General features: G+C 44.5%; 2 protein-coding genes and 1 pseudogene across 4 annotated transcripts; 2 read left to right on the top strand and 1 right to left on the bottom strand.

The window, feature by feature from the left end:
- The first annotated feature begins 28749 nt into the window (after positions 1 to 28749).
- LPCAT1 (lysophosphatidylcholine acyltransferase 1) lies at positions 28750 to 608072 on the top strand. 3 transcript variants are annotated; one of them, XR_004537978.1, is made up of 15 exons: positions 28750 to 29365; positions 71313 to 71455; positions 88037 to 88251; positions 167805 to 167917; positions 190404 to 190464; positions 245140 to 245198; positions 289133 to 289167; positions 345998 to 346052; positions 392111 to 392193; positions 487084 to 487209; positions 521527 to 521680; positions 568477 to 568575; positions 575674 to 575815; positions 602092 to 602273; positions 606592 to 606719. XR_004537978.1 is itself a non-coding variant. In XM_033929665.1 (14 exons), exons 1-14 carry the CDS (start codon positions 29249 to 29251, stop codon positions 606774 to 606776), a joined length of 1587 nt encoding a protein of 528 aa, XP_033785556.1. In that variant the 5' UTR covers positions 28878 to 29248; the 3' UTR covers positions 606777 to 608072. The 3 variants fall into 3 exon arrangements, 2 of the variants coding, with proteins under 2 accessions (XP_033785557.1, XP_033785556.1); XM_033929665.1 differs by lacking the exon at positions 602092 to 602273 and having other exon boundaries at positions 28878 to 29365; positions 606592 to 608072; XM_033929666.1 differs by lacking the exons at positions 568477 to 568575; positions 602092 to 602273 and having other exon boundaries at positions 28837 to 29365; positions 606592 to 608072.
- A 16996-nt stretch (positions 608073 to 625068) lies between these two features.
- On the top strand, positions 625069 to 957729 carry CLPTM1L (CLPTM1 like). Its single transcript, XM_033929667.1, has 17 exons — positions 625069 to 625426; positions 656457 to 656557; positions 684228 to 684417; positions 726483 to 726628; positions 753685 to 753763; positions 793387 to 793504; positions 830705 to 830799; positions 831614 to 831698; positions 836958 to 837061; positions 862821 to 862886; positions 881598 to 881648; positions 889335 to 889417; positions 905670 to 905704; positions 932110 to 932165; positions 932256 to 932300; positions 944666 to 944781; positions 956841 to 957729. The coding sequence occupies exons 1-17, from the start codon at positions 625265 to 625267 to the stop codon at positions 956923 to 956925; spliced, it is 1617 nt and encodes a 538-aa protein (XP_033785558.1). The 5' UTR covers positions 625069 to 625264; the 3' UTR covers positions 956926 to 957729.
- Positions 957730 to 960165: 2436 nt separating this feature from the next.
- On the bottom strand, positions 960166 to 974576 carry LOC117354871 (annotated as a pseudogene).
- Between the last annotated feature and the right edge of the window lie 51200 nt (positions 974577 to 1025776).

The raw sequence follows: 1025776 nt of genomic DNA on the forward strand, positions 1-1025776 counted from the left end.
AGTAGAATGGTAAAGGGGGTTGATTGGTCAAGGCTCTTATGAGGAGTTTTGGCGGGCTCGTGGCATTTAGATGGTGTGAAGGAAGTGGGGAGGTAGTAAGGTGGTGGTTTAAAGCCAGTTATACTGTTCATGGGAAAAAAGCTCAGGTTTTGAGGTTGTAAAATTTGGTACTTGTGTCGAGGTGTGACATCAGTGTGGCTGCTTCAGTTTGGGAAGGTATTTTTGAACTGCTTGGGTTTGTGGCAGTTTTCCTGTGAAAGAGCTTTGTTCTGACATTTTTTAGATTCTTCTTGTGTACATGCTTTCTTACCAGCACTGTTGTGTCTGAGTGGGAGGCACCTCCTGGGCCCTCGTGCCAGCTTCACAGTTTAGGTATAGCCAAACTATTTGTGATTATGATACAGAAATTTAAATGGAAGCAATCTGGATAATTGGGCATCTGGATAAAGGAGTTCGGAAAATCAACATCCTATTGTATGCTGGCAAAGATCGGCTGTCGCCTGCAGAGATATGGCAACCTAAGCAGTGAAGTCATTTCAAGCTAGACTTCTGTTTAGACTGTTTTGATTTTATTTGTCACTTTCTTTCCAGTTTTTAAATTATTTTAATTTAATTCATAGTTTTGCCCCTTATTTTGTTTCATTTTATCATTTAAATTTTATCAGAATTCTATTGTGTAACGGTTCCTCCCTACTGCTTCTATTCCTATCTCTCCTCTTTTCAACCTTTCAAAGTCCTTAGATTAATGTAATCTTGGTAGAATGTTTATAATCTTATTTTTTTCCACCATCTCTATTTTTACTTTTTTATCATTCTACTAATTGTTATTTTTTCCCAAGGTACTTTAGTTAGATTGTGAGCCTTCGGGACAGTAAGGGAATTTCTAAGTACCTATCTTATTTATAATTTTATTAGACCTAATGTATTTTATGTAAACCGCTTCGAACCTAACGGATTAGCGGTATATAAGAAATAAATTACATTACATTACATTACATTGTATATGTAAAAAAAGTATAATTTTAATATAAAAAGTTGAAGGCATGGCCCAAATAAAATATGCAATTCTTTTATTTATTTTTAATATTTATGTAACACACTAGATCAGGGTACCTACCATTCAGCAAGATTTTATATAATAAACCCCTGTCTGAAGACCTCACAGTCTATTTGGGTACCTAAGCAAAGAAGATGGTTGCAGCACACAGTGGCAGAAATGGGGCTTGATAAAGTGTTCTAGTTCCCAACCAATTGCTCTTAACCATGCCTTCCACTCCACTAAAGGATTTGAAAAAAAATTATTTGAGAAAGTCAGAAGATCTAAAGAAGGAAATGGAGCCTAATAAAAGGCACACTTTTAGTGGACTGTGAATTATTTTTAAAAATAAAGTCCTGTTTATAGAGGTCTGATAAAGGCCAGTATAATTCAAAGGGCTGCTACATCTTTCCTTCATATGTTAACTTTACTGTATAATTCAGAACTCTGGTTTAAAATACAGTGTCATCCATTTGTATCTTTCAGAATACTCTGTGTCATGCATATGATGGTAGGTATACCCTTAGGAACAAATTTGGTGGTGCAATGAAGTACTGTAGTTGTACTTTCGGTAATAAGAATTTTTTAAATGTTTAATTTCTTAACCAAAAAATAGTTTTATATACTGGTATTAAACCTACCAACATGATGCTCTCACTGTATTGTTTCCACACACACTGCTATTTAGGAGACTGTGATCTGCATCTGAACATCACATAAATGCTAATGTGACTCTTAGCATACTGCCTCCAACAATGATAACATGCAAGTTTGGGACTACTGAATGCATACAGAAATTAAAACATGATGGATTCAGATATGTGCACATTTTTTACTGACTATATATGCCATTTTAAATTAATGGCACTTTCTGTCCAGGAATAAGTGACACAACTAGAGATACAGTATTTATACTGCACTTGACTTCATGAGGAATGCTCTGTATTTGGCATGTATATTTTTATATAATGTACATTACAAATTTGCATGAACACAAGAAAACTAGTTTAAAGTATTTTTCCAAATCAAATGGACATTTGTTCAGCTAAGTTACACATTGCATCTACAGATTTAAACAATGCAAAGGAATAATGCAATAATTTTTGGCAGCTTTGCAGACTGATAACTTTATTTGTACCAATATTAGAAATATCTGTTAAATCTATACAACTTTTTTGAGGATTCAAAGTTTCTTCAGCCCAGAAGCCCATATATGTCATCTTTGGTCTTATTTCTACCAATACAAGATGTCACAACCTGCAAATAATTTAGTTTTCTTACAACTACTCAAACTCTTGATTTGATCATCTTCAAAGAATCTTAGGGGCTCTTTTACTAAGCTGCGCTAAAAAGTGGCTCGCACTATTAGCGGGTGGGTTTCCTGCACACTGAAGCCACTTTTAGCACAGCTGTAAAATGGCTACATTATCATGCTAATCTCCAAATTAGCATGTGGCTATTAGTGCATGAGTCCTTACCGCCACTTATTTGCTAGGTGGCAAGGACTCCTGTGCTAACCATGTGTTCATCAGCTGCGCTAACTGATTAGCACAGGGCATGCCTTCTCTCCACGCCAAACATCCCTTACACTAAAAAAATATATTCTTCAGTGTGTGGAAAGCACATGCCAATCTCAAAATTACTGTGGGACACCTGAGCGTGTCCCACAGTAGTGCCTTTTTAACCTGTGGTAAACATGCATAAGTACTTAAAGAGCTCCTTTTACTAAGGTATGCTAGCGGTTTTAGCGCATACGCTAGACGCTAACGCCTCCATAGAGCTTGCGTTGGTATTTTTGTATAGCGCAGGGTTTGCGCGCGCTAATCTTCAGCGCCGCTAAAAATGCTAGCGCACCTTAGTAAAAGGAGCCTAAAGTAGCTTAGTAAAAGAACCTTGCAAACCTGTATTGCAAAATATGGGTGGCAACAAAGTTTAAACTGTTAGTGATGTTTCATTGTGTCTGCCACATAACAAAAAGGTTGTCAGGACATATTTATTAAAATTTCAATTCAGTTCAAATTTTGTTTTATCTGTGTTGCATACAATGTGTGAAATGAAATTCTTAGTGCAATCAAGGACATCAATTATCAGTGTGTCAGATTTTTAGCCTACATCATACAAGGAAGCCAACTAAATCGTGTGCTGCTTCTCAAAAGTTTGGTTTCTGAACAGGAAATAAAGATTTTTCTGCTATTTTCTGGTTATCTTTTATTTCATTTAGTTGCCTTTTCTCTTAAAATTGTAGAGTGACTTTAAAATTAATCAACAAAAAACTATTATTTTCATTGGTTGGTAATATACAAGAAAACAGGAAACCATTGCAGTTAAGGGCTGAATGAAAAGCACAGTTACTTACCCTAACAGGTGTTATCCAGGGACAGCAGGCAGATATTCTTAACTGATGGGTGACGGCACCAACGGAGCCCCGGTACGGACAATTTTAGAGTGATTGCACTCTAAGAACTTAGAAAGTTCTAGTTAGGCCGCACTGCGCATGCGCGAGTGCCTTCCCGCCCGACGGAGGCGCGCGGTCCCCAGTTAAGATAAGCCGGATAAGAAGCCAACCCGGGGAGGTGGGTGGGACATAAGAATATCAGCTTGCTATCCCTGGATAACACCTGTTACGGTAAGTAACTGTGCTTTATCCCAGGACAAGCAGGCAGCATGACCTCCAAGCTAACAAAAAGAGGGATGAAGGGAAGGTTGACCATTAGGAAAATAAATTTTGTAAAACAGATTGGCCGAAGTGTCCATCCCGTCTGGAGAATGCATCCAAACAATAATGAGATGTGAAAGTATGGACTGAGGATCAAGTAGCAGCCTTGCAGATTTCCTCAATAGGAGTAGATCTGAGGAAAGCCACAGATGCTGCCATAGCTCAAACCCTATGGGCCGTGACAGAACCTTCCAGTGTCAGTCCGGTCTGAGCATAACAGAACGAGATGCAGGCAGCAAGCCTTGAGAGAGTCCAGAGAAGAGCAACTAAGCTAATAAAGGGTATGGAGGACCTCTCATATGCTGACAGACTGAAGAAGCTGGGGCTTTTCTCCCTGGAAAAGCGGAGACTTAGAGGGGACATGATAGAAACCTTCAAGATCATGAAGGGCATAGAAAGAGTAGACAGGGACAGATTTTTTAAATTATGGGGAACCACAAGTACAAGGGGGCACTCAGAGAAATTGAAAGGGGGAAGGTTTAGAACAAACGCCAGGAAGTTCTTTTTCACCCAGAGGGTGGTGGACACATGGAACGCGCTACCGGAGGATGTGATAAGCAAGAGCACGCTACAGGGCTTCAAAGAAGGTTTGGATAGGTACCTGGAGGACAAAGGGATTGGGGGGTACAGATAGGAGTAGAGGTAGGTTATAGGGATAGGATTAGAGGCAGTTACAAAATTAGGGGCACTGTTCAGGCAATTAGGCCTGATGGGCCGCCGCGGGTGCGGACCGCTAGGCAAGATGGACCTCTGGTCTGCCTCAGCGGAGGCAACTTCTTATGTTCTTAAGCCAATTGGAAATCGTTCGTTTAAAAACAGGGTGACCCAACCTATTTGGATCAAAAGACAGAAAAAGTTGGGGAGATGATCTGTGAGGCTTAGTACGCTCTAAATAGTAAGCCAAAGCATGTTTACAGTCCAAAGTATGCAAAGCCTGTTCCCCTAGATGAGAATGAGGTTTCGGAAAGAAAACAGGTAAGACAATGGACTGGTTAATGTGAAAGTCAGAGACAACCTTAGTAAGAAACTTTGGATGTGTGTGCAGAAACACTGTCATGATGAAAAACAGAAAGGGGGATCTGCAAATAGTGCATGTAACTCACTGACCCTCCTGGCAGAGGTGAGAGCAATAAGGAAGACCACTTTCCAAGTGAGAAATTTGAAATGAGCTGTGGCCAACAGTTCAAAGGGAGGCTTCATTAAAGCAGAAAGAACCACATTAAGATCCCAGACAATAGGAGGAGGCTTGAGAGGTGGTTTCACATTGAAAAGCCCCCGCATAAATCTGGAAACCAAAGGATGAGCAGTAAGAGGTTTTCCATGAACAGGTTCATGAAAAGCAGTAATGACACTGAGGTGGACTCTGATAGAGGTAGACTTGAGACCAGAGTTAGACAAAGAAAGAAGATAATCCAACACTAGTTCTACTGCTAGTGAGGTAGGATTATGATGATGCAGAAGGCACCAGGAAGAAAACCGAGTCCACTTCTGTTGATAACACTGAAGAGTGGACGGCTTCCTGGAAGCATCAAGAATAGAACGGACAGCTGAGAAAGAAGTGAGTGGGTTGAGCTCAGCCCGAGAGATATCAAGCTGTCAGGTGTAGAGACTGCAGGTTGGGATGTATACGGGACTGCTGATGCTGAGTAAGCAGAGTAGGAAATACTGGAAGAAGAATGGGCTCCCTGGAACTGAGTTGAAGAAGGGAGAACCAATGTTGTCTGGGCCACCATGGAGCAATGAGAATCATGGTGGCTCGATCCCTTTGGAGTTTGAACAAGGTCCACAACATGAGAGGTAGAGGAGGAAAAGCATAAAGGAACCGACTGGTCCAATCCAGAAGACACGCATCTGGTGCCAGACGATGAGGGGAGTAGAGTCTGGAGCAAAAGAGAAGCAGTTGATGATTGTGAGGAGCCGCAAAGAGGTCCACTTGCGGAGTTCCCCATTGAGCAAAAACGGACTGGAGAGTCATGGGATTGAGAGTCCATTTGTGAGGTTGGAGAATTCTGAGATTGTCGGCCAAGGAATTCTCTCCTGGATGTAGACGGCTTTCAGGAATAAATGGCAAGCTGTCGCCCAAGACCAAATCTTTTGGGCCTCCTGACACTATAGGCGAGAGCCCGTCCCACTCTGTTTGTTGATGTAGTACATTGCAACTTGATTGTCTGTGCAAAGCAGTAGGACTTGAGGAAAGAGGAGATGCTGAAAAGCCTTGAGGGCGTAAAACATCGCTCTGAGTTCCAGGAAATTGATGTGATGTCTCTTTTCCTGGGCAGTCCAAAGACCTTGAGTTTGGAGATCGTTCAAGTGAGCTCCCCAGGCATACGGGGATGTGTCTGTGGTGATGACGAGATGATGAGGAGGCAGATGGAATAGAAGACCTCTGGAGAGATTTGAAGATTTCAACCACCATTGCAGAGACTGTCGAAGAGACGATGTCACAGATATTTGTCGCGAACAAGGATCCGTTGCCTGGGACCATTGGGTAGCTAGGGTCCATTGAGGAATGCGCAGGTGAAGACGTGCGAAGGGTGTGACATGAACTGTCAATGCCATGTGACCCAAGAGTACCATCATTTGTTTGGCAGAGATGGAAAGCTGTGGGAGCACCTGCTGACAGAGATGAAGAAGGGTCTGAAGGCGGTTGGATGGAAGAAACGCCCTCATTAGAACAGTGTCCAATATCGCTCCAATAAATTGAAGTCGCTGAGTTGGAATGAGATGCGACTTGGGTAGGTTGATCTCGAAACCCAGGATTCGGAGAAACTGGATGGTCTGGTTGGTGGCAAAAAGCACTGCCTGAGGTGAAGGAGCCTTGATTAACAAGTCGTTCAGGTAAGGGAAGACTTGGAAATTGTGAGAGCGTAGAAAGGCGGCCACCACAATGAGACATTTGGTGAATACCCTGGGAGAGGAGGCCAGACCGAAGGGTAACACCTTGTACTGATAATGAGAACGATTGATGAGAAATCGGAGGTACTGTCTGGACGTTAGATGTACAGGGATATGTGTGTAGGCTTCTTTGAGATCCAGGGAGCATAGCCAGTCACCCTGAGCGAGAAGAGGGTAAAGTGTGGCAAGAGAGAGCATTTTGAACTTCTCCTTGACCAAACATTTGTTGAGATCCCTGAGATCTAATTTGGGTCTGAGGTCTCCGGTCTTTTTGGGGACTAGAAAGTACTGGGAGTAAAATCCCTATCCTCTCTGATCTAGAGGAACTTCTTCAATGGCATTTAGGAGAAGGAGGGACTGAACTTCCTGACCTAGAAGGAAGGACTGAGATGTATTGGAAGCAGACTCTTTTGGAGGACTTGGTGGTGGAAGAGTCTTAAAGTTTAGGGAATATCCATGACGGATGATGGAGAGAACCCACTGATCTGCAGTGATAACTTCCCAACAGCTCATAAAAAATTGGAGACGTCCCCCGATGGGTTGAAGTAGAGGAGATGAAGAGGGAAGACTGGCTATGTCCTGGAGAAGGAAGTCAAAAGGGCTGAGTAGGCTTAGGCTGAGCAACAGGTTTAACTGGTTGTTGCTGCTGTTGACGAGCCTGCTGGTGCTGTTGTTGACGTTGCCTCCGAGGCTGGGGAGCAGGAGGATGAAGAGGACAAGCTGAGAAACGACGTTGGTAAGATGTCTGCTGTCTAAAAGGATGAGAAGGTGGCGGTTTCTTTTTGGTTTTCAATAAGGTATCCCACCTAGTCTCATGAGCAGAAAGTTTCTGGGTGGTGGTATCCAGAGATTCTCCAAAGAGCTCGTCACCCAGGCAGGGAGCGTTGGCGAGGCGGTCTTGGTGGTTTACATCAAGTTCTGAGATGCGGAGCCAAGCCAAACGTCTCATAGCGACAGCCATAGCTGTAGCCCTGGATGTGAGCTCAAAAGTATCGTAGATGGAACGGACCATGAACTTTCTGAGCTGGAAAAGACTGGAAGTACATTGTTGGAAGGAAGGTATCTTACGTTCCGGGAGGTACTTTTGAAAAGTGGCAAGCTGCTGAATGAGATGCTTCAGGTAGAAAGAAAAATGGAATGCATAGTTACCTGAACGATTGGCCAACATAGCGTTCTGATATAACCGCATGCCAAATTTATCTATGGCCTTTCTCTCTCTGCCAGGAGGGACAGAAGCGTACACACTAGAGCCCACAGTTTTCTTCAGGGTCGACTCCACAAGCAAAGACTCGTGGGAGCTGAGGCTTGTCAAACCCTGGAATGGGGATAACCTTGTAAAGAGAATCCAGCTTTCTAGGGGCTCCTGGAATGGTTAAAGGAGTCTCAAGATTTTTATAAAAGGTGTTCCCTCAAGATGTCATGTAAGGGTAATTTGAGGATTTCCTTAGGAGGTTGATCAAAGTCCAAAGCATCAAGGAATGCTTTGGACTTTTTGGAATCAGACTCCAATGGGATAGAAAGGGTGTCTGACATTTCTTTGAGAAATTTAGTAAAGGAAGTCTGCTCTGGTTTACTATCAGCCTCATCAGATGAAAGTTCGTCATCGGTGCCGAGAGGTTCATCAGAATCATCCCATAAATCAGGGTCACGCACCGAAGGGAGTCGGCCCTGGGAGACAGAAGTGGATACATCCCCATGTCGGGTTTTGCGCACCGACTTGCCCGATCGCATCGATACTGTACCTGGGGAAGTATGGAAAGCGGTACGGAGGTTTGGATCAGAGAGCGGTACCGGCTCGGAGACCAAATGAACTGCCCGACGCATAGTTTTCGGTTCCGCCGAGAGAACAGGCATGGATACCAAAGAGGCAGAATGCAACGGTGCTAATAAGGTCAATGCCGACAAAATAGGCTGGTCGACAACCGGCACCGGAGGCTCAGAGGGTACTGACACTGGAAGGTTCGGTGTCAAAAGAGCCAGGAGGAGTTGTTGCAACTGCTTCTTAAGTTGGACGCGATGCAGTCGTCCAAGGGATTTGCCCCGATGGCACCAGTACCGCTTTTCTCTTCTTCGGTACCTGTGGTGCCACTCTACGCTCAGGAGAAGATAATGCCGATGACGAGGCAGTGACTCCAATAGGAGCGGAGCGTTTACGCGGCCGGCGCACGGTCTGCAGGACTTGGCTCACTAGCCGGCTTACCTGGGGGGTGCGATGCCGAAGAAACGTCTTGCGGTGTCGAGAGGGCCGGTGCCAATTTCGATGACGCAGCCGATGTCGGGGTTGATGTCAGTGGACCTTCCATGGCGGCACCGAAAAGAAGTTGTTGAAGTTGGCGATTCTTTAAAGTTCGCTTTTGGAGAGAAGCGCAACGGGTGCAAGTCGAAGCCCTATGATCCGGACCCAAGCACTGAAGACACCAATTGTACGGGTTGGTCAAGGATATAGGGCGTGCACACCGCTGACACTTCTTAAAGCCCGGTGAAGGGGGCATGAAGGGAAAAACGGCAGCCACAAAATCGAAGGTCGAGGCTTCAATGTTGCCAACAGGCCCCACCGGGGCCGACCGAAAATCAAAGAAAAAAAATTAGATTTTTTTTTTTTTTTTTTTTAAATAAAGGTAGAAAAAAAGTGAAAGAATTTCACTATAAAACGCGTGAGCGGGAAGGCGAAGAAAACTTTTCAACAGCCGATGAAAAAAAAACGCGTCTTCTTAGCTCCGCGGAAACTAAGAAACTGGGGACCGCGTGCCTCCGTCGGGCGGGAAGGCACTCGCGCATGCGCGGTGCGGCCCTAACTAGAACTTTCTAAGTTCTTAGAGTACAATCACTCTAAAATTGTCCGTACTGGGGCTCCATCAGTGCCGTCACCCATCAGTTAAGAATATGCTGCCTGCTTGTCCTGGGATAAGATTAAGTTCTTACCTTTGATAATCTTCATTCTGTAAAATCCATGGAGTCGTCAGTACAATAGGTGTTTTATCTCAACCCCCAAACCCCAGATCTTGAAGAAATCCACACATTTTTTCCTTTTACTCCTGTAGCTGAGGAATACAGAGCCCCCTATAGTTGTGTCCAATAGCAAACTAATATTACTGGAACAACGCATAGGCACAGGGAACTTCCCTGCCACACAACAGCATTCTGTTCTGCTCTGTGATTTATTTATATATATAAGAGTACAATTTATTTGTTTGTTTGGTTTAGCATTTATAGACAACTTATAGCCTAAGTGGTTTACATTCAGCTACTCAAGTATTTCTCCCTATCCTGGTGGACTCACAATCTGACTAATGTACCTGGAGCAATGAAGCTGATAAAGAAAAGGCTGAATTGCTTAACAAATATTTCTGTTCTATGTTCAATGGTAAAGCACCGGGAGCAGGAATGCAGAAGACAAACATGAATAAGGTTGGAGGAGTGGTAGACCCTGATTGATTTTCAGAGGATTGTGTTCGTGAGGAGCTAGCTAAAATAAAAATAGACAAAGCGATGGGGCCAGATGGTGTACATCCAAAGGTACTGAAGGAACTTAGGGAAGTTCTGGTGGCTCCGCTGACTTTGAGGAAAAATATATTCTGATTTCTATGCGAATATTTTTGTATGGAAAAGGTTCATTGATGACGTACTTATGGTATGGACAGGCACACATGATCTTTTGGGATCCTTTTTGACCTGGCTAAATGCCTGTGATGTCAATTTTTCAGTTTGTTGCTTCAACAGATGATGCTTCAATATATATCATTCCATCCCCAACATTTAAAAGACAATTTACCTATTAGTCAGTCGTGCAAGTGACATGTGGGCACGGGGATATTCCAAGTCAGCTATTAGAGCTTTCAAATGTGCACTATATCCACAACATCCCCTCCTTTTGCAGCCCTCTGCTCATCAGGAGGAGTCTTCCCTAATATGTGTTTTACGTTACACTCAAAAAGCTTTTCAAAACAAGATCATTACACAATTTTGGCATATTTTACAAGTTTATCCTCAGTTTGAAACCCCTCTGCATTTTGCATATGCTAGAGGCAAGAATTTACATTACATTACATTAGGGACTTCTATTCCGCCTATACCTTGCAGTTCAAGGCGGATTACAAAAGAGCTAATTGGACATTTCCAGTGAAGTTACAACAGTTTTGGGGTTTGTTTGTTTTTGGTTACAAGGGAGGAGAGGTACCTGGATTAATTCTGGAAGAACTTGCAAATTGGATATTAAATTGACTGTACGTTACTGTGTGATATAACAAATAGAATACAGTTAGAGTACAAATAAGATAACGTTACATTTCAGGGATCTGAATACTTGGTTGGTGTTTTGGGGAGGAAGAGATTATTTAAGTGGAGGTTTTGGGGGAGAATTTATCTAGGAGGAGGGGGAAGGGTTGGGTTAAGATATCTGGATACATTTTTTGAAAAGTAGGGTTTTGATTTCTTTTCGAAAAGTTTTGAAGTCGCCCGTTGCCGTCAACAGGTTGGACATGGAGTGGTTAAGTTTTGCTGCTTGCTTCGCCAGAAGGTTATCAAACATCTTTTTGCGCTGAGTGCCCTTGAGTGGAGGGAAGGCAAAAGGGTTCGGAGTTCTTCTTTGTCTTGAGGTGAGGATCTTGTTTAGGCGGTTGTTTAAAAGACTTATTAACTAGGTCACAGTTTAGTACGGATTTGAGGCATGGGCAAGTCACTTAAGGTAGACATGGTGGGTGCGGGTCATGTTCTGTATGCCCACATGCTTTAATAACATCTAACATCATCCCCGTCTACATTATCAGCACGAATCTACAAATGTCCTCACCAAACAGGTTTCAGGACAAACCACTCAACAGAACATTCCCTTCTTGGGATGACAACAACTTTTTATTGGAATTATGTTAGAATTTGGAGTGCCACACTGTAAAGGGCCCATTGGTTGAATGCACTGATTAATTTTCCTAAGATCATGCAGCAATCTCCATTTACCTGATTTTTTCTTTATTACAAACACTGGAGAGTTCCAGAAGCTAGCATTTTTCTTTATGAATCAGTAATTCGTTCTTCCAACAGATTACCAAAGTACAATTAATATCCAAATTTTAATTTTCGCCCACTCAATGAGGAGGCTATTAATTCCTGTAATAACATGACTCAGAAATAGCTTATCTTAATAGCAATTAACTTGGAAGGCATTCCATATCTGGGGGGTTTCTGTAAAATATTTTCTTTTCACAAAATAAGACATGAAATATAACAGATTGCAAATTCATTTATATGTAAACATTAATATCACCGTAGAAGGCTCCTATCTTAAAGAGATTACCTGTCAGAAAAGTTTAAATTAACCTCTGAGTGAGCCTTGCTATCCAGTTAATACGGTAATTATCTTAACCAGCGTGAGCAAAGGCTATGGAAGGACACATCCTTCATATCTTATTTGGGACAAATCTAGATAACATCAAAGTAATCAGTACTGAAGAGTTGCAAACTAAAGGACCTGGGCTGTAGTCTGTCAACAAACTTGATAAGAGGTGCAAAGGTCAGGTAGTTTGGGGAAGAAACACACCTTCCTACTGGCAGACAGTCCTATTTTTCTCACTCACAGAAGCAGTTTCTTCTCACACACAGAAGCAGTCTCTATATCCACTCTGTATTTTAATATTTCTCGGTTCTATTAAACTAATTCCTGCGCCTATGACAAGTATCAGGCGGTCTTCCTAACCTGTTTATAAGTTCGGTTCTCTGTTTGATGCTTGCATAACTTTTAACTGGTGTTCCTGAGGCTAATTGATCTGGGGTATAAAGTCCTCCAGACTGTAAAGCTCTCCGTAGAGCCTCCTTATTATTTTCACTATTCCACATAAAATATTGACCTGTAGTCAATACCATGCGCATGTCTTTCCAATCTTGTGGTATTAAAGTATGCGCTCCAGCCATGGATTCAAATAACCTGGCTGTGAAATCACTTTTTAAACCTGTCTCTGAGATATATTGCACTAATGTTTCTGCCTTTTTTTCCTGTAAAGGAGCTGTGGATACCTGTGCTGGAGGTATGATTTTTGGATATGTGTTCTGACTTGAATAGTCAGGTGGGGGAACAATTAATGAAACCATTGTCACCCTGGAATGCGTCTCTGTCCCTACAATTTCCAAGGCACGCTCACACTGAGGCAATACCCATAGGGCTGCCGAGGCCAGAGGCTCGGCATACAAAACTTTCCCAACTCTAAGCCAATCTTCTAATGTTAATAATCCCTTGTCCGGATACTGGGAGCAGTGCTCTCCTATCTCTTGTACTAAACAGTTTAACTGTGAATCAGAGGCCTCTCTATCTGTATGTCTCAGAATATTCTTCAATTCTGTCAAATGAGCACGCTGTAAATCTGACAGGGAATTGTCCATACTTACTCGAAAGGATCCCAGAGGATGAGGTGCACCAAGTCTAATCGTCAGACGGAGCACGCAGGGCGAGGGTTGTCGAAGGTCCCTGTATTCGGGCACCACTTGTAGGAATGCCCCACAAAGGTAACACACACACACACGCAATCTTAGAATCGGGAGGAGACGCTAGTAAGGGCTAGCTCTGAGTCCCTATTTATTATGCTTCTAAGCTAATGACATTATAGTAACTCCTTGTTTACACATCTCATGATTGGTGGGTACAAAGGTACATGGTTTTACATTGGTGGATACAAAGATAAGTACATGCTTTTTACCTCGTGATTACCTCATGATCATCCTCCAACTCAGCACTTAGACAAGGGCCTGATTAACACGTGGACAGGGCCTGAGTCGTTGCACATATGCAATGCCTGTGCAATGCCTGTCAGCTGATGTACTTACCAAATTAAGACAGCTCAAATAAGATAAGCATGTGACAGTCCCAAAGATTATAATGCATGCTCCTTAGCCTTAAGCTGTAGGCAAAGTCTGATTGTTGCCATATAAGGGATGCTTATACAAGATAAGGAATAAGGGTAAATGTGTGTCGGATTAATATGTGACAAAAGCAGTCTTGTGACAAGATGCTTTACTTAGAATGGCTGCATGGCAAGAAGGGAAAGGGAATGGAGATAATTCATAATTCTTTCACAGGGGCGGTGAAATCAGTGTGCTGATTTCGCCCTGTTTCAGAATGGTAGAATGGCATCCCTACACTTTACTCTGTCCCTGCAGTGGTTATCGGGTCAGTTTGGATACTTTTGGGGCACTTATACTTTTACATTGTCCAACTCAAAACGTATTAATTTGTCTAGGGATTCTCGTCAAACATTCGATTTATCGCTGCAGGACGACTGAGTCTAGGTCAGCCACATTCTGCCCTAACCACTCCTCCAAAAACATCCGTTTCAGCTCTGGACGCACAGCAGGATTCAAAGGCTTAAAATGTACCTGGATACGACCAAAAAGTAATTTTGATTATTGGCACTTGGACGACCTGTCTTTTAGATCGTCCAAGTGCCGACTTGGGCTGGTTTTTACGTTCAAACAGTTTTTATTGAAAATACAAAACACAGAGCAATAACAAAACGCCAAGGAGAACAGATCAGCGAGAAGTACATCAAACTCTGCCATACTACAAAGATATACTAACAGAGTAATATGGTAGTAGGATCCCCCCTTCCCATCCAACAGTCCACAGTAATGCATGAACAGCCAAGCAAACCATACATAGGGAAACTCCAACAGGGATAGAAATCCCAAGGCCTTGTGTCTTATGACCCTGGGGCACCTAAACATCCCTAGCTGTCCCGCCAAGAATAAGATCCCCTCCATCACCCTACTATAGAGCACAGAGAGATGCCAACATCCTTATCTAAGAGGGTGTCCAGCCGACCCTCCTGTCATCAGACCAGGGTGTTCAAAAGAAGACTATGCTAAGGTAGTGAAATAGAAACCTCAGAGAAGCATAAAATGACGTTGCCTTATAAAGTCAAGGCGTAAATCTGATCCCTCCACTTCCAGAAGGTAGGAGGATCCGTGGAAGTCCATTGTTGTATAATACATCTGTTAGCCAGGAGACACACCTTATGGCAGAACAGGCACCCCCGCTTAGTAAAGTTCCGGAAGGATCTCAGGATATCCAGCACCAGTTGTTCCACTGTACCTACTATGTAGCATCCCAGAAGGGAGTGTAAGTATTTAACCACTCGAGACCAGAATATCCGAATATGCCAACAATCCCAAAAGGAGTGAGAAATAGTATTAGGTAAAATACGCCCTATATAACACCCGAGCATAACGCACTCGCAATACCGCTCCCTGGACCAACTGAGGAAGGCCACTAAGCTTCCGTGGCATATGCCAATGGTCCAGGTTAATCTTAAACTCTGTCGCCTTAGGGAACTTGAAAGGAAGCAATGCTCTTTATAATACTGACAGAGGTCTGAAATAATCCAGCCTTATCAAAAAAACTCCCAAAGGTGAGATCCCACCGGATGGGAGACTTTCCCCCCTGGTAAGGGTAAGATATAGTGTTTCGCCTGACATTAGGCAAATGTATCTCCCCAGCAAGTCCCCAACTGTTTCTGAAGAGCAGCAAGAGGCTGCAAGGCACCTTCCTCTGTCAAAAGATGTTCCACCAAAGTGACTCCCCACTTTCTCCAGCAACAAATGTTTGCATTGTCTGTCCCTGGCTCAAAGTTAGGATTTACCCAAAGGAGCAATTGATTGGTGACTCTGGAATCTCCACCCAATCAGTGCACCAGATCCTCCCAAGCCCTCTGCATAGAAAGCAAGAGCACTCTACAACAAAATTTTTTTCCGCAAAGCTCTCCTAGGCAGATGGAGCAGGGCATGGAGGGAGTAAGGAGCATAAAGGGCTGCCTCCCGAGATGTAGGAATACACTGAAATTCCCGAAAGCCAATCCTTCAGATGCCGCAAGAGACAAGCTAAGTTATACAAGCCAAAAGTGGAATACTGAGATCCTCCCTGGCCACATCCCCCAACCAGAAAGGAATAACACACTCTGGGCTTGTTCCTCGACAGCTTACTATGTTAAGCCGATCTTCAAGAAAGATTCGAGGGGTGATCCGGGAAACTACAGACCGGTGAGTCTGACCTCGATACCGGGAAAGATGGTAGAGGCGCTGATAAAAGATCCCATCATTGAGCACCTTGATGAACATAATCTGATGAGGACCAGCCAGCACGGCTTCAGCAAAGGAAGATCTTGCTTGATGAACTTGCTACACTTCTTCGAGGGAGTAAACAGGCAGATAGACAAGGGTGACCCAGTCGACATCATATATCTGGATTTTCAGAAGGCATTTGACAAGGTCCCACATGAACGCCTACTTTGAAAAATTGCGAGACATGGAATCAAGGGTAAAATGCTCATGTGGATTAAAAATTGGCTGGCGTATAGGAAACAGAGAGTGGGAGTAAATGGACAATACTCTGACTGGAAAAGCATCACCAGTGGAGTGCCACAGGGTTCAGTGCTTGGGCCCTTGCTCTTCAACATATTTATAAACGATCTGGAAATTGGCATGAAGAGTGAGGTGATTAAATTTGCAGACGATACTAAGTTAATCAGAGTAGTGACGACGCAGGACGATTGCGAAGATCTGCAACGTGACATAAACACGCTCGAGAAATGGGCTGCAACATGGCAAATGAGGTTCAGTGTGGATAAGTGTAAGGTGATGCATGTCAGTAACAAAAATCTTATACACGAATACAGGATGTCTGGGGCGGTACTTGGAGAGACCCCCTAGGAAAAAGACTTGGGAATACTGGTCAAGTCGATGAAGCCATGTGCGCAATGTGCGGCAGCGGCAAAAAGGGCAAACAGAATACTAGGAATGATTAAGAAAGGGATCACAAACAGATTGGAGAAGGTTATCATGCCACTGTACCAGGCCATCGTACGCCCTCATCTGGAATACTGCATCCAGCACTGGTCACCGAACATGAAGAAGGACACGGTACTACTCGAAAGGGTCCAGAGAAGAGCGACTAAAATGGTTAAGGGCCTGATGGAGTTGCCATACAGCGAGAGATTAGAGAAACTGGGCCTCTACTCCCTTGAAAAGAGGAGACTGAGAAGGGACATGATCGAAACATTCAATATACTGAAGGGAATAGACTTAAGTAGATAAAGACAGGTTGTTCACCCTCTCCAAGGTATGGAAAACGAGAGGGCACTCTCTAAAGTTAAAAGGGGATAGATTCCAAACCAACGTAAGGAAGTTCTTCTTCACCCAGTGTGGTGAAAAACTGGAATGCTCTTCCAGAGGCTGTTATAGGGGAAAATACCCTCCAGGGATTCAAGACAAAGTTAGACAAATTCCTGCTGAACCGGAACGTATGAAGGTAGGGCTGGTCTCAGTTAGAGCACTAGTCTTTGACCTAGGTGCCGCCGCGGGAGCGGACTGCTGGGCACGATGGACCACTGGTCTGACCCAGCAGCTGCAATTCTTATGTTCTTATGTTAATACCCGCAAATTTCTTTAAAAGTTGCAACGGAAGGATCCGAAGAACATATAACCATTGCGGGAAAATTACCATGTGGATCAAGGCTATCCTACTTAATAGTGAAAGGGGTAAGTCTCTCCATCTATCCACCTGACAAGAAGTGTGATGTAAGAGCTCCCCTACATTAATCAAATAAGGTGATTTGTAGACACCGTAAGCTGGATTCCAAGGTAACGGAAAGAATCCCCTGCCCAGGGTAAGGGAAACAAATCCCGGCACAAGGCCCACACTTCCAGTGATGACAGTAATGCCTCCAATTTACTGAAATTCAAGCCGAAGCCAGAAAATTCCCATATTCATGCAGCATTTCTAGCAAGGCAGTCAAAGATCACCTAGGGTCCGTAATATGGAGAAGATCTTCGTCCGCAAAAGCGGCCATCTTAAAGCAGAACTCCCCCATGAATACCCCCTTAATATCAGGATTTACATTAAAATCAAGCAAAAGAGGATCCAGTGACAAGATAAATAATAGTGGAGGCAAAGGGTACCTCCGTCTAGTCCCCCAAAAGATCTCAAACAAAGAAAACTGACAAATATTCACCGAGAGAAGCACTGGCGGTGAGGCATAGAGCGCCCCTATGGCTGACACAAAGCATCCCTCAAAGCCATATCTGTGTAAAGTAGCATACAAAAAATCCCATTATACGCTATCGAACGCTTTTTCTGCATCAAAATTGATGAGCAGTGAAGGCGTACCAGCACGCGAACGAGATTCCAAAGATGTCAATATTCTTCGAATGTTCTTCTCCACAGACCTCCTTTTCACAAACCCCACTTGGGCCTCATGCAGAACATCCGGAAGCACTCGGGTTAACCTTTTGGCCAGAACCTATTTGACTTCAAAGTTGAGCAAGGATATAGCTCGGTAAAATTTTAGCTTGGAGGGGTCCTGTTCTGACTTCCGGAGGATAATAAACTGAGCCACATTCAGATGTTCTGGCATAGCCTCTACATTAATCATCAACACAACAATGAGGCAGAAACAGTCCAAAAAGGGTTCACAAAGGGGGCGCTCAGGAACCAATACTGTGCATACAACGCAAGCCGTGTGAAGGCTAACAAGATGATGTCAAGTATTAAGGGTGCTCTCAGTGCGAGCAAGCAGTAAGGGGAGACTAGCTCCAATACTTCATAACTCAGGTAGAGATAATATACCCCCACCCGCACACCATCACTGAGCACCCTGGGTGTGCAGTAAATCAAGTGAAAAACGTTCACGAATCAAAGGCAGATAAATTAACTAGTGAATAACAGGTGGAACCTGAGCTACCCCTGGATGAACCCTACCAGCCAAAACCCCAACGCCAAATCAAAACATCAAGAAAAAAATAACTTAACTGAAAAGTGAAGCAGGAACTCATCTCTGAGACTCAAAATGAAACGCGTCTGGAAAACAGGTCCAATCGAGCCGGTTTCGGGGAAGAACCCTTCTTCAGGAACCCATAAACCCACCCTCCAGCTGCCCTCACTCTTTTTCGTCGGGTTTATGGGTTCCTGAAGAAGGGTACTCCACACCGTTTCCACGATCCTGCTGCTGCAATACAAGTACCCACCAATCCATGCTGCAATTTAGAATGCTCCACAGGTGTGTCTCCTGGATCATCGCAACATCTGCTTTAATCCATTGAAGGTTGCGTAAAAGTTTTGTATGTTTCACTGGAGAACTGATACCCCCGACATTCCAGGTCACTACCCTAACCATATTTAATAACTATAGACAAATGTAAGAAAAGTTGAAATGTAATTGTAAGGACCTCAGAGCCCCGTCCCAGCGAGCAGGCTCTAAGATACAATCGTAAACCAACTGGGTCAACTATACCATCGGCCGGACACCTCCTCAACCAGTCAGTTTGAACAGTAGTAGTAGCATCTCTTTGCCCAAATCCCCTAACGTCCCAACCCTTCCCCCCCTTCCTACCCAACCCCTCCCTTTCCCACCCCCTCTGCACTCATTCTATGTCCTGGACCTCAGAATGGCCACACCAACCCCTCCCCTCCAAACATCCTACCTCAAATAACATAGTAACATAGTAGATGACGACAGATAAAGACCCAAATGGTCCATCTAGTCTGCCTAACCTGATTCAATCTAAAAATTTGTTGGAGTTTTTTTTCTTCTTTTTCTTAGCTATTTCTGGGCAAGAATCCAAAGTTTTGACCGGTACTGTTCTTAAGTTCCAACTACTGAAGTCTCCATCAAAGCACACTCCAGTCCATCTACACCAGTGGTCTCAAACTCAAACCCTTTGCGGGGCCACATTTTGGATTTGTAGGTACTTGGAGGGCCGCAGAAAAAATAGTTAATGTCTTATTAAAGAAATGACAATTTTGCATGAGGTAAAACTATAGTTTATAAAACTTTCCTTTAACAGTTAAAAGGAAAGATATATAAACTATAAAGAGTTTTACCGCATGCAAAATTGTCATTTCTTTAATATGACATTAACTATTTTTTCTGCGGCCCTCCAAGTACTCTATTTTTTTCTGCAGCATTCACATTTAAAGTTCAATATCTTTTCTTTCTCAAAACTGGCACATTTCAATCACTAAATTGAAAATAAAAATAATTTTCCTACCTTTGTTTGGTAATTTCATCAGTCTCTGGTTGCACTTTATTCTTCTGACTGTGCATCCAATACTTCTTCCCTTCTTTCAGCCTCCTGTATGCTTCCTCTCCTCCAGACCTCATTCCCTCCCTTAACTTTTTCTTTCTTTCTCTATGTCTGTCTTTCTCTGATTCCGTGCCCCGTTTTTTGCTTTGTTTCTGGTTCCCTGTCCCCCCTCCTTCTTTCTTCCTTCCTCCGTGACCCATTTTTTGCTTTTTTTTCTGGCTCCTTGTCCCCACCCCACCTTCTTTCTTTCTTCCTTCCTTCCTGCCCTCCCCCATGCCACCGCCGCCGCGGAATAGGCTGCTGCTACTGCCGCTATCTGGAACAGGCCATCTCCCTGCTTCTCTTCTGCACCGGGCTGACCAACTCTCGCCATCCGACGTCAATTCTAACGTTGGAAAGGACGTTCCGGGCAGCCAGGCAGCGATTGGCTAGCCAGAACGTCCTCTCGATGTCAGAATTGACGTCGGGCCGCGAGAGTTGGTCGGCCCCACAGGAAGAGAAGCAGGGAGATCAAAGAACACGGTGCCGGCCTGATCCCCGATGGCAGCAGTGAGAAGGGAAGGGAAGCAGGTTCGGCACCACTACTCTAGACGAGCCGCGAGCCGCACTCTAGGGAGAACAGTGGACCGCCCCCCCCTTGGTACGCCGCTGGAGCAGCAGCGTGTCTGGCCGGCTCGTTCGTTCAAAGCCGCGGGTGGCGGCTCCTTGCGAGATCCGTGCCTGCGTCTGAAGCCTCTCTGATGTTGTGACATCAGAGAGGCTTCCAATGCAGGAGTGGATAGCGTAAGGAGCCGCCACCCGCGGCTTTGAACGAACGAGCCGGCTGCTGCTCCAAAAGGAAGAGAATGATGCCTCCAGACCGCGGGCCGCAAATAAAACCTGGAGAGCCACATGCGGGCCGCGTGTTTGAGACCGCTGATCTACACCCTCCCAGCCATTGAAGCCCTCCCCAGCCCATCCTCACCAAACGGCCGTATACAGACACAGACTGTGCAAGTCTGCCCAATACTGGCCTTAGTTCTTCAATATTGCTATTATTTTCTGCTTTTTTTAACTCTCACAGTTTTCATTTCCACCACCTTTCTCGGGAGTGCATTCCAGGCATCCACTACCCTCTCTGTAAAGAAGAATTTCTTTACATTGTTCTTGAGTCTACCACCCCTCAACCTCAAATTAATGCCCTCTGGTGTTTTAACCATTTTTCTTTTCTTTGGAAAAGATTATGTTCTATGTTAATACCTTTCAAATATTTGAACATCTGAATCATATCTCCCCTGTCCCTCCTTTCCTCTAAGGCAGGGGTGCCCACACTTTTTTGGCTTGTGAGCTACTTTTAAAATGACCAAGTCAAAATGATCTACCAACAATAAAATTTAAAAAAACACAAAGCACACTGTATGCAGAAAAAATGTTAATTATCATTTGTATTTGGGGGTTTTATCAGAGGTCAAGGCAGATGACCTTAAAATATGCAATGTTACCTCAGTAACAACTATACAAAAATAGACAAATATACCCCCTCCCCTTTTACTAAACCGCGATAGCTCATAAGCTCCCTGTGCTAAAAAACGCTATTACGGTTTAGTAAAAAGGGGGCCATAGTGCAAAATATAGACAGCAGATATAAATTCTCAAAACGGACACATTTTGATCACTAAATTGACAAAATATAATTTTTCCTACCTTTATGTCTGGTGATTTCATGAGTCTCTGGTTGCACTTCCTTCTTCTGTAAAGCCAATATTTCTTTCTTTCTGCTTTTCTTTCTCTCTCCCCCTGCCCCCTCTTTCTTTCTGCCTTTTTTTCTCTATCCCCCTAGCCATTGTGCCGATTTCTCCACTTCCCTGATTCTTTCCCTACCCCCACCCCTAAGCCACCAACGCAATTTCTCCCTGCTGCTTCTCCGAGCTAGGCCTAGCGCGTACAAGCGCTGGGCCCACAAGATTTCACTTCCGACGTCAATTCTAACGTCGGGGAGGAAGTTCCAGGCCAGTCAAACAGCAATTGGCTGGCCCAGAACTTCCTCTCTGATGTCAGAATTGATATCGGAGGTGAGGTTTTGTAAGCTTGTATGCGCCAGGCCTGGCTTGGGGAAGCAGCAGGGAGAAAAAGATCGCAAAGGCAATGCAATCGACTCGCGTTGCCTTTGCAATCTACTGGTCGATCGCGATCGACCATTTGGGCACCCCTGCTCTAAGGTATACATATTCAGGGCTTCCAGTCTCTCCTCATATGTCTTTTGGCGCAAACCTCTTATCATTTTCATCGCCCTCCTCTGGACCATTTCAAGCCTTTTTGTGTCCTTCACCGGATACAGTCTCCAAAACTTAACACAATAATCCAAGTGGGGCCTCACCAACGATCTATACAGGGGCATCAACACCTTCGTTCTTTTTATACAGCCCAGCATCCTTCTGGCAGCAGCCACTGCCTTGTCGCACTGTTTTTTCACCTTTAGATCTTCGGACACTATCATCCCAAGGTCCCTCTCCCCATCCATGCATATCAGCCTCTCACCTCCCAGCATATATGGCTCCTTCCGATTATTAATCCTCAAATGCATTACTCTGCATTTCTTTGCATTGAATTGCAGTTGCCAGATTGTTAGACCATTCCTCTAACTTTTCTAGATTCTTTTTCATGTTTTCTACTCCCTCCTCGGTGTCTACTCTGTTACAAATCTTGGTATCATCAACAAAAAGGCAAACCTTTCCTTCTAACCCTTCAGCAATGTCACTCACAAACATATTGAACAGGATCGGCCCTAGCACCGAACCCTGAGGGATTCCACTACTCACCTTTCCTTCCTCCGAGCGACTTCCATTAACCACCACCCTTTGGTATCTGTCCGATAGCCAGTTTCTAATCCAGTTCTCCACTTTGGGTCTTAACTTTAGCCCTTCAAGTTTGTTCAACAGCCTCCTATAAGGAACCGTGTCAAAGGCTTTGCTGAAATCTAAGTAAATTACATCTAGCATTTGTCCTTTATCCAGTTTCTGGTCATCCAATCAAAAAATTCAATCAGGTTTATTTGATAAGATTTACCTTTAGTAAAGCCATGTTGCCTCGGATCCTGTAACCCATTAGATTATAGGAAGTTCACTATCCGTTCTTTCAGCAATACTTCCATTGTTTTTCCAACAACCAAAGTGAGGCTTACCAGCCTGTAGTTTCCGCTTCATCCCTGTGACCATTATTGTGAATAGGGACCACATCTGCTCTTCTCCAATCCCCAGGAACCACTACCGTCTCCAGAGATTTGTTGAACAAGTCTTTAAGAGGACCCGCCAGAACTTCTCAGAGCTCTTTCAGTATCCTGGGATGGATCCCGTCCGGTCCCATCGCTTTGTCCACATTCTGTTTTTCAAGTTGTTCATAAACACTTTCTTCCGTGAATGGCGCAGAATCTACTCCATTTTCTCATGTAACTTTGCCAGACAACCTTGGTCCTTCTCCAGGATTTTCTTCCATGAACACAGAACAGAAGTATTTGTTTAGCATGTTTGCTTTTTCCTCATCACTCTCCACATATCGGTTCCTAGCATCTTTTAGTTTAGCAATTCCATTTTACATCTTCCTCCTTTCACTGATATATCTGAAAAAATTTTGTCTCCCTTTTTTACATTTTTAGCCATTTGCTCTTCTGCCTGCGCTTTCGCCAGACTTATCTCCCTCTTGGCTTCTTTCAGTTTCACCTGGTAGTCCTTTCTGTACTCCTCTTCTTGTTTTTTTTTAATATTTCAGGAATGTCAACTCTTTTTCTTTATTTTCTCTGCCACTAGTTTGGAGAACCATGTCAGTTTTCTTTTTCTCTTGTTTTTATTTATTTTCTTCACATAAAGTTCCGTAGCCATTTTAATAGCTCCTTTCAGCTTAGACCACTGTTTTTCCACTTCTCTTATGCCCTCCTATCCTAACAGCTCTTTCTTCAGGTACTCTCCCATTTTATTAAAGTCCATATGTTTGAAATCTAGGACTTTTAGTATTGTGCGGTCGCCTTCCACTTTAGCTGTTATATCAGACCCCCCACCCACTACAAGAGTATCCTCTCAACCAGCCCTCTACAATCCCAAACAAGCCCCCCATTCAAACTCCCAGCACTAAGGAAAGCACTCACCCATTAAGCATTCCATTCAAACCACACACACCCACACCCCTAATCCAAAGTGCAACAACTCCTCAACCCAGTACAAACCCACAAGCAGAGGTGTTATAGCTAGGTAAACAGCATGTGAGGGTAAGAGATGAGAAATTACCAGCAAGTCCCCATTACTGCTCTAAAGGGGGGTGGCACAATGCTGACTCCCAACGAGAGAAGAGAAATACAGCCTGTAACACAGGTTTCCCCATGAATCCCATCCATTCATCTACAATGCACACACAGCATACCATACAATTTTCCCCCTCACCGAGTCCCAACTTTCAAGAGACCAACTATAGAACCAGCCTCAGAAAATGGTCCAAGGTCATAAGAACAGATAAATGAGCTGGGAATTGTCCAGTCCAGCCCCCAAGTTTCCCATTCATACTACACACATACCCCCACCCCAACTGACTCTATACTCGAAGGCTGAATTGTGATAGCTAGATAAACAGCTTATGAAGTTACAGCTCTATTAAGGGGGGAGAGAGAAAGAGAAGAAGAAAAACACCCATCCAACCATCACATATACACACACCAATCCCAAAGAGCAATAAAAACAATAGTAGTACCATCCGGTGCAAGGACCCAAGGCCATGAGAAGGGCTCTCAAAGGCTGGGAGCACTCCCTTCTGGCCCCAAGCGACATGGAACTGCACAAAAGTCAACAATTGGGCAGCCCCTTCCTGCTCCCATTGTATTCACAGAGTCAATGGTCCATGGGCATAATAGCCCCCCTCCAAAAAAAACCCCCACCAACAAAAAGAAAAGAAAAAACAACAAAACAAGAGTTCCCACAAAGACCACTGGTGATAACTAGCCTATTGCACAACCACTGTCTCATCAAGAAGCCGGGGCTCTGGAACTCAAAAAATGGAGGAGAACTCAAGTCTGTCAAGCTGCAAAGGAGGTGCAGTCTCTAGTCCTTAACAAACCATTAGCCAGAGGGCTAAGGAAAAAGTCAGTAGTCCCTCAGTGCCAACGAGCGATAATCAGTGTCCCAGACTACCTCACTCATGGAGCCTTAGAAGTTGGAGAACTGCTCACTCCATCCAACTGAGCGACAAAATCCTGGGCTGTTGCTGGAGACTCAGAGATCCTCGTGGAGCCATTGTAGGAAACATGGAGCTTGGCAGGGTAGAGCAGTGCGAAACGGATCTTATGGTGAAACAGAGCAGAACAGATGGGGCTGAATCTCCTTCTCTGCTGGGCCACTCTAGCTGAATAATCCGGAAACACAGGACAAGGGTGTTCTCATAGGTCAGCTGTCAGTCACTCCGAAGTGCCTGCAGGATAGCTGTTTTGTGGGCAAAATTCAGGACTCAGAGGATGATCACCTGGGGCCTGGCTGCTACATCCTGCTGCAGCCTGACCCTATGGGCCCTCTCGACTCGAAAGGGACCCAAAAACTCTGATAGTCCCAATGAGGTAGGGATCTAGCCCTCAAAGAAAGACCTGAGGTCCAAGTCTGGCAGAGACTCAGGGAGCCCCACAAACCTGAGGTTGTTCTGGCGGGACCTATTCTCCAAATCATCAATCTTTTTCACTAGGGCCTCTAGTCATTTCAGCTGTTGTTGCTGGGCAGTTTCTACTTCACCCACGTAGTCTTCCACTTTGCTGACCTGCTGTTGAAAATGTTCGAGGTCGTGTCCCACTCCATCCAACTTCCCTTGAAGTTTTTCTAGTTTTGCGTCGATCGGTTGAAGTCTTTTATCCAGGATAATTTCAAGAGCCGCCATAACCTCAACAGTGATCTCTGTCACCCACGTGGATGCTATGTAGGGGCCTGCAGGGCTTAAGGCAGCCACCATCTTATCTTCCACCACTCGGTTCCGCTCCTTATCCCTCCGTATTGGCTTTGCTGCCATAAGTCATTAGCAAACCACAACAATGTGCTACCCGCACTGCTATTATTTTCATACTGCTAAGTAAGTGCATTTGAGGGGGTCAAAGCCATCAAAATCGGGTTAATTCAGGTGGGTGGCAGGAGAGATGATTTTTCATCAACCTCCCCTGAGCATAGTGTCAACATGATTTTTGGGTGTTTGTTTAGATGTATTTAAGTTTCGATTATGAGCCCCATACTGTATATTGAGGGAACAAGGCAAGAGGAGAGGAGAACTGAAAAAGAGACAATAGCCATTGGAAACAGAAGAAAAACAAGAAAGCAGACAATTAACAGGAACCAACATAATAGAACATGAAACTGTCCAGAAAACAAAGGTAGAATAAAGTGTTTTATTTGGAATTTATTAATTTAAATATGTTAACTTTGGGAAATATTAATTGCAGATATCTTTGTACTGTATTCAGCACAAAATATGGAGCCCCTCTTCAGGTTTTGTATTTCACAATGTGCCTGGTAGTGGAGAGCTTTGTATTGACCTAGACTGGCCACCGTAAGAACAGGCTACTGGGCTTGATGGACCATTGGTCTGACCCAGTAAGGCTATTCTTATGTTCTTAAGTATGTATGTGGCAAAAAACATGGTTCTTTGAGTTTGTCTGGCAGGATCTATTGTTTTGCTTTAAACATGGGTGACCTAGAGCTAAAAGGAGTACTGTGAGAGGCGAGGGTATCATTTACTGTGTTACTGAAGCTACTACTACATTCTAAGAAGCTGCTGCCATAGACAGCTGGCAAGTCTTGCTTAATAGCCCTTGCTCCACCCCCATTTTGGATGCTCGGAGGGGGGGGGAGAAGAGCCATCCCTGGGACAATCCCATCCCTAAGAGAATATGCAGGCAGTGACGTAGCAAGGGTGAGAGGCACCCAGGGCAGTGGTACCCTTCTCCCGCCTCCTTGCTCCTTCCCCGATCTTCCTGCTACGCGTGCGCCCCCCCTTCCCCTGTACCTCTAGTTGTTCACCGCTGAGACCAACAACTTCTTTATTTAAAATTCTTTATTTATTAATTTATATACATACATGAAAAAATATGTATTAGAATAAGAGCTTAGCCATCTAATTACTCCAAAGGAAATACAAGACACAGGCCTAAAAAACCCTGAAAATCCGGCGTTTTGGCATTGGCGGAACCAGTTGCATCAGTTGGCCATCTGGGAGGCCTGAGATGCAGGAGGGGCCAAGAAGCGTAAGTTGTTTTTCCTGGATATTTGGGAACCATATTTGCAAGATTTGCATCCAAAGGGCCGTAGTGTGGTATTGAGATGGGTGTCCTAAGGTGGGTGCTTGGAAAGTTGGGCTGGCGAGTATTGGTGGGGAGTACCTTTGGGAGGGTGGGGGGTTTGGGGTGGGATTGAGGGGTATGGGAGGTTCTGGGCTTTTGCTATGGACAGGGTATAGGGGATTCAGTGGGGGGGGGGGGAGTGGTGTGGCATTTTCAGGGCTCATCAGAGTCCAGGGCCTCGGAGTACCTTTACGCTCTCCTTCCGCTACACGCTCTTAATGGGGGTGGGGGGGGGGTGGTTTGGTTGATGATCCTCTTGTTTTGTCTTTGTATGTTATACTATTTATATGATGCATATTTGTTTGGTACTGTGCACCTTCGGGGTGCCTTGCTACTCTGTTCTTGTTGTTTCCATCAATAAAAATTGTTTGAACCTAAAAAACCCTGAAAAATTAATATTTGCTCAAAAATCTTATAATAGCCCACATATGGGAGGGAGACAATTCACATTTTAGAGAGAATTTAAAAAATAGAATTTAATGAAAATCAAATTTGTAGCGTTACTTCTTCAAATTATTTAAATTGACTTTTCTACTTGGGGTCAATTAGGATTGCCTCACACCAAAGCACTAAGCACTGATACCCCCTTTACTTCAAGGAAAAATTGCAACTGGGAGGGTTAATACAAAGGAATTCTGATCCAAAGCCACCAGTGCCACCAGCGCACTAACTTTGTCACCTGAGCAGGCAGCCCTGCAGCCACCTGGCGTCCAGCACCGACGGAGGGGTCCTAGCAGGCCCCAAAAAAGATCAAGGGAGCTGCAGAGAGGGAGCCGCCAGTGCTGCCAGCAGATTCTAGATGGGGTCTGAGTGTAAATAGAGGGACACTGAAGTAATGCTGGGCACAGAGAGGGACAGACATGGAGAATAATGCTTAATGGGGTGAGAGAACTGAGACGGGGGGGGGGGGCATAAAGACAGCTAGACAGAGGGACATTGCTTGAAAAGGGGTGATTCTGACAGAGGGATGATGGAAGCAGAGGAGAGAAGCTCAGAATAGAGATGGAGGGAGGGGGACAAAATGTAAAATAGGTGATCCTGGGACGACAGTTAAAAAAACAACAAAGGGAATCTGGGACCTAAATGAATGGACTGGGCATCCTTCCTGCTAGGGGATGTGGGGGTTTCCAGCAGGAGGGACTGGGTTTCCCTCCTTCTAGTCATCTTCCTGCAGGGTGTGTGTGTTTCCCTAATCAGGGAGGGAGATTCTCTTGCTGCCATCAGCTCAACAGCAATCCGATTCTCTAACATGGACACCGGTTAGAGACTTGTGGTGGTTAGGCAGGCTTAGGTGTCTGTCCATTCTATATAGGATGCCCATGTGCAATTATCTAAAGCCGCTTAGGTGGCTTCTGAGACAGGGAGTCCTATACAGAATACAGCCCATTATGTCCTGAAGTTTGAAGAGCTTTTAATTTTGGGAAGGATTTTTACATTAAGTGCTTGGTTTTTATTATGTTTTTTTTTCTGAATGTTTTGTATTTGAGTTTTGGTCTTTTGTACACCATTAGGGCCTGTTTGGAATATGTGCAGCGTATAAATAAACAGTTTGTATTTGTATGATAAATTAGAGGCGTTTTCAGCGGCAATTGTTTAGGCTACTCCGACACAAGTTGGGCTACTTTTGGGCTGGAAATTTTTTTTGCCATCTGGCAACCCTTGAAATCGCACTTGTTTTATTCTCCATGGACGCTGAGCGCGCGAGTTCACCGGGCCTCTCTGTACGTTCGTGAGGAAAAGGCTGCGCGGGGACTTCAGTAACGATTTTCGAGCCTTGAGCATCAAAGATGAGGGTCCTGTTTGCGCATGTACGACGCAGTCAGGCGCGATCCTCAGCTGCTTTCCCAGGGTTCCCACCTGTGCTTAAGGCGTTTCCTCTGTGTCCGTTCCTTATTTATCCCGCAGCCGTCACTTCCAGTATGCCAAGTTAATTACTAGAGTGGTACCGTTGTGTACGTCTGAATGCAAATAATATATAAAACATTCACATATCCCTACAGTTTACGAAACGAGCTGACGACAGAAGAGTTCAGATCCGTTGTCTTTTTATTTTTTTAATTTTGCGTCGTTGACAGCTGCATCATCCCTCAGGACAACGGAGCGGACGGGGTTACACCCCTCTTTACAGTCCTTTTGTTATTTGTCGGCTTTGCTTTCTTCTGTGGCGCGCGTGCGCGTCCCTTCAGTTTCTCAGAGCGGTCAATTTGCGACTATGAGGCCGCTGAGCTGGAGCTTGTTAGCTGCGCAGAGGCTGGAGCTGGGGTTGGAGCCTCAGGCCAGGAGCCCTTTCCTGCATGAGTTGCGTTTCACTCCCTTGCAGAAAGCCAAAGTAAGTGTTTTGCTTCTCGGAAGCGGAGCCGGGGAGAGGGAACAGTCATTGGTGCGCCTAAGGAGGAAGGTATCTTGTATGAAGGCGCACCTAAGTGCTCCGTTTTCAGGACCGAAAAGGGATTGGGGCTTGTATGTATACCGCCTTTTTGTAATTTTATAACCACACTCAAAGTGGTTTACATACAGGTACTTCAAGCATTTTCTCCTTAAGAACATAAGAATAGCCTTACTGGGTCAGACCAAAGATCCATCAGGCTCAGTACCTGTCCTCACAATGGCCAACCCAGATCACTAGTACCTAGCAAAAAACCAAGGAGTAGCAACATTCCATGCTACCAATACAGGGCAAACAGTGGCTTGCCCCATGCCTTTTTCAATAACAGACTATAGACTTTTTCTTCTGGAAATTGTCCAAACCCTTCTTAAAACCAGCTACGCTATCCCTCTTACCTAAGGTGACCATACGTCCCGATTTCAGTCCCCCTGTCCCGTTGTCCCCATACACAGCTTCAGGATGCCGAAATGTCCTGTTTTCAGGGACAGCTTCCTGAAGCTGTGCTTGGGGACAACGGGACAGGCGATCACTTCCTGTACCTACCTGCCGTGAAAAAAAAAGCCTCCCTGCTTTCTTTTCCCCGGTCCGCTGCTATCTTACCGCCTTGCTGCTGCTAAAGCTGACAGGAAGTCTTCTTTCCGACATCAATTCTGACATCAGAGAGGATGTTCTTTGCCAATCAATCCATGCCTGGCTGGCCTAGAATGTCCTCTCCGACGTCGGAATTAACGTTGGAAAGACTTCATATCGGCTTTAGCAGCAGCAGCATCAGGGCAGTAAGATAGCAGCGGACCGGGGGAAAGAAAGCAGGGAGACTTTTTTTTTTTTCGCGGCAGGGAGAGAAGGAGGTAAGCAGGCTGGCTTCGGGGATGGGGTTGGAACAAAGTGTGGAAGGCAGTGAGAGGGACATGGGAAGGGGCACTAAGGACATGGGAAGGAGGCACTGGGGGCACTAAGGACATGGGAAGGGGCACTAAGGACATGGGAAGGAGGCACCGGGGGCACTAAGGACATGGGAAGGAAAGAGGGAAGGAATAGAAAGGTACAATTCTTGGGACTGAGTGCAGAAAGAAATGAAAGAAAGGATGCACAGTCAGAAGGAAACACAACCAGAGACTCATGAAATCACCAGACAGCAAAGGTAAGAAAAATGATTTTGTTTTCAATTTAGTGATCAAAATGTCAGTTTTGAGAATTTATATCTGCTGTCTATATTTTGCACAATATTTGTCTATTTTTTTATAGTTACTGAGGTGACATTGCATATTTTAAAGTCATCTGTCTTGGCATCTTTGAAACCCCCCAAATATAAATGATAATTAACATTTTCTCTGTATATAGTGAGCTTTGTAGTTTTTTTAAAATTTTATGGTTACCATTATGAATTAATAAGATATTATGTGTACATGAAAAATGAATGGAAGAAATTGGGAGCGGGGCGGGATTGACAATTAATAGATGTCCCCTTTTGATGAAAAAAATAAATGGTCACATTACTCTTACCACAATCTCTGGCAATGTGTTCCAGAGCTTAATTATTCTTTTAACTATCTGTCCCTGTGGGCTCGCAATCTGTCTAATGTACTAGGGACAGTGGAGGATTAAGAGACTTGCCCATGGTCACAAGGAGCAGTGCAGGGTTTGAACTCATCCTCGGGGTTGCTGGGGCTGTAGCTCTAAGCTCTGTGTGACATTCCTCTTTGAGTTCCCTTTAGCTCTCTGCAGGCACTGTGGCTTATATAGCAGCAGTAGTATCTTTTGTAGTGACAGATTTTTTTTGACTAGCCTTAGTTTGGTCAAGTTTGTATACATTACTTAGGGCCTACCATGTGGTTCAGGAAAGGAAGGCAGATTGAGAAACTGGGTTTTGCTTCCATTGCTTTTAATAGAAGTAAATGTTTCTTAATACACAGATATTCTCAACCATATAATGTATAGTGGGACTACTTAAAACTTGGACCAGATAGGCTGTGCCTTTTAGTTGCCTAGGAACACATTCAAAACCATACATGTGTTAAGGGGCATAGCCACGGATGGGCCAGTAGCCACAGGCCACTGACAGCTAACCCAGAAGCCTTCCCTCTGACCTGAGGAAATGGTACATTGGCTGGAGGGTGGGAAGGGAGGGAGAGAGAGAATCTGCCTCACAGGCTGGGGGGGAAGGAGGGAGAGAATTTGCTGCATGACCTAGGGGGTGGGAAGGGAGGGGGAGAGAATCTGCTGCACAGGCTGGGGGAATGGGAAAGGAGAGAGAGGCTGCTGCCTAGGCTGGGAACGGAGGGAAAGAGAGAGATGTCCACACACTTTGGGCTCAGGCAATGTGCGCTTATTATTTATAGAGTATTGTTAGGTTGGCCAAGGTCAAACAAGAAGAACTTAAATAAAATTAGATGCAGAGTATATTAACCTAAAGTACTTGCAGTTTCCTGTTAGTGAGATATAGGTCCTGATTTAGTAAGCCTTTTTTGTTTCCTTGCGTGGTATGAGGTGGAATGAGGAATGAGGTGGGCTGTAGCCCCACCAACCTTTCACCCCATATAATATCAATGGGGTATGGCTGGAAATTGGCTACAAGAAAAGATATTCCACTTCTGCATGGCATAGCAGTAGGAAACATACTCTCCATTAGAAACGCTAATTCACTGAATGAAAAAGCCTCAGACCTTCAAATGAGCACATCTACAGTGCACTACTGTCAAAATCCATCACAGACATAAAAAACCGCTCTCGCAGAGAAGCAGATTGCTCGACCTGATAGTCCCATAACTCTGAGGAAGTGGTATGACTAACTACAAAATGCTGCCCACTGTTGGGACTGTACTTGAAGGTTTTTGGATGAGATATCCTTTTAAATTGTAGCTATAAAATCATTAACTAAAATAGTCACATATTAATTGAGAGACATTTTTTTATGCCAGTGATGGATTTTGACAATAATGTGCTATAGATGTGCTTTTTCCTTCAGTGATTTGTTAGCGTTTCTAATGGAGAGTTTGTGACTAGAGAATGACATGGGGACAAATTTTTCTCCATCCCCATGGGAACTCGTTTTCCTGTCCTCATGAGTTCTGTACCTGCCCCTGCCCCATTCCTACAAGCTCCATCCTCATTTGCACAAGCCTCAAACACTTTAAAATCATAAGTGTTTGAGGCTTGTACAGTTAAGGCAGAGCTTATAGGAATGGGACAGGGCCAGTGACAAAACTCACAGGGATGGGGAAATTGAGTTCCTGTGGGGACAGGGACAAATTTGCCCCCGTGTCATTCTCTATTTATGACTACACTAGTTTTTTAGCCCGTTACATTAACGGGTGCTAGAATAGATGTGTAGTCTTAGGCATGTCTTTCTTTCTGTCTCTCTCCCTGCCCCCCTGTCTGTCTGTCTTTTTTTTCTTTCTGTCTCTCTCCCCTTGTCTGTCTTCTGCTCCCCACAGTCCAGCAGCACCCCTTCTACTTTCCTTTTACCTCCCCCCTGTCCAGCAGTACCCCTTCCCTGCTTGTTGGCCTGCAGTGTACACATGCTTGGCAGCTGCAGCGGTGCCGTTTCCCAGCTCGGTTTGCCGGCTGTTAATCCCCCTCTAAGCGGTCGTTGCTGAGGACACCAGGCTGTGGCCATCTGAGCTGTCAGAAGGGGGAGGAAACGGCCCGTACGGGCATTGGGCCAAGTCAGCCATAGGTGAGTTTCTGGGCAGCATGGGATTGGCATCTGCAATGCCTCTTCCTTTGCCTTTTGCATGTGGGAAGCTCCTGTTCCGCCCTTCCTTTCCTGATATTAAATGGAGACCACGTGTACTGTGATGCTGTGGGCTGGGGATTGAGCCTGGATCTAGCTTTTTCTATAGTGGTATTGGGCTCTAGAACTGTGTTTCGGCTCCTTGTGTCGCAGTAGTACCCCTTCTCCCTTACCTGCTCACTGTCCAGCATCCGGTAGGCTGGGCAGCCTCGGGGCTTTTGCTAGGCCCGCCCGCTTCACATTATCGAAGTGGGCTGGCCTAGAAAATACTCCGCGACTGCTGCCGCTGCTGGTCCATCAGAAGTCAGCCAGCGTCATAGATCGAGACAGGAACGTTGCTGGGGAAACAGCCACACACATTGCAAATCGCCTCAGGCTCCTACTGTGCATGCAGCACCACGGAGGCACAAGTCACGGAGGCAGGGATCACTTCAAATTTATACCTTACCACCTTGATCAAAGATTCGACCCATTCCGCTGGTCACACATTAGACATGATTCTTACCTCTTACCTCTTAAAGAAGCCTTTTCAAATCTCAAAATCACCTCTGTTCCATGTTCAGATCACTTTCTGGGAAGATGGTTGAGGCGCTGATCAAGGATAGCATAACCCGGCACCTAGACACACACGACCTGATGAAAGCCAGCCAACATGGATTCAGGAAAGGAAAGTCATGCTTGACGAACCTACTTCAATTTTTTGAGACAGTGAACAGACAAATTGATAATGGAGAACCGGTGGATATTATATACTTGGGTTTTCAGAAAGCGTTCGACAAAGTTCCACATGTAAGACTCCTCAGGAAACTGCAGGGCCATGGAATAGAAGAAGATATACTAAGATGGATAGGCAAATGGCTGGAGAACAGAAGGCAGAGAGTGGGCATAAATGGGAAATTCTCAGACTGGGAAAATGTGACTAGCGGTGTGCCCCAGGGCTCAGTACTTGGGCCCATCTTATTTAATATCTTCATCAATGACCTAGAGGATGGAACATCCAGTGAGATCATCAAGTTTGCAGATGACACAAAGCTATGCCGGGCCATCAAATCGGAGAAGGACAGTGAAGAACTCCAGAGTGACTTGAGCCGATTGGAGAATTGGGCAGATAAATGGCAGATGAAGTTTAATGTAGAAAAATGCAAAGTGATGCACTTAGGCAGAAAAAATAAGGAACACAAGTATGTCAGGTGCAACTCTGGGAAAATCTGAACAGGAAAAGGACCTGGGAGTATTAATCAATAGGACACTGAAGCCGTCGGTGCAATGTGCGGCGGCAGCAAAGAACGCAAATAGAATGCTAGGCATGATAAAGAAGGGAATCACAAGTAGATCGGAGAAAGTCATAATGCCGCTTTATAGAGCGATGGTCAGACCACACTTGGAATACTGCGTGCAGCATTGGTCTCCATACCTAAAGAAGGATATCATACTGCTAGAGAGGGTGCAGAGACGAGCAACAAAGCTGGTGAAAGGTATGGAGAACCTGGATTACGAGGAAAGACGACTGGGGTTGTTCTCCCTTGAGAAAAGGAGACTACGAGGGGATATGATCGAGACATTCAAAATACTGAAAGGAATCGACAAAATAGAGCAGGAAAAAAACATTATTTACAATGTCCAATGTGGCACGGACAAGAGGACATGGGCTGAAGCTAAGGGGGGACAAGTTCAAGACAAATATCAGGAAGTTCTGCTTTACACAATGAGTGGTGGACACCTAGAATGCTCTCCCAGAAGAGGTAATTGCGGAATCCACCATTCTAGGATTTAAGGGTAAGTTAGATGTACATCTCCTTATGAGTGGCATGAAGTGACATGGGTAGGGGTAGGCTAGATGCACTTCTCTTTACGAGAAGCTTGGAGCGATATGGGGACCAAAACTATGCCAGGGTACACCTGGCGGGGCCTCCGCGTGTGCGGATCGCCGGACTTGATGGACCTAGGGTCTGTTCCGGAGATGGCGCTTCTTATGTTCTTATGTTCTAATTATCTTAAGCTATTTTTCTAAATCTGTTAAGAATAACTATCATCCAAAAACGATCATCTATCGAGATTAAAATAAAATTGAACTTTCTTCAATTATTGCATCTTTTAATTTAAAATTCGAAGACTTTTGTCTTTTACCAATAAATGAACAAATTAAAGCTTGGTTCAGTGCAACAGAACAACTAATAGAAACATTAGCTCCTTTACGTACAAAAACCATCAAAAGAAAATAAGAAATCCTTGTTTTACAGATGAACTTACATTAATCAAAAACAACTTAGGGCTTTAGAACGGAAATTTAGACAAACTAAATCAAGAGATAACCTAAGTAAATAAAAAGAACAATTACAATATTATAAAACTAAAATAAATTTAGCATAAACATATTATTCCAAAATAAATTTCAAGTGCTAAAAATTCCTCTGCACTTTTTGCTATTTTAAAAAATCTTACAGCTCCAAAAAGAATTGAAGACCCTGATCTAGAAAATAAACCTATTGCACAAAATCTTGCCGATTATTTTGTAAATAAAATTAGAGACAGTATCGGTTCAAAAATCAATTTTAATGTAGACATGGAACCAATACAAATTATACCTATTTCCAAGTGTGCCAATTTTAATATACCAACCCTAGAGGACCTTAAACGACTCTTGCAAAGTATTAACATCAAAGGCACAGGCTCCGACTCAATCTCTCCTTTTTTCCTAAAACGTTTCTTTTTCTTCTTTGGTTTCCTTCTTTGGTCCCTTTATTCAGACAATGAGTGTGGTGCAGTGGTTAAAGCTACAGCCTCATCACCCTGAGGTTGTGGGTTCAAACCCACGCTGCTCCTTGTGACCCTGGTCAAGTCACTTAATCCCCCCATTGCCCCAGGTACGTTAGAAAGATTGTGAGCTCACAGGGACAGGGAAGGAAAACTGCTTGATTACCTGAATAAATGCATGTAAACCGTTCTGAGCTCCCCTGGGAGAACGGTATAGAAAATTGAATAAATAAATAAAATAGTTTCACCATAGGATTTATACCAAAAGAATGGAAAGAAGCAATCATCCATCCAATAATAAAAAATCCCAAAGACTCAGTTGCAATTGAATCAAATTACCGACCCATTGCCAATCTCCCCTTTATCGCTAAATTAATTAAAAAAAGTTTTTTTCCAATCATTTAAGCAACTTTTGTAGAAAAAACACATACATTACATCCTAAAGGGGGTGGGTCAGTAAAATCAAGGGGGTGGGTCATTGGAGTGGGCAGACTTGATGGGCTATGGCCCTTTTCTGCCGTCATCTTCTATGTTTCTATGTAATCAGACAGGCTTTAGGTCGAATCACTCAACAGAACACTCTATGTACGGTATTATATTTAGACTTATTATATGTTAGTGTATTTAGACTCACTGTATTATATGTTATTGTTATTTAGACTCACTGTATTGTATTGTAAGTGGATCTATGATATCGTAGTGTATTAAGATTTTTGCTATTCGCTGAATGTCCAGCCTTCTTATAATGTAAACCGCCTAGAAGTCGCCTGACTATGGCGGTATAGAAAAATAAAGTTATTATTATTATTATTATTATTATGATAGGTCTTACAACCAATATCCAATACTACCTAGATCACCATAAATCTGTCCTGATCACACTTGATCTATCTGCAGCATTTGATACTATTGACCATCATTTACTCATCAAGAGACTATCCTCCATTGGCATTTCTGACCAAGTGCTAAACTGGTTTAAATCATATGTTCAAGATAGGTCAGCCAAAGTTATTTTCAACAATTCATCATCAAACAACTATACAAACTCTTATGACATACCTCAAGGCTCAATCTTGTCCCCTCTTTTATTTAATATTTTTTTTTGTCGCCACTACTCACTCTAAGTCAATCCATTGGATTCTCCTCTTTTGCCTAAGCAGATAACATCCAGCTTTTGTATCCATTAAATATAGCTGATTCCAATGAGATAATAAATATAAATAATAAGTTAAAACAAATAAGTCAATGGCTTAAAGACAACATGTTGGGCCTGAATGCAACTAAATCTTCAAAAATGGAAAAAGGATCTTATATTTTCATCACAAATACTCTTAGATAATTTCCCACAACAATGAAAATATTAGGAGTATTATTAGACCAAGAACTTTCTTTTCATGATCAGAGTAGTTCAGTAGTTAAAAACTGTTTCTATAAGTTATGTCTCATTAGATCTTTATCCAAAGTCTTAAAACCAGAAGCTCTTAACATTCTTATTCATTCTTTGGTTATTTCTAGGCTAGATTACTGCAACACATTGTATCGTGGCATAACTCAGAAAGAAATAAGAAGGCTACAAATTATACAAAATACAGCAATAAAAATTATTACTAACTCCAAAAAATATGATCATGTTGCACGTCTTCTATGAAAAGCACACTGGTTACCAATTTCGCACAGAATAATCTATAAAATTGTACTGATAACCTTAAAAATCCAACAAACCAATGCACCAATATTTCTAGATTGTTTTTTGATACCATATTCTCCAGCCAGGACACTTACCGTATTTTCACGCATATAACCTTGTGCGTTATATGCGTGAGCGCGTTTTATAAATTTTTTTTACATAGTTTCCCTCCCCCCGATGTCTGATTCACCCTCCCCCCGCAGGACCGCTCGCACCCTACCCCGAAGGACTGCTCGTACGCACCCGCTCCCCCACCCCGAAGGACCGCTCGCACGCACTCCCACCCGCACCCCCACCCTGAAGGACCGCTCGCACCCCCACAGCCTCCCGACCCCCCCCCCGCTCATCATGTAGAAGCTCCTACCGGTGTCCTGCTGCTTCCTCTTGGCGGTCCCGGCCCTTCTGTGAGCCCTGTGTCTGCGCTGCGTCGTCTTCCGGCGGTCCCGCCCAAGGAAAGGGCGGGGCTGCCGGAAGACGAAGCAGCGCAGACGCAGGGCTCACAGAAGGGCCGGGACCGCCAAGAGGAAGCAGCAGGACACCGGTAGGAGCTTCTACATGATGAGCGGGGGGGGAGGGGTCGGGAGGCTGTGGGGGTGCGAGCGGTCCTTCAGGGTGGGGGTGCGAGCAGTCCTGCGGGGGGGGGGGGGGTGAATCGGACGTCGGGGGGGCATCAGGCTTTCAGGGTGGGGACAGGACTTCAAGGGGGAGAAGAGAGTCGGGGTGGGCGAAAGGAGAGTCGGGCGGCGACGGGAGAGTCGGGGCAGCATGCGTGGTATACGGGTGTGCGCGGTATATAAATTTTTTTTTACATATATGTCGGTTTCCCGCGCGCTATACCCGTGTGCGCGTTTTACACGGGTGCGCGTTATCTACATGAAAATACGGTAGATCAATGGAACAGCATTTGCTGACTATCCCTTCTCTAAAAATAATAGGTACCAAAAGAACTGCAATTTTTTCAGTCATAGCACCCCAGCTTTGGAACGACTTACGAATCTATCTACGTGGAGAAACCTGATTAGAAAAATTTAAAAGCACATTAAAATGCTACCTGTACAAAGATGCATTTGAGTCATAGATAGGATAATTCATCTATCATTAATCCCAGGCTCAAATACCTAATTTTAACCAGACCTAATTTTAACCAAACAATCTCACCTAGCCTCTTTTTAGGCTTAGCCATATTTATAAAATAATCTTCATCACCCTCCTGATGTTGGTTTTTCCTTAAATGTACTTTTACTTTACTCAAAGATTGTAGTTCACCCCTCTTCCCTTTTGTATCGCTAATTACTTGTGTACATACATTGTATGTTTATGTGTACAAATTGTTTTATTTTGTCTCCCAATTTAAAATTGTCATACGCATTGAAGTATTTGATATTGCGTGTACAACAAACTTTTAATAAACTTGAAACGCCGTTTGAAGTGTGCATGTGCGCTTAGGGTTTTATTATAGCGGATGTGTGTGATATATTTTTGAAGTCAAAATATACTTATCTTATATATCTTAAAGACTTTTTCTTTTAAATATCTAAATACATATTGTAAATATGAAAAGCTCAGACCCAACAACCAAACTCTAGTGAATGAACATGGAGCCAGTTGTTAATGAGACCATCACAGCTAATCACTGTCTCATTCCACCACACACAGATACTGGGCTTGATAAACTTTTGGTCTGTCCCAGAATGGTAGCTCTTATGTTCTTATCCTTGCACATCTGAAAGTGGGGAAAATATATGCCCCCTCTTCTACAAAACCGCGCTAGCGGTTTTTAGTGTAGAGAGCCGTGCTGAATCGCCTCTTGCCGCTCATTGAATTCCTGTGAGTTTCGGGAGTTGCACGGGCCATTCAGTGCTGCTTTCTACGCTAAAAAACGCTAGTGCGGTTTCGTAGAAGAGGGGGATGGTCTTTTTGCTATCGTGTTTTATTTAGTTTGTTCATCCATACCCAGTGGTACAATAACTTCCTCTCTGAGATACTTAGTGCTTGGTCCTTTGTGGGGTTGTTTTTGGTTTGTTTGGTTTTTTTTAACTATTCAAACGAACAACTCAAGCACATCTGCATTGATACAAAATTTCACATTAACAATGAACTATGGGCCCAATTCACTAAAGTCAGCGATCATCGCTGCTTTCCAACCCAATTCATAAAACTGCGTACCGCATGTTTTCCCCCTCGATCGCCCATTTCCCGATTTGGCCATGCAAATTTGTAAAAACCCCATGCAAAATAGCCAAGCTGTTTTGCATCGGGTTTTACAATTCTAAAATCCGACTGTTGTAGACCAGTCAGTAACTGTGTTACTGACAGGTCTGCCTAGTTTATTCTTTATTTTTTTTAATGGCACAGATATTTTGCGTGTATTACACATGCAAAATATTTGCCCAATTATAAAAAAAAAGAGAAGAAAAAAATGCCCCCTCCCCCTCACAAAGTGCCTCCTCCCTCCCCCAAACCCAAAAAATGGCAGGGGGATGCCCACTCCTGGCCATTGCTGTTGCTTTCGCTGCTGAAATCATGGCAGGAGGGATGCCCACTCCCTCCTGCCATTTTTTTGGGTTTGGTGGGGAGGAGGAAGGGGGTGCTTTGTTGGGGGGAGGACTTTTTTCTTTTTTTTTTTTAAATTGGGCAGATATTTTGCGTGTGTAATACACGCAAAATATCTGTGCCATTTAAAAAAAATGAAGACCCCCCCCCCCCCCGGCAGAAGCCCTGACAGCAGTGACAGGAGGCTGCTTCTCCTGTCACTACTGTCAGGGCTCTGCACCAACTCAATCGCTCATTGAGCGATTGAGTCGGTGAGTTTGCATGCAAACAAGATAGTGAATCGATTGTTGTTTGAAAATTGGTCAACAGCGATTTAGTCGTGATATTTAGTGAATCTGGGCCTATATCCCAAATGATACTATAAAGGCAAAACAGCATGAGTCCAGGTGTTGGTTCTTACAATCCAGACTTGACAAAAAAAATTAACCCACAGCTTGTTTACCCCTTCCTTCCCCTCCATCCAGCCCCCTAGCCCACCTTCTCAATGATTAACAGAAGGCAACAAAAGAACCGCTAGTTTCTGTAGCCTATTTATAATTTGACTCTTTACCATGGGGGATAGGGTGTCCAGATAAGAGGACCAAACAGACAAAAAGGCCTTACTCCGGCTTCTAGAGAAATGGGCCAACATAGATTCCCAAGCCATTGAGGTGAAATTTATTTCTCCAGTACCTGATAGTGGGTGGGGAGTCCTGCAACCAATGGTTTAGAATCATTTCTTCCCCAGGACATAGCCTTTACTAAGGGGTAAATTATCATAGTAACATAGTAGATGACGGCAGATAAAGACCTGAATGGTCCATCCCCAGCAGAATGTCCCCCAAATAACCCCTAGCAAGAAAAATGATCCCCTAAAGGTGACAAGGGAGGGCATAATATACTAGGGACTGAAGATACAAATGCACTTCTCGCCAAAAGGCACAGATCTTCAGGCATGACCATAGGCTATGCGCTAGGAATTGTCTTCCTGTTACATGTGAGACATTTAGGCATACGGGCACACCTGAAATGAAAAGCCTGCTTCTGGGGAACATATCCCCTATGAATAACTCTAAATTGACACTCCTGCAGTTCTGCACTCTGTACCACTCAAGGAATTGCTAGAACCAGAGGGGTCAAAGTGGCCAAGCGAGGGCGCCTGCCAAAGTCATGCACCCACAGGGACAGTAACTGCTGATAGTCTCGCAGGGATTGCAAGGGCACTAGCTTTTGGTGTTATTGAGATACTGAAAGTCGTTCCCGGTTAGTATCAGTGAGGAAATCCCGTAATAGTTACTGCGGATGGGCAGACTAGTGGGCCATGTGGCCTTTATCTGCCATTATGTTTCTATGAGAATTCCTGGGTAATGGACCCCACAGGTAATGAAGCCAAATAGTGGATTGATTGCCAATAAGCAAAATGATCGGCCATGCTCAAAGACCAGGATGCCTGGAGAGCTGGAAAAGGGCAGAGAGTACCCTCTGTAGTAACTAACTGTCTCAAGCAACAAAGCCCCTTTCTAGCCCAGTATTTAAATACTGCATTATCCTGTCCAGGCCTAAAGTCTGTGTTACCTACCAGTGGCAATAAAGCTGTTCTATAAGGAGAATGTCCCCAGAAGGATAACAATTGTCTCCAAGTGCACTGGAGTGGCCACACCAAACAGCTACTTGCCCCCGGGCCGGACAGAGCCGTACCCTTCCAATGCAAAAGATACACCAAATTCCAGGGAAAGAAGTAGTCCTTTTCCAAAGCTACATCTGTAAACTGAGAGCTATCCAAAAGCCAGTTTCTCAAATGTTGAAGCAGATAAGCAAGGTTGTATAATTGAACATTAGGGGGTCCCAATCCCCCAGTTGACCAGGAACCCTAGAAAAATACACTATTCATCTTGCCCTTCCTGTCCCCCCCAACAAAAGGAAATAACTAGCCTACGGAGATGCTCGGTATCCTTTTTAAGCAGGAATAGCGGCAGCGTCTGCAAAAGATAAAGCCACTTGGGGAAAACGATCATATGAAACAAGTGTATGTGCCCCATCAGTGAAATTGGAAGATTCTGCCAGCGTCACAAGAGTAACTTAGTCTTAGCCAACAATTTATCTACATTCAAGTGGTACAAAGATTTAACATCAATGGGCAGTTGGATGCCTACATAATGGAAAGAAGTGTACACCCATCGAAGTGGGAATGTGGATCCCATTCTTCTCGCAGAGACTCTAAAAAGGCCAAGGCCTCCGACTTCACGTAGTTGAGCCAGAAACCCGAAATGTCCTCGTATTCCTGAAAGCTGTCCAAGAGGATAAGCAGTAAAACTTTAGGCTCAGTCAAATAGACCAGTGTTTTTCAACACGCAGGCCAGTTGTTGGGGATATGCTGCTGTGCTGCCAGCAGGGATCCCTCCCTGCCCATCCCCTGCTGAAGCCGCTGACAGGGATCCCTCCCTGCCTGCTTGCTGCACTACCCCCACCCTCGAAGCCGCCCTGTTACTTCATTGGAGCAGGACTGGCTCCCTCCTCCCCCCTCCCCCAGCAGCACTCCATGCAGGGACACAGGCAGTGACTCATATGCTGCATAGCTGACCTGGAACCATCTCTCTGACATCAGAATTGATTTCAGAGGGAAGGCTTGTGGGCCAGCCATATGCAGTGTGTGAATCACTGCACGCCGTCCCTGCATGGAGTTGCTGCTGGGGGAGGATGGAGCAAGTACTGCTCCAACAAAGTAACAGGGTCAGCTTTGGGGGTAGGGATGGGGGTGGTGCAGCAGACAAACAGGCAGGGAGGGATCCGTGGCAGCAGCTTTAGCAGGGGGAGGGCTGGCAGGGATCGCTGGTGGTGCCTGCGGCTTCTGTGGACAGGTCGGCTTCGGGGAAGGAGGATGCAGGAGGGCGGGGCAAGCAGGAATCCCCGGTGTGCAACTTAATTTGGGGACAAAGCTGGAAGGCAGGGAGGGGGAGGGGGCACAAACTCGACACAGAAGGAAGGGAAGGGGCATGAACATGGGACACAAGGGAGGGAATAGAAAGGGAGAATTGATGGGCATGAGTGTGTGAGTGAGAGATGTGGGGAAAGGAAAATTGGGCATAGAGAGGAGTGAGGTAGAGATGCATGGGGAATAGAAGGATGAGAGGGAGAAAAGTTGGATGTGGTGGAGAGGGCAGATTGAAGGTGATGCAAGGGGGAGGAATGTTGGACATAGTGATGGAGGGAGAAATGTGGCATTGTGCTGGAGAGGGGTGATAGAAGGAGAAATGGGAATGGGGCTGGTCGGCAGAGGTGAAAAATGCTGCACATGCTTCAGAAGATGAAAGACAGAGAAATGTTGGATGTGGCACTAGAAGGGGTGGGAGATGCTTGGAGATTTCATGACAGATAGTGAGAGAGAGAAAGAGGGAGACATTACCCATAGGGGTGGAGGAGAGAGGAAGAAAATTTGGACTCATGGAGGGACAGAGAGAGATGTTGGTTGGGGAAGGGAATGGGGTTTGAAGGAGAGGAAGCATGCAGGAGGCAGAAAGAAAGAAATATTGGATGCACAGTCTGAAGGAAATGTAACCAGAGACTCAAGAAAACATCAGACAACAAAGGTAGGAAAAATAATTTTATTTTCAATTTAGTGATCAAAATGTGTTAGTTTTGAAGGGGGAGGGGAGTGGCTTAAGGAAGATGGCCGCGGGTGGCTGGAGTTAGATGCCACGGAAGTTCCCGGGCTGCTTTTACCTTTGCTATGGTGAAACGCAAATCCAAATTGCAGGTTTTTCCCAGTGAATCCTTGTCAGCAGCATCGGGCCCGATGGACGCTTTTCTTCAGCGAGGGACGCCAACACAGCCGGAGGTTTTCTCGGCTGGGAGAGACACGCCTGCTGAAGCGTTACAGCTCTCCCTCGAGCGTTACAGCTCTCCCGACCTGCTGAGATTGGAAGTCGGCTCAGCAGGAGGAGAGGTGAAGCTAAATTTACTATCAGAGCATTCGGAGGAGTGGGAACAGAAATTGCCTCAGGATTTTCTGACACTGACTTCATCGCCTGCTCAAGTTCCAGGTACTTTTTCATCAGAGGATCTGGGTGCTGAACTGATACCAATGCAGAGGCCCAAGGTTTTCAATATAGAGACAATTTGGGAAGCCATATCTAGTTTGCAAATCTCTTTGGGAACTCAAATGCAGCAATTTACTACATGTTATACCTCTGTTGTGTCTGAAAATTTGAAAATGAAAAATAGGATATCCAGCGTTGAAAATAAAGTGGATGGACATGAAACTAGAATAAAAACAGTAGAGTCCCAGGCTTCGGTCTGGGTAAGAGATAGTGGAAACCTTAATTTTAAGGTGGAAATGTTGGAAAATTTGACTAGAAGAAGTAATCTTTGGATTATTAACTTTCCAAAACTACCACTTATTTCAGCGCAGGATACATTTAAAAAGTATTTGAAAGAAGTCTTGAAAGTTCCCGAAACCTCCTATCCGCCTCTCACTAAAATATATTATTTACCAGCTAGAGTATCTGCTCAAAAACCAAACCAGCAGAATTTGTCTGCTGAGAGTTTGGATTTGACAAATTTCCTTGAGAGGTCAGGTGAAGAGATACCGGCAACTGCTACGCTACTTGTACAATTTGCCATCGATGCTGACAGGGAATGGATGCTTAAATTGTTTTTTAAGTTTAAAGATGTACCATTCATGACTAAAACAGTGAGAATGTATCCAGATGTGTCACGAATGACCCAAAAGAGAAGAAAACAATTCCTTATTTTGAGACCTAGGGTTCTGCAGTTAGGTGCGACATTTGTACTCAGATTCCCCTATAAATGTGTAATGACCTATCAAGGGAACAGATTTATTTTCTTTGAACCTCAGCAGTTGATAAAATTTATTTCTGCTAAAGAGCAAACTTAAAATTCTTGAGAGAATTTCAGTCTCAACCTGCTCAAGTATAAGGTTTTTGGTTTTTGTTCTCTCCTGCTACCATCTTTTATTTTCTTGTATTATTTGATAAAGATTTCAGCCATTGTAAAGCTTTCTCCCCCCCTTAATTGAGGTCTAATGATACAAACCAGTAAAAATTTATATTTGGGTCTAATGTTTTTGCCGTATGAGAAATAAAAATTTTATTTTGTTCTTGTATTTCAATTGTATATTTTCATTATTACCTATTGTCTCATTTTAATGTTTGAACTGAGTTGTATTATTTTCTTGTTTTGACTAATTTTATGTCAATACTATAAAATGAAAATAAAGAATTAAAAAAAAAATGTGTTAGTTTTATGAATTTAAATCTGCTGTCTATATTTTAAGCTCAATATTTATCTATTTTTCTGTAGTTATTATTGATTGTATATTTTAAAGTCATCTGCCTTGACCTCTTTGAATCCCCCCCCCATATAAATGATAACATTTTCTCTATGTACAGTGTGCTTTGTGTTTTTTTAAATTTTGTGGTTACCATGATGTATTAATAAGATTATATTGTGTGTATGTGAAAAATAGTTAGAAGAAATTGTGTTACAATTAGTACTATTATTATGGGGTTGGGGTTGGGGCCGAGCTTGAGCAGGGATACTCGGTTGGTACTTGTTAGGCTTAGAGGGTACTTGGCTTGAAGAAGTTGAGAAACACTGAAATAGACCAATATATCATCTTTGAAGGCTGAAATTTTAAAGTGATGGGCTCCTACTACCATCTTCTATAACTCTGGTTTGTCCTGGATTTTCAAATAAAAGGATCCAAGGTTAGTATATAGAACAAGGGCGATAGGGGGCACCCCTGGTATGTACTTCTGCAATTCGGGAATGAATCCGAAAGGACATTGCCCACACCTTCGCTTGTGGATCTTTATAGAGGTACGATCGGTACGATTGCTCAGATGAACCAGGGTCCTAGACCAAATGTCCTTAAAACATCAAATAAGAAGCCCCAATTTACCTGGTCAAAGGCCTTCTCAGCGTCAAAACTGACTACCAGAGAAGGAAGATGGTTCTGGGCCGCTGTTTCCAGAGCCGCCAAAATTTGGCGCATGTTCTTTGCAACTGAGCGGCCCACTTGCTGTTCTGTAATAAGACCAGGAAGTTCTGTGGCCAAGCGATTAGCCAAAACTTTCACAAAAATTTTGCCTCAAAATTCAGCAGGGAAATCGGTCTGTAAGATTCAGGTTTATTCGGTTCCTTGTCTGGCTTCAACAAAACAATAATTTGTGCTATATTTAAATGTCTAGGGAGTCTCTCAGCCTTTACAGCTTCATTAAGTGTAGCAGCCAAAAGTGGAGCTACCTCGGCACACAAGATCTTATAAAATTTGCTTTGCAATTCATCGGGACCTGGGGACTTCCCCAAGTTGCTAGTTTGAATAGCCCATTCAATCTCATGGGACGAAGTTGAAAGAGTTGGAAGAGCATAGCTTGAAAGATACATCTCACCAGCCAATAAAGGATCACAAGGTCGAGAATATAGTTGTAAGCAATTTGTAATAATCTTATTCTCCTGTCTGGATGTTATTATAAAAATATAAAAATTTTGGAACTTAAACCCCCTCTCAAGCCCTCCCCCCCAATTTCTCTCATCCAACATTGTGACACTACGTGTACTGCCCTGCTGTTGCTTCACCAGTTTAGCCAAGAGTTTGCTGCCTTTATTTGCAAAACGAAAAAGGTGAAATTTATGATCAGATGATTTTTATTGAGCCAAAATTAATAACAGGTACAGAAGATAAAGCCAAAGAAACGGCTCAGAGTGAACAATTTTTGCATGAGATCAACCCCCCTCCCCCCACCCCTTCCGGAGTCCCCCACCTCAAAGAACGTAGGAAATAACATACTGGAAAAGCAAGAAAACAGAAAAGTAAGCATAGCAGAGTCAACAATTCAAGATACGACTCCTAGCCAATGAAGTCATCATGTTCCAGAAAGGCTCCCAGGTTGCTTGAAAACGTGATCCCCTCAGAGTAGTAAGGTCGTTAATGTCCTGACGCTCCCAAGTCAGCAGGACAATCATCTGAGACCTCTACAGCGACATAGATGGGGCATACTCCTCAAGCCATTTGAGTAAAATACATTTTATAGCTATCAAAATGGACCATTTATGAAAGGAACTTGTTCCTGGCTGCCTGAGATGATGTGGTGGAATAGCACCGAATAGAATCAATGGAGAGTGTCTAATAGTCCCCTTCCAATTATTTCCAGTAAAGGTGAAGATTCCAGTCCTGGATGGCAGGACAAGTCCAAAACATGTTGCCCAAGGTAGCATCTGCATGTCTGCATTTAGCACAATCTGCTGTGGGTCGAAACATAGAAAGGTAAGCCCTCCTAGGAGACACATAAAGACAAAATATAATCTTGTGCATTTCCCAGAAGTACCGTACATATTCTTCCTCAAAGAGGGTAGTTTAGTCATAGCATTGAGTATAATATCATCAGATAATAACATTTGAAGATCATGGGACCAAGAAGTCTGCGACTTAGCATGGGAAGGTAAGGGAGTCTCATCCTTCAAATAGCGATGGTGAAATTTGAGGGGCACTTTCATCTGGGAACCAAAAGTATAGGCAGTGGACAACAATTCCTGCCTTCCAAAGCTCAAATTTTCGTTCTTCAAGGAAGCCACATAATGGTGGATCTGTAAATATGCCAACCCATCTGTCCTTTTGTAACAAAGACAGACTGACTCAATAATTAGCACTACCAAAGAGAGGAGCCCGCTGTACAAAAATTCAGCTCAGAGAAATAAAACTCTGAAGAGGGAGGGGTAACCCCCTCTTGAGAAAGAGTTTATCTTCCAATCATTGCTTGATTGATGTTTAAAGCGAGTCCAACTCGATGGTATGAAAAAGGTTATTGAAAAAGGTATGGTATGGTATGAAAAAGGTGTATGAATGTCTTAATTGAAATACTGTATATATTCAGTTCACAAATCTTTTGCATTCAGGTTGACACTAAAATTTCTACATGCACTTAACTCGGTTGTGAAAGAAAATTCATCAGGGTCCCAACGCGGCCCCGTTTCGGTGTCTACTTCAGGAGACCCCGCACACTGTAATTTGAAATTCGCTAATAAGTAATAACCGTGAAAAGTTCAAAAAAGATCTGAAATGCAAAAATAAATGTCAAAAGAGCAATAGACACAGGCAAAGAAACTCAAAAAGCCTACTATCTATGCAAAAATGTAATAAGGCTTATAGCTGATAATTACAGACAGGAGCAACATAATGTACATACCAGTCAAAATGTTGAAAAAATTTTTGTTCAACGGAGAACGCCGGCACCCGCTCCGATATTTAAACCGGAGGGGGGACGGAAACCGGACGTAACAAAACGTGATGACATCATTGAAAATACTGACAGGAGCAAAAAACTTCAGGATTACACTACAGAAGCTAGACAAGATCAAAGGAAAGCTACCCACTCGATCTCATTGTTAAGGCCATATGGGTGGAGAGAGTTGAGGTCAAAGATCCATTTCTGCTCCTTTCTCCACAACATACGAGCTATATCACCACCCCTGGTGTTACAGAGTAAATCCAATACTGTAAATTGTAAATCAGTAACGGCATGATTCTTGCTTTGCCAATGCTGGACAAGGGGGGCTTCCTGCACAGCAGTGCGTATGCGACTCATATGTTCTCCAATACGGAGCTTCAAACTGCGGGTAGTGCTTCCCACATACACAAGCTGACACGGACAAGATATTGCATAGACTACATGATGAGAGTTGCAGTTGGTCACATGCTGAGTGTACTTAAATCGAGAAGGTAGTAACATTTGTTGAATGGTGGCACTAAACTGACAAACTTTGCAGTGCCCACATGGGGAATGCTGACCCCTCAAAGACTTAGAAACCACTTGACTTGAAAACTGAGAGTGTGTTAATTGTTGTCTCAAATTAAGAGATTTTGAAAAAGCAAATCTGGGAACCTCTTGGAAAACTTCATGGTACTGCATGATGGGCCAGTGACGTTTAATGATTTTCTTGATTTGAAAAGCGTGAATGGAATAAGGCAGCACACAAACCAACGAACAGGCATCAGATTTAGAATGAGCTTGCAGCAACAGAGACCGGTTAGCATATAAACCACGTTTATAAGCTTTCTTAAGTACAGAAGGAGGATAACCCTTCACTAAAAATCTTTGTTTGACTTCATCCGCTCTGTGAACATATTCCTCCACCGTGGAACAGAGTCTTCTGAGACGTAAAAATTGTCCAGTGGGTATATTATTCCTTAGATGTCTCGGGTGGAAGCTGTCATACTGTAACAAGTTGTTCCTATCTGTTGGTTTGCGGTAAATAGATGTTTGAAACTGACCATTTTGCAATGTAATATTAATGTCCAAAAAAGAGACCCAGTGAGAATCCATAGTCATTGTGAACTGTAAGTTAGAATCACATTTATTGAGCCAGTCAAAAAAAGTAGGCTTTTTGAGTTTCTTTGCCTGTGTCTATTGCTCTTTTGACATTTATTTTTGCATTTCAGATCTTTTTTGAACTTTTCACGGTTGTTACTTCTTAGCGAATTTCAAATTACAGTGTCCGGGGTCTCCTGAAGTAGACACCGAAACGGGGCCGCGTCGGGACCCTGATGAATTTTCTTTCACAACCGAGTTAAGTGCATGTAGAAATTTTAGTGTCAACCTGAATGCAAAAGATTTGTGAACTGAATATATACAGTATTTCAATTAAGACATTCATACACATTTGAATAACCTTTTTCACACCATCGAGTTGGACTCGCTTTAAACATCAATCAAGCAATGATTGGAAGATAAACTCTTTCTCAAGAGGGGGTTACCCCTCCCTCTTCAGAGTTTTATTTCTCTGAGCTGAATTTTTGTACAGCGGGCTCCTCTCTTTGGTAGTGCTAATTATTGAGTCAGTCTGTCTTTGTTACAATTTAGCATTTTTTCTGACTCCCTTGTTACTTTTCCCTGCTGAAGTGGGAACCCATCTGTCCTGGCAAGATTATTGTAATGTAACATAGTAACATAGTAGATGACGGCAGATAAAGACCCGAATGGTCCATCCAGTCTGCCCAACCTGATTCAATTTAAATTTTTTTTTTTTTTTCTTCTTAGCTATTTCTGGGCGAGAATCCAAAGCTTTACCCGGTACTGTGCTTGGGTTCCAACTGCCGAAATCTCTGTTAAGACTTACTCCAGCCCATCTACACCCTCCCAGCCATTGAAGCCCTCCCCTGCCCATCCTCCTCCAAACGGCCATGCACAGACACAGACCGTACAAGTCTGCCCAGTAACTGGCCTAGTTCAATCTTTAATATTATTTTCTGATTCTAAATCTTCTGTGTTCATCCCACGCTTCTTTGAACTCAGTCACAGTTTTACTGGTGAAATTTATAATGTTCCATGGATTTCTGAGCCTGCTGATGTTAAAGGACATTTAGCGAACATGGACATTTAGCGAACATTGACATTCCAACAACTGAGTCTTATCAGACAACACCTAACTGTGACCATACTGCTGTCGCAAAGAAGAGACTAATCGTTCCAAATGTAACAATTCTTGCTGGTGGGCCTTATGCTGAAAGCTAACATAAGAAATTATTTCTCCCTGAAGTAACGCCTTGCCATTTCCCATGCCAGCGTTGGGTCATCAAAGTGTACACTTCGTCTCACAGAAAGCTCACCATTGGGTTAACAGATGAGCATGAAATTTGCTCTCTTTATAGAGGTAGCTGGGGAATCAATATCTACGAATTGAGCCTGATACATGAGCCAACCACCACCCTTGCATGATCTGAGATCTCAATGGGGTCAATTCTAGAGTCAGAAAGCTCAGAAAATAAAGAAAAAGAGAGCAGCATATAGTCAATATGAGACCTAGTCGCATGTGCCCTGGATAAATGTGTGAAATCTTTCTCCAAGGAATGCAGGGCCCTCCAGGGGTCCACCAGGCCCAGAGAGTCACAAAGGATTGAAATACCTGTGCAAGGCTTATGGGACTCCCTCCCCACCCTTTTAGATATGTCCCAAGAAGGATCAGCCACCTCATTGAAATCGCCACCCAGCACCAAAACCAGAAGTCTAGCTTTTGCTCGGCAGCCCGTGAGCCACACAGACCAGCCTGCACCTTTCCCAGGCTCTTTCCCCCAAAAAACATCATTTCTTCACTTGGCGGATTTTGTACCATTTGATTACAAAGGAAGACTCCTGAGGCAGGCATTTTGTGGGCCGAAACACGATCGTGTCGAGTCCATCTTAAATAAAAGAGACTGAACACCAATTGGTCACCTTTATTGTTGTGTTTGCTGTTTCTTGGATAAAAGCTACATCAGTGTGAGTCCTGCATAACAACCGGAGAATTTTCTGCCTCTTAATCGGTGAATGGTTTTCCCCACATTCCAAGAGATCAATTTAAGGGACATGAAAAGGAAACAAATAGAGCATCCTGACAGTTAAAACTTGTCTATATATACCGTGTTTCCCCGAAAATAAGACAGTGTCTTATATTAATTTTGGGCCCAAAAAATGCACTAGGTCTTATTTTGTTCATGTATAATGATCATCTCTCCCTTCGCTCTCCTCTACCCCAATTCTTCCTCTTTCTTTCTCTCCCCCACATGTGCATCGTTCCTCCCCTCTCACCCATCCCCTTGTGCCTTCCCTCTGCAGCATCTTTCTATCCCTCCCTCCCATCCCCCTGTGCAGCAGAACCCTTGCACTGTGGACAGCATCTTTCTATCCCTCCCTCCCTCTCCTCATGCAAAAGAATCCTTGTCCAGCTTCTATCCCTCCCTTCCATGCAGCTGCAGCAGAACCCTTGAGCAGCCCCCCTGCCCCCACTGTGCAGCTGAACGCCCGCTGACCCTCCCTCCCTCCCATCTGAACCCCGCTGACCGTGAGACCTACATACCTCCCTCTACAGAGCAGCATCAACAGTACTCTAAACAGGCTGCTTCACGGCCTTCTCCCGCCGGGGCCTTCCTTGCACTGCGTTGCTGATGATATTATCAGTGATACGTCGGAGGGAATGCCTCGGCGGGAGAAGGCCGTGAAGCAGCCTGTTTAGAGTGCTGCCGACGCTGTTCTGTGGAGGGAGGTACATTACATTACAGATTTCTATTCCGCCATTACCTTTCGGTTCAAAGCGGATTACAAAAAGAGTTATGGAAGAAGGGTTACAACATTAGATCAGAGAAGGTTTCCAAGAGAGGGAAAAGTAGGATCTGGGGTTAGGGAGGGGATGGTAATAGGGGGGTTAAGCTTTATCATGGTATTAAGCTTTATTAAGGGATTTCTTGAAGAGTATAGTTTTTATTTCCTTTCTGAACATCTTGTAGTCTGGGGTTGTTGTCAATAGGTTGAAGACTTGGTTGTCTATCTTCGCTGCCTGAGTGGCCAGTAGTCCGTTGTATAGTTTTTTCCGTTTTACTTCTTTGATTGGGGGGTAAGTGAATGGGGGGGGGTGTTTTTCTATGCCTGGTAGAGGTGGTTTGGATGAGGCGGTCGTTTAGGTAGGTTGGGCTGTCTCCATTTATAGTTTTAAATAGTATACAGTAGAATTTAAATTGTATTCTTTCCTGGATTGGAAGCCAATGAGAATTGATGAATGCCTCAGTAATGTGATCATGTTTTTTCAATGAATAGGCGAGTCTCAGAGCTGTATTCTGAATTGTCTGTAGTTGTTTAATCATTATTGCAGGGCAGGGGAGGTAGAGGATGTTGCAATAGTCTAGGATACTTAGGATTAGAGATTGTACTAGGAGCTGAAATTATGTTTTTTCGAAGAATTTTCGGACTTGTCTAAGGTTTCTCATAACTACGAAAGATTTCTGTATTGTTTTGTTAATTTGTGGTTGCATGGTGCAGCTTCTGTCAATAGTCATACCTAGAGATTTTAGGGTGGTTTGCAAAGGGTAGTTGATAGAGTTGATTTCTAAGTTGGTTATTGTTGGGATTTTGTTATTTTCTAGGAGGATGAATTTAGTTTTGTCTGGGTTGAGTACAAAATCAATTGACTGTGCAGGATTAGGCTTGTTTAGATTTACAATTTATGTGTTGGTGTTCTAGTGCTCACTGCAGTGTTTAAGATGCTGCCTTTTTCTAGGTGCACCCTTGTTGTGTGACTCATGGATTATTACTAAAAATAACTTTTTTATATAGAGGAGGGGGTTGTTAAAAAAATGATCAGCACTGGCTGTCATATATACTAGGTACGCCACCGGATTTAATGATCCTATTCTAACCACCAAATTTCCCTGTCCCGCCCCACCCTACTTTATCATGCAACCCATGGGGAGAGATGGATTGGGGGGCAGTTGGGAAGAGAAAGGGAGAGAAGTTGGATCTGGGGATGGAAGGGAGGTAGGGAGAAATTTTAGGCCTGTGGATGGAAGGAAGGCAGAGAGATGTAGCATCTCTCTTTATTTCCCTCAGTCTCATTGTTCAGCATCAAAGGGGGAGGGAAGAAGAAAAACAGAAAAGAGAGGGAGCAAAATGTTGGACCATGGGGATAGAGGAGGAGAGATAGACCCATGGGAGGGCAGGAGGGATGAGATCTGGGATAAGAAAGGGGATGGAAAGAAAGGGACAGGGAGTTATAGCCTGACCAGTGGAGAGAGGGATGGAATTCTGAAAGTGGTGAGCCATGTGGATGAGGTCAAAACGGAGATGACAAGATGAGAGAGAGCAGTGAGTGGTAGAAATGTGGTAATGGGGAGTAGAAAGAAAGAAAGAAATAGGAGGCTGGGAAAGGAGTGAGATGGGAAATGGGAGAGCTGTGGACTGAGAGAAGATGGAGAATTGAGAGGTAGCTGAACATTTAAAAAGAAGAAGGGTGAGAAAGAAGGCAAGATTTGAGTGGACAGAGGCAGAAAAGAAAAAGTTAAGAAAGCTGAAAGGGAAAAATCAATATGTTGGAGACGGGCATAAGAAGGAAATGGAACGAGAGAAGAGGAGAAAATAATAGACAGCAGACACTGGAAAGAGAATTAGTTGAAGATAGACAAAAAGCAGAAAGAGAAACTGGGGCCAAAATGATGAAAAAACAAAATAGCTAGACAACAAGGTAGAAAAAATTGTTTTATTTTGAATTTATTAACTGTAATATGTTAGCTTTGGGATATGTGCATCACAATTATTTTTGTATTCAGTGGCATAGTCAAATACTGATTTGGGGGAGGGACTGGAGCCCAAAATTAGTGGATGGGCACTAAAGTTTCTCCTTGCTTGAGTGCAATTTACAAATATTAGAGCTATTGAGGATCCCTAAGCCCTGCCATCTGAAGCCATCTTCTTCCAGTCTGACAACCCAAAATCTCCAAGTTTTGCAGCCAACGGCAATATCCTCAAGCTGCCACTGCTTTCAAGCATACATGAAAGCCAAGAGGGGCAGGGAGGAGGGAAGGCAGTAGCTCTGCAATATTGCTACCGGCTGCAGAACTTGGGAAGTTGGAGGGGGAGGAGGTGGCCGTCAGTTGGTGAGGCTTGAGGATCCCTACTAGCTACAGCAGAGGAGATGTTCATTTTGAGGGAGCCTAAGCTCAAAGTGAGAGGCCCAAAAAAGCAGTAATATTTACCCTGACTGAACGATCCTCCACGTGCGTCGATGACAGCTGATGCAGCATCCCCGCTCTGATGAGGCTCACCTCTGAAAAGGCTCACCGTAGCTGTAATAGAAGTGAATGGGAGAACCAGGAGCATGCATCCCTGCTCATCAGAATGGGGATACGCAAGCCTATGGCTGCTCTCACTGTCAGCAGTGTACGTGGAGGATCACTCAGTCAGGGTAAATATTAATGTTTTTTTGGGTTACTCTCCACAGTGTCCCTTTAATGAAGGTTTATTATTAGATACGTACATCTTCTATGTTAGTGATTGCAAATTTGGGACATACTTGGCCTTTTTTTTTTTTTTTGCTCATCAGCTAGTGTTAGTATTTGTGCAGCCCCAGAAAATTTTTTTTCGTCCAGTGCAGCTCAGGGAAGCCAAAAGATTGGACACCCCTGCCCTACTCCTTCACCATGAGCAGGGAGGGGTAATTTGCATAGCACCAAATTTGCACCACCAAATTTCCCCATCCTGCCCCACCCGGCTACTTTTTCATGCCACCCGGCTGGACAAAATTTCTGGGGAGAACACTGAACTTGAAAAACTAAAGGTGGACAAAGCAATGGGACCAGACGGGATCCATCCCAGGATACTGAGGGAGCTCAGAGAGGTTCTGGCGGGTTCTATTAAAGACTTGTTCAACAAATCTCTGGAAATGGGAGTGGTTCTCGGGGATTGGAGGAAAGCAGATGTGGTCCCTATTCACAAAAGTGGTCAAAGGGATGAAACGGGAAACTACAGGCTGGTGAGCCTCACTTGGGTTGTTGGAAAAATAGTAGAAGTGTTGCTGAAAGAAAGGATAGTGTACTTCCTTGAATCTAATGGGTTACAGGATCCGAGGCAACATGGCTTTACAAAAGGTAAATCGTGCCAAACGAACCCGATTCAATTTTTTGATTGGGTGACCGGAGAGCTGGATCGAGGACATATGCTAGATGTAATTTACTTGGATTTCAGCAAAGCCTTTGATACAGTTCCTCATAGGAGGCTGTTGAACAAACTTGAAGGGCTGAAGTTAAGACCCAAAGTGGTGAACTGGGTTAGAAACTGGTTGTCGGGGAGGACTGCTACCCATCCGACAGGAGTAGAGATCGGCAGGCAGGCACCCCTGCTAGCCACTATCTGACGTTAGTCAGCTTCGGGAGGTGATGTCCTCTCTCCCGATTTAAAAGATCTACAACTGTGGGCTTTGGAGGGCTGCTACCCACCCAACAGGAGTAGAGACCGGCAGGCAGGCAGGCAGCCCCGCTGGCCACCATCTGACATTAGTCAGCTTCGGGAGGGGAGGTCCTCTCTCCTGATTTAAAAGATCTACAGCCATGGTACGCAGCCCGCGGTCGCGTGATTGAAGGGGCATAACTAAAGGGGCAGGAACTGCCCCTTTTGAGCCCCTTTGGAGCCATAAGCAAGAAAAGAGAAATGACAAATGGGAAAAAGGAAAGCGAAGGTTATACCATCAACTTCAGGAATGGGACCGATGGATCGCTATCTATGTCCTATTCCTATTCCTATGACATCTTTGGGAGGTAGGACTGATTTCTACTCTCATTCTGCTTCGCTCTCTTCTGGTAAACCATCACCTCACCTCAACCAATTATAAAATTACCGGAAGAAAAAAAATTCCACTCCCAGAGAAGGAGAGGAATCAATTTCTTCCCAATTAACTGAAATGGATTCGACTTCAACATCATTGGAGAAATCTGGAACTCTTAACTCCTGTCCAAATGCCAGTAATTGCTATTAATGAATCTTCTGTAGATAAATCTATTACCATACAGGATGGTTGGACAGTAAACAGAATAGAAAATTATTTGCAGGGGACAGTTACGAATCTTTGTCAATTCTCAACTGAAATTACTAATAAAGTGACAAGAGCAAGAAGCTCAATTAAATTTAATGGGAAAAAGAGTTGATAAAGTATACTCATCTGTCTGTGATTCAAGCATGCTTAACATCTAATATGAAAGATAATTCAGTAATACATATGCAAATGGAAAAAATTGAGAATGCCATGAGATCTAGGAACCTCCGCTTCCTGAATTTTCCTTTATCTCATTTCCTTTCTCCTTTGGAGTTATTGAAAATGTATCTGAAAGATGTTCTCCACTATACTTAGGTGGATGGTTTTTTCCTGACAATTTATATTACATTTCCAGGAACACCAAAGTACTAGCTGAAGAGGGAGGTATAGATCAATTGGTATCACTGGATAGTCTGAATATATCTCAGTTTGTAGAGTCTTCTAAAGATTATATTGCAAAAAGAGCAACGTTACTAGTAACATTAAAATCGGAAATGGAAAAGCAAGCTATTCTTAAACTTTATTTCATAAATAAATAAGCTCTATTCTGTGGTCAGAAATTAAATGTGTTTCCAGATGCCTCCAGGCAAACACAGTATAGGAGAAGACAGTTCCTACAACTCAAGACACGAGTCTTGGCAATAGGAGCTTTATTCTTCCTTAAATTTCCTTGTAAATGTTTGATTACATATGAGAGTAATAAGTACAGTTTTGTTGATCCATCTCACTTGGAAAGTTTCTTACAAGATAAACCTAAAGTAGATAAATTACCTGAGACTATTGCAGAGGTTGATAAGAAGTGATAAAGAAACTACAGATCAGGCAACACGGCATTAAGAGTGCACATGCGCGCTTAGCGTTTTATTATAGATATCTATTTATATATATGACTTTTAAGAAAAGTTCACAGTAGAAAGAAAAAACTTTTATTTAAAAAGTGTAGCACTTAAAAAAATTGCACCAAGCAGGTTTTTGGCCAATGACTGTAGTATGGAGTACGTGTTCGTAAGACACCTACACTGGTAATAATCGCTAGAGAGAGCAGAAGCGTAGTACTCCCTATCTCTGAGGCCTTTTCCTGCCTGAACATCGTATTAGAAGCATATCTAAAGAATATATCTAAAAGAGTGCAATGCGATAAGGAAACAGAAAACTCTTCACATGAGTGGAGTATTGGGGTTTTTTGTTATTTATAGTATTTTTATTTGTTACATTAATGAATAAATTTATAAATAAAAAAAAAGAAACTACGGTAGTTGTTGGACAGATGCCACAGGGTGGTGGTTAATGGGAGTCGCTCGGAGGAAGGAAAGGTGAGTAGTGGAGTCCCTCAGGGTTCGGTGCTGGGGCCGATCTGTCCAATATGTTTGTGAGTGACATTACTGAAGGGTTAGAAGGAAAAGTGTGCCTTTTTGCAGATGATACCAAGATTTGTAACAGAGTAGACACCGAAGAGGAAGTGGAAAATATGAAAAAGGATCTGCAAAAGTTAGAGGAATGGTCTAATGCCTGGCAACTAAAATTCAATGCAAAGAAATGCAGAGTAATGCATTTGGGGATTAATAATCGGAAGGAACCGTATATCCTGGGAGGTGAGAAGCTGATATGCACGGACGGGGAGAGGGACCTTGGGGTGATAGTGTCCGAAGATCTAAAGGCGAAAAAACAGTGTGACAAGGCAGTGGCTGCTGCCAGAAGGATACTGAGCTGTATAAAGAGAGGCGTAGCCAGTAGAAGGAAGAATGTGTTGATGCCCCTGTACAGGACATTGGTAAGGCCCCACTTGGAGTATTGTGTTCAGTTTTGGAGACTGTATCTGGCGAAGGACATAAGAAGACTTGAAGCGGTCCAGAGGAGGGTGACGAAAATGATAGGAGGCTTGCGCCAGAAGACGTATGAGGAGAGACTGGAAGCCCTGAATATGTATACCCTAGAACAGTGGTTCCCAAACCTGTCCTGGGGGACCCCCAACCAGTCAGGTTTTCAAGATATCCCTAATGAATATGCATGAGAGAGATTTGCATACCTGTCACTTCCATTATATGCAAATCTCTCTCATGCATATTCATTAGGGATATCTTGATAACCTGACTGGCTGGGGGTCCCCCAGGACAGGTTTGGGAACCACTGCCCTAGAGGAAAGGAGGGACAGGGGAGATATGATTCAGACGTTCAAATACTTGAAGGGTATTAACGTAGAACAAAATCTTTTCCAGAGAAAGGAAAATGGTAAAACCAGAGGACATAATTTGAGGTTGAGGGGTTGTAGATTATAAGGCAATGTTAGGAAATTCTATTTACGGAGAGGGTGGTGGATGCGTGAAATGCGCTCCTGAGAGAGGTGGTGGAGAGTAAAACTGTGACTGAGTTCAAAGAAGCATGGGATGAACACAGAGGATCTAGAATCAGAAAATAAAATTAAATACTAGTCTTTAAGCCCGTTACATTAACGGGTACTAGAATAGATGTGTGTGTCTTTTCTTTCTTTCTCTCTCTCTCCCCTTGGCCGCTTTCTGTCTCTCTCTTTCCTCGGCTGTCAACCATCACCCCTTGCCTGTTCCACCTGTCCAGCAGTAGGCCTTCTCCCTTCCTTTTACCTCCCCCTGTCCAGCAGCACTCCTTACCTGCTCCCCCTGTCCCTCTACCCTGCTCCCCCTGTGCAGCAGCACTTCTTACCTGCTCCTCTGTTCCTCTTCCCTGCTCTCCTTGCCCAGCAGCACTCCTTACTTTCTCCCCCTGACCCTCTTCCCTGCTCCCCCTGTCCAGCAGCACTCCTTACCTGCTCCCCCTGTCCAGCATGCGGCTCCTCTTCTTTAAAACAGCCTACCAGCTGTAACATTTGTTTCCTGTGTCTCTCTCTCTCCTTAGTGTTTTGTGATTTTTTTCAATCTGTCTCTTTAGCCCCCTGTCCTTCTGTGAGTGTTTGTGTGTCTCTGTCCTTGTCCACTGTTGGTTGTTTGTTTTTTTAAATCTCTGTTTAGCTCCTGATCCCCTGTTCGCGGATCTGAGTGTAGGGCCGTTTTGTAGGGCCGGTTCTGGCGGCGCCATGTAGGGCGGAAGCGGGAGGCGGGACCTCAGCACCGGCTGGGCGGTTCACGCCGCCGGCCCCCAGGAGCTCCCGGCTGGCAGCGGCGTGCCATGGTGCAGGAAGAACAGAGATCGGATCAGGGAACACGGCACCGTGAGAGCTGCTACCCTCAGCTGTTTTTTTTTGTTTGTTTGTTTTTGTAGTTGAAAGCCGCCGCCGCCGCAATTAGGGTTCGCCGGCCGCCAGCGCTCAGCCGCACCGTGAGAGCCGGGTGAGAGCGGCGACCCCCAGCTGTGTATTTTTTTAATTTATTTTTATTTGAAAGCCGCCGCCGCAGTTCCTCTCTCGATCCTGGTGCAGTTCGAGAGAGGAGCCGGTACCATGCAGTGAGAGCTGGGGGTGAGGAAGGCCGCCGCAGCTGTGTAACTTTTTTTTTTTTAATTTGAAAGCCGCCGCAGAACTATGCACAGTGAGAGGCGGGGCCGCGCATGCGCACTCGTGTTTCCATGACGGATCAGGGAACACGAATTTTGAGTGCGCATGTGCAGCCTAGCATTTTATTATATTAGATTGAACTAAGGTCAGTACTGGGCAGACTTGCATGGTCTGTGTCTGTATATGGCCGTTTGGTGGGGGATGGGCTTGGGAGGGCTTCAGTGGCTGGGAGAGTATAGATGGGCTGGAGTAGGTTTTAACAGAGATTTCGGCAGTTGGAACCCAAGCACAGTACCGGGTAGAGCTTTGGATTCTTGCCAAGAAATAGCTAAGAAAAAAATTAAAAAATTTAAATTGAATCAGGTTGGGCAGACTGGATGGACCATTCTGCTGTCAGTTACTATGAGACAAAGTTGTAACCATCCATCGCTCAGCTAGTTTTCTGAGCCTATGTAGGAGTGCTTTCGGTCTCTCTCTGTCCCTCAGCTGAGTTTTTCAAAATTCCTGGCAATAATCCTCCCTACTATAACCTAGATGTTCTAATATACGAGTTTTAATCGCTCTATAATTGCTGGCTAACTCGGGTCTAAGAGTTTGGTAGGCAGCCAAGGCTTTGCCTGCCAGGCAAAGTATCAGCCGGGTGGAACACTATTGTTCTGGCCAACATGCTACCACAGCCATCCTTTTGTAGGCGTGTAAAAAGTCATCTGTGACATCTGTAGGACCCATTTTACATGACTGCATATTAGTAATCAAGTTCAGTTCTACTGGAGGTCCTGATGCTGCTGCTGGTAACCCCGCACTAGATGCACTACTGTGGCATCCATTGCGTTAGTGTCCTGGTCTGGTCACCCATTGCCTTTATCAGTTCCTCTTGACGATGCCCTGTCTCCATCTGGTTCGCATGCCAGAGTTCTTGGTTGCTTTGCAACACAGACTTGAGGTCTTCTGACTGCTTCTGCCTCTCCGACGCCAGTAATGCCAGCGGTTGTGGATGTCCATCTCTGCCTGCGGAAGGAACAACAAGAAAACGAACCCAAGTGCGGCTTTTCCTTTTGCATACTTTCCCTTGGAGCTAGCCCCCAATTCCACCTCCCACCATGCTATCCACCATCGACTGTCCCAGGGTACTCTTACTGGACAGTCTGACAGGTCTAGGTCTTTGGGAATGATAGCTGGCTCAGCACACTGGAACATTGCTGGGCTTGCTCTGGTTCCACCTTCTGGGCCCATTCTACTGGTTCTAGGAAGTTCTGACTGGGCTGTCGCTTCCACAAAACCGCTCACAGTCCAGGTAGCAGCCCAAAACAAAAGAAATTAAAAAAGAAAAGAAAAGCAAAAGCAAAAGCACAAACTTTCTGGTAGGTGTCTTGCTCACATCTCCTGTAGGCGGCAGTAAAAGAATCCCATGAATGACACCACTTTGTCATAGGCCCCTTTAGGGTGATGGCTCATGGGGTAATCTATGGCAGAATTGAGTAGCCTATGGGGTCAATTTGGGCCTAATAGGAATAGTCAGGAAAAAGACACGTGAACGTGAAACCACACATTACCAGTATTTCAGTTCTCAGTTCTTGTCCCTTTATTATCCTCAGGGAAAAATAAAGAAAAACATGGTTTATAGCTCCCAAGCCAAAAATATGATGTTCAACAGGAAAAGACAGCTTCAGATTCAGCTCAGCAGGGAACAAAAACAAATCAACTACAAAACTTCCCCAGTTCAAACTCCAAATCTCTCAGAAACTGTTCCCTTGGACAGTTTTAAGGCAGTTCTAGGCTCCAGGGAGCCTGCAGTTCATAAGCTGAACAGTTTCATATGTAACAGTGCAATAATCAATTTCTCTTTAATATGCGATAGGCTTATATGGCAGTTTGCCTAGCCTGTTCCAGTGTTAGGACACTGGTTGTCAGCAGTTTAACAGCCGGTAAGAGTTACCGCTGGATGGAAAAAGTTGTAAGAAAAATATACAACTTAGCCCATCACTGAAGCAAAGCAGAGTTTCCTCACTCTTCCTGCTGCAAACAGGCAGCAAATACCCTACCCCCACTCACACACAATGGGGGAAAACAAAACAGCACAGGAAAAAACCCAAGAGCACACTTTCTCTGCCTCTGTAAATCCTGCAGACTTTGCACAGGGGTTTCCAGCTTAACGGTGCTTTAAAAAATAGTCCCACAACAAAACAGCTTGCAAAAGCTCTCTACTTTCTCATGGCTGTTGGCTGGCTTTAGCAGAGCAACATACCGTATTTTTCACGCCATAAGACACACCTGACTATAAGACGCACCATAAATTTAGAGGAGGAAAACAAGAAAAAAAACCATTCTGAACCAAATTGTGGACTAATATATACCAGGCTCTGCACCTAGTTCTCCTCACTCCCTGCCAGGCTCTGTACCCTGTCCCCCCTCCCCTCCCTGTCTAACACCAGTTCTGGCAGGAATTTCAAATCTGATATATTGTAATTAGAAAACAGAAAATAAAATCATTTTTTCTACCTTTTGTTGTCTGGTTATTATTCAAATTATGTTGTGGTCCCGGGCTCTGGTTGTCTTCTGATAACTTGCTTGCCAGGGTCTCCTTCTTTCTTCTTCCCTTCCTCCATCCCGGCAGCTGAAGACAGGCACCTCCCCCCCCCCCCCAGTGGTCTGAGACAGTAGGCAGGAGAGGGCCAGAGGCCAAAGAGGGGTCCAACAGCCGAAAACAACTATCTAGGAAGAAAGCAGGCCATGAAGAAAGCAGGCCCTGATGTCAGCATCAGTCCAAACATGACACTCAGGCAGGCCCTGCTGGCACCAATCAACTGCACAACCATCTCCAGGGGCAGCGCAGCTCTGGCAATGTAAAAAGGAGCTGTGTCAAAATCAGAGCCCCATGTGGCTGTGTCGCAACCACCAACGTCGATTCACATTCCCTCCCTCCAGGGCCTGAAGAAGTTGGCGGAGAATGGAGGGAAACCTTTGAAGTCTGCAGAGGCGAACAGGATCGCTACATCTCCTCCTGCCTTAACTACGCTGCAGAACGAGCTCCGTTGAAGGAAAGAAACAGCCTCGTGATCCTCCCCACCCCTTTGCCATATACGTCCACCTAAACAGCCTTCCCTGCTGCCTCTAAACAGTCCTGCCGCCACCATAGCACGTAGCACCGTAGCAGGTTCAAGTATATGTATTGAATCTCTTCAAGCCTCTGTAGTGCAACATTGAGTGAAGAAACAGCATACAGGAAATCAATTGCGCTGGAGGGTGGTAGACACTTTGGAGGAGGAGGAGGAGGGAGGCTGGAAGAAAGACTGAATTACAAGAAACAAAGATGGATTTATTATTTAAACATAGTTTTTCCAATGGGGCTGAATACGGAATTGGAATGGTCCATTCTTGTATAGTTGACGGCAGACATGGAGAGGAGTCAAAAAGTGATAAAGCAGTTCTTTGCTTCGGGCTTTTGTTGCTGGTGACGTGAAACATCACGTGGGTCCCAGCTGATAGGCTCAGGCGGGTATTTAAAAATTAGTTGAAGACGCCGTCACCATCTCTATCAGATGATTTGGTCTAAAGAGCTGGCATAAAGTTATTAGGTAAGGTAAGAGGTTTATTTAATATGTTGTGGGTTTAGTTACCTTGACATATTAAATGATTTAGCTTTGATGTGACATTAAGTGTAGGGTGGAGAGGAGTTATATATATTTTTTCTTCTCTTACTTAGAGATTCAAGCCTTGATAAAACACAGGGTGAAACATGTTGGTGAACATATCCCTACTTTAGAGACTACAAAGCTAAGTACTCTTTTAAAGTACAATTAATATTTATAAAAATAGACTTATTGGTTAAAGAATTTGTACCTAATAAATTGAAAATCCAGTGACGATTAGGCAGTGAGAATTTTTCGAGCTTAAAGTGGTGTCACTGAGGATCTAGGTTGAATTAATGAGGTATGTAATTGTTGTACTATAGAAAGTATACCTAACTTTCATATATAGGAGTTTTTTTCCTCATTCAAAAATAAAAAAGAGGTGCTGTTACTGAATAGATAATCTTTGGCACGTCAGTTATTGTGGGACCGGTGTCATCTTCTCTCCCTAGGTAGGGACTGTTTTGCTACTAGCCCTGGATTCATTTGCTGCAGGCACTAAGGAAGGAAAAATGTATATCTTACCTGATAATTTTCTTTACTTTAGATGCAGCAGATGAATCCAGAGTCCCTTGTTGGTAATTCAGCACTTGTTTTTATCTCATTAGAGGTTTTGCAATGTTCTGCACTGTTGGGGTTCGTAGTTGGTTGTTGGTTTCATTAGTAGGCCTATATGGGAAAGGAGTTTTTCTCCATAGGTATCAAGTTCCTTATGCTTTGGCAAGAGCAATACTAATTGGCCAGGAGGCTTTCCATCCAATAAGACAAAGAGTCATTTCAGTGCTTTCTATCTTCACCTGCTGATAGATGGGCCCAACCCACTAGTCTGGTAAGACATAATTTTTCCATGAATATTGAGTATGAGGGGGGAGGGGTAACTTATTTGTCAGCATGTCATTTCACTGTAAAATGCTTTATGGAGCTTTCATGATTTTATTTAAAGCAATAGAAGCAATACTCATGAGTAACATAGTAAATGACGGCAGATAAAGGAATGGTCCATTCAGTCTGCCCAACCATAAATGCTCCATAAATTAATCATTTAATTTAAATGGTCCTTTTTATTAGATATTTCTGGGCCAGAAACCCAGAGCCCTACCCAGTAATGTGCTTAGATTCTATCTACTGGAGTCTCTGTCAAAGCTCATTCCAGCCCATCTTAACCATCCCAGCCATTGAAGCCCTCCCCAGCCTGTCCTCAACTGAATATCCATATATGGGGGGCAGACTGTGCAAGTCTGCCCAGTACTGGCCTTAGTTTCTCAATATATACCCATTATTTTCCAATTAGAGATCATCTGTGTTCATCCCACGCTTGTTTGAACTCTGTCACAGTTTTCTTCACCACCTCCCTGGGGAGCGCATTTCATGCATCAACCACCCTCTCCGTAAAGAAGAATTTCCTAACATTATTCTTGAGTCTACCACCCCTCAACCTCAAATTATGCCCTCTGGTTTTACCATTTTCCTTTCTCTGGAAAAGATTTTGTTCTACGTTAATACCTTTCAAGTATTTAAATGTCTGAATCGTATCTCCCCTGCCCCTCCTTTCCTCTAAGTGTCAAACTCAATCATGTAAGGGCTGAAATTTGAAAAAAAAAAGGCTAAGTCGCAGGCCAAATTTTTTTGTAAGATACTTAGGGGTCCTTTTATTAAGGATAAATGTTGTATTATTTTCTCTTTTGATGACTTTTTTTAAAGTGTTAACAGTGAGAGATGATGGTGATTCAGAGGGAGAGAGCATGCTGACCATTGCCAGGGAATGTCCCCTTTTAATCCTGTTAGTGGTCATCACAACTGCACTCTCTGGCCTGCTTACAGCTTTTTTCACTGGAGACCACAAAATCTTTTTGAGCATAATTAATTTTGTTTAACTAGCATGAGGTAAGCTAGATGCTTTCAAGTTTTTCTCTTTTTTTTGTTCATATTCCTTCTGATTTGACAGTGGCAGAGAAGCCAGGACCAAATTACGCTCTCTTGATTCTTTCACTTTCTCACACTTACATTTTATGCCAGAAGCTTTTCAACATGTTCTGTTAAAATCTTTCTATTTTTTGTAAGTTTCTTTTATATGCAGTTGTCATTGTGCTCTAGCTCTTTCCCTTCTTCCCACTCTCCACCCCCACCCCTCTGGACTCCGCAATACAACTGCTGCAACATCTCCCACTATCCTCCTCCAACCCCCTTCATCCCGGCCTCACATTAAAGCAGCTTGCTGGTACAAGCGCTGCATCATGTGTAGGTTCACGCGGCCTGCAGAGGATCGATGGACATCTATAGTGATCCTAGCAGGCCGCTGTAGCCTCAGTTGCACGTTCCCTCTGGTGCGGTCCGTACGCCAGAGGAGGGGTGGGACCAAGCCAGAGGGAATGTGCAGCTAAGGCTTCGGCAGCCTGCTTGGATCGCTACAGCCGACCAGTGATCCTCAGCAGGCCATGTGAACCTAAAGATGATGTGGCGTTTGTACTGGCGGGCCAGCTTTAGGGGAAATTTTAAATTGTCTGGCAGGCCAAATCTTGGTACACTGTGGGCCAGAGTTTGACATGTCTGCTTTAAGGTATACATATTCAGGGCTTCAAGTCTCTCCTCATATGTCTTCTGATGCAAACCTCCTACCATTTTCTTCACCTTCCTTTGGGCACCTTCAAGTCTTCTTATGTCCTTTGCTAGATACAGTCTCCATAATTGAACACAATACTCCAAGTGGGGCCTTACCTTCAACTTGTACAGGGGTACAGGGGCATCAATACCTTCTTTCTTCTACTGGTTACGCCTCTCTCTATTAGTGCTGCCTGATTCGCGATTCAAATTGATTTGCCGATTAACTTCGGGTGAATCGATTTGAATCAATCTGTATTTGAAGAAAATCGGACTTACCGATTCATCGGCCCCCTTGGTAGAGATCCGTTCAGGCTTTCCTTCTATCACCGGAGTCCTTGCTTCTGATGTAACTACTGGTTTTGAAAATCCGGAAGTTACATTGAAGCAAGGACTCCAGTGGCAGAGGGAAATCCCGAACGGGTCTCAGTGTGCAGATCGGTGGCAGCAAGGCTCTCTCCTTCCCGTCCAAGCTTCATTCCAGTCTGATGGAGGAACAGGAAGGAAAGACAAACAGATCATCAGGACTCTCTGCCTTCGATGCAGAAAGGAGCCGAAAACAGGCAGGACCAGGGATATTCAAACGTCTACCAGCTGCACAGCGGATCAGGACCGCCCCCCTCCCCCTCCCAGCTCCCTCCGACCTCTGCAGAGCCTCTAAGATTAGTAGACCGGCACAGAGTGGGTTGACTGCACTTTCTTTGCCTGCACATGTTGGAGTCCACTTAGAGCTATCCTCTAAACAAGATGAAGGGAGGCATGTATTGAACGTGATAAGGGATCTGAGCTTTCAGTTCCAAATGTAAAATCATTTTTACTTTAAAGAGAAATAGCCTTATATGAAGGTATTTTGGGGCTCAGCATTTGGCTTCTGAGTACATACATGCCCTTAATATGTAATGATAGATTTTACAGTATTTCTCCTCCCTGGCCAGGCAAAAGCGGCGGTAGCGAATGCAATTCACTACCCTGCCTCTACTCCAGGCGTCTTCTCTCCATTAGGCCGCCCAAGTGGAAACTGGTCTCCATACCTCAAGAAGGATATAACTCTGCTGGAGAGGGTGCAGAGGCGAGCCACTAAACTAGTCAAAGGTATGGAGAATTTGAGCTACCAAGAACGCCTCCGAAAACTTGGACTGTTCACCCTCGAAAAGAGAAGATTGAGGGGGGATTTGATAGAGACTTTTAAAATATTAAAAGGATTTGACATAATAGACCAGGAAGAAGCATTACTGACATTTTCAAATGTGACACGGACAAGAGGTCATAGCCTGAAACTGTGTGGCAGCAGGTTCAGGACAAATGTCAGGAAGTTCTGCTTCACACAGCGAGTGGTGAGCGCTTGGAATGCTCTCCCAGAGGAGCTTGTGGTAGAGACTAGTGTTCAGGGTTTCAAGCGCAAGTTGGATGCACACCTTCTTGCAAATCATATCGAGGGATATGGGAGATCCGGGTCTCCAACAGGGAGCACCTAACTGGGCCTCCGCGTGTGCGGATCGCTGGACTAGATGGACCTAGGTCTGATCCGGTGAAGGCGTTTCTTATGTTCTTATGGAAGTTTTCACTGAGGGCGGGCCACAGTGGAGAGAAGATGCAAGGAGTGGTGGCAGGAGTGGATTGCTAAATAACTACCGCCACCAACAATACATTGTAACATCAAAATAAGGGGAGATAGACTTGGGGGATTTGGTGGACTGGAGGAGAGATGGGGAGAAGATGAATGGGAGAAATGAACTTGGTGGAGGGGGGGATATGGACTTGAGGGGAGATCATGAAGAGGGGAGATGGGTGGAAGGATAGAAGAAATAATGGATCTAAAAACAGGAGAGGGAGAGAGATGGTGGACAATGGGATTTAGGGAGGGAAGGAACAGAAAGGGAGAGAAGTTGGACAAAAGGGATGGTTTGTGTGTGGGGGATAGAGATACTGGATAGGAGGGTAGTTAGAAAGAGAAAGGGAGAGCTGGTGGGGAAGGAGGGAGAGATGCTGCATGAAAGGGTAGTTGAGAAAAGGAGAGATGGTGGATCTGGATATGGCAAGGTCCATCACTGCAGCTACAGGAATAGAGGCGGAAAAAAGGAAAGATGCCAGACTTCCAGGGGAGAGAAGGGAAATGGAAGGGGAGGGCAGAAATGGAAGATGGATGGTTACCACAGAGAAAGAAGAAAACAACAAATGGGCAAGAGACCCTGGCAAGTAAGTTATCAGAAGACGTTTGTTGTAGAGCCTGGGACCAATGTGATTTGAAAAATGATCAGACAACAAAAGGTAAAAAAATAATTTTATTTTCTATTTTGTGATTACAATGTGTCAAGATTTGAAATTTGTATTCTGCCAGAGCTGGTATTAGACCGCGAACGTGAGCTAGGATTTAACAGAGAGGAAAAGTCTTTTTTTGTTTGTTAATTTTGTTTACACCACAGCACCTGTGTGATTAGGAGAAGGCAAAGGGGGTGAAGAGGCTATAAAATAAACTCACCAGGATGTTTGGAAAAAACCCCAATTGGGCTGGAAAATTGAATCGAAAAATTGATTCAATAGGCTGAATTGAATCAAAATATTTTCTCCTGAATCGAGCAGCACTACTACTCTACAGCCTAGCATACTTCTTGCAACAGCCACCGCCTTGTCACACTGTTTCTTTGCCTTTAGATCTTCAGATACTATCACCCCCCCAAGATCCTTCTCCCCATCCGTGCATATCAGCCTCTCACCTCCCAGCACATTTATAATCCCCAAATGCATTATTACTCTGCACTTCTATGCATTGAATTTAGTTTCTAGATATTAAACCATTCCTCTAACTTTTGTAGATCCATTGTTCTGTTACAAATCTTGGTATCATATGCAAAAAGGCAAAGTTTTCCTTCTAACCCTTCAGCAATGTCGCTCACAAACATATTGAACACGATTGGCCCCAGCACCGATCCTTGAGGGACTCCACTACTCACCTTTCCCTCCTCCGAGCAAATTCCATTAACCACCACCCTCTGGTATCTTCCGAACCCTAATGCTGACCTAGACTTGGCATTAATCTTTGGTGTAAGAAGCAATCAAATCCCTCTATGCTTAGCAGCATTGTTTTCTGAGCATTGGTAAGGAATACAAAATAATGTTATGGAAACTCAATGTAATACACTTCAAGCTGTCTCGGTATCTGCTGTTAAAGATTCTACAGTGATACATTCCAAAATAGAATCTATGGAGAATATGCATAGAGTGAAAAATCTCCGCTTAGTCAATTTTCCAGTAACTCACTTACTTTCACCTGAAATTTTATTAAGGAAGTTTTTTAAAGAAGTACCGAGACTGGCTAATGCAGAGAATTTTCCAATAAATAATTACTATTATATCCCTCCAAAAAAATAGAATCTGCCCAGGAGATGGACCATCTGGCCACGCCTGAAGTAAATTTGACTGAATTTTTGGAAGATACTCAGGACGTGATCCAGAGTCGGTCCACCCTGGTGATAACATGCATGAGCGAGATAGATAAAATGTTATTAATGAAACTTTACTTTAAAAACAGGTTAATGAAATTTTGTGGGGATCTGGTTAGGATTTTTCCGGATGTCTCTAGGACCACTCAATTGAGAAGGAAAGAATTTCTGAAGTTGAAGGTTAGAGTTTTGGCCCTAGAGGCATCCTTTTACCTGAAATTTCCTTGTAAATGTTTGGTTAAGTTGCAAGATATTGAGAACATTTTTTGGGACCCCATACAATTACAACAATTTTTAGTTGCGAGAGAACAGAAATGAGTTGTTTCACCCGCTGAGAAAAAAGAAGAGAAATTAGTATCCCAATTAGTAAGGAATGATTCAAGGTCGTTTAGGATGAACTGAGAATTATTGTCCTTTAGCTTTTCTTGAATTTGTTTGATTAGAAATAGTAACCTGTTTCCCCATAATGTGGGCTTAAAAGGAATTATGTATGTATGAGTTGATTATGTATTGTTTTGTGAGATTTCTCCTTTTTTCCTTTTGTATGATTGGATATTGTAATGTATTCAAAACCTATAATAATAAAAAAAAAGGAATACAAAATAATGTCATTAAGATATGTTTGACTGCATTTATTTTCACTAATCTTTGGCATTCATGTTTCCTGCCTTTGAACATTCTGTGTACATTAATGCCAGCACTACTCAGGTACCCTTTAGCTAGGGTTACCAGATTTTCCCAAAGGAAAATCTGGATCCATGGCTACGATAACGTCGCACATGCGCGGATGTCCCTTCCTGACGTGATTTTGACAGGAAGCTTTTCAAAATCTGGACAAAGTGCTGGGTTTTGAAAAGCCATCCAGGGAAATCCAGACGTCTGGTAACACTACTTTTAGCACTGACATTAGGTTTTAAGCACCTGCTAATGCATTAAGATTAGTGTGTACTAACTGGATATTGCAGACTTAATGTGGGAGCAGTTAACACATCCTAAATAGGAGGTGGTAAGTGCTCCCATATTTATTTTTTGTAGGTCCTGTATGGTAATGGAAAAGGTGAAAAGGTTAAAACCTTAAAAAACCAAACACCTTGTGTACTGCCATGTTAAATTTGGGCTTAGCTTGTGGGAAAGTCCTGTATTAAAAAGTGCTAAACACAGATTCTAGTGTGTTATGGTAGAAAAGGGTCACTTATCCCCCCTTTTACTATGCTGTGATAGAGGTTTCTACAGTGGCCCGGAGTGCTAAATGCTCTGATGCTCATAAAATTCCTATGAGTATTGGAGCATTTAGCGCTTTGGGCTACAGTAAAAACTTCTACCGTGGCTTAGTAAAAGAGGACCTTAGTTTGGTATTATTTGTTTTGAAACAACTTCAATTTGCCATAGGGAGACAATTTGAGGATAATTTTCCTTGGATGCCTATGATTTTTTCCATTTAAGAAAAAATGTGAAAGTACTGAAAGTTCATCCTCAAGTTTTTTCCTGGTTTCCATATTGTGTATATTACAGCATTATTACTTTTAAATAATGTTTGACATTTATCTTTATTGTATGGTTCTTTTTGAATAAGGTGATTGTTTAAAGATCTAGAAAAAAATTACATTTTATTCTTCAGATTGTAAATTAAATAGTGGCATCTGGTGTTTAATTTAGATGTAGAAACCATTCATGTCTTATATGAAAATAAATCATTGATTTTTACAGATTGCCTTCATGACATTCACTCTGTTCCCCATCCGATTGATCATTGCTGCTTTTATGATGCTTTTGGTTTGGCCTTTTGCATTTGTTGCTTCAATAGGACGCACTGAAAAGGACCTTGAAAAGTCTCTCTCTTGGTGGAGATGGTGAGTTACTTATACTACAGAATTATAATAGATAGATTTTAAGTTTCTCTAGATAATTGTTTTTCAGTGTTCAAATTTGTCAAAATATGATTACTTTTTTTCTTACATTGTCTGCATTCCTTTTTTAACTATGGTAATAAATTTGTGCTTTTATTGTATGGCAACTCTAGACTGAATTTTGAAAAGAGAACATCTAAGTCCGATCTGGATGTTTCCTGCTAAACATCCGAAGTCGGAAGCACAGAAACGTCCATTTTCAAAAGTCAATCTGCTAAACATCCCCCCAGTTTTTTTGAAAATTGTCTATGTGGACATCTAGGCAGACAGGACATCCATCCATTAGGATGACTAACTTTATACTCCATTTTTGACCAAAGAAATATCCAAGTTGAAAACATCCAAATCCAGACCATTTAGACATGGGAGTAGCTAACATTGTGATGGACAAGCCACAGAGACATGCCAGTAGAGCAGTGGAACATGTTAGAGGCGCTGCTGTTTCAGAAGTACATCTCATCATATACCCCAGCAAATTTATGGTGAACCCTCCCAAACTCCCCCCAAACCTACTAGACCCATCTGTCTACCACTCCGATAGCCTTCATGGCTGCAGGTGGCACCTATATGGCATTAGAGTAGGGTTTTGGTGGGTTTTAGTGGGCTCCACACTTTCTGCTATAAAAGTAGTAGTTAGAGTGGTTTATGGGCCTGGGTCCTTCTCTCTATGGTTCACTAACCCATCCACCAGGTTGCTTAAGACACCTGGGTAATGCTCTACTAGGTTTTCCCATACCAAGTGCTGCTGTTCTAGAGACAGGTATGTGCTCTTTCATTCATATTTTTGTGGGGTGGAAGGGGGGTTAATGAGTAGTGGGGGAATGTGTGGGGGAGTCGTACCTTAATGTATCTAGTGGTCATTTGGTCAGTTTGGGTACATTTGTGGCACTTAGACTCTTCTAAAACAGGTCTAACTCTGAACCAGGACATCTTGGAAAAGGTTTGATTATCGCTGCAAAACGGCCAAGTTAAGCCTTCCCCAAACATGCCTCCCAATACACCCCCTGGAACTTTGGATGCACAATGGATGAAAAATCTTACTAGACATCCAGGAAAATGGTTTTGATTATCAGCAATTGGACGTCCCGGCGATTAGGATGTCCAATTTCCAACTTATGTGGGTTTTTCATTACACTGTTCAACAAGCATTTTGCTACTGGAGTTCTGTCACCTTAACAAGGGCCACATGCTGACTCTAAATCTGAAAACAGTTTCCATCTATCACATCCTGTTTTTAAGTTATGCATCAGTTTGTGTTTATAATTTCGTTAATAACGCTACTGTGAAGCGTCAGTATTTTACTATTTCTGTAACACAATATTGCATTTTAGGACAGCTCATTTATTACATATACCAGTTATTTGAAAGTTTATACTAAAAAGTGATTGTGCTGCTTTTTCTACCTGTAAATTTTTATATTTTATTTGTTTTTGGCTAAGATATAATTATTATGAATAGACAAGGTTGTGTTAACCATCCTGATAATTTCTGTTATGTCTTTGGACAATTTACTGCACAAGCTCAGCAAAAGAATCTGTCCAGCAGACTTCAAAGTGCATACATGCATTATTTTGGCAGATACAATGTGAAATGCCTGCCGTTAGTACATCATGAAAAAATATATCTTCCAGCAGTACACATAAAACTGGGTCTGCTGAAAAATTTTGTCAAGGCGATGGACAAAAATGGTGATGCCTTTCAGCACCTAAGAAGTACGTTTGGTTTAGAGAAAAGTGAAGCCAAAATTAAAGAAAGAGTTTTTGTTGGATCTGAAATCCGTGAACTGATTCTTGATGATGCGTTCAAACAGAAGCTGAACCCAGCTGAATCAGCAGCATGGGAAGCATTTGTGCTGGTTGTTCAGAATTTTCTTGGTAATCACAGATCAGAGAATTATGCCGACAGCATATCAGCTAATGGGTGTCAGAATGTCACTGAAAATGCACTTCTTACATTCTCGTCTGTATTTATAAATGAAGACACATCCAACATACCGGAACCTGAGAAAATCTTCATTGGAGATCAAGCAGAAAAATTAACATCCATGGAAGTGAGCCTTGAGGATGTACGCAAGCAGATAGAAAAATTAAAAACTGACAAATCCCTGGGTCCGGACGGAATCCACCCAAGGGTTCTGAAGGAACTAAAGGAGGAAATAGCGGAACTACTTCAGCAAATTTGCAATCTATCCCTGAAAACATGCGAGATCCCGGAGGATTGGAAGATAGCCAATGTTACGCCCATCTTTAAAAAGGGATCAAGAGGTGACCCGGGAAACTAGAGACCGGTGAGTCTGACCTCGGTTCCGGGGAAAAAGGCGGAAGCGCTGATCAAAGACAACATTGATGAACATTTTGAAAGAAACAAACTTCTGATAACCAGCCAACATGGATTCTGCAAGGGGAGATCATGCCTAACGAACTTATTGCACTTCTTCGAAGGAGTTAACAGACAGATGGACAGAGGAGACCCCATAGACATATATCTAGATTTCCAAAAGGCCTTTGACAAGGTACCGCATGAACGCCTACTTCGGAAACTGAAGAACCATGGGGTGGAAGGAGAGGTACATAGATGGATCAGGAATTGGTTGGCGGGTAGGAAACAGAGGGTAGGAGTGAAGGGCCACTACTCAGACTGGAGGAGGGTCACGAGTGGTGTTCTGCAGGGCTCGGTGCTCGGACCGCTTCTATTTAATATATTTATAAATGATCTAGAAACAGGGACGAAGGGCGAGATACTAAAATTTGCGGACGACACCAAACTATTTAGTAGAGCTCGGACTAAAGAGGACTGCGAAGAATTACAAAGGGACTTGAACAATTGGGGGAATGGGTTGTATTGGGCGATGGTGCGTCCGCTTCTTGAGTATTGCATCCAGTATTGATTGCCGTACCTTAAGAAGGATATGGCGATACTTGAGAGGGTTCAGAGGAGAGCGACACGTTTGATAAAAGGTATGGGAAACCTTTCATACGCTGAGAGATTGGAGAAACTGGGTCTCTTTTCCCTGGAGAAGAGGAGACTTAGAGGGGATATGATAGAGACTTATAAGATCATGAAGGGCATAGAGAGAGTAGAGAGGGACAGATTCTTCAAACTTTCGGAAAATAAAAGAACAAGAGGGCATTCAGAAAAGTTGAAAGGGGACAGATTCAAAACGAATGCTAGGAAGTTTTTCTTCACTCAACGTGTGGTGGACACCTGGAATGCGTTTCCAGAGGGCGTAATAGGGCAGAGTACGGTACTGGGGTTCAAGAAAGGTTTGGACAATTTCCTGTTGGAAAAGGGGATAGAGGGGTATAGATAGAGGATTACTGCACAGGTCCTGAACCTGTTGGGCCGCCGCGTGAGCGAACTGCTGGGCACGATGGACCTCAGGTCTGACCCAGCGGAGGCATTGCTTATGTTCTCACCTTAACTTCTTCCCACCCAATCTTGGTGATGTCAGTGATGAGCATGGGGAAATATTTCATCAAGATATCAAGGTGATGGAAAGCAGATATCAGGCAAAGTTCAATCTAAGTATGATGGGAGACTATTGTTGGTTCTTGCAAAGAGAGACAAATGTACAGTACAAGCATAAAAGCAAGTGTCTCAAACATTTCTGAACATGCTGACATCACTTTTGTGTGAGTTAAGAAAGGCAAAAATATATTCTGTAACATGTCTCCTTATTGTCTTCGTGTTAGTTTTCAGAGTAAACTCCTTAACACAAGTTTGGGACACAGTTCATACTCACAATATTGTGCCGATATGGCAAACTGTCTAAAAAATCATTAACGTGTATCTCAGAAACCTGACATGCTAGCTGAATTTAAATTACAAATCTGAAATCAGCATCATTAAATTTACTAAGAACACTACTTAGGTTCTCATTAGCAAAGAAAAACTTTTTTTGTTGTTGACCAGTGTTATAAGCCCCACAGATTCTAGTCATATAAGTTCTGCCCAAGCAGCCCCTGCAGTAAAAAGAAGGCCCAAAGAAAGGACTCTGCAGCTGCTCCTAGATGTTCTGAATTGGGCCTCCTATTCTGCGTTCTCTTTCTGAAAATGTTGCCTGGAGGCCTTTAATTTGAACTTATGCCACTGATGAAACTTTTGTTTAAAAGATTTTTTCACTGCCTCTTCACAGATTTTGTTTTTATTTATTTTTTCCATTTATGTGTAAATATGTTTATTAAATTTTTGCAATAAAAAATCAACAAAGAAACAACCCACATAATAGTACAAATATACTCCCCCCTCCCCCTCAGTTTCCACCCCCCCCACCCAATCCCACAAACACAATTACAAAGTAAATAACCGTCTTCCAGAGAAGGAATTGTCATGGGTTTAGCAAATTACTTCGAGCTCTATGTGTGAGAGTAAGCCAAAACGGTTCCCAAATGGAACAATAAATGCGTCCCTTAGGAGAATCCAGCGTTCGTATAAGCAAGCGCTCCATGGACGCCTGCCGAAGCATGAGAGTACGCCAAAGAGACAAAGTGGGCGATTCAGGTACAATCCAACAATGTAGAATAGATTTTTTCCCAAGCAAAAAGGCCCTCTCCAGGAACGCCCGAAATCCTTTATTTTTTCCATTTAAATTCTCTCTTTGGAAATCCTATCATCCACATGTTTTCAAGCATTTTCCTGCTAGGTTTAGTCCTTGCTTTTACAGTTAACTTATTTGAAGTGCATCTTACTTTTTCACAATGCACATAAAACAAACCATAGCAGGAAAAGAAACACCCCTCTGTAAACCAAACAGACCACACAGATGATGGTCTTCAAATAAAAAGACGAACCAGATCTCAGAGATAAGGAACAGTCACAGTATGTGTTAGGGAACAATTGATGAAAAACTCGGATAAAGACTTGACACAAAGTTTTGTTCAGTAGGTTTCTGTACAATAGCTGCTGCTTTCCATTAGTTGTGAATCTACAAAAGGGTATTACTTTAAGACTCTCAACTCTTCCCCTTCTACAGGTGGAGAGCAGCTCTCTCCTTCAGTTTTTTCTTCTGCAAACAAACTCAGATGGTGTGTTCTGATCTACTCTGCTTCTTTTTGTTTTTTTCAGGTATTTTTGCTGTCAGTCGGATTTTTCTGTGTGGCTTCAGTGCTTGGAGGTCCCTTTCTTGGGCTTATTCTCCTGGGGAAAGGATGCAGTCCTATGTGGGAGGACCGCTGCTCCCAGGCTAATCTCTCTGAGCACCTGTGGAGCCAGCCTGCTTTGCTCCTTTTCAGGAGCTTAGGATCCGTTCCCCTAGGAGTTTCTAGCTTAAGGTTTGAATGCAGGCTGTGGGGCTCCTGTGTAACAACTCTCTGTGCATTGGGGAGCAGGCTGCAAAGTTTCTCACCCTAACATTTCGTGAGGATGGGTGGGAGTCCATGGTTGAGGTCCACCCAACTGGCAACCAGAAGATCTCCATTAGCAGACTTGTGCTGGCTAATTTCTGAGGCAGAAATCCTTTCTTTTCTGGCAGACTGATTCAAACTGACAGGCACCAGTCACAGTGAGTACTCCCATTATTCCCGATGGGGGGGATGTCTACAATATCTAGTTTTGAGGGTTTCTGGAATTAGGGTTAGGTTTCCCCATCTCCAAAGTTCCTAATTCGCATTTGCTTTTTTTTTTTTTCTGTTTGGCTTCAACGGGCCATTTTTGGCATGAATTTTTTGGCGGTGACAATCTTGGATTTTTAGCTTGTCCTTTCCTTTTTTTACCTCAAAATCTCTCATTTTGCTTAGGGATCGCCTGTTATGGATGCCCCAGGTCAGACTAGCCCCAATTCCTGCGTATATTACGCAGATGTACTTGCTCAGGAATGACCATGTTCCACATGCAACCGGGGTGGGGGTGGGGAGTGGGAGCTTTGGGCTCATCCTCTAATTGATCCTACAAGGTGTTAAAATTTTAAAAATGCTCAGAGAAACTGGTATGTGAGGAAGACATTCCACTCAGAGGCCGTGAGTAACAATGAGGCAAAATGCAAGCTCGTGGTGGCAGAAAGCCGAATTTCCCAGTCTGGAGGTCTTACAGGGGTCCTGGGGGCCTCCGGTGTAAAGCTTTTCCAACTTTGTCAGCCTTTTATGAAAAGCCTATTTAACACCTACGGGTGTGCTGGTTCCACCTCAGAGGGTTCCTTCTCCCAAGCAGGCATCTCAGTCTCATACCATGCCAACTTCTAGTGTCAGTGACCCTTTGAAGCTGAACTGAAGATGATGGGAAGTCTCTTTCCATGCTCCTATTATCTCATGGCTCCTCTGTGACTGTGGATGATTTGGGATCCCTTTTGGGGTCCGGTGGTCAGGTGCAGTAGTGGCTGTGGATCATGGTGATAGACACTCACTTTGTTGTCTTTTCAAATCAGCTTCCGTTTCACATGTCATTTCTGACACCCTTTCTGCATTGAAGCTCGATGCCCAGCAGCTTTCCACCACTCAATGCTCTGTTACGAATGGCACTAATACACAGTTTTTATACAATCCCCTTTTATTCTGGGACCGGTGAGTCTGACCTCGGTACCGGGAAAGATGGTAGAGGCGCTGATAAAGGACCGCATCATTGATCACCTGGATGGACATGGTCTGATGAGAACCAGCCAGCACGGTTGCAGCAAAGGCAGATCTTGTTTGACAAACTTTCTGTATTTCTTCGAGGGAGTAAACAGGCAGATAGACAAGGGTGACCCGGTCGACATTGTATATCTGGATTTTCAGAAGGCATTCAACAAAGTTCCACATGAACAACTATTTCGAAAAATTGCGAGCCATGGAATCGAGGGTGAAATACTCACGTGGATTAAAAACTGGCTGGAGCATAGGAAACAGAGAGTGGGGGTAAATGGACAATACTTGGACTGGAAGAGCGTCACCAGTGGGGTGCCGCAGGGCTCAGTGCTTGGACCCGTGCTCTTCAACATCTTTATAAACTATCTGGACATTGGTACGATGAGTGAGGTGCAGTAGTGTACCAAGGGGGGGGGGGCGGTCCGCCCCGGGTGCAAGCCCTGAGGGGCTGCTTCTGGCCTTGGCGTTCAGTCCCCCCCCCGAAGGACCGCTCGCCCCCCTGGGCTCCCCGCATCACCTACGAAGCAGCTCGCAGCGGGATCGTGATGCCAGCGATCCTTGCGCTGCTTCGGCGGTGCTTCCTCCGCTGTGGTCCCACCCCTCCTCTGATGTCAGAGGAGGGGTTGGACCGCGGCGCAGGAAGCAGCTCCGAAGCTGCGCAGGGATCGCTGGCATTGCGATCCTGCTACGGGCTGCTTCGTAGGTGATGCGGGGAGCCCAGAGGGGCGAGCGGTCCTTCGGGCTGGGTCGGGGAATCAGGCCTTCAGGGTGGGGCGGGCAGGCAGGCAGGCCTTCAAGGGGAAGGGGGGGTGACAGGCAGGCAGGCCTTCAAGGGGGAGGGGGGACAGGCAGGCCTTCAAGGGGGGGGACAGGCCTTCGGGAGGTGCAGGCCTTCAAGGAGGGGATAGGCCTTCAAGGGGATCAGGCAGGCAGGCCTTCAAGGGGGGGAACAGGCAGGCAGGCCTTCGGGGGGGAGTGCAGGCCTTCAGGGGTGGGATGCAGACCTTTAAGTGGGGGACAGGCCTTCAGGGAGGGGGGCCCTGGTGTAGAAATACATGGAGGGAATGGGAGGGTTCAAAGAGACGTGCATATGCCGGACTTTGGGTGGGAAGAAATAATGGGTCTGAAAATAGAGAAGAGTGAGAGAGATGATGGACCATGGGTTTTAGAGAGGGAAGGAACAGAAAGGGAGAGAAGTTGGAAACAAGGGATGGTGTGGAGGGGGGGATAGAGATACTGGATAGGAGGGTAGTTGGGAAAAGAAAGGGAGAGATGGTGGACCCTGGGGTGGTGGGGAAGGAGGGAGAGATGCTGAAAGAAAGGGTAGTTAAGAAAAGATGGATCTGTGGAGGGAGATGAAAAAAGGAAAGATGCCAGACCTCCTGGGGAGGGAAGGGAAACAGGGAGGACAGAGATGGCAGATGGATGGTTAGCATGCAGAAAGAAGGAAGAAGGAGACCCTGGCAAGCAAGTTATCAGAAGACAACCAGAGCCTTGGACCAACAAGATTTGAAAAATAACCAGACAACAAAAAGTAAAAAAACTAATTTTATTTTCTGTTTTGTGATTACAATATGTCAGATTTGAAATGTGTATCCTGCCAGAGCTGGTGTTAGACCGCAAACGTGAGCTAGGATTTAACAGAGAGAGGAAAAGTCCTTTTTGTTTCTTTATTTTACTTACACCACAGCGCCAGTGTGGTTAGGAGAAGCCAAAGGGGGTAAAAAAGCTATAAAATAAACCCACCAGGATGTTTGAAAAAACAAACAAAAACCCAATTGGGCAGGAAAGTTGAATTGAAAAACCAATTCAATAGGCTGAATCAAATTTTTTTTTTTTTTTTTTCTTGAATCGGGCAGCACTAGTTTGCGCTACTGTCTTAGATTTTAAGACCTGGGATTGGGGAGAGATGGCATCCTCAGTACTTTATAATGCAAGTGAAACGAGGATTTTGTCAGACTTTTGAAGGGTCTGCAGAAGAAAAATATTGTATAGGCCGGGGACATGAGACAGCAGGAAACGGGAACTTTTCTTCCTTCTATTTTTGTGAATGGCAAGGCTGAGGATGTCAGAGAGTTCAGTTAAAATATGTGCTTTATAAGAAAATATAATAATGTGTTTTATAAAGTTTATAAGCATTGCTGGCCTACCCGGTGAGGTGTTCTAATGGTGGTGGTGGTGGCAGCGTGTCAATGTGTTGAGAGAAAGAGGTGGTCTGGGAAATTCTGCTGAGCAGACATAGGAGAACTCGCGCACCATTCACACACTCTCCAACCAAAATCGTCAAAAAAAACCAAAAACTGTTCGACAACCTCCTAACACTCGACCCCCAACTCTACAACCTATTGACCTCGACCACAAACTACAAAACCTTCAAAAAAGAAATAAAAGCCCTTCCAATTCATGACAATTCAGACATAATTTATGTTATGTTTGGAATAATGATTACATATATGAGGTTCAATAAAAGAAGATTTTCAGTGCTTGTTTCTATTATGACCATTTATTTTTCATGGTTATTACAAAAAATATTTTTTTATATAGGGGGGGTGTCAAAAAATGATGGGCCCCGGGTGCCACATACCCTAGGTACGCCACTGGCTACATATAATTTACTTAGATTTCAGCAAAGCTACCTCCTTGTCTTCAGTTTTGGATTACCTGTTACACTTATAGCAATCTGGCCTCAAATCCACATCTATTAGAGTCCACCTGAGTGCTATTGCTGCTTTTCACCAGCCTATTGAAGGGAAACCTCTCTCTGCTCATCCTGTGGTTTCCAGATTTATGAAAGGACTTTTCATTGTCAACCCACCTCTCAAGCCGCCTCCAGTGGTTTGGGACCTCAATCTTGTTCTTACTCAATTGATGAAGCCTCCTTTAGAACCATCTTAAGTATCTCACTTGGAAAGTGGTTTTTCTCATTGCTCTCACCTCTGCTAGATGAGTCAGTGAGCTCCAAGCTCTAGTGGCAGCCCCACCTTTCACAGTTCTCCATACTCATCCAAAATTCTTACCTAAAGTAGTTTCGGAATTTCATCTTAATCCATTGTTCTACCAGTGTTTTTTCCAAAGCCTCATTCTCATCCTGGAGAAATAGTGCTTCATACTCTGGTCTGTAAATGTGCTTTGGCTTTTTTACTCAACCTCACAGAACGGCTCCTCAACTTTTCATCTCCTTCGATCCAAATATGTTGGGGCATCCTGTTTCCAAACGAACCATCTCCAAAAGGATGGCTGTTTGCATCTCTTTCTGCTATGCTCAGGCTGGTCTCCTTCTGCAGGGTCGAGTCACGGGCCATAAAGTTAGAGCTATGGCGGCATCTGTAGCTTTCCTTAGATCAACTCCTGTTGAGGAAATCTGCAAGGGTGCCACTTGGTCCTCGGTTCAATACATTCACCTCTCATTATTGTCTGGATACTTTCTTCAGACGGGATGGCCATTTTGGCCAGGCAGTTTTACAACATTTATTCTCCTAAATTGCCAACACTACCACCATCCCAATCTGGTTAGCTTGGAGGTCACCCACATGTTGAGAATATGCTGTCTGCTTGTCCATAACAGTTGTTATCCAGGGACAGCAGGCAGATATTCGCACAACCCATCCACCTCCCCTAGTTGGATTCTTAGCTAGCTATCTGAACTGAGGTACCTCACAGGAGATGTACGATCAAGTTCGGTGGGAAGGCACTTGTGCATGCGCAGTGCAGCACTCTCAAACTCTTTGAAAGTTCTATGAGCTTGCGCGGCTGTCTGCTACGGGGTTCCGTGGATGACGTCACCTACATGTTGAATATCTGCCTTCTGTCCCTGGATAACAACTGTTACAGTAAGTAACTGTGCTTTATCTGCACAGGAGTCTTATAGCCAGTGGCGTACTAAGGGGTGGGGTGCACAGCCGGCCAGGTCCAGAAAACTCTACCGGGCCGATCAGCCTGCCTCTCCCCGACGTCAATTCTGCCGTCGGAGAGGAAGTTTGTGAAGCGAACAAAGTCCGTTTCTTGGTCCCGAAATCGTCCTGCACACACTCTGTCATCTGTTCAGACATCTGGAGGCATTCCCCTTAGAAAGGAAGGATACACAGACAGTGTCCTAAAGAGATTGCCTAATCTTTTATTAGTTTACATCCAGCTTTTATACTTTTTTGAACATGGGTCAGTGGTATTAGCAGATGACGTAAGTACAAACCATATCTGGTGACAGGATACATAGGCTTCAAAGATGTAATCAACACAAGAAAACGGGGGTGGGGTGGGTGAGTGAGCAGGATATGTGCTTTATTGTCTAAAAAGGTGTTAAAGCTTCCTTTATCTCTCTCAATCGGTACATGGCAGTGGGAGGTTGAACCTCCATTGTCTCAAACAGCTAACTTCATTAACAAGATTAAATGGCCTTTTCCCAGACCATCAAGAGAACAAATACAAAACTGTGTCTGTGTTTGAGCCCCCCCCCCCCAGCACAGACAGAGACAGAAGACATAAGATATGTGTGTCCTTTTAAATGTGTCCTTTCAGTTTGGGCCAGCCAATCGCTGCCTAGCTGGGCGGAACTTCCTCTCAGACGGCAGAATTGACGTCGGGGAGAGGAAGGCTGGTCGGCCCGACGCAGGGAAGACGAGCTTGGGGTGGCGGCGGCTTTAGAAGGGCAAACAAATGTGTCACTGAAAAAAAAAAAGGAGGCTAGAACTGGATCACTGAAAGCAGCATGTTTCTTCATTCATGCTGCCGGTGGCCCGAAGAGTTGCAGCAGTGCTGCTGGGAAGAACAATGAGCAAGTAACGGATCCTGCCGGGGAGGGGGGGGAGGAATAGCATGGGGAGAGTAAGAGAGATGCTGGAACGCGGGGATGGGGAGAAAAGATGGCAGACATCCAAGGGAAGCAAGGGAAGGGGCTGATAGAGATGCCAGACCACGGGAGGGAGGAAGGAAAGGGGGGGAAGAAAGATTGGATGCACAGTCAGAAGAAGAAAGTGCAACCAGAGACTCATGAAATCACCAGACAACAAGGTAGAAAAAATGATTTTATTTTAAATTTAGTGATCAAAATGTGTCTGAATTTATATCTGCTCTCTTTATTTTGCACTATGGCCCCCCTTTTACTAAACCACAATAGCGGTTTTTAGCGCAGGGAGCCTATGAGCATCGAGAGCAGCCCTGGGCATTCAGCGCAGCTCCCTACGCTAAAAACTGCTATTGTGCTTTAGTAAAAAGGGAGGGTGGTATTTGTCTATTTTTATATGGTTGTTACTGAGGTGACAGTCTGCCTTGAGTCATCTGCCTTGACCTCTTTGAAAAAAACCCAGAATAGGAATGATAATTAACATTTTCTCAGCGTACAGTGTGCTTTGTGTTATTTTTTAAAATTTTATTGTTGGTAGATCATTTTGACTTGGTCATTTTAAATGTAGTTCGCAAACCCAAAAAGTGTGGGCACCCCTGAGCTAGAGCATTGAAGTTGCGTGTTTCTGCCGTAAAGGTCATCTCTGATGCAACCGGAAGTTGCATCAGAGACAACCTTTACAGCAGCCATATGCAACTACAATGCTCCGGCTGCTGTAAGAAGGCAGTTTAGACATCGCCGGCCATAGGGCTTCAACAAGGACAGAGTAATCTGATCCAACTTTGCACTCAAGTATACCATCTTCCGTCTGTCTCAGAGACTATTTAGCCCCCCAAATGTAAGGTTTTGGAGGGGTAATGTTGAAGCAGCCTTACAATCTTCCAGGTCTTGGGTTCAGTACCCTCGCAGAAAATTCAGTAGGAAGTAAAATCAAATGACAAACACAGCCAGAAGTGATTACATAGAGAATATAATGTAGAAATAAGCTTAATATTACAGAAAAGCAAGATTCATAAAGATACATCAAGCATTACAATTAACGAGAGAAAAGACAGTTTCCCTGCCTTACAGAGTCCAGAGGAAAGACAGAGAAGAAGATGGTGATGTTCCAGACTGAGAGAGATATTGCAGGGGGGGTGATGTTGCAGATAGAGTTTTGTTTTTTTGTTTTTTTTAGTTCAATCATCTTTATTGACAGTTTAAAATATACAACAATTGAGCAGGAATGACCAACAGTCCAGGTCATTGGGAACAACAATGATGCAGTTCGTCAAACACTGCCAGCAAAATAGAACAGAACAGTAGGAACATCCTACAAAAACCAGAACGGAGAAACAGAAAGTAGGACTGGTCAGACGTGGAAAAGAGGAATCAATAGAAAACCAACACAGGATTAAATACCCTTATCAGGTTGATCATAATAGAAACAATAATACAGTAGGAGCATAACAGCAGAAGTGGAGCAACAGAAATGCTAGCAGCATCGCAGGAGGCTACAGCAGAGCATGTCAGATTAGGAAGGCTTCGTAAATGTGATTAGAGGCGCCCACATAGTTTCAAATCTGGTCAAGGAACCACGACATTCAGCTGCAATCCTTTCATATTTAGCAAATAGGAAAACTGTATTCCACTATTCATTATGTGAGACATTAGTGAAATCTTTCCAGTTAGCCAATATAATACGTATTACAACCAATAGCAAAAATTGTAGCAACGGAACTTTGTCCTGAGGAAATGACAAATGCGAAGCGGTCAAGCTAATAAATAGAAGCGGGTAAGACAGCTGCTCTGTTATGTCAAGCAGAGAGCAAATTTGTGTCCATACCTTGTGCCAGTAAGGTTTTAACAAGGGGCAATCGTATAACATATGTTTCAATGATCCTATAGACAGTTTACAAGATCAACAAAGATCATTTGGCCTGTCCTTATGTACTTTCGACAATTTATTAGGTGTCTAATAAGCACGATAAATTAAGAAGAAAAAAGTGTGATAGAGCGCTGCTGAACTAGTGATTTTATTTACGGTAAACCACATTTGTCTCCAGTCCTCCTCTGTAAAAGAGGTCTGGAGATCTACCTGCCATTTAGTGTGTGGCATGTAAGAGAGGCTGTTTGAAGGATTGAAGCAGTTTATACCAGTTTGAGGCTTCCTTTTTCTTAAAGGCAAATACTTTGCAAAAATCAAGGAGATCAGGTTCTTCCCAACCACCCAGTGTAGTATGTATAAGGTCGCGAAATGCATGTTTGAGTTGCAATCATTGAAAAAAGGCCGAAGGCGGAAGTAGATATCGAGAGCTGAGGATGTCATATGGTATCCAATTACTACCGTCGTACAAGTGCCCCAGCGTCCAGATACCTAGTGATTTCCATTTCCCCCAATTCACAGTATTATGTTGAATTTGTATATTAGGATTATTCCAAATCGGGATATGTAATGAGTTAGACCATTTATGCGGAAGAAGTTTATTGATATTCTGAACTGCTGTCACAGAGGCCTCTAAAACATAATCTTTATGATGCAGAAATCCAGATGAAGATACTAAAGGTAAGAGTTTTTTTTATAGGTTGGAGTCTTATTCTCTATTTGAAGTTTAAGTACCCCTATCTTTTGTAAACTGTTTGAAACAATGGTGAATAAGGTGTGAGAGACTGGAGAAGAGGTCAAATGTAATTTCCAGTTTCACTTTGACAATGGTTTCTGATTAACCTTAGCTATCTGTGCTAGCTTACTGTATATCTTAAACTATCCATCTTAAGCACCAGACATTAACACATCTTAGCACATCTTAACTTTCTTTAGCACCTCTTTGTACTTCTTAGCGGTACTAAGGTCCTTTGTTACCTTTAATTTAGGATGTCTAAAGCTATTTGCAATGACATACCCTAAGATCAGACATGAATGATATGATCTTCCATAGGCCTTTGCTGACATCGATTAGGCCAACCGAAAATGCTAGGATGTCTAAGGCTGTTTGCAATGACATGCCCTAAGATCAGACATGAATGATATGATCTCCCATAGGCCTTTGCTGACATTGATTAGGCCAACCGAAAATGCTAGGATGTCTAAGGCTGTTTGCAATGACATGCCCTAAGATCAGACATGAATGATATGATCTCCCATAGGTCTTTGCTGACATTGATTAGGCCACCGAAAATGCTAGGATGTCTAAGGCTGTTTGCAATGACATGCCCTAAGATCAGACATGAATGATATGATCTCCCATAGGCCTTTGCTGACATTGGTTAGGTCAACCGAACATGCTGAGGCTGACATTAGGTAACATGGCATTTACAGTCCACGTTACTCCCTTTGTGAGACTTCATCTCAGAACAGCTTAGTGGTCCCTAGCATCTCAGTGGTTCAAGCTCTGGATCTTTTTTCAAAGAGCATTGCAATCGCATCATCACTTTGTCAATCTCTTCAAAGGTGGATGAATTCCTCAAATCTTTCCAAAAGGTTTTGTTTCAAACACCTCCACATCAGAAGGTCCTGACCACAGACTCGTCCATGTATGCTTTGGGAGCTCACCAAGATGATATCTGGCCGCAAGGTCACTGGTCTGCACAAGAACAGAAGTGCCACATAAACTTCTTGGAACTCAGAAATGATTCGCAATGCTCTGAGGACTTTTCAACACAATATATCCAATCACATCCTCCTGATCCGCACGGACAATCAAGTTACAATGTATTACATAAACAATCAAGGAGGGACAGGTTCTCGGACTCTCTGCCAAGAAGCCAAGACAATTTGGGCCTGGGCAATTGCTCAAAACATATCTCAAAGCTGTCTATGTTCAAGGAACACAAAATACACTTGCTGACAAACTCAGCAGATATCTTTGACCACACAAGTGGACGCTCCACTTCAAAGTCTTGCATCAGCTATTTTCTCAATGGGTGACTCCTCAGAAAGACCTATTTGCGTCCCCCCAGCAATCACAAACTGCCTCGATTCTGTTCCAGGCAATACTCTCCTCATCGTCTGGAGGCAGATACCTTTCTTCTGGATTGGACAGACAGGTTCCTTTATGTATTCCCTCCAATTCCTCTCATTCTCAAGATGCTGGTCAAGCTCAATAAAGAATTGAACACCACAATCCTCATAGCACCTTGGTGGCCTAGACGACTGTGGTTTTCCCTTCTACTTAAGCTCACATTCAAAGATCCAGTAACCCTACAGATTTTTCCTTCTCTTCTCACCCAGTCAAGGGTCTTCCCAATCTACAGTTGTTACACCTGACAGCTTGGTACCTCTCAGCTTGACCTTATCAGACACTGATCTTTCTGATCCTGTCAGAATAATTTTAGCTGCATCCGGTAAACCACCTTCACAGTAGTGCTACCAACAGAAATGGACACGATTTTCAACATAGTGTGATCTTCATCAATATGCTTCATCCTCCTCTATATTTTTAGTGTTGGATCTTCTACACTTATTGAACTCTGGTCTTAAAACCACATCAGACAGAGTTCATCTTAGTGCTATTAGTGCTTTCCATGTTCATGTGAGCAACAAATCTCTTGCTGCTCATCCTCTTGTTTACAAGTTTATGAAATGACTTTTTTCATATCAAACCACCTCTCAAACAGCCTTCAGTGGTTTGGGATTTTAATGTTGTTCTCACCAGACTGATGAAACTTCCACAGTTCACTTTTCATACTGTCCGTCCCGGGCTCTGTGGTTGATGTCACCCATATGTGAAAATATCTGCCTGCTGTCCTTGGATAACACCTGTTACGGTAAGTAATATACCAAATCTGGAAAGCTTCCTCCCAAAGAAATGGATTGTGCCATAATTTTTGGTTTGGCAAGGCATTATTTCTCTAGAATCCCAGGTCTATTTTTGGCCCTTTCTCCCACATTCCACTTTCATCCCTTTCAATTAAATCTTAATATTTTGAACTTCCCCTTTCCCCCAACAGACAGACATTTCTTGATTCCTTTTGTGTAATTCTATTGGGTTGAAAAGAATAAAATAGGGTTTTTCTAGAATAAAATAAGTGTTTGACAAGGTATGTATGATTTCAGTTTACATTTTTAACATATTGTTGGTTTGGATGACATGTTACATGTTTATTGAAAATATATTTTACAATTTGCTTATTTTAAATTAATTGCAGGATATTGGACATTTTGATAAAGGTAATTTTGAGAGCAATGTGGTTTGCGTGTGGATTCCACTGGATAACAGTAAAGGGTAGGCAGGCCCTACCTGCAGAAGCACCCATCCTTATTCTAGCTCCACATTCTTCCTTCTTTGATGCTATTCCAGTGACCATGTCCATGTCTTCAGTTGTGATCAAAGAAGAAAGCAGGAGTGTTCCTTTATGGGGAAGTAAGTGACAAGGAAACTTAGTTTAAAAAACTGTTATGCTCTGTTTGGATGTTTTGAAATAGATGATTATATAAAAAATACACTGAAAAGAACTTGTTTTGATTTAGATTTTAGGTGGGAAAAAGTTCAGTTAATGTAAATTAGTTCCTGTTACCAGTTTGACAAAACGATCAATTTATTTAGTGGTACATTTATTGAGTATACATTTTCAAATTATTTATAAACATTTGTATTCCACCTGTCACTAAGGTTCTAATTGGTGCCACAATAGACTATGGGGTCCTTTTATCAAGCTGCGGTAGAGGGTTTAACGTGCATTAAACTGCCTGCCGCGCTAGCTGCTAACGCCTGTATTGAGCAGGCATTAGTTTTTTAGCCAGCCGCGGGGGTTAGCGCGTGATGAAATGTCCGACGCGCTAACCCTGCAAGCGTGGCTTGATAAAAGGCCCTAAGGACCTCTATAAGAAATGCAATAAAAATAGAATATGACAAAAATTATATTAAATATGAAATAATTAAGTATAAAAAAATATATTTTCTATGAGTTATTCAGGGTAGGCCAAAAGTAGATATACAGTATTTATTTCTTTTTATTGTACAGATATTGAATAACATAACATAATTCTTTATTTATATACCGTGCAAAAGAATACAACAAGGAGAAATTGTTAACATTAAAAATTGGTTAAACCATGAGGAAGTACGGCACACAAAAAACTCCCTAGAGAGTAATAATGAGAACTTTGAACAAAAAAAAGAAAGTAAGTAATAATTAATAACAAAAACAAATGTAAGAAGAAGAAAAGAAAAATAATGGGGAGTAGTTTGAAATCAGTCAATATGGCAACTCAGTTGTCAGGACAACCTCTGCAAGCAGATCTCCACAAGGTAAGGACCAGGAGCAAAAGTCCCGAAGCAGCCGAAGGCAAGCGGCCTGAGACAAAAGAAGAAGTTCACAAAAGCAGGCAGCAGGAGGAGGACCCAGCAGGCAGCTACCTCCAACAGGGTTGATTCACCGGTTTTATGCTGCATTGGTTGGGCATCCATAACCCCCATCTTCAGCGCATCAGCCGGCTGATCTTCATCGTTGGTCTCTGCAGCAACACAAAAAGGCTGCACCCTCGCCAGCACGTAGGACGCCTCCATAGGTCATCTCCACTGACACAAAGCGTTGCTCTCTTCTTGGCAGGCCAAACATCAATCTCCCCACCGCTGACCACCACCTCGGCAAACTCTTCACCCACAGATGAGGGAAGAAAAATAACCATTTGAATATGTCGCCAAATAACTGATCCTGCTGCAAAAAGGTGGGAAGAATGTTCACTGCCATCAATAGCCGATAGCCCGCAGAACCAACAGTTGTATGCGGGGTAATGAGAAGACAATTAGATAATAACATAAATAAATTTTAGGAACAAAAATTCAAATCAGATCAAAAACAAAAGGAAAAATTAAAGGATGAAAAGAAATCAAGCTAAAGATGTAGGGGAAACTTAAAAATAAAAATAAGGAAGGGAAGACAGCACAGCTGAACACTTAACTGGCTGCCATCTTGAAAAAAAAAAGGTATATTATAGGTATACAATGTTCTCCCCAGAAATTTTTTCCAGCTGGGTGGCATGAAAAAGTAGTCGGGTGGGGCGGGATGGGGAAATTTGGTGGTGGGGAAAATTAACCCCCCTCTTTTACTAAGGTGCGATAGCATAAGAACATAAGAAGTTGCCTCCGCTGAGTCAGACCAGAGGTCCATCCTGCCCAGCGGTCTGCTCCCGCGGCGGCCCATCAGGCCTAATTGCCTGAACAGTGTCCATGACTATTTTTGTAACTGCCTCTAATCCTATCCCTATTTCCTACCTCTACTCCTATCTGTACCCCTCAATCCCTTTGTCCTCCAGGTACCTGTCCAGACCCTCTTTGAAGCCCTGTAGTGTGCTTCTGCTTATCACATCCACCGGTAGCGCGTTCCATGTATCCACCACCCTCTGAGTGAAAAAGAACTTCCTGGCGTTTGTTCTAAACCTTTCCCCTTTCAGTTTCTCCGAGTGCCCCCTTGTGCTTGTGGTTCCCCGTAATTTGAAAAATCTGTCCATGTCCACTCTTTCTATGCCCTTCATGATCTTGAAGGTTTCTATCATGTCTCCTCTAAGTCTCCGCTTTTCCAGGGAGAAAAGCCCCAACTTTTTCAGTCTGTCAGTATATGAGAGGTCTTCTATGCCCTTTATTAGCTTAGTTGCTATTCTCTGGACTCTCTCAAGTACCGCCATGTCCTTCTTGATGTACGGCGACCAGTACTGGACACAGTACTCCAGGTGCGGGCGCACCATTGCACGATACAGTGGCAGGATTACTTCCTTCGTCCTGGTTGTGATACCCTTCTTAATGATGCCCAACATTCTGTTCGCCTTCCTTGAGGCTGTGGCGCACTGTGCTGACGCCTTCAATGATGTGTCTACCATCACTCCCAGGTCTCTTTCAAGGTTACTCACCCCTAGCGGTGATCCCCCCATTTTGTAAGTGAACATCGGGTTCTTTTTCTCTATATGCATGACCTTGCATTTTCCTATGTTGAAGCTCATTTGCCACTTTTCGGCCCACTCTTCCAGTGTTGTCAGATCTTTTTGGAGGTCTTCGCAGTCCTCCATGGTTTTGACCCTGCTGTATAGTTTAGTGTCATCCGCAAATTTAATAACCTCGCATTTTGTTCCCGCCTCCAGGTCGTTGATAAATATATTGAACAGGAGCGGTCCCAGCACTGACCCCTGCGGAACTCCGCTCGTGACTCATTGCCAGTGTGAGTAATGGCCTTTTATTCCAACCCTCTGTTTCCTGTCCGCCAGCCAGTTTTTGATCCATCGGTGGACCTCCCCTTGCACCCCGTGGTTCCATAGCTTCCTTAGCAGTATTTCATGTGGTACCTTGTCGAAGGCTTTTTGGAAGTCAAGGTAAATGATGTCTATAGATTCCCCTTTATCCACCTGGCTGCTTACCCCCTCAAAGAAGTATAATAAGTTAGTGAGGCATGACCTGCCCTTGCAGAAGCCATGCTGGCTCGGCTTTAGTTGCCCAGTGTTTTCGATGTGTTCCCAGATGCAGTCTTTAATCAGCGCTTCCATCATCTTTCCCGGGACCGAGGTCAAGCTCACCGGCCTGTAGTTTCCTGGGTCTCCCCTTGAGCCTTTCTTGAAGATGGGCGTGACATTTGCTATTTTCCAGTCTTCCGGAATCTCTCCAGTTTTTAAGGATAGGTTGCATATTTGTCGAAGTGGCTCAGCTATTTCGTTCCTTAGTTCCTTGAGTACCCTTGGGTGAATGCCGTCTGGACCTGGCGATTTGTCGCTCTTTAGCCTGTATATCTGCCTCTTTGCTCACCTCCAGTTGGACCAGATTTTCATCCTGATCTCCCTTTACGATCTCCTCGGGTTCCGGAATGTTGGTTGTGTCCTCTCTCGTGAAGACTGACGTGAAGAACTCGTTTAACCTGTCAGCTATCTCTTTTTCCTCTTTTACCACTCCCTTTCTGTCTCCATCATCCAAGGGTCCCACTTCCTCTCTTGCCGGTTTCTTCCCCTTGACATACCTGAAGAATGATTTGAAGTTTGTTGCTTCCCCCGCCAGTCTTTCATATTCTCTTTTTGCTTTCTTAACCACTCGGTGACACTCCTTTTGGTGTTTTTTATGTTCCTTATGGTTGTCCTCTGATCGATCCTTTTTCCATTTTTTGAAAGATGCCTTCTTGTCATTTATCGCCTTTTTCACTGCATTTGTTATCCACACTAGGTTTTTAGTTCTATTCTTCTTGCACCCTTTCCTGAACTTGGGGACTCACAGGGTCTGTGCTTCGTGCACCGTGTCCTTAAGTAGGGTCCAGGCTTCTTCTACAGACTCCATCTTCCTTGCAGTGTTGTTGAGTTTCTTTCCCACCATTTTCCTCATGGCATCATAATTCCCTTTTTCGAAGTTGAGTGCTGTCGTTGTAATTCTATTCACCTTTGTAGGTCCAATTTCTAGCCTGTACTGGATCGTGTTGTGGTCGCTGTTTCCTAGTGGGGCTAGTACCGCCACCTCCTTGGCGGGTCTCCCTAGTCCGTTGAAGATTAGGTCAAGAGTTGCGTCCCCCCGTGTTGGTTCTGTGACCAGCTGTTCCATAAAACAGTCCCTTGTGACCTCCAGGAATGCGGTCTCCCTCATGCAGTTTGAATGCCAAATACTCCAGTCTATTCCCGGGTAGTTGAAGTCCCCCATCACCACCACACTTCCGCTTTTGCATACTTGCCTCATTTCAGCCTCCAGATCCTGGTCGGTTTCTTCCGTTTGTCCAGGTGGGCGATAGTACAGACCTAATTTTATGTCTGCTCCAGAACCTCCGGATAGCTTAACCCATAGTGATTCCAAGTCATCTGCCCTTACTGCTGTTTCCATCCTGGTTGAAGGTATGGAATCCTTTATATATAGCGCTATTCCTCCACCCTTTTTGTGTGGCCTATCTCTCCTGTAGAGTTTGAACCCTGGCAAAGCCACATCCCATTCATTCTCATCGGTCCACCATGTTTCTGTGACTCCAATTATGTCTAGGCCCTTTTTGCTGGCTAAGACTTCCAGCTCTCCCATTTCTCGCCTAGTGACATGTCTCCCAGGGGCGAGGACAAAGGACATCTCCGACAGAATCGAGAGAATCATGGAGGGAGCTGAGACGGAGGAAACAGCAGTGATTGTCCACGTCGGAACAAATGACATCAGCAGAAGGAATTTCAACATGACTACACTGACCGAGCAGTTTAAGATCCTGGGGAGGAAGCTGAAGCTGAGGACAGGGAAGATAGCCTTTTCTGAGATCCTGCCAGTACCAAGGGCAGATGTGAGGAGGCAGACCGAGCTGCAAGCAACAAATGGATGGCTGAGACGATGGTGTGAGGAGGAGGGTTTCCTCTTTGTACGAAACTGGTCAACCTTCATGGGGAAAAACAAGCTCTACAGGAGAGACGGACTGCATTTGAGCACGGCTGGGACGAGGATGCTGGCACGTAACATCCAGACCTGCATAGACATGACTTTAAACTGACAACGAGGGGAAAGCCGATAGTCGATCTGACATTGACACATCGGGCCACAGTATCGAGCAAGGATACTGAAACAGGAAATGGAGTTTGCGGACTGGAGACAAAGTGGACACTTTTTGGACACAAACCCAAAGATGCAGTACAGGGACCTGAGAGGCAATTAGAGCAAATAAGCACGACAAGGAGGAAACAGACGGAACCAGAGGGCTATCAAAGAACCAAGAAGCGGGCAGAGGACAGGTTAGACACACCACAAGCAGCCCGTGAGGAGACCAGCAGGAGCAACAAATCAAGCGTAGATCCTAAAGAAAAAGTAACTAACTGGGACTTAAATTGCCTATACACAAATGCTAGGAGCCTAAGGACTAAAATGGGGGAGCTAGAAGTTATAGCCAGAAACAAGGACCTAGACATAATAGGAATCACAGAGACATGGTGGTCAGAGGACAACAAATGGGACGTGGCCCTGCCAGGATACAAACTCTACAGGAGGGACAGGGCACACAAGAAGGGGGGAGGAATAGCCCTGTATATAAAGGACTCCATTCCTTCATCCAGAACAGAAACAACAAGGGCAGACAGTTTGGAGTCACTATGGGTTAAACTGACAGGAGGAGAAGGAGCTGACATCAAATTGGGACTGTACTATCGCCCACCAGGACAGCCAGAAGCAAACGACCTGGACCTGGAGGCCGAACTGAGGCAGGTGTGCAAAAGTGGAAGGGTGGTGGTTATGGGAGACTTCAACTATCCGGGAATAGACTGGGTCATTGGACACTCAAATTGCACGAGAGAAACTAAATTCCTAGAGGTGATAAGGGACTGTTTCATGGAGCAGCTAGTCACGGAACCAACGGGAGGGGAGGCCACTCTAGACCTAATCCTCAACGGGCTAGAGGGACCCGCAAAGGAAGTGGTGGTACTAGCACCACTAGGGAACAGCGATCACAACATGATCCAGTACAAATTAAACATGGGAACACCAAAGGTGAAAAGAACCACAACGACAGCACTTAACTTCAGAAAAGGAAACTACAAGGACATGAGGAAAATGGTAGGGAAAAAGCTCAGAAACAGCTCAGGGAAGGTGAAGACCGTAAAGGAAGCCTGGACACTGCTTAAAGGCACAGTGCTCGAGGCACAAGACCTGTACGTCCCAAGGTTTAGGAAAGGGTGCAAAAAAAATCGAACTAGAAACCCAGCATGGATAACAACTGCAGTCAAAAAGGCGATAAGCGACAAGAAATCATCCTTCAAGAAATGGATAAAGGAACCAACAAAGGAAAACCAGGAAGAACACAAAAGACATCAGAAAAAATGCCATCAGGAGGTCAAGAAAGCAAAGAGAGAATATGAGGAAAGACTGGCAGGAGAAGCAAGAAACTTCAAACCCTTCTTCAGGTATGTGAAAGGGAAACAATCAGCCAGAGAGGAAGTGGGACCACTGGATGATGGAGACAGGAAAGGAGCGATAAAGGAAGAAAAAGAGATAGCTGACAGGTTAAACAATTTCTTCTCGTCAGTCTTCACCAGAGAGGACACATCCAATATCCCAGAACCCGAGGTGTTTATAAACGGAGAACACGACGAAAGACTGATTCAACTAGAGGTAAGTAAAGAGGATGTCCTCAGACAGAAAGACAGATTAAAGAGCGACAAATCACCAGGCCCGGACGGCATCCACCCAAGGGTACTAAAAGAACTGAGAAACGAAATAGCAGAGACACTTCAACAAATATGTAACCTCTCCCTAAAAACTGGGGAGATCCCAGAAGACTGGAAAATAGCAAATGTCACGCCCATCTTCAAGAAGGGAACAAGGGGTGACCCGGGAAACTACAGGCCTGTGAGCTTGACCTCGGTTCCGGGAAAGATGATGGAAGCAATGGTAAAGGATGCAATCTGCGAACACATAGAAAACAATGGACAACTGAAGGCGAGCCAGCATGGCTTCTGCAAGGGAAGGTCGTGCCTCACAAACTTGCTGCACTTCTTTGAGGGAATAAACAGCCAGATGGACAAGGGGGAATCCATAGACATCATTTACCTTGACTTCCAAAAAGCCTTCGACAAGGTACCTCACGAACGGCTACATAAAAGCTGTGGAACCACGGGGTGCAAGGGGATATCTACCGATGGATCAAACACTGGTTGGCAGGCAGGAAACAGAGGGTTGGAATAAAAGGCCAATACTCAGACTGGCAATGGGTCACGAGCGGAGTTCCACAGGGGTCGGTGCTGGGACCTCTACTGTTCAATATATTTATAAACGATCTGGAGACGGGGACAAAATGTGAGGTTATCAAATTTGCCGATGACACCAAACTCTGCAGCAGGGTTAGAAACACGGAAGACTGTGAAGACCTGCAAAGGGACCTAACGAGACTGGAAGACTGGGCAAACAAGTGGCAAATGAGTTTTAACGTACAGAAATGCAAGGTCATGCATGTAGGGAAAAAGAACCCGATGTTCAGCTACAAAATGGGGGGAACACTGCTAGGGGTGAGTAACCTTGAAAGGGACCTGGGGGTGATGGTAGACACATCACTGAAACCATCGGCGCAGTGTGCGACAGCCTCAAAGAAAGCAAACAGAATGCTGGGCATCTTCAAAAAGGGTATCACAACCAGGACGAAAGAAGTCATTATGCCGCTATATCGCGCAATGGTGCGCCCGCACCTGGAGTACTGTGTGCAGTACTGGGCGCCGTACCACAAGAAGGACATGGCGGTACTCGAGGGAGTGCAGAGGAGGGCGACTAAACTGATAAAAGGTATGGAAAATTTTTCATACGCTGACAGGTTAAAAATGCTGGGTCTGTTCTCCCTAGAGAAGAGGAGACTTAGAGGGGACATGATAGAAACCTTCAAAATCCTAAAGGGCATAGAGAAGGTAAATAAGGACAGATTCTTCAAACTATGGGGAGACACAAACACTAGGGGTCACTCGAAGAAATTGAAAGGGGACAGGTTTAGAACAAATGCTAGGAAGTTCTTTTTTACCCAGAGGGTGGTGGACACATGGAACGCACTTCCAGAGGATGTGATAGGCCAGAACTCTGTACAAGGGTTCAAGGAGGGTTTGGATAGGTTCCTGGAGGATAAGGGGATAGAGGGGTACAGATAGAACTTGAGGTAGGTTGTAGAGGTGTTCATAAACCACTTCACAGGTCGTGGACCTGATGGGCCGCCGCAGGTGCGGACCGCTGGGCAAGATGGACCTCTGGTCTGACCCAGTGGAGGCAACTTCTTATGTTCTTATGTTCTTAGCCCTTAGGCTCCTAGCATTAGTGTATAGGCAGTGTAAGTCCTGGTTGTTCGCCTTTCTTGCTGGTTTTCCTTGTGGTTTGGCACTCCTGTCGACCCCCTCATGAGTTGCCGGTCCCCAAGCCTCGTCCCGGACATCCTCCTCCTGTGGGGTGTCTGTTTTGTCCTCAGCCCGTTTCCCCATTTTTGGTTCAACATCCTTTGCCCTGGTGCTCTGCATTGCGTCCTTAGGTCCTTTTCCCAAAAATTCCCACTCAGTCCTGATCCATTTTTTACAGTCTCCTTGCCCAGTGTCCTTGGCCCCCTGTATTGTATCCTTAGGTCCTTCTTCAAAAAATTCCCATTCAGTTCCGAGCCCTCTTTTACAATGTCCTTGCTCAGTATCTTTATTTGATACTTTTGTCCGATGTGTCAGATCGACTGTCGGCTTTCCCCTCTTCCTCAGTTTAAAGCCAAATCTATGACGCTCTGGACGTTGCGTGCCAGCATCCTCGTCCCATTCGTGCTCAGATGCAGTCCGTCTCTCCTGTAGAGCTTATTCTTTCCCAAGAAAGTTGTCCAGTTCCGAATAAAAAGGAAACCCTCCTCTTCGCACCATCTCCTGAGCCAACCACTTATTGCTTGTAGTTCACTCTGCCTCCTTGTGTCCGCTCTCGGTACTGGCAGGATCTCCGAGAAGGCTATTTTCCTTGCCCTCAGTTTCAGTCTCCTCCCCAGGATCCTGAACTGATCAGTTAGCGCAGTCCTGTTGTAGTTTCTCCTGCTGACGTCGTTGGTTCCTATGTGGATTACTACAGCTGTCTCCTCCGTCTCAGCCCCTTCCAGGATCCTCTCGATTTTGTCGATGACGTCCTTCGTTCAGGCCCCCTGGAGACATGTCACTAGTTGGTCCTCTCTTCCTCCAGCTATGTGACTGTCCACTCCTCTCAGGATTGAGTCTCCCACTACGATTCCACGTTTTTAGCATGTGATAACCCCTGCGCTACGCAGGAAAACTAATGCCAGCTTAATGCTGGCGTTAGTGTCTACAGCGCGCGGCAATTCTGCATGCGCTAAGCGCACGCTAAAACCGCTATCGCGCTTAGTAAAAGGAGCCCTAAATGTGTACTATTTTTATTAATTATTATTATTTTCCGATGCTCAATATGACTTCCTTTTTTAAGGTTTGACACTTATGCCAGAATATTTTTACTAAATTTAAGAAGTATCCAATTCTAGAAGGGAATAATTAGATATTTGCCCTCTTTCAAATGGTATAGAGGTTTAAAAAAGGAAAATGCGTTAAGAAGTCATTAGGTTCAATGTAGCCATTTATTTCTGCATGAATTTAAACAACTAAAGAAAAAAGAAAGATAAATATAGCTCATCCAGTCATACAAGAAATGACTGTACAGCACGTAAGAACATAAGAACATAAGCAATGCCTCTGCTGGGTCAGACCTAAGGTCCATCGTGCCCAGCAGTCCGCTCCCGCGCCGGCCCAACAGGTCCAGGACCTGTGTAGTAATCCTCTAACTATATCCCTCTATCCCTTTTTCCAGTAGGAAATTGTCCAATCCTTTCTTGAACCCCAGTACCGTGCTCTGCCCTATTACGCCTTCTGGAAGCGCATTCCAGGTGTCCACCACACGCTGGGTAAAGAAAAACTTCCTAGCATTCATTTTGAATCTATCCCCTTTCAACTTTTCCGAATGCCCTCTTGTTCTTTAATGTTCTGAAGGTTTGAAAAATCTGTCCCGCTCTACTCTCTCTATGCCCTTCATGATCTTGTAGGTCTCTATCATGTCTCCTCTGAGTCTCCACTTTTCCAGGGAGAAGAGCCCCAGTCTCTCCAATCTTTCAGTGTACGAAAGGTTTTCCATGCCCTTAATCATTTTTGTCGCCCTCCTCTGGACCCTCTCAAGTATTGCCATATCCTTCTTAAGGTACGGTGACCAATACTGGACACAGTACTCCAGGTGCAGGCGCACTATTGCCCTATACAATGGCAGGATGACTTCTTTCGTTCTGGTCGTAATACTCTTCTTAATAATACCCAACATTCTGTTTGCCTTCTTCGAGGCTGCTGCGCATTGTGCCGTTGGCTTCATTGTTGTGTCCACCAGCACACCCAAATCTCTTTCAAGGTTACTTCCCATTAATACTAACCCCCCCATTTGGTAGCTGAACATCGGGTTCTTTTTCCCTATATGCATGACCTTGCATTTCCCTACATTGAAGTTCATATGCCATTTATTCGCCCACTCCTCCAGTTTGTTTAGGTCCCTTTGTAGGTCCTCACACTCTTCCACAATTCTAACCCTGCTACAGAGTTTAGTGTCATCCGCAAATTTTATAACTTCACACTTCGTCCCCGTTTCCAGGTCATTAATAAATACATTGAACAGCAGCGGTCCGAGTACCGACCCCTGTGGAACGCCGCTCGTGACCCTCCTCTAGCCCGAGTAGTGACCCTTCACTCCAACCCTCTGCCTTCTGCCTGCCAACCAGTGTTTGACCCATCTGTGTACGTCCCCTTCCACCCCTTGGTTCCACAGCTTCCTAAGTAGTCGCTCATGGGGTACCTTGTCAAAGGCCTTTTGTAAGTTGAGGTAAATGATGTCAACGGATTCCCCTTGATCCAACTGGCTGTTTACGCCCTCAAAGAAGTGCAGTAAGTTTGTTTGGCACGATCTTCCCTTGCAGAAGATGTTTTGATAATGTTTTGATCACTAGGTTCCTTCCTGAGGTCTCACTGAGGATATGAAATAGATGCTATCCCCACTTCAGATCTCTTCCACATAATTTATGGAAAGGTGTTACTGAGCCTTGAAGGAGACCTGTGTGATTGATCTTTATCTGCTACTTTTTTATTTTGCTGTAGAGCAAAGTGAGAGCTAGGGCAAAATAGTTTACGTAAAGATGCAGGTAATAATTAGCAATGTATTAAAAATATTTTATTTTTATTTGCTTATAATGTCATTTGAAAGCTGCTTGATGTTAATACAACTTTAATTTAATTCTTTATAGTGTGTGTGTAGGGGGGGCGGGACAACACCTACATCAACAGTAAAGTTAGAATAGGGTTATTAAATCCAGTGGCATACCTAGTATATATGACAGCCAGTGCTGATCATTTTTTTTTTAACAACCCCCTCCTCTCTATAAAAAAGATATTTTTAGTAATAATCCATGAGTCACACAACAAGGGTGCACCTAGGAAAAGGCAGCATCTTAAACGCTGCAGTGAGCACTAGAACACCAACACACGCAATGTAAAACTAAACAAGCCAGATCCTGCACAGTCAATTGATCCTGTACAGTCGATGCTAACAGAAAACCATGTCCTTTTCCTATACACAGACAGATACACCCTCGCCCAATATGGAATAATCACAAACTAAAAATAGAACTATGTAAACAAAAGTTAAACTGAACCAAGAAACCAGACTCTGCATACAATGCAACACCACAGAAACAGTGGCATGTCCTCTAATACTGTGCAAAATATAGACAGCAGATGTAAATTTGAAAAAAAACTGCTACGTAACATTCACCACTTTACAAATTAACAAATAGAAATAAAACAAATAAGAAAATACAATTTTATTGGACTAATTCATTTTTCAATTAGCTTTCAGAGGCCAAATTTTTCTTCAAGACAGTACAGCAGGGGTGCCCACACTTTTTTGGCTTGCGAGCTACTTTTTAAAATGGCCAAGTCAAAATGATCTACCACACAAAGCATACTGTATGCAGAGAAAATGTTAGTTATCATTTGTATTCGTGTTTTTTTTTTTTTAAGAGGTCAAGGCTAAGGTGACCATACGTCCTGTTTTCGGACCGTCCGTCCCATTGTCCCAATCCACCGCTTCGGGACACCGTTTTCCCGTTTTCAGGGACAGCGTCCTGAAGCAGTGCATGGGGACACCGGGACGGGTGATCGCTTTCCCTCCCTGCTGCGCCAATTCAAAGCCCAGTCCGCTTCTGCTGCTTCTTGCCTTCTTCCCGAAGTCAATTTTAACGTCGCAGAGGACGTTCCGGGCCAGCCAATCGCTGCATGGTTGGGCCAGAATGTCCTCTCTGACATCAAGATTGACGTCGGGGAAGGGAGGAGGAGGAAGGCTGCTTTTGTTCCTGCCGTATCGGGGAAGCAGAGAAAAAGTAGACGACCATCGCGGCCCAAAACAGAGTGCCTGTGGCAGCTGCTCTCCTTGCTTCCGCCTGCCTGCTAATACAGCCGAGAAGGAGAAAAGCTGAAGCGTAGGGGGGGGAGGAGGCCAGGTAAGAAATCATTTCTCCCCCGCAGCCAAAAGTGGCCTTTTCAGAGGGTCCCCGACACGGCAGCTGCCCCGAAGTTTTCCCTCTGCCGCAACTTCCCGTTTCCGACAGGACACATCGCAGCAGAGGGAAAGCTTCAGGGCAGTTGCCATGCCAGGGCACCAATTTAGGAGTTTAGCAAAGAAGTTCGGACCGCTGCCCCCCCCCCCGGATCTGTTGCTGTTTGCTCCCCCCCTAACGCCTGCCCTAGGCAGCTGCCTCCTGGGTCTACCCTTTAATCCGCTCTTATCCACAACCTGCGAGGACCAACTTCTGCCCAGAATTCCTTCCATATTCAGCTTCAACCTAAGTCAGAAATTTTTTTTTTTTTCTGGGGGGGGAATCTTGGATCCATTGCTTGCTTGAATATAATCTTTGTAGACGTGGAACGACTGAAGAAAGGAATTTTTTTGTTATCGTGGCAACAATAGGGGAGTCTACTAGATGACAAAGTAATTTTGAGGTGTCGGGGCAGGGGGATACAGACTTGATGGCTTAAAAAAAAAAGTCCCCCTTCTTGTCAATGCTCAGTCAATCATTCATGCATAAGGTGACCATACGTCCCGTTTTCAACAGGACAGTCCCATTTTTGGACCGACCGTCCCATTGTCCCGACCCACATAAGGACATAGGAAGGAGGCACTGAGGGCACTAAGGACATAGGATGGGACACTAAGGACACAGGACGGAGGCACTGGGGGCACTAAGGACATAGGAAGGAGGCATTAGGGCAGGGGTAGTGAACTCCGGTCCTCGAGAGCTGTATTCCAGTCGGGTTTTCAGGATTTCCCCAATGAATATGCATTGAAAGCAGTGCATGCAAATAGATCTCATGCATATTCATTGGGGAAATCCTGAAAACCTGACTGGAATACAGCTCTCGAGGACTGGAGTTCCCTACCCCTGCACTAGGGGCACTAAGGACATAGGAAGGAAGCATACTGGGGGCACTAAGGACATGGGAATGAGGCCATTATGAATTAATAAGATATTATGTGTACATGAAAAATGAATGGAAGGAATTGGGGGCGTGGTTAGGGTGGAATTTGGGCGGGGCTAGGGCAGGATTGGGGGTGTGACTGACAATTAGTAGATGATAAAAAAATTTGATAAAAAAATAAATGGTCAGGTTAGTCAAGGCAGATGACTTTATCGTCAAATATATTTATTGAGCAACAAGAAAAACAGCAATCAGAAACAAGTACAAAGAGCAACAAGCAGCTCATAATTCACACAAAAGTTAACAAACCCACCCCACCAACCCAACCCACAACCCATCCCCCCCCTCACTGATAGCAAACAAAACATAAGAAACAGACAATAGAACAAGTACCAGGGGCTAGCAGTTCAAAAGGCGACTACGAGCCACCGGAGACAATGTTATCCAAAAAGGCTCCCAAATTCACTGGAAGGCCCATCCCAGCGAGGAAGAAATGTCCTGGACTCCCCTCCGTTCCCAAGAAAGCAGCGTAATCATGTGACTATGCCAGAGGGAATAGTCAGGGGCCTCCGCTTCCATCCACTTAAGCAATATGCATTTGAGAACAATCACAGCAGTCCAACGAAGGAATGCGGCGGCCCCAGGCCGACGGGGATGAAAATGTAAGGAGGATCCAAATAACACCAAGGCAGATCTCTGAACTGTAATGTTCCAGGTGGTATCTACAAAAAGAAAAATAGCGTCCCAAAAAGTTTGTATTGATGGACACGACCAGAACATGTGGCCGAGACCTGCATCCGGAGCACCACAGCGCAGTTGAACAGAGCCCCGCCAGGAAAGCTCTCCGAGGAGAAATATACAGGCGAAGAGTCAATTTGTAATGTTGTTCCCATAAAACTGCATATTTACCATACAAAGGCAGCTTTTTGATAGCATTCAAAATTACTTTATCGGAAAATTCCATATTCAAATCCCCCACCCAAGCATCCCGTAATCGGAGACAATCAAGCATAGGAGATTCGTCCTTCAGATGTCTATGGTGAAATTTCAACGGGACAGGCTGTTGGGAATCAAAGGTAAAGGCCTCCAACAACAATTCCCGACAGGAGGCCGAAAGATGAGTACTTGACAAGGAGGAAATGTAATGACGTATCTGAAGGTAGGCATAGACATCTGTACGAGGAAGAGCAAATTCCTTGCAAAGCAGATCAAAGGGTTTGATCAAACCTTCATCATCAACTAGATGGAACAAGAAACGAATCCCCTTCGCTTCCCAATTCACAAAACTAGCATTGTCCACCCCAGGAGGAAAACGTGCATTATAGCGTAATGGTAAAAAGGGAGAGACCGTAGAGCTAAGGGAATGAAACCTACATACCCAGTGCCAGGCCCGTCGAAGAGGGCAATGCAACAACACACTGGGCGCAGATTCCCATTTGGAAAGTAAAGAGGAGTGAAGAAACACACTAAAGTGGGTAGAGGTAAAGCAAGAAAGTTCCAAGGAGGTGTTAGTAAACGTGGAGGTACCGCTAAAAAGATCATTAATGTGGCGCATGCCACAAGCAATCGTTAAGAAACAAATATTCAACAACCCCAAACCACCCTTATACCAAGGGGAGACCGCCCTCCGATAGGGAAGGCGAGCACGCTTGCCCAGCCAGAGAAACCGTTGCACCATGCGCACAAGACACTTTTCATCAATGGGGAACAGATAAAGGGGAAGAACCTGAAACACATACAGCCACTATGGTACAACAAGCATATTATAGAGGCTCACCCGGCCTATCAAAGAAATTGGGAGACCTCGCCACAGCTGTAACCGTGTCTCAAAGGTAGAAAACAAAGAGCGGACATTTAAAGAGTAGAGGCGGGCAAGATCCATGGGAATGCGTACCCCTAAATATCGAAGCTCAGACTCTGCCCACCGCAAAGGGAAGGAACCTCTCCAAGAAGTACGAACTGCCGGGCAAGAAGGCAAAGCCAAAGATTTATCAAGATTCAGTGAGAGGCCAGAATGAAAACCAAATTCAGAAATAAGATCCAACGCGAGGGGCAAAGAAACCGCCGGAGAGGTCAGGATCAAAAACATATCATCTGCAAAGGCCAACGTCTTCAAGGACTCACCCGCGACCCGAAGGCCCCGCACCTCATCGGTGTGGCGCAAAGTACAAAGTAAGGGTTCCAAAAAGAGCAGAAAAAGTAGAGGAGATAGGGGACAGCTCTGTCTAACACCCCTGAGTATAGGAAAGGAATCAGTACGAATACCATTAACCAAGAGAGATGCCCTCGGATTAGAATATAAGGAACGGACAGCACTCATAAGCCCCCCCAGGCCCACATGTTCAAGGGTAAGGACCAGTTAACATTATCAAATGCTTTAGATGCGTCCAGGCTAACAAACTACGAGTCAATGCCAAGTTCCTGACAATGAGCCAGTGCAAAAAGGACCTTACGCACATTGCGAACTGTGTGTCGACCCCGAACAAATCCAACCTGGTCCTCATGGATAATGGAAGGGAGAAGCGGTGCAAGACGGTTGGCCAGAATATGAGAAAACAATTTTAAATCAACATTAAGGAGGGAGATCGGGCGATAAGACCCCGGGTCATCAGTCGCCTTACCCGGCTTTAACAATAAGATAACCAAGGCCTCGTTAGCATAGCGAGGAAAGGAGCCTTCAGTTATAGCCGCATTATAATAATCAAGTAAAGGCCCACAAACATGGTGAGAGAGAATACGGTAAAACTCGCCGGAGAACCCGTCCGGGCCAGGAGCCAGACCTGAACGAAGGGATTTGATGGCAACCTGCAATTCTAATGCCTGAAGAGGTTCATTAAGACACGTCGCCGTTTCCGCAGCCAAGCGTGGCATGCCAGACGAGTGCAAATAGCCAGAAATAAGGTCCCCTGAAATCTCATCCGGCGAAGCATACAGTCGAGAGAAGAAATCCAGAAGCGTCTCCGCCACCTGCGGCGTTTTGGTCACCCGACCCCCCCCCCTCCCAGGCGTCTTAAGGGTGAGGATCGGCTTACGGCCCAGCCGAGCATCCACGAGACGGGCCAATAACCGCCCTGGTCTGTTACCAAATCTATGAAATCGATGTTTATGGAAGGCCGACCATTTCATAGCACGGGAATGGAGTAACGAATTAAGGGTAGCCTGAGCAGACAGATAGTGTTCCTGAGTAGTGGTAGAAGGAGCCGCCTGAAAGGCACGTTTAGCTGTACCAAGATCTCGTTGCAGGGTCATAATACTATGGTTAATACGTTTGTGTCTGGCACAGAGAAAGGAAATAATGTAACCTCGTAGCACGGTTTTGGCGGCCTCCCAAAACAAAATGGGATCGTCTTGATGTTGGACATTATGTTGCAATGTCCCATTGAGTCTCCAAAAAGGTTTGAAACTCCACATCCTGGGCCAGATAGAAGGGAAATCGCCAAGAAGGGGAACGAACATAGGTCTGATCTAAAGATATATCAATCCAAATGGGAGCGTGATCGGAAATGGCCAAAGGGCCTATCTCCGCTGACGAAACGGAGGGGAACTGACCCATGGATACAAAAATGTAATCAATGCGAGACCAGGTATTATGAGCTCTGGAGAGATGAGTATAGTCCCGGACCTCAGGATGTAAAAGACGCCAGGGATCCACCACCGAAAGAGTGTCGCAAAGATCAGCTAAAAGACGTCCTCGAGCCCCCAAAGTAGAGGGGGTGAGCCCCGATTTATATAATTCAGGATCGCTGACCAAATTGAAATCACCCACCAAGAGCAAAGGATCGCCTGAATACCGTGAGTGAAGAGCAACCAATTCACGTAAAAATATGGATTCTGACGAGTTAGGGCCATAAACCACCTGTAACAGATCAACTCCGGTCTCACAACGAAAGTCGTAAAAGTAAATGACGACCCTCTGGAGACTTATCAAGACCCTGCACTCCGAGAGGCGAAGATTTCCGAAACAACACCGCTATCCTACCCCGTTGCCCCGGGGAAGACGCAAAATAAACCTCTCCCACCCAGGAACGCCACAGCTTAAGATGTTCCTCGTCGGTAAGCCTAGTTTCCTGTAAACAGGCAATATCAGTGTGATGGCGCTGAAGTGCCACCAAGGTTTTGGACCTCTTAATCGGGGACGTAATGCCCCCAACATTCCAAGAAGTTAGCCTAAAAGGCGAGTTTACAACAGCCAGAAGACATAATAAGTAGGACCCATAGACAAAGAAAGCCACAAATACAAAACCCTAGGAGCCCAGCCTCCCCCAGGGTCATCAGTCTCACAAAGTACCATAACCGGAAACATGGAGAAAGGAAAGAACTCCAAGACTAGTATCCCACCCAGGTAGAAGGTTAGTAGCACACAGAGAAAAAGGGAAAAAAGAAGCCCCAAACTCCCAAGAGGGAGTGTACAAAATAACAAGTACCTCAAACCCAAAAAAACAAAACCCAAGCATCAGTGAGAGTAACCCACCCTTCCCCACAACCCACACCACCCTCCCCCAAAACCCAATCCCCAACACCCCACACAGATACACACCCTGTCCCACTAACGCAGGACCGAGATAGGAAGTCACTAGCAAATGTGAACAGGGCCCCAGATCCTCCCTACCCCCTCCAGCAGCACTACACCAAAAATACTCACTCAAGAAATCGAACACTACAAGCATAAATCCGACCCTCCACCCCAGGATTATAGCAAACAAGAACAAAGGGGGAGCACTCAAACTGAAAACCTCCAAGAGGCAGTGAGGGCCCACCACAACCCAACCCAACAGGCGCCCTACATACCAAACACACAGGGACTCTCGTCGCGGAGGTCCCAAGGCAAACAAGCAGGACTAAAGGGTCACCCACAATCAGCCACAATCAGCCAACCCCACACAACCAAACAAGCAAGACCCACACACTAGTAGACCCCAACCCCCCACAACGAGGGACAGCAAAACAACACAACAGGGGGTCAAACTCCCAACAAAATAAAAACCAAACATCTGAGATGGCAAAAGCCAACTGGATCCACTACAAGGCACCACCAAGATTAGCGTCCACCGTAAGCATATCAGGGCCCCGAAGAGGAACCCGGGTCAGCAGGCAGTGAGTCCAAAAAGGCTTGGGCTTCCTCCACGGTGGTGAATCCCCTCCACCCGGCACTGGTCCAAATCTTCAGGTGTGCCGGGTATTGTAGCATAAAGCGCTGTATTTGGTCATACAAGGCAGAACACACCCTCGAAAAACGCCGCCGTCGTTCTTGTAGAGCTGGAGAATAATCCTGGAAGATCCGCAGCGGTGAGCCCTCATAAGTAAGAGTATTGCGCCGCTGTTTGTAAAGATGCATCAACTCCGCCTTATGTGCAGAATTATGCACTTTAAGGATGGTGACCCTGGCGCGGGTGTGATCCTCTGAGCACCAGCCCAGGCGGTGCGCCCGATCTAAGCGTAGGGGCCCCATGCCAGCCGAGAGGGGAAATTCAGCTGCGAACCAGGACTCAAGCGTGGGCAGGAGACGCGAGTCCGGCACAAACTCCGGGAAGCCAATCAGCCGCAGATTATCACGCCGCGACCTGTTCTCCAGGTCCTCGAGCTTCTCTGCCTGGCACGTGACCAGTGTTCCCTCTAAGCGGGCGGGTGTTGTGAGCAAACTTTTTTCACTGTGAGCGAAAAATATCGGGCGCCAGCAAGTTATGAGCCAAATAAATATGTTGTCAAAGTTGCTGATACATGAGGACGAGGTATTCAAAGGAATTTTAGGCCTACACGCTAAATTAAATAACGTTAAATAATATTTTTAAGAACACAGAAATTGTAGGGATGAAATGATATCTTAATAAATGTTTTACAACAAATGTAGTTATGTCTGTTACATCCATATGTGTAAACTGTAAATTAAAAACAGTCCAGAAGACAATACGTTTGATGCTTTCAATTTCTAGACCAGTGTTTTTCAACCTTTTTTGGGCAAAGGCACACTTGTTTCATGAAAAAAATCACGAGGCACACCACCATTAGAAAATGTTAAAAAATTTAACTCTCTGCCTATATTGACTATATATAAAGTAATTCTCTTGAATAGGAATCAAATAAACACAAAGAAAGTATTTTATAATTACTTTATTATGAAATAAAAATTATAAAAATTATAAAATACTTTATTCAGTGCGAAACCTGGGCCTGTTTGGCTGAACACAAAGCTGATATTCTGGCTGGAATGGAAGAAAGACACACACGTAGCTCTTCGTCAACAGCTCTCAGTCTCTCTCTGTATTTGGTTTTTATAGCATACAAAAATAGACAAATATACCCTCCATCCTTTTTATTAAACCACAATAGCAGTTTTTAGCGCAGGGAGCTGCGCTGAATGCCCAGCACTGCTCTTGACGCTCATAGGCTCCCTGCGCTAAAAACCACTATTGCGGTTTAGTAAAAGGGGACCATATTGTAAAATATAGACAGCAGATATAAATTCAGAACTGTGCATAGTAAGTGAAGGGAAGTTTTCATCTCTGGGAATTTACCCAGTTAACTATTAAGTTATTTGGGCAAATTCCTTTGAAAACTGTGGTAATACTGCCTCCACTTTGCTAAATTTAAAATAAAATCATTTTTCCTACCTTGTCTGGTGATTTCTGGTTGCACTTTCTTCTTCTGACTGTGCATCCAATCTTTCTTCCCTTCTATCAGCCTGTATGCTTTCTCTCCTCCACACCTCATTCCCTCCCCCAACTTTTTCTTCCTCTCTCCCTGACCTTTCTTTCTTTTTTTCTGTTTCTCTTCTTTCCTTCTGTTTCCCTGCCTGCCCCCTTTCTTTCTTTCTCCCAGCCTCCTGTCCAGCAGTAACTCTCTTCCCTTCCTCCCCTCCCAGCAGCATCTCTCCGTCTCCCTCTCCAGTAGCAGCTGTCCCTTTTTTTCCTAGCTCAGCAGCTTCCCAGATTCCTTTCCCTCCTCCCCTCCCAGAAGCATCTCTCCTTCTTCTCCTTATCCAGTAGCAGCTGTCCCTTTTTTTCCTGGCCCAGCAGCTTCCCAGATTCCTTTCCCTCCTCCCCTCCCAGAAGCATCTCTCCTTCTTCTCCTTATCCAGTAGCAGCTGTCCCTTTTTTTCCTTGCCCAGCAGCTTCCCAGATTCCTTTCCCTCCTCCCCTCCCAGAAGCATCTCTCCTTCTTCTCCCTCTCCAGTAGCAGCTGTCCTTTTTTTTCCTGGCCCAGCAGCTTCCCAGATTCCTTTCCCTCCTCCCCTCCCAGATGCATCTCTCCTTCTCCTTCTCCCTCTCCAGTAGCAGCTGTCCCTTTTTTTTCCTGGCCCAGCAGCTTCCCAGATTCCTTTCCCTCCTCCCCTCCCAGAAGCATCTCTCCTTCTCCCTTTCCAGTAGCAGCTGTCCCTTTTTTTCCCCTGCCCAGCAGCTTCCCAGACTGATAGTGGTTTTCTCCCCTCCCAGCAGCTCTTCTTACTTCCCAGTGCAGCGATTCACGAAGGCAGCCTCGGGTCCTTTGTTGTGTCGCGCCGCCTCTGAGGAAAGAGGAAGTTGCATCATCAGAGGCAGCCGCGACTCAGCAAAAGCCCCGAGGCTGCCTTCGTGAATCGCTGCGCTGGGAAGTAAAGGAGAGCTGCAGAGAGGGGAGAAAGCCACTGTCGGAGGCTCCCCAAGATCTCTCCGGCCCAGCGCACGCTTCCGATGCTGATCTTGCAGAAGTTCAAATGAGTCAATCTTGCCGGTCCTGCGCTGTGACGAGAAACTTGTGCGCTGCGACCTAATATTTTGTGCGCCAGCGCACGCCAGCGCAGCTACCCATTCCCGAAGAGCAAGAAAATCTGCCGCAGAGGAAGTCTGGGTGTCTTCTACCAGCGCCACCCTCGTCTCGAGCTCTCTGGTGCGCCGGGTGGTCTCAGCCAGCAATGACTCTAAGGAGGAAAGCTGCCCTGACAAGCCGTCAAAACGGGAGTCCAGCGCGCGAACCACCGATGCGGACAAGGCCTCTATGTGTGCAGCTGAAAGAGGCAACGTGGCTCCCGACTCCTCCTCCGCCGCCGCCATCTTGCCATCGGGTTTGGGAGGCCATGGTTCTCTGTCCTTGTCTTTGCGAGTGGACCGCTCATCGCCGGGCTAGAGTGTTGGACAAACCTGTCCATACACAAGACCAAGCCCCAGAGCTCAGAGGAGAGCGGGAAGGAAGCTAAAAGAGGCAGGGAGGATCGCGGGGCCCAGGAGCTCGAGCAAGACACAGCTCACTCAGCTCAACACATCACGTGACTCCGGCAGATGACTTTAAAATATGCAATGTCACCTCAGGGTGGTAGATGCATAGAACAGTTTCCCAGAAGAGGTGATGGAAACAAGAGATTTTGTCTGAATTCAAAAAAGTGTGGGAAAGGCACATGGGATCTCAGAGGAAGAGATAATGGTTACAGTGGATGGGCAGACTGGATGGGGCCATTTGGCCTTTATCTGCCATCATATTTCCATACAGAGGCCAAGCGCTGCTGCCTTCAGTTGTAGGAAGGCTTATGGCCCCTTCTAGCATGGTTGCCCATGCAAGTGCCTTGTTTCAATCCCACTAATACCAGCACTGCTAATTGGACAAAATACTTTTGAATATTAAATCATGCTATATATCTACGGTATATAATGCTGCATGTATAATTATTTTCCAAAAGTTATTCACTTAGATAAATGGGGTAGTTGAAAACACCCACTGCAAGTAAAATAATATATTGATGATTCTTTGTGTTCATTTGGCTATCAAGATTTATTGCTTTGCTTTAACTGTTGGTGGTCTTTATTGCCCCTCAGAAGAGCCTTGGTTAACTGCTCACTGGCCCTAAAAGCAACCCCTACTATCCCCACAATTAATGCTGTTTTCTAAAAGACTTCCATTTTTCTGATCTAAACGTATTTTAAAATAATGGATACGCATCTTAATTAAGCTAAAACCCGGATCCTAACTCCCACTATCTGCATTACTCACACGACGAAGAACCAGCTCTGATCCAAACGTCTTTTTGCTTCCTTTTGGTTGTGATCTCCTTTCTTTACACCGGAAGTAATTGCGGTTGCATGGTGCTAGCTGGAGTGGAGATAAGAAGCTGAAAGTTTAGGTAATTATGGCAATTTGTTTGTTCCTGGGGCATATTCTGTTGAAGGGAGTAATTTATTTTCTTGTAATATAGTGTGAAGAATTTGGATTTGAGATCTATGGAGTCCCGTTTTTTCCTAGTCTGTTTTCGGGCCGGTCTAATGTTTGTAATAGTGTCTTTTTTTAGGTAGAGTTGTTGATGTTTGATTACTGGCATTTACATTTATTATGAAAAGAAACTTTTATTCAAAACCAACCACAACCACCTTAGCCCGTAACAAACGCATGTTTTGGGGCTCTAACATGTGCGTGCCGGCTTCCCTTCTCTTCACCCCCCCCCCCCCCGACATAACTTCCGGTTTCGGAGGGAAGAGAAGGAAAGCCGGCACGCACACTTTAGAGCCCCGGAGCGTAAGTTCGCTAGGGGCTAAGGCATGAAATCTCCAAGCCGGCTTTTTTTTTTTTTTTTTTATGTTAAGCAGCAGCAGCAGAATTTAGCTGGGCGGTCATCTAAATTACCCGGGCGGACCGCCCGGCTGAAAGGCCCTAGGGAGAACACTGGTATATTACACTACTGAACAATAATCAAGTAAAAGCGAAACGATACAACTGATGTAGAAACTTCACATGAATTTATTCTTTTTTTTTTAAGTTAATGAAAATTTTTTTATTAATTTTTAACAAAAAAACATGTAAATACAAAAGCATCCATACAAAAATATAAATGCAGGTACAGTGTGAGAGACATCGCAGTGCCTCCGTAATAAAGAAAAAGAAACATAACAGAGTTAAAAGAAGAGTAGAAATAATCGAAAATAAGAAATTAAACATAAGAACATAAGAAGTTGCCTCCGCTGGGTCAGACCAGAGGTCCATCATGCCCAGCAGTCCGCACCTGCGGCGGCCCTTCAGATCCATGACCTGTTAGGTGTCCCTGATTTTTCCTATAACCTATCTGTTCTTCTATCTGTACCCCTCAATCCCCTTATCCTTTAGGAATTTGTCTAAACCTTCCTTGAACCCCCGTAGCGTGCTCTGCCCTATCACAACCTCCAGGAGCGCATTCCATGTGTCCACCACCCTCTGAGTAAAGAAGAACTTCCTAGCATTTGTTCTAAACCAGTCCCCTTTCAATTTCTCCGAGTGCCCCCTTGTACTTGTGGTTCCCCAAAGTCTGAAGAATCTGTCCCTGTCTACCTTCTCTATGCCTTTCAGGATTTTGAAGGTTTCTATCATGTCTCCTCTAAGTCTCCGCTTTTCCAGGGAGAATAGCCCCAGCTTTTCCAACCTGTCAGCATATGAAAAGTTTTCCATACCTCTTACCATTTTAGTCGCCCTCCTCTGGACCCCCTCAAGTATCGCCATGTCCTTTTTGAGGTACGGCAACCAGTACTGGACACAGTACTCCAGATGCGGGCACACCATTGCACGATACAGCGGCATGATGACTTTCTTTGTCCTGGTCGTGATACCCTTTTTGATGATACCTAACATTCTGTTTGCTTTCTTTGAGGCTGTCGCACATTGTGCCGATGCTTTCATTATTGTATCCACCAACACACCCAGGTCTCTTTCAAGGTTACTTACCCCTAGCAATGATCCCCCCATTTTGTAGCTGAACATCGGGTTCTTTTTCCCTACATACACGACCTTGCATTTTTCTATATTAAAGCTCATTTGCCATTTTTTTGCTCACTCTTCCAGTCTCGTTAGGTCCCTTTGTAGGTCTTCACAGTCTTCCGTGGTTCTAACCCGGGTATTAAACAGGGTAGGGGATAGAGGGGAGCCCTGCGGGACTCCGCAAGTATTTGTCCATCTGCAGGATTGTTTGTTGTTACTGTGGACTTGGTAAGATCGTTCACAGTAACAACAAACAATCCTGCAGATGGACAAATACTTGCAGAGTCCTGCACAGGGCTGTGGAGTCGGAGTCGAGGAGTCAAGAATCGGAGGAAATTTCGGGTACCTGGAGTCGGAGTCAGAAATACAAAAAAACTGAGGAGTCGGAAACCAGTGTTCCCTCTAAGCGGGCGGGTGTTGTGAGCAAACTTTTTTCACTGTGATTTCTAGTTCTCCCATTTTGGCCCTCAGGCTCCTAGCATTTGTGTACAGGCAGTTTAAGACCCAGTTTTTTGCCCTCTCTTTTTGTTCTCCTCGTGTTTTGGTACTCCTGCAGTCCTCCTCATGGTTTGCCAGCCCCCGAGCTTCATCCTCCTCCTGCTGCTGTGTGTCTGTGACATCCTCAGCCTGTTTCCCCTTTGTCTATCTGGCTGTTTATCCCTTCAAAGAAGTGCAGTAAGTTCGTGAGGCACGACCTTCCCTTGCAGAAGCCGTGCTGGCTCGCCCTCAGCTGTCCATTTTTTTCTATGTGCTTGCAGATGCTGTCCTTAACCAGTGCTTCCATCATCTTACCCGAAACCGAAGTCAAGCTCACCGGCCTGTAGTTTCCAGGGTCACCCCTCGATCCTTTCTTAAAGATAGGTGTGACATTTGCTATTTTCCAGTCCTCTGGGATCTCCCCAGTTTTCAAGGATAACATGAAAACCTGAGAATGGTATTAAGAGAGATCAGCGGTAACATCCAAATGTCATGCACATCATGATGTGTAATTATGTCCAAAAGTACAAAAGAACCAAGCAGTAACAGAATACTCCCAGAGTTCATTGCTCACGAAACCCATGCTTGGAAGGTATTAAGTAAGATTGGTATAAGGTGATTTAGCAAGATCTAATAAGGGTGCCCATAGTCTCTCAAACTTTTTCATAGTAGAGTCCTTTCAGCTGCAGTGTGTTCAAATTTAACTGTCATACATACTGTGTTCCACCATGTATTATAATCTACCGCATCTAGGTTTTTCCAGTTTGAGAGGATGAGTTTGATCGCTATAAGAACAAGCAAGTGCAACAGTTATCTGACTCCTTTGGTAATAGTGTGGAAGATTCAGAACTTCCTGCAATAATTGTAGAGTATGATAAGGGCATAGCTGAAGCAGGGAGCAAATGTTTTCCCATACCTTGTCCCAAAAGATTCTAAGTACAGTGGTACCTCGGTTTACGAGTGCACCGGTTTGCGAGTGTTTTGCAAGACGAGCAAAACATTTGCAAAATCATTGCCTCGGAAATCGAGCATGGCTCGATTTACGAGCACCCCCCCCCCCCCCGCAATCCGGCACTCCCTCCTGCGATCTGGCACCCCCCCTGCCTTGAACCGGCATCCCCCGCCATGATCCGACCCCCCCGACACAATTGGGCACCCCCCGCCACGGTCCGACTCCCCCGACACAATTGGGCACTCCCCCCGCCACTTCTTACCCTCATCTGGGCACTCTTGAAGATCGGCCTCCTCGTCTGCTGGGCCTTGAGCATCTGAGCATGCTCAAGGCCTGCGAGTTCACGTTCTGAACGTGAACGTGACCTCGTAGGCCTTGAGCATGCTCAGATGCTCAAGGCCCAGCAGACGAGGAGGCCGATCTTCAAGAGTGCCCAGATGAGGGTAAGAAGCGGCGGGGGGAGTGCCCAATTGTGTCGGGGGGGATGTCGGATCGTGTCGGGGGGTGCCCAATCGTGTCGGGGGGGGGGGGGCGGATCGTGTCGGGGGGGTGCCCAATCATGTCGGGGGGGTGTCAGATCGTGGCGGGGGACTGCCGGTTCGAGGCAGGGGGGTGCCGGATTGCAGGGGGGGGTGCCTGATCGCAGGGGGGGCCTTCGAGGGGAGCAATGCCATTTCTCGGGGGGGGGGGGGGGGAACGCATCAAAGCGAGTTTCCATTATTTCCTATGGGGAAACTCGCTTTGATAAACGAGCATTTTGGATTACGAGCATGCTCTTGGAACGGATTATGCTCGTAATCCAAGGTACCACTGTAATGGGCAGTCAAAGATCATATGGCGAAGTGTACCCCTTGAAAGGCCAACACTTATCGCTCGAGTTGGAACTGAGTTTGGATAGTCTGCTAGGGGTCCAATATGCCCTATGTAATAAGAAGAAGGATGTTTGAAAGACGCTGCTTTATACACCAGGGAAGTACGAGTCCACAAGACCTGCCAATCCCTTTCTGACAAGTCTCTTTGTATTTCAGCATTCCAACAGGCCTCTACTTGTGGGTGCAATTATTTTTTTATTTCTTATAACCTTATACCATAGAGATGCTTCTTTCTGTTTAATACCAATGGTGTGGCAAAGAGTAAGGATATCTGGAGTGGCATCTGAAAGTGGTGTTTTAAGGAGAAGTCCATGTATGACATGCTTGAGTTGAATCCATTGATATTGTCGATTTGTAGCTAAACCTGAACTATTAGATAACCTATCAAATGGTATCCAGACAGTAATATCTTGTAACTGTTTTATTTACCATATACCAGCTTGTTGCCAAGGTTTCCAATCAATCATATGTTTTTGGATTTTGATTGCATCATTTCTCCATATAGGGGAATGAAACGTACTAAGCCAGGGACGATCAAGTAATCCTTCCATGTGTTTAAATACTGTTCTCATGGATGACAAAATATGATCCTTACGAAAGCTATTATTAAAGGGTACCATGAATGAAATGCATTGCAATGAATAAGGATAACAACAACACTTTTCAAAGGTTAGCCAAATGTTATTGGACAGAGAGGAAGTGTTTGATAACAGCCATCGAGAATCTTGGCGTAATAGAAAGGCACAGTGATAGTCAAAATAATCTGGAAAGTTAACTCAGCCGTCCTTTTTACAGCATTTCAATTTCCTTAGTGCTCTCCTTGGGGTGCTATTGTTCCAAAGATATTGCGATAAAGCCGTGTCAATTTTTTTGTAGAGAGATGAGTGCAACAACACAGGCAATATGCTTAAAGTATATATGATTATCCCAGGACAAGCAGGCAGCATATTCTTGACTGATGGGTGACGGCACCGACGGAGCCCCGGTACGGACACTTTTAGAGTGATTGCACTCTAAGAACTTGGAAAGTTCTAGAGGCCGCACCGCGCATGCGCGAGTGCCTTCCTGCCCGACACAGGCGCACGGTCCCCAGTTTCTTAGTTTCTGCGGAGCTAAGAAGTCGCAGTTTCAACGGCTGTTGAAAATTTTTTTTTTCTTACGCCTTCCCGCTCGCGAATACTTTTTCGGGTCTTTTTACCCTTTTATTCTTTTCTTTTCTATTGTAAAAAAAAAAAAAAAAAATTTTACTCTTCATCAAGTTATTTTTTGTTTTTCGGTCTGCCCCGGCGGGGCCTACTGCCACCATCGAGGCCTTGGCCTTCGATTTGGCAGAAGCCGTCTTTCCGTTCATGCCCCCTCAGCCAGGATTCAAAAAGTGCCAGCGGTGTGCACGGCCTATCTCCCTTATGGACCCACACAACTGGTGCTTACAGTGCCTGGGTCCGGAGCATCAGGCTTCCACCTGCACCTGCTGTGCCACACTGAAAAGAAGAACATTGAAAAATCGCCAGATACAACAGCGCTTACTTTTTGGTACCGAGATGTCCGACCCCGCGACATCGGCACCGGCATCGGCTCCTACCCAGTCGACACACTCCTCGTCGACGCCACGCGACACCGCGCCGGCGTCGCAACACTCAGGTAAGCCGGCTAAGAAGCCTTCCCCGCTGGAACGCCCTCCGGTCTCCATTGCAGCGAGTCCAGTCCTGCCGACCATGAGGCGCCAGCGGAAGCGCTCCGCCCCTATTGAGGTGAGTCCCTCGACATCGGGCTCCTCATCTCCGGGGTGTAGAGCGGCACCGCAGGTACCGCAAAAGAAAAAGGCGGTACCGGTGCCCTCCCTTGATGATCGCATTGCGGCCATCTTACAGGTACAACTTAAGGAGCAGCTCCAACAACTCCTTCCAGCTATCCTGACACCGAACCTTCCGGTGCCGGTCTCGACTGAGCCTCTGGTACCGAGAGTGGAACGACCTATATTATCTACTTCCTCTCTTTCGGTACCGCTACACTCGGCCTCATCGGTGTCGATGCCAATCCTTGCACCGGAGCCGACAACTCAGCACCAGTCGGTGCAGACCTCGGCTCCGATGCAACCGGTAACATCTCCCGGTACCGCTTCGATGAGGTCGGGTAAGTCGGTACGCAAGTCCCGACACCTGGAACCATCCACCCCTGAGTCTCGGGACCGTAGTTCCCATATTCGAGACCCTGATCTGTGGGGTGATTCCGAAGAGCCTTTTCTTTCAGAAGGTGAGTGTTCTTCGGGGGAGGATGAGCCTGATATCCCTGACCCTTCCTCCAAACATGATTCCACGTCTTTTTCTTCGTTTTTAAAAGACATGTGTGAATCTCTGTCCATTCCTTTGGAGGCTGAGTCTAAGAAGTCTAAAGCCTTTCTAGATGCTCTTGATTTTGACCAGCCTCCAAAGGAATTTCTGAAACTCCCTCTTCATGACATCTTGAGGGAGACTTTTTACAAAAATTTAGAGACTCCTCTCACTGTCCCGGGAGCTCCCCGCAAATTGGATTCCCTATATAAGGTTATCCCCATTCCAGGATTCGATAAACCCCAGCTCCCACATGAGTCTCTCCTGGTGGAATCCACACTTAAAAAGTCCTAAGGAGCTAGTGTGTATGCCTCTGTCCCTCCTGGTAGAGAAGGTAAAGCCATGGACAAATTTGGTAAGCGTCTCTATCAGAATGCGATGCTCGCTAATCGATCTGGCAACTATGCTTTTCATTTCTCTTTTTATTTAAAGCATCTCCTTACCACCATGGCTTCCTTTGAGCAGTACCTGCCTGAGAGGAAACGTTTGGCCTTTCACCAATGCTCTTCTTCTCTTTTTCAGCTCAGAAAATTTATGGTAAGATCTATATACGATACCTTTGAACTTACCTCTAGAGCAACGGCTATGTCTGTGGCCATGCGCCGCTTAGCCTGGTTGCGGGTATCCGAACTTGATGTTAACCATCAAGACCGGTTAGCTAATGCACCATGTTTAGGGGATGAGCTGTTTGGAGAATCCATGGACTCAACTACCCAAAAGCTCTCCGCTCATGAAACACGCTGGGATACGCTTCTTAAAACCAAGAAGAAGCCTCCACCAGCACGTCCGTTCAGACAACAATCGACTTATCAACGTCGTTATGTGGTTCGTCCCTTACAGTCTGCCCCTCAACAACCTAGGCGTCAGCGTCAGCAGCAGAGGCAAACACCTAGACAGCAGCAACAGCAACCTGTCAAGCAACCTCCGCAACAAAAACCGACTCAGCCCTTTTGACTTGATTCTCCAGGGCATAGCCAGCATCCAACCTTCACCACTCCTGCCTCAACCCATATGAGGTTGTTTTTCTTTGTTCCTCAGCCGGTGGGAAGTTATCACTTCGGACCAATGGGTCCTCAACATCATCCACCACGGCTACTCTCTCAACTTTCAAACTCTCCCGGGCACAAGTCTACCAAAAGAGTCTGCTTTGCACACTCCCCAGTCTTCCCTCCTCCTTCAGGAAGTTCAATCCCTCCTCCTTCTGAACGCCATAGAGGAAGTTCCTCCGGAGCAAAAGGGGCAGGGTTTCTACTCCCGTTATTTCCTAGTCCCCAAAAAAACAGGAGATCTCAGGCCTATCCTAGATCTTCGCGATCTCAACAAATGCTTAATCAAAGAGAAGTTCAAGATGCTCTCTTTAGCCACTCTTTACCCTCTTCTCAATCAAGGCGACTGGCTATGTTCCCTCGATCTCAAAGAAGCATACACTCACATACCAATCAATCTGGCCTCCAGACAGTACCTACGCTTCATGATCAATCAGTGTCATTACCAGTACAAGGTGCTACCCTTCAGCCTAGCCTCCTCTCCAAGAGTGTTCACCAAATGTCTGATTGTGGTGGCTGCATTTCTACATTCCCACCACCTTCAGGTGTTTCCTTACCTGGACGATTGATTGATAAAGGCCAATTCATCTCAAACAGTTCTTCAGGCCACCAACCAGACCATCCTATTTCTACGTTTGCTGGGGTTCGAGATCAATCTACCCAAATCTCATCTCATCCCCACGCAGAGACTTCAATTTATTGGAGCAGTCTTAGACACAGTCCTCATGAGAGCGTTTCTGCCATCCAACCGTCTTCAAACGCTTCAGTCTCTATGTCAGCAGGTGCTTCCACAACGTTCCATCTCTGCCAAGCAAATGATGATACTCTTGGGTCACATGGCCTCCACAGTTCATGTCACACCACTTGCCCGTCTGCACCTGCGCACTCCTCAATGGACCCTAGCTACCCAGTGGTCCCAAGCACTGGATCTTTGCTCACGTCACATATCTGTAACATCATCTCTTCGTCAGTCTCTATAATGGTGGTTGACATCCTCAAATCTATCCAGAGGTCTTCTGTTCCATCTACCTCCTCATCAACTTGTCATCACCACCGACGCCTCCCCTTATGCCTTGGGAGCTCATTTGAACGAGTTCCAAACTCAAGGACTTTGGACGACTCAGGAGATGAAACATCATATCAATTTTCTCGAACTCAGAGCGATGTTTTATGCTCTCAAGGCCTTCCAACATCTTCTCTTTCCTCAAGTCCTCCTGCTATGCACAGACAATCAAGTTGCAATGTACTACATCAACAAGCAGGGAGGGACGGGCTCTCGCAGCTTGTGCCAGGAAGCCCAGAAGATTTGGGCTTGGGCCACAGATCACCATCTATTCCTGAAAGCTATCTACATTCAGGGAGAACAGAATTCCTTGGCGGACAAGCTCAGCAGAGTTCTCCAGCCTCACGAGTGGACACTCGATCCTTTCACTCTGCAGTCCATCTTCGCTCAGTGGGGCACTCCTCAGATAGACCTCTTTGCAGCTCCTCTCAATCACCAGCTGCCCCTATTCTGCTCCAGACTCTACTCTCCTCACTGTCTAGCAGCAGATGCATTTCTCCTCGATTGGTCCAATCGGTTCCTGTACGCTTTCCCTCCTCTGCCTCTCATGTTAAGAACCTTGTTCAAGCTCAAGAGGGAACGAGCCACCATGATTCTGATTGCTCCGAGGTGGCCCAGGCAACATTGGTTCTCCCTTCTACTTCAACTCAGTTCCAGGGAACCTTTTCTTCTTCCACTGTTTCCTTCTCTGCTTACACAGCATCAGGAGACCCTTCTACATCCCAACCTCCAGTCTCTGCATCTGACAGCTTGGTATCTCTCGGACTGACTTCTCATGATACTCTTTTGTCTCAGCCCGTTCGTTCAATTCTGGATGCCTCCAGGAAACCGGCCATTCTGCACTGTTACCATCAGAAGTGGACACGTTTTTCTTCCTGGTGTCTTCTCCATCATCATGATCCCACTTCCCTTGCAGTGGAGACCTTGTTGGATTATCTTCTTTCTTTGTCTGACTCTGGTCTCAAGTCTTCTTCAGTCAGAGTCCACCTCAGTGCTATTTCGGCTTTTCATGAGCCAGTCCATGGAAAACTCCTCTCAGCTCATCCCTTGGTGTCCAGGTTCATGCGGGGTCTTTTTAATGTGAAACCACCTCTTAAAGTCCCTCCTGTTATCTGGGATCTCAATGTGGTTCTTTCCGCCTTAATGAAGCCTCCATTTGAACCTTTGGCTACCGCTTCTTTCAAGTTTCTCACTTGGAAGGTACTTTTCCTTATTGCTCTCACCTCTGCCAGGAGGGTCAGTGAGCTACATGCACTAGTTGCGGAGCCACCTTTTACAGTCTTCCATCATGACAAGGTGGTTCTGCGTACACATCCAAAGTTTCTCCCTAAGGTTGTCTCTGAATTCCATCTCAACCAATCCATTGTTCTGCCTGTCTTCTTTCCGAAACCTCACTCGCATTCTGGAGAACAGGCTCTGCATACTTTGGACTGTAAGCGGGCTCTGGCTTACTATTTAGACCGTACTAAGCCCCACAGATCATCTCCCCCAACTCTTTCTGTCCTGTGATCCGAATAAATTGGGACATCCTGTTGGTAAACGTACGTTGTCTAATTGGCTGGCAGCGTGCATTTCATTCTGTTATGCTCAGACCGGACTGACACTGGAAGGTTCTGTCACGGCCCATAGAGTCCGAGCTATGGCAGCATCTGTAGCTTTCCTCCGTTCCACTCCTATTGAGGAAATCTGCAAAGCTGCCACTTGGTCCTCAGTTCATACTTTTACATCTCATTATTGTCTGGATGCATTCTCCAGACGAGATGGACACTTCGGCCAATCTGTTTTGCAAAATTTGTTTTCCTAATGGCCAACCTTCCCTCCATCCCTCTTTTGTTAGCTTGGAGGTCACCCATCAGTCAAGAATATGCTGCCTGCTTGTCCTGGGATAAAGCACAGTTACTTACCGTAACAGGTTTAATCCAGGGACAGCAGGCAGATATTCTTGCGTCCCACCCACCTCCCCGGGTTGGCTTCTTAGCTGGCTTATCATAACTGGGGACCGCGCGCTTGTGTCGGGCGGGAAGGCACTCGCGCATGCGCGGTGCGGCCTCTAGAACTTTCCAAGTTCTTAGAGTGCAATCACTCTAAAAGTGTCCGTACCGGGGCTCCGTCGTTGCCGTCACCCATCAGTCAAGAATATCTGCCTGCTGTCCCTGGATAACACCTGTTACGGTAAGTAACTGTGCTTTTTGGAAGATAGGACCATTTTGATAGTTTTAGTGGGTTCCATCTACAAACCTGATCTTTAACTAGTTGTAAAATGTAATTAGAGCAAAGTTCCATGGTTGTGTCAAGGGTGTTACCAAAATTGATACCCAGGTATTTGATTTTGTCATTAGACCATTTAAATTTATATTGTTTGATCTCAAATTGTTGAACTAAGGAATTTAAAGGCATAAGTTCAGTCTTAGTAGTGTTGAGTTTGTACCCCGAAATATTAGAATAGTCTTTTATAGTGGATAACAATTCTGGCAAAGAGTCAGGAGTTGTGTATAAGAGCACATCGTCAGCATAAGCTGAGAATTTTACCTCTGCATTGCTGCATTGAGAACCCTTGATATTGACATTATTGCGGATGGAATGAAGAAACGGTTCTAAGGCTAGATTGAAAAGAAGTGGTGATAGCGGACAGCCTTGTCGCGTACCTCTGGTGGGGTGAAATGAGGTTGATGCCATGACATTTATCCTCACATTAGTAGTAGGAGCTGTGTATAAAACTTTGATCATGGCCATTGAAGAATCATCAAAATCAAACCATTTTAGTGTAGATGCTGAAAAAGGATTTGGGATCGATCAAATCCTTTTTCAGCATCTAGAGCCAATGCCAACAGAGGGGAGTTGATATTATTAGCATGTTGGATTACATTTGCAAACATGCGTGCATTGTCACTTGACATACGTCCCTTCATGAAGCCATTTTGCTCCATACCAATCTTTTTGGGTAGGATAGACTGGAGACGGGTAGCAATTATTTTAGCATAAATTTTGACATCAACATTTATAAGTGATAGTGGACGATAGTTAGAAATGAAGAGAGGATCCTTGCCCAGTTTAGGCAAAACTATGATACTAGCCTCTGTGAAGGTATCTTGGACTTGGCCTGATTTAATGAAGTAGTTGTATAGTGATAGAAGTCGAGGGTTCAGTAGGTCTTGAAAAGCAGAATAAAATTTTGGGCCAGGTGTTTTCCTCTTTGCCATCTTCTGTAAGACAATTCGAATATCTTCATCTATTAGCTTTGAGGTTAGCACATTATTGTCTTCCTCCGAGAGGGTGGGACGCAGCACCTCAGATAAAAAAGTCGAAGTGTCTAAAGCAGTGATCTCCAAAGTGTAGAGTTCCTCATAGAACTTTTGGAAGGATTGAGAGATTTTCCCAAGATCAGATGTGGTTTGACCATCGGACGTTGTAATCGATGAGATAGCGAGCCTTTCTTCCTGTATTTTCAGATATCTTGCCAGCGCCCTACCCGCCTTCTTATTATTGCTATAATAATGAGCCTTTTGCATAAAGATTGCATTGCCAGCTTGCCTACTAAGTAACAAGTTGTGTTCAAGTCTGGCTTGATGCAATTTCTTCAAAATTTATTAATGACACCTGTAAAATAAAATGAAATAATGAATAAATATTGTATACCTACTTTTGGCAGATCCTGGTAATTCAAACTGTCTAAAATGAGTGTATACTAAAATGGTTTGTCAAATAGTGAAAATACTTCCACAAACACCGATTCCCCAACTCCCCATCTTGGCTACCAAAGCTCAGCTGTACACAGGTACCATATTCCTCAAAGAGAACCAAGTCCGCCATAGGGCACAGTTGTTGAAATTTTTCACGTCAATTGCAAAGCAGTCCTCAACTTAAGAACATAAGAATTGCCTCTGCTGGGTCAGACCAGTGGTCCATCGTGCCCAGCAGTCCACTCCTAGGGCGGCCCCTAGGTCAAAGATCAACCCTACCTGCATACATTCCGGTTCAGCAGGAACTTGTCTAACTTTGTCTTGAATCCCTGGAGGGTGTTTTCCCATATAACAGCCTCTGAAGGAGCGTTCCAGTTTTTCACCACTCTCTGGGTGAAGAACTTCCTTACGTTTGTATGGAATCTATCCCCTTTTAACTTTAGAGAGTGCTCTCTTGTTCTCCCTACCTTGGAGAGGGTGAACAACCTGTCTTTATCTACTAAATCTATTCCCTTCAGTATCTTGAATGTTTCAATCATGTCCCCTCTCAGTCTCCTCTTCCCAGTTTCTCTAATCTCTCGCTGTACGGCAACTCCTCCAGCCCCTTAACCATTTTAGTTGCTCTTCTCTGGACCCTTTCGAGTAGTACCGTTTCCTTCTTCATATATGGCGACCAGTGCTGGACACAGTATTCCAGGTGAGGACGTACCATGATAACCTTCTCCGATCTGTTCGTGATCCCCTTCTTAATCATTCCTAGCATTCTGTTCACTCTTTTCACCGCCGCCATGCATTGTGCAGAAGGCTTCATCAACTTGTCGACCAGGACTCCCAAGTCTCTTTCCTGGGGAGTCTCTCCAAGTACCACCCTGGACATCCTGTATTCGTGTATAAGATTTTTGTTACTGACATGCATCACTTTACACTTATCCACGTTGAACCTCATTTGCCATGTTGCGGCCCAGTTCTCGAGCAAATTTATGTCATGTTGCAGGTCTTCACAATCCTTATGCATCTTCACTACTATGAATAACTTAGTATCGTCTGCAAATTTAATCACCTCACTTGTCATACCAATTTCCAGCTCGTTTATAAATATGTTGAAGAGCACGGGTCCAAGCACTGAACCCTGCGACACTCCACTTGTGATGCTTTTCTAGTCTGAGTATTGTACATTTACCCCCACTCTCTGTTTCCTCTCCGCCAGCCAGTTTTTTTTATCTTTGAGTATTTCACCCTCGATTCCATGGCTCACAATTTTTCGAAGTAGTCGTTCATGCGGAACCTTGTTGAACACTTTCTGAAAATCCAGATATACAGTGTCGACCGGGTCGCCCTTATCTATCTGCCTGTTTATTCTCTTTGAAGTGCAGCAAGTTCGTCAAGCAAGATCTTCCTTTGCTGAAGCTGTGCTGGCTGGTCCTCATCAGATTGTATCCGTCAAGGTGCTCAATGATGGTGTCCTTTATCACCGCCTCTACCATCTTTCCCAGTACCGAGGTCAGACTCACCGATCTGTAGTTTCCCGGATCACCCCTTGAACCTTTCTTGAAGATCAACGTAACATTTGCCACCTTCCAGTCTTCTGGAATCCTTCCCGATTTGATCGACAGATTGGCCATTAGTTGAAGCAGTTCAGCTATAGCCCCTTTCAGTTCCTTGATTATCCTCAGATGGATGCCATCTGGTCCTGAGGATTTATCATTTCTAAGTCTTTCAATCTGCCTGCATACCTCTTCTAGACTAACCATCAACCCTGTCTGTTTCCCTTCTCCGTTTCCCGCGTATAACCTGTCAGCTTCCGGTAAGTTGCGTATATCCTCTTCGGTAAACACAGACACAAAAAATGTGTTTAGTTTGTCAGCAATGGCTTTGTCCTCCTTTAGCACTCCCTTTATTCCATGGTCATCCAACTTATATATTTTAGCATGCCAAATTTCCATCACCGCTGTTCATCTCATGAGATCCAGCCATGCTGTGACCAGGTGCGTATTGTCACACAGCTATCTCCTGCTCTGACTGGCAGGCGACTTAGCTGTACCGAATCCTGACCTGTCAGCGTGGCTTCCCCAGGAAAGAGGAAGGCTTTTCAGGTAAAACAGACCTAGGCTCTTGCCTAGTCTGCCCAGGCCACACTGAGATACGTTTGACAATAAAGGGAGACAAAACCTAGGTATGGCTTTATTTGATAGGGGGTCTGAATACTATCAACCACCCTCAAGGAATGCAAAAATTAAGCACAAAACAAAAAAAACAGTATATAGTTGTCAGAATGGCTTAAAGTTCAAGTATAAGCTTACAAACCTTATGGCAGAAATTCAACAAGAATGGTTAAATCCAGTCTAGTAGCATGAATAAATATCAACGTTGTCTGGATTGCATTTAGTTTCATCAATTTTATAAATTTATATTGAAAAACAGACGCCTCAGCCCCACCACTCCACCGCTTGTAATATTTCAAAAAACGGGAAGTTAATTGTGGTGCTTCATCATTGGCAGTCCATTTTACATGATGTTTTTACCTTAATTTTAACTCTTTATTGTTTTTTATTTTATTTTTTCTATGTATCAAAAAACTTTCAAAAACTCTTCACTTCTTGAGTATCATAATATGTGTTTTAAAAAACAGATAATACTTATCTCAGCCAAAAACCCAGGGAGTCAGACCCAACATGTTTCACAAACAAGTGTTTTATCAAGTGTCTCCCTGTAAAAAATAGAGCAGAAGTTGTCACATACAATTGTGTCCCGCCCCTCTCTAGTCTAGATTAAATCCAAAGATAGTTCATTAAATTGAATCCTGTACTCACCAAGGGTGCCGCTGTCATCCGACTCCAAGTTAGTAATGAGAAAAGATGGCGGCGGCGTCCTCGGTGTGCTGTTTAAATCCTCCCTCTTAGTCGCCAATAACTCCACCCCCTGCATTCTATTGGTCGGAACTGAATTACACCGTCCCCCACTCGATTTCCATATTCAACCCGCGAGGCTCAACGGTGTCAAGTGTAAAGATGAATCTTTGCTCAAATTCATTCAGCCTTCATTCATCCATTAAGCAGGCCTTTTATAGGGGCAAATATGCACAGAGAGAGCTTCTTTTGCAGGAGTCTTCTATTATTCAAAACGAAGATGACAAACTCACCTGTGTTCTTCCTTTTTCCAGAGCAGTAACAGCGGTGGTAGAGATATTGAGAAAGCACTGGTTTATTGTACAACCCCATAAGTCTTTAGAAATTTTTCCCAGGATAGCATACACTCGGGGCAGCACATTAGGCCAACGGTGCAATTTTCAGAAGTATGGCACTCGCCCAGATGAGAGGGAAGGGGGGCACCATGACATATGTGGAAAGTGCCAATGGTGCCCTTCTGCCATCCAGGGGGAGTCCTGGCAGGTTCCTGGCAGGTCAGTCATTTTGAAATCTCAACACGTTACCGACTGCAATTCTCAGGGGGTTGTATATATTATTTTATGCCCATGTGACCTCATATATGTGGGGCGCACTAGCAGGAGAATAAGAACCAGACTCACAGAACACAAATCGCGTATTTTGAATGAGATCACGCAAGCTCCATTAGTTGAACACTGGTTGAGATTTAAACATACGATTGCCGATTTGAGATGGCGTGTTATCAAGAAAGTAGTTGGGTGGGATGGAGGGGGTGACTCAATTAGGCTGAATGAATTTGAGCAAAGATTCATCTTTACACTTGACACCGTTGAGCCTCGCGGGTTGAATATGGAAATCGAGTGGGGGACGGTGTAATTCAGTTCCGACCAATAGAATGCAGGGGGTGGAGTTATTGGCGACTAAGAGGGAGGATTTAAACAGCACACCGAGGACGCAGCCGCCATCTTTTCTCATTACTAACTTGGAGTCGGATGACAGCGGCACCCTTGGTGAGTACAGGATTCAATTTAATGAACTATCTTTGGATTTAATCTAGACTAGAGAGGGGCGGGACACAATTGTATGTGACAACTTCTTCTCTATTTTTTACAGGGAGACCCTTGATAAAACACTTGTTTGTGAAACATGTCGGGTCTGACTCCCTGGGTTTTTGGCTGAGATAAGTATTATCTGTTTTTTAAAACACATATTATGATACTCAAGAAGTGAAGAGTTTTTGAAAGTTTTTTGATATATAGAAAAAATAAAATAAAAAACAATAAAGAGTTAAAATTAAGGTAAAAACATCATGCAAAATGGACTGCCAATGATGAAGCACCACAATTAACTTCCCGTTTTTTGAAATATTACAAGCGGTGGAGTGGTGGGGCTGAGGCGTCTGTTTTTCAATATAAATTTATAAAATTGATGAAACTAAATGCAATCCAGACAACGTTGATATTTATTAAAGTTCAAGTATGGCATTCAGTTCTAGTTCCCTGGACTTTCTCTGCTTTAAAGATAGTCCTCTTCACCAGGGCTTAAATAAACAGAAATGACATGAAAATAAACTTCCAAACAATGAAAACAAACTGCATAAACAAAGCAGATAAATGAAGTGGCAAACTTTAGATATAAAGTTCCAGGCTTTTCAGCTAACCTAGCTGGGTAACGTGTATAGTTTTCAGAGCAGACTCCTGGGCTCATTAGCATCAGCTGAGCTTTTCAGCCGACGGAGGACAGCAGGGCATCAGATAAGCTGTTAGGTTTACAAAGGCTTTAACCCAGAGGCTTCATGCTATCAAAGATACAGTCCCTTTAGTAAACAACAATCTTCGGCCAGTCCCAGAGTGAGAGGTTTTCCTTCTCTCCCTAATCAGTGACACCTGGGTTCTGGTTGCAGAGAGCCAGCACTCAAACGCAGCTTAGTGAGACAGATACTCGGCTTCCCTTCAGCTTATGGACTAACCCCCATTCTCTCTGGGTTATATTTAGCTTCTGGACACACTTCAGCAGTGTCCATTGCCTCCTTTTTTCCAGCAGCTGGGCTCAAGCTTGGGAAGTCCTCTGCCATCTCCACGTCCTCACTACTGTGGGGTTGAGGAGGGAGACTTCTCTCCTCATCTGCCTGTTTGCACTGCTGCTGATCGTGCCTTTGCCTTGGTTCTTCAGCTTCCCCTCCGTTCCTGCCCTCCTCTCTGTGATTCAGGGCTCTGCTTTTACGTGTGTCATAGCCCCACCCCTCTCTCCTAGGAGCAGGGGGGTTAGGCAGGAAATCCCTAGGGAAATAACTCTGGTTTCTCCTAGGCTGATAATGTGCATACCTTGCAGGACTAGGTCTCCATTTCTCAGTAAAAGTCCTATCAGGCTTTCTGATGAACTTATTCTGATATGGCATTCTCTGCTGTATATTCTTAGGTTTAAACCCTTTCTGCTCTACCTCACTGTCTGAGGGGTAGTTAGCCAATTCCCTATCCTTACTTTTAACCTGGTCAGCTCTCCTGACCAGGGACCGTGCTCTGCTTTTATCCACTAAAGGGACAAAGCGGGTTTGTCCCAGTATTCTCATGTACCCATCATTGAAGTATCACTGTAGGCACTAAAAAGAATGCAGTAAGAACTAATGCCTTATATGCTTTAGACAGGAGTTTCTGTTCCCCCAGATCCCAGAGACCCAACATCAACATATTATAAGTATAGATGTACAACCAATGGTGGCCCTTCAAGACCTCTTGGGTGGTCTGTGTAGCCTGTACCAGATCCCACTCCTGACCCTGGCAGGATCTGATACTTTACCATTCTCCTTCCCAGTGGCATACCAAGGGAGGGGGGCGGACCGCCCTGGATACCAGCCATGAGGGGGGGTGTTTCCAGCCTGGGAGTCATGGTCCGGGAACTTTCCTTCTCACGGCCCGGTGCCAAGGCTCTGGATAGTCCTCGTGGCTCAGCATGTTCCCAGCCTTCTTTCCCTTTACCTTCCGTGAAACAGAAAAAACTGCCAGCCTCGGCAGTGATTCAGCTATGTCGCCCGCGGCTCCCCTTCCTGCTTTCCGCTTCTGCCAATGATGCAACTTCCTGTTTCTGCCCGGGTGGATTGCAGAGGCAGAAACGGAAAGCAGAAAGGGGAGCTGCGGGCAATGTAGCTGAATCACTGCCGAGGTCGGCAGTTTTTTCAGCTCACCTCTGTTCCCATGGGTGCACTTTTTCACTCTTCAGGCCATGGGCAGCATGAGTAAAGTAAATGCACTGCATTTGGTGGCCCAGAAGCTTTCCCTCCTCTACAGCTTCCCGTCCCTGCATAGGCAGGAAGTTGTGGCAGAGGGAAAGTTTCTGAGGTTGCCAAAGACAGTGTATTTTACTCACACTACCCATAGCCCAAAGAGTGCAGTGCTGGGAATGAGAAGGATAACAAAGTATTCTGTTACGTTCCTTCTGGACTCTATACTCTATGTGTTCAATCTCAACCCGAAGTCCAGGTGTTACACAAATCCACATTTTTTCTGAACACATACTCCACCTCCTTAGGCTGGGAGATGGCAACAAACCCTAGTTTTGGTTTCTGCAAGCAGTCTGAGCAGAAGTCTTTTTCTATTGCTCTGCTTCTGTTTCTTATTTTTTTTCACTTAAAAGTTTGCTTAAACATGTGGGAAGCGGCAAGGGACCAGTCAGGCAACCTGGTGCGCTGCTATGCCGCGAGAGAACAGAAGAGGAGGTAGCCGCGTCTGCCATTCTTGGCAGAAGCGGTGGGGACCAGGCAGCCAGCAACCCTTGTGCGTCACTCTCAGCGAGTGAGGCGCGAGAAGTTAAAAAGAAAAAGTACGTGCAGGGGGTGGGGTTGAGGAGGAAGAGGGCCGTGGCTTGCCTTCTGCTTTCCGCCTGCCTGGGGGGTGAGGAGGGAGAGGCCAGGGCCAGCCTGCTGCCTGCCTGGGGGTATGGAGGGAGGAGGGACAGGCCGGGGCCTACCTACTGCCTGCCTGGGAGAGAGAGCCCTGCCTGATGCTTGCCTCCTGCTTGGGGGGTGAGGAGGGAGAGGTCAGGACCTGTCTGCTGCCTGCCTGGGAGGGAGAGGATGGGGCTTTCCTGCTGCCTGCCTAGGGGGGAGAGGTCTGCCTGCCTACTGTCAGCCTAGCTGTCGCTACCATTCAGCAACCTACCTACCTACCCGCCCTGTCCCTACCTGCCTGCCAGCCACTAGGCCTGCCTGCCCTGTCCCGGCCTACCACTAGACCACCAGAGGGGGGACAGGGTAAAGAGCCTGGAAGGGAGGAAGGACCGGATGCAGAACTTGGCAAGATTGAATATTAATTGAAGCAGTTCAGCTATGGTCCCATTCAGTCCCAGGGATTTATCACTCTTAAGCCTATCAATCTGCCTGCTTACCTCTTCTAGACTAACCGTTAACCCTGTCAGTTTCCCGTTTTCGAGCATATAGCCTGATGGGTTCCAGTATGCTGTGTATATCTTCTTCGGTAAATACAGATGCAAAAAATGTGTTCAGTCTGTCGGCGATTGCTTTGTCTTCCTTTAGCGCTCCCTTTATTCCTTGGTCATCTAACAGTCCCACCGCTTCCTTCGCGGGTCGTTTCCCTTTAATATACCGAAAGAACGGTTTCAAGTTTTTTGCCTCCATGGCTATTTTTTCCTTGTAGTCTCTTTTGGCCCCTTTTACCATCTTATGGCACCTGTGTTGATGTTGTTTGTGTTTATTCCAGTTTTTTCTGTTTTTGTCTTTTCCATTCCTTAAACGATGTTTTTCTGTCTCTGATCGCTTCCTTTACCTCTACAGTGAACTACGCCGGTTCCTTATTCTTTTTCCTCTTTGATCCCTTGTTGATACGTGGTATATATAGATTTTGCACCTTGGTGACCGTATCCTTAAAAAGAGACCAAGCTTGCTCTAGCATCTTTACAGTGTTCATCCTCTTCTTAATCTTCTTCTCCACCATGCGTCTCATCCCTTCAGAATTCCCTTTTTGGAAGTCAGTGCCATGGCCTTCATTCTGGACCGATGTTTCGCACCTATTTCCAGGTCGAAGCAGATTATATTGTGATCGCTGTTTCCCAGCGTCCCTTCTACTTCTACATCTACATCTTATGCCGGTCCTCGCAGTCCATTTAGAATTAAGTCCAGAATTGCGTTTTCTCTTGTATTTTCTTTGACAAGTTGTTGCAGGAAGCAATCGCCTACACTTTCCAGAAACTTGGTCTCTCTAGCACAACCGGAGGTGCCTAGGTTGAAGTCGCCCATGATAACTGCGTTGCCTCCCTTACAGTTGCGTTTAATCTCATCTGTCACTTCTCTATCAATTTCTTCGGACTGCCCTGGGGATCGGTAGTAAATGCCTATCCTTGTTTCCGGTTCATTTGTTCCTGGAATTTTGACCCATAGAGACTCTTAACTTATCCATCTGTTCTGGCATGTTGTCTCCAGTAAATTCAATTCCCTCTTTGACGTATATGGCAATGCCTCCTCCTTTTTGAGTCACTTTGTCTCTGCGGTATAGTTTGTATGCCGGTTACGCCATGTTCCAGACATTTTCATCAGTCCACCATGTTTCCGTGATGCCGATGATATTAGCGTTATCTTTTTGTGCCACAGCTTCTAATTCACCCATCTTATTTCTAAGGCTCCTTGCGTTCGTGTACATACAATTGAGTTTGCAGCCTGTTCCCTTCTTGTCCTTCCCTCTTGTGTCCCTTTCGGTCTGTCTTGCCTGCGAGTCTTCCCCTCTATCTTCCTGCATGGTATCCTCCAGGTATACTGGTTCCCGAACCATCGACTCTCCCTCTTGGTCGACTGTCCTCATCTCTTTATCAATCACTTCAGTGGTGGATGGATCCGACCAAACTATCTAGAGGTCTACTATTCTGCATTCCTCCACATCAGAAGGTGCTCACCACAGACATATCCATGTATGCTTGGGGATAATAATAATAATTTTATTCTTGTATACCGCATTACCATGGAAGTTCTATGCGGTTAACAGATGAAGAAACTGTACATTTACAGCGAAGTTACATTTCCAGCGATGCTACATTTACAGTGAAGTTATTTTTACAGTAAAGTTACATTTGCAGTGAAGTTACATTTGCTGTAAGTTATATACAGCGGTGTTGCAGACAGCAGTGTTACATACGGCGGTGATACATACAACGGTGTTCGATATGGCAGAGCAGAGGCATTTAGTATGAGGAGTAACGAAGACGGGATAATTAGTTGGATTGAGTGATCCATTTTGTTAAGCCATTTAATGGTTAACAAGATTGGAGGAGTCAGAGAGTCTGTAGCTATGTCGAGGTCAGAGGAGGAGGCAAGAAAGGGGGGGGGAGAAAAATTAGAGGAATTTGTCAAAAAGGTAAGTTTTGATTGACTTCCTGAACATTTGATATGGGGGGGAATTGGAGATGAGGGCTGTAAGGCATTTGTTCCATTTGCCCGCTTGGAATGCTAGGGATCTGTCGAAAATTTCTTGTAGAGGCAGCCCTTCAGGGAAGGAAAGGAAAACAGGTAAGTGTTTCGTGTATGAGAGGGGCCTGCAATTTCAAGGTGCTCAGATAGGTAGATTGGTGAAGAGCCTGCTAAGGTTTTGAAGCAGAGGCAGGCGAATTTAAAGATGATCCTTGCCTCCACCGGCAGCCAGTGGAGTTTAGTGTAATAGGGGCTTACGTGGTCATATTTTTTGAGGTTGAAGATGAGGCGGACCGCAGCATTTTGGACTATTCTTAAACGTTTGATGGTGTTTTTTTAGGATCCCAGGTATATGATGTTACAATAGTCCAGTATGCTTAAGATTAGTGATTGGACCAGAAGACGAAAGGTGAGGTGATCGAAGTGGCGTTTAATGGTGCGAAGTTTCCAGAGGGAGCAGAAATATTTTTTGACCTGGGCACTGGTATGATCTTTGAAGGTCAAGCATCTGTCTAGGAGGACTCCAAGGATTTTTATGGTGGGGTTGATTGGGTAGTCTAGGCCGTTCAATTTCAGGGAAGTGTTTGTTAATTTATGGGTGGGACATGCCAGGAAGATTTTGGTTTTTTCGGTGTTCAATTTTAATTTGAATTGTGAGGTCCATAGTTCTAACTTGGTGAGGACAGAAGAGGTGAGTTGTTCCGTCTGTTGTGTGAATGAAGTTAGGGGAATGTTAATGGTGATGTCATCTGCGTATATGAATGATTTAAGATTTAGGTCGGCTAGTGTCCGTGCCAGTGGGGCCAAGTAAATATTGAAAAGGGAGGGGGATAGGGGGGAGCCTTGTGGGACTCCACAGGGATTGCGCCAGTGATGGGAGAAGGTTCGTTGATGTGGACCTGGCAAGTACGGTTAGTTAGGAAGCTTGAGAACCAATTTAGTACTTGGCTGGTGATGCTGATGGAGTCAAGGCAGCTGAGTAGAATATCGAAGGTCGAAGGCGCTGCTTAGGTCGAATTGGGCGCTTAGATGGTCTTCGTACACAAGGTCAGTTCAAGTTCAAGGAAAAACATTTCACATCAACCTGTTGAAACTCAGAGCAACTAGATATACTCATCAAACCTTTCAGAGCAGCCTTTCCAATCAAGTCCTCCTAGTTCGCATAGACAACCAAGTAGCAATGTATTACATCAACAAACAAGAAAGAATGGGCTCTCTTCTATGTCACAAGCCCAGTACATTTGGAATTGGGCGATTGCTTGCAACATATTCCTCAAAGCTGTATAAACAAGGTTTTCAGAACACTGTAGCTGACAAACTCAACAGACATCTTTGACCACACGAGTGGACTATCAACTCCAAAGTCTTATGGCACATTTTTTCACTATGGGGAACTCCTCAGATAGATCTGTTTGCTTCTCCCCACAATCACAAATTACCTCGGTACTGTTCCAGGCAATATTCTCCTCAATGGCTGGAGGCAGATGCTTTTCTTCTGGATTGGACAGACAAGTTCCTATAAGCCTTTCCTCCAAACCCTCTCATTCTCAAGACATTAGTCAAACTGAAGACAGTCAACCATCATGATCCTCATATCTCCTCGGTGGCCCAGGCAACCTTGGTACTCCCTTCTACTTCAGCTGAGTGCCAAGGATCCAGTTACATTGAAAATCTTTCCATCTCTGTCCACTCAGAATCAAGGGTCTCTTTTACATCCCAATCTGAAATCACTGCACTTCACAGCTTGGTACCTCTCAGCCTGAATTCATCAGATCCTAATCTCTGCCATAGTGCAAGCCATTATAGATGAGCACGTTTCAATACCTGGTGTACTCTCTATCATCAAGATACTTTCATCTTCATATCTGTCATCAGTGCTGGATTATCTTCATCTTTCCAATTCTGAACTAAAAACTACTTTGGTCAGAGTTCATATCAGTGGTATTAGTGCTTTACATGTTCCTGTCAACAATAATTCTCTGGTCTCTCACTCCCTTTTTGCCAGGTTTATGAATGGACATTTATCCCAGGACAAGCAGGCAGCATATTCTCAACATATGGGTGATACCATCCACGGAGCCCCGATGCGGACAGCCTTGCAAGCAGACTTGTTTGAAGAACTTTCAGAAAGTTTGCGAGTGCCTTCCCGCCCAACGTAAGGTGCGCGTCTCCTCAGTTCTAAGTTTTCTGCGGAGCCGAGAAGTTCTCGTTTCAAAGCTCTGCGTGAGAGTTAGTTCTAAACTCATGCCTTCTCTCACCCCGGCTCTTTTATTTTATTTTACAGGGTCGCTGTGTTAATTTAGTGTTTGTTTAAAAAAAAAAAGTTGGTTTTATAGAAACATAGAATATGATGGCAGAAAAGGGCCATCGGCCCAACAAGTCTGCCCACTCAAGAACCCTCCCCCTTAAGCACTTCCTCGAAGTGAACCCACATGTTTTTCCCATCTTTTCTTAAAATCTAGCACGTTGCTGGCCTCAACTACCTGAAATGGAAGATCATTCCAATGATCAACCACCCTTTCAGTGAAGAAATACTTCCTAATATCACTATAAAATCTCCCACCCTTGATTTTTAACGGATGCCCTCTTGTTACCGTAAGTCTTGTAAGGAAAAAGATGTCTTCTTTAATATGGGCAGTAACATATTTGAACGTCTCTATCATGTCTCCCCTCTCTCTGTTCATCGAGAGAGTATAACTGCAACTTACCTAGACGTTCTTCATAGGAGAGATCCTTGAGCCCTGAGACCATCCTAGTGGCCATTCGCTGAACTGACTCCATTCTTAGCTAATCCTTTTGATAATGTGGCCTCCAAAATTGAACACAATATTCCAGATGAGGTCTCACCATGGACCTGTACAACGGCATCACAACTTCAGGTTTATGGCTGACAAAACTTCTTCGGATGCAACCCAGCATTTGTCTAGCCTTGGATGAAGCTTTCTCCACCTGATTGGCAGTCTTCATATCTTCACTAATGATTACTCCTAGGTCTCATTCTGCCACAGTTCTTGTTAAGGTCTCACCATTTAGGGTATAAGTTTTGCATGAGTTTCCACTGCCAAGGTGCATAATCTAACACTTTTTGGCATTAAAACTCAGTTGCCAAATTGTGGACCATTGTTCCAGTAAAAGTAGGTCCTGCGTCATAGTGTCGGGCACGGTGCCTTTGCCCACTACATTGCACAATTTAGCGTCATCGGCAAATAAAGCAGTTTTACCTTGAAGCCCCTGAGTCAGGTCCCATACAAAGATATTAAATATGATTGGACCCAAGACCGAGCCCTGCGGCACTCCACTGATCACTTCCGACATTTCGGAGGGAGTACCATTTACCACCACCCTTTGTAGTCTGCCGCTGAGCCAGTCTTTAACCCATGCAGTCAATGTTTCTCCTAGTTCCAACGAACTCATTTTGTTCAATAACCTACGGTGTGGGACACTATCAAAAGCCTTACTGAAGTCCAAATACACGATATTCAGGGACTCTCCCTTATCTAGCTTTTTCGTTACCTAGACAAAGAAGCTAATTAGATTGGATTGGCAGGACCTTCCCTTTGTAAATCCATGCTAGTGGGGATCCCTCAGCCTCTCGTCATTCAGAAGTGTATCTAATTTGCTTTTAATCAACATTTCCATAATTTTACACACTATTGATGTGAGACTTACCGGTCTGTAATTTGCAGTCTCCGATCTGCATCCCTTTTTGTGGAATGGAATGACGTCAGCTGTTTTCCAGTCCAATGGGACTTTTCCTGTGCTTAGGGAAAGATTGAAGAACGCAGCTAACGGCTCCGCCAGGACATCACTTAGTTCCCTGAGCACTCTGGGGTGCAGTTTATCTAGTCCCATGGCTTTGTTCACATTGAGCCTTGATAGCTCTTGGTAGACGCTGCTGGCGGTAAATTCAAAATTCTGGAACGGGTCTTCTGAGCTCTCCCTTGTTTCAGCTGTGGACCAGATCCCAGCTCCTCGCAAGTAAAGACTGAGCAGAAGTATTCATTGAGTAGTTCGGCTTTATCAGTGTCCGATTCTACAAAGTTACCGTCAGGTTTCCTTAGGCGCACTATCCCGTCTGTGTTCCTTTTTTTTATCACCAACATACCTGAAAAAGGATTTATCCCCTTTTTTAATATTCTTAGCTAAATTTTCTTCCATCTGGAGTTTGGCATTTCTGACTGATGTTTTAACAGTTCTAGATTTCACCAGATAGGCTTCTTTAGCTTCCAGTTGTTGTGATTGTTTGTAGGATTCAAATGCTCTTTTTCTTCTGTTGTTCGAGATTTGAGATCTCCGCGGAGAACCATTGGAGTTTATTATTTCTCCGTCGTTTGCTCACGGTTTTTATATAGAGGTTGGTTGATTCCTGTAGGGTCGATTTTAGAGCTGACCACAGTACTTCCACACTATCTGTCGTGTCCTGGTTTTACAGTGCCTCAGAGACAAAATCTCCCATGCTCTTGAAGTTAGTGCCCTTAAAGTTAAGAACCTTTGTTGATGTGTTTGACCTAGTGAATCCCTTCCTGAGGTGAAACCACACCATGTTGTGGTCACTGGAAGCCAGCGCATCGCCTACCGAAACCTCTGTGACACTAGAAATTTGATTAAGCGATTCAACAAACAACCTAATAAACTTGAAACTATCTCCATTGGTGAGTATCAGGTCCAGAATCGCCCGATCCCTGGTGGGCTCCAATACCAACTGTTTGAGTTGTGCTCCCCACATGGAGGTTAGTAGCCTTCTGCTGTTGCTGGTTGTGGCGGAAAGTTTGTTCCAGTCTGCATCAGGCATATAGATTGTGAGCCCACCGGGACAGATAGGGAAAATGCTTGAGTACCTGATTGTAAAAACCGCTTAGATAACCTTGATAAGCGGTATATCAAATCCTAATAAACTTGAAACTTGAACTTGAATCCCCTAACAGCACAGTGTCTCCACTCAGAGTGATGGACTCGATGTCTTTGATTAATTCTTTGTCTATGTCTTCCTGTTGTCTTTGAGGTCTGTATACAACACCAAGGTACAGGCATTTGTCATTTCCCCTGGCAAGGTTCACCCAGAGGGATTCCCCAGTATACTTGACATCTGTGATCCTGGTAACTTTGATGTCCTCCTTAATGTATAGTGCTACCCTACCTCCGGTTTTGCCTTCTCTGTCTCGACAGAGCAAGTTATACCCTGGTATAGCCATATCCCATCCATAAGAATCCGAGAACCAGGTTTCAGATATTGCCACCACATCTAGGTCAGCATTCCTCATTTCTGTCTCCAATTCGAGAATTTTATTGCTTAAACTGTGGGCATTAACGTACATAGCCCTCCATACTCCGTGTTTGCCCGGTCTGCATGGAGATTTTCCCGTTTGAGTTAGTTTGCTCCCTACAGTGCTGTCTGCAACGTGAGTACTTACCTCAGATTAAAAAATGGAATGGTTATTTACCCCACCAGGAAGGTTACTTACCACAGCAGGATGAGAATGGGTACTCTCCCCCAACTCACCTAGTTTAAAGCCCTTCGGAGCAGGTGAGCTAGCCGTCGTCCAAAGATGTTCTTCCCTCTTCTGGTCAGATGGAGCCCGTCTGATCCCTGTAGTCCTTGAGGTGCCTCTCCGTGGTCCAGGAATCCGAAGTTCATCTCTCTGCACCATCTGCATAGCCACTGGTTGGTCCTCTGGATACGATCTTCCCTGGCTCTTCCCATACCTCTCACTGGAAGGATAGAGGAGAAGACCACCTGCGCTCCCATCTGCTTCAGCTTCTCACCCAGGGCTCCAAAGTTTTCAGGTATCTTCTCCGGGGTGTTTTGTTGATTTTCTTTTGTGTCATGGCGAGGCCTACTCCGCGGCTTCGATTTCACCATGGCCGTGTTCTATTCCATGTTCAGGCTGGTTACAGGGTTCAAGAAGTATAGCCGGTGTCAAAGCGCGATCTCCATCACTGACCCACACTAGTGGTGTGTACAGTGTTTAGGACTTGACCATTGTTCAGAGTCGTGCAACCGCTGTTCTACACTTCAGAAGCGAGCCCTTAAACGTCGTCGAGTCCAGATAGAAAAAATATTCGGGGGAATGGATCGGTCTTTACCTAAGGCCTTGACTCTGATTCCAACTTCGACCTCGACTCCAGCGAAGTCTTCTACGGGGCAAAAACCTTTAACCTCGACCTCGGTTAAACTTCCTTGATGGGGAAGTCCTCGTCTTCAGGGAAATCAGCTGTGTCTTTTCCTGAGGCGCCGTTATCCTCACTATCTCCCTCAGGTAAGATAGCTTAGCCCGCTCCTCTGGACATGCCACCGTTAGAACAGGTGAATCCGATGTTCCCCAGGAAATGTGTCTCCAAATCGAGGAAACATTCTTCATTGAGGTCGTCTTCTTCGGAGACTGTAGCCACACCAAATGTACCAGATTCAGTGATCTCGGTGTCGGCTTTGCAGAATATGTTGGAAACTATTCTGCATCAGGAGTTTGGTAACATGCTTGCCAAATTAACTCCTGCCTCGACTATGCTTCCTGCAGCCCAGCCTGAACACTCAGCAGTATTACAAGGAGAGTGCCTCAAGCTCAATCTACACACACTATACAAGGAGTTGAGTCCTTGAGAGTGCCTTGACATCATTCTACACATTCTGAACAAGGAGTTGAGTCCTTAAGAGTACCTCGAGATACCTCTACACAAGGAACCGAGTCCTTTTTGGTTTTCCGAGTTCCAGTTCTGCCTCTTTGCTTAAGGCGTTGCCCTTTTCGAGGCATAGGACGAGGACTCCTCGACATTCATCTTCGAGACTGAATCCGATTCAATTTTGGGACAATGATTCGAGACATGCTTCCCCACATCACCTGATAAGGCATCCCTCGAGGACCAGGTTTCCTTCTTGAGACAGGTCTTGCTTATCGAGGCATCAAGACTCTTCAAGACCACCAACTCCTTTGTCGAGGAGATCTGTTGCAGTGCCTCACCATTCTCGTCAGTCGAGTTCTTCTCCTGCAAGGTTCTTTTCACATTCCAGAAGTGAGTCATCTTTGCTTGTGAACTTAGATCTCAGGTATCAATACTCAAGAGAGGCTTTACCTTCTTTCTCTGCTATGAGAGGTACCTCGAGGAGTTCCCATTCACCTTCTCTTCAGATCCAGTATCTTTTACCAAGTTTCTATGCCAAATGAGTAAAAATCTTAACATCACTTTTGAATCTGACTCAAAATACTCTAAGGATTCCTCATCCTCCTAGGGAGTCTCTCAAATTACCCATGAATCCCACCTTTCTCAAATTTTCAAAAGAAATCTGGATACACCATATTCTGTTTCTGCTGTCCCAGCAAAGTTGGAATCTAGATATAAGATGGTCCATTGTAAGGGATTTGAGAAGTCTCAATTATCCCATCAGTCTCTTCTCATGGGGTCTTCTTTAAAAAGAACCAATCCTGCCAAAGTTTATGCCACTGTCTCTCCTGGCCGAGAAGGCAGGACCATGGACAAATTTGGTCATCGGCTGCATCAAAATTCGATGATGACAAACCAAATTTTGAACAACTTTGTCTTCACATCTTACCTGAAGCATCTGGTTAATGCTGTGCTTGATTTTTTCAAGTATCTTCCTCAACATCGACTTCCAGAGTTTCAACACATGCATCACACTCTGGGTCAACTTCGCATGCATATGGTTCAAGCTGCATATGATGCGTTTGAAATGTCCTCTAGAGTCACTGTGTTCTCAGTGGCGATGCGCCGTCTGGCCTGGCTCCGCACCGTAGATATGGATCTGAATCTACAAGATTGACTGGCCAAAATTCCATGCCAGGGCAATGAGTTGTTTGATGACTTTATTGAGGCAGCTTCAAAGCACTTATTTAAGCATGAGAAGTCATTTCCTTCCACCACTAAGGGTTACAGGCCTACTCCATCCTACCAGAGGTGTATTCCTCAGAAGGCAGCCCCTTATTCAAGACTGCTTCCTAAGAAACAACAACAGCAGCGACAAAGGCAGCAAAAACTCAGACTCCTGCTGCACCCAAGGCCTCTCAGTCTTTTTGACCATCTAACACAGAGCATAACCTCAATCATTCTGCCTCTGTCCTCTCCTCTTCCAATTGGGAATCATCTCCATCATTTTTTACCAATGATGGGAGCTCATTACATCCGACCTCTGGATCATCACTATCATCATAGCCATCCCACTAACCAATTTCTCACAAGAACTACTCAACTACATTACAAACATTCTCAACCAGATCGAACTCTGGATGCTATCTTTCAGACTGAAACTCAATCCCGACAAATCAAAATTCTTCCTAGCCACCCCCAAGGACAAAATCAAGGACACTACAATTCAACTAAAAGGACTAACTTTCCCCCTCGAACCCACCCTAAAGATACTGGGAGTCACTCTGGACAAAAATCTATCCTTAGAAAACCACCGATCTCATGGTCAGGAAAAGCTTCTCCGTACTGTGGAAACTCTGCACCATAAAAAAATACTTCGACGACACCTCTTTTCGCCTACTTGTACAATCTTCCATCCTCAGCATCCTTGACTACTGCAACATCATTTACCTCAACGCCACAAAGAAAACCACCAGGAGACTAAAAATAATCCAAAATACCGCGGTGCGTCTCATCTTCGGCCTAAAGAAATGGGAACATGTCACCCCCTACTACCACCAACTTCACTGGCTGCCATTTGAATCTAGAGTCCTTTTTAAATTCGCATGCTTCTGCTACAAATCGGTAAATGGTTCAGCACCAAGTTACATCAATTCTCACTTTAGCCTCTACAACACAAACAAGAAATCCCGTAGAATTCAGCTGTTCGCCTTCCCGTCGCTAAAAGTTTGCCATCTTAAAAGATTCCTAGACCAAACCTTCGCCTTCCAAGCAGCTAAGCTCAACCCATGGCTTGCACAAATGATACTAGAGGCCCCCACTTACCTCGGCTTCAGAAAATCACTCAAAACCTACCTATTCGGCAAACAAGACCCCTAACTACCCCCCCCCCCCCCCGCTTACATTACTCCTCGCCCCCCCCCCCGCCCTCCCCTTAATAGCTTCTCTCTTCCCTATCGTCCCACCGCCCGTCATCTTCTGTCAAGTTTGGTTAACACTTGTTTATATCCGATAAACTATATCTGATAAATTGTCTATATCTGTCTATATCTGCTTTAACATTTGTTTATACCTGATAAATTGTGTATATCTGATAAATTGTGTATATCTGATAAATTGTTGTAAATCTGCGTGTCAACGCAGATACTACTGTAATTGATGTAAACCGCCTAGAACTCACCGGGTATGGCGGTATATAAGAATAAAATTATTATTATTATTATTACTCTCTTCTGTAACAGATGTTATCTGGAGACAGCAGGTAGATATTCTCACATCCCTCCCACCCACCCCTAACCCCCCCTCACCCCCCCAACCCCCAGGTTGGCTTCTTAGTTTGCTTACAGAACTGAGGTATCACGAGCCTATGTCGGGCGGGAAGGCACTCATGCATGTGCGGTGTGAGCAATCATAAAGTTTTTTAAAACTTAAAGTGACGGTTCATTTCTAAAACTGTTCGTTCCAAACTCTGTGAATGAGGTCACCCACATGTGAGAATATCTGCCTGCTGTTTCCAGATAACACCTGTTACGGTAAGTAACAGTGCTTTTTTGGCAGGTCTGAACAGCCTTAGGTAGATTCTGCCATGACACAGGTTTTCCAGCATGCAGCCCTCCTTAGTGATGAGGTATGAAGTTTCAGGATGCTCAGGATCACAGGAGGCTATTATGATACTATAAGACTATTAGATGTTGTCGCTTCTTCAAGGATTTCCTTCAGTGGCCATCCTTTCAAGGGCTGGATTCTTGTCTGTATAGGTCGGGATGACCTCTACTCAGGTGTGGTGAATGCCACCCTACATTGCTCCCTGTGAACCAGTTTCGCTAGGCATTGGGAGGGAATCATAGTTATCCCAGGACAAGCAGGCAGCATATTCTCACACATGGGTGATGTTACCGATGGAGCCCCGGTACGGACCACTTTAAAAGTGCATTGCCACTTTAAGACTTTAGAAAGTTCGTGATAGCCCAAATCGTGCATTCAAGTTCCTTCCCACCCGACGCAGGGCTTGCGTCTCCTCAGTTTTTTCGTTTCCGCGGAGCTAAGAAGACGTGTTTAATGATTGTTTAACTTTTCCTGCCTTCCCACTCTCATGGCTTTATGACTTTTAGTCACTACCATTCGTTGCTAGAGTATTCTTCAAGTTTGGGTGCATAAAGGCACTTTTTGGTTTATTGCCATCTTACTTGGTTTCCTACTTGAAATTTTTCTACTCAGCAAAATATACCAGAAACTCAGGTATTGTCACCTTCCCTGCCCCGAGGTCCTGCTGTTATAAAACTTTTTTTGACAGGACATTGGAGTGCCAGGCCGGGAAGTTTAATTCCTGTTTACATCCATTGATCGCTCAAACTTATTCTTATACTACATTTAGGAAAGATTTTAAAAACATATTTATTTGATAAATTAGATTGATGTTTTTTTAAAAATTCTAATGGGTTCAATTACTAGTTGATCGGTTTTTAGAAGAAAACTGCTGTAGGCCTTTTTTTAATATATTATGTGTTTCTCTTCATTAGACTTTTTAATATTTTAAATTGTATAATAGTCTCTGCTGCATTTGATTGCTTACGACGTATTGTTTTTTTATTATGAAATTGTATCCTCTTCGCTGAATTGTTCGGTTGTATTCCTTGTTGTGAACCGCCCAGAACTGTTGATAGGGCAGTATATAAGAAAATAAATTATTATAATTTTTTCCTCTTTTTTTCTTTAGTGTTGATTTATTTAAAAAAATAAAAGAAATCTTAAAAAAAAAATTTAATTCGTCTTCGTTTGACTCGGTGGGGCCTATTTGTTTACTTCAACCTCCGACCTTAATTTTCCTCGGCTGTTGTTTCCCCTCCATGTCAGGTGGTTGACTGAGTTTCATCAAGCAAAGCTGTGTTCCAGCTTCTTAAATTTTTTATTTGAAGCCACTGCACCGTCTTCAATTTTATTGCTAAAAAAAAACAAAACACCAAAAACCGGTGAGAAAAAAGAAGTAGAAGAACAAGATCTTCATCTTTTCTTCATCATTGGATTTTCTCATCCTGTTTTTTTGACTTCCCCACACCGGTGTGGTGGGGTTGAAGTTTTGATGTTGTAATCGGCACTAGAGTCTTCAGCTTAGACTCCTCAGTGCCCCTAGTGGTTACAGCAAAAACTGCACTGGCGTGTGACCCAGTATGGAGTCACCCTGCAGGCACTGCATTAATATGCGTAAAACCAAAAACAGAACCAATGTACAAAGTTCCAGGTTCGGTTTCCAAAAGAAAATTTAATGTCAGAATGAAACAGAATGGCAAAATCAATGTAACTTGCAAAACACAAAGAAAAAAATCCAAAGGGAAAACTCTGGGTGAGTTCAGGATTTCTCCTCCCCAAATGCCAATAATCTGCTCTGTGCTTTTATTCTCCACAGAGCTTCTGGCAACCAAGCTTCCAAAGCCTGCTCCTAGCAGATTTCCAGAAAAGTTCAGTTCTCTGCTATCATACACTATTATTCAAAGTCTTAACTAGCAAAGCCTCCAGTTGTTTTATAGTACTGCTGGGTCTAGGGGAGTGCCTCAAGTTTGCCTGACCAAAAAGCACAAAACACCTTTCAAAATCCCTCCCAGTTGTTGGCAAACTTTTCCCCACAAAAGCACTCCCAGCTTAACAAACTGGGCAGAGAAACCAAAATAGAAAAACATTCCCACAGTTCAGGAAGTCCATGCAACTGACTGAAACAAAAAAACAAACTCAGCCAGAACAGTAAACAAAAGAAAAAAACTCACAGTTCTCTTTGCTCAGTCCTTGCAAATGGTTGCCAAGCCTACTTCCATTGGCTCAGGGGCTACACATTAATCCTCAGGGATCAGCTCTCCTTGCAGCTCCATTGGCATCTCCTGGTCTGCTTCCAGCAACTCTGAAGTGGGTTCAGGCTTTTCCACTTCCATTGAATCACAGGTATTACTTGTGCTTAAGCTAGGAAGCTCTTCTATAGTGAGAGCCTTGAGCTTTCTCCCTAACCTGCCTACTAGCTTGTTCAGATCTACTGGTTTTTAAGAGGAGAGCCCTGCCCTGCTCTGACTGAGCCAGCTCTCACCTGGGTTTCTCTCTGGCTCCCCCGGTGGACACTAGGGCAACCACAGGGACCAAGGCAGGCACGGAGCCTGACTGGTCACAATGTTGAAGGATTCAGCAATGTCAAATTTTTCAACAGCCTGATGTCGATATCAGCTTCGACGCCGATCTCAGCAACACCACACTTATCTACACCAGCAGTACTGCCTGCCTCCAGTGTTGCCTCGTGTTGTTTGAGTAAGTGGATTCGCATTTCCTCCATTGGGACTCAGGTCAAACTAGCATTGAGTTAAGTCATGCTGACCTCGAAATAGTCCTGTAAGCGCTCAGTCCCGATCTTGAGGAGTGGCTTGATTAGGCCTTACTCTCATTGGACCAGTGTGCGACACCATGGGTACCGGTGATAATGCCAATGGTACTGGTATTTGTATATGTGAAGTGACTCGTCATTGGTCATCACGACATCAGATCTCAACACCGATGGTACTGGCAACAGCACAAACGGTACCGGTGTTTTTTCCTTCAGCCTCAAAAGCTTGAGCTCCTCTTACAGTTCAACTCATGCTACCTTTGATGCAGTCCCGTACCTGACAGATTCTGATCTGGGGCTCAACATTGACTTCATCTGTATGGGACAGATCAGCGATACCGAAGATATTGATGAGCAATTTACGGTACCAGTGTTTCTTCTTCACAACTGGGACTCAGCATCATACTGTTTTTCATGAAGTTTCATCACCACCCGGTTCCCACTTCATTCTGGGACCAGAATGTGACACTGTTGGTACCGAGGAATACACTAGTGGTACCGGTGCTCTCTCTTAAGCAAAAGATTGCTAACTTGCTATGGGGAGGAATTGGGTGTGTGTGTGTGGTGTTTTTTTTTTTCTTTTGTTTTGTTTTTTTACTATATCCACTGCCTAGAATGCAACATAGCACTACCAGTATTTTCCCTAACGCAAAAGATACACAACTTGCTTGGGAAAGAATTTGATGAGCATTTTCTGATGCTGGTGCCGACAAAATTCTTGCCCGTGTTGACACTGACTCTTCCAATGCCAGTCTGGTCTGAACCTTTGACACCGGTTGCATCTTCAGTGAAGTGGAGTCTCCATCGGTGCCAGCACTCTTTGTCAAAGACTCGACACCGATGACTCGCCGGTACCGGTCTTCTTCCATGATGCTACTATTTCTTCAGCTTTAACTTCAGCTGTTCACAGCATTGTCTTCCGCTGCCTGACTCTGCTTCTTCAGTCTTAACCAAATTTTTATGGGAAATTTTAACATTTTTTACTTTTTCCCTTTTTTGAAAAAGATTCTCTTTAGATGTTTCAACTACCCCCCCCCCCCCCAGTGTAATTTTTAAAGGTGACACCTGGACTAACACCTCTTGGTCGGACCACCTTCTATGTAATTTTGAATTTTGCTGGATTAAAAAACAACCCAAAATGAAACCAAGGAATAATCTCAAAGAGAAAACTATTTGGACAAGAGGACAACTGAACCCAGTAGAATTTTGGATGCACTATAGCGTAATATCTAACTCAGACTTGGATCCAAATTTCATCCTAGAATGGAAAAATTTTAGCGATCAGGTTCTAAATGATATTGCACCATTGAAAGATGTAGGAAAAGACATCATTTATCAGACAGCTGGTATGATACTGATTTAATGGTTTTAAAGCGAGAAGTATGTAAATTGGAAACAATATGGTTTAAATCAGGGAAAGATGAGGACAGACTTATTTGGCGACTAAGGGCTCGTTTTACGAAGGCGCTAAACTGCCAGACGAGCTAGCTGCTACCGCCTCCTCTTGAGCAGGCGGTAGTTTTTCAGTTAGTGCGGGGGGTTAGCGTGTGATTAAAAGTTGCGCGCGCTAAAGCCGTTAACGTGGCCTCGTAAAAGGAGTCCTAAAGGTTAAAGAGTATAAAAGCATGATTAAAGAAAAGCGTTGTAAACATTATTCCAAAACAATTAATTCTCCTACGTTGAATAGCAAAGAACTTTTCAGAATAGTTAATTCTCTGTTTGATATTGATCTGCATAAAAGTTCTAACACAGCTGGCCACAAGGAGGCTCCCGGAGAGATTGCAACAGCCCCTTCCCACCTTTTGTATTATGAGGAATCTAACGGTTCGGAGGGGTAGAATGAGTTCCAATGCAGGTATCATTCGGAGAGACTTGAGGGCATCAGCAAAAGAATAAGCCCCGTAACCTGTCGCAGCTTGAGGAAGGTTATGCACACCCTACAGCCAGGTCAGGGAAGAGATATTGCAAAACGTCAGAAAGGCTTGAATCTGAAGGTGGCTGAAAGTTATTGAAAATGGAGGCACTCATGTGAAGGTATACAACTAGTCCGAGGCATTGGAATATGATGGCAAGCCTAGCAAGTAAAATTGCAACGACTCTTTTGTTGATGCTAAGAATATGAAAAAAAACAAAAACAAAAAAAACACAAAAGTTCTAACACAGATCTCCCATCCTCTGCTGTAAACTTAGCCGACTACTTTGCCATAAAAATTCATAATTTGAGATCGTCTCTTGTAGGTACTAGCATAGATCTATCAATCAATTAATTTGCTTTAGAAAATGAAGGTACAGCTGCTCATATGGTCCGGAATCATTTCAGAAACCCTGATTGAAACCAATTTCTCAAGCTTTACTCAAAATATGCAAAATCCAATTGCCTATTAGACAGCTGTCCACCGACTATCATGAAATCAGCTCCCTTCCCCTTCAAAGCTGAAGTTTTCAACTGGATTTCTTTATGTATGGGTACTGGCTATTTTCCGGTGGAACTTGGCCATATCCTTGTGACTCATTATTAAAAACTCCAAGGAGTCGGTTTCTTCGGCTGCCGACTACAGACCTATTGCCAACATACCACTTTTTCCTAAACTAATAGAAAGATTAGTTAACATTGATCTCATGAAATATTTAGAGAAATTCAGCATTCTACACGACTCTCAGTCTGGTTTTCGCACAAATTACAGTACGGAAACAGTCTTAGCTTCGCTGAGTGATTACCTTTTCCATTTGTTTTCCCTGAGAAAAAGTGCACTGGTACTTCTGTTCAACTTGAGCAGTGCCTTTGACCTTGTTGACCATGACATTCTGCTTAGATGTCTCGATTCTATTGGCATTTCTGGACAGGTACTAAATTGGTTTACAGGATTTTTAAAAAAACTGCATTTACCAGGTTCACAATGAAGGAACCTTCTCTCAGTCTTGGTGTAATCCCTGTGGAGTTTCCACAGGGCTCCCCTCTCTCCCCTTCACTTTCAATGTCTACATGGCATCATTAGGACATATGCTATCTGACTTAAAATTGAAATCGTATATATACGCAGAAGACATTACAATTATCATTCCCATAACCTCACTGACGCAAGAGACAGAACAACTCACCACATCTGTCCTCACTAAGGTAGAACAATGGACTATGCAATTTAAATTAAAACTGAACTCAGTAAAAAACCAAGATTTTCTTGACAAGTCCTAATTACAAGATCATGAATACCTCTTTGATATTAAACAGGTTAGATTACCCAATTAATTCTACTATCAAAATCCTTGGAGTCATCCTGGACTGATGCTTGACTTTTGAAGACCATACTAATGCTCAGTTTAAAAAATGTTTTTTCACCTTAAGGAAATTTCGTACCATTAAACACTATTTTGACTTCTCTCTTTTCGATTGCTGGTTCAATCTCTGATCTTAGATTACTGCAATATTATATACTTGGGATCCTTTAAGAAAACCATCAAATGATTGAGAGTCATTCAGAATGTCGCCGTCCATCTCATTTATGGTCTCAAAAAATCGGATCATGTAAGCCCATATTACAAAAAACTACACTGGCTGCTGGTGGAAGCAAGGGTCATTTTCAAGTTTGCCTGCCTCTGCTTCAAAACCATATCAGGTTCATCTCCAATTTATCTGTCGCACCATTTTGAATTTCCAGGCACCACTTACACACCTAGTGCCTACCTGTTTTCTTTTCCATCCTTGAAGGGCTTTATCTACAAGAGATTCCTTGAGAGATCATTATCATTCCAAGCAGGCAAATGGAATAAATGTTTAACCAACTTCATTTCAAATGCATCCTCCTACCAAACCTTCAGGAAATCAATAAAAATCTATCTCTTTGATAAATTTCTCTAACTCCTTTCCTGTCTTGTATCTTTGAAATGTTTCCGGATAAATTGCTGTCTGTATACAGTCTCTTCCTCTTTAAACTGCTCTGAACTGCTTGTGGTATTGTGGTATACAAAAATAAAGTTATTATTATTTAGATTGAAGTCTCCATTTCTTCCCCTTTTCAGGGGCTTCTATGAGACTTGTTTTATACAGAGTGATTTCTGTGTTTGATATACCTCAACTTCTTTATAAATCTCTAATGACAATATACCTTGAAGGCTGTAGTGTCTGTACACCTTCTGGTGAAGACAGCGTTCATCTCACATCAGTCTTCTCAGCCTTTTTGACTTGTTCCTTTGGAGCATATCCTCAAAATTAAGACTCTCTTTCAGTGTTGCTATGGAAGGAGAGTCGACATTCCTACTATACACAGTATCATCTTCTGCTGCTTGACTCTGCCTTCTCAGTTCTTCCATCTTACTGCTACCAGAAGCATCAATGAACATTGACTTTTTCTGGCTGGTGGGAACTAACAAGGGTGGAGAGCCTATCAGTTAGTTTTCCCGTCACTCCAGCTCTTTCCTTGTTTTTGCTGCGATGCAGGGTCAACCAGGTGTATTTGTTCCTCACTGCTTTCCACTGTTCCACTAATGTTGGAGGGTATCTGCTTGAGAGCATCCAGACTATCCTTCAGTTCCCTACATCCCTTTATACTTCATGCCGGAGGTTTGGGAGTGGCTGTAGGGGAGGAGGAGGCTGCTCAATCCTTTTTAGGATACTTTTTCTTCTCCTGTTTTTTGGTCGCAGCATTTTTCTTTCTATTACTGGTTTTGAGGGGTTTTCTGCATTTTTCCCCTTTATTGCTCTCTTTTCAGTTTTGGGCCCTTTTGGCTTTTGGACCTTTCGCCTTTCTGCCGATATCCGACTCTTGCCCTTGAGTTCTGGGGTTCTGGAATTTTTTTTTTTCCTCCTTCCCACTTCATTGGTTTTCATACCTTTCGGTTCTGCTGTTGTTTTGATGGAGAATCAGGAATAAGTCCTCCATGAAAATGTAGGTGAAGACCCCTATGAGACCCCCAGAGCATATTTCTGAGAGACATTGTGCTATTGAATGCAGGTTTTTGAATAATGAAAGAATCATATCTCTCCCTGTCAGCAGACACAATATGCTTATGTGAGAGGTTCTTCTTTGCTCTAGTAACTGGCAAATATCTGTTGACAGTAACAGCATTGGATATTTTGGGACTTTCTAAGAAGACAAACACAAACAAGAAGATAAACTCAGGCAACAGTGCTGTGGAACAAGATGTCTTACCAAAAGTTATCTGAACTTCTGACAGAGCGACAATGAAGCTCAAAAAGGAGGGGGCCTACTCTAAGAAATTATTTAACTTAGTATTAAGAATGCATTGTCAGGGGGAAATAGAGAGGTAAGATTTGACACTAGGTGATAACATGCTTCAATATAGCTCCGTGATAAGTATGCAGATTATACAATCAATAGAAATAATAAATGTGACAATCCAATGGAAAGGGAGTATGTAATCTATAACTAGGTAGTGCTCTAGGCTACTGAATTAATGTATATAAGTAGCATACCAGCTGGCTTAAGCTTCAGGATGGATCCATAACAGAAGCCGGCTACTCTGTATGTTATCCATTGGCTCAATTTACTGTACTATTGTTCCATGCAAGCTGACTTTTGTCTATTACTAATAAACCTATATTATATACAGCAATTGGGTTGTCATAGCGAGGTCATTATTCTGAAAAGGTTAGCAGCGCCTTTTCAAAAGACAAGACAATTTGATCCAGCTTTGCACTCAGATGTGTCATCAATCTCAGCCAGACAAATGATGGTGCTACTAGGTCACATGGCTTCCACAGTGAATGTTACTCCATTTGCGAGGCTTCATCTCAGGATACCTCAATGGGCTCTTGCATCTCAGTGGTCTCAAGCGCTCGACCCTCTTTCTCAACCCTTGGGTGTTGTCTACAGACCTCCAACTCAATTGCAGCAAATTGAAAAAGATCTGATTACAGATATACAAAAGTTGGGAAAGAAAGGGGAGGTGCTGTTGCTGGGTGATTTCAACCTGCCGGAGGTGGACTGGAAAGTTCTGTCTGCAGAATTAGAAAGAAGTAGGGAGATTGTGGATGCCTTTCAAGGGGCTCTTATCAGACAAATGGTAATGGAACCCGCAAGGGAAAAAGCGATACTGGATCTGGTGCTCACAAATGTCTCTAATTTCAGAGTGGGGGCCCACCTGGGAAGTAATGATCATCATACGGTTTGGTTTGATATAGCAGCCGAAGTGGAGGATGGTCACACAAAACTCAAAGTCCTGGATTTCAAACATGCAGATTTTAGTAGCATGGGGGAGTACCTGAAGAAAGAGCTGATTGGATGGGAAAACATTAGGGAAGTGGAAAAACAGTGGTCCAAGTTGAAATGTGCAATAAAAAGAGGTATTGACCTTTATGTGAAGAAAATAAATAAAAATAAGAGAAAAAGGAAACCAATATGGTTCTCCAAACTAGTGGTGGAAAAAATAAAGGCAAAAGAATTGGCGTTCGTGAAATATAAAAAACTCGAAGAGGAATACAGAAAGGAATATCTGATGAAACTGAAAAAAGTAAAGAGAGAGAGATGCATCTGGTGAGAGCACAAGCGGAAGAGCAAATGGCTATAAATATATAAAAGGGAGAGAGTTTTTTTCAGGTATATTAGTGAAAGGAGAAAGACAAAAAATGGAATTATGAGACTGAAAGAAGGTATGAACCGCTATGTGGAGAATGATGAGGACAAAGCAAATATGTTAAATACTTCTGTTCGATAATCACAGAAAAAAAACATGGAGAAGTACCGTGATTGGATGGCAAAGTTACACCTGAAAATGGAGTGGATACCGCACCGTTCACGGAAGAAAATGTTTATGAAAAACTGAAGGTGGACAAAGCTGTGGGATCAGATGAGATCCATCCCAGGATATTGAGGAAGCTCTGAGAGGTTCTGACGGGTCCTCTTAAAGATTCTACTGCAACAAAGACTTGTGTATGAAAAGACATTAAGGTGCTTCACTGACTCTCAGATGCCTGCTCGGGTGAATCATCAAAGATTTCTTACCCGAAATGCAGGAGGAGGTATCATTCATCGAGTACAGTGTAAGCAAAACTATGAACCGAATACAGTGCTCAAAATAACTCGAAAACTCAATAGAGTCTTAGTAGCGTGGGAGTCCAGCTCCGCCTCCCGACGCCCCCCGCGCAATCTCTATACCAAACTTACTACTGAAACGACGGGAAACCAACATTACAATTTCCACAGGAAGGAATCATAACAATTGGCAAACATGAATCTCCTATGGATCCTATTGATCTATCTAATAAGCAATAACATTAAGGATGTTATCTCACTCCATCCAAAACTTCACTCTGTCCTTCACCCTGACACACCCATTAGGCTTCTAATCAACCAACAGGAAGAAAGAGTAAATCATATTAAAGTAATCACAAGCAACAGCAGACAACATCGTACCTTCAAAAAGAGGACAAGGGAAGTAAAACCTATCAAAATCACCACACTCACCAGACCCATCACAAACATTTCTGTTCCCTGCGCTTACCTCAACACTAGATCGGTAAGGAATAAAGTTTTCTTAGTCAAAGATTGGATCATCAGCAAGCAATTAGCTTGCCTCTTTCTAACGGAAACTTGGCTACTGTCTGAAGAGGATCCAATATTAAATGGCCTTATACCAGATAACTATAAAATTCACATGTTAAATTGCGAAGACAGGAGAGAGGGAGGATTGGCAGTCATTCTTAAGGAAGAACTCGAACTGAACTTAGTAGATTCCAAGATAACCAACTAGTTAGAAATACTAGCCTGCAAAATTAGTAACAAGGATCTAGAAGAATCCCTCTCCTGCATTCTATTTTATGTCCCGCCAAAAAGCTGGTCAAAAGCCAGAGAGGACTTCTACGAATTCATTCTACATAATTTAATTACTCCGTCTTACAATATTATAGCAGGAGACGTAAACCTACATTATCCCAGGACAAGCAGGCAGGTATTCTCACTAGTGGGTGATGTCATCCGACAGAGCCCCGATACGGACATCTTGCAAGCATGTCTTGCTTGAAGAAACTCAGAAGTTTCGAGATGCCCGCACCGCGCATGCGCCAGTGCCTTCCCGCCCGATGCTCCAGGCGTGTCTCCTCAGTTCTTTTTCTTCCGTGGAGCTGAGAAGTCTATCTTCAATTTGCGCCCATTGAATCTCTTTTTTTGCCTTCTTTTTTGCCGCGGGTTGAGTTCTTTTGGCTCTCCTGTGCATTTATTTCTTTCTTTGATTTCTTTTTAAAAATAAAAAAATAAAAATTTTTCCTTCCGATACCGGGTCGGCCGCGTGGCTGGGGCCCTGCTTCTTCAACCTTGCGGCGGAGCTTTTCCGGCCTATGTCCCGGCCGATCACCGGTTTTAAAAAGTGTAGCAAGTGCCAGCGCGCGATTTCGCTCACGGACCCTCATCGACGCTGCTTACAGTGTCTGGGACCGGATCACTTCCCGAAATCGTGCCGGCCTTGCTCCACTCTGACGGCGAGAGCGTTTAAGCGTCGCTGTCTGCTGTGGGAGTCCATGTTCAAGATGGAAGCTTAATTGGATCCTGCAGCTTCGACATCGACAGGTGCTTCGACTCCTTCTGCGAAGCCCTCTGCCTCTCCGGCTGCTTCGGGCCTCCTGAAACCGGCGTCGTTCACACCAGTTTCGGCCCCAGCTTCGGCGCCGGTGCCTTCCTCCGTCTCCTCGGAGCAGGTATCGACCCCGACAGTTCCTCCGGTGGTGCTCAAGGTGCTGAAGACTGGCAAGCAGAAGCACGTAGCACCCAAAGAGCGCGGAGACCGTGCGGAAGGGCCCCCTTTTGGTGCGGATCCCTCCATATCGGCTTCGTTGCGGTCCATCCTGGAGGCTCAGTTCGTGGAGCTCATGCAGACCATGGGGCCTCGGCTGATTGCCACCATCCAGGGTGACCTTCCAGCTTCGGCTTCGAGGGGCGGTCCGCCCCCTCCTCCTCCTCCTCGCCGCACTACCTCGTTACTCGGCGAGGAGGAGCGGCGAGCGGTGTCCGGGTCCTCGAGGAGGTCCTCCGTTAGCGCTGTACCTCCTTTGGAACCGATTTCCTCGAGGAGGGCTTCCCTTAGTGATATGCCTCCCTTGGAGCCCATCCCCTCGAGGAAAGCCTCGTTTAGTGACCTGCCTCCCTTGGAACCGATTACTCCGCCCCATAACTCAGTGTGGCGTCCACCTTCGGGGCCACCCAGTCCTGGGCATAGCAGGAAGCAGGACGAGTTCTTCCGAACCCCCTATCAAACCTGGGCAGCGTCGGGGGAGCCTCCGACTCTGCCGCCTCTGCGATCGACGGCATCGAGTCCAATCTGCTCCTTGGAGGCGTCTGACCCAGTTTCTCACAGACAGGCTCGATCCCCTTCCAGGCATCGGGAGGGGCATCGATCCAGACATTCTTCGAAGCATTCCTCTCGACACTCGACCGTCTCGCCTCAGAAGAAATTGCCTCGGTTGGGGTATGCTGCTTCGACTGGGTCTCCTCCTCCGGGCCCGGAGTTCAAGGACCCCGAGGTTTTCTACTCGTCCTGTTGCTCGCAGGCCTCTCTGGAGCCTGAAGCTTCTTCTTCTTCTAGTCCGTCTCGAAGACCGGCGACGGCAGACCAACTGTCCTTTTCATCGTTCCTCAGGCAGATGGCGGATGACATGGACATTACTCTCGATGCTGGGTCTCGATATTCCAAAGAGTACCTCGATACCATGCACTTGCCTCGTCCTCCGGCAGAGTCCTTGCGGCTTCCCCTGCAGAAGCTCCTCGACCAGACTTTCATGCGATGCTTTGAGTCTCCTTACTCTATTCCTGCGGTCCCTGGCAAATTGGATGTGCGGTACCGCACGGTGCATCATAAAGGCTTCGAGGGTCCTCAGCTTTCTCATCAGTCCCTCCTGGTCGAATCCTCGCTCAAGCGGTCTCATCTTGGCCAGGTCTATGCTTCAGTGCCTCCGGGCCGCGAGGGCAGAACCATGGATAAGTTTGGTCGACGCATCTATCAGAATTCGATGATGGCGTCTCGAGTCCTGAATTACAATTTCCACTTTGCACTATCCTTCGGCCGAAGCCTAAGCCTCAGCAGTCTCGACCTTCTCGTCCGCCGTTGATTTAACAGAGGCGTTATCAGCCGAGGCAAACTCCTCCTGCGAGGCAACCGGCGAAGCGTCAGCCTCCCCAGAAGGGTCAGCCTAAGTCTCAGTCGCCTGCTGTCCCTAAGACCACTCAGCCTTTTTGACTGTCTCATCGAGGGCATAACCAACCTCGATCTGCCTCCCCCCTGTTTTTCCCATCGGAGGGTGCCTCCATCATTTTTATCATCGCTGGGAGGCCATAACAACCGACCTCTGGGTCCTTACTATCATCAAGGATGGATACTCTCTTCATTTCCATCGGGTCCCTCCGGACCACCCTCCAAGAGAGTATCCTTCCAACTTGACTCAGACCGCCCTTCTTCTCCAGGAAGCTCAGGCTTTGCTCCGGCTTCGTGCCGTGGAGCCGGTCCCGACGGACCAACTGAACCAGGGGTTTTACTCCCGGTACTTCCTTGTTCCGAAGAAGACGGGCGACCTGCGACCCATTTTGGACCTCAGGGCCCTCAACAAATTCCTAGTCAGAGAGAGGTTTCGCATGCTGACACTTGCTTCTCTCTACCCTCTCCTCGAGCAGAACGACTGGTTATGCTCTCTGGTCTCAAGGAGGCCTACACTCACATTCCCATTCATCCGGCCTCCCGCAAGTTCCTCAGATTTCGGGTGGGACATCTACATCTGCAGTATCGGGTGCTTCCATTCGGCCTGTCCTCGTCTCCCAGAGTCTTCACGAAGTGTCTGGTGGTGGTGGCCGCTGCACTCCGGAACAGGGGTCTTCAGGTATTTCCATACCTCGACGACTGGCTCATCAAGGCCCCATCAGCTCCAAAGGTCATTTCGGCGACCTTGACAACGATCTGCTTCCTGCAGAGCCTAGGCTTTGAGATCAATTTTCCCAAATCTCATCTGCAGCCTACCCAGTCCCTTCCCTTCATCGGGGCGGTACTGGACACCATTCAGCTTCGAGCATTCCTTCCTCCTCAGCGCATGGATGCTCTTCTTCGTCTCTGCCAGTCTGTGTCTTCTCGCCAGTCCATCTCAGCGAGACACATGATGGTCCTCCTGGGCCACATGGCCTCTACAGTTCATGTGACACCCTTTGCCAGGCTCCATCTCAGAATTCCTCAGTGGACCCTAGCTTCTCAATGGACTCAAGTGTCAGACCCGTTGACTCGACACATCATAGTCACTCCTGCTCTTCGGCAGTCTCTACTTTGGTGGATGACCTCTTCGAATCTATCCAGAGGTTTGCTGTTTCACACTCCTCCTCATCAGAAGGTTCTCACAACCGATTCCTCGACCTATGCCTGGGGGGCTCATCTGGATGGGCTTCGCACTCAGGGATTCTGGACCAGAGTGGACCGCCTCCATCAGATCAATCTTCTGGAGCTCAGAGCCATCTTTTATGCTCTTCAAGCTTTTCAACATCTGCTTCACGACATGGTGGTCCTCATCCGTACAGACAACCAGGTCGCCATGTATTATGTGAACAAGCAGGGGGGCACGGGATCGGCCTCCCTCTGCCAGGAAGCTCTCAGAGTCTGGGATTGGGCAGTTCGCCACAATGCCTTCCTCAAGGCTGTCTACATTCAGGGGAAGGACAATGTCTTGGCAGACAACTTGAGTCATCTCCTCCAGCCTCACGAATGGACTCTCCATTCCAACCCCCTTCATCAGATATTTGCACATTGGGGGACGCCTCAAATAGACCTCTTTGCGGCTCCCCACAACTTCAAGCTGCCTCAGTTTTGCTCCAGGATCTACACTCCTCATCGACTCGAGGCAGATGCCTTTCTGCTGGATTGGGGGAATTGATTTCTGTATGCGTTTCCTCCATTTCCTCTCATTCAGAAGACTCTGGTCAAGTTGAAATCAGACCAAGCCACCATGATTCTAATAGCTCCTCGGTGGCCCAGGCAACCTTGGTTCTCCCTTCTACTTCAACTCAGCAGCAGGGAGCCATTCCTTCTTCCAGTGTTTCCTTCACTGCTTACTCAGCATCAGGGATCTCTACTTCATCCCAACCTGCAGTCTCTCCATCTGACAGCTTGGTTCCTCTCAACATAACTCCCCACCAGTTTTCCCAGGCGGTGAGGGATGTCTTGGAGGCTTCCAGGAAGCCTGCTACTCGTCAATGCTACTCCCAGAAATGGACTAGATTTTCTTCATGGTGTATTTCCAATTCTAAGGAGCCTCAGCGAGCCTCCCTATCCTCTTTGTTGGATTATCTTCTACACCTGTCTCAGTCCGGTCTCAAGTCGACATCTATACGAGTCCACCTGAGTGCTATTGCGGCTTTCCATCAGCCTCTACAAGGAAAACCTCTCTCTTCTCATCCTGTGGTTTCCAGATTTATGAAAGGACTTTTTCATGTCAATCCTCCTCTCAAACCGCCTCCAGTGGTTTGGGATCTAAATGTTGTCCTTTCTCAGCTTATGAAACCTCCTTTTGAGCCTCTGAGCAAGGCTCCACTAAAGTTTCTCACTTGGAAAGTGGTTTTTCTGGTGGCCCTCACATCTGCTCGCAGGGTCAGTGAGCTTCAGGCCTTGGTGACGGACCCACCTTTCACTGTTTTCCATCATGACAAGGTGGTCCTCCGCACTCATCCGAAATTCCTACCTAAGGTGGTCTCTGAATTTCATCTCAACCAATCCATCGTGCTTCCAGTGTTTTTTCCAAAGCCTCATTCTCATCCTGGAGAATCAGCTCTGCACACTCTGGACTGTAAACGTGCTTTGGCTTTCTACTTGGATCGCACCAAACCACACAGAACGGCTCCTCAACTTTTCGTCTCCTTTGATCCAAACAAGTTGGGACGACCTGTATCGAAGCGCACCATCTCCAACTGGATGGCGGCTTGTATCTCTTTCTGCTATGCCCAGACTGGATTACCCCTTCCCTGTAAGGTCACAGCCCATAAGGTCAGAGCAATGGCAGCCTCTGTAGCCTTCCTCAGATCGACACCGATTGAGGAGATTTGTAAGGCTGCCACTTGGTCCTCGGTTCATACATTCACCTCTCATTATTGTCTGGATACTTTCTCCAGAAGGGATGGACAGTTTGGCCAAACAGTGTTACAAAATTTATTCTCCTAAGTTGCCAACTCTCCCACCATCCCATTGAGGTTAGCTTGGAGGTCACCCACTAGTGAGAATACCTGCCTGCTTGTCCTGGGATAAAGCAATGTTACTTACCGTAACAGTTGTTATCCAGGGACAGCAGGCAGCTATTCTCACGTCCCACCCACCTCCCCTGGGTTGGCTTCTCTGCTAGCTACCTGAACTGAGGAGACACGCCCGGAGCATCGGGCGGGAAGGCACTGGCGCATGCGCGGTGCGGGCATCTCGAAACTTCTGAGTTTCTTCAAGCAAGACATGCTTGCAAGATGTCCGTATCGGGGCTCTGTCGGATGACATCACCCACTAGTGAGAATAGCTGCCTGCTGTCCCTGGATAACAACTGTTACGGTAAGTAACATTGCTTTTAGAGAACGAGGACAATCCAGACGCGAAAGATTTTAAAAACTTCCTATCCTCACTCAATTACAATCTCCCTTTACCCACACAAACACACGAAAAAGGCCATCAATTAGATTTGGTAGCTATGTCTACAAAGGAGACCCTAGATCCTTCTATTTCTTTATCTGACGGTATCTGGTGCCATGATATCTGGTCCGACCATTTCACCTACTACTTTAACTTAATCTGGAATCACCCAAAAGCAAAAACTCACCCAAAGATAAAAAAAGATCATCTCACAAGGGGCCATATCAATCCAGAGGAATACTGGGCACATTATGAATTACGTGAGGAAATAGAAGAAGGGGATGATTTGGGGGAATATTGGACGAAAACAAGCACATCCATTTTAGATAAAATTGCCCCTAAACGAAATAGTAAAAACTGCTCAAATAAATATAATAAATGGTTCGACTCTGAACTATTAAAAATGAAACAATTAGTAAGACGACTAGAAAGTATCTGGAATAAAACGAGAGAAATATCATATCGGAACAATTGGAGATCCAACATAAAGGACTACAAACAATTGATAAAAGAAGAACGAAAAGCATTCTACTCATCCAAAATTAATACATCCAATACGAGTTCGAAAGGAATTAACACTAAAGAACTGTTCAACTTGGTTACAAATTTATTTGACACGTCACAATCAATCCATCCACGATACGACACTACCGTCAGCAAACGATCTAGCACAGCATTTTGATTCAAAAATTATAAACCTAAGGAACAACTGTCCGACAAACAACATACATGCACATCAAATAGCCAGCATACATGGAAATGAAATACCAGTGGATATGATTTGGAACTCCTTTCAGGATCTAAAATGGAATAATTTCATCAAACTCTATAACAAGTATTCTAAATCACACTGCATTCTAGATCCCTGTTCCCCTGGCATTATGAAAGCAGACCCATTAGACTTTAAACTAACAGTGTGGAGCTATCTGACCAACAATTTCAAAAATGGAAAATTCCTAACTAATAACGGTCACATTATAATCACCCCAATTCCAAAAAATCGTAAACAACCCTTAACATCAGTAACCAACTATAGACCATTCCATTCTTCGTAAAAATAATGGAAGGTCTAGTACATACCCAGTCGATGGACTACCTCGACCAGTTTTCTCTACTACATGAAACCCAATCTGGCTTCAGACCTCTGTTTAGCACCGAGACAGTAATCGCGGCGACCCTGGATTACCTACGCTCCTTATTCAGCAAGGGCGTAACGCCCTAATCATGCAATTTGACATAAGCTCGGCCTTTGACCTGGTGGATCATGAGAAATTGCTACAATGCTTAGACGCAATCGGCATCAGAGGAGAGGTATTTGACTGGTTCCGAGGATTCCTTTTGTCCCGCACCTATCAAGTACGTTTTAATCACAACCTCTCTAAAACCTGGAGAAACCCATCTGGCGTTCCACAGGGGTCTCCATTATCCCCTCTGCTCTTCAACGTCTACATGTCATCACTAGGCATGCAGCTGGCCCAGCGGGGTATAAAATTACTCAGTTAAGCAGATGACTTCACAATCATTATCCCATTCACTACGTCTCCCTCTGAAACTACCCCCATGGCAACAGAAGCACTAAACCTGATGGAACAATGGACCACAGAATTCAGACTGAAGCTTAACTCAGAAAAAACTAAATTCTTCATAGCCTCGCCACACCCACCTGTCACTACAACTCCACTATGCATCAACAATCTCAGCTACCCTATTTAACCTACTATGAAGGTTCTGGGGGTAATTCTGGACCAAGGCCTAACCATGAAAGACCAAGTGGACTCCCTAGTCAGAAAGGGTTTTTTTACTCTCTGGAAACTTAGGTCCATTAAAGCATACTTCGACGCTACATCATTCAGAATTCTGGTACAAGCCCTAATACTAAGCCATCTCGATTATTGTAACATTGCCCATCTGGCAGTCTCCCAGAAGAACATGCAGAGACTACAACTGGTACAAAATGCGTCAGTAAGGTTGATCTTTGGGTTGAAGAAGTCCGATCACATTACCCCTGCCTACCAACTCCTACACTGGCTGCCAATGGAGGCACGTGTGAAGTTCAAGCTGGGATGTCTCTGCTTCAAGGTACTATCCGGTCTAGCCCCTAAATATATAACCGACCTCTTTTCCTTCTCAACCAACAGACATAAGAGGAGTACACATCTGCAGTTTGTCTCCCCACTGGCTAGAGGATGTAAATTTAAGAAACACCATCAACATCTTCTATCGTATCAAGCAGCCTTATGGGGCAAAGACCTGGAAAAACTAATTATACACGCGAATAACTATGGCGAATTTAGGAAACATCTAAAAACATACCTGTTCTTGAAGTGCCTAGGTAACGAATCTGGAGAATCGCTCCCATCACAATCTCTCCCTTAAATCTGATCCCTAAACTGTTAGCACTAATCTCTAACTATGTATGTTCCACTCAATTTGTAGCATCTTTTTAATCATTGTAAACCGCATAGAACTTCACGGTCCTGCGGTATATAAACTGTTGTTATTATTATTATTATTATTAAGTATCAAATTTGTCTGTCTTGTCTAATACCTATGTTATTTATATATTGCCCCTTTTTGCTTTTTATTTTTATCCTAATTTCTAGCTATGTAAACCGACCAGATACTAGTTGGTGGTCAGTATATCAAATAGTGAATAAACTTGGAAACTGTAAAGTAGAAGTTGCGGTTGAAGATTGCAATAAGAGGGGCTTGTGAGACAAGAGCCAAATATGTGAGCGGAGCTTACAGGCAATTGCTACAGGGGTCTACTGTCTCCGAACAATAAGGGAGTAAGAAGTCATTTTTGAATGATGGAGAGTGGTGCTCGGTAGCTATGGGAAGTCTTTTGGATCATCCTGCTAAATGGTTTTCATAGAGAAATATTTTTAGTTTTTTCCCCCTAAAATGCATGTAATTGTGTTCTGATCTCATGTCTAATGGGAGTCCATTCCAGTTCTTTGTTGCGATGTAAGTGAATAGTGAGTTGAATGCATGTTTGTATCTGACACCTTTCGGTGAGGGAAGAGTCATTTTGGCAGCGTTGAAGAGTCTGGAGATGTGAACTGGAGATTAAAGAAGGTATGAATTATTGTATCAGCTGAGTTTGAGTGGCGTATCTGGTGTAGGATGTAGGATGTTTTGAAGTAGATTCTGGTTGTTATGGGTAGCCAGTGCAGCTTGTGAAAATAATCAGATATTGAATCAAATTTCTTTGTGAAAGATAACTGATTGCAGTGTTAAATATTAGTTGCAGTCTTTGTAGTTGCATAGTACTCAGGCCTGCATATAGTGAGTAGCAGCAGTCCAATTGTGAAAGGATGAGCGTTTGCACCATGAGAGCAAAGTGATGTTCGTGGAAGTTGGGCCTGATCAAAAGGAGCCTTTTCAGGTAGTAGTGTGTCTTCCTTCTAAGATTGGAGATTTGAGGTGAGCACAGAGTTAGGATGACTCCAAGCACTTTTGAAGTTTCTTGTATTGGGAAGTTGGCTCCTATGGGCAGGTTTAGTGATTTAGGGATAGTTTGCTGTGGCGTGTGGAACCATAGCAGTTGCTTGTGTTCAGTGGAGGATGGCGGCCGGCTTGAATCGGAAGCCGGGAGGTGCTGGTGGACGGCAGAGGCATCGGCCGAAGCGGGGGGCAGCCGCATGGGGACCTTGAGGGAAGGAAGCCACCACGCTGCAAGGGCTGCAGCACCCACAGGTACCCACCCCTGGGCCACCATAGTGAGAGCTCGTTTAGCGAGTCAACACTCGTTTTGCGAGTTAATGTTTGCGGGAGTGTTTTGCTCGTCTTGCAAAACACTCGCAAACCGCGTTACTCGCAAACCGAGGTTTGACTGTACTCTGTTAGTGATGATAATTTTGAGAATTGTTTTTTCTGCAGTATGAACTGAAGTGACATATTGAGAATTCTGATACTTTAAAAAACATAAAGCAAAGTAATCATAAAATGTTTAGCATTAGTTAATTAGCGATTTGCTGAGAATTTATCAACTCTGTTTTAAACATAAAACACATTTCATCCTAAGTGCAATAGTTGTGCAATTGAATTAAAGACAAATTAAATTGCCTGCAAGGATGGTGCAAGGAGATGAACTTCGGGTTCCTGCATCATGGAGATGCTTTGCAAGGGCTACAGAGACATGACGGGTTACACCTGACCAGAAGAGGGAAGAATGTCCTTGGACACCGTCTAGCCCACCTACTTCACAGGGCTTTAAACTAGGTAAGTCGGGGGAGGGTACAGGCACAAACAACATACCTGGCGAGCTAAACTGCCAATACTTTTTTGAGGCTGAGGTAAGTAGTCACTGAAATTCTGGGTCAGGGGCGAGTATACATACTCTCGAGTCGGGGGTAGGTTCACATCAGAATTCTAGGTCACATTGTAATTCTGGGTCTATGGGGAGTACACATTGCAATTCTGGGTCTGGGGTGAGTACACATTGTAACTCCGGATCTAAGGGCAGTCCACATTGTAATCCTGGGTCCAGCGGGGGTACACACATTGCAAATTGTACTAAAGGAGTTCAAGTAGCCCATGCGGGAATACCCCCACAGGGTATACACATTTTCGAGTTTGGGATAGGTATACACTGTAGTTCCGGGTCTGGGGAGTACGGGATAGGTGCACGATGTAGTTCTGAGTCTAGGGAGAGTACACATAATGCGAATAATGCTAAAGGTGTTCAAGTAGCTCAAGCGAGAATATCCCCACTGAGACGTAACAAAAATACAACATGGAGAGCTATGTACGTCAACGCACAGTTTGGGAAACAAGATCCTGGATTTGGAAACAGAAATAAGGAATGCTGACCTGGATGTGGTGGCGATATCTGAGACCTGGCTCACAGACTCCCACGGGTGGGACATGGTCATACCGGGTTACAACTTGCTTTGCCGGGACAGGGAGGGCAGAATGGAAGGAGGTGTAGCATTATATACTAAAGATGACATTAAGGTCACAAGAATCGCAGATGTCCTGCACACTGGGGAATCCCTTTGGGTTAATTTGGCCAGAGGGAAGGACAAATGCCTGTATCTTGGCGTAATTTACAGACCCCCAAGACAACAGGATGACCTGGATATGGAATTAATCGGAGATATAGAGAATATCACCTTGCGTGGGGTCACAGTATTGTTAGGTGACTTCAACATGCCTGATGTGGATTGGGATACACTTACCTCTGCTTCCGGCAATAGCAGGAGGCTATTAAACTCTATGAAGGGAGCACGTCTCAGGCAATTGGTGTTGGACTCAACAAGGGATCAGGCAATACTGGACCTATTACTTACCAATGGAGAAAGTGTCACAGAGGTCTCGGTGGGCGACACATTGGCCTCCAGTGACCACAACATGCTATGGTTCAATCTTAGGAAAGGTTTCACTAAATCTACCACACTGACCAAGGTCCTCAAATTCAAGGACACAGACTTCCAAGGCATGGGTTCCTTTGTTCACCAGGCGCTGCAAAGCCAAGCAGAAACGATAGCGTGGAAGAAATGTGGTTGACTTTGAAAGCCACCATACAGGAAGCGACAAACCGCTATGTTAAATTAGTAAGTAAACGGCGAAGGAACAATAAGCCGCAGTGGTTCACTGCGGAGATCTCAGACTTCATCAAGGAGAAGAAAAAAGCATTCATCTCTTACAAACAATCGGGGAAACAGGACTCTAGAGCAGACTACCTGACCAAGTCAAAAGCTGTCAAAATAGCAGTCAGAGAGGCTAAATTCCACATGGAGGAGTCTCTGGCAAAGAACATCCAGAAGGGAGATAAATCCTTCTTCAGGTATATCAGTGACAGAAGTAAAAACTCAGGCGGGATAGTACGTCTTAGGAAACCAGACGGAGACTATGTGGAAAAGGACTCGGAAAAAGCCCAACTGTTAAATGAATACTTCTGCTCAGTCTTCACCCGAGAAGCGCCGGGGCTCGGCCCTCAGCTACAGACAAGGGTTGACTCAGTTGACCTGTTTATTAACTTCGAGTTTACGCCCAGCAGTGTCTACGGTGAGCTGTCAAAGCTCAAGGTTAACAAGGCAATGGGTCCTGACAACCTACACCCCAGGGTGCTCAGGGAGTTGAGTGATGTCTTGGCGGAGCCACTGTCCGCGCTCTTCAACCTCTCCCTTAGTACAGGCAGCGTCCTGTTGGACTGGAAGACAGCTAACGTCATTCCACTCTACAAGAAAGGCTCAAAGATGGAGGCAGCAAACTACAGACCAGTGAGTCTAACATCAATAGTGAGCAAACTAATGGAAACTCTAATCAACCGCCAATTGGATAAGATCCTGAATGAGGAGAATCTACGGGATCCCCGTCAACATGGATTTACTAAGGGGAGATCATGCCAATCCAACTTGATCAGCTTCTTTGACTGGGTGACGGGGAAGCTGGATGTTGGGGAGTCCCTGGACATCGTATACCTGGACTTTAGCAAAGCATTCGATAGCGTACCACACCGCAGGTTGCTGAGCAAGATGAGTTCTATAGGATTGGGCGACACATTGACGAAATGGGTTGGGAACTGGCTTGGAGGTAGGCTTCAAAGGGTAGTGGTGAATGGCACCCCCTCCAAAATGACGGAGGTGATCAGTGGAGTGCCCCAGGGCTCGGTCTTGGGCCCAATCCTATTCAACATCTTTATAAGAGACTTGGCAGAAGGGCTTTGAGGTAAAATAACATTATTCTCCGATGACGCCAAACTAAGTAATGTAGTGGGCAAATGCACAACAGACGAAGATTCAGTGCCCGACAACATGAACGAGATGATGCACGACCTACTCCTACTGGAGCGCTGGTCTAAGACCTGGCAACTCAGCTTCAATGCCAAAAAATGCAAAGTTATGCACTTGGGCAGCCAAAATCCATGCAAGACTTATACCCTTAATGGCGAGATCCTAACAAGAACGGTAGCAGAACGAGACTTAGGGGTGATCGTCAGTGAGGACATGAAGGCTGCCAATCAAGTGGAGCAAGCTTCATCCAAGGCAAGAGAAATCATAAGTTGCATACGCAGGGATTTCGTAAGCTGGAAGTCATTATGTCATTGTATAGATCCATGGTGAGGCCCCACCTGGAATATTGTGTGCAATTCTGGAGGCCGCATTATCGCAAGGATGTGCTAAGACTGGAGTCGGTTCAGAGAATGGCCATCCGGATGGTCTCGGGATTGAAGGATCTCCCGTACGAAGAACGTCTAGACAAATTACAGCTATACTCGCTCAAGGAGCGCAGAGAGAGGGGAAGACATGATCGAGACGTTCAAGTATCTCACGGGCCGCATCGAGGTGGAGGAAGATATCTTCTTTTTCAAAGGTCCCACGGCAACAAGAGGGCATCCGTGGAAAATCAGGGGCGGGAAACTGTGAGGTGACACCAGGAAATTCTTTTTCACTGAAAGGGTGGTTGATCGCTGAAATAGTCTTCCACTGCAGGTGATTGAGGCCAGCAGAGTGCCTGATTTTAAGGCCAAATGGGATCGACACAAGGGATCTATTCACAGGGCAAAGGTAGGGGAGGGTCATTAGGGTTGGCAGACTAGATGGGCCGTGGCTCTTATCTGCCGTCTATTTCTATGTTTCTATGTAGTTAACCAGCTAATCAATATACTTTTTCAGTAATGTAATTAAGTTGTTTGAACTATCGCTGATTCTTATCCATCTCTTCTCATGAAGCTGTAATATTTGACTGAGGGGATTTTGTTATATGTACATGTGGAAGGAGCAAGACACATCCTATATAATAAAACCCTAGAGCGCGCATGCGCTCTTGAAATTTCGTGATCCCTGCCGCTGTGATTTCTGATCACTGGCCGCGTTCCATTTTAGAACGCGGAGGCAGAGATCACTCTAGCCACTCCCCTCCTCCCGCCCTCACTCACCAACCGCTGGAGGAAGCGCAGGCAAGCTTGGTCCCGATTGGTGCTGGCGGCGGCTGCCGGGAGGACAGCTTCGTGGAGCGCTGCTGCATGCCAACACCTCAAAGTCTCCTAAGCCGCATCCTCGCCACCCCAATTACCGGCGTTCAGTCTTCACGCTTCCGCGTGGTAAGGGTAAGGGAGCCGAGTCAGCAGGGGTTGGGCTGGGAGGGAAGAGAAGTGGTCTGCCTCGGATTTTTCAAGGCCTGGCTTCTTCGGGCAGCAGCAGCGTTTACAATTCGCTGCTGTTGCCAGCTTCAAGCCTTCCTCTCTGGCGGGTCCTGCCTATTTTCTGTTTCAGGAAGACGACCCGATGGAGAGGAAGACTTGAAGAGGAGCAGAAACCACACACACAGTCGACCTCAGAACACCCGCCCTCCCCGCCTCGCGCTCCCAGCCGCTCAGCCAATCGTTCAGCACAGTCAAAGGAGGTCCGGCAGCGGTTGACCAATAAGAAGGGGTTTTACGGTTGCGATGCGGAAGTGTCAGGAGGGGCTGGCGGTTGCTTTGGAGATTAGGCGCTGCTGCCGCTGCTGCCGCGAGCGCGATAGACTTTGGATCATTATCATCTTTTTTCCCCCCCCCCTTAAAATTTATGTATTTGGTCGTATTCTTCTGGGTATGATGTTTGCTGCGAGTTGCATTCCTTACGGAACGCGCAGAGAAGTCACTGATTTGGACAGAAGAAAATTTGCCGAAGTAGGTTTAGAAGGAGAAAGGGACTAAGCGGCAACAGCAATGAATTGTGAATGCTGCTGCCCGATGAAGTTCAAGGAGGAAAGGGAGCAGAGGGGGAGAGAATGGCTTGGAGGGAAGAAGAGATGGCAGGGCATGGAGGGAAAGAGGAATGTATGCCAGACCAAGGGAAAAGGAAGGAGGAGATGCCATATGGAACAGAGAGAGGGCGGACACTGGATGGAAAGAGAAGAGAGGGCAGTGAATGGAAGGGGCAAGACAGAGGGTGAACAGTAGATAGAAGGGGTAGAGAGAGGGAGACAGACACTGAATGGAAGTCTGAGGGACAGGGGGAGCAGACGTTGGAAGGAAGTGGGGAAGAGAAAGAAAAAAGGGTACATGCAGGATTGAGGGAAGAGGATAGAGTTAGAAATAAAGATAGACAGACAGGGGGCCAGGGAGAAACAGTCAGAAAGAATGACAGACAGACAGCATCCAAGGAGAGAGAGACAAATAAAAAATAAAAAAACAGACAGACATGTACTCTAGCACCCGTTAATGTAACGGGCTTAAACACTAGTAAGCATATAAACTGTCTAGATTTTTTTTTTTGCTCAGCTATTTTCCTCTATCTGTCTTCTGTAATTGCTAGTTAGTGTGAACAACTTACTTTCTCATCAGTATGTGCAGATCTGCCTCATGCATATTTATTAGAAATATCTTGTAAACCCAACTAGCTAGGGATCCCCAGAACAGATTTAAGAACCACTGATCTAGATAATTAACCAAGGGTGGCATATGTATCGGAACATATATTTAGCATTTTTCATTAATGAAATTAAATGAAATTTTAGTATTGCAACATTTCAAGTTTAATATATATGTTTCTAAAATACCATTATTTGTAGAATATTGTTTCCAATGCAAATCTTTACCTGCCTTTGTTCTTCTTTCTTGCAGCAATAATTAATTATATTCAGCCTGTATTTGTGTCACGGTCAGACCAAGATTCTCGTCGAAAAACTGTAGAAGAGATAAAACGGCGTGCTCATTCCAATGGCATTTGGCCCCAGGTATAAATAACGAGTTTGCATTCATAAGTTGAAGTATGACATTTAAATGTTTGGTGGATGTAACTGATTCTAAGTTGACCCTGAATGCACCAGGAAAAGTGACTTGTATTTCATAGATGACGGCATATATGTCTTTAGTTATACTTGGCATTGTACTTGCCAGATTTCCAAACTGTGGTGTAGTCAGTAATTTTAAAGTCATTTGGACTGCTGCAATTCTAATTATGTAGAGCTGCCAAAATTGATTTTGGGAAAGCATTAGAGAATATTGAATTTAGCTGCTAGGGCTGTTGACCAAAATCCTGAATGAGAGTGTGCCTCTATTTTATGTTAAAACAGTTTTTATTGATGACAACAAAACAGCAGTAACAAGTAGTAAACATCGCCAACAAGATACTGACAAAGAGAATCAAAGAACAAACAAAAGTCCAAATCTCAAGATTTTTCACAATGACAAAATAGAACCCCCTCCCTTTAATTTTTTCACCCCACAACCTTCCTCTCCCCCTCCCTATCCCTAATAACAGTACAGGAGATAAGAAGAGGCATACCAAAACAAAAGATCCATGAGGACTTGGGACTCTTATGGCCCTCCAATATGAACAAGCCTCCCTTCCAGGTATCCTCTGAAATTACAAATATAGCCACTCAGGGAAGTGTACAGCTCTAATTAACAAATCAGCCTAACACATTCAAGAGGAGATTGTGTCCCCACGGGGGAAGAGATTGCAAATGAACATTCCAAACGAGCAAAAAATGTTTGTGATGCCCTTCCACCAGCTGTGCTTCCCATGTCACCAAAGTATGTAATTGGTTTCTCCACTTCCCAAAAGAGGGTGGGTCAATGGAAGTCCAGGATTGCAAAATACATTTTCGTACAAGGAGACACACTTTACGACACAAATCTCGGGCACCTCCAGACAGTCCCTGAAATGCTCTGGGTAGATCAAAACCATTTGCGCCACAGTACCCTGTATTAGTTTCCCTAAAAGGTGTTGCAAATAATGTTGAATTGTTTCCCAAAAGCTTTGAACAAGCCAACAATCCCAAAAGGAATGGGAAAGGTATTGGACTCCCTATGACACTTCAGACACAAAGGAGGCTCAGTGCCCCCCAATTATGTAATTGCACTTGGATAAAATAAACTCTATAAATCACCCGGATATAACATTCCCTCAGTATCGCCCCCGCGATCAAATGTGGTATGCCTCTGACAGTGCTCAAAAGATCCCAAGAATCCAAGGACAACCCAAGTTCCCCTGCCCAGGCGGACTTGATGGACTGGTCATCCTTACATAGCTCAAGGGACCACAGTAGAGAATGACACGGTGGTGGTTACCCGCAGCTAGCCAAAACGGTGACCAAAAAAAATGGTCACCGCAAGTTCGGGGACAAGGCCATTCACCGCCCCGTGGAGCGGTGAATGGTAGCACGGGGCGGTGAACAATCTTGAACACGCGGTGACTGAGCGTTCGAACCGGCAGCCCACTCTCACCCACCGTCCGTCCATGTATCTCCCTCCCTCCTTTTCCCTTAACTTTTCTTCTTAAAATGGCGATTTCTATAAGGCTAGGAGCTGTAATACAGCCGGAGCCTTGAAGTCGCGTTGCGTTGTCTGCTGGTAAAAGTCTCCTCTGATGTAACTTCCTGTTTCCGGTTGCATCGAAGGAGACTTCTAGCAGGCAACCCGACGCGACTTCAAGGCTCCGGCTGTAATACAGCTCGTAGCCTTATAGAAATCGCCATTTTAAGAAGAAAAGGTAAGGGAAAAGGAGATAAATACACGACTGGCCGGCGGGAGGGAGCTGCTTTACCGCGTGAAGGGTGCTGGGAGTGGGGGGATGGAGAGAAGACGCTGAAGACGGAGACGGGAACGGGGACGGGGCGGTGAAAGAGACAGTGGGGCAATGACGGGGCGGTGAAGGGAACGGCAGAGACTGGGAGGGGGCGGTGAAAGGGACAGCGGGGACGGGACGGTGCAGAGGATGGTGGTCTAGGGACGGGGCGGTGACGGGGACATAATTTTTCCCCGTGTCATTCTCTAGGCCACAGCACTCCATGTAAAAAGGAAACTGATGTGTTACTAATGGCCACTGCTAGAAAAAAGTTGTGAAGCTTCTGTCCCAATCCTTGTCCCAAGATCTCTGTCAAGAGAGATACTATATAATGCTTAATTTGGCAATAAGCATACATATTCCCCCAGCTAGCTCCCAATCGGGGTTGCTAGAACTGCCAATGGGTATAAATTTCTCATATCATCCAACAAATGCTCTACCAAAGTGAGTTCTTGCCTGTCCCATGCTAAGAAAACAGGATTGTCCATCCCAGGTTCAAAAGAAGGGTTGCCCCACAAGGGCAATTTATTAGAGACTCTGGGATCCCCTTCCCCCTGCCTCCCAATTTGGCAGGGGGAGGGGGACCCCAAGCATCCTGTAATGATTTTAGCAAAACACACCCCTTCAAACCCTTAGGCAAGGCCCTCCCTGACATATGCAACAACGCGTACAAAGAATACAAAGCATAATACGCCTCCTTCAGCAATAAAGGGGTACTGTATATTGTTGTTCCCGTAAAACCCAAGTATATCTGTCATGCTTCATGTCTGGTTTTCTAATTACATCAGATGTCATTCTCTTCTGATCTCTTTACCTTTCGGGGTTACTGGCCTTTTGTTTTCTTTTGCTCTATCTAGTCTGATGCAATTGCACAGGTCCTATACTATGCTGTGGCATGTATTCTGAAAGTTATTGCCACAATTCATATTATTTGTATTGATTTATTCTTGACATCACTCTTTCTACTTGATACCATTATTTTATTAACAAGTTCAATAGGTATCATTTATTTCATGCCTGCCTTTGCTCATTTACTCTGCATTGTTTCTTGTTTGATTCTCCCAACTCAAATTTTAAAATAAAATACTGTATGTACTCGTATTGTAAGATCTTGCCTGTTTAGAACAGACACTCCTGCAGTGTCAGAGAGAGAGATAGGAGCTATCGGTTGAATTGTGATGATGTGCTGTGTGTATACTGGGTGTACCTGTTTTGCAAGACCGTGCTTGCATATCAAGTTAAAGTTTGATAAAATGTTTTGCTTGTCTTGCAGGGCACTTGCATACCAAGTTACTTATAATCAAAGATTTTATTGTATTTGTTTTTCTAATTTGGATTTTCTCATTGATCCTGCTGTCATTTTCTCCTGAACTCTTTCTCAATGGTCAATGGATACTATAGGACAGCGATGGTGAACCTATGGCGCGCGTGCCTACTGTGGCACGCGAAGGCCTTGCAGCTGGCACGCGCAGGGCCGCCATCAGGGCAGTACTACCAGGGGGTGCACAGGAGAGAGAGCTGAACGGGGACGATGGGGGACCCCTGGGGTTAAATATGCTCGTCTTCTACTCCGACTGCCCTGCTGCTCACACAGCCGATCGGAAATCTTCCCCGACGTCAGCGCTGATGTCGGAGGGAGGGCTTAAGCAAAGCCCGCCCTCCGACGTCAGCGCTGACGTCAGGGAAGATTTCCGATTGGCTATGTGTGCGCGGCGGGACATGCAGGAAATAGAAGACAAGCCTACGCGGCTCGAGCTACATTTTGCTGAGAAAGTTGCTAAGATGGGCTGGGAGGCAAACGGGGAACACAAAAGTGGGAGGGAGTGCGTTTTGGACATAAGGCATGAACTTGGGAGAAAGGAAGGGAGGGAAATAGATGCTGAGGTGGGGGAGGGAATGGGTTTTTGAACACAAGGCATGAACTTGGGAGAGAGGAAGGGAGGGAAAGAGATGCTAAGGTGGGGGAGGGAATGGGTTTTTGGACACAGAAGGCATGGACTTGGGAGAGAGGAAGGGAGGGAAATAGATGCTGAGGTGGGGGAGGGAATGGGTTTTTGGACACAAGGCATGGACTTGGGAGAGAGGAAGGGAGGGAAATAGATGCTGAGGTGGGGGAGGGAATGGGTTTTTGGACACAAGGCATGAACTTGGGAGAGAGGAAGGGAGGGAAAGAGATGCTGAGGTGGGGGAGGGAATGGGTTTTTGGACACAGAAGGCATGGACTTGGGAGAGAGGAAGAGAGGGAAATAGATGCTGAGGTGGGGGAGGGAATGGGTTTTTGGACACAAGGCATGAACTTGGGAGAGAGGAAGGGAGGGAAAGAGATGCTGAGGTGGGGGAAGGAATAGGTTTTTGGACACAGAAGGCAAGGACTTGGGAGAGAGGAAGGGAGGGAAAGAGATGCAGAGGTGGGGGAGGGAATGGGTTTTTGAACACAGAAGGCATGGACTTGGGAGAGAGGAAGGGAGGGAAAGAGATGCTGAGGTGGGGAGGGAATGGGTTTTTGGACACAGAAGGCATGGACTTGGGAGAGAGCAAGGGAGGGAAATAGATGCTGAGGTGGGGGAGGGAATGTGTTTTTGGACACAGAAGGCATGGACTTGGGAGAGAGGAAGGGAGGGAAATAGATGCTGAGGTGGGGGAGGGAATGGGTTTTTGGACACAGAAGGCATGGACTTGGGAGAGAACAAGGGAGGGAAATAGATGCTGAGGTGGGGGAGGGAATGGGTTTTTGGACACAGAAGGCATGGACTTGGGAGAGAGGAAGGGAGGGAAATAGATGCTGAGGTGGGGGAGGGAATGGGTTTTTGGACACAAGGCATGAACTTGGGAGAGAGTAAGGGAGGGAAATAGATGCTGAGGTGGGGGAGGGAATGGGTTTTGGACACAGAAGGCATGGACTTGGGAGAGAGGAAGGGAGGGAAAGAGATGCTGAGGTGGGGGAGGGAATGGGTTTTTGGACACAGAAGGCATGGACTTGGGAGAGAGGAAGGGAGGGAAATAGATGCTGAGGTGGGGGAGGGAATGTGTTTTTGGACACAGAAGGCATGGACTTGGGAGAGAGGAAGGGAGGGAAATAGATGCTGAGGTGGGGGAGGGAATGGGTTTTTGGACACAGAAGGCATGGACTTGGGAGAGAACAAGGGAGGGAAATAGATGCTGAGGTGGGGGAGGGAATGGGTTTTTGGACACAAGGCATGAACTTGGGAGAGAGGAAGGGAGGGAAAGAGATGCTGAGGTGGGGGAGGGAATGGGTTTTTGGACACAGAAGGCATTGACTTGGGAGAGAGGAAGGGAGGGAAATAGATGCTGAGGTGGGGGAGGGAATGGGTTTTTGGACACAAGGCATGAACTTGGGAGAGAGGAAGGGAGGGAAAGAGATGCTGAGGTGGGGGAGGGAATGGGTTTTTGGACACAGAAGGCATGGACTTAGGAGAGAGGAAGGGAGGGAAATAGATGCTGAGGTGGGGGAGGGAATGGGTTTTTGGACACAGAAGGCATGGACTTGGGAGAGAGGAAGGGAGAGAAATAGATGCTGAGGTGAGGGAGGGAATGGGTTTTTGGACACAAGGCATGGACTTGGGAGAGAGGAAGGGAGGGAAATAGATGCTGAGGTGGGGAGGGAATGGGTTTTTGGACACAAGGCATGAACTTGGGAGAGAGGAAGGGAGGGAAAGAGATGCTGAGGTGGGGGAGGAATGGGTTTTTGGACACAAGGCATGGACTTGGGAGAGAGGAAGGGAGGGAAATAGATGCTGAGGTGGGAGAGGGAATGTGTTTTTGGACACAGAAGGCATAGACTTGGGAGAGAGGAAGGGAGGGAAAGAGATACTGAGGTGGGGGAGGGAATGGGTTTTTGGACACAGAAGGCAAGGACTTGGGAGAGAGGAAGGGAGGGAAAGAGATGGTTGTGTACACGGGGAATAGAAGAAAGGAGAATTTTTGGTCATAGGGAGGGAGTGAGGTACAGACAGTAGCATACCAAGGTGGGGGTGGGGGCGGTCTGCCCCGGGTTTACGCCCAAAGGGGGTGCACAGCTGGCCACCCTCCAGTGTTCTCCCTAGGCTGGCAAACTGCGTCTCTTTAGCCACTTGAGTGCCACCGCCGCCATTGGGAACAGGCCGGTGCCAAGTTCTCCCTGCTTTTCCCTGTGGGGCTGACCAACTCTCACCACCCGCGTCAATTCTGATGTCGGAGAGGACGTTCTGGGCCTGCCAATCGCTGCCTGGCTGGCCCAGAACGTCCTCTCCGATGTTAGAATTGACGTTGAGTGGCGAGAGTTGGTCGGCTCCGTGGGGAAGAGAAGCAGGGCGAACTTGGCGCCGGCCTGTTCCCGATAGCGGCAGTGGCAGCCTATTCCCCAGTGGCGGTGGCAGCATTTTCCCAATGGTGGTGGAATAGGGGAGGGCAAGGAGAAAGAAAGAAAGAAAGGGGGGGACAGGGAGCCAAAAAAAAAAAAAGAAAGAGGGCTGGGTGAAACAAAGAAAAATGGGGCACGGAGAGAGAGAGAAAGACAGACATACAGAATGAAAGGGGGTATGGAGAGAGAGAAAAAGAAAGAAGGGGGCAGGGTGAAACAAAGAAAAAGTTTGGGGAGGGAATGAGGTCTGGAGGAGAGAAAGCATACAGGAGGCTGAAAAAAGGGAAGAAATATTGGATGCACAGTCAGAAGAATAAAGTGCAACCAGAGATTGATGAAATTACCAAAGGTAGGAAAATGATTTTATTTTCAATTTAGTGATCAAAATGTGTCCGTTTTGAGAATTTATATATGCTGTCTATATTTTGCACTATGGCCCCCTTTTATTAAACCGCAATAGCGTTTTTTAGCGCAGGGAACCTATGAGCTTCAAGAGCAGCGTGGGGCATTCCGCAGGTCCCTGCGCTAAAAACCGCTATCGCGGTTTAGTAAAAAGGGAGGGGGAATATTTGTCTATTTTTGTATAGTTGTTACTGAGGTGACATTGCATAAAGTCATCTACCTTGACCTCTTTGAAAACCCGTGGAATATAAATGATAATTAACATTTTCTCTGCGTACAGCGTGCTTTGTGTTTTTAAAATTTTATTGTTGTTAGATCATTTTGACTTGGCCACAAAGGTAAGGGGGAGGGAGGGGAGCTGCTGAAAGAGTCTACCTTGATGTGGTTGCAGGCTTACAAATCTTTTGGTCAAAGAGTGCGGCGACAGAGAAAAGTATGTGTGTATTCGGCCCATGAATGAAATCATTAAAACATTATAAATTGCCAATAAATTGAAATGAAAACCAAAGGATTGTGAATCAAATTGATTCTCTGACAATACAAAGATTCCAACCTTTAAAAATGATGTTACATAGTTCAGGCAACTTTATAAAGAGTTTTTAGATACTAAAATCTTGTTATTAAGGTTTAATTGACGTGCTGGCACTTTGAGAAAATTCTTTGGTTTTGTGCGGCAGTTTGGGCACTCAGGCTCAAAAAGGTTAGCCATCACTGCTATAGGATATGTGTATGTCTTTGCCCATTTTGCCCATTTTTGTAAGTCTCCATTGTAATATCCCATTAGGCTGCTTGATCTTAATAATTTAACCTAGTCATGTACTTGGGAATTTTGAAGATGAATAAGATAATGTATAATACAACTTTGCCGGTCATGTGCTGCACTTATGTACTCTCCACCCATGGGATTTTTCTGTTACTGGCCCTTTGTGGGCCTATATAGTTTTGTTGTAAATCTGGATATCATTCTCTTTTCTCAGATTTGTGTTATATCTCATCAATGGTTTCATGTAAAAGCTGTTGCGATTTTGCATCTCAACTTTTGGATAATCTGATGCTAAAATAGTATCCTTAAATGTCAAGGGTTTTAACAATCCCATTAAGTATAAAAAGATATTAGATTATGTATCCAAGAAATCTCCTGACATAGTATGTTTTCAAGAAACCCATTTGAATGCTGCCGAATCAGCTAAACTGAAGACCAAATGGTCATTACCAGTCATAGCATCACCTGCTTTACAAAAAAAGAATGGCACAGCTGTTCTGATAAGATCTTAATCAGATATAAAATTGCTTTCCCAAACCACTGATGTGGAGGGCCGATGGATTAAAATCAACTTAATGGTTGGATACACAGCCAGAGGCGTACCTAGAGTATATGACACCCGGGACCCATTGTTTTTTGACACCCCCTGCCATCATTTTTGACACCCCCCCCCCCCCCAATGTAAAAAAATATTTTTAGTAATGTTCCCCCCAGGTGCCAGCCATGAGAGGGGTGTTCCCGGCCTGGGAGTCATGGTCCGGGAACTTCCCTTCTCATGGCCCGGTGCCAAAGCTCTGGATAGTCCCCATGGCCCAGCATGTTCCCAGCCTTCTCTCCCTTTACCTTCTGTGAAGCTGAAAAAACTGTCGGCCTCGGCAGTGATTCAGCTACATCGCCCACAGCTCCTCTTCCTGCTTTCCGTGTCTGCCTCTGCAATTCACCCGGGTGGAAACAGGAAGTTGCGTCATTGGCAGACGTGGAAAGCAGAAAGGGGAGCTGCGGGCGACGTAGCTGAATCGCTAATAAAAAGGCTGGTAATGTCATCTTCATGTAGCAGGCTAGCTACTACTGTCTGGTAGTGCTCTAGCCAGATATTTGAAAGTTAATGAAGAGAGACCAACATATATACGATTGTTGATTCTGATGGCAATCCAATCTCAGAACTCACTCAGATTTCTGTCATTCCAGAAATTCTATGAACATTTGTACACCTCAGAACGCTCTTTATCTGGTATGGTGGAGTTTGTCTGATAAACCACATCCCAGCCTCTCTGAGGAAGATAACAACTTGCTGTCTTCACCCATCACATCAGATGATACTTGTCTAGTATTGAAAGACATGGCTAAGAGAGAGTCTCCTGGCCAGGAGACTTACCTCAGAATTTTACTCTGTTCTAAGATCTACTGATACCTAGACTTATTTCATTTTTCACTCACTTAATACAAACTGGGCAAGTAGTGGGTACGTTCACAGAGGCTAGCATCATCGCTTTTAAATGTGGACGCTAAAATCTATGTAAAAATCCTTGCCTCTCAACTTCAGCGGTTATTGCCCATGTTAATTCGATTGGAACAGAATGGCTTCATGTTAGGTCGTCTATCAAGTGACAGTTCTAGGATGTTTGCAGATGTGATTCAACATGCAAATCATGCTAACTCACCATTTCTGGCATTAGCACTAGATGCTGAAAAAGCATTCGATAAGGTCGAGTGGGATTACATCTTTGCCACATTGACCTGGTTTGGATTTAATGCTGCTTCCAGAAACATGATTAAGGTACTTTATACAGCTCCTACTACCAACATTAGAATCAATGGCGTCACCTCTACTTCATTTCATCCCACTAGAGGCACAAGACAGGTGTCCCCTGTCCCTACTTCTGTTCAGCCTTGCTCTTGAGCCTCTTCTCATTTCCATTAGAAACAACTAACATAAAAGGGGTCCAATGTGGAAGCTTGAAAGTTAAGTTCTCGGCTTATGCCAATGATGTGCTCATCTATACCACACCAGATTCATTGCCAGAGTTAATGACTACAATTGATGCTTACTCAAGTATATTGGGGAACAAGCTCAATACCTCTAACACAGAACTGATGCCCCTGAATAAATTCACTCACAAATCTGATGTTAATTCCCACGATTTTCTGTAGTCCGCTGTTAAATTGAAAACAGTACTTCCCTGATATTTGTGGGGGGTTCCGTTCCCGCGAATATGGTTTTTTGTCTGGGGAGGCATAAGAGGGCAGCTGGAGTGCCAGAAAGTGAAGGAAATCACTTGAGGTATGCTTCGACCGCCTTTTCCTGTACTAAAGTCGGGCCTCAGCAATCAGGAGCTCCTTTGACATGCTCAGAGCGATGTTTTATGCACTGAAAGCTTTTCAACATCTGCTGAGCGATCAAGTCCTCCTTCGCACGGACAATCAAGTAGTGATGTACTACATCAACAAGCAAGGAGGCACGGGCTCTCTTCCCCTTTGTCAAGAGGCTCAAAAAATTTGGCTTTGAGCGATCACCTGCAACATTTTTCTGAGAGCAGTCTACATACAGAATGTCTTGGCAGACAACCTCAGCAGGATTCTCCAGCCTCACGAATAGACATTCGGTTTGACAACTCTTCAGTCCATCTTTGCACAATGGGGCACTCCTCAGGTGGACTTATTTGCAGCTCGCCACAACCACAAATTGCCCCGCTTCTGTTCCAGGCTTTACTCTCCTCAACGCCTGGAGGCAGATGCGTTTCTTCTGGATTGGACGCAACTTTTCCTCTATGCATTCCCTCCCACTCCTCTCATCCTGAAAATTATTTTCAAACTCAAGCAGGAGTCAGCCACCATGATACTCATAGCTCCTCGGTGGCTCAGACAACATTGGTACTCCCTTCTACTTCAACTAAGTACCTGGGAACCCATACCTCTTCCAATTTTTCCTACTCTACTTACACAGAATCAAGGAGCTCTTCTTCATCCCAACCTGCAATCGTTACACCTGACAGCTTGGTATTTCTTGGGCTGACATCATTGCTCTCTCAGCCTGTCCGCACTATTATTGACGCTTCCAGGAAGCTGGCCACTCAACAGTATTATCAACAAAAGTGGACTCGGTTTTCTTCCTGGTGTCTCTGTCATCATCATTATGATCCAGCTTCCTTGTCATTAGAATTATTTTCTCCATCTCTCTGATTCTGGTCTTAAATCTACATCTACGAGAGTCCATCTCAGTGTTATTACAGCTTTACACATACCAGTCGAGGGAAAGCCTCTCGCTGCTCATTCATTGATCTCCAGATTCATGAAAGGACTTTTCAATGTTAAACCACCTCTCAAGCCTCCACCTGTCGTTTGGGACCTTAATGTGATGAAGGTTGATGAAGCCACCATTTGAACCAATGTCAACTACTCATCTCAAATTTGTCACCTCGCTCACTTCTGTCAGGAGGGTCAGTGAGCTACAGGCGTTGATCGCAGATCCACCTTTCACAGTTTTTCACCATGATAAAGTGGTTCGCATGCATCCTAAGTTTCTACCGAAAGTAGTTACAGACTTAATCTTAATCAGTCCATTGTTCTTCCAGTTTTTTTCCCTAAGCCTCATTCTTTTTTTTTTCCTTTTGTAATTCTTTATTAATTTTCAAATCAAATACAAAGTACAAAGAATATACAATCAATTAATGCATTAAACAGCACTTACATTCAAACAAATAATGATACACAGTATATTCCCCCCCTCCCTGGATGTGTGTAATGGTCAATTAAGAATTAAAGGCTTATTTGATTACTCAGTTTTAACAAATTCTGCTAATTAACCTCATTTTTCATTACATTTTTTTTTATTATGTCCCATTTGTTCAGAATTTATTCTTTCAAATCTATAATATTGACATAATGTTTCCCACCAAAAGTTAAAGTTCAATCAGTCCCAGTTCTTCCAATTTCTTGTTAATAACTGCATAGGCTACCCCCATCATAATAAGAAGCAGTCTGTTTTTCTTTGAATCAATTGGACTCTTAGGTTGCAATAAGGTCCCAAATAAAAAATGTCATACGATTGTGGCAAAGAAGCCTCCAATATCCTATTAATTTTACCTAAAAAAGACTTCCAAAAGTTGAATATCAAGGAACATTAAAACAACAAGTGATCCAGTGTCCCTACTTCAAGATGACAGTGCCAGCATCTATTAGACTTTGAACTATCCAACTTTTGTAAACGAACTGGGGTCCAAAAAATTCTATATAACAGAAAAAAACAAGTTTGTCTCATAGAGGCTGACGCTGTACATCTCATTCTCCAAGTCCAAATCCATGGCCATTGAGTAGCAGAAATCGGTTCATAGACAACTCTGCGAAAGACAAAGGTGCGCGCCGACAACTGAGCGCAAGATGGAGGCGCGCACCAAAAAAAAGTACAGTTTTTAGGGGCTCCAATGGGGGGTTTTGTTGGGGAGCCCTCCGAGTTTACTTAATAGAGATCGCGCCGGCGTTGTGGGGGGTTTGGGGGGTTGTAACCCTCCACATTTTACTGTAAACTTAAACAGGGAAAAAGTGAAGTTTTCAGTAAAATGTGGGGGGTTACAACCCCCCACAACGCCCCCACAACGCGGCGCGATCTCTATTAAGTAAAGTGGGGGGGTTCCCCCTCGCCCCCTCATCGGAGCCGTAAAAACAGTACTTTTCTGTGGCGTGCGCCTCCGCGCTGCGCTCAGTTGTCTGCGCGCGCCTTTGTCCCGGCGCGCTTTTGACCTGACACCGCAGAAATCTGCTGCTTTGTCTCAAAGCTCCAAATATCTTTTAAACTTGTTTTAGGTTTCTTATTCAAATATTCCGATATTAATTTATACCACTTGGCTGTCTGATGCCCTTGCAAATCTGTCTGATAACATAGGTCCAGCAAGCTATACTGATTTTTTAAAGTTACGCCAATCAGGGAACCCTTTCTGAATGGCCTGTTTCAACTGCAACCATTTATAATTTTGAGATTTTTATATGCCGAAAGATTATTGCAATTGTAATAAATTTACCATTTTCCCATTCTGAATTGCATCATCTAAAGTACATATGCCTGCCTGCAACCTATGCTTCCAGAGGATTTTAGACTAGCCGATTTTTATTTTGGAGTTTAACCATAGGGATTGATATGTGGATTGTTGTACTGAAACCGAAGTTAGGGCATCAATAGATTTTAATGTCTTTCAGGTAGATTGAAGAATAATATTGTCCTTGTATATTCGAGGAAACTTGATACTCAAAACATGGTTAAGACGTAATGGGGCCAAAAGATGTCTTTCCAGTATCAACCAGTCTGGCAGATTCTCCATGAGTTCAGGAAGGATCCAATACATACCCTGACACAATATAAATGCTTGATGATACACTTCCCCCTCTGAATCCGCAGTTTCAGCATCCGCGGATTCGATTATTCACGATTTTAAAACCAAAAAACAATTTTAATTTTTCAGGCTATTTTAAGCCCTGTAAGACACCCCCCCCCCTCTTAAGCCTTACCTGGTAGTCTGGTGGGTTTTGGGGGCAGGAGCGATCTTCCCATGCTCCTGTCCCGTGCAGATTGCTCATGGGAAATGGCTAACTTGAGCTCCCGTAGTCTCTCGATTCTACGATGGGAGCTCAAGGCAGCCATTTCCTATGAGCAATCTGCACGGGACAGGAGCATGGGAAGATTGCTTCTGCCCTGAAAACCCGCTAGACCACCAGGTAAGGCTTAAGGGGGGACTTACAGGGTTTAAAATAGCCGGGGGGAAGCGGGGGTTAGGGGCAGAACCAGCCTGAATATTATTCGCGGTTTTTTAATATTCGCGGGCCGGCTCTGCCCCTAACCCCCGTGGATACGGAGTTGAGAAATGTACCTGTAAAAATTTGGAAAATTTATCCCTCCCACTGATTGTGATTTTTGCAAAGATACTAAGGCTATTCTAGCAGTTTTACCCAGCCAAAGAAATTTTGTAAGAATCTCATTTAATATTCGATGAAAAGAGCTTTGGAAATAAACTGGTAACATACTCATTTGGTAACAAACCACAGGAAAAATCATCATTTTGATGGCTTGGACTCTCCCCCACCAAGAAAAATGTAAAGGGTTCCAATGTTTACACATCTTTAACTGTCAACAATAAGGATTTTTCATTTACTGTCATTGTATCTTCCATTGTTTTTTGAATCATTATACCCAAATATTTTAATCCCTCTTCCTTCCAAAAGAAGGGGAATGGATCAAATAAAGCTTTTACACAATGTTCATTCAATGGAAGAACATCAGATTTACTCCAATTTATCTTATAACCTGAAAATTTTTCAAAACAATCAATTCCAGTAAACGAGGGATGGTTGATTTCAGGATTCTTCAAATGAAGCAAAATATCATCTGCATAAGCTGAAACTTTATAATCTCGACCCGCATACAAAATTTCCTGTATCTCATTTGTCTGCCGAATTGCCAACAAAGGTTCCAAAACAATATAAAAAAGCAAAGGAGATAAGGGACATCCTTGTCTAACTCCTCTCTTCAGAGAAAAAAACGTTTTGAGAAAGTATTATTAATATGTAATCTGGCAGAAGGGGAACTATACAAAGTTTAAATCATTTGAATGAATCCAGATCCTATTCCAAACCAATCCATTGCTTGATACATAAAAGTCCATTCTACACGATCAAAGGCTTTCTCTGCATCCAAAGAGGCAGAGAAGGCTGGATCATCCATTGTTTTTGCTAAATTTAGCATATGAAATGCCAATCTGGTATTATTTGAAGAATGTCTTTGAGCAACGAAACCCGTTTGGTGCATTCCAGTCATGTAAGGGAAAGCCTTAGCTAACCTTAGAGCCAATAGTTTAGCTACAATTTTTCCATCTACATTAATTAAAGAAATAAGCCTGTAGTTTGACACCAACATAAGATCTTTGTTCGGCTTTGGCAAAACTATTGTTAAATTTCTGCCATAGTACCAGATATCTTTTTGTCCGTTGTGATTGATATAATTTAAAAAGATGAGGTAACAGTATGGTTTGAAAAGATTTGAAAAATTCCACTGTAAATCCATCACTACCCGAAGCAGATCCAGCTCAATATGTGCATTGCTCAATATTCTGGGCAGGTGATCCTAGTGGCTCCGGATTGGCCTCTGCATTTGTGGTACAGGGATCTCATTTGGCTCCACATAGCAAGGCCACTCTGACTAGAGTTCTGTAAATGATATAGGCGCCTCAAGTTTTTCCTTTATATGTTCTGGAATTTTTGGCCCATTAATTAAATTAAAAAATTCTCTTCCTTCATTTTCTTTATTTGAATATAGCTCAGAAGAATATAAAGCTTTATAATAATCCAGAAATTGCTTTAAAACATCCGAAATATGGGTAAACAATTTTCATTTTCCATCAGTAATAGCCGCAATCTTTACTCTTTTTTTATTTGCTTTAAGATAATTAGCCAATATTCTTCCCGCTTTATTCAAGTTTCCATAATACACTGCCCACAAATCTTTCCTAGCCAATTATGAGCAAATCTCATTATATTTATATTTAGCCTTCATCAGGGCATTCAAGGTATCATGATCCCATTTTAAAACCAATTGTGATTCTAAGGCAGTAATAATTTGTTCTAATTTGGAAAACTCTAATCTCAGTAATTTTCTAACATGCGCTGAATATGAAATGATCTGCCCTCACATAATTGCCTTAAACGCATCTCATAGAGTTTCCAAAGAGGTTTCCTCCGATGTGTTGAACTGAAAATACTCATTCATTTTCATCTGAATTTCCTCAAGAAAGTTTGAGTCTGCAAGCAGTGTATTATTGAATCTCCAAACAGGTCTATTAGAATCTTCTTCAGCAAATTGATATTCTATCTAAATGCCAGCATGATCCGACAGTATGATCGGATCTATGCTAGCTTTTGTGACCTGTTGAATTAAATGATCTGAAATAAAAAAATAATCAATTCTTGAAAATAATTTGTGAACTTGGGAACAAAATGAAAATTCCCGAGCATTAAAAAGTAAAATCCGCCCTATATCCTTTAATCCACATGTAAATGCAAGATTATCCAGACCTAATGATTTTAATTGCCTATTTGGTTGTTTATCCATTATTGGATCCATGACAGCATTGAAGTCTCCAGCTACAATTAGATTAGTTGTAGCCAGTGACAAAATTGTTTGTTTGAGTTTTTTAAAGAACTCTGACTGATTAGAATTAGGTGTGTAAATATTAAGAAGCATCAGGGTACCTTTTCCTGAAGTCATATTAACATAGAGCCATCTACCCATGGGATCAGCCCAAAAGTTATCAAATGTAGTAATCTTCCGATTAACTAGGATTGCCACACCTGCCTTCTTTCCTGTTGCTGGTGCAAACCCCCCCCCCCCAATGTTTTATCCACCCACCTTCCAATTTAGCTGCCTCAGTAGCTGACAGATGAGTCTCTTGTATGAAATAAATTTCCACTTATTGTTTCTTCAAAAAATTAAGAATCTTATTCCTTTTTATGGGATGATTAAGTCCATTGACATTTAAGGAATATAACTTTAAAACCATTTTATTTGATTACAAAATTCTAAAGAATTAACCAATAATTTCCTATTGACCAAATTTAAAAATAAAATTTCCACACATATCTAGGACCCTAAACAATAAATCCCCCTCTTCTCACCCCCAATCCAACCCTGTAAATCACATGAAAACCTGTATGCAAACATTTAGACTATCTCTCCCCTCCCAAACACCTTAATTTATCCCAAATTAATCCTCCATGTTCTGCAAAATATTAATAAGATCAAGTATAAAAACACAGTAGTTTATAAATACCATACAATGTTAATTCATCTTAAGTAATTAATAAACAGAATGCATTACCATTTATCATTAAATAGTTTCTTTTAAAGAACAAAACAAATCATACCTTCTAGGACATGAACATTTGCATGAAGATAGTAAAAAAAATAAAAATGTAATTAATTCATTATGAACTTTACTAAGAATATCAAAATTCATGAGATTCTATTAACTAATATCAGCCATGTTCCCAGAAATTATCCAATAACAAAATGAATAGTTATGAATCATAATAATAAACACCCATAAAGAATCTACTGTTAGACACCATCAAATGGAAAATATAAGGAATAAATGACACCATTATAAGGGCTTGCTTCACCTTAACCATAGTTAAACTCATAAGTACACACCAAATGTAATGAAGTGAAAATTCAGAACCATAGAACAAATAAAATAAACAAAGGTTCTAGAGTTGAAGTTAATTCATATAGTTCCTTATTATAAATTAAACCCAAATCCCACTATATGCATATCACTATAAATACCCAAAATGTAAACAAATTCATAGAGAACAAGAATCCCCCAATGGATTAACATGACCATTTAAAAATATATATAATTTACTATCATGGTCAGTTAATTATAAAACCATATTCAAACTAAGCCTCATTCTCATCGAGGAGAAATGGTGCTGCACACTTTGGACTGTAAACGTGCTTTGGCCTACTACATTGATTGGACAAAGCCTCATAGAGCATCTCTCCAACTATTCATCTCATTTGATCCTAACAAGTTGGGTCATCCTGTAACCAAAAGGACAATTTCCAACTGGTTGGCTGCTTGTATCTCATTCTGCTTTACTCAGACCGGACTGCCTCTGTAGAGTTGTGTCACTGCTCATAAAGTCCGTTTTATGGCAGCTTCTGTTGCTTTCCTCAGATCTACTCCTGTTGAAGAAATCTGCAAAGCTGCCACCTGGTCCTCAGTTCATACCTTCACTTCACATTAGTGTCTAGAAATTTTTTCCAGTCGAGATGGGCACTTCGGCCAGTCGGTTTTGCAAAATTTGTTTTCTTAAAGGCCAACTCTCCCCCATCCCTTTATAGTTAGCTTGGAGGTCACCCATGTGTAAGAATATGCTGCCTTCATGTCCTGAGATAAAGCAGTTAGCCCAGTAAAAGCAGACAGCATATTCTCACGTATGTGTGACGTCACCAATGGAGCCCCGGTTTGGACCACTTTAAAAGTGCATTGCCACTTTAAGACTTCTCGCCCGATGTGGTCACATGGTCCCTCAGTTTTCTAGTTTTCACGGGGCTAGTAAGACGCACTTTAGCTTCTGTTGAAGTTTATTTTTCTTTGCTTGCCTTCCTGCTCTCGCGGATTGTGACTTTTTTGTCATGTTTTGTTTCTTGGTTTATCTCTTTCTTTATTAAAAAAAAAAAAGATCAGTACAGTGGTACCTCGGTGTACGAGTGCACCGGTTTGCAAGTGTTTTGCAAGACGAGAAAACATTTGTAAAATCGGTGCCTCGGAAACCGAGCGTGGCTCGATTTACAAGCGCCCCCCCCCCGCGATCCGGCACCCTCCCCCCCGATCCGGCACCCCCCCCCCCGCCGCGATTGGGAACCCCCCGCCGCTTCTTACAGTCATCTGGGCACAAGCACCAGCATGTCCTGTGCTTGGTGCCGGTGCCCGAAGATCGGCCTCCTCTTCTGCTGGGCCTTGAGCATCTGCGCATGCTCAAGGCCCAGCAGAAGAGGAGGCTGATTTTCGGGCACCAGTGAACTCGCAGGCCTTGAGCAAGCGCAGATGCTCAAGGCCCAGCAGAAGAGGAGGCCGATCTTCGGGCACCGGCACCAAGTACAGGACATGCCGGTGCCGATGCCCAGATTATGGTAAGAATCAGAGGGGGGGTACCCAATCACGGTGGGGGGTGTGTGCCCAATCGCAGATTCAGATCCAATTGTGGCGGGGGGTGCCGAATCGCGGGGAGAGGGGTGCCGGATCGCAGGGGGGCAATGCCGGTTCTCGTGGGGGGGGGGGGGGAGAACGTATCAAAGCGAGTTTCCATTATTTCCTATGGGGAAACTCACTTTGATAAACGAGCATTTTGGATTACGAGCATGCTCCTGGAACGGATTATGCTCGTAATCCAAGGTACCACTGTATTTTCTATTTTATTTTCCCGTCGTGGGATCTGGCCCTCTTGGACTTTTTTTTACCATAGAGTTTGATTTGTCAGTGACTGTCTTCCTATCCATGTCCTGGCCATTGATGGGTTTCAAAAAGTGCAGTTGCTGTGCTTGGGCCATTTCGTTAACCGACCCTCACCGCTGGTGCTTGCAGTTTCTGGGACCCGAGCATTGTGCCGACTCTTGCTCCCATTGTTCGTTCCTTCAGAAACACCCTAAAGAACTGGTTACTTTAGCAAAGATTACTATTCAGCTAAGTCCATCTCTGACACCGTCCGCAACACCCAAGACTGCACCGACCAAGACGACACAGAGGGTGGATCCACCAACGTTATTTCCACTGTCGCAACTCACAGTGGGTAAGTGGGCCTCAGGTCAAAGCAGCAGTGAGCCAAGTCCTGCTGACCTCGAGGAAACCCAAAAAAGTTCCACCCCGATTTCGGTGAGTACCTCAACTTTGGCTTCCTCATCGCCAGAGCGTAGAACCGCACCGAAGGTACTGGCAGAGAAGCCAGTGGTACCGGTGCATACTTTGAAGCAACAGATTCAGAAGTTGCTTAGGGATGAGTTATGGGACCATTTGCAAATTTTGCTCCTGCCTCAAGTTTTTCCCATGTCGACATCGACTCCACCGGCACTAATCCTGTCTGAGCCTTCGACACCGGTTGAGCCGGTCATGGAATCTCCATTGGTGCCATCACTGCATGACCAAGAACCGACACCTACCAGTCACCGACACCGGTCTTTTTCAACTCAGACATCTCCTTACTCGATGCCGGTGAGGTCGGGAAAAGTATTGCAGAAGTTGAAACACCTTCGGTGCCACTTCCTCGGTGTCGAACAACCCAAGATTCAGACCTCTTGGATGATTCAGATTCAGAGCCTGTTCTATCCGACCGTGATGGCTCTTCAGAAGAGGATTCTCTTCACCAACCTTCTCAAGAGCTTCCTGTTTTGACTGCGAAATCTTTGTTTTCTAAGTTTTTGAGGGAAATGTCTGAGACCATGTCTATTCCTCATCAGGCTGACTCTAAATGGTCTAAGAAGTTTCTAGATGCTTTAGATTATGATCAGCCACCTAAGGAACTCCTCAGGCTCCCTATTCATGACATTCTACAGGAGACCTTTTACAAAAATTTGGAAACGCCACTTACAATTCTAGTGGCTCCTCGTAAGTTGAACTCTTAGTATAGGGTAGTCCCTATTCCAGGTTTTGACAAAACCTGCTGTCACCTGGAACCTTAATGTTATACTTTCTACTCTGATACACAGTGCCATGATTGCTGAGACTGCAGCATTGTGATACACCAGAAGCATTGGCACCTCTCTGTTGTAGCAGTAGCTTATAACGTCAGTGGCCTTGTAACTGGGACCCTACTCTCAATTTGACACCAACTACATCTCAGGCTGTCCCTGTACTAAACTGCCACAGCCTTCTCCAAAGCCTATCCTTGAGGAACAGTTTTGAGTTATGCTCCAGGAGGATCTGGAGATCATCTTGAGATAGAAAGACATGGCCATTGGAGCTGCACCAGCCTACTATGGAGACTTACACTTTGCTTATTGTCTGGTTGCTGATGTTGGCTTTGCCGGGCAGTGGAGCCGACATCGATGCAGTGACCTCTCTAATCCATTTAGGGATAAATGTTTTTGGTGAGTATCCTGACTGACTGGAGCTCTCCCTGGACAGGTTTGGGAACCACTGCTCTAGTAATTGATCTGCCTTATACAAAGTTTTACAACAATAGGTAGTCCTGTGTATTCATCCAACATTCCTTCTTTGGGTATTATTAGAGTTCCATCTTAAACAGTCGGTCATCATGCCAATATATATCCCTAAGCCTCATGCCCACAAAAAAGTGAAAGCTTCTTATACCCTTTATCTTGAAAAGGAGTCTTAGCTTTCTATATGGAACAGCCTAAAGTTCATACAAAGGCCACTCAGCTTATAGGGTCTTTTGACCCTTATAAACAGGAGGCTGCTGATACCAAACACACACTATCCTGTTGGCTAGCAGACTACTTTGTCTTAGTTTACTGTCCAAGGAGATTACCTGCTTCTGGTAGATGTCTTATTTGAGTGTGTCTGGAAAATATCTTATTTTATATAAATCATGTTCTCTTTAATTGTAAAAACTTAAAGAAATTGGTATAAAATAGTGATAAACTCTCCTTAAACCACACTGAAGACGGTATAGAAGACTGTGCTTCCAAAGAATAATTAAATAAAAATCAATAAATAAGAGGACCAGTCAGTACGGGCCCAGTGCCCTCGTAACAACCAATGGCCCCAGGCAGGTGTTTATGGAGTGACAAGCACTTAGAAATAAATCTAAATAAACCCTGCCCCATACATCATCTTGTCCTCATGTATCTATATAAAATAATAAATATTAAGGAGCACAACCACCCCCAGGTGAGTGTGGAAAGGAGAGGAAATCACCAAAAAGAGTTCTCCCAAAAGCTTATCCAAATAAAAAACATCAAAACCTAGGTGCAAAAATAGCAAAAATCGCCAAAAGAAAAATGAATATGGGGTCCTCAGTCTCATCCACAAATCCAAATAGCAGTGAACCCTGAACACATATCACAAAATGTTCATGAAAAATAACACAAGTGCTAAATCAAAGCAAAAAATAACACACACAGAAATCACCACCAAACATGAGCCACAAAGGCTCGCAGGTGTGTGAACAAGCAGTGAAAAATACTTAGCTCAAGCGGCTGCAGTTAATCCAAAGCGGAACGAAGTTCAAAGTTCACCAATCTTCACTGTTCGATTCCGCTCGCATAATCCCACTCACTCAAATGTCGCTGTTTCCAATCCGTCCGCTGTTCAGATCCACTCGCTCAGTCCCGTTCACTCAATGTCACTATTCAATTCTGCTCACTGTTCGATTGCACTCGCTCAATTCCACTCACTCTTCCGCTCACTCGACAGGTCCTGTTTCAATGTCCTCATCAGGAGGGAGCAAATAATCAGCTATATTTGTTAAATGACTGAAAATTCAAAAGCCCAGCCCCCAATATCAGGGACGGAATAACCAACAGCGGCTGTTGGTTATTCCGTCCCTGATATTGGGGGCTGGGCTTTTGAATTTTCAGTCATTTAACAAATATAGCTGATTATTTGCTTCCTCCTGATGAGGACATTGAAACAGGACCTGTCGAGTGAGTGGAATTGAGCGAGTGGAATCGAACAGTGAGCAGAATTGAATACTGACATTGAGTGAACGGGACTGAGCGAGTGGATCTGAACAGCGAACGGATTGGAAACAGCGACATTTGAGTGAGTGGGATTATGCGAGCGGAACTGAATAGCGAGTGGAATCGAACAGTGAAGGTTGGTGAACTTTGAACTTCGTTCCGCTTTGGATTAACTGCAGCCGCTTGAGCTAAGTATTTTTCACTGCTTGTTCACACACCTGCGAGCCTTTGTGGCTCATGTTTGGTGGTGATTTCTGTGTGTGTTATTTTTTGCTTTGATTTAGCACTTGTGTTATTTTTCACGAACATTTTGTGATATGTGTTCAGGGTTCACCGCTATTTGGATTTGTGGATGAGACTGAGGACCCCATATTCATTTTTCTTTTGGTGATTTTTGCTATTTTTGCACCTAGGTTTTGATGTTTTTTATTTGGATAAGCTTTTGGGAGAACTCTTTTTAGTGATTTCCTCTCCTTTCCACACTCACCTGGGGGTGGTTGTACTCCTTAGTATTTATTATTTTATATAGATACATGAGGACAAGATGATGTACGGGGCAGGGTTTATTTAGATTTATTTCTAAGTGCTTGTCACTCCATATACACCTGCCTGGGGCCATTGGTTGTTACGAGGGCACTGGGCCCTTACTGACTGGTCCTCTTATTTATTGATTTTTATTTAATTATTCTTTGGAAGCACAGTCTTCTATACCGTCTTAAGTGTGGTTTAAGGAGAGTTTATCACTATTTTATACCAATTTCTTTAAGTTTGGACTTTCGTTCATTATTGGTATATATATATTTTGGTTTCTTTTTGACTCTTTAATTGTAATCATGTTCTCTTTAATTGTAATAATTTTTTAAAATCAAACCTGAAAGTTAAAAATGTTTCCTTAAATAGTCCACTCTACGTATATTCGGTAACAGATTGATTTTTATTTCAAGGTAATGATATTCCCTGAAGGAACATGCACCAATAGATCCTGTCTCATTACCTTCAAGCCAGGTAGGGGTCTATTTTTTGCTTCTTCATATTTTGCCATTGGAATTTTCAGTTAATATATGTACTGACAACATTTGAAAAAGCACTAAACATTTATACAGGGACAGTTTCAGCATGACATCTAAATCTGATTTTGGATGTTTTAGGAAAAATCGAGTAGAGAAAATGGCCTTTTTCAAACCAGAAAAAAGTTCAACTGTTTGTTTCAAAAATGGCCATTTCCTAGATGTATCTGAGCTCAATGTGTCTTAATTTTAGGACCATTTTCAGGGAAAAAAATATCCAAGGGAAAACCAGACAAAAACAAGACGTCAGGATATATTGGGGAGGGGGGAGGAGAGGAGAGAGGAGGTATCATTGTTAGGAGACTGGCCACACAGACATCCCAGCAGAGTAGTGGTGCACCCTAGGGGGCAATACAGTAGACTTCGCGTTAAAGGGCCCTAAGTACACATCTCACCGCTATCCCTATACATTGTCTGGGAAACCCTTCAAAATCCTTCTGTACACTACAAAAATAGCCTTTCTAGTGCTGTAGGTGTGTCTTTCTGGACAGTAGGGTATTCTCCCCATGGCTCATGAGCCATGCAGAAGCAATCCACTCCAGGTTTTAAACTTCTCCTCCTACCGAAGGCTCTGCTGTCCACTTCAGATTTTCCTTCTACTTGTGAGCCAGAAGGTATTTCTTTATTATATTTGGTATTTTTTGTGGTTTTTGCGGCTATCAGTGCACCAGAGCTCCCCAGTTCGAGGGAGAACTTTGCATGGAGAAGCAGACTTGGAGCCAGCAGATTAATCCCTTGGGGACCTGTTTGGCTAGCCTGCAGAGATCTTTGTAGAGCTCAGGGTCCATACCCCATAATATCTTAGTTCACCTACTGCATCCAGAGGCTTGAGCACAGGCTGTTACGCTTCCAGAGGGGGGTTCAACATGGTTCTTCAGGGAGCAGGTTGTGATTTTGTCTCCCCACTTTGCATGTGTGGTTCCAAGAAGGGTTGAGGATTAGTCAGACCTCGATGCAATTGGCAGCCTGAAGATCTTGGCATTGGAGGAATGGCTGATTGAGGCAGAGTTTTTTTCTCCCATTCTTGGCTACTTCTTAGAGCTGATGCAGGCTGCAACACATTTAGAGCACATGGGGAAATTTTCTCTTTTTAAGAGTTTATGCTACTCCTATAGTGCCCTCCACTTCTAAAATCATGTTTTCTGGATTTTTAAGCTTTAGGATAAGTCGTTTTTGAGCCGTTTTTAGGGTGCTAAAATGCTGCTGCCGTGGCCATCTTAGATTTACCGATATTTTTTCCCAACGTTCTCGAGAACCTGCAAATTTTTTGCCTCAAAAAACTGGCAGGGATAGAGTCCTCAGGCTCTTTTACTCCTAAATCATGCCCAGAGTTGCACTGGATGGTCACTTGAAGAGCATCGTTGCGCCATGTGCCACACAGCATGTGAAGGGAAGATGGAAGCATCTAGCTTTAGCCTCCCCTTTGATCTCTAGGGCTCAGGAACCATTGGGGGGCCTGTCTGCTGGGAGAAATCCTTTCCAGAGCCCCAGAACAACGGTGCACCTAAATGCAAGAGGGTGGAGGCTGTGGAACACAAGAGACGTAAGGCGGAGTTATCTAGTGGGGACTCACTGCTGCCTAGTAATGCCTTTTCTCCTGAATTCATTAATTTGATGTGGAGAGCTTATTTGGATAGCCGGGATACTTAATATGTTTATGTTTTATTAATATTTTATATACCGTTTAAGCATATTACAGATCTAAGCAGTTACAATAAAATATTGGTACTTAGGACTTCCCTATCTGTCCTGAAGGCTCACAATCTAACTAAAAAAAAAACTATTAAGATAAAGAAAAAAATATATATATATATAACAAAATTCCAAGAATGGTGAGGGGAAAAAGAGAAACAATATTAGGTCAAAATATTATATGAAGTACTAGTTGATCACCCGGCATTGCTCGGATATAAATTCCCTTGAGGATTAACATCACACAATTTTTCAGTTTTCACTTTCTGTTTAGGCTTCACCACATCACACCACAGCTGTACTTCTTTATATACTGTTAAATGACTGAGTGGCATGATTCCCGAAGCTGGCATCTCTCCTCCTCTCTGCCCCCCTTGCCTTTTCCCATTCCTTCCCTCTGCAATTCCCATTCCTTCCCCCTTCCCTTCCCTCATACCCTAGTGAAAGTTGTTTGCGGCATTGCCCGGATATCGATTCCCTTGGGTTTTGGTTTACATTCACTTGAGGATTAACATCACACAAATTTGTTGACTGACATCATTCTGACTGTGACATCATTCCCCAAACTTCACACAATTGGTCAAAGCAATATCTGTCTTTTTCGATGATTCTTTACATGTCACCCCCTTCCCACCCCCATAGTGTTTGTTCCCAGATAGTAATTGATATGTAAACCAAGTTTGATTGAAATCTATCCATGCATTTCGGAGTTATGCTGGAACATACATACATACATCCGATTTTATATCTAATATAATAAAACGCTAGCCGCGCATGCGCTCTCCCTCCTGCATGTTCCGTTTTCCGCGCGCTGTAGGGCCCCGCAGGTAGGAGTGCGCATGCACGGCTACCATTTTATTATATTAGATATTGGCTGCTGGTAGGGGCTAGAGTGATGCTTAATCTCAAGGTATTGCATGGAATGGGTTCTGTTTAGGGTTGTTTTTCGTCCTGTTAAGTTGAAAGACGCGGCGGCGGCTCCTCTCACGATCCTCACCTGCGTCGGACTTCCGACGTAGGAGGGGATCATTAGAGGAGCCGCCGCCGCGTCTTTCAACTAAAAAATACAATACGGCAAGGCACGCAGGGAGCAGGGCAGACCGAAGCTCCGAATGGAACTGCCAGTTGGCCGGTTCCCTTGCCAGAGTTATTTTTCAGTTTACAGGTGCCACCGCAGCTCCTGTCACGAGCCGCACCTGCTTCAGAGAAGACTTCCGATGCAGGCGGGGATCGTTATAGGAGCCGCGGCGGCACCTTTAACCTGAAAAATAACTCTGGCAAGGGAGTCGGCCAGACAGCGGGAAGATTAGGGGGATGGAGAAATCCTGCTGCTGCACAGGGAAGTGGGGGGAGGGGAAAAAATGCTGTGAAAGGGAAATGAAGGGGGAGGAAATACTGTGGCTACTGCACAGGGAAGTGGGTGGAGGGGAAAAATGCTGCTGAACAGGGAAATGGAAGGGAGGGAATGCTGTGGCTACTGCACAGGGAAGTGGGGGGAGGGGAAAATGCTGCTGAACAGGGAAATGGAGGGGGAGGGAATGCTGTGGCTACTGCACAGGGAAGTGGGGGGAGGGGAAAAATGCTGCTAAACAGGGAAATGGAGGGGGAGTGAATGCTGTGGCTACTGCACAGGGAAGGGGGGGGGGGGGAAAAATGCTGCTGAACAGGGAAATGGAAAGGGGAATGCTGTGGCCACTGCACAGGGAAGTGGGAGAGGGGGAAAATGCTGCTGAACACGGAAAGGAGGGGGAGGGAATGCTGCTTCGGCTTTTGCACAGGGAAGTAGGGGGAAGGGGAAAATGCTGCTACACAGGGAAATGGAGGGGGAGGAAATGGTGTGGCTACTGCACAGGGAAGTGGGGGAAGGGGAAAAATGCTGCTGAACAGGGACATGCAGAGGGAGGGAATACTGTGGCTGCTGTACAGGGAAGTGGGGGGGAGAGGAAAAATTCCTGCTGAAAGAGAAATGGAGGGGGAGGGAATGCTGCTTCAGCTTCTGCACAGGGAAGTGGTGGGGAAGGGGAAAAAATGCTATTGCACAGGGAAATGGAGGGAGAGGCAATGCTGCAGCTGCAGCTGCTGCACAGGGAAGTAGGGGGGGAGACAAGAAGAAAGACACAGGGGCAGGGAGAGAGACAGACAGCCAAAGGGGGCCAGGGAGTGAGACAGACAGAAAGAAAGACAGCTGGAAGGAGAGAGACAGAAAGAAAGATAGACATATATTCTAGCACCCGTTAATATAACAGGCTTAAAGACTATTGTGTGTGTATATACAGTGGTGCCTCGCATAACGGACGCCTCGCACAGCGAACGCTGCGCACAACGAACTTTATGTCTTGATTCGTACAACGAACTTCGTTTCACACAACGAAGTCGCCCGAGCTGCATCCTTCCGCGCAGGCACTGCGCTTAACTGCCCTCTCTCCGCCTGGCTCCCTCTTGCCCCCCCCCGACTCCCCGACACGATCGGGGCAAGAGGGAGCCCAAGCCCTCTTGCCCCCCCGACTCCCCGACACGATCGGGGCAAGAGGGAGCCCAAGCCCTCTTGCCCCCCCGACTCCCCGACACGATCGGGGCAAGAGGGAGCTCAAGCCCTCTTGCCCCCCCGACTCCCCGACACGATCGGGGCAAGAGGGAGCCCAAGCCCTCTTGCCCCCCCGACTCCCCGACACGATCGGGGCAAGAGGGAGCTCAAGCCCTCTTGCCCCCCCGACTCCCCGACACGATCGGGGCAAGAGGGAGCCCAAGCCCTCTTGCCCCCCCGACTCCCCGACACGATCGGGGCAAGAGGGAGCCCAAGCCCTCTTGCCCCCCCGACTCCCCGACACGATCGGGGAAAGAGGGAGCCCAAGCCCTCTTGCCCCCCCGACTCCCCGACACGATCGGGGCAAGAGGGAGCTCAAGCCCTCTTGCCCCCCCGACTCCCCGACACGATCGGGGCAAGAGGGAGCTCAAGCCCTCTTGCCCCCCCGACTCCCCGACACGATCGGGGCAAGAGGGAGCCCAAGCCCTCTTGCCCCCCCGACTCCCCGACACGATCGGGGCAAGAGGGAGCTCAAGCCCTCTTGCCCCCCTGACTCCCCGACACGATCGGGGCAAGAGGGAGCCCAAGCCCTCTTGCCCCCCCGACTCCCCGACACGATCGGGCCAGGAGGGAGCCCAAGTCCTCCTGGCCACGGCGACCCCCTAACCCCACCCTGCACTACATTACGGGCAGGAGGGATCCCAGGCCCTCCTGCCCTCGACGCAAACCCCCCCTCCCCCCAACGACCGCCCCCCCCAAGAACCTCCGACCGCCCCCCAGCCGACCCGCGACCCCCCTGGCCGACCCCCACGACACCCCCAACCCCCTTCCCCGTACCTTTCTGTAGTTGGCCGGACAGACGGGAGCCAAACCCGCCTGTCCGGCAGGCAGCCAACGACGGAATGAGGCCGGATTGGCCCATCCGTCCCAAAGCTCCGCCTACTGGTGGGGCCTAAGGCGCCTGGGCCAATCAGAATAGGCCCGGGAGCCTTAGGTCCCTCCTGGGGGCGGGGCCTGAGGCACATGGGCCCAACCTGACCATGTGCCTCAGGCCCTGCCCCCAGGAGGGACCTAAGGCTCCCGGGCCTATTCTGATTGGCCCAGGCGCCTTAGGCCCCACCAGTAGGCGGAGCTTTGGGACGGATGGGCCAATCCGGCCTCATTCCGTCGTTGGCTGCCTGCCGGACAGGCGGGTTTGGCTCCCGTCTGTCCGGCCAACTACAGAAAGGTACGGGGAAGGGGGTTGGGGGTGTCGTGGGGGTCGGCCAGGCGGGTCGCGGGTCGGCTGGGGGGGCGGGCGGAGGGTCTTGGGGGGGGGGGCGGTCGTTGGGGGGAGGGGGGGTTTGCGTCGAGGGCAGGAGGGCCTGGGATCCCTCCTGCCCGTAATGTAGTGCAGGGTGGGGTTAGGGGGTCGCCGTGGCCAGGAGGACTTGGGCTCCCTCCTGGCCCGATATTGTCGGGGAGTTGGGGAATCGGCGGGGCAAGAGGGCTTGGGCTCCCTCTTGCCCCGATCGTGTCGGGGAGTTGGGGGGGCAAGAGGGCTTGGGCTCCCTCTTGCCCCGATCGTGTCGGGGAGTCGGGGGGCAAGAGGGCTTGGGCTCCCTCTTGCCCCGATCGTGTCGGGGAGTCGGGGGGGGGGGGGCAAGAGGGCTTGGGCTCCCTCTTGCCCCGATCGTGTCGGGGAGTCGGGGGGGCAAGAGGGCTTGGGCTCCCTCTTGCCCCGATCGTGTCGGGGAGTCGGGTGGCAAGAGGGCTTGGGCTCCCTCTTGCCCCGATCGTGTCGGGGAGTCGGGGGGGCAAGAGGGCTTGAGCTCCCTCTTGCCCCGATCGTGTCGGGGGTGCCAAGGACCACACGGAGTCACCCACCGTACCACCCGATTCGGGTAAGCGCAGGTATCGGTGGGTGGCTTATTTGCGGGGGGGTGCCTTATTTTACATTTTTTTCTAAAAAGGGGGGGCTGTCTTATTTGATGGCCCTGCCTTATCATCGGGGAAACACGGTAGAAAAAAAAAAAATGAACAGTTAAGTCCCAGTTTTTGCCGCTGAGACTCTGCCCTCTCACTGTAAAATTAGACTCTACTTAGTCTGTCTTTAAATTTAAAAAATGTGTGTTGTTTTAAAAAACAATTATGTTTTTAGATGTATCTAAATAAAAATAATAACCAAAAATTTATCTTTTTTTATGTCATCTTAGCATATTTTATGCTGCAGAACGAATTATTTTTTTTTACATGTATTCCTATGGGAAAACGCGTTTCACATAACGAACGTTTCACATAACAAACTTGCTCCTGGAACCAATTAAGTTCGTTGTGTGAGGCACCACTGTATATATAAAATGTTTTAGCCTAGATTAGTGTTTTAGGTTGAATTTCAGGGCATAATATCAGATTAGGGCACAAATAGCTGCTGAGGAAAGGCTCTAATGTTAATTTAATTCCCTCTCGCCCACCCCAAAGCACAGCTTTTTGATTTATAGGCTTTTCAGCCAGCCAGGAACAGGGCTTTACTTTGGTAGGATTTTTCTGTCCTTTATTCTTCCAGGTGTAAGTACTTTGTACCACAGTATGGCTCGGAAACATTGTATCGCCAAAGCTGTTGCTCCGGTTACAACTTCTGTCTCTGTGCAGATAGAAAATGTGCAAGCTGTTTTCAGCTTGAATCTCTCATGAAGGAAGTAAAGGAACTGAGAGAGGAGGTGGCGAGAATGAGAGGTACATTGGTGAAATGGTTCATGAGGCGTAAAAGATTTCCAGCAGTGGGGAAGAAGAGACTGTACTGAGGGAAGACAGCTGGACTCAAATTGCAAAACACTGCAAGATTGGTACTGTGATTCCCCCCATCCTTGTCCTGGAAGTGGAGGAGATGAGAGCATCCCAAGGAGAGGAAGGACCAAAGCTTGAAATCCCAATAATTAATGGATCCATGATCACCAGGAGGCGAAAGGTAGTGATGGTGATTACCTTCTGAGGGGTGCAGAAGCATCCATTTGCAGACCAGACATGATGTCACGAGAAATTTGCTGTCTGCATGGTGCTAAAATTCAAAATGTTACAGAGGGCTTGCCGAGACTCGTCAAGCCTGATGACTATTATCTGATTCTGCATTGGCACTAACGATACTGCCAAGCACCCTTGCAAATTTATCAAAAGCGACTTTGTGGCTCTGGGAGAACAGGTGGAGCAGTCGGGTGCACAAATGGTATTCTCATCCATCCTTCCTGTTGAGGGTAAAGACCAGGGCAGAGAAGCTCGCATCCTGGAGATGAATGCGTGGCTACATGGATGGTGTTGTCAAGAGCGTTTTGGCTACCTGGACCATGGGATGATTTTCCAAGGGCTGCTGTGCAGGGATGGGTGCGTCGAATCTAATCTATTTGTGTGTTGCACATACCTATGCAGGCTCAAGGTGACTTACAGAATGTTGAAAAGAGCAGAACAGTGTCAAGGAGGTAGGGGGAAAAGAGGAGAATTAGGGGAAAGAGACTGACTAGCAGGAAGAGTGTACTGAGAGATTCATGTAAAGTTCAGGTATCAAAGAGAAGGGTTTTCAGTTTCTTCTGGAATAAGGTGTAACTAGGCTCTGTTCTTGTTGTTTCTGCGAGGTTGTTCCAAGTTTTCACTCCCAGGAAGGTTAACATGGAATGAAAAATATGTATGTACTGAAGATTTTTTGTAGTTGGGAGATTTAGTTGTATCCTCTTGAAGGTTCTGCAAGAGCAGACAATGCTATTGAGAAGAATTGGATAAACCGAAGAGGAAGCCAAAAGGAAGCCTCAACGACGAAGGAAGCACACACAACAATGGAGTCGTGAGGATAAGATGTCAAGTAATCAGCCACGGGTATACTGTTGTGGAGTCACTTACAAATTTGCTATAAAAGCTTATAGACTCCATCTAAGGGCAAAAAGCATGTGTAAAAAACAAACTACCGTATTTTCACGTAGATAACGCGCACCCGTGTAAAACGCGCACCTGGGTATAGCACGCGAAAAACACAAATTTATGTACATAAATTTTTATATACCGCGCACACCCGTATACCGCGCATGCTGCCCGACTCTCCTTTCGCCCGCCCCGACTCTCCTCTGGCCACCCCGACTCTCCTTTCGCCCGCCCCGACTCTCCTCTCCCCCTTGAAGTCCTGTCCCAACCCTGAAAGCCTGATCCCCCCCCGACGTCCGATTCACCCCCCCCCCCCGCAGGACCGCTCGCACCCCCACCCCGAAGGACCGCTCGCACGCACCCGCACCCCCACCCCGAAGGACCGCTCGCACACACTCCCACCCGCACCCCCACACTGAAGGACCGCTCGCACCCCCATAGCCTCCCGACCCCCCCATCATGTAGAAGCTCCTACCGGTGTCCTGCTGCTTTCTCTTGGCGGTCCCGACTCCCTGACACGATCGGGGCAAGAGGGAGCTCAAGCCCTCTTGCCCCAGCCAACCGCGGCACCCCCGACACGATCGGGGCAAGAGGGAGCTCAAGCCCTCTTGCCCCCCTGACTCCCCGACACGATCGGGCCAGGAGGGAGCCCAAATCCTCCTGGCCCTGGCGACCCCCCCCCGCTAGTTGTTCGGGCCAGGAGGGAGCCCAAACCCTCCTGGCCACGGCGACCCCCTACCCCCACCCCGCACTACATTACGGGCAGGAGGGATCCCAGGCCCTCCTGCCCTCGACGCAAACCCCCCCCCCCCCAACGACCGCCCCCCCCAAGAACCTCCGACCGCCCCCCCAGCCGACCCGCGACCCCCCCTGGCCGACCCCCACGACACCCCCACCCCCCTTCCCCGTACCTTTGTGTAGTTGGCCGGACAGACTGGAGCCAAACCCGCCTGTCCGGCAGGCAGCCAACGACGGAATGAGGCCGGATTGGCCCATCTGTCCCAAAGCTCCGCCTACTGGTGGGGCCTAAGGCCCGGGAGCCTTAGGTCCCTCCTGGGGGCGGGGCCTTGGGCACATGGTCGGGTTGGGCCCATGTGCCTCAGGCCCCGCCCCCAGGTGGGACCTAAGGCTCCCAGGCCTATTCTGATTGGCCCCGGCGCCTTAGGCCCCACCAGTAGGCGGAGCTTTGGGACGGATGGGCCAATCCGGCCTCATTCCGTCGTTGGCTGCCTGCTGGACAGGCGAGTTTGACTCCCGTCTGTCCGGCCAACTACACAAAGGTGCGGGGAAGGGGGGTGGGGGTGTCGTGGGGGTCGGCCAGGGGGATCGCGGGTCGGCTGGGGGGGCGGTCAGAGGTTCTTGGGGGGGGGCGGTCGTTGGGGAGAGGGGGGGTTTGCGTCGAGGGCAGGAGGGCCTGGGATCCCTCCTGCCCGTAATGTAGTGCGGGGTGGGTGTAGGGGGTTGCCGTGGCCAGGAGGGTTTGGGCTCCCTCCTGGCCCGAACAACTAGCGGTGGGGGGGGGGTCGCCAGGGCCAGGAGGACTTGGGCTCCCTCCTGGCCCGATATTGTCGGGGAGTTGGGGAGTCGGCGGGGCAAGAGGGCTTAGGCTCCCTCTTGCCCCGATCGTGTCGGGGAGTCGGGGGGGCAAGAGGGCTTGAGCTCCCTCTTGCCCCGATCGTGTCGGGGGTGCCGCAGTTGGCTGGGGCAAGAGGGCTTGAGCTCCCTCTTGCCCCGATCGTGTCGGGGAGTCGGGACCGCCAAGAGGAAGCAGCAGGACACCGGTAGGAGCTTCTACATGATGGGGTGGTCGGGAGGCTGTGGGGGTGCGAGCGGTCCTTTAGGGTGGGGGTGCGGGTGCGGGTGGGAGTGCGTGCGAGCGGACCTTCGGGGTGGGGGTGCGGGTGCGTGCGAGCGGTCCTTCGGGGTGGGGGTGCGAGCGGTCCTGCAGGGGGGGGTGAATCGGACATCGGGGGGGGGGGGAACTATGTAAAAAAAATTTTGTACAACGCGCTCACGCATATAACGTGCAAGGGTATGCGCGGTACGTAAAAACCACGTATAACGCGCGAGAAAATACGGTAACTAAGAACTGTGTAATACGTCAAAAAAATACATTGTGAAAGAGTATGAACACAGGAGTGCAAGAATGAAAAATAAGCATAGCCAAATTGTATGACTTGACTAATCTCTAAGTATGAAACATACTAGTATAACAAGAAACCTGTTGATTATTGAATAAAATAAAATATGTGATGTGTATAGAAAGGAAATAAACATGTAACATGAAAAAGGTGGATAAATGTTATGTGCCAACAAAAAGGTTTCTTTCTATATGTAACATTTCAAGGTACCTGTTGTTTCACCATATAGTAATGCTCTATCAACAAAGAACTGCCACCTTCACCTTTTTCTCTTCAATTGGTCATTGATGAATTCCATATTGCTCTGTACTGCCATTTTCATCTCTTCCTTATTGTTCTTGTAGCCTTCAAACTTGCACTTGAGTAAATCTGTACTTGAACAGAGCTCTAGGCATGCACTACCCAAGAGTAAAAGACCATTTTGTCTCTCTAGACAAACCCAAATCATTGAAAACTAAAGCTGGCACACATAAAAATAAGAATTGTAAAGAAAAAGAGAGAATTGGAAGATCTATTTTTAACAGTAATTTAAAAAACCTCTCCATAAGTATATTTAAGTTTACTAAAAATGCTAATTATTTATCAAGTGTGTTTTACACAGATAACTTTTTTGTGGATACGGTCACATGCTATCTAAACATTGTCACATGGAATTATTTGTTGCTAAGTGCTCTGCATTAAAATAAAAAAAGAGATAATTGTTTTGATTGTTAACTAGAAAAATATGAATAAAACAAAACCCAGTAAACTAATAATTTTATATTTGTTGCCTTTTGGAAGAGGAAAAGAGCATAGGGAAAGGTTCTTTATGAAGTATAAGCCATTATAATCCCAAGTGTATGGGAAAGACCTGAAAAGTGAACCAGGAAAGTTTTGAACCCCTTGTTTGGAGAATTATTATTTACATAGAAAATGAGAACAAAGATCATGCAGCTTATCCAGTCCGCCCAGCTGTACGAACTACTAATCTCTGCTATCTCTTCTTTTTCCTTAAAGATCCTCTGTGCTTTTGCCATCATGCTGTTGTGAAGTCAGATAAATTTCTTGTCAATGCCATCTCCACACACCTACCATTTCTGTAAAGAAGTAAATCCTTAGTTTACTCCTGAGTCTACTTGCTTTTTCTTTTTTATATATAATATTTCTTTATTGAGCAAACCAGTAAACACATAACATAACATAACATAACATGAGTAAAGTGACATCCAGCAATCCAGAAAAAACAGCCCTACCGGGCATACAGAGAGCAAAGATCATAAACACAACCAAGATCAGATGTCTCAGGAACAAGAGGTGCTCAATACAATTTTCCATGTAAAACCCTCGGAAAACCCCCCCAGGACATATCGTAGCACCCGTAGCACCCGTAGAAAACCGGATCCAAACCACCCCTCAACCCCCCCACCCACCCCTACTCCCGACATGTGAAATATATATACGAAATACACAAAATAGACAAAAAATAGACAAAATGGGGAGGAAAACTAGGTCAAAAAGGGAAGGAGAAGAGGAAAAAATAAAGAGAAATGAACCCCATAAGAGAATCTAAGTAAGAATGAGTCTGAAGAGGGAGAGTACAGAAGAGGACAGAAGACCCCAGTAGATGCTAACAATTCAATAGTAGACTCCTCTCGCGATGGGGAAGGGAGAGACAATACTCCTCCCATACATCCTGAAATCGAGACCACCTTCGTTCATCCCGAGTGCCCGCAGCCCGTCTTTCCAAGAGAGCTAAGAGACCCCTGCCATCGAGAGAAAGAGGGAGCATGCGGCTCTCGCCAAAAAGTCAAAATGGCTTTCTTAGCCAGCAAAGGGGCCTTAGAAATCAACTGCCGCTGCCCAACAGTGCAACCATGAAGCTCCGCCTCCTGGTAAAAAAGAGCTACACAGGGGTTACAGCTCGGGAGCCCATGAACCAAAGAGGACAAGTAAGTCCAAACACGCTGCCAAAAAGCTCACACAGAGGGGCACTCCCAAAACATATGCCCCAGGGAAGCAGGATTTACGGGACATTTGGGGCACCTCGCATGAGCTGCAATACTGACCTGGTGTGCTCTGTGAGGGGAGATAAAAGCCCTGTGAAGAAATTCTTGTTCCCTATGTAACATGTTACATGATATGGTGCGCAAATGGACAAAGCAGCGAGAGATCAATGCAGACGGAACTATGCAGCCTAAGTCAGCACTCCATGCCCCTGCCAACCAATCAGCCCGTTCGGTCTGTAGGGGGGGGCCCAGAGCATCAACATAATAGCGAAGACGTGGAGCCGTGTCCTCCCCCAACGCCAAACACCTCCTAAGATCCCGTGCCACAGATCCGCTCAACCGATCCCCAGAGAAGCTGCGGACATAATGTCGGAGCTGGAAATAGCCGAAAGCGTCCACCCTATCCAGCCCATACAGCGACCCCAATTCGGCAGAAGAAAGGAGATCGCCCCCATCGGAGAGAGCATCCCCTATTCTACGAACTCCATGTGCATGCCAAATCCTAAACACCTTGCTGTCACTGCCCGGTTTAAAATGCAAATTACCCACCAGTGGTAGAAGAGGAGTTATGTTAGAGTTAATGCCCAAATGCTTACAAAGTAATTTCCAAATGTGTCTCATTTAAGACCAAACGACATGTCCCCGGTAGACGGAGTCCAACTGGGCAGCTGGAGCATGTAACAAAAACAAACCAGAGATAGTGGGTAAAAAATCCCTGTCCACAGAAATCATTAAAAAAGAGCTCTCCATACACCAGTCCCGAATCAATCTAGTCCCACAAGCCAGATTATAGGCGCGAATGTCTAGCAGTCCAAATCCCCCCTGCGACTCGGGCAACATCAAAATACGAAGAAATAGCCGAGGCCGGCGCCCACGCCACAAGAAAGTCCTCAAAGCACTATATAACAGAGCTAAGTCCCCGGTCCGCAACCACAGCGGAAGAGTTTGAAACAGATAAAGCCACCGAGGAACAATCATCATATTGTACAAAAATATACGCCCCGCAAGGGATACTGGCAAATCACCCCACAAGCGGAGGAGCTCAACCGTGCTCCGGAGCAGGGGCTTCACATTGATCTCATAGAGTCGCATGAGGGATGACGGTATCAGAACCCCCAGATATTTTACCTCCTGTGGTGCTTCCCGAAGCGGGAAATCAGCCCACGCATGCGAGATACTAATATGAAGAGGAAGCGCCTCCGATTTAGACACATTGAGTTTTAGGCCCGAGATTTCCCCAAACCGGTGAAACATCTCCAATAATCTAGGGAGGCCTGAAACTGGGTCAGTCAACATTACCATAATATCATCGGCAAAAGCCATGCAACGCAAAGAGGAATTCCCCAGCTCTACTCCCGCTATCTGAGGATGGCATCGAAGGGAAATCAACAAAGGCTCCAAAAACAATATATAAAGCAGAGGGGACAAAGTCCGGAGAAGCTAACCCATTAACCAATACGACCGCCATTGGGTGGAAATAAAGGGCCCCAAGAGCTCTCATAAAGAACCCCTCCAACCCATAATATCGCAACAAGCCTCTATCAAAGGCTTTTTCGGAGTCAAAACTAATAGCCAGCGCTGGTTGCTGCCGAGAAACACAATGGGCCAAAGCAAGGATGAGCTTACTAACATTATGATCTGCTAAGCGCCCCCGCACAAAACCTACCTCATCTGCACCCACCAAAGAGGGAACAAACTGGGCCAAACGGTTAGCCAGAACCCGAGCTAAAATTTTTAGATCAACATTAATAAGCGAAATAGGTCTATAGGATCCCACAAGCAAGGGGTCTTTTCCCGGTTTAGGCAATACAGTAATCAGCGCTCGGTTCGCTCCAAAAGGAAACTGCCCTACCTCCGCCGCACTTTCAAAGTAGCCCCGTAACGGATCAGCCACATACCCCTGAAGGAGACAATAGAATTCCCCCCCCAAAGCCGTCAGGGCCTGGAGATTTACAAAGAGGTAGATGCTTGAGAACACCCAGCACCTCCTCTCAGGTTATAGGGGAAGCCAAGACCTCCGAGTATGTCGCTGATAGTTTTGATAAGGGCAAAGATTCCAAAAATGCCCGAATCTGAGATTCCCGACCTACTACTTCCGCAGTATATAGAGAGCTATAAAAGGTGACAAATAGCTGTTCCATCTGAGACTTCCCCCATCATCTTTAAGCGAGGTAATCAAATTGGCACCTCGCCTCACCTTAATCATCTGGGCCAACATTCTACCTGGCCTATTACCAAAATGGTGTAGTCGGTACTTATAATAGAAAAGGGATTTGTGGGCTCTCTCATGAAGAAGTGCATGGAGTGCTGACTGGGCCGTCTGAAAAGCATGTTTATGAGATAGGGTAGGATTCTGAAGGACAAAAAGTCTACTATCCCGCACCTTGCGTTCAAGAACCAAGATTTTTTCCGCCAGCATTTTCTTACGTCGCACGCAGTAAGCTATCACAGCCCCTCGGAGCACTGCCTTGGCAGCCTCCCAAAACAAAGTTCCATTATCCCCATGGTCCCCATTAAATTCCACATAGTCCCGCCACTGCTGCTCCAAGTAAGATTTAAAGTCCGGGTCCAAATAAAGCGCTATCGGGAATCGCCAGTGCTTCCCTCCCCCCCAGGGCACCAGCCGAGAAGCTGATGTCCATCCACACCATGGTATGATCCGAGAGAGCCAGTACTCCAATCTCAGCCGCATGAACCGCATAAAAGGAGGAGCGCGAGAGGAAAATATAATCTATTCTAGAGGAGGAATTATGCACTTTAGACGTTTGAGTGAAATCCCGCTCCCCTGGGTGTAGGGTCCGCCAGACATCCACTAGATCCAAAGCCTCCAACCAAGCGGCAAGCCCATTATCGGACCTACCGGAGGTGTGAGTTGATCCCTTAGAGGAATCCAGAATTGGATCTAGTATAGAGTTAAAATCCCCCCCCAAAATTTTCTGAGACTCATGGATTTGTGGTACAGACAGCAGTACCCCCAACAGTGTCCTATAAAAGGACCGCTGTGCACTGTTGGGTGCATATACGGACATCAAAATTACAGGGCGCTGATTAAGAGAACCCTGGGCAATAACATAGTGTCCCTCTGGATCTGAGAGGACCCTAGATGCAGTAAAAGACACCGATTTGCGGATCAACAGTGCCATCCCAGCCCTAGTTTTGGAGGAGGAGGCCGAGTAACATTGCCCCACCCAAGATTGACACAATTTACCATGTTCCCATTCAGTGAGCTTAGTCTCCTGCAGTCCAGCTACATCAGCCTGATGTCTGGCTAGGCACTGCAAGATCTTAGTTCTCTTGATAGGAGAATTGATACCCGATACATTCCATGACACACACCTCAAACCCTTCTTAACAGGCATAAGAAAGAAAAAGAACCAGATATACCAAAAGAGAAAAAGAGCACAAAACAGCTGCCGAGAGTCCCAGCCCATCCCCCAGCAGCCCAGTCTCCACATCACTTCCTCACATGAATCAACAACATACACACAGGTCAGGAGCCTCCCCCCTCCCCCCCCTCCTGAACTCCCCACTCCCTCCTCCCATCCAACCCCCCCAACAGACCAAAAACCATCACACCAAGAAGGACTCCATGTGGCCAGAAGCCCCCCTCACAGCCCCTGAAAAACAGAGCCCAAGCTTCCAAGAAGGAAATAAATTAAAGACAATGTTTGAAATATAACAGTATATATCAAAAAACAGTTCCCCACCCCCACTGAGTCCGTGTCAGTGTAGAGGATACATAGTCAATTCAAGCAGGGGAGCAGAAATAAAGAAATAAAAATGTCAATAAGATGGCAAACCGCTGCAGCAGCAGCAAGACAAAAATGTCACATCAAACTTGCATAAACTGGAACAAGTAAACATAGTCCAGGTCCCAAACCGGATTCCCCAAGTAGAAGTCTCCCTCACTCTCCAGGGTCTCCGAGTCAAATGTGCATACCCTCCGCAGAGGCAAAAAAGGCTGATCAAGCTCCCGGCATCAGGTCAGGGAACCACGTGGTCAGTTGGGTTCTGTCCGCCGCACATGTATCAAAAACATGTATCGTGCATATATGATGCGCTAGCCGATTTAGCACGTGCTAAGTGCTAATGTGCCCATTATATTCTATGGACGCATTAGCATTTAGTGCGCACTAAATCGGCTACCACACCTTAGTAAAAAAAAAACCCCAACATATTTATTTATATATATACCGAGTGCACCTCTTCTGTCCTCCAGACCTCATTCCATTCCCCAACCAACATCTCTCTCTGTCCTTCCAGGAGTCCAGCTTTTCTTCCTCTCTCCTCCACCCCTATTGGCAACATGTCTCCCTCCTCTGTTCTGATCTTTCATCTCTCTGTTCTTCCTCAGGGTCTCTCCCCCTCTGTCTCTTCTGTCTGCACCTCCCATAGTCCAACATCTGCCCCCCTCTCTTCTGCCTCCCCTTTGTTTCAGGTTTCTCCTTCTCTCTATCTTCCTTCTGCTAACATTTTGAGTCTTCCCATCTTTGGTCCAGGTCTTTGTTTCTCTCACTCTCTTTGTCTTCCCCCTCCCCAGGCCCTGGCATCTCTCTCTCCTCAGTTCAGAGTGTTTTAACCTCTCTAACCCCTCTAGTAGTCCAGGATCTGCCTTATCTGCCTTGTCTTCCCACTCCCTTTTGATTCAAGGCTGCTTTCCTACCCCTCCTCAAGGTCCTTTTATCTCTTCTCTCCCCCCTTCCCAATCCAGCGTCTCTAAGGCAATCCCCCTCCCTCCAGGGCCCTTGCAACAAGCACAATTTTACCCCAACGTGCAGGGCCTTATCTCTGTTGCTTCCCTCACCTCTGCTGCTTCATCGAGCACTGGATCATCGAGCTGCTTCCCTTAGACTGGATCCCTCACCTCCGTTCTTTCCTCTGGGCCTACCACAGTTGAAAGTTCATTACGGCAACCTGCAGAGCAAATGTAGCAGATTGCCGCTGGCTTCTGTAGCACGTTCCCTCTGCCATGGTCCTGCACCTTTTCTGACGTTGGGGGCGGGGCAGCGGCAGAGGGAACAATGAAAAATAGAGATTTTTATGTGAAGATGAACTATGGGTTTGAGTGATGGGGAAATATTGAACTAGGGATGGCATACAGGAAATAATCCAAATGCAACTGATTGAAAATAAAGCTTGTTTGGCCAGTGCAAGGGCCTAAGATATATTTAAATAAAGTGCTCCAATTACGGGAAAGAGGGAGAGGAAGACCTCTTTTTGGTTTACACATAACTGCTCTAAGTAGAGTTAATCTATATCAATTGGTGACCGGCAGAGTATTGAGGTGACAAGACAAAACTGAAAACGACCGAAACAAGCCTGCATCATCTGGGAGGGGTTGTCCCGATCATGCATCAAACTTGTTATTACAAACGAGTGTGAAACACTGTTAAGTGGCCAGAAAGATGCAAAAGTGCTGACGAGTATCAACGCTAAAGTAAAAATAAAAATAAGTCACTTACTTCAAGTCTGATGCGGAAATATCTCTTTCTAAGCTAACGTACTAGGTGAGTCCGGCTGCTGAAAGTGAAAGAAAAGACACCACGGGAAACCAGAGAGTTATGATGGGCAGACCGGGCATGACGTCAGAGGCACGTACTGGTTGTGGGAGTGGTGTGAAGGGCACGTAAAAGAGGAGGGGGGAAGGGGAGGGAAAAGAGGGAAACAATGGATTGCATAGGAAGAGATGTCAGAAAAATGATATGAAAGCAGAATACCAAGGAAAAACAACAAAGAATGTTGTAGGTGGGGAAAATAAAGCATGGGTGTATATAGCCTGCTACGTTCGCTCTGCAAGCTACAGTGCTTCAACTGCTTTAATTAAAGGTGAGACAGTGACCGGGGGAATGCTAGGGAGAACATTGGCTCTGTGATCTATCAGCGTTGCCTTTGCGATCGACCGGTAGATCGTGATCAACGTTTTGGGCACCCTTGATGTAGGTATTTAAACATCTCTATCATATCTTCCCTCTCGCCGCCTTTTCTCCAGAGTATACAGATTGAGATCTTTAAATCTGTCCCCATACACCTTATGATGAAGACCATGCACCATTTTAGTAGCCTTCCTCTGGACAGACTCCATCCTTTTTATATCTTTTTGAAGGTGCAGCCTCCAGAATTGTACACAATATTCTAAATGAGATCTTACTAAAGTCTTATACAGGGGCATCAATACCTCCTTTTTCCTACTTGTCATACCTCTCCCTAAGCAACCTGGTATCCTTCTAGCTTTCACCGTCGCATTTTCAACATGTTTGGCCACCTTAAGTTCATCACATACAATCACACCCAGTCCTGCTCTTCTGTCGTGCATATAAGTTCTTTATCCCCTAAACTGTACTGTTCCCTCGGATTTTTGCAGCCCAAATGCATGACCTTGCATTTCTTAGCATTAAATTTTAGCTGCCAAATTTCAGACCATTCTTCAAGCTTCGCCAGTTCTTACCTGACAGGCCTTCAGCAATATTGTTTATAAAAATGTTAAAAAGAACAGGCCCAAGAACAGAACCTTGAGGCACACCACTGGTAGCATCCCTTTCCTGAGAGCGATCTCCATTGATCACTACCGTCTATCGCTTTCCACTCAACCAGTTCTTGACCCAGCCCGTCACTTTGAGACCCATCCCAAAGGCACTCAGTTTGTTAATTGCATGTCTGTGTGGACCACTGTCAAAGGCTTTGCTAAAATCTAAATAGGGGGAAAAAGAAAGAAAGTATATACCAATACAGTGCATAATACTTATAATAATAATTTATTTAATTTATTTCATCATTATTTTCAAGTTTCAAGTTTATTTGTTATTTGATTAATCGCCTATCACAGTTACTAAGCTATGTACATAAAATTTTAATATAGGGTAAACAAGAACAAAAATAAATAAAAAGATAAAATCTTTAAAAATAAACAAATTACAACAGGAAACATTAGGATGGAGGGGAAAGAAATACATTTTATGATAGAAAAGGAAGAACATTTAAGGGTAATATACAAAGGGGAAGGGAAAACAAATTAGTTTATTTGGAGTATAACACACGATTGAACAAAATGGATTACTACTATAAAGAGCAATTGGCTTTTCAATTAAATATTGAAAGCGTCTTTAAAAAGAAAGCTCTTGAGTTGGCTTTTAAATTTATCAAAGTTTTTCTCCTGTCGTAAGTAAAGTGGGAGAGAGTTCCAAGTTTGTGGTGCTGTAACAGTAAAAATGTATTGTCTTTGTGTATTAATCATTTTAAGGGTGGGAATAACCAATAAAAGTTGTTCATTTGATCTTAGAGTTTTTTGAGAGGAGTATGGAATTAAAACTTTGTAAATAAATGATGGGGTTTTATATAGCAATGATTTAAAGGTGAGTAAAGATAATTTATAAAGAATGCGGTGTGCCACAGGGAGCCAATGTGCATTTAGAAGTAACGGGGTGACATGATCAAACTTTTTTGCCCCCATAATTAATTTGATGGAAGTATTTTGGATAATTTGTAATCTTCTAATTTCTTTTTGGGCCATTCCTTTAAATAAAGCATTACAATAGTCAATTTTTGAAATAATCAATGAATGAATTAGTGTATTTAAAGATTTGGGACAGAGGAATTTTGAAATGGAGCGGATTTGACGTAACCTATAGAAAGTATTCTTGACCACATAGCTAATGTGGTCGTGATAAGTAAGATTCTCGTCTAGAATGATACCTAGTATCCGGATTTTATTTACTTGTTTGAGCGTAACTCCTTGTATATCAATAGAAACTGCTATTTTGTGATTTTCTTTCCAAGGAAAGAGTAAAATGTTGGTTTTATTAATGTTTAAAGATAATCTGTTTTGGTCCAACCATAGATGAATCTTTTTAAGTTTTTCATTAATAGTGTCGATTTCTGACACATTGTAAGGGTCAAGGGGATGTAAGAGTTGTACATCATCAGCATAAGCGAATACTGAGAAACCAATAGATTGACAAAGAGTCATAAGGGGAGAAAGGAAAATATTAAACAGCAGAGGAGATAGAATAGAACCTTGAGGAATGCCATAGGAGCTAGAGAAACTCGAAGAAATAGAATCATTAAAAGAGACTATAGAGGTTCGATTATCAAAGTAGGACCTAAACCAAAGAAGAACTTGCTCAGAAATGCCAATAGATTGTAATCTATTTAATAAAAGATTATGATCAACTGTGTCGAATGCTGCTGAAAGGTCTAGTGAAATCAGAAGGACAGAAGAGTGGTGATCCAGGTGGTATAATATAGATGATGTCATACCTATTAGGGAATGTTCGGTGGAATGGTGTTGCCGGAAACCGGTTTGGTTAGGATGTAGTATATTTGTTTGTTCTATAAAGTTTGATATTTGATTGAAAACAATTTTCTCTGTTATCTTTGCAAGAAATGGGATATTGGCAATTGGCCTAAAATTTGATTTCTCTGCGATGCCTATTTTTTGATCTTTAACAATGGGATGAATAATAGAAGTTTTCCAGGCTGATGGCATTGTACTGTGTTGTAGACTTTCGTTAATCAAAAAAAGAATTAGGGGTCCAAAAAAGTCAAAATGTTGTTTAAGGATAAAAGGCGGGATAGATTCGTTTCGTGTACCTTTACTGTTGATTGTTTTGATTAGAGCTTTTAATTCTTCCAGAGAGGGGAGATGAAATTGTGAACATTTTGCTGATAACACTGAAGAAGTTGCTGTATCAAGTAGATCAGGGATAAACTCATTGGTAACTACAAATTTTTCTCTAATATTTTTAATTTTATCAGTGAAATAGGTTTCAAGTTCCTGTGCAGTTGGTAACTGGCTTGAAGAGTGGTCTAGTTTCTTTGAAGATGGAGTGATTGTTTTTAAGATTTTAAATAGAGTTGAAACATTTCTAGCTTTTAAAATTTGATCAGAGTAGTATTTCCTTTTTGCTTGATTTATTTTTTCTTTGTACAGATTGGAGTGAATTTTAAATTTTTCTAAATTGGAATGAGTTTTGTTTTTTCTCCAACAGCGCTCAAGGGATCTCAATTGTTTTTTAATCAATATGAGTTCTGCAGTAAACCAAGGATTCGAACATTTTCTAGCTGAAATATATTTAGTATGAAATGGAGCTACTTTGTCAAGTAAAAATTGTATATTCTCATCCCATAATAATAAATAATCATCTAGTGTGATGGGTTTAGTGGTAGAAGGTGTAAAATGGAAGTTTTCAGCTAGTTGATTAACGGATAATGTTTTAAAATGTCTAAATTTGATAATTTTACTAACAGTCTCATTTTTGACTGTAGGAGAGAAATAGGTTAATGGAATTAAAAAATGGTCTGACCACGGGACAGATATAAAAGAACTGAATGAAAAGTTTTTTTTAGATGCCACTGGTACGAAGACCATGTCAATAGTATGACCTGCCTGATGTGTAGGTTGAGAAAGCGTTGTACAAAAATCGATTTGATTCAAGAGTGAAGAAATATCTTTAGTGTAATTATTGTTTAGGTCATCGAAATGTATGTTAAAATCCCCCAAAATTAGGGGGTTAATAGAAGATGAACCAAAATCAAAGAGCAAAGATTCTAATATTTGAAGGGTATTGCTGTTAATTGGTGGGGATACGTAAATTAGTAGTATATCTAATTTAGGATTAGTACTTAAGGAGAATTGTAATGTCTCGATAGTAGAGTTGGTAGAAAGGTTGGTTTTATGCAATACTAATGAGTCGCGTAAAAATACTGCCAGTCCCCCACCGCGTTTATAAGAACGATGGTTAAAGACTTTTGAGTATATTTTCTCAAAAATTAAAAATCTATTGCACATGATCAAAAAATTAGCACTTAACTTATTGAAATCCAAATGGCTTGTACCTTATTAAAGTCCTTTTTAAATCCTCAAGTGCATATGTCTATATCAAGATCAAACAGATGTTTCAAAAGTTAATTGCTTCATTAGGGACAAGTTGTTGAAAGTAATAATCATGCATAATTTGCAAATTGCCAGTAAACTTTATACTCTTCAGTATTATAATTCAATCGTAATGAAATAAATTCCCTTACTTAGATATTCCAATCTGCAGGAAACTGCATGTTCCTTGCTTGTATTTCCTTTTCCCCTTATTTGAATTATTTGTTGAGAAGGTATTTCTTTTCTCGTTTTTTTGTTATTGTCTTTAAAATCTAAATACAGTGGTACCTCAGTTTACGAGTGCACCGGTTTGCCAGTGTTTTGCAAGACGAGCAAAACACTCAGCAAACTTTTGTCTCGTAAACCGAGCACTGCCCCGATAAACGAGCATTCAGCAATGGTGACCCAGGGGTGAGTACCTGCCTGCGAGTGCTGCAGCGATTCCAAAGTGGTGCCTTCCTTCTCTCGGGGTCCCCGTGCGGCTGCCCTCCCGCTTTGGCCGATGCCTCTGCCATCGGTCAGCGCCTCCCTTCTCCCATCTAAGCCAGCCGCCATCCTGAATGAGCATGCGCGCAGCTTCACCTCTCCTCTCCTAAGTCAGCCGCTGCCCAGACAACATGCTCACCATGTATAAGCAAGCAGGTGAAGAACTTATACGCAAGACAGAAGAGCTTGACTTAAGTGTGATGATATGTGATGATCTTAAGGTAGCGGAAAGCTAGAAGGATGCTAGAGTTAATAAGGAGAGGTTTGGCCAGTAGGAAAAAGGAGGTATTAATGTCCCTGTATAGGACTTTGGTGAGACCTCATTTAGAATATTGTGTACAATTCTGGAGGCCGCACCTTCAAAAAGATATAAAGAGAATGGAGTCGGTCCAGAGGAAGGCTACTAAAATGGAGTGTGGTCTTCATCATAAGGTTTATGGGGACAGAATTAAAGATCTCAATCTGTATACTTTGGAGTAAAGGTGGGAGAGGGGAGATATGATAGAGACGTTTAAATACCTACGTGGCGTAAATGCGCACGAGTCGAGTCTCTTTCATTTGAATGGAAGCTCTGGAATGAGAGAGCATAGGATGATAGGCTGATAGGTGATAGGCTGAGACGTAATCTAAGAAAATACTTTTTTACAGAAAGGGTGGTAGGTGCATGGAACTCTCTCCCGGAAGAGGTGGTAGAGACAGAGACTGTCTGAATTCAAGAAAGTCTGTGATAGGCACGTAGGATCCCTTAGAGAGAGGAAGAGATACTGGTTACTGTGGATGAGCAGACTGGATGGGCCATTTGGCCTTTATCTACCACCATGTTTCTGTGTTTCATGGAGTCTCTCCATACATCTCCTTCTTATGTGTATCTATATAGGGCTATCGCCTGCTTTGGTATAAACCGAAAGGAGCAGCAGAGCTCTCTGTAGAAGGAGGCGGAGTTGAAAACCTGGAGTGGATTCCTTTTGCACAGCTCGCAAGCATGGGTAGAATGCCCTACTGTCTAGAATGACACACCTATTAGAAAAGATATTAGGAAGATAAGAACCTAATCTCTTTTTATGTCTACAGTTGTCACCTAAATGTTGGTAAGTAGGTTTTTGGTGGGGTTTAGAGGGCTTACATTTTCCAGCACAGTTGTACTAGTTAGAGTGGGTTGTGCTTGAATTTCCTACTCTACAGTCTACTGCACTGACCACTAAGCTACTCCAGATACCTGCTTAGTGCTGTAATGGGACTGACAATAACATCTACAGCTGTCATATAGGATGGTATGTACTGTTTCTTTCATATCACCGAGGAATGGGAGGGGGTCAATGACCACTGGGGGAATAAGGGGTGTCATGCCTTAATCCCTCCAGTGGTCATTTGATCTGTTTGACCACCTTTTTGGGACTTTCATTATTGAAGCAGATCTAATCTCAAATGTCCTATTTGTTGCCCTGGACGTCTTTACAATGTTCCATTATTGTAGAGAAATGGCCAAATCATAAGCCTACCCTAGTCCCACCCAAGATATACCTCGAACATACCCTTTGAGATTTAGATGCAGAGCAGATGACCTGCATAGAAAAACATCTTTAAAATACTTCAAGTGAAAAAAATGTCCATTTCCTGCTTTGTGCCATTTTTTGGACATTTTTTGTTTTGAAAATGTGCCCCCATAATGCATTAATTAATTAATTATCAAATAAGCTTTTCATGTTCCTTTTGCATAGTTAAAAATTCAAATTGATCTTTATTGTTTGAAAGCATTGTCTTTGTTTAGATTATAATCTTTTTATTAGGCAAAATCAAACAGCATACATGAAACAACGGAGAACAGTATCAATCCATCATAACAAGCACACACATCTATCCAAAGCAGATTGATAATACAAACTGATGATACAGCAGAATACACATTGCCAACGCTCGATATATGCCTAATACAATATTTTGCTATACCCCAAGAAAACCCTTCTCCAAATACAAATTTACCAACCAAACAAATGGATGGCAAACCCAAATCCCATAACCATAACCCACCCTACCTTGTGTGGTAGCCACAACGTTCAAGAAGCTCAGAAAAAGACATTGCACAGTTTCACATCAAAAGATAGTGAACAATTTCTCATCAGCATGCATGACCCTCTAGAAAAAGCTGAACATAAGAAATCAGTGGAACAGTGAGAAGCAAACAAAAGACTGACTCTACCCAAAAAGCCCAAACCCCATCTTCCACCAAAGTCCCCAAGAGTTCAAGAATTCAGCAGAAGACTCCTCGCTCTATGAGGAAGGGAAAGCCAATAAACCTCCCATATATTTGAAATTTGTCCCTCCACTCACACACCTACTGCTTGTTGTTCCAATAGTGCAAGCTCATAAAGGAACAACTTCCACTGAGGGAAAGAAGGAGCAATCGGTGCCCTCCAATAGACTAAGAACATAAGAAGTGCCATCTCCGGAACAGACCCCTAGGTCCATTAAGTCCAGCAATCCGCACACGCGGAGGCGCCGCCAGGTGTACCCTGGCATAGTTTTAGTCCCCATATCACTCTAAGCTTCTCATAAGGAGATGTGCATCTAGCTTAACCTTATTTACGCCACCTTATGCCACTCATAAGGAGATGTACATCTAACTTACCCTTAAATCCTAGAACGGTGGATTCCGCAATTACCTATTCTGGGAGAGCATTCCAGGTTCCACCACTTGATTGTCCGTGTCACATTGGACAATGTAAATAATTTTTTTTCCTGCTCTATTTTGTCAATTCCTTTCAGTATTTTGAAAGTCTCGATCATATCCCATCGCAGTCTCCTCTTCTCAAGGGAGAACAATCCCAATCTCTTAAGTCGTTCCTCATATTCCAAGTTCTCCATGCCCTTTATTAGTTCGTTGCTCATCTCTGCACCCTCTAGAGTATTTTTATATCCTTCTTTAGGTATGAAGACCAATGTTGGACGCAGTATTCCAAGTGTGGTCTGACCATCGCTTTATAAAGCGGCAGTATTACTTTCTCCGATCTACTCGTGATTCCCTTCTTTATCATGCCTAGCATTCTATTTGTGTTCTTCGCTACCGCCGCGCATTGCACCGACGGTTTCAAGGTCCTATCGATTAATACGCCCAGGTCCCTTTCCTGTTCGGTTTTTCCCAGAGTTGCACCTGACATACTATACTTGTGTTCCTTATTTTTTTCTGCCTAAGTGCATCACTTTGCATTTTTCCACATTAAACTTCATCTGCTATTTATCAGCCCAATTTTCCAATCGGCTCAAGTCGCTCTGGAGTTCCTCGCTGTCCTTCTGCGATTTGATTGCCTGGCATAATTTTGTGTCATCTGCAAACTCCATCCTCCAGGTCATTTATGAAGATATTAAATAAGATGGGCCCAAGTACTGAGCCATGGGGCACACCGCTAGTCACAGTCTCCCAGTCTGAGAATTTCCCATTTATGCCCACTCTCTGCCTTCTGTTCTCCAGCCATTTGCCTATCCATCTTAGTATGTCTCCGTCTATTCCATGGCCTTGCAGTTTCCTGAGGAGTCTTACATGTGGAACCTTGTTGCACGCTTTCTGAAAATCCAAGTATATAATATCCACTGGTTCTCTATTATCAATTTGTCTGTTCACTGTCTCAAAAAATTGAAATAGGTTCGTCAAACATGACTTCCCTTTCTTGAATCCATGTTGGCTGGCTTTCATCAGGTCGTGTGTATATAAGTGCCGGGTTATGCTATCCTTGATCAGCGCCTCAACCATCTTACCAGGGACTGACGTGAGACTCACAAGTCTATAGTTGCCTGGTACTCCTCTTGATCCTTTTTTAAATATCGACATGACGTTCGCTATCTTCCAGTCGTCCGGTATCTGTCCTGTTTTGATTGACAGGCTGGCAAGTTTTTGCAATATTTCTACGATTTCCACTTTTAGCTCTTTCAAGGCTCTTGGATGAATTCCGTCCGGTCCAGGAGATTTGTCACTTTTGAGTTTGTCGATCTGGCGGTAAATCTGGTCCAAGTTCACTTCTACTGTTGTAAGGCTGTCCTCTGTTGCTCCTTTGAACACTTTTACTGCTTCTGGAATTATTGCAGTGTCTTCCTTTGTAAAGACAAACACAAAGAAGGAATTTAGTCTGTCTGCGATTTGTTTGTCTTCCTTGATGTACCCCTTTCTTCCCTGGTCGTCCAGCGGTCCCACTGCCTCTTTTACGGGTTTTCTCCCTTTCACGTAACTGAAGAAGGGCTTGAAGTTTTTGGCCAAGAGGAGAGCTTTGAATACCAGAAGCCTATGCCCTTTAGAGCACTGATGGAAATCGCCTCCCTCATAGAAAAGAGCTAGGGTTGGGGTATAAACAGGTAAGGAAGGACTCAATGAGGTCAAAAAAGCCCACACCAGAGTCCAAAATGACTGCACCTGCCATCCAAAACATATGCCCCAAGGTAGCAGATTCATGTCGCACTTAGGGCAGTGGGCGTGTGGAGCAAAACTTGTTCTATATGCTTTCCAAGGGGAAATAAATGCTCTATGCAAGAACTTGTATTCCTGCTCCCTATGAAGCATACTATGAGAAATAGTGCATAAAAGTACAAAACATTTAGAGAACACCTGAAATGGAATAGTGTACGTAACCCAAATTGACACTCCAAGCCCCAGCAAACACTTCAGCTTGCACATCAGAGTTGAGAATCTCCAAAGCAGTAACTGAAAACCGTAAATGAGGAGCGTGGTCCTCCCACAAGGCCAAACTGTGGCCCAGACGCTGCGCTATACGAGGAGAGCAAGTGGGAATGTTCCAGACTAAGAATGTAATGCTTAAGCTGTAGATACCCATAGGCATCCACCTGGTCATGTGTATATAAAGATGCCAGCGCAGCAATGGACAGTAATCCCCCTTGCTCAGTGAGTATATCCGCCACCCTATGGATTCCATGCACATGCCAAGTCTGAAATATTCCTATTATCCCTCCCTGGGCTAAAATGGAGGTTCCCCACTATAGGTAATAGGAGAAATACTGTAATTAATACTCAATTGCTTACAAAGCATTTTCTATATAATCCTTATAAAGGACCAAACAACATGACTTCTCAGAGGTGGAGATAACATAGCAGAGGGAGCATGAAGCAGAAACAGCCCAGAAACAGGGAACAGGAAATCCCTCTCCACAGAAAAAGTTAGAAAAGAAGAACTCTCAAGACACCAGTCACGGACATGACACATACTACAGGCCAGATTATAGGCTCGGAAATCTAACAAACCAAACCCCCCCTTATCCTCAGGTAACATCAAAACTCGGAGCGGCAGCCAAAGCCGTCTCCCATTCCACAGGAAAGACTGTAATGCACGAATAATACTTCCAGATCAGAATGGTGAATCCAAATCAGTAAAGTCTGTAGCAAATATAGCCATCTAGGAACAATCATCATGTTATAGAGAAAAATATGACCAGCACCGGAAGAGAACCCCATAAATGCAAGCACTCAATAGATTTTTTGAGTAAGGGTCCCATATTGCTGTCATATAACCGAGTTAGATTGGACGGTATATATAGCCCAAATACTTCACATGGTCAGAGGCCTCTTTCAGAGGAAAATCAGACTACTTGAAAGGTATACTGAGATTTAATGGCAAAGCCTCTGACTTGGAGACGTTCATTTTAAGACCCGAGAGTGCCCCAAAAGTCTGAAACAACTCCAGCAACAAAGATAGGGTGTGCGCCGGATTCATAAGATGAACCATGATATCATTGGCAAAAGCCATGCAATGCAAAGAAAAGGCACCAACCTCCACTCCCATAAGCAGGGGGTGGAGCCGAATTTGAAGCAATAATGGCTCCAAAAATAATATATAAAGTAAAGGGGAAAGAGGGCAGCCCTGCCTAGTACCTCTCTGTAGAGAAAAGACCGGAGAGGAGACTCCGTTAACAAACACAGCAGTGGCAGGATTATAGTATAAGGTGCATAATGCCTGCAGGTAAAACCCATCCAGCCCATACCTTTGCAATAGGGGAAACAAAAACACCCACTCAACCCTATCAAAGGCTTTTTCGGAGTTGAAGCTGATGACCAAAGCAGGCAACCGCTGAGACTCACAGTGTGCCATAGCTAGCAACAACTTCCTGACGTTATGTCCCACCTGGCACCCCTTCATGAAACCAACCTGATCAACCCCCACCAAAGATGGAACAACAGAGGCCAACCTATCAGCCAGGATCTTGGCCAAGATCTTGAGGTCAACATTAATTAAGGAAATTGGCCTATATGATTCTACCAGTAAGGGGTCCTTACCCGGTTTGGGCAATACAGTAATCAACGCCTGATTAGACAAAGTTGGAAAATGTCCCCCTGTGATAACCTGTTCGTAATAATTGTTCAAAGGGCCCACCACATAGCCATGTAAAAGCCAGTAAAACTCCCCACTAAACCCATCAGGGCCAGGGGATTTGCAGAGGGTTAACTTTTTAATAACTGCCATAATTTCCTCCCAAGTGATAGGGGAATTCAGACTCAGGCACTCGGATTCCAAAAGCCCCAGTAAGGGCAGAGAAGTAAGATAATCTTGGATCAATTGCTCCTGATACACCACCTCTGCTGTTTAGAGAGAGTGATAATAATTAACAAATATTGTAATTGAGACAGGGCAGTGACCAGCCTCCACCCCACCCACAAAGATTTAATGTGAGATAGACCCTTCCAAGATTTGGTCAGCCTAACCAACATCCTCCCAGGCCTATTGCCAAAACAATGGAGGCAATATTTGTGATAGAAAATATGTTGGGCTGTCTCATGAAGTAAAATGTTAAGCGTGGACTGAGCCGTGCTCAGATCATGTTTATGCTGCAGTGTGGAACATCTGATAACCAACAGTCTGCTTTCCTGTACCCTACTTTCCAAGGCTAAGATTTTAGCCGCCATCAGTTTCTTTTTACGAGCACTATAAGCAAGGATAGCCCCGCGCAGCACCACTTTTGCAGCATCCCAAAAAAGAGTACCATCGCCTTCATGTACTCCATGTAGTCCTTCCATTGCTGCACTAAGTAGATTTTGAAGTCTAGATCAGAGTAGAGAGCCACAGGAAAGTGCCATCTCCCTCCCTTTTAGGAGACCCATCCCCTATGTCCACATTCATCTACACCAGAGTATGGTCAGAAATAGCCAACACTCATAGAAGATGATGACGGCAGAAAAGGGCTACAGCCCATCAAGTCTGCCCACTCTGCTTACCCTAATGACCCAATTTCCTTATCTTGACCCTCGTAGGGATCCCACACGGGTATCCCATTTATTCTTAAAGTCTGGCACGCTGTCTGCCTCGATCACCTGCACTGGAAGCTTGTTCCAATGATCAACCACTCTCTCTGTGAAGAAATACTTTCTGGTGTCGCCATGAAATTTTCCGCGTACATATAGAAATGTACAAAATCGGAATCTGCCTATTGCATCCTTTTCTCTTACTGATATGATTCAGGGACTGATGTAGTGAGAGGATCAAAGTCTCTGCAGACACTGGCTAAGAAGGAGACGTAGACACCCACTCTCTGCCCTTTGTATTACATGAAAAGATGATCTAGAAAAAAAAATGTGATCAATCCTGGGGGAGGTATTGTGGACCCTAGAGGTATGGGTATAGTCCCGCTCTCCTGGGTGTAGTGTTCTCCACACATCTACCAAATCTAAAGTGTGAATCCATGCGTTCAACCCAATATCGGATCACTGAGATGGAATAAGGGACCCCCTGGAGGAATCTAAATCAGGATCTAAGATGGAGTTAAAATCCCCTAGAAAAATTCTGTGATCCACAGGGACGTCATGCAAAGACATTAGCATCTCAAGGAATTTTTTGAAAAAGGACCTCTGGGCACTGTTAGGAGCATACACAGAAACCAAAAGAATAGCACTACGATGCAAAGTACCCTGAATAATTACATAATGCCCCTCTGGATCAGAGATTACCTTAGACATGTGAAATGGTACAGATTTATGTATTAATAAGGCCACACCCGCCTTGGCAGCAGAAGAGGAAGCAAGCCAATGGTAAGTTAACATTGGAGCCCAGTGAGCAGGGCAGGCAGGAAAAAGTCAAGAGGCAGGCGAACAGGAGACAGAATCGGGCGCTGAGAGAGAAGAAGTAAGAGGGGAACAGAGAAGCAGGACAGGCAAAAGTGAGGGGCAGCGGTGAGAGATAGCTCCGCCCACCCCTCTGACATCATCTAGGCACTTATCCGGAGCTCCCCCTTAAAAGGGGAGGAGCCATCTACGCTCAGGCGTTCGGCGTGCATCGAAGGCAAGCGTTGAAGGCGCTTGCCTTAGTGAAGGGCCTACAGAAGGGGCGAGTCACTGCACGAGCAGCAGTCAGAGAGCATACCAGCAGCAGTCAGAGAGCACACCAGCAGCAGTCAGAGAGGACACCAGCAGCAGACACAGAGGATACCAGCAGCTATGGAAGCAGCAGACAGAAGCAGGAAGATGAGCTACCCAGTTTTATGCACTGTCTGCCTTATGTATGACTACCTCACCTCTGGGAGGCAGTCTTATGTATGCATTCGATGCGGAGAACTGGAGAGTCTGAAGAAACAAGTTAGACTCCTAGAGGACAGAATACTGGAACTAGAAGCACTTTGAGAAGTGGAGGGGGAGGACAGAGATGCAGAGAATGTCAAAATAGAGGAAACCATTGAGGAAGTTGGAGAAGTTCATCGAGGAGGCATACAGGGAAGCCGTGGAAAATCACCAGCAACAGTGGAACTGCCGAGATACACCTACAGGGAGTGAAGATCATCCGGAAAACAACCACAAGGAAGAAATGGGTGACACAGCAGTGAGTTCTGGAAGCAGCGGAGTGAACCCACAAGATGATGAGTCTGGTGCAAGCCAACGCCAAGATGAGGGAAGATGGAAGTGCATGAAGGACACGGACCTATGGCTGGAGAGATGGCCACACAAGGACCTGCGCCTAGAAAAGCAAGAGAAGATAGAGAGGACAGCAATCGTTGTGGGGGGACTCCATCATCAGACAAGTTGACAGCCACATAGCAGGAGGAAGACAGGATCAGCTGGTGACCTGCCTACTGGAGCCAAAGTAGAAGATATAGTGAGCCGCATTGACAGGATCATTGACAGCGTGGAAAAAGAAGATATGGCAGTGGTAATCCATGTGGGGACAAACAATGTGAGCAACAGAAAATACAGCAGGGAAGTACTGAAGGACCAGTTCTGGATGCTAGGAAGGAAGCTGAAGACCAGAACGCAGAGGGTAGCATTCTCAGAGATCCTGCCAGTACCCAGGGCCGATGAGAAGAGGCAGGCAGAGCTGCAAGCAGTCAATGCGTGCATGCGACACTGGTGTGAGGAAGAAGGATCCCACTTCATGCGCAACTGGATGACGTTCTGGGGGAAGAGCAAGCTATTCAGGAAGGACGGACTCCACCTCAGCGGAGACTGAATGAGGCTACTTGCAAGCAACATCAAGAGAGAAATTAAGAAGTTTTCAAACTAGGAAGAAGGGGAAAGCCGACAGTTGTCCGAAAGTTGATGGTTCGGGAACCGGTATACCCAGAGGATACCATGCAAGAAGTTAGCGGGGAAGACTCAGCGGATCATGGACAGGACAGAAATCCAGATGGATCGAAAGGGACACAAGAGGGAAGAAAGTGCAACAAAGTAACATGCCGCAAACTCAAATGTATATACATGAATGCAAGGAGTCTAAGAAACAAGATGGGTGAATTAGAAACTATGGCACAAAAAGAAAACCTTGACACCATCGGCATCTGGTAACATGGTGAACCGAGGAAAACGTCTGGTACACTGTGCTACCGGGATAGAAGCCATACCGCAGAGACAGTGGGTCAAAAAGGTGGGGGCATTGCCCTGTACGTCAAAGAGGGAATAGAGGCTGCTGAAGAGAACATGCTGGAAACAAAGAATAAGTTAAAATCTCTATAGGTCAAAATTCTGGGAACAAATGGAACGGAAATGAAGATCGACATCTACTACCGACCCTCAGGGCAGTCCAAAGAAATTGATGAAGAAATGACGGAGATTAAACAGAACTGCAAGGGAGGAAATGCAGTTATCATGGGTGACTTCAATTACCCAGGGACAGACTGGAACTTAGGCACCTCCAGCTGCAGTAGGGAAACCAAGTTCCTAGATGCAGTGGGCGATTGCTTCCTGGAACAACTTGTCAAGGAAAACATGAGAAGAAATGCAATTCTGGACTTAATTCTAATGGACTACGAGGACCGGTGCAAGATGTAGAAGTAGAAGGGACGCTGGGAAGCAGTGATCACAATATGATCTGCTTCAACCTGGACATGGGGGCAAAACAACGATCCAGAACGACAGCCACGGCGCTGAACTTCCAAACAGGGAATTACAAAGGGATGAGACTCATGGTGGGGAAGAAGATTAAGAAGAGGATAGGAGCTGTAAAATCGCTAGAGCAAGCATGGTTCCTTTTTAAGGACACAGTCACCAAGGTGCAAAATCTATATATACCTCGTATAAACAAGGGATCCAAGAGGAAAAAGAACAAGGAACCGGCGTGTCTCACTGTAGTAGTGAAAGAAGTGATCAGAGTCAAGAAGATTTCTTTTAAAGTATGGAAAAGGTCAAAAACAGACGAAATCTGGAAAAAGCACAAGCAACATCAACGCAGGTGCCATAAGGCGGTAAGAGGGGCAAAAAGGAACTGTGAGGAAAAAATTGCCAAGGAGGTGAAAAACTTCAAGTCATTCTTTCGATACATTAAGGGGAAACGACTGCGAAGGAAGCGGTGGGGCCGTTGGACAACCATGGAATAAAGGGAGTGCTAAAAGAGGACAAAGCCATCGCTGACAAACCGAACATGTTTTTTGCATCTGTTTACAAAAGAAGATATACACAACATACTGGAAACTGACAGGCTATATCTAGGAAATGAAGACGGGAAACTGACTGGGTTGACAGTCAGTCTAAAAGAGGTATGCAGGCAGATTGACAGGCTTAAAAACGACAAATCCCCTGGACCGGATGGCATCCATCCGAGGGTAATCAAGGAACTGAAAGGGGTTATAGCTGAACTGCTTCAACTAATAACCAATCTGTCGATCAAATTGGGAAGGATTCCGGAAGAGTGGAAAGTGGCGAATGTGATGCCGATCTTCAAGAAAGGTTTGAGGGGAGATCCAGGAAACTACAGGCTGGTGAATCTGACCTCGGTACCAGGAAAGATGGTAGAGGCGCTGATAAATGACTGCATCGTTGACCACCTTGACGGACACAATCTGATGAGGTCCAGCCAGCACGGCTTCAGCAAAAGAAGATCTTGCTTGACAAACTTGCTGTACTACTTTGGGGTAGTTATCAGGCAGATAGACAAAGGTGACCCGGTCGATATTGTATATCTGGATTTTCAGAAGGTGTTTGACATAAACGACTACTTCTAAAAATTGCGAGCCATGGGATCGAGGGTGAAATACTCATGTGGATCAAAAACTGGTTGACGGATAGAAAACAGAGAGTGGGGGTAAATGGACAATACTCGGACTGGAACAGCATCACCAGTGGTGTGCCGCAGGGTTCGGTGCTTGGGTCTGGGCTCTTCAATATATTTATAAACGACCTGGAAATTGGAACTACGAGCGATGTGATTAAATATGCAGATGATATGAAGTTATTCAGAATAGTGAAGACGCAGGAGGATTGCGAAGACCTGCAACGTGACATAAACATGCTCGAGAAATGGGCCGCGATATGGCAAATAAATTTTAACGTGGATAAGTGTAAGGTGATGCATGTCGGTAACAAAACGTCTTGTACACAAATACAGGATGTCTGGTGCAGTACTCAGAGAGCCCCCCAGGAAAGATTTGGGAGTACTGGTCGCAAGTCAATGAAGCCACCCGCGCAATGAGTAGCAGCGGCGAAAAGGGCAAACAGAATGCTAGGAATGATTAAGAAGAGGATCACAAACAGATCGGAGAAGGTTATCATGCTGCTGTAGCAGGCCATGGTGTGACACCACCTGGAATACTGCGTCCAGCACTGTTTGCCGTACTTGAAGAAGGACACGGTACTACTCGAAAGGGTCCAGAGAAGAGCAACTAAAATGGTTATGGGGCTGGAGGAGTTGTCGTACAGTGAGAGATTAGAGAAACTTGGCCTCTTCTCCCTTGAAAAGAAGAGACTGAGAGGGGAAATGATTGAAACGTTTTAGAAAATGGGGGTCACGTGATGGCAGGTTCCTGAGCGGACGTCCGTGCACAGAGCTCCGCTCCGACTTCCCTGTTTCTCCCCCCTTATAGCGATCCATGCCGGGTGAGAGTTTATTTTTTTGATCGCCAGTGTAGGCGCGAGTGCAGGGGCGCACTGTTGCGGTCCGGGGAGGCGCTGAATTCATTTTTGGCCGCGGGGCATGCCGCCGAAAGTTTCTCGTCCGGTGAAGCATTGTGGGAGCCCAGCGTGCAAGATGGCAGGCACGCAAACCGACGTCCCAAAGGATCGATCCGACGATGTGCTGCAGGTGTCCATGAGGCATTTATCACAGTTGCTAGATGACAAACTAGCTAAACTGCATGCCTCTATGGATGAACTAAAGGACACCTTAGCGGGACAAGCTGTTCAGCTGCAACACGTGGAGCAGAGGGTGTCGGCCCAGGAGGATCGTGCTGGGGTAGCAGACGGGAGGCTTGACCTGTTGGAAACTCGAGTTGGGCAGCTCATGGAGAAAGTTGAAGATCAGGAAAATAGGGCCCAACGGAAGAACCTTCGGATCATTGGAATTCCAGAGTCTATTAAGGACCCTGAGCTCCTCCATATTGTGGAGAAATGGCTGCCGAAGGAGTTGGGCCTCCCGGAGCACGCGGGTCCAGTGGTGGTGGAACGTGTCCACCGGGTGGGACAGCGACGAGAGCATGAGGGCGCTAGTAGACCGAGAGCCGTGCTGGCCCGCTTTCACAATTATGCTATCAAAGCCTGTCTGCTTGAGCTATTTAAGAAGTCCCGGCGTCTGGAGTATGAGGGTGCCAAGATTTTGATCTTCCAGGATTTCTCTATTAAGGTGGCTGAACAGTGCAGAACCTTCACACCTTATTGCTCGCAGCTGGTCGCAAGGGGAATCAAATTTGCCTTCCTATACCCAGCTAAGGTGCGCCTGACCCATGAAAATCGCACCTTTACTGTGTCCCAGGCGGAGGAACTCAAGCGCTTTATCGAGAGCCTTCCCGCCCAGTAGGCCTCTTATGAAAACCTGACTGCTCTTTACCTTCTGAGCGATCTGGACCTGAAGGAGCTGTGCCGTTCCCCTTTTCATCTTTATGTCTCCATCTCGAGGGGAGAGGCCCCTCGGGGTCCCTGCTGATGTCTCCGGTATCATCGTGTGAGACTATTTGTGCGAGACCTTGTCTTTTGATCCTAATGTTTTGGATGGAGGGGACCTCTCGGGGAGTACCTGCAACGAGGACCTTTACGGCAGGGCTGCCTCCCCCCCCCTGGAACTTCCAGGGGGCTGAATCAGACTCTTTTTTTTGGACTTATTTTTGTTCTGAGGGGGGCTATGTTGTTGTCCTCCCAGGTCGCCAGTTCTACAGTTCTACGTTTCTAGTTATATGCCCCTGCACATATCTTTGCTCTCATGCAGGTTATGGACAATTCTGGTATTTGTTTTATGGTCACGGGGGTAGATGGGGGGGGAGCTTTGGGGAGGGGAGTGTGGGTATCTGTGTTTGCTTACTGTTGAGGTTGGTGCTATGGGAGTGTGGATGAGAGTGTGGTTGTGGGTTGGGGGGTGTTACGGAAGGGGGGACTGGATAAGGGTGATATCTGTGGGGGATGGGGGGTTTATCTGAAGGAAAAGGAAGTTTTGTTGGGGGAGGGGTGGGAGGGTGGGCTGCATCCTGGGAGCATCCTGGGGTCTCTGATCAGTACTGTTATGATACTTCAGTGGGTGGCGTGCTGGTTTGGCTGGGAGGCCGGCGCTGCTGCCCCACAGGCTTGTTGTCTCTGGGGGGACTTACTTCTTACCAACTGCTATTGTGAGTTCTGTTAAGATTACCAGCTTCAACATTGACGGCTTGCACTCCCCAGTGAAGCGCAGCAAATTACTTCAATATTGTAAGAAATTAAAAGTAGATGTTTTAATGCTTCAGGAGACTCACCTCAGCGTGACAGAACATATTAAACTGAAGAGGGATTGGGTAGGGGAAGTAGCTTTTGCTTCATATAACTCCAGACAGCGAGGTGTTGCTGTCCTCTTTCATAAAAAGCATCCTTGTACTATGCACAAGGTAATACAGGACCCTGAGGGGCGGTATGTGATCTGGGCGGGAGTTTTCTTGGGGAAGAAATATGTGTTTTGTTCTCTTTATGCACCTAATGTATACTCTCATAGATTTTTTTCTGTATTAGTAGCGGCTTTGACGCCTTTTTCTGAATACCAATTGGTACTAGGTGGGGACTTTAATATCACTGCAGACCCACTTGTTGATTGCAAGCCGCCTAAGCCTCGATTGAAAGGAGGCGATCACAAGGGGGTGAACTTTGTGATGCACCAACTGGGTCTGCTCGATATCTGGCGCACACTGCATCCTACTGAATCTGACTTCACTTTTCACTCTCCAGTGCATGATGTTCATAGTCGCTTGGACTACCTGCTGGTGGCTCCTTCTCTGCTGGCGGATATTCCACGAGTGGTGATTGAAGACGGTGTTTTGTCAGATCACCACTTGGTTTGGCTGGAGCTCATTGATAGGCCGGGGTCCCAGGGGTCGACTACTGGTTGGCGTTTGAATCCCACGTTATACGAAGATGATGAGTTTAAGGATTTCCTGGAACAACAATGGGATCTCTTTGTGAACGAAAACCCTGCTTCTGATGTATCAGAGGTGGTGTTTTGGGAGGCGAGCAAGGCGGTCTTGCGTGGTAAAATTATTGAGTATACTACCCGCAAGCATAGAGCCCAAGATAAGACACTGTTGGACTTGACACAGCGTCTGGCCGCGCTGCGTGGGAGTTTACATGCTCCGGGTGTCACAACAGCTCGATCTCAATATTTTGATCTACGTAGGCAAATTAATGACTTATTGGCAGAAAGAGCCCTTAGAGATATCAGATTGTATAAATATCGCCTCCATCGATGGGGTAACAAAGCGGGGAAACTGCTTGCATCCTTGGTTACCTCAAGGGCTCCGAAGCGTATTATTTCAAGGATCCGGGTGCCTGATGGTAGAGAGGTAACTGCCCAAGCTGGGATACAGCAGAGTTTTGTTAACTACTATAGGGCGCTATATGATAAGGGGACCTGTGACACAGGACAGAGGACGACTTTCTTTCAAGACCTACAGCTTCCGTCCCTGGGACATGAGCAGCGGGAGGTGTTAAATGCCCCGGTGCGAGGGTTAGCAATCCAACAAGCTATTCGGGCCTTAAAACTGGCTAAAGCCCCTGGGCTTGACGGACTGGGTTCTGAATATTACAAGTTGTTGGGGGTACGAGTGGTGGGCCCATTTCAAGCCCTATGTGGGGCTCTTAGTAGAGGTGAACTGCCTCCGCATAGACTAACTCACGCCAATATTGTGGTTCTACCGAAACCGGGTTGAGCGGAAGATCAGCTGGGATCCTATAGACCTATTTCTCTGCTCAATCAAGATATCAAGTTGTTTGCTGCTATTATGGTGGCTCGCCTGGGTCGGGTTTTGCCCAATTTAATTCATTCGGACCAGGCAGGTTTTGTGCCGGGCCGCTATTCATCTGCTAATGTGCTGAGGGCGCTTTCGGTGCTTCAGAATCCTGGACTTGTTGGGCAACACCCGGGACAGCAGAATGCTCTTATAGTTAGTCTAGACGCAGAAAAAGCGTTCGATAAAGTGTTATGGGATTATCTTTTTTGGGTTCTTCCTCAGTTCGGCATTATGGGGAGCTTTCTGACTGGGATTCGATCATTATACGCTCATCCTACGGCCCAGATCCTGATTAACGGGGAGCTTACCTCTTCTTTTGAACTTGAGAGGGGGACGCGCCAGGGCTGTCCCCTCTCCCCGATGCTGTTTGTCTTGGCTCTGGAGCCTTTTGCGGCTAAGCTCCGTCAGTGTACCGACTTGCGTGGTATTTGGTTGGGTTCCCAGGAATTTAAAATTAATTTGTTTGCGGATGACATGCTTATCTTTCTGGGAGATGCTGAAGAGGGGGTTCCTCGATTAATAGATCTTATACAGAGATTTGGAGCCTTTTCTGGGTTGCGAATTAACTTTGATAAGTCGGAGGCTCTAGCGGTCCGCCCCCCGTGTGCTCTATGGCATGATCCTTCCTTTCCGCTGCACTGGTCTAAGGGTACGCTCAAATATCTGGGAATATATCTGCATGCAGATCCGGGGGTGGTCTATCGGAAGAACGTACTTGATAAATTAGACGCAGTCCGAGCTCTGTGTAAGAAATGGATGGAGTTTCCTCTTTCGCTCCTGGGACGCGTTGCCCTTATTAAAATGGTCCTCTTGCCGAAGCTCCTGTATCCACTACAAATGGTGCCCATTTGGATCAAACAGAAAGATGTGCAGGCTTATAGGGGGGTCGTTTCATCCTTTATATGGCGCTCTCGCCGGGTGAAAATTGGCTATAACAAACTGATTAGGGGACGCGAGCACGGAGGTGTGAACTTGCCCAATTTGCGTCTTTATAATGTTGCTGCTTTGTTGAGATGGGTGCATGAATTATATACGGGAGCTGCCAGGTTTGCCCCGGTTGGATTCTGGTACCTTTTGTCAGCTCCGGTGTCAGTTTTTAACCTCCTGTGGCAAGGGGCGGGACCCTGCCCTTCTATGCTTCGACCCTTACGTATGGCCTGGTGCTGGTGGCGGTCTTCCTTGGGGGGCGCGGTGGGCCCTTCGCCTTTTACGGAATTGGTGGGTAACCCTAAGTTTCCTGCTGGTTCGTTACATGCATTTTTTGCCTCAGTTCGGACGTCTGGGTGCCGCTTTGTGGGGCAGGTTGTTGAAGTGGGGTCGGGATCGGTCCCCTCTTTTCTGGCATGTCAGGACCGCTGGGGTTGGACCGCAGGGTCTATGTTAGCATACCTGCAGATGCGTAGCTATTGTTTGGCGCTCCGTTCGTCGGGGGGCAGTTTGCCCACTTTCACTTCCTTGGATCAACAGTTTTTGTCCGCCCCATCGGAATTTAACACGCTCTCGGAGTGGTATAAAGTGGGGAGGGAAAGACGGTCTGACAGGTTTCTTGATGCTATGGCAACGGATTGGACTTCGGCTTTGGGAGAGCAGGTCACTGCGGATGACTTGGTTTTGTGTTTTCAGGAATGCGCCTCAGCCTCCCCTAATGTGAGTTTGCGGGAAGTACACCTGCAGATTCTGCACCAATCTTATTTAATGAGAAGTAAGGGACGAATGATGGGGTTATGGCCTGATGACTGCTGCCCCCGTTGTCCGGCTCGTCGGGACACCTTGGTACATCACTTTTTGGAGTGTTCACATGTAGGGCCCCTGTGGATTTCTGTGCTTCGGGAGCTGGAAAACGTTATAGGATTATCTATAGACTGGTCTTATAAGACGTTGCTGTTGGGTGTCACAGGTCCCCTGGTGGAAGCGGGTGTTAGCGATCCTGGAAGGCGCTTTCTTTTAGTGGCCTTAGGAATCACAAAGAAACTAATCCTTCGCCACTGGATTGGTACCACGCGGCCAACAGTGCAACAGTGGTGGGCTAATATGTCTCTGATGGCTTGGTGGGAGCGGCAGCACCGCCGGGGGGCTGCGAGCTGTAAATCTAGGACCTATTTGGATTATTGGAGTTCCTTTTAGGGCTGATTAGAGATCGTGGGTGCTCAGGGTGGGGGGAAGAAGGGTTGGTGGGGAGGGTTTCCTTCAAAAATTGGATCTGCATAGGGGATGATATGTTGTGGATTTATCTGTTTGTTTATTCTTTGCCTGCACCCTTGATTATTGTACATGATGTCCTTCTTGTATGGTCATAATTTGTATTTTTCTCGTATGCATTGATCCTTTAATAAACATATTTTCAAAAAAAGAAACGTTCAAGAAAATGAAGGGAATAGACTTAGTAGATAAAGACAGGTTGTTCACCCTCTCCAAGGTAGGGAGAACGAGATGACACTCTCTAAAATTAAAAGGGGATAGATTCCGTACAAACGTAAGGAAGTTCTTTTTCACCCAGAGAGTGGTGGAAAACTGGAACGCTCTTCCGGAAGATGTCATAGGAGAAAACATCCTCCAGGAATTCAAGACAAAGTTAGACAAGTTCCTGCTAGACCAAAACATACGCAGATAAGGCTAGACTCAGTTAGGGCTCAGGTCCTTGACCTAAGAGCCACCGGGGGAGCGGACTGTTGGGCACGATGGATCACTGGTCTGACCCAGCAGCGGCAATTCTTATGTTCTTATGGCCTACCCAGGACTGCCACAATTTACTATGTTCTTTCTCGGATAGTTTAGTCTCTTGCAAACCCACAATATCTGCTTGGTGTCTATCCAGATATTGGAGGATCTTAGCCCTCTTAATTGGGGAATTGATGCCGGACACATTCCAAGTCACACAGCGTAAACCCCGCTTAGGTTTCAGTCAGAAAAAGAGACCAGATATACCAAGAGATCTTAATACCAACAACGACTGCTGGGAGTCCCAGCCCTCTTCCCAGCAGTCTTCCAACCAGAGATCATGCATACTTGTCACATATACAACCACACAATATCATACCCCCCTTCCCCAACCATCCCCCTCCCACTTCCCCCTCTCCCTCAACTCCCCCCACCCAACCTATCAGAAATGCCACAAACCATTACTCCAGGTAGCGGGCCTCTCCCTAACCCTCTGAAACTTTAACCAAGCACTCACAATTAAATAAACATAATAACTAGGAAACTCTAGTACTCAAAGGTACCCTAATACTGAAAGAACAAATAAATCCCTCAGGGAACCTCATCCAACCCAAAGATGAGCAACAATAGTACATAGTCAAAAATAGGTGCATTTTAATGAACAACATAGGAAAAGTCAGGCACACAAACTAGAACTATAGCAGTATATATCCTGAATATATAACAGCCACTGCTCCTCAGGAGCACTATCTTGATCAGCCAGGTTTCCCCGGAATCCTCGGATACACCAGTCGCAGCCGATCAAGTGCTAGACGCCAAATCGGGGAATCACTGACACACCTGATCTCTGGCACCAGCGCTGGTCTCAAACACAAATGGCTGGCCATTATAGACGACTTGGAGCTTTGCAGGGAATTGCAACGTGAAGTGCATCTTTTTCTCGGTAAGCTGTTTACAGATGGTAGAAAAGCCCTGACGAAGAAAAGCTACGTGGACGGAGTAAACCTGAAACAGCAGTATACAATGGTTTTGAAACTGCAAGTCTTTCCGTTGCCGATAATTCTTCAAAAGCAAGTCTTTGATGGCAAAATTAAGAATACGGAGGATCACCACTCTGGGTTTAGGCAGACCCTCCTGCTTCCGGCCCAAACGGTGAACTCGCTCAATTCGTAGGGGACCCAGCACATTAGTAAGAAGAATTCCTCCGCAAGCGATTTTTCCAGCATGGTAAGTGGCTCCGCATCCAACACAGATTCAGGAAGGCCCATCAGGCGAATATTGTTTCTTTTGGAGCGATTCTCCAAATCCTCCATCTTTTCCTCCAGCCGAGTTCCCAGCGCCAGCACCACCGCCTCTGTCAGTCAGGCGACCAGCTCCTCACTCACAGGTTCAGCCGCTTCCGCTTGGCCTACCATTTTCCCTTCAGCACCTGCCACCGATTTGAGATACTCCCGCTCCTTTATACCATAGTAACATAGTAGATGACAGCAGATAAAGACCTGAATGGTCCATCCAGTCCGCCCAACCTGATTCAATTTAAATTTTTAAATTTTTTCTTCTTAGTTATTTCTGGGCAAGAATCCAAAGCTCTACCGGTACTGTGCTTGGGTTCCAACTCCCGAAATCTCCGTCAAAACCTACTCCAGCCCATCTACACCCTCCCAGCCATTGAAGCCCTCCCAGCCCATCCTCACCAAACGGTCATGTACAGACACAGACCATGCAAGTCTGCCCAGTACTGGCCTTAGTTCAATTTTTAATATTGTTTTCTGATTCTAGATCCTCTGTGTTCATCCCACGCTTCTTTGAACTCAGTCACAGTTTTACTCTCCACCACCTCTTTCGGGAGTGCATTCCAGGCATCCACCACCCTCTCCGTAAAGTAGAATTTCCTAACATTGCTTTTGAATCTACCACCCCTCAACCTCAAATTATGTCCTCTGGTTTTACCATTTTCCTTTCTCTGGAAAAGATTTTGTTCTACGTTAATACTCTTCAAGTATTTGAACGTCTGAATCATATGTCCCCTGTCTCTCCTTTCCTCTAGGGTATATAAGAACATAAGCATTGGCCCTGCCGGGTCAGACCAGGGGTCCATCGCGCCCAGCAGTCCGCTCCCGCGGCAGCCCCCCAGGTCCATGACCTGTAAGTGCTCCTTACCTAAAACGTTTATACCCTATTTATTTAATATTCTGTAAGTAACCCTCTATCTGTACCCTGCAATCCCCTTCTCTTTCAGGAAGTCATCCAGTCCCTTTTTGAACCCCAATATTGTACTCTGTCCTATCACCTGTCCTGGAAGTGCATTCCAGGTGTCCACCACCCTCTGAATGAAGAACTTCCTAGCATTCGTTTTGAATCTGTCTCCTCTCAATTTTTCTGGATGACCTCTTGTTTTTCTTGTCCCCGCTAGTCTGAAGAATCTGTCCCTCTCCACCTTCTCTATGCCTTTCATGATTTTATAAGTCTCTATCATGTCCCCTCTAAGTCTCCGCTTTTCCAGGGTAAAGAGCCCCAGCTTGTCCAGCCTTTCGGCATATGAAAGGTTCTCCATGACCTTTATCATCCTTGTTGCTCTCCTCTGTACCCTCTCGAGTATCGTCATATCCTTCTTAAGGTATGGCGATCAGTATTGGACGCAGTACTCCAGATGCGGGCGAACCATCACTCTGTACAGTGGCAGGATAATTTCCTTCGTTCTGGTAGTGATACCTTTTTGATAATGCCCAACATTCTGTTTGTTTTCTTTGAGACCGCTGCACATTGTGCCGCCGGCTTCATTGTTTTATCACCAATGCCCCCAGGTCTTTTCCTAGGTTGCCTTCCCCCAGTGCCCTCCCTCCCATCGTATAGCTGTACATGGGGTTCCCTTTCCCTATGTGCAAGACCTTACATTTCTCTACATTGAAGCTCATCTGCCATCTATTTGCCCACTCACTCAGTTTGTTCAGGTCTCTCTGCAGTTCTTTGCATTCCTCAACAGTTCTGACCCTGCTGGAGAGTTTTGTGTCATCTGCGAATTTAATAACTTTGCACTTCGTCCCCGTTTCCAGGTCATTAATGAATATATTGAACAGCAGCGGTCCCAGCACTGACCCCTGTGGGACACCACTCGTGACCCCTTTCCAGTCAAAGTAGTGTCCCTGTACTCCTACCCTCTGCTTCCTGTCCGCCAGCCAATTTTTGATCCATTTGTGCACGTCCCTTTCCACCCCGTGGCTCCACAGTTTCTTCAGTAGGCACTCATGGGGTACCTTGTCGAAGGCTTTCTGGAAATCCAGATATACAATGTCTACATATTCAGGGCTTCCAGTCTCTCATAAGAAATAAGAACATAAGCAGTGCCTCCACCGGGTCAGACCATAGGTCCATCCTGCCCAGCAGTCCGCTCCCGCGGCGGCCCAAACAGGTCACGATCTGTCTGAATCACCAGAAGGGGCCCCCTTGCCACCTTGGTTTCCTATTGAGTCCTATCTTCCCATCGAAGTCCTAATCCTCCGGTCTTGCACATGCACGACCTGGTTGGGTTTCTATACTTATTACCTGGTTAGCTTTCTCTCCTCATATGTCTTCTGGTGCAAGCCTCCTATTATTTTCGTCACCCTCCTCTGAACCGCTTCAAGTTTTCTTATGTCCTTCGCCAGATACGGTCTCCAAAATTGAACACAATACTCCAAGTGAAGCCTTACCAATGACCTGTACAGGGGTATCAACACCTTCTTCCTTCTACTGGCTACACCTCTCTTTATACAGCCCAGCATCCTTCTGGCAGCAGCCACTGCCTTGTCACACTGTTTTTTCACCTTTAGATCTTCGGACACTATCACCCCAAGGTCCCTCTCTACGTCCGTGCATATCAGCTTCTCTCCTCCCAGCATATAAGGTTCCTTCCGATTATTAATCCCCAAATGCATTACTCTGCATTTCTTTGCATTGAATTTTAGTTGCCAGGCATTAGACCATTCCTCTAACTTTTGCAGATCCTTTTTCATATTTTCCACTCCCTCTTCGGTGTCTACTCTGTTACAAATCTTGGTATCATCTGCAGAAAGGCACACTTTTCCTTCTAACCCTTCAGCAATGTCACTCACAAACATATTGAACAGGATCGGCCCCAGCACCGAACCCTGAGGGACTCCACTACTCACCTTTTCTTCCTCCGAGTGACTTCCATTAACCACCACCCTCTGGCATCTGTCCGACAGCCAGTTTCTAACCCAGTTCACCACTTTGGGTCCTAACTTCAGCCCTTCAAGTTTGTTCAACAGCCTCCTATGAGGAACTGTATCAAAGACTTTGCTGAAATCTAAGTAAATTATATCTAGCATATGTCCTCGATCCAGCTCTCTGGTCACCCAATCAAAAAATTCAATGAGGTTTGTTTGGCACGATTTACCTTTTGTAAAGCCATGTTGCCTCGGATCCTGTAACCTATTAGATTTAAGGAAGTACACTATCGTTTCTTTCAGCAGCACTTCCATTATTTTTCCAACAACTGAAGTGAGCCTGTAGTTTCCTGCTTCATCCCTGTGATCACTTATATGAATAGGGACCACATCTGCTCTCCTCCAATCCCCAGGAATCACTCCTGTCTCCAGAGATTTGTTGAACAAGTCTTTAATAGGACTTGCCAGAACCTCTCAGAGCTCCCTTAGTATCCTGGAATGGATCCCGTCTGGTCCCATCGCTTTGTCCACCTTCAGTTTTTCAAGTTGCTCATAAACACTCTCCTCCGTGAACGGCGTAGAATCTACTCTATTTTCTCATGTAACTTTGCCAGACAATCTCGGTCCTTCTCCAGGATTTTCTTCTGTGAACACAGAACAGAAGTATTTGTTTAGCATATTTGGTTTTTCCTCAACATTCTCCACAAATCAGTTCCCAGCATCTTTTAGTTTAGCAATTCCATTTTTCATCTTCCTCCTTTCACTAATATATCTGAAAAAATTTTTGTCTCCCTTTTTTACATTTGTAGCCATTTGTTCTTCCGCCTGTGCTTTTGCCATACGTATCTCTCTCTTGGCTTCTTTCAGTTTCACCCTGTAGTCCTTTCTGCACTCCTCTTCTTGGGTTTCTTTATATTTCACAAACGCCAACTCTTTCGCCTTTATTTTCTCCGCCACTAGTTTGGAGAACCAAATTGGCTTCCTTTTTCTCTTGTTTTTATTGATTTTCTTCACATAAAGGTCTGTAGCCATTTTTATCGCTCTTTTCAGCTTAGACCACTGTCTTTCCACTTCTCTTATGTCCTTCCATCCTAACAACTCTTTCTTCAGGTACTCTCCCATTGCATTAAAGTCCGTACATTTGAAATCTAGGACTTTAAGTAACGTGCAGCCGCTCTCCACTTTAGCCGTTATATCAAACCAAACCGTTTGATGATTGCTACTTCCCAGGTGAGCACCCACTCAAACATTAGAGATACTCTCTCCATTTGTGAGGACCAGATCCAATATCGCTTTTTCCCTCGTGGGTTCCGTCACCATTTGTTTGAGCAGAGCCTCTTGAAAGGCATCTACAATCTCCCTACTTCTTTTCGATTCCGCAGACGTAACATTCCAGTTCACCTCCGTCAGGTTGAAATCTCCCAACAGCAGAACCTCCTCTTTCCTTCTAAACTTTTGGATATCCACAATCAGATCCTTATCAATTTGCTGCGATAGAGTTGGAGGTCTGTAGACTACACCCACATAGATAGAAGTTCCATCTTCTCTTTTCAGAGCGATCCATATCTCTTCTTCCTCTCCCCAGGTCCCTTGCATATAAGTCACTTGGATATTGATCTGTTTGACCATCTCTGTTCTTCCTAAAAAGATTATATTCCGGTATGTTTGCATCCCATCCATGTGATTCATTGAACCATGTCTCTGCGATAGTTACAATATCTAGATCTGCCTCTAACATCAGGACTTGCAGATCATGAACTTTGTTGCTTAGACTGTGAGCATTTGTGGTCATCGCTTTCCAGCTATTTTTCAGCGGTAATCTCCTTTTCGTATAGATTTTTGTTTCGTTTCACTTTCCGTTACAATACTAAGAAATGAGTTGCTGATATTGTTTATGTTGTAATCTTTACTACTATCACATCTTTTCTTTTGCTGGGGGTGGTCTCTATAATTGTCCTTCATACATACACCACCCCCACCTTCTAGTTTAAATGCCTAGAAACATATTCTCTGCAAGGTTTCTTTTTCCTGCTGTAGTAATATGTAGCCCATCAGTGCAATATAGCTTCTTGTCCTTCCATGTATTTCCCCATCCTCCTATGTACCTGAAGCCTTCTTGATGACACCAAGCTTTGAGCCATCTATTAAAGTCCTCTGTGTTTTTCACTCTTTGCTCTCCCTTTCCATATGAAGGCAGTATTTCAGAAAAAGCTAAAGTCTTTACAAAAGGTTTCAAGCCCTCACCAAGCTCCCGAAAAGCTTTCTGTGCTGCAAGTGTGGAGTTGTTGGCCAGGTCATTTGTTCCCAGATGGATAACAACATCACTGTTAAAAATCCTTAGTTTCTTCCTTAATTATAGTCAGTATGTGCCTGGAACTCCTGGTAGCTGAGGATCCTGGAAGACATTTCACTATTTTGGTCTCCTCGCCTTGTGTTCCAAGGCTAATGCCTCTGATGATGGAATCCCCCAACAGTAATAGTTTTCTGTTTTTGGCTTTTTTATTTGTGTTTAGGGTGCGCTTGTTCTCTTGAGTTACCTTCATTGGTTCCAGTCCCACCTCCCTTCTGTTTTCTTGAGTATTGCAGTGCACTAGTGGAGCGAAGGAATTCTGTAGAGGTAATATTAGTGAAGGTGGATGTTTCTGTGTTACATGTCGCAGTCTTCCTGAGCCTACTGTGACCCATTTATTCCTGGGTTGTTTTATTCTTTGAGGTAGAGGTGGTAAGTTGGTATGATTTTGTGGAGTGATGGAAGCTGCTTTAATTGTATTCAATTCCTGTTTATGTTTGCAGAGATCCTCCTTAATACTAGCAAGTTGAAGACAGATAGGGCAAGGCAAGCCTTAAGCCTCCAAATAGTGTGTCTTGGCATTAAAGCCCCACAGTGATTGCATAGAATAAAGGTCATCTTGATTGGTTGTGAAGTGACTTGATTTGAGTAGTCCTGATTATTTGGGTCTCTATATATGAAAAGTGGTCCCTGGGGTTGGTGGGACTATAAGTCTCCCTTATTCCTATGAAGAGGAAGAGGAAATAAGATTTAACAGAGGAAAGAGAAGGGTTTATTTTTTTGTGTTTTTTTGTTGTTGTTTTTTTAGTAAGAAATAGGGAGGAGGAGAAGAGAAATTAAACAGATATATGCTAAAAAACTGTGAAAAAAGCAGAATATGAAATGCTGAGTAACTTAGCTTTTAAAAGTTCACAGGGCAGCCTTGTTCAGAGCACTGTCCCAAAGATAATGCAGTTAACCTTAGTAATAAATCAGAGCCCCTCCCTTCTACACCTAATCAGCAGAAACAATGGCTGAAAACTAGTAATCCTCGTCACTCTTTAATATTTATGATAAATATATAAATACGAGAACACCATAGCAAATGGGAGTTATCTCTGGTACATAAGCTGATTTCATATGCGTAGCTCAACGGGATATCAGATATGACCTACGAGTATTAGCACTCTTCGGTTTGTATTTATGTCATTTCCTCATTCATCCCTGCGTAATGCATTTTTGTATATGTTTTATATATAATGCTTTTTTTATGATTTTCTTATTCTTTTATACTTAATTAAATAATTTAAATAGTTTAAATGAACTTAGCTTCATAGCGAACATGCTTCAACTTTAGAATGAAGCTCCCCAGTGCCAATGCGTTTCGCACATCTTTATCAAGGCTGGGGATCTCAAAGATTTACAAACACTACTTGTCAAGCCAACTTTAGAATGAAGCTCCTCAGTGCCAACACGTTTCACACATCTTTATCAAGGCTGGGGATCTCAAAGATTTACAAACACTACTTGTCAAGCATGCTGGCTACTTCTTATTTCCTAAACTTAAATCCACGCTGAAAGGAAAGCGATTAGACACCATTGAAAACATTGCCAAAAGTTGTTGTGTCAAAAGTTGATGCAACAACTTTTGGCAATTCCTGAAGATGCGTTTTAAGTACTGTTTCCAGAAGTGGTAACTACATTGGGAAAAGTGTATACATAGGGAAGGAGAGTACTTTTAAGAGGACCCAATGGAATAAGTTGTAAGATTCTTGTAGCAAGTTTTCGGGTCTTGCTGCATCTTGTCAGGTAGAAACTGACATTTCAGCCACCGTGGCTTTCTTCAGGGTATGCTGTGAGATCTACAGTTTGTCTTTGTAAATAGTGGGTTTACTGACCTGATTGAGAACATAGCAGTCCACCAATTTGAATTTTGGCAGGAATATCAGTTGGTCAGAAATTAAAATTTTGATGTCAAAGTCAGTTAGTCTCTTTTTCCATAAAATGGAAAAGTATCTGGTGGGTTTAGAGATGTTCTTCCCCATGGAGCTGGGTTAGATGTTCTCTCAGGGTTTCTGCAGGTGGTATTGTGCTTGTAGCAGGTTTCCAGGTATTGCTGCGTCTTGTCAGGTAGAAACATCGTAGAAACCCATGTTTCAGTCACCATGCTGTGGCTTTCTCCAGGGTATGCTGTGATGTCTGCAGTTTGTCTTTGTAAATAATAGGTTCACTGAACTGATTGGGAATAGGCCTATGAAGTTACCATCCCTCCTGAGTTATAGGAGGCTTTCCTCCCTGACAGGGATGTGAGTCTTTTCCTCCATTTTTGAACTAACACAGTATTTCTTCACAGAGAGAGTGGTTGATCATTGGAACAAGCTTCCAGTGCAGGTGATCGAGGCAGACAGCGTGCCAGACTTTAAGAATAAATGGGATACCCATGTGGGATCCCTACGAGGGTCAAGATAAGGAAATTGGGTCATTAGGGCATAGACAGGGGGTGGGTAAGCAGAGTGGGCAGACTTGATGGGCTGTAGCCCTTTTCTGCCGTCATCTTCTATGTTTCTATGTTTCTATGGCTCTTGTCCTGTATCACTACTGCACAGCATTTTGTTTATATTGGATGTTTAAATAGAAGGGTTCCCCAGGGGTCTGTGCTGAAACCACTGCTTTTTAACATATTTATCAATGATCTAGAGATGGGAATAACTAGTAAGATAATTTAATTTGCTGATAACACAAAGTTGTTCAATCGCAAGAGGATTTTGAAAAATTGCAAGAGGACCTTGTGAGACTGGAAGATTGGGCAGCAAAATGGCAGATGACGTTTAATGTGAGTAAGTACAAAGTGATACATGTGAAACTGAAAGATAACTATGTGATGCTGGGTTCTTTGTTAGGAGTCACTGCCCAGGAAAAGAATCTAGTTGTCATTGTTGAAGATATGTTGACTCCCTCAGCTCAATGTGCAGTGATGGCTAAGAAAGCAAATAGAATGTTAGGAATTATCAGGAATGGAATGGAGAGCAAAGATGAAAGTTATAATGCCCTTATATTGCTTTATGGCATGGCCACAACTTGAATACTGCATGCAGTTCTGATCGCCATATCCCAAAAAAGATATGGTAGAATTAGAAAAGGTACAGAGAAGGGCAACAAAAATAATAAAAGGTTTTGGTTGACTTCTCTGTGAGGAGAGGCTAAAGCAGCTAGGGCTCTTCAACTTGGAGAAGAGATGGCTCAGGGGTGATATGATAGAGATCTACAAAATACTGAGTGGAGTGGAAAGGGTGGATGTGAATCATTTGTTCACTCTTTCCAAAAATACTAGGACTAGGGGACATGCAATGAAGCTAGATTTAAAACACATTGGAAAAAATATTTCTTCACACAACGTGTAATTAAACTCTGGAATTCATTGCTGTAGAACAGGGGTGCCCAACACGTCGATCGCGATCGACCGGTCGATCGGGAAGGCAACGCCAGTCGATCTCGTGTTGCCGTTCCAATCGGCCGGCCGATCAGCCTTCCTCTCCCCAAGGTTCCCCACCGGAATCTCCCCAAAGTTCCCCACGCACACTCATTCTTGCTGCGCCCTTCCTGCCCGACTGCGTCTTCCGACTGGGGGATGAAGTCACTTCCTTCGGGAGAAGGCGGGAGGGAGGTCTAGGGAAGTCACGACCCTTGAGAGCTGAGCGCCGGCTGCCCCTGGTGGAATTGACAAGCCAGACTGGAGAAAGGCGGTCGGGAGCAGGAGGTGCTCTGCCCAAAAATGCCGGAGCTGCTGCTGCTGCTCTGACGTCTTGAGCCTGAAAATGTGAAGTTGAGTGTCCTGCTAAAAAGAGACTGGAATGGCTCTCATGGAAGACTGGCTTTTTTTCTTTTCTTTTCCTCGGCCCTGGGGTTCCAGAGATTTGGGCCTGCAGAAGCCTAACGCTGACCAGCATTCCTCTCCCCGACATCAATTCTTACATCGGAGAGGAATTTCTGGGCCAGCCAATCGCTGCCTGGCTGGCCCGGAACTTCCTCTCCGACATCAGAATTGAAGGGGAGCAGAATGCTGGTCAGTGCATGCAGAGCTTGGGGGGCGGTGGCTTGGAGGCCTGTTCCCCGGTGGCGACGGCAAACCTAGTGGCTTGGGGGAGGGCAGGGAGAAAGAAACAAAGGGGGCAAGCAGGGAGACAGAAAGAAAGTGGGCATGGAGAGAGAGAGAGAAAGAAAGAACAGGAGGCAGGGAGAAAGAAAGAAAAAGTTGGGGGAGAGAATGAGGTATGGAAGAGAGAAAGCATATAGGAGGCTGAAAGAAGGAGTGGGCTGAAATCAGAAGATGTCAGAAGAAGTGCAGCCAGAGTGAAGTCAGAAGAAGAAAGTGCAACCAGAGACTCATGAAATCATCAAATAAAAGTAGGAAAAATGATTTTATTTTCAATTTAGTGATCAAAATGTGTCTGTTTTGAGAATTTATATCTGCTGTCTATATTTTGCACTATGGCTCCCTTTTACTAAACCACAATAGCGGTTTTTAGCGCAGGGAGCCTATGAGCATCGAGAGCAGCGTGGGGCATTCAGCGCAACTCCCTGCGCTAAAAACTGCTATGTGGTTTAGTAAAAAGGGAGGGGCTATATTTGTCTATTTTTGTATGGTTGTTATTGAGATGACATTGCATAGAGTCATCTGCCTTGACCTCTTTGAAAAAAACCCGGAATATGAATGATAATTAACATTTTCTCTGCCTTTCAGTGTGCTTTGTGGGGGTTTTAAAAAATTTTTATTGTTGGTAGATCATTTTGACTTGGTCATTTTAAAAGTAGCTCACAAGCCCAAAAAGTGTGGGCACCCCTGCTGTAGAATGTGGTGAAATCAATTAGCTTAGTGGGGTTTAAATAAGGCTTGGATAATTTCCTGAATGAGAAGTCTAGGCCATTATTGAGATGGCTTGGAGAAATCCACTACTTATTACTAGGATAAGCACCATAAAATCTGATTTACTATTTGGGACTTAGATTGGCCAATGTTGGAAACAGGATACTGGGCTTGATAGACCTTTGGCCTGTCACTGTATGGCAATTCTTATGTTCTTATGGGTTGATTCCATAAGGGACTAACAGAAAGAGGAACATATCTTCCATTCTAGTACCTGTAGTTCCATACAAGTTGGATATGTTTTATAGGGTACAATCTTGCCCAGGATTTGATAAGCCCCAGCTATAACGTCAATCCCTTGTACAGTCAGCATTGAAGAAGACTAGCTGTTCTAAGACAAATGACAGCACACCACCTGGAAGAGAGTACAGAACCCAAGATAAATTTGGTTGGAGACTCTACCAAAACACTATGCTAACCAGCAGAATACTCAGTTACAACTTTTATATGACTTTTATATGAAGTCTCTTGTTCAAAAATGAATACATTGTGAACAATATATTCCTGATGATCAATTGAATGCTTTCCAAGGAGATGCTGGTAGTTCTCTCACAAAGACCAAATTTTGAATTGAGGCCTTGATGTTTTTATCTTATTTTAGATTGTGCATAGATGTAGAATTTGTATATTTTATTCGCCTAGTTAATAAGCGGAATAGAAAATTTAAAAATATATAAATAATAACACACCTTTAATGATCAATAGGAAACCTTTGACATAACATCACGAGCATCAGCACTTTCCATTGCAATGAGAAGACTGATTTGGATGTGAACATCCAGGAAAAACTGGCCAGTATACCATGCCTGGAAGAGGAACTGTTTGAAGAGGCCACCCAAAAGATGAAGAGGCATGAAAACTTAATGACAACCTTATCTGCAAAGTCATCTAAACCTCAGTACATTAAGAGATTTTACAATCCAAAGCATTTCTCCTATGACCCCAATAGAAGGTATACACCATCATCAACACCTTTCATAGCTCTACTACACAGATGCCAGAGACAACAAAGAATTCAAAAGCCTCAACCTGAAGCACAATAGAAATCTCAACAGTCGTTTTGACTTCCTCTAAGAGAGCTTAGCCAGTATAATACGAGAGATCTTCAAAATGTTTCCATAGTTTAGGGTACACAGAAAGAGGATATTTGTACAATTCTGGAAACCACACCTTCAAAAAGATATAAACAGGATGGAATTGGTCCAGAGGAAGGTAATTAAAATGATCAATGGTCTTCATCATAAGACTTATGGGGACTCAAAGATCTCAATCTGCACTTTGGAGGAAAAGCAGGAGAGGAGAGATAAGATAGATGTTTAAATACCTACATTGCATAAATTTGCATGAGACAAATCTCTTTCCAATGAAAGGTCTGGAATGAGAGGGCATAGGATGATGTAATCTTAAGGGCATAGGATGAAGTAATCTAAGGAAATACTTTTTTACAAAAAGAGTGGTAGATATATGGAATAGTCTCCTAGTAGAGATGGTGGAGACACAATCTGAATTCAAGAAAACATGGGACAAGCATGTGGGATCTCTTAGAGAGAGGAGGAGATAGTAGATGCTCTGGATGGGTGGACTGGATGGGCCATTTGGCCTTTGTTTGCCATTTCATATAGCAATTCATGCATTCCTTATTTCCAAAATTGATTATTGTAATTCAGTTTTCACAGGCTTACCTTTGAATTGGATCAAACATCTTTGAAAACTACATAATTGTGTAGCTCTTTTGCTTTAAGGTCCTCTAAATATGATCATGTAATCCCCTCTCTTTTCTTGCTTACATTGGTTACCTATACTCCTCAGAATTAAGTTCAAAATACTCACTTACATTTTAAGCTTTCCATACAGGTATGTCATCATATCTTTATCTTCTACTATCCCATACACCCCCTCTCATATTCTACGGTCTTTAGATTCCAACAGAATAGTTATTCCAAATCCCTGTCAAGCTAATTTAGAATCCACCAGACGTTCTGCATTCTATTTTTTGGCTCCTCTTTGGAATACACGCCTTGATTTTATCAGAGCAGAAGAATCATTTCCCTGCTTTAAAACAATACTGAAGACTCACTTTTTCTCCTATGTGAACAATCCTGGTTGTGGGCAGCAGACAGGTGCCTAGTGAGGGACAGATTATAAAATGATTAGTTAATCTTATCTATATTTTAGGATTGAATGAGTGTATACATGTTTTCTTGCCCTTTCCTTTATGACATTGGCATTCCTTTCCTTTTATGGTTTGTTTTTATTGACTATGTTCACTGCTTAGGACCTTAATTGGTAAAAGGTGGTATATCAAATCAATAAATAATAATTAATAAATTTCTGATTGTGAAAATAAGAAATATAACTTCTTCTATTTCCAAGGGGCATTTATTCCTGGTGTTCCAGTACAGCCATTGGTTTTGCGCTATCCGAACACAATGGTAAGTGTTTAGCTTTAATTTTTTTCTGTCCAAACCCCCTTTCCCCCAAACAAATTTAAATTTATATTCATTTGTGTTAGTCAAGATTAATATATCTCATTGTATGACATAAGTAGCACCGGTTTAGTATGTGTTAAAGCTTTTGATCTAGATTTATGTATATGTCTCATTACTCCCTAATTTACTTAGGGGCCCTTTTACTAAGCTGTGTTAATTAGCTAACATGGGTTTATTGTGCAATAGACTAGCACAGACCCACATTACTGTTTTCCTATGCCAAAAAAGTAGTTTCTATGTAAAAATCCTTAATTATCTGCCTGGTGGAGGTGTGGCCAGTGGTAACAGTTAGTGCACAGATTTTTATCATGTGCTAACTGTCACAATTGCTGACAGTACAGTAAAACTTATGCCACCTCAAAAGGAGGCAGTAAGCTGTGCTACTAGTAGTCCTTTAACATGGCTGTCAAATGTAACATCTATGGTTTCCTAGACACCCCCTCCCCCTGCAGATGTGCCACTATGATCAGCCAGGCAACCTTCTTCCTAAACATGACTTTGATACCGCTGATGTCTCCCCATCTCCCTGAAAACAACTCTGATATCCCTATCCTACCCCAAAATTATCTGGAAACAAGAACACTGGACCGACTCACTATGGTCGGATCACAGTCTCTGCGATTTTGAACTTGACTGCCAACTAAAAACTACGAGCCCAACAAATAACTTCCCAAAAACAAGAAATAAAAAATTCCATACCAGCAGAGATAGCATAAATCCCGTAGAATTCTGGTCTCACTATGAGATCATATCAGAACAAAACAAACAAACCGACCAATTCATGAACTCCTGGATTACTGATAGCACCAATATCCTAAATAAAATGGCCCCCATCAAAACCCGCAGAAAAAGACTTAAAAACCTAGAGGGCTGGTTCGACACAGAACTGCTAACGCTAAAGAGAGACCTAAGAAAATCGGAAAGACTCTGGCTAAAATCAGGAATGCAAGAGCACAGAACCGCCTGGAGATTAAAAGTAAAAACCTACAAAAATCGAACCAAAGAAAAACGCAAAAACTTCTACGCCCTCAAAATCGGCGACATCTCAACTAACAGCAGCAACCTATTTAAGCTGGTAAATGATCTATACAATATAGAAACTTTTATCAACTCACCCGAAGAGACCACTCTAACAGCAAACAGCCTGGCGGATTTCTTCAACTCCAAAATACTACAACTAAGATCCTCTCTTACCAACCCAACCAAGCCCCACTGGTGTTACCCCATTCTACCAGACTCAGGCGAATCCAGAGCCGACCTGTTCTGGAACACATTCTTACCCATAGACTGGCAAACTTTTAGTAAACACTACAATAAGTATGCCAACTCCTACTGTAGACTGGACACCTGCCCCCCTAATATCATGAAATCGGCCCCAGTCAATTTTAAGGCCAAAATGCTGACTTGGATCAACTCCCTACTATCCTCGGGGAAGTTCCCAGTAGAACAAGGGCACATTTTGATTACACCAATTAAGAAAAATACTAAAGAGCCTTCCAACACGGCCTCCAACTTTAGACCTATCGCCAACATCCCCCTGGTTACCAAAATAGCAGAAGGGATAGTAAACACCGAACTCACCACATACTTAGAAAAACACAACATCTTGCACGACAACCAATCCGGCTTTCGGTCAGGCCACAGTACTGAAACAATTTTAGCTTCCCTGCTCGATTACCTTCATCAACTATTCAGCCAAGGCTCTTGTGCTCTAATACTGCAACTCGATCTAAGTAGCGCATTTGACTTGGTTGACCACGCCACTCTACTAGACTGTCTGACTTCTATTGGAATCTCAGGTCACGTTCTCAATTGGTTCCATGGATTTCTTTCAACAAGAACCTACAAGGTGTTCAAAGACGATACTACCTCCTACAGCTGGGACAACCCCTGTGGAGTCCCACAAGGCTCCCCCCTATCCCCCACCCTATTTAACATCTACCTTGTCTCCCTAGGAAATCTCCTACAAAGCTTAAAGCTCAAATTTTTCATCTACGCAGACGACATCACAATAATCATTCCGCTCTCTTACTTTACCTCAGAGTTTCTAAATTCGCTATCTTTCACCCTAAATCAGATCGAACTTTGGATGTCAGCGTTTAGACTAAAGCTAAACCCAGAAAAAACCAAACTCTTCTTAGCATCCCCAAATGACAAAATTAAGGAAACCACGATACACATCAATGGTCTTGACTATTCTATTGAGCAATCACTAAAAATACTAGGTGTCACTTTAGACAAGCATCTCACACTGGAGAAACACACCGACCTAGTATTTAAGAAAAGCATCTCGGTGCTCTGGAAACTCCGCACCATTAAAAAATACTTTGATGACGCCTCCTTTCGTCTGCTGGTCCAATCTTCCATTCTTAGTGTCCTGGACTACTGTAACATCATTTATCTAGGCGCCTTCAAGAAAATCACCAGAAAGCTGAGACTGGTCCAAAATACCGCCATCCGCCTTATCTTTGGCCTGAAGAAATGGGATCACATATCCCCTTTCTACCACAAGCTGCACTGGCTGCCATTCGAATCCAGAGTCCTATTTAAGTTCTCTTGCATCTGCTACAAAACCGTTTCTGGTATGTCACCAGCCTATCTTTACCCCCACTTCAACCTGAACTATAATAAGAAGAGCCCCCGCAGAACAACTCTATTCGCTTTTCCCTCACTGAAATCGTGTCACCTTAAAAGATTCCTCGAACGAACCTTCTCTTTCCAAGCGGCCAAACTAAACTCATGGCTCGCCCAAATCATACTTGACAGCTATTCATACCTCCCCTTCAGAAAAAAGCTCAAAACTCTACTTTTTAACGGACCAAATCCCTAACGCTCCCCTCTTCCGCCGTAACGTTACCCCCTCTCCACCTTAGAAAACTGATGAAACCCCTCCTTTGCAACAGACCTATCCCTTAGCCCCCCCTTCCCCCATCTAAACCCTCCTCTCCCCTCTCCCCCCCTTACTTTCCCACCCCCCCCTCCAAGTTGGTTGCCCCCCCCCTGTTTCCATCTAATATGCTCTTATCTAATTTCCTCTCTTAAACTCTATTGTATCCTACTGCAGCACTCTGTATGTATCCCGTATTGTATCCTACTGCAGCACACTGTATGTATCCCGTATTTAGCCCTTCCCCCTCCTAAATCGTTTATGTAAACGAGTTCGTCCCCACGATTGCCTTGTTATGTTCTTCTTTTTTCGAATCGCACTGTATGTAATTCATCTACCTGCTGTGAACCGCCTTGAACTCCCTGGGTATGGCGGTATACAAAATAAAATATTATTATTATTATTATTATTGATGGATCTCTACCTCTCCAAATAAGCTCCGATATCCATGACACAAAAACCTCAATCCCAACATGGACCCCACCCTCCACCATACTCCCAACCTCCCCAACACAATCCTGAACCTCCATAATTGACACCCCAGTATTCCCTGAGCCCCGTCCCATAATAGGCCAGACAACTCTGTTAACAAATTAGGCTTCAGTACAACCATCTGATCCCTCCTATTGTGTCACTTGGTGATAGGATCTGGGTTCAACCTTCCTCAAGGACTAGATCAGGATCACCTCTGACCAGTGGGGTAATCAGTATAATCAGAGAAACAGTGGAGGGATAGCTTAATGGTTATTGTAGTCACTTGAAAACCATGGGAATCAAGTTTTATTCCCACTACAGCTCCTTGTGACTTTGGGCAAGTCACTTAACCCTCCATTTCCCCAGGTACATATACTTTGTAGCCACAGAAAGGCAGCATATCAGATCTCATCTCCTATTCCCTAAGAATAGAAATTCAAATTTTCCTACCCATAAGCAGATTTCTTCTTGGCGATGCCTTGCTGTCATCTGTCTAAGCAAAAGGTGGTGTCACTCTTTTATTCCTTACAGAACTTGGGGGTTTTGATTTCCTTACCCATATTCCAGCGTGATCTGAGGAGATATTTACTCTACTTCATAATTCCCAAAATGGGCATGCACTTTTGACCTATATTAGACATCAAGAAGGTAAACTCCTGATTTGAAGGTCTCATTTCAGAATGAAGACTCTGAACTTGGTAACAGTATCAGCTCATCCTGGAGAGTTCCTAATGAACCTGGATTTCAGGAAGCATATTTTCACCTTCCTGTTTGGCCTCTGCACCAGATGTTCTCAGGTTGCTATTCCAGGGCAGTATTTTCAATTTCAAGTAATGTCCTTCAGTATAGCCACAACTACAAGGACATTTTTAAAAAACGGTTGTGATAGTGGCGGCATACTTGTAGCAGGAGTGGGTCAGAGTTCATCCCAGTGCCTATTGTAATGATCCAACATAGTGAACTGGATTAGAAACTGGTTGGAAAGAGTAATGCAGGATCAGTGCTGGTGCTGATTCTGTACAATATATTTTGAGCTCCAGTTAAAATGCTGAGTATAAAGACTTACAATTTCCCAGCTAGAATACACTTTTCTTTTATATATTTTTGACATTTTTCTTTTTTTCTTTTCTCTTTTACAAGGAAGAAAAAGGCCTCAGAAGCCGTGGGCTATGTGGGAGGGAGATGTGACAAATAGACTAAATCCCCTGCACACTTCAGTGACTGGCCATAAAAACCTCCTTTGACTCTTAAACACTTTAGCATGTAACAACTATAGAAAAGTGCTTATCTTAATGAAGTTCCATTCAGGATCTGTTTTCACGATGCTTTGCCCTTTAACTTGCTTCAGCCTATGTTCATTTTCAGCCGACGTTGGCCATTGTTTCACGGTGTGACAAACCGTTTCTTCAGGGCTCTGTTAGGCAGTAAACGCTGCAAAGCTGTGTGTAGAAAACAGAAAAAATGGCGCTTCAGCGTACTTTAAATGAACAGTTGTGTCCAATCAGCATAGTGTTCACTTTAAATGCGCCTGCCTAACTTTTAAGATCCTACACGGCATCCTTCCTCCCCTTATTCCACTATCTTGGAATTCCTCGAATCCTGATACCACCAGATCCACCCCAAAATTCAAACTATCCTTCCCCTCATTAAAAGGCGTATCCCATGCAGGAAAACTAGGGACATCCCTCTTCTTCAGAATCACAGAGCTCTGGAATAACCTTACTATCCCACTCCGAAATCTGGACTCCCTCCAATTATTCCAAAAACATCTGAAAACTTGGCTATTCTCAAAAATGTAATACTTACTCCCTCTATGGTATACTAAGTCCCTCTAAAACTTCTCTATACTAAGCTTTTGTAACCCTTACTTTGGAGTTCCTTTGTTATACCAGTTCCTGTAAACTGTGCTGAGCTCTATGATGGAGATGATGTGGTATACAAACTTAAGGTTTAGTTTAGTTTAGTTTTAGTTTGTGATTGGACTAAACATGGTGAGTGCAGAGCTACAGCTCTGTTGACATAAAGTAGATGAAGTGTTCTCCCCAGTGGCATGAAAAAGTAGTCGGGTGGGATGGAATGAGGAAATTTGGTGGTGGGGAAAATTAACCCCCTTTTTTACTAAGGTGCGCTAGCGTTTTTAGCACGTGCAAACCCCCACGCTAAGCAGGAAAACTAATGCCAGCTCAATGCTGACGTTAGCGTCTAGCACACGGGGCAATACTGCACGTGCTAAGCGCACGCTAAAACCGCTATCACAGCTTGGTAAAAGGAGCTCTAAATGTGTATTATTTTTATTAGTTAATTATTATTATTTTCCAATGCTCAATATGACTTCCTTTTTTAAGGTTTGACACTTGTGCCAGAATATTTTTACTAAATTTAAGAAGTATCCAATTCTAGAAGGGAATAATTTGATATTTGCCCTCTTTCAAATGATATAGAGGTTTAAAAAAGGAAAATGCATTAATGAAGTCATTAGGTTCAATCTAGCTATTTATTTCTGCATGAATTTAAACAACAACAAAAAAGATAAATATAGCTCATCCAGTCATAAAAGAAATGGCTCTACAGCACCTCTAATAATGTTTTGATCACTAGGTTCCTTCCTGAGGGTCTCACTGAGGATATGAAATAGATGTGATCCCCACTTCCAGACCTCTTCCACATAATTTAGGGAGAGGTGTTACTGAGCCTTGAAGGAGACCTGTGTGATTGATCTTTATCTGCTACTTTTTTATTTTGTTGTAGTGCAAAGTGAGAGCTAGGGCAAAACAGTTTAGGTAAAGATGCAGGTAATAATTAGCAATGTATTAAAAATATTTTATTTTTATTTGCTTATAATGTCATTTGAAAGCTGCTTGATGTTAATACAGCTTTAATTTCATTCTTTATAATGTCTGTGTGTGTGTGGGGGGGGACGACGACAACACCTACATCAACAGTAGTTAGAATAGGGTCATTAAATCCAGTGGCGTACCTAGTATATATGACAGCCAGTGCTGATCATTTTTTAACAACCCCCTCCTCTATATAAAAAAGTTATTTTTAGTAATAATCCATGAGTTACACAACAAGGGTGCACCTAGGAAAAGGCAGCATCTTAAACACTGCAGTGAGCACTAGAACACCAACACACGCAATGTAAAACTAAACAAGCCAGATCCTGCACAGTCAATTGATCCTGTACAGTCGATGCTAACAGAAAGCCATGTCCTTTTCATACACACAGCCAGTACACTCTCACCCAATATGGAATAATCACAAACTATAAAAATAGAATTATGTAGACAAAAGTTAAACTGAAGCAAGAAACCAGACTCTGTATACAATGCAACACCACAGAAACAGTGACATATCCTCTAATACTGTGCAAAATATAAAGACAGTAGATGTAAATTTGAACTGCTACATAACAATCACCATTTTACAAATTAACAAATAGAAATAAAACATATAATGAGAAATAAGAAAATACCATTTTTTTGGACTAATCCATTTTTCAATTAGCTTTCAGAAACCAAATCTTTCTTCAAGACAGTACAGCAGGGGTACCCACACTTTTTTTGACTTGCGAGCTACTTTTTAAAATGACCAACTCAAAATGACCTACCAACAATAAAATTTTAAAAAACACAAAGCACACTGTACGCAGAGAAAATGTTAATTATCATTTGTAGTCGGATTTTTTTTTCCTGAGTTCAAAACAGATGACTTTAAAATATGCAATGTCACCTCAGTAACAACTATACAAAAATAGACAAATATACCCTTTCTCCTTTTACTAAAACGCGATAGCGGTTTTTAGCACAGGGAGCTGCGCTGAATGCCCCATGCTGCTGTCAACGCTCATAGGCTCCCTGCGCTAAAAACCACTATTGCGGTTTAGTAAAAGGGGGCCATAGTGCAAAATATAGACAGCAGATATAAATTCTCAAAACGGACAAATTTTGATCACTAAATTGAAAATAAAATCATTTTTCCTACCTTTTTGTTTGTTGATTTCATGAGTCTTTGGTTGCACTTCCTTCTTCTGACTGTAAATCCAATATTTATTTGTTTCTGCCCCTCCCCTTTTCTTTCTGTCTCTCTTTCTCTCTCCCCCCTGCCTGTCTTTCTTTCTCTTTCCCCTTGCCTCCCCTCTTTGTTTCCACCTTTCTTTCTCTCTCTACCCCTGCCCCCATCGCGCCAATTTCTCCACTTCCCCGATTCTTTCCTTACCCCACAAGCTACCACGCCGATTTCTCCCTGCTGCTTCCTCGAGCCAGGCCAGGTATGTACAAGCGCCGGACTCACAAGACTTCACCTCTGATGTCAATTCTAACATCATAAAGGAAGTTTCAGGCCAGCCATGCAGCGATTGGCTGTCCCAGAACTTCCTCTCCGACGTCAGAATTGACGTCAGAGGTGAAGTCTTGTGAGTCCGGCGCTTGTACGTGCCTGGCCTGGCTCAGGGAGGCAGGAAGAAAAAAATAGCAAAGACAACGCAATCAACTCACATTGCCTTTGCGATCTACTGGTCGATTGCAATCGACCATGTGGGCACCCCTGCAGTACAGTATACTGCTGTTATGGTATCCTGTCCTGACCTGAGGAAAGGGGTTTATTCCCCCCAAAAATTACCTTATTTCCATTTCCTATTTATAAACTTTAATCAATACAGTTACAATACTACTTGATTCTATGTAAAGCAACAAAAAAAATTTTCTACCTTTTGTTGTTTCTGCTTTAATCATTTTCTCTTCGCTCTCTTCTTTCTATTCAGCGTTTATCCTCGCTCTCTTCCATGCAACATCTGTCCTCTCTCTTTGCCCCTTCCACCCAGCCTCTGCCCCTCTCTTTTTACCCCTACCATCTACTGTCCACCCTCTCTCTCTTCCATATTGCATCTTCCCTCTTTCTATGTCCCTTTAATAAACTGTATATCCTGTGCCCTTTCTCTCCTTTGTACATGATTCATTTCAGCTTCATCCCCTCCCCTATGCTCTGGCACTCTCTCTTTTCCTTTCCACTCCACCCCATGGTCTGGCATCTCTATCTCCTTCCCATCTCTCCCCCCATGCCCTGGCATCTCCCTCCTATCTCTCCCTCATTCTCTGGCACCTCCTCCTCCTTTCTTTCCCTCTGGTCTGGCATTTTGTCTCCTTTAGTTTTCCTTTCTTCCCCCCATGCCTTGGCATCTCTCTCTTCTCCTTCTATCTCCCCCTCCCACTCCATTATCTGGCATCTCTTCTCCTGCCTTTCTCTCCTTCCTTCCTTTCACCTGGTCTGGCATCTGCCTCTTCCCCCTCCCCCTCCCCCCACATCTCTCCCCTCCCACCCCCCTGACATCTCTCACCCCCCCTCCATGGTCTGGTAGCGCCTTTCCTTTCCTTCTCTCCCATGGTCTTGGCATCTCTTTCCTCTCCTTTCCCTTCCCTGGTGTTCCTTCTCCCCACTTCTCATCCCTTCCCTCCTCCCCAATTGGGTGCAACAGCAGCACTTGTCTTCCTCCTCCCCAATTGGGTGCAACAGCAGCACTTCTCTTCTGTCTTCCCCCCTCCCCAATTGGGTGCAGCAGCAGAATCTCCCTTCCCCCTCCCCCCTTGGGTGCAGCAGCAGCATTTCTCTTCCCATCCCTCCCATCGGCGGAGTCGCAAGCTTCCCTCCATCGCTGACCTATCTTCTATAGGTCAGCGACGGAGGGAAGCTTACAACTTGCTGCTCTTCCTTGCTTCGGGCCTTCCTCGTTGCCGGGTCCTGCCTTTGCAGAAACATAAAGTAGGCAACAAGAAGCAAGTAAAAGCAAGTTGTAAGCTTCCCTCTGTCGCTGACCTGTCTCCCTTAGCTTCCCTCCGTCGCTGACCTTAACCCATAGCGAACTCAAGCTCTGGGGCTCGAACGTGTGCGTGCCGTCTTCCCTTCTCTTTTTCTCCTCTCCTCCAGGACGTAACTTCCGGTTTTGGAGGGAAGAGAAGGGAAGCCGGCACGCACATGTTAGAGCCCCAAAGCATGAGTTTGCTATGGGCTAAGGCGGGAAATCTCCAAGCCGGTGAGAGGTGGTTTTTTAAAAAAAATGTTGAGCAGCGGCAGGATTCGCGATAGATGGCAGCCGGGCCCTGGGGAGAACACTGAGCTGTCATTGCCATTTCTAAACTGAAATACTGATTGAACTTCAAAAACCACTGTAAGAAAAAAATGAAAAACTAAACAGAGCTCAAACAAACTATCGGTAGAAAATAGATCCAATCTATAGATGCATTAAGTCAAGATGGCTGGACTGTCTGCAACCCATAGATCCATTGTTGTTACCACCTTAGGAGCATAAGCTTCCGGTTCCCTCCACACTGTTGCTCAACAATGTAATCTATGACGAAACAACTCAAATCCTGAAATTCATGAGAAATCTGTATACAATGCTGTGTCATAGGTACCTCCATCACACCTCATGTTGTGGCACTACAATGTTCATTGACCCTGATTCGAAATTTCCTAAATGTTTGGCCAATGTACAGCAGCCTACAGGGACAAATTAAGTAGTACACTACAAAATCTGTTTCACAGTTGGTGACATGTTTTAATGCATAGACCCGATGATCTACTGGATTGATGAACTCTAACATCCAAAGTGACCTACCAAGTCTTGCAATGGTCACATGGAGTGTGACGTCCACCTACTTCCTCTACCACATAGGATTTCCGCAAGATAGCTGGACACTGAATATCCTTCAAATTAGTCTCTTTTGTAGGCAACTTGCAGTCGTGTATTTTGAAATGCTGGCATTAGTGACAATAAGTGCCAATGTTTACATGAAACTTTAGACACTCGATCTGAACTATTTCCATATTTTAGGATACATGTAACTGCGGTGTCTCATTCAGTAATTCGTATCTGTTCCCATGAGTTCTCGATCGGCAAATAATGACATTTTGTAAGCTTTACACATTTGCGTTTCAGATCTCACAGGTATCCTCTGTTCACTAGCTTGTAGACCAATTCTTTGGATTTAGATTTAAATTCATTGATAGTGGAGCATATTCTCCGAAATCTTAGGAACTGCGATCTTGGTAAACTTTTCTTCAAGTGTGCTGGGTGATGACTGGAGAAATGCAAAAAAGTATTTTGGTCAGTCTATATGGTAAAAATAATAGTCTCTAACGGATTCTCCACTCGTCGAATCAATACATCGAGAAATGATATCGCTGTAGTGCTACATGACATTTCAACTTCAGTTTCATGATGTCTGGTGTTAAACCAGTTGATGAACACATCTAGGGCATCTCTAGTACCTGTCCAAAAGAAAAAAAAATGTCATCAATATATCGTGAATAAGAAAAAGCCTACTCTACATGAGAGGGGTCACAACATGTAAACTGGAAGGAAAAGATCTCTCAATTCTGGGAAATATCTTAAACCTGCGGGCTTTCAAAGTTTGCACTACTTGATTAATATTGATTAGATACACTAGGAATCTCTAGAGATTTAATAAATAGCTGGGGATGGCTATCAGTTCATGGGAACTTGTTTTCAGAAAGTCAAAAGTTCACCAAGGTATATCAGGCATAAAGCACCCAAGAGTGCATGCAAGGTTACCCATAAATATCATTTAAAACCATCCACTAGCTTAAAAAAAAAACAATTAATGTGTTAAAAATTCAAATAAATATAAATTCAAATGTGCAAAGATTGAAGATAATAATAATAAAGTGCCCAAAGTGTCAGGTACAAAATCACATCGTTCCTGAATTTCAAAAAACTAAGTACAAAATCACTAATTGATGAGCCTTGAGAAAGCAAGAAATCACATTTGTCCAATAAATTTAAACTGCTATCTGCAAGGACTTATCTGAGAAGCCACCAACATCTATAGAGTAAGAGGGTCTGTTGTTCAGGAATGCCAACTGATTGCCCTATAGAGCCCCGTTTATTTTCCTTCTTCAGGGGCAAACTCAGGGACGTCTCCCACTGAAAACTAAATCAAGCACTGCTCCTCTCTAGCTGGAGCTCTAGCTGGAGAGGAGCAGTGCTTGATTTAGTTTTCAGTGGGGGGAGTCCCTGAGTTTGCCAGAGCATAGAGCCGCACTGAAGGTACCGGCAAGAAATCCAGCGGTACCAGTGCTTACCCTTAAGCAAAAGATAGGCAATTTGTTTAAAGAAGAATTGGGTGAGCATTTTCAAATGCTGGTGCCGACCCAACTTCTGCCCGTGTTGACACCGACTCCCCCGGTTCCAGTCCAGTCTGAGCCCTTGACACTGGTTGAATCTGCAGTGGAGTCTCCATTGGTGCGGATGCTTCCTATCAGAGAATCGGCACCGTCGACTCACCAACGCCGGTCATCCTCCACGTAGACATCGACTGAGTCGACTCTGGTGTGGTCCCAGAAGGCATTACAGAAGCTTAAACACATTGAGCATTCGACACCAAGTATTCGGCACCAGCCCTTTTTTTTTCAAGATTCCGACCTTTGGGGGGACTCTGAACAGGATCCTCTTCTCTCTGAAGATGGGGGTTCTTCAGATGATGACTCTCCTCACCATTCCTCTCAGGAGACTCCTGTTTTGACTGAGAAGTCTTCTTTTTCCAAATTTCTTCATGAAATGTCAGAGACTTTATCCATTCCTCTTGAAGCTGATTCCAAATGTTCTAAAAAGTTCCTAGAGACCTTAGATTATGATCAACCACCTAAGGAACTTCTCAAGCTTCCTCTTCATGACATTTTATGGGAAACTTTCTACAAAAATCTGGAAATGCCACTTACCATTCCTGTGGCTCCTCACAAGTTAGATTCTCTGTACAGAGTTGTTCCTATCCCTGGTTTTGATAAACCACAACTTCCACATAAGTTTCTCCTAGTAGAATCTACCATGAAGAAGTCTTCAGGAGCTAGTGTTTATGCCTCTGTACCCCAAGGCAGAGAGGGCAAAGCCATGGATCGGTTTGGCAAACGCCCTTACCAAAATGCTATGTTAGCCAACCATTCTGGCAACTACAATTTTAATTTTTCGTTTTACCTCAAGCATTTAATCAGATTTCATTTTCCAAAAATACATTCCAGAACACAAATTTCCTGCTTTTCAGCATCATGTTTCTGATCTGTTTCAGTTGAGAAAATATATGGTTGGTTTCATGTACAATACATTTAAACTCTCCTCCCGTGCGGCAGCAATGTCAGTAGCCATGAGATGCCTGGCCTAGCTTTGTGTATCTGAGCTGGATGTAAATCATCAAGACAGGCTTGCAAATGCTCCCTGTCTGGGAGATGAGCTTTTTGGTTCCTCCATGGACACGGCTACTAAGAAGTTGGCAGCTCATGAAACCAGATGGGACACTCTGGTCAAGCCTAACAAGAAGCCTCCACCTTCTCGTCCTTTCAGACTGGTTTCTTCTTACCACAGAAGGTTTGCTGCTAAGCCTGCAGCTCCTCCTCAGTCTCAACCCAGGAGGCAGAAATAGCAACCTCGTCAACAACAGAAACCACAGGCTGCTCCTCGAAAACCTACACAGCCTTTTTAACGTGTTTCTTCGGAGCATAGCCACAGTCAACATCTTCCAGTCTTTGCCTCAGCCCATCGGAGGCCGTCTCCAGTTTTTCATCGCTCGCTGGGAGCTCATCACATTGGACCTCTGGGTCCTAACCATCATTCGTCAGGGTTACACTCTCCATTTTCACTCTGCCTCTAGACCATCCTCCAAGAGAGTCTGCTTTGGACTCTGCACACTCCTCCCTTCTTCTCCAGGAGATTCAATCTCTTCTCCAGCTGAATGCCATCGAGGAAGTTCTCTCAGCGGCAGCAGGGATTCTACTGCTATTACTTCTTAATTCCAAAGAAGACGGGAGGGACTGCAACCCATTCTGGATCTCAGAGCTCTCAATTTCTAGTCAAGGAGAAATCTCGGATGCTCTTCCTCGCCCTGCTTTATCCTCTTCTCAATCAGAACGACTGGCTATGCTCTCTGGATCTCAAGGAATCCTACACACATGTAGGGATGGAACACAGGACACACAGGATACAAAACGGGCGGAGGCGTTCCCGTGGCAAGCTCCGAGCCCCTTTTATTATGCTTCTATGCTAATGACATCATAGTAACTCCCCCCCATATACATCTCTAATGATTGGTGGATACAAAGGTACATGCTTTTAATTTGTGACAAGTAAGGGGGAGAGAGGGAATGATTCAGCATTCTTTCACAGGGTTTGTAATGTCAGTGTGCTGAGCATTATCCTGTTTCAGAATGACGTCTCTTCATCTCCGCTTTCCTTACTATTTTTAAGGGCTTTATAGAGGTGAGGCAAATCTGCTAGGGATAATTTGCGATATCGACCATGACATGGACTTATGCATAAGTTAAACAAAGAAGGCAGGCATTGAACAAAACAACAGAAAGCGATCAAAAGACCTATTCCAATGAGTAGATACTGCAAAATGACCCGGATCCATTGGCCAGATGGTAGCCAGAACCATAAAGCATTCTACCACTGTGATAAGATATCTTGATGCATATTAGAGGCCAGATCATGTAGTTGCTGAATTTGTTCTTTTATACTGTTGCTGTTATCGGTTAGATTAAAGCAGCACATATTTTTAATAGTTTCGCAACCTTGATAATGTAATAATAAGAGATAATCTTTGGCTGCTCTGTTGTCTAACACAGCTGTCCATATTTCATTTTGTTCTTGATTTAACAAGCTAAGTGCTTGTGAGGTATGATTGATGTTTTTAGCTAATGCACAAGCCAATCGAGCTAAAGTTTTATGATTATATAATGCTAATCCAGGTACTCCAACTAAAGAAACTGCCAAAGAGATATATTCTGCTTTTGATAGCAAGTTGACATTACTATCACACTGGTCATTTAAGACATAACTATTTGAGGTTATAGAGACAGAGTGTTTTTCTTTAGTAATCCTGGGATTAATCAACTGCTTTTTATTTACCAAGGCTGTTACTAATCTACTAAGGCAGCATTGTGTGTTATGGGATAAATTAGCTAGATATAATTCCATGTTCGCTTTCCACATGTCCAAAACCATTCTGAAGGAAGGGCAAGGTGAGCATTAATATATGAAATATTTACAAAATGCGAACAGTTCCACAAAGCTAGTCCACTGTCAATGCAGTTTCTAGTACAATTTTTTACCCTAGCATACGACAGATTTTTATGATTTGCTACATTGGGTGTATAAATGGTCATGGCATCCCAGGGTAATTTTCAGGCTACTTTTCTCCATGGTATATGATACTTCATCTTCAGTCATAAAATTAATTAGTTGGGAAATATCTCCTATTCCCCCTGGTGCTTTACACACTGGAATTAAACAAGAACCTAACAAAGTGTGTGCATCAATGCTCTGCTGTAAGCAGAAGTTGTCGTTTCCTGAGATATCTGCTATTTTTTTCCAAATATTATATTGCATTCTTTGCTCCCATGATTCCCCAGCAGAAGGAAGAGGAAGACTGAGAAAAGTTAACAAGCAAATAACAATCATTAAAGAGTTATATGTTATTGTGCAAAAATAGCAGCAGTAAAGTTTTCAGGAGTCATTTCTTTTTCAGTTTGTCTCAATGTGAGAATGGCTTGATCGCTTAAGCTTTTAATGTGTCCCCAAGTCACAGGATCAGTCTTAGAATAACGCTTTCTTTTCCAGTCGTCTTGCTGTGGTATGGGAACTTGTTGTGATTGCCGTAAGATGAAATCAAACTCAGGAATGGGGTTCTGCAATTGTTGGTGCCATGACATTTCTTTCTGTTTCTGTAGTTTCTGAGATAGGAACGGGAGGTGGGTCAGCAGCTTCTTCTGTAGTTTCTGAGATAGGAACAAGAGGCGTGTCAGCAACGGCTCGTGCAGGTCAGACGTGTCTGCTAGGCACCCAGACAGGACCTGTAGGAGTTAAAACAGCAGCATAACCCCGTCCCCTGGTTATCAAGGGAGCAGGGCCATGCCAGACAGGATTAGGCGACAGTTTATATTTAACCAGAGATTGTGGTAATGGAACTGCCCTTTGATGGTGTCTATCATATGCAGAGTACTCTGAAAAATAGGTCAAATGGTTAATAGTGAATAAAACAATGGATAAAGACATTTGAACCTGTCTCAAATTAGGAACGGCATATTTCATTGGTTTCTGTTTTAATAAATAAGATTTTAATGTACGATTTGCACGTTCTACAATGGATTGTCCTGTAGAATTATAAGGCAAACCGTGAATCAATTGGATATCCCATTGTAAGCAAAACTCAGAAAAAGCTTTGGAAGAATATGCAGCATCATTATCTGTTTTTAAAGTTTTTGGCTTTCCCATAACCGCAATGAATTGTAACATATGCTTAATTACTTGATTAGTTCTTTCCATCAAATTACCAAAATACAATTGATATACAAATTTTAATTTGTGCCCAATCAATGATGAGTCTATTAATTCTTGTAATAACATGATTCAAAAATTAGCTTACCTTAATTGTAATTATCTTGGAAGGCATTCCATATCTGGGGACAGTTCATTCATTGACATTGTAATCACTTACCCACTTTTTTCTGTAATAATTTTTTCATTCACAAATAAAAGACGTGAAATACCACAACTATTAAATTGCAAATTCATTAATATCTAAAGGAGAAAAGTAAACTTTCCTTTTACATGAATAAACTACTATCCTTTTAGAAGGTTCCTATCCTAAAGAGCTTACCTGTCAAAAATAAGTTTTGGGTTTTTTTTATATATAATATTTCTTTATTGAGCAAACCAGTACACACATAACATAACAGAGTAAAGGGACATCCATCAATCCAGAAACCCCCCCCCCCCCAAAACACCCTACCGGGCATACAGAGAAAAGGTCATAAACACAACCAAGATCAGATGTCTCAGGAACAAGAGGTGCTCAATACAATTTTCCATGTAAAACCCTCTGAAACCCCCCCCCCCAGGACATATCGTAGCACCCCAATACTATAACATACATTAGAATACACCGTAGAAAACCGGATCCAAACCTCCCCCTAACCCCCCACACCCACCCCTACTCCCGACCTGTGAAATATATATACGAAATACACAAAATAGACAAAAAATAGACAAAATAGACAAAAAATAGACAAAATGGGGAGGAAAACTAGGTCAAAAAGGGAAGAAAAAGAGGAAAAAAATAAAGAGAAAGAGAAATGAACCCCATAAGAAAATCCAAGTAAGAATGAGTCTGAAGAGGGAGAGGACAGAAGAGGACAGAAGACCCCAGTAGAGGCTAACAATTCAATAGTAGACTCCTCTTGCGATGGGGAAGGGACAGCCAATACTCCTCCCATACATCCTGAAATCGAGACCACCTTCATTCGTCCCGAGTGCCCACAGCTTGTCTTTCCAAGAGAGCTAAGTCATAAAGAGACCCCTGCCATCGAGAGAAAGAGGGAGCACGCGGCTCTCGCCAAAAAGTCAAAATGGCTTTCTTAGCCAGAAAAAGGGACTTAGAAATCAACTGCCGCTGCCCAACAGTGCAACAATGAAGCTCCGCCTCCTGGTAAAAAAGAGCTACACAGGGGTTACAGCTCGGGAGTCCATGAACCAAGGAGGACAAGAAGACCCAAACACGCTGCCAAAAGGCTCGCACAGAGGGGCACTCCCAAAACATATGCCCCAGGGAAGCAGGATTTACGGGACATTTGGGGCACCCCGCATGAGCTGCAAAACCGGCCCGGTGTGCTCTGTGAGGGGAGATAAAAGCTCTGTGAAGGAATTTATATTCTTGTTCCCTATGTAACATGTTACATGATATGGTGCGCAAATGGACAAAGCAGCGAGAGATCAATTCAGATGGAACTATGCAGCCCAAGTCAGCACTCCATGCCCCTGCCAACCAATCAGCCCGTTCGGTCTGTAGGGGGGGGCCCAGAGCATCAACATAATAGCGAAGACGTGGAGCCGTGTCCTCCCCCAACGCCAAACACCTCCCAAGATATCGTGCCACAGATCCGCTAAACCGATCCCCAGAGAAGCTGCGGACATAATGTCGGAGCTGGCAGTAGCCGAAAGCGTCCACCCTATCCAGCCCATACAGCGACCCCAATTCGGCAGAGGAAAGGAGATCGCCCCCATCGGAGAGAGCATCCCCTATTCTACGAACTCCATGTGCATGCCAAATCCTAAACACCTTGCTGTCACTGCCCGGTTTAAAATGCAAATTACCCACCAGTAGGAGAAGAGGAGTTATGTTAGAGTTGATGCCCAGATGCTTACAAAGTAATTTCCAAATGTGTCTCATATAAGACCAAATGACATGTCCCCGGTAGACGGAGTCCAACTGGGCAGCCTGGAGCATATAACAAAAACAAGCCAGAGTTAGGGTGTAAAAAATCCCTGTCCACGGAAAACATTAAAAAAGAGGAGTTCTCCATACACCAGTCCCGAATCAATCTAGTCCCACAAGCCAGATTATAGGCGCGAATGTCTAGCAGTCCAAACCCCCCTGCGACTCAGGCAACATCAAAATACGAAGAGATAGCCGAGGCCGGCGCCCACGCCACAAGAAAGTCCTCAAAGCACTATACAACATAGCTAAGTCCCCGGTCCGCATCCACAGTGGAAGAGTTTGAAACAGATAAAGCCACCGAGGGACAATCATCATATTGTACAAAAATATACGCCCCGCAAGGGATACCGGCAAATCACCCCACAAGCGGAGGAGCGCAACCGTGCTCCAGAGCAGGGGCTTCACATTGATCTCATAGAGTCACGTGAGGGATGATGGTATCAGAACCCCCAGATATTTTACCTGCTGTGGTGCTTCCCGAAGCGGGAAATCAGCCCACGCATGCGAGATACTAATATGAAGAGGAAGCGCCTCCGATTTAGACACATTGAGTTTTAGGCCCGAGATTTCCCCAAACCGGTGAAACATCTCCAATAATCTAGGGAGGCCTGAAACCGGGTCAGTCAACATTACCATAATATCATCGGCAAAAGCCATGCAACGCAAAGAGGAATTCCCCAGCTGTACTCCAGCTATCTGAGGATGGCTTCGAAGGGAAATCAACAAAGGCTCCAAAAACAATATATAAAGCAGAGGGGACAAGGGGCAGCCCTGGCGAGTGACCCGCTGGAGCACAAAGTCCGGAGAAGCTACCCCATTAACCAATACGGCCGCCACTGGGTGAGAATAAAGGGCTCCAAGAGCTCTCATAAAGAACCCCTCCAACCCATAATATCGCAACAAGGGGAATAAAAAAGCCCACTCTACTCTATCAAAGGCTATTTCTGAGTCAAAACTAATAGCCAGCGCTGGTTGCTGCCGAGAAACACAATGGGCCAAAGCAAGGATGAGCTTCCTAACATTATGACCTGCTAATCGCCCCCGCACAAAATCTACCTGATCTGCACCCACCAAAGAAGGAACAAATTGGGCCAAACGATTAGCCAGAACCCGAGATAAAATTTTTAAGTCAACATTAATAAGTGAGGATCCCACAAGCAAGGGGTCTTTTCCCAGTTTAGGCAATGCAGTAATCAGCGCTCGATTCGCTCCAAGAGGAAACTGCCCTACCTCTGCCGCGCTTTCAAAGTAGCCCTGTAATGGATCAGCCACATACCCCTGAAGAAGACGATAGAATTCCCCCCCAAAGCCGTCCGGGCCTGAAGATTTACAAAGAGATAGATGCTTGAGAACACCCAGCACCTCCTCTTGGGTTATAGGGGAAGCCAAGACCTCCGAATCCGTCGCTGATAGTTTTGGTAAGGGCAAAGATTCCAAAAATGCCCGAATCTGAGATTCCCGACCTACTACTTCCGCAGTATATAGAGAGTTATGAAAGGTGACAAATAGCTATTCCATCTGAGACTGATCCGTGACCAACTTTCCCCCATCATCTTTAAGCGAGGTAATCAAATTGGCACCTCGCTGCGCCTTAGTCATCTGGGCCAACATTCTACCTGGCCTATTACCAAAACGATGTAGTCGGTACTTATAATAGAAAAGTGATTTGTGGGTTCTCTCATGAAGAAGTGCATGGAGTGCTGACTGGGCCATCTGAAAAGCATGTTTATAAGACAGGGTAGGATTCTGAAGGACCAAAAGTCTACTATCCCGCACCTTGCATTCAAGAACCAAGATTTTTTCCGTCAGCATTTTCTTACGTCGCGCGCAGTAAGCTATCACAGCCCCTCGGAGCACTGCCTTGGCAGCCTCCCAAAACAAAGTTCCATTATCCACATGGTCCCCATTAAATTCCACATAGTCCCGCCACTGCTGCTCCAAGTAAGATTTAAAGTCCGGGTCCAAATAAAGTGCTATCGGGAATTGCCAGTGCTTCCCTCCCCCCAGAGCGCCAGCCGAGAAGCTGATGTCCATCCACACCATGGTATGATCCGAGAGAGCCAGTACTCCAATCTCAGCCGCATGAACCGCATAAAAGGAGGAGCGCGAGAGGAAAATATAATCTATTCTAGAGGAGGAATTATGCACTTTAGACGTATGAGTGAAATCCTGCTCCCCTGGGTGTAGGGTCTGCCAGACATCCACTAGATCCAAAGCCTCCAACCAAGCGGCAAGCCCATTATCAGACCTACCGGAGGTGTGAGTTGATACCTTAGAGGAATCCAGAAGCGGATCTAGTATAGAGTTAAAATCCCCCAAAAAGATTTTCTGAGACTCATGGATTTTGTGATACAGACAGCAGTACCCCCAATAGTGTCCTATAAAAGGACCGCTGTGCACTGTTGGGTGCGTATACGGACATCAAAATTACAGGGCGCTGATTAAGAGAACCCTGGACAATAACATAGTGTCCCTCTGGATCTGAGAGGACCCTAGATGCAGTAAAAGACACCGATTTGCGGATCAACAGTGCCACCCCAGCCCTAGTTTTGGAGGAAGAGGCCGAGTAACACTGCCCCACCCAGGATTGACACAATTTACCATGTTCCCGTTAGTCTCCTGCAGTCCAGCTATATCAGCCTGATGTCTGGCTAGGCTCTGCAAGATCTTAGTTCTCTTGATAGGAGAATTGATACCAGATACATTCCATGACACACACCTCAAACCCTTCTTAACAGGCATAAGAAAGAAAAAGGAAACCAGATATACCAAAAGAGACAAAGAGCACAAAACAGCTGCCGAGAGTCCCAGCCCATCCCCCAGCAGCGCAGTCTCCACATCACTTCCTCACAGGAATCAACAACATACACACAGGTCAGGTGCCTTCCCCCTACCCCCCTCCTGAACTCCCCACTCCCTCCTCCCACCCAACCCCCCCAACAGACCAAAAACCACTACACCAAGAAAGACTCCATGTGGCCAGAAGCCCCCCCTCACAGCTCCTGAAAAACAGAGCCCAAGCTTCCAAGAAGGAAAGAAATTAAAGACAATGTTTGAAATAGAACAGTATATATCAAAAAATAGTTCCCCATCCCCACTGAGTCCGTGTCAGTGTAGAGCAGTGTTCTTCAACCTTTTTACACCCATGGACCGGCAAAAAAAAAAGAATTATTTTGTGGACCGGCAAACTACTAGGACTAAAATTTAAAAACCTCGTTTCCACCCCATCTCCGCGAGCTCGGTCTCCACAAATCATCTGATCCCATCCACACAAGCCTCAGTTATGATTTTATATTGAATGTATTTTATTAAAGTATAAAAAGAAACAATATTCTGTACAATTGTCATTTTATAAATACAAATAATTCAGAGCAAGGATCAACAAAACCCCTGTCTCCCCTCCCCTTCACATATATCCCCTCTACTAACAAGCCAAATTATTACAGAATGCTACACAGAAATATCATGCTAACAGAATACTGCAGTCACACATGACAGAAATAGTTTTAGGGGAGTGCAACTAGGGCAACTGCCCCCTGGTCAGAGAGCGCCCTAAGCCAGCTGGAAGCTAAAGAAGCACTTCCTGTGTTTTGAAGTCCCCAGTTATGTCTAACACCAGCTCTAGCAGGATATATATTTCAAATCTGATATATTCTAATCACAAAATAGAAATAAAATTATTTTTTTCTACCTTTTGTCATCTCTGGTTTCTGCTTTCAATCTTCTTTTCACTCTCTTCCTTCCAGCGTCTGCCCTCTCTGTCTCTTCAATCCAGCATCTGCCCCTTCCATCCACTGTCCTCTCCCCCTTCTATATGGTATCTGTCTTCTTTCTATGCCCCTCTCCCCTTTCCATCCAGCTTGTACCCCTCTCTCCTTTTTACATGATTCATTCCAGCTTCATTGCTCTCTTCATTTTTATCTCTCCTACACCAGATCTATCATCGTTGTCCCTCTCTGCTTATTTTTCTGCTGACCCCTTCCTATCATTAATCTCTCTACTTTCTCATGCCTGTGTCTCCCCTTCCCCTCCTCTAATCTCTCTGTCAGCTGTTTCCTTCCTTTTTTCATTCTCCCTTCCCTCCTCCTCCTGTCCAGCAGTAACTCTCTTCCCTTCCTCCCCTCCCAGCAGCATCTCTCCTTCTCCCTCTCCAGTAGCAGCTGTCCCTTTTTTCTCTTGCCAAGCAGATCCCCAGACTCCTTTCCCTCCTCCCCTCCCAGCAGCATCTCTCCTTCTCCTTCCCTCCAGGTCCAGTAGCAGCTGTCCCTTTTTTCCCCTTGCCCGGCAGCTTCCCAGATTCATTTCCCTCCTCCCCTCCCAGCAGAATCACTCCTTCTCCCTCTCCAGTAGCAGCTGTCCCTTTTTTTCCTTGCCCAGCAGCTTCCCAGATTCCTTTCCCTCCTCTCCTCCCAGAAGCATCTCTCTTTCTCCCTCTCCAGTAGCAGCTGTCCCTTTTTTTCCTTGCCCAGCAGCTTCCCAGATTCCTTCCCTCCTCCCCTCCCAGCAGAATCACTCCTTCTCCCTCTCCAGTAGCAGCTGTCCCTTTTTTTCCTTGACCAGCAGCTTCCCAGATTCCTTTCCCTCCTCCCCTCCCAGCAGAATCACTCCTTCTCCCTCTCCAGTAGCAGCTGTCCCTTTTTTTCCTTGACCAGCAGCTTCCCAGATTCCTTTCCCTCCTCCCCTTCCAGCAGCATCTTTCCTTCTCCCTCTCCAGTAGCAGCTGCCCCTTTTTTTTCTTGCCCAGCAGCTTCCCAGATTCCTTTCCCTCCTCCCCTCCCAGAAGCATCTCTCCTTCTCCTTCTCCCTCTCCAGTAGCAGCTGTCCCTTTTTTTCCCTTGCCCAGCAGCTTCTGATAATGGCTTTCTCCCCTGCCAGCAGCTCTTCTTACTTCCCAGCGCAGCGATTCAGGAAGGCAGCCTCAGGTCCTTTGTTGGGTCGCGCTGCCTCTAAGGAAAGAGGAAGTTGCATCATCAGAGGCAGCCGTGACTCAGCAAGAGCCCCGAGGCTGTCTTCGTGAATCGCTGCGCTGGGAAATAAAGGAGAGCTGCAGAGAGGGGAGAAAGCCACTGTTGGAGGCTCCCCAAGATCTCTCCGGCTCAGCGCAGACTTCAGATGTTGATCTTGCCGGCCCTGCGCGGACCGGCAGGAAGTTGAAGTAAGTCAATCTTGCTGGCCCTGTGCGGACCGGCAAAAATTTCCTGCGGACCGACACTGGTCCGCGGACCGGCTGTTGAAGAACTGTGGTGTAGAGGATACATAGCCAATGCAAGCAGGGGAGCAGAAATAAAGAAATAAAAATGTCAATAAGAAGGCAAACCGCTGCAGCAGCAGCAAGACAAAAATGTCACATCAAACCTGCATAAACTGGAACAAGTAAAAATAGTCCAGGTCCCAAACCGGATTCCCCAAGTAGAAGTCTCCCTCACTCTCCAGGGTCTCCGAGTCAAATGTGCATACCCTCCGCAGAGACAAAAAAGGCTGATCAAGCTCCCGGCAGCAGGTCAGGGAACCACGTGGTCAGCTGGGTTCTGGCCGCCGCACATGTTTCAAACACCACCGGTGTGCCATTGTAGATAACCCGGAGCTTAGCAGGGAATTGCAATGTGAATCGAATCTTCTTCTCCGTGAGGGCAGTGCAGATTGGCGAAAAGCTTCGTTGAAGAGCAGCCACCTTGGAAAAGCAGGATATGATGGTTTTGAAACTGAAGATCTTTTCGCTGGCGGAAATTTTTAAGGAGCAGATCTTTTATGGCAAAATTCTATATATGAACTATCACCACTCGTGGTTTTGCCATCCCCTCCTGTTTCCTGCCCAGTCTATGAGCCCTCTCAATGCGAAGCGGGCCAAAAGCAGGGGAAACCAGTAATTCCTCAGCCAGCCATTTCTCCAGGGCAGGCAGGAGATCCGCATCCGAAATAGTTTCTGGGATACCCACCAGACGCAAATTATTGCGCCTTGAGCGGTTCTCCAAATCGTCCAGTTTGTCGGTGGCACTCACCACCGTGCTTTTAAGCTGGCGTAGCTCCTCCTGCACCTGGGTAATCACGTCCTCTGCGGTGCCCACACGGTGTTCCACCTCAGTCACTCGTGTGTTAAAATCAGCCACAGAAGCAGAGAGCATCTCCAACGATTCCTGAACTTTATCAAGCCAGGAACCCAGAGCTAGAACCACGGCATCCATGAGCCGTGATACCATATCCTCACCCACGAGGTCTGGTGCTTCTGCCTGGCCCGCCATCAGGCCCTGGGCCTGATTTTAGCCGTTCCCGCTCCTTCCTGCCACTTTTTGTTGCCATATCAGTGCTGTTTTTGAGCACAAATTTGTCCATAGACCCGAGGGCAGCAGTGGTCTAGCGCTTGGATAAATCCGCTCATAGAATTTAGTTCAAAAGGGCGTATTTGGAGGGAGAACTTCGGAGCTCAGAGAGAAAACGTCTTCCCTGTGCTCTGCACGGCCACGCCCCCTCAAAAATAAGTTTAACCTAACCTCTACTCCAAGGGTGCCCAGGGGTGCCCAATACGTCGATCGCGATCGACTGGTAGATCAGGAAGGCAACGTGAGTCGATCGCGGAGCCAATCCCGGGCTCCGTGATAGACTGGTGTTGCCGTCCCGATCTAATGGGCCGATCAGCCTTCCTCTCCCCGACGTCAAAAACGATGACGCCGGACATCCGGGCAGCTTTTTCATTTTTACAGTTTAATCTAGTTTTTGTCATTTCGGGAGATAACAGCGGCAGCAGCCTGAAAAAGAAATCATCCTGGCCAGGGTCGGTGTCATGTTCCAGAGCTTCTACCTCTTTCAGCAGCCTCTCCCTTTTACCTGCATCCGGCCACACCCCCTGCTCCGCGGCTCTCTTTGGCAACTCGTCAGCAGCAGCAATCGACACAAGCTTCTGACGTCGGGGCCTACCCTCTGCGAGTCCCGCTTAATTTGTTTCAACTTCCTTTTTCCACAAAGGCGGGACTTGTAGAGGGAAGGCTTCGATGTTGGCATCCTGTCTTGATCGCCGCTGCTGACAAGTTGCTGAAGAGAGCCGCGGAGCGGGGGTGTTGCCGGTTCAGGTAGAAGGGAGAGGGCCAGATGCAGGACTCATGGGTGAGGGAGGAGAAAAAGAAAGAGGGAGGGGAGGGAAACAAAAGGAAATATGTCATACCGGGCTGGGCCAAGTGGAGGGAGGGTGGAAAGATTCTGGCTATAGGGTGGAGTAACAAAGGAAAAGGGGGGAAAGCTGAAAATGGAGATAGTGACACAAAGAAGAGAAAGGGTAAGCAGGACCTACTTAATAAGGATAGAGATATAGAGGGGACATGCTGAAAGCAGGGGTGGTAGTGGTTTAACACAGAGAGAGAAATCCTGAAAAGGGGTTACATGGGTTTACAGAGGGAGGCAATGCTGAAAGAGGCTAGAATGGCACACAGAGGGAATACTACTGAAATGGAGGGTTGATGGGGATGCAGTTGGAGCAATGCTGAAAGGGGGAGAGGAGATAGAGACACAGAGAGGGAGCAATGCTGAAGAGAGGTAGTGCTGAAAAAGAGGAGGGGAAATAGAGACACATAAGTAATGCTGATAAAGGGGGGGAGATAAAGACATTGAAACATGTGAACATGGGGTAAAGACAAGGACAGAGACAAATGAAGATTCTGAAAAAGTAGTGAGATAGGGATATATGTGAGATGGACACAAAGAAGGGTGATGCTGGAAAAGAGGTGGAATGGTAATTCTGTCAAACACAGAAATGCTGGATCAAGGAGAGATGGGGCTCAGGCTGGATGGAATGGGGAGAAATGCCTGGCTGGCCCGGAACTTCCTCTTCTATGTCAGAATTGACGTTGGGGAGCAGAATGCTGGTCAACGCGACGCTTCTGCAGGGAGAGCTTGGGGCGGCGGTGGCTTGGGGGCCTGTTCTCCAATGGTGGTGGCAAACCTAGTGGCTTGGGGGAGGGCAGGGAGAAAGAAAGAAAGGGGGCAGGCAGGGAGACAGAAAGAAGGGGGAACAGGGAGACAGAAAGAAAGGGAGCATGGAGAGAGAAAGAAAGGGAGGCAGGGAGACAGAAAGAAAGAAAAAGTTGGCGGAGAGAATGAGGTCTGGAGGAGAAGAAGCATACAGGAGGCTGAAAAAAGGGAAGAAATATTGGATGCACAGTCAGAAGAAGAAGGTGCAACCTGAGACTCATGAAATCACCAGACAACAAAGGTAGGAAAAATGATTTTATTTTCAATTTAGTGATCAAAATGTGTCATTTTGAGAATTTCTATCTGCTGTCTATATTTTGTACTATGGCTCCCTTTTACTAAACCGCAATAGCGGTTTTTAGAGCAGAGAGCCTATGAGCATCGAGAGCAGCGCGGGGCATTCAGCGCAGCTCCCTGCACTAAAAACTGCTATCGAGATTTAGTAAAAATGGAGGGGGGTATATTTGTCTATTTTTGCATGGTTGTTACTGAGGTGACATTGCATAGAGTGATCTGCCTTGACCTCTTTGAAAAAAAACCCGGAATATGAATGATAATTAACATTTTCTCTGCCTTTCAGTGTGCTTTGTGTTTTGTGTTTTTTATTTTATTGTTGGTAGATCATTTTGACTTGGTCATTTTAAAAGTAGCTCACAAGCCCAAAAAGTGTGGGCACCCCTGCTCTACTCAGTGTCAGCTCTGCCATGCAGTTGATTATTATCAGAATGTTCTGTTGGCTTAACCAGAGTGAGCAACAGCTATGGAAGATTACATCCATCATATCTAATCTTGGACAAACCAAGATTACATCAAAGTTATCAGTATTTAAGAGTAGCAAACAAAAGACCTGGGCAGAAAGAAGCCTGTTAACAGACTTGATAAGATGTACTAAGGTCAGGTAGTTAGGGAAGAAAATGACCCCAGATACAGTGTCAGAGTGAATCTAGAAATTTAACAGTGACTCCAATTTATGAGTGACAATTCTCACCCCACATCTTAGTTACCAGTATTTCAACCCATTTACAAAAATATAATTTCTTGTTGTTATTTTCTGAACCAAGTCTCAAATTTATGAAATAAGGGGCTGAGAAGATCAGTAGGTATATTAAAATAGGGGCGTACCCAATTGAGAGTGCCCAAGATTTGTTGTAGTTCAACATATGTGATTGTAGAATTAAGTTTTAAAGTAATAATGGTAGGAGCTGCATACGATTGTAGTAATTTGTGACCCAAATAGATATAAGAATACTGCTTTTGAATTTTTTCAGGTGCAATGCACAATCCGTAATGTTTTAAATGTGTGGTCAAACTCAGAAATGCATTCTGTTTTTATTTTTTGCGCTGCTATTAAGATGTCATCTATTTTATGATATATTAAGGCTTTGGGAGTATTTGCTCTGAAAATTTGCAATGCTTGAGAAACATATATCTGACACAGAGTGGGACTGTTTAACATCCCTTGTGGCAATACTGTCTACTGATACCTCTGAGTTGGTTGACTATGATTAAGAACAGGCACAGTGGACACAAATTTTTCTTTATCATCTGGATGTAGAGGAATGGTAAAAAAACAAACTTTAAGGTTTATTACCAAAATCTCCCATTGTATTGGGATTATGTTAGGATTGGGAGTTCCACATTATAAAGGGCCCATTGGTTGAATGCATTGATTTATTTTCCTAAGATCATGCAGTAATCGCCATTTACCTGATTTTTTTTCTTTATTACAAACACCGGAGAATTCCAAGGGCATGTCGTAGGCTCTATGGCCCTGATTCTCCAAAAGTGCGTCCCGATTTTAGGCAGCTGTAGGCGTCCTACAGCTTTCTAATCAGCCAATCGGGATGCACGTTTTTTAAACAAATGCTTCCCAGGCAGGCCGCCTATATTGAAGGCGAGGCCCGCAAGACACCTAAGCTCGCCTAAGGCCTTAGGCGAACCTAGGCGGCCCTACGCGTCTCCCTAGTAGAGGAAGAGACGCTTACAATGTAGGCCAACAAAATGCTGGTCTACATTGTAAGTAGACGCGGCCGCTATACTTATTGCGGCAAGGGATCTCTCTGCTGCTATAAGTATAGCGGGCCGCGGCCGCCTGTCCAATTGCTGGCAGGAGGGTGCCCAAACCCTCCTGCCAGAAGATGCCCCCCCGACACTACCGATCGCTGGCAGGAGGGTGCCCAATCCCTCCTGCCAGAAGATGCCCCCCCCCGACACTACCGATCGCTGGCAGGAGGGTGCCCAATCCCTCCTGCCGGAAGATGCACCCCCTCCGCCCCCCCCCCCCCATGCTAACAGCCCTCAAACCTCCCCCCAACCAAACTAACCTTTCCTTGTTGGCCAGACGGGACTTGCCCGTCCAGCCGGCAGGCCAGTCTCGTCGAAATGAGGCGGGCCTGCCCCTTCCCGGCCCATCCTTCCAAAGCCTAAGGCCTGATTGGTCCAGGCTCTAGAAGCCTGGACCAATCAGGCCTTAGGCATAGCGGGTCTGCCCATCCCCACTTAATCTAAGGTCTGATTGGCCCATGCTCTAGGCGCCTGGGCCAATCAGGCTTTAGACTTAGTGGGGATGGGCGGACCCGATATGCCTAAGGCCTGATTGGTCCAGGCTTCTAGAGCCTGGGCCAATCAGGCCTTAGGCTTCGGAAGGATGGGCCGGGAAGGGGCGGGCCTGCCTCATTTTGATGAGTCTGGCCTGCCAGCTGGACGGGCAAGTCCCGTCTGGCCAGCAAGGAAAGGTTAGTTTGGTTGGGGGGAGGTTTGAGGGCTGTTAGCGCGAGGGGGGGGTGCGTCTTCCGGCAGGAGGGATTGGGCACCCTCCTGCCAGTGATCGGTAGTGTCGGGGGGGGGGGGGCGGTCGGTAGTGTCGGGGGGGGGGGCGGTCGTTAGTGTCGGGGGAGCATCTGCTGGCAGGAAGGATTGGGCACCCTCCTGCCAGCGATCGGTAGTGTCGGGGGGGGCGGTCGGGGGGTGGTGGTCGGGCCTCGCCTTCAATATAGGCGGCCTGCCTGGGGAGCATTTTTTTTTTTAAAACGTGCATCCCGATTGGCTGATTAGAGAGCTGTAAGACGCCTACAGCTGCCTAAAATCGGGACGCACTTTTGGAGAATCAGGGCCTATATGTTTAGCAAAAAAAAACCAAAACTTTGTGGAGTGACGATGTTCCTAAAAGGACTTTATTTGAAAGAGTCAAAGTTCCAAAGTTACACCAAAATCATCCACATAAAATAATTTCATCCACATAAAAATAGGTTATCCACATAAAAGCCTTAAAGGACCTAGTCCGCTAGGGATACAGGACCCAACATGGTCCACGTTTCGACAAAAAGTCTTCTTCAGGGGTCCCTGAATACGTGGAAAAGTGACACTTCCTGTAGACCTTTCTATTGCAAACGCAAGCAGTGTCTCACTTCTGGTTTACCACACAATTGTTTCCCATGTATTCACTTTTTGTCGAAACGTGGATCGTGTTGGGTCCTGTATCCCTAGTGGACTAGGTCCTTTAAAGCTTTTATGTGGATAACCTATTTTTATGTGGATGAATTTATTTTTATGTGGATGAAATTATTTTATGTGGATGATTTTGGTGTAACTTTGGAACTTTGACTCTTTCAAATAAAGTCCATTTAGGAACATCGTCACTCCACAGAGTTGTAATTGATGTAAAGCTTCTAACTTTGTCTGGGTTAATGGCCATTGCTCCTTCCATTGTGGAATTTCAGTCAGTCACTTTAAAGGCAAGGCTATTTAATATATTCATAAATGATCTAGAAACAGGGACGAAGCGTGAGATAAAAACATTTGCGGATGACACCAAACTATTTATTGGAGCTCGGACTAAAGAGGACTGCGAAGAATTGCAAAGGGACTTGAACAAAATAGGGGAACGGGCAACGAGATGGCAGATGAAGTTCAACGTTGAGAAATGTAAAGTATTACATGTGGGAAACAGAAACCCGAGATACAACTATACGATGGGAGGGATGTTATTAAATGAGAGTATCTAAGAAAGGGACTTGGGGGTAATGGTGGACATGACAATGAAGCCGACGGCACAGTGTGCAGCGGCCGCTAAGAAGGCAAACAGAATGCTAGGCATAATCAAGAAGGGTATTAACAACCAGAACGAAAGAAGTTATCCTGCCATTGTATCGGGCGATGGTGCGTCCGCATCTGGAATACTGCGTCCAATATTGGTCACCATACCTTAAGAAGGACATGGCGTTACTTGAGAGGGTTCAGAGGAGAGCGACGCGATTGATAAAGGGGATGGAAAACCTTTCATACGCTGAGAGATTGGAGAAACTGGGTCTCTTTTCCCTGAAGAAGAGGAAACTTAGAGGGGATATGATAAGAGACTTACAAGATCATGAAGGGCGTAGAGAGGGACAGATTCTTCAAACTTTCAAATAAAAGAACAAGAGGGCATCCAGAAAAGTTGAAAGGGGACAGATTCAAAACGAATGCTAGGAAGTTCTTCTTTACCCAACGTGTGGTGGACACCTGGAATGCGCTTCCAGAGAGCGTAATAGGGCAGAGTACGGTACAGGGGTTCAAGAAAGGATTGGACAATTTCCTGCTAGAAAAGGGGATAGAGTGGTATAGATAGAGGATTACTGCACAGGTCCTGGACCTGTTGGGCTGCCGCGTGAGCGGACTGCTGGGCACGATGGACCTCAGGTCTGACCCAGCAGAGGCATTGCTTATGTTCTTATGTATGTGCAATACGGTATTGAATTGTAAAAACAAATCCCTCTCCCAGAGATTTAGATAGACTTGTAAGATATATGGTCTGATAGTTACTGTCTGCTTTGTTCCTTCTACCGTAACTGTTAGCCAATATTTACTTTGCTTAGCCTCTTGCTTTCCTCCAATTCCCCATACTTGCTTTACTGTTAGCCAATATTTACTTTGCTTAGCCTCTTGCTTTCCTCCAATTCCCCATACTTGCTTTACTTGATCAATGGGCCATTCCGATGGCCATTGATTCAGAGCTATCACAGTGACATCAGCTCCAGTATCTAATAACCCTTGAAATAAAATGTTATTGAAATATACATTCACCAAAGGACGACTATCACTTATTATTTGTGTAAGAGAATATACCTGCTTTGTAGTAGAACCAAATCCTTGATTAAAATGAACCTCTTTTCCTCCTGCAGGTGAGATGAATGGCAACAAGATTAATTGTGCAAATGATTCTCCTGAACACACAGTTTGGGAAATGTTAGTCCAAATTTGTATCTTTATATTTCCTTTGTAATCAGCATCTATCACTCTAGGAATTATAAATATACCCTTTAGGGCAGCAGAAGATCTGGGTAATACCAATCCTACAGAGTTAGGAGGTAAAGGTCCCGAAAGCTGAGATTCCAATCGATATATTTCTCCTGCTATTTTCAATTCCTGTTCTGCTTGAATATATAAGTCTGTGCCCGCACTTTGAGCTGTTTCAGATTTTGAATTTAACACAGTTGGCTTTGCGCTTGAAATTTCAAGGGGCATGTTATTGTAGTCTCTTTTTATACCGGGGAAAGAGACCTGCCCGATGGGAAGTTTCCCGAAGGGTTGTGTCCTGAACGACATTGGTTAGCCCAATGATATCCCTTCTTAATTTTGGACAAATACTAGGGGATCGCCCCCTGTTCAATACGGGCGGTTTATTAATATTTGCCTTGCAGTTTCATTTGAAATGTCCTGGTTTCCCACAGCCTTAACAATTGCCTTTTGGAGTTGAACTTTTTTGTACTGCAGCAGCCAAAAGGCTCATTTGATACGTTTGAGTGCCAATATCAGCACAGTCTCACAGCATATCTGCTAAGGTAATATCTGCCCTGTTTTCTTAACCTTGTAATGCTTTATGACAAGCTAAATTAGCATTGTCTTTGGCTAATTTCATAATTAAATCATTTTGAGCCTCATTATTATCTACTTGTCTCTGTATTGCTTCCTGCAACCTGTTTATAAAATCAATATAAGGCTCAGTAGCTCCCTGTTTGATGCTAGCATAACTTTTAACTGGTGTTCCTAAGGCTGGTACTTTATGATATGCTCGGAATGCACACTGACTTCAGTGTTTCTATTGGAAGTACACATTGTTGGGGAATAGTGGAGAAATTTCCTGTTCCATATAACTGATCTGGGGTATAAAGCCCTCCAGAATGTAAAGCTCTTCATTGAGCTTCCCTTTGATATTCACTATGCCACATAACATATTGACATGTAGTCAATACCATGTGCATAATGTCTTTCCAATCTTGTGGTATTAAGGTATGTGCCCCAGTCAGGGTTTCAAATAACCCGGCTGTGAAATTACTTCATAAACCTGTCTCAGAAATAGATTTACGAATTTCTCGCAACATTGCAAAGGATAATGGTTAATAATTAACTATCTGTCCTGGCCCATTAGGATCTTGGGCAATGTTCCCTCTAAGGATTGATGAGGTGTATGCAAAAAAAAATATGCATGAGCGACAAGTTACATACTCCACAAATTTATGAGCAGGCGCGGAGGACGAGTGCCCGTGAGATTGTGGGAGGGTTAAATACTCAAAACTTAGAAGAATAACATTTTACTTAAAGCTTTTGCTTCGCCAGCTTTCTGGTATCTTTACATACAGTGGCGTACCTAGCATATGTAACACCTGGAGCCCATCATTTTTTGGCACCCCCCCCCATCTGTACGAAAAACATGATTTTTAATAACAGTACCTAGGAAAAGGCAGCATCTTACATATTGCAGTGAGCGGTACATCAATACACCCATTGTAAAACTAAACAAGCCAGACCAGCACAGATCAATCCTGCACTGTCAATCCTAACAGAAAACCATGTCTTTAGAACACACAGAACACAGAAAACACCTTCGCCTAGTATGGAATATGTCATCACAAACTAACCCCTTCCCCTTTTACAAAACTGGATTTTAGCCACGGTGGTAACAGCTCTAATGCTCATAGAATTCTGAGCATCAGAGCTGCTACCACCACGGCTGGCGCTAAAAATCGCTCCACAGTTTTGTAAAAGGGGAGATAAAATAGAAATACACAGACAAAGGTTAAATTGAATCAGCAAGAAGCTGGACTCTGCATAAAATGCAACACCACAGAAACAATGACATATGTCTCCTAAAGCAATAAATAAATAGAAACTTTTTGGGCTTGCGAGCTACTTTAAAATGACCAAGTCAAAATGATCTACCAACAGTAAAATTAAACACAAAGCACACTATACGCTGAGAAAATGTTAATTATCATTCCTATTCTGGGGTTTTTTCAAAGAGGTCAAGGCAGATGACTCTATGCATTGTCACCTCAGTAACAACCATACAAAAATAGACAAATATACCCCCCCTTCCTTTTTATTAAACCACAATAGCAGTTTTTAGCGCAGGGAACTGCGCTAAATGCCCAGCGCTGCTCTCGACGCTCATAGGCTCCTTGCACTAAAAAACACTATTGCGGTTTATAAAAGGGGGCCATAGCGCAAAATATAGACAGCATATATAAATTCAGACACATTTTGATCACTAAATTGAAAATAAAATCATTTTTTCTACCTTGTCTGGTGATTTCATGAGTCTCTGGTTGCACTTTCATCTTCTGACTGTGCATCCAATCTTTCTTCCCTTCTTTCAGCCTGTATGCTTCCTCTCCTCCAGACCTCATTCCCTCCCCTAACTTTTCCTTCCTCTCTCCCTGCCCTTTCTTTCTTTTTTCTCTCTTGATGCCCCCTTTCTTTTTTTCTGTTTCCCTTCTGTCTCCCTGCCTGCCCCCTTTCTTTCTTTCTTTCTTTCTTTCTTTCTTTCTTTCTTTCTTTCTTTCTTTCTTTCTTTCTTTCTTTCTTTCTTTCTTTCTTTCTTTCTTTCTTTCTTTCTTTCTTTCTTTCTTTCTTTCTCCCTACCCTCCACAAAGCCACTGCTGCCACCATCGGGGGAAACAGGCCCCAAAGCCACCGCCGCAGCTGCCTCAAGCTCTCTCTGCTTCCCACCATCGGACTGCCCCCCCCTTGGTACGCCACATTTCAGGCGGCAGTGTGGAGCGGCGGATGAAAAAAACAAGGCTCCAAGGAGGATGCAGGCACAGCGTTGCCCGAGGAGAACGATAAACGCCGGACTCGTGCCGCTTCCGTCCCCTTTCGCGGTGCCGCACCAGCGCTTGGCCTGAGCCGCCACCGCCGCCGCTTCATCTCACCTCCCCCCGCTCTCGATTCCAGTCGTGCCCATTGCGTATTGTAATGAGCGACTCGAGAAAATTTATGAGTGTCGCCAATGAAAATAGTGAGCGATCACTCATGCGCTCAGCTTAGAGGGAATTCTTGGGCATATGTGACTGGGTAGGCTTGAATTAAATCTTTCATATCCTCTGCTTCCAATTGCCCTTCCTCTCTGGCCTTTTTTTATCATTGCTTGAAATGCACTTAAAGGGTGCGCTAATGTTTCTTCTTTTTTTGCACTTAAAGGAGCTGGAGGTAACTGTGCGGGAGGTATGATTTTTGGATATATGTTCTGACTGGAATAGGGGGAAATGGTTAATGAGACGGTTAACACCTTTGACGACGCCTCAATTCTTACCTTTTCCAAGGCACCTTTACACTTCTGCCATACCATTGTAGGCTCAGCATACAATGTTTTCCCAACTCTAATCCAATCTTCTAATTTTAGAAATCCCTCTTCCGGATACCAGGGGCAGTGCTCTCCTATCTCCTGTACTAAACATTTTAACTGCGAATCAGATACCTCTCTATCTGTATGTCTCAGAATATACTTCAATTCTTTCACATGAGCACGCTGTAAATCTGATTTCAAAATATTTTATTGGAAGTTTTTAGTTTAAACAATCGATAACAGAAGAAAAAAGAAACCAAGTAAACATATCTGATCCTAAAACAGCATCACCAAGCAATACAGGAACAAAGTATGTATCAACATCCATAAAAAATTGAACTGGCTAGATGCACAAGGTGATCCCATAAAGGGTGAAGGGCAACCTGGAGTGGGAGAGAAAGAGAAGAAAGTAAAAGAAGCAGGATAGAAACGAAGACAAACCAGCATGAGTAAAGAAGTAATTAATAAGCTTAAGATAGAGAAATGTACTGAGAGTTAGACAAGTCAGTAATAGAATGTCAACAGTTAAGGAGAGAATTGCGTAATAGGATCCCAGAGCTTGGAAACAATTTTATATCGATGGGAAAATTCTGCTGCTTTTGTTTCATAGAGATGTATCATAAGTACAGTATGCCACCAAAAGGTAATATTGAGTGAGTCTGCAGATTTCCAGTTATGGAGAATCATTTGGATTGTAATGGCAATTAAAATATTGAGAAGAGATTGTTGTTCGGAGGTGAGGACATCATTAATAGCCAGAGATCTATACAATAAAATATTGAGGGAGAAGTCAGATTGAATCAGAAGAATGAGTTTAATGGTATTCCAAACACTGGTCCAGAAAGGGACAAGGATAGGACAAGCAAATATCATGTGTTGAAGGTTTCCAATGTCAGATAGGCAGTGCCAGCAAAGGTTCGAGTCCCGAAGCCCTGCTCAAAACATTTTATTGGGAGTCCAAAAGACCTTATAGGACAGGAAGAACAGGGATTGAGACATACTAGAAGCTAATCTGGTCTTATCATAAATCTAAAATACGCCCAATAATAAAAAGAGAACATTTCACAAGAGGCTGTATTAACCCAATAGAATACTGGTCACAATACGAACTGCAATCAGAGATAGAAGAAGGAATCAATTTCTGGGATCACTGGATGACAACCAGCACATCCATTTTAGACAAAATCGCCCCTATACGTAATAGCAAAAGCAATGCAAATAAATATAACAAATGGTTTGAACTTCTAAAAATGAAACAACTAGCTAGACGACTAGAAAGAACTTTGAAAAAAACAGGAGAACTAGCTGACCGTAACAAATGGAGAGCTAACATAAAAATCTACAAACAAATGATAAAAGACAAACGTAAAGCATTCTACTCAGTTAAAATCAACTCATCTTGTAATGGCTCACAAGGAATCAATACAAAAGAGCTATTCAACCTGATCACAAATTTATTTGACACCGCTCGCTACACCACATCCACACACAACACTAAGTTACCCTCTGCAAATGACTTAGCACTGTACTTCGATTCAAAAATTAAAAACCTTAGAATCCATTGTTCAACTAACGACCCTAGTGATCATCAAATAGCTCTCACCCAAGGAAATGATATACCGGCAGACATGATCTGGAGCTCCTTTCAAGATTTAGAGTGGAATAATTACACCCGACTATATACCAAATACTCTAAATCAGGGGTGCCCACACTTTTTGGGCTTGCGAGCTACTTTTAAAATGACCAAGTCAAAATGATCTACCAACAATAAAATTTAAAAAAAACACAACGCACACTGTACGCATAGAAAATGTTAATTATCATTCATATTCCAGGGTTTTTCAAAGAGGTCAAAGCAGATGACTCTATGCACTATCACCTCAGTAACAACCATACAAAAATAGACAAATATACCCCCCTCCCTTTTTACTAAACCACGATAGCAGTTTTTAGAGCGCAGGGAGCTGCGCTGAATGCCCAGCACTGCTCTAGACGCTCATAGGCTCCCTGCGCTAAAAAACTCTATTGCGGTTTAGTAAAAGGGGACCTTAGTGTAAAATATAGACAGCAGATATAAATTCAGACACATTTTGATCACTAAATTTAAAATAAAATCATTTTTCCTACCTTGTCTGGTGATTTCATGAGTCTCTGGTTGCACTTTCTTCTTCTGACTGTGCATCCAATCTTTCTTCCCTTCTTTTAACCTGTATGCTTCCTCTCCTCCAGACCTCGTCCCCTCCCCCAACTTTTCCTTCCTCTCTCCCTGCCCTTTCTTTCTCTCTGCCTCCGTTTCTTTTTTTTTCTGTTTCTCTTCTTTCCTTCTGTCTCCCTGCCTGCCCTTTTTTTTTCTTTCTCCCTGCCCTCCCCCAAGCCACTGCCATCGGGGACCAGGACCCAAACCGCCACCAATAACAGGCCCCAAACCGCCACCAATAACAGGCCCGAAAGCGACGACGCCCCAACCTCTCCCTGCTTCGGCCGACCAGCATCACGATCGAGCTGTTGGGGGAAATGCTGCTGGGTCCTGCCTTCGCGGAAACAGAAAGTAGGCAGGACCCGGCAGCAAGAAGAGGAAATGCTTCACTAATCTGTTTCTCGCCTTAGCCCATAGCGAACGCTTACTTCAGGGCTCTCAACATGTGCTTCCCTTCTCCCCCCCCCCCCGGACATAACTTCCGGTTTCGGAGGGAAGAGAAGAGAAGCCGGCACGCACACGTTAGAGCCACAGAGCATAAGTTCGCTACGGGCTGAAATCTCCAAGCCGGTTTTTTGGGTTTTTTTAATGTTCAGCAGCGGCGGCAGCAGCAGTTGACAGCTGGGCGGACCGCCCAGCTAAAAGGCCCTAGAGAGAACACTGGAGAGGAAGGCTGATCGGCCCGGTAGATCAGGACGGCAACACGAGTCTATCACGGCGATCGACTCGCGTTGCCTTCCTGAGCTACTGGTCGATCGTGATCGACGTGTTGGGCACCCCTGCTCTAAATCCTATTGCGTTCTGGATTCATGCCCCCCAGAAATCATGAAAGCGGCACCTTTAAAATTTAAACTATCGCTGATGCAATACTTGGCTTACAACCTAAAAACTGGGAAGTTTCTCTCTAATAATGGTCACATAATAATAACCCCAATTCTAAAAAATCGAAAAGAATCTTCAGCCCTAATATCCAACTACAGACCGGTAGCATCCATTCCGTTTATTGTAAAAATAATGGAGGGATTGGTACACATCCAACTAATGGATTATCTTGATCTGTTCTCTCTCCTACATGAAACTCAATCCGATTTATAATGCAAAGAAATTTGATCACGTTACACCCCTATTTATCGATGCTCACTGGCTCCCTATAAGCCACCGTATTTTATATAAGGTTTTGCTGCTTATATTTAAAACTTTAGTTTATAATGAGCCTCAGTTTATATCAAGAATGTTAATTCCTTACAATCCCATTCGTTCATTGAGATCATCCTCCCAAAACTTATTAGTCATACCCTCTCTTAAAACAATAGGAATAAGAAGAGCAGACATGTTTTCTGTCATGGGCCCACAATGGTGGAACTCTCTTCCACAATATATCACAATTGAAAGAGATTTACATTCTTTTAAAAAATCTTTGAAAACGCACCTTTTTAAAGGCGCTTTTAATACTTAATATTATATAATTTTTTTCTTAGCATTTTAATTTTTTAACAAACCCTTTCCCTTATGTTTTTTTCCCCGTATTTGTTTTTCTAACTAAAACAGATGTAATCTTTGCCCTTTCTTTCCCTCCATCTCAAGTTTGTCTTGTCTTAAACTTATGTTACTGAGTTTTAATTTGTAGCTCTATATTATATGTTTTACTTATGTACATCGCTTTGTAAACAGATTTAGCGATAAATCAAATGTTAATAAACCTTGAACCTTGACCCTTGATCTTAGACAATCTGCGCCTACTGTTTAGTAAGGGCTTTAATGCCCTGGTTATGCAATTCGATATGAGTTCTGCCTTTGATCTAGTAGACCACGAGAAACTGCTGCAATGCCTAGACGCCATTGGTATCAGTGATGAGGTGCTGAACTGGTTCCGTGGCTTCCTTATATCCCGCACTTATCAGGTACGTTTTAATTATGAGCTTTCAAACACCTGGAGCAATCCATCCGGTGTGCCATAAGGGTCTCCACTATCTCCATTGATCTTCAACGTCTATATGTCCTCACTGGGCATGCAGCTAACCCAGCTGGGAATAAAACTATTTAGTTATGCAGATGAATTTACGATTATCATCTCATTCGCTAATTCTGTCTCTGAAACTATTCCCAAAGCTTCAGAAGCCATAAACGTGATGGAGCACTGGATGACAAACTTTAGGCTCAAACTTAATTCAGAAAAGACAACTTTCTTCGTTGCTTCGCCACATCCGCTTGACACCAAATCACCACTATGTATCAATAAACTTAGTTACCCTATCCAGCCCACCATTAAGATACTAGGTGTAACTTTGGATCAATGCCTAACCATGAAAGACCAGGTAGACTCCTTAATCAGAAAGGGATTCTTTACTCTCTGAAACTCAGATCTATTAAAGCTTACTTTGATACATCGGCATTCAGAACCCTAGTTCAATCCCTCGTACTAAGTCTACTTGACTACTGTAACATCGCTCATTTAGCAATTTCCCAAAAGAATATGCAACGTTTACAATTGATGCAAAATGCAGCAGTCAGACTGATCTTTGGGCTGAGGAAGTTTGACCACGTGACACCCTACTACCGGCAGCTGCATTGGCTGCCAATGGCGGCGCGCGTAAAGTTTAAATTTGCCTGCTTCTGCTTTAAAGCACTACACGGACTTGCCCCTAAATACATAACTGACCTTTTCTTCTTCTCAGCCAACAGTCACAAGAGAAGTTCACATTCCAATTTTGTTTCCCCCCAAGTTCGAGGTTGTAAACTGAAAAAACACCATGAACACCTTCTCTCATACCAAGCGGTATCATGGGGTAAAGACCTAGAACAATTGCTTTCTCCCACTACTTATGGGGAATTTAGGAAACGTCTAAAAACACACTTGTTCCTAAAGCATCTAGACAACTGATCCTCTCTTCTCTCTCCCCTCTATAGTGATTAACTTGTCCTTTTGATCACTCTTTCCTCAACAATGAATTTCCTGTCCTATTAATTCTCTTTCTTCCTCCCCTCTTAAAGTCAATTCAATTTGTTACCTTTGCTTAATCTTCTGTAAACCGCATAGAACTTCACGGTATTGCGGTATATAAGCTGTTATTATTATTATTATAATTAACTATCGGGGCGATGGTCATCTTTATCGCTTCCATACGCACCCACCATGAGAGAGAAAAGGGGTCCAATACTTCAATAGAGCCTCTACTTTAGAAGTAATAGCAGCTAAATTGAGAGACATCATAATATTAGTGTCGGGATGAAAAAGGACACCAGGATATTTCAAAGAAGAGCTCGCACAAGTGAACGAGATTGGACCACAGTCCGAAATAGAAGTGTTATTGAGTGGTAGGATTTCAGATTTATTCCGATTAACACGATAGCCAGAATTTTGTGAAAATTGGGATACCAGCTGGAGCAGGACAGGTATAGATGAAGCCGGTTGTGATAAAAAGATAAGTAAGTCATCTGCATAGGCTAAAGATTTGATTTGAGACAGACCAATAGGGATCCCCATTATATTAGAATGGTGTCGAATGGCTAGTAAAAGAGGTTCAAGAGCTAAATTGAAAAGAAGAGGGGATAAGGGACAACCCTGTCTAGTGCCTCTGTGCAAATGTACAGGAGAAGATAAAGAATCATTAATCCGCAATCTAGAAAAGGGTTTAGTATACAACAGTTGAACCCATCTCACAAAATTAGAGCCACAACCAAACCATCGGAGAGTGGAAAACAGGTGGGTCCATTCTACCATATCAAAAGCTTTTTCTGCGTCGAGAGATGGCTACTATTGGATTAGGGGAGGAGTGTGCAACATCAAGTACAGCATTAAAAGTACGGGCATTATCCCCAATAAAGCGGCCTTTCATGAAACCTACCTGGTCAGGATGAATAAGAAAGCCTAATACTTTATCTAGTCTATACGACAATATTTTAGCTAAAATTTTACAATCAGAATTTAGCAGTGAGATAGGTCTATAGTTCGCGACTTTGATATCATCTCTACCAGGCTTAGGTAAGACGATAATGTGAGCTTCAGAAAAACAGCCTTGATCTTTGGGAAATGCAAAAAGATAATCAAATAGTTGTTTCAGTAAAGGCGCAAGTTCGACAGCAAAAGATTTATACATTTCAATGGGAAGGCCATCAGGACCGGGTGATTTGTGAGAGGATAACGATTTAATCGCTTCTAGTATTTCAGACTCTGCAATGGGAGCCCCAAGGTCAGAGGCCTGAAGTTGAGATAGGGAAGGATGAGCAAGATCCTGGATGAAGTCATCAGTAGATGTAGATAGAGGGGTCTGTGAAGATGTATAAAGAGTCTCATAATACTCAGCAAAAAGTCGAGAGATAGAAGTGTCATCAGTGATTGGGACCCCATCATCGCCAATTATGGCTGCAACTCTAGTGCGTTATTTACGAGTTGCTAAGTATTTAGCCATATATCGACTGGATTTATTGGCGGACATATAAGTACCAGATTTGGAAAGAAGAAAGTCTTGCTGAGCTTTGATACCAGATAATAGATTGTATTCAGCTTTTTTATGAATTAGGTCTGGAGAGAGATGAGTGGATTTGGTGACAGTTAGTTGGGATTCTAGTGATGAAATTTCCTGTTCTAACGCATTCAACTGGGAAGAGTCAGATTTCCTTTTCCAAACCATAAAGCTAATGATTTCCCCCCGCAGGCTAACTTTAAAAGCTTCCCAAATAGTATTAAAAGAAGAGACTGAGGAGAGATTGTTAAGAAAGAAGTCAGAAACAAAAGCTCTAATCTTATCAATGAACACAGTATCAGATAACACAAAGGTATTCAGTCTCCAAATACGTTTAGGAAGCGTATGTTGAAGTTCAATATGTAACCCTATGGTAGCATGATCTGGCAAAATAATGGGGTGAATCTGATAGACAATCCCTTTCTCAATTTTGCATCACTAAAATTTGGTCCAAACTCCACCATGTTATTCAAGATTTAAGTCTGTGTGATCCATGGAGACTATTATACCACGAGGAACACTCTTTCCTTCTATTCTGCTCCTCACCGTTCGTATTCCAGAATCTCTGCTCCCTTTCGTCCGTGTTGCTCAGAGCACGCTGTAAATCTGACAGGGAATTTCCCATACTTACTCGAGGGAATCCCGGAGGATGAGGTGCACCAAGTCTTATCGTCAGACAGAGCAAGCAGGGCAAAGGGTCCCTGTTCGGGCGCCACTTGTAGGGATGGAACACAGCACACACACACACAGGATACGAATCGGGCGGAGGCATTCCCGTGGCAAGCTCCGAGCCCCTTTTATTATGCTTCTATGCTAATGACATCATAGTAACTCCCCTGTGTACATCTCTAATGATTGGTACATGCTTTTACATTGGTACATGCTTTTACATCGTGTCACCCTCAATTCTGCACGTAGGCAATGCCTGATTAACACGTAGACAATACCTGTGTCTTTGCACGTATTCAATGCCTGTCAGCTGATGTCCTATTCCAAATAAGTACTGCTTAAATAAGATAAGGGTTAATTTGTGACAAGTAAGGGAGAGAGAGGGAATGATTCAGCATTCATTTACAGGGTTTGTAATGTCAGTGTGCTGAGCATTATCCTGTTTGAGAATGGCGTCTCTTCACACACATATCCCAATTCATCTGGCTTCCAGGAAATTTTCAAATAAATCAACGTCACTACCAGTACAATGTCCTTCCCTACGGCCTGGCATCTTCTTCCAGAATCTTCATGATTGTAGTGGCCACATCTCTCCTATCACACGGCCTCCAAGTTTTTCTGTACCTGGATGACTGGTTAATCAAGGTTGTATCCTCTCAGGAAGTGGTTCAAGGAACATCTCAGACCATCTTTTTTCTTCAGGTTCTAGGATTCGAAGTAAACTTCCCCAAATCACATCTTATTTCGTCTGAATGTCTTCAATTCATTGGAGCTATCCTAGACACCACTCTCATGAGAGCGTTTTTCCCTCCAGATCTTCTTCAGGCTTTCATTTGCCTTTGTTAGCAACTGCTTCCTCTTCACTCCATCGCTGCAAGGCACACGATGGTTCTGCTAGGCCACATGGCTTCCACTGTGCATGTGACACCACTGGCACGACTACACCTTCGCACTTCTCAATGGATCCCTGCGTCTCAGTGGTCTCAAGTGACGGATCGTCTCTCACAGCATATATCTGTAACGTCATGTCTTCTGCAGTTGCTTCAATGGTGGATGACCTCTTCCAATCTATCCAGAGGTCTCCTTTTTCACTTACCCCCTCATCACAAGGTCATCATGATGGATGCATCCCCTTATGCTTGGGAGGCACATATGGATGATCTTCAGACCCAAGGACTCTGGACCGCCAGAGAACGGAAATTTCACATCAATTTCCTGGAGCTCAGAGCAATGCATTATGCCCTCAAGGCCTTCCATCATCTCCTCTACCCTCAAGTCCTCCTCCTTCGCACGGACAATCAAGTAGCAATGTGCTACATAAACAAGCAAAGAGGCATGGGCTCTCTCCTGTTACGCCAGGAGGCCCAGAAAATTTGGACTTGGGTGACGGCTCACAACCTTTTCTTAAAGGCTGTCTACATTCAAGGGGAGAAGAATTCCCTAGCAGACAACCTCAGCAGAATTCTTTAGCCTCACGATTGGACTCTCAACTCTGCAACTTTCCAGTCCATCTTTGCTCAATGGGGCACTCAAAGTGGACTTGTTTGCGCTCCTCACAATCTCCAGTTTCCCCAGTTTTGCTCCAAGACTTTACTCTCCTCTCTGTTTGGAAGCCAATGCTTTTCTCTTGGATTGGACCGGCCTGTTTCTGTATGCATTCCCTCCAATTCCTCTCATATTGAGAATTCTCTTCAAACTCAAATGAGAGGCTGCCTCCATGATCCTTTTGAGATCTATATGGGAACATATTACTCTGATTCTGGAGACTGTGGTTCCGCTGTCATAAGAAGCGGTATTATGTGGGATGCTGTTATCGCCTACATCTCCAGTAGACAGGCATAAAAACAGGTTTATTGGGTATAATGACTGAGGTAGCCATCCAAATGATTACGAAAAACTAGAAGAATTGTGACCACTTAAATTTCACTTTTTAGTGGAATTCGATATGCTTGTGTTATTGTTATGAGAAAATGATGTCTGAACAAGAGGTAATATTAAGTGGTTTAATCTGACGGATCCATGGACCAATTTTATTGATTCTAGTTGAATGGTTTTTCCCTTTACTTTTGATTATACAGTACTTTTTACATCCAGGGAAGGGGGGGGGTGAGTGGGAGGGAGAAGGATAATGTATAGGGACTGGTTTATTTATGAATTGTTAGTACTATTGTATGGGTATCTTGAATATATTGAAATCAGGCGGGAGGTGAGTGAAAATTATTCTTATGTATTTCACTGACGGATATAAGTGCTGGTTTTTTTTTTCCAGGCAACTTGTTATGCAATTTTTGTATGCATTGTTAGTAATAATTAGTTTAATACATGTAATTTTCTTACTCATAGGATACTGTCACATGGACCTGGCAAGGACCTGGCGTGTAAGTTCAGTACTTTTTCACTTTTTACAATTATGTTGGAATATCTGTGGCTCTTTTTTTTTTTTGACACATGTGAAATTCCATGCTATGTTTGTGCTCTGTTTCTATAGGAAGGTTTGGATCACTGCACTGGTCATGGAAAAGTTTCTCACTAGCTAAGTGTTAGACTCCCTGGAATTCTTAACCAGAGAAAACTCTTTACATTTGCAGCATGATTGCTGGTATTTATTTTTAAAATAGAAGACCAAGGATTAGGATGGTTTGTCCCTAGAAGTATTAAAGCTTGTCAGAAGAAGCAGTAAATTTCCCAGTCTCTCTATTCTTTGCAGTGTTCTCCCCAGAAATTTTTTCCAGCCGGGTAGCATGAAAAAGTAGCCAGGTGGGGCGGGATGAGGAAATTTGGTGGTGGGGAAAATTAACACCCTCTTTTACTAAGGAGCGCTAGCGTTTTTAACACGTGCAAACCCCCGCGCTACGCAGGAAAACTAACGCCAGCTCAATGCTGGCGTTAACGCAGTGTTCTCCCTAGCGCCTTTCAGCCGGGCGCCCCGCCCGGCTAGATTAGGTGAGCGCCCGGCTGTCATCTTGGCTGCAAATTCGCCTCCGCCTGACTTTTTTTTTTTTTTTTAAGCGCCAGAAAAAAGGTTTTCAGCTTTACTTTTTTAAACAATTTTCCTACTGCTGGTCGATTTTTACAGTCGCAGTTGGAGGCAGGGGCTGCAGGCTCATTATGACCCAGTGCACAAACAGGAAGAACCCCGACGTCGTGTTTACTTTTGTTCTGCAGCTTATCGCACAAGACGCTCCTGCACAAAGCGAAACCAATCGGAAAGAGGAGAGGCGGAAGCTTGCAGCTGCGTGCTTCAGTAACTGCTGCTGGCTAATGGAGGGAGAAGGTACCTAAGAGAAATGAAGTAGGTCCGAGAAATAGATTCGCTACAGGCTAAGGCGGGAGATAGGGCAGGGAGGAAAGCTTACAACTTGGTGTTCTTGCTTGCTTCGGGTCTTCCTCGCTGCCGGGTCCTGCCTACTTTCTGTTTCCATGAAGGCAGGACCCAGCAGCGAGGAAGGCCCGAAGCAAGGAAGAGCTCCAAGTTGTAAGCTTACCTCCATCGCTGACCTATCTCCTGCCTTAGCCTGTAGCGAATCTGCCGACCGAGGCAGGGGGAGGGGGAGAAGTGATGGGGGAGAGAAATGCTGTTACTGCTGCACCCAATTAGGGGGGAGAGAAATGCTGCTGCTGCACCCAATGGGGGGGGGGAGGAAGACCAGGGAAAGGAGAGGAGAGGAAAGAGATGCCAAGACCATAGGAGGGAGGGAAAAGAAAGGCGATACCAGATTATGGGGGGGGGAGAAGGAGACAGATGCCAGACCAGGGGAAAGGAAGGAAGGAGTGGAGATGCAAGATAGGGGAGGGGAGAGGAGTGAGATGCCAGGGCATGGGGGAGGGGAGGGAAGGGAAACTAAGGAGACAAATGCCAGACCAGAGGGAAAGGAAAGAAAGGTGCCAGAGCAAGGAAGCAGAGGGAGACATAGGAAAGGAGAGAAATTCCAGGGCATGAGGGGAGGGATGGGAAGAGAAATGCTGCTGCAACATCCAATTGGGGAGGGGGGAGAGGAAGAGAAGTGCTGCTGCTGCACACAATTGGGGAGAGAGAGGGGAGAAGGAAGACCAGGGAAGGGAGAGGAGAGGAAAGAGATGCCAAGACCATAGGAGGGAAGGAAAGGAGCTACCAGACCATGGAGGGGGGAGATATGTCAGGGCATATGGGGGGAGGGGGAGGAGACAGATGCCAGACCAGGTGAAAGGAAGGAAGGAAGGAGAGAAAGGAAGGAGAAGAGATGCCAGATAATGGAGTGGAAGGGGGAGATGGAAGGAGAGGAGAGAGATGTCAGGGCATGGGGGGAGAGAAGGGGATAGAGGTGCCAGAGCATAGGGGAAGTAGTGGAGACAAAAAAAAATGGAGAGGGGGTGAAGCTGAAATGGAGAGAAAGGGCACAGGAGTACAAAGGCACAAAGTACAAAGGTCACAGAGTACAAAGGAGAGAAAGGGCAAAGGATATACAGTTTATTCGGACATAGAAAGAGGGAAGATGCCATATGGAACAGAGAGAGGGCGGACACTGGATGGAAAGGGCAGAGAGGGTGGACAGTGGATGCAAGGGGGAGAGAGAGAGAGGGCAGAGGCTGGGTGGAAGGGGCAAAGAGAGAGGACAGATGTTGCATGGAAAGGAGCGAGGACAAACGCTGAATAGAAAGAAGAGAGTGAAGAAAAGATGATTAAAGCAGAAACGACAAAAGGTGGAAAAAATAATTTGTTTTTGCTTTATGTAGAATCAAGTAGTATTGTAACTGTATTGATTAAAGTTTATCAATAGAAAATGGAAATAAGGCACTAAACCCCTTTCCTCAGGTCAGGTCAGGACACCATAACAGCAGTATACTGTACTGTCTTGAAGAAAGATTTGGCCTCTGAAAGCTAATTACTACTAATTGAAAAATGGATTAGTCCAATAAAATGGTATTTTCTTATTTCTCTCTTCCCTGTTTTATTTATATTTGTTAATTTGTAAAGTGGTGATTGTTAAGTAGCAGTTTTTTCAAATTTACATCTACTGTCTTTATATTTTGCACAGTATTAGGGTACGTGTCACTGTTTCTGTGGTGTTGCATTGTATGCAGAGTCTGGTTTATTGGCGTTTCAGTTTAACTTTTGTCTACATATTTCTATTTTTAGTTTGTGATTATTCCATATTAGGCGAGGGTGTATCTCTGTTCTGTGTGTATGAAAAGCACATGACTTTCTGTTAGCAATGACTGTACAGGATCAATTGACTGTGCAGGATCTGGCTTGTTTAGTTTTACAATGCATGTGTTGGTGTTCTAGTGCTCACTGCAGTGTTTAAGATGCTGCCTTTTCCTAGGTGCACCCTTGTTGTGTAACTCATGGATTATTACTAAAAATAACTTTTTTTTATATAGAGGAGGGGGTTATTAAAAAATGATCAGCACTGGCTGTCATATATACTAGGTACGCCACTGGATTTAATGACCCTATGCTAACTTTACTGTTGATGTAGGTGTTGTCCCCCCCCCCCCACACACACACACTATAATGAATTAAATTAAAGCTGTATTAACATCAAACAGCTTTCAAATGACATTATAAGCAAATAAAAATAAAATATTTTTAATACATTGCTAATTATTACCTGCATTTTTACCTAAACTGTTTTGCCTAGCTCTCACTTTGATTTTTATCTGCTACTTTTTTATTTTGCTGTAGTGCGATCACACAGGTCTCCTTCAAATTATGTGGAAGAGGTTTGGAAGTGGGGATCGCATCTATTTCATATCCTCAGTGAGACCTCAGGAAGGAATATAGTGATCAAAATATTATTAGAGGTGCTTTAGAGATGTTTCTTGTATGACTGGAAGAGCTATATTTATCTTTTTTTTTTAGTTGTTTAAATTCATGCAGAAATAAATGGCTAGATTGAACCTAATGATTTCATTAACGCATTTCCCTTTTTTAAACCTCTATACCAGCGGTCTCAAACACGCGGCCGTGGGCCACATGCGGCCCCCCAGGGACTATTTTGCGGCCCGCGATCTGTCCTTGCCTAAAGCAGGGGTCCCCAATCTGCTTCCCTTCCCCACTGCCCTCCCCCAAGCCACTGCAATCGGGGAACAGGTCAGCGCCCGAGGTCTTAGCTCTCCCTACATATCTTCCCCAGCTCGGAGCCGACCAATTCTCGCCACCCGACGTTCAATTCTAATGTTGGGGAGGAAGTTCTGGGCCAGCCAATTGCTGCCTGGCTGGCCCGGAAGTTCCTCCCTGACGTTAGAATTGACGGGTGGCGTGAATTGGTTGGCCCGCGCTGGGGAAGATATGCAGGGAGAGTTAAGACCTCGGTACCGGCCTGTTCCCCGATTGTGGTGGCAGCAGCTTGTTCCCCGATTGCGGTGGTGGCGGCCTGTTCCTCGATTGTGGTGGCGGCAGCTTGTTCCCCGATTGCGGCGGTGGCGGCCTGTTACCTGATTGCGGCGGTGGTGGCCTGTTCCCCAATGGTGGTGGCTTGGGGGAGACAGGGAGAAGTAAAGAAAGAAAGGGGGGGACAGAGAGACAGAAAGAAAGAAGGGAAACGGGACACAGACAGAAAGGGGCATGGAGAGAGAAAGTGCGGGCATGGAGAGAGAAAGAAAGAAAGGGGGCACGGAGAGAGAGAGAAATACAGACATATAGAAAGAATGGGGGCATGGATAGAGAGAGAAAGAAAGAAGGGGGCAGGGTGAAAGAAATAAAAAGTTGGGGGAGGGAAGGAGACAGATGCCAGACCAGGGGAAAGGAAGGAAGGAGGGATGGAGAGAAAGGAAAGAAAGAGATGCAGACCATGGAAATAGGGACAGAAGAAGAGAGAGATAGAAGGGAAGGTAAGACATGGAAACATAGATTTTGAAAAGAAAACAGAAAAATTGAATATTAAGTTAATGCAGCACAGAAAGCTTTTCGGGAGCTTGGTGAGGGCGTGAAACCTTTTGTAAAGACTTTAGCTTTTTCTGAAATACTGCCTGCATATGGAAAAGGAGAGCAAAGAGTGAAAAACACAGAGGACTTTAATAGATGGCTCAGAGCCTGGTGTCATCAAGAAGGCTTCAGGTACATAGGAGGATGGGGAAATACATGGAAGGACAAGAAGCTATATTGCACTGATGGGCTACATATTACTACAGCAGGAAAAAGAAACCTTGCAGAGAAATTTAGACAATATTTTTCCAGGCATTTAAACTAGAAGGTGGGGGTGGTGTATGTACGAAGGACAATTATAAAGACCACCCCCGGCAAAAGAAAAGATGTGATAGTAGTAAAGGCTGCAACATAAGCAATATCAGCAACTCATTTCTTAGTATTGCAACGGAAAGTGAAACAACACAAAAATCCATACGAAGAAGGAGATTATCGCTGAAAAATAGCTGGAAAGCGATGACCACAAATGCTCGCAGTCTAAGCAACAAAGTTCATGATCTGCAAGCCCTGATATTAGAGGCAGATCTAGATATTGTTGCTATCACAGAGACATGGTTCAGTGAATCACATGGATGGGATGCAAACATACCGGGATATAATCTTTTTAGGAAGGACAGAGATGGTCATAAAGGTGGAGGAGTAGCTCTCTATGTAAAGATCAATATCCAAGCGACCGAAATGCAAGGGACCTGGGGAGAGGAAGAAGCGATATGGATTGCTCTGAAAAGAGAAGATGGAACTTCTATCTACGTGGGTGTAGTCTACAGACCTCCGACTCAATCGCAGCAAATTGATAAGGATCTGATTGTGGATATCCAAAAGTTTGGAAGGAAAGAGGGGGTTCTGCTGTTGGGAGATTTCAACCTGCCGGATGCGGACTGGAATGTTCCGTCTGCGGAATCGGAAAGAAGTAGGGAGATTGTGGATGCCTTTCAAGAGGCTCTGCTCAGACAAATGGTGACGGAACCCACAAGGGAAAAAGCGATATTGGATCTGGTCCTCACAAATGGAGAGAGTATCTCTAATGTTCGAGTGGGTGCTCACCTGGGTAGTAGCGATCATCAAACGGTTTGGTTTGATATAACGGCTAAAGTGGAGAGCGGCCGCACGATACTTAAAGTCCTAGATTTCAAACGTACGGACTTTAATGCAATGGGAAAGTACCTGAAGAAAGAGCTGTTAGGATGGGAGGACATAAGAGAAGTGGAAAGACAGTGGTCTAAGCTGAAAGGAGCGATAAAAATGGCTACGGACCTTTATGTGAAGAAAATCAATAAAAACAAAAGAAAAAGGAAGCCGATATGGTTCTCCAACCTAGTGGCTGAGAAAATAAAGGCGAAAGAGTTGGCGTTCATGAAATATAAAAAAACCCAAGAAGAGGAGAGCAGAAAGGACTACAGGGTGAAACTGAAAGAAGCCAAGAGAGAGATACGTTTGGCGAAGGCACAGGCGGAAGAACAAATGGCTAAAAATGTAAAAAAGGGAGATAAAAATTTTTTCAGATATATTAGTGAAAGGAGGAAGATAAAAAATGGAATTGCTAGGCTAAAAGATGCTGGGAACAAATATGTGGAGAGTGATGAGGAGAAAGCAAATGTGCTAAACAAATACTTCTGTTCTGTGTTCACAGAAGAAAATCCGGGAGAAGGACCGAGATTGTCCGGGAAAGTTACATGAGAAAATGGAGTAGATTCTGCGCCGTTCACGGAGGAGGGTGTTTATGAGCAACTTGAAAAACTGAAGGTGGACAAAGCGATGGGACCAGACGGGATCCATCCCAGGATACTAAGGGAACTCAGAGAGGTTCTGGCGAGTCCTATTAAAGACTTGTTCAACAAATCTCTGGAGACGGGAGTGATTCCTGGGGATTGGAGGAGAGCGGATGTGGTCCCTATTCATAAAAGTGGTCACAGGGATGAAGCAGGAAACTACAGGCCGGTGAGCCTCACTTCAGTTGTTGGAAAAATAATGGAAGTGTTGCTGAAAGAAAGGATAGTGTATTTCCTTGAATCTAATGGGTTACAGGATCCGAGGCAACATGGCTTTACAAAAGGTAAATCGTGCCAAACGAACCTGATTGAATTTTTTGATTGGGTGACCAGAGAGCTGGATCGAGGACATATGCTAGATGTAATTTATTTGGATTTCAGCAAAGCCTTTGATACAGTTCCTCATAGGAGGCTGTTGAACAAACTTGAAGGGCTAAAGTTAGGACCCAAAGTGGTGAACTGGGTCAGAAACTGGCTGTCGGACAGACGCCAGAGGGTGGTGGTTAATGGAAGTCGCTCGAAGGAAGGAAAGATGACTAGTGGAGTCCCTCAGGGTTCGGTGCTGGGGCCAATCCTGTTCAATATGTATGTAAGTGACATTGCTGAAGGGTTAGAAGGAAAAGTGTGCCTTTTTGCAGATGATACCAAGATTTGTAACAGAGTAGACACCGAAGAGGGAGTGGAAAATATGAAAAAGGATCTGCAAAAGTTAGAGGAATGGTCTAATGCCTGGCAACTAAAATTCAATGCAAAGAAATGCAGAGTAATGCATTTGGGGATTAATAATAGGAAGGAACCGTATATGCTGGGAGGAGAGAAGCTGATATGCACGGACGGGGAGAGGGACCTCGGGGTGATAGTGTCCGAAGATCTAAAGGCGAAAAAACAGTGTGACAAGGCAGTGGCTGCTGCCAGAAGGATTCTGGGCTGTATAAAGAGAGGCGTAGTCAGTAGAAGAAAGAAGGTGTTGATGCCCCTGTACAGGTCATTGGTGAGGCCCCACTTGGAGTATTGTGTTCAGTTTTGGAGACCGTATCTGGCGAAAGACGTAAGAAGACTTGAGGCGGTCCAGAGGAGGGCGACGAAAATGATAGGAGGCTTGCACCAGAAGACATATGAGGAGAGACTGGAAGCCCTGAATATGTATACCCTAGAGGAAAGGAGAGACAGGGGAGATATGATTCAGACGTTCAAATACTTAAAGGGTATTAACGTAGAACAAAATCTTTTCCAGAGAAAGGAAAATGGTAAAACCAGAGGACATAATTTGAGGTTGAGGGGTGGTAGATTCAGGGGCAATGTTAGGAAATTCTACTTTACGGAGAGGGTGGTGGATGCCTGGAATGCGCTCCCGGGAGAGGTGGTGGAGAGTAAAACTGTGACTGAGTTCAAAGAAGCGTGGGATGAACACAGAAGATTTAGAATCAGAAAATAATATTAAAGATTGAACTAGGCCAGTTACTGGGCAGACTTGTACGGTCTGTGTCTGTGTATGGCCGTTTGGAGGAGGATGGGCAGGGGAGGGCTTCAATGGCTGGGAGGGTGTAGATGGGCTGGAGTAAGTCTTAACAGAGATTTCGGCAGTTGGAACCCAAGCACAGTACCGGGTAAAGCTTTGGATTCTCGCCCAGAAATAGCTAAGAAGAAAAAAAAAAAAAAAAAAAAAAAAATTTTTAAATTGAATCAGGTTGGGCAGACTGGATGGACCATTCGGGTCTTTATCTGCCGTCATCTACTATGTTACTATGTTACTATGGATGCAAGGCAGAAAGTGAAGACGGAGAGAAAAACAGTCAAAGGACAAGAAGACCCTGGAAACATAGTTAAATGCACAGAAAAATAAAGTTGATGCACAAAAGGGAGAATGAAAGTCCAACGTAGTCTGCAGTAACAACAGCAACCAGAAAACAACGAACAGACTGCAGATAATGTGCAAGATGCAGGCGTTGTTTATTAGTAAATGCAGTAACATATACAACCTTATGGCCAACCAAGGGACCCGACACGGTCCGTGTTTCGGATAACACACCTTCCTCAGGGGTCCATGGTGGTTAAGATATAAAGCAAACTGCATAAAAGATAACAAACACACGCCAATCACGATCAAATGGCATTGTGTAAGACTTGCTTGACCCCATTTGATCGTGATTGGCGTGTGTTTGTTATCTTTTATGCAGTTTGCTTTATACCTTAACCACCATAGACCCCTGAGGAAGGCGTGTTATCTAAAACAAGGACCGTGTCAGGTCCCTTGGTTGGCCATAAGGTTGTATATGTTACTGCATTTACTAATAAACAACGCCTGCATCTTGTACATTATCTGCAGTCTGTTCGTTGTTTTCAGAAAAATAAAGTCACCAGACAACAAAGGTAGGGAAAATGATTTTATTTTCAATATAGTGATTGAAATGTGTCAGTTTTGAGAAAGGAAAGATATTAAACTTTAAATGTGAGGGCTGCAGAAAAAATAGGGTACTTGGAGGGCCGCAGAAAAAATAGTTAATGACAATTTTGCATAAGGTAAAACTTTTTATAGTTTATAAATCTTTCCTTTAACTGTTAAAGGAAAGATTTATAAACTATAAAGAGTTTTACCTCATGCAAAGTTGTAATTTCTTTAATAAGACATTAACTATTTTTTCTGTGGCCCTCCAAGTACCTACAAATCCAAAATGTGGCCCCACTAAGGGTTTGAGTTTGAGACCACTGCTCTTTACCATTTGAAAGAGGGCAAATATCTAATTATTCACTTCTAGAATTGGATACTTCTTAAATTTAGTAAAAATATTCTGGCACAAGTGTCAAACCTTGAAAAAAGGAAGCAATAGTGAACATTGGAAAATAATAATTAATAAAAATAGTACACATTTAGGGCTCCTTTTACAAAGGTGCGCTAGTGTTTTTAGCGCACACACCGGATTAGCTATGCTATCTGAAAAACTACCGCCTGCTTAAGAGGCGGTAGCGGCTACATGCGCGGCAATTTAGCGCACGCTATTCCGCGCATTAAGGTGCTAATGCATCTTTGTAAAAGGAGCCCTTAATTTTCCCCACCATCAAATTTCCCTGTCTTGCCCACCCCACCCAGCTACTTTTTCATGCCACCTGGCTGGAAAAAATTTCTTGGGAGAACACTGTAGCGTCTAGCGCGCGGGGCAATTCTGCACGTGCTAAGCACACGCTGAAATCACTATCGCAGCTTAGTAAAAAGAGCACTATATGTGTACTATTTTTATTAGTTAATTATTATTTTCCAATGCTCAATATGACTTCCGTTTTTAAGGTTTAACACTTGTGCCAGAATATTTTTACTAAATTTAAAAAGTATCCAATTCTAGAAGGGAATAATTTGATATTTGCCCTCTTTTGAATGGTATAGAGGTTTAAAAAAGGGAAATGCGTTAATGAAGTCATTAGGCTCAATATAGCCGTTTATTTCTGCATGAATTTAAACAACAACAAAAAAGATAAATATAGCTCATCTAATATAATAAAGCCCTAAGCGCGCATGCGCACTCCCAACTGTGTGCTCCCGTTTTCCGTGAGCTGTAGGGACCCGCAGGTAGGAGTGCGCATGCGTGCGGTGGCACGGAGCCTGTCGGCCGCGGCGGCTCTTGCCGGCAGAAGGATAAAGCCAAGTAAGTTGCAGTATATAGTACTCCCTTCCTGTAAGTTTGCCGTCCTTTCTCAGAACCCACGCTCGAAAAACGGCCGATCACCCACTGCGCATGGGAGCACCGCCCCGACTGGCTCCTCCAGGCTGACGACGCGCACAGGCCTAAGTCAGCCAGCCTAAGCAAAAACAGCCGATCCCGAAAGTAGCCCTGCATGCCGCTCCACCTCCGATAGCCCTGAACACCTCCCATGGCGCCCGATGTACAAAATCAGCCCCGGAGGGAATAGAGAGCTGCTGAGGCTGAACAGGTTGAATGAGGCAAGAAGGAGTGTGCCTATACCTTTAATAAAGGGGGAGGGAATGCTGCTGCACAGGGAAGTGGGATGGGGGTAGGTATAAATGTTGCTTCACAAGGAAGTGGAGTTGGAGGACATGATGCTGCTGCACAGAGAGGGGGGGGGGGGAAACAAAGGGGGCCAGGGAGCAAACGTGCTTTGCTTTGGGGGAAGGGGTGTGCTGTGGGGCCAGGGAGCAATCTTGCATTGCTTTGGGGAGGATAAAAAAGGGAGCCATAGAGAAAGACAAAGAAAGGCAGGCAGGCAAGGGGCCACAGAGAGAGATAGAAAGACAGTGGACAGGGAGAGAGACAGAAAGACAGACAAACAGGGGGCCAGAGGGGGAGGGACAGACAGAAAGAAAGAAAGACACACAGAAGGAGGGAGAGAGATAGAAAGAAAGAAAGAGACAGGGGCAGGGAGAAGCAAAGACAGAAAGAAAGACAGACATACATATATTCTAGCACCCGTTAATGTAATGAAAAAACTGCCTCATAACAATCACTACTTTACAAATTAACAAATAGAAATAAAACAAATAATGAGAAATAAGAAAATACTATTTTTTTGGACTAATCCATTTTTCAATTAGCTTTCAGAGGCCAAATCTTTTTTCAAGATAGTACAGCAGGGGTGCCCACACATTTTGGCTTGCGAGCTACTTTTTAAAATGACCAAGTCAAAATGATCAACCAACAATAAAATTTTAAAAAACACAGATCACACTGTACGCAGAGAAAATGTTAATTATCATTTGTATTCAGGGTTTTTTTTTTCAGAAGTTAAGGCAGATGACTTTAAAATATGTAATGTCACTTCAGTAACAACTATACAAAAATAGACAAATATACCATTTCCCCTTTTACTAAACCGTGATAGCATTTTTTAACGCAGAGAGCTGCCCCGTGCTGCTCTCGACGCTCATAGGCTCACTGCACTAAAAATCACTATTGCGGTTTAGCAAAAGGGGGCATAGTGTAAAATATAGACAGCAGATATAAATTTTCAAAACGGACACATTTTGATCACTAAATTGAAAATAAAATCATTTTTCCTACCTGTTTGTCTGGTGATTTCATGAGTCTCTGGTTGCACTTCCTTCTTCTGACTGTAAATCCAATATTTCTTTCTGCCCCTCCCTTTTTTTTCTGTCTCTCTTTCTCTCTTCCCCTGCCTGCCTGTCTTTCTTTCTCTTTCCCCCTGCCCTCTCTATTTCTGCCTTTCTTTCTCTCTCTCTCCCCCTGCCCCCGAAGCCATCGTGCCGATTTCTCCACTTCCCCGATTCTTTCCCTATCCCCCAAGCCACCACGCCGATTTCTCCCTGCTGCTTCCCTGAACCAGGCCAGGCGCGTACAAGCACCGGAATCGCAAGACTTCACCTCTGATGTCAATTCTGATGTCGGAGGGGAAGTTTCAGGCCAGCCAGGCAGCGATTGGCTGGCCCAGAACTTCCTCTCCGACATCAGAATTGACGTCAGAGGTGAAGTCTTGTGAGTCCGGCGCTTGTACGCGCCTGGCCTGGCTCGGGATGGCAGGGAGAAAAAGATTTCAAAGGCAACGCGATCGACTCACATTGCCTTTGCGATCTACTGGTCGATCGCGATCAACCATTTGGGCACCCCTGCAGTACAGTATACTGCTGTTATGTTATCCTGTTCTGACCTGAGGAAAGTTTAGTCCAAAAAATATTGCCTTATTTCCATTTCCTATTTATAAATTTTAATCAATACAGTTACAATACTACTTGATGTAAAGCAACAAAAATATTTTCTATCTTTTGTCGTTTCTGCTTTAATCATCTTCTCTTCGCTCTTCTTTCTATTCAGCGTTTGTTCTCGCTCCATGCAACATCTGTCCTCTCTCTTTGCCCCTTCCACCCAGCCTCTGCCCTCTCTCTCTCTCTCTCTCTACCCCTTCCATCTACTATCCACCCTCTCTCTGCCTTCATGTCCACCCTCTCTGCCCTTTCCATCCAGTGTCCACCCTCTCTCTGTTTCATATGGCATCTTCCCTCTTTCTATATCCCTTCAATAAACTGTATATCCTGTGCCCTTTCTCTCCTTTGTACATGATTCATTTCAGCTTCACCCCCTCTCCTATGCTCTGGCATCTCTCTCGTCTCCTTTCTTTCCTTTCTTCCCACTCCACCCCATGGTCTGGCATCTCTATCTCCTTCCCTTCTCTCCCCCATGCCCTGGCATCTCTCTCCTATCTCTCCCTCTCCCTCCTTCTCTGGCACCTCCTCTCCTTTCTTTCCCTCTGGTCTGACATTTTGTCTCCTTTAGTTTCCCTTCCTTCCCCCATGCCCTGGCATCTCTCTTCTCTCCTTCCATCTCCCCCTCCCACTCCATTATCTGGCATCTCTTCTCCTTCCTTTCTCTCCTTCCTTCCTTTCACCTGGTCTGGCATCTACCTCCTCCCCCTCCCCCCATATTCCCTGACATCTCTCCCCCCATCCATGGTCTGGTAGCTCCTTTCCTTTACTCCCATGGTCTTGGCATCTCTTTCCTCTCCTCTCCCTTCCCTGGTCTTCCTTCTCTCCTCTCTCTTAGTCGTGCGAGCGCTGTGCTACTCTTCAACCTCGAGCCCTTAAACGTTGTCTACTTTCAGTGGAGAAGCTCTTCCAGATGGGTTCGAGCAGTTCCTCGACTCCGAAGCAGACCTTGGTCTCGCCTTCGACCGAGTGCCCTCCTGCCTCCACTGCTTCAACCTTGAGCCTCATCAGACCTTCCTCGTTTGCAGCGGCTCTTTCTTCGACGATATCTACTTTGTCTTCCCCTGTATCCTCAGGTCAGATAGCTCAGCAGACAGTACCACCAATGGTGCTTAAGGTGCCTAAGACTTCTAAGTCGAAGCACATTTCCACTGCCTCGGTGGAACCTCCAGCCAAGGCAGGTGGTCCGGTTTTAGACGCGGATCCATCTTTGCCGGCTTCTTTCCAGACCATGTTAGAGCAGCAATTTGTTCAGTTCCTCACCAAAATGGGACTGAAGCTAGCTACTCTTATCCAGCCTGGGCATTCTGCAGACTCCCGCGAGGTCGAGCCTCTTCTTATGCCTCAGTCTGAGTGTACACACTCTATGCAGGGAGCAGAGTCTCTGCGAGGTCTGGTCTGGCATCTAATCATGTAAAAGCAAGGAGCAGATTCTTTGCAAGTGCCTCGGCAGGAATCCTCACACTTCATACAAGGAGCACAGTCTTTGGGAGTGCATCGAGGTTTCTCCATCAAGCCTCTGGAGCTTCGATCCACAGCCTCCAGTCCTATCCATTCTTTGGTGGCATCGGCTGCTTCTCTCTCCGGGGCAAAGTCTCCTCAATCTTCGAGATCTGCTTTCAAGCACTGTTCTCACCGATGATCGAGACCTTCATCGAGGCATCCTTCCAGGCATAGATCTTCTTCTAAAGAGCGTCCTTCTTCAACTAAGCCTCAATCTACCCCTACTTCTACTAGATCTCCGACTCTCGATTGAGGTCTCCACTTCTAAACCTCGAGTACTCAGTGGTTTCGATTGCTTCATCCAAGTCTCCCTATTCTTTTGATGCCTTTTTTCTAGCCGAAGCTTCATCTTTGACCCAGGCTGCCTCGACGACCATTCTGGATCTCGGGGCTCTCAACAAATTTTTTTGTCAAAGAAAAATTTTCCATGTTATCCCTCTATCCCCTCCTAGATCAAAACGACTGGTTATGCTCTCTGGATCTCAAGGAGGCTTATACTTATATTCCTATTCATCCGGCCTTTCGCCAATTTCTCAGATTTCGAATGGGAAATCTGCATTATCAATACAGAGTGCTGCCCTTTGGCCTGGCTTCATCTCCCAGAGTGTTCACCAAGTGCCGGTAGTGGTAGCCACAGCTCTCAGAAACCATGGTCTTCAGGTATTTCCCTATTTGGACAACTTGCTTATCAAAGATTCAACATCTCAAGGGGTTATTGTAGCGACCTAATGGACTACGTGGTTCCTAGAGTTTGGGATTCGAAATTAACTTTCTCAAATCCCAACTTCAACCCTCTCAGAATCTACAATTCATCGGAGCTGTTCTGGACACTATCCAATTCAGAGCATTCCTTCCGCAACAACGTCTGGAAGCTCTTCTTCCACTTTGTCATGCAGTGTTTTCCCGCTCTTCAATCTCAACGAGACACATGATGGTACTACTGGGTCACATGGCCTCCACAGTACACATGACTCCTTTTGCCAGACTTCACCTCAGAATTCCTCAGTGGACCCTGGCATCTCAGCGGATGCAGGTTTGTGACCCACTTTCTCGACACATAAAAGTCACTCCTTCATTGAAGCAGTCTCTCCGTTGGTGGATGCTTTCTTCCAATCTCTCCAGAGGCTTGCTTTTTCAAACGACTCCCCCCCCCCCATCAGAAGGTCCTCACGACAGATTCTTCGATCTACGCTTGGGGCGCTCATCTCGATGGTCTCCCTACACAAGACCACTGGACCAGTACGCATCGTCAATGTCATATCAATCTGTTGGAACTCAGAGCAATTTTCAAGGCTCTCAATGCTTTTCAATATCTTCTTCACGACCAGGTAGTCCTCATTTGGACGGATAACCAAGTCGCCATGTATTATGTCAACAAACAGGGAGGGACAGGATCTTCCTCCTTTTGTCAAGAAGCTCTGAAGGTTTGGGACTGGGCAATCCGCCACAACACCTTCCTCAAAGCTGTCTATATCTAAGGGGCGAAAAATTGCTTGGGGGACAACTTCAGTCGTCTTCTGCAACCTCACGAATGGACACTCCATTCCTTACCTCTTCATTACATTTTTTCACAGTGGGGAACGCCTCAGATAGATCTCTTTGCAGCTCCCCACAACCACAAACTGCCTGAGTTCTCATATTCTCATTGCCTCGAGGCAGATGCTTTTCTTCTGGAATGGACAAATTTCTTCCTGTATGCATTCCCTCCATTCCCTCTCATTCTCAAGACTCTAGTCAAGTTGAAGAACGATCATGCCACCATGATTCTGATTGCTCCTCGGTGGCCGAGACAACCTTGGTACTCCCTTCTACTTCAACTCAGTAGCAGGGAGCCATACCTTCTACCAGTTTTTCCATCTCTGCTTACACATAGTTAGGGATCTCTGCTTCATCGCAACCTGCAGTCTCTACACCTGACAGCTTGGTACCTCTCAACATGACTCCTCTTCAGTTTTCTCAACCTGTCAGAGACATTTTAGAGGCTTCTAGGAAGCCTACCACTAGACAATGCTATCGTCCAAAATGGACTAGATTTTCTACGTGGTGTTTGTCTCATGATAAGGAGCCTCAACATTCCTCCTTATCTTCTGTTTTGGATTACCTTTTGCTCTTATCCACTTCTGGTCTCAAATCTACGTCGATCCGAGTCCATCACAGTGCAATTGCGGCTTTCCATCAGCCTATTGAAGGGAAACCCCTCTCTGCTCCTCTGGTGGTTTCCAGATTCATGAAAGGACTTTTCAATGTCAAACCTCCTCTCAAACCGCCTCCCGTGGTTTGGGACCTCAATGTTGTTCTTGCTCAATTGATGAAGCCTCTATTTGAACCAATGTCTACGGCTCATCTGAAGTATCTCACTTGGAAAATAGTGTTTCTCATTGCCCTGACTTCTGCTCAAAGAGTCAGTGAGCTGCAAGCTTTAGTTGCTGATCCACCTTTCACTGTCTTCCATCATGACTAGGTGGTCCTCCGTACTTATCCTAAATTCCTCCCTAAGGTGGTATCGGAATTTCATCTCAACCAATCCATTATTCTTTCAGTGTTTTTTCCAAAGCCTCATTCTCATTCTGGAGAATCAGCTCTTCATACTCTGGACTGTAAATGTGCTTTGGCCTTTTATTTGGAACGCACCAAACCTCACAGAACTGCTCCTCAACTTTTTGTTTCCTTCGATTCAAACAAGTTGGGACATCCTATCTCTAAGCACACCATCTCCAACTGGATGGCTGTTTGTATTTCCTTCTGCTATGCCCAGGCTGGATTACAACTACAGGGTAGAGTCACAGCCCATAAAGTCAGAGCAATTGCATCTTCAGCTTTCCTCAGATCTACACCTATTGAGGAAATTTGCAAGGCTGCTACTTGGTCCTCGGTTCATACTTTCACTTCTCACTATTGTCTGGATGTTTTCTCCAGATGGGAGGGCCATTTTGGCCAGAGAGTATTACAAAACTTATTCTCTTAAATTGCCAACACTCCCACCATCCCATTCTGGTTAGCTTGGAGGTCACCCATATGTGAGAATAGGCTGCCTGCTTGTTCTTGGATAAAGTACAGTTAGTTACCGTAGGACAGCAGGCAGCTAATTCTCACAACCCTCCCACCTCCCCTGGTTGGCTTTTCTGCTAGCTATCTGAACTGAGGAGATGCGCCCTGGGCTCGGTGGTAAGGCACTCGCGCATGCGCGGTGCGGCTGACTTGAATCTTCTAGTTTCTTTAAGCAAGTCTGCTTGCGAGGCTTCCACATCGAGGCTCTTGTGGGTGACGTCACCCATATGTGAGAATATCTGCCTGTTGTCCCTGGATAACCCTGTTACGGTAAGTAACTGTGATTTCCATTCCCTCTTTCCAGATTGGCCCACAGTGCCGCTTCCTTACCCTGTAGGTCTTGCAATTGTGTGACTTTAATATATAATCGTTAACACATAATGCCACTCCCTCTCCTTTTCTTCCTACCCTGTCTTTCCTGAACAAATTACCGTATTTTCACATAGATAACGCGCACCCACGCGCACACGGATATAGCGCGCGGGAAACCGAAATATATGTAAAAAAAAATTTTGTATACCGCACACCCATATACTGCGCATGCTACCCGACTCTCCTCTGGCCACCCCGATTCTCCTTTCACCCGCCCCGACTCTCCTCTCCCCCTTGAAATCCTGTCCCCACCCTGAAAGCCAACCCGACCATGTGCCCAAGGCCCCGCCCCCAGGAGGGACCTAAGGCTCCCGGGCCTATTCTGATTGGCCCAGGCGCCTTAGGCCCCACCAGTAGGCAGAGCTTTGGGACGGATGGGCCAATCAGGCCTCATTCCGTTATTGGCTGCCTGCCGGACAGGCGGGTTTGGCTCCTGTCTGTCCGGCCAACTACACAAAGGTACGGGGAAGGGGGATGGGGGTGTCGGGGTCGGCCAGAGGGGTCGCGGGTCGGCTGGGGGGGGCAGTCGGAGGTTCTTGGGGGGGCGGTCGTTGGGGGGATGGGGGTTTGCGTCGAGGGCAGGAGGGCCTGGGATCCCTCCTGCCCGTAATGTAGTGCGGGGTGGGGGTAGGAGGTCGCCCTGGCCAGGAGGGTTTGGGCTTCCTCCTGGCCCGAACAACTAGCGGGGGGTGGCGGTCGCCAGGGCCAGGAGGACTTGGGCTCCCTCCTGGCCCGAACAACTAGCGGGGGTGGGGGGGGATCGCCAGAGCCAGGAGGGCTTGGGCTCCCTCCTAGCCCAATATTGTCGGGGAGTTGGGGAGTCGGCGGGGCAAGAGGGATTGGGCTCCCTTTTGCCCCGATCGTGTCGGGGAGTCGGGGGAGGGGGGCAAGAGGGCTTGAGCTCCCTCTTGCCCCGATCGTGTCGGGGGTGCCGCAGTTGGATGGGGCAAGAGGGCTTGAGCTCCCTGTTGCCCCGATCGTGTCGGGGAGTCGGCGGGGCAAGAGGGCTTGACATCAGAGAAAGGGCGGGACCGCCAAGAGGTAGCAGCAGGACACCGGTAGGAGCTTCTACATGATGGGGGGAGGGGTCGGGAGGCTGTGGGGGTGCGAGCGGTCCTTCAGGATGGGGGTGCGGTTGGGAGTGCGTGCGAGCGGTCCTTCGGGATGGGGGTGCGAGCGGTCCTGCGGGGGGGGGGGGTGAATCGGACGTCGGGGGGGGGGAACTATGTAAAAAAAAATTTGTACAACGCGCTCACGCGTATAACGTGCAAGGTTATGCACGGTTTGTAAAAATCGTGTATAACGCACGCGTTATATGCGTGAAAATACGGTATATAGGCTAGTGTAACTCTATCCTAGTTATATTTCTCTGTGAACCACATCTCCATGATCGACACTAATTCCAAATCAGCATCTTCCATCACAGCCTCCAGAACCAGAACATTGCCCTGTAAGCTGCACAGGAGTGCTCCACTTAAATTCCTACCTCTGGAGAGCACTGTTTCACTATTACATTTTTAATATTGAAGGACAGGCAGGCTCTGAAGAACTCTAGAGAACCTGTCTTTCCCTAGCAGTTGAAAACACAATACTGAAGCATTGCCTCCCCACTGGCAGCAATGCAGCTGGAGGACTCTTGCTCAGCTTAGGGGGAACAGTGACCTAGAACCTTATTTCCCATACTACGGGCATTAGTATACTGTATACTGCTTTCCTGGGGCAGCCCCTTTTTCTAGAGGTATTTGTGCAGAGGTATTTCCAGAGGTATTTGTGCAGAGGTATTTAATTCTTCACTTTCCTGGGGTTTTCTGATCCAGCTCCAGCGATTCTAGTTTAAAGCCCTCTTCAGTAGGTTAGGCAGTCTGCTGCTGAAGACACTTCTTTCCTTCTTTGGTAGATGTATGCAATTTCTGCTCAACAGCTTTTGGAAAATCATCCCCTATTCTAGGATGCCAAAACACTAATGACAACACTATCTGTGAAGCCACACATTCATCTTCAGGATGTAAGCTTCTTTGCCTTGGCCAGTATCCTTGACAGGATTGATAAAACCACCACCTGTGCACCTGTCTGCTTCACTTTCTCTCTCAGAGCCATGAAGTCACTTTTGATACCTTCGATGGGGTAGTTAGCAGTATCAGTTCTGCCAATATGGATGAGCATCATTGAATAATAATCTTTAGGCTTGATGAGTCTCGGTAAGCTCTCCATAGTATCTTGAATTTTGGCACCAGGCAGACAGCTCTCCTCCTGGGACATCGTGTCTGGTCTACAGATGTCCACTACCACTACCTTTTGCCTCCTAGTGGTCATGGATCTTGCAACATTGGGGGTTTTGAGCTTGGTTCTTCCTCTTCCTGCGATGCTCTCAATTCCTCCACTTCCAGGGCTGCATATCAGTTTTTCAGTTCAATAGCAGGTGGAGTCACGGTATCAATCCTATGAGTTCCATAATCTGAGTCCAGTTATCCTCTTTCTGTGTGGCTTCTTTCCCACTGCTAGAAATCTTTGATGTCTCATGAAACATTTCAGCAATGTATTTCTCATTTTTGTGGATGCTTCTTAATCTTTCACCTGCTCTCTCAGTACTTTCACTTCTTTCATGAAGAATTCAAGCTGAAGACATCTTGCACATGGAATTGGCCCTTCTCCTTGAGTGACATTTTTTGGCTGCTCAGAGGCAGAAGCTGTAACCAGGGCAACAGCTTTGTGACACGGTTTCCCAGCCACACTGTGGTTGCAGAAGTACTTGCACCTGAGAGAAAACAGAAAAAGTCCTACTTAGTGGTTCTATAGGTTAGAAAAAAGTAACTATCTTTTATGTGAGATTCAACCCTTAGATCTTTATGCAAATGATTACATATCTGACACTAAAATCTGTTTTTGGGAGGGATAACAAAAATGGTGGCTGCATGAGATTTTCCTGGGAGACATTCTGATTAGAGAATGACACGGGGAGCGATCCCCGCAGGGAGCTGTGGCGTGGCTGCGGTTTGGCTGCGGGTTATGGAGACTCCAAAGCCAAATCGCCGCAGACACGGGGACAAAAGTTTTCACCGCCCGCAAAAACGGTGAAAAGATTTGTCCCCGCAGGCCAATGTACCCCCTTCTAGGAACCGCTATTTACCTGTGTTTCACCGTGTTCGTGACCGGGTGTTTGATGTCTCCGCCATGTTGTCTGTCTCCTCCAACTCTCGATCCAACTTGCACGTTGCCGCATTGACTCCGCCCCCCAATATACTGGCTCCTCATTTGTCAGATCAACCCTTCCTGCCAATAGAACCCGCCCCCCCCCTGACGATCGCCGGCAGGAAGGTGCTCAGCCCTTCATGCCGACAGAACCAGCCCTCCCCAACGATCGCGGCAGGAGGGTACCCATCCCCTCCTGCCTACCCCAACAGCCCCCCCGACGATCGCAGCAGGAGGATATCCAACCCCTCCTGCCAGCTCCCCAACAGCCCCCCTATGATCACTGGTAGGAGGGTGCCCAACCCCTCCTGCCGGCCCCCCCAACGGCCCCCTATATCGCCAATAGGAGGGTGCCCAACCCCTCCTGCCGGACCCTCCCCCAACAAACCCCGCCATCCCGAAACACCACCCTTAGTCTTACTTTCCAAGTTGGACCGGACAGCTCCTCGCTCGTCTGGCCAGCAGGCCTGCCTCCGTCCAAATGAGGCGGGCCCGCCCCTCCCCTCCCCTGCCTAACCCACAGGATCCTAGGGCCTGATTGGCCCAAGCACCTAAAGCCCCTCCTATAGCGGGAGTGGCTTTAGGTGCCTAGACCAATCAGGCCCTAGGATCCTGTGGGTTGGGCAGGGTAGGGGTGGGCCCGCCTCATTTGGACGGAGGCAAGCCTGCTGGCCATATGTGTGAGGAGCCGTCCGGTCCAACTTGGAAAGTAAGACTAAGGGGGTTCCGGGGTGGGAGGGTTCGTTGGGGGGGGGTCCAGCAGGAGGGGTTGGGTACCCTCCTGCCGGCGATCTTAGGGGAGGCCATTGGGAGGACCGGCAGGAGGGGTTGGGTACCCTTCTGCTGCGATTGTCGGGAGGGCCGTTGGGGGGGGTCTACAGGAGGGGTTGGGTGCCCTCCTGCCGTGATCGCTGGGGGGAGGGGAGACTTGCAGCCGTAGCCGCGGTCACTATGCTAATCACGGCAGGGAGATCTTTGCCGCGATTAGGTACAGCGGCCGCGTCTACTTACCATGTAGGCTAACATTGTAAGCATTAAAAGTACATGTCGTGTTTGTTTTTGTATAGTTATTAACTAATATTTAACTAAGTTTTAAAGTTTTAAAGAATGTTTCCTTTATACGTAAATAAAGAAAAGTATATAAAATCGTACCCGTTTGAGGCTTTTATGTATGCAGCGGTGACGGTGACGGGGCGGTGAATGGGGTTGCAGTGGCGGTGACGGGGCGGTGAATGGGGTGGCAGTGGCGGTGACGGGGCGGTGAAGGGAATGGCGGTGACGGGGCGGTGCAGAGGATGGTGAGACGGGGACGGGGCGGTGACGGGGACCAATTTTTTCACCGTGTCATTCTCTAATTCTGATCCTCTGCTTTGCATTTATTTGGAGGATTCCTAGCTTTTATCCATTATGGGAAAGAAGAGGAAGGGCAATGAGTGATATATTCTGTCCCAGTTTCTCCTTTGGTCCTACTAGTGGAGATGGATCCATCCACTGAGTCCTATCAGAAGAACAATTCCCAAAGCAAGCTAGTTTGTTCAGAGAGAAGGCAGAATACATTCCATCTGTAAAATTGCTGATTTGTGATCTGGCAGAGGGGTTTCCATTTCCAATTTCTACTCCACCTAGCTCCACAACAGAATAGAAGAAGGAACAGCGAACTGTGTGCTATAGGGGCTGTCAGAAAGGATTCATTTGGGATGCGATTCAAACTCTCAATACCTCTTTTATCAAAGTTACTGGGAGTTTTGTTTCTCAGTTTAATTATATTGGAAACACTCCAGACAATCAACTAGATGATATTAACTCTGAAAGTACCTTAGTTGATATTCCGGTGGACAGAGTATGAACACACTGTCCACAACGGGATGCAAACTGGACCTTTGCCCATACCATCTCTACTGAGGTAAGCCGGAAGAAGTTCTGAACTGGCTAGTAAAGATGGTTAATTCTACACTGTGGCAAGGATAGTTTTCTGAGGAATTTAGGGGAAATTTTACTTACACCTATTCCAAAAGGAGCAGATTTAATCCAATTACAAGCAGCATGTTACAGTCCAGTAGCAAGAAATACCTTTCATGCCAAAATTGATAGTTTATAGTCACTTCCCAGCTAAAAGACTATATTGTAAACTGGAATCTACTATCCTCCTAACATGGGTTTAGAAACCTACACAGTACAGAAATATGCTTGATAGATCTGGTATCTAGGGTATGATCCTTGTTAAGTACATGTGAAGGAATGCTGCTATTACAATTTGATGTCTCAACTGCATTTGATATGGCAAATCACACTCTGTTGCTAAATAGACTATCTGAAGTAGGAATTTCAGGACTGGGAATGCTGCTATTACAATTTGATGTCTCAGCTGCATTCGATATGGTAAATAATACTCTGTTGCTAAATAGACTATCTGAAGTAGAAATTTCAGGACTGGTATTACAGGCTTTTTGACAAAAAGACACTACAGAGTATTAAAAGATGCACCCTTTTCTAACTATTGGTCTCCATCATGCGGTATACCGCAAGAATCACCTATCTCACCACTATTATACAACATCTTTATGACCACTCTTAAATTCGATCATTCTCACACCCGGGAATGGCTGTTTTCATATGCAGATGATGTCTTTCTATTAACTCCTGTGGATCTGAATCAAGCAAACATGGCTATCATACTGTCTAGAGAGTTAATTAAAGTACAAGATTGATCAGTAAGATACCATCTCAAACTAAACACTGAAAAACCCCCAACTTATATTATGGTTTGGACAATACACACACCTAGTTCCATCTACCATTGATCTGACAAATGGCACTAGCATCAACATTCAGAAATCCTCAAAAGTTCTGGGAGTCACTTTAGACAGTTCGTTAAGTTTTGAAGACATTGTTGAACAATTTAGTTTGGAAATCCTTTCTTACTTTATAGAAGTTAAGAATGATCAGATTGTACTTCTTCCAAGAACACTGCAGGATACAACTACAGTCAACTATACTGGTCTATTGCAATGCACTACTTTCAGGAATTTCCTACCTATAAGCAATATGATACCTATAGAAAAGTAAAATAGAATTCTAACTGTGATGCTTAGCATTCAAAACACTATGGGGTCCTTTTACTAAGGTGCGCTAGCTGCTTTAGCACGCGCTAAATAGCGCACGTTAAATGCTAACGTATCCATTGTATTCTATGGACGTGTTAGCGCACGCTAACACAGCTAGTGTGTCTTAGTAAAAGGAACCCTATAAGATGACGCCCCTAATAGCTTCTCAGATTTAAGGGTCCTTTTACTAAGGTATGCTAGCCATTTTAGCATGCGCTAAATATTAGCATGTGCTAAATGCTAACACGTCCATTATATTCTATTAGTCTTTAAGCCCGTTACATTAACGGATGCTAGAATAGATGTCTGTCTGTCTTTCTTTCTGCCTCTCTATATCCTGCTGTATTTCTCTCTCCCTGGCCCCCTTTCTCTTTCTGTCTTTCTGTCCCTCTTCCTGCCCCTGTGTCTTTCTTCCTTTCTTCTGTCTCACTCCCTCCCGCTGTCTGTCTGTCTTTCTATCTGTCTCTCTCCCTGCCCCCTATGTAGCATTCCCTCCCCCTCCATTTCCCTGTGCAGCAGCAGCATTTCCCCCTACCCCACTTTTCTGTGCAGCAGCAGCATTCCCTCCCCCTCCATTTCCCTGTGCAGCAGTATTTCCCTCCCCCCCACTTCCCTGTGCAGCAGCAACAGCATTTCTCTCCCCCCACTTCCCTGTGCAGCAGCCACAGCAGCATTCCCTCCCCCTCCATTTCCCTGTGCAGCAGCATTTCCCTCCCCCCACCTCACTTCTCTGTGCAGCAAAAGCAGCAGTATTTTTCTCCCCCCCAGTTCTCTGAGCAGCAGCAGCAACGGTATTTTCCTTCCCCTCCAGGTCCCTATGCAGCAGCAGCAGCAGCATTTCCCCCAACCCCCACCCCTCGCTTCTCGCAGTCTGGCCTACCATCGCACTCACTGTGGTCAAGAAGTTCTCAGTCCTCCAGAAAAGACACACTGATGTCAAATTGGCTGCTTCAACAAAACAGTTCGGTGCTGCAATGCTTCATTCACTGAAAGAGAGGGCACAGCAGGCAAAATGGCACTACCGGTAGAAGTTTATTTTTAAATTTAAAGGTGCCACGGCGGCTCCTCTCATGATCGCCACCTGCGTCGGAAGCCTTCTCCGACGCAGGTGCAGCTCGTGAGAGGAACCGCTGCAGCACCTTTAAACTTAGAAATAAACTTCTACCGGTAGTGCCGTTTTTCCTGGATGGAGCTCTGCGCGAGGTGGAGAGCAGGGAAGCCAGCGGTTTCCAATTTGTCTGGCGGCCACCAGGTATAAGAGTGCAAATAAGGCCCATTTCCCATTTTCCTTGCCCCAAGCGCCAATTCTGTGCATGCTACCGCCGCCAGCACTCCCAACAACCTCTTTGAAGTCCAATATGGCAAGCCATAGCGATGTTTCTCTGGTGGTGGGTGAGGGAGGGGGGAGTCGCGGCATGTTTGCTGCCTCCGTCAATCGGCCACTGCCACAGCTAAGCGCGCATGCGCACTCCTACCTGTGGGGACCTACTGATCACGTAAAACAGAACACACTGGTAAGAATGCGCATATGCGCCTAGAGTTTTAATATAGTAGATTGACATGTTAGCGTTTAGCTTGTGCTAAATTGGCTGGCGTGCCTTAGTAAAAGAGGGGGTTATTGAACTATTAGCTAGATCTGCTAATTATCATAACTCTGACCGCTTGATCCTGTCAGTCCCAACTCTGAAAGACAAAACACAAGACACTTCATAGCAAATCATTTAACTACCAAATTGCAAAAGTATGGAACTCATTCCCCATCAAAATTCATGCAACCACTGTATATGCACTGTTTCGCAAAACCATGGCTTTTCAAGAATTACTTGTTAGGGGCTTAAGGAGATCTGATTTTGTCATTCTATTCATTAAACATTTATTAAAATGTTAGATGTTATTTACTGTTTTAGATACCTAACTTAAATTATAGGTATAATTTTATGTAACATGTATAACTCTGTGTAGCATATATGTTTCTATGTATAATTCTTTGTGGTGATGTGCTGCTTGTAACCAACCTAGAAATCCAATTTGCGAGGATTCAGGTTGAAATAAGATTGTCCATAATATTGCATTATTCATCTTATATTTCACCTTTAATCTTTAGGACGCAAGGTGTATTACAGAGACCTCATATTTGAGGGAACTTACATTGAATTTCCTCATTGAAAAAAAGCTATTCATGAGCACTAATTTAAGAATAAATAACACTTTAAGACTTTTTGAAAATGTAACTATGTTGGAAATTTGATGAGTATGAAGAGGGATATTATTCCAAACTCTGGTACTTTGAAAAATGAAAATTTGTTCCCAGATTGACTTCAAACTAGCTTCCTTGAAGGGAAACCTAGATTCAATACATACTGTATTTTTTGCTCCATAAGACGCACCCTAGATTTAGAGGAGGAAAACAAGAAAAAATCCATTCTGAACTAAATTCTCCCTGCCAGGCTCTGCACCCTGTCCTTCTTCTGGTGGTCTAGTGGTAGGGAGAGACAGGGCACAGGGCAGGCAGGCCTAGTGGCCTAGTGACAGACAGGGCCCCCCACCCCAAGGTAAGCAGGCAGTGAGCATGGGGCATTGACGCCATTTGTGAAAGCTTCAGGTTTGAAAATAATTCTACATGCAAAATGACACCAGCGCAAGGTTTTAAAATTATAACCAGGATTTATTGAATTATTGGTTCTATTTTCCCATTATTAGATCAAAAGAACAGCATAATTGCTTACGTTGCGCTCATGGGAGATCATCATTGTGGCCAAAGGCTGGCCTTCTCACAATGGTCTCGTCTTTCTATCTCATTACAGTCTATTATATAACTTTTGGTTTAGTGACATCATCAAGTTTGACGACCAATAACATTTCTATGGGTGGTCTTAAAGTTTAAACAAAGAAACATTCCTCCATGTTTAAAAGTTATACAAAGTTTTCAGAAAATTACTTTTGATTTCTGAATTAACATTATAACATTCAAGAGAATCTATAATTATTAACATGGTGCTGATAAATTTTCAGCCCTTCCATACTGACAAGTTCTGAGTCTTAAAGGAAAAAAACTCCTAAGCTGACAGATTCAAATTGCACAGCCTTACACAGAAATCTTACTCAGGAGAAAAAGGGGGGGGGGGGTTAAATCCCCCTCTCCTCTTCCTGAAGCATGGGCTTCCAATGCCCCCCTTCTCCCTATTCTTGAGACTGACTCTAATCACTTCCAGATGTTGTGCTCAAGATTTTTTCTTAATGTTTCTGCTTATAAAACCATTTATATTTCCACATATCACATCCATGGGCCCCAAACATTCATAATTTCATTCATATCTTGGCCATTCATACTTCATACATTTTATATCTCAGTTTGGAATATGGAATTTAATATGCTTTTCCTAACTGGCCTGAGCACATCTGTTTTCAATTAGAACCACGAGGCTAAAGGCGGGAAGCTGAACAAAGAACAGAAACTATTCACTGGTACAAGATGCTGGCCTAAGACAGGACAGTTATAGCACATACAAAAGAACCTAAAACTGGACTCCATGTAATCATGATTTCCACCATGATTTAGCTCAACAGCAAAGTACACAAGAAAACACCATTCTTTTCCTTATATTAATCTTTAGTGTGTTTTTTCTTCTGGCCTTAGCTACATTATATTTAAATGTTTTATTCACCTATTTTTCGTACGCTTCTATTTGGGCGCGGTCCTTAACTAACACAGATGTTTGTCTAACTAGAATTACCCAGAATCATACGAAAAACTGGCGCTACAAAAATACTGCACTATCATGCTTCTGACCTCAATATCGTCCCATAAACAGCACCCCCTGCTGGCCACGAGCCACTACTCAGCAGGCAGGGCCCTCCAATGTGCACAATCTTTCTTCTCTTCTTCACTAAGCATGTGTACCATCTCTGTATCTTTATTCCTCCCCTTTCTAGCATTATTCCATGTTCCTATCCCTATGCTCCCTCCTCCTTCCTTCTGTACTCCTCATCCCCACCCCCACCCCAAAACAGGCAGGCAGGCCCCCCCTGTACACCCTCCCCCCCCCATACACCCTCTAAACACTCCCTGTACCTTATTTTCCTCCTGGAGCCCCGGTTAAACATGTCCCACCAGAGGTGAAGGCAAATGCGAAGGAAGTCAGAGGAACAGCAGTGGAGGCGGCTGAGGCCCGAATGTACCGACTAGCGCTGCCATGGGGGAAGGGAGGGAGGAGAGCAGAAGGCCGAAACCCACTGCTGCCATAGCCGCTAGCTCTTGTCAGGGCCACACCACCATGCCGGGACTCTCAGCAGCTTCCGGTTACTATGGCTGCTGCTCACGTCTGGCCCGCGAGGAAGCTGCTGCTACTGTAGAGACGCGGCTGCCTCTCTAGTGGCAGAGCAGTGCACAAAGCTGCCTGCCTGGTCGGCTGAAGCGGCTGCCTCCTCTTCCCTTCTCTAAGGGCAGAGCGGCGCACAAGGCTGCTTGCCTGGTTCCATACCACTTCCCATGAGAATGGAAGTGGCGCGGCACTAGGCAGGCAGCCTTGTGTGCCGTTCTGCAGCTAGAGAAGAGGAGGCAGCCGCGTCAGCCAACCAGGCAGTCAGCCTTGTGCGCCGCTCTGCTGATAGAGAGGCAGCCGCGTCCAGCGAGGGAAAGCACCAGAATTAAAATAAGGGGGCGGGGGGGGTGTTCGGTATTCACTCCATAAGACGCACCCTTATTTCCACCAATTTTTTTGAGGGGGGGGAAAAGTGTGTCTTATGGAGTGAAAAATATGGTACATCTTGAGTTGGACTTGTTGTTAAGAAATATCAAGGTTTGCACAACATTTTCAGAATTAAGCCCAAAATAACTTTTGTATACCATATGAGCAATTTTTTTTTTTTTGAGAAATATATTTTATTAAATTTTTCAAAAATGGAATAACAAACACTCAAATGTACATGGTGTACAACAAGGAATCGTGAATGCCAAAGTACAGCTCAAATTCACCATAATCCAATGCCACCCCCCCATCCCACCACCCCCCACCACCCCTCCCATATCCCAAACAGAATAGAAATACAACAAAAAATCCACTCCAGTACAGTCTCAATTAGATATTCATACATTTAACAGATGACTTTGAGCTCTTGATGTTAAAGTGTCCCAAAAAGGTGCCCAACATTGACAAAACAACCTGCCCAATGCTGAACGTGGAAAAGCATAAGCGCTCCATGGAGGCTTGTTGTATCATCAGAGTCCGCCAACAGGAAAGCGTCGGAGAGTCAGACGAAATCCAGTGGAGTAAAATAGTTTTCTTCCCCAATAACACAGAACAAGCAAGAAAGCTCCGAAACCCCTTTGGTGCTGACAGGGGAACATGATCCAGGGTAAACAGCATCATCTGATCCAAAGAAAATTTGTAATTCCACATGGTTTGAATATGAGTACACAGCTGCTGCCAGAAAGCATGAATCCGAGGGCAAGACTAGAACTGATGTCCAAGAGTAGAAGGAGAATGAGAACATTTAAGGCAGCGATCCAACAAACACATCTTTGCCCGAAATTGGTATGAAGTAGATCTGTACAACCGGTGCAAAAATTTATAGTTCATTTCAAACAGAATCACATTGTGCGAAACACGAGCAGTCCGAAAGATCCCCCTGCGGATCATGGCAGCTGTCACGTCACAAGAAAGGTCCTGGGACTATTTCAAAGCATAGGATTCATAGGAAGGCTCGCCCAGGCATTCCTGAAGATGACAATGATGAAATCTCAATGGAATCGGTACCTGTGCAGACAGACTCAACACTTCAGAAAGGGGTTCCATACAACGGTCCGCGATGGAGTCCCGTGGCAAGGAGCTAATGTAAGAGGAAAGTTGAAGGTAAGAAAGCCAGTCAATAGGCCTCCAGCCATGGTCCCGCTGAAGTTCTTCAAACGATTTCAAAGAGCCATTGGAATGTACCATTTGAAAAACATATTGGTTAGATTGTAATCTCCAAACTGGAGAGGAAACGGGGTCCATGCCCGCTGTAAAGTCACCATTACCCCGCAGTGGTAAGTAAGGAGTCAACTGAGATGTAATCTGGAGCTGTTTACACAATAATTTCCAAAGGCGTCGCAAGGGTAGTAGAAACAAATCTCGTGCCGATGAAGTTTTCCGTGGCAGATGAGACACATGCAGCAGATAACTAAAATGGTATGGAGCACAAAGTGACAATTCCTGTCTGGAAGCCGAAAAGTGATTGGTCCCCCGATACCAGTCGTTCAGATATCTCATCTGGCACGCCCGGGACAATAAACGAAGACTACGGAGGCCAAAATCACCGCGATCCTTAGGGCGCGCCAGATGAGTCAAAGACAAGCGTGTTCTCTTCCCGTTCCACAGGAACTTTTGTAAACATTTCCCTAGTAGTTTATCATGACGGAAGGATAATAATACAGGTATCATTTGAAACACATAGAGACACTGGGGCACAAGTACCATATTATACAATGCTATTCTGCCCATTAAAGAAAGCGGAAAAACCCTCCAATTCTCCAATTTTTGTACTGTGGCAAGAACTAGAGGGTTTATATTGAGAGCATATAGTTTGGAAAGGTCAGGGGAAATAACAATACCCAAATAGGTAAGATGTCCCGATGCCCATGTGAGAGGAAAAGGCCCCCTCCACTGTGTCTGTACCTCCGGAGTCAAAGGCAAAACCGTGGACTTTGATTTGTTTAATACCAAACCCGAGTACATACTATACTCATCCAGCAAGTCTAAAGCTCTATTAAGAGAAAGTTCAGGAGATCCCAGAGTTAATAAAAGATCATCCGCATAGGCTAAGACTCTCAGTTGGGAATCACCCTCAGGTAAGCCCTGGATAATATCATCCCGCATGATAGTACGCAGAAGAGGGTCTAAGTACAGCAAGAAAAGAAGAGGGGAAAGCGGGCTACCCTGTCGCGTCCCACGCGCTATCTGGAAAACACGTGTACAAGTACCATTGACCAAAATGCAAGCTGTTGGGTCTGTGTAAAGCAAGTGAAGCATATCCAAGAACCACCCATCGAAACCCATATAGGTGAGTACTCGGAATAGGTATCCCCAATTAAGCTGGTCAAAAGCCTTTGCTGCATCTAAGCCCACCAGTATTCCTGGAAGCTCGGCATCCCCTGAACGCTGTAGAGCAGTGAGTAATCTACGAACATTTAGGACCGAGTGACGGTGTTGTACAAAACCCACCTGTTCCTGCACTATCAAAGTGGGCAACAGGGTAGCTAGTCTGTTGGCCAATATTTTGTCCAGTATTTTGATATCTACATTGATTAGAGATATGGGTCGATAGGATTCAATATCCGTCTCAATTTTACCCGGTTTAGGTATTAAAGTGATAAATGCCTGATTAGCCCCCAATGGAAAGGACCCACCCTCAAGGGCCACTGTATAATATGCTTCTAAAGGACCACAAAGGGAGGGAAAAAGAAGTTTATAGAACTCAGGAGAAAATCCATCGGGGCCTGGCGATGTGCCCCCTTTAAGCTGTTTAACCGCTCCCTGAAATTCCTTACCCTGTATAGGACGATTTAAGTAATGACGATCAGGAGAAGTCAATCGGGGAACCCCAGCATCCGTTAAATAGTCCTCTATGTCTGGTCCCCCCTGCCCGTCCCTGGATGCATAAAATTCCCTATAGTGTTTAAGGAAACCATCCGCTATGGCAGGAGTAGATGTGAGCTCCTCACCCGAATGCAACAAAATACGAGAAATGTGACGGTTAGGGCGGTGAGGTTTAGTCAAATTAGCCAAGAGCCGCCCCACTCTATTCCCAAACTTGTAAAATTTAAACTTACAATAGTGAAAATAATGTTGCGTGCGTTAATGTAATAGAGTATTCAAAGCATGCTGCGCCACCACCATAGCCTCCTGAGATTGAGGAGAAGGATGCGCAAGGTGAGCACGTTTCAGACGCTTATACTCCCCCTCCAAGTGAAGAAGTCCCCGGGAAAGGCGGGCTGTATGGGCACAGACATAGGAAATAATATCCCCCCGGAGTACAGATTTGGCGGCCTCCCAAAAGAGCAAGGGTGTGTTCCGATGTTGTGCATTGAATGCCATATAATCATCCCATTTCTGCGTGTGATATTTCTGAAAATTCAAATTTTTGAATAAGTAGGATGGGAACCTCCAAGTGCTCCCGTGCTTGTTCTCCGTGTCACATGAGATATCTAACCAAATAGGACAATGATCCGACACAGAAAGAGGTCCCACTTCGGTTGCTTGTATCTTAGATAAGTAAGCAGTCGATGTTAGTATGTAATCTATGCGTGAAAACGTGTGATGTGCACGGGACTGATGGGTGTAATCCCGTTCCGTGGTGTGAAGTACACGCCACGGATCAATAAGGTCCAAGGTGTCACATAAGTATGGAATGCCTTTCGTGGGGCCAATTTGCTGAGAGGAACCCGGTCCAGTTCTGTCCAAAGTGGGGTCCAGGACCTGGTTAAAGTCACCTAACACTATAAGAGGGTTGGTAGGATCACGGACGCCTACACCCGCTATGGAAGTAAAAAAGGAGTGATCATATTGATTAGGGGCATAAAGCATTAACAGATTAATGACGGACCCTGACATAGTGACCTTGCACAGTAAAATCCTTCCCAATGCATCCCGGTAAAGCTGTTCTACCTTACCCGGGAATCCCCTTCGTACCAACAGCACCACGCCTGCCTTCTTATTAGAGGAGGAGGAACAAAAAATCTGTCCCACCCATCCTCTAAGAAGCTTGGCGTGTTCAACATCAGAAAGTCTTGTCTCCTGCAAACAGGCTAAGTCAGCTTTATGATGCTGAAGACGCTGAAGAATCTTACTTCTCTTAACAGGGGAGGTTATACCACATACGTTCCAGGATAATATTCGAAAAGTAGGAGAATTCACAGATAAGGAAGTGAGCAAGTAACCACCCAGTTCCACTCACAGGATCTCCCAGGCTCCCAGCTCTCCTGGGAGAACGCAAAACAAAGCTGTCCATAGGTGAAACTAAAGTGAGCCCAATACCTGGTGATCTCAGAAACTGCACTGGAATGGAAAACAAAAGAAATGCTGCATGTTTGATACCCTAAAACTCAAACCCAACTCCCCCCCACCCCTACACAAACCACCCCCAAACCCCCCTCCCTCTCCTACTATACCATCCCCCCGCCTAAACAGATACTGGGCTAACCTAAAACCCTCCAGGTCCTAGGATAGCAGATCACGTCTGTGAGGCTATCAGATCCCTGCCTTCCTCAGAAAGTAATACAGACTGCACATACAGCTTATAAATAACCATCAGTAATTGCAAACCCCCAATACCAGCATTGCAATAAATACAGTACATGGTATTTAAGTAGCTCCAGCAGTGGACTCAGCATGATTAATTAACTCCCCAGCTGAATCTGCAGAGTTAAACATGTGCCATTTCCCATTTTGGTGTCTTTTTAGTACTGCAGGATAAAGAAACATAAATCACCTCTTCTGTTCCACCAGCTTAGAGCAAAGAGAGTGAAAGACTTTGCGCCGGTCAGTCAGCGCAGCAGAGTAATCCTGACCAATGCGCACCGGTAAGGTTTCATAGGTCAATGGCTCTCGTCGGGCACGAAAGGCTCTCAGCAGTTCCACTTTATGACGATAGTTGTGTAGTGTTCCAATGACAACTCTGGGTCTTTGTTCAGGTCCCGCTCTAGGACCCACCCTATGTACCCTTTCAAAACGGGCCGGGCCTAGGGAAGATGGCATGGGGAGCTCACTTGCCAACCAGGACTCCACCACTGATAATAGCACCGTATCAGATATGGTTTCAGGTAGTCCAATGAAGCGCAGGTTCCCACGGCGAGAACGGTTCTCCAAGTCCTCTAGCTTATCTTGGCAAGATCGTAGCTGCGTGGTGAGGGATGCCACTGTGGATTCCTTCGCCATGGCCCCATCTTCCACCGCCGAAACCCGCGTCTCCAATTCAGTTGCTCGTGTTGAATTATCTTCCAGTAAAGATTCCAGCTTGGTTGAAATGAGTTCCATCCGCGGTCCCAATGCCTGTAAAATTATGTTTTGCAGCTCCGCAAGCATTTCAGGGGTGAACGCCGGCGCCTTGCGGCCGCCATTTTGTCTTCCCCAGGCCGCAGTTTTTCTCTTTCCTTTTTTGCCGATTTCGATGCCATGGGAACCGTCGGAGGAGTCAAATATCTGTCCATATATTGAAAATTCTTTTGCTGGCAAAGGGGGTTAAATCCGCTCGCGTTTAAGCACTATTTTTAGGCCGAATGAGGGGCAGGGCTCCGGAGCCGATCGATCTCACAGCCGACCAGCTCACAGCATCACGTGATCTACCATATGAGCAATTTAAAGTAAAGATGAAAATCTATTTTAAGCCAGTGGAGTTACTTCATGAAATTTGCCTAAATTGAAAATCAAGCATGCAGATGTATTTTGTAAGAACTGTAACTTCTGTGAAATAGAAAATTACAGAGTTAACAATAGTCCAGATCAGGATTAAATTTGCCTGAGCAATTAGTCTGAAGCTCAAAGGGCTTAATGATGAACTAATTTCTCTTAATAGACATAAAAGTTTCTTTGTTAATTCGTTAATCTGAAAGCTGAAATAAGACTCAAGTGCAGAATTATACCTAAAACTATATTTATTTTCCAGTTTGAGAGATTCCCCAGTTCTTGGGATTGTTTGTGAATTTCCAAATTCCATAATAATTTGGTTTTCTGTTTAGTTTTAGAAAGTTGAAAATATTGTACCAATTTGTCTGCTGAGGGTTGAGAAAGCTCAGGAATCATTAATACCTTGTCTGAACCTGTTAGGCGCACTGATTCCCCCCCCCCCCCCACATACTTACTAAACCATATTGCGATAGTAACAGCTCCGATGCTTATAGGAATTCTATGAGTGTCAGAGCTGTTACTGCCGTGGCCGATGCTAAAAACCGCGTTATGGTATTGTAAAAGAGGGAGGGGAGGTAAATCTTAAAAGCTCTTTAGATGAATTCTCTGCAGCTTTTACCTGCTGATCATAATAGAGCATCTTAACTTCCTTAATGAATGTCTTGTATTGTCTTTTCATTTCTTTCCAGTTAGAATAGGATAACTCATCTTTATATGTCAGCCAACATCTGTTAAATGATTTACAAGCCTTTTTTAATATCTTTAAAGTATCTGAAGGCCAGAGATTTTCTGCTTTGTTTCTTTTTGTGTAAGGGTGCTAAAGCATCTAATGTGGAAGATGTAATTGTATCCCAAGACCCAAATTTTCAGGTAAGAATTAGCATTGGTAAAATCCAATATATATAAGATCTCCTGCCAAAATAGCTATTTGGATATTTACAACCCCAATATTCATATTTAAGATAGGATCCAAACTTGGATTATAAAAAAAATGGGTTGACCAAATCATTGGTTCCCAAGTAATGGAATCTACCTGAAGTTCAGACATACCGTATTTTCACGTAGATAACGCGCACCCATGTAAAACGCGCACACGGGTATAGCGCGCGGAAAACACAAATTTATGTACAGAAATTTTTATATACCGCGCACATCCATATACCGTGCATGCTGCCCGACTCTCCCGTCGCCGTCCGACTCTCCTTTCGCCCGCCCCGACTCTCCTCTGGCCACCCCGACTCTCCTTTCGCCCGCCCCGACTCTCCTCTCCCCCTTGAAGTCCTGTCCCAAGCCTGAAAACCTGATGCCCCCCCGACGTCCGATTCACCCCAACGCAGGACCGCTCGCACCCCCACCCCGAAGGACCGCTCACACGTACTCCCACCCTGAAGGACCACTTGCACCCCCACAGCCTCCCGACCCCCCCCATCATGTAGAAGCTCCTACCGGTGTCCTGCTGCTTTTTCTTGGCGGTCCCGGCCCTTCCTTGAGCCCTGCGCCTGCGCTGCTTCCTCTTCCAGCGGTTCGCCCTTTCTCTAACGTCAAGCCCTCTTGCCCCCGACTCCCCGACATGATCGGGGCAAGAGGGAGCTCAAGTCCTCTTGCTCCAGCCAACCGCGGCACACCCAACATGATCGGGGCAAGAGGGAGCTCAAGCCCTCTTGCCCCCCCGACACGATCGGGGCAAAAGGAAGCCCAAGCCCTCTTGCCCCGCCGACTCCCCAACTCCCCGACAATATCGGGCCAGGAGGGAGCCCAAACCCTCCTGGCCACGGCGACCCCCTACCCCCACCCCGCACTACATTACGGGCAGGAGGGATCCCAGGCCCTCCCGCCCTCGACGCAAACACCCCTCCCCCTAATGACCGCCCCCCCCAAGAACCTCCGACCGCCCCCCCAGCCGACCCGCGACCCCCCTGGCCGACCCCCATGACACCCCCACTCCCCTTCCCCATACCTTTGTGTAGTTGGCCGGACAGACGGGAGCCAAACCCGCCTGTCCGGCAGGCAGCCAACAACGGAATGAGGCCGGATTGGCCCATCCGTCCCAAAGCTCCGCCTACTGGTGGGGCCTAAGGCGCCTGGGCCAATCAGAATAGGCCCGGGAGCCTTAGGTCCCTCCTGGGGGCGGGGCCTGAGGCACATGGGCCCAACCCGACCATGTGCCCAAGGCCCCGCCCCCAGGAGGGACCTATTCTGATCCCTCCTGCCCGTAATGTAGTTCGGGGTGGGGATAGGGGGTCGCCGTGGCCAGGAGGGTTTGGGCTCCCTCCTGGCCCGATATTGTCGGGGAGTTGAGGAGTCGGCAGGGCAAGAGGGCTTGGGCTCCCTTTTGCCCCGATCGTGTCGGGGGGGGGGCAAGAGGGCTTGAGCTCCCTCTTGCCCCGATTGTGTCGGGGGTGCCGCGGTTGGCTGGGGCAAGAGGGCTTGAGCTCCCTCTTGCCCCGATCGTATCGGGGGTGCTGCGGTTGGCTGGGGCAAGAGGGCGGGAGTGCGTGTGAGCAGTCCTTCAGGGTGGGGGTGGGGGTGCGGGTGCAGGTGGGAGTGCGTGTGAGCGGTCCTTCAGGGTGGGGGTGCGGGTGGGAGCGCATGCGAGCGGTCCTTCGGGGTGAGGGTGCAGGTGCGTGCGAGCGGTCCTTCGGGGTGGGGGTGCGAGCGTTCCTGCGGGGGGGGGGGGGTGTGAATCGGACGTCGGGGGGGGGGGAACTATGTAAAAAAAATTATCTTTTTCTTTATATGTTCCATAGCCTGTATCTTTTGTAGATATATATGTTGAAAAGTAAATAAGAAATAAGAACAACACTATTGGTGAGTTTTGTACTTAAACCTGACCAAAATAATGTACTTTTATTTATATTTTCTTTATATGAATGAGCTATTTCTGGGAGTGGCCTTAGGTGGCTGGGTCAAGCAGGCCCCTCCCAGGATGCACGGGGAAGGCTCACCATTTTGAAGAGGCAGACCTGCTGGTAGGAAGGAGTGGGCATCCCTCCTGCTGATTTTCTGAATAAGGTACAGGGGGTGGGTCAGGGGCATGGAGGGAGATAGCTTGGGAATGTGAGGGGGTATGGGTGGCTGAGGCAGTAGGTAGTGGGTAGAGAATGACACGGGGAAAAAAATCTGTCCCCGTCACTGCACCGTCCCCAGCCCACCATCCTCTGCACCGCCCCGCAACCGCCGTTCCCTTCACCGCCCCGTCACCACCATCCCTTTCACCGCCCTGCCACGGCCATCCCTTTCACCGCCCCGTCACCGCCACAGCCATCCCATTCACTGCCCCGTCACCATCCCCGCAGCATCCATATAAGCCTCAGTACTGCGAAACACCATGAAGATTGAAGAGAATTCTGCCACTACTACTACTGCACTGAGAATCTGTTTCAGTGCCTCTGCCCTGTAGTAAAAACCGAACATAAAATAAATCAATTAACTTGTCCTCCCTTTCAATGACATGTCCCCCATGTTCACCTATAGCTCGAATCAGGTCAATTGTGCACACTAAAAATGCAGGAGGATCTGGAACATGAGCGCAGGCAGGCAGTGATACAAAAACAGCAGACACCCGACCGACTGCAGTGTTCCGCCATCTCCCTCTCTCCATCTCACCTTAGATGTAGAGTATGCCGGCTTTCTTTTTTGCCCAGCCGCATGTGCGGGTGCTCATTTGTTCAATATTCTCCTCTGACGCAACCGGAAACAGGAAGTTGCAAGAGAGGAGAAAATTGATCAACGCGAGCATGGCTTTTTGAACGCATGCGGCTGGGCGAAAATGAAAGCCGGCATACTCTACATCAGTGCTTTTCAACCTTTTTACACCCGTGGACCAGCAGAAATAAAAGAATTATTTTGTGGACCGGCAAACTACTAGGACTAAAATTTTAAAACCCTGTTTCCGCAAGCTCAGTCACCTCAGTAACTATAGAAAAATAGACAAATATAGTGCAAAATGTAGACAGCAGATATAAATTCTCAAAACTGACACATTTTGATCACTAAATTGAAAATAAAATCATTTTTCCTACCTTTGCTGTCTAGTGATTGTTTTCATGAGTCTCTGGTTGCGTTTCCTTCTGTCTGTGTATCCTTTCTTTCATTTCTTTCTTTCTGCACTCAGGCCCAAGAATTGTCCCTTTCTAGTCCCTCCCTCTTTCCTTCCTATGTCCTTAGTGCCCCCGGTGCCTCCTTCCCATGTCTTTAGTGCCCCTGGTGCCTCCTTCCCATGTCCTTAGTGCCCCTTCCTGTCTTTAGTGCCCCCAGTGCCTCCTTCCCATGTCTTTAGTGCCCCCAGTGCCTCCTTCCCATGTCCTTAGTGCCCCTTCCTGTTTTTAGTGCCCCCAGTGCCCCTTCCTGTTTTTAGTGCCCCCAGTGCCTCCTTCCTATGTCTTTAGTGCCCCCAGTGCCTCCTTCCTATGTCTTTAGTGCCCCAGTGCCTCCTTCCCATGTCCTTAGTGCCCCTTTCTGTCTTTAGTGCCTCCAGTGCCTCCTTCCCATGTCTTTAGTGCCCCCAGTGCCTCCTTCTCATGTCCCTAGTGCCCCTTCCTGTCTTTAGTGCCCTCAGTGCCTCCTTCCCATGTCTTTAGTGCCCCTAGTGCCTCCTTCCTATGTCCCTCTCACTGCCTTTCACACTTTGTCCCACCCCCAGCCCCGAAGCCTGCCTGCCTGCCTGTGCCTGTCTACCTTTCTCCCTCCCTAGCCAAAGCCAGCCTGCTGCCTCCCTGCCGCTAAAAAAAAAAAAGCCTCCCTTCTTTTCCTCTTCTCTTACCGCCATGCTGCAGCTGCTAAAGCCGGAAGTCTTCTTTCCGACTCAATTCTGAAGTCGGAGAGGATGTTCTGGGCCAGCCAGGCAGCGATTGGCTGGCCCAGAACGTGAAAGACTTCCTGTCGGCTTTAGTAGCTGCAGCATGACGATAAGAGCAGGAGTAAAGGAGAGGCTTTTTTTTTTTTTTTTTTTCTTTGTGCGAACCGGCAGAAATTCAACCGGCGGTTGCTCTTCAGTTCAAAGGTGAGGTGGAGGGAGGGAGATGGCGGGGACCGCGCGATCTTGATTGCCTCACTGCGGGGACAAGTCCATTCACCGCTCCACGGGGCGGTGAATGGCCTTGTCCCCGTCCCGCAGAGGCCACTATTTTTTGTTCCCCGTTTCGGCGGGTTACTCGCGGCTAGCCGTGGGTAACCGCCACCGTGTCATTCTCTAGTAGTGGGCATCCTTCCTGTCGATCTTCACTGGGGGGGCAGGTCGGGGATTGGGGGGGTCCAGGTGGCCACCAAAGCAGGAGGGGCATCTCTTCTGCTGATCTTCATGTGGGGTGTTGGTGGTGGAGGGTGGCTGCCAAGGCTGGAAGGAGTGGGCATCCATCCTGCTGATATTCGGGGAGGAGGGGTCTTGGGAGATCTGGGTGGGTTGCTGATTTTTTTCCCTCTTATTTGGGGGCTATCGTGGGGGAGCGGCATGACTTTTTCATTTTTAATGAGGACAGATTTTTCATGTGTAAATGGGAGTTCCCGTTGTAGTCTCGTGAGACCATGGGAACTCGCAGCACGGCTCTGCATGGGGCAGGAGTGTAGGAAAATAGCTCCTGGTCCGCATCACCGCTAGACCACCAGGTAAGGTCCGAGGGTGGGTCAGTTGGCCCAAAAGTTGTTTGTGAATTTTCCTTATTCACGGGCCAGCTCTGCTCCTAACCCCCATGAATACAGAGGGAGGAGTGTACACCACATCTCACGAATGCAGTACACCAGAGAAATAGAAACAAGTGAATTTCTTCTTGAACAGTACAAAATATAGACAGCAGATGTAAATTTTCAAAACTAACATGTTTCAAACAGTGAATTGAAAATAAAATTATTTTCCCTCGTTTATTGTCTGGTGATTTTGTTTTTAATCATCTTTTCCCAGTCTCTGGCTGCACTTCCTTTTGACTATGCTCTTAACTCTGTTTCCAAGACCACCTTATCCATTTGCTGATTTTTCTCTCTTTCACTTTCTGCCCTGTATCCATCTTTGGTATTAACCTTTAACATTCAATTTTCTACCATTTTTCTGCTTCCTTCTCAGTCTATTTTTCCATGTCTTCCCCTCTTCTCCCTACATGTGCACCATCTCCTCCGTCCTTTTCTCCTATTCCCATCATTCCTAAACAGCATTTCTTCCATCTCTCTTCCCTACATATCCTCCCTTTCTCTCCTCCCTCCTGTGTTCTGACATCTCTGTTTTCCCTCTTCCTGTGGTCTGACATGTTTGTTCTCCTTCCCACAGTTTGGCATCTCTATCCCTTCCTTCCTTTATCCCAGGACAAACAGGCAGCATATTCTCAACATATGGATGACGTCATCCACGGAGCCCTGATGTAGACAGCTTCACAAGCAGACTTGCTTGAAGAACTTTTAGAAAGTTTGTGACTGCCGCACTGCGCATGCGCGAGTGCCTTCCCACCCGACATAGGGCGTGCATCTCCTCAGCTTCTCCTCAGTTCTAAGTTTTCCGTGGAACTAAGAAGCCCTCGTTTCAAGGCTCTACGTGAGAGTTAGTTCTACTCGTGCCTTTTCTCACCGCGGCTCGTGTATTTTCTTTACAGGGTCGCTGTGTTTATCTGCGCATTTGTTTTAAAAAAAAGTTTTGTTTGGTTTTTTTTGATCATGTCACAGCGGGGCCTGTTCCGCGGCCTCAGCCTGTGGGTTTCTATTTAGCCGCAGCCATGTATCATTCCATGTCCAGCCGGTCACAGGATTTAAAAAGTGTAGCCGGTGCCAACGCGCGATCTCCATCACTGACCCATATACATGGTATGTAGAGTATTTTAGGGTCTGACCATCGTCTGGAGTCATGCGCCCGCTGTGCTACACTTAAAAATCGAGCTCTTAAACATCATCGAGTCCAGATTGAAAAAATATTTGGGGGAATGGATCGGCCTTTACCTAAGTCCTTGACCCCGATTCCGGCCCTGACCTCGACTCCAGCAAAGTCTTCTACAGGGCAAAAACCTTTAACTTTGACCTCGCTCAAACCTTCCTCGATGGGGAAGTCTTCGTCTTTGGAGAAATCAGCTAAATCTTCTCCTGAGGCACTGTTATCCTCAGTGTCTTCCTCAGGTAAGATAGCTCAGCCAACCCCTCCAGACATTCCACCCTTAGAACTGGTTGTCCGAGGCTACCCAGGAAATGTGTCTCAAAATCGAGGCAACACTTTTCCTCGAGGTTGTCTTCCTTAGACATACCATACCAATTGTACCAGATCCAGTGGTCTCGGTGACGGCTTTGCAGAATATGTTGGAAACTATTCTGCATCAGGAGTTTGGTAACATGCTTGCCAAATTAACTCCTACCTCGACTCTGCTTCCTGCAGTCCAGGCTGAGCACTTAGCAGCATTACAAGGAGTTGAGTCCTTGAGAGTGCCTCGAGCTCAATCTACACAATATTCAAGGAGTTGAGTCCTTGAGAGTGCCTCGAGATCATTCTAAACACACTAAATAAGGAGTTGAGTCCTTAAGAGTGCCTCGAGATATCTCTACACAAGAAGCTGAGTCCTTTTCAGTAGCTCGATGTCGTTCTCTGACTTCCATTCCTACCTTTTCACATAAGGCGTTGCACTTTTCGAGGCACAGGACAAGGACTCCTCGACATTCATCTTTGAGGCTGGATCCAACTCAATCATGGAACCGTGATTCGAGGCATAGTTCTCCACATCATTTGTCAAGGCATTCATCGAGGCCCAGGTCGTCTTCTCAAGACAGGTCTCGTTTATCGAGGCATTGAGACTCTTTAAGACCACCAACTTTTTTGTTGAGATCTGTTGTAGAGCCTCACCATTCTCGTCAGTTGAGTTCTTCTCCTGGGAGGTTTTCTTCACATTCCAGAAGTGGGTCATCATCTTTGCTTATGGACTCAGATCTCAGGTATCAATACTTCAGAGAGGCTTCACCTTCATTCTCTGCTGTGAGAGGTACCTCTAGGGGTTCCCATTCACCTTCTCTACGGGGTTATACCTCTTCAGATCCAGTGTCCTTTACCAAGTTTCTATGCCAAATGAGTAAAGATCTTAACATCACTTTGGAATCTGACTCAAAATACTCTAAGGAGTATTTGGAAGAACTGGGTATGTCTCATCTTCCTAGGGAGTCTCTCAAATTACCTATGAATGGCATTCTTTCTCAAACTTTCAAAAGAAATCTTGATACACCATATTCCATTCCTGCTGTGTCAGCAAAGATGGATTCTCAATATAAGATGGTCCATTGTAAGGGATTTCAGAAGTCTCAATTATCCCATCAGTCTCTTCTCATAGAGTCTTCTTTAAAAAGAACCAATACTGCCAAAGTTTATGCCACCGTTCCTCTTGGCCGAGAGGGCAGGACCATGGACAAGTTTGGTTGTTGGCTGTATCAAAATTCAATGATGACAAACCAAATTATGAATTATAACTTTGACTTTACCTCTTACCTGAAGCATTTGGTCAACGCCATGCCTGATTTTTTTCCAAGTATCTTCCTCAACATTGACTTCCAGAGTTTCAATACATGCATCACACTCTGGGTCAACTTCGCATGCATATGGTTCAAGCTGCATATGATGCATTCTGGTTAGCTTGGAGGTCATCTTAGCCTTTGGCTTTCAATTTGGCTGAGACGGTTTTTTCCTTCCATATCCCGTCCATTAACCGGCTTTAAAAAGTGCGGCAGGTGCCAGCGCATGATTTCTCTCACAAACCCACAAGGCTGGTATATACAGTGCCTTGGCCCTGAACATCGCATTGAGACCTATACACGTTGTTCAGATTAAAAACCACTCCATTAAAAGCCGCATTTTACAACAGCAGCAGCTCTTCGGTACTATGAACAGAGCATAGGTACCTCCTGCATTGAAATCCAAGCCATCATCTGAGGTACATGCATTGACACTGGTATCGCTCCATCTGGTAAGCCAGTCAAAAAGTAACCAGTTTCCCAGAAAGGGTTACAAGCCACTAAGGCATCGAGTCTAATCATGCTGGCCAAAGACCCTTCATGCAACTCGCTTCAACCTCGAGGGGTGCATCATCTGTGTTATCCTCTCCAGAGCGAGTACCAGCACCATTGGTACCAGCATCGAAGCCACAGGTATCGGTGCTTACTTTCAAAGAGAAGCTCGATGCTCTCTTTCGTGTGGCGTAGGGGGATATGTTCAAACTTGTTACCCCAATGTCAACTCTGGTACAAGTCCAGCCTGAGCATCATGCCACACAAGATGCTGGTACCATCACTGCTCCATCGATGCTCTCGACACCGGTCATCATCTAGCCATGTATCAAGGCATCTCAAGTTCATCATCTAGCCATGTATCGACACTTCTCCAGTTCATCGCAGGGTCACCACAAGTCATCAACCCATGCATTCAGGGCATCATACCTCTGGACAGCGCTTCAGTTCATCACAGCATCATTCCTCTTCTTCACCTCAATGCTCTCATTCTGGCAAGTCTAGCAAGTACTCTTACAAATCAAAACATCTCTCTCTTAAGCATGCAGAAAAATGTAAACAATGTGCATCGCCTTCCATATCGTATCGGTACAGGGCTAAGTGCCACTGGCACTGCTCTCCCTCACTACCTGTGGACTCCGATCTTCACCTAGATTCCAACAATGATGCTTTTCCTTCTACCACTGAAGCCTATGACTCTCCTGAGGTGCATTCTCCTTGCAAGACTCCCCCTTGAGAGCCATGTACTTCTGAGCCTATATCTTTTACTTGTTTCATTAGGCAAATGGGTAATGACATGGCTATTAAACTGGAAGCAGACTCCAGGTATTCTGCTGAATTTATGGAGACCATGGACTATAAACATCCTCCTAAGGAGCTTATTAAACTTCCTTTGAATGGAATCCTAAAGGAAACTCTTCACAAAAATTGGAAGTCTCCTTTTTTGGTTCCTGCTGCTTCTAAAAAGCTGGACTCTCAGTACAGGATTATTCCCAGTCCGGATTTTAATAAACCTCAGCTTTCCCATCAGTCTTTAGTGGTTGAGGCCACACTAAAAAAAAGTGCTCCTTCTCAGTTCCTCCAGGGTGAGAGGGGTGTATTATGGACAGGTTTGGTAGACATCTGTAACAAAACTCCATTCTGGCACATCGAGTTATCAATTACATTACATTAGAGATTTCTATTCCACCTTTGCCTTGCAGTTCAAGGCAGATTACAAAAAAATTACAAAAAATGTATTACAAGAAGAGGATATCTGGTAATTTCTAGAGGAAATAAAGAGTGGATGAGGTTGTTTTGGGGAATCAGGAAGGTATTGGGAAGTAGTATTGGGAAGTGGGAAGGAGCTAGTGGTATTATTTCTGCTTCACATGTTATCTGATGCATTTGGTTAAACAATTGCCTAAATTTTACAAATATCTTCCATTTCACTGGAAAACGGAATTCCAACACATATCTAGCATCCTTACTCAGTTAAGACAACATATGGTGCAGTCTGCCTATGACGCTTTTGAATTATCCTCCAGGGTTTCTGCGATGTCTGTGGCCATGAGGAGATTGGCATGGCTCAGAATTATGGATATGGATGTAAACCTCTAAGATCGGTTGGCCAATTTCCCGTCTTGGAGATGAACTCTTTGGGGACACTATTGAGAATGCGACTCAAAAGCTCTCTGTACATGAAAAGTCTTGGGATTCCTTACTTAAGCCTAAACGCAAGCCATCCACCACCAGACCTTACAAAAACCCTCTTCTTACCAGAGGCGTTACCCGGCAAAACCATCTGCTTCTTCTAGACCACAACAAAAGAAGCAAAGGCAGCAGTGTCCTCAAAAACCTCAGCCATCTGCACCTTCTAAATCCACTCAGTTTTTTTGATTAGTTACTTGAGAGCATAGTTTCCATCCATTTACATTTGCCTCTTCCTCTCCCCATTGGAGGTAGTCTGCAACATTACTATCACCATTGGCAGTTAATCACCTCCGACCTCTGGGTTCTCAATATCATTCGAGAAGGTTACTCTTCATTCCCTCCAGAACATTCTCCAAGATTGTCTCCTTCCAACCCTCTTCAGCCCTCTCTTCTTTAGAAAATCGATTCCCTACTCCTTCTCAATGCCATCGAGAAGGTTCCTCTGGACCAGAAGAACAAGGGGTTTTACTCCCGATATTCCTTGTTCTGAAGAAGACGGGAGGTCTTCAACCGATATTGGGTCTCAAGGCTCTCAAAAATTTCTTGTTAAAAAAAAGTTTTGTATGATGGCCAGTTTAGCCAAACAGTATTACAAAATTTATTTTCCTAAATCACCAACATTCCCACCATCCCATTCTGGTTAGCTTGGAGATCACCCACATGTGAGAAAATGCTGCCTGCTTATCCTGGGATAAAGCACAGTTATTTACCATAACAGGTGTTATCCAGGGACAGCAGGCAGATATTCTCACAACCCACCCACCTTCCCTGGTTGGCTTCTTGGCTAGTTATCTGAACTGAAGAGACGTGTGCCCTATGTCGGGCGGGAAGGCGCATGCACGGTGCGGCAGCCAAGAACTTTCTAGAGTTCTTCAAGCAAGATTGCTTGTCAGGCTGTCCGCATCATGGCTCCATGGATGATGTCACCCACATGTGAGAATATCTGCCTTCCGTCCCTGGATAACACCTGTTGCGGTAAGTAAATGCTTTCTCAGACAATGCGACGTCAGTAGCCTATGTCAATCACCAGGGAGGGCCCAAGAACACTCCTCTGGCTCAGGAAGCCTGCCTTCTTTTTCTTGGGCGGTACGTCTTCTGGCGCTGATAGCAGCGCATGTGGCGAGAGTGGACAACATGCAAGCAGACCTCAGCAGACAGTCTCTGGATCTGGGCGAGTGGATTCTGTTCCCACAGGCATTTCAAATGATTGTGGAGTTCTGGGGGAGTCTCTGTGTCGATCTCATGGCCACTTCATGATTCCAGAAGGTGCTTCTCTTCTTCATCAAAGATCCAAGCCTGGAAGTGGAGGGCTTGATGCGCTGATGCAGAGCTGGCAGCAGAAGCTTTTTCCTGTCTGTTGTTACTCTTGGGCTTTTGGTCAACTGTGTCCTTCAGAAGATCCTGGTTCATCCTGAATGAATTATGCTGATGGCTTCAGCTTGATCACATGGTCATATGGGTTGCAGACTTTGGGTTGAGTGCTTCTTTGGACCCTTTTTAGCAGTTGCTATGCCAGTTCTGGAGCCTTTGGTTTTTACGGCATGGATCTTGAGCATGCGACCTTTGAGCATATGAAATGTTCTGTCCTTGGTGTTGAGGCTCTTCTACAGTCTTAAGAAGTCATCCAGGGGGCGGCTTATGCTATGGCGTGGAAGGCCTTCCAATATCAGTGTGCATCCAAGTCCAGGTGAATCTGTATTCAGCTCCGATCTTGCTGATTCCTGCCTTTCTTCCCATTGGAAAGATATTGGCCTTACGGTGGCTTCTCTGCAGCTCCCGGTAGCCGAGCTCTCTTACTTAGAGCCGAGGACAGTTGGTCCTCTGTGGCAGCTCATCCTGATGTTGTTCCATTCTTGCAAGGGGTCCATCGTGTCAGATGGCTGGTTGTCCATCCTATCCTTGCCTCGGACCTTACCCTGGTGCTGTCTAGCTTTATCTAAACTCCCTTTGGCCTTCTTTCAGATGCTTCTCTGTTGGTTTTGACATTTTAGGCTGTTGTTTCAGCTTTTCATGTTCATGGACAGTGTGTTTCCCTGCCTTTCTGCCAACAGGTTCCTCGTCTCAGGACCGCCTGTTGAAGAAACTGGTCATATGCAGATCACTAATGAGTTTCACCTCTCTGACCATCTGTTTATGCTGACTCATTTAATTAAGCAGGGTGCTCCCGCTTCTAAGGCCACGATTTCCAGATGGATCCATAGGGCCATTTCGTCAGCCTACATTCTTTCTGGGAAACAGTCCCCTGTTTCTGTGAAGGCACTTTCTACCAGGAGTGTGGCTTCTTTGTGGTCCAAAGCTAAATCTGTCCCTCCTGAAGAGATTTGTGGGATTGCAACGTGGTCTTCTCTTCCACGTTGGTCATGTTTTACAGAGTGGATGTTGCTGCAAGGCAAGACTTGGCCTTCGAGTCCTCGGTCTTAAGGGCCAGCGCAGCAAGCCTACCCTAGCTATTGGGGGGACTGCTTTTGCACATCCCTGTTGTCTAGAATGTCTCACCTATTGCACTGGAAAAAGAGATCTACTTACCCTGGTAAGCTCTTTTCCAGTAGATAGGTGAGACATTCTAGACTCTCTGCCCTATCCTTTCTGCACCTGTTTACAATTTGTTTATGCTTCTCCATACTGCTTCTTGGAGGCCACTCAGCCCTTGAGGGCTGAACAGAATTTGTATATATGTCCCTTTTGTTGGGAAGTTGTGCTGCGCTCCTTTGGAGCTGTGTTGGTTAATGGTACTGTTTCATTCCTTTCAGCAGAACACTTTGTTTAGTCTGTTATTAAAGGTGCCTCTACTTCACATGTGTGGGTGCCTCTCGGTGCTTGGGTGCTTACTATAGAGGGTGCTATACCGATCCGTGAAGTACTACAGAGGCAGAGAGAAAAATCCAGAGTGGATTCCTTCTGCAGAGCATGCGAGTATGGGGAAATAACCCTATTGTCTAGAACAGGAGTGCCCACACTTTTTGGGCTTGCGAGCTACTTTTTTTTCCATGAAATTTTTATTAGGTTTTCAAGAACAAATAACAAAAAACAAAGAAAAGGTACAGAGTACAGTGGCATTATGCATTACATAAATAAAAAGGCATTATATAACTTGTGATGTTGAGTTACATATATTCTGTAAGTATGTAGAAAGTGGAGACCATCTCATTGATACAGTTTGAAATTGGCCTCTCTTTCTATATAACTGAAGCTCAAATTTTTGATGTTGTAAAACCATATTCCACCAATGATGAACATGGAGTAAATTGGAAGATTTCCAATTTAAAAGAACCAATTTTTGCGCTAAGGTCAGTAATATATCAAAAAGTTTTCTATGTTGATCAACTATGAGAAGATTAGGAGATTGAGATTTGAACATCACTATTGAAAATGATATGTCATTTTCTAAATAGAAAATTGATTTAATAATATTCCAAACATCAGACCAAAAGGAACGAGTAAAGGAGCATTCATATAACATGTGAATGGTGGAGCCAGGGTGTAAATTACAATTCCAACAGATATTAGAGGAGCAAAGGCCAGCAATATGGAGTTTAAAGGGAGTCCAGATTGCTCTATGATACAAAAAGTACATAGATTGTAATACGCTTGCTGAAGATACTGCTCTTATGGATTTAGACCACAAAAGTGCCCAGGATGTAGTATCAATTTGACAATCACAATCTTTCTCCCAGCATTCCTTCAATATGGAAGTGGAAGGCATGATTTTCATTAAAGATAGTTTATATAATCTAGAAGCAACATGTCCTGTTGTCAAGAATTGTATAGCTAATTGGGGAAGGGTAGGTTGGTATGATTGAAGGGATCTGAAAAAAGGCGTAGTAGATATACAATGATTAAGTTGCATCCATTTAAAATAAGAAGAAGAAGAAAGACCAAATTTAATTTGAAGGATATTAAATGGAAGCAACTTATAGTCTGCATCTAAAATATCTTGAAGACAAGAAACACCCTTGTCTATCCATTCTTTCCAGAAAAAAGGTTTCTTATTAATAAGAATGTTAGAGTTAAACCATAAGGAGAGGGACAATGATTGGAGATATGGATGATCTAAACAGGAATCAAATTCCAATAAACATTGTGATGTCTGTTTTAAAATGGAGTCGAGGAGATTGACTGTAGATGCTGTTAGAAGAGCTGAGGGAGGAAGTGGTTGAATAGTATGTTTTTCTAATTCAAACCATGTTGGAATGTATATATCATCATGTTCTGCAAACCAATAGAGACCTTGATGGATGATAAATGATTTATGGTAAGTAAGAAAATCAGGAAAAAGAACACCACCATTATCCTTTGTTTTCTTGAGTTTTTGTAGTGCTATACGTGGTTGTTTATTCTTCCAAAGGAAGGAGGACAAAAGTGAGTCAAGTTTTTTGTAAAAAACTGATGGGAAAAGAGATGGAATCATAAGCAAGATGTAATTTATTTTGGGCATTAGCATCATTTTTATTGTCTCAAGGCGACCCCACCATGATAAATGTAGAGGGTGCCAAGAGTGAATCAGGGTTTTAACAAGTTGAAAAATATGTTGAGTATTAATATCAATAGTATCTTCCATAGATGTAGTAAGTTCGATACCGAGATATTTTATTTTTTTAGGAGTCCATTGAAGATGGTAAGGTTTAATCATGGAGGAGTTGGAGAGATGATTAAGCGGGATAGATTCAGTTTTGTCTTGATTTAGCTTATATCCTGAGAAGAAAGAATAATCTGTAATAATTTTAAGAAGTTCTTGTAACGAATTCTCTGGATTAGAAATGTATAAAAAAACATCGTCTGCATATGCAGAGAGTTTTACTTCAAATGAGTTATATGTTATACCTGAAATTTTAGAGTTTTGTCTAATGCGGAGTAACAGGGGTTCAAGCGCAAGATTGAATAGATAGGGGGACAAGGGACAACCCTGTCTGGTTCCCCTTTGTAATCGAAAAGATGTGGAAAGGGTATTATTTGCGATTATTCTAGCAGAAGGATTGGTATACATAACTCTAATCATGTTGATAAAAGCATGAGGAGCCCCAAACCAATGTAAAATAGTAAAAAGGTAGTTCCATTCGATTCTATCAAAAGCCTTTTCGGCATCAAGCGAAAGGGCAATAATAGGATGTTGAGATTGTTTAGCAATATGCGCCAAATGGAAAAACAGTCTAGTATTATCAGCAATCAGTCTACCAGGCATAAAGCCAATTTGGTTTGGATGAATAACTTTGTGAATCATCAATTTGAGCCTATTAGCTAGAATTTTTGCATACAATTTGTAATCAACATTCAAAAGCGATATTGGTCTATAATTCTGTACAAAAGCAAGATTTTTATTTGGCTTTGGCAAAACAGTAATGATAGCTTCAGAGAAGCGTGAATTAATAACATTATCAGGGGTCAAATATAGAAACACATGATGGATGTGATGTATTATATCATTTTGGAAGAGTTTATAGAATTCCGCTGGGATTCCATCTGCTCCAGGAGATTTATGAGATGGTAATTGTTTTAAGGCGGTCTGTAATTCTTCTAACTCAATGGGTTTTTCCAGAATAGATGTGTCAGTTGTAGACCAACTGGGGTTATCTATTTCCCGTAAAAAGTGGGATAAGGAAGATGATATTGAAGGTGAATCAGACTTATACAATCCTTCATAAAAAATTTTAAACTCTGTGAGAATCTCAGAGAAAGAGGTTACAGTTTCATCATTACTAGTATGGATGACAGGGATTTGGATTTTAGATTTTTTCCGCTTTAGATAGGAGGCCAGCATCTTACCACTCTTATTCCCCTCTGCATAATATACGGCTTCAGTCAGAAAAATTTGCATGCCAGCCTTTTTAGAGAGGATGGAGTTATATTGATATTTAAGTTGACAGAGAGCATTATATTGAAGAGGATCTTTTGTAAGGGAGTATTGAATTTCTAGGGTTGAGATTTGACTTTCTAAATTTATCAGAGCAGATTGTTCCAATTTATATTTATGGGAAGCGAGAGAAATGAATTCCCCTCTCAATGAGGCCTTAAAGGCTTCCCATGTTGTTAAAGGATTGGTATCCAGATAGGGGTTTCGTTCAAAATAAGCAGATATAAAATTTTTAATGTGTTGCACAGTCTGATCATCTTCCAGAAGTGAAGTTGGCATTCTCCATATAGGAGATTTAGGGATAGGATCAGGATTCCAGCTTAAAACACATGAGATTAGAGAATGATCAGATATAAGTATTGGTGATATAGAGGAATTGATAAGTGATTGAAGAAGATGTTGTGATATGAAAATATAGTCAAGACGTGAAAAACTATTGTGGGGTATGGAATGATATGTATACTCTCTTGCAGAAGGATGTTGAATTCGCCAGGAGTCTGCAAGGTGTAGCTGTGAAACAAGAGAGTGAAAGGATATATGAGATTTTAGTGAAGTTATTTTAGTAGCAGATTGCTTATCAATATGTAAATCAAAGGGAAGATTAAAATCTCCAGCCAAAATAATAGGTAAGGGGTCAAAAGCTTGAATTGTGGTAAGGAGATTTAAGAAGAAATCTGGAGAGTCTCCATTGGGTGCATAAACATTTATCAACATGAATTGGGTATTACGTACTTCTAATTGGACTATGATCCATCTACCACTAGGATCTATTACCTGTTTAATAATGCGGGGTTGGAAAGATTTGGAGAATAGGATAGAGACCCCTCCTTTTCTCCCTACAGAGGGAGAATCAATGGCAGATCCAATCCAAGGGCAAGACTTGGTTAAAATAGAAGTAGATGAGAGGTGAGTTTCCTGTAACATAATTATATCCGGGTGTTTTCTCTTTAAATGTAACAATATTTTCTTTCTTTTAATGGGATTTTTCAAACCATTAATATTCCAAGAGACAACAGTGACTTGGGAGAGTTTTGTCAAAGACATATAATCAAGAGATCAGTATATGCAAGTATCATCAAGCAGTAAAAACCTTTGGAATTGAATTGTGGAAAAAATAAAAATGCAATATGCCCTATACCATAACACACTAACACACATAACCTCTGTAAAAAGGAGCAACCTGCTCCAATAAAAAAAACAGGCAAAAGGACTAAAAAAGTCCAGCCAAGTAAGAAAAGAAAAAAGATTGGTTCCATTCACCAAGAGAACTCAAGGGCACACAATAGCTCCTCTCTCTATATAAACATAATAGAGGGAGACATGGAGCATATGAATTAACTTTTAAACTTTGTTTTTTTTTTTTTTTTTTTTTTTTTTTAAAGGGAAAGAAGGGGTTTATCTCTCTTTTTTAGATAATAACATTCCTCTACAACTCTTGAATTAAGAAAAGTATAAAAGAGATGCCAATAGAAAAAGAAGATTTAGACTAAGATACTTTAGCCAATGATAAAAATAAAAATAGAGGACATACCAAGCATCATCAACCATAAATTGTACAGTAGCATACCAGATGAATAATGAAAAAGCTTCTGCAAAAATAATTAAAAAAAAAACACAAACATTCTGATCAGTAGACCTAGCATGTGTATACTCAAATACAGAAATTCAAGCTATGCACTATAAAAGTTACCTGAATGCAATGATGCACATAGCATGTAGCTTGTCTATGTGCATGTTTCAGCAACCTGCATGGACACCTAGCTCCAGAGCTATACACTGTGCATGTTACCATTGTGCTAATGTTCTACCTATTATACTAGTATTTTATTAAAGCAGTGTCCTGCAAGCTTTACTTGGTGGCACATTACACTCCGGGCTGTAGCTGGAAGGCACCCGGAGACGCACGGACGACCATGCGACGATAATTCGCATACGTGGCATCACATCGATGTCCGCGCACGCCAGAAGTCCCTCCAAATAGAGCCCCGAGCCACCAGCGGGGTCATGCTGGAGCAGGAGAGGCACAAGCAATAAAAGGAAGCACAGATGAAAACTAACTGCCCACAGGACGCGCCTCATGCCACAAAGGCACGGCCCGTAAACAGAGCCAGCACCTCCCCTCACCACTATCTCGTTATGACACCATTTGTGATATTCTTACATACACTATACCAAAGGAAATTAGGTATGTGCCATGTGTTAAATAAATGAGGTCCCCTACAGGGCACATTCACAGCCTGCATAGCCAAAATCTATGAAGTTAATACATAAATAAAATCAATACCCACAAATCATAAAAAAACATATAGCTGTAAACCTATATCTTAAAAGATGGAGGTCAGATAATTGCTAAAACTATGACTGCTCAGCTTCAAAAAAAGGCCAGTTTGAAACATAGGCTTTCAAGCTCTTCTAAAAATCAAGAAATCCAAAATTAGACGAACTGAGCCTGGAACAGAAGTCCATGGTATAGGTCCAGCCACCTGAAACATTAGTGAGACTTACAGCTGTAGTGATAGATCGAAATGGGGGGAAAAACCAAAAAATAAGAACAAACATAGAGCAAACAGATATAGTGTCGGTGTCTTTTAAGTTTATCTGCATTCCAAGGGAAGGACGGCAAGGTCTATTTCAGGGAGCAGAAAAAAGACAACAAAGTCAATTTCAGTAGCATCCAGAAGGGAGTCGAATGCTATAGACTTGCATCTGGAATATGTAGTCATAGTGTTCAATGATTTATTAATTTCAAACAGTCAGGAATCATTGGTAGGTACCGCTGGCAGCAGAAATATAATGAAGCACGCAGTGACAAAAGCGTTCAAGAATCAGCAAGCAGACTACGTTAGAGAGTTGCGTTTTTCAGAAAACCAGTCAGTTGAAAAGTTGTTAGGCAGATGACATGCCCTGTGACTGGAGATTATCAAGAAATGCTTGTAACTGCTCCGGGGATTCAAAATGTTGCGTCGAGTTGTTGATGGTGACAATCATTCTGGCCGGGTATTGCAAGCCATATCTGGCGCCCATAGACTTGAGGCGTGCTCTCATATCAAGAAAAGATTTGCGCTTCCGCGCGGTGGTTTGAGCAAGGTCGGGTACTATAAGAAACTTTTTACCTTCAAAAGATAGATCTTTCATAACTTTGGCAGCGGTTAGGATCTGTAGCGCCTGAGGATACCTCAGAAGCTTCGCTACAATCGGTCTCGGCCTGGTCAATCCCGGTTTCAGAAAAGATGGAGTGCGGTGTGCGCGCTCAAATTGTAGCGGGAGGTCTGATGTTATATTGAGTAATTTCGGGAGAGAATTAGTTAAATATTCAATCAGATTTGAACCTTCGGCTTGCTCTTTCAGCCCGATTATTCTGATGTTATTCCGTCTGTTACGATTGCAGAGATCTTCAAAATCTTGATCCAGCTTTTTAAACCTTAGCTGAACTCGTTCTTCAAATTGTGTGAAGGAGAGCGCCGCCATGTCTGCCCTATTTTCCAGGGAGTCAACACGTGCTGTGCATGCAGCAAAGGAGGCAGTAAGTGAAGACATTTCATTTTTCATTTCGCATGTGATATCGTATTGTTTTGTTATAAGATCTTTCAGGGCACGTAATTCGTCCATTACTGCATCAGAAGAAACATAAGCAGACTTACTGGTAGCTGATTTTTCCGGGGAGGGAGGATCGTGCTTTGTTCGTTTAGATCCAGAGTTCGGAGAGGTCTCAGATTTGGTAGATTTGTTAGTAGACATCTCGAGAGAGGTTTGAATCAAAATTCTCAATATAAAACAAATTTTGAAACTTGCTCCGTGTCGATTTTCTAAATCTGTGAGGAGGAGAGAGGAGACTATGCGGCCATCTTGCTTCCTGGCTCAACAGCGCCCCCGCGAGCTACTTTTAAAATGACCAAGTCAAAATGATCTACCAGCAATGAAATGTTTTAAAAAACACAAAGCACACTGAAAGGCAGAGAAAATGTTAATTATCCATATTCCGGGTTTTTTTTCAAAGAGGTCATGGCAGATGACTCTATGCAATGTCATCTCAGTAACAACCATACAAAAATAGACAAATATACCCCCTCCCTTTTTACTAAACCGTGATAGCAGTTTTTAGCACAGGGAGTTGCGCTGAATGCCCCGCGCTGCTCTCGATGCTCATAGGCTCCCTGCGCTAAAAAATGCTATTGCGGTTTAGTAAAAGGGAGCCATGGTGCAAAATATAGACAGCAGATATAAATTCTCAAAACGGACACATTTTGATCACTAAATTGAAAATAAAATCATTTTTCCTGCCTTTGTTGTTTGGTGATTTCATGAGTCTCTGGCTGCACTTTCTTTTTCTGACTGTGCATCCAATCTTTCTTCCCTTCTTTCAGCCTCCTGGATGTTTCCTCTCCTCCAGACCTCATTCTCTCCCCCAACTTTTTCTTTCTGTTTCCCTGCCTCCCTTTCTTTCTGTCTCCCTGCTTGCCCCCTTTCTTTCTTTCTCCCTGCCCTTCCCCAAGCCACTCGGTTTACCGATGCTCCCATCGGGGAACAGGTCCCAAGCCACCACCGCCCCAAGCTCTCCCTGCAGAAGCGTCGCGCTGCCCAGCATTCCGCTCCCCGACCTCAATTCTGACGTAGGAGAGGAAGCTCCGGGCCAACCAGGCATTTCTCCTATTCCATCCAGCCTGAGCCCCATCTCTCCTTGATCCAGCATATCCCTTCTGTGTCTGTCAGTATTACCATTCCACCTATTTTCCAGCATCACCCTTCTTTGTGTCCATCTTACCTATATCCCTATCTCACCACTTTTTCAGAATCTTCATTTGTCTCTGTCTTGTCTTTACCCCATGTTCACCATTTGCCCTTTCAATATCTTTATCTCCCCCTCCCCCTTTTTCAGTAATACTTCTGTCTCTATTTCACCTCCTGTTCATGTCCCCTCTGTAGCTCTATCCTTATTCAATAGGTCCTGCTTATCCTTTCTCTTTTTTGTGTCACTATCTCCATTTTCAGCTTTCCCCCCTTTTCCTTTGTTACTGCACCCTGTAGCCAGAATCTTTCCACCCTCCCTCCACTCCGGCCCAGCCCAGTATGAAATATTTCCTTTTGTTTCCCTTCCCTCTCTCTTTCTCTCTCTCTTCTCCCTCACCCACGAGTCCTGCATCTGTCCCTCTTCCTTCCACTTGCATCCAGCCACACACCCTGCCCTACGGCCCTCTTCAGCAACTCGTCAGCAACGGTGATCAAGACAGGCTGCCGACATCGAGGCCTTCCCTCTGCGAGTCCCGCCTTTGTGGAAAAAGGAAGTTGAAACAAGTGGGACTTGCAGAGGGTAGGCCTCGACGTCAGAAGCTTGTGTCGATCGCTGCTGCTGATGAGTTGCCGAAGAGAACCGCGGAGCAGGGGGTGTGGCCAGATGCAGGTAGAAGGGAGAGGGCCAGATAGGAAGGCTGCTGGAGGAGGTAGAAGCTCCAGAGCATGACACTGACCCCGGCCAGGATGATTTTTTTTTCAGGCGGCTGCCGCCACAGCCCCCCCACCCCCTCCCACCGAAATTACAAAAACCAGACTAAAATGGATGCCGGCTTCGTCATCTTTGACGTCAGAGAGAGGAAGGCTGGTCAGCCCGGTAGATCGGGACGGCAACACGAGCCTATCACAGAGCCCGGGATGGGCTCCGCGATCGACTCACGTTGCCTTCCTGATCGCACCGGTCAGTCGCGATTGACGTATTGGGCACCTCTGGTCTAGAATGTCTCACCTATCTATTGCCTGTTGGGTAAGTACATAATATCTCTTTATAGTTGAGATAATACTATAGTTTGAATTTAAGGTCATTTTATGAATGCAAGGGAGGGAGGAAATATCATTATGTTGGGGGGGGGGTTTCTTGTCATGGACACAAAACATAAACTAGTTTAACCTTGGTTATTCTATTAAGTAGGCTATTAAGTAGGAAATATTCTGTGTTAAAATTTTGATAAAATTCAATTTGTCTTGCTTTGATATGATAAAGAAAACAAATGCTTTCTAAGAAAGTATATTGAAATTGAAGTCCGGCTTGAACATCTGCTTGAAATGTAGTACTTAGAAAAAAAAATTTTTAATGTTGTTTTTGTGTGTCCCATGATGGTTACCACTTAGCTTTTCTAAGGAAAATGGCTTGGTGCACATAATCTCTCCCTACCCTTTTACTGGAGCCCTTCTTCTTTCCTCAATAAGCCAAAGTTTGAAAGAAAACATTGGCCTTGCAGAAATCGGAAGTCTTTGAGCAGGTGGACAGGCTGCTGGGAGGAGGAAGAAGTCATCAGGAATAGGAAGAGTTAAATGGAGACTAGTATCTCTGGTATGGGTATGAGAGGAGAAGATCCTAGAAATAGTACTGTTTGTGGGCATTTATAGGAATTCAGCAGCTGCTGACATCTTCAACATGGATATTCCTAGGAGAAGTACTATCTTCACATAAATACATTAGGGTGAAAGGTATGTTTTTAGATATACAATAGAGTACTTGCCACTTTATATATCAAATGCTATCTTTTTTATTTTTTGCTATGATCTAAAGTTTTTAGCAGAACTGGTTTGAGAGGAATTTAATGTGTGTATGATACATTTTGAAAGACAGACTTTTTCCTACATTTATCAGCACTTAATGGTGTGTAGTCATGATTTCTGATCTATACTTTTAGGCCATGCTTTCAGAAATTTGTCATTACCACAGAATGAGAGAAAATATTTGGAAAACAAGGCCCAAATTGAGTAAGTATGAGATATGTTAACTGTTTTTCTTTTTGTCTGTTTTAGGCTGAATATTCTATGGCTTACTTTTTGTCAGTTTCATAACTTTGTGGAAATAGAGGTTAGTAGAAAAGCTTCATTATTAACTCTACTGGATAAGCTGAGGTATTTGTGTTTTATCCCAGGACAAGCAGGCAGCATGTTCTCGTGGATGGGTTAATGCCATCCATGGAGCCCTGGTAAGGACAGTGGAAAAGTGTACTGTCATTTTAACTTTTTTAGATGTGTTGAGACCACCTGTGATTGCCTTCCTACCTGACATTTGTTTGTGGGACCATCAGTTCTTAGTTTTCCATGGAGCTAAGAAGTTGTGTCTTGGAGTGTCTCCAAGTGCGTGGTTCTAATCACTTTTTTCTTGCCTTCCTGGGGGGGGGGGGTTGTATAATTTTCTTCATTATTTCATTAATTCTTTTATTTTCTTTCGACTTCCAATGTCTTCGGGCAGCCTGGCTGCATCGATCGATTTTCGGTTGTCTTGTTACTCAACCACTAGTACAATTGAGTCCTTTGACTTAGCCAAGGCTATTTTTCTATCGATGTCCAAGCCTTCCAGCAATTTAAAGAAGTGTTCTCGGTTTAACAGTGCCATTTTTATCACTTATCCACACAGCTGGTGCCTCCAGTGTTTTGATCCTGAACACTTGTACCCACTGCTCCACTCTTCAAAAACATAAGAACATAAGCAATGCCTCTGCTGGGTCAGACCCGAGGTCCATCGTGCCCAGCAGCCTGCTCAAGCGGCGGCCCCAACTGGTCCAAGACCTGTGCAGTGATCCTCTATTTATACCCTTCTATCCCCCTTTCCAGCAGGAAATTGTCCAATCCTTTCTTAAACCCCAATACCGTACTCTGCCCTATTACGTCCTCTGGAAGCGCATTCCAGGTGTCCACACGCTGGGTAAAGAAGAACTTCCTAGCATTTGTTTTGAATCTGTCCCCTTTCAGTTTTTCCGAATGCCCTCTTGTTCTTATATTTTTTAAAAGTTTGAAGAATCTGTCCCTCTCTACTCTCTCTATGCCCCTCATGATCTTATAAGTCTCTATCATATCCCCTCTAAGTCTCCTCTTCTCCAGGGAAAAGAGACCCAGTTTCTCCAATCTCTCAGTGTATGAAAGGTTTTCCATCTCTTTTATCAGACGTGTTGCTCTCCTCTGAACCCTCTCGAGTAACGCCATATCTTTCTTAAGGTACGGCGACCAATATTGGACGCAGTATTCCAGATGCGGGCGCACCATCGCCCGATACAGCGGCAGGATAACTTCTTTCATCCTGGTTGTAATACCTTTCTTGATTATACCTAGCATTCTATTCACTCTCTTAGCGGCTGCTGCGCACTGTGCCATCGGCTTCATTGTCATGTCCACCATTACCCCAAGTCCCTTTCTTGGGTACTCTCATTCACTAACATCCCTCCCATTGTATAGTTGTACCTCGGGTTTCTGCTTCCCAGATGCAATACTTTACATTTCTCAACGTAGAACTTCATCTGCCATCTCGTTGCCCATTCTCCTAGTTTGCTCAAGTCCCTTTTCAATTCTTCGCAGTCCTCTTTAGTCTGAGCTCCACTAAATAGTTTGGTGTCGTCCGCAAATTTTATAATCTCACACTGCGTCCCTGTTTCTAGATCATTTATGAATATATTAAATAGAAGCAGCCCGAGCACCGAGCCCTGCGGAACACCACTCATGACCTTCCTCCATTCTGAGTAGTGGCCCTTCACCCCTACCCTTTGTTTCCTACCCGCCAACCAGTTTCTGATCCATCTATGTACGTCTCCGTCCACCCCATGGTTCTTCAGTTTCTGGAGTAGACGCTCGTATGGCACCTTGTCAAAGGCTTTTTGGAAATCCAGGTATATGATGTCTATGGGGTCTCCTCTATCCATCTGTTTGTTAATTCCTTCGAAGAAGTGCAATAAGTTAGTTAGGCACGATCTCCCCCTGCAGAAACCATGTTGGCTTGTTTTCAGAAGTTTGTTTCTTTCCAAATGTTCATCGATGTTTTCTTTTATCAGTGCTTCCGCCATTTTCCCCGGAACCGAGGTGAGACTCACCGGTCTGTAGTTTCCCGGGTCTCCTCTTGATCCCTTTTTAAAGATGGGCGTGACGTTGGCTATCTTCCAATCCTCCGGAATCACTCCTGTTTTCAGGGATAGGTTGCAAATTTGCTGCAGTAGTTCTGCTATCTCCTCCGTTAATTCTTTCAGAACCCTTGGATGGATTCCGTCCGGACCCGGGGATTTGTCAGTTTTTAGTTTTTCTATCTGCCTGCGCACATCTTCAAGGCTCACTTCCATGGATGTTAATTTTTCTGCTTGATTTCCATTGAAGAATTGCTCAGGTTCCGGTGTGTTGGTTGTGTCTTCGTTCGTAAATACAGACGAAAAGAATATGTTAAGTCTTTCCGCGACTTCTTTCTCTTCCTTCACTACTCCCTTCCTGTCTCCTTCGTCCAGCGGTCCCACCTACCTCCCTAGCCGGCTGTTTCCCTTTAACATATCTGAAGAACGGTTTGAAATTTTGTGCCTCCCTGGCTAGCCTCTCTTCATACTCTCTTTTAGCTTTACGAACCACACGGTGACATTCTTTTTGATACTTCCTGTGCTCTTTCCAGTTCTCCTCAGTTTTATCCTTTTTCCATTTCCTGAATGAATTTTTCTTAGTGCCTATTACTTACTTCACTATTTTAGTGATCCATACCGGATCTTTTGTTCGACTCTTTTTGCACCCCTTTCTGAATCTAGGGATGTACAGATTTTGGGCCTTGCTCACCGTGTCCTTGAAAAAAGACCAGGCATGTTTCACCGTTTGGCATTTCTTGGAAGTGTTCCTAAGTTTCTTCCTTACCATTTCCCTCATTGCTTCGTAGTTTCCTTTCCTGAAGTTGAAAGTTGTCGCTATGGTTCTCTTTCTTTTCGATATTCCTACTTCAACCTTGAACTTGATCATATTATGATCGCTGTTTCACAATGGTCCCACTACTTCCACTTCCTTTGCAGGTCCCATTAACCCATTTAGGATTAGATCCAGAGTGGCATTTCCTCTTGTCGGTTCTCTAACAAGCTGCTCCATGAAGCAATCTTGTGTAGCCTCCAGGAATTCTGTCTCTCTAGCGCATCTTGAGCTTCCAAGACTCCAGTCTATCCCGGGGTAGTTGAAGTCTCCCATAATAACTGTGTAACCACTTTTGCATTCTCGCTTCATCTCAACTTCCATTTCTTTATCGATATCTCCGGTTTGCCCGGGTGGACAATAGTATAGGCCCATCTTAATTTCATGTCCTTTCCTACCTGGTATTTTAACCCATAGCGATTCCAGCTTGTTGGTCGTCTCTGCTGTATCTATTCTTGTCGATTATATGCTTTCTTTTATGTATAGGGCTATTCCACCTCCTTTCTGTCCTGACCTGTCCTGGCGATAGAGCTTGTACCCCGGCAGCGCTGTATCCCATTTGCTTTCCTCATTCCACCATGTTTCACAGATTCCAACAATGTCTATGTCCTCTGCATTAGCCACGGCTTCTAGTTCCCCCATTTTGTTTCTTAGGCTCCTTGCATTAGTATATATGCAATTTAGATCCCAGCATTTTGTTGTCTTCATTTCCTTTCCCTGTGCTTCGGTCTTTAGTGTCTTCTCTTTTGCTATAATCTTTCTAACCTCCTCTTCTGGGTTAGTTGAGTCCTGTAATTCGTCCCTTGTTTCTTCCTAGCCTTTTTTCCCCTTAGTATCTTCACGGGATACCTTCTTCCGAATCGTCGACACTAGGTCGACTGTCGGCTTTCCCCTTCCTCTTAGTTTAAAGCCTGTTCTATTCCTCTCTTGATGTTGTTTGCTAGAAGTCTTGTTCCTGCCGCGCTCAGGTGCAGTCCATCTCTCCTGTAGAGCTTGCTCTTGCCCCAAAACGTTGTCCAGTTCCTCAGGAAGTGGAACCCTTCTTCCTCACACCATCTCCTTATCCACGCATTTATTGATTGTAGTTCCTCCTGCCTTTTCACATCTGCCCTCGGTACTGGTAGGATCTCCGAGAATGCTATCTTCTGGGTCCTCATCTTCAGCTTCCTTCCCAGAATCCTGAACTGTTCTATCAGCGTGCTTCTTCTGTAGTCTCTCCTGCTGACATCATTCGTCCCGATGTGGATCATTACTGCGGTCTCTTCCGTCTCCGCTCCTTCCAGGATCTTCCCAATTTTGTCCACGATGTCCTTGGTTCTTGCTCCTGGGAGGCAGGATCACCAGCAGATCCTCTCTTCCTCCTGCTATGTGGCTGTCCACATGCCTCAGGATCGAGTCTCCCACTAGAATCGCTGACTTTCCCTTCTTCAAATTTCGCTTCGGTCTCAGGTCGATGTCCTCGGTGTGCTTCGCTCTCTCTTCTTTTGGGCATCGACTAGCCAATTCCTCCCCCTCGTGCGGTATTCCTCTGTGGGTGTCTTCTTTGAAGTCATCTGTTTCTTGCTCTCCCTTCCATGTTGGTGTAACTTCATCTTTCATCTGGAGATTGTTCTCTTCCACCCTCCTCCTGTATGCTTCCTCAATGAATTCCTAGAGATCCCTGACTTCCTTCTCGATATGTCTCTCACTCGTGAAGTCTTCAAATATCCTGATAGGGTCCTCCGTGGTGTAAAGTCCTTCTAGCTCCTTTATCTTGTCCTCAAGTCGCTTGACTTCCTTCTTCAGCTTTTCAACAATCTCTGAAGGCTGGGCTTTTGCAGCAGGAGAAACTTTTTGGGTCCCCTTCAACATCAATCATGTCTTCTCCTTCAAAGTCAAAGAATCATTCTCTGAAAGCATCGGTACCGGCATCCCGTTCGGTGTTGGCTCTGATAGTACCATCGGCTTCGCCTCCTAAGAGCGCTAAGAAGTGGACAAATATATCACCTTCTGCCCATACTTCGGCATCATCACAAGCATCGAGTAAGTTGATGCATGCCAAGCACCGATGCAAGAGGTCGAGGTCTCCTTCCCTGCAGCTAGTGTCACCTCAGAGGCATGCCTCTTCATTAAGGTCCCTAATGCCTCAATGCTCTGCAGCACCATTGACCCTGACTGTACCAACAACAGCTGTTAGGATGGGAGGACATAAGAGAAGTGGAAAGACAGTGGTCTAAGCTGAAAGGAGCGATAAAAATGGCTACAGACCTTTATGTGAAGAAAATCAATAAAAACAAGAGAAAAAGGAAGCCGATATGGTTCTCCAACCTAGTGGCTGAGAAAATAAAGGCGAAAGAATTGGCGTTCGTGAAATATAAAAAAACCCCAAGAAGAGGAGAGCAGAAAGGACTACAGGGTGAAACTGAAAGAAGCCAAGAGAGAGATACGTCTGGCGAAAGCACAGGCGGAAGAACAAATGGCTAAAAATGTAAAAAAGGAGACAAAAATTTTTTCAGATATATTAGTGAAAGGAGGAAGATGAAAAATGGAATTGCTAGGCTAAAAGATGCTGGGAACCAATATGTGGAAAGTGATGAGGAGAAAGCGAATGTGCTAAACAAATACTTCTGTTCTGTGTTCACAGAAGAAAATCCTGGAGAAGGAACGAGATTGTCTAGCAAAGTTACACGAGAAAATGGAGTAGATTCTGCGCCTTTCTCAGAGGAGGGTGTTTATGAGCAACTTGAAAAACTGAAGGTGGACAAAGCGATGGGACCAGACGGGATCCATCCCAAGATACTAAGGGAGCTCAGAGAGGTTCTGGCGAGTCCTATTAAAGACTTGTTCAACAAATCTCTGGAGACGGGAGTGATTCCTGGGGATTGGAGGAGAGCGGATGTGGTCCCTATTCATAAAAGTGGTCAAAGGGATGAAGCAGGAAACTACAGGCCGGTGAGCCTCACTTCAGTTATTGGAAAAATAATGGAAGTTTTGCTGAAAGAAAGGATAGTGTACTTCCTGTAATCTAATGGGTTACAGGATCCGAGGCAACATGGCTTTACAAAAGGTAAATCGTGCCAAACGAACCTGATTGAATTTTTTGATTGGGTGACCAGAGAGCTGGATCGAGGACATATGCTAGATGTAATTTACTTGGATTTCAGCAAAGCCTTTGATACAGTTCCTCATAGGAGGCTGTTGAACAAACTTGAAGGGCTGATGTTAGGACCCAAAGTGGTGAACTGGGTCAGAAACTGGCTGTCGGACAGACGCCAGAGGGTGGTGGTTAATGGAGGTCGCTCGAAGGAAGGAAAGGTGAGTAGTGGAGTCCCTCAGGGATCGGTGCTGGGGCCAATCCTGTTCAATATGTTTGTGAGTGACATTGCTGAAGGGTTAGAAGGAAAAGTGTGCCTTTTTGCAGATGATACCAAGATTTGTAACAGAGTAGACACCGAAGAGGGAGTAGAGAATATGAAAAAGGATCTGCAAAAGTTAGAGGAATGGTCTAATGCCTGGCAACTAAAATTCAATGCAAAGAAATGCAGAGAAATCATTTGGGGATTAAAAATAGGAAGGAACCGTATATGCTGGGAGGAGAGAAGCTGATATGCACGGACGGGGAGAGGGACCTTGGGGAGATAGTGTCCGAAGATCTAAAGATGAAAAAACAGTGTGATAAGGCAGTGACTGCTGCCAGAAGGATGATGGGCTGTATAAAGAGAGGCGTAGTCAGTAGAAGGAAGAAGGTGTTGATGCCCCTGTACAGGTCATTGGTAAGGCCCCACTTGGAGTATTTGTGTTCAGTTTTGGAGACCGTATCTGGCGAAGGACATAAGAAGACTTGAGGCGGTCCAGAGGAAGGCGACGAAAATGATAGGAGGCTTGCGCCAGAAGACGTATGAGGAGAGACTGGAAGCCCTGAATATGTATACCCTAGAGGAAAGGAGAGGCAAGGGAGATATGATTCAGACATTCAAATACTTGAAGGGTATTAACGTAGAACAAAATCTTTTTCAGAGAAAGGAAAATGGTAAAACCAGAGGACATAATTTGAGGTTGAGGGGTGGTAGATTCAAAGGCAATTTTAGGAAATTCTACTTTACGGAGAGGGTAGTGGATGCCTGGAATGCGCTCCCGAGAGAGGTGGTGGAGAGTAAAACTGTGACTGAGTTCAAAGAAGTGTGGGATGAACACAGAGGATTTAGAATCAGAAAATAATATTAAATATTGAACTAAGGCCAGTACTGGGCAGACTTGCACGGTCTGTGTCTGTATATGGCCGTTTGGTGGAGGATTGGGCTGGGAGGGTGTGATGGGCTGGAGTAAGTCTTAACAGAGATTTCGGCAGTTGGAACCCAAGCACAGTGCAGGGTAAAGCTTTGGATTCTTGCCCAGAAATAGCTAAGAAGAAAAAATTAAAAATTTAAATTGAATCAGGTTGGGCAGACTGGATGGACCATTTGGGTCTTTATCTGCCATCATCTATTATGTTACCATGTTACCCTCGTTCCGGTACAGATTTTGGAGGAACAAATTAAGGACCTACTAGCCCTAATTACTCCCACGGCTCCATCTATACCAACCCAGCCTCAGCATCGCTGTACCAGGGACTCCAGTAATGAGTCTTTGCTTTTACATAGACATCGCAACTCCTCTTCTTGTTCCATCTCAGACTGGCACCGAGACATGGACAGGAGCTCTTCCAGGCACCAAAGTCATCAGTCTTCCATCGACATTGTTCCAAGTCGACGGACCAATCCTCCAAATGTGCCTTCTCTCCTAAAAGTGTTTCCACTGCAGCAGAGACAATGTATCAAAAGAGTCAGTAAAGGTGCTAAACTGTAATTGAGAGACTGACTCAATAACACAACCAATGAGAAGGGCCCGCTGTGCAAAAACTCAGCTCAGAGACATAAAACTCTGAAGGGGGGGGGGTTACCCCCTCTTAGGGAAAGAGTTTATCATCCAATCATCGCTTAATCAATGTTAAAAGCGGGTCCAGCTCAAAGGTGTAAAAATTTTTTAACTGTATATATATATCTTAATTGAAGTACTGTATGCAATAAGTTCAAAAAGCATTTGCACTCAGGTTAACACTGGAAACTAAAAAAAACCTCACTTAGCTTAGTTTAAAGGCAAGATCATCAGGTCTCTGACCTGGACCCTAATGTACAAGACTATCTTGCAAACAGCCTTTGTCTAGGATGTGAACTTTTTGGTGAGAAAATTGAAGAGGCCAAATAAAAAATGACAAAACATGAACAAAGCATGTCCACTCTTATCTGTAGCAATATCTACCAAACCTCAACCCACTAGGAGATACTATACTGCTAGATACCAGTCCTCTAGTTAATAAATGACGTTATCCACAACCAACATCTTCTTCCCGACAACCTTTTGAAAAGTGTTTTCAGCAACAATGATCCCAGAATCCCCAGGCTTCTGCTCTACTTGGTCCTTTTGATTCCCTTCTCTAGAAACTAGCCATTTTTCTAGAGACTAGCCATTTTTTCCACAATCACAATCCCCTCCTCTACCAGTTGGAGGCCACCTAACCTATCTCTGCCATCATTGGACACTTATCTCTCTCTTTTCTATAAAAAAAATTGTAGTTCTACCCCCACTATTCTTATGTACCAGTTAGTATATGTGCTTGTATTGTTAGAATTATTTTATTGTTAACAATTTATAAGTTACATGATTTTTTTATGTTCTTAAATTTTTATTCTTGTAATTCACTTAGTAACACTTGATAAGCGATCAAATCAAATTTTATTAAAACTTGAAACTTCATCTTGCAAAATGCCTCCTCTCAGATACCCAAGAAAGTATTCTTTTGATTCCCAGCAGACCTCCCTTCTTCTTCAAGAGCTCTCGGCCCTCCTTTAACTAAATGCCATCAAACCAGTTTCCCCTCAGCAGAGGGGCCGGGGGTTCTACTCATTTTCCTCTACTCTTTTCCTCATACCAAAGAAGACTGGAGGCCTACAGCCAATCCTCAACCTCTGATCCCTCAATAAGTATTTAGTCAAAGTTTTGAATGCTCTCCCTGGGTACTCTCTATCCCTGTTAGAGAAGAACGACTGGCTCAGCTCTCTGGACCTCAAGGAAGCATAAACACTTTTTTAGGTATATTAAAAGCAAGAAGCCGGGAAGAGAAGTGGTTGGACCGCTAGACGACCGAGGGATAAAAGGGGCTTCCAGGGAAGACAAGGACATAACGGAGAGATTAAATTAATTCTTTGCCTCGGTCTTCACTGAGGAAAATGTGGGAGAGATACCGGTGCCAGAAATTGTATTCAATAAGTGTTGTTTGTTTGTTTGTTTTTTTGGGGGGCATGATTTCTGTGACAGCTTGAGCAAGTGTTCTTTTGTAAGGTGGCGTTTTTTTTGGTTTTTTTTTTCTTTCTCTGTTTGTTTTAGGTTTTATTTTCGGTTATTCAGGGTTGTGGGAGGTTTTTTAGATTTTTTTGTAATGATGTTTGTTATAGTTTAACTTTATGTATTCATTATTATTTTGTATGTGGCTTTGTTCCCCGCTTAGATTTGTGGATAGGTGGGTTATAATTACGTTTAAATAAATAAATAAAACGGAGAAACTCGTATAAATCCTTGTAACACTGGATGATATAATGGACAAATTGAACAATAGCAAATTGCCTAGACCGGATGATATATATCTCAGAGTGCTGATAGAATTAAAAAATGAACTTGCAGAGCTATTGTTAGTAATTTGTAATTTTTCTTTAAAAACTAGCATAGTACCGGAAGGCTGGAAGGTGGCCAATGTGACACTGATATTTAAAAAGAGTTCCAGAGGTCATCCGGGAGTCTGACATCAGTGCCAGGCAAAATGGTAGAGACTATTGTAAAGAACAAAATGACAGCACATACATAAGCATGGATTAATGAGAGAAAGCCAACATGGTTTTAGTCAAAGGAAATCTTGCCTCACAAATCTACTGCATTTCTTTGAAGGGGTGAATGAACATGTGGTTAAAGATGAACTGGTTGATTTTGTGTATTTGGATTTTCAAAAGGCATTTGACAAAGTACCTAATGAAAGACTTCTGAGGAAATTAGAAAGTCATGGGATAGGACAGGGGTGTCCAATGTCGGTCCTCGAGGGCCGCAGTCCAGTCGGGTTTTCAGGATTTCCCCAATGAATATGCATTGAAAGGAGTGCATGCACATAGATCCCATGCATATTCATTGGGGAAATCCTGAAAACCCGACTGGACTGCGGCCCTCGAGGACCGACATTGGACACCCCTGGGATAGGAGGTAATTTTTTTTTTATGGATTGAGAACTGGTTGAAATACAGAAAACAGAGAGTGGGTTTAAATGATCAATATTCTCAATGGATAAGGATAAATAGTGGGGGGTTCCCCAGGGGTCTGTGCTGGAATCACTGCTTTTTAACATATTTATCAATGATCTAGAGATGGAAATAACTAGTGAGATAATTAAATTTGCTGATGACACAAAGTTGTTCAAAGTTGTTAAATCACAAGAGGTTTGTGAAAAATTTCAAGAGGACCTTGTGAGACTGGAAGTCTGGGCGTCATAATGGCAGATGAAATTTAATGTGAGCAAGTGGAAAGTGATGCGTGTGAGAAAGAGGAATCTAAACTATAGCTATGTGATGCTGGGTTCTGTGTTAGGAGTCATTGCCCAGGAAAAGGATCTAGGTGTCATTGTTTAGGATACGTTGAAACCCTCAGCTCAATGTGCGGTGGCTACTAAGAAAGCAAATAGAATTTTAGGAATTATCAGGAAAGGAATGGAAAACAAAGATGAAAATGTTATAATGTCCTTGTATCACTCTATGGCACGGCCGCATCTCGAATACTGTGTGCGGTTCTGGTCACCATATCTCAAAAAAGATATAGCAGAATTAGAAAAGGTTCAGAGATGGATAACTTTTCTATGAGGAGAGGCTAAAGTGGCTAGGGCTCTTCAGCTTGGAGAAGAGACGATTCAGGGATGGTATGATAGAGGATCTATAAAATAATGAGTGGAATGGAAAGGGTAGATGTGAATCGCTTGTTCACGCTTTCCAAAAATACTAGGACTAGAGGACATGCGATGAAACTAGATTTAAAACAAACTAGAGAAAATATTTCTTCACACAATGGATAATTAAGCTCTGGAATTCTTTGCCAGAGAATGTGGTGAAATTAGTTAGCTTAGTGGGTTTTTAAAAAGTTTGGATAATTTCCTAAAAGAGAAGTCCATAGGCCATTATTGAGATGGCTTTTGGAAATCCACTGATTATTCCTAGGATAAGCAGCATAGAATCTGTTTTACTATTTAGGATCTAGCTAGGTACTTGGGACCTGGGTTGGCCACTGTTGGAAACAGGATACTGGGTTTGATGGACCTTCGGTCTGTCCCAGTATGGCAATTTTTATGTTCTTATTCTTATTCTTGCAGTCCACAGAAAGTTCCTCCACTTTCAGATAGCACTCATTACTACTACTACTACTATTTATTATTTCTATAGTGCTGAAAAGATATATGCAGCACTGTACATTTTAACATACAATAGACAGTCCCTGCTCAGAAAAGCTTTCAATCTAATTTAGACAGGACATTACAGGGTTGGGGAGAGTATGGTAGAGGAAATGATACAGTGGGTATAGGTATCTGACAGCAGTGAGTGAGAGTTAAGAATTGAAAGCAGTTTCAAAAAAGTGAGCCTTTAGCTTGGATTTGAACACTGCCAGGGATGGAGCACAATGTATTGATTCAGGCAGCCTGTTCCAGGCATACGGTGCCGCAAGAAAGAAGGTACAGAGTCTGGAGTTGACAGTGAAAGAGAAGGGTACAGATAAGAGGGGCTTGCCCGATGAGCGGAGATCACAGGGTGGAGCATAGGGGGAGATAAGTGAGGAGAGATATTGGGGGGCTTCAGAGTGAATGCACTTGTAAGTCAGCAAGAAGAGTTTAAACTGTATTTGGAAATGGAAGGGGAGCCAATGAAATGACTTGAGAGGGGTAATGTGAGAATGTGGCTCACACGGAATATGAGTCGGGCAGTAGAATTTTGAACAGATTGAAGAGGCGAGAGATGGGTGTGCGGGAGAAGTACGTTGCAGTAGTCTAAGCATGAGGTGATGAGATCGTGGATAAGGGTTTTGGGAGTGTGTTCAGAGAGAAGAGGACAGATTTTGGTAATATTATAGAGGAGGAAGCGACAGGATTTGGCGGTTTGTTGTATCTGAACAGAGAAGGAGAGAAAGGAGTCAAAAATCACCCCAAGGTTGTGAGCTGACAAGACAGGGAGGAGAACATAAGAAATGCCATCACCGGATCAGACCGAGGTCCATCTTGTCCGGCGATCCGCGCACGCGGTGGCCAATTTAAGTACACCTTTTAGGAGACCCGGATTTCCCGTATCCCTCAATATGGTTTTCAAGAAGATGTGCATCCAACTTGCGCTTGAAACTCGGAACAGTAGTCTCCGCTACAACCTCCTCCGGGAGAGCATTCCAAGCGCCAACCACTCGCTGTATGAAACAGAACTTCCTAACATTTGTCCTAAACCTGCTGCTACTCAGTTTCAGGCTATGACCCGGTGTCCATGTCACCTCCGAAAATGTTAGTAATGCTGTTTCCTGGTCTATTTTATCAAATCCTTTTAATATTTTAAAAGTCTCTATCAAATCCCCTCGCAATCTTCTTTTTTTCGAGGGTGAACAGTCCCAGTCTTCTGAGTCTTTCTTTGTAGCTCAAATTTTCCATACCTTTGACAAGGAGGATAGTGTTATTCACAGAAATAGAGAATGGCGAGAGAGCTTTCATAAAGTGTTTAGTTGTAGTAGCTCTCCAATCTACTAATTGCGACCCCAGACTACAAAACTTTCAGAAAAGAAATAAAAACCCTGCTATTCAAGAAATCCATGAAGACTAACTGACACCGTATGAAACATTTCAATCCTCTGAAGCAACCTGCTCTACTCTATAAAACCTCTGGACATGTCCAGAAATCCTCTTCTGTAATCCGCCTGGAACTGCAAGGTAATGGAATAAAAATCACTAAAGTAATGTAGCTGCAACACTCAACTCTTACAGCTTTCTTGTTTTCCCCTATCTGGACGATTGGTTGATAAAAGCACCATCTCCTCCAGCTGTGCAGACAGCAATGAACTCAAATCATCCATCTCTTGGAGTTTTGGGATTTGCGATCAATTACCAGAAATCCCATCTCCAACAAACTCAGATACTGGATTTCATAGGAGCGTTGCTGGATACCACTCAAGCTTGTGCATACCTTCCTCAGCAGAGCCTCAACACTGATTTGTATTTGCAATCAAGTATCTGCTCAGCAAACCATCACTGCACGTCAAATGTTGCGTCTACTGGGTTACATGGCATCCACAATACATTTTACCTCATTTTTACAACTTCACCTCAGAGATCCCCAGTGGACTTTAGCTTCACAATGGTCTCAGGCTACAGATCTGCTCTCCCACCACATAAGAGTCACCTCACTTCTCCGTCAATCTCTCCACCAGTGGCTCATTCCATTAGATCTATCCAGGGGCCTATTGTTTCATGTTCCTCCTTATCAGAAGATGTTAACCACAGATGCGTCCTTGTCTGGATGGGAAGCTCGTTTGCATGGCCTTCGTACGCAGGGATCTTGGATTGTTCCAGAAAAATCCTTTCACATTAATCTCTTAGAGCTGCGAGCAATTCACAATACACCATACTTTCCAGGATCACCTTCTCAATCAACTAGTCCTGATCCACACGAATAGTCAAGTAGCTATGTACTATGTCAACAAACAAGAGGGCACAGGGTCTCACCTCCTTTGTCAAGAAGCGACTCAGATATGGAATTAGGCCATTCCTTGAAACATTTCTCAAAACCGTATACCTAGCAGGCAAACAGAACACACTAGCAGACATGCTGAGCAGATTTCTTCAGCCTCATGAGTGGTCCCTAAACATGAAAATATTATTGCAAATCTTCTCCACATATGGATCTCCTCAGATCTGTTTGCATCTCAAACCAATCACAAACCTCTGTAATTTTACTCCAGACTCTGCTCACCACATCATCTAGAATCTGATGCCTTCCTCCTAGACTGGACGAACAAATTTCATAAGAACATAAGAATTGCCGCTACTGGGTCAGACCAGTGGTCCATCATACCCAGCAGTCCGCTCACGCGTTTGCCCTTAGGTCAAAGACCAATGCCCTAACTGAGTCTAACCATACCTGCATACGTTCTGGTTCAGCAGGAACTTGTCTAACTTTGTCTTGAATCCCTGGAGGGTGTTTTCCCCTATAACGGCCTCTGGAAGAGCGTTCCAGTTTTACACCACTCTCTGGGTGAAGAAGAATTTCCTTACGTTTGTACGGAATCTATCCCCTTTTTAACTTTAGAGAGTGTCTCTCGTTCTCCCTACCTTGTAGAGGGTGAACAACCTGTCTTTCTCTACTATTCCCTTCATTATCTTGAATGTTTCGATCATGTCCCCTCTGTCTCCTCTTTTCAAGGGAGAATAGACCCAGTTTCTCTAATCTCTCACTGTACGACAACTCCTCCAGCCCCTTATACATGTTAGTCGCTCTTCTCTGGACCCTTTCGAGTAGTACCGTGTCCTTCTTCAAGTACGGCAAACAGTGCTGGACGCAGTATTCCAGGTGGGAGTGTACCATGGCCCAGTACAGCGGCATAATAACCGTCTCCATTCTGTTCGTGATCCCCTTCTTAATCATTCCTAGCATTCTGTTTGCCCTTTTCGCTGCCAACGCACATTGCGCAGATGGCTTCATCAACTTGTCGACCAGTACTCCCAAGTATCTTTCCTGAGGGGTCTCTCCGAGTACCGCACCGGACATCCTGTATTCGTGTATAAGATTTTTGTTACCGATATGCATCACCTTACACTTATCCACGTTAAACCTCATTTACCATATTGCAGTCCATTTCTCGAGCGTGTTTATGTCACGTTGCAGGTTTTTGCAATCCTTCTGCATCTTCACTACTCTGAATAACTTTGTATTATCTGCAAATTTAATCACCTCACTCATCGTACCAATTTCCAGGTCGTTTATAAATATGTTGAAGAGCACGGGTCTAAGCACCGAACCCTGTGGCACTCCACTCGTGATGCTTTTCCAGTCCGAGTATTGTCCATTTACCCCCACTCTGTTTCCTATCCGCCAACCAGTTTTTAATAGACGTGAGTATTTCACTCTTGATTCCATGGCTCGCAATTTTTTGAAGTAGTCGTTCATGCGGGACCTTGTCGAACCCCTTCTGAAAATCCAGATATACAATATCGACCGGGTCACCCTTGCCTGTTAACTCCCTCGAAGTGCAGCAAGTTCGTCAAGCAAGATCTTCCTTTGCTGAAGCCATGCTGGCTAGTCCTCATCAGTACCCTTAATAGGGAAACTTCTATTCAAACGCAAATGAGAGCCAGCAAACATGATTCTCATAGCTCTGAGGTGGCCAAGGTTCTCTCTTCTTCTTCAACTCGGTGTCAAGGATCCCATTCCTCTCCAGATTTTTCAACTCTAATCACTCAGAATGAGTGCTCCCACATCCACCCCAACCTACATTCACTAGCACTCAAGACCTGGCTTCTCTCTCCACCCGAGTAACTGATTTTGATATCTCTGCTCCAGTATCGGCTATCATAGATGGTACCAGGAAACCATTCACACATCAGCTCTACCATTTCTAGTGGCTCATTTCTCCTCATGGTGTAACCAACACTTTTTCCTCCTGATACGTGTTCTCTGTCATCAGTATTGGAATACTTCTTGCATCTCTCTAACTCTGGACTAAAGACTACTTCATTCAGAGTGCACCTCGGTGCCATCAGTGCTTTTCACATTTTTCTCACACCCTTTGGGTTCCAAGTTTATGAAAGGCTTGTTACACTCAAAAACACTAATGACACCTTAATGTTGTCCTTTCTACTCTCATGAAGCCACCCTTTGAACCACTGCCATCTTCATTCCTTAAATATTTAACATGGATAGTGGTCTTTCTGATTTGCTTCACTTCAGCTTGTCGAGTCAGCACCCCATTTTGTGTTTTCCTTTCCCCATCCATTTTTTATTTTATGAAACCCTTGCTGTTTTCTATGTTGTCCACCTCGTTATTTTAATTGTCCATGTTAGTTCTCCCTGTTTTAGATTAATTTTTATGTAAACCACTTAGGATTGATTAAGCGGTATATCAGATCGAAATAAAACTTGAAACTTCAAGCACTAGTCTCAGATCCATCATATACCACGTTCCATCATGACAGAGTTGTCCTGCTTACTCATCCCAAATTCCATCTAAATTCCTGCTAAAAGTAGTTTCAGAATTCCATCTTAACCAGTCTATGGTTTTGCCTTCCGAAAATCACATTCTCATCTTGGTGAGGCCACTCTCCGTCTCCACACGTTGGACTGTAAAAGTGCTTTAGCTTACTACATGGATAAAGCACCCTCCCACCTCCCCTTGTTGGCTTCTTAACTTTTTTATTGAACTGATGGTCCTGCGAGCCGACGTTGGGAAGGGAAGGCACTCACGCATGCTTGGTACAGGCAGTCTTGAGTATTCTAAAGAAGTTAAAGTGACAGTACATTTTTGCATTGTCAATACCGGGGCTCTGTGAATGATGTCGCCCATCTGTGAGAATATCTGCTTGCTGTCCCCAGATAACACCTGTTACAGATAAGTGTGCTTTTCCTGCCTACAGGCAACATAATTGAGTCGCATAAAGTGGGTGATTACATTGGTGCCATCATGAAGCAGTTCTCTCTAAGCTTTTATTTTCTTTTATTTATAGTTTTTAAGAAAACATAGCATCACTAAATAGAAGTAACAGTTTGTATATGAACATCAGAAACATAGAAACATGAAGGCAGATAAAGGCCATGGCCCTTCTAGTCTGACAATCTATATAGTCTACTATCTCCTCCTCTCTCTAAGAGATCCCACGTGCCTGTCCCATGCTTTCTTGAACTCAGTCTTTGTCTCCACCACCTCTTCTGGGAGACTATTTCACGCATCTACCACCCTTTCTGTAAAAAAGTATTTCCTTAGTTTACTCCTAAGCCTATCAACTTCATCCTTGCCCTCTTATTCTTGAGCTTCCTTTCAAATGAAAGAGATTTGCCTCATCTACATTTATGCCATATCGGTATTTAAATGTCTCTAAACTAAAACAAAAAAAATAACAATTGGTAATAGCAATGCAAACTAATTTTATAATGGTATATGCACCAGCCAGTGGTGGAGGTCAACAAAAAATTGTGGAGAAAAAGCCTCAATACTGGTATGTTTGACAGCAATCTGTTCATTCAACTCTCATCAGCATAAAAAAACTCCACATTGTTATTGAAGGGTGGCTTCATGTTGAAAACGCAGCTCTTTGTTAATGCTTTCCTATGAAATGTTACTACTTCTGTTCTTCCTGTAAGATATAGTGCCAACGAATATCTGGGTTTTAATTTTTTTACAGTTTTATTCCTGAATGTTTTATAGATAAGATGTCTGTCCATTGTTTGTTCATATCCATGTGACTAAAGGGCGATCAATATATTATGTGTGTAACCAATATGTTAACCGCATAGTTTTATGTGGTATATAAATTTTTTAAATAAATAAATTGAGCCGCAGTCCACCACAGTACATAGGGAATAAAAAAGGAGAAAAAACTTCTACTTAGCTATATGAGGTGGAAATCATTGATTGGTTCTCTCTCTGTGGTGTGACCTCCAGCACTGGCTGGTAACATATATATTATAAAATTAATTTAAATGTCTATCATATCTCCCACCTTTCCTCCAAAGTATACATATTGAGATCTTTGAGGAATACAGAGCCCCCTACTATAACATCCAAAAGTCACCAAATATTACTGAAACAAAACACAGACAGAAAGGGGACACAGGGAATCTCCCCACTATACAACAGCATTCTGTTCTGCTTTGCAATATAAAAGAACAATTAATATATAGGAACAACAAACAGGCATAAACATGGTAACAACATGGAACCAACCGCCGTATGTAACAAGCACAAACTGGAAACTTGCCATCGATATAGATTTTTGACCATTTTATTAGTCACCTTCTGGACCAACTCCATCCTGTTTATAATCTTTTTAAAGGTGCGGTCTTCAGAATTGTACCCAGTATTCTAAACGAGGTCTCACCAGTGTCTTATATAGGGGCATCAATGCTTTCTTTTTCCTTCTGACCACACTTCACCCTAGCATCCTTCTTGCTTATGCCATCGCCTTTTTAACCTGTTTGGCCACCATTACCGTATTTTCACGCATATAACGCGCGCGTTATACGCGTTTTTACCTACCGCGCATACCCCTCGCGCGTTATATGCGTGAGCGCGGTATACGAAAGTTTTCAAACATAGTTCCCACCCCGCCCGACGCCCGATTCACCCCCCCAGCAGGACCACTCGCACCCCCACCCCGAACGACCACTCGCACGCGCTCCCACCCGCACCCGCATCCACGATCGGAGCAAGAGGGAGCCCAAGCCCTCTTGCCCGGCCGACTCCCCGACGTCCGATACATCCCCCCCCCCCCGGCAGGACCACTCGCACCCCCACCCCGAAGGACCGCCGACTTCCCGACAATATCGGGCCAGAAGGGAGCCCAAACCCTCCTGGCCACGGCGACCCCCTAACCCCACCCCGCACTACATTACGGGCAGGAGGGATCCCAGGCCCTCCTGCCCTCGACGCAAACCCCCCTCCCCCCCAACGACCGTCCCCCACCCCAAGAACCTCCGACCGCCCCCCCAGCCGACCCGCGACCCCCCTGGCCGACCCCCACGACCCCCCCACCCCCCTATCCCGTACCTTTGGAAGTTGGCCGGACAGACGGGAGCCAAACCCGCCTGTCCGGCAGGCAGCCAACGAAGGAATGAGGCCGGATTGGCCCATCCGTCCTAAAGCTCCGCCTACTGGTGGGGCCTAAGGCGCGTGGGCCAATCAGAATAGGCCCTGGAGCCTTAGGTCCCACCTGGGGGCGCGGCCTGAGGCACATGGGCCCAACCCGACCATGTGCCTCAGGCCGCGCCCCCAGGTGGGACCTAAGGCTCCAGGGCCTATTCTGATTGGCCCACGCGCCTTAGGCCCCACCAGTAGGCGGAGCTTTAGGACGGATGGGCCAATCCGGCCTCATTCCTTCGTTGGCTGCCTGCCGGACAGGCGGGTTTGGCTCCCGTCTGTCCGGCCAACTACCAAAGGTACGGGGAAGGGGGGTGGGGGGGTCGTGGGGGTCGCCAGGGGGGTCGCGGGTCGGCTGGGGGAGCGGTCGGAGGTTCTTGGGGGGGGCGGTCGTTGGGGGGGAGGGGGGTTTGCGTCGAGGGCAGGAGGGCCTGGGATCCCTCCTGCCCGTAATGTAGTGCGGGGTGGGGTTAGGGGGTCGCCGTGGCCAGGAGGGTTTGGGCTCCCTTCTGGCCCAACTACCAAAGGTACGGGGAAGGGGGGTGGGGGGGTCGTGGGGGTCGCCAGGGGGGGTCGCGGGTCGGCTGGGGGGGCGGTCGGAGGTTCTTGGGGGGGGCGGTCGTTGGGGGGAGGGGGGTTTGCGTCGAGGGCAGGAGGGCCTGGGATCCCTCCTGCCCGTAATGTAGTGCGGGGTGGGGTTAGGGGGTCGCCGTGGCCAGGAGGATTTGGGCTCCCTCCTGGCCCGATATTGTTGGGGAGTCGGCGGTCCTTCGGGGGGGGGGGGGGGGGGATGTATCGGGCGTCGGGGGGGGGCATCAGGCTTTCAGGATGGGGACAGACCTTCAAGGGGGGACAGTGCACGGAAGGCAGGGGGGGGTGAACGGAGAGTCGGGACAGCGCACGGAGAGGCGGGGCAGTGCACGGAAGTCAGGGGGGGTGAACGGAGAGTCGGGACAGCGCACGGAGAGGCGGGGCAGTGCACGGAAGTCAGGGGGGGTGAACGGAGAGTCGGGACAGCGCACGGAGAGGCGGGGCAGTGCACGGAAGTCAGGGGGGTGAACGGAGAGTCGGGCAGCATGCGCGGTATAATCGTGAGCGCGTTATACCAAAGTTTTTGTGCTTATCATCGTGATTTCTGCGCGCTATACACGTGTGCGCGTTTTATACGGGTGCGTGTTATTTGCGTGAAAATACGGTAGATCATCATATACTCTGCTTCTCTTTTGTATACATAAGTTCTTCACCCCTTAAACTGTCCCTCGGGTTTTTGCAGCTCAAGTGCATAACCTTGCACTTCTTAGCATTAAATCTTAGCTGCCAAATTTTGGACCAATCTTCATGCTTTGCTAGGTCCTTCCTCATGTTGTTCACACCACCAGAATTGTCTACTCTATTGCAGATTTTAGTATCATCCGCAGAGACAAATCTTACCTGACAGCCCTTCAGCAATATCAGTTTCAAAAATCTTAAAAAGAACAGGCTCAGGAAGCAAACATTGAGATATAGCATTGGTAACCTTCCTTTTCTCAGAGAAATCTCCACTGACCATGTTCCTGACACAGTCTGTCATTTTGGGGCCCATCCTGAGGGCACTCAGTTTATTTATTAGTTGCCTGTGTGGAATACTGTCAAAGGCTTGCTAAAATCTAAATATACCACATCTAGTGCACTCCCTCTAGCCAATTTTGTGGTCACCCAGTCAAAAAAATTGATTAGATTTGTCTGACAAGACCTGCCTCCAATGAATCCATGTTGCCTCAACTCCTGTAATCCACAGGATTCCAGAAACAACACTATTCTCTGTTTTAAAAGTGTTTCTATTAATTTACTTACCATAGAAGTCAGACTTACTGGCTTCTAGTTCCTACTTCTTCCTTATTTCCACTTTGTGGAAAGGGAACACATCCGCCCTTCTCCAGTCCTCCAGTACCACTCCCAATTGTAGAGAATCATTTAAAAGGTCAGCCAGCGGAGCCACCAGAACTTCCCTAAATTCCTTCAGTACCCTCGGATGTACACCATCCATCCCCGTTGCTTTGTCTACTTTTAGTTTAGCTAGCTCCTCACAAACACAATCCTCTAAAAATCAATCAGGGTCTTCTTCACCTCCATCCTCACTCACATTTGTCTTCTGCTGTCCCATGCTTGGTGCTTTAGCTGTGAACACAGAACAAATATATTTCTTAAGTAATTCTGACTTTCAGACTTCTACATATTTCTCCCCTTCACCTTTGAGTCTCACAATTCTACTTTTGTACTTCTTCCTATCACTAATATAACTAAAAAAATATCCTGACCCCCTGTTTTATCATATCAGCTATTTTTTTTTTTCTTCCATTTGCATATTTGCTTTCCTGACTACTCGACTAGTCTCTCAACTTTTCCAGATATTTAGCCTGTCTTCCTTTTTATGCATTCTTTTGTAGTGTATATAAGCTAATCTCTTATTCTTTGCCTTTCCAGCTACTACTTTTGAGAGCCAAAGATGCCTTATTTTCTTCTTACGTTTACTTACTTTCCCTATATAATGGTTTGTTGCCCTTACAATAGCTTCTTTCAGTTTTGCCCACTGCTTTCCTACTTTTTCCAGATGTTCCCATTCAGACAAAAATTCCGTGATATAATCCCCCATCAAAACAAAGTTAGGTTTGTTTGTTTTTTTTAAGTTCACTTTTTGTAGTTCACTTTTTTTAAAGTTCACTTTTAAATGAGCCTTCTCTACGCCTGTCTTAATATGAAACCACACCATGCGGTGATCACTGAATGCCAGATGGACACTCACTGTAACATCAGAAACACTTTCTCCGTTTGTAAGTAGTAAGTCCAGTATGGCTCCCTCCCAGGTTCCATTTCCAACTGCTGGAACAGTTCTCCTTGTGGAGAATCCAGCATCTACCTACTTCTTGAAGACATGTTAAAATCACCAGTTAGTAATACTTCCCTTTTACAGCTATATTGTCAATGTCTACTTTTAAATCTTTGTCCATGTCTTCTGTCTGTAAAGGAGGCCTGTATATTACACCAGTGTAAATCCATTTTCTATTCCCTCTTTCCAGATTGACCCACAGTGCTTCTTTCTTATTCTGCAGATCCTGCAGTTGTGTGGCTTTAATATGGTCTTTAACATATAATGCTACTCCCTCTCCTTTTCTTCCTACCCTGTTTTTCCTGAAGAGATTATACCCGGTATAACTATATCTTAGTCATGGTTCTCTGTGTACTTCAACTAATCTAATCTAATCTAATCTAAATCTTGGGTTTATATACCGCATCATCTCCGCAGATGGAGCTCGACACGGTTTACATGGTTAGGGAAGGAACGGAACTCCAGTGGAATTATATAAGTATGAGAGAAGAGAGGTTGGTGTGAGAGTGCCAGGAGCGGGACGGGGTTACGTTCTGGAGAAGAGCCAGGTCTTCAGATGCTTACGGAATGGTAGAAGGGGGCTCAAATTGCGGAGAGGGGAAGGGAGACTGTTCCAGAGCTGAGTGATTCTGAAAGGGAGGGAAGAGCCAAGTTTACCAACAAGGGAGATGCCTTTTAAGGAGGGGTAGGATAGTTTTAATTTTTGAGTGGATCTAGTGGAGGTTGGATTTGAGGAATTCCAGGATAGAGGGATAAAAGGAGGAAGGATACCGTGGAGGATCTTGAAGGTTAGGCAGGCACATTTAAAGTAGACCCTGGAAATAACGGGAAGCCAGTGGAGTTTGGATAGGAGCGGTGTGACATGGTCAAATTTACTTTTTGAGAAGATAAGTTTGGCCGCGGTGTTCTGGATTAGTTGGAGTCTGTGGAGGCTTTTCTTTGTTAAGCTTAGGTAAATGGAATTGCAATAATCCAATCTGGAGAGGATAATGGATTGTACGAGGATGGCAAAGTGTTTTTGGTGGAAGCAGGATCTCACTTTCCTCAGCATGTGAAGGCTGCAAAAGCATTTTTTTATCAGGGAGTTGAGGTGGTCGTTGAAGGATAATGATGAATCTATGGTGATGCCCAGAACTTTGCTAGAGAATTCCAGCTGTAGAGAGGAGCCTGTGGGCAGTGGGATGGAAGTGGGTAATTGATCAAGTTTAGGGCCGAGCCAAAGTAGTTTAGTTTTGGACTCGTTCAATTTCATTTGTACAGTGTGAGCCCAGGATTGAAGTTTGGTTATGCAAGAAGAAATGTTAGCTGCGAGATTGGTGAGGTTCGCGTCGGTCTCGATGAGGACCAGGATATCGTCGGCGTAAGTGTAGAGTGTTTCTAGGGGGGATAGGTGGAGAAGATTCAGGGAGGACATATAAATGTTGAAGAGGATGGGAGAAAGGGGGGAGCCTTGTGGGACTCCACAAGTCGGTTTCCATGGGGAGGAAGAGGAACCATGTTTGGTGACGGTGTAAGAGCGAGAACGTAAGAAGTTCGAGAACCAGTCAAGGACTGTAGAACTAATGCCTATCTCGGAGAGTAGGAAGATTAGAATGTCATGGTGGACAACGTCAAAGGCAGCAGAGAGGTCGAATTGAAGGAGAACGGCAAATTTTTTGTGAGAGTGAAATTGTTGGATCTTCGAGATTAGGGAGGCCAGGAGGGTTTCGGTACTGAAGTTGGGTCTGAAGCCGTATTGATAGGGTAGGAGGACAGAGAATCTTTCCAGGTAGGCTGAGAGTTGGGAGGAGACGATGGACTCTAGCAATTTGGTTAGGAGCGGAATGTTTGCTATTGGGCGATAATTGGATGGGGAGGAGGGGTCTAGGTCAGCTTTCTTCAGTAGAGGGGTCAGTGCAATGCGTCCCATTTCAGGGGAGAAGAGGCCCGATGATAGGGCAGAATTTATGAGTATGGTGAGAGAAGAGATGGCCTGTGTGGGTATTTTCTCAAATAGATAGGATGGGAATGGATCCAAGGTGCAGTTACAGGATTTCAGTTTCAGGCAGAGTTTGAGGACCTGCGAATCGGATACTTGCTCAAAGGTAGTCCAGGATCTGTTGACTGGGACGGGGGTGGGGACCTTTGTAGTAGGATCGGGGGAGGCGGGCACCAGAGGATTGTAGGAGACTACGGGAGGGAAGGAGCTTCTCAAGGCGGTGACCTTTTCATTGAAAAAGTTTGCTAGTAGGTCCACTGATGGGGAGGAGGGAGGTATAGAAGGGTTGGTGTTGGGAGTTAAGGAGCGCCAGATATTGAACAGCATACTGTTCTGGTTTTTTGAACTGGAGATCTTGTCACCATAGAAATTTTTCCTAGCTCTTTTGAGTGTATTGTTGTAGAGTTTAATGTTGACTCTCCAGATTTGTTTATCTGCGGGGGATTTAGATTTTTTCCAGATGCGTTCCAGGGATCGACATTTTTGTTTTAGCATCCTGTGTTGTGGGAGGTACCAGGGGGCCTTACGGGAGTAGGAGATGGTTTTGGTGGACAGCGGGGCGAGAGATTGGTAGGTGGATTCTGAGAGAGTGGTCCAATTGTGCCAGTTGGTTGCAGAATCTGATGGCTTAGGATTGGATGAGAGAGTGTTAAGAAATTTGGACCAGAACTGATCACTTGAAATTTTCTTGCGGAAAGTAATGGACTTAGAGGGCTGAGGAGAGGTTCCAAGGTGAGACATGAAGATGGGGAGACAGAAGGTTCCTAGGTAGTGGTCGGACCAGGGAACGTGGTCCCAACGGATGTCATCGGTTGAAGTTTTGTAATCCGTGAGATCTGTAATCGCTACTAAATCCAATTCGGCCTCTAGACCTTGTTTCCCATATTTCGAGCATTAGTATATACTGTTTCCAGACATTGCCCCCTTTTCCCATTTGTAGAGATATTTACAAGGAAATTCTATAACCAGTACCTAAACTTAGGCATCACTAGTCGCCCTGCCGATGCCTAAGTTAATTGAAAAACTTGGTAGAAACGGCAAAAAACAGCAGCATTGAAGCACCTACCAATGCCTAAATAAAAGGCGGCTGGTATCACTGCTAGGTAGCTGTGGAACACCAAAGTAGGCATGTCCAATGCCAGAAGTGGCATTAGGCGGGCTAAAGAGGCTACTTAGCCACAATTCACAGCTAGGCGGCTGAAATTTAGCCCTAGAAAATCCTGGCTTACATTTCAGTCCCCAATCTATATCGCTGCACACAGCCCCATCCCTTGTTACCTTTTGTAGTATGGCCGGCTGGAGGGATGCCTATAACCCTCCGGCCGATAGGCCTGCTTCTTTACCATGGTGGTCCTTCCCCTTCCCGGTGTATCCTGGGGGAGGGGCCTAAGGCCTTAATTGGCCCAGGCACCTGATATTCAAAGCAATTTAAGCAGGGAGGAGTTCTGGCCTGCTTAAATTGCTTTGAGCCACCTAACTGATGATATGCTTTGCAACCCTCCCATAAGATAACTTTTGTTATTGTCCAATTTGTTATAGCAATACTCCTGTATTCCTGCTGATATTTTTTGACTCAGCACCTCATCTTCCAGAAAGCATATTCAAAGAGACTGGAAGACCTGAATATGTATACTCTAGAACAGTGTTCTTCAACCTTTTTACACCCGTGGACCGGCAAACTACTAGGACTAAAATTTAAAAACCCCGTTTACGCCCCATCTCCACGAGCTCGGTCCCCGCAAACCATCTGATCCCATCTGCACAAGCCGCAATTATGATTTTATATTGAACGTATTTTATTAAAGTATAAAAAGAAACAATATTTTGAACAATTGTTATTTAATAAATACAAATATACAGAGCATGGACCAACAAAACCCCTGTCTCCCCTCCCCTTCACATATATCCCCTCTACTATCAAGAAAACTGAACAAGCCAAGTTCAAAGAAATATCATGCTAACAGTATACTGCAGTCCCCAGTTATGTCTCTAGCAGGATATATATTTCAAATCTGATATATTCTAATCACAAAATAGAAATAAAATTATTTGTTTCTACCTTTTGTTGTCTCTGGTTTCTGCTTTCATCTTCTTTTCACTCTCTTCCTTCCAGCATCTGCCCTTTTTGTCTCTTCAATCCAGCATCTGCACCTTCCATCTACTGTCTGACCTCTCCCCCTTCTATATGGTTATTTGTCTTCTTTCTATGCCCCTCTCCCCTTTCCATACAGCCTATGCCCCCTCTCTCCTTTTTACATGATTCATTCCAGCTTCACTGCTCTCTTCATTTTTATCTCTCCTACACCAGATCTAGCATCTTTGTCCCTCTCAATTTTTCTGCTGACCCCCCTTCCCATCTCATTCCTGTCTCTCCCCTTCTCCTCCTCTAATCTCCCTGCAAGCTGTTTCCTTCCTTTTTTTTTCTCCCTTCCCTCCTCACCCTGTCCAGCAGTAACCCTTTCCTTTCCCTCCTCCCCTCCCAGCAGCATCTCTCCTTCTCCCTCTCCAGGGTCCAGTAGCAGCTGTCCCTTTTTTCCCCCTTACCCAGCAGCTTCCCAGACTCCTTTCCCTCCTCCCCTCCCAGCAGCATCTCTCCTTCTCCCTCTCCAGGTCCAGTAGCAGCTGTCCTTTTTTCCCCTTGCCCAGCAGTTTCCCAGGCTCCTTTCTCTCCTCCCCTCCCAGCAGCATCTCTCCTTCTCCCTCTCCAGGTCCAGTAGCAGCTGTCCCTTTTTTTTTTCACCATGCCCAGCAGCTTCCCAGACTCCTTTCCCTCCTCCCCTCCCAGCAGCATCTCTCCTTCTCCCTATCCAGGTCCAGTAGCAGCTGTCCCTTTTTCCCCTTGCCCAGCAGCTTCCCAGACTCCTTTCCCTCCTCCCCTCCCAGCAGCATCTCTCCTTCTCCCTCTCCAGGTCCAGTAGCAGCTGTCCCTTTTTCCCCCTTACCCAGCAGCTTCCCAGACTCCTTTCCCTCCCCCCTCCCAGCAGCATCTCTCCTTCTCCCTATCCAGGTCCAGTAACAGCTGTCCCTTTTTTATTTTCACCATGCCCAGCAGCTTTCTCCCCTCCCAGCAACGCTCCTTACTTGCCAGCGCTGCGATTCAGTAAGGCAGCCTCGTGTCCTTTGTTGGGTCACACCGCCTCTGAGGAAAGCGGAAGTTGCATCATCAGAGGTGGCCCGACTCGACTCAGCAAAAGCTCCAAGGCTTCCTTCTTCAATTGCTGCGTTTGTAAGGAGAGCTGCTGGGAGGGGAGAAAGCACAGTGTTGGGCTCCCTATTAACTCTCCGGCCCTGCACGAAGGACAGCTCCTCAATCTTGCCGGTCCTGCGTGGACCGGCAGGAAATTGAAGAAGTTGATCTCGCCGGTCCTGCACGGACTGGCAGGAATTTTCTGCGGACCGACACCGGTCCACGGACCGGTGGTTGAAGAACTGTGCTCTAGAAGAGAAGAGGGACAGAGGAGATATGAATCAGATGTTTAAATACTTGAGAACAGTGGCATAGCCTGACAGCCAATTTTGGATGAGTGTCCATCACTTTCTTTCCCTCCATTTTCTCTCTCCATTCCTACCCCCTCCAGCCCGTGCAGCAGACTCTCTCTCCCTCCCTTCCCATGTCATTATCTATTCTGGGCTTTAGTAGGCAAATTATCCCAGGACAAGCAGGCAGCATATTCTCAACAGGTGGGTGACGTCACCGATGGAGCCCCGCAGCAGACAGCCTCGCAAGCAGACTTGCTTGAAGATCTTTGTAAGAGCTTACGAGTGCTGCACTGCGCATGCGTGAGTGCCTTCCCGCCCAAGTCAGGGCACGCATCTCCTGTGAGGTACCTCAGTTCAGTGTTTTCTGCAGAGCCGATAAGTCCTCTTCACTTCAGCTCTGCAGCTACTTTGTTGCCTTCTCGCACCGCAGCTTTGTTGTTTTTCTCAGTCGCTGTGCCCATATGTCTTTTTCTCCTTTTCTTTTTTTTTTTTAAGTTTTTTGTTTCTTTTTGGCCGGCGACCTTTCAGCCTAGGCCTGGCCGCTGAACCTCATTCATTCGTCGGTCTTTCTTTTTTCTATGTCCCGGCCTCTTACCGGTTTCAAAAAGTGTAGCCAATACGGAAAGCTAATTTCACTCACCAACCCTCATCGTTGGTGTATTGCTTGCCTGGGTCCCAAACATTGCCCTGACACTTGTTCATGCTATGCTACCCTTCAACCTCGAGCCCTTCGCAGACACCATGCCAAAATTCTTCAACTATTTGGCACTATGGATCAGTCTGCTGAGAGGGTCTCAACCTCAGCTTCAGGGACGGCCTTGACTTCCAAGACCTCGATCCCGACACCCGTGGCTGCCTCGACACCTTCGGTCTCAAAGGACTCACCTGCAGTCCCTTCTAAATCTTCATCTGTGGGTAAGTCTCCTGTTTCTTCTTCAGGTACCCTTCCTAAGAAGCCTCCAGAGTCTCAGGCATCCCAGGCCGTGCCTACGGTCCTGCCAGCTTCTTCGAGACCTCCAGCTAAGTGTGCCTCCAAACATAGGGAATATTAATCCTCGAGGTCGCCCTCTTTGGAGCGCACTGCTGAACCTTCGAGACCTAATCCCTTCTTCTCGGTGCCTATGTTCAAGGACATATTGAAAGCCATTATGACCACTCAGATTTCCTCGGTCATGGCTCAGCTCCTCCCGGCCTTGACCCTACTTCCTACGAGCCAGCCTGAGCCTGAGCCTCCTATTGAGGCACTTCGAGGCAAGCCTCGGAAGTCTCATCGCTTATTATCCAGTGACTCTTCGCCTCCTCCTGGGACACACTCTCCTGAACCTCGATCGAGGCACCTTACTTCCAAGCACAGTCAAGAGTCTTTTCTCAAGCAGAAAACCTCTCCTTCTCCGGATACTGAGTCTTCTATGCCTCGTTTATCAAAGGCTGTCGAAACTTCTTCAAAACCTAAACATAGGTCTCGTAAAATTTTCTCACCGGCTGCTTCTCCTCGAAATCCATCCAGGTTGAAGACTCCTCCATCGAGACCGCTTCCAAGGGAGCCTTCTCCTCCTGCCTCGACCCACTCTGTTCCTCGGACCCCGGGGACTTCGCCATCGAGGCTTCTTAAGCGCAAACACTTTGACTCCTCCTGTCATAGGTAGTGGAGCTTCTTCGGTGACTGTGCAGCTGGATTCTGAGCCTCTTTCTCAATATTCCAGAGAGGCTTCTCTTTCCTATTCGGTGTCTCCTAAGTCTCGCTCTCCTTCTGAGGGTTCTTCTGCCTCGAAGTCTACCTCATTTACGAGATTTGTCTTTGACATGGGAAAAGCTCTTCAGCTGGATCTCCACTCTGATTCCAAGTACACTCCTGAGTACTTGGCCGACATGGAGTTGCCTCATCCACCCAAGGAGACCTTGAGGCTCTCTATGACTCCTGTTTTAAAGCAAACTTTCTTCAGGAATATGGAAACTCCTTATTCCATTACAGCCATTCCACCTAAGCTGGAATCCAGTTATCGCATCGTACCTTGTAAGGGATTTGAGAAATCTCAGTTGTCTCACCAGTCCTTGGTTGTGGAATCTTAAAGAAAGCTCAACCATCTAATCTCTATGCTGCGGTCCCTCCAGGCAGGGAGGGCCATACCATGGACAAGTTTAGCCGTAGACTGTATCAGAATTCCGTGATGGCTAACAGAATTCTCAATTACAATTACACTTTCACTGCTTATTTTAATCACTTCTTCAAAATAATGCCTGTTTTATCCGGCTCTTGAGGAACAGTATCTTCCAGAATTCAAACAGATTATTCGAACTCTGTCTCAACTTCGACTCTTTATGCTGCAAACCACATATGATGCCTTTGAGCTCTCTTCCAGAGTTTCTGCTTTTGCAGTAGCCATGCGTCGCCTCACTTGGCTCCGCATTGTTGATATGGATCCCAATTTGCAGGACCGTCTAGCGAATTTGCCTTGCCAGGGAAATGAACTTTTTGATGATTCCATTGAAGTTGCTACAAAGCGCCTCTCTGAACATGAGCGCTCTTTTGCTTCCTTGATTCGGCCAAAGCCTAAGACTCCTCCTGCTCAGCCATACAAGCATCCACCAAGTCGTTATCCTCAAAAAACGATGCCAGCTTTCTCCAGGCCTCCGCCTAGATGATCGCCACAGCAACAATGACAGCAGAAAGCTCAGACTCCTGCTGTGGCTAACCCAGCTCAGTCTTTTTGACATTCCCAGTCCGAGCATACCAACCTCCCTCCATCAGACTTCATCAGATGCATTTGCAAATTAATTAAATTTTATTATAAAGTGTTATTTTAGTGAATTATTCTGCTTTTTTTTTGTTTTTTCAACTTCCTTTTGTATTTTCCCTGTATGTTCTTTCTTTACTATAAAAAATGTATTTCATCCCCTCTTACCTTTTGTTTATATTATAATTAATTAAGTGTATATAATGTTTTTGTTTCCTTATGGATGTATATTTTATTGTACATCGCTTAGAAATCTGATTAAGCGATTGAACAAGCCAATTAATAAACTTGAAACTTGAAACTTCTCTACTACCCATAGGAGGTCATCTTCACCATTTTTATCACCAGTGGGAGATAATCATCTCAGATCTCTGGGTTCTCACCATCCTTCGGGAGGGATACTCACTTCACTTTCTTCAGGTGCCTCCAGATCGCCCTCCAAGAGAGTGTCCTTCCAATTCGTCGCAACTTCCCCTTCTTCTTCAGGAAGCTCAGGCTCTTCTTCGCCTTCGAGCTGTCAAGGAGGTTCCCTTGAACCAACGGGACATGGGCTTTTATTCCCGTTATTTTCTAGTCCCAAAGAAGACGGGGGACTTGCGACCCATTCTGGACCTCATAGCCCTCAACCATTTCTAGTCAAAGAGAAGTTTTGAATGCTTTCTTTACCAACTTTGTATTCCTTGATGAATCAGGGAGATTGGCTATACTCTCTGGATCTCAAAGAGGCTTATACTCATATCCCGATTCATCCAGCCTCTCGCAAGTATTTAAGATTTCAGGTGGAGAATCTTCATGTACAATTCTTCCTTTCAGACTCGCCTCATCTCCCAGAGTCTTCACAAAGTGTCTGGTGGTGGTGGCTGCAGCTCTCCGTACCCAGGGTCTTCAAGTTTTTCCATACCTGGACGACTGGCTCATCAAAGCCCCCTCTCAACAAGGGTTATTGCAGCGACCCGACAGACTATTATGTTCCTCCAATGTCTTGGGTTCGAAATCAACTTTCCAAAATCCCAGTTGAACCCATCTCAGTCTCTTCAATTCATCGGGGCCACTCTGGACACTGTCCAGCTCAGAGCGTTCCTGCCTCGACCATGTCAGGATGCCCTCATTCGCCTTTGCCATCAAGTGTCTCATCTCACATCAATTTCAGCGAGACAAATGATGATTCTACTCGGTCACATGGCTTCTACAGTTCACATGACTCCTTTTGCCAGACTTCACCTTCACATACTTCAGTGGACTCTGGCATCTTAGTGGCAACAAGCTACCGATCCACTTTCTCAACAGATCACGGTAACTCCTTTGTTGAGACAGTCTCTCCACTGGTGGATGCTCTCTTCCAATATTTCCAGAGGTTTGCTATTCCACACTCTCCCTCATCAGAAGGTTCTCACAACAGACTCGTCAACCTATGCATGGGGAGCCCATCTAGACGGACTCCGTACCCAAGGCCATTGGTCTCCCGCAGACCATTTTTGTCACATCAATCTGTTGGAACTCAGAGCTTTTCAACACCTTATTCACGACAACGTAGTCCTTGTCCGGATGGACAATCAAGTCGCCATGAACTATGTCAACAAACAGGGAGGTACGGGATCTCACTCCCTTTGTCAAGAGGCTCTGAAGCTGTGGGATTGAGCAATCCATCAAACATCTTTCTCAGAGCTGTATACATTCAAAGTCAGCACAACTGCCTGGCGGACAAATTGAGTCATCTTCTGCAACCTCACGAATGGACACTCAATTCCTCGCCTCTCCGTCAGGTGTTTGCTCAATGGGGGACCCTCAGATAGATCTCTTTGCGCCTCCCCTCAACAACAAGCTGCCTCAGGTCTGTCCTGGATATACTCTCCCCAGCGTCTCGAGGCAGATGCTTTCCTCCTGGACTGGACAGGTCAGTTCTCTATGCCTTCCCTCCATTCCCTCTGATTCTCAAGACTCTTGTCAAGCTCAAGTCACAACCTGCCACCATGATTCTGATAGCTCCTCGGTGGCCCAAACAACCGTGGTACTCCCTTCTATTTCAACTCAGCACCAGGGAGCCTCTGCTTCTACCAGTTTTTCTCTCTCTGCTTACTCAGAGTCAAGGATCCTTACTTCATCCCAATCTGCAGTCTCTACACTTAACAGCTTGGTACCTTTCAACCTAACTGACTCTCTGCAATTTTCTCAATCTGTACAGGACATTTTAGTGGCTTCCAGAAAGCCGTCCACTAGGCAGTGTTACGGTCAGAAATGGACTAGATTTTCTGCTTGGTGTTCTACTCGCCAAATGGAGCCAATGTCTACCTCCTTGGCTTCTGTTTTGGATTATTTACTTCACTTATCACAATCTGGCCTCCAGTCTACATCTATCTGTGTCCATCTCAGTGCGATTGCTGCTTTTCATCAGCCTCTTGATGGGAAATCCCTGTCTGCACATCCTGTGGTTTCCCGCTTCATGAAAGGACTTTTTAATGTAAATCCACCGCTCAGACCACCTTCAGTGGTCTGGGATCTCAATGTTGTCCTGGCTCAATTGATGAAACCTCCATTTGAACCAATTGATAAGGCTCATCTCAAGTATCTTACTTGGAAAGTGGTTTTTCTGATTGCCCTCACATGTGCTCTAAGAGTCAGTGAATTACAAGCCTTGGTTGCAGATCCACCTTTCAAATTTTTCCACCATGACAAAGTGGTCCTCCGTACTCATCCAAAATTCTTGCCTAAAGTTGTTTCAGAATTTCACATCAATCAATCTATTATTCTTCCAGTATTTTTTCCAAAGCCTCATTCTCACTCTAGAGAAGTGGCGCTCCATACTTTGGACTGTAAGCGTGCCTTGGCTTTCTACTTGCAACGCACTCAGCCTCATAGAACAGCCCCACAATTTTTCATCTCCTTCGATCCCAATAAGTTAAGGCATCCTGTCTCGAAGCGAACCATATCCAACTGGATGGCTGCTTGCATCTCTTTCTGCTATACTCAGGCTGGTCTCCCTCTGCAAGGTCGAGTCACAGGCCACAGAGTTAGAGCAATGGCGGTGTCTGTAACTTTCCTCAGATCAACTCCTATTGAGGAAATCTGCAAGGCTGCCACTTGGTTCTCGGTTCATACTTGCACCTCTCATTACTGTCTGGATATTTTCTCCAGAAGGGATGGCCATTTTGGCCAGTCTGTTTTACAAAATCTCTTTTCTTAACTTGCCAACTCTCCCTCCATCCCATTATGTTTAGCTTGGAGTTCACTCACCTGTTGAGAATATGCTGCCTGCTTCTCCTGGGATAAAGCACAGTTACTTACAGTAACAGTTGTTATCCAGGGACAGCAGGCAGATACTCTCACAACCCACCCTCCTCCCCTGATTGGCTTCTTAGCTAGTTATCTGAACTGAGGTACCTCACAGGAGACGCGCGCCGTTTTCCTCCCCATAAGAATCGCAATATCATATTATTCCATTTTTGAAAAAATTGCTTTGGTATTATTATCGGTAATACTTGAAATAAGTAAAGAAACCTAGGGAGTATCATCATCTTTACCATTTCCATACGTCCTAACCATGAACAGTTTATTCCGGTGACAGGTCAAAAGTGCGCGCCGACAAAGGCGCCAAGACAACTGAGCGAAAGGCGGAAGCCTGCGCCGAAGAAAAACAGTGTTTTAAGGGCTCTGATGGGGGGGAACCCCCCCACTTTACTGAATACAGATCGCACCGGCGTTGTGGGGGGTTTGGAGGGTTGTAACCCCCCACATTATACTGAAAACTTCACTTTTTCCCTAAAAAACAGGGAAAAACTGGTTTCCCATATAATGAGGGGGGTTACAACCCCCCAAACCCCCCACAACGCCAGCGCAATCTGTATTCAGTAAAGTGGAGGGGTTCTCCAAGAACACCCCCAGTCGGAGCCCCTTAAAACAGTTTTTCTTCGGGCGGGCTTCCGCCTTGCGCTCAGTTGTCTTGGTGCGCCTTTGTCGGCGCGCACTTTTGTCTATGAACTGTTTATTCCACCTATCTAAATCTTTCTGAATATCCTTTACCAATGGTATATAATTTTGTTGGAACAGAATTGTCCAATCTGCTCCCAAATTTATTCCCAGATAGCGAATGGAACCCTTTACCCATCTCAGGGGTACTAATCTTTGTAATTCCATAATCCTCTCTGTTGAAGGTGAAATATTAATCACTTCTGTCTTATTTAAGTTAGCTTTAAACCCTGATAATTGGCCATATTCATTCATAATATCTTTAAGGGTAGTTAGAGTCTTCTCAGATGCCTCAACAATAGCTAATATGTCATCTGCGAACAAGGACGGCTTTTGCTCTTCACTCGCCACCCTCTGGCCTTTTACCTGTTGAGACTCTGATTTTCTGTGCTAAAGGTTCAATGATTAATGCAAAAATCAGGGGGGATAACGGGCAACCCTGCCTTTCCCTCTTCGGAGTTCAAATGTAGTGGAGTAGGTTCCATTAATTTTAACACACATTTGGAGCATTGAGATCATGGATCAAATTACTGCGTCTCAATGACCACGAATTTGGACTTGGAGGATGAGATGTACAGTGTCTGCATCTATGAGACAAACTTGGTTTTTTCTATTACATAGAGCATTCTGGACCCCAATTCGGTTACAAAAGTTGGATAGCTCTAAGTCTAATAGATTTTGGCATTGTCATCTTGAGGCAGGGACTTTAGATCGTTTATTATTCTATTGTCCATTCATTTTGGCTTTTTGGAAATCAATAAGGGGCGAAATAAATAGTTTATTAGAAAATCCAGTGGCATTGTCATATGATACTATACTATTTGGCATGTCAATGAGGGCTAAGAGCCAAATATCTTTGAACAATAATAAGCTTTTACTTATTATAACAGGGGTTGCCATACAACAGGTTATGAGTAATTGGAAGAATTGGAATAATTATAGTTTCTGGTGGAATTCTTTATGTCATATATATAAAATGGAAAGGGTAATAGCTACACAGCAGGGGTATTTAAGAAAGTTTCAAGATATTTGGGAGCCTTTAACAAATTATTGTAATGAGTAAATACCGTTTTTCCCTTTAATTGTGCATGTCCAAGGTTGGGAGAGGGGTAGATTTTGGTCTTTGTATAATCATAAGGAATGTTAGGAAGGAATTTATTGTATGTTTTTCTGTGTTTAAAAATTGTTATGGAATGGGAGGGAGGGGGGGAGATAAGTTTTAAAATGTATTATTGCAGAATATTAAGTGTTGTATCTAAGTTAAAATGTTACTATTTAATGATACACTTATAAGTTTTAAAAATGAATAAAGATTTATAAAACAAAATTTTAACACACGCTATTAAGCTATTATATAATGTAAATATCCAATCCCTATACCTTTTCCCAAAGCCCATAAGCCCCAAGACTGCATCCATAAACCTCCATTCGACTCGGTCAAATGCTTTTTCAGCATTGACGGAGACTGCCACCCATCCTGTTTTTCCTTTTTAGCCCTCCAGACCAAATCTAGTACCTTTCTAATCCCATCAGATGCTTGTCTCCCGATAATAAAGCCAACTGATCTGAGTAAGAACATAAGAATTGCTGCTGCTGGGTTAGACCAATGGTCCATCCTGCCCAGCAGTCTGCTTACACGGAGGCCCCAAGGTCAAAATAAGTGACGGCATATATGGAGACTATCCATGACTAGCCATGATTTTTGTGTCTATTCCCAGCAAGGAAATGGGTCTATAGCTAGCACATATTGTGTTATATTTTCCTATTTTAGGTAATATTGTGATTCCCGCCAGTCTCATATAATATGGCAGTTATTCTATGTCTTTTAGATTGTTAAATAATTTTGCTAAGAGAGGAGGTACATAGGATATAAACTTTTTATGGAACATTCCTGTAAATCCATCCATTCCTGGGGACTTGCCCGGTTTAAGTCGATGCATTTCTCGAATCTCGTCCTTGGTTATATCTTCTTCCAGTTTTTGGATCTCTGAATCTTGAAGCTTATTTAATTCTGAGACAAGTATTGTCACAAAAATGTAATGCTCTCCTCCCCCTATACTCAACCACCAAACCCAATGTGTTATACCTTCCTTTTTTAAGCTCTTGTAAACCGTGCTGAGCTCTATAATCATGGAGAGGATGCGGTATATAAACTTAAAGTTTAGTTTAGGGATGTTCCCTGTCTCTAATACTCCTTTGTATATAGTTTCTTATAAAATTCCACAAACCTATCATGGATCTCCTTCTCCTTTTATAGAAGATCACCATGTTCGGATTGTATGCCCATAATATTACCTTGCTGATGTTGTACATTTAATACGATGTGCTAATAGTTTCCTTGCACGATTCCCAGATTCATAATGTTTAAGTTTATGGCTTCATCTTCCATTTTTCCTAAAGTCTTGCGAGTCTCTTTTATTTGGGTCCTAATCTGTTCCCCACCCATTCTCTTTTTATGTTGTATTACTAAACCCATCAATTTTTCTCTTAGTCTTTTTTCCTCCTTTTCCCGGGCCTTTTTCTTATATGAAGCTATAGAAATCAACTCTCCCCTTAAAACAGTTTTTAGAGATTCCCAAATCATAATAGGTGAATAATGATCAGTACTATTGTTATCCAAAAAATTTCTGATAGATTGTTCTATTTCCTGGACTACCTTAGGATCTTTTAATAGGGTATCATTTAATTTCCAGTATCGTGTCCCCATTTTGGTATATCCCCATTCTAAGTCAACCCATATTGGGGCATGATTTGCCCAACTGATTTCCTCTAATTTTGCATCTATTAACTTACTTCCTAAGGATTTATCCACCCAAATCATATCAATTCGGGAGTACACTCTGTGAGAAGGAATAGTAAGTATAATTTCTTCCTAGCATATGTATATTCCGCCATCCATCCAATAATTTTAATACTTCCAGAAATCTTTTTAGTTGTTTTCTATCTTTTTTTCGTTCTATCACTTTTAGTACTTGTAGTATCCCAGCAATGGTCCAAAACCAAATTAAAATCCCCTCCTACTACTAATCCTTCCTGAGTTTTTTGGTTTTTTTTTAAATTATACTCATAAGATCTTCAAAAAATTTCCCTTGATTGAGATTAGGCGCATAAAGGTTCACCAATGTCACCTTTACTCCATTTAATTTACCCACCCAAATAATCCATCTGCCTTCATCATCCTTCTATTTCTCCATTGTTAGGTACTTTCAGATTTTTTTCAAATAGTATTCCCACCCCTGTTTTCTTTTTTTCCTTTTTATTAGAGGCTCAAACTCTCACCGGGTAGTTTTTGAAATGGATCATTTTTTCTCCTGATTTTTGTAAATGCGTTTCTTGAAGACAGCATATATTAAATTTCAACCTTCTCATCTCATTTAAAAGCAACTGGGGTTTTTTGAGGTATATTACATCCATTCACATTTAAATTTTCTAATCTTATCTTACTTTCATACATTTTTTCAAATTCCACTGCCCCTGAATGGATCGCAGTGAGGCCCTCAACCTGACTGGCTAGATTCCATTATGAGAGTCATCCACTCCGATATCCAAAGAAGTCTGCTTAGAAATGGGGGAAGTGTTTCTGATGTTACAGTGGGTGATCATCTGGCATGGTTTAATATTAAGAACCCAACTCATAAGCATGGAGTTTTGATAGACATCTACCATGGTGGGGAAGAAGATTAAGAAGAGGATAAGCAGTGTAAAGATGCTAGAGCAAGCATGGTCCCTTTTTAAGGACATAGTCACTGAGGCACAAAATCTATAAATACCACGTATCAACAAGGAATCGGCATGGCTCACTGTAGCGGTGAAAGAAGCGATCAGAGACAAGAAAACTTTGTTTAAGGAATGGAAAAGGTCAAAAACGGATGAAAACTGGAAAAAGCAATATCAAAGCAGATGCCATAAGGCAGTAAGAGGGGCCAAAACAGACTACTGAAATCCTGGCTTTTCTCATAAAATGTAAGCCTCTCTCCAACTTAAGAATCAAGAAAACTCTTATATCTGGCATCCCAAGTCCTCTTATATTCTTCTCACTTCTACCTCTAACCCTCTGTTGTAGTTCCTTCCTATTTCATCTACTGTAAACCGCGCCGAGCTCTACGAACTTGGAGATGATGCGGTATACAAACCTAAGGATTAGATTAGATTAGACTACGAGGAAAAAATAGCCAAGGAGGCATAAAACTTCAAGCTGTTCTTTCAATATATTAAGGAGAAACAACCCGCGAAGGAAGCGGTGGGGCCGTTGGATGACCAAGGAATAAAGGGAGTGCTAAAGGAGGACAAAGCCATTGCTGACAAACGAAACACATTTTTTGTGTCTGTATTTACCGAACAGGATATGCACAACATACCGGAAGCCAACAGGCTATACGCAGGAAACGAAGATGGGAAACTGAGTGGGTTGATGGTCAATCTAGAAGAGGTATATAGGCAGATTGATAGGCTTAAAAGCAATAAATCCCTTTGACCAGATGTCATTCATCTGAGGGTAATCAAGGAACAGAAAGGGGTTATAGCTGAACTACTTCAACTAATAACTAATCTGTCAATCAAATTGGGAAGGATTCCGGAAGACTGGAAAGTGGCGAATGTTACGCCGCTCTTCAAGAAAGGTTCGAGGGGAGATATGGGAAAATATAGACCAGTGAGAGTCTGACCTCCGTACTGGGAAAGATGGTAGAGGCACTGATAAAGGACCGCATCATTGACCACCTTGAGGGACACAATTTGATGAGGACTAGCCAGCACGGCTTCAGCAAAGGAAGATCTTGCTTGATGAACTTGCTGCACTTCTTCGAGGGAGTTAACAGGTAGATAGATAAGGGTGGCACGGTTGACAATGTATATCTGGATTTTCAGAAGGCGTTCGACATGGTCCCACATGAACGACTACTTCAAAAAATCGAGGGTGAAATACTCACGTGGATTAAAAACTGGTTGGCGGATAGGAAACAGAGAGTGGGGGTAAATGAACAATACTCTGACTGGAAAAGCATCACGAGTGGAGTGCCGTGGGGTTCGGTGCTTGGACCCGTGCTCTTCAACATATTTATAAACGACTTGGACACAGAAGGATTGCAAAAACCAGCAACGTGACATAAACACATTCAAGAAATGGGCTGCAACATGGCAAATGAGGTTCAATGTGGATAAGTGTAAGGTGATGCATGTCGGTAACAAAAATCTTAAACACGAATACAGGATGTCCGGTACAGTACTCAGAGAGACCCCCCAGGAAAGAGACTTGGGATGAAGACAAGTTGATGAAGCTGTCCGCGTAATGTGCGGCGGTGGCAAAAAGGGCGAACAGAATGCTAGGAATGATTAAGAAGGGGATCACGAACAGATCGGAGAAGGTTATCATGCTACTGTACCGGGCCATAGTATGCCCCCACCTGGAATATTATGTCCAGCACTGGTCGCCGTACTTTAAAAAGGACACAGTATTACTCAAAAGGGTCCAGAGAAAAGTGTCTAAAATGGTTAAGGGGCTGGAGGAGTTGTTCTACTGTGAGAGATTAGAGAAACTGGGCCTCTTCTCCCTTGAAAAGAGTGGACATGATCAAAATGTTCAAGATAATGAATAGACTTAGTAGATAAAGACAGGTTGTTCACCCTCTCCAAGGTAGGGAGAACGAGAGGGCACTCTCTAAAATTAAAAGCGGATAGATTCCGTACAAACATAAGGAAGTTCTTCTTCTCCCAGAGAGTGGTGGAAAACTGGAACGCTCTTCCGGAGGCTGTTATAGGGGAAAACACCCTCCAGGGATTCAAGACAAAGTTAAATACGTTCCTGCTAAACCAGAACGTACGCAGGTAAGGCTAGACTGGTCTTTGACCTAAGGGCCGCTGTGGGAACGGACTGCTGGGCATGATGGACCACTGGTCTGACCCAGAAGCAGCAATTCCTATGTTCTTATATACTTCAGTGCCAGGCAAAATGATAGAAACGATTATAAAAAATAAAATTGTGGAACACATAGACAAACATGATTTAATGAGATGGAATAAGCATGAGTTCAGCTGAGGGAGATCTTGCCTCACAAATTTGTTTGACTTTTTTAAAGGTGTGAATAAACATGTGGATAAAGGTGAACCTCTTGATATAATTTCTAGATTTTCAGAAAGCTTTTGATAAAGTTCCTCACGAGAGGCTCCTGAGAAAATTAAAGTGTCACGGGATAGGTGGCAAAGTTCAGTTGTGGATTAGGAATTGGTTATCGGATAGAAAACAGAGGGTAGGGTTAAATGGTCATTTTTCTCAATGGAGAAAAGTAAGCAGGGGAGTGCCGCAGGGGTCTGTACTAGGACTGGTGCTATTTAACTTATTTATAAATGATCTGGAAATTGGAATGATGAATGAGGTGATTAAATTTGCAGATGACACTAAACTGTTCAAAGTTGTTAAAACGCATGCAGATTGTGAAAAATTGCAGGTGGACCTTAGGAAATTGGAAGACTGATTTATATCTGATATGCTTATGCTACAATAACTTTTTATTTTAATAATTAAAATATTATCTCTTTTGGAATATTATACAATGTAAGTCCATGTTTTCCTTCAGAAGGATCGCCAGTGAGGTAGAATAAGCAGCCTATACTTCAAGCCCTAACTGTTTTAGTTTTTCTTCATATGAAAGAAGTTCCATCCCCTTTATCATCTTGGTCACTCTTCTTTGAACCTTTTCTAGTGCCATTATATCTTTCTTGAGATAAGGAGACCAAAATTGAATGCAGTACTCCAGATGAGGTCACACCATGGAGTGATACAGGGGCATTATAACATTCTTAGTCTTGTTAACCATCCCTTTTTAAATAATTCCTAGCATCCTGTTTGCTTTATTGGCCACCGCCGCACATTAGGCTGAAGGTTTCATCATATTGTCTATGATGATACCCAGATCTTTTTCTTGGGTGCTAATCCCAAAGATGGACCCTAGCATCTGGTAACTGATTCAGATTATTCTTCCCAATGTGCATCACTTTGCATTTGTCCACATTAAATTTCATTTGCCATTTGAATGCCCAGTCTTCCAATTTCCTAAGGTCCACCTGGTCTACATCCTTCCTTGCATCTTCCTTTCCCTTCGTGAAATCTTAACATCGTTTTGCAGGGCCTTGCTGAGACTCCTTTCGAATCCCTGAAAGATGCTTCTCTTCTGGACCTTAAGATCAAGAATTTTTCTAGTCACCATTGTCTTGGCGCAGCGTATTTCAGAGCTTCAGACGCAGGGTTTTTCTCCGTACGGTACCTTCCTTTTTGCCGAAAGTGGTCTCGGCTTTTCATGTCAACCAGGAGGTTTGGCTGCCTGCATTTCACCTAACAGGTTTCGGAATGCAAAGATCAGATCTTATGCAAATTGGATGTCAGAAGGATCTTGCTCCATTATTTGGAAAGGACTAATGAGTTCAGGTTGTTCTCACTGTTGTTCCTTGCCGTGGTAGGCTGGTGTCCAAGTCCTCAATCGCTTGATGGATTTGAATGGCCATATATGCAATTTACATCACCCGTGGCAAGCAGCCTCTGATCTCGCTTAAAGCGCACTTGACGAGAAGTGTGGCTGTGTCATTGGTGGAATCTCATGCAAGTCTTCTTGATGAAATTTGTAGGACGGCTACTTTGTCCTTGCTTTATATTTTTACCCGGTTTTACCGAGTGTCTATGGCGGCGCGTTCTGATGCCATTTTTGGGACCTCTGTTTTAAGGGCAGGCCCTTTTTTACCTCCCTAGTTACCATGTCTTTGGTATGTCACCTAGCACAGTGTTCTTCAACCTTTTTACACCTATGGACCGGCGGAAATAAAATAATTATTTTGTGGACCGGCAAACTAATAAGACTGAAATTTTTAAAAACCCCATTGCTACCCCCATCCCCGCGAGCTCGGTCCCTTTAACCATCTGATCCCATTCACACAAGCCTCAAATAGTTATGATTTTATATTGAACATATTTTATTAAAGTATAAAAAGAAACAATATTCTGTACAATTGTCATTTTATAAATATAAATAATACAGGGCAAGGATCAACAAAACCCCTATCTCCCCTCCCCTTCACATATATCCCCTCTACTATCAAGAAAATTGAATAAGCCAAATTATTACAGAATGCTACACAAATATCATGCTAACAGAATACCACAGTCACACATGGCAGGAATGGTGTTAGGGGAGTGGAACTAGGGCAACTGCCTCCTGGTCAGAGAGAACCCTAAGCCAGCTGGAAGCTAAAGACGCACTGCCTGGGCTTTGCACTCCCCAGTTATGTCTAACATCAGCTCTAGCAGGATACATATTTTAAATCTGATATATTCTAATCACAAGATCGAAATAAAATTATTTTTTCTACCTTTTGTCGTCTCTGGTTTCTGCTTTCATCTTCTTTTCACTCTCTTCCATCCAATGTCTGCCCTCTGTCTCTTCAATCCAGCATCTGCCTCTTCCATCCACTGTCTGCCCTCCACCCCTCCCCCTTCCATATGGTATCTGCGTTCTTTCTATGCCCCTCTCTCCTACACCAGATCTAGCATCTTTGTCCCTCTTTCCTTATTTTTCATCTGACCCCCCCTTCCCAGCATCAATCTCTTTCTACTTTGTCATTCCTCTGTCTCTCCCCTTTCTCTCATCTGATCTCTCCATCCCATCCTGACTCCTTCCCCTCCTCTAATCTCCCGGCCAGCTGTTTCCTTCCAATGTTCCTCCTCCCCTGTCCAGCAGTACCTTCTCACTTTCTTCTTCCCCTTATCCAACAGTAATTCTCGTCCCTTCCCCTTCTCCCCTGTCAGCAGTACCCCCATCCCCTCCCTTGTCCAGGAGTACCCCTTCTCCCTTTCCTCCTCCTCTTATCCAACAGTAACTCTCGTCCCTTCCCTTTCCCTTCTTCCCTGTCAGCAGTAGCCCCTTCCCCTCCCTTGTCCAGGAGTACCCCTTCTCCAACAGTAATTCTTGTCCCTTCCCTTTCCCTTCTCCTCTGTCAGCAATAGCTCCTTCCCTTTCCCTTGTCTAGGTGTACCCCTTCTCCCTTTCCTCCTCCCCTTATCCAACAGCAATTCTCATCCCTTCCTTTTCCCTTCTCCCCTGTCAGCAGTAGCCTCTTCCCCTTCCTTGTCCAGGAGTACCCCTTCTCCCTTCCCTCCTTCCCTCTCCAGCAAATGTTTCCTCTATGTAGGCTAGCGGCAGCTCTGTGTACTTTTAACTTCCGCACACAGCTGCCCCTAAGCTGTATTTTAGCCGCAGTTTCATGAGGCAGCCTTTGGTAGGCCGGCTCGTTTCGATGATGCGATGTGGGCCGGCCTACCAAAGGCCCCGAGGCTGCCTCATGAAACTGCAGCTAAAATACAGCTTAGGGGCAGCTGTGTGCCGAAGTTAAAAGCACACAAAGCTGCCCCTGCTTGTCTGGGGATGCGGAGACATATGCGGCAGGAGTAGGAGGTGGAAGGCAGTAGTGTCGGCAGAGCGACGGCAACAGGAAGTTGCACGTCAGCTGACGCCGGCACTTTTTTCTCTGGCTGGGGACCTGAATCCTTCGCGGACCGGCAACATTTTTTTGCGGACCGGCACCGGTCTGTGGACCGGCACCGGTCCACGGACCGGCGGTTGAAGAACTGTGACCTAGCATATGGAATCCGGAAGAGACGTAACAGAATGGACAATTAGGTTTATACCTTTGATAATCTTCTTTATGTTAGTCCCTGGAGGATTCCATACAACTCGCCCTCTCTGTACAGTCAGTGGTTGATATAGCCTGATCCTTTCTGCCTCGATTATTCTTCTTACAGGCTTGAAGATTTTCTGTGAGTATGCTCGTTACTGAAGACCTTTCTTGGAGTGCTTATTGCACGCAGCAGCTTAGTTCTACATTGTTCCTCAATGTTTTTTCTGAGTTGCCTTTTTGCCTGTTTATTATTTGTTGATATTTTGCAGAGTAAACATTTCATATATTTCTGATGTTGATAGGGCTTCTCCCACGTACCCTCCTTGTCCTGGATTTGCAGGTATGTGCTTGGCTTTGGGACAAAACTAAATTAATTTACTGATTCTCTCACTAGGGGGAGTGCAGCATGTGCTCAGAAAACATGTGAATTCTGCAATACACTGACTGCAGATTAGGATTGAAAACCTAGCGTATGGAATCCTCCAAGGACTAACAGAAAGAAGATTATCAAAGGTATAAACCTAATCTTCCAATGGACTGTCCCACTCCTCACGCTTCTGCCTATTTTCCTGGTTCAGGTTCTCTCCTTATGATTCTCAGCATCATGCCCACTTCTCCTGGGAAGGGGGATGGGGCTTAGCTCTCTCGGGTGCAGAGTGTGGTTTTTCGCATCCTCCTTGCACTGGGGCTGTCTTAAAGGGATAGGCTTCTTTTTGAAAACTGTAAATTTGCCAGAATTTGTAACAGGTTTATTCTGGTAAGGATTTTCCTGACTGTTACTTCTGGACAAATCCCATGTCCTGTTCATTCTCATTCCCTGAGTAGGCAGCTGTCTCAGGGTTTCTAGTGTTAATCTGGTCAGCTCTTCTGATAAGGGAATAGGTGTTTTCCTTACTCTCCCTGGGACAAAACCAGGTCTGGCATTTGGTTTGTCATAATTGGGAGGGGGAAGGCCCCTCGTTCTGAGCACACAGCCCTATAGGCAGGAGAGAATGGGCTTCCCTCCTGCCAATTTGTCATCCGAAGGTACCGGGGGGGGGGGGGGGGTGTTGGAGGATCCAGGGATATCAGGAGGTCTAGGGATGTCAGGGTGTGTCCAGGGATGTTAGGGGTCCAGGGATGTCATGGATGTTGTAGGGCTTGGCAGATCTTTTTTTATTTGGTTAGTTTGGAGGTGTACTATAGGGGATCGGTGCATGGGAGGGAGAGAGGAATCTGCCTGCTAGTTCTGCTGGCCCTGGCAGGGGTAATCCCCATCAGCTGAGCTGGCAGGAATCTCCGAAACCAGCTCAACTGAGGGGGATTCTCCTGCCATGATCAGCTAATTGCAAGCCCTCAAAGTACTGTTGTTTTCCCCCATCTTTGGGTGGTGGGAGGGGGGGGTCAGTGACCACTGGGGGAGTAAGGGGGGATCTTGCCTTATTCTCTCCAATGGTCATCTAGTCAGTTTGGGCAGCTTTGGGATACTTAGACAAAACTAAAACAGGTGTAACGTCCGGCGTCTAAGTTCCATCTAGGATGTCCTGGGAAAGCTTTGATTATCACTGCAGGATGTCCAGATCTAAGCCTTCCCAGTGTCCGCCCATAGCACACCTCCCAACACACCCCTTTGAGCTTTGAATGCACAGCGGCCTAGAAGTGCTGCTGGATGTCCAGAAAGTCAGCTTTGATTATTGGCACTTGGATGTACCGGCTATTAGGATGTCCAAGTGCCAATTTGGGCTGGTTTTTGGACATTTCAGAGTTTTGGTTAAGAGCCTCTAACTGACTAGTGCTGTCATGCCCATTCTGCTTATCGCAGTTTAGTAAAATGACCCTTAGTTCCTTAATTCTATGATTGGAAAGAATTAAATTTTTGGTCATTTAAAAAAATATAGTCAGTATTACCAGTTTAGACAGCAGTTTTATAACTGCCCTTATGGTTGAAACATATGTGCATACATATAGGGACTGATTCTGGAAACAGCACATGCCAAAACGGGTGCCTACCACATATCAATCACTGGTAGGCGCTGCATCCAGAACTGTCTATTTTTTTTGTATTGATGCATTTTACTGGCCTACATTTAAAGCGTCTGACTTATTCCTTCGGAAGCGCCTAAGCATGCCTATGGTTGCCTAAGGCATGCCTAGATACCTCAATAGGCATAAGTCAGAAGCCTACTTGCGTCCCAATTGGTCTGTTAGACGGCAGTAGGATATCTACTGCCACCTACATTTGGGACGCCGTTTCCAGAATCAGGCCCATACTCTGTGAATTTTGTTAGATTTTTATAGTAAAAGTATGTGTTTAATTTTGTTTTGAATATTATCCCAGGAAAAATGCTCACAAACATTTAGACTTTGTGAATATTTTTGACTGAGTTAAAAGCACATAAATGCATATAGTTCCAAACGCCACATCAGGAAAAACTTGCCTTTAGGTAGTTAAAAGTACACACATACTTTTTTCTGCATACAGGGAAGGTAATTTTATAAACACCCTTTTCTGCAGGTAATGCAATGTTCTACTTGTGGAAATGGCTTTTAAAATTGCCTTTCCTGAGTCTTGTACAGTAAGGATTTTGTCAGAGGTTTAAATTGTTCAAGTATGATATACTTAGCATAATCTAATTTTTTCTATATAGTTTCTTCCAATTTATATACCTTCAGAAGAAGAAAAGAAAAATCCAACTCTGTATGCAAACAATGTGAGATGCTTAATGGCAAAGTAAGTATCTTGTCATGTATTTCCTAACATTGTACTATGGAAGTTTTTTTCATTGTTTTCTTTTCTTTCAATTTGCATGGGTAGTTCCTTTTTAATTTTTGAAAGACTGATGCTAGTTTGTTCTTTCTTTTTTTTTTTTTTAAATATGTTTATTGAAAGTGGATAAGCCCCTAAACCAGCAAAATACAAACAAGAGAGCAATGCCAAAGCAGTCACATACAACAGAAATGCTTCAAGCCCAGCAAAGCTCTTCAAACAGAACCCTCCCACGAGAAAACATATATCAGCAGGCAAATAATGAACAGGTAACAATACACTGCCCAAGATAGGCAGCCCGCTATACGAAGGAGGTACAATATGCAAAGAAAAACTGTCCACGTGCCCTACCACCAATTTTTATTTTGACCCCGAAACCAACATGCATCCTCCATCCCCCCAAATATACACCACCAGTCATACCAGACACCTCAACACATCTACCAACTCACATTTCCCCAAACCCCCCAGTGTTCCCCACACAGGGCACCAAAGGCTACAGAGACCATCAGAGAAAATGCAGTGAGTAGCCAAACAAAGAGAAGTGCAGCAATCCACTTGCCACTCAAGAAGGCACTAGGTCACGCAAACGCTCCCACAAAGTAACATAGTGCTGCATAGCCAGCTGCAGAGAGGTAGTATAGGATCTGATCTCAAATTGGGCCATCTCCCTTAGTCTACTCTTTCAGTGGGGCATAGGAGAGGTGTCTTCTGAAACCCAGTATGTCAGAATCAGCTTTTTCACTAAGAAGATAGTGTTATAGAAGAAACGGCGTTGGGGAACAGAAAAGCCCTGATCCTGGAGAGAGTCCTGGAAGCCAGCAATAGGGTCCCATAATCCCAGACAATGGGCTTGTTCACCACCTGCTCAAAAAGGGAAAACACCTCCCTCCAAATAGACAACTTGGGACACTCAAAGAAAGAGTGAACATAAGTGCCCACCCTGCATTTACATTTAACACAGATAGCGCTATCCCAAAGCCCCACTCGCGTCCCCTTCTGCCTAGTGACGCAAGCTCTGTGAAGAATCGGGAATTGGAGTTCTTGAAAGTCAGCAGATTTAGTAAAAGCATATAAGGTCCCAAAGCAAGCAAGAAACCGGGGCTCAGACACATCCTGTCCCAAATCCGCTTCCCACTGGGACCGTAAAGGATGGAGGGGTGGTGTCACCCGAAAGAGACACGAAGAATTTAACAATCTGTACCAGTAAGACAAGAGTATTAAGCTGAGCTGGTGTAACTGAAAAGACCTTATCCAACTGCCCCAGGCCCCCTCCCGCCCCCGGCACTCCACCTCCCAATAATGCTGAAGTTGAAAATAGGAGAAGAAATAATGGGAAGGAAACCCCCCCCCAAACTATCTCTAACCTGCTGAAAGGAAGGAAAGCCAGCAGGGGAGAGTGCTAGCAAGTGTACCATGTCCACACAGCGCCGAGACTCCCAATCCTGAAACACTGATCGGCCCCAGTCCGGCCTAAAATGAGAGTTCCCCAAAAACGCAAAAAGGGGGACACCTCAGTACACAAACCCTGACGGTGCTGCCACCATCGCCAAGCCTGCCGCAAGGGCTGCAAAAACTAAAAATAAGTCTGATAGCAGCGGGTAGGGTCAAACGGAGAATGGATCAGATTAAGAAAATGAAATGGGTGGCACCACCCCTCCATCCTACTCGGGGGAGAATATCGCTCCCGACCAGTGTAGCCCTCATGAATCCAGCGCATCAGTGCAGCCACATTATACAACCGTATGTCCGGCACATTCAGGCTGCCAAAACGTTTATCCAGGGACAGTTTAAGTGTTCTAATTCTAGGGGCCCAAGATCTCCAAAGGAATTGCAAAATTAAGCTCATCTTTACGACAAAGCCAAAGAGGCATAGTCTGGAGGGGATACAGCAATTTGGGGACTGGCACCATTTTTACCAGGGCTACCCGTCCCAAGAGGCTCTTGCCAAGTCCGACACAGTTTTTCAATAGCCTCAATGGGACGTTTAACATTAGCGGCATAAAGAGTAATAGGGTTTGTGCTCAAATAAATGCCCAGGTACTGCACCGACTTGGCTGAGGGAGGGATGGGAAGCAAGGCATGCCAGGACTCTGGGGGCCCACCAGACAATAACAGAAGTTCGGATTTACCACAATTAACTTGTAAACCAGAGAGAGCCCCAAAATCCCTGAATTACAGTCAACGCCCTACTCGAGTGGGGGTAATCTGATCCAAGTAAAGCAAAATGTCATCTGTGAACAGACTAATCTTGCATTCCTGTCCTCCCACCCGGACCCTCCGAATATCATCCGCTTGACATTATCTTGCTGGCCAGTGGTTCAATGGCCAGCAGGAAAAGAAGAGGGGAAAGGGGACACCACTGTCTTGTACCTTGCTGCAAGTCAAAAGCCTCCGTAAGGCCCCCATTAATCAAGAACCTAGCTCTAGGGTTAGTATATAGAGCATGCACCCAGGCCAGAAAGGAACCCCTAAAGCCACCCTGCTGCAGAACCCCAAAAAGATATTCCCAGGAGATGCTATCAAAAGTCTTATCCATGTTGAGGCTCGCTATAGCTGATTACCCTCCCTGACCGGTGTGAATGTGTAGACCGGTGTAAATATGTAAACCTTCATCAGGTTCATGGAGGCATACCTCCCTGGCACGAAGCCGACCTGATCAGTTTGAATAATACCAGGAAGAAGACGGTTCAAGCGTCGTGCCGTCATTGCCAGAAGTGTAATATTCTGATCCAACAAAGAAATAGGCCGAAAAGAACCAACCAAGTCAGGGTCCTTGCCTGGCTTTGGGATCAATACAACGTGAGCTAAATTATCTGGAAAGGAGCCCCCCCAGCTCAGCCACAGCATTACACATTGCACTAAGTGGCTCCGCCACCAAGTCCTGCAACATCCCGATAATATTCAGGATCTAGACCATCTGGACCAGGTGCTTTAGCAAGGGTAAGAGACTTGATGGACGCAAGCATCTCCTCCACAGAGAGTGAGGCACTGAGGAAGATCCGCCTGATCTGCCGCCAAGCCGGGCACCTCAAGTCCCTGATAAGTGTCAAGAGTAGCCCGGTCCAAAGGTCTACCTCCATACAGCTGTTTGTAATAACAAACAATCCGCTATCTGCCGTTTACCCTCATGCCGTGTCCCATGAGCATCTCGTATAGCCGTGATAATCTGATGTTTCTTATAGGGATGGACCAAATTGGCCAGAAGTTTCTCAGCCTTGCTTCCCCATGTGTAGAACTGATAGCGCTGAAAATACTGTACGTTTGTGGAGCAAGGCTTCTATTTTGTCGCAGATCCCCTTATATTCCAAGCGATCTAAATCCGATAAAGTAGTAATATGTGCCCTCCAAAAGGAATGAAGCTGCTGCATCAGTGTCAAGAGCTCCCGGTTCATCTCCTTCCGTTTAGCAGCCGTATAAGCAATAATATGACCCCTCAGGACTGCTTTGGACGCATACCACCTCAGTTGTGGTGTTGGTAACCTGGTAATCCACCCAGCGTGCCCGCAAGAAGGTCTGGAATTCTGGATCAGCATGTAAGTGAGACAACAATTTCCATGAGGGAGCCCGGGGAGTAGAGGTCAAAGTTAGAGTAAGCTCAACTAGCACATGATCAGAGATGGTAGCCTCAATAATCTCCGACCTGGTGGCCCAAGAAAACAAGCACCTATCCAGAAGGATATAATCCAGCTGGGCATACACTTTATGTACATGTGAATAAAAGGTAAAGTCCAGATCATAGGGGTGCAATGCACACCACACATCAATCAAGTCTAAATGCTGCATTAGGAAACCCACTCCCCAGTCATGGGCTTTGGTTCTAGTCCTGGGCAGCTTACTATCAACCCTGGGCTCTGCTGTTATGTTAAGATCTCCCCCAGGATCAGCTGGTAATCTGGATAACCCGAAAGATGAGAAAGGACAGTGGAGAAAAATTTATGACAGTAGACGTTCAGGGCATATAAATTACAAAGTAATAATTTCAAGTCCCATAATTCCCAGCACCTTCTTTATCTTGAATTTGTTTGTTGTAAGATGAAGGGCAACCTTTTATGCATCAGAATCGCCACCTCCCTCTGTCGCCCACTATAGGTGGAAGAGTAAACGTCCCCACCCAACCTCTTTTCAATTTAGCATGTTCAGTCTGAGAGAGATGGGTCTCCTGCAAATATGAAACATCCGCACCCACTTTGTTAAGAGTGGCCAAGATCCTAGATCTCTTAATGGGAGACTTAATATCATCTACATTGAAAGTGATCACCTTCAGATCAGCCATACCTCCAAAGCGACCAAGTGAAGGACCAAGGCATGAGAGCTGGAAGGCCAATTCCAAGCAGCCAGACCATCAACCTATCAGCCATACTCATCATACAGCAGTGGCATAGAACAGAGATTACAGGAGCAGAGCAGCTCATGCGAGGCCTCCCAGCCATAAATGAATGAATAACAGTAACAACAGTTTTTTTTAATATACTGCAGGACTGTGAGATATACATCCTACCTTGAGAGATTCTCCATTCTCCTACCCTTCCAACATGGATTCAGACCCAACTATAGCACTGAATCTCTTTTATCCTCTTTAATTTCAAAGGTCCAACTACTCCACGCCTGCAACAAGTTCGCTGTCCTTCTTCAATTCGACCTCTCTGCTGCTTTCGACATTGTCCACCACGACATTCTAATCCTCCAACTTTCCGATATTGGCATAAACTCCACAGTCCTAGATTGGTTCTCAAAATTCTTGCGCTCCCGCTCCTACTTCGTCAACATGAATGGCACCTCATCCTCTCCTTGGAAACCGCTCTGCGGAGTCCCCCAGGGTTCACCTCTATCCCCGATTCTTTTCAATGTCTATATGTCCTCCCTGAAACTCCTCCAACTTTCTACCACTGCGACACTCTACACCTACGCCGACGACATCCTTGTCCTTCTCGAAACTGACTCGAATCTCACCAACCTCTCTGAAAACATCTCAACCTGCATAACTAATCTCCAATCCTGGGCTCTCTCCGTTCAGATGAAACTAAATGAGACCAAAACAAAACTTCTCTGGCTCGGCCCAAAATTGGATCACCTACCCTCCTCCATCCCTCTTTCCTCGGGCTCCAATCTACAGCTTGAGCACTCTAGCAAAGTTCTGGGAATCACCATTGACTCTACATTGTCCTTTAACGACCACATCAACTCCCTAGTAAAAAAATGCTTTTTCAATCTTCATATGTTAAGGAAAATCAGATCCTGCTTTCACCAGCATCATTTTGCTGTCCTTGTCCAATCCATCATTCTCTCCAGACTTGACTACTGCAATTCCATCTACCTAAGCCTAACAAAGAAAAATCTTATCAGACTCCAACGGATTCAGAACACCGCAGCTAAACTAATCTTCACAAAAGGCAAATTCGACCATGTCTCCCCGCTTCTATCTAAGCTTCACTGGCTCCCAGTCTTCCTCAGGGTTCGTTACAAATGTGCCTGTCTTACCTTCAAATCTCTTCACGGCATCCTTCCCCCCCTCTTTCCTTTATCTTGGCTCTCGAACACTCATTCCACCAGATCCACTCAGAAATTCAAACTATCCTTCCCTTCTCTAAATGGCATCTCTCATACAGGAAAGCTCGGAACATCCCTCCTCTTTAGGATCACCGAGCTATGGAACAGCTTTACTGCCCACCTCCGGTGTACGACCTCCCTCCAACACTTCAGAAAACATCTGAAAACCTGGCTTTTCGCCAAAATGTAACTCCCCCCTCCCTTCCCCCCTCACCTTCCTACTTACCAAACCCTCCTCCCTTCCATTGGAGTTCCTTTCTTTGTTTTTAATTCCTGTAAACCGTGTCGAGCTCCACTTCTGTGGAGATGACGCGGTATATAAACTTAAGGCTTAGTTTAGTTTAGTTTAGTTTAGTTTATTTGGTTTACAATGATTAAAGAAGTTACAGATAGAGTGGAACCAACAAAGTATAGACTTGGTGATTGACAGAAGAGAATGACACGGGGAAAAAATCTGTCCCTGTCACTGCACCGTCCCCGGCCCACCATCCTCTGCACCGCCCCGTCACCGCCATTCCCTTCACCGCCCCGTCACCGTCACCGCCATCCCTTTCACCGCCCCGTCACCGCCACTGCCATCCCATTCATCGCCCCGTCACCAACCCCGCAGCATCCATATAAGCCTCAGTACTGCGAAACACCATGAAGACAGAAGAGAGTTCTGCCACTACTACAGCACTGAGAATCTGTTTCAGTGCCTCTGCTCTGTAGTAAAAACCGAATATAAAATAAATCAATTAACTTGTCCTCCCTTTCAATGACATGTCTCCCATGTTCACCTATAGCTCGAATCAGGTCAATTGTGCACATTAAAAATGCAGGAGGATCTGGAATGTGAGCGCAGGCAGGCAGTGATACAAAAACAGCAGACACCCGACCGACTGCAGTGTTCTGCCATCTCCCTCCCTCCATCTCACCTTAGATGTAGAGTATGCCGGCATTCTTTTTCGCCCAGCCGCATGTGCGGGTGTTCATTTGTTCAATATTCTCCTCTGATGCAACCGGAAACAGGAAGTTGCAAGAGAGGAGAAGATTGATCAATGCGAGCGCGGCTTGGCGAAAAAGAAAGCCGGCATACTCTACATCAGTGGTTTTCAACCTTTTTACACCCGTGGGCTGGCAGAAATAAAAGAATTATTTTGTGGACCGGCAAACTACTAGGACTAAAATTTTAAAACCCTGTTTCTGCCCCATCTCCGCAAGCTCGGTCACCTCAGTAACTATAGAAAAATAGACAAATATAGACAGCAGATATAAATTCTCAAAACTGACACATTTTGATCACTAAATTGAAAATAAAATCATTTTCCTACCTTTGCTGTCTGGTGATTGATTTCATGAGTCTCTGGTTGCGTTTCCTTCTGTCTGTGTATCCTTTCTTTCATTTCTTTCTTTCTGCGCTCAGGCCCAAGAATTGTCCCTTTCTATTCCCTCCCTCTTTCCTTCCTATGTCCTTAGTGCCCCCGGTGCCTCCTTCCCATGTCTTTAGTGCCCCCGGTGCCTCCTTCCCATGTCCTTAGTGCCCCTTCCTGTCTTTAGTGTCCCCAGTTCCTCCTTCCCATGTCTTTAGTGCCCCAGTGCTTCCTTCCCATGTCCTTAGTGCCCCTTCCTGTCTTTAGTGCCCCCAGTGCCTCTTTCCCATGTCTTTAGTGCCCCCAGTGCCTCTTTCCCATGTCTTTAGTGCCCCCAGTGCCTCCTTCCCATGTCTTTAGTGCCCCAGTGCTTCCTTCCCATGTCCTTAGTGCCCCTTCCTGTCTTTAGTGCCCCCAGTGCCTCCTTCCCATGTCTTTAGTGCCCCCAGTGCCTCCTTCCCATGTCCTTAAGTGCCCCTTCCTGTCTTTAGTGCCCCCAGTGCCTCCTTCCCATGTCTTTAGTGCCCCTAGTGCCTCCTTCCTATGTCCCTCTCACTGCCTTCCACACTTTGTCCCACCCCCATCCTCAAAGCTTGCCTGCCTGCCTGTGCCTGTCTACCTTTCTCCCTCCCTAGCCAAAGCCAGCCTGCTGCCTCCCTGCCGCTCAAAAAAAAAAAGCCTCCGTCCTTTTCCCCTTCTCTTACCGCCATGCTGCAGCTTCTAAAGCCGGAAGTCTTCTTTCCGACTCAATTCTGAAGTCGGAGAGGATGTTCTGGGCCAGCCAATCGCTGCCTGGCTGGCCCAGAACATCCTCTCCGACGTCAGAATTGACGTCGGATAGACTTCCTATCGGCTTTAGTAACTGCAGCATGGCGGTAGGAGCAGGAGAAAAGGAGAGGCTTTTTTTTCTTCGCGTGGACCGGCAGAAATTCAGCCGGCGGTGCTCTTCCAATTCAAAGGTGAGGTGGAGGGAGGGAGATGGCGGGGACTGCGCGATCTTGATTGCCTCACTGCAGGGACAAGTCCATTCACCGCTCCACGGGGCGGTGAATGGTCTTGTCCCCGTCCCGCAAAGGCCACTATTTTTTCTTCCCCGTTTTGGCGGGTTACCCGCGGCTAAATGCGGCTAGCCATGGGTAACCCGCCACCGTGTCATTCTCTAATTGACAGTTCTAGAGATCATTTGTTGAGGGCTAGTATTGTATAGGTTGGTTTCCTAAGTATTTCAGGAACAATTGTGTTTTTAGACGTTTTCTGAATTCCCTATAGGTAGTAGATGCGAGTAATTGTTCTAGGTCTTTACCCCACAGAGCTGCTTGATGTGAGAAAAGATGTTGGTGATGACTTTTAAATTTACAGCCTCTCACCGGTGGGGAAACAAAGTTCGGGTATGAGCTTCGCCTATGTTTGTTGGTTGAGAAAGAGAAAAGGTCTGTTATATATTTAGGGGCTAAGCCATAAAGTATCTTGAAGCAAAAACAACCAAACTTGAATTTCACATGTGCCTCCATCGGTAGCCAGTGTAGAAGTCGATAGGAAGGTGTTATGTGGTCGAACTTCTTCAGTCCACAAAGTAGTCTAACCGCTGCATTTTATACCAGTTGCAACCGCCACATATTCTTCTGGGGGAGTGCCAAGTAGGCGATATTACAGTAATCGAGTTGACTCAGTATAAGGGATTGTACCAGAATTCGAAATGATGGGACATCGAAGTAAGCTCTGATGGACCGAAGCTTCCAGAGGGTGAGAAAGATTTTTCTAATCTAGGAATCTACCTGGTCTTTCATGGTCAGGCTCTGGTCCAGTGTTACTCCCAATACCTTCATAGTGGTTGAATGGGATAGCTAAGGTTATTGAAACGCAATGATAATTTTGTGTCAAGTGGGTATGGCGATGCTATGAAAAATTTTGTTTTCTCTGAGTTTAGTTTTAGTCTGAATTCAGTCATCCATTGCTCCATCTGATTTAGTACTTCTGTTGCTTTGGTGGTGACTTCTGAGACAGAGTTAGTGAATGGGATAATTATCGTGAAGTCGTCAGCATAGCTATATAGTTTAATCCCCAGCTGGGACAATTGCGCACCCAGTGAGGACATGTAAACGTTGAAGAGCAAAGGGGATAGTGGTGATCCCTGTGGCACGCCAGATGGATTGCTCCAGGAGTCAGAGAGATCGTGATTAAAGCGGACTTGGTAGGTGCATGATATAAGGAAACCTCGAAACCAGTTCAGTACATCTCCTCTGATTCTTATTGTAACAGTTTACCATGGTCCACCAGGTCGAAGGCAGAGCTCATATCAAATTGCATGATTAGGGTGTTGAGGCCCTTACTGAATAGGTAGCACAAATTGTCCAGGATAGACGCAATTACTGTCTCAGTGCTAAACATAGGCCTAAAACCAGATTGAGTTTCGTGCAGAATAGAGAATTTGTCGAGATATTCCATTAGCTGGGTGTGTACCAATGCTTCCATGATTTTTACTATGAATGGAATAGATGCTACTGGTCTATAGTTGGTTATTGTTGCTGATGATTCTTTACGATTTTTGGGGTTTTGGGGTTATTATAATATGCCCATTGTTAGTGAGGAATTTTCCATTGTTAAGGTGATTGGTTAGATAATTCATTAGAGATAATTTAAAGTCTAATGGAGTTGCTTTCATAATTTCTGGGGGGCCTGAGTCCAGGACACAGTATGATTTTGAGTATTTGTTATATAGCTTGATGTAGTTATTCATTTCTAATTATGGAAGGAGCTCCAGATCATATCCGCTGGTATCATTTATGTGCATATAAATTGACTGATGTTCATGTGCAACAATTGTTGAGTAGTTATTTCTTAGGTTTTTGACTTTTGAATCGAAAGGTTGTGCTAGCTAATTTGCTGAGGGTAGCTTGATGTTATGCATGGGTTGAGTGTAGCATGTGGTGTCAAATAAATTTGTAGCTATGTTGAACAGTTCTTTTGTGTTGGTTCCTTTTGAATTAGTATTAGATGAGTTAATTTTGGATGAGTAGAACGTTTTACGTTTTTCTTTTATTTGTTGTTTATAGAGTTTGATGTTGGATCTCCAGTTGTTTCGGTCTGACAGTTTTCCCGCTTTTTTTCAAGATTCTTTCTAATCATCTTACTGATTGTTTCATTGTTAGGAGTTCGATGTCAAACCATTTGTTGTATTTGTTTGAGCAACTTTTACTATTTCGTTTCGGGACAATTTTATCTAAAATGGATGTGCTAGTTAAGATCATAGAAGTCAACTCCTTCTTCTATCTTCGCTTGTTGGTCATATTGTGACCAATATTCCTCTGGGTTGATATGGCCCCTTGTGAGGTGTTCTCTTTTTGTCCGTGGGTGTGTCTTAGATTTTAGCAGAGTCCAGATTAGATTGAAATAATAAGTGAAATGGTCAGACCAGATATCATGACACCATGTACTCATACTCATTGCCAATGGTACCCCATCCTTACACACCTCCCAACCTTCCCCAGCATACAACACCCATGCATACCCCTACCCCCAACACCCCCACTGCCTCCTCCCCCTAAGCATACTGATACCCCCAGTATACATACCCATAGTCTATCCCCCAACCTACCCGGAGAGAACCCCCTCCTCCCACCCAAAGAACCCCACAACTGCATCCCCACAGAAACCGGAGAACAAAAAATCAACATGACTGAGAAACTGGTAAGGGCTGATCTGATCCAGAAACTGCAGGATCCAGATTGTCCAGTAGCTGCAAGAGAACTTGAGACAATCCCTCTGGCAGATCCCAGGGAGCAGCAAATATAGGACTCAGCACAGTCTCCAGACACTCTGTTGCAAGGGCTCCTCAGTGCAGGAAAACAAAGCCAGGAGGCTCATTCAGAGTAGTACAGACATAGGAGTCCCAGCAAAGCACAGAGTCCAGGAACCAGGCCCCCAGGTCCCGTGCAGAACAACACCAGGTAATCCAGCAACAGACAGACCCTTGAGTCAGGGAACACTGCACCACTGATGGGACCAGAAAGCCAGAGTCAGGCAGGCAGTCTCTCCAATGATACTCGGGCCTCCTCCGTCGTAACCAGACTAATGGTCTTTCCAGTGTGCCAGACTCTGAGTTTTGCAGGAAAAACCAGAGCAAATTAAATTCCCCGGTTATGCAAGTCCTTGCAGAACGGCGACATGATCTTCCTTTAGGCTGCCACTCGCACCAAATAATCATTGAAGATCAGTAGTTTAGATCCCTCATACTCCAAGGCGTCCGCCCTCCGGAAAGCTTTAAGGAGAAGCTCTTTTTCCCGCCAATTAGCGTATCTGGCAATGGCCGTTCACACTCTCCCCTCAGCTGCAGGGTGCACTCCCAGGCAATGAGCCCGTTCACACTCAAAACGGGCAGTCTCTTCAGCCAAACCTAACTTTTCCAGCAACCACGAGGTAAAGATGTTGCACAAGGCAGAGTCACTCACAGTTTCTGGCAAGCCCACCAGGCGCAGGCTATTCTGTCTGCTGCATTTTTCATATTCCTCCAAATTTTCGGCGAGATCAGAAGATTGTTTCTGCAGTGCAGACACCCGCTGCTCCACCTCGGTGATCCACCGGCTGTGTGCATCAAATTTCTCATGCATTTTGTCCACCGTGGACTGTATTTTATTTAGCCGGTCAGCCAGGGCTCCAGACACCGATTTAGTGATGTCCATGATCCAATCACTGCAGGTATAGTAAAGGTCGCAGGCTCCGCCGCCATTTTTTGAGGAGTCAAAGGTGGCTTTTCTTTGGACCCTTTTGCCAATTTTATAGGCATGGCCGATGTTACTGTGCAGGTCAAAGCACTCATGTCCAAGGCAGAATCATCTCCACTGTTCTGGGGCACAAAGCTGTCCGGGGGTGTGCAGAAATTGCAAATAAATCGCTGATTTTTAGTAGGGTAAAGTGGAGCTCCTCTCACGCATGGCTGCTCAGGCAGGTTGCATCACGTGACCCCCGGTTTGTTCTTAATTGCTGTTTAATATAGATTTAGGGCTAGGGTGGTTTTCACCAGCCTGAGAATTAAATAACTTTTGAAAATGTACAAATGATGCCCTTCAAAAATGGATGGTCAACAGCAGTTAACACAGGCATAATTCATCACATTATTTATTATTCAATCAGCCAGCATCTCATATATACAGTATTTTTCGCTCCATAAGATGCACTTTTTTCCCCAAAAAAAGTAGGTGGAAAAAAGGGTGCATCCTATGGAGTGAATAACCCCCAAGCCCATTACCTTATTTAGATCGGTGCCTGCCCCTTGCCCACTGCCACAACTGCTGCTACTGGTGGCTCCTGCAAGTAGAGGAAGGGACGCACTCTGCTCCTGCCGCTGCTCCTGGCCACCATAAATAAAGAAAGGGAAAGGCAAGGCGGATGCAGCGATTGCATCCCGCTGGCCCAGAAGTCTTACCCCCGACATCAATTCTGAATTGACATCGGAGGTAAGGCTTCTGGGCCGGCGGCGTGCAATTGCTGCACCCGCCTGGCCCTTCCCAGCAATTTGTTTCTTCGTAGGGGGTGAAAAACTGCTGTAGGGAGTGAAGCTGTTGTAACTTTACTGGAAATGTCCAGTTAGCTCTTTTGTAATCCGCCTTGAATTGCAAGGTATAGGCGGAATAGAAGTCCCTAATGTAATGTAATGTAATGAAGCACCACTGGGTCCCTGCTCATCCCATGCTCTCGGTGCCGGGCTCTCGGTGCTTTAGACAGGAGCCCCCCCCTCTCCGCTGCTGCTTTGTGGACGTGTTCTCACAGCGGTAGCAGCGGGAAGCAATTAAAACCAGCAGGTGGGCAGGCTTTTTTGAGGGGGGGCAGAAGAGGACAGGCTAGGAAGGCAATGAGGGAAACATAGGAGGGAGGGAGAGAAGAAGGGACAATTGTTGGACCTGAGATGGGGGTGGGGTGGGGGGAGATGACAGGCAGTGAGGGGAACATAGAGGGAGGGAGGAAGGGACAATTGTTGGGCCTGAGTTGGGGGGAGATGACAAAGGCAGTGAGGGGAACATAGGGAGGAGGAAGGGACAATTGCTGGGCCTGAGGAAGGAAGGAAAAAAAAAAGGAAGAAATCACCAGACAGCAAAGGTAGGAAAAATTATTTTATTTGCAATTTAGTAATCAAAATGTCAGTTTGGAGAATTTATATCTGCTGTCTATATTTTCCCCTATATTTGTCTATTTTTCTATAGTTGTTACTGAGGTGACATTGCATATTTTAAAAAGTCATCTGCCTTGACATCTCGTCTAGAACATAAGCACTCTATTCAAGGAGCCGACTCCTTGTCAATGCCTCGAGGTGCCTCGACACCAGGATTTCGATCTCCTGCCTCCAGCCCTCGTTCCTCACATAAGGTTTCGCCCTTCCCGAGGCATAGAGTAAAGACTCCTTGACTTTCTTCTCAGCGAGACCTGCCTGGTTCGAGGCACAGTTCTCCACACCAGTCGAGGCATCCATTGAGACATAGATTCTCTTCTCGAGACACGCCTCATCTTTCTACACCTCGAGGTTATTCGAGGCTTTTTACTCCAAAGTCGAGGATGTCTCCTCCATATGCTTCTCCTGTGAGGGATTCTTCTCCCAGTGAGTCGTTTATACCTGCATATTCAGGTCTCCGGTGTGAGTACTCCATGGTAGCTTCGCCCTCGTTCTCTGCTCTTCGAGGCACTTCAAGGTCACCTTCTCGTGGTCAACCTACCTTGGAACAGATCTCCTTCTCTACTTTTCTGCGTCAAATGAGTAAGGAGCTCAAGATTAATTTGGAATACTGAGTATTTAGAAGAGATGGGTATGTCTCGACCTCCTGCAGAGTCTCTCAAAATACCAATTAATAGACTCCTCTCTCAAACTTTCAAGAAGAATCTTGAAACACCTTATTCCATTCCTGCTGTTCCAAGCAAGCTGGAATCCCGTTAAAGAATGGTCAATTGCAAGGGCTTCGAGAAGTCTCAATTATCACATCAGTCCCTTCTCGTGGAGTCCTCTTTGAAAAAGAACAACCCTTCCAAGGTTTATGCCACTGTCCCTCCTGGAAGAGAGGGCAGGACCATGGACAAGTTTGGGTGCCATTTGTATCAGAATTCTCTGATGGCAACCAGGGTTTTGAAATACAACTTTATATTCATTTCTTATTTCAAGCATTTGGTTGATACACTGCCTGCATATTTCAAGTAGGTTCCTCAACACTGTCTTTCAGATTTTCAGAACACCGTTACTACTCTGAATCAACTCCACATGTATCTCCATCAATCTTCCTATGATGCATTTGCGCTTTCCTCGAGGGTCACCGTCTTCTCAGTGGCCATGCAGCAGCTTGCCTGGCTTCGCACTAGAGAATGACACGGTGAAAAAATTGGTCCCCGTCACCGCCCCGTCCCCGTCTCACCATTGTCTGCACCGCCCCGTCACCGCCATTCCCTTCACCGCCCCGTCACCGCCACTGCCACCCCATTCACCGCCCCGTCACCGCCACTGCAACCCCATTCACCGCCCCGTCACCGTCACCGCTGCATACATAAAAGCCTCAAACGGGTACGATTTTATATACTTTTCTTTATTTACGTATAAAGGAAACATTCTTTAAAACTTAGTTAAATATTAGTTAATAACTATACAAAAACAAACACGACATGTACTTTTAATGCTTACAATGTTAGCCTACATGGTAAGTAGACGCGGCCGCTGTACCTAATCGCGGCAAAGATCTCCCTGCCGTGATTAGCATAGTGACCGCGGCTACGGCTGCAAGTCTCCCCTCCCCCCAGCGATCACGACAGGAGGGCACCCAACCCCTCCTGTATGCTTCTCCTCTGATCCTCCTTCCCTCAACCAAGCATCTCTCTCTCTCCCTCCATGAGTCCAACTTTTCACTCTCTGCGCTCTCCCCCTTCCCCAGTGTAACATTTCTCCTTCCCTCCTTTCTGTCCTCCCCATCCATCTTGCCCTCTCCATGAGTCCAACACTTTCTGCCTCCTGCACACTTTCTCTCTCTGTCCTTGCCTCTTCCCTCAGTGGTATCCCTCCTTCGCACCCCACAACCCAACATGCTCTCTCCCCATGCACCATCTCACCTTCCCCTCCAGTGTGTAGCACCTTTCCTTTCCCTCCTTTTCTGCCAGGTTCAGCAGTACCTCTTCTCCCTTCCTTTTACTTCCCCCTTGTCCAGCAGTACCCCTTCTCCCTTCCCTGTTCCCATTGTCCAGCAGTACCCCTTCCCTCCTGTCCAACAGTATCCTTTCTCCCTTCCTTCTTCCCCTCCTCCCCTTGTCCAGCAGTACCTGGTGTACACTGGGCAGGAAGAGAAGCTCCGGCATCAGCGTCAGCTGACTAGCAACTTCCTGCAGCTGCATCTTTTGCTGGGACTCCTGTCTTCGTGTATCCGGCAGATATGCGAAGGCAGGTGTCCCTTACGATGGGGGGTTGCTAGTCAGCTGACGCCGGAGATTCTCTTCTTTCCCAGTGTGCAAGATTGCGCCAGCGTCAGCTGATTTGCAACTGCCTGCTGCCGTCGCGTATGCCGGGACTTCTGCCTTCGCGTATCCGGCAGATACACGAAGGCAGGAGTCCCAGCATACGCGACGGCAGCAGGCAGTTGCTCAGATTTCGGGATCAGGTTGCCCAGTTGCAGTTGCCCAGATTGCGAGTTCGGGTACTAGACTGTGTATTCCTGTAGACCCCCCCCAACGGCCCTCCCGACAATCACAGCAGAAGGATACCCAACCCCTCCTGCCGGTCCTCCCAATGGCCTCCCCTAAGATCGCCGGCAGGAGGGTACCCAACCAGTGTTCCCGCTAAGCTGCGTTGGCCTGCGCTCGCGCACAAAATATTACATCGCAGCGCAAAGTTTCTCTTCACAGCGCACACACGCGTCGGTAAGGTAAGGGGACGCATTGGGGGGATTGCACTTCCCCACAATTGCCATGCTTCGGTTCCTCTTCTTCCTTCCTTCCCCCCCCCCCCCCCCCCGCGGGACCCTGCGGCACCATCAACTCTTACTCCCTCTAATGTCGGCCCTGCAGCTCCAGACTTCCTCGCACCTTCTCCCCTCCCCCTTTGGATCGCTATTATTTTAAATGTTATAGCCGCGGAGCTGTATCCATCAGTGGAGATGTCTAACCTCGGCCTGCCCCGGAACTCTTACTGCAACAGTGACTTCCTGTTCCTGCCTAGACGGGCGGCTGCTGCAGTAAGAGTTCCGGGGCAGGCCGAGGTTAGACATCTCCACTGATGGATACAGCTCCGCGGCTATAACATTTAAAATAATAGCAATCCAAAGGGGGAGGGGAGAAGGTGCGAGGAAGTCTGGAGCTGCAGGGCCGACATTAGAGGGAGTAAGAGTTGATGGTGCCGCAGGGTCCCGCGGGGGGGGGGGAGGAAGGAAGGAAGAAGAGGAACCGAAGCATGGCAATTGTGGGGAAGTGCAGAGCTGCAGGGAAGAGTGTTGCGGTACCCAGCTGGAGGGAGAAGGAAGATGAGGGAGGGAATTAAAGGAGATGCCAGGGCTTGGAGCGTAGGAGGAAGGTATGCCAGTCTAAGGGAAAAGGAAGGGGGAGATGTGAGAGCATGGAGGGGGAGCGAAAGATGGAAGAAAAGGAAAGGAGAGAGATGCCAGAGAATCAGGGAAGGGGAGATACCAGACTATGAGGAGAGGTGTGGGAGAGGGAAGGCGAGGAGAGAGATGCCAGACCAATGGGGTGAAAGGAGAGATGGAAGGGGGAGGCATACAGTTTCTGGAAGGGGCATAGAAGGAGAGAAGATGCCATATAGGGGAAGAGAGACGGCAGACAGTGAATGGAAGGAAGAGAGTTACAAGAAGATGAGGAAAGGAGAAACCACAGAAGACAAAGGTAGAAAAAAATTTCTATTTATTTATTGCTTTAGGAGACATGTGTCACTGTTTCTGTGAAGCATTGTATGCAGAGTCCAGCTTCTTGCTGGTTCAATTTAACCTTTGTCTATGTATTTTTATTTTATCCCCCCTTTTACAAAACTGTGAAGCGTTTTTAGCACCAGCCTTGGTGGTAGCAGCTCTGATGCTCAGAATTTTATGAGCATCAGAGCTGTTACCTCCGTAGCTAAAATCCACACTACAGTTTTGTAAAAGAGGGAGGGGTTAGTTTGTGATTACATATTCCTTACTAGGCGAAGGTGTTTTCTGTGTTCTGTGTGTTCGAAAGACATGGTTTTCTGTTAGGATTGACGGTGTAGGATTGATCTGTGCTGGTCTGGCTTGTTTAGTTTTACAATGGGTGTATTGATGTACTGCTCACTGCAATATGTAAGATGCTGCCTTTTCCTAGGTACTCATGTGTGACGTGTGGTTTGTTACTAAAAATCATGTTTTTCTTACAGATGGGGGGGGGTGCCAAAAAATGATGGGCCCCGGATGTTACATATGCTAGGTACGCCACTGTATGTAAAGATACCAGAAAGCTGGCGTAGCAAAAACTTCTAAGTTTTGAGTATTTAACCCTCCCACAATCTCACGGGCACTCGTTTCAAGTTTATTGAGATTTTGATTTAAACGCAATATCAAATATTTTCAATGCGTATAACAAAAATAAATTTGGGGAAATAAATAAAACCATTTGAACCAGTGTTCCCGCTAAGCTGCGCTGGCGTGCGCTGGCGCACAAAATATTACATCGCAGCGCACACGTTTCTCGTCACAGCGCACGATCGGAAGAGGCGTACGGCAGATGGCAGGGCGGCGAGAGGAGAATCGGGCGAGTTGGCTCATAACTTGCTGGCGCCCGATATTTTTGGCTCACGGTGAAAAAAGTTTGCTCACAACACCCGCCCGCTTAGAGGGAACACTGTACCCAACCCCTCCTGCTGGACCCCCCCCCAACGAACCCTCCCACCCCGGAACCCCCTTAGTCTTACTTTCCAAGTTGGACCGGACGGCTCCTCACACGTATGGCCAGCAGGCTTGCCTCCGTCCAAATGAGGCGGGCCCGCCCCTACCCTGCCCAACCCACAGGATCCTAGGGCCTGATTGGTCTAGGCACCTAAAGCCACTCCCGCTATAGGAGGGGCCTTAGGTGCTTGGGCCAATCAGGCCCTAGGATCCTGTGGGTTAGGCAGGGGAGGGGAGGGGCGGGCCCGCCTCATTTGGACGGAGGCAGGCCTGCTGGCCAGACGAGCGAGGAGCTGTCCGGTCCAACTTGGAAAGTAAGACTAAGGGTGGTGTTTCGGGATGGCGGGGTTTGTTGGGGGAGGGTCCGGCAGGAGGGGTTGGGCACCCTCCTATTGGCGATATAGGGGGCCGTTGGGGGGGCCGGCAGGAGGGGTTGGGCACCCTCCTATCAGTGATCATAGGGGGGCTGTTGGGGAGCTGGCAGGAGGGGTTGGATATCCTCCTGCCGGCGATCGTCGGGGGGGGGGCGGGTTCTATTGGCAGGAAGGGTTGATCTGACAAATGCAAGTTGGATCGAGAGTAAATGCGGCAACGTGCGAGTTGGATCGAAAGTTGGAGGAGACAGACAACATGGCGGAGACATCTAACACCCGGTCACGAACACGGTGAAACACAGGTAAATAGCGGTTCCTAGAAGGGGGGACATTGGCCTGCGGGGACAAATCTATTCACCGTTTTTGCGGGCGGTGAAAGGATTTGTCCCCGCGTCTGCGGCGATTTGCTAATGAGGTCACCATAACCCGCAGCCAAACCGCAGCCACACAGCGGTTCGCTGCGGGGATCGCTCCCCGTGTCATTCTCTACTTCGCACTATAGACATGGACCCTATTCTACAGAATCGCCTCACCAACATTTCTTGTCAAGGCAATGACTTGTTTGATGACTTCATCGAGGAAGCCATTAAGTTGCTGAACATGAGAAGTGATTTGCTTCCATCATTCGTCCTAAGCCTAAGCCTTCCACCTCTAAGGGTTTCAGGCCTATACCATCTTACCATCAGCGTTTCCCACAGCTCCTTATAGCAGGGCGTCTCTTAAGAAACCACCACAGCAACAGCAAAAGAGGCAGCAGAAACCTCAGACTTCTGCTGCGCCTAAGGTCTCAGCCTTTTTAACCAGCTACTACAGAGCATAACCTCCATCGTTCTGCCTCTGTTCTCTCTCCTTCCCATTGGAGATCATCTCCATCATTGGGAGATCATTACATTAGACCTCTGGGTGCTGTCCATCATCAGGGAAGGTTATTCTCTTCATTTCATCCAGGTTCCTCCAGATCTCCCGCCAAGAGAGTATCCTTCCAATCCATCCCAGACCGCCCTACTTCAGGAAGCTCAAGCTCTGCTTCATCTCCATGCCATTGAGGAGGTTCCCTTGGAACAGCAGAGCAGGGGGTTTTACTCCCGTTACTTCCTAGTTCCGAAGAAGACGGGCAATCTGCGACCCATTTTGGATCTCAGAGTCCTCAACAAATTTCTTGTCAGGGAGAAATTTTGAATGCTGTCTCTAGCATCATTATATCCCCCTCTAGATCAGAACGATTGGTTATGTTCTCTAGATCTCAGAGGCTTACACTTACATTCCCATTCTTCCAGCCTCTCGACATTTCCTCAGATTTTGGGTAGGAAATCTGCATTTTCAGTACAGAGTGCTACCTTTCAGCCTGGCTTCATCTCTAAGACTTTTCACCAAGTGTCTAGTTGTAGTAGCAGCAGCTCTGCGGAACCATGGGCTACAGGTGTTCCTGTACCTGGACGACTGGCTCATCAAGGATGCAACATCTCAAGAGGTTATTGTAGCATCCCTATGGACTACATGATTCCTATAAAGTTTGGGGTTCGAAATCAACTTTCCCAAATCCCAGCTACAGCTCTCTCAGACTTTACAGTTCATTGGAGCTGTCCTGGACACTGTCCAACTCACAGCATTCCTTCCTCAACTACGTCAGGATGCTCTGATTCATCTCTGCCACAAAGTGTCTTCCTTGACCTATAATTTCAGCAAGACATATGATGATTCTCCTAGGACACATGGCCTCGACAGTTCACATGACTCCTTTTGCCAGTCTTCACCTCAGTGTTCCTCAGTGGGCGCAGGCTTGCGACCCACTGTCTCAAAACATTACAGTAATTCCTTCGTTGAGACAGTCTCTCCACTGGCGGATGCTCTCTTCCAATCTCTCCAGAGGTTTACTGTTTCAACACCACCTCATCAGAAGGTCCTCAAGGTCATCCTCAAGGTTATCTCGATGGTCTCCGTACTCAAGGCCATTGGTCCAGCATGGATCGTCAGTGTCATATAAATCTGTTGGAACTCAGAGCGATCTTCAATGCTCTCAAAGCTTTTCAGCATCTTCTCCACGACCAGGTAGTCCTCATTCGGACAGACAACAAAGTAGCCATGTACTATGTCAACAAGCATGGAGGAACAGGATCTCTCCCTCTTTGCCAGGAAGCTCAACAGGTGTGGCGTTGGGCAATCTATCACAACACCTTCCTGAAAGCAGTTTATATTCAAGGAGAGAAAAACTGGCGGACAAATTGAGTCGTCTAATGCAACCTCACGAATGGACACTCAATTCCTTGCCTCTCCATCACATTTTTTCTCAATGGAGGACTCCTCAGATATATCTCTTTGCGTCTCCCCACAACCACAATCTGCCTCAGTTCTGCTCCAGGATATACTCTCCTCATCGCTTCGAGGCAGATGCTTTCCTTCTGGAATGGACGAATCAGTTTCTCTATACATTCCCTCCATTTCCTTAAGAGGAGGAGAACCACGGCACAATGCGCAGTGGCCTCAAAGAAAGCAAACAGAATGTTGGGTATTATTAAGAAAGGTATTACAACCAGAACGAAGGAAGTCATCATGCCGCTGTATCATATGATGGTGCGCCCGCATCTGGAGTACTGTGTCCAATATTGGTCACCGTACCTTAAGAAGGACATGGCGATACTTGAGAGGGTTCAGAGAAGAGCAACAAAAATGATAAAAGGTATGGAAAACCTTTCATACGCAAACAGGTTAGAAAGGCTAGGGCTCTTTTCCCTGGAGAAGCGGAGACTCAGAGGAGACATGATAGAGACTTACAAGATCATGAAGGGCATAGAGAAGGTGGAGAGGGACAGATTCTTCAGCCTATTGGGAACCACAAGAACAAGGGGACACTTGGAGAAATTGAAAGGGGACAGGTTTAGAACCAATGCTAGGAAATTCTTTTTCACTCAAAGGGTGGTGGGCACCTGGAATGCGCTTCCGGAGGTTGTGATAGGACAAAGTACATTACAGGGTTTCAAAGAAGGATTGGATAAATTCCTGAAGGATGCGGGGATTGAGGGATATAGGTAGAGGTAGAGATAGGATTATGAAAGGGTACAAATTGAAGGATAAAGGGGCTGAAGGGTTTTAGACAAAGGATCACCTTACAGGTCATGGACCTGATGGGCTGCTATGGGAGTGGACTGCTGGGTGCGATGGACCTCTAGTCTGACTCAGCGGAGGCAACTTCTTATGTTCCTCTGATTCTCAAGACTCTTGTCGAACTCAAACAGGAGCATGTCACCATGATTCTGATAGCTCCTCGGTGGCCCAAGCAACCTTGGTTCTCCCTTCTACTTCAACTCAGCAGAAGGAGCCACTTCTTCTACCAGTTTATCCCTCTCTGCTTACACAGAATCAGGGGTCTCTACTTCATCCCAGCCTGCAGTATCTGCACCTGACAGCTTGGTACTTCTCAACCTAACTGCCACTCTACAGTTTTCTCAATCTGTACAGGACATTTTAGAAGCTTCTAGAAAGCCTACCACTAGACAATGGTACAATCAGAAATGGACTAGACTTTCTGTTGCTGCACCATACATCACAAGGAGCCCCAATCTACCTCCTTGTCTTCAGTTTTGGATTACCTGTTCCACTTATCACAATCAGACCTCAAATCCACATCCATTCGAGTCCACCTCAGTGCAATTACTGCTTTTCATCAGCCTGTTGAAGGGAAACCCCTTTCTGCTCATCCTGTGGTTTCCAGATTTATGAAAGGACTTTTCAATGTCAAACCACCTCTCAAACCTCCTCCAGTGATTTGAGATCTTAATGTTGTTCTTGCTCAATTGATGAAGCTTCCCTTTGAACCAATGGATAAGGCTCATCTTAAATATCTCACTTGGAAAGTGGTTTTTCTCATTGTTCTTATGTCTGCTCGCAGGGTCAGCAAACTACAAGCTTTAGTAGTGGACCCACCTTTCACAGTATTACATCATGACAAGGTGATCCTTTGTACTCATTCTAAATTCTTACATAAATTGTTTTCTGAATTTCATCTAAATTAGTCTGTTGTTCTTCCAGTGTTTTTTCCAAAGCCTCATTCTCATCCTGGAGAAACAGCTGTGCATACTCTGGACTGTAAGCGTGCTTTGGCTTTCTACTTGCAATGCATTCAACCACATAGATCTGCTCCTCAACTTTTCATCTCCTTCGATCCAAACAAGTTGGGACATCCAATTTCCAAGCGCACCATCTCCAACTGGTTGCAGCTTGCATCTCTTTCTGCTATGCTCAGGCTGGACTACATCTACAGAGTCGAGTCACAGCCCACAAAGTTGGAGCCATGGCGGCATCAGTAGCTTTCCTTAGATCTACTCCTATTGAGGAAATTTGCAAAGCTGCCATTTGGTCCTCGGTTCATACTTTCACCTCTCATTATTGTCTGGATACTTTTCCAGACGGGATGGCCATTTCGGCCAGGCAGTATTACAAAATTTATTCTTCTAAATTGCCAATACTCCCACCATCCCATTATGGTTAGCTTGGAGGTCACCCACAGGTTGAGAATAGGCTGCCTGCTTGTCCTGGGATAAAGCACAGTTACTTACCATAACAGGTGTTATCCAGGGATAGCAGCTATTCTCACAACCCACCCACCTCCCCGGGTTGGCTTCTCTGCTAGCTATCTGAACTGAGGAGACGTGCGCTGTGCGGCAGTTACAAATTTTCTAAGTTCTGCAAACAAATCAGCTTGCGAAGCTGTCTGCATCGGGGCTCTGTGGATGATGTCACCCACAGGTTGAGAATAGCTGCCTGCTGTCCCTAGATAACACCTATTACGGTAAGTAACTGTGTTTTTTGGTGCATGCTTTCAAGGGAGCAAGATTAATGCACATTCTTGCATCTGTAAGGCCCTATGGCACCACATTAACTATGGGGCAAAGGTATTGGTTATTCATTTGATATACCACATATCTGCAGTTCAACCAAATTTTAGGTATTATATACAGGTACTTTCTCCGAAGACAAACAGGTTTAATATTCTCACATGTGGGTGACATCATTCACAGAACCAAGTATGAACACTACCAGGTGCACTGACACTTTAAATCTTTAGGCAGTGCCCATACTGTGCATGTGCCAGTGCCTTCCCGCCCAATATAAGCTCATGGAACCGTCAATTGTTACTTTTTTGTGGAGCTGAGAAGCTGTCTTCCATTTTCTTTTCAGCATATGAAAGTTTTGTCTTCTTTTTTGTGCTTTCCCATACTTATCTTCAGTATTTTCCTCATGTTTCAGTATTTTCCCCGACATTAGTTCATTTGTCAATTTTTCCATTTTTGTCCTTCAGGCCACTCTGAGCCCTTTTTTCCTCTTGGAAGTACAGTGTTCCCCCACGAATCCGCGGTTTGCGGTCCCGGTCATTCACGGTATTTTCTGACTGCGAAGGGGAAGCAGGAGAGAGAGGCAGGAGAGGGCAGCTGGAGCGCTAGCGAGTGAAGGAAATCACTTGCGGTATGCTCTGACCACCTCTTCCTATACTAAAGTCGGGTCTCACCAATCAGGAGCTGCATGTTAAAGGTACTGCATGTCATTCAAGGTACTGGCATCCAAAGACTGAAGATAATGGGAAATTTGTAAATAATGAAGCCAATCCCTCTCTTGCAAACTGCCTGCTGCTTGCAGGTCTTGGAGAGAAAGCAGTATACCCTGATCAGACACAAGGTCCCGCACATAGCTAATGCCATTGTCACTCCATTGTTTCAAGTAGGTTTTAATAGCATCAGGGTCTAGATCCAGATTACCCCAAAACAGCAACAAAATCGTGGAAGTGAATGGCAAGTGCATACGTTTACACAACCATTGCCAACATTGGTGCATGGAATTCAGCTAAGGATGTCTGTGAGTAGGAAATATCTGGTGAGGCTGGCTGGCATGAAGATAATAAAACAGATGAGATGGGGACATCAGCTGCTGCTCATGGAATACAGGAGTGTAATATCGAGTATTCTTGATCCAATCTACCAAATGCCTCATAAGACATGCAATATATTTCCGCAAGTCTGGAAATGCCAGGCCATCTCTCTCCCCACTAGCAAAAACAATTGAGAAAACTTAATCCGGGGCTTCTTGTTGTTCCAAAGAAATTTCCACAGTAATTGCTGATAGGTAGCAAGGTCCTTATTGGTTACATACATAGGAAAATTCTGCATCACATATACCCATTTTGGAAACGATACCATGTTAAACAATGCAATACGACCCCATAGAGTCAATGGATATTTATTCCAGAGAGCTAAGATGTCCCGAATCCTTTCCAACAAAGCAGAAAAATTTTCAGCATAAACTTTCAATAAATCACTGGTAATATAAGCCCCCAAATATTTAAGTCTATGTGCTACCTTCCATAAGGGGAAGGGGTGGTTCAATGTTATATGGCTTTTAAAATGTCATTATTTATATATTATTGCTTTTGATTAACTTTGGTTTATAATTGTTAATCAAATGCAATAATATATGATGTGATATTGCTCTTATAAATTTATTATTCATGTATTATTATATTTGATTAATTTAAATTAGTTTGTCATATTGTTTTTTATATATTTATGTAGATTGATTATGTTTGGAATCCCGATGAAACACGGCCAGTGTTGAATCCCATTGTTTCCAAATAAAGAGCTTGTTCAAATGTATCCCATTCGCATGCCTTGTTTGTTCTCACTTTGTTCCTTGTAGGACTTTGTTTGATCATCTCTTTATCAAGTTCTTTATGAACTTGTAATCAAATCATTTCAGGCTCTGATCCACATAATTGGTGTGTCCAGTATCTGGGTCCTAATATAGGAACATTTGCAGTGACCTCTGTCTCTGAATGCAAAAGAGATCACTAAAAGCCCCAAATCTTCCATTTGAAAAACTTTTTGGTACCGCATCAGCATTGACATCGACCTCATCAGCGAGTGCATCAGTACTAGAGAATGACACGGGGACAAATTTGTCCCCATCCCCTCAGGAACTCAATTTCCCCGTCGTGTCCCTGTGAGTTTTGTCACTGTTCCTGTCCCTGCCCTATTCCTATTTCATCAAAATTGATCTTCTTTGCATATTCATATTCAATGGACAGTATAGCTAAATTCATCAATCTATCATTGCTCATAGTTGATCGAAGAACACTTTTTATTAATTTTAATTTTGAAAAGTTTCTTTCACATGAAGCAACAGATACACAAATAGTTAGGAAAAGTCTTAAATATAAGGATAAGTTTGGCACAGATTCATAAAAATCCCATTTCACAATAAATTCTAGAAATTGCAAAACTGTCCATGCCTTTGTTTATTTGGGATTCATTCCAGCAGCTTTTAAATGTCTCTGCAGTCGAAAAATTTCCAGTATGATATCTTCACCAGAAAATTCATCATAAACTTCAGTTATATTTGGTAAAATCTTGCAAAGGTTTTCTTCTTCTGCAAAAATTAGAGAGAATGGCTGAATGATAGCAAACATTGACATTATTTGATCCTTTGCTTTAGAACGAGTCTCCAGTTCTTGGTGAAAATGATCAAGACATTCAAACATAGCCCTTGTGGTTTCTTCTATCAAAGTAAGACCAGCATCTTTTGTTGTTTCTCCAGGCATTCTTCTTCGAAAGCTTGATTCTTTTTTCTATGCCATTGTCCATGTCCTTACATTTTGTTGTTCCATAGTTAATGGCCTTCTCCACAATTTCTGTGCGCTGGTCTTCAAGGAAAAATTTTAAAAGCTTGCAGTTTCACTGTACATTGTTCAAGACTGATCCCGGCTGTTTGCAAATATTTTTGTGTCTGATTAACCTCATGTAAAACTTCACACCAGAAAAAGAGATAACACAGAAAAGAAAAATCACATACAGCAGAGAGCAAAATCTGAGCTGATCCTCTTGTATCCACATTTCAACCCTTGAAGCAGTGTGTGATTCAAAAGAAAATTAACTTTTCAAAATGTGTCTTTACAGCATGCACTGCTTCATAATGAGCACTCCATCTTGTCTGGGAAAGTCTTTTCACTGTTATACCTACATTCTGTAGCATTTCCCATCGATGAGTTGAGACTGAAAAGAATGAATACACTTTTTCCAAAACTCCAAAAAAAGTCACAAATGAAGAAACACTTCCAAAAGAGTGAACTCCACAAAGGTTCAGAGAATGATTTGCACAAGGCACAAATAAAGCCTTGGGATTAATTTCTTTGATTTTTGCCTGAACACCATCGTGAATGCCAGCCATAGTTGCAGCATTGTCATAGCCTTGACCACGACAGAGGTTTATATCCAATCCATCACTATCCAGTTGTTTCAAGATCTGTTCCATGAGTTCAGCAGCAGACTTCCCAGAAATAGGAAAGAAGCCCAAGAATGATTCCTTTATTTCAACTTTATCATCTTCAATATAGCTATATCTGATCACTTCACACATTTGATTAGTGTGTGAAACATCAGGGGTGATATCAAAAAGAATGCCAAAGTATTTTGCTTTTTTAATATCTGCCACAGTTTTTTCTTTGACATAATTTCCCAGAAGATGAATGAATTCATTTTGAATTTTTGGAGATAAGTATGAACTCAATCTGCTTTCAGAAGGAATAGCATGTTTGATTTTTACAAAATGTTCCTTCAAAATTGGGTCATAATTTGATAGTAATTCTATCAACTCCAAAAAATTTCCTTTGTTTGTTGATAACATATCCTCTCTGTGACCACGGAAAGGAAGGTTTTGTTTAGCCAAAAACATAATTACATCCAAAACACGATGTAAAATGTCTCTCTAGTATTTTCTCTCTTTATCCATTTCCACTTCATGAATTCTATCAATAGTTTTTTTGGCGTTCCAGTCCCCTTGCCAAGGTCTTCCATTGTTCTAAGCAGAAGAGATGTTCTGATCGCTCATGTTCAGGGACTTTAGAGTTCTCAAGCAAAGTTCTGGGTGTCACCTTAGACTCTTCTCTATCCTTCAACGAACATCTCCAATCCCTGGTGAAGAAATGCTTCTTCAGCCTTCACATGCTAAGGAAAGTCAGACCCTATTTTCACCAAAAACACTTCGCAGTCCTAGTACAATCCATCATCCTCTCCAGATTGGATTATTGCAATTCTATCTACCTCAGCCTAACCAAGAAAAGCCTCCACAGACTTCAGCGGATTTAGAACGCCGCAGCTAAGCTTGTTTTCACGAAAAGCAAATTTGATCACGTCTCACCACTCCTGTCTAAGCTCCATTGGCTCCCAGTAATAATAATAATAACTTTATTCTTCTATACCGCCACAATCTTGCGACTTCTAGGCGGTTCACAATCAGGAGAGCTAGATATGCATCGAAATACAATATGCAGATCCCCAGGATCCACTTCAAATGTGCGTGTCTGGCCTACAAGATCCTACATGGCATCCTTCCTGCCGTTATCCCTCTATCCTGGAACTCCCCAACCCCTACTTCCTCCAGATCCTCCCAAATTTTTAAACTATCCTTCCCTTCCATAAAAGGTATTTCCCATGTAGGCAAACTTGGGTCATCCCTCCCCTTTAGAATCACTGAGATCTGGAATAACCTCACCTCCCCTCTCCGAACCTCAAGCTCCCTCCAACTCTTCCGCAAACACCTAAAAACCTGGCTATTCTCAAAACTGTAACACTTCCCCCCTCTTAGGCCTCTCACCTTCCCCCTTTACACCTAACTCTTTAATCTCTCCACTGTAGTTCCTCTCTCATCTTTCTTCCTGTAAACCGTGCCGAGCTCCGCATTCGTGGAGATGGTGCGGTATATAAACCCAAGGTTTAGTTTAGTTTAGTTTAGATTTAATTTCCACCAGTTTTTAAAGCCAGTTAGAAAGACAGATGTTCCAGCTTTTGTCTCACTATCTGCAAACAGTCTGCAGGAAAAACAAAACAAGCAATTTTTTGATTTTAAACTAAACTAAACCTTAAGTTTGTATACCACATCAACTCCACAGAAGTAGAGCTCGGCACGGTTTACAGGAATTGATATAGAAAGGAACTCCAAAGAAAAGTAGAAGAACTTGGTACAGAAAAGTTTAGAGAAACTTAGTATATCGAAGAGGGAGAGGTCATTACATTTTAGAGAAAAGCCATGTTTTTAAATGTTTTCGGAAGAGTTGGAGGGAGGTCAGACTCCGAAGCGGGATAGTAAAGTTGTTCCAGAGTTCGGTGATCCTGAAGAAGAGGGATGTCCCTAATTTTCCTGCATGGGATATGCCTTTTAAAGAGGGAAAGGATAGTTTGAATTTTTGAGTAGATCTGGTGGTGTTGGGATTCGAGGAGTTCCAAGATGGTGGAAAAAGGGGAGGAAGGATGCCGTGTATAGACTTGAAGGTTAGGCAGGCGCATTTGTAGTGAACTCTAAGGATTACTGGGAGCCAGTAAAGCTTAGACAGAAGTGGGGAGACGTGGTTAAATTTGCTTTTTGCAAAGATTAGTTTAGCCGCGGTGTTCTGAATCCGCTGGAGTCTAAGAAGGCTTTTCTTTGTTAGGCTTAGGTAGATGGAGTTACAGTAATCCAGTCTGGAAAGAATGATGGATTGAACGAGGACAGCAAAGTGTTGTTGATGGAAACAGGATCTCACTTTCCTTAACATGTGAAGATTGAAAAAGCATTTTTTTAATAGGGAGTTAAGGTGGTCGTTAAAGGACAGTGTAGAATCAATGATGATGCCCAGAACTTTGCTTGAGTGTTTAAGCTGCAAACTGGTGCCAGAGGAAAGTGGGATGAGGATGGGTAGCTGATCTAATTTTGGGCCGATCCATAGCAGTTTTGTTTTAGTCTCGTTTAGTTTCATTTGTACGGTGAGGGCCCAGGATTGGAGATTTGATATACATGAAGAGATATTCTCAGAGAGATTGGTGAGGTTAGAGTCGGTCTCGAGGAGGACAAGGATGTCATCGACGTAAGTGTAAAGTGTTTCCAAGGGGGATAGTTGGAGGAGTTTCAGGGAGGACATATAAACATTGAAAAGAATCGGAGATAGAGGTGAACCCTGGGGAACTCCACAAATCGGTTTCCAAGGGAGGGATGAGGAGCCATTCATGTTAACGAAGTAGGAGCAGGAGCGTAAGAATTTTGAGAACCAATCTAGGACTGTTGAGTTTATGCCAATTTCAGAAAGTTGGAGAATTAGTATATCATGATGGACAAAATCGAAAGCCGCAGAAAGGTCGAATTGAAGAAGAACAGCAAACTTGGAGTGAAGTTGTTGGACCTTTGAGATTAATGAGGCCAGTAGGGATTCGGTGCTAAAGTTGGGTCTGAATCTGTGTTGGTAGGGTAGGAGAATGGAGAATCTCTCAATATAGGATGAGAGTTGGGTGGATATGATGGACTCCAGCATCTTGGTTAGGAGAGGAATATTTGCTATTGGGCGATAGCTGGCTTGTGTGGGGGGGTCTAGATCCGCTTTTTTCAGAAGTGGGGATAAGGCAATGTGTCCCATTTCTGCAGAAAATAGACCTGAAAGTAGGGCAGAATTTATAAGTTTGGTGAGAGATGAGATGGCTTGTGTGGGAATTTTCTCATATAGGTAGGAGGGGAAAGGGTCCAAGGTACAGTTGCAGGATTTCAACTTGAGGCAGAGTTTAGCGACCTGGGAATTGGATACGAGCTCGAAGGCGGTCCAGGATCTGTCGACTGGAATATGGTTGGCGACGGTTAGAGTCGGGTTGGAGTCGGTAGACACCAGAGAGTTGTAAGAGGGTGCTGGTGAGAACGAGGAGAGGAGGGGGAGGGAAGTGACGTCATCTCGCCGAATGGCAGCTTAAAGCAGGAGCTCCGTCGGGCTTTTGCTAACTTACGCGCTGAGCGCTTCCAAAGAGCAGAGTTTTTGCCACTTTTTGGGTGATCCGGGGTCCCCTTTCCATGGCGACTCGCAAGCGCCTCGAAAAATTTAAATTTTTTGGTGATCCGCCCGAGAAATCGGGCTCGGAGGCGGCGAGCAGTGGGGGAGAGAAAAAAAAGATGGCGGCCAGATCGGCGATTCCCTCTGAGTCGGAGGATGAGGGCCTACCAGAACAGATGGGGGACGCTGGAGAGCTGCCCCCGAAATCCATAACGGACTGGTTCAAGGAATTGAAGGCTGAAATCGTCGGAGTGAGGGGGGATGTCAGAGCAGCGATAACGGAGCTGAAATCAGAGGTCAGTGCATTGGGAGCCCGAGTCTCGGCTTCTGAAGACCACGTGGCCACTCTTACTACGGCGGTGTCTACTACCAAAGATGTTACAGGCCGCCTATCTAACGAGCTCCGGGACCTACAGAATCAAGTTGAGGACCTTGAAAACCATTCTCGGCGCTGCAATCTGCGCTTTAAAGGAATCCCTGAAACTGAGGCTTACAGAGATTGTAAAGCGGTGGTTAGAGCTTTTTGTGAACACCTGCTGCGAGCTGATGGGGCTGATATACCGGAGACCATTGTGCTGGTGCGTGCCCATCGTAGTCTGGGAGCTGCCCGAGCCCAGGGCACCCGTGATATCATCGCTTGCTTTGGGGAGTTTACCCTAAAGGAAAGGATTTTGCTGGCTGGCCGTCGACAGTCTGCTCTCCGGTGGAATGATTTGGCTGTGGGAGTGTTTCAGGACTTGGCTTGGACTACATTGCAGAAGCGGAGAGCGTTTCATGAAGTCATGCAAGTGTTGCGCTCTGGGGGCCATAGATACCGTTGGCTCTTTCCCTTCGGCATGTGGCTGACCATTAATGGTTCCTCTAGGCGTGTGAGCACGGTGTCGGAAGCCTGGGCGGAGATGCGAGCCCTGGGCTGTGGGAATCTACTGGACGAAGAATGGCCTCCGGCTGTGGCTTCTACATCTGCACAGAGTGAGCCTTGGAGTACTGTACTGTGCTCTGGCAAGAAATCTGCGAGGCCCCAGTCCTGAACACGCCGGTTTCCCCTTTTTTTGGTCAGCCTTGATTCCAGGCTTTGCCTTGGCTGGTTCGGAGTGGACTTTTTGGAACTTTCTGGTGGAGCTGGAGGCTTTAGTTAGCCCTCTGCTCTATTGGACTGGAGATTTCTGATTGCCTTGTGCTGTTTAATATGTAGCAAGTAATATTGCCAATTTAGCATGTAATAGTGCTACGTTCGCCTGGTAATATTGCCAATTCTGCATGTAATATTTTAAAGTGCGGTTGTTGGGTGGTTTAGTTACCTGGCTGTTTGGGTTTGGATTGTGATGAGAGTTATGGTTTGCCTGCTGGGGGTTGGGTAAGTGGGGAGTTGAATACAAGGGGGGGGGGGTGTGGAGTGGCACATGGTGACAGTGTGTGGAGGTACTCTTTGGGAGTTTCTTGGACTTTGTGGAGGGGTGATGATTGCCTGTAGGGGAGGATTGCACTTTCTCCGCGCTGGCGAATCCTGGAACTAAGGGTTCGAGGCAGCATCGGGGAGGGGGGAGGGGGGTGGGGACTGGGGGGGTTAGGGTGGGGAGGGGGAGGGGGGAGGAGAAGCTTTTCACTGTAGGTTCGTGGAATGTTAATGGGCTTAATAGTCCGGGTAAGCGTAGTATTGTATGTAAAGAATTGGCTCGACTGCAATGGGATGTTTGTTTACTTCAGGAAACACACTTGAGGCCTCGAGATGTGGCAGTCTTATGTTCCCCCCTTTATGATCAGATTTGGACTCACCAGGGGTCGACCCCAGGGAAGAAGGTGGGGGGCTTGGCTATATTAGTGCGCAAGGGTTTGGGGCTGGTGGTTAATCAAGTTTATCGTGATGGTGCAGGGAGATGTTTAGCCCTTGTGGCTACGTTACAGGGTCGTACCATCACTCTTATCAATCTGTATGGCCCCAATGCAGATCAGGCCAGCTATTTTGGGTCTCTTAAAGCCGATCTGGTTGGTTTGGTGAAGGGCTCTGTGTACCTTGGGGGGGACTTTAATGTTACACCAGATGTTGTTTTGGATCATTCTGTAAGTGGGACTCGCTCTCCGTCTAGGGCTGCTAGACGGGCTTTATTGTCTTTGTTCTCTTCTCTGGGCTTGGTGGACTGCTGGAGGTTGTCTCATCCCACACAGCGTTCCTATACTCATTACTCCCATGCACATAACTCGTATGCACGTATAGACGGGCTATGGACCCATCGTAATTCGTGGGGGGGGATTCGACAGGCTGAAATAGGAGCTATTCAAATTTCTGATCATGCGCCAGTATGGGTGGCTTGTACGGGTTACTGGGCTGGGGAGGGACGGCGTTTCTGGAGACTCAATGAGTCTTTATTGAAAGATCCTGTGGTGGTTCGGGAGGTGAGTGTGGCGGTAGACCAGTACCTTCAGGTTAATGATAATAATACGGTTAGCGATGCAACTCTGTGGGATGCCTTGAAGGTGGTGGTGCGGGGTATTTTCATTAAGTGGGGGGCTCGTCGTAAGCGTCTACGGGCGCAACGTTCATTGGCATTACATGAACAGTTAGAGCGGTTGGGGAGGCAGCATCAGAGACACCAGGACCCCTTGGTGTATGAGCATCTTCTTAAGGTACGGGCGGAACTTTCTTTATTGCAGATGGAGGAATATGAGTTTTTGAGAGAGCGTTTGAGTCAAACGGTTTATGAGTATAATAATACCCCTGGATCTCGTTTGGCTCGGCTTATTAAGCTGAAGCAGGCGAGAGCAGCTATTACAGAGATAAGGGATTCGCGGGGTACGGTACATCGTTCGGATTCGGCTATTAGCGCGGTCTTCCTTAAATTTTATTCTGATTTGTATCAGAAATCCGGGGGGCGAGATACCACGGCTATGGAGGGATATCTCTCGGAGTTGCGGCTTCCTCGGCTTTCGGACGTGGATAGAGATATGCTTAATGAACCTATTGAATTGGGAGAAGTCCTGGGAGTCATTGCTAATTTGAAGTTGGGTAAGTCGCCTGGCCTGGATGGGTATACTAATCAGTTTTATAAACTTTTTCGGGAGATTCTCGCTCCGCTGTTGGTTAGAGTTGCGAATGGGGTACAGGGTGGTTCTCCGTTGCCCTCTACTATGGGAGAGGCCGGGATCACGGTCCTGCTTAAACCGGGTAGGGATCCTACTGGGTGTGGGTCATATCGACCGATATCATTATTGAATACGGATGCAAAAATTTTAGCGAAGGTCTTAGCGCTTCGCTTGGGACGGGTACTGCCCTCTCTGGTGCACTTGGATCAATCGGGTTTTGTTCAAAGGCGGCAGGTTTGTGATAATATTAGACGAACGTTACATCTCATGTGGGCGGCACAGAGGTCTTCTGCTAAGATTGCCTTTTTGGCAATCGATGCAGAGAAGGCTTTCGATCAGGTTGACTGGGAGTTCTTGTGGGAAGTGATGACTCGGATGGGGTTGGGAGCTTTTTTTTTGGCCTGGGTGCAAGCCTTTTATGCGGCCCCCAGAGACACAGTGCGTGCTAATGGGGTTTATAGCGAGTTTTTTTCCATAGAGAGAGGCACTCGACAGGGTTGCCCTTTGTCTCCTCTGTTGTTTGCTCTCTCTATGGAACCTCTGGCCATTTGTATTAGGGAACATGGAGATTTATTAGGTGTGACGATTGGGGATAAGGAACATCGTTTAGCACTGTTTGCAGATGATGTGTTATTGTATGTCCGAGAACCGGAGGACTCGTTACCTATTTTAGTGGATCTTTTGTTGGACTATGGGAGGGTTTCGGGGTTTACGGTGAATATGGATAAATCTGAATTGTTGAGTGTAAATTTGAGGGCAGAGGTTCAGCGTCGATTAGTTGCCAGGTTTCCTTTTCGCTGGGCACCTGGGGTTATCCGCTATTTGGGGATTCGTTTACCTGTTGGCTTATCCCAATTGTATACAGCTAATTATGCTCGGATTATTCTCCAAATCCGGACTGATATTCAACGCTGGAATGGGTTTTGGTTGTCTTGGTGGGGTCGCATCGCAGTTTTGAAAATGAATATTTTACCCCGCTTGCTTTTTCTTTTTCAAACGTTACCGATTTCTGTTCCCAAATTGGTGTTGAAACAGTTGCATACTTTGTTTTTTCGGTTTATTTGGCAGGGGAGATCCCCTCGTATTTCCAGAGCTGCGTTGTGGGCGGCCAGGGACAAAGGGGGGCGAGCGGTGCCGAATTTGTTTTGGTATTACCGGGCTGCTCAGCTGCGACTCCTATTGGATTGGGAAATCGCCGACTTTAAATTGGCGGTACGCATAGAGCAGCATTTTGTGGGACGTCCATGCTTGAAACATTGACTTTGGTCCTCGTCCATTGGAGTCCGAACGGTGGCGGTTCCGGGGAATCCGTTTTTGGACCATCTCGTGAAAGTGTGGTGTGTCACTCGAAAGCGTTGGGGGGCTGGGGTGGTCCCATCGTGCTTGGTGCGATGCGGGAGGAGCCCATGTTCCCGGCCGGTGGGGAGAGTTCTGTTTTTGTGCGCTGGGCGCAGTTGGGACTACACACCTTTAGGGATGTGCTTCAGAAGGGGGTCCTGGTGTCTTTTGAAACCTTCAGAATTAGCGCTGCCTTGCCCAAAGGAGATTTTCTGGCCTATTCTCAGATACGGCATTTTCTTCACTCCCAGAAGTGGGATCGGGAGCCTATTCAGTCTCTCGATCCCTTGGCTCACTTGTGGGTCACTCTTAGGAACCTTCCTAAACCGGTTTCTGTTCTTTACCAATATATTCGGGGCTCCTTTTCTTTTCCGGCTCTCTACCAACGGGCTTGGGAGATGGATCTGTGTTGTACCTTTTCGGTTGAGGAGTGGGCACTGATCACTACAGAAGTGGGCAAGGCATCCTCTTGTGCACTTATTAAGGAAAATGCCTATAAAGTGGTCGTTCGGTGGTACTACACGCCGGAGCGACTACACCGAATGTTTCCTGGTGCTTCGATATTGTGTTGGAGATGTGGGTTGGCTTCGGGGACTTTTTTGCATATTTGGTGGGACTGTCCTATCCTACAGCCTCACTGGAGGAAGGTCGTGGGATGTTTATCACAATTGTTACAAATTTTATTGCCCTTTTCTCCACAGGGATGTTTGTTGGGCCTTTATAATGTGTGTTTATATTCCTGGCAAACTAAACTTCGACGCTGGGGTTTGGCGGCAGCCAAGTGCTTGATTGCTGCTCATTGGAAGCAGGAACTGGCACCTACTCAATTGGATTGGACTTTAAAGCTTCAGTTTATTTATCACATGGAACTGTCTATTGCTAAGCGTCATGGTTACTATTATACTTATACACGGACTTGGACGCGAATACTTGAAAAAATCGAATCTTTGTTTTAAGCTTCTTTCTGGGGGGGGGGATTGTGGATGGGGGGACTCTCCTGCAGAACCAACAGGGAGTCCCTCTTTGCTTTAGGTAGTGCTGGGGGGTGGGGGGGACATAGTGGAGTTTGGGTTACTGCTTTCTATTGGGGGATTGTTGGTATGGTTGGGAGCACTTTCTGCTGATTATATTGATGGGGGAGCATTATGAGACTTATAGATCTATTGTTGTGGTTTTGTATGCTTGTTTGCAACTCTGTTGTCTCTGCTATGCAATTTCTGGTGTGTATAATTTTATACCCAAAATCTTTCAATAAACATTTATTGATAAAAAAAAAAAAAGAATGGAGAGGAGGGGAGTGTGGTGGATTCATGTTTAGAGGATATGGAATGCCAGATGTTAAACAAAGTATTACTTTGGTTGTTGGATATGGAGATTTTGCTACCGTAGTAATTCTTCCTTGCTTTTTTTAGTTCGGTATTGTAGGACTTAATATTAACCCTCCAGAACTGTCTGTCAGTGGGGGATTTAGATTTTTTCCATTTGTGTTCCAGTATTCGACATTTCTGTTTCAGTTCTCTGTGATATGGGAGGTACCAAGGGGCCTTGCGGGAGTAGGAGACAGTTTTAGTGGATAGTGGTGCGAGAGAGTGGTAGGTGGTCTCAGAGAGGGTGATCCAGTTGTGCCAGTTGGATTCAGGGTTTGGAGGGCTAGGAATGGTGGAAATTAGGTTTAGGAATTTGGTCCAGAATAGTTCGCTAGCAATTTTTTTTCAGATGGTAATGGAGTTTGAGGAACGAGGAGGGGACCCGAGGTGAGACACGAAAATGGGGAGGCAAAAAGCCCTTAGGAAGTGGTCGGACCAGGGGACATGTTCCCAACGGGTGTCATTGACCGAAGTTTTGTGATCGGTGAGATCTAGGAAACTGATGATGTCCAGTGTGTGCTCTTTTTCATGGGTTGGAGAGAGTGCCGGGGGGGGGGGGGGGAAGCATAAAGAAGTGAGGAAGTTATTGAAATCAGTTGCATATTTGTTGGTGGTATCGTTTAGGTGGAGATTAATATCCCCAATGATTAGTAATCTTTGAAATTTGAGGAAGACGTTTGTAATGGTCTCGAGAACTGGTTCAGAGGATTTGTTCCAGGGGGATGGTGGACGAAATAATAGCAGGATACCCAGTGGGTGAGGGTGGAGTTCGTCGTTGACAGAGACAAGCATATATATTCTAGAGAGGCATGGCTACCCTTTTCGAAAAGCTGGACATCGAAGAATGATTTGTGGAGGAGTGCCATGGCTCCTCCTTTTTGGTTAATTCTGGGGGAGAAGAGGCCCTGGTAACCGTGTGAGCAAAGTTCGTTTTGTGTAAATATGTTGTCTTTTGCAATCTATGATTCAGTGATGAATCTATGATTCAGTGATGAATCCGGGGTCGAGATCTTAAAGTAGGTCCTTCAGAATTTGGGTTTTGTTGCATGCAGATCTGGCATGGCAGTAAAGTGTCGGGACTGGGGTGAGAGAGTCAGAGGCATGGTTGGGAAGGTTGACAGGGGGAATGGGCTTTAAGGAGGCATGATTGATTCTTTGTGATTCTTTTTTTGAAAGGGTGATTTCTGGTGCGCGATAGCGTGGGGATTTTGGCGCCTGTGCAAATAGTACTGACATTAATGGGGTCGGGTAAGTTGGGAGAGGGAAGGAGGAGAAGGAGAAGAAAAATCCACGGGTGTGGCTTCATGGTGGGGTTGGGGAAGCCTTTGGGAGGCAGGAACAGAGGAAAGTCTTAGCAATTGGGCAGAACTAGAATAATTAAAAAGAATCTGGTGGATCTTAGGAATTGGGCAGAGCTTAAACAATTAAAATAGAATCTGGTGAACCTTAGCAATTGGACAGAGCTTAGAACAGTTAAATAGAATCTGATGAACCTTAGCAGTTGGGCAGAACTTAAGCAATTAGATAGAGTCTAGTGATCCTTAGCAGAACTTAAACAATTAAATAAAATCTGCTGATCTTTGGTAATTGGGCAGAACTTAAACATATTACGTCACTTTGGGACCCATCCCGAGGGCACTCAGTTTATTTATTAGACATCTGTGTGGAACACTGTCAAAGTCTTTGCTAAAATCTCAATACATCACATCTAGCGCACTCCCTGGATCTAATTCTCTGGTCACCCAGTCAAAGAAATTGATCAGCTTTGTCTGACAAGACCTACCTTTAGTAAATCCATTTGCCCCCGGTCCTGTAATCCACAGGATTCCAGAAACTTGACCATTCTCTGTTATAAAAGTTTTTCAATTAATTTGCTTACTTAACTGGCCTGTAATTCCCTACTTCTTCTTTATTTCTACTTTTGTGGAGAGGGACCACATTCGCCCTGCTCCAGTCCTCTGGTATTACTCCCGACTCTAGAGACTCATTGAAAAGGTCAGTCAGCTGAGCCATCAGACCTTCCCTAAGTTCCTTCAGCACCCTTGGATGTACACCATTTGGCCCTGTCACTTTGTCTACCTTTGTTTTAGCTAGCTCCTCACAAACACAACCCTCTGAAAATCGATCAGAGTCTACCACTCCTCCATCCCTATTCATTTTTGTCTTCTACAGTCCTGCTCCTGGTGCTTCAGCCTTGAACACAGACAGAAATATTTGTTAAGCAATTCAGCCTTTTCTTTATCAGCTTCTACATATTTATTCCCTACACCTTTGAGTCTCACAATGCCACTTTTGCACTTCTTCCTGTCACTAATGTATCTAAAAAATGTTTTGTCTCCCCGTTTTACCATGTCAGTTATTTTTTCTTCTATTTGTATCTTTGCATTACTGACTACATGACCAGCCTCTCTTACCTTTTCCAGATATTTTTGCCTGTCTTCCTCTTTCTGTGATCTTTTGTAGTTTATGAAAGCTAACCTCTTATTCCTTACCTTCTCAGCTACCACTTTTGAGAACCAAAGCAGCCTTCTTTTCCTCTTACTTTTACCTAACTTGCCTCACAAAAAAGATATGTCGCTCTTACAATTACTCCTTTCAGTTTAACCCACTGTATTTCCACTCCTTCCAGATGTTCCCATCCAGACAACAATTCCTTGACGTAATCGCCCATCTGAACAAAGTTAGTTGTTTTTTTTAAAGTCTAGAACTTTTGCCTTTGAATGAGCCCTCTCTATACCCATCTTAATAGTAAATTATACCATGCAGTGATCACTGGATGCCAGATGATCACCCACTGTAACATCAGAAACACTTTCCCCGTTTGTAAGCATTAAGTCTAGTATGACCCCTTCCCATGTGGGTTCTATTACCAACTGCTGGAACAGTTCTTGTAGAAAATCCAGGATCTCCCTACTTCTAGAAGACCCCACAATAGGGATATTCCCAATCAACATCCAACATATTAAAATCCACCTATAAGTAAAACTTCCCCGTTTTTAGATGTATTCTCAATGTCTACGGTTAAATCTCTGTCCACTTCTTCCATCTGTGAAGAAGGCCTGTATATCATACCAATGTAAATATATTCACATTCCCTCTTTCCAAATTGATCCACAGTGCCTCTTCCTTACCCTGCAGATCATGCAATTGTGTGGCTTTAATATGATCTTTAACATATAACTATACTCCCCCTCCTTTCTATCCTGACTTCCCTGAACAGATTATAGGTATAACTACATCCCAGTCATGGTTCTCTGTGAACCACATCTCTGTGATCGCCACTATATCCAACTCCTCTTCTTCCCTCACAGCTCTAGATCCAGATTCTTGTTTCCCATACTTCGAGCATTAATATATACTGCTTTCCAGACATTGTCACCTTTTCCCATCCATGTAGAGGTATTCAGTGATTTACTTACCTGAGGGCTTATGCTCACTTGAGGACTTTGATCACTCTGCCCCATCACTTCTAGTTTAAAGTCCTCTTCAGTTGATTAGCCAGCCTTCTGCTGAAGACACTTCTTCCCTTCTTTGATAGATGCACACCATCCCTGCTCAGCAGTCCTTGGAAAATCATCCCATGGTCCAGGTACCCAGTATGCTCTCAACACCATCCACATAGCCACACATTCATCTCCAGGATGCAAGCTTCTCTGCCCTGGGCTTTACACTTGACAGGGAGGATGGATGAGAATACCACCTTCGCACTTGAGTGCTTCACCTTCTTTGCCAGAGCCACAACGTCATTTTTTATACGTTCGCAGGGGTACCTGGCAATATCATTAGTGCCAACATGGATGAATAGCATTGAATAATAGTTATCAGTCTTGATGAGTCTCAGTAAGCTATCCATAACATCTTGGTTTTTGGCACCAGGCAGACAGCATGCCTCCCAAGACATTGTGTCTGGTTTGCAGATGGATGCTTCTGTATCCCTCAGAAGGCAATCAACAACTAGTGGTTACGTATCCAGTAAGTTTTGGGATTTCAAGCTTTGGTCCTTCCTTGCGATGCTCTCATCTCCTCCACTTCCAGGACAGCATACCGGTTCTTCAGTTCAAGGACCAGGGGGGGGGAGGGGAGAGTCACTACCAATCTTGTAGTGTTCCATAATCTGGGTCCAGTTGTATTCCCTCAGCACAGACTGTTCTTCCCCACTGCTGTAAATCTTTGACGCCTCATAAACCATTTGATCGAGTACCTCTCATTCTCATGGATGCTTCTTAGTCTTGCCACCTCCTCTCTCAGTTACTACTTCAAGTTTCAAGTTTAATACAGATTTTGATTAATCGCTTTATCTAAATTCAAAGCGATGTACATAATGATAAAATTACAATATAAAAGCAAAATTACTATAAATAAAACTAACAAGGATAATGACAAATTTGACAAAAACTAGAAACAAAGGGAAAGGATGGGGAAGAAGTTACAATTCAAATAAAGATTGAAACATGTAAGGAGAGCACATAAGGAGAGGGTAAAAATAATAATAATAAGATAAAATGTAAAAGATGATAAAAGTTGAAAGTGAGACTTGAAAGAATAATTTAGAAGATTCTCGTGAATGTTATAAGAATCACATTAAAGCAAGTTAATTTATGAAGGCATCATTAAAAAGGAAAGTTTTTAGTTTACATTTGAATTTTTCTACATTAGTTTCTTCCCTTAAATGGCTAGGTAGAGAATTCCAGGTTTGAGGTGCAGTAACTGAAAAAATATACTGACGACGCGTATTTATTATTTTAAGAGATGGAATCGTTAATAAATGCTGTTCAGAAGATCTTAGAGTTCTATTAGCTGTGTAGGGGATCAATAATTTATGACTAAAAGCCGGAGTTTTAAAAAAAAGAGATTTAAAAGTAAGCAGACTAAGTTTGTAAATTATTCTATGGGCCACTGGAAGCCAATGCGCTTCCTTAAGGAGAGGTGTTACGTGATCGAATTTTTTAGCCTTATAAATAAGCTTAATGGATGTATTTTGTATAATCTGTAAGCGTTTAATTTCCTTTTGAGCTATTCCTTTAAATAAAGCATTACAATAATGTATTTTGTATAATCTGTAAGCGTTTAATTTCCTTTTGAGCTATTCCTTTAAATAAAGCATTACAATAGTCAATCTTCGAAATGACAAGAGAATGAATAAGGATGTTAAGAGAGTTGACACTGAGAAATTGTGAGACAGAGCGGATTTGTCGGAGCCTAAAAAATGAAGACTTAATGACGCTACTAATATGGTCATGGAAGGAAAGAGTGTGATCAAAAATAACTCCTAGTATTTTAATATTGTGTACCTCTTGTAAAGGAAGACCCTTAATAGAGATTGGATGGTCAAGTTTAGGATTATCCTTCCAAGGAAAAAGCAACACATTGGATTTGTTAATATTCAATACAAGTTTATTGCTGTTTAGCCAATTATGTATTTTTTCTCATTTTGAATTAATAGCGAATATGTCAGAAGAATTATTGGTGTCTATGGGATGCAAAAGTTGAATATCGTCGGCATAAGCGAATACATTGAAGCCGATAGATTGACATAAAGTCAACAAAGGAGCAAGAAATATATTGAATAGAAGTGGAGACAGTATGGAACCTTGGGGGACGCCGTTTGTTGTAGAGAGAGTATCAGAAGTTGAATTATTGAAAAAAAACTGATGAAGAACGATCAGAGAAGTATGATTGGAACCAAGAAAAAACTTGGTTTGTTATACCAATTGATTGGAGCCTAGTTAATAATAACTCATGATCGATCGTGTCGAAGGTGGCCGAAAGGCCTAAGGAAACTAAAAGAACTGATTGATGATGGTCTAAAAAATAGTGAATGACGGTAGTCATGCCTATTAATGAATGTTCTGTGGAATGGTGTTGTCTAAAGCCAGTTTGGTTGGGGTGAAGAATATTAGTTTTTTTGATAAAATCTGAAATCTGGTTAAACACAACCTTCTCAGTTAATTTTGCTAAAAACGGAATGTTGGCGATAGATCTATAATTAGACTTATCTTCAGCACTAATTTTGTGATTTTTAATGATAGGGTAAATGATTGAATGTTTCCAGACAGTAGGAATGATACCTTGTTTCAGACTTTCACTAACCAGAGTAAGAATTGCTGGACCGAAGATCTTAAAGAAACGTTTAAAGAAGAAAGGAGGAATTGAATCTATTAGAGAACCTTTTATATTCATAGTTTTTATAATGGATTCGATCTCTGATAAATTTGGAATGTTGAAAAAAGAGCATTTTGGAGAGAGTGAGCTAAGCTCAATTGGTACTTGATCAGGTTTGTCAAGTGAATTTATTGTGAATACAGATCTGATCTTATCTTACTTCCTTCATAAGAGATTCAAGTTGAAGACAGCTTGCACATGGAACCAATCCCTCTGCCTGGGTAACATTGTCTGTCTGCACAGAGACAGAAGTTGTAACCTGAACAGCAGCTTTAGTTGGTGATACGATGTTTCCCAGCTATACTCTGGTGCAGAAGTATTTTACACCTGGAAGAATAAAGAAAGGGCAGACAAATCCTACCAAATTAATGCCCTATTCCTGGTTGGCTGAAGAGCATATAAATCAAAAAGCTCTGTCTTGGGATAGGCGAGAGAGAATTAGATTAACACCAGAGCTTTTCCCCAACAGCTATTTGTTCCCTAATCTGATATTATGCCCTGAAATGCAGCCTAAAACACAAATCTAGGCTAAAACCCTAACAGAGACTCTAAAGGCTACATTATTGCCTAACTGATTTTGCTGAGCTAAAAAAAGAGAACTACAATGATATAACCTACTGAAACCCAAGTTTACCTTTCCCAAGTTTGAATGCCAGCATGTAGACAGTCGTTCACAGGTTGCTGTGAAAACTATCTTTAATGCTGTGCCTCTGCAACCTCTCTCTTAGAACCAGGCTTACTGAAGGTTAGGCACTAGGCCAGCATTCCTCCCCTCAAGGGTCACCTATGGAGTCTGATCTCTTAAGAAAGTCCTCAGATTCAGCATGACACAACGCGTTATCACTGCATCATAATAACTCCATCAAAGTGTAGAACAAGTTAGGATAGACCGTCTATCCCACTCATCACAATATCTCTGCTTATTATATTACCAGTGCTCTGACGGAGGGATCCAATCTGGGTATAGAGCCTGCTAAGTTGGATCACTTCCCACATTTTTTCATTTGCCGGAGAGATCTACTATTGGTGTACAGCCTTTAGCATTGATCACCTTTCTTTACTTGACTGTCTGTTTTATCCACATTCTCCGCTGAGACCTTGAAGATGGAGAATGCTGTATAGAGGGTTCAATGATTATGTTCTCTCAGCAGGATCAACTAGGTTCTTCAACACAGAGCGTCTACCAGTGTACCATGAATGCTAATACAGTACTCTGGGAGATATTCAAAGGGACTGCGAGGATCTCCAGAAGGATCTGAACCAGCTGGAGAAATGGGCGGAAAAGTGGCAGATGAAGTTTAACATAGACAAATGCAAGGTGATGCACCTGGGTAGGAAAAATAAGGAACATGAATATAAAATGTTAGGTGTAACATTGGGCAAAAGCGAACAAGAAAGGGACTTGGGGGTACTGATAGACAGGAACCTGAAGCCGTTGGCTCAATGTGGCGGCGGCAAAGAAAGCAAACAGGATGTTGGGCATGATAAAGAAGGGGATCACGAGTAGATCGGAGGCCGTCATAATGCCGCTTTACAGAGCAATGGTCAGACCACACTTGGAATACTGTATCCAACATTGGTCTCCATACCTAAAGAAAGATATAACCCTGCTGGAGAGGGTGCAGAGGCGAGCCACGAAACTAGTAAAAGGTATGGAAAATTTGAGCTACAAAGAACGCCTCGGAAAACTGGGACTGTTCACCCTCGAAAAGAGGAGACTGCGAGGAGATATGATAGAGACTTTTAAAAGGATTCAACAAAATAGACCAAGAAACATCGTTATTCACATTCTCAAATGTGACACGGACAAGAGGTCATGGATTGAAACTGAGGGGCAGCAGGCCCAGGACAAATGTCAGGAAGTTCAGTTTCGCACAGAGAGTGGTGGACGCTTGGAATGCTCTCCCGGAGGAGGTTGTGACGGAGACTACCATTCTGGGATTCAAGCGCAAGTTGGATGCACACCTTCTTTCAAATCACATTGAGGGATACGGGTAATCAAGGTCTCCATCAGGGAGCACCTAACTTGGCCTCCGCGTGTGCGGGTCGCCGGACTAGATGGACCTAGGGTCTGATCCGGTGAAGATGTTTCTTATGTTCTTATTGTCAAAAGAACAGTGCACATCCTATTTAGGATGATTTTATCTTTTTCTGGCTTTCTCTGTCATCACTAGAGTCTACCTTTATAATTCTGGACATGTTCTTGAACCTTTCCTTGCCTATTCTGGAACGTTCACTACTAGCTAGTACATTGGACTATGAACTGGTTCACACTCATATCTTTTGGAATCCATTATGGATCTCTACACTACCTTTTTTCTGCATTTAGTATTGTTCTAATACTGCTAAAAAGGACATACCTTTGCTAAGTTTTCTACTATTCCAAATTATATATCACTTTACCTTCAGAGCGTTACTGTATACATTTGAACCATTGCTTAGTGGACATGTGCAGGGATCTGTACACCGACCCTGGTTCAACTCCAACTTCAGCTCAATTATCGGTTCGCTGATGAGTTATGTTTATGTATTAAGGTCAGCTTCATTCCTGATTTACCATTTTTCGCTGTGGTTCACAAGAAATAACAGAGCTCCCTTCATGGCTATGGCCAGGAGCATGTAAACTCCACAAGCTGCAAAATTTGAAATGGCCTGGTGATGACTAAGGTATGCTGAAATCCAAGGGATTTCCAATCAAAATCTATCTCAGTTCTCTGACAATGCTACCATTCACATCCTGTGATGTTGGTTTTGTAGCTTGCTGTGACCACTTCCCCTTCTCCCAAGTTACATTCCACTTATTTCTTTTCCTTGTGAACTATGTTTTGTCTGCTGTAGTTGCTATGCACTCCTTCAGGGTTCCAAAGTCTACTCTATGCATTTATTTGCATAGTACTATTATTTTCATTTCCCCATGACAGTATGTTATCCCAGAACAAGCAGGCAGCATATTCTCACAAATTGGTGATGTCATCCATGGAGCCCCCGTACGGACAGCTTCTTTTTTTTTGAACATCATTTTTATTAACGAGATCACAAGAGAAACTAGCATGGGTCCAGAATGACACAGTAAAATTGCAAACACTGGCAAGTAGTACAGAGGCAGAACAATCAGCAACAAAAGTGCAAGATATTCCAATAAAACACAAAACTGGCTAAGAGCAAAAACTGCCTGCCTCTCCTGGCAGCCTCATAAAGTTTTGAATAAGTTTCATCCCACCCCAGGAGTATCCCACACAATAAACAACACACATACCAACCAACACAGAACAATCAAATAGTCAGGCAAACCTCTCTCATGCTCCCCATTCATACAGTTTCCCCCTCCCTTCCCCCCCCTCGCCGGAGAACCAGAGGCAACTGCAGAAATACCCTCCAAAGAGCCAGATAAGCCAGCACCTCAGGGTTGGAGGAACGTTTATGATAGCAAAGTTCAAAACGTGCCAGCTCAATCATCTGAGTGAGCCAACTGTCTAATGGAATAGGCCCCTCCTGAACCCAATATTGTAAGATCATACGTTTAACCGTCAATAAAGTCAGATAAATAAAGCGCCGCTGCGGTACTGTACTGTACTGTAAAGCCCTGCTCTTCCAATAGGGTCTGGTCACCGAGGAGCAACATTTTGTAATCCCACTCAACGGAACGCTGCAAAACTAGTCGCAGTTGCGCAAAAGAAGAGTTCCAGATGGATAGTTCAGGACACTCCAAGAAAGAATGCAAAACCGTCCCTGGAGCTCCCGAACACCTGGTGCACAAAGAGTCTTCCCACATACCCATACATGCCCCCCTCTCTTTAGTGATAAAAACCCTATGGAGGATTTTAAATTGAGTCTCCTGCCAAGCCGCCGACTTCACAAAAGCGTGCAAAGTATGAAAAAGTTCCAAAAAAGTATCTGGGGTATACTGTGCGGCAAGATCTCAGTTCCACCTCTCCCGAAGAGCGGTTAAGTGTCCCTGGGAGGCTAAGGAACGAACCATTCAATACCACACCGATAAGGAGCTTTGGGAAGCTGGGATAGTAAGCAGGTACTCGTCAAGAGGGCCGCACAGCCAATCCGCTCCAAACTGTTGGTGAAGACTATGAAAATAATGCTGGGCCTGTAAATAGGCAAAAAATTGATGGTTAGGGATGTCCCACCGATCCCGAATGTGGGCAAATGTAACAAAAACTCCTGTGTTGTCATCAAGCAAATGAGAGAGAGTGGAGACCCCCCTAGCTGCCCATGCAGCAAATGGGGAACGGCCTAGACCCGGAGGGAAACCGGGATTACCCTGGAGCTGCAAAAAAGGCGAGGCCGCCGGGGACCGGACCTTCAACCTGCGCCACCACCTCCAGGCCAAACAAAAAGGGTGCAGAAACCGTAACTTGGAGGGTAGTGCTCCTCCTCCCCTACCCCGGGATACATACAGAAGGTTGAGAAAAGTGTAAAGCGCACACCACTCCGCCAGCCACCCTGAAAGAGAAAACCAAGCAATTCCAGTCACCCCCTCGTGAACAAAACGCATAAGAGCTGCCACATTATACGAACGTACATCCGGGAGACCCAAGCCTCCCTCCCGTTTAGATAGAGTCAGCTTCACATAAGCGATACGCGCCGCTCGATGGATCCACAGAAAACAGATGAAAATGGACCGAAGCTTCCCAATATCTCACTGCAGCACCCAAAAGGGCACCGTTTGTAAAGGGTACAGCAGTTTGGGCAGAAGAATCATTTTAACCAAAGCCGCCCTCCCCAACAGGGACAACGGGAGGTCTCGCTAAGCAGAACAAAGGGTCTGAATTCTATCAATAGCTGCCAAAACATTACTTTGGTACATAACCCGAGGATCTGTATGAAGGTAAATACCAAGATATCGCATCGATTTACGCACTGGCGGAATCTGCAAAGCAGCATGCCATGGTTCTGGGCTCAGTCCTGCCAGAGGGAATAGTTCAGACTTAGCGCAATTAACTTGAAGACCCGACTCTGCTACCAAACTCAACGCCACCGGCAAGTGGAGAGGGGCCTAATCCAAAAGAGCAAGATATCATCCGCAAACAATGTGATACGGCACTGCGCTCCCTATTTGGATACCACGCAACACAGGACTAGTGCGGATCTTAGTGGCGAGCGGCTCAAGAGCCAAGACGACTAGGAGTGGAAAGAGGGGGCATCCCTGATGCGTCCCCCTGCAGAGCGGGAAGGAAGGGGAAAGGCCTCCATTAATAATAAGGCGTGCCTGCGGCAAGGTATATAAGCCCTGAATCCACAAGAGAAAGTTCCCAGTCAAGCCATACTCCTGTAACACCCAAAAGAGGTACTGCCACGAAATACTGTCAAAAGCCTTCTCCATGTCCAACCCAACGATCGCAGAAGTGCCCCCTCCCCCCGATGCTCATGGAGCGCTGTCAATGCCTTAAGGAGATTCATAGAAGCATACTGCTGGGGGACAAAACGCACCTGATCCTCCGCGACGAGCTGGGGCAGGACCAAATTCAGTCCGGCTGCCAGAATAGAAGCCAACAATTTAACATTTTGGTTCAACAACGAAATTGGGCGGTAGGAGCCTACCTGCGTAAGGTCCTTGCCTGGTTTAGGTAGCAGTGTAATATGGGCTAAATTGCACCGGAGGCCCATAAGAACTGCCTTCTCCGGATCAGACCTTCGGTCCATCAAGTCCGGCGATCCGCACACGCGGAGGCCCTGCCAGGTGTACACCTGGCGTAATTTATAGTCCATCAATCCTTATATGCCTCTCTTAAGGAGATATGCATCTAGTTTGCTCTTGAAGCCTAGGATGGTCGATTCTGTCATAATCTCCTCTGGGAGAGCATTCCAGGTGTCAACCACTCTCTGAGTAAAGCAGAACTTCCTGACATTAGTCCTGAACCTGTCCCCCCTCAGCTTCATTACATGTCCTCTAGTCCGTGTCAAATTGGACAATGTAAATAATCTTCTCTGCTCTATTTTGTCGATTCCTTTCAGTATTTTGAAGGTCTCGATCATATCCCCACGCAGTCTCCTTTTCTCAAGGGAGAACAATCCTAGTGTTATAAGTCTGTCCTCGTATTCCAGTTTCTCCATACCCTTCACCAGTTTTGTTGCTCGTCTCTGCACCCTCTCCAGCAGCTTTATATCCTTCTTTAGGTAGGGGGACCAATGTTGGACACAGTATTCCAAGTGTGGTCTGACCATTGCCCTATAAAGCGGCATTATAACTTTCTCTGATCTACTCGAGATTCCTTTCTTTATCATGCCCAACATTCTATTTGCCTTCTTTGCCGCTGCCGCGCATTGTGCCGACGGCTTCAGGGTCCTATCTATCAGTACACCCAGGTCCTTTTCTTGTTCACTCTTCCCCAGAGTTGCACCTGACATTGTATACTCGTATTCCTTATTTTTATTGCCTAAATGCATTACCTTGCATTTCTCCACATTGAACTTCATCTGCCATTTCTCCGCCCATGTTTCTAACCGACACAAGTCGCTCTGGAGTTTCTCTCTATCCTCCTGCGATCTGATTGCCCGGCATAGTTTTGTATCGTCTGCAAACTTGATGATCTCACTGGATGTTCCTTCCTCCAGGTCATTGATATAAATATTAAAAAGGATCGGCCCAAGTACCGAGCCCTGGGGTACACCACTAGTCACTTTCTCCCAGTCGGAGAACTTCCCATTTATGCCCACTCTCTGCTTTCGGTTTTCCAGCCATTTGCCTATCCATCTTTGTATATCCCCCTCTATGCCATGGCTTTGTAGTTTCCTGAGAAGTCTTTCGTGTGGAACTTTGTCGAACGCTTTCTGGAAGTCCAAGTATATTATGTCCACCGGCTTCCCACTATCAATTTGCTCGTTCACGGTCTCGAAAAATTGGAGTAAATTAGTCAAACATGATTTCCCTTTCCTGAATCCATGTTGACTGGGTTTCATCAAGTCGTATGCGTCCAAGTGCCGGACTATGCTATCCTTGATCAGTGCTTCAACCATCTTGCCAGGGACAGACGTAAGACTAACAGGTCTATAGTTGCCCGGTTCCCCTCTCGATCCTTTTTTGAAAATTGGGGTGACGTTCGCTATCCTCCAGTCGTCCGGTATCTGTCCAGTTCTGATTGTCAGGTTTGCAAGTTTTTGCAATAACTCTCCGATTTCAAACTTCAATTCCTTTAAGACTCTCGGATGAATCCCATCCGGTCCAGGGGATTTGTCACTTTTAAGTTTGTCGATCTGATAGTATATCTGGTCTAAGTCCACTTCAACTGTGGTGAGGCTGTCTTCTATTTCTCCTGCAAACACTTTCTCCGCTTCAGGTATTGTTGAGGTGTCCTCCTTCGTAAAGACGGACGCAAAGAAGGAATTTAGTTTGTCTGCGATTTGTTTATCTTCCTTGATGTACCCTTTTCTTCCCTGGTCGTCCAGGGGTCCCACTGCCTCTTTTGCAGGTTTTTTCCCTTTCACGTATCTAAAGAAGGGCTTGAAGTTTTTGGCCTCCTGGGCTATTTTTTCCTCATATTCCTGTTTTGCATCCCTCACCGCCTTGTGACATTTCTTCTGATCATCTTTATGTTTGTTCCAGGCTTCGGTTGTCTTTATGCATTTCCATTTTTTGAAAGAGTCCTTCTTTTCTTTTATGGCTTCCTTCACCTGTATGGTAAGCCATGCCGGTTCTCTTTTGCTCTTTGTTCTCCGATCTTTGGAAATCCTCGGAATGTAGAGATCTTGTGCTTCTGTGATAGTATTTTTCAGTAGGGTCCATGCCTGATCAACCGTTTCAAGTTTGTCCACCATCTTCTCGAGTCGTTTTTCTACCATGGCTCTCATGCTATCGTATTTACCCTTTTTAAAGTTCAAGGTGGTGGTTTAGGTTTTGGCATGTTTCCCTTTCCCGATGTCAAGTTTAAAGTTGATTACATTGTGATCACTCGTTCCCAGTGGAACTATGACTTCCACTTCTGTTATCGGTCCCGTGAGGCCATTTAGGACCAAGTCCAAGGTGGAGGCAGATGTGGAGAGAAAATTAAAAAAGTTCCCCAAAGGCTGCACAAGAAGATCAGGTAGAAAAGTTTGTAATACTCCAGGCCAAATCCTGAAGGAAAAGGGGATCGAGGGATGCAATTAGAGGGTTATTATACAGTAATAGATCACTTACAGGTCATTGACCTGGGGGGCCGCCGCGTGAGCGGACTGCTGGGCATGATGGACCTATGGTCTGACTCGGCAGAGGCAATGCTTATGTGCTTATTCCTAATACTAAAAGAACTCACAGACACCAAACCCTATCTGGCCAATAACGGAACCCTTCCCCCCTCAGCTACACTTTTAGCCAAATACTTTAAAAACAAAATCACAATGGCCAGGTCCACCCTCTCCGGAAGCTCAACCCACCTAGAAGAGACCACAATGCCCCCCCCCCCCCCACCAGAAAAAGATTCAGCAGCGGCAGACAGAACCGGGTCCCACTTCCCCACAATGCAATGATCTGACCTTAATAAACTCTACAAAAAATACAGCCACGCAACCTGCGATCTCAACCACTGCCTTCCTTACCTATTAAAATTCTCCAGTACCAAATTCTGCACTTTCCTCTTACAATGGATACAAACCATGCTCACAGATGGCTTTTTCCTGCAAGGCCTTCTTCAAGATCAAATCATTCTCATTCATACAATCAAGTACCCACGTACTATGTAAACAAAGGGAGGAACAGGGTCTCTTCTTTGCCAGAAAGCTCAGAAGATTTGGCAGTGGGCAAATCTTCACAACATTTTTCTGAAAGCTGTTTACATTCAAGGAGAGAAAAATTCACTGGCAGACAAACTAAGCCGCATCCTGCAATCTCATCAAGTTTCAAGTTTATTAAAAATTTGATATACAACCTTATCATTTATTTCAAGGTGGTTATACATTTTTAAATGTATAACGACACCAAACTATACAGCAGGGTTGAAACAACGGAAGACTGTGAAAATCCCCAAAAGGATCTGACGACACTGGAAGAGTGGGCCAATAAGTGGCAAATGAGTTTTAACATAGGGAAGTGTAAGGTCATGCACGTAGGAAAAAAGAACCCGAAGTTCAGATACAAAATGGGGGGATCACTGCTGGGGGTAAGTAACCTTGAAAGAGACCTGGGAGTAATGGTGGATACAACACTGAAGGCATCGGCACAATGCGCCACAGCCTCAAGGAAAGCAAACAAAATGCTTGGAATCATTAAGAAGGGCATCACGGCCAGGACAAAGGAAGTCATCCTGCCACTTTATCGCGCAATGGTGCGCCCACATCTGGAGTACTGTGTCCAGTATTGGTCACCACACCTCAAGAAAGACATGGCAGTACTCGAGGGAGTCCAGAGAAGAGCAACTAAACTGATAAAGGGTATGGAAAACCTCTCATATACTGACAGGCTAAAAAAGCTGGGGCTATTCTCCCTTGAGAAGCGGAGACTTAGAGGAGACATGATAGAAACCTTCAAGATCCTGAAGGGCATAGAAAAAGTGGACAGGGACAGATTTTTCAGATTATGGGGAAGCACAAGTACAAGGGGGCACTCAGAGAAATTGAAAGGGGACAGGTTTAGAACAAACGCTAGGAAGTACTTTTTCACCCAGAGGGTGGTGGATATGTGGAACGCACTTCCAGAAGCTGTGATAGGCCAGAACAAGTTACATGGCTTCAAAGAAGGTTTGGATAGGTTCCTAGAGAACAAGGGAATTGAGGGGTACAGATAAGAATTAAGGATAGGGATAGGAATAGAGATAGATTAGAAAAATAGTCTAGGACCACTGCTCAGGCAATGGGCCACCGCGGGAGCGGACCGCTGGGCGCGATGGACCTCTGGTCTGACTCATCGGAGGCAACTTCTTATGTTCTTAAATAGGGTAAAAACAGATAATACAGTTTAACATAACTTTAACAAAAATAAACATACACAATTAGACAAAACAATAACATACATGACTGGACAAACGGGTATGAATGGAAAAAAGGGGAGAACTACAATGATTAAAGAAAAGTAAGGTATAAACAAAAGGGTGGAGTTAAAAGCAAGTACAGTGGAACCTTGGTTTATGAGCATAATTCATTTCAGAAGCATGCTCGTAAACCAAATTGCTCGAATATCTAAGCGAATATTCACCTAGGAAGTAAGGGAAACTCACTTTGATTCGTTCCACCTCCTCCTCTCTCCACCTCTCCCCCCCCCTCGAGGCTACCGGCGCTGCTCCAGACCCAGCCCAGGCAAGAGGCGGGATCTTTCCTTAACTGGCACTGGCACGCAGCAGATGGGGTAAGGAGTTTGTTTGGGTGGGCAGGCGGATGTCACTTCCAGCACAGGGGTGTGATGCGGTTCTCGCAGGGGGATGTTCGTGGGCGGGGGTGCAATGCCGGTTCAAGCGGGGGAGGGGGTGCTCATATAGCGGGACAGTGCTTGTTTTTCAAGTTAAGGTTTGCGGGAGTGTTTTGCTCTTCTTGCAAAACACTTGCAAACTGGGTTACTCGCAAACTGAGGTTCCACTAGTAAGTCCAATATAAGTGGACTCATAAAAGATTTAAAAAAAATTTTAAATCCTTAGAAGGACACTCACAGTTGAAAGGTATCTTTGAAAAGGAATGTCTTAAGAAAAGATTTAAATTTCTCAAGATTAGTTATCTCTCTTAGAGCATTTGGTGCCGAGTTCCAAAGGGTTGGGGCAACTACTGAAAAGATAGGGTTTCTTCTAGTATTGATATGGTTCAAGGTTGGGATTGCCAATAAATTTTGCTCTGAGGAAAGAAGCAAACACGATGTAGCGTACGGTATCAAAAATGTATTAATGAATTCTGGCTGTCCAGTGTTTTTTGTTTTAAAAGTCAATAATAGAGTTTTATAAATGACTTGGTGATGGATGGGAAGCCAATGGGCTTTATCAGAAGAGGATTTACGTGGTTGAATTTTTGTAGATGACTTTTACTGCTGTGTTATGGATTATTTGTAGACGTTTTAACTCTTTTATGGTAATACCATGGTATAAGGCATTGCCATAATCCAGACAAGAAATGACTAATGAATGGATTAAAGTATTTAAAGACGATATGTCAAGAAATTTAGCTAGAGAGCGTTTCATTCGTAAATGATAAAAACATTTTCTTATAACTGTACTTATATGATCATGGAAAATAAGAGATTCATCCAAAGTGATACCTAAAAGCTGGATACTATGTACTCTCTGTATTGGAATAGATTTGATTTTAATAGGAGAGAGAGGAGAACTATCTTTCTTGAAAGGAAAAACCATTGTTTTGGTTTTAGTGACATTGAGTGATAATTTGTTCGAGTTTAACCAGTCATGAATCTTGTCAAGCTTTTTGTTGATGGTAAGAATATCGTTTGGATTATCTAAATTGAGGGGATGTATTAATTGGATATCATCTGCATAAGCGTAGACGGTAAAACCAATTGGTTGTCCTAGTGTGATTAATGAAGCCAGGAAAATATTAAAGAGAAGTGGGGGAAGAGTATGGATTCTTGTGGTATACCATATTTGTTTGTGAATGTGTAAGATTTTAAGTCGTTGAATGATACTTTTGAAGTCCATTCCTTGAAATATCAAATAAACCAATTAAGGATTTGGCCAGTAATCCCTATTTCCTCTAGTAGTCAATTAATTAACAAAGGATGATCTATTGTATCAAAAGCAGAAGATAATTATATTACATTACATTAGGGACTTCTATTCCGCCTATACCTTGCAGTTCAAGGCGGATTACAAAAGAGCTAACTGGACATTTCCAGTGAAGTTGCAACAGTTTTGGGTTTTTTATTGTTTTTTTTGGTTACAAGGGAGGAGAGGTACCTGGATTAATTCTGGAAGAACTTGCAAATTGGATATTAAATTGACTGTACGTTACTGTGTGATATAACAAATAGATTACAGTTAGAGTACAAATAAGATTACGTTACATTTCAGGGATCTGAATACTTGGTTGGTGTTTTGGGGAAGAAGAGATTATTTAAGTGGAGGTTTTGGGGGAGAATTTATCTAGGAGGAGGGGGAAGGGTTGGGTTAAGATATCTGGATAAATTTTTTGAAAAGTAGGGTTTTGATTTCTTTTCGAAAAGTTTTGAAGTCGCCCGTTGCCGTCAACAGGTTGGAGATGGAGTGGTTAAGTTTTGCTGCTTGCGTCGCCAGAAGGTTATCAAACATCTTTTTGCACTGAGTGCCCTTGAGTGGAGGAAAGGCAAAAGGGTTCGGAGTTCTTTGTCTTGAGGTGAGGATCTGGTTTAGGCGGTTGTTTAGATTAGGGGGGGCGGAGCCGTTTAATGCTTTGAATAATAGACAGTAGAATTTGAATTGAATTCGTGCTTGCATAGGTAGCCAGTGAGAGTCTAGGAAGGCAGTTGTAATATGATCATATTTTCTCAGGGAGTAGATCAGTCTGAGGGCAGTGTTTTGTATAGTCTGAAGTTGTTTTATCATGTTGGCAGGACAAGATAAGTCAAGAGAAATTAGTAAGATAGAGTTATGGTGATCTAGATCAGTAGTAGGCAAACTCATTAGTTAAAAGAGCCAAAATCAGCAGTACAATGATTAAGATTTTTTTTGAGAGCCATACCCCGTGCCCGCTTGCGCTACGTCGGCTACGTCAACCCGACTGACACCCCACTCACCCGCATGTAGTCGAAATCGATTTGTGGCAGAGCCTAGAGAATGGCATGGGGAAAAAATTTGTCTCCATCCCCACCCCGTCCCCGCAAACCATCTGATCCCATCCACATAAGCCTTGAATAGTTTTATACTGAACTTATATTAAAGTATAAAAAGAGGGGGGTCACGTGATGCGGAGCTAGAGAGCAGACATGTGCGCCTCGAGCTCCTGAGCCCCGCTCTCTTTATCGGCATTTTGGCCTTGTCAATTTCATTCCTCCCTGCTCCTACCTAGTCTCGGCGAAGCGCGATCTCACCGGCAGTTGCTCACGGCCTGGGAACCCTATGGCTGCTAAAACGCTGCGTCGGGAGAAGGAAAAGTTAAAGCCCGCAGATCCTAAGATGGCGGAGGGAGAGGGCCCGGATGGGAGGGATGGTGAGCCCTGCATGGCTACAGGCGATCGTTTCGGAGGTGAAGGACGTCATTAAATCCTCCTTAGATCCGCGTCTTCAATCCATCACTGACAAGCTGGAGGTGGTGGATGGCCATTTGGAGTCTCTGAAGGGAGAGTTTGCGGGGTTCTGCCAGAGAGTGTCAGCGCTAGAGGATACCATGGCTCAGGTTTCCACCACGCAGACCGACTTGCAAGCCTGGGTTTGATCTCTTGAGGATAAGCTAGATGACGTGGAGAATCGCTCCAGACGGGGGAATCTGCGGCTGGTGGGCCTGCCGGAATCTGTCACCGAAGCGGAACTTCACGAGTTTCTGGAGCGCTGGCTGGTTGAGACCTTGGAGTTGCGTTCTGCAGCGGGGCCCCTGTGGATTGAACGAGCTCACCGGCTTGGGCCTCGGCGGGCCCCTTCTGAAAAGCCGCGGGTGGTGATTTTTAAGCTCCTTAATTATGTGCACAAAATGGAGATTCTCCGCGCCATCCGACAGAAGGGGCTACTTCTCTATGAAAACCACCGCGTCCTCTGTTTCCAGGATTACTCTCCTCGGGTCTCCAGTCAACGGCGAGCCTATGCCTCCCTCTGCGCGGATCTGCACCGCAAACACGTGCAGTTCGCATTGTTATACCCTGCCAAGCTTAAGATCTTTTATGAAGGCAAACCACACTTCTTCAACACCCTGCAGGCCGCTTCGTGATTTGTGGCCCAGATGGCGATCCCCTCTACCAGCTCTGCCACCCCATAATGTTGACGGGTCCTTGCTGTGGACTGCTGCCAATTTAGAACTCTGCGCTGGATTCCTGATTTCGTGACTCCTGGACTTGTTGCCATCTACCACCCATGTCAGCCAGCCTGTTGACTCTGCTGGTAGTCCCGGGTGGGAAGGGGTTTTCCTCTCTATCGTCCTTGGGAGTTTCTTTGGATGGAGCCTACTGTTCCTGGACTGGGGACATTGCGACCAGCATATGGCTCTTTGTTTTGCAATTTGGGCTGATATGCCTTGCCTTTGTTTCCATTTTTCTTTTTTTGGGACCTTGTCGTTGCTCGAACAGGTGTCTTGTGGGGTGTTTTGCTTGTTGGGGTGGGGTGTGTATGTGTAGTGGATGTGCTAGGGTGCTAGGTTTGATGGTGGAGCTGTGAGAGTGGGAGTGGGAGTTTCTGAGGTTTGTTTCCTTCTCTTTCTTGTTCCTCTGGGATTGTTTGCTTGATGGGGCATGTAGAATTGGGCTCCGGATGGCTGTGCTTCCTTCTGGTGTATGGTAGGGACTAGCGGCCACCCCTATCAACTGGCTTTGGTTCTGGCTGCCTGGGGTTTTGGGTGGGGGTGATTGTTGTGGGGGGAGACCCTTTTTGCAGCAGAGCTTTGCCCTTTCTTTTTTCCCCTTTAGTAGGGGCTTCATCGTAAGGTTCTTGGGTTGGGTTGTGGGAGGACTGTGAATTTGTTGCTGGTTTTGGGCATAACGAGGGGGGCTCGAGGCAACCCTGGTTGTCCTCTGGGACGCAGGTGCTTAAGGGGGGGGGTATGGGGGCTATCCCTATGGGGGATAGGGGAAGGGGGGGGTTGTTGGGAGTGGGAAGGCTGCTGGGGATTGGTCCTTTTCTTTCTTTTTTTCTTTTCTGCTTGTTATGGTATTTTTTATTTTTAGTGTTTTTCTTTTTCTAGTGGCTTGGAGGTCTGGCTGGGGGGGGGGGGGGGTTCTTCCGGGCCTCTATAGGCATCTTGGGATAATGCTCACCGCTTGGATAGAGTTGAGGACTTGGTGGGTCTGTAGGCTGGGACGGCCTCACCATCCTTATACTCCGTTACAGGGTTGCCTTTTGCTCTGGGTCTTTTTGGATCCTGATGGTTAAATTCATATCTTGGAATGTTAACGGGGTTACTTCACCTGTTAAGAGACAGAAGATATTGCAGACCTTAAATCGACACAGGGCAGATATTGCCTTTTTACAGGAGACGCACCTGACCTCTTCAGAACATGAGAAATTCGCTTGCTGGTGGGTGGTGGGTGCTGCCGCTGTTCACCGTAAGGCTGGGGTATTGATTCTTTTGCGCAGGACCTTGGATGCTGTAGTGCGTGGGGTCTATGCGGACCCGCTCGGAAGGTTTGTGCTGGCTCATGTTACGTTGGCTAGGACGTCTTTTCTCCTTTGTAATATTTACGCACCGAATGTCTATGATAAAGTATTTTACACTCGCTTGTTTAAAGCGCTGACCGTGTATTCTGGTGTACCATTGGTGATGGGAGGTGATTTTAATATTGTCCATGATCCCTGTTTGGATAAGTCTGATCCCCGTCCCCATGAGCGCAGGGATTCTTCTAAGGGTATTCCCCTTCTGTGTTCTTCTTTAGATCTGGTGGACATTTGGCACACGTTGCATCCCGGGGAACGTGATTATACACATTTGTCTTGAGCTCATGGTACTCAATCCCGGATTGATTATTGGCTCTTCTCTTCTAGCCTTTTCTCTTCTGTAAGAGATGCGGGGATTGGCCCATATTGCGTTTCTGATCATGCTTTTGTTTGGAGTACTTTGGATTTAGGGTCGGATAATGTGGGCTCCCGGAGATGGCGGTTTCCGCCTGCGTTGTACAAAGCCCCAGGGTTTTCTGATCATCTGCTTCAGAAGTGGACAGATGTTCTGCACACTGCCCTGCCTGCTTAGATTGCCAGAAGGAAGGCAGGAGAGAGGCCCGATACTACAGGGGAGCTCGAGGCGGTCCGCCCCTCACCCGAAACCAGCGGGGTTTTCTGTTGAATTTAACCCTTCAATTGCATACAGCCTTGACTGCTCCTCGATCTAGTAGGAAAGCAGAAAAAATAAAAAAAGAGGAGAGAGGAACCCGATCCTGCAGAAGAGCGTAAAGCGGTCCACCCCTCCCCCGAAACCAGCGGGGTCTCCTTTAAACCTGCCCCACGACACACTGCCTTGACTACTTAGAGAGCCAGCAGGAAACCAGAAGAGGAGCCCGATCCAACGGGGAAGCACGAAGCGGACCGCCCCTCCCTCGAAACCATCGCGGTTTTCTTTTGAATTTAATCCTGCAACTGCATGCAGCCTTGCCTACTCCTCGAGCTAGCAGGAAGGTGGGAAAAAAGAGGAGAGAGGAGCCCGGTCCAGCGGGGGAGCGAGAGGTGGTCCGCCCATCCCCCAAATCCAGCGGGGTTTTCTTTTGAATTTAACCCTACAACTGCATACAGCCTTGCCTGCTCCTCGATCTAGCAGGAAGGCAGAAAAAAGAAAAAGAAACCCGATCCTGCAGGGGAGCGCGAGGTGGTCCGCCCCTTCCCCGAAAACAGCGGGGTCTCCATTGAACCTGCCCCACAACACATTAAAGAACCAGCAGGAAGGCAGGAAAGGAGCCCGATTCTACGGGGAAACGCAAAGCGATCCTCCCCTACCCCAAAACCACCGGGTTTTCTTTTGAATTTAATCCGACAACTGCATACAGCCTTGCCTGCTCCTCAAGCGAGCAGGAAAGAAGAAAAAAGAGGAGAGAGGAGCCTGATCCTGCGGGGGAGCGCATGGCATTCAGCCACTACACCGAAACCAGAGGGATCTCCTTAATTTTGAGCATTCCAACAGCGCACAGCCTTCTAACACCATAAACCAGCAGGAAGACTAATACATTGTTATATTTAACTGCTGGTTTACCATGTTTTATTATTACTGTTGACTTATAATTAATGGTTGATAGACTTTTTGCCCTTAACCTGTTTAAACACATACTAGCACAAAGATCAAATCTCATATCTAACTGCTAGATTTTTACTTAACAGTAGGTTTACTTTGTTTTATTTAACTATAGAATCATACTTAATGGTTGATAGACAACTTGCTGATAGATAGCTTGCCCTAACTTATTTAAACACATATTAGTACCAAGAACAATTCTCAACACCCACTCACACATCTTCTCAAAACTCACTCATAAATCCTACTTACAGACATAGGCACTCCAAAAAGACAGGTAACACCAATAGAACAAAAAACACCAGAACTAACACCCCTATCCACACACACAAAAAAAAAAAAAAAATGGCAACACTCACAACCAAACTCTACTGCTCTCCATTCTCTTAGACAAATGGAAAACTGTCGGATATCACACTCACTCCATACCCATCCTCACAACAACACACAGAATGCTTCAATCCACTAGGAAACTGCAAACCCCCAGAACACTGATAACATGTTCATCATCCAATCTTGAAAACATTCACGCAACCTGGAGAAAAAGACCACCATCAAAAACCAAGGCCAACTCTCAAAAACCTCAATCTACATCCAGAACTATTACCAATACTCACACCACACAATCTCCCACTAAATTCAAATCAATTGCTTGCGCATATCTGAATATACGATCAATCAGCCCAAAGACAGAACTAATTAAAGACTGGCTGATCAAAGATAATTTAGGTTGCCTCTTCCTAACCGAAACCTGGCTCACTTCAGACTCAGATCCTCGCATTACTGAATTTTGCCCAAACGGTTACAAACTAGAGCTAGTTTGCAGAGTAAACAGAAGAGGTGGAGGTCTAGCAATCATTGTAAAAAATAACCTCAATATTAAAGTCCTTACCAAGCACTCCACCCCTCACCTAGACCTTCTTGCTTGCCAACTCTCGGACAAGTCTCTCACAGGAACTCTGAACTGCCTTCTATGCTATGTCACTCCAGGAAAATGGAACACTTCTAAACAAGAACTAGAAGAATTTATCTTCCAGAATTCCTTATCTTCCACACACAACCTGATCCTAGGAGACATCAACCTCCACTTAGAAGACCACACCTCCAATCAAGTAGCAGACATTCTTTCATTCCTCAACACCCTATCTTACCAATTACTCAATCCTGAACCCACACATGAAAAGGGTCATCAACTTGACATTGCCGCTTACACATCTCCCAACCTCAACACACAAAACATCCACATCACCAACGGCTCTTGGAATCCAACCTTATGGTCCGACCACTACAAGTACACCTTCACCATCAATTGGATGTATAATAAAATCAAACCTATTCCAATCAAAACCAGCTTCAAATCCAGACAGAAAATCGAACCCATTACTTTCTGGGACACAGTAGACCCATTACTAGACTTAAACAACCACAAGGAGTTCATAAACACATGGCGTTACATTAGTGAAACCACTTTGAACAAACTAGCACCACTAAAAACAAAAAACAAAATAAGCAGACCTTCAGACAAATGGTATGACACTGAACTCATACAACTAAAGAGGCAATGCAGACAACTAGAAAGATCATGGAAAAAACAGAAACAAGACCACATTAAAACAGAATGGAGATCCCAAATCAAACAATATAAAATCAAACTGAAGGAAAAACGTAAAGACTATTACTCCAAACTCATTGGCACTGAAAAACTAGACACCAAAAAACTTTTCAGCATTGTAAAAAACCTCACAGATACCAAACCCTTCCTCGCCACCCAAGGAACCCAGACTCCAACAGCTTCACAATTATCGGACTACTTCAAAAATAAAATCACCACAATCAGATCTACATTCAACAATTCCCAAAATATCATTGAAGAGATACCAATAAAACCCACAAATGATGAAGCCATCTCAGCAGATAGGACCTGGACCAACTTCCCAATGACACAATGGTCAGACCTGGACCTGCTGTACAAAAAATACAGCAAATCCTCCTGTGATTTGAACAACTGTCCTCCTTACCTATTAGCAACAGCATCTACCAAATTCATTACTTGTCTCACGCTATGGTTGCAAACCACTCTCAAGGAAGGCCAATTCCCTCCGGAACTTGGAGAAATAATAATCACCCCCATACTAAAAGATCCCAAAGGCCCAATAGACAACCCAACAAATTATAGACCAATTGCTTCTATCCCACTATACATCAAAATCATCGAGGGTCTAGTTGCACAATATCTATCCAATTACCTTGAAGACCACAACATTCTACATCCATCTCAATCTGGTTTCAGAGCCAATCACAGCACAGAAACATTACTGGTATCTTTACTTGATATAGCCCGACAGCACCTCAGCAAAGGAAACAAGTTACTAATCATCCAACTCGACCTTTCAGCAGCATTTGACTTAGTAGATCATCTAATACTTCTTCAGACACTAGATGCCATAGGAATAACTGGTAAAGTTCACAACTGGTTCCAAGGCTTCCTTCAAACAAGATCATATAGAGTTAAGTCAAAAGATATTTTATCTGACCCCTGGACAAACCCCTGCGGAGTACCACAAGGATCCCCACTATCGCCCATACTATTCAACCTCTTCATAGCTTCCTTAGGCACTGCCCTAGACGCCCTAAATATAACTTCTTTCAGTTACGCAGATGACATAACCATCATTCTCCCATTTGACATACAAGACCCCAGCTCCAATGAACGCCTGATAAAAACACTGGAAACTGTAGAAAAATGGATGAAGAACCATAAACTGAAACTGAATGCAGAGAAAACCAAATTCCTACTACTAGAGAAGGAACAAAAGCAATCTTTAACAGAACTGGAAGTAAATACAATCAAATATCCCATACAGAGCACTCTAAAAATTCTAGGAATACAATTAGATAGACGCTGCACTATGCAGACACAGATACACAAAGTCATACAGAAGGCATTCTTCACCATGCGAAACCTAAGAAAAATAAGAAATTTCTTTACCAAAGAACACTACAAGATCATTGTACAATCCCTCACACTCAGTAACTTGGATTACTGCAACAGCCTCTACCTAACATGTCCTAACAATATGATAAAACAACTACAGACAGTTCAGAACACTGCAATCAGACTCATCTACTGTCTCAGCAAATTTGACCACATCACTCCCGCCTATATAGACTCTCACTGGCTTCCAATAAAAGCAAGAACTCAATTCAAGTTCTATTGTCTGCTGTTTAAGATAACCCATGGAACTGCCCCCTGTTACCTAAACAACCGCCTAAACCGCTACCTCTCATCCAGATCAAGAAGAACTCAAAACCTATTCACCTTCCCACCTAATAATGGAACCCGTCTTAAGAAACTATACGACAGCCTTCTAGCGACACAGGCAGCAAAAATTGACCCCACAATCACCAAACTAATAATCAATACAACAGACATCAAAGTATTTCGAAAAGAAATCAAAACATTCCTATTCAGAAAACACGTCATTACCAACTAATATCCTCCCTTTATGCACAAGCTCTCCCTCTATAGAATAACACATTAATCAATTCTTAGAACCTTTCCTATCATACATACTCTGATTCCTATATAAACATTTTCCACACTATCCAATAAACTTCTTATGACATTATTAGATAACTTCCAACCTGTAAACCGTATATACTGATATTCTCCACTATATTCTCTTATCACTTGATTCCCTGATATGTAATTTTCATAATTGAATCCTCTATCACACCATGTAATGTACATGAATCACTGTTATGTAATTTATCTAGATAATCTTTATTACGCAATTCTTTTGGTAATGTCCAAATCTCCTATAATTTGTATTCCGCCTTGAACAATATATAATGTATAATGTATCCAAAATTAATTTTCCTATGAACTGTTTTCCTACCTTCTTCTACTCTATGTTTATAACCTAACTAATTTATTTTTCTCAAGTACTTTAGCAAGAATGTGAGCCTTTGGGACAGTCAGGGAACTCTAAGTACTCTCTCTTCATCTTAATTAATCTTACTTATTGCATTTCTTCTGTTTCTACTGTAAACCGCTTAGAACTTCACGGTACAGCGGTATATAAGAAATAAAATTATTATTATTATTATTATTTCTGTCAAATGGGATAATCAGTGACACTCAGAAAAGCACACAGACAATATAAAGCATAAACAATAACACTTTATTATACTTATATATATATATAGATGAATAAAATAACATCACCGTATCTCATGCAAACACTCTTCCTTCACAATTGGGAATCCCTCAATAGATAGGCGAGTAGACACGGTAGACTGCCCCTTGAGACATCTTGGATCCTGTTCCTGGAGACGTCTTGGATTCTAATCCTAGGAGCAGAATCCCGTCCTTTTAAGCTGCTGAGTAGAGAATGACACGGTGAAAAAATTGGTCCCCGTCACCGCCCCGTCCCCGTCTCACCATCCTCTGCACCGCCCCGTCACCGCCATTCCCTTCACCGCCCCGTCACCGCCACTGCCACCCCATTCACCGCCCCGTCACCGCCACTGCAACCCCATTCACCGCCCCGTCACCGCTGCATACATAAAAGCCTCAAACGGGTACGATTTTATATACTTTTCTTTATTTACGTATAAAGGAAACATTCTTTAAAACTTAGTTAAATATTAGTTAATAACTATACAAAAACAAACACGACATGTACTTTTAATGCTTACAATGTTAGCCTACATGGTAAGTAGACGCGGCCGCTGTACCTAATCGCGGCAAAGATCTCCCTGCCGTGATTAGCATAGTGACCGCGGCTACGGCTGCAAGTCTCCCCTCCCCCCAGCGATCACGACAGGAGGGCACCCAACCCCTCCTGTATGCTTCTCCTCTGATCCTCCTTCCCTCAACCAAGCATCTCTCTCTCTCCCTCCATGAGTCCAACTTTTCACTCTCTGCGCTCTCCCCCTTCCCCAGTGTAACATTTCTCCTTTCCTCCTTTCTGTCCTCCCCATCCATCTTGCCCTCTCCATGAGTCAAACACTTTCTGCCTCCTGCACACTTTCTCTCTCTGTCCTTGCCTCTTCCCTCAGTGGTATCCCTCCTTCGCACCCCACAACCCAACATGCTCTCTCCCCATGCACCATCTCACCTTCCCCTCCAGTGTGTAGCACCTTTCCTTTCCCTCCTTTTCTGCCAGGTTCAGCAGTACCTCTTCTCCCTTCCTTTTACTTCCCCCTTGTCCAGCAGTACCTGGTGTACACTGGGCAGGAAGAGAAGCTCCGGCATCAGCGTCAGCTGACTAGCAACTTCCTGCAGCTGCATCTTTTGCTGGGACTCCTGTCTTCGTGTATCCGGCAGATATGCGAAGGCAGGTGTCCCATACGATGGGGGGTTGCTAGTCAGCTGACGCCGGAGATTCTCTTCTTTCCCAGTGTGCAAGATTGCGCCAGCGTCAGCTGATTTGCAACTGCCTGCTGCCGTCGCGTATGCCGGGACTTCTGCCTTCGCGTATCCGGCAGATACACGAAGGCAGGAGTCCCAGCATACGCGACGGCAGCAGGCAGTTGCTCAGATTTCGGGATCAGGTTGCCCAGTTGCAGTTGCCCAGATTGCGAGTTCGGGTACTAGACTGTGTATTCCTGTAGACCCCCCCCAACGGCCCTCCCGACAATCGCAGCAGAAGGGTACCCAACCCCTCCTGCCGGTCCTCCCAATGGCCTCCCCTAAGATCGCCGGCAGTAGGGTACCCAACCCCTCCTGCTGGACCCCCCCCCAACGAACCCTCCCACCCCGGAACCCCCTTAGTCTTACTTTCCAAGTTGGACCGGACGGCTCCTCACACGTATGGCCAGCAGGCTTGCCTCCGTCCAAATGAGGCGGGCCCGCCCCTACCCTGCCCAACCCACAGGATCCTAGGGCCTGATTGGTCTAGGCACCTAAAGCCACTCCCGCTATAGGAGGGGCCTAGGTGCTTGGGCCAATCAGGCCCTAGGATCCTGTGGGTTAGGCAGGGGAGGGGAGGGGCGGGCCCGCCTCATTTGGACGGAGGCAGGCCTGCTGGCCAGACGAGCGAGGAGCTGTCCGGTCCAACTTGGAAAGTAAGACTAAGGGTGGTGTTTCGGGATGGCGGGGTTTGTTGGGGGAGGGTCCGGCAGGAGGGGTTGGGCACCCTCCTATTGGCGATATAGGGGGCCGTTGGGGGGGCCGGCAGGAGGGGTTGGGCACCCTCCTATCAGTGATCATAGGGGGGCTGTTGGGGAGCTGGCAGGAGGGGTTGGATATCCTCCTGCCGGCGATCGTCGGGGGGGGGGGGGGGGGTTCTATTGGCAGGAAGGGTTGATCTGACAAATGCAAGTTGGATCGAGAGTAAATGCGGCAACGTGCGAGTTGGATCGAAAGTTGGAGGAGACAGACAACATGGCGGAGACATCTAACACCCGGTCACGAACACGGTGAAACACAGGTAAATAGCGGTTCCTAGAAGGGGGGACATTGGCCTGCGGGGACAAATCTATTCACCGTTTTTGCGGGCGGTGAAAGGATTTGTCCCCGCGTCTGCGGCGATTTGCTAATGAGGTCACCATAACCCGCAGCCAAACCGCAGCCACGCAGCGGTTCGCTGCGGGGATCGCTCCCCGTGTCATTCTCTACTGCTGAGTTCAAAAGCATAAACAGCTGGTCTTGCTCTTTTGTTTACGATTCCAGCACACCCGGTGTTCTTTATTTTGACAACACCCAGGTCAAAGAGGTTACTGTCCTTTTGATGTTATTAAGGAGGTGTTTGCAGAGACTGGTTTACCATTTGTCTTCACTATCCCTTTGATGCTATCCGGGCGACACGCAGGCAAAGGAAGTCAGAACATTCAGATAAACAGACTTGTGGATACATGTCAGTAGTATGCTGAGTTTCATTTACTCCCCTGGCCAGTCCTTTTGATGTTAACAAGGAGGTGTTGCAGTTTACTGTCCTTTGATGTTGTCAAGGTAACACTAAGGTCAAGGAGGTTAGATAAGCAGACTTGAGGAGACATGTCACGTAGTATGCTGAGTTCATTTACCCCCGGGCCCTAGGCATAACAGTCCACCCCTGGATTCTCAAGTCTGCTCCTCCCAATAAGAAGTCCTCCGAGTAAAGGGAGAGAATGTCCGTTTGTATACACAATAGGTAAACCCACAATTAAGAAATGTTAACATAAGGATAGCTAAATAAAATTATAGAGTAAGAAATGAAGAAACACCTTTTGTGCCATAGCACTGCCTCTAGTAAAAGCATCCCACCAATTGAGTGCAGTGGTAGCTTCAATATGATCTGCCACAGAATGCAAGTTAGTATTTCAAAATTCAGTATCTATTTTATGCCATAGCAAAGTAAGGTTACATTGCTGTGTTGCTTTATTTAGAATTGCTATATTTTGCATGGCTTTCTTTATAGATGGCAATAAAATAATTGGAGTAAGTACCTCGGCAAAAGAAAAATTAATATTTACATTTGATATAGACATACTGAAAAGGGAGCTTGAATAGCAGGAATCACAAGTTCACCAGTACTGCTAGCAAAACATTTTTATATGATATTTCTTGTATAAAGGTATAACCTTGCGGTGGAATGGTCCTTTGGCACAACTTGTAGATATGTTGTAAAGAACATGGTTCATAGATGACACGTTTGTTTTATTTTGTTCATCTATTTGTTGCCCATGATAAGTGGGAAACCCTAATTGGGGTCCCAATGTCAAAAGCATCACTATGAAAGGACATATTGTGTCATTTCAAAATTACACCATTTTCTATCTAAGGGTGTGGTTTTAAATTAATGAGATAAAGTTAATTCTTTGTGGTAAAAAAACAAAACACAGTTATCATTATGATTATGTACAGTATTTGGCACCCATTCACCTTCCCATCTAAATACATCTGCTACTCTGGAGCCAAAATATGCTTGTTTGCCAGCCAGTATTTCAGAAACAATAGTATTTACTATACCTCAGGTTAAATTATTTCCTTATGTTCTAAACCTGGTATTCTTGCATTCCCTAATATTTCTTGCTAATTAGGCATTTTACTTGAAAGTATCACGTATAGGGAATCATGGAAATTAATAATCTTATTAATATTATATTTGTGCTCTTACTCATGGCTTACATACATTTAGGGTATCTTCCTATCCACCATTGATCACTGCAGTTATCTGGAATCCCGTTTTTCTTAGCAGCTTTGGTTAGGGTCTGGCTATGGCTCCAGTTTCAATAGGCTTGCTATGCCACTCACGTAAGAGTCAAGTGCACCATCCCCAGAGACCAGCCCTAATGTGAAGCGGCAGGATATAGGCTCACTTCTATTCCCAAGTCGGTGCCACATAATAGCGTCATGGCACGGCACTGTATGTCTGGTTGCGTGTCGTCATCTTCTCGATCTGGTGAAATTTTCTCTTAACCCAGCATGTTAGCCAAATCATAATAATAAAAGAGCAGAGCTGACCAATTCTATCACAAAGGGATGAAAGTCTATATGGAATAACATTTCCCAGTACATGATTTTCCAAGGAAAATATTTCATCATGACTGTTTAGCTTACAATAAACACCCCTAGTGGTAAACGAGAAGATTAAAAAAAAAGAAAAACCACTTTATGTACAGAATGTGATAACATGTGACACAATACTGGTGTGTAAGGTAGTATTTGTTTGAGATAAGAGAAACAACACTAATGCACTTAAAAGGTATTCTGTAGTACATTCAGAAAATACACCTTTTTATGTTCTGGACCTAATTATTATGTCACTTAAAAGAGACCATAAACACGTACTGATGGTAATACCAAAATAACTTATGTCAGAGATGTGCACTGCACTGTTTATACCTGGTAAGTTAAATAAAGAGAGACCATTTTTTATTTTATTTAGCAAATATCAAATACCAATGAACACCATTTTACCAGGTATAAAGCTTTCTAATTTTTTCTCTTCAGATATCCTCTTATAATATAACCCCTAACTAAATTATCATTGGGCTGTATGAGCCATAGCATAAAATCATTGTGAGCATGGTTTTCATAAGAAACTTTCTTATATGTGTGGGAATCTTTTTTGGAAAGGGATATGGTACCATTTGGACTAATAGAAGGGGTGGAATAAACTCTGGAAATGGCCAATGTGCGATGTTGGGGTACCCCATAAGCTAAAACAGACAACACATAACAGAAACAGACAAACACAGAGCTCCGGCATGCTTTCTTCCATCGGTAATGATTCACGGTTGAATTTAATCTGTAAGCACACTATTAATCAAAAGAGTCATAAACAAATTTGGTATCCATTTAATTCCCACTATCAGGTCACAGTGCTGGAAGTATTTTAAATATGGCACAGTGAAATCGGTTCTCCTGACCATGTCTGGATACTAAGCTTCTAAAAGAAAGAGAGATAGAAACTTAAGTTAATTGCTCTATAGAAAGCTGGTCTTCTTTCTATCTTCTTCCATTTCAAAGCTCTGTCACACAATCATAAGAGAATGCAAGCAGGGACGTTTTCATCTATAAAACATACAAGAGAAGTTTACGTGCAGGTACAGTGGTTCACAATGTTAGTGTTTGAGGTAAAAGACACATTTGCAAAATCACTTGGAGTGCAACTTCCTTATACTATCTAACAAAATTTTATACTTTATAAAGGTCACTTAGCAATATTTCTACTTTGTTATTGTCCAACCTACCCCATAGGTTACCCCAGATGTGAAATATGTTGCCTCCAGAATCCAAAAAAGGCCCAAGTCTGGTTTTTACTTTGGGGAGAAGGGAAGTTTACAATTTTCTGTTTAACTTTCTCTATCACCTCTCGGCATCCTTTTGCCCACTTTCTGCTATAATCTTGTGATAGAAAGTGGGTAGGAATGTCTGGCAATTTACCAAAACTATAGATTCCATCGGAAAGCTGTAATGTTAACCCTTTTAGGATATCTAGCCCTATTATATTTTAAGGAATCCCATAGATTAATACAGTATATTCCCAAATTGGTAATTGTCCAATTTTAAAATTTGTAATATTTTTTTTTTTCTTCCTGCTTGTATAATTTTCCCCCCAATCCTGATATTTATATTCCTCCACCCCAGTGTCCACTACAGCTTGTACCTTTTGCTCCCCAGATTTCTACTAAATATTTATCTCTACCTGCGGACGCTGTTCTAATTTGGTCCAGGCAAACACTGAGGCTCGGCATTCACATTATTGATCCTCCCAACACTTCCACCCTTTTAAATCAGGATAAAGAATGGAAGCAGTTTCCTCAGGGGGAGCTGTTGGCACCAAAATATCCTCCCTCTCTCCTTTGTTCACTTGTGCTTGAGACATAGATTTCTTTCCCAGTCCTTTCCGCAACGCATTTAGCATTGCTACTTCTTGACTAATTTGAACAAATTTAGGGGCATCTGTGGCATCCAACATAATCCCTGCTGCGCCCAGCTCCTGCACCTGAATTACCCATTGTATTAGTGGTTCCCCAGGCTGCTGTGTGAAGCGTGCCATCATATCCATGATTTCATGTGGAGTAACATCCTCCATAACATTATTTCTAGTTAGAGTTTCTCCTATCGGCAGATTTCTCTGTAATCTTTGTTTCCTCACAGGCTTTGCTTCTAAACTTTCTGCCTGTTCTCCTTCAACACATATATCCTCCTCAATGTTATTAGAATTTGAATCCCAAATATCCCCATCCCGTTTGTTTGGATTCCAATCATCCGGCAGATGATAAATTAAGATTTTAACTTTTCTGTAACTCACTTTCCGCCTCCTTTTCTTATATGTATATTGTGCACATTGCACATCTGCCTTTTCTGTTACATTTTGATAGGTGTCTACCTTATCCATTAACAACTTATTCTGACATTGTAGCATTTTAATGGCATGCTGTTGATTATACCTTTTCTTTTCCAGCTCTCCTAATTTCAATAGTAATTCCTGTTTAGCTTCATGCAAATTCTTCCAGTCTGACAAAATCATCCTTCCTTGTCTAGAAATTCCTTCTTGCTCTTCTCCTTTTGAGATTTTCACCTTTTGTAAGGAGGCACATAATTCATGTGGATCCCCACTTCCAAAAGTACAGGATTCACATAATCCTGCTTCTACAGACCACTCAGTGGCCATTAATTTACCTATACTGTCATTCCCATTCGGAATGGAGGGATTGGGAGCCTGCTCCTCAACCCCTTGTTTTCTAGGTAGCTTTTCTGACCACATTGATCAACCCCACTTCTGGTACCAATTTGTTCTGCCACTTATTTCTGTCAAATGGGATGATCAGTGACACTCAGAAAAGCACACAGACAATATAAAGCATAAACAATAACACTTTATTATACTTATATATATAGATGAATAAAATAACATCACCGTATCTCATGCAAACACTCTACCTTCACAATTGGGAATCCCTCAATAGATAGGCGAGTAGACACGGGAGACTGCCCCTTGAGACATCTTGGATCCTGTTCCTGGAGACGTCTTGGATTCTAATCCTAGGAGCAGAATCCCGTCCTTTTAAGCTGCTGAGTTCAAAAGCATAAACAGCTGGTCCTGCTCTTTTGTTTACGATTCCAGCACACCCGGTGTTCTTTGTTTTGACAACACCCAGGTCAAAGAGGTTACTGTCCTTTTGATGTTATTAAGGAGGTGTTTGCAGAGACTGGTTTACCATCTGTCTTAATTATCCCTTTGGTGCTATCCGGGCGACACGCAGGCAAAGGAAGTCAGAACATTCAGATAAACAGACTTGTGGATACATGTCAGTAGTATGCTGAGTTTCAGTTACCCCCCTGGCCAGTCCTTTTGATGTTAACAAGGAGGTGTTGCAGTTTACTGTCCTTTGATGTTGTCAAGGTAACACTAAGGTCAAGGAGGTTAGATAAGCAGACTTGAGGAGACATGTCACGTAGTATGCTGAGTTCATTTACCCCTGGGCCCCAGGCATAACAACAGATTATCAACTTCACAGTGTGGGTCATATGGATGATCCTGTCCTGTTCTGGGACGCAGCCAAGGCTGTGCTCCGTGGGGAAATAATCGCGTATGCTAGTTTCAAGAAGAAGGCACAGGATCGGGAGATCTTACGCTTGGAAAAACAGGTGAGGGCTGCTCGGATGTGGTATGCTTGTGCTCCGACACCCTGGCGACGCAGTAATCTGTTGGCGTCTCAGGCCTCATTGAATGAGTTGCTGCAGGCTCGCTCTGCTCGCTCGATGCTATATTTTAAACATCAATTCCATTTGCATGGCAATAAGGGGGGTAGGCTGTTAGCTAATCTGGCACGTACGGCGGACGGTCCTCGCCGAGTGCTGCGTGTGGTGGGGGAGGGGGGCGAGTTGGTTAGCTCAGATGCTGCGATAGTGAAGGTTTTTCGCACCTTTTATCAGTAGTTATATTCCCGGTCTGACGAGCCGGACCTACCTAGTGCTCTTTATTTAGATAATGTTTCTGTGCCTCGAGTGACTGCTCTTCAACAACAGCGGTTGAATGCGCCCATCTCCACTGATGAAGTGGCCTTGGCAATTCAATCTAGTCAGTTGTGGAAGGCACCGAGACCGGATGGCTTTCGAGCTGAATTCTATAAATTGCTTTCGTTGGAGATCACTCGTCTTCTGGCCTCCACCTTTACTGTCTACGTCGCACAGGGATCTCTGCCATTGTCTTTACGCGACGCTCACATTGTGCTACTCTTGAAACCGGGCCATGATCCCACCTTGGCGGGTTCCTATCGTCTGATTTCCCTCCTTAACTTGGAAGCCAAATTTTTTGCGAAAATTCTGGCCAACCGATTGGCTCATTTCCTCCCTGACTTTGTCGATGATTCTCAGGTTGGATTTGTTCGGACCCGCCAGAGCTCCAGAAACATCCGCCGTCTTTTGACTTCCTTGGAGTTTGTCGCTTCTCGTCGCGTGCCTTCTTTGTTGGTCAGTTTTGATGCAGAGAAGGCCTTTGATAGGGTCTCTTGGCGCTTCATGTTTGCCACGCTTCGGCATTATGGTTTTGATGGGTTCTTTCTCGAGGCCATTACTGCTCTCTATGCTTCCCCGTCGGCGGCACTTTGGGTGAATGGTATCCTTTCTGAGTCTTTTGATATTCGGAAAGGTACGCGGCAGGGATGTCCTTTGTCCCCTTTATTGTTTGTTCTTACGTTGGATCCGTTGATTCGGGATGTGTTGCAGAACCCTGACATTTGTGGGGTTCATATTGGTCGGGAGTCTTTTGTGGTTTCTGCTTTTGCGGATGATCTCCGTGTACATCTTACTAATCCGGTTACAACCTTGCCTGCTCTTTTGATGGCGATAGCTGAGTATGGGGATTTTTCCGGTTTCCGGTTGAATTTAGACAAGTCTCTAGCCCTTCCGACCTCCCCGGAGGTCCGGGATTCTTGGCCGGAGATATTCCCATTGCGTTGGGTGACTGGTGCTTTTCGTTACTTAGGAATCCAATTGACCTCTTCGGTTGATTCCCTTAAGCGGACAAACTTACGCCTGCTTTTTGATTATACTCGTCAACGGTTGGACCAATGGAGATTTTTTCCCCTTTCAGTGCATGGTCGTATTCATCTTTTTAATATGATTATATTTCCCAAATGGCTGTATGTCCTGCAGTTATTGCCTATACGTTTATTGCAGACGGATCTTCGGGCATTTTATAGACTTCTTTCTAGGTTCCTTTGGAATGGGAAAAAACCGCGGATGCAGTTCCGCTTTTTGATTGGGTCTTGGTCGAGGGGGGGGCATGGGTCTCCCTGATTTGCAGAAATATAATCAGGCTTGCCTGCTCCGTTATCTTGGGGATTGGATTCTGGACCAAGACATTTATACTTGCTTTGCTTATGAACGGGCGTACTATTCTCCTTGGCATTTATCTTCCCTGTTACATGCGCCTCGGTCTTCCGTGCCTTCTTCCTTGCGCTCTAGCTTGTTGTTAGGATCTTTATGTGATATCTGGAAGATTTTGGTGTTGCATTTAGGAGGGAAGCCGGGGGTATCTAACCAGTTGCCTTTGCAGGGGAATCTTCAGTTCTTGCCAGGTAATTCTTCGGCTTCCTTTAGGCGTTGGGCCCAACTCGGCATGACTACTTTAGAACATGTCCTCACCGAGGCTGGGACTCTCTGCTCTTGGCCGGCATTTCGACTCCGGACGGGGACTCGGGAAACTGACTTTTTTGCATATCTACAATTAGACCATTATGTTCATTCCTTGCGGGCGGAGGATTTGCAGCTGGGTTTGGGCGGCCAACTTCGCTCATTTTTCGCTAGTTTTGCAGATGGGGGCTTTCAGTTTCAGCGTTGCATAAAGCTCTCTGTTTGTTGGCCCCGGCTCGCTCTTAGGACTCTTTGTGTGTTCGGTGGGCCCCGGATTTGGGCCTCCTCCCGGCGGATTTGGATGTGGGAGGTCTTATTCGGCGCATCCCAACTATTTCTGTTTCTGCTGAACTACGGGAATGTCAGTTTCGGGTGCTCCATAGAGCTTACTTCACAAAGGTTCAGCTGTTCCGCTCTGCCTTGACCGACTCGGCTCAATGTGAGAAATGTAATGCTGCCCCTAAATCCTTCTTTCACGCTTTTTGGAGTTGTCCGATTGTTCAGTCCTTCTGGAGGAGGGTGGTTCGCTTTTTGGAGGCTCTGTTGGGCTGTTCCATTCCTCTTACCCCGGTGGGGTTTCTTTTAGACAAATTTGAGGCTTTTCATTTATCGCCTGGTGTAGGCAGTTTATTCCTGTGGAAGGCGGGCTTGGTGGCCAAAAAGATTATCTTGACCGAGTGGGTGTCAGCTGACCCTCCCGCGTATTGGGCCTGGCGCAATCGGCTGCATGCCTTGATGTTACTAGAGAGGGGTCAGGTGCGTGCTTCCTTTCGTCAATCCAAGATTTTTCTGCGGGTCTGGAGGCCCTATATCTATTCTCTGTCTCCTAGAATTCGGAGTTCGATTCTTAATACTCTGAGGCTTTGACCTGCCCGGAGCGGTGTGCGTTGGTGCTCTGGGGTGCCCCTCCCTGGATGAAGACCTCCTATTAATTTATTTTATTTTTTTATTTTAATTTTAGTTAGGGGATGGGGAGGGGAGAGGTCTTGCATTTCTTCTCAGGGCTCATCAGAGTACAGGGCTCTGTTTGTATGGTATCTTTGTATATATTGTCTAGGCCTTTCCACAGGTCAGCGTTTGCAGTTTCTCTGTTATCAGCCTTACACATTCTTGCTTGCTCCTTCATCACCGATATTTTTTTTTTTTTTCTTTTAGAGGGGTGTTGGGTTGGGTGGAGGGGGGGATGGGGAGGGAGTTGGGCGTGAAGGGGCGAGTTTGGAGAGTTGCTGTCTACTCGCTGCACCACCTGTGCCTTTCTTGTGTTTCTTTGCTCTGTTTATGCTGATATTAGAAGCATATCTGTATTTATTTAGGCGATGATGGACAATTTCTTGACATTTGTTCCAGCTCTCCCTGTTCTATCTGACCTGTACATGTTTCTGCTGCTTTTGTATGTTTATTTTAACTTTAATAAACAGTTTGAACGTAAAGTATAAAAAGAAACAATATTCCGTAAATTGTCAATTATAAATCAGCGTCTTCTCCCCACTCTCTCTTCCCCATTTCCCTTCAGCGTCCTCAGCCCACTCTATCTCCACTTCCCTTCAGCGCATGCACATAAAAACAAGCAAGCAATTTTATATCATTTTCATTCTATTCATTCATAGAAATTAAAGTCTAAATAATGCCAGTCACATAACAAAAAATTATTTTGCAAAAATAATTCCCTGCACAGTCAAGCCTGCAAGGATTACCAGATGTTTTTCAGCAGCTCCCCTCCCTCCCCCTTACCTTCATGGCCAAGTCAAAATGATCTACCAACAATAAAATTTTAAAAAACACAAAGCACATTGTACGCAGAGAAAATGTTAATTATTATTTATATTCCGCGGGTTTTTAAAGAGGTCAAGGCTTTATGCAATGTTACCTCGGTAACAACTATATAAAAATAGACAAATATACCCCCTCCCTTTTTACTAAACCGTGATAACGTTTTTCAGCGCAGGGAGCTGCGCTGAATGCCCTGCACTACTCTCGATTCTCATAAGGTCCATGCGCTAAAAACTGCTATTGTGGTTTAATAAAAGGGGGCCATAGTGCAAAATATATACAGCAGATATAAATTCTCAAAATGGACACATTTTGATCACTAAATTGAAAATAAAATCATTTTTCCTACCTTTGTTGTCTGGTAATTTCATGAGTCTCTGGTTGCACTTTATTCTTCTGACTGAGCATCCAATATTTCTTCCCTTCTTTCAGCCGCCTGTATACTTCCTTTCTTCCAGACCTCATTCCCTTCCCCAGCTTTTTCTTTCTTTTACCCTGCTCTCTTCTTTCTTTCTCTCTCCATGCCCCTTTTCTTTCTGTATGTCTGTCTTTCACTCTCTCTCTGTGCCCCATTTCTTTCTCTCTCCATGCACCCTTGGCTGGCCCAGAACTTCCTCTCTGACGTCAGAATAGACGTCGGGTGGCGAAGGTTGGTCAGCCTGGCGCTTCGGCGTCCTCTTTACGGGGAATGGTATCATGTTGGGCACCCCTGCTCTAGACGAGCCACGAGCCACACTCAAGTGGCTAAAGAGCCGCAGTTTGCTGACCACTGGTCTAGGTGGTAATTAATGTTAGTGAGAAGACCAATTAAGAAAGTTTGGTTGAATGATGTTTTCTAAATCCAGCCTGATTTGGGTGTAAAGCATTGGTGCTTTCCACAAAATCGGATATCTGATTGAAGACGATTGTTTCAGTAACTTTTGAAAAGATGTGGATATTAGAAATGGGGCAATAATTTGTAACATAAGAACATAAGAAGTGCCTCTGCTAGTCAGACCAGAGGTCCATCATGCCCAGCAGTCCACTCGCGTGGCAGCCCAACAGGTCCAGGACCTGTGTAGTAGTCCTCTATCTATACCCCTCTATCCCCTTTTTCTTCAGAAAACTGTCCAATTCCTTCTTGAACCCTAATACCGTACTCTGTCCTATCACGCCCTCTGGAAGCGCATTCCAGGTGTCCACCACCCGTTGGGTGAAGAAAAACCTCCTAGCATTGGTTTTGAATCTGTCCCCTTTCAACTTTTCCGAAAGCCCTCTTGTTCTTGTGGTTTTCGAAAGTTTGAAGAATCTGTCCCTCTCTACTTTCTCCATGCCCTTCATGATCTTGTAAGTCTCTATCATATCCCCTAAGTATCTTCTTTTCCAGGGAAAAGAGTCCCAGTTTCTCCAATCTCTCAGCGTATGAAAGGTTTTCCAAAGCTTTTATCAGATGTGTCGCTCTCCTCTGAACCCTCTCAAGTATCGCCATATCCTTCTTAAGGTATGGCGACAAATATTGGACGCAGTACTCCAGATGCGGACACACCATTGCCCGATACATCGGCAGGATAACTTCTTTCGTTCTGGTTGTAATACCCTTCTTGATTATACCTAGCATTCTATTCGCTCTCTTAGCTGCCACTGCGCACTGTGCCAACGGCTTCATTGTCTTGTCCACTATTACCCCCAAGTCCCTTTTTTGGGTACTTTCGCTCAATAACATCCCTCCCATCGTATAGTTGTACCTCGGGTTTCTGCTTCCTACATGCAATACTTATATTTCTCTACATTGAACTTCATCTGCCATCTCGTCACCCACTCCCCTAGTTTGTTCAGGTCCCTTTGTAATTCTTCATAGTCCTCTTTAGTCCGAGCACCACTAAATAGTTTGGTGTCGTCTGCAAATTTTATTATTTCACAATGCGTCCCTGTTTCTATATCATTTATAAATATATTGAATAGCAGCGGTCCAAGCACCGACCCTGCGGGACACCTGACAATGTTCCCTCTAAGGTGAGCGCATGAGCGATCGCTCACTATTTTCAGTGGCGTCGCTCATACGCTTTCCCCTATTGCTCACTCGAGGGAGGTGAGAGGAAGCGGCGGCAGCAACAGCAGCCTGTATTTTCCAAAGTTGAAAGATGCAGCGGCGACTCCTCTCAAGATCCCCAACTGCATCGGACTTCGTGAGAGGAGCCGCTGCCACGTCTTCAGTGGCTACCAAGGGGGGGGCGGTCCGCTCCGGCTGTGCACATCCCCTAAGGCTGCAGTCGGAGAGGAAGTTCGGGCCATCCAATCGCTGCCTTGCTGGGCGGAACTTCCTCTCCGGCAGAATTGACGTCGGGGGAAGCAGAGAGAGCTTGGGGCAGCTGCGGCGGTGGCTTTGGGGCCTGTTTCCCCCGATGGTTGCGGCGGTGGCTTTGGGGCCTGTTTCCCCCCATGGTGGCAGCAGTGGCTTTGTGGAGGGTAGGGAGCAAGAAAGGGGGCAGGCAGGGAGACAGAAGGGAAACAGAAAAAAAGAAAGGGGGCATCAAGAGGAAAAAAAAGAAAGAAAGGGCAAGGAGAGAGGAAGAAAAAGTTGGGGGAGGGAATGAGGTCTGGAGGAGAGGAAGCATACAGGCTGAAAGAAGGGAAGAAAGATTGGATGCACAGTCAGAAGATGAAAGTGCAACCAGAGACTCATGAAATCACCAGACAAGGTAGGAAAAATGATTTTATTTTAAATTTAGTGATCAAAATGTGGCTGAATTTATATATGCTGTCTATATTTTGCACTATGGCCCCCTTTTACTAAACCGCAATAGTGTTTTTTAGCACAGGGAGCCTATGAGCGTCAAGAGCAGCGCTGGGCAATTAGCGAAGTTCCCTGCGCTAAAAACTGCTATTGTGGTTTAATAAAAAGGAAGGGGGGTATATTTGTCTATTTTGTATGGTTGTTACTGAGGTGACAATGCATAGAGTCATCTGCTTTGACCTCTTTGATAAAAATCCAGAATAGAAATGATAATTAACATTTTCTCAGCGTATAGTGTGCTTTGTGTTTTTTAATTTTATTGTTGGTAGATCATTTTGACTTGGTCATTTTAAAGTAGCTCGCAAGCCCAAAAAGTTTGGGCACCCCTGAGCTAGAGCGTTGAAGCTGTGTATTTCTATTTTATCCCCCCTTTTACAAAACTGTGGAGCGTTTTTTAGCGCCAGCCGTGGTGGTAGCAGCTCTGATGCTCAGAATTCTAAGAGCGTCAGCGCTGTTACCTCCGTAGCTAAAATTCACACTACAGTTTTGTAAAAGGGGGAGGGGTTAGTTTGTGATGACATATTCCATACTAGGCGAAGGTGTTTTCTGTGTTCTGTGTGTTCGAAAGACATGGTTTTCTGTTAGGATTGATGGTGTAGGATTGATCTGTGCTGGTCTGGCTTGTTTAGTTTTACTATGGGTGTATTGATGTACTGCTCACTGCAATATGTAAGATGCTGCCTTTTCCTAGGTACTCATGTGTGACGTGGCTTGTTACTAAAAATCATGTTTTTCGTACAGATGGGGGTGGGGGGTGCCAAAAAATGATGGGCCCCGGGTGTTACATATGCTAGGTATGCCACTGTATGTAAAGATACCAGAAATCTGGCGAAGCAAAAACTTTAAGTAAATTGTTATTCTTCTAAGTTTTGAGTATTTAACCCTCCCACAATCTCACAGGCACTCGTTTCAAGTTTATTGAAATTTTGATTTAAACGCAATATCAAATATTTTCAATGTGTATAACAAAAATAAATTTGGGGAAATAAATAAAACCATTTGAACAATAAACATACAAACATATCCATAGATGATTAAAAATACATAAGGAGTACAAGGATAAACTACATTTGTTTAAAAATGCGTCCTCCGCGCCTGCTCATAAATTTGTGGAGTATGTAATTTGTCGCTCATGCATATTTTTTTTTGCACATACCTCATCAGTCCTTAGAGGGAACATTGCTCATGACCCTCCTCCAGTCCGAGTAGTGGCCCTTTACTCCTACCCTCTGCTGCCTACCCGCCAACTAATTTCTGATCCATCTATGTACATCTCCTTCCACCCCATGGTTCTTCAGTTTCCGAAGTAGGCGTTCATGGGGTATCTTGTCAAAGGCTTTTTGGAAATCTAAATATACTATGTCTATGGGGTCCCCTTTGTCCATCCCTTTGTTAATTCTTTCAAAGTGCAATAAATTCGTTAGGCACGATCTCCCCTTGCAGAATTGTGTTTAGAAGTTTATTTCTTTCAAAATGCTCATCGATGCTGTCTTTTATCAGCGCTTCCGCCATTTTCCCCAGAACCGAGGTCAGACTCATCGGTCTGTAGATCCCCGGGTCACCTCTCGATCCCTTTTTAAAGATGGGCGTTACATTGGCTATGTTCCAATCCTCTGGGATCACTCCTGTTTTCAGGGATAAATTGCAAACTTGCTGTAGTAGTTCTGCTATTTCCTTCTTTAGTTCTTTCAGAACCCTTGGGTGGATTCCATCCTACCCGGCGATTTGTCAGTTTTTAATTTTTCTATCTGCCTGCGTACGTCTTCAAGTCTTACCTCCATAGATGTCAATTTATCTGTTTGGTCTCCTTTGAAGATTTGCTCAGGTATGTTGGATGTGTCCTCTTTTGTAAATACAGACGAAAAGAACATGTTTAGTCTTTCCACCACTTCTTTCTCCTCCTTCACCACTCCCTTCCTGTCTCCATCATCCAGCGGTCCCACCTCCTCTCTAGCCGGCTGCTTCCCTTTAACATATCTGAAGAACAGTTTGAAATTTCGTGCTTCCTTGGCTAGCCTTTCTTCATATTCTCTTTTAGCTTTTCTAACCACACGGTGACATTCTTTTTGATACTTCCTGTGCTCGTAACAGTTCTCCTCAGTTTTGCCCTTTTTCCATTTCCTGAATGAATTCTTCTTATCACCTTTCGCTTTCTTCACTTCTTTGGTTATCCATGCCGGGTCTTTTGTTCAATTCTTTTTGCACCCTTTTCTGAATCTTGGGATATGCAGATTTTGCGCCTCGGTCACTGTGTACTTGAATAAAGACCAGGCTTGCTCTACAGTCTGCCATTTCTTTGAGGTGTTCCTAAGTTTCTTCCTTACCATTACTCTTATCGCTTCGTAGTTTCCTTTCTTGAAGTTAAAAGTTGTCGCTATGGTTCTCTTTCCCTTTGGTATTCCTACCTCAACTTTGAACTTGATCATATTGTGATCGCTGTTTCCCAATGGTCCCACTACTTCCACTTCCTTCACAGGTCCTCTTAGCCCATTTAGAATTAGGTCCAGTGTGGCATTCCCTCTCGTCGGTTCTCTGACATTCGGCAGCACTAATTTTCGAGTCAATTATGATGAATAAGGGCTTCTTTACAGGATAAATGGAATTACTGAACTTAGCAGCTTTCCATCAAATTTTTTCTCAATGGGAAACCCCTCAGGTAGACCTTTTTACGTCTCCCCACAACAAGCTGCCCCAGTTCTGTTCCAGACTAGAGAGTTGCACGGGTACAGAAACCCACCCATCCCCACCAGAATCTCTTCCATCCTCGCACATCCCTATGAGGAATCCTCTCCATTCCCACCTGATCCTGTGAGGAATCCCCTCCGTCCCCGCCCATATCCGTGAGGAATGTCCTCTGTCCCCGCCCGTTCCCCCCATAAAAAGTTACTTGTCCTCATAAAGAGCAGCAATTACTTCTGACAGTTTTGATTTTTTTTAAGTCTTAGTTTATTTAAACCAACAATAAAATACAATATAAACAACAGTGAACAGAAATAAAAGAGGCGTACATCACCGGAAATAATTAGAATAAAGTTGGATTTTTGGTAATATAAAGCTCATATCTGCAGAGCAAACAAATCTGGTTCCACAATCTGGCATAGGTAACTTTTGAGAGGTCCTTCCAAGATCCACAAATGGTTTTTAATGCAGCAATGAGTAAAAAATCAAACAATACAGCATGAATCCACATTGGAACCAACGACGTCAGCAGGAGGAGCTACAACAGGACTTCACTAACTGAGCAGTTCAAGATCCTGGGGAGGAAACTGAAGCTGAGGACAAGGAGGATAGCCTTCTCAGAGATCCTGCCAGTACCGAGGGCAGATGCAAAGAGGCAGATCGAGCTGCAAGCAATAAACGGTTGGCTGAGGAGATGGTGCGAAGAGGAGGGTTTCCACTTTGTATGAAACTGGACAACTTTTTTGGGGAAGAACAAGCTCTACAGGAGGGACGGACTGCACCTGAGCACGGCTGGGACGAGGTTGCTGGCACGCAACGTCCAGAGCGGCATAGACTTGGCTTTAAACTGAGGAGAAGGGGAAAGCCGATAGTCGATCTGACCTCGACACATCGGACCAAAGTATCAAACAAGGATACTGAACCAGAAATTTGTAATAGAGGGCTCGGGACTGAGTGGGAACTTTTGGGAAAAGGACACAAGGACGCAATGCAGGGAGCCAAAGCACAAATGAACCTAGCAAGCAGGATTAAGAGAGAACAACAGGAGCCAGAGAGTCATTCAAACATGGGGAAGCAGGCTGAGGACGACACAGACACACCGCAGGATGGGGATGAACATAACAAGGCTCGGGGGCTGGCAACCCATGAGGGGGTCGGCAGGAGCGCCAAACCACGAGGAGAACCAGTGAGGAAGGCAAACAATCGGGACTTAAATTGCCTATACACTAATGCTAGGAGCCTAAGAGCCAAAATGGGAGAACTGGAAGTCATAGCCACTACAAAGGACCTGGACATAATTGGAATCACAGAAACGTGGTGGACTGATGACAACAAATGGGATGTGGCCATACCAGGGTACAAACTCTACAGGAGAGACAGGACACACAAGAAGGGTGGAGGAATAGCGCTTTATATAAAGGATTCCATACCTTCAACCAGGATGGAAACAACAGTAAGGGCGGACGGCTTGGAATCGCTATGGGTTAAGCTACCGGGAGGAACTGGAGCAGACATAAAATTGGGTCTGTACTATTGCCCACCTGGACAACTGGAAGCACTCGACCAGGACCTGGAGGCTGAACTGAGGCAGGTATGCAAAAGCGGAAGTGTGATGGTGATGGGGGATTTCAACTACCTTGGGATAGACTGGAGTATTGGACACTCAAACTGCATGAGGGAGACCAAATTCCTGGAAACCACAAGGGACTGTTTCATGGAACAGCTGGTCACGGAACCAACATGGGGAGATGCCACACTTGACCTAATCCTCAATGGGCTAGGGGGACCTGCAAAGGAGGTGGCGGTGCTAGGACCCCTAGGAAACAGCGATCACAACATGATCCAGTGCAGGCTGGAAATTGGATCATCAAAGGTGAAAAGAACCACAGCGACAGCACTCAACTTCAAAAAAGGGAATTATGATGGCATGAGGAAAATGGTGGGAAAGAAACTCAATGGCAACGCAAGGAAGATGGAGTCCGTAGAAAAAGCCTGGTCCCTACTCAAGGGCACAGTGCACGAGGCACAGAACCTGTACGTCCCCAGGTTCAGGAAGGGGTGCAAAAAAAATAGAACAAAAAACCCAGTGTGGATAACAAATGCAGTGAAAAAGGCGATAAGTGACAAAAAAGCATCGTTCAAAAAATGGAAAAAGGACCAAACAAAGGACAACCAAAAGGAGCACAAAGAACACCAAAGGGAGTGTCACCGTGTGGTTAGGAAAGCTAAAAGAGAATATAAGAAGAGACTGGCGGGGGAAGCAACAAACTTCAAATCGTTCTTCAGGTACGTGAAGGGGAAGCAACCGGCAAGGGAGGAAGTGGGGCCATTGGATGATGGAGACAAAAAGGGAGTGATAATGGAGGAAAAAGAGATAGCTGACAGGTTGAATAAGTTCTTCACGTCAGTCTTCACGAGGGAGGACACATCCAATATTCCGGAACCCGAGGACATTGTAAATGGGGATCGGGATGAAAAGCTGGTCCAACTAGAGGTAAGCCAAGAGGATGTCCTCAGGCAGATAGACAGACTAAAGAGCGACAAATCGCCAGGTCCGGACGGCATTCACCCAAGGGTACTCAAGGAACTAAGGAACGAAATAGCAGAGCCACTTCGCCAAATATGTAACCTATCCTTAAAAACTGGAGAGATCCCGGAGGACTGGAAAATAGCAAATGTCACGCCCATCTTCAAGAAGGGTTCAAGGATGACCCGGGAAAGATGAGGCCGGTGAGCTTGACCTCGGTCCCGGGAAAGATGATGGAAGCACTGATTAAGGACAGCATCTGTGAACACACAGAAAACAATGGACAGCTAAAGTCGAGTCAGCACGGCTTCTGCAAGGGTAGGTCATGCCTCACAAACTTATTGTACTTCTTTGAGGGGGTAAACAGCCAGGTGGATAAAGGGGAATCCATTGACATCATTTACCTTGACTTCCAAAAAGCCTTCGACAAGTTACCGCACGAGCGACTGCTTAAAAAGCTGTGGAAACACGGGGTGCAAGGGGAGGTCTACCGATGGATCAAGAACTGGCTGGCAGGCAGGAAACAGAGGGTTGGAGTAAAGGGCCATTACTCAGACTGGCAATGAGTCACGAGCGGAGTTCCACAGAGGTCGGTGCTGGCACCGCTCCTGTTCAATATATTTATTAATGACCTGGAGGCGGGAATAAAATGTGAGGTTATTAAATTTGCGAATGACACCAAACTCTATAGCAGGGTTGAAACTACGGAAGACTGCGAAGATCTGCAGTGGGACCTAAAGACACTAGAAGAATGGGCCAAAAAGTGGCAAATGAGCTTTAACGTAGGGAAATGCAAGGTCATGCATGTAGAGAAAAAGAACCCGATGTTCAGCTACAAATGGGGGGATCACTGCTAGGGGTAAGTAACCTTGAAAGAGACCTGGGAGTGATGGTAGACACAACTTTGAAGGCGTCGGCACAGTGCGCCACAGCCTCAAAAAAAGCAAACAAAATGTTGGGTATCATTAAGAAGGGTATCACGACCAGGACGAAGGAAGTCATCCTGCCACTGTATCGTGCAATGGTGCGCCCGCATCTGGAATACTGTGTCCAGTACTGGTCGCCGTACCTCAAGAAGGACATGGCGGTACTTGAGGGAGTCCAGAGAAGAGCAACTAAACTGATAAAGGGAATGGAAAACCTCTCATATACTGACAGACTGAAAAAGCTGGGGCTGTTCTCCCTGTAAAAGCGGAGACTTAGAGGAGACATGATAGAAACCTTCAAGATCCCGAAGGGTAAAAGGTAGACAGGGACAGATTTTTCAGATTATGGGGAAACACAAGTACAGGGGGCACTCGGAGAAATTAAAAGGGGACAGGTTTAGAACAAACACCAGGAAGTTCTTTTTCACCCAGAGGGTGGTGGATACATGGAACGCGCTTCCGGAGGCTGTGATAAGCCGGAGCACGTTACAAGGCTTCAAAGAAGGTTTGGATAGGTTCCTAGAGGATAAAGGAATTGAGGGGTACAGATAGGAGTAGAGGTAGGTCATAGGGATAGTCAGGGACCACTGCTCAGGAAATGGGCCTGATGGGCCGCCGCGGGAGCCGACCGCTGGGCGAGATGGACCTCTGGTCTGCCTCAGCGGAGGCAACTTCTTATGTTCTTATGTTCGTAATTGAGAGAAGCACTTTTCAGGACAATGGTTGCATAAGAAAAACATGCCAAAACTGAACTGGAAACCCCAAAACAAACTCAGCAAGTACTTCATTTTGTACTAAACACAATTGATGGCATATCCATGAGAGGGGACTGGGCCTCCCACTTTGAGCTTAGACCCCCTCAAAATGAACATCTCCCTTGCTGTAGCTGATGGGATATTATGTTTTTCCATCATCTTCATCCCAGTTTCTGCTTTTGTCTATCTTCTACTAATTCTGTTTCCAGGCCTCGGGAATCCCGGTTCCATCCACTTGGGAGTCCCATGAGCCTGGAGGAACCCCGCAGGAGTCCCATAGACCTGGGGGGGGATCCCTGTTCCCATGCAGACCTCTATTCCAGACTGTACTCATTGCCTGGAGGCAGATGCTTTTCTCCCTCCATTTCCACTTGTTCTCAGGACACTTGTCAAATTCAAACACGAATCAGCCACCATGATTCTGATAGCTCCTCGGTGGCCCAGACAATAATGGTTCTCCCTTCTACTTCAATTCAGCATCAGGGAGCCTCTTCTTCTTTCATTTTTTCCTTATCTTCTTACACAGAATCATGATTCTCTTCTTTATCCCAACCTGCAGTCTTTACACCTGACATCTTGGTATCTCTCAGGTTGACTTCACCTGATCTTCAGTTTTCTCAGTCTGTTAGGGACATCTTGTATGCTTCCAGAAAACCAGCCACAGGACAATGTTATACTCAAAAATGGACTTGGTTTTCTGCTTGGTGCAATCTAATCTAATCTTCCATTTGTGCGACGCACATACCTATACGGGCTCAAAGCGACAGATCAAGGAGGAAAGGGGAAAGCAGAGGGGAGGGGGTATGGAGACGATAGGATAGGGGGACACAGAAGATGGGGGAGTTATACAAAAATTAAGCCTGTTAATTGTCAAAGAGGTGAGTCTTCAGGTTTTTTCTGAATGTAGTGTAGTTTGTCTCTGTCCTGATAACTTCTGGTAGGTCATTCCAGGTTTTTACACCCAGATAAGTTAACATAGAGTGGAAAATTCGCTTGTAGTGGAGTTCTTTTGTGGATGGTAGATTTAATTGGATTCTGTTAAGGATTCTTTTTGATGTCGACCAAACATTAGAGAATAATTGGATGAGAGGGGCTGCTGAGCTTCCGTATAGGATCTGGTGTAGGATACAAAACGATTTGAAAATTATTCAGGATGATATTGGGAGCCAATGTAGTTGCCTGATAAAGGTTGTGATTGAGTCAAATTTCTTTAATTTGTAGATTATTCAAACTGCTGTGTTCTGGATGAGTTGTAGTTTGTGGATGAGAGAGGTGTTGATGCCAAGGTAGGCAGAGTTGCAATAGTCCAGTTGAGGTAGGACCTTCATCTGAACGATTAGAGTAAAGTGGTGTGGGTGGAAGTATGACCTTGTGAGTAACAGTTGACGCATAGTGTAGATGGTCTTCATCATCAGGAGCCACAATCCACCTCCTTGTCTTTGATTGTGGATTATCTTTTCCATTTATCCCAATCTGGCCTCAAGTCCATCTCTATTAGAGTCCATCTCAGTGCAAGTGCTGCTTTTCATCAACCATTAGATGGAAAACCTCTCTCTGCTCTTCCTGTGGTTTCCAAATTCATGAAAGGACTGTTCAATGTTAAACCACCTCTCAAACCACCTCCAGTGGTTTGGGATCTTAAAGTTGTATTTGCTAAACTAATGAAGCCTCCATTTGAACCAGTGTCTACAGCTCATCTTAAATACCTCACTTGGAAAGTAGTTTTCCTCATTTCTCTAATGTCTGCTTGCAGAGTTAGTGAACTTAAAGCCTTGGTAGCGGATCCACCATTTACAGTATTCCATCTTGATAAAGTACTGCTTAGCACTTCCCACAGGGACCCCCCCCCCAGGTCTACAGGACTCCTGCGGGGATCCCCCCAGGCTTACGGAACTCCTGCGGGGGTGGAATCAGGGTTCCCGAGGCCTGGAAAGAGAACTAGTAGAAAATAAACAAAAACAGAAACTGGAACCAAGATGATGGAAAAACAAAATGTTCCATCAGCTTCAGCAAGGGAAAGTTCATTTTGAGGGGGTCTAAGCTCAAAGTGGAAGGCCTAGCCCCCTCTCATGGTTATGCCACCAATTGTGTTTAGTACAAAATGAAGTACTTGCTGAATTTGTTTTGGCACGTTTTTCTTATGCAACCATTAACCTGAAAAGTGCTTCTCTCAAATAGCTTTAAATGATTTTGATCCTGTATTGCTTGATTCTTTACTTATTGCTGCATTAAAGACCATTTGTGGATCTTGGACAGACCTCTCTCAAGTTATCTATGCCAGATGGTGGAACCAGATTTGTTTGCTCTGCAGATATGAGCTTTATATTGCCAAAAAAATCCAACTCTGTTCTAATTCTTTCCGGTGATGTATGCATCTTTTATTTCTGTTCACTGTTATTTGTTTATATTGTATTTTATTGTTGGTTTAAATAAACTAAGACTTAAAAAAATCAAACCTGTCAGAAGTAATTGCTGCTTTTTGTGAGGACAGGTAACTTTTATGGGTGGGATGGGCAGGGACAAAGGGGATTCCTCACGGGGTTAAGTGGGGACGGAGGGGATTCCTCGTGGGGACGGGCGGGGAAGGAAAAGATTTTGGTGGGACAGGCTCGGGTGGGAGACTTGTGGGGACGGCGGGATTTCTGTCCCCTTGCAACTCTCTACTTCGCACCCATCCAAAGTTCTTACCCAAAGTTGTTACTGAGTTTCATTTCAATCAATCGAGTGTTCTTCCAGTAATTTTTCCCAAGCCTCGTTCTCATCCTGGGAAACAGTTCTTCATACTCTGGACTGCAAACGAACATTGGCCTACTATTTGCAAAGGACTAAATCCCACAGATCTTCTCAACAAATTTGTGTCTCCTTTGATCCAAACAAGTTGGGGCATCCTGTTTCCAAGAGGAAAATTTCCAACTGGTTGGCTGCTTGAATCTCGTTTTGTTATTTTCATGCTGGGCTGCAACTGGAGGGTAGTGTCACAGCCCACAAAGTTCGATCCATGGCAGCTTCGGTAGCTTTCCTACGTTCTATTCCTATAGATGAAATATGCAAAGCTGCTACTTTAACCTCGATTCACTCTTCACTTCTCATTACTGTCTGGAATCCTATTCCAGATGGGAAGGCCACTTTGGCCAAGCAATATTACAAAACTTATTTTTTAATTGGCCAACTCTCCCACCATCCCATTTTTGGTTAGCTTGGAGGTCACCCATATGTGAGAATATGCTGCCTGGTTGTCCTGGGATGAAGCACAGTTACTTACCATGACAGGTGTTATCCAGGGACAGCAGGCAGATATTCTCATAACCCACCCACCCACCTCCCCCTGGTTGACTTTTTAGCTGGCTATCTGAATTGAGGAGCCGCGCGCCTACGTTAGGTAGGAAGGCACTCATGCATGCATAGTACGGTCAGTCTTGAACTTTCTAAAGTTCTTAAAGTGCAAGAGCACTATACCAGCTGTCCATACTGGGGCTCTGTGAATGACGTCACCCATATGTGAGAATATCTGCCTGCTGTCCCTGGATAACACCTGTTACGGTAAACAACTGTGCCGTTTCTTCCACTCATAGTTCCATCACATGTCAGCTAGAAATAAAGTTTCCAGCAGTATGTGCTTTCCATTAACACGACAGAGTGAATTCCTCAGCAGACAAGGCTGAAGCAGCCTGTTTAGAGTGCTGCCGGTCCAATGCTGTTTTGGATGAAGGTATATAGGATTCACTCGTGGTCGACGGGGTTCATATGGGAGGGAAGGATGGAAGGTCAGGGGGGTTCGGCTGCACGGCAGGAGTTGCTCAAGGGTTCTGCTGCACAAGGGATGGGAGGGAGGAAAGGATAGAAGCTGGGCAAGGGTTCTGCAGAGGGTGATGGGAGAGAAGGATAGAAGCTGGGCAAGGGTTCTGCTGCAGAGGGGGATGGGAGGGAGGGAAGGACAGAAGCTGGGCAAAGGAGGGGAGGAAAGATGCACATGTGGGGGGAGAGAAAGGAAAGAGGAAAAATTGGGGTGGAGAGGAAAGGAGAGATGTTCATGTACATAACCCGAAAATAAGGTCTAGTGCATTTTGTGGGCCCAAAATTAATATGACACTGTCTTATTTTCGGGGAAACGCAGTAGATTCATTGTAGCTCTCTTTTCCACTATTCCTTCCTTTAATTTGGACAAGGTCTTATATCTCTTACTTGATCCTCAAGTTTCTGAGCTTAGTACTCTCCTCTTCTTTCAGTAGACGATGAGGCCGGTGTCTGCATATAAATTTACATATACCTCTTAAGTTTTCCTTCTCTATCCAATATTTCCATTCCCCGTTCTTCATTTCTTTACTAAACTTCTTTGCTGTTTTCCCTTTTTCCATCATAACTCCTGAGAAGTACCGTATTTTCACACATATAATGCGCATACGTGTATAACACGCATACGCGTATAGCGCGCGGGAACAACATATTTATGTAAAAAAAATTCTATATAGCACGCACACGCGTATACTGCGCATGCTGCTAAAACCTCCTCCCGCCACCCCCGCTTACTCCCTCTTCTGGCCCTGCGAACCGGCATCCTCCCCCCCCACGATACTACATCCCCCCCAGCACCGCAAAGACATCGCTTACCCCGATTGGGCACCGGCACCAGCACCAATGCATAGGACGTGCCAGTGCCCGAAGATCCTCCCTCGCCTGGGCTGGGCTGGGCGGTGTGAGGGAGATCCTCCCTCTTCCCTGTGCTGGGCTGGACTGGGCTTTGAGCATTTGCGCATGCTCAAAGCCTCTGGTCTCGCTCTCTCCGAGATTCTCTCATAACCGCGGGAAACCATCTTCATGTCATTCTTTAAGGATAGAGGTAAGAATCAAAGTATGAATGGCCACAACCACTGACCCGCAAGCTTTGCTTTGAAGAATGCTGGTGTAGAAGGACTGAGGTTGAAATAGATACTAGAAAATGACATGGGATTATTTCCCGCGGTTGTCCGCGGGGACAGGAACAGTGATGAATTTTGTCACCGTGTCATTCTCTAGTCTCAAGGCTTTTTTCTGAAAGCTTAAAGTGACAGTACACTTTAAAAAAATTTTTTTTATTGAATTTTAATTAACGGATAACAACACAGAACAGAATGCAAATGAAATACCACAAGGAATAAAGTTCCCCATCCCAGATCAGGCCTAACTAATACAGAGTACTCTTGACTAAACAAAGAATCATAGGCCAGCTAACAACCCTTCAGCTCCTGTTGTCAACCCAAAACTCGCCCCTTCCCCCCCTCCCCAACCAACCCCCCCCATTAGCCAATGTCCACCAAGAAAGAGGAGTTTGCAGTATGTCCTTCAGCATACCACCCCCATAACAGTACACTTTATCACTGCCCATACTGTGCTCTGTGGATGACATCACCCACATGTGAGAATATCTTCCTGCTGTCCCTGGATAACACCTATTACAGTAAGTAACTATGCTATATAGCTCTGTCTGCTTATTGGCTGATGCCAATGAACCATAGGGCCCTTGCATGTAATTTAGAATATAGCTACTCATCTACTTCATGCAGCTCATCCCTATGATCATGTCACTTTCCTTTTTGTTGAATATAACTGGCTTCCAGCTAACTATTAGATCAAATTTAAAGGCAATACCTAAGATTTTAAAGTCTTTAGAACAAGATTACATGTCCTTCTTTATGACTCTTTGATATTATTGTTATCCACATGGCCACTGCATTCAATATTGATAAAGAAAAGGTGAGTAGTGGAGTCCCTCAGGGTTCGGTGCTGGGGCTGATCCTGTTCAATATGTTTGTGAGTGACATCACTGAAGGGTTAGAAGGAAAAGTTTGCCTTTTTGCGGATGATACCAAGATTTGTAACAGAGTAGACCCTGAAGAGGGAGTGGAAAATATGAAAAAAGGATCTGTAAAAGTTAGAGGAATGGTCTAATGCCTGGCAACTAAAATTCAATGCAAAGAAATGCAGAGTAATGCATTTGGGGATTAATAATAGGAAGGAACCGTATATGCTGGGAGCTGAGAAGCTGATGTGCATGGACGGGGAGAGGGACCTTGGGGTGATAGTGTCTGAAGATCTAAAGGCAAAAAAACTATGACAAGGCAGTGGCTGCTGCCAGAAGAATGCTGGGCTGTATAAAGAGAGGTGTAGCCAGTAGAAGGAAGAAGGTGTTGATGCCCCTATACAGGTCATTGGAGTATTGTGTTCACTTTTGGAGACCGTATCTGGCGAAGGACGTAAGAAGACTTGAAGCAGTCCAGAGGAGGGCGACGAAAATAAGAGGCTTGCGCCAGAAGACGTATGAGGAGAGACTGGAAGCCCTGAATATGTATACCCTAGAGGAAAGGAGGGACAGGGGAGAAATGATTCAGATGTTCAAATACTTGAAGGGTATTAACATAGAACAAAATCTTTTCCAGAGAAAGGAAAATGGTAAAACCAAAGGACATAATTTGAGGTTGAGGGGTGGTAGATTCAAGAACAATGTTAGGAAATTCTACTTTACGGAGAGGGTGGTGGATGCCCAGAATGCTCTCCCAAGAGAGGTGGTGGAGAGGAAAATGGTGACGGAGTAAAAAGAAGTGTGGGATGAACAGTGAACACAGAGGATCTAGAATCAGAAAATAATATTAAATATTGAACTAAGGCCAGTACTGGGCAGACTTGCACGGTTTGTGTCTCACAATTCTAGGCAGTTAACATAAAAACATAAAGGTGTCCAGCACACTCCATCATTACCTGCAAGTTTTCTATGTATAAAATTTACATCATCAGCTTTTAGAATAGTGCAGTATTAACTTTGTGATAGAAGCCATGAACCACATACAGCTCTATACAAGCCTTTTCTGTGGCTCCTCAGTGCTGATGGAAGCTACCCTTCTTTATATGGCCATTTGGGAGAGGATGCTCTGGGGAGGGCTTCTATGGCTGGGAGGGTGTAGATGGACTGGAGTCGGTTTTGACAGATTTCGGCAGTTGGAACCCAACCACAGTACCAGTAGAGCTTTGGATTCATGCCCAGAAATACCTAAGAAGGAAAAATTTAAAAAATTCAAATTGAATCAAGTTGGGCAGACTGGATGGATCATTTGGGTCTTTATCTGCTGTCATCTACTATGTTACTATGTTAAATGCTAGCTATCCCTCCTCCCTCGCAAACATGAAAGCAATCCACCTGAGAATCTAGATTTTACATCTTAGTGCCTCTCCTTGGGAGTGCCCTTCCAAAATTTATTCATCTGGAGCATTCGTATTTAGATTTAAGTTTGCACTGAAGACCTAGCACTTTTCAATAAGGCCTTTAGAAAGTACTCTCTCTAGTCTGCTGTATTTGTATTTACCCACTTTTACTTTTTTCCCAACTGAATTTTACTTCTTAATTTTAAATTTGTAAACTAGTATATCAAGATGGTGAATAAAGAAAATGGTCTTTATCTGCTATCATTTTTTCCTTTTCTTATCAGTCTGACTTTGAGTCAGTAGTGTTGGTACCACCTTTGTGTGTGGATAAATTTTGTGCTCGTAGCAATTGACACAAGCAAAATTTAAGTATAAAATTGTAAATGAATCTCACAATTTATTTTTATGAGATAAAGACAAGTATTTGTATTTTACTCACATTGGTTTTCATAGGAATATTTTTGTGACATTTGGACAAGATAAATATGAAAGACAGTCTTTATGAAATTTATTAACAAAAAGATTGATATTCAAAACAATTTATCTTATTAATTGGATAAATTGTCTTTTTTCAAATATTGGACTTGCTACCTGGTTAAGTTTTAGACTAGAAAATGACATGGGGACAAATTTTTCCCCATCCCCACAGGAACTCAATGTCCCTGTCCCATTCCTGTAAGCTCTTCCTTAACCGCATAATCCTTGAGCACTTATGATTTTAAAGTGATACCTCATCTGCACAAGTTTGAGGCTTGTGCAGATGAGGACAAAGCTTGTAGGAATGGGGCAGGGACAAGAAAAGAACTCTCCAGGATGGGAAAATGATTCTCGCGGGGACGGGGAAAAATATATCCCCATGTCATTCTCTATTTCAGACTTACCGTATTTTCGCGGATATAACGCGCGCGTTATACGTGATTTTACGTACCGCGCATACCCCTCGCGCGTTATATGCCTGAGCGCGGTATACAAAAGTTTTTAAACATAGTTCCCACCCCGCCCGACGCCCGATTCACCCCCCCAGCAGGACCGCTCGCACCCCCACCCCGAACGACCGCTCGCACGCGCTCCCACCCGCACCCGCATCCACGATCGGAGCAAGAGGGAGCCCAAGCCCTCTTGCCCGGCCGACTCCCCGACGTCCGATACATCCCCCCCCCGGCAGGACCACTCGCACCCTCACCCCGAAGGACCGCCGACTCCCCAACAATATCGGGCCAGGAGGGAGCCCAAACCCTCCTGGCCACGGCGACCCCCTAACCCCACCCCGCACTACATTACGGGCAGGAGGGATCCCAGGCCCTCCTGCCCTCGACGCAAACCCCCGCCCCCCAACGACCGCCCCCCCCCAAGAACCTCCGCCCGTCCCCCAGCCGCCCCGCGACCCCCCTGGCCGACCCCCACGACACCCCCACCCGCCTTCCCCGTACTTTGTGTAGTTGGGCCAGAAGGGAGCCCAAACCCTCCTGGCCACGGCGACCCCCTAACCCCACCCCGCACTACATTAAGGGCAGGAGGGATCCCAGGCCCTCCTGCCCTCGACGCCACCCCCCCTCCCTCCAACGACCGCCCCCCCCCAAGAACCTCCGACCGCCCCGCGACCCCCCTGGCCGACCCCCCCACCCCCCTTCCCCGTACCTTTGGAAGTTGGCCGGACAGACGGGAGCCAAACCCGCCTGTCCGGCAGGCAGCCAACGAAGGAATGAGGCCGGATTGGCCCATCCGTCCTAAAGCTCCGCCTACTGGTGGGGCCTAAGGCGCGTGGGCCAATCAGAATAGGCCCTGGAGCCTTAGGTCCCACCTGGGGGCGCGGCCTGAGACACATGGTCGGGTTTGGCCCATGTGCCTCAGGCCGCGCCCCCAGGTGGGACCTAAGGCTCCAGGGCCTATTCTGATTGGCCCACGCGCCTTAGGCCCCACCAGTAGGCGGAGCTTTAGGACGGATGGGCCAATCCGGCCTCATTCCTTCGTTGGCTGCCTGCCGGACAGGCGGGTTTGGCTCCCGTCTGTCCGGCCAACTTCCAAAGGTACGGGGAAGGGGGGTGGGGGGGTCGGCCAGGGGGGTCGCGGGTCGGTCGGAGGTTCTTGGGGGGGGGCGGTCGTTGGAGGGAGGGGGGTTTGCGTCGAGGGCAGGAGGGCCTGGGATCCCTCCTGCCCGTAATGTAGTGCGGGGTGGGGTTAGGGGGTCGCCGTGGCCAGGAGGGTTTGGGCTCCCTTCTGGCCCAACTACACAAAGTACGGGGAAGGCGGGTGGGGGTGTCGTGGGGGTCGGCCAGGGGGGTCGCGGGTCGGCTGGGGGACGGGCGGAGGTTCTTGGGGGGGGGCGGTCGTTGGGGGGAGGGGGTTTGCGTCGAGGGCAGGAGGGCCTGGGATCCCTCCTGCCCGTAATGTAGTGCGGGGTGGGGTTAGGGGGTCGCCGTGGCCAGGAGGATTTGGGCTCCCTCCTGGCCCAATATTGTCGGGGAGTCGGCGGTCCTTCGGGGTGGGGGTGCGAGTGGTCCTGCCGAGGGGGGAGAAGAATCGGACGTCGAGGGGGGGCATCAGGCTTTCAGGATGGGGACAGGACTTCAAGGGGGGACAGGCAGACCTTCAAGGGGGGACAGGACTTCAAGGGGGACAGGCACGGAGAGGCGGGGCAGTGCACCGAAAGTCAGGGCGGGTGAACGGTGAGTCGGGGCAACCAGAGGAGAGTCGGGGCAGTGCACCGAAAGTCAGGGTGAGTCGGGGCAACCAGATGAGAGTCGGGGAGGGCGAAAGGAGAGTCGGGGTGGCCAGAGGAGAGTCGGGCAGCATGCGCGTTATATGCCTGAGCGCGGTATAGAAAAGTTTTTGTACATATCATCGTGATTTCTGCGCGCTATACCCCTGTGCGCGTTTTACAATGGTGCGCGTTATATCCGCGAAAATACGGTAGTGCAGTCTATGCATAATGTTACCCAATTAAAACAAGGGAGGGCCAGGAAGCATCCTGATATCCAACAGTATCCAGTTAAAGGTAATTGCTTAAATCTGGCTATAAAAATCACTTACCTGGTTATCTATATACTTGTTCTGTTAACTAGATATCTCATTAAGGGGTCCTTTTACTAAGGCGTGCTAGCCGTTTTAGCACGCACTAAATGCTAACCCTTCCATAGACTATAATGGACGCATTAGCATTTAGTGCGTGCTAAAATGGGTAGCGCACCTTAGTAAAAAAAAACCTTAATATTTGGTTAATGTTAACCAGATGCAGAGCTGCTGAATACTGACTATCAGATACCATTGGGTTCAAATGCTCAAACCTGAATCATTTGTAAGAATTTCAGGAATGTATCATTAGGCTTACAATATTATTAAAGCATGCAGCTTTCCTGAACAAGAGTAATGATCAAGGTTATTGGATATCATATTCATTTCTGTACCTAATGTGTAATTTAAAGCTGTTTTCTATTAAATACTGTGCATCTTTAATATTAAAGTGTTTTTAAAAAATTCAGTAAAATTCATGAATTTTTCTTTACTTGAAGGGCTTTGGGAATTCCTGTAACAGACTTCACATTTGAAGATTGCCAACTGGCTTTAGCTAAAGGACAGCTTCCTCTTCCTTCAAGCACTTCTCTTTTAGAATTTGCAAAACTTATGAGAAGCCTTGGGTGAGCATTAATTTGTGGGTTTTTTCTGTAATTTCACACACTTCATCTAACCTTATAAACTTATGTATGAAGTCTGTATTAGCCTCTGCATAGAAGCTCAATGTTAAATGTAAGTGTGCTGATGGACATTCAAGTATCGCAGTCCAAATTTGTTTTACACAGATGATATTAACTTGATAATACCAAAGATATCAGAAATAATTATTCCAAAATTGTGCCTACATTTCCACGTGATTATATAGTACCTTGTCAAGTATCTTCACTCTCCTTTACAATTTTTTACATTTGGATGTTTAAAAAATACAATTAAAATAGGTTTGTTTTTTTGAACTATGTAACATATTCTATGCTTTCAGTGTGAAAGAACAATATAATTAAGAATAAGAAACCAAAAAAGTCTTGTTTGCATAACTCTCCATCTCCTTTTACTTATAAACCTATGTTTGAAGTCTGCATTAGCCTCTGCACAGAAGCTCAGTTACATGTAGGTGTGCTGATGAACAATCCAGTATCGCAGTCCAAATTTGTTTTACACAGATGATATTAATTTGATCATACCAAAGATATCAGAAATAATTATTCTAAAATTGTACCTACATTTCCACGTGATTATATAGTACCTTATTAAAAGTCTTCACGCTCCTATACAATTTTTCACATTTGGATGTCTAAAATACAATTAAAATAGGTTTGTTTCATTGAACAATATAACATATCTAATATAATAAAACCCTAAGCCGCACATGCGCACTCTTACCAGCGTGCTCCCGTTTTCTGTGCGCTGTAGGTCCCTGCAGGTAGGAGTGTGCAAGCACGGCTTAGGGTTTTGTCGGCTTCAGGCGGCGCGGAGGCTGTCGGCTGCGGCGGCTCTTGGCATCTGCAGGCTGCGGCGGCTTGAGGCGGCTGTCGGCGGAGGGCAGATGCGAGGTAAGGGATGCTGCTGGACAGGGGAAGAGATGGGAGGGGAGAAAAAGGAAGGAAGGCCTACTGCTGGACAGGGGAGCAGGAAAGGTGCTAGGGGGGAAGAAAAAGGAAGGGAGGCCTACTGCTGGACGGGGGAGCAGGAAAGAGGTACTGATGGACAGGGGAAGAGACGGGGGGAGAAAAAGGAAGGGAAGCCTACTGCTGGACAGGGGGACAGGAAAGAGGTGCTGCTGGACAGGGGGGAGATTAAAAAAAGGCCCGGAACTTCCTCTCTGACGTTAGAATTGAGGTCGGGTGGTGACAGTTGGTCAGCCCCTCACTCCTCTTTACGGGGAAGGGAACCAGGGAGAGCTCAGAACTCGGCAGCTGCCTGTTCCCCGATGGCAGCAGTGGCAGCCTATTCCCCAGCGGCGGTGGCTTGGGAGAAGGCAGGGAGAAAGAAAGAAATAAAGGGGGGACAAGGAGACAGAAAGAAAGAATGGAGACAGGAGACAGACAGAAAGAGGGCATGGAGAGAGAAAGACAGAGAGAAAGAAAGAAATGGGGCAAGGAGAGAGAGGAAGACAGACATACAGAAAGAAAGAAAGAAGGGGGCAGGGTGAAAGAATGATAAAGTTGGGGGAAGGAATGAGATCTGGAGGAGAGGAAACATACAGGGGCTGAAAGAAGGGAAGAAATATTGGATGCACAGTCAGAAGAATAAAGTGCAACCAGAGACTCATGAAATCGCCAGACAACAAAGGTATTTTATTTTCAATTTAGTGATTCAAGTTTCAAGTTTCAAGTTTTATTTATATTTGATTAATCACTTAATTAAAATTGAATTAAAATGTGTCCGTTTTGAAAATTTATATCTGCTGTCTATATTTTGCACTATGGCCCCCTTTTACTAATCCACAATAGCTGTTTTTAGCGCAGGGAGCCTATGAGCATCAAGAGCAACACAGGGCATTCAGCGCAGCTCCCTGCGCTACAAAACATTATCACGGTTTAGTAAAAAAGGAGGGGATATATTTGTCTATTTTTGTATAGTTGTTACTGAGGTGACATTGCATAAAGTCATCTGCCTTGACCTCTTTGAAAACCCGCAGAATATAAATGATAATTAACATTTTTTCTGCGTACAGTATGCTTTGTGTTTTTTAAAATTTTATTGTTGGTAGATCATTTTGACTTGGCCACAAAGGTAAGGGGGAGGGAGGGAGGGGAGCTGCTGAAAGACATCTAGTAATCCTTGCAGGCTTGACTGTGCAGGGAATTATTTTTGTAAAATCATGTTTTGTTATGTGACTGGCATTATTTAGACTTTAATTTCTATGAATGGATAGAATGAAAATGATATAAAATTGCTTGCTTGTTTTTATGTGCATGCACTGAAGGGAAGTGGAGATATAGTGGGCTGAGGACGCTGAAGGGAAATGGGGAAGAGAGAGTGGGGAGAAGACGCTGATTTATAATTGACAATTGTACAGAATATTGTTTCTTTTTATACTTTAATATAATAAGTATAAAACTATTCGAGGCTTGTGTGGATGGGATCAGATGGTTTGCGGGGATGGGGACCGAGCTCACGGGGACGGGGCAGGGATGGAGACAAATTTTTTTCCCGTGTCATTCTCTAGGCTCTGCCATGAATCGATTTCGAACACATGCGGGCAAGCGGGGTGTCAGTTGGGTTGACGTAGCCGTCATAGCGCAAGCAGGCACGGGGTATGGCTTTCAAAAAAAAATCTTAATCGTACTGCTGATTTTGGCTTTTTTGACTAATGACTTTGCATACCACTGGGATAGGGGTTGTCAGTAGATTTTCTTTTGGGCTCAGGTCAGGGCTTTGAATGAGCCACTTAGGGACATTCACTTTATTTTTGCTGAACCATTTAATTGTTCTTTTTCCTATATGCTTTTCATCGTTGTCCTGCTGAAAGTTGAATCTAATCCCCAGTCTCATACCTATTGCAAACTGGAATACGTTTTCCACCAGGAACTGCCTTTAGTTTATACAATCCATGTTACCTTTGATCTTTTCACACACTACCTTCTTCCCACTGCTGTAAAGCATCCCTCAGCATAATGCTTCCACCATTAGTGTACTGTAGCAGGGAGACATGCTCACAAACCTTTCTTCCACATGTAAACAATGTTACTTTCTTTTTAAATGCAACATGGCATATTATATGGATTTTGTTCAGCAGTGGCTTCCTTTTTGTCTCCTTTTCCTACAGATCATGTTTGTGCAGTAATCTTGAAATTGTTGAATAGTCAACATTTTCCCCAGTCTCAGCCAGAGATATTTGTATTTCTATTAAAATTATCTTAGGTTTAACTGTAATAATCCAAAGCAGTTTGCATAGCTTCCGACTGTTTAGTTTGGTGGAATGGCCTGATAGAGGTAGTGCCTTGGTATTCCCAACTGTTTCATAGAAACATAAGCTTTGTCTGCCATCATTTTCTATCTGCCTATTAGTGCCATCTACTATCTCTTTCTCTCCCTTAGAGATTATATGTGCTTTTCACAAACTTTTTTACATTCAGATAGTCTTCTTTTCCACTGTCTTTACCAAGAGGCCATTCCATGCATTCATCACCCTTTCTGTAAAGAAATATTTCCTGAAATTACTCTTGAGTCTATGCCCTTTCATCTGTATTCTATGCCCACTCATACCAGAGATTCCTTCATTTGGAAGAGACTTACCTCCTGTGTATTTATGCCACAGAAATATTTAAATATCTCTCTTCTCCTGACTTTCTTCCAAAATATATTAAGGTCTTTAAGTCTGTCACCATATGCTTTTTAAAGGAGACACTGATAATTTTAGTAGCTACCACCTGGACTAGCTTCATCCTGTTAGTATCATTTCAAAGATGCTCTTTTCAGAATTACCGTATTTTCACGCAGATAACGCGCACCCGTGTAAAACGCGCACACGGGTATAGCGCGCAGAAACCACTATTTTATGTACAAAAACTTTTGTATACCGCGCTCACGGGTATAACGCGCATGCAGCCCGACTGTCCTTTCGCCCGCCCCGACTCTCCTCTGGCCACCCCGACTCTCCTTTCGCCCTCCCCGACTCTCCGTGCGCTGTCCCGACTATCTGTTCGCTGTCCCGACTATCTGTTCACCCTCCCTGACTTTCCGTGCACTGCCCCGCCTCTCCGTGCGCTGTCCCGACTCTCCGTTCACCCTCCCTGACTTTCCGTGCACTGCCCCGCCTCTCCGTGCGCTGTCCCGACTCTCCGTTCACCCTCCCTGACTTTCCGTGCACTGCCCCGCCTCTCCGTGCGCTGTCCCGACTCTCCGTTCACCCGCCCTGACTTTCCGTGCACTGCCCCGCCTCTCCGTGCGCTGTCCCGACTCTCCGTTCACCCGCCCTGACTTTCCGTGCACTGCCCCGACTCTCCGTGCGCTGTCCCGACTCTCCGTTCACCCGCCCTGACTTTCCGTGCACTGCCCCGACTCTCCGTGCGCTGTCCCGACTCTCCGTTAACCCGCCCTGACTTTCCGTGTACTGCCCCGACTCTCCGTGCGCTGTCCCGACTCTCCTTTCGCCCGCCCTGCCCTGCTCCCAGCTCTGTAAGCATGCGCAATGGTCTGAGCATGCTTGCCGCTTAGTTTTCACCAAGGCTGTTTTTCTGGTGGTGTGCTTTTCACCACATGGCTGTGGCCCCCCTCAATCTGGCCTTGTAATTTGCCCAGTGAATACTATTTTGACTATACAACAGCATCTCAGCCTTTGGGTAAGCCTATAAAAGATTAATGCTGCATGTAGAGCCCACATTTTAATTTGATCTCTTCAGATTGGTATTCTGCATTTATTTACCCGGTAGTAGAGTTTATCAATTAAATTTAAATGTACCGCCATAATGGCAGGAATAAGACGAAAGTCATATACAGTGAACTTTAAGCTTCAAGTTGTTGCGAAAGCTGAGGAAATAGGCAACCGGGCCGCAGCGAGAGAGTTCGATGTTGGAGAAACATCGGTGCGTGAATGGAGAAAAGATAAGAAGGAACTGGAGAAATGCAATCCGCGCAAACGGGCACGTCGTGGGGCCAAACCAAAATGGCCTCAGCTGGAGGATGACTTGAAGCAGTGGATTCTGACGAGAAGGGAGCAAAATCAATCAGTCTCTACTGTTGCGATTCAGATGAAGGCAAAACTACTTGCCAATGGAAGAGGAATACCCGACTTCAAAGCTGGCTTCACATGGATCTCAAAATTTATGAAAAGGAACGGACTATCAGTTAGATTGAGAACAACTGTTGGCCAGCGACTTCCAGATGACTGGCAGCAAAAATTGATTGATTTCCGTGACTTTGTCGCCAAAGAAATATCTGAACTTGGCATCACTGCAAAGGACGTCATCAACATGGATGAAATTCCAATGGCATTCGACATTCCAGCAACAAGAACCATAGCCCCCACAGGTACTAAATCTGTTGCCATCACCACAACTGGGCATGAAAGAACGTGTTTTACAGTCGTTCTTGGTTGCTCAGCTAGCGGGGTTAAGTTAAAGCCCATGCTCATTTTCAAAAGGGTCACTATGCCCCGTGAAAAGCTGCCCACCAGTGTGGTTGTGCACTGCAACAAGAAGGGATGGATGGACTGCGACGTAATGAGATTGTGGGTAGATAAATGCTTTAGGGCAAGACCGGGTGGATTCTTTGCAAAAAAATCCTTGTTAATTTTGGATGCCATGGCTGCCCACAAAGAAAAAAAATGTTCAGGCCTACATTAATTCTACTCGTGCCCACATCGCTGTGATACCTGGAGGCCTGACGTGTAAGCTGCAACCACTTGACATCGCAGTGAATCATCCATTCAAGACTTTTATTAGAAAGGAGTGGGAGGAGTGGATGCAGAGCGGCACGCACGAGTACACACCCGCGGGGCGGCAGAAGCGGGCAACTTTCACAGAAGTCTGCAAGTGGGTGGCTTCAGCATGGGACAAAATAACACCAGATACCATTCGAAACGGATTTAGAAAAGCGGGCATTGTTTATGAAACCAATGACAATACGGGTACTACCAGTGCAGCGGAAAGAGGCAACAACATGGATATCAGCGATGATGATGATGACGATGACGACGCTATCACTTCGGAAATAAACGAGGATCGTCTGCAGGCCGTGCTCAGTTTATTTAATGACGATGATGACAATTCGGATTTTGATGGATTCAAGGATTCAGATGACTGTGATGATGATGACTGAATAAACCTGTAAACTTTGTTTATTTACAACTTTACCGTAATTACAGTAACTGTATTTAGATTATTTTGTCCTCCATACTTCGTTTGATCTACCGGTTAATGTTATAGTTTATAAGAATTAACATGTTTCTGTTCTTGTTGTTGAATTCATACTCACTAACTCTAGATTAAAAGTTATAAGGTTGTTTATAAGAATGAACAGTTTTTTTCTTTTCACGTGTTTGGTTGGAGGGTGTGTCAATGGTGCGTGAGTTCTCCTATGTCTGGTTGAGGTGGATTGAATTACCGGTATTTAGCTGAAGAAATTATGGTAGTTAAACAACCCCCCCCCCCCCCATTCCACACACATTACGGTAATTCTCTTCCAATTTTGTTCCCATTATAAAAAACACTGATAAGTTTCCAGAAAAAATACATTAAAATAAGAAGTGAAAACAAAGGCCCCTACAGATGAGAACATAAGAATAGCCTAACTGGGTCAGTCCAATGGTCCATCATGCCCTGTAGCCCATTCTCATGGTAGCCAATCCAGGTCACTAAATACCTGGTCAAAACCCAAAGAATAACAACATTCCATGCTACCGATCCAGGGCAAGCAGACGCTTCCCCCATGTCTTAATAACAGACTATGGACTTTTCCTCCAGGAATTTGTCCAAACCTTTTTAAAACCAGCAACGCTATCTGCTTTTACCATAACTTAAATCATTCCTTCCAAACAGAGACCTTGCTAGATGTCAAATACAGAAAGAACAAGGTACCGTAACTTCACAAGGACTTAGCTGTGCAGGAATACCTATACCATATACCTAGTGCAAAAATGTGCAAAGGTCTGTTTTTTTCTTTCCATCACTACATAGCCTACGGTAATGCCACACAAGCAGCGCTGTTACAAATATATTCTGAAGGTCAATGCTAAGGTTAACAAAGTTTCCTTCCTTGGACCACAAGGAGATACTCACAAACCACTGAAAGAGATCCCAGGAACAACACCCAAAGACCCACTCAGTATGTGAACCAGTTGAGTGGAGTGGACTAGGGTAACTGGGGGGTGGAAATGGACCCGGAGTTTTCTCAGCAGAATTTCCCAGACCACCTCTTCCTCTCAACACATTGACACGCTAGTGGGTTTATTTTATAGCTTTTTCACTCCCTTCGGTCTGCCTGTCCCCCTTGAAGTCCTGTCCCCCCCTTGAAGGTCTGCCTGTCCCCCTTGAAGGTCTGTCCCCCCTTGAAGGTCTGCCTGTCCCCCTTGAAGGTCTGTCCCCATCCTGAAAGCCTGATGCCCCCCCCGACGTCCGATACATCCACCCCCCCCGGCAGGACCACTCGCACCCCCAACTCGAAGGACCGCCGACTCCCCGACAATATCGGGCCAGAAGGGAGCCCAAACCCTCCTGGCCACGGCGACCCCCTACCCCCACCCCGCACTACATTACGGGCAGGAGGGATCCCAGGCCCTCCTGCCCTCGACGCAAACCCCCCTCCCTCCAATGACCGCCCCCCCCAAGAACCTCCGACCGCCCCCCCAGCTGACCCGCGACCCCCCTGGCCGACCCCCACGACACCCCCACCCCCCTTCCCCGTACCTTTGGTAGTTGGCCGGACAGACGGGAGCCAAACCCGCCTGTCCGGCAGGCATCCAACGACGGAATGAGGCCGGATTGGCCCATCCGTCCCAAAGCTCCGCCTACTGGTGGGGCCTAAGGCGCGTGGGCCAATCAGAATAGGCCCTGGAGCCTTAGGTCCCACCTGGGGGCGCGGCCTGAGGCACATGGTCGGGTTGGGCCCATGTGCCTCAGGCCGCGCCCCCAGGTGGGACCTAAGGCTCCAGGGCCTATTCTGATTGGCCCACGCGCCTTAGGCCCCACCAGTAGGCGGAGCTTTGGGACGGATGGGCCAATCCGGCCTCATTCCGTCGTTGGCTGCCTGCCGGACAGGCGGGTTTGGCTCCCGTCTGTCCGGCCAACTAACAAAGGTACGGGGAAGGGGGGCGGGGGTGTCGTGGGGGTCGGCCAGGGGGGTTGCGGGTCGGCTGGGGGGGCGGTCGGAGGTTCTTGGGGGGGCGGTCGTTGGAGGGAGGGGGGTTTGCGTCGAGGGCAGGAGGGCCTGGGATCCCTCCTGCCCGTAATGTAGTGCGGGGTGGGGGTAGGGGGTCGCCGTGGCCAGGAGGGTTTGGGCTCCCTCCTGGCCCGATATTGTCGGGGAGTTGGGGAGTCGGCCGGGCAAGAGGGCTTGGGCTCCCTCTTGCTCCGATCGTGGATGCGGGTGCGGGTGGGAGCGCGTGCGAGCGGTCGTTCGGGGTGGGGGTGCGAGCGGTCCTGCTGGGGGGGGGGGGTGAATTGGGTGTCGGGCGGGGTGGGAACTATGTAGAAAAACTTTTGTATACCGCGCTCACGCGTATAACGCGCGAGGGGTATGCGCGGTAGGTAAAAACGCGTATAACGCGCGCGTTATATGCGTGAAAATACGGTATACACAGTACTCTAAATAAGGCCTCACCAGAGGCACTACCACCTCCTTTTTCCTGCTGGCTATTCCTTTCCCTGTGCACCCAAGCTGAAGTGCCAGGAGTGAGATCGCAGAAGGCAAACGCAAATAGGGATGGAGGTGTGGTAGACCCTGATCAATTTTCTGAGGATTGTGGTCATGAGGAGCTAGCTAAACTAAAGGTGAACAAAGCGATGGGTCCAGATAGAAACATAGAAACCTGACGCCAGATAAAGGCCAAATGGCCCATCTAGTCTGCCCATCCGCAGTAACCATTATCTCTTTCTTTCTCTAAGAGATCCTGCGTGCCTGTCCCAGGCCCTCTTGAATTCAGACACAGTCTCTGTTTCCACCACCTCTTCTAGGAGACTGATCCATGCATCTACCACACTTTCTGTAAAAAAGTATTTCCTCAGATTACTCCGAAGCCTGTCACCTCTTAACTTCATCCTATGCCCTCTCATTGCTATTTCCTTTCAAATGAAAGAGATTCGACTCATGCACATTTATATTATGTAGGTATTTAAATGTCTCTATCATATCTCCCCTCTCCTTTCCTCCAAAGTATACAGATTGAGATCTTTAAGTCTGTCCCGTGCGCCTTATCACGAAGACCATACACCATTTTAGTAGCCTTCCTCTGGACTGACTCCATCTTTTTTATATCTTTTTGAAGGTGCGGCCTCCAGAATTGTACACAGTATTCTAAATGAAGTCTCACCAGAGTCTTATACAGAGGCATCAATACCTCCTTTTTCCTACTGGCCATACCTCTTCCTATGCATCCTAGCACCCATGTCTCGCTCTTCCATCAGGCACATAAGTTCTTCACTCCCTAAACTGTACCGTTCCCTCGGGTTTTTGCAGCCCAAGTGCATGACTTTGCATTTCTTAACATTAAATTTTAGCTGCAAAATTTCAGACCATTGTTCAAGCTTCGCCAGGTATTTCTTCATGTTATTCACACCATCTGGCGTGTCTACGCTAGTGCAGATTTTCGTATCATCCGCAAAGAGACAAATCTTACCTGCCAACCCTTTAGCAATATTTGGCACACTAATGAGGGCTAAAAGCCAAATATCTTTTAATAATAATAAACTTCTATTTATTATGACAGGGGTTGCCATACAACATATTATTAAGAACTGGAAAAATTGGGACTGGTTGAATTATAATTTCTGGTGGAACTCTTTATGTCATATTTTTAAAATGGAGTGTGTGATAGACATACAACAGGGGCATTATAAGAAATTTAAGGATGTTTGGGAGCCATTAACAAAATTTTGTAAGGAATGATTATTACTCTTTCCCTTTGAATATACACGTCCAAGGTGGGTGGGGGTAGGGATACTTTGTTTTACTTATAGTTGAGGGCAATTGTTGAGTATATACTGGGGAGGGGTTGATATATATATTTAATATGAAATATAATTTGATAGAATATTAAGTGCAGTTAAAGTGTAAAATGTTTCTATGTTATATTGCACTTATTGTCGGTTTTAAACTGAATAAAGAATATAAAAAAGAAAAAGAACAGGCCCAAGAACAGAACCTTGAGGCATACTACTAGTAAAATCCCTTTCCTCAGAGCAATCTCCATACATATCAGAGTAATGAAGAAACTTAGGGCTCCTTTTACAAAGGTGGACTAGGGCTTTAACATGCGCAATAGCGCGCATTAAATTCCTGAGTGCGCTAATTTTGTGCGTGCGCTAAAAACCCTAGCGCACCTTCGTAAAAGGAGCCCTTAGGGAAGTACTGGCAGCTCCACTGGCTGACCTTTTCAATGCTTTTCTAGAATCATACCAGAGGACTGGAGAAGGGCAGATGTGGTTATTCTCCACAAAGTGTAAGTAAGGAAGAAGTAGGAAACTAAACTGCCTCAATTCCTCTGTACATCAAACTGATTGAAGGTCTTGTGACACAATACCTCTCCAATTACCTAGAAGACCACAATATACTACATTCCTCTCAATCAGGATTCAGAACAAATCATAGCACTGAAACTCTACTAGCTACTCTGCTTGACATTGCTCGACAGTACCTCAGCCAAGAACGTAAGATCCTTATAATTGAACTAGATCTCTCCGCCGCCTTCGACCTTGTAGATCACTCTATTTTGCTGCAGATACTAGATGACATTGGGATTTCTGGCAAGGTCTATAACTGGTTCCAAGGTTTCCTTAAAAAAAGAACTTATAGAGTCAAACAAAAAGATCGTAAATCAGACCCATGGTCTAACCCTGGTGGAGTTCCTCAGGAGTCCCCTCTATCACCCATTTTATTTAATCTTTTTATATCCTCTCTGGGCACCACTTTAGATAACCTAAACATAACATCATTCAGCTATGCAGATGACATTACCATTCTCTTCCCTTATGATACCCAAGACTCATTAGGTCATCTGGAAACAATTCTGGAGGAAGTAGAAAAATGGATGACCAACCATAAACTGAAGTTAAATGCAGATAAAACCAAATTCCTTATGCTTGAAACAGACAAAAACCATCCATAACTCAATTGGAATTCAAAACAATTAAGTATCCAATACAGGTCTCTCTTAAAATTTTGGGTGTATTAATAGACAGATGCTGCACAATGCAGACTCAATTAAAAAAAAACTACCCAAAAAGTATTCTTCACAATGCGCAATTTAAGAAAAATTAGAAAATTCTTTGATAAAAACCAGTACAGGATTTTGGTTCAATCTCTTGTACTAGGACTAGTAGACTATTGTAACATTATCTATCTACCTTGCCCCAATTATATGATCAAACAACTCCAGACTGTTCAGAATACTGCTCTTAGATTGATTTATTCTCTTAGAAGATTTGACCATATAACTAACGCTTATCTAGATTCACACTAGCTACCAATCCGAGCCAGAATTCATTTCAAGTTATACTGTATACTCTTCAAAGTAATTTACAGTACGGCACCTTCCTATCTTTACAATCGCCTAAATCGTCTACTTCCAATCAGAACAAGGAGGTCACAGACCCTATTCTCCTACCCATCATTCAAAGGCACCCTGCAAAAGAAATTTTATGATGGCCTCCTAGCGACACATGCAGCAAAAATTGATCCTTCAATCTCTAAATTGCTGATCACAACATCTAATATCAAAGCCTTCCGAAAAGAAATCAAAACCCATTTATTCACTAAGCATATTCAATCTACCTAAACTCTTCTACTTCTATCTCCTCTTTATATTCCCAAGTTTAGTCTACTACCTGGTTCAATTTTCTTAATCAATGTAACCAATTTCAATTTCTAAATTCTTTTACTAATCCATTTATTCAATCAATGTAAGGAATTCAGTTTAGAATCTTTGTAATGTTACTAGATTTAATTTTTTAATGATACATAATTTATTATGTTTATTATGTTAAATCCTTCCCATATATCGTATCCGAAAAAAAAAACTCCTATATAATGTATTCTAAATTAATTTTCCTATGTACTGTTTTCCTGCCTTCTTCTATTCTATGTTTCTAGCCTAATTAATTTATTTTTCTCAAGTACTTTAGCAAGATTGTGAGCCTTTGGGACAGTCAGGGAACTCTAAGTACTTTTTCTTCATTTTAATTATCTTACTTAATTGCATCTCTTCTGTATCCACTGTAAACCGCTTTGAACCTCACGGTATAGCGGTATACAAGAAATAAAATTATTATTATTATTATTAACTCTGTCTTCTGTGGAATGGAAATTAATGGAAATTATTGGAAATGCTTTTAAAACAGAGATTAGTGACATTTCTGGAATCCAGTGGATTACAGGCCCGAGGCAACATGGATTTACTAGAGACAGGTCTTGTCAGACAAATCTGATCAATTTCTTTGACTGGGTGACCAGAGAACTGGATAGAGGGACTGCGCTTGATATGGTGTACTTACGTTTTAGCAAAGCCTTTGACAGTGTTCCGCACAGACATCTAATAAATAATCTGAATGCTGTTAGGATTGGCCCCAAAATGAATGACTGGGTCAGAAACTGGTTGAGTGTAAGGCAACAGAGGGTAGTGGTCAATGGAGATATCTCTAAGGCAATGTCTCAAACTTTTTTAGCTCTGGCACATTAAACGGAGCAAATGTTTTTCATGGCACATTACAATTGAAATTCTAAAATTGCAAAACCAACAAAAATTAAATTTGAGAGTTATTTATTTAAAGTTCTTTAAGCAATGTTTGGATAACTGTAACATCACTGAAACTAAAATAGATAGAATAGAATTGCTAATCAATGCGATGGATGTGCTTGTTTTTGAGTGCAAATTAACTCAAAACGTGGCTCGATAATCGATAAGCAAACACGCATTTCATCATCCACCATCTGTAGTTGTCCTCTTTTACCAATTTAATTTCTGTCAGAGCTGAAAATCCATGTTCGTAAAGATCCAAACAGTAACAAATCCTTTAATTTCTTTGTTGCTCAAGTTAGGATAACTACCGCATAAAAAATAAAAATAAAATTACATACCGTTAGTTTTCAAGGACCAATCACATCAAAGAATGATGCTTGTCTGGGCGATTGTATCCTTATGCACACAGACTCTCATAACACTGACAGACTCTTGTGTATATGACATACATGTCATCTATTCTAGTGTATATTTATGAAGAGAAATTTTAAAAATAAAGTAAAATTCTGAAATCTCTTGTGGCACACCTGGAATCTCTTCGGGGTATACCACTATGCCCTGGCACACAGTTTGAGAGACACTGCTCTAAGGAAAGAGATGTTATCAGTGGTATCTCAAGGTTTGGTTCTTGGGCCTGTTCTTTTAACATTTTTGTAAGCGATATTGTTGAAGGGCTGTAGGGTAAGATTTGCCTCTTTGTGGATGATACCAAAATCTGCAATAGAGTAGACATCCCTGATGGTGTGAATAAAATGAGGAAGGATATAGCGAAGCAGCTAAGATTTATTGCTAAAAAATACAAGGTCAATGATTTGTTTATTTAATTTTGGGGGGGGATTCTAGTGTTCTTGTGTTGAAGTATTATGTGCTTGGTGGTGTATATTGTTGTTTATTTTTTTTCTGTTTGTTAAATTGAAAATAAAACATTAAAAAAAAAGCAAGGTCGGGGGTCACGTGACGCTATGATGCTGAGCGGTTACTAAATCACTCGGCTTCTCTTAGCTGGTCAAACCTGACTTCTAATCACTTCAGAATTTAAATTGAGTTAATTATTTTAAAGGAAGACCCTCCTGGGACGACAACTGCTTATTTTTCCTAAGTGGTAGGGGCTCTATGGCTGCGAAATCGCAGAAAAAAGATAAGACATGCTCTGTGGAGGCGAACACAAAATGGCAGCTAGAACAGCCCCGGCTTTGTCGGCAGTGGAAGCCATTTGGACTGCTGAAATCTTGGCTGAGCTTTCGGTTACTTTGGAGGGCTCTCTAGACATCAAATTGAAACCTATTTTGGAGAAACTTACCGATGTGGGGGACAAGGTGGCGGATTTGAACAAAGACCTGGTGGCCATCAGACAGCGAATTGATCTGTTGGAAACAGACACGGGGCATCTTCATGAGGAGAAACCGGTGCCTACTTGCTACATGCCAGCAACTTGAAGAAAAGGTAGACGATTTGGAGAATCATAGTCACCGTAACAACTTGCGGCTGATAAGACTGCCTGAGACTGTTCCAGATCAGGACCTTTGGGGTGTACTTGAAACATGGCTTCAGAAAGATCTAGATTTGCCTTGCGACACAGGACCTTTGAGAGTGGAGAGGGCTCATCGATTATGCGCCAGGTGAGACAACAACCAGCAGCCCCATGCTGTTATCTTCCGCCTTCTCAACTATGCCCACAATGATATTGAGAGCACTCTGCAATGGGATAAACTTGGAATATTATTCCCATAAAATCCTTTGTTTCCAGGACTATTCAAGTAAGATCGTGATGCTGAGGAAAGCATTTACACCGCTATGTTTGCAGCTTGCTCGTGCAAAGATTCCTTTTGCCTTGTTATATTTGGCTAAACTAAAATTTATTCATCAGAACAAGCAGCATTTTTTCCCGACTTCTCAGGAAGCATTGCATTATTTTAATCTTCATCATATTTTATCACAGAGGAGCCTCCTCGTCTGGAGGGCTGACTTTCTCCACTACAGTCATATATCTCTCTTACGTTGGATGACTGATGGGCTCTTGTGCAGTTTCTTTCCGTAGCACTTGGGCCTGGTGGGGACTTTTTAGCTGTGCTTCTACCGTTGCTGGTTTGACCCCCGCAATGGTGTTTGTGAGTGGTGTTCTTGTCCATCGGACCTTGTTCTTCTGTTTGGACTGGAGATTTTTCAAAAAGTTCCCTGCTGTTCTCTGAGAGTGGGGGTGGCTGGGATATGGCTGGGTTGGTATGTGTAGGGATGGATGGGGTTGTTGGATGTTTGGGTATTCTATTTCTTTTACTATTTTTCTTTAGGGGTATTGTTTGGTGTGCTTGGCTGAGAGTGGTTCCTCTACCTGCTTTGCCTCTGCGTATGCTTGTGTTTGGATATTTGACCTTATTTTAGTTGGAGGTTCCCGTTGCTGTCCGCCCTCTTTAGGTATGTATGTGATTGTTTTTGGAATGTTTAGTCTAGTTGCTGAGATCTTGGATGTGAGTACTGGATGGTTGGGTTTGGATTTCTTTCTCTTGGTCTCACTTATGTATTGGGACTACTTGGGATATTTCTGCTCAGAACCCTGAAAATGCAATTGCAATTGATTTGCTATATTTTCTGTTCGTTTGGAGGGGGGGGGGGGAAGTATGGAGTAGCCCCTAGCCAATATTAAGGCTATCGTTTTGGAGACAGGGGAAGGTGTTGGGATAGCTGGGGGTGAGATTGGGGGTTTCGGGGGGTTTGTTGGTTGGGAGGGATCTTAGGGTTAATATGGTGCTCTGGTTGACTCAATGTACACTTCTTTTTCTCTAGAAGGGACCATGGGATTTTTTCATGTAATAATGGGGACCGGTGGCTTGGAAGGCCCCCATTTCTTTATTGGTATCAGTTACAGGGCCATTTTGGCTATCCTACTGGGTTGATATCATGGCTTTAAAAAATTTTTCTTGGAATGTGGGCGGTATTTCCTTGTCTATAAAGATGAAGAAGATCTTACAGAGCTTGAATAGACATAAAGCATCCATTGCTTTCCTGCAGGAAACACATCTGACAACCCAATAACATGCTAAACTTAACACTTGGTGGGTGAGAGACATTATAGAATCCCCTGCTAGTAATAGAAAGGCGGGGGAAATAATCTTGTTCCATGAGAGCCTGATGGTGGAGAAACTTTCTGTACACATGGATCCCTCAGGCAGGTTTATTATTGCTAAGGTCAGGATTAATGGGGTGGATTTCCTGCTCTGTCCCTAATTTATATGCCCCTAATACCTATGATTGGAGCTTCTTTGCTACTATCATGAATTCCGTTTTGCAGCATGAGTCCTATCCCCTTATAGTGGGGGAGATTTTAACAGGATAGCAGACCCTGCGGTTGATAAACCGGTGCTTCGCTCAACGGATTTGCTGGATGTTACAAAAGGGGTTCATTTATTCTGTGGCACTCTTCATCTTTTAGATATCTAGCTGGTGTTACATCCTATGGATAGAGACTATACCCATTGCTTGTGGACACTCATTCCCATATTGATTATATTCTTTGTTCTGATACCTTGTTTTCAAGGTATCAGAACAAAGAGCCTACAGAAATCTCAGATCATGGTTTTGTTTGGATGGCCTTAACTTTTAGACCTGGGTTTTTGGGTAGATCTCAATGACGGTTCCCTCTAGATCTCTACACAGATGTCAAATTCAAAGAATTTATTCAAGGGCACTGGCAAACCTATCAGCTAACAATGCCCAACATAGAGAGACCCTTACTCTATTTTGGGAAACTGCTACGGCTGTTTTACATGGGGCTATCATAGCCTACTCTAGTCATAAAAAGCGGGCACTAGATAGGGTCATCCTGCGTTTAGAAAAACAACTAGTAAAACTTTGGTGGTGCCATAGCTACCTGCCTGGCGATGATAATAAAACCCAACTCTTGGCTATACAGCTTCAATTGAATGAGCTCCTTCATCAGTGGGCACTCAAGTCGGCAAAATACTATCAATTTCTACTTTACAAGCAGGGTAACCAGGCAGGCATGTTATTGGCTTGTTTGGTCCGGGGTGGGAGCAAGTCTTCCAGAGTTCTACGGCTTTGCTCTCCACAGAGACAGTTTTATGAGCAGGAAGGGGACATTTGTCGGTTATTGCAGGCTTATTATACCTCACTCTATTCTAGGAGTGAAGACACTGGGCTTCTAGTGATTCTTATTTGTCTAGTGTCGACCTACCTAGTTTGAGCCCGGAGAACAGCCGTCTACGGAATCTCCCGGTGTAGGAGGCAGAAAGCACTGGATTTAAATTACCTGAGAGGAGAAGCAGGATTTAAAAGCACTGACAAGAGGGGAAGGCAAAAGGAAACAGCAGGCAGTGTGGAGTAGGCGAGAGGTAGCTCCGCCCACCCCCAGCGCATCACCACCAGCGCGACCCGACTCCCCCTTAAAAGGGGGAGCCAACGGCGCACAGCCGAGCGGCAAAGGCGCTCGCCTTAGCGAGAGCGCCTTTGTAAAGACGCCTTAAGAAGGAGCCAGGAAGCAAGGCCAACCATCTGAAAATCCCAAAACGTAAGTTACAATCTGTTTTATACACACACAGATGACTGGCACAGAAGGAGGACAGCTAACAAGAATTAGGACTCACACAACTTACTGGTACAGAAGGTTCACACATAAAGCACAGGCAGATCGGAAGCCAGAAGATGAGCTTTCCAGTCTTCTGCACCGGCTGCAGTATGTATGACTACCTCCCCTTGGGGACTAGGGCATACATTTGCAGTCGGTGCAAGGAGCTGGATAGTCTCAAACAGCAAGTCCGGTTGCTGGAGGGAACTGTGGCAGAACTAGAAGAACTCCTTGCCATGAAAGAAGAAAACCGCATGCAGAAGAAGTTGCTGGTGGAGTCCAGCGCCAGCAAAGTGATTGAGGAATTGGAGAGATTCATCGAAGAAGCCCACCAGCAGCTTGTGGAGATCCCAGGGCTTGAGATCAGTACCCGAACAACCCAGGAGGATGGACTAGGCAATATGGAAGGAGGCGACAATCCAATTGACGGGAAGGTAGAAAAGGAGGCCGAGGATGTCCACACACCCAGCAGAGATGATAGACCATCTGGGGATGCATCACAGAAGGAGGAAGATAGGACTTACGCCTTGGATACGGACTTACAACCCCCAAGGAACCCCCAACTAAGGAAGATAGGGATCATAGTGGAGATTCCATCATACGAAATGTGGACAGCCACACCGCAGGAGGAAGAGAGGATAGACTGGTTACCTGCCTGAATGGTGCAAGAGTGAAGGACGTGGCCAGCAGGATCACCAGAATCATAGACGGAGCAGAGGAGAGGACACTGCTGTGCTTATCCACGTGGGAACAAACAATGTCAGCGGACGGAAATACGACAGGGAGGAAATGAAGGACCAACTCCGCTCACTCAGAAGGAAACTAAAGGTCAGGGAGGTGAAAGTGGCTTTATCCGAGATCCTCCCGGTTCCAAGAGCGGACAAAATGAGACAGAATGAACTGAGAGCAGTCAACGCCTGGATGAGGCGATGGTGCATAGAAGAGGGTTTCGACTTTGTGCGCAACTGGACAGCATTCTGGGGAAGAAGCAGGTACTATAGAAAGGACGGACTACACCTCACCAAACAAGGAGCGAGAGTCTTGGCTGAGAACATGAAGAAGACCATTGAGAAGGCTTTAAACTAAAGATCAGGGGAGAGCCAACAGTCGACAACCAGTCGATGGCCCGGACATCAGGAGAACCTGAGGAAACTACAAGCAACTGTATAGGTAAAAGGGCAGAACACGTTGAAACCACAAGAGGCAATGAAAAAGAACAAATGGATACAAAAAGGGATGTGAAGAATAAAAAGTCCAGAAAAGTAGCAGAAAGGAAACTCAAATGTATGTACACGAATGCCAGAAGCTTAAAAAACAAAATGGGAGAACTGGAAGCACTAGCAAGAAGCAAAAAACTGGATATCATAGGAATAACTGAAACATGGTGGAATGAAGAAAATGAATGGGACACAGCACTGCAAGGATATAAACTATACAGAAGAGATAGAATAGGGCAAAAAGGGGGAGGTATTGCCCTGTATGTCCAGGAAGAAATAGAGTCTATTAGAGAAGGGGAGAAGGAAGGAAAAGATAAACTAAAGTCCCTCTGGATAAAGATTCCTAGACAAAAAGAGGCAGACATAAAAATTGGCCTCTATTATCGACCCCCAGGACAGATAGAGGAAACAGACAAAGAAATGATGGAGGAGATTAACCGTGGATGTAAATCAGGAAACGTAACGATCATGGGGGACTTCAATTTTCCAGGGATAAACTGGAACCTGGGAACGTAAATCTGCGGCAAAGAGATAAAGTTCCTGGAGATGATAGGAGACTGCTTCCTTGAACAAATGGTGGGAGAACCGACAAGAGGAACCGTGATCCTGGACTTGGTCATAAATGGCATAACTGGAAGGACAGATGATGTAGAAGTTGCGGCCCCGCTGGGGATGAGTGATCACAATATGATCAATTTTAACATTGGCATCGGTAAGGGGAAACCAATCAGGACTCAAGCCACAACCTTTAACTTCAAAAAAGGGAATTATGACAGCATGAGAACCATGGTTAGTAAACGGCTCAAGAAGGGAAAAGCCGAAATCCAAACGGTTGATCAAGCAAGGTCCCTACTGAAAAACACCATCACAGAAGCACAGAATCTTTACATACCGCAGATATCCAAAGGAAGACGGAACAAGAATAAAGGAGAACCAGCTTGGCTATCTAAAGAGGTGAAGGATGCAGTGAGGGAAAAGAGGAACTCGTTTAAAAAATGGAAAAGGGAAAAAACAACGGAGGCCTGGAACTGTCACAAAATCGACCAGAAAAAGTGTCATAAAGCGGTAAGAGAAGCCAAAAAGATCTATGAGGAAAAGATAGCGCAAGAAGCCAAAAACTTCAAGCCCTTTTTTAGATATATAAAAGGGAAGAAACCAGCAAGAGAGGCAGTAGGCCCTCTCGACGACCAAGGAAGAAAAGGGTGCATTAAAGAAGACAAACAGATTACTGACAGGCTAAATTCATTCTTTGCCTCTGTCTTCACCAATGAGGACACTACAACAATGCCAGAAATAGGGAGGGTATTCAACGGAGACATAGAGGAAAACCTCGTCACAGTAAATGTGGATTTGGACAAGATATACTATCAGATTGACAAACTAAAATGTGACAAATCCCCTGGACCGGATGGAATTCACCCTAGAGTATTAAAGGAGCTTAAGGTTGAAATTGGACAACTATTACAAACTTTAGCTGACATGTCAATTAGAACCGGGCAAATACCAGATGACTGAAGGATAGCGAATGTCATCCCAATCTTCAAAAAGGATCAAGAGGAGAACCGGGTAACTACAGACCTGTGAGTCTTACGTCAGTTCCTGGGAAGATGGTTGAATCACTAATTAAAGATAGCATTGTGCAACACCTGGAAAATCAAGATCTAATGAGAGCTAGTCAACACGGCTTCAGGAAGGGTAAGTCATGTTTGATGAATTTATTTCAATTTTTTGAGAAGGTGAACAGACAAATTGATAGCGGAGAACCGATGGATATAATTTACTTGGACTTCCAGAAAGCGTTTGACAAGGTCCCGCACTCAAGGCATATGAGGAAACTACTAAGTCATGGAATACAAGGAGACGTACTCAGATGGATCGGCAATTGGCTAGAGAACAGAATGCAGAGGGTAAGCGTAAATGGGAAATTCTCGGACTGGGCGATGGTGACTAGCGGAGTGCTCCAGGGCTCGGTTCTTGGGCCCATTTTGTTCAATATTTTTATAAATGATCTGGAAGAGGAAACAACAAGCAATATAATCAAGTTTGCAGATGACACAAAACTATGTTGGGCAGTTGGCTATCAAAGGGACTGCGAGGATCTCCAGAAGGATCTGAACCAGCTGGAGAAATGGGCGGAAAAGTGGCAGATGAAGTTTAACATAGACAAATGCAAGGTGATGCATCTGGGTAGGAAAAACAAGGAACATGAATATAGAATGTTAGGTGTAACATTAGGTAAATGCGAACAAGAAAGAGACTTAGGGATACTGATAGACAAGACCCTGAAGCCGTCGGCTCAATGCGCGGCGGCAGCAAAGAAAGCAAACAGGATGTTGGGCATCACGAGTAGATCGGCGGACGTCATAATGCCGCTTTATAGAGCAATGGTCAGACCACACTTGGAGTATTGTGTCCAACACTGGTCTCCATACCTTAAGAAAGATATAACCCTGCTGGAGAAGGTGCAGAGGCGAGCCACGAAACTAATCAAAGGTATGGAGAATTTGAGCTACAAAGGACGCCTCGGAAAACTGGGACTGTTCACCCTTGAAAAGAGGAGACTGCGAGGAGATATGATAGAGACTTTTAAAATATTAAAAGGATTTGACAAAATAGACCAAGAAACAGCTTTATTCACTTTTTCAGATGTGACACGGACAAGAGGTCATAGACTGAAACTGAGGGGCAGCAGGTCCAGGACAAATGTCAGGAAGTTCTGTTTCGCACAGAGTGGTGGACGCTTGGAATGCTCTCCTGGAGGAGGTTGTGATGGACACTACCGTTGTGGGATTCAAACGCAAGTTGGATGCACACCTCCTTGCAAATCACATCGAGGGATACGGGAAATCAGGGTCTCCAACAAGGAGCACCTAGCTTGGCCTCCGTGTGTGCGGGTCACCGGACTAGATGGACCTAGGGTTGATCCGGTGAAGGCGTTTCTTATGTTTTTATGTTCTCTGCATTGAGGAAAATGAATTATTGCTGGCACTACGACAAAATCTATTGTGTAAGGCTCCTGGTTTGGATGAATTTAGGGCCAAATTTTACAAACTTGGAGATGGAAGTCCTGAATCCATTGGTTTCCATGTTTAACCATCAGATACAGGAGAAGACGCTTCCCCTGGTTCTTCGCCAAGCCTAAATTGTGGTCTTTTCGAAACTGGACCAAGATCCCACTAAAGGGGAATCTTACTGACCTATCTCCCTTCTCTTTTGTGAGGCTAAACTGCTGACTAAAATATTGGCTAATAGATTGGCCAGGCTATTACCTGACTTGATTGCGGGTCCGGAAGTGGGTTTCATGTGCAGATGAACTGCTGTTTAAAACATTTGTTTGATATTGTCATCTTTGGAATGGGTTCATTATAGGAAAGTACCTTCTTTGCTGATTAGTTTTGATGCAAAGAAGGCGTTTGATAGAGTTTGGTGGGAGTTTCTGTTTGGAGTGTTGAACAAATATGGTATTGATGGCTTTTTTTCGGGATGCAGTTCAGACCCTGTATTCGAACCCTTGGGTGCAGGTGAGTGTTAATGGGGCTCAGTTTAATTATTTTCCTGTCTTCCGGGAGACACGGCAGCACTGCCCCCTGTCCCCACTGCTTTTTATTCTCACCCTGGCTCTGCTCACTCAGGCATTCTTTCTAATCCAGAAATAGTGGGGGTGGATATTGGGGCCCACTTTTAAAATTACGGCTTTCGCTGATGACTTACTGGTCCACTTGACTATACCACAGTTGTCTTTACCAACTTTGCTGGAGAGCTTTATTGAGTATAGGGACTTCTCAGGCTTTAATCTTAATATGGATAAGTCAGAGGCTTTAGCCACAGATGCTGAGCTGCCCCATCAGTGGAGTCTGGATTTTCCATTGCACTAGGTGGATGGGAATTTTTGGTATCTGGGAATTAGATTGCCTTCAAATCCTCAATTTTTGTACCGTCAGTATTCCTGCCTTGCTTAGTTACACTAAGCAGTAATTGCTTAAATGGCAGAATTTGCCTTCGTCTCTGGGTGGCTATATTGCTCTCTTCAATATGGTACTCTTTCACAAATGGCTGTATATGTTTCAGATGCTTCCTTTATGGTTCACGCATAGGGATTGGTGCAGCTTGCGTACAGAACTTACCTGATTTTGTTGGGCTGGGAAGAAACCAAAAGTGTCTTTTGATACCCTGCTCAGCCCAGGGAACAGGGGTGGCATGGAACTCTGATATTTGTATCTATGTTTAGGTATGTCTCCTTTGACATGTCAGAGATTGGGTTTTGGAGGATACTGCTTTTACTCCCTTGTCTTATGAACAAGCGTTGTTCCAACCCTATCATCTACTTTATTTGCTCCATGCTCCCCACCATCGCATCCCCCTTACGTTTCATCTCAACTCTATACTGGACCCGTTGTGATTGGTTTGGGGCCGCCTGATGAAACTGACTTATAATCCCCAATACTACAGATCTGTTGCCAATACAAGATAACGGGGATTTTGAACCTGGTATGACGTCTCGGGTTTTTCACAGCTGGAGGACACAGGTGTTGGATGGGGTTGGGGTTATTCAAGGTTTCCCCATGCTATCGGCTAGATTGGAGGCAGGGCCTGGAGATTTCTTTGATTACCTTCAGCTGGCACATTATGTGGCTTATTTACATCAGAAAGAACTCACTTGTGGGGCTGCATATCTTCTTTGAACAGGAGGAGGGTCTTCCACTCTCGGTTTCTTCATTGCACTAGACCTGGTGGAGTCTCCTTAAGTCCTGTTCCTATACTGGGTTAACACAGAGGTGGTCTACTGAACTCGGGATCCTTATCCAACCTAATGATCTTAGTCAGGGTATTTTAAGACTTCCGCATATTATTAGGGGATCCTTGTGGCAGGAGTGCACCTAGAGTCTTACATAGGGCGTACTTCACCCAAGTTCAGGCTTTCTATGCGGGCTTGGTTGCCTCCCCATCCTGTACTAAATGTGCTCAGGGTCCTAACACATAGGCTTTTTGGCACTGCCCCACGAGCCAGTCTTTTTGGAATGCTATTTTTCACTACTTATGCACATTATGGGGCTTTCAGGCGGTAGGGTCCCGGTGGGTGCTTTGTTTGGTAAGGCGTCAGTTAAGTAGTTATACAATATGTTCAAGTAACTGCTCTGGTGGTACAAGACTGTGAAGGCAGTAATGGTCTTGTTGGCAACCGAAGCTGTGCTAGTCACAGGGCGTTAAGGTTGTGTGTCTGAGCACTTCACTACGGCACCATATATTTTATATTTATGCCTGTATGGTGGGCCATAAATGTGTTTTACAACATTGGGTACAAGCTGGGCCTCCCAGTTTTTGGCACTGGTGGAATCAATTCCATTGTTTGCTGCATTTTGAGGTTTAGGAGGCTCGGTGGACGCTTAAACGTACCCGCATTTTCTTACAGATATGGGATCCATATCTTCACTCTCTTCCTCCTAGAGCTCACAGTCTGATTCTTTTTATATTTATTTATTTATTTAAGATTTTTATTACATTTTCAAGATATACAAGAGAACAACCACATAACAAATATCAACTACATACAACTGCAAGCATAGCAATACATTATCTCAATAGTAAGAAAAAAGATAATCTAGACAAACTCTAGCACCATATAAATGTAGCAAAATCCTCTGCCCAGCCCGCCATATAGCGAGCTTTACAATAGCAGCCATCCCCCCTCCCTCACCCCATTCCAACCCAAAGAAGATCTCCTAACAAGACAGCGAGCAATGCCTCCTATTCCAACCTAGAGCAATATACAAAAAAAAAAAAAAGTAGTATCACTCCACACGAAAGGTCTGCAATTTATCAGAAATAAAAACTCAGGTTCCCATTGAGAGGGCAAAATACCCTCTGCATTTAGCCACCATCTCCTCCATGTTCCCCAACATTTGTAGTCACAAACACTAAACCTCCCAGCAGGGTGCCCCAGTGTTTTTCCAATGATCAGCTATCAAACATTTAGCAGCCGCAAGGCCCCATCTCAGAATCTTAGTTTGCCATTTAGAATAGTTAGTATTATATAAGCCCAGTAAACAGCCCAATGATGTGCCCCCCACCGGTGTACCCAACAGTCGAGACAATTCCTGCACCACTAACTAACAAAAGGGTTTCAACACAGAACAGTCCCACCAAATGTGAACAAAAGATCTCAAACCCTTCTGGCAATGCCAACACCTATCTGAAACTGCAGGATACATGGTATGTAATCTCTCAGGCGTATAATACCATTGAGTGAGAACTTTATAAGCATTTTCCTGCACCAATACACAGGTAGAAGACTTACCCACCTCAACACAAATAGCAGCTCATTTCTTGGGAGTAAAACTCCATCCCAAATCCCTCTCCCACTGAGACTTGAACTTAAAGTAGGACGAACACTCCCTCTCCAATAATAAAAATATAATATGGAAATAGGTCGGGCTACTGTCTGCAAAGTAACCCACAATTTTTCCAGATGTTTCCCTCCCATTGGAGACAACTTATTCCAACCCTTAGATCCCATGAAATGTCTCGCTTGAAGATAGGCAAGATAATCTCCCTCTAGGAGCTCATATTTACGTTTCAAAACAGGGAATTGCATGAATCCATCTGAATTCAAAAGATTTTGAAAACATTTTAAACCCACTCTCTCCCATCGCTCAAATATGGAATTAGTAGCTCCCGCTGGAAACTGAGGCTTCCCCCGAAGACACCGCCAACTCCCATTCAGCTCCCTCCTAGCCTTGTCCCATACCTTAAGCAGGTGTAACAGGAAAAGGTTAGTTGTTAACTGCTGCCAGCAGCTATCCACCAGGGAGGACCACAGGGCATATCTAAGTGGTACTACACATCCCAAGCTCTGTTCCATCTGTACCCCCCATTTCTGAGTGCTCAGCTCCCAGTCCAATAACATGCGTAAGTTGGGCAGCACGGAAATACCAGCACAAATTAGGAACCTCTCTCTCCCCAACCCACATCACCCCTGTGAAATACGTGACGGTCGATGTTGCCAAATAAAGCTCTGAAACATCCCATGCAGTCTTCGACATGTGGTAGCTGGCACCAGAAGTGTTTGGAAAAAAACCATTAATATCGGCAAAATATTCATTTTACAACAGCAATTCTCCCCCACCAAGAGAGCCAGAGCCCATGCTATCTCTGGAGGTTCCCTCGCAATCTACGAATTACTGGGCTATAATTGACAGCATATAGATGAGAGAGATCACTCGGAATATAAATCCCCAAATAACTCAATTCCCATCGAACCCACTGGAAGGGAAACCTCTCCTATAAATAATTAACTTCCTCCTCAGCCAAAGTAAGGTTCAAAAACTCCATCTTATCTAGATTAATTTTAAAGCCAGATACTGCACCATAGACCTCAAAAACAGATAACAAGAGCGGGATAGAAGATCTAGGCCTGATGATGTATAACAAGATGTCATCAGCAAAGAGCGCAATACAATGATCACATCCTGCCAACTCAATACATGCTGTCTAACATACTGAGCCAACGGTTCTATAGATATAGCAAAAAGTAGCAGGGAAAGGGGACACCCCTGCCGAGTCCTTCTCCCAATTGAAAAAAAAAGTATAACTACCATTAATCCAAAGGCATGATCGTGGAGACAGATAAAATGCCTGGACCCAACCGCAAAAAGACTCCCCCAAATCCCATTTTCTCCATAACAGCCCATAAAAATTCCCACGATATCCGATCAAACGCTTTCTCAGCGTCGACCGCTATCAAAACCACTGGCTCATGTCTCTGCTGTATCTGCCACATCAAATGTAAGGTGCGTCTAATATTGCCCTTGTATGAAGCCTGCAAGGTCCTGATGAATTAAGCTCAGAAGCACCTTCCCCAAGCGAAGAGCCAATACCTTCACAATAAGTTTGGCATCAACATTCAAAAGACAAATCGGTCGAAATGATCCACAACACATAGGCTCCCAACCCGTCTTAAACAGCAAAGAGAAGCTAGCCTCACCCATGAATTTCAGCAACGCCCTACTCTCCCGCACACCATTCACCACTTGCACTAATAGAGAGCCCAAAAGATCACAAAACTGCTTATAAAATCTGGCGGTGTACCCGTCTAGGCCCAGCGATTTTCCAGCCTTTGCCAGTTTAATGACCCCCCCAGGACCTGCTCCTCAAGAATTCTTTTATCCCTTGGTGCCAAGGTGGGCAGTGGAATATCACGCAAGAAAACCTGCAGCTCCGCCTGTGCCCCCACTCCCTCCCAGCCATATAATTAATGGTAATAATTCAAGAAAGTCCTTCCAGTTGTGGTATCTGTGAACTGAGACTCACCCTTAGCATCTTTAATGTAATAATAACAGTTTTAGCCTTTTTAATAGTAATATAGTAGGCCAGGGAAGCACTGGCTTTATTACTATGTTCATAGACATATATTTTAAGCCGTTCTCTCACATGCTCATAAGCTGCCATTTGAAGCTGTTTCAACTCAGCACGAACCTTCTGCAGCGTCCCCCAAAGTCTAGAATCATGTGTTTGCTTATGTTCTGATCCAGAAATAACAGCTGTTCCTGCAATCATAAAGAATCACTACTGCGCCGCTTCTTGACCCGAGCCCCCCATTTAATAAACACCCCTCGCACAACGGACTTCATAGCATCCCACAAAATCCTTTCGGACCCCTCCCTGTTATCATTGAAGTCAAGATACTCACTTATCGTTGTCCGAATTAACCACCTCGTGATTGCCCAACAACGATACATTAATACTCCAGTATCGAGTACTCCAGCTCTGCAAGACTCCCACACTCTGCACCATCACCAGGGCATGATCAGACACCTGAATCCCACCTATGTCAGCCTCTTTAATAGTTCCCCATAAATTTTGATGAAACCAGACCCCATCTATATGCGTATACGTCTTCTGAGCATGTGAATAAAAGGAATAGTTACGCTGTGTGCCATGTAAAAGACATCAACAATCCACCATTCCCAGAGACTGTATGAAAGTTTGAAAGACCTTAATGGAAAGCTTATGAGTACCCTTACCTCCTTTGGAATGATCCAACTGAGCATCAGGTATGACATTAAAATCCCCATCTACATATACCGTCCCCATAAGAAAGCCCTAAAATTCTATCTGGATATTTTTATAGAAGTGTACCTGTTCAGTGTTGGGGTCATAAATATTCACTATAGTCACCACCCTGCCCTGGAGTATACCCTGAGAATCCCGAAAAATTTGGTCAATGGAAAGACCCAACCCTTTCCTCACTAAAACAGCAAGACCCCCTTTCTTTTTCTGTGAGGCAGCCTCCTGATGTGTCCAAATCTGATCAAAACAGGGAAATCGTAATAAAGCCACATCACGAGGTCTCAAATGGGTCTCCTGGAGTAGACAGATATCCCAATACATCCATCTTAATTATCTTAAGACCACACTTTGTTTACCTGGGCTGTTTAACCCATTCATATTCCGGGATCCTACCCGGAGTACATTACTCTCTACTTCCCGTTCCCCTCCCTGCTTTGCCCCAATGTTAAGAGTATCTGTGCCCTTTCACCCCTCCCTCTCCCCACCCCCCCCTTACATACTGATCCCCCACAATCGGGATCAGACATAGAGTGAAAATGAGGTCATCCCCAGAAGGCAATTCACCCCACCAATCCCCATACCAACATCAATGGAACAGCAAGTAAATCATTAATAGCACCTCTTACCAGAATACCAGTCCCCACAGCCCCACTCAAAGCCCAGTCTCCAACAATCCCCTAGCCAGTATAGCAGAATATCCCACCCCCTCCTAATATATCCAAAACTACCACACTCACTCTCCTCATTTAACACAACAGATCATTTTACCCCATCCCTACAACATAACTCAAACCACACATCCCACTATAGCCCTGTGGAACCACTCAAAGCAGCCCCCAAGTGACAAACAGTCTTGGGACTCAACAAAAGCATGTGACCCAAGCAGAATCATTCATCAAGTTGCAGATTTGGTAAGCTTCTTCCCCCCATGGGTAATCAGCTGCCATGGAGTCAGCTTAGCTGCTGCACCCAAGGAAGAACCAGGGGGATCCTGTGGCAGCAAACCACCACATCCCAGGTCTTTGAGCGCCAGCCACGCATCCACCACCTCCTTTACTTTCCTGGACCTCCCATTCACTGTAAACCATAGACCGAAGGGAAACAGCCAGCGGTAACGATGGCCCTCATGCCGAAGCACCTGCGTAACTTCTCAAAAAGCTCTCTTTGCAGCATAACCAAGGCCAAGTCCTGATAGATTCCAACTGTAATGCCGCTCCATTGGAACTGCTGGTGGCACTGTGCCTCTTGCAAAATGCGTTCCTTGAGCAAGTAATCCCCAAAACATGCGATATCCCAGGGTCCATTAGATCGGGTAGGTCCAAGGCTCCAATGCACCCGTAACGATACGATAGTTGAGGGTTCCAGCGGGTTCTCTGAACCCAACAGTTGATTGCAAAGTTCCTGAACCACTTGCATGCAATCCTTATAGCGGTCAGAGTCCGGAATTCCTTTAAATCACAGGTTGCAATGCCACAATTTATTCTCTAAATCTTCAATTTGGTTTTGCACCTCGATCCAGCTGGACGCTGTTTTCTCCGCGCTGCCTCCATGTCTTCCAAGTTTGCCGTTAATCGAGATGTTCTCCTCTGATACTGCAACCCAGCCTCCCAGCTCTACCACCTCCGTTCTAAGCTCGGCCAGGGCTACCTTAACATCGTCCTGCACTCCTACCATTTCAGCTTTCAGATCTTTAAACCAGAGAGTAACCAGAATGTAAACTTATATAGCGAGTGCACAAGTCTTGCAGTAATACAGTGATCAATTCCTGCCATTGAAGTAAGATTGAGCCATCTTGAGATGGAATTACAACCAACATGAAAATTTGACATGAACAAAAGAATAAACTTTAAATGAACACAAATAATCACTTGGAACTAGCACATATCTTCAAATAGTTATATGACCATACCCATATAAAAGATTGAGCATAAATATTACCATATAATGATGACCAACATGGCTACTGTGAGTCCCAGCATGAAAGAACAGCCCTATATTAGCAGGTGCTATATATACTGACAGAATATAAAAAATCAGGCATTTATCAATTGTGGATGGAGAAACCTGTTCGATGTAGTCTGCTAGTTCAGTGGGGTTCGTGAAGTCCTTTGTGGCGTTGTTAAAGGTAACCCTCAGCTTGGTGGGGTACAGCATTCCGAATTTTGCTCCCATCTGCTTTAGTCTCGGTCGATATTCTAGGAGCTGTTTCCTTGCCTTGGCAGTCTGTTTGCACAGATCAAGAACAAAAGGTAGTGAGTGGCCCTGGAACTTGATTGGTGCTTGAGCACGAGCCTGCTGCATGATCTCCAGCACTTGAGGGTAGCGAAGCACCAGATCACAATGGGTCTTGGGTATTTGCTGGATGTCGGCAGCTCACGAGAGGGAACTCTATATGCACGTTCTATTTCTAGATCGTATTTGAAGGTTATCTTTAACAATTTAGGCAGCATTGTTGAAAGGAAGCCCTCGATATCACACCCTTCATGATCCTCGGGCAGGCCCAATAGCCAGAAGTTGTTTCGTTGTGCTCAGTTGTTGGAATCTTCTAGCTCAGTTTCCAGCCTGGAGATACAGTTTGCTTGCCTGCGAAAGGTAGTGATGTTCTCCTCGGACACAGCTATTTTGCGTTCAGTGATGTCTATGCGAGATGTTAGCTTTACTAAATCACTTTTAAAACTGGTAATCTCCTCCATAACTTGCTTGATTTCCTCCTGTAGTTTCTGCATGGCGCGCATTTTGTCAAACTGCTGGATGCGGTCTTCTTCAACTTTACCTGCAGCACCCTTTTCGGGCAATAATGGCTCCACACTATGGCGTTTTCCAATTTTATTTGTGGCCATGTTGGTCACAAACGTTAATCCACAGGTTGCTATGATTTTAAAGGCGGTTTGATTGGTAAAAATCGATTCTTTCTGGAGTTAGCCACAGGAGCCGAAGCACTACGCCGCCATCTGGTTGTATCTGTTTTTTCATGATAAATGATACTTTGTCTTTCTGTTTAGTGAAAACTAATAAAAATATTCAACTGAAAATAAAAAGGTCTTTAAACCAGGCTTCCATCGTAGAGTGCAACGCGGTAGCATCTGGGCCTACCACTGCTGTTGTTGAGGCAGAGGACGTGTGCCCTGACTGCATCGCCATCTTCTTCCATTCCGATAAGGAGCCGGGAGAGCCTGCACCTGGTTTTTTACTCACTCCGCCTGCTAATTTAAATTTATCCAGGCGTTTGCGGGTCGCCATGCACTGAACAGCCCAAAGGGAACCCAAAGGATATCCAAAATGCTCTTGGGAAGCCAAACAATCACAAAAATATTCAAGCCCCGAGAGAGCTCAAAAATTAGGTTGCCATCTCTCGGTCTGATGTCACTTCCTCCTCCTCGAAGTCTGATTCTTAATGATTTACGTTGATACATCAAGTCATCCATTTTAATTTATGTGGGGGAGGGGTGGGGGAGGTGGATCTGGTTCTAGTTCTATATTATAAAGTAGGAAGGACTGCCATAGGACTGGATATTTCCTTGGACCTGGAGCTATAAGAACATCAGCTCTACTGGTTGTATATGCATATCGCTTCTATAATTGTTTTGTATTTTCTTGTCCATTATCATCTTTTGGCTTTCCTTCAATAAAAACCATTTGAAACATAAAATGCAAGGTCATGCATTTGGGCTGCAAAACCTAGGTGAACGGTACAGGTTAGGGGTGAAGAACTTTTGTGCACAAAAGAGGAACGGGACTTGGGTGTGATAGTATATGATGTTCTTAAGATAGCTAAACAGGTTGAAAAGACAACGGTGAAAGCTAAAAGGATGTTAGGGTGTATAGGGAGTAGTATGGCCAGTAGGAAAAAGGAAGCATTGATGCTCCTGTATAAGACTCTGGCGAGGCCTCATATCGAATATTGTATACAATTTTGGAGGCCACACCTTCAAAAAGATATAAATAGGATGGAATGGGTCCAGTGGAAGGCTACTAAAATGATCGGTAGTCTTCATCATAAAGCATATAGGGACAGACTTAAAGATCTCAATATATGTATACTTTGGAGGAAAGGTGGGAGAGGGGAGATATGATAGAGATGTTTAAATACCTGCATGGCATAAATATGCATAAAGTGAATCTCTTTCATTTGAAAGGAAGCTCCAGAATGAGAGGGCATGAGTAGGATAGGCTCATGAGTAGGAAATACATTTTTACAGAAAGGGTGGTAGATGCATGGAATAGTCTCCCAGTAGAGGTGGTGGAAACAAAGACTGTGTCTGAGTTCAAGTAGGAATGAGACAGATACGAGGGATCTCTTAGAGAGGAAGAAATAGAAGATGCTGGATGGCTATTTACTACTACTATTTGTTATTTCTATAGTGCTACCAGATGCACCTCCAGTCTGCCTTTTGTTGGTCACGCCTATGACTGTCTTATTTTGGTACTAATTGATGGGGAAACTGTATTATTATTTAGTGGTATTTATGATATTATAACATAATCACCACTAATATAAATTTCAAACAAACATAAATAAATATAAAATATATGGTGCTGTAGTGAAGTGCTCAGACCGTCAACCTTAACGCTCTGTGACTAGCACAGCATCGGTTGCCAACAAGGCCATCACTGCCTTCACAGTTTTGTACCACCAGAGTACCGTATTTTCACTCATATACCGCGCACCCGTGTAAAATGCGCACACGGGTATAGCGCGTGGGGAACACAAATTTATGTAAAGAAATTTTTATATACCGCGCACACTCGTATACCGCGCATGCCGCCCCGACTCTCCCGTCGCAGCCCAACTCTCCTTTCGCCTGCCCCGACTCTCCTCTGGCCACCCCGACTCTCCTTTCGCTCGCCCCGACTTTCCTCTCCCCCTTGAAGTCCTGTCCCCACCCTGAAAGCCTGATGCCCCCCCCCGACATCCGATTCACACCCCCCCCCCCCCCCCCGCAGGACCACTCGCACTCGCACCCCAAATGACCGCTCGCACCCCCACAGCCTCCCCACCCCCCCATCATGGAGAAGCTCCTACCGTTGTCCTGCTGCTTCCTCTGCCGGCGGTCCCGGCCCTTCTGTGAGCCCTGCGTCTGCTGCTTCCTCTTTCGGCGGTCCCGGCCCTTCTGTGAGCCCTGCGTCTGCTGCTTCCTCTTCCAGCGGTCCCGGCCCTTCTGTGAGCCCTGCGCCTGCGCTGCTTCCTCTTCCGGCGGTTCCGCCCTTTCTCTGACGTCAGGAGGGGGCACTAAAAAGACAAAAATATTACTGGTGCAAGCCCTACTCTTCACTTTCCCCTAACAAACTTTGGCTAACATATCTAAAATACGCTACAGAATGTCTCTCAAATCATGCTAGACTCACTAGTATGCAGGCCACTACAATCTTGACCGACTGATAGCTCTGGCAAATGTGGCTCCCAAGTCCTTCCTGGATTTAAATAGGCATAACATCTGGGCGGGGCTATAACAAAAGGCGTGAGGCTCAAAATTTAAGTCCCATATTGTTATAATTGAAGCCAGTTGATTTCAATTTATATGGAGTACGTTGGCCCCGATTGGGCTTAATGCCTAAATCGACTGGTTTCAATTATAACAATATTCTGAGAAGACAAGGAAAATTTGGGTCGCTCACTCTGTCTTCCTTTTAAACCCTCCTGGCTTTCTTTCACCCCTAGTCTTTGTAAATCTTGATGCAGTAAAAAAATTGATCTACTTGTATCCATTCTACACCTAAGCTGTCTTTTTTGCAAGCTGAAGAGCCCTAACCTCTTAGTCTTTCCTCATATGAAAGGAGTTCCATCCCCTTGATCATCTTGGGAGACAGATCAGATAGAAGGTCCTTAATAAGGTGCTGGAATCAGGATTTCTGGGAGGAGAAATCATTTGCAAGTAATGAGATGTTAGTGGCAAGGGTATGCTGAATAGACTTTTAGGAGACAGGAAGCAGGTCTTGGGAGTCCTGAAGAGGGACAGACAGGGGATATGTAAAGCCTAAGGTTAGTAAAAAGAGCCAAAAGTGGAGCTGCAATACACAGTTTACAATAAAAGCATTTGCAGGATATTTAAATGCATTTTAGAAAATATATTTACCAGGCAGAGAGAAAAGGCTACATAATGAACTAAAAACAACAGGGGTAGAAGAGTATGTAGATAGAGGGACATAACTCATCTGCCCTGACAGAAAGCAGTCGGCTAGTTGGATGGTTTCCAAAAATAACTGGAATTTGTAATTGGGAAGGAGGCTCTGTGTTCAGCATGTATAGACCTTTGCTTCAAATTCACTTGTTAGAAAATAAGCAACCTGATTCTTTATCCAAGAGTATTCATCAGCTGAGCTAGTATGACTGTTCATAGATGGGCGTGTATAACTTATTATGGGCCTCTTTTTTGGAAACTGAGCTAATTTGGGTTTACCACAAAAAATGTGACCATGTACATTTTTTGCTTTCTTAATTTTTCAATATTTCTTTAATTGTTATTTGAATTTTACATTGAATGTGTAGAATATGTTGTGTAGATCATTAAACAAATTCCTACTTTAAATAATGTTGTTTTCATAGATATCAAATTATGAAAAAATGCACAAAGGTATAATTTTTTCCAGATATCAACTGTTATTACTGCAACTTTGTAATATATACAAATAACTGTGGTAATATGAAATTCCTGAATTAAACCTTTTCGTCCTTTCTTTTGGGAAGACTAAACCCAAAAAAGCTTGGAAAACACCTTGATAAATACTCAGAAAGTGCCAAGAAAAGAAGAGGAGAAAGAATCACACTTAGAGAGTTTGCATCATATATAAATGTTCCAGCCTCTGAGTCATTGGAACATTTATTTGCTTTGTTTAACAAGGTAAGAATTCTATTGCTAGGCCATTGTAATAATCCCACTAGTTAATGTTTTAATAACCACTCTTTAGAATTAATTGCCTTATTCCAGCATAGATTTAGTCAAGGGAAATCTTGCCTCACCATTCAACTGCATTTCTTTGAAGGATGAATGAACATTTGGAAATAGGTGAGCTGGTTGATATTGTGTATTTAGATTTTCTTAAGGCATATGACAAAGTATGTCTTGTAAGACTTCTGAGGAAATTAGAAAGTCATGTGATAGGAGGTAATGTCCTATTGTGGATTAAGAACTGGTTGGAAGACAGAAAACAGAAAGTAGGTTTAAATGATCAATATTCTCAGTGGAGAAGGGTAAATAGTAGAGTTCCATAGGGACTGCTGCCTTTTAACATTTTTATCAATGATCTAGAGTTTGGAATAAGTAATGAGATAATTAAATTTGCTGATGACACAAAGTTTTCAGAGTTGATAAATCGCAAGAGGATTATGAAAAATTGTAAGAGGACCTTGGGAGACTGGGCATCAAAATGGCAGATGATGTTTAATGTGAGCAAGTGCAAAGTGATGCATATGGGAAAGAGGAACCCAAACTATAGCTACGTGATGAAGGGTTCCATGTTAGGAGTCACTGCTCAGGAAAAGGATTTAGGTGTCATCGTTGAGGATAAGTTGAAACCCTCAGTTCAATGTGCGGTGGCGACTAAAAAAGCAAATAGAATGTTAGGAATTATCAGGAAAGGAATGGAAAACAAAGATGAAAATTTTTTTGGGGGGGGGAGGTTAATCATTTTCAAAATCCAGCAGTAAGTGCAACAGATTAACAAACAAATAATATAGTAATCAGCACTCAATACAATCTAATGATATAATAAATATATATATCACCCCCCCCCAATGATGAAAATGTTATTATGCCCTTGTATCACTTTATCGTGCACCTCAAATACTGTGCAATTCTGGCCATCTTATCTCAAAAAAGATATACTGGAATTAGAAAAGGTACAAAGAAGGATGATGAAAATGATAAAAGGAATGGGACGACTTCCCTATGAGGGAAGGCTAAGGTGGCTAGGGCTCTTCAGCTTGCAGAAGAGCTGGTTCATGGACATGACAGATGTCTATAAAATACTGAGTGGAGTAGAAAGGGTAAAAATGAATTGCTTGTCTACTCTTTCCAAAAATACTAGGACTAGGGGGCATGCGAAGAAACTACTAAGTAGTATATTTAAAACAAACTGGAGAAAATATTTCTTCATATGTGTAATTAAACTCTGAAATTCATTGCTGGAGAATGTGGTGAAATCTGTTAACTTAGCAGGGTTTAAGAACATAAGAATTGCCGCTACTGGGTCAAACCAGTGGTCCATCATGCCCATCAGTCCGCTCCCGCGACGGCCCTTAGGTCAAAGACCAATGCCCTAACTGAGACTAGCCTTACCTGCGTATGTTCTTGTTCAGCAGGAACTTGTCTAACTTTGTCTTTAATCCCTAGAAGGTGTTTTCCCCCCAGCCTCCAGAAGAGCGTTCCAGTTTTCTACCACTCTCTGGGTGAAGAAGAACTTCCTTATGTTTGTATGGAATCTATCCCCTTTTAACTTTAGAGAGTGCACTCTCATTCTCTCTACCTTGGAGAGGGTAAACAACCTGTCTTTATTTACTAAGTCTATTCCCTTCATTATCTTGAATGTTTCGATCATGCTCCCTCTGTCTCCTCTTTTCAAGGGCAAAGAGAATGCTAGGAATGATAAAGAAGGGGATCACGAACAGATCAGACAAGGTTATCATGTCGCTGTACCAGGCCATGGTACGCCCTCACCTGGAGTACTGCGTACAGCACTGGTCGCTGTACATGAAGAAGTACTACTCGAAAGGGTCCAGAGAAGAGCGACTAAGATAGTTAAGGGGTTGGAGGAGCTGCCGTACAGTGACAGATTAGAGAAACTGGGCCTCTTCTCACTCGAACAGAGGAGATTTAGAGGGGACATGATCGAAACATTCAAGATATTGAAGGGGATAGATTTAGTAGATAAGGACACGTTGTTGAACCTCTCCAAGGCAGGGAGAACGAGAGGGCACTCTTTGAAGTTGAAAGGGGTTAGATTCCGTACAAACGTAAGGAAGTTCTTCTTCACCCAGAGAGTGGTGGAAAACTGGAACGCTCTCCCGGATGCTGTCATAGGGGAAACAGCCTCCAGGGATTCAAGACAAAGTTAGACAAGTTCCTACTGAACAAGGACATACGCTGGTAGGGCTAGTCTCAGTTAGGGCACTGGTCTTTGACCAAAAGGGCCGCTGCATGAGCGAACTGCTGGGCATGATGGACCACTGGTCTGACTCAGCAGCGGCATCTCTTATGTTCTCTAATCTCTCACTGTATGGAAACTCCTCCAGCCCCTTAACCATTTTAGTCGCTGTTCTCTGGATCCTTTTGAGTAGTACTGTGTCCTTCTTCATGGTTGGTGAGCCTATTCCAATTTCAAGTCTCCCACATGTAGGAGTTTGCCATTGTCGTGTGAGAGAGTCCCACTAATTACCTAGATGTGGTGGCAATATCTGAAACTTGGTTCACGGACTCACATGGGTGGGATATGGCTATACCGGGCTACAATCTACTTCGTCAGGACAGAGAGGGCAGGTTAGGAGGGGGGGTAGCTCTATACATTAAAGAGGACATCAAAACCGCCAGGATCACAGATGTCAAGTACACCGTGGAGTCCCTCTGGGTAAACCTGGCAAGAGGCAGAGAAAAATGCCTGTATCTAGGTGTGGTTTACAGACCCCCAAGACAACTGGAAGACATGGACGCAGGTTTGGATAATTTTCTAAAAGAAAAGTCTATAGGCAATTATTGAGATGGCTTGGGGGAATCCACAGCTTATTCCTAGAATAAACAGCATAAAATCTGTTTTACTACTTGGGATCTAGCTAGCTACTTGGGACCTGGGTTGGCCATTGTTGGAAACAGCATATTGCTCAAAATAAGGAAAGTGAGAATCAAACCTTTGTCCAGAGATTTTGCATTTAGTATTTTGATTAACTGGTGTATTCCAAGCATTACCATATTTATACATAGATTAGTTTTTACAAAAAACACCTTACCACTATTAATTCAAATAGCATAATTAAGCTGTAAATTATTGATGCTCCAAAATTATTTTAGATCAGTGAAGGGGAAATTTTGGATGAAGTGTTAAACAGTTATAAAAACTTATTTTGTTAAACAAATTGTATAATTAATGGTCTATTTGTTCAGTAAAGAAGTCCACTATAGACATGCTACTAATATCCCCTCTGTTCAAATTGAAGGGTAATGGCGCTCAGCTCCGATTTTATATCCGCCGTCGCTGCTAGATTTTCCTGCATAAGCCCTTGTAAAATATGCAGGTCATGAGATAATGAAGCGCCAGGCGCGAGCGACTTAGAGAAGGAGGCCTTGTCGGGAGACAGAGGCTCGTGCTTTGAGCGCTTCGGCGCATTAGGAGGAGCGGAGGAGCTAGATGGGGCGCTCTCGTCTGATTTCGAAAGTTTGGTCGCCATTAGCAATATTTTAGAAAGGAGTTGCCGACCTGAATAACACGGAGAAACTGGCTGGAGTCCGTTGTTCGGGAAAAGGCTGGAGCAAGCGAGCAGGCTAAGCTGCCATCTTGTAGCCGGTCACGTGACCACTTTGGAGCTCGGCTAGAATTCTCTGAAAAGCGCTTATCCACGCACGACACTCAGCTCTCAGATATACAGCGTGGTCTCCGCAAGATGGATCTCATTCATAGAGACCTGGACGACATGTCTAATCAGATGCATCGAAATAACGTGCGCATTATTGGCTTACCAGAGTCTAATGAGGGAAATTATATGCTTACATATCTACACTCGCTTCTTCCAACACTTTTGAATATCCAGTTTTCACCAGCTCTGGAAATTGAGAGAGCCCACCGAGTGCCTTCTGGCCCACCTCCTCAATCCACTTATTCTAGACCTGTAGTTTTTAAAATGCTATGGTACTCACATGCCTTACAAATCCTGCAGGCCGCGAAGGTTAAACAACTTCTCCTTGTTGATGGCAAAAAATCCTTTTTGTACCAGATCTTTCTAAAAATTCAGCTCATAAGCGAAAAGCATTCCTTGCCATGAGACCTCAACTCAAAAGCATTGGTGCTCAATATGGCTTATATTATCCAGCCAAAATGAGAATTACTTACAGAAATACCACCAAGAATTTTGAGGAGCCTACTGAACTGCAGAAATACCTGGATGAGAATATTGGAGTCATGACTTGGTTTATTTTCATTCCCTTAAAATCCTGGCTGGATGTCACCTGGAACTTTTGTATCTTGCTATGACTGGGGCTATGCTCGTTTGCTGAGTGTGTCTTGTCCTCGCGCTTCCCCATCTTAGATTACTACTTTCTGACCACTGTACCATTTGTTCTTCATTAAGGTAGTATCCTACCTTCTTCTTTTTCTTTTTGGAGCCTTGCACTATTTTTTGAGTCTTTTTTTCAACTACATCGCGCCCACTTTTTGGTCTTTTCTACCTCTGGATACCTTCTTTTAACTACTGGTTGTTTTTCTTCATTGGACTTCGTGGCACTTTTCATTAGGTCATCAGTCGATTTTCTAATCACAATAATCCTATGGCTACCATAAAACTTGTTTCCCTTAACGTTAAGGGATTATCCAGCCCTGTAAAAAGAAAGAAAATTCTACATTACTTTAAACATCTGGGAGCGGACATATGCCTCCTTCAAGAGACGCATATCACCTTAACGGAAGCACATAAACTTGTCGGAGGATGGATACAGCACTGCTTCGCTGTACCCGCTAGGGGGGAAAAAAATGAAGTGATTATTCTCCTGCGCAAATCTCTCAATTTTCAGCTCTCCATGCATTCCTTTGATCCTATGGGCAGATGGACTTACATTGAGGGCGCTGTTGCTGGTAAACCTTTGAATATACTAAATGCCCCCAACTCTGATGACCCCTCCTTTTTTCACAACCTCCACACCATCTGCAAATCTTCTTTTTCTGATCACACCATCATTGCCGGAGACTTCAACTTTCCGCTGGACCCCTTCATTGACAGATCATTCATGTGCCGTCCCTCCAAACTCAAGGTACGGTCTACTCTCTCTACTCTCATGCAATCGTATGGCTGGTCTGATCTGTGGAGAGTCCTTCATCCTACCACCAAAGACTTTACATTTTATTCAGCGCCATACAAATCCTACTCCCGCATTGACTACTTTTTAGGATCTAAAGATATTTTGAACCTTACGACTGCGGACACTATACATGACATCTCTATTTCCGACCTTGCAGCCATTTCATGTTCCCTCCTTTGGAATCACACCAAATCGCCTCGTACTTGGAGAATGAATAATCTACTTCTCAGTGACGAATACTTTCTGTCTCACATCACTGCTGAATCCGCTGCTTTCTTCTCCGAGAATGAATCTTAAGTATCGAACTATGCCATCCTATGGGAATCCTATAAAGCTTGGCTGCGTGGCGAATGTATCGGCTATACAGCCTATCGTCTCAAGTCTAAGAAGGCGGATTTACATCGCCTGGAACAGGACATTCACAACCTGGAATCTCATATCTCCTGTAAGTTCGATGCCACTCTTTGCCTCAGTCTCCATGTTTCGGCAATCTGCCATGTATTATGCTGACTCCAACAAAGCTTGCCGCCTCATTGCCTCTTATCTCAAAGGAAAAAGGACCAAACATAGGATATCCCATATCAAATCATCTTCTGGTCTCATCCATACTTCAACTCAAGACATCCTTAAAGACTTCCATTCCTTTTATGCATTTCTCTACACTTCTGAGTCTTCCTGCTCGGACCACATTATCTCGGACTTCCTCCGATCGGCTCAACTTCCATCCATCAACTCATCTCAGCAACATTCTTTGCAGCAACCTATTTCTCCAGATGAAGTCTACAGAGCCATCTCTACTATGGTGTCTTCTAAAACACCAGGCCCTGACGGCCTCCCATCAGAATTCTTTAAGACCTTTTCAACCTTCTTGACACCACATTTGTTATCTTACTACCATACTCTTGTTGCTTCTCCTGATTGTCTCTCCCTCTTTCATGAAGCTAATATCATTGTTTTGCCAAAACCTAACAGAGACATCCAACTTGTTAAAAACTATAGACCAATTTCTCTATTGAACCTGGACTATAAAATATTTGCAAAAATCTTAGTTCATAGAATAGAACATGTTATGTCTTCTCTCATTCACAGAGATCAAGTTGGATTTTTGAAAGGTCGCTTTGGAGCTGACAACACTAGATTGTTATGTAACATCCTCCACTCCACCCTGTCAAAGGATCTACCTCTCTTGATAGCTTCTCTTGATGCTGAGAAAGCCTTTGACAGGGTGGAATGGAATTATTTGTTTTGTGTACTTCGACATTTTGGATTCCCTGTTGAATTTACTCACATGGTTTCCTTACTGTATAATGCTCCTACTGCTAAAATCATGGTTAATGATGTTTTTTCAGAATCCTTCACTCTACACAGGGGGACTCACCAAGGGTGCCCCCTGTCTCCTTTATTATTTAACCTAGCCCTTGAGCCTCTCCTTGCTCACATTAGATTATCATCCTCCATTAAGGGCATCACTCTTTCCGATCTTGAGTTTAAGCTATCTGTCTTTGCGGATGATATTCTTTTGTATCTTTCTGATCCTGAACAGTCTTTAGCCTCCCTCATTGAACTTATCTCCCGTTTTTCATCTATGTCTGGATATAAGGTCAACTGGGATAAGACTGAGCTTATGCCTCTTAACGATGCTTGTTCCCCTTTTACTCTTCCCTCATATCCATTTACATGGATCACTACAGGCATGAAATATCTAGGAGTACTCTTTGACAGAGATCTGAAGATTACCTCTAATCTTATCATGGCTAAAACCGTCACCACTGTACAAAACGCCCTGTCTACTTGGTCTCCCCTCCACCTTTCTTGGTGGGGCAGACTTGACACTCTAAAAATGATGGTAGTCCCAAAAATTACCTATATGTTTACCATGTTTCCTTTTCTTATTCCTCCCTCCTTTTACAAGCAGATAGAAAAACTCCTTTTCAATTTCCTATGGAATAACAAACCCCATAGAATATCACAACATAAATTAAAATCTCCAAAATCCTTAGGAGGAGTAAATTTCCCTGATCTCCTCCTCTATCACAAAGCCTTTCTCTTGAGACAGGGCTCCGAATGGCTCCATTCGTCTGATGTCTCTCTTTTCCCTGATTGGTTAAGTCTCGAAATGGCTCTTCTACATCCTATCCCCCTCCTTAGACTTGTAGGCTCTACTCACCTTCAGACTAAACTCGCAATCCTATACTTCTCGCTTCTTTTCAGATTCTCCAAGATCTAGACCGCATCTTGGAGCGCCCTTGGATTAGATCCGCTCTCTGTCCCCTCTGGAGGAATCCCAAGTTCTTGATTGGGAACGGCAATTTGCCTGATCCTCTTGGTTCACCTATCACATTTGGGATGTTGCTGCACTACATCACTCTGATGGTTCCTGGCTCAACTTTCATGAGTTACAATGTAAATATGACCTTCCTGATTCTCATTTTTATCAATGGCTACAGCTGCGCTCCGTACTACGTAAATCCAATCTTGATTTGAGAGACAGCACTTCCTTACCCACACTGTTCACTATTTCCAACCAATTTCGAACTTTGGGTCACTCGGCTTCCAAATATTATAAACTTCTTAAAGAAGTACATTACCCGCTCCCTCCCTCAGTGAAAAAATCTTGGGAGGAAGATATTGGTTGCCCTATCTCAGATCAGGCTTGGACCTCCTATCTAAAATCTGTTTTCCACTCCTCTAGATCTGCCTCAATTACGCAAAGTCTTTTTTTCCTATGCCACAGAGCTCAATGGACTCCGATTAAATCACATCGAATTAATCCTACTTTTTCCGAAGCTTGTTGGACATGCAATACTGCTACTGGCTCCCTTAAACATTTGCTATTCCTATGCCCCTCTATACAAACTTACTGGTCTTCCATATGGAACACCATTTGCTCTCTTTTCCATATCAATGTGTCCCTCTCCTACCAGATGCTATTGCTTAAATCATCTGCTCTCCCCTTCAACTTAGCTCCTGGAAAGACCTTTCTAGGGTGTCCTCAACCCAATGGTGGAATCTTGTTTGTCTGACATACAGATACGAGACGTACTTGGCCAAGAAAAACAATAGACTACCCCACTTTCTTAACAAATGGAACCCTCTCAAACTCTATTTGCAAGGCTCCGACTCTTAATCTCTCCTTTTCTTTCACGTTTCATTCTCTTTCTTCTTTCCTCTCTACCCCCTTTTCCTTTTTTCTTTTCGTTTCTCCCTTTCCATGGTCTGTGTTACCCTCGTGCGAGTTTTCCTCATTTTCTATGTTTATTACAGTTGTGTTATGTGGACTTGTTTATTGACTTTGTACCAGCAAGTATTCAGATGTATTTTTCGACTCGCATGGTTTGTTGTTCCATGCACTTGTTTTCCCATGTTTTGTGAAAATTTTCAATAAATAAACCTTGACTTAAAAAAATATCCCTCTGTTCTTAAACTTTCTGAGAACCAGTTGACCTATATGTATTGCGGGCACACTAAGCAGCATGCCACTGGTTATACAGAATTTTGATAGAAAGAGCTCCAGAGAAAAGAAGAGAGCCCTGAAAGGAGTGAGCTCATATCTGAGCCAAGCAGTCTTTGAGATGTAGTAAGAAAGGAGCAGGAGTTCAGAACATAGGTGAAAGTAATTATTCACCTGGAACTAATTAGCATTTGCTGATGAAAGTCCCAGCCTGTTTGCAGAGGAGAGGTAGCAGGATAAAATCTGCAAAGCTATAGGATGGTTTTAGGTGGAAAAAGAAAGTTGGGGAATGGAGCGAGTCAGGCCAGGGTTAGAGAATCACTCCTCCACCCCACCCCACCCCCAACGCTCCGCAATGCAATCCAGTGGCGCCAAATTTAAAATATTACAAAACCAAGGTAGCTCCTTGCAAACAGGAGCACTAGGATTGCAGTGACCCCCTTCCTCCATCGACATCAGAGAACGGAGAAAATTGGGCCAGCATGGAATAATCGCTTCACCCCCTGACACTCTGCAATGCGATCCAGTGACATAAAATTTTAAATATTACAAAACCAAGGTAGCTTTTTGCCAACAGGAGCACCGGGATTGCGGCGACCTCGTCCTCCACCGATGTCGGGGAACAAAGCGAGTTGGGCCAGTGTGCCCCCGACTCTCTGCAATGTGATGCCATATAAGGCGACATGCCTAGTGGTGCATCACCTAGGGCACAAGCCAAAGGTGCACTCCTTTGTGAAGCAACCAAAAGATGCACAAACTAAAACAACCCGACTACCAGGGCAATAAGTACCATACTTCCACCCTACCACAACCACCTTAGGAAGTAACTGAGAGTGAATCTGGAACCAGAATATCACTGGACCCACAAGATGCTCAACACTCACGTAGGATTACCCACTCAACCACACAAACCACCACCATCAACAACACCAGCGGCCTGAAAATTCATGATTAAAAATCACACCAATTAAAGATGAAATGGAAAAAGCTAACTAGTCTGATCGTCTGCATTGCAATCACAGTTAACCTAGGACAAACCAGAATGGCACAAGGCAACTATACCTCATAAATCAATACCTATGAGACATACACTATCTCCTCCCTAGATACATGTAACACACTGGAAGTGATCGTATGAAACAAAGTATCTAAAGCCCATCTACCTAATAACCACAGAGCCAGGGACTGCAAATCCCTGAAAAAAACCTTGCATTCAAAATGACCCCCTAGAGCACATTACTCACCAATAGAATGCCTCTACCTAAATGCCTGTTCAGTTTGTAACAAGACCCTTATCTTGAAAGACCTAATAACAGATACACAGGCGGGAATAATATGCATAACCAAAATATGGCTAAAAGATGAAATCACCAATCCTATTTAACATATGTCTGCCAGGATTCAAAGCAATACATACTCCTAGGAAATATAAAAGAAGTGGTGGTCTCCTTATAGTGTACAGATCATTCCTAACACTAAAACTCCAGGACTGCAACAACAAGCAAGATCTAGAATATATGGTATGTGTACTGAAAGACCTCAAGGGGAAAACAGATGTAGGAATCCTCCTCATATGCTGACCACCTGGAAACTGGAAAGAAGTAGAAGACAAAAAAACAACTGGATCACCCACTGCATCTCAACCTACTCCAACCTAAAATTACTAGGAGACCTGAATCTACACCTAAAGATGCAAGGAGATCCCAGAACATAAACCTTCAGCGAACTCCTACAGCTAAGCCTCAAACCTTACCACATGTTTCTACCCACAAAAATGGATATAGCTTAGACCTAATAATGTACATATCCAATGACCTTCCCCTAGTAGAACATACCAATTAAGAACCAATCACCTGGTCAGACCATTACCTACTAAACTTCTTCCTCAAGCTACATAAGACAAGCATATGAGCAACCAAAAGAACACAAAAGACATCTAAATGTGTAAGAATACCAGCAGAAAATTTCTGGAATTTACTCACAACCCAACTCTACCCAGTGGACATAGACATTGACACCTGGCAAAATTATATTACATTAGTGTTTTCTATCCCGCCAATACCTTTCAGTTCAAGGCGGTTTACAAAAAGAGTTGGTCTGGGCATTCCCAGGGAGCTTACAGAGTTGATAGATAGAGTGAGCTTACACAATTGATGACTAACATGAGCGATGGGTTTTGGGGGAGGGTTTATAAGGTTTATGATTAGCTCATTTGACAAATTTTTTGAAAAGTATAGTTTTCAGTTCTTTCCTGAATGTTTTGTAGTTGGTCAGTAGCTTGGAGAGGTGGCAGTCTTTCTCATCATATCCATCCTAGATGACGTCTGTCCCCCCCCCCCCCCCACACACACACACACACACAAAAACAAACATACACTATAACTAAAACCAAGAAGCAATCCCTGGAACTCAAACTCCTTGCTAATACAAAACAAAAAAGTGTGGAGAATAGAAAGGGCTTGGAGGAACAGCCTAAGCCAAGAATACTACATCAATTAGAGGAAGAAAATAAAACAACATAAAGAAGCAACAGACAAGGCAAAAATCAATACTTGGATCAAACTGGGAAATTCCAAAACACTTTCAAAATGCCTTTTCAAAATATTTAACTCACTCACAGATACCAAAAACATAACTGATGAGCCCTACATATAACAGCCAAATGAAACAGAATTAGCACACTACTTTCAAGAGAAAATTAGAATGCTAAGGGAAACATTCACCCACTCCCTTGAGGACAGCATGGAACTAACCAATAAGAATGCAAATGAAACAAAGAGTATTCCGGCAGACAGAATCTGGGTGGAATTTTCACCAATCTCTATAAGAGATATTGAAACCTGGATTAAAAGACTCTCCAAAAAACAGTCACCTAGACCTAGATTCTCAAAAAAACCATGATAAAGCTACCGCAGCTGTTCTGGTAGCAATTTTAAAAAAGCAAGTCATTATCAAAAAAGCGTTTATATAAATGAGGTTGGTGGAGAGTAGTGAAGAATCGCTAAATTTTGATGGGCACATGCGCAGAATAAACACAAAAACATAACAACAGCGGGGGAGATGTCCACTCTCTCCCGCTGCCAACAAACACCACCCATCCCCGGCAGCGGGAGAGATGCCCACTGTCTCCCACTGACAAGCAACCCCCCCTCTGCAGCGGAAGAGATGCCCAATCTCTACCACAGCCAAGCGACCCCCCCCCCCAAGCAACAGAAGAGTTATCCATTCTCTCCCACTGCCATGCAACACCACCCCTTGTGCCTCCAATGACCAGCACCCTCTCCCCCTTAATTTGATTTAGATGGCTGATCGGAGAGGTGGGGGGGGGGGTTGTTACCTGTCAGCAGAAGAGAATGGGCACCTCTCCCAATGCTAGTGGGGGTTGCTTGGCGACGGGAGAGAGTGCACATTTCTCCCGCTGTGGGGGGGGTAGAAATCTGGAACACTCTTCCGGAGGCTGTTATAGGGGAAAGCACCCAGCGATTCAAGACAAGGTTGGATAATTTCCTACTGGAACAGAACATACACAAGTAAGGCTAGACTCAAATAGGGCACTGGTCTTCGACCTAAGGGCCGCCGCGTGAGCAGACAGCTGGGCACGATGGACCACTGGTCTGACCCAGCAGCGGCAATTCTTATGTTCTTATGCTGCTTGGCGACGGGAGAAAGTGGGCATCTCTCCCGCTGCAGGGGGGAGGCTGTTTGTGGCGGGAGAAAATAGGCATTTCTCCCGCTGCTGGGGTTTTAAACTGCTGTCACTGTACCGGCACCCCTGGACTAGACACAGATTTTTGTTGCCAAAAGCCAACACCGCTCTTAAAGAATGGCTCAGTGATTTTTTTTTAAGAATCCACCAGAGTGCTCATTTCAATATTTAATATTGAAGAGCCCAGTTGCATGGCAGTGTCAGAGACTGCTAGAAAGCTCGCTAAATGCCAAGATAAGCCATTTTTTTTTTTTTTTTAATTCAATCATTTTTATTGAATTTTAGAAATATAAAGAAACATGAAACAAGAAATAACAAACTGTGCTTTGCATTGACATATGCAATTGAGCATGAATTGTGCAATAGGATAAAGGCCAATGAAATCCAGGAATCATAAGGATCACTGGGCATAACATATGTAGCCATATACATCATATATAGTTAATATGGAAAGTCTCCAACATCATTATGACTAATGAAAATGACTGCCTATTTCGACCTGCAATAAGACAAAACAGGAGACCAAACATTGTTGTAAGAGCGAGAAGAGTTAGTTTTGTCAGCAGCTATGAATTCATATTTTGAAAATAAGCAGACAGTGTTTTACCAAGAGTTGTGATGGAGAGACGAGAAGTCTTTCTAATTTGACAAGATTGTTTTAAATGCAATGAGTAATAAACATTTGAGCAAACGGGTTTCATTTTTATCCAGATGGCTCTTCTGAAGAGCACTTGACCCATAAATAACAATAGATAAGCCATTTTAATAATAATAATTTTATTCTTATATACTGCCAAAGCCATGGTAGTTCGAGATGGTTTACAATAAGAGCTGAACAATCAGCGACATAGTTACAATGTAGAATCAACGAATACAAGTATACAGAATAGGAGAGATAATGAACAAAAAATTCTTAATAATAATTATTTTATTTTTTTATATACCGTCCTACCACATAGTTCTAGACGGTTCACCTTCAGTACTAAGATTATACAATCAGTGAATAAAATACATCATTCTAAAAAGTTAAACTAAAACTATGCAATAGACGAATCAAATACAATGTACTAGAAAATAGTAAAATCCGCAAAAAGTATACTAACTGTAAGATCAATCTATAAATTGCCAGTCAGTAATCTGGGACATCAATTTACAAATTTAAATCAGTTTTTAGTAATTTCCTAAAGGATATATATGAATGAGCTTGATCCATTGTACCTGCCTGGAAATCGAGCAGTTTATCGAAAAATCTCTTGTATCGACAGGGCTTGATAGTTGGAAAAGTAAATAAACATTGCCCTTGAGTATTCCTGTTAGGTCTATATCGCTCAAAGCATAAAGACAAATAAATAGGAGACATGCCAAACAATACTTTAAAACAGGTACAACCAAATTTAAACATAAGAACATAAGAATTGCCATCTCCGGATCAGACCCTGGGTCCATCAAGTCCGATGTTCCGCACACGCGGAGGCCCCGCCAAGTGTGCCCTGGCATGGATCAAGTCCCCATGTCACTGTATGCTTCCCAATGAAAATGTGCACCTAATATACCTTTACCCGTGTCACTCTATGCCACTCCTAAGGAGATGTGCACCTAATATACCTTTACCCGTGTCACTCAATGCCACTCCTAAGGAGATGTGCATCTAGTTTACCCTTAAATCCTAGAACGGTGGATTCGGCAATTACTTCCACCGGGAGAGCATTCCAGGCGTCCACCACTCGCTGTGTGAAACAGAACTTTCTGATATTCATCCTGGACCTGTCTCCCCTCAGCTTCAGACTGTGTCCTCTTGTCCGTGTCACATTGGACATTGTAAATAGCTGCTTTCCCTGCACCAACTTGCACCTTGCTAGAATTTATGTTTTGCTTAATCTGTTTCATAGTTTTATTTAAAAGTTTTATGTTACTTACTGTTTTATTTTAATTTTAGTCTATCTCCTTTACTGCTCTTCTGCCGGACTCCTCCCCCTAACCAGTCTATCTCCTTTACTGGTCTTCTTCCGCCGCTTTGCGGCGGCCCGTCAGCACATATCCTATTTAGTTGGACTCTCTGCGGCGCACGCATTACAGCACAGCACTTCTGCACCAACTTGCACCTTGCTAGAATTTATGTTTTGCTTAATCTGTTTTATAGTTTTATTTAAAAGTTTAATGTTACTTACTGTTTTATTTTAATTTTAGTCTATCTTCTTTATTGTTCTTCTGCCGCCGCAAAGCCGTACTCCTCCCCCTAACCAGGTCAGCGCATGTCCTGACCTGCTCCTTTAGCGCGCTCCTTTGTGCGCCTTCCGAGTGCGCCTCCTTTTTTAAACTGTTTTTAACTTCTTTAGCCTCTTTTAGTCACATATACAAATCATTAATTTTTAATATCATTGGCATCTTAGTTTTGACTTTTCAATTTCAATATAGCAACACTAATTTAGGTCCCACCATGCTCACTACAAATAATAACATCCCAGTTCACTGGGGCAACAGACCTATTTCTTATAAACCTACCAGATCCTCCCCTCAATCCATCTTGACAATTCCAACTATACCCTTGTCCTCAAATGATGCTACATCTAAAATAATTAATCCTTCTCACAGAAATTTTTCCCTTAGTAACGAACCCCTAAAACTTGGCCTTATCAACTCAAGATCAATCAGAAGCAAACATCACTTACTAAAAGATGCTATTCTTCACCAAGGATTACAGATTTTATGTATTACTGAAACATGGCTTACAACTGGCGACGAAGCTTATCTGTCTTTCTGCTGTCCTCCCAATTTTGATTATTATTGGAACCACCGCCATAATCATAAAGACGGTGGTGTAGCTATTATTTTTCAAAAGAATCTAGTCAAGATTAGTGACCAATCCAATAATAACTCTGTAATTGAATTTTTACATGTTCAAATCAATCAGAATCCTAAAACTGACCTCCTTTTACTTTATATTCCTCCCCCTATAGACCACACCAAGTTACTTTCCCTTCATAATTTAATATTTGACTTCTGTTCTGCTTCCTTTTGTCCCATAATTTTGGGTGATTTTAATATTCATTTTGATAACCCTAATAACCCATACACAATTGATACACTAAATTTTTTTAAGACTTTAGATCTGCAAACTCACATCAAGGAACCCACACATTCCTCAAAACATACCATGGATATGATTCTTACAACCAAATCTCAACTGATATCTTACTCAGCACCGCTCATTTCTCCTGTACCACGGTCAGATCATTATCTAATTTCGCTTAACTATTGTTATTCCCACCCAACAGTATCAAAATCTTCTTCAGAACCCCAAAAAAAGATTATGTTTAGAGACTTTTCGAAATTAGAAACCACTGATATCATTCCTTTTTTCAGTTCTTCTATAAATATCCCCAATTTCGAATCCATTGATGAGCAACTACAATTTTGGAATTCCTCCCTTGAAACTCTTCTGAATGATAAAGCACCATTAATCTCAAAAACTGTTTCCCTCCGTAAATTACGTAACCCTTGGTACTCGGAAGACTTATCGTTAACAAAAACACAACTTCGTTCACTGGAAAGGAAATGGCGATCATCCAAAACTTCTACAAATTTACAGCGTTATAGAGAAAAGGCATATCTCTATAAAAACAAAATTAATCAGGTAAAAAAAATTATTATTCCAACAAAATCTATAAAGCTAAAAATAGCTCCGAATTATTTACTATCCTCAAATCCATCACACCGGAAACCAAAAAACAAATCAATAATTCAAATTCAACATCCAATCCCAAAGCACAAGATCTGGCAGACTATTTTTGCGAAAAAATTGCTCTTATACGAAAAACATTTGACACTAATATTTCAGATGATTCCTTACTCAATACTATTAATTCTACTATACCTACGTCCAAATGTACAAATTTTAGAATTCCATCTTTAAAAGAAATAGAAGGGGGTTTTCAAAGAATCAATATAAAAAGTTCTCGATCCGAATTAATTCCTCCGTTTTATCTGAAAAAATTTTTCTCTTGCTTTGGCCCCTTTATTCAGTCACTCATTAAAAATAGTTTTCTTACAGCTACTGTCCCTACCAATTGGAAAACAGCTATTGTTATACCAATATTGAAAAAACACAATGCTAGTCAGGAGGATGTATCCAATTATCGCCCAATTTCTAACTTACCTTTCTTAGCAAAGTTAACTGAAAAACTGGTTTTCGAACAATTATCAGATTTCATTGAATCTTCAAATGCATTGCACCCTAACCAAACTGGATTCCGCAAACATCATAATACAGAATATTCAATGCTAGGCCTCATAACTAACATCCATTATTATTTAGATCACCATAAATCGGTTGCCCTTTTCTCCTTAGACTTATCTGCGGCTTTTGATACTATCGATCACGATCTTTTACTTAATCGTTTAGAATCTCTTGGCATTGGTGGGCAGGTTCTAAATTGGGTTGTCTCTTTTCTTTCAAACCGATCCTCTACTGTTAAATTTAAAGACGATCACTCTAATTCTTACTCATCATCTTTTGGAATACCTCAGGGTTCTATTCTGTCACCTCTTTTATTTAACATTTTCCTCTCACCTCTACTTACAATTTGTCAATCTTTGGGCTTTACTTCATTTTCTTATGCCGACGACATCCAACTTCTTCACCCGTTTGACCCCGAAAATGTTGAAGAAATTACAACAATTAATACTAAACTGGATACAATAAAAAATTGGCTTAGCCTTAATAAATTATCATTAAATATACAAAAAACTCAAACCATGTTTTTTACTTGGAAAAAAGACATTATTCCAAGATCTTCATTTGCACTCGATAACATCCCTCTTGAATCTGTACCTATGCTAAAAATTTTAGGCATATTTATTGACGCTAATTTATCTTTTCATAATCACATTAGTCAAATAGTCAAATCTTGTTTCTATAAACTTCGCCTGATACGGTCCATCTCATCATTTCTAGAACCTAAATCCGTTAATATACTTATCCACTCTATGATCATATCTAAACTAGATTATTGTAATTCCTTGTTAATCAATGTATCACAAAAAGAAAAAAGAAGACTTCAGATTATCCAAAATACTGCAATAAAACTTATCCATAAAGCAAAAAATATGACCACGTTACACCGTTATTGATCAAGTCCCATTGGCTACCTATTAGCCACCGAATCACTTTTAAGATATTATTTTTGGTATTTAAAGTACTATCTTTTAATGAACCTCAATTCATATCTAGAATGATCATTCCATATTATGCCCCTCGTTCTCTTCGATCGTCATCTCAAGACCTACTAACTGTTCCTTCCTTAAAAATTGTGGGTACAAGGAGAAATGAAATGTTTTCTGTTATAGCTCCACAAACCTGGAACGCTTTGCCACTTTATATCAGAAAAGAAAAGGATCTTATTTCTTTTAAAAAACTTTTAAAAACTTTTTTTTATTTAATGATGCTTTTATTAATTAAACTATTAAGCCAATGCAGATATTTTTTTATTTTTTTCCCCCTTCCCCGTGTTCTTACCTCTTTTATGTTTTTCTGCCTGAGAAAATTGTATCTTTTTCCTCCTTTCCTTCTATATCATGTTTGTCACTAAGCCACATATATAAAGAAATTATAATGCGTTATAAGTATTTTAACTTGTTACTTGTGTCTTAATAGTGTTTGTCCTTTAAAATGTTGTTTTAAAATTGCTTGTTTTCTAAAAAGTCATTTTTTAAAATTGTTCATTGCTTAGAATGTTTTATATAGGCGATTCATCAAATAATAATAAACTTGAACTTGAATCCTTTCAGTATTTTGAAAATCTCGATCAGATCCCCCCACAGTCTCCTCTTCTCGAGGGAGAACAATCCTAGTCTCCTAAGTCGTTCCTCATAGTTCAGGTTCTCCATACCATTCACTAGCTTCGTTGCTCGTCTCTGCACCCTCTCTAGCAGTTTTATATCCTTCTTTAGGTATGGGGGACCAATGCTGGATGCAGTATTCCAGGTGCAGTCTGACCATGACTCTATAGAGCGGTACTATAACTTTCTCTGATCTATTCATGATACCCTTCTTTATCACAATATTCTTGCTTCAAAAGGCAGCCAGTGCAACTGTCTGTAAAATGGGGAAACATGGTCATATTTTTTCAACCCAAAAATTAGACGAACTGCCGTGTTCTGTATAAGTCTTAATCTCTTTTGAAGCTTTTTATAAGATCCCAAATCGGTTAAATAGTTTCGTTTTTACTAATTTTCTAAAACTAAAATAGGATGAGGAGTGCATGATAATGTTACCCAGCCAATCGTTCAGTTTACCTGCCTGGAAAGCTAGAGTTCTGTCCAGGAATCGTTTGTAACGGCAGGCCTTTATTGTTGGGTGGGTAAACATGTGGATTCTACGTGTGGGCCTAATAGCACAACCCAAATTAAAGTGGGAAACCAGGTACACAGGGGCCAAACCAAAGATTTATTTGAAACAGAGACAAGAAAATTTAAACAAAACTCTTGCTTCCAGGGACAGCCAATGAAATTTTTGATAATAGGGACTTGTGTTCCCATTTTTTTAAACCGAAAATCAGACGTACTGCCAAATTTTGAATAATTCTGAGTCTGAAGGGTTTTCTTGAAAGTTACCAAATAAATGATGTTGCAATAGTCCAGCATGCTTAGAATAGAAGATTGCACAAGTAGACAGAATGATGCTATATCAAAGTATTTTCTGATGGCTCTTAGTTTCCATAATGTCAATAAATCCATGTGAGCGTCTAAAGCAGGGGTCCCCAAAGTCCTTCCTTGAGGACCGAATCCAGTCGGGTTTTCAGGATTTCCTCAATGAATATGCATGAGATCTATGTGTATGCACTGTTTTTAATGTAAATTCATTGGGGAAATCCTGAAAACCCAACTGGATTCGGCCTGCAAGGAGGGACATTCAAGGACATTTTTGAATCTTTGATTTTATCGTTTGGGCTCACCAGAAAAAATTTGGTTTTATCTGAGTTGAGTTTCAGTTTGAATTCTGTCATCCATAATTCGATTTGTTTTAGGACAAATGCCAGGTGATTCTTTGTCTCAGAAGTTAGGTTTGTGAGGGGAAGAACTATAGTGATGTCATCTGCATAGATATAGAATTTGACTTTTAAGCTTTGCAATGGGTCAAGGTAGATGTTAAACAGGGTAGGGGATAGAGGGGAACCCTGCGGAACTCCACAAGAGTTTGTCCATCTGTAGGATTGTTTATTATCACTGTAGACTTGGTAAGATAGTTTACTCAAGAAACCCTGAAACCAATTTAACACTTCACCAGAAAGTCCAATTGACTCCAAACAGTTGATTAGAATGTCGTGATCGACTAAGTCAAAGGCACTACTTAGATTTAGTTGCAGGACTAGTGCACTAGAACCTTGGCTGAATAAATTATGTAGGAAATCTAATAGTGTAGCAATAACTGTTTCAGTACTAAAACCTGAACAGAACCCTGACTGATTCTCTTGCAGTATGCTGAAGTTGTCCAAATACATTGCTAAGTTCTGGTTAACTAGGCCTTCCATCAGCTTTACAAATAAGGGGATGCTTGCAATAGGTCTGCAGTTTGATGTCAGCTTGTTGATTCCTTCGGATTTTTTATGATTGGAGTGATCAGAATCTGACCTAAATCCTCGGGAAATGTACCGGTCAGTAATAGAGAGGAAAGCCAGTTATATAACTTGGCTTTGAAGGTGACAGGAACAACTTTCATAATATTTGGTGGGCAACAGTCTAGTCTGCAGTAAGAATCAGCGTATTTCTTATAAAGTTTGCAGAATTGATCCCAAGTATTGTGCCACTGGGTAGTTCAAATGGATGTGGAGACCGGCAGACTTAGCCTATTGGTTAATCCTGCCCTGCTGCTCACCATTATAGTCCTCTAGCACACAGTTCTTCAACCGCCGGTCTGCGGACTGGTGCCGGTCTGCAGAAAATTCCTGTCGGTCCATACAGGACCGGCGAGATCAACATCTTTAATTTCCTGCCGGTCTGCGCAGGACCGGCAAGATCAAGGAGCTGTAGTTCGCGCAGGGCCGGAGAGATAATGGGAAGCCTCCGACAGCGTGCTTTCTCCCCTCCCAGCGGCTCTCCTTACTTACAAGCGCAGCGATTCAGGAAGGAAGCCTTGGAGCTTTTGCTGAGTCGTGCCGCCTCTGATGATGCAATTTCTGCTTTCCTCAGAGGCGGTGCGACCCAACAAAGGACCCGAGGCTGCCATACTGAATCGCCGCGCAGCCACTGTTAGAGGCTGGGAAGCTGCTGGGCATGGTGAAAAAAAAGGGACAGCTGCTACTGGACCTGGAGAGGGAGAAGGATAGATCATGCTGGGAGGGGAGGAGGGAAGGAATCTGGGAAGCTGCTGGGCAAGGGGAAAAAGGGACAGCTGCTACTGGACCTGGAGAGGGAGAAGGATAGATCATGCTGGGAGGGAAGGAGTCTGGGAAGCTGCTGGACAAGGGGAAAAAGGGACAGCTGCTACTGGACCTCGAGGGAGGGAGAAGGAGAGATGCTGCTGGGAGGGGAGGAGGGAAAGGAAAGGGAAGAGAGTTACTGCTGGACAGGGGGAGGAGGGAAAGGAGAAGAAAAAAGGAAGGGTACAGCTGGCAGGGAGATTAGAGGAGGGGAAGGGGAGAGACAGGAATGAGATGGGAAGGGGGATCAGCAGAGAAATTGAGGGGGACAAAGATGCTAGATCTGGTGTAGGAGAGATAAAAATGAAGAGAGCAGTGAAGCTGGAATGAATCATGTAAAAAGGAGAGAGGGGGAATAGGCTGGATGTAAAGGGGAGAGGGGCATAGAAAGAAGACAAATAACCATATAGAAGGGGGAGAGGTCAGACAGTAGATGGAAGGCGCAGATGCTGGATTGAAGAGACAGAAAGGGCAGATGCTGGAAGGAAGAGAGTGAAAAGAAGATGAAAGCAGAAACCAGAGACAACAAAAAGGTAGAAACAAATAATTTTATTTCTATTTTGTGATTAGAATATATCAGATTTGAAATGTATATCCTGCTAGAGCTGGTGTTAGACATAACTGGGGACTGCAAAGTGCAGGCAGTGGCTTAGGGCTCTTTCTGGCCAGGGGGGCAGTTGCCCTAGTTGCACTCCCCTAACCCTATTCCTGCTATGTGTGACTGCGGTATTCTGTTAGCATGATATTTCTGTGTAGCATTCTGTAATAATTTGGCTTATTCAGTTTTCTTGATAGTAGAGGGGATATATGTGAAGGGGAGGGGAGACAGGGGTTTTGTTGATCCTTGCTCTGTATTATTTGTATTTATAAAATGACAATTGTACAGAATATTGTTTCTTTTTTTATACTTTAATAAAATACATTCAGTATAAAATCATAACTGAGGCTTGTGCGGATAGGTTCAGATGGTTTGCGAGGACCGGGGCGGAAATGGGGTTTTAAAATTTCAGTCCTAGTAGTTTGCCGGTCCACAAAATAATTTTTTTTTTTCCGCCGGTCCTTAGGTGTAAAAAGGTTGAAGAACACTGCTCTAGCACACCCTGTTCTACCTATACCCACAACTTCCTAGGGACAGCATGCCATTCAACCCCCACCTGCAGCTGCGCCACATATTAATAATGCTTCAAATAAGGAACACTTAGCCCTCCTCCGCCTTGAATTTAAACATTGCAACCTGTGCCACCCTGGAGCATCTACCCCCACACCCAAAACGAAGAAGGCTTAGAACATAAGAATTGCTGCTGCTGGGTCAGACCAGTGGTCCATCATGCCCAGCAGTCCGCTCACGCGGCAGCCCTCTGGTCTAAGACCAGTGCCCTAACTGAGACTAGCCCTATCAGCGTACATCCTTGTTCAGCAGGAACTTGTCTAACTTTATCTTGAATCCCTGGAGAGCGTCTTCCCCTATGACAGACTCTGGAAGAACGGTCCAGTTTTCTACCACTCTCTGGGTGAAGAAGAACTTCCTTATGTTTGTGCGGTTTGTATGTTCCCTATGGTCCCTTAGGGGGGGTTGTTAGTGCTCATTTGGGCCGAAGGCCAAGAAAAAAGTCCAGGTTTGAGCCAGGGAGCAGCGAAAGTGCATCCTAGTAAAGTGCAGCCATGGCACTGCCACAAATTCCCAGAAAAGAGCTTGCAAGCATTTGCAGGGCTCTCTGAACATCCTGGTCAGGAATTTCCCCCTAAATTCATCAATATGATGTTTGAAGCTTACATGATTAATAAGTGCCACATGGAACCTTCGGGGATCATGCTCCTGCTAACACTGGGGGTTCCCCCTCCTAAAAGCACCATTCCCCAACAACTGCCATGCACAGATGGGGAGATTCAGTCTGAGGAAGACTGGGATGAAGTGGGCTCTATTTCAATGCCTTTATTCTCCCAGTCAGATTAGTAGTAGTAGCACACATACTTTCTCACCTATTGGGAGATAATCATGCCTGTGACACTCGGTGGAAAGACCAGATAGCTCCCCTCTTGCTGCTGGACTATTGTCTTTATTTTATTATTGAGCTGCTTAATTAAATCCTATTAAGGTACTGGGTATGTTAGACCGGTATAGAGAGTCTTAAGATAATTTGTTTGCTTTATTTAGTTTTTGAGTCTTAGTAACTAATAAAATGATTTTAATGATTGAAATGTGTCAGTTTTGGGAATTTAAATCTGCTGTCTATAGGTTTTGTACTATTCAGGAAGAAATTATTTTCTTTCTGTTTCTCTGGTGCTGTACTGCATGTAGAGTCTGACATCTTAGGGTTTCGTTTATATAGAAAACATGGAAATATAGAAACTTGACGGCAGATAGTTTTGCATAGAAGTTATTTGTGTTCTGCATGTGTGACCAAGGCCAGGTGTTCTGGTAGAAATTAATGTTGAGAAGCATATAGTGTAGTTTAATTTTGTGATTAACCATTAGTATTAATAAGATTATATTGTGTGTGTATATATTGTGTGTGTGCCTGGGGCAGAGCTTTTGAGCACCTCTAATCATTTTGAAAAGTTGGCTCTTATGATTTGATATACTGCTATTACCAACACATTGGCCAGAGCAGTGAGCAATACACAATTTAAAAAATAAAAGAATTCCAATTAAATGATAGGAAAGTTACTCATTCATATCTTAATTCTAAAGAAGAGATAAGTAGAGTTAAAAACATCTATGAATCTGCTCATATCAACAAGCTGTCACCTGGACCACTGTATGGGCAAAACAATACAGAATATTTATGGAAGGGCAATATTAAAAGCTTGCTTGGAAAAAAAATGGTTATTAACAATGATTTAAACTTTGTGTGATTAGCCTCTGTACACATATATGGGGGCACTCACTTCTGCCAGAAATTCACACTCTTGTAGCAAATCACCCTTACACCATATTTTGTCATGAAAGGGTTGTCCTATGAACCCATACAAATTCCTCCCTAAGATATTATTGGAATTCCATCTCAATCAATCCGTTGTTCTTCCTGTCTTCTTCCTTAAGTCATACTCTCATTCTGATGAAGCAATGCTTCATACCTTAGATTGCAAGTGTGCTTTAGCTTATTATCTGGACAGTACAAAGCCTCATAGGAAGTCCTCCCAGCTTTTTGTATCCTTTGATCTAACAGATTAGGGATTTCCATCTCCAAATGTGCCATCTCTGCATAGCTGCCTGACTGTATCTCCTTCGTGTATGTACAGACTAAGTACAAATAAAAAAGCCAAAAACAGAAAACTATTACTGTTGGGGGATTCCATCATCAGAGGCATTAACCTTGGAACACAAGGAGACCAAAATAGTGAAATGTCTTCCAGGATCCTCAGCTACCAGGAGTTCCAGGCAAATACTGACTATAATTAAGGAAGAAACTAAGGATTTTAACACTGATGTTGTTATCCATCTGGGAACAAATGACCTGGCCAACAACTCCACACTTGCAGCACAGAAAGCTTTTTGGGAGCTTGGTGAGGGCGTGAAACCTTTTGTAAAGACTTTAGCTTTTTCTGAAATACTGCCTGCATATGGAAAAGGAGAGCAAAGAGTGAAAAACACAGAGGACTTTAATAGATGGCTCAGAGCCTGGTGTCATCAAGAAGGCTTCAGGTACATAGGAGGATGGGGAAATACATGGAAGGACAAGAAGCTATATTGCACTGATGGGCTACATATTACTACAGCAGGAAAAAGAAACCTTGCAGAGAAATTTAGACAATATTTTTCTAGGCATTTAAACTAGAAGGTAGGGGTGGTGTATGTACGAAGGACAATTATAGAGACCACCCCCGGCAAAAGAAAAGATGTGATAGTAGTAAAGGCTGCAACATAAGCAATATCAGCAAATCATTTCTTAGTATTGCAACGGAAAGTGAAACGACACAAAAATCCATACGAGAAAGGAGATTATCGCTGAAAAATAGCTGGAAAGTGATGACCACAAATGCTCGCAGTCTAAGCAACAAAGTTCATGATCTGCAAGCCCTGATATTAGAGGCAGATCTAGATATTGTTGCTATCACAGAGACATGGTTCAGTGAATCACATGGATGGGATGCAAACATACCGGGATATAATCTTTTTAGGAAGGACAGAGATGGTCATAAAGGTGGAGGAGTAGCTCTCTATGTAAAGATCAAGCGACCAAGCGACCGAAATGCAAGGGACCTGGGGAGAGGAAGAAGCAATATGGATTGCTCTGAAAAGAGAAGATGGAACTTCTATCTACGTGGGTGTAGTCTACAGACCTCCGACTCAATCGCAGCAAATTGATAAGGATCTGATTGTGGATATCCAAAAGTTTGGAAGGAAAGAGGAGGTTCTGCTGTTGGGAGATTTCAACCTGCTGGCTTGCGTCAGAAGACGTATGAGGAGAGACTGGAAGCCCTGAATATGTATACTCTAGAGGAAAGGAGAGACAGGGGAGATATGATTCAGACGTTCAAATACTTAAAGGGTATTAATGTAGAACAAAATCTTTTCCAGAGAAAGGAAAATGGTAAAACCAGAGGACATAATTTGAGGTTGAGGGGTGGTAGATTCAGGGGCAATGTTAGGAAATTCTACTTTACGGAGAGGGTGGTGGATGCCTGGAATGCGCTCCCAAGAGAGGTGGTGGAGAGTAAAACTGTGACTGAGTTCAAAGAAGCGTGGGATGAACACAGAAGATTTAGAATCAGAAAATAATATTAAATATTGAACTAGGCCAGTTACTGGGCGGACTTGTACGGTCTGTGTCTGTGTATGGCCGTTTGGTGGAGGATGGGCAGGGGAGGGCTTCAATGGCTGGGAGGGTGTAGATGGGCTGGAGTAAGTCTTAACAGAGATTTCGGCAGTTGGAACCCAAGCATAGTACTGGGTAAAGCTTTGGATTCTCGCCCAGAAATAGCTAAGAAGAAAAAAAATAAAAAAATAAAATAAAAAAATTTAAATTGAATCAGGTTGGGCAGACTGGATGGACCATTCGAGTCTTTATCTGCCGTCATCTACTATGTTACTATGTTACTATGATTTTTCATGGCTGTGTCTACCACCCATAATATAAGAGCCATGGCTGCCTCAGTAATCTAATTTTGCTCTGCCTCTGTCTGAAACAAAACTTTAGGCTGCCATCATGTTTCTATGTCTCTGTGAACTATCTAGACTCAAAGTGAACAAAGCCATGGGACCAGACAATCTACACCCCAGGGTGCTTAGGGAGTTGAGTGATGTCCTGGCGGAACCGTTATTCGCGCTCTTCAATCTTTCCCTAAGTACAGAAAGAGTTCCGTTGGACTGGAAAACAGCCGTCATTCCACTCCACAAAAAGGGATGCAGGACGGAGGTTGCGAATTATAGACCGGTGAGTCTCTCCTCGATAGTGAGTAAACTTATGGAAACACTAATCAAACACAAGTTAGATACGATCCTGAACAAGGAGAATCTGCGAGATCCCCATCAACATGGATTTACAAAGGGAAGGTCCTGCCAATCCAATCTAATCAGCTTCTTTGACTGGGTAACAAGAAAGCTGGATATGGGGGGAGTCCCTGGACGTCGTGTACTTGGACTTCAGTAAAGCTTTTGATAGCGTCCCACACCGCAGGTTATTGAGCAAGATGAGTTCGATGGGATTAGGTGAAACATTAACTGCATGGATTAAAGACTGGCTTAGAGGTAGACTTCAGAGAGTGGTGGTGAATGATACCCTCTCCGAAACGTCGGAGGTGATCAGTTGAGTGCCGCAGGGCTTGGTCTTGGGCCCGATCCTATTTAACATTTTCGTAAGCGACCTGGCCCAGGGGCTTCGAGGTAAAATTACATTATTCGCCGATGACGCCAAACTATACAACATAGTGGGCAATAGCACAGTGCCAGACAGTATGACGCAGGACCTACTCTTACTGGAACGTTGGTCCACGACTTGGCAACTAAATTTCAATGCCAAAAAGTGTAAGGTCATGCACCTTGGCAGCAGAAATCCATGCAGATCTTACACCCTAAATGGTGAGACCTTAGCAAGGACTACAGCAGAACGAGATTTGGGGGTAATCATTAGTGAAGACATGAAGACGGCCAATCAAGTGGAGAAAGCTTCATCCAAGGCTAGACAAATGATGGGTTGTATCCGTAGAAGTTTCGCCAGCTGAAAGACGGAAGTCATAATTCCATTGTACAGATCCATGGTGAGACCTCATCTAGAATATTGTGTACAATTCTGGAGGCCACATTACCAAAAAGATGTGCTGAGAGTTGAGTTGGTTCAGCGAATGGCCACCAGGATGGTCTCAGGACTCAAGAATCTCCCTTTTGAGGAACAGCTGGGTAAGTTGCAGCTATACTCACTCGAGGAGCGCAGAGAGAGGGGAGACATGATTGAAACGTTCAAATTTGTCACGGGCCATATCGAGGTGGAAGAAGCACCAGTGGGGTGCCGCAGGGCTCGGTGCTTGGACCCGTGCTCTTTAACATCTTTATAAATGATCTGGACATGGATACGATGAGCGAGGTGATTAAATTTGCGGATGATACTTAGTTATTCAGAGTAGTAAAGACGCAGGGGGATTGCGAAGATCTGCAACGTGACATAATCAAGCTCAAGTTTCAAGCTTATTTTAGGCTTGAATCGCTTAATTTAATTTGCTAAGCGATTTACAGATAAAAAATATATAAAACAGGTTAATTAAAATTTAATACATTGTCATAAAAACTAATAAATAAAATCATACAGACTAACGGACACATAGGGAAAGAAAGGGTAGAACTACAATTGTATATATTAAAGAGAACAATAATGGTAAAAAACAACAGGTAAGGGAAATAAAAAGGAAAAGAATTAATAAAATTAGATTCATACATTAAACGCGTCTTTGAAAAGGAAACTTTTTAAGCTGCTTTTGAACTGTTTCAAATCGTTTTCTACTCTGAGATACTGGGGCAAACTATTCCATAATTGTGGGGCTATAACAGAAAAAATATCAGTACGACGAGTTCCAAAAATTTTTAATGATGGAACTGTTAAAAGATTTTGGTCTGTGGATCTTAATGAGCGTAAAGTACTATATGGAATGAGTAATCTGTTGATGAATTGGGGTTCGTTTGTAATCAGTGTTTTATAAACTAAAAGTAATATTTTAAAAGTAATGCGATGAGTGATAGGGAGCCAGTGTGATTCAATCAGAAGTGGCGTGACATGGTCAAATTTTTTGCAATTGTATATTAATTTGATTGCTGTATTTTGAACTATCTGAAGATGTTTTTTCTCTTTCTGGGTGATATTTATTAATAAAGCGTTACAGTAATCAAGTTTTGAAATAATTAATGAATGAATAAGTATGTTTAATGATTTTGGCTCTAAAAATTTAGCAATTGATCGAATCATACGCAATTTAAAGAAACATGTTCTGACAGTATTAGTAATATGTTCGTGAAAGGATAATCTATCATCAATTGTAACTCCTAATATTTTTAGGGAACTTACTAGGTTTAGTTGTACATTATCTAAAGTAAACGGAGCATTTAAATTTATATCTTTTTTCCAAGGGAAAAATAGTGCTTTGGATTTTTGGACGTTTAAGGCTAACATGTTTGAATTTAGCCATTGTTTAATTTCTCCTAATTTTCTATTTATTTCAATTATTTCGTTTTTGTTATCTGGATTAAATGGATGAAGCAGTTGAACATCGTCGGCATAGGTGAAAGTAGTAAAGCCTATTGATTGACACATACAGAGCAATGGAGAAAGAAAAATATTGAATAAAAGTGGCGACAATATTGATCCCTGGGGAATACCATAGCTAGTGGTATAAGGTTTTGAAACTGTATTTTTAAAGGTAACTGTAGAAGAACGATCAGAAAGAAAAGAATGAAACCATGCAAGGACTTGACCACCAACTCCAATTGTTTTTAATCTATCTAATAGTAGTGCATGATCAATGGTGTCAAAAGCTGCTGATAAATCCAGAGAGAAAAGAATTACTGAATTGTGGTGATCCAAATGGTAAAATATGTTGGTGGTCAGTCCAATCAGTGAATATTCAGTAGAATAATTTTTCCTAAAACCTGTTTGATTTGGATGGAGGACATTAGTCGTTTCAACAAAGTCAGTTAGTTGTTCAAATACAAGCCTTTCAGTTAGTTTAGCCAAAAAAGGAATATTGGCGATAGGTCGATAATTTGTGGCTTTTTCAGGTCCTATTTTGTGATCTTTTATTATTGGGATAATTGAGGCTTTTTTCCAGGCAGATGGTAACTGACCTAGTTCTAAACTGTTTCAGATAAGATTGTGAATATGAGATCCAAAACAGGAAAAAAAAATTTTCAAGATTACTGGAGGGATGACTTCATGGCAGATGAGGTTCAACGTGGATAAGTGTAAAGTAAAAATAATAGCTACACCACCGCCTTTACGATTATGGCGGTGGTTCCAATAATAATCTCATGCACGAATACAGGATGTCCGGGGCGGTACTTGGAGAGACCTCCCAGGAAAGGAACTTGGGAGTTCTGATTGACAAGTCGATGAAGCCGTTTACACAATGTGCGGCGGCAGCAAAAAGAGCAAACAGAATGCTAGGAATAATAAAGAAGGGGATCAAGAACAGATCAGAGAAGGTTATCATGAAACATAGAAACATAGAAACATAGAAGATGACGGCAGAAAAGGGCCACAGCCCATCAAGTCTGCCCACTCCAACAACCCTACCCCCTTGAATTTACCCCCCTAGAGATCCCACATGTGTATCCCATTTCCTTTTAAAATCCTTCACGCTGCTGGCCTGAATCACCTGAGGTGGAAGTTCATTCCAACGATCGACCACCCTTTCGGTGAAGAAGACCTTCCTGGTGTTGCCATGAAATTTCCCACCCCTGATTTTCAGCGGATGGCCTCTTGTGGCAGAGGGGCCGCTGTACCGGGCCATGGTATGCCCTCACCTGGAGTACTGCATCCAGCTCTGGTCTCCGTACATGAAGAAGGACACAGTACTACTCGAAAGGGTCCAGAGAAGAGCGCCTAAGATGGTTAAGGGGCTGGAGGAGCTGCCGTACAGCGAAAGATTAGAGAAACTTGGCCTCTTCTCACTCAAACAGAGGAGATTGAGAGGGGACATGATTGAAACATTCAAGGTACTGAAGGGGATAGACTTAGTAGATAAGGACAGGCTGTTCACCCTCTCCAAGGTAGGAAGAACAAGAGGGCACTCTCTAAAGTTGAAAGGGGATAGATTCCGTACAAACGTAAGGAAGTTCTTCTTCACCCAGAGAGTGGTAGAAAGCTGGAAAGCTCTTCCAGAGGCTGTTATAGGGGAAAACACCCTCCAAGGATTCAAGACAAAGTTAGACAAGTTTCTGCTGAACAGGAACGTGCGCTGGTGGGGCTAGTCTCAGTTAGGGTGCTGGTCTTGGACCAGAGGGCCGCCGTGTGAGCGGACTGCTGGGCATGATGGACCACTGGTCTGACTCAGCAGTGGCAATTCTTATGTTCTTATGTTTTTTTCTTAAAGGACCCACAGCAACAAGAGGGCATCCGTTGAAAATCAGGGGTGGGAAACTTCATGGCGACACCAGGAAGTATTTCTTCACCGAAAGGGTGGTTGATCATTGGAATGATCTTCCACTGCAGGTAATCGAGGCCAGCAGCATGCCAGATTTTAAGAAAAAATGGGATAAGCATATGGGATCCCTTCATGGAAGAAATTAGGGGGGTGGGTCAGAGTGGGCAGACTTGGTGGGCCGTGGCCCTTTTCTGCCATCATTTTCTATGTTTCTAGGTGCGTGGAACAGTCTCCCGGAAGAGGTGGTGGAAACAGAGACTGTGTCTGAATTCAAGAGGGCCTGGTATAGGCACTTGGGATCTCTTAGAGAGAGAAAGAGATAATGGTTACTGTGGATAAGCAGACTAGATGAGCCACTTGACCTTTATCTGCTGTCATGTTTCTATGCTTCTATAGCCAGACAAGCAGGTCTGCAAAATCTTTAATTCTTTTCTTTTTAAAAAAAATATATATGTTTATTGAGTTTCGTGCCAGAGGAAACATCAGTACAAACATTGCACAATTACATCAAATACAGGTGAAAAAACAAGATAATTCCCCCCCTTCCCCGAAAAACATGAGCCAAGGCAACAGTATAATAAGACACCGCTAAACAGTATAGGAAAAGTACTCTGCAAATGACAACATAAGAAGTTGCCTCCGCTGGGTCAGACCAGAGGTCCATCCTGCCAAGCGGTCCGCTCCCACGGCGGCCCATCAGGCCTATCACCTGTGCAGTGGTCCCTGACTATTCCTATAACCTACCTCTACTCCTATCTGTAACCCTCAATTCCCTTATCTTCTAGGAACCTATACTAACCTTCTTTGAAGCCCTGTAACGTGCTCTGGCCTATCACAGCCTCCAGAAGTGCATTCCATGTGCCCACCACCCTCTGGGTAAAAAAGAACTTCCTAGTGTTCTAAACCTGCCCCCTTTTAATTTCTCCGAGTGCCCCCTTGTACTTGTGGTTCCCCACAGTGTGAAGAATCTGTCCCTGTCTACCTTTTCTATGCCCTTCAGGATTTTGAAGGTTTCTATCATGTCTCCCCTAAGTCTCCGCTTTTCCAGGGAGAATAGCCCCAGCTTTTTCAACCTGTCAGCATATGAGAAGTTTTCCATACCCTTTATCAGTTTAGTCATTCTTCTCTGGACTCCCTCAAGTACTGCCATGTCCTTCTTGAGGTACGGCGAACAGTACTGGACACAGTATTCCAGATGTGGGCGCACTATTGCACGATACAGTGGCATGATGACTTCCTTCGTCCTGGCCGTGATACCCTTCTTAATTATGCCCAACATTTTGTTTGCTTTCCTTGAGGCCGTCGCGCACTGTGCCGACGCCTTCAATGTTGTGTCTACCATCACCCCCCAGGTCTCTTTCAAGGTTACTTAACCCTAGCAATGATCCCCCATTTTGTAGTTGAACATCGGGTTCTTTTTCCCTACATGCATGACCTTGCATTTCTCTATGTTAAAGCTCATTTGCCACTTTTTTGCCCACTCTTCCAGTATCGTTAGGTCCTTTTGCAGGTCTTCGCAGTCTTTCACAGTTCTAACCCTGCTGCAGAGTTTGGTGTCATCCGCAAATTTGATAACCTCACATTTAGTTCGCGCCTCCATGTCGTTAAATATATTGAATAGGAGCGGTCCCAGCACCGACCCCTGCGGAACTCCGCTCGTGACCCATAGCCAGTCTGAGTAATGGCCCTTTACTCCAACCCTCTGTTTCCTGCCTGCCAGCCAGTTTTTGATCCATCAGTGGACATCCCCTTGCACCCCGTGGTTCCACAGCTTCTTAAGCAGCCGTTCGTGTGGTACCTTGTCGAAGGCTTTTTGGAAGTCAAGGTAAATGATGTCTATGGATTCCCCTTTATCTACCTGGTTGTTTATCTCCTCAAAGAAGCACAGTAAGTTTGTGAGGCACGACCTTCCCTTGCAGAAGCCGTGCTGGCTTGCCTTCAGTAGTCCATTGTTTTCTATATGGTCACATATGCTGTCCTTGACCAGTGCTTCCATCATCTTTCCCGGAACCGAGGTCAAGCTCACCGGCCTGTAGTTTCCCGGGTCACCCCTTGAACCCTTCTTAAAGATGGGCGTGACATTTGCTATTTTCCAGTCCTCCGGGATCTCCCCAGTTTTTAAGGATAGGTTACATATTTGGCAAAGTGGTTCTGCTATTTCGTTCTTAGCTCTTTGAGTACCCTTGGGTGGATGCCGTCCGGACCCAGTGATTTGTCGCTCTTTAGTCTGTCTATCTGTCGGAGGACATCCTCTTGGCTTACGTTTAGTTAGACCAGCTTTTCATCCTGATCCCCATTTATGACTCCTCGGGTTCTGGAATATAGGATGTGTCCTCTCTCGTGAAGACTGACCAGAAGAACTTATTTAATTTGTCAGCTATCTCTTTTTCCTCCTTTACCACTCCCTTCTTGTCTCCATCGTCCAATGGTCCCACTTCCTCCCTGGCCGGTTGCTTCCCCTTCACGTACCTGAAGAATGATTTGAAGTTTGTTGCTTCCCACGCCAGTCTCTCCTCATATTTTCTTTTTGCTTTCCTAACCACTTGGTGACATTCCCTTTGGTGTCTTTTGTGCGCCTTCTGTTTGTTCTTTGTTTGGTCCTTTTTCCATTTTCTGAACGATGCTTTCTTGTCACTTATCGCCTTTTTCATTGCATTTGTCATCCACACTGGGTTTATGGTTTGATTCTTTTTTGCACCTCTTCCTGAACCTGGGGATGTACAGGTTCTGTGCTTCGTGCACCGTGCCCTTGAGTAGGAACCAGGCTTTTTTTGCGGTCTCCATCTTCCCTGAGTTGCCGCTGAGTTTCTTTCCCACCATTTTCCTCATGGCATCGTAATTCCCTTTTCTGAAATTGAGTGCTCTCGTTGTGGTTCTTGTCACCTTTGATGATCCACTTTCTAGCTTGTACTGGATCATGTTGTGATCGCTGTTTCCTAGCGGCGCTAGTACCGCCACCTCTTTTGCGGGTCTCCCTAGCCCGTTGAGGATTAGGTCAAGAGTGGCATCTCCCCGTGTTGGTTCCGTGACCAGCTGTTCCATGAAATAGTCCCTCATAGCCTCCAGGAATTTGGTCTCCCTCGTGCAGTTTGAGTGTCCAATACTCCAGTCTATCCCAGGGTAGTTGAAGTCGCCCATCACCACCACCCTTCCACTTTTGCATACCTGCCTCAATTCAGCCTCCAGGTCCTGGTCGATTGCTTCCGGTTGTCCAGGTGAGCGATAGTACAGACCCAATTTTATGTCTGCTCCAGGTCCTCCTTGTAGCTTAACCCATAGTGATTCCAAGCCGTCCGCCCTTACTGCTGCTTCCATCCTGGTTGAAGGAATGGAGTCCTTTATATATATCGCTATTCCTCCACCCTTCTTGTGTGTCCTGTCTCTCCTATAGAGTTTATACCCTGGTATGACCACATCCCATTTGTTGTCATCAGACCACCATGTTTCTGTGACTCCAATTATGTCTAGGTTCTTCTTACTGGCTATGACTTCCAGCTCTCCCATTTTGGCTCTTAGGCTCCTAGCATTAGTGTATAGGCAATTTAAGTCCTGGTTGTTTGTCTTCCCTGTTGGTTTTCCTCGTGGTTTGGCGCTCCTGCCGACTCCCTCATGGGTTGCCAGTTCCCGAGCCTTGTTTCGTTCATCCTCTTCCTGTGGTGTGTCTATCTCGTTCTCAGCCTGCTTCCCCATTTTGGATGCCCCTCTGGCTCCTGTTGTTTTCTCTTAATCCTGCTTGCTAGTTTCATTTGTGCCTTGGGCCTCTGCATTGCGTCCTTGGGTCCTTTTTCCAAAAGTTCCCTCTCAGTCCCGAGCCCTCTTTTACGATTCCCTGGCTCAGTATCCTTGTTTGATACTTTTGTCCGATGTTTCGAGGTCAGATCGACTATCGGCTTTCCCCTTCTCCTTAGTTTAAAGCCAAGTCTATGTCGCTCTGGATGTTGCGTGCCAGCATCCTCGTCCCAGCCGTGCTCAGGTGCAGTCCGTCCCTCCTGTAGAGCTTGTTCTTCCCCAAAAAAGTTGTCCAGTTCCATACAAAGTGGAAACCCTCCTCTTCGCACCATCTCCTCAGCCAACCGTTTATTGCTTGCAGCTCGGTCTGCCTCCTTGCATCCGCCCTCGGTACTGGCAGGATCTCTGAGAAGGCTATCCTCTTTGTCCTCAGCTTCAATTTCCTCCCCAGGATCTTGAACTGCTCAGTTAGTGTAGTCCTGTTGTAGTTCCTCCTGCTGACATCGTTGGTTCCAACTTGGATTATTACTGCTGTCTCCTCCGTATCGGCTCCTTCCAGGATTCTTTCAATTCTGTCGATGACTTCCTTCGTTCTTACCCCCGGGAGACATGTCACTAGTCGGTCCTCTCTCCCTCCTGCTATGTGACTGTCCACTTCTCTCAGGATTGAGTCTCCCACCACGATTGCAGATTTCCCCTTCCTCAGCTGCCTCTCTGGTCTCAGGTCTGTATTTGTGGCGCGGTCTGCTAATCCTTCCTCCTGGTTCTGCCTGTCCAGATCCTCCGCAAGATCGTCTGGTGGATTCTGTCCTCCAACTGTTGGTTCCCTTCTGGTTTGCTGGTGGTCCTGTGCCTCCACCATCCTGCAGGCCTCCTCGATTAATTTCTCGAGCTCTCTAACTTGCTCCGTGATGTGGCTCTCTCTAGTATCCTCAGTTGCCCAGCACGGTTCCTCTATGGTGCGGAGTCCCTCCAGCTCCTGGACCCTGACCTGCAGTCTCCCGACCTCCTTCTTCAGGCTATCCAGTTCCTGGCATCGACCGCATATGTACGCCTGCCTCCCGGAGGGGAGGTAGTCATACATATGACACTCGGTGCAGTATACTGGGTAGCTCCGCTGGGTTCCTGCTGCCTCCATTTCTCATTTCTTGCTCCTATGGTCCCTCGGTGTGTAGGAGTGGTGCCCGGTGTGCAGCTAGCTTTGCCCCCTGGGTGTCCTGTGGTTAGCGACTTGGTTCTTCTGAAGGCTCTTCACAAAGGCGCTCGGCTCGCCTCCTTTTAGGGAGGAGGGGGGCCCGGGCGCCTACTGCTGTCGTGGTGGGGGTGGACGGAGCTACTCTCGCCGCTGCCCTGATGTGCTGTTGCCTCCTTGCGTTATACTATTGTTCCTAAACAACAGATAACCCCCCTTTTTATTTTTAGTAATAATAGGCTATATTTCTGAGTAATAGTTACTTTTTGAGTAATAGCTAACTTTTTGATTAGTATTTGGTTTTATAATAAACAGTAGAATAGGTTATACTATTATTATTCCTAAACAACAGATAAGCCCCCCCTTTTTATTTTAATAATAATAGGTTTTATAATAAACAATAGGTTAGGTTATACTATTAATCCTAAACAACAGATAACCCCCTTTATATTTTTAACAATAGATAACCCCCCTTTTTATTTTTAACAATAGGCTATACTGATTGAGTAATAGGTAACATGTTTAGTAATAGGATTTATAGTAAACAATACAATAGGTTATACTAATATGTCTAACAATAACAATATACTATTATTTCTAAACAGATGCCCCCACCACCCATTTTTTTTTTTTTTTCGTTTAGCAATAGGCTATAGATAATAGGTAGCAATAGGCTTTAGGTATTACCTATAGGTAATAGGTAACTTTATCTTAGCAATAGGTTTTATAGTAAACAACCTTCTCCCTGAACCAACACAAAACCATATTTTTACTTATTACCATCCCCTCCCCCACCAATAAGTGGTGATGAAATCCCCCCTTACCCTCTCTAGTCTCCCCCCCCCTTGTGGTTCATACCAAGATTAATATCCAAAATAATAATTGTGCTCAACTCTCTTCCAAGTCACTGGCTGAAAACGCATGCCACAAAGCCTAATAGTTCTTTTTCCTCAATCTCTAGTCGTGGTGTTCCCCCCCCCCCCCCCCCCCCCGTAGTTTCCAAGTGGCCATCTCTCACATGGATCCATACCACGCACGTATGTCTGGTGAACATTTAGCCATCCACACCCGCATTATATGTCTCTTAGCCAGTAAGAGTGCAATGGCTATGAACTTGCATTGATCTTGCGAAAGGCCTTGTCTGTCCAAATCAAGTTTCAAGTTTAATGATAATTTGGTTGATGACTTAACAAACTTCTAGGCAACTATACAATATATTAAAAAAGGGGGATTAAAAATACAAAAACCAAATAACATTGCTAAGACAAAACAGACGAAACAGAAGGGAGAACTACAATAAATTCAAGGAAAGAGAGAAAGGATAGAACGAGAGGGTGGGTGAGTCATTTAATTTAGAACTCCCTTTACAGAAACAAGAAGGAAAGAGCTATCTTCAGTGCTCAAACTATATAGGAAGGATTTTAGAGTTCCTTTAAATTTATCTAAGTTGGATTTCTCCCTAAGGGGGCAGAGAGTTCCAGATAAGGGAGCAGTACCTGCAAAAGAGGATGTACAGCGAGTGCAGAATGTCTTGAGAGGGAACAAAGAGTAAATTTTGGGAAGATCTGAGCGTTCTAGAGGGAGCGTGAGAGATGAGTAGTTTTTCAATAAAAGCTGGTTCTCTGGATTTATGTGTTTTGAATGTGAGCACCAGTACCTTATAAGACCATTGGATTTGCTGGTACAACAAACCCTTTAGAAAAGTTAAAATGCCGGCGGTGCGCATGGAACAACATTTTGTGGGACGCCCTTGTTTGAAACATTGGCTTTGGTCCTCTTCCCTTGGTGTTCAGAAATTGGCGGTTCCTGGGAATCCGTTTTTGGAACATCTTTTGAAAGTGTGGTGTGTTACTCGACGGCGTTAGGGAGCTGGGGTGATCCCATCAATTCTTGGTGCGATGCGGGAGGAGCCCATGTTCCCGGCCGGTAGGGAGAGTTCTGTTTTTGTGCGGTGGGAACAAATAGGGTTATATACCTTTCGTGATGTTCTTCAGAAGGGGGTCCTAGTGTCTTTTGAAACCTTCCGGATCAGTGCTGCCTTGCCCAGGGGAGATTTTCTGGCCTATTCTCAGATATGTCATTTTCTTCACTCTCAGAAGTGGGATAGGGGGCCCATTCAATCTATCGATCCTTTTGCTCACATGTGGGTCACTCTTGGGAACCTTCCTAAACCTATCTCTGTTCTTTACCAATATATTCGGGGCTCCTTTTCTTTTCCGGCTCTCTACCAACGGCCTTGGGAAGTGGACTTGTACTGTACTTTTTCTGTTGAGGAGTGGGCTCTGATTACTATGGAAGTAGGCAAGGCCTCCTCTTGTGCACTTATTAAGGAAAATGCCTATAAAGTGGTCCTCAGATGGTATTATACACCTGAACGTCTCCATCGAATGTTTCCTAGCTTTTCGGCATTGTGTTGGAGATGTGGGTTGGCTCTGGGGACCTTTTTGCATATTTGGTGGGACTGTCCTGTTCTAAAGCCCTTCTGGAGAGAGGTTGTGGGATGTTTATCACACTTGTTACAAATTTTATTGCCCTTTTCTCCACAGGGATGTTTGTTAGGCCTTTATAATGTTAGTTTATATTCTTGGCAAACTAAGCTTCGACGCTGGGGATTGGCGGCAGCTAAATGCTTGATTGCTGCTCATTGGAAACAGGGACTAGCACCTACTCAATTGGATTGGACTTTAAAATTCAGTTTATTTTTCAAATGGAGCTGTCTATTGCAAAGCAACATGGTAACTATTATACTTACACCCGGACTTGGACACGAATACTTGAAAAAATTGAATCTTTATTTTGAGCTTCTTTCTGTTGGGGGGGGGGAATTGTGGTTGGGGGGACTTTCCTGAAGAAACAACAGGGAGTCCCTCTCTGAGGGTGGTGGAGCTGGAGGGTGGTTGGGGGGGGGGTACTGTGGAGTTCTGGTTACTGATGAATATTGGGGGCTTGTTTGTATTGTTGGGAGCAATTTCTGCTGTTTGTATTGATGGGGGTGCTTTATGAGACTTGTAGATTTCTTTTTTTGTTGTGCTCTTTGTATGCTTGCTTTCCACTTTGTTGTCCCTGATATTTATATTCTGGTTTGTATATTTTCAAACAAAAAAACTTTCAATAAACATTTATTGATAAAAAAAAAGAAAAGTTAAAATGCCATTCCAATAGGTTCCCAATTCCTCACATTCAACCAGCATATGTAGAAGGAACCCTCGCTTATGCTTACAGTTCACATACTCATCAGACTTCCCCAAATCAGCCCTAACATCTAGTGATGTACGTCCTATGCAGGATCTTGAACAGCATTTCCTGTATTAAGGCATTGTGTGATCTCCTGGCAGCCCCCAGAAAGCAATCCTGTAAGAGACGCTTGGAGACTTCTTCCCCCAAGTCAAGGGACTAGGCCCAAGCCAGAGTGGCCATGAAAGGGATGGCCCGCTCATCTCTCCCTAGTCTATTACCAGAGTTAGCAGAGGAAGGAAGATATAGAAAGAACTGGTCAATTTTTAGGAATGGTCCTCCCTGTGAGGACTTGACAAGCTCGCTGAGATAATAGTGTCACTGTTGTAGGTAGGAGAAGAAAGACTGATGAGGAATCTCCCACTGTTGCCTAAGGGTTGCCGGCGCAGGGAAAGAGGCACTCGACCGGCTCTCCGTGCAGTGACCTAAGTAGTGTCCCCGCCCAAACCATTCCCCCAGTGGGAAACTGGGATTATCAATTATCAGAAGCATAGCCCAGTTGCCAACCACACCTCCCACATGTCTCCTCCACCAGTGCCAGGCTCTGTGAAGTGCATCCAGCCAAAGTTTACATCCTGAAGGTACCCCCGGTCTCCAAGTATCTAAAGATATGTAAGCCATGACATTGTAGGGGCGAACCCAGCGTGTGTGCTTCATGAATCCATCTAAGCAATGTGGCAACATTATATAGCCATAAGTCTGGTAAGCCCAGCCCCCCCAAACACACTCTCATCCCTGTACTAATTTTTGATAACTAATGCATTCTGTGCACAAGCACCATATAAACGAGCCTATAATGGAGCAAAATCTCTCATGTGTGTGTTTGACCCAAAAGAGTATCATCTGCATAGGATATAACAGCTTGGGTAATAACACCATTTTCACCAGTGCAATTCTCCCGAAGAGGGATAGTGGGAAGTCTCCCCAGCGAGTACAAGAATTTCTGAAGTTTTCAATCTCAGAAGCTTTCAGTCTTCAAGACAATGTTCCACTGGTATACTCGGACTCAACTCCTAAATATTTCAAATCAGTAATTGCCATGGGAGGACTGGCAGAGTGCAAGAGACGCAAGGAACCGATATCGGAAGTGCCTCAGATTTCCAAAAATTTATAGTAAGGCCCGAAAAAGATCCAAATTGAGAATGCAGTGTATTCAAACAGAGATACAGAGATGTTTGAATATACTGTGCATTCTCACACTACATTTAGATCAAGTGGTGTGATATATTGCATTCAATGTACTTGTGCACTACTGTATGTTGGTCAGACATCTCGGGTGTTGAAGACCAGGCTACAAGAGCATAAATCTTGCCTCCATACGAATCAAATGGAGGAACCTTTAGTAGTTGACTGTAAAGATTTTCATCATGAATTTATGGAGTTAGAATGCATAGTTTTAGAAAAATGCAAGGAAGCTACAAGATGGGGCAATTGGCGACGGTATCTCCACTAGAGAGAGCAACGGTGGATTTACCATTTGGGCACTGTTAGTCCTGGTGGCTTAAACAACAGAGTGCAATGGTCTTTCGTTTTTTGATAAGTGTTCTTTTATATAGTACATTATTACAGGAAAATGGCAGTTTGTAAGTTCATTTTCCATATGTTGACAGTACTTTTAGTGACTATGTAAAGCACAGTATAAGTCTCGATATCCAGTCAAGCTCTGCCCATGTAAGTGTGTCATCCTCTGGCTTTAACCAATCGGGGCCATTTGAGTGCAAGTGGGCAGTGAATTCCCTTGGATTAAACTCCTTCCTAGTAAAGGCATCATTGAAAGGGGAAGAGCTGTGAGTAAATTTAAACTGTGTCTGAGCGTCTTTGAAACCACAGTGCCATTTTCTGGCATTTGGATTAGACCTGTGTAAAGGCATCTTTGCAGCAGCGCTGCCCTGTTGGTAAACCCTTGACACAGCTTTGACAAAAGAAACGGGTATTCCCTGTTGAGTGATATAGATGAGGTGTTTGATTCTTGACTTCTTTTGAAGACGACTGGTAGATGATATAACGCTGTTGGACCTGCAGCTGAAGTTAAGTGCCCCATGCTATTTTTGCTATAAATTACAGAACATAAGAACTGCCATCTCTGGATCAGACCTTCGGTCCATCAAGTCCAGCGATCCGCACACGCGGAGGCCCAGCCAGATGTACACCTGGTGTAATTTTAGTCACCCACATCTAGTTTGCTTTTAAATCCTAGAACAGTGGATTCCGCAATAACCTCCTCTGGGAGAGCATTCCAGGTGTCCACCACTCGTTGCGTGAAGCAGAACTTCCTGATATTTGTCCTGGACTTGTCCCCTCTTAGCTTCAGTCCATGTCCTCTTGTCCGTGTCACATTGGACATTGCAAATAATTTTTTTTCCTGCTCTATTTTGTCAATTCCTTTCAGTATTTTGAAAGTCTCGATCATATCCCCCCGCAGTCTCCTTTTCTCAAGGGAGAACAATCCCAGTCTCTTAAGTTGTTCCTCGTATTCCAAGTTCTCCATACCTTTTATTAGCTTCGTTGCTCGTCTCTGCACCCTCTCCAGCAATTTTATATCCTTCTTTAGGTTGGGAGACCAGTGTTGGACACAGTATTCCAAGTGTGGTCTGACCATTGCCCTATAAAGCGGCATTATAACTTTCTCTGATCTACTTTCTCTGATCTTTCTTTATCATGCCTAACATTCTATTTGCTTTCTTTGACGCTGCCACAGTGCTGATTTGTATATGATTTAGAGCACAATGTTTTTGAATTTCCAGTCTTGGGGATTGTTCCTTGAGGGTATGAATGAAGATTTGATTGTTGTTTGACTGACTTTTGCGAACCCTTTTGGAGTTTTTATAGACCCATGAAGCCCTTTAACTGAGGTCTTTTTTTCTCCAAAAATTTATTTGGGGTGCTCCTCGTAGATGTGAGAGCATTTCTAGTTTTAGACAGCCTGTATATCCCTCTATGGACTATAATTACCAGTTAAGACTGTGATCTGTGTCCAGCATATGACTTTCTGATATATGGATGAAACAACATATGCTTCTCAATTCTTTAAAATAGTAGGATTACATTCTTTTGATTAATTGAAATCGCCCATTATTATAGTGTTGCCCATTTTTCCAATTTTCCTAATCTCTGAAAACATTTCTTCTTCTGTCTGCTCATTTTGTCCTGGGGGACAGTAATATAACCCAACCTTTATATTCCTTCCCTTCACACATGGAATTTCTATCCATAAGGATTCCACACTGCTATCTATGCCATGCAGAATGTTCATTTTATTTGATTCAATTCCCTCTTTAACATATAGCGCAACCCCCCTACAATTTGATCTACTCTATCCTTGTGATATAATTTGTACCCAGGTAACACAGTATCCCATTGATTGTCCTCCTTCTACCAGATGCCTATTATGTCTTTCTCATCATTCAGTGCTATATACTCTAACTCTCCTATTTTATTTTTTAAATACAGACACTTCAAATTGTGTTTTTTCCTTGCAACTACAGGCTGCTGAGAAGACAGGGAAAATTTGAGTCTTTTACTCTGCCTTCCTCTTAAGCCCTCCTGGCTTTCTTTCACCATTATTGGAACCTCTCTATCGGGACTCCCTAAATATCCTGTTTCAATAGTATCCTCCAAGGATACCTTACACCGAACCATCCGCTCCCGGGCGACTGTCGGCTTTCTCCCCACATCTCAGTTTAAAAGCTGCTCTATCTCCTTTTTAAAAGTTAGCGCCAGCAGCCTGGTTCCATCCTGATTAAGGTGGAGTACGTCCTTTCAGAACAAGCTCCCCCTTTCCCAGAAGGTTCCCCAGTTCCTAACAAATCTAAATCCCTCATCCCTGCACCATCATCTCATCCATGCATTGAGACTTTGGAGCTCTACCTGCCTCTTGGGTCCTGCACGTGGGACTGGGAGCATTTCTGAAAATACAACCCTGGATAATCTGGATTTCAGCTTTCTACCTAAGAGCCTAAATTTGGCTTCCAGAACCTCTCTCCCACATTTTCTTATGTCATTAGTACCTACATGTGCCAGGACAGCTGTCTCCTCACCAGCACTATCTAAAATCCTATGTGAAGCGTAAGGTCCACCACCTTCTCACCAAGCAGGCAAGTGACCAGGCGATCCTCAGGCCCACCAGCCACCCAGCCACCTACATGCCTAATAATCGAATCACCAACTACAACCGCTGTCATAACTTTTCCCTCCTGGGCAGAAGCCCCTGGAGAGACATCCTTGGTGCGAGAGGATATTGCATCCCTTGGGTCCTAGCTAAAGGATTATTTCCTACTTCACCAGGAAGTAGGCCAGGAGACCTTTCTCATCCAAGGCAGCACAGGGGCTACCAGACTGGAGGTGGGACTTCTCTACAACATCCCTGTAGGTCTCCTTTATGTACATCTCTGTCTCCCTCAGCTCCTCCAAGTCTGCTACTCTAGCCTCAAGGGAACGCACTTGTTCTCTAAGAGCTAGGAGCTCTTTGCAGCAAATACACACATATAACTTCTCGCCATCCGGGAGAAAGTCATACATGTGACACTCAATGCAAAAGACTGGATAGCAACCCTCCTGCTGCTGGACTACTGTCTGCATCTTATTATTGAGCTAATTAATTAATCTTTTTAAACTACTAGGAATATATTAGACTAGTATAGAGAGCCTTAGGATTTTATTAAAAGTTTGTTCTTTTAAGATATAAACTGTTTTTAGAAAGAAACCTACAATTGAGCTTTTCTTCCCAAACCTATCAAAGCTCAGAGCAAAATACGCACCCAAAGATATGTCTTCTACTTTTCTCCTCTCAGAAGGAGAATGTCCTCTTCCCTCCTTTTCTAAAGACTACACTACTGCCTGACTGATTTTGCTGAGCTAAAAAGAGAACTGCAAAAATATAACCCACCAAAACCCAAGTTTACCTTTCCCAAGTTTGAATACCACCAGACAAAATGTTCCATTGGATGTATTTGTTATTTTCTCAGCAGAGCAGATCCTCTCAGTACCTCTTCAGGTGTGGGGAAAAGGGTGAGTTTCCAGATCTGGTGAGAGGGATTGGGGGTTAGGTGTTTCAGGTTGTGCAGATTGTTCTTGTTAAGATCAGCTGGAGAAATATGAAGGGTAATTTAGAAGTAGTATAAGAGTAATTTGAGCCTGGGGTGGGTGGGCAGATAGTAGTTCACAGGTTGCTGTGAAAACTATTTTTATGCAGATCCTCTACAGCAGGGATCTCAAAGTCCCTCCTTGAGGGCCGCAATCCAGTTGGTTTTCAGGATTTCCCCAATGAATATGCATTGAAAGCAGTGCATGCACATAGATCTCATGCATATTCATGGGGAAATCCTGAAAACCCGACTGGATTGCGCCCCTCAAGGAGGGACTTTGAGACCCCTGCTCTACAGGTAGTTCTTGTCATGTTCTTTTCAAACGATTCTGTGAGGCCAATAGCAAGGATTAATGAGGCTTACACCTTATCACTTACTCCATTGCTTATTTCTTATCCGTGGGCTGTTTTTTTCTGGTCATCACAGGATTATTTGGATTTTTTCATCAATCCTGCCTTCCACTGTACCATCATTGTTTCTACAGTGCTTTTCAGAAGGCGTTTTTTCTTTTTCCTCGCGGTTATTTTCCCTACAACCACTCCTTAAGACTTTCTATTCACTACCATTTCCTCCATCCTCTTTTTTATTATTCATAAACCTGGAGGTTTGGGAGTGGCTGTAGGGGTGGAGAAGGCCACTACATCCTTTTTAGGATATTTTGTTGTAGACCTGTCTCTTTTTGGCTTTTCTCACAAGTCCATTACATTTCTTTCTCACTTGGCACACAGTCACTGCATGTGCTTCAGTGCTCTTCATCTTAACCCCTCTTCTATGCTAAGTCAATTTAATTATATTAACAGAGGTTCTTTTTCTTTATCTCCCTTTCAAGAGAATGAAACTACTTAGTCTGGAGAACCTTTTTAATTCACTCATCTGGAAGCAGATTATGTTTTCTCCTGAACTGGAAGCATCCTTTCCAATTCTTTCTACTCTTAAAGTACTGGCCATACTCTAATATTCGATGTCTCAAGAACCTGTAGTTCTTTCCTCTACTTTAGATCAGGGTCGCTTATCCAACAACCCTACAGACCTTTCTATCACTTCTTACCTCATGTTTCGATGTCTCTAGGGAAGACTTTAGCAGTTGCTGATCCTCGTCATCCTGACAGGCTCTTTTTAGATGTAGCCAGCAAATCCTCTCCACAGCACTGCTTTCAACAACAGTGACCTTGCGTTTCAGGGTGGAATAATCAACATAATCATCAAGATACTTTATCCCTCTATATATGTTCAGTGTTCGAATATCTCTTACTCTTATCCAATTCCAATCTTCAGCACTGTTACTTTATTGTTTTCTGCATTCCATGTATTGGTCACAAATAACATTTTATTGCTCATCTTATTTTTCATTTTGTGAAAGATCTTTTTTTTTTTTTTTTTTTAACCATCCATCCACCTTTTAATCTCGTCAGTGGTTTGATGCCTACCCTTCTCCCCTGGTTGGATTCTTAGCTTGCTTACAGAACTGAGGAGCACGAGCGAACATCAGGTGGAAAGGCAGTCACACATGTGCGGTGCAGGTAGTCGTGAAGCTCATAAAATTTACTGCCTCTTTTACAAAGCCGTACGGCAACAGCCCCGAAGCCTTTTGAATCTCTATGGGCTTCGGGGCCGTTAGCGCAGGGCAGCCACTAGCACGGCTTTGTAAAAGAGGCCCTTAAAGTGATAGTTCACTTTTTACACTGTCCGTACTGGGCTCTATGGATGACGTCACCCATATGTGAGAATATCTTGCTGCTGTCTCCGTATAACACTTGTTGCGGTAAGTAACTGTGCTTTATCAGTAATCAGGTTCATCTTTAAGTGCTGAGAGCACCCCAAACTTACATACCTCAAGACGCGGGGGCACCTTGCAGTTCAGCCATATAGGCTTTAAGTTCTCAGCGTATTACATTAAAATTACATAAATACAAACTGAAAAGAACGCCATCCATAATGTAAAGAAAATACCTATTTCATAATTCATATCTAAGATACATTCAAGTCCATCCACACAAAATTAAATAGTAGGTTAATTGCCTGTAAACCTCTCAAATTAATAATGTATGTGATCATTCAGAAAGGAATCAGTACCAAAAGCCTTTTGAAAAAAGTATGTTTTTAATAACTTTTTGAATGCTTTATGATTAATTTCAGTATGAATAGTATGCCGAAGTTGATTTCATTGACTATATATAATCTGCAATTCTATTGTATTCTATAATATTTTAGAATCAGGTTTATTCATAAATTAGTTCAAGTCAGCAAATAGTTTTGGCACCTGAAAGCAGATTCATTAAGGTACAGAGGAAAGAGTGGTAGTTTCAGTGAATAAATCAGACCAACAATATTAAATTACTGTATTTTTCGCTTTATAAGACACACCTGACCATAAGACACACCCTAGATTTAGAGGAGGAAAACAAGAAAAAAACATTCTGAACCAAATTCTCCCTGCCAGGCTCTGCATCCAACCCCACACTCCTTGCCAAGCTCTGCACCCTATCCCCCTTCCCTGCCAGGCTCTATACCCTGTCCCTCATCTGGTAGTCTAGTGGTAGGCCGGGACAGGGCACATGGCAGGCAGGCAGGCTTAGAGGCCTAGTGGCAGGCAGGAAGGCAGGCTTAGTCGCCTAGTGACATCAGGCTAGCCTAGTGGCAGGCAGGGCCCCCCACCCTGAGGCAAGCATGCAGGCCCCTGTACCTTTTTTAAATCCTGCCGTCCATTGCTTTATGGCAGGAGCTTTCAGCGATCCTGCTTTTCCCTCTGCTGACTCCGAGCTGAACTCCGAGCATCAGAGTGGAGTATGAGGCAGGCACGAGCTTATCACGTTCCTGCCTAGTCCCGCTCTGTGAATGGCTGCAGTCAGTTCTCGCAAGAACTGACTGCAGCCATTCATGGAGCGGAGTGGGACCAGGCAGGAACGCATTAAGCTTACACCTGCCTCATGCTCCACTCTGACGCTTGGAGTTCAGCTCGGGAGTCAGCAGAGGGAAGAGCAGGATCGCTAAAAGCTCCTGCCATACAGTGATGGACGGCAGGATTTTAAAAAAGGTACGGGGGTACTTGGGAGTCAGCAGAGACAAGGGCAGCTTCAGTGAAAGATACAGCGATGGACGGCAGGATTTAAAAAAAGGTACAGGGGTACAAGGGTATTCGCTCCATAATACGCACCCTTATTTCCACCCACTTTTGGGTGGGAAAAAAGTATGTCTTATGGAGCAAAAAATACGGTAAAATCTTAATATATTCTATTTTCATGTTTTGTATTTCCAGAGTGAAGATGATACAATTGATCTAAGAGAATATGTAATTGCCTTATCTGTGGTATGTAGACCTGAAAAGACTATGGAAACCATTCAGCTAGCATTTAAGGCAAGTGGCAAATCCTTAAGTATGGAGTGATAAATAGAACATATGTTGTGATTAGTATATTTTCATGCATTTTATAACTTGATTGGAATCTTAAAAATAAAATTTTATACATTTTCTTTTTATTTTAAAGGTGTCATAAATAACATTTTTGTGAAGTTTTTGTATCAGTTACATCGTTTTACTTTTACTTGATTATCGTTAAGTAGTATATTATACTTATTCAATACCTGTAAAATAAAAAAAAATAATGAATAAATACTGTAAAACCTACTCTTGGCCCACTCTGTAAATAAATGCTACTGTACTTCTAACCCTATTCACTAAACCTCGTTAAGGTTGTGCATTATCCCAGAACAAGCAGGCAGCATATTCTCAACATATGGGTGATATCATCCACAGAGACCCGATGTGGACAGCCTCGCAAGCAAACTTGCTTGAAGAACTTTCAGAAAGTTTGCAACTGTCGCATCGCACATGCGTGAGTGCCTTCCTACCCGACATTGGGCGTGCGTCTCCTCAGCTCTAAGTTTTCTGTGGAGCCGAGAAGCTCTCATTTCAAAGCTCTGCATGAGAGTTAGTTCTAAACTCATGCCTTCTCTCACCGTGGCTTGTGTATTTTGTTTTACAGGGTCGCTGTGTTAATTTCGCGTTTATTAAAAAAAAAAAAAGTTAAACTTTTGTTGATTTTCTTTCATGTCAGTGGGGCCTACTCCATGGCTTCAGCCTGCCGTGGCCTTGTTCCATTCCATTTCCAGGCCGGTCACAGGGTTCAAGAAGTGTAGCCAGTGTCAACGCACGATCTCCATCACTGACTCACGCAAATGGAGTCATGCGACCGTTGTGCTACACTTCAACAGTGAGCTCTTAAACGTTGTTGAGTCCAGATAGAAAAAATATTGGGGGAATGGATTGGCCTTTACCTAAGGCCATGACCCCAATTCCAGCCTCAACCTCGACTCCAGCGAAGTCTTCTATGGGGCAAAAACCTTTAACCTCGACCTCGGTTAATCCTTCCTCGATGGGAAAGTCCTCGTCTTCGGGGAAATCAGCTAAATCTTCTCCTGAGGTGCCATTATCCTCACTGTCTCCCTCAGGTAAGATAGCTAAGCCAACTCCTCTGGACATGCCACCCTTAGAACCGGTGGATCTGAGGTTCCCCAGGAAACATGTCTCCAAATCGAGGAAACATTCTTCCTTGAGGTTGTCTTCTTCAGAGACTGTAGCCACACCAAATGTACCAGATTCAGTGGTCTCAATGCCGGCTTTGCAGAATATGTTGGAAACTATTCTGCATCAGGAGTTTGGTAACATGCTTGCCAAATTAACTCCTGCCTCGACTCTGCTTCCTGCAGTCCAGGCTAAGCACTCAGCAGTATTACAAGGAGTTGAGTCCTTAAGAGTGCCTCGAGATACCTCTACACAAGGAGCTGAGTTATTTTTGGTATCTTAACGTTGTTATCCGACTTCCAGTCCTACTTCTTCACATAAGGCGTTATCCTTTTCGAGGCATAGGACAAGGACTCCTCGACATTCATCTTCGAGACTGAATCTGACTCAATCACGGGACAGTGATTCAAGGCATGCTTCCCCACATTACCTGATGAGGCATCCCTCAAGGACCAGGTCTCCTTCTCGAGACAGATCTCACTTATTGAGGCATCGAGACTCTTCGAGACCACCAACTCTTTTGTCGAGGAGATCTGTTGCAGCGCCTCACCATTCTCGTCAGTCGAGTTCTTCTCCTGCGAGGTTCTCTTCACAATCCAGAAGTGAGTCATCTTTGCCTATGGACTCAGATCTCAGGTATCAATACTCGAGAGAGGCTCTACCTTCGTTCTCTACTATGAGAGATACCTCAAGGGGTTCCCATTCACCTCCCCAACGAGGTCATTCCTCTTCAGATCCAGTATCTTTTACCAAGTTTCTATGCCAAATGAGTAAAGATCTTTACATCACATTGGAATCTGACTCAAAATACTCTAAGGAGTATTTGGAAGAAATGAGTATGCCTCATCCTCCTAGGGAGTCTCTCAAATTACCCATGAATCCCATCCTTTCTAAAACTTTCAAAAGAAATCTGGATACACCATATTCTGTTCCTGCTATGCCAGCAAAGTTGGAATGTAGATATAAGATGGTCCATTGTAAGGGATTTGAGAAGTCTCAATTATCCATCAGTCTTTTTTAAAAAGAACCAACCCTGCCAAAGTTTATGCCACCGTCCCTCCTGGCTGAGACGGCAGGACCATGGACAAATTTGGTCATCGGATATATCAAAATTCTATGATGACAAGCCAAATTTTGAACGACAACCTTGTCTTCACATCTTACCTGAAGCATTTGGTCAACGCCATGCCTGATTTTTTTTCAAGTATCTTCCTCAACATCGACTTCGAGTTTCAACACATGCATCACACTCTGGGTCAACTTCTCATGCATATGGTTCAAGCTGCATATGATGCGTTTGAAATGTCCTCTAGAGTCACTGCGTTCTCAGTGGCAATGCGCCGTCTGGCCTGGCTCCACACCGTAGATATGGATCCGAATCTACAAGATTGACTGGCCAACATTCCATGCCAGGGCAATGAGTTGTTTGATGACTCTATTGAGGCAGCTCAAAGTGCTTATCTGAGCATGAGAAGTCGTTTGCTTCCATAATCAGGTCAAAGCCAAAGCCTTCCACCACTAAGGGTTACAGGCCTACTCTATCCTACCAGAGGCGTTTTCCTCAGAAGGCAGCCCCTTATTCAAGACCTCCTCCTAAGAAACAACAGCAGCAGCAACAAAGGCAGCAAAAACCTCAGACTCCTGCTGCACCCAAGGCCTCTCAGTCTTTTTGACTAACACAGAGTATAACCTCAATCATTCTGCCTCTGTCCTCTCCTCTTCCCATTGGGGGTCGTCTCCATCATTTTTACCAATGATGGGAGCTCATTACATCCAACCTCTATCATCAGGGAGGGTTACTCTCTTCATTTCATCCAGATTCCACCAGATGTTCCCCCAAGAGTATCCTTCCAACCCGTCACAGATCACCCGCTTCTTCAGGAAGCTCAAGCTCTGCTTCGTCTCCGTTCCATCAAGGAAGTTCCTCTGGAACAGCAGAGCAGGGGATTTTACTCCCGTTACTTCCTTGTCCTGAAGAAGACGGGGGGGTCTGTGACCTATATTGGATCTCGGAGCTCTCAACAAATTTCTTGTCAGAGAGACATTTCAGATGCTGTCTCTAGCATCCTTGTATCCCCTTCTAGATCACAACGATTGGTTATGCTCTTTGGATCTCAAAGAGGCTTACACACACATTCCCATTCATCCAGCCTCTCGCAAGCTCCTCAGATTTCGGGTGCAGAATCATCATTTTCAGTACAGAGTGCTACCCTTTGGCCTGGCATCATCTCCCAGACTTTTCACCAAGTAGCAGCAGCAGCTCTGCGCAACCATGGTCTTCAGGTTTTCCCGTACCTGGACAATTGGCTCATCGAAGATTCAACATCTCAGGGGTTATTGTAGCGACCCAACAGGCTACTTGGTTCCTCCAAACTTTGGGATTTGAAATCAACTTTTCAAAATCCCAGCTACAGCCCTCTCAGACTCTACAGTTCATTGGAGCTGTACTGGACACTGTGCAACTCAGTGCATTCCTTCCTCAACAATGTCAGGATGCTCTAATTCAACTTTGTCAACAAGTATCATCCCTCACTTCACTCTCAGCGAGACACATGATGGTTCGGCTAGGTCACATGGCCTCTATAGTTCACGTGACTCCTTCTGCCAGACTTCACCTCAGAATTCCTCAGTGGACCCTTGCAACTCAGTGGGCGCAGGCTTTTGACCCATTTTCTCAGCACATTACAGTGACTCCTTCGTTGAGACAGCCTCTCCACTGGTGGATGCTCTCTTCCAATCTCTCCAGAGATTTACCGTTTCAAACGCCCCCTCATCAGAAGGTCCTCACGACATATTCCTCGACCTACACTTGGGGGGATCATCTCGATGGTCTCCGTACACAAGGCCATTGGTCCAGCACAGATCATCAATATCACATAAATCTGTTGGAACTCAGAGCGATCTTCAATGCTCTCAAAGCTTTTCAGCATCTTCTTCACGATCAAGTAGTCTTCATTCGTACAGACAATCAAGTAGCTATGTACTACGTCAACAAGCAGGATCTCTCCCTCTTTGCCAGGAAGCTCAGAAGGTTTGGAATTGGGCAATTCTTCACAACACCTTTCTGAAAGCGATCTACATTCAAGGAGAGAAAAATTGTCTGGCGGACAAATTGAGTCATCTTCTCCAACCTCACAAATGGACGCTCAATTCGTCACCTCTCCATCACATTTTTTCTCAGTGGGGGACTACTCAAGTAGATCTTTTTATGTCTCCCCTCAAGAACAAACTGCCTCAGCTATGCTCCTGGATATACTCTCCTCACCGTCTGGAGGCAGATGCTTTTCTTCTGGAATTGTTGAATCAGTTTCTGTATGCATTTCCTCTCATTCTCAAGACACTCATGAAACTCAAACAAGAACATGCCACGATGATTCTGATAGCTCCTCGGTGGCCCAGACAACCGTGGTTCTCCATTCTACTTCAACTCTGCAGCAGGGAGCCATTTCTTCTACCAGTTTTTCTGTCTCTGCTTAGACAGAGTCAGGGGTCTCTGCTTTATCCCAACCTGCTGTCTCTACACTTGATAGCTTTGTACTTTCAACGTAACTACCAATTTCCAGTTCTCTCAATCTCTCAAGGACATTTTAGAGGCTTCTAGGAAGCCTACCACTAGGCAGTGTTAAAACCAGAAATGGACTAGATTTTCTGTTTGGTGTACCATCCATCACAAGGAGCCGCAATCTAAATCCTTGTCTTCAGTTCTGGATTACCTATTGCATTTATCTCAATCAGGCCTCAAATCCACATCTATTAGAGTTCATCTAATTTACAGGTCATGGACTTGGGGGGCCGCCATGGGAGCGGACTGCTGGGCATGATGGACCCATGGTCTGACTCAGCAGAGATGATGCTTATGTTCTTATTTAATTGCTGCTTTTCATCAACCTATAAAAGGGAAACCCCTCTCTACTCTACTGGTTTCCAGATTTATGAAAGGACTTTATAATGTCAAACCACCTCTCAAACTGCCTTCAGGGGTTTGAGTTCTCAGTGTTGTTATTGCTGACTTGATGAATTCTCCATTTGAACCAATGTCTTTGGCTCATCTCAAATATCTCACTTGGAAAGTGGTTTTTCTCATTGCTCTCACGTATGCTCGCAGAGTCAGTGAGCTACAAGCTTTAGTAGCAGACCCACCTTTCACAGAATTCCACATAACAAGGTGGTCCTCCGTACTCATCCTAAATTCTTGCCTAAAGTGGTTTCAGAATTTCATCTAAATTAGTCTGTTGTTCTTCTAGTGTTTTTTTCTAAAGTCTCATTCTCATCCTGGAGAAACAGCTCTTCATACTCTGGACTGTAAGCGTGCTATGGCTTTCTACTTGCAAAGGACTAAGCTACACAGATCTTCTCAACTTTTTGTCTCCTTCGATCCAAAGAAGTTGGGACATCCAGTTTCCAAGCGAACCATCTCCAACTGGTTAGCTGCTTGCATCTCTTTCTGCTATGCTCAGGCTGGACTGCATCTAGAGGGTCGAGTCACAGCCCATAAAGTTAGCGCCATGGTGGCATCTGTAGCTTTCCTTAGATCTACTTCTATTGAAGAAATCTGCAAAGCTGCCACTTGATCCTTGGTTCATACATTCACCTCTCATTATTGTCTGGATTCTTTTTCTAGACACTCCCATCATCCCATTCTGGTTAGCTTGAAGGTCACCCATATGTTGAGAATATGCTACCTGCTTGTCCTGGGATAAAGCACAGTTACTTACCATAATAGGTGTTATCCAGGGACAGCAGGCAGATATTCTCACAACCCACCCACCTCCCCTGGTTGGCTTCTTAGCTAGCTATCTGAACTGAAGAGATGCTGAGGAGATGCGCGCCCTACGTCGGGCGTGAAGGCATTCATACATTCACGGAGCGGCAGTCGCAAACTTTCTGAAAGTTCTTCAAGCAAGTCTGCTTGCGAGGCTGTCCATGACGTCACCCATATGTTGAGAATATCTGCCTGCTGTCCCTGACTAACACCTGTTATGGTAAGTAACTGTGCTTTAACTGCAAACATTAATACTCAGTAGCAATAAATAGTTGCAGCAATTGTTTGGGGCATTCTTGGCACTAGAGAGAAAGCAGCCATGTTGCTAATGTCAGGCTATGAACATTATTGTGCGTTAACATTGTGGCTGCTAATACAGAATGCAGCCGCACTGTTAATGCACAGTAAGTACACCCTTGGAGATGTATTTAATTGTATTTGTTTAATCTGTTGTGTTAGCAGTTAATGTTAGTGATACCTGCAATATCCCAGGACAAGCAGGGAGCATATTCTCACAGATGGGTGACGTCATCATCCGAACCCGGTACTGATGGTCTAAAAGTGTAGTATCACTTTAACTCTTGAAAAGTCTTGAGAAGGCCCGTACCATGCACGCATGAGTGCCTTCCCACCTGACGGCTCAAAGGACCATCAATTTTTAGACTTCCACAGAGCTGACCAGTTGTGTTTTGGAGTGTCTCCAAACACACAATTTTTTTCTTCATATTTTTTTGTCTTCCCGTACTTTTTTATTTTCATTTTCTTCATTATTCCCTTTCTGTAATATTCTTCCTTTAAATTAGTCTCTCATTTCCTCCCATTTCCCCTTGGAGTTGTATTTGTTTTTAGTTATATTGCTGTACAGCTGGTCACGCACTCATGAGTCGGGGCACTGTCTCAAGCTTATAAAGAAAAATTATACTTGCAGCGTATACACCGGGGCTCCATGGATATCACCCACATGGCCTGCTACAGGTAAGTACTTCTGCTTTTTCTAATATCTTAATAGAGATTGAGTACATATTTGAGTAACATTCAGGACTAAGAAATATGTGTTTTGTGTATTTGATCATTAGGTGTGTATGTATGAGAAAGGGGGAGGGGAACAAAGGATTTAGTTAAAGATACTGCCTATAAGAAACTAAACTAAGTCTCTCTCTGTTTTATAGATGTATCAGTCTGAACAGGATAGAACTATAGTACAAGAAGATTTGGCTTGCATTTTGAAAACTGCATTGGGAGTATCTGACCTTAATGTTTCAGACCTGTTTGGAGCTGTAGATGAGCAAAAAAAGAGACAAATCACATATGGTATGTACTGTGGTATGACCAAGACATCTTCAAGCTGTTTAGAAACCTGTTTACTAAGCTGTGCTAAGATTTTGCACCTAAGGTGTGTTAAAAGCCAAAGTTAAGGTATGTTAGTTGTGAAACTTCTTTGTTTACTATTAGAATGCTCCAAGCTCTTTGGAGAAGACAACTGTGCAGTTAAAACAGAGAAAATGACTGCTACCATGCATTACCTCCATGGCAAACCAATGTGGAATGCAGTTAGTTGAATGCTCTGCATTTTCTGCTGCATAAGCAGTTAACATGCAGTAATGATATTCATATCAACTGGGAAGGCATAGCCTCACCCATTTCATGTCCCCCTTTTAGTGACTTCTGCATTTAGGTATTCAATACAGAAGTTAGCACAAGCTGCATTCTTAGTACATGTTAAATACATAATGAGGATTAGTAGATTGATCCCTTAATGTGGAGTGGGCCTTCTCACCAGATTTCATTCAGCTCCTCTGAAAGGTGTATTTCTCAGACCCCGCTCGTTTGATGTAGCCAGCGAGCATGTCAGGTCTTTTTCGGTCTGTTGCGCCTGTGGCAGAGCTTCCTGTTTGGTAGGTTTCTTGTATCTTGCCACTGTCTTTATTTTGGATCCGGCTGCTGCCTTTTCTGAGACTGGTTTCCTCGGCCGCCCTGAGTGTCCAGGTTTGGATGCAGATTTTTAAGCAGCCTTCTGTCCGTCCCTTTATGGATGATGATCTGAAAGCGCTCCATTTGGATTCTCCAGCATTCACTCAGGCTTCGATCCCGGACTGTTCTCCCGTGCCATTTTTTTCCCATTCAGTCCACAGCTCCTTTGTCTGGTTTCAGAATAATGTGATACTCCAGAAAGCTCTTTCCAACCTTCTAAAGCTATGTCTATGCTTTATCACCTGGATCCTGATTTTCAGCAGGTTTGAACAGCCTGAGGTACATTCCACCGTGGCGCAGGTTATCCAGCGCACAGCTCTCCCTAGTGATGGGAGAGTGAAGTTTAAGGATTCTCAGAATCGCAGGGTGGATATTATGTTACAAAACATTATTTTCTAGCGACATCTTCAGGTAACCAAGCGGTGGTGGCCACTTTCTTTATGGCATGTGCCTGTCATTCCGGCCTGCACAAGGTGTTTTTTATGGAGGTGCATGCCTGTCCTCCGCTGCTGATGGTTGGTGTGGATTAGGTGCCGGGCACCCTTTATGACCTTATTCGAGTTCTTAGTACATTCTCTGCTGGTGCAGTGTCTGCTTGCAGGACTCTTTGGACTGGGGACACTGCCTCAAGGGACACTGCCTTAAGCGGATGTCTTTTCAAGGGCCAGCTTCTTGTTGGTATAGGTCTGAATGACCTCTACTCAGGTGTTACCGAGCACCGCTCTAAGTCACTCCCTGTGAACAAGTCTTGTTAGACATCGGGAGGGTTTCATAGTACTTTTAGTTTCTCCTGCAGGTGTTGTCAGGGATACGCAGGTTTTTCTTACAAGAGATATTCCCAGGGCCACGCCTACATTACAATGATTCCAATTTCAGGTGTCCTCATGTTCCTGTGCAGTAGCTACGCCTAAAAAGCCCCGATGATGCCAGGGGTCAGGCATGGCTTTCTCATCTCGAAAGCTTACTTCTCAGTTTTGTCAGGAGTGGACTTGACTTTCATTGGACACTAGTTAGTCCTCCTTTGTCCGCCTCCAACTTGGTTTCTGGACTCCAGCAAGTTGACCGGAGCAGAGTCCAGGGTCTGAGGTACTCTGCAATGCCTCTTAGACATTGGGATGTTGGAACCTGTTCCAGAACATGAATCAGGGCTTAGGCGGATACTCTTTATACTTCATCATACCAGAAAGGCTCAGAGGATTGGAGACCCATTCTGGATTTAAAGTTTATCACCCACTTCTTGTGAATTCCTTTTTTCCAAACGGCAACAGAGTACACGGTGATAGCTGCTGTCTCTCCAGGATAGTTTCTTGTGTCTTTGGATCTCACAGAGGCTTACCTCCATATTACAATCTACCCGGAGCATCACAGGTTTCTGAATTTCCATTTTCTGAACAGCATTTACAGTTCTGCAGCTCTGTCCTTTGGCCTCGCAACGGCACCTGCACTTTTATCAAAGTGATGGTAGTTGTAACTGTTTTCCGCCAACAGGGGATCCAAATCAGTCCTTTATGGGACTGCTGGTTGGTCCGGGCTCCGTCTCGGGTGTACAAAAGTCTGGTGGAGAAAGTGGTGTCTCTGCTGCACGCATTGACAAGTTCAGGAAGAAATGCTTGGTGTCCTCCCTGTCCCTGCAGTTTCTGGGGCTTCTCTTCATCTCCAGATATGGTTGTGTATTTCTTCTCAAGGCACGTAGACAGAACCTTTGACAACAGATCAGAATTCTCCTGGACTGTCCAGCTCCTTCAGCCTGGTTTTATCTGCAGGTTCTGGGGTCTCGGGCAGCCTCCTTAGAGGTGATCCCCTGAGCCAGGGCACCCATACACCCTTTACAGAAGTCTCTCTTATCTCGGTGGTCTCCACAGAGTTTTCCCCTTCAGATGCTGCTCCTCTGGACGGTGCCAGCTAGCAGCACCTTGAGCTGGTGTCTTCGGGGGAAGGCTGTTTGCCAGGGCTGGCTTCTTCAGATTTCCGAGTGGATGACTTAGGACGGATGCAAGCCTATTGAGTTGTGGGCTCACTGCGGGGACCACTTCATTCAGGGGCAGTGGGCTCCTGGTCCGAAGCATTGGTTAACCAGTTGTCTGGAGCTTTGAGTAATTTGGCTTGCACTACTTGCTCTTCAACACCTTCTGAAAGGGAACATCAGTGCATGTTTCTCCAACAACGCCACAGTAGTGGCGTATGCACATCACAAGGGAGCTTTAGTGCTCTCGTGGGCCAGAAGGATCATCTGTTCTACTGGACGGAAGCACATCTTCTGTCTTTCTTGGCGGCCCATGTGGCTGGAGTTGACATTGTTCAGGCAGACTTCCTTGGCTGAAAGTTCCTGGACCTGGAAGCATGATCCCTCTCACAGGAGGGGTTCCATCTGATATATGCGGGAAGCTATACATCAAGCTATACATTGGACAAACTTCATGGATATTCCAGACCAGGATGACAGAACATAAGTTATGTTTGACGTGGAAGCGTGGAAAAGCTCCAATAGTAGAACACTTAAACATTCTTTGCGGAGCTCCAATGCTGGATTACAGAACAATTAATACCATCTTAAGATGGGAGAAATTTGTTCATAGTGAGATACTCCCATCAACATCCGGAAGTTACATCGTAAGAAGGGACTCGGCGTCAAGAAGGTTCCTGGAGCAGTGTTGCATGCAGGAAGCTTCCAACTGGCTGGTAGACCGCCCCGGGAGGTGTGAAGGGGCTGATGCAGGAGAGCAGGGCCGGATTAAGACCATTAGATGTCCTAAGCACTAACTAATTTTGGTGCCCCCTTATACTTGTAATTCAAAATATTAAAACAATAATAAACCATAAAATAAAATTTTATTTATTGAAAATTCAAAATTAAACAATACTTACAGAAAGAAGGAAAATAATATTTATTTCTGTATGCTTCCATTTTATTTATGGCTTAATAATTTTCTCCTACTTTTTTTTCTTGCAAAGTCCTTTGATCAGATCTTCATAATCAATCTTACGTCTGCTTCTACACATAATAGAGATAAGGCATCCAGCCTGCCTTGTTGCATAGTTGCTGAGGGAATTTTTAATATATTTCAACCGAGAAAATGAACACTCAGCTGAGCAGTTTGTGACCATTAATATTAAAAATATACAAAATGCAATGTCTACATTTGGAAAGGCACACTCAATATTGGCTTCTAAAATTATTTTATAAAGTTCAGCATGACTGAATCTTGTTGTTACATTTTCTATTGCACTGAACTTATGGCGCACATATAAATGGGGGAGAGTGTGGCGCAGTGGTTAAAGCTACAGCCTCAGCACCCTGAGGTTGTGGGTTCAAACCCTCGCTGCTCCTTGTGACCCTGGGCAAGTCACTTAATCCCCTCATTGCCCCAGGTACGTACGTTAGATTGTGAGCCTGCCAGGACAGACAGGGAAAAATGCTTGAGTACCTAAATAAATTAATGTAAACCGTTCTGAGCTCCCCTGGGAGAATGGTATAAAAAATTGAATTAAAAAATAAATAAATAAAAATGAAATTGCTGAAGTTCAACCTAGAAATTACTGTTGAAGTCCTCTGAGTAAGCATCAATCAGCTTTTTACAGCACTGAAAATACCTTTCAATGTTAGTAGATGATGAAGTGACATTATATGGCACAACACTTAGAAAAAGAAAATGTCTCTCTTATTTCTTTGTATATCTCTCCTCTTCTTTTCATCTCAGGTGCAAGTTTATCAAGAATTGTGCAAAAGGTGCTGATACAAAATTTATCTCTGGCATTCAGATATACTTCTGGTGTATTTCCATCATTGGGTAGCTTATTTCTGATACGTTTGCGAGTTGTAGCTGCCTTGTAATCAACATCTGGTAACATTTCCTTGCCATCCTTTTCATATTTTTCAAATTCATCTCGTAAAGTACACAGTTGGTCAGCTAATGATATATACAGATCTGCACATCCTCATTTTGTAGAACTTTGTTTACTTTCTGAAAATTCTGCAAAATCTCATTCCAAAAATTCAACATAAAAACTAATTCTAGCTCTTGCATCTTATCTGCAAGATTATTTGCTTCTCTTCTAGCATCTCTCTTTTGTGACTGGTCTTCAGCTATATATTCTAATGCTTCTACGGTTCAAACAATTTTTTATTGATGCAAACAACAGAATAAGCAAAACAGTAGCATAGAAGGGTTCACAGCTACAAACAATGAGGCATCATCCTCAACACTAATACAAGCTTCAACAGTTTAGGATTAACATCAACAGACCTCCTGTCAACTCTGCCCATGGCAAGCAAAGCCAGAGTCAGTGGCATGGCAGCCCGAGGCCCTGATTCTAATGCTTCTAAAATTTCAATGAAAGATTTCAAAATTGCTGTTATTGCTATAGAATGTGCCTCCCTTCTTGTATGAGAGAGGGATTTTAAGACACTTTCATTTTTAATACGATCTTTAAGAATTTTCCACCAGCTGGTTGAGGCTGAAAAACAGATTTAGAGTAACTGTACTGTAGAGAAGAAATTAACAGCCTCTTGACAGCAGTCAATAGCACTTTGGTCAATCAGATTTAGTGAATGAGCTGCACATGGCACATATATAGCAAACTTGTTTGTTTCTAAAATTTTTTGCTGCATCCCTTTATAACGCCCAGACATGTTAGCAGTATTGTCATAAGACTGACCCCTACATTTTGAAAAATTTAGTCTACAAGCTTCACATAAGTACTGCAACACATGGTTTGCCATTTTCTCGCCATTTCCAGAAAGATTAAAAAGCGTTCAATAGGCTGTCCATCTTTTGGTGTTGAATCAACAGACAAACTAAAATAACCAGAAGATTTAACTTCATCAACAATGAACGCATGGACCTTTTGTGCCATTACTTCAATAAGTTCCTCACAGGTGGTTTTTGAAGGCAAAAAGGATTTCCTTTGCCAGAATTTCCATACTTCGAAATGTGGCCCGCTAAAAATGGATCAAGCTGGCTTGAGTTCAAGCAGCCCTAAAAAATTCCCATTTTTCAATGATCCAAACCTTTCTTCTGTTCCTCGAAAAGCCAAGCCACGTTCAGCTAACGTACAAATAACAGCTATGACATGCCTCAAGACATGTTCCCAGTAATCACACTCTTCCTGAATTTGTTTCTCCAACCATGACTACAACCCTGCACCATGTCTGTGAGTTAAATATGTTAGCAAAGAGTCTCAGTGAGTAGTGCTTTTCTCATGCTTATCAATTACAATAGTATTTCGCCAGTCACTGAACCCTTGTCTTATAACAAAATTTGAGAAATTTTTAGGTGCAAACAGTTTACAAACAAAATAATAAACTGATCCTGTTGATGATGAATACAGTAACCAGTCTCTCTTGTATTTCCCACCATTGGCTTTTGTACCATTAAAAAGTTTCTGTGAACAATTATGGACATGAGCACATTTCGCATGAAGGCATGTTTGGAGCATGACACCGTTAGGTGAGTGAGCCAAAATGTCTGAGCTCATATCCAAGAATAGAATTAAACGCATTCAAAATATATAAGCAACTCTGAGACTGTTTGAGGCTTTGAGTCTTTGAAAGCAAGAAGAGGTTCTGAATGCATCTTCAATTAACACCAGTGATAGTTGGCAACTAAACTAAGAACTTCTTATGAGCTAGTACCCATCACTTGCGCTGTTTCAAACTCGTCTAGACTTGTTCAAAATTTGTATAGCTTCCAATCTGCAAGCACAGTGTACTTTATTTTGCAGGATAAACATGATGACACAAGAGAGAACGCTTTATAAACAGAATTTATTCATTTTTCATTAAATTTTGAAAATGGCTATAAATTTAATAATTTAAATGATAAATTCAGCTATGAAAAATTTCTGTGGTGCCCCCTTCCCTTGATGCCCTAAGCACGTGCTTACTTTGCTTATAGGGTTAATCTGAGTCACAGGATTTGTTGGGGGATTAGGGTTTTTTTACCGCCGGCATTCAGGGAGAGAGGGTGTGAAGGCTGTTGGATCCGTGAGAGGGAGGGAGGGAGAGGGGCTGCTGGACTCGTGAGGGGGAGGGGGGGACTGCTGTTGCACCTGCAAAGGAGGGAGGGGTTTGCTTGGGATGCTGGACGGCTGGAGCTGAAGTGAAGGGAGGCTTACTGGATCTGGTCTGGGGACTGGGGGGAGAAGGAAAACAGGTGCTGGGCCCATGTGGTGGATGAAGTGGAGCTGGAAAGAAGAGAGAGGTGCTAGATGCACATCTGGGCGCTGAAGGGAAGGGATAGAGGTGTTTATTCTGTACTTGTTATACCGTCTATCAAAGTATACCTATACAGTTTACAATACTAAATTTTAAAAAATGGATAAAAATAAAGGGGAACATTTCATAGTTAAAATATAAGAGGCAGACGAGACAAGAACATAGTGATATAGAAGGGATACAGGGATATGATGGAGCAAAGTACATTAAGATAAAAAAAAGAGAAACGGGAGGAATGAAGGGAGGGGGAGAACAGTAGGGAGAGGATGTTGCTTCTTGAAAGCAGTTCTTATTCATTACAGGGCTTGATCTTGTTAGCTGAGTAGAGAATTCTTTCGCATAGACGAGACAGGAACATAGGCCAAGATTCACTAACCTGCCCGATCTGGGCAGGTCCGACGAATTCAGGAATGAAAAATATGCAGATGGAGGCAATCGGAGGAACGCTCCATCTGCCTGCACAGATCGCTGTTGTGCTATCCGCGCACATGCGCAGACCATCTGTAGATGGCCTGCACATGCCCATCCGAGGCGCAACATTTTTTTTAACTTAAAACTTTTTTTTGTTAGTTTTTAGCCCTGCATGCCCATGGTTTTAACCTGCTTTAAACCCGCGGGTTAAAACCATGGGCTCGCAGGGCAGGAGAATGGCGATGCAGCAGGAGAGATTCAGGGAAGGGCAGGAGAACGGCGATGTGGCAGAAGAGATTCGGGGAAGATCGAGGCAGAGCAGGGCGGCATTAGGGGCGAGCAGGCAGGAGAGATTGCAGGGTTTCCAGTCGGAAAGACGTTTTCGACTGGTCCCCAACAGTCGCTTCTTCAGGTGATCAGCCAGCCCAGTTGGATCTGAAATTTGGTGTTGTGAATCGCGTCCCAGCCTACTTTGCATGCATTTCACCTCATTTGCATGCACGTATTCAAAGCGGATCGCAGGAGAGGTAAGTGAATCAGGCCAGAGATAAATTTGATAGTAAAGGGGTCGCAAACTGATCGGTACACGATTGGTTTGCTTTGTGAATCTAGCCCCTAGTGATATAGAAGGGATACAGCAATAAGATAGAGTAAAGTACATCGAGATAAAAAAAGAGAGACGGGAGGAATGAAAGGAAGAAGAGAACAGTAGGGGGAGGATGTCACTTCTTGAAAGTGGTTCTTATTTGTTACAGGGCTTGGTCTTGTTAGCTGAGTAGAGAATTCTTTCTCATGTCTGGTATGCGTCCCTAAATAGGAAAGTTTTTAATTTGGACTTAAATTTGTCGGGATGTTTTGAGTCTGATGTCAGATGGGAGTGCATTCTATAGGGTAGGGGGCTGTGTCGGAGAATATAATGTTGCGTGTTGTGTCACAAAATAGTTCCCTTATAGATGGAATAGTCATTAAATTCTGGTTGTTAGATCGTAATGCTCTTTGCGAGGCATAAGAGATTAGATATTTGTGTAGAAAGGATGGGGAGTGGGTGTGGTTGATCTTAAAGGCAAGTAGGAGAATTTTATATCTTGTTCGATGCGATATGGACAACCAGTAGGCTTTGCAGTGTATTTGAGTTTTGCCGTATTTTGTATGAGTTGCAGTCTTTGAATTTCTTTTTGTGTTGCGCCATGATATAAGAAAAGACAAAAAAGGATCCAAGATGGCTGCTGCTAAGAAGTGCTGAGAAGTACGCACCTTTCTGCTCGGATCTTCTCTTTGTTTCTTCCTTCGTGGAAGCTTTTTGCGATTAAATTCCTGTACCATGCTGAAGAGGAGGGGCAAGAACGCTTCTGGTACCTCGCAGCGTTCTGCTGTGCCGACTCTCGGCAACATTGAAGATCTTTTGCGGCGGATGCAGGGAGTTACAAGTCCGTTGTCTGGAGCTGGCCCGCTGAGGGCACCGGGGTAAGCGAGATCGACTCTGCACCTCCTGGGCCGAATACTACCTTGAGCCCAGACATACGAGCCCCACCACCGCAGCCGCGAATCACTAGCTCTCCAGGGAGCGAGGTAACCCCGGAGCTGTGGGCGGTCCTTACTCCTGAGGCAGGTTACAGCATGGTGGAGAGCGAGAAGACAGAACTCCCTGAACAGGGGAACTCCGCAGAAGATTCGGTGGCTTTGTCAGCAAGCGGCGGTGGAACAAACCAAACGGAGCAAAGCCAAGGAACTTTTCTTCAGGGTGAACATTTTTACATTCAACAAAAATTTCCTATATGTGAGAAGCCCACTCAGGTGACTCTGGAATCTCTATGGGATTTAGTGGCTAATTTTGCTAAAACTATTAATAATAATAATAATAATAATAACTTTATTTTTTCTATACCGCCCTAATCTTGCGACTTCTAGGCAGTTCACAGTGAAGAAAGCTGTACAATCAGCGAATTACAACGTACAAATAGGGAAGATGTCACTGAGCAGTCAGTGATTATAGAGTACAGAATAGTAAGAATTATAATATTAATATGTTACAATATAGTATTACCGCTAAGAACCTTTAAGGACTCAGTAGCCAATAAAGTCCAAACTAAATTTCAAAAAAGAAAAAGAGTTGGCTCACAGTCAAAATTTTCCCAAGAGAAAAAGATTGAAAGGAAAAGTTTCAATAATAATGAAACTCATGGGTTTTGGTTGTCTTGGTGGGGTCGCATTGCAGTGTTGAAAATGAATGTCCTACCCCGGTTGCTCTTTCTCTTTCAATAATAATGAAACTCAGTTTTGGTTGGTTTGTAAAGCAAACCTCTAGTCTAAACACTGTTACTCCAATGGACATCAGTATGAGCCATTTGAAAGGCGCCCAGTATGTATTAAAGGCTCAGGCAGTGACTTTACGATGACTTGCATCACCTAGACGCCACTGCTTCGGCGTCGGAGAAGAGGAGAGGGGCAGGCGAGGAGAGGGACAGGAGAGGAGCAGAGAAAGAGGTTTTCTTGTTTCTTTTTTTCAGCGGGCCAGCGCGAGGGGAGAGCCGACAGGCCAGCAGAGAGCCAGGGGCAGGCGAGAGGTAGCTCCGCCCACCCCCACCGCGTCAGCGGCTTAGCCCAGACTCCCCCTTAAGAGGGGGTGATCCGCGGCAAGGGGCCCACTGCTTCGGCGTCGGAGAAGAGGAGAGGGGCAGGCGAGGAGAGGGACAGGAGAGGAGCAGAGAAAGAGGTTTTCTTGTTTCTTTTTTTCAGCGGGCCAGCGCGAGGGGAGAGCCGACAGGCCAGCAGAGAGCCAGGGGCAGGCGAGAGGTAGCTCCGCCCACCCCCACCGCGTCAGCGGCTTAGCCCAGACTCCCCCTTAAGAGGGGGTGATCCGCGGCAAGGGGCCCACTGCTTCGGCGTCGGAGAAGAGGAGAGGGGCAGGCGAGGAGAGGGACAGGAGAGGAGCAGAGAAAGAGGTTTTCTTGTTTCTTTTTTTCAGCGGGCCAGCGCGAGGGGAGAGCCGACAGGCCAGCAGAGAGCCAGGGGCAGGCGAGAGGTAGCTCCGCCCACCCCCACCGCGTCAGCGGCTTAGCCCAGACTCCCCCTTAAGAGGGGGTGATCCGCGGCAAGGGGCCCACTGCTTCGGCGTCGGAGAAGAGGAGAGGGGCACGCGAGGAGAGGGACAGGAGAGGAGCAGAGAAAGAGGTTTTCTTGTTTCTTTTTTTCAGCGGGCCAGCGCGAGGGGAGAGCCGACAGGCCAGCAGAGAGCCAGGGGCAGGCGAGAGGTAGCTCCGCCCACCCCCACCGCGTCAGCGGCTTAGCCCAGACTCCCCCTTAAGAGGGGGTGATCCGCGGCAAGGGGCCCACTGCTTCGGCGTCGGAGAAGAGGAGAGGGGCAGGCGAGGAGAGGGACAGGAGAGGAGCAGAGAAAGAGGTTTTCTTGTTTCTTTTTTTCAGCGGGCCAGCGCGAGGGGAGAGCCGACAGGCCAGCAGAGAGCCAGGGGCAGGCGAGAGGTAGCTCCGCCCACCCCCACCGCGTCAGCGGCTTAGCCCAGACTCCCTCTTAAGAGGGGGCGAGCCAACGGCGCGCGGCCGTTCGGCGCGCGGCGAAGGCGAGCGGCAAAGGCGCTCGCCTTAGCGAGAGCGCCTTTGCGAAGGAGCCCAGGCAGCCCAGCAGCAATATCTAATAATTATACCACAGGTACTTCCCCCCCCTCTTCTCACTTCTCATTTCTCTTTCTCTTTCTACTCTTTCAGCTAGCTGCGCGCCGGGCACAATCCTTTCACACCTCGGGACATAGGAAAGAGAAAGGAGCAATGGAAGATGTGGGAACCCAGCAGAGCTACCTAGTATACTGCATCGGGTGCCATATGTATGACTACCTCCCCTCCGGGAGGCAGGCATACATATGCGGTCGATGCCAGGAACTGGACAGCCTGAAACAGGAGGTCGGGAGACTGCAGGTTAGAGTCCAGGAGCTGGAGGGACTCTGCACCATGGAGGAGCAATGCTGGGAAACTGAAGACACCACCAGAGGGAGCCACATCGCGGAACAAGTTAGGGAGCTCGAGAAGTTCATTGAGGAGGCCTGCAGGATGGTGGAGGCACGAGACCACCAACACACCAGGAGAGAACCGACAGTTGGACGACAGGAACTACCAGACACCATGGGAATAGGACCTTGCGGAGGACCTGGGCAGACAGAGGAGGAGGAGACCCATCAGAGCCAGGAGAATGGACTAGCGGACTGCGCAGAGGACACAGACCTGAGACCAGGGGCGGAGACACAGCTGAACCCAGACGACGGACGAATGGACTGCACATATGACACAGATCTGAGACCAGAGAGACAGTTAAAGAAGGGGAAATCAGCAATCGTGGTTGGAGACTCAATCCTGAGAGGAGTAGATAGTCACATATCCGGAGGGAGAGAGGACCGACTGGTAACATGTCTCCCGGGGGCAAGAACAAAGGACGTCATCAACAATATCGAGAGGATCCTGGAGGGAGCCGAGACGGAGGAGACAGCAATAGTGATCCACATAGGAACAAACGACATCAGCAGGAGAAACTTCAACAGGACTACACTAACTGACCAGTTCAGGATCCTGGGGAGGAAACTGAGACTAAGGACAAGGAGGATAGCCTTCTCAGAGATCCTACCAGTACCGAGAGCGGACACAAGGAGACAGAGCGAACTACAAGCAATTAACGCTTGGCTGAGGAGATGGTGCGATGAGGAGGGTTTCCACTTTGTTAGGAACTGGACTACTTTCCTGGGGAAGAACAAGCTCTACAGAAGAGATGGACTACACCTTAGCACAGCTGGGACGAGGATGCTGGCACGCAACGTCCAGAACGCCATAGACTTGGCTTTAAACTGAAGAGAAGGGGAAAGCCGATAGTCGAACTGACCTCGACACATCGGACATCAGTACCTGACAAGGATACTGACCTGGGACATTGGGAAGGAAAGCTTGGGACTGAGTGTGTATGTTTTGAAAAAGGACATCGGACATCAATACCTGATAAGGATACTGACCCGGGATATTGTAAGGGAGGACTTGGGACTGAGTGTGTATGTTTTGAAAAAGGACCTAAGGACGCATTGCAGGGACCGAGGGCACAAATGGAACTCGTAAGAGGCACCAACATGGAACAACAGGAGCCAGAGGAGCAAGGACCTTGTGAAATAGAGACCAGAACTGAGAGAAAATTACAAGAACAAGTGGTGCAAGGGAAACAGGCTGAGGACGTCACAGACACACAGCAGCAGGAGGAGGATGAAACTCGGGGGCTGGCAAACCATGAGGAGGACTGCAGGAGTACCAAAACACGAGGAGAACAAAAAGAGAGGGCAAAAAACTGGGTCTTAAACTGCCTGTACACAAATGCTAGGAGCCTGAGGGCCAAAATGGGAGAACTAGAAATCACTGCTAGCAAAAAGGACCTAGACATAATTGGAGTCACAGAAACATGGTGGACTGAGGAAAATCAATGGGATGTGGCCATACCAGGGTACAAACTATACAGGAGAGACAGGACACATAAAAAGGGTGGAGGAATAGCGCTGTACATAAAAGACTCCATACCCTCAACCAGGATGGAAACAACAGTTCAGGCGGATGGCTTGGAATCACTATGGGTCAAGCTACAGGGAGGAACTGGGGCAGACATTAAAATGGGTCTGTACTACCGCCCACCAGGACAACCTGAAGAAATCGACCAGGACCTGGAGACAGAACTGAGGCAGGTATGCAGAAGCGGAAAGGTGATGGTGATGGGGGACTTCAACTATCCAGGGATAGACTGGAGTATTGGGCACTCAAACTGCGCAAGGGAGACCAAATTCCTAGAGGTCATGAGGGACTGCTTCATGGAGCAACTGGTCAAGGAACCAACACGGGGTGACACCACTCTTGACCTAATCTTCAACGGACTAGAGGGGCCAGCAAAGGAGGTGACAGTATTAGCCCCGCTAGGTAACAGTGATCACAACACGATCCAGTGCAGGCTAGAAATTGGATCATCAAAGGGGAAAAGAACCACAACGACAGCACTCAACTTCAAAAAAGGAAATTATGATGCCATGAGGGAAATGGTGGGAAAAAAACTCAAAGGTAACATAGGGAAGATGGATTCCGTAGAAAAAGCCTGGACCTTACTCAAGGGAACTGTGCACGAAGCGCAAAACCTGTGCATCCCCAAGTTCAGGAAAGGGTGCAAAAAAAACAGAACAAAAAACCCAGTGTGGATAACAAATGCAGTGAAGAAGGCGATAAGCGACAAGAAAGCATCGTTCAGAAAATGGAAAAAAGACAAAACAGAGGAGAACCAAAAAGTGCACAAAGAACACCAGAAGGAGTGTCACCGAGCGGTTAGAAAAGCAAAAAAGAGAATATGAAGAGAGACTGGCAGAGGAAGCAACAAACTTCAAGTTGTTCTTCAGATACGTCAAGGGGAAGCAACCGGCAAGAGAAGAAGTGGGACCATTGGATGATGGAGACAGGAAGGGAGTGGTAAAGGAAGAGAAAGAAATAGCTGACAGGTTAAATGAGTTCTTCACGTCAGTTTTCACGAGGGAAGATATAACTAACATCCCAGAACCTGAAGAGAGCGGAAAAGGAGACCAAGATGTAAAACTGGTCAATTTAGAGGTAAGCCAAGAAGATGTACTCAAGCAGATAGACAGACTAAAGAGCGACAAATCTCCAGGTCCGGACGGCATTCACCCAAGGGTACTCAAGGAACTAAAAAACGAAATAGCGGAGCCACTTCGACAAATATACAGCCTATCCTTAAAAACCGGAGAGATCCCGAAGGACTGGAAAATAGCAAATGTCACGCCCATCTTCAAGAAGGGCTCAAGGGGAGACCCAGGAAACTACAGGCCAGTGAGCCTGACCTCAGTCCCAGGAAAGATGATGGAGGCACTGATTAAGGACATCATCTGTGAACACATCGAAAACAATGAGCAGCTAAAACCGAGTCAGCATGGCTTCTGCAAGGGTAGGTCATGCCTCACAAACTTATTGCACTTCTTCGAGGGGGTAAACAGCCAGGTGGATAAAGGGGAATCTATAGATATCATTTACCTTGACTTCCAAAAAGCCTTCGACAAGGTACCACACGAAAGGCTGCTTAAGAAGATATGGAACCACGGGGTACAAGGGGTGATCCACCGATGAATCAAAAACTGGCTGGCGAACAGGGAACAGAGGGTTGGCGTAAAGGGCCATTACTCAGACTGGAAAGGGGTCACGAGCGGAGTTCCGCAGGGGTCGGTGCTGGGACCGCTCCTGTTCAATATCTACATAAACGACCTAGAGGCGGGAACCAAGTGTGAGGTTATTAAATTTGCAGATGACACCAAACTATACAGCAGGGCTCAAACCAGGGGAGACTGCGAAAATCTCCAAAAGGATCTAACGCAGCTGGAAAAGTGGGCCGAAAAATGGCAAATGAGCTTCAACATAGGGAAATGCAAGGTCATGCACGTGGGGAAAAAGAACCCGATGTTCACATACAGAATGGGGGGAACACCGCTAGGGGTCAGTAACCTGGAGAGAGACCTGGGAGTGATGGTAGACGCAACACTGAAGGCATCGGCGCAGTGCGCTACAGCCTCAAAGAAAGCTAACAGAATGTTGGGTATCATTAAGAAGGGTATTACGACCAGGACGAAGGAAGTCATCATGCCGCTGTATCGTGCAATGGTGCGGCCACATCTGGAGTACTGTGTCCAGTACTGGTCGCCGTACCTCAAGAAGGACATAGCAGTACTTGAAGGAGTACAGAGAAGAGCAACTAAACTGATAAAGGGAATGGAAAATCTCCCATATACCGACAGGTTGAAGCAGTTGGGACTTTTCTCACTGGAAAAGCGGAGACTTAGAGGAGACATGATAGAAACCTTCAAGATCCTGAAGGGCATAGAAAAAGTAGACAGGGACAGATTTTTCAAATTAAGGACCACCACAAGTACAAGGGGGCACTCGGAGAAATTGAAAGGGGACAGGTTTAGAACAAACGCTAGGAAGTTCTTTTTCACTCAGAGGGTGGTGGATACATGGAACGTGCTTCCAGAGGCTGTTGTAGACAAGAAAACATTAAATGGTTTCAAAGAAAGTTTGGATAGATTCCTAGAAGAAAAAGGGATTGAAGGGTATAGATAGATATAGACCACTACTCAGGCGATGGGCCTGATGGGCCGCCGCGGGAGCGGACCGCTGGGCAGGATGGACCTATGGTCTGCCTCAGCGGAGGCAACTTCTTATGTTCTTATGTTCTAGATAAAGGCTGCCTCATATATCATGTTGTCCTTAGTATAAAAGAAAACCTCAAATATGTGAAAATGAGTGAATAAGCAAATCCCTTTCAACCATTCACTCCTGGGATACAGCACATAATCTCCCAAGTCTTATAGAATAAAGTGTCAATGGCAAAAAGTGCCTGTGCTAAAGTAAAGTGTCCATGGCATAAAAAAGTGCCTGTGCTACAGTTAAAAAGCAATATATCAAACAGTGAATGCACAATAGTGATTGCAAAAGAAAAAATAAATAAAAATGCCCAAAAGAAAAATATATATTCAAATAAGTATAAAATGAATGCAAGTATTCAAAGTCAATGCCTTAAAGGACTAGGAGTTCATTAGATAAGGTTGGTAAAAAGACTTGAAAAAAATCAGTTCAATCCTAAGAGAACACCTGTTTGAGTTCAAATTCAAGTTCTTGTAATACGTGTGTCCTGTAATCGTTCAAGGGGTTTTACATAACACCCATTTCAACCTGATTGCACACTAGCCCCAAGTTTCAAGAGAATAAATACTTAGCTTGACAATAAATAGCAAATATTGCTGTAGCTGATAGAAATCTCCACTCGACAGAGCTCCGTTTCGTCACCTTCATCAGGAGCGGGGGGATCAGTGGAAATGAAAAAGTGACAGACCGCAAATAAGGTTGTCAGCTGGCAGGGCGATGGTTAGACAATGAAGCCATCAACCACTTGTCACAGAGCGGTCACAAATAGCACCGCCACCTCGGAGCAATATAATATTAACATGTTACAGTGAAGGGGGCTGGATAGCCAGCAAATTTCAAGATACAGATGGTGAGGAAGTCACTGAGCGTTCAGTGAGTACAGAATACAATTAGTGAGAATACGCAGTATCAACATGATGAGTATTAGCTTTAAAAAGGAGGGAGTTGTTACATTACATTACATTAGTGATTTTTATTCCGCTTGTACCTTGCGGTTCAAAGCGGATTACATAAGAAGAGAACTGGACATTTCCAGGAGGGTACATGACTTTGGAGAATACAGGTTGAGGGTATAGACTTAATAACAGAATAACAGAATGAGTGTATAGATATAATAACATTGGAAGATAAATCAGGTTACATTACATTACTTAGCAAATTGTCTGTTTCCATATGATGGTAGGTAATCGGTTTCGGTAGGATGATTTAGGTTCCAGGTAGCTTTGTTGTCTTTATATTTTTATTTATTTATTTATTTATTTATTTTTATTGGTCGATTGAGGGTATGGTGCCAGGGAGTGCGCAGAACCTGGTTGGAGAGGAGGAGAGGGAGATAGGAAGATTGTAATGGTATTGAACAGTAGTGTTTTGATTTCTAGGGGAAGAGGAGAGGGAGGTTAGGTAGATTGTATATACTTTTTGAATAGCAGCGTTTTGATTTCTTTACGGAATGCTTTGAAGTCAGATGTTGAGGTTAATAGTCTGGTGATGGAGTGTTCGAGTTTTGCTGCATGCGTTGCTATGAGGTTATCATAAAGCTTTTTACGATGAGTGCCATTGAGTGGTGGGTATGAGAATGGTGTCAGTGTTCTTCTTGTTCTGGGTGGAAGGTTGCAGTTTAGGCGATCGTTTAGATAGGCAGGTGCAGTACCGTTGATTACTTTGAAGATTAGACAGCATAGTTTGAATTGAATTCTGGCTCGAATCGGTAGCCAATGTGAGTCTAGGTAGGCATTGGTGATGTGATCAAATTTTCCGAGGGAGTAGATTAATCTGAGAGCTGTGTTCTGAATGGTCTGTAGTTTTTTGATCATGTTTGTAGGGCATGGTAGATATAGGATATTGCAGTAGTCCACAAGACCTAGTACCAGGGATTGTACAATGATTCTGTAGTGTTCTTTGTCAAAGTATTTCCTTATTTTGCTTAAGTTGCGCATTGTGAAGAATGCTTTTTGGGTAGTTTTGTTGATTTGAGTCTGCATAGTGCAGCATCTGTCTATCAGCACTCCCAGGATTTTGAGGGAGGTTTGGATTGGGTATTTGATTGCTTTAATTTCCAGGTCTGTTATGGATGGGTTTTTGTTCATTTCAAGCATTAAGAATTTGGTTTTGTCCGAGTTTAGTTTTAATTTGTGGTTTGTCATCCATTTTTCTACTTCGTCCAGTATTGTTTCCAGGTGTCCTGTTGAGGTGTGGTCTTGGGTTTCGAAGGGGAGGAGAATAGTTATGTCGTCTGCATAGCTGAATGATGTTACATTTAGGTCGTCTAGAGCGGTACCGAGGGAGGAGCTGTAGAGATTGAATAGAATGGGTGAAAGTGGAGATCCCTGCGGGACTCCGCATGGATTTGACCATGGGTTAGATTTCGTATCATTTATCTTAACTCTGTACGTTCTTGTTTTAAGGAATCATTGGAACCAGTTGTAAACCACCCCTGATATCCCTATTGCATCAAGTATCTGGAGTAGTATGGTATGATCAACTAGATCGAAGGCGGCGGAAAGATCTAGTTGGATAATTAGGATCCTGTGTCCTTTACTGAGGTATTGTCGGGCTATGTCCAGTAGTGTTGCTAGTAATATTTCCGTGCTGTGGTAAGATCTAAATCCTGATTGAGATGAGTGAAGTATATTGTGGTCAGCTAGGTAGTTGGTGAGGTATTGAGCCACCAGTCCTTCAATCAGCTTGACATATAGTGGGATTGAAGCGATAGGTCTGTAGTTGGTAGGTGTGTCTATAGGACCTTTTTGGTCTTTCAGTAAGGGTGTGATTATAATCTCTCCAAGTTGTCTGACTAGGAAATAAATCTATTGAACAGAGTGGTCTTAATTTCTTTCCGAAAAGCGCCATAGGTTGACTTGGCTCTATCAATGAAGTTGCCTAGCCAGGATTGCTGTCTACCAGCTTGAAACTTAAAAGTTCTGTCCAGAAAGGTCCTGTATTTGCAATCAGTGATCTTCGGATAGGCAAAGAGGTTGCGATTTCTGGTTGTCCTTATGGGGGTGTATAGTTCGAAGTAGGGTTCAAGAAAGGATTGGACAATTTCCTGCTGGAAAAGGGGATAGAGGGGTATAGATAGAGGATTTTCACAGGTCCTGGACCTGTTGGGCCACCGCGTGAGCAGACTGCTGGGCACGATGGACCTCAGGTCTGACCCAGCAGAGGCATTGCTTATGTTCTTAAGTGAGGTAAGAGATAGGTGGGGGCCTTTCCCCACATCAGTTTGTAGCAAAAGCAAGATTACTTGAATAAAATTCGTGCCTCTATTGGCAACCAGTGTAACAGTTTGTAGTAGTGACTAATGTGATCACTTTTCTTTAGTCTGAATATTAAGCGGACGGCCGTGTTTTGCACTATTCTTAATTTTCTCACGGTTTTTTAAAGTATACCCACATAAATGATGTTGCAATAGTCTAGGGTGGATAGAATCAATGACTGTACCAGCAGTCTGAAAGATAATAATAATAACTTTATTCTTATATACCGCCAACAATCTTGCGACTTCTAGGCGATAGAGGGTCGAAATATTTTTGATGGTTTTTAATTTCCCATTATATAGAGAACAAGTTGATTCAACACACGAAGGAGCTTAAAGATATAAAAGAAATCTCTGGAGAGTTCAACAAATCTCTGAAGACGGGAGTGATTCCTGGGGATTGGAGGAGAGCGGATGTGGTCCCTTTTCATAAAAGTGGTCACAGGGATGAAGCAGGAAACTACAGGCCGGTGAGCCTCACTTCAGTTGTTGGAAAAATAATGGAAGTGTTGCTGAAAGAAAGGATAGTGTATTTCCTTGAATCTAATGGGTTACAGGATCCGAGGCAACATGGCTTTACAAAAGGTAAATCGTGCCAAACGAACCTGATTGAATTTTTTGATTGGGTGACCAGAGAGCTGGATCGAGGACATATGCTAGATGTAATTTACTTGGATTTCAGCAAAGCCTTTGATACAGTTCCTCATAGGAGGCTGTTGAACAAACTTGAAGGGCTGAAGTTAGGACCCAAAGTGGTGAACTGGGTCAGAAACTGGCTGTCGGACAGACACCAGAGGGTGGTGGTTAATGGAAGTCGCTCGAAGGAAGGAAAGGTGACTAGTGGAGTCCCTCAGGGTTCGGTGCTGGGGCCAATCCTGTTCAATATGTATGTAAGTGACATTGCTGAAGGGTTAGAAGGAAAAGTGTGCCTTTTTGCAGATGATACCAAGATTTGTAACAGAGTAGACACCGAAGAGGGAGTGAAAAATATGAAAAAGGATCTGCAAAAGTTAGAGGAATGGTCTAATGCCTGGCAACTAAAATTCAATGCAAAGAAATGCAGAGTAATGCATTTGGGGATTAATAATAGGAAGGAACCGTATATGCTGGGAGGAGAGAAGCTGATATGCACGGACGGGGAGAGGGACCTTGGGGTGATAGTGTCCGAAGATCTAAAGGCGAAAAAACAGTGTGACAAGGCAGTGGCTGCTGCCAGAAGGATTCTGGGCTGTATAAAGAGAGGCGTAGTCAGTAGAAGGAAGAAGGTGTTGATGCCCCTGTACAGGTCATTGGTGAGGCCCCACTTGGAGTATTGTGTTCAGTTTTGGAGACCGTATCTGGCGAAAGACGTAAGAAGACTTGAGGCGGTCCAGAGGAGGGTGACGAAAATGATAGGAGGCTTGCGCCAGAAGACGTATGAGGAGAGACTGGAAGCCCTGAATATGTATACCCTAGAGGAAAGGAGAGACAGGGGAGATATGATTCAGATGTTCAAATACTTAAAGGGTATTAACGTAGAACAAAATCTTTTCCAGAGAAAGGAAAATGGTAAAACCAGAGGACATAATTTGAGGTTGAGGGGTGGTAGATTCAGGGGCAATGTTAGGAAATTCTACTTTACGGAGAGGGTGGTGGATGCCTGGAATGCGCTCCCGAGAGAGGTGGTGGAGAGTATCAAGTTCAAGTTTAATATTCATTTGATTAATCGCTTATAACAGTATCTAAGTGATGTACAATTTAAAAACCATCAGAATGTGGTAATACATTTAATTTACAAATATGAAACAAAAGACAGACAAATTTGGACAAACAGGAAAGGGTGGGGAGGAGGGGGGAAAGTTACAATTTTGTTATGTATTAGAATTTAACATCAAAAGGAAAGCACATTGGGTAGTAATGGGTTAAGATGAGATAAGAAGAATGCGGGAACCATGAAATATTGCGTTTTATGAATCAAATGCATCTTGAAATAAATATGTTTTTAAAATTTTCTTAAAAGAGACAAGATCTGTTTCGTTTTTAATAAAATTTTTAGTAAAACTGTGACTGAGTTCAAAGAAGCGTGGGATGAACACAGAAGATTTAGAATCAGAAAATAATATTAAAGATTGAACTAGGCCAGTTACTGGGCAGACTTGTACGGTCTGTGTCTGTGCATGGCCGTTTGGAGGAGGATGGGCAGGGGAGGGCTTCAATGGCTGGGAGGGTGTAGATGGGCTGGAGTAAGTCTTAACAGAGATTTCGGCAGTTGGAACCCAAGCACAGTACCGGATAAAGCTTTGGATTCTCGCCCAGAAATAGCTAAGAAGAAAAAAAAAAAAATGTAAATTGAATCAGGTTGGGCAGACTGGATGGACCATTCGGGTCTTTATCTGCCGTCATCTACTATGTTACTATGTAGAAGATCAGACAGCTTCAAAAACTTTAGTTCAAAAGCTTGACCAAGATGTTATAGCAGTGAAACAAATCCAAGAGGCCCTAGTTAAGGATAATGTTAATCATAGAAAGAAGTTGGAAGTGCTTGAGAATGCTTCAAGAAATAATAATTTGAGACTTATTAACTTTCCAAGATTGACAATGGTAACTCCTAGGGAAATGCTTACAACAAGGAAATTTTCATAATTTAAAAAAAAATATGGGGACCATTGACTATTTACTCTAATGATCAGATATCTTAAGCACATGGGTAGTTTATATTTGGGTTGGGATGGGGAATATGTATCATATGGAAATGGGAATATTGATAAAGAGGGGGGTATTTATTTTATCTTATAAGAATATTTGATTGTAAGTACAAGTGATTTGTGAAAATTGTTTTATTATTTATAATTCACTTGATGTAAGAATCAAAAATGAATAAAGATTTATTAAAAAAAAAAAAAAAAAAAGGAGATACCTGGTAGAAATTTTACAAGTTTCTGAAGAGACATTACCTCCATTCTCTCAAGTTTACTACCTCCCAAATAAAAATGGGCCTCATCTACAGAAAAAAAACTGATCAAGCAATGTTAAATGTATCGGAAATCTTGGAGACATCTGATAAGGATATGATAACACCGTCTATGTTGATATTAACTGTAGCTCTTTCGATTGATAAAGGATGGTTATTGAAGCTTTTCTTTAAAAATAAACAAACAAACGTATCCTGATCTTTCAAGAGAGACTCAAAAACGACGTCGAGAATTTCTTCTTTTGAGACCAGGGGTCATTCTGTTGGGGGCGACTTTTTACCTGAGATATCCTTGTAAGTGTATTATATGCCACTGTTCAGTTAAATGTTTTTTTTTTAACCTTATCAGTTAACTGCTTTCTTGGCTATGTCCTGAATAGATGGCGGAACAACATTAAGTGCTCTAGAAGTTTAATAACTATCTCCTACCTCAGTACTATGTTTAGCATATTATAATTTACCTTCTTTTCTCGCTTATAAGAAATCTTGGATTTTAAGTTGAGGACTTGAGCTCTGTTAGATTAAACTATTAATGTCCTTTTAATTTTATTTCCTTTTAAGGACAATCAAGGTATTAAGATTTATACCTTGAGAGAATTGTTCTGTCTAACCAACTTTCTGTACAAGTGTTTACTTGATCTGTAAATGTGAAAACTTATAAATAAATAAAAAAGAAAAGACAAAAAGAAGATCCAACAAATCTGCAGTGAAGAACGATAAACCAAGGACAAAAAAAAGGACTGCAGACAGGTGTACAAGATGCAGGCAAAATTTATTATGAACAAATAAATTGTTGCGTACAAATAAACTAGCACAGTGAGGGGAAAGGAGGCCAGTCGTTCCCCTCACTGCAGCGAGCAGACCTATCGGAGACTCTTAGGCAGGAAGCCCCACCCCTTTTTCTCCCAGAGCCATCATCTTTCTTTAGTCCTTTAAAGGGCTTTGTGACTCAGCGTGCAGCTTCTCCAGCACAGTGAGGGGAAAGGAGGCCAGTCATGCCCCTGACTGCACCGAGCATCTACCACCCTTTCTGTATAAAAGTATTTCCTTAGATTACTCTTAAGCCTAACACCTCTTAACTTCATCCTATGCCCTCATTGCAGAGCGTCCTTACAAATGAGACTCGACTCCTTCACATTTACATCACATAGGTATTTAAACATCTCTTTCATATCTCCCCTCTCCCGCTTTTCCTCCAAAGTATACAGATTGAGATCTTTAAGTCTGTCCCCATATGCTTTATGACGAAGACCACGCACCATTTTAGTAGCCTTCCTCTGGACTGACTCCATCCTTTTTATATCTTTTTGAAGGTGCGGCCTTAAGAATTGTACACAATATTCTGGTTCTCTGGCACAGTCCTGGCCGCAGAAGAGTCTTCTTTACGCCTTCCCTCAGTGGCGTATGTCTGATGCATTGCTTATTAGAGTGCCCAGGATCCGTGTTCTTGGTGGTTCCCTATTGGTAGAGACAACCACGGTATGCCGACCTTGTGCGAGGCTGGGAGGAGGAGGCTAAGTTTGCCCTGTCACTCTCAGCCCCTCATTCAGGGGCCAATCGCTTTGCAGGACCTGGGCCTCTTTGGTCTTGCATCTGGCTATTGAGCACGCAGCCTTGTTAGCCCGGGGCTGTTCTATTGCGGTGATAACTGTGCTGCTTCACAGCAAATGGAAGTCCCCAGTGGTGACCTGTGCATAAGTTTTGCGGTGCTACCAGGTTTGGGGCACTAGCTATCAGGAGGGTTATTCTCTCTTGGTTCTTTGGGTGCTGGAGTTCTGCAGGATGGCCTGCAGGGTGTCCTTTCAGTAGCTTCTCTACAGGTTCAGATTGCAGGTCTGTCCTGCCTGGACCCTATTGCCATGAGAGGATTTCTTGGCGGTTCTTTGGAACGCAGTTCATCTGAGGCCTCCTTTGTGCCTCCCTTGGCTGACATGCAGTCTGACTGATCTTCGCTCCCTGGCACGCCCACCTTATGAGCCTTTGGTGCAGGCGTCCATGATGGATCTCTCTCAAGGCGGTATTCCTTTTGACTGTCTTATCAGCTTGGACAGTTTTGGAGCTTCCAGCTTCTGGTGAGTATTGGTGGTCCAGGGTAGATTTTAGGAATTTTTCACTTGCTGCAATTCCATCTGCTTGGTGAATGTTGCTGTATAGTGATTCAACATCTATTGTGACTAGAAACATATCTTATTCACTTTAATAACAGCAGAATTTACAATGTTGCTGCAGCTTAGGCAAGTTTCAAGTCTGAGGAATTCTCAATTTCTCTACATTGCATTATACTTTCTTCTTTTCTCAACATGTACCGTGCACGAGGTTGCTTTTTGATTGTATGATCTTGTTACAACTGGATGCATTTCCAGTGTTTTTCCATTGTATATGTAGATACTACTGGCTCATGTGTATTGTTTTGCATTCTATTTTGCAAATAAAGAGATATTAGAAGAAAAAGAAGCAGCTATCATTGCGGCAGGTCCAAACAAAGATCATCAAAGCAGCTTTAAAGCAGGATATCAGGGAGAGCCAGAATTGCCAAATTGCCTCAGAAGATCCTACTCATTGCACTACAAACTATGTTCTAGATCAATGGTTCCCAACCCTGTTCTGGAGGACCACCAGACCAATCGGGTTTTCAGGCTAGCCCTAATGAATATGCATGAGAGAGATTTGCATATAATGGAAGTTACAGGCATGCAAATCTGCTTCATGCATATTCATTAGGGCTATCCTGAAAACCTGATTGGCCTGGTGGTCCTCCAGGACAGGGTTGGGAACCACTGTTCTAGGTAATGTCTTAAGAGCACACCAGTGTACACAAAGGACAGAGTCAGTGAGTCTGGTGAGTATTGGTGGGATCCTTATTGCATATTGTGGATACCAAGGTGCTCTTGCATATACGGTTCCTTCCTTCCTTTGAAAGTGGTTTCAGTTTTATATGTGAATTGGGCAGTTCGCCTTACTGCATTTGTTTCTTCCAGTTCAGGCCCAGGACCGAGTGCTGTGGCGTCATTAGTAGGTAACCAATGACTTTTGTGTCTCAAACTACCTGTTTGTCTTATGGATCCTGCCCGCAATGGCTAGTCTGCTACCATTTTGAGATGGATTTGAGCGACCATTTCTGCAGCTTATGTAGCGGCAGGAAAGAAGCCCTCCCTCAGGGTATGGACTTATTCTACCAGGGGGGCTTCTTCCTGGGCTGAGTCATTGGCAGTTCATCCGGATGAGTTTTGCATGACTACTACATGGTCCTTTTTGCACACCTTCCCCAGGTTTTACAGGGTTGCTGTGGTGGCCAAGCAGAATGCCGCTTTTTGTGCTTAGGTGTTGGCAGCAAGTTCATCAGTCCCACCCTAAATTTGGGGACTGCTTTATTACAACCCACTGGTCCCAGAATAAAGTGGGATTGTACAAGAATGAAAGATTAGGTTCTTACCTCTGCTAATCTTCTTTCTTGTAAATCCACACTTAATTCTGGGAACCTGTCTGTTACGATCCTTGCGCCGCCCACCCGAAGGGTTAGGCCGAGTGTCCGTTCACCACCTATCGGAGAATAGGCCGAGTGTCCATTTTACCGCCTTTGTCACAATCCCTGCACCACCTACCCGAAGGGTTAGGCCAAGTATCCGTTCACTGCCTATTGGGGAATAAGCCGAGTGTCCGTTCCACTGGAGCTCTTATGCTCCAAGAGCATTTGGGGCTTACTGAGGGTTAGGCACTCCTCCCCTCGAGGGTCGCCCAGGAGCTCTTGCTTCCAAGAAATCCCCCTATGCTCTTTCCTGCTGGGAGTCCATTAATGAATCTCCCCTGTCAGTTCAGGGTGAGGTCCCTTTTGACCCCCTCAAAATGTTCCCCCAAGGATTGATGGGCCCAACCCAAAGCTCCCTTCCCCATAAGTCCAGTCTCTTTTCTTCGCTAATCACCACTTTCAGTCTGCTACTCGGATCTTATGCAAATTAGGATGCTAATTAGTTATTCAAGTCCAATGACAAGGTCATTCAGTCTTTACTATTGGACAACAGTATACTCCGGAGTAATAGTGATAGCTGGTTCCTAACACCACCCACCTAGTCTTCCACTATGACTAGACCCACCCCAATTAGGAACTAGCTGAACCCAGTTACCCCCTCTTTACCCCTGGGTTGTCTGTTGCTCATGGGCACTCTGGGTAGGGGTCTTTCTGAGGGAGCCGGCCCTCGGGACGGTACTCTCTCATGTGATGAGACATACACCCCATCACACTGCCCTATGTATGTCTGATCGCTGATTACCTGCCTTGAGGTACTGGTAAGCTGGATTTATGTTTCGGACCAGTTTTTATAAGAGGCTGGTCTAGCACTAAATTTGCCTGGAACTAGCACTAAATTTTGGTTTTGCGCCCCCTTCTGACAGTGCAGGCTGTGTTTCCCTATTGTACTGTTTTTGTCGTTCAGGTTCTAATGTTTGATGACCTGTTTTACAGTTTTCATTGTTGCTGTTTTGCATATGTTAATATGAGCAGAATTGATTTGTTTGGTGGGGAGTTCCCCATTTTCCTCTCTCTTGTTTATTCTTTTCTGTAGATGTTCCTGGCTGCTTGAAGACTGACTGGAATCTACTGGGCATGCTCCAGGATATGCTAGCAGAGGGAGGAGTTATGTCTTCAATTATCTGAAGCTTTCTACAGTGCCTGGTGGTTAGAGATGCATAAAACCCATTGGTACCGGAATAAAGTGTGGATTTACAAGAAAGAAGATTAGCAGAGGTAAGAACCTAATCTTTTGTTGTACTTGACTAAGGTACCATAAAAGGTGCTGCCACACTGAAACTGTCGTTGCAAAGGTTTCATATGCCTCATTTTGATTTCTTCCTCAGAAGCCTGCAATAGCACTCAAATCCAACATATGACGTCTTAATCACTTAAAACATGGGTTGAATCCTTCCCAGAAACAGAACTCACAACAAAAATAAATTTATTTGTTTTTGTTTTATGAGGCCTCACCAGTGGAAGAAAGGGAGGGCTGTAACCGGCTGAGGCTAAAAATCAACATTTTCAAGCTCATTATCTGAGGTACTGAGGATGTCCAATGAAAAACTATTCCAACTTCTCACTGTCCTCTGTGAGCAAGACTTCCTTTCACTGACAAGTCTAACTTATTTCTCAATTTATAACTCCCCAACTCTCACAGGCTTGGATCATTTTCCTGCTCTGCTCTGCCTGATTCCAGGCACATTCCTGGTTTTTGGTCTGTCTTCCCATCCCCTGCACTGCAGCACTTTTCTTGGTACTCAAACTTCAGGCCAATGGTAACCCCTGTCTGTTGAGATTCTCTGCCACATGCTTACTTGCTAAGGAGGGAGGTATGTCTTTGCTACCTTCAGGAAGCCTTCCAAACCAGCAAGATAATATCCGGATGAGCAGGGAAAAAGGTGGTCTGAGCCTCAAGCCACTCATGTCCGTGCACTCTGAAGTGGATGGCTGCTGGGGCTCTAACTTTAACTCCCTGAACACATCTGTAATAACATGTGGGACGGTAACTGACTTGAAAAGACACTGCACTAATGGATCATCTCCTTGGTCGAGGGCAGCTTTTGTCTCTTGACTCCTAGTCCCTGACAGGGAAATGGAATCCTTCAGGAAAGCATCTGAGCATTGTAACAATAAAGGCATGGAGTCTGACCTCCAGTCTTCTCAGTCCTGTTCTCATTAAGGCTGAGATCCAACTTACTCCGTTGTGGGGAGAACCCCAGAAGATGAATCTCCCCTGGATCACTGCTGGTGCACCCTCAGGTAGCGCAGCATGTCCCAGACCTATCAAATACACTTTCAACATGAGATTCACAAACTCTGGGGTAAATCCTTGCACAGGTGGACCCCTGCAGGACCTCAGACTGGCTTTTTTTGAGCTCTACAGCAGCCACACCTTTGCATTTCATGCCTTCACTGTTTGAAGTCTCTGGGAGTGATTTTCTTCCTACCACTCAAAACCCCTGTGGTTCCTCAGCCCTAGAGGACTCAGAGGAGGCTAAGCCCAATGTTCATACCCCTCCTTCATATGCCCTGCAGTACACGAACACTCCTCAGCCAACCACCCAGCACAAAACTAGTATGATATAAGGGCAAAAGAGCCTGAGGAGTCCATCCCAGTCAGTTTTGAACCAAATTTGGGGGGTTGTGAAGCAGATGGAGGCTTTAGAAAAAAAGATCGTTTAAAATCCAAGATGGCCACTTCCATAAAATTCACACCAAAATCGGCCTGTGGAGACTCCCCTGAAGTTTAAAAAAACTCAGAGAAAGGGGTTTTGGAGGTGGGGGACACTATCTCTGCCTCCAAAACCCCTTAAAATCAGCTTATTCAGAACCCCTCCATCTAGGGTTACCATTTTTCAGGCCGCAAAAATCCAGACACATGGCTCTGCCTTATTCCACCTCTGGCCCCACCCTGTTCCACCCTGGCACTGCGTTATACCTTCGGCACCACCCTGTTCTGCACCAGCCCCTCCCATTTCAGCCTCCAACCCCGCCCCTACAAACCTCCTCTCTTCTTCCCCAACAAGCTCCAGCGTCTGGAGGGCCTGGAGCATGCTCGGATGTGTGACGCCATCTGCTCATACTCAGATGCCTTCCAGATGTGGAAAGATCCTGGCAGTGCTTTCCAAAACCTGGACAATCTGTCAGGTTTTGGAAAGTCCATCTGGGTTTTCCAGGACATCTGGTAACCCTACTCACACCCCCCCCGATTTTCCCCATAGGGAATAATGGACTGTACTCACTGTGTTTGCTGGTGCCTGCATGTGTCAGCTTTGCTGTAGCCTGACTGAATGAGGAGGACTTTCTGCCTCAAATCCTTGCAGAGAACAGTCAACAACTGGAGATCTTTACACTGCCAGTCAGATAAACACCGACTGAGGACTCCACCCCCCCATAGATCCTCGCAGCGCGACAGGGGGAGATTAAAAAAGCAGCTTGATACCCAGAGGGATTCACACAGGAGCCCCACAGCCTGCGCTCAAGCCTCTGATAAATCAGCAAGCCTCTGATAAATAGGGCAACACCCAAGGGTTGCCCTAAGAGCTGCAGCCCACCCTTGTGGAGTCTATGTCTTCACCCACGCAGAGTAGCCCCAAAACAGCAGAAAAATACCCCAAAATAATGAAAAATGAACAGAGAAGATCAGAACACTGCCTCAATGGGAGGGTTTATGATCTTATAATGAATAATGGGCTTAGAAGGAGGGTGGGGGGAGAGTTGCATTTATATTTATAAGATGTTCAAGTGGTCTAATTAATAGTGTTTATTATGAATTTTGTACACTTGATGAAAGTTTAAAAATGAATAAAGAATTAAAAAAAAAAAAAAAAAGAGAGAAGATCAGAACAGAAGTTCTCAGGAAAAACTGTATATAGTTTAGTGCCCTCTTCAGTTTTTCCTGAGAAGTTGTGTTCTGATCTTCTCTGTTCATTTTTCATTATTTTGGGGTATTTTTCTTCTGTTTCGGGAGGCTTTATAATGGGCTTAAAGACTAGTATGTGTTTGTGTGTGTGTATGTATGTATATATATATAATGTATATATGTATATATATATATATATATACACACACTAGTCTTTAAGCACGTTACATTAACGGGTGCTAAAATAGATATCTGTCTTTCTTTCTCTCTCTCCTTTTCCGCTGTCTGTCTGTCTGTCTGCCTGTCTCTCTCCTTGGCCGTTGTATTTCTTTCTGCACTCAGGCCCAACAATTGTCCCTTTTTATTCCCTCCCTCCTTCCTTCCTATGTCCTTATCGCTCCCAGTGCCTCCTTCCTATGTCCTTAGTGCCCCCAGTGCCTCCTTCCCATGTCCTTAGTGGCCCTTCCTATGTCCTTACTGCCCCCAGTGCCTCCTTCCTATGTCCTTAGTGCCCCCACTGCCTCCTTCCCATGTCCTTAGTGGCCCTTTCTATGTCTTTTCTGCCCCCAGTGCCTCCTTCCTTATGTCCTTAGTGCCCCTTCCTATGTCCTTATTGCTTCCTTCCCATATCCTTAGTGGCCCTTCCTATGTCCTAGTGGCTCCTTCCTATGTCCTTAGGGCCCCTTCCCATGTCCTTAGTGCCCCCAGTGCTCCTTCCTATGTCCCCCCTCACTGCCTTCCAGCCTTTGTCCCACCCCCTCCCCCGAAGCTACCTCCCTCCCTCTCTGCCGCGCTAAAGCCAGCCTGCCTGCATAACTCCTTCCCTCCAGTGCCAAAAGCCAATGCCTGCCCCCCCTTATCAGCCCCCGCAATTACTTCCTACCTACTGTCTGTGCCAGTGGTCAGCCTCCGCTGCCGGCCGCTGCAACTAAGACTGCCACATGCTAGCGATAGGGGAAGCATCGGAAACCGCTCAATTGAAGGAAACCACCGTGCTTCTTCTACGTTGCTGTGGTAACGTGCTGCACGCATCGGAAACAGCCGCCCCTACTGTGCATGCAACACCACGGATTATGAATCAAGGGTGCATGAATTTCCCACTGCGCATGTCCGCTAAGGCTTTTATTATATCTGAGAGAGAGCTTTCAATCTTTAACCCTACTCCTCTGCCCTCCAACCCAGCCCGCCGATTGACCATTCCCCTTGACTGTATCCATGACATCTTGTTTGTCTGTCTTGCCTGTTTAGATTGTAAGCTCTTTCGAGCATGGATTGTTTTTTTATTCTTTGTGACCCTGTGCATCGCTGCATGTGTCTGGTAGCGCTATAGAAATAATTATTAGTAGTAGTATACTCCACTGGTGAAAGAGGAGGAGCTTAAAGATTTGATTGACACCCTTCTGCAAGCAGTTTACGAGGATGGATTGTAAAATTACATCCAGACTTTGCAGAAAAGTATCTCTTCCCTAAACAGAAGGAATTTGGGAGCTATCTGACATCATCTTTTCCAACCACCAATGGCTTTTGTACTGACTTCAGCCCAGTTGTTGAAAAAGACAATGAGATTTCCATGTTTAAGTAATAGAATATATTAGTATCCAGAAGCTTGCCATCATGTCTACATTTACTGCTAAAAAATTGAATGATAGTAAAATGATTTGTAACCAAGAAAAATCTCTCTTTTTGTAGCTGATTTCTACAAGTTTGTAAAATTGCATCCAGACTTTGCAGAAGAGTATCTCTTCCCTATACAGAAGGAATTTAGGAGCTATCTGACAACATCATCTTTCCCAACCACCAATGGCTTGTGTACTGACTTCAGCCCAGTTGTTGTAAAAGACAATGAGAATTTCCTGCAGAAGAAATGGAACTAATTTTAAAAATATATACCTCCCCCCCTCCTGGTGAGAGGTGTTAGCTCTTTTATGGTTTCAAAACATAGGGCTCCTTATACGAAGCCGCGTTAGCGGCTTTATCGCATGGTGACTTTTTATCACGCGCTAGCCGAAAAACTACCGCCTGCTCAAGAGGAAGCGGTGGCAGTTAGCGCGGCCGGCACATTAGCGCATGCCATTACGTGTGTAAAGCCACTAACGCGGCTTCATAAAAGAAGCCCCTAGTCTCTTTACCTTTATATGTACTATGTGTAATATTTGGGAGTGAGAATATACTTGCTTCAACAGTGTGTTTACCAGAACCTTTAAACCTGGATTTTAAAATATTTTGTATTTTCTTTCTTTTTGTGAAAACCAAAAATATGAATGTTGTTCATTTATTTTATATACTTAAAAAGAACATGGCATATATTGATATTTCATTTTTTTAGATTCATGTACTGTGTTTTTTCAGAGTGCACACATTGTTCTGATATTTAGTGCACTTTGGTGATGGGTGTTTTGTGTGTTACAGACATTAGTTTTGTGTTATCTCCTCTCAGTTTGTAATGCAATTATGCAAAAAAGTCTTAAGGTTTATCTAAATTCATTTTATATTAATATAATGATCTCTTCTATATCCCATGTCAGTGTTCCAACAGGCAGGATAAATTTCATCATGTATTAATTCCTAAGCATAGCTAAATCACTTAGTTAAAGTACAAAGCTGATGCACCAAGTGAGGAGTTCCATACATCTGTACATGTAATAAGGCAAGACTAATACTAACCTATTAACTTAAATGTCTACTGGAACCACAGTTTTGTTGATAAAAAATTTCTATGAATTTGTTTATGGCAAAAATCATTGCTGAATAGTGTCCTTTTAAAATCTTTCTCTGTTTTATACAGAATCTAACACTAATGTTTTTGAAATTGTAATCTTCTGAGCATTTAAAATTTGGTAAAATAGCTGCCTTCCATAAAATTTATTAAATGTTTTGATGGCATGATTGTTGTAAACTGCTTTTTACTTTAAGGTAAATTCATCAAGTAAAATAGGTGCAACCACCTTGTCAGAAATGTATGGCATAATTCAGATGATTATTTTGGCCATGTTTTTACAATGAATAAAAGTAGAGAGTTAGTCATTTTTCATATTGTGGTAGGATTTTTTTTGATAAATAAGCCAATATATTTAACTGTAAATTAATTGCAAATCAGCATATGGTTTGATAATGTTCTCAGTTTACTTCCGTATTCCTATTGCTGTGCTGAATAAATATTGTGAAACACACATTATAAAGTACTGTAACTGTATTCTAAAAGAATTCCAAAGTATTGTAATATATATAGAAAAATTTTAATTGGCACTACAGCTCACAAGTTTCAGACTTCTGCTTATGCAACCCTCTTGATGAAGAGGGAAGTATATTTACTTTCATACAAGTACATTACATAAAATTGAAAGAGCAACTTCTAGCAACGCTCAGTATTAATACTTTCTCTGCTTTTTACATATAGGTTGACTGGCTACCAGGTTTTTAAAAAAATATATTATTTATTACAAATTATAAGGTGGTTGTTTTTTAAACTGCAGTTGGCAACTTAAGTTTCAAATATAGTATTATAAATACAAGAATATACTCTTCCTTACTGCCTGTTTTACAAAGCCGCACTAGCAACAGCCCCGAAGCCCTTTAAATCTCTATGGGCTTCGGAGCCATTACCACACAGCAGCCGCTAGCGCAGCTTTGTAAAATAGGCCCTTAGTGTCCAGGCTGTATTATTCTTAACTGGGTAATATTCCTTCCTGCAGTAGATTGCAATAGGGAAACTTATCTTTTTCCCAGTGACATCACTGAATAAACAGGCTGTGCTTATTAGAAAGCTCCAGTATTTATCTCCAGCAGAGAGTAGGTTGTTCAGGCTGTTGCTCCTGGTCCCTGGCTTAGCTCCTTATCAGTGCAAGCCTTTGCGTCACAGCTTGGTAGAGCCTGATGGCTGGCTCCCACATTCCTAGATCCATGAACTGGATCTTGTGGCATGTGAAGTAATGTTCTGCTGTCCCCAGTCATCACTTAGTGACCAGTGGACAAGGCTTCTGACTTGGTCCCAGAAGGCCATGCCATGGAGATGTAGGTTCCTATACCCTCCTGCTGCCCTTGACCTGTTTGATGTTTTCCCTGGGCTCCCCTGCAGCTCCAGGAAAACAAATTGGCTGAATTTGTTTGGTTTTAGCTTTCCCCTGTTTAGGGAGTTTGCTAAGAAAATAAGCCAATCCTCTCCCCTCCCCCTTTAGAATCTGCTTTTGCAGATTTGGAAAACAGTTCTCTCAGAGGAGCAAGTAGGTGTCAACAGGAACACTGAGTGCTTCAACAGAGCTGGCAGTACCAGTGTTAGAGCATGCTTGTAGAGTGTTGGGGGTCTAGGGCGAGTAATCATCCTCAAGATATTATAGTCTGCTTCTACAACTACTAAGATAAGGAGAGGATGTTGAGAGTGGTGCACCATATGGGTGACAAGATGCTTTGGGATGAGAATGGGAGGGAGCTGTATGTGGACATTACACCTGCCACCCTGCAACAGCGCCATAAATACCGAGAATGGACAGCAGTTTTGTGTGACAAAAAGGCAAGATACTGCTGGCTGTTTCCCTTCGGCCTCATCATTACTTCAATGGTAAAAGTCATAGTGGTAAGTCAGTAGTGGAGGTTAAAAATCAATTTTTGGATTCAGGACTCACTATGAGAGGGCAGGTGCTTGCTGTAGTTTGGAAGGTGTATTTTCAACTTCGGTTAGTTAATGGATTGAGACCTTATTTAGCGGCCACATTGTTTAGGATGGTGTTAGTCGATGGTTTTGTCCGTTTTCAACTATTACAGTCTGGTGTTCTTGGGAGTACCAGAATCAGTTTTGGGGGCGCTTCAGGTGGCCCAAAATTTAGTGTTGCACACTCTGTTTAAATTGGACAGATGTGAGCATGTAACAGAATATTTTATAAGGTTGCATTGGCTGAAAGTACAGGATAAGATACGGTGAATGTCTTTATGTGCTTACATGAGCCGGTTCGACTGCTCCGCTCAATTGAGCATTGTGATCTGTCTGTGCCATCTGTGCGGGAATTAAGGCATTCTTCTTCCAGAAACAGTGTCTTTCACAGCAAAATGTACAGAACTTTAGGAAACTGCTGCAAAGATGTCTGTTCTGTAAAATGAAATATAAGGTCTGAATTTGGCTGAGGGAGAAAGAGTGCTGAGTGCTGGTCATGGAGGTGTTCGATGGTCTGGTGTTTTACTTAGTTTAATGATGTCTGTTATTGAGGCATCTTGTATGATTTATGGAATTTTATATTTTGATGTATATGTGGGTTTAGCCAGTTTTGGCCTTAACTGATATTCGTCATTGATGCGACATGTATGTTACATGTAGTTTGATTTGATATGCAAGTATGTAATTCGTTACAATGTGTCCTTGAAGTGTTTTGTGTGACAAATGTAGAAGTTTTATTTTGTTTGTTACTATGTACCTCGCCCTGGATAAGGGCAGATGAGAAATAACAAACTGTTTATGGTTGGGCTGGTGCCTCATTTGGAGGAGTGTGAAGATGTCATGCTCTTACCCTAAGAGATCTCCATATGTTCCTGGCTGGCAAAAGGTAACAAAAATGCATCACATGTCAGAAGAGGAAATTGATGAGCAGCTATTTGGATATACAGTGGAACCTTGGTTTATAAGCATAATTTGTTCCAGAAGTAAGCTCGTAAACCAAATTGCTCGTATATCAAAGCAAGTTTCCCCATAGGAAGTAAGGGAAACTTGCTTTGATCCGTTCCACCTCCTCCCCCACCCCCCCAGGCTACTGGCGCTGCTCCATTCCCCCCTCCCTTGAGACCACCGATGCTGCTTCATACCCCCCCTCCCGTGATCCGGCATTCCCCCCTGTGAACCAGCATCCTCCCCCCGCACACGTCGGCCCCCCTCCCCCACGATTCTACATCCCCCTGAGCACCTAAACGAAATCCCTTACCCCGATTGGGCACCGGCACCAGAACCAACGCATAGGACATGCCGGTGCCCGAAGATCCTCCCTCTTCTGGGCTGGACGGTGTGTCGGAGATCCTCCCTCTTGCCTGTGCTGGGCTGGACTGGGCCTTGAGCATTTGCGCATGCTCAAGGCCTTCTGGTCTCGCTCTCTCCAAGATTCTCAGATTCAGAATCTCGGAGAGAGCGAGACCAGAAGGCCTTGAGCATGCGCAAATGCTCAAGGCCCAGTCCAGCCCAGCACAGGCAAGAGGGAGGATCTCTGACGCACCTCCCAGCCCAGAAGAGGGAGGATCTTCGGGAACCGGCATGTCCTATGCATTGGTGCCGGTGCCCAATCGGGGTAAAGGATTTTGTTTCAGTGCTCAGGGGGGATGTAGGATCGCGGGGGGGGGGGATTCCGGATCGCTGGGGGGGATGCCGGATCACGGTGGATGGTGCTCGTAAATCGAGTCAAACTCGATTTCCAAGGCGCCGATTTTGCGAATGTTTTGCTTGTCTTGCAAAACACTCGCAAACCGGTGCACTCGTAAACCGAGGTTTGACTGTAACGGCAACAAAGCACTGGCACATTATACAACTCTCCTCTTTGCTGAATTTTTTTCAGTGAAGTAATGAAGTAACTGTAAGTGATGATGAATGATGGACAATAAATCCAAGTGTGCTTCCTTCTAATGAGGTCTGCTGTATGGCCAGTGGACTGACTGAATAGTGAGGGAGAGGGAAGTTTCATGCAGCTATAGTGAGTAAGCATCGGTAAACTTTTTTGTGATTTATTGATTATATGTAGGGGAGAGGTTATAAAGAATGTTGTGGAGTGAACTGATCCAACGCTATCTGAGTGGGAGGATTGCATTTACAGTAAAATCTTGGTTTGCAAGCATAATTTGTTCCAGAAGCATGCTTGTAATCCAAAGCACTCGTATATCAAAGTGCATTTCCCCATAGGAAATAATGGAAACTCAGACAATTCGTTCCACAACCCAAAAACTTTAATACAAAATACTATACATATTTGTATTGCAAGACCTCGTCATTTAGAACAGTCACTACATTCCTGCAGTGTCAGAGAAGAACCGTCGGCTCAGTTGTGATGATGTGGCGCGTGTATACTGTATGTACTCGTATTGCAAGACTTTGCTTGTTTAGAACAGTCACTATACTCTTGCAGTGTCAGAGAGAGAAGAACCATTGGCTCAGTTGTGATGTGTGCATATTGTATGTACTTGTATTGCAAGATATTGCTTGTATATCAAATTAAAATTTAATAAAATGTTTTGCTTGCAAAACATGTGCAAACCAAGGTTTTACTGTACTTTTAGTAAATGATGGGATTTGTCTTAGAAGAGACAACTTTACTTTAAAGAGGCTTCATGCATCCACATGGTTATTAGATTTATACAGGGAACTCATTTACTTCTAAGATATGAAAAGCTCCTGTCCTATAGGTCTTACCCACACATTTTCTTAGGATCTGGTGACACCAAAAGAAAATGGGGTTTGGATTATTATCTCCTGACGGGAAAGAAAAAATCACAAGAAGTCCAGCAAGATCTTGTGGTAGACAGTCTGAAGTTGGCAAATACAGTCAAACCTTGGTTTGCAAGCATAATTTGTTCCAGAAGCATGCTTGTAATCCAAAGCACTCGTATATCAAAGCGCATTTCCCCATAGGAAATAATGGAAACTCAGACAATTCGTTCCACAACCCAAAAACTTTAATACAAAATACTATACATATTTGTATTGCAAGACCTCGTCATTTAGAACAGTCACTACACTCCTGCAGCGTCAGAGAGAGAACCATTGGCTCAGTTGTGATGATGTGATGTGTGTATACTGTATGTACTCGTATTGCAAGACTTTGCTTGTTTAGAACAGTCACTATACTCTTGCAGTGTCAGAGAGAGAAGAACCATTGGCTCAGTTGTGATGTGTGCATACTGTATGTACTTGTATTGCAAGATATTGCTTGTATATCAAGTTAAAATTTAATAAAATGTTTTGCTTGCAAAACATGTGCAAACCAAGGTTTTACTGTACTTTTCTTTGTAAATGATGGGATTTGTCTTAGAAAAGACAACTTTACTTTAAAGAGGCTTCATGCATCCACATGGTTATTAGATTTATACAGGGAACTCATTTACTTCTAAGATATGAAAATCTCCTGTCCTATAGGTCTTACCCACACATTTTCTTAGCATCTGGTGATACTAAAAGAAAACTAATGGGGTTTGGATTGTGATTCATATGAATATACAGGTACAGTGTTAATCCCGAGATTTGGTTAATGATCTAGAACAGGGGTGTCAAAGTCCCTCCTCGAGGGCTACAATCCAGTCGGGTTTTCAGGATTTCCCCAATGAATATGCATGCGATCTATTTGCATGCACTGCTTTCATTGTATGCTAATAGATCTCATGCATATTCATTGGGGAAATCCTGAAAACCCGACTGGATTGCAGCCCTCGAGGAGAGACTTTGATACCCCTGATCTAGAAAGTCAGTATATCTTGTTAGTGTATATCAGTGGTCTCAAACTCAAACCCTTTGCGGGGCCACATTTTGGATTTGTAGGTACTTGGAGGGCCGCAGAAAAAAATAGTTAATGTCTTATTAAAGAAATGACAATTTTGCATAAGGTTAAACTCTTTATAGTTTATAAAACTTTCCTTTAACAGTTTTACCTTATGCAAAATTGTCATTTCTTTAATAAGACATTAACTATTTTTTCTGCAGCCCTCCAAGTACTCTATTTTTTCTGCAGCACTCACATTTAAAGTTTAATATCTTTTCTTTCTCAAAACTGGCACATTTCTATTACTAAATTGAAAATAAAATCATTTTCTTACCTTTGTTTGGTAATTTCATCAGTCTCTGGTTGCACTTTATTCTTCTGACTGTGCATCCAATATTTCTTCCTTTCCTCCAGACCTCATTCCCTCCCCCAACTTTTTCTTTCTTTTTCTATGTCTGTCTTTCTCTGATTCCTTGTCCCATTTTTTGCTTTGTTTCTGGCTCCTTGTCCGTCCCCCTCTTCTTTCTTTTTTCCTTCTGGCTCCCTGCCCCCCCCTTCTTTCTTTCTTCCTTCCTGCCCTCCCCCATGCCACCGCCGCCGGGGAATAGGCTGCTGCTGCTGGCGCCATCGGGAACAGGCCGAGATCTCCACGGGGCCGACCAACTCTCGCTGCCCGACGTCAATTCTAACGTCGGAAAGGACGTTCCGGGCAGCCAGGCAGCGATTGGCTAGCCAGAACGTCCTCTCGACGTCAGAATTGAGGTCAGGCAGCGAGAGAAGCAGGGAGATCAAAGAGCATGGTGCCGGTGGTGAGAAGGGAAGGGAAGCAGATGGGCACCCCTGCTCTAGACGAGCCGCGAGCCGCACTCTAGGAAGAACAGTGGAGGGTGACCAGCTGTGCGGACCGCCCCCCCCTTGGTACGCCACTGGAGCAGCAGCGTGTCTGGCCGGCTCATTCCATTCAAAGCCGCGGGTGGCGGCTCCTTGCGAGATCCGCGCCTGCGTCTGAAGCCTCTCTGATGTTGTGATGTCAGAGAGGCTTCCGATGCAGGAGCGAATAGCGTAAGGAGCCGCCAACCCACGGCTTTGAATGGAACAAACCGGCCAGACCCGCTGCTGCTCCAAAAGGAAGGAATTATCCAGTCCAGACCACAGGCCGCAAATAAAACTTGGAGAGCCACATGTGGCCCGCAGGCCGCGTGTTTGAGACCGCTGATGTATATGCTCCAGTGAAGATAAAGTGATTTCTATAATACCTTGCAACATAAACTATTGGATTTTAGCAAGGGTATTCTTGTCCCCTCGTTCGGCAACATAGAAGAACTCCTGCGTCGGATGCAGGATATCCCGGCAGCGTCGGCACCCCCGCTGGAGACGCCTCAGAGGGGCGGAAATGAGGTGATCTCCTTGGGGCTAGAGACTACGCTGAGCCCCGACGCTAGGGCACCTCCCCCACCTCCTCAGGTTACCAGCTCCCCACGAGTGGAGGAGCTGCCGGGATAAGGCAGGCATCTACCCTCGGAGGCCAGGGAGAACAGAGAGGGGAGCGTGGAGATGGACTCCCTGAGTTTTCAGGTGAGTCCAAGAACCACCGAGGACTTGGAAACATCAGGGACTACTTCAGGCCAGCAGATGGATTGCCAGGAACTGGTGAGACTATTCAAACTTTTAATCCTTCATATGTTATTGAAAAACCCAGAGAAGTAACACTGGATTCAATTTGGGAGTTAGTGGCTGACCTGGCCAAGTCTGTCAAGCCCCAGCTTTTGCAGCTGGAAAATAAAATTACTCTTCAAGAAACTGAGATAAAAAACATAAAAGTTGAAATTGGTGAATCTAAGAATTCTATTGAGAATATACAACAGGAGTTAAAAGTATCAAAACAGCTTAATGAAGCAATAATAAAAGATAATACAAATATGCGTAGAAAACTGGAATCTTTGGAGAATTTTTCTCGTAGTAATAATCTCCGACTGATTAACTTTCCTAGGATAGCCTCGGTGACACCTAGGGATATGTTGAAACGTTATATGTTGGAGATTTTGGGTATTCCAGAGGATACATTACCACCACTTACTCAAGTATATTACCTACCAATGAAAGCTATTAAATCACCATCTAAACAACAGGAGAATAATCAACTACTTAATGTTTCAGCAATCTTGGAACTTTCGGATAGAGAGCTTGCATCTCCGGCAACATTGCTTCTTACTGTGGCTCTTGCTCCAGATAAAAACTGGTTGCTTAGATTGTTCTTTAGAAATAAAATGAAAGAATTTCTTGGACAAAAAATATTAATGTTTCCAGATTTGGCACGGGAAACCCAGAGGAGAAGGCGAGAGTTTCTTTTGATGAAACCAGGTGTTACATCTCTTGGTGGGACTTTTTTTCTTCGACACCCTTGTAAATGTGTAATACAATACCATATGAAGAAATATGTATTCTTTGAACCATTCCAGTTGACAGCCTTTTTGGCAGGAACTCGGCCGGATGAAGGAAAATCAAAATCAAAGTGAAGTGCATTTGAATAATGATATCCTTTCTCAGCCAAGGGATCTTGTTTTCCTAATATTTGAATTGATAGTTGTTAGCAGTTGTTAGCATTTGTTAATATGTCCGGCTTATTGGATCTAATGTTGAGGACTTGAGCTGAATTTAAGCTAAACATTTATTTTATTTGATTTGATTATTATGTATTTTACCTTTGAGTATTATTTTCTTGCTTTTCTTCAACTTTCTCTACAAGTGGATACTTGATTTATAACATGTAAAAATTTGATAAATAAATTTTTAAAAAAATACTTTGTTAAGATAGGTGTATCTCCACCTTTTATCTGATATCAAACATCATAAAAAATCATATGAGATAGTGCATAAATTCAAACAAGCACTTATCTTTGTGAAATATCAGCACTGTTTCAAAACCCAACGGGGCAACCGTTTCACCTGGTACGGCTTCATCAGGGGAAAACATAGACAGTGCCTGAAAGAAATGACAAATTAATGAATGTTTTAGTGATATTTTAACGATATTTGAAATCATAAATAAATTCAGCAATAAAATTTAACTCCAGTGTTTAATGCAGCAAACTTACGGAACGCAAATGGACCTAAATCCTAGGCAGGTAATTCTCAAAAATGGCGTCGCTCACTACAGACGCTGAGCCATTTAAATTACCCAATACGGAACTGCTGGTAAAACGTCACTCACGTGAAAAACGTAAGTAACGTGATGACGATTGAAAGGTTGGCGCAACCAGGGGACATACACAAAAAAAATTTTTTATCTTCAGCCATCAAAAGGCCAGAAAACAAAACAAAACACAGCAAAACATTCCAAAAGATACAAAGGAACACATTAATAGTAAACTGACCAATCGATCTTGTCATTTAGACCTATTGGCTGAAGAGATTGTAAAGTAAAAATCCAATAGGTCTCACGTCGTTTCAGGGCTAAAGCTCAGTGTTCCCTCTAAGCGGGCGGGTGTTGTGAGCAAACTTTTTTCACTGTGAGCTAAAAATATCGGGCGCCAGCAAGTTATGAGCCAAATAAATATGTTGTCAAAGTTGCTGATACATGAGGACGAGGTATTCAAAGGAATTTTAGGCCTACACGCTAAATTAAATAACGTTAAATAATATTTTTAAGAACACAGAAATTGTAGGGATGAAATGATATCTTAATAAATGTTTTACAACAAATGTAGTTATGTCTGTTACATCCATATGTGTAAACTGTAAATTAAAAACAGTCCAGAAGACAATACGTTTGATGCTTTCAATTTCTAGACCAGTGTTTTTCAACCTTTTTTGGGCAAAGGCACACTTGTTTCATGAAAAAAATCACGAGGCACACCACCATTAGAAAATGTTAAAAAATTTAACTCTCTGCCTATATTGACTATATATAAAGTAATTCTCTTGAATAGGAATCAAATAAACACAAAGAAAGTATTTTATAATTACTTTATTATGAAATAAAAATTATAAAAATTATAAAATACTTTATTCAGTGCGAAACCTGGGCCTGTTTGGCTGAACACAAAGCTGATATTCTGGCTGGAATGGAAGAAAGACACACACGTAGCTCTTCGTCAACAGCTCTCAGTCTCTCTCTGTATTTGGTTTTTATAGCATACAAAAATAGACAAATATACCCTCCATCCTTTTTATTAAACCACAATAGCAGTTTTTAGCGCAGGGAGCTGCGCTGAATGCCCAGCACTGCTCTTGACGCTCATAGGCTCCCTGCGCTAAAAACCACTATTGCGGTTTAGTAAAAGGGGACCATATTGTAAAATATAGAAAGCAGATATAAATTCAGAACTGTGCATAGTAAGTGAAGGGAAGTTTTCATCTCTGGGAATTTACCCAGTTAACTATTAAGTTATTTGGGCAAATTCCTTTGAAAACTGTGGTAATACTGCCTCCACTTTGCTAAATTTAAAATAAAATCATTTTTCCTACCTTGTCTGGTGATTTCTGGTTGCACTTTCTTCTTCTGACTGTGCATCCAATCTTTCTTCCCTTCTATCAGCCTGTATGCTTTCTCTCCTCCACACCTCATTCCCTCCCCCAACTTTTTCTTCCTCTCTTCCTGACCTTTCTTTCTTTTTTTCTGTTTCTCTTCTTTCCTTCTGTTTCCCTGCCTGCCCCCTTTCTTTCTTTCTCCCAGCCTCCTGTCCAGCAGTAACTCTCTTCCCTTCCTCCCCTCCCAGCAGCATCTCTCCGTCTCCCTCTCCAGTAGCAGCTGTCCCTTTTTTTTCCTTGCCCAGCAGCTTCCCAGATTCCTTTCCCTCCTCCCCTCCCAGAAGCATCTCTCCTTCTTCTCCCTCTCCAGTAGCAGCTGTCCCTTTTTTTATCTTGCCCAGCAGCTTCCCAGATTCCTTTCCCTCCTCCCCTCCCAGAAGCATCTCTCCGTCTCCTTCTCCCTCTCCAGTAGCAGCTGTCCCTTTTTTTCCTAGCCCAGCAGCTTCCCAGATTCCTTTCCCTCCTCCCCTCCCAGAAGCATCTCTCCTTCTTCTCCTTATCCAGTAGCAGCTGTCCCTTTTTTTCCTAGCCCAGCAGCTTCCCAGATTCCTTTCCCTCCTCCCCTCCCAGAAGCATCTCTCCTTCTTCTCCTTATCCAGTAGCAGCTGTCCCTTTTTTTCCTTGCCCAGCAGCTTCCCAGATTCCTTTCCCTCCTCCCCTCCCAGAAGCATCTCTCCTTCTTCTCCCTCTCCAGTAGCAGCTGTCCTTTTTTTTTCCTGGCCCAGCAGCTTCCCAGATTCCTTTCCCTCCTCCCCTCCCAGATGCATCTCTCCTTCTCCCTCTCCAGTAGCAGCTGTCCCTTTTTTTTCCTGGCCCAGCAGCTTCCCAGATTCCTTTCCCTCCTCCCCTCCCAGAAGCATCTCTCCTTCTCCCTTTCCAGTAGCAGCTGTCCCTTTTTTCCCCTGCCCAGCAGCTTCCCAGACTGATAGTGGTTTTCTCCCCTCCCAGCAGCTCTTCTTACTTCCCAGCGCAGCGATTCACGAAGGCAGCCTCGGGTCCTTTGTTGTGTCGCGCCGCCTCTGAGGAAAGAGGAAGTTGCATCATCAGAGGCAGCCGCGACTCAGCAAAAGCCCCGAGGCTGCCTTCGTGAATCGCTGCGCTGGGAAGTAAAGGAGAGCTGCAGAGAGGGGAGAAAGCCACTGTCGGAGGCTCCCCAAGATCTCTCCGGCCCAGCGCACGCTTCCGATGCTGATGCAGGAAGTTCAAATGAGTCAATCTTGCCGGTCCTGCGCTGTGACGAGAAACTTGTGCGCTGCGACCTAATATTTTGTGCGCCAGCACACGCCAGCGCAGCTTAGAGGGAACACTGATCACCACCCCTGTTGTTTTTCTTGATGACATCAATGACACAACCTCTAAGGTTGTCAAATGAGTGGGAAGCATCCTTACAATGTTGTACTAATGGTTCTTTCGTTTGCATTCTTTTAATGTTAGATTTATGTTCAGCTAGACGAGTTAAATGGTCTTGTTGTCATGCCTACATAAATCTTGGCACAAGGACACATCAAAACATAAACAATGTGATCTGATTGACAAGTACTAAAATGTTTAAATTTATAGGTGAATTGATTGGTTGGGTTAACAAATTCCTTAGTTTGTATAGAAAAATCACAATAGGTACAGTGGCCACATTTGAAGCGCCCTACACATGTCAGTAGTGCCGCTTTCTTGAACCGCATTGATGTTTAGAAATTCCTTAAGATTTTTTCCCCTTGAGAAAGCAAAACGTAATCTGTTGTTCTTAAACTCCGGAAGAGATTGAATAATGCCCCAATGTTTTCTGATAATTTTCTTCACTTGTGAACTAGATCAGTGATTCCCAACCCTGTCCTGGAGGAACACCAGGCCAATCGGGTTTTCAGGCTAGCCCTAATGAATATGCATGAGAGAGATTTGCATATGATGGAAGTGATAGGCATGCAAATTTGCTTCATGCATATTCATTAGGGCTAGCCTGAAAACCCAATTGGCCTGGTGTTCCTCCAGGACAGGGTTGGGAACCACTGAACTAGATGTTGAATGTTTTAAAACACAAGTAGTACAAGGATCATCTGTAGAAGAACCACGATGTTTATACTCATTTAATAAAAGGTCCCTGTTATTGTATTTGGCTCTTCTATAGGCATTTTTTATAATATAAGCAGGATATCCTCTTGCTTTTAATTTGCTACTCAAATGCTTGGCCTGAATTTTAAATTCTGACTGGAGAGTACAATTCCATCGTAACCTCAGCATCTGGGAAAAGGGCAAGCTGTTTTTCAAATGCCTGGGATGACAACTAGAATATTCAAGAAACGTATTTTTCGCAAAGGGTTTCTCATACGTTCGTGTGGTGAAGCCTTGATGTTCAATGGTGACTTCAATATCTAAGTAATGAATGCGTATTGCAGAATGTGAGAAGGTGAACTGTATATTCGTGTTACAAGTGTTGAGCCATGCGACGAAAGAATTTAGTTGTTTTTCAGAGCCCTTCCATTAAAGGAAGACATCGTCGATGTATCTCCACCATATGTAAATCAGATGTTCAAAAGGGGATTGCTCGATCCAAATTTTTTCAAATGAAATCATAAATAGATTGGCTACCGAGGGGGCAAAAGTTGTCCCCATGGCCACCCCTTGTATTTGTTTGAAGAGGGTGCCATCAAAGTTGAAAAAATTTTCTCACATGGCTAGAGTTGCTAAAGCAACAATAAATTCTGTAGGCACAGATTGTGGCTTAGGTTGAGCTTCTAACACATTCCTAATAACTTCAGTCGCATCCTGTTGTGGAATTGAAGTGTACAGTGAGGATACATCCAAAGTGACCATTAAAAATGGACCCTCACTGAAATCCACAGAATCCAATTTTTTGAGAAAATCCTTGGAGTCTCGAATATATGATTTGCATTTTGGAACTTCATGTTTAATAAATTCATCCACGTATCGTGATAACGGTTCAAGCACTGAACCACGAGTTGAAGTGATGGGTCTAAAAGGAGGATTGACTGGATCCTTATGTAACTTGGGAAGAAAATAAATTTTGGACGTGACTGGATATTTGGTATTCAAGAACCGATAGTCACGGTTTGTTATAAACCCTGCCTTCAGTCCTACATCTGTGATTTTTCGAATTCTGTTTTGTATCCTCTTAGTAGGATCAAGTTTGATCTGCGTATATGCCATAGGATCCTGAAGATCTTCTAAAGCTTTCATTTTGTAAGATGACATGTCCTGAATTACAATCGTGCCACCTTTTTCAGCTGATTTAATAGTAATGTTGGAATTATGTTGTAGATTCGTTAAGGCTCTATGTTCTTCAGCTGTCAGATTGGATCTAAACTTGGTCTGTGTAGGATGTTTGAATAATTTCTGGCAATCTTGATACACCAATTCTTTAAACACACTAAGTGTTGCATCCAAAGGACCTGAAGGTTTCCAAGTGGATTTGGGTACTATGATGGTTTTGTCTGCAAAGTCCGATTTTGATGCGAAGAATAGTTTGATTTCAAGAAGTCTGGTGAATCTCTCAAAATCGATGTTAAATTGAAATTCATTGCTAGGTACCGTGGGTACAAACGATAATCCATGATTAAGCAGTTCAATATCTGAAGATTTCAAATTGTATTGTGAGAGGTTAACAGTTACTGTTAGTTTTTCTGTTGGGATCTTGTCCACGGTCTGCCTCTGATTTGATTTCTGCCTCGCCTGCTTTTCCGAGGTTGATATCCTCCTCTTGGCCCTAAAAAAGGTTTCACTGAACTAGAGCTTCCAGAGGAACTAAGGCTGATAGAGGACGTACTAGGATCCACAGTATTTGTTGGAACTATAGGGTTCTGGGATTCACAAATATTCATCCAATGTCTTTTTCATCTCTGTAAAAATTTTTTAATTTGAATTTCTTGATACTTTCTTTGAATTTCTCTAAATTTTCATTGGTTTTAGTTAACTGATTTTGGAAAGCTTCTAAAGTTTGTGTAGATTTTAAGGTGGAAATGGTCTTCTCAAGATCCACCTTGTAGCTTTCGACTTGTTGCCTGCTTTTTTCAATAATGAGCAGCATCAAGTCGAAGGAACATTTGTTTAAAATCATGTTCCATTTAAGTAAAAATTCAGCATCTTCCTTGAAATTTTGGGGTTCTTTGTTAATTCTCAATCCTCTTGGGATTCTTTCGCATTTGCAGTATTCTATGAAAATGCCACTATTCAATTCTGTTTTTATGATTTTTTTATTTTGATTGAAAAAAAGACTCCAATCTGTAGACAAATTGTCATTACCAGCAGAATTAATCTCAAACTGAGACGGTGCACTAAGAATGGATTCTGCTTGTTCTAAATTGAACCCGAAGGCCGTATTCCAATTGCTTGAGGACGTAGTAGTGTGATATATGGTAAAAACCAAAAATCAAATACTGTGGAAGTATATATCAAATATTGAGCATACAAGGTTACTTCCAACTATAAACGCTGTGATAAGACCACAAACTTTTTATTATGCCATGCCTCAGAGACCAAGTATACCAGCAGGACCTGCTAGAAACAATTTTCGGTCAGAGTCTCAATCATTGGCAAATGGCATGTACTAAACGTACTAAATTATTCTAATATTTTTGTATTTTTTAAATATATATTTTTTAAATTTTTGAATAAATTATTTAAATACTTTGTTAAGATAGGTGTATCTCCACCTTTTATCTGATATCAAACATCATAAAAAATCATATGAGATAGTGCATAAATTCAAACAAGTACTTATCTTTGTGAAATAGCAGCACTGTTTCAAAACCAAACGGGGCCACCGTTTCACCTGGTATGGCTTCATCAGGGGAAAACATAGACAGTGCCTGAAAGAAATGACAAATTAATTAATGTTTTAGTGATATTTTAACAATATTTGAAATCATAAATAAATTCAGCAATAAAATTTAACTCCAGTGTTTAATGCAGCAAACTTATGGAACGCAAATGGACCTAAATCCTAGGCAGGTAATTCTCAAAAATGGCGTTGCTCACTACAGACGCTGAGCCATTTAAATTACCCAATACGGGACTGCCGGTAAAACGTCACTCATGTGAAAAACGTAAGTAATGTGATGACGACTGAAAGGTTGGCATACACAAAAAAAATTGATATCTCTAACTGCTTGGTAAGGTTAGTGATCTCCTCCTTCATAGCTGTAACGTTTTCAGCATTTTCCTTCAACATTACTCTAATTGCCCAAAGCTCCTCCAGAATCTCCATTGAATCTGCACCTTCTGTCGTTAAGGGAGCTTGAGCAGATGTGACTGTCTGCTTTTAATCTCTTCGCTTTACCCCCACAGAGAAAGCATTTTCTTTCTTTGTTTGCTTTGAGGAAACCATTTCCACACTATTCCTCCTTTATTTAAGAAAAATTTGCTTAAAATATTCAAAATTAACAGCCGAATGTGAGGAGCTCTTCAATCAGCCAGCCATTCCGTTATGCTGTCAAGCAACGCCCCTCCACAAATCTCTCTGTTTTGTTTTTGCTTAATTTGCTTAACAGCTGATCACATCCAAGTAAATGACAGAAGGTTCATTAAAAACGGGGTGTGGGGGAATCCTCCAACTTTATTGAGTTAAAATTTAATTTGAAACTTAATTTTCATGGTGGTAGATCACCAGCATTTTTGGCCTGAAAAAGTAGATCACAACCTGTTTGAAGTTGGACATGCCTGACTTAGACTATAAGTGATATATAAATACATAAAATAAAAATGCCTTAAGCGGGCCCTGCAATTAGAGTTACCATATGGCTTCAGAAACAAGAGGATGGATTGAGATATCTAGGTTCTATTTCCATTGCTTTCAATGGAAGTAAAACCTGGATGTCTCAATCCGTCCTTTTTTTCTGGAGCCTTATGGTAACACTACCTGCAGTAAATATACATTAACATAAATACTTTTGTATTGCCCTTGCAGTTCTCTCCTAGGGGAAAGGCACTCAAGTCTCTTCCTTAGCCAAATCTAAGGTGACCATACATCCCGTTTTTAATGGGACAGTCTCGTTTTCGGACCGACCGTTCCATTGTCCCGACCCACCACTTCAGGACCCCGAAATGTCCCGTTTTCAGGGACAGCATCCCGAAGCTGTGCGCGGGGACACCGGGATGGGCGATCACTTTCCTTCCCTGCCGTGCTGATTCAAACCACGGTCCGCTGCTGCTGCTTCTTGCCTTCTTCCTGACGTCAATTCTGACATAGGAGAGGAAGTTCTGGGCTAGTCAGGCAGCGATTGGCTGGCCTGGAACTTCCTCTCCAATGTCAGAATTGACGTCGGGAAGAAGGCAAGAAGCAGCGGCGGCAGACTGGGGTTTGAATCGCTAGAGAAGGAGGGAGGCTGGCAGGCAGCAGTGGTACATGGGGGGGGGGGGGAAGGGTTGAATCAGGCACTGGAGAGAGAGAAGGAGGTAGGCAGGCAGGCAGGCTGGCTTCTGGGGAGGGGGTGGGACAAAGACTGGAAGGCAAGACATAGGAAGGAGGCACTGGGGGCACTAAGGTCACAGGCAGGAGCTACTGGGGGCACTAAGGACATAGGAAGGAGGCACTGAGGGCACTAAGGACATAGGAAGGAGGGAGGGAACAGAAAGGGACAACTGTTGAGCCTGAGTACAGAAAGAAAGGATACATGGTCAGAAGGAAACGCAACCAGAGATTCATGAAATCACCAGACAGCAAAGGTAGAAAAAATTATTTTATTTTCAATTTAGTGATCAAAATGTGTCAGTTTTGAGAATTTATATCTGCTGTCTATATTTTGCACTATATTTATCTATTTTTCTATAGTTACTGAGGTGACATTGCATATTTTAAAGTCATCTGTCTTGACATATTTGAAACCCCCCAAATATAAGTGATAATTAACATTTTCTCTGCCTATAGTGTGCTTTGTAGTTTAAAAAAAAAAAAAATTTATGGTTACCATTATGAATTAATAAGATATTATGTGTACATGAAAAATGAATGGAAGGGATTGGGGCGGGACTGACTATTAATAGATGTCCCCTTTTGATGAAAAAAAAAATGGTCACATTAGCCAAACCCCCAAAAATAGATGAGACCAGGGGAGTATGCCAACGCCTACTGCTTTTCTGAACCGGCACGAGAAAACGTAACACGTCAGAATCTCACTTGAAAAACTCCTCCTCCCAGAATGCCTAGGCCTTCGCCTCGGTCCTCAAGCAGGTGAAAAAACTCCCTGACAGCGGTCTCGCGTGTCAGCTACGGATTGGTTGGGAAGCGTGCGTGCGTGCGCGCGCGCGCTGTATCAGTTCAGCGTTGGAAGATGCCCGCTACTGTAACATGGACCTGAGTGTTGGACGTTCTGGTCCACCGGCGTTGTTGCTGCTGCCCGTTGCGGGGGCTGTGGTCTGCCCGCAGTGGTGCTGAGTCTGCGGGAGCTATGCTCAGCCGTAGCTCTTTCACCAGCTTGGTCGTCGGCGTCTTTGTAGTGTATGTGGTGCATACCTGCTGGGTGATGTATGGTATTGTTTATACCAAGCCTTGCGACGCTCACGCAGACACCTGTGTGCGGCCGTATCTAGCCCGGAGGCCCAAGTTGCAGGTGAGATAAGGGTTGACATGTTTCTTCGGGGTGGGAGGAGGCCATGCATTATTTGCTGCTGACATCTATGTCTTGGAGCGGTGGTGTATCTCTATGTCCCCCCCTTCACCTTTATTTTCAGATTAATGGCCTTTGTTGCCTCCCTGCTCTTAGGATTATGGGGATTACTTTGTTTCTTTTTCACTAATGCGTCTAGAGACCCACCGTCATCCACTTGCTCGTTTTTGTGGTGTCTACTACCGGCTATTTGAATTGTTGTTAAAGAGTATTTTCATTTTTCCGTTGTATGCACAAAAACACTTTGAAGCCCACCGTGATAGGTCGGTGGCATGCGGGTATCCCACTACGAGACTTCTAGTGCCCTCATAGCATGTACTGTTTTGCAGTAGTTGACAAATGTCTGTGATGAAGATGGAATGGTGGAGTTGGGCTGGGTTAGACTGGGAAGGGAATACTTAGTGGTCGTAGGGGAGATGAAAAGCCATCCTCTGTTTTTCATTCACAGTCATCTAGTAATCAAATGCTTAAACTCTGTGTATTCCTTGTAGCAAGGTTCAGACAATGGTGTAGCCATGGGGAAGGGGCCTAGGTCCCCCCTCCCCATTAAAGCATTGTCTGCTGGGGCTGGCAGGAATCCCCACCAGCAGAAAAGGTTCTCTGGTGGCTGGATAGTTTGCAGCACTTTCTTGGGACTACTGCTGCCGCTGTGCCACCATCACCCATGCGCATGTGTCTTGGTTTTCTTGTATATGTGAAAACCAGTGATGTAGCAACTATGTGGCATGGGGTCCCTGCACGGGAACAGGTTGGCATCCTTCAATAATTGAGCACAGCTATAGTTATTCTTCAAACGACTGCAGACAGCAGTTCCTACTCTTGAAGAGATAAGAAGAAATGATGCATGGGGGGGGGGGGGTAGAAAGAGAAGTTATAGGTAGCTATGCCACTGATGAAAACACTTTGTGTGTATGTGTGGGAACAATGGAAAGAGCTGCAGGTGGAGGACCTTTTGTGATGGTGGGTCTTGGAGATCCTTGTCAACTCAAGTTGGGGGTGCGAATTGAGACCAGGAAGAGGAGGATGACCAAAACTGCAAGCAGTATTCAAGGTCTAGTTATACCTTGGATTATTAGTCATTATAATATTCTCCATCCCTTTCTGCTTAACTTCTGATGTTTGATTTATTTTGTAACCTCCACTGTACACTGAGCCTTTGAGTCAAGGATTTCAACGTGTTGTCCACAGTGATTGTGTGATCCTTTTTTCTTGGGATGATTCTTAAAGAAACTAGTAACATGTACCTATAGATAAAGATTATTTTTTCTTGCATCACTTTGCACTTTTTTTAATATTAAAGGACCTGTTTGCTGAAATGCATTGTTGTTTTGGACTTGCCTTGGGTTAAATGCAAAAACTTTGTGGTAAGCACGGAGCTTTTGTAGTAAGCATGTTGATAGCGTGGATATTTACTGCTTCCTGTTTAGGAGGCAGTAAGTAACAGATTCTACAAATGGCGCCCTAATTGCAGCTGCCTAGTGATGCCTAATTCAGAATCTGCGCCAGACTTTTAATTGGCTTAATTTGTATTGTAATTGACCATGGCAGTTTCCAGCCAATATAAAAAAAAAATAATTAAGAGTTCAGCGCAACAGCACTTAAGTGGAGGCGTCCTCCTATGCCTAACGATGCCTATGTTAAAAAGTAGGCGTGGTTATAGGCAGAGCATATTCTTGGTTGACTGAGGTGTCGTTAAGGTGTCTGACATACTCGTGAGTGAAAAGCTGGCCTAATGGCACCTAAGTGTTCAGATTCATTAGCTCCAATGCAATTCCTCAGTCCAGTGGTGTAGTAAGGAGGGGCAGACCACCTTGGTGGGGGATCTGATACCTCTCCTCCTCTTTGCCCCCCCTGCTACTTCCTACTCTTCCCCTGCTGTGACATACCTTCAATTCCCTCCCACAGTACCACTATCTCTTTGCCGGTGAGCAACAGTTCCAGCCTCCTGCTGTGGCGGCCTCGGCTCTCCCCTCCCCTCTGACAGTATTTCTGGGTCACACAACTAGAAAGTGATGTCAGAGGGAGAGCCGATGCCAATGTGGGCAGCAAGTTGGAGATGCTGCTCGTGCCTGGGAAGCTAAATAGGTATGGGGGAAGAGAAGGGGATGAGGGGGGCGCCACCCTCACTTCGCCAGTGCCTCAGTTTGCTCTTGATTTAACAACTTTGAATAATTTTATCATCTACAAATTTTATCACTCTTGTCTGTTTATTTTCTCAAGGTCATCATAACTATATAAAAAAAGCGCATGTTCCAGTACAGATCCCTGAGACACTCCACTATTTATTATTCACCGTTGGGAAACTGACCAGTTGATTTTTTTTTTTTTTGGGGGGGGGGGTTCTATATATCACATAAGAATTTATTTCTAAACCACAGTTACCGTAAAGTTCAATGCGATTTACAAAAAACTAGCATATGATCAAAATGTAATATTAAATCAGCAATTAACAAATGTAACTAAAACTGATAGGTTTGAAAAAGACCTGGGTCAGCTAGACAAGAGTTCAAAATGTGGAGAAAGACAATCAGTAGTTTAAAAAACGTGTTTATTCAAGACTCATTGAACCTTTGTTGGAAGGTAGAAGATTTGGAAAATAGAGGAAAGTGAAAACGTATACTCTGATCTATAAACTTTCCAAAATCATTTTTTGTACCAGCTGATGGACAAGCTGAAGATTGTTTGAGATATTAAAGGTTTGAGAAACAGCTTATCTGCCTGTGACTCGGATCTATTATTTAAAAAAAAGTTCAGGTTAATTATGAAGTAGCCCAAAATGTCTCTAGAATTTTTTAAGTTCTTTTGATATGTTGGAAACTTCTAGTTACCTAACTATGCAAACTGATACATTAATAGCAAACGTGGTATTAAAATTGGATAAAGACTGGATCTTATTTAGAAGTAGAAATGTAAACTTTTATGGAAAAACCAATTGTCTTTCTGATGTAGCAAAAACTACTCAAAAAGGAGGACATAAATAAAATTATTATTATTATTTTTATTGTTGAGGCTTGATATTCAGTTGGGAGCTCAATTTTGTTTGAACTACCCATGTAAATGTGTGATTAGATGGCAAAACTTTAAATAAATATTTATAATTCTCAGCAAGAACCGATTTTCCTTACCTGCTATCTATGCTGGGGTTTGTTTGGGTCCTGCCTGTTGCTAAGTGCAGCCGTTCATCTTGCTAGGATGTGGGAGCTTGATCCAACATTTTTACCTGCTGTTTCCATTTGAAACTTTCTTACCATCCTGCTATCTGTGCTGGGGTTTGTTTCCTTCCTCTGGCTAAGTGCAGCCATTCATCTTGCTAGGGTATGGGAGCTTGCTCCATCCATCTCCTGATGTCAGTCGTGAGACTTTTAAATTCATAGTGCCTAGCAGCGCACCACCTTTGTATAGCGACTTGAGCAATGATTATAAGAAATTTGGGTAGTTTTTACAGTTATGCTCATTTTATTTAATGCTAGGATTTGGAGAAGGGTATAATTTAGGAGAAACATGTTAACCCAGGACAAGCAGGCAGCCTATTCTCACATATGGGTGACGTCATCCACGGAGCCCGGATGCAGACAGCTTCGCAAGCAGACTTGCTTGTAGAAACGTAGAAGTTTTGAGTCAGCCGCACCGTGCATGCACGAGTGCCTTCCCGCCAAGCGCAGGGCGAGTCTCCTCAGTTCTCAGTTTCCGCGGAGCTGAGAAGTCCATCTTTGACACTCTGCACCAAACTTTTCTATTTCATCCCTTCTCTCACTGTGGTTTGTGTTACTTTTTGTCGCGAATCGCTGTGTTATTTCTTTTCTTTCAGTTTAAAAAAAAACCCTAAAAACTAAAGACTTTATTTTTCTTCATTCGACTGGCGGGGCAGGCCGCTTGGCCGCAGCCTGTGGGCTTCAACTTTGCTGCGGCCATTTTTCCTCCTATGTCCTGGCCAGCAACAGGCTTCAAGAAGTGTAGCCAGTGCCAGTGTGCAATTTCACTCACAGACCCACACCGTTGGTGCCTCAAGTGCCTCGGGCCTGACCATAATCCTAAGGAACAGCAGAACAGGGGTTTTTACTCCCATTACTTCCTAGTTCCGAAAAAGATGGGCGATCTGCGACCCATTCTGGATCTCAGGGCTCTCAACAAATTTTTAGTCAAAGAAAAATTTTGCATGTTGGCCCTGGTGTCCCATTACTCCCTTCTAGATCAGAACGACTGGTTATGCTCTCTGGATCTCAAGGAGGCTTATACTCATATTTCCATTCTTCCGGCCTCCCATCAATATCTCAGATTTCGGATGGGGAATCTGCATTACCAATACAGAGTGCTACCCTTTGGCCTGGCTTCATCTAACAGAGTGTTGGTGGTGGTAGCAGCAGCTCTAAGAAACCATGGTCTTCAGGTGTTCCCCTATCTAGATGACTGGCTCATCAAGGATTCGACATCTCAGGGGATGGTCTTTTTGGCCAGAGAGTATTTCAAAATTTATTCTCCTAAGTTGCCAACACTCCCACCATCCCATTCTGGTTAGCTTGGAGGTCACCCATATGTGAGAATAGGCTGCCTGCTTGTCCTGGGATAAAGCACAGTTACTTACCGTAACAGTTGTTATCCAGGGACAGCAGGCAGCTTTTTTGTGCTGGAGCGTCGGGTGCTGGTTTTGAGACAGCATTTTGCCTGTTGGGTTTCGCTGGTGCTCAAGTCACAGCTGCTGAAGGCGCAGCAAGCTTTGAATGAGTTTCTTCATTGGAGGACGCAAAGGTCATGGGACTATTATAAATTTCAGCTTTTTTGGTTTGCTAACAAGGGTAGTCATATGTTCGGTCCCATCGCGGGTCTGGCGGTGTTATGGCCCTACGTGACTCTCAGGCTACTCTTCATCATAAGACGGAGGATGTTGGTACTATTCTATGGAATTTTTTTGCTGCACTGTATGACTCGCTGGGCACAGACCTCCTGGATGGGAAGGTATACTTAGATAGTTTAGATTTGTCCCATCTGTCCATTCGTGATGCTGACATGTTGGAGCGCTCTATTACTGCAGTGTTCTCCCTAGGGCCTTTCAGCCGGGTGGTCCGCCCGGGTAATATAGATGACCGCCCAGCTAAATTCTGCTGCCACTGCTTCTCAACATTTAAAAAAAAAAAAAGCCGGCTTGGAGATTTCACCTTAGCCCATAGTGAACTTATGCTCCGGGGCTCTAACGTGTGCGTGCCGGCTTCCCTTCTCTCCACTCCGAAACTGGAAATTATGTCCGGGGGGGGGGGGGTAGAAGAGAAGGGAAGCTGGCACGCACATATTAGAGCCCCGAAGCATGCGTTCGCTATGGGCTAAGGCGGGAGATAAGTCAGTGAAGCTTACCATTTGCTCTTCTTGCTGCCGGGTCCTGCCTACTTTCAGTTTCTGCGAAGGCAGGACCCGGCAGCATTTTTCCCAATCGATCGTGATCTTGGGCCGATCAGCCTTCCTCTCCGACAGCAGAATTGACGTCGGGGAGAGGAATGCTAGTCGGCCCAAAGGAGGGAGAGCTTGGGGCAGCGGTGGCTTTGGGGCCTGTTCCCTGATGGCAGCGGCATTGGCAGTGGCTTGGGGGAGGGCAAGGAGAAAGAAAGAAAGAGGGCAGGCAGGGAGACAGAAGGAAAGAAGAGAAAGAGAAAGAAAGAAAGGGCAGGAAGAGAGGAAGAAAAAGTTGGGGGTGGGGAATGAGGTCAGGAGGAGAGGAAGCATACAGGCTGAAAGAAGGGAAGAAAGATTGGATGCACAGTCAGAAAAAGAAAGTGCAACCAGAGATTCATGAAATCACCAGACAGCAAGGTAGGAAAAATGATTTTATTTTAAATTTACTGATCAAAAATGATTTTATTTTAAATTTACTGATCAAAATGTGTCTGAATTTATATCTGCTGTCTATATTTTACACTATGGTCCCCTTTTACTAAACTGCAATAACGTTTTTTAGCACAGAGAGCCTATGAGCATTGAGAGCAGCGCTGGGCATTCAGTGCAGCTCCCTGCGCAAAAACTGCTATCGTGGTTTAGTAAAAAGGGAGGGGGGGTGGTATTTGTTTATTTTTGTATGGTTGTTACTGAGGTGACAGTGCATAGAGTCATCTGCTTTGACCTCTTTGAAAAAACCCCGGAATAGGAATGATTATTAACATTTTCTCTGCATACAGTGTGCTTTGAGGGTTTCTTTTTTTTAATTTTATTGTTGGTAGATCATTTTGACTTGGTCATTTTAAAAGTAGCTTGCAAGCCCAAAAAGTGTGGGCACCCCTGCTCTAGAACATCGCTCCTTAGTCTTATCAAGTGGTGCAGTGAGGGGCCAGCACTTTACATCTTATCTCCTCATGTACAGCACGGTTCTTTATTCTAAGCAGCTCTGGCACTAACAGTACTACGGGTGCCACTTGCAGTCAGGTTTGGCATTTTATCATGGCTTTAGGTTTTTATTTAGTTTTTCACCAGTATTTTCATTTATTTATTAAAGCAGCATTTTTTAACAGCCCGATGCCCTTCCCCTATCAGTGTGCATTCAATCCACTGCCGACACTTTTTTGGCTCCTCTTTCAATGGATCAAATATCATAGCCCCACTGTTGCGTGTTCACATTTATTCTGCGTACGAGTTTATCTCGTCAGTGCAGAGACCTTTTTGGTAAGTCCATTTTACTCTCCCTTTTTTACTTTCTCAAGTGCTGTGGTTTTATTATTTGGTTTTAATAGAAGCTCATTTGTACAATAATTTAGATCTTTACCAGGTTTACTTTTCATATACCCGGTCGGCTTGTCTTTGAGCTACTATCGGCTTATGTTTTCAAGATACACTCTGTATTATCAGCTGTTCATTTCCCATACGTTTACTTTTGCCCTGTTTAGGTCTATATAGTCTAGGCATACTGTTTGTAACCAGCCATCATTTTAAGTATGTATATGCCCTATTTTAGGGGGGGGTAAGTTCTTTTAGCATGTTGTTTCATTAATTCTGAGTTCGGTGTTACTCAAAAGTATAAATAGGTATCCATATTCAAGTTTCATCACAGTGCTCTGGTTTTGGCTTCAGTATTTGTCACTTCCGTCCACCAGGTCTGGCTATCCGTTACCGTCTCATATTTTAAAGACTCACTCGTTATAATTAGCGGTGATTCACACGTCTCTTCGTAATGGACATGTCCGATTTTAGCATTTGGATCTTAGTACTATGGGTTTGGTCTTTTCTGGTTTCCGTTCTATAGTCTGCTTTTCGTCTGGAGTCTTTTGAGTTTAGAATTACTGTACATTTTATGACATATTTTTGTGGTTATAATTGTATGACATGTCTAAATCGGTCAAGTTATCCATTCTTTCTATTATTTTTTGTCGCCTCATACAGTGGCAAACCGCCCTGGGTGCCAGCCCTAGGGGGGTACAAAGCCGGCTGGATCCAGAACCTTCCAAGCTGCTCTAAATGGCACCTGCACCTCAGCACGGCTGCTGTACTTATTCTGAAGCAGAGTCGGCAGCCGCACTGAAGTGCAGGAAGGTCCCGTGATGACTGCATTTGCCGCCTCTGCCTCCGGAAGACGTAAGTGACGTCGGAAGGGGTGGACCGGCAGCTGCAGTCATTGCGGAACCTTGCCGCAACTCCCTGTGTCTGCCGGCCCACCCCCTCCAACGTCACTTACATCTTCCAGAGGCAGAAGCAACAGAAGCAGTCATCATGGAACCTTGCTGGTTTGGAGGGAGAGAGGAGTATAGAAGGGTGGTGGAGGGAGAAAAAGGAGGTCAGAGTGGTATGGAAGGGTGGTGGAGGGAGAGAAAGGGGGCAGATGCTGATGGAATTGGTGTGCAGGGAAAGGAGAGAGAGAGATATAAGGGGGATGGATACTGAATGGAATTGGGTTGGAGGGAAAGAAAGGGGGCAGATGCTGATGGAAGTGGGGGGAAGGGAGAGGAGAGAGTGAAATGCCAGACCATGGGAAGGGAAGAAGAGGAGAGAGATGCCAGACCATTGAAGGAGGGAAGGGAAGAAGATGGATGCCAGAATAATAGGGGTGAAGGGAGACATGGAAGGGGAATACAAGGAGAGAAGATGCCATATAGAAGGGGCAGAGAGAGGGTAGACAGTAGATGAAAGGAAGAGAGTGACAAGACTATGTGGAAAGCAGAAACTAGAGAAGACAATGTAGAAAAAAATTATATTTATTTATTTTTTTGCTTTAGGGGAGATGCATCGCTGTTTCTGTGGTGTTGCATTGTATGCAGAGTCCAGCTTCTTGGTAGTTCAATTTAACCTTTGTCTATGTTTTTTTATTTTATCCCCCCTTTTACAAAACTGTAGAGCGTTTTTTTTAGCACCGGCCATGGTGGTAATTGCTCAGAATTCTATGAGAGTCTGAACTGTTACCACCATAGCTAAAAACCACATTACAGTTTTGTAAAAGGGAGAGGGATTAGTTTGTGATTACATATTCCATACTAGGCGAAGGTGTTTTCTGTGTTCTGTATGTTCGAAAGACATGTTTGCCAGTTAGGATTGACTGTGTAGGATTGATCTGTACTAATCTGGCTTGTTTAGTTTTACAATGGGTGTATTGATGTACTGCTCACTGCAATATGTAAGATGCTGCCTTTTCCTAGGTACACTCTTGTGTGATGTGTGGATTGTTACTAAAAATCATGTTTTTCATACAGATGGGGGGGTGTCAAAAAATGATGGGCCTCGGGTGTCACATATGCTAGGTACGCCATTGCCTTCATAGTTTATATCTAATCCACAAGCCTGCTTTTAGGATCTACAGAGTATGTATCCCTCTGATTCATGACAATTTCACTTCTCATGTTATCTTATCCATTCTTTTTATTATACAACTGCCCAGATAAGCATCATTCTTTGACGTGATTGGACCTTGAAAACTAAAGGCAACAGTGTTCTCCCCAGAAATTTTTTCCAGCCATGAAAAACATTTGCTGCATTTAGTGTGCCACAAAAAACATTTGCTCCGTTTAGTGTGCCGGAGTTAAAAAAGTTTGAGAGACGCTGCTCTATACCATTTGAAAGAGGGCAAATATCTAATTATTCACTTCTAGAATTGGATACTTCTTGTTTATGGAACAAGTGTCAAACCTTAAGAAAGGCAGTCATATTGAGCATTGGAAAATAACTAATAATAATTAACTAATACAAATAGTACACATTTAGGGCTCCTTTTACTAAGCTGCGATAGCGGATTTACCATGCGCTTAGCTCACGCAGAATTGCCGCACATGCTAAACGCTAACGCCAACATTGAACTGGCATTAGTTCTAGCCGTGTAGCGCGGCAATTCTGCATGCGCTAAAAACGCTATTGCAGCTTAGTAAAAGGAGCCCTTAATTTTCCCCACCACCAAATTTCCCCGTCTTGCCCCCACCCCGGCTACTTTTTCATGCCACCCGGCTGGAAAAAATATCTGGGGAGAACACTGTACTGCTGAGGAGGTGGAATGGGTGATTCGTGCCTGCCCTTTGGGGCAAAGCGCCGGGGCCGGATGGATACTGTGGTGAATTGTATAAGTTGCTTGTTGAGGAGATCATTCCGGTGCTGGCAGAGATTTTTAATTTAAGTGTGGCTAAGAGTTTCTTTCCTCAGTATTTGAATTTGGCCCAGATTATTGTCTTGCCAAAAACCAGGCCGGGATCTGGTTCTGCCGGAATCCTATAGACCCATCTCCCTGAATTTTGAATTTTGAGATGAAGCTGATGGCTAAGGTCCTTGCTAACCATCTGGCCCAGGTGTTGCCCTCTTTAGTGTCTGACCAGCAGGTGGGCTTCGTACAGGATCGACCAGTATCTAAAAACATCCGACGTATTTTGTTGGCTTTGGAGAAGCAGAAACGGACAGAACCCCTCTCTCCTTATCAACTTTGATGCTGAGAAGGCTTTTGACCGGGTGAGGTGGGGGTTCTTGTTTGCTATGCTATGAGCATATTGAATGGGGCCTTTTTTCTTTAATGCTATCCAGGCGTTTTAGAGTGATCCAGTAGCGCAGATCACGGTGAATGGGAGTTTTTCAACCCCCTTTGCGATTCATCGGGGCACTTGCCAGGGCTGCCCCCTTTCACCGCTTTTGTTTGCCCTATCCCTGGACCCTTTGATTAGAGAGCTGCAATCTAATGGGGATATCCATGGCCTTCAATTGGGTGCTACTCATTTCAAGATTGCGTCGTTTGCTGATGACTTTTTAGTCTTTTTGACAGACCCACATAGATCCTTGCCTGCTCTTTTGGAGAGCGTACAGGAATATGGGGACTTTTCCGGTTAGGTTCCGGCCGTCTCTACGCACCTTTGGAGGTGTCCTGGGGAGGGTAGTTTCCTCTGTTATGGCTTCTTTTCGGTACTTAGGTATCCATTTGTCCATGAATGTTCGACAGCTTTACCGCTTGAATGTCGACCATTTGCTCTCTTATCACTGGCTCTATTTTGGCTGCCTGGCGGGAGTTGCTGCTTTCACTGATGAGGAGGATACACCTCTTTCGGATGGTATTGTTCCCCAAGTGGCTCTGTGTTCTCCAGATCCTTCCATTGTGTCTCCTGCAGAAAGACGTTCGGGCATTATACTCTTTATCGAGGTTTTGCTGGGGAGGCAAGAAGCCTAAATTGCGTTGGCAGTTGATGTGGGCTCTTGGGATTGGGGAAGCTTTGGGGTGCTGAATATTGTTCTTTATAATCAGGGTTGCCTTTTATGACACATTCGGGATATTGGGAACTGATCTGTATACTGACACTTCTTTTGAAAGGAATTATTTCTATCCTGTTCATCTCCTTTCTCTTCTCCATGCTAATTTGGTGGAGGTGCCTCCTCCTGGTAGAGGTAGCATTCTGTTCCGACCATTTTGGGTAGTGTGGCGACAGTTGCTTCAGCTGTGGCGTAAGGATCCTCATATCAGTGTTTTGTTGCCTTTGACTGGTAATCTCTTCCCCTGGGGTTCCTTCTATTTTTAGTAGATGGCAGGCTGGGGGCCTTGAATGTCTTTTTCATGTTTTATGGGACGATGGCAGACTCCTATCCTGTCAAAAGTTGCAGCAAAGTGGTATCTCCCCTCTGGGGCTTGCTTATGCTCATTGTCAATTGTTGCATTAATGTGGGGTCTTTGCCCGGGGGCTCTTTATCTTTGAACTTTGGGATCCGCTTCTGTGCCTTTTTGGAGGGGGGAGCGGATCCTGGGTCCCAAGTCTCTGGCTCCTTTTTCCATAAGCAGCTGGGGTGCCTTTGGTCCCTCCCAGGATTTTTCTTCTATCTTGGAGGCTTGGCAGCGGGATTTGGGGAGGGAGCTTGGGGAGGATATTTTGCTCTGCGCTCTTAAATGTATCCCCGGTCTTGTATACAATGCTGAGCTCCGGGAATGCCATTATAGAACTTTATTGAGAGCATACACATCCCAGAGTCGAGCTTACCATATGGGCTGTGTTGACACCCAACTTTGTACTACCTGTATTACTGAAGTGAACTCCTATCTTATGTTTAAATGATTTTTATTATTCCAGGAGTAAGAAGCAAATACAAACAGTTGTACCATTCAGGAAATAACATTTTCAACAATATAATCAGTTCCCCTCCCTTCCCCCCTCCCCTCCCCAAGAATCCATTGCCAGTCCAACAGCTGAGAGTGGGAATAAAATCTTAAAGATTCAAAAGTCTACTGTGAGCACACGGTGTGAGGTCCTGCCAGAAGTGCTCCCACACCTGACAAAATTTGCGACCCGGGCCAAGAGTCAAGTCTCCCACCATGCGTCTCTCCAGTGTTGCGTGCACTATCATTAGGGATCTCCATTGTGCATATGACGGGGGATCATGGGAGAGCCAGTTGGTTAGGATAGCTTTTTTTCCCATCAAAAGGGCTCTGGAGATAAATGCTGACATTCCCCTGGGTTTGGGCGAGGCTATATTATAAAATCCAAATAACGCCCTCGGTTGCAGAAGCCATCGCCTTCCCCAAAACGATGTGGTATATAGGCCAAGATGTCTCCAAAACTGTTGGATTGCGGGGCAGGCCCAAAACATGTGACTCAAAGATGCGTGAGCCTGATTGCATTTCGGGCAAGAATGCGACGCAGTAATCCCCATCCGGGCTGCACGTTCCGGTGGAATGTAAGAACAATTTTCAATTGCCTTTCCCAGTGAGTAATATTGGGTGACACCTTCTGAATGTTCTTCAGGACCCATTGTAACTGTTGAGCAGTCAACTGGCAATGCAAGTCCTCAGCCCACGCTGTCGCTAATATATCCAGATTCATACTTGGTTGGCAATCCCGGATCCCCACAATATGAAATCGTAGAGGAATCCTCTGTTGGGCTGAAAGGCTGAAGAGTTCCGAAAGCGCCTCCCTGCAGACTTCAGTAAGGGCAGCCACTGGGAGGGACTGAACATAGTGACGGATCTGGTAATAGGTGAAGAGATCATTAGCCTGTAGGTCAAAAGTTTGTTGCAGCTCGGCAAATGTGACCAGGCTCCCCTCCTCCGAAAACAGGTGAAAAAGATATTGTAGACCTTGTGCTTGCCACCTAAGAAAGGTGGCATTTTGAATGCCCGGCTGGAAAGCTCCATTGCCCAGTATAGGCAAATATAAAGACACCCTAGAAGACAATTTGGCTGTTTTACAGACCCATCTCCATGTCCTTCTGGCCGGCGTAAAAATGGGGTAATGAGACACCAAAGGACGCATCCTCGGATCCGCCACATGTAGAAAATAGCTCACATGGAACGGAGCCAGCTAAGATAACTCCAGTGGTATAGCAGAAAAATCAGATGTTCCTCTAAACCAATTATTAATATGTCTCATCTGACAAGCCATAGCATACCAACGTACATTTAATAAACCATAGCCCTCCCTATCCCAGGGCAGACACATCCGTAGCAGGGGCATACGTGGTCGCTTACCACTCCATAGAAAATGCTGTAGCTCTTTCGTTAAACGAATGTTATGGGCATGGGACAGCAGCAGAGGTAAAACCTGAAAGCGATATAACCATTTGGGGAAGAGCACCATATTAAAAAGGGCTACCCGGCCCGCCACGATAAGGGAAAAGTGGACCAATTCTGTAGATGTTGTGAGGTGTCTTGAAGCAATGGGGTGATATTGCTGGAGTACAGGGTCGTAAGGTCTCGGGGGATCTGTACCCCCAAATAGCGAATTGAAGTCTGAGCCCACGTAAATGGGAAGTGACCACTCCATGTCTGTTGTAGTGTCATGGGGCTAGCTAGGGCCATAGATTTCTGGTAGTTCAACGTAAATCCCGAATAAAAGTTGAATTTGTCAAGCGCTTGCAATAAATATCGAACAGAGTGAGCGGGGTCAGTTAGCAAAAATAATAAGTCATCTGCAAAGGCCAACACTTTGAGTGAATGAGTCCCAAAGTCCACACCCACTATGTCGGGGTCCTGAGACACTGTGCGAAGAAAGGGTTCGAGGTACAATAGAAATAAGAGGGGTGACAGGGGACAGCCCTGTCGAGTTGTGAACTCCTATCTTAATAGCCTTTGGCTTTGCGAGGGTGTACAGGGTTTTGGGGAGATTTGGCCTCATTTTTGTGGGGCCTGTTGCATGTTCCTGTTCCTCTTTCTGTACTCCATATGTTGTTTGCTCACTTCTCCATATTTTCTGTGTATATCTCTGCTGAAAAACTGTTTTTGAGTAAGTGTTATATTTTGGGGGAAAGATGTATATTCAACTATTGGTTGGTGGATATTTCTCTCTCTTTCTGGTATTAGAGAAATAAACTACATGGGTTGGAAGGCCCGCATGGCTTCCTCCTCTCGTCGCAGGAGTCGAGACTTTGTCAACCATAATTGGTACTTACAGTGCCCAGTGTTGTACAATGACGAATACATTAAAAATTTACTTAAGTGAAAGTAAAAAAGTAATACAGTATAATGCTTTTTGAGTAAAAAGTACTGCAACTATAACTATTATGTTTTTATTCCAACAATTTTATTGCTTTAAAATTCAATTTAATTTGCTTTTACTAAAATTAAATTTTTGAATAACTGTCACTCATGTGAGTGTGCTTGTGAGTCATTAATCCAGCACAGCTAAAAATGTGTTAACCGTTGCACAACAGGAAGTGAATTGTTCTGTCTGCTAAAAAAAAAGTTTCTTTCAAATCACCAGGTTGTAGTATTACAATGTCTTCTAGGGTCTGTAGATTTTGATCGAGGGAATCTCTATCTGCCTGCATCAGCTACAAAGCGGTCTTCGGGATGCTACCAACTTACCTCGCCTCCCAATTCTTCACCAACTGCCCGAATAAGACCTCTTGCAGAACAAACCTCTTTAATTACCCATCTCTGAAATCATGTCACTACAAGAAGTTCCTAGACAGAATGCTATCATTCCAGACAGCTAAACTGAACACATGGCTAGCAAAACCAATACTCGAGGCCGCATCATACGCTGACTTCAGAAAATCACTGAAGACCCGTCTCTTTAACGCAATCTGAGTTCTCTTCCTCTGCCAAACTTATATCCCTGAAAGCCCTTTCTCCCCCCCACCCCTCCCCCTTCGCATGTATATTGCTGTAAACCTCTCTTATTCTCATTGCAAGTATCTGCCTGTAAACCGCTTTGATCTCTTGTATCCTGTTGTAAACCACTTTGTACTTCAGTATCCTGATCTAAACATTTGTTTCTTGTTGCAATCATCTCGTTTTTTCATTGCATGTATCTTCTTGCAAGCCGCCCTGAACTTATGTATCCTGTTCCAAACACATGTATCTTGTTGTAAACATATCCTGTTCCAAACATGTATCTTGTTGTAAACATATGTTTCTTGCTGTAAACATCGCATACTCTCATTTCACGATTCTTGTTGTAAACCACTTTGAACTTATGGTATAGCGGTATATAAGAACTAAAATTATTATTATTATTATTATCTGAAACACTTCTGTATAGCAAAGGATGCTTTTATCATTCCTTAGCACCAGCAGCAGATGAATCCAGAGACTAGTGGGTTGTGTCCATCTACCAGCAGGTGGAGATAGAGAGTAATGATTTGCAGGTCCTCTTATTGGATGGTAAGCTTTCTGACCAATTAGTATGCTCTGTCTCCAGCAGGCAGATGGATGACAAGTCTTCTAGCTCCTGGTTTCTTTTAGTTTAGCTCTGGGCTCCTGTTGCTTGCTTCAGTAGAGCTAAAGGGTGTCTGGCTGAGTGGTGCCAGCTTTGGGGGCTGTACTTGCTCCCCCCTTCCTTCTGTATTGAAGGGGTTTTGATGTCGTGGGGTTTTCTCTCCTTCCTTATGTAACCCCCCCCAAAAAAAAAGAAATACAAAAAAATACACAAGACACTATTAAATACCAGGGTTTCAAGGGCTTCTAACTCTGAAAGAAACAATTGTCCCTCAGCTCCCGGAGGTGAGTTTATTTACTTTTCTGACCTTTCTCTGTCACCAGCAAAATTTGGTGCGTACTGCTTTAAATTTTTATTGCTGTCAGTGTTTATTTTAGTCGCGGCTTTGTTTTTTCAGTTTGGCAGAGGCAGTTAAATGGCGTTCCTGCTGTGGGAAGCAGTGTACACCGTCAGGAGTATGTTTGGTTGACTGTGCTGAGGCAGAGGATGATGAAGCCATGATGCCATCGGAGGGATCCCTGTTTTCTAGCGCCGAGGAGGGTTGACCATGTTCTTCTGCTTTATCTCCGGCTGTTATTTCCTTGCAGGGTAACTCTCTCACAATTAGAGAGAAAACGGGGCAGGGCGTTATTGACTCGTTTTCAACTGCAGCACTTCCTTCAGGGGCTTCAATGGCGTAAAGTGAGGCAGTTGAGGATGTGTGCTAATTGGCAAGCCTGTTTGTTTTACTGTTGCATAAAGCCTTTTTGTGCACAGCTGCCTGCTTCTTTAGGGGAACCATCCCTCTCAAATGTAGATCAGCCTGCTCTTAATTCCCTTCAAGATCAGCAGGCAACTAAGCTCCACAGAGTGCTTTCGGTGTTAGAGCTTGACCCTGTGGCATCCATGGCACAAATCCCAGCAGCATCCACATTGCCTGGACTTCAGCAAAGCATTCGATAACGTACCACACCGCAGGTTACTAAGCAAGATGAGTTCTATGGGATTGGGCGATACATTGACGAAATGGGTTGGGAACTGGCTTGGAGGTAGACTTCAGAGGGTGGTGGTGAACGGCACTCTCTCAGAAATGATGGAGGTGATCAGTGGGGTGCCGCAGGGCTCGGTCCTGGGCCCGATCCTTTTCAACATCTTTATAAGTGACTTGGCAGAAGGACTGCGAAGTAAAATTACATTATTTGCTGATGACGCCAAACTAGGCAATGTTGTGGGCATTAACCCAACGGACGAAGATTCAATGCCTGACAACATGATGCACGACCTGCTCCTCCTGGAGCGCTGGTCTAGGGACTGGCAACTCAGCTTCAATGCCAAAAAATGCAAAGTTATGCACCTGGGCGGCCATAACCCATGTAAGATATACACCCTTAATGGAGAGATCCTAACAAAAACGGTAGCTGAACGAGACTTAGGGGTGATCGTCAGTGAGGACATGAAAGCTGCCAATCAAGTGGAGCAAGCTTCATCCAAGGCAAGACAAATCATGGGTTGCATACGGAGGGGTTTTGTCAGCCGTAAGCCGTAAGTCATTATGCCATTGTATAGGTTAATGGTGAGGCCCCACCTGGAATACTGTGTGCAATTCTGGAGGCCGCATTATCGTAAGGATGTGCTGAGACTGGAATCGGTCCAGAGAATGGCCACCCGGATGGTCTCGGGACTCAAGGATCTCCTGTACGAAGAAAGGCTGGATAAATTACTATACTCACTATAGCTATACTCACTCGAGGAGCGCAGAGAGAGGGGAGACATGATAGAGACATTCAAACATCTCACGGGCCGCATCGAGATGGAAAAATATATCTTCTGCTTCAAGGGTCCAGCGGCAACATCCAGGGGGCATCCGTGGAAAATTAGGGCGGAAAACTGCATGGAGACACCAGGAAATTCTTTTTCACTGAAAGGGTGATTGATCGCTGGAATAGTCTCCCTCTTCAGGTTTTTGAGGCCAGCAGCGTGCCTGATTTTAAGGCCAAATGTGACAGACACGTGGGATCTATTCATAAAGAAAGGTAGGGGAGGGTCTTTAAGGTGGGCAGACTGGATGGGCCGTGGCCCTTATCTGCTGTCTATTTCTATGTTTCTATTTCTATGTTTCTATGACTTGGTTTTGGGGGCTTAGATATGGATGAGATCCCTGTAGGTGAGCAGGATGATCACACAGTGCTTTGTCTGTTTCAGTGTGAGGAGCTGGCAGAGTTCATATCTAAAACGCTTCAGAGCGTGAACATTTCCCAATCTGAGACGCTCTCTTCCACTCCCACTAATCTTATGGCAGGCACTAGAAAGCCCCCCCCCCCCAAAAAAAACCAACCAAAAACCCTTTCCCGTTCATGAAGCCATGTAAGAATTGAGTAGAGCTCAGTAGACGACACTGGTTTCTGAGTGGTGAAGGCTATTGCACAGCTCTGCCTACTAGCTCAAGATGAGCTGGATAAGTTTAAGCTCCCAAGAATGGATGTCCTAGTCGCCAAGAAGACTATTTTCTCCAGTCGAAGGGGGAGTAGCATTTAAAGATACTTGGGATAGGAAAATGGAAGACTCATTGAAACTGTCTTTTGAGGTGTCTGCCTTGGGATTGCAGGCTGTGGTGTGTAGCTCCTTCGCTGTTCAAACATACCTTAAGTGGGTCTAGCAGATTACTGATGTGATAGATGACTCGGGAACTCAGCTGCCTGTGGAGTTACTGGATGTTTTGCGTACTTGGCGGATACCTTGTGTGACAAATGTCTCTCTCAGTAGTTTCAAGAAGATCTCCTGTATGTTTTTCCTCCTTGACCAATGAGATCGGCCGAGTCCTTTGGAGGATCACAGTTCTTCCAGGCCATGTCATTCTGGTGCCTCCAGATTGGCCTCGCAATCCTTGGTATGCAGATTTGCTGTACCTGTGCAGTGGTCGCAGCCTTTGGCTGAGCCTCGGTCCAGTATGTTTGTTTATTGTACAATACATTTGATATCCTGCTTAATGCAAGAGGTCAAAGCGGTTTTACAAACTTAAAGAATAAAATTTATATAATAAGTAAATAAAAGATATTATACAGTAAAATAATTCAAAATCAAAAAAAGAGGATAAGGGAAATAGAAAAGATACAAAAAGACGTACAAAAGACTGAAAAAAGTAACTACAAAGTACAATATCACAACATAAAGAAGTAAAAGCAAAAGCTCCTCTGCCACTGCTCCTCTATTCCTGGCTCAGTTGGTGGTAAATGCAAGTTGTCCCGGTGCTGGCAGATCTCAAAAGGTAGCTCTAGCTTGGTTCATGACACCAGAGAGTCCAGCCGATCAGAAGCAGCAATTCAAGCAGATAATGGCTGAATCGAACAAACAAACAGAGGCTACAACTCCACCAGGAGACCCTGAGGAAGGGAAACAGAGAGCTGATACGACCTCTCAAGGAGCTCCGGCAGACACGAGCTTGGAGAAAAGGTACTCCCCGCTGCAGGACAGCTCCACCACATGATGATAGCATGACGCGGCTTCCACCAAAGGAAACCAGAAACACCTCCAGTTCTGTCCAGATGATGAAAGACAGAGTCCGTCACAGCCATGGAAATGGACCCTCTGCACCAAATACTGCACCAGGGTGATGTGCTGAATCAGCCACACCAGCCTTCCACATGGCTTTCTTCAGCAATGGTCTTCCACCAGCAACAAGTCATCCAGCGGAAAGTGAGAGGAGTCAGCAAGGTACAATAAAATGTTGGCAGTTAGAGAGGTCGCCAACTGTTAAACGATCTATAAGGGTCGATTGAAGGGAAATGGGAAATTTAATAAAGAACAAAAACCATAGCCTTAACACACAAGTAAAAGTTAAAAAACAAAGAAAATAGTAAAACAGATTAAGCCAAAAGGAAGCAATCAAAAAGCAAAATGAAGCAAATTAATGCAAAAATAAAAACAGAATGAGGGAGGCGGTACAGAATTATGTCTCAATCGGACTCCATCTTGTATCTATGGAGAATCTGGGTCACTTTGCTCTTCTGGCTTGGCTCTTGAGCGCTCAGCCTTAGAGCGACAGAATATTCTTCCTGGTTGTTGATACTTTTTGGAAGTCTACAAAGTCGTCTGCAGTGTCAGCTTATGCTACATGTGTGGAAGGCCTTCCACACTTGGTGTGCACAGGTCCAGGTGGACCCTTATTTAGCTACAATCTCACTCATTCTTGCCTTTCTTCAGGCTGGTTTGGATACAGGCCTTATTGTGGTTTCTCTTTGAGTCCATGTGACCAGACTCTCCTGTTTCAGATCCTGGAAGCATCAGTCTCACTTGGCGTCTCAGCCTGATGTTGCTAGACTCTTGAAGGGTGCTGTTCATGTCCGACTACCAGTTAAGCACCTTTTCCCCTTCTGGGTCCTTCATCGGATATTGTCTAGCCTTGCTAAGGCATCTTTTGAGCTACTTTGAGATGCTACCCTCTTGGACTTGATGCTCAAGACTGTTTTTTGAGGTCGCCATTATATGGTTGCGTCAGGTGTTGGTACTGAAGGCTTGGTCTTGAAGGGACTTTTCATCCATCCGTATTTCGGAGACAGGGTTTTTCCTTCCTGCTTGCCGAACATGATTTTGGTTTTCCTGGTCAATCTGGATGTGTGTTTGCTTGACTTTCAGCCAACAGGTTCCTAGTCACAGGATCGCCTGTTGAAGAAACTGGATGTGTGCAGAGCTCTTCTGCTTTACTTGGAGGTCACCAAGTTTCGTCTCTTTGACTATTTGTTTGTGGTGATTCATTCCGTTCTGCGGGATGCTGCCGCTGCAAAGGCCACAATTTCCAGATGCCTCCTTAGGGCCATTTTGTCAGCTCATCTTTTTGCGGAGAATTGGTCTCCGGTTTCAGTCAAGGCGCAATATGCCAGCTGTGTGGTCTCTTTGTGTGCTGCAGCTACAGCTGTCTCTCTTGTGGAAATTTGCAGGCTGGCAACCTGGTCTTCTATTAACACATTTGCCAAGTTATACAGAGTGGTTGTGGCTGTAAGATAGGATCTTTGGGTCCATGGTCTTCTGGGTTGGTGCAGCAAGCCCATCCTAGTTTTTTGGGGGACTGCTTTTGTACATCCCTACTATCCAGAATGTCTCACCTATTGCACTGGAAAAAAGAGATTATCCCAGAACAAGCAGGCAGCCTATTCTCACATGTGGGTGACGTCATCCACGGAGCCTGGATGTGGACAGCCTCGCAAGCAGACTTGCTTGAAGAAACTCAGATGTTTCGAGTCTACCACACCGAGCATACACGAATGCCTTCCTGCCCAGGACAGGGCACGTCTCCTCAGTTCTCAGTTTTCCGCGGAGCTGAGAAGTCTGTCTTTGACACTCTGTGCTGAACTTGGTTCGCTTCGTGCCTTCTCTCACTGTGGCTCGTGTTTTATTTCTTTATTACCGTGTCGCTGTGTTTCTTTAACTTCATTTGTAAAAAGAAAAAAAAGTCAAATTCTTTGTTTTTTTGTCGAGTGACGGACCTTGCCGCACGTCCTCCGCCTGCGGGCCTTGACTTTGCAGCGGCAGTTTTTCCTTCTATGTCCCGGCCGGTCACAGGCTTCAAGAAGTGTAGCCAGTGCCAGCGTGCGATCTCTTACTGACCCACACCGCTGGTGTCTACAATGTTTGGACCTGACCATTGCCTGGAGTCGTGTGTTCACTGTGCTACCCTTCAACCTCGAACCCTTAAATGTCGTCGAGTAAAAGTGGAGAAGATTTTCAGTATGGAAACCCTCACTCCGGCCTCGACCTCCGACTTAGTCAAGCCTGCCACAGGGTATCCTGCAGCTCCTCGACTCATCAGACCTTCCTGGTTTGGAGCATCCTCAACCTCGAGTAAATCTGCCAAGTCTTCTGAGCTTCCCTCAGGTCAGAAACTTCCAGTGGTAGTTCTTAAACTGCCCAAGAAGAATGCCTCCAGGCCGAAGCATCCTTCCTTTTTGCCCTTGGAGCCTTTAGCCTCAGCAAGTAGTGCAGTTTCAGACTCAGATCCACAATTGCAGGCTACCATCCAGACCATTTTAGAAAGGGAGTTTGTTTAGTTACTGACCAAATATAGTCCTGCTTGGACTCTGCTTCCTGCAGTCCAGCCTGGGCACTCGGCAGTCTCACAAGTGGTCGAGTCCTTGCCTATGCCTCGAGCTGAATCTACACATTCTATGCAAGGAGTTGAGTCTTTGCGAGTATCTGGTCTAGAATCTTCCCACTCTGTGCAAAGAGCCAAGTCTTTGCGAGCGTCTGGTCTGGAATCTTCCCACTCTGCAAGGAGCCGAGTCTTTGCGAGCATCTGGTCTGGAATCTTCTCACTCTGTGCAAGGAGCCGAGCCTTTGCGAGCGTCTGGTCTGGAATCTTCCCACTCTGTGCAAGGAGCCGAGTCTTTGCAAGCGTCTGGTCTGGAATCTTCCCACTCTGTGCAAGAAGCTGAGTCTTTAGGAGTGCTTTGAGATACCTCGATCCAAACCATTGAGTCTATGGGGGTCTCGTCTTCGATCTACAGCTCCCAGCCCTTTATCCTCGCATCAGGCATTGTCTGTTTCGAGGCATGGGGCGAAGTCTCCTCGAACACGACCTGCTTCCAGGCAGCATTCTCATCGCCACTTTAAGTCTTCAGAAAGTTCGCGATAGCCCAAACCGTGCATGAGCAAGTGCCTTCCCGCCTGATGTAGGGCGTGCGGTCCCTCAATTTCTTAGTTTATGCGGAGCTAAGAAGTCGCTTCATCAACGGCTGACGTGGCTTATTTTTTTACTTTTTAGTCAATTTTTGTTTTCTTTCTTCTTTACTTTATTTTTTATAGTAAAAAAAAATTTTATTTTTTCGCTTTCGCGAGTTCGGCCTGGCTGGGTCTGTTTCCCTCCTTGCGTTTCGACTTTTGATTTTGCCGACGCCATTTTTCCCTCCATATCTAATCCTCAGACGGGTTTTAAGAAGTGCGGACAGTGTGCTCGCTTTATTTCCGTCACAGATCTGCATCGCTGGTTTCTCCAGTGTTTGGGACTGGAGCATAGGGCTGAATTGTGCACTCAGTGTTCCTCCCTCCAGAAGAGGACCCTTAATAATCAACTGATTCAACAGTGTCTCCTCTTCGGTTCAACTATGGAGGGTGATTCGACACAAGCGCAGATGTCGGGGTCCGCAACAAAGTCGACACCCAATGTCGATGGATTCATGTTCGGTGTCGCATGCAGTGGGTAAGCCGGCTAAGAAGCCTTCCCCCACCACTTCGGGCTCCCAGGTCACTTCAGCAATGAGCCAAGTCCTGCAGACCTCGAGGAGACCCAAGAAACGATTGGCTCCTATATCGGTGAGTGCCTCGAAATCGACCTCATCGCCGGAGTGCAGATCGGCACCAACGGTACCAGCAAAAAAGCTAGTGGTACCAGTTCCTGAACTCAGGCAGCAAATTCAACAACTGCTGCGAGAAGAGTTAAGGGAGCAGTTACAGATCTTACTCCCTGTTATGTCGACACCTGCTTTTCCAGTGCCAGTCTGGTCTGAGTCTTCCATATCGGCACCAAAAGTTGCAGCCTTGGCGTCGACATAGCAAAAATCTTCCTCAGTGCCCTCTTAGTTACAGCTCCTCAAACATGGAATTCCCTCCCTATTTACTTAAGAGAGGAAAAAAATTTGAATAAATTTAAGAGCAAACTTAAAGCTTTCTTTTTAAAGACGCATTTAATGACTAAAAGAAATGACTAGGAGTTTCGTTTTATTTTCATAACTTCTTTGAGATTCTTTGTTCTCTCCCTTCCTATTGTTTTCAACCATAAGTGTCTTTTCTTCTGTTAACCAAATTGTATTTCTTTCCCCATCCTTTCCTCACATTTTATTATGTTAGTAAAGTGATTCTTCAATATGTTTTGTAAGGTTCAGTTTTTTGTTAGTCTTGTTGTCCCCCCCAATTTTGTAATTTTATTGATTTGTTCATCGCTTAGAATTTTGAATAAGCGATTAATCAAATTTTATAAGAAACTTGAAACTTGAGTTGACTAAATGCTCGATGTCAGAGACAGCTTGGCACAGTTCTTATTCCCAAACATCTCCCGAGACGATGTCGGTCAAATTGGGTAAGGCTTTGAGGAAGATTAAACATACGGAATCATTGACACCCAGTGTTCGACACCATATTCCACCCCACTCTGGGGTGATTCTGAAGAGCCTGTTCTGTCTGATGAGGATGTCTCTTCAGATGAAGACTCTCAACTTCCATCTTCTCAAGAGCCTTCTCAATGAAGTTGTCTTTTTCAAAATTTTTGGAAGACATGGCAGACACACTTTCTATGCCTCTTGAAGCTGACTCAAAAAAATCTAAACAACTTTTGGGTGCATTAGATTATGAGCAGCCACTTAAGGAGTTTCTTTGGCTTCCCCTTCATGACATCTTGCGGGAGACCTTTTACAAGAACTTAGAAACTCCTTTGACCATCTCTGTGGCTCCTCGAAAACTGGATTCGCTATATAAGGTGGTACCCATTCTGAGCTTTGACAAGTCTCAGCTCCCCCATGAGTCTCTCCTGGTGGAGTCCACACTTAAAAAATCTGCTGGAGCCAGTGTCTATGCTTCTGTACCTCCTGGCAGAGAGGGTAAGGCAATGGATCGTTTTGGCAAACGATTATATCAGAATGCCATGCTTGCCAACCAGTCCATTTCTCCTTCTATCTCAAGCATTTAGTTACCCAAGTGGCCAATTTTTTAAAAGAAGTACTTACCTGATTGCAAATTACATGCTTTTCAAAATTACATTTCTGACTTGCTACAGCTGCGCATATACATGGTACACTCTATCTATGACATTTTTGACCTAACATCTCATGCTGCGGCTATGTCTGTGGCAATGTGACGCCTAGCTTAGCTCAGAGTCTCGGAGCAAGATGTTAACCATCAAGATCGGCTTGCTAATGCTCCTTGTTTGGGCAATGAATGTTTTGGAGCTTCCTTAGATACAACCATCCAAAATTTATCAGCTCATGAAACTAGATGAGATACTTTGGTTAAAAACAAGAAAAAGCTTCCACCTATTCGCCCTTTCAGACAACATATCGGTGTCGTTTTGCTGCAATGCCTCTGCTGCCACCTCAGTCTCAACCTTTCAGGCAGAGGCAGCAACAGCAGCAACCCTGTCAAAAACAGCAAGCTGTTTCACCTAAATCTACACAGCCTTTTTGACCTGTTTTTCAGGAGCATAGCCAATCTCAGCATTTCTCAACCTTTGCCTCAGCCCATCAGCGGTCATCTTCAGCTTTTCATCAGTCGTTGGGAACTCATCAAATCGGACCTCTGGGTCCTCATTATCCTTTATCAGGGTTACTCTCTCCGTTTTCAAACTCTTCCATCAGACAGTCCTCCAAGAGAGTCTGGTTTGGACCCTGCACAGTCCTCCCTTCTTCTGCAGGAGTGCAATCCCTTCTTCTGCTGAATGCCATCGAGGAAGTTCCCCTTGATAAGCAGGCCCAGGGATTCTATTCCCGTTACTTCTTAGTCCCCAAGAAGACCGGAGGACTGAGACCCATCCTGGATCTCGGAGCTCTAAACACATACCCCAATTCATCTGGCTTCCAGGAAGTACCTCCGTTTTCAAATCAATCGCTATCATTGCCAATACAAGGTACTTCCCTTTGGCCTGGCATCTTCTCCCAGAGTCTTCATGAAGTGTCTAATTGTGGTAGCCGCCCCTCTCCAATCACACGGCCTTCAAATCTTTCCTTTTCTGGACGACTGGTTGATCAAGGCTGTCTCCTTTCAGGAAGTGGTCCAAGCAACATCTCAGAGCATCTCTTTTCTCCGGATTCTAGGATTCGAAGTCAACTTCCCCAAATCACATCTCATTCCTACCCAACATCTGCAATTCACTGGGGCAATCCTAGACACCACTCTCATGAGAGCGTTTCTTCCTCCAGATTGACTTCAGATTCTCATCCATCTTTGTCAGCAATTGCTTCCTCTTCAAACCATCTCTGCCAGACACATGATGGTTCTTCTAGGCCACATGGCTTTAACTGTCCATGTCACACCACTGGCAAGACTACATCTTCGCACTCCTCAGTGGACTCTGGCTTCCCAGTGGTCTCAAACGACGGATCGTCTCTCACAACATATATCTGTGATATCATCTCTTCTGCGTTCGCTTCAATGGTAGATGACCTCAAATATATCCAGAGGTCTTCTTTTTCATTTACCCCCTCATCACAAGATCATCACGACAGACGCATCACTTTATGTTTCGGGGGGGGGGGGGGGCTCATATGGACGATCTGCAGACTTGTTTTGGACCACCAGGGAGCGTAAACTTCACATCAATTTCATGGAACTCAGAGTGATGTTTTATGCCCTCAAGGCTTTTCATCATCTTCTTTGCCCACAGGTCCTCCTTTGCATGGACAATTAAGTAGCAATGTACTACATAAACAAGCAAGAAGGCACGGGCTCTCTCTTGTTGTGCCAGGAAGCCCAAAAATCTGGAGTTGGGTGACAGCTTGCAATCTGTTCTTGAAGGTGGTCTACATTCAAGGGGAGAAGAATTCCCTAGCAGACAACCTCAGCAGAATTCTTCAACTTCACGAATGGACTCTCAAATCTGCAACTCTCCAGTCCACCTTTGCTCAATGGGGCACTCCTCAAGTGGACTTGTTTGCGGCTCCTCACAATCACAAGCTGCCCCAGTTTTGTTCCAGATTTTACTGTCCTCTCTGTCTGGCAGCAAATGCCTTTCTCCTGAATTAAGTACATAAGTACATAAGTAGTCGCCTCCGCCGGGGCAGACCAGAGGTCCATCCAGCCCAGCGGTCCGCTCACGCGGCGGCCCATCAGGCATATTGCCTGGTCAGCGGTCCCTGACTAATTTTATTGCCTACCTCTACAGTTATCTCTAAACCTTCCACTGCTCTTATCTGTACCCCTCAATCCCTTTGTCTTCCAGGAACCTATCCAGGTCATCCTTGAAACCCTGTACTGTGCTATTCCTTATCACGGCCTCCGGAAGGGTGTTCCATGTGTCCACCACCCTCTGTGTGAAAAAGTACTTCCTTGCGTTTGTTTTAAACCTGTCCCCCTTCAATTTCATCGAGTGACCCCTTGTTCTTGTGGTTTCTTTCAAATTGAAAAATCTGTCTTTGTCAACCTTTTCGATGCCCCTCAGGATCTTGAAGGTCTCTATCATATCTCCTCTGAGTCTCCGCTTTTCCAGGGAGAACAGCCCCAGCTTCTTCAGTCTGTCAGTGTATGTAAGGTTTTCCATACCCTTAATCAGTTTAGTTGCTCTTCTCTGGACTCCCTCAAGCATTGCCATGTCCTTTTTGAGGTACGGTGACCAGTACTGTACACAGTATTCCAGATGCGGGCGCACCATAGCCCGGTACAGTGGCAGGATGACTTCCTTCGTTCTGGTCGAGATACCCTTCTTAATGATACCTAACATTTGGTTTGCTTTCCTGGAGGCTGTGGCGCATTGTGCCGACGCCTTCAATGTCGTGTCTACCATCACTCCCAAGTCTCTTTCCAGATTACTGACCCCTAGCATTGATCCCCCCATTTTGTAAGTGAACATCGGGTTCCTTCTCCCTATATGCATGACCTTGCATTTCCCTACATTGAAGCTCATTTGCCACTTTTTCGCCCATTCTTCCAATGTCGTAAGATCCCTTTGGAGATTTTCGCAGTCAACCGTGGTTTCAACCTTGCTGAATAGTTTGGTGTCATCTGCAAATTTGATGACCTCGCATTTTGTTCCCGCCTCCAGGTCGTCAATGAATATGTTAAACAGGAGCGGTCCCAGCACCGATCCTTGAGGAACCCCGCTCGTGACCCCTTGCCAGTCCGAGTAATGGCCCTTTACACCAACCCTCTGCTTCCTGTCTGCCAGCCAGTTTTTGATCCATCGGTGGACCTCCCCGTGTACCCCATGGTTCCATAGCTTCCTGAGCAACCGCTCATGTGGTACCTTATCGAAGGCTTTCTGGAAGTCTAGGTAAATTATGTCTATGGGTTCTCCTTTGTCCACCTGGTTGTTTACCCCCTCAAAGAAGTACAACAGGTTTGTGAGGCACGACCTACCCTTGCAGAACCCATGCTGGCTCGACCTTAGCTGTCCATTTTTTTCGATATGGTCACAGATGCTGTCCTTAATCAGTGCCTCCATCATCTTTCCCGGGACCGATGTGAGGCTTACCGGCCTATAGTTTCCCGGGTCGCCCCTCGAACCCTTCTTGAAGATGGGCGTGACATTAGCTATTTTCCAGTCCTCCGGGATCTCTCCAGTTTTTAGGGATAGGTTGCATATTTGCTGGAGTGTCTCTGCTATTTCATTCCTTAATTCCTTGAGCACCCTTGGGTGAATGCTATCCGGACCTGGCGACTTGTCGCTCTTTAGCTTGTCTATCTGCCTGAGGACATCCTCCTGGCTCACCTCTAATTTGACCAGCTTGTTATCTTGATCTCCATTTTCTATTTCCTCTGGTTCCGGAATGTTGGATGTGTCCTCCCTCGTGAAGACCGACGTAAAGAAGTCATTTAACTTGTCAGCTATTTCTTTTTCCTCCCTCACTACTCCCTTTCTATCCCCATCATCCAAGGGCCCCACTTCCTCCCTCGCTGGTTGCTTCCCCTTTACGTACCTGAAGAATGATTTGAAATTTTTTGCCTCTCCCGCTAGTCTCTCTTCATATTCCCTCTTTGCTCTCCTAACCACTCGGTGGCACTCCTTCTGGCTTTCCTTGTGTTCCTTTTGGTTGGCCTGCGTTTGATCCTGTTTCCATTTTTTGAACGATGCTTTCTTGTTACTGATCGCCTTTTTTACAGCTGCCGTTATCCATGCTGGGTTCTTTATTCGATTTTTCTTGCACTCTTTTCTGAACCTGGGGACGTACAGGTTCTGTGCTTCGTGCACCGTACGCTTGAGCAGGGTCCAGGCGCTTTCTACGGACTCTACCTTCCTTGTGCTGCCGTTGAGTTTCTTCCCCACCATTTTCCTCATTGCATCATAATTCCCTTTTCTGAAGTTGAGCGCTGTTGTTGTGGTTCTTTTCACCCTGGATGATCCCAGTTCTAGTCTGCACTGGATCATGTTGTGATCGCTGTTTCCCAGTGGGTCTAATACCGCTACTTCCTTTGCAGGTCCCTCCAGTCCACTGAAGATTAGATCAAGAGTAGCTTCTCCTCGTGTAGGTTCCATGACCAGCTGTTCCAGGAAGCAGTCCCTCGTGGCTTCCAGGAATTTGGTCTCTCTCTCGCAACTTGAGTGCCCGATACTCCAGTCTATCCCAGGGTAGTTGAAGTCTCCCATCACCACCACACTTCCATTCTTGCATACCTGCCGCAGTTCCGTCTCCAGGTCCCGGTCGATTTCTTCCGATTGGCCAGGCGGACGATAGTATAGACCCAATTTGATGTCTGCTCCAGATCCTCCTGGTAGCTTAACCCATATTGATTCCAAGCCTTCCGACCTTACTGCTGTTTCCATTTTGGTTGAGGGTATGGAGTCTTTTATGTATAGCGCTATTCCTCCACCCTTCTTGTGTGTCCTGTCTCTCCTGTAAAGTTTGTACCCTGGTATGACCACATCCCATTTATTATCATCAGCCCACCACGTTTCTGTGATTCCAATTATGTCCAGGGCTTTTTGACTGGCTATAATTTCCAGCTCTCCCATTTTGGCCCTGAGGCTCCTCGCATTTGTGTAGAGGCAATATAGGTCCTGATTTGTCGTCCGCCCTGCTGTTTTCTTTCCATGGCTCGGCGCTCCCACCTGGCTTGCCTTTACTCGGTCATCCACCTCCCGTGGCGTGTCCGTTTTGCCCCCATCCAGTATCTCCTTTTTTGGATGGTCCTCTTGCTCCCATTGTTCTCTTTCAACCATGCCTGTTAGGCTCGTTTGTGCACTGGGCCCCTGCATTGCATCTGTGGGCCTTTTTTCTGAAGATTTCCACTCAACCCTTTTGTTTAAAAGTTCCCTCCCAGTCCCTTTGTCCAAAAAGTCCCTCTCAGCCCCTTTGTCCAAGAGTTCCCACTCGGTCCCTTTGTCCAAAAGTGTCTCCTCAGTCCCTTTGTACAAAAAGTCCCTCTCAGCCCCTTTGTCCAAGAGTTCCCACTCGGTCCCTTTGCCCAAAAGTGTCCCCTCAGTCCCTTTATCCAAGAAGCCTCTCATAGTCCCTTTGCCCAAGAATTTTCTCTCAGTCCCTTTGTCCAAAAGATCCCACTCGGTCCCAAGCTCTCTTTTGCAATGTCCTTGGATGGGTTTGTTTTTATATGCATTCCCTCCACTTCCTCTCATGTTGCAAACCTTATTCAAGGTCAAGAGGGAAGCAGCCACCATGATTCTCATTGCTCCATGGTGGCCCAGACAACATTGGTTCTCCCTTCTCCTTCAGCTCAGCTCCAGGGAGCCCATGCCTCTTCCAATATTTCCTACTTTGCTCACTCAGAATCAGGAATTGCTTCTACATTCCAATCTGTAATCTCTACACCTGACAGCTTGGTTTATCTTGGGCTGAATTCATCTGTCTTACCTCTTTCTCAGCCTGTTTGTCAAATTCTGGATGAATCCAGGAAACCAGCCACTCGGCAATATTACCAACAAAAGTGGACTAGATTTTCTTCCTGGTGTCTTCTTCATCATCATGATCCAACATCCTTGGCAGTAGAATTGGTGTTGGATTATCTTCTTCAACTGCATCACTCTGGTCTCAAGTCTACATCTATCAGAGTCTATCTCGGTGCTATTACTGCTTTTCACATGCCTGTCGAGGGAAAACCTCTCCCTGCTCATCCTTTTGGTTTCCAGGTTCATGAAGGGTCTTTTCAATGTTAAACCACCTCTCAAGTCTCCACCTGTCGTATGGGACCTTAATGTGGTCCTTTCCAGTTTGATGAAGCCACCATTTGAACCAATGGTCACAGCTCATCTCAAGTTTCTTGCCTGGGATGTGGTCTTCCTTATTGCTCTTGCCTCTGCCAGAAGGGTCAGTGAGTTACAAGCATTAGTAGCAGATCCACCTTTAACAGTTTTTCATCATGATAAGGTGGTTCTGCGTATACATCCAAAATTTCTTCCAAAAGTTGTCACTGAATTTCATCTCAATCAGTCAGTTGTTCTACCTGTGTTTTTTCCTAAACCTCATTCTCATGCTGGAGAAACTGCTTTGCATACTTTGGACTGTAAGCGGGCTTTGGCCTACTACATTGAACGAACAAAGCCATAACGAACATCTCTCCAACTTTTCATCTCTTGATCCAAACAAGTTGGGGCATCCTGTATCCAAGAGCAGTGCTCTCCCCAGAAATTTTTTCCAGCCGGGTGGCATGAAAAAGTAGCCGGGTGGGGCGGAAATTTGGTGGTGGGGAAAATTAACCCACTCTTTTACTAAGGTGCACTAGCATTTTTAGCGCATGCAGAATATACTACACACAAACCCCTGCGCTATACGGGAAAACTAATGCTGGCGTTAGCATCTAGCACATGTGGCAATTTGGCGCGTGCTAAGCCCGCACTAAAACCACTATCGCAGCTTAGTAAAAGGAGCCCTAAATGTGTACTATTTTTATTAGTTAATTATTATTTTCCAATGCTCAATATGACTTCCTTTTTTAAGGTTTGACACTTGTGCCAGAATACACCCGTCGGCTTCTGAGATCAGGCGTCATATACAGAATCTGGGCTTCAGTGTATATTATCTACTTATGGTTATTTTAAATGTATTTTGATTGATGTTACTGACATTGTAAGTTATACTACCTGATGGCATACTTTGTTATAAGGAAATATTAGATATTATATATTTTAACTTGTAAACCGCTTGGAACTTTGTGGTTAAGCAGGCTATAAATTGGAGTTAAATTCTGTGTAAGTGTCTTTTTCTTCCAATATGGAAATAGTGCTATATCTCATATTAAGTATATCTAAAATATCTGTATGCTTTATCTTCTTTCAGCTGAGTGTGTATACCACTACAAGGTCAAGTATTAGTGCTGAGAACAGTGTGGATCTTGTTCTAAATGTGGAAGACTTTGATGTTGAGAGAAAATTTGAAAGGTAAGATTTCATATTTTATTTTAGTGAGTCCAAAAGACAACACTAAAACCAGTAGAATACATACAAAATACATACATCTAAAAAACAAAGTCACCAAGGTTGTTTATGTCTAGCCCAATCTGAACATGTTCTCAGGCTGACATGTTTTGAAGTAAAGTCTGTATCAGGGACAATATTGACAATAGTTTCAGTGGTAAACATCAAATAACGCACTTTTAGGAAAGAAATACGAGGGACACCAGGATATAGGAAAGGGGAACAGAAACAAAAGCCAAATCTCACAAATCATAAAAACATATGAACATAAAAATAAATGAGTTAATTTAAAAAAAGAAAAGAAAAAGAGAAGCATAACAAACTCAGTACCATTATCACCATCAAAGAGGGTACCTTTCTATTTTTTTAAATGAAGGCGGAATGTGAAGAGACAGACATAGATACCCCCCAACCAGGAAAAAGGAGCATGGAGATCCTTCAGACAGGAAAGAAGAATATCCCCAAACTAACCCACAGAGTGAAACACCGAGATTAAAACAGAAATATTCCCAACTGTGAACGAAAGAATAGGTTACTTATCTCTGCTAATCTTCTATCTTGTAAATATCCTCTAGAATGTATAACATAGGGTCATTTATCTTTTCTTTTTTTTTTTTTTTTTATAATTTTGAATACATTACAATATCCAATAATTCAAAAGAAAAAGGAAATCACATAAAACAATACATAATCAAATCATATATACAAAGCTCCTTTCAAGCCCACATTAATGGGGAGTATATCTTGCTATTTCTAATAAAATAAAGTTCAAGAAATATAAAGGATAATGATTCTTGGTTCATATTTAATGAACCCTGAATCATTCCTTAAACTGGGATACTATTTATATTAATTTTCCTCATATTTCTCAGCGAGGTGAAACAAATCTCATTTCTATTTCTTTTCTCTTGCAATTAAGAATTGTTGTAGTTGTAAAGGATCCCCAAAAAAATATTCAATATCTTGTAGCTTAATCAGACATTTACAGGGAAATTTCAGGTAAAAGGATGCATCCAGTGCCAACACTCTATTCTTCAATTTCAAAAATTCTTTCCTCCTCAACTGTGTGTTTCTGGATACATCCGGAAAAATCCTAACCAAATCCCCACAAAATTTCATTAACCTGTTTTTAAAGTAAAGTCTCATTATCAACATCTTATTCATCTCGCTCATGCATGTTATTACCAGGGTGGACCGGCTCTAAATCACATCCTGTGTATCTTCTAGAAATTCAGTCAAATTTACCTCTGGTGTGGTCAGATGGTCCACCTCCTGGGCAGATTCAAGTTTTTTTGGAGGGATATAATAATAATTATTTATTGGAAAATTCTCAGCATTGGTCATTCCCAGTACTTCTTTAAAAAACTTCCTTAATAAAATCTCAGGTGACAATAAATGAGTTACTGGAAAATTGACCAAGCGTAGATTTTTCATTCTATTCATGTTCTCCATAGATTCAATTTTAGAATGTATTACTGTAGAATCTTTAACAGCTGATACCGAGACAGCTTGTAAATTATTACATTGATTTTCCACCACATTTAGTCGTTTATCCAAACAACCTAGGTTAGCATCCACATTTTCTAATTTAGAAGAAACTAACTGAGAATAGTCTCCCATTTGTTTCATCGTTGTCCTGAGAAACCCTTCAACTCTGGATATACCTAACTACAAGTCTTTTAAGATAATTTCCTGTGTTTCCTCTGTTCGTGTGTTTTCATCCACTCCACCAGAAAATATCAATGGTTTAGGTATTTCAGCATATACTAATTTACTTGAATGGGTAGATGAAATCACTTGAGCATCGGATATAGTGGTGTTATATTCCCACTATCACTGGGTACCGGATGAAGGGGAAGAGTACGATTGAGAGGACTTATTGAGGCTCCTGACAAGGAGGAATCTACATTTGGTGGTACCACTGGTGGATTGTCAGAAAATAATGATAAATGTCTAACCATTGGACCCGATACCACTGGTGTAGAACTTTAAGGTTTTATCTTTTTTTTTCCCATATTCTAAGCAGTCATGTAAAAATTATAGGAAGACTTTTATATTACCAACCGGCTTCCAGCTCCCGGGCTCCTCGTGGCTCCCAAGGGGCCTGGCGTACCCCTAAGGGCACGCCCCTGTGGCCGCAACCGCGGCGACGGCTTAGTTTTAAGGCGTTGGAGACGGACCCGATGACATCAGGGGTCCGTCTCTGTAGATGCCTGCCAGCAAAGGAAAATAAACTTCAAACCGCTGCTGCAGGAGGCCAGGAACCGGCTCACAATCCCCTCAGGTAGTATCCTCCAAATGAGCAAGGCTCCTGGTTCAGCCGCGGCTGCGGCTTAGTTTTAAGGCGTTGGAGACGGACCCGATGACGTCAGGGGGTCCATCTCTGTAGATGCCTGCCAGCAAAGGAAAATAAACTTCAAACCGCTGCTGCAGGAGGCCAGGAAACGGCTCACAATCCCCTCAAGTAGTATCCTCCAAATGAACAAGGCTCCCGGTTCAGCCGCGGCGGCGGCTTAGTTTTAAGGCGTTGGAGACGGACCCGATGACGTCAGGGGGTCCATCTCTGTAGATGCCTGCCAGCAAAGGAAAATAAACTTCAAACCACTACTGCAGGAGGCCAGGAACCGGCTCACAATCCCTTCAGGTATATCCTCCAAATGAACAAGGCTCCCGGTTCAGCCGCGGCGGCGGCTTAGTTTTAAGGCATTGGAGACAGACCCGATGACGTCAGGGGGTCCGTCTCTGTAGATGCCTGCCAGCAAAGGAAAATAAACTTCAAACCGCTGCTGCAGGAAGCCAGGAACCGGCTCACAATCCCCTCAGGTAGTATCCTCCAAATGAACAAGGCTCCCTCATTTACCTTTTCAAGCCTGTAGGGAACTTGAAACTAATTTCTAGCCCCTCCCTCTGAGGTCATCTCCTGTTACTTACCTCTGGATAGTCAGTCAGTACACAAGCCAGAGATCTACAGCACGAAACAGGAAACGAAAGAAGAGAGGAGGTGCGGGCAACTCCTCACTACACACATCAAATCTGGTCTTGAACAACAAATAGAGCCCTAAGACCAAACTTTGCAGAACAACAATTTTTTTTAAACTTTATTTATATCATTTTACAAATAGTACAGAAAATATCCAACAAGAATTCAAACAAGAATACACAAAGCAGAAACAGACCCTCCCTCCCTCTCCCAACCCAACACCCTATGAACCCAACCCTTCCTTACAGCCATAGCCACCATAGGCATTACACTCCCGCCATTGTATACATTCCATACTTTATGGAAAGCGTTAGGTACCTCCCTCCTATGTGCAGTCATCTGAGACATCAAACAGATATAGTCAAGCTTATGGATCCAGGGCAGGAGCAGATGTCATCTTCTAAGCTCTAGCAAGTAGCATCCTGGCTGCAGTGAAATATGTAATGTAATGTAATGTAATTTATTTCTTATATACCGCTACATCCGTTAGGTTCTAAGCGCTTTGCCAAATGACATACCTCCCAGGGAATACCTAGTACAGAAAAGTTCAATAAACAACTCTCCACCCTTTTAGGATAAGAGTGAAGTGCAGATATGCAAATTAATCAAAATCTTCCAAAAATCAACTATTTCGGGACATTCCCACCAGATATGCATAAATGAACTCAAATGCCCACAATTATGCCAGAATTTGCCATCACCAGATTTAAACATTTTACATAATCTTAGAGGTAGAGAAGTTTATATCCATTCTCCACCAATGGAGTAGAGATAGACAAACATAACAGTCCTTGAAATCCCTACTTCCACATGGGAACTTAAAAATTTTTCTCTAAACAAGCCTCCCACCGAGCAGTATATTTGGAAATGGGGTTGGAATAAGAAATTAAAGCCAAATACAAGTGGGAAATACCCCCACACACTGCAGTCGGAAAAGCTGTTTCAAAAGGGTGCTCCTCTCCACCAAGGTCTCTACCCGCCTTACGGCTAAGAAAATTTTTAAGCTGTTGATATTGAAAAAAGGAGGCAGTTGAAAGTCCAAATTCATCCTGCAGCTCAGCAAATGTACGAATCGTTCCCTCATGCCATAGTTGTGCCAGGGAACAGAGTAATTTAGTTGCCCACAATTTAAACATATTATCCCTGAGACCAGGCTCAAAATCTGGAGCATATTGAATTGGAGTGAATTGAAAATACCGTCGCCCAGGAAAGATCCTATCCCGCTATCGGATCCATTCTTCCAAATGGCATCTTGCATAAGCATTCAAATGAGGCGTCAAATGGTGCAATTTAGGCATAGCAAGCCAGGGAATCATCCATAAAGGAAGAGACCCCGCCCAAGACTGTAACAGAGTCAGCCAGATTTTATTGTCTCTATGCCTCCAATAGGAAATGCCCTGCAGCAGAGCAGCCAAATGATATACCTGAAAGTTCAGCATCCCCATTACCCCCCTCTCGCTTAGGTTGATAAAGCATATGGCGTGGAGGTATGTTTCCAAATAAATACAAAAGCTTTCTTATTCAAAGTTCTGAAATAGCTCTTAGGCAAATTCATGGGCAACACCATATATAAATATAACAATTTAGGTAAATTACCATCTTCAGCGCCTGAATTCTACCCACCCAGGACATATGAAGGGGTTCCCACCTATCAAGATCCTGCACTAATGTACGCAGTTGATCTTGAAAATTAAATTTATAAAGAGCCTCCCAAGTACATGCTATATGAATCCTCAAATATTTAATAGACTCAGAGGCCCACCTAAAGATAAACTCCCTCTGAAGCCGGGAGCGAACCCTCTCTCCCATATTAATCCCCAGAATTTCAGATTTACTCAGATTAATTTTAAACCCTGAAACCGCCCCGTAAGCTGTTAATATACGTTGCACCCCCTCCAACGAAGCCTGAGGAAGCGTCAATGTTAACAAAATGTCATCCGCAAAAAGCATCACCCGATGTTCCTCCCCGCCCCCAACTATGCCCGAGACATATGGATCCGTCTGGAGCATGTGTGCTAAAGGTTCAATAGTAAGTGCAAACAGTAAGGGGGACAAGGCACATTCTCTCGTCACCCTAAACAATTCCAATGAATCAGTGTATCCACCATTGATCTTTAAGGCAGCTAAAGGTAACCTATACAAAGCCAAAATCTGATGCAGAGAGGGCCCCGAAAGTCCCACTTTTCATAACACCGCCATAAGGAAGGGCCAATAGACCCTATCAAAGGCCCTCTTTGCATCCAAACACCAAAAGGGCTTCCTCATCATTCATTTTTGCTTGATCCAACAAATACAGCGCTCTTTTAGTGTTGTCAAAAGTCTGATGCCCCTGAATAAATCCAGTATGATCCCCATGCACCAACCTGGGAAGAACCCATTGTAACCGAGCTGCCAACAACTTAGTAAACACTTTATAGTTTGTGCCCAAAAGGGAAATTGGCCTATACAACCCACAACTCTTTGGGTCCCTCCCAGGTTTAGGCAATATCATCACTCCGGTCAACCACCAAAAATGGGGGAGTATGGTGTCTTCATCAGTTGCATTAAAGACCTTTACCAAGAGCGGGGCCAACAGGGTTTGGAAACATTTATAAAATTTATTCCCAAACCCATCTAACCCTGGGGCCTTAGCTCCGGGAAGACTCCGAATAATAGACAGTACCTCCTCTAGATCAGTGGGAGTGGACAACATAGCAAGTTCACCTGAGGAGATAATGGGCAATGTCAGGATATCTAAGAAAGCATCTTTCTGAGGTGGGATTGGATGTTGTTCAGAAGTATAAACCTTAGCAAAGTATGAAACAAAAGCTTGACGGATCACCTTATCAGTATTAACAGGAGCCCCAAGCTCATCAACTATCTCAAAAATCTCATTACGTTTCATTTGGACTTTCAACTTATGTGCCAGCATACGACTGGCTCAGTCATTAAATTCAAAATAAGTTTGATTAAGCCTGTCCAATTTAGCCCGAACCGCCTTCAATTCCAATACAGGGTGGCTCGTTGGATCAGGGTACTATGACCTGCTTTACAAATAAATTCTAAAGATGAAATATCTTCCCTATACTTCTGCTCTTTTTGTTTATCAGTTCTATGGATCTGAGCATGTAAAGATATAATTTTACCCCTGAGCACAGCCTTCGGACTTTCCCACAAAATGAAGGTGTCTATCCCAGGCATGCAGTTGAACTCCAGGAACTCCAAAATATCTTGTTCAATCTGCTTAACATATAAAGGGTTCTCCAAGAGTTCATCAGGAAATTTCCAAAAACGTACTCCAGATCCAATCTTCTCCAGTTTCAGCTCAAGGGTAATAGGATTATGATCAGCCCAAGTCCTAGGGTGAATATCAACCTGAGCTACCAGAGTTCTCCACCCACAGTCTCACCAATAGAGGGTGCTGTTTTACTGTCACATTTTTCAATTGTGAGGGACATGCAAGTTCTGCAGGACTCCAGGGAACATACCTGTCCTTAGCGACTGAAAATATTCCACCCCCTAGTGGTAGCAATGCAGCTGGAGGACACCTGCTCAGCTTAGAGGGAACACTGGACACCTGCCGTATCTCAGGGTCCCCTAACCAAAGATCAATTCTTGAATAGGTCTTATGCATCGGGGAAAAATAAGTATAATCCCGCCCACTTGGATACATCGCCCTCCGAAGTTCAAAAAGACCACATTTTTTACAAAAACTATGAAAGAGGTCCCGCTCACTCTTTGCATAGCCAACGGCCCATCCAGAGTTATCCATAGTAGGGTTAGGTGTTAGATTGAAATCTCCCCCCACCAGTAAGCTACCCTCCAAATGTTTTTGCATTACCCCAGACAGGCAATCAAAAAAGGGACCTCTATCCACGTTAGGTGCCTACACATTAAGCAGCGACAGATATTTACCCCAAAGGTCAGAACCAACAAGATATATCTGCCTTCCTGATCCAACCATACCTCCTGGGGCTATCATCTACACCTGTGATGTATCAAAAACTCCACTCCTGCTGTTTTCGGTTTTGCCCCATTTGCTGTCAAATATGAATAGGTAAACTGCTTATGCCGCAATAGATGAGCATGTTTTACCAACAAGTGAGTTTCCTATATCAGGACAACATCCGCCCTCAAGCGAACGGCTTCCTTGAAAAGAAGAGATTGCTTCATTGGAGTATTCAAACCACGCACATTAAGTGACAACAATTTTAAATCCCCCATTGATACCTAGTCAATAGAAAACATAGCAAGAAGTAAACACCCCCAGAGGCTATGAGAAAGTACAGGCAAATAGAAAACCCTCCAACTGTCCCCCCAGTCCCCCTTACCCCCCACCCCTCCCAAACAACAAACCATGCAAAAGCCCCCTCAAGGAGGGTCTCACCTCAGAGAAAAAGTGACGTCTCACACCACCCCCCAGCAATACCCCTCAAGTCTCTCAAAACAGTAGAGCCCTTAAGAATTCCATGCCCACAATAAAATAACATTACAACCAAGAAACAGTGGCATGAACTATCGTGTAAAGTAACAGAAAAATTCACATCACAACTGAGCCCCCCCAGAACCAACCAGAAACCCAAAAGGTCCACAAGCCTCCCAACTCCGTCCAAGTACAGCAGCGCTATGCAGAAAGCAACTGCAAACAGGTCCCACAACATATTGCCAACCAGGCCAGCACCAGCAGACTTATCAAATAGGAAGCTGGACTCTAGATCGCTGTCGAGTAAGCCGACCAGCTTCCTTAGGGGCTTGCTGCCACTGTGGATGGGCTGCTTTCCCTGAAGCAGGCAACATGGAGGCATCCTCCAATGGTCAAGAAGATGATGCTACGATCTCCGGAAAAATAGTTTCAGCTTCTTCCATAGTCTGGATCCGCTGGAGTTTGCCCTCCAAATAAAAATTGAGGGCAAACAGATGTTGCCAGCGGTACCGGATATTATTAGCTCGTGGATGGGCCACCACAACTCGAAGACCAGTCCGCCTTAGCAAGGTGACTGCCGCCAAATCTTGATAGAGCTCAATCGTCAAGTCTTCCCATTTAATGAGCTGTTTATTCATAACCGCCTCCTTTTGCTTATAGTCCTTAAAGCAGGCAATAAGATCACAAGGTTTATTCACTCTAAGGGCAGCTAAAGAGCGGTGGGCACATTCCAGCAGTATAGAATCTGGAGCAACCATGTGTACATCATCCAAGAGGTGTATTAAAATAGCCCAATGTTGTTTATGACGTCGTCTATGTAATATACACCATCAAAAAGGGAATTATGAAGGGATGAGACTCATGGTAGGGAAGAAGATTGAGAAGAGGATAAACACTGTAAAAATGCTAGAGCAAGATTGGTACCTTTTTAAGGACACAGTCACCGAGGCGCAAAATCTATATATACCGCGTATCAACAAGGGATCCGAGAGGAAAAAGAACAAAGAACTGGTGTGGCTCACTGTAGAGGTGAAGGAAGCAATCAGAGACAATAAAACTTCATTTAAGGAATGGAAAAGGTCAAAAATGGATGAAAACTGGAACAAGCACAAACAACATCAATGCAGGTGCCATAAGGCGGTAAAAGGGGCCAAAAGAGACTACGAGGAAAAAATAGCTAAGGAGACGAAAAACTTCAAGCCGTTCTTTCGATATATTAAGGGGAAATGACCCGCAAAGGAAGCGGTGGGGCCGTTGGATGACCATGGAATAAAGGGAGCGTTAAATGAGGACAAAGCAATTGCCGACAAACTGAGCACATGTTTTGCATCTGTATTTACCGAAGAAGATGTACACAGCATGCCGGAACCCATCAGGCTATATGTTGGAAATGAAGACGGAAAGCTGTCAGGATTGACGGTCAGTATAGAGGAGGTGTGTAGGCAGATTGATAGGCCTAAGAGCGATAAATCCCCGGAACCGGATGGCATCCATCCGAGGGTCATCAAGGAACTGAAAGGGACCATAGCTGAACTGCTTCAACTAATAGCCAATCTGTTGATCAAATCGGGAAAGATTCTGGAAGACTGGAAGGTGGCGAATGTTACGCCGATCTTCAAGAAAGGTTTGAGGGGAGATCGGAAATCTACAGACCTGTGAGTCTGACCGCGGTACCAGGAAAGATGGTAGAGTCACTGATAAAGGACAGCATCATTGATCACCTTGACGGACATGGGCTGATGAGGACCAGTCAGCACAGTTTTAGCAAAGGCAGATCGTGTTTGACGAACTTGCTGCACTTTTTTGAGGGAGTAAACAGACAGATAGACAAGGGCGATCTGGTTGACATTGTATATTTAGATTTTCAGAAGGCGTTCGACAAGGTTCCGCATGAACGACTTCTTTGAAAAATTGCGAGCCATGGAATCGAGGGTGAAATACTCATGTGGATTAAAAACTGGCTAGAGCATAGGAAACAGAGTGTGGGTAAATAGACAATACTCAGACTGGAAGAGCGTCACCAGTGGGGTGCCGCAAGGCTCGGTGCTTGGACCCGTGCTCTTTAACATCTTTATAAACGATCTGGACATAGGTACGACGAGCAAGGTGATTAAATTTGCGGACGATACAAAGTTATTCAGAGTAGTGAAGACGTAGGGGGATTGCGAAGATCTGCAACGTGACATAAACAGGCTCGAGGAATGGGCATTGACATGGCAGATGAGGTTCAACGTGGTTAAGTGTAAAGTGATGAATGTCTGTAACAAAAATCTCATGCATGAATACAGGATGTCCGGGGCAGTTCTTGGAGAGACTTCCCAGGAAAGGGTCTTGGGAGTTCTGATCGACAAGTCGATGAAGCCGTCCACGTAATATGCAGCGGCAGCAAAAATGGCAAACAGAATGCTAGGAATGATAAAGAAGGGGATCACAAACAGATCAGAGAAGGTTATCATGCCACTGTACCGGGTCATGGTGCGCCCTCACCTGGAGTACTGTGTCCAGCACTGGTCACCGTACATGAAGAAGGACACGGTACTACTCGAAAGGGTCCAGAGAAGAGTGACTAAGATGGTTAAGGGGTTGGAGGAGCTGCCGTACAGCGAAAGATTAGAGAAACTGGGCCTCTTTTCCCTCAAACAGAGAAGATTGAGAGGGGATTTGATCGAAACATTCAAGGTACTGAAGGGGATAGACTTAGTAGATAAGGACAGGTTGTTCACCCTCTCCAAGGTACGGAGAACGAGAGGGCACTCTCTAAAGTTGAAAGGGGATAGATTCTGTGCAAACGTAAGGAAGTTTTTCTTTACCAAGAGAGTGGTAGAAAGCTGGAACACTCTTCTGGAGGCTGTTATAGGGGAAAACACCCTCCAGGGATTCAAGACAAAGTTAGACAAGTTCCTGCTGAACAAGAACGTGCTCTGTTAGGGCTAGTCTCAGTTAGGGTGCTGGTCTTTGACCAAAGGGCTGCCGCGTGAGCGGACTGCTAGGCATGATGGACCACTGGTCTGACCCAGCAGTGGCAATTCTTATGTTCAAGCCACAATGGCATATAATAAACTTCAAAGTGCCTAATTTCTAAGTGATCTTTTTTTCAGATAATACATTTCTAAGTACCTCTATGGCCTTCAGTTCCAGCCAGCCACCTGCCAAATTATTTGAAGGCTTGTTTCTCTTTCTGGCTTTTATTCTTCATCAGACCTTAGTGTTTTTTAAAGTGCTTGTGCTCTATATTCTATGTTTTGTGCAAATGTATAAATTTTTCTTATACAACTTTAAAACTTTTGTACTTAGCTTTAGCTATTTCTTCATTCTGTTTTTTAAACCTCGGGAAGGACCTTAAGGTTCAACCAGTTTCGCCTGAAGGCTTTTTCAAGAACGGGTCCCCCCTTTTGTTTTGCTCCACAGCATCTCGACGTGTGTTCTTCTATGTAAAGATCTGAAAAGGTCCTGGCTCCGATCTTAAATAGAAGAACTGGTTGAACCTTAAGGTTGGCTGGAACTGAAGACCATAGAGGTACTTGCAGAACCTTGCAGGTCCTTGCAGAACCTACACCCTGAATGGAGAAACTTTAACAAGGACTACGGAAGAACGAGACTTGGGAGTAATCATCAGTGCTGACATGAAAGCAGCCACTCAAGTGGAGAAGGCTTCATCTAAAGCACGGCAGATGATAGGTTGTATCAAGAGAAGCTTCGTCAACAGGAAACCTGAAGTCATGATGAGACCTCATCTGGAATACTGTGTGCAATTCTGGAGGCCACATTACTGTAAGGATGTGCTCAGAATTGAATCGGTTCAGCGGATGGCCACCAGGTTGGTCTCGGGGCTAAAGGGTCTCCCGTACGAAGAAAGATTGAGCAAATTGCAGCTCTACACTTTCGAAGAGCGTAGGGAGAGGGGAGACATGATTGAGACTTTTAAGTACATCACGGGACGGGTCGAGGTGGAAGAGGATATCTTTCTTCTCAAGGGACCCTCGACCACAAGAGGACATCCGCTCAAACTCAAGGGAGGGAAGTTTCGTGGAGACGCCAGGAAGTACTTCTTCACGGAGAGAGTGATTGAGCATTGGAACAAGCTTCCAGTACAGGTGGTCGAGGCACGCAGCATCCCAGACTTCAAGAACAAATGGGATACCTATGTGGGATCCCTACGAGGTCATGCCAAGGGATAGGGTCACTAGGACTTGAATGAGCGGGTCAGTAGAATGACAGTATAATTATTGTACTTTAGGGGTCAGTAGACTTAAGAGGGTGGGTAAATGGTGTGGGCAGACTTGATGGGCTATGGCCCTTATCTGCCGTCATCTTTCTATGTTTCTATGTTTCTACTTAGAAATGTATTATCTGAAAAAAAGATCACTTAGAAATTAGGCACTTTGAAGTTTATTTTATGCCGTTGTGGATTGATGGTGTGCATCATCCAAGAGGAGCATACTGGCCACTTTTTGCACCCCAGTTCCGAATTAGAGCAGGCCGGTTCTTCAGGAATGCGAATGTTTGCCCTACGGCTCCGGTTCTCTAAATCTTCCACTTTATCCAACAGTTGGCCCTGAATCGCCTGAGCCTCCTTTAGTTGCTGCTGCACCTGATCTAATGAGTCATGTTGTTCATCCATCTGAGTTTCCACATCCTCCACACGGTGCCCCAATTTCTTAATTTCTCCTCAAATCTGCTGATAAAGCTGTCAATTCCTCTCGGACCACCTTAAGATCAGACTTTATTTCATGGAACAGCTCTCTAAATTCAGCCAGCGAATCACCCACACGCTGCACCCCAGCCTCTGAAGTCGAGTTGGAAGGTCCTGGCTCTGACTGACTCCCACCATTCTCCATTACAGGCCGCACTCTCGCCATCAGCTGAAAGGCATAATCCTTCAGAGTCTTGCGCTGCGATTGTGACATTGAAGCAAATGCTAGCCAGCTAACACTATACGCTTTCGAAAATGAGAGAGAAAATCCTCTTTACACTGCTACGAATGCTCTAAAATAATTGTTTATTACTGGATGGAGAGCAAGCTTCAAATTTAAACTGCCATTGCGGCTCGTGACATCACTTCCTCTCTGCAGAACAACAATTTGAAAAATAAACCAATTGAAAATAGCATGAATGTGAGTAAAGGAGACGCAGCCTGAGATTCAGGAGGGAGCAACCACCCGGAGAACCCCAAACCTTACATAAAGGAACAAGAATGGAATTCTCATTGAGGCTGGTCAAAGACAGAAATCCAGTTTACCAGTTACTGTTCAGACGACCTGCGAATCGGACAGACAAGTCTGAGTGGATGTGTAGATTCCAGAGGATATTTACAAGAAAGAAGATTAGCAGAGGTAAGTAACTTAATCTTTCATTCTTGTATAATAACCTCTGGAATCTATGCCATAGGGACGTATCAAAGCAGTCCCAGCACATCGGGGGGGGGGGGATGAGCTCTCCGCCAGGACTGAAACCCCAAAACCGCCACCTCAAGCCGGTAGAACTTTGTGAAAGTATGCTGAGAAGCCCGAGTGTCCATCTTACAAATCTCAGGAGAAACAGCTTTTGACTTGGCTCAAGAGGAAGCCATACCTCTGGTAGAATGAGCCTTCACCCCAAGGGGAGGCTTCTTCCCTGCTGACACATAGGCAGAAATGGACGCAGGGGTGTCAAACTCAATCACATAAGGGGCCGAAATCTGAAAAAAGGCTAAGCCGCGGGCCAAATTTTTAATTAAGATAATTAGGGGTCATTTAATTAAGGTACGCTAACCGATTTAGCACATGCAAAATGTGCACCTTAATAAAAGGGCCCCTAAGTGACTAAGGCTTAGTTTTAGTAGAAGTATAGGGTTACGATGTCTCCAACCCCACACCAGCTCTGTGGTGTAAACAAAATAAATATTGTAATCACGAAACAGAAAATAAAATTATATTTTCTACCTTTTGTTGGTCCCAAGCTCTGGTTGTCTTCTGATAACTCGCTTGCCAGGGTCTCCTGCCCATTTGTCGTTTTCTTCTTTCTCGATCTAACCATCTTCCATCTCTGTCCTCCCCTTCCGTTTCCCTTCCCTCCCCCGGAGGTCTGGCATTTTTTCTTTTTTTTGTTTTCATATTCGCAGCTGCAGCGATGGATCCCACCATCCCCAGATCCACCATCTGTCCTTTTCTCAACTACCCTTTCATCAACCTCTCCCCGCTTCCCCACCATCCCAGGCTCCACCATCTCTCTGTTTCTCTTCTCAACTACCCTCCTATCCAGTATCTCTATCCCCCTTCCACACCATCCCTTGTGTCCCACTTCTTTCTCTTTCTATTCCTTCCCTCTCGCCCTCTCCTCTGTTTTATTTCTTCCCCACCCCACCCTCCATTCAGTCCGGCATATGCACATCTGGACCCCTTTTCTCTCCCTCAGGGTAATTTTACACCAGGGCCTGTCCCTGTCCCGAAGGCCTATATGTTTCCCCCCCCCTTCTTCTCGGACTCGCCTTCGGAATAGGCCTGCCGTTCCTACTCTCCCTCCCCTCCCTCCATCCCGACTTCCTGGTCTCTTCTGGCCCACTGGCACGAACCGCTGCTGCCGCTGCTGCTCTTCATTCGCATCTGCCTTCACCTGGTCTCCTCCTCTTCAAAGCATCCTGCTGAGGATCGCTGGCCGGCTGTAGTGAACCTCGCAGGCTGTTCTCCACCTCTGTAGCACATTCCCTCTGACACAATCCTGCCCCTCCTCTGACGTACGGGATTGTGTCAGAGGGAACGTGCTACCAAGGTGGAGAGCGGCCTGCGAGGTTCACTACAGCCAGCTGGCGATCCTCAATAGGCTGCTTTGAAGAGGAGACCAGGTGAAGGCAGATGTGCAGATGTGCAAATGAAGAGCAGCAGTGGCGGCAGCAATTCATGCCGGCGGGCCAGATTTACTATAAAGTTTAAAATGTCTGGCGGGCCAATTTTGAACACCCCGTTGGCCAGATTTGGCCTGCGGGCCAGAGTTTGACATGTCTGCCTTAGAAGCAGGCCTGCTCCGCCGGGCGGGACCCGACAGTACAAAAGTTGTTCAGAGAGACTTGGACTATTGTGTTCAGTTTTGGAGGCCATATCTGGCTAAGGATGCAAAAAGACTTGAAGCAGTCCAGAGGAAGGCAATGAAAATGGTATGGGGTTTGCACCAGAAGATGTACAAAAAGAGACTGGAAGACCTGAATATACTCTAGAGGTGGGACAGGGGAGATATGATACAGACGTTTAAATACTTGGAAGGTATGAATGTAGAAAAACTTTCCCAGAGAAGTGAAAATGGTAAAACCAGAATACATGAATTGAGTTTGCAGGGTGGTAGACTTAGGAGTAATGTAAGGAAATTCTTTTTTTCATGGAGAGGGTGGTGAATGCTTTGAATGCCCTCCCAAGAGAGGTGGTAGAGATGAAGATTGTGAAGGAATTGAAAAAGCATGGGATGAATTCATTTTAGGATGGGTTGAGAAGGGCTGCAATGTAAACTCTCAGTAATTTGGAATGTGAGGACAGTGCTGGGCAGACATTTGCTGTCTGTATTCCACAGATGACAAGGCAAGATAGTTTTGATAGGCTGGAGTGACCTTTGACAGCAACTCCAGCAGTTGCAACCTAAAGATGGTACTAGGTGGACTTCAAAGGTCTATGTCCCAGAAATAGCAAAGAAAAAAGACCAATTTATCCGTGAATATATAATTGCACAGACTAGAAGGACTGTTCAGGTCTTTATCTGCTGTCATTTACTATGTTACTATGTATGAGCCTTAGAAGATCAGCACCAGGGATTGGGGTGGGGAGTAGCAGGATTAATAGCATGTCAATAGGCCATTATTAAAATCCACTTCTTATGCCTGATGTAAGCAGCCTAAAGTTTGGTTTTCGTTTGGGATCTTGCCAGGTATTTGTGATCTGGATTGGCCACTATTGGAAACAGGATACTGAATTGATACCTTCAATCTGTCCTAGTATGGTGATGCTTCTGTTCTTATAAAGTTGGTCTGTTTGGAACAATATCATACTCCTTCTCTTGGGGTGGGGCAGCCCTACTTCCAGTCCAATTTGGTTTAAGGGCCCTTTTCCACAAGGGGCAGTCTAGCAGGCTGCCTCTAGGTGTAATTGTGGTCTGGGGAGCCACAGCTACTTTGTTGGCTCATGTGATATGTTGCCAGAGCTTTGTTTGTTGGACCCAATCTAAGCCATCTAATGATGATCAGTGATGGGGGCCTGGGGGGCCACCTTGTGGCACCTCAGATTGATTATTCTTCCACAATGTGATGGAAAATCAAGAGGAGGTTATCTTGGCAACATACATAGCAAGGTTGGAATTAGAGCAGGCAGTTCTGTAAGCACAAAGTATCCTGGATCCTGACAGTTGGGTATTGGGCTCCAAGACTGCTGTAGACCATTGTGATGAGAGACGGTCTTTGCTCTTTTCCCAGCAGTTTGTTGCCAGAAGATCCATACCCTTGACTGCAGGAAGGATCTGCAGTTAGTATTTTTGTACATTCCTACTTGGGAGACAGTTCTTAAGTCAGGCTCTGTCCTTCTTCTGTGTTTGTCTAGAGCCCAACCTAGTCTTGCAGTTAGGGTAGGTTGGAGGGTATAGTTTGGTTTTACCTTCTTGCTTTTCTGGGTCTACATCCTCTCCATAAAGGGACTTCCTTTAGGGGAGACTAAGTCTCTAGGGCATACAGTCTAATCTTAGTGGGCCACAGATGCATACTGTGATGATATGTTTGTGTAGTATACACATCCTTATGGCACAGGGACTTCTCTGGTTCTATATATCTTGAACTTTTCATCTTGTAGGAAAGCTTGGGTTCTATATTCAAGGCTATATTCATTCTCCATCCTTGCTCTTTGCAAGGTGGTTTCTTTAGGGTCTATATGCCAGTTTCTTTGAGTGTTAGTCAATTGTTTTTCTTGTTTCTGTTTTGTACTTGGGGATTCAGTGTTCACCCAAGGGCTCGGAGAGAGACTCTCATGAGGGGTCCTATCTGCTCTGAGTCCTTCTGACGTGCTGGGAATGCTTGTGTCCATTAGTCTTTTGTCTTGGGTTTTCTGGTGGGATTTATTCAGTAATATCATTTTTCCCTCATTATGTAGGGCTTTAGATAAATTTGGGTTCCTCCTTCTCCCCCCGCTGGATGCCCACTGGCATCTTCTTCTAATTCCAAATGGGTTGATGTTATTCCTGTTTGCATCTTTTTAAGTATTTGGTCTTGAAAGTTTGTTCCACGATATGTTGTATCTTGGAGCTTCGAGATTTTTTGTGTAAAACCCTTTTCCTTCCTTTTTGGATTTTAAGAGCTGGGTTCTCATTCAATTTCATGTTGATTGTTTATCTGACCTTTATTCAAGGAAAGATCTTATAGGGGTTAAGGTGGTGATGGCCTGTTGCAAATTGAATCACTTTTTCTGGAGGTCTAGAAATTATAGAATGGTGAAATGATTCTTAAGTCTTCCATCTTTCATTAGATTCTAGTTACTATCATGTTGGCATACATGTTTCAGAGGAAGGGGTTGTCAGCCCTGGGTGCATCTCTATAAGGGTGTGAACAACTGCTTGGACAGAATCTGGGGTAGGCGGGATAGTGGAGAAGCAAGAAAATGACTTGGTAGCTGCTGCTTTCTTCAGTCATGTTCAGAGATAAGATTAAGGGAAAACAGAATGCCTCTGTGAAAGTAATCACAGGAGCCTTGGCCTCCTACCCAGGATTTTAAAGGTTTTGTATGTCCTACTTGTCTAGTCTAGACTGATCTTGCTGGGAAATTATAGACCAAAAAGCCTGACTTCAGTTCCGGGCAAAATGGTGGAAACAATTATAAAAAAATAAAATTGTGGAACACCTAGACCAGGGGTGCCCAATACGTTGATCGCGATCGACAGGTCGCTCGCTCAGGCGACCCCAGTTGATCGCAGAGCGGGTAGAGCGGGTTCCCTTCTTCCCTTCTCTTTTTTCCCCTCCTGACTGGCCCGCTCCTGAATTCTGCTGCTGCCGCCGCTGCTCAACATTTTTTTTAAAAAAAAAACCGGCTTGGAGAACTTATGCTCCGGGGGCTAACGTGTGCTTGTACCGGCTTCCCTTCTCTTCCCTCTGAAACCGGAAGTTATGTTGGGGGGGGGGGGGAAAAGGGAAGCCGGCCTACACATGTTAGAGCCCCGTTCACGGGCTAAAGCGGGAGACAGGTCAGTGAAGCTTGCAATTTGCTCTTCTTGCTGCCAGGTCCTGCCTACTTTCTGTTTCCTCAAAGGCAGGACCCGGCAGCATTTCTCCCAGTAGGTCGATCTTGGGCCGATCAGCCTTCCTCTCCCTGACATCAATTCTGCCGTCGGAGAGGAAGTTCTGGCCAGCGGAACTTCCTCTCCGACGGCAGAATTGACGTCGGGGAGAGGAATGCTGGTGGGCCCGAAGCAGGGAGAGCTTGGCCGGCGGCGGGCGGCTTTGAAGGCCTGTTATCCGGTGGCAGTGGCTTGGGGGAGGGCAGGGAGGGAGAAAGAGGGCAGGCAGGGAGACAGAAGGAAAGAAGAGAAACAGAAAAAAAGAAAGGGGGCATGAAGAGAGAAAGAAGAGAGGGCAGGGAGAGAGGAAGAAAACGGGGGGGAGGGAATGAGGTCAGGAGGAGAGGAAGCATACAGGCTAAAAGAAGGGAAGAAAGATTGGATGCACAGTCAGAAGAAGAAAATGCAACCAGAGACTCATGAAATCACCAGACAAGGTAGGAAAAATGATTTTATTTTAAATTTAGTGATCAAAATGTATCTGAATTTATATCTGCTGTCTATATTTTACACTATGGTCCCCTTTTACTAAACCGCAATAGAGGTTTTTAGCGCAGGGAGCCTATGAGCGTCGAGAGCAGCGCTGGGCATTCAGCGCAGCTCCCTGCGCTAAAAACTGCTATGGTGGTTTAGTAAAAAGGGAGGGGGGTATTTGTCTGTTTTTGAATGGTTGTTAATGAGGTGACATTGCATAGCGTCATCTGCTTTGACCTCTTTGAAAAAACCCCGGAATAGGAATGATAATTAACAATTCTATGCGTACAGTGTGCGTTGTGTTTTTTTAAAATTTTATTGTTGGTAGATCATTTTGACTTGGTCATTTTAAAAGTAGTTCGCGAGTCAAAAAAGTGTGGGTACCCCTGATCTAGACAAACATGATTTAATGAGACAGTCAGCATGGGTTCAGCCGAGGGAGATCTTGACTCACCAATTTACTTGACTTCTTTGAGAAGGTGTGAATAAATAAAGGTGAGCTGGTTGATGTAGCGTATCTAGATTTTCAGAGTTTTTGACAAAAGAGTTCCTCATGTGAGGCTCCTGAGAAAATAAGAGTCATAGCATAGGTGACAGTTCAGTTGTGGATTAGAAATTGGTTATTAGATAGAAAACAGAGGAAAGGGTTAAATGGTCATTTGAGAGTAAACAGTAAAGTGCTGCAAGGATTTGTACTGGGACCGGTGCTATTTAACTTATTTATAAATTATCTGAAAATTGGAACTATGAGTTAGGTGATTAAGTTTGCTGATGATACTAAACTGTTCAAAGTTGTTAAAACACATGCGAATTGTGAAAAATTACAGGCGGACCTTGGGAGATTGGAAAACTGGGCATCCAGGTGGCAGATGAAATTTAATGTGGACAAATGCAAAGTGATGCGCATTGGGAAGAATAACCCGAATCACAGTTACCAGATGCTAGTGTCCACCTTGAGGGTTACCACCCAAGAAAAGGATCTGGGTGTCATCGTAGACAGTACTATGAAACCTTTTGCTCAATGTGTGGCGGTGGCCAAAAAAGCAAGCAGGATGCTAGGAATTATTAAAAAAGGGATGTTTAACAAGACTAAGAATGTTATAATGCCTCTGTATCACTCCATGGTGCAACCTCACCTGAAGTATTGTATTCAATTTTGGTCTCCTTAGCTCAAAGATATAGCGACACTAGAAAAGGTTTAAAGAAGAGCACCCAAGATGATAAAGGGGATGAAACTCCTCCTTCAACTAAGGGTTGTAAAAGTAAGAAACATCATGGGCATTGTCTTTCCTATCAAGCAGCTTATTATGATAAAGATTTCTGTCCATTATTGATTAGATCCATATAAGAACATAAGAAATGCTGCTGCTGGGTCAGACCAGTGGTCCATCCTGCCCAACAGTCTGCTCACGCGACGGCCCTTAGGTCAAAGACCAGTGCTCTAAATGAGTCCAGCCACACCTGCACACGTTCCAGTTTAGCAGGAACTTGTCCAACTTTGTCTTGAAACCCTGGAGGGTGTTTTCCCCTATAACAGACTCTGGAAGAGCGTTCCAGCTTTCCACCACTCTCTGGGTGAAGAAGAATTTCCTTACGTTTGTACGGAATCTATCCACTTTCAACTTTAGAGAATGCCCTCTCGTTCTCCACACCTTGGAGAGGGTGAACAATCTGTCTTTCTCTACGACTTGTAGGATACCCACCCTTACACAAACCCAGTAGAAGAATCCACGATCACAGCAGACGACCTAGCCGATTTTTTTCAACTCAAAAATAATAAAATCAAGACATGCCCTACCAAGCACCCAAGACTTCCACTGGAACTACGCCATTCCCCAGGACCCTGACGCTTCTAAAGCCGACATGAGTTGGTCAAACATCAAGGATACTGATTGGCAAACATTCATCAAGTACTACAACAAATACGCCAAATCATAATGCAGATTGGACCCCTGCCCTCCAAACGTGATGAAATCTGCCCCCATCAACTTCAAAGCCAAACTTCTAAACTGGATCAACCTACAACTATTTGCTGGCAAGTTCCCAGAAGACCTGGGCCAAATTGTTATAATTCTTATAAAAAAGAACAAAAAAGAAGCATCCAACAACATTTCCAATTTCAGACCCGTCGCAAACATCCTTCTGGCTGCCAAATTAATGGAAGGCCTGGTAAATGCTGATCTAAATACCTATCTAGACAAATTCAACCTACTGCATAATAACCAATCTGGTTTCAGACCCAGCTTTAGCACCGAAACTATAATGGCCTCTCTTCTAAACCATCTACATTCCCTTCTCAGTCAAGGCTCCAATGCAATGATTCTCCAACTGGTCCTAAGCTGTGCTTTCGACCTAGTTGACCACTCCATCTTGCTGAACAGTCTTGAATCAATAGGCATCACAGGAAACATTCACAATTGGTTCCAGAGATTTCTCGAACTCAGATCCTATCAAGTATTCAAGGAAGACAAATTCTTTTTCAGCTGGAATAACAACTGCGGACTACCCCAGGGCTCCCCGTTGTCACTGACCCTTTTCAACATCTACCTCATCTCATTGGGACACCTGCTACAGAGCTTAAATCTCAAATTCCACGTGTACGCTGACGATATCACTGTTGTGCTACCACTATCCGATTTGTCACCGGACTTCATTAATCTATCCAATACCCTAAACCAAAACCAAATAGAACTTTGGATGAAGGCCTTCAAACTCAAACTGAACACAGAAAAAACTAAATTTTTCCTGGCTTCTCCCAATGAACAGATAAAAGACAATAAGATTCACGTGAATGGCCGAGATTACGAAATTGCCCAATCTATAAAAATACTAGGAGTTACCCTTGACAGACATCTAACCCTAGAAAAGCATACAGATCTAATGTTCAAAAAAAGTATTTCAACACTATGGAAGCTCCGCACCGTCAAAAAATTATTCGATGAATCATCCTTTTGACTACTCGTACAAGCTTCCATCTTGAGTACACTGGACTACTGCAACATCATATATCTGGGAGCTTATAAAAAGACATTTCACAAGCTAAGATTAATCCAAAACATTGCAGTCCGACTCATCTTCGGATTAAAAAAATGGGAACATATCACCCCATACTTCCAAATACTCCACTAGTTGCCGGTAGAATCCAGAATACTCTTCAAGTTTGCCTGCATCAGCTACAAAACGGTCTTCGGGATGCTACTAACTTACCTCGCCTCCCAATTCTTCACCAACTGCCCGAATAAGATCTCTCGCAGAACAAACCTCTTTAATTACCCATCTCTGAAATCATGTCACTACAAGAAGTTCCTAGACAGAATGCTATCATTCCAGGCAGCTAAACTGAACACATGGCTAGCAAAACCAATACTCGAGGCCACATCATAAGCTGACTTCAGAAAATCACTGAAGACCCGTCTCTTTAACGCAATCTGAGTTCTCCCCCTCTGCCAATTTTACCTCCCTGAAAGCCCTTTCTCTCCCCTCACCCTTCCCCTATTCGACGTATATTGCTGTAATCCTCTCTTATTCACATTGCAAATATCTTCCTGTAAACAGCTTTGATCTCTTGTATCCTGTTGTAAACCATTTCGTACTGTAACCTGATCTAAAACATTTGCTTCTTGTTGCAAACATCTTGTTTTCTCATTGCATGTATCTTCTTGCAAGCTGCCCTGAACTTATGTATCCTGTTCCAAACATATGTCTCTTGCTGTAATCATCGCATTCTCTCACTGCACGATTCTTGTTGTAAACCGCTTTGAACTTATGGTATAGCGGTATATAAGAAATAAAATTATTATTATTACTAAGTCTATTCCCTTCAGTATTTTGAACGTTTCGATCAAGTCCCCACTCAGTCTCCTCTTTTCAAGGGAGAAGAGGCCCAGTTTCTCCAATCTCTCACTCCTCCAGCCCCTTATCCATTTTAGTCGCTCTTCTCTGGACCCTTTCGAGTAGTACTGTGTCCTTCATGCACGGCGACCAGTGCTGGATACAGTATTCCAGGTGAGGGCATACCATGGCCCGGTACAGCGGCATGATAACCCTCTCCGATCTGGTCATGATCCCCTTCTTAATCATTCCTAGAATTCTGTTCGCCCTTTTAGCCGCCGCCACCACGCATTGTGCAGACGGCTTCATCGATTTGTTGACCAGAACTCCCAAGTCTCTTTCCTGAGAGGTCTCTCTAAGTACCGCCTGGACATGAGATTTTTGTTCTCGACATGCATCACTTTACACTTATCCACGTTGAACCTCATTTGCCATGTCGATGCCCATTTCTCAAGCTTGATTATGTCACGTTGCAGAACTTCACTACTCTGAATAACTTCTTATTGTCCGCAAATTTAATCACCTCACTCGTCGTTTCAATGTCCAGATCGTTTATAAAGATGTTGAAGAGCACGGGTCCAAGCACCGAGCCCTCCGGCACCCCACTTGTGACGCTCTTCCAGTCCGAGTATTGTCCATTTACCCCCACTCGCTGTTTCTTATGCTCCAGCCAGTTTTTTGATCCACATGAGTATTTTGTCCTCGATTCCATTACTCGCAATTTTCCAAAGTAGTCGTTCATGCGGAACCTTGTCGAATGCCTTCTGAAAATCCAGATATACAATATCAACTGGGTCACCCTTGTCTATCTGCCTGTTTACTCCCTCGAAAAAGTGCAGCAAGTTCGTCAGACAAGATCTACCTTTGCTGAAACCGTGTTGGCTGGTCCTCATCAGACCGTTTCTGTCAAGGTGATCAATGATGCGGTCCTTTATCAGTGCCTCTACCATCTTTTCCGGTACCGAGGTTAGACTCGCCGGTCTGTAGTTTCCCGGATCTCCCCTCGAACCCTTTTTGAAGATTGGTGTAACATTCGCCACCTTCCAGTCTTCCAGAATCTTTCCCGATTTGATCGACAGGTTGGCTACTAGTTGAAGCAGTTCAGCTATAGTCCATTTCAGTCCCTTGATGACCCTCAGATGGATGCCATCCGGATCCGGGGATTTATCGCTCTTTAGCCTATCAATCTGCCTGTATACCTCTTCTAGACTGACCGTCAGCCCTGTCAGTTTCCCGTCTTCATTTTCCAGCATAGAGCCAGGTGGGTTCCGGTATGTTGCGTATATCCTCTTCGGTAAATACAGACGCAAAAAATGTGTTCAGTTTGTCGGCGATTTCTTTATTTTCCTTTAGTACTCCCTTTATTCCACAGTCATCCAACGGACCCACCACTTCCTTTGTGGGTCATTTCCCCTTAATGTATTAAAAGAATGGCTTGAAGTTTTTCACCTCCTTGGCTATTTTTTCCCCCTTTTACCATCTTATGGCACCTGCGTTGTTTGTGCTTATTCCAGTTTTCATCAGATTTTGACGTTTTCCATTCCATAAATGAAGTTTTCTTATCTCTGATCGCTTCCTTTACCTCTACAGTGAGTCACGCTGGTTCTTTGTTCTTTTTCCTCTTGGACCCTTTGTTGATACGTGGTATATGTAGATTATGTGCCACGGTGACTGTGTCCTTAAAAAGGGACCAAGCTTGCTCTAGTGTTTTTACAGTGTTTATCCTCTTCTTAATCTTCTTATGAACATTACAGAAAACTTTTGAAGACTTTTCTTTTTACCAAATTCTTGGTTAATTAAATTTCTGTATACCATATTATTCCTGTATTTCCTCATATCATAATGTTTTGTTAACTGCATTGAACTGAGGGTTATATGGTCTAGAAATCTGCTATTATGTTATTATGTTATGAAAGATTAAAACGGTTAGTGCTCTTCAGCTTGAAAAAGAGACGGCTGAGGGGAAATATGATTGAAGTCTACAAAATCCTGAGTGGAATAGAACGGGTACAATTGGATCAATTTTTCACTCTGTTAGAAATTACAAAGAGTAGGGGACACTCGATGAAGTTACAGGGAAATATTTTTAAAACCAATAGGTGGAAATATTTTTATCATTCAGAGAATAGTTAAGCTCTGGAATTTGCCCGAGGTTGTGGTAAGAGCAAATTAGCGTAGCTGGTTTTAAGAAAGGTTTGGACAATTAAATATCAGCAACAGTGGGAAATCAACTGCTTTTACACCTCAGCAGCAGCGGAACTATCCGCAACTACCAAGAGCACACAGACCCGATCCAGCCAAGAGTGTGAGCTCCACCTCCCCCTGCAGTCCACTAGGAAGATCAACTGTTTTTTACACCTAAGCAGCAACAGGACCAGCCACCACTACCGAGAGCCCTTTGCCCTGATCCAGCCAAACAAGTAAGCTCTTCCCCCAGCATTCCGTAGGAAAAATCAATATGCTTGCTTTTAAATATTATCAGAAGTAGGAGATCAACTGCTTTTACACCTAAGCAGCCTATAATAGGAGCCCTTGCCCCGATCCAACCAGGCATGTGAGCTCCTCCCCCTATATCCCGTTTAAGAGATCAATCTACCTGCTTTAAATATCAGCAGCAGTAGAAAAACAACTGCTTTTACATACAAGCAGCAGCGAGACCTACCGCAACCACCAAGAGCCCACAGACCCGATCCTGCCAGGAGTGTGAACTCCTCCCCCTGCAGTCCATTGGAGAGATCAATCTGCCTGCTTTTAAATATCAGCAGCAGTGGAGATCAACTGCTTTTACACCTAAGCAGCAACGAGACCAGCCACAACCACCGAGAGCACACAAACCCGATCCTACCAAGAGTGTGAACTCTTCCCCCCATGCAATCCGCTAAGAAGATCGACTGTCGGCTCCGGGCGGCTTTCCCGCAGAGGAGAGAATCCTGCATTCACCGTGGGCCTCATCTGGGGCAGCCTCCTTGGAGCGGCTGGGGCAAGGGCAGTGTGTCTGGGAGGGAATGCATGGATGGGAGAACATCGCAGGGGAAGAGACATAGGCATCCTGGGACTGTCTGCCAAGTCTCTTCCCTGAAGAAGCCCTTTCTGGAAACGTCAATCGCTCCTCCTAAACTTACTTGCTCCACTTCATCACTGACGCTGAAACCGTGGATTGAAGACAAAGTTTTATTTTATTTTTCTTTCCAGCTTATGATTTATCTTTAATCTTATCTATTGTTTTACCTTTTGTCTTTGTTTTGTTCTATTTCTATCATTTAAATTTCTCCAGAATTCTACTGTTCAACGGCTCCCCCTTCTGCTTCTATTCCTTTCTCTCCTCTCTTCTACCTTCCAAAGTATTTAGATCAATGCTGTCTTGTTAAAATGTTTATTTTATTTTTATTTTTCCTCTAACTCTACTTTTCACTTCTCTATTACCCTCCAGGTACTTTAGTTAGATTGTGAGCCTTCGGGACAGTAAGGGAATTTTTCAAGTACCTTTCTTATTTCTAATCTTAAAGTATATTTTCTGTAAACCGCTTAGAACCTAACGGATGTAGCGGTATATAAGAAATAAATTACATTACATTACATTACATTACAATTTCCTAGAGGAAAAGTCCATAGTTTGCTATTGAGACACACTTGGGGGAAGTCACTGCTTGCCCTAGGATCGGTAGTATGGAATGTTGCTACTCCTTGGGTTTTGGCCATGTACTAGGGACCTATATAACGGACTTCTCCAAAAAGAAATCTGACGCTTACAATTAATCCAATATACGGCAGTAAAACTCATATACAAATTAGGTAAATATGATCATGTCACCCTTCTCTTGAAAGAAGCACATTGGCTTCCTATCACACATCGTATCACTTATAAAACTATCCTGCTGACCTTTAAAATAAAACTCTCTCATCAGCCTTCATATCTTGATAGGCTTCTCATTCCTCAATGCTCAACACGTACACTTAGATTAGCAGACCAGAATTTCCTTTCAATTCCCTCTATAAAAGACTGTTTCCACACCAGAAAAACAAATTTTTCAGTAGTTGCCCCAACATTGTGGAATGCTCTGCCACATCAACTCCGACTCGAACAACAACTTGATAGATTCAAAATAAGCCTAAAGACTTTTTTGTTTCGTGATGCTTCCATATGCTCTTAAAGCATCTCCATCTTACTCAACCAACCGCTTCTATGAAGCGATCCCATCCTACAGGTTTTATCCTCTCCCCCACCTTATCTCAATATTACATAAATAAATTTATTTATATATATATATATATTTTATTTTTATTTTTTTTTTCCTCTCTTCCTTTTCTTCTTCTTCTAATTATGTAACTTTTCCCCTCCCTCCTCTCTTACCCCCACCTTCAAGTTCGTCCAGTTAATGTCCTTAATGTACACTTTTATTATCTTCTTTTATATATATAATTTTTTATCTCTATTTTAAATATTTTATTGTAAACCGGCTAGATACTTGTTGATGGTCGGTATATTAAAAGTCAATAAACTTGAAACTTGACCTGTATTGGCCACCGTGAGAATGGGCTATTGGGCTTGATGGACCATTAGTCTGACCAAGTAAGGCTATTCTTATGCTCTTATAGGTGATAAGGAAGGTGAAATTTCTTATCTGCTAATTTTCTTTCCTTGATTCCTGCTAGACTAGTCTAGAACCCACCTGGATAGTCTGAGGCCCTTCAGATTATTTTCACCAGTTGATTTTCACAGTTGTGTTGTGATATAAATTACTTATAGTATTAGGAGTTGGGTTCTGTGTGTTGTGTTCAAACCTTCAGCTCTGTTCTGACAAATTCTAGTACTGCACCACTCCTGGTGGTGAAAGTCAGTGGTTGAGAAGCATAACTTCTTGTCTGGCGTGATCTAGCAGGAATCAAGGAAAGGACATTAGCAGGTGAGAATAAATTTCACATCTTTTTCCTTAGACATGGAATAAGTAAAGTCTAGGGAAAATCAGACATTAAAGAAGTTGCAATAGACCTCACAAGAGATATTCCCTCCCTCCACCTTCACTTCTCAGTTTCAGTGAAGATAATGGGTGGCCGTTTCAGCTGCCGGTTCCTAAATACAAAGAGGCCGAAATTCAATGCTATTTAGATGGCTGGGATCATCTCCCGGCTGACTAAATAGCACATAGCTGGCTATTCGCTGATATTTAGCATGTGATAGCCAGGTCATTGCTAATATTCAGCAGCTGGCCGGCTATGTTCAGTGAATGGATAGACCTGTTTTTTAGGTGGGTCTATCTTTGGCTTCTAGGATATAGCCGGTCAGCTGATGAATATCGGCTTGGCTGGCTATGTTTCGACCGACCAAATCTAAACTGGAATTTGATGCCAGTCATTGGATACAGCGCTGGAATTGAATTTTTGGTTTCATCGTGGACCGCAGGAGCCAGCTCTCTCCCACAGTCTGAATATTGACCATATTGAAAATTTGTTAAGGCCTGTTTTATATCTTCATCCATAGTTCTAGATACTCATGCATCATTCACTTTATTTGAGAAATTCTGACTAATATCGTGTCATTTGCTAGCTTTCTGTGCCCTCTGGTGGTGGTTGTGTACAAATATTTGTTTTCAAAAAATCAAAACAAAAGAAATTTGGCCAGATGCAAAATTTACAGAAATTATTTAAATGATTTGGGGTTATTTTTTATTCTTTAGGACTGTAAATGTTTCTGTACCAAAGAAAACAAGAAATAATGGTACACTATATGCTTATATCTTCCTCCATCACACTGGAGTTCTTCCTTGGCATGATGGCAAACAAGTACATATTGTGAGTCCATTAACCACATATATGATTCCAAAGCCAGAAGAAATGAACTTAATTACAGGAGAAACTACTACTCAGGTAGGCACCTATATTTTTTCACAACTGTTATAATGATGATACACTAAGAGTTATCTTGCAGTCTTTTCAAATTGTAAGGTTGTTGTTTGTTTGTTTTTTTTTTGGGGGGGGGTGTTTAAAGTTGCTAATGCACTAAACTGTACTAATCTCAGCATTGCAGTTCCCAGTTTAATGTTGGTTTTGTTTCTGTGATAGTGAATTGCAGAACCTTCATCTCTATATCAGATCTGCCTTTTCTAGCTAAAATTATTGAAAGCATCATAATGATATATTTTCAGAAATGTGTGCTGGATGAATATGAGATGAATTTTAAGACCTACCATATTACTGGAACATTACTGCTCGAAATTATGGTCAGATGATAATTGTCTATGATATTTATTGACAGGTTTCCATGCTGTGTATAATACTTTATCCCAGGACAAGCAGGCAGCATATTATCACACATGGGTGACTTCACAGACAGAACCCTGGCACGGACACTTGAAAAGTGAATCGCAACTTTAAGTTTTAAAAATTCGCAATCAGCCTGCACCGTGCATGTGCAAGTGCCTTCCCACCCGATATAGGTGCGTTGTCCCTCAGTTTCTTAGTTTCCGTGGAGCTAAGAAGACTTGTTTCAATGGCTGTTGAAAACTTTTTTGCCTTCCTGCTCTCAGGGTTTCTACTCCCGTTATTTCTTGATTCCCAAAAAGACGGGAGGACTGCAACCCATTCTGGATCTCTGAGATCTCAACAAATTTCTTATCAAGGAGAAATTCCAGATGCTGTCCCTTGCCCTTCCTCTGCTGAATCAGAACGACTGGCTATGCTCTCTGGATCTAAAGGAAGCCTATACTTGTATTCCAATTCAAGCGTCCCAAAAATATCTCCACTTCCAAGTGAATCATCGTCACTATCGGTGCAAAGACCTTCCTTTCGGCCTGGCATCTTCTCCCAGGGTCTTCACAATTGTAGTGGTCACATCTCTCCGATCCCACGGTCTTCAAGTCTTTCCTTACCTGGACGACTGGTTGATCAAAGCTTCTATGACTCAGGACGTAGCTCTGGCAACTTCTTTCTTCAAACTTTGGGATTTGAAGTCAACTTCCCCAAATCCAACCTCATTCCTTCTCAATGCCTTCAGTTCATTTGGGCTATTCTGGATACTGTTCTCATGAGAGCATTTCTTCCTCCAGATCGACTATCGGTTCTCTTCAGCCTCTGTCAGCAGATATTCACTGTTCCGACCATCTCTGCAAGACACATGATGGTTCTTCTCAGCCATATGTCTTCCACAGTGCATGTGACACCACTGGCAAGGCTACTTTGCACTCCGCAGTGGACTCTTGCTTCCCAATGGTCTCAAGTGACAAATCGTTTTTTGCAGCGTATTTCTGTCACATCTCTTCTGCAGTCGCTTCAATAGTGAATGACCTCCAATCTATCCAGAGGTCTCCTTTTCCACTTGCCTCCTCATCTCAAAGTGATCATGACGGACGCATCTCTGTATAATTGGGGAGCACATATGGACTGCCTTCAAATCCAGGGTCATTGGTCCATCAGTGAATGGAAATTTCACATCAATTTCCTAGAACTCAGAGCGATGTATTATACTCTCAAGGCTTTTCAACATCTTCTGTGCCCTCAAGTCCTCCTCCTTCGCACAGACAACCAAGTAGCAATGTACTAAATAAACAAGCAAGGAGGTATGGGCTCTTTCCTATGCCAGAAAGCACAGAAAATTTGGCTTTGGGTGACAGCTCGCAATCTTTTCTTAAAGGCTGTCTACATTCAAGGGGAGAAGAATTCCGTAGCAGACAACCTCAGCAGAATTCTTCAACTTTGCAAATGGACTCTCAACTCTGCAGCTCTTAATCCTATCTTTGCTCAATGGGGCACTCCACAAGTGGACTTATTTCCAGCTCCCATAATCACAAGCTGCCCCAGTTCTGCTCCAATCTATACTCTCCTTACCATCTGGAAGCAGATGCCTTTCTTTTGGACTGGACAAACATGTTTCTCTACACATTTCCACCCACTCCTGTCATACTCAAGACTCTGTTCAAACTCAAACGAGAGTCAGCCACAATAATTCTCATTGCTTCTTGGTGGCCCAGGAAGCATTGATTCTCCCTTTTACTTCAACTCAGCTCCAGGGAGCCAATACCTCTGCAAATTTTTCCTTCTCTGCTTACTCAGCATCAGGGATCTCTTCTTCATCCCAACCTGTACTTATTACACCTGACAGCTTGGTTTCTCTCAGGCTGACTCCATCTCGGTTACATCTCTCAGCCTGTACGTAATATTGACGCCTCCAGGAAACCAGCCACTCAACAATGTTATCAACAAAAGTGGACTCGGTTTTCTTCCTGGTGTCTTCATCATCACGATCCAACTTCCTTATCTGTGGAATTAGTGTTAGATTATCTTCTTCATCTGTCTGACTCTGGACTCAAATCTACATCTATCAGAGTCCATTTCAGTGCTATTACAGCTTTTCACATGCCAGTAGAGGGAAAACATCTTACTGCTCATCCTTTGGTCTCCAGATTCATGAAAGGACTTTTCAGTGTGAAACCACCTCTCAAACCTCTTCCTGGAGTCTGGGATCCTAATGTAGTTTTTTCCAGGTTAATGAAGCCACCATTTGATCCAGTTGCCTCAGCTCATCTCAAGTTTCTTACCTGGAAAGTTGTTTTTTCTTATCTCGCTCACTTCTGCCAGAAGGGTCAGTGAGTTAAAAGCTTTGGTGGCAGATCCACCCTTCACAGTTTTTCACACATCCAAAGTTTCTACCGAAAGTTGTCATGGAGTTTCATCTCAATCAGTTGATTGTTTTCCCAGTTTTTTTCCCTAAGCCTCATTCTCATGCTGGAGAAACGTCGCTACACAATCTGGACTGTAAGCGTGCTTTGGCCTATTACATCAACAGGACAAAATCACATGGAACCTCTCCCCAACTATTCATCTCATTTGATCCTAAAAAGTTGGGGCATCCTTTTTCCAATAGAACGATTTCCAACTGGGTAGCGGCCTGTATATCGTTCTGCTATGCTCAGACTGGACTGTGCCTGGAAAGTCGTGTCATAGCTCACAAAGTCCAAGCTATGGCAGCTTCTGTAGCTTTTCTTAGATCTACTCCAATTGAGGAAATCTGTAAAACTGCCACCTGGTCCTCAGTTCATACATTCACTAAGCATTATTGTCTGGAGTCCTTCTCCAGACGGGATGGGCACTTTGGCCAGTCAGTATTACAAAATGTATTTTCTTAAAGGTCAACTCTCCCACCATCCCATTCTAGTTAGCTTGTGTGAGAATATGCTGCCTGCTTGTCCTGAGATAATGCACAGTTACTTACCGTAACAGGTGTTATCCAGGGACAGCAGGCAGATATTCTCACAACCCTCCTACCTGCCCTGGTTGACTTCTTACCTGGCTTATCTTAACTGAGAGATCGCGAAGGCGCTTGCACATGTGCGGTACGGACTGATCGCAAACTTTCTAAAACTTAAAGTTGCGATTCACTTTTCAAGTGTCCGTGCTGGGGCTCCGTTGGTGACATCACCCATGTGTGAGAATATCTTCCTGCTGTCCCTGGATAACACCTGTTACGGTAAGTAACTGTGTTTTATTCCAGGACAAGTAGGCAGCATATTCTCACATGTGGGTGACGACATTCATGGAGCCCCGGTATAGATAGCTTTAAAAAATGCATCGCCACTTTAAGAATTTGAGAGAGTTTGTGAACTTCCCACACTGCACATGCGTGAGTGCCTTCCCACCCGACGCTGCTCGTGGCTCCTCGGTTCTTAGTTTTCTACAGAGCTAGAAAGTTGTGGCTTTTGAATATTGTTCAAATTTTTGTCTTTTCCTTCCCTCTCGCACGTCTTTCTTCTATGTGTTTTATTTACTTTAGTTCTGTAAAAAAAACAAACCCCAAAAAACTGAGGACATTTTTTTCCTTGCTGTTCTCACCTCACAAGCTTCGCCTGTCAAAGCCTCTTCGCTTTCCTCAGCCATTGAATTCAATTTGGCTGAGGTGGATTTTCCGTTGATGCTAACCAGTTTTAAAAAGTGTTGCAGGTGCCAACAGCAGATTTCCATCACTGACCCACATAGTTGGTGCTTACAGTGCCTTACCCGTGAACACCGCATTGAATCCTGTGCAAGGTGTTCTACCCTGCAAAAACATACTATTAAGAGCTGAAAGCTTTTTGTCACTGACATGTACACCGAGAAGACATCGTAACCTTCCATGTTGGGTAGTGCTGCCCGATTCACGATTCGAATCGGTTCGTTTTGGTAAAAAAAACGGACTCACCGATTCAGCCCCAATTCAAATTAATTCTTTTTTTCATCACCAGCCGCCAGACTCGTTCCCATCCAATGTAACTTCCGGTTTTGCGAAACCGGAAGTTACATCAGAAGAAATGAAAGGACATGGGAGCGTCGAGGGAGGAGCGAGCAGACCTCGGAAGCAAAGGGTAACCGGCAGGAGGGTTGAGAATCGGCGGCGACGAGGGGGGGAGGGCTGAGAATTGGCGGTGGGCTGAGAATCAGCAGGAGGGCTGAGAATCGGCGGGGGGGAGCTGCGGGCTGAGAATCGGCAGGGGGGCTGGTGAGTCTTGGGGGCTAGGGTTGGAAGCTGGGAATCGGCAAGGGGGCTGGGGATGGAAGCTGGAATCGGCAGGGGGGCTGGTGAGTCTTGGGGGCTGCGGATGGAAGCTGGGAATCGGCAAGGGGCTGGTGAGTCTTGGGGGCTGGGGATGGAAACTGAAATCGACAGGGGGGCTAGAAGCTGAAATCGGCAGGGGGGCTGGTGAATCTTGGGGGCTGGGAATCAGCAGGGGGGCTGGTGAGTCTTGGGGGCTGGAGATAGAAGCTGAAAATTTGGCAGGGGGCTGGGGAAGCTGAGAATCGGGTAGGGGGGCTGGGGAAAATTAGAATTGGGCTGAGGAAACTGAGAATCAGGCTGCCCGATTCACGATTCGAATCGATTTACCATGACAAAAAATCGGTCTCCCGATTCGTTGGCTGACCCTCGCCCCTAAAGCAGGAGCGGCAGCACTACCTCTTGCTGGCCTGCCGCTCCTGCTTTAGAGGGCGAGTGGGGAAGGTCAGTCGGGAAGTGGCTTCCCCGCTGGTGTCCGCCTTCCCCGCATCAATTTACCTAATTTCAGCAGCCTGCCTTGCAAAAGAGCGCTGGCTCTAGCGATCTTTGCAAGCTGCCATACATTGTCCGAGTTGTCTTCTCTCTGCCGCAGTCCCGCCCCTTCTCTGACATCAGAGGAGGGGCAGGACCGCGGCACAGAGAAGACAACTCGGACGACGTATGGCAACTTGCAAAGATCGCTAGAGCCAGCGATCTTCTGCAGGTCAGGCTGCTGAAATTAGGTAAATTGAATACGCAGGCCTTCAGGGGGGTGCAGACGTTCAGGGGAGGGGCCCTGGTGTAGAAGTACATGGAGGGAGGGAGGGAAGGGGGGGTTCAAAGAGACGTGCATATGCCAGACTTCTGGGGGAAGAAATAAGGGGGTCTAAAAACAGAGGAGAGGGAGAGAGATGGTGGACAATGGGATTTAGGGATGAAAGTTACAGAAAGGGAAAGATGCTGGATGAAAGGGTAGTTGAGAAAAGGTGGATCTGTAGATGGAGATGAAAACAAGGAAAGATGCTAGACCTCCAGGGGGAGGGAAGGGAAACAGAAGGGGAGGACAGAGATGGCAGATGGATGGTTAGCAAGAAGAAAGAAGGAGATCCTGGCAAGCAAGCTATCAGAAGACAACCAGAACCTGGGACCAACAAGATTTGAACAATGACCAGACAACAAAAGGTAGTAAAAATAATTTTATTTTCTGTTTTGTGATTATAATATGTCAGATTTGAAACGTGTATCCTGCCAGAGCTTTTGTTAGACCACAAACGTGAGCTAGGATTTAAGAGAGAGAGGAAAAGTCTTTTTTGGTTGTTTATTTTGTTTACACCACAGCACCAGTGTGGTTAGGAGAAGGCAAAGGGGATGAAGAGGCTATAAAATAAACCCACCAGGATGTTTGAAAACACCCAATTGGGCAGGAAAATTGAATCGAATCGAAAAATCGATACAGTAGGCTGAATCGAATCGAAATATTTTTCCTGAATCAGGCAGCACTAGCGTCTGGTGACATTGCTCCATCAGGTAAGCCAGCTAAAAAACCAACAGCTTCCCAACAGGTCTCGCAGGTCAACCTTGCATCGAGTCGGTGGCGTACCTAGCATATGTGGCCCATCATTTTTTTGACACCCCCCCCAATCTGTACGAAAAACATGATTTTTAGTAACAAGCCACATGTCACACATGAGTACCTAGGAAAAGGCAGCATCTTACATACTGCAGTGAGCAGTACAACATCAATACACCCATTGTAAAACTAAACAAGCCAGACTAGTACAGATCGATCCTGCAGTCAATCCTAACAAAAAACCATGTCTTTCGAACACACAGAACATAGAAAACACCTTCGCCTAGTATGGAATATGTAATCACAAACTAACCCCTCCCTCTTTTACAAAATTGTAATGTGGATTTTAGTCACGGTGGTAACAGCTCTGACGCTCATAGAATTCTGAGCATCAGAGCTGCTACCTCCACGGCTGGTGCTAAAAAACGCTGCACAGTTTTGTAAAAGGGGGGATAAAATAGAAATACATAGACAAAGGTTAAATTGAACCAGTAAGAAGCTGGACTCTGCATACAGTGTACCACAGAAGCAGTGACACATGTCTCCTAAAGCAATAGATAAATAGAAATTTTTTTTCTACCTTTTTCTTCTGTGGTTTCTGCTTTCCTCATCTTCTTGTAACTCTCTTCCTTCCATCCACTGTCTGCGTCTCTCTTCCCCTATATGGCATCTTCTCTCTTTCTATGCCCCTTCCAGAAACTGTATGCCTCCCCCTGCCATCTCTCCTTTTACCCCCATTGGTCTGGCATCTCTCTCCTCTCCTTCCTTCTCCCACACCTCTCCTCTGCAATCCCTTTCCCTTTTTTCCCTCATTTTCCTTTTCAATTTATTTTCTGCATCTGTCTAGATTACGTTCTTACTACCCTCTCATCAATGTCCTTTTTTACTGTCTACCTAAAGCTTGCCACCTCTTTCCCTCACCCCTCCATTGTTTCCCTAACTCAATCCTTCTCTCCCCATCATGTGCCCTCCTTTTATTTATCCCCTCCTTCCATCATGTACCCTCTTTCTCCAACCCTTCCATCTAGTACCGTCTCTCTCTGTCCACTTCCATCCAGCGTCTGCTCCCCTCTTTCTCTCCTCCCATTTCCTTCCTGCATTTGCTCCCTTATCTCTCCCATCTGCACTTCCATCCAGCTTAGGCTCCCCACTACCATCCAATGTCTGCCCTTTCTCTCACTATCCACCTTTCTTCAATCAGCATATGCCCCCTTTCTTTCCCTCCAATATCCTTCCCCCTTATGTCTCTCCCCTTTCTCTGTACATCAATTCTATCAGCACCTCCCTTCCATAACACCCTGCCCCCTTTCTTTCCCTCCACCACTCTTCCATTCCAGCAATCTTGCTCCTTTCTCTCCCTTCATTCAGCAAGGTCCCACGATGACTGTAGCTGCCGGCTGCCAGTCCACCCCACTCTGACGTACTTGCTCTGGAGTGGACTCAGCAGCTGCATGCTGGAAGGTCCTGCGATGACTCGTCTTCTGGCTCTGCTCCGGAAGAAGTAAGTTACGTCGGAGGGGGTGAACCCGGCAGACGCAGGGAATTGTGGCAAAGTCCCGCAATGACTGCATCTGCCGGGTCCACCCCTTCTGATGTAACTTACTTCTTCCGGAGCAAAGCCGGCAGATGAGTCATCACGGGACCTACCTGCACCTCAGCGCAGCTGCCGACTCTGCTGCATAAAAAGTAAGTCAGAAGTAACATGACCATTTATTTTTTTTCATCAAAAGGGACATCTATTAATTGACTATATCCTTTCTTTCATTTCTTTCTTTCTGCACTCAGGCCCAACAATTGTCCCTTTCTATTCCCTCCCTCCTTCCTTCCCATGTCCTTAGTGCCCCCAGTGCCTCCTTCCTGTGTCCATAGTGCCCCCAGTGCCTCCTTCCTGTGTCCATGGTGCCCCCAGTGTCTCCTTCCTGTGACCTTAGTGCCCCCAGTGCCTCCTTCCTGTGTCCATGGTGCCCCCAGTGCCCTGTCCTGTGTCCTTAGTGCCCCCAGTGCCATGTCCTGTGTCCATAGTGCCCCCAGTGCCATGTCCTGTGTCCATAGTGCCCCCAGTGCCTCCTTCCCGTGTCCATAGTGCCTCCAGTGCCTCCTTCCTGTGTCCATGGTGCCCCCAGTGCCTCCTTCCTGTGTCCATGGTGTCCCCAGTGCCTCCTTCCTGTGTCCTTAGTGCCCCCAGTGCCTCCTTATGTCCCCCCAACTGCCTTCCAGATTTTCTCCACCCCCAAAACCAGCCTGCCTGTCTGCCTCCCTCCCTGCTGCGCTAAAGCCAGCCAGCTTGCCTGCCTACATCCTGCACTACCTACCGCAGAAAAAAAACAAAAAGAGCCTCTCCCCTTACTTTCTCCCGGTCCGCGCCTGCAATCTTACCTCCACCCGCCGACAAGAAGTCTTTCTGATGTCAATTCTGACGTCGGAGAGGATGTTCCGGGCCAGCCAATCACTGCCTGGCTGGCCCGGAACATCCTTTCCGACGTCTGAATTGACGTCGGAAAGACTTCTTGTCGGCAGGGGAGGTAGGATTGTAGTGGAGCCTGGGGAAAGGAAGGTGAGGAGGACCTGGCTGGCTGTGCATCCCCCCCAAGCCGTGCACCTGGGGCAGACCGCCCCCTCCCCTTGGTACACCACTGCATCGAGTCCCTTGATGTTGACCAAGTGATGACCGCTCTGGCATCTGGCCTCTCCTACATCAAGGTGTGCATCGTCTTCAATGTCACCCTATCTGAGGTCAGACATAGCACCGATGGTACTGGCAGAACGCCAAAATGTACTGGTGCTCTCATACCATGAAAAGCTTGGAGCATTTCTCCAAGTCAGTGACATGTTCAAACTCCGTACTCTGACACTGACTTCATCGGTACTGGCCCAACCTGAGCATAAGGCCACCAGGTCCTGCAGTACCAATACTGGATCTCCGGTATAACATCGACATTCCACATCCAAACACAATTCGTCTCATCGCAGAGCCCGTTCTTCGAGGCAACAACATTCTTCCTCATCGTCTCGACGATCCAAGTCCAGTCAGCATTAGTCATCCTCGGCTGCTGTGAAGCGGAAACATCGCTCTCTCTCCTTCCTGCTCTTCAAAGCATAAAAGGAAGTCACATCATACATCGTCGTCTTCATTGGATCGACACCAGGCTCAATGTCGCCATCGATCCCGACGCACTCCTTCACCAAAAGACTTTTATAACTCAGACTTTCAGTCTGACTCGGCGGATGATGTCCCCGAGTCCACTATGATACACCTGAAAAGTCTCCTCAGAAATCTCCACAGAGCTAAATCTCTGAAATTTATTTGGCAATTAGGCAAAGAGCTACCAGTCAAATTAAAAGCTGACTCTGCCTACTGTGCTGAATATGTGGAGGCCTTTGACTACGATGAACCTCCTAAAGAGCCGCATCGCTTACCATTACATGGTATTCTCAAAGAGACTCTTCATAAGAACTGGAGACACCCCCCTCACAATTACTGTGGCTCCCAGAAAATTGGACTTTTTATACAAAATAATTTCTTCTTTTGGTTTTATCAAACCACAACTCCAGTCCCTGGTGGTAAAGTCGACTTTGAAAAAAATCTACTCCATCCAGAGTCTATGCCTCAGTGCCACCAGGACATGAAGGGCGCACTGTGGACAAGTTTGGCTATCACTTGTACCAAAACTCCATGCTTGCTAACAGAGTCCTAAACTACAATTTCTATATTTCCTGTTATATCAAGAATCTGGTTAAGAAATTGTGTTCTTTTGATAGATATGTTCCTTCAAAACAATTAAAGGATTTTCATCACAATTATAGGATTTTCATCACATCTCTTGCACCCTTTCTCTGGCTAGAAGGTACATGGTGAGATCTGCTTATGATGCCTTTGAATTATCTTCCAGAGCTTCAGCTATGTTGGTGGCAATGAGACTTCTTGCATGGCTCAGAGTCTCTGAAATGGATATCAATCTTCAGGATAGATTGGATAACATTTTGTGCTTGGGTGATGAGCTATTTGGTGACTGTATTGTAAATGCTACCCAAAAGCTTACTGACCATGAGAAACATTGAGATGCTTTGGTTAAATCTAAACCTAAGCCTTCAACTTCTAAGACTTTAAAGACTTTTTCTTCCTATCGGAGGCGTTTTTCTTCTAAACCAGCTGCTCCCCTTAGACCACAGCAGAAGAAGCAGAAGCAACAGCGTCCTCAAAAATCTCAATCAGAAGCTCCCCAAAAGCCTGCTTAGTCTTTTTGATGCACTTCTTGAGAGCATAGCTGAGGTTCCTCTATCCCAGCCTCTTCCTCAACCCATCAGAGGCTTCCTTCAACTATACTATCCTCGCTGGGAACTGATTACCATAGACCTCTGGAATGGATACCAACAGTCATTTGAGAGGGATACTCTCTTCTCTTTATCAACATTCCTCCAGATCATCCTCCAAGAGAGTCTGTTTTCAACCCTCAGCAGATGTTCCTTCTTCTTGAGATAGAATCTCTTCTCTTCAATGCCATCGAAAGGGTTCCTCCTGGGAAGAGGAACTGGGGGTTTCTCATCCCATCCAATCTTAGACCTCAGGGGTCTCAAGTTTCTAGTGAAGGAAAAGTTTCAGATATTATCTCTGGCAACTTTATCTATCTATAATAATAAAATGCTAAGCACGCATGCGCACTCTCACCGTGTGTTCCCTGAGATTTGATCTATCGGGATGTGCCGGCAAGAGTGCGCATGCGCGCTTACTATGTCACTGGAGGCGGAAAAGGCAGCAGACTTCCCCCCTCCCCTTCCCAACGCCAGCCACAAGGGTGATGTCCATTGGCTAGCTCGGCAACGGGTTGGCGTGACAGCGGCGGAGTCCCTCCTCGCCATTGCCTGCACCCGCCTAACACCGTGTAGCGGCCGAGACCAAAGCGGCCGCCGATTGGCTGAGGTGCTGGCACTCAGAAGCCCCGGCTGGGAGCGCAAGACTGGCAGGTGAGTGGGCGGGCGCTGTGGCTGTCCAGGGGTGGGAGGCGATGCCGTTACAGTGACGAAGGCTCGGCGGGGCGCCGTGACGGCCCTGGGAGAGGTGGTCGTGCGCAGGGAGGAGGAGCCAACCAAGAATTTAGGAAACATGCATACACATCAGTTATAATGTGAGAGACATTGCAGACCACTTCCATATTTAGGGCATGACTGAACTTTCTATTCCTGTATTCCCCCTCTTTTTCTGCAACTGGCCTAATTAGATATGTGGGTGAAATTGATAGCCCCCAGCAAGTGTGTCAGCTCATAACATTTTGTATTTGTTTCAGGTAACTGCTGCTGCTGTACTGATTGACTCTCATGAAAAAAGAGCTTAGAAACTGAGCAATGCAGCATAATGTGACTGGTTGGCTGATGCTGGCTGTGGTTTGGGGTGGGGGTGGTTTCAATGGAAGGGGGATGGGAGGCAGGCAGGCTGTCATCGGAGGGGGGTGGGGGGGTTCAATGGAAGACAGGCTGGCATCGGGGTGGGGGGGTTCCATGGAAACATGCTGCTCAGGGGCTTGGGAGGCAGGCAGGCTGGCATGGGGGGGGTTTCAATAGAAGGGGGATGGGAGGCAGGCAGGCTGGCATCGGAGGGGGGATGGGGGGATTTCATGGAAACATGCTGCTCAGGGGGATGGGAGGCAGGCAGGCATCGGGGGGGTCAATGGAAACATGCTCCTCAGGGGGATGGGAGGCAGGCAGGCAGGCTGGCATTGGGGGGGTGGTGGTGGTGGTTTTTTTTTAATGGAAACATGCTGCTCAGGGGGATGGGAGGGAGGCAGGCAGGCAGGCTGGCATCGGTGGTGGCGGGTGGGACAAAGTCTGGAAGATAATGATGGGGACATAAGAAGGAGGCAGTGGGGTGGCACTAAGGACATAGTATGCACTGAGGGCACTAAGGACACGGGAAGGAGGCACTGGGGGCACTAAGGACATAGGAAGAAAGCACTGAGGGCATTAAGGACACAGTACGCAGGCACTGGGGCACTAAGGACACAGTACGCAGGCACTGGGGCACTAAGGACACAGTACGCAGGCACTGGGGCACTAAGGACACAGTACGCAGGCACTGGGGCACTAAGGACACAGTACGCAGGCACTGGGGCACTAAGGACACAGTACAGAGGCACTGGGGGCACTAAGGACATGGGAAGAAGGCACTGGGGGCATTATGGACACAGGAAGGATGTACTGGCGGCACTAAGGACGTAGGAAGGGGTAATAAGGACATGGGAAGGAGGCACTAGGGGCACTATGGACATAGGAAGACAGCGTGCAAGGAGAGAGAGACAAAGGAAAATAAACCCCTGACAGACAGACATCTACTCTAGCACCCGTTAATTTAAAGGGCTTAAAGACTAGTATAATAATAATAACTTTATTCTTTTATACTGCCATAACCAAAAGTTCTACGCAGTTTACACTAAAAAGAGCTGGATAATCAGCGAAATACAATAATACAGTGAAAAAATACAAATATTTGTAAATGGAATTTCAATAATAAAACTCACTAAGTAATAAACTTATCGAACAAAGTGGTCTTAATTAATTTCCGAAAACTGCAATAGGATAATATAGCTTGCTGAATACATTTACCTAACCAAGATTGTTACCTACCAGCTTGAAATGCTAGGGTCCTATCTAAGAAGGTCTTATATCTTCTACACCCATTAATTTTTGGATAAGCAAATAAGTAGAAGTTTCTAGTTTTCTCTTGATGGTCTATGCCAGTGGTCCCCAACCCTGTCCTGGAGGACCACCAAGCCAGTCGGGTTTTCAGGCTAGCCCTAATGAATATGCATGAGAGAGATTTGCATATAATGGAAGTGACAGGCATGCAAATCTGCTTCATGCATATTCATTAGGGATAGACTGAAAACCCGATTGGCCTGGTGGTCCTCCAGGCAGGGTTGGGGACCACTGGTCTATGCAACACAAAATGAGGAAAAAGGTAAGCTGAAGACAATCCTGATATCAACTTAAAGCAGATACCGGAAAATTTGAATAATAATTTAATATTAAATATTGAACTAGGCCAGTTACTGGGCAGACTTGCACGGTCTGTGTCTGTGTATGGCCGTTTGGTGGAGGATGGGCAGGGGAGGGCTTCAATGGCTGGGAGGGTGTAGATGGGCTGGAGTAAGTCTTAACAGAGATTTCGGCAGTTGGAACCCAAGCACAGTACCGGGTAAAGCTTTGGATTCTTGCCCAGAAATAGCTAAGAAGAAAAAATTTAAAAAAATTAAAAATTAAATTGAATCAGGTTGGGCAGACTGGATGGACCATTCGGGTCTTTATCTGCCGTCATCTACTATGTTACTATCCTTCACCCCTTTAGTTAACCAGCTTGGTTAACTAAAGGGGTGAAGGATGCGGTAAGGGACAAGAGGAACTCGTTCAAAAAATGGAAACGCGAACAAACAACGGAGGCCTGGAACAGTCACAAGGTCGACCAAAAGAATTGTCACAAGGCGGTAAGAGATGCCAAAAAGGTTTATGAGAAAAAGTTAGCACAAGAAGCCAAAAACTTCAAACCCTTCTTTAGATACATAAAAGGGAAAAAACCAGCTAAGGAGGCAGTGGGCCCTCTAGATGACCAAGGAAGAAAAGGGTGCATTAAGGAAGATAAACAGATTGCTGATAGGCTAAATTCATTCTTCGCGTCTGTCTTTACCAAGGAGGACACTACATTACTGCCTGAAGCAGAGAAAGTATTTAAGGGAGAAGATGAGGATAGCCTCACCACAGTAAATGTGGACTTGGACATGATATACAATCAGATCGACAAACTAAAAAGTGACAAATCCCCTGGATCGGATGGAATTCACCCAAGAGTCCTAAAAGAACTTAAGGAAGAAATAGGAGAGTTATTACAATCCCTTGCAAATTTGACAATCAGAACAGGTCAAATACCAGACGACTGGAAGATAGCAAATGTCATCCCAATCTTCAAAAAAGGATCGAGAGGTGAACCAGGCAACTATAGACCTGTGAGTCTTACGTCGGTTCCTGGGAAGATGGTAGAAGCACTAATCAAGGATAGTATAGTGCAACATTTGGATAATCATGATCTGATGAGAACCAGTCAACACGGCTTCAGAAAGGGAAAGTCATGTCTGACAAACTTGCTACAATTTTTTGAGAAGGTGAACAAACACATCGATAAAGGAGACCCGGTGGACATAATATACTTGGACTTTCAGAAAGCATTCGACAAGGTCCCACACGCGAGGCTTATGAGAAAACTAGAATGCCATGGAATAAAGGGGGACATCCTAAAATGGATAGGAATATGGCTGGAGAACAGATTGCAGAGGGTAAGCATAAATGGGAAGTTCTCGGACTGGGAAAAAGTGACAAGCGGTGTGCCCCAGGGCTCGGTTCTTGGGCCCATTTTGTTCAATATCTTCATAAATGACCTGGAAGAGAAAACAACGAGTAATATAATCAAGTTTGCAGATGACACGAAACTATGCCGGACAGTAGAGTCCCACGACAACAAGAGGGCATCCGTTGAAAATCAGGGGCGGGAAACTACGAGGTGACACCAGGAAATTCTTTTTCACTGAAAGAGTGGTTGATCGTTGGAATAGTCTTCCACTACAGGTGATTGAGGCCAGCAGCATGCCTGATTTTAAGGCAAAATGGGATCGGCACATGGGATCTATTCACAGGGCAAAGGTAGGGGAGGGACATTAAGGTGGGCAGACTAGATGGGACGTGGGCCCTTATCTGCCGTCTATTTCTATGTTTCTATGTTTCTAATGGACATTGAAGAACTCCAAAGAGATTTGAACCAACTAGGGAAATGGACAGAAAAGTGGCAGATGAAGTTTAATGTAGAGAAATGCAAAGTGATGCACCTGGGAAGGAAAAACAAGGAACATGAATATAAAATGTTAGGTGTAACATTGAGCAAGAGTGAACAAGAAAGGGATCTGGGGATACTGATTGACAGGACCCTAAAGCCGTCGGCGCAGTGCGCATCGGCGGCGAAGAAGGCAAACAGGATGTTGGGCATGATAAAGAAGGGAATCACGAGTAGATCGGCGGACGTCATAATGCCGCTTTACAGAGCAATGGTCAGACCACACCTGGAGTACTGTGTCCAGCACTGGTCTCCCTACCTAAAGAAGGATGTGACCCTGCTGGAGAGGGTGCAGAGGCGAGCTACGAAGCTAGTATTAGGTATGGAAAATTTGAGCTACAAAGAACGCCTAAGGAAACTGGGCTTATTTACCCTTGAGAAGAGAAGACTGCGAGGGGATATGATAGAGACTTATAAGATAATAAAAGGATTCGACAAAATAGAGCAAGAAGCATCGTTATTCACATTGTCAAATGTGAATCAGACAAGATGTCATGGATTAAAGTTGAGAGGCGACAGGTTTAGGACAAATACCAGGAAGTTCTGTTTCACGCAGCGAGTGGTGGACGCTTGGAATGCTCTCCCAGAAGAGGTTGTGACGGAGACCACCATTCTGGGTTTCAAAGGCAAGTTGGATGCACACCTTCTTGCAAATCACATCGATGGATACGGGTAAACAGGTTTCATCGGGGAACACCTGGCTTGGCCTCCACGTGTGCGGGTCACCGGACTGGATGGACCAAAAAGGTCTGATTCAGTGAAGGCATTTCTTATGTTCTTATGTACTATGTTACTCTTGCCTCCAAAGGCAGCCAATGAAGTAAACGATAATATGGACTAATATGGTCGTTCTTTTTTTAAACCAAAAATCAATCGAACAGCTGTATTCTGAATTATCCTTAATTTCCTTAGAATTTTTTTGTGTGCGTCTAAATAGATGATGTTACAATAGTCTAAAATAGATAAAACTAATGCCTGCCGCTCTTAAATTGTAACGACTGGCTGTGCTCTGTGGATATGAAAGAAGCTAGAACTTATATGAAGATTCTATTACAATATCCTGTTTGTTCTTCAGTTAAAATATTGGGAATTACTTTAGATCAGAATTTGACTATGCAGAAACAAGTTGACGTGGTAGTTTGCAAGTCTTTCCACACTTTATGGAAATTGTGGACTGTCGGAGCTTATTTTGATATCACTGCATTTAAGTCACTAGTTCAATCACTGGTATTGGGAAATCTGGACCGGTGGTTCCCGGCCCTGTCCTGGAGGACCGCCGGGCCAGTCGGGTTTTCAGGCTGGCCCTAGTGGATATGCATGAGAGAAATTTGCATATAATGGAAGTGACAGGCATGCAAGTCTGCTCCATGCGTATTCATTGGAGTTATCCTGGGGGCCCGGTTGGCTTGGTGGTCCTCCAGGACAGGGTTGGGAACCACTGATCTAGACTATTACTAGCAGGGTTAAAGAAAAATATTTCCAGACTACGACTCATACAGAACACAGCAGTGAAGACTAATCTGTGGTTTGAAAAATATGATCACTTATCTCCCTTTTATTGCGAATTGTATTGGCTGCCCATAGAGGCCCACATCATCTTCAAGATTGGTTGTATTTATTATAAATCCTAACAGGTCAGGCAGCCTCATATCTTTTAGATGTATTTACAGTTCCCAATCCAAAATATTCCCGCAAAGTCCATGCTTTTTTTACTTACCCTTCAGTGAAGGGTTACAAGTTTAAAAGATATCACGAACATACTATGTCATATCAGGCCGCTCTTTGGGATAAAGATTTTAAACAACTATTCTTATTATCTATGTCATACCTAGCTTTCAGAAGGCATTTGAAGACTTATCTATTCTCTAGATTTTTGGGTAATTAATTTTCTTCAGAGTTCTATTTGTAATAAAGGTTAATCAATTGTAAACCGCATAGATTCTTACGTTCATATGGTCTATAAGTTGATTTTATGTTATGTAATATTTTAAACCGAGGTAACCTTCCCCCCAAAAAAGGAGGAAAAAAGTTTGACTCTAATATAAACCAGGGGTGTGTGTGTTAATATTCAAGCGCTCTGCTCCTAGTCCCTCCCTTCCTTTCCTGCCCTGCCAAGCTCTGTACTCTGTTCCCCCTTTCCTCCCTGTTCTGTACACTGTCTACTCTCACTCCCTCCCAATACCTTGCAGGCCTTCCCGTGACCAAAAGGCATGAAAAAACAAGTGAACCTGTTGAGAGACATTGTGTATCTTGAGTGATGGACCTGGCTTTGTGTAAAGTACGCTCGATGGAGAACCCGGTATTGACATCCATGAAGATCTGCGCTGACCGAGATCTTGAGGATCCTCTTAATTAAGGCAGCGACATTGTTCTGAACAAGTTGCTCATGGCCTGCCCCACCGGGGCTTTCCCTCTGCCATGTCACTGATGGCATCACTGAGGCAGGCTGTGAGTAGCCCATTCTGAGTGATGCCACTGCTGATCACCCCTGCCCCGCCACCACTGCTGCTTTAGGAGGTCTCTGAGGTATGTCAGGTTTCATGGTGGGAGAGTTGGTGGAGCGCTACTGCACAGGGGGATGGGATGGATGGATAAATACTACAGAGGGGGATGGGAGGGTGGAAGGGATAGAAAGGTTCTACACAGGGGAATGGGTGGGAGGGGAGGAGAGCTGCTGCTCAGGAAGGGAGAGAAGAGGTAGGAACGGGTGAGAGGGAGAAATCATGCATATGGTGGCAGGGAGGGAGACATACATGGAGAAGAGAGAGGGAGAAAAGTTGAACACAGGGTGGAGGGCAGGAAGAGATGGTGCATAGGGATGGAGAAAGAAATGTTGCACATCATAATGGAGGGGAGGAAGGGAAAGATGCTGTATGGAGGGGAATATAGAGGTTTGACCCAGGGCACAAAGAAGGGAGAGAGAGAGATGGTAGAGAATGGGAAAGAAACAAATGTTGAATATGGTAGTGGAAGGTAAAAAAGAATAAATTTATTTTCTATTTTGTGATTACAGTATATGTCAGATTTGAAATGTGTATTGTGCCAGAGATGGTGTTAGGCAGCTAGTGTGAGCTAAGACCTAACAGAGAGAGAAATTCTTTTTTTGTTTATTTTGTGTACAGCATAGCACCAGCTTGAGGTTGGAGAAGGAAAGAGGGGTGGGGTGGGTGGAAAAGCTACAAAATAAATCCACCAGGACATTTGAAAAAAAAAAATATGCCTGATTGGGCAGGAAAATCTAATCGAAAAATCAATTTAGTAGGCTGAATCGAAGCAAAATTTTTTTTTCTGAATTGGGCAGCACTAGTCCAGAGGAAGGCTACTAAAATGGTTGGTGGTCTTCATCATAAGAGAAACTGGGTCTCTTCTCCCTTGAAAAGAGGAGACTGAGAGGGGACATGATTAAAACATTCAAGATAATGAAGGGAATAGACTTAGTAGATAAAGACAGGTTGTTCAAACTCTCCAAGGTAAAGAGAAAGAGAGGGCACTCTCTAAAGTTAAAAGGGGATAGATTAGTGGTCTCAAACTCAAACCCTTTGCAGGGCCAAATTTTGGATTTGTAGGTACTTGGAGGGCCGCAGAAAAAATAGTTAATGTCTTATTAAAGAAATGACAATTTTGCATGAGGTAAAACTTATAAAACTTTCCTTTAACAGTTAAGAGGAAAGATATATAAACTATAAAGAGTTTTACCTCATGCAAAATTGTAATTTCTTTAATAAGACATTAACTATTTTTTTCTGCAGCCCTCCAAGTACTCTATTTTTTCTGCAGCCCTCACATTTAAAGTTTAATATCTTTTCTTTCTCAAAACTGGCACATTTCAATCACTATATTGAAAATAAAATCATTTTCCCTACCTTTGTTGTCTGGTGACTTTATTTTTCTGTGCTTTCAACTATGTTTCCAGGGCCTTCTTGTCCTTTGACTGTTTTTCTCTCCGTCTTCACTTTCTTCCTTGCATCCATCTTTGGCATTAACTTAATGTTCAATTTTTCTGCTTTCTTTTCAAAATCTACGTTTCCATGTCTTACCTTCCCTTCCTATCTCTCTCTTCTTCCATCCTATTTCCATGGTCTGGCATCTCTTTCCTTCCTTTCTCTCCATCTCTCCTTCCTTCCTTTCCCCTAGTCTGGCATCTGTCTCCTTCCCTTCCCCCATGCACTGGCATCTCTCCCTCCCCCTCCATGGTCTGATATCTCCTTTCCTTCCCTCCCTCCCATGAACTTGGCTTCTTCTCTTGTTCCTATCCCCTAAGAACATAAGAATCGCCTCTGCCGAGTCAGACCATAGGTCCATCGTGCCCAGCAGTCCGCACCCGCGGCGGCCCCCCAGGTCCATGACCTGTAGTGTTCTTTCACTTAAGATATTTTATCCTTTATAGTACCCCTCTAGCTATACCCCTCAATCCCCTTTTCCTTTAGGAACATGTCCAACCCCTTTTTGAAACCCAAAATCATACTCTGCTCTACCACCTCCCCCGGAAGCGCATTCCAGGTATCCACCACCCGCTGGCTGAAGAAGAACTTCCTAGCATTTGTTCTGAATCTGTCTCCCTTCAGTTTTCTTGCGTGCCCTCTTGTTTTTGTTTCCCCCGCCAGTCTGAAGAATCTGCCCCTCTCCACCCTCTCTATACCCTTCATGATCTTGTAAGTTTCTATCATGTCCCCTCTAAGTCTCCGTTTTTCCAGAGAAAAGAGCCCCAGTTTCTCCAGCCTCTCAGCATATGAGAGGCCTTCCATGCCCCTTATCATTTTTGTTGCTCTTTTCTGGACCCTGTCGAGTGTCGCTATATCCTTCTTAAGGTACAGTGACTAGTATTGAACGCAGTATTCCAGATGCGGGCGTACCATCGCCCGATACAGCGGCAGGATAACTTCTTTGGTTCTGGTAGTGATTCCTTTTTTAATAATTCCCAACATTCTGTTCGCCTTCTTGGAGGCTGCTGCACATTGTGCTCCCGACTTCATTGATTGGTCCACTAAAACCCCCAAGTCCCTTTCTAGGTTGCTCTTCCCCAATACCCTCCCCCCCATCGTGTAGCTGAACATCGGGTTTCCTTTCCCTATGTGCAAGACTTTGCATTTCTCTACATTGAAACACATTTGCCATTTATTTGCCCATTCACTCAGTTTGTTCAAGTCCCTTTGTAGTTCTTCACATTCTTCAACAGTTCTAACTCTACTGGAGAGTTTTGTGTCGTCCGCAAATTTTATGACTTCGCACTTCGTCCCCACTTCCAGGTCATTAATGAATATATTGAACAGCAGTGGTCCCAGCACTGACTCCTGCGGGACACCGCTCGTGACTGCTTCCCAGTCAGAGTAGTGTCCTTTTACTCCTACTCTCTGCTTCCTGTCCGCCAATCAATTACAGATCCATCTGTGCACTTCCCCCTCCACCCCATGGTTCCGCAGTTTCCTTAGCAGGCGTTCATGGGGTACCTTGTCGAAGGCTTTTTGAAAGTCCAGATATATGATGTCTATGGGGTCACCTTTGTCCAATTGTTCGTTAATCCCCTCGAAGAAGTGCAGTAGGTTCGTTTGGCAGGATCTTCCTTTACAGAAACCATGCTGGCTGGTTCTCATCAGATTATTTCTTTCTATATGTTCATTTATGCTGTCTTTGATTAATGATTCGGCCATCTTTCCCCGGACTGAGGTCAAGCTCACCGGTCTGTAGTTCCCCGGGTCACCTCTGGATCCCTTTTTGAAGATAGGTGTAACATTCGCTTTCCTCCAGTCCTCCGGGACTACCCCTGTTTTCAAGGATAGGTTGCAGATCTTCTGTAGTAACTCCGCTATTTCGTCTCTGAGCTCTTTCAATATTCTCGGGTGGATTCCATCGGGTCCTGGCGATTTGTCAGTTTTTAGTCTATCTATCTGTTTGAGTACGTCCTTGAGGCTCACCTCTGTTGATAATAATTTTTCCTCTTGATCCCCCCTGAAGGTTTTTTCCGGTTCTGGCACGTTGGTTCTGTCCTCTTTTGTGAAGACTGACGAGAAGAACGTGTTTAGTCTGTCTGCTACCTCCTTTTCCTCCTTTTCTGCCTCCCTCATCCAGGGGTCCCACTTCCTCCCTTGCCGGTTGTTTTCCTTTCACATATCGAAAGAATGGTTTAAAATTTCGTGTCTCCTCGTACTCTCTTTTCGCTGTTCTAACCACACGGTGACATTCTTTTTGATGTTTCCTGTGCTCTTTCCAGTTTTCCTCAGTTTTATCCTTTTTCCACTTCTTGAATGATTTTTTCTTGTTCCCTATCACCTTCTTAACTTCATTGGTTATCCATGTTGGGTCTTTTGTTTGATTCTTTTTGCTCCCTTTTCTAAATCTGGGTATATACAGGCTTTGTGCCTCGTTTACCGTGTCCTTGAATAAGGTCCAGGCTTGTTCCACCGTCTGTGTTTTCCTAGAGCTGTTCTTGAGTTTTCTCCTTACCATTTGCCTCATAGCGTCATAGTTCCCTTTCTTGAAGTTAAACGCTGTTGCAATGGTTCTCTTCCCCTTTGGCATTTCTATTTCCACTTTGAATCGGATCATGTTGTGATCACTGTTTCCTAATGGTCCTACTACTTTCACTTCTTGGGTAGGTCCTTTCAACCCGCTGAGGATTAAATCTAGTATAGCAGTCCCTCTTGTTGGTTCCTTGACAAGCTGCTCCAAGAAACAGTCCCGTACTGCCTCCAGGAACTCCATTTCCCTTGAACATCTTGAGTCTCCATGGTTCCAGTCTATCCCGGGATAATTAAAATCTCCCATAATTATGGTGTTTTTGTTTTTACATTCTCGTCTCAATTCAGCCCTCAGTTCTTCATCCATTGCTTCTGTTTGTCCAGGTGGGCGATATTACAGTCCCATCTTTATCTCGGTTCCCCTTCTTCCTGGTATTTTAACCCATATTGATTCCGGTTGGTCCTTTGTCACTGCTGCATCCACTCCGGTTGAGTGAATGGTATCCTTTATATAAAGTGCTACTCCTCCCCCTTTTTGATGCGTCCTGTCTCTTCTGTAGAGCTTGTATCCTGGTAGTACTGTTCCCATTTGTTTTCTTCGTTCCACCATGTTTCCGTAATTGCTATGACGTCCAGGTTCTCATCCTTGGCCATGATTTCTAGTTCACCCATTTTGTTCTTCAGGCTTCTTGCGTTAGTGTACATACAATTTAAGTCTTGATATTTTTGGTTTTTCGTTACTTTCCCATGTGATTTGTTGTTTGCACTGTCCCCTTCCTGTCCTGTAGACTCCTGTTTAATGTCTCTTATGTTATCCCCTTGTGATACGTTCTTGTTTTCCTCCTTGTGCTCCTTCCCCTCCTGTTTCTTTTTGTCTTCCCCTTGTAGTAGACTCTTCCTAACCTCCTCTTGACTCGTCTGGCTCTGTCGGTCTTTCACCGCCTGTTGTGTGTCTTTGGTGTCTTCCCAGCACATTCCCCACCCAGTATCCTTTCTGGATACTGTCTTCTGAATCATCGACGCCTGGTCGACTGTCGGCTTTCCCCTTCTTCTTAGTTTAAAGCTTGTTCTATTCCTCTCCTGATGTTGTTTGCTAGTAGTTTAGTTCCCGCTGTGCTCAGGTGTAGTCCATCTCTCCTGAATAGCTTGTTCTTGCCCCAAAACGATATCCAGTTCCTCACGAAGTGGAAACCCTCCTCTTCGCACCATCTCATCCACGCATTAATTGATTGTAGTTCTGTTTGCCTCTTCACATCAGCCCTCGGCACTGGTAGGATCTCCGAAAACGCTATCCTCTGTGTCCTCATCTTCAGCTTCCTTCCCAAGATCTTGAACTGCTCGGTGAGTGCATTCCTGTTTTAGTCTCTCCTGGCGACATTGTTTGTCCCGACGTGGACTATCACTGCCGTCTCCTCCGTTTCTGCTCCTTCCAGGATCCTATCAATTCTGTCAGCAATGTCCTTAGTCCTTGCTCCTGGGAGACAGGTCACCAGCCTATCCTCTCTTCCTCCCGCTATGTGACTGTCCACTTGTCTTAGGATCGAGTCTCCCACCAGGATTGCAGATTTCCCCTCCCTTCTCCTTCCTTCTCTCTCTTTCCCCAATTGGGTGCAGCAGCAACAGAAGCAGCATTTCCCTTCCCCCTTTCCTGTGCAGGAGAGGCATTTCTCTTCCCCTTTCCCTGTACAGCAGCAGCAGCATTTCCCTAGGGTCCCCCTTTCCTATGTAGCAGAAGCATTTCTCTTTCCCCTCCCCTTCCGTCCTCTTCCTTGTGGAGCAGCAGCGTGTCTGGCCAGCTCGTTCCGTTCAAAGCCACGAGTGGCGGCTCCTTGCGAGATCCGCGCCTGAATCTGAAGCCTCTCTGATGTTGTGACGTCAGAGAGGCTTCTGATGCAGGAGTGGATAGCGCGAGGAGCTGCCAACCCGTGGCTTTGAACGGAACGAGCCAGCCAGACACGCTCCTGCTCCAAAAGGAAGGGAAAGGGGAAGAGAAATGCTGTTGATCGCGTCCAGACCGCGGTCCGCAAATAAAACCTGGAGAGCCACATGCAGCCCACGGGCCGCATGTTTGAGACCGCTGGGATAGATTCTGTACAAATGTAAGGAAGTTCAGTTCCTGCTGAACCAGAACATACGCAAGTAAGGCTAGACTCAGGGCACTAGTCTTTTTGACCTAAGGGCCACCGCACGAGCGGACTGCTGGGCACGATGGACACTGGTCTGACCCAGCAGCGGCAATTCTTATGTTCTTATAAGCCTTCACTCACATTACAGTGCATCCGGCCTCCTGACAATTCCTCCGATTTCAGGTGGCTCACCACCATTATTAATACAAAGTACTACCCTTTGGTCTTGCATCCTCTCCCAGAGTATTCACCAAGTGCCTAGTTATAGTGGCAGCAGCACTACGGTCTTGGGGCCTCCAAGCCTTTTCTTATTTGGATGCCTGGCTGATCAAAGACCATATTTCTCAAGGGGTGACGGTAGCAACTTGCATGAAAATTCTCTTCTTTCAACATTTGGGTTTCAAAATCAATTTTCCCAAATCCTAACTTCAACTATCTCAGACTTTACAATTCATAGGAGCTCTGCTTGACACCATTCGTCTCAGGGCATTTCTAACACAGCAAAGACAAAACAATTTGATTCAGCTTTGCACTCTGACTTATCTACCATCAATCTCAGTCAGACATATGATAGTACTACTGGGCCACATGTCTTCCACAGTACTGTCACTCAGTTTGCAAGACTTCATATCAGGATACCTCAATGGACTCTCACATCTCAGTAATCTCAATCTTTCAACCCACTGTCTCAACACATTACAGTCACACCTTCACTTCTACAGTTACTGCAATGGTGGATTAACTCTTCCAATCTGTCCAGAGGATTTTTTTTTCCATGCTCCTCATCAGAAAGTTCTGACCATGGACTCATCCATTTACGCTTTGGGAGCTCATCTGGATGGTCTTCACACACAGGGTCACTGGTATGCCCAGGACCGCCTTTGTCCTATAAATCTGTTGGAACTCGGAGCAATCTACAGTGCTCTCAAAGCTATTTAGCACATTGTGATCAACACCATACTTCTCATCCACTTGGACAATCGGGTCGTAGTGTATTACATAAATAAACAAGGAGGCATGGGTTCTGTCCATCTTTGTCTGGAGGCCTAGAAGATTTGGACCTGGGCTGTTGCTCGCAATATATTCCTGAAAGCAATATACATTCAAGGGGAACAGAATTCACTTGCAGACACTCAGCAGACACTTGATCACCCACTATAACATCAGAAACACTTTCCTCATTTGTAAGCACTAAGTCCAGTATGAATGCATCCTGTGTGGTTTCAATTACCAATGTTTGAGCACTGATTGCTGTTTTGGAATTGGCCCAAAATTCGGTCCACAGCGATCCACATGGTCTTACTGACCATATTTAGTACATCTAGCTCCAGGTGTTAGATTTGTTAGCCTTTAGTTTACTGTGGAATTGGCAGATACAGCTAATATCTGCATTAGCTGAAGCTAAGGGTTAGAGCAGCAAGCCATGTTATACTTTACCCTCTTTCTATTTAGATATCCCTTGTGTTTATTCTACATATGTGGATTCTTTTTATGAGGGTATTTTGAGTGTGTGTGTGGGGGAGGGGGGGCTGAAGGGAGATATAGCTATGCCTAGGGAATTTTTATACCTGTCCTTCTCTGATTTGCTGTTTGCTAGCAATAAGAAGGATGGCGGATATGGCAAAAATAGCAAACAAAGCATGAAATGGTTGTTTTCCTAGACACAGTTTTATTAGAAAAGTTTCTTACAAAAAAGTGTTTTTCCATATTGAGACCTGAATCAAGGTGTCAGAAAGCTGGACTCACTTTTAGGACCAAAGGAAAATTAATTTACCGGTACTCCAAACCAAACAGAAAAAGAAAATGTTGCCAGATGTTGTATGGGCAGTTAATGGGGGGAAGAAGGCGAGATGCTGAGCTGAGGGAGAGACATGAAGGGAGAAGTGAGGGAGAGATGTTGGACCGAGAAGAATAGGCTTAGAAGAAAGAGGTGTTGGTCTCGATTGGGGGGGATGAGAAAGGGTTAACAGAGAAATAATGGACCTAGGGATAGAAGGGTGGAAGGGAGGGATAGATGCTGGACAATGGAGTTCATGGGGACCTGGGTTCCTCCACTGGGCTCAGGCCTTCTCCAAATCTGCAGCACCAATGGTTGGTGGGGTTGCTGAAGCCCCACCAGCCAAAGAAATTTACTACCGAGTCATCCCCGTCTTCCTCAGCAGCAAGGAAGTCGGTGGCATTCCTCCAGCCACCAATGCTGGTGCTCCCCAAGTATGTCCTCTGGCAAAGTGGGGGAGGGGCTGGATCTCCATAGAATCCCCCCATTGTCCAGCATCCATTTTCTATTTATAAATGTTTATTAACACAACTACAATAATACTTTATCCTAAACAAAAAGAAATAAAAGAAATGGAAATTATTTTTCTACCTTTGCAGTCTGGTTTCTGTTTCCTCATCTTCTCATCATTCTCTTCCTTCCATCCACTATCTGTCCTCTCTGCCTCTTCCATATGGCATCTCTCTCTTTCTATGCCACTTCCAGAAACTGTCTGCCTTTCCCTTCTATATCTCCCTCTCCTCCATTGGTCTGGCATCCATCTACATCCCTCCGCTCCCCTCATGGTGTGGCTTCTGCCGTCTTCCCTTCCATTTCTCCCTCCCTCCCAGCAGATTTTAGCATCTCTCTTCTCTTTTTCTCCCCTCAGATCTGGTATCTGTCTCCTTCCTCCTTTCCTAACCCCCAGATCTGGTATCTGTCTCCTTCCCTTCCCCCCTTGCTCTGGCATCTCTCTCTCTCTCTCCTCTCCCTTCCTCCTTTTCTTCTCTGGTCTTCCTTCTCAATTTTCTGCCACTGTCTAAATTCTTACTATTCAGTCCTTAATTTCCTTCTTTCATTGTGTCTACTTACAGCTTGCCATCTCTTTACCTCACCCCCTTCCAGTATCTAACTCTTCCCCCAGTCCAGCATGTGCCCTTTTTTATCTTTCCTCCCCACTTCCAGCGTCTGTCCCCCCTCTCACCCGCACACTCACATTCAACATCTACTCCCCTCTCTCATCCCCCCTTCCATTCAATGTCTGTCCTCCCTCTCATCCCCCCTTCCATTTGGCATCTGTCCCCCTCTCTCACCCCCCCCACTTCCATTTGGCGTCTGGCCCCCTCTCTTTTCCCCTCCCCCACTTCCATTCGGCGTCTGGCCCCCTCTCTCACTCCCTCCCCCACTTCCATTCGACGTCTGGCCCCCCTCTTTCTCCACACAATAAACCTAAAGCAACATTCAATCCAACCTCTTACCCTCACTGGGGCATCTGCCTTTGCGGACACTTTCCAAAACCAAAATTTTCTCTCTCAGACGGACCCTGATGGGGAAGTTGTTCTCCCTAGTTGCACGCAGCAGCCCTGAACCTTCTTCTCTGACTCAGCTTCCGATTAATGCCAGATTGCATCAGAGGAGAAGCTTTGGGGCAACCATGCACATGCAACTAGTGAGAATGGCTGGTGCATCTGGGCCCTTCTGGGAGAGAAAACTGGTTTGGGAAAGCGCTGCAAAGGGGAAGGGAGGCACAAGGCCCGACAATGGGAAGAGATGCCCAGACAGCGGGGCCCAGGGCAGCTGTCCTGTTTGCCCTCCCCTAACTCCAGCCCTGGTCATACCACCACACTGGCAGGCCTCCCCTGATGTTTTTAGGCCCGAGGCACGTGCCTACTGGGCCTACCCTTTAATCCGGCACTGAGCAGGACTCAGAATTTTCATTTACCGGAGTCGCACCTAAGACCTATCTTACTTTTTTTTCCCCCACCTTCACAACATTTTCTTTGAGTTTGGGGGAGGAGGAAGGACATGACTTCATGAGATCTCAATTTCCTGTCAATGCCCCCATTTCTGTAAGCTCTGTTCTCATCTGCACAAGCCTTGAACATTTTAAAATCATAAGTGTTCTATATTATGGCCTTATGAGGAGGTATATATATTTGAACTTTTCCTTTTTAATTTTCTAAAAATTTAATTTTGCCTTTTGTACTTAGTAAAAACTCTCTTTCTGTCTCTCTCTCTCTTTTGTGCAAGTGAATTAACTTGTAATTGAGAAATAATAATAATAAAAAAATAATGAATGAATAAAATTGTAAGTGTTCAGAACTTGTGCGGTTAAGGTAGAGCCTGCAGGATTGGACAGGGACAGAACTCAATGGACATGGGACGGCTATATTGATAACTCACGGGGATAAATTTGTCTCCATGCCATTCTCTATGCAGGATCCTCTCCCAGATCAGCAGGTGCACTCTTCAGAAACTTATTTACTAAGGATTTTTCCTATTTTGTGTCATCAGTCAAAGAAACCTTTAAGTAAATCAGTTTCTTAAGAAAGTGCTTCGCAACACAGACCCCAGGGTACATTTAGCCAGTTGACTTTTCAGAGTATGTATAAGTAACATAGTAAATGATGGCAGATAAAGACCCGAATGGTCCATCCAATCTTCCTAACCCATACACGCTTTATAAATTAATCATTTAATTTAAATGGTCCTTTTTCTTAGATATTTCTGAGCCAGAAACCCAGCGCTCTGCCCAGTAGTGTGCTTGGGTTCTATCTACTGGAGTCTCCATTCCAGCCATCGAAGCCCTCTCCAGCCTGTCCTCAACTGAATGTCCATATACGGGACAAATACTGCAAGTCTTCCCAGTATAAGCCTTAGTTCCTTCAATATATACCCATTATATTCTGATTAGAGATCCTCTCTGTTCATCCCATGCTTGTTTGAATTCACCATTTTCCTCTCCACCACCTCCCTCAGGAGCGCATGCCAGGTATCAACCACCCTTTCTGAAATATTTTGTTCTACATTAATACCCTTTCAAGTATTTGAACATCCCTCTTTCCTCTAGGGTATACATATTCAGGGCTTCCATCTTCTCCTCATACATCTTTTTGCACAAATCTACCATTTTCATCATCTTTCTCTGGACCGCTTCAAGTCGTCTTCTGTCCTTTGCCAGATACGGTCTCCAAATTTGAACATAATACTCCAAGTGGGGCCTTTCTTCTGCTGGTCAGGCCTTTTTCTATACAACCTAGCATCCTTCTGGCAACAGCCACCGCCTTGTCACACTGTTTCTTTGCCTTTAGATCTTCAGACACTATCACTCCAAGGGTCCCTCTCCTCATCCGTTCATATCAGCCTCTCACTTCCCAGCACATATGACTCCTTCTGATTTCTAATCCCCAAATGAATTACTCTGCACTTTTTTGCATTGAATTTTAGTTGCCAGGTATTAGACCATTCCTCTATGTTTTGCAGATTCTTTTTCATATTTTCATATTTTTCATATTTTCCACTCCGTCCTTGCCCCAGAACTCTTCCTGCAACAGCAACTTCCTGTTCCCGCCTAGGCGGGCGGTGGCTGCAGGAAGAGTTCCGGGGCAGGCCGAGGTTAGAAGTCTCCTTCGATCAATAAAGTGCCGCGGCTGCCATAACGTTTAAAATAATAGCGATCGGGGGGGGGGGGGGGGGGGAGCAGGTGTGAGGAAGTCCGGAGCTGCAGGGCTGGCGTTAGAGGGACTAAGAGCTGATGGTGCTGCAGGGTCCCGCGTGGGGGGGGGGGGAGGGAGGAAGAAAGAAGACTAAACAAAGCATTGGCAATTTGGGGGGTGCAGGTGTGGGGAAGTCCAAAGCTGCAGGGGAGAGTGTTGCTGTACCCAGATGGAGGGAGAAGGAAGATGAGGGAGGGAATGAAAGGAGATGCCATGGCTTGGAGGGAAGGAGGAAGGTATGCCAGACTAAGGGAAAAGGAAGGGGGAGATCTCAGAGCATGGAGGGGGAGGGAAAGATGGAAGGAAAGGAGAGAAATGCCAGAGAGTCAGGGAAGGGCAGATACCAGACTGTGGGGTGCGAAGGAAAGAAAGGAGAAGAGAGAGATGCCAGAACATAGGGGATGGGTTGGTGACAGAGAGAAAAAAAATGGAGAGGTGGTAGAGCTGAAATCAATCATGTACAAAGGAGACAAGGGGCACAGGATAGATAGTTATGAAAAGAGCATAGAAAGAAGGAAGATGTATGGAAGAAAGAGAAGGCAGACATTGGATGGAAAGGGCAGAGAGGGCAGTGACTGGAAGGGGCGAGACAGAAGGTGAACAGTAGATGGAAGGGGTAGAGAGAGGGAGACACTGAATGGAAGTGTGAGGGAGAGCAGATGCTGGAAGGAAGTGGGGAGGAGAAAGAAAAAAGGGCACATGCTGGATTGAGGGACGAGGATAGAGTTAGATACTGGAAGGGGTGAGGGAAAGAGGTGGCAAGCTTTAGGTAGATAGTAAAAAAGGACATTGATGAGAGGGTAGTAAGACGTAATCTAGACAGATGCAGAAAATAAATTGAAAAGGAAAATGAGGGAAAAAAGGGAAAGGGATTGCAGAGGAGAGTTGTGGGAGAGGGAAGGAGAGGAGAGAGATGCCAGACCAATGGGGGTGAAAGGAGAGATGGAAGGGGGAGGCATAAAGTTTCTGGAAGGGGCATAGAAGGAGAGAAGATGCCATATAGGGGAAGAGAGACGGCAGACAGTGGATGGAAGGAAGAGAGTTACAAGAAGATGAGGAAAGTAGAAACCACAGAAGACAAAGGTAGAAAAAAATTTTCTTTTTATTTATTGCTTTAGGAGACATGTCACTGTTTCTGTGGTGTTGCATTGTATGCAGAGTCCAGCATCTTACTGGTTCAATTTAACCTTTGTCTATGTATTTCTATTTTTCCCCCCTTTTACAAAACTGTGGAGCGTTTTTTAGCGCCAGCCGTGGTGGTAGCAGCTCTGATGCTCACAATTCTATGAGCGTCAGAGCTGTTACCACTGTGGCTAAAATCCACACTACAGTTTTGTAAAAGAAGGAGGGGTTAGTTTGTGATGACATATTCCATACTAGGCGAAGGTGTTTTCTGTGTTCTGTGTGTTCAAAAGACATGGTTTTTTTTGTTAGGCTTGACTGGAGGATTGATCTGTACTAGTCTGGCTTGTTTAGTTTTACAATGGGTGTATTGATGTTGTACTGCTCACTGCAGTATGTAAGATGCTTCTTTTTCCTAGGTACTCATGTGTGACATGTGGCTTGTTACTAAAAATCATGTTTTCTGTACAGATGGGGGGGTGTCAAAAAACGATGGGCCCCGGGTGTCACATGTACTAGGTACGCCACTGACTACCACCCTCTGGCGTCTGTCCATCCATAAGTTTCTAATCCATTTCACCACTTTGGGGTCCTAGCTTTAGCCCGTCAAGTTTGTTACAGAGCCTTCTATGAGGAAATGTGTCAAAGGCTTTGCTGAAATTTAAGTAAATAATATCTAGCATATGACCTTGATCCAATTCTCTGGTCACCCAATAAAAAAATTCAATCAGATTTGTTTGGCATGAATTACCTTTAGTTAAAAAGCCATGTTGCCTTGGATCCTAGTAATTTCACTATCCTTTCTTTCAGCAATGCTTCCATTATTTTTCCAGTAGCCAAAGTGAGGCTTACTGGCCTGTAATTTCTCACTTCATCTCTGTGACCACTTTTGTGAATAGGGACCACATCCGCTTTTCTCCAATCCTGTCTCCAAAGATTTGTTGAACAAATCTTTAATAGGACGTGCCAGAATCTCTCTGAGCTCCCTCAATATCCTGGGATGGATCCCATCCGGTCCCATTGCTTTGTCCACCTTCAATTTTTAAAGTGGTTCATAAACACTTTCTTGCGTGAATGGCACGGTATCTACTCCAATCTTGTCTGTAACTTTGCCAGACAATCTCGGTCCTTCTCAAGGATCTTAAGTATTTGTTTAGCATGTTGGTTTTTTCCTCATCACTCTCCACATATTGATACATATCATCTTTTAGTCTCGCAATTCCATTTTTCATTATCTTCCTTTCACTAATATATCTGAAAAAATAACATTTGCAAATCAAGAAGGCACTGTATTCAAATCTCTTATAATTATTCATTGTGGATATCCTGACTGGTTGGGCATGTTCTGAGGACTGGATTGAATAGCACTACCTTAAGGTGCCTTTGGAAATCATTGGCAGAGCTAGCATTATCTATTTATTTATTTAAAAATTTGTATACTGCATACGACTATGCAGTTTATATATCACATACATAAAATCTTGTTTCCCTACGATTTCCATATATAGCATAGACATAAGAATATAAGAATTGCCGCTGCTGGGTCAGACCAGTGGTCCATCATGCCCAGCAGTCCGCTCACGCGGCGGCCCTCTGGTCAAAGACCAGCATCCTAACTGAGACTAGCCCTACCAGCGCACGTTCTTGTTCAGCAGGAACTTGTTTAACTTTGTCTTGAATCCCTGGAGGGTGTTCCCCCTATAACAGCCTCCGGAAGAGCGTTCCAGCTTTCTACCACTCTCTGGGTGAAGAAGAACTTCCTTACGTTTGTACGGAATCTATCCCCTTTCAACTTTAGAGAGTGCCCTCTCGTTCTCCCTACCTTGGAGAGGGAGAACAACCTGTCCTTATCTACTAAGTCTATCCCCTTCAGTACCTTGAATGTTTCGATCATGTCCCTTCTCAATGACTGGACAACATCATAAGCATCCCCCCATTATAAAATGTCAATAAATTGAGTCAATACAAATTTCACCAATTAAGAAAACATGCTGTAAACCTTTGCAGCATCCCCTTGATAGGAGAAGCAGAGAGGCAATTGCCTCTTTATTTCATGTATCACCATACCTGGGTAGAGAGTTGCGCGGGGACAGAAATCCCACCCATCCCTGCCAAGGATCCTCTCTGTCCCCACCCATCCCCGCAAGGAATTACTTCCATCCCCGCCCACCCCATAAAAAGCAGCAATTACTTCTGACAGGATCATCAATTCCACAGTTTCTTTTGTGTTTTGTGCTGCTGTTTTCCTTGTGGAATCTCTTTGGAACCCTTTTTTTGTTTTCTGTTCAGGTAATTAACTTATAAACCCCCTCTTTTACTAAGGCTGACGTGTCCATTATATTATATGGACGAACTCTGCTTCCAAAGCCTTCCATCCCCATGGGAGACCCATTGGCCAGAGGGGGGTCCCCCATGGGAGTCCTGTGGGTTAGGGGGGATTCCCGCGGACCCCCGCAATCCCCATTCCCGTGCAGATCTCTATACCTGAGTCACCACCAATCTGTTCTCTCATCCCATCTAAACCTTTATCCTGCCTCTTGCTCATACCTCTTCCTGCCAGACTTCACCCAGTCTCTTGCTCATAGATCCACCCCATGCTGCCTTCACCTAATCTCTTTTGCACTCATACCGTCATGTAAGAGTGCTTTGCAATCTGCCCCCTGTTCCGATTGCTTTTCTATTTGCAGAGCTGCCTCAGAAACGGTGCATCTCCTCCCACTTCAGTATTATGATCTGGCTCTTTGTAAGCTGGAACCGCACAGTGCAGATAGTTTGTCTTGTCTCTTGATTTTAAGTTGTGCGAGACATGAAACTCACTTCCTGCACTGCACTTCTGAACCTTATGGCTCAAGCTTACAGAAAGTCAAATTGCAGTGTAGAAGTGGGCGGTATACTGTTTCTCAAGCAGTTCTGTAAAAGAAGAACATTGGTGGGGGTGGGGGGCTGGTGCATGAAATCTCAGGCAGGTTATAAATTCTAGGCACCATAGCAATCTGTGATTTGTTGATCCTTGTGATAAAGAGGATTTTAATAATATGTTTGGGATTTCAGTTTTGAGTTTTCAGGACTTTGTAGCATATGCTATCCAGTCCAGGTGGTTTTGCTAATCTTAGTTTTTGTTGGGGGTTTTTCCCCCCCTTATTATATCTTTCACATTCACTGAGATTTGATCCATGTCCTCTGTACTATCAAGATTAAATATCCTTTTTGTATGGCTATCTCCCTAATATCCTTTTCCAGTGCAATAGGTGTGTTATTCTGGACAAGCGGGTTATCTTCCTATGGCCTCGAGCCATATGCAGAAGGACATGTGTGGCACAGTGATTAAAGCTACAGCCTCAGCACCCTGGGGTTTTGGGTCCAAACCCATATTGCTCCTTGTGACCTTGGGCAAGTCACTTAATCCCCCCATTGCCCCAGGTACATAAGGTAGATTGTGAGCCCGCCGGGACAGACAGGGGAAAATGCTTGAGTACCTGAATAAATTAATGTAAACCGTTCTGAGCTCCCCTGGGAGAACGGTATAGAAAATGGAATAAATAAATCCACTCCACATTTTTTCTGTGCTCTTTCTACTTCACTGTGAGCTTAACTGCCACCTGCAGTTTTTCCCTTTTTCAAGCGAGCCAGAAGGAGTGTTTCTATTCTGCTCTCCCTTTTTCTTATTTTATTTGGTGTGTTCAACTTTTATTTGATGTTTTCAGTGCTTGGAGCTATCACCTTGGTTTCATTTCAGCTCTGCCTGTGTAGAGAAGTAGACTGTGGTCTGCAATTTACAGGCTGATCTCTGGTGGTACCTGTTAGTCAGCCTGCACAAGTATTTTTGGAATTTGGAGCTGTCCCCGCTTTTATTCCTTCACCTTCTGCTTAGCAGGGGTTTGAATGCAGGCTGTTAGGCTCCCATAGAAGGCTCAGCAGTGTCTTGCAGGGTGCCATTTCTTACCATCCCCCTTCTGTTAATGTGTCCATTGGTCTGAGTGGGTGGGGGTGCGATCAGACACCATGTCTGACTGGCAGCTCAAAGATCAGCATTAAAGAGGCATTTCCAGCGTAAGGCAGTGATTCTTCTCCTTTTGTAAAGGGCTATTGTAAAGGGCTATTGTAAAGGGCTGAGGCAGGCTGCAGTACATTGACAGCACAGCATTGACAGTGAGTAAAGCAGTTACAGCTACAGCCTATGAGATGAATCAGGGAGGGGGGGAAGTTCTGAGAAACAGGATTTTGAGGGTTTCTGCATGTTCTTCTTCCTTCCCCCCTCCTGAAAAATCCTAAATGTGCCTTTTTTAACTTGTTAGTGGGGGTTTTAAAGCATTTATAGATCTTGAATTTTTAGTTCTTTTTTTTTTTTTTTTTCTCAAAAGTTCCCTGTACTTCCAAAACTTCAATTTCTGCCTCAAAACTGGTTGGGATGGAGTCCTTAGGCTCTTTTATCACAGATTCATACCGGGATTGTACAAATTCTGCATCTCAGGAGTGTCTTTGCGCCGCATGGTGTGGACCGATGAGATGGGAGCGGCCAGCTTAACCTTTCCTCTGTGTACTAAGATGATAAAAAGGGCCCCGCAACCTAAGAAATGCAAAGTAGAGTCATCACAGGGTGACTCAACGCTCCCTGGTCCAGATGCCTTCTCAGACTTCTTGAAATTTTTATGGAAGGCCATTCATAAGAACTGTGTTCCTCCTGTGCAGTCCCACTGCATGCCGGACTTGTATTATCAAGGCATCCTGGGTGGTCGTAACGATGGATATCAGTCTCCTCAGTTGTGGAACTCATTGCAACAGTCATACAATTCAGGGGGGATGCCTTCTCAGAAGAATTGGTCGATCAACAGGCTGTAACTATGTGCTATTCGGTTGGCTTTGATGAAATTGCAGAATTCCCAAGGCACATCGTCTTCGCAGTCTGTCACTGTTCAGAACTCAGGAGAACTCTCTCCAGGGGGACACAGATAAGATGATAATTTTACTGATTCCTTACTTTCGGCAGATGTTCCTCACATGGCAGGGGACTGGACCGTATGTTGGCATATTTGATCTTGTTTTGGCATCAGAACCTGGGAACTATCCCAAGGTTCTGCATATATTTTAAGTCCACTGCTTTGCTGGATCTACTATCGGAGTCTCTACATGGGCTGAATTTGGAGACCAAGCCAGCTCCTTCTACTTCCTCCTCCCTCAAGTGTGGAGTGAGGGTTCAGTCCTCGGTATTTCCCTAGCATCCAGACATTAATGTCTTGATTTCAGAGAATGGGATTCTCCTGAAGGTTCTCTCAAAGTAGTGAGCAAGGGTCATTGACGCCATTTGTGAAAGCTTCAGGTTTGAAAATAATTATACATGCAAAATGACACCAGCGCAAGGTTTTAAAAATTATAACCAAGATTTATTGAATTATTGTTTCTATTTTTCCATTATTAGATCAAAAGAACAGCATCATTGCTTACCGATTGCGCTAATGGGAGATCTTTAATAGTGGCCAAAATGCTGGCCTTCTCCTAACGGTCTCGTTTTTCTAGCTCCAGAGTTTCTATTATATACTGTTGGCTTTTCGGTGACATCATCATCATAATAGCCAATAACAATTTTATGGGTGGTCTTAAAAGTTTAGACAAAGGAAAAAATAAATCCCTCCATGTTTCCATGTTTAAAAGTTTAGAACAGTACATTTGATTTCTGAATTAACATTATTATTCAAGAGAATCTACAATTATTAACATGGTGCTGAAAAATTCTCAACCTCTCCCTAAATTGACAGTAACTTTAGTCTGGAAGAGGAAAGCTGACAGCTTCATGTTACACACAGTGATAAGCATGGGCTTCCAATGCCCCCCTTCCTATGCTGGAGACTGAAGCAACAGTCTCTGACTCTAATTACTCCCAGATGTTGCCTCAGGTTTTTCCTTAGTGTTTCTTCAGGTTTAAAATATATAAAATATGTTTTTTTCAAAGCAACACACTCATACACTTCATTTATACTTTGCTTCATTCACTCTTTGCTTGGCCAAGCTTTTCCATTCAATAAATCATAATTTTCATTCAAAACTACATCCAATTCAGTTTGAGACACGTTATCCTTCTTTACCAGTCTAAAGCAAGCCCATGTGGTATTAATTAACACCACGAGGCTGGGAGCGGGAAAACTCAGAGAGGACAAAGACAGAATATTATTCACTGGCCCAAGATGGTGGCCGAAGACAGGACAGATATAGTACACACAAAGAACCCAAACTGGATTCCATGTAATCATGATTTCCACCATGATTTGGCTCAACAGCAAAGTACATACACAGATATTATTATGCTTTCCCTTATATTAATCCTTAGTGTATTTTTCTCTGGCCTTAGCTACATTATATTTAAATTTTTATTCACCTGTTTTTTCGTACGCTTCTATTTGGACGTGGTCCTTAACTAACACAGATGTTTGTCTAATTAGAATTACCCAGAATCATACGAAAAACTGGCCTTTTGTAGAAAAAAACTCCACAAAAAAATACTGCACTTATCATGTCCTAACATCCATTCCCATTTCCGTCCCATAACCAGCACCCCCTGCTGGCCACGAGCCACTACTCAGTAGCGAGAGCCTTGTCCAGGCTGTATCCTGTGGTACAGAAATGTCAGTAACTTTAGTCAGCCTATAGTGGATTCCTTGGTTGCACAGGTCACTAAGTGCAGCACACTTCTGAGCAAAGGTGATATGGTGCTCAAGGATATGCAGTACTATAGAGTAGATGTGGTTCTTGGGAGACTTTTTGAGGCAGTAGCTTTGGGAGTCAAAGCTGCCTTGGTGGCATCCTTTGTCACTTGTGCTTGTCTGTCTAGACTACGCACATTGGAGAGTGAGGGATATGATCCCCCCCCCCCCCCCCCAGCTACTTTTATCAGGTGTGGATTATATAGCGGACACACTGTATGACATTATACATGTCCTGGGTAAAGCATCAATTTATTTCATTTCTGCTCATAGAATGCTCTGGATCAGAAAATGGGCGGGCGATTCCACCTCAAAAGCTGCTCTGGCCAGACTGCCTTTTAAGAGGCAGCTTTTATTTGGAAAAGGCCTGGATGAGCTCATAAAATGTGTGGTGAACTGTTGCCCTAAAACCATGCCTAATAGTAGAGACAGAACCTCTAGATGTTCAAGGTGCTCTAATTTTTGTGGCTCTAAGCGCTCTCAACAGTATTCCAGTTATATGTTGCTGAGATTCTCCAGATCCATGCATAACCAGACCTTTGTGTCCCATACTGCTCCATCTTCCAAGAAATGGCAATGACTAAGCTGAGGGAGGCCCCTTTTCCTATTTTGTCCAACCACTAGGTTCTAGACATCTTTTAGTCCGGCTATAAGCTGGAATTTGCCCATCCTCTGATGGATTGGTTTGTGGACTTGCCCGTAGAATGCCCAGAAAAGGCGGTCAAAGTTCAAACCACTGTGAGAAGGTTACTGGACATTCAGCCTATAGAGCCTGTGCCGCCTGAAGACTCTGGTTCAGAGAGATATGCCATATACTTCATCATGCCAAAGAAAGGCTCTGACGATTGGAGACCCATTGTGGACCTTACTCGTGTAAATGCAGTGCTCAAAATTCCATGCTTTCACATGGAGATGGTTCAATCTGTCATTGTAGTGGTGTCCCCGGGAGAATTCCTAACCTCTCTAGATCTGACAGAGGCCTACTTGCATATTCCTATTTTCCCAGAACACAAGAAGTTTCTCAGATTTCATGTTCTAGAAAATTATCATCTTTATCTCTACCCTTTGACCTGGCAACAGCTCCTCTCATCTTCACCAAAGTGATGGTTGTGGTTGCAGCTCACCTGTGCAACTGCAAGTGCATCCATACTTGGGTGACTGGCTGATCAATCTACTTGTCTGAGCACCTTGAAATAGCAGGCCCCTCTCGCACACGAAACGACCACTTATTCACCTTTCCCTCCCTAAAAGGCTGCCTCTACAAGAGATTCATTGATAGAACCCTAGCATTCCAAGCGGGCAAATGGAACAATTGCCTTACCGCCCTCATCTCCAACTCCCCACCCTACCACCTGTTTAGGAAGTCACTAAAAACCTACCTCTTCGACAAATTCCGCTAACGCTGCCTTTCCTCCTTCCCTGCCCCTCCTGACCTCGATATGCCTCCATTCCCACTGACTTCGCCCCCCTCCCAAGCCACTATGGCCTCTCTTACTCAATCTCTGTCTTATCTAATTGCCCTGCCTTTTCATAGCCTCATATTTAACATCTCTGTAAATGTATCACCGCTATAACATGTAACATCGCTGTATACGTACAGTCTCTTCTTTAGTATATGCCTTTTTATTACTGCCATTTATGTAACATCTCTGTAAATGTAACAACACTGTAATATGTATCATCGCTGTAAATGTACAGTCTCTTCTATTGTTAACCGCATTGAACTTGCATGGTATTGCGGTATACAAGAATAAAGTTATTATTATTATTATTATTGTCTGACATCAGGACATTGTCTGAGGGTCAGCGCACAATGGATCAGATGATCTGAGTCCTGGAGGATCTGGGTTGGAATGTAAATTACTGAAAGAGCAAATTGGCACTGACTCAATACCTAGAGTACCTGGGAATCTTGTTCGACATGGCTGCATCTATCTACCAGAGGCACGCAGATAGAAGCTGTGCTCTGATTTCTTGTTTCCTAGACAACTCTGCTCTGTTGGCAAGGGGTCTATGGCTGCCACAATAGATGTGGTACCTTGGGTGAGAGCCCACATACATCCTCTCCAGCATGTATTACTCTCACATTGGTGTCTCCAAATGGATGTGTTAGACAGAAGTGGCTACCCTGGACATTGGAGGCTCAGGTTAGCATGGAGTGGTGGTTCCATCCTCAGTCCCGCTCCAGGGGCATAACTCTTCAGATTGCTTCCTGGGTTGTCATAACGATGGATATCAGTCTCCTCAGTTGGGGATCTCATTGCAACAGTCATTCAGGGGCGTTGGATGCCTTCTCAGAAGAATTGGTCGATCAACAGGCTGGAACTATGTGCCATTCGGTTGGCTTTGATGAAATTGCAGAATTCTCTAGAAGGTCAAGCAGTCGGTCTCCTCTGACAATGCTACAATGGTGGCATATGTCAATTGCCAGTGAGGCACCAAGAGTGCATATGTCTGGAAGTCTGCATGCTCTTTCACTGGGTGGAGTGTCATCTCCAGGTGCTATTGGCAGCACATGTTGCAAGAAGCACATTTTGCAGGAGTGGGGACAGTGTTCAAGTTGACTCCTCAGTGGACAGACCTTCGATCCGGACTAGTGGAGGCTGTCGATGGCAGCATTTCAGGCCATTGTTCATCGCTGGGGGCATTCATGATTCGACCTCATGGTAACAGCAAAGAACAAGAAAGCAGATAGGTTCTTCAGTTGAAGATTTGAGCCCAGAAATGAGGGTCTATATTCTGTATTCCAGCCTTGGCCTCAGGGCCTCCTGTTATGTCTTTCTTCCCTGGACCATGATAAGCCAAATCCTTCAACAGAGTGCAACTCATCAGGGAAAGGTCATTCTACTGGCTCCAAATTGGCCTCCCAGGCACAAAGATCTGATACATCTTCGCAGAGGTCATTGCCTCAGGTTGTAAATACATATGAACATCCTTTTTCAGGGTCCAGTATGCATGGAGGATCCAGATTGCTTTGCTCTTACAGCATGGCTCTTGAAGGCGAAGCATTAGAACGCAAAAGATATTCAGAAATGGTCATTGCCACCTTTTCAAGTCTAAGAAGTCTTCTACAGTCTCTGCATGTGCTAAAGCATGGAGGACTTTTCAGCAGTGGTGTTTCCAGGAACATGTGAAGTTCTCCTGTTGGGATAAATCGGTAAATAAAATCAAAGATTAGATTAGACCTCATAGAACCACGTTCAGGTCCCATAAAGGGAATGGAGGTTTGGTTGGTGGTCTGATGCAAAGAGCACCTTTTAGAAATCTGGTGATGTCAAGATGAGATGCCAGCGTAGGTCTGTGGTCCTGAGCTCTGAAACAAGAGAATCCTGTGACTTGGACCTGAAGAGAATCCACGGTGAGGACCTCATCGACGCCTGCTTAGAGAAAAGCTAACACCACTGAAACTGGAGCTGAAAATGGATCCACACGTTCCTGGAAACACCACTGCTGAAAAGTCCTCCATGCTTTAGCACATGCAGATCTTATTTGGACATCTTACCCCCTTTGATCAAAAGTCAAGTGGTTATCAGGTTACGGAAGCCAGTGGTACCCATTTTGCCAGTTGCTTGAGGAAGGGATGGGGAGGGGGGGTGAGGGTAGGGTGTGGGAGGGTCATCAGTTGGAGGATGGGGGGGATTGGCTGAGTCTGGGTTATAAGAACCCAAACTGGACTCTACTTGCCTCACGTTTAGCTTTTCGCTGTTTTGTCTTTGCGTATATTGGAAAATGTATCTGCTGGTTTCTTTGTATTTGTCTGCTTTAATAAACAGTTTTGTAAAAAAAAAGATGCAGGAATTAAAGTCACTAAAGTTCTTTTTGAGCCGCAAGATGAGTCTTGGAGTTTCAGGCTCTTTCTTGTAGAGACTTTCCATAAAATTTCGGATACTGGTGTCTCTCTACGCACTGTCCCTTCTTTTCTGCTGAAGGCAGTTTCAGCGTTTCATGTTAATCAGGAAGTTTGCTTACCTGTATTCCAGTCCACAGGTTCTAGGAAACAGGACCACATTTTGAAGAAGTAGGATGTGACAAGAGTGCTTCTTCATTGTCTAGAAGTCACCAATGAGTTTAGACACACTGACCATCTGTTTGTGCTCATTCATTCAACTAAGTGAGGCACGTCTTCTTCCAAGGCCACAATTTCTAGATGGATCCATAAGGCCATTTCGTCAGCCTACATTATCAATGGGAAACTGTCTCCTGTTTCCAGCAAGGTGCGCATTCAACAAGGAATGTAGCTTTGTCAAGGGCAGAAGCTAGGGCCATCTCTCCAACTGAGATTTGTAGACTTGCTGACTTGGTCAACTCTACACACATTTGCAAAGTTCTACAGGGTGGATGTTGCAGCAAGAGAGGACTGTGCTTTTGGATCCTCTGTGTTACGGGCCAACGCAGTTAGCCTGCCCTTGATTTCTGGGACTGCTTTTGTACATCCTGCTTCTCCAGAATGGCACATCTAATGCACTGGAAAAAGATTAGGTTCTTACCTTGATATCTTTTTCAATAGATAGGTGTCATTCTGGATCCCTGCCTTGTCCTTCCTGTGCCTGCCTGCTGCCTCATTCTGTTTATTCTTGTATTTTGCCAGTTAGCCTTTTGTGCCCTGAAGAATACTGTATAATATGTTTCTAGCATCTTCAGGGGTACTACCTGAGCTCTTTTGGTGCTTCTGTTGGCTGTTACTTGTTTGTTGAGTGTTCAAGTGTTATGTTTGATCAGAACAGTTGATTTGTTTGGGAAATTCACATTTTTGTCCTTACTTCTCATACTTTCGATGGAGCTCTTGCATGCTTGGGTACTAACTGCAGGTAGCAGTAGAGTTCCGGTGAAGTAGGAGGATCACAGAAAAAATCCAGAGTGGATTCCTTCTGCATATGACTGGTGGCCATGGCGAGATAACCCGCTTGTCCAGAATGACACATCTGTCTACTAGAAAAAGTATTGGCAAGGTAAGGACATAATATATTTTTAGTAAAGACGGAAGCAGAGAATTTAGTCTCTCTACTATGTCTTTGTTCTCTGAGTGTTCAGGGCAGAACTGAATCAGTTTGATACAAGAGAAAAGCTACTCTGTTTTCCTGATATTTATATTTTATTGGTTTTTTTTTTTTTTTTTTTACTTCAAGCAAATTGAAATGGGAAAGAAAGAAAACAATGCTTTGGATGAACCTGTTTCACACTGGAGGTCGAGGTTAACTCTAAATGTTATGGTAGAAGATTTTGTGTTTGATGGATCATCACTCCCTGCAGATGTACATCGATACATGAAAATGTAAGTAACATATTAACTTATTTTAAAACACAAGTATTGCATTACTGTAACTGTTAACTTGTCTAAATTTGTTTAAACTTTTATCTACTTGTCACCTCTTCTTGAACTACTGTAATAATGATTTAATACTGATCAGTAAAAAAAAAAAATCTCTTTACATTTTGGATGCCTAGCTCTTCTGACAGCAGCTATACAGATGATTTATAAGACTGTTATGTTGCTTTTAACTTTCCAAGTTTTGAGGTTTTTATAGACAAGGTTTTAATTTTATAGAAAAAAATGGAACTGTACAGTGAGGAGGAGAAAGTATTACGCTAGGTAAGGATATGAACTAGTGCTGCCCGATTCAGGAAAAAAAATTTTGATTCGATTCAGCCTATTGAATCGATTTTTTGATTTGATTCGATTTTCCAGTCCAATTGGTGTTTTTTTGTTTGTTTGTTTGTTTTTTTTCAAACATCCTGGTGGGTTTATTTTATAGTCTCTTCACCCCTTTTATAGCCTCTTCACCCCCTTTGCCCTCTCCTACCCACACTGGTGCTGTGGTATAAACAAAAAATACTTTTCCTCTCTGTTAAATCCTAGCTCACATTTGCGGTCTAACACAGTTCTGGAAGGATACACATTTCAAATCTGACATACTGTAATCATAAAACAGAAAATATAATTATTTTTTCTACCTTTTTGTTGTCTGGTAATTTTTCAAATCATGTTGGTCCCAGGCTCTGGTTGTCTTCTAATAATTCGCTTGCCAGGGTCTCCTTCTTTCTTCTTTCTCCGTGCTAACCATCCATCTTCCATCTCTGTCCTTCCCTTCCCTCCCCCGGAAGTCTGGTATCTTTCCTTTTTATCATCTCCATCCCCCCGCAGCTGCAGCGATGGACCCCATCATCCCCAGATTCACCATCTCTCCTTTTCTCAACTACACTTTCATCCAGCATATCTCCCTCCTTCCCCACCACACCATCCCTTGTGTCCAACTTCTCTCTCTTTCTGTTCCTTCCCTCCCTAAATCCCATTGTCCATCTCTCTCCCTCTCCTCTTTTTTAGACCCATTATTTCTTCCCTTTCCCTCTCCCCAGTCCAGTATATGCACATCTCTGAACCCCCTTCCCTCCCTCCATGTACTTCTACATCAGGGCCCCTCCCCCAAGGCCTGCATTTTCCCCCAGCTTCCCCTGTCCACCATCCATCCTCCCTCTGAATCCCTTATCTATCATATCCAGCATCTCTCTTCTGTGTCCCTGTCCCTATTCTCCTCTCCAACAGTGTCCCCTTTGTGTCCCTGTTCCTATGCTCCCTCCAAGCCCAACATCTTTTCTCTGTTTCATGTCTTTCCCCATATCCAGCTTCTTCCTTCTCTCTTCCTTACCTCCTGTATCCCCTTCCCCAGGTACAGGCTTTCGCCTACTATCTCTCCTGCCATCCTGCACCCTGTCCATCTACTTTGGAGCAGAATCTGTCCCTCTTGTACCCTTCCTTTTGTGGTCTTGCATTTCTCTCTCCCTCTCTCCATTAGTCCAGCACCTCTCCTCTTCTTTCCTCCCCCTCATTTTGGTTTGGTCTCTCTCTTCCATTCACTTCACCCCAGGTCTGGCATCTCCCCTGCCCTCTCTTACTCTTTCTGCACGGGGACACCAGGAAATTCTTTTTCACTGAAAGGATGGTTGATCGCTGGAATAGTCTTCCACTTCAGGTTATTGAGGCCAGCAGCGTGCCTGATTTTAAGGCCAAATGGGATAGACACGTGGGATCTATTCACAGAGAAAGGTAGGGGAGGGTCATTGGGGTGGGCAGACTAGATGGGCCGTGGCCCTTATCTGCCGTCTATTTCTGTGTTTCTATACTCTCCCTGCAAGCCTGCATGTTCCCCCAGCTTTCCTGCTTTTTCCTTAAGATAATACAGCAGCCTGCAGGATTGCTGGTGCTATAGCGATCCCTGCAGCTGCTGTCGTCCTCAGCAGCACATTCTCTCTGCTACAGTCTCGCCCCTCCTCTGACGTTAGGGGCAGGATCGCAGCAGAAGGAACGTGCCGCTGAGGATGACGGCAGCTGCAGGGATCACTATAGCACCGGTGATCCTGCAGGCTGCCGTATTAGCTTAAGGTAAGAGCGGGGAAGCAGGGGGAACATGCAGGCTTTTCCAATTGACCTTCCCCCCTCAAGCAGGAGTGGCAGCGGATGGTCAGCAAAGAAAAGAGGCAGTGCTGCTGCACTTGCTTACATACGGCTATCTGGACTCCGCATAAATTGTCTCATTTTAAGTCTTCTGAGTCAGGTAATTGCTGGTCCTGCGCCAAAGAAAAGGGTACCTTTCTGCATCAACTCTACTACTGTACCCTGATTTACCCTTTTTGGCAATCAACATGGAAGATGCTGAGCAAGTTGTTTTGCACTAACAAACCGCTCACACTGGCTATTGTTATCCTTGGTAGCAAAAGTCTTAAGCAAGATCTGCCTGCTGGTGTCTCAAAACTCTTCAACATATTACTGCAACTGGCTCTTAAACCAGTACTTCAGCATGGCCACACTGACTGACCAGTTCAGGGTCCTGGGACGAAAGCTGAAGCAGAGCACACGGAGGATAGCATTCTCGGAGATCCTGCCTGTACCGAGAGCAGATGCAAAGAGGCAGGCAGACCTCCAGGCTGTGAATGCATGGTTGAGGAGATGGTGCCAGGAGGAGGGCTTCCACTTTGTGAGGAACTGGACGTCCTTCTGGGGAAAGAGCAAGCTCTACCAGCGGGACGGCCTGCACCTGAGCACAGCGGAAACTAGACTACTGGCAGCCAATGTGAGGAAGGAGATTGAGAGGGCTTTAAACTGAGGAGAGGGGGAAAGCCGACAGCTGATCTGATGTTGACGCTTCGGACAACAGTATCCAGAACAGATGCTGAACGGGCTGACTGCAGGGAGGAAGCAGAGGGACCCGGAGGATCTTATGATCAGACAGCGAGGGAAACATCAGGTAAAGGGAGCTTGCTGGGAGAAGACTAAGGGGCATGGAGACACAGGGGGACTGGGTGGCACGAGGGCGAAAGCTGAAGGCAATATAGAGGTACCACAAGGCGAGGGGGATCAAACAGAGGCTCAAGGGATGATAGCCCAGGAGGGGGCCGATAGGGCTAGAAAACCCAGAGGAAAAGCGGGGAAGTGGGGTGGCGGGAATGTGGGGAAGCTGAAAGCTAAGAGGGTAAAGGCTGAGGGCAAAGCAGAAGCACAGGGAACGGGAGAACTGCCCAAAATCCAAGGGCAGGCGGCCCAGGTAAATGCAGAGGTGGAGGAAAAACGACGGGACCTACGGGACCTGCGGTGCTTATACGCAAATGCAAGAAGCCTCATGGCCAAGATGGGTGAACTAGAAGTCATGGCCAAGGGGGAGGACTTAGATATAATTGGAATTGCAGAAACCTGGTGGACAGAGGAAACTCAATGGGATGTGGCGCTGCCGGGGTACAAGCTCTACAGGAGGGACAGGACCCACAAGAAGGGGGGAGGCATAGCACTATATATAAAGGACTCTATCCACTCGGTCGGGATGGATATGGCAACGAAGGCAGAGGGGCTGGAATCGCTATGGGTCAAATTGCCGGGAAACAAGGGTGCAGGCATAAAACTGGGGCTGTACTATCGCCCACCTGGTATGCCAGAAGGAGTCGGACACGACTTGGAAGCGGAACTGAGACAGGAATGCAGGACTGGAAGTGTAACAGTGATGGGGGACTTCAACTACCCGGGAATAGACTGGAGTACGGGTCACTCCAACTGCACTAGGGAAACAGGATTTGTAGAAGCTGTGAGGGACTGCTTCATGGAGCAACTAGTCAAAGAACCGACGCGAGGGGGTGCTACTCTTGACCTCATCCTAAACGGATTAGGGGGGCCTGCAAGAGGGGTAGAAGTGGGAGGACCACTAGACAACAGTGATCACAACGCGATCAGATTCACATTAGAAAGGGGGACACCCATAGTAAGGAGGACCGCAACAACTGCGCTCAACTTCAAGAAAAGGAACTATGTTGCTATGAGGGAAATGGTGGGGAGGAAGCTCAGAAACATCTTTAGGATGGAGACTGGGAAGCGCCTGGACCCTATTCAGGGACACCCTGCAGGAAGCACAAAGAATGTACGTCCCCAGTTTCAGGAAAGGCTGCAAGAACAAGCGATCAAAGGACACAGTTTGGATGTCAACTGAAGTAAATAGGGCAATAAATGACAAAAAAGTATCCTTCTGGAGATGGAAAAAGGACCCAACGGAGGAAAATCACCAGGCGCACAGGAAATGCCAAAAGGAATGCCACTGAGAGGTTAGAAAAGCGAAAGGGGAATACGAAGAGGGGCTGGCCAGGGAGGCGAAAAACTTCAAGGCATTCTTCAGTTACATAAAGGGGAAGCGACCAGCGAGAGAGGAGGTGGGGCCGTTGGACGATGGGGATAGGAAGGGAGTGATTAAGGAGGATAAAGAGGTAGCTGAGAGGTTGAACACGTTCTTCTCGTCGGTTTTCACGAGCGAAGACACATCTAATATACCGGACTCAGAGGAGCTCATGAGTGGGGAACAGGCCGAAAAATTGGAGCACATAGAGGTAAGTAAGGAGGATGTCCTCAAACAGATAGACAGGTTAAAATGCGGTAAATCACCGGGCCCGGACGGGATCCACCCAAGGGTTCTGAAGGAACTAAGACAAGAAATAGCGGGCACAATCCAGCATGTTTGCAACCTATCCTTGAAAACTGGTGAGGTACCAGAGGACTGGAAATTGGCGAATGTCACACCTATCTTCAAGAAGGGATCGAGGGGTGACCCCGAGAACTACAGGCCGGTGAGCCTGACTTCAATTATAGGGAAGATGGTGGAAGCTATGATCAAGGACGGCATTTGCGAGCATATCGAGAGGAATGGCCTACTGAGAACAAGCCAGCACGGATTTTGTAAGGGAAGGTCGTGCCTAACGAACCTTCTGTACTTCTTTGAGGGAATAAGCAGTCGGGTGGACAATGGGGAACCCATAGACATAATTTACCTCGATTTTCAAAAGGCTTTCGACAAGGTGCCACATGAAAGGTTGCTTAGGAAGCTGTGGAACCACGGGGTGGGAGGGGATGTGCACAGATGGATCAAGCACTGGTTGTCGGGTAGACTGCAGAGGGTCGGAGTGAAGGGCCAATATTCTGACTGGCGGGGAGTCACAAGCGGTGTGCCAAGGGATCGGTGCTGGGGCTGTTACTCTTCAACATATTTATCAATGACCTGGAAAAGGAGGCAAAGTGCGAGGTTATAAAATTTGCAGACGATACCAAACTGTGCGGCAGAGTTAGGTCCAGGGAGGAGTGTGAGAACCTGCAAAGGGACCTGGACAAGCTGGAAGACTGGGCAAACAAATGGCAAATGCGCTTTAACGTGGAAAAATGCAAGGTCATGCATATAGGGAAAAAGAACCCGTTGTTCAACTACAAATTGGGGGGGGGGGCATTATTGGGAGACAGCAGACTTGAGAGAGACTTGGGTGTGCTGGTGGATGCATCACTGAAGCCATCTGTACAGTGCGCAGCAGCCTCGAAAAAAGCCAACAGGATGCTGGGCATCATAAAGAGGGGCATAACAACCAGGACGCGGGAAGTCATCATGCAATTGTATCGAGCGATGGTGCGTCCACATCTGGAATACTGCGTTCAGTATTGGTCGCCGCTCCTCAAGAAGGACATGGCGGTACTTGAGAGAGTCCAAAGGAGAGCAACGAAACTGGTAAAAGGGCTGGAACACTGCCCATACGCCGAGAGGTTGGATAGGCTGGGGCTCTTCTCTCTGGAAAAAAGGAGGCTCAGGGGAGATATGATAGAGACCTTCAAGATCATGAGGGGCATAGAGAGGGTGGATAGGGACAGATTCTTCAGACTGAAGGGGACAACAAGTACGAGGGGGCATTCGGAGAAACTGAAGGGAGATAGGTTCAAAACAAATGCAAGGAAGTTTTTTTTCACCCAAAGGGTCGTGGACACTTGGAATGCGCTACCGGAGGAAGTGATCAGGCAGAGTACGGTACAGGGATTCAAACAGGGATTGGATGGATTCCTGAGGGATAAAGGGATCGTGGGATACTGAGGGAGGAGCTGGGATGTAACACAAGTATAGAAAGCTAACCAGGTAATAAGTATAGAAACCCAACAGGTCGTGCATGTGCAAGACCGGAGGGTTAGGACTTCGATGGGAAGATAGGACTTCGATGGGAAGATAGGACTTCAATGAGAAACCAAGGTGGCAAGGGAGCCCCTTCTGGTGATTCAGACAGGTCGTGACCTGTTTGGGCCGCCGCAGGAGCGGACTGCCAGGCAGGATGGACCTATGGTCTGACCCGACGGAGGCATTGCTTATGTTCTTATGTTCTTAACTGGAAGAATACATCCTTGGTAAATTACAGTATGTGATGGAACACGGTTTGTGTCACAGCTAAGTACGAGAGGGCTGCTGTCCTTAAAAATAGACCCATTACTTCATTTTAGCGCACCTGGAAGCCTTTATTGGATGTTTCCTTACCCTCTCATAGTTGAGTTATTTCTTTGTATATTTGGGTTTTATCCCAGGACAAGCAGGCAGCATATTCTCTACATATGGGTGACATCACCGACGGAGCCCCCTAGCAGATGTTTTCGCAAGCAGACTTGCTCGAAGACCTTCAGGCTTTCGAATGGCCAGCGCATGCGCGCGTGCCCCTCCCGCCCTGCCTAGGACATGCGTGTCCTCAGTTCTATGTTTTCCGCGGAGCCAGAAGCACTGCTCCCTTGCTTTGCGCAATATCGTTGTCCCTCTAGCACCGCGGCTTGTTTGGATAGTTCCTGTTGAGTCGCTGTGCTCGCGTCTTTCATTTCATTTATTTTCATTTTTTCCAGTTCGTATAATTTTGACCGGGTTCCTGGTCTTTCTTTGGCCGCCTGGCCTCGCAGGGCCGCAGCCGTCTTTTTATTTCTTATGTCCCGGCCTTGTTCCGGTTTTAAAAACTGTACTAAGTGCAACCGGGTTATCTCTATCACCGACCCTCATCGTTGTTGTGTGGAGTGCCTGGGTGCTGAGCACCGTGCTGAGTTGTGTCCCCGTTGTGCGACTTTGCAACCGTGGGCTCTTCATCGAAGGGTGGCCAAGATTCTCCAACTCTTTGGCCCCATGGATCCTGCGGGACAGGCCTTGAACTCGGTCTCGGTGCCTTCGTTGGGCACCTCGACCTCGAAGTCCCCATCAGCCTCGGCCCCTCCTGCTACTCCGGCCTCAGGTAAGTCTCCTCTTTCCTCCTTAGGTGTGCCAGCAAAGAAGCCTACCTTGTAGTCTCATGTCAGCGCTGCCTCGTCGGCATCTTCGATACATCGCTCTAAGTGTGCACCCTCACGTAGGGAATACTCTTCCTCGAGGTCGCTCCCGAAGGAGCGCACTGCTGCACCTCCAACCCACCTACCTTTGGTCTCGGTGCCTATATTCGAGGACATGCTTAAGGCTATTATTACCACACAGCTTTCCTCGGTGGTGAGCTAACTAGTCCCGACTTCGACACCTTTGACCTCAGTCTCGACCCAGTCGTGGTCTGATCAGCCTGAGCGTCCCCTCATCTCTCGAGACCTCACCCGTAAGACTCGGGTTCCTTCGAGCGAATCTTCCTCCCCTGAGTTGCTGGTGACCTTTCGGGGGTCCAGGCCAGGGGCCCGCTTTTCCCCCGCTACTGCAGCGAGGCTCACCTCTTCTCCCCGGTCTTCTCCGCCCTGTCGGGGCAGGTCTCCGACCTCGAGGCCATCCAGACACATGCTTGTCCTCGAATTGAACTCTAATGTATGTTCTCCATTGAGGCGATTGCCGGCCTCTAAGGGGCCTACTTCAAAGCCGGTTGGGGAATTTTCCTATACCCCATCTTCTGCGTGGCTTCACCAGCAGATTCCTTGGACTCCGGGGTCTTCCCTGGTCCATCTTGCACGGGGCTGTTCCTTGATGCCCCCTAGACGCCTTAGTTGAACCTCGGTCTCCTGTTCGTGGGACTCTGAGGCCCGGCTTACTATTCAAGGGAAGTTTCTCCCTCTTTCTCGGCTGCACCCCAGTCTCGGTCGGAGTCTCCCCCGGAAGATGAATCTTCTTCTCAGAACTCCTCCTTTTCTCGTTTCATCTCTGACATGGGCAGAGCTTTGAACTTGGATCTTCAGTCCGACTCCCGCTTTACCCAGGAATACCTGGTGGAAATGGGAGTTGACAATCCGCCTTGTGAGGCGCTTCGCCTTCCTTTGCATCAGGTTCTCCGGCAGACGTTTCTCTGGAACCTGGAGACACCATATGCAGTCACGGATATTCCCTCCAAGTTGGGGTCCCGTTACCGAACTATCCCGGTAAAAGGGTTTGAGAGTGCTCAGCTTTCCCACCAATCCTTGGTGGTTGAGTCTTCCTTGAAGAAGTCTAACCCCTTGAAGGTTTACGCTGGTGTCCCCCAGGGCAGGGAGGACCGTATGATGGACAAATTTGGTCGCCGCCTTTACCTGAATTCAATGATGGCGAATAGTGTCCTTAACTACAATTTTATCTTCACGTCCTACCTCCAGTTCTGTGTATATGCCCTCCGCTCGTTCCGGGAGGTCATACCAGAGCCTCGGCGTCGGGAGTTTCGTCTCCTCGAGGAGACCCTCTCCCAATTCCGCCTGTATATGTTTCAGGCCTCTTATGACGCCTTTGAATTGTCCTCAAGAATTACAGCCTTTGCAATCGCCATGCGTCGCCTTGCTTGGCTCCGAATTGTGGATATGGATCCGAATCTACAGGATCGTCTTGCCACTCTCCCGTGTGTGGGTCATGAGCTCTTCGATGATTCCATTGAGGTGGCCACAAAGCGCCTCTTGGACCACAAGCGGTCCTTCACATCTCTGGTGAAACTTAAACCGAAGGCTCCTCCAGCTCGACAATATAAAATTCCTCTCCGGAAGTATTCACAAAAATCCACTCCTGCATTCTCTCGGCCTCCTTCGAAATTGCCGCTGTAGCTGCCGGCCCCGGCGAAGACCAGGCCGTCTTTTTGAAAATCACAGTACGAGCCTTTGGGCTCCATTCCTCCTGGGGCCTCCTCCCTTCCCCATCGGGGGTTGCCTCCATCTTCATTTCAGTCATGTACCCCCGGACATTCCTCAAGAGAGTTTCCTTCTGCTCAGTCTCAGCTGCCTCTCCTTCTACAGGAAGCTCAGGCCCTTCTTCGCCTCCGGGCGGTCGAGGAGGTTCCCCCGGACCAGTGGAACACTGTTTTTTATTCCCAGTACTTTCTGGTACCCAAGAAGATGGAGGATCTGCATCCGATCCTGGACCTCCGTGCTCTGAACAAGTTTCTGGTCAGGGAACGGTTCAGCATGCTCACCCTTCCTACGTTGTACCCCCTCCTGGATGAGGGAGACTGGTTGTGCTTGCTGGACCTCAAAAAGGCATACACGCACATTCCAATACACCCGGCCTCTCGCCGGTATTTGAGATTCCGGGTGGGGGATCTCCATCTCCAGTATCGTGTTCTTCCCTTCAGCCTGGCGGCCTCTCCGAGGGTCTTCACGAAGTGTCTCGTGGTGGTAGCTGCGGCCCTGCATCTCCGCGGCCTGCAGGTGTTTCCCTACTTTGACGACTGGCTGATCAAGGCGTCATCTCACCGCGAAGTCCTGCGAGCAACAAATCAAAAATCTTGCTCCTTCAGAGCCTCTGCTTCGAGGTGAACTTTCCCAAGTCCCATCTCTGCCCGTCCCGGTCTCTCAAGTTCATCGGAGCGGTTCTGGACACGGTTCGTCTCCACTCCTTCCTGCCTCGGCCTTGACAGGAGGCCCTTGTCCGTTCGTGCCGGAGGGTGACCCATCTACCCTCGGTTCCGGCTCAGCTCATGATGGTCCTCCTAGGTCACATGGCTTCCACGGTTCACGTGACTCCTTTTGCTAGACTTCACCTCCGTATTCCTCAATGGACTCTAGCGTCCCAATGGAAGTAGGATCGGGACCCTGTTTCTCGGCTCATTATCGTGACTCCTTTGTTGAGGCAGTCTCTCCGTTGGTGGATGCTCTCTTCCAATCTTTCCAGAGGTTTTCTGTTTCATGCACCTCCTCCACAGAAGGTCCTGACAACGGACTCGTCGGCCTATGCATGGGGGGCCCATCTGGACGGTCTTCGCACTCAGGGTCGTCCAATGCCGACCGATTTTGTCACATCAATCTGCTGGAGCTTCGGGCGATCTTCCTCGCCCTGAAAGCTTTTTGTCACCTGCTTTGCGATCTAGTGGTGCTGGTCCGCACGGACAACCAGGTCGCCATGTATTATATCAACAAACAGGGGGAACGGGATCTCTGTCCCTGTGCCAGGAGGCGCTACGGCTCTGGGATTGGGCCATCCGCCGCAACATATTCCTTTGTGCGGTTTACATTCAGGGTTAGCAGAATTGTCTGGCGGACAAGTTAAGTCATCTTCTGCAGCCTCACGAGTGATCTCTCTACTCCATAACCCTGTGTCAGGTGTTTGCTCGTTGGGGGACTCTGGATGTCGATCTGTTCGCGTCCCCCCTCAATCACAAGTTACCCCGCTTCTGCTCCAAAGTTTACACCCCTCTCAGGATTGAAGCGGATGCCTTCCTTCTGGATTGGACGAACGAGTTCCTATATGCATTCATTCCATTCCCTCTGATTCTGAAGACTCTCGTCAGGCTCAAGTCCACGCATGCCACCATGATTCTGATAGCTCCTCAGTGGCCCCGACAACCTTGGCTCTCCCTTCTGTTGCAACTTAGTTCCAGGGAGCCTCTTCCTCTGCCTATTTTTCCTTCTCTGCTTACACAGAGTCAGGGTTCTCTGCTTCATCCCAACCTCCAGTCTCGGCACTTAACAGCGTGGTTCCTCGAGACTTAATGCCCTCGTTCCAGTTCTCCCAGCCTGTGCTGGATGTCCTGGAGGCGTCTCGGAAGGAGTCCACTCGCCATTGTTACCATCAGAAGTGGACCTGCTTTTCTTCCTGGTGTGCTACTCGACAGCTGGAGCCTTTGTCTGCCTCCTTATCTGCTGTCCTGGATTATCTGTTGCATTTGTCTGGCGCTGGCCTCAAGTCCTCCTCGGTTCGAGTCCACCTCAGTGCTATCGCGGCTTTCCATCAGCCGATTGACAGGAAGCCTATCTCGGTTCATCCTGTGGTTTCCCGTTTCATGAAAGGTCTTTTCCATATTCATCCTTGCCCACTTGATGAAACCCCCCTTCGAGCCGCTGGCGCAGGCTCACTTGAAGTTTCTTACTTGGAAAGTGATGTTCCTTATTGCTCTCACTTCTGCCCATCGGGTCAGTGAGCTTCAGGCCTTGGTTGGGGACCCACCTTTCACTGTCTTCCATCACGATAAGGTGGTCCTCCGTACCCATCCTAAGTTCTTGCCTAAGGTTGTTTCTGAGTTTCACATCAACCAGTCCATTGTTCTTCCTGTGTTTTTTCTGAAGCCCCACTCTCACCCTGGAGAAGTGGCTCTGCATTCTCTGGATTGTAAGCATGCGCTGGTCTTCTACTTGAAGCGCACCGCTCCTCATCGTTCTGCTCCCCAGCTGTTCCTCTCTTTTGATCCTAATCGCACGGGTCGCTCTGTTTCTAAGCGGACCATTTCTAACTAGTTGGCCGCTTGTATTTCTTTCTGTTACGCTCAGGCTGGTCTCTCCCTGCTGGGTCGAGTCATAGGTCATAAGGTCCGAGCGATGGTGGCGTCTGTTGCTTTCCTCCGCTCGACTCCCATCGAGGAAATCTGTAAGGCTGCCACTTGGACCTCGGTTCATACATTCACCTCGCATTACTGTCTGGATGCTTTCTCCAGGCGTGATGGCCATTTCGGCCAATCTGCTTTGCATAATCTGTTCTCCTAAATTGCCAACTCTCCCTCCATCCCCTTTTAGTTAGCTTGGAGGTCTCCCACATTTAGAGAATATGCTGCCTGCTTGTCCTGGGATAAAGCAGTTCTTTGCTAGTTATCTGAACTGAGGACACACTGAGGAGACGCATTCCCTAGGCAGGGCGGGAGGGGCACGCGCACATGCGCGGCCCTTTTGCAAGCCTGAAGGTCTTCAAGCAAGTCTGCTTGTGAAAACGTCCGCTAGGGGGCTCCATCAGTGACATCACCCACATGTAGAGAATATCTGCCTGCTGTCCCTGGATAACACCTGTTATGATAAGTAACTGTGCTATTTCAGTAATTAAATGACATTTCATTTTTCTCATTAGTATGCATATCATCTATTAAACGGACAATACTGTAAGAATATTCTTGTTGTATTTGCACTTCCATATTCTCCTTTCTTCTTGGTTATTGTATATTGCTATTGCACCTTGTTTTTCTGTACCTTCCATTAAAATAATAAAACTTATTGAACTAAAAAAAAAAAATGAATCTATTCTAATTGAAAATCGGGCAACACTAATATGAACTCCTCTGGCCTAGGCTGAAAACAGACTTTACTAAACTCACATATACATGTTAATAGCCTATGCACTCCTTCTTATCTCAGTGAACCTCCATTTGCAGTTCTTTCCAGTGCTCAAACCCTTCACCCTTTAATGCCCATTGATCACTGATGGGCAAAGTACAGCTGTGGATTGAGTAGTGATTGGGGTGGCAGATGGTGGACCAATGAGGTGAGGAGAGTTGACAGTATGGGGCCTTGCTTTTGCTATCCCTCTTTTTCTTCTCTGTGTGTATATGGGGAGATGGGTTAGAAAAGTTGCTGAATAATTATATGAGTGAAATTACTGGATGGATGGAAAGGCAGGTCTTAAGATTGAATGTAGAAAAGACTGAGGTAATGTTTGTGGGGAAATCTGACTGAGTTAATTGGCCAAAAACATTGAAAGTGATGGAAGAGGTATTACCAATGAGGGAGTCAATGACAGTCCTGGGAGTAAAACTGGATTCAGGACTTACAATGGGTTGTCAAGTGGTAAAAACAGTGCAAGTATGTTTTGCACAGATACATTTATTGTATCATTTGAAACCAATGCTGTCACCATCTGACTTTCGTGCTGTTGTACAAGCAATGATTTTGTCACTGTTGGACTACTGCAATGTCCTGTACCTGGGAATAACTAAGACCAGGTGCAGGGCACTGCAGGTGGTTCAGAATGCTGCAGCTAGATTGATAACTGAAACATCAAGATATGAGCATATTACTAGGGTGCTAGAGTAGATGTCTGGGATTTTTTTCTTTGTCTCTCTCTCCTTGGATGCTGTCTGTCTGTCATTCTTTATGTCTGTGTCTCTCCCTGGCCCCCTGTCTGTCTGTTTGTCTTTCTGTCTCCCTGGCCCCCTGCCTGCCTGTATTTCTCTGTTGCGTCATGCCTGCCTGTCTCTCCATGGCCCCTTCCTATGTCCATAGTGTCCCATCCTATGTCCTTAGTGCCCTCAGTGCCTCCTTCCTATGTCCTTAGTGCCCTCAGTGCCTCCTTCCTATGTCCTTAGTGTCCCATCCTATGTCCTTAGTGCCCTCAGTGCCTCCTTCCTATGTCCTTGGTGCCCTCAGTGTCTCCTATGTCTTAGTGCCCCTTCCTATGTCCTTAGTGGCCCCCAATGCCTCCTTCCCATGTCCTTAGTGCCCCTAGTGCCTCCTTCCCATGTCCTTAGTGCCCCCAGTGCCTCCGTCTTGTGCCCATAGTACCCCCAGTGCCTCCTTCCCATGTCCTTAGTACCCCTTCCTGTGTTCTTAGTGCCCTCAGTGCCTCCTGTGTCCTTAGTGCCCCTTCCTATGTCCTTAGTGCCCCCAGTGCCTCCTTCCTATGTCTCCCTCACTGCCTTCCAGACTTTGTCCCACCCCCACCCTCGAAGCCAGCCTGCCTGCCTGCCTCCCTCCCATCCCTCTGTGCAGTAGAACCATTGAGTAGCATGTTTCCATTCCCCCCTGCCACTACCGCCGCCATGCAGCTGACCCCACTGACCCTCCCATCCAACCCTCCTACCGCAAGACGATCTACAAACCTCCCGGCTCCAGCAGCATCCGCAGCACTCTAAACACGCTGTTTCACGGCCTTCTACTGCCCTGATTTCCTCTGCTTTGTCCCTGATGACATCATCAGAGACAGACACGCGGCAGAGGAAATCATGGCAGTAGAAGGCTGCAAAGCAGCGTGTTTAGAGTGCTGTGGACGCTGCTGGAGCCGGGAAGTTTGTGGTCGTTTGTGATGGGAGGGTCAACGGGGGTTCGGGTGTGCCGGGGCGGGGTGCGCTGGGGTGGGGGGCGACAACAATGAACTGCCTTACAGTGAGTGAGTGGGGAGTCGAAGCGAGCATGTGCACTCCTACCTGCCACATAGAAACATAGAAAAATGATGGCAGATAAGGGCCATAGCCCATCAAGTCTGCCCACTTCACAGACCCACCCCCCTGAGTCTGCTCTCCTGGAGATCCCTCTCCTAATGACCCATCCTTAACTCCACCCTCTTAAGGATCCCACATGGGCATCCCATTTACCCTTAAAATCTGGCACGCTGTTGTCCTCGATTACCTGTATTGGAAGCTTGTTCCAATGATCAACCACTCTTTTGGTGAAGAAATACTTTCTGGTGTCCCCATAAAATTTCCTGCCACGAACATATGGAATACGGATCATGGACACGCAGATAGGAGTGCGCATGCATGCTTAGGGTTTTATTATTATAGATATCTCCGACAACTGCATTGGCTGCCAGTTGTATTTAGAATTCAATACAAAGCAATAATGTTATGTCATCAATTTTTATATGGTACGATCCCTGAATTTTTAAAGAGTGTGTCTGAGTATCAGCCATTAATATCATTGCATGCCAAAAGTTCAGTATTGCTGATAATGAAGGCTAATCTTAAATATGTGGAAACAAATGCCATGGCATTCACATGTGCAGGAGTTAAGTTGTGGAATAGCCTTGTTGGTCAAATTCGAAAATGTGGAGACAGGAACTTATTTAGGAAAACGTTAAAAACACAACTATTTGTAGATGCATTTCTTTGAGTAACTGACCTTATGTAAAGATTGAATCTGTCTTTTTTGTTCCTATCCTATTCTGATTTTTTAAATAATATTTTATGTATGTAATTTTCTGTAAAACGGTATAGAAATTTTAAAAATAAATAAATACCTGAAATCTGGATCCTCTATTGCTAGCTGCTTTTCTCTCATTGCTCAGTGGTCCTAGATGATGCTGGTCTAACTCTCCCCAATCCCTAGTGTTCTTTACTCCTATCACTAGAATACTCCTTCCCAGTACCTTTCCTCCTCTTAATTACTTGGCCAGTAAAGCACAGGCTTTTCCTTTAAGCTGGAATCAGCCAGCACCTCACCCTTGAGAGACTGGGGGCAGACTGGTCACACTGTCTACATTCCACAGCCATCTCAGATGCAAAGAGTCTTAGAATTAAAAAAGAATTAAAAAGTGAAGTCCACTTTTACCTCCCTGATGGAGGGAAGGGAAGGAGCAGCACTTAATGTCTTCTCTCTCCCTCCCTTTTCCTTCCTCTCATTCACTTTTCTCCTCATCCTCTGATTCGTCTCATTCACAGCCTGTCTTCCATTCTAGTCCTTTTAATCTATAAAGCAAATGGGTTGGTGTTCTCAAATATGCCTAGGCAAAACAGTTCCACACATCACCTTAAGATCTATTTTAATTCTTATGTTGACAGTGAGGGATGGCTTTGGATATATTCCCAGATTCTGTAAAAATGCTAATTCCTGTGCAAACAGCATACAATTCCTTATGGTTAGATTGTGTACCACAACTCACAAGTTGGATGGTAGAAGGCATCAATCATTTTTCTCACTGCCCTTGTCTCCCTGGGCAGTGCCCTCTCTTTTAAGTCTTAATTTCTACAAGCAAGTTGAGAAGGTGTCTTTTCCTCTGCTGTGCACTAGATTTATTATTTTTGGGTATTCAATCTTTTTTGAGGCTTCCCTGTGCTTCCTTTCTCTCTCTCCCTTCTTCCGTTCCCCTGATCTGGCATTTGTCTCCTTCCTCCTCCATGGTCTGGTATCTCCTTTCCTTTCCCTCCCTCGGATTTGGCATCTCTCAGTCCTCTCCTCTCCCTTGTCTTCCTTCTCTCTCCTACCCTCTCTCTCTTCCCCAGTTGGGTGCAGCAGCATTTCTCTTCCCCAACCAAAGATGCCACACATGCTTCAACCAAAAAGAGAAAGGAGTAACTAAGCCCTCTTAACCAACAGTACCATCACAAACTCAATCATTACAAACCCAACCAATAACTATTTAGAAAATAATATATATTAGAAATGTAAAAGCATGACAAGCAGTCAAAATCAGATCCGCCATTTCGCAGCCGGGCCTTTCACTTGAAAATCCGCCGCCTCTACAAGCGGCAACAGAATCCAGGCACACAACGCCCAAGTAGGAAGACTCGGTCTAACTGTGGGCAGCGAATGAGCACCTCAAACCTAATAAACCAATCAACCTTTCTTCCCTTAAACACTCCACACTAGCCCAAACTCTCATCGCCCAGACGTAGCGGAGTGCCAGATCCTCCAAGCCCAATGCACCAAGAGCCTTACACCATCACCGATCATGGCATCCAGACTGTGGGCTGCAAAATAGCACCTGGGGGGCCATGAATTGGAGACCGCTGCTCTACTGGATTTAACGATAAAGGCTTTTTTTCTGGTGCGACATTGGCGAGATGAGTCTTGGAGCTCCAGGCTATCTTGTGTAGAGAGCCTTTCCTGAAAATCTTGGACGCTGGAGTTTCTCTGCGCACAGTCCCTTCCTTTCTGCAAAAGGTAGTTTTGGCATTTCATGTCAATCATGAGGTCCACTTACCTGCTTTCCAGGCCATTGGTTCTAAGAAACAGGACTGAATTTTGAAGAAGTTAGATGTGGGAAGAGTACTTTTTGATATCTTGAGGTCACCAATAAGTTTTTGGCTCTCTGACCATCTGTTTATGCTGACAAATTTGACCAAGCGAGGCACGCCAGCCTCCAATGCCACAACTTCCAGATGGATCCGTATGGCCATTTCGTTAGCCTACCTTCTCTGTGGGAAACAGTCTCCTGTTTCTGTCAAGGTGTCTTCGACCAGGAGTGTGGCCAAAGCTAGAGCAGCCTCCCCTGAGGAGATTTGTAGGGCAGCAACTTGGTCCACTCTATATACAGTCCCCAAATGTTATAGAGTGGATGTTGCGGCAAGGGAGGACACTGCCTTTGGGTCCTCAGTTTTATGGGCTGGCAGTCAGCCCACCCTAGATTTCTGGGACTGCTTTTATATGTCCTGCTTGAATGACACACCTATTGCAATGTAAAAAGAGATTGTTCTTACCTTGACACCTATCTTTTCCAGTAGATAGATGTGGTGTTCTGGACCCCTGCCCTGTCCTTCCTGTCCTATTGTCTCATTCTGATTGGTTTTCTTTCTTTTCTTTTTTTTTTTTTTTTTTTATAATATATTTATTAAATTTTACAGAAAAACAGAATGCAAAATAATACAGATCTGCAAATCCCAAATAACATACTTAGATATAAAATTCCAAATGCTACCTATCCAGGGCAAGCAGTGGCTTCCCCCATGTCTTTCTCAATAAGACTGGACTTTTCCTCCAGGAAATTGTCTAAACCTTTCTTAAAACTAGCTACGCTATCTGCTCTTACCATAACCTCTGGCAATGTGTTCCAGAGATTAACTATTCTCTGAGTAAAAATTTTTTCCTTCTTTTGGTTCTAAAAGTATTTCCCTGTAAATTCGAGTGTCCCCTAGTCTTTGTAATTTTTGACGGTAAAAAATCAATCCAGTTATACCCGTTCTACTCAACTCAGGATTTTGTAGACTTCAATCATATCTCACCTCAGCCATCTCTTTTCCAAGCTGAAGAGTCCTAACCATTTTAGTCGAAATTCCATCTCCTTTATCATCTTGGTCACTCTTCTTTGAACCTTTTCTATATCTTTCTTGAGATAAGGAGACCAGAATTGAACGCAATACTCCAGATGAGGCCGCACCATGGAGCGATACAGGGGTATTATAACATTCTTAGTGGTAACCTTCCTTTTTTATTATTAATTCCTAGCATCTTGTTTGCTTTTTTTGGCCGCCGCAGCACATTGGGTGGAAGGTTTCATCGTATTGTCTACGATGACACCCATATCCTTTTCTTGAGCGCTAACCCCCAAGGTGGACCCTAGCATCCAGTAACTGTGATTTAGATTATTCTTCCCAATGTGCTTCACTTTGCATTTGTCCATATAAAATTTCATCTGCCACTTGGACGCCTAGTCTTCCAATTTCCTAAGGTCCGCCTGAAATTTTTCACCATCTGCATGCTGCTTTTTAACAGCTTTGAGCAGTTTAGTGTCATCACCTCACTTGTCGTTCCAAGTTCCAGATCATTTATAAATAAGTTAAATAGCACCAGTCCCAGTACAGACCCCTGCGGCACTCCACTGTTTATTCTTCTCCATTGAGAAAATAACCATTTAATCCTACCCTCTGTTTTCTATCCAGTAAACCAGTATTTCTCAACTTGGTCCTGGAGTACCCCCTTGCCAGTCAGGTTTTCAGGCTATCCACAATGAATATGTATTAAAGAAATTTGCATATAATGGATGCAGTGTATACAAAATAAGTTTATGCATATTCATTGAGGATAGCTTGAAAACCTGACTGGCAAGGGGTACTCCAGGACCGAGTTGAGAAGCACTGTGATAACCAATTCCTAATCCATATCTGAACTTTGCCACCTATCCCATGACTCTTTAATTTTCTCAGGAGCCTCTCATATGGAGCTTTGTTTGTTTATTAAGATTTTTGATATACCACTCCTGCATTTTACTGACCTAAGCGGTTTACAATTTAACAATAGAATATTTAAAGGAAATCCATTAAACATATTCAGATAGGAAAGATAAAGATAGAAATAGAGACATGTATCAAAAGCTTTCTGAAAATCTAGATACACTACATCAACTGGCTCACCTTTATTCACATGTTTATTCACACCTTCAAAGAAGTAAAGCAAATTGGAGAGGCAAGATCTCCATCGGGTGAAACCCATGCTGACTCCTTCTCATTAAATCATAATTGTTTCCACCATTTTGCCTGGCACTGAAGTCAGGCTTACCAGTCTGTAATTTCCCAGATCTCCCATGGAGCCCTTTTTAAAAATCAGCGTAACATGGGCCACCTTCCAATCTTCTCAGCACTACCATTTGGACTGGAAATGGCACTTCAGATGTTCACCAAGGTGATGGTAGTGGTAGCAACTCATCTTCACAGGGTGGGCTGGCTGGTTCATCCTTATCTATCTTGACTGCTTCATCCTTAACTTTCCACTTAAACCTACCTCCCTACTCCCCCTGTTCTGTATGTCTGTGGACAACACTCTCCTTCTCCCTATACTGTCAGCTCGCAATCTTGAGATCATCTTTGACTCCTCTCTTTCTCCTTCTCTGCTCAGATCACCAAATTGCTGTAGCCTGTCGCTTCTTCCTCGTATAATATTACCAAAATCTGACCTCACCTTTCTGAGCACACAATCAAAACACTTATCCATCACTCTCTTTTATCACCTCTCACTTAGACTTCTGCAATCTGCTTTTCTCAGGTCTTCCACTCAATCATCTCATCCCTTCAATTCACTCAAAATTATGCTGCATGCTTTATATTCTGCCAGAGCCGCTATACTCGCATTACCCCTCTCCTCAAGTCATTTCATTGGCTCACCATCCATTTCTGTATGCAGTTCAAACTCCTCTTATTAACTTACAAATACATCCACTCTGTAGCCCCCCCATTATCTCTCCACACTCATCTCCCCATATGCTCCCCCCCTCCCCCCCGTGAACTCCATTCGGTAAGTCCCTCATATCTAAACCCTTCTCCTCCACTGACAACGCCAGACTCCGTTCCTTCTATCTTGCTGTGCAGTATGCCTGGAACAAACTGCCTGAGTCAATACATCAAGCTCAGTCTCTAGCATTATTCAAATCCTAGCTAGAAACCCATTTTTTAAAGGCTGCTTTTAACCCCTAACTCCCACTCACCGTAAGATACCTATGTCCATATTATCATTCTCTTTGCAAGAGACTCCCCAACCCTATATGTCCTGTCTGTCCAAATTAGATTGTAAGCTCTTCAGCACAGGAATTGTCTATTGCTTGTTGAGTGTACAGCGCTGCATACACATTAAAGGAGCTGAAGATGGAAATCGGTGAACTACTGCAAAACCTTGCCAACCTGTCAGTTAAAACTGGACAGATACTGGAAGATAGCGAACGTCACCCCAATTTTCAAAAAGGGGTCAAGAGGAGAACCGGGCAACTATAGACTGGTGAGTCTTACGTCTGTCCCTGGAAAGATGGTTGAAGCACTGATTAAAGATAGCATAGTTCGGCACTTGGGATACACACGACCTGATGAGAACCAGTCAACATGGCTTCAGAAAAGGGAAGTCATGTTTGACGAATTTACTACAATTCTTTGAAACAGTAAACAAATCTATCAATAAATGGGAACCAGTGGACATAATATACCTGGACTTCCAGAAAGCGTTTGATAAAGTTCCACACGAAAGACTTCTCAGGAAATTACAAAGCCACGGAATAGAGGGAGACATACTAAGGTGGATAGGTAAATGGCTGGAAAACAGAATGCAGAGGGTAGGCATAAATGGGAAGCTCTCAGACTGGGAGAAAGTGACTAGCGGTGTGCCCCAGGGCTCGGTTCTTGGGCCCATCTTATTTAATATTTTCATCAACGATCTAGAAGAAGGAACGTCCAGTGATATCATCAAGTTTGCAGACAAAACAAAGCTATGTTGGACAATCAGATTGCAAAAGGACAGCGAGGAACTACAGAGAGACTTGAGCCAGTTAGAGAGATGGGCAGAGAAATGGCAGATGAAGTTTAATGTGGAAAAGTGCAAAGTAATGCATTTGGGCAGAAAGAATAAGGAGCATGAGTACAGCATGTCGGGTGCAACTCTGAGTAAGAGTGAATGAGAAAAAGACCTGGGGGTACTGATAGATAGGATCCTGAAACCGTCAACACAATGTGCGGCAGCGGCAAAGAAAGCAAATAGAATGTTGGGCATGATAAAGAAGGGAATCACGAGGAGATCGGAGAGGGTCATAATGCCGCTTTATAGAGCTATGGTCAGACCACACTTGGAATACTATGTCCAACACTGGTCTCCCTATCTAAAGAAGGATATAAAACTGCTCGAGAGGGTGCAGAGGCGCGCAACGAAGCTGGTAAAAGGTATGAGAACTTGAACTACGAAGAATGGCTTAGAAAACTTGGAGATTGCGAGGGGATATGATTGAGACTTTTAAAATAATAAAAGGAATCAACAAGATAGAGCAGGACAAAAAGTTATTTGCAATGTCAAATATGACTAGGACAAGAGGTCATGGACTGAAGCTGAGGGGGGACAAGCCCAGGACAAACGCCAGGAAGTTCTTCTTCACACAGCGAGTGGTGGACACCTGGAACGCTTTCCCAGTGGAGATCACTGCGGAACCCACCATTCTAGGATTTAAGGGCAAGTTAGATGCACATCTCCTCGAAAGGCGCATAGAGGGTTACAGGTGACTTAAGTTTTTCACCAGGTTACACCTGGCTGGGCCACCATGTGAGCGGATCACCCGACTTGATGGACCCAGGATCTGATCCGGTGATGGCAGTTCTTATGTTCTAATAGTAGTACCAAGTTCTTGATCAGAACTTGGGTTTCTGCAGTGAAAACCATTTTAAAAGCATAAAAACTCAAAGGAGTTTAGACATATGAAAATAATATTTTAGGATCCAAAGGAGGGACCAAAACAACCTCCGTATGAAAAAGCTATTAATGAAAATGACTAGTCGAATGTGAACTATCAGAAATTACTTGTGTAAAACGATACTTACCAGAGTACCAATAAAAATATTGTCGAATATATAGCCAAAATAAATATAGCTTAATAAATACATGTATTAATCAGACAGACAGAAAAATGGAATGATCAACTATTCTCAAAAATTTTAGATCTAATTCTGAAATTAAACTCTGTGGGACTACAGTGTTGAGTTTAAACCATAGAATCTTTTTAGCTTAAAAAAATTTTGAATCCAAATTTCTATCAAAGAAATACACTGCCTGATTTGAGATCAAGATGGCATCGAGAACGGATGCCTGAACGAGCTGTGCTGCATACCTCGTCTAAACCAGCGCCTGTGGCGACTCTCCCCATGTTTTAATATGGGGAAGAGGAAGGGAGCCTTTCGCCCTAACCCTCCGGCGACTGGAGCCTCTCAGCAGCTGGTGCAGATGTTGATACAGAGCGCGTTTGCCCGCTTGGGAGAGCCCAATTCCTCGGGCAATCTCAGCACAGGAGCGAGACGTGCGTCACTGAGCCTGGAGTAAAGGTCAATTCCTCCCCAACCCGGAAGCGAACTGGATAGAGGGAGTCCACTATGGGATGTACGCCTGCACTGGACTCTTTGGAAGGAGGAGCAGGTGAACAAGGTTAATGAACTCCCTGTACCACAAGAGAAGAGGTGAGAGGTGCTTCGGGAGGAAGAGCTGTTATTTTTGGGGAGTGGAAAAAACCTGAAAAGATTGATATGGAAGCGCTCTGGCAGGCCATATCAGTCATGGAGTCCAAACTGAAACTTTCTACTTTGAAAATAGACTATGGCACTGTCTTTTCTAAGGTTGAGCAACAAGGGGCAACATTAACTAAAGGAAAAATTGGAGAAGCAAGAAGAAGAGATAGGACAAATGAAAAGAGTGGAATTGGAAAGGGTTAGAGAGCTCCTATATTTCAGGTAAAATTGAGAATTTTGAGAACCAACTATGGAAAAACAATTTAGGACTTTTGAACTTTCCAAAATGTCCTATTATCTCACCAGTAGAGATGACAAGAAAATACTTTTGGGAGACCTTAGTCTACTCCTATTGAAAAGCTACCAGATCAGAATGTGGACTATTTATTTATTTCGATTTCTATTCCATTTTCCCAGAAGCTCAGAACAGGTTACAAGTAGACATTCACAATCATTTGAAAACAGACCAGTCATAACAACAAATAGGTTACAGTAGACAATAACAGAGCTTATTCTAGAGCACAGTTCTTCAACCGCAAGTCCGCGGACCGGTGCCGGTCCACAGAAAATTCCTGCCAGTCCGCGCAGGACCGGCAAGATCGAGGAGCGCAGGGCCGGAGAGATAATGGGGGAGCCTCAGACTGTGCTTTCTTCCCTCCAAGCGGCTCTTCTTACAAGCGCAGCGATTCAGGAAGGAAGCCTTGGAGCTTTTGCTGAGTCGGGCCGCCTCTGATGATGCAACTTCCGCTTTCCTCAGAGGCGGTGCGACCCAACAAAGGACCCGAGGCTGCCTTACTGAATCACAACGCTGGCAAGTAAGGAGAGTTGCTGGGAGGGGAGAAAGCTGCTGGGCATGGTGAAAATAAAAAAGGGACAGCTGCTACTGGACCTGGATAGGGAGAAAGAGAGATGCTGCTGGGAGGGGGAGGGAAAGGAGTCTGGGAAGCTGCTGGGCAAGGGGAAAAAAGGACAGCTGCTACTGGACCTGGATAGGGAGAAGGAGAGATGCTGCTGGGAGGGGAGAGGGAAAGGAGTCTGGGAAGCTGCTGGGTAAGGGGGAAAAAGGGACAGCTGCTACTGGACCTGGAGAGGGTGAAGGAGAGATGCTGCTGGGAGGGGAGGAGGGAAAGGAGTCTGGGAAGCTGCTGGGCAAGGGGAAAAAAGGACAGCTGCTACTGGACCTGGATAGGGAGAAGGAGAGATGCTGCTGGGAGGGGGGAGGGAAAGGAGTCTGGGAAGCTGCTGGGTAAGGGGGAAAAAGGGACAGCTGCTACTGGATCTGGAGAGGGAGAAGGAGAGATGCTGCTGGGTAAGGGGGAAAAAGGGACAGCTGCTACTGGACCTGGAGAGGAGAAGGAGAGATGCTGCTGGGAGGGGAGGAGGGAAAGGAGTCTGGGAAGCTGCTGGGCAAGGGGGGAAAAGGGACAGCTGCTACTGGACCTGGAGGGAGGGAGAAGGAGAGATGCTGCTGGGAGGGGAGGAGGGAAAGGAAAAGGAAGAGAGTTACTGTTGGACAGGGGGAGGAGGGAAGGGAGAAGAAAAAAGGAAGGAAACAGCTTGCAGGGAGATTAGAGGAAGGGAAGGGGAGAGATAGGAATGAGATGGGAAGGGGTTCAGCAGAGAAATTGAGAGGGACAAAGATGCTAGATCTGGTGTAGGAGAGAGAAAAATGAAGAGAGCAGTGAAGCTGGAGTGAATTGTGTAAAAAGGAGAGAGGGGCATAGGCTGGATGGAAAGGGGAGAGGGGCATAGAAAGAAGACAAATACCATATGGAAGGGGGAGAGGTCAGACAGTAGATGGAAGGGGCAGATGCTGGATTGAAGAGACAGAGAGAGCAGACGCTGGAAGGAAGAGAGTGAAAAGAACATGAAAGCAGAAACCAGAGACAACAAAAGGTAGAAACAAATAATCTTATTTCTATTTTGTGATTAGAATATATCAGATTTGAAATATATATCCTGCTAGAGACATAACTGGGGACTGCAGTATTCTGTTAGCTTGATATTTCTATGAACTTGGCTTGTTCAGTTTTCTTGATAGTAGAGGGGGTATATGTGAAGGGGAGGGGAGACAGGGGTTTTGTTGGTCCGTGCTCTGTACATTTGTATTTATAAAATCACAATTGTTCAGAATATTGTTTCTTTTTATACTTTAATAAAATACGTTCAATATAAAATCATAATTGCGGCTTGTGCAGATGGGATCAGATGGTTTGCGGGGACCGAGCTCGCGGAGATGGAGCGTAAATGGGGTTTTTAAATTTTAGTCCTATTAGTTTGCCGGTCCACAAAATAATTCTTTTATTTCTGCCGGTCCACGGATGTAAAAAAGTTGAAGAACACTGTTCTAGAGACCAGACTGATCATAGCAAAGAGTACTAGGAGAAGTATATTGAGGAGGCAGTTTTTAATGGCCCAGTTGGTGGAAGAGGAAGGTCTTTACTGCTCTGCGGAAGGTCATTAGTGAGTCTAGCGACCTGATCTGTGTGGGTAGTCGGTAGTAGCTGAGGTAGGAAATGGCTGTAGGATCTTTTGTACTCATTCGGAGGAATCTCCCTGCAGGAATGCTAAGTCTTTGTTCTGCTTTGGAGCGAAGGGTGCAGTTAGAGGTGTATAGACGTAGCTTGGATGCTATGTAGGCTGGGGTTTTTTGGTAGAATCTCTTGTGTGTCATGATCAGGGCTTTGAAGATGCATCGCTTTTTGACTAGTAACCAGTGAGCTGCATAGAGCGCTGGAGTAATGGGGGTCATGGTAGCTGAGGTTGTATAGGAGTCGAATTGCTGAGTTCTGGACCTTTTGGAGGCGTTTTAGATCTCTTGAAGTGATGCCATTGAATAGGGAGTTGCAGTAGTCTAGTCTAGAAAGTACGTAGGCATATAGTAGTTGGGCTAAGTCTGTTTCTGGGAGGTAGGGTTTGATCCTTCGCAGTTGGCGTAGGTAGTAAAAAGATATGGAAACTACATGTGAGACGTGGGCGGAGAGGGACAGGTAACCATCCAGTATAATTCCAAGACTTTGTACCTGGTTTTTGCTGTTAAGGGGGTGGATTCCCAGAATAGTGTCGAATGGGTGAAAGTAGTGTTCTTTTTTCTGATTCAGAATAGTTCAGTCTTTGAGGTATTCAGCTGGAGTTTATTGGTTGTCATCCAGTTTTTCATATCAGAGAGACAGTGTAGGAGGTTAGTGAGTTGGGTTGGCCGATCGTCACTTAGGGGGAGCAATAATTGAAGGTCATCAGTATAAGAGTAAATCTTAATGTTGTATTTGTGTGCAATATCGATGACTGGCCTAATATACAGATTGAAGAGGAGAGGGGATAGCAAGGCAACTTGGGGAACTCCGTATTTAATTGATTTGGGGTTTGATTTAGCTGTCCCTAGTAGCACAGATTGTGTTCTTTGATCCAGGAAGGAGGTGAACCATTGCAGTGCTGAGTTCTTGATTCCTATGTCAGCGAGTCCGTCTAGTAGAAGTTGATGATCTATAGTGTCGAAGGCGGCACTAAGGTCAAGCAGGACCAGTAAGGCATCATTTCCTTTATCCAGCATTGACCAGCTGTTGTCAATGATGTCAAGGAGGACAGATTCTGTACTATGGCCTGGTTGGAAACCTGACTGGCGTAGAGATAGAGCTTCTTGTTGATCAATGAAAGGTTGCAGTTGGTGGAGCACTCTCTTCTCCAGTAGTTTGGAGATGAAGGGGAGGTTGGAAATAGGGCAGTAGTTGCTTAGATCATTTGGGTCGTGTGAGGGTTTCTTGAGGGTGGGTTTGATAATGGCCGATTTCCAGTTGAGGGGAATTTTCCCAGTTGACAGTGAGGCTTTGATGGGGAGGATTGATTCTGCAAAGGCAACTTTGGAGGACAAAAGGAGGTTGGATGGGCATGGGCCAAAGATGGAATTGGAGGGTTGGAGCTCTTGTAGCATTTCTAGGAGCTCAGCATGTGTGACTGGGTGAAGTTGGGAAAGGGTTCTACAAGGTAGGGTCTTGGGCATGTGAGAGGGATGAGCCTGGGGGGGGATCTTGCTGGGAGCGGAGTAGAGATTGCTTCGGATGTTATCAATTTTTGTTTGGAAGAAGTTAGAGAGTTTCACTGTCTAGGTTAGTGGGGGTATTATGATTGCATCCTTGAGCAGCAGAGAAGAGGTGGTTAGTCAAGGTTAACAGGCATCTGGAACGGTTTGGAACTTTCTGTAAGAGGTGTGTGTAGTGAATAGAAAGAACATTATCTGTATTGGTTTATATAAATACCTTAAGTCTCTTTCATAGGATTAACTGAATTCTTTATCCTTTCCTCATAAGTAGCTTTTTTGTATCTTTCGCCATTAATTTGATTCTCAGTCAACTAATCTGACCACTAGAAGCCTCTCCAATTTATAGAGGTTAATCTGAAAACCATTTTAACCATGCAGTATCTGAAGACCAAAAGTAAATGCTGTTAGTAAAATTATGCAGTTGTATAGTTTTCTTAAATCAAGATATTCATAAAATTCTCTCTTAAATATCCTAGGATACAACTGGGAAAGTCGGTACATTATCTACCTATATTGTTTATTGATCAACTAAGTAACAGAGTGAAAGACTTAATGGTAAGTGACTGACTTTCTTGATTGATATTCATTGTGTTTGCTACAGCACATGGTTTGTTTTACTTATAATATTTTTCGCTCCATAAGACGCACCTGATCATAAGACGCACCTTAGATTTAGAGGTGGAAAACAAGAAAAAAAACATTCTGAGCCAAATTGTGTCAGCTAAATAGGATGCAGCATAGTTGGATCGGGGTCAGCCCAAGCAATGACTTACTGCTTCTGGAAAAATAGAGAAGTCTGAAGGACAGGGGCAGGGTGGACCAAAGGTGAGAATAAGGGGTACTGAACTCAAAAAAGTGGGGGATCTGAGATAGAGGTGCTGAACTCTTGGGGGGGGGAGCTGAGAGAAATGCTAGATAACAGGTGAGGGAACAAGGAAGGAGGAGTTAAATGCAATTTATATGTTCAATAGAAGGTAACAGGCTAATTTAGCCCTCTATCTTTTTAATCCATTTTTAGCCCTCTCTCACAAAGGGACAAAATCAAACTTAAATAGATTGTTTTTATCCTGACAGATTCATGACTATTTCAACCCTACTCCTGATTTTTCCCCTGCTTTTTTTATGCTCGTCTTTTTACACTACTTCGCAGACAGAGCTCAAAGCGGGTAAAGCGAGTCCTCCTGAGAAGACCAGGAAGTTTTCCTGCCCATGGCAGCGGAGCTAGTTTGCAGAGGAGTGAAGAGGAAAATGAGCGGAGTCATTTCTAATTTCAGTAGCGCCTGATGGAACACCATGACGGAGGCGGGGTGAGGCTCAAGGGGAGATAGACAGACACGGAGCTGTCAAAACTGGCCTCTTCCCCTTAGCCCTGTTAACCGCACTCAGCAGTAGTGTTAGCTGCGGGGAGGGCTGGCAATAGTGGTGAAGACGCTTCTTGGATCACAGGAAGCCATGTCAAGATAAAATGAGAACCCCGCTGGGGCCCTGCTCCATACTAGCTACAGCCATTACAGTTGCTCCAGACACTGGGCCGCGCTCTCTAATCATCTTTGGCTACCCACAGTCTGGCCCGCAGCATGCTTCTCGGCCCACGAGGGAGGTGAGCATGCTGCTACTGCGCGCATGCCCTGCCATCACTCCCCAGCTGTGCGCTTCTCTTGGCCGGTTTGTAGCTGCCTGTCTCCCGCGTCTTTTAACACCACAACGGAGCCTCGGCCCACGAGTGAGGTCCACCAAAACAGGGAGAGAAAAATAATGGTGTCCAAAATAGGCATAAGCTCCACAGTCCTAGATTGGTTCTTGAAATTCCTACGCTCCCGCTCCTACATCGTTAACATAAACGGTACCTCATCCTCCCCCTGGAAGCCGATATGTGGAGTCCCGCAAGGCTCACCCCTCTCTCCTATCCTTTTCAACATCTACATGTCCTCTCTGAAACTCCTCCATCTATCCCCCCTAGAAACTCTCTACACCTATGCCGACGACATCCTTATCCTCCTCGAGATCGACTCGAAACTCACTAACCTCGCTGAGAACATATCCGCAAGTATAATGAACCTCCAATTCTGAGCCCAATCTGTACAAATGAAACTGAATGAGTCCAAAACAAAATTACTTTGGCTCGGCCCAATATTAGATAATTTACCCACCTCCATCCTATTGTCTTCTGGCCCCACTCTTCAGCTTGAGTTTTCAAGCAAAGTCCTGGGCATCATCATAGACTCATCTCTTTCCTTCAATGACCACCTCAACTCCTTGGTAAAAAAATGCTTCTTCAGCCTTCATATGCTGAGGAAAGTGAGATCCTGTTTTCATCAATCTCACTTCGCCGTCCTTGTTCAATCCACCATCTTCTCTAGACTGGATTATTGCAACTCCATCTATATAAGCCTAACTAAGAAAAACCTCCATAGACTTCAACTAATTCAGAACACCGCGGCTAAGCTTATTTTCGCAAAAGGCAAGTTCGACCATGTCTCTTCACTCCTGTCCAAGCTTCATTGGCTTCCAGTACCCTCCAGGGTCCTCTTTAAATGTGCCTGCTTAGCCTTCAAGATCTACACGGCATCCTCCCTCCCGTTATTCCACTCCTTTGGAACTCCCCAAACCCTAATTCCACCAGATCCTCCCAAAAATTGAAACTATCATTCCCTTCTACAAAAGGTATATCCCGCGCAGGAAAACTAGGAACATCCCTCCCCTTTAGAACCACAGAACTCTGGAACAACCTCACATCCCCACTCAGAAACTCAAGCTCCAACTTTTCCGCAAACACCTGAAAACTTGGCTCTTCTCAAAAATCTAACACCTCCCGCTCTCTGGTACCTGGCCCCTCTCTACCCTCTTAGTTCCTTTCCTATAACCCTTCATTGGAGTTCCTTTCCATCCTAACTCTGTAAACCGTGCCGAGCTCTACGCTTGCGGAGATGGCGCGGTATACAAACCTAAGGTTTAGTTTAGTTTAGTTAGTTTAGTCGCTGTGGGGACAGGGACAAGGCCATTCACCGTCCGGTGGAGTGGTGAATGGTCTTGTCTCTGCAGTGAAGCAATCGCGGATTGTGCAGTCCAGCATCCCCACCCGATTGCCGCATCCCATGTCCTGCCATCTCCCTCCCTCCCTCCACCTCACCTTAGATGCCGACTTTAATTCTTCTTCTCCCAACCGCACGCTTTCAATAAGCTGTGCGCTCAGTGGCTTGAGTTGTTGAATCTTCTCTGATGCAACTTCCTGTTTCCGGTTGCGTCAGAGGAGAAGATTCAACAATTCAAGCAGCTGCGCATGCGCGGCATATTGAAAGTGTGCTGCTGGGAGAAGAAGAATTAAAGCCGGCACCTAAAGTGAGGTGGAGGAAGGGAGATGACAGGACTGGCTGGGAGGGGGCTGCTGGACAGCACAATCCATGGTCGCGCATGTTCCCTCATACTAGGAAGAAGGGAGTGAAAAGGAAAGAGATGCTGAGCCAAGGGGGATAAAAGGGAGAGAAATATTAAACCTACAGGCAAGAAAGAAAGGGGGGAGCCAGATGCTGAATGTGTGTGTGTTGGGGGGGGTATGTGTGTGAGTGAAAGAAAGAGGGAAAGAAGCTAGATGGGGTTGGAGAGACACATTGGTGTGGAAGAGGAAGAGAGGGGAAATCTGGACACAGGAAGGTAACAGAACCAGAGGGGAAATTATGTGCATGGGGGCATAGGGACAGAGACATAAAGGGGACATACATGGGAATGTTATATGGACACAGGGGGGACAATGCCAGATACAGAGGGGAGATATTAGAAATGGAGAAAATAGGAACACAGAAGCGAGATGGTTTGTGGCGATAGGACAAGGACTGAGCTCGCAGGTTGCTGCAGCTTGCACAAATTACATTGAAATGCGCCATGAAGATAAGAGGGAGGGAGGGAGATGGTTAGACCATGTGAGGGGTGCTAGAAAGGAACAGACGCTGAAGGGGGTGGTGAGAGGGAAGGGTGGTGGTGGAGAAGAATGGAACAGATGCTGAAGGGAAATGTGGAAGACAGAGTGGGGAGAAGACGCTGAAGGGAAATGGGGAACAGAGAGTGGGGAGAAGATGCTGAAGGGAATTGGGGAACAGAGAGTGGAGAGAAGATGCTGGAAGGGAAGAAGACAGAGATGCCAGACTATTGGGGGAGCGGAGGGAAGAAGATGGGTGCCAGACCAATTGGGGGGAGGGGGGAGTGAAAGGAGAGGCACAGTAACAGAGCTTATCCCAGGACAAGCAGGCAGCATATTCTTAACGTATGGGTGACGTCACCGACGGAGCCCCGGTACGGACACTTTTAACTAGAAAGTTCTAGTTGACCGCACCGCGCATGCGCGGGTGCCTTCCCGCTCGACGGAGGAGAGCGTGGTCCCCAGTTTCTTTGTTTCCGCGGAGCGAAGAAGACGCATGTGCTTTCAACGGCTGTTGAAATATTCTACTTTGCCTTCCCGCTCGCGTAATTTTCTTCCTTTTTTGCTTTTTTCCCTTCGGGTTTCTTTTTCGTCTAAAAAAAAAAAAATTATTTAATTTGTCTTTTTCTTTATTTTTCTGGCCGGCCCCGGCGGGGCCTGTTGCCAACATACAGGCCTCCGGGTTTGATTTTGCGGAGGCCGTGTTTCCATTCATGCCCCCTCAGCCGGGTTTTAAGAAGTGCCAGCGGTGTGCACGCCCGATCTCTCTCACTGACCCGCACAATTGGTGCTTACAGTGCCTGGGTCCAGAGCATCGGGCTGAAACCTGCACCCGCTGTGCTACTCTTTAAAAACGTACGTTAAAGAATAGGCAGATCCAGCAGAACATCCTTTTTGGCACCGGATCTGCCATGGAGTCTGCCACACCATCGACGGCGCCGCTAAAGTCGGCACCGACTACCTCCACACCACCTGATCCTTCCTCGGGGTCGATGGCGTCAGGTAAGCCGGCTAATAAGCCTTCCACTTCCCTTGAGCGCCCTCCTGCCACGGCAGTGACACCGGTCCTCCCGGCATCCAGCCGACCCCGTAAACGCTCCGCCCCGATTTCGGAGAGTGCCTCGTCATCGGCCTCCTCATCGCCGGGGCGTAGAGCAGCACCTATGGTACCGAAAAAGAAAAAAGCGGTACCGGTGCCTTCTCTGGACGACCGAATTGCGGCCATACTCCAAACTCAATTACAGGAGCAGCTACAGCAACAACTACAGCACCTGTTGCCAACCATATTGGCCCCGCTCCTTCCGGTACCGGACCGGCCCGAGCCTCGCACCATACCACCGGAGTCGACTCCATCGGTACCATTAAACACGTCCATGCTGGTGCTCGCGGCGGAACCCATCAACCCTCTCGTGCAACTACACTCTGATGCCGATCCTCTCCAACATCGGGACCGTCGCCAAGCCCCCCGAGACCGAGACCGGCACCGCTCCTCTTCCCCCGGTACCGTCTCCATGCGTTCTGGCAAATCTCTCTCTAAGACTCGCCACGCAGAACCATCCACACCACCGTCCCATCCTATACACACCGACGTCAGGGATCCGGACCTCTGGGAAGAATCCCAACCCGGTACCGACGATGAGGCTTCTTCAACCGACGAGGAGCCCTCCACAATCGATACCGGTTCCAAGCCTGAACAATCCTCATTCACCAAATTTCTTCGGGAAATGTCAGCGGCTCTCTCTATCCCATTGGAATCTGACTCTAAGAAGTCACAGGCTTTCTTAGATGCCCTAGACTTCGAGCAACCCCCCAAAGAATTTCTAAAGTTACCCGTCCACGACATCTTACGGGAAACTTTCTACAAGAATTGGGAGAACCCTCTCTCGGTACCGGGGGCCCCTAGAAAACTGGATAGTCTCTACAGGGTCATCCCTATCCCGGGGTTTGACAAACCCCAACTACCCCATGAATCTCTTCTTGTCGAATCCACCTTGAAGAAAACCGAGGGATCCAGTATTTATGCTTCTACCCCTCCTGGCAGAGAGGGCAAAACGATGGATAAATTTGGCAAGCGCCTTTATCAAAATTCAATGCTTGCAAACAGAGCCAATAATTACACCTTTCACTTCTCCTTCTACATGAAGCATCTGGTTCAACAACTCTCTTCATTACAAAAGTATCTTCCTGATCGTAAGGTCCCTCTTTTCCAACAACACATTTCCAGTCTGCTCCAACTCCGCAAATTCATGGTGCGCTCTATTTATGATTCTTTCGAGCTTACCTCTCGAGCTTCGGCCATGGCGGTTGCCATGAGACGTCTGGCCTGGCTGAGAGTTTCCGACCTCGACGTTAACCACCAAGACCGCCTGGCTAACGCATCTTGTCTTGGTGATGAACTTTTCGGAGAGTCCCTAGACTCCACCACCCAGAAACTCTCTGCTCACGAGACCAGGTGAGATACTCTCATCAAACCGAAGAAGAAGACTCTGCCTGCTCGCCCCTATAGACAGCAATCTTCATACCAACGCAGATTCTCAACCAGACCTCTTCATCCACCTCCGCAACAACCTCGCCGACCTCGTCAGCAACAGCAAACTCAGGCTCGCTCCCAATCTCATCAACCTGCCAAGCCTCTCCCTCAGTCAAAACCTTCTCAGCCCTTTTGACTCCTTTCTCCAGGGCATAGCCAGTCTCTCACCAGCGTTACCTCTTCCTCAACCTATCGGAGGATGCCTGCAACTTTTTCTCAGCCGTTGGGAGGTCATCACGTCAGACCAGTGGGTCCTTACCATCATTCGCCACGGCTACTCTCTCAACTTCCAGACTCTTCCACCAGACAATCCTCCTGTAGAGTCTGCTTCTCACTCCTCTCAAACCCTCCTCCTTCTCAAGGAGGTTCAATCCCTCCTTCTTCTCAATGCCATCGAAGAAGTCCCCCAAGACCAAAGGGGTCAGGGATTCTACTCCCGCTACTTCCTGGTACCCAAGAAGACAGGAGACCTACGTCCCATCCTCGATCTCAGGGACCTCAACAAGTGTCTGGTCAAGGAAAAGTTCAGAATGCTCTCCCTTGCCACGCTTTACCCTCTTCTCTCTCAACACGACTGGCTATGTTCCCTAGACCTCAAGGAGGCCTACACTCACATTCCAATCAATCAGACTTCACGTCGCTACTTCCGGTTTCAGATACAGCACCATCACTACCAGTACAAAGTGCTACCCTTTGGCCTCGCATCATCGCCCAGAGTGTTCACCAAGTGCCTTATTGTGGTGGCGGCCTTCCTCAGGTCTCACAACCTCCAGGTGTTCTCCTACTTGGACGATTGGTTGATGAAAGCACCTACGTCTCCGCTTGTGCTACAAGCCACTCAACACACCATCTCTTTCCTCCATCTTCTGGGGTTCGAGATCAACTACCCCAAGTCGCATCTGCTTCCCACACAGCGACTTCAGTTCATTGGAGCTGTTCTCGACACCACTCTGATGAGGGCGTTCCTCCCCTCCGACCGTCAACAGACCCTGCTCCATCTTTGCCGCCAGGTGCTCCTTCACTCCATCCCTGCTCGGCAGATGATGGTCCTCCTGGGCCACATGGCTTCCACGGTCCATGTGCTCCCTCTGGCACGACTCCACCTCAGAACACCTCAATGGACTCTAGCCAACCAATGGTCTCAGACCACGGACCTTCTTTCTCATCCCATCTGTGTGACATCGTCTCTTCAGCGATCTCTTCAATGGTGGTTGAACTCCTCCAATCTTTCCAGGGGTCTGCTTTTTCATCTACCCCCTCACTCCATGGTCATCACCACGGATGCCTCCCCCTACGCATGGGGAGCCCACCTGGGAGAACTTCGCACTCAGGGTCTCTGGACCCCTCAGGAATGTCAACATCATATCAACTTCCTGGAACTCAGGGCCATGTTCTATGCACTCAAAGCTTTCCAACACCTTCTCTACCCTCAGGTTCTTCTCCTGTGCACAGACAACCAAGTCGCCATGTATTACATAAACAAGCAAGGCGGCACCGGTTCTCCCCTCCTCTGTCAGGAGGCCATCCACATCTGGACCTGGGCCACGGCCCGCAATCTCTTCCTCAAGGCTGTCTACATCCAGGGCGAACAGAACTCCCTGGCCGACAATCTCAGCCGCATCCTTCAACCTCACGAGTGGACTCTGGATCCGACCACACTCCACTCCATCTTCGATCGGTGGGGCACTCCTCAGGTGGACCTCTTTGCAGCTCCTCACAACCATCAACTGCCCCTTTTCTGTTCAAGACTCTACTCTCCTCATCGTCATCGTCTGGCCCCGAATGCGTTCCTGCTCAACTGGACGGATCGGTTTCTCTATGCTTTCCCTCCACTTCCTCTGATGTTGTGGACGTTGTTCAAACTCCGCAGAGACAATGGCACCATGATTCTCATCACTCCTCGGTGGCCTCGCCAACACTGGTTCTCTCTCCTGCTCCAGCTCAGCTCCAGGGAGCCCATTCCCCTTCCTGTGTTTCCTACTCTACTTACGCAGCAGCATCAGTCTCTACTACATCCCAATCTGTCCTCGCTCCACCTGACAGCTTGGTTTCTCTCGGGCTGACCTCTCCACAGAATCTGTCTCAGCCTGTCCATCGCATTTTGGATGCCTCCAGGAAACCGGCCACCCTCCAATGTTACCATCAGAAGTGGACCAGGTTCTCCTCTTGGTGTCTACTGCATCACCACAATCCCACCTCATTGGCGGTGGAAACTGTACTGGACTATTTGCTCTCTCTGTCCGACGCTGGCCTCAAGTCTACCTCCATCAGAGTCCACCTCAGTGCCATCACTGCGTTCCATGAGCCTATCCTCGGAAAACCTCTTACGGCTCATCCCCTGGTTTCCCGGTTCATGAGAGGCCTCTTCAATGTCAAACCACCTCTGAAGCCTCCTCCAGTCGTCTGGGACCTGAATGTGGTTTTGTCAGCCCTCATGAAATCTCCGTTTGAGCCTCTTGCCACTACTTCACTCAAATTTCTGACATGGAAGGTGCTTTTCCTCATTGCCATCACCTCTGCCAGGAGGGTTAGTGAGCTGCATGCACTGGTTGCCGACCCACCTTTCACTGTTTTTCACCATGACAAGGTGGTTCTGCGCACCCATCCTAAGTTCCTTCCCAAGGTGGTCTCGGACTTTCACCTCAACCAGTCCATTGTTTTGCCTGTCTTTTTTCCCAAACCCCACTCTCATCCTGGGGAACAGGCGCTGCATACGCTGGACTGTACCCTTGCTTACTATCTTGATCGCACCAGGGCTCACCGCTCATCCCCTCAGCTCTTTCTATCTTTCGACCCTAACCGTTTAGGTCGCCCTGTCTCTAAACGGACGCTTTCTAACTGGCTTGCTGCCTGCATTGCCTTCTATTATGCTCGGGCCGGTCTCTCACTGGAAGGTGCTGTCACGGCCCACAGAGTCAGAGCTATGGCTGCTTCCGTGGCTTTCCTCCGTTCCACGCCCATCGAGGAAATCTGCAAGGCTGCCACTTGGTCCTCAGTTCACACGTTCACTACTCACTACTGTCTGGATGCCTTCTCCAGACGGGATGGACTCTTCGGCCAATCTGTGTTACAAAATTTATTTTCCTAATGGCCAACCATCCCTCCTCCCCCTCTGTTAGCTTGGAGGTCACCCATACGTTAAGAATATGCTGCCTGCTTGTCCTGGGATAAAGCACAGTTACTTACCGTAACAGGTGTTATCCAGGGACAGCAGGCAGATATTCTTAGGACCCGCCCTCCTCCCCGGGTTGGCTTCTTAGCTGGCTTATCTTAACTGGGGACCACGCTCTCCTCCGTCGAGCGGGAAGGCACCCGCGCATGCGCGGTGCGGTCAACTAGAACTTTCTAGTTAAAAGTGTCTGTACCGGGGCTCCGTCGGTGACGTCACCCATACGTTAAGAATATCTGCCTGCTGTCCCTGGATAACACCTGTTACGGTAAGTAACTGTGCTAAATGGAAAACGAAGAGAGAAGACAGACAGTGGATGGAAAGAATTGAATGAGAAGATGAGGAAAGCAGAAACCAGACAACAAAGGCAGAAAAAAAAATTCTATTTATTTATTTTATTTTATTTTTTGCTTTAGGATAAAGTAGTATATTAGTTGTGTTGATAAAAATTTATAAACAAAGCCCTGCCAGCTGAACATCTCTTTCTCTAGTTCAGCAGCCAGAACTTTGATTTATAGGGAAGGAATAAGCTAAATATTGCAGTACTGAGGCTTGTATGGATGCTACGGGGACAGTGGTCGCGGAGACGGGGAGGGGGCAGTGGTCGCGAGGACGGGGCGGTGACCGGGACAAATTTTTTCTCCACTCATTCTCTAATTTCCACCCACTTATTGGGGGAAAAGTGTGTCTTATGCAGCGAAAAATGCGCTATATTCAAAATGGTTATTGGAATTGCATTCATTTTTTGAGCATTACAACCCAAGGTTTTCTTTGGCCAAATTGAGGTGCAAGCCCAAAAATGTAGTCAGTAGTTTAGAGTTGTTTCAAAATACCTGTTGTCACTATTGAAGCTGGGAGGGGGGAGTTGTGGGTAGGAGAGGCAGAATAGGATACAGAGAAGCATGATGGTAGATGAAGGCCAAATGGCTCATCCAGTCTGCCCATCCACCGCATCCACTATCTCCTCTCCCTAACAGATCCTATGTGCCTGTCCCATACTTTCTTGAATTCATACATAGTCTTAGGCCTAGATTCACTAACAATAGCAACTCAATCGCTGTTGGCCGATTCTCTAGCTGATTTTCCAACAACAATTGATGCAATTGATTCACTAGTAAGTTTGTATGCAAATGATTTGTACAGAGTTGGCATCCTTCCTGCCATTAATTTTATGGTGGCAGTCGGCGGGTAGGCGGGGCTTCTGGTGGTAGGAAGGAGTTGGCATCCCTCCTGTCATATCAAGTTGGGGGGGGTCGGCGGGGGGTGAACTGATAGCAGGAGGGAGTGGGCATCCCTCCTGACATAATTTTCAAGTGTTGTTGGGAGGGGGGAGGGCTTGGTTTTAAAAAAAAATAATAATTTTTAATCCGGCTGATATTTTGCATGTGTATTACATAGTAACATAGTAGATGACGGCAGATAAAGACCCCGAATGGTCCATCCAGTCTGCCCAACCTGATTCAATTTAAATTTTTAAAATTTTTTTCTTCTTAGCTATTTCTGGGCAAGAATCCAAAGCTTTACCCGGTACTGTGCTTGGGTTCCAACTGCCGAAATCTCTGTTAAGACTTACTCCAGCCCATCTACACCCTCCCAGCCATTGAAGCCCTCTCCAGCCCATCCTCCACCAAATGGCCATATACAGACACAGACCGGCAAGTGTGCCCAGTACCGGCCTTAGTTCAATATTTAATATTATTTTCTGATTCTAAATCTTCTGTGTTCATCCCATGCTTCTTTGAACTCAGTCACAGTTTTACTCTCCACCACCTCTCTCGGGAGCTCATTCCAGACATCCACTACCCTCTCTGTAAAGTAGAATTTCCTAACATTACCCCTGAATCTACCACCCCTCAACCTCAAATTATGTCCTCTGGTTTTACCATTTTCCTTTCTCTGGAAAAGTATTTGAACGTCTGAATCATATCTCCCCTGTCTCTCCTTTCCTCTAAGGTATACATATTCAGGGCTTCCAGTCTCTCCTCATACGTCTTCTGGCGCAAGCCTCCTATCATTTTCATCGCCCTCCTCTGGACCGCCAGATACGATCTCCAAAAACTGAACACAATACTCCAAGTGGGGCCTTACCAATGACCTGTACAGGGCATCAACACCTTCTTCCTTCTACTGACTACGCCTCTCTTTATACAGCCCAGCATCCTTCTGGCAGCAGCCACTGCCTTGTCACACTGTTTTTTCGCCTTTAGATCTTCAGACACTATCACCGCAAAGTCCCTCTCCCCGTCTGTGCATATCAGCTTCTCTCCTCCCAACATATATGGTTCCTTCCTATTATTAATCCCCAAATGCATTACTCTGCATTTCTTTGCATTGAATTTTAGTTGCCAGGCATTAGACCATTCCTCTAACTTTTGCAGATCCTTTTTCATATTTTCCACTCCCTCTTCGGTGTCTACTCTGTTACAAATTTTGATATCATCTGCAAAAAGGCACACTTTTCCTTCTAACCCTTCAGCAATGTCACTCACAAACATATTGAACAGGATTGGCCCCAGCACCGATCCCTGAGGGACTCCACTACTCACCTTTCCTTCCTTCGAGCGACTTCCATTAACCACCACCCTCTGGCGTCTGTCCGACAGCCAGTTTCTGACCCAGTTCACCACTTTGGGTCCTAACTTCAGCCCTTCAAGTTTGTTCAACAGCCTCCTATGAGGAACTGTATCAAAGGCTTTGCTGAAATCCAAGTAAATTACAACTAGCATATGTCCTCAATCCAGCTCTCTGGTCACCCAGTCAAAAAATTCAATCAGGTTCGTTTGGCACGATTTACCTTTTGTAAAGCCATGTTGCCTCGGATCCTGTAACCCATTAGATTCAAGGAAGTACACTATCCTTTCTTTCAGCAACACTTCCATTATTTTACCAACAACTGAAGTGAGACTCACCGGCCTGTAGTTTCCTGCTTCATCACTGTGACCACTTTTATGAATAGGGACCACATCCGCTCTCCTCCAATCCCCAGGAATCACTCCCGTCTCCAGAGATTTGTTGAACAAGTCTTTAATAGGACTCACCAGAACCTCTCTGAGCTCCCTTAGTATCCTGAGATGGATCCCATCTGGTCCCATTGCTTTGTCCACCTTCAGTTTTTCAAGTTGCTCATAAACACCCTCCTCTGTGAAAGGCGCAGAATCTACTCCATTTGCTCGTGTAACTTAGCTAGACAATCTCGGTCCTTCTCCAGGATTTTTTTCTGTGAAAACAGAACAGAAGTATTTGTTTAGCACATTTGCTTTCTCCTCATCACTCTCCACATATTGGTTCCCAGCATCTTTTAGCCTAGCAATTCCATTTTTCATCTTCCTCCTTTCACTAATATATCTGAAAAAATTTTTGTCTCCCTTTTTTACATTTTTAGCCATTTGTTCTTCCGCCTGTGCTTTCGCCAGACGTATCTCTCTCTTGGCTTCTTTCAGTTTCACCCTGTAGTCCTTTCTGCAAAATATCAGTGTAATTAAAAAAAAATTAGGCAGACCTGTCTAACACAGTTACCAAAGAGAAAAAAGGGGGTGATAGAATGATCATGAAAATTATCATTTTTCTGTTGTTTCAAAAAATGAAAAAAATATATTTAAAATTTTCTTAAACCTATTTCATCACCAAAAAACTTTAGCTTTGATCTTCTAGAAAAATCTCATTAAACATTCAATATAGTATGGGAGATGAGCATATCATAAGACTCAAGAACTCCTATGATCTAGATACCATTTAAAGTCCACATCCTGTGCTCTGTTTTTAGTCATATATGATCGCTCCTTCCCTTCCTCCCTTTTAAATCAAGTGTATGTGCTAACTAAATGTTAATATCTATAAATATTCCTAATGGTGCGAACCTTTAAACTGGACCTTTAAATATTAGTAAAGTATAGGTTTCTTGCATAAGGTGTTAACCATAATAAGAGCAAAAAAGGCAACACTTATCTTGTGGTGGAATCAACCACAGTCAGCACTGAACCTGCCTTGCAAACTCCCAACGCCCTCTCCACAACTGTGGGTGTTTCAATCTAGAAAAGATCTTCAGGGGATTTTTGCGCTGCCTCTGTCATGATATTCAAACCACTAGATGAATAGCGAGAGTCTGCTTTATGCGCTGCTTGACAGTTACCGATAGGTCTTCAGCAGTCTGGATTGATAATAGTAAAAACCGATGCAAAATAGCCAAGCATGGGAGGATCGGATCGGATGGGAGATTAATAGTATAGCAGTTTAGTGAATCGGGTCGGGAAACGATTGCAAAACAGGAAAACTGGTTTTGCAATCGTCAGTATAGGATGGAAGGTTTAGTGAATCTAGGCCTTTGCTCTATCACCTCTACTGGGAGACTATTCCATGCATCTACCATCCTTTCTGTAAAAAATTATTTCCTTAGATTACTCCTGAGCCTATTACCTCTTATCTTCATCCCGTGTTGGTAATTTCTTTTCAATTGAGAGAGACTCAACCATTTTAGTAGCCTTCCTCTCCTGACTCCATCCTGTACATCTTTTTGAAGGTGCAGTTTCCAGAATTATACACAGTATTCTAAATGAGCTCTCACCAGTCTTATACAGGGGCATCAATATCTCCTTTTTCCTAGTGACCATTCCTCTCTCTATTCACCCAAGCATCCTGTTAAAAAGAACAGGCCCACGAGCTGAACCTAGAGGCACACCACTGGTAACATCCCTTTCCTTAGAGCGATCTCCATTGACTGCTACCCTCTGTTTCCTTCCACTCAATCAGTTCCTGATCCAGTCCATCACTTTGGGGCCCATGCCAAGGGCACTCAGTCTATTTATTAGACATCTGTGTGAAACACTGTTAAAGGCTTTGCTAAAATCTAAATACACTGCATCTAGCGCACTCCCTTTGTCCAATTATCTGATCACCCAGTTGAAGAAATTGATCAGATTTGTCTGACAAGACCTGCCTCTAGTGAATCCATGTTGCCTTTTGTTTCTGTAATCCACTGGATTCCAGAAACTTCACTATTCTCCGTTTTAAAAGTGTTTCCATTAATTTACTTACCATAGAAATCAGACTTATGGACCTGTAGTTCCTACTTCTTCATTCCACTTTTGTTGAGAGGGACCACATCCACCCTTTTCCAGTCCTCTCGAATCACTTCTGACTCTAGAGAAGCATTTAAAAGGTCAGCCAGCAGAGCCACCAGAACTTCCTTAAGTTCCTTCAGTACCCTAGGATATACACAGATCGGAGAAGGTTATCATGCTGTTGTACCGGGCCCTAGTGTGCCCTCACTGGTTGCCGTACATGAAGAAGGACACGGTACTACTCGAAAGGGTTCAGAGAAGAGCGACTAAAATGGTTAAGGGGCTGGAGGAGTTGCCATACATTGAGAGATTGGAGAAACTTGGCCTCTTCTCACTTGAAAAGAGGAGACTGAGAGGAGACATGATCGAAACATTCAAAATACTGAAGGGAATAGACTTAGTAGATAGACACTGTTCACACTTTCCAAGGTAGGGAGAACGAGAGGGCACTCTCTAAAGTTGAAAGGGGATAGATTCCATACAAATGTAAGGAAGTTCTTCTTCACCCAGAGAGTGTTGGAGAGCTGGAACGCTCTTCTGGAGTCTGATGTAGGGGAAAACATCCTTCAGGGTTTCAAGACTAAGTTAGACAAATTCCTGCTAAACTGGGATGTACGCAGGTGAGGCTGGACTCATTTAGAGCACTGGTCTTTGACCTGGGGGCTGCTGGACCATTGGTCTGACACAACAGTGGCAATTCTTATGTTTTTACACCATCCAACCCCATCGCTTTGTCCCAGTGGCGTACCAAGGGGGGGGGATGATGGGGGAGCTGTTCGCCCCTTGTGCATGGCTTGGGGGGGTGCACAGCCGGCCAGGTTCAGGATGGGTCCTCCTGCTCTTCCTTTACCCTGGCCCGCGCTGCTGCAATCTTACCTCCCCTTGCCGACAAGAAGTCTTTCCGACGTCAATTCTGACGTCAGAGAGGACTTCCGGGCCAGCCAGGCAGTGATTGGCTGGCCCGGAACGTCCTCGCCGATGTCAGAATTGACGTCAGAAAGACTTCTTGTCGGCGGGGGGAGGTAAGATTGCAGGCGCGGACCGGGGGAAAGGAAGGGGAGAGGCGCTTTTTTTTTTCCGCGGCAGAGAGGGCAGGATGTAGGCAGGCAAGCTTGCTGGCTTTAGCGCAGCATGGGGGGAGGGAGATAGGTAGGCAGGCAGGGAGATAGGTAGGCTGGCTTTGGGGTGGACAAAATCTGGAAGGTAGTGGGGGGGCACTAAAAACATGGGAAGGAGGCACTGGGGGCACCATGTACACGGGACGGAGGCACTAGGGGCACCATGTACACGGGACGGAGGCACTGGGGCACTATGGACATGGGACGGAGGCACTGGGGGCACCAAGGACACAGGAAGGAGGCACTGGGGGCACCATAGACATGGGAAGGAGGCACTGGGGGCACCATGGACATGGGAAGGAGGCACTGGGGGCATTAAGGACATGGGAAGGAAGGAGGGGGGGAATAGAAAGGGAGAATTGTTGGCCCTGAGTGCAGAAAGAAAGAAATGAAAGAAAGGATACACAGTCAATTAATAGATAGAAACATAGAAAAATGACGGCAGATAAGGGCTATAGCCCATCAAGTCTGCCCACTCCACAGACCCACCCCCTAAGTCTGCTCTAGAGCCCCCGCTCCAAATGACCCATCCTTACATTCACCTTCTCAGGGATCCCACATGGGCATCCCATTTACCCTTAAAATCTGGCACGCTGTTGGCCTCAATCACCTGTATCGGAAGCTTGTTCCAATGTTCAACTACTCTTTCAGTGAAGAAATACTTTCTGGTGTCACCATGAAATTTCCCGCCCCTGAGTTTAAGCGGATGCCCTCTTGTGGCTGAGGGTCCCTGGAAAAGGAAAATATCTTCTTCCAATTCGATAAGCCCGGTGATATATTTGAATGTCTCAATCATGTCTCCCCTCTCTCTGCGTTCCTCGAGAGAGTAGAGCCGCAATTTGTTCAGCCTCTCTTCGTAAGAGAGATACTTGAGCCCCGAGACCATCCTGGTGGCCATCCGCTGAACCGACTCTGCTCTTAGTACATCTTTACGGTAATGTGGCCTCCAGAATTGCACACAGTATTCCAGATGTGGTCTCACCATGGTTCTGTACAACGGCATGATGACCTCAGGCTTCCGGCTGACGAAACTTCTGCGGATGCAACCCAACATTTGTCTTGCCTTAGATGAAGCCATCTCCAGCCTTCTCCACTCCCAAATCTCGTTCTGTCACAGTCCTAGCTAAGGTCTCACCATTTAAGGTGTAAGTTCTGCACGGGTTTCTACTGCCGAGGTGCATGACTTTACATTTCTTGGCGTTGAAGCCTAGCTGCCAGGTCGAAGACCAATGTTCCAACAAAAACAGGTCCTGTGTCATACTATCGTGTAAATTGGAGCTGCTCACTATGTTACATAATTTGGCGGCGTCGGCAAATAGAGTTATTTTACCTTGAAGCCCTTGAGTCAGGTCCCCTATGAATAAGTGAAAAGTAGAGGGTCCAAGACAGAGCCCTGCGGTACTCCGCTTGTCACTTCTGACGTTTTAGAGAGGGTACCGTTAATCACCACTCTCTGAAGTCTACCACTTAGCCAGTCCTTGACCCATGCAATTAGCGTTTCTCCCAATCCCAACGATTTCAGCTTGCTCAACAGCCTACGGTGAGGGACGCTATCGAATGCTTTACTGAAGTCTAGGTACATTACGTCCAGGGATTCTCCCGAGTCCAGCTTCCTTGTTACCCAGTCAAAGAAGCTGATGAGATTGGATTGGCAGGACCTACCCTTGGTGAATCCATGTTGACTGGGATCCCATAGATTCTCCTCATCCAGGATCATGTCTATTTTTCATTTGATTAGTGTTTCCATGAGTTTACACACTATTGATGTTAGACTCATCGGTCTGTAATTCGCAGCCTCCTCTCTGCAACCTTTTTTGTGTAGTGGAACAACGTTAGCCGTTTTCCAGTCCATGGGTACTCTCCCCGTAGTGAGGGAGAGATTGAAGAGTGCGGATAGCGGTTCCGCCAGAACATCACACAACTCCCTGAGTACTCTGGGGTGTAGATTGTCCGGTCCCATGGCTTTATTCACCTGGAGTGTTGTCAGTTCGCAGTAGATGTCTTCGGGTGTAAACTTGAAATTCCAAAACGGGTCTTCCACTCTTTGCTTTCTCTGTAAGTGTGGACCGTGACCTGGAGCCTCGTTGGTGAAGACTGAGCAGAAGTACTCATTCAGAAGTTCAGCCTTTTCGGAGTTTGATTCCACGTACTTCCCATCTGGTTTTTTTAGGCGTACTATCCCATTTGTGTTTCTTTTCCTGTTGTTAATGTACCTGAAGAAGGATTTGTCTCCCTTTTTGAGGTTCTTCGCTAGATTTTCTTCCACTCGAAGCTTGGCCTCCCTGACTGCCTTTTTAACCGCTGCAGCCCTGGCTGTATATTCTAGTTTGGCTTCCACTTCTTCCGTTCGTTTGTAGGAAATAAATTCTTTTTTCTTTTCTTTAACAAGGCACGAGATCTCAGCGGTAAACCATTGGGGTTTATTGTTTCTCTGCTGTTTATTTACTGATCTAATGTAGAGGCTTGTCGCTTCATGTATGTCCCCTTTTGATGAAAAAATAAATGGTCACGTTACCTCTGACTTACTTTCTCTGCAGCAGAGTCGGCAGCCGTGCTGAGGTACAGGAAGGTCCTGCGATGACTCGTCTGCCGGCTCTGCTCCGGAAGAAGTAAGTTATGTCGGAGGGGGTGGACCCGGAAGACGCAATCATTGCGAGAATTTGCCACAAGTTCCTGCTTCTGCTGGAGCAGAGCCAGCAGACGAGTCATCCTGGGACCTTCCAGCATGCGGCTGCTGAGTTCGCTCCAGAGCAAGTACGTCGGAGTGGGGTGGACTGGCAGCCGGCAGCTACAGTTATCGTGGGACCTCGCTGCATGAAGGGAGAGAAAGGAGTAGGATTGCTGGAATGGAAGAGTGGTGGAGGGAAAGAAAGGGGGCAGGGTGGTATGGAAGTGTGGTGCTGATAGAATTGATGTACAGAGAAAGGGAAGAGACATAAGGGGGAAGGATATTGGAGGGAAAGAAAGTTGGCAGATGCTGATTGAAGAGGGGTGGATGGCGAGAGAAAGGGCAGACATTGGATGGAAGTGCAGATGGGAGAGAAGGGAACAAATGCAGGCAGGAAATGGGAGAAGAGAAAGAGGGGAGCAGATGCTGGATGGAAGTGGACAGAGAGAGGAGAAGGTACTAGAAGGAAGGTTTGGAGAAAGAGGGTACATGATGGAAGGAGGGGATAAATAAAAGGAGGGCACATGATGGGGAGAAAAGGATTGAGTTAGGGAAACACTGGAGGGGTGAGGGAAAGAGGTGGCAAGCTTTAGGTAGACAGTAAAAAAGGACATTGATGAGAGGGTAGTAAGAAAGTAATCTAGACAGATGCAGAAAATAAATTGAAAAGAAAAATGAGGGAAAAAAGGGAAAGGGATTGGAGAGGGAAGGAGAGGAGAGAGATGCTAGACCAATGGGGGTGAAAGGAGAGATGGAAGGGGGAGGCATATAGTTTCTGGAAGGGGCATAGAAGGAGAGAAGATGCCATATAGGGGAAAAGAGATAGCAGACAGTGGATGGAAGGAAGACAAGAAAACGAGGAAAGCAGAAACCACAGAAGACAAAGGTAGAAAAACATTTTCTATTTATTTATTGCTTTAGGAGACTTGTCACTGTTTCTGTGGTGCACTGTATGCAGAGTCCAGCTTCTTACTGGTTCAATTTAACCTTTGTCTATGTATTTCTATTTTATCCCCCCTTTTACAGAACTGTGGAGCATTTTTTAGCGCCAGCCATGGTGGTAGCAGCTCTGATGCTCAGAATTCTATGAGCGTCAGAGCTGTTACCACCGTGGCTAAAATCCACATTACAGTTTTGTAAAAGAGAGAGGGGTTAGTTTGTGATTACATATTCCATACTAGGCGAAGGTGTTTTCTGTGTTCTGTGTGTTTGAAAGTCATGGTTTTTTGTTAGGCTTGACTGCAGGATTGATCTGTACTAGTCTGGCTTGTTTAGTTTTACAATGGGTGTATTGATGTTGTACTGCTCACTGCAGTATGTAAGATGCTGCCTTTTCCTAGGTACTCATGTGTGACGTGGCTTGTTACTAAAAATCATGTTTTTTGTACAGATGGGGGGGGGGGTGTCAAAAAAAATGATGGGCCCTGGGTGTCACATATGCTAAGTACGCCACTGCTTTGTCCACCTTTAGTTTATCTAACTTTTCATGAACACAATCTTCTGAAAATTGATCAGGGTCTACCACACCTCTAGCCCTATTTGCTTTTGTCTTCTGCATTTCCTGGCACTTCAGCTGTGAATATAGAGCAGAAATATTTGTTAAGCAACACAGCCTTATCTTTATCAGCTTCTACTTATTCTTCCCCTTCACCTTTGAGTCTCTCTATGCTATTTTTGCACCTCCCTCCTATCACTAATATTTATAAAAAAAAAGAAAAAAAAATCTTCCCATTTTACCCTGTCAGCTATTTTTTTATTTCTTTTTGCATCTTTGCTCTCCATCTTGACTACTCTCTCAAATTTTCCAGATTATTTTTGCCTGTTTTCCTCTCTGTGGTCTTTTGTAGTTTATGAAAGCTAATCTTTTTCCTTACCTTCTCAGCTACTATTTTTGAGAACCAAATTGGCCTTTTTCCTTTTCCTTACAAAATGGTTTGTTGCCCTTACAATAGGCTCCTTTCAGTTTTTGCCCACTGCTTTCCTACTTCTTCCAGATGTTCCCATCCAGATAACAATTCCTTCATGTAATCCCCCATGTGAACAAAGTTAGCTTTTTAAAAAAAAATCTAATCTAATCAAATCTTCCATTTGTGAGTTGCTCATACCTATACAGGCTGAAGGCGACAGATCAAAGAGGAAGGGGAAAGAAGGAGGGGAAGAGGACATGGAGAGATAAGAGTAGGGACTTAGACGTAAGGGATGCTATACAGAAACTGAGATAGTTGTCAAAAAGGTGAGTCTTCAGGTTTCTTCTGAATGTAGTGTAGTTTGTCTCTTTCCTGATAGCTTCTGGTAGGTCATTCCAGATTTTTACACCCAGATAGGTTAGCTTAGAGTGGAAAACTCTTTTGTTGTGGAGGTGTTTTGTGGATGGCAGGATTAGTTGGACTCTGTTAAGGATTCTTTTTGATGCCGACCAAACATTAGAGAATAATTGGATGAGAGGGGCTGCTGAGCTTCCGTATGAGATCTGGTGTAGGATACATGAGGATTTGAAGATTATTCAGGATGATATTGGAAGCTAATGTAGTTGTCTGATGAACGTTGTAATTGAGACAAATTTCTTTAATTTGTAGATTAGTCACTGTGTTCTGGATGAGTTGTAGTTTGTGGATAAGAGCGATGTTGATGCCAAGGTAGGCAGAATTGCAATAGTCCAGTTGGGGCAGGACCATCATCTGAACGATCAGAGCAAAGTGGTGTGGGTGGAAGTATGACCTTGTGAGTCGCAGTTGACACATAGTGTAGATCAGCGGTCTCAAACACGCGGCCCGTGGGCTGCATGTGGCTCTCCAGGTTTTATTTGCGGCCCTGCGGTCTGGGCGCGATCAACAGCATTTCTCTTCCCCTTTCCCTTCCTTTTGGAGCAGCAGCGTGTCTGGCCAGCTCATTCCGTTCAAAGCTGCGGGTTGGCGGCTCCTCGCGCTATCCACTCCTGCATTGGAAGCCTCTCTGATGTCACATCAGAGAGGCTTCAGACGCAGGCGCGGATCTCGCAAGGAGCCGCCACCCGCGGCTTTGAACGGAACGAGCCGGCCAGACACGCTGCTGCTCCACAAGGAAGAGGACAGAAGGGGAGGGGAAAGAGAAATGCTTCTGCTACATAGGAAAGGGGGACTCTAGGGAAATGCTGCTGCTGCTGTACAGGGAAAGGGAGAGGGAAGGAAAGGGGAAGATCAATGCCTCTCCTGCACAGGAAAGGGGGAAGGGAAATGCTGCTTCTGTTGCTGCTGCACCCATATGGGGAAAGAGAGAGAAGGAAGTAGAAGGGAGAGGAGAGGAACAAGAGAAGAAGCTAAGTTCATGGGAGGGAGGGAAGGAAAGGAGATATCAGACCATGGAGGGGGAGGGAGAGATGCCGGGCATGAGGGAAGGGAAGGAGACAGATGCCAGACCAGGGGAAAGGAAGAAGGAGGGAGGGAGAGAAAGAAAGGAAAGAGATGCCAGACCATGGAAATAGGACGGAAGAAGAGAGAGATAGGAAGGGAAGGTAAGACATGGAAACGTAGATTTTGAAAAGAAAGCAGAAAAATTGAACATTAAGTTAATGCCAAAGGTGGATGCAAGGCAGAAAGTGAAGACGGAGAGAAAAACTGTCAAAGGACAAGAAGGCCTTGAAAGCACAGAAAAATAAAGTCACCAGACAACAAAGGTAGGGAAAATGATTTTATTTTCAATATAGTGATTGAAATGTGCCAGTTTTGAGAAAGAAAAGATATTAAACTTTAAATGTGAGGGCTGCATAAAAAATAGAGTACTTGGAGGGCCACAGAAAAAAATAGTTAATGTCTTATTAAAGAAATGACAATTTTGCATGAGGAACTCTTATAGTTTATATATCTTTCCTTAAAGGAAAGTTTTATAAACTATAAAGAGATTTACCTCATGCAAAATTGTCATTTCTTTAATAAGACATTAACTATTTTTTCTGCGGCCCTCCAAGTACCTACAAATCAAAAATGTGGCCCTGCAAAGAGTTTGAGTTTGAGACCACTGGTGTAGATGGTTTTTTTCTGCAGGTTAGATATTTGTGGTTCCATTGTGGGAGTGTCGTCTAAGATGCAGCCTAGCAACTTGGTGGATTTTGCCATTATGAGAGTGATGCCTGATGAGAGTGCGGTGAGGAAATCAATGGCTTTGGTCTTAGTGGCGTTCAGTTTCAACTTGTTCGTTGCCCAGGTTTGAATTTTATCTATATTATTTGAGATTTTTTTCAGCAATATTGGGATAGTTATTGGTTATGGGGATGAGGAGGAGGATGCCGTTGGCATACAATAGTATAGTTTCATCTTCCATTTTGATGTGACCCAGTGAGCTCATTAAAAAATTGAATAGGATTGGGGATAATGGGGAGCCTTGTGGGATGCCACAGAATGCCTTCCAAGGGTTGGAGTATGATTCTTGCCTTTGACCATGTATTCGCAATTTTGTAGGAAGTCTGAGAACCATTTCATTACAGTTCCTGTTATTCTGATTGCCAAGAATTTGGTTAGTAGTAATTGGTGGTTCACTGAGTCGAAGGCTGCGGAGATATCAAATTGGAGTAATATGGCCAGCTTAGCAACTGTTTGATTTTAGTGATTAAAGTGATGAAGAGGAGCTTGGTGCTGTGCTGTTTTCGGAAGCCATGTTGGATGTATGAAGGCAGGAGTGTTGCTCTATGTATGAGGCTAGCTGCTTGCTGATATGGGACTCAAGGATTTTAGTGAGGATCAGAATGCCAGCTATTGGTCTGAAGTTGGATGCTATGGATAGGTCTGCTTGGGCTGTTTTCAGTATAGGGGTTAAGGCTATTTTTCCCATTGCTTTGTGTATGTGCCCTTGGTTCAAGGAACTATTTAGCAGATTAGTGAGCCAGTTAATGATATGATGCAGAGCTGCTGAAAGAAGGTATGGAGGACAGTTGTCAAGGGGACTGCTTCATAAGGCTAGTTTTGATATTAACCTATTGGTATCGGGGAATGAGAGGTTAGTGAATGAAGACCAGATCTGGTCTGCATTTATGAGTTCATTGTATTCCATATAGTTGTGTTGGGATGAGTTTGATGAGGCTGTCTTAACAACTTCCGATTGGACCAATTTGACTTTGTTGAGGAAGAAATCTGCAAGTTCTTGGGCTGAGATTTTGTTGGAGAAGGTTGCGGATTCTTCACTTTTGAATAAGGCTTCTCTACACCTGTCTTAATATTAAACCACCAAGTGGTGATCACTGGATGCCAAATGATCACTATAACATCAAAAACGTTTTCCCTGTTTTTAAACATTAAGGGATTTGTAATTGAAATGGAAATACGTCAAAAAACCAGCCCAAGTTGGCACTTGGATGACTTAAAAGACAGGTCGTCCAAGTGCCGATAGTTGAAATGGCTTTTTAGACGTATCCAGGGACATTATAGGCCTCTGAATGCTGCTGTGCACTAAGAGCTGAAAGGGATGTGTTTGGAGGAGTAGTTTGGGCAGGATGTGGGCTGACCTAGACTTGGTTGTACTGCAGGGATAATCAAGTTTTACAAGGCTGCCTGGACAGAACTTATATGTTACGGCTTAGGTGATCTAAAACCAGGTCTAAGTGCCCAGAAGTTATCCAAACTGACCAGATAACCACTGCAGATACAAAGTACAGACCCCCACACACTCCTCCAGTGATCACTGTCCCCCTCACAATGCCATAAAAATCAGAATAAAAACGTACATACCTGTCCCCAGAACATCAGCACCTGCTATAGGAAAATTCAGTACAGCTACACAGAGGTCTCTTAAGTAACCTAGGGGTTGGGCTAGTGAACCATAGAGAGGAGGACCCAGGCCCATAAGCCACTCTAACCACTACATTCATAGTGGAACATGTGAGCCCACCAAAACCCCCCCAAATCCTACTGTACTCCTGACTAGAGAATGACACGGGGACAAATTTTCCCCATCCCTGCGGGAACTCATTTTCCCGTGCCCCACCCCATTCTTGAAAGCTCTGTACTCATCTGCACGAGCCTCAAACACTTTAAAATCACAAATGTTCGAGGCTTGTGCGCTTAAGGCAGAGCTTACAAGAATGGTACAGGGATGTGAAAATTGAGTTCCTTTGGAGACAGGGACAAATTTGTCCCCGTGTCATTCTCTACTGCTGATCGTTGGGCCCTGCGACTGTTCTTCCACCAGCTTCTGTCTTCGGAGATATGATGATGATGCTTTCCTGAGGACTGGACTAATACTATTATTATTTTTTCTTTTGTTATGCTGAAATGTTATAGGTTGATGGATGTTTAATGTGGTGCTTTAGAGATCGTGAGCCTTTTGGACAGATAGGGAAGTTTTTTAAGCACCTAATGATTACTACTATTGTAACTCATTCTGGGCTCCTGGGGAAGACGAGCTATAAAAATGGAAAAAAAAATTAAATAAATATAGGTGCCACCTGCAGCCATAAGGGCTATTGGGGTTGTAAACAGGTGGGTATAGAAATACTTCCCCTTTTACAGCTATATTCTGAATGTCTTCTATTAAATCTTTGTCCACTTCCTCCATCTGTAGACGCTTGCATATCACACCAGTGTAAATACATTTTCTGTTCCCTCTTTCCAGTTTTATCCGTAGTTCCTCTTCATTATCCTGTAGATCCTGCAAATGTGTGGCTTTAATGTAATCTTTAACATATAATGTCACTTCTCCTCCTGTCTTTCCTGGCATAACTATATCCCAGTCATGGTTCTCTTTGAGTCACATCTCCGTGATTACCACTAAATCTAACTCAACCTCTTTCATCACAGTCTCTAGATCTTCTACTACTACTACTATTTCTATAGCACCATCAGACACTCCCCCCTCCCCCCGACGCTCTCCCCCCCTCCCCGACGACCCCCCACCCACCGAACCTAAGTATGGCAGGAGGGATGCACCAGGGAAGCATTGCTGACGGTGGCTGGCAGAGGAGCAGGAGAGACTGACTGAGCACCCCTCCTGCTCCTGACTTAAAGGTATGGGGGACTGCTTGGGGGGGGGCGATGGCAGGAGGGAGTGGGCATTTCTTCTGCCATACTTAGGTTCGGCGCATGGGGGGTGGTGGCAGGAGGGAGTGGGCATCCCTCCTCCCATTTCTTTTGGTTTGGGGAGGGAGGGGGCACTTTGGGAGCGATTGAGTCGGTGGGATAACACCTATATGCAAATCATTTGCATGCAAACTTAATAGTGAATCAATCGCTGTTGGAAAATTGGCCAGAGAATCGGCCAACAGCGATTGAGTTATTGTTAGTGAATCTAGCCCTATATTCTCAAACCAGATCTGGAAAAATCCACAACATGGTGTTATATAACTGTTTATCTAAACTTGAAGATATCCTGATAAAAGATTATAAAACTTAAGATATGCTAACTTTAGAAAGTGAACTTGCTTGATCTTAAAATGTTTCCTAAAGCTTCCAATTTCCTATTAATCAGTAAGCTATTTTTCATTATTGCTATACCAGCAGATTCCAGTTTTGATTGTCTCAGATAAAAATCTTGTACTCTCTTTACATTTGAAGCAATTTTTATTGAGAACCAAAAACAACTTACAAACTGCTAAATATGAACCAACAAGTCAACAAGTGCCAAATACTTCTGATCTAGAACTGTTATCCCACCACCCACATGTGAAAAACTTTCTGAAAATCTAGGTACACAACATCAACCAGCTCACCTTTATCCACGTTTATTCACACTTTTTTTTTTTTATTCTTTATTCATTTTTAAAACTTTCAATAAGTGCAGTACAAGATAAAATCATTTTACACTTTAACATCACTTAATATTCTAACAAAGTCTAATTCATAACCAATATCCCTCCCTCCCACATACCCCAAAATTATCCTTAAACATAAGAAAACATCAAGTATCCCCATCCCCCCCAAACTTGGACGTGTATGTTCAAAGAGAAAAAGTAATATTCACACTTTTAAAGAAATTAAGGGAATTGGTGAGGTATGATTTCCCTTGGCTAAATCCCGTATATTGATTCTGTGCCATTAAATCATGTTTGTCTGTGTTCCATACTTGTATTTTTTTATAGTAGTTTCCACTATTTTCTACAATTCCAACACCTTCCTATTCACCACCACTGCCATCCTAGGCAGGGCTGGTTTGAGACTCAAGGAGGAGGGGGCCCCAATCCCCTCTCCCCACCTGTCATTATTACACCACATATAAAACAACTTTAAATGACTTCTTCACACGCACGCACACAACACAGACAGACCTTTACCAAATATAGAACATGAGATCACAAATAGAAATAGAAATTGAACTGGGAACTCCAAAAAATTAAACACTGTATTACAACACTGGAGAAATAAAAACAGAGGGTTCAGAGGAGAGCGACATGTCTGATAAAAGGTATGGAAAACCCTTCATACGCTGAGAGATTGGAGAAACTGGGACTCTTTCCCTGGAGAAGAGGAGACTTAGAGGGGATATGATAGAGATTTACAAGATCATGAAAGGCATAGAGAGAGTGGAGAGGGACAGATTCTTCAAACTTTCGAAAAATAAACTAAACTAAACCTTAGGTTTGTATACCGCATCATCTCTACATTCGCAAAGCTCGACATGGTTAACAGGAGTTAGGGTAGAAAGGAACTCCAGAGGAGGGAAGGATGAAGAGGAAATTTAGAGGACTAGAATAATCAGAGAGGGAGGAAGAGTTACATTTTTGAGAATAACCAGGTTTTCAGATGTTTACGGAAAAGTTGGAGGGAGCTCAGATTCCTAAGAGGGGAGGTAAGGTTGTTCTAGAGCTCAGTGATTCTAAAAGGGAGCAAGGAACCTAGTTTCCTACAAGGGAGACGCCTTTTAGAGAGGGAAAGGAGAGTTTCATTTTTGGGTGGATCTGGTGGAATTGGGGTTAGAGGAATTCCAAGAAAGAAGAATAAAGCGGGGGAGGATGCCGTGTAGGATCTTGAAAGTAAGGCAGGCACATTTGAAGTGGACTCTGGAAATTATCAGAAGCCAGTGGAGCTTGGACAAAAGTGGTGAGACGTGGTCGAATTTGCTTTTTGCGAAGATAAGCTTAGCAGCGGCATTCTGAGTCCGCTGGAGTCTTTGAAGGTTTTTCTTTGTTAGGCTTAGGTAGATAGAGTTGCAATAGTCCAGTCTGGAAAGGATGGTGGATTGGACAAGGATGGCAAAGTGTTTTTGATGGAAACAGGTTCTCACTTTCCTCAGCATTTGAAGGCTGAAGAAACATTTTTTTATTAGGGAGTTGAGGTGATCATTGAAGGAAAGTGTAGAGTCAATGATGACTCCCAAAATTTTACTTGAGTATTCAAGATGCAGAGTGAGGAAAGAGGGATGGAGGTGGGCAATTGGTCCAATTTTGGGCCAAGCCAGAGAAGTTTTATTTTGGATTCGTTCAGTTTCATCTGCACAGTGTGGGCCCAGGATTGAAGGTTCGATATACATGAGGATATGTTCGCAGAGAGGTCGATGAGGTTCCGATCGGTCTCAAGGAGGACTAAGATGTCATCTGCGTAAGTGTAAAGTGTTTCAAGGGGGGAGAGATGGAGGAATTTAAGGGAGGACATATAAATGTTGAAAAGGATAGGGGAGAGAGGTGAGCCTTGTGGGACTCCACAGATTGGGTTCCAGGGAGAGGAAGAAGTGCTCTTCATGTTGACTGTGTAGGAGCGGGAGCGTAAGAACTTCGAGAACCAGTCAAGGACTGTGGAGCTAATGCCTATCTCGGTGAGTTGGTAAAGTAAGATATCATGATGGACGACATCAAAAGCTGCAGAGAGGTCGAATTGAAGAAGGACGGCGAACTTGTTGCGAGAATGGAGATGTTGAACTTTTGAGATTAAGGAGGTCAGAAGGGATTCGGTGCTGAAGATGGGACGGAAGCCATATTGGTAGGGTAGCAGAATGGTGAATTTTTCAAGATAGGAAGATAGTTGAGTGGATATGATGGATTCTAGCATCTTGGTAAGGAGAGGAATGCTTGCTATTGGACGGTAGCTAGATGGTGTAGAGGGGTCTAGATCAGGTTTTTTCAGTAGTGGGGTTAAGGAGATATGGCCCATTTCTGGGGAGAATAGACCCGAGTGGAGGGCGGAGTTTATGAGAATGGTAAGAGATGATATGGCCTGAGGGGAAGTGTTCTCGTAAAGGTAGGCGGGGAATGGATCCAAGGTACAATTACAGGATTTCAATTTGAGGCAGAGATTATGGACCAGGGATTCAGAAACCAATTTGAAGGACGACCAGGATCTGTCAGCTTGGATAGGGTAGGAGCCTGTAAGGATAGGGTTGGGGTCGATTGGAATCAGAGATTTGTAGGAGATTTCAGGAGGGAAGGAGCGCCTCAAGGTGGTGACCTTGTCGTTGAAGAACTTTGCCAGAGAATCGGCTGAGGGGGAGGAGGGGAGGGTGGAGGCATTTTTGGAGATTAAGGAACGCCAGATGTTAAATAATGTGCTACTCTGGTTGTTGGATTTGGAGATTTTGTCACCGTAGAAATGTTTCCTTGCTTTTTTTAGAACAGTATTGTAGAATTTAATATTGACACTCCAGGAGTGTCTGTCTGTAGGGGATTTAGATTTTTTCCATTTTCGTTCCAGAGCTCGGCATTACTGTTTCAGTTCTCTGTGTTATGGGAGGTACCAAGGGGCCTTGTGGGAATAGGAGATGGTTTTAGTGGAGAGAGGGGCGAGGGAAAGGATGGTGGACTCGGAGAGGGTGACCTAGTTTTGCCAGTTTGTTTCTGGTTCTGCAGGTTTAGGGATGGGGAAGAATTTGTCAAGAAAATTGATCCAAAACAGATTGCTCGAGATTTTTTTTCGGAAGGTAATAGAATTTGAGGTGCGAGATGGGGGCCCAAAATGTGACATGAAGATTGGGAGACAGAAAGCCCCTAGGAAGTGATCGGACCAGGGGACGATTTCCCAGCGAATGTCAGTGGTTGAGGTTTTGTGAGTAGTGAGATCCAGAAAACTGATGAGGTCAGTGTGGCCTTTTTCGTGGATAGGGGAGAGAGTGGGAGGGGGAAAGCCTAAAGAGGAGAGGAAGCTATTAAATTTGAATGCTTCCTTGCTGGAGACATCGTCAAGGTGGAGATTGATGTCTCCGATCAGTAATCTGAAATTTGAGGAAGGCGTTTGTTATGATTTCAAAGACGAGTTGGAGAAATTGTTCCAAGGGGTAGGTGGGCGGTATAGGAGCAGGATACGATACCCAGTGGATGAGGGTGGTATTTGTCGTTAACTGAGGCTAGCATGTATTCTAATGAGGAGAGGCTGCCCTTTTCAAGGAGCTGGACATCGAAGAATGATTTGAAAAGGAGAGCCAGGCTGCCTCCTTTTCAGTTAGTTCTGGGAGAGAAGAGGCCTTGGTAGCTGTGGGAGCAAAGTTCATTTTGAGTAAATTGGTCATCTTTTGTGATCCAAGATTCTGTGATGAATAGGAATCTGGGGTCTGAATCCTCGAGTAGGTCCTTCAAGATTTGAATCTTATTACAAGTGGATCTGGCATTGCAATAAAGTGTCGGGACTGGGGTGAGAGAATCAGAGGCAGGGTCGGAGAGAGTGGAAGCAGGGACAGGTTTTAGGGAGGCGTGGTTGACTTTATTAGGGTTTTTATAGGATGGGTGGTGTTTGGGACGTATCAGCGTGGGAATTCTGAGGCCAGGACAGGTACTGCGGGCATTTGCAGGGTCGAGGAGGTTGGGGGAAGGGGGTGTCAGGCAGGGGGAGAGTTTGAGAGAAGAGCAGAGTAGGAGAAGAAGGAGCCAAGAAGGTGGCTTCATGATGAGAGTTGGGGGTCCTATGGGCTAGACGGGCCTGTTTGGGGCGTGTGAGAGGTTAAGGATAGAGGAGTGGCTAGATAATGACGTACTAGGTATCAGCACAGACGATATTAGAAGAAAACTAGTAGAGCGTTTCTAAATTTGGAAAAATTCTGAAATTGATATAGTGGAAGGGGAGTGAAGATAATCCGGCTATTGATTCAGTGCTCAAATTAGCATAGACTTAGATACAATAGGCATTTAACAGATTATTTAAGAATCGACAACAGTTATGAAATATTAAGAAAAACAGCAAACATTTAACAGATTATAAGAGTCAGCAAGTATTTAGCACAATTTTTGTTTGTTTTTGCCTATTTTTTTATAAATATACAGTGGTACCTCGGTTTACGAGTGCACTGGTTTGCGAGTGTTTTGCAAGACTAGTAAAACATTTGCAAACTTGGTGCCTCGTAAACCAAGCTTGCCTCGCTGTATGAGTGCCCCCCCCCCCCCGTGATCCAGCATCCTCCCCCCGCGATCCGGCATCCCACCTGCTCGCGTGTGCCCCCCCCCCCCCGAGCATGGCAATGATATCCCTTACCCCGACTGGGCACCAGTGCCGTTGCCCGAAGATCTTCCCTCTTCTGGCGCGGCCTGGGCTGGGCGGTGCATCGGAGATCCTCCCTCTTCTGGTCTGGGCTTGGCTGGACTGGCTTTGAGCATTTGCGCATGCTCAAAGCCTTCTGGTCTCGCTCTCTCCGAGATTCTCAGATTCAGAATCTCGGAGAGAGCGAGACCAGAAGGCTTTGAGCATGCGCAAATGCTCAAAGCCAGTCCAGCCCAGCCCAGAACAGAAGAGGGAGGATCTCCGACACATCGCCCAGCCCAGGCTGCTGCCAGAAGAGGAAGGATCTTCGGGCACTGGCACTGGTGGCCAGTCGGGGTAAGGGATGACATTGCCGTGCTCGGGGTGGGGGGGATTTAGGATTGCGGTGGAGGGGGGCAACGCGAGCGGAGGGAGGATGCCGGTTTGCAGGGGGGATGCTGGATCGCGGGGAGTGGTATGAAGCAGCGTCGGTGGCCTCAAGGGGGGGGAATTGAGCAGCGCTGGTAGCCTCGGGGGGGGGGGGGAGGAGGTGGAACCAATCAAAGCGAGTTTCCCTTACTTCCTATGGGGAAACTTGCTTTGATATACGAGCAATTTGGTTTACGAGCATACTTCTGGAAAATTATGCTCGTAAACCAAGGTTCTACTGTATATATATATTTTTTTATTATTATTTTTTTTTGAGAGCTATTAATCATACTTTACAGTTGAATGAATTCACGATAATACTTAACAATTGGAAAAGTTTTCTCTGCTGGCTCGGAGGATGGGCGGAGCAGTGTTACCACTCTCTTCTCCTCTCTGGATGCCTCTGTGTTCCCAGCAGCCCGCAGGTATCGGTGTGGGGGCTGAGAAATGGCTGTGTGCCTCAGGAATCGCTGATTTTTCAAAGGCAGAGGTCTCCTGTTGGATCGGGGAGAGACGGAGCAGTGCTCCCACGCTCTTCTCCTCTCTGGATGCCTCTGTGTTCCCAGCAGCCCACAGGTATCGGTGTGGGGGCTGAGAAATGGCTGTGTACCTCAGGAATTGCTGATTTTTCAAAAGCAGAGGTCTCCTGTTGGATCGGGGAGAGGCGGAGTAGTGCTCCCACGCTCTTCTCCTCTCTGGATGCCTCTGTGTTCCCAGCAGCCCACAGGTATCTGTGTGGGGGCTGAGAAATGGCTGTGTGCCTCAGGAATCGCTGATTTTTCAAAGAACAAGAGGGCATTCAGAAAAGTTTAAAGGGAACAGATTCAAAATGAATGCTAGGAAGTTCTTCTTTACCCAATGTGTGGTGGATACCTGGAATGCGCTTCCAGAGGGTGTAATAGGGTAGCATACGGTACTGGGGTTCAAGAAAGGATTGGACAATTTCCTGCTGGAAAAGGGGATAGAGGGGTATAGATAGAGGATTACTGCACAGGTCCTGGACCTGTTGGGCTGCCGCGTGTGCGGATTGCTGGGCACGATGGACCTCAGGTCTGACCCAGCGGAGGCATTGCTTATGTTTTTAGATACGGTATGCACTTCTTTTTGTACTAAACACACAGGGGTTCTGGGCCCAGGACCCTTAAAAATTAGCAACCTCCCTTGTTGTGGCTGGTGGTGATCCCGAAGCCCTAGTAGTTGAAGGCCATCTTTAAGCTCTGCAGCTAATAGCAGTATCCCTGAGCTGCCATCAGCTGCAGAGCTTGGACAGTTCTAGCTGCCTGACTACCCCCAACTCCTTTGTCCCATCCACCTTCTATCTATTCCCTTACCCCCTCACCTCTGGGTCCCATCTGCTCCTCCCAGGGTTTCTGGTCCATTTCACATTTTGCTCTCCATCTCCACCATCATTCCCTTTGTGTTCCTTCCTGTCCTAGCATCTCTCTTCTGTCCTTGTCCCTACCACTATCCCTCCCATCCCCCACATTCAGCATCTATCCTCTTTGTTCACATATCCATTCCCCTATGTCCAGCAGCACCCCTCTGTGTCCCTGTCCCTCCTTATGACCAGATTCTGCCCCTCTCTTCCCCAGGGCCAGTATCTCTTTCCTTGCCCCATTCCCATAGTCCAGTATCTCTCTCCAGCTCTTTCCTCCACTTCCCCACCATCCAGTCTTTTTTCCATCTATTCCCACCTTCTCATTCCAGCATCTTTCTCTTTCCTTCAGTGGCATCTCGCTCTCTCTCCCCTCTCCTTCCCTTCTCTTGATGGCATTGGCATCTTGTGCGCTTGCTCCCCCCCCCAAAATGATTTCTCAGTTCACTCCATCCAGCATCTTTCCTCCCTGCTTCCACGACGTAGTTCATAGTGGCTGGCACCTCTTCTCTGTTCTGTTCCTCCTCTTTACACACCCCTAGCAGTCTTGGTACTTTGCTGAAAGTGTCTGCCATTCAAGCAGACTACCACTGGCTGGCTTGGGAACAGGAAGTTGTGTCAAGAGTGGGCGAGATGCAGCACAGAGATCACCTCTTGAGCTGGTTAGCAGTGGCCTGCCTGCCTGGTTGACTGAGGCCCTGATGCTTAAAAGCTTACCCATGCAAGTAAGACTGGTTGTAGCCAGTCTTACTTGCAAAGTAGCTTCTGATGCACTAAAGGATTCTCAGGGGGCTTTTACTGATCACAGTAGCAGCCACCGAGAATCCTATGCAAATGCATTACAAGGAGCTCATTAATATTAAATTGTTATTCACAGCAGGGAATACCCACCTCTTACTTTGCAAAATTTTCTGGCAGGCCTGGAGCTGTCACAATAGCTTCAATTTTGCTTTAATAGCAGCTGTTTGTGCTTGTTTTATGTTCGTGTGTGTCCTGTGCCTAACAGATGTGTCTTGACCATAGGCACAGGATACACATACAAATAAAACAAGCACAAATGGTGGCGTCCAAATCGCACACAAAAACAACCCTTCTATACTTGTTGCAGTAAGAGGCTTCAGTTGTGACTGGAAGCTTTGGGGTGGGGGTTTTTTTTGGGGGGAGGGGGGCGAGTTGTCCTTTTTTTATTGCTGCTTGTAGCTCCGGAGCACAGCCCTGCACTGAACTGAGTCTGCGCACGAGAACTGTGCATAACACATGCTATTTGTATTGAGCATAGCCTGGCAAATGTAAATCGCTCCTAATCCAGTGTTTTCCACCGGGTTGCCAAAGCTCTCTGCATACTTCCCTGAGACTAATAGAAACATAGAAATATGATGGCAGATAAAGGCCAAATGGCCCATTTAGTCTGCAGTATGTCAAAAGGTTGGAAGACTGCCGGAATGGGGGAAGGGCTCAGAGAAGGACAGGAATAGAGAAGAGGTCCTAGTCTGTGCTGCAGAGTGGGGGAGAGGAGAATGGAAAGATATTGGACCTTGGGGGAGGTGAGGGCAGGTAGAAGATGCCAATAAAATTGGGTTAGCAAGCCATTTTCTTAAGAGTGGCATTTGCCATCTCATAGCATCACCTGTCTGGACTGTACACCAATGCAGTGTTCTCCCTAGGGCCTTTTAGCCAGGCGGTCCGCCCAGCTAATTTAGATGACCACCCAGTACCATCCGCTGGTGAATTCTGCTGCTGCCCGCTGCTCAACATAAAAAAAAACAAAACAAAAAAAAAACGGCTTGGAGATTTGACGCCTTAGCCCATAGCGAACTTATGCTCCCAGGCTCTAACGTGTGCGTGCCAGCTTCCCTTCTCTTCCCTCCGAAACCAGAAGTTAAGTCCGGGGGGGGAAGAGAAGGGAAGCCGGTACGCACACGTTAGAGCCCTGGAGCATGCGTTCGCTACGGGCTAAGGTGGCACTAGCCTGCAATTTGTATTTGGTGTGTGTATGCGATAGGAGGCTTTCCGATCAGGAAGACGGGCCTGAGGAGGTAAAAAATTGCTTTGGGGAAACGCAGCGCCAGCATACTTCCTGCTTTCCTGCTGCCACTGTCATTTTCTATTCTCTATACCTTGGACTAGCAGCAGCACCGCTCTCTCCTTATTGTAATCTGCCTGACAGCTGCAGTAGTGTTATCGAATCGATTCCCTTCTGCAGCCTCGGGGATTTTGCTAGGCCGCTCCACCTCCAATGATGTAACTTCCTTCTTCCTCGGAGGCCCATAGGATGCTGGAGGGACTAAAGCTACGGCAGCAGTCAGGCAAGTTACAATAGAGAGCCTGTTAATCGGGAGGGCGGAGTGGTGCCAATGGACCTGGGAGTTAAGAAGGAGGGGTGCTCATAGAAGGAGAGGAAAAGAGGAGAGAAGGGAGTGGTGCTGCTAGACCTGGGAGGTGAGTGGGTAAGGGAAGGGAAAGTAGCCCTACTAGTCAGAGAGGAGAAATGCTGCTGGCCCTGGGGGTGGAAAGGAGAGGTGCTGCAGCTAGTCAGTGGGGGAAACGGAAGTAGAGGGGAGGTAGAGGTGCTGTTGGAGCTGAGTGGTGGAGGGAGGCGAGAGGGAGAGGTGCTGCTGGATTGGGAACAGAAGAGAGTGCTGCTGGACTTAAAATGGAAGAGGGAAAGTTGCAGCAGGACTGAGGGGAGAGCAGTGGAGGAGGAGAGTGAGAGGGGATGGGGAAGGGGGAAGAGAAATGCTGCTGCTGCTGCACCCAACTGGGGAGAGAGAGGGAAGGAAGGAGAATGAAGACCAGGAGAGGAGAGGAAAGAGAGATGCCAAAACCATGGGAAGGAGGTAAAGTAAAGGCAATACTAGACCATGGAGGGAGAGATGTCAGGGTATGGGGGGGAGGAGGGAGATGCCAGACCAGGGGAAAGGAAGGAGGAAGGGAGAGAAAGGAAGGAGAGGAGATGCCAGATAATGGAGAGGGAGAGGAGAGAGATGCTAGGGCAAGGGGGAGGGAAGGGAAACTAAGGAGACAAATGCCAGACCAGAGGGAAAGGAAGGAGAGGAGGTGCCAGAGTAGAGAGGGAGAGATAGGAGAGGAGAGAGATGCCAGAGCATGGGGGGAGAGAAGGGAAGGAGATAGAGATGCCAGATCATGGGGTGGAGTGGGCAAGAAGGAAGGGAAGTAAAAGAGAGAGATGCCAGAGCATAGGGGAGGGAGTGGAGACAGAAAAATGGAGAGGAGAGGGGATGAAGCTGAAATGAATCATGTATAAAGGAGAGAAAGGGCACAGAATATACAGTTTATTGAAAGGACATAAAAAGAGGGAAGATGCCGTATGGAAGAGAGAGAGTTTGGACACTAGATGGAAAGGGCAGAGATAGGGTGGACAGTGGATGGAAGGGGCAGAGAGAGGGTGGACAGTAGATGGAAGGGGTAGAGAGAGCAGAGGCTGGGTGGAAGGGGCAAAGATAGAGGGCAGATGTTGCATCAAAGGGAGAGAGGACAAATGCTGTATAGAAAGAAAAGAGTGAAGAGAAGATGATTAAAGCAGAAACTACAAAAGGTAGAAAGAGATATTTTTTTGTTGCTTTACATAGAATCAAGTAGTATTGTAACTGTATTGATAAAACTTTATAAATAGGAAATGGAAATAAGGCTATTTCTTTTGGACTAAACCCCTTTCCTCAGGTCAGGACAGGATATCATAACAGCTGTATACTGTACTGTCTTGAAGAAAGATTTGGCCTCTGAAAGCTAACTGAAAAATGGATTAGTCCAATAAAATTGTATTTTCTTATTTCTTGTTATTTGTTTTATTTCTATTTGTTTTTAAAGTGGTGATTGTTGTGTATTATTTTTTTTCAAATTTACATTTACTGTCTTTATATTTTGTACAGTATTAGGGGACATGTGTCACTTTTCTGTGGTGTTGCATTAATTTAACTTTTGTCTACATATTTCTATTTTTAATTTGTGATTATTTCATATTGGGTGAGGGTGTTTCTCTGTTCTATGTGTATGAAAAGAACATGGTTTTCTGTTAGCATTGGCTGTATAAAATCAATTGACTGTGCAGGATCTGACTTGTTTAGTTTTACAATTCGTGTGTTGGTGCTCTAGTGCAGTGTTCTTAAACTGCCAGTCCGTGGAACGGTGCCGGTCCGCAGAAATTTTCTGTCAGTCCGCAGGGCCGGCACCTCCATCGGGCCCAAGACAGTGTTCTGCAGCGATCAACGCAGCATCTTCGGGCCGGCTCCCTGAGTGCTGCAGTGCACAAAGCCATGGGAAAGGTTCTTACCCACATCCTACACCTCAACAGGAAGCCTTCTCTCTGTCATATATACTAGGTACACCACTGGATTTAATGACCCTATTCTAACCAACAAATTTCCCTGTCCTACCTCACCCGTCTACTTTTTCATACCACCTGGCTGGAAAAAAATTATGGGGAGAACACTGCAGTGTGCTACGGTCCACTGGAATAGAAGCACTGCCCTAACCTACCTTTGAGGAGGTGGAGAGGGAAGCCATGGAAAGAATGGGATATGGAAAGCGTGAATAAGACAGTATTGGGCAGAGTCAGAAAAGTACATTGGACTCATAAATGCATGTTGCTTAAGGCACAGTTTATCTGGCTGTGGCTATGCGATAGTGGCATCTTGTGGTTAAGCTGTAAAACTCATCCTTTGAAATCTTGTGACATCTAATTGTTTCAAATATCATACTTGGTTTAATTTTATTATTTTTCCCAGACCATCAGAATGTATGGGTAACACCATTCAAGTTGCCCTAGCTCCTCTTTGCTCTAAATATAAATAAATAAATACATATATGGGTACGCACGCAGAATAGTTAGGAAGAGTTCCGTGAGACATTTTTCCTTTTCTGTCCATATTAAAAAAGAAGTGCATTTTACTTACCAGTGTCACACTGAAGAACAGATCATTGTAGCTGGGAGGCAAATATGTATAAAGATTAGTATTTTTTCTATCTGTAATGAAGAAAAAAGTGCATGGAAAGACATTTTCAAAAGGATGGCCAAGTCAGAATTGGGATGCCCTGCTCATAACATCCCCCAAAAATAAAAAAAAATCCATCTTGCAGCCATTTTTGAATAGCCATCAGAGTTTCCTGATTTAAAATGGGACAGCCATTTTACAAACCAATGTCTAAATTATGAATGCCAACGATCCAAGGACAAGGATATCTGGCAGCATTTTTACAAAATGACCTTAGAAGTGTCCTAGCAGAGCAACAGCCTAGTAGTCCATGCAGTGGACTGTAAATCAGGGTACCCAGGTTCATATCCTCCCTACAACTTTTATTTTAAATGATGAGCCCTCTGGGAACAGGAAGACACCTACTGTACCTCACTGTATATCACCTCAATAGCCTACAGGTTTATAGGTGTCACAGATATTTAGATGCATGTCTGTTTCTGGAGGGCTTAAAGGGGGAAAATAAGCTGAAATGGGAATTGAACTTGGGTCCCCTGGTTTATAGTCCACTGTACTAACCACTAGGCTATTTCTCAGACTTGCTTACTGCTTTGTTTAGAATGCCCATAATACCCGATGCTGTTATGGAGCCTAGTATTTCTCTTCTTTCAGGGGGGAAGGAGGAGGACAACAACAACCAGTGGGGGATTCATGAGGGCTGATGTCTCAAATGTTTTAGGTTTGTAGCACTATTAACTATTAACTGTTCTAAATTATACATGGTCTCCATTCAGTTTCATGCATATAAAAGACCAGCACCTAGACTTAGTAGCCACAAGATGGCAAATGGCTACATTTAATCTGGACAGACCATTATATGTTTGAATTCAATCTAAACTGGCAACAAACAAGAAAAACCAAGGCCATGCATTGCACAGACGGCTCCATTGACTTGTTGACCAGTACTCCCAGGTCCCTTTCCTGGGGGGTCTCCAAGTACCGCCCCGGACATCTTGTATTCGTGTATGGGATTTTTGATACCGACATGCATTACCTTACACTTATCCACGTTGAATCTCATTTGCCATGTCGCTGCCCATTTTTCAAGCGTGGTTATGTTGCATTGCAGGTCTTCACAATCCCCCTGCGTCTTCACTACTCTGAATAACTTCATATCGTCTGCAAATTTAATCACCTCACTAATGAACCATTTAGAACAATTTCAGCTACTCCACAACTCCCAATTGGGCTTTAGGCCATCATTTAGCACAGAAATGGTAAATGCCTCCTCCTCCCCCCCCCCCCATGACCTGTAGGGGATACTGAGTTAAGGGCTAAATGCAGTAGTATTGCAACTGGACCGCAGAAGTGCTTTTGACCTAGTAGACCATGACTTACTATTAGTCTGAAAGAGTCTAAGCAGAGTATCAGGAAATGCCCTCCGCTGGTTCCAAGGCTTTCTAAAATCTCGCAGTTATCAAGTTCAGTCTGGAGAGACACTATCCGATAAATGGACCAGCAAATGTGGCATTCCACAAGGCTTCCTTTTGTCGCCCCTTCTCTTCAACATCTACCTTGCCTCCCTAAGAGACCATTTAAGTCTTCTGACTGGGCAGTAAGGCCATATAATGCTTTGTAGAAGAGACATTCAAATTTGAAACAGACGCTTCCCTCAACTATTAGCCAGTGTAATTTTTGGTAGAATGGGGTTATGTGGTCAAATTTTTTCAATTTACAGATTAGCCTCAATGTGGTGTTTTGGATGATACTTAGTCACCAGAAGTTTTGGCATTGTCCTGCTAGGTATACAATATTGCAATAGTCCAGAAGGCTTAGAACTGGTACTTGGACTAGTAGTTGGAATAGTGCCAGATCAAGAATTTTCTTATGGATCTTAGTTTCCAAAGAATATTGAAGCCTTTGCATACAACTTGATTCTCTTGGGTTGTCATAGATAACTGCCTATCAAGATGATTTCTCAGGATTTTAATCAAAGGGGTGATAGGAAAGTAGTTCCTCTCAGAGTTAAGGAATCCACGGTGAAGTTGGTGAATGTGGCTAGAAAGAATTTAGTTTTCTCGGTGTTCAATTTTAACTTGGAACATGCCATCCACTCTTCTATGGAGGATAAGATTGAAGCTACTCTTTGTATCTCTGTGGGTGTTAGGCAGGTAACCCGTTCTCATGGCCTTGCCACTCCACACGTCATCAATCGTTCTTTACCTTCCTCTTAGTCAAAGGCTGCACTCAGAAAAGGTTCATTAACAGACTTATACCAAGCCGCTTACAGAGATCCAGATCCAGAACTGAGTAAAATGGTTAGAATATCAATCTCTTACATGCACTTTAGAAAGCTTCTAAAAAACACACCTTTTCTCTAAATTCTTGTAATCCTTCCTAAGATATATACAGATGTATTTCTATTGTTAACTGCTTATGCGTAAGTTATGTTATAGCTTACTGACAATGATCAGTCCATCTCTTGTAAACCGCATAGAACTGAAAGGCTTTTGTGATATGTAAATAAAAATTTATGTTGAAAATGAGCCCCATTTTTGTATAAAACAACTTGCCTGTATTTCACTTGCTGTTTGATTTTGACTGTTTAGCTGATACTTGTTATGTCATAGGATTTGTTTCTATCCTACTCCAGATAATAAATCGGTCCACAACTGAGCTACCTCTGACAGTTTCATATGATAAAATATCCCTGGGAAAACTCCGGTTTTGGATCCATATGCAAGATGCTGTATACTCTTTGCAGCAATTTGGTATGTTGTTGTTGGTTGTGTTGTTTTTTTAACATGCTTCATTTTATTTTTCTAAAGTAATGGAAAACCTTAGATTAATATGGCCTAGAATTAGAACCCTACTTATGTCTAATATCACAGCAACTGCTGTTGAAATACCCTTGATACATAATCATAACAAGCTAACTTCTGCCTGTTTTCTTAATTTCTGTAAGCTGGCACAGCCACTGTCCTGTCCTATCCTATTTCAGTACTCCTCTTTTACCCTTGCTATCAATTCTGTAAGTTGCTATAGTCATCGTCTTTTTAAAAGGTATTTGAAAGCAAAAAAAGTTCCTCCCCATATGCAGGCTATTGTCATCTTCCTCTACCAAACTGCCATTATATTGCTTATATCCTCTCAAGCTTCTGCTATCTTCCTATACCTGTTAGAATTCATTGCCATTGGTACTTGTCTTCACACTGTTTACTAGCTGCTGTCACCACAATCTTCTTGTGTTCAAGTATCTCTCCATCCCTAATGAGGCTGAGAGACATTCATCTGCTTTAAAGCTTTGTAAGCAAGTTGTGGTACTTGATTATAATTAGTATAAATTCTCTATGGGTAGGCAGCTAGGTTGGTTCTATATAACAGTGCTGAAAAGGGGAAGATGCTCTAATTGGCTGAAAATCCTTTCTGCATATGTGGCTGGAACCACACAGGATCGTGTGCTGTAAGTTTTCCATTGTCTTTCTGTGGCTTGAGCTGGATATCCTCTGTATTGCTCAAGTTCTTTTACTTCATTTTTAGCCCATAAGACTTCCTCAGCGATCAGGTTTCTGACACAAAGCTGCCTTTTTTGATGGATTAAGGAATTAAATTTTAAGTTTCATCTCTTGATTTGGCAGGCACCAATTTCCCCAGCATGAAAAAGCCATAGGTTTAAATTGTAACAGGAAATTATCACAGACCACTAAACATTGCCTGTGTATTAGTCTTGAGACACAAGGGAAGGTACTCATAAGTTTACTGTGCAAGCAAGACTGATTGTAGTCAGAATAGCTTGCACATTAGTTCAGCCTCTGATGCACAAAAGGGTTCTTGGTGGCTTTTACTGTTTGCGATAGCAGCCACCAAGGGTCCTATGCAAATGCATTAAAGGAGCTCATTAGTATTAAAATGAGCACTCCGTGTAATGCACATCAAGGAGCACCCACCTTTTAGCATGCAAACATTTCTAACAGCTCTGGAGTCTCAGTAGCATGAAGGTAGAAGCATTTTGCTTGAATTTAAAAACTGCAAAGAGTGGCCATATGGGTGTCTTCACAGGAGGTGAAGAATGGCCTAATGGTAGAGCAGTTGCCTCAGCACCCTGAGGTTGTGGAATCGAATCCCAGTGCTGCTCCTTATGACCCTGGGCAAGTCACTTAATCCTCCATTACCCACAGCTTTGAATATGTAACTACAAAAAGGCAGTAAACAAGACCCATTCCCTTCCCCTTTAAAGGCTTCCATGCCAGTCTTAGCCCAGCCCAAGGCTATAATGGAGTGTTGATGTTGAGCACTGGAGTCAGTATGGGACCTACTTGATGCCTGAATTGCCATCTGTGGAGGAGTTATCTCCTGCTTCAGAACATCGAGCTGCACCTTTATGCATGATGAACATGCCTCTTGATGCACACTCCCTGATCTGCCTAGTATGGAGTACTTTGAAGAGTTGGATATCTCCAACCATTCAGATGTGGAGTTGTCAAAATATTCAGCAGAAAAATCTTACGGTATACTTTCTTATCCTTTCCCCCCTACTCAACGACACACATCTGCACCAAAAAATATATATTTTACTGGCTTTATAAGGCAGATGGGACAGGCTGAAATTAAAAACTATACAAAAAATGAGAATGTTGAGGAATAGTAGCTGGAAAGTAATGACCACAAATGCCCCGCAGTGTAAGCAACAAAGTTCATGATGTTAGAGGCTGACTTGGATACTGTTGCTATCACAGAGACATGGTTCCGTGACTCCCATGGATGGGATGCAAACATACCGGGATATAATCTTTTTAGGAAAGACAGAGATGGTCAAAGAGATGGAGGAGTAGCTCTCTATGTAAAGTTCGATATCCAGGCAACTGAAATGCAGGGGACCTGGGGAGAGGAAGAAGCGATATGGATCACTTTGAAACGACAAGATGAAACTTCTATTTATGTAAGTGTATTCTACAGACCTCTGACTCAATTTCAGCAAATTGATAAAGATCTGATTGCAGATATCCAAAAGTTTGGAAAGAAAGAGGAGGTGCTGCTTTTGGTGACTTCAATCTGCCAGATGTGGGCTGGAATGTTCCATCTGCAGAATCAGAAAGAAGTAGGAAGATTGTGGATGCCTTTCAAGAGGCTCTGCTCAGACAAATGGTGACGGAACCCACGAGGGAAAAAGCGATACTAGATTTGGTCCTCGCAAATGGGGAGAGTATCTCTAATGTTCGAGTGGGTGCCCACATGGGAAATAGCGATTATCAAACGGTTTGGTTTGATATAACAGCTAAAGTGGAAGGCGGCCACACAAAACTTTAAGTCCTAGATTTCAAACGTACAGACTTTTGTAAAATGGGAGTGTAACTGAAGAAAGAGCTGTTAGGATGGGATGACATAAGGGAAGTGGAAAAACAGTGGTCTAAGCTGAAAGGAGCAATAAAAATGGCTATTTGTGAAATATAAAAATACCCACGAAGAGGAGTACAGAAAGGACTACCATGTGAAACTGAAAGAAGCCAAGAGAGAGATACGTCTGGCAAAAGAGCAAATGGCTAGGAATGTAAAAAAGGGAGACAACATTTTTTTCAGATATATTAGCGAAAGGAAGAAGAAAAATGGAATTGCGAGACTAAAAGATATGTATCGATATGTGGAGAGTGATGAGGAAAAAGCAAACATGTTAAACAAATACTTCTGTTCTGTGTTAACAGAAGAAGATCCTGGAGAAGGACCGATATTGTCTGACAAAGTTACACACGAGAATGGAGTAGATAACATGTCGTTCACAGAAGAAAGTGTTTATGAACAACTTGAAAAACTGAAAGTGGACAAAGCGATGGGACTGGACGGGATCCATCCCAGGATATTGAGGAAGCTCAGAGAGGTTCTGGCGGGTCCTATTAAAGATATGTTCAACAAATCTTTGAAGATGGGAGTAGTTCCTGGGGATTGGAGAAGATCGGGTGTGGTCCCTATTTACAAAAGTGGTCACAGAGATGAAGTGGGAAACTACAGGCCGGTAAGCCTCACTTCGGTTATTGGAAAAATATTGGAAGCGTTGCTGAAAAAAAGGATACTGAAATTCTTAGAATCAAATGGGTTACAGGATCCGAGGTAACATGGTTTTACAAATGGTAAATCATGCCAGACAAATCTGCTTCATAATTTAGAAGCATCCCAGGACTAAAAATTTAGGAAATGGAAGAGGCTACAGCCAGTGGATGCTTCACAAATTTTTAAGCCTTCTGTGCTGTTTGTTAATAAGGTATTGATGAAAAAAATGTGTATGAATTTTAGCTATGTTTGAAGCCATATATCACAACTGTACATTCTCTGATTTTTATTTTTATTTTCTTTCATCATAGCAATTTTTAAGCTACAAAACTCACCTAACTACATCTTAGACCCGCTATTCCTAATAGGCTAAAAATAACCTCAAATTAGAGCAAGATTGTTGTGTATACACAATTTTAATGCAACTCGTATCTGACAAGTATGTGTGAATGCTTGTTGACTGAGTGTTAGCATCTGAGAATTAAACATTGGTATCTTGGCCTGTTGCAGTTTCTGGGGTACTACTTTTACTGGACAAGCCCAAGCTTGCTCGTCTATATAGCAGATTTGTGACGAAAGTGTAGCCTATGTGTCATTGTTGTCAAGCCAAATAGCTGTTGCTTTGTTTCTCTTATGACTTGTTTATTGACTGCTTTTGCCTCATTTTGAAAAGTGTTATTTTTGGGGCTTCATTGCAGTGCTTTTAGCTTATTAGTTATGGAGATTGATGAATTAGGTCTTTGTACTATTGGGAAATGTAATGGGTCTGAATAACACAAGGCTTGAACTTGTTATTTTGGCCAAACTATAGTGAAACCAATTAAAGATTTGTTAGAATCTGAGCAGCAGTTAATATTACATGAATCTGGATTACATAGTATTAAGGAATTTGATCAAATTTGTTCTTATCATGAGGCAATACTTTTAACTAAATTAGAATTCTTGGAATGGCTGTATTGCAATCCTTTCCAAAAGAAAGACCATAGTTTCTGTAAAGGATTGCAGCCTCCAGTGGTGAATTAATTACAGGCATTGATTGGATCTGTCTTCAAACCTGATCAAAAATTGTGCCCTAGATATAGGCAGGATCTTGCTAAAAAGAACAGTTAACTGAACAACCTTCTAGCTCAGTACCCCTGCCCAAGCTTTATCCCAGACCCCATCCCCATAATAATAGTACTAATTGTAATGCAATTTCTTCCATTCATTTTCATATACACACAATATAATCTTATTAATACATAATATAAGGACACGGGTGGCACGTTGCGCCTCAACATACAGGGTATTTAATGCTAGTAATTCATACACAGACATGTACCGTATTTTCACGCATATAACGCGCATACCCCTCGCGCGTTATATGCGTGAGCGCGGTATACAAAAGTTTTAAAACATAGTTCCCACCCCGCCCGACGCCCGATTCACCCCCCCAGCAGGACCGCTCGCACCCCCACCCCGAACGACCGCTCGCACGCGCTCCCACCCGCACCCGCATCCACAATCGGAGCAAGAGGGAGCCCAAGCCCTCTTGCCCGGCCGACTCCCCGACGTCCGATACATCCCCCCCCCCGGCAGGACCACTCGCACCCCCACCCCGAAGGACCGCCGACTTCCCGACAATATCGGGCCAGAAGGGAGCCCAAACCCTCCTGGCCAGACCGCTCGCACCCCCACCCCGAACGACCGCTCACACGCGCTCGCACCCGCATCCACGATCGGAGCAAGAGGGAGCCCAAGCCCTCTTGCCCGGCCGACTCCCCGACGTCCGATACATCCCCCCCCCCGGCAGGACCACTTGCACCCCCACCCCGAAGGACCGCCGACTTCCCGACAATATCGGGCCAGAAGGGAGCCCAAACCCTCCTGGCCACGGCGACCCCCTAACCCCACCCCGCACTACATTACGGGCAGGAGGGATCCCAGGCCCTCCTGCCCTCGACGCAAACCCCCCTCCCTCCAACGACCGCCCCCCCCCAAGAACCTCCGACCGCCCCCCCAGCCGACCCGCGACCCCCCTGGCGACCCCCCCACCCCCCTTCCCCGTACCTTTGGTAGTTGGGCCAGAAGGGAGCCCAAACCCTCCTGGCCACGGCGACCCCCTAACCCCACCCCGCACTACATTACGGGCAGGAGGGATCCCAGGCCCTCCTGCCCTCGACGCAAACCCCCCTCCCCACCAACGACCGCCCCCCCCCCCAAGAACCTCCGACTGCCCCCCAGCCGACCCGCGATCCCCCTGGCGACCCCCACGACCCCCCCACCCCCCGTCCCCGTACCTTTGGTAGTTGGCCGGACAGACGGGAGCCAAACCCGCCTGTCCGGCAGGCAGCCAACGAAGGAATGAGGCCGGATTGGCCCATCCATCCTAAAGCTCCGCCTACTGGTGGGGCCTAAGGCGCGTGGGCCAATCAGAATAGGCCCTGGAGCCTTAGGTCCCACCTGGGGGCGCGGCCTGAGGCACATGGGCCCAACCCGACCATGTGCCTCAGGCCGCGCCCCCAGGTGGGACCTAAGGCTCCAGGGCCTATTCTGATTGGCCCACGCGCCTTAGGCCCCACCAGTAGGCGGAGCTTTAGGATGGATGGGCCAATCCGGCCTCATTCCTTCGTTGGCTGCCTGCCGGACAGGCGGGTTTGGCTCCCGTCTGTCCGGCCAACTACCAAAGGTACGGGGAAGGGGGGGGGGGGGGGGGGGGGGGTCGCCAGGGGGGTCGCGGGTCGGCTGGGGGGGCGGTCGGAGGTTCTAAGGGGGGGCGGTCGTTGGGGGGGAGGGGGGTTTGCGTCGAGGGCAGGAGGGCCTGGGATCCCTCCTGCCCGTAATGTAGTGCGGGGTGGGGTTAGGGGGTCGCCGTGGCCAGGAGGATTTGGGCTCCCTCCTGGCCCGATATTGTTGGGGAGTCGGCGGTCCTTCGGGGGGGGAGGGATGTATCGGACGTCGGGGGGGGCATCAGGCTTTCAGGATGGGGACAGACCTTCAAGGGGGGACAGTGCACGGAAGTCAGGGGGGGTGAACGGAGAGTCGGGACAGCGCACGGAAAGTCAGGGCGGGCGAAAGGAGCGTCGGGCAGCATGCGCGGTATACCCGTGAGCGCGGTATACCAAAGTTTTTGTACATATCATCGTGATTTCTGCGCGCTATACCCGTGTGCGCGTTTTATACGGGTGCGCGTTATTTGCGTGAAAATACGGTAATTTAATCAAAATAATATTTATTCAATTTTATATCCAATTAAGCTTGAGGTTAAAATTAGAATTAAGATAACATTGCCAATTAATTATATGCATTACATAAATTGTCAATTCCGTAAAACATTATGTGTGTGAGGGGGATTAGTCTCACTCCAGAACTAACTGATCCATATGGAGCAAGAGGTCTCTCCCCCTGAGCAGAAGCTGGTGCTTGCTTATGTACTCTCGCACTGACCAATAATACATCACTTCAGTCTGCCAATGATCAGCTAGTACAGTGGTCTCAAACTCAAACCCTTTGCGGGGCCACATTTTGGATTTGTAGGTACTTGGAGGGCCGCAGAAAAAAATAGTTAATGTCTTATTAAAGAAATGACAATTTTGCATGAGGTTAAACTCTTTATAGTTTATAAAACTTTCCTTTAACAGTTTTACCTTATGCAAAATTGTCATTTCTTTAATAAGACATTAACTATTTTTTCTGCGGCCCTCCAAGTACTCTATTTTTTCTGCAGCACTCACATTTAAAGTTTAATATCTTTTCTTTCTCAAAACTGGCACATTTCTATTACTAAATTGAAAATAAAATCATTTTCCTACCTTTGTTTGGTAATTTCATCAGTCTCTGGTTGCACTTTATTCTTCTGACTGTGCATCCAATATTTCTTCTCTTCTTTCAGCCTCCTGTATGCTTCCTCTCCCCCAGACCTCTTTCCCTCCCCCAACTTTTTCTTTCTTTTTCTATGTCTGTCTTTCTCTGATTCCTTGTCCCATTTTTTGCTTTGTTTCTGGCTCCTTGTCCCCCCCTTCTTTCTTTTTTCCTTCTGGCTCCCTGCCCCCCCCCTTCTTTCTTCCTTCCTGCCCTCCCCCATGCCACCGCCACCGGGGAATAGGCTGCTGCTGCTGCTGGCGCCATCGGGAACAGGCTGAGATCTCCACGGGGCCGATCAACTCTCGCTGCCCAACGTCAATTCTAACGTTGGAAAGGACGTTCCGGGCAGCCAGGCAGCGATTGGCTAGCCAGAACGTCCTCTCGACGTCAGAATTGAGGTCGGGCGGCGAGAGTAGCAGGGAGATCAAAGAGCATGGTGCCAGCGGTGAGAAGGGAAGGGAAGCAGTTGGGCACCCCTGCTCTAGACGAGCCGCGAGCCGCGCTCTATGAAGAACAGTGGAGGGTGACCAGTTGTGCGGACCGCCCCCCCTCTTGGTACGCCACTGGAGCAGCAGCGTTTCTGGCCGGCTCATTCCATTCAAAGCCGCGGGTGGCGGCTCCTTGCGAGATCCACGCCTGCGTCTGAAGCCTCTCTGATGTTGTGATGTCAGAGAGGCTTCCGATGCAGGAGCGAATAGCGCAAGGAGCCGCCAACCCGCGGCTTTGAACGGAACGAACCGGCCAGACCCGCTGCTGCTCCAAAAGAAAGGAATTATCCAGTCCAGACCGCGGGCCGCAAATAAATCTTGGAGAGCCACATGTGGCCCGCGGGCCGCGTGTTTGAGACCGCTGAGCTAGTATATCACTGAAAAAGAGGCTGGACTTATTTAAACAAAGGAATTCCTATCAGCTCTTATAACCAGGCTTAAAAGAAAGTTTATAGCAATTTCTGAATGTGTATATATCATTATAACATACCCAAAGAAAACTCTCTTTCCCAGTATCCTTAAGAATTTGAATCAAAAACAGTTCTCTGACCAAGTTGTCTGCAAAGCTGACAGTTTCACAGACACACCAAAGAAAGCTCAGAAAACCCCCCTTCCATTTTCTTAAACCAGAGATCAAACTAGCTGACCTTTGTATATCCTGGACCTCTAGGGGGTTTCCAAGGTAACCGTTTCTTCAGCCTTAACTTAACAAGTTCCATATGTTGCCTCTCAGGACCTCTCAAAGTTTTTGAATCTTATAAATGTAAAAGGTTTTAAGTTAAGCACAAATCATTCCATCACACATATTTCATTCATTCCTGGATCCAGGGAAAATACTCATATTTCATTTATATTTAATAATTCTTTAGAGCATATTTAAGAGATTTAGGTTTCGTTCTCTACCAAATAATGGAATGCTAGATCATGTTTCTTCTGAACCAGCCGGTTCAGGAATGTGAAATCAAATATCTTCCGAGATAGCCAGGCCAAAAGCCATACGTTATCACTTAAGCCATGAGAGTTTTAGGCACGGAACTTAGACAAAGAAAGGAAGAAAGAAAAAACCCTTACAGTTTTTACCTTCCTCTCCTCCATATTTATATATTGTGGTATGCAGCCTATGCCTGCTAGGAGTGTCCCTAGAGCAGGGCCCAGGTCCAAAGTAAACTTTACACAAAGAACCCCAGTTAAAACACAGTCTGAGTCATTAGATGACTTTCCCTCTTTGACCTGTAGAGGGAGCGGGATAGCAGAAGTGCAGGTTTCCCATCCCCCACTCTTTCCCAGGTTAGTTCCCAGGAAATCTTTTCCACCTGAAGGTTTGGGGCGGGGCTGCAAACTGCTAGCTCAAAGAACTAAGCTGTTAGAGAGTCAGAAGCAGCAGGGACAGCCAGAGGACAGACAGCAGCGCTCAGGGCTGAGAGCTCTGAATAACAGTCAACCTCCAGAATGCATAGAGCTGACAGAGGCTGGAGAGGAAGCGCCTCTCAGTATGCTGGAAGAGCCTCATGATATGGAGTTGGACCCAGAGCCAAATGCGGAGCTGCCAAGTGAAGTCCTACCGATGGAAGTGTGCTGCATCAAAAGCAAGTAACCGAAGCTGCGTGTGTAGCCATGCTTATCTAAGTTGCTTTCAAGTGTTTGATAATCTGGACAGAGCTGAAGCGTGGTGGAATGCGTATGAGAGCTTTAAAGGACTTATTTTGTTTTCTTTTAAAAATTTGTTGTTTCCCTGGTGGGGAGAAGTACTGTTCCAGATACAGGCAGTAGGGTTTGCCCTGTGTTCAATGTGGTGGGATTGAGGGCCTATCGTTGGCAGGTTATTACCACACGGAGCACATTGCCTGGCCAGCACGTCAACTGCTGGGAAAGTCAGCACAGTTGCACTGACCTATGCTGGAGTTATCAGGCCTAAAGATTGTTTTGATTTTTGGTGTTTTTTTTTTCCTTTGTTTCTTTTTCATGAGTTTATGGACTGAATTGAAGGTGGAATCAGCCTTGCTGTGAGGAAGATTTTTGTTGTTTGCATTTGAAACTAACTTCAGTCAGTATCTTCTTAGAGACTGTTTGCTTATATATTGTTTTTGAATTGCTATTTTTTGGGGGACCATTCTTATACACAGAACATCCTGACGAAGTTTGTGTATTATTCTGGTTGGAAGAATAAACCCAAGTTTGCATGAATAATTACTTACCTGGTGTGGCGGTGTTTCTTACTTTGAACGCTTCACTTCTTTCCCTTGTGCCGCCCGCAGCAGCGCACAAGAGTTTTTCCTCGTCCCGGCATCCCAGGACCCATTGCCCTGAGATTGCTGGTGACCATAAAACTTTTAGAACATAGATCACAGAAGACCAGGAAACCATATATAATGTAGGAAAATGGGAATTTCGTAAATTGCTGGGTTAAGCAAGATCATAAGGAAAATATATATATAAATAAATATATATATATTTATCCTAATGATCTTGCTTAATCCAGCAATTTACGAAATTCCCATTTTTCTACATTATATATGGTTTCCTGGTCTTTTGTGATCTATATATATATTTCCCTTATAATCTTGCTTAACCCAGCAATTTACGAAATTCCCATTTTCCTACATTATATATGGTTTCCTGGTCTTTTGTGATCTATCTTCTAAAAGTTTTATGGTGTTTGCATATAAGATCCTCTGATCAGGACGTAGAAAGGTCTCTGTCTCTGTCATGTTTACGCTAACCAGGCCTTCCACATATGGTAACCACAAAATAAAAAAAATACAACACACTGTATGCAGAGAAAATGCTAATTATCATTTATATTCTGTTTTAAAAAGAAAAAAGGTCAAGACAGATAACTTTAAAATATGCAATGTCACCTCAGTAAGAACTATATAAAAATAGACAACTATAGTGCAAAACATAGACAGCAGATATAAATTCTCAAAACTGACACAATTTGATAACTAAATTGAAAATAAAATCATTTTCCTACCTTTGTTGTCTGGTGATTTCATGAGTCTCTGGTTGCACTTCCTTCTGACTATGCATCCAATATTTATTTCTTTCTGCCTCCACACTTCCTCTCCTCTAGACCTCATTCACTTCCCTAGCCAACATCTCTCTCTGTTTCTCCACCCCTATTGGCAAAATTTCTCCCTCTCTCATCTCCTGGATCATGTGCAGCATTTTTCACTACTGCCCACCAGCCCCATGCCCATTTCTCCTTCTGTCACCCTTCTCTAGCACTACGCCACATCTCTCCCTCCATCACTATGTCCAACATTCCTCCCCCTTGCATCCCCTTCAATCTGTCCCTTCAACCACCTTATCCAACATTTCTCCCTCTCATCCTATTCCTCATGCATCTCGTCTCACTCCTTTCTCTATGCCCAATTTTCCATTCTTCCTTTCCCCATGTGCACCATCTCTTTCCCTCTCATTCACTCTTGTGCTCAACAATTCTCCCTTTCTGTTCCCTCCCTCCTATAGCTGCTCGTGCAGAAGATAAAAAGGTACAGGGGGAGGGGAAGGGAAGGGGCGCGTGCAGCAGGGGGGAGGAAAGAAGGGGACCGAGAGCTTGGGGGGGTGCTAGCATCCCAAGGAAGATCATGCCTGTGGTGGATCGCCTTGCCCTCTGCTCCCTCTTACTAAAAGTGTCAAGGTAAGTGTGAAATAACTGTAAGTTTCATGGCTCAACATCATTCTTTTCTTAGTTGGGCTGAGAACGTTTCAGTGGCCCCTCGTATTTTTCTATCGTGGTATCTATGTTTTTATGGTCGAATCTTTTAGTGAGAGGAGGAGATAGTGGATGCTGTGGATGGCCATACTGGATGGGCCACTTGGCCTTTATCTGCCGTCATGTTTCTATGTTTCTGTCCTGTTTCCAACAATGGCCAAGTCACAAGTAGAAAAACAGATTTTATGCAACTTTTTCTAGGAGTAAACATAGAAACATAGAAAATGGCGGCAGAAAAGGGCTATAGCCCACCAAGTCTGCCCATTCCAAGTATCCGCCCCCCTGAATTCACTCTCTTAAAGATCTCACGTGAGTATCCCATTTTCTCTTAAAATCCGTCACGCTGCTGGCCTCAATCACCTGCGGTGGGAGTCTGTTCCAGTGATCCACCACTCTTTCGGTGAAGAAGTACTTTCTGGAGTCGCTATGAAATTTCCCTCCCCTGATTTTCAGCGGGTGCCCTCTGGTGGTCGAGGGTCCCATGAGACAGAAGATATCATCTTCCGACTCGATACGACCCGTGATGAACTTATATGTTTCAATCATGTCTCCCCTCTCTCTTTACTCAAGTGAGTACAGCCGCAATTTTTTTAGTCTTTCTTCATACGTGAGATCTTTGAGCCCCAAGATCATCCTGGTGGCCATTCGCTGAACCGACTCGATCCTCAGCATGTCCTTACGGTAGTGTGGTCTCCAGAACTGAACACAGTACTCCAAGTGAGGCCTCACCATAGATCTGTATAACGGCATCATGACTTCAGGTCTCCTGCTGACAAAACCTCTACGGATACAACCTATCATTTGTCTTGCCCTGGAGGAAGCCTTCTCCACTTGATTGGCAGCCTTCATGTCATCACTAATGATCACCCCTAGATCGCGTTCTGCCGTGGTCCTAACCAAGGTCTCACCATTTAGTACATAAGTTCTGCGTGGGTTTCTCTTACCCAGGGGCATTATCTTGCATTTTTTTAGCATTGAAGCCTAGCTGCCAAGTAGTTGACCATCGTTCCAGCAGCAGTAGGTCCTGTGTCATATTATCAGGTAACAAGCTTTTGCCTACTATGTTGCAAAGTTTGGCGTCGTCGGCAAACAGTGATACCCTTCCTTTAAGTCCTTGCGTCAGTGAGTAAGCACTGAATTTCCCCAAGCCATCTTAATAATGGCTAATGGACTTCTCTTTTAGGAAATTATTCAAGGTATTTTTTAAAACCCTGCTCTAGCAACAAATTTCAGAGTTTAATTACACATTGAGTGAAGAAATATTTTCTGAGGCTTGTTTTAAACCTACTTTATTTCAGCACTGGACTGTATCTAATGAAAGATTAGGTTTCTTACCTCTGCTAATCTTGCTTCTTGTAAAGGAGACAAGGAATCTTAGACAAGGAATCTCCTCTGGAGGCTGAACTGGAGGGTTCTTGTATGTCTGGTAGCTTCTGCTGCAGGGCTACTAAAACTTAATCCCTCCCCTTTGGACTTCCTGCCCGGGGGCTTCCTGTCTTGCTCTGTTAGTAATGCAAGATGGTAGCCTTGGAAGCAGGCCGACCCCTGCGCGCAGGGCCTGCCAGGACAAACAGTTGGTCCGACAGACGGAAGTCGTTAGAGGCCACTAGGTATCTCAAAAGGAGATGCCGCACATCCAGAGACTTAGACAAGGAACAAAGGCTGGCAGCCAAACTTCCTGGTTGATGTGGAAAGAAGAAACCACTTTCGGAAGAAAAGAAGGCACCGTCCTCAAAATCACCGCAGACTCCATGATGCGAAGAAAAGGATCTCTGCACGAAAAAGCCTGAAGCTACGACACTCTCTGTGCCGATGTGATTGCCACAACGGAGACGATCCTAATGGTAAGAGCCTTCAGAGAGATCCCATCCAGGGGTTCATAGAGTGGACAAGTCAGGGAGTGTAGGACCAAATTCAGGTTCCAGGACGAGCAAGGCAGTTGTAAGGGAGGCCGCAGCCTCCCCGCCCCCTCAAAAACCAGGCAATGTCCGGTGAGATGTCATAAAACCCCTGAACGAAGAGGGACCTAAACGGAAAGTCCCACAATCTGGACACATAGAGAAGAGACCGCTATACCCTTCCTGAGGACATCTGCAGGAAGTCCAGAACACGAACCACCGACTGTACAAAAGAGTCTACCTGAACCCCCACACACCAAGCCTGAAAGCAACTCCAGGCCTTCGCATAGGCCGATACAGTTGATAATCTGTTTGCTCTGAAGGAGCATGGTGATAACCGCAGAGGAATAACCCCTGGCCATCAAGGTTGCTCACTCAAGTGCCAGGCCGAAAGACCAAAGCGGTCTGGACCTTGAAGTGCAATCGGGCCCTAAGTGAGCAACCTCTAATGGCAAGGAAGACGCAGACCGCTCTCCGAGGTCAACCTCACAAGCTCTGTGTACCAAGGACTTTTGGGCCAGTCCAGAGCCCAAAGGATCACCGAACCCCTGAGAGAGGACACCTGGCGTAGCACTCGCCCCATTATGGGCCATGGGGAAAAGATGTACAGCAGGACCCCTGCAGGCCAAGGTTGAAGCAGAGTATCGAGTCCTTCACTGCCGACCTCCCGTCTGCGGCTAAAGAATCCATCCGCCTATCTGTACTTGATGATGCCATCAGATCAAAGGTGGGACGACCCCAGCAGCATGCTAGGGCCTCAAATGCCAGTTCGGACTGGGACCATTCTCCCTGGTCCAGAGTCTGACGACTGAGAAAGCCTGCCTGAACATTGTCTACGCCGGCCACGGACAAAGCCAAGAGCCTCCCAAGCCCAGCATGGGACTCCTCGTGCCCCCTTGACGGTTGACATAGGCAACAGCTGTCACATCATCTGAGAACACACTGACAGCCTTCTGGTGGAGACTCCCTTGAAATCTTAGCAGGGCTAACCGGATCGCTCGCAGCTCCAGTCAATTGATCGACTATCTGCTCTTCTTCGGCGTCCAGCAGCCCTGGACCGGAATCGACATGCAAACTGCTCCTCATCCGGAGAGACTCGCATCCGTAGTCAGGGTCACCCAGTCCAAGACCTGCAGAGGGAATCTTTATTTAGAGTGACCGGGTTCAACCACCACATCATACTGCTGTGCACCGCTGCCAACCACAGCAACTTCACCCCCAGTGCATATCTCTGGGGATTCCACCACATCAGAAGGGGTAACTGAAGAGGACACAGGCGAGCCCTTACCCACGGAATCATATCTTTGGTTGCTACCATGAGACCCAACACCTGCAGGTACTGCTGGGCTGTCGGTGCCAGGACCATCAACATGTCCTGAATCACACTGCTGAGTTTGAATTTTCTGGATTCTGGAAAAAATACCCGGTTCAGACCCATATGGAACCAGATTCCCAGGCACTCCAAGTCCTGGGTCAGCTCGAGGTGACTCTTCTTTAGATTGATCACCCATCCGAGACGTTCCAACAAAGATACTACTTGGCAAAACCGCCAAGCGGCCCTGCGCCCACGAGGGAGCTCTGATCAGCCAGTCGCCGAGGTACGGAGGCACGAGCACATTCAGATCACAGATGGACAGCCACCACCACCATGATCTTGGGAAAAGATCTGGACACCGATGCCAAACCGAACGGGAGCGCTGCAAACTGGAAATGCCTCCCGAGAACATGAAACCTCAGGAACCTCTGATGATCTGAGAATATCGTGATGTGAGATACGCTTATGTGAGATCCAAGCCAAAAACTCCCTGGGTGCCACTGCTGCTATGACAGAACACATTGTTTCCATCCGGAACGCGGAACTCGCCAGAATTCAATCATTGCTTTCAGGTCCAGAATTGGTCTGCAATTGTCAGAGTCCTCCTTTGCCACGATGAAGTAAATAGAGTATCTCCTGGAGCCGAAGCCATCCCGTGGTACCGGCTCTATGGCTGCCAAATCCAGTAACCAGTGCACCGTAGCGCGCACCTTGCTGGCCCTGTCCGGATTTCCCTCGGGAGAGGACAGGAAGATGTCCGCCGCCAGCCGGAAGAACTGCAGATGAAGACCGTACTTGAAAACTTCTAGGACCCATCGGTCCGACGTTCTTTAGCCCTTCTGAAAGGAAGGCCAAAAGCTGCCCCCCCCCCCCAACGCTTCAATTAAACTCATAATGAAAGCTAAGAAATTTGACCATGTGACACCCCTCCTTAAGAAAGTGCATTGGCTTCCAGTTGCTCACCGCATAACATATAAATTAAGTCTGCTAACTCTCAAATCTCTTCTTTATAAAACTCCCACCTTCATTCATAGATTATTGATTCCCCACACTTCAACAAGATTACTTAGGTCCAATGACCAACATTTATTAATTGTTCCCTCTCTCAAAAACATTAACACACGGCGGCAATTCATCTTTTCTGTCACAGCCCCTCAAACATGGAATTCCCTCCCTATTTATTTAAGGGAAGAATGCAACCTAGACAGATTCAAGAGCAAGTTAAAATGCTTTCCTTTTAAAGATGCATTTGTCTGCTAGAAAGCTAGATTAGGAGCCTCAATTGAATCCTGTTCCTGAAGCCCACCACTTTCACTCTTCCTATTGTTTTTCCCCTTCTTGTCTTATTTACTATCAACAACTTGTATTTCTTTCCCCATTTCTTCCTTTTGTTTAATATGTTTTGTCAGGTTAGTCTTATTCGTTTGTTTTGTTTCCCCCAGAAATTTGTAATTTTACTGTTTTGCACATCACTTAGAATTTTGAATAAGCGATTAATCAAATTTTTAATAAATTTGAAACTTGAACAGAAGGTCGAGAGTTGGAAGGCTGTTGGCAAGCTGCATCTTCAAAGCGAGGTCTGTAGGACGCTTTGAAACGCTGTCCTGCGACAGGGGGTCCGGCATACTGAGGTTCTCCAGAAGGGCCGAAAATTTGGCCGTTCCCTCCCCCTAGTCGGACGAGGTCTAGAGCCAGGAAGTGCCTGAGGCACGGTCCTGCACACTTGTCATCAGGTCATCCAAACCCTGGCTAAATAAGAGCAAACTTTGGAAGGGGAATTTGCTTAGCGCAGCCTTGGCCGACAACTGGCGAATCCATAACATTCTCCTGAATAAGCACACAGCTTAGCAAAATCTTTCAAAATATCATAGAATGCATCTGCCAAATAATTCACTCCAGAAACCAGGATGTCGAGATCCTGAAGGACAACCTCCCCAGGAACCTGATGAAGTTTAGTATGACATGCCCGGGTGACAAAGGAAGAGGCTGCTGCAGCTCCCACTCCCGTTGCAGCAGAATCAGAAAGATGCTTCATTACAAAATCTAGTCTTCGGTTCTGACATCCTTCAGGACAACCCCTCCATCTGAGGGCAAGAAGGTACGTTTGGTGACCTGAGCCACCGCCAAATTCACCCTCGGCAGGACTTGGCGCTTGGAAAATTCCAAAGCCATGGGATGCAATTTTGCCATGGCCCTAGCGCACTTCTGGGGCCTCCAAGAGCATTTCTGCCAAATCCACATGATCTGGAAATGCAGTGGAGAGCAGGTGTGTAGAACTCATGACGGAACACGCTGCCTGAACTGCTGAGTCTGAATCAAGTTCCAATGTCCACAGGGATTCAGAGAGAAGATCAGGAAGGCAACTGGACTTAGCCTGCGCACCATCTGATCCTCTCCATTTTGGGAATCCCCGAGATTCGCTAGGCTAGCCACATCAGCGGAGCCCGTCGAAGAGTAGTGCAACAGCATAGAAATTGTCGAAGAGTCGTGCAACAGCATAGAAATTGACGCAGACACTGAGGCAATAGCGCAAAGTTGCCTCTGGCTTTCAGGAGGACCAGCAAGGGAGCAGATTGACATGCTGAAATTCAAAGGCTGCACAGACTGCCACACCATAGTCTGAGAGGGAGACACAGGAATAGCCCACTTTCTCATGAAAGCCTGATAACATCATATCCACAAATTCCGGCGGAAAATAGTCCCTGGCGGCCAGAGTCGATCTGCGGGACCCAGATTTGGAATGGTTTGAAGACTTATGAGACTTTTTCCTGGAACTGCGCTTGCGTTTCATGAAAGCGCCCACCTCACCCAATTTTGGCATCCCAGACGCTGGAATCATGTCTTCGGCGGAAATGAAGGAAAACAGTCCTCTCCGGAGGAGGATAGTGCGGAATTCACGCACAGTTTACGCCCCTTGCGGGCCATGGCACACAGAATACACGGCTGCGAAACTGTAAGCTATTCACTGCATTTATGGCATGAATCCATGCCATCCTGTTCTGAGGTGGCCATCTGTGAAGTTTGGAGCTAAAACGAAGCTTCTAAGTCCAAAAAATATAGGGTTTTTTATATAACCTTTTTCATTTCAACATCAAGAATTACAATCTTGAAAAGAGATCAGAATAACCAACTAAAAGATACAAGAAATTTTTACATTTATACTAGAAAATTCAATCAACTATTCAGTCCACAAATTTGTAATCAAGAGAGAAAATAAATTCAATTAATTGTATAATACTGATATAGAGTAACGGCAACGGGTAACCCCCCCACAGCCGGTTTAGACAGGTCATTCAGCCATAAACTAGGAGACCAACCCTTCTTTTGGCCCTATAAAATCTAATAGCTGTTTGGGCTCAAAGAAAAGAAAATTTTTTATTTTGATAGGAAATAAAGCATTTTGTTTGAAATTTAAGTAAAAAAGTAGCACCAAGAACAAGAGCTCTCGGCCACAAAGCCAAGAACTCTTTTCTATGCCTCTGGGTTTTCAAAGCTAGGTCCGGAAAAATTCTAACATTTGAGCCCAAAAATATTTTAAATGACAGAAATATAAGCGTAAAACATATTCTCTATCACTTTCCAAGGCTAGAGTCAATAAGAGAGTGGATCATTTTGTAACCACCTCAAGAGAACTTTCTAGAAATAAAGACAAATCAACATTATCTTTAGATTTTCCTTTAGGGGTAGATTCCCCTTGAGGTCTCTTAATGTCCAAGTAATAGGCTCTTACGATTGGAGGTAAATTTTCCAATGGAAATGGCTAGGACTTCTTGGAAATATTTTCCCGCCATCTCCTCCTAAGTGAATTTTCAAAGTTTTCCAGCTTACGAGAGATAAATGATCTTTCCTTAACCATTTCCAATTGAACTGTCTTTACTTCCTTCAAACTTTCCTCTTGTTTCTCCAATTTCTCAGTTAAATTAGTTAGTCGCACCTCCTGTTGCTCAACCTTGGAGTAGATTGCGTGGCGACAGGCAATCTAAGAGTCGACAGACCTTGCTTTGATGTACTGCCTGCTTAATTCTTCCTTTTGAAAAAGAATTTTGAAACACGGCCTGTGTTAAGGAGGAGAGAAGAAGTGGAGGATGTTGTTTCATTGTCTTACTTTGCCCCGTGATCATGTGAAGGAGCTTGTCTAACCACTCTCGTGGAGGATTTATCTGCACTTGCACTTTAAATACTTCATTTTTTGGTATTTTTTTGCTCTCGCTGGTACACAGACTGGTTTGTACGCAATTCTGCATCCTGCACTTTGAACTTTGAACTTGTTAGTAATCCTTTCTGCCATCTTGGATTTCTTTGGAGTTTGTACACCGTGGGACTTTCAGCTGCTTATTTTATCTGCTCATCTGGACTTGTTTTAGATAAGTATCTATTTAATATTTAATTCACTGCATTATGAATTGTTAAAATTTCTTTGTATGTTGATTGTTGCACATAATTATTTTTGCTATTCATGTGATCATGCTGTTCTTAACTTGTTGATTTGTTCGTATATATGTATGTCTTTTTTTAAAGAAATAGTCTTGAAGTTATGTTGCTATTAATATTAATAAAATTGAGATATATTTATCAATTATATTAGTTAGATATTGATTTTCATACAAGTATCTTTTGATTAATTCACATTAGCATTTGTGCTATTCTATGTATTATTAACAAGATATATTCAAAGAGGGTTCGCTTATATATTTTAACTAAACTTTAATGCCAAGAAATGTAAAGTAATGCACCTTGGGATTAGAAATCCATGCAAAACATATACCTTGAACGGTGAAAACTTAACAAGAACTACTGCAGAAAGGGACTTGGGAGTTCTCATCCGGGAAGATATGAAAGCTACTAGTCAGGTGGAGAAAGCTTCAGCAAAGGCCAGACAAATGCTGGATTGCATCAGAAGGAGCTTTATCAGCCGAAAGCCAGAAATTATACTACCGTTATACAGATCCATGGTGAGACCTCACCTGGAATACTGTGTCCAATTTTGGAGGCCACATTATCAAAAGGATGTTAAGAGAATGGAGTCAATACAGAGAATGGCCACTAGGATAGTCTCAGGATTTAAAGACATCCCATATGAAGAACGTCTAATCAGACTGCGCTTATATTCTCTCGAGGAGCGCAGAGAAAGGGGGGACATGATAGAAACATTCAAATACATCACGGGTCAGTGGAGGAGGAAATCTTTTTTCTAAAGGGTCTCATGGCGACAAGAAGGCATCCACTAAAACTTAAGGGAGGAAGATTTCATGGTGACACCAGGAAATACTTCTTCACCGAACGGGTGATTGATCGATGGAATGATCGTCCATGCCAGCTGGTCGAGGCCAGTAGTGTGCTCGACTTCAAGAGTTGATGGGACAAACAGGTGGGAGTACTACAGAGTTATGCTCAAATGATAGATACTCCAGGAAAGAAGGGTTCTTGAGTAGTCAGACTAGTTGGGAGGGAGGGTTCTTGAGTGAGCTGACTTGTTGGGCCGTCGGCCCTTTTCTGCCATCATACTCTACGTTTCTATGTTTCTCTATGAAGCAAGTAAAAGCAGTAAGTTGTAAGCTTCCCTCCGGGGCTCTATCATGTGCGTGCCGGCTTCCCTTCTCTTCTCTCCGAAACCGGAAGTTGCGTACCGTGGGAGGGGGGGGAGGGAAGAGAAGGGAAGCTGGCATGCACACGTTAGAACCCCAGAGGGAAGCTTACAACTTACTGCTTTTACTTGCTTCGGGCCTTCCTCGCTTCCGGGTCCTGCCTTCGCGGAAACAGAAAGTAGGCAGGACCCGGCAATGAGAAAGGCCTGAAGCAAGTAAAAGCATGCTGGCAAAAAAAAAAAAAAAGCCAGGCATCAAATAAAATTTTTGGCGGAGAGTCAGCCTGGGAAGGAGCATCGGCGGTAGCAGAAGGATTCGCCAGGCGGTCATCTAAATTAGCCGGGCGCACCGCCCGGCTAAAAGGCCCTGGGGAGAACACTGTAACCCCTTGTGTGATGTTCTCTTTTTATCCTTGGATGTGTTTTAGATTTTAAATGAGTCCAGATTAATTTGAAATAATAAGTAAAATGGTCAGACCAGATATCGTGACACTAGGTGCCATCAGGTAGAGAGATGGCAGTGTCTAAAATTTCCTTTGTGGACATAGCTACCACATCTAAGTGATGACCTTTTTCATGTGTTTGTGTGGATAAAGGGAGATTGTAATTGAGTAGGGATAGAAAGTTTTTAAAGTCTTTCGTATCTGGATTGTCCTCTTCATCTAGGTGTATGTTTATGTCACCTGCGATGATATTGTAAGAAGGCATAATTGAATTATGCAGACAAATTCACAAAAGTCCTCTTTGACTGTTGGCCAACTTTTCGGTGGGACATAAAATAATATGCAAGACAGGGAATCTTCTAGTTCCTTATTAATGATTTTACAGGCTAATATTTCTAACTGATTGGTCATTTTGGAATCCCAATAGTTCAAACTCAAATCCTTCCTTAAGAATAATTGCTAATCTTCCCCCTTTTCTTCCCACACGGTTTAGCGTAAGGATTTTAAAATTATCTGGTAGAAGATCAATTATTATTGGATCTTCTTCAGACAATAACCATGTTTCGGTTATTTGCTTGCTGATGATGGGGAATGGTGATCAAGTTTGTGTGATACAAATGTCAGGCCCATTTGCAAGATGAGTCTTGAATTTAGCATACACCTTGAGCTGCTATTGAGTTCAATCCAAATAGATTAAACTGCAGAGCACAACTGCTAGTGAGCTCAATCCAAATAAATTAAACTGTAGAGCAGTGTTCTTCAACCACCGGTCCATGGACCAGTGCCGGTCCACAGAAATTTCCTGCCGGTCCACAGGGCCAGCACGTGCATCAGGCCCAAAACAGTGTTCTTCAACTGCCGGTCCACGGTGCGATCGATGCGGCGTTATCTTCGAGCCAGGTCCCTCTTCCTAACTGATTCAGTGCACAAAGCCACGGGCAGTGGCTCCTATGGGCATCATGCGCCTGAACCGGAAGCCTTCTCTCTGACGTTGCAACGTCAGAGGGAAGGCTTCCAGATGAGGCACGGGACGTGCAAGGTGCAATTAATACTATTATGGGGGTAGGGTCTGGGGTGGAGAATGGGTAGAGATGGGCGGGGTCTGGCCCACGACTTAGCCCCGTGTTCTTCAACCGCCGATCCATGGACCGATGCCGGTCCACAGAATAATTCTTTTATTTCTGCCGGTCCATAGGTGTAAAAAGGTTGTAAAACACTGCTGTAGAGCACAAACGCTAGTGAGCTCAGTCCAAATAAAGTAAACTGTAGCGCACAAACTGTATAATTTTCCACGGATTGCTATGAAAACTTGTCAGGATTAGTGCTACCCGATTCAGGAAAAAAAATTTTGATTCGATTCAGCCTATTGAATCAATTTTTTTTTATTCGATTTTCCTGCCCAATTGGATGTTTTTTAAAAACATCCTGATTGGTTTATAGTCTCTTCACCCCCTTTGCCTTTTCCTAACCACACTGGCACTGTGGTGTAAACAAAATAAACAAACAAAAAAGACTTTTCCTCTCTCTGTTAAATCCTAGCTCACGTTTGTGGTCTAACACCAGCTCTGGCAGGATACACTTTTCAAATCTGACATATTGTAATCACAAAACAGAAAATAAAACTATTTTTTCTATCTTTTGTTGTCTGGTCATTATTCAAATCTTGTTGGTCCCAGGCTCTGGTTGTCTTCTGATAATTTGCTTGCCAGGGTCTCCTTCTTTCTTCTTTCTCCATGCTAACCATCAATCTTCTATCTCTGTCCTCCCTTTCTGTTTCCCTTCCCTCCCCTGGAGGTCTGGCATCATTCCTTTTTTTTTTTGTCTCCATCCACAGATCCACCTTTTCTCAACTACCCTTTCATCCAGCATCTCTCCCTCCTTCCCCACCACCCCAGGGTCTACCATCTCTCCCTTTCTGTTCCTTTCATCCCTAGATCCCATTGTCCACCTTCTCTCTCCCTCTCCTCTGTTTTTAGACCCATTACTTCTTCCCCCAAAGTCCGGCATATGCACGTCTCTTTGAACCCCCTTCCCTCCCTCCCTCTGTGTATTTCTACAGCAGGACACCCTCCCCGAAGGCCTGCACCCCACCCCTGAAGGCATGTGCCCCTCCCTCCCCCGAAAGGCCTGTGTGTTCCTCTCTGGCCTCCCATGCCTCCATTTACCTGATTCTAGCAGGGAGCAGCCTGCAGAGAGGATCGCTGGTACTTTAGCGATCATTGCAGGTTGCCATAGGCCTTTGGAGCTGTCTTCCCTCTGCCGCAGTCACGCCCCTCCTCTGACTTCAGGGGCAGAATCACGGTAGAGGTAAGACAGCTCCTGAGGCTTATGGCAACCTGCAATGATCGCTAAAGTACTGGCGATCCTCTCTACAGGCTGCTCCCTGCTGGAATCGGGTAAATGGAGGCATGGAAGGACAGGGGGGAAGCCGGATACTGCAGCACTTCATGTCTGATCCTCCCCCTTCGCCCTCTAAAGGAGGAGCGGCAGCGGCCGGCCAACAAGAGGCAGCGCTGCCAATCCTGCTTTAGGGGGGGAGGGGGGAGGGTCAGACAGTGAATTGGGAGACCATTGATTTGCAATTTTGTTTTTTTAATTGATTTGAATCTGTGAATCGATTCAAATCGTGAATCGGGCAGCACTAGTCAGGATCATTACATCATGTAATAAGAGTTCTAAATGTATTGCATAGATTTATTATATAAAATTCTGCCACCCAGAGTAATATGCTTTATCCCAGGACAAGCAGGCAGCATATTTTCACGAATGGGTGACGTCACCAACAAAGCCCTGGTACGGACCAATTCAAAAGTGCATCGCCACTTTAAAACTTTAGAAACTTTGCAATAGCCTGTACCGCGCATGCACGAGTGCCTTCCCGCCCGACATAGGCGCGCGGTCCCTTCAGATTCTTAGCTAAGAAGTCGTGTCTCAACGGCCATTGAGCTATTTTTGTCTTTCACAGCTTTCCTGCTCTCGTGGAGAGTGACTTTTAGTTACTTTTTTCTTGTTAACACCCCCCCAAAACCCCCCAAATGTCTAACTTTGTTTTTTCCCTGTCGCGGGTTCTGGCCAGTGGGGCCTCTTGTACACACCTTGGCCGTTGATTTCAATTTTGCTGACGCCGTCTTTCCGTTGATGTCACGCCCGCAGATGGGGTTTAAAAAGTGCAGTCGTTGTGCTTAGCCCATTTCGGTTATAGATCCGCTCCGCTGGTGTCTCCAGTGTCTAAGGCCTGAGCACCGCCCGGAGACTTGTACCCGGTGTTCTTCACTTCAGAAGCGGACATTAAAAACCATCTCCTTCAACAGAAAATTCTATTCGATGCCGCTATAGAAGGAGAGACAGCACAGTTAACAACTCCCTCGGTGATGACCAAGATGACACCACAGTCTTCGACGTCGGTGGAATCTTCTCCGGTTTCGCAACCTTCTATAGGTAAGCCGGCTAAAGAAGCCTCCCCCTACTGACTCCAGGATTAAGGTCAAGCAGGCATTGAGTCAAGTCATGCCAACCTTAAAGAAGTCCCATAAGCACCTGGTGCCGATCTCGGTGAGTGCCTTGACATCGGCCTCCTCATCACCGGTCCAGAGCACAGCGCAAACGGTACCGGTGCTCTCTTTGAAGCAAAAAATAAACAATTTGCTTCGGGAGGAATTGGGTGAACATTTTCACATGCTCATTCCTCCCAACTCATGCCATTCTCGACACAGCTTCCTCAAGCTCCATCGACACCGGCTTTTCCAATGACAGTTCAGTCTCATCCTATAGTGGTACTGATTGAATCACATACTGCTTCGGTACGCATGCCATTGACGAAAGAGTCAATATCCCTTCCACAACAGCACCTGTCTTCTGCTCAGTATTCTCTTGAGATGACACCAGTGCAGTCTCGCAAGGCCTCTTGCAAGCTCAAGAACCTAGAGCCCTCGACACAAAGTCTCCAACAACTTCTTCCTTCTATTCAAGATTCAGACTTGTTGGGAGACTCGGACCAGGAGCCACTTACATCTCAGATACTTCAGCTTCTCCTCAGCATCCCACTCAAACTCCTGCATTTACAGAAAGATCAACTTTCTCCAGATTTCTCAGGAAGATGGCTGAGGACCTCTCCATTCCTTTACAAGCTGATTCCAAGTACAGTAAACAATTCTTGGAAACTTTGGACTATGAGCATCCTCCCAAGGAGATGCTGCACCATCCTCTTCACGACATCTTACGTTAGACCTTTTATAAATACCTGGAGACCCTGCTTTCCATCCTTATGGCTCCTAGAAATCTGGACTCATTATATAAGGTAGTTCCTATCCCTGGTTTTGACAAACCACAACTTTCTCATGAGTCCCTTGTGGTTGAGACAACTTTGAAGAAGTCAGCAGGTAGCAGTGTTTATGCTTTTGTTCCTCCTAACAGAAAGGGTAAGACCATGGATACATTTAGGAAGTGCCTCTTTCAAAATGCCGTGCTAGCCGACCGAGCAGGGAATTATACTTTCTATTTTTCCTGCTATCTTAAACATCTGGTAAAGCGATTTTCATCTTTCCAAAAATATATACCCTCAAGAAAAACTCCAGCTTTTCAAAGTCTTGTGGCTTCTGTTTTACAACTCAGAAAATATATAGTTTGCTCAGCCTATGATACATTCGAACTGAACTCACGCAGGTGAAGCTGGACTCATTTAGACCACTGGTCTTGACTTGGGGGCTGCCGCATGAGCGGACTGCTGGGCACGAAGGACCACTGGTCTGACCCAGCAGCGGCAATTCTTATCTTATGTTAACCATCAGGACCATTTGGCTAATGCTTCATGCTTCAGGGATGAACTTTTTGGAGCATCTATGAAACCAGGTGGGATGTCTTAGTCAAACCTAAGAAAAAACCTCAGCCTCCTCTTGCTTTCAAGCCTGGCTCTTATCAATGCCGATTTTTCTGCCAAGCCTGCCGGCTCCTCAGTCTAGGAAGCAAAAACAGCAGCAACGTCAACAACTACTTAAACAACAGGCTGCTCAGCTGAAACCCTCACAACCTTTTTGACATGTTCTTCAAGAGCATAGCCATGGTTCCCATTCTTCAGCAGTTGCCTCAGTCCATCTGAGGACGCCTTCAACATTATATCACTCGGGAACTTATGACCGATCTCTGGATATTGTCTATCATTCATCAGGGTTACACTCTCGATTTACACCAGGGGTCTCAAAGTCCCTCCTTGAGGGCTGCAATCCAGTTGGGTTTTCAGGATTTCCCCAATGAATATGCATGAGATCTATGTGCATGCACTGCTTTCAATGCATATTCATTGGGGAAATCCTGAAAACCCAACTGGATTGCAGCCATCAAGGAGGGACTTTGAGATCCCCAATTTACACCATCTGCCTCCAAACTATCCTCTAGGAGAGTCTGTTTCAAATCCTGTCCAGTCCTCCCTTCTTCAGGAGTTTAAATCCCTTCTCCTGTTGAATGTCATTGAGGAAGTTCCCCCCTCTCAGCAGGGGCAGGGATTCTACTCCCTTTACTTCTTGGCTCCCAAGAAGACGGGAGGACTGCGACCCATTTTGGATCTCGGAGATCTCAACAAATTTCTAGTCAGAGAAATTCCGTATGCTCTCCCTGGCTCTTCTTTATCCTCTGCTGGATCAAAATGACTGGCTATGCTCTCTAGATCTCAAGGAAGCCTATAACCATATACCAATTCATCAGGCTTCTAGGAAATATCTTTGCTTTCAAGTCAATCAGTGACATTAAAAGTACAAAGTCCTTCCTTTCGGCCTAGCTTCATTCTCCAGAGTCTTCACCAAATATGATTGTAGTGGCTCCATCTCTTCAATCACACGGTCTACAAGTCTTCCCTTACTTGCATTTGATACTTAATTGCCCTTACAAGGGCTACACAGATGCCGACAGCAGAAGGCATCATCTTTCCCTTCCCGGTTGTTCTCTCCCTAATTGTACTCTTTTCTTAAAATGTTGTAGTTCCTACCCTTCTTTCCATTTGTTCCCGTTTGTTTTTGTTTGAGTATGTTACGTATATTTTAATTGTCAACTGCAAACCCTATTTTTATTGTACACTGCTCAGAAGTCTGAGTGGTGTATAATTTTTTTAATAAACTTCAAACGATTGGCTGATCAAAGCTCTATCATCCCAGCAGGTAGCTCTACACACAACTTGGACTATATTCTTCCTTCAATTTCTGGGATTCAAAGTCAGTTTTCCAAAATCCCATTTGCTCCCGACTCAATGTCTACAATTCATCGGAGCGATACTGGACACAACTCTGATGAGGGCTTTTCTCCCTCCTGATCGCATGCACTCTATTCTTTGCCTTTGTCAGCGGATGTTTCAAATCCAAACTCTCTTGGCGCAAAACATGATGATCCTTCTGGGTCATATGGCTTAAGTTTAAATAAAGTTTAAATAAAGTTTTCATAAAAAGCCAAGGGCTGAATCATAATAAAGAGGAGCAAAAAAAAAAAACAGCTTTGATATACACAGGGTGAATTCAGTGAGGAGTGCTGCTACGCTGACATTCTTCAGAGTAGCGTTCTGAGATATCCCCAGTGTTTATGTTCAAATCTTTTTATTAGTATGAATACGAAACAACAAAGACAGCAATGTCAAAGAACAAGCTTTCAACAGTACAAAAGTCAATGCGTTGTAAAGGTAAAACAAAAGAAACAACATCCCAGCCCCCAACCCCCCCCCCCCCAAGCAGCAAGATCCACCTGTACCAACACCCCCCATCCCAAAAAGCAAACAGAAGCTAAGAAATGAAACTCCAAAATGCCAAAGGCCCGTACTCTGGTGGCCCCTGGCAGACCCACAGAAAAGTCTTTCCCCCCTCACAAAAAAAAAATAAATAAATTAGCCTGCGGTGACCGATCCCGGGAGTGAGTGCAAAGAACCTCAACAAGGCTAAGCAAGAGGATTCAAAAGGAGACTGCGACTAGAGAATGACATGGTGGCGGTTTACCCGTGGCTACCGCATTTAGCCGCGGGTAACCCACCGAAACGGTGAAAGAAATATAGCAGTGGCTGCGGGGACAGGGACAAGGCATTTCACCACCCCGTGGAGCGGTGAATGGTCTTGTCTCCGCAGTGAGGCATCAAGGATCGTGCGGTCCCCGCAGCCCCACCCGCCCGATGGTAGCGTTTAGCCCGCTCCCTCCAGCTCACCTTAGTTTGCAGGCTTTCTTTTTCGGCAACCTTCATGCTTTCAAAAAGCCGCGCACGCGCGGCTGCTCAGTATTCAATCTTCTGCTCTGACGCAACCAGAAACGGGAAGTTGCAGTGCTGCTCAGAGCAGAAGATTGAACACTGAGCAGCCGCGCGTGCGCTGCTCTTTGAAAGCGTGCAGGTCGCCGAAAAAGAAAGCTTACAAACTAAGGTGAGCTGGAGGGAGGGAGTGGGCTAAACGCTACCATCGGGCGGGTGGGGGCTGTGGGGACCGCGCGATCGCTCGTGTTACTGCCTCTGTTTAGCATTTCTTGTAGGAGTATGTTGTCCCATTTTGTTGTTTTATTTTGGTCAGATTGGTGATCTGATTTTTATAACCCCCCCCCCCCCCCCAATGATTCAGGAATCCTATAATTCCTTCTCTGACCTTCATCCCTCAGCGTGACAGCAGTACTGTATTTGGGGTTTTTTTTTAAATTGTAAAATAGTTTTATCTAATCAACGTGCTCTTTATAGTGGTGAGACGAGGGTTCGAGCAGAAAGCAGGAACAGGCTTTCCTCATTTAGGTCCTGAACCAGGCCTGCTCAAAGATCTGTTAACCAACCTTAGCCAACACCTCAAACAAATTAGTTATTCAAAATATAATATTGTCAGCCAGTTCCAGCTCACACTGGAAGGAGGGAGTGAAAGGGAAAAGGATTCTGGGCCAAGGGGATGAAGATGGAAAGAAAAACTCACAGCAGGAAAGAAAGGGGAGGACAGGCAGGTGAGCCAGATGCTGGAAGCAGGGGAGGGGGAAGAAAGAGGGAGAGAAGCTAGATGGGGTTCAAAAGCAGAGACACACTGGTATGGAAGAGGAAGATAGGGGAATCTGGACACAGGAAGGTAACAGAAAGAAGGGAAATTATGTTCATGGGGCATAGGGACAGAGACATAAAGGGGACATGCCATGGGGATGGTATATGGACACGGGGGGGGGGGGGGGGGCAATGGCGCATATATAGGGGAGATATTAGAAATGGGGAAAATAGGAGCACAGAAGCGAGATGGTTTGTGGGGATGGGACAGGGACCGAGCTCACAGGCTCCAGTGGCTTGCACAAATTACATTGTAACGTGCCATGAAAATAAGAGGGAGGAAGGTAGATAGATAGGCCACATGAGAGGAGCTGAAGGGTGGTAGAAAGGAACAGATGGTAAAGGAGGGAGGGAAGGGTGGTGGTGGAAAGGAATAGAACAGACATTGAAAGAGGGTGGAGAGGAACAGACCCTGAAGGGAAATGTGGAAGACAGAGTGGGGAGAAGATGCTGGAAAGGAAGAAGACAGATGCCAGACTATGGGGGAGCGGAGGGAAGAAGATGGGTGCTAGACCAATTGGGGGGGGGTGTGAAGGGAGAGGCACAGTAACAGCAAATGGAAGACGCAGAGAGAAGACACACAGTGAATGGAAGGAATTGAATGAGAAGATGTGGAAAGTAGAAACCACACAACAAAGGTAGAAAAAAAAATTCTATTTATTTATTTATTTTTTGCTTTAGGATAAAGTAGTATATTAGTTGTGTTGATAAAAATTTATAAACAAAGCCCTACCAGCTGAACATCTCTTTCTCTAGTTCAGAAGCAGGAACTTTGATTTATAAGAAAGAAATAAGCTAAATATTACAGTACTAAGGCTTATATGAATGTTGCGGGGACGGTGACGGGGCGGTGAAAGGGATGGCGGTGACGGGACGGTGAAGGGAACAGCGGTGACGGGGCGGTGCAGAGGATGGTGGGCTGGGGACGGGGCGGTGACGGGGACAGATTTTTTCCCCGTGTCATTCTCTAACTGCGACCTCTAGGAGTTAAGGAGTCCAAATAGACTCCCCACACAAGCAAAAAACGACGACGGCGACGAGGGTGGCCGACGGCCTCTCGGGCCTCCCACATGGCCAAATTATGCACCATAGCTCTCCAGGTCCAAAAAGAGGGAGGCTCAGAAACAGTCCAGGATTTCAAAATGCATTTGCGAGCAAGGAGACACACCTTACGACACCAGAGGGGCCCCTCTTTAGGAAGGCTGCAAAAGGCCCCAGGAAGATCGAGAACTAACTGCTCCACCGTACCCACAATAGTGCTCAAAAATAAGCCTCGGAAGTAGTGAACAATAGACTTCCAAAAAACCTGTATTGTACAACAATCCCAAAAGGAATGAGCGAAAGTATTGGGATCCTGGCCGCATTTCAGGCACAGGGGGGAGTCAATACCTCCCATTTTATGTAATTGGACTTGAGTAAGATAGGCCCTATAGATCACTCTAACATAACACTCGTGATATGCTGCCCCCGTGATCAAGCGAGGGACTCCCCGCAGGGCTCGCAAAATATCCCAAGCACTAAGATCAAGGCCAAGTTCACGACCCCAGCTCCCTCGAAGACGCGATATCTCTTTAGGATCTTTAAGCTCCGACAGGGCCCTATATAACGCCGACACTGAAGTAAAAGAAACTGCCACCTCTTCAAAAAAATTCCGAAGACGCACCCCCATCGGTAGAGCAAGCCGATCCTGCGGAAGAGAAAGAATATAATGCTTCACTTGACAATAGGCAAAAGTATCACCCCAGCCCCCACCCAAACGATCCCCTAAAGTAGCTAGAGGCTGCAAACAGCCCTCCTCCTTCAACAGATGTTCCACAAGTTGAAAGCCGCAAGCAGCCCATCCGAGAAAAGCAGGGCTATCCCGGCCCGGAGGAAAGGCCAAGTTCCCTCGGAGGGGAAGTTGATTCGACACGCGCGGGTCCCCTCCCAGTCTGCTGACCAAGCTCCCCCACACAGCACGCATAGACGTCAAAGGAACACACGTACGGAACTCAGTGGGAAGATCCTTAGTGGGCAAGTGTACGAGACTGTACAAGGAATGAGAAGCATAGAAAGCCCGTTCAAAATCCAAAGGAGTGTGTTGATGTTCACCCAGGAACCAGTCTTTCAAATGCCGGAGTAAACAGGCTTCATTGTAAAGGCCAAAATCAGGAAGTCCCAGGCCCCCCTGGTGCCAGCCACCCACCAAATAGTGAAAACGAACTTTCGGTTTACGCGAATTCCAACAAAAACGAGACAGCAAACGATGTAAACTCGTAAGATCCTTTTTCAACAAACGAAGTGGCAAAGTCTGGAACACATACAGCCAACGCGGAAAAATCACCATGCGAATTAAAGATATACGGCCCAGCAGGGTCAGAGGGAGGCCACCCCAGGCCTCAAGCTGGACCCCAGTATCAGCCAAAAGCTTGGGAATATTAAGCGAATAAAGCTGAGTCGTGGAGACCGAAAGATAGACCCCCAAATACCGAAAGGAGCCCAGGGCCCATCGTAAAGGAAAGGAGGCGCCCCACTGAACCCGCAGGGCCGGAGAGGAAGGCAAGGCTTCAGACTTAAGCAGATTCAAACGGAAGCCAGCATAGTCACCATACTCTCTCATAGTCTCCAAAAGAGCCTGCAAAGAAGGAGAAGGGTCCGTCAGAAAAGCCAAAAGATCGTCCGCAAAAGCAGCAACTTTAAAGCTCTGATCCCCCAACTTAACCCCCCGGATAGTCAGATTCGAATAGATATCACGAAGAAGGGGGTCAAGCGTCAACACGAACAACAAAGGGAATAAAAGACACCCCCGGCGGGTTCCCATATGGATCTCAAACAAAGAAGAACGACAGCCATTGACCCACAAAGCAGCCTGGGGATTAGCATATAGTGCACGGATCGCCGAGACGAAACGGCCACTAAAACCATATTTAGCCAAAGTAGCAAACAAGAAATCCCAGCTAACGCGGTCAAACGCCTTCTCAGCATCAAAACTGATAAGAAGAGAAGGCGCCGCCACTCTCGATGCATAGTCCAAAGATGTCAAAATTCTGTGCAGATTCTTTGCCACAAAGCGACCCTGAACAAAACCTACCTGGGACTCATGAAGAAGAAGCGGCAACACCCGTGCCAATCGGTTAACCAGTATCCTTGCCAGAAGCTTGACATCAAAGTTAAGTAGCGAAATAGGTCTATAAGATTCCGGGATAGTAGGATCTCTCCCGGGCTTCGGAAGAACAATGATCTGAGCTACATTAAGATGTTTGGGCATCGCCTCAGCATTGATCATCACGTTAAACATATTAGCCAGCGGTGACACAATTTCAGACTTCAAAAGTTTATAGAATTCGGCTCTATAACCATCGACTCCAGGGGCTTTCAAAGTAGGACTTTGTGCGATAGCAAGTTCCACCTCTCCCACCTCAATAGGCGCGTTCAACTGGGCATCCGCTCCTCAGAAAGACAAGGGAGATCAAGTCCATCCAAGTAGAGGTCCCCTGAAAGTCCCAAATCCGGAGGTGGAGCATAGAGAGCTGCATAAAAACAGCGAAAGACATCACATATGTCAGTGTCACTAGTGACCCCCACGGACTCTGCAGTAACAAGATGCAAAATCTTTATACGGCTCTCCCGTTGCGAGACCAAGCGGGCCAAAAGTTTCCCCCCCTTATTACCGTGGACGTAATTATAGTAAGCCAAGGACTTAGTTGCCCATTGATGTAAGATCGCATTGACCGCCGTCTGCAAAGAGAGCAAACTCTGCTTGCTACCAGAAGAAGGATGAAGAGCATAGGCGCGCCATGCTCTCGTCATCTGGCCCGACAAACGAAACAACTCCCTATCACGGGACTTCCGCATCCGGCTGACATAACTAATAATAACACCCCGAAAGACCACCTTCGCCGCTTCCCAGTATAAAACCGGATTCTCCTCATGTTGACTATTATGGTATTGATAATCCTTCCATACCTCCAGAAGATATGGCAAAAATTTAGGATCATCCTGGAGCCACAAAGGATAAGCCCAATAGCCTGGTGGGTGAGGCCCCACACCCGAATCCCAATCCATCCAAACCCAGGTGTGATCTGAAATCGCATAAGACCCAATCTCCACCTTTCGTACCCCGGAAAAGAGAGAGCGAGAAACCAGCAGATAATCAATACGAGATTGAGAGGCATGAGCACGAGAGAGATGGGTATAATCTCGCTCCCTAGGATGCAGGAGTCTCCAAACATCCAAGAGATCCAAAAGCTGACACAGCTGAGGAAGACCCTTAGCCTCAGTAACCCCGCCGCCCCTAGGAGAGTGAGATCTGTCCAGGGAAGCTTCCCAGGCGATGTTGAAGTCACCCCCCAAAATCATTGGAAGAGGAGTACGTGACAAAAGAAAAGTCTTCAAATGGGCATAAAAAGATTTATCATAGGTATTGGGAGCATAGACACACCCCACCAGCACCAGAGCACCCCCAATCACCGCCTTACAGAAAGCATATTGTCCATCGGCATCAATAGCCACAGAGGTAATCTGGGTGGCCACCGCTTTCCGAAAAAGAATAGCTACTCCCTGTTTCTTCCCGACTGCAGCCGCAGTTAAACATCGCTCCACCCAACCCCTTCTCAATTTAGCATGTTCTAAGTCAGTAAGGTGTGTCTCCTGCAACATAGCAATATCCGCTCGAAGTCTCTGCAGATTTTGTAAAATTTTTGCCCGCTTAACAGGTGAGTTAATGCCTCCAACATTCCAAGTAATAAGTTTCACCATTCAACTCACAAAAAAATGAAACAAATAAAATGAAAAAGTGAAGAAAAGGATTAGGCTGCCAAGATGCCGCCTCAGCCTACAGCATCCAGCAGAAAAAAGAACAGGTCTCCAGGGCACCAACTGGTGCACAACTAAGAAACAAGTATTCAAAGATAAATAATGTCTCCTGGGATCAGGCACCGCAAAAGCAAAAGAAGAAAACCCACCCAACCAAACCAAAAGCAGAACCCCCGTACAGCCCCACCCCTACTCCTTCCACCCCCCATCTGTCCCCCAATCCCAGCTCAAAACCCATCCCAGAAAAAACCCCAACCCTCAGGAACCCCCCTACAATGGCTTTCCCCGAAGGAAAAGCAAATCACATTCAACGCCCACTCCCTCCCACAACCCCGAACACCAAAGAAGCTGAATCTGCCCAAACCCAGCAGAAAACACAAACAGACCCCGAAAGGGACCCCACCAAGAGAAAGCCCAAGGAGAGGGCAAAGAGGCAAACAATCCCCAGCCCTACAAAGCTTAAAACAGAAGCAATCAGGGAACAAACAAAGCCCAACCAGTAACCCCCAGCACTCTCCACACACATCCTAGGGAAACATGCTACAACTCACCCCACCCCACTAAAGAGCACCCACACCAAATGCAACCGTCAGCCATACATTAAAAAAAAACAAATCCGAGGTAGAAACATCCACACATCCGACAAATACCCACAACAATGAACACGCACCCTACCTAAACTCTCACATCCACTCTGAAGTCCAAGCCCCCCCCCCAGTCCCCACACTCTCAGAACACTCCAAAATACACATAAGGAGCCCCAATGGAACCAATACAGTAGTTTGTTCAAAAAGTCCACAAGGAACGCAACAGGCAGGCAGCGTCAAAACTAGTAAGAGAACCCTAGAGTCTCTGAAGCTCCAAGTTCCCAGAGACCAAGAGGAGGAGCCCAAAGACCACAGAAAGAGACCAGAGGACCGAAAACCAGAGCCACGCACCCTGCGGAGCTCAGAAGCGAAGGAAAAGTCAAGGCACAGGACTCTCAGCCCCAGGAGGAAACATAAAGGGCCCCAGGAATGTAGATAGACTAGGAATAGCTCAGAGAAACCTCTGAGTAGCAAGAAAACAGCCCCAACACAACGGGCAACTGGGCTAACAGTCACTCTGCAGTCAACAACCAAGCAATTGAGCTAGTCCACATGATCAGCAAGCTACCCCCCTCACTCTGCCAGCCCTTCCGAAGATGAAATTGCGCTGGTAGAGGGCCCCGCCGTAGGCTCCTGGGCCAGGAAAGACTGCGCCTCCGCCACAGTGGTATAGTAAGTGGTAGCCCCATTGCTCTGGACCCGAAGTTTCGCCGGGTACAGCAAGGCGAAGCGGATATTGCATTGGATCAGTGCCGTACACACCGGGGCAAAGGCTCTTTGCTGCTGCGAAACTTTGGCAGAGTAATCCTGGAAACATAAAATTCTCCTGTTGTTATAAGTCAGATTCTGACCCCCACGAAGAGCCTGGAGAATAGCCTACTTATGAACATAGCTTAACAGTTTAATAATCACCACCCGCGGTCTCGCCATCATGGAACGCTTAAGGCCCAGCCTGTGAGCTCTTTCAATGCACAGAGGTCCCAAACTAGGTGGCAAGATAAGGGAGGAAGTAAGCCAAGATTCCATGGTAGAACGGAGATCAGACTCTGGCAAATCCTCAGGCAGGCCAACAAACCGCAGATTGCAGCGCCGAAACCGGTTCTCCAGGTCCTCAAGACGATCCTCCAAAGCAGCAATAGTTTTGGCATGGCTGCTCAGCAGGCTCTCCGCGCCCAACACGCGGTCATCCAAAGCCTCTACCCGTTGGTGGAAGGTAGTCACTTCCTGCCCCATTGCGTCCAGCTTCTCCTGCACTCTCTCCAGCTTAGTGTCGATAGGGAGCAAACGCTTCTCCAAAATCAGCTCCATCGCGGCGGTCACCTCAGCTGCAACCTCCGAGACCCACGCCGGGCTCCCCACCACTTCAGGGCTAGCGGGCGCCGCCATCTTGTTTTCCCCAGCTTTTTGTCAGTTCCGATCTTTTTGTGGGACTTTTGCTGACATCACAGGTAGCAGAGCGCGGCCGTCAGGAGCAGCGTGCACAGGAGACAAGCCGGAACCGAAATGCGGTGCAGGGCACGGAAAAAATCGCCGATGAGAAGGAGTAGTGAGAGGAAGTGGCAGGAGAGATCGCTATCAGCGTCTGCCCTGCTTCATGGTGTCATGTGATCCCGATATCCCCAGTGTTTAAATATCATAGTCTAGTTCTTTGCATTCTGAATTATACAGTGGTACCTCGGTTTACTAGTACACCGGTTTGCGAGTGTTTTGCAAGACGAGCAAAACATTCACAAAATTGGTGCCTCGCAAACCGAGCTTGCCTCGATGTACGAGCGCCTCCTCCCGCGATCCGGCACCCCCCCCTGCGATCCGGCACCCCCCACCTACCCGAACACTTCGCTTACCCTCCATCTGGCACCCGGCACCAATGCACAGGACATGCCGTTGCCAGTGCCCGAACATCTACAGTCCTTTTTGCTGGGCCTTGAGCATCTGCGTATGTTCAAGGCCTTCGAGTTCCAAGTCTCTCTGAGAATCGGAGAGACCGGGAACTCGAAGGCCTTGAGCATGCGCAGATGCTCAAGCCCAGCAAAAAAGGACTGCAGATCTTCGGGCACCGGCATGTCCTGTGCGTTGGTGCCGGTGCCGGGTGCCAGATGGAGGGTAAGCGAAGTGTTTGGGTAGGTGGGGGGGGTGCCGGATCGAGGGGGAGTGCTGAATCGCGTGGGGGATGCTGGATCGTGACGGAGGGATTCCGGATCACGCGGGGGGGCCTTCTTGAGCGGGAGGAGCAATGCCGGTTCTCGGGGGGATAGAGCAGTACTGTTGGCCTCGGGGGGGGTGGGGTTGGGGAACGAATCAAGCAAGTTTCTCTTACTGGATCTTTTCCAGATAAGCCCCGCCAAAAAGTTAACCCCTGCCACAGTTTTAGCTAACACCATGCTAAGTGAATACGTGGGGAAAGTGATATACAAGGGGGGGCTCTGCCTCCCCTTGAACCCTCCCGAGTCATTATTCAAATCATGTGAATAATTTCCTCGGAGGGCTTCAATAGTTTAATAATTTATAAGGTGGTGTGGCTTAAGTTTTCGCCCGTGCACTTTTTGCATTGGTGGTGGCGGGGCTTAAGTTTTCGCCCATGCACTTTTTGCATTAGTGGCGGGGATTATCTGGAAAAGACCCCTCTTACTTTCTATGGGGAAACTTGCTTTGATATACGAGCAATTTGGTTTACGAGCATGCTTCTGGAACGACTTATGCTCGTAAACCAAGGTTCCACTGTATATGGCAATCTGTATTACAACATTTATTTTCTTAAGGCCAACTTACCACCTTCCCACTGTTGTTAGCTTCCAGGTCACCCATTTGTGAGAATATGCTGCCTGCTTGTCCTGGGATAAAGCACAGTTACTTACCGTAACAGGTGTTATCAAGGGACAGCAGGCAGATATTCTCATAACACACCCACCTCCCCCGGTTGGCTTCTTTGCTGGCTTATCTTAACTGAAGAGACCGTGTCTACATCAGGTGGGAAGGCACTCACGCATGCGCGGTGCGTGCTGTCGCGAACTTTCTAAAGTTTTAAAGTGGCGAAGCACTTTTGAAGTGGTCCTTACTGGGGCTTCATTGGTGACGTCACCCATTCGTGAGAATATGCTGCCTTCTGACCCTGGATAACACCTACGATAAGTAACTGTGCTATTCAGATCCATGTAGTTTTAGTACTTTATTCAGACAGACTGTGCCTTACTTTGTTTGACTTCATAACCTCTATCTCTTTGTCTTTGTAGGTTTTTCAGAAAAGGATGCAGATGAAGTGAAGGGTATTTTTGTCGACACAAACTTGTACTTTCTGGCTTTAACATTTTTTGTAGCTGCATTCCACGTGAGTCCATTTTTCTGAAAATTGTATATCATAAATCATTTACCTTTCCTATCCAAGGAGAATGTTTTATTCTGGAATCAGTATTTTCAGAACACATACACTTTCCTGCTTTAAACAGCGATCAGAATTTGTCACCACAGGTCTCAGCTAAACTTCCTTTTTAAAAAAAAACTGTTTTGAGACATCAGCCAATCAAATGGCTTTTAGCTGTATCCAAGACTCCTGGTTGTTGCCATGTAAATTTACTTCATGCATGCCCTCCTCTTAATGTTCATGCTCAGGACAAAGTTTCAACCAAATTTATAGATTTTAAACAATCTCTACTACCGGTATTTATTTTTATCACTCCCCGGTCTCTTCCAAACTGCTTCTCTTTAATTTGAACACTGTATATGTTTACCCTAAATTAAGATTCTTCCCACACCAGGGACATACAGTATATAGTACTGGTTCTGCCTTGTAAAACAAGTTCAGTACATCCAAACTATCTACTCTTCTTCTATGAAGCTAACGCTATATCCCTGATGAGAAGGTAAATATCACTGTTGTGAACAAATCATTAGTGAATTGTATGGACCATGTATTTATAATATGATAGATACAGAGTTTGATTTAGAATGTAATTTCATGTCTATAGAAAAATTTTTAGATCATATCAGGTTTGTTTTATAGTGACATGCCAGCCCAAGTTTGTTATCCTGCAGTAAAATAACTTTTCCTTTATGCTACTGTAGGTTCAAAAGACATACTGTTTTTTAAATTTATGCAATAAATGTGATTTTTTTTTTAAGCTATTTTAAATGTTTATTTGCAGCTCCTTTTCGATTTTCTTGCGTTCAAAAATGACATCAGTTTCTGGAAGAAAAAGAAGAGCATGGTTGGAATGTCCACTAAGGCAGGTATGCACTGAAAAGTCCAGTTTATTTTTAAGTCCATTGGTTTTGCAAAAGATGTGTTACATAAGGAATGTTGTAACTAAATGTTCAAACAAGACACATGTTACCCTTTTGAAGCTGGAGCAAAATGAGCCCTTTGCTGGAAACGTGCCAGTTTTCTTAGCTGATATTTCCAACTATTGATATTCATGACAGACATCCTAAAGCTAAGTACTGTACTTACTTTATTTGTTTCTGGCAAATGATTTACAAAAATTACATAAAGATCTTTTGGATTAGTCAGATTGTGAGCCCACTGGGACAGATAGGGAAAAATACTTGTTACCTGAATGTAAACCCTTAAGAGTATATGGTCTATAAATAAAATAAAAATTTGTTATTGATATGTTTGATTATTCTTGATGTGAAGGTGATTTTTTTTTCCTATGTTTGCATGTAGACTCTAGAGCAGGCCTACACAACTCAAAAATGATCCGGGGCCGAAAAAGAGTCGGAAAATGTAGCGAGGGCCGCTGGTAGTGGCCACAGCGCAAGGCACCCAGAAGTGCGCGGATGTTGCCTTGATAACGTCAAGCGCATGCATGACATCACGTTGACATCTGCGCATGCGCAAAGGCCTTCCAGATGGGCCCTGAGATGCCAGTAGGGGGTGCCAATAGGGAAGAGGGCAGGAGAGAAGGAGAGGCACTGGCGGCGGCTGATTGCCTACAGCAGTGTTTCTCAACTATTTCAAGCTAAGTACCCCAACCACAGACCTCCCAAGCTCCACCCTAAACCCACCCAAGCTCTGCCCCAGATCCTGCCTCCTTTACTAATTGTAATGCAATTTTTTCCTTCATTTTTCATATACACACAGCAGATATAAATTCTCAAAACTGACACATTTCAATCACTAAATTGAAAGTAAAATAATTTTTCCTACCTTTGTTGTCTGGTGATTTAATTAGTTTCTGGTTGGACTTCTTTCTGACTGTGCATACAACATTTCTTTCACAATCCAGCCCCATCCCCTTTGGTTCCAGGTCTCTATCTCTTTTCCCTCTGCTTACCCTCCCCAGATCCAGTGTCAGTTCTCCTTTATACCTTCTCTTCTGTCTGCACCTCCCATAGTCCAGCATCTTCCTCCTGTCTTTCCCCTTTGGTCCAGGTCTCTCTCTTTCCTCTCCTCTCTTGTGATCTTGCATCTCTCTGTACTTCCTCAGGGTCTCTCCCCTTCTGTCTGCACCTCCCATAGTCCAGCATCTGCTGCCTGTCCTTCCCTTTTGGTCCAGGCCTCTCTTTCTCTCTTTTTCTCTTTCTTTCTCTCTCTCTTCTGCTTACATCTCCCCATCCCCATGTCCAGCATTTGTTCTCCTTATGCGCTCAAGGGCCATGCCATATGACGAAAGCAGTTCTGATCCTGCATCGCAATCGGACCTTGAGTGAAAAGGCAAGTGTGACAAGGTAACCGGAGCCCCCAGTCTTGTTGGAGCTGAACAAACTCAACATACCACGGCTGCCTTGGCTGATCAGGTGCCACCAGAATCACCAGACCCTCGTGGACCGCTACCCAACACAACAAATGCCCTATCAGCAGCCAAGGAGGGAAGACATAGTGGTGACCTTCCCGTGGCCAGGGCATAATCAGAGGATCCAAGTCTTCGCTGCTGGACTCACCATGACAACTGAAGAATCGATCAGCCTTCTTGTTGGCCCAGTCAACATAAGGTTAAATGTGGGGCACCCCCGCTGATCTACTATGCACTTGAATGCTCTTTGGGACAGTGACCACTCCGGGATCCAGCGTCAGACAACTGAAAAATCTACATGAACATTGTCCACTCCTGCCAAGTGCGCCGCTGACAGCACCACAAAATGTCTCTCCGCCCACCAGAGCTTCCACGCTCCTCATGCCTTTCTACCGATTGATGTAAGTCACTGCCATAGAAAGAGCCAGCCGAATACCCGAAGCTCCAGGCAAGTGAGTGACAACTTGCACTCTAAGGGCACCCACTGATCCTGAACAGGGATGGTCATACACACCGCTGAATTCTTTCCTAAAGACCAAATCAGTTTGAGTTCATTTCAGTGCAAGCAGTGTGTTTCATGCTCCCTTAGACAAAAAACCCTCTATCTGTTCATTCCTTGTTATCCAAATTCATGAAAGGACTTTGCCTCGCTAAATCACCTATCAAGCTTCCACCTGTTGCTTGGTTCTCTCTGCTCTTATGAAGTCTCCCTCTGAGCCACTTACAACTTGCTGTCTAAAACTTCTTACTTGGAAAGTTGTTTTCCTCAGCCCTCAGATCTGCACATTGTGTGAGTGAACTCCAAGCACTAGTCTCGGATCCGCCCTATACAAGATTCTACCATGACAGAGTAGTACTCTTGACGCATCCAAAATTCCTATCCAAAGTTGTCTCTGAATTCCATCTCAACCAGTCCATAGTTCTACCATACTAGAGAAGCAGTGTTTCACAGCTTAGACTGTAAGCATGCTCTCACATATTAATTACCTGGACTGGACAAAAACTCATAGAAGATCCTCCCAGTTTTTTGTGGCTTTCGGCCCTAACTGACTTGGTTCTCTTGGTTGGCAAACTGTATCTCCTTTGTATGTACGCAGGCTGGATTGTTGCTGCAGGGTTGTGTAATAGCTCACAATGTCTGAGCTATTGCTGCCTCAGTAGCTCATATCTGCTCTACATCTATTGAGGACATCTACAATGCTGCTACTTGGTCCTCAATTCATACCTTTATCTCTCACTACCATTTAGTATCACAAACTGTATGCCACGGCAGATTCCAGATATTCCGTGAAATGCCAGTGAGGAGGAGAGGTGCCGGCGCTGGCTGTCTGCTTATAGGATGTGCCTCTTGCAGCAAGAGGCACATCCTACGGGCAGTCAGCCAACACCTCTCCTCTCCACACCTCTCCTTCTCCAGCACACCCCCACCAGTGGCAATAGGCTCAGGGCTGTGGCTGGAGGGCATCTGCTCATGCGTGGACATCGATGTGATATCACACAAGCACGTGATGTCATCACGTTGACGTCTGTCCATTTCCGGATGCTCTCCAGCCGCAGCCCTGCATTTAGTGTGCCACGGCTTCAAAAAGTTTGCGGCACACTGTTTTTTAGAACAAAACTCCAGAAGAGAGAGTCAATTTGGACAAGCAGTTCTGCAGAAACGTTTTAGTACCTGAACGCCAACTTCCCTCCAACTCTCTAGTGTTTTGTAAGGCTCATGTTATATAACCATTTCTCTTCTCCACAGCCATGATCCTGACATCTTGGGAATCCCACATATGAAATAATCATTCCTGCTTGTCCTTGTTGAAAGCAAAGATACTACCTGTAGCAGGTGTTCTTTGAGAACAGCAGACATATATTCTCATAACTCACCCAACTCCCCTAGTTTTCTTGTCTTTGTTAATGAACTGATTGTCCTGCAAGCCAACATCAGCTGGCACATGTGTGGTATGGACACTGCCAAAAGATTTAAAGTCAGAACAAAACTGGGGAAACCAAAGCTTCTTGATCAAATATCACTGGGAATGATAAAAAGGAAGGTATATGAAAATAAGAAAAATCACTCTCCTATACAAAATTTAAATTTCTTAGAATGGTACATATATCTTCATGCTTGGTCACAAAATATGCACGGAGACATGAAGGCTGAAACAAGGGGCGAACCCCAAGCAAAAAGCCTCACCACCCAATCATTGCATATAGTTGGACTCACTTGAAAAAATACACTTTCTTCGCTGCATAAGCAGTCTAAATGATTGATAACTTAAAGATAATGAAAAAACTTATCTTTACTGAAGGTTCCGATGTGGCCCGTTTTGTTCCTGCGTCAGGCAACTGATATGCAAGATTCAAACATTTAAAAGGTGGCGTCTTGTCTCTGAAAACATAAATGAAACCAATAATCTTTTAATATACTTCAACACCCTAATAATACTTAATACTTTACTAACTTAAATTTTAAAATTTAAAATTCAAATGGCTAAACCGAGGGTACCCACCACAAAAATTTTGAACAGCTTCTTAAAAAATGCAGGCTGCTTTCACTGCACTCCAAACGGCAAAAAATGCCACAACTGAGATTTAAATACCAGCTGACCGTCTGACATTGTGATATCAAAAAACGTGATGCCGACGCAACTGTCAACAAAGCAACCAACAGGGACACTGAAAATACGTAAGGAAAAAACTTAAAACATAAGACTGAGGGCTGATAAAATAAATAAAAGATGTGCAAAAAACCTCGCCACTCAATCTCACTATTTAATCCTCCTGGCTGTAATGTGCCCAAATTGAATATCCAACTCTGTTCTCTCATGTACAAACACGCTGCTAAATTGTCCCCACGGGGAAGGGCAGGGACTTATGAAATGGAAAATTTTAGCGATGAGGTTGTATGATGCTGATCCAGCCAATGTTGAACCAGGGGAGCTTCCAGAACTTGAGCATTAATTCTGCTTATATGCTCAGTGATTTGCGCTCGAATGCTTCTCATAGTTTGACCCATGTAGAGTAGATGACACGGGCACTGGATGACATAGACTACACCACTGGTTCTACAATCAGTAGCCATCTCACAACTCTTCTTATGGACCCACTCAGGCATCTGTTGTAATGGTGCACTCATCGCTGAAATTTTCCATTTTAGAAGTCCCTGCCCTTCCCTGTGGGGCAATGTATTGGATTCTCCCTGAGCTCATATAGCATCTCCCAGACTGGCTATATTTGGAATGGAAAATTATGTCCCCTATGCGATTATCCCATGTTTTAATAAATCATCTTTTAATTACAGGAACTGTCTAAAGTTACATTATCCCTCGGTTAAAGAAGTAAAATAGAAAAATGTTTGCTTTTACTTTCCAATTTCAATCAGTTGTTATATGGAATAGCATTCCATTGGAAGTGAGACGGATTATGAATTATCTCAAATTTAGAAAGCTAGTCAAGGTGATTTTATGAAGAATATCTAAACTTGATTTGACTTTGGGAAGTATAAGGTTGAACTATATGAATTGTTTTTGAGTTTTATGTAATTCTTGGATGTTTTTTGTTATCCAGTATATTAAATTTGTAATCCGCATAGAGCTGAGAGGTTTAATGGCAAAATATAAGTACTGTATTGTATGGATGCTCTTGCTGTGCCCAGTGTTGGAGTACATATGCATTTGTTTGTTTATAGTATCTATATTTCCTGTATCACAAAAATGCACTGACAATAACATTCCTTTCTCTACTTCCTGCCTTCATCTTTTAGTGCTTTGGAGATGCTTCAGCACAGTAGTAATATTTCTTTTCCTATTGGATGAACAAACAAGTTTGTTGGTACTGATCCCAGCAGGCATTGGTACATTGATCGAGGTAAGTAGTTGATGATTTAATGCCAGTATTTCTGAATATATTGACAAATGTTTTTCTTGCGTAAACTATACTCCTGTAACCAGTGAGGAGGTTGACACCTGCGGCATCACCATGCCGTGCACCCCCCTACTCTTCTCTACCACGCTGTGCACCTCCCAACCCCGCATACTTCTTAAAATGTTCATGGTGCGAGCAACATCTTCTATCTGCTGCTTACGCCAGCTTCGGCTCCCTTCTGATTTCATGTCCTGGTTCCACGACCAGGAAGTGACATCAGAAGGGAGCTGAGGCGAGCATGAGCAGCAGGTGGAATTTGCTGCTCACACCAGCAAACATTTAAACAGGTGCGCGAGAAGAGGTGCTGGTGCCCCCATGAAGACAGCGCCTGAGATGGTCCGCACCCCATTACTATGCCACGGCCTGTAACAGTTTTAGTTGAGAACATAAGAAAAGCCATGTTGGGTCCAATCAAAGTTCATTTTGCCCAACATCCCCTTCTGATTTGACCAGTCTGGGTTACAGATCCTGGCAGATTCCAAAAATTAGATTTTTCTTATGCAATTTTCATGGAGGAACAGTAGCATTCCAAGTCTCCCTTGCTGATGATACATCATAACATAACATAACTTTATTCTTCTATACAGCCTCAATCAAATGATTTCTAGGCAGTTTCTAGGTGGATTGGATTTTCTCATCCATATTGTGTCCAAACCTCTCCAGTAGATTCCATAATGTTATGTACTACATCAGTGTTCTTCAACCACCGGTCCATGGACCAATGCCGGTCCACAGAAATTTCCTGCCGGTCCACAGGGCCAGCACGTGCATCAGGCCCAAAACAGTGTTCTTCAACTGCCAGTCCACGGTGCGATCGATGCGGCGTTATCTGTGAGCCAGCTCCCTCTTCCTAACTGATTCAGTGCACAAAGCCACGGGCAGTGGCTCCTACGGGCATCGTGTGCCTGAACCGGAAGCCTTCTCTCTGACGTTGCAAAGTCAGAAGGAAGGCTTCCAGATGAGGCACAGAACGTGCAAGGTGCAATTAGTACTATTATTGGGGGCAGAGTCTGGGGTGGAGATTAGGTAGAGATTGGCGGGGTCTGGCCCATGACTTAGCTCTTTGCTCTTCAACCGCCAGTCCACGGACAAATGCCGGTCCACAGAATAATTATTTTATTTCTGCCGGTCCATAGGTGTAAAAAGGTTGAAAAACACTGTACTACATGATTTAAAAGCTATGTATAATTAATAACACAAGTAGGTAAAGTCATCATTTGTTTATAGCATAGACAGCTCTTTCAGAACTGAGAACTTAGGACCAGATTCTCTAAGCTCCAACACCATGATTTTAAAAAAATGCTGTGATGGGAGCGATTTGTGTTTTACTTGCAATTCTACACAATAGCAGGCAAATTATATGCATGCAATGTGTGTAGAAAAGGAAGGGAAGGTAAAGGAAGGGGAAGAGATGTGCCCACGCACGTTCTGCACCAGTTGCTCAAGTGAGAGTGGCTCACGTAAGCCTATCTGTCTCGAGACTACAACAGGAACTCATGGCAGCCATTTTGACTAGCTTTGCATGGGGCAGGAGCATAGGAAGATTGCTCCTGCCCCGCGTCACCGCTAGACCACCAGGTAAGGTCGGGGATGCAGGTGGGAGGTGGAGGTGGGTCAGAGCTGCCCCAAAAAACTATTTGTGATTTTTCCCTATTCGCGGGCTGGCTCTGCTCCTAACCCCCATGAATATGGAGGGAGAAGTGTATATAACCTGCACAGAACTGTGGATGTAGTGGGATATAAGTTTTTTAAATAAAAAATTTGCATAGTACAATCGGAGGCTGCTAGAAAGCACGGGAAAAAACCACGATGAGCCGATTTAATAATTGGGCTGTAAAATCTGCATTTAAAGATGGTTTAGCAGCTGTTTAGCATACAGTTCCGAGCAGCAGTTTTCTCAGTGCTCATCTTTTTTCCTGCTAAGCTGAACAGGGGCTAAACAAAGGTTTCCTGGCAAGTTTGTGTTTTGATATATCTTTTTTTGCCTTCAAATTAAATAACTTCTGATCTATATTTACATGTTTGAGACTCCAAAATCTGATTTCTGGCTGTACTCTAAATGCAGTAGAAAAATTCTAAGTGCTCAATATATTGGGGTGTTGAGCATAACCAGAACAAATACAAGCATATTGTGCTGTATCCTTGAGTATTAAAAGATTTGCCTTCTCACCCTTACTGTAGTCACAGAGATGATTACCAAGGGCTAGATTCACTAAGGCCACAGATCCAATTCGATCCGTGGCCGGGGGGCTGATTCACGAAGTTTCCTCATGCAAGTGAGGGCAATCGGAGTCACGCCCCTAACCGACTGCAGGGATCGCTGAAGAGCGATCCCGCCGCATGCACAGACCATATTCCTTGCCTGTAGATGGTCTGCGCATGCTTACAGAGCTTGAAACTATTTTTTTTTTTTAAACTTTATCACTTCGCGAGCCCCTGGTTTTAACCCACTTTAAACCCGTGGGTTAAAACCACGGGCTTGCACTGCAGGGAAGGGCAGGAGAGAGCAGGGCAGTCTGAAAGGACCTGAGCGACTAGTCCTCAGCAGTCGCTTATTTTTTGATCGGCCAGCCCAGTTGGTGTTCATGAAATTTTTTAGTGAATCGCTGCCTTCCTACATTTGCATGCCATTCCATGCACAGATCAGATCGGGAGTAAGGTTAGTGAATTGGGTCGGGGTTGCAAAGTGGTCGGGGCACGATTGTTGTCCTTAGTGAATCTAGTCCCAAGTTACTCCATTTGCAGAAGAATAAAGAGATTCTGTCTGCCCAGAAGCATGCAAGTTAATCTTCTGTGTAATAACCCTCATTCTTCTGATTCTGTGACTTGAACAGCATTGAATTTTGGCTTGTACTCTCTGAGATTTCCAGGTCTAGAATAGTGTCACCTTTTGAGCACCTAAACAGGATCCTTAGGAAGTTGACACAGCCATTTGTCTGTACTGACTCCGATAGAATTGACATACAAGTCACTTAAAGAATTCTAGCAAATTAGCTGGCATCCTGTTTTCGGGTTGTGGCCTATCTGTGTTCTATCTTGTTCTCTCTTCTGGAAGAAATTATTTTAATATAAAGTCACTTTTCATTCCTTATTTTTGGGGGTTTTCCTTTGTTTTTCCACATTCATATTTTTAAATGTTGTGAGCTTCCTTGATAGATATGTTTACATTTTTTTACCATACTGCATAACACAGTGTTTTGCAAACTGTGTGCCACGGTGAGATTCCCGGAGTGCCATGAGATGCTGGCAAGGAGACTGACTTCCTTTTTTTTTTTTTTTTTGTTCAATGATTTTTATTGAATATTTCAAGAAATATACAGAAAGCAGTGTAAACACACAAAATCTGACTAAAAACCAGTGACATAAAATAAGACCATGTCTATAGTCATTAACATATAACCAGATTAATAAAAAAATTCAAGGTATGTGCAACTGCTAGTAGAAGATATATGAAAAGCAGAAAAGCGAGGAGAGTGAATAAGAGAAAGGGAGATAGAGGGAGGGACAAAGAGAAAGCAAGAGATAGATAAGTAGAAAGAGAGGCAGAAGTGTCTATGGAGTAGAATGAACATATGAATCTAAGAATGACCAAGGTGATTTTTTCCCCACCATGTTCGTGGAGAGTCGAGAGATCATGTTTTTCTCATATGCATAAGATTCAAATTTGTGATACATGCTCAGAGAATTCCACCAAAAGGTGTAGTCGAGTAGTGAGGGTGATTTCCAGTTTTTAAGAATATGCATATGAGCTGTTACAAACATGGCATCAATGAGTTTAGGCGGACAATTTGTTTGTGCAAAACAAGGATGCTGAGAACGAAGAATTATAATGTCCAAGGAAATCTCTTCTGAACATTTAGTTATAGATTTTATAGTGTCCCAAATATGAATCCAGAAGGAGTGAACCATAGTACATTGAAAGAGCATATGATCAAGAGTCCCAGACTCTTTTAAACAGTTCCACATGAGAAATGGAGTCCATACTGCATTCCACATAACGAAGAACATTGATTGCGAGACTCTGGAAGTTAGAAGAGGGCGATTTGTGGAAGACCAGAAAAGTTCCCAATCTATGTCAGTTAACGCAGTCTGTAGACTCGAGTCCCAATGGTTCATTAACTGAGGTGAAAAGGTGAAAAAATGGTCCCTTAAAATACCATAGAAGAGAGATATCGCTCTACCCTTTATTAAGGCCAGAGTAGACCAGTGACGAACAGTGTGAATAGAGGTCATAAAGTCTAGACGCATATGTATTTTAGACAGTATTCCGGTAAGTATAAGCCATTGGGGATATATAGAGGGTGGAAGTGAATATGCAGAACAAAAAATGTCAAAAGGAATAAATGAAGTAGAGGAGCCCAATTGATGAGCAAACTCGACCCCCGCCCGCTGCCACCTCTTCCATGAGAGGGATCTGCCTTTATTTTGAATTTTAGGGTTATTCCAAAGGGACATGAATGGGCTTTCACTAATAGAAATCTCAGCCGTTGCATCTAAAAGATGAAAAGCATGCTGCATTGCACTCAGCAAAGAATACTTTCTCAAGTGTCTAGGTATTGACACCGTGAGGAAGCAGGAGTTGTGCAATGGTGCACATAAAAAGCGTTCCATTTCGAACCATGTTGGTTGATCCTGAGGATTAGAATCAACTATCCAATGAGCTCCATATTTAGCTAGAGATGCGATATAGTAGTGATAAAAATCTGGTAGATTTAATCCACCATTAATTTTAGAAGCCTTCAGTTTGGCGAGAGCGATACGGGGTTTTTTCTTGTTCCAGATAAATTCAGAGAGTTTCATATTAAGCCAGCGAAAGAATGTTTTCTGGCATAAGAGAGGAAGCATGGAGAGGGTATAATTAATTTGTGGGGCTAGAGTCATTTTAATGGAAGCTATTCTACCCCACCATGACAAATAAAGTGGTGACCAACGAGTTGTAGTGTTTGAGACTAATGATTTGATTTTGGAAATGTTAAGGTCCTGGGCATGTGTTGGATCTTTATGAATTAGGACCCCCAAATATTTCACAGCTTTCTGTGACCATGAAAAAGGAAATTGAGCTAGATCTAAGGAGGAAATATAGTCATTAAGAGGAAAGATCTCTGATTTCTCCCAATTAACTGAATATCCAGATAGTTGAGAGTATTGAGAGATAGTGTTAATAAGATGGGGCAAAGAAACAAGAGGATCTCTAAGAAATAGAAGAACATCATCGGCATAGGCTGCTAATTTAATATCTCGATTGGACGTGGGGATACCTTTAATTAGGGGACATTACCGGATAGCTGATAGGAGAGGTTCCAACGCTAAGTCGAATAATAATGGTGATAGGGGACAGCCCTGACGGGTGCCTCTATGAAGGGGGAATTTGTTGGAGAGAGAATTATTAATCAAAATACGGGCTGTGGGTTGTCTATACAGTGTTTCTATCCAATCTGTGAAGAAGGGACCAAAATTGTACCATTTCAGTACTCGGAATAGGAATGGCCATTCCACACGATCGAAGGCTTTTTCAGCATCTATGGCCAGACCAATCACAGGATCCGACAGTGTTTTGGCGTGGGCATTGATGTGGTAAAATAAGCGTAAATTGTCTCCAATGTATCTTTGTTTGATGAAACCTGTTTGATCTTTATGTATAAGGGTTGGGATCACTGTGGTGAGTCTTAATGCTAGTAATTTTGCCATAATTTTATAGTCCAGATTAAGGAGAGAGATAGGACGAAAATTTTTAACCAAGGTAGCATCTCGGTCTGGTTTAGGAATAACTACAATAGTGGCCTCAGCAAAATTGAATTGTTTATCCGGAGTGGAGTGAAGAAAATCATAATACGTGAGGAGTTGAGGCGCCAAGAGAGTTCGGAAATTCTTGAAAAACTCATTAGTGAAGCCATCTGGACCTGGGGCTTTCCCAGTGGGTAAAGAGGATATAGCAGTTTCAATTTCAGACGTGGTGATGGGAGCGTCCAGTTTTGCTTTAATGGTTTCTGATATAGTTGGGTGGGTTAAGGAGGTAAGAAAAGAATCCATGTCTGATTCAGGAGTAGAAAGTTCAGATTGGTATAAAGCAGTATAAAATTTTTCAAATTGGGAGGAAATCAGAGATCTAGTTGTAGCTAATCGTCCTGATGAGTCTTGAATAACTGAGATGTGCAAACGTTTTGATTTAGTTTTAAGATATCTAGCTAAAGGGCGACCCATAAGGTTGTCTCCCATATAATGACCAGAAGAGGAGATAAAAATGTCACGCCGGGCTGTATGGGAGACCATAGTATTATATTCATATTTAAGATTTTGAATGCGTTGGAATATGGAGGGATCATGCAAATGAGTTGACATATGTTGTAGTTCTAAGTTTTTAATAGAAGTTTCTAATTCTTTTTCTTTTTGTATGGATTGTTTCTTTTTCCAAGAGGCGAGTTTAATCAGTTCGCCTCTGAGAGAAACTTTATAAGCTTCCCAAACAATAGCGGGGCAGGTTTCTGAATCCTTAGTGTTAATTTCAAAAAATTCCGTGGTAAAGGATTTGATTTTGTCCACTATTGCATCATCTAAAAGCAAGGCATTATTAAGTCGCCAAGAGGGAGATTCTTTGCGTGGGGCGGAGATGGTTAAGTGTAAGGAAATGGCTGCATGGTCTGTAAGAGATATTGGATGTATGATAGTGTTTGCTACTTCTTGAATAAGCGATGGGGAGAGAAGAAAGAAATCGATTCTTGAATAAGTGTTATGTGGTGGTGAAAAATGAGAGTACTCTCTACCTTTCGGGTGTAATAAGCGCCACGGATCTACTAGGGAGAAGGCTTCCATTAAAGCATGTAAAGCTGAAAAAGATCTGGACTTTGAGGGTTTGCAGGAGGATGACCGATCTATATAGATATCTTGAATTTGGTTGAAGTCACCTCCTAATATCAGAGAGCAAGAACCATATTCAACAAACGCCAGCTGAAGATCTTTGAAAAAGTCTGGGTGATCTATAACAGGAGCGTAAATATTGAGGAGTACAAAATCTACTGAGTGCAACGCAGCGTGTACCAGACACCATCTACCATCAGAGTCTGTTTTAACAGAGTGAATAACTGGAGATAATTTGTCACTGAGAAGTATTGATGTCCCATTTTTCTTCCTCTGAGTTGCGGAGGAATACAAATGAGTGGAATATCCCTTCAATTTAAATTTTGAGGCGGCAGCAGGCGGGAGGTGGGTCTCCTGTAAATAAATCACATCAGGATGTTTATTAAATACGTAATTAGCTATCTTTTTCCTCTTAATGGGGTGGTTCAAACCGTTCACATTAAAAGAAAAGACATGTAAATCAGCCATATTTTGTTACAAGCAGTATCAAGACATAGTAAATATCACCTTTTTGGGGAAAGGATAAATAATATAACCGTAATATCAGGTAGACACTCCTGCCAGAGAGAGTAAGTAAAGAGAGAATAAGAGAAAGAATAAGAGCAAGTAAACTAGCAATGAAAGCATGAAGCAAGGTCAGAAAAGAGAAAGACCATACTATCATGCATGAGATGAAACATTTTAAGGGTGCTCCTGTGAGCACGGAGAGAAAACACATACGGAACAACTTGCAAAGCTCCACACCCACTCAATTTTGAAAAACCTGAGAGTAGTGTGCTTATCCACATGAACAATAATTAACAGTGAATTGTACAATTAAACATATGCGATTTATAACATCAGAGACAGAAGTAAACAAATAAATCCGCAGCCCAACATGTTAGTTCATTTTCAAGGATTCCAGAAATGTTGCCAGTTCCTCAGGATCAGTATAGGAGGTAGTACGGTTATTGTAAGTTACTTTCATCCTAGCAGGGTACATCAGACCATATTTAGCTCCAATGTCTTTAAGCTCCTGCCGGTGGGAAAGAAATGCTTTTCTCTTCAAAGCTGTGGTTTTTGCAAGATCAGGCACAATGAAAAACTTCCTACCTTGATGCAAGAGCTGAGATTTAGATTTTGCTGCTGTGAGAATTTGCAGCGCATGCTGAAATCTGAGCAATTTAGCCACTATGGGTCTGGGAGAAGTGGCATGTGGAGAGAGGTGAGATGGCACGCGGTGAGCACGCTCTATTTCTAGAGGAGGTGAAAAGACAAGCCCCAGGGCAGCAGGCAGGAAGGTAGAGAGAAAGGAAGCCATATCAGAGCCCTCCGAAGATTCAGGTAGTCCAATAATTCTGATATTAGATCTTCTACTGCGATTAGAGAGATCTTCATAGTCTCTCTGCAAGGTAGTAATCAGTTTATCATGTTTAGCTACCGTTTCTTGCAGGGATGAAATGGCAGTCGTTTTTTCTTCCAGTGCATCCAATCTGTGACGGGCATCCACAAATTGTGAGTTAAGTGCCTTCTTCAACCTGCTCCTGTATTATGCCCCTGATCGATCTTACTTCCTTCAGGAGCAGGTCTAGTGAGGCCTCGTCGGATTTTGGCGCCATTTTCTCCGGCGTGCTGGGATCGGGTTTCAGCCGTTTCCCTCCGAGGGGCGCGGGTGAAGCGGTGTCGTTTTTTGCCGGTTTCGGAGGCGACATAAGGGATCCTGGCAACAAGATCGCGGCGAAAATCGCAAGATTTCGTGAAATTTCGCGAAGAAAAGCACTTTTTAATCTTTGTTTGAGTGTGGGTGAGGAGGAGCAGCTATGCCATACGTGTTAGCTCCGCGGTAGTCAGGCCATGCCCCAGGAGACTGACTTCCTACAGGATGTGCCGTAGTGAAAGGCACGTCCTGTAGGCAGTCAGCTGGCATCTCTCCTCCTCTTCAATCACCCCCTCACACTGGTGGCTCAGGACCTCATCTGGAGGGCCTCCACGCATGAGTTGCTGTCTGATGATGTCATGCATGCATGTGATGTCATCACCTCAACGTCCACACATTTCCAGATGCCCTCTAGCCTCTGCCCTGAGTTTAGTGTGCCACTGCTCTGGACAGTTTGCGAGACACTGGCATAACAAACAATAGCAGTGAGCTTTTGGCCAGTCAACGTAAAATAGCAACTCACATTTTTCTACTCTGGGTAGGTAAGGCAAAGATATAAAAAGAAATCAACCTTAAGTTTGGGAGCAATTCACTTTAGTGCCTAAATAATCATGCTTGTCAATGGGGGGGAAAACCCCCAATTACTCATCTGTAATAGATGGTTTCTGTAAACAGCAAGATTGATTTGGCACACAGTCCTTCCATCTCTCCTAGAGTTGCATGAATATTTCTGAGCTATGGAACTGAGGAAGTTGAGGAGACTACTGCTCTTGGAAAGAACCACATATGCTGACAACCTTAGACTATACTCTGAGCTCTGGAAGAGCTCCTCCTTCCTGGCAATGTACAATTATGCCATCCACATTTGTGCCTGATCAATCCTGCTATCTAAGCAAAACAGCCTTTTATAATGAAGAATTCTTTCTATGATTTGTTTTCAGTCTGTTGATTGTTATTTACTGGAGCCATGCTAGTGTTTTTGTGTGATATGTTAAACAACCATTTCTTGTTTAATCATTTCACCCGGCTCATGATTTTATAAACTTCTATAATAATATATTCTCTGTCATCTTTCCTGTAAGCTGAAGAGACCCAAAGTGTTTAGCATTTCTTCATAAGAAAGAAGTATTCTATCCCCTTTATCATTTTTAATGCCTCTACCTAAATTATAATAACATAAGCATCTTTCTTTCTGCAATGAAAATTTTGATCACACTACCTTTACCCCCTTGCACCCTGGTATAAGAAAGAATTAGATTTAAAGTGCTTTACCTCTCATTGATTATTGGACCAACTTCACCATTAAGCACTTTACTTTTCTTGATATGTCCGATAAGACATTTACCAAATCAATTAAGGGTAATTGATATCTATCATTGTTACTTTGTTACTAATTTTGCTAGCTTTCCTAATTTGTGCCTTCATACTAGTAATATAACTTCACCACTGTGTTCCTCTCCATCATACAAGGAATTTCTATCCATAAAGATTCCATATTGTGTTGCTTTCCTAAAGAACTTACAGTATATCCTGTTTGATTGTAAGTCATCCTTAACATATAATGCCACCACTCTTCCACTGTGTTCCATCCTGTTTTGATATTTGTACTGTGGTGTAATGATGTTCCAGTGGTTGGTTTCCTTCACTAGATCTCCAAGATGCATAATATCTAACTCCCCATTTACTACCATATATTTTAATTCTCCCATTCTACTTTAATTTCAATGAGACCTACTGTGCCTAAAACCTAGGTTTTGAATACCTGCACTGGGATTTCTGTCAGGTAGCTGGCCTTTGGCTAACTCGGTCATCATCCACTTTTGGTTGGTAAATGAGTACCATACCATAGCTTGGGAGGATGGGGAGGGTTGACTAGGGAAGGCAAAGTCAAACCACCCCACTACAGTCTGCCAAGAAACCTTCACACAAGAAGTGTCCCTATCCCCTCAGTAAGTTGTTCGCAACCTACATATACTTCTTGCATGTGCATGCAGAATTTAATGGATATCTGTATTTTCAACCTATGTAGCAGTTGATTGGGGTAATTTGGAATTCTTTATCTCTTCTATATCATAAACTGTTTATTTTCATATTTTTGGATTTAGCTCACACATTGTTTCTTTTTTTTTTTTTCAAATCTTTATTCATTTTAACATATACATCAAGTGTACATTAAAATATGAACACAACATATTACATTATCACTTGATAATTCCATAACAATATATAACTAAAAGATTTATATCCCACCAATTGGAATCAGGGAAGTTTAAAAAGGCTCAGAAAGAAAGTGAAATATTAAAGAGAGATTTGGAGGATTTGTCGAACCGCGAAAGGAGATGCAATTTAAGGGTTCTTGGTCTACCTGAAGGGGGTAGAAAAAAACGATTCAGTTACATTCATGACTAACTTTTTAATGAAGATTCTACCTATAAAAAGCAAATTTCAGTTAGAAGTGGAACGTGCACTTAGGATCCCAACAAAAAGGCTAACTGCACAAAAAGGACCCAGGCCAATGATTATAAAGTTGCTCAGATATCAGCAGGTAGCTGAGATATTAGCGTTGGCTAAGGAAAATAAAGGTATAAAGTGTCAGGACTCAAAAATATCAATAGTGCCTGATTTTGCAAGAGTGACAGCTCAAAAAAGAAAGCTGTTACTGGAAATGCGTCCGCAGTTAAAAGCTTTGGGTGCGAGATATGGGTTAATATACCCAGCAGTCATGAAAGTTACGTATGAAAATAAAACTTATAGTTTTGAAGAGGCCAGTAAATTAAAAGAATTTATAGAAAAATGTGAAGTGCCAATGAACACACAAAAGGAAATGTAAAGAAGAGGATATATGTTATCTGTTGAACATATTTTCTTTTAAGAATACTGATATATATATTTTTTTTAATGATGCTGAAGAGAGAACTCACACATTGTTTCAATAGCTCAAAGAGTTCTATTCAGGTGCACTTGACATTTCAATGGTGTTGCTCAAGATCAGAAGGAGAAGCAGTGGGATTTGAACTGTGTTTCCCAGTTGTTTAGCTATTAGGCTAGTCCTGAACTCTAATCTGGATAGTATGACTTCTGAATTTGTCTAGTATGCCTTTTTTTTTTTTTTTAATAATTCTTTATTCGTTTTCAATCTTACATCAAGTGCATAAACAATAAAACAATACAATTAAACACATCACTTGACAATCTTTCTGATTTATCTTAATTACCATCCTTCCCTCCCATCATTCCTCTATTATTTCCCCAATAAGAAAAATGTAAAATATACCTTCCCCTCCCCCAATCATTAGATGGTGTATATTACAATAGAAAATGGTGTTTACTCATTACAATAAGAAGTTAATGGCTCCCAAATTTTATTAAATTTCTTATAGTTTCCTTGTTGTATAGCTAGTATGCCTTAATGATACCAATTCATATGCTCTTGAGCAACTGTCCACATTTGCCTTGGTTCTAGTTCAAAAGTTGCTCTACATCCTTTTAAGGGTTAACTCTAGCCTGGTTCTACCCTTAAGGTAGAACTCATCTTTCTGGAATAGGTTCTTCCTTCCCCAGAATATCTTCCTGATAAGAAATGTAAATCTGTTCTCTTTTTTAAAAAATTTATTTTTTCCATTTAACAATCAATATTCACAAGTTACACCACTTGTTAATGCAATACAGTGCCACAATGAAGACATAATGTTTTCAGGTATACAAAAAATAATTTCCAAAAAAAAAGAAACATAGGCACTTCCTCAGACCACAAATTAAAACTCTAGTGGAAACAGAATCATTACTGAAATAACATGAATTAAAGCAATAAGCAAAGAAAGACGGCATAATCTCGGGATTCACTTTACATCATTACTCATTACACTGTGTCAGAAGTTAACTTCTTGAGGTCTAAGAAGGACTTTAGATGGTCAGGTTGAAAAAATACATATCTTAAGCCTAAATATTTAATTATACGTTTGCATGGCTAGGCTAGCAAATAATTAGTCCCTAGTTCTCTCTCTCATTTCAAGGAATTGTTTTCTTCTCTCCTGGGTAAGAACATAAGAAGTTGCCTCCGCTGAGGCAGACCAGAGGTCCATCTTGCCCAGCGGTCCGCTCCCGCGGCGGCCCATCAGGCCTAATTGCCTGAACAGTGTCCCTGTCTAATTTTGTAACTGCTTCTAATCCTCTAATCCTATCCCTATAACTTACCTCTACTCCTATCTGTACCCCTCAATCCCTTTGTCTTCCAGGTACCTATCCAAACCTTCTTTGAAGCCTTGTAGCGTGACATAGTAACATAGTAACATAGTAGATGACGGCAGATAAAGACCCGAATGGTCCATCCAGTCTGCCCAACCTGATTCAATTTAAATTTTTTTTTTTTTTTCTTCTTAGCTATTTCTGGGCGAGAATCCAAAGCTTTACCCGGTACTGTGCTTGAGTTCCAACTGCCAAAATCTCTGTTAAGACTTACTCCAGCCCATCTACACCCTCCCAGCCATTGAAGCCCTCCCCAGCCCATCCTCCACCAAACGGCCATATACAGACACAGACCGTGCAAGTCTGCCCAGTAACTGGCCTAGTTCAATATTTAATATTATTTTCTGATTCTAAATCTTCTGTGTTCATCCCACGCTTCTTTGAACTCAGTCACAGTTTTACTCTCCACCACCTCTCTCGGGAGCGCATTCCAGGCATCCACCACCCTCTCCGTAAAGTAGAATTTCCTAACATTGCCCCTGAATCTACCACCCCTCAACCTCAAATTATGTCCTCTGGTTTTACCATTTTCCTTTCTCTGGAAAAGATTTTGTTCTACGTTAATACCCTTTAAGTATTTGAACGTCTGAATCATATCTCCCCTGTCTCTCCTTTCCTCTAGGGTATACATATTCAGGTCTTCCAGTCTCTCCTCATACGTCTTCTGGCGCAAGCCTCCTATCATTTTCGTCGCCCTCCTCTGGACCGCCTCAAGTCTTCTTATGTCTTTCGCCAGATACGGTCTCCAAAACTGAACACAATACTCCAAGTGGGGCCTCACCAATGACCTGTACAGGGGCATCAACACCTTCTTCCTTCTACTGACTACGCCTCTCTTTATACAGCCCAGAATCCTTCTGGCAGCAGCCACTGCCTTATCACACTGTTTTTTCGCCTTTAGATCTTCGGACACTATCACCCCAAGGTCCCTCTCTCCGTCCGTGCATATCAGCTTCTCTCCTCCCAGCATATACGGTTCCTTCCTATTATTAATCCCCAAATGCATTACTCTGCATTTCTTTGCATTGAATTTTAGTTGCCAGGCATTAGATCATTCCTCTAACTTTTGCAGATCCTTTTTCATATTTTCCACTCCCTCTTCGGTGTCTACTCTGTTACAAATTTTGGTATCATCTGCAAAAAGGCACACTTTTCCTTCTAGCCCTTCAGCAATGTCACTTACATACATATTGAACAGGATTGGCCCCAGCACCGAACCCTGAGGGACTCCACTAGTCACCTTTCCTTCCTTCGAGCGACTTCCATTAACCACCACCCTCTGGCGTCTGTCCGATAGCCAGTTTCTGACCCAGTTCACCACTTTGGGTCCTAACTTCAGCCCTTCAAGTTTGTTCAACAGCCTCCTATGAGGAACTGTATCAAAGGCTTTGCTGAAATCCAAGTAAATTACATCTAGCATATGTCCTTGATCCAGCTCTCTGGTCACCCAATCAAAAAATTCAATCAGGTTCGTTTGGCACGATTTACCTTTTGTAAAGCCATGTTGCCTCGGATCCTGTAACCCATTAGATTCAAGGAAATACACTATCCTTTCTTTCAGCAACACTTCCATTATTTTTCCAACAACTGAAGTGAGGCTCACCGGCCTGTAGTTTCCTGCTTCATCCCTGTGACCACTTTTATGAATAGGGACCACATCCGCTCTCCTCCAATCCCCAGGAATCACTCCCGTCTCCAGAGATTTGTTGAACAAGTCTTTAATAGGACTCGCCAGAACCTCTCTGAGTTCCCTTAGTATCCTGGGATGGATCCCGTCTGGTCCCATCGCTTTGTCCACCTTCAGTTTTTCAAGTTGCTCATAAACACCCTCCTCCGTGAACGGCGCAGAATCTACTCCATTTTCTCGTGTAACTTTGCCGGACAATCTCGGTCCTTCTCCAGGATTTTCTTCTGTGAACACAGAACAGAAGTATTTGTTTAGCACATTTGCTTTCTCCTCATCACTCTCCACATATTTGTTCCCAGCATCTTTTAGCCTAGCAATTCCATTTTTTATCTTCCTCCTTTCACTAATATATCTGAAAAAATTTTTATCTCCCTTTTTTACATTTTTAGCCATTTGTTCTTCCGCCTGTGCCTTCGCTAAACGTATCTCTCTCTTGGCTTCTTTCAGTTTCACCCTGTAGTCCTTTCTGCTCTCCTCTTCTTGGGTTTTTTTATATTTCATGAACGCCAACTCTTTCGCCTTTATTTTCTCAGCCACTAGGTTGGAGAACCATATCGGCTTCCTTTTTCTTTTGTTTTTATTGATTTTCTTCACATAAAGGTCCGTAGCCATTTTTATCGCTCCTTTCAGCTTAGACCACTGTCTTTCCACTTCTCTTATGTCCTCCCATCCTAACAGCTCTTTCTTCAGGTACTTTCCCATTGCATTAAAGTCCGTACGTTTGAAATCTAGGACTTTAAGTATCGTGCGGCCGCTCTCCACTTTAGCCGTTATATCAAACCAAACCGTTTGATGATCGCTACTACCCAGGTGAGCACCCACTCGAACATTAGAGATACTCTCTCCATTTGTGAGGACCAGATCCAATATCGCTTTTTCCCTTGTGGGTTCCGTCACCATTTGTCTGAGCAGAGCCTCTTGAAAGGCATCCACAATCTCCCTACTTCTTTCCGATTCCGCAGACGGAACATTCCAGTCCGCATCCGGCAGGTTGAAATCTCCCAACAGCAGAACCTCCTCTTTCCTTCCAAACTTTTGGATATCCACAATCAGATCCTTATCAATTTGCTGCGATTGAGTCGGAGGTCTGTAGACTACACCCACGTAGATAGAAGTTCCATCTTCTCTTTTCAGAGCAATCCATATCGCTTCTTCCTCTCCCCAGGTCCCTTGAATTTCGGTCGCTTGGATATTGATCTTTACATAGAGAGCTACTCCTCCACCTTTATGACCATCTCTGTCCTTCCTAAAAAGATTATATCCCGGTATGTTTGCATCCCATCCATGTGATTCACTGAACCATGTCTCTGTGATAGCAACAATATCTAGATCTGCCTCTAATATCAGGGCTTGCAGATCATGAACTTTGTTGCTTAGACTGCGAGCATTTGTGGTCATCGCTTTCCAGCTATTTTTCAGCGATAATCTCCTTTTTCGTATGGATTTTTGTGTCGTTTCACTTTCCGTTGCAATACTAAGAAATGAGTTGCTGATATTGCTTATGTTGCAGCCTTTACTACTATCACATCTTTTCTTTTGCCGGGGGTGGTCTCTATAATTGTCCTTCGTACATACACCACCCCCACCTTCTAGTTTAAATGCCTGGAAAAATATTGTCTAAATTTCTCTGCAAGGTTTCTTTTTCCTGCTGTAGTAATATGTAGCCCATCAGTGCAATATAGCTTCTTGTCCTTCCATGTATTTCCCCATCCTCCTATGTACCTGAAGCCTTCTTGATGACACCAGGCTCTGAGCCATCTATTAAAGTCCTCTGTGTTTTTCATTCTTTGCTCTCCTTTTCCATATGCAGGCAGTATTTCAGAAAAAGCTAAAGTCTTTACAAAAGGTTTCACTCCCTCACCAAGCTCCCGAAAAGCTTTCTGTGCTGCAAGTGTGGAGTTGTTGGCCAGGTCATTTGTTCCCAGATGGATAACAACATCAGTGTTAAAATCCTTAGTTTCTTCCTTAATTATAGTCAGTATTTGCCTGGAACTCCTGGTAGCTGAGGATCCTGGAAGACATTTCACTATTTTGGACTCCTCGCCCTGTGTTCCAAGGTTAATGCCTCTGATGATGGAATCCCCCAACAGTAATAGTTTTCTGTTTTTGGCTTTTTTATTTGTACTTAGGGTGCTCTTGTTCTCTTGAGTTTCCTTCATTGGTTCCAGTCCCACCTGCCTTCTGTTTTCCTGAGTATCGCAGTGCACTAGTGGAGCGAAGGAATTCTGTAGAGGTAATATTAGTGAAGGTGGATGTTTCTGTGTTACATGTCGCAGTCTTCCTGAGCCTACTGTGACCCATTTATTCCTGGGCTGTTTTATTCTTTGAGGTATCACGTCCTCCGGTAGCGCATTCCATGTATCCACCACCCTCTGGGTGAAAAAGAACTTCCTGGTGTTTGTTCTAAACCTTCCCCCTTTCAATTTCTCTGAGTGTCCCCTTGTGCTTATGGTTCCCCATAATTTGAAAAATCTGTCCCTGTCTACTCTTTCTATGCCCTTCATGATCTTGAAGGTTTCTATCATGTCTCCTCTAAGTCTCCGCTTTTCCAGGGAGAAAAGCCCCAGCTTTTTCAGTCTATCAGTATATGAGAGGTCCTCCATACCCTTTATTAGTTTAGTCGCTCTTCTCTGGACTCTCTCAAGTACCGCCATGTCCTTCTTGAGGTACGGCGACCAGTACTGGACACAGTACTCCAGATGTGGGTGCACCATTGCACGATACAGTGGAAGGATGACTTCCTTCGTCCTGGTCGTGATACCCTTCTTAATGATTCCCAACATTTTGTTCGCCTTCCTTGAGGCTGTGGCGCACTGCACCGACGCCTTCAATGATGTGTCTACCATCACTCCCAGGTCTCTTTTAAGGTTACTCACCCCTAGCGGTGATCCCCCCATTTTGTAAGGGAACATCGGGTTCTTTTTCCCTACATGCATGACCTTGCATTTCCCTATGTTGAAGCTCATTTGCCACTTTTTGGCCCACTCCTCCAGCGCTGTCAGATCCTTTTGGAGATCTTCGCAGTCCTCCGTGTTTTCAACCCTGCTGTATAGTTTGGTGTCATCCGCAAATTTAATAACCTCACATTTTGTTCCTGCCTCCAGATCGTTAATAAATATATTGAACAGGAGCGGTCCCAGCACCGAACCCTGCGGAACTCCGCTCATGACCCATTGCCAGTCTGAGTAATGGCTCTTTATTCCAACCCTTTGTTTCCTGTCCGCCAGCCAGTTTCTGATCCATCGGTGGACCTCCCCTTGTACCCCGTGGTTCCATAGCTTCCTTAGCAGTCTTTCGTGTGGTACCTTGTCGAAGGCTTTTTGGAAGTCAAGGTAAATGATGTCTATAGATTCCCCTTTATCCACCTGGCTGTTTACCCCCTCAAAGAAGTATAGTAAGTTTGTGAGGCATGACCTGCCCTTGCAGAAGCCATGCTGGCTCGGCTTTAGCTGCCCAGTGTTTTCGATGTGTTCCCAGATGCTGTCTTTAATCAGTGCTTTCATCATCTTTCCCGGGACCGAGGTTAAGCTCACCGGCCTGTAGTTTCCTGGGTCTCCCCTTGAGCCCTTCTTGAAGATGGGCGTGACATTTGCTATTTTCCAGTCTTCCGGAATCTCTCCAGTTTTTAAGGATCGGTTGCATATTTGCCGAAGTGGCTCAGCTATTTCATTCCTTAGTTCCTTGAGTACCCTTGGGTGGATGCCGTCCCGACCTGGCGATTTGTCGCTCTTTAGCCTGTCTATCTGCCTGAGGACATCCACCTCTAGTTGGACCAGATTTTCATCCTGGTCTCCTTTTACGATCTCCTCAGGTTCCGGAATGTTGGTTATGTCCTCCTTTGTGAAAACTGACATGAAGAATTTGTTTAACCTGTCAGCTATCTCCTTTTCCTCTTTTACCACTCCCTTTCTGTCTCCATCATCCAAGGGTCCCACTTCTTCCCTTGCTGGTTGCTTCCCCTTGACGTACCTGAGAATGATTTGAAGTTTGTTGCTTCCCCTGCCAGTCTCTCTTCATATTCTCTTTGATTTGGTAATGTCTGGATATAACCATAATGCAGTGTTCTCCCCAGAAATTTTTTCCTGCCTGGTGGCACGAAAAAGTAGCCAGGTGGGGCAGGATGGGGAAATTTGGTGCTATGCAAATTACCCCTCCCTGCTCACATATGACAAAGATTATAGGTATTCATCCCCGCACCGTAAATGTGGTCACTGTTGTATTGCAAATATGTTATGGAGCAGGATCAGATTGCAGTTCCTCACTCTAATGGTAAACAATTTAAGCTATCGTCGGGCGCAGATTGCGAGTCTGAAGGTGTGATATCTGCTGTCCGTGTGACAAATTATATATTGGTCAGACGAGCAGGATGATAAAGACTCGCATCACAGAGCATCTTAGTAATATTCGCTGTGCCCAAGTTACCGCCCCTCTGGTAGCCCATTGGTTACAAAAATCTCACACAGTTGACTCGTTACAGTATACAGTCTCGATACAAATAAAAAATTTCCACGGCGATTTAAGCAAAATATTACATTATAAGGAACGTTTCATATTTAACTGGAAAACATTTACAGCCACAGGGTTGAATATGGAAGTTGAATGGTCAATTCTGTAAAAGTTTAGTTTCCGGTTTAGAGGGAGTTCTTCCGGCTAGGGTTATTGTATAGAATATTTAAAGCACCTTCCAAGTTGAGAGAGTCTCCGGCATTGCTCATTCTCCCCAGGCATTGTGAGCCGATAGACAGGTATGAATGTAGATATCTTCATTGAGTGATATTTGATTTAGAACGTTTGTATCGGATATTAGTAAATCGAGAATTTTGTAAAATTATTAGATTAGATAACATGTGTTTTGAAGATTTAATAATAATTTAAGTTTTGTAATGCTTTTATGCTCCTAGTATCCCTCCTGACGAAGATAATTTTGAAACTCGAGTCGGGGGGTAGATGAAAACCAAAGGAGTCATGTTTACAGCACCATATCACTTTTTGCACAAGCTCACTTTCACTGTATATCCAGTGGTTACGACAGAAACCCAACCTAAGGAGAGACTATAGATAAGTTTAATATTTTTTACTAATTTGGTAGGAGGTTGGCAATGGGGCAGTAAAGTCTATGATGGGCCCGGATTAACCATTGCAGCATGTTATCATTGCACTAATGGTTACACGGACTGAGCACTTTACTAATTTATAAGTATTTAATTAACTGCATTGTTTTTAACAAAAATAAATTAATAAAGAGATTTTAGACAATATTCACATGAGTATCCTGACCCCTCTCATTTAGAGTAGGCTTTAATATTTTTTGATTTCCATCTGTGCTTATAGAGGACATAAAAAGATAGGAGAAAAATATTTTTTAACTTATCTTCAGCTGATTGGTATACCAACGGTGGCCAGCGTTTCACAAATCTGCTGCCTCAGGGTGTAACACGTCCAATCAGACTGGAACAAAAACATAAGGATGACATGTACTTAAAAATATTGCTTAATATTATTGCTTAATATTCCAATCAACGTCCTCAAAAGCATAAATAAAACCCACAAAACATACCTTTAAATGGAACGCTAAATGTGTCTCCTGCATCCGAAGATGGCTCCTCGAGACTCGCACTAAATTTGAATAGTCCCGGTATAGTGACATCATACCCGGAAGTGGCAACGCATCAATACTGAGACGCTGTTGCTGCAATGTGATTTGCTGACAAACTGACAATCAAAAGATTGAAAAAGGTAATCAGAATCGTGGTGTTCCGCCACTTATTTCTGTCAGATGGGATGATCAGTGACACTCAGAAAAGCACACAGACAATATAAAAGCATAAACAATAACCCTTTAATATATATATATTTATATGAATATAAGAATAAAATAGCTTCACCGTAATCCCAGGCAACGACCAGCCCTCACAATTGGGAATCCCTGCAATTGATAGGTGGGTGGACACGGGAGACTGTCCCTTTAGACGTCTTGGATTCTACTGTTAGGGGCAGAGTCCCGTCTTTTATAAAAGCTGCTGAGTTCATAGTAAAAACAGCTGGTCCTGCAGTAACCAGCGTCCTTTATTACGATTCAGGCACACCCGGTTCTGGTCTTTTGTTCTTTGTTTTGTCAACACCCAGGTCAAGGAGGTCAAGATAGCAGATACTTGTTGCAGAAACCAGCTTCCCATCTGGTTTTACTGTCCTTTTGATGTTGTTTGGGCAACCCCCAGGTCAAGGAGGTCAAGATAGCAGATACTTGTTGCAGAAACCAGCTTCCCATCTGGTTTTACTGTCCTTTTGATGTTGTTTGGGCAACCCCCAGGTTAAGGAGGTCAGGATAGCAGATACTTGTTGCAGAAACCAGCTTCCCATCTGGTTTTACTGTCCTTTTGATGTTGTTTGGGCACCTCCAGGTCAAGGAGGTCAGGATATCAGATAAGCAAACTTGTTGCAGAAACCAGCTTTCCATCTGGTTTTACTGTCCTTTTGATGTTGTCTTTGATGTTGTCACGGAGGTCAGATATGCAGACTTGAGGAGACATATTACGTAGTATGTTGAGTTTCAGTTACCCCCTGGCCATAGGCATAACAGTCCACCCCTGGATCCTCAAGTCTGCACCTCCCAATAAGAAATCATCCGAATAAAGGGAGAGAGTGTCCTTTTGTATACACAATAGGTAAACCCACAATTAAGAAATGTTAACATAAGGATAGTTAAACAAAAATATAGAGTAAGGAATGAAGAAACACCTTTTGTGCCGTAGCCCTCCCTCTAGTAAAAGCATCCCACCAAGGGTGTGCAGTGGTAGCTTCAATGTGATCTGTCACAGAATACAAGTCAAAATTCATATCTATTTTATGCTGTAGCAAAGTAAGGTTACATTGCTGATTTGCTTTATTTAGGATTGCTATATTTTGCATGGCTTTCTTTATAGATGGCAATAAAATAATTGGAGTAAGTATATCGGCAAAAGAAAAATTAATATTTACATTTGATATAAACATACTGAAAAGGGAGCTTGAATAGCAGGAATCACAAGTTCAACAGTACTGCTAAGTATGTTGTAAAGAACATGGTTCATAGATGACACGTTTGTCTTATTTTGTTCATCTATTTGTTGCCCATGACAAGTGGGAAACCCTAATTGGGGTCCCAATGTCAAAGGCATCACCGTAAAAGGACACATTGTTTCATTTCAAAATTACACCATTTTCTATCTAAGGGTACAGAATGTGATGTAGTTTTAAAAAACAAAACACAGTTATCATTGACGACATGTAACATTAACTGATCATATCGTACAGTATTTGGCACCCATTCACCTTCCCATCTAAATACATCTGCTACTCTGGAGCCAAAATATGCTTGTTTGCCAGCCAGTATTTCAGAAACAATAGTATTTACTATACCTCAAGTTAAATTATTTCCTTATGTTCTAAACCTGGTATTCTTGCATTCCCTAATATTTCTTGCTAATTAGGCATTTTACTTGAAAGTATCACGTATAGGGAATCATGGAAATTAATAATCTTATTAATATTATATTTGTGCTCTTACTCATGGCTTACATACATTTAGGGTAGCTTCATATTCACCATCGATCACTGCAGTTATCTGGTAGCAGCTTTGGTTAGGGTCTGGCTATGCTCCAGTTTCAATAGGCTTGCTATGCCACTCACATGCCTTCACTCACGTAAGAGTCAAGTGCACCACCCCCAGAGACCAGCCCTAATGTGAAGTGGCAGGATATAGGCTCACTTCTATTCCCAAGTCGGTGCCACATAATAGCGTCATGGCACGGCACTGTATGTCTGGTTGCGTGTCATCATCTTCTCGATCTGGTGAAATTTTCTCTTAACCCAGCATGTTAGCCAAATCATAAGAATAAGAGAGGAGAGCTGACCAATTCTATCACAAAGGGATGAAAGTCTATATGGAATAACATTTCCCAGTACGTGATTTTCCAAGGAAAATATTTCATCATGACTGTTTAGCTTCAATGCTTTAGTTCAGGGGTGTCCAATGTCAGTCCTCGAGGGCCGCAATCCAGTCGGGTTTTCAGGATTTCCCCAATGAATATGCATGAGATCTATTAGCATACAATGAAAGCAGTGCATGCAAATAGACCTCATGTATATTCATTGGGGAAATCCTGAAAATCCGACTGGACTGCGGCCCTCGAGGACCGACATTGGACACCCCTGCTTTAGTTACAATAAACACCCCTAGTGATAAAAGAGAAGATAAGAAAAAGAAGAAAAACCACTTTATGTACAGAATGTGATAACATGTGACACCATACTGGTGTGTAAGGTAGTATTTGTTTGAGATAAGAGAAACAACACTAATGCACTTAAAGGTATTGTGTAGAACATTCAGAAAATACACCTTTTTATGTTCTGGACCTAATTATTATGTCACTTAAGAGAGACCATAAACACGTACTGATGGTAATACCAAAATAACTTATGTCAGAGATGTGCACTGCACTGTTTATACCTGGTAAGTTAAATAAAGAGAGACTATTTTTTATTTTATTTAGCAAATATCAAATAACAATGAGCACCATTTTAACAGGTATAAAGCTTTCTAATTTTTTCTCTTCAGATATCCTCTTATAATATAACCCCTAACTAAATTATAATTGGGCTGTATGAGCCATAGCATAAAATCATTGTGAGCATGGTTTTCATAAGAAACTTTCTTGTATGTGGGGGAATCTTTTTTGGAAAGGGATATGGTACCATTTGGACTAATAGAAGGGGTGGAAAAACTCTGGAAATGGCCAATGTGCGATGTTTATTGGGGTACCCCATAAGCTAAAACAGACAACACATAACAGAAACAGACAAACACAGAGCTCCGGCATGCTTTCTTCCATCGGCAATGATTCAGGGTTGAATTTAATCTGTAAATAAGCACACTATTTAATCAAATGAGTCATAAACAAATTTGGTATCAGCGTGACCTATTACTAAGGCTACCTTCATAGCCTCCTCCTTAATTCTCATTTGAGCTTCTTTTAATGTATACCAAATTTTATCATTTGAGGGCCAATCAGATTCAAGTGGATATCGCCTCGTGACACCCCTACTAATTATCTCTAATAAAGACCATTGGGCATTTTTAGCAGGATAAGGATCCTCCCGTAACGGATTTTGTACTGCTACTTCTTGACTAATTTGAACAAATTTAGGGGCATCTGTGGCATCCAACATAATCCCTGCTGCGCCCAGCTCCTGCACCCGAATTACCCATTGTATTAGTGGTTCCCCAGGCTGCTGTGTAAAGCGTGCCATCATATCCATGACTTCCTGTTGAGTAACATCCTCCATAACATTATTTCTAGTCAGATTTTCTCCTGTCTGCAGATTTCCCTGTAATCTTTGTCTCCTCACAGGCTTTGCTTCTAAACTTTCTGCCTGTTCTCCTTCAACACATATATCCTCCTCACTGTTATTAGAATTTGAATCCCAAATATCTCCATCCCGTTTGTTTGGATTCCAATCATCCGGCAGATGATAAATTAAGATTTTAACTTTTCTGTAACTCACTTTCCGCCTCCGTTTCTTGTATTTATATCGTGCACATCGCACAGCTGCCTTTTCTGTTACATTTTGATAGGTGTCTACCTTATCCATTAACAACTTATTCTGACATTGTAGCATTTTAATGGCATGCTGTTGATTACACCTTTTCTTTTCCAGCTCTCCTAATTTCAATTGTAATTCATGTTTAGCTTCATGCAAATTCCTCCAGTCTGACAAAACCATCCTTCCTTGTCTAGAAATTCCTTCTTGCTCTTCTCCTTTTGAGATTTTCACCTTTTGTAAGGAGGCACATAATTCATGTGGATCCCCACTTCCAAAAGTACAGGATTCACATAATCCTGCTTCTACAGACCACTCAGTGGCCATTAATTTACCTATACTGTCATTCCAATCCGGAATGGAGGGATTGGGAGCCTGCTCCTCAACCCCTTGTTTTCTGGGTAGCTTTTCTGACCACATTGATCACCCCACTTCTGGTACCAATATGTTCCGCCACTTATTTCTGTCAGATGGGATGATCAGTGACACTCAGAAAAGCACACAGACAATATAAAAGCATAAACAATAACCCTTTAATATATATATATTTATATGAATATAAGAATAAAATAGCTTCACCGTAATCCCAGGCAACGACCAGCCCTCACAATTGGGAATCCCTGCAATTGATAGGTGGGTGGACACGGGAGACTGTCCCTTTAGACGTCTTGGATTCTACTGTTAGGGGCAGAGTCCCGTCTTTTATAAAAGCTGCTGAGTTCATAGTAAAAACAGCTGGTCCTGCAGTAACCAGCGTCCTTTATTACGATTCAGGCACACCCGGTTCTGGTCTTTTGTTCTTTGTTTTGTCAACACCCAGGTCAAGGAGGTCAAGATAGCAGATACTTGTTGCAGAAACCAGCTTCCCATCTGGTTTTACTGTCCTTTTGATGTTGTTTGGGCAACCTCCAGGTCAAGGAGGTCAGGATATCAGATAAGCAAACTTGTTGCAGAAACCAGCTTTCCATCTGGTTTTACTGTCCTTTTGATGTTGTCTTGGCAACACCCAGGTCACGGAGGTCAGATATGCAGACTTGAGGAGACATATTACGTAGTATGTTGAGTTTCAGTTACCCCCTGGCCATAGGCATAACACGTGGTAAAGTGCAAAATAAGTGCAAGTTAAAACGCCATTAAAATCTAGTAAACTGCAGCAAAGTGCAATAAACAATGTGAAAGGAAAGTTTTGTTTATAACATTCAAAGTTCTAATCCTCTATTCAAATGCATTCCAATCAAGTTTAAGATTTAATCCCTCGGGTTCTTCATTGTTTAAATTATGGATCCAAAATTGTTCAGCTTGCAAAAGTAACATAGTAACATAGTAGATGACGGCAGATAAAGACCCAAATGGTCCATCCAGTCTGCCCAACCTGATCTATTCATAGAGCCTTCACTAATGTGGTCTATCACACAGCAACGTAACTCAGTAAATTTATTGTATCAGCGCAGTACTTCTAGTGATCCAGATTTTCTGGAAACGGGATGCTATGGTTGATGGACTTTGCATGTAATCCACACTCGTACGTTTTTTTGTTGATGAAATATTCCTGCTTCAGGCTGTCATCAGATGGTAAGATGTCTTTGTAACATTGTTTCAGATCATATTCTGCTTGTCTGTGTATTCAGTTTTATGTTGACTTAGTTTATTGAAATATATATTCTGTAAGGAATAAATAGCATAATTGTTTCACTTCTCAGCTCTGGAAAGTGAAGAAAGCTTTGAAGATAACTATTCAGTGGAAAGGCTTGAAACCAGAAATCAAGGTAAGACAGCATTGCTGTGTTCAAAAACTTTTGTAAAAGTAACCTGGGATTGAAGAATTGCTCTCATTACTTTATATTTGTATTTATATACAATGGTGCCTCAGAATCCTAACGCCCCAGAACTCGAACAACTTGTTGTCTCTGTTAAATTTATTGGAAAATCTGAGTTTGTGAGACCAAGGAACAGATTAATCCAGTTTCTATTATTTTCAATGGGAAAAATTGTCTTAGAACTCAAACATTTTGGAACTCGAACGGGGTTCTGGAACGGATTTAAGTTCAGATTCCAAAGTACCACTGAATTGCCTTCCATATAGAATATAGAGGGTCTGATTTTATGATAAGATACCTGTGCAAGAAATTCAAAAGGGTATCTATTTTATAAAAGCTGTGTAACTCTCACCTTAAGAAATTGAAGGTATGAATATTACTACTACTAAGAACATAAGAATTGCCATACTGGGACAGACCAAAAATCCATCAAGGCCATTTCTTCAACCTCACGAATGGACACTGTACTCAGCAGCTCTCCATTACATCTTCTCTCTATGGGAGACTCCACAAGTAGATCTCTTTGCATTTCCCCACAATCACCAGCTACCCAACTTTTGTTCCAGGCTGTATTCACTTCATCACCTAGAAGCAGACACTTTTCTCCTGAACTGGACGAACAAACTTCTTTGTGTTTCCACCCATTCCTCTTGTTCTCAAGACTCTTGTCCAGCCCAAGCAGAATCTGCCACCATGATTCTGATAGCTCCTTGGTGGCCCAGACAACCATGATTCTCCTTTCTACTTCAACTCGGTTTCATGAAGCCAATACCTCTGCCAATCTCTCCATCTCTTCTCACACACAGTCAAGGCTCTCTTCTACCATCCCAACCTTCAGCTTGGTACCTCTCAGGCGGTGTTTAGCTGATCTTCATCTTTCTCAGCTTGTTAGACTAATATTAGAAGCTTCCAGAAAACCAGCAGCTCAGCAGTGTTACCAGCAAAAGTGGACATGTTTTTCTGCTTGTTGTCTTTTTCATCATGAGGATCCGAAGTCCTTCTGTTTCCCTGGTTTTGGATTATCTCCTCCATTTGTCTGATTCTGGTGTCTAATTCACTTCTGTTAAGAGTCCATCTTAGTGCGATCACTGCCTTTCATCAGCCAGTGAATGGTAAACCTCTTACTGCTCATCCTCTCATTTCCAGATTTATGAAATGACTTTTCAATGTAAAGCCACCTTAATGTGGTTCTTGCTCAGTTGATGAAACTTCCATTTGAACCAATGTCTATGATTGATCTCAAATTACTTACTTGGAAAGTTGTCTCTCATTTCTGCCAGAAGAGTGAGTGAACTTTAAGTATTAGTAGCAGATCCACCATTTACAGTGTTCCACTGTGACAAGGTTGTGCTTTGCATTCATCTAAAGTTCTTACCAAAGGTTGTCACTGAATTCCATCTTAATCGATTGTTCTTCCAGTATTTTTTTTTTCCCAAGCCTCATTCTCATCCAGGAGAAAAATGGCTCTTCACACTCTTAGACTGCAAATGAACCTTGGCTTCCTATTTGCAAAGGACTAAATCACACAGATCATTTCCATAACTTTTCATCTCTTTTGATCCTGACAAGTTGGGGCATCCTGTTTACAAGAGGATGATATCCAACTGGTTGGCTACATGCATCTCATTTCTGTTATGATCAGGCTGGGCTGCAACTCGAGAGTCGAGTCACAGCCCATAAAAAGTTCAAGCTATGGCATCTTCAGTAGCTTTTCTCTGCTCTACTTCTATTGATGGAATATGCAAAGCTGCTACTTTCTCCTCGGTTCATACCTTCGCCTCTCATTATTGTCTAGAATTTTTGTCCAGACGCGATGGACTCTTCAGCCAAACAGTATTACAAAATCTTATTTTCCTAAAAGGCCAACACTCCCACCATCCCATTCTGGTTAGCTTGGAGGTCACCCACGTGAGAATATACTGCCTGCTTGTAATGGGATAAAACACTGTGTACTGTAATGGGTGTTATCCAGGGACAGCAGGCAGATATTCTCACAACTCACCCACCTCCCCTGGTTGGCTTCTTAGCTGGCTTACTAAACTTAGGAGACATTCACCTGTATTGGGTGGGAAGGCACTTGTGTGTGCGGTCAGTCGCAAACTTTAAGTTCTTGCAGTGCAGGTGCACTTGTACAGCTGTCCTTACTGGAGCTCTGTGGATATCATCACCAACATTTGAGAATATCAGCCTGCTGTCCCTGGATAACACCTGTTACGGTAAGTAACTTTGCTTTTTATGCTGCTTATCGTAGGAATAAGCAGTGGATTTCCCCAAGTCATCTCAATAATGGCCTTTAGACTTCTCTTTTAGGAAATTATCTAAACCTTTTTTAAACCCTGCTAAGCTAACTAACTGATTTCACCATATTCTCTGGCAACGAATTCCAGAGTTTAGTTACATGTTGCGTGAAGAAATATATTTTCTCATTTGTTTTAAATCTACTACTTAGTAGCTTCATTGCATGCCCCCTCATTCTAGTATTTTTGGAAAGAGTAAACAAGCGATTCACAGCCACGCTTTCCACACCACTCAGTATTTTATAGATCTCTATCATATCACCTCTGAGCCATCTCTTCTCCAAGCTGAAGAGCCCTGGTTGCTTTAGCCTTTATAATTTTTGTCACCATTCTCTGTACCTTTTCTAGGTCCATATATCGTTTTTTGAGATAAAGCGATTAGAATTGTTACTACTACTTATTTCTATAGCACTACCAGACACATGCCTTGCTGTACAATCTAATTGACAGACAAACAGGTCAAAAAGGGTGAATCTATATACACTATACACACTATCACAAAAACCTCTAAAGCACTTCAGCCGTATTATAGTTGAAAAAAAAACCTGTGCTATTAACCCCCCCCCCTCCACAAAAAAAAAAAAAAAAAAAACCCAAAAAAAACCCCAACCCTTCATCATTCCTATAAATGTTTTTATCTTTTTTGGGGTTTTTTTGTTATGGTGAGACCATTATATACTACTGAAAAGGTATATAGAAGGGCAACAAATATGATAAAAGGGATGAGACGACTTCCCTTTGAGGAAAGGCTAAAGCGACTAGGGCTCTTTAGCTTGGAGAAGAGATGGCTCAGAGGTGATATGATAGAGGTCTATAAAATACTGAGTGGAATGAAGAGGGCGGATGTGAATCGTGTGTTTACTCTTTTCAAAAATACTACCATGTTTCCCCGAAAATAAGACACTATCTTATATTAATTCTGGGCCCAAAAAAAGCATTAGGTCTTATTTTTTTCATGTACAATGATCATCTCTCCCTTCCTCTCCTCCACCCCAATTCTTCCTATTTTCTTTCTCTCCCCCACATGTGCAGCATCTTTCCTTCCCTCTCACCCATCCCTTGTGCAGTAGAACCCTGGGCCGTTCCTCTGCCGCATTGCTGATGATGTCATCATTGATAAGGCAGAGGAAAGGCCCAGGCCGCGAAGAGCCTGTCTAGATTACTGCCAACGCTGCCGGTTTGTTATAAGATACTTTAGTCTCGCGGTTCGGATGGAAGGGAGAGATGGGTCGGGGAGGGGAGGGGGGCGCTGAAAAGAAATAATCTTTCGTAGCCATGCCATCAGATGAATCATTTGGGACCGCCATAGTTAAGGCTGTTAATGTAGACCATCGAAGGAATGTACCTACTTACTTCCTTCTTTTGTGGATAATAAGTTGGCAAATAATCCAAGAAGCAGCATGGGCTGTACTCGGGTTGTGATGGTCCATATGGTTTTGATAAAAGCAAAGTTTTGTGTTCAGAAGGCAGCAGTGAAAGGGCGGGACCAAAGCATATTACCCAAGGTAGCTTCCAAGTGACCACACTTTAAGTAAACAGCATCTGCTCTGATAATATGCACCTTCTTTGGTGACATGTACAGACAAAACAAAATTTTATTTGTATTTCCCAAAAATAAATATAGGTTTTCAAGGAGTGTATCTTTTTGATGGCTTTGAGAATGAAACCATCTTGTAATATGCAAGTCTCCAGACCAGTGTCCTTTAAACTTTGTTGAGCCACAGCACACTAAACTGTGGCTCAAGGCATCCGGAAGTGCGTGGACATTGATGCAGTGATGTCGCACACATGCTGACGTCCACATAAGCGCAAAGGCCCTCCAGATGGGCCCTGAGCCACCAATGGAGGATGCTAGCAGGGAAGACACACGGAGAGAAGGCGAGGTGCTGGCGCCGGTTGATTGCCTTCAGGATGTGCCTCTTGCTGTGAGAGGCACTTCCTATAGATAGTCAGCCAGCATCTCTCCTCCTCCTCCCCAGGGTCTCGCGACACACCTATAATCTCAGGAGGCACACAGTTTGTGATACACTGCTCTAGATCATGAAATCTGTAATTTTTGATGATCATTATATGGAGTTTTATTTTTTAAATGTCTATGTTGAAATCTAAGAGGCATCTTCAACTGAGATCTGAAAGTATAAGCTGAAGATAATAATACTTACTGATCTCCAGTGAGATCAGACCATGGAAGCTGCAAAACATAGTGACGGATCTAGAAATAGGCAAAGTGGTCCCTTTGGGGTAGATCAAATTCCTCTCTAAGTTGTGAGAAGGATTTAAGTTGCCTCCCCTCCCCGCCCCCTCCCCTCCCCATGACCAGTTAAGACAAAAATTTTATACCCTTGGAATCCCAGGCTAAAAAAGTGGGTTTGTCAAATCCTAGGGGAAATGTACTATTAAATCTTATTGGTAAGAGGGGTGACATCTTGGCGTTAATCCCATGAAACCCATCACCAGACCCATATCAATGGTCTATACTAGTGTATTGCTAACTTTTTAAGCCCCACCGCACTAAACTTGGGGCCATATCTGCAGGGCCTCTGGGCATGCGTAAACATTGATGCTGTGACAGCATCACGTCAAAATTTACGCATATGCGGAGACCCTCCAGACAGGGCCCTGAGCTTGCTAATCTTGAAATTACTACACCAGTAGGGAGGGTGCAGAGAGGAGGTGAGACAGTGGCGCCGGCCGATTACCTACAGGATGTGCACTCACGGCACACCTGGAATCTCGCTGCAGCACACAGTTTGCGATACACTGGTCTATACAGTATATACTGGCCAAACACTGAAGATTCAGCTGAAGTATTGCATGTAAATACACACTAAAGTGTTCTAATAAAATAAAGATAGGGCAAAATACATCCATTTTATGTAAGACTTTTAAAGTTTTAGCCACATACCATGAGCCCAAAATTCTCAATTCATCCTTACCAGCAGCACAAGATCTAGCAGATTTTTATCAAAGGAAAATAAAGAACATAAGGAGCATGTTTTTTTTACAAAAACAATCAGATGTTAAATACATATGGCAATGTAGCTGGCCGTATTTTAGGTAGTAACATGGCAAATTTTAATTTGCCTAGCTTACAGCAACTATCTAGAATTGTATCCAAACTTCGTACCACAACCTCTCCAGGTGATCCTATACCTTCTGGCCTTCTTCTCAAACGTTCACTTCAATCTTTACTACCATTTATACATTTGATGGTTCATTCTAGTCTTAATACCGGTACTTTCCAGATTTATGGAAATATACTTTTCTATGCCCACAAATTAAAGATAGTTCAAAGGACATCTTAGATCCAAGTAACATAGTAACATAGTAGATGATGGCAGATAAAGACCCGAATGGTCCATCCAGTCTGATTCAATTTAAATTTTTTAATTTTTTCTTCTTAGCTATTTCTGGGCAAGAATCCAAAGCTTTACCCTGTACTGTGCTTGGGTTCCAACTGCCGAAATCTCTGTTAAGACTTACTCTAGCCCATCTACACCCTCCCAGCCATTGAAGCCCTCCCCAGCCCATCCTCTACCAAACAGCCATAAACAGACACAGACCGTGCAAGTCTGCCCAGTACTGGCCTTAGTTCAATATTTAATCTTGTTTTCTGATTCTAGATCCTTTGTGTTCATCCCACGCTTCTTTGAACTCAGTCACAGTTTTACTCTCCACACCTCCCTCGGGAGCGCATTCCAGGCATCCACCACCCTCTCCGTAAAGTAGAATTTCCTAACATTGCCTTTGAATCTGCCACCCCTCAACCTCAAATTATGTCCTCTGGTTTTATCATTTTCCTTTCTCTGAAAAAGATTTTGTTCTACGTTAATACCCTTCAAGTATTTGAACGTCTGAATCATATCTCCCCTGTCTCTCCTTTCCTCTAGGGTATACATATTCAGGGCTTCCAGTCTCTCCTCATACGTCTTCTTGCGCAAGCCTCCTATCATTTTCGTCGCCCTCCTCTGGACTGCCTCAAGTCTTCTTACGTCCTTCGCCAGATACAGTCTCCAAAACTGAACACAATACTCCAAGTGGGGCCTTACCAATGACCTGTACAGGGGCATCAACACCTTCTTCCTTCTACTGACTACGCCTCTCTTTATACAGCCCAGCATCCTTCTGGCAGCAGCCACTGCCTTGTTTTTTCGCCTTTAGATCTTCGGACACTATCACCCCAAGGTCCCTTTCCCCGTCCGTGCATATCAGCTTCTCTTCTCCCAGCATATACGGTTCCTTCCTATTATTAATCCCCAAATGCATTACTCTGCATTTCTTTGCATTGAATTTTAGTTGCCAGGCATTAGACCATTCCTCTAACTTTTGCAGATCCTTTTTCATATTTTCCACTCCCTCTTCGGTGTCTACTCTGTTACAAATCTTGGTATCATCTGCAAAAAGGCACACTGTTCCTTCTATCCCTTCAGCAATGTCACTCACAAACATATTGAACAGGATTGGCCCCAGCACTGATCCCTGAGGGACTCCACTACTCACCTTTCCTTCCTTCGAGCGACTTCCATTAACCACCACCCTCTAGCGTCTGTCCGATAGCCAGTTTCTGACCCAGTTCACCACTTTGGGTCCTAACTTCAGCCCTTCAAGTTTGTTCAACAGCCTCCAATGAGGAACTGTATCAAAGGCTAAAGGTAAATTACATCTAGCATATGTCCTCGATCCAGCTCTCTGGTCACCCAATCAAAAAAATTCAATCAGGTTCGTTTGGCACGATTTACCTTTTGTAAACTCATGTTGCCTCGGATCCTGTAACCCATTAGATTCAAGGAAGTACACTATCCTTTCTTTCAGCAAAACTTCCATTATTTTTCCAACAACTGAAGTGAGGCTCACCGGCCTGTAGTTTCCTGCATTTATCCATTTCATATATAATAAAAGTAACCATTAACTAAAATTAGTCTTTAAGAATCCTTAAATTATTAATCCATCTATATTAAGTAATCTAGTAATGATATATTAATTAATGTATTCTAACCTTATATTTATTTACAAATCTAATCATATTTTCCTCCTTCAATGTTATATGCTTAATGCTTTTCCATGAAGAAACAATTCCCCATATAAATAATTATAATAAATTTTGCCTTTTGAAATTATATTTAACATTAAATATTTCCACCATTAAATTTTACTATATCAATGTGAACTCTCATATTGAATAAATAATAAATGAGTGAAGAAATTAATATCTTACTCAAATTTCTACATTGTAAATCAATAATAAATTAATCATTGACATAACAATTAACATAAACTTCTAAAACTAAATACATTCCAAAATTAATTAGTAAATCACGTTTTATATAATGCTATACCATCATACATTGTGATGACTACCCATCATGAAAAAATGTTATTAATAAGAAACAAACCACACATGAATGTGGAAACAGATATACTAGACAATATCATTCAGATATGATAGAAATAGGGCTATCATTTTAAAACAGTAGATGTCATGAACTTTTATTATACATCCACTTTTCCTTGCTTTAAAACCCATAAATCTCATCCATTTCCTGATACTTTGACGATAAATGCCTTATCATACATTTATTTCCACATTCATATTAGTGTTATAATTGTATCAATCATGTGATTTCTTTCATATCAAAATTTCTCTGCTTTCCGTTTTCAAAATCCATTGTCACAGTAACGTTTCCTTACACACGCAGATGCCAACATTCTATTATCAACGTTTCTTTCATGAGCCGATAAACCTTTAGATTAAACTGTTATAAATTTCATATATAATGAGTTATATGATCTAACTCATTTTCCTAGGTAACATATATCATAATTTAAGTATTTATAAAGTCATTGGTTCTTCCAATTGTTTTAAAAATTCTTACAAATCTCCTAGTTCTTTGAAATTAGTTGTTTTATTTCTGTAATCGCCGGGTAAATCAAGCCATATTTTGCACCGATATTTCTCAGTTGCAGCCTTAAATCTAGAAAACTCTTCCTTTTAACTACAGTTGCTGGCGCGAAGTCTGGCACGATGTGAATACGGGAAACCTGAAATTTTAAATTTTTATTCTCTTTTGCAAGACGACATAATTCCAATGCTTGTTGGTGCCTTAAGATCTTGAAGATTACTGTATACGGTCCCTTTTGTCTGTCAATCCTTTTTGAAGGTATGCTATGGGCTCTTTCTATTTCTAAGGGAAACTTCGTTTTAATTGGCAGGATTTTAGGGAGGAGGTTCTCTAAGAAGGAAGTCATATTGTTTTTCTCTGCCCCTTCCGGAAGCCCTAATAATCTCAAGTTACTCCTTCTCTTCCTTTTACAGCAATCTTCCAGCATCTGTGTAAGTATCTCAATCTTCTTGAATTACTTCTGTGTCAACTGTCTCGATTCTTTTCTCTAGGTTCTCCATTTTGTTTTCAGCTAACTCCACTTTTTATTAAGAATAGAAATCTCTTCCTTCACCTCTTGAATTTTCTTTGAGTTATCCGATGCAATTTCTCTAATTGCACACAGCTCAAGAATGATCTTGTTATTTTCCAAGTTGTCTTTTTTGTTAGATTTTTCGAGGGGGTCGCCGGCTCGGATTTCGCTCTTTTAGCACTTCCCGTTGCTGCAAAAGCTGAATCAGCCTTATTTGCTTTCCGGATGTCATAGGTTAATAAATCCTCCTTTTTGAGCCGGATAAAAACACATTTTGTAACCTATTTATCTTTTAAAAGGTCTATTGAGACGGAGCTCACCGTTTACCCGTTGACCGTGCTCATGCGCTTCCAAGCCACGCCCCCAGAATGCATACTTTGTAAATGGATTTCTGCCAGAGCCTCTAATATAAATACTCCAGCTGTTGAGAACCTTCAAGCTATGTCAGCTGAGGACTTCCTCTGAAGGTGACCCCCCCGGTCCTTTTTGCCAAGCTTGGCAAGCAGCAGCAGTATCCCTGTGTCACAGATCCTTGCACTTCAGTGGCTCAAGGATGCTGTTGGTGACTGCTACACTTGGTGGAGGGGAGTATTGACTGCTTTTGGAGAGGTCTTCAACTGGCTGTTCTTGGGGTCCCCATAAGCCACAGCAAGGGTCAGAAAGTACTTCAGCACTAGAGAAATAAAAGCCTAAGAGCATAAGAATTGCCGCTGCTGGGTCAGACCAGTGGTCCATCGTGCCCAGCTGTCAGCTCCCGCCGCGGCCCTTAGGTCAAAGACCAGAGCCCCAACTGAATCTAGCCTTACCTGCATACGTTCTGGCTCAGCAGGAACTTGTCTAACTTTGTCTTGAATCCCTGGAGGATATTTTCCCCTATAACATCCTCCGGAAGAGCATTCCAGTTTTGTACCACTCTCTGGGTGAAGAAGAACTTCCTTACGTTTGTACGAAATCTATCCCCTTTTAATGTTAGAGAGTGCCCTCTCGTTCTCTCTGCCTTGGAGAGGGTAACCAACCTGTCTTTATCTACTAAGTCTATTCCCTTCATTATCTTGAATGTTTCAATTATGTCCCCTCTCAGTCTCCTCTTTTCTAGGGAGAAGACGCCCAGTTTCTCTAATCTCTCACTGTATGGCAACTCTTCCAGCCCCTTAACCATTTTAGTCGCTCTTCTCTAGACCCTTTTGAGTAGTACTGTGTCCTTCATATACGGTAACCAGTGCTGGATGCAGTATTCCAGGTGAGGGCGTACCATGGCCTGGTACAGCGTCATGATACCTTCTCTGATCTGTTTCTGATCCCCTTCTTAATCATTCCTAGCATTCTGTTTGCCCTTTTCTTTTTTTTAATTTATGTATTAAATTTCATATTATTCACAAGCATAAATCTTGTTCCAACTAGAGGTAAGCCAAGAGGATGTCCTCCGGCAGATAGACAGACTAAAGAGCGACAGATCACCAGATCCGGACGGCATTCACCCAAGGGTACTCAAGGAGCTAAGGAATGAAATAGCGGAACCACTTTGCCAAATATGTAACCTATCCTTAAAAACTGGAGAATCCAGGAGGACTGGAAATAGCAAATGTCATGCCCATCTTCAAGAAGGATTCAAGGGGTGACCCGGGGAACTACAGGCCAGTGAGCTTGACCTCGGTCCCGGGAAAGATGATGGAAGCACTGATTAAGGACAGCATCTGTGAACACATAGAAAACAATGGACAGCTAAAGTCAAGCCAGCACGGCTTCTGCAAGGGTAGGTCATGCCTCACAAACTTATTGTACTTCTTTGAGGGGGTAAACAGCCAGGTAGATAAAGGGGAATCCATAGACATCATTTACCTTGACTTCCAAAAGGCCTTCGACAAGGTACCACACGAACGACTGCTTAAGAAGCTGTGGAATCACGCGGTGCAAGGGGATGTCCACCGATGGATCAAAAACTGGCTGGCAGGCAGGAAACAGAGGGTTGGAGTAAAGGGCCATTACTCAGACTGGCAATGGGTCACGGGCGGAGTTCCACAGGGGTCGGTGCTGGGACAGCTCCTGTTCAATATATTTATTAACGACCTGGAGGGGGGAACAAAATGTGAGGTTGTTAAATTTGCAGATGACACCAAACTCTACAGCAGGGTTAAAACCACGGAAGACTGCGAAGATCTGCAAAGGGACCTAACGACACTGGAAGAGTGGGCCAAAAAGTGGCAAATGAGCTTTAACATAGAGAAATGCAAGGTCATGCATGTAGGGAAAAAGAACCCAATGTTCAGCTACAAAATGGGGGGATCACTGCTAGGGGTAAGTAACCTTGAAAGAGACCTGGGAGTGATGGTAGACACAACATTGAAGGCGTCGGCACAGTGCGCGACAGCCTCAAGGAAAGCAAACAAAATGTTGGGTATCATTAAGAAGGGTATCACGACCAGGACGAAGGAAGTCATCATGCCACTGTATCGTGCAATGGTGCGCCCACATCTGGAGTACTGTGTCCAGTACTGGTCGCCGTACCTCAAGAAGGACATGGCAGTACTTGAGGGAGTCCAGAGAAGAGCGACTAAACTGATAAAGAGTATGGAAAACCTCTCATATACTGACAGACTGAAAAAGCTGGGGCTGTTCTCCCTGGAAAAGCGGAGACTTAGAGGAGACATGATAGAAACCTTCAAGATCCTGAAGGGCATAGAAAAGGTAGACAGGGACAGATTTTTCAGATTATGGGGAACCACAAGTACAAGGGGGCACTCGGAGAAATTAAAAGGGGACAGGTTTAGAACAAACGCTAGGAAGTTCTTTTTCACCCAGAGGGTGGTGGACACATGGAACGCGCTTCCGGAGGCTGTGATAGGCTGGAGCACGTTACAGGGCTTCAAAGAAGGTTTGGATAGGTTTCTAGAGGATAAAGAGATTGAGGGGTACAGATAGGAGTAGAGGTAGGATATAGGAATAGTCAGGGACCACTGCTCAGGCAATAGGCCTGATGGGCCGCCGCGTGAGCGGACCGCTGGGCGAGATGGACCTCTGGTCTCCCTCAGCGGAGGCAACTTCTTATGTTCTTATGTAATACAGAGAGAGAAACAATTCAAAACAAAATTTTTACATAAGCAATATAAATTTTACCCCTTCCTTAGACCACTATTTGGGGGAGTGGTAATCAGAATATAATGGAGATGAACAAAGGTATCAAACATTCAAAAGGAAAAATGCTTAATGCGCTATCGGTTATAATATTCTAATTTAAAAATCGATTCCTTAATCCTTAATGATCTTTTTAACGTGTAGAAACTCCCTCAAGTGGTCTAGAGAATAAAAAGTATGTTTTATTCCCAAATACCTAACCAGGCGTTTACAGGGGTATTCTAAAAGAAATGTAGCCCCCAGTTGACGTAGGGAAAGAATATTTTCTTCTCTCTTGCGTAACTTTTGAAACATCTGGGTATATCCAAAGTCTTTGATCTCCAAATAGTTTTTGAGAGTTTTTGAAATATAATTTTAGAATCATATTTAAATCTTGCTCAAAAACAAAAGATACTAAGATTGTAGCTCTTTCAGTATCTGCAAAGTTTGTTCCAGAAGAGCAGAAATATTTCCAAAATCAATCTGTTTATCTTCTCTGTTATCTTCCCCCCTCCTCTTTTTGAGGAATCTTTTTATTTGGTTGGTAGTAGATTTTATTCAATGAAGGGTCTCTCTGAGTACTGCACCGGACATTCTGTATTCATGTATAAGATTTTTGTTACCAACATGCATCACCTTGCACTTATCCACGTTAAACTTCATTTGCCATGTCGTGGCCCATTTCTCGAGCGTGTTTGTCACGTTGCAGGTCCTCGCAATCCTTCTGTGTCTTCATTACTCTGAATAACTTTGTATTGTCTGCAAATTTAATCACTTCGCTTGTCGTACCAATTTCTAGGTCGTTTATAAAGATGTTGAAGAGCACAGGTCCAAGCATTGAACCCTGCGGCATTCCACTCATAACACTTTTCTAATCCGAGTATTGTCCATTTAACCCCACTCTCTGTTTCCTATCCGCCAACCAATTTTTAATCCATGTGAGTATTTCACCCTCGATTCCATGGCTCACAATTTTTCAAAGTAGTTGATCTTGCGGGATCTTGTCGAACGCTTTCTGAAAATCCAGATATACAATGTCAACCGGGTCACCCTATTTACTCCCTCGAAGAAGTGCCTCTAGTTAGTCAAGCAAGATCTTCCTTTGCTGAAGCCGTGCTGGCTGGTCCTCATCAGATTGTGTCCATCAAGGTAATCAATGATGCAGTCCTTTATCAGCACCTCTACCATCTTTCCTGGTACCGAGGACAGACTCACCAGTCTGTAGTTTCCCTTATCTCCCCTCGAACCTTTCTTGAAGATCGGCGTAATATTCGCCACTTTCCAGTCTTCCGGAATCCTTCCTGATTTGATTGACAGATTGGCTATTAGTTGGAGCAGTTCAGCTATAACCCCTTTCAGTTCCTTGATGACCCTCGGATGGATGCCATCCGGTCCCGGGGATTTATCGCTCTTAAGCCTATTGATCTGCCTGCATACCTCTTCTAGACTGACTGTCAACTCTCAGTTTCCTATCTTCGTTTCCAGCATATAGCCTGATGGGTTCCGGTATGTTGGGTATATCCTCTTCAGTAAATATAGACGCAAAAAATGTGTTCAGTTTGTCAGCAATTGCTTTGTCCTCCCTTAGCACTCCCTTTATTCCATGGTCATCCAATGGTCCCACCGCTTCCTTCGCGGGTCATTTCCCTTTAATATATTGAAAGAACAGCTTGAAGTTTTTCGCCTTCTTGGCTATTTTTTCCTCATAGTCTCTTTTGGCCCCTTTTACCGCCTTATGGCACCTGCTTTGATGTTGTTTGTGCATATTCCAGTTGTCGTCCGTTCTTGACCTTTTCCATTCCTTAAACAAAGTTTTTTTGTCTCTGTTCGCTTCCTTCACCTCTACAGTGAGCCATGCTGGTTCCTTGTTCTTTTTCCTCTTGGATCCCTTGTTGATAAGCGGCATATATAGATTTTGTGCCTCGGTGACTGTGTCCTTAAAAAGGGACCAAGCTTGCTCTAGCGTTTTTACAGTGCTTATCCTCTTCTTCCCCACCACGAGTCTCATATCTTCGTAATTTCCTATTTGGAAGTTCAGTGCCGTGGCCATCGTTCTGGACTGATGTTTCGCTCCTGCGTCCATGTCGAAGCGGATCATGTTGTGATTGCTGTTTCCCAGCATCCCTTCTACTTCTACACCTTGTGCCGGGCCTCGCAGTCCATTTAGAATTACAGTGGTACCTTGGATTATGAGCATAATCCGTTCCAGGAGCATGCTCGTAATCCAAAATGCTCGTTTATCAAAGCGAGTTTCTCCATAGGAAATAATGGAAACTCGCTTTGATAGGTTCCCACTCCCCACCCCCGAGGCCAGCAGCGCTGCTCCCCCCCCCCCCCCCCACGAGAACCGGCATTGCTCCTCCCGAAGGCCCCCCCCCCCGCGAATCGTCACCCTCCCACCTGCGATCCGGCACCCTCCCCCCCCCTCCCGCCGCAACCTGAGATCCCCCAACCCACCCGAACCCTCTTACTTTAGTGTAATCTCCGCACCGGCACCAGCATGTCCTGTGCGTTGGTGCCGGTGCCCGAAGATCTGCCTCCTGTGCTGGGCCTTGAGCATGTGCGCATGCTCAAGGCCTGAGAGTTCACGTTCTTTCTCGAGAGAATGTGAACTCTCAGGCCTTGAGCATGCGCACATGCTTAAGGCCCAGCACAGGAGGCAGATCTTCGGGCACCGGCACCAACGCACAGGACATTTTGGTGCAGGTGCCGGTGCGGAGGCTACACTAAAGTAAGAAGAGGGTTCGAATGGGTTGGGGGACCTCAGGTCACGGCTGGGGGGTGCCCGATGGTGGCAGAAGGGGGTGCTGAATCACGGGGGGGGCGCTCGCAAATCGAGGCGCTCTCGGTTTCCGAGGCGCCAATTTTGTGAATGTTTTGCTCGTCTTGCAAAACACTCGCAAACCGGTGCACTCGTAAACCGAGGTACCACTGTACGTCCAGAATTGCATTTCCTTTTGTATTTTCCTTAACAAGTTGTTCCAGGAAGCAATCGCCTACAGCATCCAGGAACTTGGTCTCCATAGCGCAGCCGGAGGTGCCCAGGTTCCAGTCTATCCCCAGATAGTTGAAGTCACTCATGATAACTGCGTTGCCTCCCTTGCAGTTGCGTTTAATCTCGTATTGTCATTTCTCCATCAATTTCTTCAGACTGCCCTGGGGGTCGGTATTAGATGCCGATCTTCGTTTCCAGGATATTTGTTCCTGGAATTTTGACCCACAGAGACTCTACCTTATCCGTCTGTTGTGGTGTGTTCTCTCCAGTAGATTCAATTCCCTCGTTGACGTATATGGCAATGCCCCCACCTTTTTGAGCCACTCTGTCTCTGCGGTATAGTTTGTATCCCGGTAGCACAGTGTCCCAGACATTTTCCTCAGTCAACCATGTTTCCATGATGTCAATGATGTCCACATTATATTTTTGTGCCATAGCTTCTAATTCACCCATCTTATTCCTTAGACTCCTTGCGTTCGTGTACATACACTTGAGTTTGCGGCCTGTTCCTTTCTTGCATTTCCTTCCCTCTTGTGTCCTTTTCGATCTGTCTTGCCTGTGATCCGGTGAGTCTTCCCCTCTATCTTCCTGCACAGTATTCTCCGGGTATACCGGTCCATGAACCATTGACTCTCGGTCGACTGTCAGCTTTCCCCTTCTTCCTAGTTTAAAAACTTCTCAACTTCACTCTTGATGTTGCTTGCAAGTAGCCTCGTTTCGTCTCTGCTGAGGTGGAGTCCATCCTTCCTGAATATCTTGCTCTTCCCCCAGAATGTCATCCAGTTGTGCACGAAGTGGAATCCTTCTTCCTCACACCTGCACCGCATCCACGTGTTGATTGCTTTCAGCTCCATCTGCCTCTTCTCGTCTGCCCTGGGTACTGGCAGGATCTTCGAGAATGCTATCCTCTACGTTCTGGTCTTCCTAGCACCCGGAACTGGTCCTTCAGTACTTCCCTCTTGTAGTTCCTGTTGCTCACGTTCTTCGTCCCTACATGGATCACCACTGCCGTATCTTCTTCCACACTGTTGATGATCCTGTCGATGCGGCTCACTATGTCTTCTGCCTTGGCTCCCGGTAGGCAGGTCACCAGTCGATCCAGTCTTCCTCCCTCTATGTGGCTGTTGACTTGTCTGATGATGGAGTCCCCCACGATGATTGCTGTCCTCTCTATTGATTCTCCATCTACAGGTCCGTGTCCCTGGTGTATGTCCATCTCTCCAGTCATAGGTCCGTGTCCTGCATTCTCATCCTGGCATATTAATGAATATGAGCTACATTAGCAAACGGCAATCTTGGATACTTGGAATGATCTACCCCTCTCGCTACTGGGTCGCACTAGTTTGGTTAGGATGCTCATTTTTCCAAAGTGGTTGTATGTGCTGCAGACTCTCCCATTGCGACTGACTGGGAAGGATTTGTGTCGTTTTCACAGAGGAATTAATCGCTTTTGTTGGGCTGCTAAGAAACCCAAGTTACCATTGCCTATACTCTTGGGGAATTGGTCACAGGGGGGGGGCTGGGTTTGCCAGATGTCCAGGTTTATAATTATGCGTGTTTGCTAAGACACTTGGGGGATTGGATGAATCAGACTAGTTGCTATACCCTCTTCAGATGAAATGGGAGTTTTTTTGCTCCTTTTAATGTGTTTGCGTTGCTTCATATTCCCAGGAATGTGATTCCTGCCCGTTTCAGAGCAAGTGTTTTATTTTGTTCTCTGCAAGATGCTTGGCGATGGTTTCTGAAATGCTTGGGGGGGAGGAACCTGATCTCTTGCCGTTAAGGGGCAATCCAGCCTTTCAGCTGGGCTGGGAGTCGGGGGTTTATTTGTTATGGGAAACGAGAGGTATTTCCAGGTTGGAACACCTCCTAGGGGAGGAAGGGGAGTTACTGTCCCGTGTGGACTTGCAGGTAGTGGTGGGACATACCTGGGAGTGCAGTTTGCGTGTCAAGTGGAGCATTATGTGGGATCCCTCGACAGAGCACAATTGGGTAAACATATGGGGAGAAGACCCCCCCTATCGGTATCACAAATTCATAACAGTTTGCAGGTTTTACATCCCCATAAAGACTTTCTAACTATTCGGGGCAGATGGGAGACAGAATTACAGGTCAATTTGGGACACTGGGATATTGCCTGCACTCTTCGGGTGACACCGGGGGTGACCCCATGTGCTTGGTTGCGGGAAATGTATTATAGGGTGACATTACGAGCCTATTATACTCGCAAACAATTATATTACAGTGGAGGTCTCCCTACACCAGTATGTCACAAGTGTAGACAGGGGGAACACACCTTGGGGACATGCATTTTGGTCCTGTCCAGTCATACAGCGTTTTTGGAGACGTATAGTCTCTTACATGTCTGGCTTGATTGGTAGAGTCTTGAGGGGTACACCAGCCAATTGATTCTCGATTTGCCCGATGATTATGGCCATTTGCCCCCCCCCCCCACCCCTCTCCCCACCCCCCGGAAACTGACTCTCTGTAGGAAAATGAGCCTGTTAGCCTGTAAATGTATCCTACAATATTGGACGGTCCAGGACCCCCGGCATTCTGGCATTGGCAGAATCAGTTGCCTACCTGGGGGGGCAACTGATTCTGGTCATGAAAGTTTTTGTTCATGTGCATCTGGGAACCCTATTTGCTGTCCTTGTACCTCAAGGGCTGTAGTGCAATACTTAAGTGACTGTCCTAATTTGGGCTGTTCGCAGTTGACTAGGTGGAGAGTACCTGGGGAGGGGTGGAGAATACCTGGGAAGTGGGGGAATAGTTCTGGTGGATGGTGATCTGTTTGAAATTTGGCTATGCAACAGTGCTATTTGGGGGGGTGTTCTCTGTTTCTGGGGGGGTTTCCTTTTGTACATTATGCATCTGATATAACAGTTTACCAGTCAGAGTGGGGGGAAGGGATGATGGATGGCCCACTCCAGGGCTCATAAGAGTCCAGGACCCTGGTGTGCTTTGTTGTGCTTATGGACCTAGGTCTGTTAGTGGGGAATCGTTGGATAGGTGTTTTTGCATTTTATGTAAAAAAGTGATGATGACTGTTTCTCTTTGCTTCTGATGATGTTCCATTGTTTCTTACTCGACTCTGATATGTAAATCTGGAGATTGTTTCGCTATTTTCATCAATAAAATTGTTTGAACATAAATTTAAAATTTTTCCTTAACCATCATTATCCCACTCAGGAGGAACATACGATAGCAACAAACCTCAATCTTCTGTTTCCTCCACCTGCCTTATTTTTTATCTTTGACCAGCCCAAATCATGTCTAATTAAGGCTACCTCCTCCCTTCCCTACTTTGAAGGAAAACTTGATAACTGTTAGATTTCAGGTAAAATTACCCTCACAATCCTCTCTTAACCATGTATCCATAATGCCCCCCAAATCTAATTAATTCTCAATCAAATCTGCTATCAACACACCCTTAGAATTTATTCATGTAGCATTTAACAACCCTCCATTCCAAACCCTATTATCTCCTACTTCCTTGATATCAATATATCTCAGTTTGGTACCTAGAGGTCTTAATTTTCCTCAGAGCTCCATACCTATCCCGCCCCATATTGCAATAGGCTTCTCCACTCCTTTGCTAAAGGACCACTGGGTTGAATATTCTCTTACACAACAGGGTTATCTACTAGAATTTCTCATTAATTCTGACCAAAATGGAAAAGCCTTTAATTTTAGATAAAATTAGAGCCATATTTTGTGGAATGAATTCACTAGTAGTACTTCTGTCATTCTGTTCATCTCCTCATACACTCATATATATAGCTAGAGCAGAAGTTCATTATTGAATCATGTATGTTCTAATTATATTTTTGTAATTCAAAACAGTTTGGTTCATACAGTGAATCTGAAAAGAAAACGGAAGCATATGATACCCAGGTATGTTCAAAATGTTCTTTCAAACACTAATATTTTTTTAAGTCTGTAGATATCAAAACACAGTGCCCCTTCACAGGCAGAGCCATTCAGCATCTCTTATGCCATATCCAAGTTTTTAAAGGCAAACAAACAAAATATAATTTATACACTAGGGAATTGTTAATTGTCAGTATTATGCACTGAAAAAATCTGATTATGCAATATGGCGGAATAGAAATCTCTAATGTAATGTAATAATGCAAAAGTAACTACTTTTTTTTTCTAGTGTAATAGTCACATCATTCAATTCATTGTGTATCTTTGATCGCAAGATCTGGTTTAGAGACCCATATTTACTGGTTGAAAGACAGAAAACAGAGTGGGTTTAAATGGCCAATATTCTCAATGGAGGAGTGTAAATAGTGGGGTTCCCCAGGGATCTGTGCTAAGACCACTGTTTTTTAACATATTTATCAATGATCTAGAGATAGTGAGATAATTAAATTTGCTGATGACACAAAGTTGTTAAATCGCAAGAGGATTGTGAAAAATTGCAAGAGGACCTTGTGAGATTGCCCCCCACCACTTCTAAAATCATAATCCCTGAGTGTTTGAACTTCATTTAAGTCCCATGGCTCCCACCATCTTGGATTTGCTGATTTTAAATTAAAAGCCACTCTCTGACTCAAAAACACCTTAGATGGACTCAGGCCAGGATACTCAGGATTCATGCAAGACTTGTGCCAGATGGATAGCCGAGGACTGTCCATTTCTTACATGGCATGTGAGGGAGGGGGGAGCCACTGGATGGCTCAAGTTCCAGTTCAAAAATTCTGGCTGGAGCTGAGAAATGGTGAAAGTGCATCTTCCATTAAACCCCAGAGTACAGTACAGGTGGTCCAGGATGTCCTGGTCCAGCTTTTGCTCCAGAATTTTATTATGATGTACAAGATGTACTTAAAATACAGTGGTCGCGATGACTCTTCAGGGGGTATCAGAGATAGTGCTAAGGGTCTCCTCCCTAAGAGTGCAATTTCCCCACAGCAGAGCCATGCACAAAATTTGAGGGTTCAGTCAGAAGAAGACTGGGATGAAGAGAATCTATGTCTTTACTTTCCCAATCTGGATCCTCATTAGCAGGAGATTCTGCATAATGCAGGGGCGGGCCAAAGCTCGACCAAGTGACAGCCCTGGTCCTTGGAGAGGATCCTAGGATAAACAGGCTGTTTAAGCTTACAGCACTTCTGGAGTCTCTCCAGGAATTAAAGATAGAGCCTCAACAGACCTTTACTGCTCATCCTTGTTGATGAGCAGCACTAAGGCTCAAAGCACATGCTCTCTATCCCATCTGTCACTTCTCTCTAAATCACTAACTATTCTCTGTACTCTTTTAAAATCTCTAATATTGTAAAGCTGTATGGTGCTTGTTTACATATTGCGGCCCCGTATACACTGTAAAGAGATTATTGGTCTAATACTAACATACACTTCATACATTCAAACGGGGAGCCTGCAGCTGCTTTATATTCAGTAGATTACAAACTGTGGCCATGTTTGAAGAAAGACTGCACATACTCGATTGGTAAGAGATAACTCTATATCTTAGCAAATTTCCATTTGAATAAGCTTATATCTGAACTAAACTATATCTGAAAAGGTTGGGCTTGAACTAGGTGTGTTTTGAAACAAACCCCCGAAGTAACAACTTTTAGATAAAGTGCTTGCACGATGTCAAGCAGAGTATACTGTGTTTACATTTGAGAGGTCACTAGTGTTTGCAAGGTTTGAATGAATTTTTTAAAAAAAGCAAAAACTGAGAAGGGAGTTGGATTTTAAAAGTTTTGTATGTTTTTAAGTTCCCCTCGGCCCTGAAGAAAACCGTTGTTTGAAACATGCATGTCGTAAGAGGTGGCATTGATAAACATTTGAGAGCTAACCTCAAAGCTAAGTAGCTAAGTAATAAGATTAAATTAGAAGAAAAAGACATTAAATAAGGAAATGAAGGAAACTAAATTGAAATACAATGAAGAAATTGTTATGGAATTATGAAATTAAGAATAAATATGAAATTAAATGAATTTTAGAGTTTTGAGTAAATAAACAATAAAGTGGACTGATGAAAACAAGAGATTGCTGGGTATTATTTATGATCCAGTTGATATCCGAAGGTCCATACAAATGAAAAAATAAAGAATTAATATATATATACATAAACATATATAATGAAGTGTATGTTAGTATTAGACCAGTAATCTCTTTACAGTGTTTATGGGGCCACAATATATAAACAGGCACCATATAGCTTTACAATATTAGAGATTTAAAAAGAGTACAGAGAACAGTTAGTGATTTAGAGAGAAGTGATTAAGGACTACGCTAACAATTGGTTAAGATCTATCCCATCTGGACATTATTAAGGTGCTAACTGATACAAGAAAAGGAGCTAACAGATACAAGAAAAGTGCCTGGTCTTCAAACCCCTTCTTTATTGGTAGCAATTAAAATGTGTGCCAACAGTCTAAAAAGTCACATAAATATGGTGGATAATAATTTCAAACCCTTAGATGTGCACCATCTGGCTCTATTACTTTGTCCAACTTTAGTTTAGCTAGCTCCTTATGAACACAATCATTGAGCAGAATCTACCACACCTCCATCCCTATTTGTGTTTGCCTTCTGTGGTCTCGCTCCTGATGCTTTAGCTGTGAATATAGGACAAAAATATTTGTTAAGCAATTCAGCCTTATCTCTGTCAGCTTCTACATATTTCTCCCTGTCATCTTTGAATCTCAAAATGCCACTTTTGCACTTCTTCCTATCACTAATATATCTAAAAAAAAAATCTTCTCTCCCCATTTTACCATGTAGGCTATTTTTCATCCTTTTGCATCTTTGCTTTCCTGACTATTCAATCAGTCTCGTTTAAGTTTTACAGATATTTTTGCCTGTCTTCTTCTTTCTACAATCTTTTGTAGTTTATTAAAGCTAACTTTTTTCCGTACCTTCGCATGTACTACTTTTGAGAACTAGAGTGGCCTTCCTTTCCTCTTACTTTTACTTATTTCCTTACAAAATGCCCTTACAATAGCTCCTTTCAGTTTTACCTACTGCTTTCCTACTTCTTCAAGATGTTTCCATCCAGACAAGAATTCCTTGTGGTAATCCCCAATCTGAACAAAGTTAGCTTTTTAAAGTCTAGAACAGACATGGGTAAACTACGGCCCGCAGGCTATAACCTGCCCATTTTGGTTTTTAATCTGGCCCGCCGACCATCTGAACCCTGCTGACCGCGAGCCCTACATACCTCCCTTCAGAGCAATTTTGGGCTGGCAGCACTCTAAACAGACTGCTTCGCGGCCTTCTCTCATCAGGGAATTCCCTCTGCTGCATCACTGATGATGTCATAAGTAATGCGGCACGCGGAAGGCCCCGATGAGAGAAGGCCATGAAGCAGCAAGTTTAGAATGCTGCTGGCTTGACACTGCACTGGAGGGAGCTTTGTAGGGCTCGGGGTTGGCGGGGTTCGAATGGGAGGGAAGGTTGGAGGGTCAGGGTGATTGGCTGCGCAGCTAAAGGGTTCTGCACAAGGGAGGGATGGAAGGGAAGGATGGAAGATGGGCCAGGCATCTGCTGCATGAGAGATGGGAGGGAGGGAAGGAAGGAATCTGGGCAAGGCATCTGCTGCACGAGGGATGAGAGGGAGGGAAGGATGGAAGCTGGGCAAGGGTTCTGCACGAAGGATGGGAGGGAGAGATAGACGGAAGCTGGGCAAGGCATCTGCTGCACGAGGGATGGGAGGGAAGGATAGAAGCTGGGCAAGACATCTGCTGCACGAGGGATGGGAGGGAAGGATGGAAGCTGGGCAAGGCATCTGCTGCACGAGGGATGGGAGGGAAGGATGAAAGCTGGGCAAGGCATCCGCTGCACGAGGGATGGGATGGAAGGATGGAAGCTGGGCAAGGCATCTGCTGCATGAGGGATGGAAGGATGGATGCTGGGCAAGGGTTCTGCACGAGGGAGAGAGGGAAGGATAGAAGCTGGGCAAGGGTTCTGCTGCACAGTGGGATGGAGGGGATAGAAAGATGATGCAGAGGAGGAAGGCACAAGGGGATGGGTGATAGGGGAGGAAAGATGCTGCTCATGTTGGGGCAGAGAAAGAAAAGGGTAAGAATTGGGGTGAAGGAGAGGAAGAGAGAGATAATCATGTACCTTCGTTTTGTACAATAAGCCTTATGTTTTCATGCTTTGCTACCTTTTAAAGACCAAAACCTTTTATGTTATGACGTTTACATTCAATTTATATTAGTTCACACAAACACTCCATCCATCTGCTCTTGGTCTGGCCCCTCTGTCAAATTTAAGAACCCATTGTGGCCCACGAGTCACAAAGTTTGCCTACCCCTGGTCTAGAACCTGTAGTTTTGAATCAACCATTTCTATACCAATTTTAATATTAAATCACACCATGCAGTGATAACTGGATGCCAGATGATCACCCACTATGTAACATCAGTAAGACATTCCCCATTTCTAAGCACTAAGTCCGAGTATGACTGTATCCCAAGTGCGTTCCATTACCAATTGTTTATCTCTGGGAATGAACAATAATGAAAAAGTCTACTCCTTGGGTTCCTATTGGGGCAAGATGCTAGGCACAATGAACCATTAGATCTTATATTCATCCCCTGCCTAAAATACCCACAATCAGTGTTTAAAATTTCAAACCTATTCCTCATCACCTTCGAACCTGTCTGCATTTGTCCACTTATGCCTTTCCTATATCTCTTGGATCCACAGTCTTGCCGATGGAAATTCAATTAAAAAGTGAACCCCAGTCATTCTGTATGATCAGTTAGAACATAAGAAGTTGCCTCCACTGAGTCAGACCAGAGGTCCATCCTGCCCAGCGGTCCGCTCCCGCGGCGGCCCATCAGGCCTAATTGCCTGAATAGTGTCCATGACTAATTTTGTAACTGCCTCTGATCCTCTAATTCTATCCTTATTACCTACCTCTACTCTTATCTGTACCCCTCAATCCCTTTGTCCTCCAGGTACCTGTCCAGACCCTCTTTGAAGCCCTGTAGTGTGCTTCTGCTTATCACATTCTCCGGTAGCGCGTTCCATGTATCCACCACCCTCTGTGTGAAAAAGAACTTCCTGGCGTTTGTTCTAAACCTTTCCCCTTTCAGTTTCTCCGAGTGCCCCCTTGTGCTTGTGGTTCCCCGTAATTTGAAAAATCTGTCCATGTCCACTCTTTCTATGCCCTTCATGATCTTGAAGGTTTCTATCATGTCTCCTCTAAGTCTCCGCTTTTCCAGGGAGAAAAGCCCCAACTTCTTCAGTCTGTCAGTATATGAGAGGTCTTCCATACCCTTTATTAGCTTAGTTGCTCTTCTCTGGACTCTCTCAAGTACCGCCATGTCCTTCTTGAGGTACGGCGACCAGTACTGGACACAGTACTCCAGGTGCGGGCGCACCATTGCACGATACAGTGGCAGGATTACTTCCTTCGTCCTGGTTGTGATACCCTTCTTAATGATGCCCAACATTCTGTTCGCCTTCCTTGAAGCTGTGGCGCACTGTGCTGACGCTTTCAATGATGTGTCTACCATCACTCCCAGGTCTCTTTCAAAGTTACTCACCCCTAGCGGTGATCTCCCCATTTTGTAAGTGAATATCGGGTTCTTTTTCCCTACATGCATGACCTTGCATTTTCCTATGTTGAAGCTCATTTGCCACTTTTCAGCCCACTCTTCCAGCGTTGTCAGATCTTTTTGGAGGTCTTCCCAGTCCTCCATGGTTTTGACCCTGCTGTATAGTTTAGTGTCATCCGCAGATTTAATAACCTCACATTTTGTTCCCACCTCCAGGTCGTTGATAAATATATTGAACAGGAGCGGTCCCAGCACCGACCCCTGCGGAACTCCGCTCGTGACCCATTGCCAGTCTGAGTAATGGCCTTTTATTCCAACCCTCTGTTTCCTGTCCGCCAGCCAGTTTTTGATCCATCGGTGGACCTCCCCTTGCACCCCGTGGTTCCATAGCTTCCTTAGCAGTCTTTCATGTAGTACCTTGTCGAAGGCTTTTTGGAAGTCAAAGTAAATGATGTCTATAGATTCCCCTTTATCCACCTGGCTGCTTACCCCCTCAAAGAAGTATAATAAGTTAGTGAGGCATGACCTGCCCTTGCAGAAGCCATGCTGGCTCGGCTTTAGTTGCCCAGTGTTTTCGATGTGTTCCCAGATGCAGTCTTTAATCAGCACTTCCATCATCTTTCCCGGGACCGAGGTCAAGCTCACTGGCCTGTAGTTTCCTGGGTCTCCCCTTGAGCCTTTCTTGAAGATGGGCGTGACATTTGCTATTTTCCAGTCTTCCGGAATCTCTCCAGTTTTTAAGGATAGGTTGCATATTTGTCGAAGTGGCTCAGCTATTTCGTTCCTTAGTTCCTTGAGTACCCTTGGGTGAATGCCGTCCGGACCTGGCGATTTGTCGCTCTTTAGCCTGTCTATCTGTCTAAGGACATCCACTTTGCTCACCTCCAGTTGGACCAGATTTTCATCCTGATCTCCTTTTACGATCTCTTCGGGTTCCGGAATGTTGGTTGTGTCCTCTCTAGTGAAGACTGACGTGAAGAACTCGTTTAACCTGTCAGCTATCTCTTTTATTTTAAAAAATTATACAAAGTATCCCCAGGGTGTCTCATGGATATTAAGGGTTGGGTAAGAATTGAGGAGATAAATAAGCTGAAATTTTAAAATTTTGTTGTAACAGGATTTTGGGCAGGAGGTGAGATAGAGAATGCTGGGGCTGGCTAGGGACCGCTGGAAACTGAAACCAGGCAGAAAAATAATTTGGGGCTAGTTTCAGCACTGTAACCAAAAATTCAGTGGGCCTTTACTCAATGGGCCCTGTAGATGCTGAAACCTGTAGTTTTGTTGGAGCATGGGACAGGGCATAAAGAGCTTGGGTGAAATGGCTGAGGCCTGCAGAAACCAAATGCTGCATCTTCAAAGGCCTAGTGTTGGCATATAAATCCCTCTACAACTTGACACCCAAATACTACTATTACTGCTACTACTACTACTACTATTAATTTCTATATTTCTCAGACAAACTTCCTCTCTACACCCCAAAGAGAACGCTGTGCTCCCAAGATGAAATACGCCTACATACACTATCAGGACACTCTATCCAACTCTAAACATCCTGGAAACGATTTTATTCCCATTTCTTACCAAATCTCTGAAACAGCCTACCCTCCTCATATCAGAGCCCTTAATGGACTTCTTAATTTTAGAAAAGCTGTAAAAACCTTTTTTACCTAGTCATTCCCTCAATCCTTTGCCAACATCAGTAAGTAATCCTATAAGAAGATATATTGCAACACACTGTATATAAACCCTATATTGTAACACTGAATGTAACCCTATAGGGAGGATGGGATATAAATTTAAATAAATTATTGGGAAAAAATGAACTTGTTCATTTTCAAAATAGGAAATTTCATTTAAAATAAATACATGCTCACAGTGACTATTGTTTCAGAAACTGTCAAGCTTAATTGATGAAGGAGCAAGATCCTAAATTTTGGAAGGTGGATTTCTGATTTATTTTGATAATCTATTTATAATATCCATGAACTATTATCTCTATTGATAATGTATCAGCTGTCAATTTACAAGTCAACTTGCACTTTTGTCCACACAGGCTATGAAATACTTGTCTTATCTACTTTATCCACTGTGTGTTGGAGGAGCAGCATATTCACTCCTTAACATTAAATATAAGAGGTAGGATTGTATTGCTTGTTTCATACAAGAGACTTATGAGGCTATACTGAATATTTATATCATTATGTTTGTGACTAATATTCTCTACTCTTCTTTATAACTCTAGAATTTCTAGACTTTTTGCTGTAAAAAATTCTAAATTTTGTGTGGTCTAGGTGCCTCAAGGATCATCAAACTTTTGTACTTCTAGAAATTGGTCAGTAATTTGTGGGAGTATAGGAAGAGAGCAGTGTTGGTACATTTCACCATTGGAAATATATTAGAGGTAGAACTTGGGGTTATATAGAATGTCATGGTTTTATACTGGTGATCTTTGTGGTGAAAAATATCCCAGAAAATTGATGTTATTTCCATTTTAGGCTAGGGGAAGGAGTAAAGAGGATGGATAACTAACTTTTATTTTCTTCTGTATTCTGTTAAAGAATATTTTTGCTGTATTTTGTTTTCCTTTCATAGTGTCTCTAGTTACACATGTTAGAACTTTCAAAAATGTTTTATTCTCAATACAAGAGGCAATCAATAATTTATCTACCTCAGTAGGAAGAAGTTTTCAAAAATGTATTTTTTAATATAGTCACCCGATAGCTCCATACACTTCATCCAGTTTTCCTTATTAATTCATTCAGTTTCTATACCATTCTTCCAGGGGAGCTCAGGTTTATATGGATTCTTTTATTTTATTTTTTGTGAAATCATGTTTATTGAGCAAAATGAGATAACAAACATCATATATGGTGCATAGACATCATGAGTACATAGCAAGTATAGAGCAGGAGTGACACACTGTACAAAGGAAACTGACGCAATAGGGGCTAAAGTGTCGTCATCCAGAATGCCCAGTGTTTTATGAGGGAAGTCGAAACACCCCGTATGCTACATACAAGCCACTGTACACTAGACACTAGACAGGGCGGCAGGGGACGGGACCAAATGCCAAAAGTACAGATATCTACAACCAAAAACTAAGTCAGAAGAATCAAAAGAAACAGAAGAATCAGGGAACAAATAAATAAACAGGGAAAAATGATATACAACGGCTAGGGTAAGGATACAGTACAAGACAACAAACATTTATCCCAAAGTGCACAGTATTCTTTCCAGTGATCCTGGGAACGAGAAGAATAAGTCTGCAGTTCGTATAATGCCAGAGTTCTCATGCGAGATGACCACACTGGAAAAGAGGGCGCCTCTGGAGATGCCCAATGCTGCAGAATAAGTTTCTTCCCCATCAATATTGCATGTAGGACAAATTTCTGAGAAGACATGCTGAGATGCTGTTGGGACAAGTCCTGCACGTCGCCCAACAGTAAAACAGGTGGGTTCCATTGTAAGGTACAGCTGAGGGTAGCATTCAGGCAAGTACGGACCGGCTCCCAGAAAGAGAGCTTCTTGCAAAGAAAAAAGGAATGCATATAGGTGCCTGGGGAGAGATGACATTTGACACATAGATCATCAGGCCACAACCTTATGAGGAAACCACGTGATCTCGTGAGGTAGGCTCGATGTAGTATTCTGAATTGGGTTTCCTGTAAAGAAACGTTTTTAATAAACAGATATATATTCTGGGAAAAAAATTTGCATATCATGAAGGGAGACCATCAAACCTAGGTCCCGGGACCAATCAGACACTATGGATTGAAAACAGTGCTCCCCTTGATAATCTCGACCCTCTTTATACCAAGTAGCAATCTTGTTCATATGATATGGTATTGTAAGAACCCTTTCATCCAGTCCCAGGTGGCAGCAGGGACAGCAGCAAAAGAACTGTAATAATGTTTAATTTGGAAGTAGAGGTAAATATGCGTAGAGGGGAGCCCCCAATGGGTGCACATCAATGAGAAGGAGGGGAATCGCCCACCCCCCAAATGCAACAAATCTCGTAGGGTGGTATCGCGCTCAGCACGACCCCGTAAGCCAGGCAGACCCCGAAAACCAGATATGAAACCGGGATTACCAATCAAAGACAAAAAGGGGGATGGATGATGCACTTTATGTTGAAGCCCTCTCCACCAAGCCCATGCCTTGTGAAAAGCAGTAAGAAAAATCAGAGTGGGGTACTTTAGAGATACTGTTGAACCCGTGATCCCATGGATAAACGAAACGAAAGACAAAGGGGAGCAGCAAGAAGCCAAAAGATCCGGCGGGGAATAGCGTCTGTGTAAGGTCAAATGTTCGTGTATCCATCGGAATAGGGAGGCAACATTGTAAAGTCGGATGTCCGGAAGGCCAAGCCCCCCCTGTGATTTAGCCCGAGATAGTTTAGGGAAGCCAATACGCGCTTGCCTAGCATTCCAGATAAACTTGCAGATAATAAAGTTATAGTGTTGTTCGTCCTCCCGACTAACCCAAAAGGGAACCGACTGTACAGCATACAAAAGTTTGGGGAATAAAACCATTTTCACCAGGGCCGCCCTTCCCATCAGAGATAAAGGGAGGGATCTCCATTTATGACAAAGGGATTTAATCCGGCCAATAACTGCAGTGATATTAGCCTCATAAAGCTGTTTCAGATTCCTATATAAAAGGATCCCCAAATACTTCAACTTCCCACGCACAATGCCCACTCCCAACCAGTCAGACCAAGTATCACCCGGGGAGTTGTGCAACAGTAGAGCTTCGGTTTTATCATAGTTAATTTTTAAACCGGTAAAAAGGTCAAACGAGTTAATAATATGCATCAAGCAGGGAAGATTGACATCAGCATGCTTGACGTAAAGCAGCATATCGTCTGCGAACATACTAATGCGAAAATCATGCCCCCCTATGCCCAAGCCCTGTAGATTCTGGTCCTGGCAGATTCGGATAGCCAAAGGCTCAAGAGAAAGAAGGAAAAGCAGGGGAGATAAGGGGCATCCCTGCCGGGTGCCACAGCCCAGAGGGAAAGATTCCAAGATCCCCCCCATAAATCAACAACTGTGACGTAGGGCGAGTGTACAAAGCAGTCACCCAGGTGACAAAATCCCCCGAAATGCCATATTGTTCAAGAGTCCAGAAAAGGTGCCGCCAGGAAACCACATCGAACGCCTTCTCTACATCTAAACTGGTTATCAAGGCTCTGTCAGAGGCGTGATAAGGAAGTTGTAAGACTGTGAGCACTTTAAGTAAGTTCATGGAAGCATGCCAACCAGGGACAAAGCCAACCTGATCCTCATGGATAAGATCCGGAAGGATCGTGTTAAGGCGTGTCGCTAGAATCCCAGCTAGGAGTTTAACATCCTGATTCAGGAGTGAAATAGGCCGATAAGAACCCAGTTGGTCTGCAGGTCTCCCCGGTTTTGGCAAAATAATAATGTGAGCGCTATTGTGAGTATTGCCGGGAGGCGTTTCTGACCGGAGCCCTGTAAAATAGGCCTGGAGAGAGCATAATGCAAAAGGGGCAGAAGCTTATAGAACTCCGGTCCAAAACCGTCCGGCCCAGGAGTCTTAGCCAGCTTGAGTTTGCAAATAGCCGACTGTAACTCCTCCCCACTGATCGGTTGATTGAGTAGACTCCTCTGCTGATCAGAGACCCTAGGCAATTGCAAATTGCAGAAAAAGGCATCCCAGGCCTGGTCATCAGGCGGCTGTTCAGCATATAGTTGTTGGTAAAAGTGGAGAAATTGGGTCGTGATCGCCTGCTGCTGAGTATGTACCCGCCTCGTTTTATCCCTGATGTGGGTGATGACATTCCGGGCTCTAGGGGGTCAAATCAGATTGGCAAGTAAACGACCGGTTTTGTTTCACCAAACATGCAATTTGTATTTGTAAAAAAAATATATTTCGGGAAGCCCGCTGAGTGAGGATAGTGTTGATCTGATGTTTAACAACCTGAAGTTGGTCCCTCAAGGCACCCATAAAACTCAAGATATGAGAACGCCGCAGGTGTTGCAGCTCGGCGGTCAGGGTCAACAATTCCCCATCACGCTTTTTCTTTGCAGCAGCGGAATAGGCCAGCACGTGACCCCTCAAGACAGCCTTAGCTGCCTTCCAATATGTAACCGGGCTCACGTCCTCTGCTCTGTTGGTTTGGAGGAAGTCCTCCCACCTCTGTCCCAGATAGGTCCGAAAATTAGGGTCCGAGTATAGGTGGGGAGACATCCGCCAAATTCTACTAGGAGAAGCAGGAGAGAACTGAAAAGTGGTGCCCAGGAGAGCATGATCTGATACCAAAGGGGCAGCCATAACAGCCCGAGTCAATTTGGAAAACAAGCCTTCAGAAACGAGTATATAATCAATCCTAGTGTAAACATTATGAGGGTGGGAATAGAAGGAGAAATCGCTATCATCCGTTTCAAGGTCCGCCAGGCATCCAACAAACCCAATTTGTGAATAAGAAAGGGTATCCCCTTGTCATAGTGGTTCCTAGTCGCTGTTTTAGCAGGCTTACAATCCACAAGGGGCTCTGCCACCACATTAAAATCTCCCTCAATAATCAACTGATGGGAGGAGTAGGGCGCCAAAATCCCCATCAGGGAGGAGAAGAAATCATGAGAATATATGTTCGGGGCATAGACAGTACCCAGCACCAGAGGGCAACCCCACAGGTCTCTAATCAAAAACAAATATCTACCCTCTGGATCCTTGATTTCACTATGGAGGCTGAAAGGAATGTTTTTATGAATCAAGATTGCTACCCCACGTTTCCGGGAAGAGTAAGCAGAGAAACCCACCTGTCCCACCCAGTCCCTCCTAAGTTTGAGATGTTCAGTAGCGGACAGGTGGGTCTCCTGTAGAAACGCTATATCACAGCGCTCCCTCTTCAGATAAGCTAGAATCTTGGTACGTTTCACTGGAGAATGGAAACCATCAACATTTAAGGAATTAACATTCAAATTAGCCAGGGTTAGAAATATAATGAGTGAAAAGCAAAGAGGATGACCAAAACTTATGAGTCAGAGGACGGGGGGCGTCCCAGCTAAATCCCCCCATCTCACACACATCAAAGAGAAGTCGTTCAGCGAGCATCCATATTAGCCAAGCAGAAAACAGGCCCCCACACCCCTGCCTCCTGAAAAAACCACAGACAACTCATCTAAGCACACAAACACTCACACACAGCCATATCCCCCCTACCCTTCCCATTCCTCTCCCCTCCCCCTCCCTAGACTATATAGTCTACCCCTGCACATCTTTACAGCTTAGATACAGCAAATCCGGGCCGCCCCCAGACCGCCAGGGAAAAATAGAACTAAGTAAAAAGAGAAACCCTAAAGAAAACAGGACAAGCAGGTACAGGCACAAGTCATAAAGCCAGACTTAAATTTCAATACAGAATGAAAGGTGCGAACAGCAAAAACAGCAACAGCCCATGTATCAATGAGCAACCAGCATAGAGATAATCAACAAAAACAACTGTAATAAGAAATAACATAGTAATCGAGAACATATGCCCCATAAAGAAAGCACCCACTGGGCAGCATCCATAGTAGGTAACCAGGAGGCCAATGTACAAATCGCCCCCTCCACAGCCCTGGAAGCCGGGAGTAAACAGCAAAAACTGCTATCAAGGGCAAAGATGCTCCCCGGGCATGGCCAGAGTCCACAGTAGCAGCAGGCGGTGGGCACCGTCCTCAGATGTCATCCGATGAGCAGTTGTCAAAAGTCCCATGTGGCGCCAGATGTGAAACCAGATATACAGTCCAACCCAGGGCCCAAGGCAATAGGCAGTCCAAGAATAAACCACCACCTAAACTCTCAGTCACCCACCCAGGGAGGATCCAGGGCAGGGGGGAGCTTTTGAATAAATTGCTCCAAAGCCTGTGGGGTGTCCAGAAAGGTGACCTTGTTATTATAGAAAATGCGGGCACAAGCCGGCTACAGGAGAGTGACTCTAATATGGCGCTTGAAAAGCTCGTTGCAGAAAGGAGCCATAGCACGCCTCTTTTAAAATCCTTTTTGTTTAGGGATGCCTACGATCTTTAAAGCCCTAATGGATTTACTTTGTTAAAATTAATTTTCTCTTTGAGTGCCTTGTAACAAATTACCCAACCTTTCGTTTTTTCCCTTTTTTCTTAAACCCTTATTGTAACTTTGCCCCCTTTCCCTCGCTTTCCTGTTAGTCATTATTGAAAATTGAAATTCACTGTTTTTAAATGTTTATTAATGTTTCTATGTTTTACGATATTATGTACATCGCTTAGAATATTTAAATAGGCGATATATCAAGAGTTAAATAAACTTGAAACTTGAAACTTGGTAGGAGACCTGAGGAGAGAAATCTTGAAAAAGAAGAATTTTTTTTCCTTCAAATTGCAACTCAGCCCATTTTCAATACAAAATAGGATTCTCTCTTTCACCGTGTAGTTGAGAAACCATGCAATAACGGGGCATGGGCGTTGCTCGACCTTCTTATGGATTCCCACACAATGTGCCCTCTCGATCACCACCGGGGTCTGGAGATCAAAGACTAGGCAGCCAGGCTTCAAGCCGGGTGCGAAGATCCACATCCCGCACCAAAGTAGGAATCCCGATAAAACGTAGATTATTCCTACGTCCGCGATTCTCCTGATCCTCAGCACGTTCCTTCAAGGTGGTAGTGGAGGTCTCCAGAGTGCTTAGACGCTCCTCGAAGTTGTCTGTACACACCTCCTGCTGAGCAATATGATTTTCCGCTCGTTGCAAGCGATTCGTCTGGGACTCTAAACGCTCCCTCATTTCCTCCATGAAGGATTGAATTTTGGTGAGTTTGTCTTCCATGACGAGCGTCAGGGAACCGGTTAGCTCCTGCACTGCGGCCTCTTGCAAGGTAAACATGGGCACCTCGTGCTTCTCCGCCATCTTAGATTTTGGTGCTTTGATCTTGGCCTTTACTCCCCGCTGGGATTTCGTCGGCATAACCCGAAAAAGCACCGCAGAGAGCAACACGTGCATGCGCTCCGAAGTTAGGGGTAACAAACGGTATAAAGTCACTGAGCACTCCTGCAGCTGATAAGGTTTAAATCAAAGATTTACGGCGGTGCAACCCGGAGCTGTGGAGAGGCACGTCCGTTTAGGTCTCCAGCATCACGTGACCCCCCTACATGGATTTATTCAGTACTCGACTCGAGCATTTTTCTCTGTCTGTCCCGATGGGTTCACAATCTATTTAATATACTTGGGGCGATGGGGGACCAAGTGATTTACCCAGGGTCACAAGGATCAAGGTCACCAGGACATCACAGCTTCCACTTGAAAACCACTGTACACTGAAGAATTTCTTCAAAACTCAGAACAGGAAATAATCTGAGAGAGCCAGATCAGGACTGTAGGGTTGATGGTTCAGCTGCTGAAACCCACAGCCTGTGATTGTTGTAATGTGCAAGAGCCCATTGTTGTGAAGAAGTAGCATGCCTGCTGTAAGTTTTCTTAATCTTTTCTCCTTGATTAACTCCTGCAAAGCAATCATTGTGTTGGCGTAACTCTCTCTGGTTATGGTTGTCTTGTGTGGCATCATCCCAGGAGACAGTTGCAATGACTTTTCCTGCAGATTTCTGTCTTGAACTTTTTGGGGGGATAGGGAATGGCTTGTGCTTCCATTGCATTGACTCTATTTTGGACTCAGGAGCTCTGTGATAGACCCAAGTCTCATCTCCAGTCACCAAACGATGAAAAAAATTCACTTGGTCTTCACTGAGCATCTCCAAGTTCACCTGACAGCACAGGAGCCTCTGACATGGCCTTCTGACATGGCATCAGCATTCTTGAAACCCATCTTGCACTAATCTAAGACATGCTAAACTTTTCATGAATTATTCTTCAAACTGTATTTGCCAAGATGCCCATTTCTTCAGCTATTTGGGAAACCTTAATTCGTCTATCTGACAAAATTAAATCCTCAACCTTTTTGCATATTTCTGTGGAAGTTGTGTCTATGGAGCCTTATTGGAGGGGTGTTCTGGATTTCCTGGCACTTGCACTTAATCAATACAGTGGTTGTATGAGATCCCTTCTCCTTGGACACACTGCTGATCTGGAGAGTCAACACGCCATCCTCCCACTGCAAGTTTATTTCCATTGCACTTTTGCTGGCTAAGTGAGGTGTTCTTTGTGTCTGAATGGATGAAGCACCCCTGCAGTTGCTGCTTTGGAAGGAGTGTATGAGACATGGCTCACTGGGAGACACATGGCCATACTCAGATCAGTAGTGGGGAAGAGCTGTGTATAGGAGATTGTGGCAAACCTGCTTGACTAAGTTATAATCTCCTTATGTTATTTTGTCATGAGGTGATTGTGCACTAAGAGGGATGGGTGGGAGGGTTAAACAAACCAATTTTGGAAGCTAACATAGTAACATAATAGATGACGAGTGTGTGGTGCAGTGGTTGGATCTACAACCTCAGCACCCTGGGGTTGTGGGTTCAAACCCCGCGCTGCTCCTTGTGACCCTGGGCAAATCACTTAATCCTCCATAGCCCCAGGTACGTTAGATAGATTGTGAGCCCACCGGGACAGAGAGGGAAAAATGCTTGAGTACCTGATTGTAAAAACCGCTTAGATAACCTTGATAGGCGGTATATAAAAATCCTAATAAACTTGAAACTTGATAAAGACCCGAATGGTCCATCCAGTCTGCCCAACCATATTCAATTTAAATTTTTTTATTTATTTTTTTATTTATTTTTATTTTTTCTTCTTAGCTATTTCTGGGCAAGAATCCAAAGCTTTACCCGGTACTGTGCTTGGGTTCCAACTGCCGAAATCTCTGTTAAGACTTACTCCAGCCCATCTACACCCTCCCAGCCATTGAAGCCCTCCCCTGCCCATCCTCCACCAAACGGCCATACACAGACACAGACCGTGCAAGTCTGCCCAGTAACTGGCCTAGCTCAATATTTAATATTATTTTCTGATTCTAAATCTTCTGTGTTCATCCCATGCTTCTTTGAACTCAGTCACAGTTTTACTCTCCACCACCTCTCTCGGGAGCGCATTCCAGGCATCCACTACCCTCTCCATAAAGTAGAATTTCCTAACATTGCCCCTGAATCTACCACCCCTCAACCTCAAATTATGTCCTCTGGTTTTACCATTTTCCTTTCTCTGGAAAAGATTTTGTTCTACGTTAATACCCTTCAAGTATTTGAACGTCTGAATCGTATCTCCCTTGTCTCTCCTTTCCTCTAGGGTATACATATTCAGGGCTTCCATTCTCTCCTCATACATCTTCTGGCGCAAGCCTCCTATCATTTTCGTCGCCCTCCTCTGGACCGCCTCAAGTCTTCTTACGTCCTTTGCCAGATACAGTCTCCAAAACTGAACACAATACTCCAAGTGGGGCCTTACCAATGACCTGTACAGGGGCATCAACACCTTCTTCCTTCTACTGACTACGCCTCTCTTTATACAGCCCAGCATCCTTCTGGAAGCAGCCACTGCCTTGTCACACTGTTTTTTCGCCTTTAGATCTTCGGACACTATCACCCCAAGGTCCCTTTCCCCGTCCGTGCATATCAGCTTCTCTCCTCCCAGCATATACGGTTCCTTCCTATTATTAATCCCCAAATACATTACTCTGCATTTCTTTGCATTGAATTTTAGTTGCCAGGCATTAGACCATTCCTCTAACTTTTGCAGATCCTTTTTCATATTTTCCACTCCTTCTTCGGTGTCTACTCTGTTACAAATCTTGGTATCATCTGCAAAAAGGCACACTTTTCCTTCTAACCCTTCAGCAATGTCACTCACAAACATATTGAACAGCATTGGCCCCAGCACCGATCCCTGAGGGACTCCACTACTCACCTTTCCTTCCTTCGAGCGACTTCCATTAATCACCACCCTCTGGCGTCTGTCCGACAGCCAGTTTCTGACCCAGTTCACCACTTTGAGTCCTAACTTCAGCCCTTCAAGTTTGTTCAACAGCCTCCTATGAGGAACTGTATCAAAGGCTTTGCTGAAATCTAATATCTAGCATATGTCCTCGATCCAGCTCTCTGGTCACCCAATCAAAAAATTAAATCAGGTTCATTTGCACGATTTACCTTTTGTAAAGCCATGTTGCCTCCGATCCTGTAACCCATTAGATTCAAGGAAGTACACTATCCTTTCTTTTAGCAAAACTTTCATTATTTTACCAACAACTGAAGTGAGGCTCACCGGCCTGTAGTTTTCTGCTTCATCCCTGTGACCACTTTTATGAATAGGGACCACATCCGCTCTCCTCCAATCCCCAGGAATCACTCCCGTCTCCAGAGATTTGTTGAACAAGTCTTTAATAGGACTCGCCAGAAACTCTCTGAGCTCCCTTAGTATCCTGGGATGGATCCCGTCTGGTCCCATTGCTTTGTCTACCTTCAGTTCTTCAAGTTGCTCATAAACACCCTCCTCCGTGAACGGCGCAGAATCTACTCCATTTTCTCGTGTAACTTTGCTAGACAATCTTGGTCCTTCTCCAGGATTTTCTTCTGTGAACACAGAACAGAAGTATTTGTTTAGCACATTTGCTTTCTCCTCATCACTTTCCACATATTGGTTCCCATCATCTTTTAGCCTAGCAATTCCATTTTTCATCTTCCTCCTTTCACTAATATATCTGAAAAAATTTTTGTCTCTCTTTTTTACATTTTTAGCCATTTGTTCTTCCACCTGTGTTTTCGCCAGACGTATATCTCTCTTGGCTTCTTTCAGTTTCACCCTGTAGTCCTTTCTGCTCTCCTCTTCTTGGGTTGTTTTATATTTTACGAACACCAACTCTTTCGCCTTTATTTTCTCAGCCACTAGGTTGGAGAACCACATTGGCTTCCTTTTTCTCTTGTTTTTATTGATTTTCTTCACATAAAGGTCCGTAGCCATTTCTATCGCTCCTTTCAGCTTAGACCACTGTCTTTCCACTTCTCTTATGTCCTCCCATCCTAACAGCTCTTTCTTCAGGTACTCTCCCATTGCATTAAAGTCCATATGTTTGAAATCTAGGACTTTAAGTATCGTGCGGCTGCTCTCCACTTTAGCCGTTATATCAAACCAAACCGTTTGATGATCGCTACTTCCCAGGTGAGCACCCACTCGAACATTAGAGATACTCTCTCCATTTGTGAGGGCCAGATCCAATATCGCTTTTTCCCTTGTGGGTTCCATCACCATTTGTCTGAGCAGATCCTCTTGAAAGGCATCCACAATCTCCCTACTTCTTTCCGATTCTGCAGATGGAACATTCCAGTCCGCATCCGGCAGGTTGAAATCTCCCAACAGCAGAACCTCCTCTTTCCTTCCAAACTTTTGGATATCCACAATCGGATCCTTATCAATTGGCTGCAATTGAGTCGGAGGTCTGTAGACTACACCCACATAGATAGAAGTTCCATCTTTTCTTTTCAGAGCAATCCATATCGCTTCTTCCTCTCCCCAGGTCCCTTGCATTTTGGTCGCTTGGATATTGATCTTTACATAGAGAGCTACTCCTCCACCTTTTTGACCATCTCTGTCCTTCCTAAAAAGATTATATCCCGGTATGTTTGCATCCCATTCATGTGATTCACTGAACCATGTCTCTGTGATAGCGACAATATGTAGATCTACCTCTAACATCAGGGCTTGCAGATCATGAACTTTGTTGCTTAGACTGCGAGCATTTGTGGTCATCGCTTTCCAGCTATTTTTCAGCGATAATCTCCTTTTTGTATGGATTTTTGTTTCGTTTCACTTTCCGTTGCAATACTAAATGAGTTGCTGATATTGCTTATGTTGCAGTCTTTACTACTATCACATCTTTTCTTTTGCCGGGGGTGGTCTCTATAATTGTCCTTTGTACATACACCACCTCCACCTTCTAGTTTAAATGCCTAGAAAAATATTGTCTAAATTTCTCTGCAAGGTTTCTTTTTCCTGCTGTAGTAATATGTAGCCCATCAGTGCAATATAGCTTCTTGTCCTTTATTTCCCCATCCTCCCATGTACCTGAAGCCTTCTTGATGACACCAGGCTTTGAGCCATCTATTAAAGTCCTCTGTGTTTTTCACTCTTTGCTCTCCCTTTCCTTATGCAGGCAGTATTTCAGAAAAAGCTAAAGTCTTTACAAAAGGTTTCACTCCCTCACCAAGCTCCCGAAAAGCTTTCTGTGCTGCAAGTGTGGAGTTGTTGGCCAGGTCATTTGTTCCCAGATAGATAACAACTTCAGTGTTAAAATCCTTAGTTTCTTCTTTAATTATAGTCTGTATTTGCCTGGAACTCCTGGTAGCTGAGGATCCTGGAAGACATTTCACTATTTTGGTCTCCTCGCCTTGTGTTCCAAGGTTAATGCCTCTGATGATGGAATCTCCCAACAGTAATAGTTTTCTGTTTTTAGCCTTTTTATTTGTGCTTAGGGTGCGCTTGTTCTCTTGAGTTACCTTCATTGGTTCCAGTCCCACCTCCCTTCTGTTTTCTTGAGTATTGCAGTGCACTAGTGGAGCGAAGGAATTCTGTAGAGGTAATATTTGTGAAGGTGGATGTTTCTGTGTTACATGTCGCAGTCTTCCTGAGCCTACTGTGACCCATTTATTCCTGGGCTGTTGTATTCTTTGAGGTAGAGGTGGTAAGTTGGTATGATTTTGTGGAGTGATGAAAGCTGCTTTAATTGTATTAAATTCCTGTTTAAGTTTGCATAGCTCCTCTTTAATACTAGCAAGTTGAAGACAGATGGGGCAAGCCTTAAGCCTCCAAATAGTATGTCTTGGAATTAAAGCACCACAGTAATTGCATAGAATAAAGGTCATCTTCATTGGTTGTGAAGTGACTTGATTTGAGTAATCCTGATTATTTGGGTCTGTATATATGAAAAGTGGTCCCTGGGGTTGGTGGGACTATAAGTCTTACCCTTATTCCTATGAAGGGAAAGGGAAAGAGGAAATACGATTTAACAAAGGAAAGACAAGGGTTTATTTTTTTGTGGTTTTTTTTGTTTTTTTAAGTAAGAAACAGGGAGGAGAAGAGCAAATTAAGCAGATATAATGCTGAAAACCAGTGAAAAGAGCAGAATATGAAATGCAGAGCAACTTAGCTTATTGAAGTTCACAGGGCAGCCTTGTTCACAGCACTGTCCCAAAGATAATGCAGTTAACCTTAGAAGGAAATCATGAAATATTGCTACTCCTTGGGTTTTGGCCAGGTACTAGTGACCTGTATTAACCACCATGAGAACAGGCTACTGGGCTTGATGGACCATTGGTCTGACCCAGTAAGGCTATTCTTATGTTCATCTTTGCAATCGAGTGTCCACTCTCCAAAGCATCTCAGCAAGACAAATGATGCATGTCACAACATCCTCCGGGAGAGCATTCCAAATTCCCAGCACGCGCTGTGTAAAAAAGAATGTCAGGAAGTTCTTTTTTACACAGCGCGTGCTGGGAATTTGGAATGCTCTCCCGGAGGATGTTGTGACAGAGATTACTATTCTGGGATTCAAGCGCAAGTTGGATGCACACCTTCTTGCAAATTGTATTGAGGTCTATGGTATATCTGGGTCTCCAATCAGGAGTACCTAAATGGGCCGCCGCATGTGCGGATCACCGGACTGGATGGACCTCGGTCTGATCCGGTGAGGGCTTTTCTTATGTTCTTATGTTATGGGTCACATTGCGTCAATAGTGCATGTCACCTCCTTTGCTCGACTTCACCTAAGGGACAGCTCAGTGGACCTTGCTATCACAATGATCTCAGGCCACAAATCACTTGTCCCAATGGATCAAAGTCACCTCACCACTTTGTTGATCTCTTTGCTGGTGATTGAACTTAGCAAATCTCTCCAGAGGTTTACTACTTCACATTTCACCACATCAGAAGAGCCTCAAAATGGACCCATCCATGTATGCTTGGGGAGCTCACCTGGATGGTCTCAAAACTCAGGGTTGGTGGGCTCTTCGAGAACAGTCATTCCCCATCAACTTGTTAGAGCTCAGGGTGATTCTCAATGCTCTAAGAACATTTCAAGATCGTATTTCCAATCAAAGTCCTCCTAGTTTGAACTGACAATCAAGTAGCGATGTACTATATCAACAAATGGGGGCAAGGGCTCTCTTCCTCTGTCAGGAAGTATATCACATTTGGAATTAGGCAATTCCTTGCAATATATTTCTCAAAGCCATATATGTGTAAAGCAAACAAAATGCCCTCGTAGACAATCTCAGCAGATTCTTCGACCTCCACAAATGATCTCTCAACTCTGCAGTCTTGCGTCACATCTTCTCTTTGTGGGACTCCTCAGATAGACCTGTTTGCATCTCCCCAGAATCACAAATTGCCTCACTTCTGCTCCAGACAATACTCCCCTCATTGTCTCGAAGCAGATGCTTTTATGCTGGATTGGACAGACAAGTTCCTCTATGCCTTTCCACCAATTCCAAATATTCTGAAAACATTAGTCAAGCTCACACAAGAGACAGCCACCATGATCCCAATAGCTCCTCGGTGGCCTAGGGAGCCTTGGTTTCCCCTTTTTCAACTGAGTGCCAAGGATCCAATTCCATTGCAGATCTTTGCATCTCTACTCACTCATAGTCAGGATCTCTTTTACATCCCAATCTGCAGTCGCACCTAACAGCTTGGTACCTCTTGGTCTAACTTAATCATGAAGAGAACCCACATGCCAATCCCATTTTAAGAAAAGATGGAGGTAGTTCATGGAGGTAGTTAGGGGGTGGGCCATTAGTGTGGGCAGACTGGATGGGCCGTGGCCCTTTTCTGCCGTCATGTTCTATGTTTCTAATCTTTCAGACTTGGTAGAAGCCGTCATAAGTGGACATGCTTCACATCGTGGTGTAACTTCCATGCCTTGGATTCCTCATCTTCTATTCATTCAGTCTTGGACTATCTTCTCCATTTATCCAGCTCTGGACTTAAGACTACTTCAGTCACCTCACTGCTATTAGTGCTTTCCATGCTCTTTTCAACAACAAACCTCTGGCCAATTACCTGCTTAGATCCCGGTTTATGAAGGTACTTTTCAACTCCAAACCTCTACTCAAACCCCCTCCAGTTGTTTGGGGTCTTAATGTAATTCTTGCCAGTCTGATAAAATCACCATTTGAACCACTAGCATCTGCTCATCTTAGGTTTCTCACTTCAAAAGTGATCTTTCTGATCTCCATCACTTGAACTTCCACCTGTCTGAGTGAGTGAACTTCATGCATTGGTTTGTGACCCCCTTTTACAATATTTCATCATGACAAAGTAGTCATCATAACTCATCCAAAATTTCTTCAAAAAGTAGTCTCGGAATTCTACTTGAATCAATCCATTGTGTTTCCAGCATTCTTCTCAAAGCCTCATTCTCATCCTGGAGAAATGGCTCACACGTTGGACTGTAAGCGTGCCTTGGCTTACTCCATTCAGAGAACTAAGCAACACAGATTTTCAACTAAACTGTTTGTCTCCTTTGACCCTAAAAGGTTGGGCTTACCTGTAACCAAAGGAACTATTTCCTCATGGTTGGCGTCCTACGTCTCCTTTTGCTATGCTCAGGCTGGGCTGCAGCTTCAGGATCATATAACAGCACACTAAGTCCGAGCTATGGCAGCATCAGTAGCTTTCTTACGTTCCACTCCCATTGATGAAATTTTCAGAGTAGCTACTTGGCTCTCAATTCATACTTTCACATCTCACTACTGTCTAGAATCCTATTCCAGATGAGATGGCCATTTTGGCCAAGCAGTATTAAAGAATTTATTTTCTTTTTAATGGCCAACTTTCCCTCCATCCCATTGCAGTAAGATTGGGAGTCCCACAAGTGAAAATATGCTGCCTGATTGTCCTAGGATAAAGCATAGTTACTTACCGTACATGTGTTATCCGGAGACAGGCAGTTAATCTCACATTCCTCCCACCTCCCCTGGTTGGCTTCTTAGCTTGCTTACAGAACTGAGGAGCCATGAGCTGACGGGCAGAAAAGCACTTGAGAATGCACGATGCGGGCAGTCTCAAAACTCACAAAGCTTAAAGTGACAGTGCACTTGTCACTGTCAATACCTGTCTCCGTGGAGGTCACCCACATGTGAGAATATCTGCCTGCTATCTCCAGATAATACCTGTTAAGTAATTGTGCTTTCACTGCTCACTGATCTTTCTGTGACAACGAACCCTGGACAGCGCAGGAAAATGTCTTGTAGTGTGTCTGGCCAGGTCATGATCCCAAACACAGGTTTCACAACCCTACAATTTGTACTACAGGCTGCTTTCATCAGCTTGAGTTTCAAAATGATTTTCAAATCTTGTGGCCGCTAAACATGTCCATCTAGAAGGAATGGATATTTTGTCAACTTCTGAAAATATGCTATTTATTGTATATGCTAAATACTTAATATAATTACAATTGCTTTCTTTGCAGCTGGTATTCCTGGTTGATTAACAGTTTTGTAAATGGTAAGTATTCATTTATTTCATACTAAAATATATGCTGATTATAAATAGAAGATATTTGGTGGTCTGCAGATTTACTGACATTCATTGCAAAATACAAAAGTTATTGCTCACATTTGAATTCAAGTATCTCTCAAAGATATACTGGTTGAGTACCTCAAAAGCATCAGGGGGGGGGGGGAATAACAAACTTAGGATGAATCTATTCAGGAGCACAGCATAGCAATATGGTGAACCATATGGCAGGGAGTTTTAATTTTGTGGTTCCTAAGGAGTGGGCTTACAGATTTGATGTCATTGCATAACTCTTTGGGCTCTCTATCTCCTGTATCAAGCAAATGAGCATGGTTAGCAAACCTGTTTAGTTTTATCCAATAGTCTGATGGAATGTTTTCAATGTTGCATTTTGGGAGGTCTCTAATAATCATCTTATACTTAGTCAGCTTGACTACTGTAATATTGCCTATTTGGTAATTTATCAGAGGAATATTCAGCGACTGCGCATGGTTCAGAATGTGACAGTCAGGTTGATTTTTGGGTTGAAGAAGTTCGACCATGTGACACCTTCTTACCGGAAACTGCTTTGGTTGCTAGTGGAGGCACAGGTGAGGTTCAAGTTTGGTCGTTTCTGTTTCAAGGTGATTGGCTTAACCCCTAAGTATATAACTAAGCTTTTTGTCTTTTGCAACCAATAAATATAGGAGGAACTCGCATTTGAATTTGGTTTTTCCGTCTGCTAGAGGTTGGAAATTTAAAAACTATTATCAATGTCTTATCATACCAAGTGGCATTTTGGGGCAAGGATCTGGAACATCTGATCAAGCTTTCTAATTCATATGTGAAATTTAGGAGACATCTAAAGACACATTTGTTCTTGAAATATCTGTGTAATTAGCTTATATGGATAATGGTAAGCTTAGTAATCTATTTAGATTTGTATAATGTTATTTTAACCATTTTATTTCTTATTCAATTTTATTTTTAATCTTAAACCGCACAAAACTTCACGGTACTGCAGTATATAAGTTGTTGTGTTATTATCTTCTTGTGAAGCTTCACCTTGCAAAAACTCATGGTCATTTCCACAATCAGCTCCTGGTTTAGTCTTTGCAGTCAAAACTGAAGATTTCCATCTCTGTCCTATGCAGATGCAGTCAATTTGATTTCGATGCATGCCATTTGGAGAGGTCCATGTGTACTGGCAACGTTTGTGGTATTAAAAATGTGTATTCATGATTGACAGTTTGTTTTGCAAAACTGTATTAAGTTATCACCAGCTTCATGTCTTTCTCCTATACCGTGCTTTCCAACCACTGCATCTTCAGATGTACTCAGATGTACTTCCTACTTTTGCATTGAAGTCCTCCATAATGATCAGTAGATCTTGTTTCAGCGTTTGATCTATTTCATTTTGAAGTTGTTCATAGAACAATTCTACATCCTCATGTTCTGTATCTGTCGTTGGAATATCTACTTGGATCAAAGTGACATTGATTGGCTTTCCTTCAGATGGATTGACATGACTCTATCACTGATAATATTGTACTTCAGTACCGTCTTTGAAAGCATTTTTCCTATGTGTTTCATGACCTGAGTAGCAGATCCAATGCTCGTTTGATTGAAAATGGCCCTGTCCTGTTCATTTCAACTCACTGAACCCTAACAAATAGATTGTTTTTTTCCATTTGATCTTTAACAATTTCCAGTTTTCCTAGATTCATGCTTCATATGTTCCATGTTCCTATATTGAGAATATCTTTATAGCTTCTGATCTCCCTTTTCTGTGCAGCAACATCGGCATCAGGACATCCAGGCAGCTTTAATCCGTCAGCTTCATAAACACTGGGCATACTCCAGGAGCTCTTCCCTAGTAGTACAGTGAGTGCCTTCAGACCTAGGGGGGGACCATATTCCAGCACTGAATGTCTCATCAAGTTTTCTTGGCAGAACACGGAAATAGATTGCCGGGCTTTTCTTCTGTGCGATGATGTTGCTGTTGTCGCATCAAGCGTGATCCTCCACCTCCAACACTGCCCATCTGCTGCTGCTCAGATGGGTGGTACATAGTCTGACATTTTAGGTATGCCATGGACTGCCAGAAGAACTAACAAATTGATTCTGGAAGAGATCACACTGGCTATGTCACTTGAAGCCCAAATGATGAAGCTACGACTGTCTTATTTTGGTCACACCATCAGAAGAGAGAGATCACTGGAGAAGGACATCATGTTTGCAAAGATTGAAGGAACCAAGCAAAGAGGGCAACCTGCAATCAGATGGCTGGATATGTTGAAAACAACCATAGGGATAATGCTGGAGGACTTTTCCGGACTAGCACAAAACCAATTTCTTTTTAGATCCGCAATTCATCAAGTTACTAGGATTCGAGCACAGGTACATGGCACCTAACAACAAGGAGTGGGCAGAAGAATGAAACTTCAAGATCTTATGCTGGGGACTGATGATTTTTTTTCCTTTTCTTTTGTTTACAATTCTTTAACCATCCACATGTCATCACATTTCCATTGGAGTCTACTGAATGGAATAAAATAAGTATAAACTCGCTCTCAGGTAATGGGTAATTTAAAACCAAAAACAAATCCTCAAACTAGAGAGTTGTACATCCCATCCCCAATGAAATCTAACACATCCCCACCCATACCTGCTAAAGATGCATTCTATCCCTACCAATACCCACAGGAGTTGACACTATTATTTACTTGCTCACATCACTCTGTTTCTTCCAACCCCAACAGCCTCCTGTTGTTTTTTGGATGATATTCACTAGTCAACCAGTGAGTCTAAGCCTCAGTATGGTGTTCTGGCTGCCTCTCTGGGTATTCCATGTTTCAGTCTAGTGCTCCAGCTGCCTCTCTCCATATGTTCCAAGCCTTATTCTTATGCTCCAGCTGCTTCTCTTAGTGCATTCCAAGCCCTACTCTGGAATCCTGCAGCAACTTCTTCCACCCCCGTAGGAACCCCGCAATCTCCATTCCCATGTATCTCTCTACTTCAGATGCTTGCTGCAAAGGAATTCTCAAGATGGGAAAAAAAATCCTTCCTTGGGACTCTCCAGAATCTTCTCCTTCTGAATTTGGAACACTTCATGTCTGAAGCACTCTCTTTTATCTGGAATGAATGACTTCATATCCACACACACTATGTTATGGGTAAGAAGCTCTCCTCCTTTATTTACTAGATTTTTATTTAATTTAATATTTGTCCTTTCCAGGGCACATTCTACTGTACATGCACCTCCAGACTTTGTGAATTGCCATTTTCCTAGCAACTTGATTCATGATCATGGCACTTACTGGGTGGCTCAATAGGCATGATAACATGTAATATCACCTGTTTTCTGCCAGTGTGTATCTCTCCCACCAACTCCCCTGTATTTTGTCTTGCTCAAGTATCTTAGCTTTCTCCACCATCCTCAACCTGCTTCCCCTTCTCTTAGGATTTGATTCTCCTGGCTTCTCCTTTGTTTTGGGCTAAGATAGTACCTTGGATCTCCTTTTTACTTCAGAGAACCCCCCCCCCACACACACACACACACACAATCTCTGAAATCCCATTTTCTCATGCAACAGAGAAATCGGCATCTTTCAGATTTTTTTGCTTTCAGTTAACCTTTTCAGACTACAGGTTTTGATCTTAGTGCTTTAGAACACTAAGGATTATTTGGTTGGAGGAAGGAGCTAAAGTTGTTGGGAGTGGATGCTCTAAGCCAGCCTTGGCTTCAGATAGGAATTATTTATATCTTCACTCCTTTATCACTTTTAGGACAGGTATTTAAGTGTATTGTGACACATCCCATACTGGTCATTAGTGGTACCAGATTGGATCAGTAAAATGTAACAAACAGATCTCGGTCATGTTTTCAGACTTTTGCAGAAAAGAGGCATAGGTTGGGGGCTGTTGATCATAGAGGATCCATCTCGGTTTTCTTTTAGCTTGACCCTTGAAAGGACACATTTGAAAGGTATGCAGAGAATGTAATTACTTCATTGCAGATGTGGGAAAAGTCATCCTCTGTAGCATATGCTAGAGTCTGGAGGGTCTTTGAAGACTAGTGTTCAGCAAAACATGCTCTCTCTTAGGTGTTGGTGGCACTTAATCTCTCCCTTTTTGTAGGAAGGGCAAAAGAAATGACTAGCAGCAGGCTCGTTGAAGTTATAGGAGGGAGCCTTGACATGCTATAGGACTGAGTTGAAACAATATGTGGACAAATACAAAGTGATGCACATTGGGAAGAATAACCTGAATCACAGTTACCAGATGCTAGGGTCCAACTTGGGGATTAGCACCCAAGAAAAGGATCTGGGTATCATCATAGACAATACGATGAAACCTTCCACCCAATGTGTGGCGGCGGCCAAGAAAGCAAACAGGATGCTAGGAATTATTAAATAAGAGATGGTTAACAAGACTAAGAATGTTATAATGCCCCTCAGTGTTCTCCCCAGAAATTTTTTCCAGCCGGGTGGCATGAAAAAGTAGCCGGGTGGGGCGAGATAGGGAAATTTGGTGGTAGGGAAAATTAACCCCCTCTTTTACTAAGGTGCGCTAGCATTTTTAGCGCACGCAAGCCCCTGCGCTACGTGGAAAAACTAGCGCCAACTCAATGCTGGCGTTAGCATCTAGCGCGCATGGCAATTCCTCCGCTCGCTAAGCGCACACTAAAACCACTATCGTAACTTAGTAAAAGGAGCCCTAAATGTATACTATTTTTATTAGTTAATTATTTTTATTATTTTCCAATGTTCAATATGACTTCCTTTTTTAAGGTTTGACACTTGTGCCAGAATATTTTTACTAAATTTAAGAAGAATTTGCCCTCTTTCAAATGGTATAGAGGTTTAAAAAAGGGAAAGGCATTAATGAAGTCATTAGGTTCAATCTAGCCATTTATTTCTGCATGAATTTAAACAACTAAAAAAAAAGATAAATTATAGCTCATCCAGTCATACAAGAAATGGCTCTACAGCAGAGGTGCCCACACTTTTTGGGCTTGCGAGCTACTTTTAAAATGGCCAAGTCAAAATGATCTACCAACAATAAAAATTTAAAAAAAACACAAAGCACACTGTACGCAGAGAAAATGTTAATTATCATTTATATTCCGTGGGTTTTCAAAGAGTCAAGGCAGACAATTCTATGCAATGTCACCTCAGGAACAACTATACAAAAATAGACAAATATACTAAATCGCAATACTGGTTTTTAGAGCAGGGAGATGCACTGAATGCCCTGCGCTGCTCTCGATGCTCATAGGCTCCCTGCGCTAAAAAACGCTATTACGGTTTAGTAAAAGGGGGCCATAGTGCAAAATATAGACAGCAGATATAAATTCTTAAAACAGACACATTTTGATCACTAAACTGAAAATAAAATTATTTTTCCTACCTTTTTGTCTGGTGATTTCATGAGTCTCTGTTTGCACTTCCTTCTTCTGACTATAAATCCAATATTTTTTTCTTTCTGCCCCTCCCCTTTTCTTTCTGTCTCTCTTTCTTTTTATCTCCCCCTGCCTCCCCAAGCCATCTCGCCAATTTCTCCACTTCCCCGATTCTTTTCCTACCCCCTAAGCCACCATGCCGATTTCTCTCTGCTTCCATGAGCCAGACCAGGAATGTACAAGCGCCGGACTCACAAGACTTCACCTCTGATGTCAATTCTTATGTCGGAGAGGAAGTTCCAGGCCAGCCAGGCAGCGATTGGATGACCCAGAACTTCCTCTCTGACATCAGAATTGATGTCTGAGGTGAAGTCTTGTGAGTCCGGCGCTTGTACGCGCCTGGCCTGGCTCAGGGAGGCATGAAGAAAAAGATTGCCAAGGCAACGCGATCGACTCACATTGCCTTTGCGATCTACTGGTTGATCGCGCTCGACCATTTGGGCACCCCTGCCGTTATGGTATCCTGTCATGACCTGAGGAAAGGGGTTTAGTCCCCAAAAAACTGCCTTATTTCCATTTCCTATTTATAAACTTTAATCAATAGATACAATATTACTTGATTCTATGTAAAGCAACAAAAAAATTTTTTTCTACCTTTTGTCATTTCTGCTTTAATCATCTTGTCTTCACTCTTCTTTCTAGCCAGCATCTGTCCGCTCTGTCTTCCATGCAGCATCAGCCCCTTCCATCCACTGTCCACCCTCTCCCCGTTCCATATGGCATCTTCCCTCTTTTTATGCTCCTTCAATAAACTGTCTATCCTGTGCCCCTTCTCTTCTCCTTTGTACATGATTGATTTCAGCTCTGCCACCTCTCCATTTTTCTCTCTCTGTCAACACCCCACCCCCTTTGCTCTGGCAACTCTCTCTTCTCCTTTCTTTTCTTCACACCCCACAGTCTGGTATCTTCCCTTCCCTGATTCTCTGGCATCTCACTTCTTTCCTTTTCTTCCATCTCTTCCTCCCCCTCCATGCTCTGACATCTTCTCCTTCCTTTCCCCCTTCCTTTTCCCTTGGTCTGGCATACTTTCCTCCTTCCCTCCAATCCCTGGCATCTCATTTCATTCCCTCCCTCATCTTCTTTCTCCCTCCAGTTGGGTGCAGCAAGTCTCTCCCCCTCTGCTTCCTTTCCTCCATCTGTCACCCAAGGCCTGGTGTCATGAACTTCTTCAGGCAGCAGCATTCACAATTCGCTGCTGTTGCCAGCTTCGGGCCTTCTTCTCTGTCGGGTCCTACCTTCATAGAAACAGAAGTAGGCAGGACCCGGCAGAGAGGAAAGCCTGAAGCTGGCAACAGCAGTGAATTGTAAATGCTGTTGCTAGCCGAAGAAGTACATGACGCCAGGCCGAGCACCCAGGGCAGACTGCTACTCTCCCCTCCCCCCCCACGACCCTCCTATCTCTCCCTCCCATCATGAGACTAAACAGCACTGCTCTACTCTAAGCAGGCTTCTTCAGCACTTTCTCCTGCCGTGATTCCCTCTGGCACGTCACTGATGAGGGAAGCAGGGAGAGATAGGAGGGTCGGATCGGGTTTGGGGGGGCGCCCGGGATGATGATGAGGCTGCTGCTGCTGCCAGCGAATCCAGAAAGGGTGAGGCCCCAAAGCACTGCACTGGCGGGCCCCCCTGACCATTTCAGGCCCTAGGCCTGTGCCTACTGGGCCTATCCTTTAATCCGGCCCTGCTTCCCCCCCCATATGTCCTGACATCTCTCTCTTCCACTCCATGGTATGGTATCTCCTTTCCCTCCCTCCCATGGTCTTTGCATCTCTTTCCTCCTTTTCCTGATCTTCCTTCTCCCTCCTTCCCTCTCTCTCCTAAATTGGGTGCAGCAGCATTTCTCTTCCCCTCCCCCCATTGGGTACAGCAGTATCATCAGCATTTCTCTTTCCTCCCCCCAATTTGGTACAGCAGAAGCAGCATTTCTCTTCACCCTCCCCCCTAATTGGGTTCAGCAGCATTACTCTTCCCCCTCCCTCTATTGAGTACAACAGCAGCATCATCAACATTTCTCTTAACCCCCCCCCCATTGGGTACAGCAGAAGCACCGGTATTTCTCTTCCTCCTCCCCCTCTAATTGGGTACAGCAGCATTTCTCCTCCCATTCGCCCCCTCCCCCCCCCCCCGGTCTCACACACCCGGCAGATTCGCTACAGATAAAGGCAAGTTGCAAGTTTCCCTTTGTCGCTGACCTATTTCCCAAAGGTCAGCGACAGAGGGAAGCTTACAACTTGCTGCTCTTGCTTACTTCGGGCCTTTCTCGTTGCCAGCTCCTGCCTTCGCGGAAACAGAAAGTAGGCAGGACCTAGCAGCGAGAAAGGCCCGAAGTAAGCAAAAGCAAGTAAGCTTCATTCCGTGGCTGGCCTATCTCCCGCATGCTCCGGGGCTCTAATGGTCCGTGCCGGCTTCTCTTCCCTACCCCCCCCCCCCGACGTAACTTCCGGTTTCGGAGGGAAGTCGGGTTCGAGTCGCTTGCTGGGGTTTGTTTTGTTTAAAGTCCAGCGGGAGTCTTTCGGCGGCTCTTCAGGCTGCGTTAAGCAGTGGTGGCAGCAGGATTCGGCAGATGACAGCCGGGCGGTAATGTAAATTTGCTGGGCGGAGCGCCCAGCTGAAAAGCGCTGGGGAGAACACTGCCCCTGTATCGCTCCATGATGTGACCTCATCTGGAGTACTGCGTTCAATTCTGGTCTCCTTATCTCAAGAAAGATATAGTGACGCTAGAAAAAGTTAAAAGAAGAGCGACCAAGATGGTAAAGAGGATGGAACTCCTCTCGTATGAGGAAAGACTAAAAGGGTTAGGGCTCTTCAGCTTGGAAAAGAGATGGCTGAGGGGAGAAATGATTGAAGTCTACAAAATCCTGAGTGGAGTAGAACAGGTACAAATGGATCAATTTTTCACTCAAAAATTACAAAGACTAGGGGACACTCGATGAAATACTTTTAAAACCAATAGGAGGAAATTTTTTTTCACTCAAGAGAATAGTTAAGCTCTGGAACATGTTGCCAGAGGAAGTGGTAAGAGTGGATAGCGTAGCTAGTTTTAAGAAGGGTTTGGACAAGTTCCTGGAGGAAAAGTGAAAGAGACATGGGAAAAGCCACTGCTTGCCTTGTATCAGTAGCATGGAATGTTGCTACTCTTTGGGTTTTGGCCAGGTACTAGTGACCTAGATTGGCCACTGTGAGAATGGGCTACTGGGCTTGATGGACCATTGGTCTGACCCAGTAAGGCTATTTTTATGTTCTTATGCTCTAACTAGTGTTTAAGCCCGTTACATTTACAGGTGCTAGAATAGATGTTTGTCTGTCTTTTTTTCTGTCTTTCTCCCTGCCCCGTCTATCTATCTTTCTTTCTTTCATTTTCTCTCTCTCCCGCTTGCTTTCTTTCTTTCTTTCTGTCTCTCTCCCTGCCCAGACCCTCATTGAAGCCGCTTTCCAGCTGTGCCAGCTAAGGGATCCCTTTCCCTTTCCCTTTCCTCAATCCAGCTGTGGCCAGCTGCCCGCACACACCTGCCCAGCTACACAATGGGCAAATGCATCCTGTCTCCACTCCGAACCCCATTCGCTCATCCTTTGTGCTGGATCGCCACCTGATGTTTAAACCCGTTGCATTTACGGGTGCTAGAATAGATGTCTGTCTGTCTTTCTTTCTTTTTCTCTCTCTCCCTGCCCCATCTATCATTTTTTTCTTTCGTTCTCTCTCCCTGCCCAGACCCTCACTGAAGCTGCCTTCCAGCTGTGCCAGCTAAGGGATCCCTTGCCCTTTCCTCAATCCAGCTATGGTTGCACTTTCCAGTGGCTATCCCATGTCTCTCTCCTCACCAACCCAGGCCCCAACCCAGTAGCAGCGGCTCAAGTGGCTATCCCATGTCTCTCTCCTCACCAACCCAGTAGCAGTGGCAGCAATCCTGACTCGCCAACCCCCCATTCCTTACCCAAAGCAGCAGTGGCAGCACTGTAAACAGGTTGTTTGCGGCCAGCCCCGACAGGGCCTTTCTTCTACTGCATCCAAAGAGTAAAAAATTGATCATTTTTACCTGTTCTACACCACAATCATACCCCCTCAGCCATCCCTTTCCAAGCTGAAAGCCATATCCTCTTTAACCTTTCATCATATGAGAAGAATTCCATCCTCCTTTATCATTTTGGTCACTCTTCTTTGAACCTTTACTAATTCTGCTATATCTTTTTTGAGATATGGTGACCAGAATTAAATGCAGTACTCTAGGTGAGGTCACACCATGGAGTGATACAGAGGCAGTATAATAATCTTGGTCTTATTTAGCATTCTGTTTGCTTTTTTTGCTGCTATTGCACACTGGGTGGAAGATTTCAGCATATTGTTTACAATGACACCTAGATCTTTTTCTCAGGTGCTGACTCCTAAGGTGGGCCCTAGAAAAGGTAACTATGATTTGGATTATTCTTCCCAATGTGTATCACTGTGCATTTGTCCACATAAAATTTCTTTTTTTTTTTAAATTCTTTATTTTATAATTTTATTCTAATTCAGCAATCTCACTAAACCCCATAATCAACATTGAATGTAATTCACAATCTTAATAAACTAATAAAAATAATGGCCTTGAGCTTGCGCAGATGCTCAAGGTCTAGCAAAGAAGACGAGGCAGATCTTCGGGCACCGGCACCAATACACAGGACATGCCGATGCCGGTGGCCAGATGGAAGTAAGAAGCGTGTTCGGGAAGGTCTGGGGGATTTCAGATCGCGGCGGGGGATGCCGGATCGCGGTGATGGAGTGCCGGATCGTGGGGGGGAGGTGCCGGATCACGTGGAGGGGCCTTCGGGGGGAGCAATGCCGGTTCTCGGGGGGGGATAGAGCAGCGCCGCTGGCCTCGGGGAGTAGGGGTGGGTGGGAACGTATCAAGCGAATTCCCCTTAGTTCCTATGGGGAAACTCGCTTTGCTATACGAGTATTTTGGTTTGCGAGCATGCTTCTGGAATGAATTATGCTCGTAAACCAAGATACCACTGTACTGTTTTGGGATTTCTATCGGTAATACTTGAAATAAATAAAGAAACCTAGGAAGAATCATCATCCAAACAACTTCCATACGACCTAACCATAAAATAAACAACTTATTCCACCTTTCTAAGTCTTTCTGAATATCCAGTGCTAATGATATATAATTTTGCTGAAACAGAAGTATCCAATCAATTCCCAAAGTTATCCCCAAATAACTAATAGAGCCCATTACCCATCTCAGGGGTACTAAACTCTGTAATTCTATAATCCTCTCCTTCGATGTTGAAATATTCATCACTTCCGTTTTGTTTAGATTAGCTTTCAACCCAAATAATTGGCCATATTCATCCATAATAATCTTTAAGGGTAGTTAAAATCTTCTCAGATGCCTCAACAATAGCCAGTATATCATCTGCAAACAGAGACAGCTTTTGTTCTTCACCTGCCACCCTCAGGCCTTTTACCTGTTGAGATTGTCTAATTTTCTGGGCTAAAGACTCAATAACTAATGCAAAAATCAAGGGGTACAACAGACATCCCTGCCTTGACCCTCTTTGAAGTTCAAATGTATTAGAATAAAATCCATTTATTTTGACACATGCTAATGGGCAATTGTATAATGTAAATATCCAATCTCTAAACCTTTTTCCAAACCCCAGATGTCCCAAGACTGCATCCATAAACCTCCATTCAACTAGGTCAAATGCTTTTTCAGCATCAACGGAGACTGCCACCCATCCTGTTCTATCCTTTTTAGCCTTCCATATCAAGTTTAGCACCTTCCTAATCCCATCAAATGCCTGCCTCCCAGCAATAAACCCAACCTGATCCGAGTGGATAAGTGATGGCATATATGATGACAGTCTATTAGCAAGGACTCTGGCCATAATTTTTGTATCTATTCCTAAAAAGGAAATGGGTCTATAACTACCACAAAGTGTATTGTCTTTTCCTGTACACATTAAATTTCATATGCCATCTGTATGCTAGATCTTCCGATTTCCTAAGATCGTCTTACGTTTTTTGTTGTTTTTTTTATAGTCCACATGTTTTTAACAACTTTAACCCTTTAATTGGCAAATGGTGAAACATCTGCTTTATGTAACTTGATGCCAAGTAACAGGCATTTGGAGATGCAGATCTCCCATAAGAGCCATAGAAATACATGTTGCTTCTGAGCAACAATGCCAAATAAAGGATTCAATAATTTTATATCATCCTCAATTTTAATCACCTTACTTGTCCAGATCATTTATAAATGTTAAATAGCACCAATCCCAGTGCAGATCTCTGTGGCATTCCACTGTTCACCCTCCTCCATTGAAAAAACATGGACATTTAACCCTACCTACCCTCTGTTTTCTGTGCAATGACTAATTCCTAATCCATAACAAAACAATTGTTTCCTATCCCATGACTTTTTAATTTTCTCAGGAGTCTCTCATGAATAACTTTGTCAAAAGCTTTCTGAAAATATAAACACACTATATAAACTGGCTCACCTTTAATCATATGTTTATTCACGCCTAAAAAGATATGAAGCAAATTGGTGAGGCAAGACTTCCTTTGGCTGAACCCATTCCAACTCTGTCCCATTAAACCATGCTTTTCTATGTATTCCATTATTTTATTCTTTATCATTGTTTCCCTCATTTTACCTGGCACTGAAGACAGGCTTACTAGTCTATAATTTTCCAGATCACCCCGAAACCCTTTTTAAAAATTGGCATTACATTGACTACCTTCCAGTCGTTAAGTGCTGTGGATGATTTTAACAACCGCTTACAGATCACTAACAGAAGATCAGCAATTTCATGTTTGAGTTCTTTCAGTAATCTGGGGTGTATACTATCCAATCCAGGTGAATTATCACTTTTTTATTTGTCACCCACAAAACAGGTTAGGTCTCTTATATCATCTTCCATAAAGACCAAAGCAAATAATTGATTCAATCTCTCCACTATGGCCTTGTTCTCCATGAGTGCCCCTTTTACTGCTTGAAGATCTAACTGTCCCATAGATTCGCTCACAGGCTCTCTGCTTCTGATATACCTGAAAACGTTGTTACTGTGAGTTTTTATCTCTTTGGTACGTTTCTCTTCATATTCTCTCTTAGCCTTCTATATCAATATCTTGCATCTAATTTGCCAGTGCTTATGCACATGTTTGATTTTGTTCATTTGGATCATTTGGATCCTAGACAAAGGGACCTAAACAAACTGGAGGAGTGGGCAAGCAAATGGCAAATGCGCTTTAATATAGAGAAATGCAAGGTCATGCATTTAGGAAAAAAAAAAAACGATGTTCAGCTACAAAATGGGGGGGTCAGTGCTAGGGGATAGTAATCTTGAAAAAGACTTGGGTGTACTGGTAGATACTACAATGAAACCAACGGCACAATGTGCAGCGGCCTCCAAGAAAGCAAACAGAATGTTGGGTATTATTAAGAAGGGCATTACGACCAGGAAGAAGGAAGTCATCATACCGCTGTATCGTGCGATGGTTCGTCCGCATCTGGAGTACTGTGTCCAGTTTTGGTCACCGTACCTCAAGAAGGACATGGCGATACTTGAAAGGGTCCAGAGAAGAGCGACGAAAATGATAACAGGTATGGAAAACCTTTCATACACAGACAGGTTGGGAAGGCTGGGGCTCTTCTTCCTTGAAAAGAGGAGACTCAGAGGAGACATGATAGAGACTTTCAAGATCATGAAGGGCATAGAGAGGGTGGAAAGGGACAGATTCTTCAGATTATTGGGAACCACAAGCACCAGGGGGCACTCAGAGAAGCTGAAAGGGGACAATTTTAGAACCAATTCTAGGAAGTTCTTCTTTACACAGAGGGTGGTGGACACCTGGAATGCGCTTCCGGAGGTTGTGATAGGACAGAGTACACTACGGGGATTCAAGGAAGGTTTGGATAAATTCCTGAACGATAGGGGGATTGAAGGATACAAATAGGGGTAAAGATAGGTTTTAGACAGAGTATAGATAGAAGGATAAAAGGGATTAGAGAAGGATCACATTACAGGTCATGGGCCTGATGGGCCGCCGTGGGTGCGGACTGCTGGGCACGATGGACCTCGTGTCTGACCCAGCGGAGGCAACTTCTTATGTTCTTATGTTTTTCCATTCTTTGAAGGATGTTTTTTTGGCTGGAATAGCCTCTTTCACTTCACTTTTTAAACATGCTGGCTTTTGTTTGCTCTTTTTCCCTGCTTTGATGCATGAAAAACATCTGGTATGGGCTTCCGTGATGGTATTTTTAAACAACATCCATTCCTGATTAATTCCTCATTTATCATAGTTGCCCTTTTTAAATGTTATTAAAGTAGATTTCCTTTGTGACTTCATTCTGGATATTTGCTCAAGGCTTTCTAGCTCCCACCTTCTTTGAGAAGCTCAGAGGGGATGGGAGCCAGCAGGTGTTTAGCATGTGCAGATGCTCAAGGCCATGCCCAGTTCAACATACAGCGGATCGGTGGTGGTACAGCCCACAGGTATATGGAGGTCAGTGGCTCTGGAGGGTGCATGGAAGTCCGCAGATCTGCAGCAGCTGCATCAATGGTTACATGGAGGTCAGTGACTCGGCCCGAGGGGGGGGGCACGTATTGTGGATAGCTGCTCCAGGGAGGGTGCGTGTGTTGTGGATAGCAGCTGGGTGTGTGCATGCCCCTGTATTGCAGGATATTGACGCCAGATCAGTATACAGAGTCAGCAGCAGATGTCTTCAGCACTGAAAAGTAAAGCTCTCATTAATTGGACAACATTTTGAGGCACCAACCAATAGAGTTTGCTTTCATAAAGCTTGATGACAACATGATATATACTTAAAAACAGGGGTCTATTTTGGTCATAATTTTTTAATGGAAAATATTTAATGTGATAAGTAACTTTTTGGTCCTGCCCCTTTCTGCTGCTGATATTGCAAAGCACTATGAGAGGGATGCCTGTCATAGTAGGGGGTCATTTCCAAAGTTGCTAATAGAAAAGTTAGTTACCCCTTTATGAGCTCTAGGTGGACCTTTTGGTCTGGGTTAAAGTGGAGGTCAGGGATAGATTATATAGGCTGAATCAGACCAAGGTTCATTGAGCCTGCTAGCATCCAGTCTCCACCAGTGGCCTGTTTGGACTACAAGTACTGGTAAAACTTGGGAAAGGGGAAATAGGGAGTAGGGAACAGGAGGTTTATGGTGGGAGGAATTGTTTATCTGAACAGATATTGTTGAAACTGCTGCTGTTGTAAACATTGTGTGATTTTATACTAAAAAATTATTTAATGTAAAAAAAAAGTTGTGTTAAACCTCATGGCAAGGATCTCTAGTCTTTGTAGACTGGCTCACCCGGATCGCTCAGGTTTCTTTTTTTTTTCCAAGTTTATAAATTTTATTGAACCATGTAAAGCCAAAGACAATGATGCACCATAAAATAGGGAAAAAAATCATAAAAGTACAACCAACATAACACCATGGGTTTCACTTATGATATACTGTTGCTCTTCAGTACATGGCTAAACAATGCCTCCTAGAGAGAGTCCATGAACCTAACAAAACAATTTCTAAAGTATCCCCCTACCACCACCCAACCCCCCCTCCCCCAGGATCACCCAAGTATCTAATCTTGGTTTATTTTCAAGTCAATCTTTTTTCCTCCTTTTTTGGGGGGAAAAGGTCAGCTTGGTTCATATTTGGATCGGTTTATATTTGAGTATATACAGTACACTAGCAAAGCTGTTGTCTAGTGTAACCTTGTTGTTGAATAAGACTGGATGCTTTGTTGAACAGATTGTCCAGGGTTGAATACTAAGATTCATTATATATGTACTTCTTTACTAGTGGAGATTATTTGGCCCACAATTAAGGTGGAACCCACTTATTTATCAGATTAGTCTGTGCAGATTAGTCTGTATAACCGAGGCCTCTTTTCTCTATTTTTTTAAATTATAATTTTGGATCTCGGTTTCTCATTGGACATTAGTAGTTATTTCATTATATGTTTTTCAGTAGTTGAAATCGGCCATTATACCGTTACCCAGTTTGCCAGCTTTCCTAATTTCTGTAAACATTTCTTGATCTGTATCTGTTCTGTCCTAGTGGATGGTAGTACAGCCCTACCATTATACTCCTTCCTTTCACACATTTTTATTTATTTTAATATTTATACACCGCTTATAACCTAAGTGGTTTACATTTAGGTACTCAAGTATTTCTCCCTATCTGTCCTGGTGGGCTCACAATCTGACTAATGTACTATAAGGATTCCAGGCTACTATCTGTTTCATATAGAATGTTTATTTTGTTTGACTCAATTCCCTCTTTAACGTGTAGCACAGGCCCCCTCCACCCTCCAAGTTGACCCACTCTTATTGCAATGTGTAGCTTCATGTTTATAAAAAAATTTGATATACCACCTAATCGGGCTTTGAGGTGGTTTACAAAGATTAAAAAAAGGGAAATATAAAAGAATAGATAATCAATGGGACAGGACACAAATATTAATGTAACACAGTAAACCATAGACAGGACTGAAACGATAAGGATAATGAGGAAGAACTATAACATTTATAGAGAAAAGAGGAAATAGACAGGAACAAGAGGGAGGGAAAAACACAACAACCGGCAGTAACACAGAGTCTCTGAGATGCCTATTATATCTACCTCTTCATTTAGTACTATATACTCTCTCTTGCATCTTATTTTTTTAAGCCTCTATCATTTGTATACATACACTTTAAATTGTGCATTTTCCCTGCATCTGCAGGCTTCTTAGAAATTGACAGGGATAATTTGTTTACTTTACTGTGCTCTATTCTTAAATACTTCTGGCTTCCTTTCACCATTGTTGAAACCTCTCTTTTGTGATTTCTTAAATATCCTGTTTAAATACTCCACACCAAACCATGCGCTCCTGGGAGACTGTCGGCTCCCCACCACCATTTTATTTTAAAAGCTGCTCTATTTCCTTTTTTAAATGTTGGCGCCAACATCCTGGTTCCATCATAATTAAGATAGAGTCCATCCTTTCAGAATAGGCTCTCCCTTTGCCAGAATATTGCCTAGTTCCTAACAAATCTAAATACCTCAACACTGCTCTATCATCTCAATCATGCAAGGAGACTTTGTAGTTCTGCCTGCTTCTTGGTTCCTGTGTGTGGAACAGGGAACATTTTTTAAAATGCTACCCTTGAGGATCTGAATTTCAGATTTCTACCTAAGAGCCTAAATTTGGCATCCAGAAACTCCCTCCCATATTTTCCTATGTTGTTGGTACCCATATATACCAAAACAACTGGCTCTCCCTGGCAGTCTCTAAAATCCTATCTAAATGATGCGTGAGGTCTACCACCTCTGCACCAGACAGGCAGTCCTAATATCCACCAACTATCCAGCTATCTACATGTCTAATGATTGAATCACCAACTACAACAACTGTCCTAACCCTTCCCTCCAGGGAAGAAGCTCCTAGAGACACATCTGTGGTATGAAAGGATATTGCATCCCCTAGTGGGCAGGTCCTGGCTACAGGATTACTTCCTACTTCGCCAGGGGAATGTTGTCATTTAAGGAGACCTCTCCTCCTAGGCAGTACAGGGGCTGCCAGATTGGAGGTTAGACTTCTCTTATAGGTCTCTGTTTCCCTCAGTTCCATTGCTATTCTAGCTTCAATTGAACAAACTCGTTTTCTGAGATCTAGGAGCTCTTTGTATCAAGTACACACATATAGCCTTTCGCCAACTGGGAGATAATCATACATGTGGCAAGGTCTTGGGCATCATCATTGATTCCACATTGTCCTTCAATGACCACCTCCAATCCTTGGTAAAAAAATGCTTGTTCAGCCTTCACATGCTGAGGAAAGTTAGATCCTGCTTCCATCAAAAACATTTTACCCTCCTTGTCCAATCCATCATCCTCTCCAGATTGGACTATTGCAACTCTTTCTACTTAAGCCTAACTAAGAAAAACCTCCACAGACTCCAACGGATTCAGAATGCCGCGGCCAAGCTCATCTTCGCTAAAAGTAAATTTGACCTTGTCTCCCCGCTCCTGGCCAAGCTCCACTGGCTTCCGATAATCGCCAGGGTCCACTATAAATGCGCCTGTTTAACTTTCAAAATCCTATATGGTATCCTCCCTCCCTTTATCCCTCTTTCTTGGAATTCCTCAAACCCTAATACCACCAGATCCTCCCACAAATTAAAACTATCCTTCCCCTCGCTAAAAGGCATTTCCCACACAGGAAAGCTAGGAACCTCCCTCCACTTCAAAATCACTGAGCTCTGGAACAACCTTACCTCCCCTCTTCGGAACTTGAGCTCTCTCCAAGTTTTCCGCAAACATCTGAAAACCTGGCTTTTCTCAAAAAATGTAAGTCTCCCTCCAACTTAGGAATCAAGGAAACTCTTATATCTTGGCATCCCAAGTCCTGTAAATTTTCTTCACACTTCTACCTCTAACCCTCTGTTGTAGCTCCTTCCTATTTCTCCTACTGTAAACCGCGTCGAGCTCTACGAACGTGGAGATGATGCGGTATACAAACCTAAGGATTAGATTAGATTAGATGTGGCACTCTGTGAAAAAGACTGGACAGCATCCCTCTCACTGTTTGTATCTTAGTATTATTGAACTGTTTAATTAAACCTTGTTAAGGTACTAGGAATATTAGACTAGTTAACGAGCCTTAGGATTATATTGTGCGTTTTATTTAGTGCTTGATTCTTAGCAAATAATGAAATATAAAGAGTGTGTAATAAAGATGTCTCCTGTTGTCTTAATTAGAATAATTAACTATTAATTAAGACTGTAAGTAAAGAAATGTGCTGGGGTGGGTAGGAGTTGGGGAGGGTGGGTGGAAAAGTAGACTGAGCTACGCCCTGCTCTAGGCTATCTTTTAATATATCTCTAAATGTTGTAGGCTGACAGTTCAGCTTTCTGCTAGAGATATAATCTTAAGTTTAAATCTATGGGGAAAAGGCTTTTATACTATGGAAACTAAGTAAAGTTTGTTTGTTTGTTTTTAATTTAAACTGTCTTTATAAAGGAACCTATAATTTATCTTTTAATCCCCAAATTATCTAAGCACAGAGCAAAGTAATATTCACTTACCCAGAAAAATGGCCTCTTCTTTTCTACTTTTTTCTTTGGAATTCTTCTGCTCTATATAAGGTTTGATTCTTAGGGACTGCCCCCTTGAAGCTAACAAAATAATCAGATTGCTCTGGTGACCTTTACAGCTAATTTTACCTTTATCCCAGGACAAGCAGACAGGCTATTCTCACATATGGGTGACGTCATCAGCGGAGCCTGGATGCAGAAGCTCACAAGCATACTTGCTTGAAGAAACTTGAAGTTTCGAGTCAACCGCACCGCACATGCGCGAGTGCCTTCCCGTCCAGCGTAGGGCGCGTCCAACGTATGGCGCGTCTCCTCAGTTTTCCGCAGAGCCGAGAAGTCTGTCTTTGACTCTCTATGTTTAACTTCGTTACTTTGTGCCTTCTCTGAACCGCAGTTTGTATTTTTTCTAAACGAATCGCTGTTCTTACTTTGTTTCTTTTATTTCTACTTTTTTTAAAAAAAAATTTCAATCTTCCATCCTTCTGCCGGGGCAGGCCTTTTGGCCACAGCCTAGGGCTTCGATTTTGCGGCAGCCGTTTTTCCTTCTATGTCCTGGCTAGTAATGGGCTTCAAGAAGTGTAGCCATTGCCAGCGTGCAATTTCCCTCACGGACCCACACCATTGGTGCCTCAAGTACCTTGGGCCGGATCATCAACCAAAGTCGTGCGAGCGCTGTGCTCTTCTTCAACCTCGAGCCCTTAAACGTCGTCGTATTTTGGTGGAGAAGCTCTTTGGGATGGATTCTTCATCTGATCCTTCGACTTCGAAGGAGACCTTGGCCTCGCCTTCGACCGAGACTCCTCCTGCTTCTACTGCTTTAACCTCGAGCCTCATCAGACCTTCGTCGTTTGCAGCGGCTCTCTCTTCGACAACATGTTTCAAGTTTATTAGGTGTCTTGATTAATCGCTTAATCTAACTTCTAAACGATGTACACATTAAAATTTACATTTGTTAGGGGACAATACAATACATACAAATACTTAAAAAAGACTAAATTACACTCAGTTTAACATATTCTTAACATTAGGTAAGGAGGGATGACATACAATTCATTAAAGTAAAGAAGAAACATTAAGGGAAAATACAAGAGGGTAATAAATAAAAAAAAAGATATAATAAAGTAAAGAGGAGTATTAAGATAATAAAATTAGTTTGCAAAGGCATCTTTAAAAAGGAAAGTTTTTAAGTTACTTTTAAATTTCCCAAATTCCTTCTCCTCCCTTAAAGAAATAGGAGGGCATTCCAAGTCTGAGGTGCTTTATCTTCCCCTGTTTCCTCAGGTCAGATAGCACAGCAGATAGTTCCAGCGGTAGTGCTTAAGGTGCCTAAGACTTCCAAGTCGAAGCACATTTATACTGCCTCGGTGGAACCTCCAGCCAAAGCAGGTGGTCCAATTTCAGACGCGGATCCATCCTTGCCGGCTTCTTTCCAGACCATGTTGGAGAAACAATTCATTCAGTTCCTTACTAATATGGGACTGAAGCTTCTTCCTCTCATCCAGCCTGGGCATTCAGCAGACTCCCACGAGTTTGAGCCGCATCCGTTGCCTCAGTCTGAGCTTACGCACTCTTTGCAGGGAGCAGAGTCTCTGCGAGTGTCTGGTCTGGCATCTAATGTAACCTTAGGCACTAATTTAGTAAATTAGAATGAAGACCACTCCAAAATCCAAATAATCAACTGTAAGACATTATCTCACAATTATGCCATACTTCATACTCTGGTTATTATAGATCTTACTGGTCCTCAGCGGGCCACCATGCACTCAAACTGCTCTCATTGTGCTGGGCTTTATGCTCCCACTCGTCATCGGATCCAGTGTAGTAAATTTTTTAATTCTTTTAAGAGATTATAATTTAACCCATTCAAATAAATATGTACTAAAAGTACTTAGCTATGCAAAAGATGCTATTCAGGGGGGGGTAGAATCACCAAATCACCAACATGTTTCGCCCGTGTGGTTCTAAGGGCTTTCTCAAGGTTCCCACTCCCTCTTTAACCATTCATTCCAACCATTGCGTTTGAAACGAAAATCCGTTTAAGAGGGAGTGGGAACCTTGAGAAAGCCCTTAGAACCACACGGGCGAAACATGTTGGTGATTTGGTGATTCTACCCCCCTGAATAGCGTCTTTTGCACAGCTAAGTACTTTTAGTACATATTTATTTGAATGGGTTAAATTATACTCTCTTAAAAGAATTAAAATATTTACTACACTGACGAGTGGGAGCATAAAGCCCAGCACATGAGAGCAGTTTGAGTGCGTGGTGGCCCGCTGAGGACCAGTAAGATCTATAATAACCAGAGAATGAAGTATGGCATAATTGTGAGATAATGTCTTACAGTTGATTATTTGGTCTGGCATCTAAGCACACGAAGCAAGGAGCAGAATCTTTGCATGTGCCTCGGCAGGAATCCTCACACTCTATACAAGAGCAGAGTCTTTGGGAGTGCATCGAGGTTCCTCCATCAAGCCTCTGGAGCTTCGCTCTACAGCCTCCAGTCCTATCCATTCTTTGGTGGCATCAGCTGCTTCTGTCTCCGAGGCGAAGTCTCCTCGTTCTTCGAGATCTGCTTCCAAGCACTGTTCTCACCGAAGATCGAGGCCTTCATCGAGGCATACTTCCAGGCACAGTTCTTCTTCTAAAGAACGTCCCTCTTCAGCTAAGCCTCGATCTACTCCTACTTCGACTAGACCACCGACTCCTCAGTCGAGGTCTCTACTTCCACACCTCGAAGATGCAGCGGTTTCGATTGCTTTGTCCAATTCTCCATATTATTTTGATGCCTTTTTTCCTGCCGAAGCTTCATCTTCGACTCAGGCTGCCTCGACGACCTAGAGTCCTTCTCGAGGTAAAGCATTGGCGGATCAGCTATCTTTCTCATCTTTTTTTCATCAGATGGCTGTTGACTTGGATCTTCAATTAGATGCTGGTTCCAAATGCTCTAAGGAGTACCTCGAAGTCGGGCATCTTCCTCAACCTCCGGCAGAATCACTTAAGCTTCCTCTTCACAAGCTTTTATCTCAGACCGATGCCTGGAGACTCCTTATACCATACCGGCTGTTCCAGGGAAATTGGACTCTAGGTATAAAACTACATCGCAAAGGGTTTGACAACTCTCAGTTATCTCATCAATCCCTGCTTGTCGAGTCTTACTTAATTAGGTCCCATCCTTCCAAGGTTTATGCCATTGTTCCTCCTGGAAGGGAAGGGAAGGGAAAACTATGGACAAATTCAGACGTCGCATCTATCAAAATGCCATGATGTCCTCTAAAGTCCTCAATTATAATTTTCATTTTATTACTTATTTTGAGTTCCTCATCACTCTATTACCAAAATTCTTGACTTATTTGGATACTCAAAAGCACTTTGAATTTCAAGAAGTCATTGCTTCTTTATCACAACTCAGATTACATCTCCTTCAGTCATCTTATGATGCCTTCGAGTTGTATGCCCGGGCAGCTGCTTGCTCTGTAGCCATGCGACGCCTTGCCTGGCTTCACACCATTGACATGGACCCCAATCTTCAGGACCGCTTGGCCAATATTCCTTGTGCAGGCAATGATCTCTTTGATGAATCCATCGAGGCAGCCACCAAGAAATTGTCTGAACATGAAAAATCCTTTGCTTCCGTTGTCAGACCTAAGCCAAAGCCAGCTCCTGCCAAAACTACACACTCTCCTCCTATATATCAGAGGCGTTTTGCTCCGAGGATGGCTCCTTACAATCGTCCTCCTCCTAAGGAACAGCAGCCTCAGAAGCAACAAAAATCTCAACCTTCTGCTGCACCTAAGGCTACTCAGCCTTTTTGACTGTTTAAAATAGAGCATAACCTCCACCGTTCTGACTCTGACTTCTTTTCCCCCTATAGGAGGTCGTCTCCATCATTTTTACCACCGATGGACGACAATTACATCCGACCTCTGGGTGCTCACCATTATCAAGGAAGGTTCACTCAGGTTACTCCAGACCTTCCTCCAAGACAGTATCCTTCCAGTCCATCCCAGACTGCCCTTTTTCTTCAGGAAGCTCAAGCTCTGCTTCTTCTCCATGCCATCGAACCAGTTACTTTGGAATAGCAGAACATGGGGTTTTACTCCTGTTAATTCCTTGTTCCGAAGAAGACAGGCGATCTGCGACCCATTCTGGATCTCAGGGCTCTCAACCAATTTTTAGTCAAAGAAAAATTTTTAATGTTATCCCTGGCATCCCTTTATCCCCTTCTTGAGCAGAACGACTGGATATGCTCTCTGGATCTCAATGAGGCCAACACTTGTATTCCCATTTATCCGGCCTTCTGCCAATACCTCAGGTTTCGGGTGGGGAATCTCCATTTTCAATACAGAGTGCTGCCCTTCGGCCTGGCTTCATCTCCCAGGGTGTTCACCAAGTGCCTGGTAGTGGTAGCAGCAGTTCTAAGGAACCATGGTCTTCAGGTATTTCCCTACCTCGACAACAGGCTCATCAAAGATTCAACATCTCAGGGGGTTATTGTAGTGACCCAACGGACTACCTGGTTCCTACAAAGTTTGGCATTCGAAATCAACTTTCCCAAATCCCAACTTCAGCCCTCACAGACTCTCCAGTTCATCGGAGCTGTTCTGGATACTGCCAAACTCAGAGCATTCCTTCCACAACAACGTCTGGAAGCTCTACTTCAACTCTGTCATGCAGTGTCTACCCGCTCTTCCATCTCAGCGAGACACATGATGGTACTACTAGGTCACATGGCCTCCACAGTACATGTGACTCCTTTTGCCAGACTTTACCTCAGAATTCCTCAGTGAACCCTGGCATCTCAGTGGATGCAGGTTTGCAACCCACTTTCTCGACACATAAGTCACTCCTTCATTGAAGCAGTCTCTCCGTTGGTGGATGCTCTCTTCCAATCTCTCCAGAGGCTTGCTTTTTCAAACGCCCCCCCCCCCCCATCAGAAGGTCTTGACAACAGATTCCTCGACCTACGCTTGGGGACCTCATCTCAATGGTCTCCGTACATAAGGCCACTGGACCAGTATGGATCATCAGTGTCATATCAATCTGTTGGAACTCAGCGATCCTCAAGGCTCTCAACGCTTTTCAACATCTTCTTCACGACCAGGTAGTCCTCATTTGGACGGACAACCAAGTTGCCATGTATTATGTCAACAAACAGGGAGGGACGGGATCTGCCTCCCTTTGTCAAGAAGCTCTGAAGGTTTGGGACTGGGCAATATGCCACAACACCTTCCTCAAATCTGTCTACATCCAAGGGGCAAAAAATTGCTTGGCGGACAACTTGAGTCGTCTCCTGCAACCTCACGAATGGACACTCCATTCCTCGCCTCTTCATCACATTTTTTCACAGTGGGGAACACCTCAGATAGACCTCTTTGCAGCACCCCACAACTACAAACTGCCTCAGTTCTGCTCCAGGATATACTCTCCTCATCGCCTCGAGGCAGATGCTTTTCTTCTGCAATGGATGAATCTCTTCCTCTATGCATTCCCTCCATTCCCTCTCATTCTCAAGACTGGTCAAGCTAAAGAACGATCATGCCACCATGATTCTGATTGCTCCTCGGTGGCCAAGACAACCTTGGTACTCCTTTCTACTTCAACTCAGCAGCAGGGAGCCATACCTTCTATCAGTTTTTCCATCTCTGCTTACACAGAGTCAGGGATCTCTGCTTCATCCCAACCTGCAGTCTCTACACCTGACAGCTTGGTACCTCTCAACATAACTCCTCTTCAGTTTTCTCAATCTGTAAGAGACATTTTAGAGGCTTCTAGGAAGCCTACCACTAGACAATGCTATCACCAAAAATGGACTAGATTTTCTACGTGGTGTTTTTCTCATGATAAGGTGCCTCAACATTCCTCATTATCTTCTGTTTTGGATTATCTTTTGCACTTATCCACTTCTGGCCTCAAGTCTACATCGATCCGAGTCCATCTTAGTGCAATTGCGGCTTTCCATCAGCCTATTAAAGGGAAACCCCTCTCTGCTCATCCGGTGGTTTCCAGATTCATGAAAGGATTTTTCAATGTCAAACCTCCTCTCAAACCATCTCCTGTGGTTTGGGATCTCAATGTTGTCCTTGCTCAACTGATGAAGCCTCCTTTTTAACCAATTGACAAGGCTCATCTAAAGTATCTCACTTGGAAAGTGGTATTTCTCATTGCCCTCACTTCTGCTCGAAGAGTCAGTGAGCTACAAGCTTTAATTGCTGATCCACCTTTCCAGTATTCCATCATAGCAAGGTGGTTCTTCATACTCATCCTAAATTCCTCCCTAAAGTGGTATCGGAATTTCATCTCAACCAATCCATTCTTCTTCCAGTGTTCTTTTCAAAGACTCATTCTCATCCTGGAGAAGTAGCTCTTCATACCCTGGACTGTAAACGTGCTTTGGCCTTCTATTTGGAACGCACCAAACCGCACAGAACTGCTCCTCAACTTTATGTCTCCTTCGATCCAAACAAGTTGGGATATCCTATTTCTAAGCGTACCATCTCCAACTGGATGGCTGCTTGTATCTCCTTCTGCTATGCCCAGGCTGGATTACCCCTACACAGTAGAGTCACAGCCCACAAAGTTAGAGCAATGGCAGCTTCAGTAGCTTTCCTCATATCTACACCTATTGAGGAAATTTGCAAGGCTGCTACTTGGTCCTCGGTTCATACTTTCACTTCTCATTATTGTCTGGATACTTTCTCCAGATGGGATGGACAGTTTGGCCAAACATATTACAAAATTTATTCTCCTAAATTGCCAACATTCCCACCATCCCTTTTTAGTTAGCTTGGAGGTCACCCATACGTGAGAATAGACTGCCTGCTTGTCCTGGGATAAAGCACAGTTAGTTACCTTAACAGGTGTTATCCAGGGACAGCAGGCAGCTATTCTCACAACCCATCCACCTCCCCTGGTTGGCTTCTCTGCTAGCTATCTGAACTGAGGAGACACGCCCTGTGTTGGGCGGGAAGGCACTCGCGCATGTGTGGTGCGGTCAACTCGAAACTTCGAGTTTCTTCAAGCACGTATGTTTGCGAGCTTCTGCATCCGAGCTCCGCTGATGACATCACCCATATGTGAGAATAGCTGCCTGCTGGTCCTGGATAACACCTGTTACGGTAAGTAACTGTGCTTTCTCACAGATCCTTAATACCTAATTTAGGTGAGAAGCATTGCTTCCTGCTTTTTATGGCAAAGAACAGAAACTAACTTTTTTTCAACATAGTTTGAGCTCTGCTCCTGTTTTAATGCTTAGTCTGTTACAGTTAAGTTTCTACCTTTGCTAAAACAATCCCCATTTAAACTACGGGGGAAAACTACTTAATTATAAGGTTTTCCTTTTTTTCTTGTATAATGAAGACTGAGCTAGGCCATGCATCAGTAGTTCGTTTGTACCAGGAATTGACAGTACACACTTTTTTTTTTTCTTGCATGAGAATGAGTGACTATTGATACATTCATTTTTCTGATCTTTGAGAACCTGATGACTCCTGATGTAGGCTGAGCTCCTTAAAATAACTTTTGGTTTGTGACTACTTCAGCTGGTCCTCCTTCCTTGGACTATCTCTGCTGCTGTTGGTTGTTAATGTTAAGTATCAAAATAGACCAACAGTATCTATTCTGGCAAAATTACAATGTAGAATATTTCTGCTGTAAACAGATGAACTTATGAGGTTGATGACTAGATGGTTCCCACAAGTTAGATTTGTTTTAGTTCCTTTCTATCAATTCTTTATTATACATAGCTAATTGTTGTGCTGACTTGATTGATTATATTTTTGTGTGTGAGGCTTTAGTGGTTTTTCATTGTTTTACAATAACACAGTAAAGAAAAAGAATCTTCTGTATACTTTCAGGGGTTTATGCTTTTGGATTCCTATTCATGTTGCCACAGTTATTTGTTAATTACAAGGTAAGATACACACTTATATTTGGTGATTTTCTTTTTCCTTGCTTTACAAATGTACTGCAATCTCAGCTTAACCTTTCTGTTTTCTTACAGCTGAAATCTGTAGCACATCTGCCTTGGAAAGCATTCACTTATAAAGTAAGTAAATATATCATTATAACTTAAATGACCAGTGAAATTATCTTGATGGGGTATGGAGTGCCTTCAGAGTCTGGGGGGGGGGGTTGTTTTATTTATTTACTTTTGCCATGTACTTTAATTTTCAAAAATGAAAATTGCTGCAGTACTTGGCATTCTCCATTGACAAGCATGATGAATCAATCACACATGGGTGATATCATCTAATGGTAATATTTTAATAGCTAGAGCTAGAAGTTCTTTATGCTTTACTGCAGCTGATACCACAGGACTATATCCTATAAGGCCCCTAAGACTCTAGTTCAATAATATACAATACAATCATATATATATATTGCTAGGACCATTAAGTTTGAAGCTGTTTACAGTGCAAAGAGACAAAGGCATTTACTTGGGACTTATCTTAGCCTTAGTAGCTTCACTGTTATGTCCCCCTAGTCCTAGTATTTTTGGAAAGAGTAAACAAGTGATTCACATCTACCCTTTCCATTTCACTCAGTATTTTATAGCTTCTATCATATCAACCCTGAGCCGTGTCTTCTCCAAGCTTAAGAATCCTAGCTGTTTTATCCTTTCCTCATAGGGAAGTAGTCTATCCCTTTTATCATTTTCATTGCCCTTCTCTGTACCTTTTCTAATTCACTATATCTTTTTTTCAAGAGGTCCAACAAAAGAGTCTGTTAAGTATAAATATCTACAATAAACTCACCAAATTTTAAATAGTGAAACTTTAATATACTTATATTTATAAAATAATTATATTACAACTAGTGTTTAAGCCCTTTACATTTGTTACAGTAATGGGTGCTAGAATAGCCCCACCTATGCCCTGAAGCCACCCATGCCCCGCCTGTACCATGGATGGATCGTGCCTCCCACTGATCCCAGTCCCACCACCTCACCTTTCACCATTTCCTTAGTCCTCTGTACCCTTTAGACCCTCATCATGCCCTTTCTATCTCTCACACCCTCTACCATCTCTCTCTGACCCTGTTTCACCCCTTTGGCCATCTTTTCACTTCAGGTCCCCTTTGTCCTTCCCCAAAGCCATATGTCTTTCTTCTGCAGCAGCAGCAGCATTTCCCTCCCCCCACTTCCCTGTGCAGCAGCATTTCCCTCCCCCACCCCACTTCCCTGTGTAGCAGCAACAGCATTTCCCTCCCCCCATTTCCCTTTAGAACAGCATTCCCTCCCCCCACACCACTTCTCTGTGCAGCAGCAGCAGCATTTCACTTCCCCTCCACGTCAATGTGCAGCAGCAGCAGCATTTTCCCCTACCCCCCTTTCCCTTCCCGCGGTCCTGACAAACCTCCCGAATCCAGCAGCAGCCACAGCACTCTTAAACATGCTGCTTCGTGGCCTTTTACTGCCATGATTTACTCTGGCACGTCACTGATGACATCATCAGAGATGTGGCAGAGCAAATCAGGGCAGTAGAAGGCCACGAAGAAGCGTGTTTAGAGTGCTGCGGCCACTGCTGGAGTTGGGAGGTTTGTCGGGACCGCAGGAAGAGAAGGGGAGAGTGCACGTCAAGGGACTACAGGAGCCGGCCAGATCGCGGGAAGGGAGGATCGGATGGGTTCGTTGGAGTACTTTGTGGGGCCGTTGTAAGCACAGGAGTACTGTGTGAGGCTGTGATTCACTTTGGGTTCAGCTACCAGGGCATTTTGCACGTTGGAGTACTGTGTGGGGCCATTGTAAGCGCGCATGCGCACTCCTGACTGCCATGGACATACGGATCATGGAACACGCAGGTAGGAGTGCACATGCGCGCTTAGTGTTTCTATTATAGTGGATCATTGTTGCTACTAATAAATACATATACTCAATGTCCAGAGAGCACCCCTGTATCCCAAATGCAAGTGATGTATCACAGCCTTGAATTCCTGTTCAAAAGATATAGTCTTAACTGCTTTGTAATCCTCTGTTATATTGAGGACAAAAAAGCATCATCTGTTAATCAGTTCTATCAACTGTCTTCACAAGAATCAAGAACATGGAAAGTCTCTCTCTCTCGCTTTCTCTTGTTTTCTCTCTCTCTCTAGTTAGATCCATAGCTGGATCAATTCTTTCCAAAAAGCACACTTACCATAACAGGTGTTATCCAGGGACAGCAGTCTGATATTCTCACATGTGGGTAACATCATCCAAGGAGCCCCGGTATGGACTGCTTTAAAACTTTGTGACTGCCCGCACCACGCATGTGCGAGTGCCTTCCTGCCCAACTTAGGCTCACGGTTCCTCAGTTCCGTAAGCAAGCTAAGAAGCCAACCAGGGGAGGTGGGTGGGTTGTGAGAATATCTGCATGCTGTCCCTGGATAACACCTGTTACGGTAAGTAACTGTGCTTTATCCCAGGACAAGCAGTGAGCATATTCTCACATGTGGGACTCCCTAGCTTACTACAATGGGATGGAGGGAGTATTGGCCATTAAGAGAATTAACTTTTTTAGCACAGCTTGGCCGAAGTGACCATCTCATCTGGAAAAAGATTCCAGACAGTAGTGCAATAGTGAGACGTGAATGTGTGAACTGAGGACCAAGTAAGATTGTTAAAGATCTCATCCATGGGAGTGGAATGTAATAAAGCAATTGATGCTTCCATGGCTCGGATCTTATGAGCTGTTATATGACTCCTGAGTTGCAGCCCAGCCTAAGCATAGCAGAAGACAAAGCATGGCACTAACCATATGGAATTAGGCCTCTTGGTTACAGACCAGTCCAATGAATTAGGATCCAAGGAGATGAACAATTGAGGAAATATTCTATGTGGCTGAGTCCTTTAAAAATAGTAAGCCAAAGTTTGTTTGCAGTCCAAAGTATGAAGAGCTGCTTCTCCAAAGTGAGAATGAGGCTTGGGAAAGAACACTAGAAACACAATTGATTGATTCAAATGAAATTCAATTACTACTTTCGGTGGAAATTTTGGGTAGGTGCGGACCATTACTTTATCATGGTGGAAAACTTTATAAGGTTGGGTCCGCCACCAGTGCTCTTACTTGCTAAGTGGAAGTAAAGAAGATTAGAAATACCACTTTCCAAGTGAGATGTATAAGATGAGCTGAAGACATTTTTCAAAAGGAGGCTTCATCAGTCTGAGAGCAACATTAAAATTCCAAACCACTGGAGGTGGTTTAATATTGAAATGTCCTTTCATGAATCTGGAAACAAGAGGATGAGCAGTCAGGAGTTTGCCATTGACTGGTCCATGAAAAACACTGAGAGCACTAAGATGAACTCTTAACTGAAGAGGTTTTAAGACTTGAGTTAGATAAATGGAGAAGGTAATCCAACACTGAAGATATAACATCATGATGGTGAAGAGTACACCATGTTGAAAACTGTGTCCACTCCTGTTAGCACTGCTGTGTAGAAGGTTTTCTGGATGCATCCCAAATAACCAGGACAGGATCAGAAAGATCAGTGTCAGATGAGATCATCCCGAGAGGTGCCAAACTGTCAGGTGCAACGACTGAAGATTGGGATATGAGAAGAAATGGAAAGATCTGCAGGGTTACTGGTTCCTTGACCTTGAGCTCAAGTAGAAGGGAGAACCACGGTTGTCTGGGCCACCAAGGAGCTATCTGGGTCATGGTGGCCGAGCCTCGTTTGAGCTTGACTAGCGTCTGCAGAATGAGAAGAATTGGTGGAAACGCATAATGAATTTGTGTGTCCAATCCAGGAGAAAAGCATCTGCCTCTAGATGATGGAGAGAAGGTTGCCTGGAACAGAAGTGAGGCAATGCGATTGTGGGGAAACACAATTAAGTTTATCTGAGGAGTTTCCCAGAAGAGTCCTCTTGACATCAGATTGTAAAATTAAGTGCCCACTCATTTTGCTGAAGAATTCTGCTGGGTATGTGGGCCAGAGAATGCTGTGCTCCTTGAACAGAGAGGGCTTTTAGAAAAATACTTCAAGCAATTGCTCAGTTCCCAAACTCGATCTCTTGATAGAGACCCTGTACCCTTCCATTTGTGGAAACTAGGAGGACTTGAAAAAAACTGTAGAGCATGGAAAATTATTCTGAGCCCAAGAGATGTAAGAAGAACCTCTGTTTCTAAGCAGAGCAAGGACTGTGTGAAGACTGGCCCAGGTGAGCTTCACAAGTACATTTGGGTGAGTCTGAGGTCAGAACTTTCTGATTTGAAGACATGGAAAACAGCAGCCCTTTGGAAGGATTCAAAGAGAATATCCATCACTTAAAGAAATTGACTGTTAAAGGATCTAGAGCTAAAGATCATTGAGATGCCCAGAGGTGTTCTGAAAAGAAGATCCACAAGGAGAATAATATGGCGGTAGATGTCATGCAAATCAACTGCCTGATTTGGACTGATTCTGGCTGATTTGGACAGAAGATGACAGATTTCAATGCAAAGTCAAACAAATTATTGTGCCTTTGCTGCAGTAGGAACACCCTGAGGTGAATCATTTTGAGCAGAGCTCTTATAAACTTTAGAGTTTGAGAGGGTTGAAGCTGAGATTTTGAAAAATGACTTTGAACCCCTAATGTGCAAGAAACCAGCATTGGTGACTGTGTGGAACATTTAAGTCCATAAAGCTGCTGGCATAACTAGCAGGCACTTAAGAACACTCTTAGAGAGAAGGCTAGTCCGGAGGGCAGTACTTTGTAGCAAAAAAGTGGATGGGCTATTCAAATCACAGAAACTTTCCATGAGGAGAATTTAAGTGATATATGGATATAATTCTCTGTTATAACTAGAGAGCATTGAACTAGAAATTTGGACATAGATTCTGTCGTCCTCAAAATAAGAAATAGCTGGAGTAGAACCCCTGAATTTTCTGAGAAGGGGATTCTTTCTTAGCATTTAGGTAAAACCAGGCCTCTATGTCCCAAAGAAGAAGGGAACTTGTGGAAGAGAAGAGAAAAGTGAAGATGACCTCCTATTAGTTGAGGAAGCAGCTAAGAAAATAGAAATGCTTAGCCAAGTGCTTTGAAGCATGAGGCTTAGACCTGTTCTTTTCAAAGAACTTCAATTCTGTTCATGGTATGCAAATTTTTATGGCAGCCTCTATAGAATCACGAAAAAGTTTGTTCCCTAAACATGGGATATTGGCTAATCTGTTTTGGAAATTGATATCCATATCAGAGACTCTTAGCTATGATCTTAGCTAAGCTAGGCGTCTCATGGCCACTGACACAGCAGATGCTCTAGATCAGTGGTCTCCAACCCTGTCCTGGAGGACCACCAGGCCAATCAGGTTTTCAGGCTAGCAGTAATGAATATGCATGAGAGAGATTTGCATATAATGGAAGTGACAGGCATCCAAATCTGTTCCATGCATATTCATTAGGGCTAGCCTGAAAACCCGATTGGCCTAGTGGTCTTCCAGGACAGGGTTGGGAACCACTGCTCTAGATGACAACTCAAAAGCATCATAGGCTGATCTTGCTATGTATTTTCTGGTGAAAGAGCTTGAATATTTTGTTGATATTCTACAAGATGCTCTGATGGGATGTGCTGTTCAAAGTCAGGCAATTTGGCCACCAGTTGTTTCAAATACAGAGACATGTAAAACTGTAATTGAGGACCCTATTTGCCAGCATAGAATTCTGATAAAGGCAACATCCAAAATGATCCATAGTACAGCCTTCATGCTCTGGTGGCGTTGAGGCAGACACTCTTGTACCGAATGATTTTTTAAGGACTGATTCTACAAGTAATTATTGATGTGGAAGTTGTGGTCTTATCAAATCCTGGAGAAGAATATATTCCGTAAATGGAATCTAAGTGGCTTGGAGTTACCGTGACAGAGGTGTTTTTTCCAATTTTTAAGGAGTGTCTCTTTTAAAAATGTATTGTAATGATAACTTGAGGAGCTCTTTGGGCTGCTCAGTATAGTCCAAGGCATCCAAGTATTCAGCACTTGGTTCAGTGTCTGCTTCCAACAAGATAAGTAGGGCTTTGCTCAACTGTCTAATACATTTGGTAAAGGAAAGTCCTTCTAGAGAAGTTCTTCTGGAAGGTGTGTTCCGTAGGGACGGTTCTGAAGGTATGCCATAAGACTCAATAAAGGAGACCATGTAAGACGTCCTCCATACCAATCCGATGAAGTCAATGATGAGGATCGATGAGTATATTTTTTTTATTTCAAAGTATGAGATTGATGCGATGAGGACTGATGATGCCTTGGTATTGAGTGTCGTGGTGATGAAGAGCATCTGTGCTTCGAAGTAGTTTATCAATGTCTCGATAAGAAATATCAGTGAGATGAGCTAGAATCTTGATGCGAGGATCAATGTCTGGAGGTAGAATGTCATCCAGATGGGAAATGACGATGCCTCTTGGACGATCAATGAGAAGTAGCCGGATGCTTTGATGAAGAGCCAACATCGGTACCTTGAGGCTTCATAGTGCTTTGCTCAGACTGAGCCAGTACAGAGGGAGTCTATGTGAGCACCCGCATGCAGTGCAATTTAAACATAGTACCGATCTCCCTCTGGAAGAACTCATCAAGTTTATGCCTGAAAGTGTGCACCGGTACCTATGGCTTATCACCTTGAATCTCAGAAGAAATCAGAAAATGGCAGAATAAAGAAGACAAGCAAAATTTCCAGTGATAAAGAAAAAGTATCACAAATGAACTGAGGATAACATTGGGGAAATTGAACTGGAAACTGATGCTGAGGAAGAACCAGATATTTTAAAAGAAGTCGTCATAGCAGCAATTAAAGCTTTATAAAAAAAAAAAAAACAACAAGTTACCTGGTATTGACATTATTCCAAATGAATTAATCAAAGGCTCAGAAGGTGCTATCATGACCCTCATGCGACTGTGTCAACAGATTTGGAAGGCTATCTGACTGGATTTGGATTTGGAATGGCTATCTGACTGGAAAAGATCACTGTTCATACCTATCTAAAACACAATGTTAACACCTCTACTAAAAGACATCAAGAGATATATCAACCAGGTATCCAATTCTATATCTGTGGCATCAATATCATTTTTGGTTAAGATATTAGAAGGTCTAGTTAACACCCAACTAAATTCCTATTTAGAACAATTTAACATTCTAACATCTACTACTGACCCTAAGAACATAAGAGGTTGCCTCCGCTGAGACAGACCATAGGTCCATCCTGCCCAGCGGTCCGCTCCCGCAGCGGCCCATCAGGCCCATTGCCTGATTAATGGTCCATACCTATCTATACCCCTCAATCCCTTTTTCTTCTAGGAATCTATCCAAGCCTTCTTTGAAGCCACTTAATGTTTTCTTGCCTACAACAGCCTCTGGAAGTGCGTTCCATGTATCCACCACCCTCTGAGTGAAGAAGAACTTCCTAGCGTTTGTTCTAAACCTGTCCCCTTTCAATTTCTCCGAGTGCCCCCTTGTACTTGTGGTGCCCCATAATTTGAAAAATCTGTCCCTGTCTACTTTTTCTATGCCCTTCAGGATCTTGAAAGCAGGGAACTTACCAAACCCTGCCCTTAGTTGCCTGGGAATAATGACATTTGCACACATCTTTTCCAATCGGTTATTTTTTTATTAGTTTTGATATAAGCATCTTTCATTAGGTAATGTGTACAGGAGATCCATCAGGCATGAAAATTGCACCTCTCCTACATGGTCTCAAAGACCCACTCCCAAAAGGTTCACTTATATACGTTTACAATGCTTAGTGTGACATCACACCCTTCAATCAATCAGCCAACAGAGGCTGGCCGTATGTGGAACAAAGACATAATTGCGTACCAAGGGGGGGGCGGTCCACCCCGGATGCAAGCCCTGAGGGGGTGTTCCCGGTCCGGTCCCCCCCCCCCTGCGTCCGGTTCAGCCCCCGACGTCTCGCGTCTGGATTCCTCTCCCTCGGCCTCCCCGCACCATTTACCTGAAGCAGCCTGCAGCAAGATCGTGATGAAAGCGATCTTTGCGCTGCTTTGGCTCTGTTTCCCCCACCACGGTCCCGCCTCTCCTCTGACGTCAGGCAGGCCTTTGGGGGGGAGGGAGGCAGGCCTTCAGGGGGACAGGCCTTCAAGGGAGGGACAGGCAGGCCTTCAAGGGAGGGGACAGGCCTTCGGGGGGGTGCAGGCCTTCGGGGGGTGCAGGCCTTCAATGGGGAGGTGCAGGCCTTTAAGGGGGGCAGCAGGCCTTCAGGGTGGGGCAGGCAGGCAGGCCTTGGGAGGGGGAGACAGGCCTTCAAGGGGGGGGACAGGCATTCGGGATGGGATGCAGACTTTTAAGGGGGGGGACAAGCCTTCAGGGGAGGGGGCCCTGGTGTAGAAGTACACGGAGAGAAGGGGGAGGGGTTCAAAGAGACGTGCATATGCCGGACTTTTGGTGGGAAGAAATAATGGGACTGAAAATAGAGGAGAGGGAGAGAGATGATGGACCATGGATTTTAGGGAGGGTAGGAACAGAAAGGGGCAGGAGTTGGACACAAGGGATGTTGTGGAGGGGGGAATAGAGATACTGGTTAGGAGGGTGGTGGGGAAGGAGGGAGAGATGCTGGATGAAAGGGTAGTTAAGAAAAGGTGGATCTGTGGAGGGAGACGAAAAAAAGGAAAGATGCCAGACTTCCGGGGGAGGGAAGGGAAACAGGAAGGGGAGGACAGAGATGGAAAATGGATGGTTAGCACGGAGAAAGAAGAAGGAGACCCTGGCAAGCAAGTTATCAGAAGACAACCAGAGCCTTGGACCAACAAGATTTGAAAAATAACCAGACAACAAAAGGTAGAAAAACTGTTTTCTGTTTTGTGATTACAATATGTCAGATTTGAAATGTGTATCCTGCCAGAGCTGGTGTTAGACTGCAAATGTGAGCTAGGATTTAACAGAGAGAGGAAAAGGCCTTTTTGTTTCTTTATTTTATTTACACCACAGCACCAGTGTGGTTAGGAGAAGCCAAAGGAGAGTGAAAAAGCTATAAAATAAACCCACCAGGATGTTTGAAAAAAACACCCAATTGGGCAGGAAAATCGAATCGATAAACCAATTCAATAGGCTGAATCGAAAATTTTTTTCCTGAATCTGGCAGCACTAGTTTGTAATACTGTCGTAGACTATAGGACCTGGGATTGGGGAGAGATGGCATCCTCAGTACTTTATAATGCAAGTGAAACGAGAATTTGATCAGACTTTTGAAGGGTCTGCAGAAGAAAAATATTGTATAGGCCGGGGACATGAGACAGCAGGAAATGGGAACTTTTCTTCCTTCTATTTTTGTGAATGGAAAGGCTGAGGATATCAGAGTTCAGTTAAAATATGTTCTTTATAAGAAAATATAATAATGTGTTTTTAAAAATTTATAAGCATTGCTGGCCTACCCGGTGAGGTGTTCCTAGTGGTGGTGGCAGCGTGTCAAATGTGTTGAGAGGAAGAGGGGTCTGGGAAATTCTGCTGAGCAAACTCCAGGCCCATTTCCACCCCCCTCCAGTTAGTCCACTCCACTCAACTGGTTCACATACTGAGTGGGTCTTTGGGTGTTGTGCCTGGGTAGCACAGGGAGCCTATGAGCGTCGAGAGCAGTGCTGGGCATTCAGCGCAGCTCCCTGCGCTAAAAAATGCTATTGTGGTTTAGTAAAAAGGGAGGGGGTGGGTATTTGTCTATTTTTGTATGGTTGTTACTGAGGTGACAGTGCATAGAGTCATCTGCTTTGACCTCTTTGAAAAAACCCCGGAATAGGAATTAACAATTCTATGCGTACAGTGTGCGGTGTGTTTTTTTTTTAATTTTATTGTTGGTAGATCATTTTGACTTGGTCATTTTAAAAGTAGCTCGCGAGTCAAAAAAGTGTGGGTACCCCTGCATTACAGCATTATAGCGCCCCCTACCAGCCAGCCAACGCCACTACTCAACCCCCAGGGCAGTCCGAAGAAATTGACGGAGAAAATGATGGATGAGTTTAAACGCATATGCAAGGGAGGCAACACAGTTATCAGGGGTGACTTCAACTATCTGGGAATAGACTGGAACCTAGGCACCTCCGGCTGCATTAGAGAGACCAAGTTCTTGGATGCTGTAGGCAGTTGCTTCCTGGAACAACTTGTCAAGGAAAATACTAGAGGAAATGCAATTCTGGACTTAATTCTAAATGACCTGCGAGGACCGGCACAAGATGTAGAAAAAGATCATTGGAGAAGGATATCATGTTTGGAAAGAGGGCGATATGCAATCAGATGGCTGGACATGTTGAAAATAAGCATGGGAGTGATGATGGAGGACCTAACCACACTAGCACAAAACTTATTTCTTTTTAGATCTGTAATTCATCAAGTTGCTAGGACTTGAACACAAGTCAATGGCACCTAACTTACCTACCTACTTTCTTTCATAAATTAGGCTCCAAATAGGTGCCTTCTGAATAGAAAATGTTGTATTCCTGATCTAGAGGCTAAGGGGAAAGGATAAAGAACAGGGGCACTCTCCTATCACTTTCCCTGCCATATGTGATCTTTGTTGTGCCCTATATAAAAGGAAATGCCTATTTCTGTTTCTTTGGTGGTGTACTACGTGCAAGGTATGGCTTCTTGGGATTTTGGTTTAATTTATATTTATCATTTTTGGTTAGCTATTATGGATTTGGCATTTGTGTTCTGGGTGTATGACTGAGGTATTCTGTTAGCATGATTTTTCTATGCATCAGTTTGTAGTAATTTGGCTTGTTCAGTTGGCTTGATAGTGGAGGGGATACCTACCCCGAAAATAAGCCCTAGCATGATTTTCGGGGTAGGTCTTAATATAAGCCTTAGTCCCTTGAAGCCTAACTCAAATGTCCCTGGATTCGCCGGCAGCAGTGCCTCCCCTGCCGCGCAGCGGAACCCCAGCTGACCCTTCCATATTTCCATCTCTCCCTCCCGTTCGAACCCTGCCGACCCTCCAACTGTGAGACCTACAAAGAGCAGCATCGGCAGCATTCTAAACAGGCTGCTTCGCGGCCTTCTCCCACCGGGGCATTCCCGTTGCCACATCACTGATGATGTCATCGGTAACCTAGCACATGGAAGGCCCTGGCGAGAGAAGGCCGCGAAGCAGCTTGTTTAGAGTGCTGCCGATGCTGCTCTTTGTAGGGGGGTATGTAGGTCTTGCGGTCAGTGGGGTACGGGAAGGAAAGATGGAAAGATGGGAGGGTCAGTTTGGGTTCAGCTGCACGGCGGAGATGGGGGCTGTGCAAGGTTTCTGCTGCACATGGGATGGGAGGGAGGGATAGAAAGAAAGATGCTGTGCACAGTGCAAGAGTTCTGCACAGTGGGATGGGAGGGCTAGAAAGATGTGTACAGTGCAAGTGTTCTACTGCACAGGGGAATGGGAGGTAGGGTGGGATAGAAAGATATTGCGCAGAGAAGACACAAGGGGATGGGTGAGAGGGGAGGAAAGATGCTGTACATGTGGGGGAAAGAAAGGAAAGAGGAAGAATTGGGGTGAAGGAGAGGACGGGAGAGATGATCATGTACATGATGGATGGGAGTGCATGTGGGGGGGAGGAGGAGGAGGAACGGCAAAGATGGTTGAGATGTATGTGTATGCCATGGGATTGGGGTTGGAGGTCTGTAGGAAGGTGCATGGGAAACTGTTGTGGTGGTGGTGGTGATGGAGGGGGTATTTCATGCCTGGGTGGTAATGCCAGTCCTTATAACGGAGGAATTCTACATAAACAAATTGCAAATAAAGTGTGCAGAATTTTCAATTTTTTTGCACAGACTTCCCCCTGGTGTAGATATTTATTTAATTGGAGTCACTTTTGCCTTTGGGACTCGGTGGTGAAGCAAGCAACAAGCACCATGTATTTGCTCAGAGTAATTGGCACAAAGTCATGGAAAAGTTACAAAAAGCAAGATCATCAAAGTATATGCAACTTATTATGCACGAACATAAATATTTTATGGAGTCATTTTTGACCCCACTGGGCCTTCTAGGGTTAATAGTTTTTGTTTTTAGGTTTGTAAGTTTTTAGTATGTATATTTGTTTTGTAACCTGCCTAGAATGGTAGGATAGTACAGGATATATATTTTAGTTGAATGAAAATACATTTACATTCATAAAGATAACTTAGGTGTTGGATGCTTTACTTTAAATGCTTAAATGTTGACTGTGCTTTTTGAAAATTTACTTCTGAAATAAAAAAAGGGGTTTCCAGACATGTTTTATGATCATTTTAAAGTAGCAGAGTTGTAAGATTCAATGTAGTTTGGAAATTGTGAATTTTAATTTTGGACCATGCTTGTCTTTATCTGCCATCATTTCCCTAGCACAGTTAATTTTGGATCATGCTTGTCTTTATCTGCCATCATTTCCCTAGCACAGTTAATTTTGGATCATGCTTGTCTTTATCTGCCATCATTTCCCTAGCACAGTATATTTCACTAAAAGTAATTTGACAGACTAAAATCTGGTATTTTGCAGGCATTCAACACTTTCATTGATGATATTTTCGCTTTTATTATCACCATGCCAACATCCCATAGACTAGCATGCTTTAGAGATGATGTGGTGTTTCTGATATATCTTTATCAAAGATGGTAAGTATTCTTTTATAGTCTTCTCAAAATGATGACAGTTTTCTAGTTCTTTTGCAGTTTTAAAAACATACCGGGAGAGACCACAGGTTCATCAAGCCCTATATCTTGTTTCTAACAGTGGCCAACCCAGGTCACATTACCTGGAAAGATCTCAACGAGTAAAATGTATTTTATACTACATATCTTAGGAATACGCAGTTGATTTACCTACATCCATCTTGTTCCTGAATGGGTTTTTCGTATAATGGTATATATTTCTTTCTGCAGATTCCATTGTATTCAATAGGCCCTGTTTTCTGTTTTAGAAGGATTTCCATTCATTTACTTACCACAAAAGTCAGACTTACTAGCCTGTAGTTCCCTACCTCTTCTTTACTTCCACTTTTGTGGAGAGGGACCACATCCGCCCTTCTCTAGTCCTCCAGTACCACTCCCTTCTTCAGATATATTAGTGAAAGGAGGAAGGCAAAAAATGGAATTGAGACTGCAAGAAGCTACAAACTAGAGAATGACACGGTGGCTATTACCCGTGGCTAGCTGTGGGTAACCCACCAAAATGGTGGGTGGGGGGGAAATGTGTTCACCTCGTCTAAGGGGACAAGGCCATTTACTGTCCCATGAAGCGGTGAATGGCCTTGTCTCCGCAGTTAAGGGAGAGAACGCGCACGATCACCGATCATGCTCCCTCCCTCCTTACGATCGCCGCTATCCAATCGCCACTGCTGCCGCCCCATCCAAGCATCTCCCTTTCTTCCCCTTACCTTTGTGGCGAGCAATTTCTAAATTTCCTTTCTACAAGTAGCCGCAGCGTTGAAGTCATGTATGGCTGCTGTAAAGGTCCCTGACGAAACCGGAAATTGCATCAGAGACGACCTTTCCTGCAGCCACACACGACTTCAACGCTCTGGCTGCTCGTAGAAAATAAATTTAGAAATTGCCCGCCGTGAAGGTAAGAGAAAGGGAGGGAGACAGGGAGGAAAGGTGGGGTGGAGAGGAACAGATGCTGAAGGGAACTGGGGAAAGTGGGGTAGGGAGCAGCAGATGCTGAAGGGAATTAGGGAAGGGAGGAAGGGAGGGAAGGTGGAATGGAGAGGAACAGACACTGAAGGAAAATGGGAAAGAGAGAGATATTCCAGACTATGGGAGGAACAGAGGGAAGAAGATGTGGAGGGGGGGAGGGAGAGATGGAAGGGAGAGACATAGTAATAGAGCTTATGGAAGAAGCAGAGAGAAGGCAGACAGTGGATGAGAAGATGAGAAAAGCAGAAACCAGCCAACAAAGGTAGAAAGAAATTTCTATTTCTTTTCTTTTTTTTTTTTTTTTTTTTTTTGCTTAGGACACATTTTCAAAATTACGTCCCAAAAATATTTGTTTTCGAAAATCGTCTATCTATACGTCCAGCCACCTGAACGTATAGATCTTCTAGAAGTAGGAGATCTGGATTCTCTACAAGGAGAACTGTTCTAGCAGTTGGTAGTGGAACCCATGTGGGATGGGATCATACTGGACTTTAGTGCTTACAAACAGGGAAAGTGTTTCTGATGTTACAATGGGTGATCATCTGGCATCCAGTGATCACTGCATGGTACGGTTTAATATCAAGATGGGTATAGAGAGTTCCATTCAAAAGTAAAGATTCTAGACTTTAAAAAAAAAACAACTAATTTTGAATGGATGGGGGATTACATCAAGGAATTGTTGTCTGGTTAGGAACGTCTCTAGAAGGAGTAGAAATGCAGTGGGCAAAACTGAAAGGAGTTATTATAAGGGTGACAAACTTTTTGTAAGTTCTTATTACTTTCCTGACATTCAGTAGTCCTTCTAGTGATCTGATGCGAGTCGGTAATTATTTTTATTTATTTATTTTAGTATTTATATACCTCATATAGCCTAAGAGGGGCATAATCGAAAGGAATGTCTAAGTCCATTTTCGTCTAAGTCACAAGTCGTCCAAAGTAAAAAAAAAAACAGCTTGGGACACATTTTCAAAAAATACGTCCAAAAAATATTTGTTTTCGAAAATCGTCTATACGTCCAGCCACCTGAACGTCCAGATCGCTAAATCATCCATCTTTATACCAACTTTTCGTCCAAGTCCAAAATGCTTAGAAACAGACCTTTTGGTCATGGGAGGGGGTCTGCAAAGTGATGGGCAGGACAGCCACACAGGGTACTTAAATAGTGGGCTACCTTTCAGGGCGCTGCTGTGAACTTCACAAAAAGGGTGCCACTTAATCATCTAACTACAGCTCCCTTATAGGTAATGGTGAGCCTCCACAAACCATCTCCAGAATCTCCTAGACCCACCTATCTACCATCCCAATAGCTCTTATGGCTGCAGGAGTCACTTATAAGGTGGTACAAAAGGATTTGGGGGGTTTTTAGGGGAGTGCACATGTTTCACCATCAATGCAGTCATTACAGTGGCTTATGGGCATAGGTCCTCCTCTCCATGGGTCCCTAACCCACCCCCAAGACCACTTAAGAAGCCTCTGTGCAGCACGACTAGGCTTTCCTATGCCAGGCTGCCAGGTGCTGATGTTCTGCAGGCAGAATTTAAAAGTTGTGATTACGATTTTTAGGGGTGGGGTCAGTGATCTCTGGGGGGTCTGTACTATATGTTTGCAGTGCTTACCTGGTCACTTTAGGTTGGTTTTTGTGACTTAGACCATGTTTTAAATGGTCTAAGTCACAACATCCAAGTTTCGTCTATGCTGTTTTGTAAAACGTTCGGTTATACATGCAATACGACTAAGTCTAAGCCAGCCCACATCCTGCCCAATTCCCGCCCTCGATACTCCTCCTGAAATGCCCCGTTTAGCTCTGGTCGTTCAGCGGCACTGTGAAGGCCTAGGTCATTTTTAAATATGTCCAAAACCTTGTTTTATTATCGGCACTTGGACATATTTTGACAATGTTCGTCCAAGTGTCAACTTAGGCCGTTTTTTGGATGTTTTTCACTTTCAATTATGAGCCCCCTAAGTGGTTTACATTCAGGTACTCAAGCATTTTCCCTATCTATTTTGGCAGGCTCACAATCTATCTAATGTACTTGGGGCAGTGGAGGATTAACTGACTTGCCCAGGGTCACAGGAAGCAGCGCAAAGTTTGAACCCATAGCTTCAGGGTGCCAAGGCTGTAGCTCTAACCACTGTGCCACACTCTCCAAAGGCATGGTAGGTAGTGGACGAAACAGACACACCACAGGAGGAGGATGACCGAGACGAGGCTTGGGGACTGGCAACTCACGAGGGGGTCGCCAGGAGCACCAAACCACGAGGAAAACCAGCAAGAAAGGCGAACAACCGGGACTTACATTGCCTATACACAAATGCTAGGAGCCTAAGGGCTAAAATGGGAGAGCTGGAAGTCTTAGCCAACAAAAAGGGCCTAGACATAATCGGAGTCACAGAAACGTGGTAGACTGATGACAATAAATGGGATGTGGCTTTACCAGGGTTCAAACTCTACAGGAGAGATAGGCCACACAAAAAAGGTGGAGGAATAGCGCTATTTATAAAGGATTCCATACCTTCAACCAGGATGGAAACAACAGCAAGGGCGGATGACTTGGAATCACTATGGGTTAAGCTATCCGGAGGAACTGGAGCAGACATAAAATTGGGTCTGTACTATCGCCCACCGGGACAAACGGAAGAAATCGACCAAGATCTGGAGGCTGAACTGGGGCAGGTATGCAAAAGCGGAAGAGTGGTGGTGATGGGGGACTTCAACTACCCGGGAATAGACTGGAGTATAGGGCACTCAAACTGCATGAGGGAGACCAAATTCATGGAGGTCACGAGGAACTGTTTCATGAAACAACTGGTCACGGAACCAACACAGGGAGATGCCACTCTTGACCTAATCTTCACCGGACATGGGGGACCCGCTAAAGAGGTGGCGGTACTAGCCCCACTAGGAAACAGCGATCACAACACGATCCAGTACAGGCTAGAAATTGGAACATCAAAGGTGAAAAGAACTACAACGACAGCACTGAACTTCAAAAAAGGGAATTATGATACCATGAGGAAAATGGTGGGAAAGAAACTCAACGACACCGCAAGGAAGATGGAGTCCGTAGAAAAAGCCTGGACCTTACTCAAGGGCACGGTGCACGAAGCACAAAACCTGTGCGTCCCCAAGTTCAGGAAAGGGTGCAAAAAAAATGGAACAAAAAACCCAGTGTGGATAACAAATGCAGTGAACAAGGCGATAAGTGACAAGAAGGCATCATTCAAAAAATGGAAAAAGGACAAATCAGAGGTCAACCAAAAGGAGTGTCACCGAGTGGTTAGGAAAGCAAAAAGAGAATATGAAGAGAGACTGGCGGGGGAAGCAACAAACTTCAAATCATTCTTCAGGTACGTCAAGGGGAAGCAACCAGCAAGGGAGGAAGTGGGACCCTTGGATGATGGAGACAGAAAGGAAGTGGTAAAAGAGGAAAAGGAGATAGCTGACAGGCTAAATGAGTTCTTCATTTCAGTTTTCATGAGGGAGGACACAACCAACATTCCGGAACCCGAGGAGATCGTAAAAGGAGATCAGGACGAAAATCTGGTCCAACTAGAGGTGAGCAAAGTGGATGTCCTCAGGCAGATAGACAGGCTAAAGAGCGACAAATCGCCAGGTCCGGACGACATTCACCCAAGGGTACTCAAGGAACTAAGGAACGAAATAGCTGAGCCACTTAGACAAATATGCAACCTATCCTTAAAAACTGGAGAGATTCCGGAAGACTGGAAAATAGCAAATGTCACGCCCATCTTCAAGAAAGGCTCAAGGGGAGACCCAGGAAACTACAGGCCGGTGAGCTTGACCTCGGTCCCGGGAAAGATGATGGAAGTGCTGTTTAAAGACAGCATCTGGGAACACATCGAAAAGTTTCAAGTTTATTAGGATTTGATATACCGCTTATCAAGGTTATCTAAGCGGTTTTTACAATCAGGTACTCAAGCATTTTCCCTTTCTGTCCCAGTGGGCTCACAATCTATCTAACACTGGGCAGCTAAAGCCGAGCCAGCATGGCTTCTGCAAGGGCAGGTCATGCCTCACTAACTTATTATACTTCTTTGAGGGGGTAAACAGCCAGGTGGATAAAGGGGAATCTATAGACATCATTTACCTTGACTTCCAAAAAGCCTTCGACAAGATACCACATGAAAGACTGCTAAGGAAGCTATGGAACCACGGGGTGCAAGGGGAGGTCCACCGATGGATCAAAAACTGGCTGGCGGACAGGAAACAGAGGGTTGGAATAAAGGGCCATTACTCAGACTGGCAATGGGTCACGAGCGGAGTTCCGCAGGGGTCGGTTCTGGGACCGCTCCTGTTCAATATATTTATTAACGACCTGGAGGCAGGAACAAAATGTGAGGTTATTAAATTTGCGGATGACACCAAACTATACAGCAGGGTTGAAAACAAGGAGGACTGCAAAAATCTCCAAAAAGATCTGACAGCGCTGAAAGAGTGGGCCAAAAGTGGCAAATGAGTTCTACATAGGGAAATGCAAGGTCATGCATGTAGGGAAAAAGAACCCGTTGTTCACTTACAAAATGGGGGGATCACCACTAGGGGTGAGTAACCTTGAAAGAGACCTGGGAGTGATGGTAGATACATCATTGAAGGCGTCGGCGCAGTGCGCCACAGCCTCAAGGAAGACAAACAGAATGTTGGGCATCATTAAGAAGGGTATCACGACCAGGACGAAAGAAGTCATCCTGCCACTGTATCGTGCAATGGTGCGCCAGCACCTGGAGTACTGTGTCCAGTACTGGTCGCCGTACCTCAAGAAGGACATGGTGGTACTTGAGAGAGTCCAGAGAAGAGCAACTAAGCTAATAAAGGGTATGGAAGACCTCTCATATACTGACAGACTGAAGAAGCTGGGGCTTTTCTCCCTGGAAAAGCGAAGACTTAGAGGAGACATGATAGAAATCTTCAAGATCATGAAGGGCATAGAAAAGAGTAGACAGGGACAGATTTTTCAAATTATGGGGAACCACAAGTACAAGGGGGCACTCAGAGAAACTGAAAGGGGAAAGGTTTAGAACAAACGCCAGGAAGTTCTTTTTCACCCAGAGGGTGTTGGATACATGGAACATGCTACCGGAGGATGTGATAAGCAGAAGCACGCTACAGGGCTTCAAAGAAGGTCTGGACAGGTACCTGGAGGACAAAGGGATTGAGGGGTTCAGATAGGAGTAGAGGTAGGTAATAGGGGTAGGATTAGAGGCAGTTACAAAATTAGTCAGGGACACTGTTCAGGCAATTAGGCCTGATGGGCCGCTGCGGGAGCGGAGGCAACTTCTTATGTTCTTATGATCTTTTCCAGGCATTCTCAAGGCAGAGGAAGTGACTTGAAGGTATGTGTAGTTTGTGGGGGTTTTTCTTCTTGTGAGGGAAGTTGCGAATTTGGGGTGTATGGTGGTAGTTGTTGTGGAAGACTTTGTAAGCCATTAATAGGCCCTTGAATACACATTGTTTGTTGATAGGTAGCCAGTAAGCTGCACATATGTGAAGCTGCACATATGTGAAGGTTTTTTTAGGAGGCAGATGGCAGTATATTGTACTCATTGTAGTCGATGGAGATTATTTGAAGTGAGACTGTTTAGTAGTGTATTGTAGTAGTTCATGCAGGAGAGGACAAAGGCATAGAGGGCATGAATTGAGGTTGTAGAGTGGAAGATTTAGGAGCAATGTTAGGAAATTATTTTTGACGTAAAGGATAATGGATGCCTGGAATGATAAAAAGCATTAGATAAATACAGAAGATTTCTAAGTAGAAAATGAATGGTATAAAACAAATTAAGGCTGGTACTGGGCAATCCTACATGGTCTGTGTCCCATATATGGTGATTTGGTTTAGGCAGAGCTTTGATAGAAGTTCCTGTGACAGGATGGATTAGGATATGCTGGAGTGAGCTTCAATAGCAACTCTAGTAGTGGGAACCTAAAGACAGTACCAGACAGACTTCTATGGTCTATTGCCCAGAAATATTAAAGAAAAGATAATTTAACCATGAGTATATAATGAGTATGACTGTTAGGCAGACTGGATGGTCCATCAGGTCTTTATCTGTTGTCATTTACTTTGTACTATGAAAAGGTCAGCCGGTGGAGCCACCACACCTTCTCTAATCTAAGTTCTTCAGTACACTTGGATGTATGGCATCCAGCCCCATCAATTTATCCTCCTCTAATTTAGCTAGCTCTTCAGGAACATAGTCCTCTGAAAAGTGTTCAGTATCTACCACACCTCCGTTCCTATCTGTGTTTTTCTTCTGTAGACCTGCTTCTGGCCCTTGAGCTATGAGCATAGAACAAAAACATCTGTTAAGCAATTCAGCCTTATCTTTATCAGCTTCTACATATTTCTCCCTTCTTTGAGTCTCACAATGTCACTTTTGCACTTCCTCCTATCACTAACATGTCTAAAATATGTCTTATTCCCCATTTTTACCATGTTGGCTATTTTTCCTTCTATTTGAATCTTAGTTTTCCTGACTACTCTTCCAGCTTCTCTTAACTTTTGCAGATATTTTGCTTGTCTTCCTTTTTCTGTGATATTTTATAGTTTATGAACGCTAACCTCTTTTTCCTTACTTTTTCAGCCACTTCTTTTGACAACCAAAGCAGCCTTTTTTTTTCCCCTCTTACAAAACAGTTTTTGCCTTTTACAATAGCTCCATTTTGTTTTGGCCACTGCTGTCCTACTTCCAGGTGTTCCCAATATTTAAAGCTCTTCATAATGAAGGTCCCTGTCTTGAGGTTTAATTCCTTACCAGTCAGCAAGTGAAGTATTTCCAAGGAAAGGATTCATTAAGCATCCCTATTGCTTAGTTTATGCATGGCCCACTCTATGAAATGCCCCTTCAGAGTCTCTTTGGAGAACTAATGTGTGCCTAACACAGCAAAAATGACCTAACACAGGACATACTAAAGTGTTATGTGTCAGTGCATACTAATAGCAAAACTAAGTGTGCAGTATTTATTCACTAGAGGTAGGTCTTGTCAGACAAATCTGATCAATTTCTTTGACTGGGTGACCAAAGAATTAGATAGAGGATGTGCGCTAGATGTAGTGTATTTAGATTTTAGCAAAGCCTTTGACAGTGGTCCACACAGACATCTAATAAATAAACTGAGGGCCATCGGGATAGGTCCTAAAGTGACGGGCTGTGTCAGGAACTGGTTGAGTGGAAGGCGACAGACGGTGGTGATCAATGGCGATCGCTCTGAGGAAAGGGATGTTACCAGTGGTATGCCTCAAAGTTCTGTTCTTGGGCCTGTTCTTTTTAACATTTTTATAAACAATATTGCTGAAGGGTTGTCGGGTAAGATTTGCCTCTTTGCGGATGAGACGAAAATCTGCAGTAGAGTATACATAAAGAAAGATCTGGCAAAGTTGAAGAATGGTCTGAAATTTTGCAGCTAAAATATAATGCTAAGAAATGCAAGGTCATGCATTTGGGCTGCAAAAACCCAAAGGAATGGTACAGTTTAGGGCAGTGTCTCTCAAACTTTCTTGAGCCGGGGCACACTAAAGGTAGTGGCCACGGCTTGAGGCACCCAGAAGTGTGCGGACGTCACCATGATGACATCATGCATATGCGTGACACCATCACGTCGACGGCTGCGCATGTGCAGATGCCCTCCAAATGGGCCCTGAGATGTCAGTAGGGGCTGCCAGCAGGAAAGAGGGCTGGAAAGAAGGAGAGGCACTAGCGCCAGGCTGATTGTCTACAGCAGTGTTTCTCAACTACTCCAAGTTAAGTATCCCCTAAGTCTAACAAATATCAACTGAGTACCCCAACCACAGACCTCCCTAGGCCCACCCAAGTGCTGCACCAGATCCCATCCCATTTACTAATTGTAATGCAATTTTTTCCATTGATTTTTCATATACACAGCAGATATAAATTCTCAAAACTGACACATTTCAATCACTATATTGAAAATAAAATCATTTTACCAACCAGCAATCCTCTGCAGGCTGCTGTAATTAGCTTTAAAGGTGAGACTGGGAGGCCAGGGGGAATCCAGAGGACGCTAGAGAGAAGGGAGAAACATGCAGGCCTTTGACAAATCGTGCAGGGCTGGCACTGTACCGTGTAGGGAAGTCAGCTGGCAGGCGCCTCTCTTCCTCCTCAGTGTGCCGCAGCACACTTGGAATCTCAGGAAGCACACTAGTGTGCTTGGCACACAGTTTGAGATACACTGGTTTAGGGGGTAAAGAACTTACATGCACGACAGAAGAGTGGGACTTGGGTGTGATTGTATGTGATGATCTTAAGGTGGCCAAACAGGTTGAAAAGGTGGCTGCAAAAGCTAGAAGGATGCTAGGTTGCATGGGGAGAGGTATGGCCAGTAGGAAAAAGGAGGTATTGATGCCCCTATATAACTTTGGTGAGACCTCATTTAGAATATTGTGTACAATTCTGGAGGCCGCACCTTCTAAAAGATATAAAAAGGATGGAGTTGGTCCAGAGGAAGGCTACTAAAATAGTGCCCATATGCCAATTCATCATAAGACGTATGGGGACAGACATAAAGATTTCAATCTGCATATTTTGGAGGAAAGGCGGGAGAGGGAAGATATGATGGAGACGTTTAAATACCTACGTAATGTAAATGTGCATGTTTTATTTGAAAGGAAACTGCAAGGCTCTAGAGTAATCTAAAGAAATAGTTTTTTACAGAAAGGGTGGTAGATGCGTGGAACAGTCTTCTGGAAGAGGTGGTAGAGACAGAAACTGTGTCTGAATTCAAGAGGGCCTGGGATAGGCATGTGGGATCTCTCAGAGAGAGAAAGAGATAATGGTTACTACGTATGGGCAGACTAGATAGGCCATTTGTTTTTTATCTGCCATCGTCTTTCTATGTTTTTGAGGAGTGAGCATGTCAGGGGTGGGTAATGGGTATGGATGCACTAACACTACCACTGTGCTAACTGGTCATACATCAGTAACACAGGAACTGTTAGCATCTCCTAAAGAGGAGAAGAGTAAGTACTCCCATGTTAGTTGGTTGTTTTTTTTATTTAAGTGGTCACACACTAATGATAACATTCGTGCATGGCCAGAAATAAAAGAATTAGAAAAAAGCCCTTTTAGACAGACATGTTAGAAATGGGCCTAGAGGAGCATAATCAAAAGATACATCTAAGTCCGATTTGGACGTATGGCGCTAGATGCCCAAAGTTGGCAGAGGGAAAATGTCCATTTTTTAAAAATACATCTGGAATATTTTTTATCTTTTGAAAATCGTCTATCTGGACATTAAGGTCATTGATCGTCCAGACCAAATTCATTCAAGTCCTACATGCCCAGAACAAGTCCATTTGGACGTGGGAGGGGCCAGCATTGTGATGGACTGGCCACCCAGACATGGCAGCAGAGTAGGGTGGCACCTTACAGGGCACTGCTGTGAACTTCACAAAAAGGGTGCCACATGAACATCTCACCAGAACTTCCTTATAGGTTATCGTGAACCCCTGAAAACACCATACCAACCTGTCTACAACTCTAATTGCCCTTATGGCTGCAGGTGGCACCTATATGGTACTAGAGTAGGGTTTTGTAGGTTTTGGTGGGCTCACATTTTCCACCATGAATGTAGTGGTTAGCGTGGCTTATGGGCCTGGGTCCTTCTCTCTGTTCACTAGCCCACCCCCAGACTACTTAAGACACCTGTATGCTGCTTTACTAGGCTTTCCTATAGCAGGTGCTGATGATCCAAAGACAGGTATGTACTTTTTTTATTCTGATCTTTGTGGGGGTGTGAAGGGGTCAGTGATCACTGGATGACTGTGTGTGGGTCTTTATGTTGTCTCTGCAGTGGTTATCTGGTCACTTTGTATTCCTTTTTGCCACTTATACCTGCTTTTACATCGTTCAAGTCGCAACGTATAAGTTTCATCCAGGAAGTCTCGTGAAACATTTGATTATCTCTGCAAGATTAATACGTATAAATCGGCCCACATCCTGCCCAAATACCGCCCTAACCAACCCTCCAGCTATGCCCCTTTCAGCTCTGGGCACACAGCAGCATTAAAATCCCTGACTATATCCAGAAATTTGGTTTGATTATCAACACTTGGACGACCTGTCTTTTAGGTCATCCAAGTGCCGACTTGTGCGAGTTTTTAGACGTGTTTAAGTTTTGATTATAAGCCCTGTAGTGTACAAAATAACTTGCATAAGGATGTATTGAGCTCATTTACTAGTGTAGTTTAGAAAAAGGACACTTTTTGTTTACAAATTCAGTTGTTGGATTAGTGAGAATTAGAACTTTGGTACTTGATCAAAGAGGTTAATCATTTGATGTAACTGTATCATGTTCAGGGTAAACTGGGCAGCTGCTCTGGGCTCCACAGTTCCAAGAGGCCTCCATGGGCCAGAATATTCTTCTCTTTTCCTCACCTTTTAAAATGCAAAGGGGTCGCTGATATTGCAGAGATCCTCTAGAGCTGCTCATGGCTTCCTTTCGGCACTGTTCTCTGCCGTGGTCCGCCTAAGCAGAAACAGGAAGTTGCATCAGGGGAAGTAGACAGCTGCAGAGGAACAGCACTGAAAGGAAGCTGCATGCAGCGCTAGAGGATTGCTGCTGCGCCATTGACCCTTTTGCATTTTAAAAGGTGAGAGGGGCTTCAGAATGGGGTGGGGAGAAAGAAAAGACCTACCAGCCCACGGGGGCCCCCTGGAGCAGTTGGTTTTTAAATGAAGGGTAGGATGCTGGATGGGAGAGAGTGTGGTGGATTGGGGGGAGGGAAGGAAGGAAGAGATGCTGGAATGAAGGGTATTTGGTGGGTGGGGAAATTAGAGAAGAGAGGAATTGGGGGCCTCTTCTTTAATTTTTGCTCTTGGCCTCAGCATGCTAATACCAACCTTGATCAAGTTGTAAGGGTGAGTTTCATGTTATGGTATTTATGTTCATTCTGTGTACTACTTAGGAAATATTGGTGGGATGTAAATGTTTTAAATAAATAGAACTGTGTTTTCAAAACATGTTTTACTTGGCTCTACATTACAATAATTTTTCTCTTTTTAAGGCTTTATCCTGTGGATAAGAGCAGAGTGAATGAATTTGGAGAGTCTTATGAAGAAAAGCTTAAAAGAAAATCCCATATGGATTGAACGTTAAAAGAGTAACATTTCTTTTGGCCACTATTGAAGAATAAACAGACTGTTTGGATTGTCCAGTAACGGAGTATTTTTTGAAAGCTATGATGAAAATTCATGGACATATTTTTCTCTACATTGCCAAAGTCTTTAAATGTTTGGGTGTGGTTTTTTTACAGTCCAGATTTGTTTAATAAACATTATTGATTTGTTTACGTGAAAATGTTTGCCAAGAATTACTGTATGTCCAGTATAGTTATCTGACACCTAAAATGAACTCTTGAAAATGTAAACTGTAATAAAAGTTGTCATTTATTTTTTTAAGCTTATTTTGTATAGAATAACCTCACTAATTAGTAATAATGTATATATTGGCATAAAAATAATTTTAATTCCATTTTCTGTGGACCATTTTACACATCCTGCAAAGCGGTATTTAATTTCCTGCTGAATGTGCTACCTTTTTTTCTCCAAATGTGTTTTGATTTGAAGAATGATGCATATTCTGAGACCCCTTTAAAAGGCTGTATAAAATGGTGTTCACATGATTAAAAACTACTGTATCTTAGCTGCTATCTGCATTGGACTTTACAATACTACATACATCCTTCTTTAGTTACCACATATCAGATCTCCAAAATCAGCATTGCAGAAAGGGTATGCTCCTATTTAATGTTGGCAGATCATTGATACAGCAAGTTCAAAGATACTCATCACTGACTAAGCCAAGAGCTATACAAGGTATTCAGGTTTATAAGAAAAAATAATTGTTACTTTTTTTGTGGGGGGGGATAATAAAAATGCTTTTACAGCATACTACCAAAGTTGTTGTTTTTTCCTGTACTTGATTCTATGTAGCCAGCAAAGCATGTACATATAATTTTTCTTTTGGGATTTGTCTCTTACTTTAATGCTAGATAAATAACTCAAGAAGTTGTGTTGATTATTAGGAATCTGTTAGTGTTACACTGAAAGGTCACTTGAACACACAAAGTCAGAGGCGTGAAGAAAGTACAAGATGTTTATTCACAGCATGCCGGACTCTAGTGCAGTTAACAGCCTGAGTGTCAGAAACAGGAAATACACTGACTTTTATGCTCTTTTCGCAAACAAATATATGCAAAAACTACAATTTTAATTTGTTACTTCTATAACTTTCTACACTTATTATTGGTCCTAAGCCAGCACTTATGATAGGTTTAAGGATACAACTTATAGTCCTATAGGAAACTAGCTCAATTCTCTGCTTATCTAAATCTTACAGGTCTAAATGTTACATGTACAGAAGGGCAGGGCACATCATGGCTCAAACTCTTATCTATTCAGCTTACAATGTGGTAAGGCAGAGACATACATTTCAGGCAGATGAAGTCAATAGATTGTACACTGTTTTCAGCTATGTAGGCCAGAGCAATATTTTAAACAAGTTAACTATTTCATGACCCTACATTCCCCCCTTTCAAGCTGGCGTACCTCAGGAGCCAAGCCTGACAAAATAAAGTTAGGGGTCAGGAAAGTCGGGGTTCCCAGTGGGTAAGGGACGATACTGGGAGAGGGCAAGGGCCAATGCAGCAGTGGAACGGTTGACAGCAGAGTCCACAGTGCGGTGAAGAAATTTCATAGCCAGTGGACCTAAACAAGGTAGACAACATAGTAGCAGGGAGGACAAAGCAGTTATCAGCAGAATTGTTTTCAGGGTTGTACCAGATGGTAACCAAGAGCCCAGGGAACCAGAGAACCAGTCTGTATTGAGGCCATGCCAGGTTTGAACAGGAACATGAGCCAGCTTGGTGATACGATCCACAACTTCCTCAATCACTTTACCATCATCATCAAGTTCAAGGCAACAGTGGCTGACCAGTGATCATAGGAGATACCCTTGAGCAGATTCTGGAGGGGACTACCTGGCAGAGTGGAGGTGAGGTTAGCAGGCCAGGGAGTCCAGGTAGCTGTTGTGACATTGAAGGACCAGAGCGCGAGGTACATTTGAGGTGTCCGACTTGAACATTGAAGGGACCATCAATCCGCTGCAGGCAATGAGAGGCAATAATGGAGGTCCGCAAAGTCCATCGAGGAGGCCGAGGAGTGGAAGCAAAAGTAAGGTTCTGTTTAGATAGGCTTAACATGTCCAACTGCTTTGCCTCCCATGGCCATTAATCACCCATATTAGTGCCACCACAAACAAAACAATTGCTAATATTAAGGGTTTGTCCAATAGCCTCAGCAAACTGTATAAACAAGTTTCGAGTAACTGCTGGAATTTCAATGTCTACTTACATGTTTTCATAAAACTGTGGAAATACAATGGAGTGATGTACTGGTGCTCGGGGTCGGGTCATTACGTGGATGTATAGGTCTGCACCTGGGTCAGACCCTTTCCCTGAAATTCTAAACCCAATACGCCATTTCACATACTCTAATTTCTGATTCCAATTTTGGGATTTCATGATAGTGAAGGAACTGGGTTGCAGGTCCCTACCGGGCAGGTTGGGCTAGGCATAGGGCCTAAACGTAGAGTAGCAGAAGCTGGGGGCGACTGGCCCTTTTCGTGGGTTAGGGGGTAAGTAGCCCACTTAATCTGGTGTTCATATTGACAGACAAAGGCACCATACTTTCTCTGCCTGTATAGTGGAGGGATTATGAAAGGGCACATGTATTTTTCACATGTGGAGTAGTATCTTTGCCAACTGAGGGACCCACAAGTAACAGAATACTTAGAGTTCTCCAGACCTGCAGCCCTATCAGCAACCCCACATGCATCAAAATACACAGTTACTGGCTTCCTGGGATCTACTATGGGAGTTTGGTTAACAAGCGGACCATCAGCCCCATTAATGCAGACTTCTACCCATTTTTCATCTTTAATACTAGTGGGTTGGTAACATATGACTCCATCAGTGGTCTGGCACTTGCGATAATTGACTCCCTCATAGGAACAGACATCAGGTAAGGGAGCAATATGACAACGGAATTGGGTTCTATACAGGAGGGCCATTTCTACCTGATTTCCATTACGGACCTCAGAAAGACATGGTTTACAGGACTTATGGGGTTGTGCCTGAGCTTCTGGCACAACAGGAAACAAATACAAAAGGAAGAAGCATAAGACAGTAAGAAGAAAACAGCAGTCAGATATAACACATAGGAGCATTAGAAGAAGGTTCAATTGGGGCAGTGGTTAACCACAGTCAGTTAAACTCAAACATTTATGAAAAGGTAATATTCAGAACACCTGCTAAATAATGTGGTAAATGTTCAAAGCAATTTTGAGGTTTTAGAGATCTTCAGCTGGAGGTCTGTCTTGCCTGGGGTGGCTTGCCATACAGCAGTAGGCTTGACTCTGCTGTAATGAAACCAGGTTTCATGTCCGGACACCTTGACAGCTGTAGGGGAAGAAATGAGGACAGTGAAAGGGCCTGTCCACTAGGTTTCAGGGGGTCTGACTTCCAAGTTTTTAGCCATACCGTATCCCCAGGGATGTATCCAAGGACTTGTGTAGCTATCGGTAGTGGGTCCCTTTCCAGGACCCATTTGTGGAGCTCTTGAAGGGCCTTAGCTAAAGATTGGACCTGACTCTGGAGAATATCTGATCCCAGAGTAGCAAATGAACCAGGATCTGGATTCACAATGGGTGGTGGCCTGCCGAACATGAGCTCAAATGGGGACAATTTAGTGGGTTTAGATGGGGTGCATCTAATCCGAAATAGGACAGAGGGCAGCAGGACAAGCCAGGACAGATTGGTTTCTTCAATTTGTTTTGTGAGAAGGGTCTTAAGAGTTCTTCTGTTCATTCTTTCGACCTGACCAGAGCTCTCAGGATGATAAGCAGCATATAATTTCCATTCAATTTGGAGAGCCTGAGCAGTTTGTTGGACAACATCGGCAATGAAAGCAGGGCCGTTGTCACTGCCTATAGAAACAGGGAGACCAAAGCGCGGAATTATGTCATTTAGGAGGTGTTGGGTTACTTCCCTGGCACGTTCAGTGCGAATAGGGAAGGCTTCAACCCATATAGTCAGGGTGTCTGTGAAGACTAGGAGGTGACTGAAGGAACGGGAAGTCGGCATGTGGTGAAGTCTATAGACAGAACCTGCATTGGATATGTTCCAATGGGTTGGTGTCCAGGAGGTGGCAGTCGTCTGATTGGGGAATTTATTCTAGAACAGACAACACACTGTCAGACCGTATTCCAGACTAGCTGGTCAAGGTGATTGATGTTTCTTGAGGGTCATTTTCATAGCGGGTTCTCCAGAGTGTGCCAAATCATGGCATCTTTTGACAATCGTGAGGGCCGGGTGTTGAGGAATGAATATGAGGGTATCCACTGTGCTCGTGTTTGAAGTATCAGTGTGTGGGTCTGGATTGGCATTTGAATTGGCGCATATTTGTATCCACCCCCCTTTCAGGACAGACTGGCCCGAAAGAGTGCGGGCCCAAGTCTGTTCCTGAGAAGTGTATTGGGATGTAAGGGAGTCCAGAAAAGGAATGATGGTGTACAGAGGAGCCGAAGGAGGGGGGCAGAGGCTGGCAGCTCGGGCTGTGCGGTCGGCAAGGGCATTGCCACGTGAGATGAGATCAGTGACACGACGGTGGGCTCGACAGTTCATAACCGCGACACGGGAGGGCAATGTAACGGCCTCGAGGAGGTCAAGAATGAGAGGAGCATGATGGATCAGGCGGCTGGAGGCTGTAATGAAACCTCGATGTTTCCAGATGGCCCCATGGGCATGCAAGGTAAGGAAAGCATATTTGGAGTCAGTATATATATTGCAAGACTGAGAGGCAGAGTGGCGCAGGGCAGAAGTGAGGGCATATAGCTCAGCTTCTTGGGCGGAAGTGCCAGAGGGCAGAGGGCCCATGAGTAAAGGGGAAGTGGCAGAGACTACTGCATAACCAGCAATACGTGTACCAGAAGGGGTGACAGACAAACTGCCATCTGTGAAAAGAGTGAGATCAGGATCCCGGAGGGGGATATCAGTGAGATTTATATTTGTTTCTTTTTAGCTTGTGGGAGTGGTGACCAAGATGTGGCATTTGAAACTTACTGAGTATAAAAGCGATGGCGGGAAGAATCTAAAATCTAAAGATCAGGACGGGAAGAATAAACTAAGTCAACAGTGTCAAGGCAGTTGTGCACGACCAGCTGGGAGGAGACAGGGAGGAGAGTGGAGGGGTCAAGGAGTGAAGAGACAAGAGAGACCTGAGGGTTTTCACAAAGAAGGGCTTGGTATTTAAGGAGGCGCTCATTCGTGAGCCACAGGGAGTCTTTATGTTCTAGAAGAAAGGTCACACAGTGTGGGACAAAGAGGTCAATATGGCCAAAAGTGAGTTTATTAGCGTGCTGTAAGAGATCTGATACAACAGCAATTGCCCGAAGGCAGGGAGGCCACCCGGCAGCAACAGGATCCAATTGTCGAGCGAGATAGGCAATGGGCCTATGCCAGGAACCAAGGAACTGAGTAAGGACTCCGGCTGCGATACCAAATTTTTCATGAACATAGAGCTGGAAAGGTTTGGAGGGGTCAGGAAGGCCAAGGGCAGGAGCCTGAGTCAGAAGTTTTTGGAGGCAGCGAAAAGACCGCTCCTGAAGTTGGGTCCAGACAAAAGGGGCTGAGTCAGCGCCTTTAGTGGAATCATACAGAGGACGGGCAATAGTAGAGAAATCAGGGATCCAAATATGACAGTATCCGGCAATACCGAGGAAGGCGTGCAGGGCTTTGCGAGTATCAGGAACAGGGAGACTACAGACAGCCTGGACACGGGTGTGGGGAAGGGACCTGGTACCCTGGGAAATATGAAACCCAAGGTAGGTGACACGAGGAAGGCACAATTGAGCCTTCCGGAGAGACACACGGTAACCGCAATGGAGGAGAAACTGAAGGAGAGAGCGAGTGTCCTCCTGACAGGCAGAGATAGATAGAGAGCAGAGAAGAAGATCATCTATGTACTGCAGGACTTGGGAATCAGATGAAGGGGAGAAATTGGCAAGGTCTGAAGCAAGGGCAATGCTGAATAGAGTGGGACTATTTTTAAAGCCCTGGGGTAGACAGGTCCAGGTTACTTGGGAGGTTTGTCCAGTGGAAGGGTTTTCCCATTGGAATGCAAAAATTGGCTGACTGGAAGGGGCTAACCGACAACAAAAGAATGCATCCTTGAGATCCAAAACAGTGAAGTAGGTAGCTCCAGGGGGAACCAATCCCAACAGGGTATAAGGATTAGAGACAGTAGGATGGAGATCCTCTACAAGATGGTTGACAGCACGGAGGTCCTGGACGGGGCGGTAATCAGGGGGATCACCGGGTTTTAAAACTGGAAGGAGGGGGGTATTCCAAGGTGATTTGCAAGGAACCAAAAAACCATAATCTAGCAAACGAGACAAATGGACGTGTATTCCCTGGAGAGCAGACTGAGATATGCGATACTGTTTGATAGAGACCGGACTGGCAGAAGCCTTGAGGGTAAGAACAAAAGGTGGGATGTTACGTGCTAGTCCGGGGGACCCAGACTCAGCCCAAACAATCAAATCAAGGCCCTCAAGAAAATCAGGTACAGAGAGTGGGGGTTTGCTTGCCATGGGTTCCGACAATAGGGAACAGGAAGCTTGGTGAGGGGGCAGCGGAGCGGTCAGGAATGGGTGTGAGGTTTGCAGAAGGGAGGTTCATAGTCAGACCGTGAGAGGACAGACTAATGGCTCCCAAGCGCTGGAGAAGGTCCCGACCAAGCAAGGGGACAGGACAAGAGGGCATGTACACAAAAGAATGTGGTATGGAATGACCACCAATGTGAACCGAAACAGGTTCAAGGATAGGGACAGAATCAGAAGAGCCAGTTGCACCCATAATGGAGATAGATTTGGAAGAACGCTTACTGAGAAGGCGGGTCAGAACTGAGTGTTTGGCGCCGGTGTCGACCAGCATAGAGATAGAATGGTCCCCTATACGGACATTGACCAAGGGCTCGTGGGAACCGAGCGAGTAAGTTGGGAACAATCCGGAGAGTCCCTGGTACTCACTGCAAGCCGGTCTGTCTCAGTATTCAGTTTCAGAGTCAGAATGAAAGGATGCCAAACCAATAGTAGGTTGGTCCGTAGTTTTAGCCTGGCAGGTACGGGGTTTGCTTGGCCACTCGTTCTTCCAGTGACCCCTCTCCTTACAATAGGCACACTGATCCCGTTCCAAATTCCTACGGGGTCCTGTCCTATCAGGCTGGGACCCTGTAGGTTTTGAGGGGCCAGAAGAATAGGGGTGGCGCTTGGAGGAGCGGGGCTCAGAGTTTCGGGCAGGGGGCCAGTTACTTGGGAAAGTATTTTGGAGGGCTACAGCAAGGAGGTCCGCTTTGCGCCAGAAAAGCTTATCAGCTTCTTGCCGGTTAGCACTGTCCCAGTTCATGAAAACGCGCTGGGCAATCTCAAGGAGCTGGACAGTGTTCATGCCTGCAAACCCATCCTGCTTCTGGAGTTTCCTACGGCTATCAGGTTGTGTCTGGCTCACAAATGAGGTATTAACCATACGGAGGTTTTCAGGTTTTTCTGGGTCAAAGGGAGTAAAGGTACGGTAAGCATCACAGAGACGTTCATAGAATGTGGCTGGGGATTCACCAGACTTTTGGAGGACCTCAGATACTTTGGAAATGTTGGTGGGTTTCCGAGAAGCCAACCGGAGACCCTAAAGGATATACTGGCGGTACCGCATAAGGAAAGTATTATGAGTGGCATCATTGGGGTCCCAATTAGGGTCCTGAGAAGGGAAATGGTTATTGATCCAGTTGGGGGTCGGCTGCATCCGCATCCGCCTGGGCCTTTGTAATGGATTCTTGCAGAACCCGTTTACGTTCTTCGGTATTTAGGAGACAGAGAAGTAGTTCCTGGCAATCTGACCACGTGGGGCGGTGTGTGCGAATGATGGATGTAATTAGATCAATAGTTGCCTGTGGCCGCTCTGAGTAAGGGGGACAATGGGATTTCCAATTGTATAAATCAGTGGTGGTGAAGGGCTGATATACAAGGCCTGTGAATCTAGGATGCCCGGCAGCATCCGGTAGATTGGCAACAGGAACCTGGTGAAGGGGCATGGCCAAATTTGTAGCCTCCAGAGTCCCCTGTTTCATTTGTCTTCTCATGAGAACTATTTGAGGAGGATCAGGTCTCAAGCGATGGCTGATAGGAGAATCATCAGAAAGAGAAAGAGAGTCCAGAGGTGGATAAAGGACTGGGGAGGACAGAATGTCATGAGCTGGACTATCAGCCAGGGCTCGGGAAGGGGAAGCTGGAAATTGGGCAGGGAGTTGTACAGGCTGGGAAACAGAAGGTTGAGCAAGAGAAACAGAACTGGGATTGGGGTATGGGCTGTGGTGTTGCCGAGTAAGAAGGAGGAGCGGTAGGTATTTCAAGTGTCAGTTGAAGGGTCAGACTCAAAAACATGAGTAGGATGATAATGCTCATTGACAGTCTTCCTGAGGGTGAGAACTTTGGACTGGAGTTTCTTGGGTACAGAAGGGAAAAGCCAAGAAGGCTTGTTGCGGACTAAGTCTAACCAACTATCTATATAGGGGAATTGATCAGGATGGCCAGTCTTAGGGTGAGTTACTATAATAAAAACCTGACAGGTTATGTCCTCTTCCAGGGAGCCAGAGGGGGGCCAGCCCACACCAAACGTCGGCCATTCTAACTGGCACAGACAAATAAGGGTTGATTTTTTAAGTGTAGTCCCATAATCAGAGCCAAATCCCTTTTTAAAATTAACTAACATTGTATCAAGGGGATCCCCATAGGTAGACTGGCATCCCCCCATTGTGCAATGGAGGACAAAAACACTTCCCTGTATTCCTGGCCCTGCCCGTCTCCGGACTAGGGAAACGCAGTACTAACAGGTCCGCACCCGCTTCGTCCTCAAGGACGTCTCAGACACTCTCAAATACACAAAACACAACAGACTTCAGTTTAGTTACCCAATCAGAAAATAACAGTTCCTAGAATCCCTCCCCACGACTTCAGCAACGGATCAAGTGGCTTACTAGGCAGGAGAATAGAGAGAGGATAGGAAAGATCAATTCCTACTTACCAGATAGTGGCCACTCCAGGACAGAATTAAACTGATACAGATTCTTGTACTTTAAAAAGACTGGATAAGTCAGTTGAAGTGGTCAAACTTCCTGAGGTCTGCCAAACCCAAAAGAAGGGATGCCGGCTAAGCAGACTAGTCAGCTGTAGGACCAGAAACAAGTGACCAATCGAGTAACCAGTGGTCAAGAGACCTTCAAGTCCCTGTTCAGGCGCCAAATAAAAGGTCACTTGGACACACAAAGTCAGAGGCGTGAAGAAAGTACAAGAGGTTTATTCACAGCATGCCGGACTTGTGCAGTTAACAGCCTGCCTACTAGAGTGTCAGAAACAGGAAATACACGGACTTTTATGCCCTTTTCGCAAACTAATATATGCAAAAACTACAATTTTCATTTGTTAATTCTATAACTTTCTACAATTATTATTGGTCCTAAGCCAGCACTTATGATAGGTTCATACAACTTATAGTCCTATAGGAAACTAGCTCATTTCTCTGCTTATCTAAATCTTACAGGTGTAAATGTTACATGTACAGAAGGGCAGGGCACATCATGGCTCAAACTCTTATCTATTCAGCTTACAATGTGGTAAGGCAGGGACATACATTTCAGGAAGATGAAGTCAATAGATTGTACACTGTTTTCAGCTATGTAGGCCAGAGCAATATTTTAAACAACAGTTAACTATTTCATGACCCTACAACACTAATGCACCTAAAAGCAGAAATTGAGAATCTAAAGATAAAATGTTCCAAAAAAAAGGTAGGCATTTTTAAGAGAACTATCGGAAGATATTAGTAGCTGCCTACTGAAAAAAATGAACAGATTATGCATATGTATGAATTTGGCATGCTTTTTAGTTTACTTGTAATCAGATAGAATATAGAGGGTAGGCCAGTGATAATAGCATACATTTTTCCCCAGCTAATCTATTTGAAAAGGTTTTAAAGTGGTGAGTTGAACATGAAACAGTTCTCATGCAACAAGTTTAAATACATGCATTCCAATTGTATAGTGATTCTAAAAAGGAAAATAGCCAGCTGGCTTGGACTTTAGATGTTCTTATCTGGAGTCCCTGATGTCTGTTGTTCAAGTGTTTGGATCAGAGGATTTTTTGTGCTTTCTCTATGTTCAAGTTATGTATTTCCATTATTTAAATTGTGGAGGCAAATCTGGTGTGATTGGCTGTTCAAAGCTATTTTTCAGCAATACTGGGACGCCCTCAGCCTAGCCCCACATTCTGGTTCATCTTATTGAAGGTCTGAGTTAAGACAATCTTACTCTTTCAAAAATCTGTTATAAGCTCTAAGGAGAACACAACAAAATATTCAGTGGAAAAACTGGTAAATTGCTGTGGAGGGCATATACGTTCATATGATGAATCTGTTGTATAACATTTGTACCAAATCTCAATAAGGTGACACTACTATAAGATATGGTAGTATGGAAAAGAGGATATGTGCTGGTTGCAAGCCACCCAAGATAAAAGGCACCTATCTCTGGCTTCTGCAGTAGGGTTATTGATGGTGGTAGCAATGGTGCAAAACTTTCAGGAGAAGATAGCAGCTATAGGCCATTTGAAATTGTTCATAGCCCTCCGTAGCAAGAGATAAACCACAGAAACTTATTAAAAATAATTTATATAGGAACTGATGTAATCTCTTTTTTTGCACTAATGACTTAAGTTGTTAAGTGTTAATGTAGTCATTAAGTCTTTGCTATTTAGGGATCTATTCTGATGGACAAGGGGACAAGCTATGGACTGATGCAAAAAAGATATTAGCTATGATATAGAGACAAAGGAGCTTACAGATAGATGTGAGGGATACTGTAAAGATCTGCCATTTGTTAAACGCGCAAGTATAAAAGCATTTTTATACATGGATGTTACTCTTGCATAGAGACACTCATTCACCTCAAAATCCAATAGTCTTTGTCTGCTTCAGACTGCAAACCACGTAAAGGCCTCTCGCCTCCCCTCTTTGCTGGATCTCTAAATGCCCTAGAACTCTCTCCAGATCAAGATTTTGTAACTCCATAATCCTCCTAGTGCAATAGGTATATCATTCTAGATGGACTGGTAATATCCCCATGCTCCCAACCTGTGCAGAAGGAATCCACTTCAGCTTTTGAATCCCTCCTCCTTCACTGCACCCTTCAGTTTTTCCTTCTGTACACAAGCTGGAAGGAGTCTTTCTGATATACTCTGTATATTTCTTTATTTTTTTCAGTCTTTTTTTTGCAGATTTTTGGTGCTCAGAGTTCCCCTTGTCAAGGGTTCAGCTCTGCCTTCATGGAGGAAAAGCAGACTGAATTATGCAGCTGACAGGCCAATCCCTCTGTGGTACCTGTTGGCCAGCCTACAGAAACGTTTCTGGAGCTTGAGGTTTGTTCCCCTTGTAGGACTACTCACCTACTGCATCAGAGACTTGAGTGTAGGCTGTCAGGCATCTGTAGGAGGTTCCACAGAGTGCTGGCTACATTTCACCTTCCCCCTTTCATGTCCGCGAGTCCGCAGGGGTTTGAGGCTCAGTCTGACTGGCAGCCCGAAGATTCAGTATTGGAGGAACAATCCATTTGAGGCAGTGATTTCTTCTTTCAGATCCAGCAGCACATTTCCAGCACAGGTCATAGTAAGTAAGATTGTTACAACCTATGAGGAAAATCGGGGGGTGGGGGAAGTGCTTTAAAACTATCTTCTTTTTGGTTTCTGCCCCTTCCTTTAGGTTTCCCCATCTCCAAAATCATGCTGCTGTAGTAGCCATCTTGGATCTCCTGATATTTTAAGTTCTCTAGAACCTTCAAATACCTTGTTTTGTCTCAGAACTGGCAGAGATGGAGTCCTTGAGCTACTTTACCCCTATTCATGTCAGGTTTGCGCTGGATGAGCACATTTGCCATGCAGCATGTGAAGGGAGGGCGGGAGCAGTCAGATTAGTCTCCCCTTTGCTCTCTAGCACTGAGGAACAGTCAGGGGGTTCATTGGTTGGGAGCAAATCCATTCCAGAGCCCCGGAATGGCAGCTATCCAAAATGCAGAAGCGTGGAGCTCAAGAGATGCAAGCTGGAGTCACCTAAAGAAGACTCCACTCTGCCTAATGGTATTTTCTCCAGACTTTGTTAATATAATATGGAGAGCTTATCTGGATGGTCGAGATCCCCAGGGTACTTCTGGCAGTGCACCAGGAGTTTCTCAAGGCAGCTGGGGCTCCCAGAGCACATCTGCGTCAGTTTCAGAGGCTGGCCAAGATCTGGTGGGCCTTTACAAGGGAGACTCAGAGGATGAGGGATCTATTTGTATGCCTTTACTATCCTCAAGTAAGGAGATGACCTCCCCGTTTTCCAGTCTGTTCAGACCCTCGGCTCTGTTAGAGCTTATCTCTGACTCTGCAGGAGTTGAACTTGAACTCCCAGAAGGTCTCCCCTGCTCTATAAAGAATGGAGAATAAGAGCCCAGTCTTCTTTGTTTCCCTGACATCCTAATATCAGTGTACTAGTCACGGAGTATTGGGATACTCCTGAAGGGTCTCTTAAAGTAGCCAAGACAATGGCTCGGCTGTATCCAATAGCACAAGAGTGTTAGCAGCTATTCACTCAACCCGAAATAGATTCCTTGGTAGCACAGGTAACCAAATGCACATCCCTACTAAGTGAGGGAGGTGTGGTATTAAAGGATTTTCAGAATTGCAGTGTGGATGTGATTCTTAAGACAATTCAAAGTGCTGGCCTTTGGAATCAAAGCAGCTGCACCAGCTTCCTTTGTGACACCCTCCTGTCATACCAGGTTGAAGGGGCTTGAGCTGTAGTAGGGTGAGCCTTTATCCCAGCGCCTATTAGCTGGAATAGAGTATGTAGTTGATGCTCTCTACATCATCATCAGTCATAAGTAAAGTTTCGGCTTATTTGATCTCGTCAACCCACAAAATGCTCTGGATCAGGCAATGGGCAGGAGATTCCACCTCCAAGGCTACCCTCAGCAGACTGCGTTTCAAGGGAAAAATGTTCTGAAAGAGACTGGACGATCTTATGACCAGCGTGGCAGATCATCAGCTAAAATCTTTACCTGACAGCAGACTGCAAACTTCTAGAGGCTCCAGGCAGTCCAATTTTTGTAGCTCCAGGTGCTTATGGCAGTACCCAGGAGGAGTCTCCTCTCAGGGATTCAGACAGAGATTCTTAAGTCCCATGCGGAGCCAGATCTTCAAGTTTATTAAAACATTTGATTAATCACATATCAAAAATTTCTAGGTGATGTACAATAATTAAAATGGGGAAAAGTACATATAACATTAACTAAATGAACATAGTGAAAACGTAGACAGTGACATAGGCTAACGTACTGTGACATGGTGGAAAGAGGTGAGAACTACAATAAGTAAAGGGCTACTGGGCTTGATGGACCATTGTCCTGACCCAGTAAGGCTGAGACAGGGGTAGGCAATGAACACCTCAATCCAGTTGGGTTTTTAGGATTTCCCCAATGAATATGCATGAGATTCATTTGCATACAATGGAGGCAGTGCTTGCAAATAGATCTCATGCATATCCATTGGGGAAATCCTGAAAACTTGACTGGATTGCAACCCTTGTTGCCCACCCCTGTTCTAATGTAAAAACATAGGATGCAGAATAAGTTATAAAATCTACTTAAAAGAACTTCCGCAAGAAAAATCAAAAGGAAAAAAAGAATCAAAAGAAAAAATTGGAAATGTCTAACTCGAGCTTCTATGATTCAAAGGCGTCTGAATTAGAAGCTTTTCAGAAATCCTTTAAATTTATCTAAATTTTTTTCTTCTCTTAAATGGGCTGGGAGAGAGTTCCATATTAAAGGTGCTGACAGAATATGATATAACATCTTGTATTGATAACTCTTGATGAAGGAATGGATCAGTAAGCTTTGGTTTGTAGATCAGAATGATCAAGATGGTGTATGAGATATTAGAATTCTGTCAATAAATAATGGGGCTTTCACGATTTGAGCTTTATAAGTTAATGCTATTTTATAGGTTATATCCTATGTGTAATTGGAAGTCAATGTGCATTCTTCAGAAGGGGCATAACATGATCGAATTTTCTAGATTTGGTGATAACTTTGTGGTATTTTGAATTATTTGAAGATATCTTAGCTCCTTTTGTAAGATGCTCTTGTAGAGTGAATTACAATAATCCATCTTGGATATAACAAAGGAATGAATTCATGTATTCAAGGATGATGGTTCTAGGAAGTCCGCTAATGATTGAATCATGCAAAGTCCATGGAATCTAGCTTTTACCATGGCACTGATTTGTTTGTGGAAATTCAATTTGTGAAAAATGATAACTCCTAGGATTTTGACAGAAGTGACCATTTGAAGCGTGTTCTCATTCTGCTACAACCTCCAAGAAAACACAATGATGCCAGGTCCCAAGCAGTTCCTGTCAAGATAGGGAGACAGCTCTTGGAGTATTTGAAGGCCTGCATGCAGATCTCATTAGACTTTTGGATGCTGGAGATCATTCAGAGCAGTTACAAGCTCGAATTTGTCCAGCCCTTAACGGACTAGTTTGTGGACTCCCCGGGGTGACCAGAGAAAGTAAACAAGGCCATGGCTTACAGTTCAGAGGCTGTTAGATATTCAGGCCATAGAATCAAGGTTATGGCTACAGTTCAGAGGCTGTTAGATATTCAGGCCATAGAGTCTTTGAAGATTTGGGTTTGGGCAGATACTCCATATACTGTACTTCATGAATACCCAAGAAAGGCTCAGATGGTTGAAAATCCATGCTGAATCAATGCACATCAATGCAGCGCTGAAAGTTCCACAACTCCACATGGAGACAGTAGGATCAGTCATAGTGGCAGTGGTGCCGAGGGAATTTCTGGCCTCTATGGATTTAATGGAGGCCTACCTGCATATTCCCATCTTTCCAGAACACAAAGTTCCTGAGATTTCATGTCGTGGAATACCATTACCAGTTCTTGGCTCCCCCTTTGGGCTGGTGACAGCACCTCGCAAATTTACCGAGGTGATGGTGGTAGCTGCTCATCTATGCAAGACGGGCTTGCAGGTTCATCCATACCTGGATGATTGGCTAAGGAGAGCCCCATTATTCCCGGAAGGAGAACAAGCGTGGCTTACATGGTCCATATCCTGCAGCACCCCTGGGTTGGATAGTGAATTTTTTAAAGAGCCAGTTGGTTACTTCCCAAGCCCTGGAAGACATGGGAGTGTTCTTCAATATGGCAGAAGGTCATGTCTTATCTTCAGAGGCACACAGACAGAAGTTTTGCACCCAGATAACAAGCTTGTTGGCTAAACTAGCTCTGTCTGCGTGGCACTACCTACAAGTGCTAGGATCCATGGCAGCCATGATAGACTTGGTCCCATGGGCAAAGGCTCACGTGTCACCTTAATCAGACTCCCTGCAGATGTCTCTACAGTTGAACCCGGAAGCCTGGGCTAGTGTGTAATTGACAACGAATGTCAGCATGTTCGACAGGGGGGCTCACTGCAACGGATGCCCAATCCAGGAGCGCTGGTTGGCCTCCCAAAGTGGTCAATCAATAGATTGGAACTTTGAGCCATTTGGGTGACATTGCAGAGGCTGGAGGGACAAGCAGTTTGAGTCTTCTCAGACAATGCTACTGCAGTGGCATGTCAACTGCCAGGGAAGCACCAAGAGTACACAGCTGAATCTGAAGGCTCGCTCAGTAGCACATGAGAGTGGGAGTGTACAGTGTCCAAGCTGATTTTCTCAGGAGACAGACACTGGATCCAGGAGAATGGATTCTGTCTGCAGCAGCCTTCCAACCCATTGTTAGATACCGAAGTCGCCCGATGTTGATCTGATGGCAACTGCAAGAAACAAGAAAGTGGACCGATTCTTCAGTCGAAAATCCAAGTTTGAAAGTGCAGGGCTGAATGCTCTGGTCCAACCATGGCCAAAGAATGAGCTCTTGTATGTGTTTCCTATGTGGCCCATGATAGGCTGGATACGCCATAGCTGGACCTTCTTTCTCAGGTCCCAGTGATCATAGAAGTTCTTGATTGCTTTGGTCTTATGGCATGGTTCTGGAGTATGCAACATTAGAGCACAAGGGATACACAGAGGTAATCATTGCTAATCTTTTTTTATTATTATTTATTTATAAATTTCAAATTAACAAATCAAGATGAATCTTGTACAGAAAGTGATTACAACAAAAGAAGCAAAAGAATCTCATAAATTTACATAGGAACCAAATATTGTATAATCCCTCAAGTCCACCATATAATCCATGATGTAAAATGAACGGAGCTAACAAATAAATATTAATTGAAGATAATTGGTGCGTGGTTAACTGATGTTCAGGCATCTAATATCTTAAAGCCCTCATTTCTTTCCCTTCTCCAGGCAGGACAAGGAGAGAAGGGCCGTCAGCTGGTTTGGCTCAAAGAAAACATATTTCTGAGAATTATATTGTACTATGCATTTGCAGGGATGGCGAAGATAGAAAGTTCCCCCAAGAGCCAAAACTCCAGGTTTTAGCAATAGAAACTCCTTTCTACGTCTTTGTGTATCTCTTGCCAAATCTGGGAACATCTGTATCTTAAAATCAAGAAACTTTTTCTCTTTATTTTTGAAGAATAATCTCAAAAGCCAATTTTTATCCAACGTAATAGCCAAGGTCACAATCAATGTAGCAAGTGTTGCAATTTCTTTATCAGATAGTTCAAGTAAGGCAGATACATCAATTGGTCCCTGAATTTTTTCTTGAAGATCCTGATTTTTATTAGATAAATAATAGACCTGGGTGAAAGGAGGTAATGAATCTTCCGATACTTCCAATATCTCCAACAAATACCGCTTTAACATTTCTTTTGGAGTCACTGTTGAAATTCGTGGAAAATTAATCAATCTAAGATTATTATTCCTAGAGAAATTTTCAAATGTCTCTATCTTCCTTCTTAAATTAATATTATCCTTAATTAAAGTGTCCTGAAGCAACTTGGAAGATTTAAGTTGATCTTTAATACTCCGGATATCTAATTTTGATTCTCCCAGGTCTTGTTTTATCTGAAGAACTTCTTTCTCCTGAGTTTTTATTTTCCCCTCAATTTGAAAGTAATTGTATTCACTGTTCTAACCAAATTGGCAGTCAGATCCCACAAAGCCTCCAATGTAACTTCCAAAAGTCTGCAAGTTGGATAGTAAAGAATTAGGCTCACCAGCCAAAGGATCCTCTCCTCTCCGTTCCTCCTGTGTCACGGTTGACCCCAGCGTTGTAATGTCCTCATGTGCATTCAGGCTCTGCTGCAATCTCTGCGAGCCTGAATCGATGTTTATCTCGCTGTTCCCAGCAACCTCAGGGTGGGAGCTCATGCCGACTTCCGACTGCCTCTCCACCCCCGGGGAACTGGCGGCTCGAGGGTTGGGAGGAGGGATTCTTACATCGGGGCTCAACAAGATCTCATGAGCCCGAAGAGACGCCTCCAGTCCGTTTCCAGGAAGTGTCTCAAGCGGGGGCGACACCGACGTTCCAATGGCGCCCTGCATCCGCCTCAGCAACTCCTCAATGTTGCCGGAGGAGGCTACTCCAGGGCGCCACGAGGTTGAAAAGGCAACCTTTCTTCTCCTCTTCGGCATAGTCAAAATCTACAGCGGAAAACCGCCAGAAAACAAAGTTTCCTAAGGTAAGGTTTGTGGGCGGTTGCTCAGTGAACCACGACTGCGGCCATCTTGGATGAATCATTGCTAATCTTCTGAGAGCCAAAAAAGCCTATAGTTCTGTCCCTCAGAGTCCACGTGGTGGGACTTTCTAGTTTCAGGTCTGGAGGCCATAAACCTTCATTGGCGTTTCATCCAGACATAGCCAGATTCCTAAAGGGGGCACTATGGCTCAGGACCATGGTAAAACATCCGTTTCCATCATGGAACTTTAACATGGTTTTTCAAGCCCTCAATCAGGCTTCATACGAGCCACTGCAGAAAGTGTCCTTGATCAGTCTGACACTCAAGATGTTTTTTCTTATGGCCGTTATCTCAGCAAGAAGTGCTACAGCCACCAAATCCCACTTGGCCACAAAAGACTCCGCCCTCCTCCAACAGCCACCCACCCGGCTGAATTCTTTAGAAACAAAATCTGAACAGCCAGGAATACCTTCACCAGGACCCCCAAACCACCTTGACGAGATCACACTACCCCCCACAGAAAGAGTCCTGTGCAGCAGACAGAACCTGGTCAGACTTCACAGATATACAATGGTCTGACCTGAACAGACTATACAAAAAATACAGTCATGCAGCATACAACCTCAATCACTGCCTTCCATAGCTGTTAAAAACCTCCAGCACAAAATTCCACACCCACCTCTTGTAATGGATGAGCTGCATGCTTACAGAGGGCCAATTCCCACAAGATCTCAAAGGGCACAACAGATCAGCCATCCAACTACAGACCTATAGCCTCAATACCACTTTATGTCAAACTAATGGACTACCTAGAAAACCATAACATACTCTATCCTTCACAATCAGGCTTCAGGGCCAACTACAGCACAGAGACACTACCAGGCTCTCTACTAGACACAGCCAGACAACATCTAAGTAAAGGCAAAAAAATGCAAGTCATACAACTTGATCTCACTGCAGCATTCAACCTGGTAGACCATGACATCCTACAACAAACAATGAAAGCAATAGGAATCACAGGTAGAGTTTATACATGCCTTCAAGGGTTCCTTCATTTCAAACTGAAAAATCAGATTCCTAGACCAACTACTGCAGAATACCCCAAGGCTCTCTTCTACCTCCAACACTCTTCAATCTCTACATAGCCACACTTGGTACTTGCCTGGACTAACTAGGCATAACTTCATACAGTTATGCAGATGACATCACCATACTCCTTCCTTTTGACTAACATACCACCAACACAACAAACATACTACACATAACACTAGAAACAGTGACAAAATGAACAGTGACTAAAGCTGAACCAAGACAAAACTAAATTCCTACTTCTTGAAAAAAAATAAAAACCCCAACTGTAACAAACTTTGAAAATAAACTCCATCATATACCCCTTGCAACCCAATCTAAAACTGCTGGGAATAATGATAGACAAGGACTGCACCAGGTAACTCCAAATCAACAAAACAGACCAGAAAGCCTTCGCAGTCATGCGCAACCTAAGACAAATCCGAAAATACTTGATAAAAAACAATTCAGATTCTCTAGTTCTAGGATTCCTAGACTCCTGCTAACATGATAAAACAATTACAAATAGACTGATATACTTGTTGAAAAAATACGACCACATTACCACTGCCTTCCAAGACTCGCACTGGCTCCCTGTACAAGCATACATACTCTATAAATTCTACTATACGCTATTCAAAGCCCTGAATGGCAATGGACCAACCTATCTAAACAATCGCCTAACCAGGAACAACACATTTAGACCAAGGAAAACATAGGCACCCTTCACTTACCCCCCCAATCAAAGGCAAACAATGTAAGAAAATGTATGACAGCCTACTAGTCACCCAAGCAGCGAAACTAGACCACCACATCTTCAACCTTCTGATCACAACATCCAACTACAAAACCTTCAGGAGAGAATTAAAAACCAAGTTATTCAGAAAATTTGTCAAGTCAAACTAACCTCAATATATCCCTGGACCCTAATGCTTCTTCTAATTATATATCTTGTAACCTCACTGGGTATGCCCAGAACAATTCTTTTGTAATCCGCCTAAAACCCAAAGGTATTGGCGGAATAGAAGACACTAATGTAATGTAAAGCTACAAGCTTTTTCTTGCAGAGTGTCTTTCCTCAAGTTCATCCTTTTTGCTTTCTGCGTGTCAGTCCACAGGTTCTAAGGACTGAATTCTTAAAAAGTTGAATGTGAGAAAGGCCTTTTCTGATATTTTGAGGTCACCAATGAGTTTTGGTTATCTGATCATCTTTTTATACTCACTAGTCAGACTAGATGCAGTGCACTGGCTTCCAATGCCACAGTCTCCAGATGGATCCGTAGGGTTATTTCTTCAGCATACACTGCCTGTGGAAAACAATTGCCAGTCTCCATAAAGGTGCATTCAACTAGAAATGTGGCTTTGGGAGTACAAGGTCGGGCATTCTCCCCTGAGAAGATTTGTAAGGCAGCAACTTGTTCCTCTCTACATACATTTCTCAAGCTTTACAGAGTGGCCCTCCAAGTACCCTATTTTTTCTGTGACCCTCACAGTTAAAGTTTAACATCTTTCCTTTCTCAAAACTGACACATTTCAATCACTATATTGAAAATAAAATCATTTTCCCTACCTTTGTTGTCTGGTGACTTTATTTTTCTGTGCTTTTAGCTATGTTTCCAGGGCCTTCTTGTCCACTGTCTGTTTTTCTCTCTGTCTTCACTTTCTGCCTTGCATCCATCTTCGGTATTAACTTAACATTCAGTTTTTCCATTTCTCTTTTTTCTCAAAATCTACTTTTCCATGTCTTACTTTCCTTCCCTATTTCCATGGTCTGACATCTCTCTCCTTCCCCCCCAGTGTAACATTTCTCTTTTCTCTTCCTTCTTTCTGCTCCCTGCAGTCCATCTCCCTTCCCTTCCTCCTTTCTTGCCCCCCTCCCAGCCCAACAATTTTCCCTCCTTTCCACCAGTTCAACATTTTTTCTCTCTCTTCCTCCTGCATGCTTCTTCTCTGGTCCTCCTTCCCTCCCCCAACCAACATCTCTTTCTCCCTCCCTCCATGAGTCCAACTTTTCACTCTGCCCTCTCTCCCTTCCCCAGTGTAACATTTCTCCTCTCCTTTCTGTCCTCCCCATCCATCTCGCCCTTTCCATGAGTCCAACACTTTCTGCCTCCTGCACGCTTTCTCTCGCTATCCTTGCCTCTTCCCTTGGTTGGCATCCTTCCTTCACACCCACCCATTATGCCCCCACCCACCCCCAAGATGCTCTCTCCCAATGGACCATCTCACTCTCCTCTCCAGTGTGTAGCACCTTTTCTTTCCCTCCCTTTCTGCCAGGTCCAGCAGCACCTCTTCTCCCTTCCTTTTACCTCCCCCCTGTCCAGCAGTACCCCTTCTCCCTTCCCTGCTCCCCCTGTCCAGCAGTACCCCTTCTTTCCCTCCTGCCCTATCCAGCAATACCTCTCTTTTCTGTAGCCTAGCGGCAGCTCACTATGTACTTTTAACTTAGTCACACAGCTGCCGCTAGCATTAGTTTAGCTGCAGTTTCATTAGGCAGCCTCGGGGCTGTTGCTAAGCCGGCCTGCCTCACATCATCGAAGTGGGTCAGCCTAGCAAAGGCCCCGCAGATGCCTGATGAAACCATGGCTAAACTAAAGCTGTGTGACTAAGTTAAAATCACACTGAGCTGCCGCTGCTGGTCCAGGGGTGAGAAGAGGAGTCCTGGCAGCGTATCGCTGGCAGAAGGCAGCTGACACTGGCGATCGGCAGCAGAAGGGAGGAAGTCAGCTGATGCCGGCACCAGGCAAGAGGTCAGCTGACACCGGTACCCAGCACGTACAGAATGCAGGCCACAAAATAGTTTGAGACCGCTGGTCTAGAAAAAAAAGAGTAGGTTCTTACCATGCTAATATATTTTCTAGTAGATAGGTGTCATTCTGGAGTCCTGCCCTGTCAGTTACCTCCTGCATCTGCCTACCGTCTCAATCAGAAAGTTTGAGACCAAACTGAAATTTGAAGAATCATCTATTGCTATAACACATTGTGTATTATTTGAGCTCTATAAATGTTTGGCTTGATTGTTCATTGGCTCTGTTTAATATTTGTTATATTTTCAGAGGCAGAGAATGCCTTGTCTTCAAACAAACCACACTTTAATAGCAATCAGATGCATAAACCATACTAATCATAAGTTGATCAAATAACTCATATGACTCAACACAGACTGTGTTTTGGCAAAAAAGCCTGCCTCAGGAGTCCTAAAACAAAAGTATAATAAAAACGTGTCATAAAAAAGGGCATAATAAGAATACAAAGCTTAAAAAAGAAAAATAATATTAAAACAAATAATAAACCATGAACAATTGTAATAAAACACATACCTTTATAAGTAGAATACCAGATCATAAATAATACTAAAAAAGGAAAATAAGTTAAAATACAAAAGGCAAGAAAAAAAGAGATCCTAAAGGATAGATCACCTATTAAAATGAAATAAGAGTTAATCATTCCATTCTTAGAGACAAAAAAACAATAAGATACAGTCGTGAAAAAATTAGGACATCCCATGAGATATTCAGATCTTATGAAATGTTCACATATTAATGTAAAATCTTTTTTTATCCCCCTCCCCTCCTGACGGTGCACTGCTGAGCCAATTGGAAGGCTCAGCGGGATCTCCCCAACAGTTTAAAAGTTTGTTTTTGCCATTTTCAGTTTCTTTTACCTCTCGACGGACCTCAACACCTCCCCCCACAGACCGGGAGCACTCGGGGCAGAGCGGGAACAGAGTAAGGCACACTCTGGGCGTGGGAACGAACTCCGCCCCCTCCCCTCCCGACGGTGCACCGCTGAGCCAGTTGGAAGGATCAGCGGGATCTCCCCAACAGTTTAAAAGTTTGTTTTTGCTGGTTTCAGTTTCTTTTACCTCTTGACGGACCTCAACACCTCCCCCCACGGACCGGGAGCACTCGGGGCAGAGCGGGAGCAGAGTAAGGCACACTCGGGGCGTGGGAGCGAACTCCGCCCCCTCCCCTCCTGACGGTGCACTGCTGAGCCAGTTGGAAGGCTCAGCGGGATCTCCCCAACAGTTTAAAAGTTTGTTTTTGCCGGTTTCAGTTTCTTTTACCTTCTCGCCGGTCCTCAACACCTCCCTCCACAACCCACTCTCCTACCCAAACACTAAACACAGCCAACAACCTAACCACTGGAAACTACACTGCCTCTATCAGCAGCCCCACCTCCATAATGAAGCTAATTCCACAAACAAACACCCAGATTATCCTATTAATAATCCTTCTCATATCCAGCTGTAAGGTAGAAGCAAACAACCTACCCAACATTCCCACTAGCTCAATTGCAATCAAAACCCTTCACCCTAACAGGAGAGTTCTAATAGACAGAAACTCCAACCACCAAACAAGCGTTCAACACCCCATAACACCAGCATGGGGAAAAAGAGCAACACAACCCAAGACCAAACCGCACCATAACCCAAATTCACTCATCTACCCTAAAATGATTCACAACCACCAAATAGAAACTACCACCCTTAACTGTACCTACTTAAACATCAGAGCCCTAGGTCCAAAAACAGAACTTATAAAAACCTGGATAAAAAACGAAAACCTAGACTGCCTCTTCCTCACAGAAACCTGGCTAACATCGGACACAGACCCAAGAATTACAGAAGTCTGCCCTCAAGGATACAAAATTACAGTGACCTGCAGAGAGAAAAAAAGAGGAGGTGGATTAGCGATCTTACTCAAAGACTCCCTAACCTTAAACATATTGGAAAAAACTTCCACCCCTTACATGGACCTTTTAGCATGTCAAATCTCTTCCACCGCACTGAAAAACTCACTAAACTGCATGCTCTGTTATATAACACCGGGAAACTGGGCCATGGTTAGATCTGAATTTGAAAACTTCATATACCAAAACTCACTTACAGCAGCACACAATCTTATCCTAGGAGACCTAAACCTTCATCTTGAAGACCATTCATCCAAGCCAGTAGACAATCTACTTTCTTTCCTCAATGCCCTATCCTTCCAATTTTAAACCCACAAACTACTCATGAGAAAGGACACCTTCATGCAGCCTTCATGACCCATCAAACATCTACTTCAGAAATTCAAACGTCTAATTGAACCTGGTCCCCATCCCTCTGGTCAGACCACTACACTTACACCTTCAACATCATCTGGACCAAAAACAAATCCAAACCAATATCCAAAATAGTAACCTACACATCACGCAAACGCATCGAGTCCACCATTTTCTGGTCAAAAGTAGACAAAACAATCCAAGAAGATAACCCCAAAGACTTCATTTCACACTGGGGCTATTTGAGCAACAACATCCTTGATGAACAGGCCCCACTTCGAACCAAAACCAGAACATGCAGACGATCAGACCAATGGTTCGACGAAGAATTACTCCTACTCAAGAGACAATGTAGACGTCTGGAAAGAAAATGGAGAAAAAACCAACCAAGATCACACGAAAACCGCCTGGAAAAAAATTAACAAACAATACAAACTTCTATTAAAAGAAAAGAGAAAAAAACATTACACCAACCTAATAGGCACGGAAACCCAAGACACCAAAAAACTATTCCAAATAGTAAAAGATCTAACTAACACCATACCCTATTTGACCACTAACAATAACTCCTCCCCTTCAGCCTCCCTCCTAGCTGAACACTTCAAGAATAAAATTACAAACACCAGAGCTACTCTCATTAGTAACCCAACCCACCTACTCTAAGTCACAATACTCCCCACAGAAAATGAATCTTGTGCTGCAGACAGATCTTGGTCCCAATTCCCTAAGATACATTGGACCGAATTCAACAAACTCTACAATAAGTACAGCCACGCATCATGTGAACTCAACCACTGCCCGCCATATCTCCTGTCATCAGCAAGCACTAAGTTCTTACTCCTTACTCCTACACTGGATACAAACCATGCTCACAGATGGCATTTTCCCGAATGACCTCAGCGAAATCATCATCACCCCAATCTTAAAAGACCCATAAGGACCAACAGACCTCTCATCCAACTACAGACCAATAGCCTCAATACCTCTATATATCAAACTAACAGAAGGATTAGTAGCCAAATTCCTCACCAACTATCTCTAGGACCATAACTTACTCCATCCCACGCAATCCGGCTTCAGAACTAATTTCAGCACAGAGACACTACTAGGCTCCCTTATCGACACAGCAAGACAACACCTCAGCATTGGAAAAAAAATGCTGCTCATACAGTTGGACCTGACGGCGGCATTTGACCTGGTAGACCATAACATCCTACTGCAAATCTTGGACTCAATAGGCATCTCAGATAAAGTATACTCATGGTTTGAAGGTTTTTTAAAATCCAGAACATACAAAGTAAAATCAGACAAAGAAAAATCCAAACCTTGGTCCAACCCCTGCGGCGTTCCACAAGGGTCCCCACTGTCCCCTACTCTCTTCAACCTATATACGGCCTCTCTTGGCATTTACCTGAACAAACAAGGCCTATCCTCTTATAGCTATGCTGATGACATCACCATCCTCATTCCTTTCGACCAACCAATGCTCTTAATGTCAGACACACTACACAGAACTCTAGTTTTGTCTGGGTTGAGTTTCAGTTTGTGGTCTTCCAACGAAGTCGTAACTGTAGCTAAATTCATCCTCTTAGAAAATAACAAAATCCCAACCATAACCAACTTAGACATCAACTCTATCAACTACCCTTTGCAAACCACCCTAAAACTTCTAGGTATGACTATTGACAGAGGCTGCACCATGCAACCACAAATTAACAAAACAATACAGAAATCTTTCGCAGTTATGAGAAACCTTAGACAAGTCCGAAAATTCTTCGAAAAAACACAATTTCAGCTCCTAGTACAATCTCTAATCCTAAGTATCCTAGACTATTGCAACATCCTCTACCTCCCCTGCCCTGCAATAATGATTAAACAACTACAGACAATTCAGAATACAGCTCTGAGACTCGTCTATTCATTGAAAAAACATGATCACATTACTGAGGCATTCATCAATTCTCATTGGCTTCCAATCCAGGAAAGAATACAATTTAAATTCTACTGTATACTATTTAAAACTATAAATGGAGACAGCCCAATCTACCTAAACAACCGCCTCATCCAACCCACCTCTACCAGGCATAGAAAAACACACACCCCATTCACTTACCCCCCAATCAAAGAAGTAAAACGGAAAAAACTACACAACGGACTACTGGCCACTCAGGCAGCGAAGATAGACAACCAAGTCTCCAACCTATTGACAACAACCCCAGACTACAAGATGTTCAGAAAAGAAATAAAAACTATACTCTTCAAGAAATCCCTTAATAAAGCTTAATACCATGATAAAGCTTAATCTCCCTCTTATCATCCTCTCTCTAACCCCAGATCCTACTTTTCCCTCTCTTGGAAACCTTCTCTGATCTAACATTGTAACAATTCTTCCATAACTCTTTGTAATCTGCTTTGAACCGAAAGGTAATGGCGGAATAGAAATCTGTAATGTAATGTAAACAACAAAAATTTTCCTTGATTTACTCATGAAACAAAAGATATCCACAAAATAAATATTCTAACTGAGGAATAAATTAAGATACCCTACATCCTAATAGCTAGTGTTACCCCCCTTTGGCTAAAATAACTGCAGTGAGATGATTCTTGTAGCCATCTACCAGTCTCTGACATCACTGAGGAAAGTTTGGCCCACTCCTCAATGCAGAATTTTTTCAGCTGTGAAATGTTTAAGGAGTTTCTTGTATGTACAGCCTGTTTCAAATCACCCCACTGCATCTTAATGGGATTAAGATCAGGGCTTTAACTCAGTGATTCCAGGACTCTCCATTTTTTTAGTTTTCAGCCAGTCGTTGGTGGATTTAGTGGTATGTTTTGGGTCATTGTTGTGTTGCAGGGTCCAGTTCTGCTTCAGCTTTAAATTTCTTACAGATGGTCTCACATGTTCTGCAAGTACTCTCTGATACACAGTAGAATTCATGGTGGATTCTATGAGGGAGCTGACCAGGTCCTGCTGCAGCAAAGCATCCCCAAACCATGACACTTCCACCTCCATGCTTCACAGTTGGTATGAGGTTCTTTTCCTGGAATGCTGCATTTGGTGTTCACCAAACATGTCTTCTTTTCTGGTGTCCAAATAATTCAATTTTAGACTCATCTGTCCATAGAACAGTATTCCAGAAGTCCTGGTGTTTGTCTACGTTATCTCTGGCAAACTTCAGTCTGGCCTTGATGTTTCTCTAAGAGAGCAAAGGTTTCCTCCTTGCACACCTCCCATGCAAGTTAAATTTCACATCAACAGTAGCAAGAGCCTGCTGTAAGTCCCATGATGACATTTTAGGGGTTTTGGAGACTTAGCATCTTGTGGTCTGCTTTGGGGATCAATTTGCTTGGACGGCCAGACCTGGGCATGTTGGTAGTTGTTTGGAAAGTCCTCCACTTGTACACTATTTTCCGGACTGTGGAATGGCTAATGTCAAATTCTTTTGAGATCTTTTTAAATCCCTTACCAGACTTATAAGCTGCTACAATCTTCTTTTTGAAGGCTTCAGACAGCTCTTTTGATCTCACCATTGTGTTCACTCTCACCGCAGCAGTCATGAGCACACCAGACTAAATGTCTGAGGTTTAAGTAGGGCAAACCTCCTTCAAAATGCTGAGTAGGGCAAACCTTCTTCAAAATGCTGAGTAATGATGTTCTAATCATTTGCACCTGTTGTGATACGCCTATGTGTGATTTGAGCCACTTTTAAGTGGGAGGTTATGTGGGGGTGTCCTAATTTATTCCTCAGAATACACATTTTTGTGGATATTTTTTGTTTCATGAGTAAATCAAGGAACATTTTGTTGTTTGCCTGCAATTACATCACTTTCTTTTCCATAGATTAAAAAAAAAGATTTGACATTGATATGTGAACATTTCTTAAGAAAGAACTGAATATTTCATAGGATGTGCTAATTTTTCACATGACTGTAGATACTGAAAATCATCAATAGGAACAACTTAAAAAGAAAATTATAGAAGTAGTCCTAGCTCAGGTAAACATAAGCACATAACTCATATCCTCTTCACAATTGCAGGCCTTCCCCTTTCTGGTACATCCTGGGATGCACTGTGTGGGGGGGGGCTAAGGCCCTTCCCAAAGGAGGGGCCTTGGATACCTGGACCAACTAGAATCTTAGACCACCTTCCCAGTGCATTCTGAAATGCACTGGGTGTGGCCTAAGACTTCGATTGGCCCAGATACCTAAGGCCCCTCCTATAGGAGGGGCTTAAGATATCTAAGCAAATCAAGACTGTAGGCCCCTCCCCGGTGCACCAGGAAGGGAAAGGCCTGCCATTTCAAAGAAGCAGGCCTGCTGGCAAGAATAATAATAATAATAATTTATTTTCTTATATACCGCCCCACCAGCAGTTCTGAGCGGTTCACAACAGTAAGACTGAACAAGAAGTGGGCATCTCTCTTGCTGGCTTCTACAATGAGGTATGGGGGCTCTGAGCTGACTCCCCCAGCCCATCAGGGCTATCTTTTGGGATCTTGGTGTGGTGGAAGAGGGGATCTTCATGTAGGGTGGGAGGGTATTGGGGGGAGAGATACACAGCTGATTTTCTGAGGCAGGAGGAAGTGGGGACCGTTGGCTGAATATGGAATAAAGGCAGCGCTAAAGGAGCACAAAGAAATCGCCGACAAACTGAACACATTTATTTACCAAAGAAGATTTACACAGCATCCCTCTGGGTGTGTCGTAGGGGTGGCCGTCATCGTTGGAGGGTTGTTGGTGTGGGGAGGGCTGGCTTGATGTGCATAAATATATATATATTTTTTTAATGGGGCAGCATCTGTGCCCTTTAAAAAAAGTATGTTAAGTTTATATATATATATATTTTTTTTTTTTTTATTTTTTACTTTATCTTTATTTACATTTTAAGTATATAGTGCTCCCCTACAAATTCACGGTCAGCGGTTTGCACCCCCAGTCATTTAAGGTATTTTCCAACCATGAATGAGAGGGCAGCTGGAGAGGGCAGCCGGAGCGCCGGCAAGTGAAGGAAATCACTCCCTGTATGCTCCGACTGCCTCTTCCTGTACTAAGTCGGGCCTCACCAATCAGGAGCTGCTTTGACATGCAGCTCCTGATTGGTAAGACCCAACTTTAGTACAGGAAGAGGTGGAGCATACAGCAAGTGATTTCCTTCACTCGCCGGCGCTCCACCTGCCCTCTCCTGCCTCTCCAGCTGCCCTATCCTGATTCCCCTGCCTAAAAACCGTATTCGTGGGTTTTTTTAATTTGCGGGGGTTCCTAGAACGGAACCTCCGTGAATTTTGGGGGAGTACTATAATAAACAAGTAATAAATTTGCATAAGGATTGGAAATTATCATCTTAAGTCACATTGACTAAATTCAGATTAAAGAAATAAATAAAATGACAGCATTATTTAGTTCAAAATACCTGATCCAAGAACAAGGAAAAAAATTCAAGAAATAATACAATAATTTCAATTATGCGGGATAGAGGACATTAATCTACCACCCAGACATCCGGTTCGTTAAACTTTGGAAGGAGATATTGAACCAATAATCACTCTTCACACTCTAGCTGTTATCAATTCAGATAATTGTTTTGGTTCAAAGAACAGAAAATTCTTCCCCTCAATATAGACACATATGAGAAAAAAATAGCCAAGGAGGCGAAGAACTTCAAGCCGTTCTTTCGATATATTAAAGGGAAACGACCAGTGAAGGAAGCAGTGGGGACCGTTGGCTGAATATGGAATAAAGGCAGCGCTAAAAGAGCACAAAGAAATCGCCGACAAACTGAACACATTTATTTACCAAAGAAGATTTACACAGCATACCGGAGCCCATCAGGCTATATGTTGGATACGAAGATGGAAAGCTGACAGGATTGACGGTCAGTCTAGAGGAGGTGTATAGGTAGACTGATAGGCTTAAGAGCAATAAATCCCCGGGACCAGATGGCATCCATCCGAGGGTCATCAAGGAACTGAAAGGGATCATAGCTGAACTGCTTCAATTAATAGCCAATCTGTCGATCAAATTGGGAAAGATTCCAGAAGACTGAAAGGTGGCGAATGTTACGTTGATCTTCAAGAAAGGTTCGAGGGGAGATCCGGGAAACTACAGACCGGTGAGTCTGACCTTGGTACCAGAAAAGATGGTAGAGTCGCTGATAAAGGACCACATCATTGATCACCTTGATGGACACGGGCTGATGAGGACCAGTCAGCACAGTTTCAGCAAAGGCAGATCGTGTTTGACGAACTTGCAGCACTTCTTTGAGGGAGTAAACAGACTGATAGACAAGGGCGACCCGGTTGACATTGTATATCTGGATTTTCAGAAGGCGTTTGACAAGGTTCCGCATGAACGACTATTTCGGAAAATTGCGAGTCATGGGATCAAGGGTGAAATACTCATATGGATTAAAAACTGGCTAGAGCATAGGAAACGGAGAGTGAGGGTAAATGGGCAATATTCGGAATGGAAGAGTGTCACCAGTGGGTTGCCGCAGGGCTCGGTGCTTGGACCCGTGCTTCAACATCTTTGAATAACTTCGTATCGTCAACAAATTTAATCACCTCATTCGTCATACCAATGTCCAGACCGTTTATAGAGTAGTGAAGACACAGGGGGATTGCGAAAATCTGCAACGTGACATAATCAGGCTCAAGGAATGGGCATCAACATGGCAAATGAGGTTCAACATGGATAAGTGTAAAGTGATGCATGTAGGTAACAGAAATCTCATGCATGAATACAGGATGTCTGGGGCGGTACTTGGAGAGACCTCCCAGGAAAGAGACTTGGGAGTTAAGATTAACAAGTTGATGAAGCCATCCATGCAATGTGCGGTGGCAGCGAAAAGGATGAACAAAATGTTAGGAATGATAAAGAAGGGGATCACGAACAGACCGGAAAAGGTTATCATGCCGCTGTACCGGGCCATGGTGCGCCCTCACCTGGAGTACTGCATCCAGCTCTGGTCACCATACATGAAGAAGGACACAGTATTATTCAAAAGGGTCCAGAGAAGAGCAACTAAGATGGTTAAGGGGCTGGAGGAGTTGCCGTACAGTGAAAGATTAGAGAAACTGGGCCTTTTCTCCCTCGAACAGAGGAGATTGAATGGGGACATGATCAAAACATTCAAGATACTGAAGGGAATAGACTTAGTAGATAAGGACAGGTTGTTCACCCTCTTCAAGGTAGGGAGAATGAGAGGGCACTCTCTAAAATTGAAAGGGGATAGATTCTGTACAAACATAAGGAAGTTCTTCACCCAGAGAGTGGTAGAAAACTGGAATGCTCTTCCGGAGTCTGTCACAGGGGAAAACACCCTCCAGGGATTCAAGACAAAGTTAGACAAGTTCCTGCTGAACCGGAACATACTCAGGTAGGGCTAGTCTCAGGGCGCTGGTATTTGACCAGAGGGCCACCGCGTGAGTGGACTGCTGGGCACGATGGACCAATGGTCTGACCCAGCAGTGGCAATTCTTATGTTCTGGAAATTTCAACAAAAAGGATGCACTAAGGGCTAATATCCTTGGTCTGTAACAAAGGAAATTTTTTCTCTTTTTATGTGTCTCTTTAGAAAGATCTGGAAACATTCTCACTGTTGAACCCAGAAAAGTATCATTCATGTTTCAGAAATAGGTACGGAAGATTAAATCTCTATCGAACTCCAAGGCAAAAGTCATAAGAGTAGGTCTTTCAGTGATTATTTCTAAAGAGCTCTCCAGAAAATTTGTCAGATCTAATTTATTTTCTTGTTTTTCCATTTCTCTTTTTGGGGTAGAAGCAGATGATTTCTTCAAACCCACTGAAATATTCTGGACTCTAGTTATAGGTGGGAAACTTTCCTCAGGTATTAACAATATCTCTTTTAGATATTTCCGCACCATTTCCAAAGGAGAAATTACCAGAGATTTTGGAAAATTTAACAACCTCAGATTATTTCTTCTTTGTTGTTCTCCATAAATTCTAGTTCTTTCTGAATAAAGGTTCTTTCTTTAATTATTTCTGACTCCAAAGATTTTATTTGGGAAATTTGTTCTTCGTGCTTTTTAATAATCTCACTTTGTTCATTTAAAGTAACTCCTTGCGCTTTCACCTGGGAGCTAATAAGGGCACAATCCGAACAAACCATAGATACAGCTTTCTTAAGGTTGGAGTCCATAGTAGCAATAGCCTTCCATAGATCATCCACACTGACTTTCTCAGGCTTACTTATCGCTCCAAACTGTTCACATGGAATGAAAAAGATCTCACCAATTTCTGCCTCGGGCACCATTGGTCGGGCTTCAGTGGGGGTTGAACTTTCCATCTCCACTATCTTCCTCATTCCTCTGGGGCTTAATAGCATTGTCCCTCCATGGATTGGCTGTTTCACAAAGCCCAATCGCCACTAAGGTCTGCCGATTCACTCGGCATTCCTCCCGAGGTTTGGGGAGTCCCCATTGACTAATGCTTCAATCTGACATCCAGGGTTGTCTGGATTAGTTGTCTGGAACTTGCGGCCGCCAGAGGTCCTGGCTGCTGAGCTCCCTTCCTCTTCCCCGTCGCATTCGAACAGCTGGTGCAGTCCCACTGCACATCGCCAAAAGCATGAAAGGGAAAATACAAGAAGTAGCGTAGGCAGGTAATTTGCAACGATGAGAGGGCTGACAAACGCTAGCACGGAGTTCAGCGTTGCACCTCCACCTCAATCGCCATCTTGGTTCCTACTCCTGTTATAAATACTAATTTCAGAGCTGAACTATGGGTAGGACAAGTAAGCAAATGGTCTTGACCAGTCCTTTTTTTGGATCGCGAAAAGTTATCACTTTTTGTGTGCATCGGGAAGCCAAGTCTATTCCTTTCAGTATTTTGAATGTTTCGATCATGTCCCCTCTCAGTCTCCTCTTTTCAAGGGAGAAGAGGCCCAGTTTCTCCAATCTCACTGTACGGCAACTCCTCCAGCCCTTTAACCATTTTAGTTGCTCTTCTCTGGATCCTTTTGAATAGTACCGTGTCCTCCTTCATGTATGGTGACCAGTGCTGGACGCAGTACTCCAGGTGAGGGCATGATAACCTCCGATCTGTTTGTGATCCCCTTCTTTATCATTCCTAGCATTCTGTTCGCCGTTTTTGCCAAGGCTTCATCGACTTGTCGATCAGAACTCCCAAGTCTCTTTCCTGGAAGGTCTCTCCAAGTACTGCCAAGTATGTCAGTTGATCCTTAAAGAAACTTGATGCATTCAAGAAAAGTCACCACTAAAGTGCTATAATTAGGCCCCTGAACAGGTCTCGAGAATGATTATTTTTTGTTCAGCTTTTCTTTAAAGGATCACTACTTCTTTGGATGTTCTTTTAATAGTATTAGGAACATAAAGTTTCTAGTTCAAAAGGCACATCATTCCTGAACTTTTGGTTAGTCAATCCCTTCTCATGAGATTATGTGTAGAAAACCTCATTAGCATTTTCTTCATTCCACCTCCCATCATTCTGGGCTATCCTGTAATTCCTGTTTGTCTCTCTACATGTGAGATGGTAGACGGCTGTCTATTCTGCTCGTGTTTATTTTTCCTTTGTTTTTTAATCCGATTATGAGGCTTTTCAGTGCTGGAGAGGCTCCCAGCCTTGGGACATCTCTGGCTGCAAGAGAGCTCAAACTCGGAGGTCAGACTGTAACCAAGACTGCTTAGCCAGCCTTCACTAACAGTTTTAGGACATCTCTGGCTGTGGGAGAGCTCAGACTCGGAGGTCAGATGTCTGTAACCAAAGGGAAGTCCCGTTTAGCCAGCCTGCACTAAGTTTGGGAGCTCAGAGATCGGTCCCTTGGGAGGAAGGTTCGTCCCAGGTTCTGTCTGCAGAGGGCTTAAGTGCAGGCTGAGTGGCTCTTGTGTGGGGGGTTTGTTTGTTGTTGTTGTTTTTTACCAGGATTGGAGCAGACTGCGTTTCCTCCCCCAATTATGCACATGAGTTCTGGTGGAGGTTTGAGGACAGTCTCTGGTTGATCATTGGGTCCAAGAGGCAATCAGAATAAGCAAACAGTCTGGTTTCCAGGCTTGTTTGAGGCAGAAGCTCTCCTATTTCTCTGCAGTTTCAGCCCAGGCAGCTCTAGCACAAGCATGGCACAGTAAACATAAGGCTGACAGCTTGTGGGAGAAAATCAGTGGGGGTGTCCCTTAAAATTTATTTTTTTGGGGGGGATCCTGGGGCTATAAACAGGGTTCCCCAATCCCTAAAATCGCTAATTTTTACCCCCTAATGTAACTCCCATGGGCTATTTTTTAGTGCTAAAATCGCTGCAGCTGTGGCCATCTTGGATTTCCCAATTTTAAAATAAAAGTCTATTTGCTTCAACGCAATTTCTTAATTTTCTTTCTCTGAGATCCAAGAAAGAAAGCCAAGAAATTGCATTGGATCTCAGAAGAAAAGTAGCAGAACAAAGAAGTCAAGTTAAAATTTCCTTTGACAGAGATAAAGTATCACAAAGGAACCGAGTGTTTCAACATCAAGTTCAGAAAGACAAAGCATGATATCTTAAGAATATTTGTCAGAAAATTGAATCGTTACATGTATATGGAAAAAAAAAACCCAGATTAGCATATCAGCAGGTTAACAGATCGTGGCAGAAATTCCATCTGTGATTGGGGATATTTAAAGACACCAATGGAATAATATTGAATAATCCAGAAAGCATTAAAAAGATGGAAAGAATATATGGAAAATCTATATAAAAGCAATGAGGATAACACGATAGATCATTTGAGAGCATCATAGCTCTATCATGGGAACTTCCGTTTCCAATCATAGCAGAAAGATACATTTAAGAGCCACCAAGATACACCAACAAATAAAAGCTGCAGCCCCCCTTCTTTCTTGGATTATGGGAAGGAAGCAGTCCAAACAATACTACAGGACTTGGTGAAAATTTTTTATGGTCCATAGAACTTTAATGCCCCTTTGTGTCCCTGCCCCCATATGTCCAGCATTGCCCCTTTAAGTCTTTATCTTCCTTCCCACAATGAGCATTGGCCCTCTATGTCCCTGTCCAGCTTCTCCCCTCACTCTTCATATACCAACGCTCCCCTTGCTGTAGCCAACATCTCTCTTCTTTCTCTCCTGCCTCTCCCTTCCCTGGGTCCAGCATTTCTTCCTCTCTCTTTCCTCCCACTTGCCCCCATCTCAAGGTTCAATATCCTTCTCCCTTTCTTCCTATTCTGTCTCCCCTGTTCCCCACCACCTGCACCCCAGAAGTATCTCTCCTTCTTCCTCCTCTTACATGCCAATATCATTTCCTCTCTACTGCCTGGTCCCAATATCTCCTGATGACACAAAATTGTTCAAAGTTGTTAAATTGCAAGAAGATTGTGAAAAATTGCAAGATCTTGGGAGAGGGGGTATCAAATAGCAAATGTATAATATGAGCAAGTGCAAAGTGATGTATGTAGGAAAGAGTAACACAACCTATAGCTACATGATGCAGGGTTCCACATTAGGGGTCACTGCCCAGGAAAAGGATCTAGGTGTCTTTGGCGAGGATATGTTGAAACCCTCGGTTCAATGTTCGATGGCAGCTAAGAAAGCAAATAGAATTTTAGGAATTATCAGAAAAGGAATGGAAAACAAAGATGAAAATGTTATAATGCCCTTGTATCGCTCTATGGTATGGCCACATCTTGAATACTATGTGCACTTCTGGTCTCCATATCTCAAAAAAGATGCAGTGGAATTAGAAAAGGTACAGAGAAGGGTGACGGAAATGATAAAAGGGATGGGATGACTTCCCTATGAGGAAAAACTAAAGCAGCTAGGGCTCTTCAGTTTGGAGAAAAGATGGCTCAAGGGTGATATGATAGTTTCAAGTTTATTTATAGCTTGATATACTGACCATCACAGGTATCTGCTTGGTTTACAATAATAAAAATTTTAAATAGCTTAAAAAAAATAAAAAGGGGGCGATTGAGGCCTGAGTGGAAAGGGTAGATGTGAATCGTTTATTTACTCTCCAAAAATACTAGGACTAGGGCACATGTGATGAAAACTACTAAGTAGTAGATTCAAAACAAATGCGAAAATATTTCTTCACACAACGTGTAATTACACTCTGGAATTCATTGAAGAAGGTGGTGAAATCAGTTAGCTTAGCAGGGTTTAAAATAGGTTTGGATAATTTCTTAAAAGAGAAGTCCATAGGCCATTATTGAGATGGCTTTGGGAAACCCACTGCATAATCCTAGAATAAGCAGCATAAAATCTGTTATACTACTTGGGATCTAGCTAGGTACTTGGGACCTGGGTTGGCCACTGTTGGAAACAGGATATTGGGCATGATGGATCTTTAGTCTATCCCAGTATGGCAATTTTTATGTTCTAAGCCAGCCAAGAGTAATCAAATTAGGGAGTGGTACAGACATACTAGTAATAGTTTTGACTAGTAATACGTCCAAGTGCTGGTTTATGTTATATTTGGCCGTCTATCTTTTTTGAAAATGAGTCTAATAGTGGATATCAGCCCTAACACCTCTTCTTCTCCAGCAACAAGCCTGCTTATCCACAAACTAACTGTGAAAGTGAACTATACACAAGCAAATTAACTTAGACCCAGTTTCTAGAATTTCTAGGAAGGATGGTCACATTTTAATAGAAAGCAAACCAGCAATGTTTCCAAAATTATTTATTTATTTAAAAAAACACTCATAGCCTGCTTATACTGAAGTGGGTTGCAAAGATGCATACATAAGTCAAAACATGACAATATATATTTAAAACAAGATACAGTCACATAATATAAGGAATCACATTATTTCCCATAATGCTACCTACCCACCCAAGCAAAAAATTTGTGTAAATATGTTTTCAAACGTGTCTTAAATGGCTGCAAATTACTGGAGAGGTCATTTAAAAGTTTCATACCACCACTGAAATGGCTATACAGTGCTCCCCCGAGATTTGCAGGGGTCACATTCCAGGAACCCCAGTGAATATCGAAAAACTGCGAATACGGTTTTTCATGGGGGAGCCTGAAGAGGGAAGCGGGAAAGGGCAACAGGAGAGCAGCCGAAGTGCCGCAAGTGCAGGAAATCACTCACGGTATGCTCAGACTGCCTCTTCCTGCACGAAGTCGGGCCTTATCCAATCAGGAGCTGCTTTGACACGCAGCTCCTGATTGGATAAGGCCCGACTTCGTGCAGGAAGAGGCGGTTGGAGCGTACCGCGAGTGATTTCCTGCACTCATGGCGCTCCAGCTGCTCTCTCCCACTGCCATCTCCTTGTCGGCGGTTCACGGACTGAAAATACTGCAAATGACTGCGACAGCAAACTGTTGACCGTGAACAACTGGGGGGAACACTGTAGCCCTAGTTACTCATATTTTAAAGGGGATGGAACTCCTCTTATATGAGAAAAGATTAAAGAGGTTAGAGCTCTTCGGCTTGGAAAAAAGACAGGATTTTGTAGACTTCAATTATATCTTCCCTCAGCTAAGTGGTGTAGAACAAGTACAAGTGGATCAATTTTTTACTCCATCGAAAATTACAAAGACTAGGGGATACTCAATGAAGTTACAGGGAGATATTTTTTAAAACCAATAGGAGGAAATATTTTTTCACTCAGAGAATAGTTAAGCTCTGGAACCAGAGGATGTGGTAAGAGCAGTTAATGTAGCTGGTTAAAAAAAAAAAGGTTTGGACAAGTTCCTGGAGGAAAAGTCCATAGTCTGCTATTGAGACAGACATTGGTGAAGCCACTGCTTGCCTTGGATTGGTAGCATGGAATGTTGCTACTATTTGTGTTTTTGCCAGGTACTTATGATCTGGATTGGCCACTATGAAGACGAGATATTGGGTTAGATGGACCATTGATCTGACTCTGACCCACTAAGGCTATTATTATGTTCTTAAACTAGATCTCAAAGGACTCTGTGGGCGGTATACCCCGATTGATTGCCTGAAAGGTCAAGACTGGCATAGTAAGGGGGTGGACCACCCTGGGCACCGTCTTCACAGGGGCACCAGGGCCTCTCTACCCCTCCTGTGCAACTCTCAAAATATTTGCGGGCTCAAACAGTATCTTCTAGAGAATGACAAGGGGACCGTTTACCACGGTTGCTCTCCCCTAACACTATTCCTGCCATGTGTGACTGAAGTATTCTGTTAGCTTGATTTTTCTATGTAGCATTCTGTAGTAATTTGGTTTGTTCAGTTTTCACAATAGTGGGGGGATATTTGTGAAAGGGAGGGGAGACAGGGGTTTTGTTGATCCTTGCTCTGTATTATTTGTGTTTATAAAATGACATTTGTACAGAATAGTCTTTTCTTATACTTTAATAAAATAAGTTCAATATAAAATCATAACTATTTGAGGCTTGTGTGGGTGGGATCTGATAGTTTGCAGGACGGGGACGGGATGGGAACGGTGATAATTTTTTTCCCGTGTCATTCTCTAGTGTCTGCCATCTGCTCGTGCTGGCAAACATCTCAAAGAGGTACATGGGGAATGCAGGATGGACAACGCATGGTGGGGAGATGCCAGGTGCCACTGCCCCAAGCACAAACTTCCCTAGCTATGCCATTGAGTCAAGACCAACACTTTAAACATAACACATGACTTTATAGGCCACCAGTTGCAAAAATGGGGGGTAACATGTTCAAACCTATCACCACCAAAAATCAAACGTGCAAAAGTATTCTGGATCACCTGCAATGTCCTACACTGGGACGATGTCATCTCCAGGTATAATGCATTACAAGCCAAAAACCATACTGCAGTGACATTTTTTTTCAATCTACTTAATCTGAAAAAAGGGCAACTTCACAGCTGTCAGAATTCTTCAGAATGGAGCAGCTCTAGAAATGGACACATTTTGTTTTCCAGTAAATAAATGCTAATTACAAAGCCTGGAACTGTTCTTCATACAGTATCAGTTTATACAGATTTCTGAATGGAAGACTTGTACAGTGCAGTCATTGAATGCATTATGTCATGATCAGCAAAAAAAAAAAAAGCCTCTTGGCAGATTAACAGGAATCTGGGTGAGTCTAAGTGAAACCTGATAATATATGAAATGAATGATCAAGCCACACCAGTTCTACTGTTTAATAAGGCAAAGCATGGACTCCTTTGAGCTTGATTTGCAATAATTAACAGAAACTGAGAACAAGGTTTGCCCATTTACATTGTTCTGCCCTATAGACTGAGAAAAACAGGAAGAAAGACGAGTTCAGTGGAGCAAGGCTCTGCTGTCAGTGTCTCGGTCCCTATTGTACTCCTGCTGTAACAATGTCACAGTCTTGGGAGTCTTTTTCACCATCTTTGTCCTCCTTTTTGACTTCATGAAGCGCAGGAATATGTGGAACCGCTTTCCTCCATTTGCTGTTACTGTGCCTCTCCCTTCACCCCCCCAATTGGTCTAGCACCCATCTTCTTCCCTCCGCTCCCCCATAGTCTGGCATCTGTCTTCTTCCCTTCCAGTGGTATGGAAGAGGAAGATAGGGGAAATCTGGACATAGGAAGGTAACAGAAAGAGGGGAAATTATGTGCATGGGGCATAGGGACAGAGACAAAGGGGACATGCCATGGGGATAGTATATGGACACAGGGGGGGGGGGCAATGCCAGATACATAGGGGAGATATTAGAAATAGGGAAAATAGGAACACAGAAGTGAGATGGTTTGTGGAGATGGGACAGGGACTGAACTCGCAGGCTCCAGCGGCTTGCACAAATTACATTGTAACATGCCACGAAAATAAGAGGGAGGAAGGTAGATAGATAGGCCATGCGAGAGGAGCTGAAGGGTGGTAGAAAGGAACAGATGGTAAAGGAGGGAGGGAAGGGTGGTGGTGGTGGAAAGGAATAGAACAGACATTGAAAGAGGGTAGAGAGGAACAGAGGAACAGACCCTGAAGGGAAATGTGGAAGACAGAGTGGGGAAAGCTATGCATCGCAATACCTTACTACACTTCACAAGTATGCATCCTATTCATTCTAAAAGAAGTATCCCTTTTTCTCAGTTGATTAGATATCATAGGATTTGCTCCTCAGATTTGTTGTCTAAGGAAAAATCAGCAGCATCTTTAACTGTTCTATCAGTGCACTTCTACTGTCCCTCTTGCTGACATCATTTGTCCCGATGTGGATCATCACTGTAGTCTCTTCCGTCTCTGCTCCTTCTAGGATCTTTCCAATTTTGTCCACGATGTCCTTTGTTCTCGCTCCTGGGAGGCAGGTCACTAGTCGATCCTCTCTCCCACCTGCTATGTGGCTGTCTACTTGCCTAATGATTGAGTCTCCCACTAGGATCGCAGACTTTCCCTTCTTCAGTTTTCGCTCCGGTCGCAGGTCTATGTCCTCGGAGTGCTTCGCTGCTTCTTCTTCTAAGTCCTTGGTGGGCTTAGCTGCTTCTTCTTCTGGGCATCGACTAGACCATTCTTCCCCTTCCTGCGGGAGTCATCTTCCACTTGTTCAGAGGGCCCTAGTAGGAACATATAAAGTGAGATATCATAGAAGGTATAGTGGTTCTCCTAATGCTCTTTGGTCCAGGCCTCTCTCTCTCTGTTGCTTACAAACACCACCACCCATGTCCAGCATTTGTTCTCCTTTCTTCCAGGTCTTTCTCTGCCTCTTTCTCACTCCTTCCTCCCTCCTTGGTCCAGAAACTTTACACCTTTCTTCAGTCTCTTTCTCTCTCTTCCCTCTATACACCCCCAAGTTCAACATCTGCCTCCTTGTCTTCTGCCTCCCCTTTGTTTCAGGTTTCTCCCTCTATCTTCCTTCTGCTAACATTTCGAGACCTACCTTTGGTTTGAGGTCTTTCTGCATCTCTCACTCTGTCTTCCACCTCCCCAGGGCCTCGCATATCTCTCTCCTCGGTTCAGGGTGTTTCCCCTCTCTGCAGTCTCTCTTTCTCTCTCTACCCCTCTAGTCCAGCAGGTGCCCTGTCTTCCCCCTCCCTTTTGGTTTAAGTCTGCTTTCCTGCCCCTCCTCAAGGTCCTTTTCCGTCTCTCTCTCTCTCTCCTCCTCTCTCCCCCACCCCCTATGTCCAGATCCAGCGTGTCTGAAAAGTTTTTTTTTTAAATTACCAATGAATTCATACGCCTTTTCCCCTGTAATATCAACCATAACCCCCCCCCCCAAACTCGCTCACATTCTTCTTTTTGAAACTCTCCCCGAGCGCGGAAACATAACCAGTCGTACCACAAAAACCACCCTATACTGAGCAACAGATGCTCCTCTGAGCTCAGCTCTTAACGCATGTGCAAAAATAATAAACTCCCGAGAAGTAGCATCCAACTTCTTTTTGATTTGAGCAGTTTTCCACCGCACATGCCTGACAAGTGCTTCCCAATTTGGATGGAGAAGAGAAGCAGAAAGGAGGCGTTACCGGAAATACGAAAGACCGTTCGAGCAAAGCTGAGATATTCGTGAGCTCTTGTAATGAGCCAGTACTATCCCATCGACTAGATTTTTAAGAGTAGTTGTGGTTTCATTATTTAACAAGTGCTGTTCAAGACTGTCTGAAATTCACAGCCAGATGCTCACTTGAATTAGCCGGACGGAGCGCCTAGCTAAAAGTCGATTAGGAGAACTCTGGGTAAATTGTATTTGGAAAGTTTTTCAGGACTTCTCAAACAAAATATCTACCTGAGAATCATACCAATGTTTTATCAAAAACATAACATTGCCATATTGCATATGTAGAAACTGTAGGGTCCTACTTTTGGGGTACTCAGCATAACAACTATTTGCTCTCCCAAGAGAAAACCATATTTCCTAAATTTTACCATGACATCAATGGTTGCTAGAAAGAAGTTGCCAATGTCCAGTATTATGAGCAGAGATTTATTTTGGAAGGAACCCTGTGTTCAGTTTAAATTCTTGTCTTTAACTCCTAGCCTCCATGGTCAAATGACCTACATGTAAAAAGAGCGTCATCCAAGCCCAAAGGCCCAAGTAATCTAAGCCTAAGCACATATAGGAGACAGAAATGGAGATACCTGGCTAACCTAGTCAGGGCAATTTATAGAGAGAAACCTAGGATCATTTACAATGACAATAGCCACTTATCGTATATACTGGAATATAAGTCAATCCGAATATAAGTTTAGACCCCCATTTTTCCCCTCAAAAGGAGGAAAAATGGTTGACTCAAATATAAGTCAGGTGGCTTAATATTCAAGTGCCATGCCAGAATCTGCACCCAGCGCCCCCCTCACCTGTCAGGATCTGCACCCATCCCCTTCCCTCCCTCCTCTGTCAGGCTCTGCATCCTGTCCTCTCTCCCTGCCCTCTCCATTGTACCTCCTCTACTGAAGGAATCCCTGGTGGTTCAGAGGTGTAGTGGGCAGGAGCGAGCTTTCTGCTCTCATGCTCCACTGCTAACCCAGTCGGTCGCTGCCATGAGTTATAGCTTCAGCCACTAAGTGGACCAAGCGAGAGCATGCTTTGGCGCTGCTGGTCAGTGCCAAGCGGCTTCCTGAATGGCTCCCACTCTCTCCGGTTCATGGAGGCCTCTGGTGGGGGCGTTGGCATATACGTCAAAGAGGAAATTGAATCTGCTGGAGAGAACACGCCACAACTGATGGATAAGTTAGAGTCTCTATGGGTCAAAATTCCAGGAACAAATGGGCCTGGAAACGAAGATCAGCATCTACTACCGACCCCCAGGGCAGTCCAAAGAAATTGATAGAGAAATGACAGACGAGATTAAACGCAACTGCAAGGGAGGCAACACAGTTATCATGGGTGACTTCAACTATCCGGGAATAGCCTGGAACCTAGGCATCTCCAGCTGCATTAGAGAGACCAACTTCTTGGATGCTGTAGGCGATTGCTTCCTGGAACAACTTGTCAATGAAAATACTAGAGGAAATGCAATTCTGGACTTAAATGGCCTGCGAGGACCAGCACAAGATGTAGAAGTAGAAGGGACGCTGGGAAGCAGTGATCACAATATGATCCGCTTTGATCTGGACGCAGGGGAGAAACATCGGTCCAAAACGACAGCCACAGCACTGAACTTCCGAAAAGGGAATTACGAAGGGATGAGATTCATGGTAGGGAAGAAGATTAAGAAGAGGATAAGCACTGTAAAAACACTAGAGCAAGCTTGGTCCCTTTTTAAGGACACAGTCACCGAGGTGCAAAATATATATATACCGCGTATCAACAAGGGATCCAAGAGGAAAAAGAACAAAGAACCGGCGTGGCTCACTGTAGAGGTGAAGGAAGCGTTCAGAGACAAGAAAACTTCATTTAAGGAATGGAAAAGGTCAAAAACGGATGAAAACTGGAACAAGCACAAACAACATCAACGCAGGTGCCATAAGGCGGTAAAAAGAGCCAAAAGAGACTACGAGGAAAAAATAGCCAAGGAGGCGAAGAACTTCAAGCTGTTCTTTCGATATATTAAGGGGAAACGACCTGCAAAGGAAGTGGTGGGACCGTTGGATGACCATGGAATAAAGGGAGCACTAAAGGAGGACAAAGCAATCGCTGACAAACTGAACACATTTTTTGCATCTGTATTTACCGAAGATGTACACAGCATACCAGAACCCATCAGGCTATATGCTGGAAACAAAGACGGAAAGCTGACAGGATTGACAGTCAGTCTAGAGGAGGTATGTAGGCAGATTGATAGGCTTAAGAGCGATAAATCCCCGGGACCGGATGGCATCCATCCGAGGGTCATCAAGGAACTGAAAGGGACCATAGCTGAAGTGCTTCAACTAATAGCCAATCTGTCGATCAAATCGGGAAAGATTCCGGAAGACTGGAAGGTAGCGAATGTTACACCTATCTTCAAGAAAGGTTCGAGGGGAGATCCGAGGAACTACAGACTGGTGAGTCTGACCTCTGTACCGGGATAGTAGAGTCACTGATAAAGGACAGCATCATTGATCACCTTGACGGAAACGGGCTGATGAGGACCAGTCAGCACGGTTTTAGCAAAGGCAGATCGTGTTTGACGAACTTGCTGCCCTTCTTTGAGGGAGTAAACAGACAGATAGACAAGGGTGATCCAGTCGACATTGTATATCTGGATTTTCAGAAGGCGTTCGACAAGGTTCCGCATGAACGACTACTTTGGAAAATTGCAAGCCATGCAATTGAGGGTGAAATACTCACGTGGATTAAAAACTGGCTGGAGCATAGGAAACAGAGAGTGGGGGTAAATGGACAATACTCAGACTGGAAGAGCGTCACCAGTGGGGTGCCGCAAGGCTCGGTGCTTGGATCCGTGCTCTTTAACATCTTTATAAATGATCTGGACATAGGTACGACATAGGTGATTAAATTTGCGGATGATACGAAGTTATTCAGAGTAGTAAAGACGCAGGGGGATTGCGAAGATCTGCAACGTCACATAATCAAGCTCGAGGAATGGGCATCGACATGGCAGATGAGGTTCAACGTGGATAAGTGTAAAGTGATGCATGTTGGTAACAAAAATCTCATGCACGAATACAGGATGTCCGGGGCGGTACTTGGAGAGACCTCCCAGGAAAGAGACTTGGGAGTTCTGATCGACAAGTCAATGAAGCCGTCCACATAATGTGCGGTGGCAGCAAAAAGGGCAAACAGAATGCTAGGAATGATAAAGAAGGGGATCATGAACAGATCAGAGAAGGTTATCATGCCGCTATACCGGGCCATGGTACGCCCTCACCTAGAGTACTGCGTCCAGCACTGGTTGCCGTACCTGAAGAAGGACACGGTACTACTCGAAAAGGTCCAGAGAAGAGCGACTAAGATGGTTAAGGGGCTGGAGGAGCTGCCATACAGCGAAAGATTAGAGAAACAGGGCCTCTTCTCTCTCGAACAGAGGAGATTGAGAGGGGACATGATCAAAACATTCAAGGTACTGAAGGGAATAGACTTAGTAGATAAGTTCAGGTTGTTCACCCTCTCCAAGGTAGGAAGAACGAGAGGACACTCTCTAAAGTTGAAAGGGGATAGATTCCGTACAAACGTAAGGAAGTTCTTCTTCACCCAGAGAGTGGTAGAAAGCTGGAACGCCCTTCCAGAGGCTGTTATAGGGGAAAACACCCTCCAAGGATTCAAGACAAAGTTAGACAAGTTTCTGTTGAACAAGAACGTGTGCTGGTAGGGCTAGTCTCAATTAGGGTCCTGGTCTTAGACCAGAAGGCCGCCGCGTGAGTGGACTGCTAGGCATGATGGACCACTGGTCTGACTCAGCAGTGGCAATTCTTATGTTCTGTCTGTTGATTGTAGTCACCTTCAATAGCAGATTATATGAAGTTATTATATACATATGACATACAAATCCCTATATGTAGAGTTCAGCGCTATGGCACAGCACATTATACCTGCGAGGGTGCGATCCCTGGCAGGAAAAGACTGAAGATGTCTGTCGTCTGTTGATTGTAGTCTGTTGATTGTAGTCACCTTCAATAGTAGATTATATAAAGTTATTACATACATATGACATACAAATGTAGAGTTCCGCGCTAGGGCACAACACATTATACCTGCGAGGGTGCGATCCCTGGCAGGAAAAGACTGAAGATGTCTGTCGTCTGTTGATTGTAGTCTGTTGATTGTAGTCAGCTTCAATAGTAGATTATATGAAGTTATTACATACATATGAAATACAAATCCCTATACCTCTGTACTTACCTTGCATATTATACCTTCAAGATTGAACTTCTTGACAACACTGGGGTTTCAGCAAATTCATATCCCTCAGCACATCACTGCAAGACTAGAATTTATAACGTTAGCACATATATATATAACAAACAGGACCCACTATGTCTGTACTTACCTTTGCAATCATACCTCTAATAGTGGAAATCTGGCTTGACAACCATCATGTATTAAGAACGTCATTATACCTAAGCACAGACAGAAGGAAGGCAGAGAGGCTCAAAGAAAGGACCCACTACAATGGTATACAAACACCCTCACTACACACCCAAGGCAAAAAGTTTATACCAATAAGCCCCACCATCAGACTACTGATCCTATTCTATTGTTCTGATTTAGCAAAACCAAATAATGAGACTATGCATATACCTGTAGATGTGAATATCCTCTTATGTACGATACCTGCAAAAGAAAATGGTACCCAATGCCTTTATAAAACTATAAACCATGAGCACACTCTTATTTTTTAAATCTTTATTCATTTTTAATGACACATCAGGTGTACAAGAATCAAAACATTAAAATGAAATACATCACATGTCAATCTGTCCATATTATCACATAATAGATATAAGTAACTCCCTTCCCACCCCACTTCCCCGCTCTTGCTTTTCCCAATATGAATGATAACAGTATAATAAAGACCCCCCTCCCAACTATAAGACGGTGTATCTTTCAATAGAAAATAGTGTTTATTCATTACAGTAAGATATTAATAGCTCAATCATGTCACAGCGCAACAGTTGTATAAAATGGTCACCTGCTAACTGGTGCTCTACAATATCGGTGTACACGTAGAGGGTATTAAAGCCGGCCTCGATATTTGCTGGGAAATGAAAAAGGCTTGTATTAACATTAGCCTTTACCCCCAAAATGGTTGCCAAATCACCCCCTGCAGAAATAACAGACTTATCCTCTGATTTTACATGAATTCTTCGCGTATTGGGGTCATATATGATTCTCGGCAGTCTCTCAGACTCATAGGCGCTTCTAATGTCATGATTCATGGTTTCCAATAATCTCTCCATGGTCGCATAATATCCTCTCTGGATTGTAAATTGGTGTACATTTCCTTCTCCAGAGGTGACAACATACTTTATGTCTTCCTTAATATTTTCCCAAGTATGTGGGTATTGTATTTCCACCAGCCCCGCTTCCCACGGACCCTGTAAGTCCAAAGACCTAGCTATTTGTATGGTGAAATTAGAGCTGGTATTATGGGGAAACATAGCTGCCGAAGCATTGCTAGGCAATGTGATATAAAAGCCACCGTCATTCATTTTGTTTTTTTCTCTCTCTGTGCTGCTTTAAAAGACAAAATCAGATGTCTTGAATCTCTGAGGCCTTCACCCAACTGTTAAATTTATCAGGCCACCCCTTCCATTTCACGAGACAAATTTTGTTCTTACCCCCTCCTGTCATCTAGAGGCTTGACTTTTAGTAATTCTTCAGGATAAAAAGAACTTTGTATAGCTTCGCTATCGTAATCCTGTATCTTGTATATTGTTCTCTGACCCCTGTTTAAAACATCTTTTATTATAAATATCTCATCCATCCATGTCTGCTCGTAACCTTTCTGAAATTTTCCTTTAACTTTTGATAGCCTCACATGGTCTCCTTTCATTAAGAGATCCTTGGTGGGGTCGCGTTTGATGTTACTGCCGTAGATTGTTTTCCAAATCTGCAAAGAGTTTTAGGGTGTCACATCTACAGGCCTCGCCTGTATCGTTCTGTGAAAACTATAATTATAGCTGTGTAAGTAAAGGTATTATGGGCTGTAAAATATCTCCACATTTTGGATTTTAAAGTCCTGTTAAATCTTTCCACCACAGCTGCTTTAATATCATTATGGGTCACAAAATGGCTAACACCTTTTTGTTTTAATAAATTCTTCAGAGAATTATTTAAAAATTCTTTACCCTTGTCTGTTTGAAGTTTTTGACGTGTATGCCCTAAATTAAATATTGTTTCAAAGGCTTTGGTAACTTCGTGACCGGTTTTTGTTTTTAAACTCACGACCCATGCATATTTTGACAGGATATCTATTACCGTTAAGATATCTTATAATTGAATCCTCTACCACACCATGTAAAGAACATGAATCACTGTTATGTAATTTTCTAGGTAATCATTGTTACGTAATTCTCTTGGTAATGTCCAGATCTCTTCTAATTTGTAATCCGCCTAGAACCGCAAGGCACAGGCGGAATAGAAATCACTAATGTAATGTGAATGAGATAGATATGCATGGAGAATAGAAGGATAGTGTTGGGAGAGGGGTGATAGGAGAAATGGTATGAGGATGGTGGGCAGTGGTGAAAAATGCTGCATGTGATCTAGGGGATGAGACACACAGAACAGACAGAAAGAAAGACACCAAATATCACATTGCACAATATTTTTTCCAGGGCAGATTATTAAGCACTAATAGTGTGTATGCCTGAATTGATTTGGCTCTCCAGAGTTCTCCCAGCTTTGTGAAAAGTTTTGTGCCATCTTATCTTCTGTATAGGAGGTCCTTAGCATCTAAGGTCTCAATCCAGTCCTCTGAGCATACTCAATCAATCAGGTTTTTATGATATCCATAATGAATATGGATGAGATAAATCTGCATGCACTGCATCTGTTATATGCAAATCAATTCCATGCACATTCATATCTTGAAAAAGTGCATGGCTAGGTGTGTCCCAAGGACTGGGTTCAGAACCCTTGATCTAAGCTGAAGTGAGTGCAGGAGTCATAAATAGCCTCAGTAAGACAATCTTGTGTCAAGAAGTGATAGTACTCTTCAAGAGGTCATGCTTATCTATATGTCGTCTTATATTCATTTCCCCAATATGAACAAGGTAGAAGGCAATTACAAAAATAAATTTCTCTAAACTGACATTAGGCAAGTAAACTTTCAATGCTACTAACTATATTCTGAGAAGTTTGATTTCTCCTAACTACTCTGAGAAGTCTGATTTATCCAAGGAACCATGATGTAATCTACTGCAACCATAAACATTACTATAGTCTGAACACTCATAACAGCTTTGATTATAACTTACTGGTAAAGGATATAGTGGTCAACTTCTTTGGTTCTGTCACTTAGAACCGGCTCTTCCTTAATATATGGCCTATGACTACACACATATGGGATCCATAAATGGAAGTTTGAGGACTGAAAACACTGCAATCTTCTGTGATACTAGTAACTTCTTCATAGCTTCCTGCATTTCTCGTTCTTTCTGAGTTTGTAAACAACAGCTACTCACCTATTTGACTGATATCAGTCCGCTATCTTACCTTTCTCTCCAATGGGTAGCATAACTGTGCCCACCATAAGAACATAAGAAGTTGCCTCCGCTGGGTCAGACCAGAGGTCCATCGTGCCTAGCAGTCTGCACCCGTGGTGGCCCATCAGGCCCATGACCTGTAATGTGATCCTTCTCTAAGCACTTTGATCCCTTTTATCCTTCTATCCATACTCTATCTAAAACCTATCTCTACCTCTATCTGTAGCCCTCAATCCCCCTATCGTTCAGGAATTTATCCAATCCTTCTTTGAACCCCCGTAGTGTACTCTGTCCCATCTCCCTTACCTTTCTCTCCAATGGGTAGCATAACTGTGCCCACCATCTCCCTTACCTTTCTCTCCAATGGGTAGCATAACTGTGCCCACCATCTCCCTTATTCAGTGCATCTTTCATTTGTTGAAAAGTAAGAACACATTAAGCTTTCTTGACTTTGCACCAATGCAAGTTAGCAAGGTCTTTGTAGAGCAGGGATCTCAAAGTCCCTCCTTGAGGGCCACAATCCAGTCGGGTTTTCAGGATTTCCCCAATGAATATGCATTGAAAGCAGTGCATGCACAAAGATCTCATGCATGTTCATTGGAGAAATCCTGAAAACTCGACTGGATTGCGGCCCTCAAGGGACTTTGAGAGTATATAATAAATTCCTACTTATTAACCAAGCTCATGCAACCTGCCTAGGTATAAGGCAAAAGAGACATTTTAAAATAATACAATCGGCAAATAAAACAGTACATTTATTAATTCACCCTCAAATACATTAATGAAGAGAAAGCTCTAAAATAAACAATGCAAAATATCATTAATAATAAATCCTTAGCACGTATGCGCACTTGAAACTCCGTGCCTCCGCATGCGCAGTAGAACAATTTACCTTCTGCCACCGATCACCATGCTTGCGTCAGCTGATTTCCTGCCTTCTGCTATATGCTGCCGGGACTCCTCTTCTTCTCACCCCCGGACAAGCAGCGGCAACTCAGGGTAATTTTAACTTAGTCACACAGCTGCCGCTAGCTTTAGTTTAGCTTTAGCCGTGGTTTCATCAAGCAGTCGCGGGGCCTTTCCTAGGCCAGCCCACTTTGATGATGCGAGGCGGGCAGGACTAGCAAAAGCCCCAAGGTTGCCTGATGAAACCGCAGCTAAAGCTAAATTAAAGATAGCGGATACTGGACAGGGGGGGTGGGAAGATAAAAGGAAGGGAGAAGGGCTACTGCTGGACAGGGGGGAGCAGGGAAAGGGTACTGCTGGACAGGGGGAAGGTAAAACGAAGGGAGAAGGGCTACTGCTGGATGGGGGGAGTAAGGAAGGGGTACTGCTGGACAGGGAGAGAGGTAAAAGAAATGGAGAAGGGCTACTGCTGGACAGGGGAGAACAGGGAAGGGGTACTGCTGGACGGTGGGGTGGAGGTAAAAGGAAGGGAGTAGGGCTACTGCAGGTCAGGGGGAGCAGGGAAGGGGTACTGCAGGACGGTGGGGGGGGAGATAAAAGGAAGGGAGAAGGGCTACTGCAGGTCAGGGGGAGCAGGGAAAGGGTACTGCTGGACAGTGGGGGGGAAGGTAAAAGGAAGGGAGAAGGGCTACTGCTGGACAGGGGGGAAGGTAAAAGGGCTACTGCTGGATAGGAAGGGAAGGTAAAAGGGCTACTGCTGGACAGGGGGGAGCAGGGAAGGGCTACTGCTGGACGGGGAGCAGGGAAGGTGTACTGCTGGACAGGGGGGAGCAGAGAAGGGGTACTGCTAGACAGGGGGGAAGGGAAAAGGAAGGGAGAAGGGCTACTGCTGGACAGGGGAGAAGTAAAAGGAAGGGAGAAGAGGTGCTGCTGGACAGGGGGAGCAGGGAAGGGAGAAGGGGTAATGCTGGACAGGGGGGAGGTAAAAGGAAGGGAGAAGAGGTGCTGCTGGACAGGGGGATCAGGGAAGGGAGAAGGGGGGGGAGATAAAAAGAAGGGAGAAGATGGGGGAGGGAAAGAGGACCAGAGGAGAAGCATGCAGGAGGCCCTGTAAACATAGTTAAAAGCACAGAAAAATAAAGTTACCAGACAACAAAGGTAGGGAAAATGATTTTATTTTCAATATAGTGATTGAAATGTGTCAGTTTAACTGTGAGGACCGCAGAAAAAAATAGGGTACTTAGAGGGCTGCAGAAAAAATACCATTTTTCTCTCCATAAGATGTACCCAACCATAATTTTTTGCTCCATAAGATGTACCCAACCATAAGACGCACCCTAAATTTAGAGGGGGAAGACAAGAAAAAACAAACAAACCCATTCTGAACCAAATTCTCCTTGCCAGGCTCTGTACCCTGTCCCACTGCACTGCCCTGCCCTGTAACCTGCCCCCCTAGTACCTTTTTTAATCCCTCCCTTCTTTTTTATGGTACAACATTTATTGGTTTCCAAAATAAATTACAAACAGGGCATAGTCCAAAACAGAAACAAGTCCCAAACAAAACTGGAAAAATAATCAAGAATACCACAGCATGAACCCCCACCCCCTCCTAGAGCATGGAGCAACCTCCAGTATGCAGAAGAATGAAACAAAAATTTAAAACAACCTTTTTTAATTCCTGTCTCGTTGGGTAGTGAAGATATAAATTTTTAAACACCTCCCCCAACCGATTGGGCCTTTTAAAAACATCCCAATACCTTTTTTAATCCCCGTTCCTTTTTACAACACCCCTGTCCCGTAGCGAAGATATAAATTTTTATCACCCCCCAGGTCAGGCCTTTTAAAAACACTCCAGTACCTTTTTTAACTCTCGTCCCTTTTTAAAACACCCTCTACCCAGTCCTGTACCTCTTCAAATCTCCCCCATTGCCTGGTGGTCCAGCGGTGCATCGGACGGACCGCCCCTTCCCGTCCTGTTCCACACCTCCTTAAGCCTCTCCCATTGGGGGGCATGGCTTAGCGCGCACACAAAATGGAGGTGTGATCCCGACGCTCCTCTTTCCTGGGCAACGGATTAATAAGTGTAGTTTCATTTCAGGGTGGTTTTCGGCTGATAAATATCGGGGAAGGAGTGTGAGCATGGCGAGTACGTGGCAGAACAAAAACGAAACCGGAGGGATGGCGAAGAGTCAGAAGCAGGATCAAATTACCCCGACTAAAGTTCCGCTTCCGGGAGACGCGTCGGAGGAGTTGAGCAAAGCCGAAGTTATGGGGGAATTAAGGCAAATCAAACAAATGCTGAAAGAAAACGCAAGTAACATGGCGGAAATGAAAGAAGAAATTCTGAATATTCATAGGCAAATTGAATTGACAAATAAAAGAGCCACAGAATTGGAATCTAAAATGGAGGCTTTAGAATGTCCAGAGAGAAGATGCAAAAGTGACTGTTTGGCGAATTAAAAAATCAGCTGGAAGATTTTGAAAACCGTGGCAGAAGAAAGAATGTAAAACTTTTTGGTTTACAAGAAAATTTGGAAGGAGGAAATGCCATACAGTTTTTAGAGAATCTAATACCCAAACTGCTACAGTTAGATTTTAAACAGCCTATAGAAATAGAACATGCACACCGGATTCCAATAAAACATTTGGATAATCAGGGGAGACCAAGACCATTAATATTTAAGATGCTACGTTATCAACAGGCAATAGACAATTTGAATGCAGCTAAGCGTGATAAAAATTTAAACTACAAAGGGTCCAAAATATGGTTTTTGCCTGACTGCTAAAAATACAGCAAATACTAGGAAACAATTTCTCACAATGAGACCTCAGTTAAAGGAAAAGGGGTATAAATATGGATAATATTATCCAACAAAAATGAGAGTCTCTTGTGGGGATAAATCTTTATATTTTGTTGACCCGGAGAAGTTAAGGATCTTTCTCTCAAAATCAGAGCCTATGGCATTTTAGAGAGTTGTTTGGTGGATTGATGGACTGTAATGACATTAAACAAAGCTGACAGAACTGATCCATGGACTCAAGTTTTGATTGACTGATTAAGGAGATAAATATGAAAGATCAGACAAATTAATAAATTGATAAAAGGGAAATAGACAGTAATGGAAGATAAGAAAAAGAAGCAGGATGGACTGATTGCAGACACTGCATTTGTGTAAGAGGAATGAATGGCAGATGATATACAAAAAACCATGAATATGTTTGCCTAGGTTAAGATAAGGAGAAAGAACAAAGAACTAAGAAAGTTGTTGAAAGTGAACTTAATTCAGCAATATGACTAACAGAATTAGGAAAATTGCTAAAGACAGTGAACGGCAGTGAAGTCATGTTTTCCAAATGGAATAGGGTTTGAAGGAGAATGGAAGAAATGCACCTATGGAAACATGTAAGAACATAAGAACATAAGCAGTGCCTCTGCCGGGTCAGACCACAGGTCCATCCTGCCCAGCAGTCCGCTCCCGCGGCGGCCCAAACAGGTCAAGACCTGTCTGAATCATCAGAAGGGGCTCCCTTGCCACCTTGGTTTCCCATTTAAGTACTGCCTTCCTTTCGAAGTCCTAGCCCTCCGGTCTTGCACATGCACGACCTGGTTGGTTTATACTCATTACCTGGTTAACTTCCTATACTTGTGTTACATCCCAGCTCCTCCCTCAGTATCCCACGATCCCTTTATCCCTCAGGAATCCATCCAATCCCTGTTTGAATCCTTGTACCGTACTCTGCCTGATCACTTCCTCCGGTAGCGCATTCCAAGTGTCCACGACCCTTTGGGTGAAAAAAAACTTCCTTGCATTTGTTTTGAACCTGTCTCCCTTCAGTTTCTCAGAATGCCCCCTCGTATTTGTTGTCCCCTTCAGTCTGAAGAATCTGTCCCTATCCACCCTCTCTATGCCCCTCATGATCTTGAAGGTCTCTATCATATCTCCCCTGAGCCTCCTTTTCTCCAGAGAGAAGAGCCCCAGCCTATCCAGCCTCTCGGCGTATGAGCAGTGTTCCAGCCCTCTTACCATTTTCGTTGCTCTCCTTTGGACTCTCTCAAGTACCGCCATGTCCTTCTTGAGGTGCGGCGACCAATACTGAACGCAGTATTCTAGATGTGGACGCACCATCGCTCGATACAATGGCATGATGACTTCCCGTGTTCTGGTTACTATGCCCTTCTTTATGATTCCCAGCATCCTGTTGGCTTTTTTCGAGGCTGCTGCGCACTGTGCAGATGGCTTCAGTGATGCATCCACCAGCACACCCAAGTCTCTCTCGAGTCTGCTGTCTCCCAACAATACCCCCCCCCAATTTGTAGTTGAATTTGAAGAAATGTGAAGAAAGTCTTACAAATACAGTATGAAGGACTATGAATTTTGCATAGACAAGTCCAGCGATGGTGGCAATTTCTGGATGCATTTAGATACATGCAGTAGTAAAGAGAGAAATAATAATATAAAGAAAATAGATATACAATAGAAATTCATAGAGAGTTATTTGCATGAAATGCTTATCTGATTATTTTTAAGTTTTAAGTTATAAGTTATAATATGGTACTTTTGTAAAAGAGAGACTGTTCTTTTTATATGCTCTCTTTTTTTTTTTTTTAATATCATGTTTATTGAGACAAGAGACAACTGGGCAACAAGAGCCAACCACAAATCAGCAAAGCAAACAAACAGGGTATCATACAGTAACAGAGTGTGACATGATGTAAGAAAACATACGAAATATACAGAGGATTCCACAGAACTACAGTATGGTAAATGTGGGAACAGCTCGCACCCCAGCGCCCCCCATCCAATTTAGTGTAGAAGAACAACAAAAACCAGAATCCCCAAATGATCCATACATTCATACTACAAGCAAATGCAGCGCACACATACTTACAAAACACATCCATGCACTACAAGACACAACCAAACACGCACACAGGCATAAACACAAACACACAGACTCACGCTTTCTGCCTAAAAGAAGTTACAGGGGGGCAGTAGATAAGGGGAAAAACCCCCCAGGAATCTACACCCACTAATACAGAAGAAGAAACTGCCTGTAGCAACTAAGCATCCATGTCCAAAATCTGTAGCCAGAGGGAACAATAAGTCTTCCAGTGATCCTGTGGGCGAGATGCATAAGTGTCCAGCTCAAAGCGGGCTTGTTGTTTCATCATGGTGATCCACAAGGTGTAGGAGGGTGCCTCCTCGGAAGTCCAATATGTCAGGATGAGCTTTTTCCCCACAAGGATCGCATGTAGAACAAATTTCTGAAAGGGGAAATCCAAGCCATGTTGTTGCAGGTCATGGACATCCCCCAACAACAGAGCAGGTACATTCCAGGGCATCGCACAGTGCAGGAGATCAGCCAGGCAACTCTTCACTGAATCCCAGAAAGACAGTTTTAAACAAGCGAAAAAGGAATGAAGGAAAGTACCCCTATGGGTTTTACATTTAAGACAGGTATCAGTAGGCCAGAGCCCTATAATATGTCCCCGGGCTCGGGTAAGGTAAGAGGGGTGTAGGATTTTGAATTGGGTCTCCTGCAGGGTTGCCGCTTTCACATGGAGGTAGAGCGTGTGGAATAGGAGTCAAATATCGTGGAGGGAGACATCCATCCCAAGTACATTGGTCCACTCTCCGACCAGAACATGGAGACACCGCTCCCCAAGTCTATCCCTCCCTGCCCTGTACCAAGTGGATATTTTATTATGCTCAGTGGGGGTGGATAAGAAAATCGTATCCAAAGTGCCATAACCCCAGCCCTCCCCATGAATGCACGTCAGGGAATGATAGTAGTGATGGATCTGGAGGCAAGTATAAATATGGGCAGGGGGTAAAGACCATGAGGCCTGCATTTGAGCAAAGGAAGGAAACACTCCTCCCCCCAAAGTCAGTGCAGAACCCAAAGTCGTATCGCACTCCGGGCGTCCTTTCAGACCCGCCAGGCCCCCCACCCCGGGAACAAAAGCAGGGTTGCGAAGGAGAGAAAGAAAAGGGGAAACAGTTGGCAACCTCTCCTTTTGCAGGCACCACCAACGCCAAGCTCTTCGGAAAGGAAGGAGGAATGGAGGAGCAGAAGCACCAGACCCTCGCCCCCACCCCCCGCCCCATGAATGAAAAACGAAAAAGACCAGGGTAAGCAGCAGTCTTCAAGCAGGGCTGCAGGAGAATAGCGACGTGATGAGACCATGTGCTCATGTATCCAGCGGAGAAGCGCTGCAACATTATAGACACGGAAAGCAGGTAAGCCTAAACCCCCCCTGTCTCGACTCTGTGACAATTTAAGAGCATTGATGCGAGCCACCTTCCCCCTCCAAACAAAAGAACGGACAATAGATTGATAGGAGCGCTCGTCCGTGCGGGAAATCCAGACGGGAATTGTTTGCAGTGTATATAGCAATTTCGGAAATAACACCATTTTCACTAATGCAAGGAAAGGGGGAGCGATTGCCACTTGAGACAAAGGGTTTTAATCCGTCCAATAGTAGCTGTGATGTTTGCGTCGTACAGTTTACGGGGATCTTGATAGAGCATGATACCTAAATATTTCAACTTCCTTAGGGCAATGCCGATGCCCAGTCCCTGACACCAAGGTTCCATAGCTGAGGCTCCTAACAGAAGAGCCTCCGTCTTATCGAAATTAATTTTGAGGCTGGAAAAAACACCATAAGAGCAAATGATGGACATTAATGCAGGCAGGGTCCGGTCAGCATGAGTAACATAGAGAAGCATATTGTCAGTGAACAGGCTGATGTGGAACTCCCGGCTACCCACCCAAAGTCCCTCCAACTGTAGGTCCTGACGGATCCGAGCGACCAAAGGCTCTAAAGAGAGAAGAAAGAGAAGCGGCGAGAGGGGACAACCCTGTCTGGTGCCCCTCCCAAGAGGAAAGGGATCCGATACTCCACCATTCACCAACAACTGAGAGTGAGGGTTATGGTATAATGCCAACAGCCAAACAATGAAGTCGCCTCTAATACCAAAGCGATCAAGTGTCCCAAAGAGGTGGGGCCAGGAGACCATGTCAAACACCTTCTTGACATCCAAGCTGGTAATGAGCGCTCGCTCATTGATGGCACGGGGAGACTGCAACACTGCGAGGAGCTTCAAAAGATTCATGGAGGCATGCCTGCCCGGTACAAATGAGAGACGGCAAAAATTCATTGAGTCACGCTGCAAGAATACTAGCCAAAATTTTAAGATCCTGATTGAGAAGGGAGACAGGCCTATAAGACCCCAAGGCGTCAAGCGGTCGCCCAGGCTTGGGGAGAATGATAATATGTGCCCTATTATGGGAGTCCCCTGGGGGAGTAGTAGCGCGAAGTCCCATAAAATAACTCCGTAAAGACAATAAAGCTGAAGAATCCAAAAGTTTATAAAATTCAGGGCCAAGACCATCAGGTCCCGGTGTTTTGGCTAGTTTAAGTTTTGTGATGGCCACCTGTAGCTCCTCGTCTGTAATTGAGCCACTAAGAGTGGCACATTGGTCAGCAGCAGACAACGTGGAAAGAGAAATGCCCTGGAAGAATTGAGCGCTAGCAGCTGCCTCAAAAGGTTGAGCAGCATAAAAATCGGAGTAAAATTTCACAAATTGCTGTGTAATAGCCTGTTGGGTAACATGGGTAGCTCCCCGTTTGTCTTTGATAGAAGTAATGGTATGCCGCGCTTTGTGAGGGCGCACCAAATTAGCCAACAACTGGCCCATTTTATCATCCCACCGATGTAGTTTATATTTGTAACAATATAAATTACGACTAGCGCGTTGATCCAAGAGACTATTAATTTTAGATTTAAGGATACCCATGGCTTTCTTTGTAGTGTCATTGAGGCGAGATATATGGAGTCCGATAGGCAGCTAGATCCCTAGACAAAGCAAGGAGCTCCGCATCACGTCGTTTTTTTCAAGGAAGCAGAATAATCAAGAATATGCCCCCGCATGACTGCCTTAGCAGCCTCCCAATATATGACTGGGCCCGTGTCCTCCACTGAATTAGTGTGAGCAAAATCATCCCACTTCTTTTGAAAGAATTCACGGAAAGAAACATCTGTGAAGAGATGTGGTGACATACGCCAAACACGACCTGCAGTTGGAGAGCCAAATTATAAGGCAAGGCCCAGAAGAGCATGGTCAGAAACAAGAGGGACTGAGATGCTGGCAGTCGTTAGAGACGGGAAGAAAGAAGCAGAGATAAGAATGTAATCAATGCGAGAGTAAGTCGAATGCGGATGGGAGTAAAAAGAGAAATCGTACTCATCTGGGTGCAGAGTACGCCAAGAGTCCAGCAGACCCAATTCCTTCATGAGAAAGTGCACGCCCTTATTGAAATGTCCCTTCGGTACCGGTTTAGCGGGTTTATGGTCCCATTGTGGATGAGCTACAAAATTAAAATCTCCACCCAATACAATCTGCTGGGGCAAAAGCAGAGCAAGGTGGCCCACCAAGGAGGTGAAAAAGGCATGGGTGTACGTGTTAGGGGCATAGACATTGCACAAGACTAAAGGTTTCCCCCACAGTTCCCCAATCATGATAATATACCTCCCATTAGGATCAGCAATCTGGCGATGAAGGTGAAAGGGAATGTTTTTGTGTATGAGTATAGCCACACCACACCTCCGAGCTGTGAAGAAAGCATGACTCACCACTCCCACCCACTCTCTGCGGAGTTTTTCATGTTCTAGAGGAGTTAAATGCATCTCCTGCAGAAAGGCAATATCAGTGCGTTCCCGCTTAAGATAAGCTAGGATTTTGGTATGTTTGATGGGGGAGTGTATCCCATCCACATTAAGTGATTTCACATTGAATTGAGTCATGTCATATAAAAGTGCACATCATCAGGAACCAAATATGCAGCAAACAATAATACAAGGGTGGAACGTCCCAACAAAATTCCACCCCAGGCAAATGACGCCTCTGCATAAGGAGAAACATAGTCAAGGGAAAGCCCCAACTCCATACATCCGTCCAGCAGAGAAAGCAAACATACAAACCCAAACATACTACCACACATTCCACAAGCACCCTAACACTGACCCTCCCCCCCTCCCAGCCCGACCAGAAAATCATCTACAGCGAGGAGAATCCCCGCTATTCCCCAACCCTTAGAACAAACCATCAAGTAGCCCCGGGCCGCACCACTAAATATTGTAGTCTCACCCAACCTGATATAATGGAAGCAAGAGGCCATATGTGCAATCACAAAATGGAAAACAGCACAAAGGCACATAAACAGTGAGCCCCACAGAAAAGGAGGCATAGGAGCTGACAAAGGCCATAGAAGTGAGTAGGCCACATGGATGTAACTGACGAAAGTCAATCAGAGCTTGCTCAGGAACAGGACACCCAAGCAAGAAAGAGGGTCCTTGCGTTCAGAGTGGTACAGCCAGACCAAGAGAGTCAAGTACAGCCAAGGAGCAGCCTCTGACGAGTTGCAGCCAGACAGAGGCCCAGCTGCCCATTCTCCATTGTGAGATCTCCATGCCCCGAGGACAGACAACTCCAGCAGACTTGCACCCTGCACAGAAGGCCCAACGCGCCGCCGCCGGATTCAACACCCGTCAGGGCAAAGGGGCAAAACTCAGCCAACCGCAGGCACCACTAAGCTACAGCCCCCCAACAGCCAACTCGCCGAACATAGACAAAACAACTGGGCAGAGGGGGGGCCGGTCCAGCGACCTGTGCAAAAGCGGATCCTCTACATTCAAGAGACTCCGCGGTCCCCACATGCCACAGCAGAGAGTGATTTGAGGAAGCCCTCCAGTGCCGCTGGAGTGTCATAAAAAGTGGTGACATTATTGTAAGTCACTCGGGCCCTAGCTGGATACAGGAGGAAAAATTGGATGCTGCGCCTGTAGAGCTCGCTGCAATGGGGTGCCATGGCCCGGTGTCGAGATGAGACCTGTAGTGAAAAATCCTGGAAGATAAGAACTTTGTGCCCCTCAAATTGCAGGTTCAGATCTTTTCCACGCCAGTAGGCAGCCAGCACTCTCTCTTTCACTGCAAAATTGAGGAACTGGGCAATGATCGGCCGGGGTCTAGTCTCCTCATCTCGACGTGGCCCCAATCTGTGGGCATGCTCAATGCAGAGCGGTACATGCAGATCAGACAGAGCGACAGCCCAAGGCAACCAGTCCTCTAGCCACTGACGGAAATCAACATCCCGGATGGAGTTAGAGATCCCCACAAAGCACAAGTTATTACGCCTGCCCCTGTTTTCATGGTCCTCAAGACGCTCTGCCATGGATTTATTGGCTGATTCTAAAATGCGGAGGTGCTCTTCAAAGTTAGTGAAAATGTCCTCTTGCTGGGCTATCCGGTCCTCCGCTCGTTGAAGCCTGCCCGCTTAGGAGTCCAGGCTCTCCCTAATGTCTGCCAGAAAGGTGTGGATGGTGGCAAGCTTATCCTCCATCACCAAGGTAAGCGAGCAAGTAAGTTCCTGAACTGCTGCCGCTTCTAGCGTGAAGACAGGTGCCTCGTGCACCTCCGCCATCTTGCCTTCCTGCAGCCGCGGTCTGTCCTTCACGGTTCTCGCCGACTTCGCTGCCATCGGTGCTCCCCGCACGGCTGAGTAACTGCGTGCGCAAGGCAGGAAGAGAAGAGTTGCCGACTCCACTAAATGTAACGCCACGCCGATGAGTGAAAGCAGGATTTAATAGCAAGAAGAGTCGGCGCAGCCCGGAGCTACACGGAGGCACTTCCGTTCAGCGACCCAGCATCACGTGCTCCCTCTATATGCTCTCTAATATAGCTTCAAATGGATTGGATTTATATTGGAATCCTAGAATTTTAATAACATGGTAGTTATATGAAATGGAGGAAATATAGGGGTAAAAAAGAAAAAAAGGGGGTTTAATTAATAGTAATTGATTTATGTTAAGTATGAATGTATGAGATAGAAGTGGATGGTCATGATATTCTTAAGACTTGATAAGAAGGATGCTTGTTTTTTAATTGAAAATGATAATAGGTGAGTGGATAATTAAAATGAAGAATTTAAAATTTTAGATATCGTATTTATAATAATTCATTATTGAGTATGAATTATAATTTAATTTTTCTTTATATAGTGAATGTATACTGTCATTTAATGGGTGAATTTTAGATGAATTGGTTGGGTTGTATGGAGATTACCTTTTGGGTATTAAGTGTCAGATAGGGTTTTATAGGGCTGAGTAAAGGCTGTATATTAAGGATGAAAGTAAAATATGTGAAATATATTTAATGTTAGGGTTTATTTGGTATTGCACTAAGTTAAATTTCAAAATATATACAATTATACATATTATTGTAATTAATATGATCATTTTATCTGCATATGGTATAATAAAATGTTTATAATATGAGGATATTGAATAAGTAGAATGCTGGGAATGAATTACAAGGTGTGTTTGGATATAGAAATTATTTTAGTTCAGAATATAATGATTATTTAATGAAAAGAATGAAATAACTATTGTTATGAAATTAAATATTTGGTAACATTCAGAGAAAATGATTAATTTTAAAATGTTAATTGGAAATGGAAATATAAGTTCTAAGTAGACATAATGTTGATATAATGAATAATTAAGTATAATTTTAGATGGATTGGGATAGAGATATGTTTTAATGAAATGAGAGTGGTTAGTAAATATAGGTTGCCCAGGGGGGGAGATTTGGGGTTACTATTCCAATGTGTGTTCTTAGGCAGTCATTACAATGGGGGGGGGGTTGGGGGGGAGGAAGATGGGATTTAAATGCAATGTTGTGGTGATTATGTTAAGGATTGGTAAGGGGTTGGTTAAAATTGGGGTAAATATGTGTGCTAAAGTGAGAATTTTTTTCAGACTTTAGTTTGGAAATAGGGAAGAAGAAGACTATGGGGTAAATTCTCTATTAGTACATCTAACTTCGGCGTGCTTTAGACGTCCGGCAAACGCAAGTGTCAATCAAACGGTACTTAGGCATGCGCTAGACGTCTCTACAACTGCTTGGCGCAAGATAGACGCAGGTTTCTGAAACGTCATTAAGACGTCTCCAATGGACCCGTGATAGACTTCAATACGATGGTTTTTTTTTTTTTAGATTATACTTTTTTTATACTCTTTATTATCAGTCATTCAGCATTGTAAGTATAGGATGATGAAAAGGATAACCAAAACACAGTATACCATTTTGTAAACTATATATCTGGCAATATCAGTGAGGTAGGGAATGGCAGACAGAGAACACTGCTGTGTTGTATCTTTTTCCTCTAGGATATCAGAATTATACAGTTTACCATTAATACAAGGAAAAAAAATATGTTATGTTTCAAAGGAGAACTAGAAGATGAAACGTACCGAGTGGGTGTTGAACTTACATTATCAGTATGGAAGGTGGGAACCGGTAGATGTATGCTACACAGAAAGCTGTACAGGAATGTCATACTCACCTCCTATTAGAAGTGGAAAGGATAGGACTTTGAACACCATATAGACTTCTTATAAACTTTGTTTAAGTTCCACAAAGACTGGCAGGAAAGGCACCCTAAGTCATCCAATAAGCTTTCTCTCGATTTCCCAGAGACATTATTTCAGAGAGGATAGTTTAGAAGTGATATCTTGCTCGAAAGAACACTCTCCTGGTCTTAAAACATTCCTACAATCAGCTCATTCTTCAGAACAAAGGTAAATCCCATAACTTACACTGGCCCAACTTAGAAACAGAATCAAAACACAGATCAGACCTGAATGTGGCTTCTAGTTCACAGGAAGAGGAAGTAGCCAGCAGCACAATGCTGACCTCATTGTGACATCATCAAGGTGCACCTGGAAGGTAGATATGCCACAAGTAAAAGACAAGCCAGGAGTTGTACTCACAACCTACAGATGATCGATATAGTGCTTTTACTCACTGACCTACACCTGTGTCTCTGGTTCCCCTATCATAGCATACCTTAGTGATGTGCTAAAGTATACTCTACTTAGCTATCATATTACAGTCAGTTGAGGCAAAAGACTGGTAGCTCAATGGTGTATAGCACCGGTGTCACGGATGCAACACCCATATTCTTAAGTATGGTTCAATAAATATAATACAGAGTTAAAATTATGCTGTTTATTTTATCAAACCCAAGCTCAACTTTGTAATGTATTGTGTATAGTCTCGCTAATGTGTTTGTGATGAAAATGAGATGCGATAGGTGTATATCCTATATAATAAAACCCTAGCCGCGCATGCGCACATACCTGCGTGCTTCTGTGATCTCTGCTCTGTGATCAGTAGATCTGTGGCCAGCAGGAGTGCAGATGCAGCAGCCAGGTGACTCCCCCCTCCCGCCCTCACTCACCACTAAAACCACCACCGCTAAAGCCTCCTCCTTCTGCCCAGCCGGGAGGAGGGCTCCGAGTCGCTGAAGACTGTCCCAGATCAGCTTACACAGTCCCTAAAAAATTAACCTTTTTATCTGAGGCGCGAGGCTGCGGTGACCTCCCTCCCCCGGCTCACTAAGGTTCCGTCTTTAGAAATTCAAATGCGTTGTTGAAAACGCAAGTGACTGTTCTCTGTCATCCTAGACACCCCCTGCAACACCCCAACAACACACTCCTGCAGCATAAACCCCTCATGTTATAATCAAGTAAAAGACAAGCCGGGAGTTGAACTCACAACCTATGGATGATTGGTACAGCGCGTTTACTCACTGAGCTACTTAACTCTAGCCCTAACCCTAACCATAAAGTAGCATCTGACGTCATAGAAGCCGTTAGAATTTTGAAATCGTTTTGGACGTTCATTGGGTGTTCTCAGATCAAATACACCTGTAGATACTTGCAATAATTGCCCCTTGTCAAAGCTTGTACCTAAAGCCATTTCTGGAGACTCCCATTCCCAAATCCCCAACATAGCTCAGTGCTTAAAAGCACCGCATGTATCTTCCAAAGGTTAGGGGTTCAAGTCCTGACTAAGGTTACTAAAGACATAATATTATTTTTTTTTCCATCCACCCAAACATGCATAGCTAAGCTAAAATATGTGAACCTCACTTCCCAATCTTCATTTATTTCATTTATAACTTGTCATTGTGTTTGGGGGAGGTGAAGTTTCATTAGGTTTACATGGTAAGCTTCTAAGCGTTCTGCTATACTTTTTTGTACAACAGCGATATCGGCGTGGTTTAGGATGTAATCAACAGTGTTGATGTAGCGCGGAGTGGCCGCTGCAAGCACGCCCAAGCGGCACAAAAACGTCATCACGTTTTTTTGCGTTGTGACATCATAGAATCACCCGTTCTTCATACGCAGTTATTTCTCCTAAAATGGCTGCCAGGAGACAGCCAAATTTTAGCACTGAAGACTCCAGGCTGCTGGCCAGGCTCTTCTTGGTGCATGAGCACCACTATTTTAGAGTGGCAGGCCATCGCAGGTCATACCTACAGTTCAGGAACTCCTGGACCCGCCTGACCCGGCGGTATAACAGAAGAGCCTCATGTCCCAGGGAAGTAAGTATTCCAAGTCAGGTCCTCACAAATAATCATGTAAAAAGTAATGATGATGGAAACCTGTCTCAATCAAATTGGTCATGTTATTGTGGGTAAATCTTGATTCCTTTTAAAAACTACAATTGTGCATAATAAATCTTTTACATTGAATACTGAAATTAAAGCACATCCCAAAGGAGCAGTAGTAGGATTTTAAATGACAAATTCAGCTCCTATAAGGCATCTATTCCATTCACAAAATGCACACAACTAATTTTTGGGTCATGAACATCGCATTTGTAATAGAAACATCTTGAAATCAACTTTGCCAAAGGAAAACAAATATATTAAAGTGCTGCTATGTCATTTCAAATACCTACAACTTTCCTGTATCAATCTGCTGGTCTAGGGAGATAGTGGCATGACGTTTAAAGTGACAGCGTCAGTACCCTGACGTCAGGGGTTTCAAGCCACGCTGTTCCTTCTGACCAAACTATTTTATTGCCCCTGCTGCATGATTGTAAGCTCACCAGGACATGCTGTAATGTGGGGCAGTGCTGATAGGCTACAGCCTCAGCACCCTGGAGTTGTGAGTTCAATCCCACACTCCTCCTTGTGATGCTGGCCATGTCACCTCACCCCCCCCCCACTGTCCCAGGTACAGTAGAGAGATAGTGATGCCTCCAGCACAGAAAGGGGAAAATGCTGGAGTACGTGAATACATTAATGTAAAACATGTGGCAGAAGGGGGTGGAGGCAGGCAGCAAAGCGGATAGGGGCTCTTGGAGGGCAGCGTACTCCATTTTTATGTGCTTATAGAGGTCAATACTTAAGTAAACATGTTATGCCACAGTGCTAGATGGCACTCATCATATCCCTCCCTCTCTGTTCTTTCTCTCTCTCTCTATTATCCAGGTTGAGGATCTCAGGAAAAGGGGGCGGCTGCTGAGGCGCCAGGAGCGGGCCTTCCTTGAGGGGGTGAGGGAGGAATTGCGCGCTGAAGCCGGTGAGTAATGAGTCCAGCGTGTGTTTCTTTGTGATCAGCCTACCAGAATAAATAGATGAAAATGCTTGAGTAGCTGTAAACCATTCTTAATCATAAAATCTGCAGTAAAGCTGCTATTGTGATATCATGTCACAATGGCGTTATGGTGTTCTACTTGCCTCACTTACTTACGCTACATTTTGATGTTTACAGTGGAGTAGGTGCTTTGCATCCTGTTATTAGCATTTGAAGAAAATAACGTAGTAAAGAATGTCATGTTCAAAAGTGTTGTGGACATATCTGACTGTATCCTATTTCTCTCTTGTCAAGCAGCAGCGCAGGCACCCCCTCAGGAGGTGGCACCCATGACCCCACCCTGGGCCCCGGAGGTGAGGGAGGGGGCTCCGCCCTGGTCATCGGCGGAGGAGGGGGAAGAAGAGGAAGATTCCCCGTGGCAGCTTGCTGAGCCACCCACACCGCCTGCCCCACCACTGCCCCCTAGACCTCCACCGCCTGCCCCACCACTGCCCCCTGGACCCCCACCGCCTGCCCCACCACTACCTCCAGGACCCCCACCACCATCCTCTGTTGGACCTTCCCCTTCCCCCACCCATAGCCCTTCCCCTCACTCTCCTGCCCTTCCTGTTCCTGATCCCATCCCACCCCCTTTCCTTGCTGTTCCCCCCCAGGAGCAGCCCGACCAGCCTCAGGAGGGGGCGGTCAGGGAGATGGAGCCCTACTCTGCCCTCTTGGAGGAGGTGCAGGTATTGAGAGGGTGTGTGGAGAGGATGGAACATGCCCTCTTGCAGCTGGTAGCCAAAAGAGGGCATGGTGCCAGCAGCCATACACCCTCTCAATGACTGCACCTCTTCCGCCCCCCTCGCCTGAGGTAGCTCAAGCTGCTCTTGGGAGGCACCCACCCTCTTTCCCTGTGTTATGTGTATGTAAATAGTTCTTTTTAAAAAAGTTTTCTGTTTTAAAAAGTTTTATATTTTAATAAAAAAATTGTTTATAGTTTAAACTTTCCTGTGTGGTTTTAACCTTGTAGCATCAGCAGTTTAGTGGACAGAGTCCAAGGTAGATAGGGGTTCAGGAGGGACTGCTGAATGGGTCCTTTTCAATATAACAACAAGGTGACATATAGAAAGTTTGACAATCTTTATTGGGGTCTGTCATTCATTCTATTACCTGCTAGCCACTCTGATGTCAAATCATTGCAGAATCTAGGAAAAAAGCAAGTGAATGCAAGGGTATATGCAAGTGTAGGTAGATGACGAAATCTCAGCTATGATGTGCAAAGTAAGCCAGTCCCTGTTCCAAAGTAAATGGCTACATAAGGAAGAGAATATAAGTCACTGTGGTAGATTTGTTGTTAAGGAATAGGGTTACTGCTAGTAAGAGTTGGCTCCACACCAGGAGAATCCAAATGAGACATGTGGGTTTTTCTTCCTTTCACGGAAGGTGATGGAAGTAAAGGCCAGATACCTCAATCTATCCTCCTGGTTCTTGAGCTGCACTATTTTGGTTAAGCAGGTGTGGAAACCACAAAGATGCTCACAGCTGCACTGCTCTCAGTAATACAAAACTCCATCTGAAAATACTGCAGGAAAAACTACAGTTGCCTGTCTAGACACCTGAAAACAGAAAAGAGGAGAAGCTGGTTTACACAAGGTTCACAAACAGGGGGTTCAACCCCCAAGGTCCATATCTGTCCTCCCTTCCCTGAAGCAATGTGTTAACCTCATTTATGTTGAGCTGCTTAGATGTCACCGTGGTATAGTTGTTAAAGCAATAGCCTTAACTCGCTGATGGTGTGGGTTAATATCACCTGTAATCCTCCACTGCTACTGTTTAGAACTCATGTGAGGGAATAGACTAACTGAAAACAAAGTTTGTATGCATATAACAGCAGGAATGCGTGCCATGGTGTTCTATGAGGCCAACATTATCAATTTACTATTGTTCCTGAAAGTCATCAAGGATACCTGTGTGAAGAGAACAATAGAAGTGTGAAACATTTATTTCACTCATCAGAAGAGTGACTCAAGTGAAGAAAAGTAGAGTAAGCAAATAAAGGTTACCATATATCATTCTCACCTACAACTGTTTGGCTAGGTGCAAGCTGGTGTGCTGAGCTGCTCGTCTGGTCTCTCTCTGGCAAACACATAGGTGATGAGCATAGTTAACCTGAAATGAAGAATAGAGAGAAACTGTTAACAAAGACCTATGTCTCCAAAATTAAACACTGAAGTTGTGGCAGAACACACACCTAGAAGTAACAGAGGTGCTAACATACCTTTAGACTCCTTATTAAAAATGGCAGCCATTAGGCACTCATTAGGAGTTTTCCACCTGAACCATGTACACTGATTGGATGTCCACTGAATGGCAGTGTTTCCCCCCCCAACACACCCGACCTATTTTTATCAATGAGTTAGTACACAGAACCATTCCTCACCTGATTTTAACTTGCCTGTAATTTGATTCTACAAAGAATTAACTTTAGCTCTATGGGTAAACCCTCTCAGATGTGTGAACACATCCATTTTACTTACATATCCATTTTTCTACCAGCAAAATTTCTACCAGCATGGTCTTTATCAGTCTTCTCAGTCATTTTTGTCAGCCCTGTGGAATGGAGAGTAGGAGATATCAGAAATAAAATAACTATTATAAACAATAGCACACAATGAAAGCCCATAAAGAGAAGTCAGTTTTTCTGGTTGGTTTCTTTAGTTCTATCATAAGGACACCTAAGTAGCTTACAAAATATCATTCTCACCTGGACTTACTATCTGAGCTGCTTCTAGAAAAGATAAAAAAAACATATTAGAATGACATGTAGCTTGTTAATGGCTCTGTGGAATAGAGAGAAATGGGAGACAGAGATAGGAAAAAAAATGTAAAAGACTAAGACAGAGTAAAGTCTCAAACATCTGCATAAGCAATAGGACAGAATAGAAAGGAAACACTGCTCACCTGGACCTTCTTATACCCATGCACGCCTATGTAGCGTCTGACGTCAGCAGGGCGGGAAAACTTTCTCTATGCCTATTGGGCGCCATTCGGGTGCGGTTGCTTGTCCCGCTTCCTAACCACGCCCATCACACCTCATTGGCTGTCCTATGGGGGTGTGTTTGAACGTGTTGTACAAGTAGCCTGAAAAGATGTCTTCACCTTGCAACATGGCTCCAAAACGGAAATCGAATTTCTTGCATGGAGAGTTGCAGATATGGAAAATGGAGGTGGGCAAGACCATGACATTATGAAAGCAGGGAGAGTGGTGGGTGTGGGCATCTGTGTGTAACCTGGCCTGGCCCCTTCTTTTCCCTAACAATTGATTCCCCTCCACACTTAACACAAAACCTAAGTCCTCAACAATCCCTCACACCAACACCCAGAAAAATCCATAAACTAAAGAAATACAGATAATGGGGGTGGGGAGGAGTGTCAAAGGCAGAAGGGAGTATAAAGGAGAACAGGCAAGTCATAGCACAAAGTTTCATCATTGAGGAAACGGAACACCACAAACACCAACTCACATGAGGGGGTCTTACATAGGAAAAATGGCTGTGCCAAAGCTTTCTATATACTAAGCACGCCTAATTAGCGGCTGACGTCATAGGGATTCAAAACTAATTGGATGTGCATTGGATGTCGTTTTGCCATATACAGCTGTAGTGACGTTGTAGTCATTTCCTTCACATCTCTAAGCTTTGATACGAAGCTCTATGTTCTAAACAAAGTTACCTCTATAGCTCTATGCCTTAAGGCATTGCTTTTCATCTTCCATACATCAG

This window comes from Geotrypetes seraphini, chromosome 2, assembly GCF_902459505.1.
Source record: "Geotrypetes seraphini chromosome 2, aGeoSer1.1, whole genome shotgun sequence".
In the NCBI taxonomy this organism is placed as follows: Eukaryota; Metazoa; Chordata; class Amphibia; order Gymnophiona; family Dermophiidae; genus Geotrypetes; species Geotrypetes seraphini.

What these genes read in the sequence shown, in the direction of transcription:
- LPCAT1 (XM_033929665.1), top strand. Translation starts at nt 29,249, where the DNA reads ATGAGGCCGCTGAGCTGGAGCTTGTTAGCTGCGCAGAGGCTGGAGCTG. An exon ending in TCTCTCTCTTGGTGGAGATG is followed by an intron (nt 71,456 to 88,036) that starts GTGAGTTACTTA and finishes AATTAATTGCAG; the next exon opens with GATATTGGACATTTTGATAA. An exon ending in CCAATGGCATTTGGCCCCAG is followed by an intron (nt 167,918 to 190,403) that starts GTATAAATAACG and finishes TTTTATTTCAAG; the next exon opens with GTAATGATATTCCCTGAAGG.
- CLPTM1L (XM_033929667.1), top strand. Translation starts at nt 625,265, where the DNA reads ATGCTCAGCCGTAGCTCTTTCACCAGCTTGGTCGTCGGCGTCTTTGTA. An exon ending in GCATTGGTACATTGATCGAG is followed by an intron (nt 837,062 to 862,820) that starts GTAAGTAGTTGA and finishes TTCACTTCTCAG; the next exon opens with CTCTGGAAAGTGAAGAAAGC. An exon ending in GATTAACAGTTTTGTAAATG is followed by an intron (nt 905,705 to 932,109) that starts GTAAGTATTCAT and finishes GTATACTTTCAG; the next exon opens with GGGTTTATGCTTTTGGATTC.